Source organism: Ischnura elegans, chromosome 6, assembly GCF_921293095.1.
Source record: "Ischnura elegans chromosome 6, ioIscEleg1.1, whole genome shotgun sequence".
NCBI lineage: Eukaryota > Metazoa > Arthropoda > Insecta > Odonata > Coenagrionidae > Ischnura > Ischnura elegans.
This window is the reverse complement of record NC_060251.1, coordinates 28,275,894-29,429,326: the sequence shown is the minus strand read 5'-3', so window position 1 is coordinate 29,429,326 and position 1,153,433 is coordinate 28,275,894. Positions and strand designations below refer to the sequence as shown.

At 40.0% G+C, this 1,153,433-nt stretch overlaps 6 protein-coding genes, 1 long non-coding RNA gene and 2 other non-coding genes across 18 annotated transcripts; 2 read left to right on the top strand and 7 right to left on the bottom strand.

Annotated features, from left to right (window-relative positions):
* The first annotated feature begins 75,104 nt into the window (after nucleotides 1–75,104).
* Nucleotides 75,105–75,674, top strand: LOC124161320 (histone-lysine N-methyltransferase 2B-like). Its single transcript, XM_046537632.1, has one exon. The coding sequence runs from the start codon at nucleotides 75,105–75,107 to the stop codon at nucleotides 75,672–75,674; it is 570 nt and encodes a 189-aa protein (XP_046393588.1).
* An 11,215-nt stretch (nucleotides 75,675–86,889) lies between these two features.
* On the bottom strand, nucleotides 86,890–100,611 carry LOC124160194 (neuralized-like protein 4). 2 transcript variants are annotated; one of them, XM_046535968.1, is made up of 5 exons: nucleotides 100,238–100,611; nucleotides 95,646–95,745; nucleotides 92,686–92,862; nucleotides 88,950–89,119; nucleotides 86,890–87,331 (listed from the first exon to the last, which is right to left on the bottom strand). In XM_046535968.1, the coding sequence occupies exons 1-5, from the start codon at nucleotides 100,509–100,511 to the stop codon at nucleotides 87,141–87,143; spliced, it is 912 nt and encodes a 303-aa protein (XP_046391924.1). In that variant the 5' UTR covers nucleotides 100,512–100,611; the 3' UTR covers nucleotides 86,890–87,140. The 2 variants fall into 2 exon arrangements, with proteins under 2 accessions (XP_046391924.1, XP_046391925.1); XM_046535969.1 differs by having other exon boundaries at nucleotides 89,029–89,119; nucleotides 100,238–100,608.
* Nucleotides 100,612–107,351: 6,740 nt separating this feature from the next.
* On the bottom strand, nucleotides 107,352–124,090 carry LOC124160345 (neuralized-like protein 4). 2 transcript variants are annotated; one of them, XM_046536185.1, is made up of 6 exons: nucleotides 123,977–124,090; nucleotides 121,299–121,536; nucleotides 116,745–116,841; nucleotides 112,798–112,974; nucleotides 110,632–110,722; nucleotides 107,352–107,709 (listed from the first exon to the last, which is right to left on the bottom strand). In XM_046536185.1, exons 1-6 carry the CDS (start codon nucleotides 124,037–124,039, stop codon nucleotides 107,554–107,556), a joined length of 822 nt encoding a protein of 273 aa, XP_046392141.1. In that variant the 5' UTR covers nucleotides 124,040–124,090; the 3' UTR covers nucleotides 107,352–107,553. The 2 variants fall into 2 exon arrangements, with proteins under 2 accessions (XP_046392141.1, XP_046392142.1); XM_046536186.1 differs by having other exon boundaries at nucleotides 121,299–121,533.
* An 8,497-nt stretch (nucleotides 124,091–132,587) lies between these two features.
* LOC124160924 (uncharacterized histidine-rich protein DDB_G0274557-like) lies at nucleotides 132,588–139,354 on the bottom strand. Its single transcript, XM_046537046.1, has 2 exons — nucleotides 139,279–139,354; nucleotides 132,588–133,086 (listed from the first exon to the last, which is right to left on the bottom strand). The coding sequence occupies exon 2, from the start codon at nucleotides 133,075–133,077 to the stop codon at nucleotides 132,787–132,789; it is 291 nt and encodes a 96-aa protein (XP_046393002.1). The 5' UTR covers nucleotides 133,078–133,086; nucleotides 139,279–139,354; the 3' UTR covers nucleotides 132,588–132,786.
* A 54,373-nt stretch (nucleotides 139,355–193,727) lies between these two features.
* Nucleotides 193,728–1,135,798, bottom strand: LOC124160239 (rap guanine nucleotide exchange factor 2). 8 transcript variants are annotated; one of them, XR_006865120.1, is made up of 26 exons: nucleotides 1,132,734–1,135,798; nucleotides 964,840–964,973; nucleotides 818,605–818,688; nucleotides 329,203–329,275; nucleotides 225,643–225,813; nucleotides 221,298–221,609; nucleotides 219,034–219,189; nucleotides 217,900–218,039; nucleotides 216,956–217,187; nucleotides 215,989–216,134; nucleotides 214,428–214,578; nucleotides 213,016–213,153; nucleotides 212,099–212,258; nucleotides 211,188–211,527; nucleotides 210,456–210,723; nucleotides 209,746–209,918; nucleotides 208,310–208,544; nucleotides 208,105–208,204; nucleotides 207,297–207,508; nucleotides 206,633–206,962; nucleotides 206,005–206,272; nucleotides 205,107–205,598; nucleotides 203,429–203,677; nucleotides 199,007–199,216; nucleotides 196,015–196,109; nucleotides 193,728–195,348 (listed from the first exon to the last, which is right to left on the bottom strand). XR_006865120.1 is itself a non-coding variant. In XM_046536052.1 (25 exons), exons 1-25 carry the CDS (start codon nucleotides 1,133,481–1,133,483, stop codon nucleotides 195,317–195,319), a joined length of 5,556 nt encoding a protein of 1,851 aa, XP_046392008.1. In that variant the 5' UTR covers nucleotides 1,133,484–1,135,798; the 3' UTR covers nucleotides 193,728–195,316. The 8 variants fall into 8 exon arrangements, 1 of the variants encoding a protein (XP_046392008.1); XR_006865122.1 differs by having other exon boundaries at nucleotides 205,107–205,580; XR_006865121.1 differs by having other exon boundaries at nucleotides 215,998–216,134.
* Nucleotides 336,407–339,184, top strand: LOC124160240 (piggyBac transposable element-derived protein 2-like). The gene is made up of 2 exons (XM_046536053.1): nucleotides 336,407–336,643; nucleotides 337,023–339,184. The coding sequence occupies exon 2, from the start codon at nucleotides 337,026–337,028 to the stop codon at nucleotides 338,838–338,840; it is 1,815 nt and encodes a 604-aa protein (XP_046392009.1). The 5' UTR covers nucleotides 336,407–336,643; nucleotides 337,023–337,025; the 3' UTR covers nucleotides 338,841–339,184.
* Nucleotides 671,529–671,692, bottom strand: LOC124161637. The gene has a single exon (XR_006865409.1). It is a non-coding gene; the product is annotated as a U1 spliceosomal RNA (small nuclear RNA).
* Trnaa-cgc lies at nucleotides 823,234–823,307 on the bottom strand. Its single transcript has one exon. It is a non-coding gene; the product is annotated as a tRNA-Ala (tRNA).
* A 7,554-nt stretch (nucleotides 1,135,799–1,143,352) lies between the features above and the next one.
* LOC124160377 lies at nucleotides 1,143,353–1,145,517 on the bottom strand. The gene is made up of 3 exons (XR_006865154.1): nucleotides 1,145,276–1,145,517; nucleotides 1,145,122–1,145,185; nucleotides 1,143,353–1,143,650 (listed from the first exon to the last, which is right to left on the bottom strand). It is a non-coding gene; the product is annotated as an uncharacterized LOC124160377 (long non-coding RNA).
* Between the last annotated feature and the right edge of the window lie 7,916 nt (nucleotides 1,145,518–1,153,433).

Sequence of the window (1,153,433 nt, the reverse complement as noted above, 5' to 3'; positions counted from 1 at the left end):
CGCGGAAACTCACGTAATAGTCGAGGTGACCGTGGTGTCCGGCGTGGATGCCATCAGGGGCGGCGAAGGTGATGGCTGCCAAGCCGGCGACGAGGAGAACCTGAGGAGGAGAGAAATATTGAGGCCCTTGCTCCCGCCACGGTGGTATTCGGAAGGATCGACTGGTGTGCTTCTTACCTGGGAGATCATGTTGCCTGTTGGAATGGAGTGCTGCGTTTGGTGTTTGAGTCAAGGGTGGTCGACTTTTTATGCGACTCGTTGTGGGCGGAGTGGGATAGGGGAAAATGGAAAGGCGAGAGAGGGGTGAATTATGAAATCGGAATGACGGTCATCGAATTAAGGAAGTGGGATTTCGATGCTCGGAATTCACCTCGCCTGAATGCTCTTTGATCCTGACGATTCGCGATTGTCGTTCGCAAAGCGACACGGCCGCAAAGCAATCGATTCTCAATTTTTTATTCTTCCCCCGACGTGAACACTTCGCGCACTAATTTCGTCGAGATTTTTGCACGAATAATTAGTTTTTTCTGTTGACGCTTTCAATCGATGCAATGATTCTACTATTGGGTGAGTCGGATCGGATTGTTTGCACACATGACATTTTTCTGTGGTTTTAACGATCTTACTGTCTCACACGAAGCTTCTTTAATACTATTTTTTGACAGGAAGGGACTACTGGCTACTCTTTTGCTCACAAAACTCGAAATATTCCCTCCCGAGCCTTTTTCACGAGGGCTTCCCTCTCTTCCCTCAATTTTTCGTTTTCGGCCGATTCTTGACGTGCGAGAGGTCACCCTTTTGCCGACTCTACTCATGACGCTGGCGGGTTATCTGAGCATTGCGTCGAGCGAATGTTTCAAATGCCTGTTAATTAGGCGAGTTTTCTTTGGTTATTGAAATTATTTACATTTGATCGACATAATTTTACACGAGCAAATCGAGATTTTTCCCTCCCGAGCCTTTTCACGAGGGCTTCCTTCTCTTCCCTCAATTTTTCCTTTTCCACAGGTTTTCACGGTCACGGCGTCATTCTTTTGCCGGCGTGGGGTGGATGGCGGGTTAGCTTAACGTTCCGTGAAGCGGGGAAATGTCCAAGAAAGTCATCAATTTTCGCTATGGGATAATTTTTGCATCTTACCTTTGCGAGGTAAGGTCGACGTCGGAAGAGCAAGAGCCTTTTTCGGGAGGGCGTTACCCTTTTTTCCGCTAACGGCCGAGCGTGTGCTAGGAAAAATCGCTTCCACGAGGGGTTTGGCTGTTTTTTCGCACTTGCATCCCCTCTGGACATCGCGGTATTTTTCCCACGAGATTTTTGACATCATCCAGTAATTTTTTCTGGGTGAAATCGATTCAATTATTTGATGTTGTGGACTTTGAATTTCATCGTTTTTCCACATGGCTCTTTTCGATGGTCAAAGTGGACTGAATATCACATCCGACTCGATAGGCTTACATTGCTTGAACAATTGGGAATGGATGTTTTTAAGAACGACAAGTAGGACGTATTGTCAGAGCACTTCTACATTTCTGTGTCCTGCAGAATCGATGAATTAAGAGAGATGCGGATGGATATGCCGATTCCTTTTACCATGAAGGACACTAATGAATGCCAGTCGTAATTTCTTTGGAGCATTTCCTTTTCCTAACACCCTCTGCCACACGCCTTTTAGGCGGCAGTATGCCAAGGGAGGGTGGATTTTCCGAGAGTCTCTTCTCTACGAAACACTTTTGTGTCTCATTTTTTTCTGTGAGTAACAAGAGAATAAAATTGATTTCAGGTGATTTTATTGAGACGGGCACACAACAACATGGGATCACAACATGCGTAATGGAATAAATAAACAAAATTCGTTGACATATTAAGCGCTGGCGGTAGAGAATCTAGTAATGATGTCCTCCGTGGGTGAGGGAAAGGCCGTGTTGGTTGGCGTGAGACGTGGCTCCTCCGAAGTATCCTGCGCCGTGACCTCCGTGGGCGTGGCCGATGGCGATGGCGTTTCCGTTGGCGTAGGAGGAGGCGAGGTGTCCGTAGGATGCGCCGGCGTGGTGAATGGCGGGTGCTGCGTAGTGGTGCGGGTGGTGGGCCTTGCCCTGCCTCTTGACGACGGCGTTGAATCCGTTGTGGTCGTCGGCGGTGTACTCGACCACCCTGACGGTTCCGTCGGCTTCGTGGAGGCTGTAGGCACCCTTGACCGAGTCACCGTCCCTCGTCTCCCACTGGCTCTTGAGGTCGCCGGTCTTTCCGTCGCTCACGCCGTAGTCGAAGTTGTACTTGGGGTGGGCCTGCGAATGGAAAAAAATTTTTATTATCGAAATATGCGAGAGCGTCGCTTTTCGGCATTCCACGACGGCTGGAGCGTGAACGTTTGCGGGCCACTTTCGCGGAAACTCACGTAATAGTCGAGGTGACCGTGGTGTCCGGCGTGGATGCCATCAGGGGCGGCGAAGGTGATGGCTGCCAAGCCGGCGACGAGGAGAACCTGAGGAGGAGAGAAATATTGAGGCCCTTGCTCCCGCCACGGTGGTATTCGGAAGGATCGACTGGTGTGCTTCTTACCTGGGAGATCATGTTGCCTGTTGGAATGGAGTGCTGCGTTTGGTGTTTGAGCCAAGGGTGGTCGACGTTTTATGCGACTCGTTGTGGGCGGAGTGGGATAGGGGAAAATGGAAAGGCGAGAGAGGGGTGAATTATGAAATCGGAATGACGGTCATCGAATTAAGGAAGTGGGATTTCGATGCTCGGAATTCACCTCGCCTGAATGCTCTTTGATCCTGACGATTCGCGATTGTCGTTCGCAAAGCGACACGGCCGCAAAGCAATCGATTCTCAATTTTTTATTCTTCCCCCGACGTGAACATTTCGCGCACTAATTTCGTCGAGATATTAGCACCAATAATTAGTTTTTTCTGTTGACGCTTTCAATCGATGCAATGATTCTACTATTGGGTGAGTCGGATCGGATTGTTTGCACACATGACATTTTTCTGTGGTTTTAACGATCTTACTGTCTCACACGAAGCTTCTTTAATACTATTTTTTGACAGGAAGGGACTACTGGCTACTCTTTTGCTCACAAAACTCGAAATATTCCCTCCCGAGCCTTTTTCACGAGGGCTTCCCTCTCTTCCCTCAATTTTTCGTTTTCGGCCGATTCTTGACGTGCGAGAGGTCACCCTTTTGCCGACTCTACTCATGACGCTGGCGGGTTATCTGAGCATTGCGTCGAGCGAATGTTTCAAATGCCTGTTAATTAGGCGAGTTTTCTTTGGTTATTGAAATTATTTACATTTGATCGACATAATTTTACACGAGCAAATCGAGATTTTTCCCTCCCGAGCCTTTTCACGAGGGCTTCCTTCTCTTCCCTCAATTTTTCCTTTTCCACAGGTTTTCACGGTCACGGCGTCATTCTTTTGCCGGCGTGGGGTGGATGGCGGGTTAGCTTAACGTTCCGTGAAGCGGGGAAATGTCCAAGAAAGTCATCAATTTTCGCTATGGGATAATTTTTGCATCTTACCTTTGCGAGGTAAGGTCGACGTCGGAAGAGCAAGAGCCTTTTTCGGGAGGGCGTTACCCTTTTTTCCGCTAACGGCCGAGCGTGTGCTAGGAAAAATCGCTTCCACGAGGGGTTTGGCTGTTTTTTCGCACTTGCATCCCCTCTGGACATCGCGGTATTTTTCCCACGAGATTTTTGACATCATCCAGTAATTTTTTCTGGGTGAAATCGATTCAATTATTTGATGTTGTGGACTTTGAATTTCATCGTTTTTCCACATGGCTCTTTTCGATGGTCAAAGTGGACTGAATATCACATCCGACTCGATAGGCTTACATTGCTTGAACAATTGGGAATGGATGTTTTTAAGAACGACAAGTAGGACGTATTGTCAGAGCACTTCTACATTTCTGTGTCCTGCAGAATCGATGAATTAAGAGAGATGCGGATGGATATGCCGATTCCTTTTACCATGAAGGACACTAATGAATGCCAGTCGTAATTTCTTTGGAGCATTTCCTTTTCCTAACACCCTCTGCCACACGCCTTTTAGGCGGCAGTATGCCAAGGGAGGGTGGATTTTCCGAGAGTCTCTTCTCTACGAAACACTTTTGTGTCTCATTTTTTTCTGTGAGTAACAAGAGAATAAATTTGATTTCAGGTGATTTTATTGAGACGGCCACACAACAACATGGGATCACAACATGCGAAATGGAATAAATAAACAAAATTCGTTGACATATTAAGCGCTGGCGTTAGAGAATCTAGTAATGATGTCCTCCGTGGGTGAGGGAAAGGCCGTGTTGGTTGGCGTGAGACGTGGCTCCTCCGAAGTATCCTGCGCCGTGACCTCCGTGGGCGTGGCCGATGGCGATGGCGTTTCCGTTGGCGTAGGAGGAGGCGAGGTGTCCGTAGGATGCGCCGGCGTGGTGAATGGCGGGTGCTGCGTAGTGGTGCGGGTGGTGGGCCTTGCCCTGCCTCTTGACGACGGCGTTGAATCCGTTGTGGTCGTCGGCGGTGTACTCGACCACCCTGACGGTTCCGTCGGCTTCGTGGAGGCTGTAGGCACCCTTGACCGAGTCACCGTCCCTCGTCTCCCACTGGCTCTTGAGGTCGCCGGTCTTTCCGTCGCTCACGCCGTAGTCGAAGTTGTACTTGGGGTGGGCCTGCGAATGGAAAAAAATTTTTATTATCGAAATATGCGAGAGCGTCGCTTTTCGGCATTCCACGACGGCTGGAGCGTGAACGTTTGCGGGCCACTTTCGCGGAAACTCACGTAATAGTCGAGGTGACCGTGGTGTCCGGCGTGGATGCCATCAGGGGCGGCGAAGGTGATGGCTGCCAAGCCGGCGACGAGGAGAACCTGAGGAGGAGAGAAATATTGAGGCCCTTGCTCCCGCCACGGTGGTATTCGGAAGGATCGACTGGTGTGCTTCTTACCTGGGAGATCATGTTGCCTGTTGGAATGGAGTGCTGCGTTTGGTGTTTGAGCCAAGGGTGGTCGACGTTTTATGCGACTCGTTGTGGGCGGAGTGGGATAGGGGAAAATGGAAAGGCGAGAGAGGGGTGAATTATGAAATCGGAATGACGGTCATCGAATTAAGGAAGTGGGATTTCGATGCTCGGAATTCACCTCGCCTGAATGCTCTTTGATCCTGACGATTCGCGATTGTCGTTCGCAAAGCGACACGGCCGCAAAGCAATCGATTCTCAATTTTTTATTCTTCCCCCGACGTGAACATTTCGCGCACTAATTTCGTCGAGATATTAGCACCAATAATTAGTTTTTTCTGTTGACGCTTTCAATCGATGCAATGATTCTACTATTGGGTGAGTCGGATCGGATTGTTTGCACACATGACATTTTTCTGTGGTTTTAACGATCTTACTGTCTCACACGAAGCTTCTTTAATACTATTTTTTGACAGGAAGGGACTACTGGCTACTCTTTTGCTCACAAAACTCGAAATATTCCCTCCCGAGCCTTTTTCACGAGGGCTTCCCTCTCTTCCCTCAATTTTTCGTTTTCGGCCGATTCTTGACGTGCGAGAGGTCACCCTTTTGCCGACTCTACTCATGACGCTGGCGGGTTATCTGAGCATTGCGTCGAGCGAATGTTTCAAATGCCTGTTAATTAGGCGAGTTTTCTTTGGTTATTGAAATTATTTACATTTGATCGACATAATTTTACACGAGCAAATCGAGATTTTTCCCTCCCGAGCCTTTTCACGAGGGCTTCCTTCTCTTCCCTCAATTTTTCCTTTTCCACAGGTTTTCACGGTCACGGCGTCATTCTTTTGCCGGCGTGGGGTGGATGGCGGGTTAGCTTAACGTTCCGTGAAGCGGGGAAATGTCCAAGAAAGTCATCAATTTTCGCTATGGGATAATTTTTGCATCTTACCTTTGCGAGGTAAGGTCGACGTCGGAAGAGCAAGAGCCTTTTTCGGGAGGGCGTTACCCTTTTTTCCGCTAACGGCCGAGCGTGTGCTAGGAAAAATCGCTTCCACGAGGGGTTTGGCTGTTTTTTCGCACTTGCATCCCCTCTGGACATCGCGGTATTTTTCCCACGAGATTTTTGACATCATCCAGTAATTTTTTCTGGGTGAAATCGATTCAATTATTTGATGTTGTGGACTTTGAATTTCATCGTTTTTCCACATGGCTCTTTTCGATGGTCAAAGTGGACTGAATATCACATCCGACTCGATAGGCTTACATTGCTTGAACAATTGGGAATGGATGTTTTTAAGAACGACAAGTAGGACGTATTGTCAGAGCACTTCTACATTTCTGTGTCCTGCAGAATCGATGAATTAAGAGAGATGCGGATGGATATGCCGATTCCTTTTACCATGAAGGACACTAATGAATGCCAGTCGTAATTTCTTTGGAGCATTTCCTTTTCCTAACACCCTCTGCCACACGCCTTTTAGGCGGCAGTATGCCAAGGGAGGGTGGATTTTCCGAGAGTCTCTTCTCTACGAAACACTTTTGTGTCTCATTTTTTTCTGTGAGTAACAAGAGAATAAAATTGATTTCAGGTGATTTTATTGAGACGGGCACACAACAACATGGGATCACAACATGCGTAATGGAATAAATAAACAAAATTCGTTGACATATTAAGCGCTGGCGGTAGAGAATCTAGTAATGATGTCCTCCGTGGGTGAGGGAAAGGCCGTGTTGGTTGGCGTGAGACGTGGCTCCTCCGAAGTATCCTGCGCCGTGACCTCCGTGGGCGTGGCCGATGGCGATGGCGTTTCCGTTGGCGTAGGAGGAGGCGAGGTGTCCGTAGGATGCGCCGGCGTGGTGAATGGCGGGTGCTGCGTAGTGGTGCGGGTGGTGGGCCTTGCCCTGCCTCTTGACGACGGCGTTGAATCCGTTGTGGTCGTCGGCGGTGTACTCGACCACCCTGACGGTTCCGTCGGCTTCGTGGAGGCTGTAGGCACCCTTGACCGAGTCACCGTCCCTCGTCTCCCACTGGCTCTTGAGGTCGCCGGTCTTTCCGTCGCTCACGCCGTAGTCGAAGTTGTACTTGGGGTGGGCCTGCGAATGGAAAAAAATTTTTATTATCGAAATATGCGAGAGCGTCGCTTTTCGGCATTCCACGACGGCTGGAGCGTGAACGTTTGCGGGCCACTTTCGCGGAAACTCACGTAATAGTCGAGGTGACCGTGGTGTCCGGCGTGGATGCCATCAGGGGCGGCGAAGGTGATGGCTGCCAAGCCGGCGACGAGGAGAACCTGAGGAGGAGAGAAATATTGAGGCCCTTGCTCCCGCCACGGTGGTATTCGGAAGGATCGACTGGTGTGCTTCTTACCTGGGAGATCATGTTGCCTGTTGGAATGGAGTGCTGCGTTTGGTGTTTGAGCCAAGGGTGGTCGACGTTTTATGCGACTCGTTGTGGGCGGAGTGGGATAGGGGAAAATGGAAAGGCGAGAGAGGGGTGAATTATGAAATCGGAATGACGGTCATCGAATTAAGGAAGTGGGATTTCGATGCTCGGAATTCACCTCGCCTGAATGCTCTTTGATCCTGACGATTCGCGATTGTCGTTCGCAAAGCGACACGGCCGCAAAGCAATCGATTCTCAATTTTTTATTCTTCCCCCGACGTGAACATTTCGCGCACTAATTTCGTCGAGATATTAGCACCAATAATTAGTTTTTTCTGTTGACGCTTTCAATCGATGCAATGATTCTACTATTGGGTGAGTCGGATCGGATTGTTTGCACACATGACATTTTTCTGTGGTTTTAACGATCTTACTGTCTCACACGAAGCTTCTTTAATACTATTTTTTGACAGGAAGGGACTACTGGCTACTCTTTTGCTCACAAAACTCGAAATATTCCCTCCCGAGCCTTTTTCACGAGGGCTTCCCTCTCTTCCCTCAATTTTTCGTTTTCGGCCGATTCTTGACGTGCGAGAGGTCACCCTTTTGCCGACTCTACTCATGACGCTGGCGGGTTATCTGAGCATTGCGTCGAGCGAATGTTTCAAATGCCTGTTAATTAGGCGAGTTTTCTTTGGTTATTGAAATTATTTACATTTGATCGACATAATTTTACACGAGCAAATCGAGATTTTTCCCTCCCGAGCCTTTTCACGAGGGCTTCCTTCTCTTCCCTCAATTTTTCCTTTTCCACAGGTTTTCACGGTCACGGCGTCATTCTTTTGCCGGCGTGGGGTGGATGGCGGGTTAGCTTAACGTTCCGTGAAGCGGGGAAATGTCCAAGAAAGTCATCAATTTTCGCTATGGGATAATTTTTGCATCTTACCTTTGCGAGGTAAGGTCGACGTCGGAAGAGCAAGAGCCTTTTTCGGGAGGGCGTTACCCTTTTTTCCGCTAACGGCCGAGCGTGTGCTAGGAAAAATCGCTTCCACGAGGGGTTTGGCTGTTTTTTCGCACTTGCATCCCCTCTGGACATCGCGGTATTTTTCCCACGAGATTTTTGACATCATCCAGTAATTTTTTCTGGGTGAAATCGATTCAATTATTTGATGTTGTGGACTTTGAATTTCATCGTTTTTCCACATGGCTCTTTTCGATGGTCAAAGTGGACTGAATATCACATCCGACTCGATAGGCTTACATTGCTTGAACAATTGGGAATGGATGTTTTTAAGAACGACAAGTAGGACGTATTGTCAGAGCACTTCTACATTTCTGTGTCCTGCAGAATCGATGAATTAAGAGAGATGCGGATGGATATGCCGATTCCTTTTACCATGAAGGACACTAATGAATGCCAGTCGTACTTTCTTTAGAGCGGTTCTATTTCCTAACACCCTCTGCCACACGCCTTTTAGGCGGTAGTATGCCAAGGGAGGGTGGATTTTCCGAGAGTCTCTTCTCTACGAAACACTTTTGTGTCTCATTTTTTTCTGTGAGTAACAAGAGAATAAATTTGATTTCAGGTGATTTTATTGAGACGGCCACACAACAACATGGGATCACAACATGCGAAATGGGATGAATAAAACAAAATTCGTTGACATATTAAGCGCTGGCGTTAGAGAATCTAGTAATGATGTCCTCCGTGGGTGAGGGAAAGGCCGTGTTGGTTGGCGTGAGACGTGGCTCCTCCGAAGTATCCTGCGCCGTGACCTCCGTGGGCGTGGCCGATGGCGATGGCGTTTCCGTTGGCGTAGGAGGAGGCGAGGTGTCCGTAGGATGCGCCGGCGTGGTGAATGGCGGGTGCTGCGTAGTGGTGCGGGTGGTGGGCCTTGCCCTGCCTCTTGACGACGGCGTTGAATCCGTTGTGGTCGTCGGCGGTGTACTCGACCACCCTGACGGTTCCGTCGGCTTCGTGGAGGCTGTAGGCACCCTTGACCGAGTCACCGTCCCTCGTCTCCCACTGGCTCTTGAGGTCGCCGGTCTTTCCGTCGCTCACGCCGTAGTCGAAGTTGTACTTGGGGTGGGCCTGCGAATGGAAAAAAATTTTTATTATCGAAATATGCGAGAGCGTCGCTTTTCGGCATTCCACGACGGCTGGAGCGTGAACGTTTGCGGGCCACTTTCGCGGAAACTCACGTAATAGTCGAGGTGACCGTGGTGTCCGGCGTGGATGCCATCAGGGGCGGCGAAGGTGATGGCTGCCAAGCCGGCGACGAGGAGAACCTGAGGAGGAGAGAAATATTGAGGCCCTTGCTCCCGCCACGGTGGTATTCGGAAGGATCGACTGGTGTGCTTCTTACCTGGGAGATCATGTTGCCTGTTGGAATGGAGTGCTGCGTTTGGTGTTTGAGCCAAGGGTGGTCGACGTTTTATGCGACTCGTTGTGGGCGGAGTGGGATAGGGGAAAATGGAAAGGCGAGAGAGGGGTGAATTATGAAATCGGAATGACGGTCATCGAATTAAGGAAGTGGGATTTCGATGCTCGGAATTCACCTCGCCTGAATGCTCTTTGATCCTGACGATTCGCGATTGTCGTTCGCAAAGCGACACGGCCGCAAAGCAATCGATTCTCAATTTTTTATTCTTCCCCCGACGTGAACATTTCGCGCACTAATTTCGTCGAGATATTAGCACCAATAATTAGTTTTTTCTGTTGACGCTTTCAATCGATGCAATGATTCTACTATTGGGTGAGTCGGATCGGATTGTTTGCACACATGACATTTTTCTGTGGTTTTAACGATCTTACTGTCTCACACGAAGCTTCTTTAATACTATTTTTTGACAGGAAGGGACTACTGGCTACTCTTTTGCTCACAAAACTCGAAATATTCCCTCCCGAGCCTTTTTCACGAGGGCTTCCCTCTCTTCCCTCAATTTTTCGTTTTCGGCCGATTCTTGACGTGCGAGAGGTCACCCTTTTGCCGACTCTACTCATGACGCTGGCGGGTTATCTGAGCATTGCGTCGAGCGAATGTTTCAAATGCCTGTTAATTAGGCGAGTTTTCTTTGGTTATTGAAATTATTTACATTTGATCGACATAATTTTACACGAGCAAATCGAGATTTTTCCCTCCCGAGCCTTTTCACGAGGGCTTCCTTCTCTTCCCTCAATTTTTCCTTTTCCACAGGTTTTCACGGTCACGGCGTCATTCTTTTGCCGGCGTGGGGTGGATGGCGGGTTAGCTTAACGTTCCGTGAAGCGGGGAAATGTCCAAGAAAGTCATCAATTTTCGCTATGGGATAATTTTTGCATCTTACCTTTGCGAGGTAAGGTCGACGTCGGAAGAGCAAGAGCCTTTTTCGGGAGGGCGTTACCCTTTTTTCCGCTAACGGCCGAGCGTGTGCTAGGAAAAATCGCTTCCACGAGGGGTTTGGCTGTTTTTTCGCACTTGCATCCCCTCTGGACATCGCGGTATTTTTCCCACGAGATTTTTGACATCATCCAGTAATTTTTTCTGGGTGAAATCGATTCAATTATTTGATGTTGTGGACTTTGAATTTCATCGTTTTTCCACATGGCTCTTTTCGATGGTCAAAGTGGACTGAATATCACATCCGACTCGATAGGCTTACATTGCTTGAACAATTGGGAATGGATGTTTTTAAGAACGACAAGTAGGACGTATTGTCAGAGCACTTCTACATTTCTGTGTCCTGCAGAATCGATGAATTAAGAGAGATGCGGATGGATATGCCGATTCCTTTTACCATGAAGGACACTAATGAATGCCAGTCGTAATTTCTTTGGAGCATTTCCTTTTCCTAACACCCTCTGCCACACGCCTTTTAGGCGGCAGTATGCCAAGGGAGGGTGGATTTTCCGAGAGTCTCTTCTCTACGAAACACTTTTGTGTCTCATTTTTTTCTGTGAGTAACAAGAGAATAAAATTGATTTCAGGTGATTTTATTGAGACGGGCACACAACAACATGGGATCACAACATGCGTAATGGAATAAATAAACAAAATTCGTTGACATATTAAGCGCTGGCGGTAGAGAATCTAGTAATGATGTCCTCCGTGGGTGAGGGAAAGGCCGTGTTGGTTGGCGTGAGACGTGGCTCCTCCGAAGTATCCTGCGCCGTGACCTCCGTGGGCGTGGCCGATGGCGATGGCGTTTCCGTTGGCGTAGGAGGAGGCGAGGTGTCCGTAGGATGCGCCGGCGTGGTGAATGGCGGGTGCTGCGTAGTGGTGCGGGTGGTGGGCCTTGCCCTGCCTCTTGACGACGGCGTTGAATCCGTTGTGGTCGTCGGCGGTGTACTCGACCACCCTGACGGTTCCGTCGGCTTCGTGGAGGCTGTAGGCACCCTTGACCGAGTCACCGTCCCTCGTCTCCCACTGGCTCTTGAGGTCGCCGGTCTTTCCGTCGCTCACGCCGTAGTCGAAGTTGTACTTGGGGTGGGCCTGCGAATGGAAAAAAATTTTTATTATCGAAATATGCGAGAGCGTCGCTTTTCGGCATTCCACGACGGCTGGAGCGTGAACGTTTGCGGGCCACTTTCGCGGAAACTCACGTAATAGTCGAGGTGACCGTGGTGTCCGGCGTGGATGCCATCAGGGGCGGCGAAGGTGATGGCTGCCAAGCCGGCGACGAGGAGAACCTGAGGAGGAGAGAAATATTGAGGCCCTTGCTCCCGCCACGGTGGTATTCGGAAGGATCGACTGGTGTGCTTCTTACCTGGGAGATCATGTTGCCTGTTGGAATGGAGTGCTGCGTTTGGTGTTTGAGCCAAGGGTGGTCGACGTTTTATGCGACTCGTTGTGGGCGGAGTGGGATAGGGGAAAATGGAAAGGCGAGAGAGGGGTGAATTATGAAATCGGAATGACGGTCATCGAATTAAGGAAGTGGGATTTCGATGCTCGGAATTCACCTCGCCTGAATGCTCTTTGATCCTGACGATTCGCGATTGTCGTTCGCAAAGCGACACGGCCGCAAAGCAATCGATTCTCAATTTTTTATTCTTCCCCCGACGTGAACATTTCGCGCACTAATTTCGTCGAGATATTAGCACCAATAATTAGTTTTTTCTGTTGACGCTTTCAATCGATGCAATGATTCTACTATTGGGTGAGTCGGATCGGATTGTTTGCACACATGACATTTTTCTGTGGTTTTAACGATCTTACTGTCTCACACGAAGCTTCTTTAATACTATTTTTTGACAGGAAGGGACTACTGGCTACTCTTTTGCTCACAAAACTCGAAATATTCCCTCCCGAGCCTTTTTCACGAGGGCTTCCCTCTCTTCCCTCAATTTTTCGTTTTCGGCCGATTCTTGACGTGCGAGAGGTCACCCTTTTGCCGACTCTACTCATGACGCTGGCGGGTTATCTGAGCATTGCGTCGAGCGAATGTTTCAAATGCCTGTTAATTAGGCGAGTTTTCTTTGGTTATTGAAATTATTTACATTTGATCGACATAATTTTACACGAGCAAATCGAGATTTTTCCCTCCCGAGCCTTTTCACGAGGGCTTCCTTCTCTTCCCTCAATTTTTCCTTTTCCACAGGTTTTCACGGTCACGGCGTCATTCTTTTGCCGGCGTGGGGTGGATGGCGGGTTAGCTTAACGTTCCGTGAAGCGGGGAAATGTCCAAGAAAGTCATCAATTTTCGCTATGGGATAATTTTTGCATCTTACCTTTGCGAGGTAAGGTCGACGTCGGAAGAGCAAGAGCCTTTTTCGGGAGGGCGTTACCCTTTTTTCCGCTAACGGCCGAGCGTGTGCTAGGAAAAATCGCTTCCACGAGGGGTTTGGCTGTTTTTTCGCACTTGCATCCCCTCTGGACATCGCGGTATTTTTCCCACGAGATTTTTGACATCATCCAGTAATTTTTTCTGGGTGAAATCGATTCAATTATTTGATGTTGTGGACTTTGAATTTCATCGTTTTTCCACATGGCTCTTTTCGATGGTCAAAGTGGACTGAATATCACATCCGACTCGATAGGCTTACATTGCTTGAACAATTGGGAATGGATGTTTTTAAGAACGACAAGTAGGACGTATTGTCAGAGCACTTCTACATTTCTGTGTCCTGCAGAATCGATGAATTAAGAGAGATGCGGATGGATATGCCGATTCCTTTTACCATGAAGGACACTAATGAATGCCAGTCGTAATTTCTTTGGAGCATTTCCTTTTCCTAACACCCTCTGCCACACGCCTTTTAGGTGGCAGTATGCCAAGGGAGGGTGGATTTTCCGAGAGTCTCTTCTCTACGAAACACTTTTGTGTCTCATTTTTTTCTGTGAGTAACAAGAGAATAAAATTGATTTCAGGTGATTTTATTGAGACGGGCACACAACAACATGGGATCACAACATGCGAAATGGAATAAATAAACAAAATTCGTTGACATATTAAGCGCTGGCGTTAGAGAATCTAGTAATGATGTCCTCCGTGGGTGAGGGAAAGGCCGTGTTGGTTGGCGTGAGACGTGGCTCCTCCGAAGTATCCTGCGCCGTGACCTCCGTGGGCGTGGCCGATGGCGATGGCGTTTCCGTTGGCGTAGGAGGAGGCGAGGTGTCCGTAGGATGCGCCGGCGTGGTGAATGGCGGGTGCTGCGTAGTGGTGCGGGTGGTGGGCCTTGCCCTGCCTCTTGACGACGGCGTTGAATCCGTTGTGGTCGTCGGCGGTGTACTCGACCACCCTGACGGTTCCGTCGGCTTCGTGGAGGCTGTAGGCACCCTTGACCGAGTCACCGTCCCTCGTCTCCCACTGGCTCTTGAGGTCGCCGGTCTTTCCGTCGCTCACGCCGTAGTCGAAGTTGTACTTGGGGTGGGCCTGCGAATGGAAAAAAATTTTTATTATCGAAATATGCGAGAGCGTCGCTTTTCGGCATTCCACGACGGCTGGAGCGTGAACGTTTGCGGGCCACTTTCGCGGAAACTCACGTAATAGTCGAGGTGACCGTGGTGTCCGGCGTGGATGCCATCAGGGGCGGCGAAGGTGATGGCTGCCAAGCCGGCGACGAGGAGAACCTGAGGAGGAGAGAAATATTGAGGCCCTTGCTCCCGCCACGGTGGTATTCGGAAGGATCGACTGGTGTGCTTCTTACCTGGGAGATCATGTTGCCTGTTGGAATGGAGTGCTGCGTTTGGTGTTTGAGCCAAGGGTGGTCGACGTTTTATGCGACTCGTTGTGGGCGGAGTGGGATAGGGGAAAATGGAAAGGCGAGAGAGGGGTGAATTATGAAATCGGAATGACGGTCATCGAATTAAGGAAGTGGGATTTCGATGCTCGGAATTCACCTCGCCTGAATGCTCTTTGATCCTGACGATTCGCGATTGTCGTTCGCAAAGCGACACGGCCGCAAAGCAATCGATTCTCAATTTTTTATTCTTCCCCCGACGTGAACATTTCGCGCACTAATTTCGTCGAGATATTAGCACCAATAATTAGTTTTTTCTGTTGACGCTTTCAATCGATGCAATGATTCTACTATTGGGTGAGTCGGATCGGATTGTTTGCACACATGACATTTTTCTGTGGTTTTAACGATCTTACTGTCTCACACGAAGCTTCTTTAATACTATTTTTTGACAGGAAGGGACTACTGGCTACTCTTTTGCTCACAAAACTCGAAATATTCCCTCCCGAGCCTTTTTCACGAGGGCTTCCCTCTCTTCCCTCAATTTTTCGTTTTCGGCCGATTCTTGACGTGCGAGAGGTCACCCTTTTGCCGACTCTACTCATGACGCTGGCGGGTTATCTGAGCATTGCGTCGAGCGAATGTTTCAAATGCCTGTTAATTAGGCGAGTTTTCTTTGGTTATTGAAATTATTTACATTTGATCGACATAATTTTACACGAGCAAATCGAGATTTTTCCCTCCCGAGCCTTTTCACGAGGGCTTCCTTCTCTTCCCTCAATTTTTCCTTTTCCACAGGTTTTCACGGTCACGGCGTCATTCTTTTGCCGGCGTGGGGTGGATGGCGGGTTAGCTTAACGTTCCGTGAAGCGGGGAAATGTCCAAGAAAGTCATCAATTTTCGCTATGGGATAATTTTTGCATCTTACCTTTGCGAGGTAAGGTCGACGTCGGAAGAGCAAGAGCCTTTTTCGGGAGGGCGTTACCCTTTTTTCCGCTAACGGCCGAGCGTGTGCTAGGAAAAATCGCTTCCACGAGGGGTTTGGCTGTTTTTTCGCACTTGCATCCCCTCTGGACATCGCGGTATTTTTCCCACGAGATTTTTGACATCATCCAGTAATTTTTTCTGGGTGAAATCGATTCAATTATTTGATGTTGTGGACTTTGAATTTCATCGTTTTTCCACATGGCTCTTTTCGATGGTCAAAGTGGACTGAATATCACATCCGACTCGATAGGCTTACATTGCTTGAACAATTGGGAATGGATGTTTTTAAGAACGACAAGTAGGACGTATTGTCAGAGCACTTCTACATTTCTGTGTCCTGCAGAATCGATGAATTAAGAGAGATGCGGATGGATATGCCGATTCCTTTTACCATGAAGGACACTAATGAATGCCAGTCGTAATTTCTTTGGAGCATTTCCTTTTCCTAACACCCTCTGCCACACGCCTTTTAGGCGGCAGTATGCCAAGGGAGGGTGGATTTTCCGAGAGTCTCTTCTCTACGAAACACTTTTGTGTCTCATTTTTTTCTGTGAGTAACAAGAGAATAAAATTGATTTCAGGTGATTTTATTGAGACGGGCACACAACAACATGGGATCACAACATGCGTAATGGAATAAATAAACAAAATTCGTTGACATATTAAGCGCTGGCGGTAGAGAATCTAGTAATGATGTCCTCCGTGGGTGAGGGAAAGGCCGTGTTGGTTGGCGTGAGACGTGGCTCCTCCGAAGTATCCTGCGCCGTGACCTCCGTGGGCGTGGCCGATGGCGATGGCGTTTCCGTTGGCGTAGGAGGAGGCGAGGTGTCCGTAGGATGCGCCGGCGTGGTGAATGGCGGGTGCTGCGTAGTGGTGCGGGTGGTGGGCCTTGCCCTGCCTCTTGACGACGGCGTTGAATCCGTTGTGGTCGTCGGCGGTGTACTCGACCACCCTGACGGTTCCGTCGGCTTCGTGGAGGCTGTAGGCACCCTTGACCGAGTCACCGTCCCTCGTCTCCCACTGGCTCTTGAGGTCGCCGGTCTTTCCGTCGCTCACGCCGTAGTCGAAGTTGTACTTGGGGTGGGCCTGCGAATGGAAAAAAATTTTTATTATCGAAATATGCGAGAGCGTCGCTTTTCGGCATTCCACGACGGCTGGAGCGTGAACGTTTGCGGGCCACTTTCGCGGAAACTCACGTAATAGTCGAGGTGACCGTGGTGTCCGGCGTGGATGCCATCAGGGGCGGCGAAGGTGATGGCTGCCAAGCCGGCGACGAGGAGAACCTGAGGAGGAGAGAAATATTGAGGCCCTTGCTCCCGCCACGGTGGTATTCGGAAGGATCGACTGGTGTGCTTCTTACCTGGGAGATCATGTTGCCTGTTGGAATGGAGTGCTGCGTTTGGTGTTTGAGCCAAGGGTGGTCGACGTTTTATGCGACTCGTTGTGGGCGGAGTGGGATAGGGGAAAATGGAAAGGCGAGAGAGGGGTGAATTATGAAATCGGAATGACGGTCATCGAATTAAGGAAGTGGGATTTCGATGCTCGGAATTCACCTCGCCTGAATGCTCTTTGATCCTGACGATTCGCGATTGTCGTTCGCAAAGCGACACGGCCGCAAAGCAATCGATTCTCAATTTTTTATTCTTCCCCCGACGTGAACATTTCGCGCACTAATTTCGTCGAGATATTAGCACCAATAATTAGTTTTTTCTGTTGACGCTTTCAATCGATGCAATGATTCTACTATTGGGTGAGTCGGATCGGATTGTTTGCACACATGACATTTTTCTGTGGTTTTAACGATCTTACTGTCTCACACGAAGCTTCTTTAATACTATTTTTTGACAGGAAGGGACTACTGGCTACTCTTTTGCTCACAAAACTCGAAATATTCCCTCCCGAGCCTTTTTCACGAGGGCTTCCCTCTCTTCCCTCAATTTTTCGTTTTCGGCCGATTCTTGACGTGCGAGAGGTCACCCTTTTGCCGACTCTACTCATGACGCTGGCGGGTTATCTGAGCATTGCGTCGAGCGAATGTTTCAAATGCCTGTTAATTAGGCGAGTTTTCTTTGGTTATTGAAATTATTTACATTTGATCGACATAATTTTACACGAGCAAATCGAGATTTTTCCCTCCCGAGCCTTTTCACGAGGGCTTCCTTCTCTTCCCTCAATTTTTCCTTTTCCACAGGTTTTCACGGTCACGGCGTCATTCTTTTGCCGGCGTGGGGTGGATGGCGGGTTAGCTTAACGTTCCGTGAAGCGGGGAAATGTCCAAGAAAGTCATCAATTTTCGCTATGGGATAATTTTTGCATCTTACCTTTGCGAGGTAAGGTCGACGTCGGAAGAGCAAGAGCCTTTTTCGGGAGGGCGTTACCCTTTTTTCCGCTAACGGCCGAGCGTGTGCTAGGAAAAATCGCTTCCACGAGGGGTTTGGCTGTTTTTTCGCACTTGCATCCCCTCTGGACATCGCGGTATTTTTCCCACGAGATTTTTGACATCATCCAGTAATTTTTTCTGGGTGAAATCGATTCAATTATTTGATGTTGTGGACTTTGAATTTCATCGTTTTTCCACATGGCTCTTTTCGATGGTCAAAGTGGACTGAATATCACATCCGACTCGATAGGCTTACATTGCTTGAACAATTGGGAATGGATGTTTTTAAGAACGACAAGTAGGACGTATTGTCAGAGCACTTCTACATTTCTGTGTCCTGCAGAATCGATGAATTAAGAGAGATGCGGATGGATATGCCGATTCCTTTTACCATGAAGGACACTAATGAATGCCAGTCGTAATTTCTTTGGAGCATTTCCTTTTCCTAACACCCTCTGCCACACGCCTTTTAGGCGGCAGTATGCCAAGGGAGGGTGGATTTTCCGAGAGTCTCTTCTCTACGAAACACTTTTGTGTCTCATTTTTTTCTGTGAGTAACAAGAGAATAAAATTGATTTCAGGTGATTTTATTGAGACGGGCACACAACAACATGGGATCACAACATGCGTAATGGAATAAATAAACAAAATTCGTTGACATATTAAGCGCTGGCGGTAGAGAATCTAGTAATGATGTCCTCCGTGGGTGAGGGAAAGGCCGTGTTGGTTGGCGTGAGACGTGGCTCCTCCGAAGTATCCTGCGCCGTGACCTCCGTGGGCGTGGCCGATGGCGATGGCGTTTCCGTTGGCGTAGGAGGAGGCGAGGTGTCCGTAGGATGCGCCGGCGTGGTGAATGGCGGGTGCTGCGTAGTGGTGCGGGTGGTGGGCCTTGCCCTGCCTCTTGACGACGGCGTTGAATCCGTTGTGGTCGTCGGCGGTGTACTCGACCACCCTGACGGTTCCGTCGGCTTCGTGGAGGCTGTAGGCACCCTTGACCGAGTCACCGTCCCTCGTCTCCCACTGGCTCTTGAGGTCGCCGGTCTTTCCGTCGCTCACGCCGTAGTCGAAGTTGTACTTGGGGTGGGCCTGCGAATGGAAAAAAATTTTTATTATCGAAATATGCGAGAGCGTCGCTTTTCGGCATTCCACGACGGCTGGAGCGTGAACGTTTGCGGGCCACTTTCGCGGAAACTCACGTAATAGTCGAGGTGACCGTGGTGTCCGGCGTGGATGCCATCAGGGGCGGCGAAGGTGATGGCTGCCAAGCCGGCGACGAGGAGAACCTGAGGAGGAGAGAAATATTGAGGCCCTTGCTCCCGCCACGGTGGTATTCGGAAGGATCGACTGGTGTGCTTCTTACCTGGGAGATCATGTTGCCTGTTGGAATGGAGTGCTGCGTTTGGTGTTTGAGCCAAGGGTGGTCGACGTTTTATGCGACTCGTTGTGGGCGGAGTGGGATAGGGGAAAATGGAAAGGCGAGAGAGGGGTGAATTATGAAATCGGAATGACGGTCATCGAATTAAGGAAGTGGGATTTCGATGCTCGGAATTCACCTCGCCTGAATGCTCTTTGATCCTGACGATTCGCGATTGTCGTTCGCAAAGCGACACGGCCGCAAAGCAATCGATTCTCAATTTTTTATTCTTCCCCCGACGTGAACATTTCGCGCACTAATTTCGTCGAGATATTAGCACCAATAATTAGTTTTTTCTGTTGACGCTTTCAATCGATGCAATGATTCTACTATTGGGTGAGTCGGATCGGATTGTTTGCACACATGACATTTTTCTGTGGTTTTAACGATCTTACTGTCTCACACGAAGCTTCTTTAATACTATTTTTTGACAGGAAGGGACTACTGGCTACTCTTTTGCTCACAAAACTCGAAATATTCCCTCCCGAGCCTTTTTCACGAGGGCTTCCCTCTCTTCCCTCAATTTTTCGTTTTCGGCCGATTCTTGACGTGCGAGAGGTCACCCTTTTGCCGACTCTACTCATGACGCTGGCGGGTTATCTGAGCATTGCGTCGAGCGAATGTTTCAAATGCCTGTTAATTAGGCGAGTTTTCTTTGGTTATTGAAATTATTTACATTTGATCGACATAATTTTACACGAGCAAATCGAGATTTTTCCCTCCCGAGCCTTTTCACGAGGGCTTCCTTCTCTTCCCTCAATTTTTCCTTTTCCACAGGTTTTCACGGTCACGGCGTCATTCTTTTGCCGGCGTGGGGTGGATGGCGGGTTAGCTTAACGTTCCGTGAAGCGGGGAAATGTCCAAGAAAGTCATCAATTTTCGCTATGGGATAATTTTTGCATCTTACCTTTGCGAGGTAAGGTCGACGTCGGAAGAGCAAGAGCCTTTTTCGGGAGGGCGTTACCCTTTTTTCCGCTAACGGCCGAGCGTGTGCTAGGAAAAATCGCTTCCACGAGGGGTTTGGCTGTTTTTTCGCACTTGCATCCCCTCTGGACATCGCGGTATTTTTCCCACGAGATTTTTGACATCATCCAGTAATTTTTTCTGGGTGAAATCGATTCAATTATTTGATGTTGTGGACTTTGAATTTCATCGTTTTTCCACATGGCTCTTTTCGATGGTCAAAGTGGACTGAATATCACATCCGACTCGATAGGCTTACATTGCTTGAACAATTGGGAATGGATGTTTTTAAGAACGACAAGTAGGACGTATTGTCAGAGCACTTCTACATTTCTGTGTCCTGCAGAATCGATGAATTAAGAGAGATGCGGATGGATATGCCGATTCCTTTTACCATGAAGGACACTAATGAATGCCAGTCGTAATTTCTTTGGAGCATTTCCTTTTCCTAACACCCTCTGCCACACGCCTTTTAGGGGGCGGTATGCCAAGGGAGGGGGGATATTTCGAGAGTCTCTTTTCTACGAAACACTTTTGTGTCTCATTTTTTTTCTGTGAGTAACAAGAGAATAAAATTGATTTCAGGTGATTTTATTGAGACGGGCACACAACAACATGGGATCACAACATGCGAAATGGAATAAATAAACGAAACTCGTTGACATATTAAGCGCTGGCGGTAGAGAATCTAGTAATGATGTCCTCCGTGGGTGAGGGAAAGGCCGTGTTGGTTGGCATGGGATCCTCCGAAGTATCCTGCGCCGTGACCTCCGTAGGGGAGAGGGGCGTGGCCGATGGCGATTGCGTTTCCGTTGGCGTAGGAGGAGGCGAGGTGTCCGTAGGATGCGCCGGCGTGGTGAATGGCGGGTGCTGCGTAGTGGTGCGGGTGGTGGGCCTTGCCCTGCCTCTTGACGACGGCGTTGAATCCGTTGTGGTCGTCAGCGGTGTACTCGACCACCCTGACGGTTCCGTCGGCTTCGTGGAGGCTGTAGGCACCCTTGACCGAGTCACCGTCCCTCGTCTCCCACTGGCTCTTGAGGTCGCCGGTCTTTCCGTCGCTCACGCCGTAGTCGAAGTTGTACTTGGGGTGGGCCTGCGAATGGAAAAAGTTTTATTATCGAAATATGCGAGAGCGTCGCTTTTCGGCATTCCACGACGGCTGGAGCGTGAACGTTTGCGGGCCACTTTCGCGGAAACTCCCGTAATAGTCGAGGTGACCGTGGTGTCCGGCGTGGATGCCATCAGGGGCGGCGAAGGTGATGGCTGCCAAGCCGGCGACGAGGAGAACCTGAGGAGGAGAGAAATATTGAGGCCCTTGCTCCCGCCACGGTGGTATTCGGAAGGATCGACTGGTGTGCTTCTTACCTGGGAGATCATGTTGCCTGTTGGAATGGAGTGCTGCGTTTGGTGTTTGAGCCAAGGGTGGTCGACGTTTTATGCGACTCGTTGTGGGCGGAGTGGGATAGGGGAAAATGGAAAGGCGAGAGAGGGGTGAATTATGAAATCGGAATGACGGTCATCGAATTAAGGAAGTGGGATTTCGATGCTCGGAATTCACCTCGCCTGAATGCTCTTTGATCCTGACGATTCGCGATTGTCGTTCGCAAAGCGACACGGCCGCAAAGCAATCGATTCTCAATTTTTTATTCTTCCCCCGACGTGAACATTTCGCGCACTAATTTCGTCGAGATATTAGCACCAATAATTAGTTTTTTCTGTTGACGCTTTCAATCGATGCAATGATTCTACTATTGGGTGAGTCGGATCGGATTGTTTGCACACATGACATTTTTCTGTGGTTTTAACGATCTTACTGTCTCACACGAAGCTTCTTTAATACTATTTTTTGACAGGAAGGGACTACTGGCTACTCTTTTGCTCACAAAACTCGAAATATTCCCTCCCGAGCCTTTTTCACGAGGGCTTCCCTCTCTTCCCTCAATTTTTCGTTTTCGGCCGATTCTTGACGTGCGAGAGGTCACCCTTTTGCCGACTCTACTCATGACGCTGGCGGGTTATCTGAGCATTGCGTCGAGCGAATGTTTCAAATGCCTGTTAATTAGGCGAGTTTTCTTTGGTTATTGAAATTATTTACATTTGATCGACATAATTTTACACGAGCAAATCGAGATTTTTCCCTCCCGAGCCTTTTCACGAGGGCTTCCTTCTCTTCCCTCAATTTTTCCTTTTCCACAGGTTTTCACGGTCACGGCGTCATTCTTTTGCCGGCGTGGGGTGGATGGCGGGTTAGCTTAACGTTCCGTGAAGCGGGGAAATGTCCAAGAAAGTCATCAATTTTCGCTATGGGATAATTTTTGCATCTTACCTTTGCGAGGTAAGGTCGACGTCGGAAGAGCAAGAGCCTTTTTCGGGAGGGCGTTACCCTTTTTTCCGCTAACGGCCGAGCGTGTGCTAGGAAAAATCGCTTCCACGAGGGGTTTGGCTGTTTTTTCGCACTTGCATCCCCTCTGGACATCGCGGTATTTTTCCCACGAGATTTTTGACATCATCCAGTAATTTTTTCTGGGTGAAATCGATTCAATTATTTGATGTTGTGGACTTTGAATTTCATCGTTTTTCCACATGGCTCTTTTCGATGGTCAAAGTGGACTGAATATCACATCCGACTCGATAGGCTTACATTGCTTGAACAATTGGGAATGGATGTTTTTAAGAACGACAAGTAGGACGTATTGTCAGAGCACTTCTACATTTCTGTGTCCTGCAGAATCGATGAATTAAGAGAGATGCGGATGGATATGCCGATTCCTTTTACCATGAAGGACACTAATGAATGCCAGTCGTAATTTCTTTGGAGCATTTCCTTTTCCTAACACCCTCTGCCACACGCCTTTTAGGCGGCAGTATGCCAAGGGAGGGTGGATTTTCCGAGAGTCTCTTCTCTACGAAACACTTTTGTGTCTCATTTTTTTCTGTGAGTAACAAGAGAATAAATTTGATTTCAGGTGATTTTATTGAGACGGCCACACAACAACATGGGATCACAACATGCGAAATGGAATAAATAAACAAAATTCGTTGACATATTAAGCGCTGGCGGTAGAGAATCTAGTAATGATGTCCTCCGTGGGTGAGGGAAAGGCCGTGTTGGTTGGCGTGAGACGTGGCTCCTCCGAAGTATCCTGCGCCGTGACCTCCGTGGGCGTGGCCGATGGCGATGGCGTTTCCGTTGGCGTAGGAGGAGGCGAGGTGTCCGTAGGATGCGCCGGCGTGGTGAATGGCGGGTGCTGCGTAGTGGTGCGGGTGGTGGGCCTTGCCATGCCTCTTGACGACGGCGTTGAATCCGTTGTGGTCGTCGGCGGTGTACTCGACCACCCTGACGGTTCCGTCGGCTTCGTGGAGGCTGTAGGCACCCTTGACCGAGTCACCGTCCCTCGTCTCCCACTGGCTCTTGAGGTCGCCGGTCTTTCCGTCGCTCACGCCGTAGTCGAAGTTGTACTTGGGGTGGGCCTGCGAATGGAAAAAGTTTTATTATCGAAATATGCGAGAGCGTCGCTTTTCGGCATTCCACGACGGCTGGAGCGTGAACGTTTGCGGGCCACTTTCGCGGAAACTCACGTAATAGTCGAGGTGACCGTGGTGTCCGGCGTGGATGCCATCAGGGGCGGCGAAGGTGATGGCTGCCAAGCCGGCGACGAGGAGAACCTGAGGAGGAGAGAAATATTGAGGCCCTTGCTCCCGCCACGGTGGTATTCGGAAGGATCGACTGGTGTGCTTCTTACCTGGGAGATCATGTTGCCTGTTGGAATGGAGTGCTGCGTTTGGTGTTTGAGCCAAGGGTGGTCGACTTTTTATGCGACTCGTTGTGGGCGGAGTGGGATAGGGGAAAATGGAAAGGCGAGAGAGGGGTGAATTATGAAATCGGAATGACGGTCATCGAATTAAGGAAGTGGGATTTCGATGCTCGGAATTCACCTCGCCTGAATGCTCTTTGATCCTGACGATTCGCGATTGTCGTTCGCAAAGCGACACGGCCGCAAAGCAATCGATTCTCAATTTTTTATTCTTCCCCCGACGTGAACACTTCGCGCACTAATTTCGTCGAGATTTTTGCACGAATAATTAGTTTTTTCTGTTGACGCTTTCAATCGATGCAATGATTCTACTATTGGGTGAGTCGGATCGGATTGTTTGCACACATGACATTTTTCTGTGGTTTTAACGATCTTACTGTCTCACACGAAGCTTCTTTAATACTATTTTTTGACAGGAAGGGACTACTGGCTACTCTTTTGCTCACAAAACTCGAAATATTCCCTCCCGAGCCTTTTTCACGAGGGCTTCCCTCTCTTCCCTCAATTTTTCGTTTTCGGCCGATTCTTGACGTGCGAGAGGTCACCCTTTTGCCGACTCTACTCATGACGCTGGCGGGTTATCTGAGCATTGCGTCGAGCGAATGTTTCAAATGCCTGTTAATTAGGCGAGTTTTCTTTGGTTATTGAAATTATTTACATTTGATCGACATAATTTTACACGAGCAAATCGAGATTTTTCCCTCCCGAGCCTTTTCACGAGGGCTTCCTTCTCTTCCCTCAATTTTTCCTTTTCCACAGGTTTTCACGGTCACGGCGTCATTCTTTTGCCGGCGTGGGGTGGATGGCGGGTTAGCTTAACGTTCCGTGAAGCGGGGAAATGTCCAAGAAAGTCATCAATTTTCGCTATGGGATAATTTTTGCATCTTACCTTTGCGAGGTAAGGTCGACGTCGGAAGAGCAAGAGCCTTTTTCGGGAGGGCGTTACCCTTTTTTCCGCTAACGGCCGAGCGTGTGCTAGGAAAAATCGCTTCCACGAGGGGTTTGGCTGTTTTTTCGCACTTGCATCCCCTCTGGACATCGCGGTATTTTTCCCACGAGATTTTTGACATCATCCAGTAATTTTTTCTGGGTGAAATCGATTCAATTATTTGATGTTGTGGACTTTGAATTTCATCGTTTTTCCACATGGCTCTTTTCGATGGTCAAAGTGGACTGAATATCACATCCGACTCGATAGGCTTACATTGCTTGAACAATTGGGAATGGATGTTTTTAAGAACGACAAGTAGGACGTATTGTCAGAGCACTTCTACATTTCTGTGTCCTGCAGAATCGATGAATTAAGAGAGATGCGGATGGATATGCCGATTCCTTTTACCATGAAGGACACTAATGAATGCCAGTCGTAATTTCTTTGGAGCATTTCCTTTTCCTAACACCCTCTGCCACACGCCTTTTAGGCGGCAGTATGCCAAGGGAGGGTGGATTTTCCGAGAGTCTCTTCTCTACGAAACACTTTTGTGTCTCATTTTTTTCTGTGAGTAACAAGAGAATAAAATTGATTTCAGGTGATTTTATTGAGACGGGCACACAACAACATGGGATCACAACATGCGAAATGGAATAAATAAACAAAATTCGTTGACATATTAAGCGCTGGCGGTAGAGAATCTAGTAATGATGTCCTCCGTGGGTGAGGGAAAGGCCGTGTTGGTTGGCGTGAGACGTGGCTCCTCCGAAGTATCCTGCGCCGTGACCTCCGTGGGCGTGGCCGATGGCGATGGCGTTTCCGTTGGCGTAGGAGGAGGCGAGGTGTCCGTAGGATGCGCCGGCGTGGTGAATGGCGGGTGCTGCGTAGTGGTGCGGGTGGTGGGCCTTGCCATGCCTCTTGACGACGGCGTTGAATCCGTTGTGGTCGTCGGCGGTGTACTCGACCACCCTGACGGTTCCGTCGGCTTCGTGGAGGCTGTAGGCACCCTTGACCGAGTCACCGTCCCTCGTCTCCCACTGGCTCTTGAGGTCGCCGGTCTTTCCGTCGCTCACGCCGTAGTCGAAGTTGTACTTGGGGTGGGCCTGCGAATGGAAAAAGTTTTATTATCGAAATATGCGAGAGCGTCGCTTTTCGGCATTCCACGACGGCTGGAGCGTGAACGTTTGCGGGCCACTTTCGCGGAAACTCACGTAATAGTCGAGGTGACCGTGGTGTCCGGCGTGGATGCCATCAGGGGCGGCGAAGGTGATGGCTGCCAAGCCGGCGACGAGGAGAACCTGAGGAGGAGAGAAATATTGAGGCCCTTGCTCCCGCCACGGTGGTATTCGGAAGGATCGACTGGTGTGCTTCTTACCTGGGAGATCATGTTGCCTGTTGGAATGGAGTGCTGCGTTTGGTGTTTGAGCCAAGGGTGGTCGACTTTTTATGCGACTCGTTGTGGGCGGAGTGGGATAGGGGAAAATGGAAAGGCGAGAGAGGGGTGAATTATGAAATCGGAATGACGGTCATCGAATTAAGGAAGTGGGATTTCGATGCTCGGAATTCACCTCGCCTGAATGCTCTTTGATCCTGACGATTCGCGATTGTCGTTCGCAAAGCGACACGGCCGCAAAGCAATCGATTCTCAATTTTTTATTCTTCCCCCGACGTGAACACTTCGCGCACTAATTTCGTCGAGATTTTTGCACGAATAATTAGTTTTTTCTGTTGACGCTTTCAATCGATGCAATGATTCTACTATTGGGTGAGTCGGATCGGATTGTTTGCACACATGACATTTTTCTGTGGTTTTAACGATCTTACTGTCTCACACGAAGCTTCTTTAATACTATTTTTTGACAGGAAGGGACTACTGGCTACTCTTTTGCTCACAAAACTCGAAATATTCCCTCCCGAGCCTTTTTCACGAGGGCTTCCCTCTCTTCCCTCAATTTTTCGTTTTCGGCCGATTCTTGACGTGCGAGAGGTCACCCTTTTGCCGACTCTACTCATGACGCTGGCGGGTTATCTGAGCATTGCGTCGAGCGAATGTTTCAAATGCCTGTTAATTAGGCGAGTTTTCTTTGGTTATTGAAATTATTTACATTTGATCGACATAATTTTACACGAGCAAATCGAGATTTTTCCCTCCCGAGCCTTTTCACGAGGGCTTCCTTCTCTTCCCTCAATTTTTCCTTTTCCACAGGTTTTCACGGTCACGGCGTCATTCTTTTGCCGGCGTGGGGTGGATGGCGGGTTAGCTTAACGTTCCGTGAAGCGGGGAAATGTCCAAGAAAGTCATCAATTTTCGCTATGGGATAATTTTTGCATCTTACCTTTGCGAGGTAAGGTCGACGTCGGAAGAGCAAGAGCCTTTTTCGGGAGGGCGTTACCCTTTTTTTCCGCTAACGGCCGAGCGTGTGCTAGGAAAAATCGCTTCCACGAGGGGTTTGGCTGTTTTTTCGCACTTGCATCCCCTCTGGACATCGCGGTATTTTTCCCACGAGATTTTTGACATCATCCAGTAATTTTTTCTGGGTGAAATCGATTCAATTATTTGATGTTGTGGACTTTGAATTTCATCGTTTTTCCACATGGCTCTTTTCGATGGTCAAAGTGGACTGAATATCACATCCGACTCGATAGGCTTACATTGCTTGAACAATTGGGAATGGATGTTTTTAAGAACGACAAGTAGGACGTATTGTCAGAGCACTTCTACATTTCTGTGTCCTGCAGAATCGATGAATTAAGAGAGATGCGGATGGATATGCCGATTCCTTTTACCATGAAGGACACTAATGAATGCCAGTCGTAATTTCTTTGGAGCATTTCCTTTTCCTAACACCCTCTGCCACACGCCTTTTAGGCGGCAGTATGCCAAGGGAGGGTGGATTTTCCGAGAGTCTCTTCTCTACGAAACACTTTTGTGTCTCATTTTTTTCTGTGAGTAACAAGAGAATAAAATTGATTTCAGGTGATTTTATTGAGACGGGCACACAACGACATGGGATCACAACATGCGAAATGGAATAAATAAACAAAATTCGTTGACATATTAAGCGCTGGCGGTAGAGAATCTAGTATTATGTCCTCCGTGGGTGAGGGAAAGGCCGTGTTGGTTGGCGTGAGACGTGGCTCCTCCGAAGTATCCTGCGCCGTGACCTCCGTGGGCGTGGCCGATGGCGATGGCGTTTCCGTTGGCGTAGGAGGAGGCGAGGTGTCCGTAGGATGCGCCGGCGTGGTGAATGGCGGGTGCTGCGTAGTGGTGCGGGTGGTGGGCCTTGCCATGCCTCTTGACGACGGCGTTGAATCCGTTGTGGTCGTCGGCGGTGTACTCGACCACCCTGACGGTTCCGTCGGCTTCGTGGAGGATGTAGGCACCCTTGACCGAGTCACCGTCCCTCGTCTCCCACTGGCTCTTGAGGTCGCCGGTCTTTCCGTCGCTCACGCCGTAGTCGAAGTTGTACTTGGGGTGGGCCTGCGAATGGAAAAAAATTTTTATTATCGAAATATGCGAGAGCGTCGCTTTTCGGCATTCCACGACGGCTGGAGCGTGAACGTTTGCGGGCCACTTTCGCGGAAACTCACGTAATAGTCGAGGTGACCGTGGTGTCCGGCGTGGATGCCATCAGGGGCGGCGAAGGTGATGGCTGCCAAGCCGGCGACGAGGAGAACCTGAGGAGGAGAGAAATATTGAGGCCCTTGCTCCCGCCACGGTGGTATTCGGAAGGATCGACTGGTGTGCTTCTTACCTGGGAGATCATGTTGCCTGTTGGAATGGAGTGCTGCGTTTGGTGTTTGAGCCAAGGGTGGTCGACGTTTTATGCGACTCGTTGTGGGCGGAGTGGGATAGGGGAAAATGGAAAGGCGAGAGAGGGGTGAATTATGAAATCGGAATGACGGTCATCGAATTAAGGAAGTGGGATTTCGATGCTCGGAATTCACCTCGCCTGAATGCTCTTTGATCCTGACGATTCGCGATTGTCGTTCGCAAAGCGACACGGCCGCAAAGCAATCGATTCTCAATTTTTTATTCTTCCCCCGACGTGAACATTTCGCGCACTAATTTCGTCGAGATATTAGCACCAATAATTAGTTTTTTCTGTTGACGCTTTCAATCGATGCAATGATTCTACTATTGGGTGAGTCGGATCGGATTGTTTGCACACATGACATTTTTCTGTGGTTTTAACGATCTTACTGTCTCACACGAAGCTTCTTTAATACTATTTTTTGACAGGAAGGGACTACTGGCTACTCTTTTGCTCACAAAACTCGAAATATTCCCTCCCGAGCCTTTTTCACGAGGGCTTCCCTCTCTTCCCTCAATTTTTCGTTTTCGGCCGATTCTTGACGTGCGAGAGGTCACCCTTTTGCCGACTCTACTCATGACGCTGGCGGGTTATCTGAGCATTGCGTCGAGCGAATGTTTCAAATGCCTGTTAATTAGGCGAGTTTTCTTTGGTTATTGAAATTATTTACATTTGATCGACATAATTTTACACGAGCAAATCGAGATTTTTCCCTCCCGAGCCTTTTCACGAGGGCTTCCTTCTCTTCCCTCAATTTTTCCTTTTCCACAGGTTTTCACGGTCACGGCGTCATTCTTTTGCCGGCGTGGGGTGGATGGCGGGTTAGCTTAACGTTCCGTGAAGCGGGGAAATGTCCAAGAAAGTCATCAATTTTCGCTATGGGATAATTTTTGCATCTTACCTTTGCGAGGTAAGGTCGACGTCGGAAGAGCAAGAGCCTTTTTCGGGAGGGCGTTACCCTTTTTTCCGCTAACGGCCGAGCGTGTGCTAGGAAAAATCGCTTCCACGAGGGGTTTGGCTGTTTTTTCGCACTTGCATCCCCTCTGGACATCGCGGTATTTTTCCCACGAGATTTTTGACATCATCCAGTAATTTTTTCTGGGTGAAATCGATTCAATTATTTGATGTTGTGGACTTTGAATTTCATCGTTTTTCCACATGGCTCTTTTCGATGGTCAAAGTGGACTGAATATCACATCCGACTCGATAGGCTTACATTGCTTGAACAATTGGGAATGGATGTTTTTAAGAACGACAAGTAGGACGTATTGTCAGAGCACTTCTACATTTCTGTGTCCTGCAGAATCGATGAATTAAGAGAGATGCGGATGGATATGCCGATTCCTTTTACCATGAAGGACACTAATGAATGCCAGTCGTAATTTCTTTGGAGCATTTCCTTTTCCTAACACCCTCTGCCACACGCCTTTTAGGCGGCAGTATGCCAAGGGAGGGTGGATTTTCCGAGAGTCTCTTCTCTACGAAACACTTTTGTGTCTCATTTTTTTCTGTGAGTAACAAGAGAATAAAATTGATTTCAGGTGATTTTATTGAGACGGGCACACAACGACATGGGATCACAACATGCGAAATGGAATAAATAAACAAAATTCGTTGACATATTAAGCGCTGGCGGTAGAGAATCTAGTATTATGTCCTCCGTGGGTGAGGGAAAGGCCGTGTTGGTTGGCGTGAGACGTGGCTCCTCCGAAGTATCCTGCGCCGTGACCTCCGTGGGCGTGGCCGATGGCGATGGCGTTTCCGTTGGCGTAGGAGGAGGCGAGGTGTCCGTAGGATGCGCCGGCGTGGTGAATGGCGGGTGCTGCGTAGTGGTGCGGGTGGTGGGCCTTGCCATGCCTCTTGACGACGGCGTTGAATCCGTTGTGGTCGTCGGCGGTGTACTCGACCACCCTGACGGTTCCGTCGGCTTCGTGGAGGATGTAGGCACCCTTGACCGAGTCACCGTCCCTCGTCTCCCACTGGCTCTTGAGGTCGCCGGTCTTTCCGTCGCTCACGCCGTAGTCGAAGTTGTACTTGGGGTGGGCCTGCGAATGGAAAAAAATTTTTATTATCGAAATATGCGAGAGCGTCGCTTTTCGGCATTCCACGACGGCTGGAGCGTGAACGTTTGCGGGCCACTTTCGCGGAAACTCACGTAATAGTCGAGGTGACCGTGGTGTCCGGCGTGGATGCCATCAGGGGCGGCGAAGGTGATGGCTGCCAAGCCGGCGACGAGGAGAACCTGAGGAGGAGAGAAATATTGAGGCCCTTGCTCCCGCCACGGTGGTATTCGGAAGGATCGACTGGTGTGCTTCTTACCTGGGAGATCATGTTGCCTGTTGGAATGGAGTGCTGCGTTTGGTGTTTGAGCCAAGGGTGGTCGACGTTTTATGCGACTCGTTGTGGGCGGAGTGGGATAGGGGAAAATGGAAAGGCGAGAGAGGGGTGAATTATGAAATCGGAATGACGGTCATCGAATTAAGGAAGTGGGATTTCGATGCTCGGAATTCACCTCGCCTGAATGCTCTTTGATCCTGACGATTCGCGATTGTCGTTCGCAAAGCGACACGGCCGCAAAGCAATCGATTCTCAATTTTTTATTCTTCCCCCGACGTGAACATTTCGCGCACTAATTTCGTCGAGATATTAGCACCAATAATTAGTTTTTTCTGTTGACGCTTTCAATCGATGCAATGATTCTACTATTGGGTGAGTCGGATCGGATTGTTTGCACACATGACATTTTTCTGTGGTTTTAACGATCTTACTGTCTCACACGAAGCTTCTTTAATACTATTTTTTGACAGGAAGGGACTACTGGCTACTCTTTTGCTCACAAAACTCGAAATATTCCCTCCCGAGCCTTTTTCACGAGGGCTTCCCTCTCTTCCCTCAATTTTTCGTTTTCGGCCGATTCTTGACGTGCGAGAGGTCACCCTTTTGCCGACTCTACTCATGACGCTGGCGGGTTATCTGAGCATTGCGTCGAGCGAATGTTTCAAATGCCTGTTAATTAGGCGAGTTTTCTTTGGTTATTGAAATTATTTACATTTGATCGACATAATTTTACACGAGCAAATCGAGATTTTTCCCTCCCGAGCCTTTTCACGAGGGCTTCCTTCTCTTCCCTCAATTTTTCCTTTTCCACAGGTTTTCACGGTCACGGCGTCATTCTTTTGCCGGCGTGGGGTGGATGGCGGGTTAGCTTAACGTTCCGTGAAGCGGGGAAATGTCCAAGAAAGTCATCAATTTTCGCTATGGGATAATTTTTGCATCTTACCTTTGCGAGGTAAGGTCGACGTCGGAAGAGCAAGAGCCTTTTTCGGGAGGGCGTTACCCTTTTTTCCGCTAACGGCCGAGCGTGTGCTAGGAAAAATCGCTTCCACGAGGGGTTTGGCTGTTTTTTCGCACTTGCATCCCCTCTGGACATCGCGGTATTTTTCCCACGAGATTTTTGACATCATCCAGTAATTTTTTCTGGGTGAAATCGATTCAATTATTTGATGTTGTGGACTTTGAATTTCATCGTTTTTCCACATGGCTCTTTTCGATGGTCAAAGTGGACTGAATATCACATCCGACTCGATAGGCTTACATTGCTTGAACAATTGGGAATGGATGTTTTTAAGAACGACAAGTAGGACGTATTGTCAGAGCACTTCTACATTTCTGTGTCCTGCAGAATCGATGAATTAAGAGAGATGCGGATGGATATGCCGATTCCTTTTACCATGAAGGACACTAATGAATGCCAGTCGTAATTTCTTTGGAGCATTTCCTTTTCCTAACACCCTCTGCCACACGCCTTTTAGGCGGCAGTATGCCAAGGGAGGGTGGATTTTCCGAGAGTCTCTTCTCTACGAAACACTTTTGTGTCTCATTTTTTTCTGTGAGTAACAAGAGAATAAAATTGATTTCAGGTGATTTTATTGAGACGGGCACACAACGACATGGGATCACAACATGCGAAATGGAATAAATAAACAAAATTCGTTGACATATTAAGCGCTGGCGGTAGAGAATCTAGTATTATGTCCTCCGTGGGTGAGGGAAAGGCCGTGTTGGTTGGCGTGAGACGTGGCTCCTCCGAAGTATCCTGCGCCGTGACCTCCGTGGGCGTGGCCGATGGCGATGGCGTTTCCGTTGGCGTAGGAGGAGGCGAGGTGTCCGTAGGATGCGCCGGCGTGGTGAATGGCGGGTGCTGCGTAGTGGTGCGGGTGGTGGGCCTTGCCCTGCCTCTTGACGACGGCGTTGAATCCGTTGTGGTCGTCGGCGGTGTACTCGACCACCCTGACGGTTCCGTCGGCTTCGTGGAGGCTGTAGGCACCCTTGACCGAGTCACCGTCCCTCGTCTCCCACTGGCTCTTGAGGTCGCCGGTCTTTCCGTCGCTCACGCCGTAGTCGAAGTTGTACTTGGGGTGGGCCTGCGAATGGAAAAAAATTTTTATTATCGAAATATGCGAGAGCGTCGCTTTTCGGCATTCCACGACGGCTGGAGCGTGAACGTTTGCGGGCCACTTTCGCGGAAACTCACGTAATAGTCGAGGTGACCGTGGTGTCCGGCGTGGATGCCATCAGGGGCGGCGAAGGTGATGGCTGCCAAGCCGGCGACGAGGAGAACCTGAGGAGGAGAGAAATATTGAGGCCCTTGCTCCCGCCACGGTGGTATTCGGAAGGATCGACTGGTGTGCTTCTTACCTGGGAGATCATGTTGCCTGTTGGAATGGAGTGCTGCGTTTGGTGTTTGAGCCAAGGGTGGTCGACGTTTTATGCGACTCGTTGTGGGCGGAGTGGGATAGGGGAAAATGGAAAGGCGAGAGAGGGGTGAATTATGAAATCGGAATGACGGTCATCGAATTAAGGAAGTGGGATTTCGATGCTCGGAATTCACCTCGCCTGAATGCTCTTTGATCCTGACGATTCGCGATTGTCGTTCGCAAAGCGACACGGCCGCAAAGCAATCGATTCTCAATTTTTTATTCTTCCCCCGACGTGAACATTTCGCGCACTAATTTCGTCGAGATATTAGCACCAATAATTAGTTTTTTCTGTTGACGCTTTCAATCGATGCAATGATTCTACTATTGGGTGAGTCGGATCGGATTGTTTGCACACATGACATTTTTCTGTGGTTTTAACGATCTTACTGTCTCACACGAAGCTTCTTTAATACTATTTTTTGACAGGAAGGGACTACTGGCTACTCTTTTGCTCACAAAACTCGAAATATTCCCTCCCGAGCCTTTTTCACGAGGGCTTCCCTCTCTTCCCTCAATTTTTCGTTTTCGGCCGATTCTTGACGTGCGAGAGGTCACCCTTTTGCCGACTCTACTCATGACGCTGGCGGGTTATCTGAGCATTGCGTCGAGCGAATGTTTCAAATGCCTGTTAATTAGGCGAGTTTTCTTTGGTTATTGAAATTATTTACATTTGATCGACATAATTTTACACGAGCAAATCGAGATTTTTCCCTCCCGAGCCTTTTCACGAGGGCTTCCTTCTCTTCCCTCAATTTTTCCTTTTCCACAGGTTTTCACGGTCACGGCGTCATTCTTTTGCCGGCGTGGGGTGGATGGCGGGTTAGCTTAACGTTCCGTGAAGCGGGGAAATGTCCAAGAAAGTCATCAATTTTCGCTATGGGATAATTTTTGCATCTTACCTTTGCGAGGTAAGGTCGACGTCGGAAGAGCAAGAGCCTTTTTCGGGAGGGCGTTACCCTTTTTTCCGCTAACGGCCGAGCGTGTGCTAGGAAAAATCGCTTCCACGAGGGGTTTGGCTGTTTTTTCGCACTTGCATCCCCTCTGGACATCGCGGTATTTTTCCCACGAGATTTTTGACATCATCCAGTAATTTTTTCTGGGTGAAATCGATTCAATTATTTGATGTTGTGGACTTTGAATTTCATCGTTTTTCCACATGGCTCTTTTCGATGGTCAAAGTGGACTGAATATCACATCCGACTCGATAGGCTTACATTGCTTGAACAATTGGGAATGGATGTTTTTAAGAACGACAAGTAGGACGTATTGTCAGAGCACTTCTACATTTCTGTGTCCTGCAGAATCGATGAATTAAGAGAGATGCGGATGGATATGCCGATTCCTTTTACCATGAAGGACACTAATGAATGCCAGTCGTAATTTCTTTGGAGCATTTCCTTTTCCTAACACCCTCTGCCACACGCCTTTTAGGCGGCAGTATGCCAAGGGAGGGTGGATTTTCCGAGAGTCTCTTCTCTACGAAACACTTTTGTGTCTCATTTTTTTCTGTGAGTAACAAGAGAATAAAATTGATTTCAGGTGATTTTATTGAGACGGGCACACAACGACATGGGATCACAACATGCGAAATGGAATAAATAAACAAAATTCGTTGACATATTAAGCGCTGGCGGTAGAGAATCTAGTATTATGTCCTCCGTGGGTGAGGGAAAGGCCGTGTTGGTTGGCGTGAGACGTGGCTCCTCCGAAGTATCCTGCGCCGTGACCTCCGTGGGCGTGGCCGATGGCGATGGCGTTTCCGTTGGCGTAGGAGGAGGCGAGGTGTCCGTAGGATGCGCCGGCGTGGTGAATGGCGGGTGCTGCGTAGTGGTGCGGGTGGTGGGCCTTGCCCTGCCTCTTGACGACGGCGTTGAATCCGTTGTGGTCGTCGGCGGTGTACTCGACCACCCTGACGGTTCCGTCGGCTTCGTGGAGGCTGTAGGCACCCTTGACCGAGTCACCGTCCCTCGTCTCCCACTGGCTCTTGAGGTCGCCGGTCTTTCCGTCGCTCACGCCGTAGTCGAAGTTGTACTTGGGGTGGGCCTGCGAATGGAAAAAAATTTTTATTATCGAAATATGCGAGAGCGTCGCTTTTCGGCATTCCACGACGGCTGGAGCGTGAACGTTTGCGGGCCACTTTCGCGGAAACTCACGTAATAGTCGAGGTGACCGTGGTGTCCGGCGTGGATGCCATCAGGGGCGGCGAAGGTGATGGCTGCCAAGCCGGCGACGAGGAGAACCTGAGGAGGAGAGAAATATTGAGGCCCTTGCTCCCGCCACGGTGGTATTCGGAAGGATCGACTGGTGTGCTTCTTACCTGGGAGATCATGTTGCCTGTTGGAATGGAGTGCTGCGTTTGGTGTTTGAGCCAAGGGTGGTCGACGTTTTATGCGACTCGTTGTGGGCGGAGTGGGATAGGGGAAAATGGAAAGGCGAGAGAGGGGTGAATTATGAAATCGGAATGACGGTCATCGAATTAAGGAAGTGGGATTTCGATGCTCGGAATTCACCTCGCCTGAATGCTCTTTGATCCTGACGATTCGCGATTGTCGTTCGCAAAGCGACACGGCCGCAAAGCAATCGATTCTCAATTTTTTATTCTTCCCCCGACGTGAACATTTCGCGCACTAATTTCGTCGAGATATTAGCACCAATAATTAGTTTTTTCTGTTGACGCTTTCAATCGATGCAATGATTCTACTATTGGGTGAGTCGGATCGGATTGTTTGCACACATGACATTTTTCTGTGGTTTTAACGATCTTACTGTCTCACACGAAGCTTCTTTAATACTATTTTTTGACAGGAAGGGACTACTGGCTACTCTTTTGCTCACAAAACTCGAAATATTCCCTCCCGAGCCTTTTTCACGAGGGCTCCCCTCTCTTCCCTCAATTTTTCGTTTTCGGCCGATTCTTGACGTGCGAGAGGTCACCCTTTTGCCGACTCTACTCATGACGCTGGCGGGTTATCTGAGCATTGCGTCGAGCGAATGTTTCAAATGCCTGTTAATTAGGCGAGTTTTCTTTGGTTATTGAAATTATTTACATTTGATCGACATAATTTTACACGAGCAAATCGAGATTTTTCCCTCCCGAGCCTTTTCACGAGGGCTTCCTTCTCTTCCCTCAATTTTTCCTTTTCCACAGGTTTTCACGGTCACGGCGTCATTCTTTTGCCGGCGTGGGGTGGATGGCGGGTTAGCTTAACGTTCCGTGAAGCGGGGAAATGTCCAAGAAAGTCATCAATTTTCGCTATGGGATAATTTTTGCATCTTACCTTTGCGAGGTAAGGTCGACGTCGGAAGAGCAAGAGCCTTTTTCGGGAGGGCGTTACCCTTTTTTCCGCTAACGGCCGAGCGTGTGCTAGGAAAAATCGCTTCCACGAGGGGTTTGGCTGTTTTTTCGCACTTGCATCCCCTCTGGACATCGCGGTATTTTTCCCACGAGATTTTTGACATCATCCAGTAATTTTTTCTGGGTGAAATCGATTCAATTATTTGATGTTGTGGACTTTGAATTTCATCGTTTTTCCACATGGCTCTTTTCGATGGTCAAAGTGGACTGAATATCACATCCGACTCGATAGGCTTACATTGCTTGAACAATTGGGAATGGATGTTTTTAAGAACGACAAGTAGGACGTATTGTCAGAGCACTTCTACATTTCTGTGTCCTGCAGAATCGATGAATTAAGAGAGATGCGGATGGATATGCCGATTCCTTTTACCATGAAGGACACTAATGAATGCCAGTCGTAATTTCTTTGGAGCATTTCCTTTTCCTAACACCCTCTGCCACACGTCTTTTAGGCGGCAGTATGCCAAGGGAGGGTGGATTTTCCGAGAGTCTCTACTCTACGAAACACTTTTGTGTCTCATTTTTTTCTGTGAGTAACAAGAGAATAAAATTGATTTCAGGTGATTTTATTGAGACGGGCACACAACGACATGGGATCACAACATGCGAAATGGAATAAATAAACAAAATTCGTTGACATATTAAGCGCTGGCGGTAGAGAATCTAGTATTATGTCCTCCGTGGGTGAGGGAAAGGCCGTGTTGGTTGGCGTGAGACGTGGCTCCTCCGAAGTATCCTGCGCCGTGACCTCCGTGGGCGTGGCCGATGGCGATGGCGTTTCCGTTGGCGTAGGAGGAGGCGAGGTGTCCGTAGGATGCGCCGGCGTGGTGAATGGCGGGTGCTGCGTAGTGGTGCGGGTGGTGGGCCTTGCCCTGCCTCTTGACGACGGCGTTGAATCCGTTGTGGTCGTCGGCGGTGTACTCGACCACCCTGACGGTTCCGTCGGCTTCGTGGAGGCTGTAGGCACCCTTGACCGAGTCACCGTCCCTCGTCTCCCACTGGCTCTTGAGGTCGCCGGTCTTTCCGTCGCTCACGCCGTAGTCGAAGTTGTACTTGGGGTGGGCCTGCGAATGGAAAAAAATTTTTATTATCGAAATATGCGAGAGCGTCGCTTTTCGGCATTCCACGACGGCTGGAGCGTGAACGTTTGCGGGCCACTTTCGCGGAAACTCACGTAATAGTCGAGGTGACCGTGGTGTCCGGCGTGGATGCCATCAGGGGCGGCGAAGGTGATGGCTGCCAAGCCGGCGACGAGGAGAACCTGAGGAGGAGAGAAATATTGAGGCCCTTGCTCCCGCCACGGTGGTATTCGGAAGGATCGACTGGTGTGCTTCTTACCTGGGAGATCATGTTGCCTGTTGGAATGGAGTGCTGCGTTTGGTGTTTGAGCCAAGGGTGGTCGACGTTTTATGCGACTCGTTGTGGGCGGAGTGGGATAGGGGAAAATGGAAAGGCGAGAGAGGGGTGAATTATGAAATCGGAATGACGGTCATCGAATTAAGGAAGTGGGATTTCGATGCTCGGAATTCACCTCGCCTGAATGCTCTTTGATCCTGACGATTCGCGATTGTCGTTCGCAAAGCGACACGGCCGCAAAGCAATCGATTCTCAATTTTTTATTCTTCCCCCGACGTGAACATTTCGCGCACTAATTTCGTCGAGATATTAGCACCAATAATTAGTTTTTTCTGTTGACGCTTTCAATCGATGCAATGATTCTACTATTGGGTGAGTCGGATCGGATTGTTTGCACACATGACATTTTTCTGTGGTTTTAACGATCTTACTGTCTCACACGAAGCTTCTTTAATACTATTTTTTGACAGGAAGGGACTACTGGCTACTCTTTTGCTCACAAAACTCGAAATATTCCCTCCCGAGCCTTTTTCACGAGGGCTTCCCTCTCTTCCCTCAATTTTTCGTTTTCGGCCGATTCTTGACGTGCGAGAGGTCACCCTTTTGCCGACTCTACTCATGACGCTGGCGGGTTATCTGAGCATTGCGTCGAGCGAATGTTTCAAATGCCTGTTAATTAGGTGAGTTTTCTTTGGTTATTGAAATTATTTACATTTGATCGACATACTTTTACACGAGCAAATCGAGATTTTTCCCTCCCGAGCCTTTTCACGAGGGCTTCCTTCTCTTCCCTCAATTTTTCCTTTTCCACAGGTTTTCACGGTCACGGCGTCATTCTTTTGCCGGCGTGGGGTGGATGGCGGGTTAGCTTAACGTTCCGTGAAGCGGGGAAATGTCCAAGAAAGTCATCAATTTTCGCTATGGGATAATTTTTGCATCTTACCTTTGCGAGGTAAGGTCGACGTCGGAAGAGCAAGAGCCTTTTTCGGGAGGGCGTTACCCTTTTTTCCGCTAACGGCCGAGCGTGTGCTAGGAAAAATCGCTTCCACGAGGGGTTTGGCTGTTTTTTCGCACTTGCATCCCCTCTGGACATCGCGGTATTTTTCCCACGAGATTTTTGACATCATCCAGTAATTTTTTCTGGGTGAAATCGATTCAATTATTTGATGTTGTGGACTTTGAATTTCATCGTTTTTCCACATGGCTTTTTTCGATGGTCAAAGTGGACTGAATATCACATCCGACTCGATAGGCTTACATTGCTTGAACAATTGGGAATGGATGTTTTTAAGAACGACAAGTAGGACGTATTGTCAGAGCACTTCTACATTTCTGTGTCCTGCAGAATCGATGAATTAAGAGAGATGCGGATGGATATGCCGATTCCTTTTACCATGAAGGACACTAATGAATGCCAGTCGTAATTTCTTTGGAGCATTTCCTTTTCCTAACACCCTCTGCCACACGCCTTTTAGGCGGCAGTATGCCAAGGGAGGGTGGATTTTCCGAGAGTCTCTTCTCTACGAAACACTTTTGTGTCTCATTTTTTTCTGTGAGTAACAAGAGAATAAAATTGATTTCAGGTGATTTTATTGAGACGGGCACACAACGACATGGGATCACAACATGCGAAATGGAATAAATAAACAAAATTCGTTGACATATTAAGCGCTGGCGGTAGAGAATCTAGTATTATGTCCTCCGTGGGTGAGGGAAAGGCCGTGTTGGTTGGCGTGAGACGTGGCTCCTCCGAAGTATCCTGCGCCGTGACCTCCGTGGGCGTGGCCGATGGCGATGGCGTTTCCGTTGGCGTAGGAGGAGGCGAGGTGTCCGTAGGATGCGCCGGCGTGGTGAATGGCGGGTGCTGCGTAGTGGTGCGGGTGGTGGGCCTTGCCCTGCCTCTTGACGACGGCGTTGAATCCGTTGTGGTCGTCGGCGGTGTACTCGACCACCCTGACGGTTCCGTCGGCTTCGTGGAGGCTGTAGGCACCCTTGACCGAGTCACCGTCCCTCGTCTCCCACTGGCTCTTGAGGTCGCCGGTCTTTCCGTCGCTCACGCCGTAGTCGAAGTTGTACTTGGGGTGGGCCTGCGAATGGAAAAAAATTTTTATTATCGAAATATGCGAGAGCGTCGCTTTTCGGCATTCCACGACGGCTGGAGCGTGAACGTTTGCGGGCCACTTTCGCGGAAACTCACGTAATAGTCGAGGTGACCGTGGTGTCCGGCGTGGATGCCATCAGGGGCGGCGAAGGTGATGGCTGCCAAGCCGGCGACGAGGAGAACCTGAGGAGGAGAGAAATATTGAGGCCCTTGCTCCCGCCACGGTGGTATTCGGAAGGATCGACTGGTGTGCTTCTTACCTGGGAGATCATGTTGCCTGTTGGAATGGAGTGCTGCGTTTGGTGTTTGAGCCAAGGGTGGTCGACGTTTTATGCGACTCGTTGTGGGCGGAGTGGGATAGGGGAAAATGGAAAGGCGAGAGAGGGGTGAATTATGAAATCGGAATGACGGTCATCGAATTAAGGAAGTGGGATTTCGATGCTCGGAATTCACCTCGCCTGAATGCTCTTTGATCCTGACGATTCGCGATTGTCGTTCGCAAAGCGACACGGCCGCAAAGCAATCGATTCTCAATTTTTTATTCTTCCCCCGACGTGAACATTTCGCGCACTAATTTCGTCGAGATATTAGCACCAATAATTAGTTTTTTCTGTTGACGCTTTCAATCGATGCAATGATTCTACTATTGGGTGAGTCGGATCGGATTGTTTGCACACATGACATTTTTCTGTGGTTTTAACGATCTTACTGTCTCACACGAAGCTTCTTTAATACTATTTTTTGACAGGAAGGGACTACTGGCTACTCTTTTGCTCACAAAACTCGAAATATTCCCTCCCGAGCCTTTTTCACGAGGGCTTCCCTCTCTTCCCTCAATTTTTCGTTTTCGGCCGATTCTTGACGTGCGAGAGGTCACCCTTTTGCCGACTCTACTCATGACGCTGGCGGGTTATCTGAGCATTGCGTCGAGCGAATGTTTCAAATGCCTGTTAATTAGGCGAGTTTTCTTTGGTTATTGAAATTATTTACATTTGATCGACATAATTTTACACGAGCAAATCGAGATTTTTCCCTCCCGAGCCTTTTCACGAGGGCTTCCTTCTCTTCCCTCAATTTTTCCTTTTCCACAGGTTTTCACGGTCACGGCGTCATTCTTTTGCCGGCGTGGGGTGGATGGCGGGTTAGCTTAACGTTCCGTGAAGCGGGGAAATGTCCAAGAAAGTCATCAATTTTCGCTATGGGATAATTTTTGCATCTTACCTTTGCGAGGTAAGGTCGACGTCGGAAGAGCAAGAGCCTTTTTCGGGAGGGCGTTACCCTTTTTTCCGCTAACGGCCGAGCGTGTGCTAGGAAAAATCGCTTCCACGAGGGGTTTGGCTGTTTTTTCGCACTTGCATCCCCTCTGGACATCGCGGTATTTTTCCCACGAGATTTTTGACATCATCCAGTAATTTTTTCTGGGTGAAATCGATTCAATTATTTGATGTTGTGGACTTTGATTTTGATCGTTTTTCCACATGGCTTTTTTCGATGGTCAAAGTGGACTGAATATCACATCCGACTCGATAGGCTTAGATTGCCTGAACAATCGGGAATGGATGTTTTTAAGAACGACAAGTAGGACGTAATGTGAGACTACTTCTACATTTCCGTGTCCTGCAGGATCGATGAATTAAGAGAGATGCGGATGGATATGCCGATTCCTTTTACCCCGGACCATTAAGGGCACTAATGAATGCCAGTCGTAATTTCTTTGGAGCATTTCCTTTTCCTAACACCCTCTGCCACACGCCTTTTAGGGGGCGGTATGCCAAGGGAGGGGGGATATTTCGAGAGTCTCTTTTCTACGAAACACTTTTGTGTCTCATTTTTTTTCTGTGAGTAACAAGAGAATAAAATTGATTTCAGGTGATTTTATTGAGACGGGCACACAACAACATGGGATCACAACATGCGAAATGGAATAAATAAACGAAACTCGTTGACATATTAAGCGCTGGCGGTAGAGAATCTAGTAATGATGTCCTCCGTGGGTGAGGGAAAGGCCGTGTTGGTTGGCATGGGATCCTCCGAAGTATCCTGCGCCGTGACCTCCGTAGGGGAGAGGGGCGTGGCCGATGGCGATTGCGTTTCCGTTGGCGTAGGAGGAGGCGAGGTGTCCGTAGGATGCGCCGGCGTGGTGAATGGCGGGTGCTGCGTAGTGGTGCGGGTGGTGGGCCTTGCCCTGCCTCTTGACGACGGCGTTGAATCCGTTGTGGTCGTCAGCGGTGTACTCGACCACCCTGACGGTTCCGTCGGCTTCGTGGAGGCTGTAGGCACCCTTGACCGAGTCACCGTCCCTCGTCTCCCACTGGCTCTTGAGGTCGCCGGTCTTTCCGTCGCTCACGCCGTAGTCGAAGTTGTACTTGGGGTGGGCCTGCGAATGGAAAAAGTTTTATTATCGAAATATGCGAGAGCGTCGCTTTTCGGCATTCCACGACGGCTGGAGCGTGAACGTTTGCGGGCCACTTTCGCGGAAACTCACGTAATAGTCGAGGTGACCGTGGTGTCCGGCGTGGATGCCATCAGGGGCGGCGAAGGTGATGGCTGCCAAGCCGGCGACGAGGAGAACCTGAGGAGGAGAGAAATATTGAGGCCCTTGCTCCCGCCACGGTGGTATTCGGAAGGATCGACTGGTGTGCTTCTTACCTGGGAGATCATGTTGCCTGTTGGAATGGAGTGCTGCGTTTGGTGTTTGAGCCAAGGGTGGTCGACTTTTTATGCGACTCGTTGTGGGCGGAGTGGGATAGGGGAAAATGGAAAGGCGAGAGAGGGGTGAATTATGAAATCGGAATGACGGTCATCGAATTAAGGAAGTGGGATTTCGATGCTCGGAATTCACCTCGCCTGAATGCTCTTTGATCCTGACGATTCGCGATTGTCGTTCGCAAAGCGACACGGCCGCAAAGCAATCGATTCTCAATTTTTTATTCTTCCCCCGACGTGAACATTTCGCGCACTAATTTCGTCGAGATATTAGCACCAATAATTAGTTTTTTCTGTTGACGCTTTCAATCGATGCAATGATTCTACTATTGGGTGAGTCGGATCGGATTGTTTGCACACATGATATTTTTCTGCGGTTTTAATGATCTTACTGTCTCACACGAAGCTTCTTTAATACTATTTTTTGACAGGAAGGGACTACTGGCTACTCTTTTGCTCACAAAACTCGAAATATTCCCTCCCGAGCCTTTTTCACGAGGGCTTCCCTCAATTTTTCGTTTTCGGCCGATTCTTGACGTGCGAGAGGTCACCCTTTTGCCGACTCTACTCATGACGCTGGCGGGTTATCTGAGCATTGCGTCGAGCGAATGTTTCAAATGCCTGTTAATTATGCGAGTTTTATTTGGTTATTGAAATTATTTACATTTGATCGACATAATTTTACACGAGCAAATCGAGATTTTTCCCTCCCGAGCCTTTTCACGAGGGCTTCCTTCTCTTCCCTCAATTTTTCCTTTTCCACAGGTTTTCACGGTCACGGCGTCATTCTTTTGCCGGCGTGGGGTGGATGGCGGGTTAGCTTATTGTTCCGTGAAGCGGGGAAATGTCCAAGAAAGTCATCAATTTTCGCTATGGGATAATTTTTGCATCTTACCTTTGCGAGGTAAGGTCGACGTCGGATGAGCAAGAGCCTTTTTCGGGAGGGCGTTACCCTTTTTTCCGCTAACGGCCGAGCGTGTGCTAGGAAAAATCGCTTCCACGAGGGGTTTGGCTGTTTTTTCGCACTTGCATCCCCTCTGGACATCGCGGTATTTTTCCCACGAGATTTTTGACATCATCCAGTAATTTTTTCTGGGTGAAATCGATTCAATTATTTGATGTTGTGGACTTTGATTTTGATCGTTTTTCCACATGGCTTTTTTCGATGGTCAAAGTGGACTGAATATCACATCCGACTCGATAGGCTTATATTGCTTGAACAATTGGGAATGGATGTTTTTAAGAACGACAAGTAGGACGTAATGTGAGACTACTTCTACATTTCCGTGTCCTGCAGGATCGATGAATTAAGAGAGATGCGGATGGATATGCCGATTCCTTTTACCCCGGACCATTAAGGGCACTAATGAATGCCAGTCGTAATTTCTTTGGAGCATTTCCTTTTCCTAACACCCTCTGCCTCACGCCTTTTAGGGGGCGGTATGCCAAGGGAGGGGGGATATTTCGAGAGTCTCTTTTCTACGAAACACTTTTGTGTCTCATTTTTTTTCTGTGAGTAACAAGAGAATAAAATTGATTTCAGGTGATTTTATTGAGACGGGCACACAACAACATGGGATCACAACATGCGAAATGGAATAAATAAACGAAACTCGTTGACATATTAAGCGCTGGCGGTAGAGAATCTAGTAATGATGTCCTCCGTGGGTGAGGGAAAGGCCGTGTTGGTTGGCATGGGATCCTCCGAAGTATCCTGCGCCGTGACCTCCGTAGGGGAGAGGGGCGTGGCCGATGGCGATTGCGTTTCCGTTGGCGTAGGAGGAGGCGAGGTGTCCGTAGGATGCGCCGGCGTGGTGAATGGCGGGTGCTGCGTAGTGGTGCGGGTGGTGGGCCTTGCCCTGCCTCTTGACGACGGCGTTGAATCCGTTGTGGTCGTCAGCGGTGTACTCGACCACCCTGACGGTTCCGTCGGCTTCGTGGAGGCTGTAGGCACCCTTGACCGAGTCACCGTCCCTCGTCTCCCACTGGCTCTTGAGGTCGCCGGTCTTTCCGTCGCTCACGCCGTAGTCGAAGTTGTACTTGGGGTGGGCCTGCGAATGGAAAAAGTTTTATTATCGAAATATGCGAGAGCGTCGCTTTTCGGCATTCCACGACGGCTGGAGCGTGAACGTTTGCGGGACACTTTCGCGGAAACTCCCGTAATAGTCGAGGTGACCGTGGTGTCCGGCGTGGATGCCATCAGGGGCGGCGAAGGTGATGGCTGCCAAGCCGGCGACGAGGAGAACCTGAGGAGGAGAGAAATATTGAGGCCCTTGCTCCCGCCACGGTGGTATTCGGAAGGATCGACTGGTGTGCTTCTTACCTGGGAGATCATGTTGCCTGTTGGAATGGAGTGCTGCGTTTGGTGTTTGAGCCAAGGGTGGTCGACGTTTTATGCGACTCGTTGTGGGCGGAGTGGGATAGGGGAAAATGGAAAGGCGAGAGAGGGGTGAATTATGAAATCGGAATGACGGTCATCGAATTAAGGAAGTGGGATTTCGATGCTCGGAATTCACCTCGCCTGAATGCTCTTTGATCCTGACGATTCGCGATTGTCGTTCGCAAAGCGACACGGCCGCAAAGCAATCGATTCTCAATTTTTTATTCTTCCCCCGACGTGAACATTTCGCGCACTAATTTCGTCGAGATATTAGCACCAATAATTAGTTTTTTCTGTTGACGCTTTCAATCGATGCAATGATTCTACTATTGGGTGAGTCGGATCGGATTGTTTGCACACATGATATTTTTCTGTGGTTTTAATGATCTTACTGTCTCACACGAAGCTTCTTTAATACTATTTTTTGACAGGAAGGGACTACTGGCTACTCTTTTGCTCACAAGACTCGAAATATTCCCTCCCGAGCCTTTTTCACGAGGGCTTCCCTCAATTTTTCGTTTTCGGCCGATTCTTGACGTGCGAGAGGTCACCCTTTTGCCGACTCTACTCATGACGCTGGCGGGTTATCTGAGCATTGCGTCGAGCGAATGTTTCAAATGCCTGTTAATTATGCGAGTTTTCTTTGGTTATTGAAATTATTTACATTTGATCGACATAATTTTACACGAGCAAATCGAGATTTTTCCCTCCCGAGCCTTTTCACGAGGGCTTCCTTCTCTTCCCTCAATTTTTCCTTTTCCACAGGTTTTCACGGTCACGGCGTCATTCTTTTGCCGGCGTGGGGTGGATGGCGGGTTAGCTTAACGTTCCGTGAAGCGGGGAAATGTCCAAGAAAGTCATCAATTTTCGCTATGGGATAATTTTTGCATCTTACCTTTGCGAGGTAAGGTCGACGTCGGAAGAGCAAGAGCCTTTTTCGGGAGGGCGTTACCCTTTTTTCCGCTAACGGCCGAGCGTGTGCTAGGAAAAATCGCTTCCACGAGGGGTTTGGCTGTTTTTTCGCACTTGCATCCCCTCTGGACATCGCGGTATTTTTCCCACGAGATTTTTGACATCATCCAGTAATTTTTTCTGGGTGAAATCGATTCAATTATTTGATGTTGTGGACTTTGATTTTGATCGTTTTTCCACGTGGCTTTTTTCGATGGTCAAAGTGGACTGAATATTACATCCGACTCGATAGGCTTAGATTGCCTGAACAATCGGGAATGGATGTTTTTAAGAACGACAAGTAGGACGTAATGTGAGACTACTTCTACATTTCCGTGTCCTGCAGGATCGATGAATTAAGAGAGATGCGGATGGATATGCCGATTCCTTTTACCCCGGACCATTAAGGGCACTAATGAATGCCAGTCGTAATTTCTTTGGAGCATTTCCTTTTCCTAACACCCTCTGCCACACGCCTTTTAGGGGGCGGTATGCCAAGGGAGGGGGGATATTTCGAGAGTCTCTTTTCTACGAAACACTTTTGTGTCTCATTTTTTTTCTGTGAGTAACAAGAGAATAAAATTGATTTCAGGTGATTTTATTGAGACGGGCACACAACAACATGGGATCACAACATGCGAAATGGAATAAATAAACGAAACTCGTTGACATATTAAGCGCTGGCGGTAGAGAATCTAGTAATGATGTCCTCCGTGGGTGAGGGAAAGGCCGTGTTGGTTGGCATGGGATCCTCCGAAGTATCCTGCGCCGTGACCTCCGTAGGGGAGAGGGGCGTGGCCGATGGCGATTGCGTTTCCGTTGGCGTAGGAGGAGGCGAGGTGTCCGTAGGATGCGCCGGCGTGGTGAATGGCGGGTGCTGCGTAGTGGTGCGGGTGGTGGGCCTTGCCCTGCCTCTTGACGACGGCGTTGAATCCGTTGTGGTCGTCAGCGGTGTACTCGACCACCCTGACGGTTCCGTCGGCTTCGTGGAGGCTGTAGGCACCCTTGACCGAGTCACCGTCCCTCGTCTCCCACTGGCTCTTGAGGTCGCCGGTCTTTCCGTCGCTCACGCCGTAGTCGAAGTTGTACTTGGGGTGGGCCTGCGAATGGAAAAAGTTTTATTATCGAAATATGCGAGAGCGTCGCTTTTCGGCATTCCACGACGGCTGGAGCGTGAACGTTTGCGGGCCACTTTCGCGGAAACTCACGTAATAGTCGAGGTGACCGTGGTGTCCGGCGTGGATGCCATCAGGGGCGGCGAAGGTGATGGCTGCCAAGCCGGCGACGAGGAGAACCTGAGGAGGAGAGAAATATTGAGGCCCTTGCTCCCGCCACGGTGGTATTCGGAAGGATCGACTGGTGTGCTTCTTACCTGGGAGATCATGTTGCCTGTTGGAATGGAGTGCTGCGTTTGGTGTTTGAGCCAAGGGTGGTCGACGTTTTATGCGACTCGTTGTGGGCGGAGTGGGATAGGGGAAAATGGAAAGGCGAGAGAGGGGTGAATTATGAAATCGGAATGACGGTCATCGAATTAAGGAAGTGGGATTTCGATGCTCGGAATTCACCTCGCCTGAATGCTCTTTGATCCTGACGATTCGCGATTGTCGTTCGCAAAGCGACACGGCCGCAAAGCAATCGATTCTCAATTTTTTATTCTTCCCCCGACGTGAACATTTCGCGCACTAATTTCGTCGAGATATTAGCACCAATAATTAGTTTTTTCTGTTGACGCTTTCAATCGATGCAATGATTCTACTATTGGGTGAGTCGGATCGGATTGTTTGCACACATGATATTTTTCTGTGGTTTTAATGATCTTACTGTCTCACACGAAGCTTCTTTAATACTATTTTTTGACAGGAAGGGACTACTGGCTACTCTTTTGCTCACAAAACTCGAAATATTCCCTCCCGAGCCTTTTTCACGAGGGCTTCCCTCAATTTTTCGTTTTCGGCCGATTCTTGACGTGCGAGAGGTCACCCTTTTGCCGACTCTACTCATGACGCTGGCGGGTTATCTGAGCATTGCGTCGAGCGAATGTTTCAAATGCCTGTTAATTATGCGAGTTTTCTTTGGTTATTGAAATTATTTACATTTGATCGACATAATTTTACACGAGCAAATCGAGATTTTTCCCTCCCGAGCCTTTTCACGAGGGCTTCCTTCTCTTCCCTCAATTTTTCCTTTTCCACAGGTTTTCACGGTCACGGCGTCATTCTTTTGCCGGCGTGGGGTGGATGGCGGGTTAGCTTATTGTTCCGTGAAGCGGGGAAATGTCCAAGAAAGTCATCAATTTTCGCTATGGGATAATTTTTGCATCTTACCTTTGCGAGGTAAGGTCGACGTCGGAAGAGCAAGAGCCTTTTTCGGGAGGGCGTTACCCTTTTTTCCGCTAACGGCCGAGCGTGTGCTAGGAAAAATCGCTTCCACGAGGGGTTTGGCTGTTTTTTCGCACTTGCATCCCCTCTGGACATCGCGGTATTTTTCCCACGAGATTTTTGACATCATCCAGTAATTTTTTCTGGGTGAAATCGATTCAATTATTTGATGTTGTGGACTTTGATTTTGATCGTTTTTCCACGTGGCTTTTTTCGATGGTCAAAGTGGACTGAATATTACTTCCGACTCGATAGGCTTAGATTGCCTGAACAATCGGGAATGGATGTTTTTAAGAACGACAAGTAGGACGTAATGTGAGACTACTTCTACATTTCCGTGTCCTGCAGGATCGATGAATTAAGAGAGATGCGGATGGATATGCCGATTCCTTTTACCCCGGACCATTAAGGGCACTAATGAATGCCAGTCGTAATTTCTTTGGAGCATTTCCTTTTCCTAACACCCTCTGCCACACGCCTTTTAGGGGGCGGTATGCCAAGGGAGGGGGGATATTTCGAGAGTCTCTTTTCTACGAAACACTTTTGTGTCTCATTTTTTTTCTGTGAGTAACAAGAGAATAAAATTGATTTCAGGTGATTTTATTGAGACGGGCACACAACAACATGGGATCACAACATGCGAAATGGAATAAATAAACGAAACTCGTTGACATATTAAGCGCTGGCGGTAGAGAATCTAGTAATGATGTCCTCCGTGGGTGAGGGAAAGGCCGTGTTGGTTGGCATGGGATCCTCCGAAGTATCCTGCGCCGTGACCTCCGTAGGGGAGAGGGGCGTGGCCGATGGCGATTGCGTTTCCGTTGGCGTAGGAGGAGGCGAGGTGTCCGTAGGATGCGCCGGCGTGGTGAATGGCGGGTGCTGCGTAGTGGTGCGGGTGGTGGGCCTTGCCCTGCCTCTTGACGACGGCGTTGAATCCGTTGTGGTCGTCAGCGGTGTACTCGACCACCCTGACGGTTCCGTCGGCTTCGTGGAGGCTGTAGGCACCCTTGACCGAGTCACCGTCCCTCGTCTCCCACTGGCTCTTGAGGTCGCCGGTCTTTCCGTCGCTCACGCCGTAGTCGAAGTTGTACTTGGGGTGGGCCTGCGAATGGAAAAAGTTTTATTATCGAAATATGCGAGAGCGTCGCTTTTCGGCATTCCACGACGGCTGGAGCGTGAACGTTTGCGGGCCACTTTCGCGGAAACTCACGTAATAGTCGAGGTGACCGTGGTGTCCGGCGTGGATGCCATCAGGGGCGGCGAAGGTGATGGCTGCCAAGCCGGCGACGAGGAGAACCTGAGGAGGAGAGAAATATTGAGGCCCTTGCTCCCGCCACGGTGGTATTCGGAAGGATCGACTGGTGTGCTTCTTACCTGGGAGATCATGTTGCCTGTTGGAATGGAGTGCTGCGTTTGGTGTTTGAGCCAAGGGTGGTCGACGTTTTATGCGACTCGTTGTGGGCGGAGTGGGATAGGGGAAAATGGAAAGGCGAGAGAGGGGTGAATTATGAAATCGGAATGACGGTCATCGAATTAAGGAAGTGGGATTTCGATGCTCGGAATTCACCTCGCCTGAATGCTCTTTGATCCTGACGATTCGCGATTGTCGTTCGCAAAGCGACACGGCCGCAAAGCAATCGATTCTCAATTTTTTATTCTTCCCCCGACGTGAACATTTCGCGCACTAATTTCGTCGAGATATTAGCACCAATAATTAGTTTTTTCTGTTGACGCTTTCAATCGATGCAATGATTCTACTATTGGGTGAGTCGGATCGGATTGTTTGCACACATGATATTTTTCTGTGGTTTTAATGATCTTACTGTCTCACACGAAGCTTCTTTAATACTATTTTTTGACAGGAAGGGACTACTGGCTACTCTTTTGCTCACAAAACTCGAAATATTCCCTCCCGAGCCTTTTTCACGAGGGCTTCCCTCAATTTTTCGTTTTCGGCCGATTCTTGACGTGCGAGAGGTCACCCTTTTGCCGACTCTACTCATGACGCTGGCGGGTTATCTGAGCATTGCGTCGAGCGAATGTTTCAAATGCCTGTTAATTATGCGAGTTTTCTTTGGTTATTGAAATTATTTACATTTGATCGACATAATTTTACACGAGCAAATCGAGATTTTTCCCTCCCGAGCCTTTTCACGAGGGCTTCCTTCTCTTCCCTCAATTTTTCCTTTTCCACAGGTTTTCACGGTCACGGCGTCATTCTTTTGCCGGCGTGGGGTGGATGGCGGGTTAGCTTAACGTTCCGTGAAGCGGGGAAATGTCCAAGAAAGTCATCAATTTTCGCTATGGGATAATTTTTGCATCTTGCCTTTGCGAGGTAAGGTCGACGTCGGAAGAGCAGGAGCCTTTTTCGGGAGGGCGTTACCCTTTTTTCCGCTAACGGCCGAGCGTGTGCTAGGAAAAATCGCTTCCACGAGGGGTTTTGCTGTTTTTTCGCACTTGCATCCCCTCTGGACATCGCGGTATTTTTCCCACGAGATTTTTGATATCATCCAGTAATTTTTTCTGGGTGAAATCGATTCAATTACTTGATGTTGTGGACTTTGATTTTCATCGTTTTTCCACATGGCTTTTTTCGATGGTCAAAGTGGACTGAATATCACATCCGACTCGATAGGCTTATATTGCTTGAACAATTGGGAATGGATGTTTTCAAGAACGACAAGTAGGACGTAATGTCAGAGTACTTCTACATTTTTGTGTCCTGCAGAATCGATGAATTAAGAGAGATGCGGATGGATATGCCGATTCCTTTTACCCCGGACCATTAAGGACACTAATGAATGCCAGTCGTAATTTCTTTGGAGCATTTCCTTTTCCTAACACCCTCTGCCACACGCCTTTTAGGCGGCAGTATGCCAAGGGAGGGTGGATTTTCCGAGAGTCTCTTCTCTACGAAACACTTTTGTGTCTCATTTTTTTCTGTGAGTAACAAGAGAATAAAATTGATTTCAGGTGATTTTATTGAGACGGGCACACAACAACATGGGATCACAACATGCGAAATGGAATAAATAAACAAAATTCGTTGACATATTAAGCGCTGGCGGTAGAGAATCTAGTAATGATGTCCTCCGTGGGTGAGGGAGAGGCCGTGTTGGTTGGCGTGGGATCCTCCGAAGTATCCTGCGCCGTGACCTCCGTAGGGGAGAGGGGCGTGGCCGATGGCGATGGCGTTTCCGTTGGCGTAGGAGGAGGCGAGGTGTCCGTAGGATGCGCCGGCGTGGTGAATGGCGGGTGCTGCGTAGTGGTGCGGGTGGTGGGCCTTGCCCTGCCTCTTGACGACGGCGTTGAATCCGTTGTGGTCGTCGGCGGTGTACTCGACCACCCTGACGGTTCCGTCGGCTTCGTGGAGGCTGTAGGCACCCTTGACCGAGTCACCGTCCCTCGTCTCCCACTGGCTCTTGAGGTCGCCGGTCTTTCCGTCGCTCACGCCGTAGTCGAAGTTGTACTTGGGGTGGGCCTGCGAATGGAAAAAGTTTTATTATCGAAATATGCGAGAGCGTCGCTTTTCGGCATTCCACGACGGCTGGAGCGTGAACGTTTGCGGGCCACTTTCGCGGAAACTCACGTAATAGTCGAGGTGACCGTGGTGTCCGGCGTGGATGCCATCAGGGGCGGCGAAGGTGATGGCTGCCAAGCCGGCGACGAGGAGAACCTGAGGAGGAGAGAAATATTGAGGCCCTTGCTCCCGCCACGGTGGTATTCGGAAGGATCGACTGGTGTGCTTCTTACCTGGGAGATCATGTTGCCTGTTGGAATGGAGTGCTGCGTTTGGTGTTTGAGCCAAGGGTGGTCGACGTTTTATGCGACTCGTTGTGGGCGGAGTGGGATAGGGGAAAATGGAAAGGCGAGAGAGGGGTGAATTATGAAATCGGAATGACGGTCATCGAATTAAGGAAGTGGGATTTCGATGCTCGGAATTCACCTCGCCTGAATGCTCTTTGATCCTGACGATTCGCGATTGTCGTTCGCAAAGCGACACGGCCGCAAAGCAATCGATTCTCAATTTTTTATTCTTCCCCCGACGTGAACATTTCGCGCACTAATTTCGTCGAGATATTAGCACCAATAATTAGTTTTTTCTGTTGACGCTTTCAATCGATGCAATGATTCTACTATTGGGTGAGTCGGATCGGATTGTTTGCACACATGATATTTTTCTGTGGTTTTAATGATCTTACTGTCTCACACGAAGCTTCTTTAATACTATTTTTTGACAGGAAAGGACTACTGGCTACTCTTTTGCTCACAAGACTCGAAATATTCCCTCCCGAGCCTTTTTCACGAGGGCTTCCCTCAATTTTTCGTTTTCGGCCGATTCTTGACGTGCGAGAGGTCACCCTTTTGCCGACTCTACTCATGACGCTGGCGGGTTATCTGAGCATTGCGTCGAGCGAATGTTTCAAATGCCTGTTAATTAGGTGAGTTTTCTTTGGTTATTGAAATTATTTACATTTGATCGACATACTTTTACACGAGCAAATCGAGATTTTTCCCTCCCGAGCCTTTTCACGAGGGCTTCCTTCTCTTCCCTCAATTTTTCCTTTTCCAAAGGTTTTCACGGTCACGGCGTCATTCTTTTGCCGGCGCGGGGTGGATGGCGGGTTAGCTTAACGTTCCGTGAAGCGGGGAAATGTCCAAGAAAGTCATCAATTTTCGCTGTTGGATAATATTTGCATCTTGCCTTTGCGAGGTAAGGTCGACGTCGGAAGAGCAGGAGCCTTTTTCGGGAGGGCGTTACCCTTTTTTCCGCTAACGGCCGAGCGTGTGCTAGGAAAAATCGCTTCCACGAGGGGTTTTGCTGTTTTTTCGCACTTGCATCCCCTCTGGACATCGCGGTATTTTTCCCACGAGATTTTTGATATCATCCAGTAATTTTTTCTGGGTGAAATCGATTCAATTACTTGATGTTGTGGACTTTGATTTTCATCGTTTTTCCACATGGCTTTTTTCGATGGTCAAAGTGGACTGAATATCACATCCGACTCGATAGGCTTATATTGCTTGAACAATTGGGAATGGATGTTTTCAAGAACGACAAGTAGGACGTAATGTCAGAGTACTTCTACATTTTTGTGTCCTGCAGAATCGATGAATTAAGAGAGATGCGGATGGATATGCCGATTCCTTTTACCCCGGACCATTAAGGACACTAATGAATGCCAGTCGTAATTTCTTTGGAGCATTTCCTTTTCCTAACACCCTCTGCCACACGCCTTTTAGGCGGCAGTATGCCAAGGGAGGGTGGATTTTCCGAGAGTCTCTTCTCTACGAAACACTTTTGTGTCTCATTTTTTTCTGTGAGTAACAAGAGAATAAATTTGATTTCAGGTGATTTTATTGAGACGGCCACACAAGAACATGGGATCACAACATGCGAAATGGGATGAATAAAACAAAATTCGTTGACATATTAAGCGCTGGCGTTAGAGAATCTAGTAATGATGTCCTCCGTGGGTGAGGGAGAGGCCGTGTTGGTTGGCGTGGGATCCTCCGAAGTATCCTGCGCCGTGACCTCCGTAGGGGAGAGGGGCGTGGCCGATGGCGATGGCGTTTCCGTTGGCGTAGGAGGAGGCGAGGTGTCCGTAGGATGCGCCGGCGTGGTGAATGGCGGGTGCTGCGTAGTGGTGCGGGTGGTGGGCCTTGCCCTGCCTCTTGACGACGGCGTTGAATCCGTTGTGGTCGTCGGCGGTGTACTCGACCACCCTGACGGTTCCGTCGGCTTCGTGGAGGCTGTAGGCACCCTTGACCGAGTCACCGTCCCTCGTCTCCCACTGGCTCTTGAGGTCGCCGGTCTTTCCGTCGCTCACGCCGTAGTCGAAGTTGTACTTGGGGTGGGCCTGCGAATGGAAAAAGTTTTATTATCGAAATATGCGAGAGCGTCGCTTTTCGGCATTCCACGACGGCTGGAGCGTGAACGTTTGCGGGCCACTTTCGCGGAAACTCACGTAATAGTCGAGGTGACCGTGGTGTCCGGCGTGGATACCATCAGGGGCGGCGAAGGTGATGGCTGCCAAGCCGGCGACGAGGAGAACCTGAGGAGGAGAGAAATATTGAGGCCCTTGCTCCCGCCACGGTGGTATTCGGAAGGATCGACTGGTGTGCTTCTTACCTGGGAGATCATGTTGCCTGTTGGAATGGAGTGCTGCGTTTGGTGTTTGAGCCAAGGGTGGTCGACGTTTTATGCGACTCGTTGTGGGCGGAGTGGGATAGGGGAAAATGGAAAGGCGAGAGAGGGGTGAATTATGAAATCGGAATGACGGTCATCGAATTAAGGAAGTGGGATTTCGATGCTCGGAATTCACCTCGCCTGAATGCTCTTTGATCCTGACGATTCGCGATTGTCGTTCGCAAAGCGACACGGCCGCAAAGCAATCGATTCTCAATTTTTTATTCTTCCCCCGACGTGAACATTTCGCGCACTAATTTCGTCGAGATATTAGCACCAATAATTAGTTTTTTCTGTTGACGCTTTCAATCGATGCAATGATTCTACTATTGGGTGAGTCGGATCGGATTGTTTGCACACATGATATTTTTCTGTGGTTTTAATGATCTTACTGTCTCACACGAAGCTTCTTTAATACTATTTTTTGACAGGAAAGGACTACTGGCTACTCTTTTGCTCACAAGACTCGAAATATTCCCTCCCGAGCCTTTTTCACGAGGGCTTCCCTCAATTTTTCGTTTTCGGCCGATTCTTGACGTGCGAGAGGTCACCCTTTTGCCGACTCTACTCATGACGCTGGCGGGTTATCTGAGCATTGCGTCGAGCGAATGTTTCAAATGCCTGTTAATTAGGTGAGTTTTCTTTGGTTATTGAAATTATTTACATTTGATCGACATACTTTTACACGAGCAAATCGAGATTTTTCCCTCCCGAGCCTTTTCACGAGGGCTTCCTTCTCTTCCCTCAATTTTTCCTTTTCCAAAGGTTTTCACGGTCACGGCGTCATTCTTTTGCCGGCGCGGGGTGGATGGCGGGTTAGCTTAACGTTCCGTGAAGCGGGGAAATGTCCAAGAAAGTCATCAATTTTCGCTGTTGGATAATATTTGCATCTTGCCTTTGCGAGGTAAGGTCGACGTCGGAAGAGCAAGAGCCTTTTTCGGGAGGGCGTTACCCTTTTTTCCGCTAACGGCCGAGCGTGTGCTAGGAAAAATCGCTTCCACGAGGGGTTTGGCTGTTTTTTCGCACTTGCATCCCCTCTGGACATCGCGGTATTTTTCCCACGAGATTTTTGACATCATCCAGTAATTTTTTCTGGGTGAAATCGATTCAATTATTTGATGTTGTGGACTTTGATTTTGATCGTTTTTCCACATGGCTTTTTTCGATGGTCAAAGTGGACTGAATATCACATCCGACTCGATAGGCTTATATTGCTTGAACAATTGGGAATGGATGTTTTTAAGAACGACAAGTAGGACGTAATGTGAGACTACTTCTACATTTCCGTGTCCTGCAGGATCGATGAATTAAGAGAGATGCGGATGGATATGCCGATTCCTTTTACCCCGGACCATTAAGGGCACTAATGAATGCCAGTCGTAATTTCTTTGGAGCATTTCCTTTTCCTAACACCCTCTGCCACACGCCTTTTAGGGGGCGGTATGCCAAGGGAGGGGGGATATTTCGAGAGTCTCTTTTCTACGAAACACTTTTGTGTCTCATTTTTTTTCTGTGAGTAACAAGAGAATAAAATTGATTTCAGGTGATTTTATTGAGACGGGCACACAACAACATGGGATCACAACATGCGAAATGGAATAAATAAACGAAACTCGTTGACATATTAAGCGCTGGCGGTAGAGAATCTAGTAATGATGTCCTCCGTGGGTGAGGGAAAGGCCGTGTTGGTTGGCATGGGATCCTCCGAAGTATCCTGCGCCGTGACCTCCGTAGGGGAGAGGGGCGTGGCCGATGGCGATTGCGTTTCCGTTGGCGTAGGAGGAGGCGAGGTGTCCGTAGGATGCGCCGGCGTGGTGAATGGCGGGTGCTGCGTAGTGGTGCGGGTGGTGGGCCTTGCCCTGCCTCTTGACGACGGCGTTGAATCCGTTGTGGTCGTCAGCGGTGTACTCGACCACCCTGACGGTTCCGTCGGCTTCGTGGAGGCTGTAGGCACCCTTGACCGAGTCACCGTCCCTCGTCTCCCACTGGCTCTTGAGGTCGCCGGTCTTTCCGTCGCTCACGCCGTAGTCGAAGTTGTACTTGGGGTGGGCCTGCGAATGGAAAAAGTTTTATTATCGAAATATGCGAGAGCGTCGCTTTTCGGCATTCCACGACGGCTGGAGCGTGAACGTTTGCGGGCCACTTTCGCGGAAACTCACGTAATAGTCGAGGTGACCGTGGTGTCCGGCGTGGATGCCATCAGGGGCGGCGAAGGTGATGGCTGCCAAGCCGGCGACGAGGAGAACCTGAGGAGGAGAGAAATATTGAGGCCCTTGCTCCCGCCACGGTGGTATTCGGAAGGATCGACTGGTGTGCTTCTTACCTGGGAGATCATGTTGCCTGTTGGAATGGAGTGCTGCGTTTGGTGTTTGAGCCAAGGGTGGTCGACGTTTTATGCGACTCGTTGTGGGCGGAGTGGGATAGGGGAAAATGGAAAGGCGAGAGAGGGGTGAATTATGAAATCGGAATGACGGTCATCGAATTAAGGAAGTGGGATTTCGATGCTCGGAATTCACCTCGCCTGAATGCTCTTTGATCCTGACGATTCGCGATTGTCGTTCGCAAAGCGACACGGCCGCAAAGCAATCGATTCTCAATTTTTTATTCTTCCCCCGACGTGAACATTTCGCGCACTAATTTCGTCGAGATATTAGCACCAATAATTAGTTTTTTCTGTTGACGCTTTCAATCGATGCAATGATTCTACTATTGGGTGAGTCGGATCGGATTGTTTGCACACATGATATTTTTCTGTGGTTTTAATGATCTTACTGTCTCACACGAAGCTTCTTTAATACTATTTTTTGACAGGAAGGGACTACTGGCTACTCTTTTGCTCACAAAACTCGAAATATTCCCTCCCGAGCCTTTTTCACGAGGGCTTCCCTCAATTTTTCGTTTTCGGCCGATTCTTGACGTGCGAGAGGTCACCCTTTTGCCGACTCTACTCATGACGCTGGCGGGTTATCTGAGCATTGCGTCGAGCGAATGTTTCAAATGCCTGTTAATTATGCGAGTTTTCTTTGGTTATTGAAATTATTTACATTTGATCGACATAATTTTACACGAGCAAATCGAGATTTTTCCCTCCCGAGCCTTTTCACGAGGGCTTCCTTCTCTTCCCTCAATTTTTCCTTTTCCACAGGTTTTCACGGTCACGGCGTCATTCTTTTGCCGGCGTGGGGTGGATGGCGGGTTAGCTTATTGTTCCGTGAAGCGGGGAAATGTCCAAGAAAGTCATCAATTTTCGCTATGGGATAATTTTTGCATCTTACCTTTGCGAGGTAAGGTCGACGTCGGAAGAGCAAGAGCCTTTTTCGGGAGGGCGTTACCCTTTTTTCCGCTAACGGCCGAGCGTGTGCTAGGAAAAATCGCTTCCACGAGGGGTTTGGCTGTTTTTTCGCACTTGCATCCCCTCTGGACATCGCGGTATTTTTCCCACGAGATTTTTGACATCATCCAGTAATTTTTTCTGGGTGAAATCGATTCAATTATTTGATGTTTTGGACTTTGATTTTGATCGTTTTTCCACATGGCTTTTTTCGATGGTCAAAGTGGACTGAATATCACATCCGACTCGATAGGCTTATATTGCTTGAACAATTGGGAATGGATGTTTTTAAGAACGACAAGTAGGACGTAATGTGAGACTACTTCTACATTTCCGTGTCCTGCAGGATCGATGAATTAAGAGAGATGCGGATGGATATGCCGATTCCTTTTACCCCGGACCATTAAGGGCACTAATGAATGCCAGTCGTAATTTCTTTGGAGCATTTCCTTTTCCTAACACCCTCTGCCACACGCCTTTTAGGGGGCGGTATGCCAAGGGAGGGGGGATATTTCGAGAGTCTCTTTTCTACGAAACACTTTTGTGTCTCATTTTTTTTCTGTGAGTAACAAGAGAATAAAATTGATTTCAGGTGATTTTATTGAGACGGGCACACAACAACATGGGATCACAACATGCGAAATGGAATAAATAAACGAAACTCGTTGACATATTAAGCGCTGGCGGTAGAGAATCTAGTAATGATGTCCTCCGTGGGTGAGGGAAAGGCCGTGTTGGTTGGCATGGGATCCTCCGAAGTATCCTGCGCCGTGACCTCCGTAGGGGAGAGGGGCGTGGCCGATGGCGATTGCGTTTCCGTTGGCGTAGGAGGAGGCGAGGTGTCCGTAGGATGCGCCGGCGTGGTGAATGGCGGGTGCTGCGTAGTGGTGCGGGTGGTGGGCCTTGCCCTGCCTCTTGACGACGGCGTTGAATCCGTTGTGGTCGTCAGCGGTGTACTCGACCACCCTGACGGTTCCGTCGGCTTCGTGGAGGCTGTAGGCACCCTTGACCGAGTCACCGTCCCTCGTCTCCCACTGGCTCTTGAGGTCGCCGGTCTTTCCGTCGCTCACGCCGTAGTCGAAGTTGTACTTGGGGTGGGCCTGCGAATGGAAAAAGTTTTATTATCGAAATATGCGAGAGCGTCGCTTTTCGGCATTCCACGACGGCTGGAGCGTGAACGTTTGCGGGCCACTTTCGCGGAAACTCACGTAATAGTCGAGGTGACCGTGGTGTCCGGCGTGGATGCCATCAGGGGCGGCGAAGGTGATGGCTGCCAAGCCGGCGACGAGGAGAACCTGAGGAGGAGAGAAATATTGAGGCCCTTGCTCCCGCCACGGTGGTATTCGGAAGGATCGACTGGTGTGCTTCTTACCTGGGAGATCATGTTGCCTGTTGGAATGGAGTGCTGCGTTTGGTGTTTGAGCCAAGGGTGGTCGACGTTTTATGCGACTCGTTGTGGGCGGAGTGGGATAGGGGAAAATGGAAAGGCGAGAGAGGGGTGAATTATGAAATCGGAATGACGGTCATCGAATTAAGGAAGTGGGATTTCGATGCTCGGAATTCACCTCGCCTGAATGCTCTTTGATCCTGACGATTCGCGATTGTCGTTCGCAAAGCGACACGGCCGCAAAGCAATCGATTCTCAATTTTTTATTCTTCCCCCGACGTGAACATTTCGCGCACTAATTTCGTCGAGATATTAGCACCAATAATTAGTTTTTTCTGTTGACGCTTTCAATCGATGCAATGATTCTACTATTGGGTGAGTCGGATCGGATTGTTTGCACACATGATATTTTTCTGTGGTTTTAATGATCTTACTGTCTCACACGAAGCTTCTTTAATACTATTTTTTGACAGGAAGGGACTACTGGCTACTCTTTTGCTCACAAAACTCGAAATATTCCCTCCCGAGCCTTTTTCACGAGGGCTTCCCTCAATTTTTCGTTTTCGGCCGATTCTTGACGTGCGAGAGGTCACCCTTTTGCCGACTCTACTCATGACGCTGGCGGGTTATCTGAGCATTGCGTCGAGCGAATGTTTCAAATGCCTGTTAATTATGCGAGTTTTCTTTGGTTATTGAAATTATTTACATTTGATCGACATAATTTTACACGAGCAAATCGAGATTTTTCCCTCCCGAGCCTTTTCACGAGGGCTTCCTTCTCTTCCCTCAATTTTTCCTTTTCCACAGGTTTTCACGGTCACGGCGTCATTCTTTTGCCGGCGTGGGGTGGATGGCGGGTTAGCTTAACGTTCCGTGAAGCGGGGAAATGTCCAAGAAAGTCATCAATTTTCGCTATGGGATAATTTTTGCATCTTGCCTTTGCGAGGTAAGGTCGACGTCGGAAGAGCAGGAGCCTTTTTCGGGAGGGCGTTACCCTTTTTTCCGCTAACGGCCGAGCGTGTGCTAGGAAAAATCGCTTCCACGAGGGGTTTTGCTGTTTTTTCGCACTTGCATCCCCTCTGGACATCGCGGTATTTTTCCCACGAGATTTTTGATATCATCCAGTAATTTTTTCTGGGTGAAATCGATTCAATTACTTGATGTTGTGGACTTTGATTTTCATCGTTTTTCCACATGGCTTTTTTCGATGGTCAAAGTGGACTGAATATCACATCCGACTCGATAGGCTTATATTGCTTGAACAATTGGGAATGGATGTTTTCAAGAACGACAAGTAGGACGTAATGTCAGAGTACTTCTACATTTTTGTGTCCTGCAGAATCGATGAATTAAGAGAGATGCGGATGGATATGCCGATTCCTTTTACCCCGGACCATTAAGGACACTAATGAATGCCAGTCGTAATTTCTTTGGAGCATTTCCTTTTCCTAACACCCTCTGCCACACGCCTTTTAGGCGGCAGTATGCCAAGGGAGGGTGGATTTTCCGAGAGTCTCTTCTCTACGAAACACTTTTGTGTCTCATTTTTTTCTGTGAGTAACAAGAGAATAAAATTGATTTCAGGTGATTTTATTGAGACGGGCACACAACAACATGGGATCACAACATGCGAAATGGAATAAATAAACAAAATTCGTTGACATATTAAGCGCTGGCGGTAGAGAATCTAGTAATGATGTCCTCCGTGGGTGAGGGAGAGGCCGTGTTGGTTGGCGTGGGATCCTCCGAAGTATCCTGCGCCGTGACCTCCGTAGGGGAGAGGGGCGTGGCCGATGGCGATGGCGTTTCCGTTGGCGTAGGAGGAGGCGAGGTGTCCGTAGGATGCGCCGGCGTGGTGAATGGCGGGTGCTGCGTAGTGGTGCGGGTGGTGGGCCTTGCCCTGCCTCTTGACGACGGCGTTGAATCCGTTGTGGTCGTCGGCGGTGTACTCGACCACCCTGACGGTTCCGTCGGCTTCGTGGAGGCTGTAGGCACCCTTGACCGAGTCACCGTCCCTCGTCTCCCACTGGCTCTTGAGGTCGCCGGTCTTTCCGTCGCTCACGCCGTAGTCGAAGTTGTACTTGGGGTGGGCCTGCGAATGGAAAAAGTTTTATTATCGAAATATGCGAGAGCGTCGCTTTTCGGCATTCCACGACGGCTGGAGCGTGAACGTTTGCGGGCCACTTTCGCGGAAACTCACGTAATAGTCGAGGTGACCGTGGTGTCCGGCGTGGATGCCATCAGGGGCGGCGAAGGTGATGGCTGCCAAGCCGGCGACGAGGAGAACCTGAGGAGGAGAGAAATATTGAGGCCCTTGCTCCCGCCACGGTGGTATTCGGAAGGATCGACTGGTGTGCTTCTTACCTGGGAGATCATGTTGCCTGTTGGAATGGAGTGCTGCGTTTGGTGTTTGAGCCAAGGGTGGTCGACGTTTTATGCGACTCGTTGTGGGCGGAGTGGGATAGGGGAAAATGGAAAGGCGAGAGAGGGGTGAATTATGAAATCGGAATGACGGTCATCGAATTAAGGAAGTGGGATTTCGATGCTCGGAATTCACCTCGCCTGAATGCTCTTTGATCCTGACGATTCGCGATTGTCGTTCGCAAAGCGACACGGCCGCAAAGCAATCGATTCTCAATTTTTTATTCTTCCCCCGACGTGAACATTTCGCGCACTAATTTCGTCGAGATATTAGCACCAATAATTAGTTTTTTCTGTTGACGCTTTCAATCGATGCAATGATTCTACTATTGGGTGAGTCGGATCGGATTGTTTGCACACATGATATTTTTCTGTGGTTTTAATGATCTTACTGTCTCACACGAAGCTTCTTTAATACTATTTTTTGACAGGAAAGGACTACTGGCTACTCTTTTGCTCACAAGACTCGAAATATTCCCTCCCGAGCCTTTTTCACGAGGGCTTCCCTCAATTTTTCGTTTTCGGCCGATTCTTGACGTGCGAGAGGTCACCCTTTTGCCGACTCTACTCATGACGCTGGCGGGTTATCTGAGCATTGCGTCGAGCGAATGTTTCAAATGCCTGTTAATTAGGTGAGTTTTCTTTGGTTATTGAAATTATTTACATTTGATCGACATACTTTTACACGAGCAAATCGAGATTTTTCCCTCCCGAGCCTTTTCACGAGGGCTTCCTTCTCTTCCCTCAATTTTTCCTTTTCCAAAGGTTTTCACGGTCACGGCGTCATTCTTTTGCCGGCGCGGGGTGGATGGCGGGTTAGCTTAACGTTCCGTGAAGCGGGGAAATGTCCAAGAAAGTCATCAATTTTCGCTGTTGGATAATATTTGCATCTTGCCTTTGCGAGGTAAGGTCGACGTCGGAAGAGCAGGAGCCTTTTTCGGGAGGGCGTTACCCTTTTTTCCGCTAACGGCCGAGCGTGTGCTAGGAAAAATCGCTTCCACGAGGGGTTTTGCTGTTTTTTCGCACTTGCATCCCCTCTGGACATCGCGGTATTTTTCCCACGAGATTTTTGATATCATCCAGTAATTTTTTCTGGGTGAAATCGATTCAATTACTTGATGTTGTGGACTTTGATTTTCATCGTTTTTCCACATGGCTTTTTTCGATGGTCAAAGTGGACTGAATATCACATCCGACTCGATAGGCTTATATTGCTTGAACAATTGGGAATGGATGTTTTCAAGAACGACAAGTAGGACGTAATGTCAGAGTACTTCTACATTTTTGTGTCCTGCAGAATCGATGAATTAAGAGAGATGCGGATGGATATGCCGATTCCTTTTACCCCGGACCATTAAGGACACTAATGAATGCCAGTCGTAATTTCTTTGGAGCATTTCCTTTTCCTAACACCCTCTGCCACACGCCTTTTAGGCGGCAGTATGCCAAGGGAGGGTGGATTTTCCGAGAGTCTCTTCTCTACGAAACACTTTTGTGTCTCATTTTTTTCTGTGAGTAACAAGAGAATAAAATTGATTTCAGGTGATTTTATTGAGACGGCCACACAACAACATGGGATCACAACATGCGAAATGGGATGAATAAAACAAAATTCGTTGACATATTAAGCGCTGGCGTTAGAGAATCTAGTAATGATGTCCTCCGTGGGTGAGGGAAAGGCCGTGTTGGTTGGCGTGGGATCCTCCGAAGTATCCTGCGCCGTGACCTCCGTAGGGGAGAGGGGCGTGGCCGATGGCGATGGCGTTTCCGTTGGCGTAGGAGGAGGCGAGGTGTCCGTAGGATGCGCCGGCGTGGTGAATGGCGGGTGCTGCGTAGTGGTGCGGGTGGTGGGCCTTGCCCTGCCTCTTGACGACGGCGTTGAATCCGTTGTGGTCGTCGGCGGTGTACTCGACCACCCTGACGGTTCCGTCGGCTTCGTGGAGGCTGTAGGCACCCTTGACCGAGTCACCGTCCCTCGTCTCCCACTGGCTCTTGAGGTCGCCGGTCTTTCCGTCGCTCACGCCGTAGTCGAAGTTGTACTTGGGGTGGGCCTGCGAATGGAAAAAGTTTTATTATCGAAATATGCGAGAGCGTCGCTTTTCGGCATTCCACGACGGCTGGAGCGTGAACGTTTGCGGGCCACTTTCGCGGAAACTCACGTAATAGTCGAGGTGACCGTGTTGTCCGGCGTGGATGCCATCAGGGGCGGCGAAGGTGATGGCTGCCAAGCCGGCGACGAGGAGAACCTGAGGAGGAGAGAAATATTGAGGCCCTTGCTCCCGCCACGGTGGTATTCGGAAGGATCGACTGGTGTGCTTCTTACCTGGGAGATCATGTTGCCTGTTGGAATGGAGTGCTGCGTTTGGTGTTTGAGCCAAGAGTGGTCGACGTTTTATGCGACTCGTTGTGGGCGGAGTGGGATAGGGGAAAATGGAAAGGCGAGAGAGGGGTGAATTATGAAATCGGAATGACGGTCATCGAATTAAGGAAGTGGGATTTCGATGCTCGGAATTCACCTCGCCTGAATGCTCTTTGATCCTGACGATTCGCGATCGTCGTTCGCAAAGCGACACGGCCGCAAAGCAATCGATTCTCAATTTTTTATTCTTCCCCCGACGTGAACATTTCGCGCACTAATTTCGTCGAGATATTAGCACCAATAATTAGTTTTTTCTGTTGACGCTTTCAATCGATGCAATGATTCTACTATTGGGTGAGTCGGATCGGATTGTTTGCACACATGATATTTTTCTGTGGTTTTAATGATCTTACTGTCTCACACGAAGCTTCTTTAATACTATTTTTTGACAGGAAAGGACTACTGGCTACTCTTTTGCTCACAAGACTCGAAATATTCCCTCCCGAGCCTTTTTCACGAGGGCTTCCCTCAATTTTTCGTTTTCGGCCGATTCTTGACGTGCGAGAGGTCACCCTTTTGCCGACTCTACTCATGACGCTGGCGGGTTATCTGAGCATTGCGTCGAGCGAATGTTTCAAATGCCTGTTAATTAGGTGAGTTTTCTTTGGTTATTGAAATTATTTACATTTGATCGACATACTTTTACACGAGCAAATCGAGATTTTTCCCTCCCGAGCCTTTTCACGAGGGCTTCCTTCTCTTCCCTCAATTTTTCCTTTTCCAAAGGTTTTCACGGTCACGGCGTCATTCTTTTGCCGGCGCGGGGTGGATGGCGGGTTAGCTTAACGTTCCTTGAAGCGGGGAAATGTCCAAGAAAGTCATCAATTTTCGCTGTTGGATAATATTTGCATCTTGCCTTTGCGAGGTAAGGTCGACGTCGGAAGAGCAGGAGCCTTTTTCGGGAGGGCGTTACCCTTTTTTCCGCTAACGGCCGAGCGTGTGCTAGGAAAAATCGCTTCCACGAGGGGTTTGGCTGTTTTTTCGCACTTGCATCCCCTCTGGACATCGCGGTATTTTTCCCACGAGATTTTTGACATCATCCAGTAATTTTTTCTGGGTGAAATCGATTCAATTACTTGATGTTGTGGACTTTGATTTTCATCGTTTTTCCACATGGCTTTTTTCGATGGTCAAAGTGGACTGAATATCACATCCGACTCGATAGGCTTATATTGCTTGAACAATTGGGAATGGATGTTTTCAAGAACGACAAGTAGGACGTAATGTCAGAGTACTTCTACATTTTTGTGTCCTGCAGAATCGATGAATTAAGAGAGATGCGGATGGATATGCCGATTCCTTTTACCCCGGACCATTAAGGACACTAATGAATGCCAGTCGTAATTTCTTTGGAGCATTTCCTTTTCCTAACACCCTCTGCCACACGCCTTTTAGGCGGCAGTATGCCAAGGGAGGGTGGATTTTCCGAGAGTCTCTTCTCTACGAAACACTTTTGTGTCTCATTTTTTTCTGTGAGTAACAAGAGAATAAAATTGATTTCAGGTGATTTTATTGAGACGGGCACACAACAACATGGGATCACAACATGCGAAATGGAATAAATAAACAAAATTCGTTGACATATTAAGCGCTGGCGGTAGAGAATCTAGTAATGATGTCCTCCGTGGGTGAGGGAGAGGCCGTGTTGGTTGGCGTGGGATCCTCCGAAGTATCCTGCGCCGTGACCTCCGTAGGGGAGAGGGGCGTGGCCGATGGCGATGGCGTTTCCGTTGGCGTAGGAGGAGGCGAGGTGTCCGTAGGATGCGCCGGCGTGGTGAATGGCGGGTGCTGCGTAGTGGTGCGGGTGGTGGGTCTTGCCCTTCCTCTTGACGACGGCGTTGAATCCGTTGTGGTCGTCGGCGGTGTACTCGACCACCCTGACGGTTCCGTCGGCTTCGTGGAGGCTGTAGGCACCCTTGACCGAGTCACCGTCCCTCGTCTCCCACTGGCTCTTGAGGTCGCCGGTCTTTCCGTCGCTCACGCCGTAGTCGAAGTTGTACTTGGGGTGGGCCTGCGAATGGAAAAAGTTTTATTATCGAAATATGCGAGAGCGTCGCTTTTCGGCATTCCACGACGGCTGGAGCGTGAACGTTTGCGGGCCAATTTCGCGGAAACTCACGTAATAGTCGAGGTGACCGTGGTGTCCGGCGTGGATACCATCAGGGGCGGCGAAGGTGATGGCTGCCAAGCCGGCGACGAGGAGAACCTGAGGAGGAGAGAAATATTGAGGCCCTTGCTCCCGCCACGGTGGTATTCGGAAGGATCGACTGGTGTGCTTCTTACCTGGGAGATCATGTTGCCTGTTGGAATGGAGTGCTGCGTTTGGTGTTTGAGCCAAGGGTGGTCGACGTTTTATGCGACTCGTTGTGGGCGGAGTGGGATAGGGGAAAATGGAAAGGCGAGAGAGGGGTGAATTATGAAATCGGAATGGCGGTCATCGAATTAAGGAAGTGGGATTTCGACGCTCGGCATTCACCTCGCCTGAATGCTCTTCGATCCTTACGGTTCGCGATTGTCGTTCGCAAAGCGACACGGCCGCAAAGCAATCGATTCTCAATTTTTTATTCTTCCCCCGACGTGAACATTACGCGCACTAATTTCGTCGAGATATTAGCACCAATAATTAGTTTTTTCTGTTGACGCTTTCAATCGATGCAATGATTCTACTATTGGGTGAGTCGGATCGGATTGTTTGCACACATGACATTTTTCTGTGGTTTTCACGATCTTACTGTTTCACACGAAGCTTCTTTAATATTATTTTTTGACAGGAAGGGACTACTGGCTACTCTTTTGCTCACAAAACTCGAAATATTCCCTCCCGAGCCTTTTTCACGAGGGCTTCCTTCTCTTCCCTCAATTTTTCCTTTTCCACAGGTTTTCACGGTCACGGCGTCATTCTTTTGCCGGCGTGGGGTGGATGGCGGGTTAGCTTAACGTTCCGTGAAGCGGGGAAATGTCCAAGAAAGTCATCAATTTTCGCTATGGGATAATTTTTGCATCTTGCCTTTGCGAGGTAAGGTCGACGTCGGAAGAGCAAGAGCCTTTTTCGGGAGGGCGTTAACCTTTTTCCCGCTAACGGCCGAGCGTGTGCTGGGAAAAATCGCTTCCACGAGGGGTTTGGCTGTTTTTTCGCACTTGCATCCCCTCTGGACATCGCGGTATTTTTCCCACGATATTTTTGTCATCATCCAGTAATTTTTTCTGGGTGAAATCGATTCAATTATTTGATGTTGTGGACTTTGATTTTGATCGTTTTTCCACATGGCTTTTTTCGATGGTCAAAGTGGACTGAATATCACATCCGACTCGATAGGCTTATATTGCTTGAACAATTGGGAATGGATGTTTTTAAGAACGACAAGTAGGACGTAATGTCAGAGTACTTCTACATTTCTGTGTCCTGCAGAATCGATGAATTAAGAGAGATGCGGATGGATATGCCGATTCCTTTTACCCCGGACCATTAAGGACACTAATGAATGCCAGTCGTAATTTCTTTGGAGCATTTCCTTTTCCTAACACCCTCTGCCACACGCCTTTTAGGCGGCAGTATGCCAAGGGAGGGTGGATTTTCCGAGAGTCTCTTCTCTACGAAACACTTTTGTGTCTCATTTTTTTCTGTGAGTAACAAGAGAATAAAATTGATTTCAGGTGATTTTATTGAGACGGGCACACAACAACATGGGATCACAACATGCGAAATGGAATAAATAAACAAAATTCGTTGACATATTAAGCGCTGGCGGTAGAGAATCTAGTAATGATGTCCTCCGTGGGTGAGGGAGAGGCCGTGTTGGTTGGCGTGGGATCCTCCGAAGTATCCTGCGCCGTGACCTCCGTAGGGGAGAGGGGCGTGGCCGATGGCGATGGCGTTTCCGTTGGCGTGGGAGGAGGCGAGGTGTCCGTAGGATGCGCCGGCGTGGTGAATGGCGGGTGCTGCGTAGTGGTGCGGGTGGTGGGTCTTGCCCTTCCTCTTGACGACGGCGTTGAATCCGTTGTGGTCGTCGGCGGTGTACTCGACCACCCTGACGGTTCCGTCGGCTTCGTGGAGGCTGTAGGCACCCTTGACCGAGTCACCGTCCCTCGTCTCCCACTGGCTCTTGAGGTCGCCGGTCTTTCCGTCGCTCACGCCGTAGTCGAAGTTGTACTTGGGGTGGGCCTGCGAATGGAAAAAGTTTTATTATCGAAATATGCGAGAGCGTCGCTTTTCGGCATTCCACGACGGCTGGAGCGTGAACGTTTGCGGGCCAATTTCGCGGAAACTCACGTAATAGTCGAGGTGACCGTGGTGTCCGGCGTGGATGCCATCAGGGGCGGCGAAGGTGATGGCTGCCAAGCCGGCGACGAGGAGAACCTGAGGAGGAGAGAAATATTGAGGCCCTTGCTCCCGCCACGGTGGTATTCGGAAGGATCGACTGGTGTGCTTCTTACCTGGGAGATCATGTTGCCTGTTGGAATGGAGTGCTGCGTTTGGTGTTTGAGCCAAGGGTGGTCGACGTTTTATGCGACTCGTTGTGGGCGGAGTGGGATAGGGGAAAATGGAAAGGCGAGAGAGGGGTGAATTATGAAATCGGAATGGCGGTCATCGAAATAAGGAAGTGGGATTTCGACGCTCGGAATTCACCTCGCCTGAATGCTCTTCGATCCTGACGGTTCGCGATTGTCGTTCGCAAAGCGACACGGCCGCAAAGCAATCGATTCTCAATTTTTTATTCTTCCCCCGACGTGAACATTTCGCGCACTAATTTCGTCGAGATATTAGCACCAATAATTAGTTTTTTCTGTTGACGCTTTCAATCGATGCAATGATTCTACTATTGGGTGAGTCGGATCGGATTGTTTGCACACATGACATTTTTCTGTGGTTTTCACGATCTTACTGTTTCACACGAAGCTTCTTTAATATTATTTTTTGACAGGAAGGGACTACTGGCTACTCTTTTGCTCACAAAACTCGAAATATTCCCTCCCGAGCCTTTTTCACGAGGGCTTCCCTCAATTTTTCGTTTTCGGCCGATTCTTGACGTGCGAGAGGTCACCCTTTTGCCGACTCTACTCATGACGCTGGCGGGTTATCTGAGCATTGCGTCGAGCGAATGTTTCAAATGCCTGTTAATTAGGTGAGTTTTCTTTGGTTATTGAAATTATTTACATTTGATCGACATACTTTTACACGAGCAAATCGAGATTTTTCCCTCCCGAGCCTTTTCACGAGGGCTTCCTTCTCTTCCCTCAATTTTTCCTTTTCCACAGGTTTTCACGGTCACGGCGTCATTCTTTTGCCGGCGCGGGGTGGATGGCGGGTTAGCTTAACGTTCCGTGAAGCGGGGAAATGTCCAAGAAAGTCTTCAATTTTCGCTGTTGGATAATATTTGCATCTTGCCTTTGCGAGGTAAGGTCGACGTCGGAAGAGCAAGAGCCTTTTTCGGGAGGGCGTTACCCTTTTTTCCGCTAACGGCCGAGCGTGTGCTAGGAAAAATCGCTTCCACGAGGGGTTTTGCTGTTTTTTCGCTCTTGCATCCCCTCTGGACATCGCGGTATTTTTCCCACGAGATTTTTGACATCATCCAGTAATTTTTTCTGGGTGAAATCGATTCAATTACTTGATGTTGTGGACTTTGATTTTCATCGTTTTTCCACATGGCTTTTTTCGATGGTCAAAGTGGACTGAATATCACATCCGACTCGATAGGCTTATATTGCTTGAACAATTGGGAATGGATGTTTTCAAGAACGACAAGTAGGACGTAATGTCAGAGTACTTCTACATTTTTGTGTCCTGCAGAATCGATGAATTAAGAGAGATGCGGATGGATATGCCGATTCCTTTTACCCCGGACCATTAAGGACACTAATGAATGCCAGTCGTAATTTCTTTAGAGCATTTCCTTTTCCTAACACCCTCTGCCACACGCCTTTTAGGCGGCAGTATGCCAAGGGAGGGTGGATTTTCCGAGAGTCTCTTTTCTACGAAACACTTTTGTGACTCATTTTTTTTCTGTGAGTAACAAGAGAATAAAATTGATTTCAGGTGATTTTATTGAGACGGCCACACAACAACGTGGGATCACAACATGCGAAATGGAATAAATAAACAAAATTCTTTGACATATTAAGCGCTGGCGGTAGAGAATCTAGTAATGATGTCCTCCGTGGGTGAGGGAAAGTCCGTGTTGGTTGGCATGGGATCTTCCGAAGTATCCTGCGCCGTGACCTCCGTAGGGGAGAGGGGCGTGGCCGATGGCGATGGCGTTTCCGTTGGCGTAGGAGGAGGCGAGGTGTCCGTAGGATGCGCCGGCGTGGTGAATGGCGGGTGCTGCGTAGTGGTGCGGGTGGTGGGCCTTGCCCTGCCTCTTGACGACGGCGTTGAATCCGTTGTGGTCGTCGGCGGTGTACTCGACCACCCTGACGGTTCCGTCGGCTTCGTGGAGGCTGTAGGCACCCTTGACCGAGTCACCGTCCCTCGTCTCCCACTGGCTCTTGAGGTCGCCGGTCTTTCCGTCGCTCACGCCGTAGTCGAAGTTTTACTTGGGGTGGGCCTGCGAATGGAAAAAGATTTATTATCGAAATATGCGAGAGCATCGCTTTTCGGCATTCCACGACGGCTGGAGCGTGAACGTTTGCGGGCTACTTTCGCGGAAACTCACGTAATAGTCGAGGTGACCGTGGTGTCCGGCGTGGATGCCATCAGGGGCGGCGAAGGTGATGGCTGCCAAGCCGTCGACGAGGAGAACCTGAGGAGGAGAGAAATATTGAGGCCCTTGCTCCCGCCACGGTGGTATTCGGAAGGATCGACTGGTGTGCTTCTTACCTGGGAGATCATGTTGCCTGTTGGAATGGAGTGCTGCGTTTGGTGTTTGAGCCAAGGGTGGTCGACTTTTTATGCGACTCGTTGTGGGCGGAGTGGGATAGGGGAAAATGGAAAGGCGAGAGAGGGGTGAATTATGAAATCGGAATGACGGTCATCGAATTAAGGAAGTGGGATTTCGATGCTCGGAATTCACCTCGCCTGAATGCTCTTTGATCCTGACGATTCGCGATTGTCGTTCACAAAGCGACACGGCCGCAAAGCAATCGATTCTCAATTTTTTATTCTTCCCCCGACGTGAACACTTCGCGCACTAATTTCGTCGAGATTTTTGCACGAATAATTAGTTTTTTCTGTTGACGCTTTCAATCGATGCAATGATTCTACTATTGGGTGAGTCGGATCGGATTGTTTGTACACATGACATTTTTCTGTGGTTTTAACGATCTTACTGTCTCACACGAAGCTTCTTTAATACTATTTTTTGACAGGAAGGGACTACTGGCTACTCTTTTGCTCACAAAACTCGAAATATTCCCTCCCGAGCCTTTTTCACGAGGGCTTCCCTCTCTTCCCTCAATTTTTCGTTTTCGGCCGATTCTTGACGTGCGAGAGGTCACCCTTTTGCCGACTCTACTCATGACGCTGGCGGGTTATCTGAGCATTGCGTCGAGCGAATGTTTCAAATGCCTGTTAATTAGGCGAGTTTTCTTTGGTTATTGAAATTATTTACATTTGATCGACATACTTTTACACGAGCAAATCGAGATTTTTCCCTCCCGAGCCTTTTCACGAGGGCTTCCTTCTCTTCCCTCAATTTTTCCTTTTCCACAGGTTTTCACGGTCACGGCGTCATTCTTTTGCCGGCGCGGGGTGGATGGCGGGTTAGCTTAACGTTCCGTGAAGCGGGGAAATGTCCAAGAAAGTCTTCAATTTTCGCTGTTGGATAATATTTGCATCTTGCCTTTGCGAGGTAAGGTCGACGTCGGAAGAGCAAGAGCCTTTTTCGGGAGGGCGTTACCCTTTTTTCCGCTAACGGCCGAGCGTGTGCTAGGAAAAATCGCTTCCACGAGGGGTTTTGCTGTTTTTTCGCTCTTGCATCCCCTCTGGACATCGCGGTATTTTTCCCACGAGATTTTTGACATCATCCAGTAATTTTTTCTGGGTGAAATCGATTCAATTACTTGATGTTGTGGACTTTGATTTTCATCGTTTTTCCACATGGCTTTTTTCGATGGTCAAAGTGGACTGAATATCACATCCGACTCGATAGGCTTAGATTGCCTGAACAATCGGGAATGGATGTTTTCAAGAACGACAAGTAGGACGTAATGTCAGAGTACTTCTACATTTTTGTGTCCTGCAGAATCGATGAATTAAGAGAGATGCGGATGGATATGCCGATTCCTTTTACCCCGGACCATTAAGGACACTAATGAATGCCAGTCGTAATTTCTTTAGAGCATTTCCTTTTCCTAACACCCTCTGCCACACGCCTTTTAGGCGGCAGTATGCCAAGGGAGGGTGGATTTTCCGAGAGTCTCTTTTCTACGAAACACTTTTGTGACTCATTTTTTTTCTGTGAGTAACAAGAGAATAAAATTGATTTCAGGTGATTTTATTGAGACGGCCACACAACAACGTGGGATCACAACATGCGAAATGGAATAAATAAACAAAATTCTTTGACATATTAAGCGCTGGCGGTAGAGAATCTAGTAATGATGTCCTCCGTGGGTGAGGGAAAGTCCGTGTTGGTTGGCATGGGATCTTCCGAAGTATCCTGCGCCGTGACCTCCGTAGGGGAGAGGGGCGTGGCCGATGGCGATGGCGTTTCCGTTGGCGTAGGAGGAGGCGAGGTGTCCGTAGGATGCGCCGGCGTGGTGAATGGCGGGTGCTGCGTAGTGGTGCGGGTGGTGGGCCTTGCCCTGCCTCTTGACGACGGCGTTGAATCCGTTGTGGTCGTCGGCGGTGTACTCGACCACCCTGACGGTTCCGTCGGCTTCGTGGAGGCTGTAGGCACCCTTGACCGAGTCACCGTCCCTCGTCTCCCACTGGCTCTTGAGGTCGCCGGTCTTTCCGTCGCTCACGCCGTAGTCGAAGTTTTACTTGGGGTGGGCCTGCGAATGGAAAAAGATTTATTATCGAAATATGCGAGAGCATCGCTTTTCGGCATTCCACGACGGCTGGAGCGTGAACGTTTGCGGGCTACTTTCGCGGAAACTCACGTAATAGTCGAGGTGACCGTGGTGTCCGGCGTGGATGCCATCAGGGGCGGCGAAGGTGATGGCTGCCAAGCCGTCGACGAGGAGAACCTGAGGAGGAGAGAAATATTGAGGCCCTTGCTCCCGCCACGGTGGTATTCGGAAGGATCGACTGGTGTGCTTCTTACCTGGGAGATCATGTTGCCTGTTGGAATGGAGTGCTGCGTTTGGTGTTTGAGCCAAGGGTGGTCGACTTTTTATGCGACTCGTTGTGGGCGGAGTGGGATAGGGGAAAATGGAAAGGCGAGAGAGGGGTGAATTATGAAATCGGAATGACGGTCATCGAATTAAGGAAGTGGGATTTCGATGCTCGGAATTCACCTCGCCTGAATGCTCTTTGATCCTGACGATTCGCGATTGTCGTTCACAAAGCGACACGGCCGCAAAGCAATCGATTCTCAATTTTTTATTCTTCCCCCGACGTGAACACTTCGCGCACTAATTTCGTCGAGATTTTTGCACGAATAATTAGTTTTTTCTGTTGACGCTTTCAATCGATGCAATGATTCTACTATTGGGTGAGTCGGATCGGATTGTTTGTACACATGACATTTTTCTGTGGTTTTAACGATCTTACTGTCTCACACGAAGCTTCTTTAATACTATTTTTTGACAGGAAGGGACTACTGGCTACTCTTTTGCTCACAAAACTCGAAATATTCCCTCCCGAGCCTTTTTCACGAGGGCTTCCCTCTCTTCCCTCAATTTTTCGTTTTCGGCCGATTCTTGACGTGCGAGAGGTCACCCTTTTGCCGACTCTACTCATGACGCTGGCGGGTTATCTGAGCATTGCGTCGAGCGAATGTTTCAAATGCCTGTTAATTAGGCGAGTTTTCTTTGGTTATTGAAATTATTTACATTTGATCGACATCATTTTACACGAGCAAATCGAGATTTTTCCCTCCCGAGCCTTTTCACGAGGGCTTCCTTCTCTTCCCTCAATTTTTCCTTTTCCACAGGTTTTCACGGTCACGGCGTACCTAGAGTTGACAGATCTCCCCGGAGCTTGGAACCGACATTGGGTCAGTTTGACAATAAGTATTGTCAGGGATCGAAAGAGAAATTGGAGACATTACGGAGTAGATGTGAGAGCAATGACGCGCGCGCTCGCCGGGAGAGGGCGGCGGTTTTTAACAGGGGGACAAAGGACGTGGCATATGAGTGTGGTCAATACGTCTACCTGAGTGACCCGTGCACGAAGACAGGTGGAGCGAAAAAATTCCATTTCCCGTGGAAAGGGCCCTACCTAGTGACGGAAGTGATTCCCCCGTGCAACGTGCGAATTCAACTCCCCTACAGATCTCTTTTGGTGCACAAAAATCGCTAAAAGTTGCATTTAGGTAATTTGCCAACTCTAGGTTTTCCCCTGTGTGGAGAACGTCGTCGAGGAAGACCACGGAAACACCCCTAGATCAAATCAGCGGAAATTGTGCGTGACTCAGCAAGCCCAATAGGAGACACTCCCTTTTCCCATATTCCTCCTCGCCCTGATGTCATGTCCCCCCGATCCCATATATTGACCGAGTCGGAGAACGAAGAACGGTGGGAGGAAATGAGTCAGGTGTCGACATCGTCATCGGAGGGCGGAGAGAGACAGGAAGCAGCGACCCAAGAGTCTGGATCGCCAATAGCCGAGAGAGAACGGGCAAAAGAGGCCTCCACGCCGGAGAGCACGGAGGAGCAGAGATACCCGTCGACGACCGAGCCGCAAGCAGCTGCCCGGCAAAGGAGCCCTTATCTCCTGAGGCCCCGACCTACCCCTACGCCTCCAGAGCCGTTGGGTGTACGAGAGGGCACTCCCCGTAGAACCCCAGCGAGCTGCCTACCCAGCGAGAGCAGTACTCTAAGAGAGTACGCACATTCCAGTGAAGGCCGTGAAGAAGACGCCAGTGCCCTTGCTTCTCCCATTTCCACACCCCGTACGCCAGCACATACCGCGGAAGGCCGCGGAGACAGCAGGAGTAACGACGCAGATGACAACATCCTTATCTCTCCAACCCATCCCGCCCACTCTCCCTATCTTTTGAGGTCGCAAACCGGACCGTCCTCAGAAGGGAAGACGTAAGTGTTAGTGCTTCGGCAGAGAGAATTGTAAGAGAAGAGAAAGCGTAGAGTTCGCATTGGTGCGTAGAGAGAAGGGAAAGAGTAGAGCTGTTTGTTGATATCGTGTGTTGTTATCGTGTGCTTGTTAAGTGGGGCCGCTGTGTACTTTTTTGAACAGCTGGCCGAGAAAGTCATTTAAGATTTGTGAGTAAATTTTGTCCTTTCGTGGAACGAACAGTTTTTTTTATAGTATGTTACGGAATTTTGAGTTTTCAGTATAATCTACTGTTTGTAATTTTTATGGAGCTGTGCAATGTTAAAAAGTGAAAATCTCTGGTTATGAGATGAATTCTAATTAGTGGGAGACAATCAGGATATTTTCATGCTTCTGATTATGTTTGGGTAGAATTTCAATGAATGAACATTAACGAATGGATGCATTTGCAATGCAGTGTTTTTCAATCTTACGTATAAAACCTTATTTCTCTTTCTCTCTTTGTATTTGCTATTTTAGTGTTTTGCTGGAGGATTTTGTTTTGACTAATTAGTGCCTTGGGGACATATAATGTATTTAGCCTCTGTGTCATCACCGAGTCCACCCATTCCAAGGCTCCTTGTATTTTCAATATTCTTTGTGTTCTCCATTTCCATGTACGGCTTTTTCACAGGATTCAATGGGTGAAGCAGACGAGGCCTATAATCAATTAGATTAAAGGCAGTTTGAGGGGAGAGTGATGTAAGAGACAGAAACAGCATAGTCACTTCCGTTCCCACCCTATTCACGCCCCAACCCATCACCTACACTCTCTTTCATAATCCTTCCCAAGTTTCTGTCTTTGCGAAGGGTCGGATCGCTTTACCCCCGCGTATCCAGTGGCTGCTCCCTCCTCCCGTGGGAAACTGCAGTAGAGCTGTGTCGTTCATGAATGAATCGTTCATTTTGAACGGTTCATTGGCATGAACCGAATGAATCGAAATACGCTCCTCGTTCAAAGGGTTCATAAAGAATCGTGTGGTTCATGAAGAATCGAAGAATCATTTAGAATCGAAGAATCATTTAGAATCGAAGAATCTTTTAGAATCGAAGAATCATTTAGAATCGAAGAATCATTTAAGAATCGCAGATTCGTTTAAGAACCGAAGAATCATAAGAATTGAAGAATCATGTAAGAATCGAAGAATCATTTGAACAATCGTCGGAGTAGTAGAAATATAAAGGTCTTGAATTACTTCGCGGGCCGCGGATGACAGTAGGTCTTTTTAGTCATTTAAGAGCAGTGGGGGATCCAGAGAGCCTCTAAATATTACCATTATATCTTGAGTTTTTTAATGCACCATTATATTTAGAGTTAAAGAAAATAATAATTTTGTTCAGTCGTCGGGGAGTTTACTCCCAATCCCCCCCCCCCCACGTTGCCTACGTTACCCCAGGTACCTAGCCCCCTTCTTGTCACAATCTTGAATCCACCTGCACTGGTTGAGAGTGAATATTCCATGAATTTCTCGCTTATTATATGGAACCTATGAAACATTTATTTTATTTTCTATGTCACTACGGTTTCATTTACTAATTTTTTGTAGCATAATATCAATATTGATTTCATTGCGGTAGCATCATGATCATTCTCTTTTGATGCTAAAAGGTTAAAAGCCCTCTGAGAGACTGACGCATAATGCCAGGTGGCTCGGGCTTTAATTCTTTCTTTGAGTAGCTTAAGGTTCGTCGCTGAATTTTTCATAAAATCACACTTTTCCTAGAGGTAATATCGTTAATATGACAAATGTTATGCCGTTTTACCCGTATGTTGTAGGGGTCGCGTGCGCCATGATGCCTAACAATATTGCTAACACCGCTGTCAGAGGTGTTGCGTGAGTTACCCGGAATAATTTCATGACCACTTTGCTCCCGATAAGTCTGTCTGTTTTAAGGGAAAATTTCTGTATGGTGTAACGCCAATTAATAGAATCTAATTTAATAATGAATCACCGAATACGAAGGAAACACGTTTAGTCGTATATCTCGATTATTACCTTAAAATTTTATATGCATACAGGGGCGGATCCAGGATTTTTTTCTGGGAGGGGCACAAGCAAGGCCGTATCCAGGATTTTGTTCTGGGTGGGGCACAAGGATACCCCGTAATACAAAACGAATGCAATGATAATGGGAACGTATTAAAAATCTTGCTTATTTTTGATTTTTACGTGCCCCCGTGCCCCCCCCCTGGATCCGCCTATGTATGCATATATTCATGAAGATATTCTTACTAATAATTACATACATAATTATGTAAGTTCATGCGTACAGCCTTAAATTGTTTTCGGTGAACTCTGGATTATTTCGCTTCATTGCAATCATTTGATTCACATTGTTCGTTTAGCTCGCAGAGTTCATTGAGTTCACGTTGTTCATTTAGTTCGCAGAGTTCATTTAGTTCACGTTGTTCATTCGGTTCGCAGAGTTCATTAGGTTCACGTTGTTCATTCGGTTCATGTGATTCTTTATGAACGACATGAAAGAACAGTTCATTCACATGAATAGAACCGAATGAATCGAATCACGGAAATGAACCGAAAATCCCACCTCTAAACTGCAGAGCTTGGTGAAAAGATAGACGATGGCTGAGGAGGGAGAAGGAGGAGGAGGGGAGGTCAGCGGAGGGGGGCTGTTGAGAGGCGTTCCTCGGTAGTCGGACGCGTGGCGGCGGAGAATGTAACCGAGGACAATAATAAAATCATCTCTCCGTAGTCTATGAGTTTCCTTTCAAAAATCCCTGCCAATTGATCGGCGACACTCCTTAGAGCATCGGGGGTCTTACACTGGTATCGTTACATTTTTACACGCAAAATTGGAGATTTTTCCATCCCGAATCATTTTCGCGAGGGCTTCCTTCCCTGCCCTCAATTTTTCGTTTACCACCGATTTCCACGGTCACGGCGTCGTTCTTTTGCATGGGTGCCGGCGTGGGGTGGATGGCGGGTTACCTTAGCGTTCCGTGAAGCGAGAAAATGTTGAACGAAGACGATGTACATAAATCCTCGCTCATTGGATAATTTTTGCATCTTCCCTTTGTGAGGTAGGGACGACGTCGGAAGGGCAAGAGCCTCGATCGCGAGGGCGTAACCATTTTTCCGCTAACGGCCGAGCGTGTGTTAGAAAAATCGCTTCCACGAGGGGTTTGGCTGTTTTTTCGCACTTGCATCTCCTCTTGACTTCCCACGAGATTTTTGACGTCTTCACTGCCATCCAGTAATTTTGAGGTGAAATCGATTCAATTATTTGATGTTGTGGACTTTGATTTTCATCGTTTTTCCACATGGCTTTTTTCGATGGTCAAATTGGACTGGATTTTACATCCGACTTAGATTGCTTGAACGACTGGGAATGGATGTTTTTAAGAACGAAAAATAGGACGTAAAGCCAGAGTACTTGTATATTTCCAGGTCCTGCAGAAGCGATAAAACAAGAGAGATGCGGATGTATATGCCAATTCCTTTTACCATGAAGGACACTAATGAATGCCAGTCGTAATTTCTTTTAAGCATTTCCTTTTCCTAACTCCCTCTGCCACACGCCTTTTAGGCGGCAGTGTGCAGATATGCCAAGGGAGAGAGAGTCTCTTTTCTTCGAAATACTTTTGTGTCTCATTTTTTTCTGTGAGTCACAAGAGAATAAAATTGATTTCAGGTGATTTTATTGAGACGGGCACACAATAAAATGGGATCACAACATGCGAAATGGAATGAATAAACAAAATTCGTTGACATATTAAGCGCTGGCGGTAGAGAATCTAGTAATGATGTCCTCCGTGGGTGAGGGAAAGGCCGTGTTGGTTGGCGTGGGATCCTCCGAAGTATCCTGCGCCGTGACCTCCGTGGGGGAGAGGGGCGTGGCCGAGGGCGACGGCGTTTCCGTTGGCGTAGGAGGAGGCGAGGTGTCCGTAGGATGCGCCGGCGTGGTGGATGGCGGGTGCTGCGTAGTGGTGCGGGTGGTGGGCCTTGCCCTGCCTCTTGACGACGGCGTTGAATCCGTTGTGGTCGTCGGCGGTGTACTCGACCACCCTGACGGTTCCGTCGGCTTCTTGGAGGCTGTGGGCACCCTTGACCGAGTCACCGTTCCTCGTCTCCCACTGGCTCTTGAGGTCGCCGGTCTTTCCGTCGCTCACGCCGATGTCGAAGTTGTACTTGGGGTGGGCCTGCGAATAGAAAAAATGTTGAATTATTGAAATATCCGAGAGGGCCGCTTTTCGGCTAGTGCATTCCATAACGGCTGGAGCGTGAACGTTTGCGGGCCACTTTCGCGGAAACTCACGTAATAGTCGAGGTGACCGTGGTTTTCGGCGTGGATGCCATCAGGGGCGGCGAAGGTGATGGCAGCCAAGCCGGCGACGAGGAGAACCTGAGGAGGTGGAGGTAAGATTGAGGTCCTTGCTCTCGTCGTGGTGGTATTCGGAAGGATCGGATAGAGTGCTTCGGTGTAATGCATATGGTATTGCGAGGGTCCTCCAGCTGTCTCAATTTTTGGGATCTCACTTAATAGTGACGTGACTTTCGTGTCCTATAATGAAGCTATCAGGCTGCGAATGTGATGGAATCTTTCCAGGCGAATAGCAGCGCCTGAGAAAATAATTAGCGCAATGGCTGGTCAAATTTATGGATTGATAGAGTCGCAGGAGTCGAGAATGTTTCCCGTGGATATAAGAGCGATCCGTATTCTTAACCGGCAAGTATTATTGCCCCTTAGAATGGAATCCTTCGTTGGATGGGTAAGGAATTGGCTTTTTCCTTCATTTGCTACTTGTTTCGTCCTGGAATAATAATAATCCTAAGAAACGTAATATACCGCAAAAAATGTTTTATTGAACCATGCTTTATACACCTGGTACGATCATGAATGTATTCATTAATGTTTAAGCCTTGGAAAAACACAATGGAATGGGTAATCCATTAACTTAGTTAAGTAGGAAACATCAAAAGATACCATGTTTATTAAATGAAAAACAAAAGCCTTGGGAAAAAAAGTTTTGTTTTTTGGCTAGAGTGTAATCGAATTATGCGTTTTTCACGATATAATTTGTAACATTTGCCGAGAGCGGATACTTCGCTGGAAAGAATGTGCGCGCTTCCATTAATGTTTTTTTAACAAATTGAAAATGCTACTATGACTTATGGAGGCGTTGTTTTACACGCGTTATCTTACATGCTTCGGACGGTGATTTTACTATTCACATAGATTTAATAGAGAAGAAAATAGTCATCATAATGAAAAATTAATAAGAATTACCACGGGAATGTAATGCTCAATTTATGTGACAACATTCGTGGAAACTTTCAATTTTATGGCTCAAAAATTTGATTTTTTAAATGTTTTTGTCAGCTTTTTTCAATTTCAGCTTGTTATGATCCAGGAATGGAAGATATCCATTTCCAAAATATGCAAAAGAAAATTTTTGTGTGACGTCTCGTAAAAGCCAGCTAGGACAAACTATGCCGCGGGATTAGTACCTTTTCACTTTAAAGATCGCCTAACCTTTGTCTTCCCCTTCCTCTTTGATGAAAACATACTGGTTCCACTTCCCAATATAATGGCACGGTGGAGATGCTATGGGGACTCTCACACTCACTTACTTGACGCAGTTACTCAGTCACCAGTAGACTCACCAGTGGCCAGTCAGCAAAGTAGCCGTCAGTGGGAGTCGAAGCACGGGCCGTATGGCCTGGTATGGCCCGTGCGACCGAAGCGTATCGCCATTCACCCGTGTGCCAGCAGCTCTTCTCCTTCCAGAGACTTTTGGTAACGTTCTAAATTTTGGCTATTCTGGACGCACGAATTCATCTTTAATTTATGTATATGGAAATTGGGATTTTAAATTGGGAAATAAACTTTGGGTTAAAAACTCTAAACATTCGTGTGTGATTATTCGCTTCCCGACACCAAGGGCAAGAACCCAACACTAATGAAAGCGTGCGACCCGCGACTTCGAGGTGGCGGGCCGTACCGTTACACTCTGCAGCCCACTCTGCGTCGTTCTGACTCCTGCAATCACTTCCCGGAACACACGGCGTCCTCGAAATATTTTCCTCGCGCATCTGCTTTTCTTCTCCGCGCCTCGCCTTTCATCTAGATGAGATATTGGGAACTGAGAATGCCTGTAACATCAATGCGCCGTCCTTGTCCTCGCAAGAGTGTCTCCATCGGGTCCAGTGCCCGTCTTCCAACAAAGGACACTCTATTCACCGAAGTGTAGGACGGCGCAACTCCAATTGGGTCAAGTGTTCCTTGGCGGAAAATTTGGCAGCTTTAAGGAGAGGAACGACAGGAAGCGTTTTATTTTTAATTATATATTTAATGTGCTGCACATGGTGGGTGATGAGTGGCAACTTTTAAATGAGATACGTAGGAGACAGAAGGTTTGGATGGTGGGAGTACTTAGCGGGGAGGGGATGGTGAAAACAGGGTTAGAGGGTAGAGTGTTAGGTAAACTAAGGAGAGGAAAGAAAAGAATAGGATTTTTAGATAGAATGAAAGGGAGTAGGCCTTACTGTAAATTTAAGACGGGAGTCCATAAAGGGAGGGTTGACTGGCAGAATACTTCTTTATTACTCCTTGAAACCTTACTTTAATCGGTAGAATACTTAGGCAATAATATGTATTGTGTATTAATTTATGTAACAAGAATTCTGCATTTAAAACAGAATACGTGTTGTTATTCAATAATTTGAGCAGTACTGCCACTATTTTTCTTCCTCTAGGGCGGTCGAAAGGCTTGCGCTTTCCTATGACTCCTAGAGCTTCACTTGTGGAATATATTCTCAATTCCTCCCGGGAGGCCATACCAGATTGGTCGAAGGATAGAAATTTTATATTATGGCTTATACTGGACAACTTTTAGCCATATTCTTTTTCACACATGGCCTAATATTTTCATTCATTGAGATCAAATTATCTTCCCTGTTTAGAAATCGTGACTTCGAAATTAGGGATTTGGTACTACAAAGTGGATCGATCGAGTGACCTATGAAAAAGTCCAAAGAAGAGGAGGGAAGAAGAGAGGAATAATCCGTGGTAATGAGCAGGTTTGGGCAGGTTTATCCGAAGCTTCATGAACCTTATGAAAGTTATTCGAAATGTTCGAAAACTTCGTTGATAGTTTCCTTGATAAAATGATGCAAGTTAAAGGTTCCGTTTTTGTGAACATGTTGATATTTGAAGAGATTTACTAGAGATTGTAGGTAATTTGCATTGTTATATGTTGCATAGAATTCGTTTTTTAACTTAATGGATGCAATAAAGATTCCGAAAATATAGCCTGCATAGTTAAGGTGATGTAGAATTATGCATCTTAGATTTGCATTTAAAATTTCACTGTCATATCCTGTATCCATCTGTACAGTTAGAACTTGCACTGATTGGGTTTTTCATAAGAAGACTCAGGCGTCAGATATTGTAGTGGCAGCACTTTCGGTTCCGGGGTTGATGAGTTGACCCAATGTAGACACGAAAAGACGTATTCACCGTTTGTTTGCTAGTGTCTGTCCTTCTAGAGAAAAACGTTGAATGGAACACAAAGACTGCGACATATGTTATGCATCAACTTGTCTCGATAAATAGAAAGCACTCATTCTCTGCAATACTCCCTCACTGAGCTAGTATATGGCAACCCCAGTGGCTGTGTACAAAAGTATCGGATGTTAATCAAATAATATATCTGCAATACATCAAGTGTACTTGAAAATATTTTGGTAACTACGGCACGAAATAACGAAAATAAATTTAGGGGAAAATTTTCGATGTATAATGGGAAATTTCGCGACCAGTAATAATAACTTTCACCACATCGTGCCACATATAGTACAGTATAAAAAGTATCGAACATCAACAGAAGTAGATTTGACGGAAGTTAACAAGACTGTTTATAGTTTTTGGATGCAACTTAATAATTAAATCATTGAAGAAATGTTAAATTCGTTAATTTACGATAAACGGATTATCGATTTTGCTGTCTAGCCCTGGTAACCAAGACCGTAGCTGAAACACTTTTTCTTGGTGGAGGGTAGGGAAAGAAGGAAGTCTGGGAAGACTAGTCCATACATCCATTTCTATATCGATATAACGCATTCGGCTAGGACATTGCAAACTCAGATAAGATGTTTTTGCAAGGTATTCCACATTATTGAGTACATTGGGGTTCAAACAAGGTGTTCCATTCATACCAATAATTTTATGTTTCCTAGGATTTTGTTTTTAATTTAATTCACATGGTATCTGTTGATGTTGCCTAGTTAACTTAGTTAACGCATTACCCATTCCATTGTGATTTTACAAGGTATTCCACGTTATTGAATACATTGGTGTTAATACCAGGTGTACTTAGCATGGTCAAATTAAAGAATTGTTCGTGGTATTTTACGTTTCTTAGGATTTTGTATTTCATTTTATTCAAATGGCATCTGTTGATACGTAGCATTACAGTGCCGCCTGATCCTATTAAATTCGCACCGATCTGTGTAAATAAACAATTGAGTAATATTCAAGGTGTGTGGTTTATTATATTTTATTAACCTTTTACCATCTGATATTATCTGTATGCCACCAAAACAGGGGGGTTTCATTTTGAAATACACCCATGATCTTCCCAGAGGGAGGACCGAAACGTTAGCATCAAAAGTTCATCCCTTGCAGCAGAACACCCAGAAGTGGTTTATTTTTGTCAGGGTGTCCACTAAACCTGGAGTACCAAAGAAAATGTTGGATTTCTGAAAAAAAAAACTCGGGGAATTTCGTGAACGTGCTGATAAAATTGACTTTTGACGCATGCGGAAAACGTGGAAATTGTACCAATAGGTTGAATTTTCACCATGTACCGAAAGGAAAAACTTGAATAATTTTTGGCTTGAAGTTTTCTCGCGATTTTGATCGGTTATTTTCTATGTGTATCACCAACGTTTCAATGGACGACTCGTCCATCATCATCAGGGTGAATTAATAAGGCTGAAATAGCAAAATATGTTGAGATTTCGTTGTAAACATTTCAACAATCATATTACTCCTTATTGCCTGTAAAGATCAAGGTAATTCGGATAAAAAGGAGGAGTAATATGAGTATTTATTTTCTTTTAAATTGACTCCATTCAGTGCTGCAATTGGGAAAAAATTTAGGCGGTACTCACCTAACTGCTTGTCAACAGCTGAACATGTATCATACACCCAGCCGCGATTGAAATGTCAAACTCCAACTCATATATTAGTTCCAACTTGTGCCACGAGATGACTCTGAACAAGTAAATAATCATTTCCGATTTTTCTTTCTGAAAATAGAGTTAGAGGGTAGAATGGTGAGGTGGTGCACATTAGAGGAAAATTGATAAAGCGGTATGGACATCAAGAATAGAATTGCGTTAGCAAAGAAGTCTTTCATGAAGAGGAAGGAGCTTGTGAGAGGATCGTTATGTAAGAGTTTTAATAAAAGCCTAGTGAAGGTTAGCGCTTTAGAGTTCGGAAAGATGGACCGTTAGGAAGGTGGACGAGAGGAGAATGGAGGCATTCGAGATGTGGGTGAGAATTTATTCCTGTCTTTTGCCACCACATCAAATTTTAATGTTAGTCTTCACCATTGAAACTTTTCCGCAAAAGTTTTATTCTAATGCTTGATTCGGCGTTGGACAATTTACAGTAGGGCTATTTCATTACAGATTTAAAACGGCAGTTTAACCGGTACGCTTATAAAGAGTTTGGATTTTATGGGGTACGCCGTACCAACTCAACTACAGCACCGACTCCATCAATTGCTAAGTTTATACCCCGTATCTCAATTAAAAGTATTTTTATTAAGCCTGATCTAAACGATCTCCTCAGCAAGCCTGTCCCAGAAGTAGTGGGAACGGCGGATTAATTATGCGCTATCCCATTTTATCTTGCGGTCCTTGTCGACGTAATTTTCAGTAGCAGCAGACTCATCGAGGTGACCAAGTCTAAATTTAATACGATACTTCTTAAGCCTGGTGGTTATCGTTCTGCCAGTATCCCCGCGTCCAATTGACCATAGAGAATTTCTTATATTATAAAATAATTATGGTTTAGTTAATTAAATTAAGATTTAATAGTTAATTTAATATTTTCATTTGATTTTGTTCCAAAAACCATAAACTCCATACTCATAATCCATTTCTGAGGTCATTAATTTTTTCTACTTCGTTCGCCAATTTCAGGATATCTTTAACAGTATGCCATGTCATTGGCATCTATCCTCCACCATCCATTCATTTGATATTGTTTATTTTTGGAACTTCGGATAATTCTCCATTGTCTATTGAGCATCTTGACATGTTGAGCATCAAACTCATTTATCATTTTTAAAGTTTGAGTCAGAAAATAAAATTATAAATGGAAACAATGACATTACCCATTGAATTAAAATCAATCAGTCAGAGTAATCAATGAAACAGTAGGCAATATTGGACATTATGGGATTGCTGACTAATTTTATTCTACGAGCAATGTCAAGCCGAAAATGTTTACGTCTAGGACTGGGATTGGACTTACTCGAATTATCTTCAATCCTCCCAATAATACGGAAATAAAAATATATATTTACGAATCACATTTACTTTATTTGTCATCCGTTAAAAGATATTATTCTTATCTTCATGTCATTTTAATGAGTGATATGTTTTTACAGAGAAAGTGAATACACAACTGAAAGCCTTTGAAGATTTTGAATTTATTCCTTGGTAATTTCCTAGTAAACAACAGTAGTCGATATTGGACATTATTAGTGTTAACTATTTTCACTATATGTTACTATTAGAGTGTTACTATCATGGAATATATTATTTTACGTACTGGCCGCGCAGCACGTTAGAGGGAAACGGATTCAGCGATGGGGACATGAGGAAGCGAATTGCATTAGCAAAGGAGGCGTTCATGAACAGGAAGGAGCTTGTAAGAGAATCGTTATGTGAGAGTTTGATTAGAAGGTTTCCGAAGAGTATGATCTGGAGTGTAGTAGATATAGTGTAGCGCGAATTATGGACGCCAAGGAAGGAGGACGAGAGAAGACTGGAGGCGTTCGAGATGTGGGTGTGGCGAAGAATGAAGGAGGCCAAGTGGACGGAGAGGAGGAAGAACGACGTAGTGGTGGACATGGTGGGTGAGGAGAGGCAGCTTCTAAATGTAGGAGGCAGAAGGTATGGATGGAGCGAGTATTAAGTGATGAGCGATGATAGTGAATCCACAGTTTTTTAGCATTTGAAGTAGTTTATTTTATTCTATAGAATAAACAATAGAACAGTAGGCGATATTGGACATTGTGGGAGTGCTGAAAAATTCATTCTCATGAAGTTGGCACTACTTCCCTTACCTGCCTCATGGAATATAATGTTTTGTATTAATTATCGGGAAATAAACCAATTCCCCTGTAAAACATTTTGAGGGATTTTTCATTAATCTACATAGTGAACAAACTGCTAGTTCACGCCGCTGCAATATTCACGAGGAATAGAATGAGGAGATCTGTGCGTGGTCTACGGCGTAAGGGTCACTGCGACCATGTCTCCGAATAGTTCCAGAACTCCGTACACGGGATAGGGTACGCTGGAGGCGACGGCCTGCTCCTTTCCGTTGATCGCAAGGAATAGGCTGCCTGACTGGTTCCGCCGCACTCCGACCCGGTCGCCTGCCTGAGAAATATAAGGAGAAACTTTAAAAAAATTTTCTTTAGATAAACTTTAAACTTCGTTAACGTAAAATTTAGTGATATATTCATCATTGATGATTGGTAAAATGAGCTTAGTTGTAGTGATATATTCTCCATAGGTGTCTGTCTCGAAAGTAAGCCTGAATTTTCGCAAAAAGAAATTTTTGGCTCGGGAGGCAGTGGTTAACAATACCCGATTGTGAAAATATGATTCGGATCTGAGAACCTGATTTAAGATGGCAACTTTCTCGCATAGGTCAAATTTGATCCTGAAAAAAGTCATTTTTCGGCCCATTCTTATGTAAACCCCAACCAGTAGTTGATTATACCATAAATATTTATGCGCATTTGTCTGCGATATGTGAGTAGTGTATTGTTTGTGTTAGCAGAAGCTTTGAATTAAAAATTAGTGCAGGAGACTAAAAATATTGTTTGTTTTATGAAAACCAATGACCGAATGTTAATAGTAATGTCAATAGTAATGTTAAATTTAATATTTCTTTTTTACGTTTTTCAACAATATATTTATAACTTTTTCGGTTATTTTTATTATTTTCTTCTTTTTATACTGCAATGATCTACCTTTATAATGTTGTACATGCATGTTTTTTTACTATTTTCACATAGTAATGCAAGAATAAGCGTTTGCATTATTTGGCAATTTTAAAATTAGAGAGAGGAAAGACAGATAAAAACTTATAGAAGACTAATTTGGCGAGGGAGTGTGTATGTAGTTGGAATTGATGGGTCATAATTCAAAATGCCTGTAAGTAAAGTGTTATTTGTTGCCCCGAGCCTGGGCTTAGAGTTGTTAACTAACTTAAAGATGAACTGATTTACTGTGGGGAGCTTTTAGGTGGAAGGAATGTCGGAAATAGTGGTTAATTTGGAATGGTTCAGGAGAAAACGGTGAGATTTGCTTTGGAATATTTCAACTTTTTTCTAATTAATTTATTGCGGGCAAATATTTTTCAGCCGCAGAGAAGAGTTAATCGGAGCCTCATGGAATATAATATAATTCTGGAACTGTGGAAAAAAAGTATGGTTTAAAGTGGTCTTTTAAATTAGTAAGCTAGGTTTGAAGTGATACAAGGCTGATCTCGGATCCTCCCAATAACCAAAAAGAGACAAATCCAATTCAGAATCCCAATTACTGAATATTTTCATCCATAAATTGATTTAATTCTGATGATTATCTTTTTTTAAAGAGTGGCTTTATTTATGGTCAATGAAAGAAAAACTTTTATGAAAGGAAAAAATCAATGCTTGTTAACTTGGCCTCAGCAACAAATGCATCAAGCAAATGTTACACTGATAGAAATCGATAACTATCGAAGCAACGGAAGACCGCTTATAATTCACGGTGTTCCTTTTACTCTTTGAGGCATCTCTCACTAACTACTCGTCGAACTTGTTTTATATTTTATTTCGAGCATCCCAAATTTTCAATAATTCGTATGTCACCAGAGAGAATCGATGGAAAAATTTCAGCGTATTCATAAAAATAGCTACGATTGCGAAAATTGAACAACTTTAGGCGAGGATCCGCAACTTTTTCTCGTACACAATTACAAAATTTTTTACACACTATATAGTCTCACCATTTTGCCGAAGTTGGATAGGAGTTGTCCTGAAAAATATCGATAAATTGGACACCGTAATGTACAGTTGAAAACCTACTTTTAGCTGATCCAGGTTTTGTTGTCTGTCCTTCAATAAAATATTTCCATTATTGTAGACATTGTTATGGTACATCATCCACGTTCCGGACCTGTGTTGAAGAAGCCGAGAAATTAGCGAATTAAATCAATGATAATGATATAGTTTTAATGATTTTTTCGGAAATTACTATTGACTCAACAGCTGAAGTTGCAATCGATAGAATAAATATGAAATGTGATAGTGAGAGTGGTAAATGGGGTGATAAAATACTCACCTTCTACTCGCAATATTACCATTGATCTTACTCTATACTTGTAATGAGGTAGGTTAGTGATATTTGTTAATATATAGTTACATTTTAAAATTTTAAAGTTGACTTGAATTTTCAGTACTTCACCAAGGGGATACAGTGAGACCTCTCTTAGCGACCTCTACTGTTAAGTGATCAAACCTCTGAAAGACCCCAATTTTACGGAACTGGTTGAAGTCTATTTAAGTTCACGGTATTGAATACCTCGCAGCGCATTAGAGGAAAATGGATAAAGCGGTATGGACATCAAGACTAGAATTGCGTTAGCAAAGAAGGTTTTCATGAAGAGGAAGGAGCTTGTGAGAGGGTTGTTATGTAAGGGTTTTAATAAGTCTGGTGAAGTGTAGCGATTTACAGTTGGGAAAGGTGGACCGTTAGAAAGGAGGACGAGAGAATTTTGGAACCATTCGAGATGTGGGTGTGAATTTATTCCTGGCTTTTGCAACCACATCAAATTTTAATATTAGTCTTCACCATTGAAACTTTTCCGCAAAAGTTTTATTCTAATGCTTGATTCGGCGTTCATGAACAGGAAGGAGGTGATGAAAGGATTATTATGTAATAGTTTAAAGTAAAGGCTAGTGAAGAGTCTGATCTGGAGTGTAGCGCTTTGCAGTGTGGAAACATGAAACTTAGGGAGGAGTGCGAAAGAAGACTGGGGGCATTCGAAATGTGAGTGTGAAGAAGAAGGATGACGGTGAAGTAGACGGATAGGAGGAGGAACGACGAAGTGCTGGACATGGTGGGTGAACAAAAGCAGATTTTATTTGCGATACAAAAGAAAGAAATGGTATGGATGAAGAAAGTACTTGGTAGGGAGGGGATTTCGAGGACAGTGTTAGAGGGTGGAACGTTAGCTAAACGTGGGAGAGGAGGGAAGAGAATAGTTTTTTTTAGATAGAATGAAAGGGAGTAGGCCTTATTGTGAATTTAAGAGGAAAGATCACGTAGGGAGGGGAAAATGCCAGAATACTCATTAGATACTCTATGGAAATCTACCTTAATTGGTAGAATACTTCAACAATATTCAAAATCCTTTTCCTCTCTCCGATCAAAGACCGCCATTTTGAAGGAAATTTCCCTTTGCTCTGCCATTGAAATAACTGTATAATATAGACGTTTAAGATAAAAAAATTGGTATCTACTCATGCCTTTGTAACTTTTATAACACATTTTTGCGAACATGTTTGGTGAACATGCCTACCTATATTTCTACATTGGCTATTCTTTTCCAGTGCAACATATGTAATTTTATATAATCGAGTTAAATCATTACTAATTAGAAATTTTACAGTAATTAGGTAAAAATATTCTAACAAAATCTGTTAATTCTCCTTTTAGATATACATGAGAACTTTTTTTCCCAAGCTTTTCAATGCAGCCACCCATTCATTTGAAATTACATTAAATCAATTGCAAACTCTCCCCAATTTTTCAAATTACATTCTGCTCCAGATCAATACTGGTTTATGCCCAGTTTGCATTGAGTGGAAGTTGTTGCTGCTATGTGGAAGGTACTATTTATTTTATGAATATAATATATCTGCTGTTGTTCCTTGGTATTTATTACTTTTTTTTCTTCTTGTATAGGCAGCGAAAATGTTTATTCCCTTAGTCTTAAGGACTTTGTGGGTCCACGACGATAAACGTTTGTTATTTTTATTACTATGATCAATGAACCGAACTATCCAAACCTGTCCACCTCTCATGACGACTATTTTACAGCCGAAAATTCGGTTATCGCTTAATTAAGGTTTTACTCTATGTAGCTGATTTAACCTTTCCTAACCAAGAGCTGCTTCTGGAAGAAATCAAATTTCAAGATTTTTCATCATGAAAACTCGAAAAATTTTCGCCCAATCATAGTTATCGTGGCAGCTAAATATTTCGTAATTTCAATTTACACCACAAAATAATACTTAGACATTTCCCAAATAGAGCAGAATATTTATACATTTTCGACGTTGCTTAGAAGCAACGCTGGGCTATAATGGGTTAAGGAAATTTATGGTTTAACATTGAGTGCGAATTGGCAGTCCGCACACCACCTAAGCTCCCTCCAGGGAAAATAACTAGCTTCATACCTAGCGCTATTGCTGATTATAATTAACCTGTTCCCGGAGCATTTTTAATTTTCACGTTTTCATTAGCTTTCTTTATTGTTTGCCGTCTTATCCGGGTCAAATGTAACAAGTGAATTTGACCCACTTTACGATCAGCCATCAAAATGAAATTATCAGGATTACTCAGAACCAGAAAACAATGCAATATTCTTACATTTTTATTATAATTTGAAGACTTTTAGTATCAGCATCTCAATTTTATTCGGAATTTGAAATTAAATATAGAAATTAGTTCAAAAATGGCCACCAAAACCCTATGACATCACTGCGATCAATTAAAGGAAAGAAAAATTCTAGTAAATTACAGCAAAAATTTGTTTGCATCAAAATTTATTGAAAAAGATTTATTGAACTTCAAATTTTAAATTGAAAATTTAAAATTAGATAAGCGAAAGAAAGAAGGATGTGGAAGAGAAAATGAAATAGACAAAAGGGAAATAACAGAAAGTGATTTTATGCAAAAGATGAGACAGGAAAAGAAGAAATAGATGAGGAATAATATTACAATGCAAAAATAAAGTTTTATAGAAAACAGCGTTTTTCTCGCGCACTGAAGAGAATAAAATAAGTTTTCCATCGGCCCCTTTGAGTCCCTAAATAAATTGCTTCATAGGTATACAACGAAATGCGTAAGAAAATAATGATATTCTACAATATCAATCGATAGCAAATATTAGAGTAAGTGCACACACCTATCAGGCACTGCATAGATTTGAGTATAGATTGAATTTTATTGTGGAATACGCGCCCAACGCTATTAGTTGTATAAATGAGGAAATTTATTCAGAGATACTATCAGGCAGGAATCATGAGGGTTCAAGGGGAACCCTCTTGGGGTTACAACCACCGGGGCCGGGACCCAAGCCCGTGGCTTATTCGCCCGATCACCCGGGGAGGGGCTGGACGGGAAGGAAAAAGGATGAAGGCGCCGTCGCGATCGGAGCCCGCTGACGCCTCCAGGGAAGGGAAAGGGCTGGAAGGAAGTGGGAGTAGGGATAAAGCACCCCAGTGCTATGGAAGCAAAGGGGGCCCTAACTAGCGAAACCATGCGTACGCAATTTCTCTGCCACCATCCCGGGGAGATTTTTCTATGAGGAACTATCAGGCAATTAGAAATTTTATTTTATTATTTTAAATTCACAAGAAAAACGTTATTTCTCATAAAAATTATTTTTATATTGCAATCTTTTTTCGCCTTTTCCAGGAAACCTGTAAAAAAATGAACAATTTCTCAATACTTACCTGAGAGAATTGGCGTGGTTGATTATTTCACCGTCATTCGGCGAGATGGTGGTGATGCCGATTCCCAGGATGTAGCCGAATTTGTTTCCAGACCGCAAGTCGATGGTCACTTCAAAAGATTCGTTGATTTTCAAGTGACGATTCGAGAAACCCACTCCGTGGAATCGCTCCTGGTCGCTGATTTGAAAGGATGAACGATAGAAATGATTAGAGAGAAGCCCTGAGGCCGAACTCATGAATACACATATATGTAGATGGCTGCAGAATTTTGGAATTACTTTTTAAAATTAAATATCTCTCGTTTAAAAGAATTCCACGTGTAATATTTCACTCCATTAATGCTAAAATTTGATTTTTTTTCTTTCCTGGCGTATGATACCAATGAACTATTCTCGGGTTTTCCAGCGGGTGAGTTGCTTGCTGGCCGAAGTTTCAATGGATGCCTCTGCCAATCCGTCGACCTACAAGCAACTCACCAGGTAGAAAGCCCGTGAATATTTCACATGCATTAATGTTATTTTCTGATCAACAGGAGATCATGAGTGACAAGCGTTTAGGTAATTGTATTATTTTTTTAAATTTTATGACGGAACGTTACCGCAATTACACCTGCTCAAGTGAGCTGAGATGGAGTCTTTTTCTAAAATAGAACTTTAACTCAGGTTCAACTTGAGTCTGCGATCTGGGTCCTATCCACTGAGGCAATCTCTCGGATAGTTCGCGGTTGGTTCTCGGAAAGACGTCATAATTTCGGAATGAGGTATCCACTAAGGTCCATCCGAACTTTCCGTCTCGGAAACTAGTCCGAGAGTGGACGGAGGGTCTCGGGAAATGACTTTCCGTTTCGGAAATCGGAAAATGACGTGACAGCTGGTAAGTTATGGAATATATTTTTTATTTTTTTATTTATTTAATTTTATTCTTAAACCACCGGATACAGCTCTTATTGGCCATTTTACACCGGGGTGTTCAACAAATGTAACAAGTAAACGTACACAAACGACCATGCCCTGGACCGGGGAAACCTACCCAGGCGGGACTCGAACCCGCGACCTCTTGTTTGGCAGGCAATGCGCAACGCGAAAGTGGTGATAAAGAAGCTGGTAAGAAGTTACCATTAATTTGCAATACTGTCACGGTATGTGTACTGAAAATTATGGGAAATGGATGATTATGCACGGAGTCAGGAATTTAATAAAGCTACATGCGAAGCCAGTTGACAGTTGTTTCAACGATACAGTAAATTTAGCATACAAAGTGTCAATGCCTTGAAACGCATTGACCCTTTTCAACAATGCAGTACATTTAGCATAGTGGATGGCATAAAAGCGCCTCCGAGTGACGGAAACGGATATTAAATTCCGAAATCTCGGAAACCAGGAGACGTAGGTACTGGACAGGGCTCCTGCATAGCGTAAAAGCGCTTTCGAGTGGCGAAAAAGGAATGTTCGCTTCCGAAATCTCGGAAACGATGAGACGTAGCAACTGGATAGGGCTCCAGATCACCTCCAGTGTTGGCATTTCCGTGAGTTCTGTGCATGCAATGCTGCATAACGACCTGAAGATTCACTCCATCACAAACGGCTGGGAAAGGCTATGTGCGTGCTGTTTCACGAAAACAGCACAACAGCACATCGAGCTAACTTCACGCGAGAGTTTCTTCGAAAGAAAAATTCTAGAAAATTACAATAAAAATTCATTTGTATCAAAAGTTATTGAAAAAACTTGATTGAACCAAAAATTCTTTGAAATAAAAATTAAAAAAGGGAAAGATGTGGGAGAGAAAGTGAAATAGACAAAAGGGAAATAACAGAGAGTGAATTTATGCAAAAGATGAAGCAGGAAAGGAAGGCATAGATAAGGGATAATATTAGACTGCAAAAATAAAGTTAAATAGAAAACAACTTTTTTCTCGTGCACTGAAAAGAATAAAATAAGTTTTTATTGGCCTCACTGAGTCCCTAAATAAATTGCTTCATATACAACGAAATGCGTAAGAAAATAATGATAGTCTACTAAGTATATCACTCAATAGAAAATATTCCAGTAAGTGTACACACCTATCAGGCATTGCATTGATGTTTCAGAAGAGTTTCTTCGTGAAAACATATTTGAATTGATCTCTCACGCTATCTACTCTGCTGACGCTCCTACTGACTTTTTGCTACTTCCATCAATGAAAGAGACTGTCTGTGGCCGCACATTAACGAGCCGTGCTGCTATTGCTTCAACGATTTTATAGCGATGAAAACAGCCTCTTAAAGAAGCCTTCGCCGCGGCCATGGAATCATGGCGTCGACGTTATGAAAAATGTGTACGTCTCCTGGGAGATTACGTCTGGAAGTAACTCAGTTTCATAGGTTCCGGGAGAATAGTTGGTGAGATAAAAAAATTGGGAAAAAAAACTTGACTGCACAGACTGAACGGACACAGAAGACGGCGGAGATTAAAGAAAATGTTGTACACAATTTCGAATCAATATATATGGAAATAAAAGAACATTTGTCCAGAAACAGCCTGAATTTTTGTCAGTAACGCACTTCGTGTAAATCCACGAGTGTCGTTTTGTAGAATTAATTATATGGCCAATTTCACCATTTTTTTAAAACTCAAATGAACGAAAACCGTCGTACTGGTAACCGAATTAATGCATTCATCTGCTTTTTATTCTTCAATCTTCCTAGAAGTCAAAACTAAATGCTTTCGGAGAATATACTAGTAAGCATGCCTGGAAGGATACGCGCGTGGTTCTACCAGCTCTAAAGCACTGGACATTAAGCCGCGTGAGAGTTCCCATCTGAGGAATGCTAGATGGCATAAGGTTAGCTAATAGTGGATAGTTAAGGAGAAGGGGGCAGTGTAGTTACTTGTTGTTGTCTACCACAAACAGTTTTTCTAGATGTCCTAAGTCTACTCACCTCCTCTGCCTGTAACATGGGTTAGCTCACAATGCCACTTACTTAATTTTCTTGACTGTACGTCCACCGTTGCTGATCGCCACATTTGTTCCGCAATTTGGATGAAAAGTCAATCTATCAGCTGCTGGTTCCGTTCTTCTTTCTGCAATGAATGGTGGGAAGTTATAACTGCAAGTAATGTATGCACTATTGTAAATATTGTAGTCATTACTGTAACTATAGTAGTCATCAATTAAAGTATCATATGGTATTTGAAGGAGGCGACCGACAGCTGAGGTCATTTGCGCCATGAGGGAAGGGTAAGGGATGGCAGGGTGAAGAAATTAGCCTGCTCGCCAAGGGGACCACGGATTAGTTTCCCTTCCGACGGACGGAGTGTTGCGCTTGAAATGTCCTCAGCACAACACTTCAGCGGAGATCGGGCAACTTCTGAAAAAACATCAGCCACTGCCGGGATTTGAACTCGAGCCCACTGGGTGGAAAGCCTACACGCCAGCCGCCACCTCAACCCGATGCCCTATTAATGTTTGTTTTTTATAGTCATAATTTCATCTAATCTGGACATTTTTGCATCGTTAGTAACCGAGTTGTTTTTTTCTACTTTTTTCTTTCTCTTTACCTCAATTTTAACGTGGATTACTATCTTGGAGCGTAGATCGTATAGAATTAAATGCAAAAATTTTTTACCATCATTTCGATATAATCGTATAACTTCTTTAGGGCTTTTTTAAATGAATATAATTTGTTTATTTCATACCATATCATATTCATTGCAAAAAAAAGCCCTGAAGAAGGTATATAAAAATATACCAATAGTTAGGCCAAAAATTTTTCTCTTAATTCTTGAAGACCTTCACTCCAAGTTACTAAACAACGTCATTAGTAATTACTGTTAACTTGTAATTACTTCCAAAAAGAGGAAATCGCAATCTGAAGTACCTAGAAAGGGTACGGTTGCGCCAGAAAAGGATAGTAACAGTCGTCTCATTAACAACATTATTGGGAATAGCGGACTAAGCTCGGGGATAGAATAGCAGCTTGCACGTCTGAACCTGTGTTAAGTATTGCGTCGGCCGCCGCGCGTCATGGATGCTAGCAGAGGCCCATATTGACTTTCAAATGTCAAAAGTAAGTATTTTTGTTCGATTTGTTGTTTTTTGTCGTATGAATATAGATAGAAAGTTGGTAATTCTTCCTCGGAAATAGATAGACATTATTGGTTCAATAGCAGCGATTACTTTGCTTGGAAGTTATTTTGTATCGACATGGCGTTTGTTTTTTTGTGAAAGAGTGCTATGGGTACGGTTTTGACACAAGTAAAATTTGTTTTTTTTTGTTTCAGATGCCCGGAATATGCGTGAGAAAGACTAAAAGAGGACCGTGTGGCACATTTCATTATGGATACGGTTGCAGAGAAGCGACACGAAGGACTTCTATGCGGAGAGTTGCGATAATGCATAAAGTTAATCGCTTGACTTAGCTAAGATTTGCTCATAAATGCGATAGCCCTGGCGCGGGCGAAAATTAAAACATTGTCACCAAAGTCTCAATAAAGTGTTTTTGCCTTACAGCAGCAGCTATCGAAATACTTAACACGTAGCGCGGGCATTTATTTTGGACTATCTCTTTTGAATTTTATATTTTGATAGAATTCCTTTGAATCAAAACTGATGATATTGACTCAAATTCTCAACTAATTTTTAATGAAGGCTCATGTATAAACTACAGAGTATATGTGAAGACTGCCATTATAACTTTAGATGCTATACTGCCTTATTAGTTGTATATGATTGAAGTGCTCACAGATTTTATTTCTTTGGTTATTAAGTTGAAATGATTTCAGAAAAAAAGATTATGCTTTATAATATTAAACATTTCTTGAAATTAAATTGATTTCAGACCATTTAGAGTATTTTTGAAACCTGTCACTACCGATCCGAAGTACTGTCACAACCGCCCTTGGAGTTTGGTTGCTTGTGACACTTATAATTTTTTTATAACTTGCTGCTATGAGACATTAAGAAACAGCCTTTGTTCAGCGTAGCAGCCTACTTACAGAACTATGGGCGATCAAATGAAAATTGTCACAACCGTACCCAGTCTCCCCTACGAGGCGTCAGGCAGAAATCAAAATGAAGGTTTTGGCGAGAAATATTTCTTAGATGTTTTTCCTGGCATGACGGGTATTCTTTACCATGAATTCAACCACAATCTTTCAAAATTTTGCTGTCGTTATGCCCCAAGGAACTATCACTTCACTCAATGAACGTCTGATATGCCTGAATGGAGGAAAAAAGTGCAGCTGCTAAGTTTTGCTCAGCGGTAGGGTAGAGCGTCAGGAAAGACCTACTGTAACCCCTGATTCCTGGGGAGTGAGCTGGGGTCAGGGAACCCCCCTTCTAGAGGTCACTTTTTTAATTTTTCCATGATTAAGTCGAAAAGGAAAAAGTTCTGCAAGGATTAAACGCAGCCTGAAGAAAACCCTAGTTCAGAGACAGGTTGAGCTAATGAGACGTCTATCGAGACATGACGATTAAAACGGACATTTTTAAGTACACCGCAGAAATGTTTCCTTGGAAATTTACCTTCATTGGACAATTAACCCTCCGCAGACCATTTGAGCATCCGGATTTAGCCGGACCTGGTTTATTTAATAGGACCAGAACCCAATTAGTCTTTAATTGAAATGTTTAATAATAATTAAAAATACATGATAAATAATACTAATTTATACGAATGCACATTCTGCGGACTGCCAAGACTAAGGTAATAATTCCTCACAGCAATAGAGTCAAACAAGCACAACATTACAACATTTACAAAAAATAAACATCATACCGTGATTGAACAGAAACCTAAACTCAATTAACCGTTAATTCAAATGCGCATCAAAAATAAATAATTAAGCTATATAAATACAAACAAGAGGACGTGGTTTAACGTGAAGTTACTGAGGGCTTTTTTCATGGTTAAATTTCTTAATGTTTGTAGCGTTTCTAAGCTAAACTGGAAGATAGTTTCATATTCGAGAGGCGGTCACTGTCAACGACTTATTCATGTGAGGAATGCGATGTTGTGGGTTATGGAGGTCAATGGTATGCTTTCGTGTGGGTATGTTGTGTACTTCTGTTTTTCTTATAATTATTGCTAGAGAAATATCAACCACTAGAAGGTGTGGTGATAATAAATTCAGTCGTCCATGCGCCCAGCACAACTAATACTATGTGCTATATTTCGAAGCCTTCCGCGTGAACGGAGGTGAAATATACATTAATTGCCGTGAGAAAAAATTCCCCTGTAACGGGAATCGAGGCACGGACCCTTGGATTTCCGGGTCACTGCGCTGACCATTACCCTATCCCGGTAATTTGATTCCCATGGCAATTTCACCGAGGCTTTTCGTACCACACATCAGGCCCTCGTGGTCCACGCGAGGGAGAAGGACTTTTCTTTTTCTCATGGAAATTCATTTACATTTCACTTTCGCTCATGCGGTAGACTTAGAAATATTACATACAGCGCTATGCGCGGCTTTAGCACAGACTAGAGGCTCTCATCCGGTTATGGATTCATAGAAGTCCTTCTCCCTCGAGGTGTAATCCTCGATGGACCGCGAGTGCCTAACATCTAGAACCACAATTGCCATGGTAATCAAAGAACCTGGATAGATTAGTGGTCTGCGCATTGACCCGGAAAGCCAAAGATTCCATTTCCCGATCCTGGAGATTTTTTTCATGGCAATTAATGTAAACTCGGCCGCGGTGGCGGTGAGGATAAGTCCTCACCTACCATACCGAAAGTCGCGGGTTCGAGTCCCGCCTGGATAGGTTGCCCCTCCCAGGACATGGGTGTGTGTGATCGTCTGTCGTTGATTGTTTAAACTACCGATGCAAAGGCCACATTGTGCTGTTTTCGGAGGTAATTGAGATAAATAAAAAATGATACAATTACTACCATAACCCTCTGTTTAAATAGGGTAGTTTCCGTCATCAAAGAAAACGAAATGCACTGATTGCGATTCGTTACCCACCATAAGTGTATTCATAATTTACAAATTATTTGGTTTTAGAAATCCCAGTTTAGACGAATGGCAACAGTCAATTTTAATCTCATTTGAAAAAGGCCAGATTGGCGCCGATGCGATTCCACTCCACGTGACGTCACAGGGACCTAGTTTCTATACGAATAGATAGGAGCTTTACATTGTCCGAGATTACTAATGCATGCATGAGGCACAGAGCTCAGGGAAACATCTCTTAATAGTTACACATTAAAAATACCTAAGTTCGGCAAGTTTCCTACTTTTGATAGGGGAATAATAATCCTTATTTAAGCCAAGCGCTGCCTGCTAGCAGCCTGCTTCGTATCAGCGCTCAAGCCTCGCCCCAAGGTCACCTCACAGGGCGACAAGCTGGAACCAGAAATACGTTACACGGACCTTTCCCATCATTCCTACTTATCCGTCGAGTTTTCGCGCGCTTGAAAATTTTCACTTTTAGTTTAATCGCGAAAAATAGATTTCGTCATTCGAAAATCTTAGAGCGTGAAATGCGCTCTCCGGGAGTAATAATCTTTCGATTTAGGCAACAAAAAAAGTAATAGAGAACCACCCTATTATCAAGGATTGCGCTCACCTCCTCCGAACACTCCTTCGAAATGAAGCGTCTGCCGGCCTTGACACTCCACCACCCTCTGCTTGAAGTCCATCTGCACCGTGTCCGTCCCATTTTCGATGACCCGGCGTCCCTCCACCTTGCTCACCCAGTCTCCAGACTCGTTCCTCCGGCTAACAATCGAATACTCGAAGGTGCTCCTCGTGACGGCTCCTGCACAGTCGGAATCCTGAGTGCCGCTCGACGAGGCCACGACGCAGAGGGCGACAGCCGCAAAGAGGTGGGGAAAAAGCATGCTGAAGCGTCGGAAACGAAAGCCAAGAACCGGTAGGCTCCACAGCCGTAGAGATAGTGCCTTGCTGGATCCCGGCGTCTTCTGTTTTCTGCCGCAGATGAACTCAAAAGTGGTGATTTTTTAATCAACTTTTGTTTCTTTTTAAAGAACCTTTTTTTAGCCATCATTATCCTTGATTTCCAATTACATCCAATCACAGATAGCCGTCCCCTGCGCTGGGTATATCTCTGCATCTTTAATTACGGGACGGATTCCATTTAGGGGAATTTTAATTGAATATGTTAGATCGGGGATGAGTTGGAGTAACTAGGAGGGAGAAAGATGACATTTTTTATCTTGGGAAATGGTATTAATGATTGTTCCTTGCATTGAGAAGCTTCAGACAAAGTATGCCGACAAGAGGAAGACTTAGAGTTTATAATGGGCAGAGAGCAGGAGTTAATAACAACAAAGGTCTTTCATTGAAACCGATAGTAAGGGCGTGGCTTTCTTCGATCAAGATTGGCCGGAGGGAAGAAGTTGCAATCACTCGTCTGAGAATAGCGCATGCCTCTCTGACCAACTCTAACCTCTTCACGGACAGGAAAGAACCGCCCTGCTATCACGATGCAATTTTCCTCTGAGCGTGCGACATATCCTGAGCGAGTGCGATAAATACTCGCAGTTTTGACTTAAATTTGGATTAATTAAATTCCAAAATTAAAAATTGGATATTTTTTTAGGCGAGTTCCGGGTAATCTCGCCCAAGAAATCTCCTATTTAAGAGTTTAATAAATGTTTTTCATAAATGAAAATACATGCTTAATATGCGCTAAGTCGCGCATAAAGAAATTCAATAGCGCAGTTGAATATTTAAACTATGACTTGAGCGGTGCAAAATGACCGTGGCCGGAGTCGCACCCAAATAAACTGGTCCTAAACGTACTGAGGTCTAAGGGATGCCACGACCTGTCCTCAAAACTGAAAGGCAAAAGGCTGAAATTTAGGACATCATGGCAAAATGTTGGACGGTTCGTAAATTTTTACGTTCTTCTATTTTCACTCATTAGGAAGATAGACTCGGATAAAGTGGTGTGACGTAATATTAGCGAGATTATGACTACAAAAGAGAACCTTATTCATTTAAATAAACACGCAATTTAATCATTTATTTCCAAGTCAGTATCTTTTTATGCTCTTGCATATTTGGTAGGAGATGTACGTTTTCCAACAATTCCATCTCAGCTCAGGATATCTCTATGGAATTTGACGCAGTCTAAAATTCTTACAATTCCAATTCACTGGTTATGCTTTAATGTTGATGATAATTTTATTTATTCCAATGGACTGACATATACTGGGAAATTTAAGAAAATAAGTCTTTCAATACAATTTGGTTGGCATAATAATAACGAAATATGATAGATGAGAAACAGATTGGAACAGAACAGACAGTGAAAATTCATACAAGTCGTGAGTTTTAGGACTGCATAATTAACACCAATACAGGCATCAACAAAATCTGACCATTTGAGGAAATAGTCACAGTTGGCCCATCCTTTAAGTGTTTGAAGAGTTTACTTCCAATGCATTCAAACTCGGGGAGTCCTTCATGTTATTGGGCACATTATTGCAGACGTTTGAGCCTACAACCGTAACGGACAATCGGTTCAATGTTAATCGGGCTTGAGGTCCATACAGATATTCCTAGTCAATCTTGTGATCAGCATTCGAAGTTTTTCTTTAATTAGAACAAACGGGTAATATTTTGGAGTGGTTTGTTTTAAAAATGCACGAAATACGTCATCATTCCGCACAGCTACAGTGCAAATCATTTACTGTTGTTGCTTCAAAGCTGTGGAACGATTTGCCGAAACAGGTTAAAGAGACTGCATCACAGAAAATATTTACGAAAAGGATTGTCGCCCACCTACTTTCTGGCGACCCATGAACTAGGATCATGTAATTTAATAATCATTTATCTGCTCACTGATGTAATTAATACCTATTGTTGTGCGAGAAGTAGTAATTTAGTTCTTTTTTTTCATGTTTTAAGCTTAATTTCCTTTTATAAAGTTGTGTTATTTGTCTCTTGGTATGTTTAATGCTCGTTTTCAGTTAGAAAAAGAAATTATTCTTATTCCAGTTCGTTGTTAAATGAAAACATTGTATATTTCAATTGGCAGCAATGAATATTGCCACTTCCTTTATTTGTTTTTCAGATTGGTTTATTACTATGTTAATTTTACTGCTCACCACTTTAATAATTTCTATGTTTCAAAGGATTTAAAACTCCTAGAGCAATAAATGAGTTAATTATTAATTATTATCATTAACTGCCGTCTAGTTTTGAAGTCAAGCCAAGAGAGCTTATGAATGTAAGAAGAGATATGATCCGCCCTCCGCAAGGCGAAGATGAATCTACCGCATGAATTTAAGAGACGTGGGAATTCGATATTGATTTCTTCCGTTAAATCATAGAGTACATCATAAATTTCAGTAATTGAATTAATAAAAAAATTCAGGCTATTTACTGTCTCCTCAGATGAATGAGCGGCATATTTTTTATACACTTTCAGCAGATTGAGAATAGCATTCACCCTATTACCCAGAGTCATCACATGCTCTTTCCACGGTAGATTGTTGGTCTTCGTGACTATTAGATTTTTTTAAGAGATAAAGACGGGAGCGTTGCTGTTTTCACCTTTGGAGTTACCATATTGATTTTGGAAATTAGCCTGGATTTACCGATGTTTATAGATTTGGTTGTTTTATTGTTTAAAACAAAAATATTCTCTGTCCCAAAAACTGAGGCAAGTTGGAACTTTTTTAAAAGCCTGGACATAGGGTGAACATATAGCTCATGTCCGTGAAATGCAGTACATTTGGTTGGCCTGATGATGTTATATTCTTTGTCTTTATTATTTTTATAAACTTGTAACTCATAACTAAAGGATAATAACATCTAAGCCTTAACTATTTTTCTCTTGTTCACTTTGGATGACTGCTTAGTTGAAGCTGCTATTTAGCCTCTTGTAAATATATTCCCCAAGAAAATAAAATCTCAGCAAAAATAAGAGTAAAAAATAAAATCTCCGGAAGCGATTTTTCGAATGACCACTGACCAGGGGACGATATACGCAAGGGATGAGTATGAATGAGCATATATTTGCCCAACAAGATCGGTGACACGAATGAACTCCATTCTGCGATAAATTCTCGAAACTGTTGGTCACCTTTTTATCAATTCCATTTCTGGTCAAGGATACGCGTGAACACGCTGGGATCAATGGAGCCAGACATAATATACGGCTATTGGAAAAGATGAAATACCAAATCTACCACTATAAACGAATGTGTAATGTAAGTAACCACAACAATTTACTTAGGAGTTAAATTGGATAAAAGCGCAATTAGTAACCAAGAGATCAACAACAGAATTACGAACGGAAGAACTTTTATAAAAGCTCTGAATTTTATTGTATGGTACGAACATATTGCCAGGAAAACTAGAGTAAGAATGTGTAAAACGATGGTTGAAAGTGTGATAGAATGTGGAACAGAGTAATGGGAATTTAAGAAAAAAATCAAAAAGTAGTTAATTGACTTTGAGACTTTATATTAGGAGGAGTTTCAGAAAGAAATAACTTGATAATGAACTCATACAGTGGCGCAGCGAGGGGGGGGGGGTTAAGGGGGATAAACCCCCTCCCCCCCCCCAGAGCTCACAGAAATTTTTAAGTTAAATCTATTTTACTTAATTGGATTAATATTGCTTATAGAATAGTGTGAGGAGTAATAAAATATCCCTAAGAAAGCCGTAAAAATCACCATTTTGAACCATTCATCTTAATTTTTTTCCGGCGGAAGGCCTCCGCACTTTCCGCTTACTCTAGCGGGTATGCAATACCCCCAAGTCCCCCAGTATCAGTTGCGCCTGAAACCCCCCCTAGCCATAATTCCTGGCTGCGCCCTAGGGTGTTGCTTATTTTTTATTTTTTCTCGGATTTTTTATTTCTACCTCTTAAAATATGCTACAGGGTGCAGAATGGATATCCTAAAAATTTCAGCTCAATTGTTTAACATTTAGAGGTCGCTCAAATAGCATAAATGCAATAACATTATATTTTCCCGATATATTAAAGTAACATCATTTTCAGGGGTAACGCACGATTTTGTAGCCCTTTAGGGCCAAAATTCGCTCCATTATAACGTCCGCTCAACAGTTTTCCATGAATACAATACTTTTCCGCGAGCTACAGCAGCGCGTCACACCCCTGACGGCGAGCTGGTCGCTCGCAGGCCGCATTCACAGTCAGCGACCGTCATTGCCTTACGCCCCTCGCGCCTTTGCAAGCAAAAGTCGACTACAGAAAGGAGGAGTCGAATACTATGTTGGCTTTTTTCATACCGAGTGTTTGCTGTAGTTTATCCTTTACAATAACTCCATACCTGTTCTTCGAACCTAATTAATGATAGAAAAGAAATTTTCATGTTAAGAATCCAAAAAAATATGATAGACTGAGAACCTAAGATATGGAAGTAGTTAGTTAACACTATTTTCTTCTTTCTTAAAACTATGTTCGCTAATCTCCACTATTCAACGCAGTCATGAACAATCTCAGCAGTGGCCCGGCCACTGGCAGTTCCGGTGAGTTATGGAATCTTTAATGCTGTTTTTATTTCATCAATCGGCCATGAGATTTATAGAATCATTTAATAACGTAATATGCAAAATAATATCTACTTACTTGATTCAACGAATCAGTAAATATTTCCTTCAGTAGACAATAACCCCTGTTACCACAGCATAGTCGCAACAAGAACCGTTGCCGCTCCTCTCGCGCTATTGCCCAAGTCATCAAAGATCAGTGCAATTTGGAGTGTAATTAGGATTTTCCTACCCATCTATCTTCTCTTCTATCTACTCGTCATATCTTCTCTTCCTCTCCACTCGACGCGCTGACTTCTCTGACTCCTCACTCTTTATTGAGTGCTAAATAAGGATCTCATTATTTGGCAAGCCAAAGGCGCGTTATAGCTGTCCCGGTAAACCAAGTCCACCCCAATCAGCCAGTTTACAATGCAATTCATATAATGTGCATTTGTCTATGATGTGGGAGATTAGTTTTTTGGTGTTAGCAGAAACTTGAAAGTAATAATTGTAAGGAAGTTTTTCAGAAAGAAAAATATTTTGAAAACTATGTAAGTGCTAACTTAGTATCTTTTGAAGCAGGTAGGTATCCTGTTCGCCTCTGTATTTTCAAGAGCACTTTATCCTCATCATTTTGAATAACTTCCAGAGCATTTACCGCGGCAATATCAAACAACCGATCCAATTTTTCATTCAATTCCATGTCATTCTTTAGCTGTTGCATAGGTCGCCATCAAAAATAAATCTTGAATTATTACAGCTCACTGCACAGTGCCTCTATTTTATATATTCCACGTATTTCTTGAATAATTTGAATTCTCAACATAATAGTCCGGAATGGTACCACCAACCTCATCATTAGTCTCGTATTTGCACACACTCCCTGTTTCAGGGTTAAGTGGTGGTGATAGAACCCCTGCAGCACTTCGCGAATCAAAGGCAGCTTATTTTTCCCAAAACAAGCTGCTATAGCTGCTGGGACGACGATTAGGAATACTTAAACAGATTTGCGCGCGATAAACGACATTGTTTTTATCAATAGCGTCTCGACTCCGAAAATTTCCTCCACGCCATTCAAAATCCAACTGCGATGAGGTTAAAGGGGGTGTGAAACACGCAAACTCGGGTAAGAAAACATACACATAGTTGTCTCTAAACATCATTCTCCATGGTTCCATCTATTCTGCTTAATCTCAACGACAGTCTCATGAACTTATAACAATGTAAAACAATACAGGTAACTCCTCCCTTCTTCCGCCGACTCTCGTTAGGGAAGGCGCGAGGGGGGCGTAAGGCAGTGAAGGGCGCAGGACTTATCAGTTGACCGTGATGCGGCCTGCGAGCAACCTCGCCATCAGGGGTGTGACGCGCTGCTGTAGCTCGCGGAAAAGTATTGTATTCCTGGAAAACTGTTGAGCGGACGTTATAATGGAGCGAATTTTGGTTCTAGAGGGCTACAAAATCGTGCGTTACCCCTGAAAATGATGTTACTTCAAAATATCGGGAAAATATAATGTTATTGCATTTATGCTCTTTGAGCGACCTCTAAATGTTAAACAATTGAGCTGAAATTTTTAGGATATCCATTCTGCACCCTATAGCATATTTTAAGAGGTAGAAATCAAAAATCCGTGAAAAAACAAAAAATAAGAAACACCCTACTGCACCCCTGAACTGATACAATAATGAAGATGATGTAATTGGAAAAAAGATGTAGTCAATGAGGAGAAAGGAAGTAACCACTCTGATTTGGCCATGTTAATTGGAAGGATGGCATCAGGTAGGCCGAGCAAATATTGGTTTGGAGACCTCCAGAATAACTGAATAGAGGAACACCAAGAGTAAATGGGTGACGGGGATTACGGAGAGCAATGGGAACAAGTGGAATGAGAGGCTTGACACGATTGAGAGAAATGGAAGTTGTGTACAGGAAAACGAAGACATACGTGCATAACGTGCTGTAAAAAAAATAGTGGCTAATTGGTCAATTTCCTTTAAAAAAAAACATTCATTAAATCCGGCGTATACTAGTCTTCGTTGAATTCCTGGAAAAAATATTTTGATGCATTTTTGTAAACGTAAAAAAATATTTCATTTATAGTGATGTAACCAATCATTGGATCAATTTTTTCGCTGGACGATTTGTAGTTACATTACGTGTGAGGTTAGGACATGGGTAAGGGAGAATGAAACGTAAAAGTAAACAATTATCCATAAAGCAAGTTTTATTTTGATCGCGAAACAGCGTAAAAAGAAACTTGCGACTTATCCGATTAAATTTGTTTACAAAGTCCTGTTCTTGCACTCTTCGACCAAGCAATATGTTTATATCTTCATTAAAGTTTGTCGTGGAAAGTATGATGAAATAAATTTTCCAGTACTACTAGCAGCATTTTGTAGACGTACTTATCATGAAGTCATTGTCACTTTTATGGCGTCACCGTAGCATTCAAATACTCCATACACAGGGTAGGGAACGTTGGATGCGATTACCTCTTCTGTTCCGTTGATAAACAGTGATAAGGTCCCTGACTCGTTTCTCATCAAGCCAATGCGGTCGCCGACCTGAAAAGAATCATCATGACAATTTTTAATCAGAAGATCACTTAAAAATAAGATAAATCCAGATGTAAATAATGATTTAAAATGCCGGTCAAAATCGATTTTTCACGCAATCGATTGTTAATCAAAATTAAAAGTTCGACATAAAAAATCGAAAATTTAACTGAAACATCGATTTATCGAATAAATCGACGGTTATTATTTTTAAATACGTTTTTTTCAAAAACATGTTTATTTTTTATTCGAAAAAACTCATTTGAGATTTAGAAAATAAATCCCAAAAAAATCTACTTGGAATACTTGCGCGATTTATTAGTAGTAAACATTTACAAATGCACGCACTTTAGAGTATTGAGATCGCGGCTTGGAAGCATTCGGCTTCGGCAAAGGATCGATCTTTGGTATTTTATTCTCGATCTTCGATTAATATCAAAATCGATTTTTCCATCACCAACTGAATAAGGCGAGATGTAGCGGAAGAACATTATGAATGAATCAAACAAAACTTGTCGTATACTTCAGCATTTACTTTTTGTGTTCTCACTCACTATGTAAAAGTTATTAATTACTTTATTTTAATCATTTACATAGTTCACAGCGCACAATAACCATCAACTATAATAGAATGAAATTGGGCGGCTAAGAATAGCCCCTTTCACTCTTTTGATGGGGTCGCCAACCGATATATAGAGCAGCTCAGGCAAAAATTAATATCTCAGCATCAAGGCAAGTTTATTAAAGGTACTGAAATCTGTTCATTATTCAAAAATATCAAAATCAGTGAAAATAGAAATCATTATAAGGAAAAAATATGTAGGTGTACTTAAATTGCCTATCAAATATCACAATCCACATCCAAGAGTTTAAGAAACATTTTCATTTTTACGACTGAGGTGAAGCTTTTACTCGGCATCTAGTGAATATTTCCCTTACTATCGGAGTGTCAGTAAGTGTTCGAAAATAAATCTTCGAAATCGGTTTATCGAATGACCGAGCGACGATATGCGTAAGGGGAAATGTTTGACTAGATTCACGACATTGATACACTATTCGTATGAAGACAATAATGTAACTTGTAGAAATTAATATTGTCATCGTCCTTCCTCCATGCATCTATTTTAATGAATTTCAAAAATGATAGTGAAATAGATCGATTGCTATCAATGTGCTTAATGACGACGCTATCCGCTGTAGTGTGTTCCGAATAAGATATTTTCGCAATTAAAACTTGAGAGTATGATAAATTTTATTTGATTCTTTCAAACAAGAGATTTTAATGAAACATTATCACATTTGATTTAATTAATCATGAAAATAGAATAAAAGTAACAGAATCAGGCGATATATAGTCACCAGTTTAAAGTACATTTGAACCTTACAAAGGTAGAATTCATGATTCATTCATCGTTTCGATAACTTATCATGAACACATTTAAGTGTACACTCGTTTTGCAAAAAAATAATTCGGTTAATATTGTCCAAATATTCTTATGAACACTCATTTCCGTTGTTTGTGGCCCTAAAATTGTTGCCACCAAGGCGTATGGATCTATTCAAAGTCCTAAAATTGTTGTATGCCAGAAGTGGCAACATGCCGAGTAAATGTGAAAAATATAAATGTAATATAATTTAAGGAGTAAGTCATTTATAGTAACACACAGACCAAGGTCAACATTATATAAACGTTGTTTTATTTACTTGGGAACATATTTATTTCAATTACTGCCCGCTAAAATAAAAAAAATAAATTCTCAAATAAAATGTTATGACTTGCCAAAGACTGGCTTTTCTCACAAGAAATAATTGAAGATTTACCTTGATGTTATTTTTTTAAACACTCATGTATTATTTACTGCATTATTATTTTTATTTTATTGGCATACATTTTTGTTGAATTCTGCTGGTTTTTCCGGGTATTCTTCCGCGTTTATCCATTTGTGGTTTGTCCTACAAATGGATAAACGCGGAAGAATACCCGGAAAAACCAGCAGAATTCATCATAATCTCCGCGGAAGCCTACTTGGATACATTTTTGTTATTTGACGGTGGCTCAATTCTGGTCCTATGACCTTGGGGACCACCTAAAGCCCCTTCTCTTTATTTGAGATTGTCATGAAACATTATCTCATTTGATTTAATTAGTCATCAAAATAGAATAAAAGTAACAGAATCAGACGATATATAGTGCACCCTGTAAGTATTGAAAGAACAGACAGATGGTACTTTTGCACAGGTTTATTCTTGAAAGTACGACGAGTTTTTACCGACAAGTCATTAACAAGAACAATGAGGATTTTTTTGTTCCGGAGCGGTAGTTATACAAAGCGGATGGGTGACGGGTGAAAGAGGAAGGTAAGGAAGGGTTTGCGTCATCGGATGGCAAAAATCCTCATTGCACTTGATAATGACCTGACGGTGGAAACGCGTCGTACTTTCAACAATAAACCTGTGGAAAAGTGCCATCTGTCTGTTCTTTCAATACGTATATAGAAATAGATATGAAATGCATAGTTTATATGCAGAAATACAGCGTGCCAAGTTGATAATGTAACTAATAGATATTTCTCTTGCCATTGTGCTTTCCATATGCACGAATTTTCATGACTTCCGAAATTCTAATTCTTAGTTTGTCCATGCAAAACAATTACATGAATGACGTCCCAACAATGACCTGTCAGCAGACGTCGTTTCCGTGGCTTTCTTCACTAAACAAAATTAGGTCTTCGATATTTAGCCTTTTTTTACTTCAACTAATAACTTTTCGGAATGTGTATTTCTAAGGGTACTCGAAGTAAAAGTGTTGAATAAATTCCACTTTTCATGAGAAATCGCCCTCCTTATATGGCCATTGTAGAACTATGTGAAGCATGTGGTCATGAAATTATTCTTTCATTGCTAAGTGATTTGATTGAAATATTCATTTACCTTTAAATGATCAAGATGAGTCTTTCTGTTGTCCATCACCACATTTCCATTGTTGTACAAACGGTTGTGGTACAACATCCACGTGCCGAACCTTTAAAAAAATCAAATGAAAAATCAATTTTCTTCGCAAAGAGATTACATCAATATTTTTATATTTTGATCGTCATATCCAAATATAGTAATATAAGTGGAGTATAAAGATGGTTTTCATAATAAATATCAATTTTAAGAGATTCCTTTTTTAAAATCATTTTAATGAATGACGAATACTTGGGTATATGAGTGAGTTATTTAATTAGTAATGAGCCTATGGACAGCCTTCACTCTACATTCTTCTTAGAATTTTTCCGCCAATAACATTCAATGAAATATGAACATCATCAAGTAAGTACACCAACGGATGAAGTTCGCCATGAAAAAATATTTGACTTAGCCGGGATTCGAACCCGGATCTTCCGATTGCCGGTGAGGTGAGTTAGCCAGTCACACCACCAAGCCACTTTCTCAGAGCGAACTTCGGCGCCTTTTCATGGCGAACTTCTTCCGTTGGTGTATTTAACTTTGCGCCCGTGCGCGTGACTGCGTACAAAGTCACTTGCTCCTGCAGCGTTTTGATTGTGAAGTAAGGATGGGGAAACTCTTAGAAAATTTGAGAGAAAGATCATAGCGTAACTTTGTACGCGGAAAAAAAGTTTAGGTAGAACAATCGAATTCTGATGAAATGTATCAAACTTTTCGGTTCATATGGCACATATGAAAAATTCAGTAATAATTACCAAACCAGTTTGATAAATTCTATCGAACTGGTTTGGTAATTCTTACCGAAATGACTACAGCAGTTCGATAAAAACTATCAAAATCGAAAGGGTAATAAAACCGACGTAGCGTACACATGCGAAATTTTTTCAACACAGAAAAAACTATTGTGATTGAAATTCATAAAATTGGGAGTATAACGTAAGTTTCTGCAAAAGAAATACAAAAAAGTGGAAAACTAATACGCCTGCATGAAGCATTGGACGTGGGTCCCCCGCGTGGTAGCAGCGGACTCTAACAACTAGTCTAAATCGGTTGCAATAATAATTGCTCACTCAAACGCCGTAATATATTATTATTGTAAATAATCAACCTTTGTTTTGAAATGTGAATAAGGTGTGACTACAGTTTCCCTTTGTAAGCTGAAGAGGAATACTTGATGCACACAATTGCATAACGTAGTTACTCCATATGAATTTCTAGTGCAGATGCGCAAGAAAACTTTATTGCTAATTTTTATTATTACAGCAGGCTTTTTGTATTGATATAGAGATGACTTCAACGTGCTGGTTGATATCCTTAGCATGGATTGGGTCTAGATGACGACTTTTATCAAATGTCATTAAACTTGATCGCGAATGATTATACCTCAGGAATACCTCTAATTAAAGTTTTAATTTGTCGAAATACACAAACATCTCCTTCCAGCTTTAATATCCATGATAATACGCTATTCAATCATTGCCATTGATGCACTAGCTTACGTATAACATTGCAATTTAAAGCAGGTACAAACAGATAAATGAACGTAAACAAAATTAAAACGTTATCGCCATCACAAATAATGAAAACAACATCATTTCTACCAACCTATCTTTTATATAAGGCCTGCTAAAGAATCTTTCAACTGCAATTGTGTATTGGTATAAACAAAAGAGGAACGACAGACCGCTCGATAGATTACGAAACACTTACTAAATTCTATCGAACCATATCTGCATAACAGTGTAGAGTTTGTTAATTTTTACCAAACAAGCAATCATCTTCGTAAAATTAATCATAACTTCGACGAAAGTTACCAAACTCAGAATCGTATTGAATTAATTCAGTTATTTTTACCAAACTCTTTCGCACAATTGACCAAATTATGAGATATCAAAATGTTTGATCAAATATATCAAGAGCATTTGGTAAAATAAATCAAGTGCTTAGTAATTTACATCAAAATTTAAGTATATTTAACAAAAATACTCCCTATCACACCAGTTTGATAGTTTTAATCAAATCTTTTTTTTTTCCGTCTATGCGCACATCCTTTTCATTTGCCGCGGCTGGTGTCCTAACACCCCCCGCCATCCGCCTATTGAGGTGCCTTAAGTGTATTGTGTAGATGAAATGGTGTCGACTTACTTCAAAGAGTTGAGGTGGTTCGGTATGTCCCCGTCATTTGGAGACGCGGTGGTGACTCCAATGGCCATGAAGAAGTTGAACTTGCTGCCGGTCTTGTGGTTCACCACCACCTCGAATAGCTCGTTGATACGAAGAGGTCTGTTGGTAAACGCCACTCCGTAGAGCCGCTCCTCGCCGCTGAAAGCAATGTCATGGGCGATTTTAATTTTTCCTGGCGAATACTTCTGACGAATATTTTTCGGGTTCTCAGCCAGGTTAATGCTTTTATATAAGCCGACGTTTCACGCACACACAGTAAGTTAACAGTGACAGTTTAAGAAACACAGCCTTGAGGATAGGAGAAGAGTCGTCTCCCGAAACGTCGGCTTATATAAAAGCTTTCATGGATATTAGTCAATTACTTATACCACTTATTTTATCAGAGCGTGACCCGGGTTTTAATGAATTATCATCATCTTCAGGCACTAATTATGATTTGTTTATCTAATATCAATCTTTAGATAAACAAATCATAATTAGCGCCTGAAGATGATGATAATTCATTGAAACCCGGGTCGCGCTTTGATGAAATAAGTGGTATAAGTAATTGTCTGACATCCAGGAAAACCTATAATGGAATACCACAAAGTAAATCAAGATTTAGTGAATTTTATATAAAAGCATTAACCTGGCTGAGAACCCGAGAAATATTCGTCACAATGTCCTGGGAATTTCTTTTTTCGGTGTTTACGGCATATTATTTAATACCCTTGCGTACTGGAAGCTTCCTGCTACTGAAACGGTTATGTGATTGCAAAATATCAAATAGTTGTGATATCAAATTTTGATACGCAAGGTTATTTTTTGGCATCGTTTTTTGGACTATCAATTTTTTTTATCCAAAGTGATATTTAAATTATTTTAATTTTATATTACGTAATAGATAGTGAAATAAGAGTGACATATTATGCAAATTGCAACATGATTTTTCCTCTTTATAACGGTTATGTGATTGCAAAAACTCAAATAGGAGCGATATCAAATTACGATATACAGGATACATGTATGGAAATATTTTTCGAGTCATCCAATTTTTTAAATCCAAAGTGATTTTTTAAATTATGTCAATTTTATGTTACGTAAGAAATGGAGGCGTAAAAGTGACATATAATGCTACTTAGGACATGACTTTTCCCTCTGTGTAACGGTTATGTAATTGCAAAATATCAAATGGAGGTGATATCCAATTTTGATACACAGTGATATCTTTAGCATCGTTTATCAAGTCATCAAATTTTTTAAACCTAAGTTATATTTAAACAATGTCAGTTTTACATTAAGTAAGAGGTGGGGAGATAGAAGTGATATGGGAGAAACAATTTTACATCTGAACACGAGTCGCTCGAGCGCTCCTTTGTTCAGAGTCCTCTGAATGGCAATTCTCTACACTACTCCCTCATAGGGTTAACTAAATTGGTTCAACTTTGACCTAAAATATATTGTTAACATGAAGGCATAGGAAAGAAATAATCTGGCAAGTTATGCGCAATTTATCTGAGAATACATATGCCAAGTTTCAACTTCCTAGCTCAAAAAATAGTTTTTGAGGTTTTGACCTTTTTTATTCTAGGCTACTGTGCACCGTGTTTTATCTGATCTCATGTTTCTGCCTAGAATCTTTAGCGGTTCTCTCCGGACAAACGAAAGTCTCCCTCTTTTCCGGTTTCATGTTCCCCCTCGCCCCTTACGTAATAACCCTCTGCTTAGCATTCCGCAATTCCGTCTTTCCATCTCTCAACACTCTCTGTTCTACCGAATCCCGTCCTTTAACTCCATGGCTTCAAAAATCCCTTCCCTGGACCTCTTTTCCTCTGCCACTATTTACAAATCCTCTTTAAACTGCCATCTGAATAATTCACCGCTGTCTATTCCATAATGACCGTGTTTAATTAATGTTCAAAAATTTTGTTTTCTGTGGGTGTTTTTGGTTATCTTTTAGCTTAGGTTAGGTTTTAGATTATCTTTACCTATCTTTAAATGCTTTCGTTTCTATGTCCAATGTTTGTTAACCCTGGAAAAAAAACCTTTCATTTCCACCCTTTTTACCTCCTCCGGTTTTTCCACTCACCCCTCCCCCCCCACGCTTTCCACTTCTACCCATTCCAGCCACCTCCTTGAGGATTATCCATCCCATTTCTCCTCTCTCTCCCCTCAGTTTTCCCTCTCCCGCCTCCTAAATATGTATAAATTAACTGCACTTACCACCATTTGCACCTTGAAAATGATGTAGTAACTTCGTAACTCGGGTGGGATTAAATTTATTTTTTTGGAAAATTGCAAATCATCTTTCATTATGAATCAATTTCACTCCATCTCGCTTGATTCCTCGAATTTTATATCTTTTAGCTATTATTTATTTACGCAAACAGCCAATTTAAAAGCCTTTGTGCCGTTTTTGGCGGTGAAATAAATAAATAAATATGATGTTACTCGGGACATGATTTTTCCTCTGCATTACGGTTATGGAATTTTACAATCACATGACTATATGACATTATTCTTTCCCGACGCATGATACTGGTGAAATCTTTTCGGGATTTTCACCGAGTGAGTTGCTTGTAGGGCGACGTTTTGATGGCTGCCTCTGCCATCGTCTTTGACTTGAGGACGATGTTAGAAACAGCCATCAAAACGTAGGCCTACAAGCAACTCACTCGGTGGAAAACCCGAGAAGATTTCACCTAGGTCACATAACTGTTACACTTGAAGGAAGCCTCCAGTACGCTTGGGGAAACGTCATCGGAAATTATGCAAAAAATACGCGGAAAACAGAAGAGTATTTATCATCAATATCCCGCGAATGCCTGAATCAATAAGGTCGTAAGAATCTTAATCTTAATGGTACCGTTAAAAGAGTGTTCCCCGATTTTCCCCATGTATAGAACTAATGAGTAACAATTCCACGGAGGAAAAAATCATATCCCAAGAAGCATAATATGTTACTTTTACGTTTCTTTCTCTTACGTAATATAAAAGTCATTTAATTTAAATATCAATTAGGATTAAAAAATGGGTAACTTGACAAACGATGCCCAAAAATATCCCTTTGCATCATAATTTCATACCACCACTATTAATGAAGATGCGATGCCAATCTCACCTGATAAGGTCAAAATAACTGGTCACCCCTAGGCCAAGCCATTTTTTTATCAATACATATCACTTAGTATATCCTTAGTGATTCAATTAGTTATCACATTGGACGTATAAAATATATCGCTAGTTATAACTTTTTGAAGGAAAAATGATGTCAACGAAATAAATATATATCTTTGTTGCTATGATTGCCTTTACGGGTATTTGAACCCAGACCTCCCGAATTAGCCCCCGACGTAATTTTTTAATTTTGTAATATGCAGCAAAATACTTGCGAAATCAGTGAATGTGCTCACAAAGCTCATGGAAACACCAAAAAATTTTTAAATAGGTATCTGTCTTAGTAGAAACTGGAAAAAGTGTTCTTTTACTTTGGTATCAATTCCTAATTTTCTGCCCGCATACATTAGTAATAGATACACGTGGATTTTTTTGCATGCTATATACCAGATTCTTGAAGATGAGAGAAATCCTATTATGGAGAATAAAAGATCATATAAGTGGACTTCATGAAAAATATTTTCCACATCTTCAAGACTGTTCTCTTCATCTTGAAAAAAATATACTCTCGGTTATTAAAATGATGGAATACAACAAATTTTTGTGAAGGATTTTAGTCAGACTCTGCGGACGAGTCATTTCCGTGGTGAAAACTTCGTCTTTCATATATCAGGATATATTTTTCATTAACGGGAAAACACCATCCTGCGTTACGGTGGGATTTTATCTCTACGTTATACTGTGAACTCAAATAATTAATGCAGATACGGCCAAATTTTATTGTTATTTAACTGTACATTAATGGTACTTACTTAATTTTTTCGATTGTTTTTCCATTATTGGTGATGGCGACATTCTTCCCACACTTTGGATGAAAACGTAATGGATCTTTAGGTGCTATGGGGTTTTCTGAAAACAAAATAAAACCATCGATGAAAATTTCTCAAATGATAAAATTCTGGATGAATATCAGTCAGTAGCGCAAAAAACACATTTATTAGTTCGAATAGCTGCCACTGGAGGGATGTATTCGACAGATGGATTCACTATTTCGTTCAGCCCGGTGAATTGTAGTAAGAGCTAGGCAGTGTTTGAAATACTAGTACATATTTGATTACACGTATTTGAAATATATTTGTAATTTGCAATTGGTATTTCAAATACAAGACCTGAATGTATTTTTTATTTCAAATGCAGATTTTTGTTTTTTTCCCATTCTAAAACAAATAATACACTTTTAAGATACTTTTGAATTGGCTCCGATACACTTCTGTAACATTAACGTCCCTATAATTATACTTTACGTCTGCAGTACGTTTGCTCAACGAGCTTACTTTGTTTCCGTTAAAATCGTTTTCTTCATGTTTGCAACTATCCATAGCGTGCCAAGACAGGTCATATTGTTTTTAAGAACTCTTACAATTAGTTTACATGAAAATGTATTTTATATTTTAAAAGCTATTAAAAATACTATTTTGTATTTTATCTTTCAAATACACATGTCAAAAGTATTTCGTATTTCAAATACATATGGAGCGGAATTTTTATTTGAAATTCTCCTCGGCCTGTATTTTCCGCAGCTCTTGGTGTGGTCAACCGGTGCCCAAGACCAGGTGCTGATTGGGCCATCTCATACTGCCGTCTTTCCCCACGGTGTGGTGCCGATTTCGGGGAATAATTCGAAGACTGCAACCGTCGGAAAAGGTGACCTCAAGTTTTACTTCATTTGTTTTAGGTTTATTGTCTCACAGGTTTGTGTCCGAATTCCGGGTCTCAGATTTAAATCGGAATTTGTTGACTTGCATTCCATCAGATGTTGTCCACGAATTACCCTACATATTCGTTTATAAGTGCGATAGTTTAAATAAAAAATGCACCCTAAACTACTGCAACTCTTACGAATTCCATTCCGAAAGCTCATATCTCTGAGGCGTCAGTAGTCATGTGGCTATGTCACTCGGCTTATGAACTGTGGAACGACGCCATAGTTTCTTTCAAGGAATTTACATTTTTAGAATTTATCTCGAGAATGTTCTACATTTCTTTGGCATTTTTCATTCGCAGCATCCTGCAATACGCCCCTCGTTGTCGGTAATTTCCTTAAAAATTAATTTTTGCGAGGAGAATTTCATCTTTGCTCTTACGGCATTCGACATTTTTGCCATTGGTTTCACACCTGGAGTGAACCCGGACGTTCAATTTTATTTGATGACGATAAAATATTCGCGAAAGAAGAAAAGAATTTCCCCAAGAGTAATAAGGGAGGCCATTGATATAATGAAAAGACCAGAGAAATTCAATAGGGAACATTAGTATCCACTTCATAACGCATCGAAAAGAATTATTCCGCGTGTATTTGAGGTTGTTTCCTGATTGGCCGAAGAAAATTCCTGGTATTGGCACCATAATTCCCTATATTAGAGAAGACAACGATCTTCTTGCCACCAAGTGGTCCAGAATGCAAGTTTACGCTGAATTATGGGCAAAACACGATACGAATGCATCGCCACAATGCACCGGGACACCTCCATGCAGACGTTGCAGGAACTTCTATCCGAAAGAGCCAAGAAGTTCCACAACAAGGCAAAGGAGTCGCATCACGGTGATATAAGGCGTCTTGTAGAGATTAAGGTCGGCCCGCGCGTTAAGTACATGCTGCCGATCGCCAGCGTAGGTGAAGACGACTGTCTGCCCGCGAGTAAGCGGGCAAAACAACGCCACTGAGAACTCGGAGAAGACCGATGACGTCTTAGTAGCTGCAGCTGGAAAGACGTAAAGAATGAGGACAATCCTCATAAATGCAGTTCTTGTCATCCTTCACTTGAGGACATCGGCTGGGTAGCTGGCGAAATTGTTGTGGATTATTCAACAAAATAAGCGGACGCAGCCACGACCACCGAGAGAGAAGGCCTGAGCGCTCCATTGTGACGTCATGAGTCGGAGGCGGACGGAGGGAGTAGCGAAGACTGCCGTTGATAGCGCCGATTTGCGAGGAATGCGTAAGAAAACCAAACGATGCGTAAACAGACATTTCTCCGGGTACGATTTCCTTAATGCAACTACATACGAACTTACATTTAAATGATGTTAACAGTATATCCCTACTTCGGAGAAGCATAATTACTTCGAATGGACAAACGCCTCCGCCGAAAAATCTTCTTTGAACAGAAACAACTTGCTTCCAAATGTATTCAAAACCTCAAAAATATTATTATAAGCCTTATTATTATTATTATTACAGTATTCTACTGATTAAGGTAGGTTTCCATGGAGTACTAAAGAAGTGAGGTGGGAGCCTCCCTTTCCTTCCAGCGCTACTTTCTTCAATTCACTGTAAGGCCCACTCCCTTTCAATCTATCTAAAAATCCTATTCTTTTCCTTCCCCTCCCTCGTTTCCCTAACATTCTACCCTCTAACACCATTTTCAACATCCCCGCTAAGTACTCCTCCCATCCACACCTTATGTCTCCTCCGTATCTTATCTAAAAGCTGCCTCTCCTCGCCAACCATATCCAGCACTTCGTCGTTCCTTTTCCTCTCTGTCCATTTCACCCTCTCCATTTTTCTCCATACCCACATCTCGAATGCCTCCAATCTCCTCTCGTCTTCTTTCCTCAGTGTCCACGTTTCCGCAACGTAGAGCGCTACACTCCAGATCAAACTCTTCACTAATCTTTTCTTTAAACTCTTACATAACGATCCTCTCAGAAGCTCCTTCCTGTTCATGAACGCCTCCTTTGCTAATGTAATTCTCTTCCTTATGTCCTTACTACTGTATCCGTTTTCCTCTAACGTACTGCCTAAATAGTTGAATTGCTCAACCTGCTCAAGTTTTTCACCACTCACTTTTATCTTAAGTCTAACATTCCTCGCTCGTGATGCTTTACAAAACAGCATAACCTTAGTTTTCTTGTGATTAATCCTCATCCCGTACTCCACGCAACGCTCGCATAACGCATCCACTAGAGCTTGCAGCCCCCTCGCTGACTGGCTTATCAACGCCTGGTCATCCGCGAATCTCACTGATTTGAACATCATTCCTCCCACTTTTATTCCAGCTTCTAACTCATCCCACGCTTCCCTTACCATCTCTTCAGCGTACACGTTAAAGAGCAGCGGCGATAGAGGACAGCCTTGCCTCACTCCTCGTTTCATTCTTGCCCACCCAGATTCCCCGTCCGCTACCCTCACTTGCGCAGTCTGGGCCATATACAGATTACGAATCAGTCGCCTATCCCTCCAATCTACACCTATTTTCTTGTATTTAGTAGAAAATTGTTTGCGAATTACTGGTAAGTTAGAAAATAAAAGTCATAGAATTTTTACTTCCTTACGTAGGCGGTCGTGACGCAGCCCGAAAATGTTGACGTCATCCATTCATCGCCGCGGAAACCTATGAACGAATGTCGCCAGTAGATTTTTCCGTAAATGCCCTAGAGCCAGTCAGCTAATTTTTAATTTACTGCTGTTTTTAATTTCTCGCAATTTTTTTCTAGTAGCCTACTTAATCCACTGTTAGTCGCTAGGGTGGTGCGAAAAAACTCAAGTTACAAATTTCGTGTCGCTATTGTGCGGAAAAGTTGTGATAAGTTAGTACAAGAAAAAAAAAAAGAATTATTAAAATCGGACGTCATCTTCCGATCCCGCAAGGCGCCTGAAAAAAATGACAAAAATAAAAAAAAAATGTTTTTTTCGTAGTAAAAAAAAGAAAATTAAATGTATGTATTTTATAACGCTGTGGCAAAAAATATGTAAAAAAGCGAAGAGCTACACAATCTTTTTATTTTATTCATATCATGTTGTATTTTACTCTAAAGTGTTATCTTAAATAACTTTTACTCAACCCTGAAAAATCGGCAAAAAATGCAAAATTTATCTATTTTTAATGAACTTGTGCGATCGGAAATAACTGTTTAAAACCACGTATATGTATATATCATAATCTATTCCATTTTTAATAATTTTATGCTACAGCGTTATGATATTTGAAATGTGGGTTTTCTTGGTAATTCCAGATTGGTGTTAATAGTGTATTTTGTATTTTGTGTAGGGAGTCTTCAAAGGCTTTTGCGGTTTCGTGTAGGAATTGTGGTATTGTTTTAATGTGAATGTTTTCATGTATATATATATTGCGGACGTACCAGGGGGCGCCCGTGATTGTCCTTAAAGCCCGATTTTGAATGACTTCAAGTTTGTGTAGGTGTGTACGTGCGATTGATCCCCATGCGGGGTATCCGCATGTAAGTATGGGTCTGATCATGACTGTGTGTAGGAATTTTTTGGTTTGTAACGCTAGGTGTGGACTTTTTAGAAGGGGTTGAGTGGCCACGTTAAAGATCTCGACTTATATTCGCTGTGTACTCGCCTCCAAACACTCCCTCGAAGTGAACGGTCTGCCGGCCTTGACACTCCACGACCCTCTGCTTGAAGTCCACCTGCACCTTGTCCGTCCCGTTGTCGATGACCCGCTGACCCTCCACCTTGGTCACCCACTCTCCAGACTCGTTCCTCCGGCTGACGATCGAGAAGTCGAAGGCGTTCCTCAAGATGGCGCCACTGCAGCGTTGCTCCAATGGCTCGCTCGAAACTGCGACTGCACCCTTCTTTCGAGTAAAAGTAACAGTAATGATAGCGCGTGTGATTTGGTGGAAATCCTTTATCGTACGGAATAATAACTTTAGATAAATAAAAAAAGTAATAATAATATACAAGTAATAATAATTTTGCTTTTTCCACACGGTGATTTATTTTGACCGACCGTGGTTTCGTTGCAGCGTAGAATTTTCAAGGTGAACCTGTAAATGCCGTTTTACATGAGGCACGAAATTGCGCAGGTTATTTATTTATTTTTATTTATTTAAGTAAATTTCACATACAGCCGTTACGCTAATTTACAGTGAAATTTTTAACAATGACATGAATTAAACACAATACAATAACAACATAAAAACAAACAAAGAATCAACCAGTAGGGAAGTATAACATTCAATTAGAAGACATATGGGTCAGAGCTTGTGCGATGAATTTTTTGCGTGACAGATAAAAAGGATTTATGGAAGGAGGGAGCGAATTTAGAAGGGAGGAGAGGCGATATAAAGGTGATCGCTTGATGAGGGAAATTCTGGGAATAGGCAGGTGGAGTGGGGGGAGCGAGCGTGTGGAACGAGTCGGTAGGTATTCTAAAATTCAATAGAGGAAGGAGTTCAGAGTTAATGAACGAAATTAGAACAGGGGCTATTTTGCCATCTCTCGTCCACGAATTCTCGCGTGTGTTCTAGAAATTCAGGCGTTCGAGATGTGGGTGTGGAGACGAAAGGAGAAGGTGGAGTGGAAGGAGAGGAGGAAGAAGGACGAAGTGCTGGATATGGTGGGTGAGGAGAGGCAGCCTGTAAATGAGATACAGAGGAGACGGAAGATATGGATGGAGTGAGTACTAAGCGGGTAGGGTAAGTTGAAAACGGTGTTAGAGGGTAAAATGTTTGGTAAACGAGGGAGAGGAAGGAAGAGAATATAAATATAAGATATAATGAAAGTGAGTTAGCCTCATTCTGAATTGAAGAGGGAAGTACATGAAGGAAGGGGAGGCTGCCAGAATGTTTCTTTAGAACTCCATGGAGACCTACCTTAATCGGGAGAATAGTTCAATAGTAGTAATAATATGCTACCTTACTGTGACGAATATTTTTCGGGTTTTCAGGCAGGTTAATGCTTTCATGTAAACCGACGTTTGGGGGGACGACTTGTCTCCAATCCTCAAGGCTGTGTTACTTTATGGAAGTCCAATTTCACACTGAACCGGATCGACCGTTTACCGAGGACAGCAATGCGGCTCAGGTGTCGTCCGATTGGCTGTACGTCTTTTTAAATTCTTCGCGTTCAACCCTTACGTTTTTTATACAGCTGATTACAGGTCTTTATGTATTGCTGAGATGAAATCCGAGAAATATTCGTCACAAGTAAGGCTAACTCACCAGGAAAAATTAAATTCGAATGCTACCTTACTGTTTAAAGGCTAGACTGATCTAGAGTGAAGGTGAAGTGGGCGGAGAGGAGGAGGAACGGCGAAGTGATGGACATGGTTTGCGTGGTAGACTCAGGAAAAATTGGGTGGAAACTTTCGCATTTTCTTATTTTAAATTTAGGAGAAAATGGCTTAATTCCAATGAATTTATTGTTATTTTCTCTCCCTACCATCAACCGAATTCTTCCGTTCAGTTACGATTTCATGTCGGGGAGGGAGCGACCCACCATCTTGGCCAGTATGGTATTTGGAGGAGGCGACCGACAGCTGAGGTAATTTGCGCCATGAGGGAAGGATGGGTAAGGAAGGGTGGAGAGAAACCCGGCGTCGGCATTAGCCTGCTCTTAACGAAAAGCGCCAAGGGGACCACGGTTTACGTCCCATCCGACGGACAGAGTGTTGCGCTTGAAATGTCCTCCACACAACACTCAAGCAGGAATCGGGCAATCTCTGAAAATTCTCTGCCACTGCCGGGATTTGAACCCGAGCCCACGGGATGGGAAGCCAACACTCTAGCCACCACACCAACCCGATCCCCACTACCGTAGCTTTCGCCACTAAACACTTCGCCACTGCGTGAAAATCGCAAATGCGATATAGATGCGATGACTCGACTTTTATGATATCTGTCCGCAAATTTGCCTTTTCGATGGCAAAATTCGTACATTTTGAACCGAGCGCAGTTTAAATGCTCCGCCGACACTCACCGCTTAAAGCACGTGAGCGACTGGCCAGCTGCTAGTTGCCTGGGACTATTACGTGGCCGCGAACTACATGTTGGCGCGGGCAAGCTACACCTCCGCCACTATATGCCTTATTCTTTAATTTATTATTGTTACACAGCATAATTATTTAAAATAATCTGTATTTTGTCTTATAACTGTGTTTCACTGCATTTCATCGTCATCTACCTCATTATGAAAATAAAAAATAGATGCTACAAAATGCGATAAACTGTTATTGAAAGTGCGATAAAATAAAAATGAAATTGCGATTTTCACGTATCTCTAATGATTACTTACATGGTCGGAGATTCCGCTCCAGAGGATCATTGCCGCCGCCAGGAAGAGAAAACGACCGGCCATCTTTCTCGTAGCTCCGCAGTCCAGTCGTCGAGAATGCTAGTGCTCTTTCACGATGTATCGACACGAGTGTCTGTTCCCGACGATTTCCAAGCCCTCACCCTATAGATGTGATGTCACCTCGTTTTTTCGCCGTTCCATGCGCTCACATATTTCAGTCCTCGGCTCATATTTTTCTTGACTAACATACGCCTCAAAAGATACCCCTTCCCTGTTCTTTCTCAACAGTCCGCATGAGAGCGGTGATGTGTAGCATTCAGTCAGAAGTTCCCTAACTTCGCCCACCCACGCTTTCAGCACATTTAAGGAGATTTTTCATTGGCGGCAATATTAAAAAAAAATATCCGTTGTATTGATGAAAAAGTTTTCTACTTCTCAATGTCATCCTTCGTGGTTAAAAAAAATAATGCAGAGAATATGTAGAATTGACTTATTTAATTTGGAATTCATTGTTCAAGCAGTTCGAGCATACCACGGGGCATAATATAAATGTTTCTTTGGTACTCCATGGAAACCTACCTTAATCGGCAGAATAGTTCAATAGTAGTGATAACATGCTACCTTACTGTTTAGAGTAAAGGCTAGACTGATCTAGAGTGAATGTGAAGTGGGCGGAGAGGAGGAGAAACGGCGAAGTGATGCACATGGTTTACGTGGTAGACTCATGAAAATTTGGGTGGAAACTTCCGGGTGGATACGCCCTATTTTAAAACCGCGAATGGAACAACATTGACCTACCGCTACGTAAATCATAATCACTCGTCTCCTTCAAAAAGGCACTACACGTAAAACTTCTTCGAGAACAACAACGAGACACGTAACATCATGGGAACAGTAGGAAAGATTTATCACTTATCTCTTCCGGCTTCATCTAATTTTCTTTTTCTTTACAGGTACTGAGCGTCTTTTCCTTGTAATATATTGTATTTGTAGATAGGTTTACATTAGCTCTCTCAGTAGGTTTTCGCAGATTTTTCACGCCCCCCTTCTTGTGTGGGCGTTTTCCTGCTGTGGTTTTTTTTCCAATAAGGACGATAGTCCTAAGGTTTTTCGCACGTTTGCTAACATCTTTTTGCACTTGGTAAATGGTAACTTTTTAGAATTATAATTTTATTTGTTGATTGAAAATGGAACTTCTACGTCTCATTATGTAATTTCTCTGCATGTAATTTCATGAGCAACTCGACAATGTATTTAACTGCATATATTTCATGTTTGACGAGGGGTTAGATGGAAGATGGGACTTACTAGTCCCAATATCACCAAATAAAGACGTTTTATTATTATTTAAAATATGTTTTCACAGCATTTTTGCTTGTTTTAGGCGAGGTACGGGTATTACTAAATACTCTCGTCTTTTTACTCTAAGTTGAAAAATTTTCTGACAGTCCGGCAAGTACTTAAAATGCTGATTTTTGTATTGTAATATACAAGTTTTTCGGCAGTCCAATAGTTTGAAGACCTTAATGGATTGAATGAGGCACTACTCCTGTGGCAGAGATAATGATTGGTATTATTTGTACTTTATCTGATTTCCACAATCTCTCAATTTTATTTTTAAGTTCTTCATTCTTTTCCATTTTGTTGGTGTAGGCTGTAGTGATATTATGCGAATTAGGTACGGCAATGTCTATCAAGTACGCTTCATTGTGAGTTTTATCTTGCACTACTAAATCAGGTCTATTGCTATGGACTGTTTTATCGGTAATAATAAATAAAACTGAACGGTCATAATAAATCTTACAGTGCTCGTTTTCAAGGATGGTTTTAAGTATATGCTTATAATAAAGAACTACATTTCAATGAGTTTATACTTTAGAGGTAATTTCTGGTGGATGATGTTGCATATTTGATTGTGACGGTGCAGATAGTCTTTTTGGGATAAGTTAGTGCATCCACTTGTGATGTGCTGTATCGTCTCAGAGCAGGGACGCCGACTTACAAAAAATATTGGGGGGGCCCAAACCGGGGATCTTTCCCCGGGAAATTTTATAAGTAATGAGTTTTAAGTTTTTTATGCATTTTAAGAGTCATATGATCAACATTGGAACTCTGAGAACTCTACTCTCGATATCTGGACACTCCGGGGAAAATCGACAAGCCTGACACTGTTTTCCTAACACCCATAAGGAATTATTGAGGGGGCTCGGGCCCCCTCAAATCGATCTGTTGAGCTTACCATGCAATATTTTTTTGTTTGGAACCCACTTAAGCGTTTGCTAAATTTTTGGCATAAAGTCAACCCTTCTGCTCCCAAAAAAATCATAAAAAAGGGAAGGTTTAATTTTGACATATATGAGAATTTAAAAACTAAACAAAGGACTAAAACGGAAATTGAGAGAAAGAAATATGGTTTGTATACAAACTCTGTATTCGTGCCTATTTTAAATATTTATTTGTAGAAAAAAAATTCATTTTATTTGTCATTTTGATTACGGCTCTTTCCTCGCTTATTCAAACCTGTTGTAGCACGTCCACCTGAGAGGGTTTAAAGAAACAATGTGGATGTATAAATACTTACGTAAAGTTACTAAGAATTTATCATGTAAGAATGTAATTTTATTCAGTAATTGAAGCTATGACCAGACAATCTTCGAGTCCACCTATCAAACACCTATCCAAAAAATCTTCGAGTTAAGGCTGTATAAGTGGATGAATGAATACTTAAGGCATTTTGAGAAAGACTTTTGATTGTATTCATCATTTGTTTGCAAACTCTAACTTCACCTAATCAAAATTATCTAAGCTTGCTTGGATTATTTTGAATACGAGAGGGTAGAGTTGACAAACAAATGACGAATAAAATCAAAAGCCTTTCTTAAAATGACTCAATAATAGCTAAGGTTGCTTGTTTAAGGGTAGAAAATAATTGCATTGGCCTTTTTTTAAAATGGTAATTTTATTATTAATTCTATTTATATTAATTATAAAGCATTTCATTCATTATTTCGATCATAGCTCTAACATCATCAATCGCAAACTGCTGAAGCTAACGTCATCGAAGGAGGTTAAATCACCAAGCTTTCCTAAAGGCTTAGAACCTTTCATAGGAAGAATTTCTGATTCATTAATCGTTTCGATAACGCATCTCCCGTATTCTACCGACACCAACATTTGGGTTAAAGTTGTATCATAAAATGATGGTGATTAAATAAGTCACTTTTATAAAAGATAATACATATAGTTCATTGTTTTCAATACATCTATGCTCTCATCAACATATAACTACTGAAACTCAGCAGTTATGCATAAGTAGTCACCAGTTAAAGGTACATTTGAACCATACGTATGTAGAATTCATGATTCATTCAACTTATCATGAACACATTTTAGTGTGCACTTGTTTTGCAAAAAAAAATAATTCGGTTAATATTGTACAAAAATTCTTATGAACACTCATTTCCGTTGTTTGTGGACCTAAAATTGTTGCCACCAAGGCATTTGGATCTATTCAAAGTCCTAAAATTGTTTTATGCCAGAAGTGACAACATGCCGATTGGATGTGAAAAATATGAATATAATTTAAGGAGTAGGACATTTGTAGTAACACACAGATAAATTTTAACATTATATAAACGTTGTTTTATTTACATGGGAACATATTTATTTCAATTACTGCCCGCTAAAATTAAAAAAAGTTAAATACTCAAATAAAATGTTAAGACTTGCCAAAGACTGGCTTTTCTCACAAGAAATAATTGAACATTTATTATGATGTTATTTCTTTAAAACACTCTTTTATGTTTTACTGCATTATTATTTACCCATACAAAAAAATCTGTGCTGTAACTGCACTAATTCTGCTCTGTAACTGGACTAAACTCTGTGTTTAGCACAGTCACAGTACACTTTTCTGTACTAGACTGCACTATGGCAGCCAGAATTTGAGAAGAACTGTACTGTAACAGTGCTGGATCACTGTGCTTGAACTGTGCTAGAGCTCAGACTGCACTGTGACTGGGCTGGGTAACATGACTGGAGCTGTACTATGGCTCAAACTGGACTGTGACTAGGCTGGGTAACTGGACTGGAACTGTACTATAGCTCAAACTGGACTGTGACAGGGCTAGAAAACATGACTGGAAGTGTACTGTGGCTAAAAGTGGACTGTGACTGGGCTGGGTGACGTGACTGGAACTGTACTATGGCTCAAACAGCACTGTGACAGGGCTGGACTTAAACTAGTCATTGACGGGAGAAAGTATTTCCTATATTATTTCATATTACGATCAACTATCATTTCCATGAGAATATGAATGCGTAAATTATATAAAAATTTATGTTGGCATTACCGCGACAATGCATAGCTCCAGCTTGCTTATTATTTTGGTAAAGTATGGTCAAAAGAACAACTTCCGCCGATACTCAGCCATCTTTGATAGACAGCACTGGTGTTGAACCGGTTGTAACATTACTTGTTTACATGCTCTGAATTCTACGCTGTACGATGGATGCGTCGATGTAAGATCGACGCTAAGATCGTGAAGAAGTGAACTTTACTTCAATTACATCAAAATTAGCTACTTAGCCGGGAATTTTTCTTGCGGGTGAAGTGATATCGTCGATTTTGCTGAAATCCGTGTGGTTCGCGATGAATCAACTTTCCACGATTAATTCCGACGACTCGCAATCTACTCCTTGCGAAGCACGAGAGACTTGAAAAAAGACATATCTTTATTTATACTCTGCTGCTGGGGGTAAGTACTCAACTTCTCTAAAATTAAATTCAGGCAAACTTAAACAGTCAAATTTTGACGTAACACTTTATTAGATATCAGCATGTAATGTGTTTTCCTTTAATTTCAGGATGGAAGCCAAAGAGGCAAAAGAAATGAGCGGCCATGCCTAAACAAGACTTTCATTTTTATGTTTATAATCATGAGTATATTTGTATTTAATGAATTTCTTTTATTTTCATATATTATTGTCATTAATTGTGCTCCACGGCGTTAGTACTGAAACTTCATCAACAAAAACTATCGAGGTGGGCATATTTGTGGCAACTAGACAAATATCACTGAAGTAAATTTTGATGATTTTTATGTTGAGTGCCCGTTGATGTGCAGAATAGGATTTGTCAATTTTTCTCATAGAACCTAAGTGCTTCGATAGCAATATTTTTAGTACCATAAACTTTGTTCATATTAAGGAAATGGAACGTAACAAATTCAGTGAGTGTCTGTTAGGAATATGGTTTATCTTTCCTTAGACTAGTCAACATTCGAATGAGTGTAGTCGTTTTGGCCACTGTTATCTCTTTGCGGTTTTCTGATTGGATCAGGCAACCAATCTTCAAACACCTAAAAAGGGAACAACTATATATCTCTGCTAATAGGGAACTTGCATATAATTCAGATATAATCAATAGCCCCAAAATTATATAAAAATATATGTTTGCATACCTCGGTGAAAGTTTTTTATTATTTTATGACGTGGTTTGCGATATTTAATGCATCAAAGTTCACGAGAATTTTCAAATTCAAGTGAGAAGCGAAAACGCCCGATGATTGGCTGGTAGAAAAGTGACGTCATAGTTATGAACTATAAAACATTTCAGATGCACGAGTACGAGGAGGCACGGCCATAGTAGAGGTTGCATACTTGAATACATGCGACGGCGTGGTTATGATTCATTTATTGAAGTGCAGACGTATCGGAGTTGTCCATTGTGACTTCAGGGCTATTATTTGATCTATTTCTCCTCCATTGAAAGCGATAAATTGCGTAAAGATGAAGGAATATGGTTATTCTTAGGTTGATCCTATCAAGCTTCCTGTTATTGATTCCATCATGATAACAGGGTATTTTAGTAGACTTCGTCGGCGCCGAAAGTCGATGCCGAGAAATGGAAAGGTAGCTGATGTGCATCTGAAATGTTTTATAGTTCATAACAAAATGAGACTTGCGTGTAACATCGGCGAAAGCGTATACTCACGTGAAATATGTATTCTTTTGGCAGTCCGGTCGAGAGTATTATGGTGAACTTATTTTTCAGCTCGAAGCAGTCAATGATGCTTTCAACTTAAAAATACCTTGCCTGGAGAGCGACAGGAAGCTCTGAGGAAGCCAGACGATTAATGTTTCAATTTAGTAGCGATAATATAGACGAACTTCCAACACAATCTACCATCTTGTGACTCAAAAACCCCGAAGCCATTTCCTATTCTGCAGAAAGAATCGGTCAGTCGCACTTCGATCAATGTAATAAACACAACGTCTTCAGGTGTTAAGAAGTTACTTTTGTAATGAAATCCTTCCTAAAGTAGCATTAAAATGTGAATGTTTTCTAAACAGAGTCTTTAATACATTTTGGGAGCTTTTCTCTCGATATATCTGAAACCTACTCTAACGGCGTGCTCATCGTCATTGCGATCGGTTGTCACTTAAAAATTCCGTATCGGAAATCCTAGAGGGATGACCTTCGACGATAACCATGATCACCTGCACTCTCACTATCACTGGAACCCGTGGTGAAAATATCATCCCAATCTAATTTCTATTTGGTTTTAACTGGGGAAATAAGAGCAACGCAGAACTGCACATTCTTTGGGAAACTTTGGGTTTGACTTTCCCTCAAACACCCCATTTCCCCTGTGGTGCACATCAGTCCTATCTTTTTACGATGGCCTGACAACCTTTAAATGGATCCTTGGTTTATCCTGACAACTAACTAAATGGAAATTGCTGATCCACACGTCTTCCTCTATCTCTAGAGTTTCCAAATCAAGGGTCGCGGAGCATTCCTCTTGTGATTCAACTTTTTCTGAAAAGCAAGCAACGGCGTATAATAAAATCAAAGAATGCTGCGATTCATTTTTTGTGACCACCTCTGGATTCCATTCTTTTTCCATCTACAACTTCCTTTATCTTTCGGGGTAAACTATGGGACAAGATAATGTTTAAATATTTTCATTAATTTATAACAAAATATAAGTTCTAAAAATACCCAAAAGCCATTTTATTAATCCGCACTGATGAGTGTAAATTAATGTGGAAGATGAATGCTGTAGACGTAGTAGTTTTCCTTAGGTTGAGTTGCAAAGTTCATGAAGTTGACAAAACGGCTAATTTTTCGGTGCGCAGAGTCATTCATGGCACTGGCCGTGTCTACATTTTTCAATTTTTTTGTGATAAAATAAATCAGAATTTAGGATAAAATTTCCTTTAAAGTGACGTAAAGTTCATTATAACAGCACGCAGTGAAGCCAGGATATAAATTTGCAAAGTACAGCGGCACATCATTTTGACGCCGACAGTATAAGAAAACGCTGTCTTCTTGGCTGGCACTCGAATGCATGAGGATCAACGTTGCTCTATATTTTCATATTTCCTCCCTTGATTTTAAACATCATGGAATTTCCAATGTCCTTCCGTAACTGAAATTGAACAATTGCCATAAATAATTTGAGTCCATCGTAACCATCGAGAAACACCTATCTCGATTTTTGTTGAGAAGTTGAGTTTTTATTCTACGGCGGCCGAATTATCGAAAAATCTCAGTTTCAAGTTATTCAGTCAATGAAATATGGAAATATTATTTATATAAAAGTTATCTTCGCTCACATAGCACACGGGTTTATCATTCCGTTTATTATACTCTTATTTTTCCGTAACGCTCATCCCGACAGACGGCATGCATCGAGGCTTTTCTTCTAATTTCCTCCGTGGGAATGGAGACGAAAATTTTTTCTGGGGTGTTATTGCACAGAGGAACAATGCAACTTTTGTAATTTTTCCTTATTTCAGCCATGTTCTCCTTTAAACGCAACGCGGCTCTTCCAAACCTGAAGTACTGGGCTTGGATCTTGGACTCCTACTGAACTATGACGTCACGGCATAAGATTAGTGGGGGCGGTATTTTTTAGCCCGCAAAACTCGGGTGACTTTTGGGAGTCATTTTCTAGTGTATAAACTGAATTTTTAGCGGAAAAAAGTATATTGCGGTATTAAGTGTTTACTGTAGTATATCAGCATACTGTTTATAAAAAGTATGCAATTTCCCTATTGGCCTATCTTGATTTAATTCTGCTTCTTGTTTTCAATAAGATATTCAGGGAATGCAATAGCCACATCAAGACTGTCAATTATTGATTCATGGAAAGAGTATTACAGTAAAAACTGTGCTATGGCAACTGTACTGCGACTGTGCTATGACAACTCCACTGTGACTGTGCTATGACAACTCCACTGTGACTGTGCTATGGCAACTGCACTCTGACCGTGCTATAACCGTACTGTGATGTTTCAATTCAAGTGCAGTTTAAGTAGAGTCACAGTACAGCCCTTTTAGCACAGTTACAGTGCAGCTTTAGTACAGCCACAGCACAGATTTTTTTGTATGGGATTCTATTGGCATACATTTTTTTATTTGATGGTGGCTCAATTCTGGTCCTATGACCTTGGAGACCACCTAAAGCTCCTTCACTTTGTTATCTTTGTTATTCAGCTGTAAAATCAAAATGAAGGAGTATATAAAATTACTATTATTATTATTATGATTATTATTATTACTAGTTCGGGTTGAAGTATCCATAATGGATAATTTACCCCATTTTAGGAAAAATATGTATAATTTATTGGTTTCTATGAATTATAAATTAGTATTTTATTTCTTCCACGGCTCAAGCCTAGCTTCTCGGATACTGATGTGCGGCCTCTGGAAAACTTGAGCCATTTCCGTGAAGAATGAATGTTTTATTCATCATTTTGCTTTGCATCACAGCTTTACAGCCTTCCCGTCACTTTGCACGTCAACAGTGGTGGTGATGGTGTCCGTGGTGATGGTGTCCGTGGTGATGGTGGTGGTGGTGTGGGTGGAGGAGGGGCAGGTGGAAGTGGTGCCCGTGGTGATGGTGGTGGTGTCCCGGGTGCATCAGGGGCAGGTGGAAGTGGTGGTGGTGCGGCTGCTCCGCCACGCCGTACACCACCGTGTTCCTCGTGACGTCATAGGCGCCGTTGTAGTTGGGCACCTGCCGCCATTCCTCGGAGACGGTCACTTGCTGGACCTGCTGCGTCGGGTAGCACGGTTTGTGGCAAGGCATTTTAGATACCTAGAGGGAAAAAGGAAGACGACTTTACCTCCAGTGCATCTATCTATATTTATTTTATTATAGTATTTTACCGTTTCAGGTAGGTTTCCATGGAGTACTAAAGAAGTAAGTAATCTGGGAGCCTCCCTTTCAATCCAGCACTGTCTTCTTTAACTCACTTGAAAGGCCGTTTTACACGGGGCACGGAATCGCGCAGGTTAGAGCTGCATTTATTTCTAAAATGACATGGAATTGCGCGAATGCATGAACGAAATTAGAACGGGCTATTTTGCCGTCTCGCATTCTCGCATGTGTTCTAGCAATTCATCGCTTTACACGACGCAATTTTGATTGCGCCTTCGCACGTACGTCAGATTGCGCAATTCCGTGTACCGTGTAAAACCTTAAGCCCTTTCATTATATCTAAAAATCCTATTCTTTTCCTTCCTCTCCCTCGTTTCCCTAATATTCTACCCTCTAACACCATTTTCAACATACCCTCCCCGCTAAGTATTCCCTCCATCCATACATTCTGTCTCCTCCGTACCTCATCTAAAAGCTGCCGCTCCTCCCCAACCATCTCCAGCACGTCGTCGTTTCTCCTCCTCTCCGTCCATTTCACCTTCTTCATCCTTCTTCATACCCACATCTCGAATGCCTCCAATCTTCTCTCGTCTACCTTCCTCAATGTCCACGTTTCCGCACCGTTGAGAGCTACACTCCTGACCAAACTCTTCACTAGCCTATTCATTGAACTCTTACATAACGATCCTCTCAGAAGCTCCTTGCTGCTCATGAATGCCAACGTATATATACATAAAAAAAGGATGTCTGTTTGTCTCACCGCTATGCATTTCCACGCGCCTGCATGGATTGCACCCAAAGTTATAACTAATAAAGTAATATAGTATTACAGTAGTACTTTAGTATAGTACTATAGTACATAGATGCATCTCAAGCTCCCAAAGCCCATATAATAGTGTTATTTCTGGTGAGTACCCACGCGTCCTTTGCGTAGTTTTCTCATTATCGTTTTTTGCGTCACGTCATACAACTCCTGTGGTTGGACATTTTGCCCGTTGGGAACACCTCTTGACACGCTATTAGGGAAAATATAACCCAAAGGATTCTACTCATAACTTTTTAAACATTAAGCCTCTTGTTATAAGTATTTTTGCAAGGATACGCGTTCACACGACGTTTTAGGTTTTTGCACGTACGGATGCGTACATAATGATCAATGTTGTGGGTAAAAGCTGATCCCATGCGTGGTTTACGGTAGTAGTTTTTTTCCATTGTTTGCTGTTACATTCATATCACATCAAGCTTGCTTTGCTCCTTTACCTAAAAATCCTGCCGTGTGACCATGAATTCTGAGTTCCAAGTTTCCCGCTTTTCTGGGATCTATCCTTCCCGAGAAACGCTGAGTGGCCTTCTAGTATACTCTAAAACCCACTTCCAACCACAGACTGACTGATTCATGTAAATCTTTGAGGTGAATGAACCCTGCTAAATTTATAAATGTCTTAGAGTAAGGCTCTTTTGGCATTAATCTTAAGTTTCATGCGTTTCCTGCATTTACAACATTTGTATTTGTATTTTTTATGAAACAATATTTTCTAAGCAACGGTTACTCGTACGACAAGAATTTTAGTATTGTTGTACGGGCTAGTCTTTGTATATTTGTACATACGTTATTAATTGTTTACAAATATACGTTGATTTTATAACGATTTCTATTTTTTACGCGAGGTGATGAGCGTCTATTGATAAAAACATCATGTAAAAATAGTTCTTGTTGCACGCACTCCTTACCCTCGGTGTTGGGGTAGAGCTTGAATTTTCCTTGTCAAGAGTTGCACAACCAGGTGGTTCGGAAGACAATTTGAACCATATTGTCCAGAACAATTAAAATTTGATCTTAACATAACGAGAGCTTTGAACGAGTATCAACAATACGATTGCGCAATCTCACCCGTTTTGTGATTAATTGCTTCAGACATTTATATTCACACAATTTGGTCCATTCTTAATTATTTAATGTGCTTAAAAACACAGAGTATTAAATAAAATGTTGAAAAGGCAGGATACTAGTGCTGAGCGAGAGTCTCGTCTCGGCGGTCGAGACGAAAATTTCATTTCTCAGCATTGTCGGGACGAGACTCTTGGCGCGGCGAGAGTCTCGCCTGGGTCGAGTCTTGACGGGGGTCGAGAAATCTCGCCCCTTCGAGATTTCTCGACACCGGCCGAGACTCCCGTGCAAGGTGAGAATTTCCGATGAATACCACAATCATTCGATGATAGAGTTAATCAAGGTATCCCATACGAGTTTTACGGATTTATTCGCACTATAAAAATATTTTATTTAATGATTTACGGAATTCTGAATCCAATTTTTTAAAGAGCTTGCATGTTGCTTGTTGCTAATAGAGCTCCCAACGAGATATTTGGAAAAATATTATTTCCTTTTTATGACCTCAGTATTTAATATGAAATTTTAATCTTTGAGTGTACGTCTTTAAATTAAAATGTAAATTTTGCCGACGATTCCGTTTATTTACACACCATTATTAGGGCTTATAATGAAATTGAGCATAAAATTTTGATACATAGACATGTTAAAGGGTTATATCAACGTTTCTTACTATAGTAATATAATGAAAAAGAAACAATAACTTGTAAATTAATATAAAAGAAGAGATCATAGTCTAATTCTTTAGAATTTTATGTACCTTATTTCAATATTTATTTATGGTAACTAAGGTTCATGGTTACCTGTCAATTTTGGTTAATTAAATAATAAAATATGCTTAAGTTGTCAATGTCGACCTCATATTATAACTATTTTTGGTTTTGGAAATGTATGAAATGCCTTAAATAATCTTTTTGTTAAATTATTTTCAATGTCTAAATTAGAAATAGTTTCATTTTTTCGAGGAGCTGGGAGTCTCGACGGGTGTCAAGAAATCTTGAAGGGGAGAGACTTTTTGACTCTCGTCAAGACTCTCGCCGCGCCGAGAGTCACGTCCTGACAATGCCGAGATATGAAATTCTCGTCTCGACCGTCGAGAATCTTGGGTGGCCGAAGGTTTAGCACAGCCCTACTGGATAGCCGGAAAAAAAACCGTTTTCATGGTAACTGCGAAGCGCATCCAAAACGATATTTGCGTTGCCATGGCTTAGTAACTTAGGAGTTGTGACCCCATGGCTTTGGACAAAACTTGCTTTAAATTGTGATATTATTGCTTAAAACTGTGAAATAAAAATAAAAATGCGGTAGTATAAGTAGACGAGTAAGAAGTAGAGCAGCACATGAAAGCGGTGCGTGGTAGACAGCTATTTCATTTGTGGAGGGGGAAGAGGTAGGCGAGGGGCATCTCAATAAAAAATTAAAAAATATTTTTCTTGTCAGAAACTACTGCTAAACTTTTATCGATCAATCGATTAAATTTTTCGAAAATGCGCTCCCACTTGTATTTAATGTCCTCTGAATTCAAAGTCCAATAATTTCTTGGTAAAAATCATGGCAAGGAAAACTGTATTTACCACTCGATTATCTGTTATCAAGATTTTCGGTTAAACTTGCTCGCTCTTCAAATTTAAATAGATTAATTTACGGAGAAGTTTTGAATTCAGCTGGCATGTGTTTACGCAAATCGCGTGTCAAGTGGCCAAGGCTAAAATCTATTTTCACCAATTCATATCTCCCTGCAAACAACTGTTATCTTAACCATTTCACTCCGCAAATGGTCTCAATTAAACGTGAGAGCCATATCTCATGGACGTCAATATCGCTGATATCTTCCCTTAGCTGATGAAATATTCTCCCAAAATAACTTCGTCGGTTGCTATCTCAGATGACAACGCATAATTTGCACGTGATATTGAATGTTTTCCAAAGCGGTGTACATAATAAGTAAATTTGTGCGCAGTCATGCGCGCTAGTGCAACTTTACTTAAAATGAAATTCGTAATGATAAAAAATCATTTGGCTTAGCCGAGATTCAAACCTTGACCTACCTTGTCTGATATGGAGTGTAACGCTTTACGGTACAGAAACGTGGATACTTAGGAAGGAGGACGAGAGAAGATTGGAGGCATTCGAGATGTGGGTGTGGCGAAGAATGAAGAAGGTGAAGTGGACGGAGAGGAGGAAGAAGAAAGAAGTGCTCGACATGGTGGGTGAGGAGAGGCAGCCTTTAGATGAGATACGGAGGAGGCAGAAGGTATGGATGGAGCGAATACTTAGCGGGGAGGGGATGTTGAAAATTGTGTTAGAGAGTAGAATGTTAGGGAAACGAGGGAGGGGAAGGAAAAGAATAGGATTTATAGATAGAATGAAAGGAAAGTAGGCCTTATTGTGAATTTAATGAAAAAAGAACAAGAGCAAAATTCATTCTTTTTAGTGATACCAAACACCTTTTCCCTATCATCAAAGGTTGGCTGCCAAGAAATAACGCCAAATTTATGAAAATGGCCAGCACTAGGGAATAGATCTACAGTACTAACGTCATCACGCCTAGTGTTAGCAAGTATTCTGGCTCCCCTTCCTTCATGGACTTCCCTCCTTACTTCGCAATAAGACCTACTCTCCCTAATCTCTTCCATTCTGTCTAAAATATTTCATTCAATTCCTTCCCCTCCCTCGTTTACCCAACATTCTGCTTTCTAATACTTTTTTCAACATCCCCTCCCCGCTCACCACTCGCTCCATTCATACTGTCTCCTCCGCACCTCATCTAGAAATGCTGCATTAAATGAAACTTGACGATTTCGTGACTTCAATCAAAGGCTACTGACCAGCATTAATATATTTTACAAGCTCAAAGCCATGAGAGCCATATGTAATTTTTAATAACAAAACACCGGTCGTCCTCATACATTTCACCTTATCACCTCTCTGCTGACGATGGTTCTGCCATTCGCGAATTATTAGCACTTGGGTGTGACTTTCTAATGACTTCTCATTTCCAGTCGGATTGCTCTTATAGTTTGAGAGAATGTTTATGCAACTATTCCTTTTTTCTGTTATTCTTCTATTATATTCTTTTCCCATATGTGAATAAATGTTGGTTCACAAAAACTTTAAACGGAATATTTCGAATTTCCTCAAAAATTAATCACTGGAATGGGAAATAGTTTTGCCTTTTGAAATACTCAAATTTGATATAAATTCTTAAATATACTTAGCGATCGTTTCGGTGCGATTGAAGGTGTAGTGCGATTGAAGTTGTTGATGATGAAGTTGATCATGATTGGTCGGGTTAAGTAAAGCTACTCGAAAAAAATATAGGACGGCATCCGCTGGATTTTACTGGTATAAAATAAACACGATGCATGTTGCAAGCAGATATTTCTTATAACGATTTTTTAAGTTAATTTACTACACCTTTAGATGAAAACTAGCATAAAAATATGCTTACTCTTGAGATGTCTCACAATAGCAGTGCACATGAAAGTGTACAGTACAGTGTAATATGTGTACTGATTTGTTATTCTAATATTCTCCTTAAACGTAAAAGTATAATGTATCAAAATACTCAATGAGCGTACTGTCAGTGAAAAAAGCATGATACCCGAGTTTGAGGAGCTCTAGCGTCTAAACGAAGCAATCAATTGCAATGCAACAAAAAGTATACGAAAGATAATTTATTTGTACGTTGTATTATGTACTTTAAAAATCTTCGGCTTAATAGTATTTCCTGTGCTAAATTTTTTCTCAAAAAAGTACCCATTTTTTGCGCGCAGAATCAAGTTGCCCAACTTTGAGCGCTTGGCATTCCCGTAGTTTTTCGTCCTATAACCTGCAATTTTGATATAAAAAATCAACATCTATTACTAGCAGTTTGCCGAAAATAAATTGTTTATACCACAGAAATTAACGGAGTTGTTGTAAACAACGCAAACCTCTGCTAACTTCGAAACCAATGGGTCAATTGAAAATTGATTGGTACTGTTGTCTTCCGTAGCATGTTAGTAATGCATATACGTAGATCATACACGTTAAATTTCAGCAGTATATTCAATATTTTTTTTATATTTATTTTTGTTTTGAGCTCTGGTTGTTGTCTTTTACCTGACTGGCGAGGCCGGCCAAAACAAAGCAACAGAAAAGAGAAAGTCTCTCGAAGTCTAGTAGTAGTTAGTGAAATCTAGTAGTAGTGAAGTCAGGTTGTAGTAAAGTCTAAGCTGTTTTAATGTCGATAAACTCACCTGATATTAGAGAGTACCTGAAGTCTTTCGCTGTCAACGTCGCTCTGGCTGAGAATTGAAAATACTGCGCCGTTTTAATAGCCACAGTCTTATCTCTTCGTAATCGCGCTTATCTTTTTTTCCTAGAGAGCAAATGACGGCATATTTTCTCAAACCTTCACTTATGCGGATGATTCACCTTTTCTGGTTTGCACTGCCCAAATAAAAATAACGCGTGCGTCAGCAAAAGATAAGTTGACGTTTCCGTGGAAAAATCCATTGTGTTGTTGACACTTGGGCAAAAATCGATGCGCCGACACTATCTATCCTGTTCTATACCTAATTCTAAGATGCTCCCCCTGTAACTTGAATACATAGTCTTTGTTTGATCAAAGCAGGTGAGCTGACGATGTCTTAAATGTCCTTGTCTACTATGCGAGCCTTTATTCCTTATAATTTATTTACTAGGTAACCCGTGGGAAAATTTTTCACTCTCATACTTAACGTATAAATTCATAATATTCCCTGATTCTTGAAACATTTTCATAATTAAACTCTTATAAATAACTATTTCATAGCATTCACCCATGCACAATCAACATGTCCATTTCGTGTGTCGACACTATCTATTCTGTTTTATACCTAATTCTAAGATACTCCTCCCGTAACTTGAATACATAGTCTTTATTTGATCAAAGCAGGTGAGCTGACGATGTCTTAAATGTCCTTGCCTACTATGCTAGCCTTTATTCCTTATAATTTATTTACTAGGAACCCGTGGGAAAATTTCTCACTCTCATACTTTACGTATAAATTCATAATATCCTCTAATTCTTGAAACATTTTCATAATAAACTACCCCTCTTATAAATAACTATTTCATAGCATTCACCCATGCACAATCAACATGTCCATTTCGTACTATTTTCTATTTTTGTGGCCAATTCCCGTTGATAATTCTTGAATACTTTCAACACGGCATTATTATTTATTGGTGATACACATTGTCTTTTAAGTTACTTACGCATGCTGCGTCCTCTTTTAGAGAACGTTTAACATTCTTAATTTTTTTAAACAACAATATGAAAGTTACCCCTTGTAACCAATAGAGTAAACAAAAACAAAAAACAGAACATTTTGATGTATCATACTTCTTGGATTGTATTTGTAATATTTTGATTGCTTGTGTTACGTTTCATTGGTTTAGTTATGGATTTAACGGGTTTTTAAACCGTTTTTATAAGTTAAGAATAAAAAAATGAGTGGATTCGATATACAATGTATATCAATGTATACTATACATCGCGCGAGTAATCGACATGCAAAAATCGAAACTTTTATGTCGAATTATTGGTTAACACTAGAATGCCGAAGGGTGTCATTTTGACACCCTACGCGTACATTTTTTACGGAGCTGGCCCTCAGAGAGTGTTTTAGAAAAAAATCTTTCGTGACTTTTATTCATTTTTAGATCTTAATAAAACGACAGTAAAATGGATACCCCCCCTAATTTTTTTCGTCTCAAAAATTCAAATTTACCTTGAATGCCGGAGGGTGTCATTTTGACACCCAGTATATTATATCATTTCTTTCTTCGGTTTAGGTGTCTCGTGGGATGCGGGTTGATAATTATTTGTCAAATTAGTATAGTGTATTACATTATCTTCATGCGTAGTACCTTAATGTATAGTATAGTATATTTTAGTATAGTATATTGCCTTCATGATTGTTTGTTTTACATAATTTCAATGAGCAACGGCTGTTTACTACTTTTTTCAAAAGTTTAGCAGCTCGTAAGGTAAGTATATTCCGCTGCCTTTTGCAAATGATTCGCCTTGAAACCAGCTATTTTTTTTACCGCGGTGACACTTATTTGCCCTGAAATATTGCAGTGAAGTGACTCGCGTGACAATGCAGTTAGCTGCTGCCGAGCCTCTTGTGTTCGGCTGCCTGGCTCGCGCGCGTTTGGCGGACTGGGTCGCTTGTATGTCGCGACATGCTGCTTGACTTGCTTCGGCAGTTCTGTCTTGATAATGGCACTGCGTAGACATGTTACGACGGAGCAAATTATTGCAATACTAACAATAAACGATATTTCTGGAGACGTGTCGGAAAAATGGTCTGATGCAGATCTTGAGTCGGACAACGATTGGGTTGCACAGGAGGTGGAATTTAGATCATCCAAAAATGATTAAAATAGTGAGCACGGTCAGTTTCAGTGTTTTTTTATACTTCAGTTTAGTAATTTAATCACGAAAGATACAAATATTTATTTTACAAAACGCATATACACATAATTGAGTTACTGGATCTGCACTGGTTATCGGACAGAAAAGAAATTGTGCGTGGTCGTGACATGGTGTGCCGACGTGGAAGGGGCGCTGGGTAGACTTCAAGGCGACGTCAACTCCTTGTTCAAGATCCTAAGAAGGAGATGGCCATGCTGAGGAATCATAACCTGGGCCTAACGTAACCATTGACGAACAGCTGTGTCTAAGCAAAGCTAGATGTCCATTCAAGCAATTCATGGCACCAAAGCCTGATAAGTATGGGCATAAATACTGGTTTGCAGTATATAAAGACAGTAAGTATTTGGTAAACTGATTCCATTAACTTACAGATTGACCAGAGGCGTCAGGGCCGGCTCTTGTCAAACTGACGATCGTGTTTCAGATCATGTTGTATTGAAACGTATGCAACCCTACATGAGCAAGGGTAGGAATGTAACCACTGGCATTTGTTTCACTTCACTTTTGCTAGCTCTACTCGAAACAAAAGGGTACTTGCCTTTCGGGAACCGTAAATAAGGGAAGAAAGGAAATACCTGATGAAATAAAAGCTTCTCAGGAAGAGTTGTAATCAACTTAATTGAACAAAAATGGTGACGTAACACTTACTGTTCATCAGGGCAAACAGAAAAAAATGTGTTCTTGTTCTATGATCTCTTCGCCCTCATATTGACATTAGTAACGACTCTAACAAATCGCCCGAAACTGTAAGGTGTTGTAATGAGATAAACTTTGAAGTAGATATTGTTGATCATATGGGGCGGAAATATTTGGTCAGAACTAGAACCAGGCCTGTTTTTTCTTTCCAGAATACTTTTGACTTGGTCACTATAAATTCCTGGATAATAAATATAAGGAAATAACTTCACAAAAGATGTCCCGAATTATTTTTACAAAATTTATCAGAATAGCTTGCTTTTCCTTACATTGCGTCAACGAATATCTAGCAACCAAATCCAGAACTGACTAGGGATTGTCAAGTATAGATAAAATGCAATGAAAACAGAACTGTTGCTTTTTGTAAGCTTAGTGAAAAGTCAGTAAACCTACGGCCAAAACAGACCAAAAGTGCCAGAATGTAAAGAATCTACTATTTAGATGAAGCTTTTTGTAAGTCTGTATGAAAAAGTATTCGATTTCTTATTGGGTTCATACGAAGTTTTTGTATTTTATTTTTAAAAATTTCGTAGTATTGTGGCCGCAATGGTTTTATTTTAATTATTCGTCTTTTGAAGCACACTTCTACATTCAATGACGAAAAATTGATGAAAACATTTAACAATAATAATAAAAAGAAAAGCAATCCAGTCATATTCATTTTAATTGCTTTAAGCACATAAAATTTAACCAATTACAGTGAACAATAAATACTTTTAAAAAGTATTCAATGATTATATATAGGTATTATTGCACTTTCATGCGTCCTCCGACGTTTCAGCGCATTCTTTTCGATGGATGCCGCATTCCAGGAGAGCATTTTTTTGTAAAAAATGTTTACTTCAATGGTACTCTATTAAAACATTAAGTTTTTTTTTAAATATAAGGGCACAAAATCAGTATCAAACAAACTTTGACACTATCGACTCCGAAATAAAACTAATCTGCAATGTAACATGCATATAAAAACATGGGTGTCAAAATGACACCCTCCCGGCATTCTAGGGGATACAAATTTCCCGGCATTCTAGTGTTAAATGGTGAAATTTGAGATTGAGACTGTAATTTTCGTCGAAAGTCGACGTTCCAACGTTTAAAATGATAGTACCTCACTGCCTGTGCAGTATTGACGGAGCATATACGGAATGGTAGAAAAAGACCTTTCCCTAATAAAAATACTAGCTAACCCGTGCAAAAAGTTCGCAATTTCACTCCTTCGGGGAATAGGTTGGCTAAGGAAACGGTGTGATTGGGTTTTAAATATAGAAGAAGGTGTATCATTAAGTACTTAATACTTGTTATCTTGCAAAAATATACATAACGTGTGGATAAAATACAGGCAAGAGAGTTTGGTACCAGTTAGAACAACCATGACGTCATTGAATTCTTGAATACTATCAACACGACATTTTTATTTAGCTTATTACATATTCGGCAAAACTACTCACCCCTTACCAAGCACATTAAGGGTGACCTCGGTGCATAATTAATGAGTTGTGTGGTTGTGGAAATAAGCTTTTCATTTCACGGAATAAGTAGTGAGACAATGTAAAAAAAATTTCAGCCAGTGACTGCTCCATTCAACGCTTACTACTGCAGCATGAACATTATCCAATAAAAAGTCATATTACCCACAATTGGCTGGATAGGTATAAATATAATGTATATATTTATCTAGCCTTTAACTTTTATAGAAGTTTGTTGGATCCATTTGAGAAGGATATATTATACGTATAGGTAATAATATAAATATTAATTTAATATACTATAATAATAAAAATAGAATACGGTGATTTATAATAATAGTAATGGAGTTATTTGCAGGATAAAGCATAGTATATACATATAAAAATATATAGATTTAGTATCCGAAATAATATTTAAAAAAATTTCTTTTGCCTTATTACCCAGACGGCACAGAACCCTCCGTATCTAATTCGTATGTACATAGTACCCATTGACTACGGGGATACTATGCCGCTCCGTCGCTTTTCGTCAATGGATAATTTCCATTCGCGGCCTGTCGACGAAGCGCGTACGCAGCATGTGAATGTCCGCTATGAAGCACGTACGATAGGATACGAAGCGCGCAGGAACACAGCATTCAGGCTAATCTCAATCGATTGGGTCGAAAATTAGATATATCGTAACTCGCACGATCGAAAAATGTATCGAACGCAACACAATCGACAGCTACCAACCGTAGCGAGAATGTCATGAATCATTATGAATTGTAAGTTCTCAATAGGTAAATAATACTATATCATGAATTCTAATTACCATGATACAGTACTATTTACCTATTGAGAACTTACAAAACTTATTCGGCCACTTAAATAACTGCGAAAAATGAGATTCTCAAGGCTAATTCACGCATCCCCAGCATCCAGCATTCTGAAGTGGCTCGTACTTACTTGGAAACCTTGAGATGTTAATAAGAGTAAATTCTTATTAATTTTGACACTAAATAAGACATCACATAGCCCACGAGCATTAAAAAGCTTACCCTAAAGCCTGACGAAATAAAATTTTTAAATAAAAATTGCCGATGAAACAGGATTGCTGACACATCTGCTATTAGTATGATCGAATTCATCAAAATGCAAGCAAAAATTAACGTATAGTTCAGTCTCAGCTACTAAAACTTACCCATATCAGGCGCTAAAGCATTTGAAAAATTATTTGGGATGAGTAAAAGTCTCTAGGTCACTGCAGTAAATGTATCAAGCTATTAAAAATATGAAAGTCCTGCCAAATCGCCAGCATAAACACTTGTAAAATAAAACATGTTATCTCTTAGATCACACCTCCGATTTTATACTTACTTTGCATGAAGACACCACCACAAGAAATTTTAAAGAGGCAGGAAAGAAAAAACCCACAGAAATACAATATATATATTATGTATTTTCTATTGTCAACCACAATAATATTTCCAATTTTCTCTTCTATCCCACATCTAATTTAGCGAAACAATTACTCTTATTCTCTTTCGAATAGAAAATTATTTAAAAGAGGACTGGTCGATACATAAAAACTATCTTCAATACTTTCTCCGATGAACGTCCACTATCACAGCATCAACTTGCACAAATCAAATCCACATCCACAAATATGTCACTTCTGCCACAATGTCTGTCTTCTTGGCGATAGGTAACAGTGAAGCAATGGTACCTTCCTCCAATCTGGGCACCTTCAATTCAGCAAGAATTTTCTCCTCGTCTTCTCGTCCAAGGCCACAGATTATTTTCTGATATCACAAGGTGCGATGTGAAGCTCACACACCTAAAGTTAATAAATAATAAAATACCATGTAACTTATTAGGTCAAATCATTTCCAATTTTTGGTATTTCTGCATGAGAAATCAAATTACTAAGCTCGTAGATATAGTAAATATTTGTATGCCTGATATTTTTATTGTTTTAAACTATAGCATAAGATAATTTGAAATGATGAAAGCCGACGTGTAATACACCATAGGGCAAGCTAAGAAGCAATATTCGATCCTATAAACTTGGCAGCTTATTCCTAGTTTCTCCTTTAACCACACGTTTACCGAATGAATTAATACAAAAAAGACAACTAAAATGCAAGAATTTTCAAAAGAATTGCTGCTACAATATTTTGAATCACCATTTTTAGTACTGAATAGTACTATAGTACTTCAGTACTGAATAGTTCGGGATGTTGATGCATCAACATCCCGAAGCCACTTCTAACTTAAAATTACAACCAAATAATTACAGCGAGAAAGAGTACATACCTCACAGTTTTTCGTAGGGGTGAAATGTTTTCTTCTTATCGCCCAAATGCACTTCTTCTTCAACTCAGGATCTTTTGGAAAGCTAAAAACTTGAACCATATCCCGGAGTTTCCATTACATCCCGACAATAGACACACGAAAGGCATTTTTAACAAAAATATCTCACAAACACGTTTCTGAAGCCCAGTGAATGAAATTAAAGAATAAGGGAAACTTCACCATTACCAGACACTCTATTTTTCACAAACTTAACCACAAAAATCCCTGATATGTGGTGAGACGTGACGTAAACGATGCGACCTCCAACGGCTTGTGCCAGCTTGTGAAGGCATGTGATCTTTCTAGGAGGATATGGCACGATGGCACCACCCGCGAAAGAAAATAGTCCCAGACCGAATACAGTTTTATCGATGAGATACAATTTTATCGATGCATATGAATTTGCCAGTCCTCTTGCATCTTTTTTCGTCATTAAAGGAAATAAAGAAACAAAACCTTTTTAGTAACTTCCTAAGCGCGATTTTTGTATCTTGATGGTCCACCCTCGTATTCAGGTACGAAAACTTCCTGTGCCGTCTGGGTAATGTCTAATATAATTAATCATAATCAAAGCCCTCTACAGGATAGTATTTAGGCTAACATGTTCGATTATCACACAGTATGAAATTTATATAGCGAATTGACCTTTGATATAATAGATCCTTTAATATTAAAGCCACTGTTATGAATTTACCTTATTGTTATAGTTCTTAGAAATTGCTGTCATGCAAAGGATCAGGATCTATGCCATCGATAGCAGTATCATATAGAATTACGGTGAATATCGATCACCACGGTCCGAAGAAAACCTTTCTATATCACAGTATTTCCGATTAAAGTAGTGTACCTCCAAAGCATTGCGCATCGTGGACTATCTCATCGTGCGTGATGAAAACGCCATTTGTAAATAAGAAAAATATTGACATTATCTTGTGCATTTGAGACGAATAATCCGTTACTCGGAAGACTTCTCGGAATTCCATCTGAGTGACGTTTCGGAAGAAGAGTTTATCGATTAAGAGAATCGTCAAGAGGGCTTATCATGCCGGTTATTGTGTATCTCCCTGCGAAACATCTACGTTAAGTGAAAAATTTCAAGCGTGAGATGATAGAAATCTTATATATATATTACATTCTAAAGTATTACGCGCTTATCAATAAAATCCAATTTTTAAATATAATTCAGAGAGGTCTTACTTCGTTGCAAATTAGGTGAGTTTCCGTGCAAAGGTATAAATTGAAATATTTGCAGTGGTAGATTATTAAAATTTTCAATTTCCAGGAAAGAATGTTTGAAGTGCGACTTAATTTTTCGTCACCAATAAAATTCGAATATTCAAGAGTGATGGAGTGGATTTTTCTACTATTTCTATCCAACCATGGCTATTAAAATTTTTTGACTAAATTACTTTTTAAATAACGATGATTTAACCGAGGATTTTTTAACTCATGGTAACACAAGAAATTACCATAGATGACATAGTCTCCTTGATGTCTCTCAATGCTGATAAAACAACTAATGTCATCAAAGAGCCGGGTAACATATAAAATGTTTTCAAACAATGCTACCGTAAAATTTTCATTAAAATAATTTCAAGTTTTCAAATTTTCATTTCGCTAGGACACTCCGACAGAAACACATGAATTTTCAAGTGAAGCAAGAAATTAATGTAATCAACAGTCAAATACCAAAGTTAATTTATGATCAAGTTGGACGCCATTCAAACATTCTTCCAGTGAAAATAAAAAATTTGAGTAGTCTTAATTTGATTATTAATAATTTAAAAGTGTAAATTTTAATAGTCAGCCTTAAATATTTAAGGTAACATAGAACTTTTCCTTGGATGGTAACGCAATTCCAACCGAAGATAGCACTTTCTAAGTAATATGTTACGACAAATTCCATTTATGAGCACGCAATGCCGTGGAAGTTATTAGATTCTCCTTTTTGAAATAAAAAAAATTAGCATTTAAGAGCATCAAATATTCTGTGAATATAGAATATACTTTGAACGGATAGACAAGAAAATTCAGCCGAAATAAGAACTCTCAAATTTATAATCAGTGGTTTAATTTCATTGATGAGCACGACAAATTTTAAACGATAATTAAACATACTACCCGTGGATATAAACATGTGTATGTTATCACTCTTCTAATTATCATTGAACTTCGCAATGAAATACAGAATATTTCAATCGAAGAAAGAAACCTCTAATTTTGATCTAAGCACTAAATTATTAATGCGAGGAAGTCGTGTGTTACACGTTTGTAAGCAATCTCCCGTGGCTATCATTGGCTTTTAATAATACCACCCTCCAAAGGTTTCACATTATATTACAAACAGAGACACACGGATTTTCCATCGAAGCAAGAACTTCGTTAATTATAAAGAAAGAAAATCAAATGTTAACAGAAGTTCCTATCCATAATATAATTTATCACCTAATTTAATCGATAAGAACGGAATATTTTAGAAGATACATTTTTTCCTTTGGCAATATTAGAAAAAAATAACCTCACGCTTTAAAACTTTAACTTAAAATCGAATCTTTGCTTAGAAACACGTGGAAATTTTACCGAAATATGAGCTGTCTGTATATTTTATGCATCCAACAATGAGCACGTAGTACGTTAGAAGTTATTCAGACACATTTTCTCGTGGTAATAAAATATTTTTAGAATACCCGCATCAAATATTTTACCTATCATACTTCGTACAGATAGACCTGTAATTACAACAGAAAATTATAGCTCTCTAATTAATGTTTAAACACCAAGTTTCATCAATGATTACGTTAAATGTTTGGAGTTATTCGAACACTTACCCCGGGATATCGAAAATTTTGTAGACCGATGCTCCAAATATTTCAGTTAACGTAGACACCACAGAGGCACGCTAAATTTCCAATGAAGTAAGAACTCCCTTAATTATTTTTCCACCAGAAGTTATTGATGAAGCATGAACACTAGATTTTATTGATGAGCACACAATACTAATCTTCCATTCTGCTCATAGATATCAAAAATTTTAGTAAACGAACTATTGAAATATTTACTCTTAAATTGATTCGAATTGGACTTCTACATTATCACATTAAACATCAGTTAACATTGAACTTCGCATGAAAGCACAAGATCTCTACGAAAGTAGGAACTTTATATAATGTAATTGGAAACCAGGTTTCAAGGATATTCTCACAAATTGTTATTCCACACAGTTAACTTTGTCATTTTTTAAAATGTTAATACGCTAATGCTTGGGAACGCCAAGTTCAATTCCCACTACCAGTTTTATCATATGCATAAAATTGTTTTATGCATATTTATGAGCCTGTTAATATGTTAGAGGTTTTCCAAACATTCTTTCTGTGGAAATATTAAGTGTTAATCACGCTTCATATATTTCACTCGACGCAGAATCTCCACACCGATAAAAATGAAATTTAACTGAAGTAAGAATTATCTAATTTAAAAAAATATTCTATAATTCATCAATGAGCAGGAAATATGTCATATGTTATTGAAATTTTTTTCCCGTTTTAATAAAAACTTTAACTGTCTCTTGCCTCATAGAGACTCATTGAATTCCTTCGAAGTAAACAAAACACAGCAAAAATTACACCCAAAGTTATTACAAGAACGTCATATTTTAGAGGTTAAAATTTTTTCGCGCGGAAATTATATTTTTTTATAATATCACACTTTTAAACTTTCACTTTCATTTCACATTCTTTCAACAACTTTCACAAAACCTCTCACAGAAACACGTAAAACCTCTGCCGAATTATGAGCTCTGTCAATATGTAATGCACCTAATTTCACCAATTAAGACTAAATATTAGAATTTATTCAGATATTTTCCCGTGGTAACAAAGAGTATTTAAACAATACCCGCATCAAATATTTTAATCAGCAATAACAATTATGACTATCTATTTTATTATTTGTTGTCGTACTTTATTGATAGTAACATCAAATTTTAGGAAATATAATCGTGGAAATAAATTTTTTAAATAATCTTTTAACTTTCACTTAACTTTGAAGCCTCGCATGAAAACAAGTCAAATTTCATCCAAATAGCAAGCTCTCTTTAGAAATTATGCAACAACCTTCATCAGTGAGCACGTAATGTGCCAGAAGTTATTCAAAAATTACTCACGTTGAAATGAAAAGTGCAAATAGTCTTACGCTTCATTACTACAGTTAACATAGAACCTTCGGACGAAAACACTTGTAATTTCTATCTTAATAAGTGCTTTCTATTTTATAATTCAACACTAAATTTATATAATGATTTAGTTTTATGTAATAAGTATTTCTAACATTTTCCCTCAGAAATTACTCGAATAAAAAACCTCACGTAACATAGAACTTCGCATAGAAATAAACATAACTTCCACCGAAGTAAGAGCTGTGTGCATTATAATTAAATTATAAATTTCATTGATGAGCACGTAATATGTCAGCAATTTACCAATTCTCGTTGTCAGCTTTATCATTTTTACCAAGTTTGGGAAATAATTTGCGACATCCACGCTTAAAATATGCATAAAATGTTAATGATAAGCCTGTTATATGTTAGAAGTTTTTCAAACATTTTTTGTGGAAATAAAAATATTAATTGATTTATGCTTACTATATTTCAGCCCTTAAGAATTAGTAATTTTTATATACTCACTCTTCAATATATTCTATTAACAAAAGCTTCGCACGAAACATACTAACTTTCACCCAAATTAATACTCTCTGAATTACAAATTCGCACCAAATTACATGATGAGAAAATAATATGTGAGAAGTTATTCGTAATTCATCCCGATAAAATTATAACTTTACACATTCCTACTTTCAAAAGTATCAGTCAACCTTGAACTTTCGCTTGGAAACACGAAATTTCTACGGAAGTAAAATCTTTCTAAAATGTAATTGAAATCCAGATTTCATAAAAGTACTATTATTATATTACTACACTCTTAAATGAGTCAATTTTTCAAACTCCGAGTTCGCTGATACATAGAAACGCCAAATTTAATTCCCGTTGTCAGCTTTATCATTCGACCAAGTTTGGGAAATAATATGCGACATCCATGCTTAAAATTACGGATAATGGCGTTTCCTTCACCATTTTATCTCTATTTGGAACCTTAGCTTCGGTACCTATCTGATATATGTTTCTTTTAACCACATAATTTGAATTGATGAATATTTTTACCCTCATGTATTATCTACCTTTCACCTAACCCATTCTCGCAACTACGAAAATAAATTGATTCAATATTCCGCGGAAACTTAAATGTTTTTAACGTTGCCTTTATGCCCACTTCCAAACGATAATCATGCTTAAACCGGTATGAAGGCTATGTTACTTCGTAAATTTCCCTTTTATTTGGCAAATACTCCGTAGTCATGGTAGATAACAATCTTTAGCCAGCATGACGCGTAGTTCTCCATAATTGAGCACATGATTGTGTCCATTCATACGATGCGTAAGCATTTCCTCCGCTCACGCATTATCACCAAGTTATCTCTTCGTCAGCAAAAAGTGACGAAAAAAGCCAATAAAGTTGACTTATTTACAGGATGAGTCTATTTTAGATAATCCAATTTATATGCATCCTGCTCAACTACTAGAAATACATTTATTTCCTTCTTTTTTCTGAGGCTTAAGGCTATAAAACTATAAAACTTTTAGTTTGTATGAGAATGTTAAGACGTACAGTCAGTACAGTATTAGACCGAATAATTTCATTACTCTGATTATCTAAAATTTTTCAATCACCAATCACACTTACACTGTTATTCGTTTATTTTCCAGTGGAATCTTAGCTCCAAGTTTCCTTTTTTAATCCAGTCACACTATTTTATTCTTAGAAATCATTAAAGGCTTATGTATTACATATTTGCAATACATAGTATTGCTACCGTTATTACATTCAGAAGCCTTATACGTTGCACGTTTTCTTAATTACATCTAAGTTGACTTTATTATAATTTGTTTGGTAATTCCATATAATTGATTACGTAAAAAACAAATTGTAATAATATATTATCTTTTTAATTATAAATTATTTTCTATTGATTTGATTAACCAACAAGGACCTTGAGGATTTTCCTCAAGATAGAAATGTCATATATTTTAACGTTTTACTAATAAGTTAAAAAACTAATGCCTAATAAGTTAAAAAATTTCCAAACGCTGGTGATAGATATCTTATTATTAATAATGTTATATGGTTTAATTTATAGTTAGCTGTTCAGCTTTTCTTTGTGTTTATCAAATGTAAAAAAATCACCTTAAATGTATGTATACAAGCTTATGAACCCGCTCAAAAAATGAGAAATGGGAAACGACAAATAAATCAAATCAAAATCAACAATGATCATACAAGGTGTGTAGGAATGGAAAAAAATTGATATGTGTTTCTTTTAAAATTAGAGAAACTGCACAACTTTCTTCTTTCTATTTGGAACGCTAGCTAGCATCGGTAACTGTTACCTACCACTTTTAACCACATAATTAGAATTTATGACTATTTTTACGCTAATGTAAAGGTTCCTGTCTACCTTTCACTTTAGCCATTATTGCTAATAAAAAAATTGAGGGAATTATGAAAAGAAACTAATGGCACAATTAGTTACTCGCACTTGGCAACTCTCTTATTGAGGAAAGAAGAACGCTTCCAATCTTACAATAAAATAAATCCGGCTACTCAAAGCGAATTTGCCAATTTTATTTTTCCTTGAGAGAAATAATTTATTTTAAAATTATCAAATTCAAGTGCATAAATTTTTATTGCCCACTATATGCAAAAATTGTAGACTAAGCAAAAGAGAACTTTTCATGTGAGTCAAGTACTTATCAGAGAAACATAATCCATGTGAATTCATTTTTAAACTGAGATGTTTATATTATTTTTAAATGAGTAGAAAATCAACGGCGAATTGAAATGAGTTTCGATTATTTTTTGCGAATGATCAAGTTAGTGAAAATGTGCATTTTTTATTAGAAAAACAAAATAATTATTAGAGGAGCAGGTGATGCAAGCGAAATAATTGTAGATTTAACAGAAGTGGTTATTCTTCAATTTGATAATTTTTATTTTTTTCGGGAAGTCAGTAAGGTAATAGTCATAATAGGTCAGTAAGGCCTTTTAAGGTACAGAGAAATATTTATCAGAGGTAGGCATCATCGGTGCTAAATCTATTTAACTTTTAAAAGATTGGTGATTTGCAGTGAATAAGGAATTCTTTGGCAAATGATTGCCCCGGTAAAATATAAGCGCAGTTCAATGCGAGGGTTTTTTTTTGCCCTCTATATGCAAAATTCCCCGGTAAAATATAAGCACATTACAATGCGTGGGTACGCAGAGATTTTTCAACATGTTATCAGTTACTTTAAGATGAATGGACTTCCGGAGTTTTGCAGTGAATTCGGAATGTTTCTCTAACGTTTGGATATTGTTTTCGAAATAATGTTTTATATTAAGAGCATATTGTGAAGTGAATTTTGTACATTTTTTCCGTATAATGCCTCAGTGTTTTTTCATGGGATCAAAATAGTAATCATCATAATCATAGAAACACAAGATCTTCCAGAAAACATTTTAAACTTTTGGAAGATCTATCTAATTTTAGCTGGCGGTTTGAAGTTGATTTAAAATTTTAACGAATAATTAACGAAAAGTAAAAGATACATTTCATCATGCAAGCAAAATACAAATCTAAGAAACGCATGTACCGTACTAAATATTTGTTAAAATATAAATGAATGGCTTTACAAATGAAACAATGAAAGAAAAAATTCAAAGTAATGAAACAGTCTCAAATAAAGGAAATCGTTGATTTCGATAGTTTTAATGCTTTAAGGTTGCCGTTGCTTATGCGTAGCATTGGGTTCAAAGGAGTCGATATCTCTTTTTTCCGAAATTATTTTATTTTTATGAAGCATATATTAGAACACAAACATATAATTTGCACAAAATATTGAGTAGAATTTTTTTATTCGTGTAAATTAGAAAATCGATCAGTATATAAACAAATATTGTACTTTTGGCGCACATAAATAGTCTGGCTGCTAAAAAATTGGCACTTTTGTCATGTCGTCACGAAAATAATGTGGCCAACCTTAAGTTTCGTAAATGCATTTGGCAAAAGGCTTATTTCAGTATTTTGCATTCATTTTAAGCGTAGTTGCAATTTCACTTTCTTCTGCTTTCTTGAGGAGACATAACATTCTGAATGAAAATCTGCCTGTCCGATGGTCGTTCCAGTTTCTACTTATCTCCCAGGCATATCAAGATAATTTTTAAACAAAGGCAATAACCACTTTTGGCCTATGATTCTAATCCTATTTTTAGCGATTGTATTTACAAGCAAATCTACTAATCAACTCCACCCGTTCCCTGGTTATATAAGTTTATTGCGTTCGTCTGCGGAACCATTTTGTGTTATTTTTCTTTGCAATTAATTTTTTTCACATTTACCAACTTTAGAACTTACTTTATAACTTGTACCTACGCTTAATAATGAATTTTTATGTCAACAGGCAAAGAATTAATCATTCTTTTTGCCGAAACGTATATTCAAGAGAACTCTTCTTTTCTTTGTACAGTTCCTTCGGACTGCGAAGAGGCAAGTCATTCTCACATACAGGCGAAATTATAGGTAATGTAACACAAAATCGTAGCAAAATAATTTCTTCATTGACGGGGATTTATGTCTGGCGATTGATACTCGGATTTTTTAAGAAAAGTAAGAGTAGTTTTATCCGGCAGTTGTAATAATAAAATATTATGATTTTCACGCGTGAACGGAATCATCATCAGGGACCCAAATATTTTTAGCGAAAGCACAATAAACTCCAAGAGAAAATAATATCCTTAAGTTTGAAGTGAATCAGGAATATTTTCTGGAATGAGTGGATAAAAATAAAATTCTGAAAATATATTGCGAGCGAAATTATTCTCAGTGAAACATAATCGATGAGAGATACTTTTACCAATGTTTTTTTTAAAGAGAAATCATAATTCTTTGGAAAGCTATTGGGTCAGTAAAAATAAAAAATAATTCCCGACCGTCGGGGAAAAGAGAATTGGACAATCACAAAAGTGGATGTAGAATTTTTTCCCCTAATATTTCGCTTAGCAATAAAATTAATAATTTTTCGTGCAACAGTAAGAGAAACTTTAAGTGAAACACATAGTTTTAGGCAAAAACATTTTTACAAAAACTGATTGGGATTCTTAATAATTTGCATTGCATTTGTTTTTTTTAATGTTTTTTTTGGAAGTAAAATAAAATCTCTTTTACATTAGAGAAAATTGTTTTTAGATCAACTCCAAATTTTAACAAATTAATCAAATTAATTTTTAAATATTAAGGAAATTGTTTTCGGGTGGATGTAACTAAATATAAATTATTCTGTTGAATGCTGGGGTCGGCGAAACACCTTTCCATGCGAGAGAAGTTATTATCGGAGAAGCAACAAAATAATTTAAAATACGATCATTTGAATCGAATTTGAAAATTTTCCTGCGAACTAAATTCTTGTTTGAAAAGAAATTCACTCATTCGTCAGAAAAGTTATCAAAGAAGCACATTGTATGCTGAATATTTTTTTTTCACATTTAGAGGAGAAACACCTTTAAGTGAATTTAAATTTTTTACATATTTATAATATTATATATATAATGGCTTGATAGATTGTGTTTAATCTTATGAGGGCATTAATAATAGAAACACAAGCCATTAACGAAACCATTTTTAACGTATTGTTGGTTTTAGGTCAATTTTGAATTTTTTATACAAATACTTATCCAAAAGTAAAATGTGCTTTCATTCCAGCAAATTACAAATAAAAGAAACACACTTTCTAAAACGTAAGCTGAGTAATGTTAGCTCTAGGAGGAATGCTTTTCAGTAAATTGATGTAAATTTGGATATTTACTGATGATGGCTGAATTTGGAAAAGTAATTTAACTTTGTAAAAGTAATTTGTAATTTCACTTTGTCAAGGGAGCAGAAAAATTATCAGCAAACCCCAAAATTTGTGTGAAAAAAGATTTGTTTATAAGATGATATCTGTCGGTTTGAATCGGCTATGGAATATTTTCTGTGATATTGGCAAAAAGCTTTTATCGAGCGGGCGAAGACATTATCACAGAAACAAATTCCCTGGAATAAATAAATATCACAATATTTATATCTTGCAGAATATATTCCAGAAAATCGCCCACCGAATCAAATTCTCTCGTCTAGGTTTTTAAGAATACGCATGCGCTCAGCTTGCAGTAGCCGGAGCATAAACGCTCACCTCCACTTTTCCAAGCTTCGGAGGTGACCGTTTATGCTCCGACTACTGCCAGCTGAATGCACTCGTATTATTGGGCTACTAGATGACCGGATTTGACATGGCGGGCGATTGTGGAGCGTTTGTGCAGTGGAGGCATCGATTTTATGATGTAAGCCATATTTCATCAGAGAATTGCAAACGTTTTATATTCATCAAAAAGAATATTTATGATGAAGAGAACGTTATATCTGTTGGTTTAAATCGACATAATACTATTTTGTACGAATGATTAGCTATGAGTATAACATAACTTTCATCGAGCCAGGGAAATATTTATCATAGAAAAATATTCTGGTATAAAATAATGTAAAGTTTTAAATAAATTAGAAATATAAATGGAATTTTGTATGCAAATGTTTTGAATGAAAAAATAAGCCATTTGCTCATTCGATAAATTTGCTCAAGATAAATTATTAGAGAACCAAAACATTTGGTTAAAGAATTTTTAATATTAAGCAGAAAAGGGGTTTTAAGTGAAATAGGAGTATTTTCGGCGTATGGACGATTAAAAGTAAAATAAAATGTTATATTGTTTTGTGATTTTTTGGAGTGAAACTTTTGATCTTTTCCCAATAATTGCATCTGTGATAAATATGCACATTTTGATATGAGTGAATGAACGAAAAGAGAAACACACTTTATATAAGAAATAATTTTTATAATTAAAATGAAGAAACTGTCGGAGGTTTTTCGGTACATAAGAAATTTGTCTCCACAATTTATCTCAGGAAAGAAATAAAAATAATGTGTTCCACCTGAACTATTATCCGTGAAACATTTAATCTGAGGTAATTTTGTTTCTACAATTTAAAAGTAACGCATAAGTAGGGTTTTCTGTGAATATTGATTGTTGTCAGGCACAAACTCTTAGAAATTACATCATCAGCGAAATAGATTTCAGGCGGTATTATAATGTAGGATTATTATTTCTTATTGGTAGGAAAAATTTATTACATCCTATGCCATCGAGGTAATTCTTAGAGAAATACATAATCTAAGCGAAATATTTTTTAACGCATTAGTGATGTAATTACTATTTTTTGATGAGAATTTGGAAATGTTATTGATATCTATGTTATAAGAAAACCTTTTTTTCATGCAAAAAATATCGTAGAATAAAATCCTCTTCGAAATTATGTTGTTTGATTAAGAAGATACCTCTGATTTCTAAATTGAATGCCTATTTTTTAATATGAAGAAGTCATATGTTACACGTTTTCAAGCAATCTACTATTGCGTGAATTGACTTTTAACAGTACCTTACTCATACTTGATTATTAATCATGTTAATTTCATGCGTCGGTTGAAAATTCATGCGTGTCTGTCGGAGGGTTTAAAGTGAAATGCGACACTGTCTCAGGCAGTACTCTGTGGAAGTCAATCATACTGAGAGTAAAAGATTGAACACCAATGCAGCTTCCACTTAAATCTTTATTAGATACGACCATGGTTTCGTAGCGATGCTACATCATCAGGTGGACAAAAAGTAAACGACATGGGTATATATAGTTGAAAAAACCGTTGCCAACACGTGGGGGTGGTTAGGGTGGAGGAGGCTTAAGGAGGAAGGGATGGGGGGGGGGTGATGAGCCGTTGTTGGGTGAGGTGAATCAGTCTCCAGCTCTGCCCGGGCGTCTAACCTGCATCCTCTCGTGATGGGAGTACCGCAACGGTTGTCTCAGTGGGTGGGTAATGGGTGAGGTAAGGGAAATGTAGGAGGGGGGAGCGTGAGGGATACAAGTGTTCGTTAACCAGTTGGTCTGAGTTGAGGTGAGTCAGGATCTCAAGCTCTTCTAAGGCGAGAGAATTGATATACCGGACATCCACCGCACCAGATAATAAACAAAAGTGGCGCAGAGTTTCATTTTTGGGTAATTTGTCCCTAAAAATACAGCGGCTGCTCCCCAAAGATACAGTTAGAGCCGCCTTTTATAGTAACACCACCCTCAAGAATTTAATCGGCTCCAACAAGGACAAAGAGAAGATAGAACAGCAGAGTGGCGTCTATATGCTACAATGCTCAGAAGGCCCAGCCATCTACATCGGCCAAACAGGGAGGAAGTTTGCCACCAGAGCTGCAGAACACCAGGCCTGTTTCATTAACAAGAAGGAAAACTCCCAATTTGCCAAGCATTTAATAGAAGAAGGCCACAGCAGTGAATTCATTACAAAAGTCCTGCATGTCGAGAGGAAGGGGCCCAGATTAGACGCCTTAGAAGAGCTTGAGATCCTGACTTACCTCAACTCAGACCAACTGGTTAACGAACACTTGTATCCCTCACGCTCCCCCCTCCTACATTTCCCTTACCTCACCCATTACCCACCCACTGAGACAACCGTTGCGGTACTCCCATCACGAGAGGATGCAGGTTAGACGCCCGGGCAGAGCTGGAGACTGATTCACCTCACCCAACAACGGCTCATCACCCCCCCCCCCCCATCCCTTCCTCCTTAAGCCTCCTCCACCCTAACCACCCCCACGTGTTGGCAACGGTTTTTTCAACTATATATACCCATGTCGTTTACTTTTTGTCCACCTGATGATGTAGCATCGCTACGAAACCATGGTCGTATCTAATAAAGATTTAAGTGGAAGCTGCATTGGTGTTCAATCTTTTACTCTCAGTTAAAGTGAAATGACAATTGAAATTAATTTAATTAAAATTCTACGTTAGGATTTTTTACAAAATCGAATATTATGTTACCCGGCTCTTTAATGAAATTAATTTTTTTAACTGCATTGACAGACATTCATGAAACTATGTCATCCATGACAATGTCCTGTGTTCCCACGCATTCAAAAAATTATAACTACTAATGAAATGGTGTTTATAACATTAAAATTCAACTTTGGAGTGACATTTCGCATTTTTCTTACCTCGTACTGAAATCGTGATTAGAGCTATAAAATTCATTTCTGGAATGTTGTTTCGCATTTTTCATATTTGGTACTGAAATAGTGTTTAATAGCAATAAAATTCAATTCTGCAGTGTCATTTCGTATTTTTTTACGTCGTACTGGAGTCGTGTTTATAGCAATGAAATTCAATTCAGGAGTTGATTTCGCAATTATCTTACCTCGTACTGAAGTCGTGTTTATTGCAATAAAATTCATTCCTGGAGTGACATTTGGCATTTTTTTTAAATTTTTAATGAAATTGGGTTTTTAGAAATAAAATTCAGTTCTGGAGTTTCATTTCGAATTTTTCTTCCTTCGTACTGAAATCGTGTTTGTAACAATAATATTTATTTCCTGTGTGTCATTTCGCATTTTTCATACTTCGTATTGAAATAGTGATTATGGCGATAGAATTCATTTCTAGAGTGTCATTTCAAATTATTGTAACTTCGTTCTTAAACCGTAATATTTGGAATTAAAATCAATTCTGGTGTGTAATTTTGCATTTTCTTACTTGTAACTAAAATCGTGTTTATAGCAATAAAAATCAATTCTAGAGTGTCATTTCGCGTTTTTCTTACCTCGCAGTGAAATCGTGTTTCCAGCGATAGAAATCATTCCTGGAGAGTCATTTCGCATTTTTTTCTCGGTACTGAAATCGTATTTATAGTAGTAAAATACAAATCAGGATTGCAAAATCGTAATTATTTTACCTCGTACTCAATTCGTGTTTATAGCAATAAAATTCAATCCTGGAGTTCATTTCACAATTTTCTTACTTGGTACTGGAATCATATTTATGGCTTAAAAATTTAAGTCTGCAGGGTCATTATGCATTTCTCTTACTTCATTCTTAAATTGTTTATATCGCAATAAATTCATTTCTGGCGTGTCAAATCACATATTTCGTGCTTCTTCCTGAAATCGTATGTATTGCAATTAAAATCATTTATAGTGTCATTTCGCATTTTTCTTACTTATTACATAAATCGTAATATTTTTTAAGTAAATTTCTTGAAAATACTTAAACTTAAAAATACTTTTGCGTTTTAATTTTTTTCACTTTGCAAAGAAAACGTGTTTAGCATTCAATTTAGCATTCAATAGCATTCAATTTTTTTGGTGTCTTTTCGCCTTTTTCTTGCTTTGTACAGAATTCGTGTTTATAGCATTAATATTTTATTTTGTAGTGTAATTCCGCATTTTTCTTACTTAGTAATGAAATCGTTTTTACAGGGATAGAATTCATTTCTGGAGTGTCATTTCACATTTTTTTTCTAAGTACTGAAATCGTGCTCATGGCATTGAAAGTAAATTCTGGAGTTCCGATTATAATTTTTTTATCTCGTACAGAATACGTGTTTATAGCAATAATATTCAATTTTTGGGTGTCAATTCGCATTTTTCTTACTTTGTACAGAATTCGTGATTATAGCATGAAAATTCTATTTTGTAGTGTCATTTCGCATTTTTTTACTACATAATTTAATTCTTAATATTTGCAATTAAATTCCTCAATGGAGTGTAATTTGAATTTTTCTCACTTGGTACTGAAACGATGTTTATAGCAATAAAATTCAATTCTTAGATGTCGTTTCGCATTTCTTATCTCGGTACTGAAATTGTGTATATAGTATTAAAATTGAATTCTGGAGTTCCAATTCGTATTTTTTATCTCGTACTGAATTCGTGTTTATAGCCTTTAAAACAATTCTGGAAAGCTAATTCGTAATTTTTTTTATCTCGTATTGGATTCGTGTTTATAGCAATTAAATTCAATTCTGGAGTTCATTTCATATTTTTCTTATTTGGTCTGGAATCAGGTTTATGACATAAAAATTTGATTCTGGAGTGTCATTCCGCAGTTTTCTTACTTCATAATAAAATTGTTTTTATCGTATTAAAATTCATTTCTGGCGTGTCATAAAGCATTTTTCTTGCTTCTTCCTAATATCGTTTGTATTGCAAATTAAAATCATTTGTAGAGTGTCATTTTGCCTTTTTCTTAAATCGTACTTAAATCGTAATTTTTTTTATTAAATTCCTTTCTCGTGTGTAATTTTGCATTTTTCTCACTTGGTAATGAAACGATGTTTGTAGGAGTAAAAACCAAATTTTCTGTGTCATTTCGCATTTAACTTACTTGGTTCTGAAATATAATATATATAACATTAAAATGCTATTTTGTAGTGAGATTTCGCATTTTTCTTACTTAGTTATGAAATCGTTTTTACAGGGATAGAATTCATTTCTGCAGTATCATTTTGCATTTTTTTTCTACGTACTGCAATCCGGTTTACAGCATTAAAATTAAATCTGGAGTTCGTATTCGTGTTTTTTGTATCTCTTACTGAATTTGTGTTTATAGCTATAAAATTGAATTCTTTAGCGTCATTAGCATTTTTCGTACATAGTACAAAGAACGTGCTTATAGCAATAAAATTCAATTTTGGACTATCATTTAGCATTTTTATAGCTTCTACCTGAAATTAAAAGTATCGCAACAAAATTCATTTATGGATTGTCATTTCTCATTTTTCTTACCTTTCACTGAAATCGAGTTTATATAAAAATTCAGTTTCTTGAGTTTCATTTCACATTTTTCATATTTTGTACAAAAATCGTATTTATAGCAATAAAATTTAAATTTGGTGTGTCATTTCGCATTTTTCTAAACTCTTACTGAAATCGTATTTATCGCAATGCAATTCATATCTGGTGAGATAAATTGCATTTTTCTCCCTTTTTCCTAAAATCGTATATAAGGCAATAAAATTCTTTTCTGGAGTGTCAGTTGGAATTTTTCCTACTGAAAATGAAATTTTTGCAAAAAATTCATTTCTGCAGTATCATTTCGATTTTCCTTAGTTCATCCTCAAATCGTGTTTATAGCATAAAAATTCAATTCCGGAGTGTCATTTCACATTTTTCATGCTTGGTACAGAAATTGTGTTCATAGAAATAAAATTTAATTTTAGAGTGTCATTTCGCATTTTTCTAAACGCATACTGAAATCGTGTTTATCGTAATAAAATTCATTTCTGGCGAGACAAATCGCATTTTTCTTGCTTCTTCCTAAAATCGTGTTTATACTATAAAATTCAATTCTGGAGTGTTATTTCACTTTTTTCTTACTTGGTACCGAAATTGTGTTTATATCAGTATTATTGAATTCTGGAGTGTCATTCTGCATTTTTCTTATGTCATACTGAAATCATTTTTATAGCATTAAAAATTTTTTTCTGGCGTGTCATATCACATTTTTCGTGTTTATTCTTGAAATTGTATGTTTTGCAATAAATTTAAATTCTGGAGATCATTTCGCATTTGTCAATTTTTAAACTGAAATCGAGTAAATAAAAAACATTACTTGAGTATAATTTCATATTTTTCTTACATAGTACTGGAATCATGTTTATGGCTTAAAAATTTAATTCTGGAGTGTCATTCTGCATTTGTCTTATTTCATACTTAAACTGTTTTTATCGCATTAATATTCATTTCTGGCGTGTCATGTCGTATTTTTCGTGCTTCTTCCTAAAATCGTATGTACTGCAATTAAAATCAATTATATAGTGTCAATTCGCGTTTTTATTACTTCGTACTTAAATCGTAATATTTTTTAATTTAATTCCTTTCATTAGTGTATTTTGAATTTTTCTCACTTGGTACTGAAACCTGGTTATAGCAATGTTATTCAATTTTTGTGTGTCATTTCGCCTTTTTTCACTTTGTTCTTAATTAGTATTTATAGCATCAAAATTATATTTTGTAGTGTCATTTCGCATTTTCCTAACTACATAAATAAATCGAAATATTTGCAATTAAATTCTTTCTTGCTTCATCCTGGTATCATATATTTTGCAAATTAAAATCATTGATAGAGTGTCATTTTTCACTTTTCTTGCTTCGTGCAAATATTGTATTATTTTTTAATTAAATTCCATTCTTGAGTGTCATTTCATATTTTTCATACTTGGTACAGAAATCGTGTTTATAGCAATAAAATTTAAATTTGGAGTGTCATTTCGCATTTTTCTAAACTCATTCTAAAATTGTGTTTATCGCAACAAAAGTCATTTCTGGCGCATTTTTCCTCCTTCCTAAAATCGTATATAGTGCAATAAAATTCTTTCTGGAGTGTCAGTTGGAGTTTTTCTATCTTCTTACTGAAATCGAAATTATTACAATAAAATTCATTTCTGGAGTGTCATTTCGATTCATCATTACTTCATCCTGAATTTGTGTTTATAGCAATAAAATTCAATTCTGGAGTGTCATTTAGCATATTTTCTTACTTGGTTCTATGAATACAGTTTCTTCTCCTGACCTTCCTTATTATTACAACAATGTAGTGTTTATGATCTTGGAGTATAGGTCATGATTTAAATTAAATACACATTTGGCCAACGTTTCGGAGATTTATTCTCCTTCCTCAGGGCTCTTAATTATAATGAATGTTTACAAAGAAAATAAAGAAAATAAATTAATTAAGTGGTTACAAAAATTTGAATACAATTGTGCAGTACAAATTCATTGGTAAATTAAAAATTTTGAACAGAATTAAACAACATACCTGTGATAGAAAAGTTTCGTTACTAGGCTAATCATGGTTACTTATAAATATTGATTCATTTGTTAACAAATGGTATCTAAATTATACTAAACAATTTTAATTTCGATGAAGTAAATAATAATAAATTTTACTTAGGTGTTCGATGTCCGATCTTTTATTGCAACTGTTATTTGATTTTGATATGTAAAACATTTCTTTAAATAATCTTTTCTTAAAATTGGTTTCTATGTCTAAAATTTTGGTGTTCTCGAAATCAAAATGATGGCTATAGTCTAGACTGTGATTTGCAAGAGCAGAAAGAGTGATTTTATTTTTTATTGATGATTTGTGCTGGGATATTCGGTTTTTTAAATATTGAGAAGTTTGACCAATGTAACAACTATTACAATCGAGGCATGGTATGTGGTATATTATGTTACTTTTTAGTTTTTTGGGGTTTCTGATTTTATTTTTGTGTAGAGAAGTCTGCTTTGCGTGTTAGAAATTTTGTGTGCAATTTTATAATCTAATTTTTTGAAAACTCTAGTAAGTTGTGCAGATAATTTATTTATATAAATGATTCCACGGTATGGGGACGTTATTGTGTTTGTTAAAGCTAATTTATTTGGTGAATTCTGTGTTTGTGGACATAGAGCGTTGTTTTTTTGTAGTATACATTGAATGAGTCTTTTTGGAAAATTGTTTTTTATTAGAATGTCCTCGATTATTTTTAAGTTTTTTTTGTGAAAAATTTTATCACTCAGATTTAGCGCTCTAAATTTTAGTGCATTGGCTATATTTATTTTATGTCGTAGAGGATGATGAGACTGAAAATTTAGATATCTGTCTGATTTATGCGGTTTCTTCCACCAATCCACACTTATGGATCCATCTTGATTTCTTATTGTCAACATATCAAGGAATGGGAGTGTGTTATTATTTTCAAATTCTATTGTGAATTGTAATTTAGGATGGAAGCAATTGAAATAATTTAAAATTGTGTTCTCGTGTATATCACTGGGTAATGCTAGATATAAATCATCAATAAAAAATAAAATCACAAATCATCAATAAAAAATAAAATCACTCTTTCTGCTCTTGCAAATCACAGTCTAGACTATAGCCATCATTTTGATTTCGAGAATACCAAAATTTTAGACATAGAAACCAATTTTAAGAAAAGATTATTTAAAGAAATGTTTTACATATCAAAATCAAATAACAGTTGCAATAAAAGATCGGACATCGAACACCTAAGTAAAATTTATTATTATTTACTTCATCGAAATTAAAATTGTTTAGTATAATTTAGATACCATTTGTTAACAAATGAATCAATATTTATAAGTAACCATGATTAGCCTAGTAACGAAACTTTTCTATCACAGGTATGTTGTTTAATTCTGTTCAAAATTTTTAATTTACCAATGAATTTGTACTGCACAATTGTATTCAAATTTTTGTAACCACTTAATTAATTTATTTTCTTTATTTTCTTTGTAAACATTCATTATAATTAAGAGCCCTGAGGAAGGAGAATAAATCTCCGAAACGTTGGCCAAATGTGTATTTAATTTAAATCATGACCTATACTCCAAGATCATAAACATTACTTGGTTCTGAAAACGTACTTATAGCAATAACATTTACTTTTGGAATGTCATTTCGCATAAATTCATTTCTGGAGTGTAAGTTGGAATTTTTCTATCTTCTTACTGAAATCGAATTTATTGCAATAAATTTCAGTTCCGGAGAGACATTTCGATTCTTCATTGCTTCATCCTGTATTCGTGTTATTTGCATAAAAATTCAATTCTTGAGTGTCATTTTACATTTTTCTTACTTGGTGCAGAAATTGTGTTTATAGCAGTACTATAAAAAATCTGGAAAGTCATTCCGCATTTTTCTTATGTCTCACTGAAATCGTTTTTATCGCATTAAAATTTATTTCTGGCGTTTCATAATTAATTTTTCGAGCTTCTTCCTGAAATTGTATGTGTTGCAATAAAAATTAATTCTAGAGTGTAATTTCGCATTTTTCATACTTCGTATTGAAATCGTGTTTACAGCGATAGAAGTCATTCCTGGAGTGTCTATTCGCTTTTTTTTGACTCGGTAATGAAATTTTGAAAAATTCAATTCTGGAATGCCATTTCGTAATTTTTCCTCTCGTACTGAATTCGTGTTTATTGCAATTAAATTCTATTCTGGATTGTTATTTCTCATTTTTCTTACATCGTACTGAAATCGTAATTTTAGTAATAAAATTCATTTTTAGAATGTCATTTCGCATTTTTCTAACCTCGTAACCAAGATGTGTTTAAAGCAATAAAATTCAATTCTGGAGATCATTTCACATTTGCCTTACTTCAAACTGAAATCGAGTATATCTAAATAAAATTCATTTCTTGAGTATCAATTCATATTATTCTTACTTGGTACTTGAATCATGTTTATGGCTTAATAATATAATTCTGGAGTGTCATTCTGCTTTTTTCTTACTTCATGCTTAAATTGTTTTTATCGCATTAAAATTCATTTCAGGCGTATCGCATTTTTCTTGCATTATCCTGAAATCTTATGTATTGCATTTAAATTCAATTGTCGTTTCACATTTTTCTAACTTCGTACTTAAATCGTACATTTTTTTATTACACTCCAATCTGGAGTGTATTTTGAATTTTTCTCACTTGGTACTAAAACCGTGTAAATAGCAATAATATTCATATTTTTCCGTGTCAATTCGCATTTCTATTACTTTGTACTGTAATCGTGTTCATAGCAATAAAATTCTATTTGGTAGTGTCATTTCGCATTTTTTTACTACAGAATTAAATCGTAATATTTCCAATTAAATCCCTTTCTGGAGCTTAATTTGAATTTTTCTCACTTGGTACTGAAACCATGGTTATAGCATTTTTCATATCATTTTTCTTACTTGGTACTGGAATAATGTAATGGCTTAAAAAATTAAATCTGTCGTTCCGTCATTTCGCATTTTTCCTACTTAGTGCTGAAAACGTGCTTATAGCAATATTAATTTAATTTTGGAATTTCATTTCGCATAAATTCATTTCTGGAGTGTCATATCGCATTTTTCGTGCTTCTTCCTGATATTTTTATGTATTGCAATAAAATTTTTCTAGAGTGTCATTTCACATTTTTCTTACTTCGTATTGAAATCGTGTTTGCAGCGGTAGAATTCGTTCCTGGGGTGTCATTTCGCCTTTTTTTTTCTTCGTACTGAAATCGAGTTTATAGCATTAAAATTCAAATCTGTAATGCCAATTCGTAAATTTTTTTATCTCATACTGAATTCGTGTTTATAGCAAGTATATTCTATCCTGGATTGTCATTTCGCATTTCTCTGTCTTAGTACTAAAATCGCATTTTTAGTAATAAAATTCATTTTTAGATTGCCAATTTGCATTTTTTCTAACCTCGTACTCATGCCGCGTTTATAGCAATACCCTTCAATTCTGGAGTTCATTTCACATTTTTCTTAATTGGTACTGGAATCATGTTTATTGCTTAAAAATTTAATTCTGGAGTGTCATTCTGTATTTTCATACTTCATGCTTAAATTGTTTTTATCGCATTCAAATTCATTCCTGGCGTGTCATATCGCATTTTTCGTGCATCATCTTGAAATCGTATGTATTGCAATTAAATTCATTTATATAGTGTCATATCGATTTTCCGATCGACTTAATTTGTACTTAAAACTTAATATTTTTAGTTAAATTTCTTTCTTAAATGTTATTTCGAATTTTTCTCACTTGGTACTGTAACCGTGTTTATTGCAATAATGTTCATTTTTCTTGTGTCATTTCTTATTTTTCTATATACATAATTAATTCGTAATATTTGCAATTAAAATACTTTACTTTGAAATTGAATTTTTCTCACTTGGAACTGAAACGATGTTTATACATTAAAATTCTTTTTGTTATTTGATTTATCTTACCTCGACTTCAAGTCGTGTTTACAGCGTATGAATTCATTCCTGGAGTGTCATTTCGCATTTTTCTTCTTGGTATTATTTTCGTGTTTTTAGCATTAAAACAATATTTTGGAAATCCAAATCGTAATTTTTTTTATCTCGTACTGAATTCTTTTTTATAGCAATTAAATTCAATTCTGGAGTGTCATTTCGAATCTTTCTTACTTTGCTCTTAATTCCTGTTTATAGCATGAAAATTCTATTTTGTAGTGTCATTTCGTATTTTTCTTATCATATAATTAAATCGTACTATTTGCAACTGTTAACTGTTACAGTTACATTTTACTGCTGAGGAATTAAAAATGCGAATTGACTCCTGGATTTAAAAATTCTAACACAATTCGTAGTTTTACTGCTAACAGTTTAAAAATGCGAATGACACTTGGATTTTAAAAATCTAACACAATTCTTAGTTTTAATGCTAAAAGTTAAATAATGCGAAATGACTCCTGGATTTTGAAATTCTAACATAATTCGTAGTTTTACTGCTAACAAATGAAAAAATGTGAATGACACCTGGATTTTAAAATTCTAACACAATTCGTAGTTTTCCTGCTAACAGTTTAATAATGAGAAATGACCCCTGGATTTTGAAATTCTAATATAATTCGTAGTTTTACTGCTCACGAATCAAAAATGTGGAAAGACTCCTGGAATTTAAAATTCTAACACAAATCGTAGTTTTACTGCTAACAAATTAAAAAAACCCAATGACACCTGGATTTTAAATTCTAACACAATTCGTAGTTTTACTGCTATGAAATAAAAAAAGTGAAATAACGCCTGGATTTTAAAGTACTAACACAACTCGTAGTTTTACTGCTCACTAATTAAAAATGCGAAATTACTCCTTGTTTTGAAATTCTAACTTAATTCGTACTTTTACTGCTAACAAATAAATAATGGGAAGGGACACCGGAATTTTAAAATTCTAATGCAATTCGTAGTTTTACTGTTCACGAATTAAAAATGCGAAATTACTACTGGATTTTAAAATTTTAACACAACTTGTTGTTTTACTGCTCACGAATTAAAAATGCGAAATGACTCCTGGAATTTAAATTTCTAACACAATTCGTAGTTTCACTGCTAATAATATATGCGAATTGACGCCTGGATTCTAAAATTCTAACATATGTAATTCGTAGTTTTACTCTTAACATATAAAAAATGCGAGATTACGCCTGGAGATTAAAACGGTAAAACAATTCGTACTTTTTCTATTAACGAATAAAAATGCGATATCACGTCTAGATTTAAAAATTCAAACAAAATTCGTAGTTTTACTGACAAGAAATAAAAAATGCGAAATAACGCAAGGATTTTAAAATACTAACAAAATACATAATTTTACTGCTCACTAAATTAAAATGCGAAAAGACTCCTGGATTTAAAACTCTAACATAATTCGTAGTTTTACTGCTTACTGTTTAATAATGCGATATGACTCCTGGATTTTTAAATTCTTAAATAATTCGTACTTTACTGCTAAAAAAAAATTAAATGACACCTGGATTTTAAAATTCTATCACAATTCGTAGTTTCACTGCTAATAAATTATATATCTGAGTTGAAGCCTGGATTTTAAAATTCTAACATAATTCGTAGTTTTACTCTTAACATATTAAAAATGCGAAATGACGCCTGGAGATTAAAATGCCTACACAATTCGTAGTTTTTCTAATAAGGAATTAAAATGTGATTTGACGCCTGGATTTTAAAATACTAACATAATTCGTAGTTTTACTGCTAACAATTGAAAAATCGAAATTACGCCTGGATTTTAAAATTCTAACACATTTCGAAGTTTAGCAGCTAACGGTTAAAATTTGCGAATAGACGCCCGTATTAAAAAATTCTAACAAAACTAATAGTTTTACTGCTTACAGTTTAATAATGCGAAATGACACCTGGATTTTAAATATCTAACATAATTCGAAGTTTTACTGCAAAAAAGAAATGATGGGAAATGACACCTGGATTTTGAAATACTAACAAAATTCGTAGCTTTACCGCTCATGAATAATTAATGCGAAATGACTCCTAAATTTAAATATTCTAACACAAAACGTAGTTTCACTGCTAACAAAGTAAAAAATGCGAAGGAAACCTTGAATTTAAAATTCTAAAAATATTCGTAATTTAACTGGTAACAGTTTAATAATGCGAAATAAATTCTGCATTTTGAAATTCTAACATAATTCATATTTTTACTGCTACAAAATAAAAATTGGAAAAAGACACCTGTATTTCGAAATACTACACAAATCGTAGTTTTACTGCAAACAGTTTAATAATGCGAAATGACTCCTGGATTTTTAAATTGTGACATAATTCGTAGTTTAACTGCTAACAAATAAATAATAGGAAATGACACCTGGATTTTAAAATACTAACACAATCCGTAGTTTTACTGCTTACGAAATTAAAATGCATAATTATACCTGGATTTTAAAATTTTAACATAACTCGTTGTTTTACTGCTCAAGATTTAAAAATGCTAAATGACTACTGGAATTTAAAATTCTAACACAATTCTTACTTTAACTCCTAATAAATTATATATACGAATTGACGCCTGCATTTTAAAACTATAACATAATTCAAAGTTTTACTCTAGCATATAAAAATGCGAAATTACTCCTGCAGATTAAAATGCTAACACAAATCGTACTTTTACTGATAACGAAAAAAAAATGCGATTTGACGCCTGGTTTTAAATATCCTAACACAATTCGTAGTTTTACTGCCAACAGCTAAAAAATGCGAATTGATGCCTGGATTTCAAAATACCAACACGATTCGTAGATTTACTGCTCACTATATTAAAAATGCAAAACGACTCCTGAATTTTAAAATTCTAACACAAATCGTTGTTTTACTGCTAAGAAATAAAAAATGCGAATTAACACAGGTATTTTAAAATACTAACAAAATACGTAGTTTTACTGCTCAATATATTAAAATGCGAAATGATTCTTGGATTTAAAATTTTAAAACAAATCGTAGTTTTACTGCTAATAGTTTAATAATGCGATAATACTCCTGGATTTTTAAATTCTTACATAATTCGTAGTTTTACTGCTAAAAAAAATATTAAATGACACCTGGATTTTAAAATACTAATACAATTCGTAGTTTTACTTCTAACTAATTAAAAATGCTAAAAGACTCTCGGATTTTAAAATTCTATCACAATTCGTAGTTTCACTGCTAATAAATTATATATGTGAGTTGACGACTGGATTTTAAAATTCTAACATAATTCGTAGTTTTACTCTTAACATATTAAAAATGCGAAATGACTCCTGGAGATTAAAATGCTAACACAATTCGTAGTTTTTCTGATAAGGAATAAAAATGTGATTTGACGCCTGGATTTTAAAATACTAGCATAATTCGAAGTTTTACAGCTAACGGTTAAAATTTGCGAATAGACGCCCGTATTAAAAAATTCTAACAAAACTAATAGTTTTACTACTTACAGTTTAATAATGCGAAATGACACATGGATTTTAAATAATCTAACATAATCCGAGGTTTTACTGCAAAAAATAAATGATGGGAAATGACACCTGGACTTTAAAATACTAACACAATTCGTAGTTTTACTGCTAACAAAGTAAAAAATGAGAAGGACAACTGGATTTTAAAATTCTAACAAAATATATAGTTATACTGCTAACAGTTCAATAATGCGAAATAAATTCTGGACTTAGAACTTCTAACATAATTCATATTTTTACTGCTAACAAATAAAAATTAGGAAATGGAACCTGGATTACAAAATACTAACACACAACGTAGTTTTACTGCTAACAGTTTAATAAGGCGAAAAGACTCCTGGATTTTGAAATTGTACATAATTCGTAGTTTTACAGCTAAAAAATAAATAATGGGAAATGACACCTGGATTTGAAAATACTAACACAATTCGTAGTTTTACTGCTCACTAATTAATAATGCGAAATGACTCCTAGATTTTAAATTTTAAACACAATTCATTGGTTTACTGCTAAGAAATAAAAAATGCAAAATAACGACTTGATTTTAAATTACTAACACAATACGTAGTTTTACTACTCACTAATTAAAAATTCGGAATGATTCCTGGATTTTGAAATTCCAACAAAATTCGTAGTTTTACTGCTAACAGTTTAATTAATGCGAAATGACACCTGGATTTTTAAATCCTAATATAGTTCGTGGTTTTACTGCACACGCATTAAAAATGCGATATGGCTCCTGGATTTTAAAATTCTAACACAATACGTAGTTTTTCAGCTAACAAATTAAAAAATGCCATTGACACCTGGATTTTAAAACTCTAACACAATTCGTAGTTTTACTGCTTACAGTTAAAAAATGCGTAATGACGCCTGGATTAAGAAATTCTAACATACTTCGTAGTTTTACTGCTGACAGTTTAAAATGCGAATTGATGCCTGGATTAAAAACTCAAAACTATTCGTAGTTTTACTGCTAACAAATTAAAAATGCGAAATAACGCCTGGATTTTAAAATACTAACACAATTCGTAGTTTTACTTCTCACGAATTAAAAATGCGAAATGACTCTGTGACTTTAAAATTCTATCACAATTCGTACTTTCACTGCTAATAAATTATATATGTGAGTTGACGCCTGAATTTTAAAATTCTAACATAATTCGTAGTTTTACTCTAAACATATTAAAAATGCGAAATGACGCCTGGAGATTAAAATGATAACACTATTCGTAGTTTTACTTCTCTGGATTTTAAAATACTAATACAATTAGTAGTTTTACTGCTAAGAAACTAAAAATGTGAATAGACGCCTGTATTTTTTAACTATAACACAATTCGTAGTTTTACTGCTAACAGGATAAAAATGCGAATTGACGCCTGGATTTTAAAATTCTAACATAATTCGTAGTTTTACCGGTAACAGTTAAAAAATGCGATATGACGCCTAGATTTTAAAACACTAACACCATTCGAAGTTTTATATATTACAAGTTAAAAATGCGAATGGACTTCTGGATTTTGTAATTCTAACCAAATTCGTAGTTTTACTGTTAACTATTTAGAAAGCGAAATGACGCCTTGATTTAAAATTTGAAACTCAACTAGTAGTTTTACCGCAAACAAATTGAAAATTATAATGGACGCATGGATTTTAAAATACTAACACAAATAGTCATTTTGTTGCATATAAACTGAAAATAGGAATTGATGCCTGGTTTTTTAAATTCTAACGCAATTCGTAGTTTAACTGCTAACAAATAAAAATTGCAAAAAGACTGGATTTTAAAATGCTAACACCATTCGTAGTTTTACTGATTATTAATTAAAAATGCGAATTGGCGTATGCATTTTATAATTCTAACACAATTCGTAGTTCTCTTGGATTTTGTGATTGTAACAAAATTCCAAGTTTTACTGCTAACAAAAAAAAAGAGAAGTGACGCCTGGATTTTAGAATACTAACACAATTCCTAATTTTACTGTTAAAAGTTTAATAATGCAAAATGACTCCTGGATTTCAAAATACTAACACATCTCGTAGTTTTACTGCAAACAGTTTAATAATGCGAAATGACCACTGGATTTTTGAAATTCTAACATAATTCATATTTTTACTGCTAACCAATAAAAATTAGGAAATGGAACCTGGATTACAAAATACTAACACACAACGTAGTTTTACTGCTAACAGTTTAATAATACGAAATGACTCCTGGATTTTGAAATTGTACATAATTCGTAGTTTTACAGCTAAAAAATAAATAATGGGAAATTACTAATTAAAAAAGCAAATTTACGTCCGCATTTTTAAATTCTAACAAAAGTCGTAGTATTACTGCTAACACTTAAAAAATCTAATTGACACTTGGATTTTAAAATACTAACACAATTCGTACTTTTACTGCTAATAAATGAAAAATGCGAAATGACACCTGGATTGTAAAAAAATAAAACAATTTGTAATTTTATTGATTTTAAATTAAAAATGCGAATTGACTCCTGGATTTTTTAATTGTAACATAATACATAGTTTTACTGCTAACAAATGTAAAATATGAAATGACGCCTGGATTTTAAAATACAACCAGTATTCGTAGTTTTACTGCTAACAAATTAAAAATATAAAATAACGCCTGGATATTAAAATACTAACCCAATTCGTAGTTGTATTGCTAACAAATTATAATTGCGAATTGACTCCTAAATTTTTAAATTATAACACAATTCTTAGTTTTACTGTTAACAGGATAAAACTGCGAATTGACACCTGGATTTAAAACTCTAAACTTTTCTTAGTTTTAATCATGGTTTTAATGCTGAAAAATTAAAAATGCGAAATAACGCCTGGATTTTAAAATTCTAACATAATTCGTAGTTTTACTTTTAACATATAAAAAAGGCGAAATGACGCCTAGAGATTAAAAAATTAACACAATTCGTAGTTTTACTGCTAACAGTTGAAAACAGCGAATTGAAGCCTGGATTTTAAAATTCTAACATAATTCGTAGTTTTACTGCTAAGAAATAAAATATGCGAAATAAGGCATAGATTTTAAAATACTAAAACAATTCGTTAACAGTTTATAAAAGCGAATTGATGCCTGGATTTAAAAATTGTAACACAATACATATTTTTTGTGCAAACAAAAACAAAATGAGAAATGACTCCTGGATTTTAAAATACTAACACAATTAGTAGTTTTACTGCTAAGAAACTAAAAATGTGAATGGACGCCTGTATTTTTTAAGTATAACACAATTCGTAGTTTTACTGCTTACAGGATAAAAATGCGAATTGACACCTGGATTAAAAACTCAAAACTATTCGTAGTTTTACTGCTTACAAATTAAAAATGCCAATTGACGCCTGGATTTTAAAATTCTAACACAATTCGTAGTTTTACCGGTAACAGTTAAAAAATGCGATATGACGCCTAGATTTTAAAACACTAACACCATTCGTAGTTTTATGTATTACAAGTTAAAAATGCTAATGGACTTCTGGATTTTGTAATTCTAACCAAATTCGTAGTTTTACTGCTAACTATTTAAAAAGTGAAATGACGCCTTGATTTAAAATTTGAAACTCAATTAGTAGTTTTACCACAAATAAATTGAAAATTATAATGGACGCATGGATTTTAAAATACTAACACAATTAGTCGTTTTTTTGCATATAAACTGAAAATACGAATTGATGCCTGGTTTTTTAAATTCTAACGCAATTCGTAGTTTTGCTGCTAACAAATAAAAATTGCGAAAAGACTGGATTTTAAAATGCTAACATCATTCGTAGTTTTACTGATTATTAATTAAAAATGCGAATTGGCGTATGTATTTTATAATTCTAACACAATTCGTAGTTCTCTTGGATTTTGTAATTGTAACAAAATTTCAAGTTTTACTGCTAACAAAAAAAATGAGAAGTGACGCCTGGATTTTAAAATAATAACACAATTCGTAATTTGTTGATTATAAATTAAAAATGGGAAATGACGCACGGATTTTAAAATACTAACACAATTCTTAGTTTTACTGCTAACTAATTAAAAAAGCAAATTTACGTCCGCATTTTTAAATTCTAACACAAGTCGTAGTATTATTGCCAACACTTAAAAAATCTAATTGACGCTTGGATTTTAACATACTAACACAATTCGTACTTTTACTGCTAATAAATTAAAAATGCGAATTGACTCCTAAATTTTTAAATTATAACACAATTCTTAGTTTTACTGTTAACAGGATAAAACTGCGAATTGACACCCCTGATTTAAAAACTTAAAACTTTTCTTAGTTTTAATCATTGTTTTAATGCTGAAAAAAAATAAAAAATGCGAAATAACGCCTGGATTTTATAATTCTAACATAATTCGTAGTTTTACTTTTAACATATGAAAAAGGCGAAATGACGCCTAGAGATTAAAAAATTAACACAATTCGTAGTTTTACTCCTAACAGTTGAACAAAGCGAATTGATGCCTGGATTTTAAAATTCTAACATAATTCGTAGTTTTACTGTTAACAGGTTAAAACTGCGAATTGACACCTGGATTTAAAAACTCTAAACTTTTCTTAGTTTTAATCATTGTTTTAATGCTGAAAAAAAAATAAAAAATGCGAAATAACGCCTGGATTTTATAATTGTAACATAATTCGTAGTTTTACTTTTAACATATAAAAAAGGCGAAATGACGCCTAGAGATTAAAAAATTAACACAATTCGTAGTTTTACTCCTAACAGTTGAAAAAAGCGAGTTGATGCCTGGATTTTAAAATTCTAACATAATTCGTAGTTTTACTGTTAACAGGTTAAAACTGCGAATTGACACCTGGATTTAAAAACTCTAAACTTTTCTTAGTTTTAATCATTGTTTTAATGCTGAAAAAAAAATAAAAAATGCGAAATAACGCCTGGATTTTATAATTCTAACATAATTCGTAGTTTTACTTTTAACTTATAAAAAAGGCGAAATGACGCCTAGAGATTAAAAAATTAACACAATTCGTAGTTTTACTCCTAACAGTTAAAAATTCCGAAATGATGCCTGGATTAAAATTTTTTATCACAGTTCGTAGTTTTACTGCTAACTATTTAAATATGCGAATTGATGCCTGGATTTTTAAATTCTAACACAATTTGTAATTTTACTGCTAAGAAATAAAATATACAAAACAACGCCTGGATCTTAGAATACTAACACAATTCGTTGTTTTATTGATTGCAAATTATAAACGCGAAAGGACTCCTGGATTTTAAATTTTTAACATTATTCGTAGTTTAACTGCTAACAAAAAGAAAAATGGAAATGACGCCTGGATTTTAAAATACTACCACAATACGTAATTTTACTGCGAACAAATTAAAAATGCTAAATATCTACTGGAATTTTAAATACTAAAACAATTCGTTGTGTTACTGCTAAAAAATTAAAAATGTGAAATGACTCCTACGCATTTTTTCTAACCTCGTACTCAAGTTGCATTTATAGCAGTAAATTCTTTTCTGTAGTCCATTTCAAAATTTTTCTTACTTGGTACTGCAACCATATTTATTGCTTAAAATTTTAATTCTGGAGTGTCATTCTGCATTTTTCTTACTTCATACTTAAATTGTTTTTATCGCATAAAAATTCATTTCAGGCGTGATATATCACATTTTTTGCTTCTCCTTAAATGATATGTATTGCAAAATCATTTATAGAGTGTAACTTCGCATTTTTCTTACTTCGTACTTAAATCGTAATATTTTTTAATTAAATTCCTTTCTTGAGTGTAATTTTGAATTTTTCTAACTTGGTATTGAAACCGTGTTTGTAGCAATAATATTCAAATTTTGGGTGTCATTACGCATTTTTCTTACTTTGTTCTTACTTCGTGTTTACAGGATGGAAATTCTAATTTTGCAGCGTCATTTCGCATTTTTCTTATTTTAATTTAATCGTAATATTTCAATCAAACTCCTTTGTGGAGTGTTATTTGAATTTTCTCACTTGGTACTGAAAGAGGTTTATAGCAATAAAATTCAATTTTTAGGACTCATTTCCCATTTGGTACTGAAATCGTGTTTATAGCATTAATGTGAAATTTTGTAATTCCTATTCTTATTTTTTTTATCTCGTACTTAATTCGTGTCTACAGCAATAAAATTCAATTCTGGAGTGTCATTTCACATTTTTCCTACTTGGTACAGAAATCGTGTTCATAGCAATAAAATTTAAATTTGGAGTGTCATTTCGCATTTTTCTTAACTCATACCGATATCATGTTTATCGCAATTAAATTCATTTATGTCCAGACAAATCGCATTTTTCTTGCTTCTTCCTAAAATCGCATATAGTGCAATGACATTTATTTCTGATGTGTCAGTTGGAATTTTTTTGTCTTCTTACTGAAATCGAAATTATTGCAATAAAATTCATTCCTGGAGTGTCATTTCGCATTTTTTTCGTACTGAATCCTTTTTTTAGCATTATAACACCATTCTGGAATGCCAATTCGTAACTTTTTTTTATCTCGAACTGAATTCGTGTTTATAGCAATTAAATTCAATTCTGGAGTGTCATTTCGCATTTGTCTTACTTCGTACTAAAATCGTAATATTAGTAATAAAATTCATTTTTAGAGTGTCATTTTGCATTTTTTCTAACCTCCAACTCAGGTCGTGTTTATACCAATAAAATTCAATTTTCGAGTTCATTTCATATTTTTCTTACTTGGTACTGGAATAATGCAAATGGCTTAAAAATTTAATTATTGAGTGTCATTCTGCATTTCTCTTACTTCATATTAAATTGTTTTTATCGCATTAAAATACATTTCTGGCGGGTCATATCGCATTTTTCGTGCTTCTTCGAGAAATTGTATGTATTGCAATTAAAATCAATTCTAGAGTCATTTCGCATTTTTCTTACTTCGTACTTAAATCGTAATATTTTTTAATAAATTTCTTTCTTGAGTGTAATTTTGAATTTTTCTAACTTGTTATTGAAACGGTGTTTTTAGCAATAATATTAAATTTTTGGGTGTCATTTCCCATTTTTCCTATTACATAATTAAACCGTAACATTTGCAATTAAATTCCTTTTTGGAGTGTAATTTTGAAATTTTCTCTCTTGGTACTGAAACGATGTTTATAGCAATAAAATTCTATTTTTGGGTGTCATTTCGCATTCATCTTACTTAGTACTTAAATCGTGCATCAATATTCTATTTGTAGTGTCATTTGGCATTTTTCTTACTTTGTAATGTAATCGTTTTTACAGGGTTAGAATTCATTTCTGTAGTTTCATTTAGAAATTTTTTCCACGTACTGAAATCGTTTTAATGGCATTAAAATTAAATTCTGGAGTTCCTTTTTTTATCTCCTACTGAATTCGTGTTTATAGCAATAAAATTCAATTCTAGAGTGTCATTTAGCATTTTTCTTACTTGGTAAAGAAATTATATTTATAGCAAAAAAATTGAATTCTCTAGTGTCACTTCGCATTTTTCTTACTTTGGTAAAGAAATCGTGCTTATTCGCTTCAATTCTTGAGTGTCATTTAGCATATACCTTTCTCTGTTCAAAAATCTTGTTTATAGTAATAAATTCCCATTCTGGAGTGTCATTTTCTTACCTCGTTTTCAAGTAGTGTACATAGCAATAAAATTTACTTCAGTAGTTGATTTCAATTTTTTCTTGCTTCGCACTGAAATGGAGTAATTGTCATTAACATTCATTTGTTGAGTATTTTTTCATATTTTCCTTACTTGGTAATGAAATCATATTTATGGCTTTAAAATTTTATTCTGGAGTGTCAATTCGCATTTTTCTTACATTGCAGTGAAATCGTGTTCATAGCAATGAAATGCATTTCTGGTGTGTCATTATGCATTTTTCTTACTTGGTACTGAAACAGTGTTTATAGCAATAAAATTCAATTCTGAGGTGTCATTTTGCATTTTTCTTACCTCATACTGAAATCGTGTTTAAGGCAATAAAATTCATTTCTGGCGTGCCATATCGCATTTTTCTTGCTTCTACCCTAAATCGTATTTATTGCAATTTAATTTTAGTGTCATTTCGCTTTTTTCTTACCGCGTACTAAAATCGTGTTTAGAGCAATAAAATTCAATTTTGGAGTGTCATTTTGCATTTTTCTTACCTCCTACTAAAGTCGAGTTATAGAAATAAAATTCATTTCTGGCTTGTCATTTTGTATGTTTCTTGCTCCTTACTAAAATCGTCTTTGTTGCAATAAAATTCATTTCTAGAGTGTCATTTCGCATTTTTCCAACCTCGTACTGAAATCGTGTTTATAGCAAATAAAATTCTATTTTGGATTGTCATTTCGCATTTTTCTTACTCGGTACAGAAATCGCGTACATAGCATTAAAATTCTATTCTGGAGTGTCATTTCGCATTTTTCTTACCTCGTACTGAAATAGTGTCTATAGCAATAAAATTTAATTTTGGAGTGTCATTTCGCAATATAACTTACCTGCATACTGTACTGCAATCGTGTTTATAGCATTAAAATTCAATTTTGGAGTGCAATTTTGCATTTTTCTGACCTCCTACTGAAGTCGAGTTTATAGAAATAAAATTCAATTCCGGCTTGTCATTTCGCATTTTATTTGCTTCTTACTGAAATCGTATTTATTGTAATAAAATTAATTTCTAGAGTGTTATTTTGCATTTTTCTTACCTCGTACTGAAATTGTGTTTATGGAAAATAATATTCAATTTTGGATTGTCATACCTCGTACTAAAATTGTGTATATAACAATAACATACAATTTTCGGGTGTACTTTCGCATTTTTCTATCTTGGTATTAATTCGTGTTTATAGTAATAAAATTCAATGTTGTAGTCTCATTTCACATTATTCTTACTTGGTACTGAAATTGTGTTTATGCCATTAAAATTAAAACCTGGAGTGTCATTTCTCATTTTCCTTCTTATGAAAAGAAAACGTGTTTATAGCATTCAAAATAAATTCTGGAGTGTTATTTGGAATTATATTACTTGGTCCTGAAATCGTATTTATTACAATAAAATTCAATTCTGAAGTGTCACTTCGCATTCTTCTTACCTCGTACTGATATCGTGTTATAGCAATAAAAATGAATTTTTAGGAGAGTTCTTTCGCATTTTTCTTACTTGGTACTAAAATCGTATTTATTGCAATAAATCATTTCTGAGTGTCATTTTGCATTTTTCTTACCTCGCATAAATATCGTTTTTAATGATATTAAATTCTAATTTGGAGTGTCTTTTCGCATTTTTCTCACCTGGTACTGAAATCGTGTTTTAGCATTTTTTTAGAATTTTATAGCATTAAAATTCAATTCAGTCAATTACCATTTTAAAAATTTAAATTCAATTCAAAGTCATTTACCATTTTCTTACCTCGTACTGATATCGTGTTTATAAAATAAAATTTAATTTTTGAGTTTACTTTCGCATTTTTTTACTTGGAACTGATGTCATGTTTATAGAAATTAAATTTAACTCTGGAGTGCCATTTCACATTTTTTTACCTCGTAATGTTATTCTACTTATAGCAATAAAATTCATTTCTGGAGTGCATTTCGCATTTTTTTTTACTTCGTATTCAAGTAGTGATTGAGCGATAAAAATAATTTCTGAAGTGTCGTTTTGAATTATATTTACCCCAAACTAAAATCGTGTTTATTGGAATAAAATTCAATTCTTAGGTGTCATTTCACATTTTTCTTGCCTCATACTGAAATCGTGTTTAAGGCAATAAAATTCATTTCTGGCGTGCAAAATCGTATTTTTCTTGCTTCTTCCTGAAATCATATTTATTTAAAATTTCATTCCATAGTGTCATATCGCATTTTTCTTACCTCGAACTGAATTCGTGTTTATAGAAATAAAATTCAATTTTGGATTGTCATTTAGCATTTTCTTACCTCGTACTGAAATCGTGTTTATAAAATAAAATTTAATTTTCTAGTTTACTTTCGCATTTCTCTTACTTGGAACTGAAATCGTGTCTATAGAAATTAAATTTAACTCTGGAGTGTCATTTCGCATTTTTCTTACCTCATACTGAGTTGTGTTGCAGCAATGAAATTCATTTTTGTCGTGTCATTTCGCAATTTTCTAATTTCTTACTGAAATCGAATTAATTGCAATAAAATTCATTACTGGAGTCTTGTTTCGTATTTTTCTTACCTGGTACTATAATCGTGTTTATAGCAATTAAATTCAATTCTGTAGTGTCATTTCGCATTTATCCTACTTGGTACTATAATAGTATATATTGCATTAAAATTCATTTTTGGAATGACATTTTGCATTTTTCATACCTCGTACTGGAATCTTGTTTATAGCTATAAAATTCAATTCCGCATTGTCGTTTCGTATTTTTCTTACATGGTACTGAAATAGAATTTATAGCTATTAGCGTCTATTTTGGATTCTCATTTCGCATTTTTCTTACCTTGTACTGAAATCGTGTTTAAAGAAATAAAATTTATTTCTGGAACCTCATTTCGCATTTATCTTACTTGGTACTTATATCGTGTTTATAGCAATAAAATTAAATTTTAGAGTGCCTTTTTGCATTTTTCTTAAATGGTACTGAAATCGTGTTTTCTTAGTCGATATCACCAAGTTATCTCTTCCTCAGCAAAAGTGACGAAAAAAGCCAATAATGATGATATACCTATATTTACAGGATGAGTACGAATATTTTCTGGTAGAAGCTAGCTACTACCTAAGCTTTTTAAGGAATAAAAAGGAAAGGTAAGCTTAGCTTCAAGTTTCCTTTTTCATCCAGTCACATTTCTTAATTTATTGAATTCATTAATGACTTACATATTACATATTTTCTACCGTTATTACATTCAGAATGACGTATTTACGTATCCCAGAATACCGTATATCTCCGAATATAGTCCCCCCTTTTTTTCAAAAATGGCCGCGGAAAAGTAAGGGGGGGGACTATAATCGAGTGTAATCCAGTTTAGCATTCTAAAGGTGACCATAAAGTTATAAATAACGGCATAATGGCTAATGTTCTCGTAGTCTTTCTATTTGAGTATATTTATGAGGATTATAATCGGAGATATTAGTAAATACTGCCACGTTTTACCGGAAATTAAGACAATTTTTACCATAAATGTTGTACAGATACGATTCTTCCGATTCAAATAGCATATCGAATATGCGTTTTCACGGAATCCATCGGGTAGCCGCTAATTTTTCTTGGAAAAGTATTGTTAGAATAATTCAATCGACACTGAATACTCAATGACGCAAAACAGTAAATAATTAAAATGAAAACTAAACACACACTATCATTACATTAACCGAACACTAGAATTGAATCAATAGTATATGTACCCGTCGCTCATTTAATAATTACACGATTCAAATAATTGCGAAAAATAAACAGATAAAGTGAACCTTTCGTGACGATTTAGCATTTCATTGCGTCCGTAGCTACTATACGTCCATGTGCCCGTGCGGTTCGTGTTTACAACCACAGCCTTTACCGCCTTCGCAGGACAAGAATGCGCAATAGGTGATGCATTTGTTTCTGAAAAGGCGCAATAATCGACGACTTTAAACCAGAAGCGCCGGCATTACTGCATTTGATCGAAATACAGCGACTCAGCATCGAAAGTGTGATCAATTTATTGAGGAATGTCTTCAATTCGCCAGGGTAAGTAGGATCGATAAATTACGTCGCATAACGTTTCGCAATTATTTCCGCGATATTTTCTTTATTAAAAATAATTTTACGTTCAACAGTGAGGTGATGGATCAAGTAGAAAGATGAGGATCAATCCTGCGGCAGATTAGAGGCTATCAAAGACGGAGTTTCGATGCCAATTTAAAAATAGCCGTTACAGAATACGCCGTAAATCATAGTATTCACAGCGCTTGCAAAGCGCTGATACATCGCGGAAGTCATTTCGGGGGTCTCGATGCGGCAGATTCAAAGAATTAGAAGAAAATATCGTCGAATTTGTGCGCAAATGCAGAGCAGAAGCTCTTTGTGTAACTTAAGCAATGATTCGCGACGAGGCATTGAAAATTGATATAATTTTTTTTCAGTTTTAATGTTTGTTGGAAAAAGTTTATTTCTTAATTTTATTACTTTGATATTTGTAAGTCCTGTAGTTTAATTATTTTTCTTAGCAGGCATTTGATGGCAATATTTTTATAATATTTATAATTTATTTAACACAATTTTATTTAGATTTCCTAAATTCTTCAGGTCACTTGGATTTGTGATGACTTGATGGGTGTGTTACACTGGATCTAAGGAAGTTTCAGGGCCAAATGCAATACTGTTTATGGGCTTTAAGTTAAAGCTTATATATTGACATTGTCTGTAGTCATTTGGAAATCAAAAATATTAATAATTTGTGAAGGTTTAAAAAATACAATAGCCTTGGATACTTAAAAAATTTTCTCATTTCTTCATTACATCTAGTTAAGGAACTATAAATTACTGATACATGCAATGGATCACAACATGTTTTAGGTATATGTAGTTATTTTGTTGTGATGGAAAATATGTGAACAGATTTGTTCTTAATCTTCACAGAAAATAATAGTTTTTATCGAATCTAGAATCTTAACTTGCTAACCACAGAAAAATTGCCTTCCTTTACATTTAAAATTTTTTCCCAAAACTGAGGTCTCAAAATTGGGGGGGGGGACTATATTCAGAGGGGGACTATATTCGGAGATATACGGTATATTTGTAAGTCTTAATGAATTCAATAAATTAATTATTGTAACTGGATTAAAAAGGAAACTTGAAGCTAAGCTTCTACCAGAAAATATTGGAATAACATGGTAACTATGATTAGTGAATGACAAACTTTTGAGGACCAGAGCAATGAAAGTAGTTATATGTAAGTTCAATGGTAATTCGTTGGAAAAAAAAAGTTACAACTGTATCCACCATCTGTATGACAGATTTTCGTTCAGAGGATTATGTCTCCTCATGAACGAAGAAAGTTAAGGTGCAACTTTGCATAAAATGAGTGAACAGTATTATTAATTATAATAATATATAATTAATTATTATATATTAATATATAATAATATATTTCAATATTTGAAGTTTTCAATGGTTTATAAAGAGTTTGGTACTCTTGCTCCATGGTATAGTAAGCGTTCCTTCATGATAGGAAAGCATTGTTCATAGTACATATTATCTTCTTGAAAATATTTTTAACTTTGAAGGAAATTGAAATTTGAAAGTTTGAAATTAATTTAGGATTTACGAATGTAAGCTGGTATGAAATATGCTCATTGTCAGATGCGTACAGATGTATGTATTTTCATCATCCTTTGAAAATACTTATCAGAGAAACACGTAGTCCATACGATAATATTGCTCACATAAGGGGAGTAGTTTTAAGTAATTTGAAGAAAATTTGCTTAATTTTGCTGCAAATGAAATTTTTAAATTTTACCATTTTATGATGCAGGCGAAACATCTATAAGAGAATCACAAAAGTCTTGGTAAAGAATATTTATGATCAAGAGGACGTAATATCTGTTTGGTGTTAATCGGCATTATAATATTTTCTGCGAATTATTGGCTGTAAGTATTACATAACTTTTATCGACCCAGCGAAATATTTATCACACAAACATATTCTGGAACAAAATGATGTGAAGTTTAAGTTAAATGGTTATCCGGTAGTTTGTAGTGAAACTGGTATTCCCAATTATTTCCCAAACTTTTCCCAATAACTGCTTATGTAAAAAATATGCACATTTTAAAGCGAGCGTAAGTATGAACAGAGAAACACATTAAATATAAGAAATTTTTAAATCAACAATTATTAAAAGATTGCAGAGATATTTTGGTAAATATAAAATTTGTCTCCACATGTTTTATCAGCAAATAAAAAAATGTTTTTTTCGGCCATAATAATTATCAGAGAAACATTTAATCTGTGGATAATTGCCTCTGTGTTAAGTACGGACATTTTGATGCGAGCGTTAAAATAAATAGAGAAACACAAAATATCTCTAAATTTAATGCTTGACTTTAAAATGAAGATTGTCGGAGGTTTTTTTTTCGCAAATATGGAATGTGTATCCTCATGTTATCTCAGCAAAAAAAATAAAAATAATTTTTCGACCATGATAATTATCAGTGAAAAATTTGATGTGTGGAAATTTTGTTCTGACAATTTAAGAGAAATATTTTTTAGGGGTTTTCTGTGAATTTTGATTGTTTTCAGGGAATTGATGACTCAGTGAAATACATTTCATTTAAACGAACTTATTATCATTAAAGCACAAACTCTTAGCACAAACGCATTATTTAAGCAAAATCGATTTCTGTTAGTTTTAATAATGTGGGAATATTATTTATTATTGGTAGTCCTGTAAAAAAATTATATCTTCCTCGTGCAATTGAGGTAAATATTAGAGAAATACAAAGTCAAAGCCAAATAAATTTTAACGTATGAATAAGGTAATTACTATTTTTTGTTGAATTTGTAAATGTTATTGATGTGTTTTTTATAAGAGAACCTTTTTTTTCAAGCCAAAAACATTATCATTGAAGCAATTTCTATTCGAAATTATATTGGTAGATTAAGAGGAACGCATGTTCGATTTTATGAAGTAAATTTGGAATTTTTCGCGAATGACGTATTTTCATGGCTACGAAATATATTTCTGAGTAACACAAAATCTTAGCGAAAGCATTTTTAACTTTGAATATAATTCAAATCTGGAGGTTTGATATTAATTTTCAACCGTTTTAACGAGCAGAATAACGTAAACGGCTCACAGAATATATGCATTCCACAAAGCAAGAAAATTACTTATCTGAGTACCATATTATTGGCGCCAGGGGTGATTTTCAGTGATTTGAAATGAATTTGGAATTTTGTCTGCAAATTTTTTGAATGGAAAAATAAGCCATTTGCTCAGTCAATAATTTGGCACAAGATAAATAATTAAAGAACCGAAACATTTGGTGGAAGCATTTTAACTTTAAGTTGATATTGAACTTCAAGCAGAAATGGGGTTTGAAGTGAAATAGGAGTATTTTCGGCGTATGAAAGATTAAAAGTAAAATAAAAAATTATCATGCGAGGAAATAATGTTCACAGAAATGAATTATCTCTGAAAAATATTTTTTTCCTAAGGGAGTCTTTAACATCGATTTGGAATTCAATTGCAAACTCATGATTGCATTTTAATGAGGGTAATAAAGAACGAAGAAATACTAATTCTCTATGAAATAAGATGTCTAGGAAAAAATATTTATATTGAAGTGAATGGACTTCAGGCTGTTTAAAAAAAACTGAAATTTTTGGCTAAACTAAAAAAGTTTTTTTTGTGCGACCATAATAATTATCAGTGAAATATATAACCAGTGCAGCATGTATTTTTGCAAAAACAGGAATTATTTCATAATGGTTTACTGTGAACATAGGTTCTTTTCTGGAAATGTATGTCTAACAAGTAAAATGCTATTATTTTCAGAGAAGCACAAAATCTTATTAAATCAATTTCTTAATGAAAAGGAAGTTGGTTTCTGACGGTTTTAAGCAATTTGAGAATTTTTTTGCATTTTATTCATGGTAAATGTCATATTTATTATCTATTCATTAGTTGCAAAATTTACTAGAGGAATACAAAATCATTGCAAATATGAAGGAAATAGACTTGAAATAATGGAATGAAAACGGAGGTCGTGTTTCAGTGATTTGAATTTGGGGGCAAATGCTGAGCTGCCGACGGTAGTGCTATCTAAATGTCAATGACATTTTGGTGGAGTTGGAAGTCGATGGTAATATACTACCCGGCCGAGTCCTGCAGTCGTGCCCGAGAGTGATTAGGTGAAGTAACCAGGAAATAAAAACCAGCTGCCAGAGAAATCTACTTTGGTCATTGTTAGTCATGGAAGATTTTTGGTTCTCCAGGACGGTTTAGCTGGTGATAATTGCACTTATTTGCTGCAGAAGAAGAATTTACAAGACGAACGAACTGGACTGAAATTCATCTAGCTCTGCAGAATGAACAGTAAGCTGCTATTTTCTTTTTCTGTGAATTCTTGTTTGTTGTACGATTGCTGACTTTTTGTGCTAATTGCTTTACTGAGGAATGCTTAAAAATTATGATTTCAATAATTTCTCAACCAAATTACGGGCTACTTATAAGTATTCACTTACATACTTCCCATACAGAAAATATCTATACAGATAACTATTTAAATATCTATTAGATATTTAAATAGTTATCTGATAGTTATCTGATAAATAGTTATCTGATAAACATCTACCGTGGATATCTATTAGATATATAATTGTGAAAACAGAGGCAGGTCTAATAGATCTCTTAAAATAACATTTATTTGCAACCCTCAGATATGGTCGTTTTAGTTCTCTTGAAACCAAATTAAACGAAATTAAACGAGTACGTCATACGTCTAATTCTCGCAATAGTCAATGAGGGAAAACGAATGGTACAACTTGTATAGCTTATAAAAGAAAAAAGAAGAAATAATTCAACAAATTTTTATTTTTTCCCTCAGTTTAATTTCCTTAAATAACAATTTGGGTTGTTAAAGGGATCACCAATAGCACTATATTTGTTAAATCCATTGCTGCTGATCCTTCATCGCCCTCTGCTGCATCTTACTTTCTCCTGTAACCAAAGGAAGCAATTATTGGATAAAAGATAACTATTAGATACTTTACTATAAATATTTATTTAATATACTAGAATTTATTTATACAAGTACTCAAGGAAACACTGAAACTTAATGGTTAACAGGAACACACCCTGATCTACTTATAGTCCATAACACTTCAAAACCTAATGAACATACCTTCTTTTCAGCCCACACTGTGGAGCTAAACTCAGCCATTCACCAGCGATGGCCGCAATCTGCTTCTGTCACACCAATACACCTCACATTCTGGGGTACAGCACCGGCAAAGCAACTGTGATGAAACATTCCAAAGCACTAGTATTTCAAATCTATCAACAAAGACTTACGACGATTTTTTAAAAGGTAAATTCACCATCTACATCTTTCCACGACCACCCATCAAACTTTTTTGGAGACCCTACCAGTAGCGGATACACATGGGGGACGAAGGAGGCACGCGTCCCTCCTTTCCGGGGCCACCTGAATTGCCTAATGGAGAAGAACCACAATTGTAACTCTTTTATATCATAAGATAGCATTATCTTTTATATGTGTATAATAACCTTGAATGAAATTTTCTCAAACTTTGCATGTGATTTATTTTTCATTCTGATAAAAGTTCTCAAGAAATATTCCCCCCCCCCCCTTGAGTTTTTTCTGTATCCGCTACTGGCCTATACACAGTTGCACATGATCTTCCTTAGGAAAGCCATTAATCATAGTGTTGTGTTTATGACAGTGGTTTTTGAAGAATTACGTTTGTCCGAGCTCCTTAAAGAAATATGTATAGGTTTATTACATTTACGCCTATGCTATTAAGTATTTTTATAACTGAATTCTTAGTTATTGGAGATGTTGCTGATGATCCACTGGTACACTTTTACTGCTTGAGGAGAGAAAGCTGATCAGACATGGAAGTGATCGCAAGTGCACGCAAAATGTCCGAAACCTTTGAGCTCATCAGTCAGTCTAAAATTCCAAATTGCAAAAATGTAAGAAATTGGTTATCTAATGTCTGGGGTAATAAGATGAATTTTCTTACAATCGCTTCTCGTCACCTGCACATCTAATTAGTGTCCAAAAGATTGAGATGTATGTAATACATGTCTAATAGGCATCTATTAGATATATTCAAATTTCAACTCAGTGTGCCTCATCAGCACCACCTTTTGCCATCCTTTGTTCAATAACTATAAAATGCACATAAATCCATAAAAAACTAAGATAAGAAGCACAGCAGGGGTCAAAATGACCCCTTACCATTATGCATATTTTTTTCACTTTAATGTGTTAAATCTGTAGGTTGGCGTTCTTATTTCTTTCAATATCATTTGTGTCAGGAGGAGTCATTTTGACCCCTCACAGAATTCAGCTTTCTCGGCTAGAATTTTATGGATACTTCAAACTTGGTGTAAAAAGAAGCAAAATGCATGAGTCACACAGAGGACAAGCAACGGACGCACAGCAGGAAGGGAAAAGGTCCCGAACAGGTTTGGAAAACTGCTTCGAACAGGTTTGGAGAACTGCTTCGTAGACTTTCCAGACTGTGACTGTGAAATTCATATTTACCACATCGTGGCTTAGTGCTGTCAACTCCCTCAAAAAGCAGTCAGTAACATCTGGATGATTATCAGCTTAAGACAAAGAGCAATTCATTGTGGGTCTTACATATACATGTTTTTTATTTTATGGAAATAGCATTGAATTAGTACCCTACCAATATGAATATATGAAGAAAGAAGTAGATTGATCCATTCCTTGAGAGTGGTGTACTTATATACTACATTATTTTACAAATTTGCCCTTATCAGCTAATCTGAAACCAAACTAATTTACTGTTAACACAATGACCAGAATTGGATGCAAAGTACGATAGGTATAGTGAAAATCTCAAGCACTTAGTGAGCTCACTCAGTGAAAAATGATGCTGTTCTGCCTGCTTGCTCACAGTAAAGTAGGAAATTACTATATTTTATTGTACCATGCAGTAAATGGTTAACTAATCTAAAAATGAGTAAATCGTGTAACTTGAGAGATACGCATTAATTATGGAATATTTTAAATTATATTATTTTTAAATTCATACATATTACAGTTATCAATACATAGAATTTTTCTGGGTGCCCAAGTATAAATGTTCATAATTATTTTTGGCCCAAAATTTACAGAGCTCACAGGAACACAGTAGCAAAGAAGGAACTTACTGCAAAGTGTTCATTCTGACTTCAATGTGCCTCACCTTTGACCTCCTTCCCCCCATGGAATTCTACTACTCAATGCAAGAATTTTGTGGATACTTCCACCTTAGTGTAAAAAACTGCCTTATCAAGGAGGAATGTCATTGTTGAATAAAGTAAAACATAAGTTGGCTCGGCTGCATGTAGTTTGTGTAAGGGACTTGTAAAACTGAAAATAGATTAATCCTCTTTCTTAACTGTATCCCAGAAAAAATGTTGACATTTGTAAGGAAAATAAAATATTTTTTCTGAGCTTGAAACATAGATTATTTTTGTTATTATTTCCTTGACTGTAGGCCTCCTATAATTTTCGATGAAGAAAAACCATATTTCAGAGTGTATACTTCAATTTCCACCAAAAAGGCCATTATTTTCCATGGTATCCAACCAATATAAGCAGAAAAATTCATGCATAAATCCAGGTTTTCCATGGAAATTTTATGAAATTCCAGATTAATCTTACTTGATTACTGCGATCAATAAGAATTTTAAGACACCCAAAATTACTTCAATATTTTTAAATCGTATTAAATGTATGTATAATTTTAGTTAAAACCTTGTATTTTAAATTAATATATATTCAATGCAAGCAAAGATGCAGTTTTGAGCTGATAATGAGATGCTGAAGTCACCAGGTATTCTAATCTTTGTGATTTTGAATCTTACTAGAGTCAAAAGTGTTTACTCCGCTGCCTTCCCTGAAATTCCATGTTTCAATGGGGCTGTAAAAATTCTACCATGCTACTATACTTGGAATTTTGCCCGTTTGTTTTTCATAATTTTAAGTGAAATGAATTTGAAATAAAATATTTTGAAATTCCACGTTGGAGCAATAATTAATGAATAATTCATGCCTAACTCAAGGGACTAGAAATTAACGTATAATTCCCAATTCTCCTGGTCACTGAACATCCTGTTTTAATCAACACTGAGAAGAAAAGTGGCATAAGGAAAAAGGTTAAAATGTCTGTATTACAGATTCAATACCCTACGGTAAGCCTAATACCCATCGCTCTTTCCTTCCACTGCCTTCTGCTGTCCACCCTCTGAGAGCTGCTGATGCAGATTCTCATGCTTCTCGGCTGCTTATCAGGTAGGAGATGGGGAGGAACGTGCATTAATTACGGCATCCATTGGTGATTTTGGCGATTTTTGGACCCCTCTTCCCCCCCTTAATGGGATATCGTGAGATTACCCACCCCCTCCCTCTAATTCCATGCTTATGTTCAGTGTAAATACATTAATCTATGCCTCGTTGTCTTGGATTTATTAAAAGAACAATTCGTTAAGTTATTTTTATTTAATATTGATTAAGATTAGTTTTTAAGATTATTAAGATCACAATTTTACATTGTTTCTAGTGGAAAAAAATTACTTGATGATTGCCAGGGTGCCCCCTCTCCTCGACGTGGGATTGGGCAAGAATTCCCCCTCCCCCCCTCCCGAAATGCCTCACATAATCAATGAATGCACCCCAAGGCGAAGAATGTATGGACGAAGTGTAGCCAGGAGCAGACTTGGTATGTTGGACTGAATGGATGAATAAACCAAGAGTAGTTACAACTTGGTGTATTAATTGGTTCCCTGATGACCCCTCGACGAACCCTGTTAGGGACTTGCACTCCTATATTTAGCAAAAATAACGCAAAAGAAGCCTTGAGCTAGAATCAAATATTTTGTTAAATACCACAGCAAAAATAACTCACGCAAGAGTGAAAAAGAAATAAAAATAATGAGGAATCAAAAATTCACGCATCTACTGTTAAGAAAACTTGAAAATGAAACCAAAATTTTATAAAAACTCAATGGAAAGTTTTACTTTGGAAAAATTAAAAAAAAAAATTAACTTAGCTAAAAAATTTTGAGGTCTTAATTTCAAGTTAAGTTTTCTTAAAAAAACCTTAAAGTTATTTATGTGCTTAAAACCAGCCCTTTTAGTCAAAATAAGAGAATACACAGTGAAATGGTGATATCAAGTCCCATTGTCAAAATACCATTTACATTGTACAATTTTATGTTGAAATTTCTTTAGTAAATTTTCTTAAGGGGTAGTTATTAATTACAGTATTCTTCTAATCATGGTTTAAGTTTCCATGGAGTATTTAAGAAGTACGATCGTGCTGCGCCCGCTCCCAGCGGGCTTCCCCCGCTCTTTTCAATGCAGGTCCACAGAGGGATAGGCGCGTTTCTAATTATAAAATGTAGAAAAAAAGGCAGGGTCTTATGTACAAATTTAATTGGAATGTTCATGTACAAATTGAGGTCAGAGGACCTCTTTAAACACAACATTGGAAGTAATTACACTATCCTCTGTTGAACGCACATGATGACTCATGCTTGCGTATCAACAGGAAACTTAAATATGGAATCAGCCGCATTTTGATAAAAGTTATTTAAAGAGTGTGAGATATTGTTGCAAATGAACAAAGTATCAGTTTGTGCGCCATTACCGTCAGGAATATTTACCGGTTTTTGTTTTTTTTTAATTATTTAAATACCAATCTTAGGAAACAATAGCAATATTTAGGAAGTAAGATATACCGTCGCATGTTCTCTGATAAATTCTGTGCATTTTGGTACCTCATTTATAGAGTTTGGTTGCGTATAAGTTGAGAAAAAGGTATCTATACAGTAGAAATAATATAGAGGATTCTGGCAGACTCTCCTCCCTTCATGGACTTCACTCTTCAATTCACAATAAGGCCCACTCCCTGTCATTCCATGTTCAGATGTGATTTTCTGTCAAAAAAGGTATTAAAACTTATTAGCAATCTTTCAAGCAGATCAACATGTAACCCTCAGTTTAAGAAGTTGCTTATCTTACCAATTTCTTGCATGAGCATATGGTAATAATGTTCACGAAAAATAATACATTTTTCATTATATCCAACCAATGATTCATACAATCTTCATTACACAAGATGTAGTGAAGATCTGCACCAACAATTTGTAAGAACTCATAATGCAGTTATAGGTCCAAAATCCATTAGTTTGACACTTTACATTTAGTTACCACCAGAATTGAAATGAGCTAGGTAGTAAGGTATCACATTTCAAGAATAGTCTGCTTAACTTTCTTCATACTAAGCTATTTTACTTATTGAATGAATTTCTAAATATGTAATTTAGCTCTCTACTATGTTTGTAATAATTCAGTTCACCATTTTAATCTGTGCTGGATAATGTATATATATTCCTGAATTTTTAAAATCTCTGGACAAATACAAAATGAATGAATGAATTCCATATAAAAATCCTATTCTATTCTTCCTCTCGTGCATTCAACCCTTCAACAATGTTTGCAACAACCCCTCCCCACTCAGTGCTCATTCCATCCATAACTTATGTCTCATCCGTGTCTCATCTGGAAGCTACCTCTTCTCACCCACCACGCCCAACACTTCATCATTCCTTCCCTCGCTATCCACTTCACCTTCTCTATAATTCTCCAAACTCCATCAAGGGGTAGAACGCTTCAAAAATTTGTTAATAAATAAAACACACTTTTCTTCATAATGGGTGCATTTCACATTGGGAATTTTTGTACAGAATAATATAGCACATTGTGTCTGGACCACCAGAAAGGGTCCGATAAGCTAAAGAGCTAACAACACCATGGGCAATTCCATGACTGTTAAAATGTCATTACATACTTTTCATACATACTATACGAAATGCAGTAGTGCAATGGCTTGTTAACCAAAATATAAAATTGATATCTACATCACAAAATATAATGACATGAAGGGGGTAAAGGAAGTATTTTTCTTCAAATAGTATACAAATAGATATCTTCAATGATATTGCATGGAACAATACCACACATATACAATAAAAGCCTCCTCTTCTCATTGAGCGAGCACCATGGAAAACATACATTGGAGGATTGAGTTCATAAAGTAAAAAAAGCTCAACAAAAATCTCTCTGCCACTCATGAATGGCTACATTGTGTAACTGCCTTCACAAGTCTTCATGCTCATTCAGCCAATTACGCTGACAAGGGAGCTTCAAGTCCAGGTTCCCGTTAAGAGCACATTAAAATGATTTTCCAGTCCCAGTGGACACTATAGCAGGAAAAAAAGTTTCTACAACACAATCACAAAACACTGATTGCAATGGACACACCAAGGCTCAATGATATAACAAATGTCGAAGCAATCAAATCACCAATGGTAGTGATATCTGCACACTTTATCACGGTAAATATTGTGTAACATACATGATTCTACTGAAATGGTTACGGTTAATTTCATTACGATCACAAAACAGGCAGATACAGTTGGACAAGCAACCAATTGGCTGGCACGACTAGGTGAATCACAAGAATTTTTTTTTCATTTCTAACTATCAGCTCATAATTCAAGAATACAAATATGTACCACTGCTTATCATAGATTCGTACACATGAAAATCTTCTTATAGGCTAAATAATTTTTTAACCACTGATAGCAGAGCAAGAAAAATTAAATATATGAACATAGTTATGTGCACGAGACATGTAATAATGTATGTACTTGGAGGATCAAGTTGTACACTTACGTGTTATTACATAGAGAGAGTATTTGTTGCCATCATTTACGTTTGATATGAGTTTACCAAGAGAGAAATGGGACCAAACAACACTTTTTGATCAACCATTCAGATCATTTGCGAATGTACAACATGTAAATAATATATATTATGTATATGACATACAGAATCCCAATTCATTGGGAATACATCTTTGGAATGATACTGGTTCACCACAGAATAGACACAAGCTCCTTTTGAAAACTAGGTGGGCATTTTGTTTCCCATAATTAGATATGTTATTACACTTCATACGCCACCATTTAGATCCACTCAACAGTCATGGCATGACTTAGCCCCTTTCATTAGTTCAAGGCGTCAATGGCCAACAAGTGGTGTCACATACAAACTCAGAGACGACTCACAGAGTTATGACCACAAGCGAGTGGTCTGAAGAAAGAGACACAAACTGTAGCCCACCGATGACTGATTCCTTAGAACAGAAAGGCCATGTTGATAGCAGCGTTTACACAAGACATCTCGGAAATTTTCTTGAATCCCTTTGGACAAATACTTGTTTCATTTACACTGCTGAAACTTGTGTCTCCCCATCTTCTGTGTTGGGAGAGAAGAAAAATATCATTTATTACAAAACAGTCAATACACTCCGTGTCATCAACATGTAAGTGTGGTTTATTTCAAGCCCGCCACTAGAATGAAGGTGAAATTCACATTTATTGCCATGGGAAATAATTCCTCACAGCTGGAAATTAAACCACAGACCTTTAGCTTTCAGGCTATTGCACACACCACCGGTTTCCTTGATTTCCCATTCCCAAAGGTCCATGGTTCAATTCCCAGTCAATGGCAATTAATGTGACAAGTGAGTAACCATTTACAAATGAGCTATTTTCCAACATAAAAATTATACCTTTCAAGAGTTATAACACTAGTCACAGGAAATTAGTGATGTGCTTAAAAACTAGGCCTGTTAGTGCAAATAGTGATATCAAGTACCATACTCAATAGACCACAACCGAGATGATAGAATTGGTTAAAATACATTTAGGAATATATCATAGGTCCCACAAAATAAGAAGATCCGAAAGCAACAAGAGAAGAAAGAGATTGCTTCCCCAACCTCACACCAAGTATTAAAGATGAGGAAGGATGAGCATAATTAAAATACCACCGCCTATTCACTGTTGACAACACTTATTCCTTCACTAAACATATATCAGTGCAAACATTGAGATCATGAAATTATTAAAACCAGCCTACCTTTGGTAACTTTGCTCCATCACTGAGAATAATGATTCAAGGAACTTCTTTCGACTGGTTCTACACTAATCGCCTAAGATGGCCGCGAATGATTCCTTCAGTCAAAGATTTTTTCGAAAACAAAGTTCACAGTTAGTTTTCTTAATTATGCTATAACATGCCAAAGTTTCCCTCAAATAATCTTGAGTGTCTTTCAACCAAAGTTTGCAATGAAAAAGAATCATTGTTTTGAATAGTTGCTGGTATTGGTTGTTTTGAATAGTTGAACAAAAACATCAAAATAAAATCTTGAAATAAAACCATTTTAATCTTGCAGAGGGTAATAAGAACGTAAATTCCATAAATAAGAAAATTTTAATGCATTTTCTTTCCCAAGTATTAAATGAGGTTGTTTTGGGAATAATTGTGTACAGGATGAAAATGAACCAATTTAAGTACAGTGATATTTTTGACCTTAGCATGCTATTATATTAAGAAATAGAAGATAAATAATTAATAATAATATCTTAAATAATCTGTAAACATCACTTCACAGCAAACACATGCAGCATTCAATAATGGTTTAAATCAATCACTATCTCAACTTTTTGGTTTAGCGATTAAAAGTTTCTGATTCAAGCATGAAATCATGGCATTCATTTCCATGCAATTCCTTCCCTAACAAATAAAAAAATGCCCTTTGGCTGAAGTTTAAAATTATCCATATATGCAAGCAATAAAATTTTGAAATATTAATGCACTATCATTTTATAGCACTACAAGTTTGTAAATCTGACAAATGCAGCATCATGATATTCTGTTTCAATTTCATAGAAATGAGATAAGAATTAGAAATAAATTATGTAAGACTTGATAATGTGAAAAATGATAACAACTACTCATGAAATTATGAAATACATTTTTAAAAAGACTTTAAATGGTAGAATGCACCATTCAACAAAAACGTATTAAACTTCCTTCATCTGCTAGGATAGAAAAAAAATATATCATGACAGCATTTTCAGGAATAACAAGCAAGATAGATTTTCATGAAGATAATTTGAAGGAAAGAAACTTGAAATCAACAAGCATTAGAGTTGCATACCATAGCAATATTTATGAGCTGAAATTAACTTTTTAAAGGCCTTTGTAAGTTAATACTCAGCAGATTATCATTCCAAAGAGTTCTAATATTAAACAAGCAAATGAGAATGATCCAGTAAAAATAATGGAAAAGAAAATAGGAGGCTATTAAATGGATGATGATTATTAGGTAATAGAAGTTGACATTGGGCAGATCCAGTAGAAGAAGAATATAGAAGCCAAGCACACTGCAACAGTTCTGAAATACTTTATACCTAAGTATCTAAATTTATGGCATGCCTACTAATGATGGTTAATGAATAAGAACTATAAATAAGCGAAGATTAATGGTAACTACCAAGGTAATTGTAACAAAAGAGCATGGAAGAATTGCCTACACATTTGGCTAAATTGGTATGAGAAATAACTAGTTCTGAACGGACACCCACCCATCAGGGCATATGATACTGAACTTAAATTTACATCAAGAATACTGAATCAATTGTTCGCAGAAAGCTATTACGATATTGGAAAGCTGACCAGAAAATACTCAAAGCCCTATTATCCGCACCTGGTGATGGCCATGAATGCTGAAGATCAAAAATGGACGGATAGGGTGAGAAACGATGTAGTGTCTGGAGAATTGAGAACAAGAAAGGGAAAATGCCGAGCCCCATATTCCAGAGAGGCTACATTATGAGGCGCACTAATTATGTGAGGACAATAATTGAGGGAAAAACTGAAGGAGAGATTCCCCGTGGAAGACCAACAGATAAATACTTAGATAAATAAGGGTACAAGGTAGAAGTACACACATCAGGGAAATGAAAAAACTATCTTGAGACGGGATAAATGAAGGGTTTCCGTTTCGATTGTGTGTTTTTTGCTGGGGCCTAAGAAAGAGAAGCCAATGTACCTAGACCTGCGGGCCCTTCGCCCTTTCCACAAGGGCTGCGGTATACCAACCGTAGAACTGCGTTACTCTAATAATACATTAGTTTGGATTGATAAATAATACTTTAAATATCATGATATTTCCCAATAAGTTCAGTTATTTTAAAGAATTAACATAATGATGTTTATAAACCACACAATTACAATGGAAAGACTACTTTGGCTAATATCTGAAATTTGAGAGTGGCATCCAGATATTACCAATATCATTAGCTATCTCCTAGATTCCCGCTATAACCAAATTCCTATACATCCCTCATGTCAGCTCAGCCGCTCCAGAAACTTATGAATTAAATAATGTGAGCATCAAATAAAATACTTAATTTGCCACTTTAAAAGGCAAAATGATGAAGATTAAGATGGAATTTAAAAAATGAACTTAAAGTAAGTATCCATACTAAAGACATTTTAGATACCATAAAAAATCCATCACAAGGATACAATGAATAGGAATGAGAAATGCTGATATCATGTCACATTGTTATTGAACTTGGGAAAGCATAAAATTACTGAAACAAGTCAAGTCTTAATGAATGGAACTAAAAAAGATACATGTGAACTGCAGTCTATCAATATGCATGAAGCTATGATAACTATCCATGACATGATCACATCGCTAAGGTACCATTAAAAATCCATTACAAAAATAGCTAAAATTTTTCTTTATGGACACTACAGATACTTCTGGATCATTTTTGGAAATTCCATCTTCAGCTCCACCATGGTCAATGAAGCCGGTGGTCATGTCATAAGGAGTCTTTTTTTGTTAAATTACTAAGGTTGAAGAAAAGCATATAGCAATACACAATCTAGAGTCACTCGCTTTTTGAATAAATTAATTCAAACTAATTTCAACACAATCACTGCAAGCAAAAACATCAAACTACATGTTATGAATGTCACCTCATGTAAATTATCACAGCATTCATCTAAATAGCCACAGCACGCTATCAGAAAAGATAAGCTGTTGTCTTACCATCATCATCGTCATCATCTTCATCGGCTTCAAAGTCACCATCTGGCGCTGACCCAGTGTGGTAACAGGCCACTCCTTCGTGGGAATGTGCCCTTCCGAGCCGCTGCATGCGAGCCATTTGTGCCGCAATCGGATAGTCTGGCGGCCTTCGAGCCCTCGGAGGTATCTCTCGTGGTAAAGGTGGTGGGCACACATTATTACTGTTTCCACCTATAGGGGAGGAAAAGAAAAACATTCTACACTCCCATAATACCAAATTAATAATCTCCCACAGCAAGATGGACATTCTAAGACAGCAATTTGTACTTAAAAGAGAGACATCAATAAATTGCATATTTCCATCCATGATGGGGGGCAAAGAAACATCCTCAACTCATATGCCCATAGCTACAAAAGTAATTAATAACAATAGATGGTTGTTACAAGATATGGGTAAAAGAAATGGTCATTAGAATATAAAGCAAATTGCTGAATGAGTTTAAGTGCTTTAAATCACATGATGTGTTCAAATCAAAATTAATTTTTTTTTCTACTAGAAAAACTATATTTCTCAATTAATGAGACCCTGCAAGGCGACTAATCAAACTTGTACCTAGGGAAAGAGACTTCATTGACTTTTGCGTTTAATTACCCTTCACCAATGAACGTATAATAGAATAGTACCCAAAGACCCCAAGGTCGTGGGTTCGGGCCCATCAAGAGAGTTGCCCCCATCCTCGGCATGGGTGTTAGTGGTCTTCCTACATAGTTATTCACTAGATTCCCCATCGTAAGGGCCCTAAAAGTTTTTGGACAATGAGGATAAATAATATAAAAGAAATAAATTTTCTTGGTAAAAAGGGTTTAGCAAAGATAGCTTAGGCAGCATTTCAGACATAAAAAAACAACAGATTTTTAATGAATAAATTATTTCAAATAAGTTGCAACTGGGTTCTCATTACACACTGGAGCATCACTTTATTAAAATATGTATTCTTATTGATTGCGATATTTATGATGCTGACAAGGTGGGAAGATTACATGAAAGAAAATTTATTGTACATATCTTACAATGCCAAAAATGCAGGTCCTAAGCCAGTCAACAGCACAGCAGTTCCATTGATTTATGTGTCATGAAGTAAATTCCCTGATTCCATGAACAAGATTCCCTTACTTTGCCCTAAATTCCTTCATTTATTTCAAATCCTCTAACTTGTCCCCGAGTACTTTCCATGACCAGTAACAACCATGTAAAACAAATGCATTTATGCCCAATGATCTGAATCATCAAGTGACACTCAATGCGTCAATTTGATAGGAAGACAAAATGTGTACACATTAAACACATAAGGGTTTCTGTCATTTAATCACAAGAATTTCAAATATGGAATCCTATTTCAAAACTGAACAGCATTCACCAAAATACATTAAGAATCAAAGTTGCTGATCATTATAACATCATTCCTTCATTACTTAAAGAAGCAGAAAGCAATATCATACAATCTAAATAGATCACACCAAAATATAAGGTTAAGGTCACCAATGTTACACATAAAGGGTTTCATATATGAAAAACACCTCATAGCCAAGTAAGAAATTATTTGATGAGCAGCAGGCTGGTATCACCATGAGACAATTCAAGCAAAGATGACAGTACCAGGATCAAGATGAAAAAATCACAGAATAATACATCAACTTTACATGATACATAAAAACTTATAGTAGATGTTAAGAGAATTGGCAGAATATCAGAAAAGGAAAGAACGTCGACACTTCACTCCCACAGAACAAACATTAGAAAGAAACGAGACACTTGACAACAAACTCAACTTAATTTTGAAAAACTCATTCAATCTTTCCAAAGATGCTTTAAAGTAAGAAACAGACATGGGATGGAAGAATTATGAAATAATGAAATAAAAGATCAAGTTATGAGGAGAAGTCATTCAATGGTCACCTGGATAGATTAAATCAAAAATAAGATCAACTTTCATAAAAATATTCAAAATTCATATGCACAACAAAAGTCAAACAGATCAGAGCCTTGCAATACTGCCTAAGTACTCAGCTGTCATTGGTGAACTGAATCACTAACAAAACTGCGTTTTTGACAGAGAAACACGTGAAGTGTACAGTAATGACACCCAATGTTAAGAATTTGACTAATATCATGGACACACAAAAGGTGATGAGGAAAGACTGGGGCAGCCAAGGAGTGGGTATGGAGGTGAAGTGGATGGAGAGGAGGAGGAATGACAAAGTGCTAGGCATGGTGGGCGAGGAGAGGCAGCTTCCAGACGAGATAAGGAGGAGACAGGAGGTTTAGATGGTGCAAGTTTTGGGCAGGGAGGGGATGTTGAAAACAGTGTTAGAGTATAGAATGTTGGGTAATGAAGGAGAGAAAGGAAAAGAATAGGATTTTTATATACAATGAAAGAGTGTAGGCCTTATTATGAATTTAAGTGGGAAGTCCATGAAGGGAGGGGACACTGCCTAATACTTCTTAAATACTCCATTGAAACCTACCTTTATCAGTAGAATACTATCTCATGAGAAAATGACATAGAGTTCTGGGTCATTAAGGTGAAACTTTCACTGAGGGAAGGAATTCCTCACACGTGTGCATGCATGCAACAAATCACAAAAGGGCCATTAACAAAGCCAAGGAGTTGGGGGAAGTGGCCACCCTCTTGAAATGAGTACGTTACTTCATCAACTCACTCGTGAAAGGGTCAAGCCCACCAATTTTTCATCATGAATAACTCGAGAAGCAGACGACACATTGAAGACAATAACATTTTCAAACTATCAAAATCGACAATAAATAAAAATTGCTGAACTTCTGATCATCATTATCTGATGGAGGAAATAATTCAACAAAGTGTACCATGAAGATTACAGTATTACCACCTGCTATACTGGCAAATCTTATAAAATCAAGTCTTCCAGTGCAACCAGTATTTGAGTCCACAGTCAGATCAGGTTTCCTTTAATGCAGTAATTTCTCAAAATTTTCAAACCATTTGAAATATAGATATGTAGTGGATAAATGTGATATCTTAGCAATCACTAGGCAAGTGACAAAAAATATAATGGTTTAAATGTACTTTTGAATTAAATAAAGTTCAATCTCATAAAGTCTCATGGCATTACCATATTTATTGAGCTAAGCAAAGACATGATAGGCACCTAAGCAGCTGCTGAGAGGTTCATACACAGCTGATCACCGTAAGCTGTTTGGGAGTGAGCGATTGAGTACAGTCAGACTTGGGACAATAGTGTATGAATTAAATTATGCTGGTGGCTGAGGGAAGACAGGTGAGTATGGAAGCTCTTTTGCATGGCTCTGATTGGTAGTATGTATATACAACTTTGAATAATGGGGCTATGGAGAGCAAAGATGAACAATATAAATTATTAACTTAAGGGAAAAAGGCAAACAAAAGTCACATAAAATGATTGTAATTAAGAATAAGATCAGTACACAAGAAAGATTCACAAATACCTAAGTCACATTCACGACAGTAACCATGGAATTACACCTAAAACTAGTCGAAAAGAATTGAAAGAAAAGAGTTTCTACCTGTGGAAAAAGACGAAACATGAAGCTACAAGGAAAGGGCATTCAATGTCACGTGAAATGGTTGAAATTAAGAATAATGCCGACAGCAAGAAATTTTCACAAATGGGTCACACTCACATCAAAGACTAAGCGGATACACCCTGAAGTAATTGGGAGAATAGAGAGAGGTAAGTGCACTCATAAGAAAATATGAAGTGATGAGGAAAATGCATTCAAGTTTCACATGAATAATAAGATCAACACGCAAGAAAAACAGGTACCCCCAACTTACAAACATCTGACTTACCACCATTTGAAGTTACAAGCAAAGTTATTTTCAAAAATAAGTTTTGAAATGTTTCTTCTTGAAAATGTTAGGACAATTACATTCATTTGGAAGCAACTTGTTCCCATCTAGATATTATTTTTGGTAGTGTTTTTTTGCAATTTTCTTTCAATTTATAAGCAATAATGTTCCCTCAATATCCATGTCAAAGGTAAAAAGTAGGGATGTACAAGTACTCAAATTTTCGAGGACAGTCGAGTAGTCGGTAATGACACATGCCATTTCCGACTTTCGACAAATCTGACATACGACCAAGTTTTTTAAACTTCTCCTGTTCGTAAGTCGAGGAATACCTGCTCACACAAATAAGTCATACGCACACCAATGGGGGTACACCTGAACATAATGAGGAAAATATGGAGAGAAAATAGCATTAAAAAGAAACCATGAATTTAAGAGGAAAAGACATTCAAATGTCACGCGATATTATATAAGATCAACGCAAAAAATATTCACAAATAAGTCATAAGCACACCCTAAAAAAAGGGGAGGAAGGGGGGCAAATAGAGAGATAGAAAAGTGCATTGTGACTCACCCTGTGTGGCCGATAAACGGCGCGGTTGAGTTGGGGGGGAGGGGGCGTGGCAGCGTCGAGGGACCGGTGGGGGAGGGCCAATCACCCCCGAGGACACTCCTCCGTCCACACCATTGTTGGGGGGTTTGTGGTGCGTTGTTGGGGGGCCAGGAAAGTCCGTCGAGTTGTAAGGGGAGTGAGAAGAAGACGGGGGCAAAGCGGAGGAGGGCGACGAACTCAAACTTCCGCAGCCACTGGGCGAGGGAGCCACTGGTGGAGAGGTACCAGGGCAATCAGGAAGGAAATTGATGATGCGAGCGTAATGGAAGTCGTACAGGAAAGGAAAAGAGAAGCAACAACACATGATAAGAGCATATAAAAAGGATTCGTGGGGGAGAAGGATCGATCAGATACGGGAAGAATGGGAAGTAGAGTCATGGATAGGTATGGGATGAAAACATGATGCGAGTTCAATGGAGAGAGAACTAGGAGTGACAGAGAGATAGGGGAAACAATGGGAAATGATGAAGGTAAGGAGGAAAACAACACAGGAAAAACAAACAAGGATGACTAGAAAGCTTGACTAAACAAAAATTGCTGTTGTAGCTGTTCAACCAATAGCAAGGTGATTGAAGCAAGGTTGATGAAATGATTACAAAGAAAAGAATGACTTAACTAATGAAAATTATGCATGATCAACTCTTTGAATGAGCTAATGAAATTGAAGGTATATCACTCAAAGCAGCTGAAAATATAGCTTTTCAAAAATATTAACTAAAGCCAACACTAAACATAGGAACTTCCATGAAAAGCAAGCACCTTTTTCTCAAACCATACATGTAAGTTTAAAGCAGCTGACGTTGGAATTGGAGATTGCACCTTGAAGCTTATGACACATCATAAATTCATAAATAGAGCATATAACGTACCAATTTTACAACTTAACCATATCTATAGGGGCAATGAGGCTGTACATCAGACCAATATATATATGCATTTTATTTACACATGGTGAAGCTTAAGATTCACCCATCTACGTTGCACTTTAGCTCATAAAATATTTTTACAAGAGAGTGCCCAAGAGTGCAACAAGAGAGATAACTCCCGGGAATAACTGGGTGACAATCAAGTCACACATTTTCCTCAAAGAGCAAGTCCTCTAAATTTACGTTCTCGTCCACATATGGGCTCTGCTTGGCCACAGAAGGGACCCCTTTGATGAAAAAGGCCTCCCTCCTCACCAAACTACACCTCGAGAAGTTATCCTCCTTGTGCACGTCCACCTGAACCTCAAAATGCTTCGCTTCCCCATCACTGTCGCCTGCCACTTCGCCTGACGAAGTGGAGGCGGGCGCCGGAGAAGCGCACCGAGCCTCAAAAGTGGCCGGCTCCCTTGAGGGGGTAGTTGGTACTGAAGCCCAACCCTTTGCCTTCCACCCCGTGACGTCATTGCCATCCCCAGCCTTCGCCTCGGCAGCAACCTTGCTTTCCGAGGCATTAGCATGAGCCCAACCCGTACAGCTACAACAAGCGCTCTCCGCACCCGGAGAGTCCAAGTCGTGGGGTTCTAGAGAGCGACACCGGGACTGCGGGACGACAGAGGAGGAGGAGAACCTCCGAGGGGGGGCCGAGGGGGCCCGACGCCTCGGGGGCCTCACTGGCGGGAAGGGAGGCAGGGGAGCATTCGAGCGGGACCTACCAGAGGCGTGCGCCCTGCGCAGGTTAGGCAGGTTGCTGAGGCTGGTTACACTACTGCTCTCGGCGCTCAGGTCCACCGGTTGGGGGAGGATCATCGGGGGGCCGCCCTGGGGGGGGAGGGGCATGGCGGAGGCCGTCGTCGGCGTGTCCGAGTGCGAACGCTCGTGAGTCGCTCGGCCACCGCTCACTCCGGTCCTCCGGTGCGGCCCAGGAGAGGGCGTGGGCGAAAGGGTCGAGGTCATGTGGTGGTGCGAATGGTGCAGGGAGGTGAAGGGGAGGTGGGGGGCGACGGCAGAGGTCGCCACCGAGGGCGCCATGCCATGGTGGTGCATGTGGTGCGGGGTCATGAAGGGGTGCGAGGCGTGGTGGTAGGGGCCGGCGCTCGTTGGTGGGGCGCCCGTGGGCGGTGGGGGAGGGTGGCGTGGCTGGTGGGGTCGCGTCTTGGGCTCGCTCAGTGCCATCATCTTTCTCAGCGCTTGGGGTGAAGCCGCCCCTGAAAAAGGGGAGGGTTACAGTGAGCTCCATTGGCAAGGCAGGATGGACCTTGAATCATGTAGTAAGCAGATTAGTTCAACATTGAAGAAGTTCACGTCATAATGAATGAATCACAAATAGCTATAAATGTTTCTTAACCCTTACAACAGGTGAAACTTTAAAAAGGTGCATTAACACTGTCATCAAACTTCATCCTGTGGCAGGTCTTGTGACTTATATTTACATACATATATTCATTAATTTATCTTCCACAAAATTATTGAAATCAAAATATATACTTGAATTCCAAACTGCACAGATAAACTGAAAGCGTTCAAAACAATTGGGTTATCAACTAGAGTGTTCTGATCATGACTAATTGATGAAAGCTCTAATAGATAAAAATAAATCGGATTGGCTCATACCGAATTTTGGGCCCAATGCAAGGTTTGGGGTTGGTCCTGAGGCTGATATGCTCCTCTTGCCCTCACTAGTGCTGCTCGTGCTGCTGGCCGTCGATAGCGTGGGAGAAGGGTGGCGCTTGCGAACTGGAACCGATGATGGAGCACTACTGCCTCCGCCACCACTAGTTGAGCCTGGCTCACATTCTGATGACAGGGAATGCAACTTATCCTCGTCAGATATGACTTTCATGTTATTCAGATATGCTTTAACCCTCCTCACCATTTGGGCCTAAAAATTGAAAAAAAATCATACATCAAGATACAAAAACTACATTTAAACAAAAAATACAAATGGTGACCACATGACTCAGTACAGCAGTTGATTATAAGGCACTCAGACATTAATGACATTACTTAATGAGGAAAATGATGACTGTTCATCTCAGGGCTAGATTTAAAATTAGACTTTGGACCGTTATTGCCGAATAAGTACAAAGTATGTAGCGGTAAAAATTTTAATCCTTAGATGCTTAAGATGCCAATATATCATCTTTCAGTTTTGTCCGTAAAAAGCTCACGGTGCTGACATATCGGCCCTGTGTTTAAACATATGTAAATATGAACACACATTTTCCCCAGCAATGCTCACCTCCTCAAACATTTTCTTTGGATTGGGCGTCGCCGTCGACTTCTTCCGCCTCTTCACCGTTGACCCTTGAGGGTGCGGCTGCGAGTGGTGGGCATGCGTTGCACCCGTGGTCAGCTGATTGAGGGCTGCCATGGCCGACGAAGGTGGCTGGCCTCCCCTCTCGAGCATCGTCAGGAGGTCATAGGGCGAGGAACACATGTTGGTCAAGGTCCTCACCTCTTTGGCAATCATTCTTAATTTCTCAAAGTTGACCAGGCCACCCTCTACACGGCTGTCGTTTCCAAGGTGGATGAATGTCAAATCTTTCTTGACCACAGGGTAAAATGGTATCTACAAATTGAAGACAAAGTTGGAGACAGGACCAATTAGAAAATGTATAAGATAAGGTACCTGATATCCTCCCCCTTGGTATTTGCATAATATATGTAATCCAAAAACTTGTTTCAGAGATATTTTTCCTTCTACCATAGAATGGCTTTAAGATTCCCCGACTCTGGACAGAAGCAACACATAAGTTTGCAGTATTTTCAGCAGTATTAGAATTAAGACTCTTAAAAATTGAGGAGACAAAATTTTCAGTTACAATTCTAATGGAATTAGGTAATAGTCTAAAGTAAAGAATTTAATATGCTGACATGAAATCCCAAAGGGTCTGGATACTTACAATAGGGGGCTGTGATTGCTCACTGCTGACCAGCTGCCTGTACTTTGACATGTTTCTAGAGGGATCCATCAGGTCTTGGAGGTCTGAGAACAGGCGCACATATTTCGATGGAAGCTTCTCCCAGGTTTGCCTCAGACGTGAGACAGCACCATGCCCAAGTCCCGATATGATTGCAAACATTGAATTGAAATTTTTACACTCCTTGCATTGCCCTAGAATAAAAGGTGCAAATGAATTGCATTACAGATTAAAGTATGAAGCAAATGGGTGATATATAGCTAATTATGGAGAAGCAGGTATTTTTCTAAGTCCAGCATTGTTTTATGATACTGTTTTGTATTTGACCGAGAAATGAGTGCAAAAGAAGCAAGATACACATGACACGTTTTATCAAACCCCTATTAAACAGGCATGTGTTAATGTACACAGCTGTCATGGATGTATTGGAAAAATTTCTGGGAAAAAATCAAATTTTTCATGAGGATCATGAACTGCTACTAGGAGATACAAAACAGCAACCAAAGGAATAGCAAAACATTGAGAATCAATTTCAATGGTCATGGATACAAGCAGTAATTGTATTCCATTTGACTTAATCATTAAAAATGCCTTCAATTGTTTGGAAAAAATTATGCAATATATACTAATTAATCCATTTGCGCAATGTAGCACACATTCTTCATTATGTCCGAATAAAAAGATGCAGTACCTGCTACTGTGTACTAATGTCACAATAAGTAGGAACTAAATTTTTAGGAAAATTCATATCAGAATGAAGGATCAAATCAGAGGCACGAGCTATACTTACGGGCCACTTTGATGAATTGTTTGATTATCTTTGACCTGCGAACTGGGTTGCTTTCTGAGCAGACTTCCGTTACCACCCAGAACATTTCTCTATTGACCAGCTACAGAAGAAATGAAGATTATAATGAAATACGTGGAAAAACATTTTATAAAATTTCTATCACATTTAGTGGGTAAAGCCAATGACATTGAGAGAAACTACCTACCTCAGCAAACTGAGAAAGCATCGGTGTGCCGTAACGACTTTTAAGCTCAAATAGGTCATCAACATATTCCGTACTCTCTATTTGCCGGAATATGCTGAAGTCTTGCAATGTGAGTTGGGTTGCCACTTCGACAGCATTTAACTGCAAAAAGTGGACCTGGCTTTCCCTTAACAGCTCTGGAGCCAACTCATCAGGTACTAAAGTTTCCGTGGAATCATTCGTCTTCAAATAATACCTGAGGAGGATATAGCATAAAATTGGTCAAATAAACAACTCTTTGTATCAATATGATACATTCGTATTGGCATCAGCACCCCAGTGAGAAATGGGTGGTGGAATCCACGTGGAACCCACGTGGAATCCACGTTGAGTGGTGGATATTTGGTGGTGGTGGATATTGAGTGGTTGGACCCACGTGGAATCCACGTTGATTTCAAGTGAATTTGTGGTGATTATCATAAAATGTTAAACAGAATTTCTAATTTGTGGAACTTAACTCTCTGGTGACATTGCGTCATTTATCATCCTGAAACCACGCTAGTTATGTGAAAATGTATCGCACATTCTATTTTTATATAATTCGTGGAAAGGCAGCCATGAGAGCACATGAAAAATCGTAGACACATATATAGAAAGTTTAGATATAGAGTGCTTGAGGTTTTAATGGTTTTAGGACAGCACCAACTGCTGTTTTAATTTTTCCACCAAATTTCCACGTGGGTTCCACGTTGATTCCACGACCAAAAACACGTGGTATCCACGTTAATTTTCCACGTGGGTTCCACGTGGATTCCACCACCCATTTCTCACTGGGACTTTATGGATGAAAGACTTGGGCAATCGGAAAAGCTAAAAAGAGAGGACTTGATGCCTTCCAAACCTGGTGCTGGTGGTAAGTGCTGAAGATCAAATAGAATGAGAAATAAGCAGGACTAAAGAATAGGAGGAGAAAGGGAGCATCATAGGCCAGAGAATTACTCAGTGGATAGATCATCTAATAAGACAGAAATTACATGAGGAATACAATGACGGGAAAAATTGAAGGAAAAGTCAAATTGAGGAAGACCCAGAGATTAGCTCATGAGGCAGCTAAAAAAAGACACATGATTAAAGAACATGAGGCAACTAAAAGAACTACCCCAGGGAAAGGGAAAAATGGAGAGCCACAGCATACTATAATTTTAGGATTATAGCAATGTGAATGAATCAGTATGATAACTCATTTTAGGAATGAAAATAGATTAAAATGTTTACTAATTTTGAAATATGCTCAACAGCATCATTTGCTTTTAAGCATGTGTCACAAACATAGTTGGTAACAGAAAAACAAACTACCAGCTTGTTCCAAAATCTCACTGCAAGAGCATGGCATGATAATAAAGAAATAGTAATATGAAATCAATCTACAATTATCATGTTCCAAGAACAATACTCACCGACTACTAAGCCCAATTCTTTCAGCAAGATTTTGCAGAGTGTCCGGAAGACGGCGTCGTTTTATAAACCCTTGTTCGGTCACGCTGACTTCACAAAGACTGAAATGGGAACTGGGTTCGGTCAGACCAAATTCTTGCAGTGCCAGCATAACTACCTCATGTGCTGTGGTTTCCTGAGGAGAATAAAATAGAAAAAGTTTGAAGAATCATAGACCAATTTGAACACAAACAAATAAGCAACTGAAACTTAACCAATAACTCAAACGAAACTGGGATATTCCATTTCAAATCACACAATATGAATAAAATTTGTTGCTCGACTTTTTCAATTTTCCTAATTTTTTTAGCATTGTTTCCCTTCAAGTAGACAATCACAAAACACCATTTGAAAAAAATTTACAAGCCATACTTTTTTTTAGTCATTTTTATAAGGGCCACTGGGCAAATTTTGATGAAAAATGTGGTTTGCATAAGGTTTAATTTATAAGCTATTTTAAAAGATATCAGAATAATTTAAAATCAAGTATGTTCATCATTAAAAGAACTTTTGGAAACCATTTTTTAATTTTTTCTATTATGCATGCACTGTCCCACTTATGTGCATACTTGATTCATATAACAGTTTGAAAAACAATCATTACCCTAACTTCGAAAAAATGAAAAACTTTCAGAACAAGTACACTGAAATGTTGCCACACTTGAGGTCCTACCTTGTGCACCAGAAGATATTTACAAGTCTGATCTGGCTTGTACACTTTGAGCACATGCTCCGGATAGTCGGGGGCACAGCCAACCATGTTGTGGTGTGGATCCAAGCCACCTTCAGTACAAAGGCTGCCCGTGAGATCCGGATTGCTGCGACTGTGAGGGAGGGTGCCGATGCCGTTTCCAACCGACCCCCCACCCATCACAGAATTGTGGGGCATTCCGCTGCCACCAGTAAATGCTCCTAGCACATCATCACCATTGACTCGATCACTGAAAAGGTGCCAGAGAAGAAAATCAATGCCAATGCATGTGGATTGAAGGTAAGAAGAAAAAGTAGAAATAAATTTTCAACATAAAAACTTTGAAAACAAATGTTTTTGCTGCTTAAATTCAATATAAAATAACCACCAACAAGCAAGTAGTTATTTCTGATGCAATGATGGTATATTTCAAGTCTACCATTGGTAGAACAGTGGTGAAATTCATATCAATTGCCATGTGAAAAGCACCTCAATGCTTGTATATAAGTGGAATACTCCTGCCCCTAAATACCTTGAACCTCACTAAAATTTTCATGGGAATTAAAGAACCAGGACAGCATATAGTGGTCTTCACAGAGGCCCGGAAGTCCAAACTGGTTTGATTCTCAGCACAGGGGAGTTTTTGTGACCTTGCTACTTTTTCCATATCAATATCGAGCAGGGATGAACTGTAATTAACTATAATGTGCTCACCTCACTGCATTTCTAGGGATTATCTTGTTGAGGGCATTTCGAATTCCCCTGAATCCCTTGTGAGACGAGGACGATGACGATGAAGATGTGGAAGAGGCAGACGACCCTCCGTCTTTTGTTTTACCAGGCGAGGCCGCATGAAGGGAGACTGGCGGCAGTGGAGGGGGGTGGGGGATCGCGCCATCCGGGTGACTCGTGCCGTTCGAACCGGTCATGATGCTCGAGTCGTCCACTGATGATAGCCTTGCCCTCGGGTCGTCCTGAAGCCTTGCAATCTCAGATGCTTTCCTGCCCCGTGGCCGAGGGGAATTCTCAGGCGTCTGCAGCATTTCCTTGAAAGCTGTAGATGCGGACAAAAACATCAGTGCATGCAAACTTAGCACCACATCACTTCCATCTTTTTGAAAACCCTTCAAGCATACTACTCCCACCACAAAATAAAAATATATATATACATTTTTTAGCACAAGTTAACTGATGTGGTCTTTCATATACATTTAAAGTGAGGTGCATGCCAATGAAACTGTAAGGGAGATGTGGGGTGAGTTAAGGAAGAAAATGGGGAATGAATAATTATAGGCATTGGCTCACCACTTGGAGAAAGGCTTGCACGCACAGTTGCATGTACTAGGTTAACAGGACTAATACATAATGTGGCATGATGGCATAATCACAAGAAGACTCAAGTTTTTTGGGAATATTTTACCCAAGATTTTAGATTATTTAAGGCCAGTACAGGTCAAGAGTGGGTACCACAGCACCCATGGCACCAAATGTAATCACGTCTATGCTTGTCGACATGTGCAACACTCGTGCCCCTAAATATGTACGATATAAGCATGCTACATAGACATACGGTTTGCATCTGCATAATACTAGCGCAACGTTACCAGCCCAATGACAAAACTCACCAAGTAAATTTGATTTGACTGTGATTGAGAGATGAGTGGTTCCTCGAAGAACTTCCAAAGCCTTGGCATGGCTGACATGCTCAAAACTTTGTCCATTGACTTCTAATACTTGATCACCCCGCTTCAGTCCAACATCCTCTGCCTTGGAAGCCTTTTCAACCTGTTAAATATTTAAAAAAATACATTAATTAGCACCATTTCTCATCACCTTTTCATCATTTATTCAGAACCTAAGTAAAAATAATAATAGTTGACGGATTTTCAAAGCACTCATAGGGGTAGGAGGCCGATGACTTAGTTCATTATTCCTCATAAATGAAAGGAGGGTGCCTTAGCATTAGCTGCCTAAGACCTATTTCCTCAAATGAAAAAAGGAGCAGTGGTCTAGAATTGTTTGGTCACTTTTATACTCAAAGTAAATTTTTTCGACAATATACAGAACACCCTCATAGTAGATAGTGTGATTCTAATTAATAATTCTAGGAAGAATTCTGATTCTACTTTATGGGCAAGTACATACCTACTAAAGAAAATTTAATTTAATAAATACTATCATAGTACTTTAATAGTTCAATCTTTAACAGTAATCACAGGGCGTTGCTATGAAGACACTTTGAAAATGAACCTGTGAAATATTCTGCCTTCTTTAAATGTAAAATTCAAAACATCTTACATTAGCAAGTGAGGGAAGGAATTTTGGGAAATCCTGATTTTTGCTTACACAAGGAAGGAGGGGTCAAAAATTGCAAAATAATGTGTTTGTGTACTAATTGAACCCTCCCTAATTAGTTGAACGTAAAAATAATTTTCAGCACATCATAACAAGTATTAAATTTGGCAGTTGCATGATAAAATGGGAAAATCACTACAGACCATAAATTGATCAAAGTTTGCAGACCAGTAATAAGATGTCTTACCTTAGAGATGAAGATGCCAAACCCACGTTCGTAACCTCCAAGGATGGAGAAATGAAGCACTTCATCCCTTGTAGGCCTGGCCAGAGTGACGGTACGCTTCTTCGCCTTGGTCGAGCAAGCAATGTTTAGCAGTCTCAGCTGTAAATGAATACAAAAACTGATCAGCACATGAAACTATTGAAATACGCGCATTCTTATGCTCCTTCCTACAAAAGTTAAATTGAAGACGGAAAGTAATTGCAAGCACAGAAAATATTTTCTTGTGTAATTTGAGATGCAGGATTGGAGAAGAGTAGAGAAAGTGGAGAGGACAGAAGAGAAGAGTAATGACGAAAAGCTGGACATAGTGGGCAAAGAGAGGAAGCTTCTCCATCAGATACAGAGGAGACAGAAAGTTTGGACGAAGGGAGTACTGAGCGGGAAGGGGATAATAAAAGCCACAAAGAGGGGAGAAGCACAGGAGGTGAAGGAAGTGAATAGTTTTTATAGATAAAATATAAGGTTTAAAGCCTTTATGTGAATCGAAGGAATATGAATTCATGTAGGGAGACAAGCTAAGTTATCTCATAAAAAACTCCATGTTAAACTATTTTTACAGCTAGAATACTTAAAAAATAATGTATGGATACTTTACATAAAAATACTTTGAACTGTTTTTCTTGCACTACATTTCTTGAACAATACATATTTCTATATTTTATGGATAAAGAGCAATCTCCTTTAAATTCCAATATGCAATGAAAAATTGAGTGGATGAAGTTGGAATGATAAATCTTTTAAATTCTAAAGCAAAACATTAAAGACCATTTATTCGACTCAGTGAAGCCCCTAATGAAACCAATTTTTATTTTTATACCTAATGAAAGTGAGTGTCAACAAACTTTTGGCTGTTGATCAGCTTGTTATAACTTATTTCGAAATAATAAAAAGTCTGCACTCAAAATTGATTTTTAACTTAGCTTGATTCATCTTGAAATAATTCATCGGAAATGTAATGTAATCAATACCTTTTTCTGAAAAGGAAGCATAACTCCTGCTTGATCAATCATATTTGGTGACAAATAGCATGCTTGACACATGTATCATCTTATAATTTACAAGGTAAAGAAATTTTGATATTTGCCAGTATCACAAATTTGAAATTTTACCTTCATATTTTCACTGATGCAATTTTTTTTACATTCGAGAAACAGTTAAATTTTGACAAAGGCTTGCTCTTATACTCTTAAAAGTTCAAGGTGATAGCTTAAGGATTAATATGTGATCAGTACATAATGACAAATTATGACCACTACAGAGAGAGGTATGTGCCCTTCCCAATCCTTCATTTTCCATTGCATCCGTCTTCATGCATTCTAGGCAATAACTTTTTTGCTCCAAATGAGATGATATCACAGCTTGTATCCACCAACCTGTCCTTGCATCTTCTCCCTTTCCAGTCCCATTTCGAATTCCTCGAGGAATGCCATCATCGTTGGATCAGTCTCAAAATCTGTGAAATGGTTATTAACCCACAGGAGCACCACTCTTGTCACTCTGTCTTTCACGGCTGGATCATTGAACCTGAACAAAAGAAATATCACAATGGTGAATAAATGTAATGCTGGCACGAGTACACTCACAACTCACAACATTGGTTGGATAAGGTTCAAACTGTAACCATATTGTATAATTTTTGGCATTTTTCCTGGCGAACAATTGCAGTAAAGTTTTCTCGGGTTTTGCACCTGGTCAGTTCCTCCATATCTCCTCCTGGAGGAGACTGTTACCATATTAGAATTGAGGAAATTGATTTTGACCTCTTGCTGGTGTTTATTTAAGACGGTTACTCACTCAGAGATTCAGACCAAAGGATGATTAATAAAAAATAGAGCTCATCCCAGAATAAGCCACAAGCATGTGAATGCACACATTTAGGTGATGGGGCCTTACACTTTGTGGTTTTATTTGGGGGTGTCCGAAAACTTCAACCTGGACTTGAACCTGGGACCCGTTGATCAGCAGCCAAGAACTCAACCTACCATGCTCCCCTGTATTTATGACATCAATTAGTCAAATTAGTCATCATTACAGGGATGCCGACGTACAAAAAATATTGGGGGGCCCAAACCGCAGATCTAGCCCTGGGAAATTTTATAAGTAGCGAGTTTTAAGTTTTTTAAGCATTTTAGAGGAGTCATATGATCAACATTAGAACCCTGATAACTCCAATCTCGATATCTGGACACTCCAGGGGAAATCGACAATTCTGAAACATTTTTCCTCACACCCATAACGAATTTTTGAGGGGGCTCGGACCACCTCAGGCCCGTGGAGTCGGCGCCACTGCATCATTATTAGCTAGTTTATAAATTACCTAATTAATTAAATTTATTTTCCCCATCAAAAACTACACAAAATATTTTACTTTGGCTCACTTCAATTAATTAATAAAAATTCATGGAGGAAAAAAATACAAAATAAGAAACTTGAAGATAGACTGCAACAAAAAGACTTTTAAGCATTGGAGAGCAGTGAATTGCTTAGGAGTTGTTTTAGTGAGGATTTTAAAACAGTGGTATAAGAGGTAAGGTGCAGGGAAGGATATTTTGAGGCCAGGAAGTTAAACGAGGATGAGATTCAGTGGAAAGGAGAGCATTAAGATATGGAGAGAGAAAATCCAGGGATATGAATCAAACACTCTCTACGCAAGGGATGAGGAGGAAAATGTAAACTAAAGAGAGGAAGAATTTTATTGGTCAGTAGAGTTCCAGTCTAGACTTTATGAAGCATCCAATCTGATTACACAATCCAGTGTAACATGTACGATTGTTTCCCACCAAAATTCAGGGAAAGTCTTCTAGATGATACTTCAGATATTTTACACAGAGACTAAATGCTCATATAAACTTATCATCGACCAAATTATCAGTAAGAACCTTGTCAAATCAATGTGGCTAACTCAAAAAGAAAATAAATAGGAGGAAGACTTGCAGTTCATACCACTCCAAAAGCTGTCCAGCCACACGGATTGGGGACTCAATGAAACTGCGATGGGTAAGCAGGAAATCTTCAACATAAGTTGGGTCTATCCAGGAATTTTCTTCTATGAGCTGCAGCATTAACCGCTCAGGAGTTCCCTGCGTGCATCAAAAGGAAAATTTAATATTAGTGATTAATTCAGTCAATTTTTTTCTAGTTAAAAATTAAATATGGTACACAGGAGTTGAATACAGTAGAATGTCTGTAATCTGGCCAGGCAGTGATAGGACACACACAGAAAGTTTGCACCCTAGGCTGGCAACCTCCAATCCACAAAAATAATTTCATCAGTGTGTTTTCTTGGGTATGCCACCAGGTGAAAGACGGCCAAGTGAACCATCGAAACATCAGCCATTTCAGCTGTCACCTGGCAAGGCACCCTAGAAACTTCACCTTTATCAAACACACGAAAATAACAGTCATTCATGGTTTCTAAATTTTAAATGAAAGATCTTTCAATAATTAGCAGGCTTTTTTTTTTGTTCGGGTGAATTCTTAGCAGATTTGCAGCTTTGTTAGAGCATTATAAATACTGACGATGTTGGGAAAGTCTCTCAATAAAAGATCAGCATCCATCATGGAAATCTTAACCCGAGAATTCAGCCAAATCATTCACCTGGAAAGCCTCTGATCCTTCAATTTTTTCATTAATTGGCATGTGATGATATAGAATTTTGCTCTAACAGTCTGCTACATAATCCATAATCAATTCCCTGATCAATATCATGAAAAGAATAGCACAAATTGCATCTGTTAACTGTATGTTTCCAGTAATCAGGCATTTTCGATAATCCAGCCATGTCACAGTTGCAAATGCATCAGGTTACCAAGATTGCAATGTACATTAGATAAAATTAAGAATTATATTCTGTGATAAAATAGAGCATTTATAAAGCAGGGGAATTTGTGTATGACTCACCCTTATGACTATGTGACCCCTACGAGATCCTGCCCCATCAGGACCTCCACCCCTTTGCTCGGTGACCATGACAACAGTACCACCTTCCTCGTGTCGCCTCGTGTTCTCTTCACCTTGATGGAGGATTCGGTAGTAGTCAGCCTGTGTGATGCAAACAAACTGACAATCATCACAACGTGTCCTCATTATCCCTTTGTGATGAAGCTTGTCCATGGTAGGTGTGATCCCGAAACTGGAAAGAAAATATGCTTCTTAACATTCACCCATAGAGAAAAGAAAAACTTCAAAATAAATTCCATGCAAGTTAATAATTTTTAAAATCAGAAATGATTGCAGGTATGACTTTAAGCAAATCCTTCATAGTAAGAAATGAAGAAATGTCAACTTTGCCATTTCCTAACGGTGCATAAAGGAGGGCCTTTTGGGGTCTGGGTCCCCCCCAAAATGAGGAAAATGACAATTACTTAAGCTTTCTACCACACACCGCTCAGTATTTCCTATCATTGATCTTCCTAACCATCTACTAGTACATACTATCGTATTTGCTTTTAATTTAATCATCATTGGGTGTCCTGTTTTAAAATGATGTGACCTAGACTTGCGCATTTATCTTCATGGGCATATCCAGTGAGGGGCAGGAGGGAGCAGCTCCCCCCTACCCCTCCCCCAGTAGCAAAAATTGCAAATGTCTTTAAGGAAAATAATATTTTTAAGCAAATAATTTAAAAACTAATAATGAGCTGTTACTGTTTCCTTAAAATATTGATTTCATTCACCTTTTCCATGCTTAAATCTTACCTACAACTTGAACAACCATGGCTTGCCCCCCCTAGTTTTGATCCCGAGTACACCCTTGTTTATCTTGGCTACTCCCAAAAATGCTTTCTATATATGCTACCAACCACAAGAACAAATGTCAAAGAAATACTCATAGGAAATAGTACCTGTCACCAAGATGAAGCTGCTGGGTTTCACCAGATGGCATTTCTACTTCAACATGACCGTTTATCAGAACACTCCATGAGTCCAGTTCTTCCCCATCATTCATAACTATGGTTCCAGCCTTCTCCACGACAGCAAATACCTGTTTAGTAGGGTTAGAAGCAAAACAAAATAAGTACATAGATATGGCTACTTAATAAATTCTTAAATAAATATGCCATAACAGTAAAGTGGAATTAGGAGACTGCACAAGAATGTAATCAACCATTCAGGGCATTCATAGGACTAATGTCTTCTTATCTCAACCCTACATGTTTTCTAATTCCAGTTTAACATTGGTACCCACCATTCAAATAAAATAAAAACTGAAATAATGTACTTATATATCCTGGTATTGTAATCATTGACAGCCAGCCAAAACAATTTTAAATGCCTGAAATCACTCTATAATTGAGGAGTAAAACTGCAATTTTCATAGAACTAATTCAAATATCATCTGAATTATAAGCTAAATAAACAATTGGAAATAAATGGAAAGATAGGTAAAAAAACAGTATAACAGTCAGATTAAGTATGCTACATTGGCAGTTCATTAGCAACCGAACCCAAACTGCTTAAGAGCACGAAAGACAATAAATGTGCAAGGTAAAAAGGAAAAAAATAATACTATGTTTCCATAATGTAATTAAACAATTTTTCCAAAAATCAGCAAAAATTGACTATTTAAGATACATGACCTATATAAGTAAGATAGCTCAACCCAAAGTATAAATGGTAATTAATGTTCTACTCGTAAATCTAGATCTAATAACAATATTGCAGAATAATTAAAATTACAGTGATGAGTGGGGTTAGAAGCAAAAAAATGAGCACATACACAAGAATAATTCACAAGTTCCTGAGGAAATACCCTGAGAAAGATGATTGTTATGAACCAGACAGTTTTGGCAAATATACTCCAAATCTACAAGTTACTCCAAAGCAGGGCAGAAAAGTGTATAATAATTGTGATCACTACCATTAAATTATTCTGCAATTTACCTTGAATATTTGCAATGTTTACCTGCAAAATTTTTCACATTTTCCGCACCAGAGTGTCAGGAGGAAGGTGAATTGGGTGAGGAGGGGGAACTTACCATAACGCTGCATAAGGCTCTTCTCACGGCAAGTGTCATGTTGGTGAATGCTTTGAGATGCTGCGTGAATTCCAGCAGAGTCTCTATGTCCTCCTCTCCTCTTTCTGAAGGGTCCTTCTCCAAGCACTCTCTCACAGTATCACGAACTGTCAAGCTCTGTAGGAGAATGTAGGTCATGATGAAACAAAGGAGTTTTGAATTATCAGGAAAAACAGGAAAAGAACTCATACAAAGGGAGAGATGGGGTAAAAACGTAGATTATTTCATTATGCATGCAAGTTTTCTGTTTTTAATCATTCATAAATTCTCAATTCTCAAATTCTCATCCTTTAATTACTTATACTTTTAAAAATGGAACATAGTTATTCCAGAGTGGAAAGAGGTCAACTATCGAGCAAAACCAATTTCACCATCAGATATGTAGAGGAGTAATGTTTAAAGACTAAATGCGATGGTGGTTGGCGTAACATGGTGAAACTCCTTCATGATGCACAAAGGTTAAGAAACGGTCGCAATATATTTTATTTTGTGAAACAGCTAAGTGTTTTCTTAACCTTTGTGCATTTAAAGACTAGTATAATTAGAAGTACATCACATCAGCATTACATTAGGTCTGCAAATGGTGCTCTTTAACATTTTTGTTGTTTTTTTTCTCCAGTATGCACATGAACGCATAACAATAAAAGCTACTGGTACCACCATAAACCCCATTGTGAACAATTTCTCTAGGGTTTTCTACATTTATTTAATACATATCCATTGCATAAATCCTAAAAAGTTAACCGATGCATTAAATTATTTTACACAACATGCAAAAAAAATCGCCACTAGAAGTACTTAAAACAAAGTATCAACAAAATCAGCGGTCCTCCTAGACACGGAGGGGTGGGTCAGGACGTGATCTGGGTGTTTTCCATTTCGATCAAGTGCACAAGACGAAAATTGCTCTTTCCTATCCTTGCTTTGAGATCGTTACCTATTCGGAGGGAGCAACAGGGGCCAAGGCAAACGGGGGAGGCTTGGAATGTCAAAGTTCACGGCGGGAGGGCGTGGGAGTGGCGGCGAAAGGCGGCCCCTGGCCCCGGGGGAAGTTCCATCGGCGGATGGGGAAGAAGGACAAATGACAGGCGGCGCCCGCGGGGCGAGATAGCGAGACGAAGGCGCCGAGCACCGTCCTCGGCAATTAAAGTTCCTTGCCACCGAAGAAATTAAATCGCTCTTAAGGGAGTTCCACGCCGACTGCGTAACTCAAAACAAATACTTAATTCCTAATTTTCGTACTTATAGTTTAAAACGGACTGCATGTTAAACATGAGCCCTCGAAGTTTAAAAGAAAAATAGGTGAGAACTGCTTCGAGTTGAGTCAATTATCGCGTGGATAAATCATTACTCTGAAGGAGTTCCGCGCCGACTGCGTACCTCAAAAAATTATACTTAATTCCTAATTTTCGTACTAGTAGCTTAAAACATACTGCACTTAAAATATGAACACTTGAAGTTAAAAATAAAAATTGGTGAGCACTGCTTGGAGTTCGGCCAATTATCGCGTGGATAAATCAAAAAAATTTGCAGCTCCATCGTCAGGAAAGCCTTAATTTATATTAAAATTGAACGTTTGACTCCAAGTAAATCACTTCCTGAAGAATATTGTGCTCCCACGTAAGAATCGCCTTATTATCGCTCTTGCTCAGTCAATCGAATAAGCAGTTTCGGAGATATGCTTTCCTAACTTTAATTAGTTTTCAGATTTTCCAGTCTTCCGACATTTTAACTGTCATTCTGGCAGCGTATGTCTCGTTTAACACTTTAGGAAATATCTGGAAAATTTCAGGGCATATAAAGTAGACCCAAATACATTTTTAACTCATACAATGACACACCGGCAAGGGTTCACTTTGAACACCCGAGCGATAGCTGGTGTATGAATACGTTTCGCAGCATTTACCGCATAACTTTTTGTTACAAAGTTTCGTTTTCTTTATATTACACTAATAGAATTTGATTTTTTAAATTATTCTTAGTAAATCCAATGAATACATGAAAACTATACTGAAGTGATCCGCTGGGACATATATAAATTTTAGATATGAGAACTTAATTTTCCCCAGTTAATAAAATACGATGGCAGCCCAAACAAATATTAATAAAGGAGTACCCAATTACACAATGTACCTGAAGATGGTAATATTGTTAGTTTTACAGATAGATAGTTAAGAGATGCATTGTTATTTATTACGAATTCGCAGTTCAATTGTTTCACTCACGTCAATGCTCTCGGCGAGGTCCTCCTCTTCGTCCGAATCGACGACGGACTCGACGAGGCCCGAGAGGTCCACCTCGTCGGCGTCCAGCGAGCTCTGCACGCTTTGCATGGCGTCGGAGCCGCTGTACGCGGACGAGGTGTCGCTGCTGTGCGAGCTGCGGTTGGAGCGCTGATACAGCTCGGGCCGTCCGCCGCCAACCACCACGCTCACGCCGGAACCGACGCCACCCACGGGCGACGGCGACGACGCCGAAGACGCCATCGCGCCGCCGCTCCCAGCCCCTGATGAAGACGAAGAAGACGCCGAAGAGAACTGCAAAATAAACGAAAAAATAAGAGAATTAGTACAAGAACGAACTCGAAATCGAATGACGTGCATGATTATTATTATTACTACAGTATAGGTTTCCATAGAGTACCAAACAAGTGACCTGGGAGTCTCCCTTTCCTTCCAGCGCTGCCTTCTTCAATTCACTGTAAGGCCTACTCCCTTTCAATCTATCTAAAAATCCTATTCTTTTCCTTCCCCTCCCTCGTTGCCCTACCATTCTACCCTCTAATACCATTTTCAACATCCCCTCCCCGCTAAGTATTCGCTCCATCCATACATTGTCTCCTCCGTACCTCATCTAAAAGCTGCCTCTCCTCGCCAACCATATCGAGCACTTCGTCGTTACTTTTCCTCTCCGTCCATTTCACCCTCTCCATTCTTCTCCACACCCACATCTCGAATGCCTCCAATCTTCTGCACCGTAGAGCGCTACACTCCAGATCAAACTCTTCACTAACCTTTTCGATAACCGCCTTTAAAAATCACTTCATTTCGAATGAATAACTTGAACTTTGATTCTCCATAGCATTTTCTTATTAAATCACGATCATGGTTTAGACGGTTAGAGTCATCGTTACATGATGGTCGACATTTCATCTTTCTGATCGTTACATGATGGTCGTAACCATCATGTAACGATCAGAAAGATGAAATTAACGTTTAAAATCATGGTCATGATTTCATTTTTTTTTTTTTAAACTGTGGGAAAACAAAGTTGAAGTTATTCATCCAAAAAGTTCAGCAAATTACATGGAATATAGCCGGAAACCACCAAAATTAAAAAATCACACCACGTGATCTTGGCTTCGTTCGAGGAAAATTATCACGATAAACTAATTCCTCACTCTCTGAACCCATCTAATGTTTCATTTGAAGAGAAACTTTGTACAAATTTTCACTGAAATTTATCTGTAACTGGTTTTATTAGACAGTGGACAATGTCCCCTGTAGGATAAAACTCTCCATAGCCGCAAATTAGAGATTTTCACGGTAAAAGCTGGCAAAACACGGGCGAAAAGCGTATGTAAGAAATGAATAAAGCAATGCGTGTTCCAGTTTCACGCTAATTTCATAATTTTCAAAATGAACATAATCCCACGCTAATTTTTCCCCAAAGTATCTCCTATGAAAACATGTTTCGCAAATTCTGGAGAGGCACAACCAGTAGTAAGTACCTACAATTAACAGCAAGGTAATTGATTCATGACCTTTCTGGTATATTATACGCCGAAACCGATATAGGTACCTACATTGGTAAAAGCAAATTTTGAAAACTCCTGTAAGAGAAAAAAAATAAAGCAGGGATTTAAGGGTTTCCTCGGCAATAACTGAGAACATTTTAATTATTGAATAAAAAAAAACAAATAACAATGAGAACTTTGATATTAGAACGATTGAGTTACATAAGACAAGTTATAAAGTACTAAAAAGATAAGAAATACGTCGCTATGATAAGGCTAGAGGGTTTGAGAGCGGAATGGAGGTCTGCATCAATCCAATCTTGGGGTTGCTAACTTATGATGATACTGATAAAATGATTAATTTATACATAGTAATGCTAAGATTTTTCAAACACATAGCTCCAAGGCAAATGGTAAGGTCAAGGTGCAAGTGCAAAAAATACGAACTGTCCAAATTGAATTATTGATCACTTTACCCTGAAATATCAGCCGAACTTTGTAGCGGGGGAAAAGGCCCCCCGTGAAACATTAAGTGGAAAGGTTCGAGTCCCGCCTCGGTAGGTTGCCCTCATCCAGGTCATAGGTGCTTCGTTATCGACGCTGGCCACTTGTCGGAAAACCTAATTAAGGCCGTAATTGTCAGTTTTCCGGGTGTCGGAAATAAATAAATTCGTATGAAAATGTGCTTCCTCTAATTTACGGAGGAAGGTTCGCGTCTACGCCAATTCAGAAAAGAATTCTTTTCCCTAAAAATATTTTTTTACAAATGTTTTGCCATCGTAGACGATATCCATCGAGGTTATAAATCGAAATTAGGGAACAAATAATGTGAATAATTCAATTCTAATATAATATTTTTTAATGAATACGCTTTTCAGCTTTTTAAGACGACCGTTACGTCATTTTAATGTAAATAATGTGATTTTACCTCCATTACAGATTTCATTCACCAACAACCTAACAATCAATATAGTGACGTGGGTAAATTTGATTTTTGCAATGATTATATTGAATAATTCGGGGCATAATATCAGTTTTTGCCCAAATTGTATGTATTATTGCAGTAATCAATAGTTTTCCTATGCTTAAATAAGTATTTTCACAGGAGCCGTTGTAAAAAAAGGATTTTTAAAAGCAATTGCCAGAAATTATAGCACGAAAGGCAAATTCGTTTGTGACCGCTGGTCGATATAGTAAATTTATAAGATAATTATTCGGTATTACTATTAACATGAAATATATATTGTAAAACTCGCTTATAACGAATTTCAGGGGACCATCATGCCATTTTGTAAGAAACGGGATTTACTGATATCCATACTGAAGGATTTTGCCCTAAACATCACTCGATTGTCGGCTAATAATCCGTAAATCGTCATTATTTAAGCAACAGATTTGTAATAATTAACCATCGCCGCACTCTTTCCATCAAACGGCTGTAAAGGGAAGGATTTTAAGACCAAAGGCAGAACTATGTGGTGATGGCCTCACGTGATGATGATAAGTAGAGATGCGTGAAAATCGCAAATGCGATAAATGCGACATAGATGCGATGACTGGATTTTTATGATATTTTTACGCAAATTCGCCTTTTCGACGGCAAAATTAGTACAATTTGTGCCGAGCGCAGTTTAAATGCTCCGCCGACACTCACTGCTTAAAGCACGTGAGCGACTGGCCAGCTGCTAGTTGCCTGGGACTCTATGTGGCCGCGAACTACAAGTGGGCGCGGGGAAGCTACACCTCCGCCACTATCTTATTCCTTAAATTATTATTGTTCCACAATTTAATTATTTTAAATATTCTGTATTTCGTCATATAACTGTGTTTCACTACATTTTATCGTCATCTACCTCATTATGAAAATAAAAAAATAGACGCCATAAAATGCGATGAACTGTTATTGAAAGTGCGATGAAATAAAATCGAAAGTGCGATTTTCACCTATCTCTAATGATAAGGTAAGGAACAATTAATTAGCGAAGATGGCCTTAATTTCTTCATAAAACAGGAAATAATTCCGAAAGGTATCAAGGAATAGTTCGTAATAGCGGGGATTTCATATCATCCGTACTTGTTGCATGAGGAGAAATTAACATTAGCGATAATAGGAAAGTCCAAGGGACCGTGAACTCGCCTCGTTATGATAGGATTTCGTCACACTGGGTTCCCACTCAAAATAAATTATAAAATTCACGGTTTTTTCCATGTTTTCACGGTCTAAATTTCGCCAAATTCACGGTCTTTTGATAGGCCATTTTAGGAAGAAATATTGATCACGTAGCAATAACCGGCCGCACGTTAACTAAAAATTCCGCAAACGCGATGAACTCCGGGAATGCAAACGCAGCAATGAAAGTGCTCTTATGACGTCGCCTATCGTTAGCAAAATTTAGGGCCGGCTTAAGGTTCTGCGTGGGAAAATGGAGGGTGACAGGGAAGTGAAGAGGCGTCTGATTTCTCGCCAGGGTTAATGGTCGCTTTGGTTAACGGTCCTCCAATCACAGCCTTAAGGTCTGTGTGTCGTCATGGCACGCGGACCAATATTTGCGCTTCGAATATACGTGTGCATATAAATGCGTGGACAGTGTCCGAGAGTGACCTTGAAATATGATCGAAAAATCGATTTTTCTTTCGATCCGTCAATCGTAGATCTACAATCATTTTTGAGAGGTTTTTAAGGTTTTACAGCGAATTTCACGGCTATTTCCAGGTTTTTTTCACGGTTGACGAAATTCACGGTTTTAAGGTTTTCACGGTTTTAAGGTTTTCACGGTTGAGTGGGAACCCTGGACTCACATGCATGAATGCTATGAGCGGGTTTTGCCACTGACCTGTCTCTCGTGGTCTTCGCCTCCGCCGGAGAGTCCCCTTCGATGCTCGCCGCCGCGGTCCACGTTCATCGCGGAGAGTTGCGAATTGGTGGCGGCGACCGGAGACGAGTTGGCGGCAACACCACCACCAACTGGCGGCGATCCGCTCGGCTGGCCCTCGGCGTAGTCAATCTGTCCGAGAGAACAGAGACAAGGACATTAATTTCAATCGCGATGCATTTGAATTTCGATCGGCGAGATTCGATGGAACAGTGTATCACACAATGGGTAACATTTACGGGGCGGAAACATAAACACTTACTGCCTGTTAAAAAAGCCAGACAGCAGAGTTTGAGCTCTTATTATCTAAACAAAGAATTCAATTTCAATTTAACAAAAAAGCACGCGAAAGAAAGTTTATTTCTACGTTGGATAATTTAATTTAAAAAATCTTCGTCTCCATAGTATTTGCTGTGCTTAAATTTTTTTCTAAAATAAGTACCCATTCTTTAATCGTAAAATCAAGTTTCCCAACTTTGAGCGCTTGCAGAAAACAAATTGTATATACCACTAAAATAGATAGATTTGTTGTAAAAAAAAAAGCAAACCTCCGCTAACTTCGAAACCAGAGGGTCAATTGAACAATGATTGGTATTGATGAATGCTGTACGATGAATGCAAAACTATTAAATTAGTAGGAGAGAGGACGAGAGAAGAGTGGAGAAGTTCGAGATGTGGGCAAGGACAATAATGGGGATATTCCAAATGCAATTCTAATATACTTAGGCGCATACAGAGAATTTGGGGGAGGTAGAGCTACATTTATATGGTGCACTAGGGTTTAAATGCAAGTTTTGCATTGAGTATTTAGGAAGTATTACCTCCCTTCACTGACTTTCCTCTCCAATTCACGGTAAGACCTACTCACTTTCATTCCACCTAAAAATCCAATTCTCCCCCTCCGCTCTGCATTCGCTGTATACACAGTGGCGCAGCGAGGGATGGGTTTGGGTGAAACCCCCCTCCCAGAGCTCAGAGAAACTTTTAAGTTTAATCCATTTTACTTCATTTGATTAATATACTTACATAAGAGTGTAAGGATTAATAAAATATCCCTCAGAAACCCATAAAACTCACCATTTTGAACCATTTATCTCAAAAAATTTCTGGGGGAGGGCCCCCGCAACTCCGGCTTATCCTGGCGGGTATACCACACACCCCAGGACTAGTTGCGCCTAAAACCCCCCATAGCCTTAATTCCTAGCTGCGCCCCTGTCTATACATACCATCTGACTTAAAGTTATGCTCAATTAGTCTTACTGAAAAGTTATTTTCGACCACAACGTAGTAGTCAGAGTTGCGAGCGTAAGAAAAATTGCCCTTCATTTGAGTAAAACAATGCCTTTACGACGCTCTTTTTACATAAAATTCCAATTGAAAAAATGATAAAATTCGATTCTGTTCCAATAATGCAGCAACGCGTCCATCAGCACCCGCCAGAACATCAGTTTACGAGGCGAGCCCAGAAGGTCAAAGGTGAAGCGCCCCAGAATGGATGTCCCGGCGACGGGACGGGATGCCAGGCAGATGAGAGGGCCTAACATACCCAAACATCGACAGCCATTCAACACTGGGAGATAGGAGAACCAGCAAAGCCACGAATCGCACAAAGGCCTTTAGGAGGGAAGGACTGAGAGGGAGGCGGAGCGGCACATCCCCTTTAACATTGACGCTCGTATGGGAGCATCCTCTTTTCTTGCGATGCTCAAGGGAGGAATGGGAAACGACAAACAGACGACCACGCTCAATGGCATAGTTAAAACATAAATAATAAAAAAAATCATAGAATTATCAGAGATAATTTCAGACTTTACTTGGTGAAACCTCTCCATATTGGAAATAAAGATATAAAACTTTGTAAGGTTCACTATTACTTTAATATGGGCACGACCCGGGTTTCGTAGCGTGGTTACATCTTCAATTATGTGCCTTCCATAATTGACCTGAAGATGTAAACACGTTACGAAACCCGGGTCGTGCCCATGTTAAAAAAGTAGTGAACCTTACAAAGTTTCATTTCCTTATTTGCAATCATAGAATTATTATTGTTTTACAATAGCATGAATAATAATAACAATCATAAGAGCACCAACAACAACATTAATTTATTTATTATATTATTATTACTAAGATTTTTATTTTTAATTCAATTTTCTTTAGTTTTCACCAAGTTTAATGTACGGGTTCTCACCCAAGTAACTCTTCACCGTTGAAATAACTCCAACCGATTCAGGCTTGATACATCAGGAAGTTCGACAGATTGAAATGAAAGGTAGTTGCACTTTACCATTATCATTCATGCCTACGACGTGTTTCGGCTCACGGAGCCATCGTCTTGTACCAGATGATGGCTCTTGTGAGCCGAAAAGAATCGTAGGCACTAAGTAACTGTGAAAAACTGGAACTACCTTTCATTTCAACTGTACCGTTCAGTTGAATAGAGAAATTTTGCACACCGATTATGTTTCCGACGCGCCAAGCGATGTTTTTCATGTTTTACACATACATTGGTTGTAAAAAAAATCCATCCAAGCTCTGAGAATGTCACCAATAAATCATTGCTTAAAACCATAAGAAGAGTCATTCAAGTGTAGCGAAAATCTTGATGAAACAAATACCAATTTTAGCTATGTGATAATCCAGAATATCGCCCAATCATAGAAATTAGATAGACTTTAATCGGCAACGTTCGAGTCTGTTTTTCTCTTCCAAAGAGAAGTCGAATGGAACAACACGTTAAAACAAAGAAACACTTAAGCTCTCTAACTTCCAGAGCTGAAACTTTCAATTCAATTCAGCTCAATTATGAAAGACACATCGACCTTGGATCTTCTGCTCAAGCTAATAGCACTCGGAATGACCTTAAACAGCGGACGGATTGAGTGAAAATAGCTCTCATACCAGCGGCTCTCATTTTATGAACTCCATTCTTTTAGAAAACTATTCTCAGACGACTTTGCATCACTGCTATTTCGCTAACTCTCTCACACACACACGAATAAGCAGCCTGGGTATATAAAATGAAAACGCGGCAGCGTAAGACGATTCGGCCAGTAGATCGTCACGGCGGTTTAGAGGTCTTAACAACATCCGCTTCTTCGCCGAAGTGGAGGCGAAGGTTGACGGCACTAAGAAACTAACCCAGCACTCCATAGAACGTCCCAAGTGTTTACGTATGTGCGTGCAGGGAGATCACGTTATAAAATACTGCAGTGCAGTCGTAAGGCGTGGAAATGAATTACGCCAACGGGAAATACAACGTTGATTTCACATAAGGAGAATACTTGGAAGCAAAAAGTGAATAGGGTGGTTTCCTATTATTTTTTTATTGCCTAAATCGAAAGATTATTACTCCTGGAGTATATTTCACGCTTTTAGATTTTTATATGACGATATCTATTTTTAGCGATTAAATGAAAAGTGAAAATATTCAAGCGCGCGAAAACGCGACGGCTAAGTATGAATGCTGGGAAAACGCCGTGTCACGTATTTCTGGTTCCCGCTGCCGCCTTGTGAGGTGATCTTGAGACGAGGCTTCAGCGCTGATACGACGCAGGCTGCTAGCAAGTAGCAGAGTACCCTGCTAGCAGGTAGCGCTTGGCTTAAATATGGATTATTACTACCTTATCAAACGAAGGAAACTTTCCGACCTTAGGCAGCTTTAATAGGTGATTATTAAGACATGTTTCCCTGAGCTCTGTGCCTCATGCATGCATTGGTAATCTCAGACGATGTAAAACTCCTATCTACTCGTATAGAAACTAGGTCCCTGTGACGTCACGTGGAGTGGCATCGCATGGGCGCCAATCTGGCCTTTTTCAAATGCGGTTAAAATTGACTATTGCCATTCGTCTTAAATGGGATTTCTAAAACAAAATAATTAGTATATAATGAATACACTAATGGTGGGTAACGAATCGCAATCAATGCCTTTCGTTTTCTTTGATGAAGGAAACTACCCTATTCAGGTAGGCATGAGCTTCATCTATATAGTAAAGTGCATTGTGTTTCAAACAGTTATAGCCGCCACGAACGGGTTTGGGAAGCATAGGCGAAGGGTGCTGCATAAGCGCAAAGTGCTGCATAAGCAACTATTACCTACCACAAAACAGTAAAACGTTTCGCCGCTTCCTACAGTATTCTTACGACAGAGTTTGAGAAACACAAGCATATTATTTGCACAGATTATTTCTACACATGGAGCATGTTTCCCAAAGGGGCGTGGACGTTGACAGGTGTAGAGAAGTCAGGAGAGGGAGCATTCGAAAATTTGTTCCGCCGAAGGATGATGAACGAATGGATCGAACGTGTAAGTAATGGGGAAGTGCTAAGAAGAACGGAAGAAAAGAGAAGCCTTTTAAAAACGAAGGGAAGAGGGCAAGGGATGGCCCCCGAATCAGTTACATTTGACAGGCTATAATGAATATGAAAGAAATATGTTACTATGAAAAGTCTAGCATGTAGGAGAGCGGAATAGAGAGCTGCGTCAAATCGATCTTCGCATACATTGTTGACTTACGACGATAATGGCATTATTCCTTAACTTTTATTCCTCATAAGATTATAATTACCACCGACCATTCCTCGTCATGCACATATGCGGAAACCTTTGAATATTCAAATGGGTGTGCGGGCCAGAATATCACAATGTGGGTGACCCAAGATTTGGGCTTCATCTCCTCCACATCATGCAACCAAGGTTTTCAAGATAGGGATTGAGAGGAGCCACTGGGCCTAAGTATAAATATTCCGGTGGAATAATGAAGCTTCGGATATTTTCAGTAGGCTCCTATTATAAGGGTCACTTTTCTTTCATACAAAACATCAGTGCATTATTGTGTTTATGGGAAAAATAACCAGAAAAATGGGGAATAAAATCATTCCCATCAATTTGAACTCCGATGAATGTGAACTACGTGCCTAGTAGATAAAACTAGTACACCTAGAAGATAAAATCACATAAAACGCTTCATGAGACATCAGTAGCGATTACTTGATACCAATGATTACCATTATTATAGTTTACGATACTAATAAAAAAACAGCTCAAATGACTTTAAATAAAATAATTACTATAGCATCCCCATCTACCAATAAGTACATACTTAATAACACAAAATCAAGCCTCCTAATTTCAAACAGACGATAATCGGTATGAATTGCCGAGGGAAAAAATTTCTCCACACTCTAAAATCGAACCACGGACTTAATAACATGAGCCTCGGCACAATTACCATGGGAACCAAAGAACCTGGATAGCGTAGTGGTCTGCGCAGTGGCCCGGAAAGCCACGGAAAGTTCGTGGTTCGATTCCCGGTGCAGGGGAACTTCTCTCAGGGTATTCATTCATATTTCACCGCCGTTCACGCGGCAGGCCACGAATATTACAAAAGAGGATCCTCAAGTCTGCCTCTACATCTGTTGTCAACCACCACGCATTTGAATGGGTTTACAACAGTCGCCACTCGCGTCGCTGACGGACAAAGTGATCCGAGTTTCAGGGGGAATATGGTATAATTAGGGGAGATAACCGAATTTAAAATATATGATGATATAATCTATCAAACTCATAACTTTTCAATGACATTCCTCGCATTTACAAATAATATCCTGCAAAATTTTTGGAAAAAGTGGATCGCATTGCCCTCATCACCGCGCCGCGGATATATTTGAAAACCGATTAAAATGCGACCGAAGTGGCAACAGAAATCAGCCTTTTATGGGATACAATTGGGCCTCCTCTATGCAGTCCCCTTGCGGAAGGCATTGAAATATTGCAGATGACAATCGAATTTCGGATTTTCCGGCCTGCAGAACCCGGGGGAGGTCAACACACGAACCATTTGACGTGAGACGCGCCACACCCGACCTCATTACTATCCAGTCTTTGCGCTCTGGAAGATGCCGCCCCGCAAGCAAGCACCACGGACGTCATAGGAAGAGCGCCGCGGATCGGCGTAAGAAGGGGCGTGGCCCCGGAGGAAGGCAAACATCAAGAGGCACGAGCCGGCTGTTTCTTTCTCCTCTATCTTTCCACCTCCGCCAAAACTTTCCAAATAGTTTCACATATCACGGAGGAACTTTACCTCGGCAAGTTTCTTTCCGGGTGCATATGAAGGGATTGCACCGACGTCATAAACGCGAGTCAGTCACAAGAATGAAGCTATGTAATATGCAAGAAATACGTGAGAAAAGTGGAGGTTTTTCATTAAAAGCGCAGTTAAGTATTGGGGGAATGGTAACACATGAAAACTAAAGTATGAAGATTATTTTTAATACTTGTTACGATGCCCCTGGCCTACCAGTAACAGGGTTAGAAGAGGTTACTTAAAATTTCTTTTCATATAGTCCTTATTCGGTAATAGGAGCAGATGAAAATTTTAACTATTTGAAAATAAGAAACTAAATAACATTAAATAATAGTAACAATTTAAAACAGTAATTTTTAGCAAGAAATCTATTGTTGCAAATCCATTTCTTCTTCTGAACTCTTCCACTTCATCACAATCCGCTTTTTGCTAATTCTAAGCAATAATAGCGCACAGCGTATTGCAATATGACCATAAATCATACACGCCCAGGTTTAAAACGACCTCGCTTTCAGTTGTTAATCGGTGAATCAATGGCAGGACAATATTTACCTCTACATAGAATCTTATCAAACTACACATTTCTTATATCCGCCTCATAAATTACCCACAGCTGATACAATTTCCCGAGATTAGATTTTTTCCCAAATGAGCAATAATTCAAGAATATTCTTTAAATCTCTAATATCGACCTAGAAAGGTTAGGTTTTTTTCTCGTCTCCCTTCCTGTGTGTCCAACGTAAAGCGCTACTCTCTTTACCAGCCTTTTCTTTAAAATGTCATACAAAACGATCTTCCTGAATGTGAAATAGCAGAGTGTAGAAGTCGGAGAGAAAAATTAACGGCTCTAAACGGCGGGTAATGAGAGGAACTTCTCGGAATTTATCAACCGAGAGCCATTCGCTGGTATCTTCACTTCATACGCGATGGAAAATGTCTTCAAGGCCAACAGCGACGACTCCCAGGGAAATGATTTCAGAGATTCACCCCGTGTTAAAACTTCTCATCCCGCCGAAACAATACTTTTCCATATCTGAAAAGCTTGAGAGGACCGAGAGGTGCCATTAAACGGTAACGACGAACCGTCGTCGAGGGAAACTTTCTCACCCGTGGGATCGCGTTTACGCACATTTGGAAAGTGATCGTAGAAGATAACAACACGGCGTAGAAGAGAATAAGAGGGAAAGATGCATGAAAGGATAGGGGCATTCATAACAGAAGGATTTTCCACCCTAGGCGAGAATATTTTTAAGCAAAGAATTATTTTACTGCACCCATATAAGGAGTTTAGCCTCGGCCCGCATCAGTATATTCTGCATCTAAATAAATCCCAGGGGGTATGGCCAGCTCGGCCGTTCGGCAATCGCCGAGGGCCCCGAAGCATAGGGGGCCCCCACAAGGCTCGTGTCTGTCGTGAAGCGTATGTGACAGGTGTAATAAAAAAAGACTCAGATTATTTGAACCAAACTTTTTTTTTGCTATTATAAAATTCTACGATTTCATTAGTTGCTTTCCTTACAACATACTCAGTGTAAAAAGGTTATATAAAATATAAAAAATAATGGTATCTGTAGATAAAATAGACCCGACACCTTTTTGAAAGGGTTATTCGAATTGGTTATTTTAGAGGAGTTTTAGATTTCGGCGCAGTTTCAAGGAAAAAAATCACTAATTAATGGATAATAGAGCTATAACACATTATTTAATTATATAAGCCGTGAAATTTTCTTTTTCCACAGCATATTCTCTTACAAAATTGCTATTTTTATTAACTTTTATCCGGTTTTTAAGAGCCAGAATAGCGTCAAAATCCATTTCCGGGCATTCGATTTCTTAAAATTTTCCGGGGGAAGACGTCTGAGTCCTCTGGTAAGGGGGGATCCATCATGATCCCCAGCTGAGGGCCCCCAATCACCACAGACCGCCCCTGATAAAATCTGCTATATATTATAGCCGCCACTTTATGTGTGCGCGACTCGGGGCTAATTACACCAAAGCACACGATTTGGTATAACAGCATTGTGTCAATGACATGCAACAAGTTCTACGGGTCTTGGTCGAAGTAAGAATAAATGAAACCAGGAAACACCTGAATATAAAACTGGATCGTGAGGGCTCCCACATAATAGTACCAAGCAATGACATATAGACCAAATATTCACATAGTAAACTGATCAGAAATAAAAACATTTATGCCATAAAAAATTATTATCGACTAGAAGATTACTGGGAAGGAATGGAAAGGATAACAAGGTTCAACTAAAAAAGGAAGAGGATAAAGCATGTCTTCAACCGTATTAGCGAAAGCACTAGGCTGCTGTGTTTCTCCTCCGTATTCCGAGGAAAGAAAGACTTTAAATATTTACTTCCGGCATACTTCATATTTTATCATTTTATCGCGATCCTTTTTGCCGCAAGATAATGTCACGAAAAACAAGTGGCGGGGAGACGAAAAAGTGAAGCACAAGAGAAGAATTTTTGGCGTTGGGTGTTAATTGCATAAGATTATTACCACCGACCTTTCCTCGTCATGAACTAAGGAGGGAACCTTTGAATATTCAAATGGGAGCGCGGACCAGAATATTACAATATGGGGGACACAAGTTTCGGGATTCATCTCCTTTACATCATGAAACCAAGGTTGCCATGATACCCATTGAGAAAATTCACTGGGCGCACGTATTAATATAACGGTGAAATAATGGGGCCAAAGACAGTTTAAGGTGGGCAACTTTGTATGACCACAAAAAATATTATGAATCGGGAGAAAAGATCATCATCAGAAGAGAAATCTTCATTATATGTCAGGTGCAATGGATGGATGCTCTGTATAAAAATATGCACTGCAATGGAATTATATGATGAACACTCAGAGCTAAGATGAAGAGTAAAAGCAAAAGTGATAACACACGATTTACACACGCGAGGATGATGTAACTGAATTAATGACAAACAAAGCTATTAAAAATGATGAGAGGCGTATATTTTTTTAGAGTATCCAATGGTTTTTTATGCAAAATAATATTATATAATGCAACGGGACTAGACTTAAGAATGCACCTTACAAAGATCCTAACAATGGGATCCATGCAAAAATAAGGATACATCACCGCGTAATTCATTAACGTAGATTGAAACATTACATATTAACCATGTAATTAATTCCGCAAACCTTATACTAAACCAAAGTCACAAATGTGGCAATATCCTTTTGCCCGAGAAAGCTGAGAAATTTGCAGAAAAGAAGTACTAATTATTTCGTGCGCTGCGTAGATGACGAGCGTACTTTCATAACTAAACACTAATCCGGAGACAAGAATGCATTGTCCAATAAATCAGGCATTTCCAAGCAATTTTAACAACTCGTCATAAATTACAAGACACACTCTAGGCATATCGAACCGACGAAAAGGTGCGTACAAAACATCGTAATCTCCTAAAAGGACCGCTCTACCAGAATAACAAATTTATCATTCGAAAAATAGCAACAGAAAAATAGGATTCTGGAGCGAAACTATGAGTATTGATGTATTTCACAGAGTAATGTGAATACTCCGTGTACTGTCACAAAAATACTAATGACACTTCCTAAACTTCGACTGGTAAACAGCCAGACTCATAAACTCAGCCAGTAGCTAAACGTCGGAAACTGCATCATAAAAATACTTTTTCGTGGAATCGCACAAAATGTTTATTTTCTCCGTGTAAATCTAGAAACTAACTGCATTATTTAATGCACTTAAACATCGATGCATAAATTTAAAATGGAGGGAATGCACGAATAAATAAAGGTATTTTGATGACGATGAAAGCCCTTGTAACGACTCCTTACGGCCTTGATAATACCGACGCTAGAGAACGGTCACATTAGAGCCGTATTTAGAGGCAAGAGCAGCAGTCTAACGGGGAGAACAACAGTCGAGAAAGAATTGCAAATGACCAGAGTACCTAAGGCAGCAGTGGGATTGCGTCAAACGTCCACTGGAATGCATGCATTCGGAGAATCCACATGAACATGAGTAAGGGAAGGAACCACAATGGAGAGGGCTCATCACAATCCGAGTCCAGGCTTTAAACGCACGATGACTAACCTAAGTATTCCTCTCGCGTCCCAAACCTCATCCGCCGAAACCTATTCTACGAGTTACGTCGAACACAAGGTGCACAAGCACTTAAGATGCTTCAAATCGCGCGGAGATCAAAACACTGGATTCGCCAGGGCAGAGTTCGGACGTTAGCCAATATCAAAACAAATTATACTTACAGATTATCATAATTTCGACGAATCTCCGAGTGCCGCCCTGTGGCCGTCATTGGAAACACAATCAGTTGAATAACCATTTAATCCCTCAAAAAATAAATATAAAAAAATCGGTCAAATTCGGTATAACTTTTAAAGAGTGATTTAACATTTCGATTTTGTGAATTTTTACACATAAATAGTAACAAATACCATCCTCAGTATTACGCATCAACCTACACGATAATAATTTTAATAATATTCATATAATTTAATGATACAGTTCGGCAAATTTGCCACCATACTTCACCTCATACACCAAGTCCAAATCACATAAGATTTTCAGTCTTTCCCTTCATTTTCCCTAATTAACTGCATCCTTCCCTCAATAAAAACCCAAGCAACATATTTTTCCTGATTTCTAACAAACATTTCATCTATTTACCAAACCTGCCGAGGAATATGTCGTTCATTTTCCCTTTCGCCCAATCTTCCATATCCATAATAATTGAATTAAATTATTTTTATTAGTTTTAAGATCCTTCGGAAAATTTAAGACGAGGCTTATCAATGGGATTTGAGACCTATTCCGAAAGATATTTGAGAAAACCGGTTCTATGAAGTTCTATGAAGTTAATTACCTTTACCGGCCAAGTTACTTTCCCTTAAAAGGCGAATCACTCCCACTCGACAATGCTTTGCCTTTTTCGTCAAATATTAATAGCCACAAATGTACGCAATCACCTTGAATTTTCCAACGCAGACTATGCAAAGACTCGTGAGCAATCACTAATATATATCAAATAAATCACAGTTTGACCAACTAGAAAAGATATTTCTAATTTATGATTCAAGAAAATGTTGACATCGGTCTCCCATACATATAACACACGGTAACTTTTAAACGAGCTATTAAGCCACGAAATAAAACCGGTTGAGCGAGAGTAGATCGTCCTCTTCTAAGGCTTACATGAGCGAGTGCACAAGGAACACTACGGTAAGAGAGGAGAAAACCGTGAGACGCTCCCGAGGGAAGTGATGATTCAGACAGATAGGCGACGCCCCAAAACGCACTCGAACGAGAGCCATGATGTAAGGGAAAGCCGCACGAGGAACAGGGAGGGAAAACACGTAAGATTTTCAGACTTAAGGTAGAATCTGCGCTTCGAAGTACGGCTTTCATTGGTTAGATAAACTCGACAATAACGAGTAATAATGACTAAATTTGTCATTTATAAAAATTAAATGTAATTTTAAATCAATTAAAATAACTGTACAATGCACGTATTTTACTAAAAATGGAATAATCCTGTCATATGAAGACTGGCTGTTACGTTGACTCTTAGGTATCGGAAGAATTTAAAAAATTTCTCTGGAAATACGGTAAAGCTTCATAACTGTATCATTTTTGATCAATAAAAAGAACTTAACTAGTGAGGGCTACAATGCGTCTTTGGTTTCGACGATTTGCTACACTTGGATAACGTATTTTCAATACTCGATACAACTGAGTAAAAGCTACAGTTAATTTTCTTTAACAGAGAAATCGTTAACGAGATTTTTTAATAGGAATGCCGTATTTATGATTTCTACCAATAAAAACCTGTATGAGGGGAATCGATCGAACATTTTACCGTAGCAGCGAGAAAAATTCAGCAACTTTGTTTGCTTCGTATTCAATAATAAAAAAATAACGGCAATGCAGAGTGAGACATTTTCCCACAGGGTTTGTAATACAGTATTTGAAAGCGCGACGGATAGGAGTGAAAAGTCGAAACTTTTTACAGATTATATAATCCTGAATAAGAGGAATGGAGAAGGTGAAGCGGTCCGAGAGGAGGAGGAACGATGAAGTACTGGACATGGTGGGTGAGGAGAGGCAGGTTCAAGATGAGATACGTATGCGATAAAAAGAATGGATGGATGGAGAACTTGGCGGGGAGGAGATGTTGAAAACAGTGTTAGAGGGAAGAATGTTAGGTAAACGAGGGAGGGGAAGGAAGAGAATAGGATTTTTAGATAGAATGAAAGGGAGTAGGCCTTATAGTGGACTGCAGAGGGAGGTACATAAAGGAAGGGGAGACTGCCAAAATAATTCGTAAATACTCAATGGGAACCCACCTTGATGGGTACAGTCAGGTGACTTACTTAAACCCATTTACATGTGCAATGAGCGACAGACCAAAATCTGGGACGGAGCGGAGGATTGCAGCATACATACTGCAGAAGTTAATCATGCCGGGAAATAAAAACAAACTTTAGATACTAGAGACATTTCGTCACGAACCTTATCTATGAATCTAGACGATAGGTGAGTTGTTTGTCATCTCAGTTACCGAGAGAAGATGAGTGGGAGTAGGAGCCGTTAGTCATGCCTGATATTGCTTAAAAACTCTAAAAATTACAGAAGAGATGATTTTATTTAGACTCTTCCAGTCTTTCACGATCGGTAAGAATTGAATCACTTCAGATACTCCGTGTCAAATTGTCCTAATGATTAAGTCTTAAATATTAAAACTGAGGAATGGTAGCGACTTTGCCTACAAGAGGATAAATTAAAGAGGACGATTCTCCCATCCCTGTGGCCGGTCGTATTTTATCTTAAGCTGGTTCAAAACTTATACTATAATTTTGAAAATTCTCGAACGAATTTAGTAGACCATAGTCAAGATTTGTCTGTTCCTCAAATATAAAAAATGGAATTTGAGACAATACTGAGTAAAAATGGCAAATTCTAGAAACAGGCAAATTTACCAGGGTCTAATCAACATGCCACGAAATTTTGAATATACGCTTCCGGCGAATAACGCATGGCAAAAAATAAGCCGGAAGGAGCGGAAGGTATGTGCCCTCTTGAGGTTAAAAAAAAGTCTCTAATACCCCATAAAATAAGACCAGTGAAGTAAGAGTAATGGGTCAAATAATTCGTCAAAATTTGCCTATTCTCTCAAGCGCAACCTCCTTATTTGCTTCAATAACTTGCAACATGCTTCTAAAGCGCAACTTCCAAGAATCGAAATACCAGGTACTGTAAGGTAATATCAATTTTCCAGTTTTTGCCCTACCGTCACCAAATTTCAGATTTACAATTTACTTTACAGTTCAAACATGATATATACGGTACTTATCTTGACTACGGATGGGAATATCTATCCATGGATTCGGCATCCATAGCAAAAACCAGACATTTGACGATAAAATCTACAAGCGGTTAATCGACACGGCTCCAAAATATAGCAAATGTGGACGCGGTAAGTCAACGAGAAGACTTAATTCATTTAAATTACCAATGACAACGATTAATACTAGAAAATAAATGGAATCAACGAGATCCGTCGAACATGAGGTATACAAGCACTGAAGAGGCTTCGACTCGCGAGCAGATCAAAACACTGGACTTGCAAGGGCGGAAGTCGGATGTTAGTCAATATAAAACCAAATCATTTCATAAAATTACCCTAATTTCGACGAATCTCTATGTGCAGCCATGATTTCAAATATATCTTCGTTACCGATGATTGTTTTTCGGGTCAATGCCGCGTCGATCCATTTTTGATGGACAACAGTTACGGACGCGTTCCAGCTCCCGTCTTCGGGTCCATATGATCTGCAGAGCATCTATTCGAGTCCGAGTCTCTGAATCTCTCGAGAAAAGCCAAAGAAGACAGAAGTTTAAATTTCTTCTTCCTCAGTTTCTCAAATCTTCCGCTATTCTTGAAAATCTCCTCTCCGCAGAGGTGGATCAAATTGTTATGAAGGCTAAGCACACACTTAATCACCGCGGAAGCCTCCGTAAAAATCTCTTAGTGGCCATTAACACTAACAACTAAGATATATTTGAAAACAAAGTCAACGACATAAACGGAGATGAAAATTTTAAATACCAGACTACAAGATAAAGACGCGAAATTCCATATGATACAGAATGTAGTCCACTAGATGTGTTCGCCCCGTGTTATTACCTGCGAGGGTGCGTCCGGCCAGGATCGAGGGGCGGACGACGAGGAACCACGGCCCTTGATGGACCGGCGCCGGAGCACGACGCCCGCCAGGGACAGTGTGTCGAGGGCTGCCTCATCGCGAAGCGCGGCCGACGTGTACGAAGTCGAGCGACGGCGAACGGCGTTCCTCCGCTTGATGGTGAGCCGCAGCGGAGGCGACGGCGGAGGGAAACGGTGCTTCAACATGTGGTAATCCTCGCGACACACGATACGGTCGACTGCAGCGAACTTAGAACGATCCTCCCTACCGTGCGAACAGCACTTTGCACATTTCCATCAAAACGTGTCGAAACACTAATAAGCACCAATCAATGGACACAGTAATGTGAGTTTTTTTTTCAGCCTCGGATCGACAAAAACAAGAAACAGTGACTTTCGTTATACGATATATATTATTATCGTAACAACACCTTATCCTTACAACCGAACAACTTAAGTTTTGTAGATACGCTTCAAAACATTCTGAAACAGTAGTAATCACCAATCCAAGGATAAAACTCCAAATTGTCTTCAGGACCTTGGATTAACCCGGTCGATTTGACCAACCGATTGGTACAAGAATTGTTTCTTCGAACAGAACAACCTGCGCTTGGTAGGGACGCATCAAAACACGCTGAAACACTATAAAGTATGTATCAATAAATAGAGCACTGAATAGATTCTCGAACCTTTGATCGACTCAGAGGATAACTCACACGCAGCAGCACCAGTACGCGAATACCGCCAACGTACACTTGTCTCCGAATCCACTAATGAGACGGTGGGTTCGATTGACGCACTGAAATCATGACAAACTCTGACACCTTGAGCAAACAAAGCCATCTTGACCCATAAGCACCGCTGGTACGAAAAGCGCTCAACGAAAACTCTCCACTGATACGTCAACGCCCTCGACCGCTGAGCATGTATTCCTCAAGTCACTGTACGGAACCACTTTAATTTCCGCTAACACAATCGTCGATCACTAGGGCTCGAGTTATTGGGGACTGCACACGGGAAACGACGCAAGTTAAAAAAATATATTTCCAACTCTCACAACACTTGTATTAACCGGATGCTATGAAAAGCGAACTGACTTCCAAGAGTAAATAGAACAAATGCTTGATTCCACGCAGGTACACGCTACAGAATTTCTAAAACTTGACTGGGTTAACGAAGGTAGAAAACCAAAATCAGCGCGTTCACAAAATGTTGCCGGGTTGACCAGAGATTGCGATGTCTGACGGAATAATCACGGCCGCTCTTTCTAAATCCTCCGACACTGACTGGCCTCGGCGGAACGGCGAAGAATTAAAAGGAAAGACTCGGGGAGAATGGAGTTCGGGCGGAATGAGATAAGAAAATTTCCCACCCAGCCATTGCTCCCGCGACTTCCCCCCACATTTTCCCCCCTATTCCCTCGCAACGGTCGCTTCAGTTTCCCCGTCGACTGGGGCCCGGCCAGCGAGCTCCCCGGCCTCAAACGCTTCCTCAGGATGTGACTTGTTTCCTTCCCGCTTGGAGGAAGAGCACTGCCGAGAAAGAAGGCGGTGGTGTGAGTCAGTTTCCGGACTGAAGACGGACGCTGGTGTGAGGCATTCGACTTCCCCTCAAAAAATTAATCCTCCACCTCACACTTTCAACTCCCCCCTCCACTTAACTTGCTTATGCAGAAGGACGGGGTTGCATACGTGACGGGCGCATTTGACGGACAAGGCCAAGATCCTTTCCAGGGAAATTTCTTCTTGCACGGAGATTCACCACCGTCGTTGATTCCAACCAATGTAAAGGCCGTTTTACACGGGGCACGGAATTGCGCAGGTTAGACCTGCATTAATTTCTAAAATGGCGTGGAATTGCGCGAATGCATGAACGAAATTAAAACGGGCTATTTTGCCGTCTCGCATCCACGCATTCTCGCATGTGTTCTAGCAATTCACCGCTTTACACGACGCAATTTTGATTGCGCCTTCGCACGTACGTCAGATTGCGCAATTACGTGTACCGTGTAAAACGGCCATAAGACTCATCATAACTATGGAAATAAAGTAAGCGCTGAAACCTTGTTCTCAGGTGGTGAGCAAGAAGAGTGGGAATTGTAGCGGTGCTTCAATTCAAAAAGCGGGTCCCGGCGTCCTAAATGCACAGCAAGACACAAGTGATTTCCTACCCAGCCACGCGCCCAGGTACAAAGCAATACACCGCAAAGGTAACAATTTTCTTAAAAAAATATTAGACTTGATCAGATCCGTATCTAAGAAAACTGAATGGCCTTTCTTATGAAGAAAAAAAATTCATAGAACTTAGACGCCAACCACTGGTTAGCAATATAAATTGGACTAAATTTACACAAAAAATGACCTAAACAAGATATTTCAATCTAACATCGATGAAGTTCACGCAACTCAAGCAAAATTTAACACACCCTCTAAGAGGCTACCTTTGCGCTAGCAATGAAAAAAATGATGAATAAACACGAATAAAGAAAGCCAAACACGGGAATAACACCCGTGTTAAAACTAACAGAAAAAGTTCGCTGAAGGGCATTGCCGAGACAGTTAACTTTAAAATAAAGAATTATATCCAATTATTCAAAGATGTTCATTCTAAAACCCGGCTTTCGCATGCAGCGCCATTCAAAATAATGCACAAAACCAAAACTATCTAGGCTGCATATTTCGTATTCAACGAAACAAAAGACGTGAGTTTTTTTCGAGTTATTAACACATTTTAATTACGAGTAAACAAATTTTCCTTGTGCAAAGACTACGGAGCTATTTATATTCCCCTATTTTCTCGTTGATAAAAGCAGCAGTTAGTCGCGAATAACTAAAAGAATTTTGTGCAGTGGTGCTAACGTTTGTAATTTATTTGGCATGATTTTTGGCTCATGTATCTCGTATCAATTGATTGTCATAACGACACCTATATTCTTGGCTCATTCTATAATTCATCCATGAGTTCGTAAGTATGACCGTAGCAGTCTTAATTAAATTGCAGATTTTGAAAGTTTTTCTACAAACGAAGTAGTAAGAAAAATCGAATATGCATATCTAAACTCGATAAAGTACGGTAAAAAGAGGATGGATACTCACAAACACAATTTCATCCTTTCCCTTCGGAGCATACTTGATGCAACCTGAGGATCTAGAATAAACTTGTGACTGCTGTCTCATATTATAAGGTACTAAGGCACTTAATGCAAAGAACTTCGTCCGAACATCTAGCTGCCGTCACTTGGAATTGTAACACGCATCAAAACGGGGAAGAATTAGAAAAGCCCAGTGCGAAGGCCGACACTTTTTATTTCAAAGTGAATGACGGGCGCTCGTTTCCTGTCGTTATTTGGGAAGTCACCTCTTGCGAGGCATTACTAGATAGCAGGAAGGTCGTTTTGCGTGGCGTAGTAAGTCAAGGGCAGGTAGGAAATCGCATGGCAGTATTTACCTCAAAAATTTCACCAGAGACAAAGATGTCAATTAGGGTTTTCCCTTGCCGCATTTTCACCATTATCTTTCATTAATAAAGTCACCTATGTTTATTTGGTGTCTGAATACTCATGTTTCTAAAAAAAACCGTAGCTCTTGATGACGCTAGCATATTTCCAAGGCCAGTAATTTTAAAGAGATAGTCACTGTTTCATAACCATTACTTAAGGTAGTGATCTGCAGTTTAAAGTGGATTTACTACGGGTAATATAACATCTTGTACCAATTACTTGTCATAGCGACATATTCTTCATTTACTACATCATTTGCCATGATTTTCACCATCATGTCATTCTCTCATAATATACTATTTCTATTTCTGGTTACCCAGAGGGCCAATAAAATGCACTGAATTCATGATTTTTTCATCCATTCATGTTCAATTCATCCGTTCCCTTTCAGAAATCGAGAATTATTTAAGTATTCTACTCATTAAGGCATGTTTCCATGGAGAAATTACGAGGTATTCCGGCAGTCTTCCCTCGTTTGATGGACTTCCCTCTTACATTAACAGTAAGGCCTAATACTCCCTTTCATTATATCTAAAAATCCTACTTTCTTCCTTCCTCTCCCTCGTTTACCCAACATTCTCTACTCTAACACTGTTTTCAACATCCCCTTCCCGCTCAGTACTCGCTCCATCATACCTCCTTTCTTCTCAGCATCTCATCTAGAAGCTGCCTCTCCTAACCCACCACGATGAGCAAGGTAAAAATGAGATAGGGTTTTTGGGTACGGGGTGATGATCACGCTACACCGATTTCCGAGACCAACTGGCAGAATAATTGTTATCACAGGTAATCTAACCGTTAAGGTTGACATACACGGAAAAAGATATCCAATTTATAAATTAACTATACCCATTACCATACCCCAACTATACCCATTCTTACGCCACAGATGTTTTTTCAGTTCGAAATCAAGGCCTATTAGTCGGAAAAAAGAAATTATTAGACATAAGAAGGCGATGAACCACGGTAGTCACAAAAATGGATTATTTTAAGTTTTTGGACGGAAGTTGGGTATGCTAAAAACTTACACCAGTAAAATTTCCCCGACAATAGGCAAAGGAAATGTTCAAAATTGTCTTTCTAGATTAAAAAATATTGGCATCGAATTCTCTTTCGGCAAAATTGGATCCTTTTTCAAGAGAAAAGATAAAACATGATTTCCGACAAATAGGGTCACATAAATCGATTTATTTCGGAATTAATAAATTAAAAATGGAAGTATACCCTTTAAAAAGAGAATATCAACAACCGCGATAACGAGTATCTACTAAGTATATAAGTAAAGATAAGAGCGCTGAATCATTGTTAAAAATGATAGAGTGTATCGACAATTTTCGAATCGAAATCGTTGTGAAAAATGAAACTAGTATAAAATCGTAATTTATTTACCAAGTGACAAAATTTATCGATAAGCGATTCCACATCAACCGAGATGCTTCATTTTATATTTTTCACATTATTCGAGAAATAAAATGAAATAAATCTTTCACGGAAATGAGTCAAGAATGAATCAGCAGCGGCGCCAATGGAGGAAGTACTACTGGCGCCACCAAGTCGAATATCCCAGAGCAGTCACGTGACAGTTGAATGACGGAAACGAAAGTTTTTACAAGGGAAGCAATATCTTCTGGTATAAATTTATCCGCGACTAGGCGATTCAACCAAATACCTTATTCCATGGGTCGCTACAAAATATTACAATTACACATACTAATATTAATATCACATTCGTTTCAATCGTTATAACTCCCAGCAATAGGGTAGTTTCCTTCATCAAAGAAAACGAAATGCATTGATTGCTATTCGTTATTAGGGTTTTCATAATATACAAATTATTTGGTTTTAGAAATCCTAGTTTAAATGAATGGCAATGGTCAATTTTAACCGCATTTGAAAAAGGCCAGATTGGCGCCCATGCGATTCCACTCCACGTGACGTCACAGGGACCTAGTTTCTACACGAGAGGATAGGAGTTTTATATCGTCTGAGATTACCAATGCATGTATGAGTCACAGAGCTCAGGGAAACATCTCTTAATAATCACTTATTAAAATTGTCTAAGGCCGGAAAGTTTCCTTCGATTGATAAGGTAGTAATAATCCATATTTAAGCCAAGCGCTATCTGCTAGCAGCCTGCGTCGTATCAGCGCTGAAGCCTCGTCTCAAGATCACCCCACAAGGCGGCAGCGGGAACCAGAAATACGTCACACGGCGTTTTCCCAGCATTCATACTTAGCCGTCGCGTTTTCGCGCGTAATAGATATCGTCATTCGAAAATCTAAGAGCGTGAAATGCGTACTCCAGGAGTAATATTCTTTCGATTTAGGCAATAAAAAATTAATAGGAAACCACCCTATTTAGGCAATAAAAAATTAATAGGAAACCACCCTATTTGAGACGATTAAAGCGTTACGTTCATTCAAGTTTTATTTTTATTAATGAAATTAGAAAGGAAAATTACAATGCTTCGTTTTGCAGGGATGCATACGATGCTTACGAGAAGGGTATACGGTACCATTTACGTGACGCGGTCTTAAAATCACAGACGCCGGGTTAGGGAAAGTAGAACACGAGTTAAAAGCATGAATATTGCATTTGAGGTGTCTCCAGTCAGCATTAAGAAATACTGGGGCCACCTTCACGTATTCTATGGTGTAACTATAGTCACCACTGTGTAGGAGTGACAGCACTGAAGTGAATGATCACATGCGATGTCCGAAGGGATGCCTCGACAGGAAGTTGATGGCGCAAACAGAACCAAGTCCGGTAGACAGGTTCCCCTTATCGCGGATTCGTATGTAGGGCGCGTTAGTCACCAGTTTGCAGAGCACGAGAAACCTTAATCGTGGTAAACAACTGAAACGGATCTCTTCCTTGGGAGATGATAACAAGGTCCTAAATCGTCATCGCAACGATTTTGACTCGGCGAAGAACCCCAGAAGAACTTCTCCACCTCATCGGTAGGAGAGCTTACGATATTATCAGCATCCTTCATATGCATCCACACCCTTTTGTCTCCTCAGAACTTTCTCCCCTCATCCACCACGTCTAGGACTCCCTCGCTTCTTCACCTCTCCGTGGATGTAATAGTTAGTTACTGGAGTTGATAAAGAAGCGACGGGATGGTCAAAGATGGAAGTGGCTGTGGAGATGAAGAGGAACGGAGCGAATGCAGCAGATGTTACACAGCAGCCGCACATTCCACGGCAAAAATCCATACCACAGAGAGCATTAATCGACGTCGCCATCCAAGTATGCCACAGGCCCTTGAGGCATCCGGCCAAGCCTTAATCCTAAGGTTCCGTGCAGCGAGGGTCGCAAAAAATACGTTCAACGCACGCTCTATCCCTCCCTACCCACAGCAAGGGAACCGCCTGAGACCCGCGCTGAACTTAAGCCTGGATCACACGACGCATGACCTAGCACAAGTCCGACGATGATTGCGAGCACAGGATTTCCAGGACTAAACTCAGAGTGACTAAAGTAAGGGGTATCCAAGTAGGCCGTGTAGTTGCAAAAAAGCAGAAATCAGCAATTGAACTCCCAACTTCAATGTTAAAATTGTAAAAGTTATCAAATTACAAACCTAAGAATAGATAAACTTTATAAACTGATATTTCTTCTTCGCGATTGATTAATTTAATGGAAATAAATGCTTTCAATCGATATAAAGCAATTCAACCAGCTCAAAGCTACAAGTAAAGCAATGCTGACATCTGAATTAGGCAATTTGCAATTATTGTATTTTCGTACAATAGATTATGAAAAGAACATTTTTGTCGACAAAGAGTGTTTCAAAACGGTTATCCGAGTTTAAATGACACATTGTATTTGTACTATTTGACTTAGAATTATAAATGGTGCACGATAATAAAATGACTCTCACTGTTTTAATTTTAACTGCTTGTGCACAGTAAGAGCACAATTCGTTATTTGGCGCAGGCCCTATCAATGGCCGAGTTCTTCCAATTGCTTTATGAGTTTATCAGGATTAATCGAAGTAATAGATGGTTATACTGTTTCTCTAGGAGAATAGATCAGCTGATAGCACAGACACATAATATGATCCTTTATGAATTCTCCAAAGATAAAAATCGCAATGATAAATCTATCATAAAAATACTCCGAAATCATATCGAAAAATTCAAAAGGCGATTACCCTAATTTAGATAAACGGCCGGTGCCCAACCCACCTCATCGCACGCGTATTGAATTAACTTGCTGAGAGGTATGCAGATGCGCTCCACCCCTCTGAAATATTAAGTACACCCTCCCGCCCTCCAGACATGCCCTATCTTCGCCAATCCCTTCCTTTCCCCCGCTCTTTCCGTCATAACGATGCATCAAGGCTGCGATCATTCCATTTCGAAAAAAAGCTACCACGACGTTTCCCGAAGAGCATCCTCATTCCTTACACTCGCTACAGCCATCTGCTTCTCTCACTAGCTCCAGACCATACACACCATAGCCTCGAACCATCCACGTCCCGTAATTAGAAAATGCGCAGTTGTTAGTGGGTATATAATGTATTTGATATGAAATATGAGTCGGATTCTTTAGTCTTTCTAGATAAGATACGGAGGCGACAGAATATATGGATGTAACGATTACTAAGCGGGAAGGGAATGCTGAAAAGAGTGTTAAGGCCTGGTTACACGGTACATTAACACGTACAAGTTAATGTACCTTCGCATGAATGATTTTGGTGGACCGGAACGGAACATGCACGGATGCATGAACCGAATTAGAACAGGTTCTATTTTCTGTTCATGCATTCGCACAAGTTTGGTGGTTACACGGTGCATTTTGGCGTTAATTATCGCGTTCGTACATTTAGACATTAACCCATACCTGTTAATGTATTGTGTAACCAGGCCTTTAGAGGATGGAATGTTGGGTAAACGAGGGGAAGGAAGGAAGAAAATAGGATTTTTAGATACAATGGAAAAAACCATGCCTTACTGTGAATCTAGGAGTCCATGGAACGAAAGAAGATTGTCAGAATATACTTAGTATATGCACAATGGCAACCCACCTTAATCAGTAGAATAATTGAGTAATAATAACGACCTCATCAAAATTTCGGTAACAAGTCCTAAGTGTTCCATGGAAACCTACCTTAATCGGTAGAATACTTTGATGATAATTATAATTCAGAGAATTCTCTCATCGGTGGAAATTTTCTGTGTTTACGTGAGATGGTTAAGAGGCATTCTAGGAGTCTCCCCTCCCTTCACGGACTTAAATTCACATTAAGGCCTACTCTCTTTCATTCCATCTTAAACTCCTATTCTCTTCCCCCCTCTCCATCGTTTACCAAACATTCCACCCTCTAACACTGTTTTCAACATCCCCTTCTCGCTCAGTACTCTCTCCATCCATACCTTCTGTCTCCTTCTGTATCTAGAAGCTGCCTCTCCTCTCCCATCATGTCCACTAATTCAACGTCTCCTCCTCTGCGTCCACTTCACCTTCTCCATTCTTCTCCAGACCAGGTAATCAAGAATAAACACGAATTATGACGAGCGAGCATGTCTTTTCATAGTAATCATCCCCTACGTCAACCAACAATATGCAAATGATTCAAAAGTATTAAAAATCCGAGGTTTGAACAAAAAGAGACGAAGCAGGGGGGCGAATGACTACATCACGTGACGAAAGTTTAGAGTGAAACCCACCGCCGAATGCGGTCCACTCTTTTAACCAAATCCTTTTCCCGGGATCATTTGACTCTCAATTAAGCGGTTACGCCAGCTAAATCCTCCCCCACCTCCTGTTCACGCTTCTGCAATAGGGATTCATTACGTCGCACAAAGCCCGCGTCGAAAAGAGGAAACCAAAATTGCACTCAGGGGATAAAGCGACACTCCAGATTGGCGCATGCAGAGATCTAAATTAATCAGACGCCTCCAAGCGGCTTACCGACCAATTACAGCGACGGGAGGAAAAACATGAAAACCATATAGTATCACTCTAGCTAGGAATCATGGCAGTGGCTGCCGATGCAACAACGAATTAAAATGAATGTCTATTTTGCTAAGAGAAAGTGCTCTCATGAAGTAGAATGCTATTGATTACGTTTAGAAATAAACTCTTACTTCTTTACACGAAAACCATTAACGAACATATACAAAAATTCAAAAACAAGATATACTAATATTAAAAATATAGCTAAGACATAATTTATATGTTCTATTGATTTTGTCCTTCGAAAACTTGCGGAACATTCATGAGAAAATCCTTCAGAAACGGTAAGAGTTCTGTAAGAATTTCTATCAAGAAGATAAATTCTTACGAGAAATATAAACGTTTGAATTCATTGAATGTTATTCCAAGTCTATCCACGTTGAAATTGCGTAAAACGACAATTAAAGAGTTCTCCTTTTACCCTGTGCCGATACCACAAATAATTATTCCTGAATTGTAAAAAGTAATAATTCAATGTTAATGAAAATAGCACTACCATCTCACTGACGACACCGACGAAATCCTGGATCTATAGTTATCTTACGATGTGGTAGATATCGATTATTTATATACTCCTGGCTAAAACTCATCATGCAAGCGGGACTAGGTCATAAGAATAAGGGTGCGTGAAAGAGGATATTTCCTGATTTGTCTACAAACATTTCCCATAGAATTTATGGAAGACAAATCACACAGTTATTCAAACGTATGAGTATACTCTGCATAAGCTGAAAATTTCAATATGAAATTGTAAATTTTAAGCAAGAAATAAGTCAACAAATCACACAATTTGGATTAATTACAAATAGCGGATTACGCCAGACGCAGGAAGTCGAAATTAACTTCACGCTATTTGCCAGATGATCTCAGGAAGACCTGCCGCACACTTAAATTCCATCCACATTTTTGTCAAGGACCCTATTCTTGATGAGGTTCAGAGGGCAAAAGGAAGTCGAGGGTCACAGCGGTCGATGCTTCTCATCTGTTAATGGGAGACCATGTCCCACCGGAACGGAGGGACCTCGCTCCTCAACCAATATCCCCCTCCGTGCATTCCCTCTCTTCTCTTCACTTGAAGACCGATCAAGGCTTCCCATCACCCATCTAACACACTTTCATTATCATCCGCCATGTAGAACTGGGTGGGCGGAAAATAAAACTTATATTGACCGAACTTTACCCTCTTCAGATATTCTAGGGCCATAAGACTTAAAAAAATAAGGGCGCACGACCATATTTCATCACATTCACCCAAATACTTCATATCTAGAATCTTCAACTTGTGCTATTAATTTTACTTCTTTTTTGTTCCTCCTTTCACTTTTGTCCATTCTTTACCTATGTCTTGTTTTCCACAAAGGAGTGCCTACTCTAACCACCTATCCTATACAGGACGGAAAAACTGAAATATCATTATGTTATGCAGTAGCATCTGTATTTTTTTTCATTACTTTTATTTACCATATATCTTATCATCATATATCATATTTAATATCATCTTTAGTGTTATCAACCTTGTTTTTGTCCCATTAATTTTAGATAAAATAATTTCACTAGGCCTTGAAATATAATCTTGCCCAACAATTTTGAGTTACATTTCTCAACTTCAACATTTCATGAATTTTCTTAATGTGTACCTTTACATCCACTATGTGCTAAAATCTAAACGTCTGGTAAGATGTGTACTTTTATTCCTTGAACATCCGAAATTCGTGCTCTCTGCCAATCCTCAGTCGGTCAATAATTCCATTGTGAAGTTAAAATATTATTTTACATTTAAGAATATTAAGTACATATATCATAAAGTAACAGTACACATTAGTTTATTTTAAAAGACTTATATTAATTACAAAATAATGAAAAGTTTCTCCTCAGACATTAATAATTACGAGGACTAAAAAGTGAAGAAGGTAATACCATACAAAATAATTCAATAGGACACCTTGCTGTTCAAATGGGAATTTTGAAAAGGAATTAGGCAATCGTGGAGGAAAAATTATAAAATTTCCGCCACCGGCAGACGCCTTGAATGGGATTTATTACCTTAAATAGTTCTGTGATACGTACGTATGACTATATTGCAGGTACAAAGACGTCGAAGACCGAAAAAGAAAGCCATCAATCGGATTTCTAAGACCAGGGGGGTAATTCAAAATAAAAATTGGGAGACTGCAACGCAGAAAATTGCATCGCAAGGAGCGAGGTTTCTTTCCTTAAAACTCTTCTCGATGAAAGGGGCACTCGCAGTCAGCGCTTTAGGCCTGGATTCAGAGGAAAATGGAACTTTGTCGACAATGGCAGAGAGAAAGGCACTGCTTTTTGTACATCTTATCAAACAAAAATAATCCCTCTTTAAAATATCGTTTAAGTGCATGGCACCTAATGTATACAACTTCCTGTTTGTTATTAAAATAAATTTCTCTAAGTGACAGCGGAATGGCAACTAACAGCCATGTTGACCATTTATTCAATACCATCGCGTGAAATTGTCTACATTACTCGTATTACACTTGGTTCACAGTAAAAATGTACCCTAAAATTATTTGTCATAATTTCTGTACGGTTCTTCAATAAAATTAGCAGCGATTAATTCTGGTAAGGTAGCCTCACCACATATTATAATATCTTATATATAATCTTAGATGCAACATAAAGTTTCCCATAGTTTTGCACGAAAACTCTATACATTTATTGTGAAAATAGTTTCATTTGGAAGCAATAAAAACTTATCATTAGTATAATAATTATTATTGTTAATACATTCAATAAGAAAATTTATCGTCGGCGTAGAACGTCAAGTACTAAGCCCTCAGGGAAATGCACCAATCGAAACAGTTCGAGGAGTCGCAAGACTCCTGAGAAAGGACCAGTACGGGAAATTCGTAATAAGGGTCGAGTTAAGCCTCTTACACAGGCTTCAGACGATGCCGTATGAAAGAGGAGAAGATTGCATTGGCTGGAGTGCAGACCCCAGTAACCATGACTCTCAAGTCCCAATTCAATCAGACAACTAGCCTCCGTCATTATGGACCGACTGTACGATTCCCTTATCCCACCCTCATGATGTTACGTTGTACTCTAAAAATCACTACTATTTCCCTCGTACCCATATAAATGTCCCAAGAAGGTAAAATAAAAAAATGTGCTATTCTATAGATCGATTGACGAGCTTAGATCATGTATTTGGTGCACTTATTTGAACAAATGTATATACCGTACAAAATGCAAACAAAGTCAAACAGTCCAATTATTACAGTAAATGGTATTCTACCCGGCCAAATGAGTTAGAAAGAAGTCTTTGCCGGCCTCGGTGGCGGCGGGGTAACGTCTTCGCCTGCTAAACAAGAGGTCGCGGGTTCGAGTCCCGCCTCGGTATGTTTCCCCAGTCCAGGGCATGGTTGTTCGTGTACGTTTCCTTGTCAAATTCGTTCAATACCCCGGTGTAAAATTGCCAATTAGAGCTGTATCTGGTGGTTTGAGAATAAAATAAAATAGTCCAGGAAATGAAGCATTTTGGCTTGCAATTTTTTCAAACTGAATCGATTTTCTTTAAATTTTCACAATAAGTAGGGAATAATCCAAGAATCAAAATCTATATCATGCTGACGGGCGCTTTTACCCTGGGGGTGGTTTCCACCCCATCTCGAGGGTGGAAAATTTTAATTATATTTTGACCACAAGAATCGATAGAAGGATAAATTCTAATAATAAAATGTTCTCTCCGTTGTTTGCGTAAAATTAATATTTTTCGAGTTATTTGCGATTGAAAGTAACAGTTTTTTTGATGAAAAAATCAACGATTTTAATCGGTTATAGGCAAATAACTTGAAAAATATTAATTTTATTATGAAATTGTCAATTACAAAACTGTAACTTGTAAAAAATTAAATACAAATCTTATTTTATATTTCCATATAACAATTTGAACATATGTATATTTGTTGTTTGAGATCCCCACGTATTCCTTTGCACTTCGGGCCATGTATCTCGGAAGAAACACGTGTTGTAAAGGCATAGTAAACTACCGTCATATCTTGGAGTTTCCCAGATCTACGTTAATGCATTATGAAATTCAACATTGACTAGAGCAGATCACTACCTCGTGAATAACTGGTCAGTTTTGCGGATAAAATTGATTGTTTATGGTCATGCGAAAGCCCATGCCATTCTGTCTCACGTTCATTATTGAGCCTCTTTTGAATTTATTTCTCGCCAATGCCTAAATAATCATTTATTCATTGTATACTAACATTTAACGTCAATAATTAATAAAAAATTGCAAATAAACTAACAAGTACTGTCGTTTATGTTATAATCTACGGAAAATCGTAGAAAGTTCCTTCCTCATAGGGATTTTTTTCCTTTCTGTAGAAACATTAAATTATGGTTTCGCTAGTAGTAGGACCCGCCCGCCTCTGTGACGGTCCGGGATTCCTCTTCCCTATTATTCCAACCCTATCCTATCTCAGGAGGCGTCAACGGACTCCTATCGCGGCGGCGCCTCCCTCCTCTTTCCTACCTTGTCCTCCCACTTCTGTGGTGCAGAGATGAAAAGTTAGCGCTTACAGACACTGCCCCAGGAGTGTATCCCGGCGAGCCCGGCCTGGTCTCGTTTCCACTGCCGTTTATGTTATACTACTTAATATGGTTAAATGCCGAAGAATATCTTCACCTCAAAATTGGAATTGTTGACCGATAAAGGGTCAAACCCTCGCGGCGTCCGCAAGTTGGAGATCCGGTTGGACGGCAAGCTAAGTCCCCCTCGAAGAAGGGGAAGGCGTTCCAAATGAATGCGCATACACGCTTCCCAGGGCTAGCTCATTACGCTAATTCCAGCCCTCTTATTCCCTCCCTCGGCGTTACACGGGCAAGTTGAGCAAAGGGAAAAGGGTTAGGGAGGGAGATATGTAGTACCTGGAAAAGGGACAAGAGGTACTCTGAGGGTATTTAGAAGAAAACGGATGTGGTCGTCAAGTACTATAGATAACTGTTTACACGATTCGCTACGCTTTGTCAAGAATTCGTGCCTCATAAATTCATACGAAGAAAGATGTCCGCGAAAACTCCAGTTTTCCGCGGTGTAAAATCAGCCGGCTATTTCACAGAAAAGAACATATGCCTCATATTCTCTTTTTTAAATTAAAATGCTGTGAATATTATGGTTTCAGAATTAGTTTTATGAAGTGCATGTAGGTTTATAGTTTTTGTTAATTCTCAATTTAATGGTTTTCACATTAATTATGCATTATATAAGTTTATCGTAATACATATGTCTTTATTTTGAGTGGAAGTGGTTTGATTTCGAGAATTTATTGTGTTGCATTATAAGTACCCGTTATTTAACTGGCATTTTCTTTTATATTGACCGTCTGTCTCTTGGATACTTTCGTTGAGATGCTTCCAACGTATTGCATTATTGGAAGAAATTATATCAGCAAAGGAGGCGTGTGCACATGAAAAATAGCTGATACAAGAATATTTGCAAAAAAGGGAAAAGGAAAGCTAGTGGTAAGTCTGATATGAGGCGTAGAGCGGAAATCTATTCATCCACCAAAATGGACAGTTCAGTGAACTCATCCTTCATCAGGATTTATTGGTAATATCAGTTACTTATCCGTTTCTTATTAAAGTATTCTACCGATCTAGATAGGCTCCAATAGAATACTTAAGAATCGTCCAGGCAGCTTTCCTTTCCTTCAATTGGAATTTTCTTCTCAATTAACGATTTCATTATATCTAAAAATCCTACCTACTCTCTTCCTTGCTTTCCCTCGTTCACCAAACATTCTATCCTCTAACACTTTTTTCAACATCCCCTCCCCGCTCAGCACTCACTCCATCCATACCACCAGTCTCCTCAGTATCTCACATAGTAACTGCCTCTCTTCACCCACCACGTCCAGCACTTCGTCGTTCCTCCTCTCCGTCCAATTTACCTTCTCGATTATTCTCCACACCCACATCTCCGTTAATACTTTAAATTATTTAAAAAAATCAAATATAAACCACTGGTTACTCCAAATTTTTCCTACCGAAGCACCAAGATTCGTAGTTGCACCTAATTAGTAATTTCAAGCTCCTCTCTTTAAATATGTAATCATGAGTCATAATGATGCCCCTCCGTGAGACATGAGCCGAACCAGGCCATTAGGGAAGATTATTAATGAACGGGCACAGCCCTGCGGTTTTAATACACGGACTGCCCAAAGCGTGGGAGGATTTGAGAAGGGGCCGGGGGCGGGGGAAGGGCCGGGTCACGGGAACCACCTCGCCGGTTGGTTCGCGCGAGAAATAACAGATGCCCCCACATGCGTCAACCTCGGTTCCGACTGTCGACAGCCAACGGAGGATTTATGCTGTTTGGATTTTCAGGTGCACGCCAGCACTGAGGTGGTCTGCGGATTAAGCGAGAGGTATGATTAAGCACGCAATGAAGACGAATTGGCACGGAAAGGGGAGGTACACCGCCCTCTGAATAAACATGCAGCCTAACAATGAGAAGGGCGAGAAATGAAGGATATCTACGTAACGAACATAAAATTATATTGCCAGCCATTTTAACATGAGTGTCTAATACTCAAAAGGTGATTAATACTGGTTATATATATATACAAATAAATTTAGAGGTAAGAAAAGAAAGGGATAGGAACATTATAGAAAAAGGAAGAGGACAACTATGCTGTGGTAGTAGGAAAAATCCAGAAATCTGAGGGTAAAATTGCGGCCTGACTGGGACTCCGACCCAGAATCTCCCTTACACCACATAATAATATTTACGACGTGTTGTGGGATGGTTTCGGATGAACAACTAAAAGAGAAGTACTATTTCGCACTCGCCATGCCACGCCACCTTTCACACGCGGCGAGAAATTGGGTTCCGGCTCAGAAAAACTTATTATTAGGGATGGTCGGATCGGATACCTCGGATCCAAATATCCGCGGATATTGCCCTTCATCGGATACATCGGATCCTAAGTCGCGGAAGACATCGGATCTGGATCCGAAATTTTAAATAATAGCTTCAGTGAATTCAACGTCCCATAAGGGTGGAAAGAGTTCCGATTCTATCTTCGAATGCGCCGTCGCATGCGATTCTTGTCCGACTCATGAACCGTTTTGTTTGAAAGCTCTCGCAGAGGTTACGTAGAAGAATTTCAGCCGGGGAAAATAAAAAAAGGCAAAATGCGACTGGCACATAGTGCGACTCTTCCCAAGAGATGGAACAATCATCGGGGGAATCTCAGCGTCAGGAATTTGAAAATGCATTCAGATCCGAAAATATCCGATCTGAAAGATCCGGCTCCGAAAATTAAGGATCCGATCCGAATCCGGATCCGAAAAAATCCTGGATCCGTCCATCCCTTCTTAATATGTGAATAAAATAAAATGCAGAGGAATGCTGAGCGATTCGTCATAAACTACTAGGAGCGAAGAGAAAGAATTTCTCGGCTTTTACACGAATTAAGCTGGGAGCCGCTAGAGACTCGAAAGATACGAGCTAGGCTTAGAATGCTGGAGCATTTAAGAATACTTACCTATCTGAGAAAGCTCAACCTTTCTGAACCTCACTATGACACTTCCCTGTTCCCATTTCTCCTAATAAAATGGATGGCGGGGTTTCAATGTAGAACTCAGCTTTTGGATACGCACCTTGGAATAGGTTTCCTCTACTGTTACATATCTTATCTCATCAATTTGATTACAAGAGTGAGAAATTATATGATTATATTTAGGTATATGATGAATTATATCATATCAGTTGAAAATAGTGTTAGAGGGTAGAATGTTAGGGAAACGAGGGAGGGGAAGGAGAAGAATAGGATTTTTAGATAGATTGAAAGGGAGTAGGTCTTACAGTGAATTGAAGAAGGTAGCGCTGGAAGGAAAAGGAGGCTCCCAGATCACTTCTTTAGTACTCCATGGAAACCTACCTTAATCGGTAGAATACCATGATAATAATGCATATAATCTCGGAAGTAAAAACTAAGCTGTTAAAATTTCATGTACCATGATGTGGAATGAAATATATTATTTTATTATATAATCACTTATAATGTGATACTTTTTAACCTTATGGAAGACATTTAGGCCTAAGCACTCAAAGTGTAAATGAATATTGGATAAAGCAAACAATTCAGTTTGTGTCCAACAGGATGCTCATGACCAATTACATCATGTTTGGTATCTTTGAAATACTGAATATTTCATTTCTACTAACTTGAATAATATTTTACTTCTGCTATTGCAACAGGTATGTAACTGATTCCACATTGACGCCATAAAGCAATATAGATATTTTTATCCCAGAAAATCCTTCGATAACACTGAATATGAGTTTGCTAGAGTCTACCAATATTTAAAAAAATGTGAAAATTACTTCAAAAACAGAATTTCCCGCCTACGAAAATAGTGTGGATTTTCCAAATGACCTTTTCAAATTATAAACCCTCGCGCTTCGACTGGACTATTTCAGATTCCATAAATACTCGGGTCAAATTTAGACCTACTCAATAATTAATTTTAAATGAATGCTTCCCTTCATTCAGCAAAAATTAAATATTAATATTTTTCCTTTGTAGCTCGTAAGAGAACATAGGCTCCGAGAGACATGGAGGTTGAGTCCGAGCGAAATAAAACCACCGTCGAGCCCAATTAATGAGGGAAAAACATTCGTTCGAATATCAAACGTCGTTCTCTTTGAGATAAAAATTATATTTTATTCAAATTAGCCCAAAGAGGGTCAAAGGAAAAAAAATATGCAACGAAAAGAACGGAGAGACAGGGTCAAAACCTTAGTCGGGAATTAATATTTTTTTTATTCTCAAGAGATGAATGGCAGCTATGTAGTAAATATGGCACTATTGGGTTCATTTGACAGTCATAAGATATGCTAATAGGAGAGGCAACCTTTGAAAATATCATCCACGAAAAAATGCTATCAAAAATTCAATTATCATGCACAATATTACACAGTTCTTGCGGGCAACGAACAGAATTCTAAACTAATATGAGTAATGGAAGGCACTTCTGTTTTGTTTTAACTGTTTACTATTCATTTCCACACTTCAAATGTTGAAAATTACTTATCATAGAGTTTTTGAAAGGTGAAATAAATCCCTTAAATGCATACGATCTGTTATTGTATTTCTTCCTTTATACTTGAAAAAAGAAAAGTTTTAAACAAAAGCTTTGCATTCCTTTGCAGAGCTATTTTCAAAGTTTTAATCACCATTGCTACATAGATGAAAAACTAAATTGCATTCATATAAGCAATACATTTGTTTTTCAGTTTAGAAATGCTCACAAACCTCATGTTTACCTCGTTTCTCATTGTCACTGAATTCATAAGACGTCGCATCACTCCCACACGGCTGGTCAGTCTTATTGACGCATTATATCTTTAAAACTCGAGCTACGTTATGAATTTTTCAGTTTACAAAGAGTAAACAATAATCATCAGTTAACTGTAAGTCAAAGATGACCATTTTATCGACCTATTTTCTAAAATGTAAAATTTTTGTATTTGAGATAAGGCATTTTTTAACAAGTGTCTATTCCATTTTACATAAAAATTTCATGATAATGGCGCAAGTTTTGAACATCAATCAAAAATATCAGAAAAAAGAAGTAAGAGCAGAAATAAACTGTTTCCAAAGATACAAATACAGTCATGTAAAATACAGCGATTAAATTATTAAAGAATGAGATAAGGATAACAAGACTGAAAATAAATCAATGGATCTAGTAATAAATGAATAATACGCTTACTTAGCTGCGTGAGAACTTAAAGACACAAAATATAGATACAATCATCACTTAGTAACACATGAATGAGGAGTCTTTTATCTGAGTGAGGACTTATAGGCACAATTTATTTAAGGCAGAAATTAATCCAGAGCGAAATGTTGATTAAAATGTCATTTTTGCTTTATAATTAATAAAGTATACGTGGGTGATCATGAGGGCCAGTTCTAGGCATTTTTACAATGCAAGTGAAAAGTATTCCCCCTCAAACATAATCTGAGAGCTAATAGGGATTCTCTATGGTAAAATAAATACAAAAACTTTAGGAATAAATGTCGGGGCTAAAATGTCAGCTTAAACATATCACGATGCATCCATACTTCTACAATATTTTAGTGGAATAAATCAACCCTCAACCTTTAATCTCCTTGCTTGATTAGTAAAAACATTTGACTGAGCACATAGGTGCCCCCTTCCGCTAGACGCTCTACGCGGCCGCGTACTTTGCTTACCGCTTAAATAGGCCCACGTGATTATAATTTTGATATATATGATGATAAAAATCAATTTGATTATGATCGATCAAGCCCGTTTTCCAGGAGACTAATACGAGACTAATCGTATATTAACCGTAATTTCCAGGAGACTAATCGTATATTCCAGGATCTGTTCGCAGATCACCGATCGACATGACTGATGAAATTACACTTCTCCCAGATTTCCGGGACACGGCGCCTAAGGATGAGGTGGAGAGGAGGGCTTAAGACGAGTGGGATGAGGTGTAGAGCGGGGAGTGGGGCGGACGGGGTCCCGGCGTTTGCGGCCGCGTCGCCCGGCGCCTCGAATATGCATGAGCGCACTCTACGAAAACAGTGGTCGGCGTTAATATTTGAACGGATCCGAGGCCCGACGGTACTCAGAACGGCATTTTTATCAAAAGGTGGAAGGGATTTGAGCACAGGGACGGGAGAAGATGAAATAAAAAAACACGGTGAAAAAGTAAACAGAAAAAAAAATGATGGGCTTAAAATAGCACCCGTGGCGGTCTTGGAAGAATGCAAGGTCTACCAACAAGAGGTCCAACCCTTCACCAAATGCCGTGAAAATTTGAAGTGGGTGGACGGAACAAGGTACACAAAGATCCTTCAAGGAGAATTTTCAGACGCGGATAACTGCCTTACGGAGGAGAAAAGGGAAACATCATGTGCAAACAATCGCGTGGGCAGTGTCTCCAGGTCAGAAACACATTAATTTCATTATGCGGTAGATGATCGTGCGATATCTACATCTACATAATACCCCGCAAGCCGCCTAAAAGGCGTGTGGCAGGGGGTGTTAGGACACCAGCCGTATAAACATAAAAAAGGAAGTGCTCTAACGAAGTTGGGACTAGCTTTTATTAAAGTCCTTAATGGTTCGGGGAAAAAACGAATTCCCATATCTATCAGTTCGGAAAAACATCTCTTTTTATTTATCGCTTCTATCGGACCTGGAAATATAGTATGGCTCTAATATTATGTTCTGTGTCACTCTTAAAGATATCCATTCTAAATTGTTCAAGCAATCTAAGCCTAGCGCGCAGCCTCCGAGTCTCAAGCGGCTCCCAGCCTAATTCGCTTAACATCTGATTGTGAGTAACGCTATCTGTACGCCCGTAGCGGTTTTTGCTAGCTAATGTATAAAAAAATGAAAGCTGGTGAAAACAGTCAAGCTGGCTATAGGATATTCAGTCACTTTCCCACCTCCTTGGGATGAGGATGAAAGACAAGTACACTTTTAAATAACTGCTGACTGAACGATTTTCGGAAACTTTGTCTCATTATCAATATCTTATTACCACGTTTAATTACACTCGCTTGCTTGTTTGTCCTTTCAGAAAAATCTTGAAACTAAAATTTCGACTACTTCCTGATTAACTAGAGCGCTGAAATTTTTAGGATAACTCAGAACTGGTGTCAATGCAATTTTCATACACTTTTACCGCGATTGGTGAAGTACCTCGAGTTATATTCAGAAATAAAAATTAAATATGGGATTCTAAAAATGGTCACTTAAATCCAATGGAGGCGCTGCAATCACAGTCGGTGGGATAAATTAAATTTGTAAAGCGTAAAGTACCTGTATATTTTTTTCTACTATTAATCTTCAACAGAAGCCTGCGATTTACCATTCCTTTTATGACTTTTATGATCATTACGATTAATGTTTCTTTGCCTAATACGGTCACACTGATGGAAAAAATGATAATATTGCTAATTTTTGCCAAAATATCGAAGGAAATTTAATTGATAGTATTTCACTTATGACATTGACGTAACAACTTCAAGCACTCATTCATTCCCTTGCCATGTTTTTGAGGCAAGGTTCGCAAAGAAAATAAAAAATCGAGTAACTAAAAAAATTACACCTGTAATTATAGGCATACCAATTGCAAATCATTCGGAAGAGCACTTTAGGTTCGCAACTCCACAGAGGAGAAATCATTTGCTTTTGTATATTAATCTATATCAGTAGCAAATACAGGATAGGGACAAGGGGGGCTAAGTATGGGGTAAACTCCAAAAAGTATTGTGGGTCCGAACAAAAATTGCCATTCTATCTAGTTCATGGTAAAATAGTTCACGGAATATAGGTCAATTCAGTTTATTTTAAACTATCATCAGGGCTTGAAAGGGAGTAGGCCTTACAGTGAATCGAAAAAGGTAGCGCTGGAAGGAAAGGGAGGCTCACAGATCACTCCTTTAGTACTCCATGGGAACCTACCTTAATCGGCAGAATACTGTAATAATAATCCAGTGTAAATTGGGAGTCCGAGGGGGGAAGCTATAGTCTCCTTAGCCTCCATAGCCATCCGCCACTTATCTATATATATATATATTATAAAACACCACAAATACCGGGATTTATAACAAGCTAATAGTAAACTTTTACAAACAAACATGCTCTGGATTTGGGCGACCAACCCAGGCGGGACTAAAACCTTTGGTTCAGCAGGCGAGAACTTTACCCCATTTGTAGTCTTGACTGGTCAAAGCAATTGCATTTTACCGGATGAAATTGACGCACATCTGTAACATTAATACACTGTATTGGCAACGTTTGACGTCGCCAATCCGGCGCATTAATATTACAGATGAGAAAAAACAACGAGTAAACAACAGTGGCCAATATAACAATGAGAAAAAATAGGCAAATCGAGGCAACCCAATGCTGGTTACCATGGAAACGGGGGTGACTCACGAGAAAGCGTCACACGTTTAGTGAAGCAAGCGAGAGCAAACATAAAAGACTTTCGGCGAAACAATCGAACGAAGGAATGGAAGAAGGGGAGAGGACGAAAAAAGAGAAAGTGGGAGAGAAGGAGGAGAAAAAAATGGAGGGAGACGCGCAGTTTGGGTGCTCAGAAATTAATTTTAAAAACGGAACAATGGCGCCCACATGGAGAGCTTGTGCCAGATGACGTCATCCGCCTACCTGTAGAACAACAACACGGGAAGGTGAAAGGTATTGAGCCCGAGGGAGAAATGAAATGATAACAGAAGACGAACGGGACGCGGCGCACAGGGGGAGGTTTGGGAGGGGAGGGAATTTTGCGAGGACGATTCGACGACGAAATAACAGGGAGTTTGGAATAAAATGGAAGTGCTGCACCCTTGTGTTGATTTATTCTCTAACGGCGGAGTTAACGCAGCAATGGCATCACAATTTATAAATGGCGGAGGGACCAATGAATTTTTTGCTATTGAAAAAATGATGAAAGCCGTCTCCAAAACAGCCGGCATTGTTCGGAAAGTAAATCCCCAGGATACAAAAAAGGAGGAAAACTTCTTTGCGAGCGCTTTTCACCAATGAATCTATATTTGAAATGGTTTAAATAACTCAAACAGCAGGTAAGCACTCGTTTTGATGAAAAAACGCAGGCGTTTGCAGCGGCCCTAGTTATTATTTTCAAACGGTTTTCGACCTACAGTACGGACATATTCACAGCACGAGCCTATTGTAGACTACGTAAATAGATAATTTAGACATGCAAACTAGCAACCCAACTGAAATAGTAAAGCGGGGAAAATTCTGTTACATAATTAAGCGTTCATAAAAAGATTCCTATAGAAGAAGAAACTCTATTTATGACAATGCAATCCTTCTATGACTACTTCCAGAATTTTCTACGTTGATGACGTCACGAAATTATGCTGAGCGGGTCGCCGCTTCTCAGCTGCTCCTTGGGCACATGGGTCGGCATTGCATGGTTCGTGGTTGTTTAGCCTAGTTAGCGATTTTTCCCCGTAATGAGCGGTTCTATGTCGACGAGAAATTGACGTCACCAACTGATTATGAATGGGCGGCAACTTTCGGGTTATTCTATTTTAAAATCATGACAGGATGGCTGCAGGAAGATTTTCTTTTGTTTTTACAGTAAATTATATTTCCATTTCATCTAATAAATTACTTTAATTAATTTCAACTTCGATTCTGAGAGAAAGGCACAACTGATAATACAGTCATGATGATAGAGTGTAAAATTTCGTTCGACTGGAGAAAATACACTGTCAACATCTACAAATCCTCAGCAAAAATCGGGATTAGCTTTCAAATCATTAAATTTCAAAACTGTTTGAGGAAAACAATACGCCGGAGGTTTGATTAGAAAGATATCCCTTTTTCCTAAAAATATTATGGAATCGTATGTGTTTGAGACTAAATTGCAAAAGAGGAGAAAGCTATATCCTATTTTTTAGAATAAAGACCTCTACACATGCATGTAACTACTATCTGGCAACAAAGACAGGAGAAATCTTTTAAGTCTCATCGGAAATATGGCACATCCTGTGTACGAATAGGGAGTGAGTGGGGATAGCTTTTGTGAAAGAGAGTGGAAATTATATGGGCCACAATCCAACAAGCAACAAGTTGTACCCCAATTACCTCAAGGCCAAGGACTTCCATGCACCGTCACAAATATACAGCACAGCGAGCAAGGCGATGAAAGAGTATAAAATGAAAAATGAGCTAAAATAATATATTTCAATACTCAACAGCATTAAGAAATTTAACCGTATTCGACCCTAGCACTTTTAATCATTAGCATTCAAACTAAGCACCAAACGGTAAATAAAATCACGAACATAAATTCAAACGATTGCTCAAATCCTCAAGAATTAGCTATTATATGAGTTCTGTGAGTCATTCTGATTTTTCAACATTGATCCCGGAAATATTAATTTCAACCATGACTTCTGAAAAAAAAAAATGGAAAATAAAATTGAATTTTAGAACTTTTCAAACCAAAACAATATGACTACCTCTTATCCAGAAAATGAAGGCAGAAATTACACACTTACTTAAATGCCGGACAAAATATATCTATATCCTGGGGTAGCTTTTGTGAAAAAGAGAAAAATAATAATCGATCGAAGCATTTAACTCTACCAATAATATCTGCAATGAAGAAAAAACACGGATACCATAGTCGTGAATCAATTAATGCGAAATACTAAATTTTCCCGGATAATTCACTAACAAACTAAAGAAGTTCTACGAAAATAAATAATAAAAAACGATGAAAAATCTATTTAAAAATACCATACCTCTAAGTACCATTCTAAAATAATATCGAACAGAGTACAATAGGCACATTAAGCGACGTAGGGAAGCAAAGATGAGTTTAACAAGGATATTTAAACACAAATAGCACCTAGTACGCTGTTTACGGAATAATACGTACGACTACCTTAGTTAAATTGCGGTCACAAAGAAAAACAATTGAACGAAATAGAATGAAATCGGAAACGGGAGAGATAAAATTAGAAAATGAAATACATTACCACTGAAAATGAATCACATTGGCAGTACCCGTAAATAAAAACGTACGAGATTTATATTCGCTTGGAAAGCGTTCCCAACAATCCCATTGCATCCATTTTAATTTGAGTTTTACGACGATAAGAAAAAATAAAATACCTCCGCACGGAATTAGCCAGCATGATAACGAAACGAAGGTTTCAGCAACGCTGCATATTTTAATTGATACTCACTCTTCCATATTCCTCGGGGGAAAATCGACGGGGAGGGAATGGAAGGCAATTAAAAACATAACTTCGGATTCTGTAATACAGAATTGGCGAGGGATGAAATTACTACCCACAAATCGGCGGCGCGGTGCTTACAAAATCAGAATATATAACTACAGCCGACCGGTTGAATTGAAACTCAGGTCTTCCAACGAAAATACGCGGTAAATCCGTAAAAAGATGAGAACATATGAATGATTGCGAAAAACCACTGTTTGTGGATAAATGTGAGCCTGTTTGGAATTTTATTACAGAAAAAATTATTTTCTCAAAAAATTTCCTTTCCTTCATTTTGACTATTTATATTTACGCGGAAGTCGGCTTATGCGAATGTAAATTTGAATGATAGGAGCAGTAACAAGAGAAAACCTTCAGAATATGGCGAGTTTTAAAGAATTGGAGCTCGTCCTTTATTCCAATGATATTCCCAAGCCTATATAGAGGATTTTGAGAACATGACAGATTGCGTCAACTGAAGCATAAGGGTAATCGCAACTCTTCATGTACAAAAAAATGTCTATTGCGCAGAAAAATGAGTTCCATGTTCATAGAATGTTTGGATGGGAATAATTATTTTCCGTTTCAGTGGACTTGGAGGGTTGTTGAAGTGAGTCTAGAAATTCGTGTTATTAATGAGCATGAATAAGCGAGGATTGAATAAACGAGAAAACAACTTTCAATGGTCTGAGTTTCCTTAATTGGCAGATTTTAACGATTATTAAAATTTCATAGTTTAGAAGCCTATTCGAATGTAAGTCCCCAAATACGACAATTTAATTTCAAAATTTAGCTTAGGTGTTGAAGCTATGAGCGTTTTTAAAGGGGGACTTCGGCATTAAAGGCATACTCAATAAATGTTATAGGTCTTATGAATCCATTACCATTTCTCTCTCTTTAGAAGGAAAATATCGGATGTATTGTTTTAAGGAGACGTAGTAACAATGAGAAAAAAGACTTTTTTGCAAGCAGACGACAGTCTACTCGAAAAAATATCGTATCACAAATTAACTGATTAAAAACCATCTTTGATAACAATTATCTTTATTGTGAAATAAACTTTTAAAAATTACCTTTCATAGCATTTTCGAATTTCCAAATGCACCTGACGATATGAACAACCATAGCAAATAAGCGATGTGTAAATAAACTTTTTTCGGGGCTGGAAACCGATGGAGAAAGGGGTCTTCTCCCTTGGAAGATGCTTTTTAAAATATCCTATCAAAAACTTTTTAAAATACCTACCCATTTATTACACATTTTTTGAACCTAAAATTTAATTTTTATTCTCAACAGCAGAATAAATCGAACAATTTTAGACATTTAAAGATACAAAAAGCTATTAAACTTATGAAAATGGAAAATTATTGATAGAATTTGGGGGTGGGGGTCGTGACCCCTGTGACCCCCCCCCCCCCCATGAATCCGCCACTGCCTATGCGATGAGTTCCCGCGCCCGATGGCGTTAACACATGATCACCGGGTGCCGAGAAGGCAAAGGAATCCGTGTCACTGCGAAGTGGGAGATGATAAGACGACGAAGAAGAGGAAGGCGTGTGGGCTGGCGACGCCGGAAGCCGAGTTCCGGAAAGAAGGCGCGATATGAAAGAGTGCAAGATGAGGCGCATTCCGAGGAAAACCTTCCGCCCCCCATCCCACCTCACTTCATGACGAATGCACGCCTCCAAGACACAGTAAAGCTCGTACGGATTCAAAGGAATGACACGATTTGACGAGAAAAGTTTCATTTTTCCCCAGAATAATGACGAACATCTAAGCAGAGCGCACCTACCTTGGGCGAAGCTCCTAGACACGTAATATTATTTTAAAACTCACTTCCCTTCGGAAAAATATATAAGTAAGACACTTTCAATGCTGTTCGACAGGTTTAAATCGTATACTGTAAATGATATTAATTTCATCTATAGTAAGTATTTATCAAAATACGATCGGTGCTGCTGTCGACGCAACCAAAAATGGAATTTAATACAAGAATGTTTAATCTAAAAATAAAGTAATCGACTAAAGCTCTTTCAAAAATAATTTAACCAACTATAGTTTTCACCTTAGGGTTCAATTTATAAGCTAAAAATTCATAAGCAGCAATTCGCTTCAGAAGAAGTGTTCTGGCAATATCCCTTCCCTTCTAGGAATTCTCTCTTCAATCCAATATAAGGTCTACTATCTTTCATTAGGTATGTCTAAAAATCCTTCCTCTCCCTCGTTTACAAATCATTCTACCTTCTAACAATGTTTGCAACATACCCTCCCGCTCAGTACTCGGAATTGCTCGGAATACGTCGGTGTAAAAGACAGAAAAAAAAATAAAAATGCAAAAAAGGAACATGAGAGCGGTTCCCACACGGAACACCACTCTTGAAACAAATCCTCCGAACGGGAGAGCTCCACCTTGACCCCCGAAAAGGCAGCTACGAGGTTCGACCACTTGAGTCGAGTGACGATAAAAAGTGGAGATGTTTTATTTCCCCCCCCCCCCCCCTCGACCTCCGTCCCGCGAGCAAATTAAATTACGCTTCTCTCGCAGCGAGCGCGAGTAAGCGGAGGTAAGAGTAGCGACGCGGTGGTCTACGAATGTGCTCGCTCTCCAAAGCCGTCCAATCCACTCTCCCAGGCATTACGAGAGGATAACGAACCCTTTAAGCTCACGATGTTCCCCGTGCCCTCCCAGTCGTTCGGAATGGAGCAAGAGTTAATTCTGAATACAAAAAAGGTAGATTCTTTCTGTCAATTTGTTTTGAATCTGCCTTAAATTTACGCTTAGCATTGCGCTACCGGCTGGTGCCATATGGTACCGCTAGGCGTTAACGGGTGACGAAATAGGTTCGACGGGCACAACCACCTAATAAAATCCAAGCCCAAGCCGGGACAGTGTGCCACTGAAAACTGAACCAGTAAAATAAGAACAAAATTCTTGAAATTCAATGTAGGGTTATACATTGACTGCTTTGATCATTTCAATGTGCGGCAACAACTGAGTGAAACACTAAAATCATGTTATTCATGATTTCTACGTCAATTACACATAACTTCTATTTTGAATTCGATATTTAATAATTAATTGGATATCATTAATATTTTAGCGTAATTTGGATGAAAATGAATGTATTTTGCAGAGAATAATAAATAATTAACGTTTTTGGCTTAAAATTGTGATTTCCGAAATGTTTTTCAAATTTCGATTTTTTGACCCCTCAAATGCCTAGTAGTACCATATGGTATCAAGCAGTATCTCCGTAACTGTTTGTGCTATAAGAATAAAATTTGCACCGAATGACTCAGAATTTCATTGGCATTAAAGTAAATGATTATAACAAAAATAGCAGAATTTTTTAAATTCAGGCGTTACCCGGTTAACCACTTGCTTCTTTCTTCACTATCATTCAGTCAATTACCCCTTATTTTTGCGTATGCTGTGGTCCTGTGTACTTGAACGTAGTTGTTTATTTTTCCGTTTTGGTGCTGCTGTCAGGTATATCGGACGGTTGACTCTTTCTCCATTCTCTAACACTCGTGCCCTCCACCCCGACACTTTAATTTCATATCCTCTTTGAAAGAGAGAAGTGGACAAATTCGATGGGAAAAACATATATGAAGAGGATATTCATGAATACATAATATATGGCTGCATTTATAAAAATTACACATGCAAAGAAATTAGAGAAATATATCCCTGAACTTACACCGCTTAAAAAAAAACACCAAAAGCATATAAGATGAGATTCAGTATGGTGATATTTTCATCCTTCATTATTTCTGTTTCAAAAATCATTTCATCGTATTACTGGACAATTTATACAGCCTCACCTCGAGTTTTATAGGGAAATATTGAAATGCATTACTTCTTTATTCAGAACATGTTTTATTAATGAATTTTGCCCGCTGGATCTCCCGCATATATCTTATTTTTTCATTTACATTTGCATTGCTTTATACTTCACCAAGCACATTTATAATGCGTATCTGTTTTCACCGTAGTATATATTTATTCTTCGTGAAAATAACATTACAATTTATGCTTTTAAAATATCGTTTTTGCCCACTCTGGTACGCATGACACGAGGCTAACGGACCCTTAAGCTAACGAAATTTTCCATGACTCCCGACACCTCAACAGAGAGAAAAAAAGTGAATTACTCGATTCAATATAAACACGAAGTGGACACCAGATTTATATCAGAATCCATGCCACTCATACATACTAAATACGAATCGTCGTAATTAATGCGTCTGACGTGCGAAAATACGAATTTATACCTCAAATGTATGAACAGACAGAAAATCCGCTAATACACTTTTTTGTCAGATAGAGAAACATAGGTTTCCCTATCAGTCAAAAAAGGAGATTTTATGAGTGACGAAGCCGTAACGAGTGCTGGGACTAGCTAGATTGTTAGTTGCTACGATACATTAAAATATTCATGCACACATAAATTTTGATTTATTAGATAACAATATATTTTTCTTGAACTATCAAAGTCATTTCTGTTACTGAATTTTTTTGCGATTTGCATGTATAAACCATTTTTTAAAATAAACTATCTGATAAATTATATTCTGTATCTTAGGTTTCGGTATTAATACTGGTAAAATAAACTGTACTTTTAATAGCTTTTCGCGAAAATTCTGTTCCTATGGAGCTCATTTAAAGTCCCCAAATATTTTCATGCAAGAATTAGCGAAATAAAGTTCGATCAAAGACCAATCATACTGCTGAGATCTATGGGAAACCAAAGAGCGTCTCGAAGAATACATCCTCATCTCCTGAATAAACCCTTTTCACCACTTCACCATTCGAATGTCATTTCTTCGGATTCCGCGACGAGTAAAAACAGGATTATAATGAAGCCAATTAAGTGGTTCGGGAGAAGTAGGGGAGGGAGGATAAATGGAGGTAAAGCAGATGGAGTGAGGAGAAAGGGAGGGAGATAAGCGAGGGGATGAATCGATTAGGAATTAATAAGCGGATGGCAAAGGCAAAAGGAAAGGAATGACAGCGGATGAGAGGCGAACATAAAGAAAAGATGGTGATCACCTCACATTCTAATAGGCAACAATACGCTGATACGGGTGATTAGGGAGCAACATAAGAAACGCTCCTTTCCAAAGGAAAATTTGACATTTAAGGAGAAAGATGCCAATCAAGGAAGCGCATTGGACAAGAAAGTGATATAAAATACGGGGTAATGAGGAGAAAATTAAAAAAAATACAACTTTCAATTCTTGTTAGAGAAAATCCTTAGACAGCAACACTTCAAACGGTATCAGTTACATCGATTGTTCAAAACTAGATAATGATTATATTATTATATTTTTTTCTATTTAATTTAAAATATCCTACATAACATGTCCTTTTTATCATGCGATGTGCTCCTGTGAATAGAAATAACACAATAGATAATGAAGCAAAATAAGGAAATATGAGAGAGAGAACAGAGGGTTTCATACCAAACGTGAGATTAAAAAAAATATCCAAATTATTTCCCTCTTACCAAAGAAAATCCTATGTATCAGCTGACGACATCCAATGCACATTTTCCTGTTCTGCCTTCTTGATTAGCATTCAAACTGGTCTAATATTTGATCCCCACACTTTAATTCCGCCGATAACGCTGTTTTAGCAGTGGTTTTGTATACGTTCTTACATAATGCTCGACTTTTAATTTGATTCATTTGAAATTCAATACAAATTTTTTGAGCTGGTTGGAGTAACTAGTGGGATTAATGCCGGATCTGAACCGTCAAAGTGGATTATCGCAAGAAAAGCAAATAAAACAAACCGATATTTGATAAGGGTGAAAAATGCGTTCATTTCCTTAAGATTTCATTCTTTCTTCCGTCACCTAGATATTTATATCTCGTTAATGCGTAAGTATGTGTAACTACATCTGCGTAGTAAATGAGGATATCCGGCAAAATAAGACACGAGAAAACTCCCGATGTTTAAGTGCATGTGACTCACTTTCTCTTTTGTCATATTTTAATATGATAAGGGAACGTGGTGAGGCCTTGGTTTTGAAAATGCGGTAAAATATTTTAATACGAATATCTATTATATCAATGGAAAGAAGCGGAAAATCGTGGCTAGTTGCTCATTCTGCCTTCAAAAATCATTCATAGAATTATTCAGTATCCACTTTAATAGGGTGGCATAAACTTCGGATCTCTACAGGGTCGATATAGTCATAGTAAGAAAATAACTTCATTGATATCCGCCTACCCTTCGCCATTTTGAATTGGAGGATTAATGAAATCCACCATATTTTACTGCGCCTGCATTATCTAGCAACGATTACTTGAGGAGGAACTTCGTCTCACATGAATGAGCGCGAAAGGCAACCATTAGATGCGAAAGCACTGTGAAATGAATGGCGAAATAAAAAGTGAATTTCGGAACTGACTGAATTTCTCCTTTACTGGAATGGACCTAGGGTGGGGCCATCTTTTCATGAACATAATATCCAGTGTGAACGTAGTTTGGGTTGTTACGGGCACAACTACTAGCATTTTGTAAACGGAGTAGTACCTTACTTTTTTTTAACCTTGACCGTATGCACAAGGAGTCAACCTTCACTATCCCCTTTACTGCGAGACAGGGAGGGGAAGATAAAGGGTTGGCAGTCACCCTTTCTCGGGAGCCAACGGGGACCCGTCGTCCGTCTTGATGGCCGGGTAATCTGCCTCTGGAAGTTAGAAGTGGTCCCTCCGTCACTGTCCCCGAGAAAAGAACCCCTTCTGCTCTTCCTCCTACCCCACTCCCCCTCCGATCCGCCCGGATGGAATTCTCCGTCGATTTGCCTTCTCTTTTCCCAAATTGAAAACGCTCCCCGCCCCCCCCCCCCCCCCCCCCGCGGGAAATGGGACGTGTCTTTCTTGCCTTCCTTTTCTTTTCGGGGAAGGTGAAAAGCGCGGCATGGAGCCATTAAAATAATACCCCGCGCTATGCGACCATGTGCAGTTTTTATGGAGCATTTTTCGCTATTCTTTTCCTTACCCTGCCTTGGAGCGCATTCATCTTCCTAATTTCAGCACCTTTTTTTCTTTTTTACCTTTTCTTTTCACAAGTCTCAAGTTTTTATATCATAATCGTGAGCGTCATCTTTATATGGAAAGAGTGCAAATTGAAAATTTTTGGTTTCACGCGTGAGCGTTGCTAATACATTGGTGACCTAAAATTCCGTGGATACACTGGCCCTAAAATTATGACATTCTTTGTGGTACAAATAGGTATCATACTCTGGCGTTAATGATATGGTGACCTATAATATTCGCTTTTGTATATATTTTTTGGAGGTGGTTATCCTTGGTCTTCTTTTTCTAAATGGCTTCCCTTAGTAGAGAAAATGATATTGGGAAGCCCATTATTACAGTGCTTGTCCGAACCATATTGGAGTTCGCCCGAGGCATTCTGAATGCTTCATGGGCGTACCTTGGAAAGAAATGCAAACATAAATAATTTCATCCTCGTAAAATTATTTTTACTTTCAAAATATTAGTTACGGGTTATTTTTTTATCACGCATTATTAATTTTTTATCAGTCCCGGTCTCCTAAATCGATAAATTAAAATGAAGCCTAATTCCAATGTCGAACTATAGAGCATGGGTGTTATTTGGCTGTTTCTCGTATTTTAGTTGCGTCATTATTTACTACCGTGCATTATTTTGAAATTTAATGCATAGCGTAAAAACATTGCAACATGAAGTAAAATCTGATGCTTTCCCGGCGAATATGTTCAAAAAAGGCTATTCGGGCAGAATGGAGGGAGACCACCCGGCTGGAAGCCCGAATAGCCTTTTTTGAACATTGCAACATGGTTGTTGGTGGTGTAAATTAGACGCTCGAGTAACGACGCAGTATCACTTATTTGGCCGTAAAGAGTTAAGTTTTATCCATCCTCCTCCCCTATTTTAGATTCCTTTCCCCTGTATGGCCCCGCAAAATTAATATACCTTCCGGCTGACGACCCTGCGATACGCCTCTTTGCCCTTCACCGCTATCCTTTGGAACTCCAACCCATTATTTCATTTCCCTTTCAGTCATTTAATGCCAGCTTCCTCATTATTGGCGCTGACTGAGAAAGGGTAGGGATGAGGACTTAATACACCCCCCCCCCCACCTCATCCCAGCGGAAATGTTGGGACCAGATTGGTGTGGGTCTAGTTGCGATGGCAGTCGGTGTTCTTTCATATTTGCCGCCGCGTGAACTTGAAAGTTATTGGGCTATTATACTTAGAGTCAGTGCTCATAATTTTGATTTAGATAATCTAAATCGTCACGTAGATACTCGCTGCAACATTTATTGCCGTTATAAATCTCGCCCTGGGAACGTTTTCACTCCCACTGAATGTTCTTAAAAGTAGACGTATTCCTGACCCTATATATAAGTGAATTTCTTCTGATCATGTTACTTTTTTCCATCACTTAAATCGTACATATTATTGGCTCAGCATTAGCATGTTGTAGTCTTGGTGAGTGTAAACGGTAATAGTATAACAGGTTGTAGCTATATCATACAGTTACCATTAGTTCGAAACTATTTCCTCTTAATGCTTTTTCTTTTTTCAGTTAAACATGATTTTTACATGACTAGACCCTATCCTTGCACATACTTTTGTGTGAACTACGATCGGAGGCTTTCCCGGAGTATAATATCAGCGCCACTTGTTCAGGTATTCTACGGCGAACTTGTTGCATCTTTACCGGAGAGAAGTAACGCGTAACCCGGTGAAAAGCCCGAACAAGTTACTGTGACAGCTGTTATCCTCAATCCTGCTTGCCCAACATCCTTTCCTCTATGCATAACTTATACATTATCTCGCCTCTCATTTTCTGACGCAGCCACCGACTCTGTCTCCTTCTAATGAAAGCTCCCTCTCTTTGCTGGGGGTCATGTCGAGCACTTGCTCGTTCATCCTGCTCCCTCCATCCATCTCACATTCCTCGAATAACCCAATAGGGTACTTTACTACCTCGGGCCGAGTATTAGTCCTTGCGAAACGCGCGCTAAACTCTCCTCCCTTTTTTTTGCCTCCTCACAACAAGTGCTGGCTCCGTTGCTAAGGATGGGAATGGATTACTGGAGGCCGCCAGGGTTGACAAAGGATGTTTTGGGACGCGTCTCCTCCACTCCACCCCTCGTGCCCCTGAATCTTCCTCCCCTCCCTTAACCCTGGTGGCTTTTTAGCATTCCGCCTGCGCTCTTGTCGTGCTGGCTGAGCGTAATGACCCACCCCTTACTCGTTTGCGGTCCTCATATTCCTACCCGCTCCACTCGCCCGCCACGATTCATACGCAGTGAGTTAAGTAAGTTAGGTTTTATTTCTTCTGGGTAATGCGAGGAATAAAAATGAGACGATTTAGTGGGAAAAATTGATATTTAGTAGGCGTGGAAGACGACCTTTTGGTGTGGTTTTGAAGAAGAAAAGCATGACTTTTGGGGATATTATTAAACATATATTACACTGAATATTTTTAGCAAGTTCAACGCGGAAAAATCAAAATGTGTCATCTGTTTTCCCCAGTATTTAATTATGTTTTGCACTTCTTTTCAAGCTTTCCATGACACATTTACGGCCAAGAGTGCGTGGGAAGAGAGACATATCAGTTAATTTCGTTGTTCTACCATTCATTAGACTTCGTATTGAGGATTTAAATTTTAGGTTTTGCCGTATCGCTAATTTATTCTCTAAAAATGAGGATATTGAGAATTAAAAAAATGGGATATTTATTCTTTGAATAGTTACCTGCAATACTTATTACGCGGGTAATTTCCTCAGGGAGATATTTTTTTCACTAATAAGATCAAAGTCATTTAGTGCCTAGAACAAAAGGAATGAGCAATAGCCTTTTCAAACAAACAAAACGCAGATCGCGAAGAAACTGAATAACTGGCATAGCCCAAGCCACAAAACTCGCGTCCAACGTCATACATAGTCACGAATGCAGTCACCATCTGTAAAGGTCTTTGAGCAATTAACCGGCAAAAAACGAAGTTCACAGTGCCGCGTCGACCAGTTCAACGCTTTCGTATTATGCTTGCAAGGCCGCAGCGGGTGAAAAAGGGGTACGTAATTAAAAATGAATGCGGCATAAGTCAACTTTACGGGGTGGGAAACCATGGAAGCTACTTTGTTGCGTCAAGAACGTGTGGAGAGAGGGGACGGGCGACAGTACAGAGAATTTTTAATCCAGGAACTCGGGGAGCGAAGCAGTGTCGTGAAATATACGATATGCGACAATGGACCGGGAGGGGGCAGGTGGGTAATGAAAAGAAATACGAGTAGTGTTTCGGCAAATGAATGCGAGGATGAGACGGCATTCGGGGAATTCGAGCGAGAGAAGGGCATTAGAACTGCGGGCAAAGAAAGTTTGCCTCAGGGCCCAGGCGAGCGGGCATAATTTTCTTCGCTGGAGATGTAATTGTTGCAGTTTGGTATTTTTAGCAGGCGACCGAGATCCAAGACCATTTGCGCCATAAAGGAGGATGGTGGAGAAGGAAAAATGGAGAGAAACCTGGTGTCAGGACTAGCCTCACAAAACGATAAGCGCCATTGGGACCGAGGCTTAACATCCGACGGACTTGGTGTTGCCCTTGAAGTGCCAGTAGATGTAATTCTTCCATAAAGTGCGCCTTTTAGCTCTGTTAATATTGCTATTTGAGGCCTTAGGCCTTAAAAATTGTTCAATTCATGCGTAAATCAAAGACTTAACTTTAATTCCAGACAAGTTTGCAAAATAAAACATGCGCTGAGCGTTTTCTCAAGGGTGATGAGAGAGGACCGGAGTAGTTCCAGATATGGATTTCGATTCGGACGGAAAACAAAAGATGAAATGGGATGAAGAAGTGCTAGATATGGTGGGAGAGGAGGAGAAACTTTTAGGAGAGACAAATGGGAGACACGAATCTGAATGGAGCGAGTACTTAGGGTGGGGTTAAATTAGCGACATTTCTAAAGCACATACTCTTCAATAAAATCGTCTCAATAATAAATAGACAATTTTTTCAAATGAAATGGAATAAAATCTTTAATTTTTTAATGGCAATTTCCGAATGACAATATTTTTGATAAAAATTGTCATAATAAATACGCGAATAGCAAAACATTTATCATAACATTTTCACAGACAAATGTGCAAATAACATCATATCGTAGAGCGATAAAACGGTACACCATTATCTGCTACCATCTCCCGGTCTAATGCAGTTCGGATACGGACTATTCAACGCCAACGTCGCACACGAAGCAAATACATCCGTGAAAGCGACGAGGATAACTCCGCTGCGAAATATTACGCCGCACCCGCTGCTTTTTTTTCAAAACCAGACCCCCTTCCCACCAACCCACCCGGATTAAAACAACCAGGTCTCCCGGGCGAGCGGGTTTTTAAGTGCCCTCAGTAGTTGCCTTTCATTTGTTTTTTTTCTGCGAGGTAACAGCCGCCTCCTGACCCGTCCCGGCTCACCACCGCTGCCATTCAGAACTGCAAGGGCAACTCCGGGCACAATTCTTCCTTTTTTTGTATGTTTCCCCGACGGTGAGATACATCTCCCGCGACCTTTCATAGCAGCGATCCGACCTCTCGGATGCTGCGAAGGACGGGACAAATGGGAATTGACGCCGAGCAGAACGACGAATGGCCGATGGAAAAAAAATGTAAGAAAATAATCCTTCCTGCCTTCGATGGCGGAATGGAAGCGTAATTTGAAAGCTCAGCTCCCACTATTTTCCGGGGCAAGTCAACTCGGAAACTTACGTCGCCATGTTCCATCGAAACGCAGGAGGGACAGATTTAATGCGGTAGTCTCATACTGAAAGAATAGAAAATGCGATGCACTTTCATATTCAATTCTGGACCTTCAAATTCTGAATTCAATATTTGGACCGAGATTTCTAAACGGACCACCGATGGGTGATGCATTTTTCCATCAAAAAACTGCTCATAATCAGAGGTAGGCCGGAATGACTTCACTCTTGGAACGACACACAAACAGGTTAAAAAATTAAATGCAGTTTCACCCATCAAATGATAAAATTTCTGAAATAATTATTAAATTTAATGCAACACATGGCGCTGAAATTTGTTGGTGGAGAATCTCTAATGAAGTGTTGTACAATGAAAAAAACTCATCATTTCTATGAAAATGGAAAAGTTTAGACTTCCAAAAATGTAAATAATCAAGATAAACTAGTTAAAACCATAAATAAAGAAAGAAGGTGCTATTAAGAGGGGAGACATTGGTACCGCCAAGAAGTTTAATATTTGAAGGGAACATAAAATTAAACCAATGAAAACAGAATCCACAGAGCAAGCATGACACAATACTTGAAAATTCTAAAATTAGACTTTTTTTTTTGAAAGGTGCAGTAAGACCAAGGCTCAGACCTGCATTCTCCGGAATCGATTTGAAACGGAGGTTGATTTCCGGAGCATGCAACATTGCCAATTCCACAAAAAGAAAGAAAAGCTGGACTAATGAAATTTCTCGGACACTAAAACGTTATTACCTAGGATCCTGATTCAGGCTGTCGATTTAGGGATAGCACCAGCGAGCCTGAACACAGTGGCGTAGCCACGGTGGGTTAAAATCTTTAAAGTTGAAATCTTTCCGAGTTAAAATCTTTAAAACCTCAGCCTTTAAAGTCGCTAAAATCGAGTAAGATGGCATCAATAAAATTTTTTTGTAAATACTCGTACAAAATTACTATTTTTGAGCCTTAAAAATTACGCTTTCGGCACCAAACTTTTCCGGGGAGGACCCCCATTTGCACCAGGGTGTTTTCCATTCATTCCAGAAGGTCCCCGAAATCTCCGGTAAACTCCCCCCCTCCAATTTCAAAATCCTTGCTATGCCAATGACTAGAACATACAGGCTAATGTTCTCCAGCACGGCACCCCAGTTACGAGCGTTTCGACGTGAGGTGGGGAAAGAGAGAAAAGCAGAAATAACGGAAAACCCGAGCGAAATCCTAGCACACATATCCCGCCATATGGCCGAATCAGGGCCACTTCACGTTGATTGCGATCATAAATGGGCGAAAAGGGAACCCAACTAGGTCACAGGGACATGACTTTAACCTCCGCCAACTACATTTCCGCTTTTCAATTAATGACAAACTCACACACAGTTTCGAAAATCGATTGACTCAGTCGAAGCCTCAACGACGGTAGACCATTCGATAGCGGGAAGAACGGATTAAAAAGAAATGGCAGACAATCTGTCGGTGACACGGGCGACAACAACTGCCGTTCAATCAACCAAACTAGATTCGGAAATCGATATCACACATCTGGCGACAAAACGAGATTTAGGAGGCACAGACGATGAGTAGGAGGAAAGGGTGCAATCTTAACCAATTACAAACCCAATGTTGCTTGTAAGTGACATCAAAACTTTTTTTACATTTTCAGCTCTATTCGCGAAAAGACAAAGAGGATCTTTGTACAAAGAGAATCTTGCAATTCAATCACAACACTCACGTTACGACTTCATCTTAAAAACTTTAATGTATAATTATATCTTGACAAAATGATATAGGTAACTCAGCTGTAAAAATTCAGTTTTTTTACGCACAGAAAACCATAGGCCAAAAAAGCCTGAGGATATGTTCCCATTTTGAGAAGCGCTAAATATTTACATTAGAAATGAAAATATTTTTCTGTACGGAAAACTGAAGCATTAGCATTCGTCGCAGCGTAAACGTAAACTTACCCAATAACATGCTGATAACAGCCTACTCTGCATACCCTGACAATTTCAAGGTGATAGCATTAGTTTTAAGCAAGTTAATAGTCACCAAAAACCGCTCGAGCGAGATGGATACGTACTCAGACTCAAGAGGCATTCACTTACTGAAATGAACAATGCTTCAACAGAAGAGGCCCTGAAGGTTTCCCTCCGTATTGTGACATGAACGCGCTTCGCTGGATTTCTGCGAAATTTTCATCCAACACAAAAGCGTAATCTAATGGATTCATTTTGTCAACGGCTTCGGCGAACCACAAATCGATGGAACGGTTTCACTTTCAAAGGGGATAAACTGTCTCGTAAGTCAATTAATACGGCCTTTTGGGAAGATAATTCGCCGCTCAGAGGGATGGGTTGGAAAATGAGCTGGTGTTCACTCGGCTGAAACTATCTGACGCACCTGAGGAGCAATTGAAGAGAAATACACCCAATTGCGGTAACTATTTAGCCGTGGGTTATTTCTACCTTGGATATGAACTGAGAATCATCCCGTAAGGGAAGAGAATAGAATTAAAAAATAGAAAAAAATATGATAACAATAGACCTAATAGGGTAGTTTCCTTCATCAAAGAAAACGAAAGGCATTGATTGCGATTCGTTACCCACCATTACTGTATTCATAATACACATATTATTTCGTTTTAGAAATACCGGTTTAGACGAATGGCAATGGTCCATTTTTATCCTCATTTGAAAAGGGTCAGATTGGCGCCCATGCGATGCCACTCCACGTGACGTCACAGGGACTTAGTTTCTATAGGAGAAGATAGGAGTTATACATCGTCTGAGGTTACCAATGCATGCACGAGGCGCAGAGCTCAGGGAAACATGTCTTAATAATCACCTATTAAAACTGGCTAAGGTCGGAAAATTTCCTCGTTTGTTAAGGTATTAATAATCCTTATTTAAGCCAAGCGCTACCAGCCAGCAGGGTACTCAGCTACCCGCTAGCAGCCCGCGTCGTATCAGCGCTAAGCCTCGCCTCAAGGTCACCTCACAGGGCGGCACCGTGGACCAGAAATACGTCGTACGGAGAAATTTCCCGGCATTCATACTTACACGTCGCGTTTTCGCGCGCTTGAAATTTTTCACTTTTCATTTAATCGCGAAAAATAGATATCGTCATTTAAAAATCTAAAAGCGTGAAATACGTACTCCAGGAGTAATAATCTTTTGATTTAGGCAATAAAAAAATTATAGGAAACCACCCTATTGTGAATTGAAAAGAGAATTCCATTTGAGAGGTGAGACAGGCCGACTTAACTCGCATAATTCTGCACGTAAACCTACCCCAACCAGTAGATTACTCTAATAATAATATTATTATATTGGAACGTAAGGGTGAGGGAGTGAGGGGGTCAGAGCGGTTAGGATGAGTGCAGGAAGGAATACAATAACCCTCAGCACGATTCTCCACACACGACGATAATCTCGATAACCCGTGGGACCTCGTAATTTCTAGCGCAGACTAAAAAACGGATCAAATGGCTGATTTTGGAAAATATTCAAATCCTGTTCTTAGTATTTACTAAAAACTACGCCATGTTAGGTGGCGGTGGGGTAAAGTACTCGCCTACCAAACCAAAGGCGGCGGATTCGAGTACCACCGCGGTAAATTGCCCCTATCCCACACATGCGTGGATATGATCGTCCTACGTTACTGCTTGTTAAATTCTCCTCTGTTGAAGCCTTAAATACCATTTTTTGGGGCAAAATAGACAAATAAACAAATAAGCAGCACCGGCCCTTTCTTATTTAAATCTAAATCTCCATCACTCTTAATTATGCCACCAACAACTAACCCTGCTGCAATCAAATACTGATTCAAGAATAAAAATGTAAATAACCGTATTAAAACCCCCTCTGCAGAACGTTGCAATTTTTTTCTATCATAAGAACACGGAAGGAATATGAAATCAGGTAGAATGGATTCAAATCACTAATGCTACTTTTCGTGTCGTCACGTTCCACTCCTGCAGTGCTGATAATACACATTATTCCAAGAAAAATTCCCTAAACTTTTCCCCTCCCTATTTCAAGCTCATTTCCCAGTTACCTACTTTCTCCTGCCACGGATAAAATTCACCCAACCGAAATGAAGTCCAAATCCACGGTTTGTTAAATGGATGAGGCAGTGATAACGCGAGCCTTCTTTCTCCAATGGTCTCGACAGATTTGAGAGAGCGCTATTTTTTTTAAATAAAATAAAAGCTGATGGATGTCGCAGGCTGAGGAACGCAAAGGATTTCCTACTACGGCGTGGGACGCTTTCGAGCGGAAAGCTTCCCTCAAATAGCGACGACCTCGACTTTTTCCCTAAAAAGCAAAATCTTTCCAAAGAGCCTCCTCCCTTCTCCGCGGAACGGGTTGGGAATGTCACCCAATTTTCCACGATGTTGCAAGGGAAAGAATGAGAGACGCTGCGATGATAGGCACCGCCCTATTCCACCGGGAGACACTAATTACATACATTCCAACAGCAACATCATCTAGTCGGGCGGGTCGTCGGGTAAGCGAACGGCAACAGCGACGACAAAAGAAGAGCGAGTCTGAGGCCGAGGAAAAAAGTATAAATGAGAAAGGTAGTACGGAACATACGGGATGGAGAAAAATTGTGTCAAGAAATTATTATTCCGCATAGCTGATACATGTAGGACCACTGACGATGTTAAGGTCGAAAACTTATAATTTTTAAACTTCGGAAACTAATAGGCAAGCCGATTGGCCGCGAGTTTGCCCTGTTGCCGGATACCTTAAATACATACCGATCTCCGGAATCGTTTTCGAATAAAAAGTAAAACTTCTAACGAAGCTCCGCCTATTTATTAAAGTGAAAAAGAAATGTAAAGAATCTGCAATTTAGATAAAGCTTTTTGGAAGTCTGCACAAAAAAGTATTAGATTTTTGTGTGTTTTTTACGAAGTGTTTGTGCTTTCTTTTATACAATATTGTAGTTAAATAGCCGTCATTGGTATTATTATTTTCAAATTTTCAACTTTAAAAGCAAAATTTCACATTCTAAGACGAAAACCAGATGCAAAATAAGATGGCGCCGTCCAAGAAAACAGAAGTTTTTGCATAACATTTTTTTACTTCAGTGGAAATCTCTTAAAAAACATTATTTTTTGAAAATATTAAGGAAACGAAAACAAATACTTCAATAAAGATGACGCTTTAACACTTGCGACTAAGAAAAAAATTATCTGCAGCATAACACGGCTTTAAGAACTAGGGTGTCAAAATGACACCCTCCCGGCATTCCTGGGGTATGCCAATTTCCCGGCATTCTAGTGTTAAAGTCCTTTATTGCTTGAGCGAAAGGAAAATTCCCATATCTATCAGTTCGCCAAAATATCTCTCTTCATTTATCGTTTCTGTCCGACCTAAATATAGTACAGGGTTCCCACTCTAAATACATTATAAAATTCGCCGTTTTTTCCAGGTTTTCACGGTCTCAATGCCATCAAATTCACGGTTTGTACATAAGGCGTTTTAGGCAGAAATATTGATCACGTAACAATCATCGGCCGCACGTTAACTAACTATGTAACAAACGCGACAGATGCCTTGAATTCAAACGAGGCAATCAAAGTGCTATCTCTCATGACGTCACCTATCGTTAGCAAAATTCAGGTCCGGCTAAAGGGTGTGAGTGGGAAATTGGAGGGAGCAGGGTGGCGGGGAAGTGAAGAAGTGCCTGATTTTTTTGCCAGGGTTAACGTCTTCCAAACACAGGCTTAAGGTGCTGCCATGGCACACGGGCCAATACATAATGGCGCTTCGAATACACGTGCGCAGATAAACGCGTGGGCAGTGTCTGCACGTGACTCGGCCTTGAAACATGATCGAAATATCGATTTTTCTTTTAATCTTATCGTAATGCAGCGTTAGAATTAATTTTCTTACCACTACTTTTATCAGTTTTATTCACTTTCTTTATTCTTCCTCTTAATCTTTTGACGCACAAAAATTATGAGAACTTCCCTGTTCTCTCTTGTAACTTTATAAACAAATAATTCCAATACAATTCGAAATAAACTCTATATTTTGAAACTTAGAGCATAAAACCAACATCAAAAGCCACCATGATATCACAATTCCATTTTCACAATTCCGCCATGAACTGCATCAGCGTGGATCCTGAGTTCCGCTATATTCCTCTCCTCCCGCTCTCTTCTCCTCTCGTAGGCGCCTCCCCTTCTCTGCTTTCTCTTCCTTTCTCTGCTGCACCGCCACCTTTCTTACTCCTTATCCCGATCCTTCCTTTAAACACGTCTGCCTCCTTCAACTCTCTATACACAACTCCCCGTTTTCCTTCACAGCAATTCCTCACTACCATTGTCAGTTTTAAATTATATAAAAACAATATGGTGGCTTGTTTATGTTATGTTACAACAGTCCCTCACTACCATTGTCATTTTTAAATTATATAAAAACAATATGGTGGCTTGTTTATGTTATGTTACACTCTCTTTCGTCAAAATTAACAACAACCCATTAATGTTTTACTTCCATGACAACTTTTATATTTGAAGTTATGGACGGTTTTCTATTCCATTCAAATCACACTTACATACGTCAATCTGCCCATCGTAGTTCTACATTCAAGTTTGAGAGATTTCTAAGTTTTCATGGCGAAATTCACTGCTATTTCCAGGTTTTTTCCAAGTATACGAAATTCACGGCTTATTCACGGTTTTAAGGTTTTCACGGTTGAGTGGGAACCCTGATATAGTGAGGTTTGAATATGATGCTCTCCGAGTCACTCCGAAAGATGCGTATTCTCAATTGCCCAAGCAAACAAAGCCTTAGGCCTAGCGCGAAGCCTTCGAGCCTCTAGCGGCTCCCAGCCTAATTAGTTTAACATCTATTTAACGCTTTTCCTACGTCTGTAGTAGATTTTTCTGTACGACCGTAGCAGCTTATGGGATACGCAACACATCAGGTGGATCAATATGCACACCGGATGAACAGGCCCGGGCTGGCTCCAGGTTGAAGACTAACTCTCCAGGCACCCGAATAAAGAAACGATGTCGGGGAAGAGGATACCGCAACATATATTGTGCTTGAATAGAAAAATTCCTGGGCGGGAAACATGAAAAAAGTTCACGAAGGAATAGACGACGTCACCACGGATTACATGACGCTAAGCCAACTCACGCGCAAGCGATAAGCCGCGGGGAACATTCAGGAAACAGGATGCATAGGTACCGCAAGAGAGGAGAGGAAGGAAAAAGCTGTGCAGGAGGACGGCGGGGCGAGGAATGTTAAGAGAGGAGAGGAACTAATAAAGCATTAAAAATCAAATGACCACCGAACAGCTCTATACAAACACTTTTCGCATATTTTGTTAAATTAAAGATTAGATAAAATCGATGGCATGAATTTTTGTAAAAAATTGTGAATGTGTACCACGTCCACAATATGTTTCGTAAAGTTATTTAAAATTATTAAATAATATAGAGTTGTTTCAAGCCTAAACTGGTGGAATCCTAGCATATTAGTAAATTGAAAGTGCAGGAAATTTTCGCGAATATTATAATTTAACTTCAAAACCTGCTTCAATATATGTTTAGGTAAGCCCATACATTTAAATGATTTCTACATTGATAAGCTGAATATAAAACAATATGCACTGAATCTGGTTCAATAAATGTTTAGGAAAGCTCATAAATTTAAATGATTTCTACATTGATAAGTTGAATATAAAACAATAGGTATTGAAACTGGTTTGGATGTGAAATTAAAATATTTGTGAGGAATTCCAAGTAACTTTTAATTAACTACTAAGTTATGAACAGGTCTAATTTAAGTCATGGGAATGGTGTCACATTAAGTAAAATGTTAGGATTTAGGGATTTTTAAGCGCTATCTCCAAAAATATTGAACGGAGAGCATTACTAAACATAGTCAGCTCTTTAAGTACGACTGTGTAAGACCACAATTTTGGAATTTTCATTAAAATTGCCATTTTTTCTCGGTGGAACCCTCTGGCCAGAAAGCGTCATCCTAGAACGAAAACCACTTCCTCCACCTCTCTTCAGTTTCTCGCGAGGAAATAAAACACACACCGCGTGTCTCGCAGTTCACCGGAATCATATAACGCATGAATAGGAAACCGAACACGTCACGCATATTCTAGGCGGCACACGCCGCAATCATCACGTCTTTCTCGTATTTTTTTCGAAGAAAAATTCAAGGTCCGACAAAACGTGACGAATTGAAATAAGTAGAAAAAGTAAAGGGACTGCAATCGTCAATGTGAAACGAACGCCTTGGCATCCTTTAATTGAGGTGATTCAGCAGTCAAAGGTAACATGTTCCTACCGTCAGGGTATCCACCGGTGATATTAGATTGATATGAAACAGTGTACTAATCACCAACGACATCCCCACTCACACCAAGAACTCCCTTGTATGATTCATTATAATAACGATCCTGAATTTCAACATTAAAAACTACGTGGACAGACGAATTTCGAAAGAGAAACCTTGGGACGAATAGCGTTTGTAGAACTCAGCTAAATAATTACCCTCGTTTTCCGTCAAATAGAAATAAATACTAAATAAAAACAATTTTTATTTTTCAGTAGATACTTTTACGTTACTAAGCATCTGTTGAAGGCTATTCGGGTCTTATACAGGCACTTTCAACGAGCAAGATGTAACATCGTTCATTCAATGATTATATTCTTGCATTCAACTTCACCTGGCATCCATATCAATGGAGATTGGATCCATAACTTACCCAGAGAAATGAAACATGAAATACTGGGCCATGAACTAGAGACACTTACCTGAAAAGAGAGATAAAAAATTATATTAATAATAGTAAGTATACAAATTAACATCAGAATTGCATAGCAAAATTATGCTACTATTCATTAAACACTCTAAGCAAAATATATTAAGAAAATACAATACACATACCAAAATTAAATTGTAAAATTTTATGTGTAGGTATATTTGGTAAATTTTAATAATTTGTTATCAATCTATAACAATCACGCTTGGCCGCAATGGTGAAAAAATAAAAAAAATTACTTTTTACTTGAAAATTCTATTAAAACGCCACAATTAAAAATATGCACAAACGAAATAGTAGTAGGGAATATTGCAGACCTTACCCATGCCAGCATAATTATTTTGTGATATTTTTAAGTAATTTGAAATGAGTACTGTATTTTGCCTGCTCACATATCGCCGAGGGATATGCCACAAAAACACTTTTCATTAAGATGAATGATTTGTAGATAGAGGTGTTTTACGGTCCACTTACGGTGAGAATTAATTCGGATTGGTACTCATTTTCCCTTTTTCTTTTAATACATAGTTTAGTAGTCAATTGTTTGTGAATTATGTAAAATAACTTTCTCCTAAGCAAACGGTTCACAAAAATAGACTCGATAATCAAGAAATATTGCCTGTACAACTCGAATGTATCCTTAAACACGAAACGTCAAAACGTCGGCGCCCTTAGATTTTCTGACTCGCACGGAAACCCGAGAATTGTTCATTTATTCCATTCGCCGGGAAAGTGTCAAATCATACACAGCAGAAAAAAATGTTTTTCGCCAGCTATTTCCAATTAAGGAGCTCCGTGCATCGTTCATCTACAACCAAAATATTCCCAACCCTCTTTCCAGCCAAGACGGACGGTTGAAGAAAGAAATCGTTCACCTCCTCTCAAATTTTCAATGAACATGGGGGAGCTGGTGAGTGATGATCATTCTGAGAAATATACACAGAGGGCGTGGGAGGTGGCTGGGGAGTGAAAGGGATACGTATGGGGCGAGTAAAGAGGGGTCAAAGGTCAGCCTAGGGCGAGGAATTAATGGCGGCCGCCCGCCGGGACACAGGCATCATCATAAAAGGGCAGAGTGATGGGCTAGGCAAACAGACGGCGGAGGGTGAGGGGCTATGGGGAAGGAGTGGGTGGCAACGCCGCGATAAGTGGATGGGGGCGATGAGGATAAGGAGATCAAGCGGTTCCGGGAAAGACTCGTTTCCAGCTCGTCCCAGGAATATCAAACGCTCGTGAATCCAGAAAATGCCGATGCGCTCATTATTACAGTATTCTACCGATTAAGGTAGGTTTCCATGGAGTACTAAAGAAGTGATCTGGGAGCCTAGGTTTCCTTCCTGTGCTACCTTCTTCAATTCACTGTAAGGCCTAATCCCTTTCAATCTATCAAAAAATCCTATTTTTTTCCTTCCTCTCCCTCGTTTCCCTAACATTCTACCCTCTAACACCATTTTCAACATCCCCTCCCCGCTAAGTATTCGCTCCATCCATACATTCTGTCTGCTCCGTACCTCATCTAAAAGCTGCCTCTCCTCGCCAACCATATCCAGCACTTCGTCGTTCCTTTTCCTCTCCGTCAACGTTTTAACGTCAATAATTAATAAAAAAATTACAAATACACCATTTCACCTTCTCTATTCTTCTCCAAACCCACATGTCGAATGACTCCAATCTTCTCGTCTTCTTTCCTCAGCGTCCACGTTTCAGCACCGTAGAGAGCTACACTACAGATCAAACTCTTCACTAACCTCTTCTTTAAACTCTTACATAACGATCCTCTCAGGAGCTCCTTCCTGTTCATGAACGCCTCCTTTGCTAATGCAATTCTTTTCCTAATGTCCTTACTACTGTATGATTAGGTAAATAGGGAAAAAGGTGACCAAAAATTTTTATCGATTGAAACCATTCTAGGGTTCTCTATTTTTTCTTTCCATTTTTATACACTTTACAAGAAATTTTAGCGATGATAACACTTATTTTGCATTTTAATTTTGTCGTAGGGATGTAAAAATAGAAACAGAACACAGAAAATACACAGAGAACTGGAAAAACAGTCGATTTTGTTCATAAAAATATTAAAATTTATATTAATTAAGTAAGAAATGGCAATATTTCCACTAAATTTATTTCAGCAAACGCCTTTCGTCAAGACAACAAAATTCCACTTTTTTCTGTAACAACGAAACCCGTCGTACAAAAATAAATTCAGCGGATATTTTCCAATGTTTTATTTAACTAATATTGATAACTTCCACCACACAACATATCAAAAAAATATAATAATTTATGAATAAGTGACTATGAATTTAAGGTAAATCCGTGTGCTCAATACAGCTATTCGAGCGTTTTTTTTTAAAGCGAATGAAAAGCGAGCAAAGCGGAAGCAAATAAAACTTTTTAAGTGCACGACTGAGTTCTCCATAAGATATTCCTCTTGCTCCGATTAGTAACATCGCTATCGTGGGGGACCAGAAGACACAATGAAATTGTCCCCAGCACCATCCCATCAACTTGATGATTTAATGAAATTACTTGAGCAATCCCGGAGTAGGGACAATCGGCATAAAACTGATGAAGCCCCTTCCGTCCCCCCAACAAATCGATTGCCATTAAACTTGCAATGAGGGCCTTCGATTATTCGGGTCCATTCACCATTCCCATTTTCCATCGAACTCCATCAATGAAAATGTATTCATTACATTTTTTCGTCCCCGGTGTTTATCCGCACGTGTCAGGAAGCACAAAAAGAGAGAGGATTTGAAAGTAGTATCTGATAGACCTTCGACCTTTTCGAAGCAGAAAAATATTGAAAAATCCCTTTCTATCACTCTCTCTTGCGCCTTACAGAAGCGCGCGCAACTTCACTGAGGCCCTTCATCACAAAAGCGTTTGAAAAGACTTCAACTTCGCTATTCCACAATCGAATTCATCCATTCCCACCATCATTTCATGGCATGCTAATGTTAAACTGCAAAAAAATCATTCCATAAACGATAAAGTCACTCGTGTCAAAGGCGAATTGAAAAATATTTCAACTCTCCTATTTTCTCTAGCATAAATCAATTTGAAATATGGAATGAATGGAAATAGATTAAATAGAAATGGGAGCAATTATGTGGCCTTTTACGTGAGAGAAATATAGAGCATTCAGCTGGCAACAGAAAGAGCAGCAACCAAACAGCGTGGTGAAAAAATATGAGTGCAATCATTTTCGGTTTTTTAGCTAAAGTAAGGGGAACTTGTCGGTCCGGAGAGAAGAGCGCTTGGCTTCTGACCTCGGGGTCCTGGGTTCGAATCCTCGGTAAAGCCTCAGGGCAAGGTCCAAAAAGCTAATATTTTCCACAAATTTAACAACACGTCGTCAAACGACGCACAGTGGGCTGAAATCGAAAAAAGCTGGACAAAAGTCCAAAATGACGTTTTTTGAGATAGAGACTTCAAACTTGGCTTAAATACGTATAAATGATTACCAACTATAGATGTATGTGCCATTTTACATCAATACGATCCGTTACTGAGATACAGTGGCCCAAACATGACCAACTTTTTAAAAACACGCGCGGTCTCGTTTTTCTTCAGAAACCTTTGAATTTAAGCAGGTGGTGTTGCATTTGCATGATTTTTATGGAATAAAAAACGCAATATTCCTATGAATTGATGTTTTGCCTATACTTTCCATGAATTTTGAAGATTTTGGTTCTCATGTGACTGGTTTTACAACGCAAAATGGCGGACCCGTTTTTCACGTGAAATTTGACATAAAGTAGACATTATCTTTCGTTTACGAAATATATAACTCAGGAAATTCACATCACGGTGTAAAGTAGAGATTTCTTAAGAATACTAAGCAGAAATCTTGGAAAAAAGTCTGCGACGAAGGTAATGAGAGCGATTTTTCGATCGCGAGTCAAGGCTGAGCTACACGCCGCGGGACCCTGAGGCTCGGTAACCGAGGTCGATGTTTCAAGTTTTTTGAAACTTTATTATTGAAAATCGTCATTTTAAGCACAGAGCCTAGTCATTAATGACCTAATGACTATATTGATGACATTAGCAAGGATTTTGGATCGACCGAATTGACCATTTAACGCGTTACTCGAGTGGAAATGCTTGGGATTGGATATTTGTCGGAACCATTCCACGTATAAGAAACATGCTTCGGGTATTGAAGTTGGGTTAAAAGATTGAGTTGGCATGCTAAAGAGAGAGAAAAACAAAATGTTTTCGCGAAATGCAACTACCGTTACACTTTTCCATTTCCAACCTCGCCGTGGTGGGTCGCGCGTTTTATGACGACGCAGGTATTTAACAGATTCTTCCTCAAGGGTTTTTCCCTTTTCTCTTCAAAAATACGTTTCAACTTGCAGTATCAGTGCGAAGAAGTGCCGTGTTAGTTCTCCTAATGTCGTGTCGTTCAGTAGTGTGATAGTCAAGTTCGTTTTGCCTATTGATTTGTTTCGGGATTTGCTGATTTGGGATCTTTTCACGGAGTTTGACGGCGCAGTGATTTTCCAGCCTGAATTTTGTAAGGTGAGTTTTTTATTCCTTCCATTTCAAAGATGAGTTTGTTTTAGTACATTTTCAATGAAATCTTTTAATTACTTATGAATTTTTACTATTTTTTCCTCTCAGTAACCATGACAATTATGATGCGTGTTCTCTAACATATATTTCTAATTTTCAATTCACCTCGCAGGGTTTCGAGTGCTTTTTGACGTACTAATAGATTCTAACTATGTTACTCGTTTTGAGTTTCATAAAGAATTATTAGAAACGAAGGGAATAGCATAAGGATAAAAAATACACTTGTTGGATATTTTGTAGCGGAGATTAAATGTTGAGAGCTACAAGTCTGCTCTTGATGGTGTCCGTGAATTACTTAAGTTGAGATTCTGGTCTTATTACGAAAAAATGTGGAGACAATATTGCTGGAACAGTAAAAGATTTTATTGCTAAATATTCGGATCAACAGCTATGGAGATGAATGATTTGAAGGCAATATAGAACCGACTTGTAGGATTGACAAAATATTCTTTTGGATTATCAACATCACTGTTGGTAAGAAAGAATACAAAAAAGCTGGAATCCAGTTAAATGATGAAAATGCCTTGTAATTACGGCCAACATTCTTTACATGCCCGATAATATCTGAAAACACTCCTTATAGAGAGAAAAGTTAGATTTCAGAATGCTTTTAGAGGAAGGATGGGGTTTATTGTTGATATTCCACTGTCTGTATCAGAGAACACGAATGACGGCAACACCGCAAGGCGTTTCTTCGATTCCCCAGATTTAGCCGCTGATTTGACGGGATATTGAGTAAATGTAGACTGCAATAGGATATGTAAACCATGCACAGTAAAGCAAATGTAAAATTCACGCATGTTTGCGTATGAAATGGTTAAATACTTCATCTAAATTATATGTTTTCATAGGAAAGTGTAATGTACCATCAGAAGAAATTAATTCTTCATAATTACAGGTATCAATGTTGACCTAATCAAACATTTTTCCATCATTATGAGGGCAATATCAAGTGGCATAACTAAATTATACAGCTTTCTCGGACTACTGCCAGAGAACTGCGGAGTTATTCACTAAGTTGTATCCCTGGTATTATATATACTTACGAGTAAGTACCTATATATACTTACTCTATGGTATTACATAACAACCATGGTACATAAGGTGCCTCCGCATAGAACCAATTTTGCAAAAGAGTTGACTCTTCCTATGGGACAATTATCTGAAGAGGCATTAGAAGCCAAGAATAAGGACATGCGTAAATTCTGCCCGAGATTCAACCGAAAGCACTCCAGAGAGGCCACGAATGAAGACCTTTTCAAACGACTGTTATTAACGTCTGATTCACTTCTTTACACCATCCGTTGAAACGTATTTTTGAAGAGAAAAGGGAAAAACCCTTGAGGAAGAATCTGTTAAATACCTGCGTCGTCATAAAACGCGCGACCCACCACGGCGAGGTTGGAAATGGAAAAGTGTAACGGTAGTTGCATTTCGCGAAAACATTTTGTTTTTCTCTCTCTTTAGCATGCCAACTCAATCTTTTAACCCAACTTCAATACCCGAAGCATGTTTCTTATACGTGGAATGGTTCCGACAAATATCCAATCCCAAGCATTTCCACTCGAGTAACGCGTTAAATGGTCAATTCGGTCGATCCAAAATCCTTGCTAATGTCATCAATATAGTCATTAGGTCATTAATGACTAGGCTCTGTGCTTAAAATGACGATTTTCAATAATAAAGTTTCAAAAAACTTGAAACATCGACCTCGGTTACCGAGCCTCAGGGTCCCGCGGCGTGTAGCTCAGCCTTGACTCGCGATCGAAAAATCGCTCTCATTACCTTCGTCGCAGACTTTTTTCCAAGATTTCTGCTTAGTATTCTTAAGAAATCTCTACTTTACACCGTGATGTGAATTTCCTGAGTTATATATTTCGTAAACGAAAGATAATGTCTACTTTATGTCAAATTTCACGTGAAAAACGGGTCCGCCATTTTGCGTTGTAAAACCAGTCACATGAGAACCAAAATCTTCAAAATTCATGGAAAGTATAGGCAAAACATCAATTCATAGGAATATTGCGTTTTTTATTCCATAAAAATCATGCAAATGCAACACCACCTGCTTAAATTCAAAGGTTTCTGAAGAAAAACGAGACCGCGCGTGTTTTTAAAAAGTTGGTCATGTTTGGGCCACTGTATCTCAGTAACGGATCGTATTGATGTAAAATGGCACATACATCTATAGTTGGTAATCATTTATACGTATTTAAGCCAAGTTTGAAGTCTCTATCTCAAAAAACGTCATTTTGGACTTTTGTCCAGCTTTTTTCGATTTCAGCCCACTGTGCGACGTGACGAATAAACGAAATGAATTTAAATCTGTTGTATTATGAAACATTAGGTGGAAAATTGCCAATCCCAATTATTTATATGCTAAACTTGCACCGCATGAAATCCGAATACACATATATTTTTTACGAATATTGAACACAATTGGTGTCACCAGTTAAGGCATCAGCAAGTAAAATCCACATAAAGACACTCCACACAACCAAACTGGAAGGTCAAGTGGAAGGGAAGAAGAACAAGGGAAGGCCCCGAATGAGCTACACGGGCAAGTCATAAAGTATGTAAAAGAGAATGAATACGACGCTATGAAAAGGCTAGCGGATAGGAGAGAGGAATGGTAAGCTGCGTCAAACATATCTTAGGATTGTTGACTAATGATGATGGTGTAGGAAGAAAGCGAGTTGAATTCTCTTCCAACTTCCCAAATATCACCCGCACGACAGAAATGAAATAATTTTTTCCATTAAAGGCAAGAACTCAAGACAGTCATAAAAGAAGTAGCCGGTGGAACGAAGCGAAAAAGCGTTAAATATACTACTATTCAGTTCAAATCAAAACCATCGTACCATATTAGCAATCGCCACTAAGTACAAATATTCTAAATTCGATTACATTCCCCGCATTGATATAAATCCTATATCCATCCTGTTCACTACCTCGGTTACCTTCTTCTTTCCAACTTTTTTATTCATCATCCCCTGTCTCTCTTCTCTGCAGATTTCACACCCGGCCGCTACACAATTCATGATCATGGACTCCAAGGAAAATTCAAAGGAGATATGAAAATACCTCAAGAATAAAGTTTAACTCCGGCTCTGATAAAATATCAATGGAAGCAATTCATATAACTTTCATCACTACTACAGCGGCAAGTACGAGAACAGGACGATGTTAGATCACTACAGATGATAGCTTAAAAATTCTCAAGTTGCACTCTTGCGAAAATCTAAATATATAGCACATAAATCATAGTAGCGCAACCAAGGGAAATTTTTGAATTATACTCCAAACGGCATAGTATTGAGCTACATCATTGCATATTGAACGGCCAACCTGCATTTCGTTATTGAACGCAGTTCAGGAGTATATTGCTTTGAAAACACTGACGAGAAAAGCGGCTGTTCACTGGTGTGTATCACAAAGAGGATAAAAGACGCCTTTATCCGCCAATATTCACCGCTTTTACGGCGTAAGAAGCACTTCCTCCATCGTACCCCGGAGTGGCCATGAAGAGCTGATGGCGTTCAATAATTTTACGAGACACACGGATGACAAGAAGAGGGGGACTCAACAGCGGTAGGAGCCAGACCTACCTCCGCACTTTTGAGGTGAAGTATAATGCACACTTGGCACAATGTCCTCTTGGCAAGTCGCAAGACGATGTCTTCCCTTCACATTTCCATTTTCCTCTCCCAGATACCATAGTCATCCACGGAACGCCTTAACCCTTCCATATTTAAAAAAATCCTATACTATGGTTGGCTAAGCGCATTCCAATAGAAAATTGCCAACTCGTTCTAGGAATATTTGCTAAGAAAATCAATTTTCTACATCAAAAGGCAAGAAAGAAATACAGCAAGAATGAAAGTATTCACGATGGTTTTCCAAATACGCTAATAAATTCATCAGGACACAGATGAAGCTTGTAACGGGGAATTATATGAGAACCATCACAATAAAAGCGATTACGTGAATCCGATAATGATACAGCAAGCACGGTTTTAATTGCCAACAATTTAGATAATACTTAACTATTATAATCTTAAGCCCACGTTCAAAAATACTCCGATAGGACTCATAGGTTTAAGCTAATATCACTCAAAGCGTATAAATGTTAACTGACATTAAAGTGATTGACACCTAATTGACAGGTGAAACTGCGACGTTTGATATATTGTATATCATTTACTGTTTAACGTCATCATTTAGTACCAAAGTAACATTATCAAGCGTTGCATTACAATAATGCTCGTACACTTAACACTAACGAGAAAAGAGGCTGTTCACTGGTGTGTATCACAAAGAGGATAAAAGACGCCTATATCCGAACCATCAAAATTAGAAAAGCAGCTTGTAGTACTCCCTGTTCTCACAATATCAAGAATACCGAGGAGTATTTAATAATCTTCTTTTACATTACGTAGCATATATTTGGATTCGGCCTACTATTTAGCTCTCCACATTTACCTAACCTTTTCTCGGATTAAGAGTTAAACGCAAGCACAAATGTAAATATACACTCCAAAACCATTACCTGCACCACGTCAACGGATAGAGTTGCACAGCTAGGATCCTAGGGTGCATAATAGAAGAATTGGCGCGAAAATAAACATAAAACTTCAACCAGTAAAAAATGAGCTATTTTAATTAGATTTCGTCGAGTGAAGCCACACTCCCATCCTGGCTTCACGAGTACTGTGGGGTAACTAGAAGCTCCGACGTCGGAGCGGAATTAAAAAAAAAATAGCCACGACGCTATTTCAACCAGCTTTATTCCTCCTCTTAATGCAGCAAAGCGAGATAGCACGTATATATCTTATTAGTAAAAGTTCCCAGTGTTAGCAGCGGACTTAGTCGTGGGAGAGGAGCTTATACTCCCGAGGATGGGCTCACACCACAAAAGCAGCGGCCTAAACAACATCGTTGTGGCAGATGTGGAGTCGCTATATTTAATTTGCATTAAAAAATTCTGCGGTGGGGCTGAAAAATAAAAAAAATTGAGTTTGCAATAGTGACGACGCGGTGCCCACTCCGACCGGCAGAATATATAAAGACACGTCGACCCATTTCAACCGGTCGCATGCATCCAGGACTGCCAGCCTCATTTAAAACAACTTTGTTTCCGCTCCTTGACGCCGCATCCCCGGAACGAATATAATGCAACGAGGAAAGACTCCGTTGACGTATAATTGAAATGGCGCTGCGATTGCAGTAAACTCGGAGATTTTCTTGATTTTTTGTACTCTCTGCATTTTCAAATTTAACCTGGGAATACGATTTAAAAATTAAATCGTAATGAAACATTTCACGGCGCTGTTCCCTCCCTCGAATTTTCGAAGAAAATTTTTCGCTTTAAATGATTGCATTAAGAAGATGATCACATCTACGGTACAGAGTTCTTCTGAAATGACTCCTCCAAATGAAGACATAATAAGAAGCAAACATAAGCACTAACAGTATCTTCCGGCAGTTTTAATCATGTAGGTAATTCCTGTTCCGAGGCAGATTTGGTCCAACAAGAGAGAATGGAACCTGGAGAATAAAACACGATAGGGAAATCAGGAACCTTTTCAATTCGCCAGACGTAGTAGCCGAAGCCAAGAGCCGCATTTTTCGATGGGCAGGCACATAATACGAAGAGAGCAAGAGGCCCTAGTAAAACAAGTCTGGGCAGAAAACCCTGATGGGAGACGACCTCCAGGTAGACCAAGAAATAGATGTAACGATGAGGTGCTGATTGATATGGGGAAAATGGGAGTCAGCGAGGCGGATGCAGAAGTGAGAAAGAGTTGGAGGTAGACAGTTGGCGAGGTTAAATACCATTTAGGGTATAAATGCCCATGGGAGTGAGAGAGCGAGTGAGGTAATTCCTAACCTGTTTCCTATTTTCTTATTTCACATCACCGTTAATCTTTTTACTACCACTCCTGAACAAAAATTTAGCTGTTGGAGTCTTCTTATGTTTTATAAGAAATTACCTAACTCGTATTCAGCTATAAAGAGTTTATCCAGTATCTTTTTATACTTTTTTTTGCTTTTTTGCCACTAGTGTGCATGGAAAAAACATCAAAATTAATGCAATGCAAAAACATTTCGCATCGATGCAATCGAAAAATATGGTGATGGTGACGTTAAACAATTAACGAGCTTTTGCTCTTATCTTTGGGCACTTTGAGTGGGATGCTAATACACAAACTGTGATAACAGAGACGGTATTTTAATTACACATACAGTGACTCTACAAAATATAATCTGACCCGAAATTCAGAACTGTGAAAATTGTTTCTTTTAGAGGAGAAGAAATTCCATTTTACTTCGAGCATGTAGTTCACGCAGCGCAACTCCTTAGCAATCCTACCCTTATGAATGAAAGCGAAGTAGCATCTTAGTATGGCTGTTTAGAAACTAATTCCCGAAATCGGTGTACTCAGTGCACGGAGAATGGGGAACGTCACCTACCAGATTTGATATTCAACACTGTGTAAAACAGAAGTTCAGATATGTGCTAACACTAGAAAAACAAATAAAAATTTCTGATTTAATTAATAGGTATTATTATGTTCTGAAAAAGTAAACTATGTTGCCACACCCTGTATCAACGAAAAAGGTAAGGGTTATTTTGAAGGAACGCTCGAACAACCCGTACGTTCCTTTCTTCCTTGGAATAATCGGGACTGGATTTGGGGAAAGAAAGGGGAAAAGTGAAGGATAAGGATATGTCCGCGAAAAAAATAAAGCCAAAATGACTGGGGGGAAAATGATTAACAAGGATCCCAGGGACACAAGTATCCAGAGGGACGTGATTGGTAAGCTGGAGAGAGCCAGGGAACAAATCTACCCTGGGGAGAATCCCCTCTTCCCTTTGTCGTCGAAGAGAAACAACGGTGCAGACCATCCGTACGGAGACGTGAGATCTTAGCGAATTGAGGTTTTTCCTCTTTTTTGGGCACCGTACGGACTCCAAATAGGATCAGAGAACCAATGCGCAGGATGATAACGGCTGATCGATACTCAACCTTAACAATAATACTTAAAATGAGGCCAACCGCTCTCCTATCCGCTAGCCTTTCCATAGTGGCGTATCTTTTCTCTTTTACATCCTTAATAATATGTCCTATGCAATTTTTTCGGGGCCGCCCATCGCCCGAACTTACCCAAGTATCAACGAAAGTACCAACCTTTGAAGGTTAAAAAAAAAAACGTGACCTTGAGTGCCACTGCATCGTTTCGCGACGCCGAGCAACGAAAAAAACGTCTCGGCCTAATACAATGACAGAGGGACGATAGTGGTGGTCACATTCAGACGGCAGAAAGGTTTCCACTTCCAAAATTAGCAGAAGGTGGTAGCATCGGCGTGGAAAACTTATCTGCCACGGAGAGATTTAGACGAGGAAGGGGCAGAAAATGGAGGAAAGCATGCCGGGTACCGCTCCGGCGAACAGGTGACACGCTAGATAAAGAAATCTCCCTCAAGAACTCTATTTACTACGGTTCCCCAGAGAAAAAGTAACAAGTTCATTTAAGTGGCCCAAGCGAATATTTTAAAAACATATCCTTCCTATCATTCTCCACCATATCTGACCATTAAATTTTCCATTTAAGAATCGAAAATATTGGTAACTTTTAACAAAAATTTATTTATTAAATATTATAAATAATTTATTACATTATTTATTAAATATTATAAATAAAAATAGCTGATTTGAAAAAAAAACGAAAATCTTGTGCTTGAAAGTAATATGAAAGCTCAAATGTGTGTATAGGATGTGATAACAGAAATTAAACGTTAGGATAGGAGGTAGAAAAGGCATTCGGATCATCATAATCCAAAGATGTAGGCCAATTAACCATGCGGTGTCGCACAGCAATTATTAACAATATTAAAATTAATAACGGAAGGAAAAGTTCCTGAAGGAATACCAACAGATATGTACTTGGAGCAGATCAGGAAGGACTCGAGGGAGAAGGGTATCGAGGCAGGAGCATTAATTGTATCTGACTTTGAAAAGGGAGCAATTGATGTCTGCCGTTTACCAATCTGAAGACTGCGTTGCCTTGACACAGAAAACACAACTTAAAACCCACCCTGGATTAAACACCTAGTGCCGTCATCGAGGCTATAGATATTGGGCACGAAAGGTTCGAAAAATGCAGAGTAAAATTTACACCATACTTTAGATTGAATTTTTAATAAATATCGAATCTAAAACTCATTCAATAAAAAGTCAAGCGGCCAATCGCTGTTATGGCCTTCATCAGAAGTGGTGAGCCCCCTTAAGGAGGTTTTCGGTAGGGGGGCGCTCCAGTGGGAGTAATTCGAGCGCCGACGATGTCGTTGGAGTGCTATTAAGCTCCGTTGCTGCGCCCGGCAGTGATAAAGAGACGCGCTCCCGGGAAGAAGAACAGGGGAGAACGCGCCTTCCTCCTTGCCCGGCGGCGAACACAAGCAACATCCTTTTAATTATTTGTCGAGCGCAGCATTCCACCCACGACGACCCGACCTCTCCTCCCCTCCCATTCCCCCGGACAAGAGGGTGTGGGACAATTTGGAAGATTACGGCGCACAGTGGTCCGGATAAAAAAAGACGATCTACGATGGAATTTTTTCAGTCTTTCTTCACAGTGACTTTTAACATGCAGTCCACGCGATATACCTTCTGGGGAAACCCTGCCGCGCACATGCCTGGGTGTGAAATATGTGATCATTTTAATAAATTCCTTAATAGTTTTTTTCCTAAAAAAAATAAGTATTTCCGTATTTAAAAAAATTTGTTCATCAAATGCTTGACTTTATTTAGATATAAAAATCATAATATAACATTGTACTATTATTATTTAAGTTTCCATTATTTTATTGTAGTTTGCAAGTTAAAATGCATAATTTTTATTCGAAAAAAATAAGTTGTTTGATTTCATTTACTACGAAACTACGAATTTGTAAATAAAAAAACTAACAGTTTTTATGCATCATTATCACCATTGAATAATATACGACCTTAAATTTCCTTAATTGCCACATAAAGTGAATATATTATGAGAAAAATTTCAAATTAATCTAAAAAAATCTGATTTTTGTCTTGAAGCGGACCAAATCGCGGCGTCTGTCCGGGGTGAAAAGAAAGAGTGGAAATAAGGGTCTTCATGAAAGCATGCGATGAGGAGGATGAAGAAGGGGGACGCAAGGTGGCGCTCACGGCAGGGTCACAAAGGAGTTGGGATAAAAAGAGAGAGCGCCTCAGGGGCTGAGAGGTGCAGAGAGTGAGTGGGGAGGAAACGAGAACACGGCGATGACACGGGTGAAATGAGGAAAGAGCAGAATTAGAGGTGCTCGAAATGGGAAAATACTTAAGAAAAGGCCACTGTAGGTACCAGAAAAAATATTTTTGTTTATCAAATGTGGGTCACGACGCAAAATATCCAGCACTAATTTTTCACCTAAATATAAGGAGGCATAAAATATATTTACTGCTTTAGAGCAAAATCCTTGATGCCCAAAATATAAATCAGGTCGCGGACTTTTCAGTCGAGACGACATTGCGGCATAAACAAAGACCGCTTATTCAATCGTAGATAAAGTAAATGTAAGATTATTAGCTCTTGTTACACTATTTCTTGAGATTAACCATAGCAACGCAGTCATTACTTTTGATTGATGTGAATTCATTACTCCGATCCCTTTCCTTTCTTTAGTTCCAGATTTCCTTTTCTCAATGAGAGTAGTCTATGCAACAACGAAATCGCAGACAAAATGACGCTATAAATAACCGAATAAACAATAACCACCAGCAACCTAAAAGAAGAAACATCTGTTTCTCTGGAAGTATCACATTACACCCTCCATATCCATCGAGGACTACACCGAAAGAGGAATAAAGTTTAATTAAAAAGGACATCCTCAGCGGGTAAGTGCTCCGAGTCCCGTCGACGTGACTGTTTTCTTTCCCTTCCGCAATCTACCTAGAAGACGGGGACAGGAATGGTCGGGGAAGCACTCCGGAATCATTCTGCTTAACGTCGGAGCCAGCCCTTAATAATATCCACGTCCTTGCAGGGAGAAGCCGGGGTGGTCCTGTCCCCAGCCGCACAAAGCACTGAGAGCAACCCCACGCGGTAGAAAGGGGGAGACGGCCGTGGCCAGGGACGCAGTCTGCTCCCTAGTCTCACATTCGAAGGCGACTGCTCCCGCAGCGCCAAACCCTCGCGGTGGGGAGCCGAGGAAACGGATTCGGAGGGCGACAGGCGATTGTCTTCTCGCCCAACGGAATGCGAGCCGGAATTGGATCCCCCACAATGAGGAAGGGGCAATGATGGCACGACATGCAATGATTCGATTTTCCGTAAAAACATTTGCCCACAGTCGCCCCTTGTCCACTTTGAATACTCATCATATTTAGAAGCATTAATTTAACTTGATTTCTATTTTTACACGATTCATCAAGGGTAAAATTGAATGTGAAAAAATCCATTTCATCAGCCGTGCATGTAATTGCGCAAAGCGTTACTTATTACATACAGTTATTTGATTTCTAAAATTGGCCATTGAAAGGGGGTCGAAATCACAACTATTAACTGATACCTATTACATAATTATATGTATAATTATACAGTAATTACAAACAAATGTGCATATTCGAGGTAAATTGTATTCGACCAAACCAGATGTCAGCTTTGTTTCAGTAACGAGGTAGAATGCCATTCAATAATTTACCAGCAGAAATAAACAGTGATTGCATTGCTTCCAACGTGTTTCAGCATGCCAAGGATAACAATGTACCAATCCTATGATTTACAGTATACTAGGATCTCACTGTTATACGTGATACGACTTAAATGGCTGCTTAAGGTTATCACACAGCGTGTCAAGTTATAGTGTTTTGACCATTCTCTTGGGTAAATATAATATCGTGCGCAGACAAACATCAATGATAAAAACAATAACCATACAAAATTACTTACCTTACTACCTTACTTAAATAGAAGGAAGTCAAAGTTTTCGTTCCAAGGAAAGGGAACAAGAATTGTAAAAACGAAAACAAAAAAATGAAAACATTGTCAAGAAAATACGGATGTAAACGTCATAAATGATTCGCAAAAATGCATTCATAAAGAGTAAAGGAAGGAAAAAATCTAAAACATAATAAGACTAAACAAAAATAAATCTGGGAAAGATTGAGCCGAGATCAATTTAGAGCCGAAATATGCACGGCGTGTAATAAAGATACATATTTGAAAAACTATTTGTTAGAAGCTTATGTAACATAGCTATTTGGATGGGTTCATTAATTTAATCTCTCAAAGAATGAGTAGCTTGCGACTGAGAAAGAACGGAGCATCCCGATGACTGAGCCCCAGCCACACCCGCAGGTAAATGAATTCACGCGGCCGATAAGGCAGACAGCGGTTTTGGCTACATTAGAATGATTTAGCTTCCTCTCTGCGGTCCGCTGCGCAAAATGGGCAGATATACATCTTTCCCAAAGTGCTGCTCCACCTCCGACCCTTCGCAGAAATTACTGTTTCGATACCAACAGCTCGATCCACCGCGCAGCAAACAACTGCGGCAGATAAGGACGCGCGTCGCAAATTCTCCGGCCCACCGAGTTAAGGGGCGATATAGGCAACCCAACCAACACTCGCGCTTCGCAGTGATGCTGGCATCTACGGATCTCTGTGGAAGCTGGAGTCGCGAGCCAATAGGAGACCACGTATCGTGGCCAGGGAGATTAAGCAAGCCGCTTGCCCGTAAACAATTACGGACCTACGTCGCACGATCGCTTCTGGATCATACCGCAAATCCCCCTCCACTTTACATCAAGCGAAGGTCGATCAGGATAGCCTAGCACCAAAGACCTTGACTAAGTAGGAAAATTTCCAACTCCAATCGCTTAAAGCTGTGTCACACCAAAATTTTCGATTTATAAGTGCATGGATAACAAATTTTACAGTATTAATTATTGATTACATTTCAAGGATATAATATTGATAGGTTTTGTCCTTCTTACCCTAGTATTCGCGATTGTCAGACAGTGACCTGAGAACCGGTAAAGCTAGAATAAAGCTTTACTTTTACTTCAAGAAAAATCCATAAAAATTCGTAAAAATGCAAAATTAAGGGAATATGCAACGTTTAAAACATATTATCTTTGTGAGCTTTAAGTAAAATGTCATTCTTTATCCATATCCAATCCTCTTCCGGATGTCCTTACTGCTGTATCCGTTTTCATTTAATGTGCTACCCAAATAGCTGAATTGCTGTACCTACTACAGTTTTTAGAACATTTTAAGTTGAATTAATAAAAATATAAGCATAAAAAGCATTAAAACATTATTAAAGAGATATGCTCTAAAGGTTCTCGCAAGCAAAGCGAGTCCTACCTCCCAACCACTTCGGCAAACGGGAGGGTTCGCAAAGATGCACGAGGAGGAAACTCGAAGAAGTTAGGAACAATTGGATAACCTATTACACTACTCTCGGAAGGCGGGGAGGTCTCCAAGCACTTCCACTGATGTGCCTAAGAAGAACGCGCTTCCTGACTTGGTAAATGACAGGAAAGGGAGGAAGCAAGACCCTTAAACCATTAACCCCTGATGGCCTCGTTAGTTACATTGGCAAGGAAACGGTTGCAATATCCAGTTAAGGACTTCAATGTTAACACATAAACGAAACTATGAAAGGGACGATGATTTAATTTCATATCATAATTATATTTTACCGAGAAATACATGTTATAATTGACCGAGAAAAACAATATTCAATATGCAAGTTTAAGAAAGTTAATCGCTTCCAGGTGGAACATGATTAATTTATTGCTTGGAGGATAACCCAACGTTTTCGTACTAAAGCTACGGTAAATTTTTTACTACGCTTCATACAAGGAAAATTAAAAATTAGGGTAAATTTTATTTAACTACTTAGGAGCTACATTACACGGAAGTGTCACGATTTTCCGTGCACTACTTCGCGAAAGGAAAACACATTAGATACAGAACTAATGAATTCTACGAACTTCTACAAAACGAAATCCGAGGTATAACAGGAATCCGAGGAATAACATTGTAGACCCGCGATGAGGATATAAGAAAATAATACTATGTCAAGATATTGAGAGAGGAATTATTTAAATAATGAAATATTTCGAATAACGGGTTTCATTATCATAGCACCAACACACAATCCTTATATTTGTCAAATGTAAAGGCTAGGATTAAGGATTAAAGAGATTTGCGGTCAATAGTTATAAAAACGAAATTATAAAGAAGTTTATAGGAGAGCCGGAAAAAAAACTCATCAAGCAAATCATTACTTAAGGTGAAAAAGTAAATGAGAAAAGGTGTTCCAAATAAATAACTCAAGATACCAATTAGAGAGATTTTTCGCCCTTTCACACGCAAGGCCACCTGGAAAAAATGTAACTTGCTCATTCAGCAGGTGTCGAATTATTAGGAATAAAAGACAGGGCACACTCGATAAAATTGTTGAAGATGCTCGGATCGAGTAAAATGAGCATGGAAAAGCACAGCGAACACTACTTAGGTTCACAGGTTACCGACTTTATAATTTCTTGATGCTTAATATAGATTGAATGAGCAAAATAAAAGGGAGAAAAATTGTTAAGCTTGAGAACCGAATACAAAAGTCAAAAAAGAGGAATCAAAGCGATAGGTTCGAAGCCGCAATGTTCATGTATCATTTCAGGTATAGAGGTAACAATAGCTGAAATTATTATTCTAGGGCCCAAATAATTTTCGCCATAGCAGCAATGAATGGGATCCGTTTGTCTTATTTCTTACCTTCTAATTGTGGACCTTTCTTACCGTCTAATTGTGGGCTGGCATAGTGTAATACGTATATTGATTTCATATTTTTCCCATAAAAATCCAAGCCTTCGGAGTTACCTATTCAAAAATAATCTTTGAGAGCTTTTTATCTGGCTAGAGTACGCTTTCGAAATCTAAACATGCAATTGTCACTTTTATCGAAAGCTTTCGTAAAATTTTGCGACTCTTATTCCAAAAAAATTGAACGACCTTCCCAAAATTTTTAGAGGGGTGAATTTTGGAAACATATTTACAAAGTAAGTGTACCGAAAGTTTCTAAGCGAAAAAAAGACTACTGGTAAACACAGGACTGCTTTGTCCGTTTTTACTACTCTAGGAGGGAATAATGTAAGGTAAAATGGGATTAAAGGATAAAATGAAAGAGAACTGTGAATTGAAGAGGGAAGTCCAGTTAAGGAGGATAGACTGGCCATCAACAGATTTCTCCATGCAAACCTAACTTAAACGGTAAATTTCTTAGATAATAATTTTTTTTCATATAAGTTTTAGACTTATACCTTTTTCATGTAATTTTCCACGTTTTAACTATCCATTACCCTCCGAATTGCTTTGGTTAACATAATTTTCCCTGATAAACATGGCGATTTCTATCGTGACAATCATAGGCAATCGCAATCGTAACTCGACGAACTTGTTACCCCATTGATGTGAATGGAATAAGGAGATGACGAAGCAGAAAGATGGCACGGAATGAGAAGAACAGAAAAAAGTTGTGTACCTCGAGTTTAACACGAGCTGCCCAAAAGAGACTCAAAAACAAAAATTTCTTTTCACGTTTAGGGGTGTGACTTTATCCTCCGCGCCTTAACATGCCGGCGTCATCGGAGAATAAACCTCGTTAGAAGTGTATTTGGAACAAAAGAGGCCGACGGAGCGACGACAGAGCGTTAATGACTGACACAAAGGCGGAAAGAATCGATCGCTTATTGCTGCAGGGGAGAGACGGGAAGACAACGCGTTAGAAGGGGAGAACTGCATCCTGAGATTTGAAGCGATGAATGTATCCTTCTCACTGATTATATTCTGTATTTCCTAGCGGAATATATTGTCATGAACTAAACATTTTCCTAATCAATCTTAGATATGGTGCCTAATATCTTTAGTTTTTAATAATTAATGTTTCAGGAGTAAAACCACAGTGAGAATTGCCCCTGCAAGACAAAAGTACCAAGTATAACGGCGTCCAAAAACTAATACTAATAGTTTTCATTTCATTAGCGACACAGTCTTCTCGTAGATAGATTAATTAAACATGAACTATTGTCAAATTTTGGCAAGATATTGCTCTAAAACCACTAAAAAGTTTACCATGATAGCTAAAATGTTGAACAATATATTAGAAAACCAAGACAGAGCACTACCGATCGGTTATCAACAGAGGAATATATATATGCATATCATATTTTTGAAAATTTATCTCAGAGTCTAGACATTCTCCTCCATGAGTAAATAACTCTTATACAAAAAGCCAAGTTAAATCAATACGCAAAATTATCCTCATGAACCTACCACAACTTCCTAGACTTTCGGCAATAGCTAAAGTACTACCACCCAGAGGCCTTACTTTCCAGCAGAGGAACTTTCAAACAGGGCCGATAACGCTCCGACAGAAGAAAATACATGACTTGCGATTCAGATGAGAGGGAAATGCAAAGAGAGATGGAGAACAAGAGGGAAGCAAATGGAAAGAAAGGGAAGATGAATGAGAAGGCAGACGAGAGTGAGCAGGAGAGGAGAAAAAAGAGAAAGGAAGGCGGAGGGGAGAAGGAAAGCCGCCATGTTCAGAGAGAGACAGCAACGCCCACCGCTCCAAGTCCATTTTAACACACAGAGAACGAAGAAGAAAGAGAGAGAGAGAGACCGGAAGCACGACGATCCAATGAAAAAAGGAGATAAAATCCTATCCTAGAACGAAACCGATTCAATAGCAACCTACAAACACGCTTGTTCTCCGATTTAATTTTATTTTCGATTGTGATTGAGTTTTAATTTAGGAAGAGTTTAAAATAATTTATATTTAGATAGTAAGACATTAATTTATGACAAAGTTTTAAACATATCCTGTCGGTCTCTGTTGCGGCTGGGTGCAACCCGAGCCTGCCAAACCGGAGATTGCGAGTTCAAGTCCTGCTTTGGTAGCTATCCGGGGCATGAATGCTTGTGATACTCGATCGTTATTTGTTTTAATCTTCAGATGTAAAGGCCTAACAGTACTATTTTCGCGATGATAAATATAAATAAATAAAATATTAAGAGTATCTTCATTTTTTTCGATCCATCTTCTATATTTTGAGGCCTTCGGAATTTACCCTTTTTGTAAGTTGATGACTTCACGAGCTCATGTCGATCGGATCACCGCTTACTAGCAACTCCTCGGCATCGTACATGAGCCTCGCGTGTTGCAATGCTGTATACTCCTTAGTCACAGACAGTCTCCTCTTACAAATTGTTCAACACAATTATCAAAACACCACACGGTTAATATCTCCACTCGACAACAGAGTAGAAGGCGATTTTGTTTTCATTATCGCTACCATCTGCTTCAAAAGGAAGTCTTCTTAATGGAACGATGACGATTTTCTTCTTCCCTTAGCTGGAGACAACGAGCTTGCGAGACTTGAAAATATATGAGAATATAAGACACGGTGTCAGGCGTTACTTTGTGGAACTGCTTCATCATAAAATAAAATAATATAAATTACTTCGTTTTATTCCACACTTAATTTTATCATCATCATATTATTATCACCAGGTTGATGATAGCATAAGATGCTGAAACCCGGGTCGTGCTATTTAAAATAAAGTGTGGAATAGGACCAAGTCATTAATTTTATTTAATAATATATGAGAAGCCTGGTTTTCCATTAGAGTGGCACAGCTTTTGATGGTAGACTGAAGTGGCTAAGAAGCAATATTAGAGCATTCAATATGCACATATAAACACTTTGGTGCAGCCGGGGAATAAGAGTGACACTATCATCGAATTAACATTACATCTGACACTCAAACACGTCATGAATATGAGTAAGAAAAGATATAAACGATACAATGAAGTTTAATTTCCAAAATAAAGTGCTTATCATTTGAGGCTTTGCCAGCAATCGCCTAATCTCAATGGCTATTTCCTGCTGAAATAAGAATAATAATTCAAGCAAAAGAATACAGAACGAAAATAAAAATTTACTATGCACTACGACAATATTTTACCATTGTGCCGGAGTAATTGGTATTTGAAAATATATTCATTTGTAAAGGTCTAAAAATTAATTTTACGTGCACATATAAAACGATTTTTATATGAGAACCACTTAAAATACGGGGATACAATTGCAGCTATCCCTTACCCTACCAAGGACGCGAACGGAAGGAAAGAAATTGAAACAACGCCTTTCTTTTTTTTAATAATGAAACGAATCGCATAAAAGAAAGCGGGGAGGCGCCTGACAGATTTCCCCATTTCCAGATGCGACGTATTACAATGCCTCCCTTCCTATTCCGAACCATCCCTTCCCTCCTGCTTCCCATTTCGCTCACCGGAGGCGCTGGAGGGCGAGATATACCTTTTAAAGAATAGGACTACTTCCACTCGGTGAAGGGTAAGCTAGATAAGCGAGCACAATTGAAGTGCATTCGTGAGGCTAAGACGACTGCACGGGGCAGCACGAGCACCCAGACGGATCGAGGAGGTCGTAATATGGAGCACAATGGGACCCTAGAAGAAAACATAATCCGAGTAATAACTCCGCTCGCCGAACGAATAAGGCGCAGAATTCGTAATTTTCCATCCGACTGGGAAGAGGCAGCGTCGAGCACCGGCCTGCTCTTTTAATTCACGATCGCACAAATTACCGTGATGCGCTAATGCAAATTATCATCTTAATCCACGAAAATAAACGCCGTTACAAGAGAATTTAAACTCTCTAGACGCGTTATCAACGTCGGAAATGCGACCCAAAGGCCACCCTTTCAAATTTTACCTATTAATTAATTACTGAAAATGCAGAATTAAATTTTGCTTCCAGCAAAAACAAATGCGGAGTGAGCAAAAAAAGAATGTAATTTGATTTTTTCGCATTACTTTATGACGGAAAAACTAAGCGGAAGAAACGGAATTACAGCATCTTCAAGTACTGCAAGCACTGATGGCAAAAATCAATGTTTATAACAATCCCTTTTACTTTTAGACTGGCATGAACATTAAAATAACAGATATATGAATAAAACGCTATTGTTAAGATGAAGCTCGGACATTTGTAAGCAAGAACTTAGTCACATTAAAACAAAAGAGACAAGATTGATGCTGCGAACTGCTAACGTACAGCAGACGAGGCACACCGCGCTAGATTCGGATAAGAAACAAAGACACACGATTTGAAAGATTAAAAACTAAGAAAAATAGGCCGCAAAAATACCTAGAGAACAACGTTCAAGAAAAGCTATGACCTGGATTAGAGGGTATAAAGAAAATAAAAATGGAAAATATGAACGCCTGAAAATACGAAGGAAATATCAAAAAGTAGGATAAAGGTCACAAGTGGTGAAAATATTAGTTACAGTGCTGCTCAATAAGTAACACTTCTTTAGAGGAATGTACTGCCAATGCAATTAAAATGACCCATATGGATAAGAACCAAGGACATGTAGAAATGACAGTGAATATGTTCCTTAACATCACCTATTTGCGACAAAAGAGCTATGAGGGGATCTCTTGCCCTCAATTTTCATAATCATAAATCAAGATAATTTGTGATCAATTTACAGATAGAAAACATACAATTGTTATTTCTGTCTTCATCTGAAATAAAGAAGACCAACCAAATGTCTAAGTACGCAAGGAACAAGCTGTTTACAAGAGCATCAGAATTTCCATGAAGTGCGAAAATGTTTTCATTTCAACAATGTTCATTCCCATAATTTTAACACCTGACACGAACTATATCTACAGGCTATGCAAAACTGTTCATACGATCTCTAATGCTACAATAAAAAAGATGCATTATTGAAATGAGGAGTGTGTAACCCTGATGCGCTGAAATTTTGCGCCACTACAAATTACGCATTAGAATAATTTTTGCAATAGTACTCCCTATCTCCTCAAACTATCAAAAGTTTTGATGCAATATTTTACGATGAATAGAGCAATGCGGATTTCGATCAGCTCGCAAACAACGATTAAAAGTCCAGGCAAGAAACCTGGACAAGAAAATCGGACACTCGTTCGGCCAAAAGACCTAGCGTTCACGGAAAATCAAGCGAGAAAAATATGAAAACAGGATGAGGACGCAAAGAGAAAGGCATTGAGAGGGAGTTAGAGGAAGGAGACGCCAGGCCGGGAGAATAGGAGAGAGACTGCAAAGGACTCCTTTTCGGGGGGAAATTCGACGCCATGAAAAAAGGATGAGGATTCGTCCCCTTCCATTGCACGGAAGTAAAGCGTAACAGACGGACCAGGAAGACAGGACGGATGAGAGAAGCACGCGGCGGCTCCCAGGGACACGTGCCGGCCCGGAGAACCTACATCTCACCCACATCATATCATCAAGCGGTGGAAATGTAGCAATGAATGTTAAATGGGTCTCTACCCTTACTTAACGACCCATGAAAACACTTTCCACTAGAGATTCCACTGAGGGGGGAAGTATTTGAAAAATCGTGAAAAATATTCTTTCTTAAAGGCCCGGTTACGGGATAAACTGACTCCAAGAGGATATTATGCATAAACGTGAGGATGAAAGGAAATAGTGTAACCACTCAGCTCGTACAAATTCACGGTTAGTAAACAAAATATGTCCTCTTTTGGTTCAAGCATTTGCGTATGCTTCATCATGGTAGACCACAATAGTTAATTTATTCACATTTTAACACTTTAATAATTTGAGCTCTAATAGCAATCTTTTCTTTAAATCGCATTAATCAGAATTTTTACATGTACAACTATGTCGATGATGGTCCATGCATAGGAAAAACGTTGATTCCAACTAGAAAATGAATGCCACTAAGAGTACAACCCTGTACGGCGTTCACTAGACAAAAGGCAAAGAAATAATCCATCAACGGTTGCTATGAGTCATGATATATTATGCTTAATCTAACCCTACAACATTAATCTATCCGCATCAAGTTGTCTGACCCTTCGGACAAAAGAGCAGTTCACTGACATGACGAGGCTTTAAGCATTTCTTGAACGTGAATAATTGTGTAAATACCCTCGTGGGAAAAATGTGGAAAGATGTGTAGGGGACCAAAGTAGCCTTTCTAGAGTTCGTCAAGGTGCCTATCCCTATAACTCAGCAGCTAGAGCAAATAATGATTGCGGAGAAGTCTTCCAAAAATAGAGAATATCTTCGTCACTGACATATTAAAGGTATGCAAAGTCCACAGAATGAAAGAAGAAATTCCACAAAAACCCAGGTTTCGCTTATTACCTAAAGATGGTATAATAATCATAGGAATAAAATTTTTCATTTTGTGAATTAAGCAAGTTTTTTTAATTAATAAAACTAATGTCCTCCTTAATGTCAGCGAATTTAGGACTATATATTCATTTAATGCATTTAACTTGTTTGAAATCACGTACGTCCATGCCTTAGATGGCGGTAAATCCACCCAGGCGAGATTCAAACCAGCGACCTTCAGGTAGGCAGACTGTAATATTGCCCTGGCGACACCGAGGCCAGCAAATTATATACCGGGAGAGGATAATATAATTGATGGTAGCTTTAGTAGAAGTAGGGCTGATGCTAGTACTCCATCGTCTGTTAATGCAAGAAGGACCACTAACTAGAATTAACTTTAGATTATTAAGTTTTCCGCCGAGTTATTAATACTATAATATACGAATAACATAATTTCTAAAAACAAGAAGAAAACAGGGAGCATGAGTTATAGAAGTAACAATTTCGCGGAGGCCACGTATTCCTCATTCATTGGCTCACGCAACTCGCTCCCTTTCTCGAAATCCCTTCGCTTACGCCGACAGGGACGCACCCCGATCGTCTTCTTTTTTTTATTTTCAGCGAGTCTCTTTGAACTCGGAAAATGCGTGCGAGTTCGCCTTTGTGTAAAAAAAAAACGATCTGGCACGCGCCACTCGTCGCCCGCTGCAGGGGCAAAGAAGAGGCGAAAAGGCCATGGACGCAAATGCTGTTTCATTTTTTTCTCTCTAAATCATTCACACGAACAGCTAAAAGAGTGTAGAAGGTCGACCAGCGAAATTGGAGCGACAGCGAGGCTCGCCCTACGACGCAAGATCGTACAGTGTTGGAGCCGTGAACTCCATGCCATACACCTCCTCCTCACGTAATTCGATTTTATATGTTATAATATTTCCTGGAGTTTAGGTCAACGTAAACCATTTCTTTGAAAGTCTTTTTTTCAATATAACCTTATGATCTAAAATTTCGGCGTTATCAAAATCAAAAACATGGCCATTGCTTATGCTGTGGCTAGCAAGAGCACACAGCGTTATACCACCTTTTACTGCTGACTTGTGTTGTGAAATCCTATTTTTTTAATATTGTGATGTTTGTCCTATATAGCAAGTGGCGGCGATCGAGGCATGAAATTTTATATATGATATTACTTTTCAGATTTTTAGGGGTTTCAGATTTTATTTTTGTGTATAGGCGCTTGCTTTTGTTTTCATTCGATTTTAACCATCGCCCAGAGGTGAATTTCGCCTGAAGCCCAGCCAACAAAACCCTAAAATGAGACTTGTATCAACAAAAACCAGTACACGGGCAAGGTACTGGCAAATTATGAGCGAAATGAGATGTAATATGTTAATTTTCCGCACTCACTAATATTCTAATCGAAATCACTATCATCGCTCTCAATAACATTAAATCTACATTCATTGTAAAAATTAGTAACTATGCGATGAATTTCCGAAAAATTTTATGAACAATAATTTTGACTATCAACCAAGACTATTATAATTCGAATAAACTCCACTAATTCAACAGATTATGATTTTATCTCATTGACGTCCCGTATCAATCGAAATAAGCACATGAAATTTCCGCTCTGTTTTCCGGGATCACGCATTGCCGAAAAAAACTGTCCGATTAAGACATCTGTCGACATCCTTTAATACCCTTAAGAGGGATGATACTGGAATCCCAAGTCACCCTGCACTGGATTGACCCCTTTAAAAACCTTTGAAACACAATTCACAGACAAATATTTCTCGGGTTTGCATCCAGGTTAAAGCTTTTATGTAAGCCGACGTTTCGGAAGACGACTTGTCTTCCATCCTCAAGGCTGTGTTACTTTATCGAAGTTCAATTTCACACTAAACTGGATCGACCGTTTACCGAGGACAACAATACGGCTCCGGTGTCGTCCGATTGGCTGTAGGTCTTTTGAAATTCTTCACGTTTAACCCTTATGTTTTTCAAACAGCTGATCACAGGTCTCCATGCAGTGCTTAGATGATAACCGGTGTCCCGATTGAAATTTTTGGGATTGAGGCGGATCTCTGTTGCTTCCTTAACTACGCGGTCCCAGTAACATTGAGCATGGCAAAGGATTTTGGTGTCGTTCCATTTAATAGCATGGTCTTCATTAATGCTGTGTTCCGCCACGGCCGACTTTTCTGGTTGCGCTAATCTGAAAAATCTCCGGTGTTCTTTCAGCCTCGTCTCAATCGTTCGGCCTGTCTCACCCACATACATTTTACCACATCCACAAGGTATTCCATAAACCCCTGGTGTCTTCAACCCAATCGGATCTTTCACCCTCACCAAGCGGTCTTCCGAAACGTCGGCTTACATAAAAGCTTTAACCTGGATGCAAACCCGAGAAATATTTGTCAGAAGTATTCACCAGGAAAAACTTAAATCGTTTACAATTCACAGACTTTCGTCCAGGATCATGAAAAACTGTCCAATATCTTAATATTTAAAAATTTCGTACAAGAAAGGTTCTTCTAGTCATGATTTTGAAAAAAAAACTTGAGAGATTGAACGAGAGCCAGTTTTTTAATAATTGCGCAACATTAATTCATGGATATTGCTAATACTTAAGAGCAAAATAGGTTACGCGATAGCATGCACAGGTATTTTGAGAAGGTTGGGGAGTAGTTTCAACTTCCTGGCACAAAAAAGCTCCTTCAACTTTGAAGAGCATTTTTAGATTCCAGCCCAGTGTACATCGGATTGGGATGGCTTCTAACTCACATTTACCGCGCGAAAAAACAGCGGCGCACAACGTTTCATTAACTTCCTCCTCACTGCACAGCTAGCTAGCTACATCTCCCTTTCCTTACCTATGCGCTTCGAATCCCAAACGAGCGGCAGGAATTCTGGGGAGAATGGCATTGGGTCAGTAAAGGCCAATTTCGGGGGGAATTTACGCTTTGAGTCGAAGCTCTGGCGTCTGTTCACATGCGATTCCAGCGTCAACAAATCGGTGAACGATGAGCTAAGAAAAAACATCATTTCCGTGGAATTCCCTTCCCGTAAGGGGACTCATTACTTCCGCTTAACCGATCGTATTTTGGAAGGATTTCCTGTCGCATGAGTTGATTAAGCTATCTCTATCACCTTGAATTTTTCAGGTTGTTTACAGTCATTTTTAGCGATTCGAAATGTAGTACGAAAGAGAACGATGAAGATAAAATGGATCGATGGAATGGATACCAAGAAGAGTACTATGAGTGAAGTGCTTAAAAACTACTTTTGAAACTGCAAAGTACCCTAAAAATCTAAGAAGAAGATGGGCGAAATTAATCGGTAAAATAATAAGAAATGACGATTTGATGGAAACAATCTTTGAATTACAAGTTAACGAGAAGAAAGTCAAAGGAAGCTTACCGATGAGATGTAAGTAAAAAGATGATTTATGATTTCAAACAGAAGTCATAAATAAATAAGAAAAGATTGTATTAGAGGATATCTTTCAAGTCATTGAAACTGACATGTTATCATTGCTAGGTGGTGGTCAAAAAACGCACCCACCACTGTAAATCTTAAGTTTTTCAAAATGTTTGTAAACCACGTTTTAATTATGATGAAATATATGTGGTACCTTCCCATATCCATTGGAGAATCTCTGGTGCCTAAAATGTGCCTTCATCATTTTTTTTTCAATAAAATATCGAGTCCCTCCTGCGTCATTGCATTGCATTTCCACAGTCCAGAATGAATAAGAATATATTTAAGTACATTGAGAGGACCTTAAATCCAGGAAGTGGGACTTCGGCATTCCAAATCACTATTTTTCATTCACCTACAATGCACTGAAAACCTATCATTTTTAACTCACTATATAGGAAAAAGCAGAAAAAGGTTTAACTTCAACAAAAAATCTGGGTCGGAAAAGGTTTACAGCCAATGCAAATCGAAATACATACATATGTACTTTTAAGATAGGCACCGTTTTAAGTCTCTTATTGAGTAAAAAAATCTCTTTTTAGGAAAAAATTCCGTTTTTCAATGAAATTCCGCAAGCTCAAGTAAGTTCCAGCCGACCACATGAGCAGATGACTGGATTATTCTATTCCGTAACCTAGAGGATACCAGCCCAATAGGGTGGTTTCCTATTATTTTTTTATTGCCTATATCGGAAGATTATTACTCCTGGAGTACGTATTTCACGCTTTTAGATTTTTAAATGACGATATCTATTTTTCGCGATTAAATGAAAAGTGAACATTTTCAAGCGCGCGAAAACGCGACGGGTAAGGAAATCACTCCGTGTGACGTATTTCTGGTTCCCCCTCCCGCCTTGTGAGGTGACCTTGATCGAGGCTCTGAGCGCTGATAGGACGCAGGATGCTAGAGGGTAGCTGAGTACCTTGCTGTCTGGTAGCGCTTGGCTTAAATAAGGATTATTAATACCTTATCAAACGAAGAAAATTTCCGACCTTAGCCAGTTTTAATAGGTGATTATTAAGACATGTTTCCCTGAGCTCTGCGCCTCATGCATGCATTGGTAATCTCAGACGATGTATAACTCCTATCTTCTCCTATAGAAACTAGGTCCCTGTGACGTCACGTGGAGTGGCATCGCATGGGCGCCAATCTGGCCCTTTTCAAATGAGGATAAAAATGGACCATTGCCATTCGTCTAAACCGGTATTTCTAAAACGAAATAATTTGTATATTATGAATACAGTAATTGTGGGTTACAAATCGCAATCAATGCCTTTCGGTTTCTTTGATGAAGGAAACTACAGAGAACGTGCGCAAAAGCGCGTTACGATCACGCTAGAGAAACAGATATTTCGCTCGCACAAAAATGAGACGACATCGGAGAAGGTGGAAAAATCCCATCTTCCCTTAACGCAGATTAAAAAGAATAACGAATGGCATGAGCCCAGGCAACGGAAGATATTAGTGGGGCGAATGGCAGTAGTTCTACGAGCCGGAGGCATTTCTAAGGTGCCTGAATCGTTGAATGCCATCGCAGCGCTCTCTCTGGAGGCCTCCAGTAGTACCTACGGAGTTTGAGCGTCACTCTAAGGCGAGGCCAAAATGACTGCCTGCGCCGAAAACGAAAATCGCGCCAATATATTGATGCGCCGCGTTTTCAGCGAAGTTAAAATGGATTTAAAATACTTTTGTACGCACGTATTTAGAAAAAAATAAAAGTAAATAATTACATGCAAGAATAAACTATAAAAAATACATTTTCTAAATTCGCCATTGATGGATTGAAAAATTGCAGCAAAATTTGACACTCGTTGGTTCATTTACAGTTTTTCCAATAATCATTTCTTTATTCATATTTTAATTCTTTTACAGTCTACCTCAGTCGACGCCAATCAGCACGGGCATCGGGGCAACAACAGCAGCCAAATCAAAAAACATAACTGACTCATAAAAACCACCAGCAAAATTAAACACTCACAATACCTCATATCCCTTTTTTCACTGCATAAGCTATAGCTTTTGTATTACTGTTCACCAGTGAATGTTGCCTCTAACGGATAATAATGTTCATACGTGACATAGTAAATAGAAAGAACGCTTTGAAAATCCCGTATCAGTCATGAGTAATTGGTAGCTCCGATTGACAGCGCGGCAAACAATCGCTCCGAAAACATACGCTCCGCACATAATAGCACTGATCACAGGAAGCAGTCCAGAGAAATAGTAGTAGTAGATAGTCAAAAAGCAGGAATAAAGGAAGTAAAACAATAACTCTATTTTTGATGGGCGTAGGAAGTGGTGAAATTTGGATCTGCTTTGGATGACAGCAACACGAAATACAGAGAGAGCTGCCAATGATAAAAACGCCGACGAGTTTTTACGAGGAAGTACGAAAGGAATAGTCGTGTGATTTGCGGGAAGAGAAGAGATGGATTCAGGAATGCAATTAAACATTTCCACATCCGTACCGTCCAGCATTTGATATTCGCGAGCAAGAATATTATACAACAGGATTATCGTGTCGGGTGCTAAATGCGCTATCACGGGGCATTTCGAAGTTCACCCAAGTCGTTAATCAAACGGTGACGGTAAAGCGATCCGAATTTCTCGGGGAAATACAAGGTACAATTAGGGCTGATAACCGCAAGTGATGATACAATCTATTCAATCAATAAACACTCAATGCCATTCTACGCGATCACAAGTAAATTGTTGCAATTGGCTCCGAAGAGAAATTTAGAATTCAACCATTCGCCGTTCAGATGAACACGCACTAACGCATATAATATGACACATCCAAGCATTTAATTAAAATTCTAACCTTCAAAACTGATAGTAGTATAATGATACATTTTTTTAAACTCCGACATGAACAGCACGTGGGGATAACTTCCAATCCCCTTCACAAGCCCTTCGGTCGCCATTATTGGAAGTACTCGAGCCCTGCGCCCAATTTTAATCTTAACCGCTTGCGATCGATCCAATAAGTTGCTTGGCTGTATCGACGCTGTCTCGTTCGATATCGACAACTCCATTTTTGGTGGTCTTCTGATGAAAGACGAAAGAAAGGAATGCGTGGATGTAGTGGCAGAATAAAAAGACCGACGGGGGAAAAAGTTAAAGCTTGGTTTTGGGGGATGAAGGTAGCGGCTGTGATTTGGGAATTCAGCAATGCGAGGCCAAACTCAGCGGAAGATAATTTGAAAGAGTCGATAGTTACCATGACGCCTGCGGAGTAACGAAACATTTGGAAAATTCCAGAAAAAAACGAGCTCTGTAAAATCAGTGAGCTCATTTTCGCTAGTACACAGTGAAGATTGGAGGCATTCGAGATGTGGGTATGGAGAAGAATAGAGAAGTTGAAATGGACGGAGAGGTAAAGGAACGACGAAGTGTTGGAAATGGTTGGCGAGGAGAGGCAGCTTTTAGATGAGGTACGGAGGAGACAGAATGTATGGATGGAGCGAATACTTAGCGGGGAGGGGATGTTGAAAATGGTGTTAGAGGGTAAAATGTTAGGGAAACGAGGGAGGGGAAGGAAAAGAATAGGATTTTTAGATAGATTGAAAGGGAGTAGGCCTTACAGTGAATTAAAGAATGCATGGCTGGAAGGGAAGGGAGGCTCCTAGATCACTTCTTTAGCACTCCATGGAAACCTACCTTAATCGGTAGAATACAGTAATAATTATAATTCTGATTATGCATTGGTAATCTGATCTCGAGTGTAGCGCTTTACGCTGTGTAAAACATGTACTTTAAGAATAAGGACGAGGGAAGACTGGATGCGCTCGAGATGTGGGTCTGGAGAAGAATGCAGAAGGTGAAATGAGCGGAAAGGAAGGGGAACGAAGTAGTGCTGGACATGGTGGGTGAAGTGAGGTAGCATCTGAGTTAAGATGAGGAGGAGATAGAAGTTATGATGGAGCGAGTGCTGAGATGGGATAGGCTGTTTAAAAAAGTGCTAGAGGGTAGAATAGGGTGGTTTCCTATTATTTTTTTATTGCCTAAATCGAAACATTATTACTCCTGGAGTACGTATTTCACACTTTTAGATTTTTATATGACGATATCTATTTTTCGCGATTAAATTAAAAGTGAAAATTTTCAAGCACGCGAACACGCGACAGGTAATTATGAATGCCGGGAAAAACTCCGCGTGACGTCGATCTGCTTTCCGCTGCCGCAAGTGAGGTGACCTTGGGGCGAGGCTCTGAGCGCTGATACGACGCAGGATGCTAGCAGGAAGCTGAGTAGCATGCCAGCTGGTAGCGCTTGGCTTAAATAAGGATTATTAATACCTTATCAAACGAAGAAAATTTCCGAGCTTAGCCAGTTTTAATAGGCGATTATTAAGACATGTTTCCCTGAGCTCTGTGCCTCATGCATGCATTGGTAACCTCAGACGATGTAAAACTTCTATCTACACGTATAGAAACTAGGTCCCTGTGACGTCACGTGGAGTGGCATCGCATGGGCGCCAATCTGGCCTTTTACAAATGAGGATAAAATTGACCCTTGCCATTCGTCCAAAGTGGGATTTCTAAAACCAAATAATTTGTATATTATGAATACACTAATGGTGGGTAACGAATTGCAATCAATGCCTTTCGTTTTCTTTGATGAAGGAAACTACCCTATTGGGAATAGCCAGCGTTGCCGCCCACCTGTCATGACTTGGTGATGTAGTTAAGAGTTCTCGTGAATTTTCTTGATGGGGATAATCGTTTATAGAGGTAATGAATGAATTTCTCACGGGACAGCAAACGATGACGAGCCACAAGAGGTCCACGCAGAAGCCGAGGAGTAGCTAAGAAACGGGAATCTGCTTTCCAGGAGCGCGTTAAGTCATCAACGTATTTGCGAAAACGTTATAAGACTGCTGATTATACGTCGAAAATAGCTGGAAAAGTACGCGACTGACTGAAAGAAAAAACAGGAAAAACACTGATTTACCACGGTGAGAATTTAAAAGCAATCAACAGGGGGGAACCACTCCATGTCCTAATTTCGGGCTTTGCTCTCCGCCTGTGGCGAAGTGCGCACGACTTAGCCTGCAAGTCGCATATGTGCAGAGCAGTCCAGTCCATCTTGTCCGCTATAGTCCATGAATTTCCACAGAGGGCAAAGACACTTGACTGGCCAAAGCATTCAACCGGAAATCGGAGGATCCGAGTTCGAATCCCGGTCAAGGCTAATTATTTTATCTCGGTGGAATTGCCGCATAAAATACTTGTGAACTTATTTTTCAAACTCAGCAGTCCAGACCATCACGCCAGGTATAGTCCACGAATTTCCACGGAGGGGAAAGAGGCCTCGGTAGCAAGACAAATACTAGTCGTCTTATTTTTCAAGCTCTATAAACTCGACAATGAGAATAAGTTGCTGGACGAGCTCATTTCGAAAGCTTTGAGAAGAGATGAAGAGGAATTGTAGGGTAGTGATGGAACGCGAACTAGAGCCGATGAATTCAATGAGATACCTACGTAGCAAGTGGAAAAGGTTCAAATCAGAGCGAGAGGTATATGGGTCAGATCGAGTTTAACGGGAGCCACTCGGGAAATCATTCCGTGCGAGAAGACGATACGAAGCAATCACAGCCTGGACTGAGGTGAGCTACGGGAGGGCAACTTAAAAATATATCGAGGAAAAGGTTGTGAGAGAACGTGGAGGAGGAAGGCGCACCTTGGGATACATTTTATTGGAGGAAAAGCCAATGCGAGAGAAACAGAGGTATCCTGGATACCACCGGTCCCACACCCCTGAGTATCGAGGCATATAGGAGGGCACGTATCCGGCGATGCGAAGAAATGACGGATGGGATGAAAATAAATCTCTAAGGGGAGTAGCGACATCAATATCAATAGAGCATCATTTAGATATTATCATGAAAGGTACACGGAAAAATATTTTTTATTATATATTTCCATAAAACCAAAAACATCTCTATACGGCCTTTTACATCGGGGTTTTTAACATGCTGACAATTTAACGTACACAAACAACCATGCCCTGGAAAGGAGTAATTTAACCAGGCGGGACTCGAAGCCGCGACCTTCTGTTTGGCAGGCGAGGACTTCACCCCGCCGACAACCAGGCCGGCGATTTAGAATAGCTAGCATTCTGTTTATATTTAATGATAAACTTAAATAAAAATTAACCACGTACGCTCATGATTACAATTGCTACAATGTGTGGTAGAAAGAAATCTGGTTACATTAACGAAATTTTCTGGCAATTGATTGATATGGATCGTGGGACACTGGATTTACGTTGATTCTTCATGAATTCTAGTTTCCAAACGCCTCATACGTTTTATCAGTATTTCAACAATATGTATTGGTCCGAATTTGAATAATGTTCATAAAAATAAAAACCAGAGCAGTAAACTTTCATTTTTCTAATTGTCCAAATGTAAAGTCTCTTCATGCTTTCGTATGCATTTTAAATCAATTTATAAAAGTAACAGAAGCAGGCGAAATGTAGCGGAAGGAAAAGTGCCATCTTTATTTTCTTGTAGTACTTACAGATCAATTTATTTTAAGCTAAGTGCCTTTGAGTCCAAAATTTGCACCTTAACGCAAGCCTTGGACTTTGGATGACCAGAAGCTTTATGTAAAAATTAATATTGAATAAATAGAGCAAGTAAAACTTTTAAAAACTTGATTTTTCAAATTTTCATAGCTATATTGAAGGTGAAACGTAGAAACTGAGGAAAGAAGACGAGAGAAGATTGGAGGCATTCGAGATGTGGGTATGGAGAAGAATGGAGAGGGTGAAATGGACGGAGAGGAAAAGGAACGACGAAGTGCTGGATATGGGTGGCGAGGAGAGGCAGCTTTTAGATGAGATACGGAGGAGACAGAAGGTATGGATGGAGCGAATACTTAGCGGGGAGGGGATGCTGAAAATGGTGTTGGAGGGTAGAATGTTAGGGAAACGAGGGAGGGGAAGGAAAAGAATAGGATTTTTAGATAGATTGAAAGAGAGTAGGCCTTAGAGTGAATTAAAGAAGGCAGTGCTGGAAGGAAAGGGAGGCTCCCAGATCACTTCTTGAATACTCCATGGAAACCTACCTTAATCGGAAGAATACTATAATAATAATAATAATATTGAAGGTGAATGAATGAATGAATGTTAAAATTATGCATTAGGATATAAAATGAATGTTAAAATTATGCTTTAGGATATAAAATGAATGTTAAAATTATGCTTTAGGATAACTTATAAGAGCAAAGAAAGAAAATACATCTCATGTTCTGCTCTGAAAACCAGATTCATTTAGACAAAATATACCATATCAGCGAAACAAATACTAAATTTTCGGTTCTAAAAAATCATAGCGTAGATTCACAAGAAAAAGTGTTTTTACAGCAAAACAGTAAAATATTCATATCAATAACACAAAAATATAAATTTTAATACAAATCGTTACGAACACATAGATAAATAGGTGGGGCTCTAATGTAGTTCTCTCATTTCGGTTACTGGATACCGAAAGGTACGTATTTTCAGGTGCAAAGGGGCATAAAGAGCGTAGAAGCGCTAACGCGCGAACCAAATCGATTCCGACCCATGACCCATTCCCATCTGCCATTGCCGCGTTCCCGGGAAACCGCAAATCACAGTGGAATCGGCACGAGGCCCAAGGAACGACGGAGATTATATGGGCGCAGGCTCCGAGGGCCGACTGGAATCCATGCGCGCACAGTCAGACCGGAAGTTTGTATCATCGGCGCGATTCACATGGGCTGGTCCCCGACGAATAGGATATAAGTCGCGTTTCCTTTCAAAATAGAGTTTACTACGGAAAATACTGAGCATTCGAAACAACTGCTGCAAAACATCCGGTGAAATGTCTGTTGTACGGAGTATCTTCTCATGAAATCTTTTATACGAATCAGCAAACATAAATAAATGTATATCAAAAAATCTATTGGAATCTGAAGTAGCCAATATGAAAATACCACTATTTAATGAGTTGTAGTCGGACGAACCCCGTAATCTTAACTTTTCAATTTTAAACGAATGAAATTTAAATTGAAAATTAAAAGAATGACAAGTGAATTAATAAGCCAAATTCTAGCATTTGATATAAATACACGCATTGGCTGGCGCATAGTGATAAAACCTGATTAAATAGCTAAATAGAACTTATCTTAAAGTAGCCGACATGCAAATCGTTTGAAAGAATACTTAAAAAGCAGTATAATACATGAATAAGAATATAAATCGAATAATGAAATAAGCTCATAAAAACATGTTAAATAGGCAAACCAGTTTACATTAATTTCACTGATGAAGCACCCCAAGAGGCAACGAAAATGTAGATAATTCCTCTCCCCTGCTTATTAATTAGTGCATGAAATTTTAGGTCAAAGCCTGCTAATGCTGACGTATAAGAGCTATTACCTGCAAAAAAAAAACAGGTACTGAGGAGAATTCATAAAGCATTACGCTACAAGGGAAAATAAGAGACCACTAACAATGATGCGGGGAAAAATTGACGCTTAAGATGCAACTATCTAACTTCCTATCTAATACAGGAGCATGAAGAAAAATACACAAAAATAGTTTCAAAAACATCCATTCTACCGTCTAACACCGCTTTCAACACCCCCTCCCCGCTAAATACTTGCTCCATACACACCTCATGTCTCCTCCGTGTCTCATCTAAAAGCTACCTCTCCTCACCCACCACGTCCAGCACTTCGTTGTTCCCACTCCTCTCCGTCCACTTCATCTTCTTCATTCTTCTCCATACTCACATTTTGAATACCTCCAGTTTTTTCTCGTCCTTTTTCGTGAGTGTCCATGTTTCCGCACCTTATATCACTACAATTCATATCAGACTCTTTACTAGCCATTTCTATAAACTCTTACATAACGATCACCTCCTCATTAGCTCATGGATATCATACACAGATGATCTTCGTTAGAACACAAGTGATAAAGAGGGAAAATTCCCAATGAAAGAGGGATTTTTGGAGTTGAAAATGTTGATAATCCTCCACAATCCGAGACAATTAACAATCGGATACCAATTAAAGTGCAAAGCAGTCAATCAATCAAAAAACCTGTTAAACTTCGTTTTTCGACTACTTCTATTAGAATTTCGTTTTGACTACTATTCAAGGGATTAACCGAAAATATTACACATTTTTCATCTTTTGAAGCAGTTAAAAAGTTATTTTGAACGAGTACTTTGTGTAGTGATGAAAAGGTTCCCATAATTGCGGCGAGTTTTTGCGAGAGTTCATTGGAAAAATATAGTTCACCTGGATCGGTTCAACACTCTCATTCAAGAAGATAAATCAGTCAAAACATAAAGGAGATATTTGTAGCAATGAATAGAGCTATGGACAGAGGCTGGCGCGGGAAATGCATGTCAAAATTAAAAAAAAAAATTTCAACTAACGAGATCGAAAGATCCAAATATATTTTATTATCTCCATTTAATTAGCTCCTTTGCCACAGATCTCGGTTTTGTTAATATTATGTACTTTGCATGGTATAATATTCAACCAACACTATTTCTTCCAAAGAGAGAGTTGGATCACACTTCAAATGATCGATGATATTATTTTACCTGTTTTCTAGGCTTATCAATGACTAAATTCCTCGTACCATATCCTCCGATTATTCAGGCACTACCATAACCTTATCCTCGTCCATTATCTCCGTTTGTTAAGTATTCTTGTGAATCATACGTCAATAAACATGACTTTAACTTAATTACGCAACTTAACTCATTTTCTTGCCCAAATCCTCCCAGCAATCCTTTCTTTGACTCCACCTTGAGTAGTGCTTTCTCCATCAACCCCTTTAAAATCCATTAGCCGTTTTACTCAAAAATTAGATATGATTTTGCCAGTAAAAAATATTTGTTATTATTGCCAGTAAAAAATATTATAATCCGACAAATATCAGCTGTTTATAACACCCAAAAGTCAATCCCGTATAATTCGTTCACAAGCCTAGGCCTGAGGCCACCTTTTCGCATTGCTGCTCAGTCAGAGTCTACCTAGTATGTTCAAGAAGGAAATCGGAATTTCCAGGATAGAAGAAACCGCAATACTATCACGGTATTTCGACAACTTAAATGGTGGGGAAAGGTGAGATGTTTTTTCGAGAAGTTCCAGAGTACACAGAAACTCAAGAAGCTGCGGAACAAAACCACAAATTTTTGTTCACGGTTAATGATGATTAAGCTGATTGGAATGCCAAAAATAAGAATTTTATCTCCCATAATTCTCTTTTGATCATTAATTTTGTTCTTAAATAAAAAAAAGCACCCAATATTCTCGAAAGCTGGACGTTTCCTCTTAGTAAATGAGCCCATGATAATTCGTCTGACAGTTCTACTCCATTTTCCGCTCCCTTACCATTTAATTCCGTCTGAGAGCTAAACAAATTAAGCATCTCGTCATTAAAGGCCCAAGACGAGGGTCGCAAGCAAAAACCAGGTGGGAGAGGTGACTCGAACGAGAGGTAGGAGTGAACGAGGGGAAAAGAGGCTCCATCACGAAAGTTTTGGTTACTTTTTTATGCGGAGGGCGGCGCTGCGGAGCGGGACTTGAGGAAGAATGGAAAGAGGGGAGCATTTACGACAATCGTAAAGCCTTACTTCTTCCCTAGACTTCAAGAGCGACCCCTATCACGTCTCCCCGACCGACTCCATTCATTAGCGGCGAGAGCTTGCCACTAGTGCGGGCGTAGGCGAGGGCGGAAGTAGGGTGGAGGAGGTGTGGGCGGGTACCGGAAGTGGTTTGCAGCCGAGTGGGGTGAGTAGGTGGCGTAACAGCACCGATTCATGAAAGTGTGGGTGGGATGCACCGGACGCAGCAGCGAAATTGCAACAATGTGACGGCGCACAAGAGCGGATTCTCCATGGACACATCTCAAAGGATAGGTCACTGTTCAAAAATCGGGTCGCGACCTTATGTTCAACGTGATGACAGAGACACCGTGAGGCACCTCCTGACGGAGTGCGACAAATATCGCTATGTGTGCAACAGAACGGGAATCATGGGAGGGCTGGATTTAATCTTGGATGACTATCCCAGTCACCTTACCCGTGTTTCATCCAAAAAAATATAATAATTTATTTTCGATATCCCCCCCATCCAACAGAAAATAACTGTAGATAACCTTGAAAAATTGAAAATACAGCCATACATAAAAACAAAGGAAAAGAATACCATTCCAAACTTATGTACCCGGTACGAACCGCCGGTACAAGAAAGACTGTAAAATATAATAAAAAAGTCATTATTACACATTCTTTCGCGAACAGTGCGCATGCACAATACACCACAAATACACATCCAATATCGGTATCACATTAACTCGAAACGTTGCTGGCTAGGAGACAGGACGAATGGATAGCCATAGTAAAACAGTAAGTACAGGAAAATCAATGAAACATTCAACACAATTAAAATGGTGCAACGCAACAAACAATCACTGCATATAAGAATAACAGAGAGTTCAGCTTTGGTGGTCTCTCAACAATACTTTTTACATGCATCTCGTAAGAATGCATTCAATGTCTTCCTTTACGGCAAAATACTGCTCATGAACGTTGGAGAACAAAGGGGAACGGTGTTTTCTCATGCAGCTGAGTTTCTGGATGATGGCTTTCACGCAAGGACAAACGCCAAGGCTAAATTGCTATTTAAACCGAGCATTCAAAAGTCGAATGAGAAGAAAAACAACGTCAGGATGGTTAAAGACGTGTCAATAGTTACTTAAAATGACCAAGGCCACCTAATTGGTGACGCCAAGCTCATGAAAATGACTACAGAATTTCATGATTACGAAATAAAGATAATGAATACTATGCCAAATTCTCTCACTAGTAATACCATTCCACATATGGCCACAATTTTGCGAGACAACATAAATATGTTACGCATGAAGAACACCTACATCTGAAGCGAAAATTATATTATTTTTTAAATCACGCTATTTTCAAATCATGAAAATGGAAGGGATAAATTTTGCCTATAATCAGGCAAGTAAAAGAAATTAATTAGAAATTGGGCTGACAAAAAGATCAAAATCAAAAAATACTTCGAGAAATTGAAAAATAAAATCAAGATTAAATGGAACATAAATTTCCAACTAATGACAGTTCCTGTATAGCTTCATCGGAATACTGCGACATCGCGTTTTCATCCCTACATATTTTAGGCACAAATTTCTGCTATTATGCCAAGTTGCACAAGATTAACTTTGATTGACACTACAATAAATCCAACAATATTTCTCCTGGAGAAGCGGAATGCGATTGCCAGATTAAAATCTCTTTCGAAGACCAATTTTCACCACAGTTTTCGCGAAATAAGCTCAAGTACCAAATGAAAAAAAACAAGTACTGACTCAGTGAACAAAACGGCTTTAAGAAACTACTCTGGATGACGAAATAAACCTACTTATTGCATTAAAAAAAGGACGGATCTTTGCGGAGTACACGCCATAAATTATTTAGTTAAGACCGCGGAGAACGAACAAAAGAAAATTCCACAAAAGATTGCCACATTACCGTGTCAAAATAAATCTATATTATCTACCGGAAGGAAACCATCGATTTTATGTCAGAAAAATCGAAAGTGCATAACAAACTCTCAAGCAGTTGTCTGGAGGGTAAAACTTTATACTTTTTACCGCCCAATGTGGTATGAGTAATATAGAGAACAGCGTAGTAAAAACTATATTGCTCTATCTCCGAGCCGGAAGACAGTGACACAAGATGAGAAAGGGAGTCATGAATCACGAAAGCGTAACAAACCTAATGGAAATTTTACTGCCGCCACCACTGCAACATGGGACAGAACAATTTTCCACGAGAAGACGTTTACTCAAGAAAAAGAAGCGGTGCACCTAATATTGCGGCAACTAATAATTAATTATGATATTTCGATAAGACGACCGACAGCTAAGGTCAATTGCACCATAGGGAAAGGTAGAGAAGTAAGAGCGGAAACAAACTTGGCGGACTAAGTGAGGTGAATAAAATTTAATTTTTTACTGATTATCAAATGCTAATTATTTACTTTATAACTGTAAAGTACCAAAGATATTAGTATTTTCCAAAATGTTCATAATGACGACTATGGTGGCTGTTATAGATAGAGAATATAAACAACCTCGATAGAAAAGTCAATGACTACGATATCATTTTTCCTTAGCAGATTTTTAAAAGCTTCTAAAAAGATTTCCTTTCCATTGCAGATTTTTAAAAGCTTTGCAGATTGATATTCCGTAACGCGGCAATATTGAATAAAAAAAATGATTATATTTCCCACAGTTCCCGCAAAAACGAGAAAAACGCGCTTGTAATGCGGTGTAATTGCTGTAATAACCGACGATTTCATCCTTATCATTCAACCAATTCTTACATCTGATTTATTTGAAGGGAATATAATTGAATTGAAGTAAATGAATTCGATACTGCAGCTATCCACAAAACGAGTGTATATTAGCACATACTCCACTTAACACCGCACTAACTACCGGCCTTATTCAACATTAATATCCATACGCTGCCTGCAACATGATAGTCTGCCATTCATGTGGAAACTAATTTCACGGAGAATGGTCCCATAACGCTATTGCTCTTCTAATTAAACATGCTTAAAGACGAAAAATCTGTGCACCCCCATTGAATGAATATAAATTGTATCCGTCATTAAATTTAACTTAGTAGGAGTCAGCTCGGAGTATATTACTTTTGCTCGAGCAAACATTTCAGTAAAAGATGATATGGAGAGGAAAAAGCCGTAATTTACAAAGGGATCTTGATGGTGATCCGAACTTTTCCGTTTTCTCGCGAAGAATAAATAAATAACTTAAATCTATTTCTCTTAACATTGAATTCAGTCAGCCATAAATAAAGCGGCTGTCAGAGGACAAATTAATTTTCTCAAAGCTAACTTAACAGCCAGAACTTCGACATATCAATGGAACGAGCAAGGAAAGTTTAAAGCTAAACTCAATACGCTTCCTTGAAACACGCACCACGTTAGATGCTACCGTCATTTTTTCTCGCACAAAACGTACGTATACTATATAATAGGTCTACGTCAGCAATGAAATTTGGAAATCATTCGCAAATATTTAAAATCATTCTAAATAATGTATATAAAAAGATTGCTCATTTGAACCAAGAAAACTACCAGGTATATTCATGGCCAATCACTCACAGACGGGGAAATTCATGAATACGATTGTGAATGTGTGGATTCCTATAATCCAGAGAGAACACGTCGAAATTATGAAGGAAAAGTCGCATTACGAAACGTCGCGACGCGTCGACACCATTAAGACTCATCAGCCCGAACGAAAATAGAAAAGTATTTATTTGCATCCAATTCACCGAGATAATCTTTAATCACATATAAATGCGATCCTATTCTTGATAGGCGATTGCTTTGACCTTGTTCTCCACACATACACAATAGACAATGGCAGACCGTCTGGAGCCATATCAACAAATGGGAAAACAAAAGTCATTAGAACAAGTTACGGGCCTTTTTCGGATGTTCCATTTTAAAAAGTGAAATCCTAAATCTATTGCTCCAAATTAACAAACTTGCATCAATATTCGATAAAAATTCTCATAACTCACGGAATAATTGCGGAAATCCCATTCATGGGAGGCCCCAATTGGCCACAGAAGTTCAAAACAGAATGTTTCCAGTCAATTAATTATGCGGTGCGTCCACGGTAGGGCTAATTTGGCACCACAATGCACCTGTTGCTAGGAGTGTTTCAGTCGGAACAGCAACTGTTGTGCACAATGCAAATAACTCTTTTGTTGGTAGGATGCAAATGATTTTTAAATGTTAAAAGGCTGACGAGCATAAAATGAAAAGTACATACATATGTGATGCAGCGACACTGAAAAACCATACACCTAAATACGCTTTCAATAAGTATATTATCTTCCGTTGTTTAAGTTCTCTGCAAAAAAAACTAAGCAGTATCGGATAAAGGTTGATTCCTCCTCCAATTGTGTCAGGTTAAAAAAAAAATTGTCTGCACTTACCACCATCATCTCCGAGGGCTCAAGGACGAAACACTCATTGGGACGACGCCCTCCGCCGGTTCGCTTCCCAAAGCTGCAAAGAAAAGAGAGGGGTGGCAATTAATTCCCACTCGACGAAATATAAACAGACACAATATACATAGTAAGACATTTAGTCCTCAACGAATCCAAAGCGCCTAGATTGCGTCTCCCTAAAATTCAAATTGAGTACTTCAAAGAGTTCCTATCACCCGCTTTGCAAATACATGAAAACTTCTCTCGAAGGTAAATAAAATCCTTCCTACATAGAGAATTTAAAGGAGTGGAACGACCTACCTAAAGTTATTTTTAAGATATTCCCTGCAAATGCGAAATTTTTTAGGAAGAAGTGCTCATCACTTATTGGTTAATTAGTGGTTCAAAAGGGAGAGTGTGAAATTGGGTTAATTGGGACAATGTTAGTAAACTTCTCTCGGGTTTCCCACCCGGCGCTCGAAACGTCGGCCATTATGAAGCCTTTAACCCGGTGGGAAACCCGAGAGAGGTTTACTCACATCATTCGCCGGGAAAGCATCAAATCTTTCTGGGTCAATGTTCATTTGTTAGTTGTAATATATTAGAATTAATGTGTTTAATGGATTGTTTGAAATTGGTTTATTGTGACAACGTTAAATTCTTAGTAGTATGAAATTAGAATTAATGTATTATTTTTTGCCATGGGTGTCTTTTCTGTTTCTAAAATTTGTATTAGATAGATACATTTGTTATTCATGTGTAAACATCTAATGCTGACACTAGGCAATAGTCTACTTGCAGCAATGTGTAATAATAATAATAATAAAATACAAGACATATAACAGTAACAAACAAACAATAACAGTTAATGGGCGACGAATCATGAAAGGCATTAATAATATGAAACTGGCAGAATTGATACAACCTTTTTTCTCGGTAAAAGGTACATCAGGGATAAAATAATACCTCCTTATTGGATGAACCCGATAATTTCCCCAAATAATTGTAATGGTACAATACTCCAGTAACAAAAATAGTACAAACACAGTAGTTACACGCCACCAGGTACAGAAAACGATTGGGCCACGACCCATCGTATTCAATATATGTTCTGAAATGCGTTCACTAGCGAGAAAAACATAAGTTCTGTTTATTTGCCCGCATTCTTCGGGTCACACACGGCGCGTGCTAAAGGCATCCCCGGGGCAGAAAAAAGTGACGATCGAGGAGCGAAAATAAAAAATATAATAATAATAACGACATGCCATGGTCTCAAAACAAGTGCCGAGCACCGGAAAAAACGAGTCATAATATGAGATAACCACGAAGGGGGACACAAAATAAACCTCGCATGTTCTTATTTTTAGTAATTCAATACGGCAACCAAGCCATATAAATGACAGGATTGGAGCTGGGAGGAAGAGACGCTTGAAGTGTTCACGCAAGGAGGGAGAGAAAAATAAACAACCCTGAAAAGGATACAGGCTAGCTCCTTTTGGTAAACGGGGGAACTCGAAGCGAGAAAGAGAGGATATAAAATATGAAATAAAATAGAATATAAAAAAATAAGGGTAAGGTTCATGAGAATGAGGCCCTTTTATGGGGAAAAGGAGAAAGGCAAGCAAAAAAAATGTCTTTCCAGAACCGAAAGGAAAGAATATCGCTGTCACCCACTCTTGCCGCTCTTCCTCCAGCGATCCAGAGATTCTCTAGTTCCTCCACTACTTTACCGCCACCTAAAGGAACGCACTGAGACGGGGAAAATATGTAGAAGTGGGCTCAAGTCACGGAATTTGGAGCAAGCGTAATGCAAATACAAAGGAACTCCTCACACGTCACGGACTGCAGTAAAAAGTGTAACTAATGCGACGGCGGCTTTAGCCTACATAGTAAAATTGAAACAATAAGAGTTTCTAGGTGACAAATCATAGGTGCATCATTTCGTTCTTATTTCACAAAATCCCTTCACTGGTGTCGAAAGAAACTTTGGATATCAAATTACCTAAGCTAATAGGTAGGTAACGGATATAAGGAAAAAAAAACCCACGAATAATACCTAAAGCAGAGAAAAGCATTAATAAAAACACCCAATATCTTATTAATATTTAACATTCGCTGACAATTATAAAAACAATGGCGTGTTTTAAAATGCACGAATATTTTTTGCGCTAAAGCTGAATGTGGCTGAAAGGCTAGGCCTGTAGCTTGGCTGCTCAACCGTGGAAGAATTGAGAGTATTATTAATACTTGCGGCGGTAGGTGTCACCTGGCCATCCCTCTTGGTAGAAGAATAAACAAACAAGGGTGCCTTCGGCGCCATATTTGAAAACTCAGGTAGTGCACCAGACTTCGCGAATAAAGTGCAAAAGATAGAGAACCTGTCTCACCATTCTTCCCGTTCACCAAGTACTGACCCCGGAATATGTGGAGGCGCAGACGAAATTTAAACATATCGAAGAACAACAAAATCGATGATTTTTTTCTGCTTTTCACCATACAGCCTGACGAGGAAGGCACCAATGCAGCGAATGTCCACCGCAATACCTAACATATCCCCGATTTCGGGCTGAGAAGTGGGTCCTTTGGTTCAAGCAAGTGAAAGTGGGGTACGGGTCGTGATATATGACCAATGAAGTTACTAAATTTCACATGAGGATACCTGGTTGACGTACGTACTATTTTCACATAAGAAAACCAATTTCAATACATATTCATGTACTCTATATTATATGCAACAGATAGCACATTATATGAAACAGATATTGATATCATACTGTCGATTGAACAGACAAGGGAATTGAAAAAATGAGAAGCATTTATCTCATTGCCTCATACAATATATCCTCCGATACGACGAAAGTCTAATTACATGAGACTGCCAGAATACTTCGTAAATACTCCATGAATATCTAACATAATCGGTAGAATACTTTAACCAATATCAATAGTAATTCGGATGAGAAGGGATGATTGATAACTTTTTCGACAACCCCAGAAACACGGAAAGCCTAACCGTAAGGATGTATAAGAGAGAGGAAAGGAACAGGTTGTTATTAAGGGGTAAGAAGAGTAGAGGTGGGTTAAAGAGAAGACGGGGTGGAGTGGAATGGGGGGGTGGGGAGTGGGCGGAGACCGTGGGGTTAAAGGAGTCAGCCAGGGTGACGATGACGCAAATGCTTTCCCCCCCCCTCCCCTCCTAGCCCCTCCCCTACCCTCTGTCTAACCGCCACTCAAAAGCTGCGGAGGTGAATTAAGGAGGGGTGGGGGGGAAGGTTAGAAGGCTTATGGGGAGTGGGATGGGTGGATCTCTCCTACGCAAGCAGGTGGGTAGGTAAATGCCACATGGACCACCTCCCCCTGTCATCCTCCTCTCTTCGCAGAAGGGAAACCACACGTTTCCCCGAAAAATAAAAAGGTCCCGCTGAAACGACAAGGGATACTACATGTGCCCCGAGCGATGCGACACGCACAATTTGTGGCCGAATTAAAAAACTGTTTTCCTCGCGTAAGGATGATAGCAGTGGACCACAATACGGCGGTTTTCAGCCGACTGAAAAACTCATACTGTCCACAATGGAGAGCGCGGTTTTTTTCACGTCGGGGTCAGCCGTATTTACGCAAGAATAGGAGCAATTTACGTGCTCAACTGGAATAAATTAAAGGGCAATTATTGATGGAGTGTGGGATCTCATATCGGAGGCGAACTAAAGTTTACGCTCATCAAGAGAATTAAATTGGGCATTATATGTACTTTTATACATCACAAGCCTGATGACGATGCAAGTTTTGATCTGAAGTATGAGTAATTTTTTTCGGGTGAGATACAGTGGAACTGTTCAATCACAAATTAAAGAAACTGTAGCAAGTAAAACTTGATTTAACATCACTTTAATTTCCCGATTCATACCATCAACTTCTACGTAATTTAGCATGAGATAATGCTCTGGAAACATTAAAACACGATCGGCAATTAAAAATTATAACAAAATTTCCTTCATTCAATATCACAACGACTCAGAGAAATACTGGTGGCATACATATTTTTAGAACATTTTAACTGAAAAATACTTCAACATATTTTTTTCAAATTACAAATACGAAACTGGATTCGTAGTTGCATAAAGATTACTTTCAGCAAAAAATAGTTATTTCAAAAGATATCTCCAACATCTGCTTCCAAATGACTATACAACTGAGAATTTGTGACGTTCCGAATAGGAATTTTACAACTTTAAGAAATTAGGTACTATTTTAATATAATTAACCAATTGCAATATATATTCATGTACTACTCTGCAATTGGCACATAATATGAAACGGATATTGATATCATACCGACGATTGAACAGACAAAGGAATTGAATACACAAGAAGAAACGATCTCCTTGCTTCATAGAATATATTCTCCGCCAGGAAATCTAATTACTATTTACTCTATACACGCACGAATGGTGATATTTGTCTTGAATAAAATAAAAGTATTTCTTCATTGGAAGATCCTAGAATTTCACTGAAACATAGATAATGCTTTGGAAGATGGATAACTTGTTTTCGGAGAGAGAAAGTGAGGAAATATTTGAAAGAAATAGCGACCAAGCAAGCAAGCAAAAGTATGGAAATAATAAGTAATAAAGTAGATGAAAAGTTTTAACAGATAAGTCTCGTGGATTGGTAGTAGTATGATATTGGGAGAGAACTTTCAGGGTTAAGGGTAACAGCTTGAAAGAGGGCTGAAAGCAAAAGGGGAAATAACTGGGAGCGAGGCTTGGGATAGCGTTTGAAGCCTGGAGGGGAAAAATCAAGGGGAGAAGAAAGAGAAAAGTGGAGGAAAAACTGCTTAGAGATCTGAGAGAGGGGATGGCAGAAGGGAAGACAAGTTATGGGGTACGGATGATGAAAGGATGCGAGAAGAAGAGGGAGAAGAGGAGACAAGACAGAGGGGGAATAGCGTCAGGAAACGACCCACGAAGGAAGGAAATGGAAGGGAGAACAGAGGAATAGAAAGTCCGCACCGATAAAGGGGATGGAAGACTGTCTCCATGGCGATATAAAAAGGAGCAGGGGAGCTCACGCATCGAAGGCTATGTAGAAGAAACAAACGTTCATGCAACAACAAATGAATGCAATATATTCCGCATCCACGCGCTATCTCGTAAAACATTTCAAAAGAGTGAGGCTGGCTGTGCTAGGACATCAGTTCTTTGCTTGTAAGATGTTACTGTAAACAGCTATTAAACCTATCAAAATACAACAGTCTTTAATTCATCAAAGAATTCATTTTACTACTAATTGAAAACATTTTATCAATTACAGTGTGCATAAACTCAGATAATTTTGAAAAATGTGAAATAAAGGGTGAAATTCGGGTAGCCTTAGTGTCTTCAGCGGTCCCCAGATCAATCCCTTCAAGTTCGAGTAACGAAGTATGTTTGGCTGTAGTAGTTTATGAAGAATCATGGAACTATCCCTCATCATATATTCAACGCACTGGTCAAATCTATTTGTGCCGATTGCTACATGCTGCCCGCGTTTGTAAAGTGCTAGGTTGAACCACTAATGTACTTTCATTAAAGTCTTTACGCTTTCCTTTGTCCTGTGTCCATTACACACGAGGTGAACTCAAACCCAAATCTTCCACCTTACAAACGGTGATATTACGGAAATAAAAAAAAGAGGAAAGGCTTCAGTAGCCATGATAGTAAAATTATTTTAGCCCTTTTCGTTATGAGGTCGATGGTAAATTAACTTGGTGAATTTTCATACGACAAAACGTAAAACCACTTTAACCTTATTTCAACGCGAAGTTTTCATAGATCGCGAAGAACCATGACAAAAATGAAAATTTATTCCAAGCATATAATTTGTAGAAATAAACTTATTCTTTCCTAATTTCCCTCATCAAAAAATAAACTAAGAAAGTAACTAAGAATAACTAAGAAATACCTAAGAATAATCTAAGAAACCAAACTGCATAAAAGACACCGAAAAATAAAATTCAGTAACAAACTTACTGCAGCAATAATAACTAAGAAATACCTAAGAATAATCTAAGAAACCAAACTGCATAAAAGACACCGAAAAATAAAATTCAGTAACAAACTTACTGCAGCAATAATTACGACATTCAAAAAAAGGCAAGAATCGTGGGACAAGTATCTTGAGAAAGGCCCCCTAAAAGAAATACGGGCGACAAATTTTATCCCAAAAGACGAGATGATTCGTATTAAAGGGTATGGCATCAATCTATCCGTGATATTATAAAAGTAATCTACCGATTAACGCAGGTTTTCAATGAGTAAAATAATTCACTAACTCATTATTAACTTATTGGTATTCCATTATAAGTTTTCTTGGATATTTCACTATTACTTATCCCACCACTTTTTTACTTTTTTCTATTGAGTATTAACCCCTTCTAACCCAGAGCTACTTCTGGGAGAGGTTATAATCCAAGGCTTCTCATATGAAAAATATGAAAATTTTCTACTTTACCATAATTATTGTGGCAGCTAATATTTCGCCATTCAACATTACCGCACAAAAGAACATAGGTAATGAATTTTCTGAATAAAGCTGAAAATTTATACATTTTTGATGTTACTTAGAAGCATCACTAGGTTATAATGGGATATGAAGTATAAGAAGTCTCCCCTCCCATCATAGACTTCCTTCATCATTACACAATCAGGCCAACTCCCTTTCATTCTACCTGAAAAAATACTATTCTCTTCGTACCGCCCCCATTTTTACCCAACGTTCAACCCTTTAACACTGCATTCAATTTCCCCTTCCCGCTCAGTACTCGTACCCTCCATACTTTCCGTCTCATCCGCACGTCATCTAGAAGCTGCATCTCTTCAATCACCACGTCCAGCACTCCGAATACGAACGCCATTAAAAACTAACACAACAAAATTGAAGAAAAATGGCGAAATAAATCCTACTGCTCTTTCTCATGACACCACGAATATATTAATACCATTATACTATCCATCCATACTCATTTTTAAAAAATCGAAGTATATAACGAAGTTTTATAAATATAGTTGCAATACGAATTAATAATAATATAAACACGCCAACACGATAGCCTCAGGAGAGACACTATTTTGAAGGCAAAATTGCCTCACCGTAATTTGAGAAACGAAATTGGATTAATTCATGGGTAAGGCAGAGGCAATCACGGTGAATAAACGGATCTTAACCCTTTCCGGTCCAGTGAGTCCAAATGGAATCACGTCGCTTTCCTGCTTCGAGCATCAATTCAAATCCCCCGCGGACTCTATTTAGCGTTAGCGGCCGTAGTACATAGTGCCACCACCAGGTTTTATGACTCGCCGTTCAAGAATAAATACGATCTTCAGCTATTGATGAAGATTGCTGCACATGTGCTTGTGAGTATTCTTCGGAGTTCATCGGCGGAGTTTTACATGAATGAAAAACGGAGGTAAGTGCAGTATTTTGACCATAAAAATTAAGAGCTCTTTCGACATTGTTTGACATTGATTATAAGAGATTTTAAGCTTCTGCGAGAGGAAATGTCTTTGTAATTTTATAAAATATAACATGATTCCATTTGGAATCAGTGGCCCAGATGTATGTGTTAAGTTTGACCGAGTTTGCAAAGCATCATTTTACTGAAAGTAAGCTCATTAGTTGAGATCCAACGAAATAGTTGGTATTTTAAATACGAATTAGAATTGACGGAACGTGTTAATTGAATATCTCATGAACGTCTAATTGTTTTTTCAGTGTATTTATGTTTAGTAAAGCCACAGGGATTTTGGAAAATAGATTTTATTTTCACCGAATCATTTCCATTTCAGACGATGGCGACATCATTGACGACTAAGGAAATAGTGTACATTTTAGAAGGTGACATCTCTGATATTGACATCTCAGATGATGAAGACATCTCAGAGGAAAACCCGGATTGGCTTTTGAATAGAGAAGCAGTCGGACCTGACGTTATGAATACCGAGGTACAGGGTTTTCCGAACATCCCTGATGTCGGACTTGCTTTTGAAGTAAATAAGTGTAGTGATGATAGTGATGATGATGACATGCCTTTGGCACAACGTTATCCGCATCTAATGAACCAATCGCAGAGAAAAGTAAATAGGTCATTATGGACTTATGAAGACCTAGGTTATGTTGATTCCTCATGTGACTCTCAATTTTCACCACCTCCTGATGAAATTAGCACCCCATTTTCATATTTCAAGCTTTTTGTTGATAATGATATGATAAGTAATATTGTAGAGCAAACTAATCTCTATTCAGTGCAGGAAAAATGCCAAAATGTAAACACTAATGACAAAGAAATACATCAGCTCCTAGGAATTCATATGATTATGAGCATTGTCACAATGCCAAGTTACTCCATGTTCTGGAGTGAAAAGTCGCGATATGGTCAAATTGCAGATGTCATGTCTCGCAATAGATTCAAAACTTTGCGAGGTAATCTACATTTTAATAATAATGACAATATGTTGTCCCGTGATGATCCTGCTTACGATAAACTGTTCAAAATCCGGCCATTTTTAAATGCTCTAAGGAAAAACTTCCTGAAAGTGGAACCGGAAGAGCATAATTCAGTGGATGAATTTATGATTCCTTTGAAAGCTCATACAGCATTGAAGCAGTATATGAAAAGCAAACCACACAAGTGGGGAGTGAAGGTTTTTGCTCGTGCAGGGGTTAGCGGATTTGTGTATGATTTTGAAATTTATCTGGGCAAGCAAACTAATGTAAAAGAATCTGGTCTTGGAATCAGTGGTGATATTGTCATTCGGCTAGCAGAAAATATCCCTAAGCACAAAAATTTCAAATTATATTGTGATAACTGGTTTTCCTCGCCTAAACTATTCTCGCAACTAAGGAAAGATGGTATTTTAGCTGCAGGAACTATCCGTAGAAATAGGCTAGGGCAATGCACTTTGAAAAGTGACAAGGAGTTGAAAAAACAAGGGAGGGGTAGCTTTGATTATAGACTTGAGAAAAGTGAAAATACGTTTGTTTTGAAATGGCTGGACAATAAACCAGTGTATTTAATTTCCAACTTTGTTGGGGCTCATCCTGTGGAAAATGTTCGACGCTGGTCTGTAGCAGAAAAAAGGTACATAGACGTGCCACAGCCAAATATTGTTCGTGCGTACAATAAGCATATGGGAGGAGTCGATAAACAAGATATGCTTCTGGAACTTTACAGAACAAACCTCAAAGGGAAGCGTTATTACCTCAGGGTGATTTTTCACTTCATCGACCTCAGTGTTGTAAATGCTTGGCTGTTATACCGCAGACATTGTGAGCAATTGAAAGAAAAATATATGCCCTTGATTGAGTTCAAATTATCTGTAGCTCATGCATTACTCTACTTTGGTCCCAATATCTCTAATAAGAGAGGAAGACCATCTTCATCACCGAGTGTGGAGGGAAAAGGAGTGGCGAAAAGAACTTTTACACCACGGCCGGTGGCCGATGTTCGATTCGATGGGATTGATCATTGGCCTTTGCATGTAAATACTAAAAATAGATGTAAATTGTGCATAAAAAGTTATACGCGAGTGAAGTGCGAGAAATGCAACTTACCATTGTGCTTCTCCAACGAAAAAAACTGTTTCAAAACTTTTCATGTAAAATGATATATTTGTCCCCTGTATTTCATGTAAAAGGTAATATGTAATCTACATGAAGTTCAAAAATTTGTTTTATTAAATAAATTGATAATTTAACAATGTAATTTGTACATTATTTACAAATTTTATGTTGTTTTAAACCTGTATACTATTTAAATGAAACTTCAGTTAGAACGGAAATCATTGCTTTCAAAAAGGCCACTGATTCCATTTGGAATCAGGTCTGAAATTTTGTATTAATATATATTTGAACGCACTAAAGATTCTCTGCACATATATAACACTTTCAAAGTCATTTTAGTGCAGTAAATAAATTTTTTTGCTGCATATTCATTATTTGGACTGGAAAGGGTTAAGTGGATATTTATGTACCCCTATTACGTAGAGGATAAAAACGATGAAACTTGAACGGGGTAACTTAAAGCGATAAAATTATATTCGAGGAAAGGGACACTTAACACGAATGAAAAGCCGCCACTGCTATCAAATGGGAAAAGAAACCAAAAGCAATTTTTTTCGCGTAACGTCCAAGGTAAACAATTCCATTAAGTTTAAAAAATTTCCAGGCATAAATTTTACTTTTCCAAAGTAAATTTTGTTGTTTTTTGTCCATTATTAGAGGATTTTGGGACACATTTTGGATATTCAATTTAAGAACTGGTTTTATCCACACAATTTTTTATTAAGTTCTTTGAATTGACGCCAGAATTGTAAGATCGTCTTCCTTTTAAATTCCTCAGCCTTCCGTCAAAACAAGAACAAATTTCTTCCTGTGGCTTCCCCTTCCGACACTCTTTGGAACAAAGTTATATTAAATGCATATTATATATCAAGGTTACAATATATATACAGAGTTAAATACACACACACACATCCAAAATTGGCAACACTGGAGGAGAGCGGAGCAGCTGAAAGATCACGAACGGAATAATGCTTGGGAGAAATGGTTAGGAAAAATAAAAGCGAAAATTGCTCCCGGGAGAATATTTTTACCTCTAGAAATAGAGAAGAGAATATAAGGAACTAGAGTGCCATAGGATATTGCGTTCGATATACAGCAGAGAGAAGCGTACTCCCTCGTCCCAGCACTCAACACGTAGAAGAAGGGCCTTTTTTTACTACTAAGTGCATTCCACCGTGGAAGGTAGGTTCAAATTGAAGCGGAGATTTTATTGCGCAGAGAAGTTGGGTCCTATGCTCTGATTCTTTTTCTTTATTGTAATACTCTCACTCACTATTTCTCTCCATCCATGCATTAAGCCTGTTTACTCACTTCTCTTGACGCACCTGAGTAAAGCATTTAGCAAGAAAATAAAAGAATATTTTAGGAAATAAATATTAAAGCCTCAACAATGGCGCTACTTTATATACATTAAATAAATGGCATTTTAATTGATGGAGTAAAATCACAGCATCAAATAAATATTTAAAACGTAAAAGTGCGTATCATTTTGGAATGAGCATTATAATGGAGTATCAAAATAGGATATAATGAAAAAAATAGCCACTTATAGGTTCTTATTACGGTATTCTACCGATTAAGGCAGGTTTCCATGGAGTACTAAAGAAGTGATCTGGGAGCCTCCGTTTCCTTCCAGCGCTACCTACTTCAATTCAATGTAAGGCCTACTCCCTTTCAATCTATCTAAAAATCCTATTCTTTTCCTTCCCCTCCCTCGTTTCTCTAACATTCTACCCTCTAACACCATTATTAACATCCCCTTCCCGCTAAGTATTCGCTCCATCCATGCTTTGTCTCCTCCGTACCTCATCTAAAAGCTGCCACTCCTTGCCAACCATATTCAGCACTTCGTCCTTCCTTTTCCTCTCCATTTCACCCTCTCCATTCCTCTCCAAACTCACATCTCGAATGCCTACTTATAGGTTAGACACCATAAATTAAAAAATAATTCGATGGCTGAAATGAACGGCATACGCAAATGATGAATTGAGATTGCAGACATTTTGGGAAATTGGACTAGCTAAATAAAGGTAGGTATAGACTCCATCGTAGAGATGGGGATCACAATGAGTCACCTTCAAATTGAAAATTAGTAGTGAGAAAATTGCATCACAGCAGCAACTCTCATTTGGCGGATTGAAGACACCATTTCCTCTGGTGCAATTGTAAGGATGCGCTCCAAATGAGTACACCTGTAATTATGCTATGCCATTCAATTCTCTCTTCCATCAACCGGGAGGAGGCGATTTCTCGAATTTGAAATGGATATCATACCGCGAAGCAAACACACTCGCAGGCACTATCGTCGTAATGAAATAGGATGTTGCGAAGAATACGAGAGACATTATCATTCACTGCCACTTAAGAGTCATTTCATAATTGAATCTGCAATCCTAGAAAGCAGCAGGTACGGATACGACGCCTTATACACAATGACCTTCCCACACCGATATGCCTACGGATTATCAGATAAAAAGCTTATTTATAAAAGAGAGCAGATCACCCAAGCTAAAAGGATCACTGTTGCTTTCATTTTTCAGTACCATGAGTAATATTACGTCACTTTGTGAAAAAATACATACCTGTACTTATTTCATTTTTTCTTTTAAGACGATTAAATATTACTTCGTTAAATCCAATATTCTGCAAAGTTAGGACCCAAAAATACTAATAAAATTTAACCCGGTACATAAAGGCCTTGTGGCCCGAAAAAGTGATATTTACGTTTCTAGAAAATACTGTCTCAATTTTTATAGGTAAACAAAAATAAAGTTCCTTATAACAGCAATCATTACCCGTTAACAATTGTTGGGCTCTAAACCAAACACACGCTTTCCGAAGGAAATGCACTGCTTCATGCTCATATTTTTCCCACTGAAAATTCACGGGCTAGTCCGGGACATATTTCGGAAAAATACCGTTCGGACAATAACGAACGTCCTACTCAAAAAGCCATGACCACGAAAATAGAATTTGACTAGCACAATGAAACGAAAAGGAATCGCGATGAAATCAAAGACCGCTAGAAGCTGGGTTTGTAGTGAAAAAGATATGGAGAACGGATGAGGTTATGGTGAATACCCTTGCGTTTTTTTCAACGCGAATATAGCCCACAAACACTTCCTGGGACATATTTGATTTCGAACCGACTAGAGATGAGAAGCAAAAAAAAAGAAACCCACGCAATTTCATTTCGCATAAGGCCAAAAAACGATACTGAACGAGGGGGAAAAATATGAAATTTCTAGAAAAAACAAGAATGCGTCGAAATTTTTTCAACGTTTCGGACGAGGTAAATAGAGGCTAGGGGACACGAAAGGATGACGAAGGGAAAAATGCCACAGAATTATTTGGAATTATAGCTATTGTTCAAGCTTTTCCAGCCAAACCTTTTTCAAAATAAGGTCGTATCTAATGGAATCCCATGTATCAATAACTGCACAGCCGACAAGCGAACAATCTCGGCCGACATAGGTGTATTCAGCAATAGCTTTGATGTAATTCACTCAATATTCCGCCATCCTCACGAGAGTGATTTTAAAAATACAAAAAAATCTCCTCGGCCGATATCGGATGAATGAAAAATTTGAATTCGGGGAAAGAGTAAAAAAATTGGAAAATATCACCAAGTCAGTAAAAATGCGCAACTGCAGACAGAAAACCAAAGATGGACATTGTTGACTTTTTCCTTGAACGGCAAAGAGATAAATTATTTTCCACTTGCTTCTCTGATGGGATTTAAAGAGATATTCTGCCTCAAAATATCACTCTAAGCCCATTGTATTCTCTAGATTACCGCAAACTAGCGAACAGTTACTTGGAATACGTCGTTTTTGCAGATATGGCCATAGAACTAGACAGTCGGGCATTCAAACTAACTAAAATGCATTAATCCACAACGTAAGCACAATATTAAAGCGTGAAAATGACTTTGCATCAAAGTAGTCGCGCGCAAGGATAGGAGGTAGTAAACAGCCAAATTTGAAGTTACGACAGCAAAATAATCATTAATTAAAAACCAACGCAAAAAATCGAATAATAAAAAAAATCCCATTATTGTAAAGCAAATTTACACATAATAGAGTATATCAGAGGCACATGTGCTCTTCAATGAGGAAATCAAAAATTTAAATCATTGCCGTCATAATCCAATTAACCTCCATAACTATTAAGACTGGTTACTTTATGAATTAAAAGTGCCTGATAAAGTTATTCCTGCATCGGCAACTTTCAAAATGCCACTGTGAAAAGATAGATTTTCAGCGATTTTATCTTCTCGGACGGGCTACAACAATTCCCGCTCTCGTAATATGAGACAAAAGAAAAAAAAGGCCCTGAACTTGATTTCAAACAGGCGGTAATCATTGGATAACATTTAACCCCTCCGATCCACGACAGCCAGCAAAAAGTTAACGTGGAGTTTTTGAAAAGTTAATTAATATCCAATGACTTTCGGGCAGAGTTCCCGCGCTCAAACAGAAGACGGCAAACTCAGAAGTTCAATAATATGAGGCTTTCACCATGGGGGGCAATCTAAAGTTCGGAGCGGAAAAACACATTGAACTATGAATGATTGAGATCTGAATAGACAGGAGTCTGCTACGATTAATTTTCATCCACCTACCCTGGGTACGAGCTAACCTATAAAGTCCATAAAAGCAAACATGATATTGCCAAAACATTGGGGATGAATAAATTACCGGTATTCCTCCCCAAGGAAAGAGCTAGGCTGAAAACGCTACGGTGATCGATTTGATTTTGAAAGCATCAAAAAAAACATGCATCGAGTGAGAGCCCTAGAACTTCCACGACGATAGAAATATTTTTTGCCATTAGAAATACCCAAACAGACAAATTCAGTTCTTAAAAACCAATGAGCCACGAGAAAATACACTCCAACAACCCCAGATAGCCTTCCATCACGGAGCTTGCCTGCTAACATATCACTGAAAACAACCTCCTTCAAAAAATATCCTAAAGGATTATCTCAAATTCATCCATATCTTACAGCTGACTCTCACGGGGGTATCTCATCGGTTACGTCCAATGGCGTAGCCAGGAGGGGGGTCCGGACCCCCCCCTCCCACCGAAATATAAAAGCACAATTATTACAAAATTACAAAATATTGAAAAATCATGAATTTAAAAAATATTTTTTTAACAAATGAAGTTTTTTTTCGAATATGAAAAGCATCAAAATTAGTTTAAAACCCTCTACTTAGTACCCTGTTTTTAAAAAATTTCCCCCCCTGAACGAAATTCCTGGCTAGGCCACTGGTTACATAGCATATGATAATTCCAAAAGACAAGAAAGCACGCGTAAAATCGAATAGTTGGAAAACTAAAATAAAAATAAATGCATTTTCGACCATACTATAGATAGTTCTCCGTAGAAACCCGGGTGAAAATTGAACCAAGTAAAAAAAAGTTTTTAATGTACCAGAAGATGGTTTGACAGCAGAAACTGGTCGTTCAGAGTTAAATAAACTAGATCACAAAGTCTCTGCATTGCTATTATGGAGCCCTTCTACTACGCCAAAGGTTTTAATTTCGATTTAATCCAAGTACACATATAACATTATGACAACAAGAGCGTATAAATACTTTAATTTCTTAAATTCACAAAAATTCTTACTCCCGCTCATACTTATCTATAAATACTATTCCATAAACACACACAAATATCATTCCAATAAGTTCAACGGTTTAGGCTAGGTTTTAATTTTTAGTTATTTTTGAAATACGTCACTATACACGCAAATATTAGATCATTAGAGCATAAAAACAAATGAACAATGGGAAACGCTTTTTCATACACCTCTTCGATCTAGGCAGTCTCTCTCCATTCCAAAAGATGGATGGGAGACACCAAACCGATTTATTTCACTTTTATGATAGTCAATTATTTTCGTATTTTTCATCAAAACCCACGTTAATTTATATTTTTTTCTTTTATTCTTCTACCACCGGAAACAACACCATTGGCCTTTTACATCGGAGTTTTCAACTGAATAATTAAACGTACACGGACATACATTTACCGGCCTCGGTGGCGGCCGGGTCTCGCCTGCCAAACCGAAGGTCGCGGGTTCGAGTCCCGCCTAGGTAGGTTGCCCCAGGGAATGGTTATGTGTGATAGTCGTTGTTTTATGTTATTTCCCCCGATTTAAAAGCCTTTCAAGCGAGCTATTTTCGGGGAGATGAAAATAAATAAATGAAATACCCTTGGATAGGGACAGCGAACCCGGGCGGGACTCGTACCCGCAATCTTTTGCTTAGCAGGCAAGGAATTTCTGCCACCGGTTTAAATGAAACAACAAATGTTTTCAAAATAAATTAAGAGGCAACGATTCTTATTTTTTTTTCAGTAATAAACAGTACGTTCATCAGGATGGATGCACACCGACAACCTTGGTTGAATTGACCTTTTGAAGAAAATCGATGGCAAATCGAAAGGTCTGGGTAGTTGAGGTGAGACTCGGCTCCCGAAGACGCCACCAATACCCGCGGGATTCCACGCTGAGTCACCGGTCGCCGATATTTGAAGAAAATAAAGAGGGGATGAGAGGCATATTAAGGCGGAGTGATGAGGCAGAAGGGAGGCACGCCACTCCGCTTCCAAATGATCGGTAATGAAGAGAGCTCTCCAGTTCCTTCGGCGAAACAGGGGAATACAGAGTGGAGGGGGAAGGTTTACGGGCGAATATAAGTTCCGTGGCTCCATGAAAAGAGGAGACCCTCCTTCAGTAAAATTTGAGAGATGAACAAGGAGTGCTCCGTTGAAGTGATTACGAAGGCCCTTCGTCGTTGGACCGCTTCAGATGGAGGACTTTGCCAACGATTATGGTGAAAAAATAGGCGTGCTAACATGTACAAGAGGGAAAAATGGATTTACACCGCCTATATATACACTGCCGGTATAAAAAGTTATAACAGGTAGCATAATTATCAAAGTATTCTAACAATAAAGGTAGGTTACCATGGAGTATCTACCAAGAATTCGTACAGTCTCACCTCCCTTCGTGGACTTCTCTCTTTAATGAAGCTACTCACTTTCAGTCTATCAAATTATTCCAATAGGGTAGTTTCCATCATCAAAGAAAAACGAAAGGCATTGATTGCCATTCGTTACCCACCATTAGTGTATTCATAATATACAAATTATTTGGTTTTAGAAATACCGGTTTAGACGAATGGCAATGGTCAATTTAATCCTCATTTGAAAAAGGCCAAATTGGCGCCCATGCGATGCCACTCCACGTGACGTCACAGGGACCTAGTTTCTATACGAGTAGATAGGAGTTTTACATCGTCTGAGATTACCAATGTATGCATGAGGAACAGCGCTCAGGGAAACATGTCTTAATAATCACCTATTTAAACTAGCTAAGGTCGGAAAGTTTTCTTCGTTTGATAAGGTATTAATAATTCTTATTTAAGCCAAGCGCTACCAGCTAGCAGGGTACTAGGCTACCTGCTAGCATCCTGCGTCGTATCAGCGCTCAAGCCTCGCCTCAAGGTCACCTCACAGGGCGGCGGCGGGAACCAGGACTACGTCACACGGACTTTTTCCCATCATTCCTACTTAGCCGTCGCGTTTTCGCGCGCTTGAAAATTTTCACTTTTCGTTTAATCGCGAAAAATAGATATCGTCATTCGAAAATCTAAGAGCGAGAAATGCGCACTCCAGGAGTAATAATCTTTCGATTTAAGCCATAAAAAATAATAGGAAACCACCATATTCTCTTCCATCCTCTCCCTCGTTTAGCAGACATTCTACCCTCTGTTTTGAACATCCCCGCCCCGCTCAGCACTCACTCCATTTATACCTTTTGTCTCCTCCGTATCTCATCTAGAAGCTGCCTCATCACCCACCATGTCCATCACATCGTTGTTCCTCCTCCTCTCCGTCTACTTCACCTTCTCCATTCCTCTCTACACTCACATCTAGAACGCCTCCAGTCATCTATCGTCGTACTTCCAATGCGTCCATGTTTCCGCACCGTAAAGCGCCATCAGATCCAAATAAGTCTCATCATTAGCGCCTTTTCTTTAAACTCTTACGAAATGACAGGAAAAGTTTTTATGTTTCAGGGAACGCAATTACTAACTGACCTGGCTATCGGAAAATATGTAATTTTTTAGGTATTCGTATATAAAGGTAGAGTTAAGTAAGGATTATCCTACTCCGAAAAGGACAAATAAGGTACGTCCTAAAGAAAATAACAATAATAATTATTTTGGCTATGCATTTCTGAAAATCTCTTCGCATTGATTCCCATTTTTATTTTTCGCCAGTGGCGACTTTTGTAAACACATTTAAAGATGCGGTCCGTGATAACATCAAATTTATTTACTTTATTTTTATTTTTTCTCATACCTGCGAAAACAGCTCATATTGGCCTTTATGTCGAGGTTTTTTAACAATTTAAAAAAAGCTCGAGCACGAACAAATATTCCCTGGATAGAGACAACCTCCCCAGGAGGGACTCGAGCCCGCGACCTCTCGTTTATCATGCGAGGACTTGAGCCCGCCGCCACCGAGGCGTGCAAGCCGACTGGTGAATTATGTAGTCGTGGATATTAGATTGCAATAATACTAGTGGACGCGTCCTCTTAACCCTTTCTAACCCAGAGCTGCTTTTGTGAGAAATCAAATTTAAAAACTTTTCATTTTGAAACCTTGAATATTTTGCACTCAATCATAATTATCGTTGCCGATAAATATTTTGCCTTTAAATTTTACACCACAAAATAATACGTAGTTTAAATGTTTCCTAAATATAGCTGAAAATTTATACATTTTGGATGTTGCTTAGAAGTAACATTGGGTTATAATGGGTTAAAGAGAGCAACCCCGACTGCAGCGCCACAACTAGGTCATGGCGTCGCGGCGCATTAAAATGCACGGCTCGTGGGTTGACGGAGTAGCGGTGTCAATTCAGACGGGGACGCTTTTACAAGGCAGTCGCTTATGCGCTGCCAATTGACGGCGCGCCGGCCAACTGTTGCACCTCTACGAGAAGCGTGTCTCTTCGATGCGCCTCCGACTGTCCCCAGTGAATTATTTAGACGGGGTCTCTCACGGCGCACCATTGGTGCCGGCCACAAGCACCACCATTCTCACATGCCCATCAAAGAGCGTTAGTGTCAATCCGATGGCTCACGGCTTCCCACCGGAGCGTGCTCACATCCTTCAAGTTCGACAAAATATTTCGTTTTATGATTTCCTCCGATATTATCAGAAAAAATTGATGGTATGAAAAAGTTTTTTAAGTATCAATAAAGATTATAAACCTTTTATTTCAGGCTTGAGTGAAACCTTTCCTTCATGGAAAATGAAAGAATAAAATTTGTTAGATTCTCTAATAAATAGCATATCAGTGAACCTAACATACATATTATACAACAAAAATATTATATAAGTAATATATTAGTACACAAAACAAATTATAGTCTTTATTTATTTCACATACCACCGAAAACAGCACTGTTCGACTTTTATATCGGAGTTGATAACATTAAAAATCAAGCGTTCACAAACATCCATGCTCTGGATAAGGGTAACTTACCCAGGCGGGTCTCGAACCCGCGACCTTTGGTTTGGCAGGCGAAGACTATCAATTTTCGTCCGATAGCTTTATATGCAAGGTGGGCGAAGAGAGGCAGCTTCTGAATGGATATGGGGGAAATAAAAGATACGGATGGAGCGAATGCTGAGCAGGAAGGGGATGTCGAAAGCAGTACTAATAGAGTAGATTGTTGGGTAAATGAGGGAGAGGTAGGAAGATGATACGATTTTTGGATAGAATAAAAGGGAGTATGCCTATTGCGAATTGAAGAGGGAAGTCCATTTAGGGCGGGGAGACTGCTGAATACTCGTTGAATACTCCACAGAAACCTGCCTTAATCGTTTGAATATTAAAATAAAAATACTACACAAACAGGTTCAGAAATAAGACTACAGAAAAATACTTTCAGAAAGAGTTGTAATGTATGCAGAGATCATTTCGATTCGGAGTCAGCAAAACTTTTCTCAGTTGAGAATACATTCTGGCTTCCTTTCGTTGGAATCGCTTAGAGTCCGCCTTGAAAAACTTTCGATGGAGTACACAAAACACGCATTTGAACGTACGGAATTCATTTTAAGAAGTCGAAGAAGGAAAGCTCAAAAGCTCTCTCGAAAGACGGAACGAAATCGGGAGAAAGAAATAAAATCTCGGTCGCAAAGTAGTCGAGATGGGAGTAACGCGTAAGGGAAGCATTAAAAATACACCCGCATTGAAGGAGTGGAAGATGCGTAGGTACAGGGCCGTAAGCGAACTGTTGCCGAAGTTCTCGGGGGAAGAGAAATCCCGGTTCCGGGGTAGGACAGCGGAGTCCCCGTTCCGCTACGGAGAAGTTGGAAATGAGAGGATTAAGAGGGAGAGGGAAAGGTGGGAGGTCTTGAGGCTGCGAAGGGACAGGGTGGGATGGAAAGAGTTGGAGTTAAGAAGAAGAAGAAGACACCGGAGATGGAATCGAAAGCGGGAGGTTCCGGAAAAGTTGACGAAACCATCGAGTTCTATTTCTCTTTCTTTTTTAGATTTCAAACTTTTCTTCGAATAATTTTTTCGCGGCATGGGATCGATAGTGTTTACGGGCTCATATAGTAGACAAAAAATAAGGATAAATCGTCTTCAAATAAAATTAGCGCACTTCATTATACATGTACAGTTTAAATTGACAGAGGAACAGGAGGATCTGCAACAATCTCCCCTCTTTGGTCACCACCAACAATATAAAAAAAAACACAAACAAAAACGAAAGGTGCGCATTGCAAGGCACAAACATTTAGGTTCATTCATTGAATAGCATAAATGGCACTTTTCAATGCTCAAGAAATGATAGCGGCAGAAGGCAAAATGAAGCACGCTTGAGTCACACATAGTGGAGCATCAATAGGGGGGTAAAAGGGCTATAGCCCCTTAGATAGCCCCCCCCCCCCCCATTAAGTCAAAACACACACTAGATAAAATCGAAGTCTTTGGGGATTACCACTTTGTACAAAAGTATTTAGTTATATTTTCTTGCATATTTACCAACTTTAAAGAATTTAAACACAAATAAGCTCTAAACTTAGGACCTATTTACACGCTTTTGGTATGTTATAATCAAGTGGTAGATCCAGAGAGGGGCTAGGCCGGGATATAGCTCCTTGGATGTCCATTTTACACTATATAGAATATCAGCCCCCCCTTGTCCCTATCTTGTATCCGCCACTGGTGATGCACTATTCATTTCAATTAGTAATTCTAGATCTTCAATGCACATGTACAAGATGATGACGTGTCACGTCGAAACCTAGGTGGTACAGCATTCAGCATTAAATGTATGTAGAATAATGAAGTATTTTACATTAAACTATGTTAAGTCGATTCCATGAAGTCACGTCCGACACAACGAATGAAATAATGTGTCACTTCATAAAATATATTTATGTTAATCGCACTTAATAAAATATATTATCGTTAATCGTGGGTTAATACCTAAAGAAACATGACAAAAACTATGTCTGAAAAAAGTAACAGAGAGGGGATACCGGGAGTGGAAACGAAAGCGAAAAGTTCCGTCCAAGTTGAAGAACTCTCGTGTCTCATCCCAGCTGGTTGGATTACGCTCGGGATATAAAAATCTCCCATTCGACAGGATATTTGGGGCAGAGAAGAGACACTGCAAAGGGACGAGCGAAGGATGATGGACAGGGGAAATAATTATTTTTGACATGTTTCCGAGAGTTGAGGGAAGAGATGGAGCATAACACGCACCGTCTGACAACAAAGAGGGTGGCAATGATCCCCGACAGTGAAGAACTAAATCCTACTCCTATTACTCAGTGCCATACATAGAAAGCCCGAATGAGATTTCAAGATGGTGGAAATGTTTATATAACTTGTACATACTTAAAATGGATAATGCTGTAATAAAAGATAAGAAAAATAACCCACTCAGTGATTCAATCCGAACGTTGGTTTGGTTACGTGAGGGTTACAGGTAACCCTGTGAGTTGATCCGCGCCATATTAGACTCATTCACTTTAATTTATTCCCGCAGACTATGGTTCTCTGACCAACTATTTTCTATTTATAAACAACGCCATTCCCTAGAAGGTAACCGAACTGATGTGTCCGTTTGCTAGCGATGAGCATTCCAAATGCAAGATTTGTTGGTCGAACCTGATTGAGATTTTAACCATTAAGTTTAAACTGTAGTTCCTCGTTCTGGAAGCTTTACAGAGCAACCAGCCCGAAATGGACTCACTCACTCAGATATTCCACCTGAAGGTTGGTTAGGTCAAGAGAGGATTGAGCTCACCACGGACTAAGACACAGGCGTATGAAAAAAATCATGATAGGATTGCCAGTTCCCTGAGCCACCTTCCAATTCGAGGATTTTTGATCTGGGGCCGTATTCTGTATTTCGTCGGTGCCGCACCGGTCGGTTTCCCTTTCAAGCCCACCGACTGGACATCAAACCGTACCGACAACGGATTCCGCACCGACGACGACACTTCCAGCGATTCTGTAAGGTCGTCGGTTTCAAACCAGTCGGTACGGTTCCCTCTCCTTCCCAAACGGAAAATCCGAATATATCCGAAGTTTCACGTGTCTCCACCAATGAAAGAAGGGTAAAAACAAGAGAAGACTCATTGGCACCGTTTGTTGTCGTCATTCTCAATCTTTTTATTTGCGGAAATTACGACTTATTGCTAGATTAAGATAAACGATATTGGATAAGTTGTTAACAATGCTTATATAATGTGTGGTAGTAATGCTGTACCTACAGAATCGAAGGAAACAATATTACAACATCACAATAAAGTTTGTATGTGATGGAGATTGTTGTTGCTGGAATGAATTATTGAAACTATCCTTGAGATCGTAGTTTCTTTTTTTAAATATTGGTTCCGTATAATGCTATTTATTCATGATTTGGTAATATAGTTGTCATTAAGTAAGTTCCGAATAAATGTTATCAACGGAAGGTTACCCGTAGCAGACGAAAATAGCACACCATGGAACGTGAACGTAGGATTCAAATGCAAATGTAAATGTCATATTAGAGAAACAAGTTAGGAAATTGTTATAAAAATATGGAGCTGGGTGTAATTAAAAGAAGTGTAATGACGAGGGAGTAAATAAATTGTGATTGGGTGAAATACATATGTATATAAGTTGCGCATTCCAAGTGAGAGAAAATGATAATATTGCGGTAAACCTCATACTTATTAACAAATATCTTCTTTTATCGTCAAGGGAATCAATGGTTGACGATGAAATGAAATATAGTTGCCCGTTACAAATGAAAGAAACTGATACCGTGGTGGCAAACTTCATACTTAAATAAAAAGATCTTATTTCTATGCCGAGAGAAACGCCAAATTGATGATTGAGTGAAATAACAGTCGCCTATTCAGAGTGATATAAAGTGATAACATTGCGGCAAAACTCATATTTAATAAAAAATATCTTTTTTATGTCAAAGGAGCAAATATAAATGATGATAGAGAGAGATAAAGCCTATTACAAGCGAGTGAAAGTGGTAACATAAATGAGAGAAAGTCATTATATGTTAGCAAACCTCATTTTTATTAACCATTATCTTATATTTCTGTCAAGGTAATTAATATAGATGATGACACAGTGAATTATAGAGGCGTATTCGAAGGGGCAGAAAAAGATAACATTGCAGAAAACCTCATTATTTACTCGGTGGTGAGATAAAAACAAAATAAAACGTACAATGCGCACCCACGATTCATGAAACCCACTAGTCGGTGGCCGTACCGACACCTTTTTGCTGTCGGTACGGCTACCGACGATCTCCCGTCCTCTCGTCGGTGCCGCACCGACCGGGTTCGTACAGAATCGCACGACTTCTTACCGGGAGTCGGTGTGACGTCGCACCCGACGAATCGGTGCCGCACCGATCGGTTTGGAGTTACAGAATACGGCCCCAGGAGTGTCCTAAGGCTTCAGCCGGGATTTGACCCGAGACTCCTTGGTCAGAAACCATATATGCCCTACCCACTCGGTTTCCACGAAAAATAAATATAACTTCATTTTTTTTCTGTACAGTGGAATACACACTTTGTGTGCTAGATTTTTCGGGTGGACACCAAATGATTTCAAAGATAGGAATGAATACGCCCAGATACGGAAACTGTAGCTCACAGAGATTATTTTCGATCAAAGTATATTTTCACATTAATTATCATCACAGAAATATAAAAAATCTTGCTCATTGATTACGTGGGACGACAGAGTTATTCATGGAGCTAAATGAAAAGCAAAAAGTACACAGTTAGTACACACAAATTAGAGTTATCATTTAATTTAATTTTATTTATTATTTTTCACATATTATTAGCAGTATAAAACTAGTATTTTAAGCGCATGTTGATGCCATTTTAATGGAGTTAGTGCATGACTACCTTTTTCCATACATCTCTTTTGATCAATATGAATTAAGAACGGTACGAAATTGCGCTTCGTAATCCATCACCTTGATTGCTAGCAATGAAGCTATACAACAAGCAGCAGACAGAAAATTCGGTTCCATTTAAAAACAAATGCACATCAACCTGATAGTGCCTCGACACACCAGCCCGTGCCTGCTGCGAAAAAAATCACCGACTCCCACGAGAGCAGCGACTAGTACACGAGGACGGATGCCACCGCAGAACTGTCCGGATTGGGCGAGAGTACCTACCTATCGAAAAGGAAAATGGATTAACGCATAAGCCTCGCGCCGGAATAAAGAAGTGGAGGAGGAGCAGATGTTGTCGAGTGGATGGATGTACTCGGAGGGGGCGAGGGAGGAGGGTTTAAGGGATCGATCGAGGGAGGAGAGGGGGGTGAGGGAGAGGGGAAAGGAGAGGGGAGGGAGAAAAGCCACATCCGAAAGCGAGCTCTCGGAGGCGAAGTCTGCCGCTCACTGCACTCTGAAAACAGAAAACGACCACGGCCACCTTTCCTCCAGGATACATCACAATATCCGTCATAAGTGTATCCAGCTCGGTATTAGAGTCGTCATTATCTGATGTGATGAGGAGGAGAATAAATTTTGCATTTTTCATTTACTTTTGATGTGTTTTCTACTAGTGTTGCGTTTTGCTGTTAGCCTTGAATCCGAAGTCGGAATGCATGTTTGTATAGGTACATAACTATTTCTCTTCTTTTCTTTGCTTTTTTCCGTTTTTCGAGGTTTTTTTGCGTGCGATGTTAGGCTAAAAAATAGGATAATAAACCATATAGCCTCGGCATACTACAGCTTCCTAACCTCACTTTCACACTTTGGGTCTATACATTCTTTTCCTTGCGCTCTTGAGCAACGATCCCTTACTTACTTCATTCTTCATCAATTCCCCCTTTGCTGAAGCAATTATATTTTTCTTATTCTGTTGGTCCGTTTTCTTAAGTGGATGCATCGAATACTATCCTCACGTTTAAGCGCATTAATTTAGTGCAAACATTTTTTTTGAGCTGCAAGAATCTCAAAAGTTCTATGCAGAATTGAAGAACCATTTACTTTTTACTAACACTCAGAAACTTTGATGGCAAACGATCCAGACTCTTTAAATATTGTGACTTATTATGCTTTAGTGGGCAAAAAAAAACTAAGTATACATATCTCTTGCACTCCCTATAGAGAGCCAAACTCGATACGTGGGTATGGACGCTCGGCAAGGATACTAAAGCTGCGATGACGCATAAGCACAGAGCACTGGATAAAGACAAAAAAACAGCCACGGCTCTTGCGACTCTGTGCGGCGTTTGGAACAAATGCCACAGCAGAATAAAAACAAAGCCTAACAACAACCGTGAGCGTCCCTATCCCCTTCCGAAGCTCTGAACCAGCAAGGTTTTAAGTTCGATGAACCCGGAATGCTGGCCACCGACACAGTCGGTCGAGTCTTTCCGCAGGATCCTCCTTGGACGAGAAATGAAATGAGATTTGTTGTGACGGGGAAAGCGAGCGATGAGGGATAAATCAGAGGGATGACGGGAACTGAAAACAAAAGACGGTAAAACGTAAAAGTGGAAGGAGGTGGTCACGCGATCGAAGTGCTACGTTCCATCATTTCCCAAGCTCCTGAAATGTGCCGTTCAAAACGACAGGCAGTGTAAAATTTATTTATTTAAGGAGTTGCTCACATACAGCATTTCTGCCAATTTATAGTGACGCAGTAACAAACATGAAATATTAACATAAAAAATCTGAACGAAGAGTACAGGCATAAGATGGTACAGAACAAAATAGAAGGCACGAGGAAAGGGAGGTGGAGGGGGAGGTCTATTTATTAGACGAGGAATGGGACATGGCGAGTTTAAGGGTAGAAAAAAACGGATCAATATTGTCTGTTAATGAATTGAGCAGGGAGCAAAGGCGGTGTTGGAGTGAGCGCTTAACGACGGATAGTCTAAGGATAGGCGTATGCAGTAAGGAATGTGTACGAGTGGATCGGCAAGGCACTCTGAAATTAATGGATGAAAGCAAATCAGGAAAATCAATTTCTGAATTTAGAATATCGTTAATAAGTTTTAAATCTGTTTTAATCCTTTTTTGGCAGAGATCAGCGATTGATAGAGAAGATAGGAGTAAGCAGGTGGACATGTCACGTAAGTGGGGAACTCTGTGTCTTATTATTAATTTTCAGCGATGCGATGCCAATAAACAACTAGGATGATTAAATTCTTGCATTCAACACGCTCTCACTTGACACACTGACATTAAAAAAATAAGATAGTTCAAAATGGAGCTAATGCTTTCCTAGAGAATAAAATCGGCTTTATTTTATACAAACCGAGTAAAAAAGATTGGAAGTGCATATAAAAATGCAAGTATGACATTAAAAAAACGTAGAAATCAACATTTATGATAACAAAGCGAAGGAGAGCTTAAAGGTTCCGATGCCATCCCTCAACGCAAGTTTAAATCGAATCGCGGCCAAAATTATTCTCCGCTATATACCAAAACGTTCTTTACTTGATCAGCAAAAATACATGAATTAAGTCTTTCGATACAATGAACATATACAGATACCCACTAATTACAACCACGCCTTCTAGCTCTTGAATACACTCTATTGAAAATAAAAAGGGTATTCATGAATATTTTTGAATGCAACAGCTCAAGTTGGACATAATTGACTGAATTCGAATCGAAAAATCAATCACTCGATTATCCCGACAGGTGTTAGAGTACTCAGAATAGTATTCGAGTACACATGTATCCATTAGAGCGATTGAAAACCCATAAAAATAAGTGTGGAAGCGGCAGTATTCACCTAAAATGATGAGTTACATCGCTGTCACCATTCACTAGGCGCTTCACGCTTTTATTTTGCGTGATCACTCACGCGTCGTAATCTCAATTTTTTTGTTACAACCCCGCCTGGAAAACTTCTCTTCACATTGAAATCGTCTAAGTGGTTATATCTTGTATTTTTTTGATTGTTTGCACAACACGAGTGTACTCCTTTTTTTAATCTAAAACATGTAGTTAAAGATAAAAAATGGAGCATAAGTATGGGCCATTAAGGAAAAAATGGAAATGGGCTATTGACGACTGAGAGAGATTACATGAGAAGGAGTTGCAGAAAGAATACACTTGATAAAAATAGAAATGATACAATAATGATGATAATACAATTGGGAAAAGATTAGGCCACGGGGTAGAATTGAAGCTACCCTGACTTGGTCATGTTTATGGAATGGATTTCAAAAGATAAACCCAAGCTAATATTTAATTGGAGACCTCCAGAAAAAATTTACAATGGAAGACCAAGAGTGAATGAAACTGGGTGCTGAAGAATATATTGCAAGGAGACATTTTGCCTTTGTTCCACACACGTCATTGAAACTATTTTCCTTGGCAGGAGTTGACTTAAAAGACAGCAATCCAATTTGAAAGGATAACTTCGTAATTTTCCAACAAATGTATGGATGAGAAGCGGCAGCATTCACCCATAAAGGTGTATTTTGGAGAGAGTATAAATGAATGAAAAGATTTCCAGTGTTTCTTGTTTATTAGAAGCTGTACTTTGGGTGTATAATAAATGAATGAAACAGTCTCCAGCATTAATCGTATATTCGAATATCCGCTACCGCTGTTACAGTTCGAATATTCATTCGCTATGCGTACCATGATACTAACATGTGCGATCTTACACGTTTCGTAATCCTAATTTTTTTCTCCTCGTCCCTGACAGTGATCGCATAGGGTTGTGGGAATGTCACCTAGGGCAGCTCATCCGCCCCGTGACAAGTAAGAGGGGCTGTTACACCACCAAGGTCGAATCCGTTACACCCATTCATACACTCCCACCCCATCCCGCTAGCGTTGCGACCGACCTTCCATCCGGTTAATTGCCCCCTGCGCCGACAGAGCTCGCGTTGGTAATCGCCGCCCATCAGGCGAGTCCCGTACCTAGCTAAACGGTTGCGTAGTTGGCAAAGCGCTTCCAATTCTCTCGACAGAACACACAAACAAAAAAAAACAACTGGAATGGGAACAGTGGAGATAAAGAGGACACGTTCAAGAACGTATAGATAGGGTGATAATAAAACACTTACGACTGCGAGCACACGGTTTTTGCATTTGTTCGAATCAACAGAGCCTCGCGTTAGCAATTCAGTAAAGACTGGAGTCAAATGAATTCGAGGCAAGAGTCATTGGAGGTGCTTCCAAACTACCAGCATTTTATCTTATTTATTTATCATCACATACCCAAAAAATAGAGCATAAATCAGAGGATGATAAATGACAACGGTGTACTATCACAAACACCCATACTCTGGATGAGGGCAACCTACCCAGGCGGGACTCGAAGCCGCGAACTTCGGTTTGGTTGGCGAGTATTTTCCTCCGCTCCTCCTCCGCGGCCGGCCGGCTTGTGCATGTCGGAGAATTAAAACTTTCGTGGGTGTTGTCTGTGCGTAAAATAGTAATTTTCTACACAAATTCAAAACCCGATTTCGCGAGGAAATCCCAAACATAACTCTAAAGGCCGTCTTACACGGGGCACGGAATTGCGCGGGTTAGAGCTGCATTAATTTCTAAAATGGCGTGGAATTCCGCGAATGCATGAACGAAATTAGAACAGGGGCTATTTTGCCGTCTCGCATCCACGCATTCTCGCATGTGTTCTAGCAATTCACCACTTTACACGACGCAATTTTAATTGCGCCTTCGCACGTACGTCAGATTGCGCAATTCCGTGTACCGTGTAAAACGGCCTTTATACATGTCGATTGATAAAACTTTCGAGTTAACCCGCATTTTTCGGTTTAAAAATGAAGACTTCTTCCCCTCTGCTGGGGACCTCTTCAGGACTTGACTGATTTGGAACGGTTTTGCCTTTGTTTATATATATCGTCATGATGGGGAGAGGGGAGTTGAAATGGAACATACTGGTATTTATTTTCCTTTATCTCGTGATATTACCGGGAGCCATGAAGAGGTACCCGGAAGAAAGGAAGAATCGTTGACCTTTAAATCACAAGATGGGTGTTATCCCAAAAGTTTTATAAATTGACAACATATGAACCGCGAAAGTACTAACAACTTCAACTCTTTTAAAATTCTTCCACATTCTTCCTCTGTTAATGAGGACGGGTCGCATTTTCGATGTAAAATTCCTCTTAGGCAGGGTCTGGTATATCATAGCCTCCTCACCGGCTTCATCCTTTCCGCAGTGGACGCGAGTACGTGGTAATGGTATGGCCACTACGTTTTAGCCGACCGCCGAGTGGATCAAAGTCTTAACTCCGCAAGTAATTTGGCCCCCGTATGTTCGAGTAATCGAGCCTTTGATAGGCAAATCACTTGGTTCTCTGTCAATTAGCAGCGAATTTGTCGCTAGTCAATGGCCCAATACAGATCAAAGTAGACGACGAGAATAGGAAAGTTTAATGGGGATGAAATCGCTTAGCGACAAAGGGATCTAATGGATAAGCTAAGCCATCGTTGGAACCGTTACATCCCTTTTCGGAGCTTCAAACCATTATCTTTACGCACAATTTACCTCTTCATATCGGTGTAAAGTATGCAAATATTATTTTAGAGGGAATCCATCGGCGGTGAAGATTGGATATTGCTTCAACGGCAGACATTTTCATAATCATTATCACCAAAAATAGCAGAGAGAAATCTCACATAAGGAGCACCTATTAAAGCTGCAATTATCACAAACGCTCAGTTCTAATGATTAGATCGACTCGGTCTACGAGGGTCGACAAAATCGTATCCCTAACCCGGAGAAAAAACCGAAAAAACTTTAATATGCCGATTCACCGGAGCTGATCCTGTACTCTCGATGGACCCATATTGCTACGCCACATTTATCCGTGAGAAGAATCAATGGCAGGGGCTAATAATTCCAAAGGCAACGCAAGCCAATACGACGACCACATTTCAGATGCATGGGATAGATAATTACATTATTTACAAAGATAATTTACCCAAGAAATGTCGATTTAAACAGAACACTTAACTAATACCCGCACCCTGTCCTGCTACTCTCATTGAATCTACTTCCAATCCGTACGTGTCCTATTATTAGTTGCTCATTAATATTTTCAAAATGTGTAAAACAATATTTATTAACTATGGAGTGCATTCTGGAAAATACCAAAAAGTTTCAAGAAGTGATCATAGACCAAAGTAACACCGTATTTTCTGTAACATAGAGTGAGAGTAGACAGGAACAGTGGTATCCTGAAGATACGCAACCTACTCGACAGATACGTCAATATGGGTCTTCGAAATGCATCAACGGCGCACAGTGGTTCAAAATCGGAAAAAGCTGGTCGAAAGTCATTTTTTCAACTTTTTTGGAGGAATTTTTGAAGGTACTATTCGTATTCTACACTATCTGATCTATGATACTGGCTAGTACTACGACTATTTTGTGGCTCATTGTAGTTTGTATAAATGGTCAAACATGAGTCATCCGGGATAAAAACGCCTGACGCGTAAAATCACTCATTTTTAGAGAAGTTCACCTTCATATAAAGAAGGTTTCAGACAATTTATGAACTTTAAAAAAAATACAGAGCATAAATTGGTACCTTCGTGTACAACTACTAGTGATTTCTTATATTTCCATAGTTTTATAGTAGGAAATAAAAATGTTTAAACTTTATGCTATTTTTACTTGAATTTTTAAATATAAATAGCAAAATCGTTTTGGGCACCTCCGAGCCCCCCGGAAATTTTAACGCGAATTGAAAGTATATAGTCTATAGATTCTATATCAAAAGAAAAATCTTGCTACTATTTGCTACTTTGGCCTCAAGATGGTTTTATGTTGAACGGTGCAATGCGCTGCGGCGACAGCCGCCAGGCCGACCGGGCGGCGCGCCGCCCGGTGGCGGTATTGCTAGCACGAGAAGTTTTCCGAGGAAAGGTGCCAGGTTTATTTCATGTTATAGTGCTACTTGGTTTGCAATACGGGATCTATTTATAATAGATTTTTCATTCCTTTAGTGCGTTTAGGGCTTTCCAGTAGCCCCAGCGTATGATATTTAGTGAGGCTCGACATTCATCAGAAATAATCTTTAGAACAGCAATAGTGACGAATATAATCGAACTTATGGCCTGTGCAACATATGTTTCAAGAATTTATGGATTTTTAACTTTCACAATATCCAGAATACCCTTTCGTCGTCACCCGTTGGGGAAGGGGACTCTTCAAATGTATTTCATAGCACGCTAATTCACTGGAAGCCGCCGCACGGTCGATAATGATTATTATTGCCAAAAAAAAGGGTAGCGCCCGGCCGTAGTTTTCTTGCTCTTCAACGAGGTTTACCTGATCTCATCTTTGTCCTTTAAGTTTGCTAAAGTGGAAGCTAAAGTGTTTAAAGTGTGCTAGGAATATTTTTCTCTCAGACTACCCTCAATGTCGCCGCATACCATCTACCAATATGGAATGGTCAACTAAGGAGGAATTAAGATACGGAAGGGACCCAAGGCCGAAAAAAATAAAACCACCAAAGGAACGTAGGCGTGAAAAAATCCTAACCCTAAGAGTCAAACCTCGTAATTAAGATATAAGATCCTGGCAGGTCTTCGAGGTTCCGAGAACCAATGAGTGGCAATGCCTGGACGGTCCATGCCTTCTCTATCATTGCCACGATGAAAGAGAAAGGAAACGATGAGCCAGAAAAGCAGATGATAATGATGCACAGAGAAAAGCATTCAGCGCCCCCCACACAGAACGCACAATCGCTAAGAAAGTACATAAATCGGGGCGTGAGTGGAAGAATATCTTCCATGAGCGTCCGTCAGACGCTGCTCAGAGCAAGCATCCTGGCATCAGCTGGAAAAATATTAGAAAAATACGAGCATACAAACAAAGGCAATTAAGAAGCGCAGAAAGAAAGCAGGCAGATATGTCTCGCCCGCGCACGCTCGAGGCATGGCATTCAGAGGACTCAGACGGTGCATCGCATTCGCTGAGAGAAGGACCACGGGCATTTAAAGTCACGCCTAAGGCGTTAACAACGCATTTGCTATAGTCACAAATTCATGAGTGAGGACAAAGTTTGAGTGTGTGCGAGTTATTTAGAGATATCCTTCGTGAATTTTTCGCTTTGAGTAATATTGAGTTCAGTCGGAAATTAGTCGAACTACGTTATCGATGGAGGGAATAAAAGGGACGAACATAAATACTTATCCTTATTTATGTGATATCCCATAGACTTTGTCACAATATTCAGTAATTTAATTAAACTGGAAAAAAATATTAAGAGAAAAAGTTAGAATGCCTAAATATTTGCTTTCAATCCTTGTACTTACCTCACCAAACAACTTGAAGGTCACTGATGCGACTTTCATCTACGCCTTGAGGGCATTGACCATATTGTATTTATTTTGAATTGTTAAGCAAATTCATTAAAAAAATTAAAGTATCGTAGATTATGCATAAAAAATTTAACTTAGGCTGAACAGATAAAAATTGTATACGAACACAAATTACCGTTGCTTTAAAAACGGTCAACTTTAATTGTTTATATAATTTATAAATAATATTAAATTTAACAAATAACAGTCACAGATATGAAAAAATACCTCGATTTATTTGATGCGTATCAATCTTCACCTTGAATGAATAATTGAATACAATATCTATTTTTAATATTTAATTGTTTAAATAATAGGCCATTTAAAAACAATAATATCAAAGATACAACAAAAATAACTTCAAATTCGTATTCAGCGGACAAAATTCTTCTAAATAGTTTCTTCATAATACAACAGTGACTACGAATAAGAGCGGTAATAATTTCGACCACCTTTTTTCGATTTTGAACCACTGTGCGGCGGGGGTAGGAAATAAATGTACACAGTGAGCACACTGGCGCCAGGAGGGCAACACAAAACAGCCTTGCACTACATCTCAAAGAATACCTCAGCTCCAAGGGAAAAAACGCCACGAAAATGATCATTTATATGAAGAATGAGTTTCCAATTCTTGAGTCTTCACTCACGTTGGCATATCGCCTATCTTTCAAGCCATCAAGCTCACTACGATTGAATTCACTTAAAATTCATTAAAAATCGAGACTAATGCCGTTATAAGATTGTGAAAAGGAAATTATTTGTTATATTTCGGACACTTCCTGAAATTAGATAGGCACCGTTTCGCATAGCTAGAGTGAGTCGGACGCCACACAATTCGTCAACTTTCGCCCTTGTACAATTTATTCCTTCGTCTGGACAACTTACCTCAATTTTCCTCAGGATGGGTTTCTCCGAATTCCTAATTATCTGCCTTGAAACTACCCGGAAGCCACTTTTTGCCTGCATGGCATGAATATCTAACTAGGTCTATTCACCCATAGTATTTAAACCCTCAGATTGGTATACTGTGACCCTGCATTTCTCCCGTTTCAAAACAAAGTTCCTTCAGTATACAGACGGCTTTCTTCCTTGCGAGCACGCCTTTATTATATTCATAAAATATTTATCTCCATCCTTCCTATGGGGACTTCTCCTTTAATCTCTCCCTAAATCATTTCCCTCATCCGATCACTGAGCCATGTAAAGGGTGATGCGAATAAATTTTATTCCCAACACATATTTTCGAACGATAGTGTGACGTTACTATAGCTTTCCGTAACATTGATATTCATGGTTTGGTCATATTTTTAGAAGGGATGAAGAGCATTTTGAAAACAAAATTAGAAATTTGCAGCAATAGAAGGGAAGAGGACGAGGGGAAGGCCAAAGAGAAGATGGAGGGAATATGTTAAGAATGATTTGAGGAAGAAGGGATTGTATCAAAGGAATGCCCACGATCGAGTGACTTGGAGGAGAACTGTTAAGGCCGTTTTACACGAGGCACGGAATTGCGCAGGTTAGACCTGCATTTATTTATAAAATGGCGTGGAATTGCGCGAATGCATGAACGAAATTAGAACAGGGGCTATTTTGCCGTATCGCATCCACGCATTCTCCCATGTGTTCTAGAAATTCACCCCTTTACACGACGCAATTGTGATTGCGCCTTCGCACGTACGTCAGATTGCGCAATTCCGTGTACCGTGTAATAAGGCCTTTAGGAACAGCGACTTCTAACTGGAATAGCCTAAGAGAATAGAAGAGTAAGAATACTGTCGAAGGATAGTGGCGTTCCTATAACATGCCGTAACATTGATCTTCTTCCTCGCGTCCTTCTATGCCTGCTCGAAATACTTCACTCTAAGCCTTCCTAGAAACTTAACCTTGAATTTCTCTCCCCATCATATCTCTACCCAATTCCAGCACTGAGTTATTTAACGGATGATGCTGAGTAATTTTACCAACACCACTTTAGAGCGACGCTGTTGCTACTATAGCATGCCCTTACGACAACTAGCGACGAAAAAACAAACACTTGCTTAGATGCGTAGCCACTCCAGATTCGTATGCTGAGATCAGCCGCACGTAACGCGCCATTTCGATGGGTTTTTAGAAGGGCCTGTTTGCCTAAGGGAATGAAAGTAGGAGAGGGAGGGGTTTAGAATGGGCGGAGGGTTTACGAATATGCGTGCAGCGATAAAAGGGCGAACGTGGCGCCCATTTCGGGAGTTTTGTGTACCAACGTAACCGCCGACAATGCTGGCGTGTGCGCGGCGCGCCATATTCATCACAGCAGATGCTCCCGCCAGCAGATGCCATTAATACAGCAGTGCACGCCGGGACCGGACAGAATTATCATCGTCATTTCCCGCCCGCGTAGACCAACAAAGTGCGACGGCAGCGCACCGTCGTCGACTACAGGAAGAAGGCAGTTCGCTCTCTAGTTAAAAAAATCCTTTCTCGTTTTTAACGAGGATGTAATTTTAGAAAATGGCTACGCGTAATCACAGAATGTTCTACCTCGCAACTTTTTATGTGGCGTGCACGTGGCTGTTAGATACTTGAATATATTCTCAAATGGAAATGACTCACCATATAGACCATCGCTTGAGGCAGTAAAATGCTATGCGGATAGCTCCACTTTACTTGAATATTCATTTTTTCGCAGTAAAACAAAGAATTTTATTTACTTGACGCGAAGATACTAACAGAATATAAAGAAATAAGTTAAGTTCTCCTCATCACTTCTTTCCTCTTAAACGCATTACGGGATAAATTCGTTGTCCATATACCAAATAACACAGAGTCATACCCGAGCATAAAAAATTTAATACAGTAAAACAGAAAAATGGAAAGCGTCGTGATATACCACAGAAAAGTTGAAGTAATTGGGATATAAGGCTGAGGGGATCAGGCGTACGATGAGGATGGGGTGCAAAATTTATGAACCAATAATCGGCGCAAAGCCTGTCATGAGCATATTAACCTTTATTAAAAAAAAACTAATTTTTAACGCAGAAATTTCGCATGTTCATGAAAAAATTATTAAATTACGTGTTTTACTGCTAATATGTCAATATAACAATACTATTGGGACCAAGGAAGGAAATTATAAAATATTTCACGACTGAGATTATTCATGGCATGTGAAGCTTTCTAAAAACAGTTAAATCGAAAGATAATGAAAATGTAAACAGAGAAACCGCTGAGTGAGGAGATTCATTTTGGAGGACATTCCTCACAAAGTACATAGCCCACCCTAAGCAAATTGCAAAGGTAAGGAAAGAGAGAGAAGGAGAAAATCCAAGAGGGTAAGGAAACCCATCAAGAGTGAGGAGAAAAAACGTAAACTTTCAAGAGGGACAGTAAGAAAAGGACAGTTCAAAGTTTGCCGTCTTTCTTGGTGAAACATTTACAACGAAATTTAAATTATTAAAAATATAAAGCGTACCTCGTGAATATTCAGTTTCTAATTGCATAAGCTACTGATACCAGAAATATAGCATAAAATCATCCATGTCTCGGAAATTAAAGGATATTTTTGCGACGTCAAAGCCTTAAAAGGACGTATCCCCCTTACTATCGGCTGTATGCTGTGTTTTAGGTGGCATTTTACTCCTTTAAAACGCACGCTATCATTTGCAGAGTATTTACAGGAGATCTTTACAGGCATCTGCCTTGTTCTAAATACGAAGCATCTGAGAAAATATTGTTATAAAATTTTCAACTTTGATATGCAGTCAAATATCAGGTAAAGGCACGATCTGAACATTCAAAGATGATGGCATAAGTTTTAAGCAAGGTGTCCTTCACCAAAAATGACCGATTGGGAGAGAGGCATCCGTTCCCTTAAGATAAAAACGCACCATCAAAAATAATAATGAAGACATTTATTGACCATCAAATGACGTGCAATCGGCGAACGACAATCCATTTCAAAGTATTCGGAAAAATCGATGGAACTGGACCAACGTTCATTGATGGCCCCTTCAAGGTGCAAAAGGTCTCACCCTTTGCGACTCCCTGAACTATCACTCGTGTGTGGGTGAGTGGGCGCGGAGAGAAGGCCCGTGGAAGGTCGTAAAACGCCAAACGCAGCTCCGGGGTGGTACTTTTAGAGGAAGGGCCCGGCGGATACTGCGCATGAAACCAACGAAACAGCCGTGTTACACGTTTACGAGAGCGATTCGTAGTCCAGAACCCTTGGGACGACAATAGCCAGGTGACGTGACGAAGAATGAGTATCAATGCGCGGTGAGGGCTGAGGAATTCTCACAAGCAGTGCAGTTATACAACCCTGGCCACGAAAAGGTTTCATTGGATATCGCAGTGGTGGTAGTCCCAAGTTTTAAGGGCATAATCATTAACACTAAATTATCACCACAATAAAATTAACACCTAATATTTATCCCGTAGCGCCGTGGTGGTTTTTACTAAAACGAAAGGCAATTAGATCTAGTCACCTACATCTACTTACTCCCCGCAAGCAGGGATGGCAACAGAAATTAAAAGAAAGTCATAACCAGAAAATTTCAATAGTTAAGTTCTAATACGTATATTTATATTTATACTAACAACGGTGCTAACTGCCAACCGATGAGATGAATAAAAAGTATAAATTCAATGCTAAATAGAGTTACGACATCCACACGGAGGGTTATTTGCTATGACCTATTTCTATGACATTTTCATACCATTCAGGTGATAATAACCAAGAGCGATAAACTTCACATTAACGTCATAGCAAAAATACAGGAGAAAAAACCATCAGCATATAACAATCAAGATTGACTAATCAAGGCGTAAAACAGAAGCATTTAATAATGGAAGTAAAAAAATCACATTCGGATATTACCTCTCCAGAAGCGAATCTGTATTCGATGAGAAATATATTCAACTGACGGATAGATACGGTGATGCGTTCAGAAATAACTGGTATCGTGGCGATGCCGATTGACACAGATGCACCCCGACTATTTCCTGTTTCAAACGAGTTTTGAGGGACCAGATTATCACGCCCCTTTTACACATGCAATGTATGTAAAAACCATTCGAGTTCATTCTCACGGTCACAGAGAAACCTGTTAAAGCTCACACCAAACAAGCGGTGGTGAAAGACATGAAAGTGTCGAAGATAATTTTTATGTAAACTCAACAATGGGCGCTGTAAGAGTATTTTGTTGAGATTTAGAATTTTAGTATCGAAGAAGGCGTTTTCAAGGTTCTCGTGAAAAATAATTATGATAACGCAGGCAAAGACATAGATTAAGGGTCTCATATCGCACATAATAACCGTGAATTAAGGAGGGTGACACGAATATGATGATTTATTTCTTTAACCTGGCCCAGATGAGGCCACATTCCGGCCCCCTCTTCTTCTGGACCAGGGCAATGCAGGAATTGAATGAGGAAGAGGATGCTACAAGTGATACAACTGCAGAGAAAAATCGACGTCCTTAACCCTTTCAGGGAGGAGTTGATGACGCCAGGAACTCATGCCTAGCTTATCGCCGCTTCTCCTTGGCCTAGTAAACGGGCTGCGACTGGTTTTATAATGTTTGCACTCCTAAGAGCGATTCCTTCCCTTAATGAAAGGTTCTCCCTGAACCCATAGATGAAGCCGATATCTAATGACGTCACCAACTCAAAAAGAAAGGGCTGCATTTTCACGTTCTCATTAATTTATTTTCATCACAACGAAAAAAAGCACTATTTCGACTTTACATCGAGGGGAGACGACAAATATCAATGGAAGACCACAAAAATCCATGCCCTGATTAGCAGTAACCTACCTGGGGGCGAATCGAACCCGCGACCTTCACTTTGGTAGGCGAGGAACCGCCGCAACTGAAGCTGGATTTCTTTTTTTAATACTAACGAGCGAACTGAAAGAGGAAGACTTTTTGCAGTAACATAAAGTCCCCCTCCATTTACCGAATCCTTTTCATTTACATGCGATTTCGGATGGGAGTGAAAGATCTATTGACGATGTCAACGCGTATGCTTTACGAGTGGTATTCGGCAAGGGGCGGACGCGATTAAACCAGTGGCTTCGACCTCCGCCGCGAGAGATTTCCCGCTTTCGATTGACCGAGCGACCCAGTTCCGGGCCGCACGTAGTGCATGCACCTCTGCCCACAAAGCCCTTAAACCGCGCCGCGCGCCGTGACCCGAGCCGCGGCAACAGACGACGTGCGCGACCTCGATGAGACGCGCATCCCAAAGCACAGTCTACGGCAAAAATCTCGGGCGGCTGACGAGATATTTTCTTTCATTTTCCACCCCAAACATTTTCGAGTACCCACTCGTACAACCCCAACGAGGCAGATGAGCGAACTGGGACGCAACGCGGGAAAAATAAAAAAGGAAAATCGCTATTTCGGGTGAATTACAAAGTGTTCCGTACCTAAGAGAAAGAGACTACCTAAGTTATGCTTCCACGACCAAGGGCAGATATTAAAATGAAGAAAAGCGAAATCAGAGATTATGATATAACAGTTTATGAAATAACAAAGGGAAATTCTTCAGATGTAAGCAGATTCCTGAATTGAATGATAATTAAACTATGTTTTTCCGCATAAAAAACATAGTTTATGTGGAGAAACATGGTTTAATTTTCATTTAATATGAATAAATTCCATAAAGTAACGCCTTAAACCATCAACAGGTATGGTATGGTATTTGGAGGAGGCGACCGACAGCTGAGGTCATTTGCGCCATTCATGAGGGAAGGGTATGGAAGGAAGGGTGGAGAGAAACCCGGCGTCGGCATTAGCCTGCTCTAGGCGAAAGGCGCCAAGGGGACCACGGCTTAACGTCCAATCCGACGGACGGAGTGTTGCGCTAGAAATGTCCTCCACACAACACTCAAGAAGGGATCGGGCAGTCTCTGAAAATTCTCTGCCACTGCCGGGATTTGAACCCGAGCCCGCCGGGTGGGAAGCCAACACTCTAACCACCACACCAACCCGATCCCCAACCATCAACAGATTCCTGAAGGGGATCGGGATACAAGGGCAAATCACTTCCGTTTAATGATGCTACTGGCACCTTTGGCGCCTATCGTTAGCCCTTAATCGGTGACGTGCGGTCTGAGAGACCGCTGCGTTTCTAAAATTATGAATATTTTCAAAATTGCAATTTCAAAATATCTATAATCCTCGTGAGCGTCAAAATTTTGTATAATAAGGACATAGGTTTTTCAAAATTTATCGTTCTTATTATTTATTCCTGAAAATTTGCGACTGAAATTTAGCAGCGGCCTGTGAGACCTCATGTCACTAAATTGGAAAAACCAATAAACGTAATGCTGTAACATCTTAACAACATCTTGTGGTCGTAACATCTTAAGGCAACCGAAAAGAAAAATTTTCGTCTTTCTGCGGTTGCAGAGCATGCATGGTCGGAACCTGGGCACGTCATACTTTTCAAGGAATCGAAAATCATCGCCAGGGAAAATAAATATTTCCCTAGGCTGATAAGGGAGGCGATTGAAATAGCGAGTCACCCAAATAACTTCAATAGGGAAGACGGCTATCCTTTATCGTCATCTTTCAAACGGCTTTTCCAACAATGGAATTAAAAATCAACATCCGTCTGACTAGCTGTAAATAAATAAGGATCACAGATCTGCAAATCATTTGGACCTGAAGACGGGAGCTGGAACGCGCCCGAAACTGTCGTCCGCAAAACATGTATCAACGCGGTGTAAACCCGGAAAACCATCACCAAACGTAATGCTGGTGGAAATAACTCAAAAAGTTGTTTAAAACAATTCCTAGTGATTTTTCAAGAATGATAATATTAATAAGTCATAATTTCTAGGGAAGCATTTTCAGTTGCATAACGTGGATAGTTAAGTACTTAATTTAAAAAATTACGATAATAATAGCGACTCAAGTGTTTTTGACGTCAGTTTTTTGATCCTGATTCAAATAAAAAGTTGTGCTGAAAAAGTTGGTTCGTATTGGGAATACAAAATATTAAATATAAGTTATAATCGAGACTTAGTCAAAGAAACATTAAACTAAGCAATAAAAATGACTTTGCAACGTTTAATAAATTTTTGTTTTATTGCGGTCTCCAAGACGTCACTGGTAGTGTAACAAGAATTGCACATTACTATGGCTAAGGGTTAAGAGCAACTTAGTTCCGACGCCGGGTTTCCCTGCATCTTTCCTTCCCTTCCTTCCAGGCGCTAATTACTTCGGCTGTCGTTCGCCTCACTAGATTACCAGGATAATAGGAGATATTTAAGCCGTCATCCACCTGAAGATTAAATTCTTCAGAGAAGCAGGAAAACTCCTAAACGTTCCCGAGCAATTTCACGTCCCGAGCGAGAAATTTAATTAGTGGATTATTTCAAATGAGGAAAGATAATTAACGAACTCATCGATTAAGTAATCAAGCCTTCACAGAGACGCCTAACATATCAGCAGCGTAAGGTGTATGGAAATACACGAACAAGGAAAAACCATATTCCCTGTATTCCGCTCAATCATTTTCCCCGAGAAATATGACACGCTCAGTATTACAAAAATTCCACAACGCATTCAACGAAAGATTTTCGATTAACTCAGTAAGAGGTGATTACAGGAAATATGTTGGAGTATACAGTCTCTCTCCAGTCTTACCTCCATCAAATTACCTTCGTTTTCAATTTATCTACATGAACAAAAACGGAGACAATAGAAATAAAGAGATAGTACCGTTAAATCATGATTATACCGAAGAAAAATCGCGTTCTTCTTAAACAGGATATAGTTATATAAACCCATATATTCTTACAGATATTTTTATTTCAACGGGCTAATAAATACACACAGCAGCTAAAGAAATTAGATAATATATATTTTTATGAAATATAGAAACGGGATCAGATCCTGCTCCGTTGTAGTCAGTGTTCCTTGAGAATTTCAGAGTATTAAATTTAATCTCCTTTAAATCAATATATTTTTTGGGAAAATCAATCAATACTCACGAAAATGAAAAGGAGACTTCGTTGATTTCCACAGATTTATTTCGTCCGTACGACATGTTTCGAACCATAGAGGTCATTATCAAGTAAAAAAATTTCGAATGTTAAGCAAACATATATACTCTTTGAAGGGGTTGGGGGAAAGAGTGGAAGGAGTGGGTTTCTGTGGAAATCAACGAAGTCTCCTTTTCATGTTCGTGTATTAATTTCCACATAGTTGAGACTATACAGTTATAGCCTAATACAATTGAACGAATCAATACTCATGATCAATAACTGTTTAGCCAAAGTAAATGTAATGAGACCCAGCTACATTGTGTTAGTTAAGAACCAGCACTATAAATTGTTAACGAGAAGTACACATCTGATATTTTCCCGGTGAATATATTCGAAAAAGGCTATTCGGGCTTCCAGCCGTGTGGTCTCCCTCCATTCTGCCGACGTTTCGGAACACGAGTCGGGTTCCATCTTCAGGGCTAATGGTGAGTGGATGAAGTTTGCCAGCTTATATTATCTTTAATCTATATATTGAGACTATATAAGCTGGCAAACTTCATCCACTCACCATTAGCCCTGAGGATTGAACCCGACTGGTGTCCCGAAACGTCGGCAGAATGGAGGGACCACCCGGCTGGAAGCCCGAATAGCCTTTTTCGGAGAAGAACACATTCCAAAAATTTTCAAGGAGGAAGTTTCCGAGATGGCAAAACTATTCGTCTTACATCTTAGCATCCCACTACGACACCCGCCTCCTTCCCAAGAGAGAATATTCGCCCCACCCTCCCTAGCATCCCCCATCGCCTTTCAAAACCCCCACCCCTCTCCCTCCGCCGGGATCTTGAGAATTCGCCACTCACTGAACTGGAGCACCAGCAACGCGCAGCTTCACACGGAAAACAACGCTAACGCATTCCATCCCATTCCCTGCTTAAACTAAATTACACCTCCCCACAAAATGTCTTCAAGCATCACATCATCGCCACTTTACCTCGCCGACTCCGCTTCACTTTGATGCAATCAAGGGAATTCCTTGGTGCTACTACACAATAGAGAGTTTCTTGCTAATATTCATTTTCTTCAGAAGAAATTCCACCATATCCTCTCACATCCATATCATTAGCTCCTCTTAGCTACAAAGCCTTCTAAAGCAATCCTTTTCCCTGAATCATATGCTTTGCTTTTACGCTTCCAGTTGTACTCAAACCTTTAACATATGATGCTATAGGAAATTATCACTCTTCCCTATGATAACGAGACTTTTTCATTCATCGTATAAACAATATGTGGGTTTATAATTATACTACATTGTTCCCAAATATTTCATTCATATATTTCACGGTGCTGGTGTTCGAGAGATAAATGTGGATTAGCATTTAATAAATGACATGGACACGTATGAAGGAAACAAGGGAGGAAGTTGAATTGACAACAACAAGTTGACTTGATTAAAGTTGGATAACTAGGGAGTTTAAAACTGAGAAAGAGAACTTTTTCACTTGATTTAAAAAAGTTAATTTAAAGCCCTGCCCCTTGATGGAAGTGAAATTCTTCTTGTTTCGCTGTGGGAAAAATTATCCTGAACATAGGATCGAAGCATTTTGGGCCACTGCAATGGTGGCGACGCTATCCAAATTCCTTAATTGCTATGGAAAAGCTTTCTTGGGAAAGGCAATGGTCCGTGATTCGACTCCTAGTCCAACGGAATTTCGTTCCGAGGCAATTAATGTAAACAGCCATTCAAATTTCAGAGCTCTCTCAAATGAAGTAACCTTCGTCGTAGGGGCAAAGTGCTCCTTCTTGAACCGATGACTCCGATTGGTTTTCTGATCCCGGAGAAGTGTTCCAACCCCTCTTCCGCAGCACCCCCGCTTCTAAAATTCCCCCTTGGTGCATGGCAACCGCACACCGTTGACTTTTGCCTCAGGGGAAGATTTTCCCGGAGACACAAAACCCCCCTCGCTTCCTTATGAAGTAACTTTTTTGGAGATTTGAGCCCTTCCTAAAACCTCGCAGGTCCCGCTATGTCTCCTTCCTTCCTCTCTCTCTATATTCGACGAAAACTTAACATATAGAAGAGACGGTAGCGATGGAATGAAAGAGTTCTGGGAATGGTCGAAGGGAGAGAATCGAGTGTCTGCGGATGTCTCAAGGAACGAAACAGTTGAAAAAGAGCCCAGGGAATGAATTAATATTAAGATTCAGGACTAACTGGGTAGAAAATCCTCATAATCATTTCATAGAGAATGGTATTTTATTTTCCACAGTTGTAATTATTAAAGGCTATATATTCTTTAAACTGAATCAGATAAGCAAAATATAAACGCACCGGGCTGATGTATTCAAGTTCAGATCAAATTTCAGCGGCGACATTTTCGGGATTCGCATTGTGTCATACTTTGTGAACAACCATTTTGCCAGCATTGCAGCCAGCTTTTTAAGGCTGATGAAGTACAGAAGAAGCCAGCTGCCTTGCCGGCCAATCTGTTGTCCACAAAGATAGGCATATGCGGTGTATACCATATATATTTGAATCACCAATTTTGTTTATCACTACCACCTACCTCAATGCCCACACTGTAATCCCTTTTCAATTTGAAATAGGACTGACTCTCTTTCATTCTCTTCATAAATTCCATTCCATTTACCAAACATTCAAATTAAATATCCCAATTTCTCAAATTAAAACATTCAAACATGGATAAAATATTTGGGTAAAATTGCTATATTTCTTATTTTTAGCAATATATTCTATCGATTAAGGTAGGTTTCCTTCGAGCATTTTAGAAATATTCGGGAAGTCTCCTTCATTTACTTCCCTCTTCAATTCACAATAACGCCTCCTCTCTTTAATTCTATCTAAATATCCTATTATCTCCTTTCCTCTCCCACTTCCACCCAACATTCTTCCCACTAATGCTATTTTCAACATCCTCTCCCCGCTCAGTACTAGCTCCATCAAAACCTTTTCTCCAGTTCGTATCGCACATTAAATTTTCTTCTCCTCGCCCACCACGTCCACCACACCTTCGATATCTTTTCCTTTCCATCTGTTTTACCTTCTCCAGTCGCCCACATCATCCACTGCACTTTTATTCCCGCCGTGTTTCGCCGCATTGACTGCGTTCTGAACCAGACGATCTCACAAGATGATGAAACTTATCGGGTAAAAATTAAAGATACAATGTAGAAAAGTAAGACACCATTTCTATTTTTGAGGGAGAGAGATATCGAAAGAAAAGAGTCATGTGGAAGATTTGGCTCGGGTGTTGATGGAGGCTTCTGCGGAGAAAATGACCGGGCATAATTTACTTTACTGATATCCAAAACCAACTAAATATTCCTAAGACTTTTTCCCAAATGACTCTTTAAGCCATTCTTCAAGGCCTCTAGCCTTTTACTTCACGACTTCTTCGTATTGCTATATCTTGACAATCATTAAATTTGACCGAACCATCAAAACCCATTACACATAAGGATATCGCCACAGTATTTCTGTGAAATCCTCAAGCAAGTACATAATAAAAGAACACTATTTACCATTATTATTGATTACTATTTCCTAACGGAAACTATATTGGATGAAACTGAGGTACCATAGGTGCGAAACAGGATTTCTCCCTCTGTATTAAGTTCTACAGCTAACCCGAAACGAAATTATTTTCTCCGAATGATATTTAGCACCATGCCATTGACTGAAATGACACCTACTTGAAGTCCCATAGCAATGCAGCATCACACCGGCCCCATGGCATACGTTACGAATTCTCGAATGGGCGAAGTCAGGGGGGACTTCCAGGAAAGATTTGTGAGATCCTGGGAAATACGAAAAGGGGAAAAGGGGGACTCCGTAGGCTCAGCGGGGAGTGGTTGGAGGTAGCTTAGTGCTGATGGGTTGGGAGGGATATGCTTTTGTGCGGGAGAAGGGGAATGGAAGGTGATGCTGGGTTGGAGAAGGGGCTGCCTCCGACCGGGGGTATTCGCACCCCCTAGGGTTTGGGGTGCAGACTCGGTTGCTGGGCGAACGTTGCTCTCATGCGATCCCCTCTGATTAGGAAATGGCAACGCCGCGATCCCTAAGCCCAGGGAACTTGGCGTTCTAAAGGGACTCCTGTTGTTTTCTTAAATGCCAAAGTTTCCTCTTGAAGGAATTGCCGTTCAAACTACCATCCTCGCTGCTATCTTAACGTCCCAAATTACAATTTATAGAGCTCTATCCTACCAGAATAAAACTAACTTGCCGATTTTGTAACGGTTGTATTTGAGGAAGCTTCATACTCCGCCATTCCATGAAGTAACAAATACACCATATACGTACTCATTCGCTTGCATTGGCACCATCCGATGTCATATTATAGCTACAACGTACCTGCAAAGAGAGAGAAGGAAAAATTAGCTGGTGGCGAAAAAAATCCATATTACACAAATTAAAAAATCTAAAAAAAAATTATTCCGAGAAATTCCGAGGTAATTATTTATCAGAGAAAAAGGTATTACGGTATTATACCGATTACGATACATTTACATGGATAATTATGGCGTATTTTGGCAGTACCCCCCCTCTCTAGCAAAGTTTTTAGATTGGCTCAACGAAACTGGCGAGAGCAATTACATAAAGTAAGCTAGTAGAAACGAAAGGCAATTATGAACTTTCCAAAAACGAAAACACGAATCATCAACCATTATCACAGCTTGCGGAGCAACGCACGAGTCATTTACGAAGTCAACGGAGCGGCAAATAATAAGCGGGAAGGCTGGTGAGTGAATTTAAATAACTGAATAAAACACAGCGTCGTCCTCAATTCATGAATATTCTGTAGCGAAGATTCCCAAAAGACCATCGCCCTCGGCGAGCATACGAACCAAGCCATCAACACCCTTGCACCAAACAATACCGCACTTTCAATGTTATGATGTGTCACAAGGGATTCTTGGATGAACGAGAATTTCTGCTGACAACGAACTTGCATGAAGGCGGGCCGAACACAAAAGTCTGACAATGTAATAGACTTTTTGAATATCACTGAAATTGAAATATGTACTGGATGAATTTATTAATAAGGGTAGAAAATCAATTAAGATAACGAAATATCATAAAATAACTAATTTCTAGAACGGATCACCATACAAATCGATTAAAAATAACATCAATATTAGAAATTAGAAGCAAATAAATACGAATGCTTAAAAATACAATAGATCTGGTTGTTTAATGATCAGACTGAGCATTAAGCACGCGTCAAAGAAGCTGGAGTACAATCTTACTCTCAAAAAAATACAAGAAAGAAAAATGGAGGGAAAAAATGAAATAATTCGATGATGAGAGGACTTGGATAAATTAAAAGACCACCATAAGCAACGATACGGTCTATGCTTTTGAAAAAAAAATATGGGAAAGTTGCACCCAATTAATTAACGGTCAAGTTAAGTGGTTGTACGCCGTTGACTTTAAGTTTAACAGCGCGGCTCCTTAAGTTTTAGTGAACTAGTAGAACCAGTAACCAATCTCGAGTTGTCAACGCCTACATAACGCCAAGTTAAGTCAAGTTATGTTGTGAACGAAGCTTTATTTACTTGATAGTTTGTCATATACTCAATTCCTGCCCCCCTTTCAACTATCGGATGAGGATGGTAGACCCTATCTTACTTATAAGAAGCATGATTAATCTTTAAGTTACATGTTCTCCGTCAGCTTTTCCTCCACTACCAAGCTCACCTCATCCCCTTACAGATTCCTCCCTTCTTCCATAATCGAGATCAACCCTCTTCAATCACAACCTCATCGCTCGACAGCTTCTGTGGCGTATTCAAACTTCAGCAACAGCATGAGAACGCAATTTCTCATCGCACGAGTCGCGACGAATCAAATTTATCAGAAAATCATGCCGCACACCGAGATAAATCACGTACTACAAGCGACTCAACACTTCAGCACGATGCTTCGAAAGGTAACACACAGACAGGAATCCATAACATAAAATTATGTCCTGAAAAGAGTTCGGTTGAAAATAAACACTCCGTCTCTTCCTTAACTCCTCAAGCGCTTTCCGCTAATCACCGCGCACGTCAAGAAAATGCTCGTCGCAACTCACAAATACCCACATATCGACAGCCTCCAGCCTATTTTCAATCTCCTTTTTCGACGTCATCCTTTCCAACACGCAAAGCTCAGTCCAGCAGTTCACCCTCTTAACCCTTTCTAATCCAGAGCTGCAGGGAGAAATTAAATTTCAAGAATTCTCATTTTTTAAATGCAAAATATTCTACTCATTCATAATTATTGTGGCAACTATACATTTCACGATTAAACTTTATGGCACAAAAGAACACGTAATTTAAGCCTTTTCTTCATAGAGCTGAATATGTATTCATTTTTTATATTAATTGAGAGGTTTCCAAGAAGAAGAGAAGCCAAATGATTTCTTTTTCCAAAAAACAGTTAGGTACAGATTTTAGATATAGAAAACAAACGAGATGACGTAGCAATGAAAGTGCTCTTTTTACGTCGCCTATCGTTAGCAAAATTTAGAGCCGGCTAAATGCCGTGAGTGGGAAAATGGAGGGTGGCAGGGAATTGAAGAGGTGTCTGATTTTTCGCAAGGATTAATGAGCACTTTGGTTACCGATTTTCCAATCACAGGCTTAAGGTCTGTGTCTTGTCATGGCACACGGACCAATAATTGCGCACTGAATATACTTATGCAGACAAACGCGTGGATAGTGCCTGCAAGTTACTGGCCTTGAAACATGATCGACACATCGATTTTTCTTTTGAACGGTCAATTGTAGTTCTACAATCAAGTTTGAGAGGACTTAAAGGTTTAATGACGAAATTCACTGATTTTTCCAGGTTTTTTTCACGATAGACGAAATTCACGGCTTATTCACGGTGCTAAGGTTTTAACGGTTGAGTGGGAACACTGTTATTGTCATAAATAGGCACGGAGGAAAAATTCAAGGCAAGGAAAGGATTCAACAGTCTCAGAAATTATTGTTTAATTACAAAATAATTCTCAAGTCCCGAAGATACAAAAATATTTTCCGAAATTTCGGAAAGACGACTCATTGATTTAAAAAAAAAAGGGTAATATTTCTCCAAAAATAATGACATTTCCTCAGCCGTCGAAAAAATATTTACCACTTCAACACGCATTGGCAAACATTTCCTTCCCTCAACAAACAACACCACACTTCCTTTCCTTGACTGTTGACTAGCTTCCGCGACTTGCCCTTCGCAACTTTTTGCCGACCCTAATCTCCAAATCCCCCCTATTCGGGGGCGCAATCCATTTCCGCGACGGCCAAGCCTCCAAACGACATAATGCACCGCCATTCCGAAGGGACTCGGCGACGACGGTTAATCCGGAAACGGCGATCCATTAGACGTTTCGCTCACGACTACAATATCCGGAGAAGGTCGAAGGGGTTTGCGGGGAGGAGTTGGTGGAGTGAAAAGTGCCGGGGACAATTCTGCAGCGAGGGGACGTGCAATGAGGGCGCACGTGGCAGACTGCAAACGAAACCCCTTTAACACTCCCCATTCACACAAATCAACGACACAGTGGTGCAGTTGCGAGCTGCCACGCCCCCACTCTTCACTCGCAAACGGCGAGGCAAAACAAAATACCTCTTTGTCTCCCGCACCGCGTGGGGTACCGACCCTGTTGCTGACGACATGCACCGAGGATACAAAGACGATTATATTAGATGGGAATTTAAGCTATAATTCTTAGAGTATTCTACCGATTAAGGTAGGTTTCCATGGAGTACTAAAGAAGTGATCTGGGAGCCTCCCTTTCCTTCCAGCGCTACCTACTTCAATTTACTGTAAGGTCTACTCCCTTTCAATCTATCTAAAAATCCTATTCTTTTCCGTCCCCTCCCTCGTTTCGATAACATTCTACCCTTTAGCACCATTTTCAAATTCACCTCCCCGCTAAGTATTCGCTCCATCCATACATTCTGTCTCCTCCGTACCTCATCTAAAAGCTGCCTCTCCTCGCCAACCATATCCAGCACTTCGTCGTTCCCTTTCCTCTATGTCCATTTCACCCTCTCCATTCTTCTCCATACCCACATCTCCAATGCCTCCAATCTTCTCTCGTCGTCTTTCCTCAATGTCCACGTTTCCACACCGTAGAGAGCTACACTCCAGATCAAACCCTTCACTAACCTTTTCTTTAAATTCTTATAAAACGATCCTCTCAGAAGGTCCTTCCTGTTCATGAACGCCTCCTTTGCTATAGCGATTCTCTTCCTAATGTCCTTACTACTGTATCCGTTTTCCTCTAACGTACTGCCTAAGTAGTTGAACTGCTCAACCTGCTCAATTTTTTCACCACCCACCTTTATCTTAAGTTCCACATTCCTCGCTCGTGATGCTTTACAAAACCGCATAACCTTAGTTTTCTTTGATTAATCCTCATTCCATACTCCTCGCAACGCTCATATAACGCATCCACTAGAGCCGCTTCCACTAATATCGATCATAAAATATATTCCATGGTTTCTCGATGGTTCTTACTGTTATTGAAGTATTCTACCCATTAAGGTATGTTTGCATGTAATAATTAATCTGTATTCTGAGAGTCTTCCCTACCTTCATGGATTTCTCTCTTAAATTCACAATTATGCCTACTCAATTTTTTATTCCATCTAAAAATCCTCTTCTCTTCCTGCCTCACCCTCGTAAACCCAACATCCTACCCTCTAACACTATTTTTAACATCCCCTCCCCTCTCTGTACTCGCTCCATCCATACCTACTCTCTCCTCAGTATCTAATCTTAAAGCTGCCCCTCCTCACCCACCATGTCAAGAACTTCTTCGTTCTTCCTCCTCTCCGTCCACTCCACCTTCTCCATTCTTCTCCAGACCCACATTTATAAACGCCTTCAGTATTTTCCAATTTTTCTTTTCAAATAATATTTTAGCCCCGTGGTCTCATCTTCGAACGAACTAACTTTCTATTGACATCGCCAAGGGTGGGCGACGCCGATTCCGCCCACTTCACCATGCGACACCATTCCCTGCCCCCGAGGAAACAGCATTGCCTCCACCCAGCGCCGCTATGGGACGCTTACTCCGTCTACCCACTCGTACATTAAGCGTCCCCTTAGCACCCCCTGCCACAAACCCAACTTCCCCAACTGCAATACCCCTCCCGTCGCTCCGGTGACGGCACCCCTGAAGTTGAAGACTCCATAAAGCGTAAGTGCTCCATCCACTAACGCCTGCCGCCCACACATTACCCTAGCCTTACTTTGAATTTTCCTTCAACATTACTCTCTCGAAATCACTCATTTCAGTCGCTTTTCATTGTCAGGCACGAGCACAAGCATGTTTTTCCTCGCTTCATACCAAGGCCGTATTGATTAAAACAAAAAAAATGTAAAATATAGCCTTCAAAATTCTCACATGGTTTTTAATGCAAACGCAGAAATTCATACATTTTCATGAATTGAACGGATAAGCTGGCTAATCATCTTTGCTCTGAGAGGAGTAATTTGGATTTGATAGAATTCCCCACCACTGCAGTGCAAATGACCAAATATTGCAGATTCAGATCGGCATATACGTAATTGCGGTTAACTGAGGAATTTTTCGAGACAAAAAGTTTCTAAATTGTACTCAATTAATTTAAAATTGATGGGGTTTTATCATAAAGCGAATCACACCTATTCCATATTCTGTGTCCCGCATAATCCAAGCAAACAGATAAATGTTTTGACCGATTTCGATGGGAATACATGATTACCACCTCTCAAATCGATTTCGTGCTCGACTGTATAAATTTAAAAAATAGAAAATGGCCTTAATGAATACAAAAATTGACTTAAATTAATACAATAATCACGCGAAGATAAAAATGTAAACAAACCTGTAGCCATAATTTAAGTAATGAGTTCTCATGATAAGAGAACATTCCAACACAAACAGTCAGCCGCTGCAAGTACAAGACTAGCGCCGCCTTCCCCCTCTCACTCCCTAACGGCCAGATGATGTCCCTCTCATGGTCTTCGTCGCCATGGCGACGGCTGCTGGGGGATGCAGTAAGGGGATTTATAAGAGCGCTCAGCGAGCAACGAGGCAAAAGCGATTGGAGATCGCAGCTGGAACACACCACGCCGAGGAAACAGGATCCTAACTCGCTCCAGACAACTTATTTCGGTGTGGTCAGTTGATACTAGAAGGTCATTCCTTCGTTGATGGCAGCTACATCATTAATTATTGCTAATGGTTAGTTCTTTGTCTATTTGAACACGATTGTCGCTAGTCGATCATTTTCATGGTAGACCGATTGCTGATCGAAATTAATGATCTGCGACAGTAGATTACAATCGAAATACGTGTATCATAATTCATCACAGACCGTCGAAGACTGTCAAATCCAGAGATATCGATATTCGATTACTACTATTTATTACAGACAATCGATTGCTACCATTAGATATCGGTCCGTTGGCTATAAACAATCAAAAGCGACAATTATTCGAAATGGAAGGAGAGCGTATGGGGTATTGAGGAAGGTGGGCATGTAACCACAATTTAACCGGTTGAAATCTGTGATGTTTTAATGATCGTAACAATAATAATGATGAAAAGTATGAGTAAATTCTTTCACGGAGAATTATTTGCGTGAAGTCACTCAAGGATTTCCACCGGTTTAATTAGTCATGTATAACCAATATAATTGTAACTCGTTGAAAATTGGTAATGTACAACAAATTATACAAGTGGAAATACTGAGAAGGTTTCAGGCGAATAATAATGGTGATTTTTCAATTGAATCTATTGCAACAAAGATAATCGATTGTACTACGCAATTGAGTATCGATAGTCGAAATAACTCATCGAATAGGACTACGTATTAAGTCTGGTTTACGCGTCAAATTAGACTGTTAATCCTGGAGAGTAGGTGACACTAATTAAGCACTGGCGTGATTAATTCTAACCTCTTTAGTACTCTACCACAAATATTTATTATGTATTCCCCGGGATAGGTACGAAGTTATCGTATCTCCCAGATACTTTATTTCATCTGTCGTCTTCATGTTGACACCGTAGCCTGCCTCGGTGGCGGAGGGGTGAAGTCCTCGCCTGCCAATCCAAAGGTCGCGGGTTCGAGTCCCGCCTGGTTAAGTTACCCTTAACCAGGGTATGGATATTTGTGCACGATTGATTGTTAAATTTTATCGGAAGCCCCGATGTAAAGGCTGGATAGTGCTGTTTTCGGAAATGTTGAAATAAATAAGAATAAATCCACAAAATATACATGGGGATAACTGGTCGTCCTATTCTAGAAAATCACCGCCGTGTGTTTGCTCAGATTAAGTTCTAGTACCCACTCATGGCTCCATTCACAGTTTTAATCTGATGATAGAATTTCAAAGACAGAGTGATCACTAATTTCGCAATAGATGCCGTCGGCAAATAAACGTACATTTTGTTCCACTCTTTCAATTAAGTCTTTATTTCCTTTACAGCAGTCAACTGCGACGTATAAATCAGGCTTACCTCAAAGGCGCCCCAGTCACGCGCACTCAACTTACGCATCACGCACGCGGGACGCATCGACGCAATGGAGTAAGGCACGCAGACACGCCGTTTCCAACCCCCTTTATATCAGGCATCGTCAATTCCCCCTCTTCTTTTTTCCGATTCTTTTTCCATCACTCCCTCTGTGGACCGAACAAAGCGTCCCCGCGGCGCGTACGTATGAACATTCCCAGCATGCACCACTCAAAGAAGTCTGAATCGCATTCTCTCGCATAAAAGAGAACCGAAAATGCATTCTCCATGAGCGCCACAGTGGTATATCCACCAGAGAAGTCAGCTCCCACTACTGCCGCCGCTGCTGTTTACCAAACTTTGGCCACTCGCTAAACTCAAGAGCCCACGTGAATGTGCAATGCCTGCGTTCTGCGCCGTCCGTCCGATTCCATTATTTTTTCCCCCTAAGATTCGCCGCATATTCACGGCTTTCGCGGAAGTGTTTACCCCGAATCTGGACAGCGCACATCGTAAATCTATTGTGGGATGTGTGATTGAAGAGATTGCCAGAGAGCACTAAAAAATCACTCGTCGATATTGACGGCGTAGGAAGTTAAATATAGTTTCGAGGCCTTTTATTCACCATTATCCCACAGTAGAAAATTAGAAGCAAGCAGGTAATTTAATTTAGGTAATTTAACCCTCGAATCAACGCCTTAAGTAGGGATTTCGGGTGATTGAAACGCTTTCATCGAAACATTTAGGAAAGCATATTAGGAAACTTTTTAAAAAGGATTTTCCGCATATTTTCGGTGCTTGCGGAAATATTTACCCTGAATTTGGGCAGCTAGCGTCGTACAGACTTTGAAGCCAGGAGGAAGGTAATTACACTCTCGAATCACCTCCTAAAGGGGGCATTTCGGGTCACTGAAATGTATTTAACCGAAACATTTAGAAATAAACACCAGGCTACTTTGATTCAAAAGATTTTCCGCATATTTCCGATGTTAGCTGCAATATTTATTCCGGATCGGGGCACTGAGCATCGTATAGCCATCGGTATGGGCGTGATTAAAGAGTTGGCCAAAGAGAGATAAAGATGTATCAGACTTTGAAGATACCAAAACCGTATGTTTCATGAAGCCTCTAAGCGATTACGAGCCCTTTCTTGCCCAAAATCCAGTTCACTGGAAATCAAAATGTAAAACGCACGAAGGAATTGGACGTTTTACTTCAACTATGCTGATACTGGAGAGTTGGAGCTCAAAAGCCATTCACAAATATAAATACTGTAACTTATAAACATTTTTGCACACTATTATGTGGAAAAGAGCAATGTTATAGACTGTATCTCGGCCGATAAAGTATTTGTTTCATGATAATTTTAACAAATTTTTTCCCCAAGCTACGGTAAAAACATATTACACACCTACCTATTTTACATGTAGCTACTGTATGTTAATACGCAAACTAGAAATTTTATCTGGAAAAAAACCGCAGGAAATTCGCTAGGTACCGAAAAATAGACAAGTGGGTTGATAGATAAATTTATGTGCATTTTCCCACAAGTATGTTGTAATTACACCGACGTTAAATATTAGTACCCTTTTTTTAAAAAATAACCGCGCAACGCCTACACCTTTCGTAAGATAAAACAACTATACCGAGTGAGATCGCACGTCATCGTCTTAATCGTACAAGCCTGCTTCAGCTGTGACCCACTCGACGAAATATGAACTCGGAAAAAAAAGAATCACACCGCGATGTCTATAAATAGCAGCTGGCGTCATACACAGATGAGATAACAACCCCATTACGTCCACGACAATGGAACAGCTTAACGCCTTTCATAAAATGGGCCCTTTATCGCCTCAAGTGTAACCGACGCGACGGAAAAAATTGCCCTTATCGCCGGATGGGTCTACTTCCAGAGCCTTACCTTCCACACCCTTAATCAAGCTTCGTAAGGTTAAAGATTCCAAATCAAGCGGTTCAGACCGGTCTGTGGAAAGAATTAGCCAAAATTTAAACTAAGCACTTAACGAAAAATTATATTGATGGCTAAGAGGCGCTTCTTAAAAAAATAACACCCACTCGATGTCATCAATAATTAATCCGTCCGCAGGACATACAGCAAAATACCGCACGCACAATATTGACAATGAGATGAGTTGAGTCGAATCGATGCTTTTCCGGAGGTTACTTCTCAATTAAATACCATTATTATTAAAGTATTCTACCGATTAAGAGAAGTTTCCACGTAGAATTTAAGAAGTATTCCGGCAATCTCTCCTACCATCATGTACTTCCCTCTTCAACTCACAATAAATCCAACTTCCTTTGATTTTATCTAAAAATCCAATTCACCTTCCTTCCTCTCCCTCGATAGATAACCTATAACAACGATACGGTCAAGTTCGCAACAGTTTTTTCTCGCTCCCTTAAAATGCCATACTATTTGCCCTTTTGGACAGGCGCAAAATTTTGAATACTTGATTTTCCTCGCATTCATTTCCATCTACATTCTCTCGAGGGTAGCAGATGGAAAATATCACACGGTCATGAGATGCTCTACCTCCTCTGCGACAGGTACGCTTTCTCATCCATTGTATTAAGATTATGGGCGACTTATTGCTACTCCACAATGGTGTAAAAATGAGGGGATCAGGCAGATCGCCGATAAAGACGAGTGTCATTATAGAATATTACTTTCCGCTCACAAGCCCCTTCTCGATCATCATCGGAAAACCGTAACCTTACCACTACGGCATTCTCCCGACCTCTCATCACTGCCGAACGAATTCTTTGGTAGCTGCACACGCTGAAATCGATTCGAGCCTCGAAAACACACATGCATGCATTACAGGGCCATGGAAAATTTTGAATTATTGAGCAATAACGATCATTCGGGAGTGAATGTGAGACTGTAGCGGCATTCACGAGCCACTCAGCGGTCACCCGAAGCGTAATTTATGGGGACGATCACGTTACGTTGGATTCCACGGTGAAAAATATTGAAGAAAAATTTAAAATTCGTTAAAATAATAAATAACAATATAATCGACGTTTGTGTTAAAATACAATTAAATCAATGTAACCAATCAAGATGTAAAATATATATTATCGAGAAAAGTGTCAAAACATCCCGGAATCAATAGGTGGCCCTCCCCAATGTGGGGATTGTAAATGTCCATTAAGTATTAGACACATCATGCTAGATTGTGTTAAGTACCGCGAAGCGCGAAGACGAAATAATCTAGGGGGAGACCTAAAAACCCTTTTAGGAGACCACCCTACCAACTTAATCTGTACATTTCGGTTTCTCAGAGAAATAAACATTTTTAATAAAGTCTAATTATGCACACTTTCAACGAAGACATCAGATGCAGTAGATTACTTAATACATAACTTTTGTAATTAAATCGCACAGTAGTGGTGCAAAATGACCTTGCCGTCGACGCACCCTAAATCCAAATACTAACTACTACTATCAATAGGTGGCTTCTAATAAAATTGCTCGTCCGTAAAATTTTAAAACTTTACGAAAATATATTTTTAACATGAATGGTACTTAAAAATTACTTATGTCGTAAGTGAATAGCATAGATAATTATTACGAAACAATTTCACTCATGCACGGCCAAAAAATAAAAACATTTTTGCACGGCATTAATGACCCGAATATTGTCGTCTGCATTAATTTATCAAGCAATGTAAACAAAACTTGAGCATTAAAAAAGGAACGAAGCCGCTTATAATACCCCAACGTACGATTATGTGAGGACGCTGAAAGTTGATTTTTCCATATGTGAACTAAAGTTGAGCGTAGAAGCAACAAAATATCGCAAGGGGTCACAAGGTAATCCCTAAAGTAATGGAAACCGCTGACACCAGTTTTAACGTCAAATATTTGGAATAAGCAATGATTGATATTTTTTAATTTTTTTTATTTCACTTTTGGATTTCCAGCTTCCACGCGAACAGTACCTATCGGAATTTACAACGGGAGTTACAACATGAACAACGCAGAACAAAAACATCCAAGCTATGGATTGGGACCACCTATCCAGGCGGGACTCAAACCCACGACCTTCAGATAGGCCGACGAGGATTTTACTCCACAGCCACCGAGGTCGGTAAAAAAAACTCTAAAAAATTTCCAAAAAATTATTACTAAACTCCGAGAACAGCAGAACACATGATAAAATTTTAAACTTGTCGCCATCGGAGGCGGCGCGCGCGGGGTAAAGTCCTCGCTTGCCAAACATGAGGTCGCGGGTTCGAGTCCTGCCGTTAGGGTTAAGTTTCCCCTATCCAGGGCATGGTTGCTCGTGTACGTTTAATTGTTAAATTTGTTGAATACCCCGATATAAAATGGCCAATATGAACTGTATTCGGTGGTTTGGGAATTAAAAAAAAACTTCGAGAAATGGGAAAATGTTGACAAGGGCAGATTTTAAATACCTTTAAAATTGATTTTTTTAAATCGATAACTAGTTTTTAGCCACTAACCATATCACCTAAAGAGATCGGTCGAGTGTCTACTAGTTGTTCCCTTTCCCGACACGGCGAAGCAAGAAATGATGTAGCTAGGGGGATCCCGAGTGAGAAATATATGAGTTATGAAATTCGCTGAGCGTCTATAAACTGTTTTTGGACCTCGCCGCTCCTCCGTCGAATCGTAACCAAGGAGACGAGTGCGCGGCCGCGTGAGTAATTCTCGGAGGCTTACAGAGCTGTGACGGAGTCAAGGAGGGGGAGAGGGAGGAGGTATCTCACGTCTGGCTAGCCATCCGGCATGGAGAGGAGTGAGACGGGGGAGGGGAGGGGTGAGGGAGAAAAACGAAATGGAAAACTAAAAAACAAGCGGCCTTCGGACGGAGAGTTTGCGAGGGGAAAAAATGCTCCTCAATTCCATGAAAAGGATATTTTCAAAATGAAATTGCAGCAGTCACAACTGAAGCAACTTGTTGACTAAAGTCTGGGTCTGCTCAATAGACAAAATGTATGCTCACGAAAGTTTGTGATTCAACTTTGATGCCGTTTAATGGAATAAGATTTTTTAGATAGAATGAAAGGGAGTAGGCCTCATTGTGAATTCAGCAGGGAAGTCCACGAAGGGAGGGGAGAATGATGGAGTACTTCTTTAAAACTCCATGGAAACATATCCTAATTAGTAGAATACTTCAATGGTAATACAACACAGAGATGGAGCAGAGAGTAATAACGACTCAATCAACTGCATGGGAAGTAAATAAATCGAAAATCTGTCCCCTTGGAGACTCGTTTCTTAATAGATGAGCCAAGGTCAGCTCAAAAGAAGGTTAGAGATTATCTTCAACTACAAGGTATTATCATTTATTGAGCTTTTGGTACAATCTTCAATGCCAATAAAGTCACCACAAAGATGACACAGAAAGTAACAATGACTCAACTAACGGCATCGAAAGAAAATAAATCGAAAAACTGTCACCGGAAAATAAATAGAGCCAAGAAAAACGACGTCCAGTGAAACACGATAAAAGCGATAACACAAATAGAAAAACGAGAACACAAAAAAAAACATCTCAGAGCTACAATTTAACAAAAATTATCATCCAATAGGTAGCACGAAAAAGCTAACACAACAAAGACAGCTTATTCAGTCAACAGAATAAATAACATCAATATTCTTGAAAATGACCAGAATACCAAAAGAGCTTAAAAATAAATTAAACACCAACTGATTAGCTCCGACCAAAAACAAAAGTGCAAATTAAACAAAAAAGTCAACCATTCCACCGCTGAACAGTGAAGCGAACCGGAATAATTCTCTGCAATCAGATCTCTATTTTTGTCGAGCGCCATTAGGGGATTCGATGATTGTTTCGTTACTCAGGTTCTAGTTTTGAAATTTGAAATCAAGAAAATGTGACGCACATCTCGAGCCCACTGCTTCATATATTGAGTCTTTATAGGATAAGATCAGTGGCGTAGCAAGGAATATGCTTAGGGGGATGAGGCGGCTTTGGGGGGAAAGAGTGGGGTTAGTAGGGGCAACCCCCCTGGAAACGGGGATTTAAGGAAAAATTTTGAAAAATAACATGCCTAAAAATGCATTTTACATCGTTTTGGCACTTAAAATTTAACTTTAAGCAGATGCAGTTAGTATACATGAATTACAGACAAGAAATTTAAATTGTTTCTTGATTTCTCTACATCCCCCCCACAATTACGCCACTGGATAAGATGGCAATGAAAGGTCGCGGCAATACATGCACAACATCCCTTCTGACCTTCAAAAGAATTCAGGAAAGTTTCAGAGGAAAAAAAAACAGAGTGGCAGTTGGCGCCAGGGTTGGCTTGAAGGAGAAAAAAAAACGAACAGAATTCATGGATAGATTGAGGGGTCATGGGAATTCAGCCGAAGACGAAAACTTCATGTGAGGAGGAGTTCAACCGGTAGGTTACTAATAAAATAAATTATTATTAACATTGCTATAAATTGAAGACGAAAATCAATTTCTTACTTGTTCTTAAATAATATATTAGCAGCAAATGTGAATGAAACATCAAATAAGAGAAAAATTATTCATTATTTTTCATTTTTTTAAATTATTTAGTATTTATACTGAAACCAATTTAAAATGACTGGAAAAAATATTCCGTGGGCAGGGACTTTCTCCGAAAAGCAAATTCATTGAAATTAACATAAATATATGAATAATTCACCAGCAGGGATGAAATATCAATTTGTAGACTATGCGGGACTAAAGAAATGATTAGACATCTTGTCAGCCAAAGAAATCAAAATTAGTAACTGTGGCAACAGTAGTTTGGGGGTGGCTTCAACCGAGATTTGAACCCGCGACCCCTCGATCAACGCCTAAGCGCTCAACCCACTAGCCTACCACTCTCCCCTTAAACAGAAATAATCAAAATAAAGACGTTGGAGGTCATGCCAAGATCCCCCCGCCCAATGAAAGTCGACTGCTCACCAGACGGAGAACCTTCGCCGGGGCAGCGAGGAGGTGGCGGCGGGCGCCCGGGGCGAGGCCGAGGGGCTTCCGCCCTCGGAGCGGAGAGCGACGACGCGGGGCGAGGGCAGGTTCCGCCCCAGCCCCGCGGCCCCCAGCGCCGAGAAGGCGTGCCCGGAGACGGCCGATCCGAAGAGGCATCGCAGCGAAGGCGCCGGGGACACGGGCGCGCTGCGGCGGGTCTCGTGGCTGTGGAACGAGTTCCATCGGCGGATGGGGTCGGGCCTGGGGGCCGTCGGGGGCGAGGAGGGGGCGGAGGGACGCTTCGGGGGCACGGGCGGGGGCGTCGGGGGCGGAGTGGACGGCAGGGAACAAGCGCCCGTCGGGATGGGTGGCAGGGGACGTTGGGTGTGCTTCTGCATCGCTCGAATATATATATATATATATATCTCACACACGCAACTGAAGAATTTCAGGAAATAAAACTAAATGCTATTTGTAGTGTTCATTTTCACTGGTTGAAACACCCGCGCTATTCCCTTTATGCGGCGTAGAGTGTTAAGTTTTGTATGACCAATGATGATGTTTTGGAAGCTCAATCAAAACCTTGGTTATCTTTGGTATTGCCTTCAAGCGTGGTGTTGATTTGTACGACCAACGAAGTTCTAGAAGCTCAATTAAAACCTTTAGAGGGTATCTTTGTCACCATACTCTCCTTAGGCATGAATAGTTAGCATGTGAGTTTTACATGACCAACGAAGGAGTTTTGGAAGCTCAATGAAAACCTTGGTTATCTTTGGTATTTCCTTCAGTTGTCGTGTTGATTTTTGTTTGAAAGTAAACCTATTGACTCAATCAATAACCAGGTTGTCCCAGAACTCTTCACTCACTGGATGAGAACACTAAACCATTTTCTTTGGGCGACGATGAATTTCATTTTTCTTCGATATTTTACCACTTGAAGAATAGAGAGAAATCAGCGAAAGATATGTAGGTACTGCGAAGATTTTAGCGTGTCGGAGTCACACAGTTTTCATAGGTCGTTAAGTCTCATTTAGCAAATTCTTAACATTTTCCAAATATTTAATCGGAATTTTTGCGGTCAAAATCATTTCATCACCTGGCTCAAAAACTTCAACGACTAATTAAATAGAGCCCTTGATCTGCTTTTTAGTGTTTACAGGCATTGGAATCGATGCACACACCAATTAGTTATGAGCTTTGATGGCATTCCGAGCAGTCTTAGGCCATGTTCGCTTAAAATTGCATTGCATTGGTAGAGCACCAATTAAGGTTTGCCTCAGGGAACGAGCCGAAAACAAAAAATTAATACGAAAAGTTCTCCGGAACTCAGTCCCGAAGCCAAATGACCTTATCAAAGTTTCTTAGGCCGGCAGGGAAGGTCATTTTTAGGCCACCTACACTTACACCAGGCATATCCAATCAACAAGTGAGCGTTGGAGCGAACTGATACACTAATTTCAAAACAAAGCACATAAAACTCCTTCGACGGGACTTCGAATCGCCGAAAGTTTCGGACACTCAAAATCGAAAATCATGCCATCTGTTCAGCGTAGTTCCAAAGGGGGAGGTATTCTCGAGTATTTTCCATTGAGAACAGCGATGCATACCCATGGTTCAATACCTTATACATTATTCACACATAACTAAAGTAACGATGAATGTGTACCTTGCAAACATTGGTATGGAAACGGATCCATTGCTTATCCCCCATCATTCTCGGGGTACTATCTCGAACACGATGATGACGGTGCGTTGAGGTAATCCGAGGCAGCGAGGCCTTCATGTCAAGCAATCACTCTCAATCTTTCACAGTATCCAGATGAAACTTTTGCGGAAGTAATATAATTCTTCCCAAGAAGAACATCACTTTCCGGAAGACGACGCAACTAAATGCGGACTCGCTCAAAATATCCCTTTAACATCTCTCTTCCCAACCGCTAGATTATCGCCTAATGACCAACTCTCGCTGAAAGCGTCGACAAGCGTGGAAACCTCGAGAGCGATTATGACGAAACGGCGACGCAGATCGAAGATCTCTCACGGAAACGTGAAATAGAGAGTGAATTCCGAGATGCAATCCGTCACTCAACAGTTCACGAATTAATCCAAAAATAGTTTTCGATTTGCAGCACTCTTCGTTTCACACGAACCTAAATTCGCCGTTATTTAAAGGTGTACCTTCGTCGCAAAGTTTATTTTTTCATCAGGAAACTTATTACCATCTTCTGCAAAAAGAATCAACCCTTACCATTACGACACGAGCCAAGGCGCCTAATGGTTCCAACCCTATCCAAGGTTCATTTCATAGATTAGTGTCATGGTTATGCAAAATAAAAAATAAAATATTTGACGATCAACGATACGTATGAAGAACGGAAGCTTGAAAATGATAACCTGTTGGTAACTTTTTCGGACAAAATCATCAGGTGTCACTCATTGAACATTATAAAATGGCAATTGAAAGCAATTTTTAATAGTATTTTTTGTCTCGACGATCACGAACGGTAATTTTCAATTAAGCCACAACAACAATCACCAGAATGGATTATCTTCAGAAGAATGAGAAAAATATTGAAGGAACGATACAAAAGAAAAATCGATTTTCAAGGAAAAGGAAAGCGCCTATTCTCCCAACGATCTTCACCAAAGTGCTTCGTGGCTATGCAAGACTATCATTCCTCTGGTTGACATTCGATGAATGATTTATAATATGATGGGATATTCAGTACGTTAGGAAAGAGAACAAGACAGCTTTCCTTATCGGGGGAATCCCTGCTATTTCTTCAAAGTGCTTCGCGCACCTGCTTCGGAGCAATGTGAAACCACAATCACCACACTGAATGGGGAAAGTATGGAGAAAGGGTTCGAAATAAAAATCAGTGTCAAAGAAAGAAAACTCCCTAACAGGGGACTCCCAACTAGGCCTTAAGTTCTTCACCCACGTGGTTCGGAGCAGCGCAAAACCCCTTGATAGAACAGGAATTCCACGGAGCGGGGTGAGGGGAGAGTGGAGCGCCACCCTCGCAATGGGACTGAGGAGTAACCGGAAACCTCAAAGGGGCTGAAGAAACGTCGCGAGTGGAGGGCGGGGTGTATGGTCTGTTGGAGGCCTTCGAAGCGAGGAGAAAAATATACGCGCCGCACTACTCCCGGAGTGGATCTGAACTGTGACGAGAGAGAATGGGAGAGAGAGAGAGAGAGTGAAAGAATATCCGGGGAGGAAGTACGACGATGGGGAGTTTCGGGCCGAAAGGGGTCAGGGAAAACGTTAAAGGGAAGAGTGGAACGACCTCAACTCATTCGTTCGAATTTCCTTCCCTTCAATCTCACCTCACTTAAGGACGGAAGGGTATGGGAAGGAGGAGGAATAATACCCGCCGAGTTACGGATACAAGGGAAGAAAAGGCACGAACAGCATCAAAGAGGACGAGAGAAATCCAAGTCGGGGATTCCAAATGCCCTGAACCCTACACGAATGCGTGGGAGGAAAATGTAAACGCCCCTCTTTTCTTTTATGCAACCCTGGCGATCCGATACGGAAAAAAATAGACCTTCTTTTTAAAATATCCGGAGTATAAACTAACCTCCTCAGCTAGTTTCCCCGACCCAGCCTTCAGACCGGTTGAAAAAATAGATGTACAAATATATATTATTAGTGCATTTAACGCTAAATCGATTCCCTAACGAACGGGGATGAGAGGTTGAGGGCAACAACGTCGAAATGAAAAGGGGGTGATCCACTTAAGGGTTTCAGCGAAGAAGGGTTTGCCTCTGGGATTCGTCGAGGGTCCGACCGGGAAATGCGTACCCTAGGAGAATAAGGAGGGAAGGGGGGATGAGATGGGACACAAAAGAGAAAGGGTTTTATTTTTTTTACGAGCGATGGGGATTCCTTGCGGAAGGATTTGAAATGGGTCTCCACTGAGATGAGAGCTTTGGCCCCAAACCAACCAACCAACCGACTTACGAGTGAAGAAAAGCCTAGCCCGGAAAAATTGTTGAGGAGACAAAAATCTAACGACCTGAATCCAGAAATAAATATATTTCCGCATCCAAATATAATTCTCTTTCAGTGAGATATTTTTTTTCAAGAAGCGATGGGGAAATTTTCAAGGAAATGTGGAACCCCCGAGCAAACCATGTTACTTACGGAGAGACGACAAGTTAAATTGTATATCCCTTTCAAAGCCACTTCCTTGGAACTCAAGTTTACCAGAATTAGGAGATTCTCAACCAAGATTCTCCGTAAACGGTAAATGGTTACTAAAAATTTAATAACGCAACGGGACAGGCGTCTCGTTCCAGCGCCGTCTTCCTTAGCCAATGTGCCAATTTTAAAACGACAATGAATCACACACCATTACCGAACGTCAAGGATTTGGGTGAGCACATAATCGCAGAATTTCCATTAATCCCAACAATGAAATGATTGAGCAGTAATAAACTAGGAGCCAAATATTAATTGCGCCGGGCGCGGAACTTAATATGAGCCAAGTGCTCGCTCATTCCTACGTCTCCGTAGAGGTCCTCCAATGAGAATATTGCCCTCCGTTCCGCGACTCAATTAAGACGGCTGCGATATCTCGGGAGCAGTCCCTTTAATTCGGTACCAGATCGGGTGCGGCACCAAGAATAGGAGGCGGTGAAGGGTGAGGGTGCGGGAAGAAATCCAAGCACGGGTCTCAGGAGAGAAATAGCGCGCAAAGGGAATTGGTTGGCGATAAGAATTTTCTCTTGGGAGAAATAGAAAAGGGGTCTAGCTCAGCAGACTTTGAGAGGGACGGTTAAGAGTGTTCGACGACAGTGATTGGCAGGGCAAAAACGAGAAAGGAAAATCACGATATACTCACTGCAGGGTTAGTTAGGACTAAGCAACTTTAAAGAGAAGCAGAAATTATTTTAAAAATCCATTGATAGACAGGCGAATGCACAAGTGATTGTTGGGGAAGGAATAATAACTGTAGAAGGAATAAGATGGTATATTAATTTAAAGGAGACGAAATATGTATGAAGATCACGGGATGAGAGATTGCACTTATGATTCTCGGATAAGGGTAAAATATGTCACTACAATGGCAAAAAATGAAAGACTCACGATAATATGCTATCTCAAACAACTAGAAAATAACGCTCACTAGAGAGCAACCCCCAGTTAGGGTAGATGGACGCAGAAGAGTTTTCATCTTTGTAGACATGGAGAGACGGTTAAGGGCGTTCGCAGACACTGATTGGTGGCAGCAGAATTGGCAAGGATAGGGGAGAGCCCACTTACAGCTGGAGCGTAAGAGAGAGAGAGAAAAGAACGATCATGATAAACACACAGCTACGACTAACCAACTCCAAAAAGAAGCGCGGGGCCCTTTAAATTCCCGTGTATGGGCGAACACACAAGTGTTTGTTGAGGAAGCAAGGAGAAAATCTATCGTGAGGCTGAGTAGAATGCTTACAAATTGAAAGGAGACGAGGTTAAATATAATAGATCGCTGGAACCTAATTCAACGACGAGGCTCAGTGACGCGGATACGCCGGGGCCGCAGCATGAATTAAAAAGAGGGTGATTTAAGTTCTCATTCTGTGCGTTCCATTGGCGTATGTGCCATAAGGGCCGCAGGAGAAGAAGGGTAGTAGCGGGGCTAACAGGGGGAGCAAAAGAACCAGGGGATAGAGAGGAGGGTGAGGGAGTCGGGGTGCTAGGGAATTATGTCCTCGCTACAGACAGAGGGAGACAGTTGGCCCGAGCAAAGGGTTAAGTGGAGAATGAGTTAGGATTGGGACACTGCGCGGTTGCCTGCGAGTGACAATGGAGCCGGAAAATAATGGCGAGGTTTGTCATATAGCGGGGACGATAGCAATAAAGAGTAAGACCACAGGATGGAAAAAGGCGGTGCCAAGGATATACGAATATAAGACCGCTGAGATTTAAAAAAAATTTAAAAATATATAACGATACAGGAAGACACGCGATTTAAAGCTACTTCGAGCGACCGCAATAAATAGATCACATTAAACCAAAATGGATAGAGGAAAAAAATTCTCAAGATATTAAATACCACAATCCACTCTCAACGGAAATAATTGAATATGACTAGAAAAAAATATTCCGTCAGCAGGGACCTTCACCGAAACGAATAGCTTACTGCTAGTAAAAAAATATATGAATAAATTATCAGTAGGAATGAAATATCAATTTGTAAGCTATTCTGGACTCAGGAAAAGATTAGTTCTGATACACCTTATCTGCAAAAGAAATCAAAATTAGTAACTGTGGCATTTGAGATAGGCAAGCCACCTAAATTTACATATTTCTACATTGATCGTTATGAAGGAGAAAAAGGTATCTGGCCATGCAACGGAAAAATCCGACATACGTGGGTTAGAATCTATAGGTTCACGAGTGCAACGAGCCCATATCGCCGCACGAGAAAAGATTTTTTTCCGTGTTAACTTTGCGGTAAAACCCTTTCCGCAAAGCTTTTACTTGCCCTGGCTCAAGTGGAGGGAAAAGTTGAGGGAGCGGTGGGGAATTCAGGGCACGGACTCGTAGTTGGCGCCTTGGGGGGCCGTATTCGTCCCGACACTTGTTGAGAGGTGCGCTCCCAATACACACGGCGCTTGAGGAGCGGCGTGTTACGGCAGCAATGTCCACAACTTGACGCAGATGACTCCGAAAGTGCCGCTCGGGGTCAACCCTCCAAAGGAAGGGACGGAGGGCACTAAGAAGGCAGGACGGCCAACTCTACAGTATCTCCCACGGATGTGAAATTATTTCGTGAATACAAGACAGATAAAACTTACATGCAATCAATTCGTACTTCAGTAAGATGATAATGTAATTATAATTTCTATAATAGTACGGTAAAAGATAAAATATCCGCTCTCATACTGATAAACGTAGAATTCTCTTAAAAAAACTGTTTACATCCCTTTTCTACCGTTTTGTTTTGGTAAAAACTCTTGGCAACACTAAAGGTGTGTCGAAGCTTTGAGGCTACATTAGAGAGAAATATTTCTTTTGATATTTTCTTGAGGAAGATCGTAATAAACACCTTAATATAATCAAAGTTACACTTTGTGAGGTCAGACGCTTTCAACCCTACAATCTACACAGGGATTTTCACAAATGCGTGCTGTTCGTTGACTATTTCGTTAAATTAATTTAGTTTTACACTTTCCAACGCAGATTGATGACAAAACGCAGTCGATTTGAAACAAAACTATTTGAGACTTATCTATCCTTTTATCAAAAAGTTTCATAGACCGAGGAAGACGAGAAATTCTACTCTCAAGGCACGGAAGGGAAGGGATTTAGAGGGAGATTAAAAGGAAAACGAGATTGGAGGAAATTCCCTGAGAATCCTGATTGGGATGAGAGCAAAAAATGGACTAGACACTTAGGCTCTCTTCAGGCACGCACTCGAGTTGTCGGAACACCTGTCGATTGCGGCTTCCAAACATCCACTGAGCACTGAAAGGACAACACTGGCAGCACAATCGCCGGGAACTTAATCCCCGGATCACTCGGCATAAAAAAATTACGCGAGAAGAATTAACTTCAGCGAACAAAGTTTTTCCCCGCGGTTTCAATCATAGGGAGACACAGAAGCGCAAAAGAGTGTTCACGATGGTTTCACGAGTTCAGATTTCATCAACTTGGAAAAATTTAATCCTCTCCCTATATCGAAAACTGATGTTAATATCCGTCACACGATGTGATACACGTCATATATTTGACACAAGCACAAACATTAGAGATAATAAACGCACAGGGCCCAATGGGTATGTGTAACCTTTGGTGGTTTAACAGTAAAAAGAATTAAGAGAGACACATGAGCAGACAAGAAAACGGAGAGGTTCAAAAACATTTCGTTGGTCGATCCATCTGATTTTTTGCCTTGTAGAGTTCTTTTTATATACTACGTCCCTTTCAAAATTTCCAAACACTTGGCGCGAAAAACTTCACACTTATTGATAAAAATGGATGTTTACTTGATAAAACCACGCGATTCAAGCACACATTGAATTGTGTATTGGAAACATACACTGTTTATACATTAAAAAAATAAGAATATCTTTGTGAAATATTTAGCCACTCCTCTGCACCGAGTTTTTCCAAGGGCGATTTTTAATTTTTTTTCCTTCTCACAGCTGGTGACGTAAATTAGCCAAAATTTCCTTTCCACCCATGGAAACTCCACCAAAATTCGCTCAAGTTCACAGCGAATGCCAGCAACGAGAAGTGAGGGCCTCGGCGGGAAATAGGGCGTGATAAAATCCTTATTACCCTTCCGATGACTAGGGTAAGATGGTCAGAGGAGTTAATTTCGAACAGAAGGATAATCCACGAGCGAAGAAGCCTTAACCTCTGCCACAGGCCAGCTTAGAAGAGGAACCTAAACACAAGGGGCAATATCACTGGTAGCAAGCATAAAACATTCCAGCTAACTATCAGAGCTGGAGGTTTTTACTATCAAACAGAAGGATAACGGCAGTGGGAACCCGAATGTCCTCAGCAGGCGGAACAAAACAGCGATAGCACAACCAGGAGCGTCACATAGTCATATTCAGCAAGAACACATTGTTGAACACCAACGTTCCGGCAAAACCAATAGTAAGATTGAAACGAAACACGTCCCGCTTAGTGAATAAATGCGAATGTTCGGCAATCCTCTTCAAAATCAATCCTCGAATTGGAAGCACCGCTAATTTTGAAAACGAATTACACAAGTCTATATACTGAGTTGCCGGTGGAAACCGCTCAAAGCCACCAAGTCGTTTCTAACGAAAACTTTGTTTGCGACTGTCTAAATTCGGTGACAAAAAGCAACCGCTTTAGCTTCCGCCTCCCGATAGGACACTACATCCGACGCCGACACTAAATAACCCACTTCCGCACTCACAACACGAGAAACAAATCACAACAGTTCGTTCACGAGGTTTTGGTCAAACCGGAGAGGAGGAAGACGCTGTTGGCAGGCGCATAGTTACTCCGTGGATTGCCGTTTAATCGAGACATTTCTAAGGTATCAGCAGTACTCTCAAAGTCTCTCTCACACCCAACATAGTCCAAGGAGCTCCAAAAACATGACTCCATGTATCGAGTCAACAACAGTCTCATATTGACGGGTAGAATGCAGCTGATACACAGATGGCAGTCACCACAGAAGAGAGCGAGCGGTTTATTTTTAATTACTTCAGATTCCCGACATCACTGAAATGTTTTGAGTGCTAATCGTGCTTGAAAGTGGAGGACTTTAGTAGTTTACTTCATGACAGGCATTAGTTCCAAGAGCAGTTGAGAGCACAAGGCAAATGCACAAACTCGGCAAGGTCGACAACACAGGAAACCTTCAGATGGCAGAAAGGAGAGAGCGGGCACTTTGTTTTGGAAATGCACCCGACTCCCAACTTCAGTTGAACTCTCAAACATCAGGCCAACTGCACTGGTGACCCACAGGTGGATGAATAACAGTTTCCTTTGCGAAGGTTTAAGTTCCAAAGTACTTTTGTTAACGTAAGGCAAATCCGTCAGCGGAGACAGTTTGACAACACACAAAACCTTCAGGTGACAACCTAACTGAAGGGAATATCCTCACCACACTTTCAGAACTGTTAGGTCCAACTATTCTCTGGTCGCTACTATTCTACCCTATCTTTAGGCCAACCATAAGAGCGAAGCACTTGTCGAATCACTCAAAAACCTTGTCCGACGAATCACACAACACCTAATACGGCCGTCACTCAACCCGGACGATAGGGCCGGCCGCTTCCGGTAGTAAAACGGACCCGGAGGAGGCGTAGTAGCAGTGGTAATGCATGGGGGCACTCGGTCCCCGGGAGGTTCGGCCAGTACGAGACCCGGCACCGGAGTGAGACGAGGCAACGCTGAGCAGGCAACTACGATGGGCGAGAGAGGTGAGTGGTGGGGGTTGTACACACAGATGGAGAAGGGGAGGGGGGAGCGCATAGTGGTAGAGTAAAGGGAGGAAGGGTGGATATGTATAAAGCTTGATGAAGGGAAGGGGGTGATGTATGAAAGGAAGGTGGGGGGCGGGGGGAACGCTGGCAGCGCCGATGCTCTTGCGGCGGGGGTCCCGAGAATCACATCGCACCCGGAGAGAGAAGCAGAATAAGAGATGGAGAGAGAGAGAGAGTGAGAGCGAGAGGAAGATAGAGAGGGGGTGTTACGTTTTGTGCGGAGCCTCCAGTCCATAACATCGATCGTTTCAGGGGAGAGGGGGGGCGGGGGTGTGGGAGGCTGTGGGTTAGAGAGGCGGGAGTGGGGTGGGGGAGGAGATGGAGGAACTTATAAATGGTGAAAGGTGTGTATCGAGGTGCAAACGCCACGTATATAAGCATGCGAATGGAGTGTATGCGTGAGAATAGCGAACGGGGATTGGAGAGATTGGAGAGCGGCTACGGGATTGAAAGGGATCGGAAGAAAGAGGCGCTGCATGACAACAAATACTGCTCAATGCATCTTGAGTAATACCATACGAGAAAAGAGATCAAGTAAAGAAAATTTTAAAAGTATCGCACTATATGTGGTATTTCAGTCTTCCGCGGTGGACTGTGCTGATGAGGGTTTCTCTAATAACTTCCTGGGTCAGTTTATCCATCATCTCCAATGTTTCGACAACTCCTCAGGAACTGAATCCTTTGTCATCATTTTTCCGAGTTTCTGAGACAAAAACACAGTTAGTAGCCGAAACGTTTAAGAAGTTGGATCAACTGACCCGCGGAGTTGCCAGATATACGCTTATAACCGAAATCCACCGGGAAAACTGAAAAACTGAAATAACTCGTAAAGTTCTCCATTTTATATATAAGAGGCGACAAGATTGAAAGGCATTGGGAGAAAGAGGCGCTTCATGACAGCAAATTCTGCTCCATGCATCTTCAGCGATAGCATACGGAAAGTGAGACCAAATACAGAAAAGTTATAAATATACAGCGAAATAAGAAGTATTTCAATCTTTCCCTGTGGATTGTGCGGATGAGGGTCTCTCTGGAAACTCCCCGAGTCAGTGGATACATCTTCTCCGACATTTCGACGATAAACTGTGTTGTCGTCCTCAGGGACTTAGTGACAAAGGACTCAGTCCCTGAGAAGGACTAAGAATTTAGTCGTCGAAACGTCGGAGAAGATGGATCTACAGACGCTGGAAGTTACCCGAGAGACCTTCATAAGCATATTGCACTAATTTCAACTTTTCCTATAAGAGGATACTTGTCTGTGACACCCAATCACGAATTATGATAGCAGCAGAGAAATCAAGAGCCGAAGCATATTTAATGAGTAGGAAGATTTCTCGGGTTCTCTTCCTGGTCTAGGGGATGATTGGCGCCGAAGTTTTAAAGGCTGAGCAGAATGATTCACTGTGAAGATTTCAGAGTACGCCCTATAATCGTCGCACAGAGGCGATTCCGACAAAATTATGGCCAAAACCCCAAAATCCTAAAAAGCAAAACAATTGCAAGTTCAAATAACTGAGAAATAATGATTTGAAAGAATAATTATTGATTTTGCGAATGGGGATTGGAACGGATTGACACAGTAGAGAATGGTATTTTATGTATATATTTATCATGTTCTGAGCATCATCCTTGAAGCAGAAAGCAATTAACAAGGAAGACGATCTTGGCTCAGCAAAAACAACAGTAATTACATGAAAACGAAAATACAAATATCGCATTCATGATGCAAAAACAAGAGAGGATAAGAAATAAACGAGGATTAAATTTTTACAATACTCCCAACTAGCCAAGAACTTGACTCAATAAAAAGAGCAACAAAACGAAAACTTTAGGTATTGAGAGGTATGAGAAAAGAGAAGCGCCACAATGAAAAATATGAAAAAGAAAATTTAACAAAACTAACAGTTCCAGGATTTATTATGTGAAATTCCTCCATCATGGAAAAAATACATCATTTACAAAAGGTCAGCAAGAATATATTAATTCCTTAGAGCTGTAGACGATTTTCAATCAAAAATATGATTTCTCACGTGGTAACATAAATTTCAGGAACACAACGGATCAAAGCATTTACGTCTTAGAGGAAAGATGCTTTTTAGAAAGGTTCTTAAAATTTAATCACATTCCGCAAACCAAATTTCAAAAAAAATTTGAACTCGTCGATGGCCTTTTCATACACTACTTTCGGGGCGACAGACTGAACCCAATTTCAATATGGATGACCACTATGAAAAATACCAAGGTGACCTTAAGGTGAAAAGCAGATTTCGAGCGCTATATTTTACTGTGATAACAGCCTTCGAACGATGATTCGCAGTTTTCGTCGTTAGTCGTCGATTTTCAGACAACTCTTTTAACCCAAGATACAAAACCACATTCGATACATCGATGTCCAACATCGACTTAGGGGTTTATGGATTAATTCCGCCCAGCCAAAAAGGATGAAAAAACTGCCCATCGAACAAGGCAATAAGCCACGGTTTGCGACCTTCAACTGTACAATCCAATAAACCGACCGATCAGCTCTCAAAAGCTTCAAACAGACAGACATGCGTCCAATACACCACAGTCCCGCGAACCGACACGATGCTACTATCTGTGCCGCTGAGAATGAAATGAAGAGCGCCACAAACAAGAATGCATAGCACGGCTTTATATTCACGAGCGATGCATACGGAAAAATCCTATGTGAGACTGGAAGTGAGGGCAAAAGGAACTATTGGTGATTGAATTGTTGATGACCTTCATTGGATTTGACACCATCATTGAAAAATTAGGATTAAAAATACCTCAGTGCATTTTATTTTTATTTTTCTGAAGCCTTACTGGTGGTGTGTTGTGGTCTAGTGATTACAACGAATGGTTCGCGATCAAAACATTCCGGGTTAATATCTAGATGAATCCAAGGAAATTTTATTTATTTTATTTTCAAACCACCGAACACAGCTCATATTGGCCATTTTATATCGGGGTATTCAACAGATTTAACAATTAAACGTACACGAACAACCATGCCCTGTACAGGGGAAATCTACCCAGGCGGGACTCGAACCCGCGACCTCTTGTTTGGCAGGCGAGGACGTTACCCCGCCACCACCGAGGCCGGCAAACACCAGAAAAGACCCTCGTTGGGCGAGGTAACCTCGGACAAGGCTCTGTCATCCTTCGCACCCTTTCTGTCATTCACCTGTTTCATACATTAATTGGGTTGAGCTCTCCCTTGGCATGTTGAAGTAATTCTCCAGGGTGGCGCATGAAATAAACGAGTGGATGTGTCTTAAAGACATTCCATTAAATACATTTTCCATCACAATGGAACTGAGAGGCTATAATACGGATCAATACCGCACATGCTATGCATAAAAAACATTCATGGTAGTGTAATTAGTTTATGTATTCTACACGATTAATCCTCAAGTTGGCTTGTGTGATATGAACAGTGAGGAAAAGCAACGACGATATGTACGGCATAGATGGAGAGGAGAGTAGTCTGCCTGACGAGAAGGCAAGGAGATGTGGATGAAGCGCTCACGAAATCGTAGAGAGGGGAAGCTTAGAACTGAGTCCGAGAAGCGTATGTAAAGTAAGGGTCTAAGGAGATGAAAAAAATAGGATATACAGTTTTAAATGAGAGGGGATAATCCTAGTAAGGAATCAAAAGTCGGAAAGCCAATATCACATTTTTGATTGCATGTCTATATTTCATTTTCAATGCTTTTCTTTTTTTCACAATTACTTCAATATGTTGTATGCTCAATAGAATGTTAACTAGTTTAAGCTCACCACCATTGTAAAATTGGTGCTTTTAGACGTATTGTACCCACATCTAATAACTATTATTATAAAAGCCAATATGCGATGGGGGGCAAGATCACTCATTCAGTAATTCAACCCTGAAGGTAGTTTCGATTGGTGAGGATACAGCTCACCCCAGACAAAGCCTTAGGGTTGTGGATATAGAACATTCAGAGAAGGGGGGCTTTCAACTTTCTTTCCATGGGTCACTTCGTACTTCCGAGGCTTTTCAGTGGCTTCATCCGTGATTCGAACCACGGACACTATGATCAGAAGCTAATGCTCTTGCTATTGGGGCACCACCCTTCCTTGGGGATAGGTTGCGGTGACTAAAAAAATGCTCTTCGTAAACTTTCGACCGGTTCCTAAGAATAGAAGAAAAGCTGTTTTTTTTCAACTTTAAGCATAGGAAGAGAAATAAAAAACGAGTTTCTAGACATTACGCGATAAATTTGGCCGCATTATTATTAATTACTATGTAAAATTAATGCACATAATTTTTATGATTTTATGCTTTCAAAGAAAGAATTAAAGTTGTCGATTGCATTGATATTGAATTATTGAATATCGAAAAAAAGCCTGGTCACCAAGGAAATCATTGCTCACGAGAGATCTCCTTCTGATGTAGGACCTGTGACAACCTAAGTAAATAAAAAATGGGGGAAAAAGATAACACACAACGTATTTAATGAAGAAAGAAGTTATTAGGACTTCGATATTCAAGAAAAATTACCTCAAGAAGGATATAACCTTCAATGAATAACTTAAAAAAGACTTCTAAACCCCAGTACGAATTTCTCATACACTGAACACAACTGATGAATGGCCAAAGGTGAAGAGGACAAAGACATTTCAGAGAGAAAAAGATCACTATTTAATGACGGATCATCATTAGGGGTTCAACAAGAATAACCTGGACGAACTTTTCGTAAGAGTTATAAAAAAAACCTGCCAGCAAGCGTCGTCATCGTCAAAGATTACTATTTTTCAAAGATTCGCATCAATCCCTACTCCCAAAAATTACTTCCTTATATTTCTTTCACGAGGTGAAGTGGTGCACTTTTAAGTCGATGGCGCACAGTGTTGAGGTTGAGGGTCAATATGAAATAAAAAAGAAGGAAAAAAATCGAAAATAAAAAAACATGAAATCGCCGACGCGAGGGCTGTGGTGACGACACACAAATGCCAAGAGCCTGCCTTAACGGCTGCCGTTAAAAGCGTATCAAAATGCCACCACGGGAGGCACGGCCACATTTTTAACCCATTCTCTGGAGGCATTTAACTTGGAGGCCCACAAAAGTTGAGAGCAGCACGAAAAATGGCTCCGAGGACGGCTTAAGCATTAACGACCAGGGTACGGAGACCGTTTTCGGCTCGACACTAACTTCGAAGCTACTTCGTTGCTAAGTTTGACGATTAATTTCCGCATCAGTCAAGCCAACGTCGCGCCACACGAATTACTCACGGAATCTGCCAATCAAAACCGAAAACGCAAGATGACGTAATAGCCCAAGTTCATGACTCGGGTAATTATACAATCTTTGGGACAGCTACACGCCAAGAAGTTGTTCCACGTCACCGGGATGATGAAGGACAGCGTAAGTGAAGTGAAGGCAAAATTCAAAGTCTTTCTCGAACGGTACGTCAGGATAATGAAAGTGACAATTAATAAAAGGCACAAGAGAGGACGCACACATTTCTTACTTTCATTGCATATTTCAAAGGGATTCACTGTGACGTTGAGTAGGTCGCGTACAAAATTTCTGGGTCATATTTTAATTTATTCATAGCATACTTTCGGTCGATGAACAATAATAAGGGATGGGAGGGAAAAATTAAAAATATAACTACGGATAAATGGCGTAACAAATTATTTATGGTTCCTGGGCTTCGGGCTGCATTAAAGTATAGAGTGAAGGTGCCGGTTATATTTATTTTGTAATTGGACGGCTGAATTTCGAACTACGTAGAGGGAATACTAATGAATGAAAGTTAACGAGAACGATGAAAATGAAAAAGATTTAAAAAAACACAAAGATAAACATATTATTATAAGAAAAAGAGAAACAGCAAAAAAATCGTTATCATATATTTTTTTTAGCATAAACGACGAGCTATCGGTGAGCATTAGTGAACCCATTACTTGATCTCAAAATTTTTGCAAATGCGTATTTTCGAGAGTTCAATATTGCTCGCAGATTTTAGCGCAGCAAAAGGTCCGTAAACAATACAAATTATTATTATTCCACCAATTAAGGTAGGTTCCCATGAAGTATTTTGAAATATTCAAACAGCCTCCCCTCTCTTCATGCACTTCCCTCTTAAATTAATAAAATGGTCAACCCCCCTTCATCCTACGTCAAAATCTTCTTCCCTGCCTTCCTCTCGCTAGTTTAACCAACATTCTAATTCACAAAAAACTCTAATACTCTTTTTAATATACTCTTCCCATTCAATACCCGCTCCATCCATACCTTCTGTCTCCTCCGTACCTCATCTAGAAACCTCCATATATTTTGATTGCTTGAGGCGTAACTTTGTGAAAGCGATTCATTATTAAAATTAAAAAGAAGAACTTTTTGGTTTCACATGAACATTTATTCACAAATTTACACGACCACGGTTTCAACGTTAAACGTCATCATCAGGTGATGACGTCTAACGTAACCTGATGATGACGTCTAACGTAACCTGATGATGACGTCTAACGTTGAAACCATTGTAGTGTAAATTTGTGAATAAATATTCATGTGAAAGCATAAAGTTCTCTCCATATATTTGTTATCCTTGATCTAACATTACGAAATCAAGAAACAGGATAGAGTATTGCACGAAATTAACAGGGAGACACAATCCTGCAAAGTATAGTTTTGCGGTAGAAACTGAAATTACTCGATAAAATCCCCGATCGGAGGAATCGGTGGATGTGTGAACCCAACGTGACATTTGCTCCGTTCCCGCAGAATCTCTCGTTCAAAATGAATCCAAGTCCGGGGCACTACACAACCCCCGCACACTCCTCCCCATTCCCAGCGCAAACGACAATTTCCTTTCCATTATTGCCTTAATGGAGAGAGGATGCGAGTGCTTCCGCCCGTCCCACTAAAACGGCAACTCGGCACTTGGATACATTCTATTAAGAACACATCTCGACAGAAGAGGCGAATTCGATGCGTGAAAGAGCTCTCTGGTGCTGAGCAATATTCACTTAGCCGAGTGAAACTCATACGATTTTTATGATCAATAATATCGGAATGAATAAGGAGAAACCTATGATCGAGTTATAAACAGCAAAATGATAACCAATGGGAAACCATAAAGAATCCACTTTGAGAAGTGATTTCAAAATCTAGGAGATTTTCTTTGGATATAATTACTATAGTATTCTACCGATTATGGTAGGTTTCCATCGAGTACTAATGATTTGGGAGCCTCATTTCCTTCCAGCGCTACCTTCTTCAATACACTTTAAGGCCTACTCCCTTTCAATCTATCTAAAAATCATATTCTCTTCCTTCCCCTCCCTCGTTTCCCTAACATTCTTCCCTCTAACACCATTTTCAACATCCCCTCCCCGCTAAGTATTCGCTCCATCCATACATTCTGTCTCCTCCGTATCTCATCTAAAAGCTGCCTCTCCTCGCCAACCATATCCAGCACTTCGTCGTTCCCTTTCCTCTATGTCCATTTCACCTTCTCCATTCTTCTCCATACCCACATCTCGAATGCCTCCCGTCTTCTCTCGTCTTCTTTCCTCAGTGTCCACGTTTTCGCACCGTGGAGTGCTACACTCCAGATCAAACTCTTCACTAATCGTTTCTTTAAACTCTCACATAACGATCCTCTAATAAACTCCTTCCTGTTCATGAACGACTCCTTTGCTAATGCAATTCTCTTCCTAATGCCCTTACTACTGTATCCGTTTTCTTCTAACGTACTACCTAAATACTTGAACTGCTCAACCTGCTCTAAGCTTTTTAAACCGAACCAAAGTCGCCCAAAACCTGTCACATAAAACTATTTCACACATAGCTCACTCATTTTACGCATAATATAAAATGTTCTGAGGCACGGCTTGCACGCCATTTTCAAAAATTAATACGATTCTAAATGCCTGGTTACACGGTACATTGACACGTGCAAGTTAATGATCGTTTGCGTGAATGATTTTGGTGGACCGGAACGGAACATGTACGAATACATGAACCAAATTACAACAGGTTCTCTTTTCTGTGCTTGCATTCGCACAAGTTGGGTGGTTACACCGTGTATTTTGGCGTTCATTCTCGCGTTCATACATTTAGACATTAACCCGGGCGTGTTAATATAACCAGGCCTTAATAAAGTAATGAGTATAGCCGTACGGACTGGGGAGGGTGGCTCAGATAGTTTCAAGCCTCCATTCTAAGAAATGAGTACTGTACGCGTTCGAGATTTGGGTCTGGAGAAGAATGGAGAAATTGAAGTGGACGGAGAGAAGGAAGGGTGACGAAGTGACGCATATCTCGACCGCCTCCAGTCTTCTCTCGTTCCTCAGTGGCCATGTTTCCCCAATGCAAATGTTTCACTCGAGATCAGCCTCTTTACCAGCCTTTTCTGTGAACCCTTAGGGCCTGGTTACACGATACATTGACACGTACAAGTTAATGTCTAAATGTATGAACACGTGAATGAACACGAATATGCATTGGCGTAACTAGGACTAAGCTTTGGGGGAGGGGGGGTGGGTTATCCTGAGGTGGCGATCCCCCACCCCCGTTGGGGAAAATTTTTGAAAAATAACGTGCATGGAAATACAATTCACATCATTTTTGCACTAAAATATTAGCTTTAAGCACACGCAGTATTTAATGTCAAAACTAGACAATAGTTTTAAATATTTTTTTTATTTCTCTGAGGCTTTTGGGGGGATCTATCCCCCTCATCACCCCCCCCCCCCCAATAGTTACACCACTGCGAAAATTCACCGTGTAACCAACCAACTTGTGCGAATGCATGAACGGAAAACACAACCTGTACTAATTTCGTTCATGCATTCGTACATTTTCCGTTGCGATCCACAAAAGTCATTCACGCAAACAGACATTAACTGGTACATGCTAGTGTACCGTGTAACCAGGCCTTTATGCAACGATTCTCTCATAAGCTCCTCCCTGTTCAAGAACTCCTCCTTTCCGAATGCGATTCCCTTCCAGATGTTTACCTACGAAATGAAAATCAGAGGAGGATAATGAACGTCGTTAATTCTTTCCTGAGAGGTGGTTTTCCGGTGACCGGAAGGGCGCCATCACGGAGAAGGAACTAATCAGAGGATATGGGTCCAAAAATGAAGAAGGAAAAATAAATTCGGACCACCAGAGAAATCCGGAACCCTCGCTTTAAGCGGCGTTCACTTAATATGTATCCCGAATTCAAATCCAAGGAATGAGTAAAAGTAGTCCTCAGTCCACGAAATCCCACGGACATAAGTGAGCTTGGTACCTGTTGACAAGCTGGGGGGGGGGGGAATTTTACTCTACATTTTTTCGATTTTGGGCTCAAATTCGGAAAACGTCCGTCATAAATTTATTCAAATACCGGGGTACTCGGAGGTTCGATAAAAGACGGGCGCGGGAGTAACGGCTCACTCAAGGCTATATTTGTGAATGCCCCCTTTCATCCTCCGTCAAAATCTTCTCTTCCTTCCTCTACCAAGATTAACCAACATTCTCTGATACTCTTTTCAATATACTCTCCCCGAAAAAATTGATTGTTTGAGGCGTAACTTGGTGAAAGCGATTCATTATTAAAATTAAAAAGAATAACTTCGTGCTTTTACATTAATATTTATTCACAAATTTACGACCATGGTTTCAACGTTAGACGTCATCATCAGGTGAACTCTACAGAGGTCCATCACATCCTTTCATCACATCATCTCCTAGCCCGGTATAAAAGGATGTGATGGATCTCTGTAGAGTTCACCTCATGATGACGTCTAACGTTGAAACCATGGTCGTAAATTTTTGAATAAATATTAATGTGAAAGCACGAAGTTCTTCTTTTAAATTTTAATACTCTCCCCGTTCAATACCCGCTCCATCCATACCTTCTGTCTCCTCCGTATCTCATCTAGAAACCTCCATATATTTGCTATCCTTAACCTTACATTGCGAAATCACGAAAAGGATTGACATAATGGCCTTGGGTTCACTTACACGGAAATTATAAATTTTGCATTGCGTCATTCATATTTTCACGAGCAATGCACGTTACATTGAATGGTTCCTTTGAAGATCCAAGAGCTACCCGAATGTGGTCCTTTTCATTCGGAAATAAAGAATAACCACCTGGAATGAAATGCATGGGCAAGTAGGGCTAATCCAGGGGATAAGAAGAGCACGGATTTATTCTACATGTGGAGAGTGGAAAAAAACATTGAAAAGCAAACAGATACCAGGAGGAGATCGTGGCTTTAATTAATAAAACTTATTCTTCTACTATCACTTAAACAGGGTTCATCTGAATGCACAGATTACCCTGCAACATGAGTATGACATGGGATGTCAGAAGAAATACGGCTTTGAAAGATCTATAGGTGTACAGTAATTTCTAAAATTGCAAAGAAATCAATTTAAAAATAAAATTTAATATAAAATTCATCTTAACTTTCCCAAACGCTGACATTCAATCCCACCGTAACATTGTTAAACGTCACATCGTATTTATTTTCAGTGGAAACGTCGCAAGATGACGGTGATGCCTTCATTTCTACTCATCCACAGAATCAACATTTCGTTAACCACCACGCTCTTCAATGCGCTCACCACGAGGGGAGAAGAAAGCGCGAGTTCCCTCGGGAGATGAGAGGAGCACTTTGATATTCGTTTTAGAGAGATTTCGCGTGCTCAAAACCACAGAGAAATCACCAACGAAAGGTAATCACAGAAGTTACATCCACGACAAGCGACGAGGAAAACAAACAGCGGAGCAAAGATATCGAGCGACAATTAATTAGTCCGAAATGTCGCCGTCAAGGGGACAAGACCTCTGCGCCAATTACACCGCCCGCAATGCATATCTGGGTCCCCCGAAACCTCTGCCCCCTGTCAACGCAGTTAACCGTTTTCGCAGAAGTCCTTTTAATTAATGACTCCAAGAGTTTATTATTACATTTTTTTATCAAAAATTCTTCTCGGCGGGATACATTCAAGGGCGGTCCACCACTTGTTATCTCATTGTATCCGGGGAAAAAAAACCTCTTCAATGAATGGCGAAAAAAAAGAGAAACAAATTCCGACGATGCGAAAAAATAAAAAAAGAGAAAGCCTTCACTCAATTAAAGGGAAAAATAGAGGCTCCAGGCCAGCCAGCCAGCAGGGACTGATACGAGTCTGCATTTTGAGCTGAAAGAGGAAAGATGGGTTGCCTCGATAAACCGCCTTCTCCGCAGTAAATTGAATAACAGCGGAGAAACTTTAATTCGGTCATTTTCGATCTCACACCATCGCTTCCTTTTTCCACATCCATCCAAATCTCATTTCCTTGTTTCATTCTTCCTTCCACGCGAATGAGAAAATGGCGAGCCGAGAAATTGAAGAGATAAACGTAACGCGGATATCAACCAGGAAAAACTGCCACACAGCAGTGAAAACGTGATCGTACAAACTTGATCTCAGAGAAATGAGAAAATACAAAAAAAAGAAATACCTTCGACGTTGAACACGAAGGTAAGGACGGTATGCCACATGGTTACGTCATAATTAGTTGTTAAAGGAAACTTTCCACGAAAAAGCGCAACTAAACTCAACCATTAACAAAAATAGACAAATTACTTTTTCTTTTGGTTACATTTTCAAAAATAGCAACACTATTTCCTCATTACTAATATCTGGAACTTACATGACATAACAGTACTTTCCAATTTTGAACTTCACCCGAAGCATGACTGAGACGAAAGGGGCTTACGCTATCAATCGAACCGCAATAACAGATGGAAGAATGGTAACTATGGACTGTTCAACTACTGATTCTTAGCATATTAAGTGCGATTTGGGAATACAATTCAGCGTGGGAATGGGGATAGATGAGGGTAGTTAGTAAAACTGGTGTTTTTTGTCCCAATAAAACCTGCCCAGAAGATTATTTACGATCAACTTAAGGGTAGATGTGATATTTTATGAAACCACGTCACAAGTAGTATAATACAAGACAAAAGTTTGCATAGTCAACAGATTTTCATTATACGACCCAGGTTTCGAAAAATAATGTCATTATCGCGATAATATCGAAGTACATAACCTTTTAATGATATAGTTTGTGGAGACCTATGTCGGTCGAAAAAAAACTGTGGCCCATAGTAAGTTTTTGTCTTTTATCATGCTCCCTCCGACTATCATCCAGCAACGTTAATGGTATAATAGAGGAAAGTATTGGAAAGCTTACTGGTTTAATCACTTGTGAAACTTGCGCAGCACGCTAGGGATTTTCCAATGTAATGACAAGGCTACGTGGCCCTGAGCAAACGGGAGGCAAGAACACAGGGAAGGGTCCAAGAGAGGCCAAAGCTTTGACGGCCGACCCTCAACGCCTTCCGCCTCTTCTCCGTCGCCTCCTGCCGCCAAATTTGCTCCGCTGCGGTAGTCAAGGGGCGGGCGGCCCTCAAAAGGTGTTGTCGGCGAAGGCCGGGCAGTTGACCCCCGAAGCATCATAATGAGGGATGTTGCCCCGCCGACGAAACCCTTATACACGGCCTTACAAACGCCGGAAGAGTTCATCGCGGCTATACCAGGAAATTCGACCAAAACATACCGGAGGGAAACTTTCAGTTCGCCCAACAGCAAGAGCTTGGAAAGTCGATTTCCTGCGGGAATTAATGGAATTTAGAGGGATATTCCGGGAAATCGTGTACGACGGAACGACTTCAGACTGCAAACAGAGGAATACCTCCGAACCTCCGAATATACCTCCGAACAAAATACACTCAAAACAATTACGGAACCAAGTAAAATATACTCAGTAGATTGGAGGCATTCGAGATGTGGGTATGGAGAAGAATGGAGAAGGTGAAACGGACGGAGAGGAAAAAGAACGACGAAGTGCTGAATTTGATTGTCGAGGAGAGGCAGGTTTTAGATGAGGTACGGAGGAGACAGAATATATGGATGGAGCGAATACTTAGCGGGGAGGGTATGTTGAAAATGGTTTTAGAGGATAGAATGTTAGGGAAATGAGGGAGGGGAAGGAAAAGAATAGGATTTTTGGATAGATTGAAAGGGAGTGGGCCTTACAGTGAATTGAAGCGCTGGAAGGAAGGGAAGATTCCCAAATCGCTTCTTTGGTACTCCATGGAAACCTACCTCAATCGGTAGAATACTATAATAATAATAATAATAATAATAGGCGTGGAAAAGAATGGAGAAGGTAAAGTGGACAGAGAGGAAGAAGACCGACGAATATGGTGGGTGGGATGAATACGGTGGGTGAGATGAAGAAACATCTAGATGAGATACAAAGGAGACAGAAGGTCTGGATGGAGCGAGTACTGAGCGTGGCGGGGATGCTGACAACAGTGTTGGAAGGAAGAAGTTGTGTAAACGAGGGAGAGGAAGGAAGATTTTGAATACGCTTTTTTTGGTAAAATGAATGGGGTTGGGCCCTATTTTGAATTGAAGAGAGATCTACTAACAGGGTGGAGAGGCAGGCCGGTATGATCCGCAAAATACTCCATGCAAACCTATTTAGAACGGTAGAATACTTGAAAAAAAAAATTTTTTTCATTCTATTATAGTCCCTTGGTAATGAACTTCATTTTCGAGATTGTAAATATGGCTGTAGGGTCTGGAAAAATTTTACACCCCTGAAATGCCATTAATAATTCGTCGCCAACCCCCAAAATCGTGTAAGGTACCAATCATACACAAATGAACTGCGACAATATGCATTAAAAAATAAAACAACCCTAAAATATTGCCATTATACGCATTGAAATTCGTTGGTTGCATCGCAATACAAATTCGTTCCGATCCTTTTAGTTCCTTACTAGGCTTCGAACCGAGCTAGAATAATTAAACTAACTAACATAAGTAAATAAGTACTGCAATAAAGTTCCATCAACATTAATGAGAAATGTGTCATTTTCTAATGTTATAATTAAGCTCTTGTTGACTCGAGCTTGGAAGTGTTACAATCGAAATGTAGTTTCCGAGATACAAATGAGAATACTGAAGTAGGGAAGGGAAGAAAATTAAATTTAGTCATAACATATTTAAATTTTGAATCACATCTAGCGAAGCCATTTCTGTCACATTGCATTCAGACGAATTATAAACACTCTCATGAAACGGAAGATTTTTCCTCGTATAAATAATTTAAAAAAATGAAATAAGCATTTTTCCATACGCATGCTTTTTTAAGAGGATATGACGTAACTTTTTAAGGCACAATAGCACGCATTCTCATTCCAATCTAATTACCGTAGTCAGATACGGAGAAATTTATGTTTTATTAAATTTATTTTTCAGCTAGCATTTCATAACTTTTCGGGTAATGCGCTTTTATTGATTCAACTGTGTGCCAAAATTTATGATTAGCCTCCACGTGAGGCCCTCTGGAAGCTCTTGGAGCGCAATGTTTGGTGGTAATACAACACCCGAATGCAGTACAGTATTTCAATCGAGCCTGATTAGCGAGATACCCTAGGATGGTTATTTAATATTCCCAAATCTTTCCAGCCGGCTTGATTGGCTTTATGAATGTTCAATGGCTTCCTTCATTGGCGCAGATTTACAGCTCCGAACTTCTGATTGGGTACGCATGGCGTAAATGTTTAAATAGCTCCATTTGGTTCCCTAGGTCGCAAATGCACCCTATTCATGTGCCAAAAATAAGAAAACCTTTTGGATTCATTCGGTTGGAATGACGGCTTAGGTCAATAGCTAATCCGAAATTCCATGAATTTTTATGGTTTTACGCTATTGGAGCTGCATCGGAGCATACAATAATTATTCATGTTCTTTACATCAAATCTGCCTCAGCTAATTTCAGGAGAACGTTGTGTAACAAAATCAAAGCAACTGGGATGTATTTAATTATACTTAAATTATATAACCTGACGATCAAAGGTCAGTTTTTTTGCTAGAGACGTACCCAACTTATAAATCAGGCTCTATGAGAGGAAATTTATCTCAGATTACACCAAAATTCGCTGCAAAACATACCGTTTCTACGTTATTTCAGAAGTCAATGGTGATTGAAAGGTTCAATCCAGTGCTTAAACTTCACCGGATTAAACCCATCCAATTTCGTGAAAAATGCAAAAATGCGTTCCCGTAGATTTTACACGATTGTAGGCAAAATAAATTATTCATATTCTCTCCCATCGGAGGATATGATTTAAAACCAACACTTATGATTCATATGTTGTCAAAGCAATGTTAGAGGGAAAAATAATAGAAAATTTATATAAAAAAATTTCGAAGCTGGCAATATATATTAACAGACGAGAAACGCTCCTGAATTCTTACTATTGATAGCTCCTAGGTGATCGCTAGCACTCAGTATATTATTTGTTCAGAAAAAAAATCCCCTTCCTAAAAATTGGCCGATAAACTGGGGCACAATATAAGAAAAGCATAGAATATAGCCTTACATGTAACAAAAATAACAAAATAACATAAATTTGATCAATAAAAATATTTTTTTTATATTAGATTTATAAGATCAATCAGTATATGCAACCGAACATTACGCGTGTGATAAGGAGGAGAGAAACTGTCAAAACGTGTTGAAAAACAGTGCAAAAGGGTCAATATTGTCCGGAAGAATGCAATTTCGATCAAAATTAAAATTGAGCGCCCATAGGTACACGCGTGATCAGAGGGTGTGGTCGCTCGAATATTCGCCGTGTCCGGGAGGCACGCGAAAGCACGGCCGTGGCGCGTGGGCGGCTCGCGTGGGCGGAGGGCAAAGGTCACGGCGACGGAGAGTGACCCCAGGAGGCTCGCGCGTGGGACTCGGTTCTTTTACGCATGCTACACGGGACACGTGCGCTCAAAAGACCCTTGACCTTCCCTGCTCACCAGTACACGCCTTAGCTATCCAAGCTACAAGCGCTATACTATTCCAATTGGGGTTTTCGATAAGTTTAAAAAAATTTGCGATTGTAATCACTCTGGTTGTAAAGCATCGTGAGCTAGGAATGTGAGAAAAGTAGACGGGCCAAAAATTGAACTTGCAGAGCTAAATTAAAGGAAATAAATTATATAATAATAATTATTATTATTACAATTTTCTACCGATTAAGGTAGATTTCCATGGAGCACTAAAGTAGTGATCTGGGAGCCACCCTTTCCTTCCAGCACTGCCTTCTTCAATTCACTGTAAGGCCTACTCCCTTTCAATCTATCTAAAAAATCCCATTTTCTTCCTTCCCCTCCCTCGTTTCCCTAGCATTCTACCCTCTTACACCACTTTCAACATCCCCTCCCCGTTAAGTACTCCTCCCAATAAATAATAAATAAAATTAGAGGACAAAGGATGCATCAGTAAGGACGTCCGGATGAGAATTGCGTTAGAAAATAAGGATAGAAGAAGACAAGAAGGATCGTAAACAGGAAGTAAGTATGAGAGGAACTTTATGTAAAACTTAAAAGAAGAGGCTAGCGAAACGTCTGATTTAAAGTGTAACGCGAATCATTGACGCTTAGGGAGGAGGACAAGAGAAGACTGGAGGCGTTCGTAATGTAGGTATGGCCATAAATGGAGAAGGTTAAGTAGACGTAGATGAGGAACGACAAAGTGTTGGATATGGTGGGTGAGGAGATGCAGCTCGTAGATTTGACACTTAGGAGACAGAAGGTGTGGATGGAGCGAGTGCTGTAGGGCTTAATCGGTCCTGGGTTCAAATCCGGGTGAAATATGCATTAATATAGGTTTAAACAGAACATCCCCATGTCGCTGGGTGTCCTAAAGTAAGAAACTCTCTAAAGGCGCTGAAAATGTTTAGTGTACATTCTTGCGGCTTATTTCGAGGTCAGCCAAAAATGAAACGTTTACTCACGGTTAACTCTTCGTTGGAATCTTAAGACATACTTATATTTCCGCCGTAAGCCGCCAATACACATAACTGCGACTTACCTGAAAGTAGAGAAAAATAAAGTTTAGACACAAAGATCATTTTAAACTAGATACATGACTATATAAAAGTAAACCTTAGAACACAAAAATTATAACCAAAACTCAATTTCAAAAAATCTATTCACAAAATTCGACGACGCAGGCCAGCGACAAAATAAGGGTTTTTCACACCGACAGAGGCTTAGTAAGCACGACCCTCGCCACATGTGCCACAGTGTGGACTTGTAACGTCAACATCTTGTTCGGTGAAACCCATCCCGAAGTTCGCTCCAAGAAAATGGCTTGGTGGTGTATCTGGCTAACACACCTGACCGGCAATTGAGAGATCCGGGTTCGAATCCCGGCTAAGTCAAATATTTTTTCATGGCGAACTTCATCCGCTGGTGTATTTAACTTTTCACCCGTGCGAGTGACTACGAACAAACTCACTTGTTCCTGCAGTGCTTTAAAATTCGTCGTCGCAGACCAGCGACAAAGTAAGGGTTTTTCACACCGACAGAGGCTTAGTAAGCACGACCCTACGCCACATGTGCCACAGTGTGGACTTGTGACGTCAACATCTCGTTCGGGGAAACCCATCCCGAAGTTCGCTCTGAGAAAATGGTTTGGTGGTGTAACTGGCTAACACACCTGACCGGCAATCGGGATATCCTGGTTCGAATCCCGGCTTAGTCAAATATTTTTTCATGGCGAACTTCATCCGCTGGTGTATTTAACTTTGCACCCGTGCGCGTGACTGCGTACAAAGTCACTTGTTCCTGCAGTGCTATCGAAAGGGATCTATTTCGCGGGTAGTAGGCAGTATGTATAGACGCCTTCAAAAGGCAGGAATAGGGTCAAACCATCAGGAAAGCGGAGAGGGAGCGAATGCCTCCATAGGAGTCTTCCCAACAACAAACGCCCCACGCGTGGAGCTCCCGCTGTGTACGAGCTCGGGATCAAAAGTCGATACGGATGAAAATAAGTCGCGCAGTGGAAGGGAGAGATGAAGGTGGCTAGGTACACATGGGAGATGAGAATAGGGTGCAGGAGAGGAGTCGGGTGCGGAGGAGCGGGATTATGTGGTGCGCTGGGGGCGGCGCGGCGATTGCTTTGGGTGCGGAATATAACTGTGCGAGAGTTGGTTTTGGGAGGGGGGGGGGGAAATTCAAGCCACCCTGAAATCCAGCTTTACATCGGAAATGTGTCGATATCTGCGAAGGCGGGCTTCAGAGTCGCAAGATGGGAAAACGGGGAAGAAAGAAGTTCCCTTCAGGTCATGAAATGAAGCAAAAACTCTCACTTCCAAAGGAAATATACAACTTTATAGGGACGTGGTTAAGGAAGTACATAAACAAATTTCCAGGCACACATTTCCTTTGCCTTATAGACCACACTTAGTACGCTAATATGGATGGTATGCGGGTTGCCTAAAGTCTAAAATCGTTTTCTATTCTCACCCCTCGCAAAACTTGAGAATTTCTTATATAAACTTTTAACTACGTAAATAAATATAATGCTTAAAGTTTAAATTATCATGAGTTATTCAGGAAATGGACATAGTTGTAGTATTTTCTTCTCAATAGGCTTCCGTCTCCAAAATCAGCCTGAATTTACGCAAAATTTTAAAATTTAGAACTCAGGCTGAAACAGTTGATATTAACCGATTTGAAAAAATTTCCGATCTGAGACCATGATACTAGCGCGCAACTTTCCCTCACAGGGCAAATTTGATCCCGAAAAAAAGCGTTTTTCGGCCCATCTTAGTATATATCTTCAAAATCTGTGGAAATAACAATTTTTTATAATCATCAATATCTATTTTATTTTAAACAATAATATTTATTCAATAATTATTTTATAGCAGCGTATGTGGTACGTATACTTGCTGGATGAGATCAGGAGAAAGAAGAGGTTATGGCACGTTTACTTTTACTATTTTAGATGACATGTTTGCTCCTGAACATTGTGATGAAATTAATTTTTTTTAATGATAGAAGAAGGACGCGTTGGAAGCAACTAAAAAGGGAAAGAGGGATAGAGCATACCTGCATGTTACAGACAAAGGTTCATTAGTCGGTCAATTCAAAATTAATCGATGTAAATGATGCAGTGAAGCACGAAAACAAAAACAATAATATCAACGGTAAATAAGGTGAAAATTAACATAGTAAATATTTAAATCGTAAATGAGTGTACATGTACAACCCTGCTTTCTATGAAGAGCACGTCAAATGATAAAACCCAATTTAAACAGTCAATTTTACCAAACTTTCAAGATAAAATAACTGTAAAAACTATCTTACTACAAGATAACTTTTTAACTAATAAAGGCAAAAGATTATGGCAAAATAGTCTCAATATAGAACTCAGTTCATTTGTTACTCGGGAAACAGACCAAGTTCTACGAATGGTCTGGCTTTTGCCCTGATTCCAATCTCATTTAGTAATGCAAAGTAAAGCTAGATATAAAATTCCATGATTTTCTCTCATTTTTCCCCGTTCTACCCATATATGCATTTCCAAACTACTTCACATGCTTTCAAATGTACATTTGCAACTGAAAGATATTTAATATTCATTTCAGACAGCTTCCCTGAAAGGTTACTAATGATTCTCGAGGCTATTAATAGCAATCTGGAGATTCAATGTCCACACTTTTAATAGCAATCATTCCGTTAATATCATTCCAAGCAAATACCCGCTGGAATGATTCCCAGATTAAATTCTGCAGTTCTCAGAAATCCAATTACTACAAACTCAGACAACTCCACTTACTAGACCTAACTCACATTTTGCTTCATTTGAGGCAATTCCTTAAACGTTGGCCCAACCTTTTCATCAAAATCAGTGTAAACTATATGATTAAACAATGATTTCCATTGATAATTAATTAACAAGGAATTTATGGCATTAATGTTTTCATATTTATATATTTATAGGATATTAATTTACATGTGAACACCGAAATCATCGTATAAGGAGCAAAATCAGTACCTTAGGATAGGACGGGCTATATGGATCCTTGAGTCAGTGAATTTACTTGGAGGAGCCTTTGCATGGAAATGGATGACTTAATTTCTTTTACCCCCAAGTTCACGAAGCAAGCCTATAAGCAGCAAGGGTCATCAATTGGTGCATACTCCATCCGAATATTTATGAGAAGCTTAGTGTAAAAATAACCCCTTGGAAGCTTTTATCTAGCTATGACTTTTATGTGAACGGAGGAGATATAAACGGATACGGTCGAAAAGAACCAACATTAGAGAACCGGCATGGGATAAGAATTTAGTATATTAATCACTTTAAGGGTATATACATTAATTACTAAAGGTATTCCTCCTGTTAGGGTCCGTTTACATGAAATATCTTGCAAATCATACGGACTGTCCCCCTTCCAAACTTGGGAAAAAGCGATAGAAAATGTAGCCTATTTATTTATTTATTACCACGCCACCGAAAACTGCCTCCATTCCGCCTATAAATTGGAGTTTTCATAACATTTAACAATTAAACGTTCACGAACATCCATGCCCTGGATAGGGGCAACGTACACAGGCGGGACTCGAACCCGCGGCCTATGGTTTAGAAGGCGGGGGCTTTACCCCTCCACCACAGAGGCCGGTTTTGCTTTAATCTTTCCCGTGAATCCCATTGTCCTTCCCTGCTTACCTAACTCAGTAACTTTTTTATTTTCCTCCCCGCTCACTACTCGCTCCACTTAAACCATCCGTCAACTCCGCATGTCGTTTTGAAGTCTCCTCTCCTCGCCCACCTTGTCCATTATTTCACCGGAGCTTTTCGTCCCCGTCCATTATACCTTCTCCGTTAGCTTACATACCAACATCTCGGAATCCTTCAGTCTTTTATCGCCTTATTTCCGCACCATGCACTTAAACGCACCATAAAGCGCTAAAATCCAGAGCAGACTCTTCACTAACGTTTTATCTACACTACTACTACACAAATACCCACCAATCAGCTCAATGACATTCATCGACACCTCTTCGATAAAGCAATCCAAGGGAGCATTGTGGGGTTCAAACACCTGAGCGTTTATTGAAGCGAGATGTGGGTATGGAGACGAATGGTGAAGATGAAGTAGATGGAGAGAAAGAGGGACTACGAAGTGCTGGACGTGGCGAGAGAAGAGAGGAGAAATGGAGAAAATATAAAGTTTTAAGGGAGACAGTTCTAAGCGAGGAAGGGATGTTAAAAACCGTGTTAGAGGGAAGAATGGTACGCAAGGAAGGAAGAGAATATTCATAGATAAAATAAAAAGGAGTAGACTATAGTGAATAGAAGAGGGATTTCCATGAAGGTGATACAGTTCGGTATAATCAGTCAAATATTCCATGGAACACTACCATAACTGGTACAATGCTATAATAATAACCAAAATTGTTCTCCAACAGTCTTAAGTGAACCGCCTTTTCGGAATTATTTTTGCAACAGCTTTCTCTGAGAAAACATGACAGAGGGACACAGGGAAGAACGAAGGAGGATAAAAAAATTCGACTGGGAAAGAAAGAGGTTACGGTTTGCACTATCTATATGCATTACACATCCACGATTTCACCAATACGCATTAAGGTATGTCAATGATACCGAACACGACTCTGCTTTCGTTTTTCTACATATTGTAGCCAAGTCCTCCAGTTCTTCAAGACCATCACATAAAAGAACATCCAGATGAATGGTATATATAATAACTTCGGGTGCAATTTACAAGATCGTCTCCCGGGCGATACCCTACGGTGCCCTGGCACCGAGTCGTTAATAAGGTCACGGGGCGGCTTGCAGGATCGATAGTGACCCCGGTTACGTTCCAATATTCACGCAAAACGACCACAGAAGGGAGATGCGGCCCTCGACATAGTAATGAGCAAACACCCAGCCGAGTCGCAGCAGCGGTGCCCCCCTCTGCCTCTCTTTTCAAGTACTGTAATTGCCCCTCTTGGAAACACCAAGTGGCCTCGATCCCCTACGTGGTCAAGAGCCCACTACAGGTCGCCGGAGGCAAATAAGCACATATCACCCACCGACGATTCTAGAACTACATGGGGACTGGAGCACACAGAAATGTAGAGCAGGAGTGCAAAAATGAGGCTGGAAAGACCTAGGATATTACCACAAATGCAGAAAATCATCTTGCCATGGGCAGTTAAAAGAAAGATCAAAAGCGATTGCGGAGGCAATATCAGTGACTGACACTTTTTACAGATGGATAGATTCTATATTTATCTATGGTATCCCAAGTGTACAGATGCAACGATTAAATTTACGAAGAAACAAATATGAGTATGAACACGCAAGCATAAAAATTAACCAAATGACGAAAATTTGGCAAAAATGTATGGTCCTCAAAGTTTGAAAACGAAAAAAACCGCACATGATCTACTAATCTCGAACGGAACACATTTTGGCGACAATATTGAAATTACAAGTAGAAATCGTAATGCAATTCTAGCAATAAGGCTAAAAGGATTATTTACGCCCAAGAACAGAAAAAAAAGAATAAATACACCACTTAACGTAATATACCGAGCATATTACATCCACCAAGATTTATGTGTGAAAATAGTCCTTTGTACTAAAATGGCTGACAAAATAGTCATGAAACCTGTTCCCAGACTTCAAAACAGTTAAATACCGTTTATTATGCATCGTTAATATTTGTTTTTCTTTTCCCTGAAGTCACTTCGCTCATCGAGCGAAAAATTCAGCAATTATTTTTTCTTAGGAAATAAATTCCTGTAAAGTTGAAAAAATGACCTTGCCAATTAACCATCAAAAGTGCTGAGGAATTCAAAACGTCAATTTTTTATATATTAAGACCAAGGAAATATTATTTAAAAAGCACGCTATCAGTCAATTAAAGTTTTTTTTAATTCCATCGATTCTCCCCTAATTAACGCATGCATGAGATAAGCACTTAACCCCTCTCATAGCAAAAATGAATGAATAAGGTTAAGAAAGCAAATGGGAAAAAAATCAAAACTGAGTCAAGCAGTATCCGTGACGTTTTTAAAATCTTCCACTTGAGGGGGAGACTGAGGAAAATAGATTCGTAGGGAATAAGAATAAAACATTCGACATAAAAAATGACTACCTCCGGCAGTGGTCCGTCCTTCGCTTCACGAGGGCATTAATCAAATGGCTGGGGAAACTTTAAAAAGGGAATTAAAGGGGATGGACCCAAAGCGGGAAACCCAAGAACAGACATCGTTTGCACACTACTCTCCGTTTTCAGTCATAACACGGTCATCATCACGCGTCAAAAATCCGTTAATTATTTTAACGACGATCGATAAATAGCAGACACTGCATATATAGAGCATATTTTGAAATTTTAATGGAAATGAAAATTGCTTATTTCCTTCACAGAATACTGAGAGTCCCCTCCGTTTCAATAAATATCGTATCTTCCAATGCCTGATAATTCAAGACAAAAGAAATGTAAGCCCAGAGCCATGTACAACACTAATGACAAAAAAATTAAGATGAAACTGCTCCTTCCCCAACCTTATAATCCCAAGTCACTTCCAAAGAGATGAGAATACAAGCACAGAAATGATCGAACCATCTCGATAAACATGGTACAAGAGAACGCTAGAATTTCGTATGATTGATCAGGACAATACTCGCACTAAACGATTTTATTATCAAAATTAATGCACGAAAGCTGTCGTTTCCCTCAAATGGAAAAGTAAGACGCAGATTGGTTATCCATTTCCTTTTCCATCTACCACTAATGAGTAGAATATGGCGCTGTTTTCGCTAAACTTATCATTTTCGAGTACGGTGTTGGCATCAATTCACTAATGCAATATTAAGAGACACCGTACTCTGAGCATTTTCATGATGATGACACAGGTTGCATCAATTTTTGGTAAAAAAAAGCATTAAAATGCGATAATTAACCTAGAATTCCGTAAATCCAAGAGAAGCAGAACCATAAGAGTCAATCCAAATTTTCTGATTTTAATATATAATTTCCATCAATTCAAGGGTTGAAAACCCAATACATTACAGAGTATTTAGAAATTTTAATATTTAAAAATGTTCATGAAAATGATTAATCCCCGTCGTCGTCATTAATTCATTATATTTTTTATAGAGAGAACGACATCTTCGCATTACAAATAGCTTATAAAATTAAATTATACCATTTTTTTAATTTTATAAATGGACGAAAGGTAGATTTCAATTTCCGAAGTGTAGAAAATTACATGAATATCGAAGTTACGTATGCTATATAAAAAACATTTGCTCAAATTTTCACGTCAGGAAATGTTTATATTGTTCTTCTTACTCGGGATAAGCCACAAAGACGAAAATCGCCCCGCGGCGACGCATAACTACCAAAATGGCTACCAAAGAAGCTAAACGCCTACGTTTAAACAATGTTTAATGATTCATTGTTATAGCCGAATAAACAATGAGTAAAACGATGTATGACACGACCCCATAAAGTTTCCGCAGAATTTCGTGCAAATACTTACAGTTCAGCGTTCCACCTTTTTGTGCACCGATAATATAGTTCAGTTCTAATGACATCACTGGTCATGAAGATGAAAATCGAAAAGTCAGCATCAATGGAGACTTTCACCCGGTGGATAGACCGAGTTCAACAACAAGAAATGATCAATCCTGTTAGCCACTTCAAAATCGTTTCAATTTCCGTACTTTTCTCCAAATCAATTTTAATTTCGGATATAAAAACGTCAATCCAGGGACAAGTTCAATAAAGGATAGGTATTACAAAAAGTATAAAAAAATGCAGATGAATCTGCTCCTTCCCCTAACTTTCCCCTATTTCGTGGGTGTCCTTTCTAACATAATTCCAAAGGATACCCACGAATACCCGCACAGAATCGATCCGTCCGTTGCGAAGCATGAGAAAGCAAAAAATTACGCATATTTGATCACGGCAATGCTAGGCACCATGACTTCTTCTTTTTTTATGAAAATCAATCTCTGGAACCTTTCATTTTTCCCGACCGCAAAAAAAGTATAGGTCTTGGAGGAGAAGGAGAGGGAGTCGGGCAAGAGGATTAGAAAAATACGAAACTCGTTACGGGAGGCGGAGAGATAGGGGAGTAGAGGGAAAAAGGGAGGGAGGGATGGGAAAACACAATTTTCATTATTCCGGCGAAGGAAATCTCCCTAGGCTGAATAAAAAAAAAGAGGAGTAAAAGTGGGGGAATTGCAACTGGAGCAAGTTTCAGGAAGGGCGAAATAAATGCGAAAGAAAAGAGGTAGCACGCTACCTCTCGTACTCTGAGATTCCATTTCACCTTTCTTTTGCAAAAGGAAAAGAAAGAAAGCAGACAATAAGCAAGCGTGGCCCTTATTCCTTCGCCTAGCGAAAGGCGACGCGAAGCAGCGATCGAAAATTTCTGAGAGAAAAAAGATATTCTGAGTAAAAGAAAGTAATGCAATAAAAAACTTACGTGCACTGGCAAACAAATGAAACCCCAGTCGAAAGAAAGTTAATGGATTATTGTGAGGAGGGTAGTGAGGCCATATTATTTAAGTATTTTACCGATTACTATATGTTTCTAAGAAGCATTTAAAAGTATTTAGGCAGTTTCCCATCTTTTCACGAACTTTCCTTTTAATGTCACAGTAACACCAACTCCGTTTCCTTTGATCTAAAAATCCTATTCTCTTCCTTCCTCTCCCACGTTTACTCAACATTCTACCATCAAACACTGTTTTCAACATTCCCTCCCCACTCAGTACTCCATCCATCCAAACATTCTGTTTCCTCCGTATCTATCTAGAATCTGCCTCTCCTCACCCGCCATGCCCAGTATTTCGTTGTTTCCTAACTTTTTTTCACTTCACCTTCTCCATTTTTCTCCATACACATTACACACCTCTCGAATGCCTCCAATCTGGAGTAATTTGCAAATTAACACGACTTGCCTTCTCTCCCATTTCCGACTTCCTCTTCAATTCAAAAAGAGGCACACCCCCTTTCATTTTACCTGTAAATCTTATTCTCATCCAACCCTAACCTAACCTAAAACGGTATTATGAACTAATTGTAAGTTGTAAAGTAAGACTTACAGATAAACTGGATGGAGATGCTGAAAATTGTGTAAACGGGAATGATGGCAAGAAAGCGGGAAAGGGGAAGGAATATAATAGGATTCATTGATAATATGAAACAGAATACGCGTTATCGTGAATTGAAGACGGTAGTTCAATGCGGGAATGGGATGTCGGGTTAGTTACCAAAATGCTCCATATAATCCTACTATCGCCGGCAGAAGGCCTTAATTTAAAAAATCTACTGATGAGGCTGTTAGGTATGAAGAAAATCACATTTTTAGGCTTTCCGTTTTCCGATAAGACTTTCTCAATCCGTCTACTTAGCACCTAGATCACTCCTGAATGACAACCAGCGATGAAAATTCCGAGCGAGCGATGCGGACGGGAGGTTAAAAAGAGAGGAGAGCCTGGGCGAAAGGGGTTGGTATATTTTTCCCCTCATACGCTCGCAAGGATGAGGGTCACGTACACCCCTTCAGCTAGTTTGAGTTATGAGATGAGTAGCACGGCGAAAGGATACGAGGGAGCGCGGAAAGCCATGAGATGTGCGAGCCAAGAGGATGACGGGAAGGCTCTAAGGGAACACTCGTCGGCGACAAATTTTTCCGTCGATCAAAGCGACGACTAGAAAATGTCGGAGGAAATGCGAAGGACGACGGTTGAACGAAATGTGATTTATTCCTCGGCGAAAGGCGTGAATGGCGAGAAATGGCCACGCTGAAAATTTGCGAGACGAGGCAGAAAACTTGACAGGTAATTTAAGACACAATTTTTTTGGAGGAGAGAGGATAGAAAACATGTCCTAGGCTTCGCTTGAAGTCTCCACAGGATTTACACCAGTTCAAATCGTTGTATATCAGCGACGTTTCAACGGACGACTCGTCCATCGTCATCAGGTTTCACCCTGGAGGAGTTTTCCGTTGATACGTTGGTAATATACCACCATTTAAACTGGTAGAAATCCCGAGCAGACTTCACGCAAATAATTCGCCGGGAAAGAGTTACATCATACGTCCGGAACTTCGTTGAGCACAAGCTGCAAACCAAGATCGCCTTTTCAATAGAACGAATTTCAATCATTGGCGCATCACGAAACTAGATAATTAAAAAAGGGGATACTTTTCATATCTGAGCGGAACCGCACGCACTGTATGAACGCTGTGGTTATATTTTATCAAATGCAACCACAGCGACCATAGGGGATAGAATTTCTTATGAATTATGGAAAGATAGTCTCTAAGGTAACTATCCACGGTTAAATTGACAGAAAACCTGAATTGAATGAAACAGAATACACGTTATCGTGAATTTCCTACTATGTACCGCCTTTCGACGTTTATTGGTCATCTTTAAACAGTCATGAGTTAAGATTACCAAAAATGCGGAAAATTACTGAAAATACTATAATTTCGCAATATATTTTTCCAATAAATTACCCATGAAAAAAGTTAGCGTTTGAAAATATACCAATTAGTGCCTTCAAATGGCGAGAGAAACATAAAAACTACGTGCTCCATCGAACTGAACATGATTTCGACTTTCAATAATGACACTACTTCGTACTATTATTTAAGTATTCTACCGATTAAGGTAGGTTTCCATGGAGTGCTTATTAAGAATTCCGGGAGCCTCCCCTTACACCTTACATCATGCACTTCCCTCTTCAGTGCACAATAATTCCTACTACTTTTCATTCTATCAAAAAATCCTATTCTTTTCCTTCCCCTCCCTCGTTTACCTAACATTCTTCCCTCTAACACTATTTTCAACATCCCATCCCCGCTAAGTACTCGCTCCATCCATACCTTCTGTCTCCTCCGTATCTCATCTAAAAGCTGCCTCTGTTCACCCTCCATGTCCAGCACTTCGTCGTTCCTCCTCCTCTCCGTCCACTTCATAGAGCACTGATAAAACGCTTCTCAAGGCGTAAATTAACATTGGGTGTCCAGAATCCACCGTTTAATGTTTCGACCTCTAAAATTGCCGTACGCTAAAAAATACATCTTCTTTCCGAAAGTGCAGTGATACAAAACTAAAAAAATTAACTTTCGATTACATTTTAGGGTTTCTGGGTACAACATGAATACATTGCATCAGGTCATCGTCATGGTAACCGCGAAATATTCCCGAAGGCGTAGAGTGCATGGTATGCCAACTATGAAGCTCACATCTGGAGAGAAATGAACATCTGGTACGGATCTGGTATGTTGTAAAGAGAACAAATCGCTAAATGTCGTCTGCTCACGCAACATGTGCTATAACACAGACATATCTGCAGAATGAATATCCAACTTCCGTTCAATAAAGTAACAATATCAAAATGCTGTAATAATTTAATAATGGGCTTCGATATAATTAGCCATACTTAATAAACTATATTACCACTTCACTGAAAATTTCCATCAAAATAAAAAAAAATATTGAATCACACCACCTAAATTTTTGATTGAAACATTAAGCTGTTATGGTATGGTAATTGGAGGAGGCTACCGACAGCTGAGGTAATTTTCGCCAAGAAGGAAGGGTAGGATTTAGAGAAACCCGGCGTCGGCATTAGCCTGCTCTTAACGAGAGGCGCAAAGGGGACCACGGCTTAACCTCCCATTCGACGTACTCACATCCCCCTATTCAAGCAGAGATCGGGCAGTCTCTGAAAACTATCTGCAATCGCTGGAAAATAATAATATGAGATTCGAATAATGATGGGAAAATTTCGGCAAATATGACACACCGCTATCAGCTAATTATTTCAAGACTACGGCCTGATGCACTGGATGGATTAGAAAATTTAACATTTAACACGTTACCTCAAGATTGTATGCTTCGCTACGCAATACAGACGTATGAGATAGAAGGCGACGGACACTGCTGATAAGATTACGAGAGGAAAGGATGTAAAGCCAGGCGGGGAGTAAGACAACACGGTTTATGAAACAATTTAAAGAAAAAGGCCTAGTACCAAACAGATGAAAGTGATTCTACATGGGAATAGGACCAGGCGGGGGTGATAGATGTAACTGGAACACCTTGCTCCATGCAAACGTTCCTCAAACCGTTTAATTAATTAAACACGTCACAAGAGTTCTAATTTATTTACAGACACATGAAACGCGAGATGACTAGAAATGTAGTAGTCTTCAACTCTCATACCTTCCAAACTATGTGCATTACCATCAACATCCGTCACCTAGCAACTCAATTAGTATGTTTCCACGCAGGTCTCCGCTTAATTCATCGATTCAATAATCTTTTTAACAATCACTCATTCGCGCTTCTTCCTACTAAAATTTTTCATCACCTGTTCTGTGCATCTGACGAGTGGCTTTCTTTCGTCGTCCATACCTTCCACTTGAACTTGTACAACTTCCTTGATCATATCAGCTGAAAATTTGACCAATAAAGTTATCCCGTCTTCCTGTTTTGTTGCCCAGAGGATCATTCCATGATGTACTCGACAAATATTTCCTAGTAGCACCACTGAGGTTTCCCAAACTTAAGCGTTAAGATTTGAGACTCAAATTCGGAGGCAACCGAAGAGTTTCCAACACGTTCAGTTGTCACGGATACTCCGTCCTAAGAGGTCGTCCATTGTTGAACAGCCAACATTCACCCGTCCCCTTCCAAACCCCTCTTCCCCACCCCACTCACTTCTTCCCCAGAACTACGGCCGCCGCAAGACATATCCCACCACCCCTTCCCATTCCCCCTTATCATTACGAATTCAAGATCTGCCCGCAGCCTTCATCTTGACTGGAAGAGCTCTAAAAGGGAGACGGAGAAGTTAGAAGTAGGGAGGGTTACTGGGGTTGATGGGTAAAAAAAACATTCCTACGTCATCCCAAAATGGTCCAGCTTCTCATTCCCCAGACCCTCAGGAACCTCCTTACCCACCTTCGTAACTCTCTCTCTCCCTCCCCCACCACTCTAGTTTCAACTTTCCCCCTTTTCTCTCAAAACTTCCCCCCTTCAAACGCGCGCACCGATAAAATACGTCACGGCTAGAGCTTTCGAGCGGAAATTTCATCCCACGCGTTCCCTTGCCCCTGAATCCAGATAAGGGTCGTTGAAGGAAATTGAGAAAATTGCCCGCTCAACTCATTAATAGAAATTATTTAAAGTATCATTTTTGTATTTTATTTTCGAAAACTTGAACTTGAAATCATCTTTAAGTCTCTTCCGATGCTAACCTGGTACCCTGAGCCATTGAATCTGGTTGGGTTTCCTATCGGGAAAGTTCCATCATAATCACCGGCATTATTGATATTTATTTTTAATAAAACTTGAACTAGAAATCATCCTAAAGACTTTTATGATGCTTACCTGATACTCTGAGTCATTAAAGCTGTTTGGGTTTCCTGTTGGGTAAGTTCAATCATAACCACTGAAGTTTTAGAAAACTTGCAATCATCCTAAAGACTGTTCTGATATCTTCCTGATACGCTGCTCTTTGGGTTTCCCACCGGGTAGGTTCTATCATAACCACTGACGCTTCAGGTTTTGAGGTATTGAGTTTAGACCAGGATCGCTATTATCGATCAGGATTTTTTTCTTAACTTCATGGCATCAAGCTTACCCTTCCCTGAACATAGAAGTCATGAATATTCCACGAAATTTTCTCGGTTCGTCAAGTTTATGAGGGTCAGTAGTTCCATTCCAGGAGTTACATATCTCACGGAAATTCACCACCCTTCAGGCGGATAGTTCGGCATTAATCATATTCTTGGAATCATGTGATTCTACGCGATTTCAAAGAAAAAACTTAACACCATCAAGCCATCAATCTCCCAGTCAATGGAGTGCTAATCAACGGTAGGAAAGTACTCTATCTTCCAAGCTTGGCAAAAAGAGACAGATTATCGCTGGAATTTCAAAACAATCCATCATGAAATAGGAACAAGCTGAGAAAACACGGCATTTTAGGTCATGGGAAAAATTCTTGGGCCGTACAGCGCATAGAATCACGGGAAAATACAACTAGAGTTCTCACAACTTTTACGAATTCCGTTATCTAAATCTCATTTCGTCCAGAAAAAACCATTCGTCAACTGATGTTACAGAAGACCATTCTAAGCACTTTTTCAAAGTTAAATATTCTCTCTTCGCCTCAACTTAAACTTCAGGGGATGTATGAAAGGACTGCCTCAATACCTATACTTAATTTGTAGCATACAATAGAAAAATGAGGAGATGGGAACGGTGCGACGACAAGAATGTTTGGCTTCCCACTCAGTCGGACGAGGTTCATAACCAGGCGGTGAAAGAGATTTTTCATCAGGTGCCCCATCTCTAGGCATTGGAGATGTGGGTAAGGAGAAGAATGGAGAAAGTGAAATGGACAGAGAGGAGGAGAAACGACGAAGTGCTGGACATGGTGGGTGAGGAGAGGCAGCTTTTAGATGGGATACGGAGGAGACAGAGGGTTTGAATGGGGGAGTACTTAGCGGGGAGTGGATGTTCAAACCGGGTTAGAGGGTGGAATGTTTGGTGAACTAGGGGTTTGAGATTATGAAAAGAAAATTATTTAGTCATATTTGTAACATCAATTAATATGTTCGTACTTCATTACATCTGGCTAAAAATTTACGAAAAAAACTGGAACGATTAAGTTATTGTGGAAGGTAACTAGGGATTTCCACAATTCTATACGCCGGGAAAGCCTGCGATCATTCTTCACAATTAAGTTATATTTGTAATATCAATTAATATACTTATAATATCAATTAATATACTAATATAAATTTTATACTTAATTAAATTATATACTTAAACAATATGGTTTCTTCAACGCCTACTTAAAAAGTTTTATCTACTTTTTACAGATTAAACCACTAAATTTAAGGTGACGGAATTAAATAATTATTTCTACGGATAATTTAGTAAAACGCTTTTATTCGCATGCCTATTAAAATATTCCATTGCTCCTCATCGTTAGGATTTGAAAATGAAAAGCGATAGTAAATGGTCACTATAACGTTAAATAGGGTAGCCCGATTCAACATGCCTTACTCGTAACCAGGGTAGCCATCAATCAACGCTGTAATTCAGCCTCTCCTGTGGCAAATGTCAACGGATCCCTCGATTTTAGTTCGCTACTTATCACCCAACCTCAGTCCAGCCAAGAGTACACATTATGTCTTCGAAATATATCGCGTCCCAAGCACCTTTTCCACGCGACACATTATCTCGCTAACATTCTAAAAATTCTTCCGCAGCTAAATTATCCGCCACCTTCCGAGAATGAGTATTACTAGTTTATCCCCGGGTCAAAAGGAATAAAAATAAAAAAAGAGGATGCCCCAACAAAATACGAAAGAAAAACCAAAACAAAACACACTCACTAACTCTTAAAGTCACAAGCACGCACGCACATAAAGTTGGTATGTACATTATATTTTTATGTGTACACATTGCGGCACGCGGGAGGGAAGCCTTTCTTTTGCCCTTTGGCAAACAATCACCTCGTTAGCCAGCTTGTTTGGATTTCTTTTTGTGAGGTTTTTTTTTTAAAGGCAGAGAGGATTAAAGGGCCAAGTAAGGATGAAAAAGAGCCGTGGAATTCGGGGAATAGGTGGATGGGAAGGGGGGTTGCAAACATTAAAGATGAAAGAGGAAGGGAACGCTTCGCTCGCCCGAGAAATTTGATCAGCGGGAATAGGAGAGACTGGAGGTAAGGGAGACGGAGAAACAGAATGGATAATGCTAACTTACGGAATAGAGGACATTCCAACGGCCACAAACGCCAAAAACTCCCCGAAAATACTGGATGTAGAAAGCGAGGACTATCGAACAGTTAACCTCTCCATTACAGACCGTTGTACCCCAAACCGAATGAATAAAGAGAGAAGAACACAAAAATGAAAATAATTTAAAATTTTACCCAAACACTTGACAAATGCTGCGCACCGTCTAAAATTGTTCCCAGGCCAATTTATTTATTTGATGTATCGTAATTGAAATACAAATACATGCATATATTCATTCGAGCATTTTAATTTCACTAAATATCTATTGCGTAAAACTATAAGCCTTAGTTTATTTTGAAAAAGGCGGAATATTTGCCCAGTGTTTAGGTATTTTTGAGTTTATATCCATTTTTGTATAATTTTTAAACTTTTACTGATGTTCCCATACTCTTTCGTGTATTCAGCAGGCATACGTGACGTTTCGTGGTACGATATCTGGGTCAAAAGCTATTTAAGCCAATCTTATTGCATTTAAAAACTATCATATTTTTTAATATGGTCGCGGGAAGGTAAACCAGTCTTAAACACAAGGAAACACTCCGCCCCGTTAAAATATTCAAGGCCTATTGATTAATACCTCGGAATAATTTTAAACGGTGCGGAGTATTTGCCATGTTTTTGGGTATTTTTTTGGGTCATGTCCATTTATATGTTATTTTAAACACTTACAAATGTTTCCATCGCATTTTTTTTCACCCATTCAGCAGTCAAACGTGACGTTTCGTATTCTAAGTCTCAGCAGTTATTTATACCAAACTTTAATGCATTAAATAGCTGTTATATTTTTTTAATATGGCTGTGAGAGTGCCAATCAGTAATAAATTGGTTGATCAATTGATAAAGCGACGATTTACAGGCGCGATTTTATGGACCTACTTTGTTCATTTAAGTAACATTTCAAGAGACATCGAGAGTGAAACCGGAAACTACCATTTGTCCACCACGTCAAATGTAAAAAAATAAATTTTTGTAGCTTAATTAACGCTCCATCATGTCAGAACATTGATAAAATGATGCATGTACATCATTACCTATATCCCCAGTGCTAATAGTGAAATGTAACCTACGTACTCAAGCGTACGTAATAGTACCTCCAAAATAGGCTGAATCATTACTATGGCTTCCCCTCCTCAACCGTACATAAAGGTCACAGCAACTCACAAGCCCTTCCGCAGAGGACCCACGTAATACGCATGCAAATATCCCATTATTGGCGCAACTTCAAAGCAGCGCTCCCATCTAAAAATCAAGCTTACATGGCCGAGGATCCATTTAGAAAATGAGAGCGATGTTGGAGCACAGAGAGGTCGAACGTCCATATTCATCACGAAGTGAATTTTGAGCAGGCGGCGAGGAGCCCCGGATGGAAATTAATATTCGGTTTACACTCGTTCATCAGCGGGATGGATCTCAGCGGGAAAAACAGACGTGGTGTCCGGCGTATAGGTCGCGAAATATTTAAACCGATTTGCACATATTCAAAATATATTAAATAAGAATTTCATTTTTGAAATATTGCGCGAAAAAGAGCAATCTCGCAACTCTAAAACACCGCGATACATTTTTTTTTGAAAATGCGATTTTCTGCATACAAAAAATAATATCATATAGATTCAAGAGCATGCATGCTTTCATATGAGACCAATATTATTTTCACCAACTAAGATTTATTTAATTTCTCATGGCATCTGACGCAGAATATTGGTTCGATGGTGAAGGCAATGCGAAGGAAAAAAACTTATACCAGATTTGCACGGCATCATATACTTTAAATATTTCGCAAAGTATCATAAAAATAAACGCATTGTTCATGTTGGAAACAAATCAGTTCAGTATTTCATAAAGTAAAATAAGTAAAAAGCATTAATTACCAATCAGTAATTATCCAGTAAATAATCCAAATTATCCAATAAAAAATCAGTAATTATCCAGTTAAACAATAGACAAAAGAAACCAGATTTCGGAAATAGAGCGCAAAGATTTCCTTTTTTCAAGTATCATACCCGAAATTCGTAGATTTATGAGAACCTATCGATAAAATGAACGCATGCGAAACAAGAGAGACTTAATATATTAACAGAGACCGAATTCACTTTCATCAATTTATTTTATTTTTTTAGACTGGTTTTAGGCAAGGAATATTTCGTATACGAGTGAATAGGCACTGAAGAGGGAAACGGGAAGCCCAGAATGGAATTTTAATTTTCGATTTACACACGAGTGATGCCCTCAATGGCGGGGACATGCATGCGTGATAATGGCTCCGCGATCGACTGCAGACCGTTCCCTCGGCGTTGGCGTGGGATTCGCATCCACAGTCGCACGCAACGGCCGCCGATGCGTCCACTAACTCAATTCCCCGGATGACAACGGCCAAGAGCCCTCATCAAAGTGCGGCGGAGATATTAAGCGATTGGATTGGAGGGGTTTGGCAGACGCATACACGAGTGGGCGACCCAGACCTCGTGCTTCAGATCGCCCACTACAGCGTAAACGAAATGGCAACACAAAAAAACGTCGGATAGACTCGAAAAATTTGCGATATTTTTCGGCCGGTTAACACTAGGAATACCGGTCTTGACACCCCTCTCATAACTACGAATGGAGTCATTTTGATTCCTACCTTATAATTGCTTATATTTTGCGGTTTATATCTTCATTTATTGATAATTTGCTTTAGTTTACCATTTTTGTTTATAAATTCAGTATTTCAGTCGAGGTTTTAACAAAAAAAATGATATTAAAAAAAAATGCGATGCTCAACAGTATTGCTTTGAAATTCTTTTTTCTTGCATGTTATATTGTTTTAATGGGATTATCACTGAGAAATTGGATAAAACAGTAAGCATAAACTTTTCACCATATTTTATTATCGTGTTTATATAGTAAAAATATTACGTATGCTACATAGAAAGTGGGGAAATAATTTAATAAAATAAAAAACATTTTTATTACAGTTGGTACCTCTTTGGTAGATAATTCTTAAAATATTAGTCAGAGCAGAGAAATTAAAATCTCAAGGAGTCATTATGACTCCATCGGTAATTCTAGTGTTAAAGTTTTTGCATTTTAATGTATCTGAGGAGACAAATTTTTTTGTATTTTTTTAATTAATTGCCAGTTGCTTTTCAGAGTTTATGGTGAAAGCGTTCGAAATGTGGTGCTACCAATGAATGATGAAGATAGAATGGATCGACAGAGTAAGTAATGGGGAAGTTTTTAGAAGATTGTGAGAAAAGAGAAGTCTTTTTCTTGCAAAAACAAGTGGTCATACACATTTTTGCATTTAAAAAATTAATATCCTGATAATTTTCAGAATTAAGAGTGGACGCATTCGCAATGTGGTGCTGCCGAAGAATGATGAAGACAAAATGGATCAACTGAGAAAGTAACGAGGAAGTGCTAAGAAGAGTGGAAATTTTAAATGAAAGGGGGCACAGGCTGAACTTATCAGTAATTTAAAGCGTTATCTACATGTTAATCTACCTTAATTACGTTTATTCTATAGATTAGCTACAATAAAATAATATTATCGCACCTTTATTTGTCAATTATTTATTTGGATCCCTGTTAATCAGTTGATAAATCGAATGGGGAACTTGCATGAATTTTTTTTATTTCACAGGCGGACAGAAAATTATTTTCTGAATACAACAAAGAAAACCGCATGTTTATCTGAGTTTTCCTTCGCGAGATATTTAATGATAAATATTACGAATTTTAAAGCGCGGGAAAAACTACCTCACCCCCCAAGCCACTGCCGACGAAGCCTCGATGACGTCAAAGGTGCCTAAACATCACGCGAAGCTATTGTTGTGATTGTTTGTAATAGTTGCCAGCAGTTGTGAAAGCTTCGTTTGTTAGACGTGTTGATTATTTTATATTTAAAGATAAATATCCGACGATAGAGGCTTGGAAGCCCTCATATTTTGCATTATTTATAATATTAATATCTGAGTACGGGCATAAAATATAAAACTGGTGCAGTTAAACCAAAAATTATATAATACCTAAATAACATCGTTGTAGGAGTCTGAGCCACGGCCATTGGAAGGGGGATACGTTAATTGTAAGTTGATGTTATCGACGGTATATCATTCATTTAAGTATGCAATTAGAACGATTTTGATGTTTACTGATGTCCGCTTAGCTTTTATATACAATAACTTCATCCGTTTATTCGTAGGTACCGGAGAATTCGTCGTTTAGGACTGTCTGTGCTTGTATTATGGGGTGAATTCCAGTCAATGCAACTTTTGCTCGCTGATTGGAGATCTCTAGGAACATTTTTGTGCCAAAATAGTGTTATTTTCAACGTGACGTCTCCCGTTAAACTACTGCTAATAATCACAGTGTCAGTGGTTGAAATGCACAAAGTTTGACAAGGTTGAAAAATATCGGCCAAGAGTTGTCAGTGTTCCATCGTGATTGAATTGTAAAAAGTGCTATTACGCTATCGATAAATGTCTAACAGTAGTGTAAAAGTTGTCAGTGGCGTGCTAATCTCCGTTGTCACAGTAGATATGACATTTCACGATCACGCTATTGAAATAAAAACTGTGTGTGAAGTTTGTTATTCCATTATTTCAACGAATAGTAGTGAGAAATGTCACCTGTGTCACTTGTGTGGGCTAATTTAAGGGTGAATCAGTGAATAAATAGTTGTATTCATCATAACGAGTTCTGTTATTGTAAGTTGTATGTGATGAATATAAGAATGTGACAGTGACATCCAGTTTTTGATAAGAGTATTTGCCTATTTCCCGCTATATTTTTATGGTATATGCTAGTATATTGTTTATGGATTTACCTATATTATTGAAATAGGTTGTAGCTTGTGTGTGTGTTGGCAGCGGAACCGATCGCGATATCACATGTGGATTGTGTGCAGACTGTTTTGCTGTGAATTCGTACCGTAGGACGGATAGGACTACCTTCTCCGCTAATCGGGCGTTGCCAAATTCAACAGCACAGCTTACGATCGTTATCCTCCAGTATTACAAGTTTCTTTTACAACTCGATTTGCCGCCAACGTATAGCAATAATTTGTCTTAGCAAATTCCATGAGGGTCATGGCATCAATTTTTGGTGTCCTAAAAAAAGGCTGGTGTCCTAACATCCCATGCCACACGCCTTAAAGGCGGCTTGCGGGGTATTATGTAGACGTAGATGAATTTCAGGTGTACTATTCGAACGAGTGGCAACGTTATCATCCATTTTTCTGATAACTAAAACACACGAAGTGAAACGCTTGTACTTCATCATCCCGATGCCGCGTTATTAATATCCCAAGTAATAATCTAGGCACAATAGCAATAGGAAAACTTGCCCAAGAATAACAGAACAAAATAAAGTGATGATGAGCGGCTAAATACTCCCTCAAAACAAATTTTACACCAAGCGCTTAGCGTATTTTCCAACTCCCTGCGGTTGTTTAGGCACCTATGACGTCACGCCTGGCCTCGGCAACGCTCGGGTGTCTTCGCGCAGTGGTCGGCTCAGAGAAATTTTTCTCGATTTTAAATGCAATTTTTTTATTTCTTTTGATGTTGAATGGAGAAACTGAAGGTATTTTTGCGAGCTAATGTATCCATTTGACCTATTCAAAATAGTTTTTAGAGCAATCTACGACCCATGCAAGTTCCTCATTGTTTTCTTTTATGTGAAAATATACCAAATGAGGCAATATAGAATGATGTTGACTCTAGAAAGGGAATAATTAATATAAAACACCTCATTCAATTCCACCGCGGAGCTATAAATCAAATTAATTGATTAACTTCACGCTGTAAATGGGTAAAAATATTCTGCATAAAAATAGACACAACGCCATGCAATAAAAAATTACAACTAAGACAAGGTCGTCAATTATATGATGATCCTATACCATCACACTTCAGAGGTAAAAAAAACGGAACACAGGAATGAATGTGATTTTCATCTTGATTGGGTAAGTACGTTGGAGTCCAGTAATTCATGCAGTAGAATAACATAACAAGATCTCTAATAGAAGAAATTTTCAAAAGTGCAGGTCCTAATCTAGAAGCGCAACATAAAAATTCATCTCTATCACCTCTGATAACCTACGCATTGTTTAAGAGTAGAAGGCGATATTTTGTGGAATCGTTTTTCAGATAACATAACACAGGAAACGTTTGTATTGCCCACAGAATTTTACTATTCACTGACCTAGGTTTCAATAAATTGCGTAACTTTGAAAATGATACAATTTGTCGACACCTACGTCGGTAAGTACTAAAAACCCTTGGACCATACAAACGTTTTCTGTTCTTACGTTTGCAATACACTGTTATTCTGTTGCTCCCGCATGAATCATTAACAATATTACCACAATATAAAGAAATATTTCGGCAAAAAAAACCAAAGCGACACGAAGTGAGACAGCCAGGTTACGTTCTGGACGTTTCCTCGCGTGTTTTTTTCTCACGAATTTAATCCGAAAATCACGAAACCTGATGGAAATAAAACACTCGGGGGAGATGGATGGTGAGCGGCCTAGGTGCACGAGCACTGGGTGGATGAAACGGAACGCTCACACAGGAAGGGCGGGAAAGAGCTCGTAAACGGATTTCAGTCGAGGGAGAGAGAAGAAAAAACGAGGCGCACGTATAAAGCCGATAGATGGCTCTAGTGATGCGTACGGGGCACTCGAAAAGACGGCTCCATGGAGGGGAAAGGGTGGAAGGAGAGGTGGAGGCTATTGAAAGCGATGAAGAGACGAATTCCCTGTTAAGCAATGGGATGCAGCTCGATGGCATAATAAATGAGACTACAACAAGACGAGAGGAAAATGTATTTCATAGATTCCCAAAACAATTATTTATTCCCCAGTTCAAAAACCGCTTATTCCACGAGAAACGTCATGTAAAGTATATATAACACTAAAAAAATAATAATATATAAATTTATACTCGTGAAGCTGCTAAGGCAAGCTCCTCATCAGCATTGTTTGGTATTGGTGTTCACCCTGAGGACGGCGGAAAACTCGTAAAACCACCGTCAGGCCACCACCGTACAATAAACTATATATAAAATATCAACACGCTGTAGTAAGACTATGTCGATACAATAAAAAGTTGTAAATAAATTAATTAATGATAGATAATATAGGTTAGTAGAGATAGCAATAAGTTATCGCCCGTGATTTTAAACCAACCTTGACATTTATTATATTTGGCTTAAAAAACGGACTACTTTTAGATTAAATAGCAAATGAATTCTATCACTGATGTCAAATGACGAAAGGGATAACGCAAAGGTCGTCTTATAAAGCTTAGTAAATTTTCCAGGCCTTAGGCAGGAAAACATTATGGAGGATAATAATAATAATAAGATGTCTTTATTCGGGCGAGGTTGAGACTCAGAAGTCCCCTCTTCCTCATAACCCCTCGATAGCGTCAATGAAAACATATTAAAAAACGGTAGATAAAAGTTTACAATAGAAAAGATATACAATATACACTACTTGTGAAATTTCAAATATATAAACAAGTATAAGTGAAAATTTTGCGTAAAAAAGACTTCTGTTCGAGAGAAAAAACATGAGGATAAGGTTGTAGAGGTTGGGAAAGGGAGTGTGGGAGCGGCTCACTAGCGGAGGATGAACAATTTCCGGGGGTTCAGTTAAGGGGGAGCTCTAAAGAACACACATTCCGGGGGGATTGAGGTTTGACCCTCTAAATCAATATACCTTGAAAAGCCGTGAATTTATTAAGTAGCAATAAATGCAATGAAATATTCCCATTCCGTTCACTACATTTTTACTCGTTGATATAAATGAATGTTGTTTATGGAGGTGAAATGTTATTGAACGATAAATAATTATCGCCCATAATAGAGTACGATAGAATTAAAATACGCCCTCCAATACTCCCTATCCCTTTGCGATTAATTAGCTTCCATATATTACGTATTAAAGTATTTTACCTATTCAGACGGAAAGGAATATATGGAATTTATAAGAAGTATTCTGGCAGTTTCCCCTCTCATCATGGACTTCCATCTTAAATTCACAATAAGGCCTACTCCCTTGGATTTCCCTTGCTTCCTCTCCCACGTTTACGCAACATTCTACTCTTTAACACTGCTGTCAGCAACCCCTCCACGCTCAGTACCCGCTCCATCCATACCTTCTATCTCCTCCGTATCTCATCTAAAAGCTGCCTCTCCTCATCCACCATGTATATATATATATGCGAATTCCTTTTTTCCCCGAACCATAAAAGACTTTAATAAATGCCAGTCGTAATTTCGTTAGAGCATTTCCTTTTTATGTGCAAATGGCTGGTGTCCTAACACCCCCTTCCACACGCCTTTAAGACGGCTTGCGGGGTAGTAGGTAGATGTAGATCTCGAACGCCTCCAGTCTCTTTCGTCCTCATTCCTTAGTGTCCATGTTCCCACACCGTAAAGCGCTACACTCCAGATAAAACTCTTCACTTGCCTTTAATTTGAACTCTTACATACCGATCCTCGCATAAGCTCCTTCCTGTACGTAAGCATGTTATTTTCATTCCTCCCTGATCTGCTCAAAACAATTTATCCGGAGTGTATTTATTTCAAGCCGCTCATTCGCGATGGATCGTTCCAAGCATGCGTTCCGATGATCAAATCGTCTACAGCAGGGCGCTAATACATCAAAAATCGATGCAGTAACAGTCTCAATGGCAATGAGATCGAACGAATTCAACTTCGACGTGAGGCACCAGCCTATTCGTCTTTCGGAAGCGAGAGCCCGCGGGAGAACCCGCTCCCCCCCAAGCCCAAGGGAGGGGAAAGGGTTCCTTATGGGCCTGAAGACAACCCATTTCCATGGTGAGGAAAGACTCCGCTCCGAAGGTCGGACTGAAATAAGATTTTTCTCACTTCACCAAGCAGACCGAAGATCGATCATCACTTGTGCGATTTCCACTGAAAGCGCTCTCGAGTCAAGGCGATGGATGGCTTACCACTTTATTTGCACAGCTCCAACCTATTCCGTCTCTTCCGTTGGAAGCCTAGACGTGGAAGAATGAGAATTGTTCGTAGAACCAACTCCATTGAATTCCGTCACCGCTGTTTAAATTGTTTATTCGTTTGTCTTACGCACACTTATTCCAGAAGTTCCACATTTAAATACGAATTGAGTATACCGAGATTTGTTCCGGGCTTAATCTGGTGGAATCCAACAAATAAGTGCGTAAAAAGTTGCCTATAAATTTTTTTCCTTTCCACAAATATTTTGATTATCCTTCACGCACATTTGCAATATATTTTGTATTATTTTCCGTTAAATGATTCAAAAAAATTAAAAACGAATCAAACATACACTTTTTTCGTAAAGCGGTCTCGGGGTATTTAGTTTGAGATAAATACGGACGTATATCAATTACTTCATCTGAGACCCTATGGGAGAATTGTTTGCTGAATTTAGTTGGAATGACCAGAATATAATTATCGGCCATATAAATTAAACGCTAGGATAGCTAACGCAGCTCTCCAATGCAAAGCTGACCTGACGATCATATAAAATGTATTGAAATCGGCCGTGAAGTATAATTAAATTGATCTTATGATCTTATACAATCGCCCGTAACTTTTAAATTACTCATATAGATTTTCAGAACAGAATTATGAAAACGAGACGCGGCATTTTTTAAGGCAATCGTTCACCAATAACTACAGTTAAATTTTAGTGTTATACTAACGCCTTCGCAAGAATTTCAGTGCAACTAAATTAATTATTACTCCATTTTTTGCTTTTATTCAAGCAAATATTTTTCCTTCTGCTACGGCTTTGTATCACTGTTAGCGTATATAAAGGCTAAGGCAGACATCAATTCATTAGAATACATTGGAACATCAAGGCCTATAACTGATGCGATTACTGACATTTTTATATAATATGAATGCCCGAGAGGTCAGGAAAACCATTTTTATAAACATCTTGCAACTAAAATAATTTTAACAAAAGAGATTTGAAATTCAAATTTCGTTTAGGGTTCGAAGAGGTTCGACATATGGGTTAATAAAAAAACTAAAGGGCTGAAGATTAAAAATTAATATTGCGAAATATCATCAAAAAAGTTAGTTGATTATATAAAAAAATAGTGACTTACCTCCAAAAAAAAACAAAACGATAGGTATTAACAAATTGTCAAGAAGTATTTAACATTATTGACAAACATGCAACTTTCTAGTTTAAAAAAGTATCATTTTGTGCTCTGAAGACTTAGGCACAGAAACGTTGGCATTTATAATTGAACAATTGAAATGGTGCAAAGCCCGACGACACTCCTTAAATATGATTCGCCATAAAAGTAAGAAGTCACAAAAATGTGATAAAAGTTATCAATGCAAGCATCAAAATAATAGAGATTACACGGCAATGCATCCAATTCGCGGAAAGAAGAATTTTTCTGGATTCTGCCACGAAAAATAGCCCGAAAAAAAATTAAATTTCACGACCAAATAGGAAGTAATGGGCACCCGGAAATGCCGTTCGCTAAAACCTGTAATAGCGGCCCACACCGCCGTGTGGACAAGACCCGTGCGCGCTTCCTACAACGAAGACGCCACGCTGGAGAAAAGGGTCGAGAGGCTCACTTAAAATCCTCGCGGATCGCGGGAAGAGCACGGCAATTAGCATCGGGAAACGACTAAGGCCCTCCACACACAAACGGGGAGCAGACTGAGCAGACTCTTCCACACTGCAAGTGCCCAGATTCCCCGTTCTTTTATCTTCGCCCCCCTTCTCCTCTCCGTTCACTGTCCCAAGGGAAACAGGCAAGGAAGGCAGTTGGATGATATGGCATTCCGTGGGATTAAACGCGGGTAAATATTTAACGCGGTCTCTCGGGCGTGCAAGCGAGACGAGTGGGCGGAGGATAAAAAAAAACAAGGACGAATCGGAAGGCGCACTCGCGACACACAGCGGAGGAAATTAAAAAAAAAAATAAGTTAAGGAGAAGAACGAAAGGAAAGAAGAGAGGATTCCGGGCCGTGAATGATTCACGAGCTCCACTCACCTAAATTCTCGGGGACACATCTTATAATGAGATGATAAATGCAACTTATTCGCGCGCGCGCGCCTCTTGCATACGGGGGGTGTAAAACAGCACACACCAGAGTGTGTAATTCGAGCCACGTACCAAGGAATTAATGTACCTTGTCCAAGTCAGAGGATAAGAATAATTGCCACTTTGTTCTTCTGCAACTCTTGAAGAGTGCAATTATATTAGCAAGCAGTTAGGATTTCTCCACTTTGTTATTCCTCTGCTATAGAATAAAAACTGGAGTAAGGAAATGATCGCCAATAACTTAAAGAAATTTAATCAATTACGGTACGAATTGAAAGCCTCTTGATAATTTCAAATTTGCTTTCAATCTTAGCATTTGACTCGAGATTTATGCCATCTAATTTCAATTGTAAATAAGAGTAACCTAAAAGTAAATTAGCCCATAACGACAGAAGAAATATATTTGACTTATGCGACTGAATTTCCCAGGAAAATTACATTTGATGTACATTTGATGAGATGTTGAAAACAGTGTTAGAGGGTAGAGTGTCGGTAAACGAGGGAGACGGAGGAAAAGATTAGGATTTTTAGTTAGAATGAAAGCGAGTAAGCCTTACTGTGAATTTAAAAGGGGAATGCATAAAGGGAGATAAGACTGTCAGATTGCTTATAAAATACTCCATGGAAACCTACGTTAATAGGTAGAAAACTTTAATAATAATAATAGTACATTTACCGTAAAAAGTGTATTACTTCAATTACAAAAAAGTTCACCGGGAGCATAAAGGATTTTTCTCTCAATGACCGAATGACCGAAAAAGAATTTCCTTTTCATCCCTCCCGGTCCAACGATGATATCGCTCACCTCGAATGACAACTATAAGGAAAGCTAAAATGTGTGAGCAGATAGGGCGAGAAGAGAAGGGGAGGGCGTTGGGTGGGCGTGGGAAAATTTAATCCGGCAAACAAACGACACCCACTCCTGGCTCTCACAGCATCCCGGGCGGGCGCCTGGACCAGCCAGCGGCGTTATCCCGTTTGCCACCACCCAATTTCAATTCTTGCCCTCGCCAAAGCACCACCTCAATCACCGACCCTTTCACTTCCCGCCTCGCAACAAGACATGACCTTTGCCCTGACCTTTATGGCGGGACGAGGACACCATTATGGCCGGGAGGAGTTTTATAGGACATCGGAGGACGAGGAGAGTAGTAGGTGGTCGCGGGGACAGGAGGGAGACAGACAGCGGACGTAAGTGCCCGTTCTTCTTCCTTGAATGCCTTCGTGGTTCTCCGCCCGTTTCTCCACTACTGGATTCCCAATCAAGGAAAACCATTCTCAAATGACCACTCTAGCGCATCCACGCATTTTGGAGCCAGACATTACAAGTAAAGGGTTCAAAGAGAAAAAAATGTAAGTTCTACAAGACTAGCTGACATAGAGTGTTGGAGTATTAGGCGGAGACCTATGCTAACCTTCACGTGGCTGAATGTTAAGTTCAACTGATTCTAGCGTGATATAATTCAACGAAAAGGAACGACGAAGTGCTGGATATGGTTGGGGAGGAGAGGCAGCCTTTAAATGAGATATGGAGGAGACAGAAGGTATGGATGGGAGGAGTACTTAGCGGGGAGGGGATGTTTGAAATAGTGTTAGAGGGTAAAATGTAAGGGCAACGAGGGAGGGGAAGGAAAAGAATAGGATTTTTAGATAGATTTAAAGGGAGTAGGCCGTACAGTTTATTGAGAAGGGCAGTGCTGGAAGAAAAGGGAGGCTCCCAAATCACTTCTTTAGTACTCCATGGAAACCTACCTTAATCGGTAATACTATAATAATAATAATAATATTGAAATGAAATGTAATTGCACTTTCCCCAATAATTTGATGAAATTATAATAAGGTTTGGTATTGCTTTGCATTTTGATTTGAACTAGATAATGACTCTGTGAGACGAAACCGGTCGTACGTATTCAATTACTGCGGAAAAGTGCAACTAACTTTCATTTTAATTTGCTGAATGTCGATGAAGTCGATGGCAATAAAATTCCAACAAATGTACTCCAGTATACGAGTAAGCATAGAGTAAGTAGTATATGAATACTCAAGAGGAATTCACGAACACCAAGACGAGTATACAAATACAAAGTGACCTAGGGTGAATACTTGAAGGCCTGCGTGAGCGCTTGCGATACTTAAGTGAATATTACACTGGTTTAAGAATACTTGGAGCTCAAGAGAGCAGAAATTATATCGATACCCAAGTAACTATAGGGGCGACAACTTCTCGTACATTATTAGTGAGGAAAGGGACTTATCGCAGAATTACCAATGGTCTCATCATTGCCTTTTTAATTTTCATTTATAACAGAAAAAAGTCACGTCATGGATTCAAACAAATTTTCGCGCTTGTGTGAACTCATTCTCACTTTCCAAGTGGATTCATGAGGTGACCGATCAAAAGTCAGTTTAAGGGGTCCTTCGAGAGGGACTGAAAAGAGGCCAGGGTTCTTTCCAAGATGAAGATAGCTTCCGTCTCATACCCTTTTGCTGAATGCAATACCTCCACTCATACTTAGCCTCATCAGTTGCAGTCAGTGGAGGAACTGAGGCACGCGAGAAATAATCCATATCCGACCTTCACCTCACCCCATTCCGTCAGCCACATTGGTGAGAGAGGACGTTGCAGTGACGAATAGAAGCCGACAGAAATACGAATGTAACCATTTAGAAGCTTCATAATATCCGTTTGGGACACGAAATTGCTCAATTCCAAACTGCACGTTATTCTTAACTGGGCGGGCAATCAATTTTAAAAGTAAAGGTGGCTATTTTGCCACCTTGCGTCCTTGCATATGCTATACTTCATCCAATTCCAGGCTTTACATGTTTTTACATTTTGAAATACACCTTCATGCATGGAAAAGGTTGCGTATTTACGCGCCTCGTCTATCACACGCCTAGCACGATGCCATTACAAAATACATACGACATAAATATATGCACACTAGGGACACAATGATTATGCAGAACTAACAAGTAGTGAGTAATTGATTACATGTGCCCAAACCAGTGGCTTATCTATGGGGGGTGAATGAGGGGATAGATCCCCTCCAAAGCCTCGGAGATATTAAAAATATATAATACTATTGTCTATTTTGACATTTAATAAATATCATCTGCTTTAAGTTAAATTTTTAGTGCCACAACGATGCAAAATGCATTTCCTGGCATTTCATTTTTCAAGAGTTTTCCCGGACCCCCGTTACCTAGGAGAGGGGTCGCCACCCCAGGCCATCCCATCCCCCCAAAGCATATTCCTAGTAACGACCCTGGTCCAAACTATTGTAAAAACGTTATATGATAAACTAAGCACCAGCGAAAGGCGATGGCAAACATCGTGGCGTGCCATTACACACGAGAGGGCAACCTATAACAAATCGTCATTATATATTTATTAAATAGGTCGAAGGACAGGAGCCAAACGAAAGGCAGTCCACGTGATAGTGTCACGAAAAAAACAATGGATATGGAGGCTGCTACATTTCTATCTCCAGTCATGAAATCATTTCATGAACTTTATAAATAACCCGCCCTTAATTCCCAAGTAAGTCTTCGCAATAGTGGAAGCCGTTGCTGTGGATTAAAATATTGAAAATAAAGTTCTTATTCCAGCACGGTTTAAAACGCCTAAATGAACTACATTACCCATAATGACACATTAAAACGAGCTCAGTCCTTAACCTTCATTATATAAACTCCAAAGTAAAAATTTGGCGCAATTAGTTATTAGGAACGATATTTTTATTCCCGAAAAGGATATGGACATTTTGAGAAGCAGATATTGATTGTCACTTCAAAAAGAAAACATAATACTAGAATAACCAAATATAATATGATAACTCGATAAAGCAGTCAGGCAGCAAAACGAATGCTAGATGATGTACCGTTAGAACGTACCGTACCGTACTGTAACGAATACTAGATGACAATGGCATAGGAAAATACAGTAAAACTCGCTTATAACGAATTTCAGGGGATCATCGTTCTATTTTGCTACAAACGGGATTTCGTTGATGTATCACGTGAGAACAACTGTTTACAAGGTAAGGAACGGTGAAGTAGCGATGATGGCCGTAATTTCTTTCTAGAAGAGGAAATAATTCCCCAACGAACCAAAGAAAATTTCTTAATAGTTCTAAATAGTTTCCTATCATCCGTGATCGTTACACGAGGGGAAATTAACATCGGCGATTATAGGAAAGTCCAAAGGACCGGAAATCCACCTCGTTATTGGCAGGATTTCGTCACGTGCGTGATCGTAACATACGTGATCGTGAACAGCGAGTTTTACTGCATATACACATCTCGTTGGTTGTAATCAGCTGCTGTCTAGTTTGTACCAACGCCCGATTCCCGCCTCAGACAAACTTCAACGCCAGCTCGATTCGCGATCGGATCTACTACGCCGCCTGGGTGACGGGAAACGTACCCCAAGCTTTCTCAAGCCTCCGGTAGATAACGCCACTGAGTGGGAGCCCTTGCTCCCAGCGAAGAGCTGTGTCGCGGGAAGTACGAGCGAAATTTCAAAACTACCAAGCGATGGAATAACGGCAGACACTGCGCCATCTGTGAGGTAAAAAACGTGAAAACCGTAACTTAAGCGCATAAAAACCTACTTTAATTGGGAAAATAACAACTGTGACCTAAAAATCTAGACAAATTAAAGTAATACGCACATGATGGGGGTGATACAAAAGTGGTGAAGAGACCGAGAGACTGACGCATGAATAATGAATCTTAGGACGTTTATTATTTTAGTATTATACCGATTAAAGTATGTTTCCATTCCGAAATTTGGCTGACGCATTCACCGCCATGAAACCATATCTTAAGCACCATTACAACAGAAGACACAAAAAAACTAGGCTTCACCGATGGCTTCCTATTTGTAAAAATCTTTATTTCACATCGCGTCATTTCGATTTGCACCCACAAGAGTGCAACTATTCTCGGCTTCAACGCATAATCGGCGATCGGGAAGAAGTACTCGAGGAGTATGAGGGTGTGGATGTTTAGAGCACGTGCGCTGCGCGCGCGCCCACACGCGGAGAGCATTGTAAAAAAAAAGACGAAACAACAAGGGCGCATGGGAAGCGGAGGACGGGGCGTGCGCGGGACGCGGATCGAAGCCCGACGCCTGCAGGGCGGAAGATGGGGGAAGAAGATGAAGAGGGAAGTCTGGAACTTCCATATCACGGCTTTCATACGGAACACTTTTAGTTTTGAGGTTACGCACGCATGGACTCGTTCACAGTTTTGCACGATGGAAGAAGGGTTTCTCGGGTTTTCTGCCGGGTGAGAGTTTAAATTTTCTCCTTTGGGTGTGAGTTCCCCGGACTAAATGGCTGGTAACCCGAAAAAAATCTAATTCAGTCGCTCCGAAAGCACCATATCTTTCTCCAGTTCTGTACGATACTTGGTAGCCCACCAACAGTGGGGTTCTGAATCCAATACTCGAAATACTTTGAAATATTCCACTCTTGTTTATTTTAGCCTAGCCTTTTATAAAATTTACAGACATATGCAAGAAAGGTCCTATGATAATGGCAAAGAAATACATATTTATATTAAATTTCTAGGTGCTGGATAGATACACCTTCAACATATTAGAAGTACAACGAGAGGAAATTTAAAAAAAATTAACACCAGCAGTACGTTACGGCGTTCGAAACATTTCTAATTCGATGTATCGACCTCAATTTTGGCGCAGGTACAAAAAAAGACTGGAAATTTTCGAGAATATAAAGAAATTAGACAATTTTCGAGAGACGAGTTATTATGCGGAACAAATATTTCATTTTTTGGTTACACAAGTAGGCATATGGTAGGTAAGGTTTGAAGAATATGCCGCTCTTCAACACTAATTTCCAAAGTAATGTTGGGCGCTGAATTCCAATCTGACCGAATAATGGCGTAATTATAGAATAGTTTCGAGATATTCCGAATGTGTGTGGAAAAAAGTTGAAGCACATTTTCGAAGATCAATGATAGCAGCAGATAATTATTTCGTAGAGAAATAATAGTGCCATAATAACTGCAGCTCTATACTTCTCCCTCCCGCCTTGGAACTCGGGGATAGAAGTAAGCACCTCTAAAAAGATAGCAGTTAGAAGTGCACTCTCCACGCTACACAATACAAAACCAAAAACACTCAATGAAATAATTATTCGCCGTTTGCATGCATTACACGAGGGCTAATAGGATATGACGACCTAAATTTTGCAGCGGTCTCGGAGGAATAAATATGATTTGGGAGAATAATACGCAGCGCATTACATTAAACTAAAAGCTAAAGGAAAAACTCACAAATATTTCGCACTTCTGCAATGAAACAGACGATAAAGGGAGAACCGGATGACCACGAGATAGCGTCACTCACCTGAAAGCAAAAAAAAAAAAAAAACAATTAGAATTCAAAGCATTATTTCGTAACAAAAATTAAAATTATACATGGTAAAATTAACAAATCGCTATCAACAAAATTGTAATAGGATAGCGGAGAAAATAAAGGGATGCTCGACAAATTTATAGGGCAAGGGTTATGAATTTAACAGGTATTAGAGGTTGCGGAGGAGACAGTTGGTTTGGGTGCAGTGAGTACTATCTACCATCTACACTACTATCTCAGTACTACTACAGCTGTCAAAAATGCCGGCAGTGCAGGGTGATCCAGCATTTACTCTGGCGAGGTATAGGAGTGACAAGTCAAAAATTTGGCACATTAAATCATCTCGAGTATGAGGGATGGAGAAGGTGAAGTGGTCGGAGAGGAGAAGAAACGACGAAGTGCTGGACATGGTGGGTAAGGAGAGGCAGCTTCTAGACGAGATTCAGAGGAGACAAGGCATGTAGGAAGTGAATAGTGAGCGGGGAGGGGATGTTTAAAATAATGTTAGAGGGTAGAATGTTGGGTAAACGAGGGAGAAGAAGGAAGAAAAAAGTATTGTTCGATAGAATGAGATGGAGTAAGCCTTATCGCGAATTAAAAGGGGAAGTCCATGAAGAAAGGGGATACTGACCGAATAATTCTTAAATACTGAATAGGTATGAAATAGATATAGGTATGCAGTGGTTTAACTATTGGGGTGGGGATGAAGGGGGATAGATCTCCCCCAAAGCCTCACAGATATAAAAAAATGTTTTGAACTATTGTCTAGTTTTGGCATATAATTACTGAATTTGCTCAAAGTGAAAATTTAAGAGCCAATATGATGGAAAATGTTATTACATGCATGTAATTTTTCAAAAATTTTCCCGGACCCCCTGTTGCTAGGAGGGGGGGCCTTACCCGCAGACCCTCCCCCCCCCCCCAAAGCATATTCCTAGTTACGCCACTGTAGGTATGCATGGTTCACATAAAAATAAGAACTTGGAATAACACTCCGTGGACTAGAGGATGACTTGGCAGCGTCATCGGTCGTGTTAGAGGGGAAAAGAATCCCTTGCTCGCGGGGGAGCGGATGACTCAGGGAAAGACCCCGGAAACTGGCGAACGGCCCCCTCGAGAGGGCCGAGGAATGGCGGGGGTGGACGCAGAAAGACAGTAAAAGTGGATGGGGAGACGTAAATAATAAATAAGGCGAAGGCAGAGACGCAAATGGAACTTCATGATTAAAAAAGAGGAGAGAAAGAGAGAGAAAGAACACTCATGCAAGCCATTCACGCCTCCACGCACGCATATCCATTCGCAATACTAACACCTAAATATTGCGTCAGCAATGGAGTCGTTCATGAACAGTTAAGACCGTTTCACACGGGGCACGTACTTGCACAATCTGACGTGTGTTCGAAGGCGCAGTCTAAACTGCGTCGTGTAAAGCGAAGAATTGCTAGAACACATGCGAGAATTCGTGGACGTGAGATGGCAAAATAGCCCAAATTTCGTTGGCTCTAATTTCGTTCATGCATTCGCGCAATTTCACACCATTTTAGAAATTAATGCAGCTCTAACCTGCGCAATTCCGTGCCCTGTGTAAAACGGCCTTTAGCAGCTAAAGAGAGAAACGTTGGGTAAGAGTTTAAAGAAAAGTCATAAAGCTAAGTAAACCCAGATTAATTAATCACTATGGACAGGTGATTGTGGTCGATACACTAGCATAAAAGACTTAGCAAAGCTAATGTTTACGTGAAGTACACAGGAAATAAGGATGTCTAAACAAACAGTGATTGAAGCACTCATTTTTTTCTTCTTTAGTTAATACCTCACTTCACAATGCTAAACTTTTTTCAGTGTAACATTGCTGACTACCAATGATGGCGAATTTTAAGTGCTAAAAATATCCCATTTTTTCGAAAGCCAGGGGGGAATAAACATGGGATCAGAGGGGAAAAACTGGTCGAAAGGAAACGATAAGCTGAGGAACGGCACGGATCACGAAAACAGGAAATCACGAAGCACTAGTTGCGTGGTTCGCAAAGAGATTAAAGCCAGGAAATTTCATGGGATTGCCAGGAAACAGGCGCATGACAAAATAGCCAGATTCTAAAAATATTTTATACACCATACATGAACCACAGATCATAAGATAATGCAATTGACGTATATAAATTCTTTCCAGTCAGGAAACTACGCAGTTTTTCCAACTCTGACAGCACGTGAGAGACGTGTGGCCGATACACTAGAATAAAGGACTTTGCAAAGCTAATGTTTACGTGACTTACACAGGAAATAAGGATGTGTAAACAAATAGTGATTGAGGCACTCATATTTTATTCTTTGGTTATTACCTTACTTTACAATACGCTGAAAACCTCTATTAATACATAGATACTAGTTGCCATGAGGCAAATTGCTATACACCGGGAATGGAACCAATGATCTTTGGTTTAATGAGAAAATTCGCAGGATGTTGTGCTTGTTAGGTTCATAAGTTCCCCAGACGACTTTTTGGCTGAAATCTCCCTCCAGGAAACTTTTTTACTTTTCTTCAAAATTAACTAATTAGCCATCCCTACAACTCAACGGAGTAACCTGTTCACACTACGTGAGAACATTTCCAGAAGAAATATGAACGAAACGGTAGGGTACAGCCTTGAACGGTATTCGAACCCTAGTCCCTCGACTTTTTTCATGGCAATTACTTGGATTTTCACGATAATTTCAAGCCGAGATGTCTGAAAATCGGCCTCACTGTTCAAAATAAACGAAATTATGATCCCCGACATGCTAATAAACATGATATCTAGACGCAATGGTGAGGATTTATCAGGGAAACACGAAACTCCCATTAAAAAGGAGCACGGTAGCGATCACAGACGACGATATTAATCACGGCAACTTAAACCTGGTCATCCGATATATAATATGGCTTAAGTTGTCGAATTCTTTATAACAGAATATCAAGACGAGTGGTACTAATACGTCGATTCCATTTTGTTTTTAGCACGCCCTTAGTTGAGATGCATGCAGATATGGGTCTAAACACCCCTGTATCGGAACAAATTGTGCATAATCCGAGAGAAATAACCCATGCCATAAGTGCACATTTCGTTGTGGTAGCAAATATCTACATGTAGATTAATAGTATGAATGTTGGAAAAAATATCATCCCATTAAATTACCCTAGGATACTCGCAGGACATCATACCGATATATATTACATAATACCCTGTGATGGATGAGATACGAAGGTAACAAAAGGTATGGATGAATCGAGCACTGAGCGAGGAAGAAATGTCGAATAAAATGTTGGAGGGTAGAATGTTGGGTATGGGAGGGATAGGAAGAAAGAGAGTGCGATTTTTAGATAGAATGAGAGTGATGACGCTTTCTTGTGAGTTAAAGAGGAAAGTCTATGAAGGGAAGGGAGACTGCCAGAATACTTCTTAAGGACTCCATGGAAACTTACCTTAATCGTTAGAATACTATAATAATATCTAGTGAACACCCTATAAGCTGCAGAAAAGTTTCTCGGTATTTCCATCGGTTGATGTCGTCCATGTCTTCCGACGTTTCGATCCGCGACTTGCTGATCATCCTCGGGGGATCTTCCGAAAGCCGTTCTTCGAAAATTTTCCAGTATATATACACTCCATCCGAGGTCAGGTGTAACCTGATTGGTTCCCGCGTGTCGAAACGTTGGGAGACATGGACGACAGCAACCGGTGGAAAACCCGATAAACTTTTCTGCAACTGATACGCCGGGAAAACCTAAGATCCATAAGCTGTTTTTAAGGATATGACTAATCACTATAACGGAGAATAACACAAAATCCAAGTTTCCATCAAATGCTTACATAAAATAATCAAATATTTACAAAAATGAGGTTAAGAATTCAACAGTACATCCTGAAGTAGACGTAGATGGCCTGGATAGTATTAGAGGAGAGGGATAGCAGTCGAATAGGTAACGAAGGGCTGTTGAGTTTGAATGGGGCTTTTCGGGCAGACAGCGAGCGGTCCATGCAGCTTCCCTCCCCTCCACGTCCGAGGGCTTAATCCCGTAATAATTGAAAGCCGGCGAGTGGGCGGATGTGGTCTTGCGAATTGAATGAGAGGACATGGAAGGGATATTAATCGAGAGAGACGGAGAAAGGGTTCATCAGGATGGAAGTGTAGTACGTGCCGCCCGAAAGAGTGGACGGCGCGATGTGTGGAGAACGGCACCAAAAATATTCACCTCCAGCCGTTGTCCATTATTATTATTAAAGGAATATTCCCGGTGATGGTAAATTTAGATGCAGATTTTTCCGAATCTTATCGACCCGCCCGCCATTCCACAACGAACTTCCCTTTTCAACTCAAAATCATCATGCTCGCTAACATTCACTCCGTCTCCATATTTAGTATCGGTTATACGTCGACTTACCAGCCGAGAGAAATATGCCTCGCAAAAGATTTAAGTAAAACACATGTAGAATCTTCCACGATAAAATGAGGAGGAATAGGCCATATGCTTTACCTAAGAATGAATTATACAAGGTAGGAAGGTGGACGGGTGGGGTAGTTAATAATATATTCCATAAAAAGCAAAATTAACCGGTAGAATATTCGAAAAATAAAAAGCTCCTCCATCTATCCTCCAATTTGAAAATTCGAAATATTTTCTTCCGTCCCAAAATAATTATTATTAATTATTAAGTTTCCCAACTTAAATTCATTTAGGCATAATCCCAAGGGTTAACAATGTATTCATGGTCAAATAACTAAAACACACGTAAACATTTCGCAAGCTTCTCAATGGTACAACCCGACCGGTATCATCAAATAGTGGTGTGTAAACAAATAGTGATTGAGGCACTCGTATTATATTCTTTGGTTACCACCTTACTTTAAAATATTCTGTTATGCAATACGCACTACACTGTTGTGTATTTATGAAGGGAATTTACACAATAGCGCTGAAACCGGTCGGAATACGGTTACAAACAAAGAATAATCAAGGAATTTATTTATTTCACTCGCAGGAAGAGCATTGCGGAAGCAAAACAGACGTTCAAGAATAGGAAAGAGCTGATGAGGGGATCGCTTAGCGAGACTTTTACGAAAAGCTACACTAGAGTCTATCCCGGAGTGTAACAAACCGGTACAGAAACGTGAAGACTGAGGAAGGAGGACGAGAAAAGATAGGCGTTTGAATGTGCATGAAGAGCAGTATGGAGAAGTTGAAGTGGACTGAGAGAAAAAGCATCGAGGCAGAGCTGGACATAGTGGACGAACAGAGGAATTTTCAAGGTGAGATGCGAAGGAGGGGACAGAAGTTTTGGATGGGGGAGTACTGACGAGTACTGAGGGGGAGAGGTGTTAAAATCCGTATAAGAAGAAGAATGCTAGGTGAGCGAAAAATGGAGTACGATGACAATAGGTTTGTAGAAGTAAAAGGAGTAGGTCTCACGGTGAATTGAAAAGGGAAGTCCAAATTGGCAAGGTAGGAAGGTCCGGGTTATTTGAAGGAGAATATTAAAAAGTGTTATAAACTCTTGGCTAGGGATTGATATGATAAGCAATCTAGGTACCCTTTTTGTTGTATGTATTCAATTTTGTTGTTGTTGTGCTCTGATTACGATATTTTCGTGGCATGAACAGTTTTCTGTGCATGAACTTCCTTTGATGCTTAGATATTTTTGTTTGTTTGTAACGTAACGGATGGCAGCACCACCACAAGATCGCTCTTCTACGGTGCCTTATTTCATTTTATAACAGCTGATATTCATTGTATTCATTTCATTATGTAAAACAATGAAACAAAGTCAAATGTAATTGTAGTTATTATCAAAATGATCAATGGACACCTACATAAATCGGTAGACTGATCTTAATTATTATGATATGCATGTTTTTATAACCATTAACTCGAGAATAAACATACTAAACTAGTGAATTATTAAAATAACGTGACATGTCGTTAGACTAAAAACCAATGAAGAAAAATCAAACGCATTATGTGACATGATGAGGGGAGACCATGACAGCAGGGAAGATTGCCAGGATAATTAGAAAATACTCCATGCAAACCCAACTTTATTGAATTGGGTGATACTTAGTGGAAATCGAGAATCGATGGCATGATAAAGATAAAACAGTCGTTTAATTTCCACAGATTTTATTTCTTAACCGATCAAGATTTCGATAACATACACTGCCATTATCAAGGTTACATCTCACAAAGATCAACGAGCTATCAACCAGATCAACCAGCTCACAAAAATCAACCTGCTAGATCCGCTCAAAAATATATAGGAAGGATGATTTTTGTGATATGTATTACCTTGATAACGACAATGTACGATATACTGTCGAAACCTAGGGTGGTTAAGAAATAAAATCATAGGAAATACAACAACTTTTTAATCTAATTCATGATATCTACCGTTATTGGTAGAATAATTTTAATGTCAATGAAATTTCCTACGGTATACTGTAATGCGCTAGTACCCCTATGGGCTACGAGGTGGATATGGGGGGCGCGTGCTGTTTCGTGTGGCGTGCGGGGGCGTAGTCGGAATGGCGAGGATGTTTGCGGTGGCGAGTGAAAGGAGAGAAGTGAAAGGGAGAGCGTGGGCGGGTGCCTCTCCACTATGCAAGAGTAAATGGCGTATGGCAGGGGGGGTGGGGTGGGTGGGCTACAATGGGCGTGGGGGGGGGGATCGAGAGGAGGGGGGTGAAAGCGCCCCGGGGGGTAGAACGGGACTTGAATGAGGGGAATATTGAGGGGTGCGGTCGTCACGTTCAAGCCCTTCCTCATACCAAAGGGTCGAATGAAACGTGGCAAATTCGACTATTCCAGCAATCCCAGAAACCTCGGTTATTATTAAAAGTATTCTACCGATAACGATAAGTTTCGCTTGGAGTATTGAAGAAGTATTAATATTTCTCCCCTCCTCTCTTAAATTCATAGTAAGACCTACACCGTTTCATTCTATCAAAATCGCCTATTCTCATCCTTACTCTCCTCCGTTTATCCAACATTCTCCTCTCCCAAAACTGTTTTCAAAATCCCTCCCCGCAAAGTTCTCGCTCCATATCTACCTTCCAACTCCTCAGTATCTTGTCTAGAAGCTGCCTCTTCTCACCCACCATGTCCTGCACTTCGTCGTTCCTCCTCCTATGCGTTCACTTCACATTCATCATTCTTTTCCATACCCACATCTCGAATGCCTCCAAACTTCTCTCGTCCTCCTTTCAAATTTTCCATGTTTCCACACCATAAAGTGCAACACTTCAGATCAGACTCTTCACTATAATACTCGACACACATTCTCTGCTTGTCATTGGTGCAAACTGCCCTCTTTGGGATATTCTTAGTATCTATCTAGCTATGTTGATGTACACAGGACAACCTAAATATGTATCAAATGAGGGCGTAGAAGTTGGAGATTTTAATTTTAACTTATAGTTGGATAAAAATTAATTAAAGACAAAGATAAATGCAGAGTATTTTGCACAATGAAGTACCTTATTAGACAATTTCCGCAAAACCTCATCCACTACCGCCTTTATGTCACAATTTTACATCATATTACGCTTCGAGATATCGTAATGTGAATAATAGCGGCTGATTGGGACCATATTTCACTTCGGTGACGTCTACTCGGGAACATAAAACGAGATTGAGGGCGTAGAATAAAGCTGGAAATAGCATTACGCTTAGACGAAAAACAGCCGGTTGTTCTTTCTCCTCTTGGGAAGGCTTGCCACGCCCAAGGGTGGCCGAGGGTGCCCGAGGGTGGAAAGGGGGAGAGTAGCGAGATGAGATGACCAAGCGGGCAAACCGGCGAGTGGCGCACCCCTGCCAATGAGAGGGTGTTTACCAAAGGGTGCTCACGAGAGAGTTGCGGCGCAAGGGGTGCGGGGATTGGTGTGTTCGGGTGGCTGGCAGAGAATGCTCAATGCGGCGGGGAGCATCTTTGGGAGAAGGAGTTGGTCGTGTAGCCATTATGATAACTGTACATATTCATCAGAAAAGGTGAATGTAATATTTTTTGTATAATATGTAATAATTTTCATGACGGTGCGGGCGACTCTTAAGATGGAGGACGAGAGAAGACGGGAGGCGTTCGAGATATGGGTCTGGAGAAGGTGAAGTGGTCGGAGATGAGGAGGAAGGACAAAGTACTGGATATGGTGGGTGAGGAGAGGCTGCTTGTAGATGAGATACAGAGGAGAGAGAAGGTATGGATGAAGCGAGTACTGAGCGGGAAGGGGATGTTGAAAACAGCGTTGGAGGGGAAAATGCGGGGCAAATAAGCGAGATGAATACAAGAATTGCCATGAGAAAAGATTCCCCTGAACTGTGAATCGAACCACGGACCTTTGGCTTTCCGGGCCAATGCGCAGACCACTGCGCTATCCAGGTTCTTTAATTCCCATGGAAATTATACCGAGGCTCATGGTACAAGGTGTTAGGCCCTCGCGGTCCATCTAGGATGGCAACCCGAGGGAGAAAGGACTTCCAAGAAGCCACAACCGGTTGAGAGCCTCAAACCTGCGCCAAAGCCGCGCAAAGCGGTATGTGTAATATTTATAACCCTGCCGCGTGAACGGCGGTGAAATATATAAGAATTGCCCTGAGAAAAAATTCTCCTGGACCGGGAATCGAACCACGGACCTTTGGCTTTCCGGAGGGATTTTTTCTCATGGCAATTCTTATATATTTCACCGCCGTTCACGCGGCAGGGTTATAAATATTACACAAGGGATATGAAGTTATACAATAGGATTATTACATAGAATGAAAGTGAGTAGGCGTTACAGTGCATTAAATAGAGAAGTCCAGAAAAGGGGGGAAGACTGCCAGAATAACTCGTAGGTACTTCTTCCAGACCTATCTTAATCGGTAGAATACTTTAATGATAATAATGTCGTTCATGTTAATCAAGAGAGTAGTGGTGTGCGGTGCGGAAACGTGGACACTGAGGAAAGAGTGCGGATAAGGGCTTGGAGGTACTTAGGGCTTGGGGAATAATGGAGAATGTGAAGTGGAGGGAGAGGAAGAGACCGATATGCTATTATTTTCCAATCAGTAAACAATGCATATAATAAGCAACATGTTCCATTATCGAACTTTACCGATGCGTTTGCGGCAACTTGTTTCTAATGCAGTCCAGGTGTACGGATATTCGATTTGCTGTTTTTTAGCGGACTCCATCATCATTTTCAATGAAATCTACAAGGAACTCGTCCTGTTCTGAAGAAATACGCCGATCGAACTTTCGGTTTCAAACTGGCTAATTAATTAAAATTGACTATAAAAAAAAGGAAACCTAATCCCCGAAAGAAAAATCACCCTCTTACGCTTTTAAGAAGACTGCATAATTAATTCATGGAGGATGAGGCGGATAATCTCCCTTAATCTAGGGGTTATCCTTCAGGATCGAGCACCGATCAAGATATATGACCGGGAGGCGGAAACCCCCAAAAGGGCGTGGGAGGAGAGTGGGGAGTGTTCTCAATTCCCTCAAAATGTTTGCGGAGGTTTTTTCCCCCTAGAGAGAGATAGGGAACGGGAGAAGTAGCAAGCAGAGGAAGTCTACGGGGGGCCATTAGGAAAAGTGGCTGGTAACTTGTGGGGCATGGAGGGAAGGGGGCAGTCCCCTGGCCCCCAAACCGTGAGCATAATGAGCAAGGAGGGTGAGCAAGTTTTTCTCCGACTCAGTCGGATCCCCGAATTCAATTTTCCGTTTGCTTCTCCACCCTCCCACCCCAGAGCAGAATCGCTTCCCACCGCCTAAACATCCGCCTACTCGCCCTCCCGAGAGGCAGCGAAGAGCAGCTTGGAGCAAAAAGAGGCCTAGAGGACTTCGAAATAGGTTTTATTTCCTCTCATTACCACCCAGTTTTTGGTGGCGGAGGTGCAGACACCACCCGCCACACACTATTCCAATTGAAGGGTTTTCCCGATACCTTGCTTGGTTGTCACTGAATTTCGTCCGATCACACCTCGAATATGCAGCGAGCATATGGGATCGGATGCGGGGAGACTTCATCCATGAACTTCATAAAATACAATGGAAAGCTGGGCGATACATCAAAAACTGCTACGGGCAAACAGAAAGCTTTGCATATCGATGGCTAAGTGCTAACAACACGAATGTCAAAAAATAGCAACTTTTCAGGAGAGCAAAAAAAGATTTCTTTCTTTAATAGAATATCATTTTAATTGAAATTAAAAACCAAAAATAGTTAAAATTGAAAAAGAAGCACACATTTGCAAACAACAAGTTGTTTTTTGCTTGAATTTTATTTTATGTTAACAGTATCAGAAGTATTAAGTGATACTGGCCAAAATTTGAGATATGTTTTATTAAAACTTAATCATCGATATGTTAAAAAAAATTAGGCCGTGAACCGCTGTAGACTCGGAGGCTGCGCGCTAAGCTTAGATTGCTGGCGCAAATGAGAATAGATATCATTCAGAGTGACACGAAGTATATCATGTTATAAAGCTATTATACTCCCAGGTCTGATGGAAGCAATATATTGAAAGAGATATTTTGCCATACGGATAGGCATGGGAATTTGTTTTTACCCCTCAAAAATAAAGGACTTCAATAAATGCTAAGCGTTATTTCGTACATTTTATTAATTTTACTTTCTGATGATTATTTTCAATCACTATTATATCTATTATGCACACATAAAAGTGAATGTGGCCATATCGCATCCACACGTTTGCCGCGTTTCCGTACTCTGCGCCGCCTCCGGCCAGAACCGGAGTCGACCGCACGCTAGAAAAAACGACGTAAAATTCGGGGTTGCAAGTTGTTGCATGATTTTGCTTTAGATTCAAAATGTAGAAGCTTCATAGAACGAGGTGGTATAAGTCACTTGACTAAAGTCGACGGAAGTATCTACTTTTTTTCTACGTTTATGCACAAAATTGGCTGAAAACAGGCTCCGCCATTTTGTAATAGGTACATCTATCGTTCATGATGTAACAAAATCTTTGTTAACCCTCCAAATGGAAGAAAACTGAGTGTTTATTAAGAATTTATAACAGTTTTGCCAATAAAATTAATCATGAAACCACTGCACGAGGATAAAGTTGTCTATTTTCAGAAGAAAAAAATCATGAGAATCGTGTGAAGAATCATGGTGGTCGTTCTTCGCTAAATTTGTTCACTTCGACCTCAAATATATTGTTAACGTGAAGGCACAAAAAAGAAATAATCTGGCAAGTAATGCACAGTTTATTTGAGAAGGAGTAAACGAAGGTTCAACTTCCTAGCTCAAAAAAATCGTATTTGAGGTTTTGGCCAGCTTTTTTCGAGTCTAGCCCACTGTGCTACATTTCCTTGTTATTTGTTAACGACGGGTGTCCTTGCGGGGTAGTTTGTAGATGTATATTAATTTAACGCCAAGTTAAATTTAAATGCCGTTTCGCGAAAGCCACTCAAATGGACATTATGTAAGAATAGGATTTATAGATCAAAAGACCTTGGAGAGGATTGAAGAGGGTATTGAATTTAGGATGATATGAACACGCCTGGTTGACCATTAAAAATACTCCTTACAAACCTACCTTAACCGCAGAATATCTTTAATAAACAGTATTAGCAAGCATATCGAAATTCCTCGTCTAAAAACTAGGTACTTTTGAAAGGAATATAACAACCTATTCCCAATTAAAACGAAATTGTAAGAAAATGTTACTTGAAAAATAATACAAAAAACTAATGTAAAATCATTATTTTTTACTTACAAATTTTGTAAATATGTATAATTAGTGTAAAATAATTTCTTAGTTATTTTTCTAGTTATAAGTTTAATGATCAATTGTCTTGATGAGTTTAATTTGCCCTCTATATGTTTGTTTACATAAGCACCTCCTGACGAGCAAGTGGCTCAGGAGGACTTAAAATGTAATTATTCATTTGCTATATGAAATACAAGATTGTATTTTTGTTCGGATTATTTTTCCACTTATGTATTTATGATTAAAAAAAAATGATTTTTCTTGTTATAAACTGCAGAGAAAAAAAAATTAAAAATTAAAAAAAAAAAAGAATATCACGCTTTAAAATGAAGATACACAGTATGCATATGAACGAAAATGCCAGGGAATACTTCCAAATCCTTCAATTAACAAAAGGCAACTATATCGGAAATGCAAAACGAGTTTCAATGCCATTGCGCCATCACTAAGAGCTGCAACGAACTGCACCTCATTTCACAGCACCGGATTATGTCTCATAAGCGTATTAAGTAGATAAGATTAGTAAAACCGTAACAAAGTGGCCAGTAAGGTTATTTATCTATCATAACTCGAAGAAACATTCTACCACATATCGCCCTCTGCAGTCGAAGTCCCTCAATCTCCGTCTCTCCTGCATAAAAAAATCAGTCGCTTATTGAATAAAATCCCTCGTTATACGTTAGAAGAAACTCGGCCTTCGCACCCACCCTAGCTGAAATTTAATTCGGCTACAATGCCATAAAACACACGGCGATGACGACATTAGCGTCCGGGAAGTAGCTAAGTACATATGTGTTGCGGCGGGAAGGTTCTCTGGATGGATGAAGGGTCCTGGAAGTGGATGGGAGAGGTAGACATGAATTGGTGGGGAAGCTTAGGAGCGAGTTATGCACGATTCAGTGCCGCTCGTTACCGAAGTGGGGTCTCGTGGAGCGAAACGCGAATGGAGAAAGATTACGGGCCAAGTTGAGTGAAAGTGACAGATGATGATTTTGGTCCAATAAGGGGGGGGGGGCGAGATAAATATCGTTCTCGGAGGGGGGGGGGCGAATCTAAAAAGGAAACCACGCTTGAGTACCCTCCAGGACGAGGCGGAATAATATCAATCTCTGGTCTCCAAACTGCAGAAGCAAAATAAGGATGGAGTTTTGGAGCTTCAAAGAATGTAACGTCAACTGGAAAATCATATCACAGCTGTTTGCCGGACGCTAAATATGATCTGCTGGACCTCTAAACAATAGCTATTATAAATGGAAGAAATACATGAAAATAATTTCTAAATTCATTTTTAACAATGGCTGGATCTACAAGATATCCAGGATACACAAATACGAATGTTTGTCGCCGAGAAAAAACCGAAATAGCATAAGTAACAAGACAACTGCCAGTTAAAGCAAGGATTCTACATCACAACATTTTAGCTAACGGTATTGGAAGCAACACGTGACTTCATAAAGATGACTATTCCTATGTCAACATCGCCTGATAGTAATTCAATTCAAGAGACTTTCCTATTCATTGTCTTCTCTCCAGATGAACTGACTTCAGTTTGTTAGAGACGTTAACTGCAATTACGTAATAAAAAGCAACGAATTACTCGATGGTATTATTTATGGTGGTACTTCTATGGAGCGTAAATTTCACTGCTAGGAACTCGGGTATTTTGGTGACAAACAAAGCTTCGAAAATAAGTTATCACCACGATTCACATGCTAAAACTTGATTTACTCGAGTAAATATGCTGCCATTTTTTAAACGTTTGGAATACGGTGCAGTGTTAAATGAGACACTAAAATACTTCAATGTTTTACTATAGCAACTAAATGATCCAACAACTGATTTCTAAATTAAAAGCTATCGCAAAGTTATATCAGCCGACAAGCGATTTAGGTCAATTAGATAAAAATATTGGGGTGAAGGAAATAAGATAAGTGGCATATGGATTGAATAAAGATTTATAAGCTGAATTCAGAGTTGAAGAAACAATTATTTTGTGGGGCAGCGTTGGATTATAAGTAAAACGTTTTCCCTTCCAAGCAAATATAATAACTGAGATAACTTGTAACAGGTAATTTAAATAGATAACATATTTTTGTTATCCCGCTAGTGACTTTTGTCAATTTTCGAGAACGAGGTAGTCTAGTGGTGAGAGCTCTTGGCTTTTGACCGAATATTCGCGGCTTCAAATCCTAGTTGAAGCCTTGAGATAACCCACGCAAAAATTTTGGAAGTGCGAGGTGAACCAGGGAAATATTCTGGCTCACAAACTAAGGGTTAAACTAAGCTTACCAAAAGACTAAAGTAACTAGCTACACCTACCACCCACCCACTACATACCTGTGGCATAATAACGGGTTAAGAAAAATAAAAAAACTTTGCTTTCTACAACTTAACCTTTAATCGTCGACTAGTGTCGAAACACCGAATCATTTTGGAATCTTGTAGATGTAATTCTACAAGATTCAATTCAGAGCATCATAGTAACGGGGTTCGGCTGTGCCCTATAGGAGGAAATGTGAAGGCAAGCTTCTAGCAATTTAGTTTCTCATGAAAGTCGTGAATCAAATTTTACATGTAGTACAAAAAGTATTTCCAAATCATATTTTACACCTGAAATCATTAAATGTACCAGCCATAAAAGCGATCCACAAACACCTCCATTATTAAGTTTAACCACTACTCCGTCAAGGCTCGCGGAAAGTTTTCCAAAGCGAGGACGCTGAGTGTTTGCCTCATTAGCATATTTTGTGAGATCACCGCGGCCGACACTTGATTCTGATTAGTTCATGGCGGGAAGCAGCATTCATTGGCATACATATTGGCTCCGCGCTTGGAATTCCCACGCCTCCGTTACCTCGACCACTCTCCCGGTCCTCCCTTTGGGGGAAATCCACTCCGCGGGTCCCTCTTAAGCCCAACCGAGTCCTTCAACGCTTCCCAACCAATTTGCACTTTTCCCATTTCCACACCCGACTCGTCAACTCAACACTTCCCGCTTCCAAAACTACCGCACCCCTCCACTTCCACGCCTCAACGCACGAAATTTGGCACCGCTCCCTCATAAAAGGATTCCCCACGGTTTATTTCCAACTCTTTTTGCCGCCACGGACAATCCGTGAAGAGCACCTATAATTCCCTCCAAACATGCCTATTTTTTCTTCTTCCTTGAGGTATTGATTGTTTAAAACTATTACCAGGGTGTCACCGCGTTGCAATTAAAATATACATAGAGATTTCCAGTTTATCCTGTAGAATCGGTTAATTTTACAGAGAACCATTCGGTCCAAAACTTAAGCATTTTAAGTATATGATGTATTTCTTTCCTCACGAATCACTTGCGTGAAGTCCTCACCGGATTTCCACCGCTTTTATTCGTTGCATTTCACCAACGTTTCAACAAATAAGCAATAGCTTTCGGGGGCTCCTCCGCGTATTGCTGTCTACGCGGAGGAACGCCCGAAAGCCGTTACTACCGTGGAGAAATGCAGCGGAAACCTCAGATACAGTTCCGGCAAATTAATCGTACGTTGTCATATGGTGAATTAATTAGTGAAAGTGAGCAAAAAAACGTCGATATTTACCAATAAACAATCACAACAATAAGGTTACTCCTGATAGACCGAAAAGATCTGGCGAATTCAGATGAAAAGGAGGAGTAATATAATTTTTTTCCATGGCTTCCTTAGCAAGCCTGTCCAAGAAGTTGTGGGAACGTCAGATTAATTTGGCGCTATCCCATTTTATCTAGTGGTCCCCATTGATAGTATGTCCAGCCACATCAGACTTTTTGGGCTGCCCAATGTAAAAGGCCTCCGAAGCCTGAGTCTATGGTTCCATAAGTCTCCCCCACATATATTTGGCTACATTCGTATGAAATCTGGAAGACACCAGGGATCATTAGGCCTACTGGTTCTTTCGTCTTTACTGCATGGTCTCTGAATTTTCCAATAGGTTGATGGATTGCATGTATGTTATATTTCTTGATAACATTGGGGATATTGATAGAGACTGTTGACATACACAGCAGAATGGACCTGACTACATGGTTAGGCTTTTCATTTTCTTCCGACAGACTGGTGTTAAAAGTTTTTTTCATGGCTGATGAGATACGACGATCCCTATATGTTTTTCCGTAATGCTTTATTCAAATACCTCAACTCATCAGGAAGGCCCTTAGAAAACGATAGAGCCTTTGCACGATGAGCTAGGGTTGATAGCACCGCTGCTCCGTCGGAAGGGGTGATGATGGCTTCGAGCATTCACATTTTTGCCTTGGCTTCTAGTGTTCAAACAGACAATTTTGCTAAAATATCGCACATGGGGTAGACATTAAAGATAAATGGAATAACTTTCAAGTCATTTCAACGCTACAACATCTTGAGTGGACAAAATTGGTCTGCATATAAAATTTACTCAAACTGTATGAGTTTCAGTAAAATGTCTATGCATATATTCTTTAAAACCTCAGCTCACATGTTAACAAAAGAGGGGGAAAAACGGGCATGATCACCTTTTCCTTACTTTTACAAGTAAGAAGGACGCAGCAGCAGCATCCAAGAAGGGGACACTGCCAGAATACTAAATAATGATTAGTAAATTCAACACACCACTTCTGAACAAAGCACCTTCGCAAATACTCAATCAACACACAATTGAATTCATCCCGCGAAAGTATAGGATGCGGATGTCTTGAATTCAAGGAATCGGTCCCCTGATGTTTCTCAGTCCGCCATCCGTCTCCGCGTCTTCCGATAGACCCTGCAGTTGTGCCCGGCGTCTCAGTGTGTCTTTCGCAATGATCGGAATCGGATCGGGTCAATCGTTTCCTTATAGCACAATTTTTTCCAACGCACTGCATAATATATTATTTGTAAGGTTCACTATTATTTTAATATGGGCACGACCTGGGTTTCGTAACGTGGTTACATCTTCAAGTCGAAGATGTAACCCACGCTAACACCTGAAGATGTAACCACATTACGAAACCCGGGCCGTGCACATATTAAAATAATAGTGAACCTTACAAAGTTTTATTTCTGTATTTCCAACATGGAGAGGTTTCACAAAGTAAACCCAAAGTTTTCACTTATACATAAGATATTATTACAGAAAAATATTTCCGCGTGGAGTTGCGTTTTCACAATTTTTTCAGCATTGAGTGTGTTAACACCTACCTGGATCGGCAAAATATTTAAATTAACAAATAAATGTCGCTGCGAGGTTCTACAAAGTGAAGCCTGTAAATGGATCGTAGAATCAAATATAGTTCCAGCAATCGTAAGGAAGCGAGAGCTGTGGCTTTTCCACTCAATTCGGATTTCCGCCTCCCTCCCGGCGCTCTTCTTAGAGCGAGGAGCATTTTTCGCGGGGAGGAAAAATCCCATTCCCGAATTCCATGCCGGAGGCAACAACACTTCAAGCCCTTGCCTCGCACACCTCCGCCATCGTTTTTCTCTCCACCGACGCCAAACCACTTCTCCCCAGGGTTTCCCCGAGTAATAACTTCATCCCTCACTTCCTCCAACCCCCTGCCGAGGGAGCAGCGCACCGCTTTCGTAGAGCACTCCGTTCTCCTCGGGCCACCTCGCCGCACGAAGATCTACTCTCGAGCCAAAGAATAGCCTTTCTCATCATCCATTCATACCAGCACACACAAAAGCCCACACAGAGTCAACTCTAATTAATATATCACTTCCGAAATAGGCCACGGTAATGAAAGTTTTCGTTCATACTTCACTTGGGTCATTTATCAAAATGAAGAGAACATTCTTATATTTGATTCTGACATTAGTAGTATTTTCACAGTTTGAATTTTGCAAACGCAACCTTAATACTGTCCAGCTTCCCCCTAATCGATTAAAATAAGCAGTTCGGATGCATTGTCAATTTATCTTAACTGGTAAATTACTCTCGATGAATGAATAATAAAGGGATAGGTGCTTGATTTTGAACTTTCTTCTGAACGGTGTATCACTCTCTCAAGCTATAAAGGGATTGAGATAAAGGTAATCATTCCAGTAGGTAGTTAGTAATTTCGTTTTCACTGCAATAAACATCGTGTACTTCTTACTTTAGGCATTAGAATAGAAAGAATAACAGATTAAATTTAAATTAGAAAGTGAAAACTCTATAAAATACCACATCCCACTATTTGAAGTTCACCTGAAAATATGAATTTTCACCACTGTCTTCGACTCGTTCTTGATTATAGCATAACAAATGCCGCTAAGAACGGGAGAAAAATAGATTTTGAAGTGTTACCATGATTATCCTTACAACAGTAATTGACTGCTATCACATTTCACGATATCTACACACTTTTAATTGTTAAGGCCTCAACTGCATTTATGGAAAAATATTAAAATAACCAAGGAAAGCAGCGTTTCATTTCCCATCCCAACCCCTAACTCACATCACTCCTTTAAACTCAACTTCCCCGCCTTTTCTCCCCAATCCCATCAGTAACCCTTCTTCCCCCATCCATATATATCCCACGGAAACACAAAAGCCATCCCAGCAAAGGAGAAAATCCTCCTCCCGTCCGCCCCACCCTGGCTTAACCCCCTGCTAAGCGCATTCATGCTATGTCCTCAGTTCCACCCTTATCTCTGCCTCGAAACAGATAACTGGAGGGAGATAGAGAGAATGGAATGAGCGGATAAAAAAAGGAAGGGAGAGGGTTGGAAGTCAAAGAGGGCGTGGTCGGAATGATTAAATCGGGCCGCGGATGAATTTTTCTCGAAATGAAAATGTTGGCGAGGAAGAATGAAAGGGACATTTCTGACTCGCTATCACTTATGGATCAGAGTTGGGAAAGTTACCAAAAAATTTAACTTACTACAGCTAAAAATGAACTTGGTAAAAAGTAACAAGTTAAGGTTTTAAGCTATTTTTCAGAAAGGTTAAGTCCAAAATTATAAGTCATACGTTAAAAGTTAATTTTTTCATTTACTTAAAAATATTGTTAAGGATCCTTTATAATCTATTTCAATTATATTTCCTTTTACACATTTTCAGCATCGAAAATGCACCGTAAATCATGAATATTTCCATGTGAAGGGCCACAGACAACAATTTCTTCATTCCGCCTACTTATAGGGGTCAGTGGCGGCTCCAGCCAGGGGGCGCGGGGGGCGCGCGCCCCCCCCTGGGCGGTGACTGACGGAATTTTTTTGCTGCTTGCAATCTCCTCTTACCTATGCCAGGAAAGGCGAGAATGAAATGATGGCTCGTCACCCATTGTGCTACCAAGTATCAATTTGTGAAGCGAAGCGCGTGTGGCCGAAGTCACCCCATTCTACGGTACATACATTCCTACAGCCAGAAAGAGTTTTTCTCGAAGTTGAGATGTTCCGAATAATTTGTTTCACTATCGGCAGGCGAGTTTATTTTCTTTGTAGAAAATTTCTGCAACACTATATTCCTTAGATGAGCTTGCCAGATATATGATTCGAATTTGAAAGTCTGCAACTCCGACAACAGATTCATCGGTCGTTTCCACTCGTGCGCACGGTCAAGCAGCACAAAGGTGGAGCGCAGGTATCTGTTTTTCTGGCCTGCTGTTTGAAGTTGGAGCTCTGTACAATTACGAGCAAAAATTGTTGAAGATTTCCTCTGGCGACACATTCTAAAGTTGAAGACTTTCTCTCTGAAACGGTTGGAGTAATTCATCAATCACACGTGAGCTTGGACAGTTGCATTCGTTTTGGGGTTGTATTCTTTTTTTATGTTATCAAACTGATTTCTCTTTCTTTGTGTACGTGTAGATCTAAATTTATTTGCATAGATGTGCAAAATGGTGAGGTGACTAATAAGGAAGAAGCCTCGGCTAGAAAATGATTCAAAGGAACAAGATTCGACATCTCTTCTCGCGAATTTTTAAAGCATCAAGTAAACGTAATAAAACGATTGTTGATATATTAGGTCATCAAATGACAGGTAACTGCGAGACTAGATGGTTAGAAAGGCATAAATCTATTGTAACTTTTAGAGACGACTTACTTGATATTGCCAAAGCTCTCGAAAAAGTGTCAAAGTGGGATGATTATAAAACGGCAACTAAAGGAAGATGTTCATAGTTATCAATTTGTTATTGTGAATTCATTTGAAATTTATATAGTCTGAGTGATGTTTTGAGTGCAATTTATATTTAAAGCAGATATTTGCAAAATGAGACTGTAGATGTTTTTCAAGCTTAAAAATAGTTAACCAAACTTTTGAAGTACTAAAGGATAAGCGTATGGACTCTTATAAAATTTTCTCTGGAATTTTTGCAAAGGCTAAGAAAATTATGGAGGAAATGGACATTCAAATCCGCATTCCACGTGCAGCCAATCGACAAAAGAATCGAGCAAATTACCCGGCTACCAATGATGAAGACGATATAATCGCGTATTGGGAAAAATGATCTATATTCCCATCTTAGATTACGTAAATACGGATATCAAGGACAGATTTGCTGGAGAGCCAATAGAGTGCTTCAAGTTGAATACACTAATCCCAGCTGTTTTCATGGAAATAAAAAATTCGGACTCGTTAGAAAGCATGCTTGAAAAAATATGTGATAAATATGCAACGTTACTGAAAAAAAATAAAAGTACAATGTCAACGGTATTAGATAATGAGATAACTTTTTTGAAAAATAATTCCGGAATTTAATGACATGAAACCAATGAAAACTGCCATGGAACTTTGTGTGTGCACATGATTTAATTTTTATAAATACTTGATAATAATCTCTATAATAACTTCTCAAAAATATTTTCCAAGATATTCAAATGAAATGCGGCAAATGATTTTACTGTCGACTTCAGTTGTATTTTCTTGATCAATCATACAGTAGTTCCTGAAATCCAAAAGTTAAATACTTGTGGGTAAAATTGGAATTTAATATATTGAAGAGAAAACTTCATTTCGCCCGCTAAGCACTTTTGTCAAGGGGTATAAAATGCGAACTCGCATCACGTATCGTAGACTACCCTCTATTTATAAATGTTACGCTTATGTCTGCTTTTTCTCTCTCAATTTTTGATCTACAGGGATGGGGTTTGCTGCATTTGGTGTGGATTCTTTATTTTCATGATTTGATCATAATTGAAAGTGCATAAGTAATACACGAGTCGTAAATTATACTCACAATTTTCCCATAAGATTGCACAGCGTTTTTTTATTTTCTCGCCCTATTTCCCTCAACTCTCCATCGAAATCTACGATTCAAACGTCTATTCAAAGCTTGTGTCTCCCGTTTGGAACGATAAATATACAGATCGTTTGAAATTCCACACGTAAATTGGAAATTACTTTTACAACTTTTTCCATAAAATAACGCGGGCTTTTGCAATTTTCTCGGTGTATTCGGTGCAATACGCTCATTAAAACCAAACAATTTGTACAAATTCCTTCATACTTTCTCAACTATAATGCCGAAACTCTTATCTTATTTTGACGCTTGTATGCCACATCACGAGAGAGAGTGGGGGGAGGGGTAAGCATCCCGTCGCGCCCCCCCCTCAAGGAAATCCTGGAGCCGCCCCTGATAGGGGTCGGGGGAATATCAGTCATAGGCGTTATCGCTGCATCTACCCATGGTGGAACTTTCCCCTCCCTCCCTCCCCTGCATCCTGCAACTGTCTCTCTCTCTTGTGCTTTCAATGGTCCTCTAGGGGCCCACAGAAGCCCTCTTACATTCTCGACCCTTTCCTCAGCTCATTCGTAATTCCGTGCGAAGGCGTGTAGTCGCCTTGCTTGACCCCACAGGCACAAATGAGAAATGATATCCCTATTGTTGGTTACAAATGCGTAATTTCTCATTTTTGAAACAGTAAAAATTACATAGGATAGACTGCCAAAATATAAATTAAATATTCCATGGAAACCTACCATAATCAGTACAATACTTTAATAACAATACCTCTAATGATTTTTTACATAGATACTGGGTTAAGAGATATACTCTTGCAGAACATTGTGCACAGGGTTTTGATACTGATATCAATAAACCAGGGTGATGAGCGGGATCGAAGCAAATCACCGCGATGGAATAGCCAAAAGGATAAATTCGGCGTCGAGAGCACACACGAACCGCGATGCATCGTGGACTGTGTCGCATGCGCCCGGGAGCTGGTTGGGTCACGCCAGCTGAGTCCCTGGCCACTCTGGCATCGGAGGCGAGCCCCTCCCTGAAGTGAACCATAGATAAACCCTCCCTCGCGACGTATTCCAGCGCGCAGGGATTTACAGAATCAAGGGTTACAAATCAAAACGTAGCTTTGCTTTTATCTCGGCGCAAATCAAAGATCCCATCTCGTTGGGACAATGTAATCACTATATCGAGAACGAAATTGGAAATGTTATCATTATTTTGTAGGGAGGAAAAAAGTTCCTCCATTATTCATGTGATGCATCAGGGTTTAATCTTCGCCTAATGGGTCCTCTGTAATTCGAAATCATAGCGGTAATCTGACATCCCATTCAAACCCTCACCTTTAAGCAACTTAATAGCATGGCTCAACACAATTCGCATCTTCGTCAGCATTCGAAAATAACCATCTCAGGCTTGTAGAATGAAAGATTATAAGACAGATATATTTTTATAGACATTCGTCTTGTTTTCCCGTTCCTGCTCTTCGTCCATTTCACTTTCTCCATTATTCAATAAACCCTCGTCTCAAACGCCTTCAGCTTTTCCTCTTCTTCCTTCCCAAGTGTTCATGTTTCCGCTCCTAGAGAGCTACACTTCGGATCAAACTCTTCATTAACCTTTTCTTTAAACTCTTACATAACGATCCTCTCAGAAGCTCCTTCCTGTTCAAGAACGCCTTCTTTGCTAACGCAATCCCCTTCCTGATGTCCTTACTGCTGCATCCGATTTCCTCAAATGTGCTTCCCAAATAATTGAATTCTCTACCTGCTCAAGTTTTTGCCCACCTACTTTTTCTTTGAGCCCCTCATTCCTCGCGATGCTTTACAAAACCGGATAATCTTGGTATTCTTGTGATTAGGAACAATCATGAACTGATAATAAGGGAGGAAAGTTAGAAAAATGAGGGAAGCTAATTCACTTAAAGGTTCAATGATATACCCCATCAGGGGGGTGTACCCAGACTAAGGCGGCGTCTTCAGCGGAAATGCACCAGCCACTTGAGGAGATGGTAGGGCCAGCTAGGTAAGCAAGAAGATTGGAAAATATTTCTCCAGCGCCTGGCGCGATGGATGCGAGGGCGTAAACAGTTTTTCGGCTTCATAGGCTCGCAAACCTCATCCGAAACCAATCTCGCTTGCCCTAGATCGGGAAAAGGTCACCAAAAAAGGCGGATGGACGATGATGGCGCCGCGAGGTTTCCTCCAAGATGATGAGTTTTAGGATATCTCACGCGGGGCTCACCTTCGGGGAGAGCGTAAAGAGCCCTGCGCTGGGCCAAAAGTTTGTTTATTACTTTAATTTTATATGATATAGTTATTGGACACCCTTTTATTGCACACATATTTCTACGCCTTGTTCAAAATAAAGTACATTTTTAAAATTAATAAAATGGAGACAACGTAAATAGGGTGCATTAAATGATCTGCAAGAGTTTCCTAAACAATACCAAATTAGTATTTAAAAAGTGGTTTTATACCGCACGCTAATTTCATAAACACATTCAGAAATCCATTGAGCCTTCAGCCATTCGAATTACTGATTCTGTTCACCCAATTTCATTGCACTTGTTTAAATTTTGTTAAAAAAAGATATGAGAATACTAAGGCTGTATTTACATCCTTAACGGCTAGTAAATTCGCAAAATCCTTGTCTTAATGCCAGTTTTCAAATATTTTTCCTCCAATCTATTTACTATGGCAAGCCATACAAAAAAGTGAATTGATAACACAGGTGACCCTGAATAATATTCAAACAAAGCCTTCCAGCAGTATACAAAAAACGTTCATGTTCTGATTATTCAAACGCGAATTCCGTCTTTTTCCCCGGGGGGAAATACTGAGAGAAATTGCATGAGGCAATGAAATTTACAGAGGCAATGAAATTTACAAATACAATGACCGAGAAAACCACTGCCAAAAATACAAAAAAGTTCATAAAATTGAATGAAGCATTGATGGAGGGAGAAAAGTTAGGTGTACGAGCTATAAAATGGGAGAGAACATGATACATTAAATATATGAAGAGACGAAGAGAGTTTTCATCAACGCACGAATCTCATACCTCAGGGTGCATCCCTAAGTACCAAACAATGCATAAATAAGCAAGTCATAATAAGCAAAAAATTAGTTTTTTAAATAAATAATACGCCAGCTAGTCCAGTTCAATCTAATTACGACAATAATCCTCACTAACTTCAAGTAGGCTTCACTGAGCGCACCAGAATATATGTGGCTATGATGCATGAATCAGACATGCACGCGAGTCGCTGTTGGGTAATATCAAACCGATGCAATGGAATAAAATAACGCGATGCGAACGAAACCACAGACTGTGGCGGGAAATAGACTAATTACCCACATGAAATTGCATCGCACGAAGACGCGCATGATATTCTCTCCAAAAAGTTTTCCTCGACTCCCTCCAGGTTTATTCTCGAGTAATTTTCGAAGATTACCCAGGCTAAAAAAAATTATCGAGAAAGAGGGTATGAGCATTACGCTTTTGAGGTTAACCGCGGAGGGAAGTGCGAAATCGGTGAGCACAACTCCAGCCAGACCTTGCCGGAGGACAGACGGGAAGCAAATACCACAATAATCGTAACGAGAAAAAAAATCGGAAGGTACACATAACAAGAAGTTTCAGCTAAAACAATGTATCACCATCTGCACCTCTGTAAACGATAACGTAGTACGCGGTGTAAAGATGGTAGCAACTGACCAGTGACAACCGCTAATTAATCTCATTAGATGTTAGTGAGATCTCCCCTTTGCCATCATTATTTATAGGAGTATTCTCAAAGAATAATAGATAAATATCACTTCACTTCCTCAGAAAATGAAATATATTACCGCGCACAGTATAATCATTTTTCGCTTCGTTAAATATATTAATTTGAACTCGCATATACGGGACAAAAATGACACGTTATTTGACAAAAATGTACATAGATGAGAAAACATCCACTCTTAACTACAGTTCTAAATTGAAAAGAATACTCATGTCATGGTTTCATCATGGAATTAATTAAATTTCTACAAAATATTACCTGGATTAAACTCAAAACTAATGAATTCTGCAATATTTCCGAGCCTCCATACTAAGCGAAAACTATTCTTTCTTCTCATGAACTACCTGACACAAAGATTATTACTCCCTTCCTTGGCTAAATTCTAAAAAAAACGATGGGGGAAATGGAACTCCTCGATGAAATTCCACGAACCTAATTCCAGAAGGTGTAATGCACATAACCAAAATAAAGTGACAAATTGACACTGTTCGGCATCATAAACGAGGAGAGATTCTACGAAAAATACTCGAAATAAAGTCATTTCCACTTCTGAGTATATTCGATGTGGTTTGCATTCTCTATTAAATTACTGCTTCGCTGTCTACTTAACGTTCTCACCATCGCCCACAATATCGTGCACATAAATCGACATTTAGATGAAGTATTCAAGCTTCTCTTCAGTGCGAGGAGGTAAGTTGCTAAAGCAAACAAACAATTTCGAAAATTCTGTACATAAATTGCCATTCCTTGTATTTAGTCCAACCAGAAAGAAAGAAATTAACCAGAAAGGTTGTCACTTATGTCCAACAATATACGTTGATATAAGTTGAAGATTTTAAGTTGAATACGAAAAAAATGGAATTAAAATAAATATTCATTTTCCCTCATCAGTTAGTGACTTTAGGCAAGGATAAAGCCGATAATCCAGGATAAAGGCTTTAGCAAAATATTTAAGAAGATGGGTTTGGTCGCCAAGTGAAAATTATCAAATCACTAAATGGAATTTTTTCCTAGAGCAAACCTTATGAAAAATTCCTGGTTCACGCCATTGGTTTTAATATTTATTATTATAGTATTCTACCGATTAAGGTAGGTTCCCATGGAGTACTAAAGAAGTGATTTGGGAGCCTCCCTTTCCGTCCAGCGCCTTCCTTAATTCACTGTAAGGCCTACTCCCTTTCAATCTATCTAAAAATCCTATTCTTTTCCGTCCCCTCCCTAGTTTCCCTAACATTCTACCCTCTAACACCATTTTCAAAATCACCTCCCCGCTAAGTATTCGCTCCATTCATACATTCTGTCTCCTCCGTACCTCATCTAAAAGCTGCCTCTCCTCGCCAACCGTATCCAGCACTTCGTCGTTCCTTTTCCTCTCCGTCCATTTCACCCTCTCCTTTCTTCTCCATACCCACATCTCGAATGCCTCCAATCTTCTCTCGTCGTCTTTCCTCAATGTCCACGTTTCCGCACCGTAGAGCGCTGCACTCCACATCAAACTATTCACTAGCCTTTTCTTTATACTCTTACATAACGATCCTCCCAGAAGCTCCTTCCCGTTCATGAACGTATTGGTTTTATTAAGTTTTGAAAAAAAGAAGTTATGTAGCCGCACGCAGTACCAAAATATTTACCGTAGAACATCGTCCGAAGAGGAATCACAAACGAATGCCATCGGCTTGTCGCTGTCACCTACCACGATTCTTGTGCGAGCCGAACGCGGCATAAATTAGCTCCAACGCTCCATCTTTGGGGGGTGGTTGCCCTTTTCGGGGGGGAAGACGAAAAGTTGGGGGGGGGGGTGTAAAGATGGGGGTGGGATCGCAGCTGTGAGAGTCTCGGAATGACACGAACGGAAAGGGGAAGCAAGACTCTCTCTCCCGTCATCCCTTCCACTTTCCCGTGGTTCAATAAGCCATGTTTCTTTCCCCTTCGGCACCCCCTTTTGAAGGCATTGCCGAAGGGGTTGTAACAGTGGGAGGCCACGTTGCCAAATTGTGCGATGGAGAGAAACGAGGTGGGGGGGGGGGTTAACGAGATAATCCCCGAAGGCTATCTCAAGAAATATGCACAAGAGGGAAGTCGTAATCGCCAAGCTACGGCGAGCGTAGCAAAGAGAAGCAAGGTGCAAGATCAATATGATATTTTGTCTATAGTCACGAGTGAATAAGAGCAGCTAGGATGAGAACCAGGAACAGAGCATTATTTCCACTTATTATTAAAAAATTATGAAATTTCACTGATTTTTCTCGAAGAAAATACAAAAAAAAACTTTGCGATATACAAGAAGGCACGCTAGTAATTGTACCATGTCAATATGGATTGATATTGGACCTACGTATGAAACTCATGAAAACATCTAATTACAATTTCAACGGGCATTTTCACCCACCCAAATGCTGAAATAGTAATTAATAGAGACAAGAATACCCTCAATTCTACCAAAGTTTTCGTTTAAATAACCAATTTACCAGTAATAGCCAATTAGGAAATTATTTCTAATATTTCCATTGGAATAACTCTATTTTCAATTAAAAATAAAAAACTTCAAATACCGTAAAAGTTAACAGTGTGCTGAGAATATCCCGTAATTGAAACTAGTTTTCATAATCCAATTAGCAACGAGTAAAACTTCACATTTTTCATCGGGTAGAATGTTCACCAAGATTACAGAGGGATAAATAATCCCTCAACTCAAGAGAGGGCACTGAGAAGGATTCCACTCTCGAAAACTAATGAGAATATCCGAGGCCCAGTGAAGCGACTCAAGCGATGTTAACGAGGGAGGCGAGGTTTTCAGCTGATCTCGAACGATTAATGGAAGATGCCACCTTAATGAGAAACCAAGGTAAGCAAGAAATTGAGCCATCGATCGCTAAATGTAAATTAGAGGTAAAGTTTCAGTTTGCGCCAAAAGAGCAGAGTTAAACAAATGAAAACGTACGAAGCTTAAGTTTCAAGTAGCAGAAAACGAAATAATTTGCGGCCGAAAAAAAGTAATGAAAAGTCTATACTCTCAAATTCTTGCATTACCACTGAGTCATTGAAATCATTCATAAATTGCACTGCCACAAGTGATGTAGCACATTAAAACTCGATAGAGGAACTCTGAATAATGTTCAAAAATATTTTATCCGCCCAACCGGCTTCAACAAATACGCATTCTTATGAAGTGAACAACTAAAAGGAGGTTTTAATGCAATTAGAACAAGAGGGTAGTTTCCTTCATCAACGAAAACGAAAGGCATTGATTGCGATTCGTTACTCACCATTGGTGTATTCATAATAAACAAATTATTTGGTTTTAGAAATCCCAGTTTAGACGAATGGCAATGGTCAATTTTAACCTCGTCTGAAAAAGCTAGATTGCCAATCCACGTGACGTCACAGGGACCTAGATTCTATTAGAGTAGATAGGAGTTTTACATCGTCTGAGATTACCAATGCATGCATGAGGCACAGAGCTCAGGGAAACATCTCTTAATAATCACCTAATAAAATTGCCTATGGACGGAAAAATTTTCCTTCGTTTGATAGGGTATTCATAATCTTTATTTAAGCTAAGCGCTAGCTGCTAGCAGGGTACTCAACGCTACCACCATGCTCGGCAGCAAGTAGCCAGCATCGTAGCGGCGTTCGTAGCCTTGCACCCAGGTGGCCTCACACAGCGGCAGCCAGACGTCACACGGACTTTTTCCAGCATTCATACTTGGCCGTCGCGTTTTCGCGCGCTTGACAACTTTCACTTTTAATTTAATCGCGAAAAATAGATATCCTCATTTAAAAATCTAAGAGCGTGAAATACGTACTCCAGGAGTAATAATCTCTCGATTTAGGCAATAAAAATAATAGGAAACCACCCTACTCCTACAACGAATACCTTAAAACCCAATCCATTATTTCTCTCTGTCGGTCGAGATACATCCTACGTCCCTCCATCCCCTCTCCCCCGAATACACTTCCACTATTTATGAATGGAAATTCACTTTATGGCAGAGAGGAATGGACGACGACACAAGAGAATTCAAGTATAGAGGCACTTGGATTGTGACGCTAACGAAGAATAATGAAGATAAAATGGATAGAGGGAGTGAGAACTGAGGATGTTCTAACAAGAGAGGGAGAAAAGAAGTCTTCATAAGAATAGGAAGATAACGGGACAAACAAATCGTCGTCATCACGAGGAATGACTGTTTGATGTAGACAATCATCGGCTGACAAGTGGATGGGATGAACAGAGAAAGAGCGTCTCGAATTAGCCATAAATGACAGGTCAACTGATTTAGTTATGGCACTATTTATTTATTTTATTTATTTTCAACTTCAACTATGGAATTTTCAGCGTTTTTTTAGAGGAAAATTTAAAAACCTACTTTCGGTAGAGTACTTTAATAAATGCGACGTAATGGTTATAACTTTTCAAAGACAATTAAAATGTACAAAAATAAATATGTGATTTTCACTGTTTCCAAAATGCGAAAAAGCGTATCTTTCACCAAAATTCAGGATATCAAATCGCAAAATTGCCTACGCAGCAGAACAGTGAAACAACACGCCTTGGCTCAGAATTTCAAATGAGCAGTGGAATGGGTCGAGAATGCAAGAGGACTTCTGTGGGTCCTTAGAGGACCATTGAAAGCACAAGAGAGAAAGAGACAGTTTGAGGATGGATGGGAGGGTGACGAGGGAGAAGTTCCACCTCTGGTAGAAGCGACAATAACGCCTCCGACTGACATTCCCCCGACCCCTATAGGCGAGGAGCGGAAGTAGTAGCCATGCGACGTGGAATGGAGGGAGATTGCGTGAAGGGGTTCGCTTCCCTTTACAGCCGGGCTCCGCGACACGACAACCCCTATCCGTTCCGGGTGGAGAGGTCCACGGAGGAAGGCGGGGGATAGTCCGGGAACGAAGGATGACGCAGACGGCGGAGAGGTCAGAAGTCGGCAGGACCAGAACAGCTGCCGACACGACGGCATCCCTCTCTCGCTTTTCTCTGTCGGCACGGTCCACACATACATTACGTCACGCACACCGACGGGAGGGAAAGGGACTGAATAGTTCCGCAATGTGCGACCAGAATGACAGGCAACAAGTTCGCACGGATAAATTCGACAAGGAGGCAAAACAGTGACGCCATTACATGGCAACTGACGAATCCTTCAGGACAAAGATACTGCATATATCTACATCTACATAATACACTGGCAGCGTATTATGTAGATATAGCTTAAAGCTTAATAACAGAGTTAGAACGCGTGCAAAGAAGAGCTGCCAGGTAAGTGAAGGGTCGTTACGATAGTCTTGTTAGTGTAACTGACCTCTTAGATAAACTCGGATGAGAATCTCTGTCAGACCGTAGATTGAAAAATAGACTAAACCTTTTTAATAAATTCAAGAGTAGTGTCTTTTCTAACGAGGTTAATCATGTCTTACGGACGCCAACACACTACAGAAGATCAGATCATATAAATAAAATAAGAGAGACTGTAGAACATACAGATTCAGAATGTATTTTTTTCCACGATCAATGAGAGATTATAACGGCAGCGTACCAACTCATAAAGAGATTTTATGACTTGTAGTGTAGCCTACTAACTTATGTAAAACTTAATGCATATTCATTCAGTCAGAATTTTATTGTTATTTCTAACAGAATATGGTAGTATAATTTGTTAGTATGCGTGACGTTTTCTGGACCGTGTGGTGCGCATGTGGGAGTCCAATTGCATGCTGGTGATTGATCTCCTCCTGCCAAACACCCTGGAGGTGGCACGCAGGGTAATGTAGATGTAGAATATCCTTTGAGCTACCTCTAGAGTGTTTGGCAGGGGGTGATCAATCACCAGCATGCAAGAGGACTCCCACATGCATGCCACACGGTCATTAAAATATTACTCATATTACTTTATCATCAACAGCCAGCAATCCGATGATTGGTTTTTCTACACCTAAGACACCTGGTAGAGGTATTGGCAAACATTTTAACACTGTCAGTTACACAAGAATTTGCAAAATTTCACCTGAATTTATTTTCGCGCGAACGCGTTATCACAACAAAATTTTCAAGTGCGCCAAACACGCTAAAACTGCTGCTGTAACAATGAAATGCGTCCTACGAAAATAAATTCTGTCCAAATATCGCATTGCCTTATTTGACTAATATTAATAACTTTACACCAAATCGTTCCACATATCGTACAAGATCGTTTACCCCAGACCTAATTGTTTTTTTTTACATCCTATATTTCAATAAAGAGCTCGAATCCATTCTTCTCCTAGTTGATCCATTAAATAATACCAGAGTAATACAATAAAAAGAGGTTGGGAAGCATAATTAGTATTTTCGATATGCAGTAAAACAATCAGGCTGAGTTAAGTTTAAATAAAAAGGACATTTTCAGATGAATTGACATAAAATGGTAATCTACTCCAGCGGCGTTACAGCTACTGTTAAGGTCCATACACACGATTGTTTACAATCGAACGTAATAATATAGATTAATTCTTCCCGTTGAGACTGTCACACGAGCCAAATCGTTCTTAATGCAGTGTACAGAAGGGAAAATCTTTCTAGATCCATAGAGAAGAAAAATAGTTGAAATTACAACCAGCGTTTCAACAAAAATTTAAACAGAAGAACAACATAAGTTATAAAAGCAGTATTAATACAAAATTTTAACTTAATAAACCGTCATTTAACTGAATTAACATGCTACATCAAAGATTACAGGAAATTATCATCCTACAGTAAATTTTGCTCTATACTGGGACAAGAGGGAAAATTAAAACATGCGTTATTATGAACATGAACATGCGGATATATGGACACTTGGGATAGAGGAAGAGATAACACTGGAGACTTTTTTTTATTGCCACACCACCGCAAAGAGCGCTATTAGGCCTTTACATCGGGGTTTTTCATAACATTTAACAATTTACCATCCACAAAAAACCATGAACTGGGCATAGGGGCAACCTACCCAGGCGGGACTCGAACCTTCGGTTTAACAGGCGAGAACTTAACACCGCCGCCACCGATGCCGGCGAAAAAATATTCCCTCAGGCAGTCTCGAACCTTCACACTCATATACCTATTGTGAAAAATCGGCTGTTTTACCACTACGTCAACTAACTTTAATTTAAAATACTTTTATAATGACTTCAAAGCTATGCTTGTAATAGGGTGGTTTCCTATTATTTTTTTATTGCCTAAATCGAAAGATTATTACTCCTAGAGTACGTATTTCACGCGTTTGGATTTTTAAATGACGATATCTATTTTTTGCGATTAAATAAAAAGTGAAAATTTTCAAGCGCGCAAAAACGCGACGGCTAAGTATGAATGCTGGGAAAAGTCCGTGTGACGTCTGGCTGCCACTGTATGAGGCCACCTGGGTGCGAGGCTACGAACGCCGCTACGATGCTGGTTGCTTGCTGCCGAGCATGGCGGTAGCGTAGAGTACCTTGCTAGCAGGTAGCGCATGGCTTAAATAAGGATTATTAATACCTTATCAAACGAGGGAAACTTTCTAACCTTAGTCAGTTTTAATAGGTGATTATTAAGACATGTTTCCCTGAGCTCTGTGCCTCATGCATTCATTGGTAATCTCAGACGATGTAAAACTCCTATCTACTCGTATAGTATCTAGGTCCCTGTGACGTCACGTGGAGTGGCATCGCATGGCCACCAATCTGGCCTTTTTCAAATGAGGATAAAATTGACTTCTAAAATTCATCTAAACTGGGATTTCTAAAACCAAATAATTTTTATGTTATGAATACACTAGTGGTGGGTAACGAATCGCAATAAATGCCTTTCGTTTTCTTTGATGAAGGAAACTACCCTATTGTCTATTTAGGATGTTTCCAGCACCCTTCAACAGCATGCAGATTGAACATGCAGTCACGAGTGCAGGTTGAGAGTTCACCGAGAAAATTGGGCCTTCACGGAAACCATTCGCCTCCTTGGATAAGTCGAGATCATGTGCGCGCGCATTTTTTTGGCTCCGCAAGGTATTTGTTCTACTTTCCCCATTGTTGGGACTTCCATTTTGAAAACGCTCCGTAAGAACGTACGATCCGAGTGGCCTCGTGGTCTGAAGGTGCACCCATTATTCGTTTGCGGAAATTCACGCGAAATATACGTCTGCACAGGCGCCTGGGGACCTCGCAAAAGCCATCGCTCCAGCTAATTTCGCGCCACCACGGAAAACTCGAGGCAACTTTTATTTCAAAGAATATTTATTCCCCTGGCACACCCTATGTTTATGCCTCTCTCGGGCGAGATGTCAAAAACTGTGCGATGCATAGTATATTCGCAAAGTGGAGAGAATCGGGTCATGAATTTCGAATGCGAGTCTTAGGGATGAAAAATTCTCTCGAACCCTTTTCAGAGAATTGCTGCAGTGCCCCTTCGCGGGTCGAGGAACTTAAGCCTTTGACGTTTTTGTTCCAGCGTTGGGGAAAAGGTGCGATAGTAGTCCGTATATTACCTGGAGTAAATTACAGAGGTGAGTAGAAAATATGGATGCCGAAGTTCGGACACACAAGAATTTCTCAACGTCACATAAAGTAATGTACTCCTGGTTTGAAAATGCTGGTTATATAATTTGTTGAAGGAACTGAACGCACTTTGGCTCTTCGTGTAAGACTGCAACATTCCTGCATGAATTCCATAACTGACCATTTCAATTATGGTTGCGATACAATAAGATACCAACGTTTTAACGAATCAATAAGATACCAACTTTTTAACGATACAATATATACAAACTTTAAGTTTATCGCTGGACGTTCCGTCACTCTATGTTTCCGGTATGTTTCTTAATTATGAAATGAAGGCCTGCATCGAATGTCATGAAGTACGCTATGCTAGTATATGTTGCTTTCATAAAAACTCTTTGTGCCTAACTTCTCTGGTCAACTTTTATGATTCGTATAAAATTGCATGCTCATCGAGATCCTGCACGTCATAAGGGTATCACTAACCATCCGGTATAAATGATAATATTATTATTCTTAGAGAATTGTAAGTGAATTTATAAGGGTTGGAGTGCTGGATATGGTTGGCGAGGAGAGGCAGCTTTTAGATGAGGTACGGAGGAGACAGAATGTATGGATGGAGCGAGTACTTGTCGGGGAGGGGATGTTGAAAATGGTGTTAGAGGGTAGAATGCTAGGGAAACGAGGGAGGGGAAGGAAAAGAATAGGATTTTTAGATAGATTGAAAAGGATTAGGCCTTACAGTGAATTGAAGAAGGTAAGGCTGGAAGGAAAGGAAGGCTCCCAGATCACTTCTTTAGTACTCCATGGAAACCTACCTCGGTAGAATACTGTAATGATATTTGTGTGCAAAAAGGAGAGGCTAAAATTAGGCCGACGTATGTGGTGAATACGAATTAGAAGGTGAACAGAGAAATGAGTAACTAATTTAAATGTAATTCCCGAAAAATGTTTTCAAATAAACAGGAAGAGATAACCAGGAAAGAATTTTTCAATCGAGGGCCTTTTCCAACCAATCATAAGATTACATCTTTCGACTATACTTAGAATCGGTTGACGAGGAAAGCATTTGGAAAGTATTTATTCATCCGAAAATGACGGTTTTCGAAGTGTGTTTTCACCAACCCTTTGGAGTCCTCAACGGTGCGTCTCAGATTTAAGTTGTTTTTCCGTGTTTCGGTTTAATTCCGGGAATGCGTCTTTTTATCAATCAAAGGGTTGTGTTCGTTAAGTTTTTTTTACGAGACTCACAAGTGGTCCTTTAAAGAAAGAAAATAAGTCTTGGAATTGGAGCTTTTTGGTGAATCCGCCCGAGTGTTTATGAGTGTGCCGTTGAATGGCTTCTTCATCGCGAGATTAATTTTGCGCGCCTTCAGATAGAAGTGGCTTGGATGGGTTAGTAATGAAAGCTTCTCCGATTCCAGGATTCATTTCGCCTCATTTTTTTTGTGTTCTTCGGTTTAATTACTTTCTGCAACCGCGTTTGCGTTCAGCGCATACAGCAGAAAATAAAATTTCCGCCATATTCATTCCTCATCTCCTTTCTATCAACTTCATTCTTGCGAGAGAAAATTATTCAATTTTCGACCATTTTTTGATGCTGTTAAATTTCTCGTTTCATCTTATTTTCGATTTTGGCTACAACATTTTTCCGTTATGTAGCGCTAGACTCATTCTGAACTTTCAAATCGCATTTTAATATCAATGTGGAGCATTTCTTGAGCCTAATATAATTAAATTACAAGGTTTCACTTTGAGAAGAATTAGCGAATTGTCCCGATGTTAGAATTTGACTCTTGTCTTCAGTTCTGCCAAACAACTCCCTTTAATTACTTAACTTAACCATGTGAATAACATTTGCAGTAACAGCATCCTCTAGCAGTCCCATGATTTATATACGTCTAGATTGAAAGAGAAATAAAATTATGATTGACGTAAGACAAAGAAAGAAAATAAAATGACACATTTCCAATTTTAGCCATTCTATCATGATAATTTATTATTGGACTCATGCATTCTGAGCTGTTGCGAGTAATTGTAAATTATAAACCAGCCATCAACATGAGAATAAGTAGAGTAAGCGGAAAAGGGAGAGTAGGATTCACTGATTGAATAAAGAGTAAGAGTTGCGTAATTCCTTAGAGTAAGGACTCAAAGTTACCAAAGTAATAGATGTGAGAAATAGGATGGGACGAATCGTAAAATAGATGAATCTATTCCAATGCAAACCAACAACAACCGGTAGAGAAGATTCAAATGCATTTAGAAAAAATAAAAGATCTTCAAGTCACCATGGTAACCGCAAATAACCTCGGGCAGGAGGAGGAGCTGGCGAGGGAAGGAGGCGACAAAAACAATGAAAAGACAAAACACTCACTGGCTGCGCCCTTCAGTCACTCCTCGCCTCCATTAATCCCTTCAGGAAGAAACCGACCCCCTTCCACACTCCACCACCCCGAAATTTCCACCAACTAAAACACGTCGATGCGAGCACGTGCAGCGCAGTCACAGGGGCGAACGAAAAAAGACAGACGAGGAGCAACTGCGCGCAAATCGCTTTCCCAATTCCCACAGACTCGCGTCCCAGGAAAGCGTGAGGTGAGGACAAAATGGGAATCCACCACAGAAATGAGTTCAGGGGAATGAAATACCACAGAGTAAGTTTGTTTTCATTGGATCTATGGTGAAAATGTAGAACGATTCGAATATAAACTGATGCTATTATCACATGAACGTAAACGGTTCTCGATGAAAAATAGCATCAATAATTGAATACGGCTATAAGTACTAAAGAATATTTTTTTAATATTTAGAATCTGAACAAAAATAAACACAGAAGCAATATTAGATTTTCAAGTGGTTTTACTTCAACTTGAAATACGATTTCATCCTCGTTGGTAGTTCAATTCCAAAATGAAATGTTTAAGTTTCAATCCAATTGATAACACTAAATTCAACTTCGGTAATTTGAAGGCAAAAGATTGCTTGATTCATGAAATATTTCTCGATATAAACAAGACGAAACTTGTAACAAATACTGACGAACCATTTTCGGGTTATACACCGTGTGAGTGAACCCAATGCAGCATAATAAATTTCATTCACCCAGTGTAGAGCCTGAGAAGAACCAATCACTGCCATTCTCCAGGAAACAGTGAAATCTTGGTTTGCAACAGGGGCGGAATAAGGTATTTTTTGAGGTTGAGATCTGATGATACAAAGGAAATATTCTTTCTCTGAAATCTACCTAAAAGACACCGAACCACTGATTCGCGCACAAAAAGTTACGAATTTTAGCCGCCGTTACTGACTCAAGTACCAACGACTCGAAAAATAATGTCGATAACTAGGTAGATAAGGTATGGATTGAGCGATTACGGAGCGGGGAGAGGAAAGGATGTTGAAGACAGTGTTAGAGGGTAGAATGTTGGTTAATAACGAAAGAGGAAGGAAGAAAATAGTTTTTTTTAGATTGAATGAAAAGACCTTGTCATGAATTTAAGAGGGAAGTAAATGAAGGGAGGGAAAGGCTGCCAGAATAATTCTCAAATATTCCATGGAAACCTACCTCAATAGATAGAATACTGTGATCATAGGCGGGCCTAGGGGGTGGGGGGCTCAGGGACACGTGCTCCCCCCATATTCTTGAAAAAATTGCAAGAATTTTAATACGGTCCCATTATCATTGTGTTTGTTTTGTATTACGAGGTATTCTTGTGCCCCTCCCAGAACAAAATCCTGGATACGGCCTTGCTTGTGCCCCCCAGAAATCCTAGAACCGCCCCTGACTATGATAATAATGATAGTTTTCTAATGATAGCTATTCTTGGTTACTAGTCCGAAAATCAAACATGCTTAATCACAATGACTACATGCGGGCAGAATCACATACATGCTCGGCGATAGCATCCCAAGCCGGGAAACCAAAGTCCTGCATTTTGGATGGACGCGGCCTCTTTTTATCTTCTCCCCAGAGTGATCTCATTCGCATACGGATCACGCATTTCGGAAACGATTCTCGAGGCACTCTTACGCACGTGACGGCCGGGCCACGCCCAAGCATCATTCCATCTCATCCCACTTATCGGCCGCAGAGGGCTCTCTCATCCTCTCTCGAACTTCATCCCCTCTCGGCATATATTTATGAATGGCCAGAGAGGAAAACGGATAAATAAGTAAGGATATCAAGAAGTGAAGATAACAGGACGGCCTCAACGGCGGCTGTGTTAAGTCCTCGCCCTCCAGAGCGAAAGTCGCGGGTTCTAGTCCCGCCTGGGTAGGTTGCCTCAATCCAGGGCAGGGGTGTTTGTCGTACGTTGCTGTTCTACCCATTATCGCCCAAGTGGGTCGTTTACGACCCATCACTCAAAACACTATAGTTAATGCAAAATGTAGATATCGCAGATACAATGTATTCTCTGAGTGCCAGGCAATGTTTTCTACATGATGAAACCAGCTGCTGCATATTTGAGTGCTTCAGTATGGAATGGTCTCATCGCACCAACATGGAACCTCAGACCCAAAACATTCGCCGGGCGGTAACGGGAGTCCCCCTGCTGTTGTAATTGCCTTAAATGTGCTGTTTTTGGGGTACCTATTGTATATGAATTAAAAACAAATTAATGAATGGTTACATAAAAAGAGTTGAAATAGAAAGGGCTGATGGGCGGAATGAGCGGATGTGATTCTAAAGAACGTTTTACACGGTACACGGAATTGCGCAGTCTGACGTACGTGCGAAGGCGCAATCAAAATTGCGACACGTAAAGCGGTGAATTGCTAGAAAACATGTGAGAATGCGTGGATGCGAGACGGCAAAATATCCCCGTTCTAATTTTGTTCATGCATTTGCGCAATTCCACGCCATTTTAGAAATAAATGCCGCTCTAACCTGCGCAATTCCGTGCCCCGTGTAAAACGGCCTTAAGAATGTAAAGAAGGGGATAAGTAAAGAGTCTCATATGAAATATATAGCGCCTTTAGGTACGAAAACGTAGGCTCTTGAGACTGAAGACGAGAAACGACAGGGGGCGTACGGGATATGGGAGTGGAACAGAATGGACAAGTAAAATGGACGGAAAAAAGTAACGATGAGATCGAGCGGGAGAGGGATATAATTACCGTAAAGGCCGTTTTACACGGGGCACGGAATTGCGCAAGTTAGAGCTGCATTAATTTCTAAAATGGCGTGGAATTGCGCGAATGCATGAAGGAAATTAGAACAGAGGCTATTTTGCCGTCTTGCATCCACGCATTATCGCATGTGTTCTAGCAATTCACCGCTTTACACGACGCAATTTTGATTGCGCCTTCGCACGTACGTCAGATTGCGCAATTTCGTGTACCGTGTAAATCGGCCTTAAGGGTTTGTAAGGAGCGAATACTAGGAGGGGAAGGGATGTTAAAAACAGTGACAGAAGAAGAATATTATTGTTAGCGAGGAACGAGGAAGAATAAAATAGACTTTATCGATAAAATAAAAGGAATAGATTTCATTCGAAATGAAAAGAGAAGTTAGCTGTGGAAAGTTGTTCATGGAAGGTTCGCGCACTATGAAGGTGCAATATCTAGCTAAGTAAACGTTCCGTAAAATTACCAACCCCTCGGCCAATCACCTTACATAAGGCTCGCAGGGTGTTGAGTAATCCTATATGAATGGGGCAGAAGATCGGTTGGCGAAGACCAACGGAAAAAGATTATGAGAGGCAGAACAATAATGGAGAGAGGGAGAAAAAGTATCGGGTATATGTCTATGTGTTTGGGGTCGGGAAACGAGCTATAAAAAACATCTGTTACACTATCATCCAAATATATTCCATTTATTTTCGAAAAAAATTTCAATGCGATATTAATATTGCAATAATACGCAGAATATTTGTGGAGAGGTTCCATTTATTTTTTCTGTCGTCGCTTAATATTCACACTACACGTACACATGAGAATAATGAAAATAATAGAATCAGAATATGTGCGAAAACTTAAAAGCGAACGTGAGCTATTCTACAGAGTTCCTAGATACCCATGTAAAATATATTATTCAACAATTGAACACATGATAAACAAGAAAGAGGGAGGATGTAGAAAAGGTTCATGAGAAAGATAGAGAATGATATTTTCCCAAATTAAAGAGGCAAATTCAATTTGAGGAGTGTATCAGGCAAGGGGATTAGAAATACGTTCCATGCAAAGTCATGCAACATTAGCGGTATTAATACTCACGAGCGAAATTACGTCTAAACCAATCAACAACCTTCTTAGATACGCAGAGAAATTTTACATAAATTGATGACCCTGAAGCCTTTCTGTATCAATTCACATTTATCCTCTCTAACTTCAATTGCCGAAAAAATATCTTTCCTACAGACAAAACTTCTCATTATCCACTCCCAATAATTGTCCCAGCTACAGGGCAAAATTAAAATTGTTACAGACATTTAACCAAATATAAATTACTCTGCCTTATTATTATTATTCACGAATATGTGTCTTTCGTATGTTTTACCTTCTTCCAATCACAGGTTTTAAATTGCCCTTTTTCGAGACAATTATTATTCCATTACCTTGAAAATAGAATTACAAAAGAGACAAAAAATAATTAAAAAAAAAATATATATACATGTTTTGTTGCTTGCAAAGCACATATCGTATTCTCTAAGCAAAAGAAAAAATGATATAATCTAATTTAAACAATTGCTAAAAATATATATGCATATATTCAATATGCCAATGTTTCTTAAACATTCCTATTCTACACAAACAACACTTTACACAGACAACGATACACATGCGCCAATTAATTTAATTTCTTTTGTAAACCGGCTGGTTGTGGTGAGTTTTGTTCTCACCGGTACAGCAAAAGTATACGCGCCTTCGGCGCTGACAATGAGGAGTGACTGCCTTTCTATCGCTAAGCCTGATTGACAAGATATTATATACCCTTCCGTGCGATACCTACAGCGATCGCTGCAATGATGGCGGAAAAATGACCGTTTCACGCACATTTTGCACGATGGCTCCACGGATGGAATCTCATCCCTATTCCCATCACTCGTCACTTCCCTTTTTCCGTCCCTGAGACCATAGCTAATGCAGCCATTTGGTCAATCAGAACGCCAGGCCGCCAACAGCGATTGTCACACTACGCTTGGCTTTAAGTGGAATTATTTTTAGTATTATAGTATCCTCCAATTAAAGTAGGTTTCCATGGTGTACTAAAGAAGTGATTTGGGAGCCTCCCATTTCTTCTAGCGCTGCCTTCTTCAATTCACTGTAAGGCCTACTCCCTTTCAATCTGTCTAAAAATCCTATTCCTTTCCTTCCCCTCCCCCGTTTCCCTAACATTCTACCCTCTAACACCACTTTCAACATCCCCTCCCCGCTAAGTATTCGCTCCATCCATACATTCTGTCTCCTCCGTACCTCATCTAAAAGCTGCCTCTCCTCGCCAACCATATCCAGCACTTCGTCGTTCCTTTTCCTCTCCGTCCATTTCACCTTCTCCATTCTTCCATACCCACATCTCGAATGCCTCCAATCTTCTCCCATCTTCTTTCCTCATTGTCCACGTTTCCGCACCGTAGAGAGCTACACTCTAGATCAAATTCTTCACTAACCTTTTCTTTAAATGACAGAGGTGAATTAGGAAAATGACGGAAAAAAAGATCGAGAAAGCGACGTGTGATTAATAAAATGATGGTTCGAACGATTACTCTTTTTATTACTAATACTATCGCTGGAGTTATCACGGACGGAAAAAATGATTATGTGATTCATTGTTTAGGAACATCAATATTCCCTGAGATGGGATCTTGTGATTTCTATGGCTTCCTTTCCTCGAGGCCTGCATTCGATTCAGAAGCAGCGTTTCCTCTTCCCAAGTTCCTCGAATAACAGGTCTCAACGGTATGTTACCCCAACGAGACCCCTTCAGCGATTGTAAGGCTGCCATAAACACCACTAGGTTTCATCGCGGAATCAACACATGACTCTTTCCCGGAAATATATCGAAGCACCCAGTAAATACCCAATATGATGATAACCGGAGGATAAAATGAATTATCTAGGGCATATTCGCCACCCTATAATGAGTAATTCTAGAGGAAATAGGAAGGAAAGATTCCAATGCATTAACACAGTTCTATAGGGCAGTTTCTATTTCGGAGGTTATGTTTAAAATGCCAATGCGATTAATTTCCTTTTATTTTCTCGCATAGATCGTCGCGAACACATTCAACGGCGAGTAGGTACACATGCATATCTTCCAGGTGAATCAACTGTTAATGTGTTTACAACAATGGGGTTAGATGGTTACTTCTTCCAAAATCGCGGTATATTCGGCTTATCGGACGAGGTGAATTTCTCCGGGAATTGATTTTAAATCTTTCTTATCCGAGGATGTTAGAGCAACTATGCGTTTAAAAACGCGTAGTTAATTTTTTCAATTCAAAACTGGATATTAAGGAAAGGCTTTATTTGATTCATTTATTGCATAAGCAAAGGAGGCGTTCAAGAACAGAACAAGAAGCTTCTGGGAGGTTCGCTAAGAATTTAAAGAAAAGGTTAGTGAAGAGTCTGATCTGGAGTGTAGCGCTTTACGGTGCAGTAACGTGGACACTTAGGAAGGAGGACGAGAGTAGACTCGAGGCATTCGAGATGTGGGTGTGGTGAAGAATGGAGAAGGTGAAGTGGACGGAGAGGAGGAGGAACGACGAAGTGCTGGACATGGTGGGTGAGCAGAGGCAGCTTATAGATGAGATGTTGAAAACAGTGTTAGAGGGAAGAATGTTAGGTAAACGAGGGAGGGGATGGAAAAGAATAGTATTTTTAGATAGAATGAAAGGTAGTAGGTCTTATTGTGCACTGAAGAGGGAAGTACATGATGTAAGGGGAGGCTCCCGGAATTCTTCTTAAGTACTCCATGGAAACCTACCTTAATCGGTAGAATACTTTAATAAAAATTACCTGCAGGCAAATCTTGGATCAAGTAGAAAGACCAACCGTTCGTACGGGATGAATAGAGGAGGAGTCAAGGGATCCACAGGGAAGAGATTAATCAAGGCTAGAGGGAAGCCTAGCAAGGATGTAAGGGTGGAGGCCGGATCGAAACCAATTGAAATGCCCCACCGACCGTTTCCCTCATTGTGCTCGTCGTCTAGACGACGCTTCCTCTCCTAAGACAAGAGACCCTTGCAGTTATGCCACCCCTCGAAGCAACCTCACAACCAACTCGCCCTCTCTCCATACGACACTTCTTTCAAAGTCGCGATATCGTTGTCTCATAGGACGAGGTTAACATTTCCAGCAATTAATTCTCAATCGATCTTAGACAAGTTACGACATGAAAGTTACCAAAATTAGCATTAGCTTTAATTTTGAAATATGACCGCATAAAGCCTTGAATTGGTACGTAAATCCTTAATTCAAAGCAGTTTCCTACATAATTTAAGCAGTTTGTCTAAGCGTTTCAACCAAAAATGAGTGTCATAAAATATCACCTTACATCTCCCCTTTATAGGCTTTTCGGGCATCCTACCTGGTTAAGAGCCTTCAGCGATTACTCCCAAGGTTTTGAAAATGACTAAACATTTCAATTGATCCTCAAATTTAAATAAATGAACTTCCAACTACTTTAAGATATAAAGGGATTCAGCATCTGCGAGGACCACATTAAATTACAAATACAATGCATGAGCAGGCTACCCTTGAGATATAGTAAATTCAGAGATAAAGCGTACAAATCGTGGAATTTTCTATGCTTATTTAAGTTTACATACGTATGAATGCATGGAAATAACGTCTATTCTTCCGTTTTCTGTAAATACTCCATGTTTATAACAGAAAAAATACTGACACGAGACACTGAAACAAAGAAGATCTCCAAAACGGAACGCCAAGAATTATGAGAACTAACTGTTCCTCCATTTTTATTTTTATTAAGCCTTTATGACAGGAGACTACAACGAATAACGATGAACTATCACAAAAATCCATGTCTTGGATAAGGGCAAGCTACTCAGACGGGGCTTCATTCCGAAACCTGCGGTTTGCCAGGCAGGGATTACACCCCGTCGCCCAAGATACCTAAACGATGAACATACTGAACGATTCACTTGATGGGCATTGTATTCTTTTTAGCAATCTTTGACGAACAAATTATGAAAAACAGTAATTTTGGATCATAAGAACCTTCTATTGAAAGATGATTATAAATCCATTTCCACTGTGACTAAACAGGATAATCTTCGAATCAAAGAAGCGCGTGCGTCAAAACATTAAACGAGATTATTAAATCAACATTAATCCTTGAGGTGGATTAAAGGTACGAAGTGTGGCACCAGCCTCGAAGAAAAGAACAAAGAAGTAATTGAAGCTAACAGATAATACCATGTGGGCTCTTTCTGAGTAAACAAGAAGAAAATATCCCACTATCTCGAGGTAGAAAATCCCCCAAAAGGTCCGGTCTTGTGACGCCAAAGAAAGATAAATCTCAAGACGAAACGTAAAAAAATCGTAGCTAACATTTTATAGCTCTAATTTAAATTATACACCCATGCGACATAATGTTTTTAAGCAACCTTTTATGAGCCTATTATGAAACGAATGCTTCGGATTGTTTGAGAGCCATCTTTCGAGAGATGACGAGACGAAATCTATTTTGAACCAAAAAACATTATTTATTTATCTTTAAAAAAATCTCTATTAAAAAAAGATTATACGAAAAGCTTTTACTCAGATCCTTAGGGTGGAATTGATGAAAAAATAATACCGAGAAGGTGAGGGGAGCGAGTCTTTTATTCGTTTCCTGCGCCAATGCGGATGGTCTCAGGCGGCGGGTGACCACACCTGCGGGAATGGGAATAAAAAATGAAGGCGCGAGAGCGAAGAAACGTAAAGAGAATGGAAAGGGTTGTGGGTGGTTTCAGAGAGATCATGGGCGTGGTCGGCGGGAAAGAAAAGATAGGAGAAGATAGGGAGAGAACCAGCATGGGAGCAAAAAGCTCTCAACGCTCGGGGTCAATATTGGGAAGAAATATCTGATCACATTATACGAGTCGTGATTTGAAGATATCATATTTCCCCACAACATTCCACGAGTAATATTGACGTTTAAAGAAGGGCCCCGCTCGTCAATGGTTGATCGATGCATCAGCACGTGATTGTCATTAAAATAATTGAAATATTTTTCCTGACCACTTAGAAGTATGATTCGAAAGTCTATAAAAGTTAAACACGAAATCATGCTTACTAAAATGTTCTTGCCAAAGCGAAAAGAAAAACGAATCATGAGACAGAAATAAATAGCCACACACAACACTATGCGGCTACAACAGGAATGCTGTACAATGACTGCCGAGGTAACTTATTGATGTGTTTCGAATGAAACGACAATTCAACCGAAGTAAACTCTTTTAAATAAGTAAATATAGATATCGTGGAAAGCTTTTATAATATAACTTTTGACCTTCTATTCTTAACTCCAAATTTTCCAAAAATTTTCACCTCCCGGTGTAAAACTACATTCAATAAAGTTGAACTTACATTATGCATTTTCTCAGGCATTCGATGAGATTATTTCCAAAGATAGTGTACACCAGGAAAACACCTTGAATCTGCAGGACTCACCTGAAAAGGAAGGAAGGCAAATTAGTCGTCATTTAACGATACAGCATTAAATTAAAATCAAAGATGACAAATTATGCTTGTGAAAAATTTTCTCAGACATTTTTCGGGTCAATATCGGTGCCAACGCTCCACGGACGGAAATTGGGAAAACTTCACGATCACACTTCATTGCCATTATAATACCGAGAAAAAATTTCCAGGTCTATTTAAATCACTCAATTCATCCTTTATTTCAGGGCCCTCCAAAACTTTCAGTCCCAGGACCGCATTACCTATCCAACAGCAGTTTGTGGGTCGATAAGTGAGCCATTTAAAAACTTTTACTACTAAAAACTACGAAATATACAGCTAATGGTTTGAATCTTGATGGTTTGAATATAAAATATGTTTAAAAATGCCGAAAGGGATTTTAATAATTGCTAATTATCAATTCCTTCACCAAATCAAATTTACTAAATTATCGTAATATAAACTCAGAATCAGATATTTTCCCTCAAAAATATTTTGCCTAATTTTCCAATTTTCAATAAGTTTATTCGTTCATTTTGCGGAGAGCTAATTCATTGGAATTGGGCAAAGTAGCAGGAATAGCAGCGCCACAAATCACCAATGACTTGACAATGAGTGATTCTCCTCAGTGATCGCAATCACAGTTAAAAATCAGCGTTACTGAAGAGTAGCAGTCACAGGCAACGAAGTGATTGGAAAATCACAGCTCCGCTCATCACTACTCCACAGACCTCGAAAGAGTTAACCTTCCAGCGGGCGCGCCCGTTTACAAAGTAAACAGGTTTTCAGTTTACGGTCGATAAGTCTGCAAAAAACAATGCAATCTTTTTGAACCTTCATTGTATTCCTCCGGAAGTCTTTTCCGTACAATGTATGTCGGTGTCAGAGGAATATTCAGTCCCAGCTCATTGTGAATCGAGTTTGTTACGGAGAAGGTCGCCCGTTGTGAACTGATTGTGAGTCAACAGCGCGCCCGCTCGTGGACAAGGAGAAGGAAGCAATATAAGCTCTTTTATGTACAACTGTTTATGAGGATTTATTTATGTTTAATTATCCATGTTAGGATATTTTATGCAATTGCCTTCTGTCAAGTTCCATTGCCATTGCTTTCAAGTTAGTGTAAAAACTTGCATACAGTGCTCATGCGAAGGAGAAAGTTTGTGATGAGTGCTTATAATCGCATGGAATCATTTAATTGTAAGGATATCTTTATGTTTCGGTGATTTAAAACACATATTATTCCTTTACTGATACCAAACCCTGTAATTATTTCGATAAAACTAACATTAAATCATTTAAGAAATGTTTACTTTGTAAACAGCGCGCCCGATCATGTTAAGATAGTTAGCGCGCCCGCCGGAAGGCTAGTTATGGTACCAATGCTATTTCAATAAACGATGGGTTCCAAGTTTGGAAATAAATACAGACACGACGGAGAGCACAAAAAAATAGACTCATTATGCAGTAGGGACGAATTTAATGAAGTTGATGGTGGGTGAATTAACTTAGTGGAAGTTATGCTTGTCTTAACATTCGGCAAACCGTTTCCACGTGTTCTACGTCATTTTCAAGCTAGACTGTCTATCTTTTCCAAGCTAGCAGTATAGCTTGAAAATGACGTATCACACGTCGAAATCGGTTGCAGAGAGTGAAAATGAGTGTGAAAAGTACAAGTGCCTATATTTTATTTTAGTAAGGACGAATTTGCCGTCGCGGTGAGTCGGCAGGGAAGCTTCAATTCAGGAAATGAGTGGGAAAGAGGGGGGGGAGGGGTTGAAGGAGGGAAGGGTTGAAACGAATTAAAGGTCAACGACGGCAGGGGACGCGTGGGTGAACGGGGACGGGCCAGGAAGTGATTATTAGGGGGGACGGGCGTTCAATCGCACCACAGAGTGAGAAAAGGCTCTTCCAGAGAGCAGAGGACGAAGAAAGGTGGAGATGGACCACACAGGGAACTAACGGATGACTGTAGATGCCGGCCAATTCTCAGGGAAGCCGCGGGTAATACCTCCTCCCGTTCCAACATTAAAGAGTTAGCAATAAGTTTTCCTGGATATCACGTAATTACTTATGCCACTTCTTTTTTACAGAGCGCGACCCGGGTTTCAATGAATTATCATCATATTCAGGCGCACATTTGTAATGAATGATAAAATCAGGGGACTACGTGCACAAACATGCTGCTCTGCCGCATTTTATATCCCACAACATCTTGTCAAGTAAAAGCAACAAAACTTCGCAGAGAGGAAAAATACAATACGACAATTGTAGTATTTTTGCCTGCGGATGATAATTCATTGAAACCCGGGTCGCGCTCTGTAAAAAAGAAGTGGTATCAGTAATTGTGTGATATCCAGGAAAACTTATAATGGAATACCACAAAGTTAATCAAGAGTTAGTGAATTTTAGAGTTAGCAATTTTACCAAAAGAAACTAAATTTAACTGCGAACTTTCTTCGGATATGTGTCCTAATTGAATATAAGCTGCAACAGAAGCATACACTTATAGATAAAAATCCAAATAAAAATTGAAAGAAAAAGCTTTGTAGTTATACTTTTTAATTATTACGGCTATCACGATCTCTCACACGACAGAAAACTAAAGGAGAAAATAATGGGGAGCCAAGGGTGTGAATGAAGTGAGTACTCTTTGATGCACACATCGAAAAAGAGGACAAAATGCAAAAACAGGCGACGGAAGAGATGGAGGAGAACAAGGTTCAGTGATAGTTTGAAGTGTAATTTGTCACATAAACAGAAAGAAGTAAAATGAAAATAGGGAGGAAGATAGGCCTGATTGATTCGACAATTTTCCATGTGAGTCACACGACACGGGAAATAAATAAGACGGCCCAAAATAATGAATGATAAAATGAGGGGACTACGTGTACAAAAATGCTGCCCTACTGTATTTTATACCTGGCAATATATACCATCTTGTCGAGTAAAGCCAACAAAATTTCACAGAAGGGGAAATTACAATACGAGGGTTGAAGTGGTGGAACACAAGTGACGTAATCGGAAAATCTGGGTTCGAATGCCGGTCAAAGCTAACGGCTCTTCTATAGCGGAGTTTTCGCACTAAAAAAATTACTTCGGGTTCACTCCCTAAAATATCTCGCTGGCTAGTCCGCTGTTATTCACTTGGATGATGATAAATAAGTTTTAGGCGTGAAGTAAGAGTTAGGTACTCGGATACTTGAAATAAGATTTCTAAAGTTAGAGACATTAAAGAAGAGAAGAATACCAATGGTTCCATGAGGATTTAGAGGTGGATTACGAAGGGAATAGTCAGTGTATAAGGAAGGAGCCTCTAGCCAGGAAATGAAAACTGGAAAAAGAGAGCAATTCTTCCAGTGCATAGGCTGCCCAGACAGGAGGATAATGGAACGCCCCGTGGCGACCACTGGCGACCTAGGGAGACATTAAAGCGATGACGTCAGCTCTTACGCTCCCGCCCACAAATCGAGTTATCGTCCCATTGGAGACGAAACGAAGAATAGGCCGTGGGGATTGTCGTCCTCTCTCCGAAAATAAAGAACGCATTACGAGATTGCCCTACCTCCCCGCAGGAGCAAATGGCCGATAAAAACGAACAGGGATAAGGGAAGGATGATGAGAGGGATAAAGCTACACCAATGGGAGCACTTGATCGGTTTAATTTCCAACAGACATTATCGCCGTCTTAAAATTTAATATTAATTAAATATTTGTAAAATCTATAAACGGTCTGTGAAATTTTACGCGCGATTTATACCCAAAAAAATTAATATGAGAGTATTTACGACGACAATTGTTATCTTTTTCAAATAATATACGTTTTATTTTAGTTAAATTAACGTTAAAATATTTATGAAATGAATAATATCACTTTCATTCATTTAAATTAAAACTGGTGTTAATAATGTTTTGTTGGTACACGTGTTAAGAGTTCTCATGAGCTATTAAAATTGCGCGATGCGGTGGCAGTTAATCTAAATTTCTTATTTGGAGCAAACCTCAAGAACTACAAACACTGACATGTCGGTAGAGGAAAATTAATTATATACTAATATCAAGCCCAACGATAATAATAATTGTCCGTATCTAATAAATTCGAACCAAAAATTCATGCGACAGAACAGGATAACAACATAGCGATCGAATAAAAATGTGACATCTTCCTTCGACATAAAGCTAATAAGGATGTTATTACGATTATTTGTTAAATCACCCGCTAGTCAAGCTATTACGTAGTTAAACGTATTACTTTGAGCAGCCAATTGAAGACATTTTTTTTCTCGCAATCCAAATTTTTAATAATGTTTGCAATATATTAGTAAACTGTGATTCCCAAAATATGATCCGCAAATATTTTAAGCAAAAACATAATTAGCTAAGTTAAGATTTACAAGTAGCGGACATAAAATACATAGCGGCTCTAGAACAATATGAGGGTTATTTATATTTCGTGAGCAGGCACCAACCTGAAGTACCAAGACAGTAATCAAGCCTAAGCAGCAAATGGGATTCAAATACGGAAATAAGTTTCAGCAAAAAGTCACAATTCAAACGAAACATCATCAACCTAACACCATCAACGGTAAATTTCCACCACCACACAAAAATATTATCCAAACAGAAGAACATGGACTGTTTTGTACTAAAAATAACGAATGTTCCCACGGAACGTCAGCACTCCTGAATCACACAATAAACACGCTATATACTTTAAACCCTTTAAATAAAAATTCCCCTGCTAACAGTTTCACAACAGAACAAACTAACTTTAGGTATCTTACAATATACGATGCAAACAAATCCCTTTTCGAGGCGAAGGAAATTTACGACTAAACATCTTTCAACGGGACTTAAAAACACGGATCTTAAACTGATCCCCCCAACTGTAACGAGAGAGATGCTTGCTTTTGAAAGACCCAGGCCACACTAAATACTAAACAAATGGGATCTACTATCTACACAGCACTCCGTGGAAATCTTCTCATCGCAATATAGGGGATCAGGTAACTTCAAAAGACAGCACTTTCTATAACCCTCAAAGGCCGGGAGTTTCTGAAATGCTTCCTTCCACTACCGGCATTTATACGATGGTAACTAGCAACCACCAAATGGCTAGTGGTGGGAAGGCCTATGAATGTAAATAATGATAGTGGTTTCCACGCCAGTAGACCTAGGCGTGGGGCGGGCCAACACATACACGCCGTACTGCCGATTAGTGCGGTAGGTATAATAATAATAATAATTATTATTATTATTATTAAAATTGTTACAAGTAGGCATTTAGCCTGGTGGTAACATGTACATATGATGAAAAAAAAAAACAATAGAAAACATTGAAAAAAACAATAGAAAAATTGAAACAAACAATAGAAAACATTTGAAAGAACAATAAAAAACATTATACAAAGCCCTTGGTCCCTACTTTTTCAGCCGCTTTTTAAAACTATGTAAATTTTTCGGGAAGGACTCAAATAGTTCTGCTGGTAGGTCGTTCCAGTCCCTTATGGTCCTATTTAAGAAGGAGAACTGCTTCGCATTTGTCCTTTGTGAACGGCACTTTATCTTGAACTGGTGATCGTTTTTACCAACAAAGCTGGGTTTTGATATGTCCTTCCCAAATTCTTTCCATGCTTTTTCCCCACTTATAATTTTAAACATGCCACATAGGGATAATTATGGGAAAACAACTGAGCAAAGAAATACATCGAAGCAAAACCCAGAAAGAAAATACGACAAATGCGCTAGTCAGATCTTTTTTACGAAATTTATAAAACAAGGACCGCAGGTATTCCTTGAATTTAGTCACCTACTTTCAGCTTCTTCAGCTCTTTCTGGCCACCATCACCACCATCTCTTTCTCCGTTGTACTCATCCGTCAATTTAAAAAATTCAAATAACTTCTAAGCTACAGATTGAGCAAATTACAACGTTTAAATCAAGCTGGTCGGAATGCAGATTATTTATTAGATTTTTTCTTGATATCCAATTTTTTTATTTATAAAAGTTTACAATCAATCAGTAAAATGTCTTTCAAACTACAATTCTCATATTTTTTTAACAGAATGCAATTTGCCATAATAATTCAGGTTTATAAGTAGTGGAGGTTTAAGGTTGCTCCATCAAACCTTTACAAGAAGACGGAGCAACCTTATAGGCCACATCTTTGGACATGATGGCCTGATGAGGACAATCGTCGAGGGACAAGTGGAAGGCAAGAACGGAAAAGGAAGACCTCGAACAAAATATATGGAACAAGTTAAGAAAGATGTGAAAGAGAAGAAATACGTAGATGTGAAAAGATTAGCTGATAGGAGAACTGAGTGGAGAGCTGCGATAAACCAATCCTAGGATTGTTGACCAGTGATGATGATGATGATGATGTGTGGAGAGAAAAAAAAACCGGCCTCTATAACACTGCTACTACTACTGCTGATGAGGGACTACAAATATAGCAAAATGGTAGCACTGCCTTCAAGGCATTGACAGATTCAACCATGAAGTCCCTGAATGTTTTAGGAGCCAGCATACCACAGGAACAGGCCACAGTTCCAGATGACGAGATGAGGAGCAATAAAAAATAACCGTTTGTGTCCCACCCTGCGGGTGTACAGAAGGGTTGGAGGGCGAACGACTTCGGTTAAACCACGGGCAAAAGCATTGCGGTCGGCTGCGTATATCGTGCGCGCGGTTCCAATACCACTAGAATACCACTACGTCGGTGGCTCCAAGCCGACGGAATTGGAGGGAAATGAAAAGAAACAAGCGCTTATCACCATGGGCGTCCATAAATTTAACCGATGACACGGCAATGCGGGTTTCAAGCCCACCTTAAGTTCACAGGTCAAAAAGGGTAACAGTAAATCAACTAGTAAGACATTTATGACGCACTTTTCAAACCAACAAGAGGGAGAACAAAAACCCAGTCACTGGAGTAATTCATGACAGGTTATGCAGTTTAGCTCACTATTCAACCAGAAATTACACCAAAACGGTTAGAATAGATACCAAAATGAAATCGGAAAAGATATCCACAGTTTCACACGAGGGCAGAAGTCCTATGATATTTTTAAACCACGATAACGATTAATCGTTAAAACAATTGTCGAAGGACAAAGGATGGCAAGAACGCCATAGATGAGCAGGGATCTGATAATATATACGGAGCAGGCAATAGAACATATAAAAGAGAAAATTGTTCATGGAATAGCATATAAATAGCACATGAGAGAATTGAGTGGAAAGCTACGTGAAAAGAATCTTCAGATTATAGATGAATGATGATATTTTTATCGTATATATTTTATCTAACAGCATTCCATTACTTTTCCTCCTCCATATTACCGCTTATACTTAGGATTTAAGCATTAAATCTGAGGATTTCAGCAAGATTGAGCGAAATTAGGACATAAACGCACGATAGCAGGACAGAATCCACAGTAACAGAAGAAGAACATCGGGAGGCAGCATCACAAAAGAGCATTTGATATGCAAACTTTTCAGCATACAATTCATAGAGAAGTTCCAAAGTACAGGCATGAAGATTTTCGGCCAGCGATGAAAATAAAAGTATAAAAAGGGTAGAAAGTTAAAATTGGCAGAATGAAGCATGATGCATGGAGTGGCATCGTAAATACTTCCGAACAAAAGAAAAATAGCATTTTGTCGGATAAAAGCGAGAAACGGAATGAGAATACTCAATGGTTGGCTTGACAAAGCTCGAACTTAACAAGAATTAGATGTGAGTTCGCTTCGGATGTTGATGACGGTTTGGTGGTGTAATAGGTAGCATAATGATGGTACTGGTATATCGTAAATAGTAAGAAGCAATTGAAATCGCGGAAAAGTCAAATAATTTTTTTTTTCGCATCGCATTTTTGTTTCCTTTCGCGCTTACATCTTTGTCTAAGTGAACGTGACTGCATGCTAAGTCACTTGTTTATGCACTGCTTTGAGTAGTGCGCTTCAATTTATTTATCTTCTGTTTTTCAACGCAAGCTACTGGCGGAGGAGAGTTAAACATCGGCCGCGTCTCGTCCGTCAGGCGCCATGAATGAAAAGCCTCCCATTGAAGAGAACGGGGCCACCGAAGAAGATCTACGGCGAGAGCCGAGTCCAATAAGGGAAGCTGTGAGTTAAGTCGGAGCGAGCGAGCATCCCCCCACCCCAGCCGCCGGCATATATATCCCGTTGGGAAGCCACAAAGCCGGAAGTGACGCCGTAGGTGGTGATTGAAACTGCTCCCTATCGAGCTCGGCAACCCACAACACCACCGCGAGGCGACAATGGACGGGTAAGGGCTTTCCAACATCATCCACTCACAGCAACGCCCCCAGGCAACTTGACGACGAGTTATTGGCACCAATCCTCCAGCACACGCATACATCACTCCACTCCAATAAGATTCAACGCATTAATATTCTGATACGTAAACTGATGGTGACCGTGGATTTAAAAGGAATGCAATAACTATTTAGCATAATGAAAAGTACTCGTCTATTTCCACACTTATTTATTCCAATCGACCCCGGTTTCGGCATATGCCTAATGCCATTCCAATTAAAATGGCACTATGTTCCGAAACCTAAGTCAGTCCGAAACCAGAGACAATAACCTTTAATTATGTTAAATATCACAGATGTCTGAAGTCAAATTTAGCGGTGGATTAAGCAAAGGGAGCACTTGCTGTAGTTTACCTGTACCCTCGGGTCAATAGCTGCGTTCAAAGAAAACATTTGATCGGAATATACGTAAATTAGAATATCCATGGTTTGAGCGATTTTGAATTTGAAATACGCCGGAAACTGTACCTTTTACGATTACGATAAATATTTATATCAAGGACCTAGATAATGTAACCCTCTAACGATATTACGGCTCGTAGAAATAAATCTTAGCATGAAAAAAGCCTTTCTTAAGCTCCAACTAAGAAGGGTTTTCTCGAAGTCTAGCCCACTACTAATATAAACCAGTATATGATAGATCAAAAACAGGAAAATACAAGAGAAACGATAACCTTGGTTGAGATGGTAGGAGAGGTAAGTGGAAGTACAGTTACTAACTTTTAAAACTCCATATTCCTATTGAAAATAGACTTGGTTCATGTATTTTGGGACACAGAAAAAACCTAGGTATAGGGAATAATTTCTGGCATCACTGCGGAAGAATGGTATATGCATTATGGACCATGAATTCATCATGAATGTACAACCCTTCAGTGCAATTCCTGAAACTATTTTCTACACTTTGTTTTTTTTCTGTTTTACAAAATACGTGGTCCATAATAAGTGTACCAGTATTCCGCAGAGTCCATTCCCTGGACAACCTCTTAAATTCACGTTGAATCAGGAAAACTTGTAGATTTCACATAAGTAATTTTATTCTCGACAGTTTCGTCGCTGAGCGACATCGTCAGATGAATTAAACTAGTGTGGAGTATCGCGTATTTCTAAACTATCGCATGCTTCATACCTACTGTAACCCTATGAAGGTTACTATCTCCGAAACTAGCCTTCCCATCGCATTTCCATGGTTTTGAAGATATCGCATAGCAATGAAACTGGCCAGTATTAAAATTATACATGTGAAATTTTCAAGGTTTTTTTTAAATCAACAAGAAGTAATTTCACGAAGTCATACCTTACAGTATCCATTTTTTTCTTAAATTCACATATTAAGTCTTCACCCTTTTAACCTACCTAAAAATCCTATTCCATTCCATCTTCTCCCTCGTTCTCCCAAATTCAACATCCAACCCTCCAACACTGTTTCCACATCCCCGCCACGCTCAATACTCGCTCCACCCATACACGTCTTCACCGTATCTCATCTAAATGCTGCCTTTTCTCTTCCACCATATGCAGCACTTCGTCGTTCATCCTCCTCTTCATCCACTTCAGCTCCTCCATTCTTCTACACACCTACCAAGCCCACGAGAAAATAAAAAATAACGGAAATAGCAAAAAAAAGAAACTTCCCCTCCGCACCGTGATGAAGAAAAAAACGATAAAGCGGAAAATTTCGCTCGACGCCTTTCGATTTTTTTTGCTCCGCGGTGAATGTTTGTTATCCTCTGGTCGGGGAGAAATGGGAGCGCCCTCTGAGGTGGCTTCCTGCCTTCTTGGGACATCACGCTCGGTTGGAGGGAGTTTCGGGTCTTTAAAAAGCCATTCGCCCTCATTTGGTCGGACTAGACCACGAGAAAACTTTCTCTAGATCGCAGGATGCGACATTTTTTCACGCAGCCGAAATACGCATTCACGAAGCGAAAGGAGGAGAGAAAAAAAAATAAATGAATAACAATCACGATTCTTACTGAGATTTTTGGAAAAGCAATCGACAAGTTTCACCGCCCTACATCACCATCACTTGGATTACCGGCAGGAATGAATTCACATATTAAGAATTAATGAAATATGACCTTACAATATTCTGCCATATGTAACGTGGTTGGTTTCTCATATATTAAAATCAAGAGACTAAATGTGTAGGCACTATTTTTTGCGGAATAATTTTCGTTTCGTAATGTCATGTGTAAAATTTTCGTTGTATTCCTTCGAAAAGTATTTTAAAAATGACAGTGGCTATGATATATATTACCTGATATATGTATAAGGAGTCATTATCCTTATATAATAAATGTATATTAATAACTAATACCCTTAGAGCTATCACTAATGTTATACAGCTGAAACATTTGCCGTAATGAACAAACAATTGATAGTTGAAACAGTACACATAAGTATCCTTCATGAAGACAATGATAGTACCTTGTTAGCTCTAAAAAGTTTCCTTCGGAGCTTAAATGAATAATTAAATTCAGATAATATTATAAATAATTGCTCTAACTTGCAACGTTTAATGTATACACCACACCCATGCATAACAGCTGTCATTTCTAGTACATTCACCAGTTCAATCTAAACAAATAGATTGAATAAACCTTCCCCTTTCATTTTAAATAGATGAAATTTTCCAACAATAATATTCCAGCATTGTTGAAAAGGTAGGTGTCATATGTCATGTTATTGCAAATTCTTCAAAATCGAAGTAGAACTCTTCGAGTGATGGACACGCCACGATTACATTCAAAGTCTATGCAATCAGATTGGGAGCGATATTCCGCTTCACAAGAAACAGCGGCAAATTTATTCGAATCGAAAAACAGCCGCTTCAACGCTCCCGAGCGGAAAATAAGCATCGACTGAATATTTTTTTCCGCTCGCCTGCTTTCAAGAGGACGAGATGAATTGTCGAAATGAGAGCAACGACTCCGCGCAAAGCTGATAACGTTTTGAACGCTCAGAGGGAATTGACACACGCGGTGAATCGGGGAAAAAAATTCTATCCAAAACATCTCATTCCGCATTAAATCGTCTGCAGTACTTTAAAGGAGGAAATCAGAGGACGTTTCCCACACTGTACGCGAAGTGAGCCAGGAAACGTGCACACGCTTATGCAAAACCACGCCTACCACCGCCTAGTGTTTGAATGATTTTGAAAATTAGATTCGTAGCGAACGATAAGTATTACATATTTCACCGAAATATTAACTATTAGTCTTTCCACAAAAACAAATGTTCGCGCAATATAGCATGGATTCCAAAACACGCCGAAACAATAGTAACGACTGCAATTAAAAAAAAATAATATCGATTCAAAACGGCCAGACACGAAAAAGCAAAAAGTCAAATGGGTCACATATGAAAAGGCACTATCAAGAGTACGTAAAGAGAAGTATATCCACCGATTAAGGTAGATTACCTTGGCGTATTTTAGAAGTATTCCGGTAGTCTCCCCTCCCTTCATGGACTTCCCTCTTCCATTCAAAGTATATTGCTGCTCCCTTTCATTCTATCTAAATATTCTATCCTCTTTCTTCCTCCTATCGTAGTATTCCACCCACCCCCTGTATTCCACCATCCAACAGTGTTTTTAATAGATTATTCCAATATAAATATATCCATATAAATGAGTGTTAGGGAAGGAGAGAAAGAGAAAACTATTTATACATACAACGAAAGTTAATAGGATTTATTGTGATTTTTCAGAACAGTAATAGCAGCGGGCATGACTTCGTGAACATCCTTTAGCGTAGGTGTTTAAGTAATAAAATAGTATATTAAGTAGTAAAACCTTACTTTTTCCTCAGGGTGTACTTCAACGTGTGGAAAGATTAACACACATTAATTACAAATCTATCTATCAAATAACAAAGTAAGAAAAAGAAAAGGCACCTATAGTTAAAAATAATACATTCTATAATACCCCACTAAACACTCTAGCATAGCTGTAACCATTTCCTCCCTTCTATTTTTCCCTAGAGTATACCAGCCTGCATTTCGCTGAAAATTTTCAATATTTAAACTTTCTTTTTTACAATGGGAATCCCACAACGAAGTAGCATGCCGGTGAGTATCGCAAAATGCTGCGTGTCAGCTTATATTCATGAATAGAATATCTTCAATAACAATGACAATGATTAATTAAAACTGGAGCTGGTTTTAGTCTAGAAAGCAATGCACTTCATTCTAAAATATCAGAGCAAGAGCACAGCTCCCACGTCCGATGCGACGTTGAGTCATTGAGGGTAAGAAACTGGGCGAGACGATTCAGACTGAGGGTGAGACAGTTTCCTTCCAAGCCAATCAATTAAAATGAAGCTAGCAAGAGAGTGAGGGGAAGAGGAGACGTGGGAAAGACCTGGGAAGTGTGACCTCAGGACACAAGGAGATAATGAAGGCATGAGGAGATTTGCTTCGACTCTGATCGGAATAATTCCGAACTCCTTTCATTGCTCAGAGTTGATTCCGAGTGGCCTTAAAGCGGTGAATTGCTAGAACACATGCGAGAATGCGTGGGTGCGAGACGGCAAAATAGCCCCTATTCTAATTTCGTTCATGCATTCGCGCAATTCCACGCCATTTTAGAAATTACTGCCGCTCTATCCCGCGCAATTCCGCGCCCCGTGTAAAACGGCCTTTACCTCAGTTAATCCCTTATCGACAACCATGAAGTCATCAATTTAGACACTCGACAATATTTTGGAGGCGTCATCGAATTTTCTCAAGTTGGCGCATATATAACGTAGGAAGGAGGCAAAGAAGGAAGAGATGGACTCACCAAGCAGCGGATGCGGAAAAAAAATTATCTTCCCTATTGAAACGCAAGTACACACGCGATATCGCTCTCCATCATGGAGACGTCCAACTCAAAAAAGAGATAGATCGGTCGAAGGCCAGTGCTGACATTTTTTATTCAAACCTCAAACCACCGAGTACAGCTCATATTGGCCGTTTTATATTGGGGCATTAAAAAATTTAACAATTAAACATACACGAACAACCCCCTGGACAGAGGAAATCTACCCAGGGTAAGACTCGAACCCGCGACCTCTTATTTGGCAGGCGAGGACTTTACCAGCACGTTATATCACCAGCTTTTCAACGGACGACTCTTCCATCGTCTTCATGGCGAATTAATAAGTTTGACTGAACAAAAAAGAGAGCCTTGCCCTAGGTGACCTCACCCAACGAGGGTTTTGCTGGAGATTTTCCTTTGATTCGTCTACACTTGAACACATCGATAACCATTCGTTGCAAACAAAAGACCACAACACACCCCCAGCGAGGCCAAATAAAAATTAAATGCGCTCGGATATAATTCATCCTTTTCCAAAGTAAGTGTCAGAGCCAAATAAGATCATCAAAAGAGAGGAAAAGGAAGATGCCTTTATACAAGGATATGAATTACGCTAAGTTCTTCCCAGTGAAAGAAACAAGTAAGAGATTAAGGCACATATAATTTATCGCGTACACGCTATGATGAAAAGACATTTTTTTTAAACTATGGTTTGGAAAGTATACTTTTAATTGATTGTGATACTTTAAATTCCACATCCTGAGTGAAACGTACAATCAACCGCATTTCAAGCTACGCATCCCAGAACCGAGAAATCCAACAAAAACGACTGAAAAAATTGAAATCCGAAAAATTCGAACACTCACTTTACGTCACGGTTGGATTATCCCACATATGAAGCAGCATTAGCACTTTGGATGGTCCGCAGTTCGCCGGGCAATGCTCCCATTTTTTGACTCCACGATCAATGAGCCTGAGGCTGAACGGCACTTGTCACAATTTCATGATAAATGCCTCATCCGTGGCACACAAAATCAATTGAGCGTTCGAGACAGATTTCCACGGGATATCCATTCAAGGAGAGAATGCCGACAATCTCTTTCACTCTCCAAAAAAATCTTGCAGGTAGAAACTCTTGTCCCACCATTTACAGATCCGGTAAAAGGACAAAGTATTCTTCTTATTCATCTAGCATTCTATCTGATTGATTGTATGATGACTTGAATCTTAACATCGATAACATTAAGTAAACAGACTGAAGAACGGATAGATTTAAGATATCGTTTTTTTCCGCGTAGAACAAGGAACCATAATACTTGCGATAGTTTAGCATTAGGAAAACTCGACTCGGACAAGGTAAAATAGCCTTTAAAGCTCTTAACTTGTAAATACTAAGAAGGGGCTACTAATGCTTTAGAGGCTTTATGTAACGAATGGTGTTGATATCTTAAAAGTTTGCCACCTCTTTATCTACCTCTGGCCAAGTATTTAATCACACCAATACTGTACGATGCTCACTGCTTTGATCAGGGATATACATTTCAGCAAGCACCGGAAATATGCGCAAAATCTTTCGAAACAAAGTAGCCTAAAGTTTTCTCTACCCACCCACTACCCATACGGCTACCACGCCTCTTATCTTTAAATACAAACGAATGGAAAGACGGACGGATGGTAAAGAGTTAGGGCAAATTTACTGGCCAACAGGGATGCCGACTTTGAAATAATATCGGGGGTCCCAAACCGGGGATCTTACCCCGGGAAATTTTATAAGTAGTGAGTTTTAAGTTTTTTAAGTATTTTAGAAGAGTCATATGATCAACATTAGAACCCTGATACCTCGAATCTCGATATCTGGACACTTAGGGGAAAATCGACAAGCCTGACACATTTTTTCCTCACACCCATGACGAATTTTTTAGGGGGCTCGGGCCCCCTCTGGTCCCATGGAGTCGGCGCCACTGCCGGCCAACTATAACGTGCTTTTATCACGCACTGCACAAATAGTGGAGATGTTAAGGTGCACATCGCGAGTTGCTCAGGAGACAAGGCGGCCATCCAACGAAGGATAGAAGATACAAGATGCCCACAACGGAAATGGGAACGTGTTTCTTCGTTGGCGATGCGACATTCCCGGACGGTCTAAACTCATTGCGGATTCCATACCCGTGCAGGCGCGTGTACTCACGGGAATTCCGACGCCGACCAAATCCGTTTTTGGCACGCGATCTTCCGCCGCCGCCGCGACAACTTTCGCCGTGCTCACCCGCGATAGCAACGGATATGACAACTACGACACAGCCACGAAGCTTGTTCTCTCACCAGCACATTCGAGGCGGATTTAAGAAGTTACCGAAACAAAGCAATGGTGTCCTTTTTCAATGCTATCCATTCAAGTTCAAGGCATGAAAGAGCAACTGAAACCATGACTGTGTGAACGAGGAGAGGAAAATCCTATAGGTGATGCGGAGGAGACAAGAGGGTTTGGAAGCCGAGAGAACAAAGCGAAGAAGAAATGTTTGACAATTAGCTACACGCGCCCGCGAGGATAGCGCCAGAGCACGCTTGCGGCGTTTTTACCGCACTTTAATATTTTTGGTTTTCCTTAGTATACATTACAATGTTAGGGTAATTTAACGCATTTGGATAACTTATAGTATTAAAAGCACTTCAAATATTGTTTTCTTTCATTTGTATATAAAAATGAAGCATTTAATTATACAAATTTCTTCATAAACACTTTCAATAATTTTTCTTAAGTAATTGCAGAGGATAATACTCTTGGACGAGGAAAAAGTGCATAAATAGAATACCAGAGTGTGCCACTAGTGACCTATGCGCATTAAACGCGCTATTTCGAATTTTCGAACAATGCGGTATAATCCCCGCTAAGAGTTAACTTTGGGGTTCAAACGGTGCTAGAGGGAAGAAAGCTAGGTAAGAGAGGGGGAAGGAAAAAGATAATAAAGACTTCACTCACTAAGTCTCACTGATTCAACCAGTAGGTTGGCTTGGATAGGTGATGGTTGAGCTCACTTATAACTAAGCAGAGGTGCGTGAATTTCACACAGTGTGGGGGAGGCCAGTTCCTTTCCCTGAGATAGCTCTCACTCGAGGACTTCTTTTAGGATGTCCGAAGTCTTCCCTCGGGATTTAAACCCGGGAAACCCCGATCAGCGCCCAAATGCTACCAACTACTCTACCACGCTCCCAAAATTAGGTCCGCGGTTCGATTCCCGGTCACCGTCCGGGAATGTCGGAACCCAACGAAGAAACACGTTCCCATTTCCGTTGTGGGCATCTTGTATCTTCTATCCTTGGTTGGATGGTTGCCGTGTCTCCTGAGCAACTCGCTATGTGTACCTTTACATCTCCACTATTTGCGCAGTGCATGATAAAAGCACGTTATAGTTGGCCAGTACATTTGCCCTAACTCGTAACCATCCGTCTGTCTTTCCATTCGTTTGTATTTAAAAGATAAAGGGCGTGGTAGCCCAGTGGGTATCTACGTATACATAATACCCTGAGAGCCACCTCTATGGTGTTTGGCAGGGGGTGACAAATCACCAACATACAGCATGCAAGAGGACCGCCGCATGCACACCGCACGGTCATAGAAATATTACGCATGCTAGCAATATATACATGCTTATTCATAAAACAACTTGCTAATGGATAGTAATTCCTAGAGCAAATAAATGCAAGGTGAAAACTATGAAAAAAAACATGCAATGAGTGATCCTAGCGAGCGACGCCATTAATCCTATCAATTGAGACAAGGTTGCTATTCTTAATAGTCCGAGGGAAAAATTACATTTTAAATCTCTCTGTTTTGCAGTCTATTTCTTTTATTTTATTCTCATTACCACGTCTACTATCTATAACGTCCATCTCATGCAAAGTCCATGAACACATCGTAGTCAGCTCGGTAATGAAACACCTAGACGCGCAAAACTTATTAATGAGAACTCAACATGGATTCAGGAAAAACAGATCGTGCGAAACCCAGTTAGCGCTTTTCGCCCACGATATTTTAGTAGTGGGTGGGTAGAGAAAACAATAGGCTACTTTGTCTCGAAATATTTTGCGCATATTTCCGGTGATTTCCAAGGAATTTTTTCTCATCGGAATTATTGTGAGCCGTGGTACTGGTACCTACTTGTTCGTGTCAACTCAAACTAGCCAAAATGCTTTGAGGTGGCTTTCAGAGAACTCTGCAGAATTAGTTCGCTTCGTCCACGCGAAGAGCACACATTAGAACCTGACAAGCGATATTGAAGCTACGCCACACACAAGCACAAAGGAAAGAACCAGGAAGCTGCACTCTGGGACGAGACTGACCTATTCAACTCGTTAAAATTTATCCAGCACTCGCATCAAGCCGTCAGTCGCAATAGCTCTTCACATCACACGTGAATTGCCTTTGAGTGGACGCATTAGCGAAATGTATCAGAAGTTTACGTTCACGCTTAAAAGCTCTGACAGACTAATGGACACCAAGTAAAATAATGAAAGCCTTTGCCTAAGAGAAAAACCACATGATGAAGATAAAAATCCCATGAACGACCGTAATTTACCATAAAATGGGGGTTGGGTACGAGTATATAATCGGTATTTCTCTTATACTAAAACAGAAATATTTGAGAAATATAGTTAACATGTTAAAAAAACAAACATTCATTTATTAAAGTAATTATTTTCGACGATATTAATTAAATTAAATTAAAAATAATAACATACATTAAATTAATTATTCGATGAATTTCTTTTCATCTGAATCTCTATTTTGCCAATGGCTAGAAATTTACTAAGGGAAGATAACTATTTTTTACAATAATTATGACTAAAACATTTGGAGATCTATTATTTCAGTCGAAGAGACTTAAATTTTTACCTTGCTTGACATTTTTTCAAGGCATTAGCAAGAAATGAAATTAGATTTAATAAAAAAAAAATGTTTTAATGCTATCCGATTTTTCTATTATTTATATCCGAATACAAGTTATACATAGGAATTTTTCTATCAATGCTAATATACCATCGTTTAGTGACCACGCTACAATTTCTTCGAAGTCCGCATAAAATACCTACACGCAAGAGTTAAGATGGTGTACCTACGAAAAGCCATTAAGGCATTTATTTTTCACGACAAAAAGGTAGGGAAGGTTGGAAAACAGCTGACCACAGCCTAAGAATAAAAAAGGAACCCATATAAAGAGTGGAAAAAGGTCCTTTCGCGATAAAGGTCGCCTCAAAAAATAAAAGGTAGAGCCACGTGGTATAAGCAAAAAACATCGGGGGACCGGGTCAGGGAATGGTGGTGATATAAAAAAAGAGGGCTTTTAAAGAAAAACGAACACTTTCACCGGAAACCTCAAAAATACGTTAATGAGCGCTCGTAAAATGAAAAAGGAAACGTAGTCCCCCGTCCTCTTCTTATTTGTCGAGTTTTCCTGTAGTATGGGGACGTTTTTACGGTGCTGGCGCGACACGGCGCACCCCCGCGGGAAAAAAACGTACTGAAAAAACGAACTTCCGACGGCGAAGAGAGTGCAGGGGACGATGTAGAAATGGTACGGATCAATGCGTCTGCGAACGATGTAGGGCGCGTCTGAACACCTCGCTTCTCCAGGCAAAAAGTTGATTGTGGTAAGCATTAGCGGATTAGCGTTAGGAACCACCCCGATGAAAAAGGAACTTCGCATAGCCTTTGTTTACATTTCTCAGGGTGACTTAATTTGTGCCCATCTTGATTTAACCATTGACCCTTACACACTCGAGGTGCCGATATATCGACTATCGCGTTTTGCCTTCAAACACTCAAAGTGGTGATATATCGGCCCCGTATTTAATCCAACATGAAAACGTTTTTTTTACTATATTTTGAGTTAGTTTCAACTATTATATATACTGGAGATTAATTAAATTTTTATCACTTGTGATGAAATAGTATTTCTTCTTAAGTATTTAGTTTTAAGTATAAACAATAATGCTATAAAAATGTTACATGTAGTGCTATAAATAAATAATATTGAATGAGGGTATGCTATGAAAAGGGTTAGAAGACAGAAGTTCGTTGAGCCAGGAAGAGAGAGAATAAAATTCAGGGAAAAATATTGAGCCAAAGAAGTAATCATTTTTAGGCTTTGCTCTCCTCTGATCATGTTCGTTATTACTCACAGATCTTGCAGCCTCTTGAACAAACTTGATTTTCAGCCATTAAGACGGCTCATCGACTACGCTTACCTGCAAATAGAAAGAAAGAAAATACATTAGCAACTCATTAACTTAGAAATGCATAAATTTATTATTATAATATATGGTTTGGGGGTGGGGGGGGATAGCCTGGGGTGGCGATACCCCATCCCGGGAAAATTTTTGAAAAATAACATGCCTGGAAATACGTTTCACATCATTTTCGCTCTCAAAAATTAACTTTAAGGAGACGCAGTTATTAAAAGTCAAAATTAGACAATAGGTTTAAATATTTTTTTTATTTCTCTGAGGCTTTTGGGGGGGATTTATCCCCCTCATCCCGCTTCCTTCCAAGACGTTTCCTTGGACAAGATCTATGTTTTCAGTGAAGAGACAGTTGGCAGGATTTCCCACTTCCATTCGAACAGAGTTTTTTGCGTGACACCATCACGTGGACTACCACTTGCCTGGCTCCTACCCTGGACCTATCCGTCATGGGTGGCCATACCGGGAATAATTTACAATTAATCCCGCCAGTGCAGCTCTAGGGGTCATAGGAACGCGCAAGCCTTTCCACCGCGCCACGGTTGTAGCCCAAGGGAAAGGGTTGACTGTAATAAATTATCAATGAATTTAGATAGAGTTTTATAAAATACAAATGCTTTACAATGGTATTACACTTGTATTTCTTTAATTCAGTACCATTAAGTAACACATGAAACCGTCCAATTTCCACGAATGGGAGGAGCTTATCAGTTAAACGACATATTCCATCCACGGAGGAGCACAGCAGATGGTGCAATCGCGGTAACTATATCAAAACACTTTTGTCCACGGAGCCGAGATTCCTTTTTGCCCTAAATTTCCCAAAAAAAATATGTATACATAGCAAAGAAAAGTTTTCTCCGCGGCAGCCTGGCATACGAGAGATTACACGGATCTTCGATTAAACATTTGGCAAGAGTTCGGGAGAGAGTTCATCCTATTTCAAGGAAGCACGAACTCACGTAACGTATTAATGCGTCATACATTCCGCCAACTTTCAGGGCGGAGCAGTCCTACTTTCTATGGCAGATGTCAACGAATAAAGAGATTTCTATGCGCACAGTTTAAAGTAGCTCGCTATAAAAGGACTTTTAAAAAATTTCGGGATATAATTAAAAAAAGAATCCAAGTTTACCCAAAATAATAACGCCACCACCAATAATTGCGCGTACAGAATTAAGTATTACGTATTAACGCTGGCTATAATTAGCAATTCACAAGGAGATAAATACCTTTATCTCCTAACTTCAACCTTCGGTTCGTTTGGATTCTTTAATGATCTCCTGTGACATATTTAGCATCAAGGAAGCATTGTCTCGCTTACATCATTTCCATACAATTAACACTTGGCTACTCACACAATGCTGTATTTTTCCGCTCGTACCATGGTTGTATGTTAAACATTAATTATATTCAAACATAGAATGAAGTATTACTCTTGGTTCAGATGGTAGCGATGGCAGGCAAACATATCTAATGTATTAGTCATGATATTGAAAAAAATCATAAATTTTACACCTAATTTTTCAAAACAGTGTAGCATACATTACATGTATTTTTCGTCTGCGTGGATCTTTGCAGGCTGAAAAAGGTATATAAACTAAGAGGTAAACGATTCAGTTGACCGAGTTTAAATTGAACCTAACTCGCAAATATAGAAAACAACAGACCACAGAACTTGGTTTTGCTCGCCAGATGTTTTTTTAACCGCCGAATAAAGACCACGCCCCATTTACAAAGGAAGGCTAATCAATGACTTCCATTCTAGTAATGAAATGAAGCTATTGATAAAACACTAAGCAGAGGTAAATACAATGTTTTCGCGCTAAAAGAGTAGGATAAAAACTAATAAAACATCCACTTCAAATAAAATTATTGGCCTGTATTGTAAATGCATATTAAATGTATAAGTTGACTCGACAAAGGCGTCTCCAATGACCTGTACTCGATGGTCACCACCAACAATAGACAAAAACAAAACACAAACAAAAGTTCGCTTCGTAAAGGAGCGCAATACAAACATTTTGGCGCCAGCATACAATCAATGGAAAATTCATCAAAAAACGCTACCATATCATAAAATGTGGCTGAGACTTTACCAGACTTACTAACACCTAAAAACCTTGAGTCACTTGAGATTTGTTTATGTCCCCCGAGCAAAGAGAGGGCGTGACACCGTGATTAATCCAGTCATCACTCTTCCCAGATGAGAATGAAGTCCCTGAGCAAGCACCCACTCGCGAAGCCATTATTCGAGTCCACGGCTTCGCCACCAATGCAGGGGGATGTGTCGCTGCTACGCCCCGCCCCTCCCACAAAGACATTTCGTCACAATGGATTCAGCCCACCGTTCCCACGCAATCAAGAGCGCCTTTTAAATCGCCTCCGTGCTGTGCATCGTCACGGCAACGCGTCCCACGCCCTCCTCCGGATGTGCATAAACTCGTATGCGATCCCTCCGTTTACACGGATTTTTTTCCAACGGATTCAACCACAGTCTATTACTTTAATATAAAAGTATCCTATCGATTAAGGTGGGTTTATACAAATCATTTAAGAGGTGGACGTTCCTCTTAAATTCACACTGTTTTCAACACCCCCTCCTCGCTCAGTGCTCGCGCTATCCATACCTTCTGTTTCCGTATCTCACCCAGAAGATGCATATATGCGTAGCATATTATGAAATTTTGATGAAAATGAAATTTACTTCTCTTCTTCGCAGAACATCCCCGTTTCAATAAATATCGTATCTTCCAATTTATGTACTCACGGAAATTCCGAGCCCAGATCCATGTTCATAGTAACAGAGTAATTACAAATAATGGGATGTACTGCTCCTTCGTCAAGCTAATCAGAATCGATCGAACCACGGCGAATAACATGATCCCTGAAAACGCAAAATTTTCGTAACATTGATCACGGCAATATTCGCACTAAATGATTTTATCATGAAAAATATATTTTTCATGATAAAATCATTTAGTCAGATCATTTAATCAGAGATTATAATCTCTGTACCTTGATATTCGACAATAACCATAACCTCTTCAATGTTACTAGTAACCAATAACAAGTACTTAAAACAAGTGAGGGATGATATTGCTTGGCGCTCATTAATTTCTTCCCTCATGTTAAGTTGTCCAACACATTCTGAACTACCCATCCCGAATGACCAGTTCAGTTTACAGTTTGCAATTACAGACTTCATGATAGATTTAAATGGAAAAAAAAATTTCAATCCCCAGTATACGATGATACTGGTCAATATAATAATATGTTACAGTTAAAATAAAGATTCAGGTCAAAATGATGGAAGTTCAATGATTTAGCAAACAATAGCAACAAAGAGTTACCTTCCTTAGAATATAGTTATATCCAAACAGTGTCAATTTGGAGGGGTACCATCTCAACGATTTAGATGGATGACAAGGAATTCAAAAGAGAAATGGAAGAGGAGAAAGTCAGCCGAACTAAATAAATGTAGAAATTATTGCATTTATAAAAAAATTTATAGTGATAATCATGGGAAACAAATTGAAGACATAAATACGATTTGGGAAACAAAGAGAATTTTAGAAGACGCGGGTTACCAACTAAATAAATAATTAAAAAATAGTTTTTAAACCTAGTATGTTTTAAATAAACACGAAGTTGACCATATAATCTTCCTGAAGAGTTTTAATTAGCGTTATATTAAAACATGTGCATGATGATGGAAAATCAGCAGTTTTACACGATACATACGATTACAATAAGATTTTATAACACTATTCATTAACTGAGAGAAGATAATACGGCCACGGCGAAGCTTTTGAAAGTGAACAGCTTGCGTGCAGATTACAGGTGAATTAAGGCGAAAGGCATACACGACTTTATGAGATGGTTTAGAGGGGGAATCCTGCGGAGTGACTCAATAACCGTGGGAGTCCAAGGATAGGGGGGGGAGACAGCTGCTTCGTGACGTGTGCCACCTTGCGAATGCCAATGAAGACTTTTGCAGTGGAGTTTGCGCAGGTGCGGCGGTAAAACCTCTCACGATACGAACCCAAGGTCGGGGTCGAAAGAGAGCGACGATAACCTGTGAATGATCAACGAATTACGAAGTTTCTGAGAACCGTGCTTCTAAAGATAAAAATAATTAAAATTATATGAATTAATTTCATTCATATACATAATTCATAGCATTACAATACGCATTGACTATAATATAATGAAATCTTCATCTACATATAACCTGCGAGCCACCCTTAGGGTATTTGGCAGGGGGTGATCGATCACTAACATGCAGCATGAAAGAGGACCGCCGCATGCACACCACATGGTTATAGATATATTACGCATTATAGCAAATTATACTTGCATATTTATGCAACGACAAAACCTGCAAACCCTCTCTTGAAATAAGGCACCCCAAAAGAGCAATCTTTTCGTGGTATTGCCTTTCGATACATGGCAGGACAGAGAAAAGAAATATTTAAGCATCAATTCAAGTTAATGCGCAGAAAAGTGATCATTATTACAAATATGTCAAAATAAGAGCACATTAACAACAAAATAGAAATCATAGCACCACCAAATTTTACGAATACATAAATTACTAATCCAATCAATCCCCAGCCAAGAGTGTTTAAAACACTTCCAATATATTCATTCTATTTGAGTTTATAAAATATGCGAAAACGTATAGGGTTTACCGACAAAAATATTGCTTACGATTTTTGAAAGACTTCACACATTCAAAATGACCAACCGGCCATTTCCCAAACATAATTAGGACTAATAAAAAACAATAATTGCTGACAGATTAGCTTAATAGCCGAAGTTCATTAGCGCTAACCAATTATCGGCAGCCAATTATAACTCACCGGTTCAACGTAATTAATTTGCGCAATTTTCCGCTACGGCGTACCATTTATTAATTGCTTGTGAATAATTTTCCTCTAGGCATAAAGCTATGCTAAATTATTAGAAACACGTTAACATAAATACCTTTCAGCAAATTGAATGAATATTTTTTCACGATTCTTATCTGAAAAGTTCAATTTGGAAGGGGGAAAATGCTGGGCCGATCTGAATAAAGGTACAAATAGGCCAATAAAAAATGATAAAATACCTACATCAAACAATCCTGCAAGGAGCTTGAATTTACATTTTAAGTGGAGTAAGACCCTCGACGACATGGATGAATGAAAATAAAACCAAAATAACAATGGAAGAGGAGAATGTCAGCAGAACCAGATAAATTTTGAGATGGGAGTACTAATTCTTCGTTCATGTTCGTTCGTCGTGTCGTTGATAATGGAAACCCAATTGATGATAAAAATAAGAGTTAGGAAACAAAAAGATTTATTAGAAGAAACGGGCAACCAACTAAAAAATAAGTAAAAAAACATATTTGAAAATTTCGCAGCGTTTAGTCTTCCAAATCCAGAAACAACAAAAACTATTTTCTGATTATTATAAAATTGCCACCGCAAACAAATACTTAATAGATCCATGAGGCGTAAAAGGGCATAAGGCAACCATAGTCAAGGTACGCTCACTTAGGCAAAACACATCACTAGACGACTTAATGAGCCAATTACGGCAATCCAAACGGCGACCTTTGCACCGGGAGAAGAGTAGGTCACTCACGAAAGGCCTATTAGGCCGACAGTTAAATTTTCCAGCGGTTCCCTGAGTGATTAATTCGAGGGACGGTACAAGGGCTGACACAGTCGGAAGACTGACATGGCCGTTTTGAAAGGGTTTGTCCACGTCACTCAATCAAGCGACCATCTTCACTCCGAACAGCAACGCGAACGTGACCCAATTCCAAAAACGGTGACCCTGACCTGAATAAGGGTGTCCCCGACCTCACCTCTTTCTGAGGATATGCGGGCGAACAGTTTTTTTTTCTTCCACGAATAAATCCGGAAGTCAGCCAAGACAAAAAACTGAGAATTCATTGCCATGCCCTTATCGAAGAGGAACCCTTTCTATGAATCCAATTGACCGAATTATCTAATTTTTATCGACACGTTATCAATGACTCATTATTATAAGAAAGTACCTTAATTCCCACTTTAATTTCCTTTCAAACAATTACTGTAGCATTTATAATAGCTATTTTAAATTGCTATTGAATAGCTTTAGCTGTGAGTAATAATTGAGCCGGTACATGAAAATGACAAATGTTTATGGTAAGCATTTACGTCACATGAGAGATTGCTTTTTTATCAATCCATAAAAAACTCCGTGGATTTTTTTACGACGATGGATTTCACATATTAACTTGTACCTAGACCCCGCACGCCGTCGTAAAAACTAATACTAGAATCGCCAGACAGTCAAATGAAAAGAATAAGCACACACACATTTTAGTATTTTCCGGCGAAAAATCATCTGGGCTGATCAGCCAGCTCAAACCACACCTCCAAAGAAAATTTGCACAACATATCCACGAAGCAAGCGTATTACTTTAGCCTTTGAATGGGCAATCAAACTGCATGCATTTTGTGATATCCACTCAAAAGAGTTCGCATTTATATAGGTACAGTTCGCCGGGAGTTCGTACTGAAATTATTTTGTACACGATGCAAAATATTTTTTTACATGAAAGGAGCACAACTTCTTAAAACGTACTCATACTTAGTAAATATACTCCTTAGAATAAGGCTTTCTCAGTTTTCCAACCAGGTGAGAATTGGGACACCCGAGAAAACCTTATTTAGTCTATTCGCCGGGAAAGCACCAGATCTGTCTTTCATTCACTCCATTACTTATCAAGCAAGGATTGGGAGATGGAGAGATCTAAGTTCGTCGATAGAGTGGTGAATATTTGTAATAATAATTTGCACCATGAAGGACACAAGGTAAGGACTCTTTAGCCCGAAAGTACTACGGATATTCCGTATTAATGGCATTCAATAGGGTAGTTTTCTCCACCAAAGAAAACGAGGCATTGATTGCGATTCGTTACCCACCATTACTGCATTTATAATATAAAATTCATTTGGTTTTAGAAATCCCAGTTTAGACGAATGACAATGGTCAATTTTAAACGCATTTGAAAAAGGCCAGATTGGCGCCCATGCGATGCCACTGGACGTGACGTCACAGGGACCTAGTTTCTATACGAGTAGTTAGGGAGTTTTACATCGTCTGAGATTACCAATGCATGCATGAGGCACAGAGCTCAGGAAAACATCTCTTAATAATCACCCAGCATTCATACGTAGCCGTCGCGTTTTCGCACGCTTAACAATTTTCACTTTTCCTTTAATTGCGAAAAATAGATATCGTCATTTAAAAATCTAAAAGCGTGAAATGCGCACATGAGGAGTAATAATCTTTCGATGTAGGCAATAAAAAAATAATAGGAAACCACCCCATTTGAATATAACATTTCACCATAACGCACATATCAAGTGATACATTTTTTCCGCTGCCACTGAGACACAGGCATCCTTATTTGTTCCGTCCTACGCCAGGGAAGGGGGCGTGGCATTTCCTCGTATGTATGCAGACTGGGACCGGGTGGCACAAGGGCGGGGATGGGAGGCTGTGTGCATTGGGAGGGGGGAAGAGGGGAAGGCGATGGCCCCGAGTCGCATCTGCGGTCCACACGTGCGGTTGCCGCAGACCAGATGATCACGGGGCGCGTGCCAACCACCCACTCCCCATTGGCCACCACACAAGCCATTCGGTTAAGAGGGTGCATCACTTCATCCCAGCAATCTCAATTTCAACATTGGAGTACCATCCTGCCACACCCGTTCGATTTCCATACTCCGCATGTCACTACCCAGGCTATCAACAATTACGCGTTCGATTATCTACCGTCTTTTTTCCGTCATGGACAAATTCCACTCCATCTAATAAGAATCATCTAATTTATTTATTTCCATCGCCCCGAAAACAGCTCACAAGGCCTTTTACATCGGAGGGTATAACATGAAACAACAACTATCACACACAACCATGCCTGGATAGGGGCAACCTACCCAGGCGTGACTCGAACCCGCGACCTTCGGTTTGGCAGGCGAGGACTTTACCCCGCCGCCACCGAGGCCGGCAACTTTTTTTTCAAAATTTTATTCAACATTTGGAGCTATACATGACCAACACTTATAGTCTCTATTCTATAGCATATTTTACCGAGGGGTAAATCGCTTGTCTAACGAGGGAACAAAAGAAGAACGGTTGCAACAGCTGCGCATGATTTCTGGGACGTCGGCTCAGCGAGTGAGTGACTCACAATACCTACGCCAACCCAATTTCGGGCGAAGTGAAAAGAAATTTCTCCGCAGGCACACACGCATAAGTACACACGCTGTTTTTGAAAATTGATGTGACGACCCAAGTGGACGGTATGCCTTTTCAGCACAATGGACTCCGTGTAGCTGATTTTAATCACCGATCTCCAGCGGTGAAAACCAAATGTTGAGCATTACCACTTGCTTTGAATGTGACACACTAAAACCTGGAATTAAGATTGAAGGAAAAGATGAATTCATGACGATCCATCTGAGTGATTGAACTAATTATTGGCTACATACTCATACGCAATATCTGAAAGGAGGAGGATCGACGAAGTGCTGGACATGGTGGATGAGGATAGGCAAGTTCTATATGAGATGCAAGATAGATGAGAGATATATAAAATGATGGACAAAAGTTATGGATGGAGCGAGGAGGGGATTTTGAAAACAGTGTTAAGGGATAGAATGTTGGGTAAAATGAGGGAGAGGAAGGATGAGAATAGGATTTTTAGATAGAATGAAAGGGAGGAGCCCTTATTGTGAATTGAAGAGGAAAGTCCATGCAAGGGATAGGAGAATGCTAGAATACATGTTAAATATTCCACGGAAACGTGCCTTAATCGGTACAATACTTAAATAAATAACAAACGTTAAACCTGTAGGACTTAAATTCATTATTGAATGAAATAACTTCGTTTTATTCCACACTTTATTTTAAATAGCACGACCCGGGTTTCAACATCTAGTGTTATCATCAGGTGTATGCATCAGGACCTGATGATAACACTCGATGTTGAAACCCGGGTCCTGCTATTTTAAATAAAGTGTCGATAAAACAAAGTTATTTTATTTCATTTAATAATGAAGCAATTCACAAAATAACGCCTGAGACCGTGTCTTAGACTTAAATTCACCCAGCTCTTACGTTCGAAAACCTCATATAATCAACCATTGCATTTAGTGCAACGTCACCCGATATGTTTCGTCAAACGGGAAGCTGAGACGAAATGAAAAGGGTGCTTAAGGGAGTGAACAAGGGACCCTCCTCTGCCCCCTCCCTCTCCCACCCAAACTCTCATATGAGCGAGGGCGACTCTCCCGCCCGGAGTGCGAGCGAAATTCAAAGGGTTGACCGGAAGCAGCAAGCGAGGGCGGAAGTGAACGCCCCCCCGTCCTACACGTCACACACACAATTTACACACACTTGTGCAAGTGTGCGTGAAGTGGAAGGAGGTGAGAGGAGTCGGGGAGGGAATGTAACATTGTATAGGGAGCAATCCAAACCCACCCAATTACCCGAAAATGGCACACATATGGCTACGTTTGCCTCATGTGCACGGACTAGAACGTATTTTTTTACAGCAAACTAATCCTTAAAATTTCTGGTAACAAATAGGAAATGTGATAAAAACACATACAATCTTCCCTATAGAAGGGATACCACCAACCATTTCAAGTATTTTATTAATAAATCTAATAAGTTCACGCCTCCTGTGCCATAAGAGTCTAAGGCTGACCTTTAACTCCAACAGCGACCCATTATTCCATTTTCTTGTGTACCTACGCTTCAGCGGTGTGGTTAAGATTAAGCGGAGAGTTTTACAAGACAAGCACCGCGTGTGTCCATTTTGTAGACAAAACTTTCGCCGGGATGAAGCAGGATTCTTCAGGACGGTGAAGACTTTAATTCCCTCCCCTTCTTCTGTAGCCTCCTTCCACTTTATGCACCTGTAAAAGCCAGCTCCAATGCCGGCGATAATGTGGTCCACAAATATGGATCACACACGGTAAAGCTCTCCACTAATAGCCCATTTCTTTACCGGATTGCCAATTTCCAAATTGAATCATTGCCGTTAGTTTTTTTTATAGTCAACTTTCAATTAGATTTTGCCTCACATGAGTGATTATCAACAAATGATCCATGGAAACATGCCCGCAGCAAAAAAAAATGTGGAGCAGTGGCGTAACTAGGAATATGCTTTGGGGGGAGATGGGATGGACTGGGGTGGCGAGCCCCTCCCCACCACCCAAGGCAAAGTCCAGGAAAAAAATGGCATTTCGCATCATTTTGGCACTTAAAATTTAACTTTAAGCAGATGCAGTAATTATGTGTAAAAGCAGATGCAGCTATTATATGTCAAAACTAGACAATGGTTTGAAATATTTTTATTTATTCCTTTAAGGCTTTGGGGGGATGGGGGGTCTATACCCTCATTCCCCCCCATAGTTACGCTACTGATGTTGAGGGTATTTTGTAGGGTAAACCTTTTGGCATGTTAAAACTCATGCATGGGCTTTTTACTACGCAAAATTTTCTTTTTTCTATAACTAACTAGTAGTTTTATTTGCATGGTAGCAGATCCGTGTACTGCGCACTCTCCCAATTTCTGGTCTGATAGCGTCTCGTTGCCCAGAGTCAGTGGCTTAACTAGGAATATACTTTGGGGGGATGAGAGGGCTCTGGGGGGGATTATCGGGCTTTGGGGGGGATGAGTGGGTTTAGTGGGGTCTAGCCATGACCACCTAAATACTCATGGGTAAATACTCATAATGAGTATCTAGGTGGTCATGGTCTAGCCCCCCAAGAAACAGGGAGGTAAGAAAAATTTTGAAAAATAACATGCCTGAATATGCATTTTTATGTAATTTTGGCATGTAAAATTCAACTTTAAGCAGATGCAATTATCATATATCAAATCCAGATAAGATTTTAAAATATTTCTTTGATTTCTTTGGGCTTTGAGGGGGATACATCCCTTCACCCCCCCCCCACCCCCCCATAGTTACGCCACTGCCCAGAGTGCTGTGCTTGGCCTGCGCCTGGCAAACGAGTGCGTTTCTGATTAAGATTAGGATAAGTGCTACATGCATGGTGTGGAATCACCCGTGAAAAAGAACCTGGTGGTGGCTTGCACGGCGCTTCTTTCATTTAGATGAAGCGCATCCTTTCCAGGATATTTCCTCCTCAAAATCTACCATCTCTCAACTTGAATTCCCCTCAACCAGAAATTTTTCTTTGGCGACGGCTTTGCCAACACATTCTTGGTTTTTATATAATGGAAAAATAATACACGGGCTATGTAAGCCAACACCAAGTATCACTCAATTTATAACGTACGATGATTAGAAAATAATGACAGAAGGATCAATAGATTTGGTTGGAGAATGAGTAAAAAAAGGAAGCCCGGCTGAAGTTCGATATTGTGCGAGTAGACGCACCGCTTAAAATTATCGGAAGGTAGCTTCTGATGATGATGATGACTGCGTTAATTCGATCGTTTCCTGAACAGCAAGACACAGGTGAAGAGCTCTACCATGTGAAGCTAACACGGTCATTCTGCGATGGTATTATAGGACTCTTTCACAAAACTCCCCTCCCCCCAACACCTCTGTCAAAGCACCACCCTATCTCTCAGTTCGCCAACCCTAGCGGAACTGAGGGCTTCCTGTCGCCCATCGTCGGTGCTGCCAGCGCGCGGCGAACGGGAGAAGTAGGGAGGGAAGTCGGTGGTGCGCGTCAAAGGGAGGACCTCGTAGGGAAGTGAGGGACACTCAACATATGGAAAGGGTTCCTTAGTGGTCCCTAAAAAAAAAAAAACAAGTGATGTGGAGCGTAAAAGGGAGAAATTCGATGCGTGGAAAGAACAGAGAAGGGTACGGACAAACAGGAGGCAGGTGGAAACGGCATAAATACAAACTAATGTCAGCATATGTCCAATTGCTTTCACATTTATGAATTTACGGGACGATTTCAACCAATGTTTTCACACGTACGCCGCCACCTATCTTGATAAAAAAATATTCTGCGGCGTAGCGAAATGGCAACCAGGTAACAATGACCACCAGCGAAAGAGCATGTTTAAACTCATACGCAACAAATATTTTCCCCCGAAAGAGCATTCCATTTATTTATTTAGCTTTAATTATTTATTTAACATCGCCGTCCCGAAAACAGGGCATTTAAGGCCTTTACAGCAGGGGAACCTAACGAACAACAACGTAGGACGATCACAAATCTAACACTGTGGCAAGAATCAACTTACCCAAGCGGGACTCGAACCCGCAACCTTCAAGTTGGCAATTGAGGACTTCATTCCACCACCACCGGGAATCACGAGGTTTACGTTTTATATCATGTAAAGTATTTAATATTATCCAGAGAAAGGCAAATTTCAAAAGCCAGGAACGTCCTAATTCTGGTCAAGTCATCAGTAGCAGTATGAAGAACATTTGGTGACTATCTCACGGAATCAGTTTCATAAAGCAGACTTGGAAGTAAAGCATACTATAGGCGAACAACGTACACATAGGAAGCAGAATCTAAATGGAAATTCAAGGAGTCTAATTTTTTAAGTCATAGATTTTTCCTCGACGTTTACGAATTATCAAGACCGTAGTTACCATGGATACCAAATACCACTTACCAATAATAAGCCGAGGCATTCCCTTTCATAGTAAAATGCTCATATGGCTTAGTTACAATGACAAGCTATCAGAGACTATGGAAATGAGAAAATGCGAGGAAAAATTCGCCAACAATTGGGCAAAACAAAAGCTTACCATCAGGGAAGACTAGAATTTGGTTAAATATGTAGGTCGCACAGATTTTTTACCGATGCATACTATTTTTCATACGTATTGTACGCTGGACAAAACACCAGAATAGTGTGCTCATTCCTTAGAATGATTAGAATAACTAAATCGCGAAATTAGAGGAGTGCAAGTTTTTTTAGAACATTCAAGAGGAAAAAAGCAATAAAAAAGAGTTGAATATAATAGGGTATTCAGAAACAAATCAACGACGACATTGTTTACAACACAAAATATTCTCTAAAGTGACAATTTATGGCAAAACAAATTATTAAAAGTCGGGCACGAGGAAAAAAAAGGTTTCGAATTCACATGCATTTTTGTGAAAAGCGGCTAACGATGGGATAATATACATAGGGCACACATTGCATTGAAAAAAGGGTGAGCAAAAATACGATTCTGCGGTTAATTCTGAGGGTTCACACCAAATAAATCAAATTGAGGTACATGCTGCAAAAGACAAAGCATGGTCACCCGCTAACTACATTTACATTCGCGTTCACCGCAAACGACACGATGACTTCGGCCGTGCGAATATCGCTATTTTTTAGTCTGCGTCCCCCGCCGTCCTCACCACATTTCCCATGGCGCTCAGGTCGCCCGTTTGGGGACGACAATATTTCCGCGCCCGTCCTCAGCCGGCGGATACTAAAGCCCTCGCTGTCCGAATAACTGTGCGGGAGTTCCAACGGCAATTGTTTTTACTCACGCGCGCACACCGATTTCCTCTCCGTTTTTTTTCGCAACTTGGAGCCAAAAAATAAACGAATGGGATCACGACCGAGCGCACGAACGTGACTTCCCCGTGCGGTCTACAGCACGCCAGGAGAGTAAGCTCACGCCCCAACCTTAGCGGAAATTCGCGTCGTCGGCTAAGCGTGAGAAACCCTTATTAGTGTTACGGAAAAATGAAAAAAATCAATGCCAATACGAGCACGTACAAAATGACCACCATCCCGATTGAAACGACCAATGAACTTGGATATATTATGGCGCAAATGTCGTTCAGGAAACTAATTTCAGTTGAGGACAGAGCCGAGCCTATGCTTAACAAGGTATATACCCCTCAATAACCTCATGAATTTACAGCACCCAATTTATTCTTTGACACAAATTACCTTTTTGACAATCTCTTAATCAAATACGACGCTTTGAGTGCGAAATTCAACGACCGATGATTCGATTCCCGATCAAGGAGGAATATTCTTAAAAGGGTTTCGGCGAAAATTTCACCTCCACACCACTGCCGTGTCGATATGCTAGTGGATTTTATTCCTTAATTAACCTTACTATATGAATTACTAATGTACAAATATATCTCATCAGCCTTGGCCTTAACGACGTCCGTCATTAGCCTACAGTATGAGGGCGACCGTCACTATGGACTGTGGCAACTGCTATCACAGGATTGTATGAAAAATTATACTTACCTTTTTAGCGAGAAAATTAGGCTGGACCTGACTAGGAATTTTTTCTCATTCCCTATGGGCCTCGAAAAATGACTTTTCAAAACCTCAAGAAAATGTAGTCCTAAATGTAAGAACAATTCCGGTCACCATACTCAGTTTGGCGTCTGAAACTGCTGGATGGTATCTTGACTTGGTCGTTAAAGCATCACTTAATGTGACAGTTTCCGCACACTAGTATATGAAGCAGATTTTTACTGAAATCCCATTCCAAACTTAATTATAAAGTCCTAAAAGTTTCTCCTACGAGTTTCAAAACAACCCGCTCACGTTATAATCGCATCATCAAAGGTGGTGCTTTGAATCAGTAACGCTGCGAGTCCAAGACAATCTCCGCAATAATTTATTCGATTTCCTGAGAGAGGAAATTACGTCTGTCAAGCAAATAACAAATAGAATAAAGATCCATAAATACCAATCCAAATGCAGTACGAATTGAAATTCTACGGACGATTTCAGGGAGTTAGATATTACGCGGAAGCAACATACGTGGATGGAAGACTCAATAGATGGACGAGAGCGGTAAAATTTAAGAATCAATGGTCTCCACGTGGGTCTTGAGTGGAGGTACACGGATACGACTGATGGAGCAAGGAATAAAGTAAAATACCCATACTCTCCAATTTAGGCCCAAGATAAATGGAGGTCACTCATAAGATAAGAGCTAAAATTTAGAAAAAAATATAAGTTCATGAAAAATGTGTTAAAATCGGCTTTTTTCTAGCGAACGGTAAGCAGAAAAATTTCTCAGGTTCTTAAGAATAGTTGGAGAGAGGAGAATCCTTATGGAAGCCTTAATAAGGAGGAGGAATAGCTTGATCCGCCATTTGAAGCATAACGGCCAGATTTGAACATTAGTCTAGGGAAAATTGAACGGAAAAAATGGATATGGATAAGCTCAAATACAATAAATGGGGCAAATAAATAAGGATTTGAAATAGAAGAAATAAGCAGCTATGAAAATATTAGTAGACAGGAGAATTGAGCAGCGAAATACGTCAAACCAATATAAGGATTTTTAACCAGTAATGATGATCATTGTCTTCAAAAGCCCTTAAAACAACTGTCAATGTGGACGCTATTGCAATCAAGTACAACGCGGAGCGATGGAAAACCCAAAATGTAGCCTTTCAATGACAAGTTGATGGAATTATTACAAGCACAAAAATGGTAAAATAAATAAAACCGATTAGAAAATGAAATTTAAGATTATATCCGCTTTTAATTTATAACGAACTTAAAAGTTCAATAGCCGACTCCTTAACTACTCCCGCATAACACTGACAGGGTTACCATTGGCGGTAGACGACATAATACGAGACGTAGGAGCGGTGGAACAATATTATATTTTTAACGCACCATCAAAGCTGTCACCAATACGACCTTGCAAAATTGATTTCCCATTAGTGAGTCTGAACATGGCGCCCTTTCCCATTTTGCGGTCCACAGCCAACTCTTCTACTGGCCTTGCTGTCCTTGCGGTCTGTACCTCGACCGAGTAACCCCAGGCAAGGGCGCATCGCATCTGGGAGCAGACATGCGGGCGAAATGAACAGGGGGAAGCCACACCCACATCTCGAACGCCTCCAGTATTTTCTTATCCTCCTTCTTCAGTGTCCACGTTTCTGCACCGTAAAGCGCTAGACTCCAAATCAGACTCTTCAATAACCTTTTCTTTAAATATCTTAGGATTGATTACTAATCATGACGGCTGATGATGATAACTACTAAAAACTTGCTAACAAACGAAACACGCACGAGAATGGTCGTTATGATACTCGTCCGACGCCCCTTTTACATGCAGTGGATGTTAACAGTGTGTATGGAAGTGCGTGGGAGTGGAGAGACGAAGGAAACCGTTGGTCACCATGGGAACGGGAGTGATGGGAGGAGAGGGGTGGAGTGGAGGGGGAAGGGCACTGTGAAAGAGGCCCACTGTTCGTCTGCTCGTTATTAGGTCTACTCATCCGAGAAGCCGCAGAGGGGAGAGCTCCAATTCGCCTCCAAAAGGGCCCCCTCATGCACGGCCCACGGCATTCGTAGAAACGGGGCCAGGAAAAAAATTTAGGGGCCTCACATTTGCCCAATCATAGCCTAGATCTGGTGTTTCCACCCATCGAAAGGAGTGCAGAATTGGATTCCTCTTCGGTAATCCAACGGATTGACTTCGGCGATCCTTGCTCCATATGCAAAATATGCTCAAAATAAGATCGCTCCATTTTTCCAACCATATCCCATTGGAATGGAGAAGGTAAAGTGGACGGAGCGGTGGAGGGAAGACGAAGTGCTGGACATGGTGGGTGAGGAGAGGCAGCTTCTACAAGAGATACGAAGGAGACATAAGGTAAGGATGGAGCGAGTACTGAGCAGGGAGGGGATGTTGAAAACAGTATTAAAAGGTAGAATGTAGGGTACACGAGGGAGAGGAAAGAAAGTATAGGATTTTTAGATATAATGAAATGGAGAAGGCATTATTGTAAATCTAGGGAATCTATAAAGTGAGGGGACACTGCATGAATGCTTCGTTTCTTCAAAGTGGGTTTAAATTTTAGTCAACATTTCAATCGATATAAACTCGCCGCTAAAATTCAAAACAATATCTTCTACGGAATAAGTCTCAGCAGTCTCCCGAGTCACATCCTTACGGTAGGTCACTTGATTTGAGAGTACCAATTATGGCCGCATGAGCCGACACCAAGAAATGCTCTTACAATGCATTCTTAAGGCGACTAACTCGCTTGAGGTCACACAACTTAGATTGTTGGAACACATTCCATTTTTAAGAAAAGGACCTAACAGTAATGTAGGTTTTAAAGGAACAAGATACACCTTCCATAGCCGGAAGCACGTGTCTTGGACATAACGGGAGGCAGAACTGAGCAACACGGCAGAATCCCATGCCAAGGTTAATTTATGAATCCAATACCATTGTATGGAAATATCAGCCAAAACTGAACTAGCGATCATGTATGCACAGAGCGAATTTCCTACTCCGAATTCTCAACAGTGAATTCATAACGGGAGCGCAAATGAGACATACGGCGATTCTCACATCTAAACAAAAAAAACTTTACCACTTATTATTATTAGAGTATTCTACCGATTAAAATTAGTACGATTTGGAAGGCTGAACTATATCTTCAGATATACATTGATATATATAATCCTCATTAAAAACGTCGAAGTCAATTCCTCCAGTACGATGTATAAAAGTTAAGAATCGCAAGTAATTAAGAATGGAAAATTTGTAGCTAGAGAAAATATTATTTTAAAAAAGTCAATCTATTGTAACGAAAACTCGATTTTCTCAGCTTCTCCATACGTTACCAACCATCCCGTTAGAGAACTGAGTAAGTTAAATTATATTATAATTTGGATATGCCAGAAAAGGATGGTTAAATAAGAAATCGAAGCAAAATACAACCTAATTCAACAAGTAGTACGCAAAGCAATCGATAAATTTTGATGGAAATGAGACTTTCTAAATGTCTGAGAAAGACTGTCTCCTCAATGTCAACAAAAGGCGGTCAAAGGTAAAAAATAAAAATAAAATACAACTTAAGTCATTAGGTATTTACGTAGCACGCGATACTCATCATCACTGGTCAACAATCCTAGGATTGGTTTGACGCAGCTCTCCACTCAGTTATCCTATCAGCTAATCTTTTCACTCCTACGTATTTCTTCTCTTTCACATCTCTCTTTAATTGTTCCATATATTTTGTTCGAGGTCTTCCTTTTCCATTCTTGCCTTCCACCTGTCCTTCGACGATTGTCTTCATCAGGCGATCATGCCTCAAGATGTGGCCTATAAGGTTGTCTTCTTACTAAGGTTTTCATGAGGCTTCTCTTCTCTCCTACCCTTCTTAGGACTTCACGCGATACTATGACTATAATTGTGAGCAGATATTAGAGTTCTTCCGCGCGAAACGCCGAACTTGCAAAGCTCACTCGTCAAGAAAGACTGAGGCACAGACAAGTTAACAGCCAGGATATTTTTATTTTCCAGCGTCGAATGATTGCGGAAACAAATGTCTTTGACACGCTAAAACGCCACACCAACCCCTCTTCCTGTCTCTAACACATCCCGAAAACCTCGCCATCTACTCTGTCTATGCCTTTAACGGGTGTACGTCAGGGACCCTCTGGAAAACCATTAAACACGTTACGAACAACCCCGGCGGAAACTTCCCGCCTCGTGAAAACAACCCCTCCGTAACAGTCGGAAGGATCCTTCAAACTTTCCGAGAGGTGACGAAGGAGACGGAGTTGCACTCCATTCAGACAACGCTTTCGGTCGTTACGCGAGAACATAGGGGTTCAGGGAAAAATGGTCGCGTGATCCCACATCCTTACGCTCGAAAGTCCCGGTTGGTAATTCTGCCACGCAATGATGGTCGGCGTAGTCGTCGGCAGGGAAATAAGATAGTTACCACATTTCTGATCAAACCATTATATTTCTTGCATATTAGTCATTATTTTTGCATAAAACTATAGTTATTCTAGTTCTTTCATTTATTTTTTTCCGAGTAACTTTTTAATTCTGATAACACTAAAAATTTTGCACTTCTTTCCATATTTTTTACATAAATAAATAATATGAATATAAAATATTGTTAATAACACAACTACCGAGGCATTACCGCACAGATAAATGTGTAAAAGTGAAGAAACAAAGATATTTATATTAGATAAATGTCCCAAAAAATATGAAGTTAATACGGATTACAGGGGAGCATGGCAGCTTAGTATTGTTTCAACTCGAAGGCTGGATTAGCGCTTAGCTTCGGACCCAAAAGCACCGGCTTCAAATACCGATTGGACCTATTGAGCACTCATAAAAATAGTAGCCCAGGGAGAAGATCTGGGCCCTCTCTAATACACATGCCTGTGGCTTACTTTGAAAAATTCGAAACTCTTTATCTATCCATATGAGCCATTAGGTTAGCACACTAGATAACATTAAGTGAGCATCAAGGAAGAAATTTGCCATGATAAAAAAATCATTTGGCTTCGCCAGGAAAAAATTATTTCGCAAATCCAAAAAGATTTTTAACATTATTTTTCATTCTTAGGTAAATAACTTTGCGACCGTACTGGGTACTAAGATAGTCGTTTCAGGCAGCACTGAGTGAGTAAGTGATGGGATTTGATGATGATACATTTATAAAAGTATGTTTACCTCAAATTACGCTGCTATTGGTTCATTAACCACTCGAAAGGGGGCAGCACTGTACCTATAATGCACGTATTAAAGGTGTGGGTATGGACGCAGGTAGGGTTCTTGGGCCGTACAGGGCACAGGGCACTATACTCTCTCCCCAACTCTCTCTTTTCTTCCCCTGAATTTCTCTCTTCTCTCGCTGCCTAAAGAGCATCTCTCCTTCGGCCCTCCTGAGGAGTTAACGGAAAGGATGCATCTTCCATTCCCCTCCCAAAGACATCCGGTCTTCAAAAACAAACCTTTTACGTCCACCAAGCCGCTCCTTCCTAAGCTGTTACAGCACCACATCACACACACACACACACACTTACTTTGAAGATGGCTCACTACACAACCCCTCCTATAAGCACTCCGTTTCCATGGTGAGGAAGAATGTCCCATTGGCGTCCGGCTTGAGCATTCACTGAAGTAGCGGCAGTGCGCCTCCACCGCCATTTACGGCCTCCTGGTTCCCATGCGGCTTTTCCAACCCTCATCGAGACACACAACCGCAGACAAACTCGGGCAGAAGGACAGGGAAGATTTACGGGACGGGATTAGCTTCCATGTCCCTCGTCACACGCTCCTCGCAACCAACGGGTGACGGATCCACTGACGATTGCACGAAAGTGGTGCAACCTGGAGACTATGGTGAGACCACAATGGTAGATTTTCATTCATATTCAGTAAAACTCGCTTATAACGAATTTCAGGGGATCATCGTTCTCTTTTGTTATAAGCGGAATTTCGTTTATTTATTTAATTCAATCCAAAAACGGCACGAGGTCAATTACAGAGGACTCACAACAACAGGAGAAACAATTTAATAATATTAAGCAACTTAACCAGTAATTAACAAAAATATTCCACAGTATTTACAAATAAATAACGAAGAATAGTAAATTTCATCGGGTGGTGCGAGGAATAGGGGGAAAATTACGATACTGACATCTACAACAAGGGATTTTGCCCTATACATCAAAGGATTGCCGGCTAAAATTCCTTAACTAGTCTTTATTTAAGCAACAGGTCCGTAAAGATTAACCATCGTCCAACCCTTTCCATCAAACGGCTATGAAGGAAAAAATAAAAGAATTCTGACATTAAATAACAATAAATTTTGAGGCAAACCAATACATTCTTCAAATCCACACTCTAAGTACTTTGTTATTTTTCCGGCTATAGTAAAAAAGAACGCATTATCTAAAAATTGAAAAAAATCGATGGTGTTAAAGGGTATAATGTTAGGGAAACGAGGGAGGGGAAGGAAAAGAATAGGATTTTTAGATAGATTGAAAGGGAGTAGGTCTTATAGAGAATTGAAGAAGGCAGCGCTGGAAGGAAAGGAAGGCTCCCAGATCACTTCTTCAGTACTCCATGGAAACCTGCCTTAATCGGTAGAATACTGTAATAATAATAACCGAAAACACCCACACATAGTGTGGACTTTTGAGAAACTAAGACGTTTACATAAAAAAAACTCACGAGCTGCCAATAGGGTGTTTGGCAGGGGGAAACCCTTCACTTTATTCCACGCACATCCTGTATGCCGACTGTGCATCAAATGAGTGATGTAAATTAAGTTGATTTGATAATGACGATGAGAAAACTAATGCCAGGGGAATAAAACACTCGTGCCAGGAAGATTGGGTGAACCAAACGTCTGGGGTCGATCATGAGAGTAAACGTAGTCAAGTGCCCCTTCGAAAAGCCACGGTATGCGATGCTCACTTCAAAGGGAAACCGACAAAGACCGACTGTACCGACAGCCCTCGGAATCAGCGTGGGAAAATACAAAAGGACAACAATCTCAAATGTGAAGCGTAAGGTCACTGCTTGGTACAATTGCTTCTATTATCCGATTACTGAACGTTTAACTCATAGACTCCTTGATCTCGATTGAAAGAAGCAGGTCAATTCAATTTAATCGCGGTGAGAAATCGCTACAAATCATTTGCGCAGTACGCAGACGAAGACTGGATTGACGAAAGAACATGTGAAAAGATTCCAGATTGCAAAGGTGACAATAGCTTCACTTTGCTTGGAAGCAATGCCAACGAGTTCGAGGACCCTAGTTGGGTTACCTACAAATTGTACTTAATACGAAAAATCAGAAAGTGATGAAATCATGGCCGTTATGAATCAAAGATGAGGAAAAGAATCTTTATAATTTCATAACTATTGACATCACAATTTGAAGACAGATTTTTTTACATCACCGCCCCTAAAATAGCGCAACAAATCGGTGAAATCTAACGAAAAACAACATTTGACGATCATAAACACCTATGCCCTGGATATGGGCTCTAGCGGGACTCGAACCAGCGACCTTCGGTTTGAAAGGCGAGGAGGCCACCAAGGTCGACAAATGTAAAATAAATTCAAGCAATCCCTGAAATAAATTCAATTGATGACTTGCCAGGTACGACCCGTACATAGCTCAGAAACGTGAACCTTGAAAAAAGGCAGCAGGCCATAGGGATGTGGACGTGGTGACTATTACGAATAAACTTCTCTCGGGTTTGCAAGCGGGTACGAAAAATTAAGCCAGCTATTCTCAGGGCTACTGACAATGGTGACTATTTTCCATTAAAACAGACCTAGATTTAAATATTAGTTATCACTTTATGCTTACAAAGGAAAAGATGAACGTGACTGAAAGAGTATAGAGTAAGTGGATGATCGGTACACCGGAAGATAAGGGTGCATCCATTGATTGTGTGAGGCGTTTAGGGGAATAAGGGTCAAGATAATTCTCAACCAATCTCACCTGTGTGAGAGGAGGGTGGGAAGGGGTCCAGGCAAGTATAAAGTAATTTTTTCCGCAAGAAACTGTGTAAAATTGCGATATCAGTAATAATAAATACTAGTCTTAACTAATCTTCAATAAAAATAACTAAACAAATTGTTTTTTTATAAATCGAACGCAATTAAGCATGTGTTAACGTATTAACACTGAAAATGCGCATTTTGAACTATCTCATGGGAAATTAGAGGGATGGGGTGGAGAAAAATCGCGCGATATCTCATAAAGAGGGGATAGGAAGTCCAAAAAACGCCAAAATCACCTCACGTAATTAATGAAGAGGTCGGACACCGTGACATGATACGTGGTGATTGATGTGATGCTTGGAAAACAGGGTTAGGATACGGGAAAGAACAGAGTTCAAGGTCAAAATGAAGAAAAGGAGGTGCATGGCATTTCGAAAAAGGAAATCACGAGATGAAAATTCCCTCAACCGAAAAAAAATCAACAGGAGCCTGTTTTTCACGGAACCTTTTCATTAATTTCTGAATCACTCAGGCCGATAAATTGATTCGATTTAATTACTACACCAATGGAACATTAAAAAAAAACTCCAAACTCATTGAAAATCATTTTCAAAGCATTATATCCGCTGCTGAAACACAAAATGTACTAATAGCACACAGATACCGAGTATAAACACTCATTTTTAGTAATAATCAATTCCAGGGTGAGCCAAACATAATAATAAAAATGAAATCGGAAGGTAATAATTAGAAAAAGCTCTTTTTTAGCTAAATTTAGCACACTGAAATTTTATTTAAAACGGCGAGGTATCAAATTGAAACATGCAGCTTTGAGTTTTAATCCTCTTCAGAGCTAAAATCCAAGAATCAAAATAAAAATAAAAATTAAGCACAAAAAAACACCCACAATTCTCTCAACAAAATGATTTTTAATTGTATTTCAGAAAATTTAATTGCTACCTCGAAATGAAACAAAAAAGGAATTCGATGGAGGATTGACAAAAAGGATTAAATGAATCGCGTATGGCTAGTGACTTAACGCAAAACAACTTAGTTAATTTGAAATGAATCGGCAACTTAAAATAATGCTAAAAAAATAGATTTCATGAAAGGCTTATCCGTTCATGCCGAATATTATATTCGAACCGATTGTTTTCATGCTAAACGCCAAACGAGTGATGACGTAGGCGGAACTTTATGGATAATAACAATGAAACGATTAAATAATCCAACCAAAATATGGATAAGCAATATACCATGAGAGAACAAATACTGTATTAACTATTCCTTCCACCACACACTCAATATATACCCACACAGTTAATTTCCTTAGCAACAAAAGCCAATATCAAGATCTCAAGTCGTGGCTCCTAAGTAATTTGGGTGCAAGGCTAAAAAAAGTCCCTCACTCTGACGCGACTCTGTGATGTATTAAGAAGACTTGGTACATAGAAAAATAAAGTAAGATGAATAAAATCTTCCCCAGATAGTCATTAAACGAGGGAGAGGAAGGATGAGAATAGGATTTTCGGATAGAATGAAAGGGAGTAGGCCTTATTATGAATTGAAGAGCGAAGTCTATGAAGGAAGGGGAGACCGCCTTAATACTTCTTAAGTACACCACGTAAATTAACATTAATCGGTATAATACTTAATAAAAAAATTATCACAATCGACAATTTGGTGAACGAGTCCATTGCCATTTTCACCCGCACATATTTCGTGTGAATCGTCAAATAAAATTTACCAACAATCTTCTTTTGAAAGAAAAAGACGAACTTAACATTCGAGAATTGATATGCACGAGAAAATGGGAGCAGCGAAGTATATTCGACGCCTCCTAAGAGATATTCAAATTCGATGCGAATACATCCGTCGCCATAGTGACGCTGACAGACAGACGTCACCGGTTCGCAGAAATTTGAATTCGAGCTCTGCGGCATCTGATGCACACGCCATGACGTGACTGCTTTCATTTTTCGGACGTCCCAATTCGCAGAACGCCCGTCTCGTTAAAACGCGAGCATTCCGACGGAAGGAGACAAAAGAATGACGGTCCGCCGAACTTTCGCGAGCGGAGGTCTGTTCGTGTCAGTTCGCTCTACAACCGCCCCTTGCGCCGCCGGAGGGGCAGATTTCAGGGCCGGCAGGGGAAGTGCTTAGGGGAGACGTCCATCACTCACAGACACACTTCTCTCGCACCCCTACCTCCATGAACGCTAACTGTGAACGCAAGAAAGATTGGCATCTCATATATTCCCGAGGCGGACTTGCATTATCATTTTCCCTGCACTCCGCTCCGTCCTTCCTTTTCCCCACCGTGCTTTGCAATTCCACTTCATTTCACTACCTCAATCTCACATGCAGCGAATCTCTACATCTTCATCTCGAACGCATCCGGTATCCTCCATTCCTCTTTCCTCAGCGCCCGCGCTTCCATCCTGTGAGTTGAATTACTCCACATCACACTAATTCACTCTCGTACTCTATGATTCTCTGATAAAATCTATTATATTCATAAACTATCCCCTTTTCGATGCCATTTCCGTACAGGTAACTTAATTTATGAGTAAGTTTTGAAGTACTGAGCAGTCCAAATGCAAGCTTAAATATTACAACCTGATTGAGATTGTGGACATAAAGTTTAGAATGCCGTTGCTTGCTCTTGAAGTTTTACAGTGAGATCAGTATGAAACGGTACCAGTCACTCAGTGATTCAACACGAAATTTGGTTTGCTTAGGTGAGACTAGAGCTTACCCCGGACTAGGGGTGTGAACTTTATAAATTAGGTTAAAAGGGCCAGTTCCTTTTCCTGGGCCACCTCGAACTTCAAGGATTTCAATAGGATTTGAACCCGGGTCCCCTTGATCAGCAACCAAATTCTCTACCCACTAGGCTACCTTTAATGAGCAACCAGCATGAAATGGTAATAGTATTTTAGCCATTAGCCATTCAAACGAAAGGTATAATTTTCAAACACAATTGAGATCGCAGCCATTATATATCAATTTTTCAGATTTCACTTATTGAAACCACATAACTTATGTGGGAAATAAGTCAATTAGTAATGTTCCACGAATACTTTCATTATTCTGACACAGGGTTTCGACTAGTACATAGCATAATACAACCTTGATGATGACTATATACTAGTCGATCCTAGTATACGCTGGGTCGTAGCAATAAAAGTTTTTTGAAACATTACTAAGTGATTCATTTCGCATTGACTTTAAACTGTCCTTCCTTGCCCTCGAAGCTTTACACATCAAAAACACACATATTGTCAGAGGGAACTCTTTATAACCAATGGATCGATAAGATGGATAATTTTCATTTTCGCGCGCTAAATAACAAGAGCGGGTAAGCGTGATTGGAGACGGGAATGGGAAACGCAGAGGCACTACTGGTTGGGGTAGAGGTGGCCGAAGGGGTGAATCAGGGAGATTGACATTTTTTCTCCTCCTGCTCCTTCAATTAATCAGCGCGCCCTTCTTTCGAGGTCTGCGTGAGGGACCGTCCGGGGACAGACGGCAGTAGCATCTGCACGGGACGAGATTGGCGGGGTGGAGTGGGACGGAAGTTAATTAAGGGCCGTGATTAGAAGGCCTCGCCCCGAACGTATTAATCCGCGCAGGTTGGCTTCCCCAAGCGACTTGGCCGGAGGGTGGGGGCAGGGGTGGGCAGCCGATGGGGGAGGAGAGTCGGAATTGGACCGCTCTCCCTGCGAGGGGACAGTTTGGAGTGTCCCAACTGATTCAGCCACCGACGAAATATGACCCACGAACTGAGAGGGACACTGATTCCACTAGGTAGAGTATACACAGTCTGGAAACATGAAACTATAAGCTGAAGGAATCGACTCATTGCTATTAACGATAGCAATATCAAAAGTTCACTGCCGTGGGCCCACATGACTTTACAGAAATGAACACTCAGCTTGATATACAATTACAAAACAATAAGGAACAATAAATACCAAAGAACTGGAGAAGAAATATTACATTTGACAGAAAGTAAATAGTGGTGTACTTAATGCATAGTGGCTATTAAACACCCAGTTAAACAAGCTAGAGGTGTCTCGCTAGGTATTATTTTTATAACTAGTGACGGGAGAAGGAAGAAATTATCAGCAGAATAGCCCAGGCGAAGAGAGGATTCCATCAAAAGAAAGACCTGTTTACAGCGGGAAACTAAATTATGGAAGTAAATAAACAATTTATAAGAACCTACATTTGGAGTTTGCTCCTATACGGAAGTGAGGCATGGGCAATGACCGCAGCGGAGAAAGCAAGGATAGAGGCCTTCGAAATGTGGTGCCATAGAATGATGATGAAGATCAAATGGATCGACCGAGTAGGTAACGAGGAAGTCCTAAGAAGAGTAGGAGAGAAGAGAAGCCTCATGAAAACCTTAACAAGAAGACGGAACAACCTTATAGGCCACATCTATAGATATGATGGCCTGATGAAGACAATCGTCGAGGGACAAGTGGAAGGCAAGAACGGAAAAGGAAGACCTCGAACAAAATATATGGAACAGGTAAAGAAGGATGCGAAAGAGAAGACATATGTAGGTGTAAAAAGATTAGCTAATAGGAGAACTGAGTGGAGAGCTGCGTCAAACCAATCCTAGGATTGTTGACCAGTGATGATGATTATTTTTAAGTTAGGTAGATAGAGAGTCTATAAAAAAAAAACTACTTACCATTACAGTGGCAAAAACATTTTCCCCACCAACGTCACTTTATCATGAATGTTCCTCGTATCCCTTTCATGTTTACATTTCCCGGAAAACATTCATCAACGAGAATTCAGGGAATCTCTATCGCCTTAACACGAAATTGTGCCCCTAACACTCACGGCACATTATTACTTTCCAGGGTCCATGTCGCAACGAGCTTTAGTGGCACACGGCCGTGCTGTCGGCATATTCACGGCCTGGGAATTGAGGTTCCGTGGCCGGATGCGAGACAAGCAGTTGATGAAAAAAATACGTCATCGATCCCGACAACAGTCAGCGCAGTAGGAAAAAGTTCAGGATGTGCGTGTACAGATGGTAACCGGATTTCAAGAACACTTATACATATACACTTAACACAGCATATGCAACCGTTGAAGAAAGTACAAAGGATTCTATCTCCATTTTCTGACCTGTTTGAACTTCAACAACATAGCATAGAGAAACATGTCATCCATTAAAAATTCAAAGCTAACTAAAAAACTATGTAATTTTCTGTTTCCTTACAACAGATTATAACCAAAGGCATTATCGAAAGGGCCTATTTGGTAAGGTGGTTTGATTCAACGATGGTGTTTTCTTACAGAGAAAAAATTTTTAACCATCCAAAATTCCTAATCCATCCTAAGACTTCACTGGCACCCAACCATCCAATGGAAAAAAATGTATGCTAACACAACCTCGCAAGAAAATGTTTTATTAATCACCGTATACGAATTTGATTAAAAGAAATACGAAAAAAATAAATAGGATTCCTAAAGTACAAATGAATATCGATTTTAACGCAGCCCGTATCACTAACATACAAAATTACATTGTTATTATCTCTCCAGTATTCCTGATAACAACAAACGGATTCGGGACAGCTCTTGATGGGACTAACCCAATCCCTGCATAGGTCACTGAACCATAAAATCAACGGACAGAAGGTAATTTGCATTTATATGTGCTCCTGCACAGTATGAGAATTGAGAGGGAACTGCTGTTGAAAAGCGAAGGGAAGGAAAAAATGTGGCATGTCCAAAGGTAATCACACAAGAGCAGCTAACCTTAACTAAGATTAACTCAAAGATATAGCGAAGGAAAAAATTCGCTGAAGGGACTCCAGTAAAACGAATTAATTGGCTTGAAATGATGCAGATAACAGGATTTCCCGCAGCGCTGGACTATGTGTAGTGGAGGGGAAAGCTAACAATCCAATTATCGAATGGAAAAAATGAATGAGTCCATTTCAATGAAACTATTGTTAGACTAAATAATGGGGTTTACAATGAACACTGTAAATGCATACAGCCTTTGCCCCTCCCACCATTTCTCTGAACACCGTGCCCCACTCTCTCGAACTGCCACAATCCTTTCACCAACAATGCACGCGAACACAAAAATCGAAGGAAATAGTCAAACGCGTAACAATGCAGAGCTCAACAATGCGGAAACAATGGTCGCTACGGTTTCCCACCCGATGAATTTCGCTTCCAATGCCACTCGCGGGAATGAATTTCCTTCGAAGCTTTATCCCTTTCGCGAAAGGGACAATCAAAGCTATTCAACCCAACCTCGCGCCATATAAATTGTGTTTATTTTCCCTCGGGGATTCACGGGACAGCCACCCAATGTTCTCCCACAAGCGGGAGCAACTATTGCCCGAGAGATATTGAAGGGGTTAAGAGGAACGGGAGGGGGGTCACTCAATTTCCCACACTACATTTAAGGGGGCGTTTCCCGGGTGTCCTGTTAATAGACCAGGGGTCAGCGACGACCGGACCGCCCTCCCGTGGTCCTTATCCGAGTCATTTTGAGTCCGATCGTCAGCGAAGCACAAGATGGGATATCCGATCACAGCATTTTACCCTCATTTTAGAAAGGCGATACTCGTCGAGGACGGTGGTAGGGGAGGCAACTATAATTAGTTTTTTTCGGACCACAGAACTGCTTAGCCAACAGCTATATCTACACAATACCATGCGAGCCAGCTCATAGGTGTTTGGTAGGGGGTGAGTATACAGCGTATACTATACACCAACATGAAGCATGCTAGACTTCGTAGTCATCGAAACAAAAGTCATGAAGCCTCACATGCCCGTTGGCGATGTGAGGTCTCACCGGTCATGCCTGTTGACACCAACCATGCAATTAAAATAATGAAGTGGTTAAATATCCATGGAGCGGTATAAAACTATTTAGATGAGAAAAAGGAAAATAAGATCCAATACACCCAAACCAGGAAAGAGGAAAGAAAAAAAATGCATGCATTCGGTCTACCTAGCGAGTACAGCGATTAATTACATTGATGGCACATCAGTTATTATCCCTGATAGCCTTAGGAATGAACGACATCTAAAAGTCCCTCTCTTCTGCAGACTAGTTCTTTTATCTTCCTCTTGTGATCTCTCCTCCCATACTAAAACGGTGAGTGAAGTATACCTTTCATGTATTTTGCGAAAACGACCTCTCTGAATCTGCTAAGTAGTTTAGCCTTAAATGCAGGGGAAATACCAAGATAACTTCACGCCAAAGAATAGTAAATATGTTGGAGTAATATATTTGTATAAACTGGCACATCGTATAGAGATATATTTGTATAAAATAGTAACTAGTTTACGTCGCGTGGCAATGATGTAACTGGATCATGTGGTTTAGAACATGAATAATATCACTCTGCCATAACCTTGCCACCATTTAACCGCAAAATATTTAGTTCTTTCCCAACGAACTAATGAAATGAATTATTCTCGGGTTTCCAACGTTTCAACGGTCAACTCAGCTTTCGTCCTCAGAGCGTTAATACATATCATCTTCCTCGGGGAGTTGATTTATATCGGAGGCGAAGTTAGCCAATGAAACGTCGGCAACAGAAGACCTAACCCGGTTGGATATCCGAGGAGAATTCACCTCATTCAACCAAAAATATTACTACAGATTATATTACTACCATTATAGATTTTGTTTGTTTCCCCCAATAATGGTAAGTCCTAAGGGACCTCCGTGCGCCAACACGCGAAACGAGAAAAAAGGGGGGATTATCCATTCAATTTGGAATGTCCAACGGAATATTCCAAACGCGCAACACCCACACCAAGCCAAGGGAAAATCAAGGGAAGCCGAGTAAATAGCGAGGGGTTCACAACCATTCGTCCGCGATGCATGAGGCTGCACAATAATGAACCACTGCAAAGGCGGGCTTTATTGCTGCGATTGCAAAACCATGGTAACCATGTGGGTTTGGGCAAACCATTCAAGAGTTGGGGTGATTAATTTCCCATTAAGAGAAGCACGATACGGGGTTGGAGCACACATGTAATCCTCCACATTACAAGTTGCCGGGATTTGAAATTTCTGGGACTTCCTGAATAACGAGGGAGGTTTCAATGTAAAATTTAATTACGTTGAGTGGAAATTTCAACGAATTCACCCCTTGCGTATAATTTTGCCACGGCGTAGCGAGGGAAACAAATTTCAATAACTACAGACCTGGCGTGAATACAGCGATAACTCTATCCATCACGTTGATGTTAACTAAAGAAATTAATCCTCACTTTCAGTAGTGAACTTGGGTCTTCCAACTCTTGCATTCTGTAATCATTTTAGAAAGAGGAATCCTAAAGCTTAACCAAGTTGAAAAATATGAAAAAAAATTCCCCACGGCTTTTTTCAAAGACCTTGAAAATTTCTGTAATTTCCTTTAATGAGCAATTCCTGGGATATTTCAGTTCCTTGAAAGCATGAAAAGTATAAATTAATGAGAATGAACACCCAAGAATATGAAATATCCTTCGATTCCTTAACTTCGAAATTATACGCTCGATAATTTATTTTAACCCTGAGTTATCACGTAAATTCTTTTAAAATATCCCAATGTGGTCGAATTTATTAATATTAATTGTATTGTATTGTAACTGAATATATTTTATCACGTGTTTCGTTGTCACAACCACATTTTCAAAATAAAAACATCAATTTAAAATGTTGTTGTAACAATTAAACGCGTCATGCAAAAATAAGTTCACAGGAAATATTCCTATGTCTTTTTTAAAAGTAATATCACGTAAAAATTGAAAAATTCCATAATTTAGGGCTAGGAATAATTATGACAGGGTTTTTAATAATTTTTATCTCAGCGTAATACACATATGAAGAACTAATTTCCAGCGAATTTTAAGCTTCAGATTATCGCGCCGACGTGGCACTGGGATTAAAGAAAAGGAGAAAATTGCGAGAAAAAATCAAAATCACGCCCGACTATAATGATTAAGAATAAAATAGAGCAATCACATAATTCAGAAACGATCAGGAAGACAGATTAAGATCCCCTTAAGTGATAATCCACTTCAGGGCATGACTGGAACATTAAAAAGGGTCGAAGGATACCAGTATCGTCAAGGCAGCTCGACAGAGAAAATCCATTTCCAGACGATAAAAAAAGCGTTTGAATCCACCTCTCCCGAGTGGCAATGTTGGAGCGATTACGAAACCGGCTCCCCATGATATGTATACATCGTATATGTGGGTAGGCGGAAAAGCACAGCTTGGCCAGAAATGGGTCGAGTTTAAGGGCAAGCGAAGGGAGTTGGCGGGGATACACGTGAGAATATGGGTCGCAGCAGAAAGCAGATTCGTTTGGTTTCCGTAAAGCCATTACCCACATTCCACAGACTCGGAACGCTCGAGGCGTCAGGCCTCCACGAATATGGCGTAACAAGATTACAACGAAGACGACGCTCACAAGCTCGGATTAGCCTATTGAAATACAGAAATTTCAAGAAAGTAGTTTAGTCAAACAAATGCGATAAATAAATTTGTACAAAACACATTTCATGCTTATTAACCAGCTGTTTCATCTACCTAAGCCAAAAATATCCTTACATGTGACAAAAGAAAGATTTTTTACTCATTCCCTAATTTTTTGGAGCCCATTCCCAAGTCAATTCACCTTTAAATGGGAATAAGACACATTATTCGAGAGCTCCTTCAGGATAGTAAACATAAGTCAGAAAAGTTTAGTACACAAGCTAATGATTACAGATTTAGCATTCAACGGCATAAAACCACGAAACTAAATGAGAAAAAATGAATATTCTAAACTTATTCCACACGCACACACCTTACTTTACCTTCAACATAACAAGGTGAGACTTTATGATCGTTTCCTATTGTATTTAGTATCTCCGTGGCCTAGTTATCGCGATTAATGAGTTCGAAGAAAAGATATGGATGATGAGTGATGATAACGCTACTTCAGAATTCATTGCTTGCGTCACGGAGATTTTTTTGACAAAAATATCCGGTTGTGAGAGACAAAGAATATTTTATTCGATATTTCATTCTCTGCACGCAAGTAAAACAGCATATAAACTACTACATCAAGATATGTAAGCAGACTATAATGCGACCCATTATTATGGACTAACAAGTGACTGATTTACCACAGCATTCACAAAAATAATGATACAAAATCGACCAATAAAACTTATTAAATAACAATTGATTTAGGTTGGGATATGATAGTACCAGGGGGCGGATCCCGGATTTTTTCTGAGGGGGGCACAACGTTCTGACAGGCTAACGACCTTCTCATACTTGAGATAAAAAACAACATACAACAACTAGTGTAGGAAATATTCTCTTTATTTTAACTAGAAAGTTATTTATATGAAATTAAATGATTGAGTCTCCGTAATACACGAAAAAAACGAACGTACCTAATGATTACAGTAAAAAAGTTGTCTATTTTAAAGCGTCTGGCTTTCCCCCCCTAAATCCGTCTATGGATAGTATAATCGATATATTAATAGTAAACAGCAATCATGCTTAAGTGGGTGTCCCCTATCCAGAGCATGGGCGTATTCACATTTGTTCACATTGGAACCGCCATTGTAAAGACCCCTTTGCGCTGTCCTACATCATACCCTGCGAGCCACCTCTAGGGTGCTTGGTAGGGGGTGAACCATCACCAACATGCAGCATGCAAGAGGGCCACCACCTGCACACCGCACGGTCATAGAAATATTAATCATACTAGCAAAATATAAGTGCATATTCATGCTAAGACAAAACTTGTCAAAGGTTGGTAATTCCTATAGCAAATCCATGCAAGGATAGATAATTATAATTACAGTATTCTACCGATTAAGGTAGGTTTCCATGGAATACTAAAGAGGTGATCTGGGAGCCTCCTCTTCCTTCCAGCGCTACCTTCTTCAATTCACTGTAAGGCCTACTCCCTTTCAATCTATCTAAAATTCCTATTCTTTTCCTTCCCCTCCCTCGTTTCCCTAACATTCTACCCTCTAAAGTAAATAAAAAACACGCAAAGAGTCGTTCTAGCGAGTGACGCCTTTAATTCTAATAATTGAGACACCGCTGCTATCCTTAAGTACGAGGAAGATAAGACTGTTTACGGGGAAGTTGAAAGAAATAAACTATGAGGCATGGATCTCGAATATCTACAATCGTGAAATGAATAACAGAAATCAGGTTGGGATATAAGTAGGTGTCGAGGATGTGGGTTAGGATTGGAGGATGAGATAGCGGTATAGCCTGGCGTCCTTGGGAATGGGTCCACGGAGCCAAGAGAGGAAAATGGGTCGCGCCTCGCGCCATAGGCCACAGCAGAAGCTGTTTTTACACTCCCGCGGTGGCGGTATAGAAGGGTCCATCCTATTTGGAACGACTGAGCGTATCCATTGGGGGCCATAAACACAAATCAACGCTACGCGCTCGGGGCCGTGAACTTCACTCAGATTGGAGCCAAACTTAAAACTGGAAAATGTCCAATGAATTCCATAAAATGTAGCGGCCTTAAAAACTACCTAAATCAGTTAAGGCGGGACCAACGGGGAATTAAATTTTTTATATTTCGTGAAAATTTCCGCAATTTATCCAACAAATAAATACCTCTGGCCTGTTACCATTAACGACTCTAGATCTGGCCTTCAACTATTATCGATTCTAGACCTGGCATGCAACTATTATCGACTCCAAATTGCTTTCTGGAATTTCATCGCTACATTTGTGGGGAATTTGAATATTTATAAACCAGTTACGGCGAAGATATTTAAGTCCGTAGAAAATATTTCGATTAAAATTAAAGTATAAATGAAATCTAAGCAAAAAAAAAACACGCATAGAGTGGAATATATAACATAATGAGCAGGTTAGAATCCAATGTAGCAGACCTGAAGAATATCCATTTCGGAGTCCGGAGAAAATGGAATCAAAAACTGTAATTTGAAGGAGTAGCTAGGAAGTTTGCCAAAACTGAGTAAACCAGAAAACATTTTCATTGTACAGTTGTACACCCTTATACTCTGAAACGTAACCTAACTCTTAAAGTGTGGAAAGTTGGCACAGGAGAGAGCAGAATAAAACATATTATACAAGAAAAGATTGAACTGATCGTTTTCTCTTTGATTACACCGTCTCATAAAGTCGAATTATTATTATCATAAGAACTTCCTCACCTACAAGAAGCATCTATCAAACTATCACGAGTTTACTGAGGGAAGTGAAACATAATGCATTTTCTTGTCGTGTTTCCTTACAGGAATACTCAGATTTGAATCGACAGCGTAGAAAAAATGGCGAAAGGAATGACTGGACTGTTCACAATGCTCTGTCAAGATCATGGAATTCATTGACATAATATAGAATATTATTATCTTTATTTCATCCATTAAGTTTTGACTAAACTAGAATCAATTAAGCAGAATTACTATCAATAATTCTTCTATCTTGCAGGAGAATAATAGAGGTGTTTTATAACTCTTCAATAGGGATTGATTTTATAAGCAATTAAAATATTCATAAAAAATATGGTCAAAAGGATTTCTATTTCGATGCTCTGTCTGTTGATTTTGATTGTTTGGTAATCATGGACACCATTCCGTGTATAAACTGAACTTTATGCTAAAATATTTTTTTTTCCCTGATCTACCTAATTGCATTCTATTACATCTGGCGCTAATTGCAAGGTAATAATTACGTAAAATAATGAAATAAAGTCATATTATTATTGTTGATGAAAATGCCTAAATTTTTGGTATTGCGTACACGACATGTTCCACATAAGGTAATAAGAGCGGATTTGGCCAAAATTTACCATAGCAAGAGCTTAAATCAAAACTTGAACTGTCTGTTATTCATAATATAACAAGAGCCTTAAGTGAAGCAGTACCACACCAACGAATAGAGTTGCTCCTCAAGTTCTTCACTTAAAGTGACTCAACTGCGCAAGCAGCGGCGGAATGGAGACTAACTGGCAACACTGGACATGTAATTGCCTCTCCCGTTTTAACACGACATAATTCTCCCATACGTACCTCATGCTCGCGGGAAAAACAAAAGATACTATTTACTCCCCTCCCTCCTTCAACGTCACTAACCCTCCCCTCCTTCTCATTCCATACTCCAACTTCCATTCCCCCTCTAACGCTCCGCGCGGCCTTAAAAAGACAATTGCCATCCGACAGCCGCGTGGGAAATCTGTGCTGCTCTTTGGATTTAGGTATGAGGAGAAAAGGAGGCAGAGTCTTACTAACAATAAGTTTAAGCAGGTACCTTGCAGGGCACCTTGAAAAGTTCTTTTCTGCAACGATTTCCTCCCAATTCTTTTCTAGTATTGTTGATGCTGCCACAAGAAAAACGGAATCCCTTTCAATAACTCTGTGAGCGATCATTAAAAGGAGCAAATACACAGCGACCGAACCAACTTGACTATATTTTCACTACCATATGGAATCTTCAGCTACAAAAAGTAAAGCTAGAGAGAAATGGTGAAACAATTTTACAAGTAGCCATCATATCTTCCACGAAGAGAAGGTCTACACTTAAATGAGTTAAATCATTCAGGCATTGACCAATTAAAAGGCCTCCGCGAATTTGAATTTCTGTATAATTTCTGTTGGCGAACTTCTTCTGGGACACAATGTTCCTGCATTCAACTCCAACGACTACTCCTGTTTTCCAATAGGAACTAATTGCCGCTATGTATTTTTCGGTAACTCCCACATCGCGGATAATACTATTCACGTTCGACGGCAAATTATACGCGATTATGCAGTGAAACCATGGTGCCCCTACACGAGTTTCGCCCTTCGAGGAACCTAAAGCATCCGAGAACAATTCCTCCGAAAATGCTTTCACTGAGTCTCAATTGAGAAAATAAATCATCGGAATGTAATCTTACTTACGCCAAACAATGAAAAGTTATTGTACTTTTTCACCCGATTTATTCAAGACGACCGGTTTCGTCGCAGAGGCGACATCATCAGGTACAGAAATCGTTATTTTTACAGTTATTTAAAAAAAAAAACAATTTAAAAAGACAATTTGATAAATTTTTGATAATTTTTGTTAAAATAACGATTTCTGTACCTGATGATGTCGCCTCTGCGACGAAACCGGTCGTCTTGAATAAATCGGGTGAAAAAGTACAATAACTTTTCATTGTTTACAATGGATTTTCACAAAGTGAAGCCTGAAACAATCGAGTTTACTTACGTCAGCCGATAAATGGGACGGTATAGCACCAACACTAAGGAAGGGGTTGCCACTGACTGCGACACCTACTGAGTCATCCATACGGGTTTTTTATATTACCTGAAAAGAGAAGAGAATGAAAATGAGACATTAGGACATAGGCATATCAACATGTATCCATATCTTTATTTATTTGAGTAGCACCTTATGTGCGTGCAATATGTGCACAGAAAACCAATCTTCCAAAGCAATAATGCTGCAAAAGACACTAAAAAAAGCTTCACCTTCATGGCTTGAAGGGCAAGTCAATAACTTATAGGAGGAAAATAAAGACGAACGCCCCAGTGCACTGCGTGTACTAATTTTCCAAGAATAGATAATGAGCTTACTGTTAGCTACAAAGTTCACGAGTTCAAACATCACCCGAAGCAAAAGCGGTATTGCCCAGTAGAGAAAGGCCAGCTAAAATCGTGCAGGTACCCAACCACTGACTCTCACTCGGGTAGCACTTTAAACACCTGAACCCAAAACGACGACATGAATTCCCTGGTCGGTAGTGCATTGTACAATGGTGGTACATCGTACGTCAATGACTCAATCATGCGAAAAGGTAATGAGATCGTGCCAGTCGCTTTATATATACACTCGCTTTGACTTCACCCTATTATCCCTACAAAAAGACATCAATCCGAGAGCTGGAAGGAAAGTAACTGTAAACACCGAACATAGCATTGCAGAAATTATCGTTCATTTATAGGTCATGTGATCTACAAGTCAAGTCCATATCCGTTACAGAAATCGCAGCCAATCGGTCGATATTTACACCTACATATTACTCTACAAGCCATCCACAAAGGTGTTTGGCAGGGGGCGATGATAATCTAGTTCCATTAATATGATGATAATCTAGTTCCATTAATATGATGATAATCTAGTTCCATGACGATAATTTTTTTTTAATTAAAGTCTTTTCAAGTAACACTAAACATTTCTTTCGCGTATGGTCACGGCAGAATATTAATAGCTCCGTAAAAGAAAAAGGCAGGTAACTGATTTTTCGAGCAACATTATTGCATGATATTGAAACCTTAGCACAGGAGAAGTATAAGTGGAGTAAATGAGAGAATATTTGCGCAAAAGTTAAAACATAAAGTTTTTCGACACTATCATTGCGTCTATTGAGACTATCAAATTGAGGATATAAGGGTATAGAAAAAGTGTATAATTCAATCCTTACATTTTTAATTGAACACCTAATCCATGTAGTTAATCCACTTACCTAATGTGCAACATAGGAATGAACGATCACAATTTTCAAATTAAGTTCAAGAAGTATAAAACGAGCATTTTGAGGGAAACCTTCTCTAGGTAGGCAGGCTTTCTACCATTTATTTTTATTATCATGATTCTACCAGGCGATAGCCCACAAGTACCGATATATATTAAATAAATAAATAAAATTGCGCAAGTGCACGAATTCATGTTCAGGAAAATCGCGCTTGTTCCAAATGCGAGCATCCACCAGCACGAAAATTTGTCCAGCCACGCACTTGCACGGGTAGAGGCTTCGTGTAAACACGACTTAAGACTCGAGAAGCTCAAACTAAACTAGTTTCACAACTCTCCCCCTTCATGTAAAAAGCTAGGAAAAGTGAGGGGGTGAGGCGGGTCACTCGTAAGGAATTAAAAAAGCAATAGAAAGCCAATACGACACAGGACACGCGAGATGAAAAGTTGGGACACCGAGAAAAAAATGTCATTCGCAACTTTTTCTTCCCTCTCCTCATAATATGAGAACACCAACCGCCACATTCCGGTCACGCTCTTTGCATAAATCTCGCCGTTTCTTGTTTGGAACTTATCCTTCTGGTGGTCGAACTCTGGAAACTACGGAGGGAAGTCAGGAAACGTGGTGGAGGAGCGGAATAGCGACACATTCGAACAGGGGTGCTATACGACGGAAGGGAGAGCAACCACTGAAAAAGGAGCTGGAAATAAGAATGATGCCCGTTTTGCAATATTTTATTCAATCCAAAAAAAGGAGGTGAGCAAATATTTTGGCAAGGTCCATCCCCATTTACCTAATAACCTCCCCTCCAGCACTGTTCTCAGCATCCCATTCTCGCTTGGTGTTCGCTACATCCAAACCCTCTTGTCTCCTGCGTATTCAATTATCTTCTCTCATTGCCTGTGTCTAGTATTTACTTATTCCATTCTCTTGCTATCCATTTTTAACTTCTCCATTCTCTTGAGGGCTGGTTACACGATACATTAACACGTACGGGGTAATGTCTAAATGTATGAACGCGAGAATGAAAGCTAACATGCACCGTGTAACCACCCAACTTGTGCAAATGCATGCACAGAAAATAGAACCTGCTCTAATTTGGTTCGTGCATTCGTACATGTTCCGTTCCGGTCAACCAAAATCATTCACGCAAACGTACATTAACTTGTACGCGTTAATGTACCGTGTATCCAGGGTTTTAGACGTAGAAGAAGTGGAGGGAGAGGAGGAAGAACGACAAAGTGCTGCATATGGAGGGTCAGGAGAGTCAGCTTCTGGACGAGATAAGGACGAGACAAGAGGTTTGCATTGAGCGATTGCTGAGCGGAGGGGAGATGTTGAAAACAGTGTTGAAGGGTAAAATATAGGGTAATCAAGGAAGAGGATCAGGTAGGGGAATCAGAGAAGAGAATAGGATTTTTAGATAGGTGTACGTGCTAGGAATTCCATGAAGAGAGGGGAGACAGTCTGATACTTCTTTATAACTCCATGGAAACCAATCTCCATATTGGTATAATTCTTTAATAATAATGCGAATGTAATAGGTGAGCTTATTCGAAATTAATTATCTATCTACATTTGCCGAAAAGCAGACCTTATAATGAATTTAAGAGGGAAGTCCATAAAGGAAAGAAAGACTGCCAGAATACTTCTTAAATGCTCCATGTGAATCTACCGTAATCGGTAGAATACTAAAATAATAATCGATCTGTTACACATCAACATTTAGAATGCCTTCAGTCGTCCGGGAAAGAAGTGTATTTTACACATAAATTTTAATTTATTTCATAAATACTCCTGGTTCCTCTGATTCTTTTAGTTTTATTGGTATTTTTCTTTGATTACAATTTTTGCATGCAGATAATTGGTATTCAGAACTACAAGCTCAGAGAGAACTGACATTACTTTTAAACTGTCAGTACATCACGCTAACCGAAATTCCAAGGAAGAAAATTCCAAAATAAACTAAATTCCAATCTTCTCGACATATAACCACACTATATATGATTTATATTTCTTCCGGCCGAATTTCAATAGTTATCTAACTTTGATGGCCCACATATTGACTATGTGCCTCAACGAATAATTCACATAATACAATGCATTACTTATCTTTCATTCGAAATGCAATTACTCCAAGCATATCTGAAAACGTGACCACAACTTCACAGCTCATTTACATAATTTCAAATGCGATTGAAATATAAATCTGATCTAAAGCTCCTTTTCCAAAAAAAAACTTGGGGTTTCCCCAAAATCTCTTAGGCTCTTAAAAGCTTCAAGAAAATTAAACGGAATTCGTGGAATCCAAGTCCAGATGAAAAAAAAATCCTTCTTAATACACTTCACTCAAGGTAAAATCATTTTTAGCGTAGAATGTATTGCCAGAAGCCTGTTAAGAGGCCATTACTGAATCCTAACAGGAATAATCCAGGTCAAGTCCACACCGCAAGTACTCTTTCTGGCCAGGCGAAGCAAGGGAAATTTCTTATGAACGATGAAGGAATGTATGAAGATGACCTTTGAGTGCAGAAGGGCCCTTCTACCACCACGATAACGGCGCATTTCGCCAAAATGAAAAGAATTCCCATCGTAACCCCGATCATAATGCAGTTACCTACACAGAAAAAGCATTAAATGGTGTGACTAAAAAAATGTCATTTTGTAGCACCAGAGCGGTTCATGATGCAAAATATCGAAATATTAAGGGACAAACTGGATATTACGCAGGGTTTGGTGAGAAAAAATAAAAAAGGATAATGGTTCGGTATGGGATTATTTTGAGGAGTCAAAATTCTCTTAAGAACTCGAAATATGGTGATTTTCTCCAAATATTTTTTATCACGAAACCTCATCTATAAGCCAAAATTTTCCATTTTATTGAGCTTTTTCGTATCTACTTCACTTAGCATTTTTCCACGATATTTCCAGAAGTACTTAAATTACTGTGAACGGGTAGAGATATTTAGATTAAAATCTGAACAATTTATCCGTATCTGCTTAAAACTGCATCTTACATTTATTTACTTCTCAAATCCTATTAATTTTTTTTTCCTCCCAGTTGTTTTCTCGCCAGCAAAACGTAAACCATAAAGTCTCCTCTTGACGTTCCATTTTGATGGAGTTTTATTCTTTGCTGTGAGGCAATGCTTTATTTGGACTTGTCACAATGGATCGAATGACTTACCCCAATGCTCGCACTTAATTATTCCTCATTTTATTATACTACACGCGCGTGAATATATTTAACACGCGTGTGTAATATACAGTTTCCTTTCATCTTTAGTCTCTCCAATGTGTTTTCCACGCGTATTAAAAATAATCCATCTTACCTTCGACGTTATTTCAAGTTTTTCGTAAGTGTCTCATTGAAGTCCTAGAATTTTATAATCATGGTAGTATTTCCTGATTTTTCATGAGTACGTTAATATTACTTCTATTGTACCACTATCAAATGTTCGAAATGGTTCTTAGGAACTTTCAACCTTAGAAACGCCAAGTCTTTTGATGGTTTATTTGTCAAAATTCCAGTCGATGCATGTTTACAATAGTTCCTACGTGACTTAAGCTTTGGTCTTGTTTTCTTACAAATGAATTTCTATTTTCCTTGATGCTTTGATAATTTTTTGTCTATGCTACCATGAGTATCGGATGAAAACCCCACCAACCGAGTGCTCTTATTTCATTCTATTATAGCTGATTCTTAGCGTGTGCTTTGAAGTATATTTATTCATTAAATAAAGTCATAATTGTATATTATAATATGTATTGCTGTTTCTGGCGATATGGACTTTCTCTGAGCAACTGGGGCTAACACGGTTTTCGCTTTTATTGCCTTTCTCGAAATGTTTCTGGCATGGCCAATAACATTTATTTTTCAATCCGAAGTTCTCTTCGAGCAAGGACGTGTAAAATGTATTGAATCTGCACCACAAAGCGCGGCCCAATGTGATAGGCCGTCGCAAGCTATCCTATTGATCGCGCGCGGATATGCCTAGACGCGACCACTACCGGGGGTCCTGGGATCCTAGAGCTCAAGAACAGTCGCTTTGCTTCGCTTGGACGGAGATAAACGGGAAAAACATACTCTCGCTCGCTGCGATGGGAACCAGAGGAAAGTTCGGAAACACTTATCGCATCCTTCAACCAATAACTCAAATACCTCTGAAGGAGAACTCCTTCCATTCACTCACTTACAAGTATGGGCGACCACAAATATTCAAATAGCATTGAAATGCTTCATCACAGAAAATATCTTACCCGTAAATGAATAGAACACTTCGCATGGACCACGACCATATTACATAGCCACCTCATAGGTCTCAAAGCATACGCATATTATACATATGACTAAGCTTCATATCAATATTTTAATACTATGTATTCACAATGATTTATTCGTACGATAAAATCGAATTCAAGCATATTTGCATTCATCATAGAGACGAAATGTTAAATGATAACGAAAAATAAATTAAACACACAATAAACTAAAATAAATAATATTTCAGGGTGGTAAATATCACATCCATTGTTTTAGAGGCAACCACCAAAGAGGCAAATTCATTAATTTTTTTAAAGCATACATACAAGATAAACCTTTGTACTTTGCATTTTCAGCAGTCTTGGCTTATTTAAGAGTAAAATCAAGCAAAGAAGCTTTTCCCGCATGTAAACCACTTCCGCATTGGGCTAAACCCTCATTTCATCATCAACGAATTATCGTGCTGACACAATTTTATTGCTTTTGACCAACTCACTACCTTCTTCAATGGTCAAATTCTTCATATATCTCAAGTTATCGACCACTAACTTTTCAGAAAGCCTTTTCTTCGTGTATATATTTTGACCTAAATTTAACGCCTCCCAGAAAAAATTAAATTTTCCAAAAAATAACTGCCTCTCGGTTGCAAGGAAATTAAAATTATTCAGTGATTCAGGCAGGTTTAGATCGAGCATTACAGTGGCGTAACTATGAGGGGGATAGATCCCCCCCAAAGCCTCAGACAAATAAAAAAAATATTCAAAACCATTGCCTATTTTTCACTTATAATAACTGAATCTGCTTTAACTTAATTTTTTTAGTGCCAAAATGATGCAAAATGTATTCCCTGGCACGTCATTTTTTTTAAATTTTCCCGAACCCCCATGGGGGAATCGCCACCCCTCTCCATCCCATCTCATCCCCCCCAAAGCATACTCCTAGTTACGCCGATGTAGCATTGTGTGGACATCCCTGACCATCTACCCTCCCTATATGAACTTCCGTATTCAGTTCGCAATAATATCCCTTTAAATTCTACCAAAAAACTTAAAATCTTCCCCTCCCTTCCCCGTTCATCTAACATTTCTCCACGGATTTTAGAACTCCCTCCAATCTGGGTCCTCCTTCGATCCAAACCCTATTCCTTCTCTTAATCTCCTCCTGAAGTTTCCTTTCCTTGCCTACTACGTCCACTCTTCCTCTTAACAAGTAGGACGTAAATTTAGAACAGGGAGTAGGATGTAGCACCGCCGCATATGCGGCAGCTCCAAAAGAGGAAAGGGTCGTTCTGGAATCCTTTTCCCCCAATAACGCTGACGATTCTCGACAGGGCTCACTGGCGAAAAGACGACGGCACGCGCTGATGAGGGCCGGCTGGGGCCAGACGTCTCCGATTATTGGTCCCGACAAATGCGGAGACACAGTTTTAACGAACCTGAGAAACTGTTGAGTAGGACAAATGAGCAGCGGACCGCGACGCTAACCGCCCGTCCAAGTGTATAAGCCCCCCGAACGGAAAAAGGAAAACACCCGTGAAAGGGGAAAAGTAAAATCTTTGAAGTTCTTCCCTGAAAACATTCTTTCTTAACGTTCTCAAGGGCTTCGGGGTGAATAAACAAGGAGGAAACCAAAATGTTCTGACAGCTGAAGTAATAAACCTGTACACTATCGAAACGACAGAGAATGAGGACCCGAGGGGGGTTAGAAGGTTACAACGCACCAGGGCCGGGACCCGGAAATTTAACTGATACGCCCGCGCACCTGGGGAGGGGAGTGGAATGGGAAAGAAATAGGATGGAGGCGCCGCCGCGATAGGAGCCCAACGTCACCTACCGGGAAGGGATAGGAATAGAAGGGCGGGATAGGGTATACCCTCGCCGCTATGAAAGCGACCAGGGCCCACTACTAGCGTAACCGTAATTTACTGTGTCAACGATTTTGGAAGATTTTACTATTATTTTATTATTATTATAGTATTCTACCGATTAACGTAGGTTTCCATGAAGTACTAAAGAAGTGATCTGTGAGCCTCCCTTTCCTTCCAGCACTGCCATCTTCAATTCACTGTAGGGCTTACTCGCTTTCATTCTATCTAAAAATCCTATTCTTTTCCTTCCCCGCCCTCGTTTCCCTAACATTCTACCCTCTAACACCATTTTCAACATCCCCTCCCCGCTAAGTATTCGCACCATCCATACATTGTCTCCTCCGCATCTAATCTAAAAGCTGCCTCTCTTCGCCAACCATATCCAAATAAGTAAAATCAAAAGATCAAATTGTTGGATGTAACGTATCGATATCGTAACGACATTTCACGTACCTGGCAGCCCTTCTCTGAACACGCTATAACTCCGTTTTCAAAACGCTCAATTCTGAAAAAAATGATCAATACATGCCACCACATGGAACTAATTTTCTGTAATAATATCATATGCAGTGTGGAGGCAAAAATTCTGCTTTAAGCAAACGACGCGTTTCCGATCACTTCGTTGCGCAAGACACACCGAGACGCTGGGCACAATTACAGCAGAAGACGCTGAGACAGATGGCGAACTAAGAAGCATAAGGGGACCTCATCCTTGAATTCAAGGCATCAGCATTAAGTGTGTTAAGCCTATTTCACTAGAATCCTAAACACTGGTAGCGTATTTCAAATGGATCCAAACGAGGTAGAGTGGCTAATTTATCACACTTTGTCGTCGCACTTTCCTAGTATTCTTTTAACAACTCCCAATTTACGATAACTTTGACCTGTTATTTACCGAATATGTTTACTCCACAATACGATAAATATTGGTGAGTATTACTCCGAGACACTTTAAGGATTCTACCGCCTCTAATTGCGTACCCTGAATGAAATTCTATGTTGCAGGGAGTTATTTTTTCCAGAAACCTATGGATTTATCCTAGTACATTCAGCAAATGGTTAGATAATAGAATAGAAAACGAACTTTATTTTTCCGGGACAAGTGTGTCCCATACAACAGAAAGATTTACATGATTCATCAATATCACAGAATACGATATAATGTTTCAAAAATATTAAACAAGAATGAAAATGTATGAATACTCGTAAAAACATCTGATATTGAACAGCGGAGCACAATATTTGGTTCACTTACTACATTTAGTTCACTTGTAGTAACATTTCATGGTATTTCTTACTGAACTGATTTGCATTTACAATTTTTTTTACGTCGTCTAAACAATTGACAACCATATTTCGCAAGAGATGACATGGAAAGACCAAGCGTAGAGAGATGCCCGATAGCGTGGTGTATGAAGTTCTTCCTCGATTACGTAGATTTGTGAAACAAATTTATGCAGTAAGACGCGTCACTCCTTGTATCGTGTGCATAGAGAATAATAACAGAGTGGAGAGCTGAGGAATAACAAGTTGAAGTACCTACTCCGAAATGTTTCCGACCTGGAAACCTTGAGAGAGTGACAAGCGTTGTAGCTGAGCGTGTGTGAAGTGGAAGGAATGTGGCCCACATACTTGGCGTGCTGCTGTTGACGGACGGCGACGTGCCCGCACGGTGAGACACTTCACACCGAAAGTATGCCGTGGTTTACAAAACATCGCACACCAAGGAGTAAACGACCCAACCGCGCGCCCGGAGGTGGCAGGACAAAAGGAGGCCCGTTTCGCGTGCGAAGCCACACTCGGTGAGACGTGACCAGGAAAAAAAAACAAAAGAAAAACGAACAAAACAACGAACACATTCAACGACTCGAGAAAATTCCTAAACATGCATCGGACGCCGGAAGAAAAGAATTTAAAATCACCGGCCTCGTAGGTGGCGGCGTGGTTAGGTCCTTGCCTGCCAAACAAGAGATCGCGGGTTCGAGTCCCGCATGGGTCGGTTGCCCCTATCCATGGCATGGATGTTCGCGTGCGTTTAATTGTTAAGTTGAAAACCCCGCGGTAAAAGGTCAATGGTGACGTTTTCGGCCGTACAGGAATAAATAAAAAACACAATAGTATACTAAGTATTCAATAAGAGGTGCGAGAACTAATGAGATAAACCATAATGAATACAGAGGATCGGGTTGGTGTGGTGGCTAGAGTGTTGGGTTCCCACTCGGAGGGCTCGGGTTCAAATCCCGGTGGTGGCAGAGAATTTTCAGAGACTGCCCGATCCCTGCTTGAATGTTGTGTGGAGGACATTTAAAGCGTAACACTCCGTCCGTCGCCGGGTTTCTCTCCACCGTTCCTTCCCTCGTGGCTCAAATGACCTCAGCTGTCGGTTCAAATGTTGAATACCATACCATAATGAATACATACGTAAAGAATAAACAAAGATTTAAGCAAGGAGCGCCCAATTTTGTAATTCCACAACTTTGGACTAGGTTCATTTTTGGAAATAAAACCAAACACTGGCCGGATGAAGGATTAAAAACTGCTTACGATAGGCATAGATAGTGGATCAAAGAAAGAAGTTTATTGAGGTTCATCCTGACAACTTACCGGCAGGTGACATAATTACCTGAAGCCACAAATGACCCGATGGAGATCAGGAGAAATATTTCTTCAACGTATTCTCTCATTTCCCGACATTTCCAGCAGTCACAGTAATTTTTGATGTTTCAAAAAATTATTTTTCACACATTAACACCACGTTTATAAAAAATAAAGTTGAATAATCTTTTTTATTGATTTCCTTAAAATTATTCTTTATAAATACATACCTATGCCCTTGAGAAACCAAATGTTTCACAAAAGTTTAGCGTTCATGAATGCTGAATTGACAACCTCGAAGTATACGCAGTAAAACCTAATAAAATTTCGTATAAAATTTAATATAATTTATAAATAATAATAAAATTTCCTAACGCTCCGGATTTAATAGAAGTGAAGATTTCACGAGTCTTGCACCGGATAAGGTCCTCCATGTCTCCTTCCAACGTTTCGACAAGCAACTCGCCCATCGTCTTCTGGGATTCAGGAATGCAATTGGATTTCCGATAGTATTGGAAACTTGTTGCTTGTCAAAACGTTGGTAGGAGATTTGGAGGACCTTGCCCGGTGCAAGACTCGACAAATCTTCACTTTAATTAGATCGGGAGAGTAAGGAGACTTTATTCCGCGGTTTTACTGCGTATACTTCGAGGTCGTCGGCATTCATGAACGCTACATTTTTGTGAAACATTTGGTTCCTCATGGGCATAGGCATAATTTCAAAGCGAATTATTTTAATGAAATTTATAAAAAAGATTTTTCAACTTTATTTTTTATAAAAGTGGAGTTAATATGTGAAAAACTAACTTTTGAAACAGCAAAACTTACTGTAACTGCAGGAAAAGTCGGGAAATGAAGGAATACGTTGTAAACAAACCGCCATGTTGTTTGTTTAAATAAATAAATTAAAATTAACAATCGAGGTGGAGGGAGGCAATTGTTGTGTACGGCTCGGGATGGGAGTGTAAAAAGGGGAAAGGGATTGTAATTGTCACGGCGTGTGGATGTGTTTTTGCTCTCGAGTTTCTATTTATAAAACTTGTTCATAAAGCGTAATAAAATTATTTGTTAAGTGAGAAGGGGAGTAAAAGTAAAATTTTACAACGTTGATGAAATATTTCTCCTGATCTCCTTCGGGTCATTTGTGGCTTCAGGTTTAGGCAACACCCGAGAAATCTTCACTGCATTAGTTCGCCGGGAAAGAACCAGACATTCCATCTCTCGGTGTACTCTTTGCACAGCATAAACAAGCGACTGTCCCCTCCCGCCTTTCTCGTCAACCCGAGGCTCAGACGTACTTCGCCCATCCATCGCAAACGAGCGCCACTGTCGAGCATCTCTTGAGAGCATGCATTTCCCCCTCCCGTTTGGGTGATCGCACGCCCCCTGCAAGGCGCCACCTGACGGTCGTCGCCGGCGAGAATCTCGTCAGTCGCGGCACGGAACACGAGGGCACAGGTGCACCCCGACCATTCAATATAACACGTGCTAGGCGTGCATCACGCCCGCCACTTCCTTCCTCCCGCATCAAACATACCACTTCTACATTATTGGTGAGCGATCGGGTTGGTGAGATGGTTGTAGAGTTGGCTTCCCACCCGGTCGGTCCGGGTTCAAATCCCTGCGGTGGTAGAGACTTTTCGAAGGCTGCGTAATCCTTGCATAAGCGCCGTGTGGAGTCCCTCTGGAGGGGCACTTGTGCAGCACTCCGTCCGTCGGATAGGACGTTCAGCCGTGGTCCCCTTGGCGCTTATCGATAGGAGCAAGCTAATGTCGACGCCAGGTTTCTCTCTACTGTTCCTTCCCTCAAGCCGGCTAGCGTACTGGCGTAGCTCTTCATTCTAACCGTTAGATTGAATGAGTACAACGGGTAGATTCGAGATTATTTTTTACGATAAACTGTGGAGTGTTTCCAATACATCAGGATAGTAGGGCTCGAAATATTTACATATGAGCAGCAGAATTTCGATTAATTTCGCTTCGTTCCCGGGAGTAAATTTTCGTCCCGGGTCGAAACTAAACTTCATGGTGATTTTAATTTCGTGCAGGAACGAAACTATCGCCTCGTATTTTCGTTTCCCTCCGGGTCGAAACAAAACATTTTCTTTTCATTTCACTTGCCATCCCTGCATTTACCCCACAGGCAATAGGTCTTTTAAATGTCAAAATGAATTTTACAAGTACATGCCCGCATGCTCCCACCCGCGTCCCCTTGAGCCCTCCCTCTTCAGGGTCTTTAAGAACGCAAGTCGCGTCCACTCAATGGTTCGTGTCAAACCACGCCCACTTCCGCCTTACAACAAGCGACTCCGGATGACACGAGCGCCGAGACAGCGATGCCAGCCAGCCAACAGCCCACCACCATGACTCCAAAGAGCCTCTCCCAAACCCTGCTATCTTTCTAGCAATATTTCCTCTCCATCAATTCTCCTATAGCCCTTTGAACTGGCAGAGATTCGGTTTCTCAAAGCTCCAAAAAAATAAACTTTCCGTCAATTCGTACTGACTTCAGTGTATTCCTCCCATTTGATATACCTCTAAGCGACAGCAACTAGACCAGCTCATCTCGGCACAACTTAAGAAAGCTTTATACTTGATCAAATATGAGCATTCACAAAAATTACTATAGGAAAAAATTAATTCATTTATGAAAAATAATATTTAATTTTGCTACAGTAAAAAAATAATACTGATATGTCCTACGCCACCTCCTCAATATTATCTATTTCTAGTAATACGGCAAAGTAGACTTGAGAGTAAAAAATCAAGGTTCAATAAAATCTTTTTTACTATAGTCTATTAATTACAATCTTACTATACCATGTGATTATTTCTGGACTTGTCTAAAGGTTGGGTTAGATTTGCGTTGATAGGAATAAATCAGGGGATACATAATTGGCCTTTGACTATGGCCTAAACTAACGCTATTCCCATTCATTCATTACGAACCATTCATCGACTCATTCAGCCAGAAAAACCCTCAAGCAATTTCTTTCCTTTGCTGAACTACTATCACCCTACAATTCATTATGAGTGCATATTTATTATCATTGCTAAAAGGGAAACACCTGGTTGCAATAAAAACATACGAATAAACGGAAGGAATGAAAACATGCAAGGTGGGGAGTGAAGGACGAAATGTTTCCCACGGCTAGTTCACCCTTTTCCCTTGCGCCTCCTCCACTTACCCTCCTTCCCATTGAGCCCCCATTCCACACACACACACACTCGGACTTCGCAATCCGAGTGCCCAACGGGCAAAGGCCGGGGAGTGCATACCGCGCGCACTTTGCCGAGGCGAACGGGAACTCGTTACATAAACCCGCGCACCTTAAGCAACCGATAGACAAGCCACTGAAGGACTGACCAATGAGTTAAACTCTACATTTATTATTTAAGTATTCCACCGATTAAGATAGGTCTCCACGAAATATTAAAGGAGTATTCTGGCAATTTTCCCTCCCACAACGGACTTCCCTCTTCAATTTGCTAAAATGTTTCACTAGATAACCGCGCCGACGCACAGTGGGCTAGAATCGAAAAAAGCTGACCAAAACCTCAAAAACGATTTTTTGGAGCTAGGAAGTTGAAACTTCGCATACATATTCTCAAATAAATTGTGCATAACTTTCTAGATTATTCCTTTCCTGTATTTCCACGTTAACAATATATGCGAGGTCAAAGTTGAACAAATTTAGCGAAAAACGACCAAATCGAAACGGTCAATTGAGAATTTCTTTTCTATAATTTCCGAGGCCGTAGAAGCTCAACCCCCATTTTATGCATTGAATTGTAACAGAAAAGTAATGAAGATAAAATGGATAGCTTGCGTAATTAATGTGGATACATTAACATAAGGAATACTGCCGACACTTTGTCTTACATTTCCGGCACCTTCCCCCTCAGCGGCTGTTGGCTCCACTATGGGCCTGTATTCTTCTCCCCGCTCAATGCATCAGCAAATGGTGAGTCAACTGCATCACTCCGCGCCAACGTAAGATTTGCATAAGAGCCTTGAGCAACGGCCGACCAGCGCTCTCATAACAAAAGAAGAGCAAACCGCGCCCACAGAAAGGACGCGGAGCCGCGAAGCTAAACAAACATCCAAGAAATTTCGCCTTACCTCTAATTAGAGCACATGAATCAAAATGTTTGATGTTCAAACTCGACGAGAATATCAGGTTAAATGGCGGAAGTAACACTACACTTAATGAAAAAAATAAACTCATTCCAGCCACATAAAAAACAAATGTGCCCTAGAAAACGGCAGGGGAAAATAAAGCCATTTTCAACTTAAATAAGGTACTCATTTAATCCTCAATTCGAATATCTCGGCAGTCTATTTCAGTTATAAATTAGCAGTTCGGAGAGTCGAAGAAACAATCAACAGCATTTTTAGTTGTAAATAGGGTAAAAGGGCAGCGGGTAATAAGGTTTATGTGTAAACGTACATGAATTCCAATTTGAGAATTGAGAGATAGAAAAATATTCTCAGTGCCGTTGGTTTGATGTAGCTTTGAAAAAAAATATCCCCATGAAACACAAACAAAAGTATACATTTCTGCCAATCTGTTGCAATATTCATAGTAAAATAACATTATCTCCGTTCAGATCCATCAATTACTGCCGAATATTGCACTCACACAGACATTCATTATTTTATTACGACACACCTTCATGAAATATTATTACCCATCATCGTAATTTTTATCAACACATCGCATTTTTTTCAAACACGAAGCTTAAAAATTTCCGATAAATATATCCATGATGTGAACAGAACTTCATCATTCCGCGCCACCGTTATATTTGCATAAAAGCCTGCAAACATAAAATTGAAAAGGATAAGGTAGGTTCACAATAATTAATCCTATATACAGCCTAAGGAAGTATCCGCAAGAAACGATGAGAGTAGTAAATATAGTCTCGACATGACAAAGGGAGCAGAATCGGGTATTGTGGCCGAGTATATTGGGAACAGGCGGGATTAGATTTCCAGAAGAGATGTCGCCACTGGATCGTCGATGGCTCGCCAAACTCTTGCGCAGGATCGACCGCACGAAATTGTGCAAATCGGTCCTTACCCACGCCAGCGAATATCGCCCACGCGATAAATGCAACATTCCTATTCCATAGCTCCCACGATCCCAGACAACGCCTCCGAAACTCACGGTTCCCAAACGCGTGCATGACTCAGCTTTCCAAAGATCAAAGGGAATTTTCGATTAAATGGGTTACCATTTATAATCTTCGAAACCGTACGGCCGAATTTCAGAACAAATACCTACTTCGTGAGTATACGTTTCTCGGGATTCCCAACGGGTTATTTACTCCATTTTAGCCGACGTTTGGAGTTCCGACTCGGGGCTCATCCTCAGGGCTACCGAATGTTGCTTTATTTGTAAAAAAAAAAATAAATTGAATAAAACGAAATTTACCAACCCTGAGAATGAACCCCAATCGGAAGTCCAAACGTCGGCAAAAATTAAGTATTTAACACGGTGGGAATCCCGAGAAAAGTTTACCCAAATTGTTCGCCAGGAAAGCAATCAGATCTTACTTGACCTACCAACTTCAATAACACCCCCCTTAATCCATAGAGGCCTATAAAAAAAGCTACATTTGATGTAAATATTTCGTGTTGCCCCAAACCAAAATAATCGTATGACAAAAGTTATCACGCCTAAACTTACAGCGTTACGCTGAAAATTGAAAATTTTCCCAGGAACAATAAATCTGACGTGAAAAAGTTTTCAAGACCACTTCAGCAATAACCTGAAGGAAAGATGTCTTGATATTATCTACTAACATTTGAATTTGAACCAAGTTCGCAGTTTCTAGTGTCCAAACAACGACTCAGAACACTAGGATTTAAACAGTGTTATATTTTTCCTTTTCGATGATGCACTTAAATCAAACCAATAATCCCTGCAACAATTCCTTGATATATGTGAATTCTATCCATTTAAGGTGGGCATGTGACATTTTGAACTATGAAATAAATATGTTTATACGCATAAAATAATTTATCTTATACACTCAATATTTCAAATAACCTATGTGACAGAATCCACAGCAATACTTTCCCCCTAGACGGAATATTTCATCAATTGGGATTACTATTCTCTATTTCTTCAATTGAACATTTCTTTTCTGGCATCAAATGCTACGATAGACAAAAAAGTAAACTTTGTTGTATTCCACGCAGTATTTATTCACACTATTGTAGTGAGACACTACATGAGCATATATACCGCCCAGTCCGCATACTTATTTGTTCACCTCTTGATAATGTCCTGAAAAGGTCGAAACCGCCTGAGTCTTTCTAAAAAATACTGCGTGGAATATGACAACGTCTGCTTTTAAATCTATCATATCAGGATTCCACGAAATTAACTCGCAAATCATTGATTTCATACCGAATTCTACACCAGGAATCCATCGTCTTACATCATCTGACTTGGTTAGGATCTCCCTTTGGTGCAAGGAAGACTTTGGACGGAAAAATGAGCGTTCTGCAGAAGCGCATGGGGATAATAAAAAACACGACGCATCTAATGGACGAGACACAGTAAGAATCTTCGGTCCCACGGCGGCGGAACTCAGCCAGTGAGAGTTCGTGACCCTTTAAACGGGGGAGAGGGGTAGGGAAAAGCAGAAGGAGCACGTGGGGCCACCCCCACTAAAAGCTGACCCCCTACACCCACTTCTCCCTCCCGCAACCCCTGACCTCGAGCGACCCCCCCCCCACACAAATCTCCAGAACGCTACGCTAACACTCGATATTCTTCCCACGAGAAAACAGCCTTCTTTCATTCGACCGTCCACTCGGAGCTCGATCCTGATTCGTCGTTCACAACGTACTCAACTACTTACTTCACTTGATTGAGGAATAGTCGATTTGAGAGGGACGTCCTCCGGTTCACAGCAACTTAAGAAGACACATCATTTCTTTCTCTTGACAGGTCATATATTGCCTCCATTGGTGACTTAATGCCCGTTCGACACTTACGATGTCAATTGAAATTTTCAGAGGATATAGAGTACCTAGACTGGTTCAGCATTTGCCACTAACTCCAGCATAAAAAAAATAAGAGCTGAGTAAGTACAAGGGAACATAAAGTGTTACAGAGCTTGTGCACGAATCAGGCAGGAAGTGTATAGAGAATCTGATGTTACGCGCTATGCTCAGATTGCTTGAGGTATGGGGAAGACATTTTTGAAATAGACAACCTCACCATATTTCTATGTTAAAAAAAAACAATAAAATAACAGGAACATATTTCCAAACAAATGCAGGAATACGTAGGCCCTCCACCAACTAAAAATAGATTCAATACATGATAGGTGGAACTTATTACTACAAATCGCACCCAATTATCTAATTTAGTCGACGGCTGGCACCTTAACGCCAGCCACAAACAGGCTAATTATATTTACGTACACCGGGACTAGCCACGGTGATAACTTTTACGGGAGTTACTCGCAAAGCACAAATTGTGCGAAAAATCTGCAGAGAAAAAAATCATTCTCCTTGACCAGTCTAATTAGACATCTTGCGGGGAAATTTGTGCATGTAATACTAAGGGAATTAAAACATGAGAAACAAGCGAATGTTGAAGAGGGCTGAAGATATAACGTTGCCACTGCCATCAAACTACAAAAACTCTATTTTAAACGGTTAAAACTAGTGATAATTTAAGAAAAAATCTGAATAAGAGCTGATATTTTTTCTTCAAATGTGATAGTCGAGGGACAAGTGGATGACAAGATTGGAAAATGAAGACGTCGAATGAAATACAACCAACAGCTGACGAATGATGAGACAGAGAGGAAATACTAAGACGTGAAAAGATTACCTTTTTAGAAGATAGAGCGTGAAACTAATCGTAGGATCGTGGACCATTAATGATGATGATTGCTATTCTCAAATTCGCACAATATGCTAAAAGACGATACACTAATTCTCTATTTTGTTCTTCGACTATAAAGGCTTCACATCCACCAAAAAAAAACAATATTACACCATACGTTGCCTGCGTCGCCCAGAATGTTTTTGTTTCCGCTTTTATTTCAACTGCATTCCACACCATTGATATTAACGCCATGGCATCGGGTTATTTTCTTTATACGTACAATTTATTTGGATCAGATTACACTTTTCCACAGAGGTTTAGCTGTTCGTTACCAATGAAGCGAGAAATTGTATCTGGCCCTCGAGCGTAATTCTCTACCTTATCAATGGCAACATCCCAACTCCAACTCCCACACACGCGTGGACTCAAACGGCGGATTCGCAGATCATTGGATGGAGTAGCCAAGCGGAAATCGGATGAGAACAAGGACTTAAGAGAATTACCACTCGCTTTCCTTTCCATAGGATAACAGCATTCATCCATCCGCTGAATGGCTAGGCAAATTATTAAAGCTTAATAGCAATGGAACTCCTCTAAGTCTATTGGGAAGAGAAAAAGTGCCACGATGAATATAAATTTCACTGGCGCAAATCATTTCATGACAATTACCTGGGGGCTTTGTTGTAATCAGCTTTATGATTCCCATGATTAGGGGAGACCGGGGCACGTTGGCCCGATTTTTTTACATTTTTAAATATTTTTTATTAATGCATAGTTAACTTTATGAAATTATTGCTAAATTATGGAACAGTCTTTCTAAATCTGGATGGCAATAAATAAACTTGAATACATGAGTTATAAATTTAAAAAAATAAATAAATACTGGGCATATGACAGGTGGGCCAATGTGCCCCTACATCGGGGCAAGTTGGCCCAGCGGCTGGGGCACGTTGGCCCATGTATTTTTTGGTAAGCTAAACTAGTATAATTTTAGGAAATCAAAATAAATCTAATAGTAATCAAGAAATATATTTCAGTTTATGTAACCATTTTACTAAAACAACGGGAAAGCTTTAAATTATTAGGATTTCTGGCGTGCTAATACAAACCAGTTGACTTTTGTGACTGTCCAGATACAAAGGATCAGCACAATTATTGCTCTTGTGAAATAGTACGCGGATTTCATTGTTCACACATGTCTAATGAGCACAACGCTTGCAATTTGTCCACTAAATACATTGTGCTCCAGGCTGACCGTCGAAAAAGGCACACTTTAGGCACAGTGAATCTTCATCTTCCTATATCGGACGCGCGTATTTTATTTTTTTTAGCTCCAGTTGACATGCGTTACATTGTGATACTATGTTACGTTCAAATAGATGTCTGTCTTTACCACTGCGCTTATATCTTAGTATCCTCTTTGAATTTGAGTCTTTGTGTCTAATCAGTTCAGACGCAACCCAACGCTCCCAAAGACGACTAATCGCAGACCCAGCGGAACCTCTGGAGTTGACTATTGATGCAAGCTTACCCTCAAATGTAACAGAAAATAATCCATGTATGTGAGGAAAGGGTAATCAAGCTTTCGAGCTCAATTTAAATTGTAATTCAATTCTTTCTAGTGAAGTGGTAATCAAATGCGTAAGTCCACTCGACTTTTTTTCATTTTTCTCGGATAAACTGCTTAAGCACATTTGCATAAACAGTGACATATATGCTAACCATAAAAATGTAAATCTAGCTTTGGAGAAGGAGGAACGTATGACATGATAAAGTCAGGTATTATGACATGTAATGATAATGTCATGCTACGATAAATTCCCTAATAAACGTATGTGTTGGTCCAAAAAGGTAACAGAGGTTAACAAAAGGTACTTCCCCACACTCTTATTGGCAAGCATGCATTGTAACAGATTTGTAACAATATTAAGTCATTTACACCTGAATGACAGCTCAATTGATGATGCAAGTGACCGTCTATTCAAAATTAGGCCATTTTTGACGAAGAAATGCAGAGGACGGGGCATGTTGGCCGGGGTGGCCAACGTGCCCCGTCGTCGCTGGGCCAACCTGCCCCATCGCCATGTTTACAATAAATTCTATTCGTTACAAAACTCACTGAAGCAATTTAGATTATATGCCACGCAGAAGTTATCCTTAAACTATGAGCTTTAATTAAAGTACTCAACTATTAGGCTCAAATTGATCAAAACTTAAATAACACACATTTAACCTGGGAGTAGAATTTTACTGAAACACGCGCAAATACAATTCATCGCTATAACTTGTCAAAAACTGCTCCGCCAGTCGTAATGGTGTTGTGGAGAAAGGGGAAGTGTGCTACCAACCTTCGGATAGATTCCTAGCACGATTCAGTGTCTATTGTATGAATTAACTCGACTGGGCCATCCTGCCCCTATGGCCAACGTGCCCCGGTCTCCCCTACAGCAATATATCGGTTCAAATTCGAGGAGATGATGAAATAAAAGCCTATATAGGTAGGTATCAGATAAAGCTGTTGAGGTGGATTTACACGGGGAAACAATTCGCCAATTTTACCTCATATGCCAGCAGTCTCCCTTGAATATCCTAATTCAACCCGGAAATAGGGTAATAGTATGCAATCAATCCACCAATCCTAGCATTTTCCTAACTCTTTTATCACCTAATCCAACATTCCTTCCTTTCTCATTGCTTTCAGTATCACCCTAAATATCATTTTGAATTTGAACACTAGAAAATAAATGTCATGATTTCACGCAGTGAGTATGCGAAATGGCCTCAGAAAACTAGATGTATCACGGAAATTACGAAGATGGTTATAGGGAGATTAATGGTTACCAAAATTCTTTATTCATCAAAATATTTTGTTTATCTCAATTGGTGGATGTAAATTTTTACTCACACACTTCGCCAACTCTCCAGCAGGAAACCCTCAACCAATAGCAAAAGATCACGGATTAGGCTTACCTGAAAATAAAGAGAAATAATATGAATTAATCGTGGATATAAAATATACTATTGATAATTCTAAAAATATTCACTTTCAGAAGCCCACGAGGAAGAGGAAATTTCTCAAATTTCAAAATCTGATTGCGTTAGCAAAAGGAGGCGTTCATGAAAAGGAAGGAGCACATGACAGGATCGTTATGTAAGTTTTACTAGGTAAGATTAGTGGGGAGTCTAATCTGGAGCGTAACGCTTGGCGGTACAGAAACATGGACAGGAGGACGAAAGAAGACTGGAGGCGTTAGAGAAGTTGGTGGCAGAGAAATGGAAAATGTGAGGTGTACGGAGAGGAGGATGAACGATGAAGTGCTGGACATGTTGGGTGAGGGCAGGCAGCTTCGAGATGATATACGAAGGAGACACAAGGTATGGATGAAGCGAGTCCTGACCGGGTGAGCATGTTGAAAACCGGGTGAGCATGTGATATGGGAAAGAATGTTGGGTAAGTGAGGGAAAGGAAGGAAGAGAATAAGATTTTTAGGAAGATATAATATTTTGAAATCTGCTGCGTAAACGGCGGTGAAATATGCATGAATTGCCATATAGAAAAATTCCCCTGGACAGGATTCGAGCCACGGAAATTTGGATTACAGGGACTTAGGGCAAGCCACTACACCATTCAGGTTCCTTAGAGGAAACCGAATAGCGTAGGAACCTGCACAAATTACCTATTGGAACATTTTACATAGAATGAAAGGGAGTATGGATTTTTTATTTAAATTAAATACTCCATTGAAACCTACCTTAATCGGTTGAATACTTTCAAAATGATTATCATTCATGATTCAAATTCTAACTTATGGAACCGCAATAGCCGCAAACACTTCATTTTATCAATGAATTCTACTCCTTCTTCCCTCACCCCGCTTACCTAACATCACTCTGTCTATAAAATTTTTCCGCATCCCCTCCCCGCTCATTACTCGCTCCATCCACAACCCGTCTCCTATTTATCTCCTAAGGTAATTTCCCCACCTCAAACACCATTTAAAGCACTTCAACTTTGCGTTTTTCCCACACATCCCACCTGCTCCATTCTCCACCATGCCTCACTCATCTCTAATATCCCAAACGAAAAATTCCTTTCTCATTAAAAATAAGTAAGAACTGACATTCCAGGAAAACGAATTTGTCCCACAAAAATCACACCACGATAAGCATCACTAACAGGGAAAAAAATATTTTTTACGTGATGCTTGTGCTTACACAATTGACTATCGCCATACTTTTACATTCATTCCTTACTGGCCACAATCCAAGGCTTTTTACGCAACAAATTCAGCGGTTAATGTAATCAAAATATAATGAGGTAAAGTATTCAGTGTTTAGTAAAGTGGTTAACCAGTTATGCGATAGGGAAAAATATTGCAATGACTCCACTACTTCGGGCCACAAAAAATAACCTCTTCCATTCACAGATGATAAAAGAAGTGGAAGAAAATATGCCCATATTCGAAAACGACTCTTTCGAAAAGGTCCATCAAAATCAAAATACCCCATTGATGTCAATTCCATACGCCCGCCTAAATTTGGACCTAACCGGTGCCATACACGAGAGTTCTTTACAGGAAAGTTGAGGTCCATTCACCAAAAATTCCGTTTCGGTGATTTCCTTTCTGGATTTAGGGTTATTTCATTCATCAGCCTGGAAAATATAGGAAAATGAAAGGGGTAAGGTCAAAGGCACTACAGGAATAGCCCCTACAGCACAGTGCGTGGTAAGATAGGTCCGATAGCGAAACATTCTCATGAATTTCACATGGTCCTTCCTTGTCTCCCTATCTTCCGAAACTAATGATGAAACCGTTTGCAATAGGTGTTTGAGTCTACACAATGGAATACGCGCAAAGCAGCAGTGAAAACTACATGGTGAAAAGTGGCAAAATTCTATATTCAACAAGCTCAGAAGTAATTATTAAAGTGCCTTTATTCGGACGAATTAGATAGAATGAAATGGAGTAGGCCTTAAAGTGAATTGATGAGGGTACTTACGACATATAAGAGAAGGTACATAAGTACTTGAAGGAAGGAGTGACTCCCAGAATGCTTATCGAGTACTCCATGGAAACCTACCATAATCGGTACAAAACTATTATAATACTTAGGACGAGGTCATTTTTGTATGATCCGTTGCATGAACAAGGGACAGAAAAATAGCCCGCTTTGGTATTCCTTCAAACTGTAAAATTTCCTAGATATTATTTGATGCAGTTCCATTCGATATTTGCAATTCCTAACAACCCAAAGTTGATACTACTGGATCCCTCGTAACTCGGGAGTCAGTGTCGCATTAATATTTCCTGAGGTACTTACTTTTTTTGACCACCATAATTAATGTGAGATACATTACCCCCCAGAAAACCCAATTTCGAGGAATGAATGCATCGGTGCAGAAAAATAGGTAGGTATTTCGCGATAGTGGTCGAGGTGTCTCACCGCTTATCACTCCGTGAATTGATTTCATTTAAGAACCTTTCAAATAAGACTAAGCTTCCACTTTTGTCGTTATTATCGATTACAACCATTAATAGTTTAATGTAATGCTACCCCAACCAATCACGAATACATATAACCGCGTCTACCATTCGCCCGTATCCGGATAAGGGTGACCGGCGATTGGTCGAGGAGCCGACCGACTGCCTTACTCGATGACATCCATTGTGATGGGGCTTCAGAGCCCTCCAATCAAACGTGGAGAGCCCTTATGCGATCAGATTCCCCCGAGATATCGGCTGTCCCTTAAACTCCTGCCCCGAGGATCCGGCTGTTGAGGTGATAGACAGGAGGATTGGACCGATAGAGAAATCAATAGGTAAGGGGCGATCCAATCCTAGGAATGAATACCTTCAGGCCTCTCCTCACTACAATCGAAGACTACCGAGACTTGAATGCCAAAGCAGTCTCTATAAGACGATGAGGCGAGGCGAGATTAATACCAATATCCGAGGCTTCAATGACGCATGCGAGGGTATGGGGGAATGGAGTTGTTGAGGACTTAAGTTAAGGCTATAGAAGAGATAAGTTAAGGCTACAGAGGAGATAGGATGCCCAGTACTGAGGGTGTTACGATTCTAAAATATGGAAGGTATAACGTTCCACTCGCTAAATCGTTCAAAGTCATTACAAAAAAGCAATAAATGGAACTTCCTTGAGATAATCATCACCAATCAGCAACACGTGGAATTTAACAAAACCTAACTATGCAGTTTGAGACACTACACCGACAAATGTAATTCATCGACAGTTGTTATACAGCAGCTTTGGTATGAATTTTTTAAAAACTCAGTTGGAAGAATGGTGACGTTTCAATTTTGCTGAGATTGTTATGTTAAGACGCTCCTTTTCATTCTATACTTTGCAATTCAAAATAAAAAAGTGATGTAAAATAATGCTTCTAAAAGAGACTGTTACCCATTCCAGAAAATTCTAAATTTGAAAAAGAATGTGGTCGAAAGGCCACCATTATTTCCTACAGAAACTTTGTGATACTCAGCACTTCAAATAATCACATATCTACACCAAGATATTACCAAGATTTAAATACCCAAAACTAATTTCCAGCCATTTTTAAGAATATATTTGGATAATAATTACTAAAAAGCACTTCAACTACACCAAAAAGACACAACACTTTCATTAACGAAATGAAATCACTTTTTACTTTAAATCGTAACGTATAATGCGAAATAACAACATAAATTTAGAGAGGATCGTCATGTAAAAGTTTAAAGAAAAGGCTAATGAAGACCAATATGAAGTGTAGCGCTTAACGGTGCGGGGACATAGAAACTTAAGAAGGAGGACCAAAGAGAACTGAAGGCGTTCAAGATACGAGTCTGGAGAAGAATGGAGAAAGTGATACGGACGGAGAGGAGGAACGACGAAGTGCTGAACATGGTTGGTGAGGAGAGGCAGCTACTAGATCAGATACGTATGAGATAAGGTAAGGATGGAGCGAGTGCTGAGCGGGAAGGAGATGCTTAAAGCAGTGTTGAAGGGAAGAATGTTGGGTAAACGAGGGAGAGGAAGGAAGAGAATAGGATTATTAGGCAGAATGAAAGGGAGTGGGTATTTTATGAATTGAAAAGGAAAGTTTATGAAGCCAGCGGAGACAGCCAGAATTATTACTCAATGGAAACCTAAATTAATCGGTAGAATACTTCAATTATATTAATATACATAAACATACCCAGCGTTACGAAAACCTATATCACCCAAAGGAGCGTAGGGATGGGAGGAGATTAGTATAGGCACCGTGGAAAAAGAGGAGGGATGAATAGGAAATAAAAGAGGGAGTGTTGGAGGAATGCGGTCGCCAGGGGGCAAACTCCGGTCGAAGGGGGAGGGAGGGAGGGGAAGGGGGTGAGTAGTGGCTCAGCCGGTTGCTCGTCACCTCCCCCTCCTCCTAACATGCAGGAGAGCTCGAGTATGAGGAAGCGGTGAGCTGTTTGGGCCGGTGGCGCCAACTCCCCCCTTCACAAGTCAAAACTGCTCACGCAAGAGATGCACCCACCTGAGATTTGGACCGTTCCCCCAAAGATGTAACATTCGACATTGGACAGCCGAGTACGAGCTATCAATCATACTTGGCGCTAGCATGGTAGCAAAGCAGGTATAGACATAAGCAGGTATAACGCTGGGTTCTGGGTTCAATTATTTCGGTCAAGTCTTTTCACAGCACATTGCTCGGTGCTTATTTACAACTAAGGTGTTAAATTCCACTATTTTGAGACGATTTGTGAATCTGATATTTTTTTTCGCAAATCTGATATACCGTTGCATTTTTGTTAGAGAAGCGCAGTTAACAGTCGAGGCAAAATTACGCGAAAAATACTAAAGAGTAAGTGAATGCTATAGACACGTAGTATCCCAATTTATATCGTTTGTTTTCAGTTTTTTTCCCTGGACACAGATGCAACCCGAAGCACTGAATCACGCCCAACAAGATTTGAGAGGGGAGACATGCAACAAGCATGGCAAGTACTGATATCGCGGAGTAGATTCGATTATACGGATAAGCAGCGGTCGTCCGCCCTTCCGTCGGAGTCAACGGCCTTCGACTGCGCTGGGCTTCGAACCAAGATTCACCCATCCCTCACGAGCCATTCACGGCCCTGGGCGCCAAGTCCGCCGGTATGCCCAGGATAAAACCGCCGCCGCATGATTCGTGATGTCACATCGCACCGTAACTACTTTCTGGCAGGGATGGCAAGAGAAACTAAACGAAATTTAAAACCAGTAAAATTTCAATAGGTTCGTTCCCACGATCGAATGTAGAAACGAAATGAATTTAAACCGAGGAAGCTAAACTCAGGGTCGTAACGAAACACAGATAATGTTTCGAACCGGGGGGACCACGTTCTTCACCTTAGAACAGTTTAGTTAGACCCACACACCGAGAATAAAGTAATGTTTAATGAAGTAGAGGTTCGGCCTACCGGCATTAGATGCAAGGAGCACTCATATTTTTAGGAGTACACCAGAAGCGATTCTCAAAAGAAAAAAAGAAAATTCGTAAGAATAATCCAAAGACTTGACATTTTGATCCTCAAAACTAAAATCAATGATGAGGTCACGGATAAAGATGAGTACATATGACAGTAATTGAATCCATGGCTTGAAGTTTGCAAATAAGTGAGGAAATAACTCCACCTTATTTTTGCATTCTGAAGAAACTTAAGGAGGATCAGAAGTGTCCCCACAGTTCGATTCCATTGTTAATACTGAAGTGGAATAAGGCATTGTGTGCGTAGGTAAGTTATTATATTGAGATCAGTGGTTCAAGCATGCGCAGCATGTATACTGCCTCAAATAGTTTACCCAAAGTAACTGGTACATGAGGTTCCCAACTTAATTTGTGGTCAAGTTCAAATCTGTCAGCTGAACTTTCTGCAATATTTAAGGAAAAGGAGAGTCAGCGTCCTTAGAAAATGATAACACCCAACTTCAACGGAAACATTCTAGATAACCAGCGGGGTATTAATCCGTTGGAATGCGAAGTGCAGTCACGATTACGAGAAGAGTTCCGCGGAACTTAAGGCCTTGCAAGGCAGGACGAATCAACGTACGGCTGGCGGCAATTGCAGCGATGACGAGGTCGCCGCTTATCGAGTCACGGAATTCCACGGATACCTGAGTCGTTTCGACCACGAGGAGAGTCACCTAACAAGAGTTGAAATGCGTGCATAGGAAATATATTCCCCTAGAACATCAGCATGACATACAAATGCATGCTCAGCCTTAGCAGTGGATACAAGCGATGAACCAGAAGAAGTTAGAGGATTTTGAAGGAAGAAAACAGTCGATTAGCATTATTTGATTAAAATAGATAGATTTATCACTAACTGATAATTAAGTAACTCCCATGAATAAGGTGGTTTCCTATTATTTTCTTATTGCCTAAATAGAAAGATTATTATTCCTGGAGTACGTATTTCACGCTTTTACATTTTTAAATGACGATATCTATTTTTCGCGACTAAATGAAAAGTGAAAATTAAATACACCAACACCCAATACACCCTGACCGGCAATCGGGAGATCCGGGTTCGAATCCCGGCTAAGTCAAATATTTTTTCATGGCGAACTTCATCCTTCGGTGTATTTAACTGTAAATATTGGTTGCATTGATAAAAGACTAACCGAGATTGCAAAAAATAGGTAACAAAAACAATAGGCAGGTTTGCTAGGTAACAATCAGCCGATCTTGAACAACTCCAAAACAGAAATAGTAAGTGGTCTCTCAACTGGGGCGGAAAGCATAAACTTTCATCCTCGGAAGGGAAAGGGAAGGCGTCGAGGTAGCCTTAGGGAAGTGGCAATGTTAGCGGTGAAGAGGGGCGGGTGGGATGGGTGCAGATGAATGGAGGGGGGGGGAAGGGAGGCTGGAATGCGGGGAGCAGGTTGCTAGCGCGATGGGCGCTGTGCTTCTGAGGGGGAGTGGGGCGGGGATTCCAAGAAGGGGCAGGGGGAGGGTGCAGATGACGGTGATGGACCGCGGAAGGTGCTCCGGCAGGATGCTGTATCACGCTGATCGCAAGTTTTGCAGGCAAAACAGGAATAGAACATACAACACCGGTGGTATACAAGCGGAAGAGAAGGCCGAGAAGATAGAGAAGAAGAAGGCCGCCATAAAAGTAAGGATGTGAAATGTGAAGAAATGATGAGGGCGGGCAAGGTAGAAAATATCAAATCAAGGAAAATGAAGAAAGGGAAAAAATATTTTTATCACACAATCTTCGCTGAGAGGCATGATGGCCTGATGTAAACAACCATAGGAGAACAGGTGGAAGTAAAGAAGGGCGAAGAACGGCTACGAATAAGACATAATAACATTGGACAGGTTATAAAGGATATAAAAGAGAAGAAATACGTCGCTATGAAAAGGCTAGCCAGAGTTCCCACTCCAACTACATTATAAAATTCACGGTTTTTTCCAGGTTTTCACGGTCTAAATGTCATCAAATTCACGGTTTTTAGATAAGGCATTTTAGGCAGGCATTGATCACGTAACAATCATCGGCCGCACGTTAACTATGAACGTAACAAACGTGACAGATGCCTTGAATGCAAACGCAGCAATGACAGTGCTATCTCTTATGACGTCACCTATCGTTAGCAAAATTCATGTCCGGCTAAAAGGATGTGAGTGGGAAAATGGAGAGAGCAGGGTGGCAGGGAAGTGAAGACGTGCCTGATTTTTTGCCAGGATTAACGTCTTCCAATCGCAGGCTTAAGGTCAATGTGCTGTCATGGCACACACGGACCAATTAATAATTGCGCTTTCGAATACACGTGTGCAGGTAAATGCGTGGACATTGTCTGCACGTGAATGACCTTGAAACATGATTGAAATATCGTTTTTTTTCTTTTAACCCGTCTATCGTAGTTCTACAATCAAGTTTGAGAGATTTTTAAGGTCTTATGACGAAATTCACGGCTATTTCCAGTTTTTTTCACGGTAGAAGAAATTCACGGCTTATTCACGGTTGAGTGGGAACCCTGCTAGCGGATAGGAGAGAGGGATAAAGAGCTGGGTCAAACCAATCTCACGATTATTGATTAAAGATGATGACGATTCTTCGCTGTATATACAACGAAATTACCAAATCAATCTGTCACCTACTGACTTTTTTGGAGCCATATCGCTGAAAAATGCAAACATATCAAATGTCAATCAAAAGGAAGGTCCATTTTCAACTACTCTGGAGACAAGAACCTCCAAATTTCTTTAAGGATGTAATAAAATTTATCAGGAAATGAGCAAAATTACGCAGTAGCACTATAGAAAGATTGTACATTAATTCAAAGAAAATTATACGTCAGAATTCAATGCAAAATGATTAAAATAAGATAATTATATGTAAGTCGTAGTCTCGGGCCTTACATCATGGGATCGACTTATCATAATTAAATGAAAAAAACTGCATGATCTCACATAAATTCATTTTATTTAAAGCGCAAAAAATTTATAAATGTAAACAACTTTATAATAAAGAGCCCGAAGTATTAGTGCGGAGATGGAGAAAACCCACCCCATTTACCTTACGGGAGGGAAAGGAGTGCGGAGGCAAGAAAAGGTGACGAGGGGCGAAATAAGTGCATTAACACACGGAAGATTCCTTTCACTCATTTTCCGACCATCGCCCCGCCGCGCTCGAGGAGTCGAGTTGTCACGGAGAAGCACGCCAAGGGAGGAGGGGGGTGTTGTGGGGTGCCATGGCATGGAATAGCACTTGGGAGAGGAGAGGGGAGGGGAGAATTCCGAGGGAGCGTGCAAACAGGATGGCTGCCAATTCTTTAAAGGACACCTCAACGCGAAGCAGACGGCAGATCGCGCCCAAGCTAAGCCAATCGCAGTCGATTAAAGGCAGGCCGAGTACGATATAGTGTCCTCCCGCTAAATTTTTATTTAAGTATTCTACTGATTAAGATAGTTTTAAATGGAGTATTTAAGAATACGGCAGTCTTCACTCTCTGCAAGTATGCGAATAAGATCACCCTAGGAGAAGATAAAAAGAGGCCGCGTCCATCCAAAATGCAAGACTCGAGAATCCCGGCTTGGGATGCTATCGCTAAGTATGCATGTGCTTCTGTAGTAGATGACAAGCATGTAGACTTCTGTGGTACACCCTCTCAATAGTAAACGGAATGTTTAGGCACGATTGAGTTTTAGAATATTAATTAAGAATAGCTTTCAATGAAAAACTATAACTGCTATTAAATTATTCATCCCATTAAAGTATGTTTTCATGGAGTATTTAAAAGGTATTCTGGCAGTCTCCCTTCTCTTCAAGGACTTCCCTCTTCGATTCACAACAAGGCATACACCCTTCCGTTTATTCTAAAAATCCTTTTCTTTTCCTTACCCTCCCTCGTTTACCCAACATTCTACCCTCCAACACAACATCCCCTCCCCCCTCAGCACTCGGACCATGTACACCTTATGTACGTGTCGAAATAAGTTCTCTTTTTGGAACTGGGAACGTGAGACTATATTCCAATGCAAATTCAGTGACTCCGTAGGCGGCATGAAAGGATATCTGCAATATATCAGTGCCGTTCCTGGAATTTACGAAAGGAATGAGATAATCTGTCGCGGACGCTTGTTGGTCACGCAGATGGTACAGAGGAAAAAGGTGAAGGAACCAAATGAAGTGGCGTGTCTTAATGAGGCGAACACGCCTCGGGGATCACGGGGCGCACTGCCGTGACGCACGTCTCCAATTGCGTATTTCCCTCCCCGACAGCAAGCGACAAGCAGCGAGCGCACTCTTATGTCGGCGGGGGGGAGAATTGGTTGCACGGAGGTAAGAGCATCACGCGACACGCGAGGTGTTTGCGTGCGGAGAGACGCAAGCCAGCGAGGTGGTCCGTGAGTGGAGGGAGAGTTCACTAGACACAGGCGCTCACTTTGAAGCACACTCCAATGGATCAGGTGAAGACTAGCACCGAATCACAGTCTAGTTTGTATAATTAAATTAACCATTGATTAATTGGCTACCGATTTCTTTCTTCATCTACAAACGAGTAGAATACGCCTTCGTCTACTCATCTTATGATTTTTGATATCGGTGAAGGAATTATTATTAAGTATTATTATTACAGTACTCTACCGTTTCAATGGAGTACGAAATAAGTAATCTGGGAGCCTCCCTTTCCTTCCCCAGCACTGCCTTCTTCAATTCACTGTAGGCCCTACTCCCTTTCAATCTGTCTAAAAATCCTATTCTTTTCCTTCCCCTTCCTCGTTTACCTAACATTCTACTCTCTAACACCGTTTCAAAATCCCTTCCCCGCTAAGTACTCCCTCCATCCAAACCTTCTGTCTCCTCCGTATCTCATCTAAGGTGAAGGCATTAATATACTATTAATCCAAAAATCAACATTTATAATTGCAATGCTCAAAAACCTTTCATGATGATCACCACTTAATATCGAATAGCGAATAATTTTCGAAAAGTAGTATAAAAAGCCCGAGAACATAGCGAACGCTTAAGATATCATTGATTTACCAAGTGCTAAGATGTGCCATTATAGTAGGCTATCACGTGAGCAGCGACTCCTAAGTGCACGAAAAAATGTTTGCATTTTTACATTACCAGCCACCACAATGGTGAGCTAGTAGAAAGAGGCATTAAATATGATTTCTTCACATAATTATCAACTTGAAGAATCATCTATACGCTCTATCATTTCGACGGCTAACTTCTCTCTGTTTTTGAGAAATACCAGCGCGAGAGTTTCGTTATAACAACGATACAGAGTCTGAAATGGCCAGATTATAGAGGGAAGCAAATGAAATGTGATCGATTGAATAAAATGAAATGACCACCAAAGAAGTTTCCTGCATCAAGGATATAACGAATAGATAATTTTGAAAGAAAAATGTGTCTCTTATACAGTTTTTTCAACTATTACATTGCTATTTTCATAAGCAATTTGAATGTACAATTTATTTATTTATTTATTTCATACACCACCGAAAACAGCACTGTTCGGCCTTTACATCGGGGTTGATAATATTTAACAATCACCAACATCCATGCCCTGGATAAGGGTAACTTACCCAGGCGGGACTCGAACCCGCGACCTTTGGTTTGGCAGGCGAGGACTTTACCCCGCCGCCACCGAGGCCGGCGTTAAATACAAAGGTAAGTACACGTTTTTCTAATACATTCTAACGCCGCCACGTTACATAATCAAATAGTAAAATTTCTAAAATTGTCGGAATATTAAAAAAATATCGGCGTACCACAAAATTAATTCGAATGGGTACTCCACCTCGATACCTCATACATGATGCAAATGATGTATACACCAAAGGCTAGTCACACTACCCTTACGAAGGTATATCTTTAACGGAAAACCGACATCGCTCACGCTGTGATCCGCATTTTCAGACAACTCACAGACATAGTGCATGATATATTAAGTTCATTAGTGCACTGATGCCATGCATTCCATAATGATCAACTGCGTACATGCAAGCAAAGGTATGCCGTTCATCACCAGACGAGAGCTGGGAAGTATGAGAGTACAGGTCATAATACGATGGATGATATCCCTACTAAGCAAAAAGTTTGCTCAACAAGAAGGTCACAAATCATCATATGGTGCCAGAACATCGAGGAGGAAGATGGTTAGTGCAGGCCACGTTAGAGAGAGATGGGGTACTTCTCAAGAACACAACTGATATAAACCTATTTAAGTATACCGGGACAAGCCGCGGTGATAACTTTTACGGAGTCACCCGCAATGCACAAATTGTGCGAAAAATCCACAGAGGAAAAATCATTCGCCTTGACCGGGAGGGATCCGGGTTCGAATCCCGGTCAAAGCGAATGATTTTTCCTCCGTGGATTTTTCGCACAATTTGATATAAACCTCTTCTGAGATGAAAACGCATACAATCCGTGAAGATATTTTAGGAAGAAATTGATGACGAAAGATGTGGATGAAAACAGCACCTAATCAATCGAGGGAGCTCGTTTTCAAAGAGTAAGCCTCCGCTGTCAGATTAATATGTGAACGATTACTGCTCCTATATATATACCAAATATAGAGCCATATAGAATCCTTGACGGTCCGATTGTTAAAATTTATTATAGTATTCTACCGATTAAGGTAGGTTTCCATGGAGTACTAAAGAAGTGATTTGGGAGCCTCCCTTTCCTTCCAGCGCTGCCTTTTTCAGATTATTAAAATAAGTTAAGATAATGGAATTAGTTGAATACAACAAATGCTCTATTGCACTGGTAATGAGAACGATATATTATTATTCATGTCAAATTATGAACGTACCCATTCACCGGCAAAAATTGATGCGAACATGACTCGGGGAAATACAAAAACAAAAGATTTATGCGCGGCGAGGTACATTCTCATGCAGGGACGGAGTGCTGTGGGAGTCACTGGACGCTTAAATGGATAGGAATGACTTGAGGAGATGATCGCTAAAGCCATTTACGAGGCAGGAGACCTGATGGCAACACACATTTTCACAATCCTTCATGACACTTGGAAGGGAATGGACGGAGAAAGGCAAATTGAGGGAAGACTTTCATCAATCACGATTCAAGCTAAGCAAATTCAAATCACTAGGAAAATGAAATTAGATTCTAGTGATGTCAACACCCAACGGAAACAAAAGACGATCTCAAAACGATATCGAAGAAAAGAAGTTGTTCCTCCCGTAAAAATCTACAGCTATTTCACCCTCATCGTTTCGCATTCATAATCCCCATTCTTCTATTTCGTTTCCGCCCCTCCCTGCACTAACTGAGGCATTTCAATCCCCATTTATCACTAGATTTTTCACTCTCCCTGAACTCTCTTGAATATTTCCTCGACATCTTCATAAGCCATATCTACTTTCTACAATGTACAATCCTGGACAAAAAAAGAGTTGACATTTGACCCACCAGAAGGCTGGAGGATCGCACCTCAATGGTAGAATCCTTTATCTCGCTTAGTACTATACCTACCTCTCTCCTGCCGAGCTTCCCATTTCATAACAAAACTATACCTCATTGACTTATATATGCATAACTCCGTACCCAACACGTCAGTAATTCCAATTATCCTTTCATCTAACTTCGCTAAAGCCTAAGATATATTTCCTCCCTTTCTCCATTTCCCTTTTTAAATTTTCTAGCTTCCCCGCCCTCATTATCGTCCTCACATTCGAAATTAGGTTTCGTGCTGCTGGAAAATAAACTGATTCCACAATAACCCAGAAAATCTGAATGGGAAAAACGCTGCTTGCTACCTAAATAGGAATAATAAAAAATTGTCACTAAATTATCGCAGAACACGAGTTACTACGTCTACAATTTCAACAGACTAGGTAGTTGGGGCTCATTGCACCTGCGTAAACGTGTCCGTGTTTTAGATTTTTGAAATGAAAACTTCTGATGTCGCGTTGAGCACTTTTGTAGACGGGTAAAACACAAGGAATCGTATTAACTGTAGCTACTGCCTAAGCTCAAGAATATTTGTACAGAAGAATTGAGCTTACTTATAATCTAGAATTTATGCAGCTTGATTGTAAGTTCTTGGTCCTTGAGTGAAAACAAATAGTCGGCTAGGGGAGTTGGTTTGGGAAATTTTATGTCCACAGATGAATGTAAATGAAAACATATTTTATCTTGATGGGCTTGGAATTCTCACAAAAACTCATCCTTGCAGATTTACCATCCCGTAAACATGATCTATCGAAGGGTCGAGAACTTTTAACCAAGCTACGCTCGTGCCCGAAGTAATAAACTAAAATTGAACATAATAAAACCTCGAATAGTTCCTTCAGGATATTTCAGACTCCAATCCCAAGCGATTGCTCCATGAAATGTATGATTCAGCTCCATCGGAATCGGATGAGAATTTCTGCCTATTGCTAAAAAAAAAAGCCCAACGAGAGAAGCAGAAAGGAAAAAAGCGATCACGTGAAAAAAATTGGTGACGTCAGACGTTTGGGAGGGTGAGGACGCCACATTGCGCAGCCACGCGGGTAAAGCCTTTATCTCCGGAGGGAGAAAAAGGATCGAAAATACCCTGACGAGCCAAAAAGAGACACGGGAGGACATAACCTCAGGGTCGCTGGGTCGCTTCACGATCCGAAAAGAAAAAAAATATCAAGAATACCCGAGGAGAAACGACACTTGAACAACTTTACGGCAAGCATACGAAGCAAAAGGAATTAGTAAAATAGCCCACGAAAAGACAGTGTCCTAAAAATCAACTTACAGTTGCAAGCTTAAAGGTAAAGAATTAACTCATCTGAACCTGTACTTGGAGAATGTTACTATTTACCAGAGACGTATGGACGATGAAAAGAGATACGCATTACGAGGACGATGAAAAGAGATACGTACCTGTAATTTAGGGTATCGTCTTGAACTAGGCAGGTTATACAAATAAGACCCTGGGTAGCCATTGCCTATACCTCAAATTTGACATTTTAACCACAGTTATTGCATAGACGCATTTATTTTTCTATTCGGTAAATAAGGAAATTTTGCAAAGGTTTACCATACTTTCAAGATGATATCATGATTCAAGATGATATTAATACGCCAATGAAAAAGATAAAATTCAACCGGTCGAAGGGAAGTTATGTGCCCTCTGAAGAGTGGGACGAAAGAGAAGTCTTTTAAAACCCTGAGAAGAAGAAGGGGGTCTTTGTGTCCTATGATAGGCGACATCGTAAGACACAAAGACCATATAAAGACAATCGTCGAAGGACATGTGGACTGGAAGGACGGAAAAGGGCGACCAGGTAATAGTACACACGACATGTGATTAAAGATGAAAAATTAAATAATGCAAATACGAACAGTTTTACAAATTCTTTGAAAGTAGATAGCTATAACTTCCAAAGTTGCCGAATATTTAAGCACTTAGGAGTCGCAATAGACGAGGGTAACAATTAAGACACAGAAATTAAAATTAAAAATTTCCCGCATGGAAATAGACGTTCTTGGACCCTACAAATAGGATTCAAATTCCCTAGCAAATCACGAAATTAAGGCTCTGTGAGAATATGTTGCTACCTCTTGCATTGTATGAATTTGAGATCTGGACACTAAGAAAAAAATAAAAAAAGACGCTAATTGTCTTCGAAAACAAATTCTACGTACTATTCACAGCCCAAAATGTGACCAAGGCAGTGGCGTAACTAGGAATATGCTTTGGGGGAAGGGCGAACCCCCCCCCATTTTTAGGAAAATTTTGGAAAAATGACGTTTTACGTATTTTTAGCACTTAAAATTTGGGTTTCATTATAAGGTTACGTTAAAATTTACTTTTAAGTAAATAAAATAGTAAATTTTAAAATAGTAAATTAAATAGTAAATTTAAACGTAACCTTTTAATGAAACCCAAATTTTAAGTGCTAAAAATACGTCAAAAATAAACAATGGTTTTGAATATTATTTTTATTTACTTGAGGATTTGGGTGGGGGGATCTATCCCCCTCATCCCCCCATAGTTACGCCACTGGACCAAGGCACTTGGAGGATATGGACCAAGAGAGAACTAAGTCCTCTACCAAAGTCCCGACATCGTTTCCCAAATTGATAGCAGAATATTAAGATGTGCCACGTGAACTGGAGGGGGGGGGGGGCCAAAACAACGGTGGCGAGATCAAGTGCAGAAATATATACAAAGTCTCAAATAAAAAATCCAAGGAGATTGTAAATATCAGGAGGCGCTGTTTCTGAGTTTTTAGCGCGGTCATATTCCGCCACCTTGTTTTGACAATTTTTAGACTTAAGTCTCTGACTAAGATTTTGAGGTGGCTAAGTTTTGTTCTGAAAATTAACTACAATGCGTGAAAAGTGCTACCATAATCATTATTACTTCGCCGATGATTGTCATTGGATTTTTCCCATCATTCGAGATACTTCTGTTAATGTATAAACTCTGTTTCTGTTAGCCACTTTACTGGCGGGGATATATTTGAAAATATACTTTATTACTATAATTGTTAGATTTCCGTCGGCTATAGTACAATTAAATACCAGTATAAGTGGAGAGAAATGACTAGTTTACTCTCGTAACATTTTATTTTCAGCTGATCTGGTTGTAGAACTTAGCCGTAGTGATTAATAATTATTTTCCCTGGGAAATGCTGTTTGAGTCATTACTTCCCTATGACTATCAATAAAGTAAGAAAAAAAGGTTTACATTGGGCGTTCAATAGTTTATTTGAACGTATTAACGAGTTATGACAAAAATTTCACCAAATAGTAAGCATTGACGTTTATGGGATTGTCAATGTTTTGGTCAAAGTGGGCGTGGCTCGTCCTACCCAAGCACCCCCATTCCGGCCACACTTCGCTCTATGCTCGAAATTAGTGGTGCCTCCTCCACATATTAACAACCTCCTTGGCAAAATCGGAGCTGATGCCGGACGGAGGTGGATGGCGTGTTGTTGTTGACGAGGCAAAAAACCTTTTGGGGTTATATATTACAGTATTCTACCGATTAAGGTAGGTTTCCATGGAGTACTAAAGATGTGATGTTGGAGTAGATAAAAAGATGAAAAATATGAAAGAATAATAATGCATGAGCGTACAGAATAATTTAGAGGGGAGCACCATCAAACGAATTCTACGACTGATGACCGGTGATGGTGACGACGATGATTATGACGAAACATCTGACAGAGACATCTTATTGAGACGATGATGAAGGGTTGCTCCGGGAGACGACGCATTATCACATTACGGCCGACAATGAGGGACGATATTGATCGACAGTCTTTTGTCACGATGCTGCCTCTCTTTCTCTTTTTTTATTCAACTCTCCCTTCCTACCCCTCTGCGTCCCTCGAAACCTGTATCCACCACCCATTGGTCGACGCGAGACGCCTTTTTTATCCTTGTCGACGGCTTAGGGGAGGAAAAAGGCGAGAGAGAAAACGTATTTAGAACATGAATGCAGCATTTTTCGCAAGCCAAACACGAGTATGGCTTCACCGAAGGACGTGTAAGGTAGGACGGCATTTACACGGTTAGCTTAACCCCATTGTAACCAGTAGGAAGCGAGAAGGAGTTCAATTAGGCGAATGAGTGGAATGTTGCGTTTAGTGGAACAATGGGTTGGGAAGACGAGAATGCAAGAAAACGTAGGAGGAATGTCTCCAGATTATTTCTACATTAAGAGCACACCGGAGGTTAAAAAGAGGCAAAAATAGGCATTCTTGATCAGGCAAGAAAACAATTCAAGACTACTATTTCTAGACATAGGAAAAGTCTCAGGCATTTTATTTATTAGTGTAACAAGGCATAAGATTTCTACTGAATTTAATTGAACAAGACGCGTTTCGTTGTTACAACAATATTCTCAAGTACAACTTTTGGAATTAAGGAAACGCATTGCGCGAAAATAAGTTCATTGAAAATATTGCAACGTCCTACATACTTAAAATTAATAACTTCCCCCACATCGTACCACATATCCTACAAGATACTCGAGAGTTTTTTCACAGAAAAAAAGGAATAGCTAACGCGAAATAGGTGACTACAAAGAAGTTTAACATACTTTTCATCTGAGACAAAAATTTAGTCATTATGATACTTAACTTTGATGATAACCTAAATGATATCAGTGCAACTGAAATCCGAAACTCTGAAACTCTGGTAATGCCCTTGTAAAGACCAGATGAACTTCAATATTAGAGGCAGAATCGGGGTTTTACTTATTAAAAACATTTGCGTGGTTTTTCGCGCACACAAGAGCTCAGGTTCTCATTAAACTGTAGCTCAATATTACATTAATATTCTCTTAAATTCGATGAAACAGCATTAATTTATATCAGGTATAATCTTGTATTTCTAGCCGTCTACGCGTCTGGGATTACTGGAAAAACCACACATTTTCTGCAGCGTATTCCCTAGACGTGAAAATTGGTTTCACCCGATTTGGGAGAGTATCTGAACAGCAAGAGAAACTAGACTTACTAAAGAATTTGCAAAAGAGCCAATCACTTTCAGCGAAGAATCACCCACAACGAAAGAAAAACGACATTGAAAGAGACAGAAGAATATAGCAGACTGTTCCTTTCGAAAATTTACGGTGAAGTTGCGGTTAAGTTCTTCCAACATATCTGAAGCCAAATCCGAGTACCGATCCATACTCACGCACACAGACGAGAAAACCGGAGACAATGGCTTAGGATGATCCTCTTATCCCACGGCTGTTTCCACAAAGATCGATGTTCTCTTTTTTTCGCGAAGTATTCGAGCGACATCACAAAATCCGCGACGCATGAGGCAAGAGTCCTCGGGAGAATGCTCGTCGCCAAACGACCACGATTCAGCGGCAAAGGCACTTTTTGATGCGTGGGTTTGGTGTGCAGAATAAAAACGTACGCGAAAATAATCCCTCGTCATTTCCGAGACGTATTAATCATCGAATTCAAGGGGACAATACTTGCGCAAATAATGATGGATCTCTTCAAAGGACAGCGAGGGTTATGGATATTTTAAGTAGGCTCAACGCAAGTCACCATCTATTGTAAAGATTGAAATATCTTCAAGAAACATAGACGCTATAAGTGCACATGGTGGGAACGTTTCCTTATATTTGGAAGGCCCTTCACAGTATGTACTTATGATCTTAGCTTTCAAAGTCGAATGTGCCATATCATTCTTGTCTTCATTAAGAAAAGATTTCAGTATTTCCATTTATCTAACAGCAGAAATCATTTCAAACTTAAACAAAAAACCATCTCTTAACAGGCGAGGCTGTAAAACGGGGAAAAAACTGGATATGGTAAAAAATTAGTAAATTGGGGAACACCCATAAATTTTTTAACCGTGGGATTCTCGCCATTCAACTTGCGCTTTTATTTATATCATTTATGATGAAGAAAATGGGTTATATAAATGTACCAGAGCACAGATTTGGTTTTTGTATCATTAGTGTCATCGTAGTCACGAGAAATGAAGTAACAATTCCTTCATGTAACGCCAACTGCTTACGCCATGAGATTGGCAGTAGTCAATTTGAGTCGATTTCAGTTTTACCAAGAGTTAGGGGCTGCAGATAGTAGTTGAAATACCATTTATTCCCTCATAAAGATGAAAATCTACCACTAAAATAGGCCTGAACATGGAACTCATAGCAATTACTGTGCGTATTCGACCAATTCAAACACTCCCAAGTATTCTTAGAGTTATAGGTGCCATTTGTGTCATTCCCGGCGGGTGAGAATTGGAATAGCGATGGGACTGAGCGTGATATCCACAGGGGACACTGAGGGATGAGAAAAAAAGGAGAGGAGATGACACGGAGAACGAGCATAAAAAAACGGTCGAGAGACAAAAATCGAAGCGATAACACGACCGAGGAATGACCGCCACGTCCAATGTTCCTGTTGGAGATGAAGTTATATGGCCGCCCGTTAAAAAAATGGAAAAATTCGTACCCAGCGTGAAAAATACATAAAAAAACACACATACACACATCGGGATCAGCAGAGGGAAAAATTATTGAGGGGATGGAGGAGATTTTTTTTCCTGCTGACAGGCAATAGCGTCCTCTCATTCTGGAAGAGGAATCGGTATGTGTGTGAGGGTATATAAAAAGAATATATTCGTCCCTACAGCGAGGATTGTCGCTTTGAGAGCGGGAACGAAATAAGATGAAGCTTCGACGAAAAGGGTTTTGAGCATATTTCGCTTCACATGCGAGCGATGACAAATGACGGGGGGGGGGGGGGGGGGGGGGGCAACGGATGGACACGAGAGCAGTCGGAAACCGTGAATGACGGACTGGTTCCGACAGCGTTCCCTTACATATGAATATATATATTTAAAACATGAAAGAAGAATGGGAAAAACACGAGATGTAAAAACCTTTCCAAAGCTTTGGGAACTGTAAGGATTCCTCACAAGACACAAAAGGGCAGCTGGGGAAGTGCTAAATATCTAAGAACCTAACTAGAGCACTGGTCACGACACCATTTTTCGCACACCAATATTCCATTAAAAACTCTCACTCGTTTCAGTTCATGTGCATTTAATACAGATTTTCACACTCATGAGTTTAGAACCCAGACAAAAATACAGAATTGCTAGAGTCAGAAGATAAATTATAATAACTATAAGAGCTACTATACCAGTGCAGAGCACTTTATTAAGAAATAGGATATTCTTCCGCAATATTTTTCAAATGATTACATATTATATAACTACAAACTTTCCAAAAGCTCATTTCACTAACAATCTTTCCAGGTCTATACCATTCTTCCTAATTTAATATTATTACATATTGCTGCAAGTAGGCTATTGCCTGGTGGCAGCTTTAGATTTACACACATGAATAACAAATCTACCTATATATGCTATCATACGACAAGCTCCACTAACAACTGTATTATTAAGCACTTCGTCCATTTTTCTTCAATAATTTGCCACCAAACAAATTTTTATCACTACAATGCATAGATAAAATTCTCGAGATGATGTATACATATGGAAATTTTGAATTGAAAGTCGCAAAGATACACATAACATATAAAAAATTGCCTATCAACATTAAAGAAATTTTTAACATAATGATCAGAAAATTCTTTCACATAAGGTATAATACAAAAGAAAGACTTGGTAAACAGCCGAAAAGATTAAAATAAAATTAATTGCATAAATTATGAGTAATTGCATTTTTCCATAATTATTTTTTTGCGCACAACACCTTTCGGCTAACATAGCCATCACCTGGTACAAGGATATAAGTCTAGTAGCTCTGGGAGCCGAAATGCGTCGTACAAATTGAAATAATTGCGGAAAAGTGCAATTACATTTTATTTTAATACGTTGAACCTCCACTATGTCACGCCCAAACCGGTTAAATTCAAGATGAAAATATATTGTGCAAAATTACGAAAAACATTATTTACGCCATGTTTAGTTGCTACTCTAGATATATTTTTCATCAAAGGCATCACCCTCTCTTGTTTCTTACTTTTAGTTATTATTATTAAAGTATTCAACCGATTAAGGTAGGTTTCTAAGCAGTACTAATAATTTGATCTGGGAGCCTCCCTTTCCTTCCAGCGCTGCCTTCTTCAATTCATTGTAAGGCCTACTCCCTTTCAATCCATCTAAAAATCCTATTCTTATCCTTCCCCTCCCTCGTTTACCTGACATTCTCACACCGTTTTCATCATCCCCTTCCCGCTAAGTACACGCTCCATCCAACCCTTCTGTTTCCTCCGTATCTCATCTAAAAGTTGCCTCTCCCCACCCACCATGTCCAGCACTTCGTCGTTTACTTTTAGTCATTGCATTTAAAATAGGTTCAACCGATACAAACCCCATGTGCTCTAAATACAACATGATCAAGGTCACGCAAACTACGAGAGGAGACGTGGATAGAGTGCAAAGAGAATATAAGATCAGGGCCAATTCTCAACAACGTTAGTTACGACTTGGGCGCAAGTCTAAGGTTTACCATGTGCACGATTCCGACATCTCTAGATTGAAATGTCACTCTGAGGAAGGTTAAGAAGAGACATTAATGAAGGGACGGAATGCGTAAACCATTTCCCTAACTCACTGATGGCGGAAATTTCGGTAGAGGAAAGTTTAAGATCTTTAGTAGTTGCCATATGAGAAGCGGAATTCAGGGTCTATTTCCAACGCTCCTGACCTTCGACCCTTCACGCTGAGAAGTTGCAGGAGAGAAGAGGAATGCGTCTCGGAGGAAATTAGGGGACCATAGCCACAGAAACTTCAATCCAGGCGAGAAACGTATTCTCTTGAAATAGGCGTCGTTGCCACGGAAGTATTTTCACAAAAGGACACTAATATGTTCCAGGCCTGTTAAGCCAGACGGGAATGAGACAGGCTGATGTTAAATCTTATTTTGAGCCGCCATTAAAGAGGCTAAACAAACGCCAAGTCCACAGATTAAGGCTCAAGGAAGAGTAAACATTCCCAAGCACCTTCAGCCCCAATGAGCGATCATAAAAATTAAGGTCAAAAGATTTTCCAACATACACTTTATAAGTCGACATTATATGAGCTATTTGAACACTTAAAAGAGGGGTAGATCAGAAGAAGTATTTTGAAAACCTTACGGAAAATACGAGACAACTAAATCGACAAAAATACTAAATTTGAAGACACTTTTTTGCTGGATTATCCCTTTATAACCCAATGCTGCTTCCAGGTGACATTAAAAAAATGTATACATTTTCAGCTCAAATCTGGAAAGATTTTAACTGCGTATTCTTTTGTGCTGTAAAGTTTGATGGCGAAGTTTGTAGCAGCCACAATGATTATGATTGAGTAGAAATTGTTTACATTTTAAAAATGAAAAGTCTTGGAATCTAATTTTTCCCAGAAGCAGCTCTGGATTAGAAAGGGTTAATGCCTGCATATTTTTAATCACGAGTTGTGACGCTGGAATCTCCTGAATCGTCTTGCAGTGAGGCATATTCCACAAATTTCCCCGTCTTTATGGTCCCTAATGGTAAAAGAAGATATGCCTTACACTCTTTCCTCTCCACATCACTTTCTTTTTCCTCCTGTTCCTCTCCAAAATAGTGATACACAATTTTTCAAACTTACTACGCCCAAAAGTCAGCTGACTCGCGGTCAGAGGGCGAATGCGTGGTGGCCCTTCTATCTAAGGAAACGGAAGAACAAGGGGAGAAGTCTACCAATCGAGAGATAAATCAAAAGGGGCCATTCATCTGAAGCTGTAGGCTCTTTTTCCCTTCCACTGTGTTTTGATGGCAAAACAGGAAAACCAGAATACAATAACGCCCATATTCTGAATCACACGGTTTATTCCTTTCCATTTCCACCATTTTCACAGTCTTAATTCTTAGTCTTATTTCTTAATGCTTACCTTAATTTCTTAATTCACAGTCTTATTTCTTAATGCTTAGCGCTCTTATCCCATGGAAGGCCAAACGCGACGTCACAAACTTTGCAACAATTTTCGGTCTTTCTTTTTCATTCTTTTGCAATTCTACGTCACGAATTTTTGTTTTACTCACATTCGGATTAATCACACCTATAACCGTGTCACAGGAAAATTGAAAACTACCACAAAATTCTCTAGCGAAACTATGATTTGGATGGACTAGAGGGAACTCTATCACTAGAGAAATATCTGAAAATGAAAATTCCAAACCTCACTGTATGCGAGCCTTTGAGGGATGCTAAAAACACTATGCACATGCTTGATTTTCGATTATTTCCCTGAATTGATGCACCCTAACTTGGATTAAAAACTCTTCTGTTCGACGGACTCTTTCATCTTTAATTACCTTTCTATTTTGAAATCAATTCTTGCAATTTTCAACTAATCAGACAAGTAAAATAGAAGGACAAATAATGGCAAATATCCCAATTTGGAAAACAATCTTCCAATATGGAATCTTTTGATTTTATTCAATTACCTTTCGTTTACCTCACGATTTGCATAGTTATTTTATTTCCCATTCTACGCTCAATAGTTCGTTGACTCGCTGGCGCAGGCGGATAGAGGCCACTCTATCCAAGGAGGGTCCAGTCCACCAATGGAGGCGATAAATCAAGAGAAGAGGCCTCTTCATCTGAGGCCGAAGGTTCTTTTTACCTCTCCCCTCGGCCACACTCCAGTGTTTGGGTGGTAAAGTTGATCGTTTTGGAGAGGGAAGGGGGCATTGTGTAGTGTGGGTGGGGGAGACCTTCTCTGTCCATTGGCCTTTCCATTCATCCCACAGCTAACCCTTCCGACTCCTTCCTCCCTTTCATATTTTCAATCCGCCTCCTCCTCCTCCAACCTAGACGCTCGATTTGGACGGGAAATGACTGTTCCCCGCCGGCCTAGGAATCAATAGAGCAGCCGTCCGTCGGCGGCTCTTATATTCGCCGTTCTTAAGGCCGTTTTACACGGCACACGGAATTGCGCAATCTGACGTACGTGCGAAGGCGCAATCCATATTGCGTCGTGTAAAGAGGTATATTGCTAGAACACAATGCGTGGATGCGATATGGCAAAATAGCCCCTGTTCTAATTTCGTTCAGGAATTCGCGCAATTCCACGCCATTTTAGAAATTAATGCAGCTCTAACCTGCTCAATTCCGTGCCCCGTGTAAAACGACCTTTATAGCGTATGGTAAATTCTCGCATGCAGTTTCTCGAAAATTCACGGCATCCAGGTGATGGTTTGACTCTATTCATTGAGGGATTTAGTTTTGGGGAAATTAAATGTTCATTAACTCATTCGATAATTCATCTAGTATGTTAGTTTTATTAAGTCAGGGCATATCTCACCCCGGGATAAGCCGCAAAAGTGTAAAATTCACACACTCAGGTTAAGGTCATTAAATATTTTTCCTGGGTACCCTATCACTTCGGATTTGTGTCTTCGGAAGATCCCGAAAGCTTCAATTTATCGGCCAAGTTGGCTACCACGGTCCAGTTGCTCTAGGTATTTACGTAGCTGCCTATACGTGGCGTATCCTTATTTTCTCCATCCGCGGCAGTTTAACTGATCGAAGGAAGTCTTTCGAAAAGGCAGTGTTAAAAATTCCATATTGGATTGGAGTGGAAAAATCTTGCGATCGCCCTGAAATTCCCCGAATTTTCATAACTTTCCCAGGTTTTATGGGCGCCAATTCGGTGGAAAGAAGATATTTTGAGGCTAATTTTAGAAATATATTCGGGGTGTCCACGAGGGTGTCTCGTGTTGCCTCTTTATTTCTCGGAGCGAATGGTAACGAACGGATTGAGTTTCCAGAGAGTATCGGATATGCGGTGAGATTTTTCCTAATCGAATTAAGTATATCTGTTGCGGGATGTTCGGCTCTTTTCGATATTTAGCATGCGTTGTTCAGTGGAAGAGAACGACGTCACGGTAAGACATTATCGATATTAAGTCATACAGATGAAGTCATTTATGAACACAGCATTTTCGTAGCTCGTAATAGAGAATGGCCTTCCTGGAATATTAGTAGCCTTGAAAATAAATTTAAATATATCAAGCCAGTAAAGCGACCAAGAATTTTTATTTTTTATAGTCGATTTCTATATTAGAGAACGTGTGCTGTGCTTTAAAATTCGGCCCGCTGTGTGATCTTGCATGCGCTGTCGAATATAAATCCGTCGATCGTGTCCCAAAATCGATATGAAAGACGTCGGGAGCATAGCGCCCAACGATTCGAGAGAGGTAATTGTCCCTAACACCTTTTCCCGAATCGACTGATGAACGTTGAGAGATGAATGAGTTTCAATACCTGTCCCTCCGTACGTGATTTCTCGCGAGTATACATAGTTCCTTTGGTCATTTGGTTTGGAGAAAACATTTCAGTGGGCTGAGCTCTTGCCTGATTTCATGTCCCGTTACTAGTTTCGAGGTCCCTTTCATTAAACGCCCACCGTATTTTTTCTAACTTGACGCAACGGTACTTACGAAGGGGGACTTGTTCCATTGAATTTTTTGGCACTTCTCGGGATTGGCTTTATCATGGCGCGTCATGAAGAACGGTTCACTCCATGAACCCTGAAATTTTCGGGATGATATCGTAAGCTGTAAAAAGGAATTGGACAAGAAAAATGAGCGTCAATAGCACCGTAACATATTTTGTCATTACTTAGAAGTGTCTAGCCTATGGACAAAATTCGTCATTTATGGATTCGATTACTCAAAGCGTCGAACAAGTCCATTAAGGAATTGAAGTTGTGGGTGATTACACGATTCAACCCTTAAAAAAACAGCTTTTCTATAAAATGGTATAAAATGTCATGAAAAGTAAAAAAATAAGCTTTTTATCACTCACAATCAGAGAAAAAAGCGTGGGTGCCAATCTGCACTCACCTTTCAGGCACTTCTAAATTCACTTGTAATTAATCTAAACAGCACCATCGCTTTAATTCCCGAGGTATGAAAAGCTTATTTTTTATTTGCTAGAGCATTTTATACTAATTTCAGAGAAAGCGCGTGTTCTAAACTTTTTTATTTAAGTGTAACCCCAAGTTAATTAAATTTTTTCAAGCATAAAAATGTAGACATTTCTAACATAAAAGGCTTTCTACTTATTCATGCCAATGGCCAATAATAATCGACTATGGTCTAGAGCACTAGAAATGCCGAACAACCAAGAACTGAAGCTGCAGTCCTGCGCCTCGCAACAACGGCAACAGACTATAAAAGGACTACGTGTAATCTGAGAGATTCGATAAACTCGACTCCACCGCCGTCACGGAAGCTTCAACTGCCCCAATACTGCCCCAGACTGCCCCAAGCCCCAATTTTTTCGTGCACCCGTAAAAACTTTGCAGTCCCCGCGATGCGGATAACCCCGCCACCAGGGATAGTTGAATTCACAGCATGTGTTCGGTCCATGATCTAGTATAACGCTCCAAGCCTTAAATCAAAAATGGCAAGGGAATCGAAAATGTTTCTTTTCCATCCGGAGCGAAACAAAAATACGAAGCATAGGTTTAATTTCGTTCCCGCACGAAATCAAAACCACTAAGAAGGTTAGTTTCGACCCGGGACAGGCCGAGGTGTGAGGCAAGGCTGTCCTCTATCGCCACTGCTCTTTAACGTGTATGCTGAAGAGATGGTAAGGGAAGCGTGGGATGAGTTAGAAGCTGGGATAAAAGTGGGAGGAATGATGTTCAAATCAGTGAGATTCGCGGATGACCAGGCGTTGATCAGTCAGTCAGCAAGGGGGCTTCAGGCCCTAGTGGATGCGTTATACGAACGTTGCGAGGAGTTTGGGATGAGGATTAATCACAAGAAAACTAAGGTAATGCGGTTTTGTAAAGCATCACGAGCGAGGAATGTGAGACTCAAGATAAAGGTGGGTGCTGAAAAACTTGAGCAGGTTGAGCAATTCAACTATTTAGGCAGTACGTTAGAGGAAAACGGATACAGTAGTAAGGACATCAGGAAGAGAATAGCATTAGCGAAGGAGGCGTTCATGAGCAGGAAGGAGCTTCTGAGAGGATCGTTGTGTAAGAGTTTAAAGAAAAGGTTAGTGAAGAGTTTGGTTTGGAGTGTAGCTCTCTACGGTGCGAAAACGTGGACTCTGAGGAAAGAAGACGAGAGAAGATTGGAGGCGTTCGAGATGTGGGTATGGAGAAGAATGGAGAGGGTGAAATGGACGGAAAGGAAAAGGAACGACGAAGTGCTGGATATGGTTGGCGAGGAGAGAAAGCTTTTAGATGAGATACGCAGGAGACAGAAGGTTTGGATGGAGTTAGTGCTTAGCGGTGAGGGGATGTTGAAAATGGTGTTGGAGGGTAGAATGTTGGGGAAACGAGGGAGGGGAAGGAAAAGAATAGGATTTTTAGATAGATTGAAAGAGAGTAGGCCTTACATTGAATTAAAGAAGGCAGTGCTGGAAGGAAAGGGAGGCTCCCAGATCACCTCTTTAGTACTCCATGGAAACCTACCTTAATCGGTAGAATACTATAATAATAATAGTTCTCCTGTTTGTGGTAAATATGAGTAAAAAAATATGAGCACCCCATGCATCTAGTGACGGTAGGCTGAACCTCTACTTCATTCAACCATACTTCGTTATTAGTGTTTGGGTCGAAATTATACAGTAGGTAGAGTACGTGGTCTCTCCGGAGCGAAACATTATCTGCGTTTCGTTTCTTCCCAGAGGTTTAGTTTAGTTACGACCCGAAGTAATTCTGACTACGATTTTGTTTCGACCCTGAGTTAAGCTCCCCGGATTTAAATCCATTTCGTTTCGTTACTACATTTCGCTCCCGTGAACAGAACTACTGAAATTATACGGGTTTTGACTTTCGTTTAGTTTAGATTGCCATCCCTGGTCAAAACATTTTAAGTGACGTTGAAATGGTACATGTTCGATAATGCAGGCAGCATGACGTCACAGTATAATTCAGAAAGTCTGGATTTTCTGGAAAAATTTGAAAAAATAAAAAACCCTATTTTTCGAAAAACAGTATAAAATGCACCAGACAGTAAAAAACCAAGCTTTTAATCACTCTGAGAATAAAGCGTGAGTGCTGATTAGGTGTTTTAGGAATGAGGGTAGGAAAACCTGATGGGCGAGTATGGATTGGCACGCGATATTAATATCTAAACAATATTATCAGCCACACTTAATTATTCGAGTGATGAAAAACTTATATTTTACTTTTTTGTGGATTTTATATAATAGTTTTTTTTAGAAAAAGCTTGTTTTAAATATTTTGTCATATTTTTAAATTTACTTCTACGCGGTGAATTATGCAATATATTAAATATATTAAACCAGACCTGTTAAAGAAATGTATTCCAAAAAATTGATAACCAACGCCATTGATTTGGAAAATTAAAAACTATTTTTCCACATGGAAATTTAGTTCATTAATTAGAGCACTAAAGAACAAATTTTTAAATTTATGCCTATTCAACATTATATTGTCATCAGAATCTGGCAAGAGTGAAAAATAACAGCATTCCGACAACGGGAAATGGGTTTAAAATCGATAACAAGATTCAATCGATGAAACAGACGAAGCAAGTTAAGAAAAAGCGAGCAGAAAAAGTGGACAGTACGGAAACCAAAAAGTCTTAATTGCTATTCGTCTAAGGCAAAAAAAACATCGATTACGTTCTCTAACTCTCCACACATCGCTCAAGTGTTCGCAGGAATTGAAGTTGCAGTTCGGCTTCTCGTCACGGAAGCAACAGACTGTGTAAGAACTATGTTTTTGAGTGACTCGATAAACTCGACCCCACCGCTTTCGTGGAAGCCGCAATTCCATTTTTCGCACGCTCGTCAAAACTTTGCCGTTTCCGCGATGCGGATACGTCCAAAATCTTCGCCGCAAGGGACGATTTAGCTCACAGTTGGTCCCGCGAAGAAAAAAAATCACCCTTTTTTTACACTCTCTCTCCCTTTACTTCCCTCTCACCTTGCCGCGGCTGTCCCAGGCTTTGGCGCCGAGGCGGTTTTTTTTATCCCCATCTTCTTCGCGAGAAGGGAAAACTTTTCTCCTTTAGCCGTACCTCGACCTCCCTCCCCTTCTCCCAACCCAACCTCCCAAGTGGCGAGCCGAGCGGTGAGTTAATGCGTAACGCCTTGTATGACTGCGGTATGAGTGTACCCACGTACTAAACATGCCCGCGGGATGTGCAGGCCTTTCTCCGGCCACGTAACTCGCGTTCGGATCGGAGAGTGAAACGCCACAGAGTTCAAGAGTTCGCGAGAATTCGTCCCTCGATGCCTCTCCTCCACCGCCGTATACATGTACTTCGGTCTGCAGTACTCCAACTTCTTTACCCACGTAAGGTGATTCGATAACAGGTGTCTTTATCTCTACGAAGGGTAGTTATTTTCCTAAGCATGGGATGAGAATGGAAGATAACTTTCCACACAATTTAACGTTGACCGACCCCGTTTCGACACTGTATATCATTATTAAGGTACAAGTAGCTTCTTTTATGCCTCTATTTATACCTTTTAGCACAGGGAATATTAAGGAGGGAGCCTGATACCCTTCTGCATTAGATATTTTAATTAAGTTTCTCACTTAGGTCATTTCCTCGTTTAGCCTTCATTTCATCAAACCAACTGCTCAAAATTGACTACAACAAATTCATAATTGATAATTGGATGTCATACCACCAACTATGCTAAGACATATTTGATAAATCGGTAAAAGAAGGGGGATGTGCTCCCATACTTCTCCTCGATTCTTAGGAATTCAAGTGCCTAGTGGTTGTGCGCTGGCTGAAACAGCGGGTATCTCTAGGAACTGCACTACATCATTAGTGATTTAAACGCCTTTCTGACCTCCGCATTCAAGTAACGTCATGGGATTTGTTTTATCAATCCAACATTAAAGTAACTTAAATTCAGGGTACTTCTGATGAATTCTGACCTGAAGTAGCTTGCAGGAGGGCTGGAGAAACAGGTATCGCCTCTGATACACGAAGATACCCAATATTGGAAGAACGCCCAAGATGAACGCCAAGGAAGCTTCAAACTTAATTACTATTGTTAAGAAACATCCATTAGTAAAAGGATTTTCATGTAAGACGCCACGCAAATTTTACTCGTAGCCATAGACTTCAACATTTTAGTTATCTCTTATATTAAAATTCTGTTCTGCTAAGTAAAGAGTGTAACAAAATAATTAATTCACAATCTTACATTTCCTAAACTATATTTTCGCAAATACCGATACTTGGTTTTAAATAAAGACATTATTTCAAGATAATTTCAAGATTTCTTAATAGCTTTTATTCTGTCAAAATTTCTACTCTGGATAAAAACACGCTAATTCAATCACGACAATGTATTTGCAACCTTAAACGATGAAGCGAAGGAGAAAACCAGTGCAGGTGAATAGAACTACTTTTAAACTCCCGAGTTGGCTAGGTATGACAAGATGTTCTGCTTGCATGGTGACGATGAAACTATTGTTACTCCTAGGCGACATACGCAGATGAAGAACCCGAAAATTCAGAGAACATCATTATCGCAGGAACATTCGCACAAAATGGATCCCAAGTTTTGCTATCTAGGGGAGCGACGGAGAAGTTTTCCAGGGCTGAGTGTAGTTGAAGAATAGTTTGAAACTTGGCCGTGAGAGTGAGACACTGCGGTGGCAATCGTATCCTGGGAAAATCCCAAAGCCTCCAGAGTCCACGGCGCTTTTAGATTGAGGGAAATTACTTGTTACGGGGGTTACCCCAAGTTGCTGTGACACGCCGAGTCTTGAGTGTTACCGGGGAACCGAGTTCATTGTATTGTTAGCGGCTGAACACTTGCAAATTCTGGAAACCGTAATATTTTCACCCAGTTGACCGGGTAATAATTTTAACCGATCTGTGAAACTAATCTCACCTGGAGTTCAACATTCTCGTATATTTTTACAAGTTGATGTGACCGTATCCTCGTTCGATTTTTTCCTCACTTTTTATGCGGTGTCTCCGAGAGTTGCTGCAGTTCATTGATCGAGATAATATCTCTGCCGCTGCCAATTTCCATGGCTAGCTGTCATAAAGAAACATGCTCTTAGAGTAGGACCTGATGAATTGTTTCCTTGCATGCTTGATTACAAAAAATAGACCAGTCCACCTACAAATGCCCCAATGCGGTCCAGATGTGATAATATTCTAGTTTGCAGTCCATTTATTGCTAGCTAAAGAACCACTTATACTGACTAAACACTTTCCAGAGCGTAGTAACATTTTGTACGAGGCATTGCGCTTGTTTTCAATGGTGATTGAACATGAATACCTCGCTTATTGAATTGATATTCCTTAGTTAAACGTCAACGAAACAAATCTTTCATTAATTCCGACATACATAAGAATTGTTTGTGAGTGCTTGGCCATATTGTGTGATTTACACAGATTTCGTCATTTCTCATCATTCAGCTTCCAAACTTCGGAATGAATACAAGAGGAGGATCAGAGGGCATTCAAAGCCGCAGCGAATCCCGGATAATAAGCGATAAATGCCGACTCGTCCATCGTGAGTGGTGGATAGTATTTTACAGTCATTCGGAAAGCGGGACTCGTTTTGAATCAAGAGTGGTGCCCTTGGGTAGTTTCCGGCGATAATTCTAGGGTAGACTGGATGGTTTGAGCAACTTGGTAGCCATTCCATTGTTGCCCTCTCCGAGGCGGGAACATCTAAAGGTATAGATGCCCCGAGGTTTGGGGAGGAATGGACAGCGTGAATGCGGCTCGAAGTAGCCCTTCTCATCCCTTCCTCTCCCATAAAGAACTATACACTTACCGCGTAATTGGTGTGTTATAATCCTCAAACCTTTCCCTGGTGTTTATTAAAATGGCTTACTATTTTTAGAAGTTTTTATAAATTAAAATTTTTATAAATTAATTTTTTAAATTTGTCGGCCTCGGTGGCGGCGGGGGATAAGTCCTTGCCTACCATACCGAAGATCGCGGGTGCGAGTCCCGCCTGGATAGGTTTCCCCTTCCAGGGCATGGTTGGGTGTGATCGTCTGTTGTTCATTGTTTAAACTCCCGATGCAAAGGCCACAATGTGCTGTTTTCGGGGGTAATTCAGATAAATAAATAAAATAGTGAGACTATTTCAACAAGAAATTAAAGTTACCTCAAGCTAATTTAGTGTTCTAACATGTTAACCTAAATATTAATTTGTTGTAGAATTTAATATATGTAGAGAAGAATGATGAGAATAAAATAGATCGACCGAGTAAGTAATGAGGAAATTCTATGAAGAGTAGGAGAGAAGAGAAGCCTCACGAAAACATTGATATGAAGAAGAAACAACCTCACTGGCCATACCTTGAAACATGATGGCCTGATGAAAACAATAGTCGAGGGGCTAGTAGATGGTAACAACGGAAAAGGAGATCTGGAACGAAATATATGCAAAACGCACAGAAGGATGTGTCAGAGAAGACATACGTAGACGTGAAAAGATGAGCAGATAGGAGAATTGAGTGGAGAGCTGCGTCAAACCAACCATAGGATTGCTGACCAGTGATGATGATAAGAATATACTAGGTAACCCGTGGAACACTGGAGCCCTTCCCAATTAATATTCGGATTTTTATGACGAGGCTGCAAAAAATTGTATGGTGAGATTCTTTTTGTAATTAGAATTTTATACTTTACATTACTTAGGCCACCTAGTACATCTAGGGATTTTAGTTTGGGGTTTTACTATCTATAAATTCGTTGAAAATGAGAAATAATACATGATGAGCTTTGCATTCATCCATTAAAAGACTTGCATAAAAATTTTATAGGCAAGAGAGAAATTTTTGTTCCTTGAACCACCTCATATCTAGTGTTTTTACTCGTGGGTTTACTTTCTATAATTTCGTTGAAAATGAGAAATAATCACATGAATAGAAGGAACAACAACTTTGCTATTTCCACATGGAAATAATAGCAAAGTTGTTGTTCCTTCTATTCCTGCTCTCATGGATTTCCACCAAGTTACGCCCGCTACTATTAATTATAGAGAAATACTCAATATCGCGTGTACCTATTTCGTGAAAGATTTCCATAATTTCTTTAAGATAAAGCAAAAGAACTTAAAATAACCTTTCTGAGGGGGAAAAATTTATCACTTTAGGACGACAGGGGGAATGAGAAGTTGTTTCTTCCCCAAATGGAGCCAATTCCTGAATACGCCACTGCTTTGGGACAACCCTATAATTCTCCCGCCTCTCCAATTTCATCAATTTTTTTTTCGTTGTGATTAAACCACGGTGTACATGACGCATGATTCTTTTAAAAGGCTGATGGATAAGCATCAGCATCAAATCAAGTCCACTCGCTATTTACGTCACATTTCGTCGGCGTGAAAACAAGCGTCAGGTCGTTGACCTTTCGATACACAGGCTCATCTGGCTTCTTCCCAGCCCTACACCGTCGTTTCCCGAACCCGAGAGGGTCTGTTCTTCTTTTTCGGGAGTGGAATGGCCTTTCCGACGCCTTTTTCTTCCTCTCACGGCTCAGGTGCTCTGCCTCGGTGTACCCATCCCAATGCCTACAAACTACTATTATATATAACTGTACTACTTCTATGATTAGAACAAACGTTTCCGCGGTGGCAGTTTAATCTCTGAATTTTACTCGGGTTTCCTTCCGCGTCAGTTGGCTTGTGGGTAAAGGCTATTCTGACAGGATTTTCAGGTCGACGGTGACTTTCGACCTGAATATTACGGCAGGGTAGCCCAGCGAGACTGTTTTCCACAATGATGTAATATCTGTTTACTTCCGGCGAACAATGGCAGTGAATATGCCGGGTAAGGCCCTCCTTATCTCATATTCATTTATTTTTTTTATTTTTTGTTTTACCTGTAATCTTTGTGTAAATAATTCGATTTCGTATGCTGACTTCATCACTGTATTATCAGTCTAATTTTTTAATTTCATAATTGTATTACATTAGATATTCTAGATGTTATCCCAGTAATTCTCTCCGCAATAATATGTACGACTGTATTATGAATTCAAAATGCTTATTTTTTTTGCTTTTCCTGTCATCATTGATGTATGTATTATGAATGCAATTTTTTTTACTTACTCTTATAATTTTGCTTTGCCTTTCATCATTGCATAGCTAATTCGATTTTGTATATTGAGCATATCACTGACTTACTGAACGTAGGAGAGACTACCAGAAGCAAGTCATGAGAAAATACAATGTAAGGAACAGTACTTATAGACTGCAATTAGTATATTCAAGCCATAACTTGCAATATATATATCATAGCCATTTAAATTTCGTAATTAAAGGAGAAATTACAGGCAAAGTGGAAGCTAGAAGATGCTTAAATACTACATAGAAACATACCTTAATCGGTAGAATACTTTAACAGAGACACATATTGACTGCATGCTTCCAAGCACCGCCTGTTAAAGAAAATTCAACTCGTGACCGATAAGAAAAAATAGGATGTGCGACTCGATAGAGTTATTCCTCTTCACCATTGCAACACCTGCTTTCCGCATTCCTAGCCATGCTGCTCTCATACTTTTTCATCAATATTCACGCGGCAATTCATCTCAGGGAAGAAACTCAATGGGAATAACAAGCACGAGGTGGAATACATTGCACTTGACCATTCCGCACGAAAGCACGGCACCAGCACATTCACCGATTTTAATGGTCTAACCTCCTTTAATATATTCCCTTGTATTCCGCAAACCTAATTTGAAATCGGACATTCTCCACCTAAGATTTTTCCATTTTAGAAATTCCACACAAAAGAAAAGTGAACTAGGCAAATATTAACACTGAATATATAAGACAATTTCTTGAACCAAATACACTTTGGATTTAGTATACTATCATTATTAAGATAGATAAGTCAGTAGATAAGTCACCGACATAATTTTCATTTGAAAATATTTAATTTCAAATCAATTTGCGAGATCACATGTTCGTAACATTATCATGTATTTGGTAAGGTACCTACTGAGAAAAGAACGGAACAGTACTTACTGGACTGCAATTAGTATACTTAAGGCATCACTTGCGATATATATATCATTTAAATTTCGTAATTAAAGGATAAATTATAGGCAAAGTGGATGCTAGAAGAAGCTTCAGACGCAAAACAGCGCAACGAGCAATGCTATAAGGGGTTCAACCGCTGAAAAACGCCACGGTAAGTGGAAATGCGATAGACCAAATGATAGCGACCATCCACTTTAGGACAAGCAATTTAGTTCGAGAAATATTAAGTAAACTGTTGATGGAAACAGAAAATAATGGCTAAATTAAAGTTTAAATTGTCACTAAAACTGTAAATCGATGGAAATCAATTTTTAAAATAGCAAAAAGCATCCTCATGCCGACGACAATTTGTCTATCAATCGCAATAATCCTTTATCATCTATAAGTGCCTCTATATTGAAGGCATCTTGCAGGGGGTGATCAATAAATGCACCAAATCCTAGCAATTGCGACAAACTTTACCGCTTTGCAGGCCTTATTTCGATCTGATCCTTCAATTTTATATCCCACTAAACTCACAACTTCCTCATCCGTCTTCCCCATAGTCTACCTCAACCAACCTCGGTTCCACATAAACCATGACAAAACGTCTCGAATACACGAACGTCCGTTTCCAAGTTTAATTTTCTTGAGTGCCCGAGAGGTCCTGCACTTGGACGTCGAAATTTATCGCACGTCCTCCGAAAGATGTATCATATTTTCCGTTCTCACATATTTTACAAGATGCAAAACAGATAAAGAGATTTGAAATGTGGGTGAGTTTTCGAACCATTTCGCAAATGTTCTGTTACTGCTTAATAATATCGATTCATCATTACGAACACAAAAAATATATTTTCTAGAAGAATGAGGGCTAATTGCTTCATTCAAATTATCGCTCAATTGCAATGCGCTTCAACTTGTTCTTCAAAAACTGTGAAGTGTTCGACAAAAGGTGAATATTTTTAGCCTACCGACCCTAATATATATATATATTTAATAGTTTTAGGTTGAACCCCAAGGGCACAAGTAAATTAGCGGCATAGGTTAGCTCTCACCAAGACTGCGTCAATCACTCGGCTACAAAGGTACCCATCAGCATGTCAGGAGCTTATCGGACTAAATGCAAAACTTACCGAATCAATATCACCTAGAGGACAGCTACATGGTTCAACCAACAAGCAAGCAATACAAATAAATATCTTGCGGCTTGATTTCCTGAAACAACTTCACGATAAAATGAAAAACCCGTACATTTCACATACGTTATTTGACTCGACCTCTTTTGTTTGTGAAATTTACGAAGTTTCTCATTTCCAAGAGTATATAATTTACTTTTCCACAGGCGACTATGGCAACCACCTTTAAGTAGATTAAAATACGCAATATTAATGAATAAAAGAAACGCAAATCTACATCTGGGAAGATGGGGTGGAGAGAATAGAAAACTTGCATCGAAACTGACTACTGAAGGGCCTTTTCTAGGTCTGATGAGCTTTCAAGGAGACAAAAGGGTAGAAAGAGGAATAATGGTGGACTGAGACAGGCCCATCGGACATTGTCCCCTCTGTGGTGAGGATTCCGAATAGGGATTGGTTAAGGGGGAAGGGTGGAGACGCCAGGATACCGAAGAGGGTCGAAAGGGTGAACCATTTGTCTGCCTTGCCTTTTAACGTCCCTCGCCGACCAAGAAAGGTCACGCAGGGTCCGTGACAGCCAAAAGAAGACACCTTCATTCTTCCATCTCAACTCGGTTGAGCCCCGCCCGAATGCAGAGTGATATTAAATTTCGGTCACCCTCGACGTCTTGGGAGCCGAATCACGCAACCCAAGAAAAGTCACTCTAAAGTGGAGAAGAGCTATAAATTAATTCACGAAGCTTAAGGTTTGGCAAAAGTGAAACAAATTGAGCTTGCTATCCGCAATCTGCTGAAAGAGGTAAATCGATTTGGGACGTTTCACAGCAAACTACATCCAAAACGAGGAAATTTGCAACGAATATGGGCAATCAGTTATCACCAATAAAGAAAGAAACAAAAATCATCAAATGAACACCAGGTATAACTTTAATCCATAGACAGAGGTGTTTATGGGCATTTCCATGAAAATGTCAACTTTTTCTCTCGAATTAAAATTTAGGCGGGAAATATTTTACCTTGATAAATCAATAGCTACATGATCGATTTTATGAAATCGGTATTTGAAAAATTATTCAGAGCCTCATTAAAAGTTTTCAAATTATGCTTCAATCCACAGAGTTTTGAAGATGTTTGATATCATTACACTTAGGAGGTTGACCTGACAGTAATTCCGTCACATGTTAATTTTGGGCTTATTTAGAAGATATTTCGATAATTAATTCTGTTTCTGTAAATGAGCATCACCTTTACAAATGTTTTTTAATCATGTACAGTTAGAAGTTTTTGAATTTTTTTTGTATTTTACAATTATATCGAAATATCCTATTGCATAATTTTCTCTGAATGCAATGCCGTCACAAATGGAATTGCCCTTATGACAAAATGAAATATAAAAACAAGCCAAATATTGAAGAAAAAAGAATTTAATTTTAATGATTAATCATGACTTTTTAATGAATTATTAATGAATTAAAACTTTATGTAGTCGGTGTGGTGGCTTCCCACCCCGTGAGGCTAGTTCAAATACCGAAAGTGGAGGAGATTTTACAGAGATTTGCCGATCATACATTGAGTGTGGAGGGCACTCCAAGTGTAGCACGAAGTCCGTCGGGTTGGACGTCAAGCCGTGTTCCTCTTGGCGCCGTTCGTTAAGACAAGGCTGACTCCGACGCTGGGTTTCTTTCCACTCTTCCCTTATGGCACAAATGGCCTTAACTCTCGGTGGCCTCCTACAAATACAATGTCACCATTCAAAATTTATATAATCTTTCATTATATTTGGGGCTTAGAATACGGCCGAATATCCTTATAAGCAATAATTAACTCCTGTTATTCCTTCCTCCTTTTCTGCCCATCCAATATTATTGTTTCTGCTATGGATTGCAAGATTTCCCCACCCCTAAGTACACTCCTAGGTGGGTCCTCTGAAGGATACAACACACCGGGGCTTGGATCCAAGTCCGAGACTTACGCCTCTGGGTTAGGGATAGGGTTGGAAGGGAAGGGACGGGGTAAACACCTCACCACTATAGAAGCGGAAAGGGCCAACTAACTAGCGAAACCCGGCATCAGCCATTAATTTGCCAACGATTTTGGTGGATTTTCTTATTAAAGAGAGAAATCAATCGCTCAAACCGTTGGAACCCCTAAGTACACTATAAAAGCACAATCTTTTTCTCGTCTCTATTACCCCCTTCCCAGTTCCCAGTCAAGGCTGTATCTTGAAAGTAACCCCACAGATCGCCAGGTGATGGGAAGGGCGATCGCACGCAGTACTACTCATACTTACCACGATAGTCGAAAGACTGGATCCAGAGGAAAATCAATCCAAATGTCTCAAATATTTGAAAGAACTCCTTTTTTCTTATCCACGATAACAGAAAAGGGATAATGAAATACACATGATATTTTCCGGGAAACAATCATCTTACGTGACCGGAATACAAACCAGGATTATGCTAAAGGCCGTTTACACGGGACACTTACTCGCACAATCTGACGGGTGTACTAAGGCCCAGTCAAAATTGCGTCGTGTAAAGTGGTGAATTGCAACAACACATGCGAGAATACGTAGACGTGAGATGGCAAAATAGCCCCTGTTCTCATTTCGTTTATGCCACTGCTAATTCCACGCCATTTTAGAAATCAATGCAGTTCTAACCTCCGCAATTTCGTGCCCCATGTACAAGGACCTTAACACCACCCACATCTACCAGAATACCTGGACGGTTAAAGGATAATGAAATACACATGATATTTTCCGGGAAACAATCATCTTACGTGACCGGAATACAAACCAGGTTCGATCCCTGGTCCAGTCAGCCAAATCTTCAAATTTCACCCTTGATGGAACCTCATACAGACGATGAATGGAATTTAAATACAATGATACTCGATAAAATTGCGGGAATAAATGTAGGTAGAGCCACCACATACCGAAAAAGTCGGTAACGTTCCGCTAAAGCGTCTCATAAAAATAAGGACGGAGAGGCTTAAACGCTAGAGATAGCCTCGATGTAAATGGAATCTAATCGGCTTCCTCGCCGGCTATTCGAGGAAAAACTACCCGGAACCAAATTCGTCGTGGAAGGGAAAGCGATAAAAATCGAGAGCTAGGGAGTGCATGTGCCGTTATAATTTAATTAGTGCCGTATCCTGCGCAGGCATGACTCTGAGGAAGTGGACAAAAACAAATGCTGCTAGAGCGTAAATCGCAGAGCGGGGATCTTCGACATGTTACCTGAGAAACGAAAGGAGGTACAAAAACATGAACTGGACGGCGCGGCGCGTAGGAGAGGCAGCAGAATGAATAGGCTGCATGAGCCACCACACCTTCCTTATTGCAGACTACACTAAGGTAGAAAGGACGACGAGAAGAAGATAAGGAAACAGACCGCAGAACAAAGGGATTTTAGATGTCATTTTTTCGGACATTCATACGGACAATCTGGGATAGCAATAATAACGCGATGCATGAAATTAATCGTGGTACTCACAAGGATAATTGATTGCATGTTATGTTTTTCCCTTTGTAGGTTTTGATTATTAGTAGATTTACAAGATTAATGAAATACATAGATTAGATGTATTTGGTGATTAGAGTTTTTTTCGCTTATTGTCGAGCAGTTTGATCTCTAATCCTTCGTGGTAAACAATATTTTTAATCATAATTTTCCATCAATAGATGATTTATTTTAGTACACCAGAATTAACCACGGAGACAACTTTCCGGAGTCACACGAAACGCACAAAATGTGCGAATGTGTGCCATTCTTACTTGTGGCAATTTGAGGTCTATATTGGACAAGGTGGTATGGACTGCCGAGCATATGATGCAACAAGCAACCCAGATCGTGCGCACAGTGCCACAGCCAGAGAGAAAAGTCCGGACTGTGACCACATAGACGCCTCCGTAGCTTAACTAGTTAAAGCACAAGACCGGAAATCGGGGGATCGAATCCCGGTCAAAGCGAATGATTTATTTTCTCAGTGGATTTTTGGCATATTTCAATTACTAAATGCTGTCAGCTTTCTTTTAAGTGTAATAGTGTTAGTCTAGCGTTGCATTTAGTGATGCACGCGAGATGGGAGCTCAAACCACTCTTATAGCGTTGCCCTGAAAGATATCTATTCTTAAGCAAATCTTAAACATATGAACTATAAATAAAAACCAATGAAGAACGCAAGGTCGTTATACTAATACGTCAAGGATGAAAAGAAGACAGAAGACTTCAGTATCCGTAGAAATGAAGAACACACGCCATATCTATTCTTAATTTCCCGAGCAATCTAAGCTTAGCACATAGCCTCCAAATCTCTAACTGCTCCGACCCTAGATGCTGTAAAACCCGTGTCACTTCTTCGGTCCTCCAGTAGCTGTTCTAAACGAATCTCGCAGCTTTCCTTTGTGTTTCACGGATTAGGTCTGTGCACGGTTCCATATGCTTTCTGCGTCCTCAAGAAGTGACCTTAAGAATGCAAAATAGCACCTCTCTTTCATCATTCCATCCTAATCGGTGGCGGCAGGGTTAAGTCTTCGCCTGCCAAACCGAAAGGTCGCGGGTTCGAGTCCCGCCTGGGTTGCCCCTACCCAGGGAATGATTGTGTGTGATAATCGTTGTTTCATGTTATTTCCTCCAATGTAAAAGGCCTTAACCCTGCCGTGGAGTGCCGGGGAGCGCTGTCGCGATCCTCCCATCTCTCGCGGAAAGTGCCAGGCCTCATGCAATGTCACTCTTAGATGCTGATAATTAACTACTCATGCAATTGTCAATATTCATTTTATTTTAACATCAACTATTTTCTTCAAATTATAAATATTACCTCATATTACCAAAAATTCGCCGAATAATATAATAAAAAAGGTGAAACCACATATAATTAATATTTCCTAAAGTTTTTGAACATATACCTTTACATGTTTTTGAGATCTAAATTTTTTCCCTAACCTACTCCAAAGTCAGCAAAAATGCCTCGGCACTTTTGGCATAGAACCTAGAATATCGGTTGGCACTCAAAGAGTTAAACGAGCTTCTTTCGCGGCGATGGAAATAAATAAAAAAAGAAAACCCACCCACAACACGCTTTACGAATCCCGACTTCTTCTGAGGCCCAACCACAGAAGCATCAGTAAGGTAGCGTATTCCCCGAACATCCCACAACCCGAGAAGCGAAATCTGGCGTCCATGAAGGGAGCCGTAAAACAAAAAATGAAACTCTCGAGGAATCCGGAAACTGGAGGAGGGGGGAAGAGTCCTTCGGGAGGTAATAATGGATTTGGAGGGTGGGCCACTGGAAGCGAAAGAAAGGGAGAGGCCGAATACATGAACGTATCCCAAGAAAAACTTGCTGAAGTTCTCAAGAAAATGACATAGTCATAGTCCTTTTGCAATAAGGTAGTTTCCTTCATCAAAGAAAACGAAATTCATTGATAGCTATTCGTTACCCACCATTAGGGTTTTCATAATATATAATTTATTTGGTTTTAGAAATCCCAGTTTAGACGAATGGCAATGGTCAATTTTAACCTCATTTGAAAAAGGCCAGATTGGCGCCCAGGCGATTCCACTACACGTGACGTCACAGGGACCTAGTTTCTACACGAGAGGATAGCAGTTTTACATCGTCTGAGATTACCAATGCATACACGAGGCACAGAGCACAGGGAAACATATCTTAATAATCACTTATTAAAACTGTCTAAGGTCGGAGAGTTTCCTTTGTTTGATAGGGTAGTAATAATCCATATTTAAGCCAAGCGCTACCTGGTAGCAGGGTACTCAGCTACCTGCTAGCAGCCTACGTCGTATCAGCGCTCAAGCCTCGCCTTAAGGTCACCTCACAGGGCGGCAGCGGGAACCAGAAATACGTCACACGGACTTTTCCCATCATTCCTACTTATCCGTCGCCTTTTCGCGCGCTTTAAAATTTTTCACTTTTCGTTTAATCGCGAAAAATAGATATCGTCATTTAAAAATCTAAATGCGTGAAATACGTACTCCAGGAGTATTAGTCTTTCGATTTAGGCAATAAAAAAATAATAGGAAACCACCCTATTTACCATTAAGTAGACGCGTCTGGTCTACATGACCCGAGAAGTATTTTTAAAGAAATAAAACCAACTATGGAAGGAGGATACAACACAAAGGAAGGAGGAAAAGAGAAGATAGGAAGCTTTCGAGATGTTAGTATGGGGAAGAATGGAGAAAGTGAAATTGACAGAGAGAAGGAGAAACGACGAAGTGCTGGACATGGTGGGTTAGGAGACGAAACATTTAGATGAGATACGGAGGAGACAGAATGTATGGATGGGAGGAGTACTTAGCGAGGAGGAGATGTTGAAAACGGTGTGAGAGGGTGGAATGTTAGGTAAACGAGGGAGGGGAAGAAATAGAATAAGATACTTAGATAAATAGAATGGGAGTAGGGCTTAGAGTGAATTGAAGAAGGCAGTGCTGGAAGGAAACGGAGGCTCCCAGATTATTTCTTAAGTACTCCATGGAAACCTACCTTATCGGTAGATTACTATAATAATAAAAACCAACTACATTGAAATAAACACTCGCAATTTTCCACGATTATCAAATGTAATACGACCAAAGTCTTAATGCTACTACATAGTCTTCACGGTACAAAATGAATTTTTTACCTTGGAGATGATTTAGTAAAAATGACAGCTAGTTGGTAATAAATTTTATAACCATGGAAAATTACAATAGCTTATTTCAATTGGAAAAATTTCAATCCAGCACGCTTGAATCCTCGGATTAAAAAAAATACTATCAGCTAATATATTAGCGATTTTCATCCCATGAAATCTCATAACGTAAATTTCTATTTCTTTCAATGCCATTTTTTGTCCAAATATATACAATATGTAATAATAATTTAGCCCTTTTACCCGATGCAAGTGTTTGCGTATTGAAAAATACCGCTTTACGACTCGTCGCGAGCCTTCGTATTACAATTGAAGTGTTGCGAAGACAAAAGAACTGTTACTTGTAAATTATCGGTAAAACTATGTGGTAGACCACTGAATCTTATAATAAGACAATATAAAATGCTTCAAATACATTCAGCTTCTTATAGTCAAAACCCAGATTTATTTCCTTTCATGCGACCAGAATTAACTTTATCTCACGCGACTACTTAAGGGCTAATGAAGATGGGAACATGGATAACTGTACACAAAGGGTTAGCAACATTTTCGTACCCGTGGACAGTAAATGGCAAAATTGGTAAACTTGCTAAGGAGGAAATAACCTGTCTTTTCACGAGAGCGTTTTTGTTTATTAGATTCTCCCACCGTAAAGGACTTAAATGAGCAGTTTTCGGGCGATGAAGATAAATAGTATAGTATTCTACCGATTAAGGTAGGTTTCCATGGAGTACTAAAGAAGTGATCTGGGAGCCTCCCTTTCCTTCCAGCGCTGCCTTCTTCAATTCACTGTAAGGCCTACTCCCTTTCAATCTATCTAAAAATCCTATTCTTTTCCTTCCCCTCCCTCGTTTCCCTAACATTCTACCATCTATCACCATTTTCAACATCCCCTCCTCGCGAAGTATTTGTTCCATCATTATTCTGTCTCCTCCGTACCCCATCTAAAAGCTGCCTCTCCTCGCCAACCATATCCAGCACTTCGTCGTTCCTTTTCCTCTCCGTCCATTTCACCTTCTCCATTCTTCTCCATGCCCACTCTCGAATGCCTCCAATCTTCTCTCGTCTTATTTCCTCAGTGTCCACGGTTCAGGACCGTAGAGCGCTACACTCAAGATCAAACTCTTTACTAACCTTTTCTTTAAACTCTTAAATATAAATGACAAATAAAAATGAAATAAAATTTTGTGAATTAAATGTTTGTTGAAAATCGTTCTGTGGCGCCTCCTTGCGGGAATAAGAATGGGGATCTGTTCCGTGGTTTGAAATCCTTCCTGTCTCAGTTGGCTGTTGGACTTAATTGTCTTTCCGTGGCTGTTGGACTTAATTGTCTTTCCTTCACTCCGTGAACCAGTTTGCTCGCGGCTCGAGCGCGCGAAAATTCGTTCCGCCTTGACCAACATCGGGTGGGTGAGAATCGCCCTTCTTATTGACGGGCGCCAATCGATATGCGTATGTGCGAGCCATTTAGCCGTGAGCTTCGCCAAGGTCCCTTCGCCCTTATCACACGGCGCCCGGAATGGGGCGAAGGGTGCCTCACGGCTCCATGGACAGCCTTTCCCGCCTTTCGTGTTAAAAGCGGGAGTTTTTTTTCCAATTTTCCCCGCTATGAATTTTTTCTCTCGTGTGAAATGTTTTGTTTAATTTCCCATAAACAGAGACATGTTTTGACTAGCCAGTCATATTCCTTTCTTGATTGCATTTTGTCATTCTCGTTTAAAGTTTTTCGTTCGTACTGGAATTTAATATATTTTTTTCTTCATTTGCCATAATCGAGTATAGGTTTACTTTTATTTCTTCGTCATTAACTTTTTATTATAATTTTCCATGGATTCATGATTCATTGATTCCAGAAATATTTCAAATACTAAGTTAGCAGCTTTCTATTGAAAAGTATTTTTTTTTTGCCTTGCGGCGCATGGAGCGATGCATACTAAATAGGTACCAGGATCGTAATTTTTTTTAATGATCACCGTGAAATTCGTAAACGTAAGCTCCTTTTCTAAATATACGTCGTTTCTAGGTAAATATACAATAATAAAATAAAACTGTTGCAGACTATGGATATAGAGTCACGAAACAATGGAATTCCTATTTTTATTCCCGGATAGGCTTAAACGGGACGCCTCAAAAACATTGAATCCTATTTAGTGGTCAGGAAAAAAAATTTCCAACATTAACATTCCGTTTATCATCCCACAAACTTTTTGCAAAAGGCTTCTCTCTTCGCTCGGAATAGGAATTCCATGAAGCAGTATGCCTCCCGAACCAGCAACAGCCGATAAAGGTCGCCAAGGACACAATGCACTCGTCACAGCGTTCCGTGGGAATCCGGACAAATTTCGTAGTCGCTTTTTTCTTCGTTTTCGCGGCGAACGCGTGGCGGCCAATGAGGTCGAGGGAAACGGCGCTTGCGGAAAACAAAAATAAGGTGGAAGGAGGAAAAATACCAAGTAGGAATCACACAATAGCCAGGGGAAAACATTCTAGGGCAACCGAAACAAAAAATCACAAAGCGAAGTTATAGTCGCAGAAAAAATTAGGCAAAATGAGTAATTTTAGAATTTAAAAAAACCTTTAGTATGGACGTGTATTTACGGACGCTTGAGCTTATACATACTTAGTCAAAGAAGAGGCAATGCACAGACCTACATCATTACCTTTTGCTAAGCATAATTACTTACAGGCTCTTAAATATTGTTTCAGCGATTGTGCAGTGCGTGCCCTTATTATAGAAACTGCACGACCTACTACTACAACTAAATCGTCTTAGTCCCGCACTAACTTTAGTAGCATTTAATAACCCGTAAATTTCTAACGGTACTTTAGAATGTATATGTCATTTTGACACAATGATAAATAGGCTCCTCATCATAATATTATGAGTTATTAGTGAATTAATTTGGTAATTAAAAGCTAAACACGTCATTTGAATGGACATCGTGCTTTAGTCGGCGCAAAAATGTAGGCATGGGATGAGTATTTTTTTATTAAAAGTGCGACCAACGAAACAAAAAAATAGGTCCACACGAATAGAAATTATCGTCGGGTACAATCAGAAAAATAGGGTATCTTTGACGTTGAAAGAGCAATTACCGTCCAAGCGATTTATTTATATTCAGAAGAAGAAAATTTTTACGTAGCAATTAGGAAAAGCACTTAGGCAGAAAAACACAGCTTAAACATATTTTAAACCAATACGAACTTCTTGGAGTGGGTTAATAGATGGAGTGCGCCGTTCAATGAGGTTTGTGAATACCTTCACGTGTGACCTCTACCTTTACCGTTCAACGGTTTCTCTTTCGAGATCTGAAAATTCTTGAGATTGTACACACCGTTCTATGGCTACGCCGGATACTTCAAGAAGACAAAAACATAATATTTTGTAGACTAGAAATTTAGGGCACTAACGGATTCGCTTGAGAGAATCTGAAACCCAATAGTAGCGAAAGAAAGAGTTTTCAGACGGAAAAATGGACCGGTAAACTTCACAGCCGAACTGCCGAAATCTTCTTCTAAATGTTAACTCTCTTAACACTCTTCACACCAAAGGTAAACTCGGCAGAGCAACTGGAAATTCCGAGGGGAAGATCAAAGAGGATCTAGTTTGCTAACGCCTCGGAAGGCTAGAATCAAGCTCCCATTTCGTGAGGAGAGGATGCAGCCAGTTCGTACAATTAAAGCTGGAGACCAATGAGTCGAAATGCAAATATGAATTAGCTTGTACTTACTCCATTAGCTTGTACTCGGCACAAAAATAAGTCGCATGCTTCGGTAAGATTTCTCACCTGAAAAGAAAAGAAAATGTATTTAGAATAGTTGTAAAAAGTAATAAAACAAATAAAGTATACAGCCAATTCAGTCAATTAAAAAAAATAGAAGGCAAAAAATAGCTTTGGGAGAGTTGAACATTGCAGTACTTTTTTTTTTTAGTGAAGGCTTGGATCCGTTTATTGTTCATTAAGTCAACCTCGTTCGTCTCGTCGCGGCTCCTACTACTCAATCCGAAGAATTCCGATGAAATTTAATTATATTTGCTATTAAAAAGTTTATTTTACATAAAAAAGTCAACAGCAAACGTGTATAGAATATACGAAGTATATATAAGCAAAAATTTAAGATATATGAAACGATCGAAAGCAGAGAGTAGATACTTGAGATATTATTCGCACGCAGAACCTTGTATCAAGAAGAGATACAATAAAATAAAAAGATAAAATAGATGATATTATTATCCCCCAGTGGTATCTATTATAGTAGTCTTATCAGATAACTTAATATTTCAGCCACCGAATCAGATTCTTTATTTATTCATAGCTCAAAAGGAGATACAACTGTAATTAAAACGTAATAACAATTACAGTTAATCGGCGTAGGATGGGCACTCCACTCCCAACAGCAGCGTTCCCCGAGGAAAAGAGGCAAGGATTGCATGGAAATCAGCCTGTGGTGTGGATAATGACACGCGACGTTTCTCTTTCGAGATCCGAAATTCTTAAGGTTTTACGCAGGACGACCGTCGTACTGCTAGGAAACACACTTCACTCGTGGGCACATCGCTCGTAATTCACCAGTGTTTGATCTTTACGTATTACTAATTTACAACTTAACCATCATTCGGAAATTTTTACGCTATTCAACCATTTAAATAATATCGGCGTAGTGTAAGCATATAAAACAAATTTCTCCATCAATACATGGTAAATAATAAAAATTACATTAGATAGGATTATCGTCTTCATTCTAAAAACACGAGCAGTGATTTGAAAGCTTGGGGAATGTATATAACTCTTGAATCCAATAAACGTAACGTTTCCTAACGAAGAAAAGTGACGTTCGCCCCGTAGGGCCGCCAAATTCGGACACCCTATCAAGGAGAGTGGAGAGCCATCTAATATGAGTAGAGATCCCAAAAGACACAAACCCTCTGGTGGGAATAAAGGGAAAAGCATCAATCTGAACCGAACTGAACGGAACATTTTATCTTGCGCGCAGCGATCGTCACCGCGGAGAGCGTCCCGGATTTACGACCGTGGATGCGATAAAAGTCGGCAATGACGATTTTTACCGACATATCAGTCGTTTACCCTCCTGGCAATTTTCCTTTTTCACGCAAGAAAGGCCGTGGAGAAAGATTGCGCTACTTAATAGATGGATAAAGGGCATATATAAATATCTCTGCGTGTGGTCGATATTGGAGCCTTGACGTAAGAATTAGACCACCCAAGTGTTCGTACTGTACGCAACATTACCATACCGATACTGGAAGTCAATGCGTAAGCAATGTGACTGGAAACGTGATATAATTACATTATAAGCACCTCATTTCAAACGTCATTTAGAGAGTATGGAACGGATGAACTACCAGCTTCATATATAAATACAAAATAGATTCATTGAATAGGAAAGAAAGGGATAAGAACATGCAACAGAAAAAGGACGAGGACAACGATGCTGTGGTAGATGGATAAAGCCAGAAAATCTGACGGTAAAAATGCGGCCTGACTGGGACTCAAAATTTATATATAAATTCAAGCGATTGAGGCTTGATATTGTGGAAGTTCGACTAATTAAAAAATTCTGATTGCACTTTTCCAGAATTTTCCAGAAGCGTATGATACGTTTTGATTCACAGAGTCATCATCTGGTAAAAGACATCACAGTAAAAGAGAATATCACTTTTATACATTGAGTAAGAGTTGGTGGAGACTTTGAAAGAATGTTTAAATGTGACATTATCATGTACTGTGTGGTCTTGTATCACCAAATTATAATGTGAACATCCTCTCCCCGCCCAGAACTCGCTAAATCCACACCTTCTGTCTCTCCCCTATCTCCTCACGAAATTATCCTCCTCGCCCACCATTTCCAACTGTCTGTTTCCTTTCCTATCCAACCACTTCACCTTCTCCATTCTTCTCCGCACCCACATCTCGAACACCACCAGTCTTCTCTCGTCCTCTTTCAAAATTGTCATTTACTTTAGTTTAATGTACCCTTAGTATCTATTTTTTCTTATGATTCATAAAAATGTCTCATTCTTATTTACCGTCATGAATAAATGAATGTGAATAAAATTAATTAAAATATTGATATGAAGCTAAGTCATGTGGAAACTATAGGTACGCTTCGTGACCAAGTTGTGGCAATTTAATGTCTTGTTGATCTCCACTCTTCTCCGTACCCAAATTTCGAACGCCTATTGTTGTCCTCAAAGAAATCGTTGATCCACGGGAGATTCGACTCCACGACCTTCGCGTTCTCAACAAGAGGAAGTCATCGGTAGAGAGAAGTAAATTCGAGTCGCAAGCGCAGAAACCTAAAATCGCCTCCGCTTATTAATAATTAGACGACTACACATAGGACACTCAAAAAATGTTTTTCACAGACGTTTCGGTGGGGTGACCCACCATTCTAAATGAGCGAGAAAGGACCCTACACCAGTGTCCCAGCCTATATATATATATCATATATGCCTGGGACACTGGCCAAGGACATGTTGGCGAAAACAAATGCAGCCCAGCGACCCACTTCAGGTCCAGACGAAATTATATTTCGTAACCGTGTATCCACTCCCGCGCCCAGTCTGGCGGGGTGTAATACTCAGATGAGCCGCTCCTTCGAGCAGGGAACGACCGAGCAAAGTGGTCATAGGGAGACTCACTCAATGAATCACTTCCTCCTTCCACCGGACCATCATGCACCACGGCCAAGGGAGCGAGAGAGGAAGTCCAGCCTGATAAAAATTTTCTTTTTTTTTCACTCTGCCTCACAGCCTAAGTGATTCATGAATGCTGGTCGGATGACGACAAGAGCTGGACAGCCAACCGCTTCTCTCTCTCCGCTCCCAAGCAGTCGCGTTCCGAGGAAAAAAAATACGAGGAATTCAAGGAAGTCAACCTGTGGCGTGGATGGTGACAGGCAACGTTTTTTTCCGAAATTTTTGAGGTTTTACGCACGATGGCCGTCCTACGGCTAAGAAAGACAATTTATGCCGTAGTACCCATAACACGTGCGTGCTTGACCTGTCTTTGATCAAGACGAGTTGGTAATTTAAATCTTTACCATCATCTGGAAATAAATAAGGCTCTTTTGGATTTCCAACCAGGTGTGAGTGTCCGACTCGTTCCTAGACATGTGGGAGAAAATGGACAATTACACTTGTAAGGGAGCACAAGAAAACCTACTTGGCCAATTCACCAGAAAAGCACCACCTCTTTCTTCATCATCTGGAAATGTTTACGTTATTCGACCATTTAAATGAAATCGGCGGAGTGTAAGCACACGATACAAATTTCTCCATCAACACCAGGAAAATAATGAATATATATAGAGAGAATAATTTTCTCTATTCCAAAACCACGAACAGTCATTACTAGGAGATATATTAAACCCTTGAAGCAAATAACCAAAAATCTTCTAATGTATAAAAGTAACATTCACTCTGTAGGGACCCAAAACTGTCCACCCTACCAAGTACAATAGTTAGCCATCTGAAATGAAAAGGGAGAGGGATACCAGAAGACATAGCTTGGGTGGAAAAACATTTAAAAGCATCATTCTGAATGCAACAATTAGCGCCCTACTATCGTCATCTAGGAAATAGCATTTTCAACATTCAAAATTTCAGAACGATAGCTTTTAAGATATTTTTAAAGATGATATGATACATGCCTGAAAATAGGCAAAGAAGGAATGGGTTGAATAGCGAACTTCATTAACCATAATAACATGCGCGGTAGTCTCAAATAGTCGTGTATGTATTAGAGGAAGTGATATACCCAGGCTTGCCCAGGAAAAGAAAAAAATACCGACCGGATCAACATGTCACGCTGAATATAATGTAACAGCCTAAGAATTTAATTCCATGTATGATCAATGGACTTAGTTGTATCAATGATACGAACATTTGATAGATCGTACACTTAAGTCAATGTTAAAAAAAGCTACAAGGTTTGCACATGTTCTCTATTTTTAAATGAAGTTTAAAGTCTACCAAAGTTCAATAACCTTCATAACATTAAATACGACTCCTTGACGACAGCTCTACTTCGGGGGGGGGGGGGGGTGAAATCTAGTATCTAGGATATTTTTTGCAATGTTTATACCTTCAACCGGGCTATTTTGCAATGAATATGATTTGTGTATTGATTCAATAATGTTTATTTATTGATTCAGTAAACGAATCATATTCATTGCAAGGAAGCCCAGATGAAGGCACACAAACATACTTAAACGTTTGTGAAAATTTTTCATTTAATTCTTTAAGTCCTACACTCCAAGACATTAATCAATATAATGAACATCGCAAACTTTCAGAACGTTGTGCTTGAACTAATTACTTTAAATTATTTCGATATTAAAACTTATGTGAAAAATGCCAAGTCATATACATTAAATTGCAAGTTGTAAGTAAGACTTCATCAACACATGAAGATTGATAACACTTACTGAGCTATTACAAATAATTCTCCTTGGGCATAAGACATCGTCAGATGAATCCTGCAACAATTTCACTTCAAGATGAAATTACGAGCGTTTTGAAGCTCGTGAAACGATGAACCAGGCCTTTGTGACGGTCCAAACGCTCGAGAAAATCAAGCGTGATTGAGACCATTCGTGGGGCTTTATCGACGTCCCGACCTTGGCTGAGGGACGCCTTCGCTGCTTGGGCGTCTGTTTCCGAGCGATTCCAAGGACGTCGCACCAACCCGGCGCGGGGAACAGACTTGTGGCTGGTACAGAAAAGGCTTCTATCTCCACATACATATACATGCCTACATATATTTGATCCAATCTGGAGCTCACTCGGAGAAAATATAAACAAGAACGATTTTACACTTCTGCGCATGAGACCAATTTTGTAATAGAAATATCCGAAATCAAATGATTTCCACACCTACCACTCTGAACTTTCCATGTCATCTCTGATTCCGTCGATAACATTCGCTTCCATGTTTTTTTTTTCCTAAAATTGAAAATGTTATTTAACAGAGGCATTAGAGTACAGGGAAACGAGGGAGGGGAAGGAAGAGAATAGGATTTTTGGATACATTGAAAGGGAGTAGGGCTTACAGGGAATTGAAGACGGCAGTGCTGGAAGGAAAGGGAGGCTCCCAGATTACTGCTTTAGTACTCCATTGAAAACTACCTTAATCGGTAGAATACTATAATAATAATAAAATAGGTATATGTACTCTTCCACGCGTACGCCACGAGAAAATCAGTTTGGATGATAGTTTTTCCAATGTTCGAAGATATGAATGAAAAGAAAATATTTTCAGTATAACAAAACAAAACGGGAATGAAGTATGAGTGGTACGTCGAAAATAAGTTTACCAGTCCTAGAATAAACAGAAGGTGCGGGTTATTTGAAGTACTTTTCCCAGATTAGAAATAGTAATGAGGTAAAGAAGTGAGGAATACGGTATATTTACGATTTTACGAACTATTTATTTTATAATAAATTCCGAAATCTTTCCGCCTAGTTCACTTAAAAATTTCACTCCTTATAAGGTTCTGAGTGTTTTCAAATAAAATTATCAATACCGGCATACTACCGGGTAAGGCAGGCAGGTTTATAGAGCGCATGTGTGCTAATCGTCCAGACTAGCCCCGCTTACCACAAAGAACTTCCGTCTAGCGGCAATTTCATGGTTAATTTGATTGCTAATAGAACAGCTAGAGACAAATGTTTATTACTGCTTGAGGAATTCAGCTGGTGTATCTATTTCCACGGATTTTTTACCATATTTTTCCAGCTATGTTAGCAATAATAACTTAAATACAACATCCCCTCCTTGAGATTATAGAACCTATCATTCCTAATATATATTCTGAATTTTCAATCAAAAAAAGTTATATTAGCAATATATCCTCTGTGATAGGTTTGCTCAAGAAAGATACGCATAAAATTTAATCCAGCCTGTCTCTCTTTAAGCCACCAACAGGTTTTTTCGGTTAATAATAGAATAGATAGCGACCAATTATTAATTATTATTAATTTTCTATGTTATTACACCAGTAAAGATAAAGTTTACATTAATAGTATCATTAGAGCTGATACAGAGCAATGTCCAAAAACGAAGGTGCCACGTGGTCCACATTGGCGTGAGACAAATCCCTGAGTTGGGAATTCTAGTCTAAAGGCCAACTAGAGAGTATATTGGCCCCCAGGCACACTCGCGCTGAAGCTCGCCTGAATGGGAGTCATCGCCGAGAGCTAACGGCTCCCTGGAGGAGCAAGCGGCGAATGGCGCCAAAAGGGGGCGTGGCCCTCGTCTTTAATTTCGAGAAGGTGAAACGGGAAACGCTCGCACGGGAATAAACTTGGATCAAAGTACGTAAACACATACACCCTCATCGTACATTCCACTCTAGTCGCGTTTGGCCTCAAAATCAACCCTGACCACTTGACGCCACACTGCGTACTATTTATTTTTATTTTATACAGTCTAAAAACAGCACAAGGTCACAAAGGACTCATAACGGCAAAGAAAACAATTGACAAATAGTAAAAAATCGTCGCCAAGAATAAACAAAACAATATTCAATAGTATTGTCAAATAAAAAAGAAAGAATGGTAGAATTAATTAATTGTAGCGGCGTTACTTTGTGGAAATCCTTAATCGTAGCAATAGATGGAATAATAACTTTCCTATTCCCACACGGTAATTTATTGAGACCGACCATGCTTTCGTTGCAGCGTAACATTGTCAAGGTCCAAGGAAAATGATACGCTGTAACGAAACCATGGTCGATCTCAATAAATAACCTTGTGGAAATAGCAAAGTTATTATTCCATCTATTCAAACAAAGAATGGTAGTATTCGCAGGATGGAGAAAGGAGTAGAGGGAAAATTACGATGGAAAAGGGGAAGATAGATGAGGGATGAAAAAATAAAGCAAAGGGATGCTACCAAAATACTTCATAAATACTCCATGGCAGGGGCGCGGCTAGGAATTAAGACTGGGGGGGTTTAGGTGCAACTCATACCGGGGTGTGAGGGAGTATAGAATACCCACCAGGATAAGCGGTAGGTGCGAGATTAATAAATTGCGGAATTTTAAGATAAATTGCTCCAAATGGTGAGTTTCACGCCTTTCTGATGGATATTTTATTAATCCTCATACTATTAGTAGTATCAATCCAAACTATTAGTAATATCAATCCAATTAATTAAAATAGATTAAACTTAAATATTTCTCTGTTATCCCCCAAAATCCCCCCTCGCTGCGCCAATGCTCCATGGAAACTTACCTTAATCGGTAGAATACTTTAAAAATAATTCTCCGTTCAAGTAACGACTCTCGTCAACCACTCAGAAACTCCAAGCTCACTAGAAATGCGAAAACGTGCCCGGCCAAGTGCAACCCACTCCGCCCACGCACAAAATAAGCTTAATCTGCACTCGAACACGCATCGCTCCAAGATATGGAAGGGAGTGCGAATAATCGCACACCGATGCATTTTCATGAGCGCCTAACTGCACGACTTGCAACGAGAGGGATAATTGGAGTATTTATGTGTATTCCACAGTCCGATTCATCTATTTCCAAAAAAGTACTAACAGTGGAACAGCCTGAAAGGTTGACAAAAAGCTATTTTTAGTAATATTAAACACCTTACGCGTTCCACTGCGATAAGGACAACCATATTGCCACATGCATACACCTAATAGTTAAAGTAAGGTGATTTACTCACCAAAATTACTCTTTATTTTTCCACAAGCGAAGTCTCCAACTGCATCACCTACGTTTACGCATGGTGTTTACAAAGTGTTTATTAATGGGAATTCTCGCGGAATTCTGAGGTTATTCTTTATTTTAACTTTTTATCTATTTCCACACCACCGAAAACAGTGCTGTTTGACCTTTACATCGGGACTTTATAACATTTCATTAAACGTACAGGGTCATCCATCCCCTGGATGGGGGCAACCTACCCATGGACTAAACCCGCGACCATCGAATTCTTAGGCAAGGACTCTAACCCGCTTCCACCGAAACTTTGCCAGCTAAAATAGGCTTGCAAGAAATGTTCTATTAATCAAATAAAATGAATACATAAAATATTTAATAGCATATTTGAATGTTAGGCATCGAATTAGGCAATTAATTAGGCCCCTTTAGGCATCGGGCGAGTTTTAAGGATGCCAACGGGTTTTCACATGCATTACTCAAATTTTGCAAGGAAATTATTAATATCCACGAATACCTATTTTACCAGAAAAATCCAATAAACTCATTAACATGTATCTCGGCTCCGCCAACAGAATAAAATAAAAAAATCTCAACGAAGCACATTTCAATGTTTACGCAAGACATTACCCGTTGTATAATATTCTAACATAATATATGGCGGTATTTCCCCCACCCACATTGAACTCCCATCTTGAATTCATTATTAAGGCCGTTTCCTTTCATTCTATCGATAAATTTGCGTGGGTGCGTGAAATAACCACGTCACGAGACACCAATACAATAGACTATATATGGTTGTTTTTGGAGGTATGCAAACACATTTTCTAAAATTAACATATTTTTTTACGGAAGTAAGCAAACAATTGTTAAATAATAAATTGCAAAAATCTAGAACCCCTCGAAAACCGCAGCGTCGAGTGCTACTTCAGTCCATGTGGTGGAGGGTCCAATTCACAGCGTATTCTTCCCACGACTCCGTTTTGCCCTCCACCCTCATTCTAGCCGCCTAAAGGACGCTAACTCGACCCACATATCATCAACGTTAAAACAATGAACGCCACCCAATATACATACACAACCACAAACACACGGGACCGCACGCTAACCGGTATACCTGTTTCCGCTGTCTCCAAGCGAGCACCCAGATACTTGGGCCTTAATTAACAGCTTTGCGGTTGTGGAGACAGGTAGCTTATTTCGGCGGGGTGTGAGAACTGGATGAGAAATGGACAAAAGACAAACGCAGGAGCTACAAATAATGGTGTGCAGGAGCAAGACCAAAGAAACTGGAACGCCTTAATATGGTTGAAGCAATATTGTTGAAACCTTGGAATCTGGAGGCCATAGAATTACTGCGTTTGATGAGTAGATTCAAAACCTACCTCAATCAGTAGAATAGAACTTTAATAAAACTTCTTCGCACTGAATTATTGAGGTCTAAACCTTGTAGAATTCCATTTTAAATTAGGAAACATTAACAACCTTAGCTTTCTTCAACTTCATCTTAAATCGTCTACTAGTTACGATACACGAAATCATTTTCAAGACTAGTATTTTAGTTTAAGTACAATACCAGTCTCCTACAAGTGAAAGAAACAAGTACCTACTAGTCTTGAAAATAACACAGCGTATAGTCGCCTATTAAAGATTAAGTTGTTGAAAGCAAAGTTTGTCATTTTTTTCCTAACCTAATCATTCTTCATGGTGTTAGAGGGTAGAATGTTAGGGAAACGAGGGAGGGGAAGGAAAAGAATAGGATTTTTAGATAGATTGAAAGGGAGTAGGCCTTACAGTGAATTGAAGAAGGTAGCGCTGGAAGGAAAGGGAAGCTCCCAGATCACTTCCTTATTACTCCATGGAAACCTACCTCAATCGGTAGAATACTGTAATAATAATAATAATTCTTCGTTTAAGACCCGAGATGATAAAAATAATAATCCAGTTGACAAGGGACTTAGTTAGGCCGCTCCCGGAGAATTTTTAGAGTGGTTCGGTGGTAAAAGAGAAATGATGAGGAAAGGTGGGAAGACAAACGAAGGAGCCTCGAACAATGGAATGCATTCATAACGGCGGCGCACGACCGCGGAAAATGGAACGTCTTAATCGGAAGCGGAGGACTGGAGGTCAAGAGGGAAGGAGCTCGGGAAAATGTAAAATGAGAAAAACAATGAGTTAATTAGCGTGGTTGCGTCACCCATTAGCTAACCGTTTATCGGTTCCCACTTGGTTGGGCTTCCCACAGGGTATGCAAATAAAGTAGCTCGAATTTGACGGATCCGTTACCGAAGGAACTCATTTTCAGACCGGAAAATTAAAAAAACGCTTAAAAACTCAACCAAATAATCATCATTTTTCATGAAAATAGTCCCAAAAAATACTCAAATGAGTGATGTACTTCATTTCCAGAAATCTCATCAAAATGAACATTAAAGAATGGCTCTAACAAATAACTACAGGTAAACTAGCGGATAAGTTAGGTTTTCGTGGGAATTAAAAAAAAAAGTTTCCCGGCCGAAATTAAATTACCCCTGCAGTTGTCCAATTATACTTTACCTTAAATATCCATGAATCCATCTCCTCCCTCGCTTACCCAACCGATAATTGACCGATTGACCGACAGTTAACACAATTAAAATAATTATTCAGGATTCAGTATTATTTCCTGATTCCCTAAAAACTACGTCAACTAGAATTGTAGATTTATAGATGTGGGGCTATTGATTATAACTTATATTTAAGATGCCAGGAGAGGAAAATTTTGTTCATGATGCGTTTCTTAAAATATCTTTCAGATAAATTCATGACAGAAAATTTAAAATGGGATAAAGGATGGTTGTATGAATTCAGACTAACAAAAGAGCCTCCTTCACCATGATGAGCTTCAGGAAATAAGCCAAAAAATAAAACAGAAACAGTGGAAAAGAGACTTCAAAACGTATCTGCGTCCAGTTACGCTTTCATTTTGCTCTGTGCCAGCTTTAAACACAGATTGTAAAGGCTCTGTGGTTATCAGATTTAGCGAGAAGTTTAAGCGAAAAATTGTAAATCATAGCTCAAAATCAATTTACCACATTAACTTTACTTTTCTTCACACCACCAGTTTCATTACATTTTGCATTGTCGCAAGGTGACCTTCTTGATATCCAAAAGCATGCGTGTTCTCGGTTATAAGCCTAAAATTTCAATGCGAAGCGTTGTTCGATTAAAATATTTTTGATAGTCAATACTCCTATCAGCTATTGACATAAAATTGAACGAAAATATTTAAATAAGAGTTTTCCACGAAAATATTTTGTCCCGCAAAATTTACAGTCGGCTGATTCATTGGCCCGATTGTATTTTTCTGAGAATAAAAAAAAAACTTTTATCTTATTACCCACACATTTTATCACCTAAAGGCTTTGGAAAGTAAATAGCTCAGGCTTTGCTACCATACGCATATGCTATGGAAACTATATCGTTTTCTTTGCTCGATCTACGATAACGAAATGTATGAATACGCGTTCAAACACACAAGGGACAGTGCTATATGGAAGTCAATCCACGCCAAACATTGAAAATGATTCAAATTCCAATATAAGGTACGTAAACGAGGCTCTAAGGTTTGCAAATAAATGGCACAGCAAAGAAACGAAGCTCAAATAGAGATAGCGTGATCGATGACCTTAACAGAAATCGAACGGCATGTAAACATGCTCAGCCACAGTCTTGCCTCGGCGGAAAGGCTTGCGTATTCCTATGACCCCTAGAGCTGCGCTAGCGGGTTTAATTCTCAATTACTCTCAGTTGGGGCACCCATGGTCGAAGATAGGTCGAAGGCTAGGAGCCAGACGACAGGTAGTCCACGCGATGGCGACCCGAGAAGCTTTCATCCCTACCAACTTTCTCGGAAACTCATCGAACGGGACCCGTCCGTAAAGGGCGTATGTTTTTCACGGCAGCGAGGTCGGCAATGTCCTCGAGATCGTCAGTATGCGAGTGTGTGAGACCCTTACAGAGACTTATCATCAGTAGAGCAATCAAAGAATGAAGAAAGGAGGACCAAGAGATGGAAAAGAAGAATATAGTAATGAATGTAGGGACATGGAATGTGAGGACAATGATGATGATATTTGTAATTCAAGCAAAATCCGTGGTGGAAAACAACACATTAGGAAGCCGACTGAAGAATCCTTAAATGCAATATCTACATCTACATAATACCTTTAGAGCCACCTCTAGGGTGTTTGGCAGGGAGTGATCAATCACCAGCATGCAGCATGCAATTGGATTCCCAAAAAAGATATTCTGAATTCGTCTGTTTTACAGTCTATCTCACTTATTTTATTTATATGATCTGATCTTCCGTACAATGTTGGCGTTCGTAAGATATTATTAACTTCTACAGAGATGACACTGCCCTTGAATTTATCAAAAAGGTTTAGTTTATTTTTCAATCTAATGTCTGACAGATATTCCCATCCGAGTTCATCTAACAGGTCACTTACACTAACAAGGCTATCATAACGATAAATAAATATAATAACAAAACTTATATAAATAATTGTAGGCAATATGGTAGATGACGAGGGTTACGCCAGGTTTTCGACAGGGTGAAGGCCGCCGAGGAGTGTCCAAATTTATTCCTCTTCAGCCCAAGAGCCAACGTTTTCGATCGGCAGCGAGTCTTTTTAGGAAGGGGATGTGTCGGGAGCATGGTGACCCTGAATTGGCTGTAAGGAGGCACCGGCTTCCCCTTCCACTCCCGTCTCGGTTCGAGCAGGATGAAGAAACTGGTGAGGGTGGAAAACTGGACAAGGAGGACGTAGAATGGGAAGGGACTGCTTGGGGAGGTTGGACAAAGTTTTGGCGCCACTGTGGTTAGACGAAGATTCCAAGCCGGTTGACGAGCCGGCAGACGATCCAACCGCCGTAAAACACGTGGTGAATATCGGGTTTAATATTTCCTCGAATAATGACGAAACTAGTTCTCGCCCGCTGTTTCAAAAATAATCAAGAAGATAACGTTACTATTATTTGATATTATCCACCGAATATGAGGAGCCATTACAAGATTTCCTCATACATCATACATGCTTAATTTTCATAGCGAATCCTGACACCCAACATGCCATGTTGCCAACCTGTACCGATAACTCCCGTGTTTCCATTTTCTAATAAGTGAAAACATTCTGTTAGAGCTGTTCCCTTGGATATTTGATATTTCTACGGGAACAAACACGATTACTGCTTATTTTTTGAATGGATTTACCATGTCATTACGTACAGATGCATCCGCTATGATAAATATTGACCTGCAAACCTCGTTATACCAGTTACACATCTGCTATAATGAATTTCACCGCTTAATATGGTGCTCAAATCGGTTATGATTCTATACAGCATTCAAACTACAATAAATTATCCTCTTTTTATGAATTCCTGTAGTAATTAATGAACGTATGTTTTCCCCTCGATGTCGAAGATGTTATGACAATACATGGTCAAGACATTTCATTGAGATTGATAAGATTTAAAGTTAGCCAGTTTTAATTTATTTCCACGTTTCATAAGACTTATAGGGACTAGCTGCGACATAACGAAGTGACCCCAACATTTTTCAAATGTCTTTAGAATAAGCCGCCGCTTTAGGCTTCAACAATTAAGCTTCAATGAAACTGACCATAATGAAAATTAATTACCGCACTTTCTCCTCCCATGCTTGAGGCTTTTTCAGAGTCATGCATGGGTAAACGTATCATTTGGAAATATGTAGAGGGGAACCCGGGGCGGAACGGGGTAAGCGATTTTTTAGTGCGAAAAAAGCGGCAATAACTATAACTAGTCCAGATAGGTGTAGCTTAACTTATAAGCAACATTAATCTGGGCTAGATATAGTTATCGCCGCCTTTCTTCGCACCTTAAAAAAATCGCCTACCCCATTCCTCCTCGCCACCCCGTTCCACCCCGGGATCCCCTACCGATATTACTTTTATACTTTTTATTCACTAAGACCTGGTCAAATAATTATAAAAAATTTACGAGATAATTCAAGTCGTAGCCACATAACAATCAAAAATCAACATAAACAGGTCTACTTACTAATGTAACAATAGAAATACCACTGATTAACACTTCCGATTAAATTTAACCAAAAAGTAATTAGCACTAACGGGACTTTCTCGTCAGCACTCTATAAACTGCTCGAGTCCCGTTAACAGAATGAAAACGCTTGGGAAACCACGGAGGAAATTTCAAACAGGGCCGGCCAAGTCGAGCACCCTCGCAATAAGGGATTGGCACGTGCTCGTTATAGGATTGGCGACGTAAAGGGACGGAGGGTGACAGGCGCACCGGCCGGTTAGGTTGCCATGGCGACCCGGAAAGAATGCACCGCTGCCGATGACGCACTTAGAGCGCCCGAGGACAGATTCAATGAACGGCGGACATGACGGGGGTGGGGGAAGGGGGTTGGAAGATGATTAGATTACACCGGCTCCCGAAGCAATGGACGGTAGAAAGTGTGGTGGCGGTGATGGGGGTGAGCGGGGTGGGGTGGGGGTGGGTAGGAGACCGGGAGAATGCTGCAGCATGAAGTCCAGAACAGAGAAGAAGGAGAGGGGTTGGGGAGAGAGGGGAAGGAGTTAATGGACAAGAGGCAGGTTGTGCGTCGAGCCGGACACTTCGAGAGCGGAGAAAGAGGAAAAAAAGGAGAAAATCGATGGTGCGAGAATACACGGGACCTAACTTATGGGTACAGAACCACGAGGCAGTAGATAACCCATTATGTTATTATTAAAGTATTCAACCGATTAAGGTTTTAAGAAAGCTTTCGATACGGTACCTCCCAACAAACTTTAATTCTAATAACAGTCATGTGGATTAAACGAAACAGTAGTAAACTGAATACGCGAATTTCTGAGTGATCGAAAACAAAAAGTAGTGCTTGACGGAATAAGTTCTGATGCAGTTAAAGTGACATCAGGTGTACCACCATGGATACAATGAAAAGTAGATACTATTTCCTTAGCAGTATAATACGTTTTTTTGCGGACGATGCTGTCATTTTTCGTGAAACTGGCGATCACTCCGACTTTGAAATTCTATCATCGGATTTAAACAACGACTTTAATAAATGCTAGTCGTAATTTTGTTTGAGCATTTGCTTTCTATATGTAGACGCCTGGTTTCCTAACACCCCCGGCCACACGCCTTTTTAGGCGGCATGCGGGGTAGTATGTAGATATAGATGAAGGTAGACTTTTATGCAGTACAACTACATAATATCCTGAGAGCGACCTCTTGGTTGTTTGGTAAGGGATGATCAAGCATGGTAAGCATGCAGCATGAAAGAAGATTCCCATATGAACATCACACGGTCATAAAAATGTTACGTACATACTAACAAATCATACTTCCATCTTCATGCAAAGCCAAAACATGCCAACGGCTCATGAAGGCAAACTGAGCGGTAAAGAATATTTAACACGTATTCTAGATGTCTCGCCTCACTCCAAGGATTTCCCCCTTACATTCAAAATAAGACAAGCATATTAACAAGCCAATTACCTTTCATTCTATCACAAAATTCAATTCCCTTCCATCCTCTCCCTCGTCTACTCAACATTCTACCCTCCAACAACATTCTCTCCCCGCTCAGAACTCGCTCCAAACCTTCTGTCTCCTCCGTATCTCATCTTGAAGCTTCCTCTCCTCGTCTACCATCTCCAGCACTTCTTACTATTGTGTTTTGAAGTGTTATTGTGAATTGAAGAGGGAAGGAAAACTGCCAGAATGCTTCTTAAATTCTCAATGGAAGCCTACCTTAATCGGTAGGTTATTTTAATAATAATCGTAGGGAAATAGGCCCGAAAATATATGAAAATTAGGGATGGTCGGATCGGATACCCCGAATCCGACCGCGGATATTGCCCTTCATCGGATACATCGGATCCAAACTCGCGGAAGACATCGGATCTGGATCCGAAATTTTAAGTAATAGCTTCAGTGAATGCAACGCCCCTTAAGGGTGGAAAGAGCTCCGATTCTATCTTCGAATGCGCCGTCGCATGCGATTCTTGTCCTCATGAACCGTTTTGTTTGAAGGGTCTCGCAGAGGTTACGTAGGAGAATTTCAGCCGTGGAGAATAAAAAAGGCAAAATACGACTGGCACATAGTGTGACTCTTCCCAAGAGATTGAACAATCATCGGGGGAATCTCAACGTCAAGATTTGAAAATGCATTGGATCCGAAAATATCCGATCCGAAAGATACGGCTCCGAAAATCAAAGATCCGATTCGAATCCGAAAAAAATCCTGGATCCGTCCATCCCTAATGAAAATGCTTGTAAAAAGTGCCCGCCAAAACTTTCGATTTCATTTAGTTTAAGTTTCGACCGTATGTGATATGTCTCAGCCCCCCCTTCCCACCACGGATCCACCACTAACTGCAAAGGAAGACAGACAGCTAAAATCTCGCGAGAGTCTGGTAGGGTTACTCTGCAGGGTGAGGGCTTGAAGCTCCACTCCACTTGAGACAGACTGGGAAGAAGGGTCGCACACGGAAAGAGTGCTCAGTGAAACGCTTAAACCGACGCGCCCCCTTCAACGAATGCACGAGTGATCAACCCAAAAGGGGACAGTTGGCGCCGGCGTCTCCGCGACACTGGCGCCAAGCACCTCTCTCGCGCCAGCGAAACGTCTGCACAACATTGCTGCGACTCTGCAATTTGCATATTCATTGAAGCGACGCTGAATAAAAAGGTAGACAATCAACGTAAGCAAACCGTGGGTAAGGGTAGTTCTAGACGTGGTGGATGATGAGAAGGCAATGCCAGAAGGGAGGCATATGGTAAGGATCTACATCATACGCCGCAAGCCGCCTAAAAGGCGTGTGGCAGGGGGTGTTAGGACACCAGCCGTTGACAGATAAAAAAAAAATAAAGAGCTCTAACGAAGTTGGGAGTAGCGTTTATTAAAGTCCTTTATGGTTCGGGGGAAAACGAATTCCCATATCTATCCGTTCGGCAACACATCTCTCTTAATTTATCGCTTCTATCGGACCTGGAAATATAGTGTGGCTCCACCTTATGTTCTCTGTGTCGCTCTTAAAGATATGCATTCTCAATTGTTCAAGCAATATAAGCCTAGCGCGCAAAGAGAAGGTAAGTTAAATAACGTGTGAGAGGGAAGGATATTATACTTATACACCAAGGAATTAATTTGCTCTGGAATAAAAAAACAATTGACTTCGCCAGGCTTCGAACCCGGATCTCCCGATAGCCGGAAAGGTCTTTCATACCAAATCTTTGCCGGCCACAGAGAAGGCGGAGCAAAGTCCTCGCCTGTCAAACCAAAAGTCAAGGGTTCGAGTCCCGCCTGAGTGAGTTACCCCTATGCAGGGCATGGATGTTTGTGAACGCTTGATAGCTAAATGTTATCAACCCCGATGTAAAGGCTGAACAGCGCTGTTTTCGGTGGTGTGTGAAACAAATAAGTAAATCTCAATACGGCTTGGTGATGTAGCTGGTAGCATACCTGACAGGCAATGGGCAGATCTGGGTTTCATTCCGAGCCAAAACAAATGATTTTTTCCATAGCGATTTCATTCTTAATTTATACAATTTTGCACGCATGTGCGTGGCTACGTACAAAGTTAGTATTTCATGCTGTGCTTTAGAAGGACGATAGGCAAGCCGAAAAGGGGGTAGGAATAAAATTGGATTTATAGACAAAATGAAATGTGGCAGGCCTTAATGTCGAAATGAAGAGAAAAGCTCGTTGGAAGAGCAACAAGACGTGCCGAGGTGGATAATAAAATATGTATCGTCCTGTTTGACGGAAAATGAGTTCTTTATGTACTTTATGGATGTTTCAACATAGCAAAACGTTCAAAATATTTATATCGCTGACTTAAATAATACTAAAATTATGAAAATCTGATGAAAACTACTCTCATGATTGCTCGATTTGGCATCGGAAGAGCTAGACTCGCCATTTCAGCGCAAAGGGTTAATGGAAAAATCGGTAGAATACCTTAAATAAAAATGCACGCCGTAGAGGCTATTGACGAGTGGACGCCGTCGCGCGCCGCAGGACGCAAAAAAAAAACATTCCCCCGGATCCCCCCCTCTACCACCGAGTTATTAACATCGGCGCCCATTTATATTCTCCATCCACCCCTTCACAACTTATCCTAGCATTCTTCGCCCTCATATGGTCTCCAGAATCCCCTCTCCACTCAACGCAAACTCCTTCATGGGGGTGGGTGAATATGAAGGAGTATGTAACAAGGAAAACAGCGTTGGCAATCTGATTGAACGAGAAGAATGGGTGTAGGTGGTAGGAGTATACAGGCAGACACGGGGGGAGGAGTTAGGGGGGAGAGAAAGCGGTCAACGACCCAACAACGTCGCAATGGATTTTCCACGCTAAAAGCACGCCGATGAAAGGAAATGGGAATAATTCGGGTCGAGCCAGTAAAAGGCCAGGAGTGTTCATTGAGGGAACTGCCCTTCCCTTCAAGAGCGTTATCCGATATCTCCGTGCTTGCGCAACACAACAACCCACCGGAGTAAAGACCACGGCGACCGGCTTCTCGTCCAACCCCCATAGCATCAACCAGGGATTGCGAAGAGAGAGGAACTTTGAATCGAAGCAAATTCAACTACCACACTGCAGGGTCATTCCAACCAGCTCGAGGAGGTAGTTAACTTTAATCCAAAGGGATTACTTCATTATTTAAGCATTCTACCTATAATGGAATCTTTCCCTGAAGAATACTCTTTCCTTTAAGAAGTATTCTAGCAGTCTGCCTACATGGACTTCTCTCTTCAATTCACAATAAGGCCTGCTCCCTTTCATTCCACATAAAAATTCTATTCTATTCTTCCTCTCCCTCTTCTACCCAGAATTCTACCTATTACACTGTTTTCAACATCCCCTCCCCGCTAAGCATTCGCTCCATTCCATAATTTCTGTTTCCTCCGTACCTCATCTAGAAGTTGCCTCTCCTCACCCACCATGTCCAGCACTTCGCTGTTCCTCCTCCTCTCCCTCCACTTCCCATCACAGAACTACATAAAGAAAAGAATGGAGTAGTGAAGTGCTGGACATGGTGGGTGTGGACGGAATAGAAGATGGAAATACAATATGACTAAGGCGACGGAAAGGGCGATTGGTGAAACTGTGTGGTTGCTTCCCAAATAAACCTACCTTAGCCCAATTTCCCCACGCAGTTTTAGAATATCACGATATGAAAGGGGAAGAAAACTGTTCATTATACTCATAGTAGGAATAAAGTTTTTGTTAAAGAGATTGCCGCTAATTTTTAGCCTCCGTGACTTGCATATTACACTGTCATTTCATTCCTCTAATTCAGAACAATAAAAATAGCTTCCAGTTTTAGGATAATATTTACCTCTGCCAAAAATCAAAGAGGATATTTGGAAGGCATATGCATATGAAACCAATCTAAATCAGGATATTACTAAAAGGAATATATATTTATCTAGGACTTCAAAGAATATGTTAAGGTTTACAAGGGAAACGTTCTCGCATTTGGTGATGACTAGCAATGGTCATTGCGATGTGGGAAGAACGAAAGTCACGAATCACGCTGCTAGTCTGTCACCCTACCCATCACGCGAAAGCAGTCACGTGACCTACGCAGCCACGTGACCCGCCGCGATCAAAGGCGCAGCAGGGCCGACGGCACGTGCACAAGGAGGGCCGGCAGCCGCCACAAACGCAACAGTGCAGCCGTCGTGGGATGAAAGGGGTTCGCCACCGCTCTGTTCTGACAAGAGAGCCCTCGCGATGCCACTCTAACGCAACGTTCCAATGGCCTTTGCTCGAAGGGTTATTTAAAAATGAATCATTTCGCCGCAGGGGTCGGGAAAAAAGTCATTAAAAGGATCATCGAGACTCGAGGCTTTGCGGAACACTCCACGTCACTAACTAACGACCCGAATCCAATTTTTTTTCCTCGCAGATTCCAAAAAAACAGAGTGGGAGTTTAAAATAGTAATCACTTAAAGGCAACAATGCCCGTTTCTAAACCTATCAAAAACGCCGCCAAAAACGAGAGGAGTGGATGAAAAATATCAAAACAAGAGAAAAGTGTGGTATGCTTACAGTAAAGGGTACCATAAATATACTTTTCCAAAATATTAAAGCAACTACCAGCACTCACTTCTCTTAAGTACTTGCAACCCTGGTATCATTTAAGATACAAAGGTTGATGAGGTAGAACTGCTCCATAATTTTCTATTGAATGAAACGTAATTTCCCACATTTTAAAATGATTTCATGAGACGAATAGTTACGATACACTACATCTTTTCGAGACTATATTTAAAGTTTTATTTTCGTAAGCAACATGGTATCAAAAATTGGCGTCCCACTGAATTGTATTAAAAAGTGGACATAACATTTTTTTCAACAGCAAATCAAACTATAACACCTGGATTACATCCATAGCTACGATCACAATGGAAAGTTAATATACAGAATACATAAATTAACTATTACTTAATTAATACATAATTTAATTCTAAATGATACTAAAGCAATCGATAACGCAATAGAGTGTTTTTAACCAAAATAAAACTTAAGGGGCAGTGCGACAATACTCTTGCTCTCTATTGAACTTAAAATCGACTATCTACAGTTTCACATTTAATTGAAAGCATCGTTATAATATAGACACTTGACAAAATTTATTTCATAACCACAGAAAGTAACATACATGATCCTATCAGCTATTTTTTGCTACATCATTTCTTTTACCCATGTAGACGACAACAACCTTCGGAAGCAGCAGAGGAATCCAAATAAACTATATGAAAATGGCCTAATGTTATCGAATCTTTCTGTCACACAACCTAAGTTGGAGGATACTCTGGAAGATTGACGATTGAACACAAAGAACGGTGGAGATTAAGGGGGGGAGATATTACACATCAATCCACCACCCCTTCCCCTATCGGTAGAGAAATGTATTCGCCCACTAGACACCCACTGTCTGCGCTGAGTCACCGATGAAGGGGCAGGGGGAGAAGAGATAAATCACTGCCCCCCGTCGGGAGCCAGTGTAAGTCTATCCCCTCCGAGAGTGTCGACCTATTCTCCATTTTTGAGCACTTTGGTTCGGGGAGGTGGGGGGGGGGGAGAGGGAGAACCTCCCCCCGAACGGACTTGAATGGGACGAATGGGCTCTTTGAAGAAAACGACAAAACTAACCATCCAAAAGCCTCCGATCAATACGAAGAGATACGAAGGTTTTGCCAATGAGTCAACTCATTTATAGGAGGGTTCAGTTTAATACGGCAGCATCTTAACATCGTGCTGACGCACATTCCGATTTCAAGTCACGTACATCTTTCCCTGAAGGCTTGGTAGCATTACGGAACTGTCGTCTGAAAATACTACGACTCACTACCCTCCGTATTACTATGCTCCCTTCGGCTAAGATATCTTCTAGCACACCCACCAACACCTACATGGCTGAGTGGATAAATGACATCACGAATTTACTAATGAGGTATACAGCGGCCGGTCCAAATAGATGATCATGTGCCTAATTTGCATTTCCTAACAGTAAGTTTTCAGAGAACATAAAAAAATAATATGATTGTAAGCAATGAAAATAAATAAAAAAACTCGGATAATCACCATCCCGAAATCGAATGTTTATTTTTTTCAAACCCCTTCTCACCAAAATTTAGAGCAATATATGATGAGCGAAAGTAACTGGCAAGCAAGTATTACCAGTTACTTTCGCCGGAATAATATAAGTAAATGGAAAATCTTTCCCGGAGTAGCAATTGGTAGCTGTTTACAAGCCATATGCTTCCACAAACCTCAAGTAGTAAAACGAAGCACCAACCGACACAAAAGTTATAATTAAATTATTCTACCAATTAAGAAAGGTTTCCACTGAGTATTTACCTGCTTTTGAGTCTCACAGTTGTATCTCGCGACGCTTTACAAAACTGCATAAATTTGGTCCTCTTGTGATTAATCATCATGTCATACTCCTCGCAACGCTTGTCTAACACATTCACTAAAGCCGACAGTCCTATCGCTGCCTGGCTAATCAACGCCCGTTAATCCGCGAACCACATTGATTCAAACATAATTCCGCCCACTTTTACTCCAGCTTCCAACTCATCCCACGCATCTCTTGCCTTCTCGTAAGCGTAGAACTTATAACTTCGCTGCTGCCACAAAAAATTGCACAAAAATGCCAGAGTTAACTCAGTCTATAATAAGGCTAGCGTAAATGCCTTAGTTAGAATGAGAAAGGGTATATCACCGCAGCTGGAGTAAAAAATTCATTCGCGACTGTATTCTCTCTATGAATTATGCAATCCTTCCTTCACAGAGGAGGGACAAAAAACCTTGCCAAGAATGCGCCCTTCACTTTTAGTGTGGGCAGGGGAGGCTCTCCGTCGGAGCTGAGGGGTCTCCGATGCCAAGGAGAACTTGAGGTGCTACACAAGAAGTTGGGCGTCTCCGAACATTCTCTCTTGCTGCGTAACGTGCTAGGAGGAATTCTGGTGCGTCGTTTAGCCGTTTTGCAAAAACGGTGGCAATATGGCCGTAAGACTAGAAAAATATATATAAATACAACTTTTCGCAAATACTACTTGAATTAAAATGTTGACGTACCCATACCCATGACGAACGTATCCATAAGTTAAATTTTTCTCTTTTTAAAACGAACCTAACATTATTTTTTGTTCACAATTACATTTTTTGATGTGGTTGTAATTAAATTTTTCCAATACATGGTCAAGTAACGCCCATGATAAGAGGTAATGGAAATGCCGATTTTTCAAATGTAGTTTCCAGAATATATGGCACGCATCTTTTATTTCGTCCGTCGGTCAAAAAAATGAATGTTATTGTTCAGCGATTTTAAACAATAAAAAATTTAAAAGTCTACTATTTTATTAAATATATTCTGTGTTAACTTATGTTGACTTTTAGCTTCGAGGTTTTTCGCCTACGAAGGAAATACTTTTAGCAATAACATGAGCGTTGTTTTGACTCGCGCAGTCGCGGGTGTACCTGCAGAAGTCACGGGAGGACGGTTAGGAGAACGAAGGAAGGTTTATTAGCGGAGAGGGAGGAGGATATGAGTCTCGTGACGAGGCGGAGAGTGGGCAAGGGCCCGAAAAGGCAACGGAGACGGGGAACGTTTTGACGAGTCACGGAGGAGACAAGACGTGGGCAGACAGCGAGATAAACGAAAGACAGAGAGGGAGAACAAAGATGATGATGAGCAGGGACGAAGGAGAGGATGACAAACGCGAAATAGGTGCGGGGATAAGGACTAATATCGGAGACTAACGTGTAAAGGTTGGAATAAACTCCAAAGGCTTAAAAACAGAGAAATCGGGAAAAAAATTAACGCAACTAACACCATGAACGATGACTAAGGATGCACAAAGGAGAAAATCAAATTATGGATTTTATGCAGGATTTCGACGGAAAGCGCGGAAATTTGATTAAATATGTAATTGAAATTACTTTACTATGACTCCGTGCATAGTAGGTTGCAGTGGCTTAACTAGGAATATGCTATGGGAGGGATGGAGGAGCCTTTTGAAAAATGACATGCCTGGAAATACATTTCACATCATTTTGGCACTTAAAATTTAATTTTCAATACATGCAGTTATTATATGCCAAAACTAGACAATAGTTTTTTTTAATTCTCTGAGGCTTTGGGTGGGAGGATCTATCCCCTCATCCCCCTCATAGTTACGCCACTGGTAGGCAGGATAAATACGGTATCAACAATTTTACTCATGAATAATTCTTTCCCCTCAAGGTTTCTGTCATGCTCAGTTTGAACTCCACATATTTTGAAGAAGTGTTTGCAATAATTATTACCGCGGTTATTGTGATCATGCCGACTCCTTTGTTACGGTTAAATAAGACTTTCTGATAGCAAAGTACATTATAAACTATAGGAATTACTCTGACACACCCGATTTGTAAAATTATTTCCTATAGCCGTGTTAAAGAGTCATTTTCTGTTTACAGCTAATCTTAATCCCTAGTTTCGTCGTATTTCCCAGCTCGAGCCACGGAAGCAGACGACATTAGAGATGGATGAAGTTAAAGTTTTTGTTTTCCTTTCCCTATAATTCCTACATTTAAGGCGAAGACGTCCATAATAATAATAATACACCACTCGAAATACGCATTTAAATACCTTAAATTTTTAAAAGATTCTCTCGCGATCTACAATAAATATACTAAAGCGTCATAACTTATGCATCGAAATTGATATCCCCAAAATTGAAATCCTCGTTACCTAATGTAGCATCGAAGCAAGTAACCATTAACATAATCTTCCGCTGACAATTGAAGGGGGCAGCAGTCCTGGTTGATACGCTCCATGCAATTTACCTGCCTCAACCGGTAGGATGCTTTCGAAAATGAAAACAACACATGCTACGTCAACGTACTGCACGAAAGGACAAGGGAAGAACGGATATGAAGGAGACTTCATCAAAATAACTCATCTCAACGCAGGGGTGCAAGACTATATGATTCACCCTCCTCTTCTTAATGGCGCCAGGCGCCACGCACACGTGAGTTGGCGCCATATTCGCTCAAGACATAAAGGGTTCCGTCGCCAGCCTCACCCCTCTACATACATGCACCCAAAGGATCTTCATTCTCAGAGTGAGGACATCTCGTTATAGAAGGAGCCATGCACTCCATTACTAGACACTCCACTGCATCAGAAAACTGAGGAAAAACTCGGCGCGTCGGGTCATATGAACTTAACTACACTTAATTTGGCGTAACTATGGAGTTGAACACTACAGAGGAGCGGCTAGTAATTCACAACAACTTAATGTGGCATAACTTGACTTGGAAATTAGAAATGAAAGAAGTTATGGTTTTTGTTTTCCTTTCACTAAAATTCCGAAATTTAAGGCGAAGACGTCCAAAATAATAATAATACACCACTCGATATATGCATTTACATGCCTTAAATTTTTACAAGATTCTCATGCGATCTGTAATCGCTTTACGTTGCAGAAATATGGACATTTACAAAGGACGATGAAAAGAGTACTGAGCGGGGAGAGGATGTTGAAATCAGAGGGGAGAATATTGGGTAAACGAGGGAGAAGAAGGAAGAGAAGAGGAATTTTCAGACAGAATTAAAGGCAGCAGGCCTAATAGTGAATTTAAGAAAGGAGTTATTGGAGGGAGGAAAGACTAGCACAATGCCTCTCCTCGCCAAAGCAATATGTTAGAGTTAGAACGCGTGCAAAGAAGAGCTGCCAGGTATGTGAAAGGTCGTTACGATAGTCTTGTTAGTGTAACTGACCTCTTAGATAAACTCGGATGGGAATCTCTGTCGGACCGTAGATTGAAAAATAGACTAAACCTTTTAGATAAATTCAAGAGCAGTGTCTTTTCTAACGAAGTTAACCATATCTTGCGGACGCCAACGTACTACGGAAGATCATATCATATAAATAAAATAAGAGAGATAGATTGCAGAACAGACAGATTCCGAATGTCATTTTTTCCACGATCACTAAGAGATTATAACGGCAGCAATAGAACGCGTAAATAGATTGCATGACTTGTAGTGTAGCCTACTAACCTATGTAAAACTTACTGCATGTTTCTGAATTTCTATTCTATATTCTATTTCTAACAGCATATAGTAGTATAGTTTGTTATTATACGGGACGTTTCTTGGGTGGGGATCGGGTTGGTGTGGTGGCTAGAGTGTTGGCTTCCCACCCGGCGGGCTCGGGTTCAAATCCCGGCAGTGGCAGAGAATTTTCGGAGACTGCCCGATCCCTGCTTGAATGTTGTGTGGAGGACATTTCAAGCGCAACACTCCGTCCGTAGGATGGGACGTTAAGCCGTGGTCCCCTTGGCGCCTTTCGTTAAGAGCAGGCTAATGCCGACGCCGGTTTTCTCTCCACCCTTCCTTCCATACCCTTCCCTCATGGTGCAAATGACCTCAGCTGTCGGTCGCCTCCTCAAAATACCGTACTATACGTTTCTTGGACGGTGTGGTGTGCATGTGGGAGTCCAAATGCATGCTGCATGCTGGTGATTGATCATCCCCTGCCAAACACCCTAGAGGTGGCTCGCAGGGTAATTTGTAGATGTAGATAAATTTTAAATATCCCATGGAAACCTACCTTCATCGGTAGAATACTTTTATTATAATAAGCATACAAATAAATTCAGAGGTAAGGATAGAAAGGGATAGGAATATGTAATGAAAAAGCACGAGGACAACGGTGCGGTGGTATATGGAAAAATGCCAGAAATCTGAGGGTAAAAATGCGGCCTGACTGGGATTAGAACCCAGAACCTCCTGGTTGCCGGCCGGGTGCTCTACCAGTTGAGCTACCGGTTTATCCACAGGGAACTCCCTTTGCTTTGGCCCACAACAGTAAGTAAGATGGCACTCGAGCAGATCACCACTCACCGACAGAAGGAATGGACGAGGACGAGGATTATAATAAAAATCCATGTGAAATCTTTGAAGTTCACTTAAACCAATTTCACGTTTGACAGATGTAATAATCTTTGATTTTCGGATATTTCAATCGTAGACCAAGGAGATATTAATTCCAGTTGTGCCAAGTTACGTTTTCTCGAACGGGGAGGCGTACTCGAACTCCTTGGCGGTGGCGATGAAATTCATTCCGTTAACCACGCCGTCACGTCCCGTGCACGCTCACGACGGAAGCGACGTGCATCAACGGAGTTATGGGCGATGCACGACGGAGGTGAGGGGAAGACGGGAAAAAGGTTGTGGTTGAGTGGGGGAGGTCTCGTGTTTGGCGAGATGGAAGACTGCTGGAGAAGACACAGGGAGAGCAGGCAGTGAGGCGGATAAAAATAAAACGTTTTCCTACATTTATTTTCATTTAAATTTACTCAAATAGGAAGTCTTTATACCGTTTCATTTTTCGTAGTCTAGCACGTGCGCAAACGTGTACACTGAGGAAAGAAGACGAGAGAAGATAGGAGGCATTCGAGATGTGGGTATGGAGAAGAATGGAGAGGGTGAAATGGACGGAGAGGAAAAGGAACGACGAAGTGCTGGATATGGTTAGCGAGGAGAAGCAACTTTTAGATGACGTACGGAGGAGACAATGTTTGGATGGAGCGAGTACTTAGCGGGGAGGGGATGTTGAAAATGGTGTTATAGGGTAGAATGATAGGGAAACGAGGGAGGGGAAGGAAAAGAATAGGATTTTTAGGTAGATTGAAAGGGAGTAGGCCTTACAGTGAATTGAAGAAGGCAGCGCTGGAAGGAAAGGGAGGCTCCCAAATCACTTCTTTGGTACTCCATGGACACCTACCTTAATCGGGAGAATACTATAATGAGCACATAAATTGGATGGAATACTGAGAGGAAGCCTGTATACGTTCTTTTAAACTTAATCTCAGATGGCACTGATTTAATTTATCACTTAAATATTACTTACTGGTCCCATTGCGCATCTGGAGAGAATAAAGCCCATATTACTTACATTTGTTCAAGTATAAACTCTAGAGTCAAATCGAAACTTGAGGCTTGTACGTGGTGGAAGGGCTCAATATTATCAATAACAGACGCTTTGTTACTTCCACAATACATATATATCTTTTAATTTTCTTGACCTGTTTGGGCTGTTACACCATTATCAAGTACACTAAATATATTTTTAAATACATTTTCTGGTTATGGTGTATTGGGCCTACTCTAGTAAACCTAAATATTTTACGATTCAAGCGAAATTTTTAAAGGTATAACGTAAGAAAATAACACTGATGAAAGGGGGAGTGATTGATTAATCTAAAGGACAAAATCACAGTCAACTACCTGGAATTATTAAGGTATATTTTTACCATTGGATAGTAGGCCATAATTGTTATTAATATGACAGGTAGAATATTTCAAATAGACCCATACGGAAAAGACTTGGACAATGTAATAAATCTTCCCTTTCTCTATATTTTTTTTTACTGGATGCTATCTTCAGCCTGCCAAAAATCATGTAATTAAAAAGTATAACCCTGATATAGAAGTGCACCTATGTTGTCAACACCTAGATTCTATAAAATCCGAAAAAACACCATTTCACCTAAACATCACTTCATTTTTATTTAGTTAATATTTGTAACTTCTTTATTTTATATTTATTCGAATTTATCATTTTTAAAGTCATTGATATTATTATTGTAAAAAAATAAACATTCATTCTGGCTTGGACGAAAATACGGAGGACACTGCTGTCAGATTCGTATTGCAAGTGGAGTTTTGGTGTTCTTATTCCGGGCATATATTTATAATTAAGTTCTAAGAACCGCTATATCCATGTCTTGAGAGGTGAATGAGAACCAAATGGGGATCCCAAACGTACAAGATCGAATGAGACATTTAACCAGCTGCCACTGAAGACGCGACTGATTAACCATTCCATTTCCTTTAACCACACGAGAGATGAAGCTATGACGTTAAGTACACACGAAACCATCCCCCAAGGTAAGCTAGGTAATAAGGCTACAGGAGAAGGAAGTAAGCCACATGTGAGGCAATGTGTAATCACAGAGCGAGTGCGACTGAACAAGATAATCCCCATGCGAGGGGTAAGCCTTGGGATGTTTAAACCGGAAATGCTTGCAATCCCGATTAAATCCCAGCACATGAGTAATTACAATGGCAGGAGCAAGATAATTGACACCTGATACTAGTATGGTGTAAACTTATGTCCCAGACGTACCTATCCCCTATGACTGCAAGGCTATCCCCTACTATGACTCTTCAGACACCATGCGAAGAACGCACATCACATTCCATCATATGCCTAACTATAAAACTATGAGAGAGGAGTGACCACATTAATAATTATTTATTTACATATTAATTAATACCTACGGTGATTATAAACGCAGTAGGCATAAATTAAACACCATGGGAACATATTTTTTGCTTAATTCGCGCTAAAAAATGTTGGATTTACATCTCACATTTCATTTTATTAAATATTTGACAGACCTTTTATCTCTCTTGCTTGAAAATTTTCAGTCCCCATCATATTTGCACATTTTAAGGGCTTTCCGTTTAACCTGAATAACATTTGAACGTGGAAAGCCTGGCAAAATTAAATATTGATAGCAGTTTTTAATCACTGAGGTTCCTTGTTATTATCGAGTGGATCACTCAACAATTTGGTGATGTTTTTTTTCAAAAGAAGTGGGGGGAAAAGGATCAGAAGGACGAATATGGTGGGAGGGGAAGGAGAAAGTGGGGGGGGAGGTCGTAAGCCATTTTAATGAAATACGATATCTTCGTTGATCATTTGATATGTAGTTCCACGACATCTCTCCGCAAAAAGTTTACTTTATTCGAGTTGAGTGAGTGCTAGTGAAACCTTTCCAGTTCAGAGACTGAGGTTGGCCACTGATGAGAATTCTCCCGTTCTATCAAACCAACACAATAATTTGTTTCGCACCTGTGACGTGATGCCAAACGTTACGGCCATTTGAGAGTACTTTTCTGCTTCATACAAAAATAACTTGGTCAGGGTTATCAAGCGATACTTTGGCAAGCGATCTTTAGCCACGGGGGAGTTTTTAGGATCGATCCAGGCGGCCGGCCTCATATCGGATGCATCGGAGGCTGGAAAGGGGATGAAAGGGGGTGGAAATATGAGGGTGGGGAGAGAGGGATTAAGACCTTTGGAGTGGGGGGAGGGAGCAGGCAACAGGAGGATTTCGAGGACTCGACTCTGCTCTTCGAGGGAGAGGACGCTTGGATATGAAGGGAGGTCTAATGATGTGGAGAGGTGAAAGGTGACTGGAGAAGACCGAGGGAGAAGAGGATGGCAAAAAAATTACGCAAAAATTATTATTTTACAAGTATTATAGTGTCGGTTGCCATGGAGTATTTAAGACGATTTCTGGCATTATCCCTTCTCTTCGTAGAATTCGCGATTAAATTCACAAAAAGGCCTACTCCCATTCATTATATCTAAATATTCTATTCACTTCCTTCGTCCCATGCAATTTTAGCAGTGATTAGTCACTAATATATTAGTGTCTATTTTACAGGTAAATGAAATACCGGGAAGGATGTCATTCAGAAAACTCAAGAACATATCCAGTTGCCGATCGCTTCCATTCCAAAGTATAAATATATCGTCAAAGTACCGTGTAAGTAATGAATACTAATCCACTAAATCTGAATTTCGTCCGTTTTTTTACTTAATAACAGAAAGTTCGCGTGACGATAGCTAAGAGGGTTTCCTGAAAAGGCCGATGAAGAGCAAGAGTTGACTTGGGGAGAGGGAGAGACAAGGGGCGGCCGGTAAGAAAGAAAGGGGGGAGAGGAGACGGTAGAAAGGGGGAGAGGCGTGGGGGGAGGGAGAGTGGGGAGCCCTCCCCAGACACAACACTATTGATTGCAAATGCATTAGAGGCGGAAGACATGTGAAAGCCATAGTGAGCCAACCCAAGGGGGGAGGGGACGCAGAAAGAAAGAAAGGTCCCTGCCTAACCATTTACCCTCACCTCACAGTCCGTAAGCCACTACCCCGAATGTGGAGGCAATTAGAGACGCAAAACACCTACGTCGTACTACCAAAACAACAACTGATCACACGATCAGTTGCGAACATTATGAAAACATCAGAAACACAAAGTATACGAAGTACCAATCGTTTATAAAGTCTTCACGTGAAATCAGCCGGGTAAGGATGGACATTGCTGCCAACGTTTCAATGGCCTCCTCTGCCATCGTCTTCAGGGCGAATGATGGACCTGGTTAGTACCAGGCTTATATACACAGCTGGGGCGGTCAAACCGTCTGTAATTGGTCATTTTTAGGTTGCCCTACGGTGTATATGAGCTCGGCACTAACCAGGTCCATCATTCGCCCTGAAGATGATGGCAGAGAAGGCCAATGAAACGTTGGCAGCAATGTCCATCTTTACCAGGCTGATTTCCCGTGAAGAATTTATCAGCAGCATTCGCCTGGAAAGCACCAAATCATTCTACCATTCGTTTGAATATCAGTACGATATATCGCTGTAGATTTTGGTGTGTACGCTTGGGAGATGGTAAGAGAGGCAGCTGGAATAAAAGTGAAGGGAATGATGTTTAAATGGATGTATTGAGTTTCGCGGATGATTGAAAGGGTTTTCGAGAGGGCTGCAGGCTATAGTGGATGAATTAGAAGCATTGCGGGGAGTACGGCATGAGGATAAATCGCAAGAAGACCTAGGTTAAGCTGTTTTTTAAATCATCGCGAGCAAGGAATGTGAGACTCAAGATAAAAGTAAGTTGGCAAATACTCCAACAGTTAGATAAATACAACTACATGGGCAGCATATTTGAGAAAAACCGATACTGCAGAAAGGACATTAGGAAGAGAAGTGCTATACAATCTAGTCTAATCTGAAATGCGTTTTACGGCGTGGAGACACGGATACTTAGAAAGGACGACGACAAATTATTGGAGTCGTTCGAGATGCGGGTACGGAGAAGAATGGAGAAGATGAAGTGGAAGGAGAGGAGGAGGGACGACGAAGTGGTGATCATAGTGGGTGAGGAGAGGTAGCTCCTAGATGAGATACGGAGGAGACAGAAGGCACTCGTATGGAATGAGAGAACGTACCCAGATGTACTGAGTGGAGAGGGGGTGTTGAAAACGTTGTTAGAAGGTAGGATGTTGGGTAAACAAGGGAGAGAAAGACAGATAATAGGATTTTTTTTAGATAGAATGAAAGGGAGTAGGCCTTATTGTAAATTGAAGATGGCAGTCCCTATAGACAGGGGGACTGCCAGAGATATTCTTAAATGATCCATGGAGGCTACCTTAATCGGTCGTATACTTTACTAACAGCGGAAGGTAGCACCAGCCTTCTAACGCAATGGGCAAATATTTCAGATCGTGCAGAGAGACGGGAGACGGCCCCATGGGATTCGACCGTCCGGGAACCTTCCAACGCTATCCGTCACAATTCAGCAGTAATGAAGATCAGCAGCAGTACCAGCCAAACGCCCTTTGCAAACAAACTCACTACATCAGGAGGAAAGGTCGCCCTCGGTGGACAAGTCTACGGCGGAGGGCTGGTTGGGAGGGTAGGCGGGGAAGTTGTTTGACTAGCCGTGACGTCACGGAGGCGACAACTGAACCAAATAAATCACCTCTGCCGCCTTTATTGATTGTCCCTGACACTGACAAGGGCGCGCCCTCCATGGCCAACCGACAGACTACTCGAGGAAAAGAGGACAGGAGAAAAAGATGCCAAAATTCACGAAGAGTCGCCAGTATGCGCATATACTGAGGGCCATTATCAGAGGTTCATCCTATATATTTACAAAGTAAATATTATATAACCAGCAATTATTATAATTAAATAAAAATTTTCAACCATTTCCATAGCAGTGCAATAAAATTCAAAATTGTATTTTCATTAAGGATATTGGCTTTACACTCGCAGAAAAATATACCAGAAGTTACAAGAAGCGGAAAATATACTTTTTTTAAATGAAAATAATGCAAGCATTTTATCAAAGTAATATTTATTCAATTTCTGCATTGGTAACTATTCATTTTTTATGCTTTGTAGGTTATGTCAATACTATATATCAAAGTATCCTCTCGATTAAGGGGTTTTCAAGCGCCTAGAGATGGAATACATAATTAAACGAGCACAGCCAAACATAAACACATGAAAATGAATGTGCTCTCAGGTATAAACCTAGAGGTAAGAGAATAAGCATTGTGGTTAAAATAAGAGATATATATCATTATATTCCTTCCATTAGGCGCCAATATTGAATTCTTAATCCTTCCATTGCAGAACGGAGTCCAAATCGACTTTCCTTCTTGGAAATGAGTAATCGTTATGGGTGGGACCTTTTTCATGACCGTAGAGAACCTTCCCAGAATTCGTCAATTATCATACATTCAAAAGGACCTAGTACGGTAACACGGAAATAACTTCGATGGAATAGGATGACACGAATTATATGAAATTATCTACGTAAGTATATAAGGTAAATCATGCCAAAAGAGCAAGTATTCATATAATAACTAAGTATACTTGAATTAGATCGGTAAGTTATTCCGTTGGGTAAAATACAGTCTACAGCTAATTAATGTTTCACCCACCTAGGGAACGGTTTTTTTTCGCAACAAAAAATGGGGTTGATTAAAAAAAGTATTAAATATTAATAATATGAATAATATTAAAGAAAACCCTGTACCGACAACGGCAAAAATTATTAATAAAGGTTTAAGAAATGATTCTCTTACCTATTACCCTGAAATGAAATAATATTAAAGAAAACCCTGTACCGACAACGGCAAAAATTATTAATAAACGTTTTAGAAATGATTCTCTTACCTATTACCCTGAAATGCGCTTTGATCTCCTTAGAGTAGAAAAACTAGGTGAACCTCAAGAGTAAATAGTGTTACATGCATGTAAATCGTTCCCGGTTCTGAGCCTTGTATTGAGATACATTGATGTACGGACCTTCCACGAGAGCGCCTAAGATAACGGTTCGCTGTCGTTCGCGGAATTATTCTCTGGAAAAATTGGCAAGAAAAACATTCAGTTAGTGCCAAAAGAAACCTGCAATAAGGAGGAGGAACTGTAAGGAGGGTATCCTCACTTGTTATGCAATTCGTGTCTCTTCGGAGCCGCTAGAATATTCACGGCGTGGGTGGACAGTTCGCAGGAAGGACGACGACGGGCAGAAACGAAAAGTGGTGCTCCAACTAAACTCCTCCCAATAGATATCATTTACATGGAATAGTAGGAGAATATGATATGCAGAGAGAAAATAATATTCTCCTCGACAGAGATCCAATCATAAGCTCATCAGAACGGGGCCGAAAACGGTGCCCATATCCTCCTGTTGTGAATTCTATAATAGACTGTAAAGGCTGTTTTACACGGTACACGGAATTGCGCAATCTGACGTACGTGCGAAGGCGCAATCAACATTGCGTCGTGTAAAGGCCGTTTTACACGGTACACGGAATTGCGCAGGTTAGAGCTGCATTAATTTCTAAAATGGCGTGGAATTGCGCGAATGCATGAACGAAATTAGAACAGGGGCTATTTTGCCGTCTCGCATCCACGCATTCTCGCATGTGTTCTAGCAATTCACCGCTTTACACGACGCAATTTTGATTGCGCCTTCACACGTACGTCAGACTGCGCAATTCCGTGTACCATGTAAAGCGGCCTTAAAGCGGTGAAATACTAGAACACATGCGAGAATGCGTGGATGCGAGACGGCAAAATAGCCCCTGTACTTATTTCTTTCATGGATTCGCGCAATTCCGCACCATTTTAGAAATTAATGCAGCTCTAACCTGCGCAATTCCGTGCCCCGTGTAAAACGGCCTTAAGAAATGAATTCCAACACAATGTTCACAAAATACCTCATGTCAATCAGAACAATATTTATTCTTTCGCAAAGTAATTAGCAAAATGACAGAAAAAATCAACTACCATTGGCACTAGATTCATCAAAATGACATCACCAAATTCCCCAAAAAAAACTAAATTATGGAAACGAAATAAATACGCCATTGCTAGTTCACAATGCTTATGGATTAGTTTTAATGTCATCACCAATAACACTATCCAAAATGCTTTTTGCAGAGGCTAGATGAATCACAACAATGTATATTGAACAATTCGAGGTGATCGCGCCATAAAACATCCAGGTGAGAATTTAGTGAAGGAGCGATTTAAGCGCAAATCGCAGTGGCTCGCTCTGGCGGCGGTGAATGGTGATCATTCGGCAATGACATCGCATGGGCGCATTGGTGTGACTCACGAACAAAGACAGACTCATTTCTCCGAAGAAGAAATCTGACAAGGATATTGAGTAGGAATAATGGCAACTGAACTACAGAGACCAACTGCAAATAGCGTGGGCTACAGTACAGAGAAAACTATTTTTTTGGAGAGAATACTTTCAACTTATGCTACGGGCGTATAGAGAGCGTTACGCAAATGTCGAACAAATTAGGGAAGCATCCGCAAGAGGCCTGGAGGCAGCGCGCTAGGTTTGCATTGCTTGAGGAATTGAGAATAGATATCTTTCAGAGCGACACGAATACTAAGTACTATCGAAAATCTGCTTACTTAAGTAGCCCAAAACCATTCACATAAGCAAAATATTTGTAAAGATTAAAGACATATTTTTTTCAAAACATTTGCGCCAAGCCCGTCGGACGAAGGCCTTGAAAGAGTCATGAAAAACATTTACTTAACGACAGAGACCCCCCAACACGATTGGAACGTAAAGCGGTTACGACGGCAGTAAAGCGAAAATTACGCGCGCAATTTACGACGGCGCAGTCCCACATGAACTCTGAAAAGTCACTGGAATCCGATCCTTTTGGATCGAAACTTGAGACAAAATTAATGCGTTTTGGAGCTTATGAGGAGATGGAGAGTATGGATGGAGCGAGTGTTCAGCGGGAAAGGAGTGCTGAGAAAAATGCTAAAGGGAAAGGCCATAGGCCAGCGGAGAAGAGGAAGAGAAGAGAAAAGAATTCATAGAGACAATTAAAACGTATAAGACATACTATGAATAAACAATATGTTCTTACGACAATTATAACAACAATAGTAATATATGACGGCGAAATGAGGGATGAATTCAGATACGTCATAGGAATCAGAACGTTGCTCCTTTTGGACCGACAAATGAAACCAGATACCTACAATTATTAAAGTAGATTCGTAGTTTTCCGCGGCGTTGTCTAGATGATGTCTCCATGTTTCTGGGTTTCACCGCGTGGATTTTCTTTATCACAAAGAAAATCCAAGCGGTGAAACCCAGAAACGTGGAGACATCAATTATTAAAGTACTTTACCGCTTAAGGTTAATATTCTATGGAGTATTAAAAATTATTCTGGCAGTCTCCCCACCCTTAATGGACTTCCCTTTTAAATTCACAACAAGGCCTACTCTGTTTCATTTTACCTTAAAATCCAATTCACTTCCTTACTTTCCCTGGTTTACCCAACTTTATATCCTCAAGCACTGACTTACTGACCGTAGAGAACGTTCCCAGAATGGCCAAAACTTTCCTTCCCCGCTCAGAACTTGCTCCATACATACCCTCAGTCTCCTCCTCATCTCATCTAGAAGCTGCCTCTACTCACCCACCGTGTCCAGCACTTCAACGTTCTTCCGCCTCTCCGACCACTTCATCTTCTCCATTCTCCTCCAGACCAACATCTCGAATGCCTCCTGTCTTCTCTCGTCCTCCTTCCTAAGTTGCCGCCCCGTACAGCGCTACACTCCACATCAGACTCTTCACTAGCCTTTCCTTTTAAGTCATACTCAAAGATCCTCTCATCAGATCCTTCCTGTTCATGAACGCCTCCTTTGCTAACGAAATTCCCTTCCCGATATCCTCACTGATGTACGCGCTTTCCTCTAGTAACAACATCTAAGAAAGTATCAATTCTATATGGAGAAATATCTATCCGCATAAAATATGTCGACGCAAATATAGGTACTCGCCCGATCGAGCTATCAGGCATCCCACGGGAATGAAGGGTGCGTAGGAGCGGGGAGGGGCGGGGGAAGGACACCAAGGGAATAACACCAACGCACCCGCTCCTCGATAAGGAACGCCGCGCCCCCGACAACTCCCGCTTATGGAGCAGACGGCCACCGCCGAATTCGCGGGAATGCCGAAGCCGTCGTGGGCCGACGCAACAATCCAACGCCCCCGGAAATACTCGATCGACGTCCAAGAGACTCCATTGTTGCCTTCGCAGTCACTTCGAAGAATCGACATCTTTTGATGAATCGAATCCTTGGTACATCCATTAATCCGAAAGCAATAGAATTCTCGAATGTTCGAACTCCCTAATCCACATGCCAAATACCCAGCCTATATATAAATTAGCGTTATCCTTTCTGACTTTCTGATAAACCTATGAAATTATTTCAGGCATGAGAATGTGGAAATGCGATAAATGCATGATGAAATATAAACAACAACATGGAAATGTTCACTCTTTAATCTATAACTCCACTACGGTAGTGGAATTACCTTTTGTTGCTTATATATATTGAAAATGACAGAGTGTCGAAACCATTGTCGGTAGTGGAGTTAAGCATACAAATGTGGATATTATAATATTTTTGTTCACATAATATATTCTAATAAATTCCTTTCTGAATGGTATCGATCCCATTTAGATAATCTCATTTTATGCCAAATAACTTGCTAAAATCTGGGGATGTGACCATCTTATCGTTTTTTTGTTTTGTTGCTTAATTTGTACGAAGTTTCTTTGCTTAATTTTAATTGCTGAAAAAGCACTTCAAATTGGCATTCTCACTGCCTTTGTACCATTTTCTTTGAAATAAAATGTGGATAAATACTGGTCGCTAAGCCCCGGGAGCAGTCGAAGACGGGCTGAAGCCTATTTATCCGAACATGCCCTCTTTCCGTCAACTATAACTGGGAAAATGCGCGAAATTTGAAAGTGAGAATAATGTCATTAGGAGGAGGATTATGTTAAGAGTCCAAAGGGTACATTCACCTAACTAGAAACAATGGAAGTAGCATTACCTCTCACCGAGTGAAGTATAGAAAAAATCACGTCCATCTTGAGATGGACCGCTGAATCGCAGCCGCGAGAATTGCACAGCATTAGATGAAGAGCAAATGGATGGATGACGTGAGTCATGTATAAGTTTTAAGGCGAGTAGGAGGGAAGGCTTTCGTTAGCCTTGATAAGAAGATAGGACAATATAATCTCTAACATAATGACACACGATGAAAGTCTATGAAATGAAATCTAATGAAAATTATCTTTGATGTATACGTGGAAGGGAATAACGGCAGAGGAAGCCCTCCGATTAGATACGGAGCAGGCAATGAAGAATGTAAATCAGTAGAATAATATCACTTTAAAACACTGACTGATATTAGAGTTGAAGGGAGAGTTATGTTAGACCAATCTTAGCATTGAAAATTAATGATGAATTGATACATAAGAAATACAACACGAAAAAGGAAAGTAGAAAATTTGAAAAATGCTCCTACTTCCATAACAACCCATTTGAGTCAGTTGTTTGACCCGAATAGTTGAAAATAGAGAAATAAAAATCAAAACGCTTGACCAAATCTTGAATGAATATGGAATGAATCATACAGGTGAAAATGAGGCAGGATGATAACGAGCGACTTAATTAAAGGAAAAAAAGAATAGACTGTCTTTCACGGGAGATTTTAGCGCTGATTAGCAAACGCGCACGAATGAGTGGATCACCGTGACCGTGCACACTGGTGCACAAGAGGACAGAGCACGGCGAAGCCGGGGGAGAAGGTATTTAAAAAATCGCCCGGATGAAAATCAATACAGGTGCAACAGGCGGAGACGCGCCGTGTCTCAATAGGGTCCTTCACTCGGTCGCGAAATCGGAACTCTACGAAAGAATAAATTATACGGAAGGGAAAAATAACTCACGACTTAAAGAAATCTTCCTCATTCGACCATTTTCTCACATTTTTAAAGTAATAAAATCTAAAGTTGCTGCCCAATTTTCACGAGTTGGTGACGTCATCAGGTTTTAAGCCCATTAGTTTTTAAGTTCAGAGAAAACCAATCATTTGAAGAAAGGAATCCCTCGCGAGAGCTTAAACAACAAAGCATGATACGAGGTCGATGCGCGAGGCAGACGAGAAGCTAAGATACGTTGACCCGCTCCACGGAATTCGGTGACGTCACTGACTTATCTGCGAAAGGGTTAAAACCACCGAATTTCCGCCGCGAACAGCTTGAGAAACAGGCGACCGATAGAAAAACGAAAATGTACGGGTATCTTTATTTTTAAATCCCTATCAGTACTAATAATCACACGAAGACTAAAGTTATGCCGTTCCGCAAAGCATCGCGAGTAAGGAATGCGTGACTCAGAGTAAAAATTCGGTGGGCAAAAACTTGAGCAGGTAAAGCAATGCTAATGTTTGGGCAGCACATAAGAGGAAAACGGATACAGCAGTAAGAATATCAGGAAGATAATAGCGTTAGCAAAGGAGGCGTTCATGAAAAGGTGGAACTTATGAGAGTATCGTTATGAAAGAGTTTACAGAAAAGTCAAGTGAATAGTCTGATCTGGAGTGAAGCGCTTCACAGTGCGAAAACATGGACACTTAAAGAAGGAGGGTGAGAAAAGACTAGAGGCGTTTAAGACGAGGGTCAGGATAAGAATGGAGAAGGTGACGTGGACGGAGAGGAGGAACGACGAAGTGATTGGTGGAAGGACATTGTCGGTGAGAAAAGGCAGCTTCTAGATGAGATGCGGAGGAGACAGAAGGTATGGATTGAATGAGTGCTCAGCGGGGAGGAGATGTTGAAAACTGTCAAGAGGGTATAATGTTGGGTAAACGAGGGAGAGGAAGGAAGAGAATAGGATGTTTAGATAGAATAAAAGGGAGTAAGTCTTATTGTTACTATAAGAGTTAAGTCCACGAATGTAGGGGAGACTGCCAGAATACATCGTAAATACGTCCTCCAAACCTACCTTAACCAGTAGAACACTAAAATAATATCATCATCCACAGTAAAAAGAAGGAACTCATTATGAGGGCTTCGAATATGGAGCAGCAATTAACTTGAAAGTGGGTACATTCATATGGGTTATTGCGAGAATAAAGGGAGCAGACCGTATTTTTAACGGTTTGACTTCCGCAGCAGATGCTGCCTTGTGGTCGACTCGCCAGGTCCCGTTGCCTCGGAGATAGTGGCCCCCTAGTGGGTCGGACGGCTCCGAGAGCAAACGCGTGAGCACCGTGGGAACTGGATCCAGATATCAGGGAGGGAGGAAGAAAAAAAGGGAGGGTTCAAAAACAGCTAGAGAATACGAGCTAACACGTAATATCCGCGTAATAAACAAGAATACAAATAGATGGTAGAATACAGATATAGGTACAACAAAAATAATTAAACTTGATTGATTCAGGCTTTACTTTGTGAAAATCCATTGTACACAATAAAAATTATGGTACTTTTTCACAAAATTTATTTAGCACGACCAGTTTCAACAAAACAAAAAAATAATAAACAACAAAATAAAAATAACGATTTCTGTACCTGAAGATGTCGCCTCTGCGACGAAACCGGTCGTGCTAAATAAATTGTGTGAATAAGTACCATAACTTCTAATGTGTACAAATAATTAACGCTGGACACAGCGGTAGCGAAAATATGAAATGGTGGCCGGAAACAAATGGAAAAAATTTCACCTCGACTGGTAATAGAACCACAGACCTGCTTTCCGATCTGATATTCAGACCGCAAAGTTAATGAGACTACTCTTGTTATCAATTGGGAATAACTAGCGTTTTTGGCGGGGGGTAGACGACCAATTTCCCGGCGTAGCCCAAAGAATTGGCCATGATATGGCTGCGGGGCATGATTACCACCACCAAGTGTTTTCAACCATCATTATACACTCGCAACACCCCTACGTATAAAACGCCATGCGTTTGTGCATCCCTCTTTGTTTTACCATCTATTCGCTATCATGTTCAGTCATGGTTGAGCTTCCACGCGAGACAGACGTGGGCTGGTGCTTCGCTCGAGACAGGCAGGTGCCTTAGTGATGTGTTCAGTTGCGTCCAGAGTATAAGTGCATTCAATTACGAGGATAACTTCCTACTCAATTTAGAAGCTCGAGTTACTAATATTAAGTGGAAACCGCAGTTTAAAATGGCTAATTGCAGTGTATGTAATGTGAATGTTCTTAAGCGCCAGCTAAGGATTACCTGCAGTGAATGTCAAACTCAGTGTCACGCTACTTGTGTTCACTTGTCCAAAGAGGATATCGAGTATATTGGCGCTGAAAAGCAAAGTTGGCGTTGTCCTACCTGTGCTGCGGAAAAACGTAAGAGCATGTCAGTAGTTCCACTGACGGATACGGACACTGCTAGTATCTCTCATATTATAAACCTTCTAGAAGAAGCTAAAGAGGACAGGAAACGCATGGAATTGGACTTGAACAAGGCTATTGAGTTTGTGCACAATAGATTAGATGAAAATACTAAAGTGCTTCAAGAAAACTCAACGCAGATTGCTGAATATTTAGCGACAATAGACTTACTTAGGCAAGAAAATGTTGGCTTAAAATCTCGAGTGAGTGAATTAGAAAAGAGGTTAGACGACCAAGAGCAATATTCTCGCGTTAATGACCTTGAAATACACGGCATTCCCCAGCAACCAAATGAAAATACCTTAGAAATCGTGAAAAGTGTGGGGGACGCCCTTGGTGTTAAAATAACCGACGATATGGTGAACACATGCCACCGATTGGGAAAGAAGGGACACGAAGGCGGAACGAGAGGTATCATAGTCAAATTCGTCCGTAGGTATACAAAAGAAGAAATTCTTCAAAAGAGGCGAGTGAAAAGGACCTTCTCCACACGGCACCTGGGCTTGGCGACCGATACTCCGGTGTACATAAACGAGAGCCTGAGTCCAGGTCGGAGGAGACTCTTCGCTGCTGCGCGTCTTGCGAAGAAAGAAAAGGGATACAAATATTTATGGCTAAGGCATGGGACAATACTCATGAGGAAGAAGGAGAATGATCAAGTAATCACTCTGAAATCCTCTGATGACCTGGAGAAACTGTAAGCATTCTGTGAGTGAGTTATGTATGTCTTCAACCTATCTTTACTAACAAAATGCAGAGTACTGTTAATGATAATGGATTTAATGGTGGCAGGTTCCTTGTCTTGCATCAAAATATAAGAAGTCTAAGAGCTAATTTTGATAAATTTGTATTTCAACTAATTAATCTCGATATAAAACCCGCTGTAATTGTTTTGACAGAAATTTGGGTCAATGACACTGAAGTATCTATGTATCAAATAACTGGCTATCGGAGTTTTGATGTGTGTAACAATAACTATAGGGCTGGAGGAGTTATTGCATATGTAGCAGATACTTATGAGTGTTCTTCTATTTATCTGGGTGAATTAAAAACTGCTGATATGGTTAAAATATCAGTAGGGATAAATGATTCTTCTTGGATAAGCATTATTGGTGTATATAGACTTAATTTTAATCCTGTTGAACGTTTTTTGAGTGAATTGGAGAATGTATTAACCATCTCTAGTGAGAGGAATTTAATTGTAATTGGTGATATTAATTTATGTTTATTACAACCCAACGATATTTCCTTTGAATATCAAACCCTTATGGCTAGTCATGGACTGGACCAGCTTATTCGAGTACCAACTAGAATTAGCAAAACGGGTAGTACATGTATAGATCACATTTTTTGCAGAAGTAGAGATAACTATAAGTATGAGGGAAGAGCGGACGATTGGGGTTTAACAGACCATCATGCTGTATCATGTTCTTTAAATATTAATGTACCCATTAATATATACGAACGAGTTTATCGAAGCCATTGCCGGATAAACTTTAACCATCTAAATAATAGTTTGCTAAGATGTGACTGGAATGATGTTTATTCACAACAAAATGTCAATGAAGCCTATGAAATATTTATAAATAAACTGAAATGCTGCATTGAAAAAGCTGAATACGTGTCAGACAGTAACAGATCGGGAGGAATGAAGAGGCCATGGATGACTTACGCTTTGTGCGGGAGAATTTCTAGGCGAAATTTTCTGTATAAAAAAATGAGGAAACACCCTGAAAATGAAAAGCTAAATAGGTACTACGTATCGTACACGCAAAGATTAGAATATGATATTAAAAAGCGCAAAGAAAAGTATTACAGGGACCTATTTGATAGTAATGTCAATAATACCGCTGCTCAATGGCGCATTTTAGATTCACTCACGGGAGGAAAGCAAGGAAATGAGAATTGTGTAAAAATTAGAACTAGTAATGGTATCGTTGTCACTAAGTGCCAGGACATTGTAAACGAATTTAGTTCACATTATGGTAAAGTAATTCAAGAATTGACCCAGAACAATTATTTTGAAAGTAATACGAATAAATACAAAGAAATATTCCCAACCTCCAATTCAATTGACTCACTGTTTTTTGTTCCTACTGATGCGAAAGAAATTAGCAGCATTATTAAGGAATTAAAGTCTAAAAAATCTAAAGGTGTTGATAATATTTCCACACAAGTTATAAAAGAAGTAAATGCAAATATTTCGGAGGTCCTTGCCCATATTGCTAATCTAAGTATGTATACTGGAATATTTCCTAAACAATTAAAAACTGCAATAGTGATACCAATTTTTAAAAAAGGTGATAAAATGAACGTAAATAATTACAGACCAATATCCCTATTATCTGTATTTGCTAAAATAATAGAAAAAGTTGTTAAAGTCAGACTTCTTAAATTTCTAAATCAGCATAGTTTTTTCAATAAAAACCAATTTGGATTTATGAGTGGTAAGAGTACAGAGGATGCATTATTAAAATTCTGTTCAGAGCTGAACGACGGACTGAATAAGAACTGTAGAGTTGCTGGCTTATTTGTAGACATTACCAAAGCCTTTGACTCCATTAATCATAACATACTAATGAATCGATTATGGGAAGCGGGTATACGTGGAACCGCATATGATTGGTTTCAAAGTTATCTTTGTGATCGAGATCAATGTGTGCGTCTCAAAAATTGCTACAGTGAAAAGATTCGACTCACCTGTGGTGTCCCACAGGGTTCTGTGTTGGGACCCATACTGTTTTTAATATATGTAAACAATTTATGTGCTGGCAGGTTTAAAGGTCAATTAACGTCATTCGCAGATGACACTGCACTAAGTTACTCTGTTAATAGTGTTGATGATCTATATGAACACATACAAAGTGATCTATTAACACTCAATATGTGGTTTTCGGCTAATTATATGTTGTTAAGTGAAAAAACGAAATATATTATGTTTAGCATGAGTAAATCTACCTCAAACAAAAGTAAACTATACTATCAATGTGCAAATTGTATAAAAGATAATGTTACTTCCTGTGATAAATGTATTTTGATCGAACAGGTTAGTCACATAAAATATTTAGGTATATATTTTGACCAAAATTGTAAATGGAAGTCTCACATAAATAAATTAAAATCAGAAATGATTACTATTGTAAGAAAATTCTACTTCCTCAGATACATATGCCCTGAATCAGTGTTAAAAATGGTATATTATGCTCTCGTTAATTCAAGATTGCAATACGGAATAGCCTGCTGGGGTGGAGCATATTTTATCAACATTAAACCATTGATAGTGGCGCAAAAAAGGGTTATCAGGGTTATAACACGATCGTATAGGAAAAGCCACTCATTTCCTCTATTCAAAAAATTAGATGTCCTCCCACTAAGGCATTTATTCATTTATAAAGTCCTTAGAATATTCTATAACCGTAGTGGTGAAAAGGCCCGACCACAAAACTATGACATTAGAGCTTGGAGAAACTTCCATATACCTAGGCCGACGACCGAAATTTATCGACAGTCATACAATTACTTAGGGCCTAAATTGTTTAGCATGTTGCCGAGTAATGTAGCAAACTCGGAAAAAAGATGGGGATTTAAATCCGCCGTTAAAAAATGGCTTATGATGTGTGAGGAAGTAGAGTTTCTACTAAGAAAGGTGGGTTAAAAAAGTTTACAATAAAAGGTATATTGTATATTCTATGTATGTAATTATGCGTTTATATAAGAAAAATAAGAAAAATAGTTATCCTTGTCCAAATATTTGAAATACGTTTTGTAATAATGAATGCAATCGGCAATAGAACAAATAACTGAATACAAAGAAATTTTACTTCTCATGTGTGCTAGCACCAGACCTATGTAAAAAGTTTATGATGGTAGCCCCAAAACTACTAAAAGGGGTACCTATATATTCCAAAATATTTAAGTATGTTCTAAAATGTAATATTTGATTGTAAATGGAATAAATTATATATTATTATTATATATTATTATAATAATAATATGATCCATCAGATGGACAATTTGGAGATCGGCTTCAGGTATATTGACGGCTGGAGGCATTTCCTTTGGTGTAAACACGTTTAACGGGGGAGCGAATGCGAATGAAAACCAATTACAGATCGATTTCGGTGGCCAAACCATTCGTCCCATATCAACCTCACTATTGACATGCGTGTTCGAGCGGTTCGAAGCTTGTTTTCCGGCAGCAAACACTCAAGAGAGGAGGAAAATAGCCTCAATCATTTACGCCCATCAATTACTCTCCACCTCTACCCGTTAGGCCAACCAACCAGCCATACCCTTTCATAGCGAATATCGAGAAAGGAATACAAAAAGAAAAGACGAAATCAGAAGGAAGAGAAGAGGAAACTTATAATACCACGAAGGAGAGAGAGAATAGTATCGATAACACCAGTGATTTTTATTCACGCGGACTATACCTTCATATACCCTACACACCAAACAGACCTAAATTAACATTATATAAACGCTGTTTTCTTTACATGGGGCCAAAGTTATTTAATTTACTGCCCGCTAAAATAAAAAAAAATAAATCCTCAGATGTAATGTTAAGACTTGCTAAAGACTGGCTTTTCTCGCAAGAAATAGTTGAAAAATTTTTAAATGTTATTTATTTAAAACACTCATGTATCATTTACAGCATTATTATGTTTTTATTGGCATACATTTTGTTATTTGATGGTGGCTCAATTCTGGTCCTATGACCTTGGAGACCACCTAAAGCTCCTTGTCTTGTTTTTTTGTATTCAGAAGTAAAAACAAAATGTAAAAAAATATAAACCGTCATACCTTCTTCCATTTAGTTGGAGTAAGGGTCGCAAGGGAAGGCTAAAAGGTTATGCATAATGGATTATTTGCGTAACTAGGACTTGGTTTTCACGGTGGTGGGGGAGGGGGCGAGATGATCAGATGAAATTGCATACTACAGCAGGAATTAATATGTTCACGAATTAATTCTATTTCTTCTCATTAGAAATTGAAATATTTTTCAATAAATCAAGAAAAAACAACGCGAATCGGAGAAATGCATACAAAATGAAATACTGACTAATTCGAACACAATGCAACGTTAAAAAAACGTTAAACGACGCAAAGCGAGGCCTGGATGGATTAATTTAAGCTGCCGGTTAGCATTTGGAAAAGAAAAGAATCAATTTATTTCAAACAAGTAGGGCACTGTTTTTTTTTCAGGGTTCTCTGGTGGTTTATTCTCTCCCATAATTACACCACCACATATTATAAGGAGATAAAGGAAAAATTCGGAGATGAATTTAAGATAACGCATCACATCCTCTCGAACGGTTACATCTTTTTACTCTTTGTGTGAATTAGATAAAATTCGCTTCATATTATTGAAAGTTTTAGGGCACAAAGAACATATTTTTGTCGACATTTTCATTATTTCATTTATATCTGATTCTAATTTTGAGAGAGTAATGAGGAGATTTTAAATATTAATATAATTTACAGGCAAGTTCTAACAACAGTCCACTTTATATATATATATCCCGGGATGATCAATATGATAATATAATCCTTTGAAGGAGTTAAACGCTTCGAAAAAAAATCTACCGAGCGGCAGTGACGATGTATACGATTCTCTTCAATGTATACGATAACACGTCTACAAATAAAATTAGCCAAAACTATTACCAGGGATTTTGCTAAGTAAACAGCTAATATAATTGAACCTTAACTTAATACACGCACTTCATTCAACGATAAGCATAAAAAAACGAGACAAACAATTTAGACAGCTTCTCTACAAGCTCAATAACCAGTCATGCACGATTTTCATTACAACAAGCCTAAATGTTCATGATAATTCTGACTTCATGCATAGCACCATACACCAGCAGCCATAATAACCATGGTTCATTTGCTTGCCACTCATTTCTTTCATGCTCACATTACAATGTGGGCTCTCACGCTTCCTCCGCATAGTGAAATTACACGCGCGGAAATTCGGTTGATCAAAAATTCCATTACTCCAACTGTTTGTTTACTCTCACACATCTCCCACCCTAGCGACTCTCAATGGAGCCGCCCGATCGACAGAATGCAAGAGTGATGGGATCCGTGGAGCGCGCGAACCAAGCAAATAAACAAACCGAACTGAATTGCACCATCTCATTCGGCTAGTGCACATCGGATGGTTGCACATGGAAGGGATGATTTGAAATGCATTTGCGCGTCCATGCGACAAGGCACCCACGCTATTCGAGGGCTGATTTGAAAGGCAGAGGGGGATGAAGGGGAAGAGTAGGGCCCCGTGTCATTCCCGCCACGCATTTTATATGATTTCCGATACCTTACCTACGAATTCCATCGCACCCTAATAAAACAAAAGAACGATACTACAAACATGTCCTCCGCGCCTATTAAAGGAAGGAGTTATAATATTGATAGGGAGGAAAACGGAAAATCTATTGGGAGATGAACGAGGATGGACAACGAAGTAATCTGCACGATAAAAAAATAAAGCATCCCTATGTACATCCACACAACATTGACAAAATGAAGTTCATAAGCAATACGTAAATCAGAGAATCAGGCATAACTTTGCGGAAAGCGGGAGTATCAAATTCAAAAATCAAAAACCAATAGCAAATTACCACATACATATCTATAAATAATTACATTTAGTATTAATAACTACATATTTAGGGACAAATGTTTAGGCACGCGGTGCCATTATGATTATTGACATCGGTAACGCTTTGGGTCGGTAGAAAACTTTATCATTTATAATGATAATGATCTATTTGCTGAGGTATTTAGATGCCTTATAAAAAAGACGAGTAAGTGAATAAAAATATGAATGAATGAAGAAAGGAGTTATTAGTTTAATAGAGGCGGCGCGTTCCTGGAAAATCTGCCTATAATAGTTTTAATAATACATGTAGCACTAATGAAGAACCAATTCTACTAATCGCCTGTCGCCATTTCTACATTGTATTTCGTCTTTAAGTTCAGCATATTTCTAGTCAGTCAGCCATGTTATTTCATAGGAAAGATATTAAGGTGTATATTTTCTCAGTGTTTGATCGCTCAATTCCCAAGATCCCACGCACGAGTAAGCACGCTTGGAATGTGTGCACCCCGGCGCTAAGTAGAAGTTTCTCTCTCCCGAGCCTCTCCCGTTTGGAGACATTCCAAGGAAAGTTTTTCAACAATAAAGGCGGGGAGGAGCAGAACTGTCAGCGCAAGTCCCACACCCGAATCCATCATGCAAGCTACGAAGCAAGGGGAGGGGTGGAGGAATGCGATATTAAGTTCTCGGCGACGTTAGAGGTAGAGGGAGTCAGTTATATTTCCTCTTTAAGTTTAGCATATTTCTAGTCACTCATCGTGTAAGCCATTAGTAAGGCATTAGCCACACAACACTCAATGGCCCTCCATTATAATATACGCTACTCTATATTACGTTACGGCATCATCTCATTTTATGCAAAATAATGAAATAATTTTCTTAATACAGAGAACGTGACCACCGTATCGCTTCGTCGCTTTGTTTTGCTACTGTTTGATTTGTAATACGATAATATCTGTTCCATTTTCATATTTATACGTGCACATTTAATTGGCATTCTTATTTTTTGCGTGCCAATTACTTAAAAATAAAAATTTAAAAATAGAAAAACAGAAGCGTTGTATGGAGTACTGCATCAAACACATTTTCGGATTGATAACTATAGATGATGATGAGAGCGAGGCGGCACAGTGAAAAGAAATGGCCGCCCTAACCTGAATGTCTGTCTCACACAAGTCTGTGACTTAGCTCGCGTCGATCTCTACGCTCAACCATCCAAACGAACCTTCGAGTTGGATCAGTGAAAGCGTGAAAGGGAAAATTATAAGGGTGGACCTCAGTCAACCTAACTTAGGGACAGCACGGCTCGACAACAATGATAAAAAAATGAGAAGGGATAAGGGAGAGGAAGCGGTCCGACCAGCCTCCCTGAACTTGTTCTTGTAGGCCCACTGACAGGGGAATTCGGGGGAATATTGGGGGGAGTGGGAGGAATAGGGGGGTGAGTGAGGCGCCGACGGGATTGGAATACGCCCCCTGGGTGTGATGAACTGAAGCACATTGGTATGGACGCCTCATGAAAGATTAGGCGGGCAGGGGGCTAAGGGAGAAAAATGCTAAGAAGTTATGATGGAACTCCGATGGGGGACGTAGAGAATGTGAGATGCGTCTACGAATACAAAAACGTAAGAGATCGATATCATGAAGAGGGTGCAAAGTTGCGGAAAATCCATGCACACAGGGCTAGGGTTGGTGTGATGACTTGAGTATAGGCTTCTTAGCCCGCTGGCAGTTAATTTTCGGAGGTTGTCCGATACATGTCAGGGTTCTGTAAAAGGCATGGTTCTTCATCTACATCTACATACTTCCCCGCAAACCGCCTTGAAGGCCTGCCACAGGTGGTGTTAGGATACCAGCCATTTGCACATAAAAAGGAAATGCTCTAACGAAATTACGACTGGCATTTATTTAAGCCCTTTATGGTTCGGGGGAAAAGGAATTCGCACATCTATCCGTTTTGCAAAATATCTCTCTTAATTTATCGCTTCTGTCGGACCTGGACATATAGTGGGGCTCTAATTTTATGTTCTCGGTGTCGCTCTTAAAGATATCCACTCTCAATTGTTAAAGTAATCTAAGCCTAGCGCGCAGCTTCCGAGTCTCCAGCGGCTCCCACCCTAATTCGCTTAACATCTGAGTAGCGCTGTCTTTACGCCCGTAGCAGTTTTAGACGAACCGCGCAGCCTTCCTTTGTATTTTATTCAGTTCGTGGATTACGTCTTTCTGCACCGGATCCCATACGCTCGCTGCATATTCAAGGTGCAGTCGGATGAGAACGAAATAGCACCCCCCTTTTACTTTCTCATCACAAAATCGTAAAGAAGTTCCTGGAGAAGGCGACCGAGATCTAATGTCATTTGCGCCATTAGGGAGGACTGGAAAGAATAGTGGAGAGGAACCAGACGCTGGAATTAGCATGCCCTTAACGATAAACACCTAGGTGACCACGGCTTAACGTTCCGTCCGACGGACAAAGTCTTGCGCTAACAGTGTCCTCCACACGACACTCAAGCAGGGATAGGGAAGTTTCTCAAAATTCACCACCGCCATGATTCGAACCCGGGCCCACGGGGTATGAAGTAATGATTCCCGGCAGTGTGATTCGAACCCGATCCCCTTATCTGACCAATCAGATTATATCGTACAGAATACCTAGTCAGGGCCATGGAATTAAACGTCCCATCCGACAGGCGAACTACTTTACCAGAAGTGCCCTCCACGAAGAAATAACGGTCTCTCTGTATCTCCACCACACTGTAAAAACTGCAGGCAAAAGACCAATACCATTTTGTCATTTAAAAAAAATATAACGCTGACATTGACATTGTCTGCCGCCGATCAATGACGCGGCGACATGAAGCAAAACGTTTTTAAAAACTAATAGGACGAGTACCCGCGAAAGTTTAAACGAAGGATTACAAATACTAATTGCTTAAGTTCGCTACCGAGTAAAAGAACATCGGTGAATCTTCATAAGGTTTTAAAACATATAAAATTCGAGGAGTCAAGCGAGATGGAGCGGAATTGATTCATAATGAAACATGACTTGCAATTTTCCACAAAAATAAATTTAATTCGACTCGAGTTTCGATGTTACTGCATCGAAATCATGACCTTGAATGACCTTGAAAATGATGTAGTAACATCGAAACTCAAGTCGAATTAAATTTATTTTTGTGGAAAATTGCAAGTCATGCTTCATTATTTTAAAACATAGGTAAACCAAGGGAGATACAAGTAAATTATTTATTTTGTCCTCGCCCGGTCTCAACACATACACGGAAGATGAAGAGGATAAGCGAGACATCTTCGTTCGGGCCACGAGGGGGCGGGCCCCTCCTATTGGGAAGTTATGCCCAAAAAAAATTCAGGAATGATAGGGTGGGTGGACAGTTCCGAAGATTGCGGCGATAAAGACGAAGAGTTAAAGGAGCGACCCAAACACTTCCTCCCTCGTCAGGTTTCCCTTCCGACCTAATCGCTCAGAGCCATTGGAAGCGAAGCCATTAAATGGATACCGCCACTAGCAATTGCACGATCAAAAGGCAACCTTCCCTGAGGAAATATTTACTCGATTAAGAAGACCCATACCTCCTGCTCAACCGTTCTTTTTAATGTCGGATTACTCCTTAAAACTTACGATATCGTCCTGAAATTTTCCGGGAATACCAAGGAGACCGTTGTCAACGTTGACCTGTATCTCAAATTTGATAATTTTAGAAAAATCTAGTGCTTTCCCGCCGAATAGACTGCAAGCGGTATTGTCGGATTTACAACAGTGTTCATTGAAGAGAGTTCATTATTTCAAATTTTCGAGGTCCGACACGTCGCAGAAAACGTACGCAATCGCGGCTGGAAAACCGAGAAAGCCTTATTTACACTTGATAATGAACTTTTTATAAGTTTCCTCAGGTATTTTTTTAATATTAGAAGTACAGGCAGATTTTGAAAAAGGTTTACGCTGCTCATCATAAAATTTCAAGATAATAGCATATTTTACGCGACTAATCAATCGCCTTAAAAGGCCAGTAGAGGGCATGTTATGCGTGTTATTAAGGACTTCCATGGCGAAGGAAAAACTCAAAATAAATATTTCTCACATAATATGTTGAATAAGTCTAACCAATGGAGTTTATTTCAGCGTAACTAAAGGGCATCATTCCACCAGCGTAACGAAGTACCTTATCTGAGAACCCTAACAACACGGTAACGTCACAAGGAGACAGAATCAAGCTATACTCACGGTGATCCAGAGGCAAGCCGAAGTGACACCATTAGCAATGAACTTTAAACGAAACCAATTCTTACCTGAAATGAAAAAATGATAAAATTAGCCACTTACTTCGATGATAAATTTACAAATTAGTGAAAGACACATGCTTAAATTAGTTGGAGAATAAAAGACCAAATCACCATTTACTAATTAATCCAATGGAGTGTATTTCTGTGTTGCTAAGTTTATTACTTCAGCACAAAAATTCTTACCATCGTATTATGAGTATTGCAAATAATCAAACAGCCATGTCAGAAACGAGCAAACAAACATAAATAGATATGGGAATCAAAAAGATTGTATTTCCTAAGTCACGAAAATTTTAGTACTTCTTCCATTAATATTAAGTAAACTATCTTGTATGATGTGAGGCACGATATGGTGGAAGTTCTTAATATTAGCAAAATTAGACATTGCAATATTTCCACAGGGTTTTATTATGACACTACGCGTTTCGTCATTACAAACAACATTACGACGGCACAAACAACTGCTATCCAAGCTTGGTGCGATGCTTGGCAGTTAGAATTAAATTTGGAAAAATGCGTCGTAATGAATTTCTGGAAGAAGAATAACTCCCTACAGCGTAACTATATCATTCGGGGCACCCAGTTAAAGGCAGTTGAATCCGTGAAATATCTAGGGGTTAGACTCAATAATGATCTATCATGGAATAAACATATTCGAGAAATAACCGGTCAAGCTAATCGTAAAATGGGTTTTGTTAAAAGAATATTAGGAAAGTGCGACGACAAAGTGAGAGAAATTAGCTACTTTTCCCTCGTTAGGCCACATTTGGAATACGCTGCCACTGTTTGGGACCCTCATGAAAAAGGCTTAATAACAGAGTTAGAACGCGTGCAAAGAAGAGCTGCCAGGTATGTGAAAGGTCGTTACGATAGTCTTGTTAGTGTCACTGACCTCTTAGATAAACTCGGATGGGAATCTCTGTCGGACCGTAGATTGAAAAATAGACTAAACCTTTTAGATAAATTCAAGAGCAGTGTCTTTTCTGACGAAGTTAACCATATCTTGCGGACGCCAACGTACTACGGAAGATCAGATCATATAAATAAAATAAGAGAGATAGATTGCAGAACAGACAGATTCCGAATGTCATTTTTTCCACGATCAATAAGAGATTATAACGGCAGCAATAGAACTCGTAAATAGATTGCATGACTTGCAGTGTAGCCTACTAACCTATGTAAAACTTAATGCATGTTTCTGAATTTCTATTCTATATTCTATTTCTAACAGCATATAGTAGTATACTTTGTTATTATACGGGACGTTTTTTGGACGGTGTGGTGTGCATGTGGGATTCCAAATGCATGCTGCATGCTGGTGATTGACCACCCCCTGCCAAACACCCTAGAGGTGGCTCGCAGGGTATTATGTAGATGTAGATAGATGTAGATGAATACTTGATAATGTTGTTTGTAACGACGAAATGCGTTGTGTATTATTAAAACTAAGTGGAAATATTGCTATGCCTAATTTTACTTATATTAAGTAAGCCAGTCCACGTACTTTCCAAAATATTCTGAGACGCAACAAGACTAGTGTAAGAGAGCACAAAATGATAATTTAAAAACTAAAACTCCATGAAGGTCGGAAAGGGCACAATACATCTGACGATGAGTTCAGTTTCAAGTAATCCTTAACTTACGTCACCGATTTTAATTTACTTTCTCCTTTTATTTGTCACATCGACGAATATGATGACGGCGGACGGTTAATTAAAAACTTTATCCATCAACAACTTCTCAGAACGAAGAAGAACGTAATGACATGCCTCAGTCCTAACGACCCAAAGCAGCGGAACAGACGTGACTGATGGTTGATACGTGCAACCTATGAGCGATATTCTCAAGGAGGTTGGGGAGAGGGCAAGAAAGTATGAAATGTAGATGAGTGACGTTTGTACACGCCTCCTCTGAATACGCTCATGGTAAAATACAGACAAAATAAGACTATGAAAACTGCAAGAACGTGTACAAGTGTGTGGCATGACGGGTACATACTTGATAATTCAACGTGATAAATGACAAGGAACATTGGCTCTTTCGGTTTGAGAAAAAAATGTTAATGCACATGAAAGTTAAGAATGATTCTGCGATATCTATTAAGAAAAAAGAGAAATGTACTGGATTAGGTCTCAAAAGTACCCTCCTTCCATCTTCAACAACCATTTCAAACTAGAGAAATGAGAATGACGCACTTAATTTTAGAATGCCTTCGACGCTCACAGGGCTGGCAATGACTGATAAAGGAGCAAGCTGAGACTATTAAGAAACGACCGGAAATTTATTTAAGAGTAAAAACCAACGGGAAAATATCAAAGCATTACCCGTCGCATCCAATCTTCCATTCTAGGAGCCTTCCACGTCAATATACAGACACTGCCTTCGAAGGGCGGCTATGGAGGGACGGCGCGTCCCTACTAACAAAACTACGCGTCCGAGTTACCCACAGTTGTGATAAACGCAGGAGTCAGCACGCCCAGGGTGCAATGGGCTAGCCGGCTAGCCTCGTCCTGGAGGAACGGCCTTAATGATCACCGTTGCACCTCTACACCAAGTAATTATAACTACAGGTGTTTCACATGCGGCACCACCCGAAACTTGCCCTCAGCCTAATTGTGACGAGTAAATACAGTTTTTCAATATTCACATCACTTGCGTAAATCAAGGCAAATTAACACTCTCATTTGAAATATAGTTCGCCTATTAACAGTAATAACACACGCATTAGTTAAGGCACATGCAATAGCTTATCGCCAATTTTTGCTCCTTTCCTTTAAGTTCCAAGTTAAGTTAAGTTTACGCGCCAAATTCGAAATTCATGGCACACCTGGTCTGGATTGTAAACTTGCGGATGCGCAACCATTGATTTTAAGTCACCTTCCGCCAAACAATTAACGCCATTTCTCATCATCATTATAGCGACTAAGACGGCTGCGTTAGGACTTACAAATAGGCTGTTGGTTCTGGCAGTCTAGCAAACTAAATTATGCATTCCTTAATGCATGTTTCCGAATTTTTCTAATATTTCTAACAGCATGCTTTGCATTGCTCAGCACACTCACCATCCAAACCTTCATTTTCCTCCGTATCTCATCAAGACGTTTCCTCTCCTCACCCACAATATCTATTCGTCATTACTCCTCCTCTAAGTCCACCTTTTTTATTCTTCTCCATAACCACATCTCGAAAATCTCCATTCTTTTTTCGTCCTCCTTTCTAAGTGTCGATATTTCCGCACCGTAAAGACATAACGATCCTCTCATAAGCTACTTTCTGTTCACGAACTTCTTATCTAACGCAACTCTGATCCAGATGTCCTTCAGAACTCCTGTAAAAGGTATATTTTTGATATCACATATTATGAACATGTGACACCTTATTTTGAAAAACTAAGATGGTTAAAAATACAAAATAGGCGCTTACTTTATAAGGCACATTTATATACAGTTTAATAACGACAGAACTTCCCACATATTTACACCAAAATGTACAATATAACGCTAGGAAAAATAAACGCTACGCTAGATCTTTCCATGTCACCTCTTCCGAAGTATGGAATCAATTGTCATACGATGTAAAAAAATCTAAAAATGTAAGTCAATTCAAAAAGAAATACAATGAAATATCGCTACGTGTGAATTTAATTTTGTAAGTTAATTGAATATTGCGCCAAAGTTAACAAAACCAGATGTATTTATCAGAATTCATACGTTTGTCTTGCTGATAATTATATATAAACATAAGTATTTTTTGTTCTATTTTGTCATATACAAAGTTGCGTTCTATGACATCGATGTTTAATGTAAATCTACATATCGTTTGTAATATTTTTGACTCTATTATATTTATAATCATGTATGTTCCTAAGGGATACCCTTGTCCCTGAATAATAAATTTCATTTTCTATTTCTATTCTATTTCCTTGCTGCAGTATCCGTTTTCCTCTAATACACTGCCCAAATAGCTGAATCAAGCTTTGGTCCACTACCATTTTATCTGTCTATTCGTCGTTTCATGGAGGTCCAAAGACATTTCACACAAGAGGAAGGAAGTCAAAATTGAAATGTGCTCCGATGTCCCAGACATTTCGCAGAGCACGGCCATAGATGGACTTGCAGCAGTCGCCAGGGGAACGAATAAAAAGAGGGGTGGACGCGTGGAAGTTACAAGGTAGAGGCAAGGGAGAGGTCGATGCAAGCGCCGAGTGATTCGATTCGATACGCATTCGATTTGCATAATGCGATGACGAGAGTTACCCGAAATAGAAACGGCTCGGTCGACACACTCGACGACACTCGCAAGAAAGGGAACGATTACCACTAGAGGTAATCCAACTCTGAAGTTTGTTAGAAATGAAGATGAGAAAGAATGAAAAAGCATTTCACGGGGTTCCACCCGGTTGAAAATGTTCATTTTCTCCAAAGTTTCGCGGCGCGACACGTTCTTATTTCGGGCGACAATCGCCACCACATTCTGCAAATGGACACCTGTTCAGCTGTAAACCCGAGAAAACCTAATTCATTCTGGTCGCTGTGAAATCACCAGATCTTCCCACGCAGTGGCGCATGGGGGGGGGGGCGGATAAACCCCCCCCCCACAGCCCAGAAATTTTTAAGTTTAATCCATTTTACTTCATTGGATTGATATTACTGAAAGAATATTGTAAGGATTAATAAAATATCCCTCAGAAAGCCGTGAAACACACCATTTTTAACCATTTATCTTAAAATTACGCAATTTATTAATCTCGCACCTATTGCTTATCCTGGTGGGTATTCCATACCCCCACACACACCGGTATTAGTTTCATCTAATTCCCCCCCCCCCCCTCCCCAAGCCTCAATTCCTGGCTGAGCTGAATGATTGAATTCTAGGCATGATGGATGAGAACTGGAGAGAAACACGCGGCAAAGGCTTATATCTATACCCTTCCATACCACACAGGGGCCGATTAAGACCGTTGTTTTGAGGCGAGCAGTTCATTACTTACCGCGGTACTTAGGTCGTATGCAATAACTTGCAGTGATAATGCGCCTGAGGTCTGATATGCGTAGGAAAGTGGCTTTCAGATTATTATTACAGTATTCTACTGATAAAGGTTAGTTTCCATGGAGTACTAAAGAAGTGATCTGGGAGCCTCCTTTTCCTTCCAGCGCTACCTTCTTCAATTCACTGTAAGGCCTACTCCCTTTCAATATATCTAAAAATCCTATTCTTTTCCTTCCCCTCCCTCGTTTTCCTAATATTCTACCCTCTAACACCATTTTCAACATCCCCTCCCCGCTAAGTATTCGCTCCATCCATACATTCTGTCTCCTCCGTACCTAATCTAAAAGCTGCCTCTTCTATATCAATCATTTATTTAAGGTGCATTTTTGTACCACTGTTTGTAGGCCTGGTGAAATGAAAACTTGCGTTGAATACCAGTCCTAAAAAATTACCATCTCTCACATATTTCCAAAACATTACAGGGGAGGAACAACCACTTAATCCGCCACTGATGCTTCCGTTAAGCCAGCCACATTACCTCCAGTAGCCGTAGAAACGCGAAAGCTTTTCAACGCGACTAGGTTGTTCCCCGGCGGTACAGCTTAAATGAATGCCCAAAATTTTGTTATTCAAACAGCAATTTTATAAACGGTAGGAGATAATTAATAAGTCAGTTCCACCCATTTCCCTTCTAAGCATAGAGCGTTCTAGATAAACGAAAACCCACCAGTCACGTTCTTAATTTGAAGTGGCATTAGAAGCTATCTAACCCGAAAGCGATCACATAAAAATCATTTAAGCGCCTTTCTTCCACGAAGTAATTCTGGGTAAATCTCAGCGAGCGGCAGGCAGGGGGGGCCTCCACTCCATTTTAACCAACCCGGTCATTTCTCAAACTGAGGAAGAAACTCCCGGTCACGCTTCCGAAAGGCAGGAAAGCTCCACACACACGCAGCAGCAACAACAAGACACGATCAAACTCGTCCCATCCCCTTCGTCCGAGCGAGCATAGCCCACGGGGGCACACGAACACAACGAAAACTTCAAACGAGAACGGAGGGTCAGCCGATGCCCACGCGGACGAGAGCGGCAACACACCTATCCGTCTCGTGACCCCATGAAGATCCACCACCGTGGGTGGTCTATAAAACTCCTAGCTGAAATACGGTCTGGGGAGAGGAGGAGTTTGGACTGGTACAAAAACACGTAATGAATGCTTGGGAGGAGGATGCCTCGGACGCTTAATGGAGAAACTCTCCCAAGATTGCTTTGGCAAAGGAAAACCCCTATTTCGAGGATCGGAGTGGGATGGCAGGTAGAAAAATAGAGGCATCTGGCTAGGGAACTCCCACACGTTTAAAAAAAAGATACTCCTACGAATCACAACAGTAAGGTATTGAATTTCATCGGCAGGTTGGTTACTTGGCCGAGAAGACTGACATCCGAGGCCATTGCGCTATGTTTTCAATAAGAGCAAGAAAAATTATGGCGAGAAACTGATAAACGACAAATACGACAATGAAATAAAACCTTCGAACTGTTCCGTCTATAGGGTCACATCAGCACAGATTTTCATAAAATAATTGTTCACTCAAAGAGCCACCCGCACCAATTAAAATGCTAAAATTCATTTTGATGAACATAAAAATATGGCATTTCCGGTCAAATTCTAATTGCAATGCCATTATTGAAAAAACCGTAGCTCAAGTTGACCAGTTTTGGTATAGATGAAGCCTAAACAGCAAAAAAAAACTGAATTTAATTCCCCATAAAAAAATAATCGTTAACCCCCTTTTACAACTATTTACACGTAGTTCCCAGTTTATACATCCCTAAAAATGGCCTGTCATTGATGCTTGCCAACTTCATTCCTTCAACTGGCTTCGCTAATCTTTCGCCTCTCTGCCCTTTCCCTCCTCACCCACCATTTCCAACACTGTCTCGTTCCTACGAAGATATTTCGCTTGAAATTATTATGCATACATCCACATGGATTTACAATATTAATTGCGAACCGTTGGAAAGTTTGGCTAACTTTGAGAGTGTATTTGCATTTAAATTTCAGGTTGCATGTATCGATGCACTATTGGTGGGAGCTCACACTGCATTAATTCACGCGTATTGTTTTTGTAAATGCGTGTTTACTAAGGCCGTTTTACACGGGGAACGGAATTGCGCAGGTTATAGCTGCATTAATTTCTAAAATGACGTGGAATTGCGCGAATTCCTGAACGAAAATAGAATAGGAGCTATTTTGCCATCTCACGTCCACGCCCTTTCTCGCATGTGTTCTGGCAATTCACCGCTTTACTCGACGCAATTTTGACTGCGCCTTCGTACACACGTCAGATTGTGCAAGTACGTGCCCCGTGTAAAACGGCCTTTATGACCGCATGCTCTGCATGTTGGCTGCTCTTGCTGAGTGATGCAGAATGGTCACCATTTGTCAAACACCCTCAAGGAATCCTGTATGATATGTGGAAAGATGTTGTGGTAGTCATAAATATTAGTTGAATAAGACATTGGAGAGACAATATTCCCACTGAAGTTATTTTCGCAAGACGTGTACCCTTGTTACAAGTACAGAAATGAAACGTTTGTTCGCTTTAACAAGGAAACGCATCGCGCGAAAATACATTCAGAGGAAATATTCCTATGTCTAATTTGACTAATAATCCTAGAATTAAATCGCAGGGTATTTATAGCTTTGTGGCTTAAAAATCGCGTCAGGTCTTCAGACGATAGATGCGCAGAACCGTGCGCAATGTAGTAGACAGCACGAGATCCTAAGGGATAAGGCGCAGGGCGACTTTGATGAAGAGAGCGGCCTGCGGCAGGGGTAGTAGGGACGAGGAGACAAACGAGCAAGGGGCAGACATCAGTATGGAAGGCTTCGCTTCTAATAAACCTCGACCGAGAAACTAATGACGAGACTACTTCCACCCTGGAGGGAGATATCCCCCCTTGCTGATGGAGAGAGAAAAAAAAAGGCAGCGGGTTGCAGGGAATGCCGGGAAAGAGCTGTATTATATTGTTCACGGGCGAGAGAAATGAAGGCAACCTATGAACAGAGGTGAAGAGTATATATATGTGGATCACTCCATTGTTGAGGGAAGATAGGAGAGGGGAAATGAACAAATTCCTCACAGGGGATATTAAAGGGGAGATGAGATATTTCCGCACCAGAATCTAATATATAGAGAATTTTGGAGGACATGATTGATTCCCGCCTCTCTGTCAATAGTTAATTGAACGGCCAAAGGCAGATGGACACGAAAGGAGAAATTTTAAGTGAAAGAAATGTATTGCTTCCAATAATGTACATAAATTTGACGATCCAATGGACGATAACCAATCTAGCGATTTGATCGTTGGATTATTCTTCCTCAGAATAACCCTAAATCTTAAATCGCTGGCACAGAAATGGTTATCCAGGTTTCGCTAGTGGTAGGACCCGTCCGCCTTTGTGACGGTGCGGGATTCCTCGTCCCATTCCTTCCTTCCCTATCACGTCCCAGGAGGCGGCGTCGGGCTCCTATCGCGGCGGCGCCTCCTTCCTTTCTCCTTCCTCTCCTCCCCCTTCTGCCGTGCAGAGGTGGAAAGCTCGCGATTATAGACCCTGCCACAGGAGTGTATCCTTGCGAACCCGCCCTAGGAGTCTCGTTCCAATTGACGATAACCAAAAATGAAGTAGGATTGAATGGTGCGGTATTTGGAGGAGGAGGACAAGAGCTGAGGTCATTTGTGCCACGAGAAAAGGGTAAGGGAAGGAAGAGTGGAGGGAAACCCGGCGTCGTCATTACCTTGCTCTTAACAAAGGACGCCAAGGGGACCACGGCTCAATGTCCCATCCGACGAACCGAGTGCCGTAATTGAAGTACCTTCCAGAAAGAACTTTAGTAGGGATAGGGCAGTCTCTAAAAAAATCTCTGCTAACACCGAGATATGAAGAGAGAGCCCTAAGGGAGCAAGGACAAGACTCTGGTCACCACACCAACCCCATCCCCCATGCAGTGGCGCTAAGGAGAATCTGTGCCGACGCTTGATTGTGCATACATAGCTGGCGCCCACATTATTTCATGAAATTGAACAAAATGAACCGTAAAATAACACTACTCACATCAGGAATAGTAAATACTGAGTAAGCACACACAATGAAAACCAATATTTCTCAAGGACGGAAAATAAAACAATCAGATGTCCCCAGGAAAAACATCACAGAAACATCCACAGCCTTTATTATAGACCTATCTAGATTTAATAAGTTTTTACAGCCATTAACGATCTATATTTTTTCTGGCAAAATATTAATGATATTCGGACCGATTTAAGGAAAGGATCGCATGGAGATAATCACTTTGAAAAACAAATAGTGATAATATAATTTGTAAGTCATGCATGTGCATTTCCATCAATTAATAGGTACATAAATAATTCCATTTAATGGCATTTGCATATTGATTTCGGAGTACGCAGTCCGGACGGATAGTTCAAGGTGAAGTGAGAATGATGAAAACCTTGTCAAATGGAAGGATCACTTCGAGCCGGGATGGAAGAGAATAGGGTTCTTGTACAGAGCGAGTAATTGGCAATATGCCCAACAAAAGAGGGAAATAATGAATGGGATTGGGGACATACGACACGATTAGTAAAATCGTTATCTTATGTAAGATATAATCAACTTAAGATAATATAGTGCTCGAAGTAGCCGGAATATTGAAGTCGTAACGACTAGTAGATAGTCAAAAGTACATAAATATATTCGGCTCCAATGTTTATTAATGTGAAGTTTTAAATTTTAAGTTTAACTTTCCAACGTCCCCGTAAACAGCACATCCCGGCCTTTACAACCGTGGTTCAAATATTAACAATGCATTTATTTAAGTATACCGGGACTAGCCACGGTGGTAACTTTTACGGAGTCACCCGCAATGCACAAATTGTGCGAAAACAACACAGATATCCAGGCCCTGGATGGGAATGTCCCAGGCCCTGAATGGGAACCACCTGCCCTGGCGGGAATCGAACCCACGACCTTCAGTTTGGCAATTTTAGGAATTTTTTTAGATTCTTAAATACCTGAAACCAAAGTTTTGGGATATTTCAAACAACAGATACTAATAATAGAGACTATATGTTCAATGGTCACCTTTTTGAAACATAGTTCGCGTACTTATAGATTACCAACGGCCTTAAGGTTTGGTAATTTTGGGATTTTTTTATATACCTCCATGAGTGAAGCTTAATTCATAGGATATTTTCCACACCAGAGACTAATAATAGAGACTATTTTTAAATTGGTCCCCTTTTTGAAACATAGTTCGAGGGCTACCACGATAATTTTAAGGAAACCGACCAACACCAAAATATCCGGACATACGGACTCAGCCTACACTCTCGACTTTCGGCGTGGAAAGGGTAGTTGGAAGTGAAGTGGAAGAGAAACGGAAGGGTCTGAGTCGGCGACAAGGCCTGCGAGGCTGTGAACACCTCACATAGGTCCCGTGTGCTGCCGAGAACAAAAGAGAGTCGCCTGGAAATGTTTACGATCTCACCGCATGTTCCTTCCGTTTCCCCGAACAAGAGCTTACAACGGTTCTTCTCCTCATGTAATTCTTCCCCCCAGGGTCATTTTCGACACCCAACACTCCCATTCTGTTCCCTTAGCTTTTTTTACAGACCCACACAAAATGTTACCCACATACGATAAAATTCTAAGCCTAACAACCAGGTAGCACAAACTACCAATTAAAAAACTTTTCATCTTAAAAGGCGTCCGGAAAAGCGCCGGCAAGCCCCTAAGGCAATGGTATAAATATCAAAACAATAAAATCTAGTAATGGGAGTGGTGTATCACTGAGTGAAGTGATTCCCTGTCTCAGAATAAATACTTATAACAACTTACGACTTATAAATTTTAATAAAAGAACTGACATATATGGTTTATGCAAAATATACTATCATGTAATCAATCAAATTTGATGTAACAATAAAAAGTATAAATATAATATTGTGACATAGCAACTAAAAAAACTAAACAACTACCTACATAAAAGGTATGCCATATCAATTTTCTAAGTTTGTTTTTGAAATTTTAAATCTATTTGCTCAAATGTTCAATGGGATATGTTTTGCTCGGTAAAATTAATTTTTAATACTTAAACACTTTTGTGTTTACTTTACCTCTAATCTCCTCATCTTATTAGCCATGAAAATGGAAAATTATTTTCCAAAAGGTGGGAAAATATCTTAATTAAAATGACCTAAACCTCAAAAACTCATATTTTTATATAAACAAGAGGACAAAACAAAAGAATATAAAAAAACTTATACAAAGAATGCTTGATAATTGACGAAGGCATACAGTAATCGAGGATAGCTAAATATCAAGGTGAAGACGTCTGTAAAATGAGATAACGAGAAGTACGACATATGAAGACTTGAAGAAGCTATAGTGAAAGAAGATATAGTGAAAGCTAACCTCTGCCACGTATTGAAGGTGAAATAGGAGAAATACCCAGACGTAGCTGACTGGGAAAAAATACCTAGTTACATTAGAGGTGTCCTGTAGGGAACCATGATTACAGATACACCCTTAAGCAATATGGAAGATTTTGGGAGTTTTTTCAGGCATAACCTGCAAGAATTCTAGGATATTAATGAACTAAACGTTACAAGTAATTTTCCACAAATCATTTTATTTCACGGCCATTCTCAATAAATTTTGTACTATCTTCAGGTATCATCATAATGAAGACAACATGAAAATAATACAAAATGTATTGCAACAGGCCGTGAAATTTGATTATTTGTGAGAAATCCTGCAACTTTTAGTTCATCAATTCATTTATTATTCGCAAACTTCTGCGTCGCGGGCACGCATTCAACAAAAGATAGGCCTCAAAGAGTTACTGCACGAAAAAAAATCTGACCCTGAAACCAAGATTGAGGAATTATAAACTTATTTTCAACGGCAGAAAAAAATCGGCATGGGAGGAGTGTACGTTAGCCCACCCGATGGAAGTCCTTGATGAAGAACATTCTTGGCGGGCGGTCATCGTCTCGGGACGAGGCCAATGAAGACGGCGGTCAATGAGATGGCGAAAGGGAAAAAACGATTCCGTAATAGTCCATGGATGGATGGACGATGTTTGCGGCGGCGACGAAGGATGCTAACCTTGGCCAAACTCAGATTCGCTGTCCTTCAACTCGCCCGGGCGGCAGACCCGCCGAAGCAAGGAAAAAATTTGGACATAGAGAGACGGAATATCGCTCTCCCCAAACTAAATATACGTTCACGGGTATAATCTGAAGTTTCAGGTGAGATGGAATGGAAACGTGACATAATGAAAACGCAGGTACCAAGGTACCTGATGATGCTGTAAAGCGCACCCGGTAGAACCAATAAATTTAAAATTGTGGAAATTGCTCCTGCTTTTTTATTACGTTCACGGGGACTGCGTTGGGGAGAGTCACTTAGAAGCTTGATTTATGTCGCCACTTTGAACGCATTTTAATAGTTTTCAAAGTCCGTAGCGTGGCGATGAATTCATTTATTATAAAGTATTATAATACCGAGTAAGGTAGATTTCCATGGAGTATTTAGGAAGTATTATGGCAGTATCTCCTTCCTTCATGGACATCCCTCTTAAATTCACAATGAGGCCTCTTCTATTTCGTCTAAAATTCCAATTCTCTTCCTTCCGCTCCCTCGTTTACCAAAAACTTCTACCATCCAACATTGTTTTCAACATCCCCTTCCCGCTCAGTACTCGCTCCACTCCTAACTTGAGTCTCCTCCTTCTCTAGAGCCTGCCTCTCTTCAATTACCATGTCCAGCACTTCGTAATTATTTATATCTTATAGTATTTAAAATCGCGAGGAGTATCATTTATGTGTCATAAATTATATCATCACGAATATGAATTTCAGACACAATCATAATTAAATAAAATTTCCCCGTGAGGCGAGGTTCGCTCCGACAGTCAGCGACCCAAGAAGTGATTTGTACAAACCCTTATAAACGCGCGGTTGGAAACAACACATCTTTAAGTCGACTGTACAATTCCTCCACTGAAATATTCGTTTCCTCGATTTTCAGTTTGAAAAGTTTGACGAAGACATAAGTCCAAAGACGATATACCGGGAAAAACATCGAAAGACGGCTTAAAATATTAGTATTGGTTTTGGAGAATGTGAGCGACAGCCTGTGGAAGTGTAGGGAGGGAAGGAAGGAGAGAATCTCGGCGTTGGCATATGCTCTTGAAGAAAAGCGCCTAGTGAACCATGGCATTACGTACCACCTTAAGGCCTGTTTACACGATACATTAACACGTACGAGTTAATGTCTGTTTACAAGAATGATTTTTGTAGACCGGAACGGAACATGCACGAATGCATGAACCAAATTAGAACAGGTTCTATTTTCTCTCCATGCATTCGCACAAGTTGTGTGGTCACACGGTGCACTTTGGCGTTTATTCTCGCGTTCATACATTAAGAAGTTAACCCGCACGTGTTAATGTACCGCGTAGACAGGCCTTTACGGACCCTTCACACTCTACTCAAGTAAGGATATGGCGATTTCCGTAAAACTCTGCTAACGCCGGGATATGAACCTGTATCAGCAGGATGAGAAACCGAAGCACTAACCACCACATCAACCCTATCACCTTCAGGTCTCGTTTGAGCTACGCTATTAAATGAGAGGTCAGCAAAGAAAGGCTTGAATTAAATAACACCTGATAAAGTAATTACAGGAGAAGATAATATGCCATGTTGAAATGATTATCCGATAGGATAGTTTAGTGCAGTGCTGAGTCAATCCAATCTCTGGATTCTTAACAGGCAGATGAACTTCAATAATGACACAAAAGAATTGGTGGCCATATGATGCTTGGAAACATTTTTTACGTCAAACAATCAGAAACAGTAAGCAGCTACCCAGCTGAGATTCCCTCCTTTCTTCCAAATAAACATTCACTTCCCCTTGAAATTTGACGAAGACCTCGAGGAAAAAATTATAAAAAAGAAAATGAGTCACGGAAGTCCTCCGTTCGGAAGCACGCAACTGCGTGACATCACTCACGCGCGTCCAAAACACGCAGCCAGGGAGGGCAAATAAACAGCAGCATCGTCTCCCGGGGTGAAAAAAACACGATCGTGAGTCCCGTGGACGCATGGCTGACAGAAGCGCATGAGTTGGACCCAACAATGCACACAAGGTTTCTATTTACATTTATTTACACTTCAGAGAACAATATGTTTAACCAACCCTTGAATCATTAAAATCTGAAGTGACAACCAAGATCCTAAAGTATACGATCAAAATGTATGTTTCAAAAATTGGCTATAAATGGCTAGAGAAACTGCAAGTTTCAGATCAGAGCAGATTTTATTAAAAGCTTTACATCATAATTTCTCAAAAATTTTATCCGCCAAAACGCACGTTTTATTAGACATTGTATAGATAAATTTTATACAATAAAAACTGCTGAGTGACCCCAATATTACATAAATAAGACCAAGACATTCAAAACATCATGTATTCCTCAAACGAGAAAGAACTTCCACAGAATTACCCGCAACTAAAAACTTGCTAATGCACTTACTGATGTTCTTACCGATTGAACCGTTTCCCTCTTCTGTGCTGTCCTAACAAATGATTTTTTTTAAGTTTTAGGCCACTTACTTTAAACTTGACACTCACTTCTCTAGCTCGCGACATTTTACAAAACTACATGATATTGGTCTTCTAATTAGTCACTGACGACTGAAAACTGAGTTCCAAGGATTAACAAGTGCAAAACTATGGTTGAATATTGTGTATTTAGTATAGTACCGAGAATATTCCGGAAAATGCATATTTAATGATCAGCTGATTCAGCAGCGGCGTTGCGGCGCCCATCTCTATTGTAGGCCCATATTACATGAGCTCCGAGCGACGACACGTGGGAGGCAACAGAGGGTTGCTAGGGAAACAGGCGTGCACAATGCAGTGTGTATTGAGAGGAAACGTAAAGCGAGCGGGGAGCAATAAAGAGAGGGATAATATGGAGACAAGTGAAGAGCGTGGGCGTACTGCGTTGTTTTCGATTCAGAGGAGGGGACACGGTTGCAGGGGGGACGCACCCACGCGACGAGGCGGATAGCCTACACGTGGGAGGTTCGACGGAGTGGACACATGAAAGAAGGGACACCACGATGAAGAATGGCGCTTGAAGTTACGGCCAAAGCAATCCAAACAAACATAACCGTCATGTAACAAAAAATACAACGATTTTACATCAAGACGATAAAAAAACTACCTAAGCTAAGCTTCAATGATAATTGTTGAAGGGCCATTACCGAAAACAACTCTTTCCCAGATAAAATCCGTATATTCTAGCGATATGGAGAGCAATTTGTGAATATTGGAATATCAAGGTGAAATTTTCCACAAAATAACTTTCGATTCCAACCAAGTTTCAACGAAGATATAGAAGCACTGATAACATGATCGAATTATTTTTTTAATTCTCCTTTTATAGTCCAATAAATTCCTTCAAGATCACAACGCATGGTATACGCATGTCTCATTACTTACCAATAATGGTAATCTACTAATTAAATCAATTAAAGTAGGTATGGATATACTAATAGAGGCTGTGAAGTAGACGCGGAAAGAAACACGGAGAAAGTGCGAAATTAAATTCAATGGAAATTTTGATTTTCTGATTTACTTTCAGTTCTAAATGCGACAACGAAATCCTAATATTTGGTTTCTTATAAAATAAAAATGAGAAAATATTTGCCATTCCTCACCATTCCTACTCCGGAAAAAAATTCATGAGCGTTTCTAATTATGCGGCAATCTCCTTACGCCTTAATGAGGCAGAAAAAAATTGATTGCGCACGTATCAACAGCATAAAAAACTAAAAAACTGCAACAGGAGATTTTTGATCGAAAACAGATTTTTATGGGTTTCGATTCCTAAAAATCACTTCTCCAGAAGCTGAATTCGTGACTTTAACCCAACGGATTTTCTGCTTCTACATCTTTCATATATACTTCTTCGATAAAGTTTTATTTTTAAAATTTCCCAAAATTAATGGGCAGTCATGCTACCAAAAGTGGAAAAGTATCTCTTTTGTGAAAGATATACACGATTTGTTTTAGTAATGAATGCATATTTTCACCCGTTTTTCTCACATGCCAGCTGTACTCTCAGGCATAATCAAAGGCGTGGACATTCAATGTTTAATGTTATATTAAAAAAGAAAGCAGTGATAATTATCTCCAATAGCAACCTCCTACACCAGATACATGTGTAGACAGGGCATTGATATCGAAAATGCAGGTAACCAATAAATTAATTGAGAAGAGTGAGGGAATCTATAAATACAGAAGATACGGAGAAGTAAAGATATAATTACGTATCTGGAAGAAAAACAAGTTAGAGATCAGTGTCAACGGCAGAAGTTGTTCTGCAGAGGCACTCCATATAGAAGTCAGATGATTAACAATCAACAATGAAAGCACAAGACAAGAGCGAGAAAACTAAATGGGATTAGTGGGTCGACATAAAATTCCCATGGCATGGAATAGTGATTTCATCTCGAGTACCCCGTAGCCCTTGACAACAGAGTTTTTTTTACATCTAAACGATGAGGCCAGGGACCCAATTTATACAAGCAGGATATAAAACATGCTATCAATTCCCAAATGATTAATGAAACAATAACTAAGCCCTAGAAAGATGTTAAAAATGATGGAAAGATTCGTAAATGAGCATTTTAACTCTTGTTCAACGACAACATCGCAACAACGAGTATAATTACTGGTAATCTTTCTGCACACAAGATATAGAGAAATTACAAAAGTGGGAAAATGTAAGTCGAGCCAAATACGAGGGTACAATTAAGACCGTAATAAAGCGTCGATAAAACTAATGCGAGTAAAACGGAAAAGAGAAATGTGTTAATGCATGAAATGAGGCACTGTGGTCCACATACCTAATATACGGCATAATGTAGACACAAAAATAAATAGGTAAAGTAAATGACAACTATAGGTTCACTTATACCGAGTTTTAGACTCAACAGCTCAATTTAACTGGCTTACTCCCATTTTTTTAGCTGTGTCAACAATCTTACCATCCAAGGAAAATACTTAACAATTGTGATGAAATAATTATCATTTGTAAAATTCGTATTTCTATGAAGCCTGATGGAATCCTTTCAAAACTAATCGTCTATACATCAACCAATGACAAATCGCTTCCCAACATTAATGAAATTTTGATTATTTATATAATGTTCAACAACTTCTGATGATAATGCTGATAAATTAATCGTGGAAGGTTACTTGGGAATTCTACCGGGTCAGGTTCTCCAACTTCATATTGGCCGACGTTTCGATGAACGAGTTGTCCATCGTCATAAGGGAATCAAAACCCAAATTTAATGACTACTCAATGGACAACTCGTACATCGAAACGTCGCGTCGGCCGAGATGGAGTTGGAGAACCTGACCCGGTGGAATTCCCAAGTAACCTTTCACGATACTGTACGCAGGGAAAGCCTGCGATCGTTCTTGATACAAAATGTTTTTTTAATAAACATATTTCTTCTGAGAATATCGAAACAATGCTGCAATTATCCTGCACAAATCATCACCGCGCGAGCTGAAATACTCAAAGCGAAATGGTTGTCATGCGGACAGGACCGCATGAGCAGCCTAACACAATAACACACATCCTGAAGAGTAAGCCGATCATCCCGCAGCTGATAAAAAGATATATGGCAACGACTGATTGAGAGACGAACGGAAATGCACGTCCACTTCAGAAACGACAAGGCGAGTGGATGGAGCAGTGAAAGGCAATCACCGTTTCCTGCTCACGACAAGCATGACCAGGAACAAGCAACCCAGCTAGCGAAGCGCGGAGTGAACGAAGAACACGACCGCAAATAAGAGGCTTGCACGTCGACTGCATATCCACCGGCAAAGTTCGAACGGAGTATTCGATGACCTATTCGAAAAATTTAATGAAAATATTATACCAATTAATTGGGACCCATCATCTGTAGAATTCCCTCGTAGAAAAAATAATGAATAAAAATTTAGCATTTCCGCAAAAAACATTAATTCACCGAGTCCGCATGTATCACGGAACTTCATTCTGAATTCAGTGCAAATCCATCTTGATACTGCAGTGCGGTGAAACTTTGAAACTTGCAGAAACCCAAATCTCATTCACATTATTTCCTAAAAGTATCCTTTACAAGCTCTGCTCAGCGTGATTTAAAAATTTTAATCACCTTTCTAAATTTCTGCGCGATCACAATTGCAAAAATTATTCAGCCGGTGTGAAAAAGTTATATCTTCAATAATGTAATCAGTAGATTCGAGAGTTAAAAATCGGCCGCCATGTGCTACAGTACCTCATGTTCTTCCCGTAATAGTGTCAAATAATCGAATCACCAAGAACGTCATCGACCATATATCGGCTGATGTACTTAATACTAAGTGTAAGTATACATAATCATCTTGAATAAACACTAAAAACTACAGCCATTGAATTAGAAGTTAGGGCGCGTCTCACGTTCAAATCAGCAATCATCCTCTCCAAGGATCTATCATAGGTTTAGCCCGGAGCATGAAATAAATGTTTTATGGGCATTACACATTAAGTAAATCGTTACTGAAAAATGTGTTTGGAACAAAGGACAAGAAATGAAGTTTTTAATATTACCCGCACTACAATTGATACTTAATAAATAAGATTTCGAATTCCAAAGAAAAATAGAGGCCACGCATAAATAATACTAATAATATTAAGAATTGAAAGAAACAATAGGCGAAAAAATAAATAAGTAACAAGAATTGGCAATAGAAATAAAAATTTAATGTTACAGCTCTTCTATGGCACCTATCGCCATCTCTACCACCGGTGTACTCCAAAAATATCAAATAGTGAGGCACTCAACGTTAATTCAAACACATAGATTGAACCGCAATAGTTAAAAATAATTTCAACATGTTACATAACGAGAACATTTTTCAGCTCAACACAATAATAAAAAAAATTACTTTGATGTGAACCCATACTATTTATATTTACTATTTATCTCAAACTCAAGATGCCCGTGGATGTTAAATCCTATATGGTATAGCAATTCGATACAATATAAGAAAACGGATATTCGATATATATTGAATGTGAGACCACATACAAAACACATTACCATTGGGCATTATGAGGAATACCAAGATGTACCCATTTATCAAAATTCATTCGTCCAACGGTAATACTTATCAAGTTATGCCAATATACGTTTTTGCAATAATAATCGAATCGAACTTTGGATTGTACTGACAGCTGTATTGAAAAATTCGCAAACCTATTGATATTCCCTTCATTCAATGCAGAAAAGTTAATGGAAGCATGTGATAATAATATCTACCCGTTAAGATAGTTAAACATGAAGCAATTTAAGATTCACTCCGACATATCACCCACTCGCATCGAACGGCAATCGTAAAAGCCACTGGTCCACGCTTTTAGCTGACACCAAATGTCACAACCGCAAAGGATATGTACGGGCGTATCTGTTTACGTACGTACATAATCGAAGAGCAGAACAACAACAAACCGTTACCCGGGAGATGGACCAGAATATGAACCGCGTGCTGGGTAGGATGGGAAAGAGGGACATATAACCGGATGCTGGGGCTCTATGGACTTCAGATAAGGACGAAAACAGAACGAGGGCCGGGTGGGAGGAGTTGGATGATAATAACTCCAAGTTGAGAGCCCAGTGCACTATAAAATACCGCGACAGAGAGAGAGAGAGAGGAAAGCCTTAATCTGGCAGCGTCCAACTGGAGCAAGCCGGGGCTCAACCCACTCGAATATCACTTCCGACAGCACAGATCGTATTTTATGAATGGGCGTTCGAATGTAAAGATACGGATCAAGTCTCCTTCGGTCAAGAGGATCGGCGTTCCTGGCGGAAGACACCCTGAAGAGTTCTTTTCAATTACGACTCGATAAGAACCCGTAGGAAGTCCAAAAATCAATGTGAGACGATATCCACGATAAAAAAAGACTGCATTCAAGGTCCTGTATCATGATCCACGTGGCTATGGCCCAACGGTTCCAATTCCTCCATAAGTGGTCAAAGCATAAAAGTCAGGCATAATTACGGTTTTCCAAGGCTTGAGTCTTGAGTAAGTTCTAATCCTCAAAGCAGAGTTAACGAGCTACTGCGGGACATGAAACCCCAAAACCAACTAGTAGGCTGCTGATAAATAACTTGCCATTAATACCGAATCGACCGCACTCTAATAGAGTTTTTCGTTTCGGAATCAATCGCAACAAAAATATAAAACACATTCTACATGCGAGTCATTCTCAAGATTTAGTTAAAAATTGGTTTTCCTAAAACCATCAAATTACATGCACAAATTAACGTGATAATAATAAATGCTTCCGTCAACCTAATATCCACAGAGAAAATTCTAGTAGAAACATTAGGTAGCAAAATTTTGGACGTTTTCACTTTTCCAAATAACTATGTACCTATCACTAATCACTATCGCGATGGTAATGGAAGTTTGATCGGACAATGACAATAAATAAAATTGCACGAGAAACGTTAAAGAAATCTAGATGGGAGTTCAAAATTTAGAAATGATTGCCGTAAGAGACGGGACTAAATTGGGACCAACATTTCAAACCAAGACGTAACAAGGAATGAGGCAGTTTGCAAAAAGGACATTGGAATGCAGAGATACGACGAACCAACTTGATGACACAGTCACGATAAATTGCTGAACTATGCAACATAGTGGGAAATGAGAAGTAAGCTATCAAGTATCTCACGTGTCTTGGAAAGGCCGATATGGATAAAGAATGCATGACGGAATACCATTACTCCACAGCTATTCGATACCTACGGCACAAAATAGATGATTCCATCCTCCCCTGGGAAAAACCCACATCACCACTACTTAAAGAATTTAATGAAGAACGTTTGGAGACGCAGTGAGGAACATAACAATCAAGAATTCACATACGGCCTTCACGAGAGGTGTTGATAAACCGAGAGAACGCCTTCTTAAACTACGTCCCAACACAAACATATATATAATTACGTGTAATATGTCAATGGTACCGCTTAAACGCCGGTGAAATTCACTTGAATTGCCTCGATAAAAAATTCCCCTGGACCGGGAACCGAACTCAGGACCTTTGTCTTTCCGGTGCACTGCGCAGACCACCACGCTATTCAGGTTCCTAAGTTCTCACGACAATTTCACCGCAGGCTTGAGGCTTTCCACCGGCTGTGGCTTCATTGAAGTCTTTTCCCCCTAGCGTTGCCATCTTGGATGGACCGCAAGGCTATAATCTAGTACCATGAGCCTCGGTATAATTGCGAAGGAATTTATAGTACCTATAGGCATATCTTGTATAATGTGAGGCACGATGCGGTATAATTCTTAATAATAGTAAAATTATACATTGTAATAATTCCACTGGGTTTCATTTTAACACAGCGTTTCCTTGTTGCAAACAACGAAACGCGAAACGCCAACGGCACTTGATAACGTGCTTTGCGACAACGAAACGCATTGTACCCAGTACATACAGTACAGTACATAAAACCCAGTACAATTATTGCAATGCCTAATTTTACTAGTGGGTACCTAAAGTCACTTAAAGCTAATGATACTCCAAAAGTACGTAACCCAGTAAAGAATATTCTCACCGGAACTAGTGAATTTTTTCACGATGGCCAAAATATATTCAATTAGGGACATTGGCCGGTTGTTTCGCGGAATACTATTAGAAACGAAGAGAAACTGGTCTTCAAGGAGATGACCTTGTGCGCAGAGATGGTCTTCTCCACCTGCGAGAATCGCACAGTGATGGGTGGGCACAAGAATTGTGGTTATGGTGCGAGGAGGAGAATCATAAAAGCTGAATTCCAAATCGGAAGCTGTTTTGAGTACTATGAAATGACTAAAATAACAGGAAAGAACCTAGAATTTTACGTATTTTTAATTGATAAGAAGTAAATGCGGTAGATGAATAGAGGAAACTGCCGGAGGAGACAAGGAGGAGACTGCTTATATTCAACCGAACTACTTTCAGGTAATTATTTTAGGCCTTATTGTGAATTGAGGAGGACAGTTCACGAGAGGAAGTGAGACTATAGCAATACTTCTTTAGCACTCCATGGAAACCTACCTTAATCGGAAATATACTTAAATAATATTTGCTCAAAATAAGTAAGCCCTCAAGAATAAGAATTTGTCGCAGAAAATATCATAATAATTGAAGGAATTTTGAATTCCCGATAATTTTCGACTCATGCCCAAAATTTTACACTGATGGGTGGCCGCAGAAATTATAATCTGGGTAAGAACAAGGGAATCATGAAAGCAAAATACAGAATCGAAAGCAAATTTGAGCACAGCTAAGTATTGAAATATATGACAAAATGACCTCGCGTGTAACGTGCAATCCGATAAAGCCAGAAATAAGTTACATGTTCAGTAAATATATACGCTCCACAAGGGTTATCTCACATAATCGACACAGCTATAACTTCTGCAGCTAAGCTTTCCCATCACGGAAGCTAAAAACATTTCTTATGCAACAGCATATGCGCAACAGGCCTGTTACTTCCGCTGGGAATATTTATTACTTCATCAAAGAATTTCACAAGAAAATAAATGACGCAATATGAACATGCTACAGCGCAATCGATGGCCGATCAGAATTCGGTATGAATACGCACATAATGAAAAGACGGGCGTAATTGAAAAAAGGAGATAAAAATAGGCTGAATGAACATAAATTTGATTTTGGACGAGTAAACTATTGTTATTACTCTATATGTGAATACATGTACCTAACATTCAGGAAATCAGTTCAGGATGGTGTAATACGAATTAAGTGTCCCTAACACAACTTAGTCCTACAATGTGCATGAAAGAAGGGGATATTCCCAGAATACTTGTTAAATACTCGATGGAAACCCACCTCAATCGGTAGCATTATTATTGTAGTATTCTTCCGATTAAGGTAGGTTTCCATGGAGTACTAAAGAAGTGATCTGGGAGCCTCCCTTTCCTTCCAGCACAACCTTCTTCAATTCACTGTAAGGCCTACTCCCTTTCCATCTATCTAAAAATCCTATGCTTTTCCTTCACCTCCCTCGTTTCCCTAACATTCTACCATCTATCACCATTTTCAACATCCCCTCCTCGCGAAGTACTCCTCCCATCCATACCTTCAGTCTCCTCCGTATCTCATCTAAAAGCTCCCTCTACTCGCCAACCATATCCAGCACTTCGTCGTTCCTTTTCCTCTCCGTCAATTTCACCTTCTCCATTCTTTTCCATTACCACATCTCGAATACCTCCAATCTTCTCCGTCTTCTTTCCTCAGTCCACGTTTCCGCAAATCGGCAAAATACATTAATAAAAATGACAAGAGAAGAAATACGTCATTATGGAATCGCTAGCTGATAAGGCCGTTTTACACGGTACACGGAATTGCGCAATCTGACGTACGTGCGAAGGCGCAATCAAAATTGCGTCGTGTAAAGCGGTGAATTGCTATAACACATGCGAGAATGCGTGGATGCGAGACTGCAAAAAAGCCCGTTCTAATTTCGTTCGTGCATTCGCGCAATTCCACGCCATTTTAGAAATTAATGTAGCTCTAACCTGCGCAATTCCGTTACCCGTGTAAAACGGCAGATATGAGATGGAAAGATGCGTCAAACCTATTTCACGATTGTTGACTAGTGATGATGATAAAGAAAAGGATGAAAGTGCGGTGAGAAATTCGATTTTCCGAAAGCCGGAATCATGGGGCACTTAACTACGCGCGGCTGCCTTCCCTTGGGCGAGGACACTCCCGCAGATCAGGTATGCACTGAGGCACGCAGGAAAGTCCAGTCAAGGTGAACGAGGAAGCTGCGAAACGAGCGGATCCGCAAATAAAAAGAGATAGTATGGGTAGGAGATCGAGGGGCGCAGTCTCTCTCCAGGGGAGCTAACAGAAGGAGAAGGCGCGAATCGAAGAAGAAACGGTGCGAGGAATAAGACGACTACCTACTTCAAACCAACGGCTCGAGATGGGGGAAGGGGGCGTGGCTGGCCGGAAATTGCAAGGTGACGAACAGGACCTTGAAAGTCCTTCGCATTTCGAAAGGCTCGCATACCGCAACACTGAAGAGTTTATTACTAATTTCTTTTAGAATTAATCTCAATGAAAGGAAGAAATGCTGGACATGGCGGTAGACGAAAGAAAAGTTTCTAAATGAGATATGGATGAGACAGAAGGTATGGATGGAGTGAGTACTGGCAGGGTAAGAGATGTTGAAAACAGATTAGTAGGGCAGAATTCTAGGTAAACGGGGGAGAGGAAGGGAGAGAATAGAATTTTTAGATGGAATGAAAGGGAATAGGCCTTATTGTGAATTTAAGAGGGAAGTTCACGAAGGAAGGGGAGGCTGCCTGAATACTGCCTAAATACTCCATGACCTTAATCGGTAGAATGATTTAATAATAATACTCTCAAAGATGCCCAATAAATGAGTTCGTCGCACAAAATCTTTTGGCTTTGGCGGGATTCGAACCCGGATCTCCCGATTGCCGATAAGTTTCGACATCAGTTACACATCCCAACTTCAAGTTGTGTAACTGATACCATATGTGGACGGTGATCGAGATATCTTGGTTCTAAATCCCGGGTAAGCCGAAAGATTGTTCTGGGGAATTTCAAGGGTTTACACCGATTTTCCGACTTCAATTGCGCTGACTTTTCCCTGATTTCCAGATGGATATTTAAAAAATTACCTTAACTCATCAATGGCAAAGCAGTCTGGTGAAAGGATTTAATAGAAATGCGGAGTACGGGATGTTTTACGATGAAGCCAATTTGTATAAATAAAAAGCAGTATCGCCAAGCCGGCGCCAGCCAGCCAGGATGGCAACAAAACGCCTATCTCGCAGTTCGAACAAAGCAATGCTCCTCGCGCTCACCCTAAATTCTCATCTTATTTTCTGCACCTCTGCAGTCTTATCCAGACATTTTCATGACTTCCTATTTTAATCTCCATCACAGTTCCCTGACCGGTATGAACTCTGATTTGCCTTTGGTGTAAAGAATAGAAGATTTGCCGCAATAATACCTCGTGCGGCTTGATTGGGAAGAAATCAAACGACCTGATTCCTTTCCCTGACCATAAGATAATTTCACTGACATTTTATGACCTCAGATTTTTATTTCCCTGACTTCCCTGACCGTTGCGGACCCTGTTTCACCCTTATTATAAAGAACGAAGGTAATTCGTCAAATGGCCTGATTAATTTCCCAGGCTATGACGTAATTTCCCAGACATTTTCACGACTTCCTATTAAAATATCCCTGATATTTCACTGACTTTCCAGACCGGTATGAACTCTGATTCGTCCTCGGCGTAAAGAATATAAGCAGCCTGATTCGTAGTTTTCTTGATAGCAGAAGGATCTCCGAGACAATGAGGACAACGCACTGGCAAAATTTACAGCGGCACAGAGAGGTATATCTAAATCCATTCTAGCCTTGTGCTTCTAAGGCGACGCCGCCGCTAGGATTGGCGTAAAATATAGCGGGATAGTGAGAAACCCTTTGCGCCGCGAATAACTCACGTTGTGCGAGCATTTGGTGCGCCATATGTCGGCTGCGACGGCAATTGTTCTCGTCCGTCCTGAACGAGGTCCTTGAGATAATTAGGAGGGATTTTCGTAAGGCCGAAATAATGCTTGAGCCAAATTCAGAGCGAGTTCGAAACTGCACGACATGAATGGCTAAGGCTTCCACGAAATTAAGGCAGCTTATCTCCAATTAATGCCAAAAATTCAGGCGAGAACAAAGAGCATTGACCTTTGAGGACTGTTTTTCGGCATAAAAACTTCAGAACACACCTATACCACATCTAATTCTTTGATTTAAGATCTCTATGCAAGAATAAACAAAAGATTATACGTTTCTACAGGTAGCTCAAGTTTAACAAAAGTCTAACGTAAGCTCATGTGAACGCTCTCTAATTTCAACGACATAATGAGAAGACGTAAAACATAAGATAAGCCATAAAATGTTGGACAACATACAAGAAATACAGCGAATACACCTCAAATATCTCAAAACAGGAATGATGAGTCACCATTTTTTCATTTACATGGACGCAAGCATGTAAAAATTTATACGTATCGCTGACTTCAACTGCCTAAAATAAAAAAATCTAATAAATAAAAAATGCGGAATTATATAAACAAAAAAAAATGGAATCGGAAAATAAAGTCGTCAGTCAAATCGGTAGCCATGTCATTTCGACATCCAAAATACTATTCTGCCATAATATCGGGTGGAATGTAGCAAAGTTTTATTAGTTTTTGTTATAATGGAGTCCCACGTATCTACGCCCGCTACAATGACTTTTATAAAATCATAGGTGAAATTTGATTACATTAAAAATTAACCACCTCCAAATAAGAGATAACTTTCGATCCAGCAGCCAAGATAAAGCCACGACTCGGCTTACATGTACTCCTACATAATATGTACGGTTACACCTCCGTTGGAATTCTAACGCAAGACAAACAGAATACCAAAATTACATGGTTGCCAATTTGACTGAGGAAATTGGCTAAAAAATACTCCCAGCTACATTTTAATTAAATTCAGACATTAGGATTACAGAGGTGTATTTGGTATGAGTGATTAAAGTTCGAAAAAATATTCAGAGGAAGAATACTGGGCTGAAGTAACATGAAGTAACAAGAATGCCAAGCATTGAAAGGATAGCAATAGGAAGCTGTGTTAGTCGCTACGGTGCGAAAACAGACTGCAACGCAACATTGCAAAATCGAGAAAAAAACGACACATATCCACACTCCAAGTAATGACTCCTGATGCACCGCATGATATAAAACCAATAGCATAAAAGCAGCATAAGGCCCAAGGTGTGAAACTTTTAACATGATGAATATTTAAAATCGGGAACAAAAATAGATTCGTTCCCACAGTAAGAAAAAATTATCCGCAGAGAATAACTCTAGCTATACAAACAACGGATAGGGAGAATTCAATTTTTCCATAATCAGACGCGATGTTTGATATGACGAGATACCAAAGCTCTTTTTTTTATTACTTCACAATCGTAACTATGTGCTCATTTGATCATTGTCTATAAAAACTGGCAAAATTTAATTTGATTTGTAGACCTATGTCTAAACACTTTTTCCTGCATTTAGGCCCACTGTTAATGGAATGGCAGACACGTGCATTTCATCTCTCGCGGAAGAACAGACGCGAATATTGAGAGGCGCGGATAACAACGGCAGTAGCGCGGAGACGAGGACGTGGTGGGTACAGAGTGATGCGTGCACATGCATACGGAGTAACTACTTGGGTGGGGGTTTGGAGTGATCAAGAGGAACTCCGGCGCAAACAAATGACGGGGAAGGGGCGAGGGGGATGGAAAAGCCTTTAAGCTCCCACGGGGACTGAAGCTCGGCGGCGGATGCAAATAGGATAGCGCGCCAGGGAAATACGGGAGATGGCTTCCACGTCGCCTCATGCTGCACGAACCACGCCCGTGATTACGAGCACCTGAAAAAAAGAAACGCGAGACAAAAACAAGAGAGAGCGGAAAAAGGAGAAAAAAATGTGCGTGCATCAAAGGATGAAATGCGCCAGACGCATGCGCAGAGCAGTAAAGCGGACACAACAACCACGGATTCCATGACAACAACAAAAAAAACAAGACGCTCCAATAACAGAAGGGGACTATACCTATCACATCTTCAAAAGTCCATCTGTATCTAGAGGATCGGGTTTAGTTAACGAATTACGCTGATAGCCGCAACAGAATCGGAGGCTGCGCTCTTGCCTTGGATTTCTTGAGCAATAGAGAATAGATGTCTTTCGGAGCAACACGGAGAGCATCATATTAGAACCCCATTATATTTCCAGGTCCGACGGAAACGAAAAATTATGAGAGATATTTTGCTGAACGGATAGGCATGGGAATTCGTTTTTTCCCAGAGCAATGGGAGACTTCAAATATGCTTGGTGGAAATTCGTTAGAGAATTTGCTTGTTTATTTGTTAACAGCTGATACCCTTACACCCCCTGCCACACGCCAATTGAGACCGCTTACTGGGTAAGTTCCCATACTTACAAATAAGGCCTTTAACATTTCAACAGTTTATAGAGTGGGTGTGTACACGGCTTTCCACTGAAACGCCTTTTCCTTGTCTACAGTAAGATATGCTGTAAAGACATGGTTGAGAAAAATAATTTATTACATAAAGGGGAAAAATATAGTAGGAAAATTTCTCTTTTGTACCAACTCATCCGCACTTGGTTACGTGTTCTCAATTTCGCTCTGACTAAAAATGACAGATTAAATAAAATAACTTTGTTTTATTCCACACTTTATTTTAAATAGCACACCCGGGTTTCAGCATCTAGAGGTATATCAGGTACAATTCGATGGATGGCTTGCTCTGAAATATGTAAACCTATTCACCATAACCATTAAATAGGTTTAACCATATAGGTTTAACCTATTTAAGAGCAAGCCACCCATCGAAATGTACCTTATGATAGCATTAGATAGTGAAACCCGGGTCGTGCTATTTAAAATAAAGTGTGGAATAAAATAAGGTTATTTTATTTAATATATAATGAAGCAATTCCACAATGTAACGCCTGAGACCGTGTCTTAAAATAAAAATGACAGTGCTAGTAAATAAGGCACTCAAACAAAACCCTAACATGAAAGAAAGACGAATACGACTACATGCCTTAGAGAGCACGCAAATTCGACAAAGTCCTGGAGGACAGACATACGGATGAGCAACTAATGTGATTAGCTTCACGAACGCAGACAAGAGTAATCCCTTTGAGACGTCACTCGGCAGAGCAAGACGAAAATCAAACAATCGAAACCAGGTCACAACGGGGATACCGATTCCATCAACATCAGTACACGTAAACAACAAGAAGAACTTACGACATTATCAAGCACATCAAGGCGATTGACGGGGAGGCAATTCAAAAGATCTTAATTGTCTTCTTTAAAGGTAAATGATGACCTTTTTGATTTTAAGGAATGAATGACAAGCCATGACGCCTCAACTAAATAACTGAAAAATCGCAAGGGATGCATTGCAGAGAGCTTGAGGTTGGACTGTGATCAAAGCCAAAACTTCTTGCACAAAGTTAAATCCATTTGAGCCAAAGAGGACGAGCCGAAGGGAGCGCTATTGTAACTCCGGGATCGAAGGTGGAAATGTCAAATTTTACGCTCAGCAAAAGCCATTGGATCATTGAAACAAAGCAAATGGAAATCCAATCCATTAGACAAAGCCAACTTTTTCCAGTGCTTCAATCTAGGTTTGCTTCCGCAGCTTCACACGGAATTGTACTCCGGTCCGCTGTTACCAAATAACCATAACGTCTTTGTTGTTTTCGCTCTTTTTTCACGGTTAAAATTTTCAGGCAAAAATATTTTCAAAGAGTGTTATTAATAAAAACAGATATAAATATTACCCCTCAAACGTAGATTAAATGAAATATTGCTTACACAACATGATTACTAAAATGCCGGAGAAGGATTTTTATTTCTCAAGAATAAATAGAATTAAAGGGAAGTTTATTGAGGTTAGCTGTCCTTAGTCTTAATACCTTCTCATCGAGGCAATATTATTATTTAAGTATTCTACCGATTAATGTGGGTTTCCATGGAGTACTCTGACAGCCTCTCCTACCTTCATGGACTTCCCTCCTCAATTCACTTTAATTGCCTTTCATTATACTTAAAAATCCTATTTTCTTCATTCCCCTCCCTCGTTTACCCACCTTTCTATCCTCAAACACTGTTTTCAACATCCCCTCCGCACTTAGTACTCGCTCCTTCCATACCTTCTGTCTCCTCCGTATCACATTTACAAGCTGCACATCACCAACCACCATATCCAGCACTTCGTCATTCCTTCTCTACGACCACTTCCCCTTCTCCATACCCACATCTCGACCTCCTCCAGTCTTCCCTCGTCCTCCTTCCTAAGTGTCCATCCTTTCGTTCGTAAAATGCTTGAACAACATGATTAAAAACGGTTTGGAGATGGAGTTATTATTTTTTCAAGACTAAAAAAAACAGAATTTGAATGGAATTCCTTGAGCTTCGCTTTCCTTGGCCATAAATACATTCTCATCGAGGCATAAAATCATTTAAAAGCGGGTCACAGGAAACTGATCAGATTTCACAAGAGTCCTAAAACACTTTCATCGATGCAAAAGCGATCAACGTGAGGTCTTGCACTTTCACTTTGGAAAACTGCAATGGAGGCACGTCCAAAGGACAATCTACTTGAGACGGGTGCATCAAGAAGCATACCAGAGCAGTGACCGCGACGGAGTCACTGTTCAACCCACAATGATCCGTAATTAGGCACGAACGGGAAAAGGAGGACGATTCCGCAGATTAAAAGCACTCGCCTCATCAACTCTGCTATCTCCAGCACGACTCATCATGGGTGAATATGCGGAACCAGCAGAAATTAGACCATTATCAAGAGTCACGATTCTTCGTATCATTCTAGGGGCTGAGTCAAAGAAAGTAACCAGGATTTTTATCGAGAGTATTACAGGTATAGTCTAGACATTGTAAATGACGGAGTTTTTTTCATTTCCTCAGGCCGCGACACGCCTAAAGATCACGTTGTACAAAGGGAGGCTTAATATTCAAGAGCAGGAAAAAATAACAGTAAAAAATACTGCTCATTAGCATTTTATGGCAATCAATTATTGATACTGCATAAGGGCAGACACAGATTGGGTTAAGAGAAAAAGGGATATAAAATAAGGCAAATAATGAATATCTTCCAGAGCGCCCAAACTGGTTCAAGAACCAAGCCTACTTATCTTTGGGACTAAATTATTCAGGGTAGAAAAAAATTGTCTCGAAATTTTAACTCTGGACAGCTGATGCCAGCAAGAACCAAAATTAATAATGATGTTTCAGTCGAAAACGCACGATTTTTAAACTACAGAAACTTTAAGCCAATCGCAACGATTGACTGCGAGTTTGCCCTGTTGCCGGATGCTCTTGACAACTCATGACTTCGAATGATTTGCCCATGATTTGCCTGCCGGAGATCAAGCCATCTGGCAACAGCGGAAACTCGCGGCCAATCGGAGCGCTTGTCTCAAAGTTTCTGTAGTTTATGAATGGTGCGTTTTTTACCTTAACATAATCATTAATTTTGGATCCCACTGACATCAATTATCTTGGGTTAAATTTCGTGACAAAATTCTTTCCCACCCTACCCTGCAATCACAGTGGACAACAAATAAATGACTCTCCATGAACAATGACGCAACACCACAGGAATCTCCACTGATGCTTCTTGGCGCGTAAAAAAAGTGGGAGGAAAGACGAAAGCCTTATCAGGCCTAATAATATTTTTTTGATGACTCGAATAAACGGGAGTGGAAGGAGATAGTAAAAACGACTCCCTCGTCTTCCCGAGGCGCGCGAAGAAGCCGGAATAAAGAAAGACAAGTGCAAGAGGATATCATAACATGAACCTTAGCTCAGCATATCTCGGTGAGAAGTGAGTTATTCCCAGAATAACACGCGCCGCAGCAGGATGTCAGGCGTCCTTGGAACCGCAAGAAACAGTACTAGGAGATACGCGTACCACCATCATCAAAAGTAATCCACATTCATTTTCCGCGTGTTTACAGAATTCAGCTTGATCATTACTTCAACTACTAGTAATCTGTGTATTATTACGAAGCACCCTTGACTGTCCGCAATTTCACGTTGAATAGGGTGATTTCTTATTATTTTTTATTGCCTATATCGGAAGATTATTACTCCTGGAGTACGTATTTCACGCTTTTAGATTTTTAAATGACGATATCTATTTTTCGCGATTAAATGAAAAGTGAACATTTTCAAGCGCGCGAAAACGCGACGGGTAAGGAAATCTCTCCGTGTGACGTATTTCTGGTTCCCCCTCCCGCCTTGTGAGGTGACCTTGATCGAGGCTCTGAGCGCTGATAGGACGCAGGATGCTAGAGGGTAGCTGAGTACCTTGCTGTCTGGTAGCGCTTGGCTTAAAAAAGGTTTATTAATACCTTATCAAACGAAGAAAACTTTCCTACGTTAGCCAGTTTTAATAGGTGATTATTAAGACATGTTTCCCCGAGCTCTGCGCCTCATGCATGCATTGGTAATCTCAGACGATGTATAACTCCTATCTTCTCCTATAGAAACTAGGTCCCTGTGACGTCACGTGGAGTGGCATCGCATGGGCGCCAATCTGGCCCTTTTCAAATGAGGATAAAAATGGACCATTGCCATTCGTCTAAACCGGTATTTCTAAAACGAAATAATTTGTATATTATGAATACAGTAATTGTGGGTAACAAATCGCAATCAATGCCTTTCGGTTTCTTTGATGAAGGAAACTACCCTATTTCCATGTTCGACGACTTCAAGGATACAATATTACCAAAAAGACGAAAATGTTTCTGAATCATCAAGAATCATACAAATAAATTACAACTACATGTATTTGGCTTTAATAATTGACACAAGAACTCCCACACGACGAATGTTTGTGTTACAATCATTATATGAATATGTTACGTTGGTTTTGACACATTTTGTATTGTTATCCATAATTAGAGCAAGAGTTTAAATGGACCCAAACGCTATTCTAAAGGCAGCGGATGAAATATCTGAATACATGCACCAAAAATCCTTAAAAGTCGAAACAGGTAAAAGCCAATCGTCTAAATTTAGCGGTGAATGTGAAGCATTTAACGCATAACAGCTGGAAATTTTTAAAATCTTAAAAAAAATAATCATAGACGCTATTTGAGTAGAGTTAACATTTTTACCGGGATATTCAAGCCTACAGCGTTTAGTATTCCCTGGATTTAGCAAATTATCAATGCTTAAAGGAAATAAGAGAGGAAAACGTGCACCTTCGTTAGTTAATTGCTTTTTTTCTTTACTTGCTTTTTTTATCATTTTCGACAGAATACAAATCTCTCCGATAGTACAAGCATGTTTTGCGTGTTCAAACATAATTTAACTCACACTAACGTTTAAAATCCTACACAAAGTCATTTATCATTGCGAGTGCTCTCTTAGTGTAGCTCCAAATCTAGTGGTACTCACATACGAAGATCATCCTTTTACACATGAATGATTAACAGCACATGTAAGCTCACCTGAAATTGGAAGAAAAAGGAAATTAGCCAACTAAGTTCAGTAATAAGAAAGTTATAAAAACATAAAGCACTGCAATAAACTAAGTAAAATTATGAACTGCACATACAACCACAAACTATGAACGTGAATCTCTAGAATCGTGCAAATATCAATGAATCACGGCCAGAGTGACATCAGCGCCATTAATACCAATAACAAAGGCCGGCCAGATGATATTTTTTTCAGAAAATAGTACTTGTTACTGGCTTAAATACATTTCAGGCTTCCATGGAGAGATGATGAATTTTCACTCTCATAGCGCCTGTTAATACATAAGTTACCAACTAGCTTGTTCCCTTAGTCACGTGCTCATCCACCCACGCTCGCATTCCCGCCATTGGCACGCGGGGGATGGGAGGGAGGAAGATAAGGCACGGGGGATGCCATGGGAACGGACGCTTGCACGTGAGAGGCACAGGGAAACCCACACACGATGCAGGCCACGATGCACGACTTACAACTGCGCTGACCGACAGGGCATTGATCGCCGAGGCGATAAACGGTGAGCAGTCGGAAAGGCCCAAAAAGCAATCCAGGAGTCTATGAAGGAGAAGGTTTTAAGCCAGAAAATAGAGTCCAAGCTTACATGGCTCAAATACAATTTTGCACTTTCCTAGCATGTGATACTGGTGAAATCCTGTCGGGTTTTCCAGCGGGTGAGGTACTTTTAGGCCTACGTCTCAATGGCATCAGATATCATCCTCAGAGCAATCATCATACTCATGCCCTGAGCACGATGGCAGAGGCAGCCATCGAAACGTCGGCCTCGAAGCAACTCACCCGGTGGAACACCCGAGAAGATTTCGACATTTGCATGCCTCATTAACCGCGGTTCTGATACGGGGGAGTGGTGTGTAGGCTAATTAATCCAAATTTAAGGTGGAAGTGTACCACAGGGGAGCGTTATGGGCCCAAGCCATTTCCAATGGGAGAAATTTCCAATTAGCTCTTGATGAGTGAATAATCAAAATCATCACCATCATAGGCCAGCAATCCTATGATTGGTAAGACGCAGTACTTCACCCAATTCTCCCATCAGTTTTCTCCTGCATGTGCACCAATGTCTTCTCTCTAAAATCCTTGATAGTTTGTCCCACATACCTCTTTCGATACCTTTTTAGATAGAATGAAATGAAGTAGGCATAATTGTGAATGTAAAACGAAAATCCATGAAGGGGAGACTGCCAGGATACTTCTTAAATACTCCATGGAAACCTGCCTTAATCGGTAAAATACTTGAATAATAAACAGAGGAGTACTCGGACCAGTAACAGCGGATGCATGGATTTGACGGCAACGATAGTAACAATGTACAACCAGAAGATGGTAAATGAAGGAGAAATATCTTATGACAGTACAGCGGGATACAAATCCCCGGCCAGCTTAGCATTACAATTTTCTTCAAGAGGGCAAACCCTACTTCCGGCAGCGAGATAAGCGGTTGGGCTTGAGAACACATTCCGAGCGGAGGGCGTCGGCGCCTTTACAACTCCACCCTCCAGCATCTTTTGCCCTCTTATCTCCACCTCGCGACTTCCACGCACACCGACCGAGATGACGGCACGGCATCCACAGGAGATCACACGAAGGGGTAGTATACGCAAGTTCGTAACCAGAGATACCATTTTCCTCCCCCCCCCCCCCCCCCCCCGTGGTCCTGAAGCTTGAGCACCAAGGAACGTACCGCTTTACAGACACACGATAAGTGTTCTTAGAACATAATTAAAAATATAACCCCGATATAAGAAACACCTAAACTCAAATTGAAATACAAATCTGACAGCGATTTTCACTGCGTAGTCGTCAAAGCCAGAATGAATGTTTATTTTTTACTAGAAATATCCTTTGCGCAGCAACAATGTTAAAATAACTGTATATAAAAATTATAAACTCGATAAAATATAAAATAATGAAGTTAAAAATACAAAAAACTATATAACAATCGAAGTAGGACGCTGTACATGATATCAAACCTTTTAGCCCCACAACTAATAATTAAATATTCAAGCTGGCCACTTACATATGAACCTGAAAATGTCTGACTTTCCACACAACTATAATGATTTGAGAGAAAGTTTCTACATTAGATACGGAGGGGACAGGAGGGTTAGGATGGACCCAGTACTGAGCTGAGAGGGGTTGTTAACAACAGTGCTACAGGGAGGCACCCGCAACGATTGGCAAGCGGAGCGGGAGAAGAAGAGACTAAGCAAATGCAAAGCCTAGCTAAATCCATAGAATATTTAACAATAATATTTCTCCAACTGAGCATTTTACCAAATAGCTAATCATCTTATGATAATAAGAGGTAAATTGCTGTTCAAAGTGGTCAATGCTGACAGAATGGTCGGTTAATTAATTAATACCCGGGTGTGTCATTATGAAGTTAAATTTTCATTTGCCATGAAAGTATGATCAATTGCTACTAATTAATAACCTTAAAAATTATCATCTTAAATCAAATTAAGTAAAATAGCGAAATGAAAATGAATTTTCAAAGTCATGTCAATACATCGCCTAGGTGATATGTTGGGAATAAAATTTTAATAGTCAAAGACATAATCCAATTTGCTTAATGATCGTGATGTTTTTAAATGCAGCAGAGCATACTGTTTTCAGACAAAAAATAATCCCTTGCATTACTTTTCACGTAATAAGTTTTACGCTGAATTAGTAAATGTGCCCTCTTAATCTACATTCTGACCAGTTTCAGATCGCTACATCTCAACCACATTTCGTACCTCAAATAGTTCTATCCGGATCGATCATCGCTCACGATCTTCCGAGCGGCGAGTTCGGTTATGAGATCACCCGTCGTCTCAGTCAATGGCTATTCTAACGGAGTTGCTGACCTGGAGGTGTGGCCAGGAGAGAGAACGGAGCGCTAAAGAGATCCACTCGACTAGACGCCAGTCCGCGAAGAATACAAGGGGGGAGGGGGCGTGGGAGGACAATATTCCACGCCCCCCGTGGATCGTTATCTAAATCAAACATTTGACGTCTCGTGAACGAATACGCGCGTTTGAACACAGGAGAGATTCGGTCTTTCGTTCCAAGAACACTTATTTGGGCCTGAAGTGGTACTCACTCACTGCTTCAGCCAGAGTAGGAAGTACGTCGAATGGTCATTAAGAAGTCTTCCTATTATACCAGAATACTTTAACAAACTTCAAAACTACTTCAACATTATGCATCACCTTCAGGTTCCATATAAGTAAGAGAAAATCCACTGCTCATTATGAAAGGCAAGTACTCTTCCACAGAATTTTGTCACACTCTTGAAACAGTGTTACGGGCTTACGACACCTCTAGGTAGAAAAGAGGAAATTGGAATAAAAATCAAGCTTGAATTCCTTACCACTAGCCGTTAATTCTGAAAGTACTTCAATTTATAATAATAGGGTGAAGGTGATACGTGAGCTGTATAAACTTGAACCAATTTTTATTTTTTTCCACGGAAAATTGAAAGGTAAAAACTATTTACCACAGTGGAAAAAGTTTTATACAGAAATAATATCAGCTTTGAACAACGAATCCATCAAAGAGAATTTGCTCCGTGCACAAAAATAGTACTCGAAATAAAGAAAAAATATAAAAATAGTTTATTAGTCCAAATATGCTGCTATTTTTAAGGATTCCTTGAGATTTTCATGCTCTATATGTAGACAAAAAGGCTTGAAATTTATTTTAAAATCTATTCTAATCCCGCTTGAAAGAAAATTTTTAACAATAGATATTTTGGCTGAATTATCTATAATTTCAGCATAGTCGTTACGAACCTATTATCACAAGGAGATCTGTCGCAACCAGCAGCATCTGTGACTGTGGTAAAGGCCGGCCTCCAGAAAAAAAAGTTGGAATTCCACTGAGACGCGCAAACGAGTTCCTCGGACCGATAAGTAACTGGAAATGGGAAATTGCTTTCATAAAGTATCTACAGCAATTTCCTGCCGCCTGTATTTTTGAAAAAAATCCACGCAAGCCATTGGTGCGTGCAACAATGCCCTGATTAACCAAAGGAAACGGATTCCACTCCATAGTTACACATGCAAATTGACCCAAGCAAATAAGAGCACCGGGATTGATTTAAATAACAAAGCTCCAATTGCGCGCGATTTACGAAAGCCATGTTAACTCTGAAACAGGACTGATTGGAAATGTTACGGGAGTTGGGGGGGGGGGGTCGAATTTTCAAAGTCAAATTGGACCCGTGGACTGAGCCCGCGTAATTTCCAAATCGAATCGGCGAAGAAAATACGATCGGGGGAGGAAAACAGTAGAAAAACGGGAATCGAATGAAAGCAGTACGCAAAACAACAGGCAAAGGGCGTTACATCCACTTACGCGCGGGGATTTCCACAATGCGTCCGAGTCCAATGCAATCCGAATGTAAAACGCTTTGGGAATGGATGAAATCCAAAAGACCCCCTCCACCCGATCAATTTAAGAGGGTGATTTGAAAGACACAAAAGTAAATTAACGATGGAACCTACAAATACAAAAAAAATATTGGAAAGTACATCAAGGCCATAAAAGCTTTTAGCATGCCTGCCGAGAATTCACACCCAACGCGATTAGAAAGAACGGCGAACAGTAAAAATTATTTATTAACACGTTGCGTACGGATGGCGAGAATTCCCGTCATTTTTTTCCCGAACTTTCCGGACGGATGACGAAGATTCTCGTCATTTAGGCGCGTCAACCTAAACAATTTTCAAGGGTACAATACGTATTCAGTTGTTCGTACGTTTAGGTTGACGCGCGTTTAGATTTAGTTAGTACGTTTTCAGTTGTTGTTCGTTATTCATAATGAATTGATGCATCATAACGTTTGATCGGGTAAAGTTATATTCTAAACATTAGCATTTTAACCATGTTTAAACCAAAGGCATTACGCCCAAATAGGCACATATTTCCAAACTCAACACCTCCACCCAGAATTCCTAGGAATTTGAATACCCCGGTACGCAACGTGTTAAAAATGAATAAAAATATTAAATGAGCGTTGTATCAATTCACAAGGTAATATTCATCATAGGGACTACTTATTCCCGAGCGCTGATTCATACAAGTAACTGACATAGACGACGCCGTCATTTACAAATAATTATAAAGCATTTAAAAGTTTATTCGTTCCAAAGTGCACTTTTTTGAGCAAATTTAGGGCATGCATAAGACAACGCTTAACGTTTATTACCATCGTATTGTAGCCGTTGACGTATATTACAAGAGTAAATAAGACTTGACACACACTCTCAATTTTCCAGCGAGACAGCAAACAAAGTACCTTAGGTGAACCAAAGGGGTTGATGACAAAAACTTCCTCTCGTAAGAAGCAAAAAAAAATGCCTGCATCAGCAGCGTGGGTTACCTATGACCACAGTGCGAAAACACCACACGCCCACAGAAATGACCCCATCCTGTAACTATATAACCACGCAGTGTACACAGACTTCAAAAGAGAGAAGAGTTGGGCGTACCCAGAATCAAAACTAGGGGGGAGACAAAACTAGCCGTGGTCGTTCAAGTCGTAACTTTCTCGCACAGAAAAGTTAATGAAACCAAAATTTTAAGGAAACTATGGCAGCAATATATTACTTTTATATAATAATTTGCTAGAAAAAATAATGATTTTTATTTTAGTTCCATGTCTTATACTAATATCATTTTTCTTCAAAGGCAAAATTCGTTCATAACTTTTGTTTTGCACTAAATTTATTTTCGCTTCTAGGGGGGCAGTTCCCCCGCCCCCCTGCCTCCCGCTGGATACGCCCATGGTAACGACAACGGGAAGATGAACAAACAAAAGACGGGTTGAAAACTATAATGGAAGTGAGTTTTATATATAACTATTTCCTTCCCGATTAATTACTTAACTATTCATCATTCCAATAAACTCACCACCAAAATGGACACTTACCCCTCGTGACTCTCAAAGAACGGAAAACATTAAGCAACCACCGTAAGTGAATACGCATTTTATTCTTCTAATTTAAGTACTCAACCGATTACGGTAGGTTTCCATGGAATACTTAAGAATAATTCTGGCAGTCTCCCCTCCCTTTATGAACTTCTCTCTAAAATTCACAATAAGGCCTACTCCCTTTCAACCTATCTAAAAACCATATTATCTTCTCTCCTCTCCCTCGTTTACCCACAATTCTACTCTCTAACACTGTTTTCATCATCCCCTCCCCGCTCAGTACTCGCACCCTGAATACCTTTTGTCTCTCCTCCGCACCATGTCCAACACTTCGTCGTTCCTCCACCTCCTCGTCCACTTCACAATCGTGAAGCAGCATCGTAAATGTCAAATGTTTGGTTTGACAAAATATTGGGCAAAAGGACAGATAAGGGTTCCGTATGAAAGGCAGGGAGGACTGCGAAATGAAAGGTTGATGAGGACGCAGAAGGAGAAGGCACCCCCTGGTTGCCCAAAGAAACCCCTACTACGCCCACGCCGAGCTTTTGAAGGGATTTCCTCTCCGCAAACCTTGATCGGCCCACGAACGCAGGCCGAGGACTCGAGAAAATTCAGGACTAGGGTACGGAGAGAGTTTCCTTCGTAGGGAGAGACTCCACGACGAGGAGAGTAAAGAAAGGCGCCCACGCATCACAGGGCCGTACGAGAAGGGTGGAACGAAGCAAAGGAAGAGGGAATATGCAGATCGACGGTCGAGCAAACACAGCCTCCCTGCTCCATCCGAAATCCCTGTCGAAAGGAAATCAACAATGGAGATCGGATCCTCGCTGAAACTCCGGTACCTTGGCAACAAAGGGTCCAGACGGACGACTACACCGAGTCCTCTTAGATGAAGCCGTACCACTATTAAAGAAAATCTAGCGGTTAAAGTAGGTTCACACGGAAGACGAAACACGCATTTTACACATCGCACCCGCCTGTTGCCACTTTTTTCATTTATTGTCATACCACCGCCTACAGCAAGTACTGACTATTTGAATTTCGGGGTTTCAACAAATTTAACAATAGTTTCCTATTTTTTTATTGCCAAAATCGAAAGATTATTACTCCTAGAGCACGTATTTCACGCTTTTAGATTTTTAAATGACAATATCTATTTTTCGCGATTAAATAAAAAGTGAATATTTTCAAGCGCACGAAAACGCGACGGCTGAGTAAGAATGCTGTTAAAAACCGCGAGTGACTTCTTCCTGGTTCCGGCTGCCGCTGTGTGAGGCCACCTTGGTGCGAGACTATCAGCGGCGCCACGATGCAGGCTGCTGGCAGGCAGCGCTTGGCTTAAATAAGGATTATTAATACCCTATCATACGAAGGAAACTTTCCGACCATAGGCAATTTTAAAAGGTTATTATTAAGAAATATTTCCCTGAGCTCCGTGCCTCATGCGTGAGCTCTGTTACTTTTCGTTTAATTCATGAACTAAGTATGTTCTCTTCCTCCTGGCAGAGGGTGTGGATAGAGCGCGAAATATGGAGGGTCAGTCAAAAATGAGGTAGAGGCTAGATAATGGAGGATAATTAGAGGATTTTTGAATTCAATTAACAGTCTGACGCACTATGCCAATGCAAAGAAGGAAATGCAGCATGGAATATGGGACAGGCAGAAGAGAAAGACAATTTTTTTATCATTTTTACATGCACTTTCTTCAATGTTTAACTACCCTTAGTGGTATAATATCTCTAATTAATGCTTAATGTTAAATTAATGAAATCTAATCAGGATAACCAGCTTTCCCAATTATTTAGACAGCATTTTGATTTCCACGAAGGGGAAAATAAGACAAAATTCCATGAAAGGGATATACGATCTCAAAGCAAGAAATGATTACCGACTGGGAATTCATTACTCACAGCAAAATTGAAATTTTGGTTATAAGAGAGCTCCTTTGAGGGATTAGGGCAGATGAGTGATGCTAGAAGCCGGCGGAAGGTCTGTCGATTTTTAAGCTCAGTTCAAGTGGCATGGGACTCAGCAAGTGCCTCTCTCTACAAGCGGCCAGGCACTGCTTATCAAAACATTTACGTCCACGGCAGCGAAGAAGGAGAGTAAACTCGAACCGGCCCTCATTATACCCAGTTCTCAAAGGTCTTAAATCCGTTGAGAAGCTCCGTGCCACCCATTCGTTAAGAGGACTCGAGAATAAAGCCACGGCGAGTAGACAGAGAAGGCTCATATTTTATTCCTCCCACATAGGAGGCGTCCAATTTAAAAAGCATCCGTTCAAATTTAAAACGGACAGGTCGCACGTCGAGCGAGAGCTCCCCGATATCACGACACTTCTCTTGCGTGACGAAGGATTCCCGGAGATTGAGCTCGTGAAGTGGCTACAGTGTTGGCTTCACGCCGTGTGGGCCCCGGTTCAAATCCCGGCGGTGGCAGAGAATTTTAAGAGGCGATCCCATCCTTCCTTGAGTGTTGTATGGCGCACACTTCAAGTAGAGTACTCCGTCCGCCGAATGTGACGTTAACACTAGAACTACCAATGGAGTCATTTTGACTCCTCGCGATTTTTTGGAAAGCGTGTACTATTTTATTTTCTAGAACTATTTTAATCGCTAAGCCTTATTTTGTGTATAAATGAATAAAAGTCACGGAATTTCAGGCCAGAATTCGGAAAATTTTAGTCAGGGCGGAGAAATAAAAATCGCGAGGAGTCAAAATAACTCCATCAGTAGTTCTAGTGTTAAGCCGTGTTCCCCTAGGCGTATTTCGTTAAAAGTGGGCTAATTCCGACGTCGGGTTTCCTTTCACCCTTCCTCCTCTTCTATCCTTCCCTCACGGTACAAATTACCTCGGCTATCGGTCCCCATCTCCAAATAGAATACCTTACCATACGAAGGATTCCATAAGGGGATCGGGGACAGTGAGCACTCTTCTTATTATACTTATTATTCAAGTATTCTTCAAGTCAAGGTAGGTATACATGGAGCATTTCGTGAGATATTCTGGCATGTCTCCTAACTTTGATTACTCTCTTTGATTCACATTAAAGACTACAGACTTTCATTTTATCTATTAATACTATTCTCTTCTTTCCCATTCCTCATTTACCTTAACTTATTATTCCCTCTAATACTGAATTTATCACAACCTCCGAACTCGGTACTCGCTACATACACGCCACACGCAATCAAGCACATAATAGTTTTTGATTAAATGATTTTAAACCGAAAAGTAACGGTTGAGTAACTAAGTAAAAATGAAATAAAAAAACTGCGGTGGAGAGCACTTCAGCGAATGAGTAAAGAAAAAAACAGGTGATTTTCAAGCTTTTTGCAATTACAGAGACCAAAACCTATGATTATCAATCGGAAAAATGCTGCCTCCGAGCAGATAACGGCACGAAAGGAAAAAACATTTACCGGAATAAAACCAATTTTTTCCACCACTCATCCCCAAACTTTCAGCGGGTAGCCCAACCAATTAAAATAGCTGAAAAGATTAAAATAAAAACACAAAAAATAGATTATATTCGCGGAAGGCATGTAAATGCAAAAGAGATTGGATGTAGGGGAGAGCGAGAGGGTTTTAGTCTGGAGGGTGGATTCGACGGGATAATGGCACGAAAGAACAAGAGAACGCCCGGCGACTTTCTTTTTTTTTTCATCCATTCCCTCTCTCACCTTTTCCACGGTCGCAGAAACAACCTTTCCCTCCCTAATCCGAAAGATCCCTTATCCGACAGACTATCCGAAAGGGGTGGATCGCCGGCAAGAGATTAGCGTCCCTGGGGAGGTTGTTCCGTTGGGGGGTTGCAGGCTGGTTGCCATGGGGGAGGGGGTGGCGGCGGCGTCGGCAAAAGGGGTGGGATACAGGCGCCACGCCCAGACCGAAACCTTTTCCACCCCCCCAACACCACCACCCTTCCGCGAGGGGTAGTTGCCAGAACTCCCGTTAGGGCACCGCTACGGTCAAACGAGCGATCTTTCTCATTCGGAATGCCACACGAACAGAAAGGTGACGCGAGGCGAGTCACTCCCAGCCAGCTGCGACGAGAAGTTTCGCGAACCATTCCATCGACGTGATTGGCTCTTCACGCTCGACAAAACTACACCGGGTGATGGCGAACCGATCGAAAGTTCGTGAATGAATGGTTTTTGCGAGCACCTAGAAACAACCGCGCGAATAAATCCTTCACAATATGATAAAAAATGTAACACCTAATTTTGAGTTGGATGTTGGTGTGACGATTGATGGGAGGAGGACAATGAAGCGGGCAATAATGAGCAGCAGCGGGGAATGGAGCAATTGTTGTTGACGGCGCGGGAGGGAGTGTAGGGGGAGTTGGATTGTAATAGTTGTGGTGTGGGGGTTTGTCTTTGCTCCTGAGTTTGTTTATAAAGTGTAATAACCATATTTGTGAAGTTTGAAGAGGAAATAAAAAATTAACAAAAAATTGTTCACTATCTTCATAGGATTTAAGGATTCCAACGGTTATCATTGGAGGAGCTTGGTAGCCTAGTGGGTAGAACGCTAACCTGCTGATCGAAGAGCCCCAGGTTCATTCTTATGCCCTCGGACATCCCCAGACAATATCCTCGTTCGCAATGCAGCTATTGCTTAAATTCGTGAAATTCTTTGAGTTCGTGTAAGGCACCATACACTCCAGTAGTCTCAGCTATCCTTCTTTCTCACCTCACTTAGTCCCAAAATATCTATCATCCCTTTCTCCATCTCCCTCTTGATGTTTCCAATTAAGTTGGAATTTTAAAATAATGGTATCATAATGTTGATTCTTCTTTTCTCTATAATTAATAATGAGGAGATGTCACTTTTCCACAAATTTATTCACTAACGTACGACGCGTTTTTACCGGCAGGTCATTCTCAAGTGCGACTACAAGAGAATGAACATCTTACACCGGAATATATAACGGAATAATTTTTTGGTTAAGGCCCATCAATTTTTAACTCAAGATGGCCTTCCAATAGATCTCGCCTGCATCAGTTACCTTTCCTTTCTTTGGTATGATTCAATTCTAATAGGAGTAAATCTTTGAGAAGTGAGGTAGTGGGTAAAAATTCCTTTGGTAAGTCGGAAAACCTTACGGAAAGAAGCGATAAATCTGGAGCGAAATCGATGAATTAATTTACTACGGCTTGTGATGAAAGCTCATCGAAAGTCACTGCAAAACACGAAAAGGTGGGAGTGTGTAATGCTGAGAAAGAGAGACTTCGAATGCAATAACCGGAGGGGGAGGGACTCGGTCCGCGGGCGCTGATGCCAAATCTTTCGGGAGGTCACGGGGAAGGGGGAAGTTGACCAGATGGAACGGGAAGGCGGGATGGGAAAACGTCGAAGACGGAGAGCCAAGGAAAGAAGATTCCCAGACGGTGGAATTTCAGGAAAGAAGAACGCGGAGTAGGAATGGGAGAGGGAAGACGGGGGGCCGAGTATTCCCCCCAGATCCCAACCTATCAATCAAAAGGTACGGAAAAGCAAATTATCGTCCGGTGGAGGGGAATGGATAGCATCTTCGGAAACGGGTTTCTCCCCTCCTTCACGTTGCCAAGGGCTAGAGATCTTCTTCCTGGAACAGGACGAGCGGCGGTGGCTCCAGAAAGTAAAATTGACCACATAATTCCCAAACTTTCCCCTCAAGAATAACAACCAATCACATTTCCTCAACTGAAAACCAGTGAAAAGCCAACCACTAGTTGAATGAATGAGTATCCGACGTTGATCCTTTAACTATAGGTAACTAGGATCCCATCGCTTACGCAGTGAAAAGGAATTAGCTCAATTATGAAAGGGATGGAAATTTTCAAATGGGTGGGGGACGACTATTACTGAAGTATTCTACCGATTGAGGAAGGTTTTCCGTGGAGTACTTAAAAAGTGATCTGTTAGTCTTCCCCCCCGTCATGGACTTCCCTCTTAAATTCACCGTAAGGCCTAATCCCTTTCAATCTATCTAAATATCCTATTCCTTTCCTTCCTCCACCTCATTTACCCAAAATTCTACCTTCCAACATTATTTTCAACATTCCCTACCCGCTAAGTACTCGCTCCATCCATACCTTCTGTTTCCTCCGTATCTCATCTACGAGCCGCCCCTCTTCACCCAGCAAGTTGGTGAAATCCGCGGAATGGTGGTCTACCTTAACAGGTAGAATGTCAAATAAATATAACTAGACCGAAATTCATACAGCAAGTAACTCAGTAACACGACATACGATCTACCTTTTTTCAATTACCGTGAACTATTCCTTTCTGTCAGCCCAACTTCCTGATACTTACGTATCACAGTTTCGGGCATTCTCTTCTCTTAAGTTAACTTAAGCCATTTACTACCGTGCATACTTTATATTTCATCAAGCGATTTAACTACTTGCCCAAATGTCGAGGACGTTCTCGCATCTTTTCTTCTCTGCCAAACCCATCGTCTTCATCCGTCTCCAAATCCATATCTGGAACGCGTCACGGTTATTCATGTTTTGCAGTCACAGCCCAGAATATCTATTGCCCATCTGTAACTTTGTTCTTAATAGAAACAACTTTTGGTGACACCTTTGTACGCAAGAAAAAAATTGCTACGCAAAATTACTGGATGGAAGAAACCATTTTCACTGCTCTATCTTCTCGGAGGAAGTGGACTATCTAGATATCGTTGGACGAAGGGACCTATAATCCTTGCCCGAAGGATTTTCTAAATAAGGTGAAAGTGCAGGTAAAGGAAAATAAAACAATCAACGGAATGAAAATAGGTAATCCTACTGAGGGGTTAAATAAGATGGAAACAGATTCGGATGACAGAAGGATAGATAATATCGCTGAGTGACAACTGGACAAAGTAGATCACAGCAAATCATAAATAAAAAGAACATGAAATGATTTCAGATTTTCACGGTCAAAAAAATTTTAAAACTTATCTCGGTCTTCGCACGAAGTGGTCTTCAGTAACAACACCGTCGCAACGTTTCGTAAACCACGAGACACGTCTTCATAACAAGAACATTACTTTTTATGATCTCCATTTCTTTAGATTCTTTTTTTTTCAAATAAAAAATTAACTTTATCTTGATAGTAAGCTTCGCGCCACCTTAGGGCTCAAGGACTTACCCCGACACGTGAACAAACAAAATATCGGAGCCGAAATAATTGCAAGCCGAACAATTATGCTCTACTTTTCCCATTAGTCAGCACACATGGTGGCATTAATGAGTCGCATTCTCCTGAATTCTCCTTCGAATGGGTTAATGAACTTGAAATTTCCGACATTCAATGACGGGGTGGAAAAAAATCTCAATCCACGCATGACTGACACCTCACACACGATGGGCGCAACTGAAGTTATAGTGTCACAAAAGGTACCGCTACTCCGGCAGCAGGAATGGCAAATATTTAGTTTTCCCGGCTCACTGCACAGGAATTCGCTAACGACCAATCAATGAGTCACGCTCGCAACGAGTCATTTCCGTTTCGAGAAAATGCGAGGCCGTCCTACTTCCGGCTGTGACCCTCGGCCCCAATTACGTCGGCTATTGCGCGGCGCTCTTGAAGCAGCTCTTTCCGTGATTGGGCACAAGCCGGGTTCAGAATCGGATACAACAACAATGCAAGGATTGAAACTCGTTCCTCCGCCAAAGTGCGCTATTTCCATGGGAACAAGATTTTCATCGCAGTCATTGGTTCCTCCGACAGCCAAGGCAATTACTTCTCTCAAATGTAATAATAAATACACTGCATGAATTGGATGGATGAGGCAGATACTTTGTGGAGATTCATTATGAGATATGAAGTGAAACACTTTGCACTTTCCACATAAACTGTGGTTTAATTAATTTTTATGTGGTAAGTGCAAAGTCTAGTCTTGAAAATGGTACAGTGTAACCGAACCTAGTCGGCAATAAAGTGTGTGTTTTTGTAGAAAAGCTAAGAAATTTCCTTCCAAACATTAAGTGCAAAGTGTTTCACTTCATACCTCAAATACCCTGCATGAAGTTTTAACAACCATCCTGAAGTATTTTTTCATTAAGGATATTTACTGAAAACGACGCTATCGCACTGACATTTGTCAAGTGCTGAATAATAAACACAGAGGATATTTACTGAGTATTTCATGTGTTAGATAATAATGCTTTTTGCCTGGAAGTTATTCCTTCCGTAAAAATGAACAATACACGCAGCTTGACTAACCCTTTTGGTACGGGTTTATTTCGCTAAGTTAATTTGCTAAAACTGAAGCAATAGCGACACAACCGGACTAGTTTAAACAAATAAATACTGTGAATTTTAATCGGTAGTCCATTTCTTCCAGATTGGCGAAATATTACAATAGAGTAATCCTACAAAAATTGAAATATAGAATATAGGCACGACTCAGCCGCATAATTCAGCATTCCCGCCCCTCTCAGAATCACCTCAAGCCATCTAGTATTGCACCATCTCTATATCTATCACATATAGCAATAAAGGCATCAGGAAGGGAATTACGTTCGATAAGGAGAAGTTAGTGAACAGGAGGGCGCTTATGAGAGAATTGTTATGTATGAATATAAAGAAATGGCTATTGAAGAGGTTAATCTGGGCTGAAGCGTTTTAAATTGCGGAAACATCAACTCTTATGGAAGAGGACGAAAAAAGACTGGAAGAGTTCGAGATGTGGGTGTGATAAAAGAATGGAGAAGTTGAAGTGGACGGAGGAACGACGAAGTGCTGGACATGGTGGGTAAGGAGAGGCAGATTCTAGATTAGATATGGAGTAGACAGAAGGTATGGATGTAGCGCCTACTGAGCGACGGATGGATGTTGAAAACAGTGATAGAGGGTTTAAATGTTGGGTAAACGAGGGAGAGGAAGGAAAAAGAGGATTTTTAGACAGAATGAAAGGGAATTGGCATGGAAAAGAATGAAGAAGGTGAAGCGATGGAAAGGAGGAGGAACGGCAGAATAATTACACTAGAATAGGACTTTTAAATACAATGAAATGGAGTAGACCTTACGGTGAACTTAAGAAGGAAGTACTCAAGGAAAGGAAACACTGCCAGAATACTTCTTAAATACTCCATGGCAACATGCCTTATTCGGTAGAAAACTTAAATAATGAATTTAAAAAACTCAGTTCTCAGAGATAGCAGAAACAAATTAAAGGTGTGTTAAATTATTTTCATAAAAATGAAAGCCTTAGCTGAAGAAAATATAGAAAACAAGGAGCAAGTCTCATATCGACCACAGTTGATCACTGCAACCCATGAGATATCAACTGGTCAATCCCGGCGGGGGATCAGAGAATAAGATGCTCCCAAGGCGAATCAACTCGCCGCAGTGCAAAAAGAGCTCTTCTCCGGGAATCCGCGGAATGAAATGGGAGGAGGGCGTGCGGGTCTTTGACCGGCCACCGTCCACCCCAATGGCCGGGAGTCTCCACTCCGCCCCGCCGAGAACCAACTCCATCGCCATCCCCAGCGAAAGTGGTCGCCTCTCTCACATAAACAAGATCACTGGAATTCACTGCTCGGTAACCAAAAGCTGAGGCCAAAACTGAAGCATCGCTGCTCCAGAATGATGCTCAAATCCTCGGAAAAATACTAATCTTAAATCTTTTCTTATCTCTGGAAAAGGCATTCGAGATGTGGGTATGGAGAAGAATGGAGAAGGTGAAATGGACGGAGAGGAAAAGGAAGGGCGAAGTGCTGGATATGGTTGTCGAGGAGAGGCAGCTTTTAGATGAGGTACGGAGGAGACAGAATGTATGGATGGAGCGAATACTTAGCGGGGAGGGGATGTTGAAAATGGTGTTAGAGGGTAGAATGTTGGGTAAACGAGGGAGGGGAAGGAAAAGAATAGGATTTTTGGATAGATTAGATTGAAAGGGAGTAGGCCTTACATTGAATTGAAGAAGGTAGTGCTGGAAGGAAAGGGAGGCTCCTAGATCACTTCTTTAGTACTCCATGGAAACCTTACTCAATCGGTAGAATACTATAGTAATAATCTCTGAAAAAAGATCTGATGATTTCCTGGCGTATGCTGGTAGTAAAGGCTGCTCGAGTCCTCCATGGCTTCCGACGTTTCGCGGTACAAGTCGTACTCCATCCTCAGGGATGAAAGCCTCATTTCAGTACGACTCTTACCCAAAAACGTCGGCAGCCATGGAGGAAATCACCCGGTGGAGAACCCGAGCAGCCTTCATCACCCTTTTCTTATCATTGTTTGTAATCTTTGGAACTCCCTGTCGTCATCGATTAAAAATGCCCTTTCTCTGTCTCTATTCAAAGAAATACTATTTAATTATTACTTCAGTGAGCACTTACGCCAATAAGTTATGGTATATTATCACAAATTATCGTGGAATTTATTTCTGATTTTTCTCTCCCTCCTGATTATTATTGATGCATGTTCTCATTATGCACTCTATGTAATTTTACATCGGTGTAATATTTTTGTTTCTTATTGTCGAGGGAATAGTACCAGCTACAATTTTACTTTCATTGTCCGAAGAGATATTTATGTGTGTATGTTGAACGAATTGTAATGTGTGTGTGCTCTCATGGGGAAACCCAGAGCATTAATAAACTTAAATCATTCATTCAAATCACGGTGGAAACCGGATAAATTGAAAATTTAACAATTGGTGGAAGAACTTTGGGCGATAGTATTAATGACAAAGTGAGATACATGATGCTCCAACAATTTTCCACTAAATTTATCAACTGAAACTCAGCTGGTATTTTTCACAAATTAATTAATTTTCTTAATAAATTAATGCATCAATATTTTATAAACAAATAAATTTGACAGATATTTATAAATGCAGGTGCATTAGAATGATGCCTCGAGGGGTCACTTGGGGGGCCAGAGACCTAACGCGGCCATACCCGGAGACACCAATATCCAAGCCTATTCGAGCATGCAAACTCCTCTCTTCACTTCCCCTCAAAAAGACGAGACTTGGGTTCAGAAACGCTTTCCTTCAACAAGGCAAACAACACAAGAAGAATTCCAACACAAAAAAATTCCCACGCTGCCACTTACGACTATCGTAAAAGAAAACATTTTTTTTTTCACTTTCGGAGGAAATCTATAAGATTTCTCCTTTTATCCCACAATCCTTTCCTCCCATTGTTTCCTGCGATTGAAAATTCCAACGTCTAAATAAAATTCCCGAATAATTTGAAAAATTCAGAAATGATTTTTGATTTCTTTCCGGGAAACGAAAAATTTCTACAGAGTATTCCAAAACAATAGCAATCAAGTTGAAACATAATAAACCATGAAAATACTACGGAAAATGTTCCCCAATTTACCGATACAGTATCAATGATCAAAAGATATTTGACATTATTAGTAATTTCCTTCCCGGTGTTCCAAGGCTTCTTTAACTTATCCACAGTAAGCTTTCCAATCACTTTTTCTGAGAAAATGATTCACAAACACATGCCGAGCCACAAAAAAATATCAATAACTCTGACAATTGAAAAATGACTCTGAAAGAACAAAGTCGCAGTGAGGATCGATCGAATTTTAATTCCAAAATAAAATTGAAAAAGTGTAAAATAGGTACATTTGCAATGCATACGAACAAATCGAAATGAAAATATATAATTCATGCTATGAATAATGCACGACCAATCTAATAAATTCGTTAAAAAATATTAAAATTATATTTTAATTGATGTTTCTTGACGTATAATCATTTAAAAAAATAATCATTACAAATTCCAAACGTTCAAAATTTAATAATCAGTGAAAATTAATTCTCAGATTAAGTGTCACTAAATGCCCGACAAGCACAAAATGTATGCAAGTCATTAATTAACCCTTTTACACATAGACCACTATTGCCTGTCATTAAATCCATTTCAACATGTTCAAATCCAATGAGTCAGCTCCAGTTAACGATTGCGAACCAAGGTACGCTGCAAATTGATGAATATTTTCAGAGTAAGCTGGGGTGATGACACTCACCACAGTTAATAGTTACGCTATTATTCTTCTACATCAAACTGGTGCTGGTTCGGAGAGAGAAATAAAAAAATAGAATGCAAGAGGGAGGAGGAAAACGATGAACGCAACAACAATTCGATATTTCAAGCGTGATGCTACATTACGGATGACGAGGCACCAGTATGGACATTCTCACGTTAGCCGGTATATAAAAAGCAATACAATGTCACTGGATGCAAAATATCAGACGAGATGAGCTTTCCGCAGGGGAAAAAGCCACCATTATTTAGTGAAAAGAACGAGCCTTAACAGAGCACAAACAAACAATGCCAATCATTTGAAAAAATAAGAATTAAAGGACGCACGAATGAATTTAAAAATAATGTTACTGTTGCCGGGTGACGATCATTATTCATTTTCTCCGCTTCGCCTATGCAAATGCAGGCGTTGAGCGCGTGGGCACATCCCGTGAGAGTAAAAAAAGATGAAAAACGCAATAAATGGAGGGAACGAGGAAATTCGAAGGATAGATAGAGAATGTATAATGGTATTCGAGGCATAAATTACCGGAAACACATAAAAAAAGTGAAGCGTCGAGAGCGTGGGGGGGGGGGGGCGCGTAATTTGTCGTGGCCGGTTGCGAGAATCGTGACGTCAATTAGAGTGCGCGCGACGGCCATGATGAAACGACACAGTGAGAAGGGCCGAAAGTAAAAACCAACCCCCGACCCCTCCCGATTTTACGCGGCGTGCGTGACAGCTTAAAAGGGAGCCGTCAGACAGTCACGCTCGATAATCACTGATTATCACGAAAGAGTGGGGCATGATTTTTGACTTTTGACAATCCCCTCCCTTCATGGAATTCTCTCTTAAGGCCGTTTTACACGGTACACGGAATTGCGCGGGTTAGAGCTGCATTAATTTCTAAAATGGCGTGGAATATCGCGAATGCATGAACGAAATTAGAACAGGGGCTCTTTCGCCGTCTCGTATCCACGCATTCTTGCATGTGTTCTATCAATTCACCGCTTTACACGACGCAATTTTGATTGCGCCTTCACACGTACGTCAGACTGCGCAATTCCGTGTACCGTGTAAAACGGCCTTTAAACTCACAATAAGGCATACTTCCTTTCGGTTCCACGTAAAAGTTTAAATTATATTTTAAAATTACCTTCCGAAGAACATGTCACTTTTATGCTAATGTTGCTCCACCACATCCCACCTTAAATAAATAGAATTAATGCAAATTGAGGAAGTTTTTGCGCACCTACGTCTAACATTAAATTTCTTAGTTCCATTACTATTTTACGAAAGGTTGGTTCAAACACCGCAACTCGATATCACCACTACCCTTTAACCCTCATTACCTATTACATCAAAATTCCATAGATAATGTCCAACGCACTTCCATCTGTAGCCTATGTCAAGAAACCATTAGATGCGTAACGCTTGTCTATCAATAACATCTCAACTTTCGGAGAACACGGTCAAGGCAAGGAGAAAAAAAAACTCACCTTGTCAGGGACATAGGCGATAACGCCAGGTTGCGTCGCAACCTTAGGGAGGCGACAAGGAAAAAAAAACCATAAGCTTTTCCGAGGCAGTGAAACGTTAGGGGTGAGTCATTCGGAAGAGAAAAGAACATGAAGTATGGAAACGAAGGGGTGGAAAGCCGAACCTCTTACATCGGGTCTGCATACCTCAGGGGATTTTCTTCGGCCCCCCTATTTTTTCCCGAGCCAGCAACCTCAAACGAAAAAGAACCGCGAGTTAGACTCTTCCACCAATAACGTGCTCGAAAGCCATCCTCCTTCGTGGGACGGTGGAAAACAAGGAGAAATAGAGGCGAAACACACGAGGCATGGTCTTGGTGAAGCAGCAGGCCAATCCTGTTTATCTCATGCCGTGTCCTCTCATTCCATACGAAAGAGGCATCGGGAACCTTTGTGCTGTAACAGAGTTTCGGAACGGAAAAACATCCATTGATCTTGGCGTGGTTCTTAACGCATCTGCCCGAGGATATAGCTAGCTCTTCACTTCAGTCTGCCGCGTTGTTTTGCAACGGCCTCACCCGGTAGATTTCCCGTGAGTAAACCCTAGACGATAGATAGACTCCCGTGGAGTCAGTAGTCCCGAACGCGTTTCCATAGCAGATGCCCAGGATGTCTTTTCCGTTGTTTCTTCTTCCATTTAAACTATGTAGTCATAGAATAAGCAAAAACAAGAGCGATTTTCGGCATACTCTATGCGACCCAAATTAAAATGGTAAAATTCTAAAATCACTAGGTTTATTTTGAATCTGTTTGGCTGATTCGAAAGATATAGTTCAAACGATTGGCAAATAGCTTAGTCCCACATGAATACCAGCTCACTCGCTCGAAAATGCCGAGCGGTTGGAAATATTTAACAAATAATTAAATCCGCAGGTATAAAGAAGTTCTACCACTACACCAAAGAGTTCTACAGTCTGCAATTACTTTGTGATTAAATTTCGTACACGACACTAATAAATCTGAAAGTTAAAAATATTTTCGTTCACATAGGAATGAAAAAAAACAAAAAGAATTTTTTTAAGAGTGAAAATATTTTTACATTGAGTGTAACCAAAAGCTATAGAAGATGTCATAATTTCCATTACAATTCGAGCCCTTCGAAGCCTTATTGGCTCATCAGAAGTTTCTCTGCCAATTACTTTTCTCATTTTTGTAATGAAAATATACATTTATAAGTGATAATATGCATAGAGAAATATACCAATTATTACAACATTATTTTTTTCTATCATTAAAACACCATAACACGTGTAAACCCGTTGTCACATTAAAATTTAAAAATTGAAAAACATTCATGAAATTATATACTGTTAAAAGTAAATCACATTAAATAATAAATTCAACACACCAGAGAAATTATGCCTCAGACAAAAAAGCGTTTTCATGATGTGTCATGCACTAAAAAGTCTTTCAAATTTGCCTTATCTAAAACATCAAAAATTTTAATTATCCGTATCAAAACGTGAGCACTAAAGTTAAGACAACCAAGACGACGGAATAGCGTAAGGTAAAACGACAACAGTGAACGCGATGAACCGGCGACACTGCGGATAAAATAGCTCGGGGTCAGCCCTTACGACTCCTCTTTTTGAGAAGATACAAAGATAGAAGAAGACACAAAGGACGAGGTGATCATCTTCCGACCTGAAGGTTCAGCGGGTCTCATTTCCATGGCATGAGCCCCTTGTCTCTTCCACCTTCTTATCGCGCCGTTTCGCGTCTTAAGCCAACGAGCGAAAATACGCGCGTTCTTAGGAAGCCCTCAAAATACGCCGACGCTCACCGCAGCTACTTCATTAACACGTTAGGGCCAATTTTCCAAGCTGCTCGCGTCATGGAAGTCAACGTCTCCGACGTGGAACTAAAGGTGACAATTCTGCGACGAGGTAGTAGTAAAACCACGCTAATTGAATCAAATTTAAAGGATAGATCAAACCAATCCGTGGACTCTCAACTGTCTCAAAGGTCGGACTTGTCAAATAGTCATAACGGTTCGGGCTAACATCCTAATTTCTCAAACCCCAATAAGTTCATTTCTGGCTCTCAATAACCACTGAGGTAACAAGGTTCCTGCGCGCTAGGCTTAGATTGCTTAAACAATTGAGAATGGATATCTTTAAGAGCGACACAGAGAACATAATATTAGAGCCACACTATATTTCCAGGTCCGATTGAAGCGATAAATTAAGAGAGATGTTTTGCCGAACGGATAGATATGGATATTCGTTTTTCCCCGGAACCATTAAGGACTTCAATAAACGGTAGTCCCAACTTCGTCAGAGCACTTCATTTTTTTAAAGCTGTAAACGGCTGGTGTCCTAACACCTCCTGCCACACGCCTTTTAGGCGGCTTGCGGGGTATTATGTAGATGTAGATGAAGAGAACTTGGAACACTGGGATACTGAGAGAAGATTCCGCGGAGATTATATTTCACTGAAACTCCACTACTAGCTCACGATGGGGTTAGACATTTTAAAAGGATTATCTAACATAACCTGGAGACAAAAAATCTGAGGTTCAATACGTCACCACCTTCTCAGTCCAAAATCTAAGGAAGTAAACGCGAATTTGTCGCCTATCCTCACATATTTACGACACCCCCGTACAGAGTATCTATTACTGTTATCTACGATAGGTAATAACACAACATGCATCACCTCAGGAAACATCTATGAAATAGTAAGGGAGACAAACATTTTATCAGCTTATGCGGAATTTCCCAATCGTGGCAAACTATTAAGTACACTAGAGCTTAGACATTAACAAGGAAAAATTGCTCTTCAACTAAACCTTTATTACATAGGTGGATAGAGAAAAACACTATCCTGAGAATGACATGACTGTGATAACAACGTAGCTCGTAGGTAAGCAAAAAAGTAGTACATACCAACATTTAAAACGGCAAATTTTGGCCCTGACAGAAGCAAAGTTAAAAGGGTATTTAAAAAGAATGTAGCTTTCGCTACAAGAATATCACATCATTTCTCTAAAACACTCTACCTCAGAACACATCCTTGATGTAAAAAGCTCCCACGAAAACTTATTCGAACAGCCAATCCGTAATAAATTTAGAAAAATAGTTAAGACGGGCATGAAATACGTGGTCAACGAGCGAATTTAGAGGAAAAATGAGAACGAACTCAGCACTAGTCGTGTCCTCTACTACGTGCAACAAAGCATACAGCCCACGAAAGAATTCTGCCGGCATGGCAAAAGCGCTTTGCTTACTTAAGTCTTTCGAGAAAAATAAATCATGGTACTAAGTGCGTAGAGATATTCTCTGGTTCTCTTAGAAACCTTGAAACTAGAAGAGTAAAGTGGAAAGAAAAAAGGTCGAATATTCGCTCGAAAGAACGTGAGAAAGATATCTTGCAGGAATAAGCGCTGCATAATCCGACCACTCCAAATCCCGGACACGTCCAGAACTACGAAGGGATCAGCTTGTAAGAGGGAAACGCACACTACGCGTCGGCATTAGGGCTGGCCACGCTTGGGCCGCCATAAAGCATCGAAAGGTGTGCATATAAGAGGCGGTCCGGGTGCACAAGGCGACAGGTGACAAGGAAAGGGTGTTTAAAGGGGTGAGGGTTAGAGAGTGAGAGGGTGAGAAAGGATACGACGAAGTAACGGAAGTAGTTTCCTATCCCACACATACAGCGTACACGCAACGTGGAAAAAAAACTTGGGACCTACGAAGTTAGCCAATTACAAGCAATCACTCCAACATTTTGTGATTTTTATCCTCTTCCTGTATAGCACACAGTTTCCTGCATGATTTGAGGTATAAGTCAATCAAGGAACACAGTGCATTAAAATAAAATAAATTACACTTACCCACAATTATAATAGCATCAAATGCTAGAAAACCCTACTACTCTTAAATCACGATTGAAAATTTATCTATCTGGCGTTCTATTAGAGTTACATTAGACAATTAATTTAGGATGTAAAAGAGAAGGATTAAGAAGCATGAAAAAGAAAGCAGATAGGAAATACGAACGGAGGGCTTCGTCAAACCATTCATTATCGGGAGTATTGTTGGCATATGGTGATGACTACGACGATATGATGAAGTTCTGAAAACAATTTGTACATACTCTCGGTTCCTACCAATATGGTTTGGGTATTATTCTACTAAACACCAATATTACTAACGTACTCATGTGATAAAAAAATATTTTTCAACGGGTGAAAAACTATTAGCTACCATTTTTTATTACAAACACCGATACTAAACCATCCACTATTCCAATCATAAAAATTCTATGCTTACCTAATTGTCCATCATAATTTTTCATCAAAGGTGCTTTTGAACGAAACACAATCTGATAAATCATCCTCGCAAGGGTTTCAGGTTATTGGGTCACAAAAATATGGAATAGTTGAAAGTCTTAAACCTCACCAAACGAGAAACTCAAGGTAACATTTTCATTTTTCAGATTCCTTGCGGATTAAACACACAAGATTGGGAGCACCACAAATTTGTATTGAAATATGCATTATTATATTCGCAACATTGTATAACATTCATAAAAGAGAACTGTTATTACGTGATCGAGGTGTGGGTGGAGAGGAAAATCCGTAGGGCACGATGGACGCGTAAGTACACGAAAAAGGAAGCAGTTGTGTGAAGACTAAGAAGGGGAAAAGCGAGCCTTGTTAGAGCTGCTCAGGGGTTTACGGACCTTTACGTTCGTAAAAAGAGGGAAAGATAGGATCCATAAGGTTTGTGAACGAGAGGGATAGGGGGTATGGAGGGATGCCAGTTTTTTTAGCAACTGAAAGAGTTTCCTACTGTGTGTAAAGCGTAAAGGTAACTAGTTTCTAATGCGATAACGTAATTAGTTAATTATTTTTAAAATTTGACAGAATAACGAGTGCTTAGGCTAGGAGAAGAGATTTCACAAGCTAAAATCGGTAATTAAGAACGCAATCTTGAGAGACGTCTTATCGTCCTGAAGGTAATAATGCTCCAGTTTGCATTGAAATCGCTATTACATAATATTAAATCACATTTATCAATAGCTATAATTATTAGCAATACTATTAAGTTATTCTACCGATTAAAGTAGGTTTAGATGGAGTATTTAAGAGGTATTCTGGCAGTCTCCCATACCTTCATGGACTTCCCTTTTCAATAATGACGCAAATAATTACATTATTTCGGTCAGATAGTTCTGCTAACGTGGGAATAGATATAATTCGTCCAAAAAATATGATGTACACTGAGGAGAGGAATTTTTCGGCCATTCTTCCACATAGCTGTTTCTCAGAGAAAGGAAAGACGAATAAGTATCTTCATTGCACTCCGGTCACGACCGTAGGTGGCTAGCTCATTCTAAAGGCCGTTTTACACGGGGCACGGAATTGCGCAGGTTAGAACTGCATTAATTTCTTAAAAGGCGTGGAATTGCGCGAATGCATGAACGAAATTAGAACAGGGGCTATTTTGCCATCTCACGTCCACGCATTCCCGCATGTGTTCCAGCAATTCACCGCTTTACACGACGCAATTTTGACTGAGCCTTCATACACACGTCAGATTGTGCAAGTACGTGCCCCTAGTAAAACGGCCTTAAAAGCTTGAAGTGCGTACTGCCGACATACGCCTGAGCACAGATAGACCTCACAGGATTTCCGAGAATCATGGGAAGAGAGAGAGACTGCATGTTCGGACAGGAACTGAAAAAAAGGGAGCACAAGAAAGGGTCGCTCCCCTAGATATTTTTTCGTCTCTTTTTTCCCCAAACCCTTGCACCCTGGCATTCTGTCTCCCCTTTCGGCATTCACTGTGTGCGTGCCACATGGAAGCCTAGCTATACTCCCAAACCCCTAGCCCAACTCACTTCCCCTCCCATTGTCAGTACCCCCACCCTGATTCGTAATGCACCTGTCGGAAACGGGCAAAGGCGGCGGTTATAATCTCCGCGAGCACAATAGGCCAAGCCATAAGGGTTCTATAGGAAGGGACCCAAAGGTGGGGAGGAAACGAGCAAACTTTTTAAACGACTTTTCAATCGGCTCGTAAGCACGCATCCCTAACTGCGCATGCGCGTGAATTTCACCGAGACCTTCCGAATAGCGGGTACAACAAGTACTTCTTCCAGGTGACGGAAGTGGGAACATTCCAGAGAACAACTTGTAAATGAATATTCACTTATTTGGAATTTATCCATCCGCTTAGAAGTTGGCCGAGATTTACTATATTTACCTACTTAAGCTTGATCATCCTCGGGCATGGTCACATCATTTTCTGTCAACTGCCACGGATGAAGCAACGTTTCTCAAAATAAAACTTAGGTTACAAAACCGAAATTACTAGAGCAGAAATTTCTCTGCATTATTACAATGGATTTCCTCCAAATAATTATACCTACGATTTCAAATAAATTTAAATATAATTTAAACAAAGAGACAATGAATTTTCGAATAATATCATAAAACATCTAATACCTAAGAATTAAATCTGCAGAAACTTAACACTAGAACTACCGGCATGAAGTCATTTTGACTCCTCGCGGTTTTTATTTCTCTGCCCTGACTAAAATTTTCCGAATTCTGACCCGAAATTCCGTGACTTTTATTAATTTTTGACACAAAATTAGGCTTTTCGATGAAAAAAGAGTTCTAGAAAATAAAATAGTACACGTTTTTGAAAAAAATCGCGAGGAGTCAAAATGACTCCATCGGTAGCTCTAGTGTACACCGAAAATATTGTTTGTAAGATGGATATGCTTTATTTTTAACGTTGTACAAAAGTATTTCGGGCATAGGGATTAAAAGAAAGGTATGTCTAATTTAGGGCCAACATAACAAGTCAATCCCGTGAAAACTAATAAATAGCAAGGCTATGACTGTTCGTTGAAGAATGACTGATTTTAGATAATAACGAACAATGGTAATTCACTTTCTATTTCTCCACATATTCACCGACTTCCAAGAATTAGGTTTAACGACAAGTGACATCATGATGTGACGCGTAGAAAGTCAATACGTGTGAATACGAATAAAAAGTGATTTCATCCCACTCATTATGAATCGCACACAAAATGTAATTCCTGAAACCATCTCAACCTAAATTATTGATAACATTTTAAGTGATTTTCACCAAGTTTCACAGGAAACAATCAGTTTTACCTCATTCTAAAGAAACTAACAATCGGCCCAAAGACTTACTGAGTAATAATAAATAATCAAAAAATAACTGAATTAACATTACGATAAAACTGTGGGATTATGGTTTACTAAAATATTAACATTGCGTAAGTCTAATAAACGGCTTTACCATTGAGTAGGGCATTTTCCGCCTACGAGTAAACAAATATAAAGATCGGCGAATATAATCAACGCACTTCCATGTTTTCCTTGGCATATTAAAATATTCAAAAGAAATCAGATATGGCTGCATTGAGAGCGCCTTCATTTCATTTCCTTAATATCACATCCTCTCCAATTGCCAAAGGTTTATTAATCAATCAATAACTAAGTGGTAAATGGAGAAACGAGTGCAGCCTTTCTCGTGCGAGTGAATTTCCAAATAGGCCAGCTGATTAATGTTTAAATGCAAACATTAAGGTACTTTCCAAGAACTCCTTTTCCAGCCGGGAGTTGTAAAGCGTGATATAAAAGGCGATGACAGCAACAGGTTAGAGCCTGCAATTTAAGTGGAGTCATCGGCCGCTGAATTAAAACCGAATTACGTTCGGGGGCCATTAATATTGATTTCCATTCGAGCAACGATTCACCACAATTAAAGCCGAGGAAGTCACATTACATAAATCTATCACGTAAATGATTACAAGTAAAATTAAATTACCATCGCAGATAGGAAACAAATATGCAAGAGTGAATTCAATACCTATCTAACTTAAATGGACCACGTTGATAGGACTTCTAATGTATGATTTGTTGAAAAAAAACTTAATTTGGTGATGCAAATACACTAAATGTTTATGTTCAATGTTCAGCAACCTCCCATAGCAGTTTTTTACTCAAAAACTAGGACACAGATAATTTCTACATCAAAACGAAAGACTTTATCAGACTTATGAATTTACTTTTCTTATTTTTACTTGAGACAGAACATGAAAATCAGGGTGGCTGGGATTTAATGGAGGATCCATGTAAGAGAACGACTGTGTCAAATGTTTACAAAATATAAATGAAATCATTTGCAGCAAAATGATAAATTCCTATACAACACTAGGTAATATTATGATTAGAGTGGTTATATGTGTAAATAGTGACGCAAACGATAACATTCCTAAAGAGACACTCCAAGCATTCAATATTAAACGAACTAGGTTGGGAACCGCTGGATCCGCTTAGACTACGCGTTAACCTTAGTTATTGCAATTAGCAATCTAGCATAGCAATTATATATCTCGTAGAGCGATACGAGGACATCATATTATAACCTCAATATATTTCAAGTTCCGACAGACAGCCGATAAATTAAAAGAGAGATACAGAAGGGATAGGTAACGGAATTCGTTTCCCCCCAAAATATAAAGGACTTTAATAAATGCTGAACTTCCTTAGAACATTTCCTTCTTATCAACGGATAGTGTCTTAACACCCCCGTCACACGCCTATTGAGGCTACTTACGGTGTAGTATGTAGAAGAAGAGAAATATATAAATTGAGATCGAGGGTACCCTCAGAGATGCATGGAAGGAAAGAGGACAGGAATAAGAATAAAAAATTATTCCACTCATTGCAATTACATTACAACAGAAAACCATTTTAATTCGGTGGAATATGTAGGTACCCCTTGTGAAATCGTTTTGGGGCTACCATCATACACTGTTTATACAGGAGCGGTGCAATCAATATATGACAAATACTTTTCTATCGTTGAATTCAGTGACATTTTTTTATCGTTTGCATTCAATTGTATTATTCCAGCAATGTACATGCACACAATACTAATACACATGGTAGCTAACTTGTTTTTAGAAACGCATAACAATCACATGCATACGTACAATATACCTTGTATTGAGAACATTTTATGCTAACTTTCTTAGTGAAAACCTAATAGCTACTTCCTAATAGCGCATAAGCCATTTTTTAGCAGCGGAAGTAAATCCCCGTCTTTGATCCCAAGAATTGAAATGACTGTCGATAAATTTCGGTCGTTGGCCTATGTATATAAATACAAGCAATAGTGTGTCCTAGATTCAACAAATCGCAGAACGATAATAAACGAATTAAAGATGAAGATACTACGACTGCCTGAAATTCCGGCAAATAAAAGGAGTTAGCAGCAAGGAGTGCACTCCAGGGCACAGCAGATCAGACCCGTCTAACACTTGGACGCCTACCCACTCTGTATAAGTTCCCAGGGACGCCAAGATTATTTGCTTTTCCCGGGGCCCGCCTTCCGCCCCCAAGGCACAAGGGCTGCTCTGGCATCCCATCGCGACAGACGAGAGCATATGGCGAAGGAACACCTCTCATCTTCCCATAAACAAACGGGGAAAAGACGCGATCTGCGATTTCTGCAGAAGAAGATTCACAGGCTTGTCTTCCATCCGCAATTTTCGCCAACGATCACCGAAGAATATATTAAATCATTTACTGCTGACTAAGGAAATAAAAACTGATGTGTTAGTAGATTAAACAGTATTTATTCTAGGGCATGACTGTTTCCTTAACTTGAGAGATTAGTTAGGTACATACTACATGCAATAACTATGTTCTAAATGATATCAACCGATCGGCCTCAAGAATAAATACAGTGGAAAATACCCAGTTGCATTTATTTAGACTATGCCACCAGTTCTTATTCGATTACTAATCCTCCCAAGTAGAGCCAAATAGTATGATAGACATATTTCAGTACTGATATGAGCCGATTCCGATGACAGGTCTTTTTTATTACAAGTTATAATTTACATTTTATTACAAAATGGTTTTGTTTTGGTTACAAATGTATACATTAGAAGTGTTGAGGCAACAAAATTGATAAAAGTGTTATTTGACTATTACGTCTTTTGTTAACCAGTGCGGGAACGGCGTTCCATTGGCGCCATGGCGCCACTGGGACGGAGGGAATGTTTGCGCCCAAAACACAGAAGCAACATACTTAATAGAATTAGCTTAAAATACTTAGAATTTACTTATAGCCGGTATGAAAAAAATTATTCAAGATATTCTCCCTGATTGACAAATAACGGTAATCCGCAAAAGAAAACTAACAGAGACAGAAAATTAAACTGTTGATGGTCATAGGTAGAATGCAGGAGGACTGCCGATTGTAATTACTTGTTGACTTTCAATCGTGACTAGTAACTATTGCTAGTTAAAATGCCACCGTAAATAGGATGTTCTAAACTGTATCCATTGGCGATATATTACAAAAGGCGATGCCCCGTCATCGGAAGTTCCCAGTCGATGGTCAAAACATCTTCTCATGAGAGTAAATTTCCAAAAAGTCCAGTTGATTTATGTTTAACTACAAAAATAAAGGTACTTTTCAATAACTCCATTTCCAGTCGGGAATTGTAAATGATTTAAGAGAACCAAAGAATTCCTCTACGCACTTTGTGTCATGATTTATTTTTCTCCAAAAACTTCAATTAGTAAAGTTTTTTTTGCCATTCCGACAGAATTCTTTCGTGGGCGGTATGCTTTGGCGCACGTGGTACACGAAATTAATCAAACCATGGAACAAGTCTCAATTTTTTGTAACCGTGACCTCATTAAATGCATTTACTTTGCATGCATCAAATAAGGAGACAAAGATACGGATAAAAGCCAACAATCATTCACTCGTAGGACGGTGACTATGGAGAATGAATAGACTAGTTTCCTTCATCAAAAAAAAAAACGAGAGGCATTGATTGCGATTCGTTATCCTACATTGGTGTATTCATAATATACCAATTACTTGGTTTTAGAAATCCCAGTTTAGACGAATGTTAAAGGTCAATTTTAACCCCATTTGAAAAACGTCAGATTGGCGCCCATGCGATTCCGCTCCACGTGACGTCACAGGGACTTAGTTTCTATACGAGAAGATTCGAGTTTTACATCGTCTGAGATTACCTTACAAGAGCTCTGCTCAGGGAAACATTTCTTAATAATCACCTATTAAAATTGCTTATGGTCGGAAAATTTCCTTCGTTTGATAGGGTATTAATAATCCCTATTTAATCCAAGCGCTACCTGCTACGAGGGTACTCTACGCTACCGACATGCTCGGCAGCAAGCAGCCTCGTTCGGCGTTCATAGCCTCGCACCCAGGTGGCCTCAAACAGCAGTAGCCAGAAGTTACGCGGGCTTTTCCCAGCATTCATACTTAGCCGTCGCCTTTTCGCTCGCTTGAAAATTTTCATTAAATTGCGAAAAATACATATTGTCATTTAAAAATCTAAAATCGTGAAATAGGCAATAAAAAAATAATTGGAAACCACCCTATTATAAAATTATTATGGAGATGAATAAATACCGTTACTCATGCAACAAGGCACGTGCGTGCATTTTTGAGCGTTCCCTTAAATATGAATAAACCCATGGGAGTCGCGCGCGTTCGTTCATTGATCGGGGGAGACGGCGGAGACAGCTTCCATTTCACGCAGCGGCAAAAACGGCTTCGGAGCAAGGGACAAGTTTTCACAAATTCTCCACTTCCTGATTCGGACGCCAACTCCAAAGGATCGCATAGAAAAGGTTCTCCATTCCTTTCAGAGGAAAGGCGACCCGACGAGAAGCATATTCGAATTTTTACACTTAAAAGCTTCACAAAAATAACTATGGACAGAAATACTGAAATATATATGACGTTCTTTAGTGCACTCCAGTGCATACGTTAATAACGTCAATTCTTTCATAAAATCTCTATCACTTTTGCTTTTCAAATACTTCCTCTCTATTCATTGTCTTATTCATAATAGCCAAGCTTCCCATCGGAAAACTATTTTATATCCAACGATGAAATGAAACCTAACCATTTGGAGTCACATTTTTCTGAATGAGATCAACGGGGAAATTCTTCAAATGAAGTTGAAAAATGCCATATTTATTTTAAGATTCAGATAAATGTAGGCAGAACAGATGAAATCAAGTTCAATAGAAAAAAATCCATGGGAAATTTACCGTACTATGAGACAAAATTTGAAAGGGAATGTATCTTACTTTGCAAAATCTTTGATGGCAAGATATTTGCAAGGCATGGGATACGTTCTAACGAAAGTTTGTTCGGTAAAACGAAGTGCTGACTCCATGGCGGGTAAGCAGCTGACGTGTTTCGCACAAAGAGATCAAGAGACTGTCCCAAAAGAGGGTCGTTGAAGACTCTTCAGTGCGCGACCTATCAGCTAGTAGAATGAGGGAACTATGGTCAAAATTCGAAAACCGAAAATGCAGGACAGTTGGGATAGGATGAAAGAAGTTCCATGACGGATCCCGGGCAGGGAGCCATTAGCAAAAAGGAAATGATAGGGCTTCTTCGATGTGCGAGCTCTCTCATCGATTTTCCATGGCTAAATTTAGGAAATATAGGCAAAAAAATCGACACTTACGATGACATGGAAAACTGATAGATCCACGTAAGGTGATCGTTGTCGTTTTTTTTTTTGCAGAGAATTTTCTATGTGCCTTCACTGCCGATATTTCTCGTCCATTTTGGTCGCTGGTGAATATTATTGCTCATACATTGTAACTGTCGCACAGGAACGTACGAAAAAAAAAGATCATTAACAGTCTATAAACACTGGCAACATACGAATGCGCACAATTTACCATCATCGACTACAAAAAAAAGGCGATCGAAAATCCAAGGACCCATCAATATCAGCAACAATCGGATATCCTAGATCACGAACAACTGAAAATCTACGCACGGCAACAATAAAAAACCACGATCATAAAAAAACCGAAAATCATAAACCATCAACAATGGTAAATCTTCCCTCAATAAATACCAAATATCTATTTTACAAGTACATGTTAATCCGTGATTGATCAACAATCGAAAATAATGAACTCACCGCCAACCTACAACATCGTTAGTCAACAAAGCATCGAAAATCATAGCTGCGATCAATCGAACTAAGCTCGTGATTGTCGATGGGTGAGTCGGTAGAGGTGTGCTCTGGAGGTGTATTCGATTCCGCTGCAACGGAGGATTGTGACTGTGGGGAGGGGAAGAGGGAGATGATGATGATGGCACCGAGAGTGGAATGGGGAGTTGTGTAGTTGTACACAACCCGAGCCGACTGGGGAAAGGGGGGTAGGGAGGAAGGGGAGGAGAGGGCAACGGAAGGCAAGAGAAGGAATTCATGCGAGGAGGTTGACGGAGAGGAGCTGGGACAGCGTTGCCAGGTGGAAAGGAAGGGAGTGGGGGAGAAAGGAATTCTTCCACGGGGCGCGCAGCGTTGCAGTGCCAACAACAAGCATCTCGTGGATGGAGCCAGGGGGATCACCTCTTCTTCCAAAGAGCCTCCTCTTCCTCCACTTCCCTGCGGCCCATGCCCTCTCGACGCCCAAGACTACCGGGCCCAACAAAACCTTCGAGGTGCACACAAGAAGAAATTACAGGAGTCGTTGAGTGCCTACCAGTTACGTCATCAACTTCACTTTAGGGGCTTCAAAACATAAAAAATTTAATATACAGTAATTATACGTCATATCAAGAACGTTTGTTAGGCGTAGTCTTTTTTTGTTGGGAATGGTTTGACTTTCCCTTTCTGTGCAGTGTTTTTGTTGAGATAGTGTTTGAAACCTTTCGATTAAGTGGCAGTGATAGATTTTAAATAGATATTTAAGTGATGAAACTAATGTAAATAGGAACCGTAGAGAACTCTGAGCAGCTAAACTTTATTTATTTATTTATCTTTACCGCTCTGAAAACAGCGAATTTTTGGCCTTAACAGCGGGGGAAGCTAACGAACAACAACGTAAGACGTCCATACACACCCATGCCCTGAATCGGGCCAACTAAACCAAACGGGACTCGAACCCGCGACCTTCGGTTTGGCCGCTACTGTGGGCTGCAATTCAAACATACGGTCGCATTCTAGCATAAAGAGGCAAAGCCTTGAGAGCTTTGGATTCGACTAAAATAAAACCCAAAAAGTATTAGAGTAATTAAAGTAATACCAAGGTACTAATTAAGAGAGAAATCACGGTTACACTTTTTCTATTCAAATATAGGGTCACATTCTACCATAGAAAGGCAAAGCCTAGAGAGCTTTGAATTTAATAAACATAAAACCCTAAAAGTGTTATCTGGGAATATCAAGGTTTCGAGAGAAATCATTTCGAGTAAGGTATCAATTCGTCGTCACCATTCATCAATAGGAAGGTAATTTTGTGGCAGCACTACGCTCTAATCAGCATACCTCTTCAGACCCAATTGATTCTACTACTTTACATCCCTCATCAACTACACTATGCATCTCATCCGAAGTCTTCCTCTGAAGACCGTCCCTTCCAACCGTCCTTCTAAAATAATTTTAATCGGATCATCGTGTCTCATGATGTAGCCCATTAATTTGCTCTGATACCAATTATTTTATGTGCTGGACCTGGTGTGTGAGGAGAGGCAGCTTCTGTATGAGATACAGAGGAGAGAGAAGGTAGGGATGGAGCGGGTACTTGGCGGGAAGGGGATGTTGAAAACAGTGTTAGAGGGGAGAATTCTGGGTAAACGAGGGAAAGAAAGGAAGAGAATAGGATTTTTAGATATAATGAATGGCAGTAGGTATGCCTTACTATGAGTTTAAGAAGGAAGTCCATGAAGAGAGAAGAGACTGACAGACTATTTTTTTAAAAACTCCATGGAACACGCCTTAACAGTTAGAATACAAATATAATCATAAATTACTATATTTATTGAATTATTCTGCCCATGCAATAAGGCCTTAACCGGTACAATACTGAAATAATTATCAATTATTACATTTATTGAATTATTCTACCGATGCAGGTATGTATACACGCGAATTTTGCGATTCATCCCGTCCTGTTCCCCCTTCCATATTGGACTCCCTAAATTCTCAGACAGGGCTATCTATTTCATTACAATCTATCCACGAGCCCTATTTTATTCCGACCCTTTCTTCTACCCTGCGGCTCGAGCCTACGACTACCGGACCCAGCAAACCCTTGAGGTGCACACGAGAAGAAAGAAATCAAAGGAATCGTTGGGGAGCGTATCGGTTACGTCCTCGACGCCACTTCAGAGGCAATGAATCTTGGCAGCTTGGCTCCTCTATTTCTATCAGAGCATTGGGTCACAACCGACCGTTGAGAGGGCCCTGAGAACAACATCCTGACCGATTTGAAACATCGCGCGGAGTGAGATGTCAAAAACAAAGCATTAAGGTATTGCTCGAGCGGTTATTTAAAGATCGTTATAACTACTACAGCAATACACACAAAGAGTCCACGTTACCACTCCGAAATTGGGAAGGAATCAAAAGATAAGCTTTTTAAGGCACTTAAAAGGAGAGCTTCGATTGCATCACCGAGATACTGGAACAGAATGTAAATTTAGAGGCATATTTGTTTTTTAATAGATTGACATTAAATTAGCAGGAATGTAGACGAAAGGCTTAACAAAAGAAAGGAAAAGGAGCTACCAATCTCAGGTGGATGTTACTGCAGGTGAAACATATATAGAGGACACTACGGATAAAAAATGGCGTAAATATATTTATAAGTAAATAAAGGACAGAAGAGGAAAAAGACGGTAAATGGACAAAAATGAAACAGAGGCTGAAGTACCGTTGGCATAAGCTGAAGCCACTGAAATTGGAACTTAAATAAGACGTCCCTGTGAAAGAGTGATACCAAAGACAAACTACGATGCGACAAGGAGTATGGAGAGACACGGGGCAAAACGGTAAGCGTCAGGGGATAATAGGAAGCGATCAACTGGAGTGTACCAGATAGAGAAAGGTAAATAAAGAAATAATAATCTCATATTTATTTATCAAGCAAAAGTATGTCCAAGAAGTACCATCTTACGCTTCAATCGTTGGATACTAACATACAACCATACCCTGGATGGTAAATTAAATTAACAGGGTTTATGGATGCATTGCAGACGAAAATATGGACCGAGGAATCGGGTAAGCGAAAATAACATTGCCATCAATGTGTGGACAAGCCATTAAACATGATATTACTCGTGGAATGGCTTTAATATGAAAAAAATAAAATACGCCTCGCAACCGAACCCCTTGGGTCGCTGATATCTTGACCACTTCCGGTACTTCATCCACCCCTCAGCGTGCTCCCAGTCTGCTCCGGAAGACAAAGGAAGAGGAGCGTGGAGAGTTCGGAAACGTAAGCTCTCGCTCTGCAGGCGAACAGCTGCTGGCCGTCCCGGAAGCGAGCCCGACGGAATCTGGTCAAACACTCGGCAGACGAAGAAGGCGATGCGAAAGTGAAAAGAATCTAGGGGGAGAAAAGGCACGGTGGACCAGAGCCTTGCAGACAGGGGCCAGGAAAGGAAGGCATGACGAACAGCCATGGCTTCCTCCGTGAGCGAAGTAGATAAAAGAGCAGAGGCTAACATTTTGTTCGTTATAATTAAAAAAATGTCACGTATTGTAACCACACTTCGGTGAATTGCTAACAGACGAAATACGTTCGTCAAATTTTTGAAGAACTCTTATTACGTTGCGGTTACAAGCTTAGTTTTTTTTGTGAATACCGAATTCACCAGCAATATATATTTTGTTGAGAGACAATGTAATTTAGATACCTCCCCTCAAACTAAATTTGGAAAATTGATTGAACATGGATCATTTACTTGGAATGCTGTTGAGCGGGGAGGGGATGTAGAAACTGAATTATTTTGGATAAACGAGGGAGAGGAAGGAAGATAATAGCAGTTTTAAATGGAATGAAAGGGAGTAGGCCTTACTATAAATTGAAGAGGGAAGTCCATGACGAAGAGGGAAAACATCCAGAATACTTCTTAAATACTCCACAGAAACATACCTCAAACGGTTTAATACTTCATTAATAATCACTCATCACTAATTATTGATCTTTCAATTCCGACTGGTCCCAAGATATTTTTTTTTTTACTAGCGCAAATGGTTTTCTTTACAATTTCAATTTAACTTCACGCATGGCATCATCCATGAAATTTTGCATCCAAAAGACACTAAACGACCTTGGTAGTATTTTCCCAATATTAATTTTACAGCGAAACATATTTTCATACATAATTAAAAACTCAGCGTGCAATTAAGGACGAGGAAAAAAAATTTCAGGAGCCTGAAGATATTTTCGAAGCTCTGACAGTCCGCTCCTAGCTTAAAACCTCGTGGGACATGGTCCCAAAAGGGTACATGCGAGCGACCAGCTGTTCTCGTGGCCATGTGAGGTGAGAACCTCCCCGCTGGGATTCGCGCTTTTGGCATGGAAAGGCAAGGTAGGGGAGCAAAGGGCTTTTTGTCATCCCTCGCCGATCCCCTCGCCGAAAAAAAGGCCCATAGGAAGGTGCGATATCCCGCAGAGCACCGTTAAAAGGCAACATTCGCAAGCGAATTACAGGCCGCCAGAGGCCTAAAGCGCTATCTGAATAGGGGAGTCCTTCGCTGCGGATATTGAAAGCTTCGGTACAGATTCAAAATCAACTTTTGCCTCACTCACTCGATGGATTTCCTCCTGCTTCTTATGCTCCGTCCACAACAACTTAGCTTGGAAAACAATTAATGATATGTACATCTAATGATAGCCTCAACCGATCTTTGCGATCTTAGGGGTCTGATGACTTAAAAGAAGTTCTCAAGAGGCGGAGAAAAAACGTCCTCAGTGATGGATAAAAATTAAGACCGAAATCCAAAATCCTAGTTAAGCATCATTTTCAAGCGATTTTTTCAGGCCGACAAACGCTTCATATGATTGACGCCGAAGCAGAATTTCCCAATTTGTTACCTAGTTTAGAAATGAGGACGACCAAATCGTATATGAGAGTCAAAGACCACTTTATCATTTTATACACGGAATAATAAAAGCAACAAGTTTGGATTAAAAAACCTAGATTTAAACTTCAATAACAAGTAATGATTGCCAGTATAGGTTCAGCAGGAATTCCCATCATATTTCTACAGCCTGATGAAAAATTTCGCATGAAGTCACGACTAGTGTGCATTGGCACCAATTCAAAAAATAAAGATTACGTTTGGAGTGTAATTGTTGACACCTTGGTAATTGAGTAATTGAGGAGTTCGTAGGAGCATTTTCACTCAACACTGACCATAAATTAAACACGATGAACTGATCTCTCTTCAAATATACGTCCCAGTAACATAACTTTATAAGCCAGTAATGAGGCTAGTTGTGATAAATTGGCATTGATGCTGAAGGTGGCAATTCGATAAGAAATCGTGTAATATTAGCCAAGTTCCCTTTTATTCTACAACGAAGTTTTCGAGATTCGACAACATTCGTATTACAGGAAGAGGAGAATGCATTTGATGATACAATAATCACATTAAAACAGGACAGAACAATTAAGTTATTCGCGTAAAGCAGAAAAAAATACCTGGCCGCAAAAACAAAGGAATAGCTATATGATTCCCATATTCCTCTTCGCAAGAGGTCCTTAAACCTCTTCCTCATAAAAGGATTCCCACGATCATCCGAGAGACAGACTCATCCGCATTAGCGCCAGAAAAAGATGGTCGGGAAGTGAAATAACAAGGCGGGTAGTTTACGAATGCTTTGGGTTCTACAGGGAGGAAGTACACATATGCGTGATGAGTGTATTCTGTACGTACGGCTGTGTTATGAATTCCAAGTTTACAAGGAGTTTTTTCAATTTTTCTACTTTTTGTTTTGCCTGTCATCATTGTACAACTTATTCGATTTTTTATATTGAGTTTATCACTGTAATATTAATCTAATTTTTGAATTTCACAATTGTATTATTTGAGATATCCTAGGTGTTATCCTAGTACTGCTCTGTGCAATAATATGTACGGCTGTATTATGAATTTATTTTTTTAATTTTTTTTGTTTTGCCTGTCAGCATTGTATAACTAATTCGATTTTGTATATTGATCTTATCACTGGACCACATTGTTAACAAGTAATAGATTTGATACTGATTACTCATAGGACGGTGGTCTGATTCACTTCTCAGCGTCCTAACCTTTTGAGCGAGTAATGAGGCTAGTTGTAATAAACGACATTGATACAGAGGGTAGAAATTCGATTTAAAAAATCGTGTATGAATAGCTAAGTTCCCTTAATTGATACAGAATAGTTGGCACTGTATTTTTTGGAATGCAGTGCCAAATATGAGCCTAAAATTCAACCCACCGATCACATTTCCCAGCACCGTCTCCCCTCCTCTTCCCCATCAAAAATTGCCCCACGAAAGGCAGAGGGGGGGGTCTCAGAGGGGTGCACAATGGATTGCAGGTGGAGGGAGAGGGCGTGAGAGTGGCAGGACCGGCGTGAAAAGGTGAACGAATAGAAAATGGCAGAGCACGGGAATGCGCTCCTTTTTCCGGGAGGGAAAAAATTTCGCCCGTTCCCACACTCCGACTCCGCGACAACTTCATCCGGTCTGTTTCCGGAACGACAGGAAACTTTGGAAGCGCAAAGAAGGCCCATCGTGAAGAAAGGTGAGAGGAGCACTGCTCCAAACGTTCACGAACTGAGCTCTTACGTCTTGGCATATTTGTTGCTTAATGCATTACACAAGCGTTGCGGGGAGAGTGGCATGAGGATTAATCACAATAAGACCAAGGTTATGCGGTAGTATGTCGTAGTGAAGCATCGCGAGCGAGGAATGTGAGACTCAAGATAAAAGTAGGTTTAGAAAAACGTGAGCAGGTCGAGCAATACTTCTATTTGGGCAGCAAAATTCTTCTTTGGGACCATGATAATATAAATGTTCTCTTTTGATGTATTTGTGAATAATATTCATATTATTATATATTATTTTTATATTTTTTGTGAAAGGAGGAGAAAGAAATTTATTTTGTTCTGTCCACATATTATACTTTGTTCTTGTTTATTGTAAGTTATTGTCACATATACATTTCATAATGATGTTTCAAAAAATTATATATACTTTCTTTTTGTTTTGTGGCCTGCCTTGAATTTAATTTTTAAGATGGTAGCTTCCATGCTGTTGTTTTTTTGTTTTAACCATTGAAGCTACCTAAAGCTCCATTAATTTTGTGCTGTTAAAAAAAGTGTACATTCAAGGTTGGAGTAATAAATTCTTTCATTCACATAAGAGAGAAACGGATAAAGCAATAAGGACGACAGAGGGAGAATAGTGTTAGCAAAGGAAGCGTTCGCGAATAGGAAGGACTCCATGAGAGGTGCCATGTCGCGTAAGATTTTACAAGAAAGGCTAGAGAAGAGTCTGATCTGGAGTGTAGCGATTTGCGGTGTGGAAATATGGACACTTAGGAAGGAGGACGAGAGAAGACTGGAGGCGCTCGAGATGTGGATGTGGAGAAGAATGGAAAGGTTGATGTGGACGTGAGGATACGGATATGAGAAACGGAGGAGAGAGACGGTATTGATGGAGCGAGTGATGAGCGGGGAGGGGATGTTGAAAAAAGTGTTAGAGGGTAGAATGAAGGGTAAAGGATGGAGAAGAAGAAATAGAATAGAATTTATCGATAGAATGAAATGTATTAGACCTTATTGTAAATTTATCGGGGAAGACCATCAAGGGAAAAGATACTGCCATAATACATCTAAAATATTCCTTTTAAAAAACCTAACTTAATCGGTAGAATAATTTTATAATAATATTGCGGACTATTTTCAATGTTTGCCTGCACCGAAAGTTTGGAATAATTCATCTCAGTATTTCCTCAAAGGTAACACAGAAGTATTTGAGTGCAGGTAAATATTGACGATGACCCGCTCTATGGACTCAGAGAATTACTTTTTAAACGGGTAATTCGTAGCGACAAAATACGAACAGCCTCGATGTGGTATTGCGCCCTCTTGATGTGGAACTCAAAGAGAAATATAGATAGGAACGAGGATGGCGGCAGAATGTTTATCACTGCATCAACTTGATGAGATGGGTGGAAGGGCTTCAGTGCCCTCATCGCGTCGTCATGACTACTACTTGGTGTTGAGTCTTCTCCGCAGCAGCATGGGGTTCTGCCAGGGGGCCAGTTGCGCGAAGGGGGAGTGTCGCCATTGCAAGTGAATAAACAAGCGGAGACGGGAAAATTGCCATCCCCCTTTACCCCTCACCCCCTAAAAACAGGCACACTGCGAGAGACTCATTCACGACCAGCGGTGCACTCTGCTGCACGAGACGCCTGCACTCCAAAACGACACACTGTGTGTGTCACGACCCGCAGACTAAAGTCGTGGGCGGACGCCAGGCGAGACAACATGGCATTTCCAAACCGAGGCTCCCGCATCCCAGGGCAAAGTTTTGGGGCTCTGACAGCGCAGGCCACTGAAGTGGATGACTGGAAAATTAATTTTGTGCAGGGTGCGGAAACGTGGAGGCCGAGGAAGGAGGACGAGAAAAGACTGAAGCCGTTCGAGACGTGAATGAGGATCAGGATGGTGAAGGTGAAATGGACGGAGAGGAAAAATAAAATCCGAATATTCAAGCGTATTGGAGGAGAATTTTTCCATATTCAAATAAATACTTGCAATTTTCCACGACTATAAATTTATCACGACCTGTGTTCGATGTTACTATATGAGGACCTTGAAGATGATGTAGTAACATTGAAACCTAGGTCAGAATAAATTTATAATCGAATAAAATTGCTAATACTCATCTCAATATGGAGAGGAAAAAGGCGTTAGCCACAAACTCAAATGATCATACACCACACGGATGCATTTTATGGATACCTTTTATGGATGGGCTAATTAATACCGGTAAAATACGTACTTCATATAGAATAAATCAAAGCCTTTAACACGAGAGCCCACGAAATGCAACTCCGGATCTCAACACCATACCTACCACAACGAAGAGGAGACACTGAAACGCGTGCAAGAAAAAATAAAGGAAAAATGGGGAGGAATATGGCAGTGATGTAGAATCTATTGTAGGTGCATAATTATTGTGTCAGTTGTTTCGACGTGTCATCTGTTTGAACACGGGCAGAAACACGGTATAAGACTAAGCGATATACATTAATGTTTCTTATTTTAATGTTAGCTTCAAGTTGATAAAAGTATTTAAACAGATACTAACAAAGGGAATAGGCTATTTAGCGTTTAAAAGAGGTAGATTCAACCTCGATAAGGGTAGAATCTGGTGTTGACCTGAGGAATACCTAATGTCGTCCACCTTAACAGACATAATACCATTAAAAGAATATTGCATAAAAGCCAATGAAAACACCCTCTCCACCAACAACCTACCAATTCACAAGAAGCTTCTACATAGGTCACTCGACCTCCCATTCCTCCGGCTGCAGCCATTTCCGCTTCTCTCCTTGATCACCAGAATGCTTATCCTCAAGTGAGCTCACACGGTGAACCCCTTCTCCGTAATGGGTCTCATGCATCGACAAAGACTTCATTATGTTCCCACAGATCAACTCGTTTCCCTCGCCCCCAACGCCAGACATTTCTACTTTCGATTTTTCCTTCAGAGTACTTTCTCCATCCCCCCGCTAAGAACTCAGCGATTCAACCCATAGCTTGCTTTGGGTTTGTTGGGGTAGAACTCACCTCAAAGTAAACCAAACAATAAACCATGAGATGATACCTACCAGGGATGTGATCCGGTACGAAAGAGTCTCAACGTCTAAAATTCAGAAATTTCATACCGCATTCACTTTGAGGTGCGAATCCGAAAAGGTACGAAATGGGTGGGTACCAAACCACCTCAAATCCGATACGGCACTCAACGAAAAAAACGGTCGATGCGAAAATGTACGATAGTTTCGTACAAAAAAGTAAATGTAGTTTCGCATCTGACATTCCATCTTTTTTCGTATCTGTACACGGTGTTTTCTTAATCCGGCAACGAAAGCGAATAATTTACGCTAAGTTCGTCATTAACGCATTTAGAGGTCACATCGGTAAAGAAGAGTGGGTACTAGTGTTTCGCAGTTGTGGGGCTGGGATCCCTACTTGGGGGCCTCATTGAGGAATAGGTGACGGCCAAAGGAAAAAAAGGTGGGATTATCTTAAATCTAAAAGGTAGACTTTCCCAGTTAAAATTAAACACTACACAATCTCGGTCTTCGGGTTGAAGCCGCGTCGAGTTGTCACTACTCACATACCTGGCCGACGTTTCGGCGGCGATGCAGCACTCCATCTTCTGGGCACACCAAGCGATCAACTCGCTGAGTTGCCCAGAAGATGGAGTACTGCATCGCCCCCGAAACGTCGGCTAGAGATGTGAATAGTGACAACTCGGCGCGGCTTCACCCTCAAACCGAGATAGTGAATTTCCTATTATCTTCTTTCTAAATACCCACTTACCTCCCAATTTTCTCTCAGAACAACATGCAAACGAAAAAGATGCATATGAACTAACGAGTGGTAGAGAGAATTTTATCGATTCAGAATGAACATCTCAATGGTATGTCGCGGAGAGTAATGTAGTGACGCGAGCAATTGAAACAGGAGGAAATAAGAAATTCGGTCCACGGTCGACGGACCGTAATTTCGAGAGAATAATTATCCAATCACGACAGCGTCGACAGTGCGAACTGGAGGGTTTCCGGAGAGAAAGTACCCGAGGGGCCTGAAGGTGGGCGTGGTCCGACGCAGGAAAGAGGAAGTGGAGAATTTCGGAAAATTAACGAAGTGATAAGGGGTAATATTGAGAGTCCTTCGCCTCTGCCCCCCCCCCCCCCCCTGCGAAAGGCTTTCAATTTCGGAGAATTCGAACAGGAAATGAATTGATGGCGCTGGCTCGTGCGAACATGAAAACATAACGACATACACAACAACTTCAAATATGAGTTTTTTCACAGTATTCTACCGATTAAAGTAGGTTTCCATGGAGTGCTTAGCAAGTATTCCGTCAATTTCCCGTTCCTAAGTGGACTTCCCTCTTCAATTCACAACAAGGCCTACTCCGTTTCATACTACCTTTAAATGCTATTTTCTTCCTTCCTTTTCCTCTCTTTCCCAACATTCTACCCTCTAACACTGTTATCAACATTCCCTACCCACTCAATACTCCCTCCACCCATCCCGTCTGTCTCCTCCGGATCTCATCTAGAAACTGCCTCTCCTCACCCACCATGTCCAGGACTTCGTCGTTTCTCCATCTCTCAGTGAAGTTCACCTTCTCCCTTCATCTCAACACCCACATCTGGAAGGTCTCCAATCTTCTCTCGTCTTCCTTCAGGAGTCTCCAGTTGAAAATGAAAATCTAAATGCCATAAAAATCCTAAAAATGAAACGGATTTTGTCTCCCTGAGGAGTTATTATGTATCTTGCATCAGAAACCGTAACATCAGCATCATGAGCTGAGTTACATGAAATAAAGTATCACTGAAAAATTGCCGAGAGAAAAAGTATGCCAACAAAAGTTTTAAAAGTTTATATCACCGTTTAAAATCTATAAATTCTCCCAAAATTACGAGACTCCTACAGCCAAAACAAAAAGTCGAAGAATATATTAAATTTAAATTACTTCATGAAGGTATGCGCATAAATTATAAAAAATACATTAAAATACTCCGTGATAACTAAACAAAAATAAATACGCTCCATAAAATGAACTCATTACACTTAAGCAACGCTTTAAAATCAGATCAAGGGTATATTAAATTTGGAAAGTTAATGTTTTAAAAATGGCAAGACACAAAAGCGAACCGTAAAATGCATCGCGAAAAAACTAGCTTATATTCAGTCGTAAACGAAAAGGTTTTAAGCGAAGAGAAGTAAGAGACCAAAAATGGCAAAAATTTCGCGACCATATCCACATAAAAGCATTTCACCGCATTGCCGACTCAACAAATATGAATACGACCCCAGCAATTAGAGATACCGGAGAGATAAATCCAAAAGGGATTTATTATGTGCTTAAGAGATTAAGAAAGCGAGCAGAGACATATATTACAAAAAATAACACGGCAAGCAATCATCCGAGGTGGAAACTTAAATTCCTTCGGACCTAATGAGGTGAAATCTTTGCATTTTTTTACCGCTACCATCCAATTAACCTACATAGAGGTGAGTGGAAAAGGTCACCCGAGGGGCACAGTTTACACGCGGATATAAGATCTTCCAATCTTAACAGTGAGAGAAATAGAACTGGAGGAAGTAATGGCTAAGGGCTTACACAAGTAACTCATATTGCCCATCCCCTAAATTTGAGTCTCCTTCCCTACTAGCATTACCGTGATGTGGACATATTACACCACATCCAAGAACATTAGGCTTGAACTGGGTCTTCTGAAGCGTTGTCAATCATTCATGTTAGCAAGCGCTGCAAGAAGTCTGGCGGTCTTCCGTTATATCAACAGATACGGATTCGTTGAAAAGTCGGGAGACCCGACGAGAAATCATCCTAAGATACCCAAGAGAAGTCCGAGATACGTCACAGTAAAAACTCCCAATGTTTAAATGGGAAAAGTACGGGGAGTGAAAAAGGAATATAATAATAATAAAGCTATCGTTTGGACCACCAATACCAGACCTCAGAGTAAATACATGAAAGAGCGCTTATGTAATATCACAGTAGCCAAAAGCTGAGTTCTGTATTGACACCCGACTTCAGTACTACTGTGTAAAAAATAGTTAGAAAGTGAAATATGTGCCAATATTTTACTAATATTGATACTTGTCCTCCCTCGCACATGTTTAATTTAATGGGAAGAGAATTCCTAGTCGAAATAAATAACGTAATAACGATAGTCATTTGTGGAAAACCATCAAATATGTAAAGATAAGACATGCATAAACAAGAAATTATTTGTTGATCGGAAAATTGAGAAGAAAGTTGCATAAAATCAATCGCAAGATTCATGCAAATTACTGAGGTATTGAGCATAGCAACTTAAAATCACATAACTCGACGGCATGTGTTGAGAAAAGCTCAAATTTAAAAGCTTAAGTCCCCACTATGGACAGTTTTAAAACCCTATTAAAAAGCGAGCGAAGTTGTAGCATAGGCACGTCAAGATTCTACTGTATGGACTCCCTTGACCGTATACTCCACAAATTAACCACAAGTGTAGAAGGTGTGACGCCGGATTCCATCAAATAATATAAATTTCCTTGAAAATCTCAATTTGGCATTGCACTCTAAATTATACGTATTTTCTCTAAATCTTCCTTCATAACGATCCCCTTATTTTTTATCAACAACACATAGCAACGTTCTTTTAAACAAACAATAAACAATATAAAACATCAACACTCCAAATTATACGTATTTTCTCTAAATCTTCCTTTATTACGATCCCCTTACTTTTTACCAACAACACATAGCAACGTTCTTTTAAACAAACAATAAACAATGTACAACATCAGCCTAGCAAAACCTATGTACAGCAACATATGCATTAATGCAATCAAAAACCCAAATAACGAACGAATAAAAAAAGTTAAATAAAATAACTAATAACGGAAGTGGACAAGACAGGACGTTACATAGAGAATTAACAATCCTGGCCTGGCAGACTTCTGACGACGGCGATTATAAAACCTTTGAAAGAAAGCACATACGAGAGCACCTTTTTCCGCGAGCACGTGTTTTTCCTCGGATGCAAAAACAGCCGAGTGCAGAGCGGAGCGTCGTCATCGACGGGGAATTAGAAAGGGGAATGCGAGCCGCGCCGGGAACAGCGCGCTGTAGCGTTCGTTTTCGCCGCTGAGAGAGCCCAGCGCGCACACACGAGGAATCGAAACTGGTTTGACGGGTGGAAATCTGCAAAGGGAGGGGAATGTTAGGAGGGGGGAGAGAGAAGGGGGGATATTACGGGAGTGGAAGGGAGGGATGTGCACCGATTTCCAGACTCGGCCAGCCAATACTGTCTACATTAGGGGGGGGGCAACAAACCCACTTTTTAAAGTTAAGATTTAAGCAGGAATATGTTAAGGTTGCAATGTACATATTTAGAACAATAATGTGAGTAAAGTAAAAACAGTGATGAGTGTATGACTTCAAAATGTAATCCAGAGCTCGTGCAATATTTAAAAGAACTGCAAATAACCCCAATATTTTATTTCGATGTTGTATTTAACGCGGTATTTATTGAACTATTCAAATATGTATTCATTTGATTTATCGCGGAAAAGTTGCGAATAGTAATGACAAAAAAAAGAAGAAAAATTCAAAATCGTTTTATTTCTTCCGATCGCGTATGTGCCCTGAAGTTTGACAACATTCGCAAAAATTTCATTTTTGTGATTATTTCTTTAATTTTTGAATTAGATGTTTTCGTAATGTGATAGTTTTTTACGTCTTTAATTGTAGCCTAAAACCATTGTTTTTATTTGTTTTAGATCTTTTGATATCTTCCAGTCGCGCCCTAACACTTACCAAAATAATAAAAATTTCATATTTTAGGTATACTTGGCATTTGATAAATTTGGTACTCTTCATCTTTTACGTACCGTGCAATCCACCACCAGGGAATGTGGCGCGGGATGAATCCATACCAAGCATGCAGCACTCATCCTAGCCTTAATCAGAAACGCGCTCGTTCGCCAGACACAGGCCAAATACTCAGGACAACGACATGCGGTCAGAACAGACACTAGGAGAGTGCTAAGGAAACGAATATGCTACCATGAAGTATACCTACCAGTTCTAGTATACGCAGAATACCTACCTTATAACTACCAGTTACTATAAGAAATATTATCAGGCCCAGCTGGTAGCAAAATTCATTATAACTAAAATTCTACATAATATTAATAGGGTTTCTGAGCCTGATTACTAATGGCTTATTTGAGACATCAAGTGAAACTTTACCTCCGTCAATATTTATGGGCCGGTGCAACATAAAGTATTTGTGTCAGCCTCCAGTACGAGTGCAGAAAACTCTCTTCCCAAGCGCTGTCACTTCTTTTTCCAGCTTTTTTTCCCATATGGTCGGACGTTGGGCGCGGAGTTACATATGCGAGAGCCCTTCCTAATTAGAACATCTCTCCCGTTAGGAGCGTGTCCACTACTTTTTCGCGTTAACGGTTTATCGCGGGTTCGAGTGGTTTCCTCGTGAATGGGAACGCCAGTCCCGTCGGACGAGATGACGGAGAGGAGGAGGTTGCGGGGGATCATCTCGTGATGCCATGGCGACTCCTCGTGAGAGTAAACTTAGATCATGCTGAAAGAGGGGTGCTTTTCTATGCATAATGGTCGCCACCACCACTTCGCAAATTTCCACTCCGTTTTGATCCAAGAAATGATTTTGTAATTCCACTTCTTTCCCTTCATCCTCATCCTATATTTTTCAATAAAATATTATTCCAATTTACAATGCATAAATTGCCATTGCATACCTACTTCTGATCTCTAATTCGTCTTATAATAGCTAACTGCTAATGAAGCTTAATATCTTATAGCCTTTTCTACTATATCGTTTTTATTTTACTGTATAATTTATTTATTAGTGTGGCTTTAAGCACCAAGAATAGACATCAGCATCAGCTGATTTGTAGCTTATATGAAATTTTTAAAAAGTGCATTAACTATTGTAAAAACTTCTATAGATTCACCTGGAAATTTCTAAAACTCTATCCTTGAAAACATGAAAACAATGTTAGTATGTTATTTTTCCTGTATTGGGCATTTGGATATTTTCAATACGAGCATAATCAAGGAGATGACGATGCCGTAAGGTTGTGTAGTAAGTCTTGAAATCTGTGATGCCCAAAACAGCGATAGTCCAACATGGACAGGTCTAAAAATCTTTGCCATCATGGATTGAAACTAATTTATCATTTTGTCCTTTTTTGGCATTAGGACACCCTGCATGCGTACATGATCTACGGAGATGGCGTAAGAACGGTCATACGGATAAGATTAGGGAAACAGAGCGCAGAAGCGTTACATTTAAGATGTCATGTATTCCGCGTACATTACAGGATTATAGTACATGGGATAGACTAGATCAATGGTAGCTTGGTCCAGAAAAATAGGCTCAGAAAGTTTAGTTAATAACTCGTTATAGTGTTTGTAAACACAGACTATCTACCAGAATTATTTGGCATGTTATCAATCATTCATGAATCACGTACTACGCTAACTTTTAGCTTTTACAGGTAATGCGGTATTGTAAAGCATCGCCAGCGAGGAATGTGAGACTCAAGATAAAAGTAGGTGGGGAGAAGATTGATCAGGTAGAGCAAATCAACTATTTCGCCAGCAACGGGAAACGGAAGAAAGGAATAGGAAAACGGATACCGTTGTAAGGACATCAGGAAGCGAATTGCATTAGCTAAGGAGGCGTTCATGAACAGAAAGGAGCTTCTGAGGGGATCGTTATGCTACAGTTTAAAGATAGGTTAGTGAAGAGTTTGATCTGGGGTGTAGCTCTGTACGGTGCGGAAACGTGGACATTGAGGAAAGAAGACGAGAGAAGATTGGAGTAATTCGAGATGTGGGTATAGAGAATAATGGAGAAGGTGAAATGGACGGAGAGGAGGAGAAACGACGAAGTGCTGGACATAGTGGGTGAGGAGAGGCAGCTTCAGATGAGATACGAAAGAGACAGAAGGTTTATTTATTTATTTCCCACTTCCCCGTAAACAGACCATTGCGGCCTTTATAACGGGTTTTCAACATTAACAAAGCACAACACAAACATCCATGCCCTGGTTAGGGACCACCTACCCAGGCGGGATTCGAACCCACGACCTACGGATTGGCAGGCGAGGACTTTACCCCACCGCCACCGATGCCGGCAAGGGTTTGGTTGGAGGGAGTTCTAGGCGGGGAGGGGATGCTGAAAATGGTGTCAGAGAGTAGAGTGTTAGGGAAACGAGGGAGGGGAAGGAAAATAATAGGATTTTTAGATAGATTGAAAGGGAGTAGGCCTTACAGTGAATTGAAGAAGGTAGCGCTGGAAGGAAAGGGAAGTTCCCAGATCACTTCTTTAGTACTCCATGGAAATTTACCTTAATCGGTAGAATACTATAATAATAATAATTACTAACTAGTAGTTTTATTTGTATGGTAGCACTCTTGTAGTTTCTGGCCTGACCGCATGTCGTTGGTTAAGGCTAGGATGAGTAAAAGGTGTGGATTCACCTTTTGTGACACGCCCTAGAGGTTGCTGGCACGGTACTTTGTAGATGTAAATGAGACCCTGTATTTATAAACCGCTAATATTTAATTAAATTATTTTCGATATACTGTATTTTTCCCCATTCTCAGCCCAGTTTGCACTTAACGGCAAAATTTATACTGACGCCTTGTCTGCTTCTGGCCTTGCCTTATACGTGCTATAATTTCGCGTCTTCCGACCGACACCATATTAGGCTTGCAGAAGCGAAAACAGTGCTTTTAGGGGAATGAAAGGCTCACAAAGTGCCAAAAAAACTTGCCAAACGAGTGGGCACTCTATCACCGAAATTATATCTCGAGCGGCGGCTCTGGTTTGTGGCCGATCGCTGTATTTACGTCAATTCCACACACGGTCGACTTCCGCAAGAGATAACCTTTCAGACTAATGCGATTTGGAAAAAAATAACATCTAAATTATGCTTTGATATTAAACACCCATGTAAGGAACGCGCATTTATCTGTGGGGTAAAATATACCATTCCTAAGTGGTGTTTTTATTAACGGCGATAGAAGTGTTGTAACTTCTTTTGATAGAGCAACTCTCACCAAATTCTCTATTTTGAATCACGACAAAACTTAACACCATAAAAAAGTAATATCGAGATTCGGTCCGTGATGCTGTAAACCACATTGTCCATCGTCGGTTTTCCCCTCGACATAGCTAAGCCGCAACTTTAAACTTTCCTTTTAACTAATATTAACGCAAGCCCAAATTGCCTTACCTAGCTTAATTTTTTTACAATCGGAAACTACCTTAAAAATAACTTTTATAGTTTCACATCAATACAGCGATATAAGAGCTGTAATGGTTCACTGTTAGTGTAAATCAACACCAACGATAGATTAATAGATTCCATGTCCGATGATAACACTCACCACTTCGTAAAAATATAAAACCACGGTCTCAGTTAGAATTAAATAAACTTACAAACACTAAATTTGGATGTCCAATTCCATTCGGGAGTTGAAGAGTATGAATAGTGCAGATAACTTAACGTTATTGAAGGCGCATTTTTAAGGTAGTTTAGATGACGGTAACATTGTTTTGGATACTTGCAACAGTATCCAGATAAAAATAAAACCTGTGATTCCACATACCTACTCCAAGCGATATAATCTTATTTAAAAAATACATACTACTAAAACTCAACTAGGATATGCCTTTAGCATCAGTAATTAGAGAAAATATGGAAATTCAGTTTAGAATTAAAAAAAAATTAAATTGAAGACTAAACCAATTGACGCAAACATATTGGTAGGGATTAAGCATCATCGCACCCCAAAGATAGCGAATAGATATCATTTGGTTATCGTTCCGCAGTACGCATAGATTCCATAAAGATGATGGATGACAAAGGTGTTCGGCACAGTCTATGCAGTCAATTACACGAAGCAAAGAAGAGGATTTATGCCAAACTCTAGGTTATTCCCTAATATGTAACTTTTTGAGCACCACATCTATCCAGATAGTAGATCCCTTAACAGAGGTCACTCATTTCCAAAAGTCGCGCCCTGTCTCAAATTGGAGGCGCAATTGCGGCTCTTAACTTCTTCCTACCCAGTTCACACCCGTCGCGGGACTAAAACTATGAGCACGACCCATCTCTTGTGTTCGTTCATTCTCCACTCCCCTTTCGCAAGAGGTCGTTTCCAATGAGGGCAATTGCCTGACCCCTCCTTTGCGTCGCGTCATTTCCTCTGGGAAACAACGAAAGGGGAGGGGTGGTAAACAAGTGGGGTGGGGGGTTACGAGGTGGTGCTGCAGGCTGGACGCCGTCTCGGTGCACGGTCTCGAGCACCAGCCCTCGGTTGGTGCAGCTCGACGAAGCGTAGAGAGGAAAAATGAGTCGATATGGGGTGATACTCCTGATCACATGTTGCGCGGAAGTACCTACCTACTGGGGGACAGTGAACGGTTGAGGATGATCTCGCGCGAATAGAAGATTCAAAACAAATTACATCCACTATTGACGAGTTCAATAACTCTATGCCTCTGACAGCTCTTAATATGACGTGCTCCCATTGAAACCGGTTGATCGAAAGAAATTGTGCGGAAAATTACTTCAGATGTTTGTATCATATTTCAAAACAATTTCTTAAACTGACGTATCAAATCAACTGCATTAATTCCTCCACCACTTCACAATAACTCATTATTTCTTTGAGGGAAGTCCAGGTCGAGAGAAAGACAGACCAGGATAATTTGCAAAATGCTCCACGTAAACCTATCTTAACCAATAGAATACTTTGACAATAATATTTTTTGCTTTAGTTCAGATTCACTGTAAACAACACACTCAATAACGTCATCATTTTTAAGTAAGTGCAGTCAATATACGTTCGTTTCACATGATGATATCACTTCAGGGTGCATAGAATATTTTCAGATCGTGAAAATGTGTTCCATGCCCGTTCAATAGCGTTTACTTCCATTATTTTATAAAAGCCAAGAAGCTGGAAATTCTGTGAGAGATCGAGCGAGGGAGGAAAAAATTGAATGACTCTGGTATAATACGACGTAATCTCAAGGCAAATTCCGGGTAACATAATGCTTCTTGAAATGGTTCCTAAAAGTCAACGATAAAATATAAAAGGAAAAATTTGCCCGACCACGACATGGGCAAGGAAATTTGAGGCCGAGGGAAAACGATTTTTTGGGCAATAAAAATATACAGAGCGGCATAGTTACCACGGAACCGGTCACGTAACGTCTAATGGAGATCTGGTTTGTAGCAGACAAATACAGTGGAAGTACCGTACCTGGAAAAAATAAAAAAAATAAAATTAGAACTCCAATAAATAATGGCCATCCGGGTAGTACACTCAACGTGAATTTTAAATTGCGATTCAATAAATAGCTTTCAGTCATAATATTCTCAATCCCGCATTGCTGCCCAAATGGTGATATCATGCACTAAAATACTAGCACCACATATAAATTCATTTCAGGCACTAATCCCGAGATGGTAACGTGAAAATGTTATAAGAGAGCCCGAATAAATTAGAAAAATAATTTTTTGACATCATTAAAATTAAACTGAAAACAAGTAACAAAAATATCCCTTAAAAACAAAAAAAAAACCTATACTCCAAGATCATAAACACTACATTGTTAAAAACAAAAAAAATAAACCGCTTAAAATTGACAAACGCCCATTTCCTACAATAAAATAAAAAGTAGGACCACAAAAGTTTCACTGCAAAATTCATGTTCATTTTAAAACACTTTTTCGGAAACAAATAAACAAATACACCTGTATGCAGTAATGTCATGACAAAATTAGCAGTGCCGGAACGCACTTTCCTTCACTTATTTTAGAAAGGTAATATTACACTGTCTGTTTTTTTACAAGTTATTATTTTGATTTTATTATAATTTTTTTGTTACGAATGTATACATTGGAAGTTTTGAGACAACAAAATTTGATAAAAATGATATTTAACTATTATCCAAAGGCAGGGGTGTAATGGTTCCGGAACGGCGTCCCGGCACCATGAAACCCCGCATTAATGCTACCTACACTCAATGTTTTATTTGTATGCACTAATACCAACCATGGAGGATTACATTAGCCGAACTCCAGGAATTTCTGTGTTATTTGAGATTTGATATTCGAGGGAAAAATGTGAAAATTATCGATCTGTGAATTTTTGGTTCGACATTAATCTCTATGCTGCATATGTTAATTGAAAATTATTATTACAGTATTCTACCGATTAAGGTAGGTTTCCATGGAATTGAAAATAACGAGGATTTAAGTCCAATGTCGACCATTTTGCCGACACGGAGGATGCCGACAAAACACAACGAGAACAGAAGAAATCTCCACGAGAACACTTCCCTAAATGAATAATTACAGGCTTTCCCGGCAGATGGCTTGGGTGAATCTTTCTCACAGGTTTTACTCAGGGCCAGATGGCCCATGTAGGCCATTTTTGTGTTTTGTTTGGCTTTGGCTAACATGGACCTTCAGGCCCGGTGTAAAACCCGAGAAAAAGAAGAATTCGCTGGCCACGGTGGAGGTGAAGTGAAGACTTCGTCTGCCAAGCCGAAGGTCGCGGATTCGAATACCGCCAGGGTAGGTTGCCCCTACTCTGAGTAACGCCCAGTAAGCATGGGATGCTTATGATCGTCCTAAGCAGTGGCGCAGCGAGGGGGGGGGTTTGGGGGATAAAACCCCCCCAGAGCTCAGAGAATTTTTAAAGTTTAATCCATGTTACTTAACTGGACTAATATTACTTATAGAATAATGCTTGGATTATCAATATATCCCTCAGAAGGCCGTAAGACTTACCATTTTGAACCATTTATATTAAATTTTTCTGGGGGAAGGCCCCCGCACCTCTCGCTTCCCCTGGTGGGTATTCCATACCCGCTAACTCCCCAGTATTAGTTGTGCCTAAAACACCCCTAGCCTCATTTCCTAGGTACGCCCCTGGTCCTTAGTTGTAGTTTGTCAGATTCCACCGCTATTCAGACCTTAAATGCGCTTTTTTTGGGACGGTGAAATAAAGAAAAGAAAAATTTACGCCCTTAAAAGATGGACCTCGGTCGCTGGAGGGGCAGAAAACTCCTCCATGTCCATCCACGCAGAAGAGGGAATCTGATGGGGCGGACAAAGCAAAAGGATATATGAAACCCGCTATGCGACCACCGTTGTGGAGATGTAAGGGGCGGCAGCGTAGGAGGAAGACATGGGGATATGAGGAAAAAAAAATGAAGACAAGGAGATGGGAGCAAAACTTTGTTAATCTCGCGATCATCCATTAGCGACGCCCACACGATCCGGAGGAAGCCATCAAGTGGGATAGGGGGAGATTTGCCCCTCTGCTGGGGCGTGCGTGGGCTGGGGTTATATGAAAGCGACCGGCGCGCGGTGCGGCAGAACGAAAGGGTCGGAAGCAGCAAGTCCAGCCATTGCCCCTCCGTGTACGGGGGCGAAAATAAAAGAGTTCTATTTTAGTCGGTCCAGGGAACAAATCGGTCCGAGCGAAAAGGGCCTACTGAGTGTTTCCCCGAGATATACATGGTAGGAGAGCAAATGGGAGGGACTTGAGGTAGAATGACCGGGTCTACCTACGAGAGAAGAGCAAGAGGGTGGGGAAATGAAACGAATGTCGGACACAAAGTCGACTTATATTACGGTCACTTCATCTGAAAATCGTGGAGATGATGAAAAATATTAATGATCATGAAAGTCATCGATCCTTTTTAATTGTCATGCAAGAATTTCGCCATACAAGTTTTGTCCCATCTATATTAAATTAAAAATTTTCCTCTCAATTCTGGTTTATTCTTTATTAGTTTTTATATCGTAAATGTATTTTTCCTCGTTCAATTTCTGTTTAAATATTTACTCTAAACTGGCGTCATGGCTGCATGTAAAAAATTATTTAAATAAATAACTAATGGACAGAATTACATCTGATGTAGTTGAAGAGACATCAGGTGTCCCACAAGGAAGCGTCAACGGCCCCCTTTTGCTCATAATATATACAAATGATCTTTACTCCCGAATTAGCTATAAAATACATTTATTTGCTGCTGACGCTGTTATCTATCGCGAAATTAGTCATCACTATGACTTTGAAATTGCATCATTGGATTCACACGCAACGTTCATGTGTGGGGCCAAAAAGGGATTAGAACATTATGTGAACAAATGCACAGCGACACATTTCTTGCGTAGGTCGTTCAACTATCCCCATGCATATGTTGTGGATGATCACCAATGTTAAAAAAGGCCAACAGATGAAGGGAAGTATCTGGGAGTTACGATAACTTCGAAGTTATCGTGGGGAACACACATGAGAAATATTTGGGCATAGTCCTGAAGAAGCCTCAGTACAATTGTCATAAGAAATCAAGAACCTAGATAGCGTAGTAGTCTGCGCAGTAGCCCGGAAAGCCAAGAGTCCGTGGTTCGATTCCGGATCCACGGGGAATTTTGTCTCATGGCAATTCATGTATTTTTCTCTACTTACCGTTAACGTGGCAGGATTGAAATGTTACATCAGCTTAACCTTTAGAATACTTCAAAAATACATATGCAATCAGACAAACCTGAATGAAATGAAAAGAAATACAGCTAACGAAGCTAAAGTGTAAGAAAAGAATAAACATTTTTAAAGGGAAAGGTCTTGAGCGGAGACATGAGTTATCGCATTTGAGAGCCCAAAACGCCGGCTCAAGACTCGGTAATAAAAGCAAGACGGTCCACCCCAGTTCTCCTCATTTAAGAAGTGTGTCCCCTAAAAAATGTAGTAGCCGCAACAATTAAGCCGGCCGCAAGACTCCGTGAGGAATTCATAAAAAGAAAACACAGAAGACGACGTCTAGAGTGGCAATTATACGATGCAAGGAGCTGGAATGTTGACGAAGAAAAAGCACCCTGTAGTGGGTACACTCACTTGAGGGAGAATGTAAGCGGCTCTTAGCCGCCTAGGCCCAAGGCGGTTAAGGGACCCTTACTCAGGGAGAACGTAGAAGGGTGTTTAAGGTAAAGGAATCCTGAGATTGCAGGCTCCAGTATCACCTTCAGGCGGAGCGGTATTAAGTGCGGGAGAAATTACCGTTTATGGGAAGGTATCAGAAGGAATTTGCTTCATTAATTCAAAGCATGATTGCTTTTTTCTTGTCCCCTCTAGTGGGACTTCAATGAAACAGTCCTATTTTTATCTTAAAGAGTTCTTTTTAAGTCTAATACGGCCGATTATCACAAGTAAAGGAATTTGGATATTTTCCACACACAAACTTTGCCTGCGACCAGTTGTATACACACTTGCATGTTAGGTTTACACGAAACTTACACGGTAATTTACCCATCCTTTTTCCGTTCTAACATTCTCTTTTCCTTCCATAATACGGCGAAAGGTCTATCACTTTTCATTCCATCCATAAACATTGTTCTTTCCACTCATCACGGATTTCAGTGGCCACTCGCCCCGTACCACACGTTCTGCCTCTCTTTACTTTTATCATCCTTAAAATATTTCCATGAGAGATTTTACCACAAGTTACCACGTTACCCCGGCACCACAAGTTCTCCCTCCTTTTACTTTTTTCATCCTTAAATATTTCCACGATAGATATTAGGGTAGAAAACATTCAAACGCCGGCAAAAGTAAAACCTGCAGAAATAGAAAAACTTTCTCGGTTGGCCGATGGGAAGAAAAAACTTGACCGTATTTTAAGCTCCTTCCCAGGAATATTTTCTGAATATCCCCGATGGAGAATTAGGTTTCGGAGATGCCAGAATGAAAGGATGATAGAATCGTGAGGGTGAAGGTTCAAGAAAAGGGAGGTGGGTATCTGAAAGGCCATCTACAAAAAGAAAAAAATCGCAACTTATCACCACAGAGAAATGAGAATAAACTAATGTAATATTTCTTGATTTCTGCGAACATTTACGGGGTATATTTTCTCCAAACAAAAAATGGAATATACTCCGGAGCTAACAGACAACAGAATAACCACTATCATTCACTATATTCCGTTCTCAACCCTTGCCGTATCATCAAGGAATCACCCGCAAGGTCGAAATTAGGATTAAGGAAGGGTGGGAGACATAATTCAGTCAATTTTGTAGGCTATTAGAAATTTTATCGGAAACATTCTCGTTTTTAATGATGGTATGTACATAAAATTGAAGAAATGCTTTCAGTAAAAAATGATAAAAACATTTTCACGCAGTCCAACCGCATGGCTGGACTATAAAAATGGGTCTGAGAATAGTTTACGATGGGCGAGAGGTGATTCTGGCGGGGCACTTGGATGGAATGCCTTGCACCGGTGGGGGCGAAAATTGTTCCAAGAGGAAGGAGTCTTTTCAAAAGGCAGGCGATTGGGCGTTGGTTCCATTGGCGGGCGTGGGAGGCGCCACTGAGGGGGTGGCGAAAGAGCAACGTCTAGCGCAATAGGGGGCGGCGAAAGGGCAAAGGTGGAGAGGGATGGGGTGGGGGAATAAAGGTGGGATGGCATAGAGATAAGGACTCGGAATGGAAATTATCCGGTGGAGAAATAAGGTAAATGTGGAAGAATAGAAAAGCCGGGCGTACAAGAGATGGGAGAATTCCATGCGACTTCCTAGTTTAACGTGTAAAATTTTCATTTTCCAAACTAAATATTGATATTCTTTGCTAATTATAAGTGGATTTGAGCCGATTTTTTTTACTGAGATTTAACTTCAGGTCTATTTTTTTAAATTAGCATTCATGGAGGGAAATTTAAAGGAGCAAAATAAGAAAATTGTTGAAGAAAGCCGCTATAGCCCCCACTAAAGCCGCCGACATCTTTCTACACCGGGGATTTGAACCCAGACCCACAGGAAGGAAAGCCAACATCCTTAACACCACACCAGCCCATACCCCAAATATGTTGGGTCAGAGTAGGCGATGTTTTTCCGATTGTTGACAAAAGTACATAAAATACTAATATACTCGCTCGGCTCTCGTGCCAAACGAACCATTGTCCTTTTTGTCTTTCCACTGCGACTTCAGGTACGCTTGTCGCAGGTTTGCCAACCCCAAGTTATGGGGTAGTTAGGATAACAGGCAACTAAAAAGGGAATACTCTAATGAAGTTCCAAAGTCAAAGTGATCACTGATAATTCAGGAGCAGAAGTCATTTCCGTATATAATGATCAAATGGGGCCGATTGCACTACCTTGTGGGACACCTGATGCCACTTTAACTATATCAGAGCTGATTCCGTCAAGAATTACCTAGTGCTCACAACCACTCAGAAAGTTACGTATGCAGTTTACTACTGCTTCGTTTAACCTGCATGGCTGTATTATAGACTTATTGAATAGAATATGAGAACAAGGAAAAGATACCTTTAAGAAATAGGGGGCGGTAGATAAAGGAAACTGGTAGTAGTAGTAGGGGAATACTGTAGGGGATATGGATTAGGGTGAGGGGGGAGGTAATAGGGAAGGATAACAGGGGAGTAAGGGTAGATGGGTGAAGACTCCTACACAAGGATTCCGAAAATAAAAACTTTTTATTCTCCGCCCAGCAAAAGACCGTCGATAACCCGAAAGCAAGCGAAAAGAGTGATGGGTACATCTTCGATTTGCAATTCAAAGGGCGATCAAATACATATTTGATCGCGGGGCGCTTCTCCGAAAAAAAATAAAGTTTATAAGTGCACTTCAAAGCTCGAACGAGTGGATTGCATAAAATATTGAACGGCGTATTCAGGCGGATTTGGAGGTGGATCTGGTGTATTTTTCATTCGACTCGCATTTATCTATGATATGTTTCCAAACTAGAGTACTAGATTACTCACATGAATACATGAGTGCTTGCATGATTATCTTAATACACAAATGATTAGGTCAGTACTCAAATTCTTGCAATGAATGCACATATTAATCCCATTAAATCATATTTCTGATTTCTGCAGCGAATACCAATAAATTATAACACCTGGGGTAATAACTACCTTCACCTATCCTAACCAACCCGCAGGTTATACCACTGATAGGGACAATCAATTGGGTGCTCAGTATTATTTAGGGTAGTTATACATTGCTTTGAGCAATCTATCGGGTACCGCAGTGACAACTATCAATGAGTGATTACCACAGGTACATTTTTATCGTGTAGATGGCAAACATAATTGGAAGTGTTGTTTTCGAGGCTTGATGCCACTAACAAATTTCACCATATTGCCACACTCGAACGAATTCTGGCCTTGTCATGAAAGACCTTGAATTTCCGCAGGCTCAGATAAAAGGACACACACGGTATCATCTCTTGGGAAAAACAAGTCGTGTGACAAAGGAGAAGTTATTATTTATTTCGATACATCCTGTGACTTGAATGAAAGGAAAAAATAAAAACGGGCGAGCGACACAAAAAGTGTGCCAGCGTTTCAGCAACGGAAGCATAGGTGACGAAGGGGAAGCGAGGAAAGTTTCTTGCCTACCGATATATTGGAACATCGATCGGTTAGCCACTATCGGAAGAATTAAAGTGTGAAAACGGGGGTCCCGCTCCTTTTTTATAATAGTGAAATCAATATGGCGTCATCGGCTCGCCGACGAATGTTCGGTTCACCATTTTCTTTTTTAAGCCTTTCGGCATTTTCCCTCGGCATCTTCAACAAGGATGACAGGTACAATAAATTCTTGTTGCGGTTAGTTTTGGTAGTAAAGAGGGTGTCTCTACAGTGAAAGATATACTTACTATTATGTTCATTATTACCACACCAAATAACTACATAAAAGGTATTTCACATAAATTTCCTTAATTTTTTTAAACCTATTTGTTAAAACGTTTCACTGGATATTTTTACTTTGTAAACATAATTCTTAATACTTGAAAATTTTTGTATGTATTGTACCTCTCTAATTTTTTTCCAGTAATAAGCCTGGAAAATGGAAAATAAATTTCCGAAACGCCAACAAATATATTTTTTTTAATTGACCAAAACCTCAATATATCGTAATTTAAATATAACCTAGAGGTCAAGATAAAGTGTAATATAACATTATGTTCAATAAAATCGTAAGTCCACAGTCAAGGATATGAATAAATCTCTCCAACCCGCAAAGAAAGAATGACATTGCACCTATCTTGAAATACGCTTTTAGGGGATGGATTGGAAGCTTCAGATAAAATGTTTGAAAACGAATGTGAATGAAGAGTGTAGTAATGAATCATCACTGAGGGGCTCTAATTAAGATGCGACAAACACGCCGACTGCCGAGCAGCGGTGAATACCATTAGTAGACGGAACTGAGGGAAGACAAGGCATGGGGGAGCAAACAAATGACGCACGGGCGATAATTGGTCGTATTTTCAACCGCAACGCGGAGAATACATGGGAGGGGGCTTCAATGAGAAGTAAGGCACCATTGGTACAAAAAGGGGGGCCGGTCCCCTTGCCAAGATCAAAAGTTTACATCCGAGTTCGGCTTGAAACCAGATACACCCCACCCTCACGCTCACCGTTGATTCGCCCCTGCTACAGTGAAATAAGTGCATTCAATTACACACTTACCTCTATTCACCAGAACCCTCCTGGCCACCACCAGCCCGATCACAAATTTAAAAGCCTTTCTTCAGCAAACAAGACTCAGAATATCAGATCTTAAGTTTGCATCACACACTATTTTTTTCTGTCCCTCACAGCGATAGCTCCAGCGATAGGTTTTCAGGGACCAAAATAATGATCGCTCGACCCATCATTTTCTGAATCACTCTGTCATTCTCACCGTCCCTTTTTCCATCCCTTATTCCGTCACTTTCCGTATTTACAACCGTCCTTCAATTAAAAGCAAGTGTTAATATCGCTGTCAGCGGCCGTACGTCCTGATTGTCTGAAAGACGGTGAAGGCAAACATTGATATGGTAGTTGATGCGTAGTTTTCCGCGGCGTTGTCTAGATGATGTCTCCATGTTTCTGAAGACGCCGGTTGGAATTCCGGAGAAACTGTCGTCATAAAGAAAAATCCACGCGGTGAAGCCCAGAAACATGGAGACATCATTGATATGGTATTTAGAGGAGGCGACCGAAACAGAGATCATAGAAATCTATTTAGGATATAAAATCACAGGATATAAAATATGCTACATAATATATTTTTCATGTGACGAAAACAAGAACAAGGATATACTACGCTACGCTAAATATGGTAACTGCTACCATTCATGTTTTCGATGTTCAGCCGTTGCTGGTAATCGACGTTTTGGCTTTTTATTTTGTGTGTGGCGTTATTGTTTTATGTGGCTATGTTTTTTGTTTTACTGTATTGGGCGTGTAATTGCGGTTTTTGATCTAAAATATGTAAAATGTGGATTGTCTGTGTAACTCAAAAGCGGTGTCAGTAGAGTGTTTTGTGTTTCGTTGAGTGAGTGTTGGAATGATTTTGCAATATCGTTAAGGAATTGTGTCATTGTTTTTTATTCCTTAGCACCAACTAAATTAACTCGAAATTTCAGTGTTCCGCGGAAAATAGTAACGTAATTCTAGAACGAAATGTCCAAGAATCTACGCCAGCACTCGTGACAGCAAAACGTCAAAGAGACATTAGAATGGCGCGTCACTACACCAACTGCGTTCCAGCGATGTCAACTCCGCAAAAAATCTCAAGCTACAATTACTTCTGTATGTCGGCAGTGAGAGTAGCTATGAAAGGATGGTGTTACTTTTACCAAAGGTATTATTACATCGTGGCCAACTGCACTTTGTCCATTACTACGAAAGCTAAATTCTGGTGAAAAGAAGAAATAAGGAAGCTCAGTGACCTTCCATAGGTGAGAAATGTTAACAAAATTTTGTACTTTATTTATATATGTTTTCAATGTTTCCTCCCGAGCTAGATGATGTCTATATTTCCCACGTCACGTTACACTTATGAGATTTATCAACACATGTTTACTGAAGAGGGTAATAGAAGCCCTCCCGTGACTAATCCTCAATACTCAAAGGCCGAAGGTGAGGAGAGAGATACCGCGCGATATGGGTGCTTTTCAGTACTATATCTATACCACAAATTCAGGGCCGGTTTAAGCGGTAAGCAAAGTACGCGGGCTCGTAGGGCGCCTAAGCGCTCAGCCCAATATAAATTTAATTGGTTTTAAGCTCTAAAACTACCACATTCAATCCGTAAGAGCAAGCACGTTTTAAGTTCACGCTGATAATTAAGTCACTAAAGTATTACTATTTATTTAATGCATTCAGAGATAATCCCTACTACGTCTACAGTTATTTTTTTAAGGGGAAAGGTAGAGGGTGGAATGTTGTTGACTTGCACTAGAAAATGTCTAGAATCAACCCTGGACAAATCGCTACCTTTATAACTCTACATTATAGAACATAGTTCTTCGCCCAGAACTATGGCACGTCGATCATCAGCGAAGGAGGAGGTCAACGGGACGGACGGAGTTTTTCTTTTCGCGGGAGAGCGATGTGTAAGCAAGAACGCGAGGAAATAAACCAAAACAGCATTCCGGGAGGTCTTCTCCTTCATACGCGGGATGGATGGCTGTGTGGGAAGGGGCGTAGCCGTGGACTCGCATTTCCTGCGTGTCAGCAGAGTGAAAAGTGCCGGCGAAAACAACCCGATCCATGCAAACTGGGAAGAGGGGCAATGGATGAGAACTCCCGAGAACCACTTCGCCTTGCGCACATTCATGTAAGCCCATGCGGGGTCAACGCAAACACGTGACTTGGGATTCCACGAATAATTGCGCAGCGGCGGCGAATAAAGGCCGTTTTACACGGGGCATGGAATTGCGCAGGTTAGAGCTGCATTAATTTCTAGAATGGCGTGGAATTGCGCGAATGCATGAACGAAATTAGAACAGGGGCTATTTTGCCGTCTCGCATCCACGCATGTGTTCTAGCAATTCACCGCTTTACACGACGCATTTTTGATTGCGCTTTCGCACGTACGTCAGATTGTGCAATTCCGTGTACCGTGTAAAACGGCCTTGAGCAGACGCTTTGACTGAGCGACCGACAGTGACCAACGCACGAATTTTATTATTGAAGCATTCAACCGATTAAGGTAGGTTTCCATGTAGTACCTATTTAAGGAGTGTTCTGGCAGTCTCACCTCCCTTCATGGACTTCCCTCTTCAATTCACTATAAGGCCCTTTCATGCTATCCAAAAAGGCTATTCTCTTCCTTCCTCTCCCTCATAAATCGAAACTTGAAGCTTGTACGTGGTGGAAGGGCTCCATATTATTAGTAAAAGAAACTCAAAACAAAATATTTATAAAAATGCCTATTTTGTGACTGGTTTCGGCTGCTACACCATTATCATTTTTTTTATAATAGTGTAACAGCCGAAACCGGTCATAAATTAGAAATTTTTATAACTATTTTGTGGAAGTATCATAGTGTCTTTCCCCTCTCCCTCGTTTACCCAACACTCTACCCTCAAACACTGTTTTCAACATCTAAGCATTAGCTTCATCCATACCTCTTGCCTTCTCCGTATCTCATCTACAATCTTCCTCTCCTCACCCACCATTTCCAGCACTTCGTCGCTCCTCCCCCTCTCCGCCCTCTTCACTTTCCCCATTCCTCTCATCTGCATTTCGAACGCACAAATATAGAAGAGGTTTTACTCGAAGTTGGAGCAAATGCTAATGGAAAGATGGGTCGTTTTGTCTGACTCCTTTAAATTTCGCTGCTAATTATGGTGACACAAAATGTAAAAGATGTTTTACTCGACGCAGGAGTAGATGTTAATGCAAAATTTCATTGTGATAGGACTTCTTTCTGTAATGCTACTTATTTTTGTCAGCATATTTACAAAAAATGACATCTCAGGGAACGAAAAATTTGCCCAAAACAAAGTCATCTTGTTGCTTCCGATATAATAATAAAATTCTGATTCAATGATAGTTCCCCGGGGAATTTTTATATTCCAATAATTATACATCCCTCAAAGAAAATGGCAGAAGTCACCGATAATTAGGCCCTAAAGTACGTGAAAAGTTAAATAGAAAATTCATTATTGCGATACGTGATTTTTAAAACAATGGAGCTTGTCGCTTGAAGCGCAAGATAGTAAGGCAGCACACCCACCCTAATACAAAAACGCAGGGTACGAAGAAGATTTAAAAGTTGAGGCGTAATAATAATGCAGTGTGCACGTGCGACGAACAATACATGAAAACATATGCGCAAATATCGCGAGCGCTATCAGTGAAATCTCTAAATCACTGGCACGAAACTAAATGGGAGGAAATGAACGTCACGAATGACGTCTCACGACCGTGACCTTATCCGCGATGATTCTGGCAAGAAGAAAGACTGGCGAAGACAAGACTCGCTAATTAATACAAATGATTCCAGCACTACATTGGAAGCATCTACCCCTTCTCGAAACCCCCTCAGCTCCACTTATGCAAAGGTAGCCGTAAATAACTACCCAATTCCACCAGCGGGTAATAAACCATAGAGTAGTCTACCGCCGCCTTTTCAGTTCTGGGCGGATGGATCCACTTCCAGTGTTACGACTGCGTTCAGTCACCCGGGTCCTACCCTGATGTTGTTAAAGGCTTTAAGTTAAGGAGGCTAGAACTTTATTTTAATAGGTACGAATTCGAGGGAAACTTCGCAGGCGTTTTCAACCCGTGATAGTACACCAGAATAAAAATGAAATAAATATCAAGTCAATATTAGCTTCCAGAACAACACTATCAAAAAAAGGTGTTCAGATTACACTGTGCTGACGCCATAGACCAGAATTAAGTTAAAGTACTTTTTAATCAATGTAACATAAAACTCTACTGTGGATTACGCTGGTTCTTTTTATTCACGGTGCAAGCGTAAATACTGGATATATTTCATGTTCCTTCTCCAGGGCCCTCATTACCGCTATTGCATCAAGAGTTGAATTTCCTTTCCTGATATCAAACTGATCTTCATCCAAATATTCGCTAGCCCTTTACTTCCATTTGTCAATTTATAAAATAACCTCATACATAACATGAGGTGGAAAACAAGAGTCAATGAATATCCAGTAAGACAACATGGGAACACACGACATCCTTAGAATCGAGAAACGCGTTCGTGAATCGATGCAATGAAAATGACGTCAGTTGATCCCAACAATGACCACGAAATGCATAACGACTTAAATTGAAACTGCCTACGCAAGGGCGCAGAAAGACGGTCATTAGTCTGACCACAAAGGGTACCACTGTGCTATGCGGGGAAGTCCATATAGGACAACTGAAAGCACCGAAAATTGCGCTTTCTCCCGCGGCTTTTGTCCTCAGTGCATATGAAAACGAGAGGGGTCAGGACAGCAGTGTTACACAATGGTGGCGGCGGGAAATGATACAGCCTTGTCGCAAACAAACCTATTGTTGGCATTTAGAAAGCACACTCCAGCAGCCGCCATTCATCCCTCATCTGATCGACAAAAGAGGATCGGTGAGCGAACTCTCGAGACAAAAAGAAATGAAAGCGAGGAGGCGCGACACCCATAGATCGCCACCGCAACTGTTGGCAATGCACGGAATCTATTCGGAGAAAATGGGTGCTTTTGGGATACGATCTATTATTTGGATGCTTATAGATTATATACGTAGTAAACAAAAGGTATGAATGAACTCAGTGGTGAGCGGGGAGGGGATGTTGTAAACAGTGTTGGAGGGTGGAATGTCGTGTAGAGAAGGGAGAGGAAGAATGGTATGGTATTCGGAGGAGGGGACCGACAGCTGAGGTCATTTGTGCCATGAGGGAAGGGTATAAAAGGAAGGGTGGAGAGAAACCCTGTGCTAGCATTAGCCTGCTCTAAACGAAAGGCGCCAAGGGGACCACGGCTTAACGTCCCATCCCACGGACGGAGTGTAGCGCTTGAAATGTCCTCCAAACACCATTCATGCAGGGAACGGGCAGTCTCTGAAAATTCTCCGCCACCACGCCGGGATGTGAACCCGAGCCTGCGGGATGGGAAGCCAACACTCTAGTAATCACACTAAACCGATCCCCGAGAGGAAGAAAAAGAATACGATTTGTAGATAAAATGCAAGGGAGTAGGCCTTTCTGTGAGGCAAAGAGAAGTCCGTCATGAGTAGGAAAACTGACTGAATATTTCTTTAATACTCCATATAAACTTACCTTACTCAGTAGAATACTTGAATAATAATACTAATACCATTTAGAGCGATAGGAACTGGACTTTCGAATTGCCAGCACAGAATAAGGAAAAAATAGTAGGAGGAAGATTTAATTTATCGGGTGTCACAGACAGGAATATCATTAATCCCCGTCGTTCATTCAAGCAGAGATTGAATGGGAGAAGAAATAATACGGAAAACTATTATGCTGTAATAACTATAATATGCCCTGACTTTTCGTCAAGAACAGATGATTAGAACTGCTCTTTTAACAAAATAGGATGAAAATTAACGTTTCATCAAATTGAAGAGCGTACCATCTCAACTGGTATGGTTCACATGCCAACAACTGAGGTGCACAGCTAAGGGGAGATATAAACCCCGAAGTCGCATATGCTTTTTTCATTAACATGAAACAATGAAATAACCCGCAAAATAATTAGTTAAGCTTTGTAGGCAGACGTTGTGAAGAACTTACACGGACAGGTTATACACAAATGAAAAGGGTTGGTTATCGCGTTGATGCCTCCATAGCTGACACGTGCTCAATCCAGAACCAATTATTTTTATCGACTTCGCATCAAAACTGCGGAGCGAACGTCGGCACTGGGCTGTAAAGGAACCCGATAAAATGAGTCCCAGACCATATTATCTGATTTTTACCCACTGGCTCCAAGAACTTTGGGGCGGGTCGTTCGCATGGAAAGGGTGGACGTAATTTTTCCGGGGAAAAATGGATCATTTATATGGCTTTGTGCAAGACAAAAGGGCTGCCGAAAACCAAGATTAGGAATTAAGAACGGGCATGAAATCGACAAAAACGATATCCCAACGACGGAGATGAAATAATGGGGGAAGTACTGCAAAAACATAAAGTTGAATGCCGACTAGCACAAAAAGTTATGGCATCTTAATTTAAAAAATTAAGTAACTGTAACGAGCTCATAAGTACGTTTTGAAACTTAGGTAATCAATTTGGAAGCAACTGAAGACTAAAGGCTTATTTGGACCGATATAGAGACAGTGAATTCACAGGAATCAACACGAATTGCTTCACAGGAATCAACACGAATTCTCTCTCCCTTCAATAGTGACTTCATGAAACAAAATCAAACTTTAATCATAACATCAAACATCAAAAATAAACAACTAGATTTCCGATCACTGGTGTCCTAGCAACACTCCCCAACAAACGCCTACAGTATGTATACGTATATCATCACGAAAAATTAAGACACTTATCTACCACTATTACAAAGAGGATTGAAAACTTGAGGTACGAGCTAAAAATATCAATTGTTAATATAAACATTGATCATCCGGATGAGGAAAATAACTAATTTATTCCATATATAACTTACATTCCTTTAAAACTAAAGGGCTTATCACTAATAGGCCAACACAAGGGTACAAGATACTGAAAATATAAGCAAAAAAGGAACTTTTATAATACTAGTACTATACAGCGTAGGGCGTCATTGTCACCCTAGAGAAACTGTATTTACCTATTGCTCCGACGGAGAGACAATAACAGAAAAAAATAAACGTCATGATAGTGGATTTGCAATTTCTACTTGCAAACGGTAAAGAAGGCCAACGAAATACTAAGCTCCAATTTCCACGATATGTACATAGTAGCTGTGTTTTCAAGACAGCAAAACGCTGAGGTCTTTAATGAAGGAGTCACGATAGATAATGAATAAATGTCATTTGGGCGAAACCTATGCCAACAAAGTATATTGTTACGCAGTTCAATTGAGTTTGATATGCGTTTTTCGGTCTTCCCCACTCTGTAACATAAGAAATAGATAGTCAAAATAACATGAATCACAAGAAAAATTGGAATAAGAAGTCAAATAGACTGACGATCAAACAATCCATAAATATTATGCTACTTGGGACCGCATACAACATCGAATTAACGTGGATATCATTCACGAAAACTCTTCATTCCAGCTGTCTTCATTATCTTTACAGACCTCGGCGTCGCACCGACTATCCACCGTGTGACGGGAATGTATATCTACAAGGTGGTTGGTGTGCTTTAGAAGTCACACTTCCAAGGACTCCTCAAGAACGTGCGAAGATTACCAGCTGCCGTCTCCAAGATACCTACCTCGCATCCAGGGTTAAGAGCCCGTCCTTCGAAAATTTATCGCGGAAAAATGCGATAAAAAGCAAGCTATCGACTTACTACGCAGGCATCGTCCTAGCGATTCCATGCCTTATTCCGCGGGTACAAACTTTTTTCTGAAAAGTCCATGCTCATCAGCACCCTTGGCCAACTTACGACGGGATTAAAGATATCCCATCGCGACTAATGTGGAGGTCTTTTACCCTACCAAAATGATCGAGGAAAGCGATTAGAAAATAAGCACTAATTTGGGTACTTCAAGAGATTTATGACATGATTTTCATATCACGTAAAAACTTGCAACCTAATTTATTAATTTTTAATAAAATTATTGAGAAACTTACAATTAAACAACAGAACTAATTCATAATTTGAAAAATGTATCCTATAATAATAAATAGTGAAAAATCATCATTTTATTTATTAAATTATTTATATTTAAAAATTTATTAAAAACAATTAAATTATTATAAAATTGAAGAAAAATGCGGAAACCATCTTCCGATTCAAAATGACCAAATGAAAATAATTGAGAAATATCCATTATGTTTTCTAATGGTGGTCAGTTGCGATACCACTGAACAATTTCAACTGCGTTGGCAAACTAAAGCTAAACATTCAATACACTAATTTAATATAAAATTAGTAAGAAATTTAAAACTCCTCCGTTTAAATTAAAAACAAAAGCAATGCAGGGCAGTAACTTTCAAATTCATTCAGGAGATGTTGATGGAGGCTTTCGCCGGCTGCAACGCCGGCGCAGGAAGATAAATAGACTCGGAGGCAGTGGAGGATCTATTAGTAAAGGGGCTACGGCCCCCCTTTGAATATCCAATTTACACTGGATAGAATGGCTATTTTGTTCGGACCCGCAATACTGCTGGGAGGTTACCCCCTTCGAAACCCCCCTTGTCCCTATCCTGGATCCGCCACTGCGCGGAGGAAACCTAGGCCAAGCTACGCCTCATTCAGGAGATGTAAACAATCCTATTTAGAATAATATTTCCCAAGCCAATCACGAATCACACCTATATCCTTGAGAAACCGGGATAAAAGATTCCCGATCAATTACAAAATATCATTCCCTGCAAAAAAAAACAATGCACGTTCATTTCACTAGTGCAAAATGCATTCTTCCCGAGAGAAGTATCCCTGGTGAATCGTTTGGCGCCGGTCTTCGAAATTTCCAATCGGCGAAAACAAACCCGAGGCATTGCGTGGGAACTAATCGTGGGTCACGGAGGCAGGCGAAAATAACACGCCACGCCAGCTGGTCTCCGAGAGACACAGATTTCCAAATAATATTTAGATACGATTCCAGGAAAAGGTGGTAGGACGGGAATCACATGAGGATTTGAGCCTCCAAACGCTTACAATCCGAACAGCTGAATCCACTATAAGGCATATACAACTGGGGGCAACATAAATAAATAAAATTCAACTCGATGATTCTTATGGTTTTGAGTTACATTAATCACGTGATGAAGTGTGCATTTAGTGGAGGAAACTACAATGATCATTTATCAAAACACTTCCAGCCGTAACTAGAGAAAGACGAGTTAAATAAAATGTAATTATGTCAATGATATCTGCGTACTTTGGCTATTCTGGATTCCAATTTTGAAATAATGACACACTGCAACCTGTTTTCCAATTACAGGGAGATATGATGTAATAGAAGTATTGTCAAAGTTTAGTTCCGTTTACTGCCGTACGGACCGTGTTAATTACAATCTACTTTATTACACTGTGAATCATTGCTTTACATCACCTTTACCTGATCCACGGGGTTGCGCCTCAAGTTTACAAAATGAGCGCCGACGTCTACTTATACTCCTAATATCACGGGCGCATAGTCTTTTGGACCTGTTAAACCGTTGAATTTGCCACACATTCGCGTTTCTCCCTCGAAGGCAAGATTTCCACGCATTGCATCAAAGGCGACTCAAAAACGCTAATTTCCATTTCCTCCAAGGCGCCGACAACTCGCACGTCATAAATTTTAAAGAGTGGGCACTCGATTTACACGTTCGCCGTCTGCGAGTCGGAGAGAGATCTTCCGCGGATTAAGTTGCCTTCCGTTCTCTATCGCAGACGAGCCATCAGGCCGACAAAGGATATCTAAGTATAGGTCAGCAGACTCCGTGGAAGGACCTTGGTAGCCACCGCAACAACGCCGAGTATTTTGGACGTCCGCCGATACGAAGATTCTTGAGATAACAACAGAGAAAAACAAAGGACTGTCGATGGCGAAATAATATTCATTCGCTCCGAGGAACAAAAATGAGGAAATACACGCAAACAAAAGAAAAGAACAGCATATTCCCACAAGCTTCCACTTTTAGCAAATGACAAAATTTGTAAGATTCATTAACGACGGATACCTAAGAGAAAATCACAATTCACTTCTTCGTGTTTGACTGCCTAACCCGATTTTTCTTAGTTCATCTATTAAGTGCAGTTATCAACGTAATCCTCGCAATGGTGCATACGGTTCCCAAAAATTTGAAGCTCTACTCCATTAATTCCTTCCGTCCAATGATGCAGCAAATAGATACTGCATTATAGGAAATGCTATGTGTTTTTTCTGAAAGTCGCCACGGATTTTCTCATTCAAAGGTTAAATAACGGAAAACATCACCTTTTCAGAAAAGTTCCTGTGAATGTGAACATGGAAATCGAGACATACCACTTCACCATTTTATACACTCCTAAATATTTTTCACGACAGAAGTATGCCTTCCCTCAAGTACTTAAATGCCTCATTTATAGGTCTATCCGTCTTCATTATTCGAAAAATAAATACGTTTCCATCGCAATGCAATCATCATCGCTATGCAGCTGTCATCCTTCATGCCTCCCCGTCACAAAAAATATTTGTTTAGTCATTTGACGCGTAGAATAAAGAAAAATCCCAGAGAGAGTGGAAAAAAAAGATCTCTACTTGCCAACGTACACAACGTAGGTTGTGGATCGAGGTGAGTAGGTTATCGGAATCGGGGCAGCCGGCAAACGGCGGTTATAAATAAATGACACGTCACCGAACTAGCAAAAGACAGAGCATATGTCGGAGAAAACTGTGTGACAAGAAGAGATGTTTCGGCGATGTAAACGTAACGGAAAATTCACCACAAAGGCGGCTTAATGAATAATGAAGAGAAAAGCCCCTCGTAAAATATTTAATCGAGTCGCGTACAGCGGTCAATCGAGTGATATTATGATATTTATGACTCCCTAGCTTCCTACGCATACAGTGATTCGTATTTTCTTAAACGTATGCAATCATTTAGCGTCAGAATTAATCAGATTATGAGTTCGAAGAGGAATATTCATCTTAGTTATATGTTCGGTACTACGTGACCCTAGCCATGAGGACGTCGGTGATAATGAAATCACACGCTTAAAACGCTAAAAGGCAATAGCTATCCATGCGGAACGAAGGTAAACGGCAAAAAATTACATCATTTCTAGCCATTCACCACTAGCTTTCATAATAAGTATTCTATCGTTTAAGATTGTGCCCCATCACTGCATTGAACTTCCCTCTTCAAGGCTTATTCCTTCAATTCCACCTAAAAATCATATTCTATTCCTGCCCCTACCCACCTTTCCAAACTTTTACCCTCAAACACGGTTTTCGACATACCCACACCGCTCAGCACTCGCTCCATCCAAAGCCTGCTGTCACCTCAATATCTCATCTATTATAAGATTCCTCTGATCGACTATTACTTCTGATGTCTAGCAATTCTTCGTTCCTCCCCCTCTCTGCCCATTTCACCTTCTCCATTCTTCCCCAGACCCATATCTCGTCCTACAATTGTCCAAGTTTCCGCATAGAAAAGAGCTTCACAACAAATCCGACTCTTCACCGGCCTTTTCTAAATATATCTCTACGATAAGTACAATATATATACTAAAAAAATAATATGGAATTAGCGCCTACTCTATAGTACAATATCTGACACACCAGTGGCGTAACTAGGAATATGCTTTGGGGGGATGAGATAACCTGGGGGAGGATGAGATGGTCTGGGGCGGGAAATTTTTTTGAAAAATGACATGTTTGAATATACATTTTACACAATTTTGGCACTAAAATTTTAATTTAAGCAAATGCTGTTATTATATTTCAAAACTAGGCAATATTTTTTATAACTTTTTTATTTCTTTGATGATTTGGGGGGGATCTATACCCTCATCCCCTCCATAGTTACGCCACTGTGACACACTATGAGTCAGGTTCTTACATTAATGAATAAAGAGAAGTGACCTGCACTGGTCACAAAATTACCTTCCAAACGATAAAATGAACCATGAGATATATGAGCATTAAATGAAGAGCTCTCGGTCCTCTTCAATTTTTGTACACTCTTCTATATCATCACTGGTTACCGTTACTGACATGAAAAATGAAGACTCTTAGCCAATGTTTGATGACTCGATTCAAAGATACGAATGCCCTAATTCACGCATGTATTTCAAGATTAGATCGAAAGCGAAGGAGGCCGAGCGTGCTAATAATGTGCGCGGGATGAGTGGCGATCTGTGTGGTCCAGCGAAGCATGGGCGCGGGGGAGGGGTGGGAGGCGACTCCGTCAGCGAGTCATCTCGGGCCGTGACTCACGCCTCGCGCACGCCATACCCAAACACGCAGAGACAATGGATAACTGGTCTATAATTCCGACGAAGGCAACAGACGGAGCGAGCCACGAACAATTACAACTGGTAGTCAAAAGAGACGATGGGCTGAGAGTAGTTTTTAGTATGCCTTTTTTTCCACGATCAATAAGAATTATAACGGCAACGATAAAACTCATAAATAGATTAGATGACTTGTAGTGTAGCCTACTAACCTATGTAAAACTTAATGCATGTTTTTTAATTTTATTCTTATTTCTAACAGCATATGGTAGCATAAATAGTTAGTATGCGGGACGTATTTTGTACTGTGTGGTGTGCATGTTCTAATTGCATGCTGGTGATTGATCACCCCCTGCCAAACACCCTAGAGGTGGCTCGCAGGGCCTTATGTAGATGTAATGTAGTTATGGTAAGGAGTGCACGATAGGATATATTTTAGCAATGCAGCTCTACTGATATCTCTCACTAGTAAACAACAGGGGCTAAAATGATAATTAAATAAAAATATCATGGGGTGTCATCCTTCCAACATAAAAAGAGTATACCTTGGCGTTTGGCTGAAGACCGAAGGGTCCCGGCTTCAAATACCGAGTGAAGCCTACCCAGATATCAAATTCTCGAAGTTCGAAGTGGTCCAGGGAAAAAGGAACAGGGCCCCTACCCTGAATATGTGATATTCACACGTTTGCGACTTTATTTGGGGTTTACTCCACCCACGCCTATTCTAACTAACCACCGGGTTGTATCACCAAGCGAGTGAAAACTTACCCCACCTTAAATTTTGTCCCTTCCCCACAACAAATAATCCACTATCTTGATATATATCACGTTTTACTAAGCTTTGTTATTCTGAATACGCCAGAGAGATAAGAGACCGATATCGCATACGGATTTAAACGATTGTTCCTGCAGGGTCCAGCCTTCGAGCGGATGATGGGGGAAGAAGATCGCCTCCTTCCACCGAGGTTACGCTCTGCGTTGGGCCCCACCAATGATTAGCGAGGCTAAAGATAGTCCCCATAATGAACAAATATGGGTGGCCCAGTAGGCCCGAAAATTAAAATCTATAGGTAATTCCACCGGCTCATGAGTTGAATTTTTAGGAAACTGGAGAGAGAAGTTCCTTGTGGGAGGAGAAAAGTTGGAGGCGATTTGCCTCATATCAATCTAACTTACCACAATTTAAGTATCTAAAAACGAATGAAATTCATCATGAAAGACCGTAAAACAGAGAGATTTAAACTACCATTACTTCCTCGTGTCATTGAGAACAGCAACGCTGTCACGATTGATAAAATTAATGGCGTCACTCGCAAGGACGACTCATGGCATATTATCATTTTTCCATTGTTCTAGCATTGCATGTGTTAGCTATAGGAATAAGTAACCGTTGGCAAATTTTCCCTTACCATGAATGTGGACGTATATTTTGTTATTATGCGTAATATTTTTTATGAGCGTGAGGTGTGCATGAAGAGATAATCATGCATGCTGCAGGCTGGTAGTTGATCGCCCTATGCTAAACACCCTAGAGATGGCTCGCAGAGTATTATGCTGGTATAGATCTTTGTCCATGACTATAAGGCGAAATTATTAGTTTCGGCGATTTTAAGTTCATGGCGTTTCATTATTCACTCCATTCCTTGTCCAATCGTGGGATCAAAATCGCATATAAACTGTCGCAGAGTCGTTTTATCCATGGAGGAGGAAAAAGCGTTGAGAATGATCGAACAAATAAATAAACAGATCGCGAATCCGACAACCTCTTGATCCTTGCGCCGTGGCCGATCCGCTTGGCCGACCAGATGACGACAAATGAGTGGGGAAAGGCGTTCTTCGCCAGCGAGGTCGTTCCCAGCGACGAGAAAACGAAACGCCCGTATTCCGTCCGTGTGCTGCCTCCAAAGACAACAGGCATTGCATTCACCGCCCCAAGGCATTTCCTAATTCAAGCGAAGCGACAGTCCCACCTATTTGCCAAGGTGCTCGCCAGAGTGACAATCCGCGACATATTGCGAGCCCTAGCCATGTTGAGTGAGCACGAACAAAACTTTCTGAAGCCCCACAACCCAGAGAATATGTTTCGAAGTACGTAATAATTTTAAGTAGGCATTGGAAAGTAGCATAGCTAGAGGACTTGAATATATTTCAATGCTTTGAGCACAAAAGACGCATTGAAAGACATATAGACTATATTATGTTACTAGTATGCAGAAATATATAACTTATGTTCTTTCTTGTAGCAAAAAATGACACGAGTTCCTCATAGAGATCGTTTGGAAGAATTATCAACCATTTATGACCACCTTACCACCAAATTGAACATATTTACTATCAAAATTACATTAAATTACAAAAATGACGTCAATATTTAGGAAATAAGAGGGGCTTTAGCACTAACTTTCCTGATTGCATTGATTATCGAACCTAACATAGAGTGGGCTTTCTGGAAAGTATTTCGATTAAACAACTCCAGCACAAAATTTACATTATGTGCGACACCCAATTGTTGTCGAAATGACAAGTTGCCTTTCGGTATTTTCCGGCAGTTCAGCATGGAATACTTATTCGCAAAAATCCAGGAGTGAACTCACGTGAAAAGATGAATTCAGGGGAGCAAAGCAGCAAATCGTACGTGAGGAAAGCGAATGTGAAAAGGTTACTTCAAGAGGGTGAAATAGAACCTGCAATAATTACACTTATACACGTGCATTCAGTTTACACAACACCTTGATCACCGCGCATGATAAACTACTCTCCTCCTATCGGCCAAGAAAACAGTACGTAACACTTATATGCCCTTCTATCCCATATGCCAGAGCATTGCAAACCCTTTCTCACCGTTGGTTGGCAACTCAATAGCACCACGAGTCGTAAACAAACGTAACGAAAACACCAAAGAAACGCAACAGACAGGATTGCAATAAATATTTTATGAGACCTTAAAAAAACCTGGAAAATCACAGGAGAGAACACCGACGGAGAGAAAAAACGTAGCCATCAATAGTTTCACAACTTGAACGGACAGCGGAATAGCTTAACGAACAATAAAAAGGCGAATTTCTAAAAAAAATCTGTAGTCCGAGATTAGGACCGACGCGAAGGAAAGTCCGAAAGATGTACATCTTCAATTGATAATTGCATTCAATTAAGAGATCAAAACAAACATCAGTCTCCAAAAGGCTCACCTTTCATAATTCTCCAAAGATCTAGAGTGAAGTCAAAACAATCCGGGTGGAATACAGCCTCATCCGAAGCGATGACGATGAGGAAAAATCCAAAATGGTAAACAGAACAAAAAACCGAAAATGATAATCCACCAGCTGCCGGTCGGAACGGAGTATCTAAATCCAACACATAAAAACACACACACTAACGCCAAAGAACACAACAAGCTCTTTGGAGATATCACTGCCGAGATACTGCTTCCGAAGAGAAATCGGAGCGATTCACGACCACCACCATTTCTGCACCACGTCTGCAGGTATGTGTATATGCACGGCTAACACCTGGCAGGCAATCCCTGGTTGGTTGGGACGAGATTTCTTTTCCTGGGGAGTAGGCACAGGGATTTTTAATATAGGGGCACAGCAATGGCAACAGAAAAGCCTTCACTAGCTTCTATGGTAGCTTCCGCACTTGAATACACTCTCTTTGTCTCGCTTCAGCGATGCGTAAAATGAAATAGCAGAGGACTACGGTGCACAAAGGCGGCTTTCAGAGTTGAATTGAAAACAGAAGGTTGCAGGAAACAACACACGCATCGGCATCAATGCTGTCGTGGTAACAGAAATTCGTTTCCACCGCTGCACAATATCATTACCGTCCACCACCAAGGTGGACAAGAGAAGTTTTATACGGAAGAGAGCTAACAAGTTTCCGCAGCAAGGCCGCTCATTCCAGAGCACGGAAAAAACGAGACTGACTCGTATGAGTCAATACAGTCGGTCGGCTGACCAAATCACCACATAATTGTCGTTCATCCCACAGGTAATTTCGCACAGCACAATATCTTGCGAGAACACGATATCTGGGACAAAGAAAAGCATTCAGCAAGCAACTACATTCACAGCAAGAGAATAAACTTCAATGGCCAGCAACAGTTGCACCTATTCACATAATTGATGCAGCCTGTTAACAGTAACCCCATATGCTGGGACGGCACCACAGATAGTTCTGTTTCTCAAAACAAGGAAAAGAGAGAATATCCTCCAATTCAATCACTGGAATCGACTGTTTTCCTCGTTGCTCATCAAACTCAGCGCGTGAGAGTAAATCCAAATGGAATGAACACGTCACTCCAGCCAAGTTCCGCCTTGGACCAACTCACTTCACTCTGATCGACACGTTGACATTTCGTCGAACATCCTCCGATTCACGAAATAAGTCGTTTGACAACGGCGACGTTGAGTAAAACACACACGCAGACACAATAACACGATCACTGCTAACTTGATGACGACAACTACGGGCAACCACTTGCCGATCACTCGCGCGGCCAGTTGCCGTGGCGACTCTCGGTCGCGACAACACAGTCACGCTAACCAACCGGAGTCCACGGAAGGACTGTGCGGTTGGGAAAGAGCGGGAGAAGCGAGATGGGGGCAGCACCGTACGGGATGGTAGGGGCGGATTGGCGGCCGGCGACGGAGGGGTAGTTTGTGAGGGCCTTCAGGATGTTCAGGGGTGTGGGGAGCGCACGGAGAATGAGCTGGGAGATGGAGTGGGTGGGTTGCAGTGGGGGGTTAGAGTGATGGCGCGGTAGGGGTGGCGGGTTAAAGAAGCTAAGGAGGGGAGACAGTGGCGACCACCTCAGACACACAAAACTAACCTGCTAGCGGGCATCATAGTTGGTAAAAAGAGCGGGAGACGGTGAATACGCGCGGGACAGTGGATGCTCCGTGAATGGGATCGAACCTTCCACTTTTTATTGTTGAAGTAATCTACTGATTAACCCTCTTAATACCGCGGGCCGATATATCGACCACTGCTTCTCAGTCAAGTGCCACTGGCCGAAATATCGGCTTTGAGGTAGTTTATTTCTACAAATTAATAATTATGAAGCAACTTATTATTATTAAAGTAATCTACCGATTAAGATAGGTTTTCAAGGAGTACTTGAGAAGAATTCCGTATCTTCCCTCCCCATCAACCACTTCCCTCCTCAATTCACAATAAGGCCTACTCCCTTACGTTCTATCAAAAACTTTTGAATTACAAAATGAGGATTAATGGTATGAATGAATATTGTTACTATGCTCTAGGTAAAACCTAATGAGCGAAAGAATAAAAAATACATAAAATGTTCTACTTTAAAAATATAACATTTTGACAAAAATATGGCATTATAGAGATTATTGCTAGGCTAACAAGTAGTAAATATTTAGTCAAAAAAAGATAAAATATTCAATATTAATAACACAAAAACATAAGCTTTAACACCGACCATAATGAACGCACACTTATATACAGATAATTGTAATAAATGTTTCTAATAATAATGTATTTATGTTGAAAGTTTTGATAGCATCACAAATTTAAGATGATAACTTCAATAAGTTGAGAGGACTAACTTAAGCCCTAGACTTCAAATAGGAGAATGTCCAGCCTTTCTTTAAACGATTGTACAGTTTAAAAAATAATACAATACGAGTGAAATTTAAAAAAACAGCATGTCGATACACAAAATAATAGCGTGATAGAAAATTTTTCTCGAAGATGTTACACTTTTTTAAACTTAGAAACCTTGGGCATTTCTCCCCGGTGCCACTTCAAGTAGTACTGTGGTACTAATAGGGTTAAGGTAGGTTGTTCAATATTCAACAAGTATTCAGCTGTCTCCACTCCCTTCATAGACTTCCCTCTTAAATTCACAAAAACGACAACTCTCTTTAATTATATCATAGAGTAAGTATATATACTTACTCTATGATTATATCTTAAAACAAATTTTTCCCTTCCTTTCTATTCCTCGTTTACTCAGCATTCTATCCTCCAACACTGTTTTCAACATCTCCCCGCTCAGTATTCGCTCCATCCATACCTCCTGTCTCATGAGTATCTCATCGAGAAGCTGCCTCTCCTCATCCGCCACGTCCAGCACTTCGTCGTACCTCTCCTCTTCGTCAGGTTTCCTTGACCTGAACCTGAACCACGATCCCTCGGAATTGGCACTCAGCGTGTTAAAGGCATTAGACGTCATAGGCCCAGATAAAGGAAAAAAAAAAACCTATAAAATTTTGCCACTTCGAGAACACTTGCGGGTGACTGATTATCAGGTCACAGATCAGACAGGACCTCCTTAGATTATCTCCTAAAATGTTATGTTTAGAGGTCGAAATCGATAGGGGGCATCGATACAACCTGTTGATCAAAGTATCTTTTGCTGAATACAAGCAGAAGAAGAATAAGCTGAGCAGTTTTATCATTGATATATGAGCAGATATATCATTGATGTTTAAGTGTAAGCAACGAGCTAAAAATATATTATAGGAAAATTGCAAAGCTTCATTCGACATTGATAAGTTCTACCATATCGTGCCTGAAGCAAATGTTCAAGTAGCTTCTATTTCATTACGGCCTAGGTAAAAAAATCCTCCTACTGAGATAAGAATTCCTAACTTCCTTGAGCAGTTCAATTACAGTCCGTACCATTGTATCCTCAATGACAATACATCCCCAGAAACGTGCATATACTGCTAGTTTTCCGAGAAGAAAATTATGAACAAAGGTTTGATACACCAAGGTTCCATAAAATTCTAAAAGAGAAATCATACACTGGAAGATATTCACGAAATGGTTAAGTGACAGATTCTCCTGATGATTTACAGGAGTCAAATGAGCACTTAAACGATGCATACCTGGTTTCCAGGGGATATTTTGACTTGGATATACTATAAATTCCAAACATAACGATGCATAATTAATTCCTATAATTCATAATGGAATCCCGGACGCCAGAAAAAATATCCCACTCGTATTTTCTTCTATGACGTCCAGGCAAACGCATTTATAAAAATCGACGAAACATTTTAAACCATAATAACAGAGGGTTTACGCAGAGCATACGCCGAAGTATGAGTAAATTAAATCATATTTTTGTAGGATAAACTAGCAGATAAAAGAACAAGGACTGCATTTTCACATTAATAAACTCACATTACCGGCGAAATGTTATCTCCCTTTAAATTTCACTAATTTATTTTTAACTTGGAAGCGAACATTATTCGCCAGCAAGGCCAAAGCAGAGATAACTTCTGCCGCGATAGCAACTGTTAATCTCACAGTAGGAGAGATAAGGCCATCCATATTTACCAGAAGATGTATTGTTCTCCACAAAACGGAGACTATGAATATTGTGGTAAACAAACAGTCCAAATATTTGAATGCTATTATAAAGGGAACAAAACAGCGTGGGAAACACTCAAGCACTCACCCTCTTCCATCACATTGTCCAATATTAAATAAATTTAAATTATAAATGATCAGCCAGTTACGTTTGTTTTTGAAGAAGGCAAGAGTATGCACCACTATTTCATACCCTGTATCTACAACATCAACTAAGGTTTCAACTGTCATCATAGTATATATTGAACATATTTTCACCCAATCCGTAAATACTTTTCCTTTCCTCCCTCTCTTCCGCTAACCTAATGGGGTGGTTTCCTATTATTTTTTTATTGCCTAAATCGAAAGATTATTACTCCTGGAGTACGTATTTCACGCTTTTAGATTTTAAAATGACGATATCTATTTTTCCCGATTAAATGAAAAGTGAAAACTGTCAAGCGCGCGAAAACGCGACAGGTAAGTTTGAATGCCGGGAAAACTCCCGCGTGACGTCGTTCTGGTTCCCGCTGCCGCAAGTGAGGTGACCTTGGGGCGAGGCTCTGAGCGCTGACACGACGCAGGATGCTAGCAGGTAGCAGAGTACCATGCTAGCTGGTAGCGCTTGGCTTAAATAAGGATTATTAATACCTTATCAAACGAGGAAAACTTTCCGACCTTAGCCAGTTTTAATAGGTGATTATTAAGACACGTTTCCCTGAGATCTGTGCCTCATGCATGCATTGGTAATCTCACACGATGTAAAACTCCTATCTACTCGTATAGAAACTAGGTCCCTGTGACGTCACGTGGAGTGGCATCGGATGGGCGCCAATCTGGCCTTTTTCAAATGAGGATAAAATTGAGCCTTGCCATTCGTCTAAACCTGTATTTCTAAAACCAAATAATTTGTATATTACAAATACACTAATGGTGGGTAACGAATCGCAATCAATGCATTTCGTTTTCTTTGATGAAGGAATCTACCCTATTATTTCTCTCGATAAGCGGTGATGCTTCGAGAAATGACAGTGTCCTGGTACATACGAAGCTTCCTGTACGTATGAACATAATAATTCAGAAGCGAGAAAACGGAGACGCAGGGTGAGCAAGTAAGATAAAGGACAGAGGTAGTCACGGGAGCGTCACTACTTGTTTATCTTCGAATCCGATTAAGCGGTTAGATAAGGAAGAGGAGAATGCGCAGGAAAGGAGCTGATAAGGCACAGGAGGATCAGCTCTAGAGCCACACGCTTCACTTTCTACACTCCTTTCGTTTTCAACATTTTTTAAGGAAGGGGATTGCCTCTCTTTCTTCTCCATTCTATTTCATGCCAAGGTATAGAATGCTACAAACCTATATTTCCACACGCAAGGTCTAAGGGCTGTATTCCGAAACTTGTGTCAACCTGGAGTACCCACTGAATTTATTTTATTACTACGCGTTACGTTGTTACAACAACATCTTGAAGTGCCTTTCGTCGTCATAGCAACATTTTCAAGTGTCATTAGAAAATGTTGCAGCAGGAAAACGAGTGGTGCGAAAATAAATTCAGTGGAAATATTGAAATGTATTATTTAATTAATAAGACAAGAATATTTACTATTCCATTTTTTCGATTACTGAACCCGTGGAACGCTACGCTCCATACAGCACTCTTTGCCAACCTTTTATCTACACTTTCACATAGCGATCCTCTAGATGACATTTTTCCATTCACAAAGGTATTCTATACCTGATATCTCTAAGGAACAATTACGTAGCTCGAGAGGAGGGGGAAGATAACATTGATCATGGGTAGAATAAAAAATAAAAGGTCTCTTTCCGCAGTCAAGAGGTCGATTTTGGGAGGGCCGGAGGGATAAAAAAAAAAAACGTCAAACCACCTCCAACGGTGGAGAACCTACAGTAATAATAATTTTGTTCAAGAAAATACTAAGTATTTCTTAAACGGTGGAAAACGTTTACAACAACAGGATTTTAATGTTTAACGGCAAGTCCACCATGGACACCTTAAAAACTTCCGAATTCATAACTGACGTAAAATGTTTTTAACGATTCACCATTAGAACCAAATTATCAATCAATCTATCAATCGACGTCACATAACTTTCAACTCTCTACTACAGAGATAGTATTGCTTTAGCATTAACAAAGCATCGCGAGTAAGGAATAAGAGCCCCAGGATAAAAGTAGATGGTCACTCGAGCATCGAAGAACTGCACACTAGAGGATATCGGATACGGTAGTAAGGAAATCAAGCGAAGGATTGCGTTAAAAAAAGAATCGTTTATGAATAGGAAAGAGCTGACGATAGGCTCGTTATGTAAGAGTTTAAAGAAAAGGTTAGTGAAGATTTTGATGTCGAGTGTAGCTCTCTACGGTTCGGAAACGTGGACACTGAGGAAAGAAGACGAGAGAAGATTGGAGGCATTCGAGATGAGAGTATAAAGAAGAATGGAGAAGGTGAAATGTACGGAGAGGAAAAGGAACGACGAAGTGCTGGATATGGTTGGCGAGGAGAAGCAGCTTTTAGATGAGGTACGGAGGAGACAGAAGGTATGGATGAGAGGAGTACTTAGCAGGGAGGGGATGTTGAAAACTGTGGTAGAGGGTAGAATGTTAACCCCTTTCACTTAACTTTATTTGTTAGAGCAAAATGACCTAAGATGTCGACGCACCCTAAAAACAACAATAACAATTTATTCTTTAGATATCGTGCTCCTACCCCCTATTTATTTTTTCTGATGTTCATTTTCAATAGAATGGTAGGAAATGAAACTACATTTTTTTACTTTGTAATCAACGTAGAACAGTGAAATAAAAAGTGATTATCAAACATCGAGAACACAGCTATCGCTTCTCGTATAAAATCATTTCATTTCTTCCAATGCATCATATTTCATGAAATATGAGTTTTTCGAGTAAATTGTGGATGTCTTAACATTGTTAAATTTTCAAAATATTTATATTATTCCCCTAAGCAGTGCTAAAATCATGAAAGTCTGATGACGAGCCACCCTCGCATTGCGTGATTTGATATCGGAAGTTTATGACGAGATAAACTCGTCATTTCAGTGGAAGCGATTAAGTGAACGAATGAGGGAAAGGGAGAGAACAGGATTATTTGATAGATTGAAAGGGAGTAGGTTTTTTCGCGAATTGAGTAGAGATGTCCAGGTTGAGATGAAAGAAGGCTGGAGTTAGTGAAGAGTTCTCGGGATCACCACCGGGTCAGGAACTGCATAACTGCCGACGTTTCGATGTCTGGCTCGGTCATCGTCCTAAGGGCTGTGAGTGTCGAATGAGAATTTTAACTTGCTTATATACAGTCACTCTGGTGGTCAGGTGACTGCTGATTGGCTGTCGTCAGCGGCACGCTCTAATTGGCTGGCGTGATGGTTTTGCTTAGCCTTTTGGACAGTCTTGAGCACAGGTTTCCAAGTGTTACTCAATGCCTATCCGGAATCTCTGTTGACGGTATTCTTGGCAAGTCTAATTTCAATAGACTCTTTGATGAGTCGATCCCAAAAGCCATTGGATGAGTCGATCCGGCCGGAGTAATCTACAAAATCCTTTGTAAATGTAAACCTATCTTTACCGACAGAATAATCGTTGAAAAAAAATAGGTAGGTATTCGCTTCATGCTTACATCTCTCGCCAGCGCTTCCTTTTATGTGTTAAAAAAACGCAACCCCTGCTAATGCCCCACGAAGAGGATTACCTATTAGGCGCGATGTAGACGTCGATATGTGTGACGCAAGGGAGTCCTTCATTCATAGGTGCGTAGTGCAGTCCGCCCCAGTAGTTACGTTGCACAGTGGCCCTAGAGGCCCGATTCACGCGCGGTCGGGCGCAGTCCACGGCCGATGCATACCGCACGCGGCAGTGGCGCCGATGCTGTCATGAACAGCAGAAGAACGCATTACGTAAACGGGCGAGGGCTTAACATTGCGAAAGGGAGCGTTCGCTTGAAGGGCAAAAAGGGGCGATGGGAAATGTTTGTTGGAGAAATGGGAGAGGGACGAATGGCAGGAGGAGAGGAGGAAGGACAGGAAGTGGACCCAAAACACTTGAACAGTGCCATCGAGGCGAACGAGAGAGGTACCAGCGGGGGGAGTTATTGAATGGAGGAGAAATTGAGGCCCATCAGCGCACTAGACTACGACTCATCAAGAACACTGCCAATTTAAAACCGCGAGCCCAAAAACACGCCCCTGTCGGCATGTTTTTTTTAGACGAATCAAATTTCATTAAATGAAATTATTATTATTAAAGTATTCTACTGATTAAGTGGGCTTTCCATGGAGTATATAAGAAGCAGGGGCGCAGCTAAGAATTAAGACTAGGGGGGGTTTTAGGCGCAAGTAATACTTAGGAGTGGGGGTATTGCATACCCTCCAGGGTAAGCAGGAGTTGCGGGGGCCCTCCTCCAGAAAAAAATTAAGAATAACGGTTCAAAATGGCGAGTTTTACGAATTTCTGAGGGATATTTGATTAATCCTGACACTATGCTATAAGTAATACTGATCCAAATAAGTGAAATGGATTAAACTTAATTATATTTCTGAGCTCTAGGGGGGGGGGTTACCCCCCCCCCAGCAAGGGAGGGTTTACCCCCCTAAACCCTCCCTTGCTGCGCCACTAATAAGAAGAATTCCGCAAGTCTCGGGTTCCTACATGGATTTCCCTTTTGAGTCACTAACAGGCCTACTCCATTTCATTCCATTTCGAAATCTTTTTCTATTCCTTCCTCTCCTTCGTTTACTCAACATTCTACCCTCTACCACTGTTTTCAACATCCTCTTCCCGCTCATGAAATAGGAACAACTCAAGATTATCATGCGACAGAAACAACATTATATTTTTAAGTATTCCATCTATTGAGGTAGATTTCCATGGAGTATTTGAAAAGTATCCGGCCAGTCCCCCCTCCCTTCACGGACTTCCCTCTTAAATTCACAATAAAGCCTACCCCGTGTTTTCAGGAAGATATATTTGTTAGGGTTTACCACTTACTTTGCAACACTGTTTTCCACGTGATACCATCACGTGGACTACCTTTCGTTTGGGTCCTCCCCTTCGACCTATCGGCCATTAGTGGCCCCAGGGGCGCAGCTAGGAATAAAGGCTGGGGGGGGGGGTTATAGGCGCAACTAATACTGGGGAGCCTGGGGGTGTGGCATACCCGCCAGGGTTAGCGGGAGGTGTGGGGATCCTCCGCCATAAAAAATAAAGATAAACGGTTCAAAATTGTGAGTTTTACTGCATTCTGAGAGATATTTTATTAATCCTTACACTACTATATAAGTAATATTAATAGATTAAACTTAAAAATTTCTATGAGCTCTGAGGGGGTGTTAATCCCCTAAACGCCCCCCTCATGCGCCGCTGAGATATAAATCTAAATCACTCCCTAGCGGGAGTGGATATAATTCCTAGGGGATATAATTCTAAATCATTCCCTAGCGGGAGTGATTTAGAATTATACCTTCCAGTGCAGTTCTAGGGGTCATAGGAACGCGCAAGCCTTTTCGTCGCGTCAAGGTTGTAAGCTCAAGGCAAAGGTGTATCCTATCTATCACCTCAAAATGTTTCCTCTTTTCCATCACCATGTCTTACACTTCCTCCTTCCTAGCCTTCCCCGTCCATCACACCTTCTCCATCTCAACCATTACCACGAACAGTGCCCTTGAACAGATCAAAAGAGGTTCCAGCGAGAAGAGTCTGGTAGTTGATGAGAGGCTTAGACCCATCGGCGACTCCAGACTCCGAGAGACCGCCGCCAATTTTTTTTCCGGAGAGGCAAAAGATGAAGTAAGATATTAGTGGAAAAAGATTTCTCATCCAAGGTCAGGAACTTCCCTCAATCCTCTTCTCCAATTTGTCAAATGGAGGAAGAAGGAGGCCATCAAAAGGAGAAACTGGAGAGAATTTGAGAACCAGAAGGACTTGTCAGAGTAACTGAGAGCATGCCTGTCCTACAGCCAGGAGATCTGGGTGCGAATTCCGATCAGGAAAATGATTTTATACTGACTAATTTCATCCTTGGTGAATAGTTATAACTATGCGACGGGGCGCTATTCAGTACGAAGTTCAAGGTCATTTGTGCATTAAATGCACCGAAATTTGGGAGTTTACTTCTTGAATCTCAAACGTCTCCATATTGACGACCTTGACAGAAATCCATTGACATTCTCACAGCTGACTTTATAGGGAAATCAAATATATAGAAAAAACGTACAAAAATTCCACCACAAAAAATCTATTTATCGATAAATTCCTTACAATTCAGGGGGAATTTCCCAGGCACACAAAAAAAGGGTTTAAAACAAAATACCACCTCGTAAAACGTACATAATCAGGCCAGGAAAAATAATTACTTTCACTTTATTGGTAAACACAAGGAAGTTTTTGCGTGGATATGAGTATTCAAATAAAGGGCGCCAGCCAGCCTTTGGAGTTTTGTTTTTTACAGGAATGAGGCAGGGGGTGTCTAGTTCAAGAATAGGTGGATAAATATAAGAGGAATAGCAACTATTACGACACAAAGAGATAGGTGTCTCCATGTGCATCGCTGCTGACATCTAGTTGTATCGCAAGAAAATAGATTTCAACACATTCCCTAACTCATAACTCCCCTCATAAATTTCTATGGTATCACTTCTTTCTGATTGCCTCACAGGTTTTCACAGTTTTTGGGGTGTTAACTGTATTATGAATCAAGAGAACTAGTGCTCTGCAGATTGTCTGTGAACTCCAATCATTGTCGAAGTCTCAGGATGCTAATTTTTATTCCGGAACGCTCTACCTCCCTAATTCTGAATTAATAATGCTCAATAACTTAAAAAGAAATGTCTGACAGTTAATTTATTTTTTGATTTCACAATGGAAAACTTCACTGAACTTTCCTCCAAGGAAAAATATATTTATCCTACATTTTAAGGTGTAAATTTCAAATCCACGGGAGAAATTTTATATTTGGTGTGTTTGTGATCAAACGAACACCTTTACGCAATCCACAAGGGGTATTGGCTTATCTCACGCCCAAAGGAATCCGCTAACCCGCAGCAAATAATGATACTACGCGGGACCATTCCCGGAAAACATGCACGTTCACAAGGGAGTTTAGTAGTCGTCCCAACCAAAGGTTATGGGGAAGCGTCCAATAATGCTCCCTTGTTCCCTCCTGTTATCACTGAAGGAGGAAATTCATATTCGCCATTTGTTCCTGAAAACGCACCAATAATAGTAACCTAATAAACATAATCGCCCCAATTTTTCGGTAATTTCTTCCCCGAAACTGCGAAAAAAATCTTTAATCATAAAATCTTTGTCCCAATTGTCAGCTTATTGAATGTTTTCCTCTCACCACTGGTTCATTCTTTGTTATTTTCTTTATTGTTATGGTATTTTATCTCTTGCTTGTTTTGCTAAATTTTTCACTTTAAATTGGCGTCTCTTGTGTACGTGAAAAATGATTTGAGTAAATAAAATAAATATTCCCCCGAAATTCGCTGCATACCTAACTCAGAGAAAATTCGGATTAGGTGTTTCATTACTTAGCATAATTTTGCACAAAATTTCCTATAAATCCTTTGAAAAACTGTTCCCGAGGCTAGAATAAGTATACTAAAATAGTTTAAATATATTGCCATGGGTCTTTAATAGTTTGGCCTTAAAGCATGAGATTCAACTAGAGTCGCTTTTTTTTTCTCTTTAGAATTTCGCAATGTTTAAATGAAAAGCAGCAATAGATGTTTAATAGATCCCAAAAACATGCCATAATAACAAAAAAATCACTTTAAAGATTTTCCAGGTAGGATTAAAGTATTCCTATAATCGACCACCAGATCGATGAGACAAATTACCGAAAAAATTCCCGGAATGATCGCTCTGAAAAATAAAGGAATAACATTTTCTGCATAGTCTTGCTTTAAAAAACAAGTGGCTTCGTAAGGAAGCGTTTGGGAAAATTAGTGATACAATGATAAACTTACTTCAAAATTGACATAATCATGACGAAAACTCTACATAAAATGCTGAAGTACCTCTCAGGATAAGGCTGAGAAAATTAATGTCAAAATTAACTATGCAACCACCACTAATTTCAAGTGAAATAAAACTCTATTGATCGCTAATGTACTTTTCTGATAACTTTAGAAGAGTGACAAACTCCCTTAGAATCGACATCCTGACTGACGAAACCTCCCCAAAATTTGCGGAAAATGTCCTCCGAAAAAGGTGAAAAAAATCACCACCTTTACCCATTTGTTCCCTTTCCCCTTCTCTTTTTCTTTCCCATCCGCCTCCTCACAGATCCCCCCACCCTCCCAATCGCCCCTCACACCCCACCCCAATCCCAAACTTCCCCTCCGGTCCTCACCCCACCACCGCTTCACCAGCAAGAGGAGAGTCCGACAGCGTTGCCGAGCAGCGGGGGAGGCGGCGTTGCCAAGTCTATCGCCCACACCGGATACACCTCTTCGCTCCTCTTTCACTCCCCCTTCTGCTTTGCCACTGCCGCTATCCTCAAGCCTTCACCCCCCTCCTATCCCATCACCATGGTGCCCAACGCAAAAAAAAAACATGAAACAAGAAAGAAAAAAAATGTGAAAGACCACAAACTGATTGCGACTTAGCTGCCTCTATAGTGGCCCCACGCAAACAAATGCAGGAGGGGCCGAAAGTATGCAAGCACACATACCAGCACAGAGACTCTGCATGCGGTGTGTGTACTTGCTGTACCTCTGCCATGTTTCCGATTCATTCTTCTAAGAATCAACCACTCTTTATACTCTCTTTCCGCCTCATCATCTTTGCCCAACCATCACAGATTCGGAGGGGCAAAAAGCCTTAGGGGATCGGAATTCGGCAAAGACCAGAAAGTTTTGGAATACGGTGAGGAAAGAGGGGATTCTGGGAGTTCGAGACCCCCTTCCCACCCTAGCGAGGGGTAGAAAAAGGCATCACTGGGGGGCAGAGGTAAGGCCACTAGAATATCAATGAAAAGTGGATGAAAAAAACTCAGGGGGGAGGAGGGGAACCACCCCTCCTATGTGGTAGCACAAAAAAGTAGGGAGTGGTCTCCACTAGGTTTTTTTGTACTCGGTTCTTCACTAAGACTTTGAAACGTTTCTCAGCGAGTTTGGAGTAAGAGATGAAAAGGACCCTATCAATGGATAATTTACGTCACGGAAAAGTTGAGAGATGGCTTCACGGATGACTGGAGTGATATTCGCAGGGAATATCAACCACTTCAGCGTTTTAAATGGATGGCCACAGTTCATTTATAAAAGAAGTACCAGTCAATCACATGCTCTTCAGTTACATGAAGTGAATCAGGTAATCAAGTAAATATGCAGTTAAGATTTCCGGCAATGAGTCAACTATGCCAGTGTAATACTTTAAAATTTACATTCCTACATTATGCCACCAAAGACAGCATCGATGTATCAAATACAGAACATAACAGACGAACATTTTACCCTCGTGATAAGATACTGTAATTTACAAGTGAGAGAAAATATCCTTTAATCTCGAAGCAAAATATCCTCGTCGAAACAATATATAAAATATATAAATAGAGGTTGAAGAATGAAAACAATAACTAAATTACAATCTATCACTCCGAATACTCAGATGAAGACAAAACTATAGTAATACGATATAATAATGGATAGGGGTGGCAACAAACAAGGAACTTCGAATTTTAAAGAAGAATGATAGAAGCGTATGAAGAGAAATTTGAGCCTATTGATACGACAATTTATTAGCATTATAATGGAGCAAAATGCAAGTTGAGGATCATTAAACGCCACTGGTGAGTATGACTTATGATTATGAAGAAGTAGCTATGCAATGGAGATGATGAATGAAGAAAAGGGAAAACAGACTTGAATGTTAGCGGTAGCGAGAGGCTGATTGTGAGTGATTTCAACGAGGTACCCACTCACGCGAGCGCCATTACCTCCAACGCAGGAGCGTGCACTCCGCATGGTGTCGACATCTTGCGGCTAACAGCGGGACTTCAAGGAGATTCCTCACGAGTCCCATGCATATTTTTGAATAGCACCCGGGAATCTAAAGTTGGCGGACCACAAGTTTATCTGACATGACGTAGGATATCATTTTATAATATCATATGTCTAAACCTCATCATAATCTTAGGAATGAGGGTAATTATTAATCTTGAAAGAGAACGAGGAAACAGAAAAATGAATACGAAAATATCTTTTGGGAATGCAACTAAAAGAAAAAAGTTTGGTAGTTAAAAAATTATAAAAATTTCGAAAATAAGAAATCAAATATTAAAAATGATATCACATTTCATAAACTTCTTCAAAGTGTAATTTAATAATGCCTCTACAGCCATGAAAATGATTTTTGCTCAATTGTCTAATTGTTAGATTAAGTTTTCCTTTGTCACATAAACAACTCTTTACATGGAAAACGAAAAAATGTCCAAAAATTCATTGTTTAAGTCAACTGGCTGGTTTGGGTGAGTTACTGGACTCTGCAGAACGGCGATTTCAAAATTATGACATTGTAATCTTTTACTTTCGTTTTTTTGTCCAAAAGAAATGAGCAAAAAAATTGAGGCCGATGAGTTGACAAGCACTGAAGATGAGAAAAGATTTTCCGGACTACATTTCGGAGCCACTATCCAAGCTACTCCTTTATACTACTATACTGCTTATTTATACTACTAATAGCATTGAATATTGAAACAAGAGTTCCTTCTCAACTTCAATGAAAAGGAATTTCCGTTATTTTATTTAATTCCGTAATTGGGTAGACTTTCCACGAGGAATATTCTCGCGTGATTGACGGAATAAGGAATACATTTAAGTCGTCAAAAAATAATTCTTGCAGCAGGAAGTCGTCAAAGGAATTCTTGCAGTTCTTTAGCCGTTCTTTAGCTTTTCTTTCTGTAGCCGTTAAATTTCTGAAAGTTTTTTTTGCAATATTGTCCTTCGTACTTCTAATATCTAAGTACCTAAGCAATAATATTTACGATTTTGGGCGTTACTGGATACTAAACAAATAAATTTACGTCCTAGACAAGACTAATAGTATAGTATAGAATTAGGAGTAGGCGACTTACAACTTTGGCCAGCTGAGACCCAAAGCCCGGCGACGGCAATAGCCTGCTTTTAACGAAAGTCGTAATGGGGACCAAGGCTCAACGTCTCATCCGACAGACGGGGTACTAAACTTGAACTGCCTTTCGCATAGCACACAAGCAGTGATCTGAAAAAATCTCCACCACCGACGGGATTAGAACCCGGACTTGACTTGACTTGACTTGAGTTTATTTAACCTGGGTTGAATGAGGCCACAAGCCGGCCCCCTCTTCCCCGGACTCCGCTGGTGGGTAGCCGGCTTTCTCATTCCGATTAACTAATAATATCTAATTCACTCAAACTTAGAGCATACAGAGCACTACCGAAGTCGCCAAGAAATGTCATCATATGTTGCATAAGTAAAATAATAAGCGTCACTGATTATACCATAAGAAAGTGAAATCAGTAGAGCATTTAATAGTTTGGTCTTGTGGAAGATGAACATTTAAGTACGTAGAGTACTTAATAAGTATTCCGGCAGTATCCCCTCCCTTCATGCACTTCCCTCTTCAATGCACAATAAGACCTACGACATTTCATTATATCTAAAAATGCTATTTTCTTCCCTCATCCCCCTCGTTTACCCAACATTCTTCCCTCTAACACTTTCCAACATTCCCTACCCGCTAAGTACTCGCTCCAACCATACTTTCTTCCTCTCGTCTAAAAGCATTCTCTCCTCACCCACCATATCCGGAACTTCGTCGTTTCTACTCCTCTCGATCCACTTCAGCTTCTCCATTCTTATCCATACCAACATTTCGAACGCCTCCAGTCTCTTCTCATACTCCTACCTGAGTTTCCTTGTTTCAGCACCGTATATCGCTACACTCCAGATCAGACTCTTCAGATGAGCTCCTTCCTGTTCATGAACGCCTCCTATGCTAACGCAACTCTCTTCCTGATGTCCTTACTGCAGTATCCGTTTTCTTCTTTTGTGCTTCCCAAATTACTTAATTGCTCTACCAGCTCAACTTTTTCCCCACCTAATTTTATCTTGAGTCACATATTCCTCGTTATGATGCCTCGGAAAGTCGACCATATTATACTTCTCCGTGTACATTGGCGTAGGAATTCATCTCGCCTACCACTCTAAAAAAATAGGTTTAAATCGGTAACTTTGGGGATTCCTGGAAAATAGGAATGAAGACGAGAGAAGATTAGAAGCATTCGAGATACAGGTACGGACAAGAATGGAGAAGGTGAAGTGGACGGAGAGGAATAGGAACGAAGGTGTGTTGAATATGGTGGGTGTGGAGAGTAAGCTCCTAGATAAGATAAAGAGAGAGAAGGTATGGATGGAGTGACTACTTAGCGGGAAAAGGGGTGCTGAAAACGGTATTAGAGGGTAGAATGTCGGGTAAACGAGTCAGAGGAAAAGAGAGAGGTGGATATTTGAGATGGAATGAAAGGGTGTAGGCACAGCGGCGCAGCGAGTGGGGGATTTTGGGGGAAACCCCCCCCCCCAACGCAGAGCTCAGAGAAATTTTTAAGTTTTATCCATTTTACTTGACTGGATTGATATTACTTATAGAATAGTGTAAGGATTAATAAAATATCCCTCAGAAAGCCGTAAAACTTGCCATTTTGAACCGCTTATCTAAAAAATCGGTAACTTTGATTCGATCGAAAATTCCGAAATCTATTAATCTCGCACCTACCGCTTATCCTGGCAGGTATTCCATACCCCCACACACCCCTGTACTAGTTGCACCTAAACTCACTCGAGGCTTAATTCCTAGCTGCGCCCCTGAGTAGGCATAGTTGTGATTGAAGAAGGAAGTTCATGAACAGGGGCGTAGAGGCAAGGATATTTCTTAAAAACTTCATGGAAACCAGTCTCAATCGGTAGCAGTGGCGTACATAGGAATTAGCTTTGGAGGGGGATGACGGGGCTTTGGGGGGGGGGTGTGGGGGCTTTTGGGGGGATGAGAGGGGTTAGTGGGGGCAAACCCCCCTTGGAAACGGGGATTTAAGGAACATTTTTGAAAAATAGCATGCCTGAAAATGCATTTTGCATCATTTTGGCACTTAAAATTTAACTTTAATCAGACGCAGTTAGTATACATCAAATCCAGACAAGAAATTTAAATTATTTTTTGATTTCTCTGAAGCTTTGGGGGGGGGGGATACATCCCCTCATCCCCCGCATAGTTACGACACTGATCGCTGGAATACCTTAAACAAGGTTATAATACCTCGCAAAGCCGGCTATATGCAACTTTTCCGTCAACAATGGCGTAGGAATCCATCTCGCCTGTCACTTAAAAAAAAGGTAAAGGGAAAAATCGGAATCATTGGGGATTCCCATGCTCTTCCATCATCACGAGGAAGAGGCTTTTGGATGGGGTTGGCAGCCCTCCAGCCGCGATACCCAGCACCGAACGCGGACGGGAGGAAAACCTGTGGACATAATGTGTTCGCGGGCGCTTAAGAGTGACACCCACCCATCCCAAAGGGCTAAGAGCTGCATTATCACAACACGCCCTCTCCGTGGTGGGTGCCAAAACACACACTGTGCGCAGCGCCCTTTCATCTTCCAGCGCGCGCGCCAATGCATCCACGAGGAACGTGGAGTCTTCTCTTGGCTCCCGGCCCATTCGAAGGGGACAACAAAAAAAAAAAAAGACTCACTCATCTCACGTTGAAAGAGAGGAGGAATGCGATTGGAATACACATCGGCCCAACCAAATCACCGCGAAGCTTTTTTCGAATAAAATCAGTCAGTAAAGGTACTTCCCTACTCACGATCACAGGGAGTTACGACCAATATTATTTTTTATGCTAATTTTGAAAATTCACCAAAATTTCTTTTTTATTTTTATTCAATAACGAACTCTTGAGGTTAAGCGAAAATATGAGAGGTACAATAAATATAAAACATCAAGTGTTAAAAAATTATTTTACAGTGAAAAGAATATCCAATAAAATCTTTTTAACAAAAATTTAAATTTGAAAAAAAAACAAATTAAGAAAATTGAATGAACGCATCTTTAATGTTCTTGATTAGTTTGCTTGTTAGCTGCTATGTCACACTGTTATATTTTTCATAATTACATCAATTTTGATTAGTTAGATAAAAATAAATTTTTCTTAAACCCTCTCTTTCAGTTCTATTTCAACAATTTTTGTGTGCTTGCATGTATAAACAATTACTTCATACATTTTTTTGGAAAAATTACATTTGGTATCTAAAATTTCCGTGTAATCAAATTCTAAACTGGTTTATTTTACTATCCGCATGGCTACCAAGTGCACAGAACTGTACGTTATTTTCAAAATATAATTTTTGTTACGAAACCCTATTTTTTAGGTACTGAGAGGTTTGTCCTGAGTAATACTCTTTATAAACGTAGCAAGGGATCATATATCCCAAATTCCTTCCTGCAAATACCACGGAAATCACACGCAAGTAGCAGCAACGTGTTCCTAACACGAAATTCGCCTTTAATAATATTTAAACAATTATTTTTTATGCTAAAATACATTAAATGATCGTGCGTAAAAATACGTGAATTTCATTGTGAATCCACGTCAGCCGGCAGAGCAACGCATTAGACTAGAGTTTGGCATGTAAGCGATTTAATACCTGAGTATGTCATTTCCGAATTATGGACTTTTTCTCCCTTCTGATTTCAGTCACATGTCGCACATCATACATAATTACCACGCCACTGCTCTCATGAGAGACGCTTTGAAAGATTATCATCACTGGTCAACAATCCTAAGATTGGTTCGACTCAGCTTTTCACTGAATTCTTCAGCGAGCTTATTTTTTCACAAGTACATATTTCTTCTCTTTCACATCCTTATTTACCTTCTCTTGTAGCGCTCTACGGTGCGGAAACGTGGACATAGAGGAACGAAGTCGAGAGAAGATTGGAGGCATTCGAGATGTGGGTATGGAGAAGAATGGAGAGGGTGAAATGGACGGAGAGGAACAGGAACGACGAAGTGCTGGATATGGTTGGCGAGGAGAGGCAGCTTTTAGATGAGATACGGAGGAGACAAAATGTATGGATGGAGCGAATACTTAGCAGGTAGGGGCTGTTAAAAATGGTGTTAGAGGGTAGAATGTTAGGTAAACGAGGGAGGGGAAGGAAAAGAATAGGATTTTTGGATAGATTGAAGGAGAGTAAGCCTTATAGTGAATTAAAGAAGGCAGTGCTGGAAGGAAAGGGAGGCTCCCAGATAACTTCTTTAGTACTCCATGGAAACCTACCTTTATCGGTATAATACTGTAATAATAATAATACAATTATCCACGGTCTTTCTTTTCCATCCCTGCAATCTACTTGTTCCTCGACGGTTGTCATCATCATTCCATCATGTCTACATACATTGTCGATTTGGTTCTTTCGTCTTCCAGCTAAAGTTTTCACGAGGCTTCTCCTTTCTCCGACTCGTATTAGGACTTCCTCATTACGCACTTGGTCGATCCTATTTTTTGGATCTATTTAATCCTCCCAATTCTTCTTTTGCACCACCTTTCGAAAGCCTCCGCTCTAGATTTCTCAGCTGCTGTCACCGTCCATGCCTCACTTCCCCAAAGAAGCACACTTCAAATGTAAATATAAGTTTAGATAAACCTTTAAACGATATTCATCTTTCAAAAAAATCGAGACCCTCACGTGAAACGAAAAAAAAGTAATTTACGAGAGGACTGTGGCAAATTTTGGAAAGGGATGGTGTTTTTCATTGAAGTCTCCGCTGAATGGATTGCATGAGACTCAAGGATAAAAGGAAGCGTACCACCCTTCATTTTCGGAGGGTGAGGGTGCCTTTTAATTCCACGCCCCCTCTATTGGCTTCGTGGCGGTGACTGAAGGGGTGCTGAAATCATGGTTCTCCAGGTGGAAACCGCACCCCGCACGGTTATAAGCCAGAGGGTGGCGCGTATGCATATTTTTTTGCACCGAGGACTCAACGAGGTGGTCCGTGAATTTCGGTGCAGGGGGAAATTAAAAATTAGCCAAGAGTCGAGGGGGATGCAGCATCGCATGCAACCGCGGAGGAATGAGGTATGCAGGAGGGGTCAGCGGGGCCCATTCCCGCAACAAAGTTTAAATGAAAATCTTTTCCATTTCCTACGAGTGAGAGTGAGATCATAATAAAAACGAAAACCTAATAAGGCAAAAATGAAAGAAACACATGGCTTCCAAACCATGGTGCAAGTTGGGATGAAAACTGCCATACAGTTATTATTATTATTATTTTCACATAACTATATAAAAATATTATTATCCTATAACTAAAGAATTCTACCGATTGAGGTAGGTTTCCATGTAGTTTTTTAACAATATTCTAGCAGACTTCCCCATTAAAATCACAATAAGGCCTACTACCTTTCATTCTGTTCAAAAAATCCTATTCTCTTCCTTCCTCCTCCTCGGTTTCCCAACGTTCTACCTTCTAACACTGCTTCCCGCTCAGTAAATAACAATTATGCCCTTGAAGTTCATTTTATGATGATGATATATTGAAAGAGCAATTCCTCATAATACTATGCTAAAATCGAAAAAAAAATTATAGGAGCTAGAAAATGAATTCCCAAAAACGCTTAATGACCCAGTATGCTTCAAATGTCACGGAGGAACTTGATCTGGAAACCGAAAGGCCCGCAAAAAGTGAAAACAACTGGACTGTGAACCTAAATTCGACCAGAGAGAGTAATAGCTCACGTGGACAGTTAAGAGCCTCGAAATTGAAGCCAGAGGGTCTGTGTCGCGAATCGTAATGCCAATGCCACTTTGCGAAAATCATAAATACGCCACGGCGATATCGCAAATTATACCTGGCCATACGATAATTTTGATACATCGCGATAATGGCAAATTATCGAGAGCGATAGCAATGCGATAATGGGGGTACGATATATCACAATACATTTCTTAAATCGCGAATAATCACACAGCTTCATCGCGACAATATTTCATACCGTTAACTTCTGAATACTCCATATTGTTTTCGTGACATTTTTTATATCACAATATTAGACGTTACATCACCAAGACCTCAGGGGCGGAATCGGCGTCAAATTTTGGGGGGGGGGGGGGGATGATCATGTCATGATGATCTGGGTCAGGAGAGAAAGGAATACCCCCGGGAAAGGGGGACGATCTCTCGAGTAAAGTTCTTTGCAGGGAATGCTACGCTCCGCGATAAATACAACTCAAACTTCTCTCACGTTTGGGACTTGTAGCCATGCTATTGGATATGTATTCCCTGCACTCCTTCACAAGGATACAAAAACTATTAAACTAGTAAAAATAAAACATTTTTGATAAAATTTTGGGTGGTCGTGACCCCTGTGATCCCTCCGAATCCGCCGCTGCTAGACCAAGGCAAAGAGTCAGGCCCTGAGAATGGACCACCAGGAGTACGCATGTTTCGCCAAAACAACAGAAATAGGCACGTACAATCACCAGACTGAGAGCAAAACCACCAAAAATGACGACCGCTCCACTGACTACGAAGAGGGATGCGGGTTGTTGATGCATGCTGGGTCTGATGCTGGCTTTTTTTTCCGGAATCCGAGTCGATGTTGGGATACGTATGGATGGGGGATACCGTAGCTTAGAATGAGTACCGGCGGGCAGGGAAACGAGAAACCCCGATGACGCCACGGAAGTCCGATACGCGAAAGAAAGACCCGCCATGGAAAGCATGCCGTTTTCCCTGCGGTTTAATGAAGAAATGGAGAATACTATGGGAGAGAAAAAAATCGGATAAAAAAGTATGCAGTCACCGTCATCGGTCAAAATTTTTGAGATTAATTTCTAGTTTCTTGATCTTGAATTGACTACCAGCTATTCTTTTCATGACAGAAAATTTATCTCCCTTTACATTCCTAAAGACATACGAATATTAGGAAAAAACTCAGCAAATTATTTCAATGAAATGGAGTTAGGCACACGATTCTATGAAGAGGACTTGGTGGAGCCTTAAGACTAAATAAAAACTAAAATATAAATTTCGTGATAAAAAAAACTGTTATCAAGTTCGTCATATTATAAGAATCATCGAGATTTAAGTAAAACTTTGGTATATCACCATTTTATTAGTTGAGATACTAACAAATGAATGGAGTAATTTAAGACAAATTACCTTTGCTATATGAATATGATGCAACAGCAGGCAAGATAAAAGAATGAAACATGAAAATATTACAGCATGAAAAATCATTAGTTAAAAAATTTTATAATTGAAATCCCTGATTTCTACGTACCATATGTTTGCCTTTAGAAATCATATAACGTCATCTATGAAAGCAAGCCTTTTTTAAAAAACAAAATTAGTGAAAAATTTTTTTGTTTTGAAGTAGTCTGGAAACCTCTGAGCAATATGAAAGGAAACGGAAGAGAATACGGTTAATGGATGGAATGAATTTTGCGGGAGAAGAGTGGACAGTGGCCATAAAGACCAGGCACAAAATATCTATTCAACTTTAATATTTAATAACCGATAGAAACCTCGCGAAAAGATTTATTGTCCATTTCTTGCGTATTTCTTTCCTATTTTCGTTCAGAGATGACATACCACTTCCAAAAGTTCTACTCGCAAATCCCTGGACCTAAAATTACGGCTAAACGAAAGGAAAAAAATTTCATGGTAAAGCTTTCTCAAGTGAAACAATGAATGGCTGAATGAATGGTTAAACGAAATGCAGGCTAAAATAAAGGAAAGAGATAGTTGCTGGAGCAACAAAAAGTAAGACGTTTCTTGCACTATTCAGAGAAACAAAAAGAGGGGGACAGGACAACGGATACGAAGAACGGCAGAGGTTTGACAATGAACGAGATAACGAGAGAAAAAACAAAACACAAGACGAGCACTACCAAACGATTCTCGCGAGATACAGCTCGGGTGCATAAGAAAGAGCTGCTCGCGTGAAATGAAGCGTAAAAACGTCCGCACGGCATCCGTGCTGCATACCAAATGCCGGGTGAGATAGTAGGGGGAGGCCGTATGGGAACAACTCGGAACGCAGGGGAAAATAATGCCGCGGAAGCAACCTCGTGTTCCCCAGGTGATTCTGTATTCTTCTCTCCCACACAAACTTTATTCCACTAAGAACAACGCCGATTTAAACGTCTCTCAACGGAGCAACGGCCTGGGAGAGCATTTTACAATAAATCTCAACGGACAAGAGAACCTGTGACATTTTTACGAGTACTTTATAGATGAGGAAAATAAAAAATAAAATATCAAATGAAAAACCAACTCGTCCAGTAGATAAACAATTATTTCTATCCAGTGAGGGAAATTTAAAGTTAGTCTACTTACCGCACCAAAACTAATGAAAAGCTCACGCACTAATGAAAAATTAAGGTACAAAAAAAACGAAAATTGCCGGCCTCGGTGGCGACGAGGTGAAGTCCTCACCTGTCAACCAGGAGTCACTCCGGGATAGGTTGTCCTTATTCAAGGTAATGGTTGTTCGTGCTCGTGTAGTTGTTAAATTGCTGGGGTATGTATGGGATATTGATGTGATAAAACACAGATGTAAATGCCAATATGAGCTGCTTTCGGTGGTATGGGAATAAATAAAAATATAATATAAAATATACATAAAATGAAACAATGCTTCTTACACTTTCTATGTTGTCACCAGTGGCGCAGCAAGGGGGGAAGGGTTTGGGGGATAAAACCCCTCCCCCAGAGCTCATAGAAATTTTTAAGTTAAATCTATTTGGCTTGATTGGATTAATATTGCTTATAGAATAGTGTGAGGATTAATAAAATATCCCTCAGAAGGCCGTAAAAATCACCATTTTGAATAGTTCAGGTGATCAATATTCCAACCACCGTTGTAATATGCAGGGTCCTCCATCACCATCATCGCTGGCCAACAATCCTAGGATTGGTTTGATGCTGCTCTCCACTCAGTTTTCCTATCAGCTAATCTTTTCACACCTACGTATTTCTTCTCTTTCACATCCTTCTTTACTTGTTCCATATCTTTTGTTCGAGGTCTTCCTTTTCCGTTCTTGCCTTCCACTTCTCCCTTGGCGATTGCCTTCATCAGGCCATCATGTCTCAAGATGTGGCCTATAAGGTTGTTCCGTTTCTTTTTAAGGTTTTCATTTGGGTTATCGATACACCAACCTCATGAGTCCTCTATATTGTCATATAATATTGAGAGAGTAGTGTTGAGAGTGCAATGTAGAGGACTCTGCTAATATGTGATACACGTCTCCCTCTTTATAGCTCACTAATGGCTCGTTTTTGATCAAATAAGACACAAAACGAAAGCGAATATTATACACAAGTTGCATTTATTGCACGTGTGGGCGAGAAAGAGAGGGATGAAAGACGAAAGGAGAGAGAAAGAGATTATGGCGACGGGAAATGTGCCAAACTGCTTCCCGCCATGCCAAGCGGATGAAGATTGGCGGGAAGATATCAGGAGAGGGGGGAGGGTAGGAGATGCGGGTGGAAGAGGGGTTGGGTAAACTTGTGTAGGCGGGGGAAGGAGAAGGTTGAGCGCGCGTGGCATTGTGGGGCTTCTTGAATGAGCAATGGGGTGGGGGGAAGCGGAATCTGCGAGGAGGGGGGAAAAAGGACGGGAAGAATAAAGAGACGGTGCTGCTGCCCTGCGGTGTCTCCGGCAGTCAATTGATATTTCGCGAGCGTCCGCCCACGACTGATTCCCCCCTCTGCGAGTTAAAAAAAAGGGGGATTGCGACGGCAGGGGAGGATTGTACACGAGCCTTGCACGCCTAGTGCCTACAAACGCTGCAACACAATGTGCAAGTTATTAATTTATTCTACGGATTAAGTTAGGTTTCCATTGAGTTTTTTTAAAGTATTCCGGCAGCAGTGGCGTAGCCAGGAATTTCGTACGGGGATGGTGAAGGGAGAAAACTTTTTGCAAAACAGGGTACTAAGTAGAGGGTTTTAAACCACTTTCAACACTGTTGTCTCTGAGTCTTCCGTGGCGTACCAACGGAGTTTGTGGATTTCTCCATTTTCCGGGTTATCGCCGCGTTTCGTGGTCAGAGGTGACGAGTTTCGCCAGGATTCCACCAGGCGTCTTCAATTTCAATAGAGAAGACGGATACAATATAACCAACGCCTGGGAGAGAGTGTTTAGAAATCCAACCAATCACGGCGCAGCAGCAAGGGTAACCGGCCAACAACACCGCGACCGCAAGGAGGGAGAGCTGCAAAAACACCGAAAGCACCACTTCGACCTGAAGATGCCTAATGGAATCCTGTCGAAACTGTCGTCACCTCTGACTACGGAACGCGGCGATAACCCGGAAAATGGAGAAATCCACGAACTACTTTAAACACTTTTCACAATCTAAAAAACTTCATTTTTAAAAGATATCTTTTGTAAAATCATGATTTTTCAATATTTTGTTTTCTTTTTTTATGATGAGGCTAAGGAATTATGTTTTTATATTTCGGGAGGGGGGAGGAGGGTCAGGACCCCCCGAAGCTCTCCTTAGCTAAGTCTGTCTGGTTATTTTCCCTCCCTTCATGGAATTGCCTTTTAAATATACGGCAAGAATGTTTTTAAAACGATTTAGGTGGTACTAACGGATCATACATCAAAATGAAATACAAAATAAATTGTTGGAGAGGGTACAATACGGGGTGATTGAAAGCAGTGGTAAACCGTGATCCTAAACAATCTTAGATGTAGATAATATAGAATGAAAATGAAATTATTACTCATTTCCCATCAGAATTTATTTTTTCCATGAAAATTCCATAAAAACTGCACGATCTCAAACGGGTGCGAAGATCCTTTCTCGTTTTTTTATCCTTCTTTGTTATTTTTTAATTTCTCTCTTAAAATCAGTCTCCAACCCCTTTTTGAACACTACCGATCTGAAGTATCCCCTCTTCACCATCGAAAATTCCCCTTCTCACTCAAAATTCCACTCAGCTCCCATTCACTTTCGTCCATTATGCCAAAGTCACCCATTTCCTCACCCACAACTCAAACAACATCAACCCTCATCCCAAAGTACACATTCCGTTCCCAAGCACCCGAAGGATCCTGACCTAGCGATTCATTTGCCTCTAACGGATATTTCCAGACATTGGCTCTCTGCTGATAAATTTAAATATTATAGTATTCTACTGATTAAGGAAGATTTGCATGTAGTATTTAGTAGGTATTCTTTCACTCTATCCTACCTTACAGACTTCCCTCTCAAATTAAAAATTAAGCCTATTACCCTTCATTTTATCTAATAATCCTATTCTTTTCCTTCCTCTCCCTCGTTTATCCAACATTCTACCCTCTAATACTGTTTTCATCATCCCCTCCCCGTTAAGCTCTCGCTCCATCCAACCTTTCAGTCTCTATCCCTTCTTATAGTATTCTACTGATTAAGGAAGATTTTCATGTAGTATTTAGGAGGTATTCTGTCACTCTCTCCTACCTTACAGACTTCCCTCTCAAATTCATAATAAAGCCTGCTACCTTTCATTCTATCTAATAATCCTATTATCTTCATTTCACTACCTCGTTTATGCAACATTCTCACCTCTAACACTGTTTTCAACATCCCCTCTCCACTCAGCTCTCGCTCCATCCATACCCTCAGCCTCCTTCGTATCTCATCTAGAAGCTTCCACTCCTCACCTACCACGTCCAGCACATAATCCATGTTTTCAGGCAGCTGGTAAGGTTTCTAATTCCCATTCTTACACTGTTTTTTTACGAGACACTATTACGTGGACTACCAATCGTCTGGCTCCTACCCGTCAACATGTATGTGTATGGGTAGGTTGCAAATTATTCCCGCCATTACAGCTCTAGGAGTCAATATGAACGCGCAAGCCTTTCCGCCTCGATAAGGCCCGAGGGAATGGCTGCTAAATTTTAGTTTTTTTCGTTTTTTTCCATCACGCAATCACCTTTTGATTTTTCTTGAATACTGACGAGCTAGAAAATTAAGGCATTCTACCGACTTCGAGCGATTCTTGAAAAGCGAAACTCTCGACTCATCGAATTGAAATCGACGATGAGTCGCAGAGCAAAGGGCAATCCGATCAAACAAGGTAAGTAAGAGGGGTGAGCTTGGAAAGTTAGCAACTTTTCGTTGGAGAGTGGGACCCGGAGGAGAAATTGGCGAAGTGATATGGATGGAGGAGTCATTCCCCTGCACCCCTGGGGAGAACTCACCTGCGCAATCCAATCGAGGACACGACCCAACGACTAGAAATACGTGGTGTCTGGGGAATTGGCGGAAGAATGAGTGAAAAAGTTCCGCATTCGCACTTTGATCAATTTAACTCAAGTCTTTTTCCCATGAAGCATCGTCTTAGTCCAAGGACAGCGATAAAATACTAAAGAGGACATAAAATTTTTATTAATTTTCATGGAATTTAATAGGACAGAAAATTTATTATCTTAAACAATTCAACCGATTGATTTAGGTTTCCATAAGTAGAGCAGTAGGCAGAGTTACAATTCCACTTTACCATGTTCATTATTATTGAAGTATTCTACCGATTAAGGTAGGTTTCCATGGGGTATGTAAGAAGTATTCTGGCAGCCTCCCCGTCCATCATGAACTTCCCTCTATAATTCAGAATAAGGCCTACTCCTTTCCACCCAGGCCAGGCTTTTTCCAGGCCTATCTAAAAATCCTATTCTCTTCCTTCCTCTCCCTCGTTTACCCAAAATTCTACTCTCCAATAGTTTTCACCGCCCTCTTCGCTCTCAGCACTCGCTCTATCCAAACCTTCTCCACGCAGACGATGAAAATATTTTCCCCACCGTGGAAATGGGGACGGTAAAATTTTCTGAGAAAAAAATTTTACGAGCAGGATTGAAACCCTTGCCCCCAGAGTGGGAAGCCAGTGTTCTGACTACTGAGCTGATCTGAGCCCGTCTCTTTTTTCACGGTGGCTACTCAGGGCAGTATCAAGAGAGGACCGTGGAAAATGGAAGGTTTGGTCGGATAGGGCGCCGGTGGGGAAAGAGAGGGCCAAACAGCGAGGAGTACGTGCCCGGGCTGCGTGATGAGGGTGGAGGGATATTCCCCATTCTCTCTTCCCCCAATCTTTCATCATACGCCCTTCATTGCCCCCTCTTATTCACCATTCCTACTTTCACTGTTCCGAGTCCTCCCAGCCCGAAACTCTTACTCTCATATACGAGTATCAACTTCGTACAGCGCATCGGCTAAAAAAAATCGAATGATCGATTTCCGATGTCTATGAAAGTAGTTTGGTTAATCTCCGTGTTTTCAGGGGAGAGACAGGTGATAGGGTATCCCACTTCCATTTCAACAGCGTTTTATACGTGACAACATCACGCCGACAACGCTTCGTCTGTTTCCTACCCATCGCCCTATCTGGCATTCGAGTAATTTAGAATTAATCGTGGTGTTTGTCTGGAAAAGAACGGAGATGGTAAAGTAGACGGAGAGGAGATAAAGATAAAGAAACGATTATTGTTCTTGGACTCTTGGTCCACTAAGAACACACAAAGGTATATTTTAGTGTCAGAGCTCGAGTAAACAGAAAAATTGGATACATACAATAAATAATATAATAATGGCAACAGAAAATACTAGCGTATTGGTAAAATTAATTTTTATCATCCAATAACATTTTATTGAAAAGCATATTTATGAAATACAGCAACGATTTTTTTATTAGTTCTAGAGAACTATTCCAAATCGTTGCCCCAACAACAGAAAAGAATTTATTGAATGTAGTGGTTCGATAATGTGGGACAATTAAAAAAACTGGTGACATTCGAGTCGCAACATTTCGATTTTCCTCTTTAAATTGGAGGGACGACGAAGTACTGGACATGGTGGGTGAGGTGAAGCGGCTTATAGATGGGATACAGGTGTGAATGAAACGAGTACTTGGCGGGGCGGGGAAGTTGAAATCTGTTCGAGGGTAGAATGTTAGGTAAACGAGGGAGGGGAAGGAAGAGAATAGGATTTTTGTATTGAATCTAAGGGAGTAGGCCTTATTGTGAATTTAAGAGGGAAGTCCATGAAGGGAGGGGAGACTGCCTGAATACTTCTTAAATACAACTTGGAAACTCGGTAGAATACTTTAACAATAATACAAAAGTAGTTTATAATTTACCAAATAAAAATGGACGTTTCGACGCATCGAATGTTTTGTGCCTTTCCGCGCACGTTATTTCTACCACAGGCATTCCATGTTTCCGGCATGCTTTGAAGATACTCGATATAATACTAACTTAACACCTGACTCTGATTTCGAACTCGATAGATCGTATATTTAAGGTTCTTTTTGATTCCCAGTAACCATGAGATTCCATGAAATAGCGTACTTGTGGGTGAAAAAAATATATTGCACCCCGATCTCAATTAAACACATTACAGGGAAATTATTTCAACAGATTAAGGCGTTATATGGTGGAAGTTCGACATATTTAAATAAAAGCTGTTAGCACTTTTCCACAATATTTTAATTGGTACCACGCGTTTCGGCTCACAGAGCCATCATCTGGTAATGTATTACATAAACAGAGATATTAATTCCTTAGGAAATATCAACTTAATGCACCACTGATTTTCTCGCCAATAGATGTTTTCGACATATGAGGACAAACATCTGCGGTGCCGCATATCGATGTAAGGGAGCCCTCACAAACAAACTCACCTGAGGCTCATAGTTTTCAGGCAGTTTCCAAAAAGTTGCTGGAGGCAATGTCTCAGCCAGAAGTCTCATGACAGGAGGTAGTTTCTCAGGAGAGTGCGAACTACCGATCCGAAGTCACGTTCGCGATTAGCTTTCACACACTTGATTTGCGAACGTTTGACTCTGGGTTTGAATTTACAACTTTCTCTCTCTGTCCCGGATGGATACGCATTTTCAATAATGATTTTATCAGAATTTTTCCCAACATTTAACTTTCCTTCTTCGCTTAGTAATCGCTCCGTCGCGTCGACCCTTTTCCTACTAGTTTAAGTTTATCAGCAGTTTTTATTTTCCACCAACACCATGTCTAGCGCTTCCTCGTACCTATTGCTATCCGTCCAATTCTGAACATTCTCTGCCCAACCAATCGATTCAAATATAAATCTGCGTACTACCAATATGAATGAATTTTACATATTATGTCTTGTTTTCTGATAATAAAAATTCAACATTGTAACATAATACAGTATATATTACATTACCTTAGCGATGCAAAATTATTAAAATGCTTAATATAGAGCATGTTTCTCTATTGAGCGAGGCTTGGACGATGACAGCTTTAGATAAGTCAAGAGTGGAAACTTCTCTCAACGGAGCAACGGCCGGGGAGAGCATTTTACAAGAAAACTCGACGGACGAGGGAACTTGTGACATTTTTACGAGTACTTTATAGATGTAGAAAATTAAAAATAAAATATCAAATGAAAAACCAACTCATCCAGTAGATAAACAATTATTTCTAGCCAGTGAGGGAAATTTAAAGTTTGCATACTTACTGCACCAAAACTAAAAAAAGGCTCACGCACTAATGAAAAAATTAAGGAATAAAAAACACGAAAATTGTCTGCCTCGGTGGCGACGAAAATTCGAAACGTGGTACTAAACAAGAATGATGAATATACAATAGATAAACCGAGTAATTAATAAGGAAGTGCTAGGAAGAGTGGGAGAAAAGAGAAGTCTTCTAAAAACCTTAAGCAGAAAACGGGACAACTTAGTTGACCACTACATCAGGCATGATGGCATGATGAAATCAATCATAGACGGGCAAGTGGAAGGGAAGAAGGGTAAGGGACGGTCTCGAATGAGATACATAGGACAAGGATTAAAAGACATGAAATACGTCACTATTAAAATGGCTGGCGGATAGGAGAGCGGAATACAGAGTTACGTCAAACCAATAGTAGGACTGTTGACTTAAGATCATGATAAACTTTTGTTATTCCACCGTATCGCTTTCGGCCCTGAAGGATTTTCCAACGCATTGCTTCATTGCAGCTTCGCCACCGATTTCAACAACATTCAAAAGACCCCTTTCGTGAGTTTCCTAAGTTAAAGATCGCGAGTTCTTTCCATTAAAATGCCATTTGCGTCCTTTTCTCGGTCGGTAACTCCCCCGCCTACAACACTCAAAAGACCGCGCATTCTCAACCCGCCTCCGGGAAGAGCGGAGGGTGAAATCTACAAAAGTTCGACAGCGGAGAGGATACACGGATGCAGTAAACGAGATGGGTGAAGTAAACCTCGGGAAATGTTTAAAACTTGTTTCCACCATCAAACCTTCTCCTTCGGTTTCGATACAACCGAGAAATACTTCCAATGGAAAAATCAGAAAACTATTACAATAGCTTTTTAACTTAACAAACATATAATAACCTCATAATCTGCCAAAAATAGGGTAGTTTCCATCATCAAAGAAAACGAAAGGCATTGATTGCGATTCGTTACCCACCATTAGTGCATTCATAATATACAAATTATTTGGTTTCAGAAATCCCAGTTTAGACGAATGGCAATGGTCAATTTTAACCGCATTTGAAAAAGGCCAGATTGGCGCCCATGCGATGCCACTCCACGTGACGTCACAGGGACCTAGTTTCTATACGAGTAGATAGGAGTTTTATATCGTCTGAGATTACCAATGCGTGTATGAGGCACAGAGCTCAGGGAAACATGTCTTAATAATCACCTATTAAAACTGCATAAGGTCGGAAAGTTTCCTTCGTTTGATAGGGTATTAATAATCCTTATTTAAGTCAAGCGCTACCTGCGGTTAATGTCGCTCTCGTGGGGACCACCGACGGTCAGCCGCGCTAATGAGGGTCCAACCTCGACTTCGAGCCTAATCCGACCCTTTTCGGGGACCCGAGCTCGCGAGGGATGGACCCAAAACACCGGGAGGGCCCCCACCCATCTGAACCACGTGTAGTACATTTTGCATTTTACAATTCTTTTAGTGCTATCTACAATTTATTGGCTTTATCGTCTTCTTGATCACACCAGGAATACGGGCGTTTTTTGATCGTCTTTCTACGATGATTTTTAAGAATTTTATCCAATCAGCGATAAAAGTCCCCTTCTGACTTGGCAACGCTGCATCCAGCAACTTGGGGGTGGGGTAGGAAAGGCCTCTCGCTCCACGCTGAACAATGGCATTCTCAATTCTGGGAAGTTCTGCGAGCCATTTCTAGGGTGTTTGGCAGGGGTGATCAATAACCAGCATGCATTTGGACTCCAACATGCAACAAATTATACTACTATATGCTGTTAGAAATAATCCGTAGTATGTTGGCGACCGTAAGATATGGTTAACTTCGTCAGAAAAGACACTGCTTTTGAATTTGTCTAAAAGATTTAGCCTATTTTCCAATCATGAGGGTCCCAAACACTGGCAGCGTATTCCAAATGTGGTCTAACGAGGGAAAAGTAGCTAATTTCTCTCACTTTGTCGTCGCACTGTCCTAATATTCCTTTAATAAAACCCATTTTACGATTACCTTGACCGGTTATTTCTCGAATATGTTTATTCCACGATAGATCATTATTGAGTCTAACTGCTAGATATTTCAGGGATTCAACAGTCTCTACTTGGCTCCCCCAATAATATAGCTGCGTTGTAGGACGTTATTCTTCTTCAAGAAATTCATTACGACGCATTTTTTCCAAATTTAATTCTACATCTACATTTACATTATACCCTGCGAGCCACCTCTAGGGTGTTTGGCAGGGGGTGATCAATCACCAGCATGCAGCATGCATTTGGACTCCCACATGCACACCACGCCGTCCAAAAAACGTCCCGTATGATAACAAACTATACTACTATATGCTGTTAGAAATAGAATATAGAATAGAAATTCAGAAACATGCATTAAGTTTTACATAGGTTAGTAGGCTACACTTCAAGTCATGCAATCTATTTACGAGTTCTATTGCTGCCGTTATAATCTCTTATTGATCGTGGAAAAAATGACATTCGGAATCTGTCTGTTCTACAATCTATCTCTCTTATTTCATTTATATGATCTGATTTTCCGTAGTACGTTGGCGTCCGCAAGATATGGTTAACTTCGTCAGAAAAGACACTGCTCTTGAATTTATCTAAATGGTTTATTCTATTTTTCAATCTACGGTCCGACAGGGATTCCCATCCGAGTTTATCTAAGAGGTCAGTTACACTAACAAGACTATCGTAACGACCTTTCACATACCTAACTTACACCATACTTCTAACTGCCAAGCATCGCACCACGCTTGGATAGCAGCAAGGTCATTCGTTAGTTCATCTATATATATATCTCTGCTGGGACGGATGATTTGTTACACGTCGTCTGAGGAAACATTTCCTCCAAATTTACTAATAAATTTATGCATATACTTCGATCTTCGCTCCCGTAAAGAATGAGTAACCCTGTTAAGCCTTGAGATTTTGCAGCTATAGGCAGCGATGAAGCACGGAGGAATTGCACTTCATTGCATGAAAAACAAAAGCATTCCATAGAACCTTCACCCTCATACGACGAAAAAATGCACAGAATAACACTTTCTAAGGGGTGCTAATATTACCCTAATGAGAGAAAAACCAGGAATAGTAAAGGACACAAATTAATGGGAAAAGGAATTAGAAAACATTGATTCATCACCAGCGCTGGATTGGCCATAACTTTGTGGAATTCCGTATTTTTTCCAATCTACATCTACATTGACATAATACCCTACGAGCCACCTCTAGGGTGTTTGGCAGGGGGTCATCAATCACCAGCATGCAGCATGCATTTGGACTCCCACATGCACACCACACCGTCCAAAAAACGTCCCGTATAATAACAAACTATACAACTATATGCTGTTAGAAATAATAATTGAATTAAGAAACATGCATTAAGTTTTACATAGGTTAGTAGGCTACACTACAAGTCATGCAATCTATTTACGAGTTCTATTACTGCCGTTATAATCTCTTATTGATCGTGGAAAAAAAGACATTCGGAATCTGTCTGTTCTGCAATCTATCTCTCTTATCTTATTTATATGATCTGATCTTCCGTAGTATGTTGGCGTCCGTTAGATATGGTTAACTTCGTCAGAAAAGACACTGCTTTTGAATTTGTCTAAAAGATTTAGCCTATTTTCCAATCATGAGGGTCCCAAACACTGGCAGCGTATTCCAAATGTGGTCTAACGAGGGAAAGTAGCTAATTTCTCTCACTTTGTCGTCGCACTTCCCTAGTATTCTTTTAACAAATGCCTGTGAATAGCCTATTCGACAAAAGCAAATCAGAATCAACACAGCTAGTAACTATAAGCATAAAACGTCAGTTGAATCATAATTTCAAAAGAAGTCAAGCGTCTGTGATTAGATGGCTGTTCCTTGCCTCCAATTTTACTATTTGCCTTACATAAGCAATTTTCCCTCCCTCCACTTTATCCCTCCCACTAGTAGGCTGCGCGCTAGGCTTAGATTGCTTGAGAAATTGAGAATGGATGTCTTTAAGAGCGACACAGAGAACATAATATTGGAGCCACACTATATTTCCAGGTCCGACAGAAGCGATAAATTAAGAGAGATGTTTTGCCGAACGGATAGATATGGGAATTCGTTTTTCACCCAAACCATTAAGGACTTTAATGAACGCTAGTCCACACTTCGTTAGAGCACTTATTTTTTTTAAAGCTGATGATGAATCAATGTTTTCTAATTCCTTTTCCCATTAATTTGTGTCCTTTACTATTCCTGGTTTTTCTCTCATTAGGGTAATATTAGCACCCCTTAGAAAGTGTTATTCTGTGCATTTTTTCGTCGTATGAGGGTGAAGGTTCTATGGAATGCTTTTGTTTTTCATGCAATGAAGTGCAATTCCTCCGTGCTTCATCGCTGCCTATAGCTGCAAAATCTCAAGGCTTAACAGGGTTACTCATTCTTTACGGGAGCGAAGATCGAAGTATATGCATAAATTTATTAGTAAATTTGGAGGAAATGTTTCCTCAGACGACGTGTAACAAATCATCCGTCCCAGCAGAGATATATATATATAGATGAACTAACGAATGACCTTGCTGCTATCCAAGCGTGGTGCGATGCTTGGCAGTTAGAAGTATGGTGTAAGTTAGGTATGTGAAAGGTCGTTACGATAGTCTTGTTAGTGTAACTGACCTCTTAGATAAACTCGGATGGGAATCCCTGTCGGACCGTAGATTGAAAAATAGAATAAACCATTTAGATAAATTCAAGAGCAGTGTCTTTTCTGACGAAGTTAACCATATCTTGCGGACGCCAACGTACTACGGAAAATCAGATCATATAAATGAAATAAGAGAGATAGATTGTAGAACAGACAGATTCCGAATGTCATTTTTTCCACGATCAATAAGAGATTATAGCGGCAGCAATAGAACTCGTAAATAGATTGCATGACTTGAAGTGTAGCCTACTAACCTATGTAAAACTTAATGCATGTTTCTGAATTTCTATTCTATATTCTATTTCTAACAGCATATAGTAGTATAGTTTGTTATCATACGGGACGTTTTTTGGACGGCGTGGTGTGCATGTGGGAGTCCAAATGCATGCTGCATGCTGGTGATTGATCACCCCCTGCCAAACACCCTAGAGGTGGCTCGCAGGGTATAATGTAAATGTAGATGTAGAATTAAATTTGGAAAAAATGCGTCGTAATGAATTTCTTGAAGAAGAATAACGTCCTACAACGCAGCTATATTATTGGGGGAGCCAAGTAGAGACTGTTGAATCCCTGAAATATCTAGCAGTTAGACTCAATAATGATCTATCGTGGAATAAACATATTCGAGAAATAACCGGTCAAGGTAATCGTAAAATGGGTTTTATTAAAGGAATATTAGGACAGTGCGACGACAAAGTGAGAGAAATTAGCTACTTTTCCCTCGTTAGACCACATTTGGAATACGCTGCCAGTGTTTGGGACCCTCATGATTGGAAAATAGGCTAAATCTTTTAGACAAATTCAAAAGCAGTGTCTTTTCTGACGAAGTTAACCATATCTTACGGTCGCCAACATACTACGGATTATTTCTAACAGCATATAGTAGTATAATTTGTTGCATGTTGGAGTCCAAATGCATGCTGGTTATTGATCACCCCTGCCAAACACCCTAGAAATGGCTCGCAGAACTTCCCAGAATTGAGAATGCCATTGTTCAGCGTGGAGCGAGAGGCCTTTCCTACCCCACCCCCAAGTTGCTGGATGCAGCGTTGCCAAGTCAGAAGGGGACTTTTATCGCTGATTGGATAAAATTCTTAAAAATCATCGTAGAAAGACGATCAAAAAACGCCCGTATTCCTGGTGTGATCAAGAAGACGATAAAGCCAATAAATTGTAGATAGCACTAAAAGAATTGTAAAATGCAAAATGTACTACACGTGGTTCAGATGGGTGGGGGCCCTCCCGGTGTTTTGGGTCCATCCCTCGCGAGCTCGGGTCCCCGAAAAGGGTCGGATTAGGCTCGAAGTCGAGGTTGGACCCTCATTAGCGCGGCTGACCGTCGGTGGTCCCCACGAGAGCGACATTAACCCTACCTGCTAGCAGGGTACTCTGCTTACCTGCAAGCAGCCTGCATCGTATCAGCGCTCAAAGCGTCGCCCCAAGGTCACCTCACACGCCGACAGCGGGAACTAGAATGACGTCACACGGCGTATTCCCAGCATTCATACTTAGCCGTCGCGTTTTCGCGCGCTTGAAATTTTTCATTTAATCGCTAAAAATAGATATCGTAAATTAAAAATCTAAAAGCGTGAAATACCTACTCCAGGAGCAATAATCTTTCGATTTAGGCAATAAAAAATAATAGGAGACCACCCTATTATAACTTTTAGAGAAAATATTGCAGTGTCACAATTGTCATACAAATTCAACTAAGCCGATCTCATATACTATACTATCGTACTCTCATTTAATTAAATGAAAATCTATCGCATAATGTTGCGTTGAAACATTCTCTTTAAAGCAATGTTTCAGAATGTCCCACCCACTAGTCCGTTAGTAACTTTTTAATTTTGGTACATAAATAAGCAATGAATAAGGTTAAGAATGGCGAAAACATTTCCTTCCAACGCTCACACGTACATTTTCTTGTGAAATAATATAAATATGAGGTAATGCTATGCCATTGAAGGACAAAGTAACTCGGAAACAAGTTTCAAATTCAATGGTACTTGGGTAAAGGAAGATTGAAAGTTACCATTGAAACAGAGGGTATTTAAATGAGTTTCTTATTTATACAGTTAAAAAAAGTGCAATGAATTGGATAATGAAAAAAATAACACGATACGGATTGCTGAATGCCTAGGAATTACCACTGTATACGTCGAAGGAAATTGGTGATGGATAACTATAATGGTTAAATGGCATGAAATGTGAGACTCAAGACAAAAGTAGGTTTTTTAAATAAATAAAAGATCGTAGCACTTTTCCACAATTTTTTTTACTGCGTTAAACGCGTTTCGGCTTACAGAGCCATCATGTGGTACAAGACCTGGTGTTTTATATGTCTTGTACCAGATGATGGCTCTCTGAGCCGAAACGCGTTTTACGCAGTAAAATCTTTTTTAAAAAAGTGGTACGATTTTTTATTTACTTAAATATGTCTAACTTCCACCTATTCAAGCCTGAATCTGTTGAACAAAAGTAGGTGACCGAAACCTTGAGCAGGTAGAGCATTCCAACTATTTAGGCAGATAAAAGGATCGGCATAGACTTTCAGAGAAGGCTAGTGAAGAGTCTTTATCTGGAGGGCAGCGCTTTACGGTGTGGAAACATGGAAACGAAGGAGGACGGGAGAAGACTGGAAGCGTTCCAAGTGTGGGTATGGAGAAGAATGGAGGAGACGAAAAGGAGGAGAAACGACTAAGTGATTGATATGCTGAGTGAGGAGAGGCAAATAAATTCTAGATGCGATACGGAGGAGACAGAATGTATGGATGGAGGGTATGCTGAGCTCTGAGGGGATGTAGATAACAATTTTTCGAATAGCAAGAATGGTGGGCAAGCGAGGAAGAGAATAGGACTGTGGATATAATGAAAGGGAGTAGGCCTCATTGAGAATTAAAGAGAAAAGTCCATGATGGAAGAAGATACTAATAGAATAATTTGTAAATGATCCATGCAAACCTACCTTAATCGGTATAATACTTAAATAATTGGAGGAATGTTGAGTTTCAGATATGTGAATTCTTCCAAATAAGATAAATAAATAAGATAAATAAATAAGTCTTTCCAAATAAGATAAATAAATAAATCTTTCCAAATAAGATAAATAAATGGTCATAAATTTCTTCAAACCTAATAAAGTTTAAAGTCGAAATATTTCAAATTGAATGTGTATCCGACGTCGTAACTCTTCGAATCACGCAATACATTTTATAAGGGTGGTGACCGATGCAATCAACTTCCAGAGAGATATTTGGGCGTACGAACGCAAATTTTTACGATCGTAGGCATGTAATGAAGTAGGATGTTTCAAGGCTCTCACATTTCTAAAATGCAGGACACGTCACATAGTCGATCGTTGAAGGAAAATTAATGACAAGGGAAATGGACGATCGCAGCTGGACGACTGTTCACTCTTTTTCTGATGGAGTGGTGCAACATTTCCTCCATCAAACAGGCTGTGCTTCTGCAACCTGGAAGGAATTTATCATTCGGACAAATACGAAGTATTTTGCAGTATTGGACTAAGCCGAATTTATCATTTTTTGGTGCAGGTTTTTATGGAATGGGTAAACATGTGACAAAATGTGCCGTATCCTCCGAATAACTGATGACTTCGATTGCTTTTCCTGCCGGAGGTCGCGATATATCCTAGGCGTTCGTCAACAGTGCAAACTCGCGCCCAATCGGAGAACTTGGCTCGAAGCTCCTATAGTTTAAAAATGGTGCGTTTTCGATTTAAACGCCATTAGTAATATTGGCTCCTACTGGATTGAGGTATCCCGGTGGACTGAATTGTTGAGGCCTTAACCTTGTAGAATTATTGATAAAGTCTTCACGTGAAATCAGCCGGGTAAGGATGGACTTTGCTGCCAACGTTTCAATGGCCTTCTCTGCCATCGTCTTCAGGGCGAATGATGGACCTGGTTAGTACCAGGCTTATATACACAGCAGGTCAAGTCGTCTGTGATTGGTCAGTTTTAGGTTACCCCAACGGTGTATATAAGCCCGGCACTAACCAGATCCATCATTCGCCCTTAAGACGATGGCAGAGATGGCCATTGCAACGTTGGGAGCAATGACCATCATTACCCGGCTGATTTCCCGTGAAGACATTATCGGCAGCATTCGCCGGGAAAGCACCAAATCCTTCTTGTAGATTATATTTACAGTAAGGAAAAAAAACTTTGCTTTTAACATTGACAATTAATCGTCGGCTAGTTTCAGTACACTATCATTTTCAAGACTTGTGGAACAAAACACATTGGTTCTCGGTTATATACCAGGTCGGCTTGGTACCACTATGTACATTGTACAACTACCTTTGTACTACTTTTCTCGAAAAATGCAGTGCATTGAAACTAGTCGACGACTAAATGTTTCGTTTTAGAAAAAAAAGTTGTTATTTTTTTCCAACTCCGCTATCCAGGGTTGAAATTTCGTGACACAATTTTTCTCCAACCTGTACATATTCTCCTGTCTGGAGTTGAATATGACGACCAACGAGTAAACAATATAATAATTTATGGGAGGGGGCTATAAGCAGGGGTCATATTCTTGTCCTTCTTCTTTCTTACCTTGATCGTGGCAGGAACATGGATCCATCGATGAACACAGATCCGGAGAGCAAGATGTACCAGCAAGTTGCCGCTTCGCCCGTGCTGTAGGGAAGAGAGAAGAGAATGAATTAATGAATGAAGTTTATTAATGATCTAGATTTTTTCTACAAGATTAAATACAGATGCATACAACAATTTCCGCCCAAACAATCTGAATAAAAATATACTTGGCACAATTCTCTCGGCAATACGAAGCAAAAATATTTCACCGAAGTAAATTTACAAACAGAACACACAGTAATAATTAGGATGAAGACAAAAATCAGACACAATCTTTTTAGATTATGTGTAACCATATGAGATAAAAATAAACTTAATTTATTAACGTAAGTGCTCATTGAGGTAATAATATTATAATATTTCTTTGTAAGAACAATGAGAAGAGCATATTTTTTAAAGAAAACTATAGGGAATTCCATGAAATTCCATGCCAGGTAAAATGCATATCAAGTGAAAACGATATTAAGAAGAGATAAGAAAATATTTAAGATAAGTATAAGTAATACATATAAAAGTATAGGACGTATTCGGTAGGGAGTGTCAGTTCTTGTGGTTCCAAAAGCAGACGCTGATTTTGATTTGAACGTGAAAAAAGAGAAGAAGATATATTAATGGACGAATTGATATAGTATGGGAGAATTCAAAAGCAAGATTTCCAGATTAAAATATACTGCATCCGTTAAAAAATGAATTGAGCCAAATTGGGTCATAATTTTCCTTGGTCTGTTTCCCACCGAAAAACTTAATAATTTCATGTAAACTAGCGGGTGACTACGCAAATGCTTGCACTGGTAAGTCCACGGTTATTTCAATAAGAAAAGCGAATAAAATCTTAATTAAATTAACACATTCTCTCATTTGCTTTGGCATAAACATGAAACATATAATCATTAAAAATAATAACCATTATACTCAACCAACATTCAGAAATTCGGACTACCATACTTCATTAACTAATTTTATTGGAGAAATTCAACATTTTTCATTTTTATAAAAACCAAATTTATATGATGTACGATAAATATGTGATTTTTTCGGTAAAATGCTCACCGTATATTCCGCGAAAATATGAATCTGACTTTGAAATAAGAAAAAAAATAATATCATACAACAGGATCTGCATCATTATTAACTGATATATAAACTACATACATACATTAACTGGCTATTAAAGGAAAGGTGTGTAAATTAAGCATGAATTTAATTGGAGTGGGTATTTTCACGGAATACGTTCAAAATTCGGTGGGAAGTTATTCTCCGTATCATATGGGAATAGTTTTCAAATGTGATACATATAAATAAAATATTTATTGTACGGTAGTTGAAGAAGTTGCTGAATTATACTGAATGGTTATCATTTCAAAAACTGAAACCAAGGTCAAACCGAACAAGATAGGAAGCGCGCCAAGAATTGATCCATGGCAACGAAGTTAACTAGCGCGCCGCAGATGGCAGCAGTGGTGTTGAGCGAAGATTTTCAAAAGGACCTCGGGAGTCGTGACGACTGAGGCGGGAATAAGGTTCAAACGTGTAAGCGCTAGATGTCAGCACCGCCCCAAAAAATTCAGGACCAACACCTCTCCTCGAGAATAGAAGTTACGAGTTGAGACTTGGAACTCGAAGTGAAAAACGACATCAAGAAAGACGGCATGGCAACCGTAAACAGTAGCACATGGCATTTGCTCCCTGGGGTCATCACTCATTTAGCGTTTAGATATCGTCCTTTCAAGTTCGTGACTAAGAAAAGTTTCACATCTTTTTCGAAAATGTTATCCGAAACATGATGAATTTCACCACGCATCCATAATTCCCTCTAAATTAGCAATGTGGCACATTAAGGGAGTGCAAATCACGCAGACGTGGAAAATTTACCATCACAAATTAAACCGCTTCGCATGATCAATCTTCATGCACAACAATTACGACGATTTTGCGTATAAATGTTGTTTATTGAGGGAGGTTGAGCAACGGACTGATGATTCCCTAATAACATAAGAGCCTCCCTAATTACCGTAATCTTACCATTTTATAAAACTCCGAATTTTAAATATGTTTACAGGTTAACGATTTCTATAGATACTACATTCACTTGCCAATTGCACTAGCAAAGGAGGCGTTCATGAACAGGAAGGAGCTTCTGAGAGGATCGTTATGTAAGAGTTTAAAGTAAAGGTTAGTGAAGAGTTTTATCTGGAGTGTAGCTCTCTGCGGTTCGGAAACGTGGACACTGAGGAAAGAAGACGAGAGAAGATTGGAGGCGTTCGAGATGTGGGTATGGAGAAGAATGGAGAGGGTGAAATGGACGGAGAGGAAAAGGAACGACGAAGTGCTGGATATGGTTGGCGAGGAGAGAAAGCTTTTAGATGAGATACGCAGGAGACAGAAGGTTTGGATGGAGTTAGTGCTTAGCGGTGAGGGGATGTTGAAAATGGTGTTGGAGGGTAGAATGTTGGGGAAACGAGGGAGGGGAAGGAAAAGAATAGGATTTTTAGATAGATTGAAAGAGAGTAGGCCTTACAGTGAATTAAAGAAGGCAGTGCTGGAAGGAAAGGGAGGCTCCTATATCACTTCTTTATTACTCCATGGAAACCTACCTTAATCGGTAGAATACTATAATAATAACAAAGCCTCCTAACTTTCATTCTACAAAAATCAACTCACATTGGAATCTCAAGCTCCCTTCGGATAATGTATTGCTATTTTTCTACAAATCGGCATTCATAGCGAAATTGCGAGTATCAGACTAGTGAATTACCAAGTCTGAAGAGCGAATGTGAGGAAGCCCAAAGGGCACATTTAGCACAATCGAAGTTCGAGCATTTCAATCGCCGTCATCATCGCCGTATCGCCCCGTGACGCAATCACGGATATATGCATGCAGAATGGGAAGGATTAGTCACGGGCCCGGAGGCGGAGACGAAGGAAAGATACGAAATTCCTTTTTTCCCCCCACGACCCGCCTCCCGCCACGCCTCACCAAATCGCAGACGCCGACGCGGAATTTACTCGCGCAAACCTTTCACCTGAACCTCACACACACACCTTTCGCGACAGCGAAAAAAATGAGAATTTTCCGGCTAGAGATGAAAAATTTCCCTGGAAGTTCTTCCCCAACTATACAATTCATATGACAAATATTTTTACTTCAACTATTCGCTCTATCGGCTTCTTTTTCATGAGGAACAGCATTCCATCCAGTCCCACCAAGGTCCCTGCGCTTTCATTGTTTTTAGTTTCACTTTTCTGAAGCTGGATGCCAGATGGCAGTAGGCAGCAATCGGAGGCAACTGCGATTTTTGTATTGCATGGCGGCTTATGGAGAATATTTGTATGTAGTTGGCAGATGGATTTAGTAATATCTTGGTGAAAAACGGATAAAAGGTCTTGTTTTTCCCTTGATGCTCCACGGGCTATGAAGCTGCCAAGATGAATGACAAACCTTCCGGAGTAAAGACTAAAAGTTTGCTCGAGGCTAATGTAAATACCTCGGGTTATTCGACGCCAACCACATTGTAACACGGTATCTTCTTTTATTATTATTATTTTTTTATTTAACTCAATTACCCCCGAAAACAGCACAATGACGCCTTTACAACAGGGGTTTAAGCAATCAACAACAGACGATCACACGCACCCATGTCCTGGACGGGGCAACCTATTCAGGCGGGACTCGAACCCGCGACCTTCGATATGGTATGCTTCGAGGACTTATCCCCGCCTCCACCGAGGCCGACAATATATGTGATATTTGGCGATGTTTTGATGTATCTATTGTTTAAATTTTATTTACCGAGGGATAATTATTCAGAAATTATCCATATAATGATACAAAAGTACATAGTTATTATGATAGTTTACGTAAAATTCGTCTTTAGTTGCCTCACATGGACTGGTGGCGCTACGCTTTGTCCGGCTTCAGGAATGGTATCACCCCGGAGGAGGCCATCGTTTAATTTTAAATATTCATGGTTCCACCTACGTTAGCTGCCAGATTTTTCTTACTTTACTTAAATTATTCATAATCACGGTAGAACACCAGGAAAATGAGGGTTTCGCTAATAAAAATACCCTGCGTGCATACATTTCTACGCATTGATAGTAAATATTGATCTTTGATGATAAAAAGCAAATTGATGCCATCTCCATTTAGTTTCGTATTTTGACTTCAGTAACACAATCATTTGAATAAAGATTCTAAAAGGACAGGTGTGAAGTGCCACCGTTTTATTTATATGGGATATAATTATTAACCTCTTTTTAAGGTCTTCTCCGATTTGATTCAAACGAAAATAAAATCCCTTCGAAACAATAAAAAAAAATTTTTCACAAAAACAGATCCCGAAGATTCCAAAAATTTTATCCCATAAAATTAATAACAGACAGAGGCAAGAACCAGTACCATTATCGTGACATTCACACCCCCGCCACTTTGTCACTTCGAGCTCGACCCTCACCACACCACCATACTAACCCCCGGGTTGAATCACAGAGGGAAAAGCAAGAAATGAATGCTACTCACCAAAAATATAAAATTATAGGGAAAATCACACATTTGGATTGTCGATTCTATTATCTAAATAATAATTTTAGCAGAGCGTGGTTTCGATCCACGGACCTCTAGGCTTGCGAAGCCAAGCACGCTTCCACTGCGCCACTCTGCTTTTCAAAGAACTTGGCAGGCTTTTAAATTTTTATGCGTAATGCGAACAATATCAAGATTTTTTTCCATTCAGGTGCACTTAATCTTATCTGCATCCAGCGAGATAGGGAACACAGCTCTTGTTCATGAGTCTAGTATATATCACAGCGATGCACCGTTGATGTTAGTTTTCGCGCATGCGAAACAGTCCTAATGTATAAAATTTATTGCACAGTTCGGTCAAAATTGATGGCCCCTGAATGCGTACAAATCCATCGGGTGGAGGGGAGAGTGGCTTTGGAGGGGGAACATCAGAGGGGAGGTGAAGCGCTTTGGACGTAGTCGAGACTTGAGTTAGCGATAGGCACACTCGTTCTTTTTAAAGATTCGATCCTTATGAATTACGTCACTAAGGTGTTTCAATCTCTTCGTTCTTATGAATGATTTTCTAAGAAACGAAAGAATTTAAGACTCATAAAACCACGAGAACGACTCACTCTGTAGTTTGATAGGACTCGAGTAATTTAAATGATTGAATGATTGATGGCTGATCACTTCAATTAACTATGGGTATCGATTATATTAAAGAAATTAGAAAGCAGGTTCATTGGAGCTATAGGGAAAATCTGTAATGAATTCTTGAGCACTATCTAATAATTACATTTCCTGCAGTAAATTATACTTATCTTAAACCGAGCGAGGTTTTTCAGAGTAATAGTAGTGACTAAATAGATGCTTCTCGTTAAGCTGAAGTCTAGAGCCAAGTTTCACGGTAAATGGACATGGTATAAGAATACGATCAAGCAGGTTTTACCTTAAGTACCCATATGCGCCATATCATATTTATTTATTTTTTAGACTTTATCATATAGCCAGATTCTATGTTGTTATTTTCATGGAAGCGAGTCTTAGCTTAGCTTTTTAAAGGCAAATCTTTTTATATAGAAGCGTAAAAGTTTTTTTTCGGTGTCTTTTTAAAAATTACCTACCTGATTACCTAAAACGGAACATTTCAGAAACAAGCTCAATCCATTAAAGAATCAAAAACATAACGTAATTTATCAAGCAAAATTTCTCATAGTGGCTTCATAACGTGCAAATCTGCACCAATCAAAAGTAATTAATCAGAAAACTCAGGAGTTTGCCATCAGACTTTAACCGGTAGTTGTAATGATCGATTTCATGATACCGGAAGTTTAAGTAATTGATGACTTCGACTTGTTTTCGCTCAATGACTCGCGAGTCATCTCATTCACTTGGTGATTCAATCACTTTAAACGAATCAATCGCGAACGACCCATGATACCTTGAATGGATTCAAATCCCAAGCAAAAATGGCATCCCCGTGCAGCTGCACTTCTCCAAAATAGACAGGCCTGTGACAAAAACCTATGTCCTCGCAGGGGCAACCAAGTTTTGAACTGACTCTGCGATGAGTAGTCATATTTCCCTCTGGGTTCACTGTCTGATTGGCACCGATGTTCAAAATGCGCAGGCTTACATCGTCTTCAGGGCTAATGGAGTAGCCAGAAAAACTTTTCGGCTAAAATAACAAGGATGCAGCCGTAAGAAAATCAGGGAAAGAATTGTGTTAGGAGAGGAGGAACCAATGGGAAACCATAGATAGGAGATAGCTGATCAAAGGGTAATCTTGTAGAGGTATAAATAAACAGTCAATTATTATTTTAGTAAATATAATAATTGTATTTATAAGTAGTTATAATAAACAAAGCAAACCTACTCCATCCGGTAGTTTCTTTAAAAAATTAATGAGTTATGAAATTGATACATTTTGTAATCTAAACCACATAGCTTTCATCATAACCATTTTTATCTAGCAATGATTATGTTTAACTTTGCAGTTTAATTTGTAATGAATTTTAGGTCACTTCATTCGTCTGTTTTCCATCGCCAAGTTTCATGGCGCTACAAACTTCCCGCGTTAAAGGAAAATTTCACCCAGCTACATAACGAAAGGTCAGGATGGATCACGGATGCTCATTAGTGGATATAGCAGAGTAGTGGGTATTCAACAATTTTCACGATACTTTGGCATCCCAGCATCATGCAACGTTCACCGACTCAACACTCGGAATGCATCCCACTTGGTAGTATTCGTTCTTTTTCCCTCTTCCTCAATGCACAAGCCACTGCTCACAATGTTCACACCAAACCCGACTCTTTGCTTCCGCTAATTCAGTTTTAACCGCCGCTGTATTTGGGTAAGAAGTTTTCTTCCCCAAGATCTTGCTCAAAGGTTTTTTTTTTGCTATTTCTACACTTTTAGCGAGCAGATGTGAAATATATACTTCATATAAAACAACTTTTATTATTTTATCACCATACCAGTTGTCTTATTCACAACTGAATTGCCAGCTTTCGCATTTAGGTGAAATAAATAGCTGCCAGCTATTAAAATCGCACAAGAAGGGGTAGAAGTAAATTCTCAAGTCCGGTAACATCAATTTAAAATCCCTAACGGCATTTCACGAAAAATTAAGAATTATTTAAATCTGACTGATGCTATCGTCGGAATCAGCCAATTAGGCATACTAGAGATATCTACATCTACATAATACCCTCCGAGCCACCTCTAGGGTGTTTGGGGGTGATCAATCACCAGCATGCAGCATGCATTTGGACTCCCACATGCACACCACACCGTCCAAAAAACGTCCCGTATAATAAAAAACTATACTACTATATGCTGTTAGAAATAATAATTGAATTAAGAAACATGCATTAAGTTTTACGTAGGTTAGTAGGCTACACTACAAGTCATGCAATCTATTTACGAGTTCTATTGCTGCCATTATACTCTCTTATTGATCGTGGAAAAAATGACATTCGGATCTGTCTGTTCTACAATCTATCTCTCTTATTTTATTTATATGATCTGATCTTCCGTAGTATGTTGGCGTCCGTAAGATATGGTTAACTTCGTCAGAAAAGACACTGCTCTTGAATTTATCTAAAAGGTTTAGTCTATTTTTCAATCTACGGTCCGACAGAGATTCCCATCCGAGTTTATCTAAGAGGTCAGTTACACTAACAAGACTATCGTAACGACCTTTCACATACCTGGCAGCTCTTCTTTGCACGCGTTCTAACTCTGTTATTAAGCCTTTTTCATGAGGGTCCCAAACACTGGCAGCGTATTCCAAATGTGGCCTAACGAGGGAAAAGCAGCTAATTTCTCTCACTTTGTCGTCGCACTTTCCTAATATTCTTTTAACAAAACCCATTTTACGATTAGCTTGATTGGTTATTTCTCGAATATGTTCATTCCACGATAGATCATTATTGAGTCTAACTCCTAGATATTTCACGGATTCAACTGCCTTTAATTGGGTGCCTCGAATGATATAGCTACGTTGCAGGGAGTTATTCTTCTTCCAGAAATTCATTAAGACGCATTTTTCCAAATTTAATTCTAACTGCCAAGCACCGCACCAAGCTTGGATAGCAGCAAGATATCGTGATGATACGGAATTTAACTATTTAAGTGTTGGTCACATGCGCTGAAGCCAAAAGTCTTTCACTTTGTTGACTCATGCAGGGTTTTTTAAGAGGAATCTGCCATACTTCAGGAGGTGGTAGGGGAAACAATGTTAAGCAATTTTATCCATAACCATGGGGTCGCAACTCCTCAGTTGAGAGAGCTATGGCAACGAAAACATTTTTTGAATAATCTTTGCAGCTACCATTAATACAGTTTTTCTTGGGTACCCACATGGAGGTTGTGAATATCTGGAGGCGCTGTATTCGAGTTTTAAGCGTGGTCAGAATTCCGCCATCTTGGTTTGACAATTTTCGGACTTGGTCTCAAACACTGTACGTATATAATCAAGTATACTCTTCCTTATATCGCCTCTGATTTATATGATGAAAATGCAACAATTACTTCTTGATTGTCGTCGGAGTTTTCTCATCGTTCGTCACATTGCTGTGTATATTAAACTGTCCATATTGTCATATCGTGGCGATAATATATCGTCGTGAACATACTTTCGTACTATTATTGCGACCGGTCCGCTATTGTAAAACTTTCACTGGCTACAATCTTATAAAATACCAGTAGAAATGCAGGGGAATGGATATTTTACACTTGTAAAATGTTATTTTCGGTTAAGCTAGTTACACAGCGGAACCGTAGTGATTTACAATAATTTTTCCTTGGGAAAAGATATTCGAGGCATATTTTCACGAAGCCTTCCCATAATGATAGAAAAAAGGTTTAATGTGTTCGTTTGCGATAGTTTATTTTAACGTAACAACGAGCATGAACGAATATTTCACCAAATAGTTGGCATTGACCCTTATGGGATTCTCAATATTTTGGTCAAAGTGGGCGTGGCTAATCCTACCCAGGCACCCCCATTCCTGCCACACTGCGCTCAACGCTCGGAACCAGTGGTGCCCCCTCCTGTATGTTTAAAACCTTCTTGACATACAATGATTAAGGTTGAACGAAAATGAGCGATAATTATTGACTGAAACAATTAATCTCAAAATGGGTGAGATTGCGTAATCGTATTGCTGATACTCGCCCAAAACTTCCGATTAATTAAGCACAAAGACTAATTGTTTCATGCAATTTTAATCGCGCATTTTCGCAAACCTTAATTATTATATGTCCTTACACATTCAGAACGTGAAATAAAATGTCGGAAAGGTATGCCCAAGAAAACCCGTATTAAAGGTAAATGCAGAGTGCAACAAAATAATATTATCCTTGCCATAGCTCAGTAGCTAACGAGTTGCGAACCTATATTTATGGACTAAAAATGCTTCAAATTGTCTCCCCCACCATTCTTCTGAAGTATTGCAGATTCCTCCTTAAATATCCTGTATACTTTGAAGTTGGAATTAATTGATTTTATCGGTGCGATGGGCAGTCTACATCATCTTCTTTAGACTACGCGAGAGGTCACAGTGCAGCTCAGAGTACCCTGTGAAAGAGAATTTGCGAAGGAAGTGCGCTTGCCGAGTCGTATATACAAGCTGTGAGATGGTCCCAACGGATCGATCGTGGGAGAGGCACTTTTCAGTTTAAAGCAATCGAACTGTTTGGAGTCGGTTGCCATCGGAACTGGGGTTCACGGTTAAACACGGGGGCGGACACAGGCACGACGAAAAAAAGATGAGAGGCGATACAGAGTGAGAAGAAACGGAGTGAAAGGGGTCCTTTTTAAGGGGGACCTTTAAAACAGAGCCACTAAACACACGCTACTCGCTTCTTTTCCCTCATTTTTTTTGTGGACGGCTTTCGCCTCCGAAAAAGAGACCGATGTATCCAAGTCAGCAACGGTCGAGAAAGGAAATTGATTGAGTTCATCCCAGATAATGCTCGAGTGCTGCTTATTTCAACTTATGTGCTGAGAGGTCATCGAAAAAAAGTATACATATACCACTCGCGAACTATCGGGAAAAAAACATACTCTACATTTTCCAAATCAACATTGAAATCACATCACATGATAATGATGAATTGAGATTAGTAATTGAGGAAAGTAGCACCAAGTTATTTTCCACACCCATTATGCATAACGCAACCTATACGCAAAGCAATAGCCTCAAATTTATTCCGTGGGCTTAAGTTTAATGTAAGTCATTCCTGGATGAAAGTCCCGACAGAAAGCGAACAAATTGGATTATTATCTTGTGTACGCTGGATTGAATAAAAATGGAATTTATAAACAAAACAAGTTTTAGAATATGATAGCATTCTAACCAATCTTGCATTCAGTAGGTCGTGCACACAACTTTTAAAACAAAAAGGAGAAATCACCTTCGCAACTTATTACGCTTCTGGGTTCGACAGCAATAATACGAGAGATATTTTGCCAAAAGGGATTGGAAAAAGAAATCGTTTTTACCGATAAAAATATCGGATTTAAATTAATAACGCCCATCCCAGTAAACTATTCAACATAGGAATCACATTACATATCTGAATAGATATATTCATCATAATTAATGACTACTACGTGTATTAAGTTGGTAAAGATTTACAAATGATGCACCACCTGAAATATCTGCGAAAAATTAACCGTGAACAAGCTCTTTCATGAGATACAAATTCTAGAAACACTAAAAGATTCATTTTATAAAAATTATAGAAATATATTTGTAAAACAATTTAGTATGCTCTTGTAATTTTAAACTTGAAAAAATTTATCAACTCCACTAATGACTAAAATTTTAATTTTTTCATTCCTGTTCCGAATTACCGTGGGCAATGCAATGAAGAATTTATTGAATTCATCAACTGGTATATTCATGCAGAGTGAATGTACCATTAAAAAAGCCACGTTGATTGTTTTCCGATGGCCGTGATTAACTTCAAAATGAAGTTCCAATATTTGGATTCAATTCCGAACGCCGGTCACCTAAAATAGACGTGATCACCACCCGGGAGTTCGCTACTGCGTACATGAGTGACCATTTTAACAAGTTTGGGACAACGAACGAAGGAAATATCCTCTCGTTAACACCAAGCGGATATCCACAGTCACGAATACGAAATTGAATTCGTACACGAAAATCAATGACAAAATGGAAAACGATGACAGGCTAACGCAAGTGATCAATGAAATCCACTAACGTCGCACAGATTTTGATACTGTTTGAAAAATAAAGAGACGCATCTTTTTTTCGTTTCTCGATCCGTTGATTATTTCTCGAACAATGCGCGACGAAAAATCGACAGCAATAATCCTTCCGATGATAAGCTGATGACATCACGAGATACAACCGTGCAGGCAACAATACCTCAGCCACTTATCTCCGCATCAGTCTCGCATGGTTCATTACACTCGTTTTCGTAACCGTGAGCGACTCCCCACAATAAGCGGTTCTCTCCGAAAGTGTAAATGTAGTTGAAACTCTAATGACGTCTACAACTCACGAAAAATATGAGGTAACTTCTAGTTATTTTCTTTTTCATTTTAAAATTAAGAGAGACTGGCTGAAGGAGGAAAACATTTTTCGTTTTAACTTATCTTTTTCTTCCATCTGACTGTTTCTCTTGATGAATTGCGATTTTGGGTCAGAGTAAACGAGCGCTTTACAATGTCTTAAATGAATTATCCAAGCGTGGGATAAGGGATTATTTCCCAGACATTATTCTTCCTCGTGAAATGCAAATGCACTAAGATAAAATTAAGCCCTATTTATTATATTTTACTTTTACGCTCTGGCTTTACTGGGTGTAACTAGTGTTGCTATCGAGAAAAAACAAGTCAAGGACTTCACAACTTACGAGGGGTAATAACACTACGCAAAACCAGTTATGGCCACGGGAATCCAATAAATTAAACGAGAATGAATGCAAGCACGTGTTATTAGAAGAGCAACAATTATGGGTTTGAATTGCGAGGACAAAAATACACACGCCCTCCATCGTAACATACATCAGGAAGAGAATTGCATTAGCAAAGGAACTTATGAGGGGATCGTAATGTATGAGTTTAAAGAAAAGGCTAATGAAGAGTGTGATCTGAACTTAAGCACTCTAGGTACCATGCAAGAACATGGTCACTTAGGGAGGAGAACGAGAGAAGACTGAAGGCGATCGAGATGCGGGTGTGGAGAAAAATGGAGAAAGTGAAGTGGAGGAAGAGGAGGAGGCGCCAATCTGGCCTTTTTCAAATGGGGTTAAAATTGACCACTGCCATTCGTATAAACCGGTATTCCTAAAACCAAATAATTTGTATATTATGAATACACTAATGGTGGGTAACGAATCGCAATCAATGCCTTTCGTTTTCTTTGATGAAGGAAACTACCCTATTGGATTTTCGGATAGAATGTAAGTTTTGGAAGTAGAACTTATCGTGAATTTAAAAGGGAAGTCCGTGAAGGGAGGGGACACTGCAAGATAAATTCATATAAACTCTATGGAAACGTAAATTAATAGAAAGAATGCTCAAACAATACCTAAATTAGAATTATTTCTCATTCACAAGTTTTCAATCAGCGATAATTTTTACAAGTTTTGAACCAGTCCAGCAAAAGTAAATGTACCATCCATGTCATGGAAGGGATTTTATCGGAGAATGAATGTTTTTGGAGCATCTTAAAAAGTGGTATATTATATTGATCCCTTGTTAGCAGTAATAGGGTAGTTTCCTTCATTAAAGAAAACGAAAGGCATTGATTGCGATTCGTTACCCACCATTAGTGTATTCATAATATATAAATCATTTGGTTTTAGAAATCCCAGTTTAGACGAATGGCAATGGTCAATTTAAACTACATTTTACTCCAGAATTTTAACTCCAAATTGGCGACAATGCGATGCCACTCCACGTGACGTCACAGGGACCTAGTTTCTATACGAGTAGATAAGAGTTTTACATCGTCTGAGATTACAAATGTATACATGAGGCACAGACATCAGGGAAACATCTCTTAATAATCACCTATTAAAACTGCCTATGATCGGAAAGTTTCCTTCGTTAGATAAGGTATTAATAATCCTTATTTAAGCCAAGAGCTACCTGCTAGCAGCGGGAACCAGACTGACGTCACACGGGCTTTTCCCAGCATTCATACTTAGCCGTCGCGTTTTCGCGCGCTTGAAATTTTTCACTTTTCATTTAATCGCGAAAAATGGATATCGTCATTAAAAAATCTAAAAGCGGGAAATGCGTACTCCAGGAGTAATAATCTTTCGATTTAGGGAATAAAAAATAATAGGAAACCACCCTATTCCCCACTAATAGCTAGCCGCTCTCTTTTCCTTGTGGTAGTAGGCTTCGGCCTAGCGGAACAGGAACTACACCGACTCCTCTCGCCGTGGGTGACGCCGGGGCAATGCGTGAGTCGGTTGGTGCGTAACGACTACAGGAGTAACGACGTAGTGGCGAGGGAGGGGGTGGAGTGGGTGGACTCAAGGGTGACGGGGTGGGGGTAACATTTCCACCCCTTCTCCTCTCCCCCACCACACCTGCCCCCACTCTCCCACCCTCACCCTTGCATTAGCAGCGCCCTCTCGACCGCCGTTGTTGTAATGAGCCTCAACATATCTCCCTTCCTCTCGTCTGCAAAGAGGCGAGCCAAGACTCCATCGTTCTCACTGTTCATGTATCGCTCCGGACCTTGAAAGCGTGTCGCACGAGGCACAGTCATCTGCATCATAATGATGTGCGGGAAAAAAACGTCTTCCCATGGCTTCATATGATCGTGAATCACGTGGACGTTTAGTGGAGGCTAAAAACGCCTCCCACGACAGCAAAACTTGAAGTACCTACTATTTCACTTAAGCAAGAATCACAGAATCATTTTTTCCCGTCCCTTTCGGACGATAGCTCCGATGATGGCGGAAAAATGACCGTTTCACGCAATCATTTTCCGCAATGGCTCCAGGGATGGGAATACCATCCCTTTATTTATCACTCGGCACTTCTTTTTTCCCCTGGACCCATCGCTGGTACCGTCTATTAGCCAATCAGAACGCACGGCAGACAACAGCGATTGTAACACCACGCTTGGCTTTTAATTGAAAGACAATAGGGAGGTTTCCTGTTATTTTTTTATTGCCTAAATCGAAAGATTATTACTCCTGGAGTACGCATTTCACGCATTTAGATTTTTAAATGACGAATAAATCTATTATTATTATATCTATTATTAATAAATAAATCTATTTTTCGCGATTACATGAAAAGTGAAAAATTTCAAGCGCGCGAAAACGGGAAGGCTGAGTATAAATGCTGGGAAAAGCTCGTGTGACGTCAGTTCTGGTTCCCGCTGCCTCATTGTGAGGTGACCTTGGGGCGAGTATACGTGCGCCGCGACGATGCAGGCTGCTAGTAGGTAGCAGAGTACTCTGTTAGCAGGTAGCTCTTGGCTTAAATAAGGTTTATTAATACCTTATCAATCGAAGGAAACTTTCCGACCATAGGCAGATTTGATAGGTGATTATTAAGACATGTTTCCCTGAACTATGTGCCTCATGCATGCATTGTTAATCTCAGACGATGTAAAACTCCTATATACTTGTACAGAAACTATACCCCTGTGACGTAACGTGGTGTGGCATCACATGGGCGCCAATCTGGCCTTTTTCAAATGAGGTTAAAATTGACCATTAGCATTAGTCTACACTAGGATTTCTACAACCAAATAATTTATATATTATGAATACACTAATGGTGGGTAAGGAATCGCAATCAATGCATATCGTTTTCTTTAATAAAGGAAACTATTGTAACTAAACTAAACCCTATTGTATGCTTGGAAACTGACTGAATAAGGGAGGGAAAAAGGGACGGTGGTAATGATTGTGTGATTCAGAAAATAATGGGTTCGGCGATCATTCTTTAGGTCCTTGAAAATCTATCGCTGGAACTGTTCCATCACTCTGAGGAACGGAAAAAAATTGAGTTATTCAGACTTTAGTGATACTACGGTCCATCTAAGATAAACCTGTATCTTAAACGATTCGCGAGCTTACTTACAAGTTCGTTGTAGGTGGAACATTGAATTTATATTTAAATTAACACAATAAAGTACATTCCACTAATTTTTTGGCTCAACTGTGCTTTTTTCGTACTGATTTATAATAACTGTCACACTTTTGTCTCAAGCATCCAAACTTTGATACTTAATACTTATACACCACATTGCTGGAGTTATCGTGGAAACTTGGGGTCAGAATTCGAGTGCCTTGAAAGCGTTAATTCTTACGAATATAAGACTGATACAGTCATTTCGTAATATCAACTCTTCGTGAATGAAAACAAATTATGACCAGGGAAGGATATTTTATCCAATCAAGCGATATTTGAACACGGGATATATATTTTAATATTTAAATCGGGTGGCCATAGGCACTAGCCTGATTAGCCAAAGAAAAGGATCGGCGATTTAAGGTACTGACTGACTACAAGTATAGTTAATGTAACTGTCAACATATGTGATAGGTTTGAATCCCCTTACCTCCCTCACTCTCTCCAGCTTTGCTCCACAATATCCATGTTGTGATGAAAATAAGCATGCCTTCGATATAAACATAAGACAAACATTTTCATTCAATGACTTTATCGTACTCAAGTTCAATATATAGACTTTTAAGTTTAAAAAATAAACTATTAACCCAGCAATATACCTTAGGGAATAGCAGGAGAAAACTTTAGTCAAATCTTTATGTACAGAATTAGGAACCACTCTAGTAGGTTCTCACTCACATTAATGATTATGTTGAAAATCAATCAGGTAAGGATAAATGTTCAGCTGGGAAATTAAGAGACTATGATTGGAATTGAATGTTTTTTGGCAACTTTAATTTGGAGTCCCAAAAATGGGGCATTGCCACAAATTCTTAAACAATGGGTTTAAGCGTTCAAGTCCCTTAATTACCTTCGTTCGTAGGTTACCGCGGCGCTGAATGGATGACTTCAGCATTTTCTGCGAAACTGTTGTTAATATTTGCCAACATAAGCGGATGTAGCCCGAAAATGCTGAATTTCATTTATTTTATTTCTTTTATTTTATTCTCAAACCACCGAATACAGCTCAAATTGGCCATTTTACATCAGGGTATTCAACAAATTTCATAAGTAAACATGTACGAACAACCATGTCCTAGACAGGGGAAACCTACCCAGGCAGGACTCGAACCCACGACCTCTTGTTTGGCGGGCCAGGACGTTACCCCACCGCCACCGAGGCCAGCAAATTTATCCCTTATTTATCTCCCCCTCACCTATACTCTACACCCACATCCAACTTTTACTACAGGCATTGAACCCAGTATAAACTGTATATACAGTATAATACTGGATAAAGAATTATTTACACTTGAACCGAGCCCATCCGTGTCTAAACCCCTTCTTCCTCTCATTTCTTTTCCCTCCAAATCCTTTTCCTACCCGTTGCACTCTGAAGACAATCTCCCGCCACACATCCTCCCTCCCCCGTGATCTCGTTGGCTTTTTATCTGGTTCCCGCGCGTTTTTCGGTCGTGGGGTATTTTTTTCTATCAGAGAGGATGGGGTTCGTTTGCTGGGCCGGTCTGGCTCACACAAGCCGCCTTTTCTTTCCGGGAACCGTTCCACTACACTAGTCCCAATTCCTAGGCCTGATTCGAAGCGTACTCGTGTACACGTTGTTAGTAACGTTTGCCATCATGAAGGCAAATATAAATATACACCGAAATTTTAACACTCCTGAAAAAAAAATCACCAACTCTTGCTTTACTTTGTGGTATTCCTTTATAAGTTTTCCTGGATATACACAATTACTTATACAACTTATTTTTTTTACATCAGAGCGCGATCCCCGGGTTTCAATGAATTATCATAATCTTCAGGCGCAAATAATGATTTGTTTAACTAATTATTGTTACCTAGTTACTTGATGAATTTTAAATTGGCTCGTCATTTACCCAATGAAAAATTCCGCATGGCTTTTAAACCTTATGCCACTCTAAGGAGACTGATCGTTAAATGTTGTGGTGTGCATGTGGGAGTCCAAATGCATGCTGCATGCTGGTGATTGATCACCCCCTGCCAAACACCCTAGAGGTGCCTCGCAGGGTATTATGTAGACGTAGACGATGTAGACGATAAGTGAGGCAGAAACCAACAGCCGAAATCTTAGACCTGAGGACGCTTGCGGGATAGCCAGCGAAACTGTTGTCTACAAACAAGCTGACGCGGAAGAAAACCCTAAAGAAATGCAGAGATCATACCCAAAAATCCTGAACCAAGTCTCAAGTGAGTCTTGCTACTTATATCTCGGAGCAAATTCTACCGGTTAAGGTGGGTTTGAATGAGGTATTTACCACGTATTCTGTCAGTATTAACTCCTTCCGTGGACTTCGCTCACGGCTTTGCCGGCCACGGTGGTGTTGGGGTAAAGTCCTTGCCTGCTACACAAGAGATCGCGGGTTCGAATTTCGCCTGGGTAAGTGGTCCCTATGCAGGGCATGGATATTTGTATCGTATTTATTAATTCCTCCGTTGTAAAGGCTACATATAAGCGAGGCAGAAACCAACAGCCGAAACCTTCGACCTGAGGATGCTGGCAAGATAGCCAACGAAACTGTTGTCTACAAACAAGCTGACGCGGAAGAAAACCCTGAAGAAATGCAGAGATCAAACCATCGCCGCGGAAACCTACATTCTAACATTTTTGGGTATGTTTTTGGCCTGTCTGAAATCTCTGCGTCTTTGTTAGGGGACCACCCTCGGCGTCTCTTGCCGCTCCGCATCAGGATGTGGGACACCAAGTGGCCCGCTCCGGAGGCCACCTACGACCCCTGCACGTGCGTTTAAACCCCCTCCCCCCCGCTAAGGCACCACTCCTTCCCGACGATGCTTTTTTTGTATCCTCGTCAGGCCCTGGCGCTTATCTGTCGCCCGTCGGAGAAAGAGGAGGGTTGAGAAAAAAATCCAAATCGTTATTCTTATTTTTAGGACGTTTTTATCGCGGTTTTCACTTTTGGACGGACTTGTGGTGGTGAGTTTTAAACACTCAGTTTCACCCCCGGATCTCCCTGCATCCTTATTCCCTAGCTCCTGCTTGCCGCTCTTTCCTTCCATCGTGGGACAATCTTTCCCGTTGCTCCCGGAAAAAATTAAGGAAAGGAAGGCCTTCTGGCATCTTCGTCTAGTTTTTTTAGTTTTTTTTGTATGGACTTTTTACTGCTAACCCTCAAACCTTGCATTTTCTCGGAAAAACTCAAAAACGAGGCTCAAGGACGACAGAAATACCAGAAGCAGACAATTTGGGGGTGTCCGTTTTGAGTATTTTTATTCTCAGGGTTATCATAAAATAATAGCCCGGTTTGAACATGGTTTAAATGAAAATAGAATCACTTACAGTTTGGTTTTTATTTTTCGAATTTGTCGTTTCAATTTTTCATCTATCATTTTTTTTTTACATGGTTAATAAGTTTTAAAATGTGCGCCTCAGTTGCTCGACAAAAGTCCAAACGATAAGCAACTTCTGTCAAAATATTAGTCCTACAGTAAGCAGGCGTTGAGAATTGTTTGAAAAATAAATACTTATTTTTCTAAATATCTTAGATCAAAGAATGTCCACTATCATAGTTCAATAAGCAGAGCATAACGTAGTCCTTCTTTGATTGCAAATCGTGTGTTCATTTGTATCCCCTTCGTTGCAGCATGCACTATTTATCCATTCTTTGTTAATGGGCACTAGCTGAAGGAAGAGGTACAGCGATTTTTTTCGTCAGTTTTTTAACGCTGGAAACTCCTCTTTACTCTTGTGAAACAAAGCTGCAGCCCTTGGAATTTTGACGAAGGAGTGATTAACGAAACTATTACGATAATATTCAACAACAAATTACCAAGATTGCCGCCGCAGCAACAACACAAAGTCTAGAAGCTGACCTGCGTCACAGCTCCTGCGTATGCTGATGTCGACGTTCGGAGAAGGGGAATAGAAAAGGCGGTTCTTAACCCGTACACGGTCACACTATTGTTCACATAAGCCACAGACTTGACGCAAATTAGAGACGAGTATTTGGAATGTGCTCGACCATGCATAAACCCGCAACCACACATATCTCAGAGACAAAGGCTACCAAACGAACATGACTCGCTACGGTCTCAAGGTCGGCTCAAACAGGCTATTACTCACGGAGCTACGCCTTAATCAAAATAGCATTACGAAATACTTCACGGCAATGAGGGTTGAATCCAAAACCCATCAATACAAATGATTTAATTTAAAATAAAAATAACATAAGTTTCATGAACCGAAATGGAAATTTGAATGCAAGTCTTTGGTATCGTCAATATCACGCATTGCTTAAATAATTGTTAAATAAGACTTTGAAATATTTTCACTGAAAAATATTTTCTGCCTACGCGATTCGTAGTTACAACAACATTTCCAAGTGCATCGTGTGTAGTCAAGTTCTTCCTTTAAATGTGCCCTAGTTCTAATATGAAATATGTTCTAGTAGGACATATGAAAGGAAGAACTTGGTTGCACGACTTGAAAATGTTGTCTAACTATGAAACGCGTCGTACGAAAACAAATTTGGTGGAAACACTGCAATGTTTTATTTAACTTATATTAATAACTTCCACTCCTTGTGATACATATCATACAATATTTCACACATTTTAAAAAATAATAGCGGTCGTTTTAAAAGTTGGTTATACTGATGAAGTGCTTTGAAAACTGCACCGCGTTAAGCGATGAACTTTTATCACGAAAGCAGAAATGCATTGATTACAACACGAAGAGCAGGCCATATTCCGTTTTTTTTCAGGAAACAAGGGTGTGTGGATAGCAGAGTAAATTTCGCTGTCCCGTAAAACATCCTAAGAGGACGAATCATTAAGGTTCCACCGGTCGTTCTTTATCTTTGATCGTGACCTTTATCCTATTGGGGAAGCCGTGATTGGGACTATTTTCCTATTAATTGGCCCCTAAGGTAAACTAAGGCTGTAATATTAATATTGATATTGACATTATCACAGTGCATATGGAGTGAGCCCTAATTATTCGTTAAAACTTTCGCGGGTACTCGGCATGTTAAATAAAAAATTTTATTCTATGTTGTCGCGAAAATTTTTTAGTGACTCCTGAGTGAGCCCTTCAAAATTTCAATTATTTTAAGCAAGGATATTCTACCTCCAAAAAAGTACTTGATTAAACTGCCAAACTTAGGATAAAGGTACGCACTAGAAGGGGTTGCTCTCTACATGCTTAAAAATCAAGATGTTAGATTGAGTTATAACTTGTAATATGTAAATGAAAATGATAGAGAAAATTGTTTTATACTTAATCGACTGGCAGAATTTCAGATTAACATTCAGATTGTTATTAAATTTCCACAATTACGGTTTTACCAATACATAATAGAACATAGATGCATTATGATACTATTATAGTCTTCTATGTTAAATGACGGAATGCTTAGGACAAACGGATATGCCGTTTTAGCTGGCCCAAAATCAATTGCTCCCAATGTGTCCCTTTTAACCGGAACACACTGTAATAATAATCGAGAGTGACTCCAAAAATCATTAATTGAAAAAAATATTTGTTCTCTCTTTACCAAAATCGCAAATATTTTGCGGTTGCCTCACACGCAACGAATTTTACCGGCCGTAAGTCAATTACCCTGTTCCTGTTAACTCATCCCAAGCGTGATCAACGGCAACAAATTGAATGACAACACTATTTCGCCATTTGCTCACTTTCGCCGCCCAGTCTCGGTGACTGATCCCACGCACTCCCTTCCATTTGACCTTCATCCATGAACGTACTTCGAGGGAGAGGAATGACTCCAATTAAACTCAAATTATATTCCCTTTCGTCAAAGTTCAACCTTCAGGCGAGGAAAGAATGCGCAAGCCGTCGCTAATTGAAGGCGTGGAACAGCGGAAGGCAAAATTCAAATGAATATTAATCAAGAAAAAATTAAGACTTGAACACGGAAGACATCAAATTTTCACATCTAAATTCTGCGTTAAAAATTAAAGTAGATTTTTGGATACAGCGCAGATAAAATACATAGGAATCTATTGTCAAAAATAAAAAAAATCAGTTCGCTATAGCTAGTTTGATTATGATTAATTGTGGAAAAAGTGTTTTTTGCAAAAAAAATACTAATATTCATAAAGGTGCTGAATAGCAGTTCAGCGGTTCGTAGGAGAACAAAGTTGAAGGATAAAATATGCAGGAATTTTTACGCTTTTTATTTTTTAACCAAGAGACTATTCGTTTTAAGTTTATAAATACCGAGCTACTCTAAATAAATCCAAATATTAATAAAAATAATTTGCCATTTTTTACAATTTTGCTTAATGAAATTTCGCTAGCAAATTTCATAATAGGATTTAAAGCCTCAAACGGAGGACGAAAACAAAAACTACCCCAAAACTTTCCAAACAAAACTAAATTTTGACAGCACTTAGGCTAGTTCTATTCTCCCCAGCTATGAGCAATTCAGTACGATGAACATTTAAGATTAGCAGCCGCACTTCTAGGATTTTATGGTAGGGTATTACTAGGTCTAAACAGCAGTTTAAAACCATAACCTTTTCTTTCATAGTCAAACTATAACGTACATATCCACTAAGTCTCGAAATTACTAAATTCTAATGGACCACTTAGCTCGAACTTTCAAGGAGCAAATACATGATTTGAACTAAACAAAATTTGAGTAATGCACGTTCTTTTGAAATTATTTCAAACATTTCGTGCAAGTCATTTGAAATAACATGCATAACATTAAATTCAGTACGCTGAAATTTTTTATTAACGGCATGAAAAGAAAATTGTAAATTACAAAAAAATTATTTAAAACTGTGAATCATTTTGTTAAAATTGATGGGAAACACGAACTTGTGGATAGCATTTATTTTGTTTTTGGTCGAACGAACTTCACAAATCGAATTACATGTTACTAAAAGAAATTAATAAAACAAAAGTTTTATTCATACGGGGGTAAAACTCCTTGCTTTTTGCTGGACATAATCGAAAATGCCAACGCTGGAAAACCTTCACGGGAAAGGGGAATCGCACAAACAAGTTAATTTCTATTTATTCACGCCACAAAATACCGAAAAATCCTCTCTTATTAAATGAATCCTCTCAAAGATGAATGAATGAACTCAAATAATTTGATTAATTTTACAACCTTTCCTCCTCGTGATGTTCGTGATCCAAAATGAAATGCTGTAGTCTCCGTAATGTGCAAGACTATATTGTTGCGCTCTCCGAACATTATTGGATAGCTCCAGCTAACTTTCGCATGGCTTTTTCTCAGAAATGGTAAATCTTAGATAAAAAAGTACAGTGAAAATTTTGTAGGCAATTTCCTGTTAAGACCTGTTCCTGTTTAATCCTGATCTACAATTTTGGCCTCTGCAATTTTTATAGTAAAACTAACCGTTTGGCCAAAATATGCACACACAAAACATTTTTGTGACTTTTGACCTTGAATAAAATATTTTTCACAAACGGGATCGATGGGGACTTTTCAGGATTTCATAAGAGTGGTATTCCTAACGTTCCTGTATATTTTCAGCTTTTTTGGGAATTTATACAAGGTTCAATGTCTATTTTTACCGGGCTATTGAAAAATGCGTTAAATACTACTAACCTATAGTATAGCCCAGTGGTGTAGTCAGGAGTTTCGTTGGGGGGAGGTCCAAAACCATTGGGGAAAATGTTTGAAAAACAGGGTACTAAGTAATGGTTTTTAAACTAATTTTAACACTTTTAATAACATAAAAAACTTCATTATTTAAAGAAATATTTTTTAAATTCATGATTTTTCAATATTCCGTTTTCTTTTATGAAGGAAAATAATTGTGCTTTTATATTTCGGGGGGGTTCGGACCCCTGGCTACGCCACTGGTATAACCTGCGGCACAAGTGGAACTGTTTTGTTAACAAGAGAGGCTGCATCCCGTAAATATGCCGATTAGAAGGGAGATACGTACGTTTTTCATGTTATTTCAATGAATATTGTGTTTATTCAAATGAAAACTGTTAATAGTACAGCTAAATCAGAAGAAAAAAAGAAAAAAAGTTGTTATCCAATGTATCAAGGTATCCGATATCCGTGCTCACGTTTTAAGATTCACGATATAACACGTACTTTATAGTTCCACTCTCATTGTTATTAATTCGGTGGCTTTGTCAACTCCCCAATACACTCAATCACACGTAATCAGTCCATGTAATAATAATATTTTTTGCTGTACACAATACTGATAAATTTTACCTGAAAGTGCACGAATAAACGTGAATGGACTCGTTCCTAATATTCCAAAGCTTCAGCCACGACACAGAAAACGAATTAGAAATTAGGGAGAATAAGTAGGAAGTCGACTTTTTAAATTCGGCTTTGATACAAGAAATAGACGACAGAGATTTTTTCTGAGATTGCCTGATCCCTGTTTGAGTGCTTTATGGAGGGAGCTTAATGCACTAAGCACTCGCACTAAGCCTCGGGTAGGACGTTAAGCCTAGGTCCCCTAGGCGCCTTTAGTTTAGAGAAGGCTGATACCGACGCAGGGTTTTTCTTCACCCTTCCTTCACTACCCTTCCCTATGGTGCAGATGGTCGAAGCTGTCGGTCGCCTCCTCCAAGTATCATACAGCAGGCTAACAAAAGTCTCCACACACGGCGCTGACATTAGAGCAATCCGAATTAAAGAGGAACTACATGCCCATCGCCGCGTTACCACAGAATAAGGACCTACGGAATCAGAATGGACACTTCGCCGATGTCGTGCGGCTATATTTCCCTGCGCATGCGCAAAGTCCGCCATGTTCCTGGACAGTACTAATGTGGATCTTGTGGTATAAGAGTGCATGCGACTCGGATTATTCCGCTGTGCATGCGACGTGATTTTTTCGCTGATCTGTTTCTCTACGCTAGTGTTCGGAGTTAGAGAAGGATTTTAAGATTTAATATAATTTATAACCTGTGACACGCACCCGTCACACGCATTCCGTCGGTCCCTATTCTGTGGCGTAACGGACATTTTTGTAAACCGATTGCGCACGAAGTGGCAACATAACTCGATTTTCATCCGGGCGGATTGGAGTCTCGTCTATGCAGTCCCTTTGTTTGTTTTCAGCCCTTGTGTCAGGCGGAACGATAGCGATAGCTGAAGAAAGCGAAATGACCGCCTCGGGCAACAGTTGGACCTTGAACATGAGATTACGGGGCGGAAGAGATCGCCGCGAAGCTCGGAGAAGGGATTCCGAAGAAGACGCTAGCGAGAGAAATTTTTTCAGCGCGATAATCTTCTCAGCGGCTTCGAGATGACGCAGGCAACAGCGCTTGGCTTGTAGCAATCCACGCGGAATTTGCGCTTGTAGAAAACAAACACAAAAAGAAAAGTAGCCTGATGAGTTCGCGTTATGCTCCTTGAGAGTTGCAAAGAATGCATCATCTCTCAGCAAGTTTCAAATCGCAGTCGAAGAGAGGCACAAGTTTTATTTGCCTGCCAGTTGAAGCGCAACTCCAACAAAACTAAATATTTAGCGAGTGAACTTTCTTTTTGCATAAGAGAAACTTGGATCTATTTATCTATTAGCAAATGCTTGGATCTTGGAACTTTATTCCCACTCTATACGGGATTTTTCAAAGTCTGAAAGACAGTTGCTTGCAATTAATTTCCCTTAGGCAGACCTAAATTGAGTAGAATTACCACCAATTCAAAGAAAACGCTAAGAGACATTGTAAGTATGTACCGCGGGTTAAATTACTGAGTGGAACCTTTTTATGATATAACTAACATCTATACCAACGCGGCAACACAACATGCAAAAACGTGGAATATCCATGTTAGTTGGTTGCCTTGGCTAGTAAATTGTTATCCGTTTCTAATTTTATTTCAGCACACAAAACATAAATATATTAAACAGCATATATTACCCAAATGTTGTTTGAAATTATATACTTTATCAATGCAAATGACGAATAAAACATCAATTAAGCATCATAATTACCTTTAAAGTCGTTAAAAACTACGATGGATATGCTTTATTCAACTCATTTCACATTAGCAACGAATTGCACATCTTTCATCTGAAACAGCAACGAAATCTATTCATAAAATTTGCACCACATCCAATCCCTGTTACTAAAAACATGAAAGCGCCATAGTTCAAGATTCAATTTTCACTCTTTTTCAAAGCACAAAGTGGAATCTTAACGTAGCTCTCCCAAGCACATAGGACAGCATTTGATTCAATCTCTAACGGATACAACTGCGGGGTCAGTTACACGATCGACTCACTTAATGGTTCTATCAAAAGCTATGAATAGGCTCATAGAACTCGACCACGATGCCCCGCCGCCTCGATACCACGGGAAGCTCAAATCATCTCGGCTGCCGTTGCTGCCGCAGGAAACGATTTCCTCCGAAGGTCACACAACCTTTAACGGCCGAATCAAAGAAAAGCCTCTCTCCAACACACATACACTGAGAACAGACCCAACACGCATTCAAACCACCTTTTATCTTATTATTTTCCCGCCGCAAGACGTGGAAAAAGTGTAGCGTAGGAGAAGTTGAGGCCAGAACATCCGAATTTCGGTTGTCATCTGTTTTTTCGTAGGTCTGTTTTTGTATGTACCCTTAGGCGGATATTAAAAAAGTATTAGATAACGTTATTTAGGCAGATAATATCATGCTAATTTATTGCAATTTACGGATTGCAATTTACGGATTGCAATTTACTAGGCAGGGCAGAACGATTAAAATTGATTAATTACATCTTTTTGCAAGTTATATTACCGCGGTGGTAAAGATATTAGTTTTTTACCGTTATATTCCATTCCACAATTTTACCCGCAATATATACCTAAATAACCTGATAATAATGGTCCTCGTTAAAAGGCAATCGCTAGCGATGGCTCAAAATCGTGTTGCATACCATTTTAACCAATATACTAGCGAGTCCTTCAAGGAAAAACATTGATCGAAATATTTTTTTATTACCATTTGTCTGGTTGGCTACCCTTAGGCATGGTAATGCATAGGTTTTTAAAATGAAAGAGAAGTGGCCCATTAAATAAGCCACGAAAATAATATAATATGTAGTGTTTTTCGAACTCTGCCGTAAGAATACGGTAGGAAGCAGGAAGCTTATTATTATTTTATGGTAAAAATTGCCTAAAATTCCGTCTTGAATTATAAAAATTCTTAGAGCATAATGATTTCGTATGAAATTGAATTGGCTCATAAATGCGGCGCGCGAAAATATATAAAAGTCAAATTTTATTGGACTCTGCCATAACAGTACAATGAAAGAAAACTTTCCAGCTCTTAGCGTAGTCGTCAAACTAAAAGTGAGGGAGTTAGGGTTCCGCCCTGTGCAGCTCGGAGGCAACGGGTAAAAGTCAGAAAAACTCTCCTTTGAGAAGCGGCAAACTCATTCGACGTGGCTTGTAACTAGGAAAAAAATGAAGCAAAATTGAATCTATAAGACAATACCGCCGGTCGGGTCTGGTAGCTTCCCTCACGGTGAAGGTCTTTGTCCTCATTAACTCACCTTGTCCGACTTCTTCGCGCCTAATCAAGTTAATTAAGAATGTAAAAGTCGCTCCAAAAAACTTGGACGCGTTCACGTACACATAAACGTATGACCGTCTCGATAGGGAATATAATTCTTTCAATTTAGTATCACCAAGGTTATGCGGTTTTGTAAAGTATCGCGTGCTAGAAATGTGTGACTCAATATAAAAGTAGGTGGCCACAAACTTGAGCAGGTAGAGCAATTCAACTATTTAGGCAACACATTAGAGGAAAATGGATGTAGCAGTCAGGGCATCAGGGAGAGAATTGCGTTAGCAAAGGAGGCGTTCCTGAACGGGAAGGAGCTTATGAGACGATCGTTATGGAAAAGTTTAAAGAAATTGTTAGTGAAGACTGCAGTGTAGCGCTTCACAGTGCGGAAACGTGGACACTGAAGAAGGAGGACGAGAGAAGATTGAAGGCGTTCGAAATGTAAGTTAGGAGAAGAATGGAGAAGGAGAAGTGGATACAGATGATGGGGAACGAAGAAGTGCTGGACATGGTAGGCGAGGAGAGGCTGCTTCTGGATGAGATACGGAGGAGACAGAAGGGATGGATATAGTGAGCATTGAGCGGAGAGGGGACGTGGATAATAGTGTTAGAGGGTAGAATGTTGGGTAAACGAAGGATAGGAAGGAAAAGAATAGGTTTTGAAAAGGTTAACAATGAGTTTGATATGGCGCGCAACGCGCCATCTAAGTTTCTTAGCAATCATTAAGTTATTTATCTTAATTGCCATGCAAATTTATTTAAAAAAGAAAAGTTATAATGTTAAGCCTTTTTTTTCCTGAGCATCAGCACTAAAATGCACAACGTGCTGCCATGAGTACAGAAGTCCAACCTTTCCTTTAAACTTCTGGGAACGTGACTAAGATTAGGTATATTTTGCAAGTCTTCAGCGAAAATATTTAACTTAGAAACTGCACCCTTTCAACTTAAAGAAAGAAGTAGTTTATGGTAGAAAATCAAAGTTCAATTACTTGTATAAAATTTGAGATAATTCCCTGTTTTCAGAAAATAAACTGAGATCCAGAGTTACGATGACATCTCTTTGCCATCGCTGGCGCTAAGCGGCCTGGCGCCCCGTCCACATTCCACTGCCGCTGACATTCCGAAGCGCGTCTCTCAAGGGAGAGGAGCAGGGAATCCATCTTTCACCTCTCTAGAATTCGGTTGTTCGAACGAAAAATGTGCCAAAAGCGGGAGGAGCAGGATGCCATCGCCGTAAAAAGTAATTACAGCAATAGCAGTGATAATGGAAACAACTCATGGTGACACGGAAACATTCCGTTATCGCTCGCAAATTAAGAAATGACATATACCCTAAGGTCATAGTCTTTTCAAAAGCGTTACTCTTGAGAGCTGACCTTGACAGAGGAATTTAAAAGACATCAATACCAGCTCCTTAAAACTTGATTTAACTGGCAATCAAATGATAAACGCCGGCCTCGGTGGCGGTGGGGTAAAGTCCTCGCCTGCCAAACCGAAGGTCGTGGGTTCGAATCCCGCCTGGGTAGGTGATCCCTATCCAGGGCATGGATGTTTGTGTTGTACCTACTTTGTTAATATTGGAAACCCTCTTTGTAAAAGGCCGTCATGTGCTGTTTAAGGGGAAGTTGATAATAAATAAATTGATAATAAATAAATAAATAAATAAACATTTCAGGAGACATTAGCAGGACTAGCTCATTGCAAATAACATTTCTATCTTTGCAGTGGTACAACGATGTTTGCCGGCCTCGGTGGCGGTGAGGTAAAGTCCTCGCCTGCCAAACCGTAGGTCACGGGTTCGAATCCCGGCTGGGTAGGCGGTCCCTATCAAGTGCATGGATGTTTGTGTCGTGCTTTCTTAATTCCTCCGTTGTGAAAGGCCTCGATGTGCTGTTTACGGGGAAGTTAAAAATAAATAAATATTTTTCTTAGCACGACCCAAAATTTAGACGTTTACTAGCCTCGAATATTTGATTTTCCATACTCTTAATACAGCGAGAATCAGTACCTATTTACAAATGTAATCCAAGTGCGTCGTCAACGTGCACGCAGAGGTATTTCTCCTACGACAAAAAAACATCACTTAAACTATTTTTTATACCTGGATTCGATAATGTTATACTTCGAAACACATTTGGTGGTTATCTCATCAAATGATGACCTAAGCACCATAAAAATCACTAATTGCTCTTCCTTTGATACACCGCTCCTCGTAACCTATCCGGTCCAAAGAGATGCAACAATGGAGGGAACACTATTGAGAAGGCTACAAAGAAATATACTTCGGAGTTGGCTGCCCGTTTTCTTTCGTCCGTGCGATATGTCGCCGACCTTGGGTGCGGGTGGATGGAATTCGAGGCCGGGCCTTCCTTTCCGGGCGGAAACGGCGAGGAGCGTATACAATTTGCTTCTGCTTCGAATTCCGAGCCTCGCGTCATCACCTTTCATTTCCATGCCATCGCACAACGTGGCAGGATCTAATCAAGCTGACCAAATGCTAAAAGAATATCATGTTGTGGTTGATAGCAGCAGATAAGTCAAAGGGGAAACATTCGAAATGTGGTAATACCGATGAATGACGAAGATAAAATGGAGCGACCGAGTAATTAATGAAGAAGTAATTCTCAGTGTCCGGCGATATCTGGTGGAAATACTTTACATCCATGAGAATAAATTAAATTGGTACCTTGATAATGACACTACGTGTCGAAACCGGGTCGGTACTTTAGTAAATAAATTGTGTGGAAGGTAACCATTTTAGTTTATTCTCATGGATGATGAAGAAGTGCCAAGAAGTGTTTGAGAAGAGAGGAATCCTCTAAAAGAGTTAAGACAAAGACGGGATAAGTTATTTGTTCAATTCATGAGACATGATGTCCTCGTGAAAACAACTGTAGAAGGAAAAGTGGAAGGAGAGAAGGCCAATGGACGGCCCCGAATCATGTACATAGGGCAGACAATTAAGGACGTAAAAGATATTAAATACGTCACTATAAAAAGGCAAGCAGATAAGAGAGCGGAATGGAGAGCTGCTGTAGGAATAAGGTAGTTTCCTTTATCAAAGAAAACGAAAGGCATTGATTGCGATTCGTTACCCACCAGTATTGTATACATAATAAACAAATTATTTGGTTTTAGAAATCCCAGTTTAGACGAATGGCAAAGGTCAATTTTAACCGCATTTGAAAAAGTCCAGGTTGGTGCCCATGTGATGCCACTCCACGCGACGTCACAGGGACCTAGTTTCTATACGAGTAGATAATAGTTTTAGATCGTCTGAGATTACCAATGCATGCATGAGGCACAGAGCTCAGGGAAACATCTCTTAATAATCACCTATTAAAACTGCCTAAGGTGGTAAAGTTTTCTTCGTTTGATAGAGTATTAATAATCCTTATTAAAGCCAAGCGCTACCTGATAGCAGGGTACTATGCTACCTGCTAGCACCCTGCATCGTATCAGCGCTCAGAGCCTCGCCCCAAGGTCACCTCTCACGCCGACAACGGAAATTAAAATGAAGTCACACGGGCTTTTCCCATCATTCATACTTAGCCGTCGCGTTTTCGCGCACTTGAAATTTTTCACTTTTCATTTAATCGCGAAAAATAGATATCGTCATTAAAAAATCTAAAAGCGTGAAATACCTACTCCAGGAGTAATAATCTTTCGATTTAGGCAATAAAAAAAATTATGGGAAACCACCCTATTCTTTTCCGTGTGCCACCCTTACCTTCGAGGGTTATTTTTTGGTGTGGTGTCAAAGGGCTTCGCACCGGATTCGAACCTGAGAACAATCGATCATCAGTCAAGGGCCTTTTACACTAGGCCGTCATGCTCCCCGGCGTAGGCGTTTGTGTGTACATCTGAGAGCCATAGCATTTACGTTGACCTCCAAAGCGACTCCATTTGCGAAACACTTTCACCTCGTCTTGAATTCTGATTAGTCGCCGTAGCCTTTTGAGCTGAACTTAGAGGCGGCACCGTGGAATGCCGGGAAATTTCACCGCGATCAGTCCCTTCCTGCGCGAAATTATTTATCCGCGCGCTATTTGCGTGGCCTTGGTACCGATGAGTTATCCCATGTGCAGAATGCCATCTGACATGAAATCGATCCACTTGTGATTTATACAATTCTTCAGTCAATGATTTCTGCCAACAACACGTTAGTGACAGCTGAAAGCCTCCACTTTTGACCCGAACTCGATAAATTTTAGCTGCTAGGCATTCAGTGAAAAACAAAATAATCCTGTACTTAGCTTTCTCAATTGGAGACTTTAATAAATAGCCATTGAATTTATACTTTGATTGGTGTCCTTTAAATGTCAGGAGAAATGACGTCTTCCGTAAAATTCTAGTTTTACAACATCTCGTAAACCATTACATGAATCAAAAAAGGTTTACTTTCCGTATTGTAATCAAATAAAGATGATATACTACATTAAGTCGTAAAATGTTACCTCAAGGACCCCATTAGTCAATTTTATTATCGAATTTAAGAGGAATTACCCACTGCTAAATTGTTTTTCAACCCCCATTAGTGTTCACTTTTTATTTTATCATAGAGTGACAGTATTTTTTTTCTCATCCTCTACATCAAGGGCGCAAATATTTCACTACTTGGTTGAATAAATGAATTAAACTGTAGGTAAGTCCTCAAGAGAAATTACCGTCGCACATGAAACCGTACGCCAATAAAAGAAATCTCATGTTAAAATTGTGAAAAACATTTCGCGTGAATTTAACTTAAACCATAAGTTGACATTGATTTCAACGGAATCGCCAGTAGAAAAGTTGAAGATTTTTACGGTCATCAACTTTAATGATAGCTGGTGAGGGGGAGGAACATATGTAGAACATATGAGGATGTACATCAAAGCTGCTTTCCACAAATAATCCGAAGTTGGAGGAACGAAATAAATATTACGAAATTCATCTCAACAGTTTTCAATCGATAAATAACGGTGGGAACCCCACAAGTATACACAAACACGGATAATTATTATCCGATCGAGTTTAATCCTTTAGCTCTCCACAGAATCTAACCTTTCATTATCTAGCCATAATTTTACAAACTCTCGCATCATCACTACCTTCCTTCACTTTTTCAGTACCACAAACGCATACGTATACTATCATTCACTTCCAATTATTCCACGCAACCGGCAATTTTCTCTCCCTACAAACTATTCCAACACTCTCTCGTTCCTGCTTCGGAACGTTTCCGCCTGCGAAAAACATACGTTGAAATAAACATTGGACGTAAGATCATCTTATCCTACCAACAAGGCCGTAGCCAGGGGGGGGGATCAAGGGGGATTGATCCCCCCCCCCCCGAAATGAAAAAAATAAATAGATATTTTATGCTCGCTTAGTGCTCACACGACGATATTATATAGCGGCGCAGGGACATCTAGTAGTCCAATGCGACTCAAGTCAATAATTATCTGAGCAAATTTGTAGGTGCAGTGTGAGTAGTTGTAGTGCAGGGTGTGAAAAATAGTGCTGTGAATTAGTAGAGAGGTGAGTGACTTATGAACCTCCAGAGGGACCGCAGAATTGACATCGACACCAAGGAGTTAATTCATTTGTTCGCTGCAAAGAAAGCTAGAAGGCTAAATTCAATTTTATAAAAATATTTTTATATTTTCCTTTAAGGGTTTGTAATATATATGTATATTTCACCGTATACGCTATTTTATTTATCCTATAAAAGTGATTTTATGTTTGTCTAAAATTCCATAAACCCCCCCGAAAATATTTTCTTGCTACGGCCTTGCCTACCAACTGAAATAATTCTCAGAGAGCAGAATATTATTCTCTTCTTCCCGTAGGTCATTCTTAGCTTCACCGTTAATTTCTCTCCGAAGACTAAAATTTCATTTCATAATTCAAGGAGGATGTATTGGTGGCGATGTTATCTACGGCAGAGTTCAACTTTGTCAACTACGATGACTATTGGTTTAAATAACTATCCTCCCCACCCAGATATTGATAACATTTTTCTTCAAGACTGTTCTTCGAAATAGTTGATAGAATATATATATATACTCGAATTTACCGCCACAAATGAATGACAGAGCGTTAAAAGCTTTAAAGGACCCTGCTATGAAAAGCAATAGGAAGATTTGTATACAAACATTTGACATAAGAGGAGCACAATAAAAAACTTCGTTTGTTCTTTTGCGCGGAAAATCGTTAAGTGACTAATCGGCAGAAAAAATGTACGAAAAATCATTTATCAATAAAATGCAAAAAAATTAATTTTTCAAAATCATTAAAACATTATTTTTGAATGAAAAACTGGAAAAGTTTATAAATAAGCAAATTTCGCAATTCCTTGATCCCAAAAAAAAAATCAGAATTCTATTGCACTTTTCATTCAAATTTTTTGTTCAAATCGGCACGGATTAATGGCATCCTGTCAACTAGCGTATAAAATATGAGGTTTCACTCGGGATTAAGAAGATTTTTTGCATATTTAAAACATGATAACCAGCCACACGCCAAAATACAAACTTAAATTCGATCAAGGTTTTAATGTCTACAGGATATGGTGATAAGTACTCCGGATGAGGTTACATCAATATTAAAACCTGGGTCCAAGTAAAGCTTTCGATCACAATGCGTAATATTTCTAAACCCTCAGCGTGAACGGCGGTGAAATATACAAGAATTACCATGAGAAAAAATTTCCCTGGTCCGGGAATCGAACGACGGACCTTTCGTTTTCCGGTCCAATGCGCAGACTACTACGCTATCCAAGTTCTTTAATTCCAATGGCAATTACACCGAGGCTCATGGTACTAGGTGTTAAAGGGCCCGCGCTATAAATGGTGAAATTAAAAATATTGATTAAATAAGACATTACTGGACAGTAAAGATTATGACAAGGCTTGGTAATGTTCCAGTATACAAAAAACACGTACGAAAACATAATGAGTGAAAAGTTGAGCAATATCTCATTGATTCAATAAATCATAATAATTTGCAAAGTACACACTATGATTACAATTGCCTCAAATCAGATATTCATTGCATTGAAAGGTACCATTTTGTAGTAGATAATCTGAGAGGTTGGTTGCGCTGGTGTGCACTACCTCAGTCACTTGTTTTACATGCCATATGTGTGCGTCTTGCAATTAACTCGCTATCCTGAAGTTACTCATTGAGTCTAGTCGTTTTCTTCATCTCCTCTCAACGTCCTCCTTGACAATACACATACGATTGTTTTAGAAAATTAAAAACAGCGGTAATAGTAATGGAGTGAGCGCATACATGAACGTGAACAAAACACTGTATGCTATAGAGCTTATATACGTGCATAGCGAACTAAGAGAGTCGAATAAAAATTTAACGACCTTTCTGTAACATTTCGCGGGGGAAGTTTTTCCTGGAGGGTTTGTTTAGCTGATTGGAATTACATAGCCGAGTAAGGACGTCAGGTAGGCAGGGCTGTGAGCGCGATGAAAAATTTCATGCCGCGAGGCATTATTTTGGAAAACGGCTCATCTCGGCGAGCGGCAGAACGGTGTCATTTGACAAAGGTAGATATTCCGCCTGCGGTATGAATTACTCTGCAAACAGTTAATTTATCATCGCCGTTTGTATCATAGGGCATAAAATAAAAACAAAGCGAACGACTCCGATGTTGACTGCTTGCGGGGAATTCTCGTTTTGATGGGAGTGACCCATTTTCTCGACCGGAGCAGTGGATGTATGTTGGATTTATGCAGTAATAATACATAGGAAGTAAGCAAACGTTCCCATCCGTTAGATTACTTCCACTGGATTTGGTACGCATTACACTGGCACCTCTTAAACAATTAGTGGGTTGGAAACCAAGGGGTACAACTGATTTCTTTTTTTCTATACATAGTTAGGAACAGAAATTCGACAAAGAAAACAAAGAGATCGACTAGATATTTGGTAGTGCATTTATTTTCCACTCGATATCTATGGTTGGCGAGGAGAGGCAGCTTTTAGATGAGGTACGGAGGAGACAGAACGTATGGATGGAGCGAATACTTAGCGGGGAGGGGATGTTGAAAACGGTGTTAGAGGGCAGAATGTTAGGGAAACGAGGGAGGGGAAGGAAGAGATTATGATTTTTAGATAGACTGAAAGAGAGTAGGCCTTAAGGACGTTTTACACGGTACACGTAATTGCGCAATCTGACGTACGTGCGAAGGCGCAATCAAAATTACGTCGTGTAAAGGGGTGAATTGCTAGAACACATGCGAGAATGCGTGGATGCGAGACGGTAAAATAGCCCCTGTTCTAATTTCGTTCATGCATTCGCGCAATTTCACGCCATTTCAAAAATTAATGCAGCTCTAACCTGCGCAATTCCGTGTCCCGTGTAAAACGGCCTTTACAGTGAATTGAAGAAGAGGGCCCTGAGAGGATAGGGAGGCTCCCAGATCATTTCTTTAGTTCTCCATGGCAACCTACCTTAATCGGTAGAATACTGTAATAAATAAATCAGCACAGAACATAGACTCATTCGTATCCCTTGGCAACCAATATTTGTGTATTTCTTCTAGCAATTAACTTTACCTAACTCTGTTGAGAAAATTTCACTTGTACTCCTTGGCTTCTCACCCTCTCGATTAAGAACTGCCTCCCTCATTTGGTATGCTTAGTGAGGCAAGTGAACATAAAATATAAGGGAATGTGTATCAAATCTTCATTCCACGAATAATAACTAGTTCGAGGAACGACATTAATATGAAAAAAATACTTCATGCAATTCTATGATAACTGTAGGTATGGATGGAGCGAGTACTTAGTGGGAAGGAAATGTTGAAAACAGTGTTAGAGGGTAGAATGTTAGGTAAACTAGGGAGAGGAAGGAAAAGAATAGGATTTTCAGATATATTCAAAGGGAGTAGGCCTTATTGTGAACTGAAGAGGGAAGTGGTTGATGGGGAGGGAGGATCTTAGAATCCTCCTCACGTACTCCATGGAAACCTACCTTAATCGGTAGAATACTTTAATAATAATAATTATGTGATAACTGCTTTCGATCGATAAATAAAAGTTAGAATGAGGGGGAATCCACAAGTTTACACATACACGGATAATTATAATAAACACGGATAATTAATGATTGTAATCAATGTTAATTGTGTTTACTCCTTACCTACCTTAATCGGTAGAATACTTTAATAAAAATAAATAACAAATACAAATATCTTGTATGATTTTGGGCACGATATGGTGGAAGTTCTTAATATTATTCAAATAAGACATTGCAATATTTCCACTGATAATAATATAACACAGTAATAATAAAACTCAGCGGAAATATTTCAATGTCTTATTTTAATAATAAACAAATACAAAGTCGTGAAAATACAAGATACTATGAAAAATAGAAATAGAAAGCCTTAGTGTAAGTCCAGAAAAAGAAAAATATTAAATAAGTAGACCGTAAATACTAAAGAATTATAGAACGAAGGCGAGGCTGCAAGATACCATCCCTCATTCTCCTCCCAACGCGTCGTCACTAAGGCCAGCGACGATCAAAACCCAGCCACCGTACTCACGAGCGGCGCCAGCGGTATCTCCCGAAGATCCCAATAAGCCACATGCCGTCTTCGAGACACTGGCTCTCACGGGGATACTAATGCGCTTCGCTATCTTCTTTTCGCTGCGCAGGAATCCGACCCGAGATGCACTTGTGGCCATAAAAGGCGGTCAGTTCGCGATCACTACTCAAAAAGATTTTTTCATCCTTATTAACCCTCCAGACATAACTGACAGTGACTGGCATAAATAATAGAAATGGGTCGAGCAAAGGCATACCTTCATTGATATTCGAGGAACGGAGAAGTAACAATTTGACCGAGAGAGCGATGTAACATGATGTACGACGTAGTACAACCTGCGGCAAGTTCAAGTCAAGCTGCGAAACCAAATCAATGGATGGAGGGGGACAGAGATGTCTGACATGGTTTCATGATTGGTATCTCATCAATTGAGAAGAGTTTTCTTTGAAAATATATGTAACAAATATATTTATAATTCAGCCTTAAAAAACTTTGTATTTTATGTCTCCTTCACTTTTAGTTAATATTTCGATATGAACTCTTGAGGTCTGGATCATTTACAAAATACTTATTTTTGGACGTTACAGGAATTTATAAAATAAAAATAAATAAATAAAATAAATAATCAGTTGGAAGACCAATTAGAACAACAAAATGTCAATGGAAAATCGAGAATTGAGTGTTGATAGTCAACGAGAAAGACAAAAGTTAATTTTAGACCGCAAAAAATATCCTGAAAACATTTTAAAAATAGATTTAAAACTTAAAAAACAAAGAAATTTGATCAAAGTATACCGGGACTAGCCGCGGTGATAACTTTTACGGGAGTCACCCGCAACCTTGAAAGAAATTTGATATGACACACTTTCTGTGTAGTTGTTTGTTAGTCTATCTATTGTCATAATTTGTTTTTACATTTTAAAACGATTCGTTTAAATATTTAATAGGGTATTTTTACACAGTAAAATGAAAGTTTGGTACATTACCACTTTTGTATATATTTTACTTCTCATCTAATCCAAATGATAAACTTTGAAAATGGAAAATAAGTATCCGAAAAGTCGACAAGAATGATTTTTATAAATGACCAAAGCCTAAAGGTTCATATTAAGGTTAATACACTGCCAAGATCAATGAATCGTACATCAATTGTGGAAGGTTACTCCGGATTTCCACCGGGTCAGGTTCTCCAACTCCATCTCGGCCGACGTTTCGATGAACGAGTTTTCCATCGTCATAAGGGCATGTCGAACCTTGAAAATCGTCCTCCTTATGTACGGATGACGGCGGTATCAATCGGGGCAGGAGTTATGTGTTATTGGTCGAGATATTCCCGCCTTTTTCCTCGTTCCTCACGAATGCTCCTCATCACCAATTTCCATGAGGTTCTCAGTGTGTAGCCAGTGTCACGGTTCATGGTGCCGGTGAGACGAATTCCACAATTCTATACGCCGGGAAAGCCTGCGATCATTTTATCATGCATCAAATATGCTTAAGTAATGCAAGATATAAAAGCCACTTAACGCACTTTATTACATCAACCGAACTCATCAACCGAAAGGTTATTAGGTAAGGAGGAATTTAAATCTATTCATCCCTTAATCTCTCACTAAGTATTACAATGGTCGCTGGGCATTGAAAAATATAGTATTCAAAAAGCAATGTGTTGAGGAAAAAAGAAAAAATCGACCACTAGAGTGGAAGAGATGCGTCTCCTTCACGATCACGTTTCTTCGCCTAGTCCCACACACCACGTACACAGGGTTCCCACTCTAACTGTATTATAAAATTCACGGTTTTTTCCAGGTTTTCACGGTCTATATTTCGTCAAATTCACGGTCTGTTTTTTTATTCTAGGAATAAATACTGATCACGTAAAAATCACCAGCCGCACGTTTACTAAAAATTAAACAAACGCGATAAACGCCGGCAATGCTAACGCAGCAATGAAAGTGCTCTTTTTACGTCGCCTATCGTTAGCAAAATTTAGAGCCGGCTAAATGTTGTGAATGGGAAAATGGAGGGCGGCAGGGAATTGAAGAGGTGTCTGATTTTTCGCAAGGATTAATGAGCGCTTTGGTTAACGGTCTTCCAATCACAGGCTTAAGGTCTGTGTCTCGTTACAGCACACGGACCAATAATTGCGCTTTGAATATACTTATGCAGACAAACGCGTGGATAGTGCCTGCGAGTTACTGGCCTTGAAACATGATCGACACATCGATTTTCCTTTTGAACGGTCAATTGTAGTTCTATAATCAAGTTTGAGAGGATTTTATGACGGTTTTATGACGAAATTCACGGCTTTTTCCAGGTTTTTTCACGGTAGACGAAATTCACGGCTTATTCACGGTTTTAAGGTTTTCACGGTTGATTGAGAACACTGGTACATATCAATATTTCCAAAATTATAATCTGGTGTACGACTACTCGAGACAAAAAAATTCGCGTAATCGGGAATGACGCCTTAGCGTCGTAACTCTTCGAATAGGTGAAATCTATAGATTCGGCTTCGACTTCGTGAAAACACATGATGAATGAATATAAACACACTGTAAATTTCCACTGAATTTATTTGCTGGTACGACGCGTTACGACGCTAAGGCGTCATTCTCGAGTACGTGAAATTTCTTGCCTCGAGTAGTCGAAAAGCGTCGCAACAGCAAATAAATTCAGTGAAAATTTACAAAGTGTGTTCCATATTCATTCATCATGAATTTTCACAAAGTTGACACCGAATCTATAGATAAAATCTATTCGAAGAATTTGAAACCATCAGGAAATTTACTCAATATTTTTTATAGAGTTAAATACTATTCCTTTATAAATGCTCAACGATTTTTTTCGGCTTTAGAAAGCAAAAAACTCAGAATTTTCATCAAGAATTCAAAAGACTGATCAAGTTTCCGCGAACGAAATCCCTTCCTCGATAAAATAGATACAGGATGATTGGAGAGAAAACATAAAGATAAAACTCGCCTCGTTTTCTGCAAATACTTCTCAGCAAATCAATGAAATAAATGGGGGAGAATGTTTTCGGAGCCACAATGGATACAAAGGTTTACAATTGAGATGAGGAAATGAAACATCTGAGTCTCTAGAGAGAGAGAGAGATAGAGAGAGAGATGGGGAGACAGATAGAGAGAGATAGATTGATAGAGAGAGAGAAAGAGAAGAAAAGCAAATCGAAAAATGAACACAATAGATATTCTGTAAAGTGAATGTCAAGTCTTTAGAAAGCCCTGAATATCTCCTCAATGCGAGTCCTATCCGATATTTTCCTCATTTATTACTACATTAACTTTCACAAAACCCATCAAATAGTCTTCGGGACTCATCGTGTATTTTTCCTACAATCAAAACAATATCAAACTTCTATTCCTCAGATTCACTAAATTCAAACCTATCACAAATCAAAATATATTTTTTGACGATAAAATGCTACCATAGGATTCGGTTCGGACAGGCTAGTTAGATTAAATAAGGAAATGCCATATTTTACTCTAGTAAAAAAGAACATAGAAGTCTTTGTTGGGTTTTCCTCTAGTCAGGTGCTTCTAATTACGGAGTAGAGATTAATTGCATGTTATCCTCCTTCCTCAGTTAATTACCATTCCTTATGCTCATCTGTCGTTCCTTCGATTCTTACTATACCCTAATGAAGAAAGTTTGGTGAATCGATTGCATTAAATAAAAAATAAATATTCGCGATTCACAATGCGGCATACTCTTTTTCTTCCTACCTAAATATCCTGTTCTCTTCCTTCCTCTCCCTCGTTTACCTAACATTATACCTTCCAACACCGTTTTCAACACCCCCTTCCCGCTAAGTACTTCCTACATTAATATTTTCTGTCGTCTACGTATCTCATCTAGAAGCTGTCTCTCCTCACCCACCACGTCCATTACTTCGTCGTTCCTCATCTCCGTCGACTTCACCTTCTCCATTCTTCGCCACAGCCACATCTCGAATGCCTCCAATCTTCCTCTCTGGTCTCGTCCTCCTCCCTCCATGACCTACCATTCCGTCTGTTCATCCGTCGCTCCTTCGATTCTGACTGTAATCCTAATTTTAACGAAATAGGAAAACATTTCATTCTGTTAATTACGGAGGGGAATTCGCGTCTGCGAGTGATCCGATCAGGAGTAGGAGGAGGGCGCAAATGACTGGCATTCCCCGCTAACGAGTCTGCATTCCCGCTCGAGTCCCGTGCCAGGGCGCCGCGCCGCCAGACTGCGAACAGGAAGGGAGGGAAGGTCGGAGCATTTAATCGTCGTCGAAGTACGCTACCAAGGCACGCCTCCGCGCGGGGGAGGGGAGGAACTAACTTAGAGCATGTGCAACAAATAAGTCCACGAGTGGCGTGCAAACAAGGTGCGTGCTTCGTACTCAACGGCAAAGAAAAAAGCATAAAAATATCGACGTTTATCCAAAGGCAGGTCTCCTTGATTTTCGCAATTCAGTATTTTTTTTTTGGATTTAGAGCTGATGGTAGTACTTACGATTATTTATAGGACTTATGAAGAGCTGTTTCCATTTTATGATCAGAATTATTTAATACTGATGGTGACTAGGAAGGTACCTATCGATGGAATGAGTGCTGAGCGGGGACGGGATGTGGAAAGCAGTGTTGGAGGGTAGAATGTTTAGAAACCGATCGCAAATATATATTTTATTTTGTGGAACAGCAGTCTTTTTTTTCTTACCCTTTGTGCATCATGAAGGAGTTCCACCATGTTACGCCACCCGACATCGCATTTTGGTAGAATGTTTGTTAAACGAGGGAGAATAAGGAAGAGAAAATTATTTTTTTAGTTAGAATAAAAAAGGGAGTAGGCTTTGTTATGAATTGAAGAGAGAAGTCCATGAAGGGATGGGAGACTGCCAGATTATTATTATTATAGTATTCTACCGATTAAGGTAGGTTTCCATGGAGTACTAAAGAGGTGATCTGGGAGCCTCCCTTTCCTTCCAGCACTGCCTTCTTTAATTCACTGTAAGGCCTACTCTCTTTCAATCCATCCAAAAATCCTATTCTTTTCCTTCCCCTCCCTCGTTTCCCCAACATTCTACCCTCCAACACCATTTTCAACACCCCCTCACCGCTAAGCACTAACTCCATCCAAACCTTCTGTCTCCTGCGTATCTCATCTAAAAGCTTTCTCTCCTCGCCAACCATATCCAGCACTTCGTCGTTCCTATAATTCTGCCAGATTACTTCTCCAATATTCCATGGAAATCTATCTTCATCGGTATAATGCTCTAATAATAATAACATTAATTCAACAGATTCAGGCTTCAATTGGTGGAAGTTAGGCATACTTCAATGAATAAAAGATCGTAGCACTTTTCCACAAAATGTTTTACTGCGTACAACGCGTTTCGGCTCACTGAGCCATCATCTGGTGCATCTGGTACCAGATGATGGCTCAGTGAGCCGTAACGCGTTGTTCACAGTCAAAAAAATTTGTGGAAAAGTGCTACGATCTTTTATTTATTTAAATATATAAACATTATACAAGCCTTGAGCGCATCTTCAAGAGGTTTGGAAAATCAGACGCTCACCTGCAGCAGCCTTTTCCTAATAAGATCCAGTATTTATAATCGTGGGTCGCATATCGAATAGCCATCTGTATCAACACACGGCATCGCACGCGAGAACGTGATCACGCCCACACGGGCAGGCGCCGCCAATTAACGCGAGCACATGCACCGTCCACTATTGACCTCGGCGTGCGCAGACAAGATAGCAACTGGCAGAGCGCCAGTAGATAAAGCGTCAATGTTATCCATAAAAATGATACTAGTTTCTAAGCAGAGGCTTTCATTAGGCCTCCAATAACTGCTGTAAGAAAATGACATTTGAGGTTTCCCATTTGCGTTGTATAGTGACGCCGACTCCATGGGGCCTGAGGGGGTCCGAGCCCACTCAAATATTCGTTATGGGTGTGAGGAAAAAATGTGTCAGGTTTGTTAGATTTTCCCCGGAGTGTCCAGATATCGAGATTCGAGTTATCAGGGTTCTAATGTTGATCACATGACTCTTCTAAAATACTTAAAAAACTTAAAACTCACTACTTATAAAATTTCCCGGGACAAGATCCCCTGTTTGGGCCCCCATCAATATTTTTGTAAGTCGGCATCCCTGGCGGTGTACATACCCGTTATTGCTTCTATAGCAAAAATAATAAAGTTTGATCCTAAAAATTCGTAGGAAAACATTATGCATCACTAAATTTACCAATATGAAGATATAATACGTCACAAAGGATCGCATGATTCAATTCTTTTCACAAAGGTTGAGGATACGTTCGTGAAATAATTCGCAGAATGCGTCCCAATACTTTACTCTGTAGCGATTAATTCATGCATGCTGTATTCACTTAGTGATTTTTTTTATTTTCCCCAAGAAATGAGAAGATAATAAGGAAACGTACGTACAAAATGGTGTCAAATTACTAAACAACGTTACGTTACTAAGCAACGTCAATAGCGTCAAAGGAGATAAATTACATCCACAAATTTACCCCAAATGTGGTTGAAAATATACATCAAATATACATCCACAAAATAGGGTTGCGTAGGTCTTTCACACGAAGGTATAGGACAAATCTTCAATTCTTTAAAGACATATATTTCGTTTATCGGTAAAAAAAATTACTGTACGTCAACGGAAAATGATTTATGGATAAAATGTGCCTTCCTGAAAACAAATATAAAAAGAGCATTGCCTATTAATCACTGCACTGATGCACCCTTTGTTGAGGTATATAAGAAGTCTCAAACTAAGTCTCGCAAACAAGAAGTCTCCCAGCATCTAAGCCCAGTTAAGGAAGGAGGCGCGAGAAATGCAGCACATTTCAATTATTATTATTATAGTATTCTACCAATTAAGGTAGGTTTTCATGGAGTATTCAAGAAGTGAGCCGGGAGCCTCCCTTTCCTTCCAGCACTACCTTCTTTAATTCACTGTAAGGCCTACTTACTCTCTTTCAATATATCTAAAAATCCTATTCTTTTCCTTCCCCTCCCTCGTTTCCCTATAATTGTACCCTCCAACACCATTTTCAACATCCCCTCACCGCTAAGCACTAACTCCATCCATACCTTCTGTCTCCTCCGTATCTCATCTAAAAGCTGCCTCTCCCCGCCAACCATACCCAGCACTTCGTCATTCCTTTTCCTCTCCGTCCATTTCACCCTCTCCATTCTTCTCCATACCCACATCTTGAATGCCTCCAATCTTCTCTCGTCTTCTTTCCTCAGTGTCCATGTTTCCGCACCGTAGAGAGCTACACTCAAGATCAAACTCTTCACTAACCTTTTCTTTAAACTCTTACACAACGATCCCCTCAGAAGCTCCTTCCTGTTCATGAATGCCTCCTTCGCTAATGCGATTCTCTTCCTTATGTCCTTACTACAGTATCCGTTTTCCTCTAACGTACTGCCTAAATAGTTTAATTGCTCAACCTGCTCAAGTTTTTCACCACCCACCTTTATCTTGAGTCTCACATTCCTCGCTTGTGATGCTTTACAAAACCACATAACCTTGGTTTTCTTGTGATTAATCCTCATCCCATACTCCTCGCAACGCTCGTATAACGCATCCACTAGAGCCTAACATGAAAATTCAAATACATACCATGTCCATTTTATTTTATATTTTCCGTGATATAATTTCTGAAATCAGCATTAAAAATCCGCATGTTTAAACGGTATCGATACGCAGTACTATTGTAAGGATGGGAAACTCGCTGTTCAATGCTAGAGTACATAAATTATTTTAAGCAAAAAATGCTGCAATACCCTTTAAACAACAGAACTGTGATAAAAATTACATACAGGCAAGACAACGAGCCACTTTTGGATTTATAAGCAAATAATTGCTGTGATTGAAGTCATACGAAAATGACGATTAAATATCTGGAAAAAGTATTGCCTTTAAATTGATAGGGATTGGATTATTCACATTTTCTGTACTTATATCTGAATTTTTGACCTCGATAAAGTCGTACACGACGTCAAAAGATTATTATTTTAACAATATACGAGAAAAGTACTTGTCTTGGATCGTGCAGATCTTACCTCTTTTAAGTCACGAATAAGGAAGTCTCGATGATCCTCAGCGACTTTTTCCGACGCAGTTGTTTTATAACTCGCAAAAGCTTCGAAAATTTACTACGCTGGATCTGAGGGGCTGCCAGATAGATCGAACCTCAATAGAAAATCCGTCTCCATAAATGAGTGCGCGCTGGGAAAATAGTGCAAAAATGGCATGCCATCCAAATGCTCAGTAGATTGGATGGTGACGGTAAGGGAATAGGAGGGACTGCGCCGTTACCAGCTGGAAGGAAAAAGAGAATCCAGAGATATGAAAAAGGATTCAGCGCGGATGAGTTGAGGTCGAGAAAAGGCACGGGGGACGTCTTCCGTTAATGATCCGAGGTTCGCAGACGTGGAAGTCATTATTTCACCCATCCTAAAATTATTTCAGGGGAACCAGGGCACAGGAGCAAAGATTGATTCATCCGAGTAGAAGAACAACTCTTTTTTAAACCATGGGCGATTCCCGATTCCAATTAAAACGGTTCCTCAATCTGCATAGAATGAATACATGATCACATAACATCGGGGAGTGACTGTTTTTTTCAGCATTGATAACCCATCTACATGAAAAAGAAGGTGAATATTAATAGCCGTTAACTCATGCAAAAAGATATTTCTTAGTTCAATCTCTAGGAAACTATGCAATCATCAACGCAGCGGATAACCCAAAAAACCTTCCATGAGGAGATTTGATGGAGACGCATTAGGCTATGGAAGAACCGAAGACTGTTTCTATATGTTATTGGCTGTCTTTAAGCATTGCGTTAAGTCGCTTTCATCTCTCTGGGTTATCATAAATGGAAAAAGGGTTGAAAACAGACTTTTCTCAGATATTTTAACCTTTAAAGGACGACTTTAAATCCCAGATGTATCACTTCATGGCGGGGCATTTAAATGGCTTAGTTTTAAATATAACCAGTTCTCCAGTTAACTCTCGAGCGACGAAACTCATTACAAGCCGATTTTAAACGAAGTGTGACTCAGTGTTCCCTAAAGGGACCACAAGGCCATAAACTAAAACATTAGGTGGTCCCTTTTGGGACCGAAAAGCCGATAAAGGTTAATTAATAGAATTCTTCTTAAAGTTACAAGTAATTAATATTATTATTAAAGTATTCCACCAATCAAAGTCGGTTTCTATGGAGTATTTAAGAATTATTCTAGCTGTCTAACTTCCCTTCCTGAACTTCCCTCTTAAATACACAACGAGTCGATTGGGTGCTTGAATATATCAAGCAGGTGTGTAAAGGGTAGAGGATATGGTGGTGTCAATTGTAGTCTAGTCCTGGGTCCATAAGTTGGTAAAAAGTTAGAAAATTCCACCGCGTCAAGTTAAAGCAATTGGGCAATTTTTGTGAAAACTTATTTTCGATGTGAATCGAGAGTCCGCGCATTATCTTAATCATTTATGATTAAAAGTAAGTGGACCACTAATATGAACACATACTCCAAATTTCATTGCTTTAACTGAAAAAGTCATGTAGATATGTGATTTTGAATATTTCCTACAATAACCGAGTAGAACTTATAAATAAAGTAACATCTGTTTTGAAAAATACGAATATCTATTCGCATTTTAATTATGTTACCCATTTCTCATAATTGTTTTCATCTTATATCTATACCCTTCTCAATCATGCCCGTGGATGCAAAATTCTACGGCGTATAGCAATTCGATACATTTTAAGGAAACCCAGATTCGATATATATCGAATGTGAGTCTACGTACAAAACGTATTTTCCATGTGCATTATGAGGAATACCAATATGTACCTATTTACCAAATTTCATTCATCTGCCTCAAATACTTATCAAGTTATGTCAATATTCGTATTTGTTATAATAATCGAATCGAACTTCGACTATACTATCATCTGTACGGTAAAAACCTCAAAGCTTTTGATTACAGTCTCATACTATGGTCATCCACTATCTATTTCCTTCTCAACTCTGCCCTTGGATGCTAGATTCTACGTGGTGTTCGTATTCGGTATTTTTTTAAGGAAACGCAGATTCGATAAATATCGAATGTAAGACAACAAAGAAAACCTATTTCCCCTGTCCATTATGTGGAATACCAATATGTACCTATTAACAAAATTTCATTTATCTACCTCAAATACTTATCAAGTTATGTCAATTTACTTATTTGGTGTAATAATCTAATCGAACTTTCGATTAAACACACACCTGTCCAAAGAAATGCGCATTCCTATTGATTCAAATTTTATTCTCTGGTCATCCACTATATATTCTCTACTCAACCTTCCCCGTGGATGTTAAATCCTATGTGGTATAGCAATTCGATGTATTTTAAGAAAACGAAGATTCGATATATATCGAATTTTAGACTACATACAGTACCTATTCTCAAAGTTCATCATGAGGATTATACAAAAATGTACTTATTTACCAAATTTGGTTGGTTTACGATAAATACATGTCAAGAATTGCCAATTTACTTATTTGGTATAATAATCGAATCGAAATTTCGATAATACCGACACCTGTACAGTAAAATGCGCAATGCTACTGATTCAAATAACCTTCTGTGGTCTTACACTATAATATTCTCCCTAAACTTTGACCGTGGATGTTAAATCCCTCGTATTATAGCAATTCGATATATTTTAAGAAAACGCAGATTCGATATTTATCGAATATGAGACAACATAGTAAACATATTTACTCAATGCATTATGTGTAATATTATTAAATATCAATTCACTAAATTTCATTGGTATAACTGTAATACTTATTAAGTTATACCAATATTCGTATTTGCTATAATAATCGAATCGAATTTTCGATTATACTGACACCTGTACAGTAAAATGCGCAATCCTACTGATTTAATTAACCTTCTGTGGTTTTACGCTATAATATTCCTCCTCATCTTTGCCCGTAGATGTTAAATCCTATGTATTATAGCAATTCGATATATTTTAAGAAAACGCAGATTCGATATATATCGAATATGAGACAACATAGTAAACATATTTACACAATGCATTATGTGTATTACCAAGATGTATCAATTCACTAAATTTCATTGGTCTAACAGTATTACTTATTAAGTTATACAAATATTCGTATTTGCTATAATAATCGAATCGAACTCTCGATTATAATGACACCTGTTGAGTAAAATGCGCAAAGGTACTTATTCAAATTACCTTCTGTGGTCTTACGCTATAATATTCCTTCTCAACTTTGCCCGTAGATGTTAAATCCTATGTATTATAGCAAATCGATATATTTTAAGAAAACGCAGATTCGATATATATCGATTGTGTGACTACATAGCAAACATATTTACACAACAGGTTGTGAGTAATACCAAGATGCATCAGTTTACCAAGTTTCGTTGGCCTTACAAATATACTTACCAAGTTATGCCAATTTACGTATTTGGTAAAATAATCGAATCGAACATTCGATTAAACTGACACCGGTACTCTGAAATACGCATTTCTATTGGGTTATATTCCATTAGTATGTCATTCTTCATGTTATGCAGGCACAACCATCTCAAGCGATGGATATTCCAAAAAGTTATTAGCCCTCGATAATATTCAAGAAAACGTAGATTCGATATATATCGGACGTTAACTCACCAACAGTAGTCATTTAAACATTGCTGTATGGAGAATACCAAGATGTACCCGTTTGCCAAATTTCATTGGTCTATCCTAAACACCAACAGAGTTATGTTCATTTGCTTTTTTCAATGGCGGCATAGGGGACCCTAAGAGCCAATGGTCCTACCCATCCTGTATTCATATGCATATCCATATTCATGAGATAGCAGATATTAATTTGGAAACAATAGAAAAACGCATTTCGAAAAATGGACCGTGGTCTTTGGTTAAGAATCTCCGTATACATACCCAATGCAAGTTCCCAATGTCTACTGCCATGCTCCCTCCTATAAGGCGATGCGAGTTTTTCTTACCGAGTCCGACCACTTGCCGTTTGGCGGGGAGGAATGGCGGCGATCGCCGGGAAGCCAAAAAAATAATTTGGGAAAATTTCAAAATGAAATAATTCATTAACTATTACGATACCTAATTAAAAAAGAAAACCCAAAGTCTAACGAATAGTTAGGCTTGTGCCAACATCTTCGCGAGCTACATAGCTTAAGTTTCGTTCGCCAGCTGTCAAATCGAAATCACATAAGAACGCGTGTAAATCGATATCTCGAAATCGGCTCGACTTGGAAGCTTCTAACCCATGCCAAAAAAATCGGCCAAAAAACTAATGTTTCCCATTTGGATGTCGTCCGCGTGCGGCGATTTAAAGTAGGTCATATCGCGAATTTATTTTTTTTCCATAAGAGCCCATGTTAAAGTAGATCGATATATCTCGAAAAGTATCGCACTTTTTGGCATTTTCAGATTTTTTCTCCCGATGAATATTTTTTTAGTTTTACCACAAAAAATCTCAGCTCGATCGGCCCGGTAGTTTGGGCTGCTAATTATGGTCAATCACGCAATTTTAATGAATTTCCAGCTTTAAATATATAACGAGTCGATATGCGCTTGAATATATCAAGCGTGTCGTGGTGGGTAAGGAGATATGGTGGTGTGAATGGTGGCCTGGTCCTGGGTCCATAAGTTGGTAAAAAGTTCGAAAAATTCACCATATAAAAGGTAAAGCCATTCGATTAATTTTATGAAAACTCATATTTGATATTAGTTGAACTTAGCCCATTTCCTTCATTAAATTCTATTTGACAGCAAGTGGAATACTAAAAAGTACTCACACACGAAATTTCATACCTATAACTGAAATAGTTATGAAGATATGTCAATTTGCATATTTTCTACAATAATCGAATCGAACATATAGTTGATGTGACATCAGTTTTGAAAAATACACAAATCTATTCATACTATCATCATTAAATCCATACGGATTCATTCTTTTCATCCATTATCTGTAAACCTTCTCAAATATGCCCGTGGACACTAAATATTATGTTTTAAAGCAATTTGATACATTTAAGGTAATCGCAGATTCGATATATATCGAATGAGAGACTAAATACAAAACATGTTTCCTATGTGCATTATGAGGAATACCAATATTTACTCATTTACCAAATTTCATTCATCGACCTTAAATACTTTTCAAGTTATGTCAATATTCGTATTTGTTATAATAATCGAATCGAAATTTCAAATAAACTTACATATATAAAGTAAAATCCTCATAGATATTGTATATATTCATTCTACGGTCATTCACTATCTCTCACCTCTCAACTATGCCCGTGGATGCTAAAATCTACGTGGTATAGCAAATCAATACATTTAAAGGAAACGCAGATTCGATATATATCGATTGAAAGACTACATACAAAACATTTTTCACCTTTGGATTAAGAAGAATAGCAATATTTACCCATTTACCAAATTTCTTTGATCTACCTGAAATACTTATCAAGTTATATCAATTAAGGTATTTGCCGTAATAATCGAATCGAACTTACGATTATACTGACATCGGTACAGTGAAATACTCATTGCTTTTGATTAAAAATTCGTTCTATGGTCATCAAATATCTATTACCATCACAACTATGCCCGTGGATGCTAAATTCTATGTGATATAGGAATTCGATATATTTTAATGAAAAGCGGATTCGATATATATCGAATGTGAGACGACATACAAAACGTATTTCCCCTGTGCGTTAGTGGAATACCAATATGTACCCATTCACCAAATTTCATTCATCTACCTCAAATTATTCTCAAGTTATGTCAATATTCGTATTTCATATAATAATCGAATTGAACTTCGATTATACTGACATCTGTATGGTAAAAATCTCATAGCTATTGATTCGAATTTCATTCTATGGTCATACACTATCTATTTCCATCACAACTATGCCCGTGGATGCTTAATTTTTACGTAGTATAGCAATTCGGTACATTTGAAGAAAACGCAGATTCGATATATATCGAATGTGAGCCAACATACAAAACGTATATCTCCTGTGCAGTATGCCAAATACCAATCTGTACCCATGTACCAAATTTCATCCATCTACCTGAAATACTTCTAAAGTTATGTCAACATTCCTATTTCTTATTATAATCGAATCGAACGTTCGATTACTCTGACATCTCTACGGAAAAATGCTCATAGGTATTGATTCACATGACATGACGCCTTTTTGGTAAAAATTTCATTCTATTGTCATCCACTATCTATTTCCATCACAACTATGCCCGTGGATGCTTAATTTTTACGTAGTATAGCAATTCGATACATTTGAAGAAAACGCAGATTCGATATATATCGAATGTGAGCCAACATACAAAACGTATATCCCTTGTGCATTATGCCAAATACCAATCTGTACCCATTTACAAAATTTCATTCATCTACCTGAAATACTTCTCAAGTTATGCCAATATTCGTATTTCACATAATAATCGAATTGAACTTCGATTATACTTACATCTGTGTGGTAAAAAAATCATAGCTTTTGATTCGAATTTCATTCTATGGTCATCCACTATCTTTTACCATCACAATTATGCCCTCGGATGCTTAATTTTTACGTACTATAGCAATTCGATACATTTGAAGAAAACGCAGATTCGATATATATCGAATGTGAGTCGACATACAAAACGTTTATCCCCTGTGCATTATGCCGAATTCCAATCTGTACCCATTTACCAAATTTCATCCATCTACCTGAAATACTTTTAAAGTTATGTCAACATTCCTATTTCTTATTATAATCGAATCGAACGTTCGATTACACTGACATCTGTACGGCAAAATGCTCATAGCTATTGATTCAAAATTCATTCTTTGGTCATCCACTATCTGTTACCGTCGCACATATGCCCGTGGATGTCGAATCGTACGTTTTTTAGCAATTCGATATATTTTAAGAAAACGCAGATTCGATATATATCGAATATGGGACTACATACAAAACAAATTTCCCCATTGAGTTATGAGCAATACCAATATGTACCAATTTACCAAATTTCATTCATCTATCGCAAATACTTAAAAAGTTATCTCAATATTCATTTTAGTTATAATAATCGAATCGAAAATTCGATATTACTGACACCGGTACTCTGAAATATCCATGTAATCTGTTTTTTTTCAATTGGTTGGTCGTTTTTACATGTAATGCCGGCACTAATTTCCTTCGTAGATGAGTATTCCAATAAGTTATTAACATTCGATAGAATTAAAGAAAACGTAGGTTCGATATATATCGAAAGAGATGGCCATTATTGGACTAAATTTTATATGGTCATAATAAAAATACAATTATGTACCTATCTGCCAAATTTCATAGGCCTAGGTGAAATACTTTGGAAGTTATGCTCTTTTCCATTACACCATTGCAGTAAATTCACCTTCTAAGCCTATGGCCAATGTCAAAGGGAAATCCGTATATATAACAAATGACTGTTGCATATGCGATACCGAATACGTAATGAAAAAATCAATACTCAAAAAAGTTAGGCGGTGAGGCTTTACTGGGACCATAACCATGTTAGCCCTCTCCAAATTTCATCCGTATACATGCACGTATGAGATAGGGAAATGCGTGTATATCTTACGGGCACCGACCACCGCCCGTTTGGCGGAGAGGAATGGCGGCGATATCCGCGGGCTCAAGAAAATAATTTGGGAAAAATTCGGAATGAAATAACTCGTTAAATATTACGAAATCTAAATAAAAATGAAAACCTGGACGTACCGAAGGTACGTTTGTAGGCATGCTTTTTTGAGCTGAATAGCCTAATTTTGAAGCGCCAGCTCTCAAATCGATATTTATTTATCGTCCTATCTCGACAATGTTATTTCGATAATGCTAATAACTCGGAATCTATTCGACATACGAAAATTCCGAGATAGCCAAAAAATCATGTAAAAAATTAGATAAATTGTATTAGGCGGCGACGGTCCTACTACTTTTGCAAGTGGGTCAAAAAAAATTCCAAAGTTGGTCCATAAGAAAAGCATTGTCGATTTTCAAAAATTATTTCGACAGTGATCGAAAGAGATCGTCGAAAAACCAAGGAATTAAAAAATCGACCAAAAAATCTAGTTTACGTCAAGGGGAGACGATTACCCTAAGACGCCTAGTTATGGCGTAATTAAGGAAATAGTTTTAGTCCCATAAGGCTGCCATGTTAATTCAACTCGATATATATCGAAAAGTATCGAACATTTTTGAATTTTCAGATTTATTCTCCCGATGAATATTTTTTTAGTTTTACTACCGAATATTTCATCTCGATCGACTCGGCAGTTTGGGCTGTGAATTTGTATCAATGAATAAGTGATCAATCCGAATGCAGCTTTATATTATCCAACGAGTCGATTGGGTGCTTGAATTCTTCAAGCGGGTAATTAGGAGGGTGGGAACATTGTTGTGTCACGTGTTGTCGAGTATTGTGTCCATAAGTGTTTAAAATATTCAAAAATTTCCCTGCCGGTTTTTGAAAGGGTAAGGAACTTAATTGTTTACTTTTAAAATTATTTGTTATTTTCAATATGATTTCATTTGACGAATAGTTCATTATTTGAATAGGCTAAGTTTAGCACTGAGACATAATTGGAATAAGGTTTTTAAAATTTCAAGACAGTGATGATTTTGTGGTTATTTTTCAACTCTTAAAGTCCAAAAGCGTTGTGATAAGCGAAACTTAAAAATGAAACGCAGATTCCTTAGATAAATATATAAAGATGTACCACTCGTAAAACATATGTCCATAATGCAGTGTGTAAAATACTAAATTGTAACGATTCCCCAAATTTCTTTGGTACTAAAAAATAGTTATTCTCAAGATATTCCAATTTGAAAAAAAAGCTTTGGCATATTTGCTATCATTATCGTATCGAATTATCAAGTATACTGACACGTGTATTGAAAATTCGCAATCCTGTTCCAGTCTTCGATCATCAACCCTAAAATTCCTGGTCAACTATGCACGTGGGTAGAAAATCCTGTATGTAATAACGATTCGATATATTTTAAGAAAAAGTAAATTCGATTTCTATCGAACGTAAGACTATAAAAAAAAAATATTTCAATTGGGCATTGTGAGGAATACCAAGATGTACCCATTTACCAAGTGTCATTGGTCCAACGTAAATACTAATCATGTTATGCCAATTCGCGTATTTGCTACAATTATCGAATCGATCTTTCGATAAAACTGCAATCTGCACTGTAATATCCGCAATGCCGTGGATTTTAATTCCAGTTAAAAGAAATCTTCTCTATATTTCCTGGTCAACTATGTCCTTGGATGTAAAATCCTATATGTTATAGCAATTCGATATATTTTAACAAAACGTAGATTCGATATATATCGAACGTGAGACTAAACACAAACAATATATCAATTGGGCATTGTGAGGAATCCCAAGATGTACCCATTCACAAAATTTCATTGGTGCAACGTATATACTAATCAAAATATGCTAATTTCAGCATTTGCTATAACAATCGAATCGATCTTTCGATTATACTGACACCTGTACTGTAAAATCCGCAACGATATTGATTTTATTTCCACGCTATGGTCATCTTCTATATAATTGCAGGTCAACAATGAACGTGGGTTAAAAATCCTATATGTTATAGCTATTCGATATAATTTGCGAAAAAGCAGATTCGATATGTATCGAATGTGAGACTACATGCCAAACATATTTCCATTGGGCAATGTGAGGAATACCAAGATGTACCCATTCATCAATTTTCATTGGTCCAACGTATATACTAATGCAGTTATGCCAATTTGCGTATTTGCTACAATAATCGATTCGATCTTTCGATTATACTGACATCTGTAATGTAAAATCCGCAATGACATTTTTTTTATATCCAGTCTATGGTCATCTACTATATAATTCCTGGTCAAGAATGCCCATGGGTGTAAAATCCTATATGTTATAGCTATTCGATATAAATTGTGAAAAAGCAGATTCGATATATATCGAATGTGAGACTACTTGCAAAACATATTTTCATTGGGCATTGTGAGGAATAAAAAGATGTACCCATTCACCAATTTTCATTGGTCAAACGGAAACACTATTGAAGTTATGCCAATTAACGTATTTGCTAGAATAATCGAATCGATTCTTCGATCATACTGACATCTGTACTTTAAAATCCGCATTGCTTTTGGTTTAAGTAACAGTCTATGGGTATTTACTATATAATTCCTGGTCACCTGTGTCCTTGGATGTAAAATCCTATGTGTTATAGCAATTCGATATATTTTAATAAAAATTATATTCGATATATATCGAGCGTGAGACTACATAATAAACATATTTTCATTGGGCATTGTGAGGAATAAAAAGATGTACCCATTCACCAAATTTCATTGGTCAAACGGAAACACTATTGAAGTTATGCCAATTAACGTATTTGCTAGAATAATCGAATCGATTCTTCGATCATACTGACATCTGTACTTTAAAATCCGCATTGCTTTTGGTTTAAGTCACAGTCTATGGGTATTTACTATATAATTCCTGGTCACCTGTGTCCTTGGATGTAAAATCCTATGTGTTATAGCAATTCGATATATTTTAATAAAAATTATATTCGATATATATCGAGCGTGAGACTACATAATAAACAAATTTCCATTGGGCATTGTGAGGAATACAAAGATGTACCCATTCACCAAATTTCATTGGTCCAACGGAAACACAATTGAAGTTATGCCAATCAACGTATTTGCTATAATAATCGAATCTATTTTTCGATCATACTGACATCTGTACTTTAAAATTCGCAATGTTTTTGGTTTAATTTCTGGTCTATGGGTATCTGCTATATATTTCCTGGTCTACTATGTCCTTAGATGTAAAATCCTATATGCTATAGCAATTCGATATATTTTAAGAAAAAGTAGATTCGATATGTATCGAGCGTGAGACTATATACAAAACATGTTTCCATTGCGCATTGTGAGGAATACCATGATGTACCAATTCACTAAATTTCATTGGTCCAACGTATACACTTATCATTTTATGCCAATTTGCGGATTTGCTATTAAAATCGAATCGTACATTCGACTATGCTGCCACCTGTATTGAAAAATTCGCATCCTATTGATAACCCCTCCATTCTATGGTTATACCCTTATCCCTCTCTTCTCTACTATCCCCGCTTTCAAAATTTCGCCTATGTTCTTATATTGGTGACGTATATAGGGCGATGCGTGTATTTCTTACGGGGACCTATTACAAAAAGATATAAATTCATATTGATATATCTTCGTTAGGAAACAATACTCATCTAAATAATTTATGTGTACGCATAATATATTTCTTCCTTTACATATTTTTATAATTTTTATCCCCGTAACTATGTAAATAGGTCTGAAAAATGGCTCAATCGAATGCAACCTTTTATCGATCATAACTTCGACTGTAATCACTCGATTCGCTTGATTTAACTTTTGTCGAAGAAAAGACATTAACAGTAGTATTATATATGACTTTCTTATTCATGCCTTGATTAAGAAAAAAGTAATTAGCGATTTAAGCGTAACCAAGGAGATTGGTATCGATATAACTCGCACATGAATCGATCGAGCGAAATGGTCATCATTGCAAAAGTTGACCATTTTGATAAAAGTATTACCCTAAAAATTTCATTCATGTAGCTGGAACGGTTGCTAAGATATTCAAGATTGTATGTTCCACAAAAAAATGGCGACAATGATTTTTCGCTTGCAGGACATTTTTCGGAATTTAATTATGAATTAACCAAGAGGGATACGGCGTAAGTAAGCTCAAACGTGAGGGTTCGGAGAACCCTCTAACGGTTTTTCTTGGAGATTCCAAATTTTCATATGGCACATGTCTCAACGCCGAAATCCAAGATTGAAAATTCGCCCATCTCGACAATGTAAAATCGAAATCGTTTATTCCTCGGAATTGTTTCGACGCACGAAAATTCCAAGATAGCCAAAAAATCAATCAAAAAATCTCGTGTCAGGCGTTTCAAGGAATTTGTCCTGCGATGATTGCAAGTTGGTCAAAAAAATTCTTTACGTAGTGCCATAAGAAAAGCATGGGGCACTTTCAAAAAATCATAAAAAATAGTAAATATCAAATCTTCGCAATGACAACCACACCAAAAAATCAACCAAAAAATCTAGTTTATGTCAAAGGAATGTCATGTTCCTCACATATTTAGAAATACATCAAAAAAGTGAAAAAGTTTTAGTCCCATTAGGCTCCCATGTTAATTCAAGTCGATATATCTCGAAAACCAATCGACTTTTTCGAGTTTTCAGATTTTTCCTCCCGATGAATTTTTTTTTACTTTTACGTCCAATAAGCCAAATATCCACACCTATCACAGTTTGGGCTGCTAATTATGGTCAATCACGCAATTTAAAATGACTTTCCAGCTTTAAATATGTAACGAGTCGATTGGGCGCTTGAATTCATCAAGCGGGTAATTAGGGGGGCTGGAAACATAGTTGTGTCACATATTTTCGAGTCATGTGCCCATAAGTGGTTTAATATTCAAAAATTTCCCCGCCGTTTTTTGAAAGGGTAAGGAACTAAATTTATCACTGTTAGAAATATTTGTTATTTTCAATGTGATTTTATTTGACGGATAATTGATTCTTTGATCCATTAAGTTAACCATTGACACATAATCGGAATAAGGTTTTAAACATTTCAAGAAAATGTTGATTATGTGGTTATTTTTCAACTGTTAAAGTTCATAAGCATTGTGATAAGCCACTCTTGAAAATACAACGCAGATTCTTTAGATAAATATATAAAGATATTCCACTTGCAAAACGAATGTCCATAATGCAGTTTGTGAAATACTGAATTGTAACGAATCCGCAATGCTATTGATTTAACTTACAGTCTATGGCTATCTTCCACATAATTATATTGGTCAACTATGTCCTTGGATGTAAAATCCTATATGTTATAGCAATACGATATATTTTAAGAAAAGGTAGATTCGATTAATACCGAACGTGAGACTATACACAAAATATGTTTCATTTGGGCATCGTGAGGAATACCAACATGTACCCATTTGCCAAATTTCATTGGTCCAACGTATAAACTAATCAAGTTTCGCAAATTTGCGTATTTGATAGAACAATCGAATCGATATTGCGATTTCACTGCCATCTGTACTGTAAAATCCGCAATGCTATTGGTTTAATTTTCAGTCTGTGTATCTACTATACAATACCTGGCCAACTATGCCCTTGGATGTAAGATCCTATATGTTATAGCGGTTCGATATATTTGAAGAAAAAGCATATTCGATATATATCGCACGTTAGACAACATACAACGCATATTTCTGTTGGGCAGTGTGAGGATTACCAAGATGTGCACATTCGCCAAATTTCATTGGTCCAACGGGTATACTTTTCAAGTTATACCAATTTGTGTATATGCTATAATAATCGAATCGATTATTCGATCATACTGACATCTGTACGGTAAAGTCCGCAATCCCATTGGTTTAAGTTTCAGTCTATGGGTATCTACTATTTAATACCTGGTCAACTATACCTGTGGATGTAAAATCCTACATGTTATAGCAATTCGATTTACTTTAAGAAAAAGTAGATTCGATATATATCGAATGTGAGACTACGAACAGAACAAATTTTCATTGGGCATTGTGAGGAATACCAATATGTACCCATTCACCAAATTTCATTGATCAAACGGTAAATCTATTGAAGTTATGCCCATTTACGTATTTGCTATAATAATCGAATCGATTTATCGATCATACTGACATCTGTACTGTAAAATCCGCAAGGCTGTTGGTTTAAAATCCAGTCAATGTGTATCTTCTATTTAATCCCTAGTAAACTATGTCCTTGGATGTAAAATCCTACATGTTATAGCAATTCGATACATTTTAAGGAAAAGTAGATTCGATATATATCGAATGTGAGAATACGTACAAAACAAATTTTCATTGGGCATCGTGAGGAATACCAATATGTACCCAATAACCAAATTTAATTGATCCAACGGTAAATCTATGGAAGTTATGCCCATTTACGTATTTGCTATAATAATCGAATCGATTTTTCGATCATACTGACATCTGTACTGTAAAATCCGCAAGGCTGTTGGTTTAAAATCCAGTCAATGTGTATCTTCTATTTAATCCCTAGTAAACTATGTCCTTGGATGTAAAATCCTACATGTTATAGCAATTCGATACATTTTAAGAAAAAGTAGATTCGATATATATCGAATGTGAGACTACGAACAGAACAAATTTTCATTGGGCATCGTGAGGAATACCAATATGTACCCAATAACCAAATTTCATTGATCCAACGGTAAATCTATGGAAGTTATGCCCATTTAAGTATTTGCTATAATAATCGAATCGATTTTTCTATCATACTGACATCTGTACTGTAAAATCCGCAAGGCTATTGGTTTAAAATCCAGTCAATGGGTATCTACTATTTAATCCCTAGTAAACTATGTCCTTGGATGTAAAATCCTACATGTTATAGCAATTCGATACATTTTAAGAAAAAGTAGATTCGATATATATCGAAAGTGAGACTACGTACAAAACAAATTTTCATTGGGCATCGTGAGGAATACCAATATGTACCCAATCACCAATTATCATTGATCCAACGGTAAATCTATGGAAGTTATGCCCATTTACGTATTTGCTATAATAATCGAATCGATTTTTCGATCATACTGACATCTGTACTGTAAAATCCGCAATGCTACTGGTTTTAAATACAGTCAATGGGTATCTACTATTTAATCCCTAGTAAACTATGTCCTTGAATGTTAAATCCTACATGTTATAGCACTTCGATATATTTTAAGAAAAAGTAGATTCGATATATATCGAACGTGAGTCTGAATACAAAACATACTACCATAGAGTATCGTGAAGAATACCAAGATGTACCTGTTTACCAAGTTTCATTGGTCCAACGTACACACTTATCAAGTTATGCCAATTTTCGTATTTGCTATACTAATCGAATCGTACTTTAGACACTGCTGACATCTGTACTGTAAAATCCGCAATCCTATTGATATCCCTTCTATGGTCACTCCCTTATTCCTGCCTTCTCTAATATCCCCGCTTTCAAAATTTAGCCTATGTTCTTATATTGGTGACGTAATTGGACGGGATGCGTGTATTTCTTACGGGGGCCTAATACAAAAAGATATGAATTCAAATCGATGTATCTTCATTAGGAAACATAATTCATCTAAATAATTTATGTGTGCGCATAATTCATTTTTTCCCTATATATTGTTAAAATTTTTATTTCCGTAACTATGTAAATAAGCCCAAAAAATGGCTCAATCGAATACAACCTTGTATCGATCATAACTTCGAGTCTAATCAATCGATTCGCCTGATTTAACTTTTGTCGGATGATGAACATTTTCAGTCGTATTTTGTATGACATTCATGTTCAAAACTTGATTAATGAAAAAGTTATTAGCGATTAAAGCGTATCCAAGGAGATTCGTATCGATATAACTCGCACATGAATCGATCGAGCGGAATGGTCATCATTGCAAAAGTTGACCATTTTAATAATATTATTACACTGAAAATTTCATTCCTCTAGCTTAAACGGTTGCTAAGATATTCAAGATTGCATGCTCCACAAAAAAATGGCGACAATGATTTTTCGCTTGCAGGACATTTTTCGGAATTTAATTATTAATTAACCAAGAGGGATACGGCGAAAGTAAGCTCAAACGTGAGGGTTCGGAGAACCCTCTAACGGTTTTTCTTGGAGATTCCAAATTTTCATATGGCACATGTCTCAACGCCGAAATCCAATATTGAAAATTCGACCACCTCTACAATGGAAAGTCGAAATCGTTTATTCCTCGGAATTGTTTCGACATATGAAAATTCCGAGATAGCCAAAAAATCAACCAAAAAATCTAGTATCTTGCGTTTCAAGGAATTTGTCCTGCGATGATTGCAAGTTGGTCAAAAAAAATCCTAACGTAGTGCCATAAGAAAAGCATGGGGCACTTTCAAAAAATCATAAAAAATACTAAATATCAATTCATCGCAATGACAACCATACCAAAAAATCAACCAAAAAATCTAGTTTATGTCAAGGGAATCTCATGTTCCTCACATATTTAAAAATACATAATAAAAGTGAAAACGTTTTAGTCCCATAAGGCTCCCATGTTAATTCAAGTCGATATATCTCGAAAACTAATCGACTTTTTTAAGATTTCAGATTTTTCCTCCCGATGAATTTTTTTTTACTTTTTCGTCCAATATTCCATATACCCACACCTATCACCAGTTTGGCTACTAATTTGTATCAATCACACAATCAGTGAATTAGTTTGCAGCTATTATAGGGACGTTAAACGAGTCGATTGGGTGCTTGAATTCTTCAAGCGGGTGTGTAAAGGGTAGAAGATATGGTGGTGTCAATTGTAGCCTAGTCCTGGGTCCATAAGTTGGTAAAAAGTTCGAAATTTTCACCACGTAATGTTAAAGCAATTCGACATATTTTATTAAAACGCATATTCGATATAAATCTAAAGGTAGTCCATTCTCTTCATTAATTTTTATTGGGAAGTAAGAGGAATACTAATATGCACACACACTTCAAATTTCATTGGTCTAACTGAAATAGTTATGAAGATATGTCGTTTTGAATATTTTCTACAGTAATCGAATCGAACTTAAAAAAAGTAACATCTATTTTGAAAAATACGAAAATCTATTCAAATTTTTATTAGGTTATACATTTCTATTCATTCTATTCATCGACTATCAATTAATTTCTCAACTATGCCCGTGGATGCTAAATTCTATGCGGTATGGCAATTCGTTATATTTTAAGGAAACGCAGATTCGATATATATCGAATTTGACGCAACATACAAAACATATTTCCCCTGTGCATAATGAGGAATACCAATATGTACCCATTTACCAAATTTCGTTCATCTACCTCAAATACTTATCATGTTATGTCAATATTGGTATAACTTACAATGATTTAATCGAACTTTCGATTATATACTGGCATCTGTACAGTAAATTGCTCATAGCTATTGATTAGAATTTCATTCTATGGTCATCCACTATCTATTTCCTTCTCAACTATGCCCGTGGATGCTAAATCCCATGTATTATAGCAATTCGATATATTTTAAGAAAACGCAGATTCGATATATATCGAATGTGAGACTACATAGTAAACATATTTCCCCTGTGCATTATGAGGAATACCAATATGCACCCATTTACCAAATATCATTCATCTACCTGAAATACTTATCATGTTATGTCAATATTCGTATTTATTGTAATAATCGAATCGAACTTTCGATTATACTGACACCTGTACAGTAAAATGCTCATAGCTATTGATTAGAATTTCATTCTATGGTCGTACACTATCTATTTCCTTCTCAACTATGCCCGTGGATGTTAAATCCCATGTATTATAGCAATTCGATATATTTTAAGAAAACGCAGATTCGATATATATCGAATATGAGACTACATAGTAAACATATTTACACAACACAATATGTGTAATACCAAGATGTATCAATTCACTAAATTTCATTGGTCTAACAGTAATACTTATTAAGTTATGGCAATTTACGTATTTAGTAAAATAATCGAATCGAACTTTCGATTATACTGACACCTGCACAGTAAAATGCCCATAACTATTGATTAGAATTTCAGTCTATGGTCGTACACTATCTACTACCTTCTCAACTATGTCCGTGGATGCTAAATTCTATGTGTTATAGCAATTCGATATATTTTAAGAAAACGCATATTCGATGTATATCGAATATGAGACTACATAGTAAACATATTTACACAATGCATTATGTGTAATACCAAGATGTATCAATTCACCAAATTTCATTGGTCTAACATTAATACTTATTAAGTTATGGCAATTTACGTATTTAGTAAAATAATCGAATCGAACTTTCAAATATACTGACATCTGCACAGTAAAATGCCCAAAACTATTGATAAGAATTTCATTCTATGGTCGTACACTATCTATTTCCTTCTCTACTATGCCCGTGGATGTTACATCCCTTCTATTATAGCAATTCGATATATATTAAGAAAACGCATATTCGATATATATCGAATATGAGACTACATAGTAAACATATTTACACAACACATTATGTGTAATACCAAGATGTATCAATTCACCAAATTTCATTGGTCTAACAGTAATACTTATTAAGTTATGGCAATTTACGTATTTGGTAAAATAATCGAATCGAACTTTCGATTATACTGACACCTGTACAGTAAAATGCGCAATGCTACTGATTCAAATTACCTTCCGTGGTCTTACACTATAATATTCCCCCTCAACTTTGCCCGTGGATGTTAAATCCCATTTATTATGGCAATTCGATATTTTTTAAGAAAACGCAGATTCGATATATATCGAATAGGAGACTACATAGTAAACATATTTACGCAACACATTATGTGTAATACCAAGATGTATCAATTCACCAAATTTCATTGGTCTAACAGTAATACTTATTAAATTATACCAATATTCGCATTTGCTATAAAAATCGAATTGAACTTTCGATTATACTGACACCTGTATAGTAAAATGCGCAATGCTACTGATTCAAATTGCATTCTGTGGTCTTACACTACAATATTCCTCCTCAACTTTGCCCGTGGATGTTAAATCCTAAGTATTATAGCAATTCGATATATTTTTGGAAAACGCAGATTCGATATATATCGAATGTGAGACTACATACAGTACTTATTCCCAGTGTACTTCATGAGAAATACCAAGATGTACACATTTACCAAATTTCGTTGGTGTAACGAAAATACTTATCAAGTTATGCCAATTTACTTATTTGGTATAATAATCGAATCGAACTTTCGATTACACTGACACCTGTATGGTGAAATGCGCAACTTTAATGATTCAGAATTCTTTTTACGCTCATCAACTATTTAATACCACCTCAACTTACCCCTTCGATGCTATATACTATGTGGTATAGCAATTCGATACATTTTAAGAAAACGCAGAATCGATATATATCGAATATGAGACTACATACAAATTATATTTTTTCAGTGAATTATGAGGAATACTATGATGTACCAAATAACCAAATTTTATCGGTCTATCAAAAATATTTAAGAAGTTATGCTACTTTACGTATTTGGTGTAATAATCGTATCGAACTTTCGATTATGCTGACCCCGGAACTCTGAAATACGCAATTTCATTGGTTGGTATTCCATTTCTTAGTCTTTCTCAATGTTAGGCCGGCACATCTGTCCCCATTTATGAATATTCCAAGTACTTATTAGCATTCGATAAAATACAATAAAACGTAGATTCGATATATATCGAAGGTGAGCCCACCAGCAGTAGTATGTTTAACATTGCTCCGTGAAGAATACCAAGATGTACCATTCCTGCAAATTTCATTGGTCTACCTGTAATACCAACCAAGTAGTGCAAATTCGCGTTTTTCAATGGCAGCATAGGTTCGCCGAACCGGCAATGGCGGCCCTTATATCAAACTCATATACCCATCCATGGTGCATGAGGCCTAAGATAATAATTTGAAAACAAAAGAGCAATGCATTTCGAAGAATGGACCGCGATGGTTGATTGGGTATCGTCCCATACTTATCGTATTTCTCCCGTCTACTGCCATGCTCCCTCCTATAAGGCGATGCGCGTTTTTCTTACCGAGTCCGACCTCAAGCCGTTTGGCGGGGAGGAATGGCGGCGATCGCCGGGAAGCCAAAAAAATAATTTGGGAAAATTTCAAAATGAAATAATTCATTAACTATTACGATACCTAATTAAAAAAGAAAACCCAAAGTCTAACGAATAGTTAGGCTTGTGCCAACATCTTCGCGAGCTACATAGCTTAAGTTTCGTTCGCCAGCTGTCAAATCGAAATCACATAAGAACGCGTGTAAATCGATATCTCGAAATCGGCTCGACTTGGAAGCTTCTAACCCATGCCAAAAAAATCGGCCAAAAAACTAATGTTTCCCATTTGGATCTCGTCCGCGTGCGGCGATTTTTAGTGGGTCATATCGCGAATTTATTTTTTTTCCATAAGAGCCCATGTTAAAGTAGATCGATATATCTCGAAAAGTATCGCACTTTTTGGCATTTTCAGATTTTTTCTCCCGATGAATATTTTTTTAGTTTTACCACAAAAAATCTCAGCTCGATCGGCCCGGTAGTTTGGGCTGCTAATTATGGTCAATCACGCAATTTTAATGAATTTCCAGCTTTAAATATATAACGAGTCGATTGGGCGCTTGAATTCATCAAGCGGGTAATTAGGGGGGGTGGAAACATAGTTGTGTCACATATTTTCGAGTCATGTGCCCATAAGTGGTATAAAATTCAAAAATTTCCCCGCCGTTTTTTGAAAGGGTAAGGAACTAAATTTTTCACTGTTAGAAATATTTGTTATTTTCATTATGATTTTATTTGACGGATAATTGATTCTTTGATCCATTAAGTTAACCATTGACACATAATCGGAATAAGGTTTTAAAAATTTCAAGAGAGTGTTGATTATGTGGTTATTTTTCAACTGTTAAAGTCCATAAGCATTGTGATAAGCCACTCTTGAAAATACAACGCAGATTCTTTAGAAAAATATATAAAGATATTCCACTTGCAAAACGAATGTCCATAATGCAGTTTGTAAAATACTGAATTGTAACGATTCCTCTAATTTCTTTGGTCTTAAAAAATAGTTATTCCAATTTGCAAAAAAGATTTGGCATATTTGCTATCATAATCGTATCGAATTATCAAGTATACTGACACGTGCATTGAAAATACGCAATCCGATTGATTTACCTTCCAATTTTTGATCATCAACACTAAAATTCCTGGTCGACTATGTGCGTGCATGCAAAATCCTATGTTATAACGATTCGATATATTTTAAGAAAAAGCATATTCGATATGCATCAATCGTGAGACTACATGCAAAACATATTACCTTTGGGAATTGTGAGTAATACCAAGATGTACCAAGCACCAAATTTAATTGGTCCAACGGATACACTATTCAACTTGTGCCAATGTTATGTATTTGTTATAATAATCGAATCCATTCTTCGATTATACTGGCATTTGTATCGTTGAATCCGCAATGCTTTTGATTTAACTTACAGTCTATGGCTATCTTCCACATAATTATATTGGTCAACTATGTCCTTGGATGTAAAATCCTATATGTTATAGCAATACGATATATTTTAAGAAAAAGTAGATTCGAATAATACCGAACGTGAGACTATACACAAAATATGTTTCATTTGGGCATTGTGAGGAATACCAAGATGTACCCATTTGCCAAATTTCATTGGACCAACGTATAAACTAATCAAGTTTTGCAAATTTGCGTATTTGATAGAATAATCGAATCGATCTTGCGATTACACTGCCATCTGTACTGTAAAATCCGCATGGCTATTGGTTTAATTTTCAGTCTGTGTGTCTACTATACAATACCTGGCCAACTATGCCCTTGGATGTAAAATCCTATATGTTATAGCGGTTCGATATATTTGAAGAAAAAGCATATTCGATATATATCGCACGTTAAAAACATACAAAGCATATTTCTGTTGGGCAGTGTGAGGATTACCAAGATGTGCACATTCGCCAAATTTCATTGGTCCAACGGGTATACTTTTCAAGTTATACCAATTTGTGTATATGCTATAATAATCGAATCGATTTTTCGATCATACTGACATCTGTACGGTAAAGTCCGCAATCCCATTGGTTTAATTTTCAGTCTATGGGTATCTACTATTTAATACCTGGTCAATTATGCCTGTGGATGTAAAATCCTACATGTTATAGCAATTCGATATACTTTAAGAAAAAGTAGATTCGATATATATCGAATGTGAGACTACGTACAGAACAAATTTTCATTGGGCATTGTGAGGAATACCAATATGTACCCATTCACCAAATTTCATTGATCCAACGGTAAATCTATTGAAGTTATGCCCATTTACGTATTTGCTATAATAATCGAATCGATTTTTCGATCATACTGACATCTGTACGGTAAAGTCCGCAATACTATCGGTTTAAAACCCAGTCTATGGGTATCTACTATTTAATCCTTAGTCAACTATGTCCTTGGATGTAAAATCCTACATGTTATAGCAATTCGATACATTTTAAGAAAAAGTAGATTCGATATATATCGAATGTGAGACTACGTACAAAACAAATTTTCATTGGGCATCGTGAGGAATACCAATATGTACCCAATCACCAAATTTCATTGATCCAACGGTAAATCTATGGAAGTTATGCCCATATACGTATTTGCTATAATAATCGAATCGATTTTTCGATCGTACTGACATCTGTACGGTAAAGTCCGGAATCCCATTGGTTTAATTTTCAGTCTATGGGTATCTACTATTTAATACCTGGTCAACTATGCCTGTGGATGTAAAATCCTACATGTTATAGCAATTCGATATACTTTAAGAAAAAGGAGATTCGATATATATCGAATGTGAGACTACGTACAGCACAAATTTTCATTGGGCATTGTGAGGAATACCAATATGTACCCAATCACCAAATTTCATTGATCCAACGGTAAATCTATTGAAGTTATGCCCATTTACGTATTTGCTATAATAATCGAATCGATTTTTCGATCATACTTACATCTGTACGGTAAAGTCCGCAATCCTATAGGTTTAAATTCCAGTCTATGAGTATCTACTATTTAATCCTTAGTTAACTATGTCCTTGGATGTAAAATCCTACATGTTATAGCAATTCGATATAATTTAAGAAAAAGTAGATTCGATATATATCGAATGTGAGACTACTTACAAAATAAATTTTCATTGGGCATTGTGAGGAATACCAATATGTACCCAATCACCAAATTTCATTGATCCAACGGTAAATCTATTGAAGTTATGCTCATTTACGTATTTCCTATAATAATCGAATCGATTTTTCGATCATACTGACATCTGTACTGTAAAATCCGCAAAGCTATTGGTTTAAAATCCAGTCAATGGGTATCTACTATTTAATCCCTAGTAAATTATGTCCTTGGATGTAAAATCCTACATATTATAGCAATTCGATACATTTGAAGAAAAAGTAGATTCGATATATATCGAATGTGAGACTACGTACAAAACAAAATTTCATTGGGCATCGTGAGGAATACCAATATGTACCCAATCACCAAATTTCATTGATCCAACGGTAAATCTATGGAAGTTATGCCCATTTACGTATTTGCTATAATAATCGAATCGATTTTTCGATCATACTGACATCTGTACTGTAAAATCCGCAATGCTATTGGTTTTAAATCCAGTCTATGGGTATCTACTATTTAATCCCTAGTAAACTATGTCCTGGAATGTAAAATCCTACATGTTATAGCAATTCGATATATTTTAAGAAAAAGTAGATTCGATATATATCGAATGTGAGACTACTTACAAAATAAATTTTCATTGGGCATTGTGAGGAATACCAATATGTACCCAATCACCAAATTTCATTGATCCAACGGTAAATCTATTGAAGTTATGCTCATTTACGTATTTCCTATAATAATCTAATCGATTTTTCGATCATACTGACATCTGTACTGTAAAACCCGCAAAGCTATTGGTTTAAAATCCAGTCAATGGGTATCTACTATTTAATCCCTAGTAAATTATGTCCTTGGATGTAAAATCCTACATATTATAGCAATTCGATACATTTGAAGAAAAAGTAGATTCGATATATATCGAATGTGAGACTACGTACAAAACAAAATTTCATTGGGCATCGTGAGGAATACCAATATGTACCCAATCACCAAATTTCATTGATCCAACGGTAAATCTATGGAAGTTATGCCCATTTACGTATTTGCTATAATAATCGAATCGATTTTTCGATCATACTGACATCTGTACTGTAAAATCCGCAAAGCTATTGGTTTTAAATCCAGTCTATGGGTATCTACTATTTAATCCCTAGTAAACTATGTCCTGGAATGTAAAATCCTACATGTTATAGCAATTCGATATATTTTAAGAAAAAGTAGATTCGATATATATCGAACGTGAGACTGAATACAAAACATACTACCATAGAGTATCTTGAGGAATACCAAGATGTACCTGTTTACCATGTTTCATTGGTCCAACGTACACACTTATCAAGTTATGCCAATTTGCGTATTTGCTATACTAATCGAATCGTACTTTAGACACTGCTGACATCTGTACTGTAAAATCCGCAATCCTATTGATATCCCTTCTATGGTCACTCCCTTATCCCTGCCTTCTCTAATATCCCCGCTTTCAAAATTTAGCCTATGTTCTTATATTGGTGACGTAATTGGACGGGATGCGTGTATTTCTTACGGGGGCCTAATACAAAAAGATATAAATTCAAATCGATGTATCTTCATTAGGAAACATAATTCATCTAATTAATTTATGTGTGCGCATAATTAATTTTTTTCCTTACATATTGTTAAAATTTTTATCTCCGTAACTATGTAAATAAGCCCAAAAAATGGCTCAATCGAATACAACCTTGTATCGATCATAACTTCGAGTTTAATCAATCGATTCGCCTGATTTAACTTTTGTCGGATGAATGACATTTTCAGTCGTCTTTTGTAAGACATTCATGTTCAAAACTTGATTAATAAAAAGGTTATTAGCGATTAAAGCGTATCCAAGGAGATTCGTATCGATATAACTCGCACATGAATCGATCGAGCGGAATGGTCATCATTGCAAAAGTTGACCATTTTAATAATATTATTACTCTGAAAATTTCATTGCTCTAGCTTAAACGGTTGCTAAGATATTCAAGATTGCATGCTCCACAAAAAAATGGCGACAATGATTTTTCGCTTGCAGGACATTTTTCGGAATTTAATTATGAATTAACCAAGAGGGTTACGGCGAAAGTAAGCTCAAACGTGAGGGTTCGGAGAACCCTCTAACGGTTTTTCTTAAAGATTCCAAATTTTCATATGGCACATGTCTCAACGCCGAAATCCAAGATTGAAAATTCGACCACCTCTACAATGGAAAGTCGAAATCGTTTATTCCTCGGAATTGTTTCGACATATGAAAATTTCGAGATAGCCAAAAAATCAACCAAAAAATCTTGTATCTTGCTTTTCAAGGAATTTGTCCTGTGATGATTGCAAGTTGGTCAAAAAAAATCCTAACGTAGTGCCATAAGAAAAGCATGGGGCACTTTCAAAAAATCATAAAAAATACTAAATATTAATTCATCGCATTGACAACCACACCAAAAAATCAACCAAAAAATCTAGTTTATACCAAGGGAATCTCATGTTCCTCACATATTTAAAAATACATAATAAAAGTGAAAAAGTTTTAGTCCCATAAGGCTCCCATGTTAATTCAAGTCGATATATCTCGAAAACTAATCGACTTTTTTAACTTTTCAGATTTTTCCTCCCGATGAATTTTTTTTTACTTTTACGTCCAATATTCCATATACCCACACCTATCACAGTTTGGGCTGCTAATTTGTATCAATCACCCAATCAGTGAATCAAATCGCAGCTATTATAGGGACGTTAACGAGTCGATTGGGTGCTTGAATTCTTCAAGCGGGTAATTAGGAGGGTGGGAACATTGTTGTGTCACGTGTTGTCGAGTATTGTGTCCATAAGTGTTTAAAATATTCAAAAATTTCCCTGCCGGTTTTTGAAAGGGCAAGGAACTTAATTTTTTACTTTTAAAATTATTTGTTATTTTCAATATGATTTCATTTGACGGATAGTTCATTATTTGAATAGGCTAAGTTTAGCACCGAGACATAATTGGAATAAGGTTTTTAAAATTTCAATACAGTGATGATTTTGTGGTTATTTTTCAACACTTAAAGTCCAAAAGCGTTGTGATAAGCGAAACTTGAAAATGAAACGCAGATTCCTTAGATAAATATATAAAGATGTACCACTCGCAAAACATATGTCCATAATGCAGTGTGTAAAATACTAAATTGTAACGATTCCCCAAATTTCTTTGGTACTAAAAAATAGTTAATCTCAAGATATTCCAATTTGAAAAAAATAGTTTTGGTATATTTGCTATCATTATCGTATCGAATTATCAAGTATACTGACACGTGTATTGAAAATTCGCAATCCTGTTCCAGTCTTCGATCATCAACCCTAAAATTCCTGGTCAACTATGTACGTGGATAGAAAATCCTGTATGTAATAACGATTCGATATATTTTAAGAAAAAGCATATTCAATATATATAGATCGTGAGACTACACGATGAGCATATTTCCATTGGGCATTGTGAGAAAGACCAAGATGTACCCATTCACCAAATTTCATTGGTCCAACGTAAATACTAATCATGTTATGCCAATTCGCGTATTTGCTTCAATTATCGAATCGATCTTTCGATAAAACTGCTATCTGCACTGTAATATCATCAATGCCGTAGATTTTAATTCCAGTTAATAGAAATCTTCTCTATATTTCCTGGTCAACTATGTCCTTGGATGTAAAATTGTATATGTTATAGCAATTCGACATATTTTAAGAAAAAGTAGATTCGATATATATCGAACGTGAGACTAAACGCAAACAATATTTCAATTGGGCATTGTGAGGAATCCCAAGATGCACCCATTCACAAAATTTCATTGGTGCAACGTATATACTAATCGAAATATGCTAATTTCAGCATTTGCTATAACTATCGAATCGATCTTTCGATTATACTGACATCTGCACTGTAAAATCCGCAACGATATTGATTTTATTTCCACGCTATGGTCATCTTCTTTATTATCCTGGTCAACAATGCCCGTGGGTGTAAAATCCTAATTGTTATAGCTATTCGATATAATTTGTGAAAAAGCAGATTCGATATGTATCGAATGTGAGACTACATGCAAAACATATTTCCATTGGGCAATGTGAGGAATACCAAGATGTACCCATTCACCAATTTACATTGGTCCAACGTATATACTAATCCAGTTATGCCAATTTGCGTATTTGCAACAATAATCGATTCGATCTTTCGATTATACTGACATCTGTAATGTAAAATCCGCAATGACATTTTTTTAATATCCAGTCTATGGTCATCTACTATATAATTCCTGGTCAAGAATGCCCATGGGTGTAAAATCCTAAATGTCATAGCTATTCGATATAATTTGTGAAAAAGCAGATTCGATATGTATCGAATGTGAGACTACATGCAAAACATATTTCCATTGGGCAATGTGAGGAATACCAAGATGTACCCATTCACCAATTTTCATTGGTCCAACGTATATACTAATCCAGTTATGCCAATTTGCGTATTTGCTACAATAATCGATTCGATCTTTCGATTATACTGACATCTGTAATGTAAAATCCGCAATGACATTTTTTTATATCCAGTCTATGGTCATCTACTATATAATTCCTGGTCAACAATGCCCGTGGGTGTAAAATCCTATATGTTAAAGCTATTCGATATAAATTGTGAAAAAGCAGATTCGATATATATCGAATGTGAGACTACATGCAAGACATATTTTCATTGGATATTGTGAGGAATAAAAAGATGTACCCATTCACTATATTTCATTGGTCAAACGGAAACACTATTGACGTTATGCCAATTATAGTATTTGCTAGAATAATCGAATCGATTCTTCGATCATACTGACATCTGTACTTTAAAATCCGCATTGCTTTTGGTTTAACTTACAGTCTATGGGTATCTACTATATAATTCCTGGTCAACTATGTCCTTGGATGTAAAATCCTATGTGTTATAGCAATTCGATATATTTTAATAAAAATTATATTCGATATATATCGAGCGTGAGACTACATACAAAACAAATTTCCATTGGGCATTGTGAGGAATACAAAGATGTACCCATTCACCAAATTTCATCGGTCCAACGGAAACACAATTGAAGTTATGCCAATTAACGTATTTGCTATAATAATCGAATCGATTTTTCGATCATACTGACATCTGTACTTTGAAATTCGCAATGTTTTTGGTTTAATTTCTGGGATATGGGTATCTACTATGTATTTCCTTGTCTACTATGTCCTTAGATGTAAAATCCTATATGCTATAGCAATTCGATATATTTTAAGAAAAAGTAGATTCGATATATATCGAGGGTGAGACTATATACAAAACATGTTTCCATTGCGCATTGTGAGGAATACCATGATGTACCAATTCACTAAATTTCATTGGTCCAACGTATACACTTATCATTTTATGCCAATTTGCGTATTTGCTATAAAAATCGAATCGTACATTCGACTATACTGCCACCTGTATTGAAAAATTCGCATCCTATTGATAGCCCCTCCATTCTATGGCCATACCGTTATCCCTCTCTTCTCTACTATCCCCGCTTTCAAAATTTCGCCTATGTTCTTATATTGGTGACGTATATAGGGCGATGCGTGTATTTCTTATGGGGACCTAATACAAAAAGATATAAATTCATATTGATATATCTTCGTTAGGAAGCAATACTCATCTAAATAATTAATGTGTACGCATAATTCATTTCTTCCCTTATATATTTTTATAATTTTTATCCCCGTAACTATGTAAATAGGTCTGAAAAATGGCTCAATCGAATGCAACCTTTTATCGATCATAACTTCGACTGTAATCGCTCGATTCGCTTGATTTAACTTTTGTCGAAGAAAAGACATTAACAGTAGTATTATATATGACTTTCACATTCATGCATGGATTAAGAAAAAAGTTATTAGCGATTTAAGCGTAACCAAGGAGATTGGTATCGATATAACTCGCGCATGAATCGATCGAGCGATATGTTCATCATTGCAAAAGTTGACCATTGTGATAAAAGTATTACTCTGAAAATTTCATTTCTCTAGCTTAAACGGTTGCTAAGATATTCAAGATTGCATGCTCCACAAAAAAATGGCGACAATGATTTTTCGCGTGCAGGACATTTTTCGGAATTTAATTATGAATTAACCAAGAGGGTTACGGCGAAAGTAAGCTCAAACGTGAGGGTTCGGAGAACCCTCCAACGGTTTTTCTTGGAGATTCCAAATTTTCATATGGCACATGTCTCAAGGCTGAAATCCGAGTTTGAAAATTCGCCCATCACGACAATGTTAAATCGAAATCGTTTATTCCTCGGAATTGTTTCGACGTACGAAAATTTTAAGATAGCCAAAAAATTAACCAAAGAATTATCTAACTTTTTGGCAAAGGAATTTGTCGTGCGATTATTGCAAGTTGGTCAAAAAAATTCCTAAAGTTTTCCCATAAGAAAAGCATTGAGAGCATTCAAACAGTAATAAAAAATACTAAATATCAATTCGTCGGTATGGCAACCACACCAAAAAATCGACCAAAAAATCTAGTCCATGTCCATTGAATATCATGTTCCTCGAACGTTTAAAAGTACAAAATTAAAGCGAAAAAGTTGTAGTCCCATAAGGCTCCCATGTTAATTCAAGTCGATATATCTCGAAAACTAATCGACTTTTTCAACTTTTCAGATTTTTCCTCCCGATGAATATTTTTTTACTTTCACGTCCAATATTCCATGTACCCACACCTATCACAGTTTGGGCTGCTAATTTGTATCAATCACCCAATCAATGATCACTTTCCCACTTTATAGACGCAATAAGGCTACCTCCCTTTCATTCCATCTAAATATCCAATTGTCGCGGCTCCAGCGACACTCTCGGTTGCGAGGGAGACCTGGGATCGGGTGATCATGGCGTTTAGTAAAGGAAAGGCCGGGATAGGAATTTTAAAACACCCGGAGGTGCGTTTATTAGTATCAGAAAGTTACAGGGGGGGGGTCTGTAAGGACATGCGAGGTCCGTGGCTGCTGCTTCCGCGTGGCTGGGTCCGGCTCTGTCCGGAACTGCCTCTCTGGGAATCTCCGTGGATCCGCGACAGCTCTGGCGGAGTTCCGGCGTTGGCGGCGGGTCCAGGCGCTACGGCGGGATCATGGGCCTCGTCCTCCGTCTGCTTCCGCGGGTGATGACCTCAGGCGGGCGGCGGTGTCCGGGGAGAGGACCCTCTGGGACAGCGTGCGCGCTCCTCGCGGAGGGTGCGAGTGCGGCGCCGGTCCACCCGCAGTTTACGGGGCATCCGGCAGAGTGCGGCGCCGGTCCACCCGCAGTTTACGGGGCATCCGGCCGATTGAGGGCCTGTGGTAGGAACTATGAGGATATGCTCGCTCTTAGTCCTAGCTTCGGCCTCCTCAACCCCGACTGCCTTCCATGGTCCGGGCAGCGTCTTTTATATCCAACCCTGGCCTCCCTCCGTCCAATGAGGGTGCTCCGCTTGGTCACGAGGTGACGCGTTCGCTGTGCAGGTGTGCGGTCGGGGTGTGAGGGCAGGTGCGCAATTAAAAGCGGGAGTGGGGAAATCACGTGGTGTGAGGGGAAGGCAGCCGGCTGGAGTGGGGAGAGCGTTCCGGTGGAGTGGGGAGGGTCACGTGGTGACGCGTTCTTCACCGGGGGCGCGTGTTTCAAGTGGGTTTTGCCCATGTTCCAATGCAGCACAACAATCCACCCCTCCCCTGATGGCGCAAAACCCGCGAGAAGAAACACTGTGGGGGCATTGTGGCCGTATAGTGTCGGTCCATAGAATATCCTTGGTTGGCACTGTGCACTTGGCATCGCTGCCGGGGGAAGGTTTCTTCCTGTGTGGATGTGGTGGGCTCTGTGGGTTGTGGACGTGGAGTGAGCTACTCTTCGCTCGCTGTCCTCCTTTCTTGCAGGCCCAATTCATGCAGCTCTGTACGTGTTTGCGGACGTCGGAGAGTGCTGCTCGCCAATGATACCCTTGAGTTAGGGCCGTGTAGGTCGCCTTGATTCCAGGGTGTCCTTCCAATGGTGTATCGTGGTAGCGTTGGAGAACTTCTTTTCGTAAAGCTAGCGGGACCCATAGCCTCCAAGGTCCTTTTTGGCCGGGCCGGGACCACAGATGATCGATATCGTCCTTGTACTTCTTAAGGAATCGTTTCTGTGTTTTTGTCCTTGAGGGTGTCTGCTGGGCATTCAGTAGCTTCTCCCTGATGTCTGCGACCTCTGGATCTTCTTGTTGCGCTTGCTGGACTCTTTCGTATAAATCCGCGTGCTGTGTCACGACACGGATAGATGGTGGGACCATCCTGTCCATATCCAGAGTCAGAGCGTCTTTTGATGTCCAGGCTGCAGTGACTCGGCCCGTATTGCCGAAGGAGATTGTCCGATGTGAGTAGTCTATGACGGCGTTAGCGCTTTGAAGCCAGGGGTGTCCCAGGATGAGATCCTCCTCCATGTCCCGTGTGATGTGCAACGTTACTGGTAGATGCAATTTTTGGACGGTGACTATGGTCTGCAGGTTCCCCGTTGTTAGGAACGTATCTCCCTTTACCGTTCGTAGTGTGGTGTGTTCACCTTTGACTAATTTCTGGAAGGCCACTGGCAGGCAACGTTCAGCTATTAGGTTCACTCCGGCTCCTGAATCGATGAGGGCGTGGAGTACTTCGCCGCCAAGCTCCACCTGGATTCTGGGGGTGTTAATAGCTGCTCCATCAGGTTGTGTGGCCCCTATAGACGGGTGGGTGGGCCGGAAGAGATTTTCTGCATTTCCGCCTGGTTTGCTGGGACAGTCTCGGTGCAAGTGGTATCCTGGACAGTGCTTGCATTTTGGTGGTCTCGAAGGTTGTGTGTAGGTGACATCTTCGGCCTGGTCGGCTTCAATGGCGCTGGCTAGCCGTATGAGCTCTTCAGTGCTCTGCGGTGGGCAGGCTCGGAACATCTGCTTGAGCCTTGGGAGGAGTTGTTCCGTCAGCGTGGGTAAGAAAGTTTCCTTATCTCCATCTGGGAACAGCCTCCGAAACAGCTGGATCTTCCGAAGGATAAAAATCTCAGCGCTCTCCTTCGGTGTCTGCATGCTTCCAAATAGTTTTGCCTGTATCTGGGCCCTCCGTGCTGCTGAGTCAAACCTTCCCGTCAGCCTTTGCTTGAATTCGTACCATGTGAAAGCGAATTCCCGGTACGGTGTCCACCACCTTCTTGCATCCTCTTGGAGTTGTTGCTCCGCTCTAAAGACCCACCATGATGTGGGTATCTGGTCCTCGTGGAACCTTGTCTCCATGCCTCGCAGGAACGTCTCCGGATCTTCTGCTTCTCCTCCGGAGAACTCCGGCCACGGGGGACGGTAGGCTGGCTCCGGCACAGCCCGAGGAGTGCTGTTCTGCGGTTGGCGTTGACTGCATCTTCCGCATATGAACTGCAGCCCTTCAATGTCCCTCGCTTCGTCCCTCCAGCCAAGGCAGAGGTGATGAAACCATCGTTGGCAGCTGGCACAGGAAATCAGGTGCTCCCCTACTCTGGTGCATGATGAAGCCTCGCATTGATCCCTTGTGCGGGTGCGAGATGGGTTGGGCGCCACCGAGTTTTGTTGAAGCTCTCTCGGAAGAGCTATGGTAGGTGTAGCGGGTGCTCCATCGATGGGTTGTACATCCATGGTGGAGGCGTTGGTTTGCCAGGCGTTGTCAGTCGGAGGATGCTGTGGGTCCCGGCTGCTATCCATGCTGCCGGTCGATGTCCCCGTAAGTTGGGCGCCAATTGTCGCGGCTCCAGCGACACTCTCGGTTGCGAGGGAGACCTGGGATCGGGTGATCATGGCGTTTAGTAAAGGAAAGGCCGGGATAGGAATTTTAAAACACCCGGAGGTGCGTTTATTAGTATCAGAAAGTTACAGGGGGGGGTCTGTAAGGACAAGCGAGGTCCGTGGCTGCTGCTTCCGCGTGGCTGGGTCCGGCTCTGTCCGGAACTGCCTCTCTGGGAATCTCCGTGGATCCGCGACAGCTCTGGCGGAGTTCCGGCGTTGGCGGCGGGTCCAGGCGCTACGGCGGGATCATGGGCCTCGTCCTCCGTCTGCTTCCGCGGGTGATGACCTCAGGCGGGCGGCGGTGTCCGGGGAGAGGACCCTCTGGGACAGCGTGCGCGCTCCTCGCGGAGGGTGCGAGTGCGGCGCCGGTCCACCCGCAGTTTACGGGGCATCCGGCAGAGTGCGGCGCCGGTCCACCCGCAGTTTACGGGGCATCCGGCCGATTGAGGGCCTGTGGTAGGAACTATGAGGATATGCTCGCTCTTAGTCCTAGCTTCGGCCTCCTCAACCCCGACTGCCTTCCATGGTCCGGGCAGCGTCTTTTATATCCAACCCTGGCCTCCCTCCGTCCAATGAGGGTGCTCCGCTTGGTCACGAGGTGACGCGTTCGCTGTGCAGGTGTGCGGTCGGGGTGTGAGGGCAGGTGCGCAATTAAAAGCGGGAGTGGGGAAATCACGTGGTGTGAGGGGAAGGCAGCCGGCTGGAGTGGGGAGAGCGTTCCGGTGGAGTGGGGAGGGTCACGTGGTGACGCGTTCTTCACCGGGGGCGCGTGTTTCAAGTGGGTTTTGCCCATGTTCCAATGCAGCACAACACAATTCTATTCCTTCCCATTTTATGTTTACCCAACATTCTTCCCTTTTACAGTGTTTTTAACTATCACCTCCTCACTCAGAACTCGCTCCATCCATACCTTCTGTTTTCTAGTCACCGTCAGTTAATAATAAAATTTATTCAGATGAAAAAATGGAAATAATTATTACGGTTGAAGCAACCAGCCAGGATGTCGAGTAAACGAAAATAAGTCAAAAGATATCCTGATGCGAACAAAAAATTTAATAGTACAGAAGATTAGCGCAGTAGTATAGTAATTTAATATTCCACAAAACGGGATAATTATTACAGTATTCTACCGATTAAGGTAGGTTTCCATGGAGTAATAAAGAAGTGATCTGGGAGCCTCCCTTTCCTTCCAGCGCTACCTTCTTCAATTCACTGTAAGGCCTACTCCCTTTCGATCTATCTAAAAATCCTATTCTTTTCCTTCCCCTCCCTCGTTTCCCTAACATTCTACCCTCTAACACCAATTTCAACATCCCCTCCCCGCCAAGCACTCGCTCCATCCATACAATCTGTCTCCTCCGTACCTCATCTAAAAGCTGCCTAAAACCATATCCAGCACTTCGTCGAAATTTTAAATATTCGGTCAATAAAACACAATACCTCAAGAATCAAGCTCAGACTTCAGGTCAATTAAATCGACCCGGCACTCACTCCATGACAACCCGAGCTCTTCATCTTCATGGCAGAAAGGGGAATCAGATGACAAAATACCGCTGGAGCGAAATGAAGAGGACAAAAATCCGACCCGTTAATTGTCGGCAAGGTCCCAGAAGGCCAGGGAGAAGATTAACCCCGATTCAAGGGTCGCATGTTGAGTCCTAACGAGGACGAATTGTTTTTTTTTTGTTCCAAGTCGTCCACATGGGAAGAAGGACGGGCGGTGTCCATCGTTTCAGCGGTTGCCATGGGCATCCAGTTTGACGTGCGGAGACTGCAGGAGAGCTCGAGAAAGAAAAAATAATAATCTGATCGAGCAAAAATGACGGGAAGAAATAAGAAGAGATCGAAAAGGCGGAAAGGAAGGGATAGATTGAGAGATAGCAGTGAAGGCTTCTTTGAAAGCGGCTCAGATTGCACCCTTGGCTCTCCCGAGAAATTGCTGAATCTCACCAAGGAGTCATTCATTCACAAGAGGAGATCAAGAGGAACTCTCGCAGCTGATTTTGCAAGGCCAAAAAAAATAATCACTTACGATACTCATCACCAACTCCGCAAGATACGACATCGGTGGTTCCTCAGGGTATCGTACTTTGCCCAATTCTGTTTTAGGTACAAATTGGCAATGACGGTTGGGTTTTGGATAGCCGTCTGTACTTATTTACGAATAATGCTCTAAAATAGAGGTGAATTTTCAGCAATTCATTTCATTAGGTACAGCTAACTTAGGTTACGAGGCCATTCCGGTGTACGAAAATGCGATCGATCTGCGATTAGAATCATTTTGATTTTATACTCGAAAAACATTCGAAAATAATGATCCACGATTCTAGCAGGAAGGTTTACTTAGAAATAAATCTATTATGACTGCATTCTAATGTCCACTCTTCTTTATACGTATAACTCCACCATAGCTTCGCTTCAATAGTTTATGCCATCTAGAGAATATTTTTCGAACATTTTAATCAATTTCCTGACAAAAGAGAGAGTTGTTTAAATTTTTCGTAGCGGAGAGAAATCTGCAAAAATACATTTGTCATTCCATTCACATCACCTAGGAAGACCATGAACATACGTTTGATAAAATTTATTATAAGCTTACGCTATGCCTGATGGAATGGTCTATTCATAGACTACAATAACAGTGCTACTCACAGTTCATATCAACTTCCCACCCGAGGAAATTCTCAACAACATTCAGGGATGAAACTTACCTGCAAATAGAAAGAGAAGGTACATCAATTAGTGAATGATATTGAAAGTGGCACATGATGCGTACACAATTGTACGATTATGAATAATAGGTTGTAAGAGAAATTCATTAAAACTTTACTCCTAAATATAATTATGAAAACACATTAGCTGTTAAGATAAGCCAAAGAGGTAAATTAGGATATAAGAACTTGATTATGCACTTATAGTTGCAGAAAGACCTCCTTTTTTTCATTTTTACTACACTAAAAATGGTGCCAAATAAGGCTGACTCGTGATCTTTCGTATTGCGGTGTAATTTTCCACATAAATTACAGCTGATATATTTTCAAAAAGGTATTGTAATTTGCAAATACACCGTTAAATATTTCAACTACTTAATACATTCTTATATCGTGTTATTACATCATATTATAAGAGTCCAGTGCGGAAGAAGCACAAAAAACAAGTCCATGAATTGTAGCAGAAAATACCTAATTGTAGATGAGAAGAAAACTTAAGGGATGAAGTATAGTAAATGTTTCCAAATATTAATTCCACAGTCTTAACGCAATCCATTCAAAAATGGTCGATGCATTTTCTTCATGAAATCAAAATTACAGGAATGGATAAAAGGATGGAAAATAATAGGGGTAAATGATGCAACGAAGGGAGAGCTTCACTGAAGCTGTCGAAAATTGGAGAATAATGCGTAGCTAAAATAGAAATCAAACGCAGAGTACAGCCTATCTTAACCAGTGGATGAAAACGGCTAACAATAATAACTCCTTTGTTCTCAGAGGCTTTCAAATATTTAAAAAATGGTCAAGGCATAAAACATAACCTAATTACAATAATGCTACTGGACGCAGCGATGAAATCATTTAATGAATCCGAGATAAGACCAAATGTAAAGTATCCCCTTCCGGTGGTTATTGCTCATCCCGGCAAGAATTCTATTCTTTCAAGAATAATATCACGACGGTCAATCTTCAGTCCCACGATTAAAGCCATGCAATAAGCAGATGACTCATGCCTAGTAATAATAATTCTGCATACCATTCGATCATAACCACTGATGAGCAAAAATCTTTTTTTACTGCACAACAGTGATATGCATTGCTGTGAACGTCAAGAAGGGGAAATGAGAAGATAGGCTGAGTGGTTGAGAAGAGGATGAAGGTGTAGGAATTCGAGATGGAAGGAAGGATGTAGGTTAAGCAGGGTAATGGAAGGGAAAAGGCTTAATGGATTAAGGGAATTATAGTTTGAAATTGGAGCTGAAGAGAGAAATCATTCTATGAGATTAAGGCATGAGACTACAGACTGAGGAGAACAGAACGTTTCACATCGGCAGGGGCTAACACTACGGCAATTTTTAAAAATTCTTTCAAAGCAATTAAATTAGACAATGAAATGGGATACCATTTTTTGATCGCAAATTCTTCCTAGAATAAAAACTGAAGTACACAACGTAACCACCCGAAAACATACCATTGATCCTCATATCCCAAAACATCGCACGCCTCATATGAATAAATCGTTAATGGTATCCGCCTATTTTAGGTTTTTTTTTTAGAAAATATTGTTTGTTTGACACTTGTCATAATGAATCATCACATTAGATTCTTGTAATTAGTCTGTTATATCACAGTGCGATTTTTTTTTCGTTGAAAATATTGTTTCGCTGAATTGTTTTCATGCTGTTGGCGATCTGCAAAGGGTGCATTTGTCTGAAATCCTATTTATTTATTTCTTTTCTTTTATGAATATGCCAATGCTGACAATGTAAAAAAGTTGTACAATTAATTTCTCATGGGCCTCATTGATCATGAAAATAAACGAAATTATTTTTATTATTAGAATATGAAAAACGAAGGAAATCAACATGATACGTCTTAAAGGACGATGGGATTACGATAAAGCCAATCCAACGCCCATTGCAAACACTCCAGGCAGTGAATAAGTTTTCTCGGAGCTGTAGAAGTATCAAAAGAATATAGTGGAAATGCTGAATAGGCCACTGCATCGTCTTGTCAGAAGTTCTATAGAATTTTGAAATTACGAAGGATGGCTGGATACAATGTTGCCACCTTAGGTCGCCCGAAAGCGGTGGATATACCCTGAAAGACTCGAAGTAAACGCTGCGGAACCTTCGAACTGGATATTTTTTATAAGATCTCAACTTTGTATATGTAGGAACCGATTACTATTCCAGACGACAGTTATATATTTGCAGGGGTAGGTATTTTTAGCAAGGAGGTTGTAAATATCTGGAGACTGTTTCTGAGTTTTTGGCGTGATCAAAGTTCCGCCATCTTACAATGAGTATGACAATTTTTGGACTTAGTCTCCGACTGATATTTTGAGATGGCTAAGTTTTGTTCTGACAATGAATTACATTAAGTGAAAAATGCTACAATAATCATTAGTATTTCGCCGGTGATTGTCATAGGATTTTTCCATCATTCGCGATACTTCTATTAATGTATAAACTCTGTTTCTGTTAGCCTGATGGGGATATCCTTAAAAATATACTTTATTACTGTATTTTTTAAATTTCCTTTGACTATAATAAAATTTAATACCTGTATAAGTGCAGGTAAATGACTAGTTTACTCTCGTAAAATTTTATTTTCAGCTGAGCTGGCTGTAGAACGTAACCGTGGTGATTGATAATAATTTCTCCCAGGGAAAAGATGTTTCAGTCATAACTTCGCGAAGCCTACCAATGAAGTAAGAAAAAAGGTTTACATTGTGCGTTCCAAAGGTTTTTTTTATATATTGACGAGTTATGACCAAATATTTCACCAAATAATTAGCATTGACCCTTATGGGATTGTAGATGTTTTGGCCGAAGTGGGCGTGGCTTACCCTACCCAATCACCCCCATTCCGGCCCCACTTCGCTCCACTCTCGAAACCAGTGGCACTCCCTCCAGATATTTACAACCTCCTTGACACTACCACCCGGCTGGAAACCCGATAAAACCATATCAAGTCTCTTCGACGGGAAAGCGACGGACCTTTCTTCCTTGAGACAACATTCCCAGAGATCAATTTCCTAGCAAGGGTAAAACAGATAATACCTTAACTTCATCATACTTCTCAACATAAAAGTCATATTCCCCTCTACTCCACAAACTGTGGCTTCCCACCCTGATATTTGAAGAAGATCCGAGCAAGGAATTGAAAGATAATATTGTATCATAAAATATAAGCAGCATAAACATTTAAAGACGTGGAAGCTATATATCGGTATTCACTAATTTCTTACGAAGTATCAAATTTCCATTGAATGCTAAGAAGTGGTACAATGATGAATGAGTTTGGGTGGAGTGAGAGAAACTAAACATATGAGTAGAAAAAGGAAGTTGGCTCACATTTAAGTTTCAGTAGCTAGGCTGATCATATTTGGAACGCCTCTGAAAACGATTAATTTATGGAACAACACACCTGACCATAGCGACGGTGAATTTGATTAATTTTCGTGATACTCGGTGATGTTCCATGGCAATTTTTAGTCGTTGCAAATAGCTGTAGCTAGAACAAAACGTAGATAGAAGATGAGCTTGTTTTTGCTATCGTTAGGATTCACAACACATCACCTTCGCCTCCTGATTTTATTAGCGCCATGATATCATCGCTACATGAAATTTCACATCCAGATGAATGTTTTATAAAATTTAGCTCATAATCTCGGAATCTCCCTCTCAAATGACTTGAATTCAAGATTCTTAAAATCCGTTCTGGATTCATTTGACGGTCATAACACGTCGATTAAGGAAAAACTCGAACCATGAAAATTTGCGGTAGATAAAACTTTGCTGCCTTGGGAACAGCAATAAGCAGTGTACTTTTCAGTAAGAGCGAGAAAGGAGCAATACACTGGGATATAAAGCCTTGTTTCTCACGATGGGATACTCCCACGGCACAACTCCCGACGCAAGACATGAAACTCGATTTCCTCAGGAGCCCGGTGAAATTTTTTTTTCCTCCACATTTATACGAGGGAGAAACCCCTCTCGCTCTCAACGCCGGCTTATTATTCCAGTTAACCAGGCAACAAGGAGCCAGATAGAAAGGGAGATATTGGGGGAGGGTGGGGAATTTAATTGGTGCAGAGCTGGGGGGATTAGGTATGGGGCTGTAGTTGGTGGGGTGGTCCGCGGCCGACCCTTGTAATTCTCCCTACAATCCCAACCAAACACTTCAGATAACAAAAACGAATCGATTACCTGACAGGCTGAAACTGAGGTTCAATCCACCTACCTACGCAGGGATCATCGTGAAACAGCTCTAGTAGGAGAAACAGGGGAGGAACAATTGAGATAGCATCTTAGGCTGTAATCCCAAACAATTCCCATCCAGGATTACGACGCGAACTTGAATCAATGAGGAAAAAAAGCGAACAGTTGTTCAAAAGCAGTAAAATCAAACAGAAAGGGAAGACACAAGAAAGGGTGACACTACAAAGCGGGTAATTTGTTACCACTGTTTTCGACGACTAAATGTTAAATGCGAATGATTTCATCGGTTTGAGGCGAATCGTCGTGGAATACATAATAGTATGAAATTATTCATGCGGGCAATAGGTATCCTATGTGCCCGCTTTCATCGACTGCATTGCACTTCTAGTTCCTACGCTTACTGCGTCATCTTCAAGTGCTAGTAGTCACCAGTACTTATAAAAGAACCAATATTTATACAAATACTTGAACTTGATGCAAAGTTTAGGTTCCCCCGAATTTTTTTCCCCGCTTGATGATTCCCCTTGGTTCATTTTCTCAGATATTCGAATTCCGCGGGGTATAATTTCAGTGCAATGCGTATTGCTACTTGACGTGATGACTTGTTTAAACCATGAGGGTGGTTAGCAGTTGCTTTCATTTCAATCTGATGTAAATACGCATGGCGGACACCTGTCCGGGTATTCGGCAAATCGGGGAATTCGATAAAACGAGGGCAATTAATTAATAGGCAAGGTATTGTGAATTTAAAACCAAACCCCGAAATTACAAGGAATAAATTTATACGCGACCAATGAGACACCGACTAAGCTCCACCGTAAAAAAGTTAACGACTAAATGCCTGCAAATTTGAAAAGTGAGTGCAGAAGTTCTCAGTCATCAAAAGATGAATTTTTGCAATGTGAACAAGGTTTAGCTTTTATGATAAATATTATATTAGTGTGTGTACTTAGAATCTAGGTGAAAGAGGTTGGTATCAATCACGGGTGCACACTCATGGATGGAGGTAAAGTGACTTGTTGACCTCCAATTTTAGGGTACCTACTGAAAACGCCGATAGGCTGTAAAACAGATTATCATTAAATTATTCTTCTGATAAATGTAGGTTTCCATTGAGTATTCAGGGAGTATTCCAGCAGTCTTCCCTCACTTCATGAACTTGACTCTTCCGCTATTGATGATAAGTCTCAGCAAGAAAATCCGCATGATAAGGACCTCGAGGACCTTGCCGACCAAGCTGCCACCCCTTCGGCTAAGGGCCGCGTTCCGCGATTCCATCCGACGGTCATTTGTTTACGTTCCAGGTAAAATAAAAATTAAGCCAAGTCAAGTTTTCAGGGAAGGATATTTGGTAATTTTTCTCCCTTCCAACAATAACTTTTAAGGAATCTTTCATAACAACTTTTAAGAATAACGATGTCCGTGGACTACCTTTCGTCTCGCTCCTATCCTTCGACCTATCTGGAAGGGCAATTGAGATTTAACCCCGGCGATGCAGCAATATGGGTCATTATTATTAAAATATTAAACCGATTAAGGTAGGTTTCCATAATGTACTTCAGAAGAACTCTGGGAGCCTCCCCTTTCATTAAGCACTTCCTTCTTCCATTCACAATAAGAGCTACTCCCTTTCATTCTATCTAAGAATCCTATTCTTTTCCTTCCTCTCCCTCGTTTACCTAACATTCTACCCTCTAACACAGTTTTCATCATCCCCTCCCCGCTAAATACTCGCTACATCCATATCCTCTGTCTCCTCTGTATCTCATCTAAAAGCTGTCTCTCCTCAACCACCATGTCTAGCACTTCGCCGTTCCTCCTCCTCTCTATCCATTTCACCTTCTCCATTCTTCTCCACACCCACATCTCGAATTCCTCGAGTCTTCTCTCATCCTCCTATCTAAGTGTCCACGTTTCTGCACCGTAAAGCGCTACATTCCAGATCAGAATATGGGTCATAGAAACGCGTAAACCTTTCCCTTGCGGGAAGGATGTAGCCCATGGGAATGGATAATGAAATGTAATCATGGCGTGTCAGATGACGACGAGCCATGCTGACACTTAGCTCATACAGTATTAAATTTACGCGGAATAATAAAGTTTTCTGCATTTCATTTCTGTCAAGTCGATTCCATGAGGTCACGCCAGAGACAACGTATTATTAAAACAAGGGAATGGGTTATAATAGCACAGTTCAATATTATTTTTTTGGTCAGATACACTTTTATCAGGGATGTTTATGCAGCATAATACGCCAATTTTCTAGGTAAACTTAAGCATTCAATTCCTCGGTCGAAGGTTTTAGTGACGACGGGAACGCGGCGTTGTGAGTCTTAGCATATACATGCAGTCGGAGGGGAGTCGGTGGGAGCGAGCAGGTGCGATGAACAGACAGACACCCTGACGAAAGACGCCAAAGAATCACCCACCATGACTGACCGACCACCCCACCCCACCAACCAAGCCCCCAGCCACTGACTCTCGACATCGGATTAAAAAGTTTTTCCCACGAACACCATAAGCTGGTCGCCATGAAGGGGGGGGGGGATTTTTAAGAGGTGAGGGAGGGGAAGGGGGTCTGGGCGCTCAAGTGCAATAGCGAAGGGGGGGGGGGGGGGGAAGAGGGGGAAACGCGCCCCTGTCACTCTGCGAGGCTTCACACGCCCCTGAATGAGAACATCTCTTACCACTCCTTCCTCAGAAGTGAGTGAGACGGACTTAAAAGATAAGAATGGGGAGAAAAGGAGAGTATTACGTTGCCAATTAGGGCGTCTTCCTTCTTATGACGCGCGTGCATGTGCTGTTGCCACGGAGAGAGGAGCAAACAATACGATCTTGGCGCCGACGACGTCTTCATACGCGTGATATTTATGCCCGTTGCCAAGCGGCACCAACGTGAATTTGAAGATATATACTTCGCAGATCAATTAATTTGTTCAAAACAATTGGATTCGAGCTTTCTCGGCTAATCATCAGAGTAAATTATACTTACATATGATTGTACCATTTCCAAGCAAGTAACCTTCACCAAATTTTCTCGGGATCGCCATCAGATAAGAAATGGAAAGGTTAAAAGATCGCAGACTTTGGCGGGGAATAATTTACATAAAATCATCTCCGGTTTGGAACCGTGTCAGGCCGTTTAAGACCATGTTCATGCTACAGCCTTAAACAGCCTTATCCGGCACCAAACCCGAGAATTTGATATAACTGAAAGGTTATTGGTAGCTTTTTCACTATAATCATCAGCCAGCAATCAGAAGATTTGTTTGACGTAGATCTTCGTATATTTCACAGCTCAGCATGTCTTTTAATAATGACACACGCCTCCTCTATTTCATTCCTTCATTACCTGCTCAGTGTATCTCATCTGAGGCCTTAATTTGTTGTTCTTCCCTTCCACCTGTCCTTCAATGGTCATTTTCATTGGTCCATAGTGCCTCATGAATAGGCCGAATACGTTGTTCTTCATCCCACGGTCTTTCAAGGCCGTTCTACACGGGGCATGGCATTGCGCAGGTTTGAACTGCATTAATTTCTAAAATGGCGTGGAATTGCGCGAATGCATGAACGAAATTAGAACAGGGGCTATTTTGCCATCTCGCGTCCACGCATTCTCGCATGTGCTCTAGCAATTCTCCGCTTTCCACGACGCAATTTTGACTGCGCCTTCGTAAACACGGCAGATTGTGCAAGTCCGTGGCCCGAGTAAAAAGGCCTTAAAACTTTTCTATCCTAATCTTTTTGAAACTTTCAACTTAATTGCATAGATTTATTATTATTATACTTATTATTACCGGTTAAATAAATCGGTTACACAGCATCGGGAAGGAAGCGCAACGCTCGAAAACTAAAAGCAGCGATTGCTCCCATATTTTAGTTTGCGTAGCTGTGCTCACCAGCATTTATATCATAAGTATATTCAATGCAAAGAATTTATAGAATGCACGAAAACACACCATGGACACTTAAGTGAATCCCGTAAGTTCAAAACCATACTAAACCTGAAGAACAGAAGCCAATTAATCTGTTGCCTTCATTAGAAACATTACTGAAATTTGGGTCCATAAACAGACGCATAAATACTTTGAAGATAATAATTTTCTCATAAAAATCATAACAAAATGTTGAAAAGACCTATGTATACTCACGGATGGATAAGTCTATTCAATACGCTATGATATGTGCTTTCTCGACCCAGCTACTGGGCATATAATTATTATTACATACGCATTAATCATAGGTTGAAGTACATTTACAATGACGATCTCTTTGGCAGCAAGGTTAAACCTATACCTGCAAACTCTGAGAACACGGGTTCGATTTCCATGTGTGTGACATTCTCCATCTAGGGCTTGGTGGCAAGCAAATACCCAACAAGAGAAATGTACGAGAGAACCTCATAGCCCTAATTCACCTTCTAAAATAAAATACAATCAATATGCAATACACAATGAATTCGAACTCAAATATTCCATTCAACAGCAAAGTATAGGTTGAATCTGCCAATACTTTTTTCAGAGAAATTGTTACTAATATAAATTTTCGTTCCCGCGAGATAGCATTAGCACAAACAAGTCACGAACGTGGACATGTGAATAGTGAAGTCGATTTTGTACAACCTCACATATACACGTACTTAGAGGACCACATACTGTTTCAACTACTCGTGGGGTCTACTTCGTTCGCGGAAAACAAATTTAATTTCGCTCGGACGAGAGGCGTTTCGCAAAAACAATAAAGAGTCTGAACTGTTTTTCGCCAAGGGTCTTCGGGTTAATTCCATGTGTACCTCTCCCTCCAATCAACGCAGCAGGGACTGGGACATGTCGGGAGCAGTGGCTTAGACGGCGAGCTCTGGTAGACGCATAATCCGAAATCCGTGGCTTGGTAAACAGCGCCCGTCTGCGACCTGAATGGCGAAGCAAACATTTGGAGGGGGTAAGCACTTGGAGGGTAGACTGCGAGTCGTCGCTCACGGCAAACGACTCGGCTACCACACGAATAATGCACCCAAACCCTGGTGCTCAAAAGCGTGACGTCAACTTCATTTTCGACATTCCCACCACACAACCGTCCAAATAAAACGAAGTAATGGACTAACGTGGGGTTAACAATGGCGAGATATATCTGACCTATTCAGGGATCTATTCAATGACCAGTAAGATATAAAAAATTCATCATCATCCACCAATCCTAAGATTTTAAGTGATTCTTTCCCAGAAAATTATTTGCTCGGAGTATTCTCAGGATTTACTTAGGTTTTATTCGCTTTATCTTGCCAGCGCCTCAAAAAATTTTCAAGCCTTAGGTTTCTAGGGCATTTCATTCGTCGGCCTCCGTGGCGAAGGGGATAAGTCCTTGCCTATTATACCGAAGGTCGCGGGTTCGAGCCCCACCTGGTTGATTGGACATGGTTGTGTGTAATGGCCTGTTGTTGATTGTTAAGACCGACCGGCCGGTCTCAGTGACGGCGAGGTAGTCTTCGCCTGCCAGACCAAAGGTCGTGGGTTTGAGTCCCACCTGGGTAGTTGCCCCTATCCATAACATGGTTGTTTGTGATCGTCCTCCGTCGTTTATTATTGTAAAAACTTCCCTGTTTTAAAATCCCGTGTGCTGTTTTTAGCGAGATGAAAAATAAATAAATAAACCTCGATGTTAATGCCTCATTATGCTTCTTTAGGGGTTTATTGAGATAAATAACTTACGTTACTTTTACTTCAAGCTTGGATTATATGATGAAAACTAATGAAGCACGCATGCAGTAATCCGATATGAAGACTCGATACATAAAGGCAGGATATTATTAAGGTATTTTACTTGGTGAGGTACTGGAGGGAATTAAGATGCGAATAGCTCATTTGACATTTACGATGCTGCTTCACGATTGTAGAATGTGAAGTGGACTATGAGGCGGAGGAACGGCGAAGGCTGGACATGGTGCGGAGGAGAGACAAAAGGTATTCAGGGTGCGAGTACTGAGCGGGGAGGGTATGTCGAAAACAGTGTTAGAGGTGAGAATGTTGGATAAACGAGGTAGAGGAAAGAGAGTAGAGGATTTTTGAATAGAATGAAAGGGATAACGCCTTATTGTGAATTGACAAAGGAAATCCATGATGGGAGGGGAGGCTGCCAGAATACAACTTAAATATAAAATCCGAAGATCCAATCGTGATGGAGTGCAATTTTCCAAATCGAAATAAACACTTCCAATTTTCCACAATTATACAATTTAATTCTGAATTAGGTTTCGATGTCCATCATATTCTACATCACCTTAAATAAAATGCTGTAACATCAAAACCTAGGTCGGAATAATTTTTATTATTATTACTATAGTATTCTAACAATAGGGTGGTTTCCTATTATTTTTTTATTGCCTATATCGGATGATTATTACTCCTGGAGTACGTATTTCACGCTTTTAGATTTTTAAATGACGATACCTATTTTTCGCGATTAAATGAAAAGTGAAAAATTTCAAGCGCGCGAAAACGCGACGCGTAAGTAGGAATGATGGGAAAAAGTCCGTGCGACGCATTTCTGGTTCCCCCTCCCGCCATGTGAGGTGACCTTGATCGAGGCTCTGAGCGCTGATAGGACGCAGGATGCTAGAGGGTAGCTGAGTACCTTGCTGTCTGGTAGCGCTTGGCTTAAAAAAGGTTTATTAATACCTTATCAAACGAAGATAACCTTCCGACCTTAGCCAGTTTTAATAGGTGATCATTAAGACATGTTTCCCTGAGCTCTGCGCCTCATGCATGCATTGGTAATATCAGACGATGTATAACTCCTATCTTCTCCTATAGAAACTAGGTCCCTGTGACGTCACGTGGAGTGGCATCGCATGGGCGCCAATCTGGCCCTTTTCAAATGAGGATAAAAATGGACCATTGCCATTCGTCTAAACCGGTATTTCCTAAACGAAATAATTTGTATATCATGAATACAGTAATTGTGGGTAACAAATCGCAATCAATGCCTTTCGGTTTCTTTGATGAAGGAAACTACCCTATTAATGTAGGTTTCCATGGAGTACTAAAGAAGTAATCTGAGAGCCTCCCTTTCCTTCCAGTACTGCCTTCTTCAATTCACTATAAGGTCTATTCCCTTTCAATATATCTAAAAATCCTATTCTCTTCCTTCCCCTCCCTCGTTTACCTAACATTCTACCCTCAAACGCCATTTTTAACAGCCCCTCCCCGCTAAGTACTCGCTCCATTCAAACCTTCTGTCTCCAACGTATCTCATCAAAAAGCTGCCTTTCCTCGCCAACCATATTCAGCACTTTGTCGTTCCTTTTCCTCTCCGTCCATTTCACCTTCTCCATTTTTCTCCATACCCACTTCTCTCGTCCTATTTCCTAAGTGTCCACGTTTCCGCACCGTAGAGAGATACACCCGAGATCCATCTCTTCACAAACCTTTTCTTTAAACTCTTGCACAACGATCCTCTCAGAAGCTCTTTCCTGTTTATGAACTCCTCCTTTGCTAATCCAATTCGCTTCCTAATGTCCTTACTACTGTATCCGTTTTCCTCTAACGTAGTGCCTAAATAGTTTAATTGCTCCACCGGGAATTTTTATAATCGTGGAAAATTTCAAGTGCTTATTTCAAACTTCTTAATTACTCTACTGAAACCTACCTAAATCATTATTATTAAAAGTATTCTACCGATTAAGGTAGGTTTCCATGGAGTGCCTAAGAAGAATTCCGGGAGCCTCCCCTTACATCATGCACTTTCCTCTTCAATGCACAATAAGACCTATAACCTTTCAGCTTTTCTAAAAATACTATTCTTTTCCTTCCCCTTCCTCTTTTACCTAACATTCTTCCCTCTAACACTGTTTTCAATATCCCATCCCCGCTAAGTACTCGCTCCATCCATACCTTCTGTCTCCTCCGTATCTCATCTAAAAGCTGACAATGCTCACCCACCATGTCCAGCACTTCGTCGTTCCTCCTCCTCTCCGTCCACTTCAACTTCTCCATTCTTCGCCACACCCACATCTCGAATGCCTCGAGTCTTCTCTCGTCCTCCTTCCTAAGTCTCCACGTTTCTGCACCGTAAAGCGCTACACTTCAGATCAGACTCTTCACTAACCTTTTCTTTAAATTCTTACATAGCGAACCTCCCTGAAGCTCCTTTCTGTTCCTGAACGCCTCCTTTGCTACTGCAATTCTCTTCCTAGTATCCTCACTGCTGCATCCGTTTTCCTCTAACGTACTGCCTAAATAGTTGAACTGCTCAACCTGCTCAATTTTTTTCAAATACTTTATAAATAAATAATAACACCGCTTTTAGTATCCCCTTTCCGCTCAGCGCTCGCTCCAACCAAATTCCCCTGTCTCCTCTAAATGTCCTACACAAGATTCCGTCCCTCGCCTACCATACCTTCCTCCTATTCACCTCCTTCGATCTTCTCGAACACTGTAATAATTCCGAGGCTTAGATTATTTAAAAAAATTGAAGAATTTATTGGAACGAAAGAGAGTTAACCTCAAACCACGTGCGTTGGCACAAAACGTCCCACCTTAGCCGAGGGTAGACTGCTTCCAAGCCGTCCTCGGTCCAATCTCTCCTTTTGAATGTCCTCCATGAGAGAAATCCCTCCCGAGTCCCGACACACACACACACACACACGAATTCATAAATGTCCCCGCTACGGCCGCTATCCTCGTTTTCCATTAGAGCTGCAGGAGAAAAGAGAAAAGACCCGCTTTGGACGTCTGCGTCGCAGAGCTCTCATTATGCATATCCCGGAATGTATGCGTCTCCGGGACGGAATTCCACTTAAATCAAGAGATCAACGATGTTCGCCACGAGCCGTGCCACTCATTTCCCATGAGACGGACTTCCACGAGGACCAGTGACCACTACCATCTTATTCTACCTCTCCCACAGCCCGTATCTCTCTCTGTTGCTTCCTGAAAGCCATACCAAGTTGCTGCGGCTTAAATTCGGAACTCCTTACCGTATACTACCAACAATGCTACAACCACCAACTATATTTTTGCATTCATTTAAGGAGACTATTCGTGATATGTTGATGCGAAAATTACTTCCCTTTCTTTCTCTTGCATGTAATATCAGAACAATTCTACATTTGTAGTAGGTATTTGCCATAATTATGTTCGTATCTCACTTCTTAAATAAACACAAAAATGCTCAGCCCTTTAAACAGAGCATTTTTGTATTTTTTCAAAGAGGTGTGTTCGTAATATATTTTAATGCGACAGTGATTTTTCTTTCTCTTGCAACCATTCTTTCTCCTGAATGTAACATCCGAATTATGCTTTCATTTTTATCATGTACTTAGCATATTTATTTTCGTATCTCGCGTGAAACTTTACTGTAGTGCTGTTTCTTTCTCGTGAATATGATATATCTCAATATCACATGAAATTTTATAGCAGTGCAGATTATTAAATCGCAGGTCTGCTGGGTCGATTCCTCATATCCATATGATGGGTGTTTTTGATCGCCCTACGTCGTTGTTTGCTAGATTACTCTCTGTAAAGGCATAAAGTACACTATTTTCGGGGCGGTGAAGATAAATAAATAAATAATGAATTCATTCATTGATAGTTAATTCTGCAGCTATCCCGATCCTCGAAAAATTAAAATGGTTTTACGCTCCGGGTTTTACTTAAAGAACATCGTCCCAAAGCGATAAATTATTCATCTATGTATCTTTATTGATTTATATACTTTCACGTTCCCCGCAAAGACACATCGAGCGAAGAAAACGATTTCAAAGCACAGTAGGAAACATGTAACTTTGTAATGAGTCACGCGCGCGGCTGCAAAGTAATGTAGTACATAAAGGATGAAATTCACTATGAAAAATAATTTCGCTTTGGCGGGTATCGAACCCAAATCTCCGGATTGCCGAGTAGGTTGCTATCAGTTACACCACCAAGCCCCCTTCCGTGCTATCCGTGCCTTGCATCTTCGTTGTTAAGTAGAAAAATTAGGCTACAATGGTGATGCATAGCTCTGTGAATATATTTTTCAATTAACAATTTTTCCTGCAGTTGAGCCGATTAAGAGTCATATTTCATCAACTAATGTATTTCAACAGCATCTGTTACAGAATAAATTGCCGAATATTACCATTTCTGGGAATTACCATCTTCGTTAATACCACGCCCGAAAATGGCCTTGGAATAAGATGACTTGGTGTTGTAACTGGTAGCATACCTGACCGGAAATCGGAATAATCGAGTTCGAATCCCAACCACACGAAATATTTTTAATGTCGAGTTTCATTCTTGGGGTATATAAGGAGTACGATATTCACTACCGCTCCCGGTACCCAGTCGGACCTCCACAAACCAGAGAATCCTATGATCTTAGCATACAGCCCTCTTTCCTCTTCACTTTCCCTTTCCATTAAGGCCATATATATTTCCCTCCCAAGCCGCGGACACTCAAATCGGATCAACTCCACAAAGTAGCAGGAGACCCACACACGAACGGAAAAAAATAAGTGCCTCCCCTATCTCAAACCACAGGTCTGAGTGCCTCGAGTCTCGGGTTGGTTGGAGAGCATGTTTATTGCTCCCGAGGCGTTGGAGGGACACACTGAGATGGCCCAAAGCAGAAGAAAAGGAACGAAAAAGCACAACAAAAGGAAGAAAAAGTCAGGTGAATGTGGTGGAGAAAAGAAACGTCACACCACGGGTCACTGAAGTGTCGTCGAGGGACTTGTGCATTCCTGACCGAGGGAAATAAGAGCAGCGCCGCTTATCTCGGGGGGACACTCAAGGGACACTTTTGAGTGGGAATTTCCGTCCGAGAACCGACCCGACGATACTCCATTCGAAAGGATGCTTTACAGCCTCGAGGGCGCCTCGTATCTCAAGAAGTGAAAGAGACCCAATACTGGAGACCGTGCGTAAAAGAGGAGTTTTTTTTTTCATTCGTCACACTCCGGCTCACCTAAATTTCTACTATTTAAGGAATTTTCTAAAAGCCTTGAGGTATGAACAGCGATCCATTACAGCCTTGAGGGATACTTCCCAGCGACAGGTAGCTTTCGCACGCCACTATGATAAAAAATGAAGCCAAATCCAGCAATGAAAAGATTCAATTTTTATCATTGACAATATTGGTGTTGTTGGGCATGTACACAGCAGTTAATGCATTGCAAAAATTGCAAAAATCCCATGATCCTAACTAATCGATGTCCAAACATGGAAACATGCATGGTCAGCAGGGTTCTAAGAGCGGTGTATTGGTTCCATGTTACTTTGTTACACCCCATACCGAAGGAATAAATTAAGGAATGACTTAATCACTATGAAAATTTATTTGAAAGTATAAGTGATGAAATAATCGAGAAAATTCCCAATATCGTCTTTAATCTTATCAGCTAGTAATGCGTCACACTAAGTCGAATAAGAAATTGGAAAAAAATCTGAGAACAGGGTACGGCAAGGTAATAATTTAGTCTATTCAACAACTCCCATTACCATTTTATTCCCATTACATGCTCCCATTACCAACTAACCATTTCCAAACCGAAGGTCAGTGTCTGTTAATTGCAAAAGCAATTAATTAAATTGCAATTTTTAGTGTTGTTAGAAAAATAATAAGGCCTAAATCGATAGTTCGAAGTTTCTCCATCAGTCCTAAGCGATTCTTAATCGAAAAACGTGGGTAATATTTATGTCAGATGTTTTGATGAAGGTTTCCGAGGCAATACATGAAATATATCCAACAGCATTTCAAATTATTAGGGCTCGAACGCAGAGGCCGTAAATACCTAATAAATTAGGTATTTACGGCTACTAAAGAAAAGTATATGATTTTATCACACGAAAATCAAATTATTCACTCAATATATTCTATTGCTGCCGAGAGTAGTTTTTCCAGGCAAAACTTGATATAATTCCGTATTTTTAAACAGCCTTTCAAGCAATTTTCATTAATTCCGCGGAGAAATAAACCATTTAATCTTAGGAACTTCATTCATGCGTATGAAAAACCTCCCTAATTATTAACCTTTTTCAAGGCGAATTAAACATACTTAAAGAGGATGAAGGACTTGCTTTGACGGTCTTATTTCGTTCTTTTTCATGATTCGTTGCTCATTTTTGGCATGCACTATCAAGCTGGCTATCAAAATTTTCAGGCTATTTAGAGAAGAAGATTTTCAAAACAAGTACCTCGAAAATGAAATATAAAATCTTTATCTCGGATAAAATATTGGTGTAAACTTTAAGTAACAGGCAAATATTTATAAGGGCGCCTATTCAACACACCCTTTCAGACGGTAGCTTAGGTTTTTAAACAAGTGAGAGGAATTGACCAGCGCAACAGTCGCTCATGGAACCTTATTGTCGGAAGTCATGTTGGTGCCAATGAAGAGGACACATACAACCTTATAAATAAGTCGCTTTTGGTTATAATTTATTCGCGTAAAATAAATACTATCCTCTTGAAATTTTTAGAGTATCCTTAGTAGACGCTATTCAAAATTTGCCGGTAATGCGAATTTAAAACGTTATGTCATTGTTAATATACAAAATTACGAGTAAGTATGTTTGTTTATTTATTTTATTTTCCATTGTGAAAGTTTAAGGTGATGACAGATGTACTGGTGTTAAATTTTAAAATTGTGTTTTAATGATAAAAAAACTAAAATAGTAATGTAATAATTTGAATATTATGCAATGAACAAAGTATAAGGAGGACCACCATCTGATGAGCCACATAAGGCTCCAAGGGCACAAAATGCAAAGGAAATAATGACCTGCTTCGATAATTTTTTTTGCAATACTCAATTTAAAAATGTTTTCAAAAAGTGATTCACACTGGTGATAATATTATTGTTTGATTCTTTAAAACAATCGAATGGAAAATAATGAAAAGATACCCTTTATACTCCGCAAAAATGTCCAGATACTTGCATACGTTTTTAGCTCGCAATGCGTCACCAGAAAAGGCCGGGCGAGCGTGAGATAAGAGCCCTCTTAATTAATTGATTGGCTCAAATACTTAAGCGTACGATAGCCTGTAAGGATCACTGACTGTCCATGAGGATAACTAAAATCCCCATTCGAAATACTCACCCGCGAATATCGTCTGACTATCCTTCTTTCTGGCCCAACAGAAAACTGTGACTCGCCGGGGAGTTATTCAGCGCTGGGAGCGGCTTAAAAGAGAAGAGGGCGCAGTTGGGCATTTTTCTTCCGCGCTCATCCGAACGGGAATTAGCGTGGATGCCCCGTCGGCGATTCCAACGTGTTCGACTAATCGCTCGCGACCTCTTGGGAGCGCGAAAATAGTTTCACGTCTCGATGACGCATCGACCGGGATTGTGTCCCCTCTTAAGCGAGGACAGCGGATTGACTGCGTCATTCCATTCACAGAAATGGGAGGGACACTGATCGGTGGCGTAGGGTGGGGTATAGACTCCCCACGAAACATAAAAGCACAATTATTTTGCTTCATCATAAAAGAAAACATTGAAAAACATTGATTCATAAAAGATTTAGATGAAGTATTTTCCAAAAATGAAAACTGTTAAAATTAGTTTTCCTTTCCCCTGGGCCCCCCTGGTTTACCCCCTTCCCCCCCCGAACGAAATTACTGGCTACGCCACTAACACTTATTTCTAACAAATTAACTGCAATCCCATATCTTCGGAGAGTTATATTAATATTAAGATAGCTACTTCACATGGCTGCTAGACGTCGTAAAGTGAAGATATTGCGGTGTTAATAAATTCAAGAGGTGAAGGGGAAATACTGTAAAGCCTGATGGCTGAAAAATCACGCTTTTCTGTCGACTTATTGTTACGGGCAAAACTGAAATCAAGGACTTCACATCGCCGTCGTGCAAACTTGTTTTATTACTCGTACATGATGATGACGCTAAGCAGTCGAATCAATTTGTACTTGGAAAGTTTTACTTGATGTTAATTTAAAGGGTAGTATTTGTGAGTGCAGTTCTGGAATGTAGCGCTTAATAGTACAGAAAAATTGATTCTTTAGTAGGAGACGAGAAAAGACCGAAAGCGTTCGAAATATGAATAAGGGAACGAAAAGACAACGTTAAGGCGGACAGAGAGGAGAAGGCACGATGAAGTGCTAGACATGGTGGGTGAGGAGAGGAAGCTTCTAGATGAGATACGAAGGAGACAGAAGGTTTGGTTTGGATGGAAAAAGTTTGAAGAGGGAAGAAAATGTTGAAAACAGTCTTAGAGGGGAGAACGTTGGGTAAACATGGGAGAGGAAGGAAGAGAATAGGATTTTCAGATCGAACGAAAGAAGGTGGGCCCTTTTGCGAATTGAAGAGGGATCTACAAGTTTGGGGGAGGGTGACAGGCAGGGGTGGTCGACAAAATCCAATATTAAATGAAACTTTTTCGGGTTAAAATTCTAATATATGCGAATTTTAGTATAAAGGCGTAGGATTTTCATAATTTTAATGGGTGGATTAATATTTATTCAGAGTGAAATTCTTCTTAAATGAGGGCAACTCTAATGAGGCAAGTAACGGGGGTCCAACCTTTCCTTAGAAAAAAACAATGAATTAAATCTTTGTGTACATCCAACCATAACCCTACAAGCCGTATCAATAGGCGTGGGGTGACAGGACATAGCCAACACTAATAAAAAGGAATTGCTCAAACATAATTACGTATAGAATTTATTAATTTCGATGAATACTTCTCGGGTTCTCAGCCAGGTTAATTCTGTCCTGTAAGCCAGAACTTTGGCTTACTTGAATTCTGGCTTGCGAAGAATTACGATGAATTCATCAATAGTCCTTAGTCCAAATAAATCACCTGGTCCAGACGAAATCCCTTCTCGCGTATATAAAGAACTAGCCTCAGAAATTGCCCATTACTTGCAGTTAATATTCAGTAAATCCATCAAGCAACACGAAGTACCTAATGACTGGAAAATCGCTAATGTAACGCCTATATTTAAAAGTGGAGACAAGGAACAGCCATCTAATTACAGGCCGATATCTTTAACGTCCATCTCTTGCAAAGTCCTTGAACACATCGTAGTCAGCTCGGTAATGAAACACCTAGACGCGCAAAACTTATTAATGGGAACTCAACATGTATTCAGGAAAATCAGATCGTGCGAAACTCAGTTAGCGCTTTTCGCCCACGATATTTTAGTCTCCGGGGAAGACAACATTCCAGTAGACGCGATTTTTCTTGATTTCAAAAAGGCATTTGATAAAGTATCCCACGGAAAGTTAATGATAAAACTGAAATCTTATGGTCTAGACGAAGATGTCATTTCCTGGATTAGAGAATTTTTGAGCGACCGCGTCCAAAGAGTAGTATTAGACGGTGCAGTCTCCAATGAGGTTAGAGTCACTTCTGCCGTTCCTCAGGGTAGTGTCATTGGCCCACTCCTATTCCTTCTTTATATAAACGACATTGGCGAAGTAGTGCAGAGTAAGTTACGATTATTTGCAGACGACGCTGTAGTTTACAGAGAAATTCGTTCCAGCAAAGATATAGATGAACTAACGAATGACCTTGCTGCTATCCAAGCTGGGTGCGATGCTTGGCAGTTAGAATTAAATTTGGAAAAATGCGTCGTAATGAATTTCTGGAAGAAGAATAACTCCCTACAGCGTAAATATACCATTCGGGGCACCCAGTTAAAGGCAGTTGAATCCGTGAAATATCTAGGGGTTAGACTCAATAATGATCTATCGTGGAATAAACATATTCGAGAAATAACCGGTCAAGCTAATCGTAAAATGGGTTTTGTTAAAAGAATATTAGGAAAGTGCGACGACAAAGTGAGAGAAATTAGCTACTTTTCCCTCGTTAGACCACATTTGGAATACGCTGCCAGTGTTTGGGACCCTTATGAAAAAGGCTTAATAACAGAGTTAGAACGCGTGCAAAGAAGAGCTGCCAGGTATGTGAAAGGTCGTTACGATGGTCTTGTTAGTGTAACTGACCTCTTAGATAATCTCGGATGGGAATCTCTGTCGGACCGTAGATTGAAAAATAGACTAAACCTTTTAGATAAATTCAAGAGCAGTGTCTTTTCTGACGAAGTTAACCATATCTTGCGGACGCCAACGTACTACGGAATATCAGATCATATAAATAAAATAAGAGAGATAGATTGCAGAACAGACAGATTCCGAATGTCATTTTTTCCTCGATCAATAAGAGATTATAACGGCAGCAATAGACCTCGTAAATAGATTACATGACTTGTAGTGTAGCCTACTAACCTATGTAAAACTTAAAGCATGTTTCTGAATTTCTATTCTATATTCTATTTCTAACAGCATATAGTAGTATAGTTTGTTATTATACGGGACGTTTTTTGGACGGTGTGGTGTGCATGTGGGAGTCCAAATGCATGCTGCATGCTGGTGATTGATCACCCCCTGTCAAACACCCTAGAGGTGGCTCGCAGGGTATTATGTAGATGTAGATGTAGTATTCACCAGGATAAATTTCATTGGTTTACTTATTAATGTCCTTTATGGCTCGGGGGAAAAACGAATTCCCATATCTATCCGTTCGGCAAAATATCACTCTCAATTTTTGTTTGTGCCGGACCTGGAAATATATTGGGGCTCTCTAAATAAGATGTTCTCTATGTCACTCTAAAATAATATCAATCTTTAATTGCAGAAGCAATCTAAGCCTAGCGCGTAGCCTCCAAGTCTCCAGCGGCTCCCTTCCTAATTTGTTTGACATCTGCGTAACGCTTTATGTGTGTTGAACCCATCTCGTGTCCTTCGACATCTGTGCAAGATGGAAAGGCGTCAGATATGGAGTTGGGAGAAGGCCACGGCCACGGAAGACAAGGCGAGAGGAAAGTGCGAGGGAGGCAAGGAGGGACGGAGGCTGAAAATGGAAGAGAGGTTACTTGTGAATTTGAGTCACACAAAGAAAGCTTCGCCGTCCGCTCACTTCCTTCCTGTCTCAATTCGCCGATGCGTCCTCCCCACCCCACATGATGACGTCAACATATTCACTCTCTCTCTCTCCCTCTTTTTCGCACGCGATAGGGGAAGGGGGAGGGCGATTTGCCCCCTCCGCCCCTCACGCCTCTCGCCCCGGGGGCAGGTGGACGGCAGGAAGCAAAATTCAACTCTCCCCACCCTCTCTACTCACTATCCAAGGCGGATCTTCTCCGAAGCGCCTCACAGAACACCTCGCAAACATACCTCCCCAAGCCTCGTATCAGGGATACCACACGCGTAGCGAAGGGCGAGAGGCTACGGACCGGAGCGGATCTTATAATAACTACAGCAGAAGTTATTGCAGCATTACTATTCTACCCGTATTCTCAACGTAGGTATGCATGGGGCACTTTTACCGATCACCCCCTGCCTATCTTTCCTCCTAACTTGTTGAATCGTCTTGGATTCACTAATTCTTCTCGCAATCAAATAATGTATGCCTTTTCATTGGCCCCACTACCTTCCCATGGTAATATTTCTGATCTTTCCTTTATTTACGCTGCCTTAAAAGGTAAGTAACGACCCTCTGAAATGCTCCCATTCTTTTCACTTCACATTCCAACCCGCGTCTTTCGTAGTAACCACCTACTACACCAGCCTAAATTACATTTTTATCTCTGCCAAAGAGATCACATTTTTACAGACCTTGTTGAATACCACTTCGTCTAAGCTGTGAGGGGATGTTGAAAACAGTGCTAGAGGGAAGAGTGCTGGATAAGCAAGGAAAGGGAAGGAAGAGAATAGCATTTCTATATGTAATGAAATGATCTATATATTTATTTTATAATTAAAAAAAGCCTATTTTTCCTTTAAAATGATTATTAATCTTGTAATGTGTAGCTTTGACACATCATCATCGTTGATCAACAATTCCCTTGCCCTTCTTTCCTTCCACTTGTCCTTCAACTTGCCCCTCCCTGGACCTCTCAAGGTTCTTCGGAACATTCAAGACGCAACTTTGAAAAGCATTCTTCTTCTGAATCTTAATTCTTTATCCATTTTATATCTTTTTTTGATAATTTATGTGTCAAAGTGTAAGTAACGAGGACGTTCTAAGAAGAGTGGGAGAAAAGAGAAGCCTCCTAAAATGCTTAAGCAGAAGACGGGACAACTTAGTTGGCCACATTTTGAGACACGATGGCCTGATGAAGTTATCGTTGAAGGACAAGTGGAAGGAAAGAAGGGCAAGGGAATTGTTGACCAATGATGATGATGTGTCAAAGCTATATATTACAAGATTTATAATCATTTTAAAGGAAAAATAGGCTTTTTTAAATTATTAAATAAATATATAGATCATTTCATTACATATAGAAATCCTATTCTCTTCCTTCCCTTTCTTTGCTTATCCAACATTCTTCCCTCAAGTACTGTTTTCAACATCCCCTCCCAGCTTAGTATTCGCCCTATCCAGCTGCTAGTTAACGATAAACGTTATCGAGTAGACGAGTGGGCCTGGGTTTACTGAATACATACTTCAACCGGTGTTTACCTAAGATTGATTTCTTCTACTAGATTTCCAGCAACTAATGATAGAACTTAGCTAAAAAAAAACACGGCATGTTAGCTACAGACACTTTAAAGAATATTTCTTAGCAACAAACAAGCGTTTACTTTTTCTTTTTTCCATGTAACGTAAATGAAACTCTTTGCAGGTCGTTTCTGTCGTCATAAAAAATCTGCCATACAAAATAGATGCTCTTGGATGTGGATAATTTTAGCATTACATGCCTAACGACAAAAATGAATCTCGTAATGAGACAAGGAATTAAGGGAACGAAGCTTTGACCATTAGATTGAAGTTAAATTGCATCGCGAATAAATCAAAAACAGATTATTAAGGAGAAGGAGGAGACTGGACTTCGTGACCAGAATGAAGAGATGTAAGATACATGAAGAAATGAGGATCGGTAAAAAATTATCATCGCTACAGTAAGCACTAAATGAAATGACTTTCAGTGTTATTCGACGGCCGCATCTAGTACATTTTGGTTGCAACAACAATATAATATATTCATTGGATTCAATGCCTTTCTCACTTATGTAAATTATGCCGTGTTCAGCGATAGTCATCGTGAGATAATAGCGCCAATAAAAAAACGCCAACAATCACCGTCATGTGAAAGCATTTGTTTTTATTCTTAGAAAAAAAAAGACTCACCTATTAAAAATTTCAGCGCTAAAAATTACATCGCATCTTTTACAGGAATACTGGCGATTAAGTTAATGCCCTGCGTCTTGCGGTAGAAAACAGAATGTATGACATGCATTCCAAACTCATTATAAAGGCACACAATTGTTTCAATTCATTCTACTACTTTAAAACCATTATTTTATTTATTTATTTTCAACTTCCCCGTAAACAGCACATAGAGACCTTTTACAAGGGAGGAATTAACAAAGCACTACACGACACAACATTCCCTGAATAGGAACCCCCTACCCCGGCGGGATTCAAACCCTCGACCTGCGGTTTGGTAGGCGAGGAGTTTACCCCGTTTGTTAAATATTCTACCCGTTAAGGTAGGTTTACATAGGGAGTTTTACGGGTTAGCCATCCTACATTGGATCTCTCTCTCTTCAATTTCCTATGAGGGTTACTCCCTCTCATTCTACCAAATAATCATATTCTCTTCCTCTCCCTCCATTGCCCAACTAACCTTTAACAGTATTTTTCGCATTCCCCCTCCCTACAGTACTCCCTTCATCCAAATTTTCCATCTTCTCCGTATCTCTTCTAGAAATTCCCTTCCTCACCCACCATGTCCAGCACTTCGCCGTCCCTCCCTCTCCCCGTCCAATTCTTCTAGCCCACACCTCCAATATTTTCTCGTCCTCCTAAGCCCCCACGTTTCCGTATCATAAAGCGCTCCACACCACATCCGAGTTTTTACTGGTCTTTTATTCATACTCCTTTACGATAAGCCTAATACATTTTTAACGAAAACAGATAGAATGAGCACTCTATAACACAATATCTGACACGCTATGAGTCAGGTTCCTACGTTACTTAATGTAATTACTTACATTAGTGGTGAACAGAAGTTACAAAATCATTTCGTTGAGGAGAAAATGAACCATGAGTGCAATGAGCATTTAATCACAGCAACATTGGATTGCGAATTAATCATATACAGCCTTGATGAGGAGGTAGTGATAAAGCACATTATCTGCAGTACACGCATAAACTGAGCCGGAGAAATAACAAATTGGATGCGGTGGCGAATGGAAGCCGAACGGAAGCTAAGATGTCTTGAATCATTCCTGAAGTAATAAACTCAACATAATTTATTCATGGGATTCAATGCCTTTCTCACTGATGTAAATCATCTCGCGTTTAGTACTAGTCATCGTGAACTAATCGCGTCAATGAAATAAAAACCAGCCATCAACACTAAGCGAAGGAATATTTTTACGAAAAAAAAAGATTAAGATTGGCCCATTAAAAATTTCAACGCTTTCCAGTGAGAATTACATGGCATCCTTTTCGGGAATGGGGAATCTCAAACGGTCGGCATAAACAGGAGACGATCAGTGCGATAAATCAGAGCGAAATCGCCCACAAAGTCATCGGCAAATTGACTCGGTTCATTGGCAAAGTACAAGTCCGACGCAACGCCGACGCGAAAACCCCGAGCAGTGATTGGAGTTTAACGAAAATAAAAAGAAGAAAATCATCATTGGAGACGGCCTTCGGGAGGGGAAGTGCTCCATCATTGCGACAGCTCAGTAAATCAACCCTGACCCGAACTTGGCCATGTTAACCGCGCCGAAAAGGGAAACTCGATGACCTTGGCTGGCATCCGAACATACAGTCCATTATTTCTCCAATGCATCATCGTCTCATCCCACGGGAGAGATATTTGTCCCGGCTAAGACTCATTGGAGGCCCACATAATCTGAGGGAATAGTTAAAGAGAGATCCTAAACCATGAAGAAATCAGAGACACTAACTTCGGTCACATGAATTGTCCGCGCCGTAGAAGCAACTATCAGGGCTGTACCGGTGAGTCAATCTCACCCCAACCAGCCAGTTGACAAAAGCATATTGAAATGGCGCATTTGTATCGATGTTGGAGTAAAATTTTGTTCATGTGAAATAGGAAACTTAATTCTAAAAGAAAACATTCAGCTGAATGGCAGAGTTGAGATGCAATTGCAAAAATGATGTCATTATTTATATATTTATATATATTTTTTAAATAAGTTTTTTTAAAGCACATCGGACAAATCTGTCGTGTGATATTTCAGTATATATATTTTTTTTTCCTTTTAACATAATTATTTTTTATTTTTTTACTATATGATGCGGAAATACCACAAAGGAAACAGAAACATAAATCCTGCGAACGTAACTACTAATTAATTAGAGGCATAATATAGCAAATTCTCTTAATTATTTATGTATGAAGAGAAAAATACCTCCGGAGCAAGTTGTCTAGAATTTTTATTAGTTAATAATAAAATTGTATTATTATTAACATCATATAACATATCACCGAATGGGGATGGCATAGCATAATAACATTTTCAGTTTTCGATCTAAATATAAATCTAAGGAGATCAAGACAAAATTCCCTATCAGGCTATTCGAATCCCTCTCCAGGATCACGGAAGGAGCCTCTGGGTCTACTTGGAAGCGGTATTCTGATGACGATTGGCAACGCTGACGGTGAGTATCAATGAATAGCGAATCAAAGATAGTACCATAAAATCCTCTGATCAAAATATAAAAAAAATAAACTGGAAGTAGACTAAGTGGTAGGAGTAGTCAGTAAGATTATATTTTTATTCCACAGAAAATGAACAAAGAAATTTACTGAAAGTTTTCGTCGCTTTATATTTGGTATTATATATGGTGGTATTTAATTAAAAATTATCCATGAAAAAGAGTGAAATCATAAGTTTTCTCGAGAACAGGTAGGCGGTTGACTGGATAAAATATTGAGAAATTAAGAGATGACGGGGGCGTGAAGGAAGCAGTGAACGTTGGAGGCGTTTGCATTTCCATAAGAATGTTCCAGTGAGGAATTAGCCACAAGGCCGACTAAGTATCAACCCACTTCATGCATCACAAAGAGAGATACGAGGAGAGAGATCACGGCGCCTCCCAACTCAAAACGACTTGCTCAATCTTCACACCGGCACGATGTGAATTCAGGGGGGGAGAACCCAAGGGAATACAAATGAATATATCTCATAAGAGTTAGGAACAGAAATTGATAGAAGAAATATACAAAAACTTGGTGGCCAATGAATACGAGTGAGTCTCTGTTTTGCGCTGACATCGAGTGAAAAATCAAATGCACTACCAAATATGTATTTGATCTTGTTTGTTTTCTATACCTAATTTCCGTACCTAAATCTGTATAGAAAAAGAAATCACTTATACCCCTTGCCTTCTCACCACCTCAATTAATATTCCTGATATTTTCATAGCGCAATCACCTTCATAAAGAACATTTTTTTCTTAATACAGGACTATTATAATAGATTAGCGCGGTTTTTGCCATGTTAAAAACCGCACCATTATTTTATTACAACCCGGTGTAAGAAGTTAGTACCCGAGTATTAATACTGGGAAAATTCGATCTGTTAGATCTCTTCAAAGATAATATGAATCAGCCTCATCATTTTCAACGGGGTTTGGGGTAATTATCACGAAATAATTACAATGAAACAAATCGATTTGGAACCATCCGCCTGATGTTTAGGGCAGATTTAAAATCATGAGACAAAGCATACAAAAAATTACAAACGGCATTGAAAATATTCAATATTCCGGTAACCTCGTTTATTTTGCAATAATAGCAATTGTAGGTGAACAGGTCGTGGTGATTAACGAAATTTACCACGCAACACATCTCAATATAAAGATAGCCTTTATACCGTCGGGGCTTCCTCCTGATTACACCAATTCTGCCTTTGTACAGCGATAGTAGCATAAAATAATCTCGTATTACAAATTAGAACACTAAACATACAAAATTTTGAAATGTTTAATATTTCTTAAGAAAAGAATTGCTCAAAAAATAACCTACCAGATAAAATTATTATATTTAACTAGGAAAACGATACTAGTCACTTTGTTCTAAACATTTTAAAGGAAAATCTATCCACCGCGTAATTTATCGCAAATAATTGTTCGAAAAACGGAAAATCTATCGAAACATTAGGTACAACAGGAATGAGCATCTTGAGTGGTAAAATACAGTGATTTTTCCATTCCCTTTCCCGGCTTAAATAACGAACACGCCACGGAGAAACATTTCCCCCGGTCTGCCGTACCTCGCTCTCCCGAAGCAAGATCCGAGAGATAGTGGATTAATTAAAAATGTCCGGGAAGTCGAGAGCGCTCCTGCGGAGGAAAGGGGAAACATTGGGTGGGCCGCGGGACATAAACGCGGTGAATACCAGTGCACTCGGCCCAGCATGCTCTGCGAGGGCTTCGCAACCCTATCCACTCAGGGGGATGATTATTTATTAGTATTGAAGTATTCTTCCGATTTAGGTAGGTTTTCATGGAGTATTAATGAAGTATTCTGGTAGTCTTCCCTCCCTTTATAGACTTCCCTCTTTAATTCATGAAGAGGTTTACTCAATTTCACTCTATCTAAAAATACTTCTATCTAAAATTCTATTTCTTCCTCTCCCTAGTTTACCCCACATTCTTAAATAATTCTCTCTTCATAAAAAATGAATTTAGGAATTTTCAATATTTTTAATGCACATTCTGCCTTAGGAAAAAAAGAGGGTAAGTATACAACATAAAAGAAAAAACGCCCAACAGCCGTATAACAGCTGAAAGAATGAAGTTCCCTAAGGCCGTACTCTTTCTGGGAAAAACAGGGAAGTTTTGGGAAGTTAGACAAGATTTCAGTGGGAAAAAATACAACAATTTATATCAGGGTACCTTGGTCCTTAAAAGCTGATGTGACCTTAGCGAGAAGAAAAACTGGATTAACTTTTTGATTCAGATACAATAAGTAAAAAACAAGAGGCAAATATAAAACAACGTAGTTTGCGATAACCCATTTACTATTACATGTTAAGGAATAGAAGAATATTTGATAAAATTCCTGGAGCCACTAATCCCAACAAATTAATGCTTTCTCTAGCAAATATAAAAAGATTTATGAGCGCTAAAAAGGGTTACGTCAGAGCTATGAAATTCTAGTCGTAAAAACATAACTTTCCACCAATTCGCCTTTGCATTTAACCCACAGACGAAACGAGGCGGCTTTCGGAACGTGCATCGAGCAATAAAATCCTATAAATAACTCACGGCTTCACCAAGCAAATAAAATAGAGAATCATGGCGCTCTCAGAAAAAATAAAGTCTTCCGTTATGAGATGAAAGTCGGTGCTTTGCTGTTCATATGCATTAATTCCAAAAAATATTTAGAAGACTGTATACCGCAATATGTACATATTTTAATCACAAGGGGAGATCTAACGGCATTAAAACGAAAACAAAATTGATTAAATTTACTGAAAAGCAGAAAAGTTTGACTTACCCTGATTAAATGGAACATCTCAATATCAACTAATTTACCCTTCAAAGCCGCTGAAAACTAATTACATTCATGAACGAGCAGGCAAAAGATGTCTATGGTACGTAGTTATGGATGAGTTGGCTAAAAGCACTCACTAAACCGAGAAATCCTTTTTACACTTTCATTTCCCCAATAAATGGTAAAGATGCATTTACCAATGCATTACAATTTCTCCCCCTCATCCACGTTGAATTGATGATTTAATGATCGAAAGTAGTCACTCAAATCCACAAGAAATATGTGAGCACTCGACCATATAAAAATCATGTTCCCCCTGAGGATTAAAGTAAGTAAATTAAAGACGCGTTTCATTAACCTCCTCGCCCGCCACTCTGTTTCTGCATCTTTTATGAACTTGTAAATGGAAATTTTTGAAATTACTGAGAGCGATAACGGGGCACACCATTATATATAAGTCGCAATCCTTAAAAGCGGAATCTTCAATCAAGAAAGAAGGGACACCAAAACCTCAACTTTATGATAATAATCCCAGAAGATATCATCGCAGAAAACTTATTGCAAGAATCTTTCCATAGCCATGACACACTATTTTGAGCAAAACCGAAGAAATAACTGTGAAGTATCATGGGAATTTAGACGCAGGTAAAACAGCAATTGTAAATGCCCATTAAGTAACAAAATAATGTTGTCAATAAAGTATGAGAATATGCTATAAAAATGTAGGCTATTCTGAAGAATACGAAACACATGCATGGGTGGAGATGGATTGAGACTTCCTTCCTTAGGGCAGCAAAAAAAGGTTTGAAATTATCATACCATACAATGAATGTGTCAGCTAGAAAGAGAATTAAATTCATTACAACTAAATCAACCTACTTAATAATAATAATAAAAACAAAAATGATAATAATACACTAAAACAACTCAGTGAAAACTGAAGAAATAATTTATTGACTCCTACATTTTGTTTTTACATCAGAATACAAAAATAACTTCTCTGTAACCCTCCTCAATAGGCCTGTGCCAGAGGTCGCTAGGACACCAGCGGTCAACAAAATAAGGAAGTGTTCTAACGAAATACCCAAGCATTTATTCAAGTTCTTTATTGCTTGGGGGAAAAACTAATTCGTATACTTATCCGTTTGGCAAAATATTTCTCTCAATATATCATATCTGTCGGACATGGAAATATAGTGGAGTTCTAACATGCTGTTCTCCGCATCCCTCTAAAATATATCTACTTTTAATTTCCAAGGTAATCTAAGCCTCGTGCGTATTCTCCGAATCTCTAGCGGCTCCCGGCGTAATTTGTTTAACATCTGTGTAACAGTTTCTGTACGCCCGTGGAAGTTTTCGATGAATTGCGCAGCCCTACTTTGTATTCTATTAAACTCACGGACTAACTCTTTCCGCGGCGGATCCCATATGCTCGTTGCATATTCAAGGTAGGACCGTATCATACTTACTTTACGCGATCAGGCCCAATAGACCACGAGACGTTAAAACCAAGGCTCCACACCGTTTCCTACTGGACCAATTCTTCTCCCTCCAATCATCCCGGAGGTCCATTCGTCGCAGATCTCCTATTATGCTATCCAACCACGTTTTCTTCGGTCATCCTCTTGGTCTTCTTCCCTTCGGCACCATATAATTTGTTAATTTATGATATCTTACTTTATTCGTCCGTTCCACACGTCCCATCTGATGCAGTATTCTGCTTTTTAATAGTCCCACCATCCCAATTATTATCCCAATAAAGGTTACATAGCTCCCAATTATGTCGTTTTCTCAATTATTCAGTCAATTCGCCCTGGACTAGACGATGTGTACTCCTAAGCACCCGCCTCTCAAAAAAAAAATCGTGTGCTTAACTTTGTTTCCTAGTGCTCCATCGTTGGCAACCATAAATAACCACCATATTAGTGAATGTAATTATGAGGTCATAATCTCCTTATTAATAACCTTTCATCGACTTTCGCGATATTAGATATAATATGTAGATATAAGAGTTACAGCCGCTTGGCTTGCGTTAGGCTCGCGGTAGGGACATGCAGTCGATCACAGATCATTTAGCGGTGACCGCTTGACAAAACGGGCGTGGGCCACGAAAGCGTGGCAAAGAACGAATGCATTTTTTTTCCTGCAAAACATGCACGCATTACGAGGTGCAAGCACGGGACGCGACGACGGGGAAACAATAAAAAAATTGCATGCAATCTCGTCGAGAAAGAAAGCGTTACAGCGTATCGAGTGAGTAACAGCGACGGACGGACGCAGCGTTCCACCCGCACTGCCGAGGGGAATTCAGGAAACAAAAAAGAAACGCACGGCGCATGGAATGCAGCCCGTGGAGACGAAACAAAAAGTGATCTGAGAGGCGCATGTCCTACCGGGAATGAGCGATGAAAAGTTCATTTTTCCACCCTCCAACAACGCGAGGGGAAAATCCTGACTTCATCGAGAAATGACGTCAGGATTTTTTTACTTCCCACAGAGTTTATGTATTAAATGTATATCGGTCATAATAAAAATAATGAGTTTATTTTTTGTAATCAATAAATCTGGTTATCGTGTAGAAGAATTTATATAAGATTCCTAAAATGCTTATAATAAACAGATAACCAATGCACTGAAGAAACGGAGAACTAATGAAAGCATTATTAAACAATGAAAATGTTAAATTAATCTAACAGCAATTTACAATCTCTCTGAGAGGATGTAAAACTTTTTTTGTCTCCAGTTAGCATTTAGCGTGATAATAACAACAGGAAATAAATGTTCACAAACAAAAGTGACGCGGTACTTCAGATGAAAAGGGATTTTTATTAATGTTTGATGAGCCTTAAAAATACAGTTTTTTCACGAAAGATCACGAGGGATATAACATACCCGGGTACCACTACTTGGGGAGAAAATAATTTATTTAATAACGAATTCTAAGCTGTTAATGGTAAGCAAACACTCTCCATTAATGAATTATATAATAATCATAACCTGTATGGATGAAAGCTTCTCGGGTTTCCAACCGGGTCAGGGTCTGCATGGTGTAGGCCGACGTTTCGTTGGGAGACTTTCCCAACATCCTCCCAGTCTCCCAACGAAACGTCGGCCTACACCATGCAGACCCTGACCCGGTTGGAAACCCGAGAAGCTTTCATCCACGCTATTCACCGGGAAAAGCTCAGATTCTTCATCATAACCTGTAATGTACTCAGCCTAAGAATGCTGCTGCAGGAGATATGGTAAAACTGGCTGCGTAAGTGTTGAATTTCAAAGAGGCATCTGTAATTCATGAATGGTATTTATTAATAACAAGGGAAACATCTATAGTCAAAAATGGCATTTAGCGGTCAAAGAGTCCTCACAGCCTTAAGAATGACAGCGCTTGACACTCAATATATAAATGTTTTAAACGCATAAATAAGGCCATGAGTTGACTCCTGGGAAAATACCCAATTTTAACTACCATGCCTACCCACTGGGTATTGACTCGACCCACATCGACACCGGCAACCAACTTTGGAGCTATAAAACGTTCAGCGCGGAAATAGCGAAGAGGAAATGGGTGTTTCATGAAGATTTAATATACAATGAGAGTAAAACCGGTGGAGCCATCATGAAATGAAATAAGTTTAACGACCTCAGTGGTCCTCACTCGCCCGAAGCACAAGAGGGAACGGAGTATCCTCGCTAGAGAGTGAAGAGCAAAGGAAGAAGATTAAAAAAAATGAATGGCGACAAGCGTGAGAGGTGTCCAAGTGACGTTGTGGTCGAGAAAATGACTGGCGATGTGAGAGGGAGGGTGGATTAAAGAAAAAGTGGAAGGGTTTCTTTCCTTTAACTCTTATCTCTTTAATACCCCGCACTTACAACTTTTCTTCTCGCCTCTCAAAGCCCCGCTCAGAAACCCATCTTTTTCCCTTCCACGAACCGCTAAGGGAAGGGAAACCGAATTTTCAAGAAAGAAACACGGCTTTCGGATGAGAATTAAAGCTGTTGGGAGTTGAATTAAAGCCATAAAAAGGTAAAGCCCTCCACAGAATTTAATGCTCCTTCCTGCCAGTTGCCCGAGCTCAAATCCCTGTGTGAAAAGAGTATTTTCAATTTTAATATATCCTTTAAAGGGAGCGCGGTAACCTAGCGGGAAGAGTGCGTCGCTTCCTACTTGGGTGTCCCGGGTTCAAATCTAGATTGAAGACTTCTAGTATCCCATGTGTCACAGGGAAAATAACTGGCTCTCGGTGCACTGGCTACCACTCTACTCTGAATATGTAAAATACATGCGTCTAAGGCTACGTCAAGAGTAAACTCTACCCTCACCTACCCAAACCAATCCACGGATTGAACCACCGAATGAGTGAGCCCATCCTTTGCTTTGGAACTTCAACGATACCATATCGTATATCGACTGATTTTTAATACCTACTCACACAGGGAAAATATTACGACTGTGAACACAATTACCATTCTCGAATAAGCATTGTCCGATTCTTCTGAATCCTTCCTGAAGGCCGTTTTACACGGTACACGGAATTGCGCAATCTGACGTACGTGCGAAGGCGCAATCGAAATTGCGTCGTGCAAAGCGGTGAATTGCTAGAGGACATGCGAGAATGCGCGGATGCGAGACGGGAAAATAGCCCCCGTTCTAATTTCGTTCCTGCATTCGCGCAATTCCACGCCATTTTAGAAATTAATGCAGCTCTAACCTGCGCAAATCCGTGCCCCGTGTAAAACGGCCTTAAGAGCCTACAGAAATCGCAGCTCGGCTTCCGGGTTAACGTCCGCGTCAATTCATCTTCGTGACGACAGTTTTGGGGATTACGGGATATGCACTGCGCGTGTCCACCATTGTAGACAACAGTTTCGCCGGCATTTCAGTTGGCTTCTTGAGGACAGTGAATTGCAGGGATTTGGTATCGACCGTCTTTTGCACACATTCGTCGGAGTTATAAAAGACTGTCGGAGTACAAAAAACGGTCGATATCATCTCTCTGCACTTCATCGACCTGAACAAGGTAGCTGCAACGCCGGCGAAACTATTATCCACAAAGATAAACACACGCAGTGCATATCCAACAAACGTGTCCGCTTAATCTTAATCTAACCGTAAAACCTACACAAGGATGACGATTAACATTTCATTCAAAGATGAAATATTCTGGGTGAATTATTATATTAGATAAATAGAAAACTCAAAAATTCAATAAATCCCAGGTAAAGTATTCAATGAAGAAGCTTTTGTGTAAATGAGAGGTATAATTTTCCTAGGAATTTTCAAACAGGTGTTTTATTAATGTGAGTTTCTGTTAATCCGAACTTGGCAGTCATCAATGCATGTTACATTTCCATTGGGAATCGAAGCAATAGTTGTTGGATATCACTTGGGAATATCTTGGTAGTGGCGAAGTATAAATAATTGAAAACATTTTTGATCCATTCACATTGAAGACTCACGCTTGAGTAATATATAACGAATCACCTGTTTCTGCTCCTGATTGCCGAAATGTCTGCTGCAGAAAGCCGTAAAATCAGAGGTTAATGTGAGCGTAAAAGTGTATCTTATAGAATATTATGTTACGACAAGAATTAAGGATAGGTTAAGACGTATACAGGGAAGAAAAGTCACAGGGAGGCAAAAGAGCTAGGATGGTAGAGGGAAAATAAGTCAATCAAATACCAGTCTCATCATTGTAATACTATGCACATATGCCGATAACCCCTCAGATGTAATGAAAAGGGTGGTATCTTTTCGAAACTTCATTTAGAACTAGTAATGTCATCTCTCCCTGCTCTCCTACCCAAATACCGATCCCCTCGGTCAGAGGCGTCGATTTCCGCTGAGCAGGTATAAAATATACAGATGCCAATAACGACAAGGGTTTACGACTTGTAAGACGTTTCTCGTATCTTCCCGAGAGCGGGGAAGGCTTCCGTATTTTTTCCCTTGGTGCGCTAACCTCATTACGCCTCCACGGCGGACCATTTCAGTCCACGGAAGCCGCGGAAAGCCAGGGGCAGTGATCACGGAACTATTTTTACATTGGCGTGAATTTCGAGAGCAGAGCAGAAAATAGAGGTGAGTCGAACGACTGAGATTTCCAATTCGAAGGCGTCTTCAATAGCAAACTATTGCGAACAAGGGAAAATAAGGTTGCAAAAATTTCGGAACAATTTATGCCAAATCAACAGAATAAAATAAATACTATGCGACGTGGATTCGTGAAGTTGCATCACGCTGAAATATAAAAGTGAAAAACTTGATAAGTTTCACACAAGTGTGTGAACTTTTTTATTTTTTCATTTCATCTAGAATCGACCGATGACTATATTTTTACTGATGTATTCTACCCGTCAAGGCAGGATTAGAGATACTACGATACGAATCACCACAGTCGTTATCCCTTTCCACAAAAAAATCAATCTTTAATTGGCAAAAAGGGCTATTACCTTTCATTCCTTCTATCAACCCTGTTATTCCTCCCATTTTTCCGTGCACATAAATCCTTAACTTGAGAAAAATGGAAAAAGAAAACTTTTATAGTAGAATATGCGAGGAACTAATGATGAGATTGGAGTAAGGTATAGTCGATTTCTTAGTTAAAGCTATAGGAATACCGTAGACATGGGAGAATGGAAGGAATGTTCAAAAAGATGCAAAATTTCCCACAATTGCCAGCATCCGGGTTCCTATTTCCTGTTCGTACTTAAATCCCGGCTTAAGCCCACGGATCTGAAGGCAAATCAAAAGACATTCCACGAATTCTAATTTTGGATTCCTTTCCGGGAAGAAAGGAACATTTTTATCGCTAAACATATGACAAAATAAAGTACCCCCTTCCGCGGATAGAACACATTTCCAAGGAAAGCAAACACATGCAGCAAAGAATGAGTCAAACGACTGAGATTGCCTGGGTGAAGAGAATATTTCTTGTTCACCATGGGCTATAGCCGCCCACACGGTTAAACCTCTCGTATTTCCAAGAAAAGGCAGAGGAAATTTATTTAACATAGATTGAACGATGTGATTAAATAGAGGGTTATCAGAAATAGGGATATAAACTCACTTAAAAGACATTAAAGATTTTGTTACAGAGAAACGGTTAATCAATTGCCAATAACCCTGTTAATACTGCCGCTCTAGTAAACGTTAAGGTTATTTTGAACGAAAAAGAGCTTAACGCGAAAAAATTACGATTCTTCACAATACCATACAAATTCACTTAATTTCAATGTACTATAAAAGAAGGCGATGATGAAATAACCCTACAAAAGTTGTTTTCCGCGAAAGATCAGAGCGGTAAAGAAAGACATTTGCGCCCGACAGGATCAATAAATAAATTGCTGACAGCCGATATTCCGATTTTTTTTTAATATTAGAGAAACAGCAGAGAAAGAATCTCCAAATCTGCCTCCGTTTGTTAAATTGTGTATCACCTAAGAAAACGATTGCCAAATAATTGACTTAACACGCTCCGTAAAGACAACCTCTATTTACCAGGAAAAAGTCAAGAATAGGGTGGTTTCCTATTATTTTTTATTGCCTATATCGGAAGATTATTACTCCTGGAGTACGTATTTCACGCTTTTAGATTTTTAAATGACGATATCTATTTTTCGCGATTAAATGAAAAGTGAAAATTTTCAAGCGCGCAAAAACGCGACGGGTAAGGAAATCTCTCCGTGTGACGTATTTCTGGTTCCCCCTCCCGCCTTGTGAGGTGACCTTGATCGAGGCTCTGAGCGCTGATACGACGCAGGATGCTATCAGGTAGCTGAGTACCTTGCTGTCTGGTAGCGCTTGGCTTAAAAAAGGTTTATTAATACCTTACCAAACGAAGAAAACTTTCCGACCTTAGCCAGTTTTAATAGGTGATTATTAAGAGATGTTTCCCCGAGCTCTGCGCCTCATGCATGCATTGGTAATCTCAGACGATGTATAACTCCTATCTTCTCCTATAGAAACTAGGTCCCTGTGACGTCACGTGGAGTGGCATCGCATGGGCGCCAATCTGGCCCTTTTCAAATGAGGATAAAAATGGACCATTGCCATTCGTCTAAACCGGTATTTCTAAAACGAAATAATTTGTATATTATGAATACAGTAATTGTGGGTAACAAATCGCAATCAATGCCTTTCGGTTTCTTTGATGAAGGAAACTACCCTATTATTTCAGAAGGATGAAAAATGTTAATTTGAATCCCATGTGCGTTGACGATCTCCTATTGGATGAAGATTATGTTTTTACTAATTAACTTTAATGCCGGTCTCATGAACACTTCAGCTAAACGGTTTGCCTATTTTTCACGTAATACATTTTGTGTTCTATGTCCATAAGTATGGACGGGCACCCATATTGGAAGGTAAAATCCCCTTAAGGTCATGTCCACTTTAATAGACGTTATTACTGAAAGGATAAAGAAGAATTAAAAGAGTATAATTAAAGAATTAAAATGTGTAAAAAGCAGTATTCTTGAAAGAGAAAATCCATCTACAACCACTATTCCAAAAGCTATGAAGAATAAAATTTCTACGGGCTTTATGGATGGATATTGCGGTCAGCCAATTGCCAAAACGTGTCATTCATCAAAGATATTTCCATCCCGTTTTCCCGCACTGCTTTCCTCCACTGTGGGATGAGATTTTCCTTAGCGGACCGAAAATAAACCGGGGTTAGACGGTTCGTCTATCGCGCCGGCAGAAATCTGCGGGCAATCCCCCCAGGACATTCTCGTCAATTCCTGTGCCACAGACGGGATCGTTGACTCAGGAATGGCTCTAAAAGAAAAACCATGACTCCGTTGCCATGAAGTGCCACTCGGCTTTACCGGACGATAATGGCGCAGAAATAAAACGGAAAGTGATAAAAAAAAACAAAATAGGAAAGGCTAGAGCGTCGCCTCGTGTCACCACACTCCTAGCAATTCCATCGGGGCAATTGGAAAACAAAAGCGGACGAGCTAGGCAGTTTCCGGGATGAAAAAAAAATAGAAAACAAAACACCAACGAAAGCCGAAAGAAAAAGAGATACAAATTCGACGAACAGAAAGGGGGAGGGAATTAAGGGACGTTTAAAAAACAAATAAAACAAAAATAAACAGAAAATAAAGAGAAAAAAAAAACAAACGACAGCGGGCACGCGAGACCTTGCTCCGGACTCGTGACGTCACAAGTGGTCTGTCATCGATTCCCGGCTGGGGGAAATGTCAACGTCGCGTTTCCAGGGAGTCAAGAGGGAGTTGGGAGGGGTAGAGAGAGAACTCGAAAAAGAAAAAAAAATTAAAAATGTCCCCTCTCGGAAACGAAGCCGAAAAACCCGGAAGACAGCATTTTTATACGTCAGGTGGCAACAGCGGGAGAGGGAGAGAGAGAGAGCTGGGTTCAAATGAGAGTGCGATGGGGCCAACTGCACGAGATTTCTGGGGAGCATTTGACTCGCAATGCCTTTCAATATATCTTCCCGTTCCCACTCACGCGTTTTTTCCTAAATATAAGGATAAGGTTAGATTTTTGCTTGAAAAATTAACGGCAGTCTCAATTAAGGAGATATTAGAACCAAATTTACCTTCTAAAAAGTTTAAGTCCTCAGTCAAAAACGTATGGTTTCGTTGGCATTAAATTTCCGATGCGAAAAACGTATCTTCTACAGAAACAATGCCCTTAAGCCGCTTCGAATCAAATGAAAAGGATAATTTTAATTGCTTATTTTTTAATCAAATCATTAAACACTCTTCAATAATACCACAACGAAAGCGTATACTTACCTCTAGACAATAATGAAAGAAAAAACTCATAATGAGGGTTTTTAATCAACTTATGATACGTCCAATCTTCTATATTAAAACATTCATTCACATTACCTGCTGCTCATTCGAAATTTTGACAAACTCAACTTTGGTCATCAATGTTTAGTAATTATAAAGTGCAACTCAACTAACCCTAAGATTACAAAACGTTAGTGGTTTCAGTATTGGTAATTTACAATGAGACGGTGGTGCTGTTTGATATAACTTTAAAAATGACTTCTTTGGCAAAGGAGTAGGTACATTAACAAGAGAATAGTCAGATCTGGAGAGTAACGCTTTACACTTTTAGCGGAAAAATGAACATTGACTAAGGAGGACGAGAAAAGACTGGAGGCGCTCGAGATGCGGGAACGGAGAAGGTACAATGAACGGAGAGGAAGAGGAGCGACGAAGTGCTGGACATGGTGGGTAAAGTGAGGAAGCTTCTAGATGAGATAACAATGAGACGGAATGGCTGGATGGAGCACGTGAATTGGATAGGGATCTCCTAGTTGGGAGGGGAGACAGACCTAGGTGATCGACCAAATCCTTTTATCTTTGAAGAAATTAGGATTCGTCAAGCGTGTTGTGGGAAGATTTTCGGATGAGAAAGTAAAATAAATGTGCTATTTTGTACTCCTCCGACCTCACCATGAATATGCAGCGAGAGTAGGTGATCCGGTGCAGAAAGACTTAATTCGCGAACTGAATAAAATACTAAAGAAGGCTGCGCGGTTCGTCAAAAACTGCTACGGGCGTACAGACAGCGTTACCCAGGTGTTAAGCGAATTAGGCAGGGAGCCGCTGGAGATAGGGAGGCTGCACGCTAGGCTTAGATTGTTTGAACAATTGAGAATGGATATCTTTAAGTGCAACACGGAGAACATAATATTAGAGCCGCTCTAAATTTCCAGGTCCGACAGAAGCGATAGATTAAGAGAGATGGGATAAGGGAATTCGTTTTTGCCCCGAACAATAAAGTACTTAAATAAATGCTAGTCGTAATTTCCTTAAAGCACTTCCTTATAATTTGTAAACGGCTGGTGTTCTAACACCGCCTGCCACACGCCTTTTGGGCAGCTTGCGGGGTATTAAGTAGATGCTCCATGTAAACCTATCTTGGCTGGTAGAATGCTGTAATATCGTTAACTTTAAACCCACAGAATGCTTTCTTCGTTATTCTTCGTAAATAGGAGACAAAATTTATAGGGTGGGAGGGTCTCGTAAGCACTCTTGTACCCCATGTGAAAAAATTCCTACACTCCCCTATGGTCGCAAGACTGGGGTGCGTGAGCCGTGAGCGGAGACTGCGGGAGGTTAGGGTGCCATTTTGACGATCTTTCCCCTCCAATATCCCTTCCCTAAATGTCACTTCCACCCCCGCAAGTGACGTGCAACTCGAGACCCTAATGGACCCCCGGAATCACGCAGGCCGCGACCGCGATGGGGGGCTGTGCGCGCAAGCAGGGAAGAATCACATCCGTGCGGCCGGGCAGCTAGCACCCAGAGGTGTCGCATTGGGAATGGGGAGAATATTTAGTCGTCCTAGAACTCAGGGGATTTTATTACTGATCAAGTATTCTACCGATTAACACATTCAGCGCAGAGCACGTCTATTGACGTGGTCCTGTCCAAGCCAAAATACGGAGCACGTCAATTGACGATCGTGTGCATGGCCTTCAGCAGGCTTAGAGTTGTGATGTTATCAAAACTCTCCACTTAAATGTGTATGTGTATATGTGTATTCATTACTGTCTGCGTTAAAACTTATATTTTTGTATTATTAGTATTGAATATTTTACATTTTTTGTCTAAATATCTACTACTTGTTAGCCTAGCAATAATCTCCATAAAACCATATTTTTGTCAAAGTGTTTTTTATTAAGAGTAGAACATTTCCTGTATTTTCTATGCTTTGCTCTCATAGGTTTTACCTAGAGCATAATAAAAATATTCATCCATTCGTTCATTCCTCTTTGGACCCGTGTGTGCCGTTTGTAAATAGCAGTACTTGAACGGAAGTTATGGCGTGGAAACCTCCCTCAAGTTTTCTTTCTTATTTTAACGGCCGATTTTAGTGACTTTAATGAAAATCAGGCCCACATTGAATGTTTTAAGGTAGGTTTGCATGGAGTAACTACTAAGTATTCTGGCAATCTCCCCTACCTTCACGGACTTCCTTATTTCCTCTAATAAATTCACAATAGACAAATCCCTTTCATTCTATTTAAAAATCCTAATGGCTTCTTCCTTCCTCTCCATATTTAACCCAACCTCTTATCCTATAACACTGTTTTCAGCGCCTAAAGCTTCCTTTGCCAATGCAATTATTACCCTAACGGCGTTATTGCTCGATCTCTTCTCCTCTACTAAGGTTTTTCTTAAGGTTCTTCTAATTAGCGCAATTGCTCTACCCGTGTGTCTCCTAAAAGAACCACAAAAAGTTTAAGCAATAGTTATTTAGCTCCCATTGGAGCAATAGCTTTGTAGCAAAGTGATAATTTAGTTACATACGTCCTATTTCATAAAATAGAATCGTCCTTGAAAATATGAATTTGACCGAACGATGTTTTGCTCACTTTAAAAGTTGCAGCGGTTACGTACAAAGGCGGATTTAGAGGGTGACCCCCCAGACTCTTAGAAAATAGACAAGATTTTTAATACGGTTATCATTACGCTGATTTTGTTTTGTGTACATCGGAGCTTCAATCATGTAATTTCATAGAGGAGAAGGTCCAAATTCAGGCTAGGGTCTAAATACGGGCTAGTCTCTGTTGTGAAGCCGCAGGGTGTCGCACCCTGTTGGGAATGGCATGACCTAGGTCCCCTAGGTCCCGCTGAACGGCAACGAAGAGTTGGCGGCCATTAGTCAACGTGCTCAGAAGCTGTGCGTAAAAAATCGTCGATTGTCGTGTTTTTCTACCATCAAACTTTTAGCAGGTATGTACAATATATTTTTTTACCATTATCCAGTAAGCTATAAATGATATTTGGCAGCAGGGTTGTGTTTACGTTGAGTTGGTGAACGGTTTCAATGCTTCGTTCATCCTTCTACGTCATACCGGTAATGGCCGCCGTGATTATTTTGTAAAATGTGGTTTGGTCTAAAAACGGGCTACCTCTCCGGAGTAGCCCATATTTGGACCAGACATCGTTTCAATTAACCTAAAAAATATGTGCCTAATTACAATGTAGCTACTATTTATTTAAGTAATTGTTATTATGCCATTTAATGAACTAAAGGAACAGCATTGCTAAAGTTTTATTGGCTTTCAATCATTAACTCAGCATTTTTATACCTAGTTGAATGTTCTGGAAATAAATTTTTCCCCTTTCTGATGCACAAAGGTTAAGAAAAGACTTCGCTGTTTCACAAAATAAAATATATTTGCGACCGGTTTCGATACAGCGTATCATCATCTGGCAATTACAAGTATCAGTACACAGAATTTATACCCTTGAAGGCGTTAGAGGGGCGGTAGAGTGGAGGTAGAGAAAGGGGGGAACTTCGGAGTACCTACTATTGGATGCAATTAGTTTGATTGTGTTTAGCTCCTTCATCCTGTTGTAATTCGACAATGGAATCAATCATAGCCTGTGAAGATTACAATTTATTGCTGATAGTTTGTGAGAGAAGTGGCGACACCACAGTGGCTCTCACAAACTATCAGCAATACATTGTAATCTTCACAGACTATGATTGATTCCATTGTCGAATTACAACAGGATGAAGGAGCTAAACACAATCAAACTAATTGCATCCAATAGTAGGTACTCCGAAGTTCCCCCCTTTCTCCACATCCACTCTACCGCCCCTCTAACGCCTTCAAGGGTATACATTATATGTACTGATACTTGTAATTGCCAGATGATGATACGCTGTATCGAAACCGGTCGCAAATATATTTTATTTTGTGAAACAGCGAAGTCTTTTCTTAACCTTTGTGCATCATGAAGGAGTTTCACCAAGTTACGCCAACCACCATCGCATTTTTCCCCTTTCCTTTTTGTAGCATGCCAAGAAAGAAACCCAAGTATGTGCCCAAAGGTATAAGGAAGTCATGGGACAAGGATAAAATGGAACAGGCTATTGTGGCAGTGCGAGAGAAGAAGATGGGAACCCTCAAAGCTGCTAAAGTATTCGGTGTACCACGAACAACTTTGCAATCCTTGAGTAAAAGAACTGACTTGACTCCCGTAAGTGCCTGTAACATTAAACTAGGTCGAACCAGTTATTTAGGGCCTGAGTTAGAAGAAGAGCTCGTTTCATACCTGCTAGTGATGGAAAAGTCATTTTTTGGTTGTACTCTGAAAGATTTAAAGCGCATTGCGTTTTCCTTGGCTGAGCGGAATGGAATTGAAAGTCCGTTCAAAAACGAGGAAGCAGGAAGGAGCTGGGTGGATCTTTTTCTTAACCGTCACAGTGATAGACTATCTCTTCGTAAACCATGCGGTACATCTTATGCTCGCGCTTTGGGATTCAATAAGGAGAATGTTGACCATTTTTTCAACTTGCTAGATGAGGCTTATGAAAAATATGGTTTCACAGGCGACCGCGTTTTCAATGTGGATGAAACCGGTCTTTCTATTGTCCAAAGCAAGAATCCCTATGTAATTTCAAGAAAAGGGAAAAAACAGATTGCTGCTCTAACATCTGCTGAAAGGGGAGCGACAATTACGATCATAAGCTGCATGAGCGCATCAGGAAATTTTGTCCCTCCCATGGTTATATTCCCCAGGACCAACATGACACAAACTCTAATGAAGAATGCCCCAATTGGAACAATAGGTCGAGCCCATCCTTCAGGATGGGTTCAAAGTAACCTTTTTGAAGAATGGATGAATCATTTCATTGACAGCGTAAAGACAACTTCTACTTCCCCGGTTGTCCTTATTTTAGATGGCCACTACAGCCATGTTCGCAATCCGGGTGCCATTGATCTTGCCAAAGCAAATAATGTCGTAATGATCTCACTCCCTCCTCACTCGACACACAAGCTCCAACCCCTCGACAAAACGTTCATGGGGCCCCTTAAAACATATTACAGTGAAGAAGCGAGACTTTACATGAAACGTACAGGACTTCCTGTCTCCCCGTACGAAGTTATGGAGCTTTTTAAAAATGCCTATCTTCGTGTTCAGACTGGTGCCATTGCTGCTAGTGGTTTCCGAGAATCCGGCATCTTTCCTATGAACAAAAGTATTTTCACCGATGCAGATTATCTTGAGGCTCAGCAAGATGCAGAAAAATCTTGCAGTTCAGAGCCATCAACTCTACCACAGAGGTTTAATCTCCATATTCGAGATGCAGAACAATCGAATATATCAACAGCTGTAAATACTGAAGTAGCTGTAGTTCCCTCCTCTCCTAATGCAGACAAGGAAGGAGTTCCATCCTCCTCTGATGGAAACCAGGCAGTTGCATCATCCACTCCTCATAGAGACCAGATAGCTCTCCCATCAACCTCTCACAAGAACCAAACATTCTCAACTACTTCGAAGCGTGTTTCCCCATTTGATATTGCTCCTATCAGCACTCTTAAAAAGAAAAAATCAAACCGAGGTCGAAAGTCAGCTAAAGCATCACTGGTTACTGGAACACCTTACCGTGAGGAGCTACAACGGTGCTTGGACCACTCCAAAGTGACGAAAAGAAAGCTTGTGTTTACTGCTGATGGGGTGGGAAAAAGGAAGAAAGAGCAAAAAAGTCAAATTTCAAAGAGCAAGAAGAAAAAAAAAATGTCCTCCTTCACCGAGTTCCTCCGACTCAGAGGATAAGAAACAGTCACCCCTGGATGACTCCGATTCGGAATTGGAGATACCACAACCCACCAAAACTACTCAACCAGATGATGCTTCCTGTCTGTTTTGCCAAGGATTGTTTTCCGAAGACAAAAATGGTGAAGAATGGGTACAATGTGTTACATGCCATGGGTGGGCTCACAATGAATGTGCTGGTTGCGAGAGAGATGTGTATAAATGTGATTTTTGTAAGTGAATTTACATTTTATGCTCATATTGTACTGTTTTTATGTGAATTTTACTGTCATTACTGTTTCTTATTAAGATTTTCGAAAAAATTAGGGGTAGCCCATATTTAGACCTCATTTTCAAAATGCAAGTTTTTGCAATTTTTTTTAAATATAGCATTTTTTTGTGAAACTGTGATTTTTTATTTCTGAAACTTTCCAGAATTGATGGATACGAGTGAAAGCTACGCCTCAATGTTTAAACTCCCCATATGTCCAAAAATGTGCCCACTATATTTAAAAATCAAAAGCTAGCCCATATTTGGACCTTCTCCTCTATTAATAACTTCAATATTAAAAATAAAGATAATACTACGCATAGTAATTGCTGTATGTAGTTTTTAATCCCAAATGTGAAAGGACCGTTCGCCTGACAAGCTCTTGTGCCCCCAGAAAAGAATCCTTTATCCGCTATTGGTTACGTTTATACAAAGCGCTTCCGGTCTGAAACAGGAGAGATAATGCAGTACCATATAGCCAATAAATCTTATAAAACGTCATGGAGTCGAGCAATAGTTTGGTCGCTTAGAAAGGCGCAGCGGCTGAGTAGATGCATACGCTACTCTCGGTTTATACAGGAAATTTGATCAAATAAGCCCTATAGTATATCGCTAGTGTAAAAATTCCACCAATATTTTGTTTATGCAAATCGCTGGGTCCGTTTAGAAACTACGGAGGAGAAATTATAGCTAAATATAAACATACCCAGGAGTTAAAAATAAAACACCCTTCTTTCAGGGTAAGAAATTGCTTATATATACAGCTTTCCCCAAAATGTTTCCCTTCTCACCAGTGTTTAATACAATAGCATCATAAATGAAGCGACAGAAGTCGGCATATCATCACTAATAATAGTTAACTGACTCATGAGCAATATCAGCTCACTATTAAAAGCACACAGAAAGGCCACATGATGCCGACAACGCATTGAGGAGGAAGATAGCTCGAGCCAACGGCACAGGAAGCTGCAAAAACGGACGGGGATGATGATTTGGTCGTCGTTATAGGGGGTGGGAGGCCAATGCAGAATGTTGGGGGTGGTGGGAGGTGTTGGAGGGGGTATTAAAGGATGAAAGGGAGAGGCGGATGTTGGAGCGAGGGGAGGAGGAGGCCTCTTTGGAGTGAGGGATATCAACTCGAGAGGGAAAGGGGGTGGGGGCGCAGATGCAGCGTTGCCAATATTTTTACGTCCCGTCAACGCGGGAACACGCGAGAGGAACTTCATCGAATCATCACTCCCGCGCGATGCAGATTTAGTAAGATGACTCGAAGCTTCGATCACCATTCTATCTATTGAGTCTATTTGAGATATTCTATCCGCCATATTAATGACAATTATGGCCTACCTACTATCCAATTGTAAAAACATATCTTAATAATTCCAGGTAGTTAACTGTGATTTTGTCATTTGGATTAACCAATCACTCCCCCTTCCATCAGTGTTATTTTCCTACATTATACCTTTAACTCTTTCTACCCCAGAGCCACTTTTGGGAGAATTCAAATATCAAGATTTTTCATTATGAAAACTTGAAAATTTTGCACTCAATCATGAATATCGTGGTAGCTAAATTATCAGTCATTACAATTAACACCACAAAATAAGTCGTAGTTTAGATATTTCCTGAATAGAGCAGAACGTTTATATATTTTTGGTGTTGCTTAGTAGCAACATTGGGTTATAATGAGTTAAAAATTTCACTTGCCTCTTAAAATATTTCGGTTCACTAGAATATACCCAACGTACCACAATCAGAAAATATATTTTAAAATATGTTTTGTGTACTTGATAATGGTGTAACAGCTGAAAAAGGTCAAAATTATTAGAAAAATATATACTGTGGAAGTATCAAAGTGTATGTTATTGCTAATGTGGAGCCCTTCCGCAATGTCAATACCGCAAGCTTCAAGTTTTGATTTAACTCTAGAGTACATGTTTAAACAAATATAAGTAACCTGGGCTTCATTCTCTGCAAATGCGCTATGGGGCAAGTAACTAATATTTAAGTGATTAATTAAATCAATACCATCTAAAGGTAAGTTTACAAGAATATATACAAGCTTCCTCTCAGTATTCCATCCAATTTATGTGCTGTTATCATTATAGTACTCTACCGATTAAGGTAGGTTTCCATGGAGTACTAAACAAGTGATCTGGGAGCCTCCCTTTCCTTTCAGCACTGCCTTCTTCAATTCACTGCAAGACCTACCCCCTTTCAATATATCTAAAAATCCCATTCTTTTCCTTTCCCTCCCTCGTTTCCCTAACATTCTACCCTCGAACACCATTTTCAACATCCCCTCCCCGCTAAGTATTCGCTCCATCCATACATTCTATCTCCTCCGTACCTCATCTAAAAGCTGCCTCTCCTCGCCAACCATTTCCAGTACTTCGTCGTTCCTTTTCCTCTCCGTCCATTTCACCTTCTCCATTCTTTTCCATACCAACATCTCGAATGCCTCCAGTCTCCTCTCGTCATCTTTCCTCAGTGTCCACGTTTCCGCACCGAAGAGAGCTACACTCCAGATCAAACTCTTCACTAACCTTTTCTTTAAACTCTTAGATAACGATTTAGATTTTCTTACCCAGCGGAAACCCGAGAAAAGTTTGCTCTTTGAGGAGCTGTCCTTGGTTTCAAACGTGGTGACTACTAAACAGGCTGTTCGATGAAGTCGTCGTGACGAAGCAACAAAGCGGGTTGAACACTTTTGGGCCGTTCCTTTATAGTATTACACTTGATTGTCCGTTGAGGGTTTTAAATAGATTCATTAACTCAAATTCTCAAACATTCCCCTGATTACAATCTTCTATTCCTTCGAATTTTTCACACTTTTATTTAGACTTTTTCATAAGACCTTTGAAGATATACAAAATTCCCCCATCAACCAATGCCCAAGAAATATTTTAACAAAGAATCAGGATCGATTGAAAAGAAGACAGTCGACTAACTGGTGATTAATATGTAGGATGAGATCCTGAGAGAACTAATTTCCGCGTTGGTATCACTGCAAGGAACGACGACACATTTTAAGAACAGAATAAGACGAGAGAAAATTTTTCCCAGCCGCTAGCAAAGGTATTTGCGTATTGTTCACGATTGCATTGAGTCTGCATCTCTGAGAAACTAATACAGCTCGCCCAGTTAATTATCCTTCAACTTGAACAAACAAACTGTTCCCAATTAATTCATGCCCCGTTCCAGTTCTGAAGACAACTAAGCATCTATCAATTTCCTTTGTTTCACTAACAAGCTAAATGATAGCTTGTAAGAGCTGCTGAATTATTTGCATCCTTAAGAAACGAGGATAATGGGCTGAGAAGCAAGATTTAGAATACGCACAAAGTATTTGGAAATCCAACTAGCCGGAGGGGATAAAATATCGACTTAAAAGCTAGCACAGAATAAAGGCTGTTAAATCTTGATAATATGATCAAATTCTCCCTGCATATTGCGGCATATTGGCTGTAAATGTTTGTCAAAGAGTTACCTTTGTCATACAGAGAGAAAAATTAATAACTCTTGCATTAATCTAATATTTGCGGATGGGTTTACATGGCATGTTATAATCCTCAACCAGTCTCCTTTCCACCATGGATATCCTTCTGAAACCAGCATTAGGCTACGTTATTTTTCATTCTGCCAATAATTATTTTCCTCTCACTTCCTCCCTTGATCAACTTCTTTACCTCCGTAGCTGTTTTCTGTATCCCTTACACAATCAGTAAACACTACATCCACATCTTAAATTATTTAAATTTCCCATTTAATCTTATTACAAAGGGGCTGCTTTATGATATAAAGATTTTTTTTATGTACTTAAATGTCAATGAAAATATTCTTGAAAATTCAATACGAGAACAGTTCAATCAAGTGACAGGAGACAAATGCTTGCAGGTAAAATTAATAAGCCGAGATAAGCAGCCTCTTAGCTGTAGTTCTGGAGTTCGACCTTTATGAAGCTATGGTTAGGGCTAAATTGCTAAGCCCTGACTGAGCACGGGTATTATCATCAATCGCTTAAGTATACGAGGCATCTTTCGCCAGAATTCTTGTGTTCGCTATTCTATTTACTTTTACGCATTCTATGTTTTCCTCTCTGTTATTTATTAGCCCAATGCGTCTCATTCCCCGTTTTAACATTATATTCCCTCGTAATTGTTTTCGGTATTACCTGGCGCTTTCCAATATTTCCTCTGAAAATAAGTTCTGTAGAATTCAACACTTTTTTAAATGTAAAATACTAATTACGTATGTTTTTGAAGAATACACTGGAATCCTCTTGGTTCTTTAATATTTCAATTCATAACCCTAAGAGTATATACACAACTTCGTAGTTTACAAAATTATGGGTAGAGGTGATTTAAATTTAAAAAGGGGAAAAATTCATAATTGGAAAATTCATAATATTACATTATTATCCCAATTAATAACTTTTCCCATGAAAACAGCCTCCATTAAACCCCAGTGCTGAGTTCTGGGCGATCCCGTCACAGCCTCTATCTTAAGTAGCCATCTGTGTTCCTTACTCTTGAGCATATGGTCAAGATCTTAGACCATATAATCTACTGAACTTAAGTTTATATGGTCTAAGGCAGGGATTCCCAAACTTTATTGTACCACGCCCCCCCCGCTACACATATTAGCTTTCCATTTTGCAATACCCGATTTCCACGGTGCCGTACATACCAACTCCTACTTGTACAAGTACTTGTACTCGTACAAGTATGTGCCTACTTGATACGGTGAGTAGGTAGATTTTTTAGTTCACTGTTGAATGCGGTAACGCAGAATGGAAATATTCAATAATTGTACGTCTGATCTGAGGGAATTATTTTTGTAATTTTTTTATTTATTTCATTTGGGTGTCACGCCCCCCCTGGTCTTTCTCCACGCCCCCCCCCCCCCAGGGGGGCGCGCCCCCCAGTTTGGGAACCCCTGATCTAAGGTCAAGATGGCTGGCCTAAGATGACTGGTCTAAGGTCAAGATGACAGAAGGATGGTTGGAGGGATGGGCTTCGCATTAGACGAACTTCCAGGACAAATTGAGCATCAGGTCATTATAATTTTCACATAAAGCTCACAATGCATGTCAGTTTGAAACAGTCAGTAATCCTATTCCACGCTTTGGAGCATATAAAACTGATTTATTGTCTACAGCCAAATTCAAATTAGAGTGAGGGGGCAGGTTTTTCATAACAATCAACGCACCCATGAGCGCAGCCTCAGCTTCAGCATAAATGGGCAATTGATGCTTAAAAAGAATTATCTGTTCTATCTTAAACATTGGACAAATCTTGAAAAGGAGATGCGAAAGAGTAAGCATTGTACTAAACAACAAATTGTGCGCACTTGCGAGTTCTTCGAAAAATACCCTTCTCCCAATGGATCCAAACGTCGACTGCTAGGGTCAGTCGGATTTCTTCTGGATAAACACGAGAGTTCTGCATCTCCTCGCTTTTTCTCAAAGCTCTTCCTTGAATATTAGATGATCGATACCACCTGATCTTCAGCGTAACTCTGTGTGACGGCTTTTCAAACGTTTCGCATCATTTCTTTCAATACCTCTTTTATCGCTCGTGTCTCACGGCTGAGGAGGAGAATACTCCAGATGCGTGCGCGGATAATATGCCTCAACACTTGCCAAGAGGGGAGGGAGGGTGAGGAGTGGATGAGGGAGGGGTGAGAGGGGTTAGGGGCAAATTGGAGTTGGAACGGCTGAGTGAGTATCGCGAGATTTCGCTGAAAGATGAAGTCGAGAGAGAGAGAAAACGAAGAGTTGCCGCGAAGTCATGATAAGGATACCAACGCTTCACAGCACAGAAAGCTTACCCATCCCTTACACACACCAGGGAGTTGTGTACACCTTTTGGGCGGCCATTTTGGTGACGATACAAAAAAGCAATCTGCCATTGACCGGCGACAAGATTAACAAAATAATGAAGGACTGACTTCGCTAAGTTCGAGAAAGAAATAGAAAATACCTTAAACGGGAACAATTAAAGACGTCAACTGATCGATCCTCAATTTCCAATAGCTAAAATCGATGCCGATTTAAAAAAAAGCTTACGAAGTAATGGACGCAAAACTCCAATTCATTTCTACCCCTTTCAAGAGGATGTGAGATAATGGGAAATCCGTCGTCGCAACACTGACGGCAGAACTTTTACCAGTTATTTCAGCAACCTTTCAACACAAAAAGTTTCACAATCACGAATAGACGGTGTGTTCAATTAGATACAAAGCATACCAGTACATAAAAGTTTCCTAAGCTAAAACTACATCTTTCTCCTTAACGGTCATAATTTTAGATTACATGTAAAATCCTTCCTCTCGCATGCATCAATGACTTCATTTGTATGGTATACCAACTGGTAGCACATCAGAGAATTTTACCCAATTTTAAGACGAGGTTGAGTTTTATTTCAGCATATTCATCTTTATAATTAAGTTAAATATTTCTCTGGTGAGATGGACGTTGACAAATTTTCGAATGGATTGCTTCAAAAACAAATAAATTACTCCAGCATCAATCCCTAGCTGTGCATGAGAAATTATCGATGAAATATTTCATTTCATCCTAATCATGCAAGTGCGCTTTTGTTTGATACACACAGCTCATGCTCTACAGATAGAAAATTCAATTTCCAACCGTCAAACTGATGGCAACGCCTTCCTAGAAAGCACTAACATTTCCTGTTCACAGGAGATGGAATTCGCGACGAAATCCCGGCTAGGCCAAATGATTTTTGTCATGGCGAATTTCATCCGTGGTGTATATGACTTTGAATTCGTACGAGTGACAGCGTACAAATTTAGTTGCTCCATGCAGGGCTTTGAAAAACATCGTTCGCGGAATCAAGACAAAACCGGGTTAATTCTACGACAGTGGCTTAGTAAACACTACCTCTATCCCCTGTGCCATAGTATGGACTTGATATCACCTTGTTCGGTTAACCCAGACTGAGATTCGCCTTCGAAGAAGGTGACTTGGTGATGTAACTGGTTGCATATCTGACCGGCAATAGGGAAACACTGGTTCGGATCCCGACTATATCAATTGGGATCCGGTGCAGAAAGACTTAATCCGCGAACTGAATAAAATACAAAGGAAGGCTGCGCGTTTCGTCAAAAACTGCGAACTGTAAACGGCTGGTGTCCTAACACCCCCCGCCACACGCCTTTTAGGCGGCTTGCGGGGTAATATGTAGATGTAGATGTAGAATTGTTTCATGTTTCATGAAATGTTTCATGGCTAATTTCATCTTTAGTGAATATAACTTTTCACTCGAGCGCGTGACTGCCTAAAATGATACTTGTTTTACGCAGTGCTTTGACAAATATTTTATTGATATCTCAACTATATTCTCCAACCTCGATAATACTGCCCAAGAAAAGCTACCGAAGCGTGTGGCGTCCAGCTTTCAAACCAAGATTTCCCCTTCCATGATTATAAGACAATTTTGTTTTCCACTCCCATGAAAACACAAGCGAGTTCAGCCTTCTTGTGATTGATCCTTGCGCGAGGAGCGGAGAATTTGGAGAAAAATCATGGTTTGCTGGCCAAAGAGACTTGGAAACACGGAAGTGTGCATCGGCGAACGATAACCATTAAGTGACAGCCATCGATTTTCGGAGGCACACGACCCGTGCGTGGTGGAGTGATTGATTGGTTGTTTGTCCACGGCGGCAGAGCCTAGCCGTGCCACCCAGGCACACGGCACGGGACACGCGGGCCCCCAAAAGTTTGGTCGGTTTCCAAGGCGAATACGGTCGAAAGAACTCCCCTGGATTTAGAGAGTGGTATAGCAGTCGCGCTGGTTACAGACAAGGTTGAATGCCATACGTTGAATACCATTATTATTCAAGTATTTTTTGCGATTAAGGTATGTTTCCAAGGAGTATTTAAGAATAATTCATGCAGTATCCCGATCGTTCATGAATGTCCTGTCTCTTCAATTCACAATTAGGCCTCCTCCCTTTCACTATATCTAAAAATCCTACTCTCTTTCTTCCCCACCCTCGTTTACCCAACATTATACCATCTAACAGTCTCCTCTGTAACTCATTTATAAGCAGCCCCTCCTCACCCACCATGTCCAGTACTTTGTCGCTTCTCCACTTCATTTTGGGGCGAACGAAATGACTCAAGCATAAAATAAATATCAATTGATCAAGCCGAAAGAATGATATTATTAAATAATTTCATTTTGGATTAATTTTGATTGAATGCACGACCGTAATTCATATATGTATACTTTCCCAAAAGGCATTCGAAGGCATGGACAGAGAGATTCAATTTGGAGAGTCAGAATCAAGAACGGGTATGGTTGCGTCAATGCCAACGGCGTCGCGGCTGATAACCGGCAGAAATAAATGGATTCCGAGAAAAAGGGCGCCGAAGCTGACAAAACAGGCAATGATATCGATTATTACAACCAGAATACCGTAAATTGACCACAGGGCGGAGTGTTGTGCGAGTGCTACGCAGTGAAGCGACTTCCAGCGAAAGGTCCCGTTGATCGCCAACCGCGAAATCTCTCACATCCGATTAGTTTTACGAGAGCGATCTTTCATTTTCGCCCGGATGAAAAGGAAACCGGAGCCGTACGCTCCGAATAAAAATCACAAGAGACGCTGAAATTGCGCAAGACGGAGCAAAATTGGAACGGGAACAGTTAAGCCGCAGGCATTGTGGTTTCGAACCATGTCGCAATGATTTTACCTCTCTGTGCTCTCCCAATCAACACATGAAAACTGGCGGATGTCAAATGCAATCACTTTACCTTGCACTATCTACTTTGGCTTAAAAAACAGTCGGGGTTGAAAAGAACTTCCTAGGACATTGTTAATACATTAATCAGATCATAGATATGAGATCAAATATCAGATCATATAAATAAAATATGACATATAGACTGTAGAAGAGACAGATTCAGAATGTCTTTTTTTCCACGATCAATAAGAGATTTTAACGGCAGCGATAGAACTCATAAGTAGATTATATGACTTGTAGTGTAGCCTACAACCTATGTAAAACTTAATGTGTGTTTCTTAATTTTATTATTATTTCTAACAGCATATGGTAGTATATAATTGGTTAGTATGCGTGACGTTTTTTGGACCGTGTGGTGTGCATGTGGGAGTCCATTGCATGCTGGTGATTGATCACCCCCTGCCAAACACCGTAGAGGTAGCTCGCAGGGTATTATGTAGATGTAATTTCCAACTCTCAATGATCACGGCGTTTTCTTACAACTTACTCTACGATATTTTCATTCTTATTATTGTTTCGGCTTGTTTCAATGCTTAAAAGTTACCTTCAGGTACACTACTGCAGGAAGAATATTCAACCAACAAGTTTTATATGCACATAAATCACATTCTAAAAGGAGCACATTCACCTCATTAACAGTTTCAATATTGAGCCAGCCAATATACGACCTACAATTTCATATCACACATATCTAATAGGGAGGATTTGAATTGACTAAAACCTTAAGAAACTATGATTATTGAATAACCTTAACTATTTTAAATACTAACCAAATCGGATTTAACCAATCCCACTCCTTCAATGAAACATCTTCCAATTCCTGCTTTGTATTTTGTACGGTGAAAATTTAAATCAGTCCAGAGTACATCGGAGAAGCGTAGAAACTAATCGAAATAAGACTTGCAGGAAGCACGAAAATGTAACTCACCATCTAAAAAACATGGCTGGCCCACTTACTCACGCCTGTTAACGTTTTGGATAAAGTTGTCTGTAATTATCTATTATACCATGCATCAGTTACTTGCCTCGGACATTAAAAGATGACGCTTAAAAAGCATTGAAATACGCCGAAATCTAGAATATGAATTAGCTGTACCTACGTAACTAGATCTCTACTAAGCATTGTAGGAACAAGTGGCTTAGTTATTTTTTCATGGCGAACTTCATCCGTTGGTGTACTTATTAGATATCTACTAAGCTGAAAGAGATTTATCAACTCTTTCCTAGGAAGTTTTTTTTAAATCCTGATTCGTTCCACAAAGTCGAAGTGGTGTCACAGAAAGTAATTGAACGTGGCATCCCTGTGCTGACCAAGAGGGCATGAGAGGTGAAATCACTTCATTTGTTTTCTGTTTCTCTCGATAACCTATAAAATCGTGTTACGGGTTTAAATTAAACCATTTTACCGCTTCCCTGAGAATAATAACAAATAATTTTTTTAGTTGACGACACAACATGGCACATAAATTATGCCACACAGATATGATCATTGCCAAGCATTACCCCGCTGATTAACAAGGATAATTAAGAAACTTTTCAGGGGGCAGTAAAAAATTTGATTAATTACGACAGAGAGAGAGGGAGAGAGGGAGAAATAATCAAAGTAAAGCTGAGTTTTCTCTTAAGAGACCTTCTTGAAGTTCGAGGCTCGTAAAATCAATACAGAATCAAAATCGTAAAAGGATGTATTAGACAGTGGCGCCGACTCCATGGGGCCTGAAGGGGCCCGGGCCCCCTAAAAAATTCGTTACGGGTGTGAGGAAAAAATGTGTCAGTCTTGTCAATTTTCACTGGAATGTTCAGATACCGAGATTCGAGTTATTAGGGTTCTAATGTTGATCATATGAGTCTTCTAAAACGCTTAAAAACTGCAAACTCGCTACTTACAAAATTTCCCTGGGCAAGGTCCCCGGTTTGGGCCCCCCCTAATATTTTTTTATGGTCGGCATCCCTGGTATAAGATAGGATATTATTAGAGGATAAATAGTTAAATTCTGAGTAAGATCGCGATGTTGACATAAATTAGTTGAATATCGATATGCAATGCTACTGATATGCCCCAGGAGATTGTATAATAGGGTAGTTTCCTTCATCAAAGAAAACGAAAGGCATTGATTGCGATTCGTTACCCACCATTACTGTATTCATAATACACAAATTATTTGGTTTTTGAAATACCGGTTTAGACGAATGGCAAGGGTCAAATTTTATCCTCATTTGAAAAAGGCCAGATTGGCGCCCATGCGATTCCACTCCGCATGACGTCACAGGGACCTAGTTTCTACACGAGAGGATAGGAGTTATACATCGTCTGAGGTTACCAATGCATGCATGAGGCACAGAGCTCAGGGAAACATGTCTTAATAATCACCTATTAAAACTGGCTAAGTTCGGAAAGTTTTCTTCGTTTGATAAGGTATTAATAAACCTTTTTTAAGCCACGCGCTACCATTCAGCAAGGTACTCAGCTATCCGCTAGCATCCTGCGACGTATCAGCGCTAAGCCTCGCCTCAAGGTCACCTCACCGGGCGGGAGGGGGAACCAGAAATACGACGTACGGAGATATTTCCCGGCATTCATACTTAAGCGTCGCGTTTTCGCGCGCTTGAAAATTTTCACTTTTCATTTAATCGCGAAAAATAGATGTTGTCATTTAAAAATCTAAAATCGTGAAATACGTACTCCAGGAGTAATAATCTTTCGATTAAAGCAATAAAAAAATAATAGGAAACCACCCTATTTCAACCTCAGGTACCGCACTATGTAAGCTTGCACCCGTTAGTGCATAATACGATTTGACAGATTTCGTCGTCGGAGGTTCGTATGAGGTGGAGTGACCGCGAGGAGGTTTTCGCGGTCGCTCGAGACGCTCGTTTTCATTTTTTCCCCCACGCGACCAGCGCTATCTCTGCCCAACTCTTTCGCCGCCGTTATAACCCGCCCAACCTCCACGAGTCGACCGCATGACGTAACCCTTCATATTTCTCCCGCTCTCTTACCTGGACAAGCGAGCATCGCGAGGTCGTACCACGCGTAAGAATTTGCGTGAGGCGCGTGCCACGAAATTAACGACAGAGAAAGAGACACCGCGACGACATTCCGACACGAAATTAAAGAGCACGGTGAATTCGCGGCAACTATCAAGGGTTGTCACGTTTCACGCAGAGAATGCGGAACAGGAGTTTCTAAGGTAAGAAAAAATGGCAGAACATTTTTAAAAGTCTGATAATTGGAGCCCGATGACACTCTGAAGATTAAATGGATGGATGGAATGAGAAACGAAGTGGTCTGAACAAGTATACCTACTTTCTGGTGTATAAAAGTAAGAAAGCAGAGTTTGAGTAGATTCTATCGACCAAACAAAGCAACCAATTCTAATGCAACTCCTGTAAAAGTATTCTACTGATTAAGATAGGTTTTTACGGTGTGTTTAAGAAGTATTCTGCCAGTCTCCCCATTGGAAGGCACTATCCCAAGGGAAACACCGATTAATAGAGAAACATTTTAGAGGACAGTACAAAATTTCATTTATGAAGACAGAGAGAGAAATAATATAGGTGAGCAGAGTTTCCTCCAAAAAGCCCTTATTGCAGTTCGAGACTCGTAAAACCATTTGAGTGACATTACATAAAAAATGATGCAATTTGAATATTAAATACCGGGGTCAGATTGTAATGTTTATATTGATTAGTTCAGATTTATTGTCTTTAAAGCTTTCATGATTACCTTCCAGTCACACATAGCTCGTTAGCTACAACATTAAGATGAGCGTAGATAAATACTGCCGGACGTCACACTTTAAAACCACTTAATTACTACAACAGATAGACACTCAAGAGGCTAAGTGCTAGAGAATCGGAGGCTAAGCCCTAGGTTTAGATTGTTCGAACAAATAAGAAAAGATATCTTTCACAGCGACGCAGAGTACATAATATTAGAACCCCGCCATATTTTCAGGTCCGACAGAAGCGATAAATTGAGACAGATATCGCCTTGCGGGGTAGTATGTTAATGGATTGGGGAATGTTTTCGCGGCTGGGGACGGAACTTAAGTAAGTACAATAAAAAAATTAGTTATAATAGAGACGTATTTTTTCCCATGTAGATACGAAATAAAAAATGCAGCATATAAGTTAAGTTTATCCAGCGTATACTGATCCATTAGCGAACGAGGTGAAGGGCCTTCAGCTGACGAATCTGGACTCTTAAGCTGGGCTAAGAAGAATGCTGTAGATGCCGGTTGTTTTTTTGCGAGAGGTACGAGAAGAATGGTTCACGGATGCGGAGCAGACAAAAGAAAGAGAAACGAGCGACTTGGCGGACTTGTGGAGCGAAAGGCGAGAGGAGAGGGAAGAAGCAATTACGGGAGACCACCTACTCGGGGAACGCGGAAGTTTATGCAGACTACGATCACACTCGGAGGTGAAATGATAACAGTCAGCCGAGAAGCTACCACGCTGCCCCATCAAATGCAATTGAGAGGAGGACAGCTTTGGTAAAGGCAGTGACGAATCTATGATAGGGACAAGGGGGGCCAAATGGGTGGACCTGGAGGATAACCTCACAGCAGTACATCTACATCTACATAATACCCTGCGAGATACCTCTAAGGTGTTTGGCAGGGGGTGATCAATCACCAGCAAGCAATTGGACTCCCACATGCACACCACACGGACCAAGAAACGCCACGCATACCCACAAATTATACAACCAAATGATGTTAGAAATAATAAAAATTCAGAAACATGTATTAAGTTTTACATTAGTTAGTAGGCTACACTACAAGTCATCTAATCTATTTGTAAGTTCTAACGCTGCCGTTACAATGTCTTATTGATCGCGGGAAGAAGATATTCTGAATCTGTCTGTTCTATTGTCTATCTCTCTTATTTTATTTATATGGTCTGATCTTCCGTAGTGTGTTGGCGTTCGTAAGATATGGCTAAATTCGTTAGAAAAGACACTGCTCTTGAATTTATCTAAAAGCTCTACACGATCATATCATTTTGCTCCGTTCCATGAATTCGACATGGTCTATTCTTTCTCCTCATATACTCTTTCTTCCCGTACCCGCTTACCCATCATCGTTCCCCCATTTACGCTTGTCAGCACACTCTCTTCTCTAAAGGCCGTTTTAAACGGGGCACGAAATTGCGCAGGTTAGAGCTGCATTTATTTCTAAAATGGCGTGGAATTGCGCGAATGCATGAACGAAATTAGATCAGGGGCTATTATGCCGTCTCGAATCCACGCATTCTCGCATGTGTTCTAGCAATTCGCACGATTTACAATCCGATTTACACGACGCAATTTTGATTGCGCCTTGGAACGTACGTCAGATTGCACAATTCCGTGTACCGAGTAAAACGGCCTTTAGAATAAGATGCATCCAAATTTCGAATCGTTACAGTACAACAGGTTGGCACGTTTCCACAAAATATGTAAAATTATCAGCAGTTTCGAAAAATTTCGAATCAACTTGAAGTCGTGGTGCTCTGTAGAGCTTTGGCTCGGATTTCACGGAAAAATATTCTAGTATCAGTCAAATCAGCGGCTAAAAGTCTGTTTACCTTCAGTATTTGCAAATATACTTGAATTTAGCCGAAATTTATTTCGAAGACATACGGAGAAGACTGAGTAAGCGGGTAAAATCGTGAAATAGATACCCGTCCAAATTTTTATACACAGGCCTTCCAAAAAACCTTCATTTACCGGTATAAAAATACTAATTACAGCAATCATTAAGTAGAATTGTACCATGTTATGGGACTTGCACGCAATTTTCACAAGAGGCAACAGTGAATGAATTCAATAGGCAATTCCTAGGAGGCAAATACGCATTTTCATTCGTGAACGAAATTAAAGACGCCGAGAAGCAATTACGCCAATGCTTCCATTGCGGGTACGGGCAAAGAGCCCTTATCTTTTCAGACGCCCGAAAAGCAGGCGGACTGTTGCAATCACCATGTCGGAGCATCATAATTGCTCCCTGTAAGCACTTTAATTCCGGAGTGATTACGAAACCAAATGACTCATTGGTTAATTTGCTCCGCACCGAGGTATATTTCAGAGTATAATTGCAGGAAGAACCAGAGCAGAATTAAGTGAATTGGAGATTACTTACGCCGAGTGCAAGGCACAAAGGCTCGAGGAGGCCTCATTAAGGCTAAGCACGGAGCAAGGTACCCACCAACTTAAAGACAATAAATTGAGTGAGGGTTTGGTGGGCTTGGTAGTGGCAAGAATATCTGTGAACTCATCGAGGTACCGATGTTCGAATCTCGATGGACGAAGACATTTTTTAGAGTAAATATAACTCTTAACTACATTTCTGAAGGGAGATATACGAAAAATGGCTTGTATTTGATTAATAACATTGACTTGAATCGCGACACAGATTCATCCGAGAATGAAGAGGTACACTAAGTTCAGCACTCGACAAGTAAAAAGTAGACCGTCACTGACACGTTAAAAAGTTATTTACAACTAGGATGAAATTCATCATGAAAAAATATTTTGGGTTCGCCGAGATTTAAGCCCGTAACAATCAATTGCAGGTCAGGTTAAATCATTGCTACCAATTACACCAACAAGCTGTCTTCCTCCAAGGCGATAGGACTTTGATGAGCGCTAGGCGGACTTAAGGCCGTTTTACATAGAGCACGTAATTGCGCATGAAAGAACTATATTTTTCCTCAGTATGGCGTGGAGGTAGCGAATGCACTTAAGAAATTAGAGCAAGGGATATTCTGCCATCTCACGTGTTCAAACAATTCAACGCCATACACGACGCAATTTTGACTACGCCTTCATACAATTAATTTCAATTTCAATTAATTTATTATCGTGGGCCATTTGGCCCATGAAATAATTTTTAAGTGCACAACTATTCAGTAAAAGTCATTTGACAGAGGTACAAAGAAAAGAAATACTACAGCAAGACTCAGTAAATGCAAAAAATAGAGAAAAAAATGAAAAAGACAAAATATAAACCTATACAAGTATATACCTACATTTGCATTCCGAATGCGGATACCCGGCTGTCTAGGCACATGACATTTCCAGACGTATTACATAAAATGGAAACAGTGTCACTAATTATTCTACGGAAAATATTCAGGTGTAGCAGAAAAACGTAGCACGAATAGAAAATTATATCATGAATACAGAAAATATTCTCCCCTCATAAAATCAGTACTCAATCACATCAGCATGGTAAGTTACACTGGGAATTGCCATGATTATCATGAAACGACTTATGGGGGAAGGTTGCCTAAATCGCACCAATTTTGGAAAAAATCGAAATAACTCAAAAATAAGTGATGCAGTATAAGTTTTTAATGTTTCTTAACATGAGAAGGAGTGTTTACTCCTCTCACAATTTTTGAGGACAGTCAATTTCAAGTTAAACACATGTAAAAAAATTCTATTTCAAACCTCTGCAAACAGTGCGATTTAGGCAACCCGTTTCCCAAATCGCACCACTGGAGGCCAAGATTAGGAAATGATGTTTCAACGGCAATAAGAGGCAGAGACGAAGTTATTTAAGGTTATTTTTAGATCCCTCAACAGATCAAACATGTGCATTAAAATACCCGTCACATAAGGAACGAAAAAATTTAAACAAGTCATATCTCTGACATTACCTAATAATTGATGTAGTTATTTGCTTGATAAAAAATCTGCAATTATTAAAACAAAATCAACAAGTCTTTTGTAGAAGTGTTTATGCTTTAGAATAGTCTTTTCACGGCAGCTTTTTTAAGACTTCTTACTTACATCGCACATGTACAGAGATACAAGTGGTGCGATTTGGGAGCGACCGCCATTTTTTATGAAATCATTTCCACTGCCTAAACACGTGATCATACCACGCTGTTATTAGCACTAAACGAAAAACAACAGACTCCAAAATATGATATGTAGCTAAATCTATGTAAATAAAACTAATTTGTTTTCAACATCCTTGTAAAAATACGAAAGAAATGGCAGAAGAAAAACTTCTTATTACTTATTACCTACGCACCTCACATGTCACTACACTGGTGGACACAGTTGAAGTGTGATGCAAGAAGTTTCATATGCAGAGGATCGGGTTGGTGTGGTGGCTAGAGTGTTGGCTTCCCACCCGGCGGGCTCGGGTTCAAATCCCGGCAGTGGCAGAGAATTTTCAGAGACAGCCCGATCCCTGCTTGGATGTTGTGTGGAGGACATTTCAAGCGCAACACTCCGTCCGTCGGATGGGACGTTAAGCCGTGGTCCCCTTGGCGCTTTTCGTTAAGAGCAGGCTAACGCCGACGCCGGGTTTCTCTCCACCCTTCCTTCCACAACCTTCACTCATGGCGCAAATGACCTCAGCTGTCGGTCGCCTCCTCCAAATACCATATCACTTTCATATGCACCCAATTTCATAGCATATATATCGAATAAATTGGTTTATAGGATGGTGGTGCGATTTGGGAAGCGGTGCGATTTAGGCAACTCTCCACTATGCTTTAGTCTCAAATACACGTTAGATTGTGCAAGTACGAGTGTAAAACGGCCTTTGTAATGTATAATATTTTGTTAATGGCTACCCCCCCACGGCTACACGACTATTGAGGTGGATTGCGGAGAGGTATGCAGATGTAGTCCCCTTGAATGGAGGCCTCGAAATGGCGTGGAGAGAGCGGGCGAGAGAAATCTGACGGCCGAGTATTAAAGTCATCGGACAAACGCACCCGCCAATGCGATGGAAACCCATAAAACGGACAAATGGCAATCGGCGAAACCAAATTACTTTCTCCCATCCATCCCTCACGGACGAAATGAGGCTTCGGCCGGCGGCGGAGAGGTTGGGTTGCAAGCGAGGCGGAAAAGCAGGGCTCGGTGTGGGTTCGGCCGGAGGGGGTCCGCCGCTCGAGCGTAAAAAAAAACGAAAATACCTTCGAGCTAGTCGCGTCCAAACATCTCCGCCGGATTTATTACGGAGAAAATTTGATTGGAGACGCCCCTCCGAACATGCAAATCGTAAATGCGCACCGAATTCACACGCTGCAAGACGAACGCCGATTTTTAAACAAAAAAATCGCAAAAAAATGGGGGCAACCGCAAAAAAGAGCATCCGTTAAATTCATAATACGAAAAATAGTTATTTTTCACAAATAATGTCAGTAATCATAGAACTAATAAGTCGTACCTTGAGATTCCGTAGAACGTCAAATTAGTACTTTCCCCGAAATTAAATCGAAATTTGAGGCTTCTACGTGGTGGAAGGGCTCCATATTATCAATAACAGTCACTTTGTCACTTCCACAAAAAATTGTATTTTATGACCGGTTTCGTCTGTTACATGATTATCAAATACAGAAAATATTTTTATAATAGATATATTCTGTATTTGATAATGGTTCAACAGCCGAAACCGGTCATAAAATAGTCATTTTTTGTGGAAGTGATAAAGTATCTGCTATTGATAAGTAGTAATTTCCACAGCAAAATACAACCTTTGAAACCAAAATACAAAAATTAAATGTAAAAACTTTGCAATTCTACATTTATAAATACTGTACGGGCTAGATTTCGACGTGGCGCGTAATCATCTGGTGCATTTGTATCAAAGACAGAGAATAAATAGTCACACACAAATTAATTTTTTTTTATTCTAAAAAACACAACGATCTGCGGTGTGGGTTTAGGGGTGGGAGATGGGTATTTCCAGGGGCGAGGTTTGGCCAAGGAGGTAGGGAATAAGTTAAAGAGAAGCCTAGTTGGTATAATATGAAATTTATGTGGAAATACAAAGTTTTTTACATTTCGAGAGTATGTACTGTCAATTCCATGAAGTCATGGCCGAGACAACGGAAAATAAAATCGCTTCCCAAAAATCATCATTGATTTTGGTTCGCACTGGCGTCAGCTATCAACGGTTAAAATTTCGTGACCATTTTTCTCCACCCAGTAGAAAAATTTCATAATGTCTGCCAATAAATATCAATGAAATTAAATTTTAGCATTATGCAAATAATATATTCAGTTGATAAATGAAATTCATGGTTTTTCAATGCATGCGGTCGACAGTCAAAATATAATTATAGGCAACCAGCACTACACCGAAGCCCCCCCCCCCCAAATCCCCGAAGAAAATTTCTCCCTTTGTGCTGCCCGGTATGGAACTCTGGACCCTTCGATGAGCCATCCGGCGCTCCACTGACCCACAATGCATTCCGAATGAATTAATTACGAGTAAATACAAAGTTTTCACAGAGAATGTCAACAGGCAGTTGGTACGCCATTCAACCGTGTAAACGAAAATACCTCACGGCTAGTCGCGTCAAACATCTACTCCGGAAGAGGTGTCTGCAGATATACGATAGAAAAAATTTTATTGGAGACGACCCTCCCAACATGAAAATTGAAAATATGCATGCTATTTTCTCATTGTAGCAAGAGCCGGTTTTCACCCAAAAGATTGGTAGTAAAATATCATACCACAAGTGTCTCCCTTATATCCTTAGCAAAAAAACGCTGTACACTCTCACGAACATTTTAATCAATTCCGCAGAGCGGAATATATATTTGATAGATAAACAATGGTATATTTAGATATAACTACCCAGTTACCTAGCCCGTAAGTTGGTTTGATAGGTGAGGGAAGAGGTCATCTCAGACCAAGCCTCGGGTGAACAATTTTTCAGTCGTTCAGGATTGAGGGTCCCCTATGCTCTCCCTGAGGGCCACCTCTTATTTCGAGGAATTGTGTTATGTTGCTCAGCCATAGATATATGCACGAGATTTGAACCAAGGACCCTTCGATATACAACCCAAGGCTCTAACAACTTGGCTACCTGGCTCCCTCCTCTAAATATTCGTAAAATATAGGTAAAAATTCAATTTTTTATAATGATATCAAGACGAGGAAGCTAGCCGTTCACCGTGAAAACGAAAATCCCTAAGGCTAGTCGAGTCCGCAATCTCCTGCGGAAGAAGGGTCTCCGGAAATATGACGGAATAAATTGATTTGAGGCAACCCTCCGCATATGCAAATCGCAAATAAGGTCCACTTTTACCCACCGTAAGACGAGCACCCCTTACGCCCTTAGCAAGGTTAAAATGGATTCTCACCTATTACAATAATACTGTAGATTATTTTACTAGTATTTTACAGATTTAAGTAGGCTCGCATAGAAAATTTAAGAATCACTCTTGCCTGTATCCCTTCCCATGTTGAGTTATCATCTTCAGAATGGCAATAGGCGGATTATTTTTTCATAGTAATGGTGAACCCAGTTCTATCCGGCGTTATACAACATTCCTCCCACTATCACGGTTTTATAAAATCACCTCCACTTTGCTTTAACATCATTCTTATTATTACTCCTCGTTAATAACGTAAAACAATATGATTTCTCATACACTATGTCAGCATTGTCAAGTTGATCGCATGTACCTGAATATGCCAAATAAATGTGAATCTAATAGCCATCAGGTGACAGATTATCCATGAAAAAGCGCAAAGTTTGTTTTACAAATAATTCTGACTACGTCCGCGAAATGAGGACTGATACTTTGAAGTATAATTATTTAGATTTTTAATTGAAAATTGCGGAAAATACGATTAGACGACCAAACGAGAGAATTAGCTACGATTTTGCAGGGGCATTTCAACTCGTGATGCGGTAGCGGCAAAAAGTACTCCAGCAGAAAAGTACACCACCGGTTATTATCCAGACATTATTTTGGGGATTTTGAAAAAAAGCGTTTGAAAAGGAATCTCGGTAGGTTCACGAGTATTGGTAATAAAAGATGTTTATGAGCAACTAAGACTTTTTTCACAGTGTCCGGCGATATCTGGTGGAAATGTTTTATATCCATGAGAATAAAATAAAATGGTAAACTTCCACACAATTTTATTTAATTTAAACCGGGTATTGGCAAAATCGGGTTTGTATTTGACACGTAGTGTCAAAACCATTTTATTTTATTCTCATGGATACTGCTCTGCTGCTGTCAACGTCCAAGCCTCGCTTCCATAGAGAAACATACTCCATATGTAGCATCTGATGAATTGTTTCCTTACTTCTATGCTGGTATTTTCAGCTGTAAGAAGATTATTCTTTTTGAAGAGGGCTTTCTACAAAAAGAAGAATCTTCTTACAGCTGAAAATACCAGCATAGAAGTAAGGAAACAATTCATCAGATGCTACATATGGAGTATGTTTCTCTATGGAAGCGAGGCTTGGACGTTGACAGCAGCAGAGAAGTCAAGAGCATTCGAAATGTGGTGCTACAGAAGAATGATGAAAATAAAATGGATTGACCGTGTGAGTAACCAGGAAGTGCTAAGGAGAGTAGGAGAAAAGAGAAGCCTCCTAAAAACATTAAGCAGAAGAAGGGACAACTTAGTTGGCCACATTTTGAGGCACGATGGTCTGATGAAGACAATCGTTGAAGGACAAGTGGAAGGGAAAAAGGGCAAGGGACGGCCCCGAATGAGTTATATAGGACAGGTTATAAAGGATGTAAAAGAGAATAAATATGTAGCTATGAAGAGATTAGCGGATAGGAGAGAGAAATGGAGAGCTGCGTCAAACCAATCTTAGGATTGTTGACCAATGATGATGATGATGACGACTTTTTTGCTTACTCCATAAATTTTGCATCAGATTTTGATAGAGAGAACAAAGTATAGTTAATTAATAAGCAATGGCATTGGTTAGTGAGAACGCAACTCCAGCAAAACAACTTGCAGTAATCCCCCCAGGCATCCACGCTCAAAATCCCCATTTCGGCAAATATTCGTTTCATTTTGCCACTTATCAAGAAAAATACGCACAGAGTGATCCTAGTTGGAAGCGTGGTAAATTCCTAGCCCACCAAACCGACGGTTGCGGGTTCGAGTCCCACCTGAGTAAGCAATACCCTGTCCACGACATGGGTGCTTATGTTTGTTAATTAAAGAATACCCTCCGTCGTATAGGGCCACAGGGGTGCTATTCGAAGGGAAAAAGACGTAAGTACCTACAATCATGAACAAATAAAAAACGTGAACAGAGTACTCACTAGAAAAGGATGTCGTTGGCATGCCTCCTCTCGTAGCGGACACGATGGCACAGAGATCGCAGCGCCGCAGAATCCCTAAGCGGCAGAGCAGGACAACTCAAACCCCTGAGACCAACAAATATCGCCTGAAGATCCTGTGAGGAAAAGAAGAGAATAAAGATTAGGATCAAGCCAATATTTCGCGAGGACAAAGGCTTACAAAGAAATGCAGGCACGACTATCACAAAATGTTTTCATTAACGCTACAAATAAATATCGTCCCACTTTCATTCCATCCACTCAAGCGACAAAAACTGAATTCACATCTATTTTACTGGAGACAATCGGAAAAACCAAAAAATGTATACATGTAATTCAGTGATAATTCTTTTAAATGAAAATAGCAGAGAAACAAACACATATAATACATGTACTGCATTTAGCCATGTACAGAAGGAGGTAGTCTTTTTCCTATACGGGAAGTAAAAAAGATAGCAAATTTTTAAAAAAATTGTCCACCAAATCAAAATATTCAGTCTAATTAGTAATAATGGTGGGTAAGGTGAGGCAGCTTCTACATGAGATACGGAGGAGACAGAAGTCATGGATGTAGCGAGAACTTAACGGGATTGGGATGTTGAAAGAAATGTTGGCGAGTAGAAAGTTGGGTAAACAAAGGAGAGAAAGGAAAAGAACAGGATTTTCAGACAGAATCTAAGGGAATAGGGAATTTATTATCAATAGAAGATTCCGTTCTGAAAAATCCTCTCCCAACTGATATTGATCCGTTTTCATCATCAATTAAACTTTTTTATTGACTCATTAATCTCTTATTTTATTTAACGAATACTGACAATATAACTTGCAAAAAACTGAGGTTGTGGTCACAGTATTCGGTTTGTTGTTTAGATACTCATTGATTTGAAATTTTAATAAGCTAATTCGTTCAACTTTTACTTGTTATAAGTGCACTTTAAATTGGAAGTCTTGCTGTATGCGTTCCATTTTATTTAAAATAAAAAAATAGAAGAGGGAGGTCCATGGAGGGAGGAGACTGCCAGAATACATGTGAAATACTCCCGTAGAGTACTTTAATGATAACTTAGTCATAGATGGAAGAAGGAACAAAATAAAATCAAACAAAAAAACAAATAGCTGAGAGAGATCATCCTCGCTCGAAAGTATTTTTCTCCGTTAACGGAACTCACTCTTGTGCGCGCCGCCGTTATTTTTTTACGACCCCGGTTTAGCTTTGGAATGTGACCCCCTCCCATTCCATTCGCCCTCCGTCTTCGAACACCGCAACGAGAGTGTCGTTTTCATCGGCAAACTCACTCTCAACCGTAGATGTAGGCACACAAACACACAGAAACGGGAGAGGGCATTACAAGAGAGACCCACTTTCACATTTACCTCTAATAACATTTTCTTTGGTGTCATCCACGAAAATTGCATTTTTATTCATGACGCTGTAGCATTTGGAACAACTTTTGACGACCTCCCCACCCCACTTTCCCGGCTTCTGATTCGAATTTCACTTTCTCCACTCTGCCGCTATTGCTAACGGTTTGCTTCCACACATTATTTTCCAGCCATATCCAAGTTGACAGAGAATATGACCCTCGACTGGATCAGGATGGTAAAACATAGACGATTTAATAATATATTTAGCGAAAAATGCCATATTTACAACCTCCATATTTATATCTCAGACTACACCCTCAAATGAAAATGTTTCCTAATGTACAATATTACAGCTGGAGGAAAACATTTCGACGATAATTTCTTCTGCTGACCGTGGAATCCAAGATGAAGCAACGGAGCGATGAAAGGCGCATAAAGTAGTGCCTACTCATCTAGCATTGTTAAGCAAACTCGATTGTTTCAGGCTTAACTTTGTGAAAATCCATTGTTAGCAATAAAAAGTTATGATACTTTTTCACACAATTTATTTAAGACGACCGGTTTCGTCGCATAGGCGAGATCTTCAGGTACAGAAATCGTTATTTTTATAGTTATTTTGTTGTTTATTTGGTTGCTATTGCGCGTTGGTAGGGGAGGGTTGCGTTGGGGTTGGAGCGTTACTCGACTTCAGGGAAATTTCCAAAAGAGGGGGATTGTTGACAAAAATATTCTCATTTGCTAAAACTCCATTCCTGATGTACTTCCTAATCTCCAACTCCTCCAAGCAGTCCATCCTTCTTCCCTTTTTCTCAAGGTGGAGAATTTCCGGAACAAAATCGCTCCTGTGGTCACTCTCCCATAGGTGTTGCGCGAAATGCGATTATCTATCTCCCCGTCTCTTATATGTATTGTTAAGCAAGCTCATTCATATAAAATGAACTAGCTAATGGTCACTAAAATTAAACTTGATAAATTATAGAAAACCTACAAATATATAATAAAACGATAACAATGCTTTTAAATATGTTACCTAACATAATACCGGTCACACCGGCCTCAGTAGCAGTGGGGTAAAGTCCTCGCCAGCCAAATCGAAGGTCGCGGGTTCGAGTCCCACCTGGGTGGTTGTCCCTATCCCAGGTATGGGAGATTGAGATCGTCCTACGTTACAGCTCGTTATATTGTTCCGATGTTAAGGCAATGAATGCGTTGTTTTCGTAGAGGTGAGATTAGATAGAAATTCAACAGTAAATCTTTTAATCGCCATCTTTTTCACACTAATTGCATAGTTGGCCTAATAAATGATTTCTCAATCATATCGGAACTTCACGCTCTTGACATGGAGGGGCGTTCGACGGGTCGAAAGAAAAAAAAATGGAAAAAAATTCAAACGAAACGCGCCGGCTGCTATCGATGATGCACTTTGGGATTTTTTAAGTATTTTTTCGCCAGACGCCGTCGCCGGGAGAGCTCTTAAATCACTTCGCCCTCTGGCTCGGGGAATAACAAAGCGGGGGAATGGCGAGATGACATTAACATCGTCCAGAGAGGATATACGTATATAAGGGAGTAGTGCGGAGGAAGCGAGAAGAGCTTGCTTTGCCGCTTCGATTGGAAACCGTTACTCATCGATGACGAACGATTCAGACGAAGAATCGGAAACGGCCGAAATAATCCACGATTCTGATCATCGCAGTGAATCAGTGCCTTTTTATGCACGTGCCTGAATATTTTGGTTCATATCACAATTATGGCTCGTTGTTTTCGCTGGATGGGATGTATCATTACAATCCCAAAGGCAATTTATATAATGCCTGATTAGCATTTGATACAACATGATACAACCGTTGCCTTATAAAAGATTGAAATTTAAAATAAATGAAATACATCAGAGTATCGTTAGATTTAACCAATGGCCCTTGATGAAAGAATTCATCATTCCCGATTTTTATACAATGGAAATGTTTACCAGGGCAAAATGAAAACGGTCCCAAGGCTGTTCATTAGGTACGAAACAAAGCTGCATTTATTAGCCTGACGTGCTACTGGACAGTCGCAGCTGAGTAATTCCAGTCATAAAATTCGAGAGCAGATATGTTCCTCAAAGTCAGTAAAACATTAGCAATGCACAGGTGTTCACTTAAAATAAACTTCGTATTACAAACACAATTTCAGTTACTTTTAAATTATCGTAAGTCCCCAATGCTGTAAAGCTAAATGCTGTAGTTGCCAAGACAATAACCTGCTGTTCATTTCCGAGAAAACTGAATTATTTTAGCAAATCAATAAACTAATGTAACCCCTTACATTCACAATAAACGCAAATGTGATAGCCCTTTCTTATTGAGGTGAGCTGCATAAAACGCAAGAAAACTCTAGCAGAGAGGAGAAGCGAGTAAGTGGTAAATCAGTCATAAACACTGACGTGATAAAAAGCGATGACGTCAAGCGAATGTGCATAAATTACTGCGCACGAATCGGTAAGGTTGGCTCTGCTTCCATGCTAAAGGCGTTGTGGAAGTTCCAACATAATCATTATTTTCAAAGAAATTATACGTTTATACATTCCCTAAGAGGTTCCTTTACCGTGTACTCCTACCTCGAGGATGTTTTGGGGAACGACCTCCGACGCCTGAACAAATAATCAAATGCGACAAAAAAAATGAAGCGCGAGGAGCGGGCGAGCGCGTGGAGACAAACACACGCGTGACTACCGCTCGGGGCGACCGGATCCTCACGCCAATATCACGCGCTCAAAAAATATGAGGGATGAGATTTCCTCCACGTCGTACTATTTTTTTTACGTTACGTGCTTCACATTTAATATCATCCCTCTAAATAATAGACGTTAGCTCTCACAAAGCACTAGGTATTTGTAAGCCAAATGATTTTTTCAATGCGAATTTTATCCTTGGTGTACATAACTTTGTACCCGTGAGCGAGAATGAATACATATTCTAGACCATTAAAGGAAATGTCAAAACATTGGGAGAGAGAAACTGAGTTTCTTTCTCGGAAAGAGTAACACCGGTTTGGAGGAAACATGAGCATCACACGGCGACAAAGACCTCGACCTGCCCCTCCAAGGAGATTTATCACGATGCGCATGACGTAACTAGCCAAGTGTTCGAAAACATGAACATCTATTGTAATCTGTTCTTATTCACGACGATTCTTAGGTCTAATAAAACGAAAGTGTTATCATCCACCTTTTTCTCCGAGAAAGAATCACAATTTTCTGAGAATACTATCCTTCTAGAAAATTCAATTAAAATAGCTGAAATTACAAGAATTATATTAATTATAATTTTTAGTACAATAATCAGTATGGAGCATGATTATCAATATGAGCGAATGAAGGAGGTGACAGACTGAAAAATAGGAAACTACGGGTTTCTTTGTTTTTTTAACTCTATCGCAATAACTTATTATTGATGTCCCACAATCGAAGCACTCAATCATTGAAGTATTCTAACGATTAAGGCAGGTTTCCACGAAGTATTTAGGAGGTATTCAGACATTTTCCACTCCCTTCACGGATTTCCCTCTTAAACTCACAGTAAGGCCAACTCAATCTTATCTTAAAGTCCTATTCTCATCATCTCTCTCCCTCGTTCACTTGATATTCTACCCTCCAACGCTGTTTTCAACATCCCCTCCCCTCTCTGTACCCGCTTATCTAGAGGCTACATTTCCTAACCTACCACGAACAGCATTTCATTGTTCTTTTTCTCCCCGTTCACTCCGTCCAATTCTCCAGCTATCGCAAACAGTATTAGAGGAATATCGGTGAACTAGCCCCTTGTAACATGCTCATCTTGTCGGTTTGAAGGCACCACGGAAAAACGCATATTCTTTGAAGACGGGCATAAACTTCCGCGTTGGAGAAACGGGTTACGCCACGGATTGCAGCGTCTCGAAATTTTCCTCGCAGGTGAAAACGGAGACGCGGCGGCCGCGCGGTCACAAGCGCGTGAACCCGGAGAGAAGTCCCCAATCTGGTTCTCTTGCGCCTCTTCACTCGCGTGCCACCGACACACGCGAGTGTTTTCACGCACGAGAAAGTCAACCCCTCCAACTAGAGTTCTCACTCCCTCGTCTTCTTCACGGCTGGCGTGAGGAGACGATGACTTCATGACGAGCAAAGGGCATTCTCCCACCCACCCAACGCACTACAAGTGCCGATGAGCGAAACCGTTAACGCATTAGGTACGTGAATCAATCTGCTTCCAATTTCGCAGCGCTAAAACCCGGTTCAAACTATGGCATTTCCATTCTGGTATTGACTATATTCCAATCAAAATCTCAGATTATTTAAATAAGATACAGTGGAAATTTAATAATTCGAACATCAAGGGAATAGCTTGCATGATGTTGGGCAGGATAATTTGGAAGTTCTTAATATTAGTAAAATGAGACATTGCAATATTTCCACTGAGTTTTAAGATGACACTACGTGTTTCGTCGTTACAAACAACATTTGATAAAGCCATAAAAATTTGATAATGTTGTTTGTAACGACGAAACGCGTAGTTTCATTATATAACTCAGTGGAAATATTGCAATGTCTTATGTTACTAATATCGAGGGACTAGTTGAAAACTTCTAACAATCCAAAAATTCGAATTAAAGAAGTCTTTAATAAATAGGTTCAAAACAATAAAATTCATATTTCCAATCAAAACTCTTTATTAAATTGTCACACTTGAAATATAAATACCTTGATTAACGCATATTAACAAGATTAAAGTGTAACTGATAACTTCAAGCTTTAATTTAAGAAACCTCTCCATATTGGAAATAAAGAAATAATACTTTGTAAGGTTCACTATTATTTAATTATCGGTACGATCCGGGTTTCGTAACTTGGCGACACCCGAGTTAACACCTGACGATGTAACCATGCTAGGAAACCATGGGTGGTGCCCATGATTGAATAATAGTGAACCTTACCAAGTTTTATTTATTAATTTCCAAGATTAAAGTAACCTTAAAACAGGAATATTCATGTCAACAAACTACGAAGTATAGTAACATTTTTATTCTAACCTTATAACCTCCTCCAACCTGTACTGCTGTATACTACCAACGTAACTCGTATTCGTATACGTTTGGACATGATGTCATAGCATAATACACTGCAATAGAATCATGATAACCAAAGAGATTAAAAAACATTGAATACGTACTTTATTGACTGACAGAATATTGAAAAATAAGCATAAAGCTCCTGGGATGGTAACCATAAAACAAAACCTACTGTTTTTTCAAAAAAGGATGCAATTTTTTGACTGTTTCCTCGAATTAAGGGAAGGGAGAGTCATTAGACTCTAATCTGGCATGCATTTTGTCTAACACAAACCTTTTGACAAGAGCGTTAGAAATGCTTATTTTACGATGGATTTAGAATCATTCTGAGTCGCAGATTATAATTTATACCTTAATATGACACAACAAAAATTCGAATCAGCCACGATTTTTCAGCATTATTTGAATACAAAATGTAAAGAGAAATATTCTCATTAAAGAATATTTCGAAATAAAGAGGCTCGAATTGTCCGAGTTCCACTGCATTGCAATATTTCCATTCATTTCCGTGCGATGCGTATCGTTGTTACAGCAAAATTTTCAAGTGAAAGGACTCGGAAACCTTATTATGTTAACGAAACGCATCGTACTTATATGGATCCAACGGAAACATTGCAATGTCTTATTTAAATAATATTTATCGCACAGAGATATTCTCAGACGTTAACTCAGAACTGTGCTGTCAGCGTTTTGTTTTCGACATCCCCTATGATGAACATGTTTGACATGATGACATTATTATGAAAGTATTCTACCCATTAAGGTAGGTTTCCATGGAGTATTAAAGGAGTATTCTGATATAGTCTCCCCTCCTTTTATGGACTTCCCTCCTAAATTCACTCCTATCTTTCATTTTATCTAAAAATCCTGTTCTGCTTACAGGAACTATTTAAAAAAATTCTTGACCTTGAAGAATATGTCTAGAGGTGTTAGAATGTTATTAGTTTACTTTAAAATTGTAAATAGCTATTATTACTATTTAAGTAGTCGACCGAATAGGAATTCATTCGCTCCTTCTTCAAACACAATGAAAATACTGGTGACTTTTTCCACCCAAAGATGCCCATGACCTCGGGCTCCAACTCGAAAGAAATGAATGCGGGCATCTATGGTAGCTTTCAGCACCTACAAATATAACATAAAATAAGGCGCGACCTTTATACGGGACTGTAAAAATGGTGCTTTTTACGATATCAAAGCATATGGATTTTTTTGGAGGTGATGTTCAAACAAAAAGCACTTCCATGAATTTCCTCTCTTTTCCTTGAAGCGTGGGTCTGGGTTCAGCGCCCACGGATATGACGGGTGAGAAGAAGGAGGTGGTAGAGGGGGGTGGAAAGGTAGGGATGAGAAGGGGTGAAGAGAATTGCATTACGTCAGACGTTCCCTTTCCCGTCTCCGGGAATTTTCCGAATCCGAAGTTCAGTCTAAACGTGCTCTACTTGGGAATATTACCCCTCCAAAACCATATCTTTGGCACAACTTTGGGTTCGTTCACCAACATTTTTACGACCGTATCTGATATTATCATGAGCGCCCACCGTATAGGGTGAACAACGAACTGCTGGCCATGCTGGCTGAGGAGACAGGGTTCCCACTCTAACTAAATTATAAAATTCACGGTTTTTTCCAGGTTTCCACGGTCTAAATTGCGTCAAATTCACGGTCTGTTGATAAGCCGTTTTAGGAAGAAATATTGATCACATAAAAATCACTGGCCGCACGTTAACTAAAAATATAGCAAACGTGATAAACGCCACGAATGCAAACGCAGCAATGAAAGTGCTCTTGTGACGTCGCATATCGTTAGCTAAATTTAGGGCCGGCTAAAGGTCCTGCGTGGGAAAATGGAGGGTGACAGGGAAGTGAAGAGGCGTCTGATTTCTCGCTAGGGTTAATTATCACTTTGGTTAAAGGTCTTCCAATCACAGGCTCAAGATCAATGTGTCGTCATGGCACACGGACCAATAATTGCGCTTCGAATATACGTGCGCTTAGCCGGCCTCGGTGGCGGAGGGGTAACGTTCTCGCCTGCCAAACAAGAGGTCGCGGGTTCCAGTCCCGCCTGGGTAGGTTTCCCCGGTCCAGGGCATGGTCGTTTGTGTACGTTTACTTGTTACATTTGTTGAACACCCCGGTGTAAAATGGCCAATAAGAGCTGTATCCGGTGGTTTGAGAACAAAATAAAAATAAATTAAATAAAAAATACGTGTGCAGACAAATGCGTACACAGAGTCTGCGAGTGACTGACCTTGAAACATGACCGACAAATCGATTTTTCTTTCGATCCGTCAATTGTAGTTCTACAATCAAGTTTGAGAGGTTTTTAAGGGTTTTCGACGAATTTCACGGCTATTTCCAGGTTTTTTCACGGTAGACCAAATTCACGGCTTATTCACGGTTTTAAGGTTTTCACGGTTGAGTGGGAACCCTGGGAGAGGCAGCTTCCAGAGGAGATACGAAGGAGACAGAAGGTATGGATGGAGAAAGTACTGAGCGGGGGGATGTTGAAATAATTGTTAGAGGGTAGAATAATAGGCAAACGAGGGAGGGGAAGGAAGAGAATAAGATTTATGGACAGAATGAAAGGGAGTAGGCTTTGCGAGTTAGTTTAGGTTAGGGTAGTTTCCTTCATCAAAGAAAACGAAAGGCATTGATTGCGATTCGTTAGCCACCATAAGTGTATTGATAGTATACAAATTACTTGATTTTAGAAATCCCAGTATAGACGAATCTTAATGGTCAATTTTAATCTCGTTTGAAAAAAGCCAAATTGGCGCCCAAGCGATGCCACCCCACATGACGTCACGTCACAGGGCCTAGATTCTATACCATAGTCGGGAGTTTTACTTCGTCTGAGATTACCAATGCATGCATGAGGCACAGGGCTCAGGGAAACATCTCTTAATAATCACCTATTAAAATTGCCTAAGGTCGGAAAGTTTCCTTCGTTTGATAGGGTATTAATAATCATTTTTTAAACCAAGCGCTACCTGCTAGCAGCATGCATCGTAGCGGCGCTCATAGCCTCGCACCAAGGTGGCCCCACAAGGCGGCAGCCAGAACCAGAATGACGTCACGCGGGATTTTCCCAGTATTCATACTTACAATTAGACGTCGCGCTCTCGCGCGCTTGAAATTTTTCACTTTTAATTTAATCGCGAAAAATGGATTCGTCATTTAAAATCTAAAAGCGTGAAATACGTACTCCAGGAGAAATAATCTTTCGATTTAGGTATTAATACAAAAATAGAAACCACCCCATTGAAGAGGGAGGTCCATGAAGGGAGGGGAGACTGCCTCAATACTTCTTAAATACTCCATAAAAACCTACAAATTCGTAGATTACTTTAAAAATACAGTATAGGATAAGTTGATTCCAGAGAAACAATAATAAAAGTGATTTTCGGCTACTTCGCGCCCTAACATGCTTCAAATGGTGAAATCCTATATCACGTGATTGGTCTGATTGGTTGAATACGACAATAGTTTTTTTCTCTAATGATGTTCATTTCAATTTGAAAATGTATCAATACTACTTTTAATGCTCACGAAGATGATAATGTTTAAATAATAATTATTTCTTTCTCAAGTACTTAAAATCTCAATACTTGAAAAACTATAAGCAGGGAAAACAAGTTACATTAAAAAAATAACGATGAATAACATAATGAAGACGAATCCTTACGTGAGGAACAAATTTATCTTTGTATAAATTTTGAAATAATAACTACCGAGAATGTTCATCCACATTAATGGAGACCAGAAAAGGTTTTCCTGAAAGAACCACAACACCATACAGTTATATTTCCTCTTATATTTTCCTCAAATATTGAGAAACCCCGTAGCTGTCTAGCGGGAAAGCTATTCCAAAGCTATGCTCTTCCTTTTTTATTAATACGTTATCGTGCATTTGACCAGCAATATTAATATTCCGTGTAACTGTCTGAAGATAAAGTTACAACCGCAACACAGGTAATGATATTTGCAAATGATGACCATACAGAAGCATTTTACTTTATAGAGCGGATTCAGAAATTACAATACATACAGCCATTTGAATCGGACATAGCTACCATAAGGATGAAATTCGACCACTGCTATGGCTGAAATATAACGAGATTTTTACGTTAGACTCTACCACTTATTTTTCAAACCTTCTGGTAAAAATCAAGACGAATGCAATTTGATTTCAAGAATAATAGAAGGAAAAGACATTCCGTCAAACATTAAAGATGAGATTTTTCTTCTTAGATAATATCAGAGTGCTTGTCAATGGATAGTACTGCCATCTACAGGTAACAGCATAATGCACGATAGCTACAAGTAAATGTAATAAATATTTTGAGAGTTAGCTTAATAATGCCTTAATCAACTCAGAAATTAATTCATAGCGCTAAGGGATTGCATTCTTGCTTAGCATTAAATAATACTCCCATCGTTTTCACGAAAATATTGGAAAAAATAGCATTTTTTCAAATTTTCTGCGTGATACGCCACCAACAGCCTCGGAAACTCATCAAACGGGACGCGTCTGCAAAGGGTGGGTGCCGTAAACGTCAGCGGGATCGGCAAAATCCTTCAAGTCGTCAACATCGGAAACTCTTGCAAAGACTTATCATCAGCAGCTTCCCAGAAAGAGGAGCGATAGGATTTTATATAGGATGAATAGGAGTAGGCCTTATTTCAAATGTAAGAGGGAGGCCCATGAAGGCAGGGGAGACTGCCTGAATACTTCTTAATTACTCCACGGAAACCTACCGTAATTGGTAAAATACTTTAATACTAATATGATTAATAACTTGTGACATAAAAAAAAATTATCCGTAAATGTCTCAGGATTTTTTTTCAACCCTTTTCCATTTCATATAATCCAGATCAAGCGTTGATTAGCCAGTCAGCGAGGGGGCTTCAGGCTCTAGTGGATGCGTTATACGAGCGTTGCGAGGAGTATGGGATGAGGATTAATCACAAGAAAACTAAGGTTATGCGGTTTTGTAAAGCATCACGAGCAAGGAATGTGAAACTTAAAATAAAGGTGGGTGGTGAAAAACTTGAGCAGGTGGAGGAGTTCAACTATTTAGTCGGTACGTTAGAAGAAAGCGGATACAATAGTAAGGACATTAGGAAGAGAATTGCATTAGCAATTGAGGCTTTCATGAACAGGAAAGAGCTTCTGAGAGGATCGTTATGTAAGAATTTAAAGAAAAGGTTAGTGAAGAGTTTGATCTGGAGTGTAGCACTCTACGGTGCGAAAACGTGGACATTGAGGAAGGAAGACGAGAGAAGATTGGAGGCATTCGAGATGTGGGTGTGGTGAAGAATGGAAAAATTGAAGTGGACGGACAGGAAAAGGAACGACGAAGTGCTTGATATGGTTGGCGAGGAAAGGCAGCTTTTAGATGAGTTGCGGAGGAGACAGAATGAATGGATGGAGGGAGTACTTGGCGGGGAGGGGATGTTGAAAATAGTGTTAGAGGGTAGAATGTTAGGGAAACGAGGGAGGGGAAGGAAAAGAATAGGATTTTTAGATAGATGGAAAGGGAGTAGGCCTTACAGAGAATTGAAGAAGGCAGCGCTGGAAGGAAAGGGAGGCTCCCAAATCACTTCTTTAGTACTCCATGGAAACCTACCTTAATCGGTAGAATACTATAATAATATAATCCAGAGAGATGCAATTATTCCATATACGACTAAACAAAATGATTGATGCTTATAATGCTTTAATTAAACATTAACTCACTAAATCAGGGCATGTTGTGGACGCACGCATGCATCGTTTGCGGTTGAGAAAATTTGGTGGTTGTTCAGAGGGCAAGGGGGCGGGAGGTCAGGTCGTGTGTTCTCGCAAGTGTGGGCTGCTTCTTGCTTTTAAGGGAAGGGAGTCAATGGGAGTGGAAAGTGAGTGTGTAAAGGGGAGATATGTGCCGTGTGAGGGGAGCGGAGCGTGCGAAGAACAAGGGGAGTGGAAAGGGATGATGGGCACCCTCTCCATCTCGCCTTACGCGTCCGCTGAGCTTCTGTTGTTCGGAGGCGCGCTCCTTCACACTCATATGCTCTCCTTGCGATTCGGCCCGCTGGTCCCCTCTCAAGCGCACACTAAAAGGGTAACGACTCTTTACCATATAAAATTCCATTCGAAAATAGTGCTATACTTTTTTTATTATTATTATTAAAATTTTTACAAGTAGGCCATTGGCCTGGTGGTAACATGTACATATGATGAAAGAAAACAATAGAAAACATTGAAAAACAATAGAAAACATTTGAAAAAAACAATAGAATACATTATCAAAAGCCCTTGGTCCCCACTTCTTCAACCGCTTTTTAAAACTGTGTAAATTTTTCGGGAAGGACTCAAATAGTTTTGCTGGTAGATCGTTCCAGTCACTTATGGTCCTATTCAAGGAGAACTGCTTCGCATTTGTGCTTTGTGATCGGCACTTTATCTTGAACTGGTGATCATTTTTTCCAACAAAGCTGGGTTTTCATATCCTGGGTTTTGGGTCCTTCCCAAATTCTTTCCATCCTTTTTCCCCACTCATTATTCTAAACATGCCACATAGCCTGCTTCTTTTCCTCCTCTCTAGTAAACTCTCCCACCTTAGAACTCTGAGCATTTCTGAAACACTTTCCGTTTTTTTATGCTTTCCCAACACAAACTAAGCAGCTTTTCTCTGCAACTTCTCCAATTTCTTGACGTTTCCTTTACTGTAACTTTAAGGCCCAGCGCACACTTAGTGACTATTTAGTGACTACAGTTGGAAACCAGTTGCGTCGGCAACCAGTTCACAACTGAAATAAAACTTCTTTCCCCACACCAATGTACTGACAAAGGGCTGGTTGTGAATCAGATACGTCTATCGTGCAATCAGTGAGGTGTTTATTTAGTGCGGTGCAGGTTTTTTTAGGCCTTGGCTTGGCCGTGTGCTCTTACTATGTCGGACTCAGTCGAAGAAGACGTTATTAACTATTATCAATATTGAAAGCAATGGATAGCTTATGGTTGCACAGAACTTCATACTTCTATACTGCTCCATGTTGAGTTCTTGATCACTCATGTTGACATTGACACTATACGGCCGTCAAAACACCGGCAAAACACGGCTTGGTCTCGTGCAACTCGAGTCTGCAACGCAACTGCAACCGCGGGCCCACGGTTGTATGCGACTGTTCTCAGATTGATTTGAGATCGTCAAATATCAGTCGTTTCGTGTGCGACTCCCAACTCCAATACATTGTCGAGGTCACAAAACAGTTGCACGAATTGCACGAAGTAATAGGCATTGACATGAATGCTGAGAGATTTGTGGATTTTGACAACGATCTTCTGACGAGCGATGAAGATGGTTCCTTAACAGCCAATAATAAAGAAGATGAAAGCTGTGAAACCGATGAAGAAGTGACCTTTATATGTGAAGAAAATAAAAATTCGTATAGAGAAATGTTGGTCTCATTAAAAGAATTAGAAGAATGCAGTCTCACCAAAGGTAACACTGATTTGTATAAAATCTTACATGGGGCCATTGGCAACGTAGAAAATTGTATTCTACAGGAAAAAAAGGAAAGACAGACAAAAATGACTGAGTACTTCAAATAAACAATTTAAAAATAATGCGATGCTGTTCTTTTATTATTTCATTATAATTTCGTCTATGTGTAGAATTTGAGTCAAACCTACCTTTTAGGCAACGCATGCAATAGACGTGATATGACTTTCGCGGTCTTTTTTGAATTGTCAGACCCTGAGTTAAGCGGAATATTTTTATTTATTTTATTTTATTTTATTCGCAAACCACCGGATACAGCTCTTATTGGCCATTTTACACCGGGGTGTTCAACAAATGTAACAATTAAACGTACACAAACGACCATGCCCTGGACCGGGGAAACCTACCCAGGCGGGACTCGAACCCGCGACCTCTTGTTTGGCAGGCGAGAACGTTACCCCGCCGCCACCGAGGCCGGCGACTGTACTGTCTTATCCGGAAAAAAGTGAAAGGCCCGAGAGATTCCGCTTCAGACAGGTTTCACTGTGCATATCACTCTAAAAAAGTGCCTTGCAATTTCCAAGCATAATCTGGAACGCACCTGTAAATCTGGTGTCCCACGGTTAATTTTTTCGTAATTTCTAATGATTTCAGTATTCATGAAACCTCTTCCATCAACAAGTATACCTTACCTATGATCGCCCATTCTCATAGCTATCCTTCTTATCAACTTTGGAGTATGGCACTTCCATCCTTTATAAAGGTCATTAGATGTATTCCATCCATGATCCCTGTTCTTCTGATCCCATACCCTTCCATTCTTCTTCCAGCCTTCATCCCATACCCTTAACCACCAGTTCGCCTGATACTTTCATGGTCAAATTTATTGGGAAATAAGGTAAAAAATGGCATTTCGTACTTATATTCAGTTGGAGATCAAATGTTGCATCCTTATATGAAGTAGGAAGAAAACTCATAGTTCATTTTATATCGAGGTGTTCAACAAATTTAACCATTAAACGTGCACGAATAACCATGCTCTGGATAGGGGAAACTTAGCCAGGCGGGACTCGAACCCACGACCTCATTTTTGGCAGGCGAGGACCCCCCTGCCACCGAGGCCGGCAACCTGGATATAGTTTGGTATAACTTCGTTACGTGGTGGAAATATATATCCGTGGAAAAATTTCGAAGAGGATTGAGAGGTTCGAAAGGCCACAAATATAGAAAATAACATTAAAAATCCACTCCAGTTAACTCCTAGCAATTAAATGAAGCATTAGGATAGGGTTATTTACACATACGATGGGGTAGCATAATTCCCACAGGCAGGGAATAGAGTGGGCAAGGCTATTATTAAATGTAAAGTTCCAAAAACGAGAAATTATTCCAAATATAATCGATATATCCATGGCTGTAGCCACGGCCACGGATTTTTAGAAAATACTTCTATCATCAACTTCCTACATATCCTGCCTTATACTATTTATAAATATTTTCTTCTTTTTCTCACTAAAATTCTTCCAACCTCTCTTCATTTAGCTAGAATAGATGTAAATTTGATAATCCTTATTATTGCATATTGTCATCGCAAAGAATTATACATGAATACGAAGTCACATAACAACATCATATGAATTACCTCTTTAATCGAAAGGAATATGCCAAGAATAGGCACGTTCAAACGCAGTTTAAATGCTGCAACTCCCTTAAGTTTGAGAATTTAATGTGTACGCAAAGGTTCACGTATTAAAACCACGTTCATTCGTACCAATCAGATGAGGTAACCCTGCCAAGAAATAAAACGCCAAAGATTTTTTTCCGCCTTCCTACTATATGCTCACAACCATTTTTTTTATTCCGGCAGTGAACTGTATTATTAATAGCCTCCAATGACGTCGTTCCCACCCTTGGGGAATAAACACTTTGGACGCCAAGATCACGTTCAAGATCTGCTTGCTGCTGCACCTGGGGAAACGCCAACATGGCGAGACCCGATTCGCGAGGCAGGTAGCGTGAAGATCTATGCGATGAATAAGTCAATACGGACACGGAGGAAAGTTTCTGCTTGCTTCCAGACAGCAAGCGAGCCAAGTGGTTGGCTGGAAAACCTTTTGTTTCACTCCCGAAAACCGCCCAGCCCCCCGAAACGGCTGCTTCGCGAACAATTGAGTTCCCGCGTCCGTAAATTTACGCGACGGGCTGTTTATTTCCATTCAGGCGCGCTTCGGAAATCCCTATAGGCCCCTACCCCGTACCCTCTCGTCCCAGATAACTCCACCGAAGTGTCGCCGACGGGACTAGAGCAATAGAGCGGTCGCAAGGAAACTAGAAACGTTTGTCTCAGTACTCAGCTGCAGTAGATTCATTAGACACGCAGAACCAAACGACCGGAAGGAATTAGGAAAACTTTGCGGGCCAATTTAATCCAATGGAAACATTAGTTCAAACTGTGACGTTGATCAAGAGTAATTGTGTTCATTTAGTTTAATTACTGCAGCAGAATTATTTTCCAAACGCCTTCCACCTTCAACAATCCCCTCCTAAGTTCTAAACAAATTTCTCAACACATTCTCATCAACGCAACAACCACAAGTTGGATATCTTCAACTGTTATCCCACCAAGACATCACGCACATCAGCATAAAAGAGCTTTTATATAGACTGAACAATACGATGAAATAGACGGGGTGAGAAAAGAACAAAATGTTTCTGCAGATACACGTATTTTAAATGACATTTACCTATATTGTTTTAAAAAAAATTTTAAATCACTCCCGCAAGAATTTCGGGAAGGATATAAGTAAGGGGAAAATTTCTTGAAAGTTGTAAGTAATTGATCACTGCTTAGTAGCAACAATACGCTTCTGCAAGCGTCTTGCACATATCATGAAAACTTACACAATTTATATCGTAACTCACTGGCTGGGGATAACTTGCATATAAAAACTGCCAGAACAATTTGAGCCATTCTCTCAACAGAAAGGAGTCTTTCCATTGTGTCTGTTAAATAATATTTTTCTCACGTAATTATGATTCACGTTTAGAAATAATTTTTGACTCCACCGCTGTGATCAACTAAACTCTTCTTTAACTTTTAATGGGAATTGATAAATTATTCATTCTTTAATACGAATTTTTACAATGGTTAACGAGTAATTCAAACTTCATGAGGGAAACATTACTTTCCCTGAAATGAACTAGAACCACGATCCCTCTAACTCGTGTCTTGTGCTTTAACTTATAAAACTACCCAGGCTAAATTCACATCAATATAATTATTAATGATTTTGTAATATTCGGAGAATTTCACACTAAGGTAACCTTCAATTAGCAGATATTCGGTCTCTGCATTAGATAAAGCATTGTTCCCGGAAATGTAACATAGTCGTGAGCATTAGAATTCTGTTTCTAGGCTGACGTTGATAACAAACCACGAGAAGTTGAGTGATATTAAAATCAGACAACTGCACAGATTATATTGCTCGCCCTATTATCCAATCGCGTTTTTCTCGGAATTACTCTCGGCAAAGGAGATGATTATTTGCGACAGTTGAAATTAAAATCCGAACAAAATAGTACGTAGTAGATAAACATCGGGAAATGATTCATTTCTGCAGCGAGCGTGGTTGGTAATTTGCGGAGCAATCGGCTAGGAAATAATCACTGTAAACGAACTCTTTCAACCACAATTAATTACAGTCCTTCGCAGCTCACGGATGAAGCGACTTAAATCGCGACGAAGAAGAAGTTGAGCTTTCCCTCTTCGCAAGAGTAGTCTCCGGAGCATTTGTCACGTTGATTGGCTCCACGTCACTCTCAGGAGTCTTAAAGAGGAATGCACTTTGCCTTTCGATTGACTCTCGAGTCCCTCGAAGAAGCTCCATCGCCTTGGAGCTTAATTGCTTGGTCTCATTGAGCTTCATTGGCTTACGAGTTGAAGACGCATTCTAAATTTATTCAATCAAGAATATAGGTGATAAGGCCTGTTTACACGGTACATTAACACGTACGGGTTAATGTCTAAATGTATGAACGCGAGAATGAACGCCAAAATGCACCGTGTAACCACCCAACTTGTGCAAATGCATGCACAGAAAATAGAACCTGTTCTTATTTGGTTCATGCATTCGTACATGTTCCGTTCCGGTCCACAAAAATCATTCACGCAAACGTAAATTAACTCGTACGTGTTAATGTATCGTGTAAACAGGCCTATAGAGGCATTATTATTTCTGTTGCTTTATCATTAAAACAAAATTTTAAACACAAATCAACACCAGTACACCTGTCATCACGTTAACAATTCACAGTTGAAAAAAGAACTCATTCGCTAATAACTCCGAAGGCAGTTCGGTGACGGAACATAGTGTATTTTCGTCGTAATTGTCAAGATATAACAAACAATTGTACATTAATTTATGAGGTTTTTACCAAATGCACTTACATATGGCAGCAAGAAACAGCTTTCCCGTAATTTCATGATAAAAATAAAACAGGCTGTTCACCGGACTCATTTCGAATTATTAGAAAATGAATTCAGTAATTTAAGTCAAAGCACGTTAGTTGCATTTAAAAGACGGTCAAAAAGCAGGGAAAAAGTTAAAGACAAAACAATTATGATTGAATTATTCATATTATTTGTACCCCTTATTTTCCTTTTAGCCTCGATTGAAGTCGCATATGTTGGTCAAACTATTTTATTTTGATAACATGCGCGAAAAGTATTTGTTTTGCACCGCGTAGTCGCGAGCCGACCTCCTCGAACCAACGTAATGGCTTCGAACATTAGCCATTTACGGATGCACGCTTTACACATGATGAAAGGCTTTGAAAATATGATAAGGAGTGGTTTGACCGCGTGATGCAAAGAAAAAAAATCAGCGATCGAGCAATGCGAACGACTATATGAGAAAATGGATGAAAATCAATTTCAGGTAAAGGCCCACTCTAAGCGCTTTCAGCGTATAAGGTATCAGTTAGCCATCCATGGTCGGGTTTTTAGTCCGCGTGGACCCATTCATCGTGTTCGCTTTCCAGAAGCCGTAAAAAAAATCCATTTCACCAAAATTCATCATCATCATCCATTAGGAAGATAAGAGCAGATTCTCGGCCATTAAAAAAGCATATATTCACGCTGTCGTTCGCGTATCTAATGATAAAATAACGAGAAATCTGTCGATTCTCATTAGAATGCACGTACACATTGTAGAATAAGTGTTCTTAGAATTTAATTATTAATATAATGTCGGAATGAGAACAATCAACTTGAATTACAAATCTGACATCGATGTTAACAGTATTGCTATGCATGTCAGAATAAATTAATAATTATGTTAACAAAAACATTTGCACAGCATCTACATAAAAATGACTATTTATAATATTATAAACTAGATGAACTATAAAAAATGGAGTTAGAGATATTAACAAAATAATAGTGAAGTAAGGACGCCGTAATTATATACTATTCCCATGAGTTCTTGGGGTAAATTCCACAGATACCGCGTGGCTAAAAAAATAGATACATGAAAATTGCGAAAGAATTTTAATGCACGACTGGCCCATAATCTTCAGTGTCTTACTACGAATACTAAAAACTTTTTCCAGGCATAGAAAGGAGAAGGTGAAATGGACAGAGAGGAGGAGGAACGACGAAAAGCTGGACATGGTGAGTGAGGAGAGGCAGCCTCTAAATGAGAAACGGAAGAGACAGAAGGCATGAATGGAGCGAATGCTAAGCGGGGATGGGATATTGAAAACAGGTCTAGAGGGTAGAATGCTAAGTAAACGATGGAGAGGAAGGAAGAAAATAGGATTTTTAGATAGAAGCAAAAGGAATAGGCCCTTTTGTCAGTTGTAGAGGGAATTCCATCAAGGGAAAGGGGAAATAGCAAGAACACTTCTTATATACTACATGGAAACCTACCTTGATTCGTAGAATACTTTAATGATAATGGCTTTGTTAAGAAGTATTATTTTCAAATAATTCAATTAGAATCGGTAAATATAAAAATTACGAACGGTTTAAATAAAAATTAGCGTGGACAGGAATCTATCTATCATTCATCTCAAGAGCTAACCGTATAATGCCGCACCTACTGTTTTGGGATCGAGGTGAGTTGGTTTCTTAGCTGTCTCGGAATCTTTTCTAGACTTCACGTCTCCATTCCACATTATTTCCACGTTATTTTTCATTTCAGGATGTCTTCATCCATGATTCACGGCATATAATATATGCTACCACATGCTACATACAATATTTATGATACTGAATTTACTTCACTAGAGTATTTCATGATACTCGATTTACCGCAAACGATATTTATAATTCACGCTTAGTAATAACAAAACACGGGTAAAAAGCACGTGAAACACTCGGACAAATGATTGCAACACAACGTGTTCCTATAATTTTAAGATAATTTTCTCGTTAATTCACAATACACCAAATTGCAGCATAATTTTACAAAGTTACGCCTTAATTTTTTTCTATGAACGCCGCCATGGTTACTGGAATCCTTTTTTTCGTCTCATCCTTCAACCACTTCATTTTCCATAATCTTGTCCATTGAAAAAATGCCAAGCGTAGAGAGTGATACAAAAACCTTACAATTCAGTAATGCGTCTTCTATGGTATTTAGGAAGACACTACAAAACCTACAAAAAAATGTACTTCTCGGCCTTAGCATTCAAAGTGAATATCGAGCAACAACCCCGACACCTGGCGGTAGGCAAATCCTATTACGAGGTTGAAGCAATCCCAAAGAGGATACACAGGCGTTATGTTTCACCTGTGTGCTCCATAACTGGATACAAGGGATCTCTCACATGCCAATTCACCCGTGTCTCCCAGTGTGCTTGAGCAAACACCAGAGCTCTGAGAATAAAATCTATGCCTGTAGAGCAAGGAGGATTCGTCTGTTCGGACTGAGATATACCATGAACGCATGACTCAAAGTTCCCTCGGCCTTCACTAAAAACCCTTCCATGAAGAACCTTGTACAGCATTTCAACGTGGTGCTAGGAAAAAGCCAATTAGAGATATTATAAACATATATTAAAGCGATACAAGCGTCTTGAACGGTAGAAAACAATATAACGAAACGACGTGACGTGCATACTTTTTCAGAATATAAAATCTAAGATTATAGCGATATGGAGTGGTATATTTGTGTAAATTATGTAACAATATTGTCAAGTGCTCACCTCTACTTATATTATTGCACTTTGACGAATCATTCAGAATCACCAGGAGAACTAAATTATACTATATTAAATATTGTAGAAGAAATAATTATTTTAGCGAGCCTACTGCCCGTATTTTATGAATGTATAAACAGTTCGTATCATATATTGGTATACACCATAGTTCAACGAATGCCTATAAGAGATTTTTACAAGGACTAATGGATGAAACTAGGTAACCAAGTTACTAATACAATTTTTACGCTTTTCAATTGCAAAAATTACCTGCTTTATAAATAATTATGACTTGTTATTTACATTTGATTGTCCATCATGGAAGGTTTATGATTTTTTTATTAAATTTCATGTGGTGTATCTAATTTTTTCCTATCTTTTTTGCATTTAATCTATAATATTTACCATATGCTACATGTATTCCTGCCACTTCTTGAAACTGGGGAGCTACCCCAAATAAGGAATAATTATAATTATTTGTTCCCATTAACAAACATACAGAAGAAAAGTTCTGATCAAATAAAAAAATCATTAGCACCAAAAATTTGTCATTCTCTAAATGCTACCTAATACCAAAAAATTAAACGTGTAGCAATTGGGTTACATTATCTTTACCACCCAGTACCCAGTAGTTTATCCAGTACCGCCTGCATCAAAAGTGGCGGCGCGGCGGAAGAAATTTATGGGATGGATAACAGTTTTTGTTTCGAATGAAAACAAATTACACGCTATTGCAGTAGAATCCGAACACGTGCATACCGCATAGAAGAAACTCCACCAGGACATAAAAAATCTGGAACGTCGATAACCTCAAATTGATAGTTAAAGTTTTAAAAAATTTTATGAATAGAAACTCAAACTGCGCAAATTTTTCCGAGAATTTTATCAGCCACGATTTCACAGATTTCATTTGATCGAGCTTTTTTATTTTCAATAGTAAACTGTCAAAGCTAGAAAATACCATTTATTTTTGTCCAAAGGGCCACCTCTGACGCAAATTTACGATGCCCGGAGATAACTTCCATTTTGACGCAATAGCATGAGTAATAATTCCTCTAACTATGTCGTCAATTTTACTTCGATTAACTTTAAATATTCCGATATGAACATATCCATTCAAATCGAAAACCGCATCTAGGTGCGGTACCCATTGATCCAGATTATAGGAGCTCAACTGTATTCTACAAAAGGTCAAAAGTTCAACGTATTAGTTTACCTTGCTTTCAAAGCGCAGAATGCTTCTGCCAGAGGAATTCCTGGAAATTTATACATTTAGCCCTGTGCCCACACAAGAAATTCTTTATGCGCGTTCCGTCCCTTGATATCGCAACATTTTCACCTCCTATTTCTCAGCTCCAAAGACATCATTCTCCACGCATGGCTGTGAAAATCACGCGTATATACCGTTCTCCCAACAAGCGAATACCCATCTGGAGAGGAATATTCCCTCGCCATAAGTGGTGCTAAAGCTTATGAAAACGTGGTGACACATCCTCAAGAAATTGGCACATACATCACGCGAACCGCCTTGAAATGTCACGGGACGAACTCAAGCGAGCCGAGAAAAACCATGAAGATTCAAATTTAAAAAGCTATTTTTTAATAATGGTAGGAGAGATTCTCTTCACAAAATTTTGCGATACATAAAATCCTGTTTCAGCAATACGTGGTATAAGCGTAGAGAGAGTTTATTCCGAGAAAATAAATAAAATATATCAGCGAACAGCTGGTTCTCATCCGCGTCACCTAAAAAAATATGGGAGCATTCCCGATTCTGTCTTCCTTTCGGTTCCAATACAGCGTTAAAAATATGTGGCAGGGCCGTATAATATGTGTGGGGCAGGGAGCCCGTTCCTACACGGAAATAAAGAAAATAAAGAAAAATAAAGTGCCCTGGTGTGATTTACTTCAGTGAATCACGCCCGAGACAACGGCCGCGGCATGCAGGGGTACATCTATAAATATTATTATTCGTATTATTATTAAACTATTCTACTGATCAAGGTAGGTTCCCATGGAGTATTGAAGAGGTAATCTGGCAGTCTCCCATTCCTTTATGGACTTCCCTCTTCAATTCACAACAAGATCAACTCTTTTTCATTTTATCTAAAATCCTATTCTCCACCGTCCTCTCCCCCGTCTACCCAACATTCTACTCTCTAAAGACCGATTTACACGGGGCACGGACTTGCACAATGCACAATCTGACGTGTGTACGAAGGCGCAGTCAAAATTGCGTCGGTTAAATCGGTGAACTGCGAGAATGCGTGGACGTGAGATGGCAAAATAGCCCCTGTCCTAATTTCGTTCATGCATTCACGTAATTCCACGCCATTTTAGAAATTAATGCAGTTCTATCCTGCGCAATTCCGTGCCCCGTGTAAAACTGGCTTAACACTGTTTTTAATATCCCCTCTCCGTTCAGTATCCCCTCCATATATACATTCTCTCTCCTCAGTATCTCACCTATTGTCCGTATTTCTCTATCTAGTAGAAGCTCCATCTCTTCACCCACCATGCCCAGAAATTCAACTTTCCTCCTCAAATCCGTCCACTTCTCCTTCTCCAGACCTCGAACTCTCCTTCTTCTTTCGAACGCTACCTGTCTTTTCTCGTCCTCCTTCCTAAGTGTCCACGTTTCCTCCTCATTGTAGGAAGCTATTCAAATCCTCACGCGCAGATAGCTGCAAACTGATTAACTGGTTATCGTTTAAAGCATGCCGCACCATTTTCTAGTGAGTGTGACTGGCGGGATTAATTATGATGCTGGGTCTAACAAGGCGTAGCGACACAGTAAACGCAGGAATACAGAAGTGGCAACACGCAGGTATCATGCGTCAATTGGGGAGACACCAGTCGTTGAAAAAGCTTCAGAGAGACGCAACGGTGATCTACGGATACTCAAATGGAGAAAAATAAGCGCTATGTCCGCAACCGAACTGAGGAACGGCTAAGGAATCTTTCAAGTCTCAACTTCGGGCTACAAGATTATGAAATTGAGGATATACCCTAACAATGTATTCATTTATAGCCGGGTTTTATTTTTATGGCACATATCGATGGCTAAGATCTAACAACACGTATCTCAAAATTAGCAACTTTTCGGGAGAGCAAAAGAAAACATTTATATTTTTAAACATGCACTGAAATTAAAAACCAAAAATTCATAAAACTGAAAAAGAAGCATATATTTGCAAATAAAAATTTGATTTTTGCTTGAGATTAACTTTTTAAATGTCATTGCACTTTGTTTAAGATACCTGTCTCAAGCCGGCCAAATTTTGAGATACGTGTTGTTAGAACTTAGCCATCGATATGGGAGATGAAATAATAGACGAAGCTATGGCGGCAATATTATAGCCCAATAGGGTAGTTTCCTTCATCAAAGAAAACGAAAGGCATTGATTGCGATTCGTTACCCACAATTAGTGTAAGTATTCATAATATACAAATTATTTAGTTTTAGAAATACCGGTTTAGACGAATGGCAATGGTCAATTTTTATCCTCATTGAAAAAAGGCCAGATTGGCGCCCATGCGATTCCTTTCAACGTGACGTCACAGGGGCCCAGATGCTATACGAGTAGATAGGAGTTTTACATCGTCTGAGATTACCAGTGCATGCATGAGGCACAGAGCTCAGGGAAACATGTCTTAATAATCACTTATTAAAACTGGCTAAGGTCGGAAAGTTTTCTTCGTTTGATAAGGTATTAATAATCCTTATTTAAGCCAAGCGCTACCAGTTAGCAGGGTACTCAGCCACCGGCTAGCATCCTGCGTCGTATCAGCGCTCAAAGCCTCGCCCCAAGGTCACCTCACTTGCGGCAGCGGGAACCAGAACGACGTCACACGGAGTTTTCCCGGCATTCATACTTACTCGTCGCGTTTTCGCGCACTTGAAAATTTTCACTTTTCATTTTATCGCGAAAAATAGATATCGTCATTTAAAAATCTAAATGCGTGAAATATGTACTCCAGGAGTAATAATCTTTCGATTTAGGCAATGAGAAAGAAATGGGAAACCACCCTATTTGTGACCGAGTAAGTTATGAGGAAGTAATAAGAAGAGTGGGAGTGAAGAGAAGTCTTCTGTACACCTTTAGCAGCAGACGGGACAACTTAGTCGACCACATTATGAGACATGATGGCTAGATGGAAACAATCATAGACGGGCAAGTGGAAGGGAAGAAGGCCAAGGGCCGTCCCCGAATGTGTTACATAGGACAGGATATAAAGGATGTAAAAGAGAATAAATACGACTCCATGAAAAGGCTAGCAGATAGGAGAGCTGCTTCGATCCAATCTAGCCTTGCTGACTGATGATGATGAGCCGAATTTTAACAGTTGTCTTTCAAAAACAATAATATCTGATATCTCCTATCACGTTCGTATTTATTGAACTTTTTAACGAGTTTTTTAAAATAATTTTAACGTATTTCCGCAACAAATTTCTAATTGCATCCACCAATGCCTGTATTCCTTAAAATAATTCAGTAAGCTACTAAAAATTGTTTCGGTAATATTATAAAAACTCGCAACATAAATATCAAGTCATTAAATTGATAGAACATAAATACACACACATCCCTCGAAAGAACTCACTGCTACCAGCTTACTGCGTCAAAATGCTTCCCATTTCTTACCATTTTCTTTCAACGTATAAATACAAGTGGTAGTGATCCCCCAACGAAGGCCGCAACTGAGTTCTTCCACCCTAACTATTAACAGGCGCAGTAGTAAGTTACTACTCTCATCGAAGAGAGCACAAAATTCTAGGGTCCCATTTACTGAAATAGATTGGTGCACCAGTGGGAGATTTGAAAAATTGATTTATCATTAAATGTCGCTGCAGGAAACGGCTTCAATAATTCATGGTTCACAATGCTAAACAATACTGACTTATTTAAAGTACATTACCATAGTCATACTGGCTGATAAGATAAATATCACTTTGTTCATAAGCGTACTGGAAAATAAATCGTGAGTAAAACTGAAAAATTTATAAAAGATTGTTCTCGACCGCTTAGTTGTAAATGGGTTAATGATTTACCGCTATTGAATAAGAATGCGATGTTCTTCTTGTATGCCGATGATATCAAGGTGCCCAAAGGCATAAACAGTGAAATGTGCAGCTATTAGTTACTCAAGAAATAAACACAGTATGAATGAAACGAACAACAATGCCATAATTTAAACATTGACAACGAATCAAAGATTTGGTATTCACATTTGACTTTTACAAACTCCTTATTTTAAGGACTGAACAATAAAAGTTAAGATTACTTCACTAAGTTAACAAAAAAGTAGCATTCAGCGTTGCCACACGAATCAAGTTACTACCCGTGAGTCAACGAAATGAATACCTATGTAACCTATAACTTGCGGTTTTTCGTTGTTGATCGCTATGATCTCGATATTTGATAAATATAGGCCACCACCACCGCCGCAAGAAATCGAAACTCTCCAATACATGATAATATCAGTTTGAAGCATACTCATTCAGATGTGTTGAGTTCATTCGGACATGATGACACCCCTAAGATAACTCTACTTAAATCCACGGTAGGGTTACATGGAGTATTTTGCAAACTATTCCAGCCCGTTCCCCTCATCATGACCTTTTATCTTCAATATAGTGAGAATGTAGAAGGTGAAGTGGACGGAGAGGGAGAAGAGCTACGAAGTGCTAGACATGGTGGGTGAAGAGAGGGAGTTCCTAGATGAGACACGGAAGAGACAGAAGGTATGGGTGGAGTACAGAGCGGGGATGGGTTGTTGAAAATAGTGCTCGAGGGTAGGATGTTGGGATAACGAGGGGGAAGGAAGAGAATATGGATTTTTAGATAAAATGAAAGGGAATAGGCCTTAGTGTGAATTGAAGAGTTAAGTCCATGAAAGGAAGGGAGATTGCTAGAATGCTTCTTAAATACTCCATGAAAACAAGCTCCATCTGGTGGAATTACGCCGCATAAGTAAATCAAGAATTACTGGCAAATTTCCACGAATACTTCAATTTAATTCATGACACGTTTCAATGAATTCTGTACCCGAAGACACTTCAAAATGTATTGAAACCGGTCGTGTAGTAAATTAAAGTATTTGTGTAAAATTGCCAGGAACTTTTAATTTACCGATTACTTCTTTAAATTAATTTTTTATCACGAAATAGCACCACACGATCCTCCTCCCTGTTCATGATCACTGTGTCACCACAGTGCCCGAAATGATGTGTTGTAATTCCTGAATCCTATAATTTGATGGCGAATATTTGGTTTAACAGTCACTCTAACTTTGGAAAATATACTTTTATAATTAAGGACATAAGGATGGACGCCATAGTGACATTTTTTTCCTCATACGGGAAAGTGTAAGGCCAGGTATGATTTTTTTCCGTAAATCTGTAGGCATATGCAGATTAAATAACATGATTTCACTTCAAATGTCTCCAGTGAACTACGCGAGAAAGATATAAGAGGAGTCAATTTTGAAATTTCCTTCATTTTTAATAATTATCATCCACCAACTATCCTGAAAAAGCTCAACGCTCAACTCTTCCACCATGATAATCTTTTCATATTAACTGAAATCTTACCACGTTCCACAATTTTCATCGAATGGAAGATAAATAAGCTTATTTCAGGTAAAACACACATGACACATTTCCTCAGTAAAATATTTACCCCTGGCTTATAAAAATCCACATTATATTGTGGAATGAAATCTCGCCACTTAATTACGCCGATAGGTAGAATTGTTTTTAGCTTTTTAACGAGTTTACTATAATTGTTACGCATTTCCGCAACAAATTTGGTACTGTGTCCACCAATGCCTGTATTCCCTAAAAGGTTAGGTAATATACTAAAAAAATGTTTCTATGATATAATTAAAACAATTACATAAAAATCACGTCAATAAATTAACAGAACACTAACTCCCATTTCTCCGCAGAACCCGCGGCTACTAAATTTATAGCGTCAGTTGCGTTCGAACTTCGAATTCGTTCCGTCTTTACAGATCATCGCTCAACTCTACCACCATGATAATATTTTCATATTCACTGCAATATTTTCACGCGCCAAAATATTTAGAAAATGAAAGATAAATAAGCTCATTTATGGTATAAACGTGACTAATTTCCACAGTAAAACATTTCCCGCAAGGCTTACAAAAATTCACATTATCTTGTGAATGAAAATCTCGCCACTTAATTACACCGCTGGAAGTGCGAGCACAGAGGAAGCAGGAATTTGGTTTCATCCAGCGAAGGATAATGTCAGTCGGGTCAGCACGTTAAGTCAAAAAAGCGAATTACGCTTAGCTCCGCGTGTAGACGCTGAGGATTTTTATCACGGGAGTTCATGACGGTTATTTTTTTTTTAATCAACTGCCAGCAGCGAGAACGTAAAAAAGAGTGTGATCGAGATATAGAGGTGGTTGGCTAATGCCTCCATTAATATAGCTCGGATGAGGCATTCACTCAAGCTTAACCTATTTCCTGGCAGGCGCCGCTGCAGGCGTTGCCGCCGAGTAGAGCATCGCGGAATATAACAAAAAAAATGTGGATATCGACTCGTGCAAAGAGACACGGGGATGAGTATAACTATCCCTCGGTTCTTGTTTGCTCCATTCCAGTCAGTTTGTGAAGTGTGACTTCCCGTTACCTCGCACTTGCAGGAGCTGATAAAATGTTTTGAAGAAAAAAATGAAACAAGTCGGCTCATTCGTGTCACGAAGAGCGGGGAACTATAGAAGCCCCGCGGCGAAAACGAGAATTATGAATGAAACGACTCGTAAGAGGCCTCATAAGGGATGGATTCGCCATTAAAAGAGCGTGGGAGCCAATTCGAAATGAGGATTATCATACAGATTAATTACCATTGAACTGTTACAACAGTTGAGATAGGTTAAAATGAAGCATTTTGCAGATTACCCACGCCTGTGGTAATTTCTTCAATTCACAATTAGACCATCCCTTTCCATTCTATCTAAAAATCCAAATCTCTTCCTTCCTCTCACTAACCTCCTAGTATTCTCCCATCTAACACCGTTTTCGACAACTCCTCCTCGCTCATTACCTTCTCAATCTATTCCTTTGGTCTCTTCCGTATCTCATCTAGAAGCCTTCTCTCCTCACCCACCATGTCCAGCACTTCGTCGTTCCTCCTCCTCTACGTCCACTCTACATCTGGAACGCCTCCAGTGTTCTCTCGTCCTCTATAAATGTCACCATAAAGCACTACACACCAGATCAGGCTCTTAACAAGCCTTTTCTTTAAACTCGTACATAAAGATCCTCTCATAAGCTCCTTCCATTTCATGAACGCCTCTTTTGCAAACGCAAATCTCTTCCTGATGTTCTTACTGCTGCATCCGTTTTCCTCTAATTTGCTGCCAAAATCCTTGAATTACTCTACCCGCTCAATTATGTAAACGAACGTTAAAGAAAAATGAAAGCTAAAATAGAACTCCTGCTGCCAATAAAAATTACTAATACCTAATCCACACCTAAGACCAATCTACAGATTTGATACTTATGAGGAACCCTACCGGAATTATTGAGAGACAAAAGGAAGCAAAAGGTCGAATGAAGTGACCTAATGTATGCCCTCACTGTCTTAAGGCACGGTCCCCGGGGGAAAAATGCCCTTTGTGATGACCCTTCTATCGCTCGCCTGCCTTTTAAATTGTCGGCAAAAAAAAGGCTCGGAGGGAGAAAAAAAAATTATAATCGCACCGAATGAATAATCACCTTGGAGCCAGACACCACAAGTGGCGCCACTGGAGTTCGGCGGAAGAGGATGAAAACTGCAGACATGTGGAGGAAGGAGGATGTTAGAGAAGAGTGTGCATGAAAGATCTTGTGACAGATTTTTCGGGATTTTTCACTGACCGGGCAGCGCCATTCCTCCAGAGGACGGGTGAGCAAGCTTAAAACAAAGAGAGACTCGGGAAGCGAATGCACCGCGGGGATCAGAGAAAGTATAAAGCTGCTGCGCGGTAGCCGAAATCTAAGGTCGACAATGAAAACACGAAACGATTAAAATTGCCGATTTTTATAATTACTAAAGTATTCTACCGATTAGGATAGATTTCCATGGAGTACTTATGAAGTATTCTGACAGTCTCCCCTCCCTCGATGCACTTCCCCCTCTAATTCAGGATAAGGCCTACTCTCTTTTAACGGAAAATTATTTATGCAGTACCTGATTAAACTTCTATTAAAACAGCGGCCTACACAATATAACTACTCATTATTTTTGTACAAAACGGATTAAAATAACCCAATAGGTTTAAATAAAGTCAATATCGCATTTTATCCATATTTATCATGAAAGGATGTTGTAGCCTTTTAATTTTAAATATACCACTAGTGATGCTATCCTGATTAATCATCATATACAAAGAGTTCGTGATAATTTTATTTCCGCAAATCCTTTAGGGTCCACATTCCATATTAAGCCAGAATTCGACTTCGTATTTGCATATGCTACATTACGTAAAATTCCTAATAATTTAACGTCTTAGAAGTAAGTTAATTAATGCTTTGAATTGAAATATATTTTCAAGCTTCCTAAATTCATAAGCGCTGAATCCAAAAAAGAATAATAATTCTTCTCGATATAAACAAAATAATAAATTCAATTCAAACAATTTCACCGGCGGATTCGACCCATGAACGATCTCCTACGTGACAAGAAAATCGAAGAAGTAAGCTGGAGTATAGCGAGAGTTCGCGTATTTTCTATTAGGACCTTGTCCACATGAGCAGAAGCCAAAAATCAACTCTTTCCTACCCAAACTATGAGGATTTTCCATTCAAAAGAGCGCCACTCCTCCAGGAGACGGGAGTGGAACCTTCACATAAAAAAATGGAGAATCGGGAAGCGAATCCACCTCGGGATTCCTGCAAATGGCATATGCCACGGCGAGCGAAAATAGCAAGACAGAGGCGTATCCTCGAATTTCATAAATTTTCCCGGGAGGGAGGACATCATTATTTCGAAAAACAAACATGAGCCGTACGTTTGCTGAAGCGTTGATGACTGCACGGAATGTTTCGAACTACTGAGTCACACGACGCCGAGGCCATGATTTAAAAAAAAATCAACAGCGTTCGCTCGGGGCGATTTTAAGATTCTCCGACAGTGATGAACACGGAGCGCTCGTCTCGGTCATCAAAGGCATTAAATGTGTGTATTTTTCCAGCGCCCAGATTCACCCAAGGGCGATTTAAAGGAAAAATGGGAAGCGGGAAAGGCCAAATGACATGAATTACTAAAGGTCTGGTGATGAAAAAACTCTGATAGATTTAATAAATATTTCACTTTTCCAAGAATTTGAAAGGGAAGATATGTGACGCCCTCATTTTTGACGATATTACTACAACATTAACGATGAAATCACAGGGGATGTAATGGAAGGTTGGACATAACGCATGCGGGGAAGACCGAGGTAAAGATGAAAATAATGAGACTAAGGTTAGAAGGCTATGAGCCAGGATAAAGACAACAAATGCAGGGAATTGTATTCACAACGTCCGAAACAAAACAGAAAGGGGAAACTCGGGGAATCGTCATTGGCCAATCTGATGGTCGCGGATTCGAGCCTAGGTGGGGTACCTCTATCCAGAACATGGATGCTCGTCTTTTGAATTTTTATTTGACGGAACCCCCCAACCCCGATTTAAGAATGCCGCTATAAACTTTCTTAGGGCTATTGGGTATTAAGAAATATACTCGGCAGGTACTCTCATCATAAATAGCAATAAAATTGAACTAATTATTGCTGCAAGGGAAATAAACGGCCTAAGGGTGGTCCACGAGTTTATCTTAGGTGGTCCACTATCCGGCAAAGAAAGATTTAATCCGTGAACTCAATAAAACACAAATAAGAGCTACATGATTCGTCAAAAACTGCTACGAAAGTACAGCAAGAGTTGCACAGATGTGAAACGAATTAGACCCGGAGCCGCTACAGCCTCGGAAGCTACGCGCTAAATTTAGACTGCTTTGGTAATTGAGAATATAAATAATTAATATTACAGAGAAAATCATAAAAGAAACCCTTCTATTTTACTTTATTTCCTAGTCCCACAGAAACTTTATTTCCTAGTCCCACAGAAACGATAAATTAATGGAGAAATTTTTCCTAACGGAGAGGTATCGGAATTAGTTTTTCCCCTGACCAATCATCGACTTAAATAAATACTAGGCGGATCTTCGTTAGATCATTTCCTTGTAATTATTAATGGCTGGAGTCCTAACACCACCCCGCCACACACCTATTCGGCGGCTAACGGGGTGGCATGTAGAGGTAGATGTTAAAGTATTTGCGCGGAAGCGTTACCATAAATCCGCTACCCTTGGGCGTGCGCTATAAGACGTGAAATAACAAATTTGTACAGGGGGCAAGCGCGTAATACCCCGTAGCACAGCATATGATTTATATAGGCACGCGAGGAAGCCACGCGGAAGATAAACGCGAGCGATAAGGGCGCGAGGAACATCCGACCACCTCAACACGCATTCACCGTGGTTTTCCGCAACAACATCACGCACGAAATGAGAATTCTGGAGAGAGATGTCGAATTGACCTCGAAGAGCCATCATATTCAGGTCTAACTCGTTCCCGCAGCGAAGTCTTGTTGAAAATTACCAAGGGTGAACGATGAAGAGGGGCGAAGGAACAGTGTGTGTTATGATATTAAGGTGATTCTTCTGTGATGATAATTTCTTCAACGAATTATGACCATTTATCATAAGATTTGAAGCGTTCGAGGTGCGGGTGTGGAGAATAATGGAGAAGATGAAGTAAACGGAGAGGAGGAGGAACGACGAAGTGCTGGACATGGTGGGTGAGGAGAGAAAACATCTAGATGAGATACGGATGAGACAGAAGGTTTGGATGGAACGAGTACTCCATGCAAATCTTCCTTAATCTGTAGAATACTATAAGAAGGGTTAGAGACCGAAAGGTTGGATGGAGCGAGAGCTTAGCGGGGAGAGGATGTTGAAAACAGTGTTAGAGGGTAGAATGCTAGGTAAACGAGGGAGAGAAAGGAAGATAATAGGATTTTTAGATGGAATGAAAGGGAGTAGGTCTTTTTTAAGTATACCGGGACTAGCCACGGTGATAACTTTTACGGAGTCACCCGCAATTCACAAATTGTGCGAAAATCCACAGAGGAAAAATCATTCGCCTTGATCGGGATTCGAACTCGGATCCCTCGAATTCCGGCCGAGTGCTTTAGCCAGTTAAGGTACCCGAATTTCCACAGAATGATGCCTCGGTAGCTTAGCTGGCTAATGCACTCGGCCGGAAATCGAGGGATCTGGGTTCGAATGCCGGTCAAGGCGAATGATTTTTCCTCTTTGGATTTTTCGGAGTAGGTCTCATCGTGAATTAACGAGGAAAGTCCGAGAAGGGAGAGGAGACTGCCAGAAAATTCTTGAACACTTCATAGAAACCTACCTTAATCGGTAGAATACTTTATTTATCTCTCCGCTACACAGCATCCCGATGCACTTCAAAGATGCACCTACTCGACGCAAAACTTGATTCCAGTTCGCTGGCGTAGCATTCATCCGTTCTAACGGTCACTTGCCTCGACAACCTTTCAACCAGCGTGGATAACTAATGATTAAAACGGGGTATAAGCAGGTAAGAACACGGTAGATGAGTGTAACTGAGGTCGAGATTAAGGGTCACGCAGCAGAGCGGGCTCTAGCGGCAGATGCATGCAACAGAGTGGAAATGAAATAGATGTACTGTGGAAGGCGGCAGAAGATGAGGGAGAAAGGCGGCGATGAGTTGACTTGCAGGACATAGTGTACGTGCACACCTTATGGGCCATATCGTGTGGCCACATAATATATTTGGAGAGGAGTAAATAAATCAGTATAGTGGGATGAACAAAAGAAGGAATAACGAGTTAAACATGGGATTAGGAGCGGTAGGATGCTCAAGGTTCACTCGTTGGCAAGTGAACTCATATTAACTTTGCCGGCCTCGGTGGCGGCGTGGTAACGTCCTCGCCTGCCAAACAAGAGGTCGCGAATTCAAGTCCCATCAGGGTAGGTTTTCCCGGTCCAGGGCATGGTTGTTTGTGTACCTTTAATTGTTTCACTTGTTGAATACCCAGGTACAAAATGGCCAGTACGAGATGTATTCGGTGGTTTGTAAATAAAATAAAAAATAAAATAAAAAATATTCATATCGTAATTTCGCACCACTTGAAAATGGTTCAAATGCGTTGAAGCCGGTCGAGGTAAAGTAAAAAAAAGTGTACAGGAGGCAGTGAGTATCTCTTTCACTATAGTATGATGTCCGGATGACATGACTTACAGATTAGAAACTTGTTTAAAACTTAAGCAATTTTCTAGACTATGAAAAATTTAACTCAGTAATTTCTAAGGGGTATGACGTATATATGTGAGAAACAGATAATAATCACAAGAGCAAACTCTAATTATCTTGAATATAAAATAAACGAGAGCTTAAGCTTTAACTAGTGTTACGTCACGTAAAATGACCGGTCGAAAGGTAGTGATAGTCTTCCTCTCTCTCGTTCACCCAACATTCTCCCACCCCCCCCCCCCCAACACTATTTTCAATATCCCCTTCCCACTCAGTACATACTCGTTCCATGCATACCTTCTATTTAGTAAATTAAAAATTGCTGCTAACTCTCCACAAAAACCAATACTATTTTCTCCGGATTTAAACTCGCATGGGAATCTCTGTTACATTGTAGATTGAAAAATAGACTAAACCTGTTAGACAAATTTAAGAGAAGTGTCTTTTCTAACGAAGTTAGCCATCATACGATCGCCAACATACTACGGAAGATCAGATCATATAAATAAAATAAGAGAGATAGACCGTCGAACAGACAGATACATAGTTTTTTTTCCACGATTAATAAGAGATTATAACGGCAGCGTTAGAACTCATAAATAGATTAGATGACTTGTAGTGTAGCCTACTAACTTACGTATCTCTTAATGATATAATGAAAGATGATTTCAAATTTTCCACAAAATAAATTGAATCCGACCCGATTTTCGAGGTTACTACATCATTTTCAGGGTGATGGATCACCTTGTTTCAAGGATCACCTTGAAAATGACGTAGTAACATCGAAACTCGGGTCGGATTAAATTTATTTTTGTGGAAAATTGCTAATCATTTTTCATTATGAATCAATTCCACTCCATCTCGCTTGATTCCTCGAATTTTATATATGTTAATGCATGTTTCTGAATTTTATTATACTTCTAACTGCATGTGGTAGTACAAGTTGTTCGTATAAGTGACGTGTTTTGGACCGTGTGGTGCGCATGTGGGAGTCTAACTGCATGCTGCATGCCAAACACCCTAGAGGTGGCTCGCAGGGTATTATGTAGACATACTAACATACCAAATACCACAATATTACTAGTAAAAAAGTGCCAAAAACTTGTGATTTGCAAACGTGGTAAGTGCTGCTGACCCATTTCCTCCCATCGTCGCTATGTGGCTCCGGCCTACAGTGCAGGGCAAATGTGGCTCTTGATTGAAAACAGCAAAATAATTTGTTTACAAATTGTTAAAAATAATAAGCTTAAGGTTTCATCATCCTAATACTCCTATTCGTCTACTTTTGAACCTCGTATTAATAATCTCACTTGCTGAAAGAGACGGGTGGAAATCGGAATATATAAATGGACGGATGCAGGAATAATAGACATAGATAATAAGGTAAAATAGAAGAGCATAGAAAAGATGATTTTAAGTTTCTTTAATCCAAAATTATATTTAACTAAAATTAAATCCTTTTTATGCTGATAGAAAATATACATGAATTGATAATGAGCAATGGCCCGGAAAGCCAAAGGTCAGCGATTCGATTCCCGGTCCAGGAGAATTTTATCTCATAGCAAGTAATGTATATCTCACCGCCATTCACGCGGCAAACTTCGAAATATTACATGATAGAAAATAGATCATATTAGATTTTGACACCGTTACCGCCCAGTGTAGCCATGAGCCAGGCCACTGGTCATTCAGAGAAAACTGTTTGATAAATGTAACACCAAAGCGTTAAAAAAGATAACTACGTTGCGTACCGGGGTATTAAAATTCCTAGGAACGCCGATTCTGGGTGGAGCTGTTGAGATTGGAAGTATGTCTTTGGCTTAAACATGGTTAAAAAGCTAATGTTTAGAATATAACTTTACCCAATCAAACGTTATGATGCATCAATTCATTATGAATAACGAACAACAACTGAAAACGTACTAACGAATACGTATTGTAGGCTTTAAAATTGTTTAGGTTGACGCGCCTAAATGACGAGAATTCTCGCCATCCGTACGCAACGTGACGACCTAAGTCGATCGGAACGCCTAAATGTCTTCAGAATTGCAAGGAGACATTTTATTCGGCGGAAGTGGGTTAAGGTTCAGGTGACCGAGCCGGTCTCTAGCGACAGACAGACACGCAACAGTGTGGCAGAAAGTGGGCATGGAGTGCAGAGCGCAAGGCGCCGTGAGGTAGGAGGAAGGAGGCCGCTCCACGGTTGTTGCAGCTTCACACCCCGAGAAAGGATGGCGGGAGAGAGGATGGTGACTAATCGACCGGAAAATTTATTCCCTTCCGCGCGAGTGATTCGCCATTCCACTCGCGGATGCACGGGATGTGACGGCTGACCGATTCACGCCTCCCAACCGACACTAGCACTCACTCACTCACAAGTCCTCGGATGCCTCAGTGACGCAAGGAGTGCACTAGAGAGCTCACTCGGACATGCACGCGAATATAGGTACGAGGCGGGGAGATAGCTACTACCAGATTATCGACCGGCCACAAAGGCGACACATGCAGTAAGAGTACTTACTAGGAATGGTCGGATCGGATACCTCGGATCCAAATATACGCGGATATTGCCCTTCATCGGATACATCGGATCCAAAGTCGCGGAAGACATCGGATCTGGATCCGAAATTGTAAATAATAATTTCAGTGAATGCAACCATCGAACATCGTTGCACCGCGATCCCTTAGGAACGATATTGAGAGTAGGCTTCGGGCAATTAAGGTAGGGAAGTCCATGAAGGGAGGACAGGCAGCCAGAATACATCTAAAATACTGCATGGAAACCTACCTTAAACGGTGGAATCATATATATCATTACAGAAAGGTCTTTTTCTGTTATTCCGTATATTCTCCGTTAACACTGCACCTATAGTGATAAATGAGGTATGATTTTAAAGGTTGAATTCTTTGAAAGGCTTCTGACGAAAAATAGAATCTCCATCTCAAATTTCGTTACTTACCAATTAAGTTGACTTAAAAGTATCGATTTTTCCATGACGATTATTCGCTCGAGATATATCGACTCCACACATTCTTTTAATTCTAAACTTTAAAAAAATTAAAAAACCGTTAAATCCTCAATAAAACCAAATAAACGCAATATGAGCAGACAACAATATTAAAAATAAATTCTAAGTGAAAGTGCGAAATTTTCGCGCGAAATACCAAGTAATTAAATAGTAATGGTAATTGATACAAACCAGTAGCGTTCATAGATCTTCAATATATATTCATAGTATAGGTGTGGGGTCACATTTCCTTTCACCCCACCCTCTCACATGGTGAGGAATTTTGTTCTGTAGGGTCCGAAAGTTTCACTAGGAATTTGATACTGGCACCAAGCGATAGGTAGCAAAACACTTTACCAATAGGGTAGTTTCCTTCATCAAAAGAAACGAAAGGCATTGATTGCGATTCGTTACCCACCATTAGTGTATTCATAATATACAAATTATTTGGTTTTAGAAATCCCAGTTTAGACGAATGTTACTGGTCAATTTTAACCACATTTGAAAAAGGCCAGATTGGCTGCCATGCGATGCCACTCCACGTGACGTCACAGGGACCTAGTTTCTATAGGAGAAGATAGGAGTTTTACATTGTCTGAGATTACTAATGCATGTTCAGTTGAGGCCTTTTATTGCTCTTAGGAAGACTACATGCTTGAAAATTTTCTCACTTAAAACCGCTTCCTTGATTTCTTGTTTATCGTCCCATCCAAGGTATTTAAATTGCCCAGTGCTTCGTATGCAAATATTTCACCCTAAAATTCAATTCAAAGATTTAATCTGATATTCAAACGGCGTTCAGACAGCATGGCCCATTACAACTGTTGCAAGATATATGTAACGTTAATTAAATTACCATATCGACAAGAAGTTAGTAACTTAATGAAATTCGCGGCACCCACATTAAAAAAGTGACCACTCGTCAAAAAAAGTTGCATGTGTTCATCGTTCGTAGAGGGTAGAGTACCTCAAAATGCTAAAGCGACGCCAGTAAATATATCACTGAAGAAAGATTTGATGCTTTCCCGGCGAATGATGTGAGTAAACTTCTCTCGGGTTTCCCCCCGGGTTAAAGGCTTCATAATGGCCGACGTTTCGAGCTCCGACTCGGCGCTCATCATCAGGGCTACTGGATGCTGTGATGCGGGAATGGGCCTGCTTATATGCTGCCCTCCTCCGGTCAGGTTCCTCGGGATTGGCTGGTAGTTTCCCGCCTGGTGGGGTTGACTCCGGATTGGTCTGTCCGTCGTATCGTCCTTTCCCTGTATTCGGTCAGTTTTTTCAGAACGGGTTTCCAAGTGCTGCTAAGGGAATACCCTGAATCGCGATTAAAGTTCTTGCTCTCCAGTTTAATTTCGATGGCTTCTTTGGTGAGACGGTCCCAAAAACTTTTGGCATGACAAAGTATCTCTGTTTTTTCAAATTGAATTTCATGGGCGTGTTAGACACTATGCTCAGCAATGGCAGATTTTTCTAGCTGACCAAGCCTCACATGCCGCTTATGTTCTTTAAGCCTGCTTTCAATGGTGCGGCCAGTTTCTCCAATGTATGCCTCACCGCACTCGCAGGGGACACGGTAGACACCAGGAATCTTGAGACCGGCTGGGTCCTTCGCTCGTACCAGCTGTTCCTTCAATTTCATGGGAGGCTTGTGGATGGTCTCGATGTTTTGCCTCCTGAGTATCCTCGAAATCTTCCCATATTACCGATATATCCTCGAAATCTTCCCGAATTGGTTTCGGGGAAGATTTCGAGGATACTCGAGGATACTCAGGATACTGCAAAGAATATGTTCACACACTCAGTTGTGAACATAAAAGAGAAAATTATCCACATTTACTCTAGGGAGGGATAAAAGGAGAGACAGGTGTCACAGGTGTTGGGGATGGAAAATAATGAAAGTAAGGAGAACCATAAATACGTTATGAGGCGTAAACTTTTCTCGGGATTCCCACCGGGTTAATGTAAATAATAACATTAACCCGGTGGGAATCCCGAGAAAAGTTTACCCACATTATTCGCCGGGAAAGCATAAAATCATTTATCACGTTATGAGGGGTTTAAAAATCGCTAATAAAAGAGCGGGCTTGGAAGGAAATCGGTCAAAAGCTGTAATGTGTATTCGTCCCACTGCATTGGAAGGAACGCTCAAAAATTCAACATCAAGTTCAAGAAGCAGAAAACGGACATTTTGAAGGGATTCTTCCTGGATAAAGGAATAAGGGAGTGAAGTAACCTAAATGAAGAAATTTTATTAAAAATATTAAACGCAAATGTTGAAATTTTAAATTAATTTAAATAAAAAAATCAATTCCTCGATCCTTGATTAATGTCATTGTAGCTCATTTAAGGGTACTGAAAATTGGGTTATTTTGCTAAAATTTCATTTTCTTGTAGTATGGTATTCGTATTAGTGTTGGTTTTGTATTCTATAGGTGTATTTTCTCTTCCTTTACTTTGCTCTTGGTCAGGTAGGCTTTTCATTCATTTATTTTATCCTCATATTACCACCACGCGCTAGCCTACTTGTAGCAATGTATATTAAATAAATAAATGAGTATAAAGGGAGGATAAACCGCTAAAAACCTAAGCCGCAACAGAAGATGTAATTTGAGGTGAAGTAGAGGAAAAAAAACAAAACTATGTAATGCATCATTAACGAAAGTGCAAAATCATGAATCTGCATTAGGGGACGTCCATGGCGCGACAACACTTTTTAATATTCTATTTGGCCAACCTTCGCAACGATTGCAACCCAACCCAACCCCATTGACCAGCAACGGCCTTTCACGAGCGAATAAAATGTGAATAAAAATGTCACGACATCCATTTTGAGGTTAAACAAACAACACCCATTTTAATGGATTTTCAGCACAAAAATAATTTCATGAGGGGTTGAAAAAAGGGCTTTCGCATATAATGGCGGCTAGATAAAATGACAGCCTACAACGCCTTTTATTCATCCCTATTACTCACACACGAACAATATTGTGCAGTGGACCGTGAATCCACGTGAGTAAAGCGAGTCACCGTTCAAAAAATTCAATTCTTAGTGATTGAAATCCGATGGAAATAGTCGTTCAATAATTTTTTGCTCGGCCCTAAAAAATGAAGTCCCAGTTGACGCGACAAAAAAGTTAAATAGATAATTTAAAAAAAGCCTTTGCTCCGCATTTATTCAGGTAAATCAGCTGGAAAATGTGACATTTTTCCGAGTTATTATAAATATAAACACAAAAGACGACTGGCTACACAAAAAAACCTAAGCCTTTAACAGTTGAACGTAATTATAACGGGTACAAAGGCAAAAGTATCCAAGTGTGTCATTTTGAATTAGAAAAATGTTTCGGATCCGCCTAAAAATAGAAAAGTACATTATACTTTCCACAGTAACCAATCAATCCGAAGACAAAAACTATATTGTGAAAAACAAATTTGATACAATGTCTGAGAACATTGTGGAAAATGATCGAACTCGTGGAATAAACGTGAAATTTTAATGCAAGCACAATGTAAGAATTGCATTTGAGAATATTTCTACACGAAGAGAAATTTCTAAAGCGACACATTTAACGAATGACTAATTGCAATTAGAGCATATAAGTATTTTAATAACATAGACCGTAACACTGTTTCCTTATATCAGCATTCCATTTTTCATTCAACACTCGTTCTATCCACACCCACTGCTTACTTTTCACCTATGAGCCTTTTGGATATATGTAGGTATGTATTGGGGCTGGGAGTCAGGCCTTATATGTTTGACACAGAAAGTATAGTGGATCGACACGTGTTTCTCAGAGCCAAAAGGATGTAACAGGGAGAGCTATTATGAAATAGAGAGGGCTTCATCAAAGGAAATCCACCTACTCAAATATTATTCCCTCCTCTCAGGCTACTACGCACTATAAAAGGATTTATAGCCTTTTCTCCTCACCAACCACGTCGAGTACTTCCCCGGTCATTTTTCATTTCATCCACCTCCCTTTCTCCATTTCCCTTCTAAATCCATATCTCGGAAGCTTTCAGACGATTCAATCTCTTAAAATAGGTGTTCTCCCCATTAATGGCTCAAGATCAAACTGCATTTTTTAAAGCTAGTATTAAGAGTTAGAGTTCAATTTCCTAGACGCTCAAAGCAGGCCAATCAACTAACATTAGAGAAACATTAGTCTTAAGTGAATATGAACATAGTCTTAAATGATGTGATTTAACTGCGTTGAAACACTTGATGCAAGAAGGTAAACAAGGAACTTAATGAGGTAGCGATTAGTATTTTCCACTTTTGAGCGTAATCAGAGTCGTTACGAGCACGAGGGAGAGCTACATTACCTCTTAGGAAGGTTTTCCGAAGGCTATTATACAAACAATACGGAGTTGCGGTTCTCAGATTCATAAGAATCGGAATTCGCATTTTCGCTGCGTCTGCTAAAGATAGTAAATGTAAAAAATGCTGTGGTGGAGTAAAATATGCAGAAAATATTCATAGAGAAACATACAATAAATTTACAAAAGTAACCCATTTATAGCTAAATTTTTATCGGTGGATCATAATGACATATGAGAATAAAAACTTATAAAAATGCAGCATATCCATGTAAGTCCCTATACTTGGATAAGAATCCATAATCAAACTTAGTCCTGGATAATTAGCAGAAGGCACGAGAGGGTTCATAAGTTTTGTTGGATAAGGGCAAAGGGATGTGTCGTCATCATTGGCTAGATCTTCAAGCCTAGATAGTTGTGCATTACAAGCAATATAGGTTGAATTTTCAATGCATGGATTCGTAGAGGAAACTTAATACACAATGCTAAATAAATGTCTTCATCTAGCTTTGAAGTACCATGCAGTCGGGCATGTCTGGAGTAAATGGAATATATGAAATGGCGCTTCACATGCCAAAGCAATCCCCAGTTCCATTAAAAAAATACGATAGGAATTTTGGCGCTCCTCTCTAGATGCACCGATATCCACATAAAAGCAGCGTTCCTTGCGAATGGATCGCTAAGTAAACAGATGCCAAAAGATGGATTTCAATTCACCACAGGTGAAATTGAATTTCCTATTGTAATATTTAACAGAATTGAGCATCGATCTTAAAATCAAATTAATTCTAGTTGCATAAAAGCGTGTTCAAGGGAGGCACTCATAAAATAGAGCGTAGGGAAAAGAATGATAAGTTATTTGTAGCTAAAAATCAAAGACGTTGTAAATATCTGGAGGTGGCACCACTGGTTTCGAGCGTGGAGCGAAGTGTGGCCTGAATGGGGGTGCTTGGGTAGGACAAGCCACGCCCACCTTGACCAAAACATTGACAATCCCATAAGGCTCAATGCTTACTATTTGATAAAATTTTTGGTCATAACTCGGTAATACATTAAAATAAACTATGGAACGCACAATTTGAACTTTCGTTCTTACTTCATTAGTAGGCTTCGCGAATTATGACTGAAACATCTTTTCCCATGGAAAATTATTATCAATCACCACGGTTACGTTCTAAAACCAGCTCAGCTGAAAATAAAATTTTACGAGAGTAAACTAGTCATTTACCCGCACTTATACTGGCATTGAATTTTCTTATAGCCAACGGAAATTAACAATTAAAGTAATAAAGTATATTTTCAAGGATATCATGATCAGTGAATTGGCAAACAGACACAGAGTTAATGCATTAATAGAAGTATCGCGAATGATGGGAAAAATTCTATGACAATCACCGACGAAATACTAATGATTATGGTGGAATTTTTCACATAATATAGTTCATTGTCAGAACAAAACTAAGCCATCTCAAAATATCAGTCGGAGACTATAGCCTATTCACTTTATGTCTGCGGGTGAGCTTTCGTGAGAGCCCGGGCACTCTCGGATGGCTTCGCTGATAGTGGAGGGGTAGTCCCGAGAGAGAGGGGAGGAGCGAATATAACGTTGCCAAATGTACATAGCCGCCTCACTTTGTCACTGAAAACGTGTGAGTCCTAGGTGACCACAGGTATTTTGGCCCCGGCACCGAGACAATATACCAACTAATTTGGAAGGCATTGGGGATAATCCTATCACAAAAGCCCGTGGAAGGCATACTTGGTCACATGCAAGAAGAACGCGAGAGGTTTTGCAACACTGCTCCAAGAGCAGATTCACGATGTTCACTCGGCGGAGGTCTGAGAGCGACTCACTGAGGCCACGCCTACCGTATGCTGATTGGCAAAGGGAAAGTCACAAGTCGAGAAACTTTCCCTCCCCTCATCTCCACTTGCTTTGGCCACACCAGCTCACCCGCAGAGATAAAATGAACAGAACATAAGTCCAAAAATTGTCATACTAAGATGGCGGGACTTTGACCACGCTAAAAACTCGGAAACAGCGCCTTCAGATATTTACAACCTCCTTGCTAAAAATACCTACCCCTACAAATAAATACCTGTCTTCTGGAATAGTAATCGGGTCCTGCGTAAACAAAGTTGAGATCTTCTAAAAAATATCCAGTCTGATGGTTCCGCAACGTTCACTTCGAGAATCTTTCACGATATATCCACCGCTTTCAGGCGACCTAAGATGGCAACATTGTATCCAGCCACCTTTCGTCATTTCAAAATTCTACAGAACTTCTGACAACACGATGCAATGACGTATTCAGCATTTCTACTATATTCTCTTGATACCTCTCCAGCAGCCATGAAGAGCCAAGAGGATGGCTGAAGAAACTATAGCTGTCTTGAGAAATCCGAAAGACTCGTACATTACCCTATAAAACCTTCCACTACAGCAAAAATATGAAAAATACCAATCGACTGAAACAATAAAATAATCACTATGGATGTGCGAGTAGTACTTTTTGATCTAGAATCAAATCGACCATGGTAATTTATGAACCAGGCAATGCAACAATGCATGACTTGAATTGACTTACAAGGGGAGACCACGCACCTTGCTCCGCCTTTTTCAATGCCGAATTTTTTGTGGCCTTAGAAATGGTAAACAAATCTCTGAACTAGTAGTGTTTCCGTTGAATGGGTCTTAGTTTGGCTATAATTAATTAATTTTCATGCGGTATCATGCGGTAATTTGTATATTATGAATACACTAATGTTGGGTAGCGACGACTCCATAGTGAAAGGGCAAGATAAAAAAATAAAATCTTCATGCAAACCACAGTAAACCGATAATTTAAAAAAATATTGTTGCCAGTAAACAAGGGAATATTTAAAAAAATAGAGATAAACATAATGGTCTTCTTTCCACTGCATTTTTGCAACGAGTACATTAGACGAATACTCGACCGATCACAAGCACATAACAGGGTAGTTTCCTTCATCAAAGAAAACGAAATGCATTTATTGCAATTCCTTACCCACCATTAGTGCATTCATAATATACATATTATTTGGTTTTAGAAATCCCAGTTTAGACTAATGGCAACGGTCAATTTTAACCTCATTTGAAAAAAGCCAGATTGGCGCCAATGCGATTCCACTCCACGTGACGTCACTGGAACCTAGTTTCTATACGAGTATATAGGAGTTTTACATTGTCTGAGATTACTAGTGCATGCATGAGGCACAGAGCTCAGGGAAACATCTCTTAATAATAACACATTAAAAATAACTAAGTTCGGAAAGTTTCCCTCGTTTGATCGGGGAATAATAATCACACACACATACATAATACGTCACACGGACTTTTCCCATCATTCCTACTTAGCCGTCTTGTTTTCGCGCGCTTGAAATTTTTCACTTTTCATTTAATCGCGAAAAATAGATATCGTCATTCGAAAATCTAAGAGCGTGAAATGCGCACCAGGAGAAATAATCTTTCGATTTCGGCAATAAAAAAATAATAGGAAACCACCCTATTCTATATCTCGCTGTCTCAGGACCGTTTAATGGATGTAGAAACTGTCCGGAAAATGATTAGTTGGGCTAATTACGGCCGTCTCATCCCACACTCACGAAAAGCAAAGAGCTATGGCCTAATTATATCGGAGCGAAAAAGTGAAGCGTCAATTGCAAACATCGAGAGTAGATAGCAGGAGCAGTTTGACCTGATTGCAGCATTAAATCATAGTGAGGGAGGAAGAGAGGACAAAGGACGCATTATGACCGCATTGGACGATGCCTTAGTGGAAAATTCGTCATTGCGATTTTCAATGGAAGCCGGAATATTCGGTCGTCTGACAGCATGAAAATAATGAGCGGATGGGAACGGAGCGCCAGGAAATATAATAAAAGAGAAGCGCGGGGCGCGGTCAGGACGCTCAAGTCTCTAGTTTTGCTTTGATCTCATTTCACGAGTCATAAGTAGCGTTGCATAGCCCATACTCAATGTCTTCCTTTAGTTGCAGAAGGCAAACATTTTCATCGCTAGCTATATTATTTCAAGCTTATTTGAATTGCTTATGATAAATGAACTATTAAGTAATATGGTAGGGTATCATATAAAAAATATTTTCGCGAAATTCTTTCTCTCTTTTGGTAGTTTCCTTGAATTGCATCAAGAACGAGAGAATTTTCGGAATTATATCCTGAATTATAAATCCACCTCATGACTTGGATTGCGAGAAAAATATTCTGTGCAAGAAATTTATACCTTCGTTCCTTAATATGCATCGGGAAGCGTTCAATTTTACCTCTGAGGATTCTTCCATCCGAGGTGGTTTCTATGAACTTTCAGAATCAAATAAAAAAAATTCAATACAATTTCAAGTAATTAAATGATTAGTTACAAATAAATAATGTATATGAACACTTTTTGAAGCCACTTTTCTGTGTTTCAGTCCTACAATATTTTTTTCGCCCCAAACCCCCACAGTATTTGATCATTGTAGAAAGCCGCACGATAGCGCGAAAACTTTCTTCCCTGGATATTCAGTAAGAAGTCACATGAGCAATCTGACTGTAAAGTTAGTAAATAAAGTTAAAAAGATACAGCACCCACGAGCAATGGGGCTGGTGGGTAGCTACCGTGTTGGATTCCAATTCAAAGGGACACGGTTGAAATCAACGCCCAGTTACCCTTTGCCCTTGCCTCATAACACAAATCAAAATACCATCAACAAACATTCACAGCCTCCTGCAGAATACGAGCAAACATAGGCAATGTGATATTTCATTGAATTTATTTCATGAGTATTTCAGAAAATCAAATAAAACACCTAGAATAATAAGTTCATCTACCAACTGATCCTAATTTCAGGTACACTTAAGCTAGTGGCCTCATGGTATTGGCGCATCAGCCATAATCCGAGCATAACTTAAGAATGGGAAAAGGAAAAAGTTACCACATGAAACACTTGTAAATAGATTTTAATAAAATCCTGATAAATACTCTTCTCGTTAAAGATATAGGAAATAAAATTTCCAATCCAAATAAACAACATGTAAAGACACTACCACCGTAGTCTCCCAATCAGACTCATCAATTGAACTGGGATTTTTCCATTTCAATCTTGGTCCCATAAGTTACAGGTAAAAATAGCTCTTGATAATATTTACTCCGGCGATGAAGTCCCAGCTATACACTTTCAAAGTTGTCCCCGATACCTTTATTAACGGCGAAAGCAGCGAAGTAGACGAGTAAATTTGTTTTCCTCAGAACGCACGCATCGTGCCGCGAAATAAAATTCAATGAGGACACCGGAGAGAGTAATTGATGTCGACGTTTCCGAGCCAGAGGACCGAATGGAAAACGATTGATGACGTTGGTCACGTTTTTCGTGACATAAGCCGGCGAGCAATAAATTGATAGTCAATCACATAAAATTTACACAGTAATATTTCCTCAAAATTCAAGGGATGTCAAGGAGCCATAGTTGATGGTGCCCTGATAGTGGCCACATTAATTAAATATTTATATTTTCCCATTTTGAGGAACAATAAATCAAAATTTTTTTAACTTTAGTTCAGTCCAATTCATACCAAGTTAGGATACATCGTGTGCAACGTGTTGCAACACTTACTGCAACATCATCATTACTGCTTGTTACATTAATAATTTAAAACTTTAGTTGAATTGCAGTAAACACTTTAATGAATGAACGATAACAAAGTTTCAGTTACTTATTAAACCTTAATGCTTCTCAAGCATATTGCCTGACACGACTTCGCGCTTTTTTTTGCCATTAACAAGTCAGTAAAAATTTGTTTGACTATAGGAAATGCTGTTTAGTCAAACATTTTGAAGACATAGTATTCAATCAAATGAAGTTTGATACGTAAAAGAACTATGATAACAGTTTATTTTTAAGATTCACCAGCAATTTCTCCAGCAAAGGAGAAAAAAACCATGAAAATTCCAAACCTGATCACAAATTTCCCTTTTATGAATCAACATGGAAACGTGTGTTTCCACCTTGGATATCACTGTAAGTACTGAGACAAATTCCCCAATCCTGGCTTTCCCTGGCGTGCGAGATGATATGACAAACTTTTTACATGGTGATCACTAACTCAATATAAAAAAAAAGAATTTCAAGCGAGTAATTGATAGTAAAAGAAGATTTTATTCTTCAAAAATACAATTTCCCATGAATCTACTGAATTTATTTCACGAACTCGGGAAATGGGGTCAGACAGAACGACCCATTTTATCAATGTTTGCCAATCAAAGTTCCACTGCCCGCAAGAGCACTGCAAAATTGCTGCTGGAAGGATATGGGGGGATTTTGCGCGCATAAACGAATGACCGTGGAGAACTAAGATGAATAAATTCGGATTTAAAAATCCAGTTCATTTCGCTAGGCTGGTACTAGAAATGATAAATTCCGAGAATCTAATCGATTGAACTTCCAATCGGGAGCATTGAATTGACAGATTTGAAATTAGATTTCGCCTCACAATTATTATTCTTTAAATGTTTTTTCATACTCTAATGAAGCGTATCTTATGTCACCGTATACTAAATACAGAGTAAACTACTAATGAAGTATTTGATTAAAAAGTTTGAGTAAAGGTTATTCTCTGATATAGTGCTTATGTATCGAGTTTTTTGTGTTCCAGCAAATCTGTTTTTTTTTCATGATACGAATGTTTAGATTTTAAATTTACTTTCTTGCCTCATCACACATCTTGTTAAACAAAGAGAGATGTTTCCTTAAAATGTAATATATTAGTAATTTGAAATCAATAAAATTATGTTTTTGTGTAGATTTTGTGATTCAGCAAAACTGCAGTGTGTTATGTACTTTGTGTTATGTAGCTAATGTCTTAAAAGAGCGACTTTTGATGAGTCGATTATCCCCAAACAGGAATTACCCTAAGGGGGACCTAATGTTCCTTGTTTTATGTAAAATTTTGTATTACTCAAGCTCTGTATACTATGCTAGGAATAAATTTCAATTTCAAATACCGTATCACAACGCAAACTAAACACGGTATAACCTGCTATAGCAACCTTTTTATGATAAACTGAGAACGCATCGAAGGCAAAAAAATAAAATAATGGCCTAGAAGGACACAAGCATGATAGGTGTTTAACGGGACCCGAAGAATGATAACTGGTTCCAATCAGTAGCTTACATAACTCCGAACTCCACGAACGCCGGTGGGGTAAGGAAGTGCAGCAGGTAAATAAGAAAGACATTTCTTCGAATTATTTTGATTACCCAAAAAATAAAGGATTTTTAAAAACGCTAGGCTGGACACGATAGCTGAATCACTCCAGTATTCCACTCCAAACTCCTTTCCACAAACTTTGCCTTAAACAATAAATTTGTTTTCTATTCTATTCTATTCCTTTATTGTAACAGCTGGTGTTCTAACACCGCCAGTAATACGGCTATTGAAGTGGACTTCGGGATAGCATCCGAAACCACCCGGCTGGAAGCCCGAATAGCCTTATCCGATCTTACTTCATAATATGGTTATTCAAACCCAAAATATCATTTTTTACTAATGGGATTCCAACGTCAAAAAATTCAAAATAGATGGAGAAAATATCATTAATTAGGTTTTGGAAAGATAAAATGGGAAAAATAATGGCACCACTTTAACTGAAATCTAAACGGGACCCTTCTAAGTCAGGGGTGGTCACCACCGTGGTCAAAGAGTTGACGAAAAAAGCTTAGCGACCATAGGTTTTCAATGGCATACCGATGCATAGGTTTTCATTGTATATGAAATTTATTCTTAGGATTCTATTTCATTCTTGCGATGCATTACTATACCCAGCATACCTTTTTTCCATGTTAAATCCAAAATTATCCTATGATTCTAGAACCACTAGCACTGACCCTTCCTACCTTCTAGGTCCTATACCTCGGAAAATATTTATCTTAAATCATTTCTTATCTATGGTTATTATCTTAAATGTTTTCATACGCCTCGAATTCCCAGCCGTTACCTATGAAAATTCCCTCTCACTTCTTCCCAAATCTTCTCCCACGTTTTTCAAGAAAAAGTATTTAATTATTGCCTCGGTGGGTATTAACGTCAATAAATTAAATTTATTTTTAAGGTATATTGTTACAAATTAACTGGGAAATTTGTCAAATATTTCTCTTCCTACTGATTACAATATTACTGTACCCTATCATTATGTAATTTTACTTCGGTGCAATTTTTTGTTTCTTATTGCAAAGAGAATTGTGCCAAGTATATTTTTTTATTTTTACCGTTTGAGAAGAAATTTCAATAATTATTTGTATTTGCTCTAATGGGGAATCCCAGAGCAATAAACTTCATCTACTCATTCATTCATACGATACACTGGGAACGCATCGATGGCGATAAAATTACCTAAGACGAATAAAGTCAACTTTCTTAGGTGAGATATCGTGGAACATGGCAAATGATAATGATAAACGAAGATATCGTCTTGTCCACAATATATTAACCGAGTACTACACGTGTTTCGACTGCTATGCAATCATCCTCAGCTAATCAGTCAGTGAAAATTCATGGAAATGAAAACTTAATTCAGGAGAAGGGTAAAAAAAATATGGATACAGTTCCACAATAACTTGTCCAAATACATCTAGTGAATAACGCATCTAGTAAATAAAGTAAATTTGCATTGCATTTTTTTCTCTTTTTCGAAGTAGCTTTGTAAATGGCGTTCAGCTACTGAGGATGATTGTATAACAATCTAACTATGACGCCCGGTAGGAGACAGAAGCATAGGTAGCTGTTTAACGGGATGCGAAGAATGATAACTGCTTCCCATCTGCAGTTTACATAATTCCAATCCCGTCTGCTGCCGCGGGGGCGTGCCAAAGGAGTGCTGGGGGGTGGGGGGAGCAGAAGGGAACCCTAACGGGGGGGTAGCGGGGGTCAACCACGTGTTAAGGGCGACAGCAGGCGCGGCGCCTGCAGCTTGCTTCCCCTACGCACCTCCGCCGTGACCCAAATGTCACAACCAAACGGCATCCAGGAAAACGTTACGACTTCCCCGTGGGACGTGCTCCGTGTAGGTACTATGCTATCGCCCTTGACTGCACCCTTGGCGAAGAGGTGAACCGAAATTGATTCGGGAGGTGACGCTATCACGCCGTTTAACGGGCTCATTTCAGGGAAACGGTGCAACAACACGCCGTCGCGTTACGGTGATCCGTGAAACGACTGCTTAAACTAATGCAGATGGTGTTGATTGAAGACGGAAATTTTCGCGATAACCTTGTAGAGAGAGAAAGTATTAATTAAACTTTGAGAAAAATGATTCTAAAACATAGTTGTGGGACTTGGTTGCGTACCTGTTACATCTTTCATTGGCAATGAGAGGTTCTAACACCAGTCTAAGTTAATGGCTATTACAAAAAGAATTTTCGCTTGAGTTCTCCTTCTCACAAAAAATTCACTTCGCATATTTCGTACCACAAAAATTTACTAACGAACTTAGTTTCGGTAGTCCAGCAATCATTAGAATGAACTACTGAGTCCACATTTTAAAGAGATAATAACCACCTTGACAATGAAACAAAGATTTTAGGACTATAATATACTGAGTGATTTTTTTCTCACGCCTGAGACAAAATTTAACGAAGTTATATCCTCAAGAATTAATTTTCTTCTTCTGTCTTTCAAACTTTCTACAGTACTGCATTTGAAGACTCCCTAATAAATTCAGGGAACTGAAAACTTAATTTCAGGAGAAGGATAAAAAAGATGGATGCAATTCTACAATAACTTATCCATAAACAACTATTACATAACGTAATTTAGAATGCTTTTGCATTTTTTTCTCTTTTCCGAAGTAACGCAGTAAATTGCGTTCAGTAAACTTGAAAATGCAACACTTACGATAGCGAATTATCGCGGTTTCAAAATAATCAGGGAATAGACCTACATTAATCACCACCTTAAAAGGCCATTTAATTAAATTTGAGGGAAAAATATTGAAACAACTTTGTTACCAACCACTTAACCACTGGTACACATTTGAATTCAAAAGGTCACTACCTGGAAATTTCGGAAGTAAATTTGTCAATCAATTTTTCCATAAATATCATTCTACATTTTGGGGTATTGATATACAAGTGCGAAGATTAGTACACAAAAGATAAGACACAAGACCATTGAATTGGAAAAGGGAAAAAAAGTTATTGGAATCCCATGCCAACTACCCAACTGCCCTCGAATGTATCGTATACGCTTAGTTTTATATCAGTCACATGAGAATTTCCACAGCAAGATTAAATCGGTTATCGTTTCTAAAATTGAGCTAAATCAAATAACTTACATGAAAAATCAGAATGCAAGTTATTAAGGAAACTAATTGGCATTCCGGCAACGGCCATGAAGTTATTATTTTCCAACCAATTCTAAATAATTGTTTATTCCGAAATCATATACACACGCACAGGTAATAACTATCAGGGATATCCTGTAGGGTAATATAAATTTAGATGACATCACTAACTCAGGCGAACTGTCACCGCCTCTCCCCCACAGCTTTGCGCATCTACCGCATACGATTCATCGTTATTTCAACTTTTGTGAGCGATTCCTTCCCTCAAAGAGTGGTTTACAACAAGTTAATGAACCGGATGACGTCACCAACTCATAAAAAGAGGGCGGCAACTTCAGCTATTTTAACGATAAACTTATGAGAGAATGAGGATTTATTTTCTATTTAAGTAACTCATCTTTCCCTTCCTTCAGACGAGTTGCTTTAATGAATTGCGATTTTGGGCCAAAGTGATACAACAACGAAGAAATAAGCCGATGGCTAAGTTCTAACAACACGATTCTCAAAAATAGCAACTTTTCAGGAGAGCAAAAGAAACGATTTGTATCTTTCATTGAACACTGAAATTAAAAACCAAAAATTCATTAAACTGAAAAAGAAGCATTCATTTGCAACAAAGAGTTGTTTTTTGCATGAATTTTATTTTTTTAACATCATTACACATTGTTTAAGATACCAAAGTCAAACCGTCCAAATATAGAGAAACGTGTCGTTAGAACTTAGCCGTCGAAATAGTGATTGCCACCCATCAATCCGCAACCTTCTGGAAGGGTTTACATGGGTGACACGTGCCCCGAAATCCTCTCCCTTCTAGGGTCCCTCCTCAACAGGGTCACGCACTCTGCCTCCCTCCGCCCCCTTCCCCTCCCTGGGTGTGCATCTACGAGGCCAGGCCACCGGGGTGCACGCGCCGACGCATTGCACAAATCACTTTAAAGGAGATGGCTCCGTTCCCTTGTGAGAACACCGGGCAGGATGAGTAGGAGGATCCCAGTTTACTCTCGCCGCTCAAAGAAACCTCATCAATAAAATTCCCACGAATGACACAATTTAGGATTCCAGTCAGCCTCTTCAGCAGAGACGTCAACTTTTTTCAAGGGATGGCAAGTGAAACTAGACGAAAATGTTTTGTTTCGACCCGTAGGGAAAAGTGAATATAACATCCCATCTGAAAAAGTTGGAATCAGTGGGAAATGTTTTTATCAGGAAAATACTCGGAGCACCTTGGTTCCTTAGCAACATCGGGTTGGTGTGATGGCTACAGATTTGGCTTCCGACCCCGTGATATTGGGTTCAAATCCTGACGGTAGTAGAGAAATTTCAGAGGCTGCCCGATCCTTGCTTTAATGCAGAGATGGCAAGTGGAACTAAACGAAAAATTTTCGTTTCGACCCGGAGGGAAAGGAAAATACGAGGCCTAGGTTTAGTTTCGTTCCCGCACGAAATTAAAATCATCAAGGAGTTCATTAGTTTCAACCCGAGTACGAAACTTTACTCCCAGGAACGAAACTAAATTAATCGAATCTCCGCTGCTCATAGTTAAGTTTCGATCCCACAAGTTTAGAGGAAGGAGAAAAGAGGGAATAGTTTCGACCCATTACGTTTGACATACGTGTAGAGAGGTTAAAACATTGAGCTTAAAAATCGAATGGCCAGTTTGCGTTCACCGTTCTCCTGATAGTGGTAAAAATATTAGTGGCCCATGCATCTAATGGCGGTAGGCCAAAACTCTACTTCATTCAACGATTCTTCGTACTCGGTGTGTGGGTCGAGACTGGTGAAGGACGTGGTTCCTCCGGTGCGAAACATTATCTGCGTTTCGTTTCGTTCCAGAGTTTTAGTTTAGTTTCGACCCGAAGTACTTTTGACTCCGATTTCGTTTCGACCCTGAGTTTAGCTCCCCGGATTTAAATCCATTTCGTTTCATTTCTACATTTCGCTCCCGGGAACGAAACTATTGAAATTTTACTGGTTTTGACTCTCGTTTAGTTTCTATTGCCATAAGTTTTCTTGGTAAAAAAAGTGGTAAAATTAATAGTGTTATATATCCAAGAAAACTTATAATGGAATACCACAACGTTACTAATGAGTTAGTGAATTTGGTTCTGTTGCCATCCCTGCTTTATTCCAATATATTGCAGTATAATATTTGAAAAAGAAAGGGATAGTCTAAAAAGCAGTTAATTCCACTGGTCGTATCATAAAGGATGTTAATTGATTGGAGGTAATAGCCGCGATTGCAGATAATTTCCTGGTGTAATATAAAACACAATACCGTGGGAGACGCGAGTGGCCACATTTGTAAACCCATATATATTCGCGGTGTGTGATAAATAAACGGATTCCATTCCCTTGAATGCCATTTTTTACCGTGTTACGAATTTTATGAGTTTATTAGCTGATTTAGGAACAATTATGGCGCGATAAGGCCATTCTCAATGCCCAAAATTCCTATTTTACCCTCTTATGTTATTATTCCTATTTTACCCTCTGGGGATATATATACAAGGGCGAAAAATCTTCTCAACACAACCAAACTTCTCTTCATTGCGTATCTTGACTGTTATTTCATCTCCTTTTTAGATATTTTTAGTTGAAATATTTCCATTAAACATTTATGGAGAAAAATCATTTACCGAATTATAAGTGATCTTAAAAATATCATAATTCAAAATATCGCTTTTGTAAAAAAAAAACAACCAGATTCAGATTCATTGCCTCAGAAAGATAAAGAGAGGATGGAATGAAAACCATCCAAACATTTTTCAAGACCTCTTTCGAAAATAAATTTGACTGCACTAATAATGCATTATTCGAAATGTAATCAATAATGGCTGCGAATCCGCTTTAGAGACATTGCTCTTTCAAATCAGAATTCTACGTGTTGCCTTCAAAAACAAGTTTAATTCGGTCTAAACCATCACGGGTACACATAATGTACATTTTCCATAGTTGCTTTCTTCTTTTTTATCATTAAATACTGAATGATTTTTCTCTGTACAATTTCAATGGCATTAATTTAAATTTAACGCGTTATAGGAAATATCAGACCAGCTACACAATAAGAGTAGTTCAGTGGCAAAGAACGTTAGGTAAATTTTAAAGGTAAAACAAAAAGCAGAGCTTATTTAGATTTTTAAAACTCAGATATATCAATACATGTATGCAATGAGTCCTCAACTTGCACATTTTAAGTACTGCTTTCCTCTCCGTTTTATTGGGCAGAAACTAAACCCTTAGAAACAGGAAAATCTTCCGAAAAACAAAAAGGTGCCTACGGTCAATATCGCAAATTGTTTAACAAATAGTCAAATTCGATATTCTGGCAAGGTAAATACGAATTATAATTTATCCCAATTTACGGTTACTACATCGCCAGTGAGGCGTCGCGTCAACCTCATAGATAGCCGAATAGAAAAAAATCAAAATTTAGACACAAATACTAGGAAGACCTTGAAGCACATTTAAAATGATTTATTTTCCGCACAATTCGATGCCGCAATGAAACTCGAACGATAGCACAGAGTACAAAGAATTGGCCCATTGTCTCCGGAGAGCACGTGAGGCAGGATAGATCTATTGCGGTTGGAGAGCACAGTGGATCGTAAAACACTTACGAAACAAGGCGAACTTGAGGTCAACTTCTCGCTACCGTCAGTCCACGAGGGACTCATGTTCGTCCCGGATCAACAGAGACAGCCGAGAGAGCTGGTGGTACTACAACAGAGTAAATATGAACAGAGGCGATGGGTTCCTTCGCCAATCTATATTCTTATCGATTGATATGAAGTAAGAAAATTAAAGATACCCGTATTTTTCCGTTTTTCGAAGCGTCACCTCAAGATATTCGCAGCGAAAAAACCAAACCCTATCGAAGATAAGTTGATGACGCCATGAACTCATTCCAAGCTGTTTGCCGCCGATTCGCTACTCCTCGGGTTTGTGTAAGGGACTCGCTAGGTTCGCCGCATTTACACTCTTGCTCAGTGGCGCCGACTCCATGGGGCCTGAGGGGGCCCGAGCCCCCTCAAAGATTCGTTTGGGGGGGCGGAGCCCCCTCAATAATTCAGGAAAATAATTTAGTTATATCATGCTTTGTGAAATCACAAAAATATATTGGTATTGTTTATTTCCCATGCTTGACGATAGTTACCTTTTAAAATAAATTCAACAATGTGTTAAAACAAATAATTGTAAGGTAAAGCAGGGTAACTGAATCAGGTAGTGTGAATCATGATAGCTTTTCGGTGCTGGGACACATTTTGAATTTAACCTCTTCCCGGAGCAAGACCTCCGATATGGGCCCCCCCAATATTTTTTGTAAGTCGGCGCCCCTGCTCTTGCTAGCGATTTCAACCCTCAATGAAAGGTTCTCCCTAGACGATTATATGAACTACAACTGTAATGACGACACCAACTCGTGAAAAGTGGATGGCAACGGTTTTCGCGTTTTTCCATTTTAAAAGTTGCTAGATAATGACCTAAAAGGAAAACGGATTCAGAAGTAAGGTCATCATGAAGAGAATTGCGTTAGGTATAGTGCGTTCATGAACAGGAAGGAGGTTATGAGAGGATAGTTAAGCAAGAGTTTAACTGAAAGGCTATTGAGGGTCTCATCTGTAGTGTAGCACCTTATGGCACGTAAAAATGGACATTTAGAAGGACGAGAAAAGACTAGTTTTCGGAAGATTTTTCCGTTTCTTGGGTTTTAGTTTCTGGCAAACAAAATAGAGTTGAAAACAATATTTAATATATTGATGTAGAGGATTTATTGGATAGACGTACAGATAATTCAGAATTATTCGTTGAAAGTTTAAAATAGAAAATTCTTAATAGGCAGTAACAAATACGGCCTTTTGTTTTACCTTGACAGTTGGTCTCAGGCTCCTGCGTTTCACTTTAGATTTTTCATGCAAGGTGTTCTTTTTTTGCAAGTACGAACAGTTTGTAAAGGATAGCGGGCTATGAAATAGAGACTCAACATAGAAGAAGGTGCGAGCGAGGTTTTTTATGGCTTGTTTCTGTATCATCCATCCGAGCCTTTACCGTCAAAGAGAGTTGTATCCTCGAAGGGTTCGCCTTGAACCCTTCGAGCAACGCACCGGGGCCGGGAACCAAGCCAGTGGCTTATACGCCCGATCACCCGGGGAGGGGGAGGAGAGGAAGGGAAAAGGAAAGAGGCGCCGCCGCGATAGGAGCCCGACGACGCCTCTGGGAGAGGAAAGGTGCGGAAGGATTGGGACTGGGAAAAACACCTCAACGCAATAGAAGCGAAGAGGGCCCTACTATTAGCGAAACCAGGCAAGCCTTTAATGTTCTCACGATCTTGGAGGATTATTCTATGAGGAAGATTAATCCAACGACTTTACCGTCAATCAGAATATCAATTACCCAGTTACAAACTCATTGCCTACAAAGTGGAAACAAGGCATCAGGTATTCTTGTGGGTCTAAGAGAAGCCGACACGTCAAAACATAGCGGCGCTAATGTCGACGCTATCTCACGGCACTCTTGGGAAAGCAGTTTGCTGACCCTTTGGCCACACCCTTGTCAACTCCCACGCAGAAGGGGCGTGCCGTGCCAACTGAATTGACTAGCACGCCCTCCTCGAAGTATCGACGCAACATGATAACACATTCACCTCACGCGTGCCGGAATTTTTCAAATTCAAACACGGCGGACATTGAGGAAGGAGAATGAAAATTGGCTGAGGTCGATCGACACGTTCAGTTGAGCCTTAATCTGACCTCATATTCCTCCGGCTGCCACTTTTTTGGCGGCCGAAGGAATAAGGGACTAGAAAGACCGCCCGGAATCGACGTCAGGACCAAACGAGCCTCTTAGGCATAGTCGTACCGAACCGATTTTCCCATCCAGGCATAGTTAAAAAATAAATCGAAGAAATTTGACTTTTAATGGAATTATTTACAAATAAAAGCACACCTACACAAATTTACTGGATTCTTTCCTATCGATAAAAGCCAATAGTAAATAATTTTAAGATTATACGGACGTATTTCACGGCAACCTTGAATTATTTATCAACTTTTTCACCGAGTCAAATGCTCCATGAATCGTTGTACCGAATATTTACCCTCAATCTACTGAATTCTTAAGCCAAGTATCGAAACGTCCGCCATTCATATTCTGATCTGGTGGAGAAAACAAGAAAAAATTCTTTCCGCTTCTTCAAATTTTGTCAATTGAGCAACAAGGTTTTAGCCATTGCGTCGTGTTGATCCCCACTTCGCGATGGATATTCAGGTAGGCATAACAGATGCAGAGAAAACTCGGACCGAACCATTTAAAACGATGTGCTACAATATGATAAATATAATAATCAAGAGAATCGACTGAGGAATCACAGAGAAGAATGAGAAAAGACAAGTCTTGTAATTACTTTCAGATAGCTGCAATAGTTTTTTTCGGCCACATCACGAGGCATGATGGTCTGAAGATAACAATCGTCGAGAGAAAAGTATGAAGTCAAAAACAGCAAAGGAAATGAAATGCGTGAAACAATTGAAGGATGAAAATTGGAAGAAAAACGTAACCTTCAGAAAATTACTTCATAGGAGACCCGATTATAGGGGAAATTTTTGGAAGAAGCTCTGGTCGTCGAGCCTGATTATTTGGCCTATCAAACTGTCCCCTATTCTCCTATGGGTTTTAAGAAGATATCTATTTTCTCCCACTCTCATTAGCACTTCCTCGTTGCTAACTCGGTAGATCCAAGTTATCTTCATCATCCTTCGGTAGCACCACATTACGAATGCTTCCAATCTTGACTTCTCTGCACCTGTCAACTTCCAGACCACGCCTACACAGAGAAACATGCATGTAGCATCACATGAAGTTTTCCTCACTTTTATCCTAGTATTTTCAACTGTAAGTAGATTCGTCTTTTTCTAGAAAGCCCTCTTCGTTGTGATACACTTCTCGCTTCGTCCATCGTCAGTAATTCGGCTTCCTTGGTTACAAACATTTTTCAGCTCTTCTTGAAATAGGAACTTTAACTTTGAATGCTAAAGCAGAGCACCCAGACTAGAGATATAAAGCGGTATGATGAAAGTGAAATGGACTGAGAAAACGATAAGCGAAGAGCCACCTGCTTGATGCGGTAGGCGAGGAGAGGAAAATGTTGGAGTAGATAAAGAGAAGACAGATGAAGCGGCCGGAGGAGATATTGATGGGCGAGGGAATGCTAAAATACGTTGCAGTGAAGCATTGGGAAACCAGTGGAGAGACAGGGAGAACACGATGCAGGCAGGAGAGATCTGTAGATGGCATGTAGAGAAGTAGCATCCAGAACATAGTGTTGTTTTGAATGGAGGTAGTTCGGATAATATTCCAGTTACCTCAGGTGTACTCCAAGGAAGTGTTATATGCCCAATTATGTTCCTTCTATACATTTATGACATTATCACCACTGTTACGAGCAAAATCTGCCTCTTCGTAGATGATGAAATTACTGTATTACAGGGAATTTATGGCTATTGTGAGAGATTGGAATTAGAAAAGGACCTTGCTGCCATAAATGAATGGTGCCTCAATTCGGAGTTAGAATAAAATCTTAAAAAGTACTCCTGGTGGATATGGATGTATAATTTTTAGAATCTTTTGACTAATCCTATACTTTTATGAACACAACTCCTGATTTCAATAAATTATTACTATTCTATCCACACTTCACACATCAGTGGTATAAGAAAAAAAATGTATGGTTTTTATAAGATAAAAGGCCTATCACTATGCTGGAAGAAAGAAAAATCACGACGTGATCAATAAAATACAACTCGTATAATGTTTTCGGTAAGGAGAGTTAGCAAAGAGAATAATAATAATATCGCATTTTCATACAGCCTACGAAGACCAATAACGTCGTCGGAATAGCTTAAAATTATAGATATCACTTTCATTTTAAAGAAGCACACACATTAAAAACGTATGGTAGCAGGAAGGAAAGGAAAATGGCAATAATTTTAAGTGAATATCGTCAACAAATCAGGTTGGTGAGCAGGAACGGCTAGCAATGGAAGACTTGGCGCAATAGGACCTGCGCAAAGCAAAGAAGCTGGAAAATTTGCAGAGACGCAATACCGTAATTAGTCATTTGATGTCTGAGTAGAAGAGAAAGAAAAAATATCTAGTTTACCATGAAGGAAAGTGTTGCATATAACGAATCGCAGAGTTTTACGCAAGAAAGAACCACAGATGAAATCTTCTCGGGTTTCCAATCGGGTCAGGGTCTGCATGGTGTAGGCCAGGAACCCATTGTTGGCAAGAGGATGCAGCATGGGTAAAATTATACCAATTCATTTTTACGACAGCTGCGAAAACCAAAATCGATATAAATTAGGCAGCCACTTAAAGTCTCTTCTTCAAGGTACCTAGGCACGGATGAAAGTGTAACATCTTCGAGGTCTTTAATATGGATATGCTCATGAAAGAGTTTCAATAGCAACACGAGGCATCAAGCTAGGGAAGACATAAAGCCTTTGCATTTCCATAACAGCTGCAAAACGCAAGGACGTCGATAGACTGCCGTGTAGATGGAAGGATCGCGTATATCCGCATCTGTACCTCAACCTCGAGTGCTTTCAATGCCTGGCAGGTGCGTTTCCAGCTCGTGATAATGAGACGAGTACAGTTTTATCGCTTTTATTTCCCCATCTAACTGTCGCCGGAATCACCCATCAGCAAACCCTCGCTCCCACAGATAGGTGCAGCCATTACAGAGGATGGCGCCAACATCGCGCGGGAAGAAAAACGAAAAAAAAAAGAAACGCGAGAAGCGAACCGCCGAGGATACACTTGCGGTGGCGCAAACACGAATATTACGATCAGTCCCACCAAGCTACTTGTGCTTTCATTGCTTTTAGTTACACTTTCTTTGAAGCTGGACGTCACATGGTAGTACGGAGTAGTTGGCAGAGGAATTTAGTAATATATTATTGAAATATGAAAAATGCTTTAAAATTCTTGCTGTTTTCGCTGTATTCTGCGGGGAGGTTGGAGTTGCAAATAAATAGGAAAAACTAAAGGCTAAAAGTTTATACAAAGCTAATGCGGTATTCGACGCTTGCCACCTGGAAATCTTCGCTGGTGATATTTTAATTCATCCATAGTTTGAATTTAATTTATTGAGGCATAACTTGACTGTAATTATATATCTGATGTGAAGGTCACTGATTTTAACAAGTTAAAGTTTTTACAATGCAAATTATGATTAGCACACAAATTAATGTGAATTAACACGTTTACTCACATAAAATTCGTCTGTTTGTAGCCCCAAATGGATTAGTGGCATCGCACAGCGGCGGGCTTCAGCAATGGTTTCACAGTGAAAGGCGAAGTCTGCCATCCTTTAATTTTTCATACTCACGATAGCGGTCAAGGAGACAACTCAGAGGAGATCCCAGTTCGTGCTGTAGTTGATCGATTTATGTTGTCACAAAGGGTTAATATTTTAATTTAAATAAAAAAACATTTTAATTGGATTCCAAAAATGTCCGCATTATTATCAGCATTTGCTACATCATACTTGCAAGTTTATTTTGTCGCAAATTCGAAACAAATTAAACGTGTTCAGTGTAAGATTTATTACATGCGTTCCCATCGATAATCGATCTTTCTTTAAATTTCAGAGCAACTGGGATGTTAGTTTGAAATCGATTGCAAAATTCCACCGTAACAGCCCAGGTGAAGATAAGGGAAACGTTGTAAAAAGGAAATAGAAGACATGCGAGAAGCGCACCAACGATGAGGAGACACTTGCGGTGGCGCAAGCATGGTCGCCCGTTACAGGTGCGCCGGAGATATAAAGAAACAAATGAAAGGTTGCGCGCCGCCGTTCTCCGCTCGAGTGAATCACGGCCCGCGCGATTGGCGAGTGGGCAGATGCGCGAGGTGTCGATTCGAAGTCACGTGGCGGGTGGGGGCGCTTTCAAAAAGGCACGCGACGGACGGGGATGATGACGACGATGAAGGACGGTTGCCGGGCAACCGGTTACGACTCGTTTGCAGCTTGGACACCTCGACGAATGGTGCCTCACCACCTGCTTTGGGCTAGCACCGGGGTTCTATTATCATGTTGCCACAGCCATGCAGGTTTTTAAGCATTCTCTCGATTAGTAAGGTAGGTTTCCGTGAAGCGTTAAAGAATTGCGAGGTTTGTTAAGAAAATAACGAGGCCTAAATTTTTAAATCGCACGCAAGTTTGGAAAATTCGATAATCAATTCTTAATATAAGAGAGATTTGAAACACCATGGATAAATCATTAAAGGGGATCGGGTTGGTGAGGTGGCTAGAGTGTGGACTTCCCACCCGGCGGGCTCGGGTTCAAATCCCGGCGGTGGAAGAGAATTTTCAGAGACTACCCGATCCCTGCTTGAATGCTGTGTGGAGAACATTTAAAGCGCAACACTCCGTCCGTCGGATGGGACGTTAAGCCGTGGCCCCCTTGGCGCCTTTCGTTCAGAGCAGGCTAATGCCGACGCCAGGTTTCTCTCCACCCTTCCTTACCTACCCTTCCCTCATGGCGCAAATGACCTCAGCTGTCGGTCGCCTCCCCCAAAAACCATACCATACCATACCATAAATCATTGGACCATTTAAGACCTCTGGTATTCATTGGAAAAAAAAACAATATCGAGATTCACAAAGATTATTGACCTGGTATTTCAATTAACCTATGAATAACTCGCCTTTAACGGATTTAAAAAGTTACTTTTATTATGTCACACGCCTTTTATAAATTGTATTTTCCATCATAGATAACATAAAAACGTTTATTTTCGAATTTAAGTATACCGGGACTAGCCACGGTGATAACTTTTACGGGAGTCACCCGCAATGCACAATTGTGCGAAAAATCCACAGAGAAAAAATCATTCGCCTTGACCGGGATTCGAACCCGGATCCCTCGATTTCCGGCCGAGTGCTTTAGCCAGTTAAGCTACCGAGGCGTCATTCTTCCCTGTGGAAATTTGTGGACTATACCGGACAAGGTGGTATGGACTGCTGAGCATATTATGCGACGAGCAGTCCAAATCGTGCGCACGGCGCCACAGCCGGAGAGCAAAGTCCGAACTTTGAACACATATAGGTGTTCTCTCTTTGACGAATTTAAGTATACCGGGACTAGCCACGGTGATAACTTTTACGGGAGTCACCCGCAATGCACAATTGTGCGACTCCCGTAAAAGTTATCACCGTGGCTAGTCCCGGTATACTTAAATTCGTCAAAGAGAGAACACCTATATGTGTTCAAAGTTCGGACTTTGCTCTCCGGCTGTGGCGCCGTGCGCACGATTTGGACTGCTCGTCGCATAATATGCTCAGCAGTCCATACCACCTTGTCCGGTATAGTCCACAAATTTCCACAGGGAAGAATGACGCCTCGGTAGCTTAACTGGCTAAAGCACTCGGCCGGAAATCGAGGGATCCGGGTTCGAATCCCGGTCAAGGCGAATGATTTTTTCTCTGTGGATTTTTCGCACAATTGTGCATTGCGGGTGACTCCCGTAAAAGTTATCACCGTGGCTAGTCCCGGTATACTTAAATTCGTCAAAGAGAGAACACCTATATGTGTTCAAAGTTCGGACTTTGCTCTCCGGCTGTGGCGCCGTGCGCACGATTTGGACTGCTCGTCGCATAATATGCTCAGCAGTCCATACCACCTTGTCCGGTATAGTCCACAAATTTCCACAGGGAAGAATGACGCCTCGGTAGCCTTCGTAGACGGACGTGTTTCTACCGAGCTCTTGTTTAACGGGAACGCGAAAGCTCGACCGGCGAGCGAGACCTCGTTCGCCGGCACTCCTTCGGCTTCGGCCCCCGCTCAGGCGCCCAGTCCCAACCATGGCGACTGAACGACGAAGCACCCTTCTTCTCACGACGGAGGAAAAGGACGATTTTCCCTCACCACTGGAGGTCTACATTTTCTTAACGGAAACGCTGGGCCTCGTGGATGAAGATATCTATGGAATTCAATTTGGTTTTAACAGAAGAATGGTTTTTGTGAAACTACATACCGAAGAAAGAATGCAGATAATCATGGAAGATGGACCGAGACGTCTGCCCTTTCCATCAAGAGGAAACGAGAGAACAAAGTGCTCCATTGAGAGCACAGCCGGAACACCTGTCCAAGTAAAAATCATTGGTCTCCCCTTTGAGATTGGATTGATGGAGATATCGAAGGAATTATCCCAATATGGAAAGGTTCAAAGAATTTGGGAGAGTACATGGGGAAGCCACCGCATGCAAAGGTTCTACACAGGTACGAGATTAGCCCGCATGGTGATAGACAGCAACATACCTTCTTTTATTAAGGTTTCCGGACAACGTGCTCTCATAATATACGAGGGACAGAAGCGTACGTGCGCAAGATGCGGTCAAGTCGGCCACGAGAGGAAAAACTGCCCACGGAACACCAGCGGAAGAAGTTACGCAGAGGCAATGGCTGCCCCACTCTCCTCTGCACAGTTTCTGGATGAAAAGTCCTTGGAAGAGGCAGCACGAGGCCTTATCGCACTTGAGACCGCACCGAGAGACGAATTTCCGGCCTTACCCACGAGGCCCCATTGGACCAGACAGTCCGAATCGGACCATGGATCCCCGGATCGGAAGCGACAAGCGCGTGAGGCTTGCTCGGCATTGCAGGACGCCCCCGAGACCTCGACACCCCCTCCTGCAGCTGTGGCCGACATTTCCCCCTCCCACACTTCGACACCCCCTCCCGCCGCAGTCGACTGCCCCCCTGGCTCTCCCAAGCCGGTAACGCAGCACGAACGGGAAGAAGACGCCATGACGGAAAATAGTGGCGTAATTGTGGCCTCCGAACTCCCCCAAGTCACGATCATCAGCGAGGACCTATTCCGGACAATGGAGGAGAAGACGGCTAGCCAGCCTGCGGCATCACAGGACATTGATACCCTGACTCTCACACCTGAGGATTCGGAAATCAACATTTCTGTTTCACTCTCCCCAATCAGCGACAACCCGACCATAGAAACCCTTTCTCTTCCAATACCACCTTCGACATCCTACTCCTTGTCCCCTACGCCTGAAGACATGTCCACTGAGCACCAACATGCGAACTCTGACTCCTCCCTGTTTTGCCCACCCGAGCTGAGACCAAGCGTCACCAGAAGCCGTTTCTTCATCCCTGTCTCCGAGACAGCGTCGGAGACGAGTGCGGATGAGGAGACCTTGGATGGGGCGCAGTTTAGACAAGAGACATCGGCACCGAAGAGCCCCAGGCGACCTGGGAAACGGCGAGGGGAAGCAGGCCGTCGGAAACCACGGCGCCAGGGCGACACAAGTGAAAAAAATAAAGAGAGTAAGTAACACCCCGCCTCACAACCACCATGCGCTGTCTGACTTTAAATATTGCCAGGATTTCAAACCCGATCAAAGTAAAACTCCTCTCGTCCTTTATTCAAAATTTGAAGCCTGATATCGTCTTGCTACAGGAGACGACTTTTGATTTTGTCTGGCCGGACCCAAACTTTCAGATATTTTCTAATAACCTAGGGACTAACCTAGGTATTGTCACACTTGTCCACAATAATATCTCCTGTCACCACATTCGGCGTCACCCCTCAGGACGTATTTTATCACTCGTTGCCGCAGGAACCCATTTTATCAATGTTTATGCCCCATCCGGGGAAGGAAATAGACATGCACGTGACCGTTTTTTCGAAGACGATCTACTGTCATACTTAACAACCTTCACTGGGAAGGCTGTAATGGGGGGAGATTTTAATTCGATATACAGACGCGAAGACTCGGACACGAACCGCGAAAAAATCACTTACCGGCCGAGCCACTCTCTCGCGCGGCTCATCCAAAGCACGCGTGCCTCTGACGCCTCTCTCCTTCCCGACGCCCGCCCCGCCCCTTTCACGAGAGCAGGACGCAAGTCTCGCACTCGAATTGACTATTTCTTCCTATCCTCTTCCATCAAACCCCTATTCATTTCCATCCAAACTCTACCTGTAAGCACCTCGGATCACTGCGCTCTAGTGCTCGACCTTAACCTCACTGATACGCCTTGTACTGCGCGGCATCCCCCCTCTCCATATTGGAGAATGGATGTAGGCATCCTTGGGGAAGAAAACATTCGATTAGCCATTGGAGATCGAATCACAGGCCTAATATCCTCCATCCGCCCCATGACAGACATCACGAATTGGTGGGAAAAGGTCTTCAAACCTAAAATAGCGAGTTACATAAAGAAACTACAGAGGCAAAGGTCGAAGGAGATCAATTTCACTCTTTTTTTTTATAGAAGTGCATTGAATGACCTGATGCAAGCACCAGAAAAACATGCTACCTTTCAAAAACTTGCTACGTCATTGAAAACAGCTATTTTTAATTTAGAACTAAGAAAATATGCCCCACGGTGCTGGCAGCGGGAATTAAACCCCGACACATGGGGTCCCCTTACACTTGCTGACCTCCAACGCACTGTAAGATTACAACAAACCCAGACACACTCGCCTCGCCTCTCAAACAACAAAGATGGCCTTCTCCGGGAAGCCACCGCACACCTCACGAACACCTTCCAACGCTACCCCCCTTGGAGTGAGGCGGACATGCCCCCTTTGCCAAATCTTCCAACCCTCCCGCTCGAAGCGCAAGACACACTCACCGGCGGCATCGCTGAGGAGGAGCTCGATGCCGTAATAAAATCGCTACCAAAAGGAAAAGCGCCAGGCATGGATGGATTACCCTTTGAATTCTATGTAACTTTTTGGAATATACTTGGGAAAACATTAAAAAATGTTCTCAATCAGTCATTGACTGATGGAACTTTGACTCCGAGCCAAAGATGCGCCGTCATTAGCCTCCTTCCAAAGTCGGGGCGCCCAAAATCATTCCTCGACTACAGGCCGATAGCGCTCCTCAACAGCGACTATAAAATATTGGCGCATGTGCTTAAAAACCGCATGATCGAAGTTACGGACCATGTTTTGTCTCCGTTACAATTTGCCATCTCAAGGCAACGAAACATAATAGATGCCACCTTACTCATCCGAGACATAATTCTATCCGCATCCGAAATGGAAAAAGACCCTTGCTCCATACTTGCTGTAGACCTCAAGAAGGCCTTTGATTTTGTTCGCGTTCCATATATTATTGAAATAATGAAACGCATGCTCTTTCCTGATAAATTCATTGGGTTCATCAGCACCCTATATTCAAACGTGAATGCCAGAATTAAAATAAACAATGCCCTCACCCCCGTTGTTGAAATAAGGAATTCCGTGAGACAGGGTTGTCCGCTATCTATGCTATTATTCGCCATTGCGATGGACCCGGTCATTCGCACACTAGAAGCAGCGAACATAGGCATCACGTGTGGAGGTTTTCGTCATACAGCTATTCTATATGCTGATGACATCAGCATATTTGTAAATTCAGACGAGCAGCTGGTGACTGCAAAAGAGATAATTCAAAGATATCAATCCGGCGGGTTAATCATCAATGAGAAAAAATCAAAATTCCTCCATATCAGCGGGCCACGACCAGTATTGCCAGCACCCTGGGCGGAGGTGTCTCCATTTGTGAAGATATTAGGCCTATGGTGGGGCGCTAATCCAGAAGATATGCTCACTCGAAACTGGGAAGTGGTGGAGCGGGCCGTACGTCAAGGAGTGGGAATGTACACACTCAGCTCGCTGCCTCTCACGGGCCGTGTCCGCGCAGTTGAGCAGGTAATAACGCCCAAGATATGGTATATGGCTCACGTTTGGCCCCTCCCCAACAAGACTCATGCCATCATAGTAAAATCTACGAACGCTATGATTTGGTATAAACATATGCGGAAGGTCTCCCGCTCGCAGCTCTACGGTCCGTTTGATCGCGGAGGGCTAAAATTGACGGACGTAGCGTTAAAATGCGATATACTGCTAGCGAAGACACACATACGAATTCTCGCGGGATCGGACAACCCGAGGAAAACCTTAATGAAAAATGCATGGGCAAAAGCTAATAATCTCATTACTTTCCGAAAAGCCTCTACAAACATTAAAAAGTTAGTCGAAATTCTTCGTGCGGGGGAATCATTTACTACGAAAATTATTTACGAGAGAGCATTGGGAATTAAATACCCGCACTTTACTCGTCCACCGTCTAATTCGTGGCGGAACTGGGCTGATAGTGGGAAAGATGCTAGACTCATTAGTACGATGTACTGCGTGATAGCCGACCTGTTGCCTATAAGACAACACCTCCACCGTATGCGTCTTGCCGCATCCCCAAACTGCCCACTGTGTGGGCAAGAGGACACCAACAGCCATCATATTCTTGGCTGCAATGAACCCCCTATGGAATGGCTAGTCTTAAGGAGAATCCTCAGAACTTGGGACACTTTCGGTGCCGGTCCAGATAGTGACGATAGGCTTATTTCCCTCAATTTTCGACTTTTCCCTTCCTATAAAAACAAAATCCTTTCCACATTGATATCCAAATTTGTTTATCTAAGACTGCATGGTGGGGATGTGGGCGGGGGTCTCTCAATGCTGCTCAGCAACCTTCCCCTCCGCGGCGCTCCACCGTCTACACGACCCTGGCTCCTGCGACTCTTGAAGGCGAGGGAGTGAGTGAAGTGACTGGACGTCGCCCTGATTGCTCGGCGTACTCTTTGATGTGGGAGCACACCAGGGCAGTGACAGCTGTATGCGGAGAGGACCTTGAGCAATAGACTACCGAAAGGCAACAGCACTCTTCAAAATGTTCTAATTGTTCTAATGTTTTTTTTTTTATGTTTTTTTTTGGTCTTTAAAAATAACCAAATGAACTTTGAAATAACTCTGTACATCCATCTTGAAAATAAATGCAATTTAATCGTAGCTTAACTGGCTAAAGCACTCGGCCGGAAATCGAGGGATCCGGGTTCGAATCCCGGTCAAGGCGAATGATTTTTTCTCTGTGGATTTTTCGCACACGTTTATTTTCATTTATCATGTCCTACTTTCACAAAATGAAAACATTGGATGGTTTTAGACCAAAAGGATTATGAAAATAAAATGGATCGACCGAGTAAGTAATGAGGAAGTGTTAAGAAGAAAGAGTGGGAGGAAAGAGAAGTCATTTAAAAACCTTAAGGAGAAGACGGGACAATTTAATTGGCCACATTACAAGGAATGATGGATTGATGAAGGTAATCTAAGAAGGACAGGTAGAGGGGAAGTAGGGTAAACGACGGCCCCGAATGAGTTTCGTAGACCAGGTCATAAAGGTAGTAAAATAGAGGAAATACGTCGCTATGAAATGCCTAATGGATAGGAGACAGCAATGGAGAGTTGTATTATACCAATACTAGGATTGATTACCATTGATAATTATGTACTTTATTGCAAACATTTGGCAAACTGACTGTGGCACTTTCGTCTTTGAGTGTGGATCTGCATGAAATTCTGGAGAATTTAGAATTCTTAAATAATTCGCGGTAACTGGGCCGTCGATTCTTGTCTTCGTGTTTATTGAAAAGAAAATATTGGATTTTTTACAATAAATATTTGGACCGCAGACATGACGCTACACAACTTTGAAAGTGGGTACGCAATCGTAATATATTCCAACGAACGCTTCGTTTGAAAGATATGTTCAATCCCCAACTTAGACTATAAAGGTCACCGGAGAAAATCAGGCCAAACGTTGGGAGTGAAAAATAGAGGCGATGGATAGCGGAAGGTGATTTACTGAAAGGAGGACTGGAGTATCGTTTAAGAGAGGTCACGTGGATGGGAGAAGGGATTGTGGCGTGGAGGACAATTGGTCGCGAGCCAGCTGCAGTTAGAAAGGATGGATGGAGTGATGAGGATCTCAATCCGCAATGACAGGCCGCATCAACGTCCGTAATCCATCCAACACGTGAAAAGGCCTCACATCAGTAATGCCTACCATTAAAGATACCGCAATACCAATGATCCTGTGCAACACAATTTGGAGAAAAACCTAGAGCCAGGAAATGAACAACTTGATGACACCTTCATCATCATCATAAGTCAACAATGGTAATCTCTCCGATACGCTAGCCTTTTCATGATGATGTATTTGTTCTGATTTACACCCTTCAGAATCTGTCCAATGTAACTTGGTCCCGTCCCTAGCACTTCTTCCCTTCCACCTGTCCTTCCACGACTGTTTTCATCTGGTCATCTTGTCTCATATTGTTGCCTACAAAGTTGTCGCGTTTTCTCCTTAAAGTATTTTGAAGACTTCCCTTTCATCCCACTATTTTTAGCACTTCCTAGTTACTCATCCGGTCAATCCATTTTATCGTCATCCTATCAGTACGAATTAGTATATATTATTGTGCATAATTCTGCTGTAAATGCGTGAACACGAAGAAAAAAAAACTATTTTTATTTCCCTATTTTACATATATTCTGGAGAATTACGTCTTTACCTTTGATAACGAAAAGAAAATTTAAGAAAAGAGTTCAGCGGATATAAAATGCATGTAGAGATAATTTGCCACCGCTTTCAAAACTCAAATCCATGGTTCGCGAGTTCACTTCGTGGAATAGTACATCATGGATTCAAAAATACACTTCGTTATATTCCACATACGATTTTACCAGCCAACATGCCTCCTAATGTGGCCAGCTAGGTGCTAACTTCTTTTCCTTAGGGTTTTAAGCACTCTTCTTAGCACTTCCTCATTACTTACTCTGGCGATCCATTTTATCTTCAGCATTCTTAGGTAGCACGAGATTTTCAATGCCTCCACTCTAGATGACACCAATAACGAGTGTTCATGGCGTGTAATTATAATGAGTATTTAATCCATATATACAGGGTCATCACAAAAGTATGGCACGGTTTCAAAAATTCATAGTAAGTTAGTGGGAAAACATCAAGATGCTGTATTGCTGTAGGGATACATCGAAAGCGCTGTTTAAACACAAAAATTCGCGACCTACACCACTTAATGAACAGGAAAACTTAATGAAACTTAAAACTCAATGACACTTAATGAAACAATGAAAACCATAAACGAAGAAATGTTGACCAACACTTTGGAATAAGTAAAGTATCGCTTGGAAATTTCTCAAGCGGCTAAGGTCGCATATACTTATAAGTATTCATTAATTATGAAGAAAACTCTTTGAGAAGAAAAAATTCGAAAAATACGAAATATAACCTTAGTAATTTTCTTTTAATTTAAACCACGTTCATTTATTCCGTATCTTAAAATGCACTTCAATGTGTTCATGAATGATGACCAGGCAGAGACCATTTTCGAGGAGGCAATAGAGAGGGCATAGGTCAGGGGAGATAAAGAGGAAACGAAGATATGAGAAGGAACCGGGCGAATGAGACGTCTGTGTTAAACTGACCTAACTCGCAGTGACGACTGAGCTCATGTGTAACCGTATTAAGCTAAACTACAAAGTGAAAGATGTTAAAGTTACAAGTTCAACAATCAAAGCTAATAGTATTTATGAGAATAACGCCAAAATTAGCAGGATATTCTTGATATTTAGTGGTAATTGGTTCATGACTCAATAATGCAAGACTGACATAATTTCGAGGCGATCTCTATTCTTTCAGAGAGTTTTTTTTGTCGTCTAGTTGTAAAGAGGAGGGGATTTGATTTCAAGAAATGCTTATTAAAGAAAATTATTTATACCCTCTCACGCTAGATAACCTTGTCAGCTGTGTCCTAGAATAAATAAAATAAAATTTACTATAAATCATCTAATTGCAATTATTATGAGTTATTGTCCATTTACGTTCGCAAATCATTCATCCATTCCGTTATCAATCAAATAACATCGCTGACTTTAGCGATGAGGAAACAGCTGAAAATCCGGCAGGTGCGGAGGGCTATATTAAAAGGAACGAAAGATAAATGCTCCTAAGAACTTCAATTTCGACGGCAGGAGGAACGTGAAAAACTAATTTCAAAAGAAGAGAGCACTCGATAATTCCCTTTCGCGGAAGTTACGCATCGGCGAATGCTCACGCACGCACTTATGGAATAATATTTTCCACCTTGCTGAGCGAGAGAGAAAGTCTGTGCTCGCCCATTCATTAACTTCTCTCTAGTTCGGATGCACACGACAGAAAATGAGCACTCTGCCATGGCTACCCAACCAAGGAGGATTCCTTTGGCATCGGAGAGGAGCTTTGGAGAGGAAAATGCTATAATGGGCTCATTCAGCAACAGAAATTTATTTATTTAGCTGCACCGCTCCGAAAATAGCGCATTTTTAAAGCTTTTAACAGCGGAGGAATCCACGAACAACAACGTAGAGCGATTTAAAACATAGGTGTCGAGCAACGCCGGGTCTCTTACTAGTTTCATAATACAGTAGATTCCGGTTAATAGGGAAATATTGGGACTTGTGCACTTTGCCCCAATTAAGCGGCTGCCCCAATAAGGCGAACTATTCTGTACATAGGCATAAACAAATGTTGAAATGATAGAAAGAAGGCTAAAGAATGTTTATAATGCAACATAAGTTTGTGAAACTATTAATTTGATTAATAAATCAGCGAGTTTAGGTAGTTTATTATAATTTTTAAGATTTATAACAATTTAGTTAAAAATATTTTTCACATCCTCCGGCGACGCTGAATGAATGTCTTTTACTAAGCCCTATTAAAGAAAAGTCCTATACTCTTGCGGGTAGTATAACAAAAAGAGCTATCAAAATAGGGAAAGAATAGGAACATTTGTAAAAATTAAGAGTAAATGAAAGGAGGAAAATATAAAAAAATAGTATTCTTGAAACAAAAAAATTTTAATTTCGTCACGAATATAGTCTATGTTGCCGAGTCATGGCCCAATAAAGCGGCATGCTGTCCCAATTAAGCGGAGAATACTCTGGGATATTCCTCTATTGGGTTCTGTTCTTCGAGATCTGCCCCAATTAAGCGGCTGCCCCAAGTAACCGGTGGACCCATTAAACGGAATCTACTGTACTTGTCAATAAATCGCCTCAATCATCAAGAAAATTAGTACAAACCCGCAAATCGTGCGTTCAGAAGTATATAAATTGTCTTACAAACAAAAACACGTTATGATTAATTATCTTGAGTTAAACATTAAAAAAACGGTGAGCGTGGTAGCCTCAGGGTAGACCGCTTGTCAGCTGATCGAGAAATCCCGGGTTCCGATCTGGGGTGAAATTCTCGGACACACACAGATAAATACCCAATGTTGAAGGTGGGCCAGGGACAGATTTGGCCCCCTTATCTGGAATGAGTTAAATTCAAAGGCCAGTGGCTTAATTCGGGGTGAGCTCTGCCTTTATCTATCCAAACCAACCTTTGGGTTGAACCAATGATTTGAAAGATTAAATGAGATACAACAATATCAAGGAAATTTTACTTTGATTAAAACACATACAATTTTGAATTGGGGCTGAACGTTCAATACACTGCTAAGAAAGACTTCAAGAAACTGCATTGGGTGATAAGAAATCTAAAGGGAAGCAAGTTTCGCACGAAGGAAATGGCATATAAAACACTGGTTAGGCCTATCCTAGAGTATGCCTCTATGGTGTGGGATCCTTATGAGGTGGGGCATATAAAGGCATTGCAGAGAGTGCAAAGAAAAGCGGCTCGATACGTTTTGGGTAGGCATCGGAGGACAGAGAGCGTATCAGAAATGTAAAAATAATGGGTTGGGAATCTTTGGAAAGTAGGAGAAAAAGAAACCGACTCTTCGGTATGAAAAAATATACAAAAGGGGATAAAGCATAGATAGAACTAAGTAATATCGTGGTAAAACCTGATTTAATTTGTAGGAACGATTATCAGTTCAAAATTAAATGCCGGGCGCAGAGAACTAATGTTAAACAATTTTCCTACCTCAATAAAAAAATTGTAGATTGGAATAGATTTTCTGCAGAGTTATTAGAGCCCTTTCCTGGTAATGTAAAAAAATTAAGAAAAAGCTGAAAAAGTGACATTTTTTTAGTAATTTTAATTAAATTTTTAAAATTTGTACACTGTTTAGTTTATGTGTGACTTTGTGGATATTTTAGGTTTACTTTTTTGGATGCACATATTACCGAGGATCTCCTCTCTCCTCTGATATTACCACCTGGCCATTTGCCAAATTCTAAATGATTACGATAATAATTATAAAGCTCACTGTAATATCTCACTTAATGCATTAAATTTGAAGGATAAACAAATGACAATTTAAAAAATCTTCAGCCATTATTCGCAATAAGTATCACTAGTCTCTCCTTCACGTAAAGTTATGATATCCGACGGAGTTTCGCAAAGATCTTTCCCAGAAAATGGACCGCTGGGTCGCGTGGCAGGAGCAACCTTTGCTCTCACTGCGGTATCCCTGGGGCGCACCGCATTACACGAATGCTCGAGCTTAATGAATCCGCCTGGGAAAATATCCACCCACACAGAACTTTCTAAAGCAAGGGATGCACTCATGTTTGCACTTCATAGTAGGCCAAAGTCTAGATACATATAAATCTTTGCTTTAGGCTCAGAAGCAACAGCATGATCACTGAGCTGTTCCGACTGTGGTGCGGTTAAGCATGCTCGCATACAGCGAGAAGAGTAAGCTTAGAAAAGCAATTACCACTTATTTGAACAGTCGGGTATTAAATAATACCTGTTAAAGCTCGATAGTTTTCTCCATAGAAAATTTCATCTCCACATCCGCGAATATGACTATCTACCAATTCATTAGTCCATGAAGTACTCTGGATACTTTTCCGGATCTTAGGGAGAAAGGATGGCATAAAAAAACGATTACTGACCATTAACAGTGGCGTAGCCAGGAATTTCTTGCGGAGGGTCCAAAACCAGGGTGAAAATAAAAAAAGGGTACTTAGTAGAGGGTTTTTAATTAATTTTAACTCTTTTAATAATCGATACAATTTCATTTGTAAAAGAAATCTTTTGTAAATTTACGGCTTTTTCAATATTTTGTTTTCTATTATGAAGGTAGGAAATTGTATTTTATATTTCGGGGGGTGGAGAATGACCCGTAGCCATACAGCCACATAAGAGTTCCAACAGGAAGTCCACATTGAATTTACGTGTCGCGCTCGTCTCTTTTCGTCCTTTGGCTTATTTCGACCGGCTTCAAAAATAAATTAATAACTGGAATTAGTCATTACAAACTTTAACAACATACTTTTGACAATTCGACGACAGCAAAAAAGTGCAGAAGGGAAAAATATTCTTAGAGTAATTGAAAGTATCCAGATGGCTATGTTGGGCGGAAATGGGGTAAGTAAGTTAAGTAAGACAAAACTTCAAAAGCGAAATGATTAACTAACAGGAAAAGTAAAGAAAGCTGTGCTAATATAAAACTAGGATGTAAGGCCGATAATTATATGTATCCCATGTAGCCCAGCAAACCAACTGTGGCAAGTTCTGTACAGAGCGGGAGCAAATTATGCATTAAACTTATTCGCACGCACGCGAGTAGTTACACACGCTAATGTGACACACATTCGGAGACCGTTAGCAACACCACGAAGGGCAATAATAACCGCAGCGTAGCGCGAGGAAAAAGACCAAACTTTTCTCTCAGGCGGCTTCAATCTGTAGCCGATGGTTTTATCTCGCGTTACGACCGCAGGCATCGTATGAGCACAGAGGCTATAACGCCAAGCTCGGCCGACAAAGCAAAGTTGTCGCACTCGTGTGCACGTTGATGCAATGAGGCCTGAGTCACGCCCGCAGTGACCTGGGCACATTTTAAGTCACCACGTTACGTGAGTGACCCACTGATCTATTGCGCGAGAGGAGAGATGCTGTTTGACCACACCGAGAAAGGTATAAAAAAAGAAGTATAAAGAGACGAGAAAATAGTGCAAGTATTCACTTAAGGTGAGAAATGCAATTTTCATAAACAGTACGGGAAAGCAAAAAGAAACTTGATACAGTTTACAATGTCCTCGCTAATTACATTCTCACATAGCAATACAGCCCGAATGTTGTTTTCGAAAGGTGAGGATTAAGCCAGAAGCGTGTGAATATCACAAATTCAAGGTAGGATGGCCAGTTCAAATCCATGAGCCACCTCGCACTTAGAGGATTTTATTTGGTAAAATATACGAAGGCTTCAACCGGGAGTGGAACCCGGGACCCTTCTGTCAACAGCCAAGCAAGCGCTTAACCCACTAGGCTACCAAGCTCCCCCATGCTATTTTCATAATGAGCCATAATCATCAGAAGAGAATATTAGCTAACCCGCCGCGACACCTTGTAGAAAGATCTACAAGAGTACAAAACGTCATAATGGAAAATAACAGCTTGCATTTACATATACTTGCAATAGAGCGTCTGACTACATGTTGACTCATATCGGCTACGATCGCCGATGACAGGGAGAATATTAAAAATTGACACATTTAATTGACAACTGACGCATATTAAAAATTAATGAAGATCACATACATTAATTTTCGAACGTAGGTTTAGACTTCAGGATAAAAATCTTTTCAGAGGGAAAAAAATACACTAAACCTTTACTGGGCTATAATTTAAAGAGTATTTAACATTTCCAGATAACCACCTGAGTGTTTCATGCTAAATTTTATGTTTGCAGCTGATGAAAGTTGATATTCAGGAGGTAATATTTCAATAAGCTTAAACAGATTATACCTATTAATTCACACTTTTGGGGAATTGAAATTTCCATCAGATTATGTTAGATAATTTCTTTGTTTGTCTTGCTGTTCTTTCTTTAATATTATTTGACATTTGTGTTTCATAAATTAACTCAAATTAGCTAAATAAATTCCAGTAAATAATTGACCTAGCCTGCTTATTTAAACTTAGTAGCGTACAACTGATAGTCACGATTCACCCATATAGTAACGTATATATAGTCCAGTCCTCCCTTTTTCCCTTACCCTATGTTCCAGGGGGCTGGATCAGACTGATTAAACAAAGCCAGTCAAGGTGTATTTTTTTGCACGACATAGGCATAGTTCCATCGTAGTTATTTCACAAAAATAGCAAAAAATATAAATATATCACAATCACAGAAGAATTGATGCGCACACAATTGATAAAAAATATCATCCAGACCGTTGAAGTCCAGAAGGATAGAAGAAATACATACTATGTATTATTTTAGGTATTCTGCTTTTGGAATGGAGCTTCACTAGCATCCGCTATTTGATACAACTTTGGTCGGTTAGTCGGGTAAATATTCAGGCTTCGTAAATACAAATACGTGGAAAAGTACGGTGCAAACAATTTGGAAATTGTAAAGCAGGCAGAATGATGGAGGTTAGATGGAATTGAATAGAGCTACGCTCCACTTACAATGTTTGCCATCCAATAGGCTTTTCGACTGACAAAACAACTCACCCATCTACGTAGCCGCACAAATACCACCCTTTACCTTTGCACGCGCCTTGCAGTATTTTTACGCAAGCGTGACCCCGTCACCAATTCTTTACCCACGTGAACGAGTTATATTTGAACTCTCCAGACATCAAATAATGAAAGTTTCGCATAAAATAAAAGTACATTTTGAGCATATTTTTTTAAATAAATATTTCTGATAGCTACAATCAGGACGAAAAAGTACCCCGGGAAAAAAGCATGACAATAAGGTTGTACTCCTAATAAATGTTTGAGGTCCATACCAAACCATACTAAACATTTTATTTAAAAAAATCAAACGTTAATTTCGCTTTATTCTAACTCGACAATGATTATAATCAACACCGCAAGTAATGTTAACTTATTACACAGCATTATTTGTTGGAAATGCAATATGCGGAATAATATTTAGTTAAAAATAATTACAAGGTAGAAGACGTAAAATATGTACATCACAAATTAAAAAAAAAACCTTTTTACTCATAATTGCAACGAAAAATAATTAATGGAAATTCGAAACATGTGCACTTTATTAACTTTTCTCTGATTCGCGAAGTTATTACCACGAGAAACATCAAAATAACAGAGTATGACAAAGAATATCCATTGAGCTTCCAGTAGCTTTCAGACGATAACGAATAGGCTAGTATCATAGTTGTACATACCTGATCTATTAGAAGCACATGTTAGGTGGTTGGTTCTACTAAACGCAAGAGTACACAATTAATGCTCCTACACGACAGAGGAACGATTCAGAGGTACACAATGTGACTACTGCGATCTTAGGCCGTTGGTTATTTTTAAAAAATGATCCGATTTAAACATTCGTGGTCTCAAAATGAGCGAAATGGTGAGAAAAAATTATTAAAAAGACCAAAGGTGAACAAAATATCATGTTCAAAAAAGAAAACGTTTTATCCGGGTCGAAAAACTCTACATTATAAAAAAAACTGCATTAAGGCCCTATAGGCGCATTTAGGCGCCTCAGGCACGACTATCCGACGTCGCACGAGGCTGAAACTTTTCAATAATTTTTTTCTCACAACATTTCGCACATTTTGAGACCAGGAAGTTTTAAATCCGATCACTTTGAAAAAATAAGCGCCGGCCTACTGCTATATGCTACTGTAGGTTCAGTTTCAAGTATTTCACCTCTGATACTCGACAAGTTGTCTTTTAAAATTATTAAGTCACATACGTACACATTCTTCACTGGCGTTCGCCGTAAGAAGATCAGAAATTTGAATTCAGCTTACCTGAAAGATAAGAAGAAAAAAAGGTCAGTTACCAAAATATGATTTAGAAACACACATCCAATATTTCTATTCTAAACATTTAGTTCGAATAAAATTAAAGTTTGAAAATCATAAATCCACATTAAATTATCGCGCAAGCACAGAATCTAACAAGAGAAAAATATTGAAACTATATTTAAACCACAATTATGAACTTCGTGAACAGAAGTGATAAATAATTCCATGAAAACCAATGAAAAACCCGCTTTGAACACAGCAAATTTCTCATTTGCGAAAGACTTTATTTAATATGAAATGTTTCATTTAATGGCATCAATTGTTTGAAAAACTGAGATTAAAACAACGACCTCAAATAAAAATCACCAATTGATCTTACTAAAATTTCGCACTCCAGATTAATTTTTTAATTATATGGCGAGATGAGTCATTTACGTAGTTAACACATGCTTTCAATAAATTGCGCGTTCTGTAGTCGGAAACCCCGCCCACTGGATGGGTCCATTTGAATTTCCCCGACGCGCGGAGCATTCGGAAGCGGGCGATTTTACGACGGACAGTCGTAAACACCGTCCTCACGAGGACTGGAATATGCACCGAGGCGGGAATACATCTTACACGCGCGAACTTAGCACGGCACCTTAGAAAAATTGCCCGAATCGATGATAAGGGACCCACCAAAGCATGAACCATTAAAGGTGGCCGTTCCGCACCAACATTCAAGTGAATTCTCGTACATATAGCGTAGGTTGTGAACGGTCGCGAATACTAAGTATGCTGGAAACAGAAGTTGAGGAACGGATGCTGGGAAAGTATTTGAGGGTTGGAGGAGATAGCATTTTGAAGAAAACGTAATTAGAAAATTGGGTGGAAATTTTGTATATCTCATGGCTAACTCAACGTCACAGCTTTATGCAGATCATTGCGTCATTATTCATGTTCTAAGCCAGGACCATTGAAACGAGTTATGCAAACATTTCTCCAAGATTCACTTAATACTCCCAATTTCTCCAGAATTTATTCTCCATGGGAATCCTTGGCACACTTACCAACATTTACATACCGAAAAATTTCTCAGGAATTGAGGCAGACTCATAGGCGGTGTTTTGGGGGGTCAGGGGAAGCCTCCCCCCTAATTAAAAGGTGATTTGTCCGAAAAAAGTACAACACCTGTACATTCAAGTGTAATGACAAAAACGAAAGTTAACGTAAGTTATAAACATCGCTTTTACAACAGCCCGTAAAATCTTGGTAGGATTGCTGGCCTCCCCAAAACATAAAAAACTAAACTCCGCCCATGGGCATACCTACCACCAAACGCCACTATCCCTCTAAACCTGCTCAATGTGCGTGAACTGGCGAAGGTACAGGGGACGATTATCCACTCTCACCTGTCAGCGCGTGTTTCTGTGGAACGAACGGCTCATAAAATCTAAACGAGAATGGTGATTCAGGTCAGCTGTCTAACGAGGATGATATGGTAATTAGCACGCCGGCAATAAGCGTGAACTACGAGTACCGGAGAGAAAATAAAACACGGGGAGATTGTACGAATTATTAGAAGAAAAAATCTACTCGTTAAAAGACTGGACTAGTTAATTGACTAGAGGTGAGCGCCGACAATTAATACTCAATGGCGGCGGCTCGACGCCCGGGCGTATTTTTTGCGACGTGCAGTGCCCGATTGCGTCCGAGCCATTAGTCCCCAACGGTTTGCTAGCAATTAGATTATTCTTCTTATAGGATAATCTAATTTAGGCACATTAATGGCTTTGCCTGATTTAGATATTTAGTTGGGTCCTTTTCGCTTCTATATAAGTTGTTTTTCCCCGTCCCATCCCTTCCGAACCTATCCTACCCCAGAGGCGTCGACGGGCTCCTATCGCGGCGGCGCCTCTTTCCTTTCTTCTTCCTCTCTAGCCCCTCCCCGGGTGATCGGGCGTATAAGTCTCTGACTTGGTTCCCGGCCCCGGTGTGTTGTACCCCCGAAGGACTCCCATTGAGCCCTCATTCTCCTAGTCCCCAACGGTTAAAAATTGAGATCTAAAAATTAAAGAATACTAAACCAAGATTAAATGAAGACCTGAATGAACGAAATATTACTTTCATTACACTATTCTACCGATTAAAGTAGGTTTCCATTGAGTATCTAAGAAGTATTGTGGCAATATCCTCTCCCTTCATAGATTTCTCTCTTAAATTCGCAATAAGGACTACTCCCTATCAGTCTATCTAAAAATCCAATCCTCCTCCTTCCTCTCCCTCGTTTACCTAACATTCTACCCTCCCACAGTGCTTTCAACCTGCCTCCTGGGACTAAGTATTTTCTCCATCCAAACCATCTGTCTCTTCCCTATCTCATCTAGAAGCTGCCTCCCCACACCCACCATGCCAAGCACTTCGTCGCTCCTCCTCCTCTCCGTCCACCTCACCTTCTCCATTCATCTCCACACCCACACCTCGAACGCCTCCAGTCTTCTCTCGTCATCCTTCCTAAGTCTCTATATTTCCGAACCGTAAATCTCTACCATTCATATTAAAGAAGAGCATCCTCAAGTCGTCCTCTAAATGTATGGTCACCTACTGCGCATTTAAATGGGTTTACAAAAGTCGCCACTCGTGTCGCTCACGGACAAATTGATCCGAGTTTCACGGGGAAATAAGGTAAAACTAGGGGTCTTAACCGAAATATATATTTCTGACGATGTGATACATCGAATTCATAACTTTTCAATGCTATTCCTCGCAATTACGAACATGATCCTGCAAAACAATTGGAAAAAATTGATCTCATAGCGCTCATCGCCGCGCTACGGACATTTTTGAAAACCGATTAAAATGCGACCGAAGTGGCAACAGAAGTAAACCTTCTATGGGATAGAATTGGGGCTCCTCCATTCAGTCCCCTTAATCGCTACACTCATTATCTGACTCTTCACTAGCCTTTACTTTAAACTCATACGCGAGGAAAGAACAGTAAAACAGTAAAGCAATAAACTCGATTGTTTCTGGCTTTACCTTGTGAAAATCCATTCTGAACAATAAAAAGTTATGGTACCTTTTCACACGATTTATTCAATACGACCGGTTTCGTCGCAGAGGCGACATCATCAGGCACAGAAATCGTTATAATAACAGTTATTTTGTTGTTGTTTATCTGGTTGCTATTACGCATTGGTGTCACATACTTCGGTGTAAAACCCAGAGCAAGACATCTACTATTAAAGTAAATGTTTAAAGATGCCACTGTGAATTTTATAGTCAAGGTTTAGGTGTGATTGTTTCTGGCTTCACAAGGTAAAGCCAGAAACAATCGAGTTTATTGAAAACGCCAGTACAGCAAATAAGGCTAAACTCTACCGGACCTTGACTATAAAATTCAGAGTGGCATCTTTAAACATTTACTTTAATAGTAGATGTCTTGCTCTGGGTTTGACACCGAAGTATGTGACACCAACGCGTAATAGCAACCAGATAAACAACAACAAAATAACTGTTAATATAACGATTTCTGTACCTATTGATGTCGCCTCTGCGACGAAACCGGTCGTATTGAATAAATCGTGTGAAAAGGTACACCATAACTTTTTATTGTTCAGTAAAGCGATACATAAAGTAATCATCAACAGTCATCAATCATGGCATTGGTTTGCCGCAGCTCTCCACTCAATTCTCCAATCAGCAAATCATACAGCACCTAAATCATTCCTCAGCTTTACATCCTTAATCACCTACTCCATGTATTTCTTTCGCGACCTACCTCTGTCTTTTCTTCCCTTCCACCCGCCCTTAAACGATAATTATCATTAGACCATCGTATCTCATGATTTTACCAATAAAAGTGTGCTATTTGCTACCTAAAGTTTTCAAAAGACTCCTCCACATCTCTCCTTAAAACTTTCTCATCACTCATGCGATCTATCCATTGGATCTCCGCCATGAAGTAAGGCAAGAGAAAATTCTGATGATTTGGGAGGAGAATCTATAAAAGGAGCCAAATGCCAAGGGGCAAGAGAAAATGCGGGGAAATGGACGCCAGGAGGTAGAGGAGGAGAAGGCCCAAGGTCTCGGGAAATCGCTATTATGGGGAGTCAAAAGCGCCCTTCGTCTGCTCCGCAAAAGGGTTCGCGAAAATTCGCGCGAAGTAAAACAGACCCTTGATACGGCGGCGTGGTCGCGGCGTCTACATCCTCTCTCTCTTTCTTTCTCCGGCGAGCGCATAGAAAGGCAGGAAAGTGAAAGGCTTGAACTTAGTACGTCTAACGTTCGACCAGCCAGCAGAATCGCTGGATCCCGCCTCTACCGCCACGACCCCTTGGCTTGCCCTGAAAACGCCTGCAAGAAATAAAAGGGGCTCTCTTCTTGAACGCTTGCTTGCTTACCTGAGAAAACCCCTTTCCTTTGCCATATGTTCACTCTTCCGCTGGCTCAGCCAAGGGTACACGACTTCGCCCCTCTTTACCCGTTCACCTTTTGAGGCCGTTTTATGGAAAGAATTAGCAATAACTTAACCGCAAGGAGCACTTAGCGTGAGATTATAGTACCCTTAGGTACTGTAAATAATTAAGTACAAGTACTGTATGATAAGTTTTCTTGGATATTAAACAATTACTAATACCACGTCGTTTTTACACAGCGCACTCCTTTTCTTTTTTTTAGCACTTCTTTTTTCTGTGCTCTGTAAAAAAGAAGTGGTATAAAATTTCGTAATATCCAAGAAACCTAATAATGGAATACCACAAAGTTAACCATGAATTAGTGAATTATGTCACTGTATGATAGGCGGTACGATATGGTAGAAGTTACAAGTATTAGTTAAATAAGACATAACGATATTTCCACTGAATTTATTTTCGCAAGACGCGTTTCATTGTTACAACAACATTTTAAGTGCATCATTTGGAGCCATGTTCTTACTTAAAATATGTGCTACTAGGACCTTTATCCAAACGTGTACATTTTTTGTCCTAGTACGACATATTTAAGGAAGGATTTGTCCGCATATGATGCACTAGAAAATGTTACAGCAACAACGAAACGCGTCGTGATGAAAAAATACAATGAAGATATTGATACAATGATAATATCTTATTTAACTAAATTTAAAAAACTGGTTCAAAGAAAAATAAACGCGACGTTCAAGGAAAATTTTGGCGCAGAAACTGGCTAAACGAATGGGGAAAATTGCGTGGGGCAGGGCTGATTTTGAATTTTCGCGAAATTTTTGAACGCGCAGCGCAGACTTTTTTTTAAAGCGCTTTGACATGCGTATTTTGTCAACTCAAACATTGAATCATGGAAGAAGACATCTTAGGATGAAATAATAAGTGGGATGTAATATGGAATAGACAGGAGTGGACGTGGAAAAATCACGAAAAGGTACCGAGGCAGCTAATAAAAACGACACAACTAAATTTCAATAACATGTACGCGGCAGTTTGCTGTTGATTCGTCAGAAGAATACTGATGCTGCCCAGCACGCGTTACTTTTTTACAAACACATATGAGCCATATGCTAATTTTTCGTTTAAGAAGGAGGAAGAGAGAAGACTGGACTTGGAGATATAGGTCTGGAGGAGAAGGGAGAAGTTGGAGAGGACGAAGAGGAGGAGGAACGACGAAGTGCTGGACATGGTGGGTGAGAAGAGGCTGCTTCTAGTTGAATACGGGGGAGACAGACGGTATGGGTGGTGCGAGTACTGAGCGAGGAGAGGATGTTGAAAACTGTGTTAGAGAACTGTGAACTGTGTAGAAAACTGTGGGTACACGAGGGAGAGGACGGAAGAGAATAGGATACTTCGATAGAATGATAGGAAGTAGGCCCTTTAGAGAATTGAAGAGGGAAATCCATGAAGGGAGTGGGAACTTAAGGAATAAATTATTTCTAAATACCTGATTATACGACAGAATACTCTGATAATAATAACATCATTTAATTTTTCGCTAATATTTTCCACAAGCCGGAGTTGGATTCGGGATTTTCGTAAAGCTGTGACCTCTGACACTTTCTACGAGGTGGCCAGAATCTCGCTGACGGGGTCAAGAGCATATATAAAAGAGAAATTCATTTATATTTTTTAATTTTCACACTGAGCCTTAAGAAGTTAAAAAAAAAATCGCCCGAGAAATGAGTGATCCGCAGGGTCCTTTGGAGGGTGCTGTCTCGGAAGAACAAAAGAAGCACCACAAGGCGAACCAAGGCCACGGCTTGCGTGAGCCGGCATTTAACGGGCCGATTGTCGCCTCTCTGCTGAAGGGAGAAAGGAAAAGGAATTTGCATTGGCGAGAGCTCTTCGAGAGGCCTGCCGCGAGAGAGACTGACGATCAGAGGCAAAGAGTATTACAGCCATGAGCGCATTTCAGTCACAACCCCATAGAAAACGGTGGTGAAATGTTTTTCGCACAATAATTTTTATTTGCTCCATACGAGTCGTAATTACGAAAATAACTCGCTGAATAGTAAATAAAAAACGTTTTGTAAGATAACAAATATTCCCCCAGACACTTATAAAATAGGCAAAATTTTAAACACGGTTATCATTAAGTTCGTTTTTCTATGTGTATTACGGAGCCTCAGTCATTTAATTTCATATTAATAACTTTCATATTAAAATAAAGAGAATATTTCGTACAGTAATTGTTGTATATTGATTCTAATCTGAAATATGAGAAGAACGTTTGCCTGTCAGACCCTTGTGCCCCCCCCAGAAAAAAAACCTGGATCCGCCCTTGTCTTCAGACGACACAATGTAACTTTTTGTAAAACTGATTCAAATACGATCACGATAAAAAAGGTCCCAAAATTGCTTCGCACGCAAATCATACAAAAGGTAACGCACCCAATAATGCATTAAAACATCCAAATAAATGAAATCGGTGTCAGAGGTTATGAACAATTTAATTTGACTTAATGTCAATACATGCCGTAGCCATAACCTCGCGCATGATTCGTTCAGCCAAATCAGACTACGATGCTTCTTTTTTTCGTCATTTCGCCTATCACCCTTCTTCGCCTTTAAGTGTAGCAAAGAGGGCATTATACATGCGATCGCCATTAACTTCAGCCACGAGGGAGACAACAACTCATATCGCGCTCTGCGCGCGAGCAGGCGTGCACGCCGAGGTCGGCGCTTAGCATAATGCGCGCGATAACTTGGCACAACGTGTCGACACGGGAAGTTGGTATCGCGTGGCCCTGGGGCTCGCGAAAAGGAAGTGCACTCATTGTACACTCACCAAGGATAACAGAAGAGATGGCGGCGTTATCCTCGGGAAGGCATATGCTCCATGACGATCGCGACTTGGTCTGCTGACAGCAAATCGACTGAGAACGGGTTTAGCTCGGAAACGATGGAAGAGCATGTGTTCGGACTACGGTCGCCACTTGAATAATTGAGAGCACATCAGAAGAGTGTTATTTTCTAACCTCCCTTCTATCTTCCTGTATTATTTCAAGGTATCACAAACATTCATTTCGTATTCTCAAGAGGTTCGCTTGACTGGCTATTTTAATAGAATTTTAAAATGCCATCCGCGAGAATAATGATTAATATTTATGTGTTCATTTAATACATATTGACACAAGTAGGCTATCGCCTGGTGGTACCATGAGAATGAAAATAAATGAACGAAGGGTCTACCTGCGTAAGAGAAAGGTAATGAAACAGAAAACATGCGTATAGGATGCAAAAAACAATAAAAAAATAGTCCGGAAATGTAACACGTATCGCGTATATTGCCAACCGCCACTACCACTTTGCGGCTAGTAATTACAACAATGGCACGACGTAAGGCGCCCAGTTTCCGACGTTATTTGCGTGAACAAGGGTACCTGAGCGGATGCTCAATTTAATTGCAACACTAGATCGTTGATAACAAAATTTTCACCTCAGTTCAGGTCGGAAGATGATCAAATAATATCTATTTACGTTATGCTTATTACATGCCAGTAAACGTCCTAATAATCTATATTTTTCTTTGATATAATACCATGTAATACATGTACGTACTTACTTCAATTCAAATGCTGCGCCTAAATGTTTCTATGTCAGCATGACCCTATGTAAATGGTGGTAGTCATAAAACAGGTTGTCCTTAATGGCTACCTAAAGTTACTCCTATTTATGTACTTAATTTTATTCTGTACTTTCTATGTTTTATTTATTTTTGGAGTAATAAAACAATTTAATTTATTTATTTATATTTACGATAGACTGTGGGACGGCTGATGATGAACATAATGAAATATTTGACCTCGTTAAGTTAAGGATAGTCTCATGGAGTCATGAAGAGATCAAAATTTTTCCTCAGGAACGCATCTGGCTTCGAATGATTGAAGGCGGGATCCAATGGGTTCCGCTTCTTTCTCGGGAACAAGCGTATGCTCGGATTGCGCCCGCCACGTGAATAATTGAAAGGAACACGTCAGAGGAGGGCGTTATTCGCTAATCTCTTTCACGCTTCCATCTTCCTGGATTATTCCAACGAAGCGCAAAAATGCATGACTATCAAAAACGAGGGATAACCACGTTTTCCGTTTCCTAACCACGAAAAACGAGGGCAAGTTCCATAAATAAGAGGCAAATATGGGAACCAAGGGAATGATATGGTAACCTACTGAATTATACAGCACTTTTCAACACGCAACTCTCATATATTCGAACACATATCAAAACTCTTTTCACGTCCTTCATGTAGAGCTTGAAACTAAGTATAAATTTTGCTGTACTTATAGTAACCGAGGGGACGACGGAGGAGACAGAAGTTACAGATGGAGCGAGTACCTACTGAGCGGGGAGGAGATGTTGAAAACAGTGTTAGAGGGTAGAATGTTGGGTGAACGAGGAAGAAGAAGGAAGAGAATAGGATTTTTAGATAGAATGAAAAGGAGTAGATCTTATTGCAAATTGAATATAGAAGTCCATGAATGGAGGGGAAACTGCCAGAATATTCCTCAGATACTCCATGTTTGAATTATTCTTCCATTTTATATAATTATTTAGGCTACCATTATTTAATTGGATTATTATTCATTAAAATTCGTGAATTGCTGTATTAATTCTCCACCGCTAACACAATCAAGAGTTGAGAGAGAGGGAGGATATTTTAATCACATATTTAAACTCGTCCACAGCAGCCGAAAAGGCTGATTCAAATTCCATTTAAATATTATTTGCACCTCATCGTGAAAGAGGTTAATGTGTTCATCGCCACACCACTAACTAGTAAAAATATAAATTATTGATAAGGAATATCCACCAGATATTTATCATTGAGCAATACGAATTTTAGCAACACGTAGTAAAGTAATATTTGTAGTTAAAATTGGAAGAAAAATAATTTAAAATCATTTTTTGGCGTACTAAACTTCAAATGATTGAATATGCTAGGTCATCGTTAAAATGCATTATAAATACAGCGTTTACGGCATACATTTAGAGTTTCAACGAGGTGATATAGAGATATCATTTAATTCTCTGCTCCAAATTTAAATATGTAATTAAGAGCAAAATATTTATAACATGTTCCTCCAGATAAAATAGTTTTCAATGAACCTGTATTTTATTCCACATCATTGTTTTTCCCCGGTTCGAGAATCTGGATGCACGCAGTAATCTAAGTTATGGTAAATTATTAGTAATATAATTTCAGAGTTGAAAATGAAATGATCATTTCAGAATACACGCGTTATTGAATCTTCCTGAATTGCTAATGAGTTTATAACTATAATTCAGAGTTATTGATTCCTACGAAAGCAGTGCTGTAACGGGTTAGAAATTATTATTTGAAAACGATACGCCTTAAATCTCATTGCTATATTTCCCGGAAAAATGACTTCTGGCTTATTGGTAAGTGAAATAATTTTAACTCAAAAGTGATTGATTTACACAGCAACCATGATGGACGTAGTTTTCGGTTTAGAAAGTATTAATTCATTTAAAAAATCGCCAAAAACCTGATTTATTAGTAGCCTAAAATTTCTTTCGTATACTCGTACATATTTATAAAAGAGGAAGCACTTTCTTACTGGTACTGGAGGAATGCATCACTCTCCTCGATGTAGAGAGTTACATGTAGCCCTTCTCCGATTCATTCCCAAGTATTCGCAGAGCATTCAGACGGAACTAAAAGGTAAGGAGTTTTATATGACTACCTTATATCCCGATCTTACCATCGTCGCAATACGGCCGTAAAGAGACGCTGTGCAGACGCCTTCCAAATCGGCAATTTCCCCTACGAGTATCGACTGCACGACGTAGCCTTTGAATAACTTTGGCGATTCACTCCATTTGCCTGAGTAGGGATACATGTCGAGTCATTCTTGCGAATGAATTAACACGTTACACCGACGGGAAACGGCAACCACGCTTCTTGGTCGGTGATTGTAGGTAGTAGTGGTCACATACACTCCTACTTCTCTATAGATTAGTTCCACCAAAGCATTGATGGAGGAAATTTTTTTGTATTTTGCTTTGATTAATCTCATTGAAGACATCATGGACATGAAACCACGTCGCACTAATTCAAAAATAAATAGGGGAAACCCTTAATTTTTATGAAACAGGTTATATTTATTTTACGGTGTAAATGGAGTTTGATAAATTTTTAAAATGCAATATTACCGCCCCGATATACAAATTATAATAACAATTCAAACACTTTTACAATTTTAACATTAAATTCCACTGAGATATATTTGTTATTGGGCGAAAAAAATAAAATACGAGGGAATCAATTATTGGTGAATAATCGAATCTATGTGATCACGTATGTTTCAATGGACCAGTGGAAAAGGGTACTTGAACGGCTTAAACGGAGCAGATATTTAAGCAGGCTCATTGATAAATTGAGCATTAAAACCACACAAGAACGCAAACGCATGGTTAAGAATAGGTAACAGATATTAAAAAAAAAGGTTATGGTACCATTTATGAGAGTGTGGGTTTATATAGTTTTTAATAGTTTATTCACGGTGGTCACTTTCCGCAACAGCCCATGGACAACAATAAATAATTAAAATAGAAAACAGCTTAACCCTCCCCTGGGATATAGTCCCACATACCTAATATAAAATTTCGAATGCATGCTACCATAAGAAAATCGCCAAAACGAAAACAATACAATATGCAACTGATTGAACACAAATTAAAAAAACATGGCAAAGCAAACAAACAAGAAACGTTCAAAACATCGAAAACAAACACCTACTCAGCTCGGAAAATTAATAGCAACATAATACAATTTTAAATGCACCCAAAATTTGCAATAATGTGCTTAGACATCTAACTAACAAATAAAGATGGTAAGTTGACAAAAAAATAATCGTGATTCAAATACATATTATAGTATTCTACCGATTAAGGTAGGTTTCCATGGAGTGCCAAAGAGGTGATCTGAGAGCCTCCAATTCCTTCCAGCGCTACCTTCTTCAATTCACTGTAAGGCCAGCTACCTTTCAATCTATCTAAAAATCCTATTCTTTTCCTCCCCTCGTTCGTTTACCTAACATTCTACCCTCTAACACCATACAACATTGAAAACAACATCCCCTCCCCGCTAAGTACTCCTCCCATCCATACCTTCTGTCTCCTCCGTATGTCATCTCTCCTCGCCAACCATATCCAGCACTTCGTCGTTCCTTTTCCTCTCCGTCTATTTCACCCTCTCCATTCTTCTCCATTCCCACATCTCGAATGCCTCCAATCTTCTCTCGTCTTCTTTCCTCAGTGTACACGTTTCCGCACCGTAGAGAGCTACACTCCAGATAAAACTCTTCAGAAATCTTTTCTTTATTCTCTTACATAACGATCCTCTCAGAGGCTCCTCCCTGTTCATTAACGCCTCTTTTGCTAGTGCAATTCGCTTCCTGATCAAATACAGATAGAAACTAAAAAATAATCAGAAACCTACAAATAATATCAGTACGATACGCTTAACGAATTCGCTCGGAAATGAATCCTTCAAATTCTTCGCAGAGTCTTTGCTGCATTCACTGGAAATCAAATGACATGATCTCTTACACATCTCATCATGTAGACGAGAAGCAGCTGCTCCGTTGCTTCATCTTCGTCCAACCGCGACTATATGACGTCGATCGCTAAAATGACTCCCTCCCTCCATCGTGAAAGGTTAAAGGACTTTCTTACCTATGCCGGTATTGGGGAACATGCATCATTTTAATAGTTTCAAGAGAATAACATTATGATTTCCCTCAGGGGCCTCAAGCGAGAGCGGAGAGCCATAATGACGGTCACAAAGACTAGCAAGAGGGAGGAAAGTTTGCCGGAGCACCTTCAGCAAGAGATACGTCAACTGATGACACAGCAAATGAGTGCTCTCACATTTCTCAACCTTAGCTCAGAGGATTTATACATGCTTACATTCATCCATTGCACAAATACATGGGTTAGATTTGGTGTGCTGGCTAGAGTGTTGGCTTCCCACCCGGCGGGCTCGGGTTCAAATCCCGGCAGTGGCAGAGAATTTTCAGAGACTGCCCGATCCCTGCTTGAGTGTTGTGTGGAGGACTTTTCAAGCGCAACACTCCGTCCGTCGGATGGGACGTTAAGCCGTGGTTCCCTTGGCGCCTTTCGTTAAGAGCAGGCTAATGCCGACGCCGGGTTTCTCTCCACCCTTCCTTCCATACCCTTCCCTCATGGCGCAAATGACCTCAGCTGTCGGTCGCCTCCTCCAAATACCATACCAGGGGTTAGATGGAAGACGGGACTTTCTAGTTCCAATCTCGCCCAATAGAGACGTATTATTATACAATGTGGAGATGGAAAAGTCGCTGTGGCAACCGTTTCATCCATGAACCCAGATATGATGACTTGGCATGAACATCATCACCAATGTTAACTACCGTACGATGAGTGTCACGAAAACGCTTCGCTTTAGATCAGCCTCTTCACTAATGTTTTCTTTAAACTCTCATATAACAATACTTTCATACGCTCATTAATGTCTCCTTTGCTAATGAAATTCTCTTCCTAGAGTGCTTACTAGTATATCAGTTTTCCTCTAATTTTCTGCCAAAATAGTTGAATAGCTGTACCTCTTTAAGTTGTTGTCCACCGAATTTCATCCTGACGTTTTGATAACGTATCCTCTACAGCCTGCAGCCCTCTCGCTAACTGGCTAATTAATGCTTGATCGTCCGCGGACCTCACTGGTTTGAGCATCATTTCATTAAGAAGTATGAAGAAACTTCTCACTCGACACTCATAGCCCTGAGGACGATGACCAAGTCGGACGTTGAAACGTCGGCAATAATGCAGTTTCTGAGCCGGTAGCCATCCCGAGAACTCTTCACACAGTCTATTCGCAGGGAGAGCACTAAATCCTTCACAATTCGCCCACTTTTACTCCAGCTTCCAACTTATCCCACGCATCTCTTAACATCTCGTCAGAGTACGAGTTGAAAAGCTATTGTGGACAGCATTATCAAACAGGGTTCCCACTCTTAACTAAATTATAAAATTCACGGTTTTTCCAGGTTTTCACGGTCTAAATGTCATCAAATTCACGGTTTGTAGATAAGGCATTTTAGGCATAAATATTGATCACGTAACAATCATCGGCCGCACGTTAACTAAAAATGTAACAAACGCAACAGATGCCTTGAATGCAAACGCAGCAATGAAACTGCTACCTCTTATGACGTCACCCATAGCTAGCAAAGTTCAGGTCCGGCTAAAGGGTGTGAGTGGGAAAATGGAGAGATCAGGATGGCAGGAAAGTGAAGAAGTGTCTGATTTTTTGCCAGGGCTAATGTCTCCCAATCGCAGGCTTAAGGTCAATGTGCTGTCATGGAATACGAACCAATTAATAATTGCACTTCGAATACACGTGTGCAGAAAAATGCGTGGACTGTATCTGCACGTGACTCGGCTTTGAAACATGATTGAAACATCTATTTTTCTTTTAATCTGTCTATCGTAGTTCTTCAATCAAGTTTGAGAGATTTCTAAGGTTTTATGACGAAATTCACGGCTTTTTCTAGGTTATTTCACGGTAGACTAAATTCACGGTTTTAAGGTATTAAAGGTTGAGTGGGAACCCTGGTCCAAGATTTTGCCAACCGACTTTTATCTGGAGTCTCACATTTTACGCCCACGAAGAACTGCAAATGTTCCCGCCAAGAACTTAAAGGATGACGACCCTACGGTCCGGGCAGAATGTGGGCGAGGGTGGTGATGGAGCATATTGGCATACTCCCACACTCTTCCAAAGCCTTCGCCGTCGACATCGAAACCCTTTCCGTCAATCATGCAGAGGAACAGTCCCATGTCGCTAAGCGCTCACTTTCAGGGTCGCTCATCCACTCGCAGATCCCAGGCTAATCCGCCGACCGGATACCCCGCCATTACACGGTATCCCTCCAGCGCTAATTACAGGCCGGCAAGCTCAATTACGTACCTGTCCACCCCCTCCTTTCTCTCTCTCGATATATATATCTCGGAAAACAACAGCGTCGAGAACGCGCGCACTTCAGCCTTCGCGGAAGAATGAAAAAACGAGTGACAAAAGAAAAGCATCAGACTCATCGTTTAAAAACTGACGGCACAATGGAGCCACATCACGGAGTAAAGATAGGTGATGCAATTTTCAGCTTCTGTGCCGACATTTTCATTCTTTAGCACTCGAAATAATTTGTTTTGCACCCACAGCACGGCAACCATTTCTCGATAACATTAATGATAAATTTTAGGAAATTAGAAGACTAAAGGTATAATTATTCATTATTTTTAGTTTATTTTACATCTTTCCGAACACATATTATTAGTAAACTTTGTTACGTTCATTGTTCAAACACTTGTCCAATATATTGTCAATTATTCCGAGAAAGTTACACCTTACTTTATAAATTGCAGGGGCCATGAAGAGCAGGAAGGGCGAAGGTTAATAAATTCATTCGTTGATTGGCAAAGAATGCCCGTTGTTATAGGAAGGGAGCAGTGAGTGACGCCAGTTACTTATTACACTCCGTAAAAATAAACTTCCTGTGAAAGGACGCCAGATATTTCGCTGCCGATGACTCGTAATACGGCAGCCAACGCCTCAAATAAAACTTACGGACGTAAAAGAGCAGAGATACGTAGGTGTGGAAATATTAATTGATACACTGTGTCAAACCAATCTTAGGATTGTTGACCAACGATGATGACTAAGAATTAAAAGAACCCCAAAGCCCCCTGCATACATCATCCGACCGTAACTTACGGATGGCATTACGCTCCTGTTTGGTGCATAAAATACAAGCCATCTTCCTAAGTTATTCCTTCAAATAAAATCCCGTACATTTGGACTGGTTAGTCCTTATCTTAAGTATTCGCTGTATCGCACGAATATCGTATTACCTATTCTACCTCCAGCGAAAGAAACGGAGTTCTCCTCGTCATTTTTGTTCGCATCTACACCATTTTTACCCTCCATTTTCTCCTCCATTATCGTCTTCAACAGGTTATGATGGATGTGGAAGTGTAGAAATATTTAGGCGTGAAAATATTACCCGATACGAGAATTGACTGGAGTGCTGCTTCAAACCAATACAGGGATTGTTAACCAGTGATGTTGACTAAAAATTACGAATTTCGTACGTAATAGATCTAAAATATTAGGATGATGATGCTATGCTTCTTGTTAGAATCTACGATCCAAATCATCTTCCAACGTTATTCATTCGCGCTAGAAATTCCATGTATTTTGTCCGATCATTTCTTCACCTTCGTCCCCAAAATATCCTATGCCTACCGCAATCAAAACACACTGACTTGGCCTCGTCAATTTTTTCACACTAACACCATATTTACCATCCATTATTTCCTCCATTACCGTCGTCAACAGCCTATTAACTCTAAGAAAAGGAAACCTTCCATTTCCCTGAAACTTCTCAAAACGTGATCGCACTCACGCATCTAACTGACTGCCGTTAGATTTGACGACGGTTGAGGTGTGGTATATATTCCTAAGATACCCCCTCTAATCACAGTCTTGATGGAAGAGCGTAAAACTTTTTCTACATTGGAAAACTGACCCGTGAGAACGCGCGCAAGGTGTGTGGTGTGACTCCACGCCAGCAAAACCAACCACGGAACAAACGCCCGAAATTATCCACGGGTCCGCCCCTTCTGGGCCCCAAAGGGTTAGGGCCTGAACTCGTGACGGTAGGTCCCGCAACGGCTGCGTGAACGAAGGGAGTGAGGAATAGAAGGGGTGGAAAAAATTGGAGAGGGACTGGGGTAAGAAAGACGCTGGTCCCTCTCAAGGCACTAGGGCCGCTAGGATGATCCAGTATTTTTGAAGAAAATAATTGATTTGTAAAAAGATATTAAAATAAAAAAAAATAAATAATGACAACAAGTGCTAGACATGGTGGGTGAGGAGAGGCAGCTTTTAGATGAGATACGGAGGAGATAGAAGGTATGGATGGAGCGAGTACTTAGCGGGGAGGGGATGTTGAAAACAGTGTTAAGGTAAACGAGGGAGGGGAAGGAAAAGAATAGGATTTTTAGATAGAATAAAAGGTAGTAGGTCTTATTGTGCATTGAAGAGGGAAGAGCATGATGTAAGGGAAGGCTCCCGGAATTCTTCTTAAGCTCTCCATGTAAACCTACCTTAATCGATAGAATACTTTAATAATAATAATAACTATGGTTTATTTATTGTTTATATATATCAGTTCATAACGTGGGTGTGGAGAAGAATGGAGAAGGTGAAGTGGATGGAGAGGAGGACGACGAAGTTCTGGACATGGTGGGTGAGGAGAAGCAGCTTTTAGATGAGATACGGAGGAGACAGAAGATGGATGGAGCGAGTGCGGAGCGGAGAGGGGATATTGACAACAGTGTTAGAGGGCAGAATTTTGGGAAAAAGAGGAAGAGGAAGGAAGAGAGGTTTTGGACAGAATGAAAAGGAGTAGGACTTGGTGCGAATTGAAAAGAGAAATCCACGAAGAGAAGACAGACTGCTAGAATACTTCTTAAATACACCATGGGAACATAGATTGATCGGTAGAATAGTAGTAATAAAATTTAAATAGACTTCACACACAAAATTATTGAGTTGCTTTGCACTGTTATTTTTTTCATTTAATCGGTTACTTCATTGAGTCAAAGCATATCTATGACTTCATTTTAAGAAATACGGAGTAATATTAGAAGTATTGTAAACACCATCATTCCATGTTTTCCAATTTTATCTATACTCATTTTTTTATTATGCTATACACAGCTTTACACGATGAATTCCGTAATGCACGCCCGTAAGTGCATCATACTGAACTAGTGCGCACTTCTTGTAAAACGGGTTTTTGGGATTGTATACCAATTACGATAATTATGATAATACAACCACCCCATAGAAATAGCTTTAAAGCAAATCAGTCCCCACAACTCCAAAGCATTCCTAATTTCCTCCTCCTCCTATTCCTACCAGGGAATAACTTTCCCGCCAACCGCAACGACTTCGCGCCTTTGTCACCCGGTGGAGAAACAAGTGACGGCTTGAATGGGCGCAGTTAACGGATGAAAACGGCCCTCCGCGACGCCACGATGGAGCGACGTCCAAACGTCGCAACAGCGCATGAGGAGACGAGGAGGATGGGTGGAGGAGGGGTATAATGTGAGGGGAACTATGTGGAGCGGTGTTGTTGGATAGTAAGAAAGGAATGGAAGGAAATGTATAGTGGAAGGGGCAAAGTGAGAATAAGACTAGGGGTGACGGATTTCTTTGAAGGTGGGAATGAAATAAAAACGGGGAAATGTGATCCGTCACACGTCGCGCCGTTGATGCAGCAAACACGAACTCAACACAAGAAGGGAATTCCCGGGAAAATGGTAATTTTCCATGCGGCGTAAAATAAGTTATAGGCATATCGGAGACAAATACGTAACACAAATTTACTTACATGGCTGCTTTTGTAGGAGAATATTGAAAGCGCCCATAATACTGTTGGCTATGGATTGATTTGATATGCAATTTAAGTATCCATAAAATGTATTGCCATTGTGATTTCTACATCAGAATTTGCAAGACGGTAAATATTTTGTATAGGCGTTGCAATAGATGGTGATGAATGTGAACAAAGGCAATAACATCATGTCACCCTGCATCTTAAATTAAGCAAACAATTTCACTATCCATAATTTTTTGCTACCATTATTTCTATTTTGCCGTTGTTGTGCAATGATTTTGATATTATAGCAATAATGAACATATTTATGAGCATAGACTTGGCTTGATGCATATATATATATATTTGTTTTTTTTCTGTGCTGCAATATGAATCCAAAGGCAACTCCACCAAAAGATGTACCTAATTTCACTCTATAATAGCTGGCGCTCATTGTATGCTACCAATTATGTAAAGGAGTGAAATTAAGTCGTATATTATTTAATAATTTATATTGTCCCACAGCAAGAAACTAAAGAGTTTTTTAAATACATATTGCTAAAACGTCACCTTGTGCAAATAAGTGCTATGTCTACAACAGATAAAGCAGATACTCTCCAGTCGATTCCACACACATTTAAGTATACTTAGGGGAATGCAAGTTTCGTTTTTATCTAAACATGAGTGACAGGGGCCTAGAGTATTTTTATACATTTCTTATACTTTGCCTTTAATTAAAGTTATTTTCTACGAAGAAACAACTGTCCTCTGAAAACGTAAAATATCCAATTTGTACTAACACCAGCCAAACTGAGGTTACAAAAATGTGACGCTTTCCATCCCTGAGCCCATGGCAGAAATTGATTGCGGGAAACTGTCATTTTTCCGCCACAACTTAAGCGATCGCTCAGAAAAGACAGAAAATATGACCTTCGGATAAGTTGACTAATTTATTTCTATTAGAGCCGATGCTTATTGTATGCTATGAATTATTTAGATGAGTGAAATTAAGTTATGTATTATATTACATAATATTATATTATATTACATTATATTATATTGTATTATGTAATATATATTATATCATATAATATATTACACATTAGAATGTTCCACTGTGAGACATAGAAGAGTTATCGATATGCATTGAAAAAACTTCACCTTGTGAAAATTGGTTATGTCTGCAAAAGACAGGAGCGATGTCTACAACTACACAGGCTATACTTCCTAGTCGAGGTTTGCAGGGAATTATGCAGATAGATGGGAAGGGAATAGACGCATAGCTCCCAATCCCGAGGGGATTGGTTCGAGTCTCGGTTGTGGTGCAACTACTTTAGCGGAATCACGATCCCTTTGTTGGGGGGTCCATGGAGGACACTTCAAGGGAGAATCAAGGGCCCGACGACGGATGATGAGATGCTGAACTATCGCCCCCCCCTGACTGCGTGATTGTCGAGAGGGGTTCTTCCAGCCCCTGACCTGCCTTTCGACAATCCTCCCCTTACGCATCCCAATCCGAATCTGCGATCCCCAATTGCACCACCAGTCGTGTGTCCCCTACTCTACGCTTGAAGCATCCTCAACACGAGAGTCCTCAATGCGGAGCGGCAAGATCGCTGATGAAGAATTTCCACCCACGAATAAGTCCTGAGCTTGACTCAAAAGGACGTACTGTTATTATGGACTTATGCTAGGAGATTCAAGCGACATCAAAACATTATTCCCGAATATTGATACCTTTTGCGATAACGTTTCTTTATGAAATTGAAGGTGAGATGGTTCATTAAAATTTTTAGAGTTAAATATGTATCCTTCACTGATTATTTATTTATTTATTTAAGATGATCACGTACAGCATTTCTACAAATTTATAGTGAAACAGTAACATGATAACAATTGATATAAGTAAGAAGTCTAAAATAAAACAAAATTACTTAAGAGACAAGATTACAAAGACTACAAATAAAATATGATAGGGGAAAAGAGGGAGCTTAGTTATTTACAGGTACATGGTAGTTGGTAATTTAGATGGTAGTGCAGGATGAGAGCAGGAAAGGATCCACATTATCTGTTAGAGAGTTAAATTAGCAAATAAATATACTTGAAAGGCAAAAAATTACTACATATTTTGCACAAACATTCGCAAGTTATTTTCATCAAATCCCGATTCCTTTCCAAAGAGTACAAGTAAAACAAATTCTAATGTATTTATAGCCTGCTTTTTCCATGTATACTAATATTACTCGTAACTATTCTCCATGGCTAGCCAATCATTCTCCATTTTCATAAGTGTGAGTACCGATGCATACAGAAACCAATAACTTCATCTTCGATCGTCACACATTGTCTACGACCAACGATTGATTAGCATGGCGTGGATTATTGATGGTGATCGGTTGTTGGAGGGATATAAAAGAAGAAAAACAGCCAATAACGTAACGTAACCAGCGTATTACACTTTTACTTTTCTACCCCACTAACAATAGTGATTTTTTAATCGGAGTCACGCAATTATGGTCATTAGGAACCCTTTGTGTAATCACCGTGAAAAAGTAGCGGATATTTCAGTTATAATTTATTACTCGCTGAATCTTAATTGCTATTTTTCGTTGCCCCTAGGCATCAAAATAGCTCCTCAAAATCAAGAATAATCTTCCCTCACATTTTCTACTTTATCTTTCGCAGTGACTCGACGATTCATCCGATGACACTAATGTTATCATCATAACACCATCCCCGATGCGTTGACCATATTGGCAAATTACGTCAGGGCCGCTATCGATGATTTCAGTCTCGAATTGCACCGATGACATCAGCAGTGCGTCCCCTTCCCTTAAACCCGAAGCAACCTTGCATCGCGAGCCTTCAGCGGCGGTGAAAACTTGGCTAATTCTCGAGAAGCCACCGCAGCGCGGGTCAGACACCGTCACGTTCGTTGACTCCCACTGGCCAATGGACGCCTGCCGAGAAGGCGAGGTGAACTCCTCCTCCCCCCCCCCCCCCCCCAACCACCACCCCGCTCTTAAGAACATCCTACCAATCTACCTCACCCCGCTCTCGTCAAAAAATGCTCAGGTTCGGGGCCGGGGTTTTTGTATTCCCCCCAGTTCCGGACAATTACAGTCCAAAAATCATTTCAAGTTCTTACCTCAAAACTGTGGAATGATATGTCGAAACATGTAAAATACAGTGCATCACTGGAAATATTTAAGAGAAAGACTATCACACACTTACTTACTAGTGACCCATGAATGCTGACTGAGTTAGTTGCTACTGACTGATCTAATTGATTTATTTTCTTATTGATACGTTTAACGTTAATTTAGAATAAGAAGAAAATATTCAGTACTTTATTCATATTGATGTATGATTCCTTTGTTACTCTTATGCCTATTGCCATCGCACATCTTGTAAATTAATACCATTTTCCAAAGGAGTTCAGACTCCTAGAACAATAAATGAATTTATTATTATAAGTTTGGAAGCTTTGCCTCGTAAATAACATTCTGTATGCAATTGAAAAAAAAACTCTTCCATTCACGTTTTTAATGCTTAATTTTCAATCTCCTGCTTACACAAAAAACACACTTATCACACAACGCCGACAAATGCGGATACAAACACAGAGTAGAGTCAACTGGCATGCTTATTGATGGACACGGTTCATTGCACAGCTACTGTACGAGTCTGCCGCGCGACAAGCTTATATAACGAAAAAAATTATCTCAAGATGCCGAAACCCGTAAGTATAACGCCAGATGAAAACATTGTTTGCATGTATAAAAATGTAATAAATGCCACGTTACAATACTTTTCTAAAAATATCTAGGGGTCATTTCACCTCAACTTAAAGCAAAAAATATCATTTCTAACCCGACCATTTACGGCATCCTCCAAACTAAGCACACAAAGGGAGCCTTGCAATTTTGCCCAACAAAGAAAATTTTTAATTTTCGTCACATGGATGGGTCACTAAATGTGTCCACTTTGAAAGAAATAGCAGGGGTTTATTCGCGCTGAGTTAATATTGAATTCATGTGGAATGACTCACAGGATTATCAACATTGGATTATTAAAATTCTGTAAGAGTTTAATGAAAAGGCTCGTGAAGAGTCTGATCCTGTGTTTAGCGCTTTATACGGAGCGAAAAACATTTAGGAAGGACGAAAGAAGACTGGAAGCGTTCGAGATGCGATTAAGGAGAAGAATGGAGAAAGTAAGGTGCACGGAGAGGAGCGACGAAGTGTTGGACATGGTGGGTGAGGAGAGGAAGCTTCTAGATGGTATACGTAGGAGACAGAAGGCATGGATGGAGGGAGTACTTAGCGGGGAGGGGATGTTGAAAACAGTATGAGAGGGAAGAATAGTGGGTAGATGAGGAAGGAAGATAATAGGATTTAAATAGTGAGATACAAACAGCAGTATTAATTTTCCACCTTATTCGCTTTGGCGGTTTTTACGTATACACGTCATTATCAAGAGCTTCCTTCATTACTAAATTAAAGCAGCTCTTTGAATCTTATTTCGTACCTACAATGAAATTTCACAAAGTTAACTCTTCAACAATCGGTCTGAGAATAAGATTCTTTAGATAGAATGAAAGGCTTTATTGCGAATTTAAGAGGGAAGGCGATGACGGGAGGAATGACTGCCAGGATGCTCCCTATATACTTCATGGAATCCTACCTTAATCGGTAAAATACTTTAATAATAACAAATCTGCGAGCTTCTTATGTTCAGCTTTGCCAACGAAAGAGGGTACTCCCTCCACGAAGACGGCCAGCGCTGCGGGCGGGGTATTCACTCCAGCCGTCTCTCACAAGACCACCACCAACCAACCACCAATGCTATATTCCTCCGCCTCGGAGACCGGTTGGGACAACCTTCCCGCCACGACGCGCGTGCGTTCCCCCACCTCCTCTCCCCACCCCCACCCTTCCTCACACGCCTTGCCTCCACCTGCCCCCAAGTCTGACAATTCCCACTTCTTCGCCTCCGGCACATTGGGATATGGAGAGAGAGAGAGTGGGTTTTTTTATGCTCCAAAAAGGAAGGCGCGGGTAAGAATATAATACGAATGGCGCTCAGGCCAAAGGGGAATGATGATATCCCAAACTCAAATGCATATGTGTAGCCAATGGAATTAGCTTGAAATATGTCCTGTAAATATTGATTTTTACCGAAAATATTACAGCTAAGTCCGCATTAGCAACAGAATTACTGACAAATTTCATTGTTTAGACATTTTTTTCCCAAAAATATCCTGAATTTCCTTCCAAAATTACGAAATTGGAGGATTATTTAGATTAGCCGCTGCCTTTTTAGTAGACTTGGCGTATGCCAACGCCTCCAACGGACGTGAGTCGTATGAGAAGACTTCACTCAAAATCTCTAACTCAAATATAGATACGTGTACAGCTGTATTATGCAGAATAATGCCATTTACTTTTCCCATCACAAAAGGTTTCCATCACAAAGTGTTGGAGCCGGCATACATTTAAGAAAAAGTGCAATTATAACGAAGTTTTGGAATTTCAATCGATATTTGGGATAATGCTGCCGATAATTGGTCATCTTTCAATATCAACGAAGCTCACCAATCCCTCGGACGGGCTTTAATTTTCTAATTTTATCTCATTAGACCTCTCCAAGTCCGTCAAATTTCACTTACTTGTCTAACACCCTCCGTCACAAGGCAAGAGCGGGAGTGGGTTTTTTATACGAAGAAGAGAAGGGAGGGAGCATATTAAGAACTTCCCTCGGGCTAGAGACGAATGAAGAAACCGCTAACTCAAACACAGATGCCAAGTTAATGGTATTAATTGGAATCAAGACATAAATAATGTATTTCAGAAGCAAATATTTGACGAATTAATTAAGGTGAATATCTTTAGGTCATAATATACTAAGGAACGCATGAATTGAAGGCAAGTTAAAGTATCAAATGAAAAAATATAATTAATACAGCCAAATTAAGTTTTAAACAAAATCTGTGAGGAAACAGGAAATACTATCCATAGTTTATGTTAGATATATTTCAATGAAAGCTACTGCCTCGACAAATAAGTCACATTTTTCCCTAATTATGACGTAACTATATAGGGTAAGTAATGTGACTATTCATATCGCTTAAGCACTCCAAAGCCACAGTCGGTTCCATGATTTGCTACATTTAACCGAATGAAAGAAACCATCTTCCAGGTACAACAAAACGAACTTTTTCACACTGTATACTCTCTCCGCTGCATTGAAAAAAGCAGTGAGTGAGTTTTTTTATGTCAAGTTAAGGAGAGAGGGGAACCATGGTCCAACGAACGGTCAAAAGGCCATGATGATACCCTAACTCAAACACAGACGTGAGGGCAACGGCATTAACCGGAATAATGCCGTCAATAACGTTTTTTTTTCTTCTAATATTACAATTAAAATCATTAGGAGCCTCATCATCATTATTTGTCAACAATCCTAAGATTGGTTTGACGCAGCTCTCCATTCCTCTCTCCTATCCGCTAGCCTTTTCATTGCGACGTATTTCTTCTCTTTTACATCCTTTATTACCTGTCCTATATAACTCATTCTGGGCCGTCCCTTGCCATTCTTCCCTTCCACTTTTCCTTCTATGATTGTTTTCATCAGGCCATCATGCCTCATAACATGGCAAACTAAATTGTCTCTTCTTCTCCAACAAGTTTTTAGAAGACGAAAAATTAAACACGACAACTTGAAAAAAAATTCTATTAATTATAGTAAGATGAGCATGATAACTCGCCACTATTTCAGTTGCCTTGAAGAATGGCCACGTCGTAACCGGTTTTCGCCAATTGCGTCATTTAACCATTTTTAAAATAAAGATACTAAAGATAGAGACAATAATTGAATTTCAGAGATGAATGAAGTGTATTCCATAAAAATTCCACAATTAACAGAGTGAAGACCATATTCCGAAATTCTCTACTAATAACGACAAGATAACTCGGATCTTTGGTCACATTCCCATATTCTTTATAGCATGCTAATGTATCCGGTTGGAAGATGTGTGATAGGTGGATCACTGTCTTTTTGTAAAACATTACCTGTATAATTAACAAAATAAATATATCCTGTCATTCCCAGTGCATTAAGAATCCGTACCTCACATGTCACTTCAAAAAATACTAATTGCGCTATAATCCACCACCACAGTAGTTTATTGGACAAAAATATTTTTCGCTCTCCTCCTAAATACTGGCATTATTAAAAAAACAAAGCAATTCCAATATATGTGTACAAAAATATCGTCCTTTAGAACTATACTAGTGGTGTATCTAATTGTAAGTCAATAGACACACCACATGCAAGCCTCACCCTCAACGAACTTACTCAAACCATGTAGCTTAACTCTAATGATGTTAATATTAATGATAATTTTAAGTTTATATTTGCCATTTTCGCAGGTAAATAATTAATAAGTTAATAACTGCGCTAATTCTCCCACAAAAATGGGCAATGAGGTACATTATCACCAGGAAGAAGCACTAAAAACTTCCTCATATGAGCAACTCTCAAAAATGTTTGGGTTTTTTCAATAATTTATAAAACTCCAAGTCAAAAAGTGAAATCATCGACAACTATTTTCATAGCTTAACCAACAACTAACTTCAACATCTAGAGCCTCTATCAAGTATAACACCTGAAACAAGGAACACTGGTAACCTTCCCGAGGTTCTTGATGATAGCACTAAGGCGCCGAAAAATGATCAGTTCATTTATTTGGATTTTGTATGTTAATGGTACTTGCGGATGGAACAAGCTGAGCTTTTTGCGAATTCTATATGAAAAACCTTTCTTCGGTTATTATTTATTATTATTATTAGATAAATTGTTACAAGTCGACCATAAAGTCGGGTGGTAACATAAAATCAGGAATTACGATAAATTACGATTAAATCGTACATAAAGAAAAATATAAAATACGAAGTACCGGCTTGGTTGATAGATTTTATCACACGAAAAAAAATACAAAACATAAAATACTGAGTATAAAAATAATTGAAAAAGCTCTCAAAAACCATTTTTACACAATACATGTCCCCATGTACACAGCACCAAATCAGCAAAAAACAATACTTGTCTATGTACGAAAAATCCAAAGAGGAAAAATCATTCGCCTTGACCGGGATTCGAACCCGGATTTTGCTGAGCTTTTTGCGAATTCTATATGAAAAACCTTTCTTCGGATTTAAATAAGTCTTAAATAAACACATGTCTATATTTACATAGCCCTCAAAATCCATTTTGACACAATAATTTATGAAGACCAATGCAAAATAACATGAAACACCAAATTCAAAAAATAAACGTTTATATAAAAGCCCTCAGAAAGAAAAGGTTGCCATGAGGTATACTATTTTTAGCAGCGTATTGCGTGGTTTCTCCCTTATTTTGTGCATGAGCAAATACGCCTCTGGGGTGGGTGAACTGAGTCAGGGTTGTCTATCTCCACAAGAGGATTTCTCATTGGCGGCGGCGGAAGAGAGGACATCACGATGTCGATCAAACACTGCTCTCCTATCGGGATGCGTGGAAACCAACTTCTCAATGCCCGGGGGAATGTGTGGAGGGGTTTAGCCTGGGGATGCCCGCGGCTGTGGCGTTTGGAAATAAGAGGAGTTTGGAAGGGGAAGGGTTGGAAGAAGTGACTACGGGGGTCTCGTGCCGAAGAACAGCCAAGATGACGATGATGAAGAGTGAGGAAGACAATAGGGTTGGCTGGCACGAGAGGGTGAGGTCGCTTTGGTGTCATAAAAAAATAGAAGAGGAGGCATGGAGTGAAAAGGGAGAGAAAACAAAAGAGAAGCCAGGGGCGTGCACGGAAAAAGGGAGATGGCGGAAGTCTCCCCCGTGCGGCCGCGCCACGAAGCTCCCCTCTCGCGCTATGCACTCTTGAGTCAATGCACCATCGAGAGCGCGCAGACAGAGGCGTTCCGGGAATTTCATTGCAGACGACAATGCAAGGGGTCTACAACGTGACATGATCGATAAGATAATGCCTGTAACATTAGTAGTTCAAGTTCAAAATATGTTTATTTCACGAGCAAACATGTACATAAAATTTGAAATAACAACAACAATAACAAAAACAACAGCTCGTGAAGCTGGTCTAGGCTTGCGCCTCATCAGCGTTACTGGTACGGGAGTGGTATTGGCCCGGCATTTGCCCTATGAAGGTGGGAAACCCGTAAAACCACCGTCAGGCCACCACGGTACAATAAACTATATACAATAAACTCAAAACAGTAGTCACCAACGTGCCAAGGTAAATTACGGTAGTAAATTAACAATATATAATACATCTCTGCAACAACAATAATATATACTCTGAATAAATAAATAGCACTGGGTTGGGTCTGATACCCGTCACTGGAATGGGATACATATCACTGGCATTCTCTTAGTAGTCTAGTAGATTTTGTTTTATTTATCAATGTCGTATTTGATTATAGAGGACCGTTATGTAGGAGTAAGTAAAGGCCGTTTTACACGGGGAACTTGCTTGCACAATCAGACGTGTGTACGAAGGCGCAGTCAAAATTGCGTCGTGCAAATCGGTGAATTGCAAGAACACATGCAAGAATGCGTGGACGTGAGATGGCAAAATAGCCCCTGTTCTCATTCCGTTCATGCATTCGCGCAATTCCTCCCCATTTTAGAAATTAATGCAGCTCTAACCTGCGCAATTCCGTGCCCCATGTAAAACGGCCTCAAGAAACGGTTGGTGAGGAATATGATCTGGAGTAGTGTAGTGCTTTGCGGTGAGGAAAAATAGACACAAGTAAGGACTTCGAGAGAGGACTGGAGCCTTATTCACAGTGAGTGATACTTGCATTCACGTGGAACAACTCTCCGGATGATCAAAAATGGAATATTGAAATTATGGGATAGTTTAAAGAGAAGGCTAGTGAATAGTCTGATCTGGAGTGTGGCGCTTTACGGTGCGGAAACATGGACACTTAGTAAGGAGGACAAGAGAAGTCTGGAGGCGTTCCAGATGTGGATCTGGAGAGTATGGAGATGATGAAGTAAACGGAGACAAGGAGGAAAGACGAAGTGCTGGACATGGTGGGGGAGAAAAGGCAGCTTTTATATGATAGAGACAGGTAGGAGACAGAAATTATAAATGTAGATAGTGATGAGCGGGATGGGGATATTGAAAAGTGTTACAGAGTTGAATGTTGGGTAAAAGAGGGACAGGAAATGAAGAAAGAAGAAATTATAAAATATATACTTATTTTTGTAGATATCCACCACTATGGACCAAAATCAATATCAACAATGACATTTCTTCAAAATATTTCGAGGCCTGGCTCAACAATACTCCTTGCACTGCATCTAAGGGATATGAGCTAGATTGCTACTCATAAAACAAAAGTCGTTGCGCTCGAGTTGTAAGAGTAGTAATTTATTCATCGATTGTAATGAGATAAACTGGAAATGAAAGGCAATTATTTTTACGATTGCTCAATGTAGTAAGTACTTCATCGAAGCATTGACAGTACGTAATCCGGCCTTCTTTGAAACTGGGCATGGTACATGGCATGCACGGCAAACGAAAGATGAACATCTCAACCTAATTAAAAACAAATTACCGATATATCGACATACAGAACAAAACAGATTAGTTTTCATTGAACAATTTTAACATTTATGATTTAATATCAGAAAATCCATGTCACCTTCTTGTAGTTATTAACCACTTTTTAATGCTCAATGGTGGTTACGGAGTTTTGATCGTAATCAATATTAGAAAATGTAAATATTAATACGAATCACCTTGATCGTTCTGGCCGTTCAGAAGTAACCTGATTGTTTTATTTTTGATAATTATACCTAAAAGTTTTTTGCCCAGTCAAAATTATTCTTTCACCCTAAATATGATGGACGAGTCGTCCGTTTAGACATTTGTGATATGCTACGAAATAAACCGAGATGACTTCACGCAATATTTACAAAATATGTAACATATAGCCAACGTTTCGTTCTTTAATGCGAACATTATTAGGGCTTCAGTTTTAAAAACTACTTAATTTGGATACTGTTTTATTCCTGGATACAACCTTTATATTTTCAACAAATAAAAATGTTTACTTCATATTTTATAGATTACTGGTATTGCATAATTGGCATTTAAACTGTACATTTCATTACATATTAAGTATTGGAATGGGATATTGTATTAAAAAATATAGTTATTTTTTTTCTTTTCTTGACCTTATTTAATATATAATTTAATATATAATATGGTATTTCCTGGAGTATAGGTCTTATTATCATATTTAAAAAATATAGTTTGTGTGCATTGTTATTTGTATATTTTAAAATATATTTTTTGCTAATAAAGAGAGATTATGCCAGTTAAAAACTAGTATCAATGCGATAATCCTAGGCTTCATTTGCACGTTCCTCTTCCACCGTTTCGTTGTCCACGCCTCCGATTCGTCTTCTTTCGTTGAGCCTTTTTTATAGGGTGAGAATCGAGAGGAGGCAGGGGGTTGGATGAAACTTCCGCGACCCTTCACACCGCTCTGCGGTGCGGCACACGACCCTCAGACACTTCCTTTCGCCCGCCTGCGGTGAGCGGACCACCTAACCCCCACCTCCCCACGCTTGCTTCCGCCGCCTCCGACAACGTGAGGCGGCCACAGCCGGTGCCTATCCACGGCCTGTAAACCTCGAAAGGAAAACCCTTCTTTCTCGATCTGACTTTGTCCAAGTTATAAACTAAGATTCTTCATACGTCATTTATTACACAAACAATTACTGTGAATTTTTATCTTTAGTTTTGGTCGAGAAAAGAAATTTAAATTTATACAAAATCCAAAGTTCATGTTTGTTTTCTTAGATAGCCATAATTATACACCTTTTTTGTATAGTCTAGGTTAAAGTGCGTAACATTGTCACTTTTAATTAGCGTTTTACGATTTTTTTGCGTTGAAGACTTGAAACTGGCGAATACTTCACCGAGGCATTGCATATACTCTGAAAATGAATTTCTTTCCTCGTCCAATATAAAAAAAGGAATAATTTTGTTTTAAATAAAAGGTGGTTGATGAGACTTCTTTAAGATTTATAATACCATTCGCTCCACGGCCTAAATAGGCTCGCTTGAAAGCCTACGTCAATGTATTGCAGAGTCTTTGACATATTTAAACATATTTTTGGGCTTCATCATTAAGCCTTTCAGATTTTCTAGGAAAATATTTGGATTACTCACATACTGATTCCACTGTTCTCAACTGCTTTCGATTAAGATTCCTATCAAATCTATGGACAGTGGGTAAAGATCCCATCACCCCGATTGTGGCCGGGAGAAAGAGGATGAAAATATATGAGTCACATATATGAGTGTAATGAAAAATGAACTTGTTGTATACAGCTACGGTGAGCCTAGCAGAAGGGTGGTAGAGACACTCTCTGCCGATGAGGAAACAGGGTAGTTTCCTTCATCAAAGAAAACGAAATGCATTGATTGCGATTCGGTACCCACCAGTAGTATTCATAGTACACAAATTATTTGGTTTTAGAAATCCCAGTTGAGACAAATTTAAATGGTCAATTTTACCTCATTTGAAAAAGGCTAGATTGGCGCCCATGCGATGCCACTCCACGTGACGTCACAGGGACCTAGTTTATATACAAGTAGATAGGACTTTTACATCGTCTGAGATTACCAATGCATGCATGAGGCACAGAGCTCTGGGAAACATTTCTTAATATTCACCTATTAAAATTGCCTATGGTCGGAAAGTTTCCTTCGTTTGATAGGGTATTAATAATCCTTATTTGAGCTAAGCGCTACCTGCAAGCAGAGCACTCTGCTACCAGCATGCATCGTATCGGCGCTCATAGCCTCGCACCAAGGTGGCCTCACACAGCGGTAGCCGGAACCAGAATGACGTCACACGGGCTTTTTCCAGCATTCATACTTATCCATCGCGTTTTCGTGCGCTTGAAATTTTTCACTTTTCATTTAATCGCGAAAAATAGATCCATCGTCATTTAAAAATCTGAAAGTGTGAAATACATACTCAAGGAGTAATAATATTTCGATTTAGGCAATTAAAAAAAATAGGAAACCACCCTATTGGCCTGGTGTAGAATCATCCCGTGCCTCACACCTTGGTGGTGCGGTACCTCGTACATTAGATTTACAAGAGATTAATTACTTCAGGTGTTAAAATATACGGCCAGAAATGTGAGAAATGGCAAGTATATCACGGCACCCTCCATCTTAAATTAGTTTTCAAATGAGATGACATGCGGAACCACCATTCACCTTTCCAAACCACGAATTAGAGGGCCCTACGCGGTCGAGAACTCGTCCCAACGGCTGGATTCATGACGTCACTTCCTGCATTAGGAAAAAAATGAGCGCGCCTTGAGCCCGAGCGTCGATTTGAAGCGAGGAGGGTGGAGAAGAGGCATCCTCCATTCTTGCCTCCCTTTCGCCTTTCTCAGACGAGAATTCGATCTGTTAGGAGACGCGAAGAAAAAGAACGGGCAGAGAAAACACACCCTTGAGACGCCCCAAGTGTTGCAGTGGGATAGAAGTGGATGGGAAGAGGCAAAGGCTTGAGAAGATTTGGCCACGTAGCGTGGCAGATGTAATTTGGAGGGAAATTTCAGCGCATTTCCTTCCTCTTGTGATTTACCCACTTTTAAAAATCTAACCTATTTTATCACGTATCATTTTGTAAACCATCACAAGCGAGGAATGTGAGACTTAAGATAAAGGTGGGTGGTGAAAAACTTGAGCAGGTTGAGCAGTTCAACTATTTAGGCAGTACGTTAGAGGAAAACGGATAAATTAGTAAGGACATTAGGAAGAGAATTGCATTAGCAAAGGAGGCGTTCACGACCAGGAAGGAGCTTCTGATAGGATCGTTAAGTAAGAGTTTAAAGAAAAGGCTGGTGAAGAGTTTGATCTGGAGTGTAGCGCTCTACGGTGCGGAAACATGGACTCTGAGGAAAGAATACGAGAGAAGATTGGAGGCATTCGAGATGTGGGTATGGAGAATGTGAAATGGACTGAGGAGAAAAGGAACGACGAAGTACTGGATATGGTTGGCGGGGAGAGGCAGCTATTATATGAGATACGGAGGAGACAGAAGGTATGGATGGAGGGAGTACTTAGCGGGAAGGGGATGTTGAAAATGGTGTTAGAGGGTAGAATGTTAGGGAAACGAGGGAGGGGAAGGAAAATAATAGGATTTTTAGATGGATTGAAAGGGTAGTAGGCCTTACAGTGAATTGAAGAAGGCAACGCTGGAAGGAAACGGAGGCTCCCAAATCACTTCTTTGGTACTCCATGGAAACCTACCTTAATCGGTAGAATACTATAATAATAATCATATGTGCAACGATATCGTGGTAGTATGATATTTACATTAATTAAATAAGACATTACAATCCTTCCATTGAGTTTAATTTCACACAATGCTAATTTAAGTATACCGGCACTAGCCACGGAGATATCTTTACGGAGTCACCCGCAATGCAAATTGTGCGAAAAATCCACAGAGAAAATATCATTCGCCTTGACAGGGATGCGTTTCGTAGTTGGAACAACATTTTCAAGTTCAGTAAAACGCGTCGTGGGGAAATAAATTCAGTCGAAATATTGAAATGTCTCATTTCAATATTTCGACCAATTTTTCTTTCGAAAACTGACTAAAATCTTTGGCATATTTCGTTAGGCTCTGACGTAAATGTATGTGCGGCAAAAAAGACTTAAATGAAAAATATCGTTTCCATAAAAAAGTATAGTAAGGGTCATTACATACAATGCTACAAGGAACCCAATTGGTGCTTTCCATTCATCGACACACGTCGACACAAGTCGACTGGTGTCGCGGTTTTCGTGTTCCATCTTATGTATGTCGCCCACTGTTGTGACACAAGTCAACGAACACGGGCGCTGGAATTGGACAGTTATAACGAGTTTCCGTGAGTTGAAGCTTGAGTCGCATGAATGAAAAGCGCCCAATAACAATCAGATAGTTTCAGTAGCTGGATACGATCAATTTCAAGACTTCCGCAATAAAAGCGGGAAAATTCACCTAGATTGCCTCCAGAAAACATTACCCTGGGCCAATAATTCACAGACATTTGACTTTACTTATCAATGCGTATACCATTTAATTAACTAAGTTTATTTTATTTCCATCACAAAATAAAATTTTCCCATTAACTATTAAGGAACACAAAGCGTTGTATTTGCGCACTGTTAAGACGGTTTGCTTTATTCCCCTACACTTCCTTTTATTTTGGGAAAAGTTAGTGACTCGCCGTTGAGTATTTTGTGTAAATATTTAGATTCTCCCGTGCCAATTCTGGGCGCTGTTTCCGAATATTGTACATACTTAGGTAACAATCTTGATGGATACCGTTTTTTATCCGTAAGAAAGTTTAAAACTTATTTCTGAGAACTACGTTTCGGTGAATTAATTTATTCCTAAGAGCAGCGTCGTTTCGGCGAAATATTTTGGCTTCATGAGGTTTTTTCTGAAGTAACGCGAGTGGCTGTTATCTTCCTCGGCAAAAAGAGAAACACTCCCCGTAGCAATGGGTTTTCTTATCCGTCAAATCATCTGGTTGCGATGAGAAGGAAGGGAGAGGGATCCGTAATTTTAATTAACTGGCTTTATTTAAAGTTGGCTTTGTGCCTCGTGCTGTTCTTGGCTCACGGGGCGGAGAGGGTGAGGCCTCGACGCAATAGCTCAATACAAAAGAAATACTCAATTTCTTTAAACTTTGTTTCAACACTTTGCGCGCAACGGGCGTAATATTATGCTGCGTGAAATCCTTCGATTTTTGCCACCGGCGCAATATTACGCCACCCGTCTTTTGAAAAATAATTGTTTGCCATTTTTCTACGAAGTGGTTAAATACAAATGAAAAAAAACAAAAGCAAAATTCATTATTTAAAATTATAGAAAACATCTATTCCTTGCATATACGGTTTGTTCTTAAGAAATAACATAAAACTATTGAAAATGGTAAGTACTTCCGACAGATCTACGGCACAAAGGTTAGAGTTAAAAGTGCTACTTTCACGTAGAAAATCTTTAGACTCTAGTTTCTGTGTCTGGTTAACGGAGAAAGAATAAAACGAATAGATTTTTAAATAAATTACTTTACAGTTGGTTAATCGCCAGTACATTGATGTATTTTGATATCATTTGGAGCTCGCATTAATTGCCGTGGGAAAAATTTCTAGACGGGGAATCAATCCACTCGTTTTTGTAACTGCTGTAACATATGACTCATTTATTTGTGTCCGGCGTAAATGCTGATTCTTTGCTGGACATAATCTTACCCGCGTCGCTGACAAATGTGGAGCTCTTCCATGAGGTGTGCTTTGCCTTAAATGCGGCGGTCATATCTTCCCTACTCCGTCATGCCGTCTGCTCCTAAACACTTCCAAAAATCCTCATAAAATATACGGATAGTCTGTTATCATTTTTAATGCAATATACACGAAGCAGCAAGGTGGTTGGCGACCCTAAGCCCCACAATTTGTTTTTTTTTCGTGAGGTAGATGACCTTATATCCGCGATGAGCGAAGACCATTTCTGGTCACGGATAGAGTCGAGGCGAGCGCCGTGACTAATTAGGGTGGGCTAGGACGAAGATAGGTTAGGTGGGAGAGCAAAAATTCTTGGTTAGTTATTCTCAAGTACCTAAGGAAAAAAAATACACAAAGAAAATACCTGGGCTAAATTACATCTAGTTTTTTATTTGCAAAAGCTCGTATATACATGTAACGATTTTAAATGGCAATTTGTCATAGTTACAGGTTTTGTTAATTAATTTTTGTAAAAAAATTTATATTTGTGGTAAGACGTTGATGCACATGAATCTAATGCCTACTGTTTTCGGAGTAAACTTTTAACACTCTTTTTGGGATTGAAGAATACCTACTTAATGATTTTTAAATATGATTTCCCAAGAAAATAGCAGTATTGTGACCGTGGGTAGCACTTGGATCAGTTGCATTATGAACCTACTACAGTCCCTCCACTATTCCAATTTACATTATGGTTCGAAAAACACCAAATAATATTCTTCAATGGAATACATTGTAATTTATTGAGTAGTATTATTCCTAGTAGTACCTTTCCTAGTTTAATTTGCATTAACTGTAGCGGTTCTGGGAATTATTAGGCAACGTTACGATTCTTTGCGCCATTAGCTGTTGTAACGATCACCTACGGAAAAATTACAATATTATCTGTACACAAACGATGAATAGATTACAGGTAATTGTAAGTTTTGGCAATTGTAACTTTTTAAGTCATAATTCAAAAACTAAACTATTGTTACCCGTGACTAGGTTCCTTTTTTTGAATAATTTTTCATTCTGTGGTTATTTCATACGTCTCAGTCCTTAGTCCTTTCCCCAGCACAGTGACGAATGTCGCGACGATAAACTCTGCGTGCTCGGAATGTCCGCACCGCACTTGAAACCGTGGACAAGATAGGACGACGTGAAGGAAGAGGCCAGTATTGCGCGGTCCGTGAGCAGAATCCTGATTCGCGTATAAGCGATGCGCTTCGGAGACGGGAACAAAGTGGTGCGCTCGGCTTTGCAGCAATGTTTTTGCTCTCTGAGTCCCTGGAGTAATTTTCGCCATGGCGTTTGAAAATGTTCCGTATCATCTTCGTCTTCCTCAACTAATCGATTAGACTGCATAGCTTGTGCCGAAAACCTTCTTGGCCTCATATGAATAACAAGAGAAAGTTTATTATTAAAGTATTCTAACGATCGGCCCATTTCCACCCAGAAAACCTTTTGCTTGCGATTGTGAAGATATTTAAGTACTTTGTCCCTATGGTCGTCTTCAGAAATCCAGTGAAATATTTTGGTGGTGGCTGCACTGGGTGGTAAAGAGTCCAGAAACTAATACTGTTCAATTTTTACGAGTGACCTTGATAGAATGGATTCGTTTTCAGAGTATGCATATTTTTTAATGAAGGAAAGTTAAAATAGTCTATACAATGCTATTTCTGTTTACTTTCATGATACTCGCACGAAATTTGACAGAAAATAGGGCATCCTCATTGAATATCCATTTCTCACCCATCCCTTTCCGTCATAGGGCTTTTTCGACCGGCTTCAAAAATAAACTAATAAGTGGATAAAGTTATTGCAAGCTTCAAAAATTTATTTAGGAAAATTCGACGGCAAAAAGAAGTGCGGGTTTTCTTCAAGAGCTACTTATACTCTGCCTCTCCTCACCTACCATGATACTTCGTCGTTCCTCCTATGACATGGTATTTGGAGGAGGCGACTGACATCTGAGATCATTTGCGCCATGAGGGAAGGAGTAGGTAAGGAAGGGTGGAGAGAAACACGGCGTAAGCATTAGCCTAATTTTAACGAAAGGCACCAAGGGGACCCCGGCTTAGTGTCCCATCCGACGGACGGAGTATTGCGCTTGAAATGTCCTCTATTCAGTGAGGAAAATTTTACTAAACCACATAAATAAAACTAGAAAACGACCCGGGTGTCAACGTCTTAGCTTCATCATCAGGTATACTCTGCCTCTCAACCACCTAATGACGACGCTATGACGTAGAAACCCGGGTCGTGTTCTAGTTTTATTTACGCGGTTTAGTACAAGTTTCCTCAATGAATAACGTTTGTGATGAAATACCACAAAGTTTCCCATGATCGCGTTTTATTCTGAAATGTCCTCCACATAAAATTCAAGTAGTCATCAGGCATAAGCTGAAAACTCTCTGCCACCGTCGGGATTTGAACCCGAGCCCACAGGGTGGGAAGCCAACACTCTGGCCACCACACCAACCCGATCACCCCAGTCGTTCCTCCTCCTCTCCGTCAACTTCACCTTCTCCATTCTTCTCCACTCCCCCATCTCGAAAGCCTCCATTCCTCTTTCCTGAGTGTCCATGTTTCCGCACCGTAAAGCGCTACTGACACTTCGAATAATGAAAGTTGCTATATCATCAAGCCTTGAAATACTATTTCCACATTTTTTAAGACCGTCAATCCGAAATTTAAAATCCGGAACTTATAATCCAAAATGGTTGAACAGTGGTCCACTTGTCATCTTCCGCTTAATGAAGGCTACAACCGGCAACAGATTCTATTACACCCATTTCAAATTTATATCCAAAAGGTTTTCCTTCGCGCATTAAACACAATTTCATACAGGAATGATGCGTAATTAATTAATCATGAAAATTAACTGGACTCAAATTGAGTTAAGCAAAATATGTAAAAATTTTTCGTCTTAGATATGTTATACATATAAATCTTTCTGTTCAAAAAAGACGTATTGTAGAAGGAAAATGTAGACTCTTCCATTCCGCGAATATTGTTATCATCCTTCATTAAAACCTCCGAATGGCTGGAAAACAAATGCAGCCGATATGAAAGTCAAGACGCGCTGATTCCTTTGAGAGGAAGGAACCAAGATTAAAACTACATCATTTCGGAGAAGGGAAAGGAATGGCAAAAGTCAGACGGAGAGATAATCTCTAGTCTATCCGTAACTCGTCACAAAAGGCTCAGACAACTCATTTCGTAATTCCCTCGAAAAATAGAGGGAGAGACATTTTTCAGAAGTGGAATGATGGAATTGTGGCGCTAAGGAGACGGAAGAATTTCGCACCCCATGTAAACAGAAAAAAACAACGATAAAATGGTAGATTGGCGAATTGAACACGATCCCGATCGACTTTTTCCCTAATTTTATTATGGTTTCGATTGAAAACTTATTTAAACGCATGATCTCCCTTTTCGTAACTCCAGCAAAACTATCCTTCACGAATATTACGATACGAAGACGGATGATTGTCACCACATGAAGCAAGAAAATAATGACACTGGGTGTACTCCGTTAAAAAAATTATTATTATTATAGTATTTTACCGATTAAGGTGGGTTTTCATGGAGTATTCAAGAGAGATCTGAGAGCCTCCCTTTCCTTCCAGCACTGCCTTCTTTAATTCACTGTAAGGCCTACTTCCTTTCAATACATTAAAAATCCTATTCTTTTCCTTCCCCTCCCTCCTTTCCCTAACATTCTACCCTCTAACACCATTTTCAACATCCCCTCCCCGCTAAGCACTAACTTCATCCATACCTTCTGCCTCCTCTGTATCTCATCTAAATGCTGCCTCTCCTCACCCACCATATCCAGCACTTCGTCGTTCCTTTTCCTCTCCGTCCATTTCACCTTCTCCATTCTTATCCATGCCCACATCTCGAATGCCTCCAATCTTCTCTCGTCGTCTTCCCTCAGTGTCCACGTTTCCGCACCTTAGAGAGCTACACTCCAGATCAAACTCTACACTAACCTTTTCTTTAAACTCATACATAACGATCCTCTCTGAAGCTCCTTCCTGTTCATGAAAGCCTCCTTTGGTATTGTGATTTGCTTCCTGATGTCCTTGCTACTGTGTCCGTTTTCCTCTAATGCGCTGCCCAAATAGTTAAATTGCTCAACCTGCTCAAGTTTTTTTCCCGCCTACTTTTATCTTGAGTCTCACATTCCTCGCCCGCGATACAAAAAAATTATAATAAGTAAAAAATTAATAACGAGGGGATAACGAACCAAATAAAGAAGAAAATTATATTCCTCAGTATATTAGTTTCTTAGTTAAAATATTGAAATCGTATAATGAACACATGAATCGTATTGTATTGACTAATTAATAGAATTTAATATCAAAATGGCAGCGATATGGCGTTCGATGGCGCAGAGAAGGTAGGGAGTCGCGACGTAACCCACACATTAATACTATCTCGGAATAATCACGGACTAGCAACGGAAATCTGAGCCCAAAAAATAAGTTCATACACAAACTGATTAAATATTAATAAGTAAAAACAACGGATAACTACAGAAGAGGACGCAATATCAGAGCATGAGAAGTATATTGCCTCATACTGAATAAGATTGGGTTGGAGTGAAATTTCATCGTAACTCATTTGGTCGAATTAGATTTACCCCGAGAAGACAGTTCTAAAGCCTATAGTCTAAAAATCACCGAATCAATATTTAAGTGGATCTGAGACTAGGATTCGTCAAGGGATTACGTGGAGGAAGTCGACATCAAAGAACTTCATAACAAGGAAAAACGGAACGAAGTCTTCCGCAATCGTAAAGAAGCGAAAAAATACTGAGACGTACTCAGACAGAAAGTCAAAGGTGTCGAAGTGAATTTATTTTCTCCAATGATAAGAGCAATAAAGGGATATATTGCGACTGAAGTTTGATTAGCTTTGATTAGCTCTGTCGACACGACGAATTTTTCCCGGAAATTGAGCCAGGTGACTTGATGTATGATAACCGTCGTTTCGTGGTTCGAAACGTCCGTTCCGCGCTACCGGAGTTGATATTCATGTTCACCTTAATGATAAGCATTAATACAAACCTCGAAACGTCGATAATGAGAGAAAAAAATACTCCGGTGAATTTCCGAGATAAATTAATCTCATGATTCAACGGGAAAGCCTCGAAGAAAGTATATTGCCTTCTGTTTCAATGATCATTGAATTTCTCAGCCAGTGATTTAAATCAATCAGCGAAATACAACTTAGAAACTATAAGTTTCTGGAAAGGACTTTAGTGCATAAAAGTGAAGCCAGTACACGTATTACTGATGCAGCACCTTATGTGATCCACGCATTTTTTATGTTTCCTCCAGCGTTCGTGTTGAATAGGTCGTCAATTTTCCATTTATCCTATAATGCCGACGCATTTAGAATGTAAGTTGCGATTATGCATTTCATCAAGATAATGAATAAGAATAACAATTTATGAGCAATAAAAAATAATTAAATATTGCGATATGTATCAGCTAACTTTCTTCGCATATAAGTTTAAAAAGTATTACCGCATTATGAATAGAAAAATATAGAGTTTTTATTGTGATGTTTCTCAGAAGAGCTTATGTACTTCTTCTTAACCCGAAGTAAAACAATATGGCAAACCCCTGGATTGCCGGTGAATGGTAGCAGGTTAAGCTTATACCATCTTCAGGATATATCTATGGTATGTTAAACCATGAAAACGATTTTTTTCTGACAACACGAATTAACATCCGAAATCATCCCTATTGGAAGTTCAGTGATAATTCCCACCTCTGCTCTTCTACTTCGTCGGCTAAGCGTTTAATTCCTTCACAAGTCCTCATTAAAAAGCCGATTACATATTATCCACCAACCAGCCTTTTCCCACAATCCCCAGCCATTAAATTTATTTTCAATTACGGTTTTCAGGAACGGGCTGAGTCGCAAAATTAAGTCAATTAAGTTAATCCCTAATCAGCCCCTTCTCTTCAGCTCTTCACTCGACTTTATTACTCTCTCCGCCATCAAATATTCTTAATTAGAAGAAAATATGTATTCAATCGGCTTTCTTCCGCTAATGTTCATCAACGAGCGAACAAAAATCGTACCACGGATTTTACACGAATTAGTAGCGGAAGCCGTAAGATATTCGGAGTGGAGGTGCTATGCTTAGATTTCTTGAGAAATTAGGAATAGATACCGAGCATCATAAACGAATAAAATAAACCTATTGTTACCCTAGAGTGGGCAAACAGAAACACTTAGTAATATAGGAAAAATAAACGAAAAATAAAAAATTAAAGGAGGGAACTTACGGGGAATGGTTACCTCGAATTTTCGATGGGACGCAGTCCACCGTTCCTAAGTGAGAAGAGGAAGAAAAGTGAGGGTAAAAGGAAGGGCAAAGGAGAGGGTAAAGATGTAGGGAGGAAAAACGGTTGCCGGGCATTGTTGGTGCTGTAGTGGGCGCGATTGAAACCATTTCACAACCAGTTCTAGACTATTTCTTTTAACTTTTTCCATGTTCAATCTGCTGTTGATGAGTTGCTGAGTTCGTCGTCTTCAAAGTCTTTACGGCCATCTTGGAAACCCGTCGTACCACCGCTCGTAAATTCAAGGTTTACTCATGGCAGACTCACCATTGACCTATGCTAACTCTTTACATCCTATTGTGGCACTTAATTTCATTTTTACGCAAAATTTTATGCGAATTCTTTGATACCCTTCTTTAACAATACAAAAATTTCCGAGCTCATATAAAAGCGCATTTAAACATAAACGCTGCCTCAGACAAAGTAAACAATGAATTATCATTATCGATGGCAAATTTCTAACAATTATCTCAAACTTTGGCCGGTTTGACACAGGTATCTTAAACAAAGTGTAGTAACATTAAAAAATAAAATTAAAGCAAAAAACAACCCTTTGTTGGCAAATGCATGTTTCTTTATCAGTTTTATTAATTTTTGGTTCTTAATTATATCGTACAATAAGAAAAAATCAATCGTTTTTTACTCTCCTGAAAAGTTGCTATTTTTGAGATACGTGTTGCTAGAACTTAGCCATCGTTATAGTATTCTACCGATTAAGATAGGTATCCATAGACTACTAACGAAGTAATATGGGAGTCTACTTTCCTTCTAGCAGTGCCTTCTTCAATTCCCTGTGAGGCCTACTCCTCTTCAATCCATCTAAAAATCCTATTCCTTTCGTTTCCCTCCCTCGTTTACTTAACATACTACCCTCTAGCAACACCGTTTTCAACATCCCCTCCCCGCTAAGTACTCCTCCCATCCATACATTCTGTCTCCTCCGTACCTCATCTAAAAGCTGCCTCTCCTCGCCAACCATATCCAGCGCTTCGTCGTTCCTTTTCCTCTACAACCATTTCACCTTCACCATTCTTCTTCATACCCACATCTCGAATGCCTCCAATCTTCTCTCGTCTTCTTTCCTCAGTGTCCACGTTTCCTCACCATAGAGAGCTAAGAGCTGAAATTTTTATCATACTTCAGCGGCAGTTATACCAACATAGTAAAGAAGTTTGACAATCGGACTCTTCTAAACCGCGAATTTAAAAATTCCCGTAATTTTATGAATGCACCTTGTTGGTGTGGGGACGTGGGGTATTTTGAGGTTCATCCCTCTCTTCAAAGAAGTCAGCTCCGGAAAAATGAGTGCATCCGAGAGAGAGAGAGAACTACTTGACCGTCTTCCATGAGCGGAAAATGCAGGGAAAAAAAACAAAAGAAGGCCCACTACGACGGAGAAGCAGCAGATGCAGTAGCTCCGCGGTCCTTGAGTCTGGCGGGAGGGCTCTTATCAATGATTTGTTTCGGCAGTTTGGCCACGTTCCGCCGGCAGATTAGCGCTCCAGTGATCACTAAAGTTGCGCTCCAACACGTGCTCCGCCAATTGAAATCAAGACGACGACCCGGTCCCCACCCCCCCACCATTCGACGGAAACTCAATAATCAATACACAGTGCACCTCCATCGGAGAGTGCAACCTTTGAGGAGTTGGGGTCACGGGAATCACAAATACTAATGCAAGAACAACTCAGAGTAAGGCTCCATAAAGGTGGAAAGTAATAAGTAGATTCAAAAATAAGCTTTATTATATTCAACACATTCTTTATTAAAAACTCTACAGTGTCGTTTTCAGGTCATTATCAAAGGGTAACAGAAATAATCAACCTCTTGGTAATGACTAGAAAAGGTCTACAACGGTAGGGTTTTTAATAAATACTGTGTGGAATATCACGAAGTTTATTTATGAACCTATGAAGTCACTATTCCACGAAGTGAACTCGCTAACCACTGGTTTGAGTGGAAAGCCAGTTTTGAAAGCGATGGGAAATAATCTCTACATGCATTCTATATCCACTGAACACTTTTCTAACATTTTATTTTCGTTTCCAAAGGCAAAGCGTTACACTCCAGAAAATACGTACAACAGGGAAATAAAAATAAAGTTTTTTTTCTTCGCATACACGCATTAACAGTAGAATCATCTAATAAGTAATATAATATTAATATATAATAATATATAATATTTCGTTCTGACAAGATGAAGATAAAATGGATCTATCGAGTAAGTAACGAGGAAGTGCTAGGAAGAGTGGGAGAAAATGGAAGTCTTCAAAAAACCTTAAGGAGAAGACGTGACAATTTAGTAGGCCACATTATGAGGCATGATGGCCTGATGAAGACATTCGTAGAAGGACAGGCGGAAGGGAAGAAGGGCAAGGGACAGCCCCGAATGAGTTACATATGACAGGTTATAAAGGAAGTAAAAGTGAAGAATTACGTAGCTATGAAAAGGTTAGCGGATAAGAAAGAGGAATGGAGAGCTGCGTCAAACCAATCTTAGGATTGTTGACTTTTGATGATAATAAATGATTTAAATTAGCCCAGAAAACTGTAAGAATGAGAAGTTTTAGGGAGGATTCCCGCAAAATGTGATTCTAGGATATTCCCGAAGGGACTATAAATCGAGCATCACACTCTGCGCTCAGTCTTTTCCTGGAACGATAACGACACGAAGACCGAGGACGGGCAGTCTCAAAGGGCTCCTATTCTCCACCCCGCCCCTTTAACTTCCATTTGAAGGGAGTCATGAAGAGAGAGAGAGAGTCATTATATTCGCCATTCGGACTGAAAAAAATAACGATCATTTCAAAGGCCGTCTGCTCCCGTAAAGCGAATTGCCTCCGAGGCCGTAAAAAAAAATCTGAAAGGAATCGCACAGAAGGAAATGGCGAGTGGTTCGCGAATTACCAAAATTCACGCCGGGCGGATCGTAGATTGTGCGGAGAAAAAGGGGAATTCGCTAAAATAGCGGAAACTTCTCATAAAAATCGACCTCCCTTCAAGAATTACCCACGCCGACGGAATTTTTCCGCTTCGCAGCCTTTCGCCGAAATAATAGATTAAAAAAATGACAGAAGACCGATGTGATGGAAGGGTGAATTTTACGTAGGCCGTTCTTTTAAATTTATTCTTGAATTTAATCTGAACATTCTGTCACTGAACCTGGGATCCTACAATGCCTCCATGTTTAGGCTTTTCATCGGGCCGTAGCCGTGGAATTTTACAGACACCCATGTACTCAGTGATGAAAAAAACCCATGCGATCCCAGGCTTGTCTGACGAGAAACTTCAACCAGCTGCGACGGCGGCCGACGGGGTGAACCACATCCAGGCCACCCTTCACAAAATTTTATGATTTTACAGGTTGCCTTCGTCGGAAGAAGCGTGCAGGATACGTAAAATGCCGATGCACATAATAGATGAGGGAGCTGAAGCCATAAGATGGGTGGAACTTCTAAAAATCCGAACTAATCACTCATCGGCTGCCTCAACCGTCCCGTCTGGTAGGAACAATAGCGAGGAGGGTTATGAAAGGTAGGTTAATTGCGAGGCTTAGCAGTAAAGATATTTTCTAGTTAACAGGACGATTTAGTGATAACAATAATTATTTAAGGAACTTAAATAATGATGTTGAGAAAGTACTAAAGGATTAGGTGTACTAAAAGATTATTGAAGATTACTGAGGTGACGAAGTTGTGAGTACACGCCAAAAATAAATAATTATGCTAACAAAAGAAAAATTACCAGTCCCAAAATTCAAGTACATGGAAAAAGAAAAGGCGAATGAAAGTAGTGAAAGGTTTCAAGGAAAACTTCAGCCAAAATCTAATCGAATGAAATAAAGCCAACGGGAATACTGATATGTGTTTGAGGAATAATAATAACTGCTGGTGCCAATAAAACTTAATCGAACAATATTTTTTCCGTCTCTTCTGAGAGATAGTTCCAGCCACGAATATTAAAAAAGAGGACTCTCAAGTCGGCCTCTAAATTTGTTGTCAACCACCGCGCATTTGAATGGGTTTACATAAGTCGCCACTCGCGTCACTGACGGACAAATTGATCCGAGTTTCACGGGGAAATATGGTATAATTTATTTATTCAATCATTCAAAAACAGCCAAAACGGCCTTTAGATTGAATAGACAACTTAAAATCTGCAGCTTTAACAAATATAAACTATAAAAAAAACTATAAAAAAGATATTAAACAAAAAAAGGAAAAAAAAGATTCAGAAGACGGCTTTTCGAAGCTGCCTCTTGAATGATCTGATGGGCATTGAAAGATCCAGTGACGGGTGAGTAGTCGAAATGGTATTGAAAGAGGTAGGGAGTCTGTAAAAAAGTGATATCTGAGAGAGAGAGAAAGACGGAATTTATGTTGGTGGAGTAGGTGGTTATTAGGAGCGGGTGGGAATGTGGAGTGAAAAGAAAGGCAGTATTTCTGAGGATCGGAACTTGCCATTTAAGGCTTTGTAAATGTAGAAAAGATAATGAAAATTCCTACGGGACGATGGTGGGACCAATGATAGGGCAGACATAACTTCAGAGCGTGAAGAATTACGGAGGTGTCGGACTACTGTAATAAAGAAATTAACTGGGCGATCAAGAATTTTAAGGTTGGAGGGACAGGTAGTGGAATAAATAACGGAGCAAATTAAGGGCCTTACCCGAACTTTATATGCATGATGACTTGATGCATCAAATTGATAACTTTTCAATGTTATTCGTCGCAATTACAATCGTTTTACTGCAAAATAGTGAAATGAATTGAATCGCATTGCACTCATCACCGCGCTGCAGACATTTTTGAAAACCGATCAAAATGCAATCGAAGTGGTAACAGAAATCAGCCTTCTATGGGATGGAATTGGGCCTCTTCTTTGCAGTCTACTTGGGATTTCTGAACTAGGGTGTGTTCTTGGGAAGAAGCCTACGGGATACGTAAGAAAGCGATGTATACAAAAGATAAGAGAGCTGGAATGGGTGGAACCTATAAACATCTGAACCAATCACTCAACGGGTGCCTCGTACGTCACCGCCGACAGCAGCGAAACGAGGAGCGATTAAAACAGCCGAGGCTAAACAAATAGACTTGAGGGGGCTGAGAGAGGGTGGAGGGAGTGGCCGTAAACGTGTAACCTACCCTCCGGTTGGGGACGGGGATTTTTTAAAGGCCTCGAAAGCTTTTTCGAGAAGCTTGAACCCAAGATGGATGTAAAACAGAGACGACACTAAAAAAATTATCTTTCACTCAAGAACGCTAACATTAGGATACTGTGCTCGGATAAACTTTTTCAAACAAATATAAAATATCTTCATTGACACAAAAAATACAATATAATCATACTTACACGTAAAATAAAAGGAATCTGCGGTTCACCCCTAACTCGTTAAGGACTTGTCAGCTGTCGACATCGTTTAAATGTATATATAATTTTTTAGCAACATTTTCCACTTTTTAAATACACAGTATCCCATTTCTGTACCCAATAAACATTGAAATATTCTATACCGATTTATCATAAAATATACGGTAAAACTCTTCATTCGTTAACAATGCGTGAAAATGTATCCGTACATCAACTCAATAGAATTTTCTTTCATTTGGAACCTATACCCTATCTTCCACTTCCTTCGACATTGAAACTTCACTAAGTAGTTCACAAGAATCCCTATTTACTTTCATCAAAGGCAATATTCGATAGCAAATACTGATTAAAACATCTTTATGCACAAATTAATTCTCAAAAATTCGTAAAAAAATTAGAGTTTGTCTCAAACAGTTTCTTTTAATAAAACTATTCAAGCAAGACATTGAAAAAGAAACTAGTTTCGCCAAGAGTGTGACCAAAAGGCGTCGAAATTGACCTGTTTGCGTGGGCATTGTTTACGTGGAACAGAGCTAAGTTTGTACTATAAACTCAAACTCTCATAGGAGATAAGCAATGACTAATTTATTCTTAAGTATTTTTCTAAAATGACCGTCCACGTGTCCGCATCGTAAAGTCATACGCTTCTGATCAGACTCCATGCCTAGCCTTTTCTTAAAAAATTAATACAACGATCCTTTCAGCAGCTATTTTCCAATTCATTGACGCCACCTTTACTAGCACAATTTCTTTCCTAGCGTCCTCACTGCTCTGCCTGTTTACGTCTATGTTGACCAAATAGTAAAATATATTTTCATCAAATCAATTTTATGCCTACTTCGCTCTTAAAAATTAACAATACCGTATGACTTCGCTCATCTAGCTAGATTAATCCTCACGTGATACGAAAAAGCTTATGGTAAAGTAATTTATGATAAGAGATACGACATTAAATCAGATAACAGGATATTCAGATTCTAAATTAATTAATTTAACTTTAGACGTAAACAATGTGTCGTAGGGTAAATAATCGCGTCATAAATACTTGGCGTGAGAGAAAAAAAGGGGAAATATGGCTTTAGAGAGTTTGACCACAGCAACTCCTACCTCTCGAAAATTAGCAGAAACGGATTTCTTCCACAAATGGCGACCAAGAATTTGTTTTTTCGTCACGCAATGTTTCCACGGCTACCCACGCGAGGGGGTGGAGTAGTTCCTCTCCCTGCCTCTAGGAGCGCGCACCAGAAAGGACAGCAGGCGATGAGTGCCTTCCTTATGAGCTTGTGAAGACCCAATGCTACCCTTTCTGCTCGAAGATATAACGACCTTTTTCGTGAGCAACAAAAAATTGAGTTCGAGAGAAAAAATAGAATGTCCACGCCACTAACCAAGTTCATCGTTATGTTACACAGCGATCGTCGAGAGAGTGCACTAGCATGAATTGGTGCAACCACCGTTAAGTATAATTTCAAGGAATAATTTAAGATACACGGGCTTCCTGAAAATGGTTAATAAATATAAAAATCAACTATTTACTCTCCTAAACATAACACAGTTATTTTATAGACGGAGAAAGCCCATGTCACATAAACTAATAATTTCCCTAAAAATCTATCCGTAGTTTCTATGTACCAAATGTATGTAAATTGAGTAAGAATAGGGTCTACGCACCTTTTACATCTAATAACTTTCTCACAAGCTGTAAAATTCAGAAGGCAACGACGAATTATGAAAAAAATAGGCCAGAGAGAGAAGATTAAATGAGGGGATACAGAAAACCCTAACAGGAATTACAGATATTAACACCGTCCAAACTTACTATTTTCTTCATCTAGTGCCTGGACACAAGTTCCCAAACAGCTCTTCCATTCGCCACTCTTTAAATCATTTTCAAACTTATTTTATTAGCTTCTTTACTAGACGCAACCTTAGTCCTCAATACTAAGAAAATATTTTTCGAAGATGAATATTTTATTTTTAGGTATGGATGGAGCGAGTACTTAGGGGCGAATGGAATGTTGAAAACAGTGTTAGAGGGAATAATGTTTGGTAAACGAGGGAGGGGAAAGAAAAGAATAGGATTTTTAGATAGAATGAAAGGTAGTAGGTCTTATTGTGCGTTGAAGAGGGAAGTGCATGATGAAAGGGGAGGCTCCCGGAATTCTTCTTAAGCACTCCATGGAAACCTATCTTAATCGGTAATATACTTTAATAATAATAATATTCTTATGGGATTTCCATAAGTTTTCATATCCGCTTTGACCAATGTTTTGCTAAAAAATGTTTCCAACATCACTGTCCCGGATTGAATAAAAGAAAGTTTTCCGTGAAGAGTAGACAAACATAACACAGCCATTACCAAGACCAATGAGCCTCATCCATAAGTGACCATGAGTCATATCCGCTTTAACCGACGTTTGCTTACAAATGTTTCCTACATCATTATTCCGAGTTGATTTAAAGAAACTTTTCCATGAAGACTGGACAAACATAACAGAGCCATTCCCAAGGCCAAAAATATTTCACTGGGGTGGTGAGCTATTGTAAGAAGAAAAGCATTTCTGGGTAATTAGGAAAGGGTAAACGCCACAAATATTTAGGAGGTTGAAACTTTTACCCCCCCCTCACTTGCTATAGCCTTGAAAGAGCTAAACGTTAAATAGTGAGAAAAATGATGCGAAGATGCTTAATTAATTTTATTCTAAGACCCTAACTATAAAAAAATATTAGCAGAATAACTTCCTATCACTTGAAAATAAGTACTTAATAATATGCACAATATGAAGGATAAATTAGGATGGTTATGCGAATAAATAAGAAAGTGCGCCTTTGAAAAAGGTAAAACGAAGTATTTCATCTAATCCCAAGAAGACCGACCATCTGCCCTTCTTCGAGGAACCTCTCGTATCCAACTTCTCACACCGATAGCGGTCGAAACGGCCACCTGGCACGCAACTATTGCGGCGAACACATTCGGCGTCCCAATGCTGGCAATAAGAAAAAGAGACGAATTCGACTTGGGGGTGGGTGGCTTGGCCTGGCGAGACTTGATAAGGGGATCGGTCGCACGGTAAGACGTGAGCCGAAGTCATCCTCGCTGCGGACGCAAGAGAAGGTACGAATCCAATGCTCTGGCATGACAGGGAGCCCATTCATTTCGTAGCCCCACAATTTCTTTCTCTCCCTAAAATTCCCTTCATTCTTCCTCGAGAACAACACAAGATATTTTTATAAGTTGATTCGCGAAATGATAATCAATGTTCAGAATAGAACACTTGGCTTTCCTGATGACACGTAAAATGTAATATACCCGCTAGACCGGTCTTATTTCTTGGCGTTTCACTTGTTAAAAACTTGGGCTATCACCTAGGAATACTCAAGAGTACACATGTTTTTCCCACTTGGGGAATATACTTTTCACATACACGGTATACAACTTTACCTTAGGTAAAAACAAGTAATTAGATATCAAATCAACGCATAATTACAAATATCGAACGGAAAAAAGTGCTTAGAAATCAAGTTTTCCATAATAAAGAATTATCAACAAAAAAATTGCAACATAAGTAGGAATTATGTATTTTGGAAAGGAATATATAAGGATGAAAAACTTAACATTGTTTGATTCTTAATACGACCTACCTCCATCCGAAGCTATATCACGTGCATCCTCTTTCCTGCTAACCGGAACTCTTCTCTATTATACGGAATCCAATATATCGATGTCCCGTCAACAACACCGATAACGACCTATTCTCTGTCCTCCTCACCACTGCAACATAGATTTTTTCCTCAAAAATACCGAAAAGTAAAACTCCAGAACACTTGAGAACCAATCCCACCAAGTCTATGCATCGTGAATATGAAGTACAATATGAAAAATACCCATTAGGCCTCACTGAGAGAAAAAAACGCGAGTCATTGCTTCCTTTATGAAGTAGACGAGCACGAATTAAAACTTCTTTAATTCCAACAAAAAGCTACAGAATCTGAAAATAAAACGCATAATGAAGACAGAATATCGTTTCCGTTCTGAATTGGTGGAACCATTCCAGTTAAAAATAGTTTGCACCTTTCTTTTTGAAAAAAATATTTGCACCGCAACGACTTCCGTTTAAAACTTTTCCCAATGTTCGAACCATGCAAGTAGGTATATATTTCGTAAGTTCTCTTCTCCAAAATCTATTATTCTAATTCGAGCTCCAATCGTAAAGAAAAGACAACGGCACTCCGGATGAGATGATTAATTCAAAAGAGGTAGAGCAACGAATAAGCAATCAAATGAGAAAAATTATACCATGCAACAACAATTCATTTCATTGCTATTTAACAGAACGTGAGCCGAATAGGTGAATTACACAGATCTGTAACTATAGGAAATGTTCATCAAGCTTTCAGCGTTTTGAATTCCTTTACGTCAGGATACTAGTTTTCAGTCTTCAATACCATTTACCAACTCTCCTCCTTCAAAAATCTGGAAAATGAGTTGATATGACCGTCTTTTAGAAATCACGTTTCACCTAAAAGATAAAATTTAGAACAAATCGTCGAAAAACTAAAGGTTACCATTTAATAAGTCAGTTCAAACATGTATTTTAAGAATTAATAATGATAAAAAAATAATTTCTTTTCCATATGTGGGAGTAAAAAAGTACATAAAACCTAATTTACATAGAACGAATAATTAGTTTTTCATGCATAATATGATAATAATTGACATGAAACGCGATATGGTGTAAATTATTTATTCTTATTAAATTAAATATTGCACAATTTTCCTCATTCATTCGCGCACGACACTGCTATCAACTATTTTCTCTCTATGCCTTATCATCTCTTGCACAATGTCTAATTAAATTACTAATATAACTAATGAATAGGTTGCAGACAAATCATAAAGTGCGTGCCTTAAAATTTATTGTAAGAAAAATCCCGACATTTAAAATAACCTCGCTAGCGATCCACTACACTCTTGCACAAAATATTTTACATGGGTTTCCAAATAGATTTTCATTGCCCTGGGTGACTATGGTTACCGTAGAGAGGGATGTTTTGACTGCACCCATTTTTCCGTCAGACTTTCCGGCTAATTAACGGCAGGCAATCACTTCCCGGGGTCAAATAATAATAATAGAGAAAATAAAAGCGAGGAAGAGTAGTTTGGTGGGGAAGGAGTGATGTGTCTGGCCTCGCCGCTCGTTCTCCCATTCACTCTATTTTTATCTCAATCTGAGCCGCGGTTACGCCCATATTGATCCGTACACAAGCCCCCCCCCCCCTTCCCTCTGATTTGGCCCTTCCCTGCACGGGTGGACACGGAATACGGAGAGAGAAAACAGTCCTTAATCGCATTAGCTAAGTAACACAGATTTGGATTAAGTAAGCATAAAACACAAATCCCAATCCGAGAAGTCTCACTCAACGCATGGTTATTCTAATTACAAGTTCCATTCAATCTGCGGGATGGAAACACGTTGCTCCGAATTTTCGTACAGCACCTTAGAAAATACTGATTTCATGGGTAAAATAATTTTCAATCTTCGTATGAGAACCTTTTCAAAGTTTAAACGCATATTTAGCTTTTTTTTAATCTACCTAGGGTGTCTAATTAACTCATACTCAGGCTCCAGAGTAAATGTACAGAGTCACATTCAAATCAAGGATTTCTTCACCTGCTTCAGGAGAATGAAACGCCCTTTTCAATTAACCAATCCATACGTAAAATTTTTTCAGTATTAATAACCAAATGGCTTGGTGAAGAGTTATTCGGGAATCTTTATTTGTACTTTCACAAAGACTCCTTCGTTAAGAACTAACATTGTCCATATTTGTATGCATACTTATATTTTAAAACTTCAGACTACATGGATTACTTCGAGGCATACATGGTTAAAATTATTAAGCTTAAAACTTCGGCAAGCCAACTAAGCAGATTGAGTTATCTTAAAAGCAGATTCACTAATAATTTCAAATTTAAATGGTAATTTTAATAACTGTTTGAGCCTTTATAGCGCCATCTTCACTCATTGAAGAATTAAGGAGATTAAAAACTATTATTTACGATTATTTTGCATGCTAGAGTAAGTTTAAATTAAGGGAGGCTCATCCTGGTAGATGTGCTTCCATGAAATAACCGAGGCCTAATAACCAATTATCAACAACCATAACGTCGTTTATTGCAGCGCCTCTGTTAGTGCCCCATTTAAATTCGTCGCTCACTGCGCTCAAACTACCTCTTCGGATATCCTTAATTATCGGAAATTCGCTCTCAATCTTCAATTGATCCAAGGTATTGGTGTTCAATCACACGTCATCCGGAAATCTTAGTCATCCACAGTAATTCCTCTCACTCAATCAATCAGTAAGCGATTTTAGCGAGGATAAACATTCCGAGAACGTAGTCTACGATAAAGCCCGAAAACTTAGAACTCATTTTCCTCCCTACCTGATCAATAAGAAATAAGTTTCCGTACACTACCTGTTGAAATAAATATTGGCTGGAACGTTCTATTATTGCTAAGTGAAGACCTGCTTCGTATCTGAAAAACCTTTGCATTTGATTGCTCGTCAAAATTTATCTAATCTTAAGAATTGGTAATTGTAATTTCGAGATCAATTTTTCAAATGATTTGGCGGTACGGGGATGCTAATCATAATTTCAAAATTCAGATTGAACACCTGTTATACTTGAGTATAAATAGCACTAACGACTATAAAATTTATTCTGTCGGAATAACTGGTGCCTCATTTGCTTTTTCAAAAGCTTTTCATCTGATTATACCGCAAAACTTATTTAAATATAAGTACTTGTATCTTCGAGCTCGATTTTTTAAACGATATGGATAATGAGAGCACGAGGCTGCTGATTATAGGGTTGACATTCAGGTTAAACACTTGTTAGTTACTTGTACACTGATGATTGATTAGCATTGATTTATTGGGGATAGCCACTTTGTAAGAACAAGGAGTGGTTATTAAGTAACGTTTTGAAATACAAAAAAGTATTCAATCGATTAGGCTTTTACTTTGTGAAAATCCATGTTGAAATAAAAAAACACAACCCTGGTTACTTTTCACTGGAAAATTATTTATTGGTTCAACGCGTTTCAACGCTGAGGCGTCATTCTGAGGCGTACTTGAGAATGACGCCTCAGCGTTGAAACGTGTCGTACCAATAAATAATTTTCCAGTGAAAAGTTACCAGGGTTGTGCATTTTTATTTCATAAAAAAAATAATTTTTTGCAACCAATTTACTTTTTAGATATAAGCCCACACTTTAAACTACCTTTCCACAAAGCTTACATTAATATTGAGGCACTTATCGCATAGAACAACAGCCTTTAGTACACAGTCGTCATGGAAAATTGCCGCCTGAGTTGACAGCCACCTGAGCTCGATTGGCTGAATACAGGAGCCGTGTTTTGGGACAGGAAAGGGGTTGCGCTGGTCAATTACACAGGCCAACAATGAAATAACTTTTTTACTGAAAATACCTTATTCTAATGTTTTTAAAGTTGCTGAATCCAAAGATGATGCTTTTAAAGTTGTATCACCCACCATTTATTCACATTTTACAGTTAAATTTATGAAATCAAGCAATATATTTAGAATTTAACAGCTTTTTTATAGTTAAAATATAATTGAAAAAGTAGGTCTAATGAACGAAGATAATGGGGGATTACTGTTGGTACTTCACCGAGTTCAGCAAGCGATTCATCGCAGAAAAAGCTACACAAGAAGCTTCAAGGAAAAAAGGGAAAGAAAATGAAGACGAATTCCAGTTGACAAGTGAACCCTGTATTATTACGCTACATTACTATTGTAAGTAATTTAACAGTAAATACAAACAATTTTATGATGTAACACAGTGTTTCGTTGATTTCTCTATGTACCGTATAGGAGTAATAGACTAAATATTAAAATACATATTGCTTGGAAACTATGGGCGATACAAAAAAAACTAAGGCCAGGTTTGGATTCGGCACATAAAAATCTATAAATATCAGTTATTTAAATAAAAAAGTTTTCAAAAAAATTATTTTGTTGGCCTGTGTTATTTGCCTCGTGATGACACAATAAATGCTGTGAGGTATTGTGAGACCTTAAACAATTTTCGCTGAGCAATTTAAAACAAAAAAAAACACGGAATGCTGAGTAAAGGGATCGTTTTTCTTCGTGACAATACCCGTTCACATGCAGCCGATCGAACTCAAGATCTAATTACAACATTTGGTTGGGAAAAATTTGATATTCCTCCATGAAGTCCCGACCTAGCGCAAAGTGACGACCACTTTTTTTCATCTGAAGAAACACCTACGAGCTATGCTAACGATGAATGCCTAAAAACAACAGTTTTGCAGTGGCTGCCAACTCAGCCGGTAATTTTCTAGGACGACGGTAAACAAAAGCTTGTTGTTCGATACAATAAGAGCTTTAATATTAACGGACTTTATGTGGAAAGGTAGTTTAAAGTGTGGAATAATATGTAAAAATAAAATTGTTACAAAACGCTGGCTGCTTTTTATATTTCAAAACGTTACTCACTTAAAAAAAAAACAGCTAGGCCAGCTGTAAGATTTGAAGGTTTCGAGGTTCATAAGAAAATTAATGGAATGTAATTTCACTAGGACTCTCCACTGGATGAGTTGGTCCATATTCACCAAGATGAAAAGCGTATATATTTACCCCAAAGAATGGATCGATGCTTACTATGTTCAGTCAAACTTATTCATTCGCCCTGATGACGATAGACGAGTCGTCCGTTGAAGCGGTGGTGATACACAACGAATTAAACCGGTAGGAAACCCGAGAAGACTGCGAGCCCTAACGCTCCTTGAACATTACACGTTTTCGCCCGTGTGGAAAAAACCGCACGGGCCTTTTTATATTAGTCCACTGAAGAAGTGTAAGAGACCTTTCGAATTGTACCGTTAAAACGCGGGCACGATTTTTAGTCGCATTACCACCGTCCAGTGCCACTGGGGCCACACGGCTACCGTATCGTCTTTCTGCTCAGTGATCAACGTAAACAAACGCACAATTTCACACTAGACGATTTCAGTCGCGCGGGAGCTGTCTTCAATACTGTTGATAATGATCTTTTTGTACGATTAAAATCGCACAGTATGAAAAGCAACTGGCTACGATTTAAACCCGTGCGTTTTTGTAATGTGCAAGGAGCTTAAGGGTACATAAACTTTCTTTTTTCTTAATATAAATTCTTAATAAGTACAAGGAAGACACGCTGGGGAAAGAGTTCGTCCCTAAAGGATACTTATACAAAATATTTTGATACATGGTCACCTGAAGATAACGCAAAGTGCGCTGAAAATGGTTAAACTATAAAAACGATTATTGGAAAATTGCCAGTGCGCTTAATTAATTCGCGGCCTATTGTAAAAACAACTATTTCAAAGCGGCTATCCCGAATGAATCAATCGAGTCATGCAAATGACAACACCGCGTACTGCTACGTGGCATTACTTGAAGCTGCTCTGAAGGTAGTGTCACTGACAAGAACGTAATTTTCAGCCGGAGGGATTGGAATTCGAATCTAGCTGGGTGCGTGGCACCGCATGTGTACCTGCCGTCGGATCAGTTACAAACAATGTTACATGCCTGATCCCCGCTGCTAATTTTCCCGGCAGGCCGGACACCCGGGGCACTTAGCACTTTATCAATTACGATTGATGCGAGCTTCGATCCATCCAGAGAGGGAGAGATCTTTGGCGCACCAATGGGATCACGGGATGGGGCAGGAGGAGGCGGATTGGTTGGAACAAGCTCGCATCGATATTGCGGTACGAATGTAAGTTGATGTACACGAGATTTTTCGGGAAGCTCGAATCTTAAACTCATTATTGCACTCCAAACTTTCACATAAAATTGAACACAATTCCAGAATACTTGAGAAAAGATAAATTCTCATTCCGACCAAGCTAGAACAATAGGTAAGGTCCTAAACAGTACGTAATCGAGGGAGAATTATGCATGCGGTAACATCTACAGAAAATACTACAAGCCATAAAAACTAAAATGAATAAGATAAATGAACAGTTCCACTCATCTATAAAAATTATGAGTAGATTTCATTGGCTCAAGAGAGAAATCACTATCCACTTGATCGTTTGGAGATGACATGGAGAAATAATAAAAATATTTGGTACAAAGTTTAGATAAATTTTACTGGAATCATTTCATTACACAAATATGTGCCCCAACTGATGGCTTGGATTTTATAATTCGACCCATAATTCACGGTCATTCCTTGCATTGATATTAGTTGGATATCAAAAGAGGCTGATGTAAGTGAACACTGAGGAGCTAGAAAACATACGGCCACGTGTGAGCTGTAGAAGTGTAAAGATAGACATCACAGTTATATTATCCTAAGATTTTGCGAGCACTATTTCGTAGATGAGTACAGAGTCAAACTTATTTAAAAATAATATGATGCACAATGAAAACAAAATTTAACTTGGCATCCATGAAGGCATAAGAGATAGCTTTCAAAACTAGCTAGAGAAATCTACAGATTGGTTCGTTAAAAAACATATTATGAATGATTTACTCGACGCTTAACCTATTCTAACGAGAATTGAAATGAACATAATAGTCCCTTTAGAACATTTAAAAAATAATATATGAGGAAAGCTATCCTAACGCAAGAACATATTACTCAACAAAGTCCCAGGGTAAGCTGTGAGATAAAATTGATCCACATCACGCAATTTCACTTTCTTTTCTCTCATTAATATCCTTCCAGATGAAATCCACCACGCTTGAGAGGATTTCTCGCACAAAGATTAATCTAAGGAACGGTTACGTAGGCATGGAAAAACTTTCTAAAGATACGAATGCAAAACACATGAGGATATTTACGATTTTAAGCGGGACCTCCACTACGCCTGATGCGCTTGTATACAATAATAACTTCATGAATTCGTGCGTCCACAAGTCACTTACTTAAGATCATTTATAACCTCTTCTTGACGTCGTTATATGCGTTGACACCTGGGTCATTCACATTCCCATCCGTCCCTTATGCAGAAAGTGCGTTAGCACGTCAGTTACTTTAGTGACCTATTCATAAATTTGGAAATAGTTATTTTTAATAAGGTACAGAATTTAAAAAAAGAGAGGAGGTTAATTAGCACACAATGTGCAACACATGTTTTTATAATTACACATTCGCTAATTTAATGCAACTTTAAGTGGGATGATGAAAATGACAGTGTAGTTTTTGATATTTCATCCTGTGAGAGATAGAGAGAAAGGGAGAGTGTTGTTTGATGTACTAACTAGTTATTGATATTAAATTCGTACTTTTCCCACTGCTTTCCAACGTAGCCAAAACCTGGTAATTTTCATTACAAAGCCACAAATTCTACAGGTTATAGATACTCGATTCATTAAACGCTTCACCGGCAATAAATGCTCGACAAATAGCGATATGAATAATATGGATTTTCGATTTCAGTGTCAAATGGATCGCAACACTACCTAGGAGGACGGAAGACAATATGCATACATTTTTGATTTCTTCCCGTTAAAAGTGTAAAACGAACATGACTGTACTCTTTTATAAGTTATTTGATTTGTTTTATTTACCTTGAGTTAGGGTACGTGTCGTGTAGAAGTAACTTTTTTAGAATTCTGTAAGAACTTGCAAAAAAAAAGACCCGTTCGTAAGAATACGACTCCTCTTTAGCATTATTATGAGTAACGGTAATCCACCGGCAAATGAAGATTTCAATTGAACTTGGGAAACTAATACTTCGATGGAAAATTACAATGTACCTACTGGCATAGGAAAAAAAACTTTTCTATTGAACCCTTACTCGTGCAACTATTTTTACTTGGGCTGAGTATAAGGAATATAGATATTTAATTTATATTACTATTTATGACTTTTGATATTACTGATTATGATTTATATAAATATTAGATCTATGACCGAGTAAGTCACGTAGAACTATGATGGCGGAGATTTCACGCCGATACATCACCAGTCCAGTTCCTGTAACTATTCAAACGATATGGTGATAAATCACACTCCGTTATGTTCCTCATGAATCTTTCGTACATAGAAACCAAAGTCTCAACATATTTCTTCACCGCTTCACCGGTTATAAATGCAGCAAAAATAGTGATAGGTGTAATACGAACTTTCGACATCGTTGCACAAAGATTTGCAGCTCCACCTGGGAGGATTGAAGACACATATGTATACTCATAGAATATATGCGTCGCCATTAACGCGCACGAAGTCGATGCTGAAGCGGTAGCAACTTCCGGGATAGCGGGAAGCCACAACGGATTGGGAGTGAACAGCGATGACAATCAGTGGAACCCTTTTCCGACGAGCCACGAGGCAAGCAGCGATGACAGAAAGCTTCACCATTCCCGCAGTCAGTCAGCACGAGGGACGCCATAAAGCCAAAAAACCAGTCAAAATGCATGAGTGAGAGCATATGCACGAAACATTCTGATGGATCCTTTTCACTTCCCGGGAAGAACGCCCGAAAAAAATTAAAAAGCAGGGAGAAGAGGAGAAAGAAGGGTGAAAAATAAGAAAGCGTTCCTCTTAAGGTAAAGAGCCAGCCACCCCTGGCCCTCTCCCCCTGAGAGAGCACGCCCCTTGACGGCCGTTTTTTTCCTCTTCCTTTCATCGCTTGCTCCGCGCCCGCGTGATATAACCACCCTCGAACATTCAAAAACCTGCCTCGTCTGTGGATTTAAACCACCCTCCACGAAGCCTCCCAGAGTAGTACTACATAGCTACATGGGAACAGCGGCTTACACCACGCACGCCTCGAACTCTTAAACGTCTTATTTTTATTATTATGGAAGAAGTATTATACACAGTTTTGCATATGGAGCACATACGGAGCGTACGTGGGATCCGGGACGGAGAGACTAAATCAATGTGCCTTATAAAATATAAAGGAAAAATATGCGATTCGTAAAAACTGCTTCGTACAGGAGGAGTTAAACAGATGTTAAGAGAGACTCCGCTCCATACTCGGAGGCTGCGAGCTGGGCTAAGATTGCTAAAGCAAATGAGAACAAATAACTTTCAGAGAGGATCATTATGCATTAGTTTAAAGAAAAGGTTAGGGTAGAGTTTGATCCGGACTGAATCTCCATACGATACGAAAACGTGGACATTGAGGAAGGAGGACGAGAGAAGATTGGGGTCATATAAGATGTGGATATTGAGAAGAAAGAATGTGAAATGGACAGAGACGAGGAGGAACGACGAAGTGTTGGACATGGTGGGTGAGGAGAGGCAACTTTTAGATGAGATACGGAATAGACAAAAGGTTTGGATGGAGCGAATAATAAGATGTTGAAAACGGTGTTAGAGGGTAGACTGTTAGGTAAACAAGGGAGGGGAAGGAAGAGAATACGATTTTAGATAGATTGAATGGGAGTAGGACTTACAGTGAATTGAAGAAGGCACTGCTGGGATAAAAGGGAGGCTCCCAGATCACTTCTTTAGTACTCCATGGAAACCTACTTTAATCGGTAGAATACTACAATATAATCTTTCAACAGCATCTTGAACCCTCACTTTGTTTCTAATTCAGACAGCAACGATAAATTAAGAGAGACATATTGCCGAACGGATAGGCACGGGAATTCGTTTATTCCCCGAACAATAAAGGAATTTTACAAACGCTAAGAACAATTAAGTTAGAGCATTTAGTTTTTATTTGTTGACAGCTGGTGTCTCAACACCTCCCGGCACACGCCAATATGGTAGTTTCCATTATAAAACGAAACGAAAGGCATTGATCGCGTTTCCTTACCCAACATTAGTGTATTCATAATATACAAATTATTTGGTTAGACTAATCCCAGTTCAGACAAATGTTAATGTTCAATTTATACATCATTTCAAAGAAGGCCAGATTGGCGCCCATGCGATGCCACTTCACGTGACGTCACAGGGACCTAGATGCTATACCATTAGTCAGGTGTTTTACATCGTCTGAGATTACCAATGCATTCATGTGGCAAAGAGGTCAGGGAAATATTTCTTAATATTCGCCTATTAAAATTGTCTATGGTAGGAATGTTTCCTTCGTTTGATAGGGCATTAATAATCCTTATTTAAGCCAAGCGCTAGGGTATACCGCCACCTGCTAGCAGCCTACATCGTAGCGGCGCTCATAGCCTCGCACCAAGGTGGCCTCACACAGCGGCAGCTGGAACCAGAATGACGTCACAGGGGCTTTTCCCAGCATTCATACTTAGCTGTCGCGTTTTCGCGCGGTTGAAAGTATTCATTTTACATTTTATCGCGAAAAATAGATACCGTCATTAAAAAATTTGAAAAAGCGTGAAATACTTACTACTAAAGGAATAATATCTTATATTTCGATTTAGGAATTGAAAAAAATTAGGAAACCACTATATTGAGGTGGCATGCGGGGTAGTATGCAGATGAAGTTGAATTTTACCCTTTAATGTAGGTACATAGAGAAATTTGCGAATTTTACCCTTTCTTTACATGGAGAAATTTGCGAATCATCCCCGCCTGTCATCAACTTAGAGCTACGCTATATTTCCAGGTCCGGTAAAAGCGATAAATTAAGGGAGATATTTTGCCGAACGGATAGATATAAGAATTGGTTTTTCTCCCGAACCATAAAGGACTTTAATAAATACAAGTAGTAATTTTGTTTCTAAATGTATACGGTTGGTGTCCCAATATCCCCTGCAACAAGCCTGCCGGCTTTTGCTGGCGGCTTCCTGGGTAGTTCGTAGATGTAGCGGAATGCACCGTCTGGCATATTCCTTTGGCGGTGATGACGGGTCTCCTTAGGGGGAACGGAAGGCGCGGTGCCTTCGGAAGATTGGGGGTAGGGAGGTGGCGTCGAAGGTTGAAAAGCGCTGAGCTTATGGGAGGGTTGGGGTGGTTGTATCGAGTGCGGGCGCGGAATGCTCTCGTCGGGGGTGGAATTGGCCAGGCGAGCGATGGGAGGGCGGCATTAGCGGGATTGCGTGGCCCACGAACGAAGGGGGAATTCGCCCCCGGGGGGAAGATGCCCGACTATGCCGCACTGCGATCCATGTGGATTTGCCTTTACAGTTCGGTCACTGGTTCGAGGAAGTATATATGCCGACGCTACCGGTGGTGCAGCTAGGGGGGGATTTTGGGGAATAACCCCCCCCCCACCCCCAGAGTTCAGAGAAATTTTTAAGTTTAATCCATTTTACTTAATTGGATGATATTAACTAACTCTTGCTTTACTTTGTGGTATTCCATTATGAGTTTTCCTGGATATCAGACAATTACTTTTACCATTTATTTTTTATCAAAGGGTGACCCGGATTTCAATGAATTATCATCATCTTCAGTCGCAAATTATGATTTTTAAAAAATTATGAAAAATCATACTTTGCGCCTGAAGATGATGATAATTCATTGAAACCCGGGTCGCGCTCTGATAAAAAATAAGTGGTATAAGTAATTGTCTGATATCCAGGAAAACTTTGGATGGATATTACAAATAGAATAGTTTAAGGATTAATAAAATATCCCTCGGAAAACCGTATTACTCACCATTTGAAAACATTTATCTTAAAATTCCGCAATTTATTAATCTCGCACATACCGCTTATCCTGGTGGGTATTCTAAACCCCCATGCACCCCGAAAATAGCTGCACCTAAGCCCCCCCAGCCTTTATTCCTGGCTGCGCCCCTGGACACAACAGCGGAGCATATTCGCTAATTGAAAAGAGTGATCAAATCGGCGAGATGGGAAGAGAAGCACAATGTTTGATTTCTGAAACAACCGCCCACAATTCACATTAAATTAATTTAGTTTTATTTTTATTTTTTTTCCAAACGCACCAAAAACAACTCGCAATAGCCTTTACATCGAGGATCCGAATAATTACCAACTGTACAAGTACGAACACCCACGCCCTGAATGGAGAAAACTTACCCACGCAGCACTCGAACCCGCGACCTTTGTATAAGTAGGCGAAGACTGTTAGTGCCAAGCTATCATAGCTATGCCATGATTGATTGGCAATTGCAAGTACATTAATGAGAACTGCATGTTTTTCATTACCAGTTAGGAGAAGTACCACTTTTTCGCCCGTAAAATCACGCTGCTTAACTTATGAGGCAAGGAATTCCCGTATCTTTCTTTCCCGTAACTTGCAATTTTTAAATAATGAAGCCATATCTATACCAAACCTTTTCAGAAAACAAATAGTCTTTTCCATTGAAATAAGTCTTTTGAAGCACTATTTTTGCATTTATTCTACTTACATAGGTGATGGAGTATTCGTACAAATAAGTAGTAATAATGATACACCCATATAATAAATTCTAAAGTAATAATTCCTCTTAAAATTATATTGATTGTAAAAAAAACTATGAGATGTAGGGGTTGTACCCTCACATCATTCTTTCAATGTAGTCCTGAAGCTGAAGATTAGTAGCCCTATAAGAACACTTCTGAAAAGCTACGTATCAAAGTAATAGTTCCATATCTGTGTTAATTTACAACTGAATTTGTTCCTTTTATATTAGGATACTGTAAAAAATATAGGTATAAGCCTTTGTTTTCTTTATACGTCAAAATTGTATATCTATTTTTATTTCAAACCCTGATGAAGGTTAAAAAATACACCGAAATTTTGGCAAAAATTGCATTTCAATTTTTTCAAGACCCACACTCCAAGAAATTTACTGTTGTAATATGTTTACGCCAGTGTAATAAAGGAAGTGGTTGTAAACAACGCATACCTCTGATACCTTCGAAACCAAGAGCGCAATTGAAAATTCATTACATGTTTCAGTAGGTATTTCCGATGGCCATGACCCCAGGCACTCTTTCACCTAAGCAGGAGATTCCTTCGCCATCGGAGAGAGAAAAAAGGCAACGCTCGCCGAGTGGAGCAAGGGGCCACGCCCACGCTAACGACCCCACCCAGCGGTCGTCCACCCAACTACACACCCTTTTTATCCCATTAAGAACCCCCTCCTCCTCCCTCGGGACGAAATCTGCCCCACAAATCAGGGAATAGGGATATAGACTGCAAAACCCTTTTCATCCGCTTGCACCCCTAGGTGAATCCACACCTTAAACCCAGAGAAGGCGGGCGAATCCAATGAAGGGACTGGGAAGACTACCGACCCTTGCAATATCCGAGGATAGAAAAAACTGTAAAGGCCGCTATACAAGGTGAATGATCATGCGAATGATCATGCTGAATGATCACGTGATCGTTCAAAGGATCATGCGAGCAAATAGAACATGTTATAATTTTCACTGAATGATCATGCGCATGAAGGTTCATTCGCGAATTGTTCCGTCATACACGATGAATGATCATACGCATGATCATGCTGAATGATCATGCGAATGAAATCATTCGCCTTGAATAGCGACCATAACAGCAGCGGAGAAATCAAGGTTGGAAGCTTTGGAAATGTTGTGATATGGAGAAATTGCTCTTACAGAAGGAACTTTAAACACAGAAGTGAGGAAACAATTAATAGGAACTTAAATTTGAGGTACAAGTGAGGCATGGACAATGACGGCTGCGGAAAAATCAAGGATAGAGGCCTTCGAAATGCGGTGCGACAAAAGAATGAATAGGATCAAATGGATCGACCGAGTAAGAAATTGGGAAGTCCTATGAAGAGGAGGAGAGGAGAAAAGCCTCATGAAAACCTTGATAAGGAGACGGTACAGCCTTATGGGCCATATATTGAGACACGATGGCTTGATGAAGACAACCGTCGAGGGACAAGTAGATGGAGAACCGGATAAGGAAGAACTTGAATGAAATAAATGGAGCGGGTAAAGAAGGGTGTGAAAAAGAATTAGTAGGTGTAACAAGATTAGCTGATCGTAGGATTGAGAGACAAACTGCGTCTAACCAATCTTAGGATTGTTGACCAGTGTTAATGATAGAGGGATTACGATGATCAAATGGATTGATGGAGTGATTAACGCAGAAGTTCTTAGAAGAGTAGGAGAGAAGTATTTCGAATACCTAGGATAGAAGACGACCGATTAGTTCGGCCTAATCATTAGACGCCGGAATACCGGAATAGAAGTGCATAACCTAAGTTCCCAAACCTTCATAGCCACTCGAGAGGCGTCTTCATAGACCGTAGTCTCCTTTCCTGCGTGCGCAGGTCTAAAAATATTTCATCAATTCTCTAAAAGTTGGTAACATCGATTTGTTTAACGCCGACGAGGCGCCAAATAAGGGACAAGTCGTCTCACTACGCATCGTTTTTTACCTTCTACCATCTTCTGATTTATATTATCAAAGATAAACGACCTCCTAGCAGCATGCGCGGGATGAATTTTACTGCATTAGAGGAGTGGGAGGGGGAGAAGCGAGCGTGGAGGGGAAGGGATCGGCCTGCGGCTCTGGTATCCGCGACGCTACGTGGGCGTTGGAATATTTTCTTCGCGGACGCGGACTCAAATTAGGCATTTTGTGGCTAAACGGTGGCAGATACGTCAAAATGCACGAAATTTTTGTTCTAGAAGGGCAGTAACTCGGCAAAATCTATAGGGAATGACCATTAAATTTTATAATTTTCGAATTTTGACCCTCCCCCCCTAAATTGCATTTGAGCGAGGGTCAGGGGTTCACGTACAGGTCTCACATTTTTCAGGCCTTATTTTTGATCGGTCCCACAACTTTTTTTCATTGGGCCAGACGAATTTGAGAAAAATCGATTTTTGCGATCCGCCCTATTGTATATTATAAATTATAAAAAATTATCTGAAATTCTGCGATTGGATCCCAAAAAAATTTATTTCTCTGCCTTGGGAGTGAGTATTTTTAACACAAACAGTAGGAAGCAGATGGTAGAGGATATGGAGGTTACGATTAGTTCAATGGAAATGAAAACTGGACAAAAATATGTTCAAAAAATTACATAACTACATTTAAGTATTTGGTACATTCCACAGATTCCTTGCCCGTATAGAAAGATTTTTGTCCAAATATCCTGAGGAAAAATCGAGATGTAGGTGTCCCGTATCTGTTCTTCTAGATTAGTCCTGCATAAAAGGCTGCCCCTGATATCCAGGGACCCAAATTGCCGGAGGCTACTGCAACGAATCATTATCATCTACCGGGTACTTTACCACGAAACCTAAGTATTACAATGTAAGCATTGTATAGCGGCAAAGAGCCCCAAATAGCATTGAAACTTGCCCAAAAAAATCAATAAGAGAAATCCGCCCCCAGGACAACTTCACAGTTCGAAATCGAATTCCTGCCGTCCAATCCACCGATTTCTTGGCTGAGTAACTTTTCGCCAGCTTTCATTTGGAGCGATCTATCGGTCAAGTTCTGATAAAAGGAAGATTTCCTTCTAACTTCGTAAGACCGTGTCTTCACCCAAGATTTGATTCTCCGGATTGGCCTGGGTTCAATATCTCTATTTTATCCCCACATACCTCGTCTCTTAAATTTATTTTCATGTTCATTGGAGAAGGGGATTTCAACATTCTTTCTCCTCATTACCATCAACAGATTAATGTTCTCCTTGATTCATCCAAATATTTCTCGCCTCAAACACCGTATCCACTGCGTCCTTGATATTTTCCTCTCTTTCAATATCGTCTTCTCCAGGGAATTAATTTTTTCTAAACCCAATCAAGAACAGTAAAAATCTTGACATATGGAGCATATACGGTCGTTAGGAAGGTAGTTTCAGGCAATATGCAATATAAAATGTGTTGAGAAAAAAAAACTGAGGTACCTCATCACCAGCTTTATAATTAATAATATTTTAGTTAGTATTAATAATATAATTTAATAATGTTTTAGCACATAGAATGACGACGATAGCAAGTAATTTTTTATTCAACTTTTCAGTGAAATCGACCCCCATTCATGGTTGAGGAGCCACTTTATTGATGTCACACGATGGATTGAAACTCAAAAGATGTATTGAGTTGTCTTGATGTCTGTCTGTAGAGATGAAATGTATAGGATATAAATAATTATTAGAGATTACTTAACAGTCACAACAAAGCTAATCTATAGAAGTGAGGTTAATTTGAAAGCGTTATGTTCACGAAGGGTAAAAAAAACTGATGAAAAATAAAAAATTCCACAGAATACTATCACGAGACTGCTCGCATAAAAAAGGCAAAAGATGCGACAAGTAAATTTGCACGCATTCAGGCGCAAGGGCACACGGTTACATGCACCAAGGATGAACTTAGCCAAGAAACAAAGCATTTCGGTCATCCAGGATACAAAATCGGATATCCCGATTGTCGGTAAGATATACAAAATGGTGAAGTTGTTAAAATATGCAACATGGTGTAACTGGTAGAATATCTGCCCGGCAAATGGGAGAACCGAGCTCGAATCTATAAGCAAATGATTTTTCCATGGCGAATTATTTTATCAATGATAAATGATTTTATCCTTGGTATTATAGAGGCGAAAACCAAGATGTTCATCGGTGATGAATCCAACCTTAGTGTACGTAACAAATATGAAATTTATAGCCAAGTATTACCCTGATTAGCCAAGGCTTAAAAATCATAAAAGAGCTTTGTTCCTACAAACCTTATCGGTCGCATAGCAAGAGAATTACTGGATCAAAACTATCCCGTCTGAGTGCTGGCTCACACTAAATTTCCATCGAGCGCATAGAAGTGATAAATAGTAGGTGAGGAATGGTAACAAACGCTTTTGCGCTACGCAAAAAAGCGTTCTATAATGAAAAAAAATAAATCTCAAAATAAATAAGATTGCGCAATCGTATTGTTAATACACGCTTAAACCTCTCTTTTAATTATACTGAAGGATTGTTTCAGACAATTATAATCGCAAATTTTCGTCCAACCTCAAGTATTTAATATCCTTAAAAATCCATAATATTACATAATATGTAAAAAATGCCGGTTGCCCTGGAAAAACCGTTTTTATGGCAAATGCCAAGTGAATCCAATAAAACGTTTGCGTTGAATAGCTTTGTAACTAAGGAGTTACGACTAAATTATTCATGAACAAAAAATGCTTAAAATTGTCTCCCGTATCATCTCCTGAAACACCCTGTATACACTTTAAAGATGAGAAGATAATTTTATTTCTCGATATCTTTCGAGAATGTAACTGGCCTTTTTCTTTAATTCTGTCGTCGTTGTTGAGTTGTTGCTTCATCACTCCTTCGTCGACTATGTCTTTTTCCAATTCCATCAGCTTCATTATTTTATCATTTCTTATTTCACCAAGTCAACTCATCAGTGCGTATCAAGGAATATGCTTTGTGGGGGGGGGGATAGGATGGCCGGGGGTGGGGGCCTCCCCACCAGGCCGGGTCAGGAAAATTTTTGAAAATTGACATGACTGGAATTACATTTTAGATCATTTTGGCACAAAAAATTTAAATTCAAGTATATGCAGTTATTAAAAGTCAAAACAAGACAATATTTCAAAATAATTTTTTAAATTACTCTGAGGCTGTGGACGGCGGATACATCCCCTCATCCCCCTCCCATAGTTACGCACTTGCAACTCATTACTCAACTCCCTCTCATGTAATCTCTCTCATAGTCGTCAAAAACATATTCCTTTTTTTTTACTTTATGCCCCATACCTCTGCTGCATATGCTATCACTTTTTCTACAATTGCTTTATATTGCCTTAATTTTGTTTTTCTGCCATTATGTTATGGTTTATTTTCGAATAGTTAAAGAATATATTTGTTTTTAAATTATTGGTTGGCTAAATCGTGGTTGCGGGGTAACAGTCCCGTCGCTTGAAACCTCAGCTTCCATCCGTATTTCGTACGGTAGACCATAAATTGCCTCTGAATTCTCATCCGAAGCAGCAGCAAACCGATCATCCTCTCTCTCTGTCTTTATGGCCTTGGGCGTCCATTATCGCCACCTCTACCCATCAACACCGCGTCCTTCTCATTCCCACCCGCAACTTCCTTCCTTTCCCCTTCGGGTCCGCGCCAATTAGCCCATAAAAGATATAAATCAACTCTTACTAACAGACTGGCCCCTTTCAAACTTTGCTGCTTGCAGGCGTACGTAAAGAGGCCAAAGAGATCCCCCCCTTTTCATATGGATCGCAAATTTGATACGATATATGCGACATAAAAGCTTCAGGTCCTCAAATACATTACATCCCTGCCATTAAACAATTAAAATACATATAAAGTGTGTTTTAAGGCTGAATATGGTGAAAGTCTAGCATATAAATACAACGGAGAGAAATTCATCACAAAAAAGCGAAAGTATATTTTGTGAAAAATCACCAGTAGAGTTTAATTAATTAAAATTTTTATCGTTAATAAACACTGGCTCTATCCTTTCGTTTCCCATGTTTCCATGCAAAGCAATATTATTGTTTACACTTATCGAGCAAATGTAGCCTTCACCAGCCAGCCATAGTGAAAGGTCCCTGCAGTTTGGAAGCAATCGAGATCCGGTTTTCAAAAGGAAAAAGTTTTAACCGAGACAAATGAGTCCACCTCGGCCAACCATTGAACACAATCATTAGGTGCATCCAACTATCACATCTGGCTAGACCTCTGGGTATTAGTATGTGTCCGATTCCAGCATGAGACTGCCCTGAAGACGACGATCGACGCGCTCCTCGAAACGTAGTCGACGATTGACTTTTTAACCCGAGCGTAAGCCCGAGAAACATTTACATAATCTCCATCTACATAATACCCCGCAAGCCGCCAAAAGGCGTGTGTCAGGGGGTGTTAGGACACCAGTCGTTCACATATAAAAAGGAAGTGCTCAAAGGAAATTACGAATAGCATTTATTTAAGTCCTATATGGTTCGAGGGGAAAACGTTTTCACATATCTATCCGTTCGGCAAAATTATTATTATTTAAGTATTCTACCGACTAAGGTAGGTTTCCATGGAGTACTTGAGAAGAATTCTGGGATCTTACCTCCCTATCAACCACTTCCCTCTTCAATTCACAATAAGGCCTACTCCCTTTCATTCTATTTAAAAAAATCCTATTGTTTCCTTCCTCTCCCTCGTTTGCCTACCCTCTACACCTGTTTTCAACATCCCCTCCCCGCTAAGTACTCGCTTCATCCATACCTTCTGTCTCCTCCGTATCTCACCAAAAAGCTGTCTCTCCTTACCCACCATTTCCAGCATTTCTTCATGCCTCCTCCTCTCCGTCCACTTCACCTGCTCCATTCTTCGCCACAACCACATCTCAAATAATTTATCGCTTCTTTCGGACCTGGAAATATAGTGGGGCTCTAATATTATGTTCTCCATGTCGCTCTTAAAGATATCCATTCTCAACTGTTCAAGCAATCTAAGGCTAGCGCGCGGTTCATTCAGTTCTGACCGTCCTTTTCGTCTCACTTCCCAAGAGAGCAGCGACATTTTCTCACATGAGACCTCCACTCACATCCCCACCACTCTCCACCTCGATAATATATTCCAGTTCCTCCAAGGAGGTTTTGTTTCCCATGCTGTCGAGAACGTTACAGTGACACCCACTGGAATTCCTGGGCCGAAAAAAAATGCGAAAGCTACGCGGGCCATGTTCACCTAAGCGAAGAGGAAACTTATAAAAAAAGAGCTGCATGGATATCCCCCCGCATCTAACCGGAAGATAAAACTCAACTCCTCAACCACTAATCCTCTGCCTCAGTCGCATGACCACGCTCTCCTAAGATAATAACTCAGCCGCCCGTGAACTCTTCAGTCAGGGGCCATTGTTACCTTCACTTGCGAACGGGCAGTTCGGTGACCAGCCACCAGAGGGCTCCCACCAGGATGAACGAGACTACGAAATGGTCGACCACGGGTGACTTCGGCGCACACGAAAAGTGACAAGGATAGAGTAGGGGAACGGGAGTCCGTTCCATCTTAAATTCCCAATAGGGCCAACTACCTTTAACTAAATAAAATACACCATATTCTTCCTACCTCTCAATCGTTTACACAACATTCTACCCTCCAAAACTGTTTTCAACATCCCCTCCCCGCTCAGTAATCGCGCAATCCATACCGTCTGTCTCCTCCGTACATCTTCCAGAAGCTGCCTCTCCTCACCCACCAAGCCCAGCACTTCGTTTTCCTTCCTATCTCACCGACCACTTCACCTACCATATACCCACATCTTACTAAGTGTCCACGTTTTCGCACCGTATAGCGCTAGTCGCTACACTCCATATAAAACTCTTCGCTAGCCTTTTCTTTAAACTCTTACACAGCGATCCTTTCATAAGCTCCTTCCTTCTCATGAACCTATCCTTTGATAAGGCAATTCTATTCCTGATGTCCTCACTGGTGTATTTATCTTCCTCCAACGTGCTGCTCAAAAGCTGAATTGATCTACCTGCTCAATGTTTTGCCCACCTATTGAAAAATCTTGAGCAATGAATAAAAGTGGTACTTCGGAGAAAAAATTAGTATTTCTGGCGTCATGATTTTCCGGACCGCTGTTAGCTCACGCAATTTCACCGACAGTACGAAATGAAGAGTTATTATCTTCAAAATGGAGAGGCAAATTTGTGTACCAATGCTAGCTATAGCTGTCATATCAATTATCATTAAACCCTAGCTATGAAAACTGGGCATATTAAACATAGCCATTAAAACTGGGTGTTTCCACACTACCGTGACCCATACACTTCTAGGAACAAATTAGTATCACCATAGCGGCGCCACGCGGTGACAGTGTTATCGCGCCTTCCTTCTGATAGTGCTAAACACACAACTGCTTCGGGAACAGTGTATTTCACAGATTCTCCCGTTAAGAGCCTTCCACGAACTCTGACCTATGAGTTTAGCTCGAGTTACACCTTCCACAATGATATTGCATCCCTGATGCGAAGTTTTCGTCGACACAAACGAGGGATTAACCAACGGTTTAAAGACAAGAAAGCATTTTTTGCCTTTTTTCAACCTCGGAGGCAAAAACTGATAGAGGTGGATGAATTCTGTTATTTGGGAAGCAAGATAACTAGTGACGGGAGAAGCAAGAAAGAAATTATCAACAGAATAGCCCAGGCGAAGAGAGCATTCCAACTAAAGAGAGACCTGCTTACAGCGGGAAACTTAAATATGGAAGTAAAGAAACAATTTATAAGAACCTACATCTGGAGTATGCTCCTACACGGAAGGGAGGCATGGACAATGACCGCAGCGGAGAAAGCAAGGATAGAGGCCTTTGAAATGTGGTGCTACAGAAGAATGATGAAAATCAAATGGATCGACCGAGTTAGTAACGAGGAAGTCCTAAGAAGGGTAGGAGAGAAGAGAAGCCTCATGAAAACCTTAATAAGAAGACGGAACAACCTTATAGGCCACATCTTGAGACATGATGGCCTGATGAAGACAATCGTCGAAGGACAGGTGGAAGGCAAGAATGGAAAAGGAAGACCTCGAACAAAATATATGGAACAAGTAAAGAGAGATGTGAAAGAGAAGAAATACGTAGGTGTGAAAAGATTAGCTGATAGGAGAACTGAGTGGAGAGCTGCGTCAAACCAATCCTAGGATTGTTGACCAGTGATGATGATGATGAACATATTTACCTTGTGTTCACTTAACTTAAACGTATACAAAAAAACCCTTATTTTTTCATAATTTAAATTAACGTATTTATTGACCTATTACTGATACTTAGTAAAATGGCCATAGACTATTAAAACTAACTACATATGAAACAATCATTAATGGTAATGTGCATTACTACACAAACGTACATTTTTTTGGAACTACATAAATTCAGAAACAGCTAAGAGTTAAAAGGAGAAAATACTGTAACGTCAAAACATTTTTGACTGTGATCCCTTCACAATGTACTGCATAACTTTCAAACTATGAGAAGGAATTAGTGGAGAAGATCTCCCGAATTTTTTCTTTGCCACGTCATCAAGTAAAAATGACCTCTTGGAATGTAATGAATAACAGAAGAAGAACTTCAAGTTCCTTACGGAACACTGCGGAAGATAAAACTGTGAGAAAGTCGATACCAAGAGCACCAATTCGCTTAAAAAAATTATTATAATGCACATTTATTTATGTAAATTACGATTCACGATGAGTATGCTAGATGAGTTATGCTTACGGATGGTTAACTTATACTGAAAAAATTCCAGCAGAGAACTGAACAAGGGAATGGTAATTATAGTAAGGAAAGCTACACATAGTCAAGATAGGAATAGTAATATATGACTCGATTACAAAGAAAAAAATTAATAAAATGGAATTTTCAAAGGTTGCATGAAAATAACAGCAGGTCAAAAAGTTCCGAAAAGCCAGGGTTTTTAAACAAACTACAATGTGTATTTGCCATACATCAAAGTAATCGTTTATGTACCAATCAATAATTTTAATTATTATGAAACTATTCTTACTACTAGACTTTGAATAACAAATAAATTGCATAAAATATGAGTTAAAAGTAAGACAAACCATTTGAAGACGATACCATTCTAAATTAATTAATAAGGATATTCATTATGGAAAATACAGAAATAAACTTTGTTCGGTTGATAAATACATTTGAAAAAGCACGATGTAATTATGCTAATAAACGCGGATCGGACTTATAAAAATAAAATAGTAAACGTAACAAAATTTAACCTTTCATTTTCCAAAATGAAAAGGTCTCACACGGTTAAACCTGAAATCGTCAGCTATATGATATCCATTGTTTAGATGGACCGTGTCACAGGGCGTTTGGAAATCGGAGTTTTCCATAATAATTATAAACACAGTCCGACCCACCTCTACGACTTTGATTATTAGATAAGAGACAGGTAAGCTACCACGTTGCGATATTCGATTTATTTCGTCGCGATATCGACCCTTCCACCTTACGGATACGAGTTCCGCTCGACGACATCCGTCACGCAATCGATTTTCGTTCAACGCAGTCGCCGAGAGACGTCACTGGGGTGCGATACGCAACATCCACCCGTCCCTCCCACCACAAGTGGCCCATTCCGATTGGACAAAACGAGGGAACTTAATCAGCAGACACGAGGAAGAGGAAGCCCATTAAGCCTTACTACGGCCGCGGGGTATCCACGTGGAAGACAACTAATGACGACCCTCTAGGAATGGGCTCTCAAGCCGAAGCCAAACAACACTCGTACGCACGAGTCTTAAAGTCGCCATTGAAATTCAGAGTCCTTTCTGATTTGCCCAATATATTTATAATAAAAGATGAAGAAAATATCTATCATTACAAGTCTAAATTTCCATAACGGTTCGTCCAGGAAGAAATAAATCTTTCATATCATTGGGTTTTCCTTTATGTATTTGCTATATTCATAATTTAAAAAAAAGTTTTAATTCCACTAAATTTACAAATATCACCAACCCGTGTTTCATCACTTGCTGTCATTGAGTTCCGTGAACTATGATTATCGCAGACTTCCCAGGAGTTAAGCCGGAACAAATAACTTTTTGGCCAAAGATAATGGTAACAACTTCTTAAATACATACATATTTTCAGAAGGGTACAATAAATCAGCTATTACGTGATAAATGATAAATTAAATCAGAAATTCGGTATCAAATCAAGGCCTCGTTCACGAAAACATGTTGCCATACAAGTTGTCTATTTCTATGACCGTGCGGTGTGCATGTGGCGGTCCTCTTGCATGCTGCATGTAGGTGATTGGTCACCCCCTGCCAAACACCCTAGAGGTGGCTCGCAGGGTATTATGCAGATGTAGATGTAGATCAATGTTTTTGAACTGTGCTTCGAAAAAGCTACTTTTACCCTTGAGTCACCACGAAAAGAGATGTGACATTAACTATTCTAGAAAAAGGTACGAATACCTGGAAAATAACTATAACGAAGGAGAAAGTTGGGATTTTTTTTGCTTTTCGATTTAAATTCTATTTTTCCTCGTCCTTTCACTCTCGTCTACTTCAGAATATCTCTTACCTTCTAATTAGTCTCATGCGGTCCTCCTTCTCATAAGATGCACTTAAGAATCCCAACCTCTTCAATATTTCCACGCCAGTAACCACCTCGACCTTCCTACTTAAGCACTCCGACCAAGATGCCGCAAATACCACCCACACACATCAATTACGTGTGCAAGTGTCTCTTATATGATCCCCTTTCCTTTCACCGGAAATTTTTCTTACAAAAAAATGTTAGTCTAGATAATGATTTATTCAACTTTTAGTAAATAAAACAGATAAATGCAATGAATTGGAAGTAATACAAAAGGAAATGTCTTACTATAATGAAACTCTGATTGGAGGTGTAATACAAAAGGTCATTTAACAAAATAACGAGAAATGGTTATCATAATGTATTTACTGCGCTTTGTGAGTAAAATGTAGTATTCAAGTGATTTTTTGGCCTGAATCTACATTAACAAAATGTTATTTCTCGTTCCACTTATGAAGGGTTAGACGGTCGTAGTCACAACCTGGAGCGAATAAAGAATTATCAATTTTATTATTATCGAATCTCATAAACCCACGTTACCAATAAAAAATCATTTGATATCCCAAACTGTCAATTGTAGAACAGAGACGTGATATAAATTGTTTTTTCCACGGACAAGAAATGAACACTTTGAAATATATCCTGTTTACAAATAAATCCCTGAGACAAACTTCATATTTTTCCATCACTTCAATTATGCTATCGTCACTACAACTCCAGATATTCTTCCCACACGTCCGCAAAGAATTTTTCATTAAATCACGAATTAATGAATATCTTCTTCTACCAACAAACTTAGGCAGTCAACGTGATGAATTCTTTTGCAGCTTCATAAGACCCCATCGGAAAACCGAGTTCAATTCATCTCGTTAGTTCGCCGGGAGACAAATAAATCCAATTTAGGCGTCAATATCCCCATCATTTTTCATCTAAACCACTTGGTAAGTCTGAATTCGAGTTATAGTTAAATTTGCATTATTAACAGTCTCAAAACGATGAAACTTTCTATCCTTTTTTTGCATGACCTGCCCCCGCATCAAAACATTTTCAACCCCTCACATCAATCACCCCTACCAAATATCTGCCGCCAGGAATTAAACCGACCCTTAATCCGAGGGAAAAGTCCATGTCCCACCCCCAGGTTAATTCGCGTCAGAACCCGTCGACTCTTTCGGCTCGTAGCGGCGGAAGGGATGCTGCATCAAAGGCGGTTTACACGCCGGACCACCTCCTCGGCGGGTTAATTCTCGTCCGGGGCGAACTGAGGCGAGATACCGCCGTGAAATGTGTGCAGGAAAGGAAGTCGCAAAGAGCAGTGGCGAGCCGCTCGTTAACCGGGGGACATCGCGCGTTAAACTCTCAAGTGCCGCGGAGCATGATGGGAGCGAAGCGTCCGCACACCACTGAAATGTGGATGGCGGAACAAAAATCACGGAGAGTTAAGAACTTAATGCGGGTGCATGATTTTAAACTGTCTAAACAAATGCAGGTACTCCCCCTCCTGCAGCCTAGTCCGAATAAAGACATTATTAAAATTAGCATTATTTAAGATAATAATATTAATAATGTCATCGTATTTCGATCATCTTATATTACGGCCACATTTACTTTGAACAACATAGTTGGAAACATCTCCAAAATTACTTCTTGAAAATGCCATTATAATCGCAGGCATATTACAGAAAATGTTGCTATCACGACATCATTATCAGCAGTTTTCTTTTGTCAAACTTGTTGCAACATATCTGTATTAATTTTACGTGATATTTTGATTTAAAGGTCGTGCATTAAAAATATATCAATTTCCATGAAGGAATTTATACTCGTCACGACGCGTCGGCAGCGCAACGTTTTAGGCTAGGTTTTGGCCTATAGATGATTGCAATCACATTCAAGCAAGCAAGAAAACCAACTTTTCTACAGTAATTTACTCCCATCGAAACCTTCATTAATGTTTTATACCCCAATGCTTTTATTAATTTTAGGATAGTTAAGAGATAAATACTTGTTTACCTTCCTCCTTCACAAATATAAGTGCCTACAAAACGCTATATTGACTAATTCTAGATTTCTCTAATACTGTGAATTCATCAATGTATGTGATTTTAATTTTAATATCCTTAAATTTTTAAAATATATCTTTTCCATTCTGAAATGCTTATGTTACGACCACCTCTGGGTCGCGGAGTTGGCACGCGAAGCGCGAGTGTTCATTCGAAAAATTGCGTTCATTTTTGCAGCCGCGAACTATTTTCCAAGATTGTTTTCTTTATATTCTTAAGCTATCTATACTAAATATTCTCAGTAAAAATTGGAGAACTATTTTTTCTCAAACTAAAGATAATGTCTGCTTTTTGTCAGGTTTTGCATTAAAATGGAGCCGCCATTTTGCGACACTATAGCACATCCATATCTACCAAAATATTTAGAAATAATGGAAAATTTAGACAAAGTACCATATTATTGGAATATAATGTTTTTAACTTCATTAAAATCCTTCCAAAAAATTTTTAGCAGCTAAATTTCAAAGTTTTTCGAAGAAAAATGAGATTGGCGTGTTTTTGGAAATTTGGTCGTGTTTGGTCCTCCGTATCTTAATAACGGATGAGATCTATGAAAAATGACTCATTGTTTCATTATCATCAATTATTTTTGAGGATATACGTCAAGTTTTCAGTCTCTACCTCAAAAAACGCTTTTTTGGACTTAGTCCGGCTTCTTCCGATTTCGGACCACTTTACGATGTCCCGGTTTATTTATAAACTATCTTCAGGACTTAAAATGAAAAACTGATACATGAACAAAATAAAAGGATTCAAACAATATTTTTACAACAATATAATCAAAAAGAAAGACACAAGATTTTTGACATACCTTATTTTGGCACAGTGTTGTTTATTGATAATATCAACGTTATTACCTAACTTAGTTACCATCAATTTGGAATAATCAAATAGAAATAAATTTTACAAAGATTCTCAATGCCTGATCTTTTATTACAGCGGTTATTGGCTTTAGATATATGAACCATTTCTTTGAATAACCTTATTTTCAAATTAATTTCATAATCTAAAATTCGGTGTTGTCAAAATCGAAAGTATGGCTATTGATTATGCTTTAGTAAGCAAGGGCACATAGAGTTATACTATTTTTTTATTGACGATTTGTGTTGCGTAAATAGGGCTATCACTCCAACAGCAGGTAAAACATGAGTCCGATCCCACGCATGGGTAACGGGAATTCCAAGACTCTCTCGTACAGACAGGTCCCTCAGGTCTTCCTCCATCTCATTAACGCCCACGGTTGAGATGGCGACGTCCCAGGCACCAGTCAGCTTAAAAAGTCTCGGCCACCCATGGGTCGCTCAAGGGCAAGTGGGAGGATAAAGGCCAGGATTGGATCGAAGGGAAATACTTGGAAGAGGAGATAAGAAATTGCCTTAGGTAGAAGTAGCCTCAGGCAAAGGGGAATGTCTGCAGCCGAAGCTTTTCGCCCAGCTCAGATTCGTCGCCATCAATGGATTACTAGCAAATGGGAAACTTAAAAAAAGGACAGCTCCTTCCTAAAAGACTCTTTAAACAAATATAGTTGTGTAATAACTAAATAAAGAAATTTTCACGACGGAGACGTGCTTTTTGGTACCTTTATGCAGCCATCATTTGCTTAAGATGCGTTAATCACATGTATTATGCTTCGTTAAAATTTAAAACTTTACAGATCATCATTTCACAAGCCGTACAGATTTCATATTATTATTAAAGTATTCCACCGATTAAGGTAGGTTTCCATTGAGTACTTAAGAAGTAATCTGGGTGTCTCCCTTTCCTTCCAGCAGTGCCTTCTTCAATTCCCTGTGAGGCTTCTCCCTTTCAATCCATCTAAAAATCCTATTCCTTTCCTTTCCCTCCCTCGTTTACCTAACATACTACCCTTTAGCAACACCGTTTTCAACATCCCCTCCCCGCTAAGTACTCCTCCCATCCATACATTCTGTCTCCTCCGTATCTCATCTAAAAGCTGCCTCTCCTCGCCGACCATATCCAGCACTTCGTCGTTCCTTTTCCTCTCCGTCCATTTCACCCTCTCCATTCTTCTCCATACCCACATCTCGAATGCCTCCAATCTTCTCTCGTATTCTTTCCTCAGTGTCCACGTTTCCGCACCGTAGAGAGCTACACTCCAGATCAAACTCTACACCTACCTTTCGTTTAAACTCTTACATAACGATCCTCTCCGAAGCTCCTTCCTGTTCGTGAACGCCTTTGCTAGTGCATTTCGCTTCCTAATGTCCTTACTACTGTATCCGTTTTCCTCTGATGTGCTACATAAATATTTGAATTTATTCACCTGCTCAAGCTTCTCCCCACCAACTATTGTCCTGAGCAGAGTTAATAAAGATATTGTAAATTATATACCTGACCTATTCGCATCTGCTTCGGTACACAGCATCACTGTAAGTCATCGCCTCCTCAGTTTAAAAAATCAGCAAAACCAAAGTGGCATTATCACACGGCTTTAGGATATAGTACACTGCATTTTGTAAATTCGCACCTCGAAGAAAAAATTAAATCATGCATGATCTGCCATTTGAGCGAGCAAGGTATGGGATCATGACTTTTTATAGTGAACATCCCATCAGCGTAGGAATGATTAGTAGGTAGCCTTCGCGAAACAAATACGTTCAGACGATAAAAAAAATGGAGCGCAAATGATGGAGAGGAATGAGATGAGAGATGCGCACGTGAACGTGGACGGACAAACAAAAAATAAACGCATTCCGCTCTCCAGCGCGATGCCGGCGACGGACAAAGCGGTCGCACAACTCGAGTTTTCATCGTCAGATAGTGCACGAAGCGGTGACCATGGGGGCAATTGAGCACGATGGCATCGACTTCCTTCTTTTTATAGGTATAAAAAATATATATAGGTCCGAAACCCACCCTTCCACTATTTTCAGTAAGCGCACATCATCAGAGCAGTAAAAAATAGGACCTCTTAACGATGCTGGATGACTTCAATTGAAACAAACGAAGCGTATTCTGCACGATTGACGTCCGCTTATGCAACTAAATGGTGGCGACAATTCGAAAGCCACTGGAAAAAAATTCTGTTGTCCTAATTACGTTACTCACCATATACGTTCATCACCAATTTACAACACCGGATGGCAAGATATACCATTTAAAAATTCAAATGAATATACCTATTTCGATTTTACAATTCTCTCATCCTTCTTAGGATCAATTTACCTTCAAGTAAAATTCATATTTTCAACTGTTACTACCAACGAAAGGTAAATGTACAAAGATTCTCGTAGTGAAATTTGATAGGTAAGTGAAATAAAAATGTGGAAAGAATTAAATAGGTTGAAATGAGAGGTAGTTCCACCTAACTAATAATTAACAACTATATTTCTTTTCAATATGCATGTGTAACTTAAACTATATAACGCCTAAATCGGTTGAACGTACATAAATAGGTACCATAGTGCGGAGTTAAGACTTCAGCACCGTGCTCGGTTAACATAATCTGAGATTCGCCTTGGATACCTGACCGACAATCGGAAGATCCGGATGCGAATCCCGGCTTAGACAAATGATTTTTTCAAGGCGAATTCCACCCTTGGTGTATATGGGTGAAATAAGTCAATACTCTATGGTGGCGATATGACAGACTTCAACTCTCATCCAAATGATTTTGATGCAATTACAACAAATCACGACTTAGTAGGACAACTATGTCTATTGTCGGAGAAATTTTCACTTAAGCCTCGGCTAAGGGAAATTTATAGGGAAGACTAATACGCCAATGACCCAATTTTCCACTCCACTTTTTTATTGCCTAAATCGAAAGACCATCACTCAAGGTAGTTTGGAGTAGTAGTCTGATTTTAATGAAGTGCTACTTGCTTTTGTAACGTGAAGCCTGAAGAAAGAACTCCTGAATAGGCTTAAAGTGTTACAGATATTGCTCAGAAAATAAATACAAGGTGAGACACTTGCGGAGTAAATTCAACCCGAAAGTATAGATGTAGATTGAATGAGAAGAGGAAATACATCGATGGAATAGGGTGGCTTCCTATTGTTTTTTTATTGCCTGAATCGAAAGATTATTACTCTTGGAGTACGTATTTCACGCTTTAAGATTTTGAAATGACGATGGATCTATTTTTCGCGATTAAATGAAAAGTGAAAACTTTCAACCGCTCGAAAACGCGACGGCTACGACTACGTCTACGATCCAATTTTCTATTCCACTTTGAAGGTAAAATTCTCCTTACTGTTATTACGAGATCCGGATAAATCTTCTCCTAGTAAAAGTGAATGCCCTCGGAGAGCAAACAAGACAAATCGTAGCATAGAATTCATAGTACTCAAACAATAGAAAAGGAAACGATTTGAGGGAAATATTCTCTTTTCCCGATCTCGCGCAGGTATACAGTGCAGCGCCCATGGCTTCTGCGTGCATCGGAAGCCGTTCAAATGCTCTCCTTCTTTTTCGTCCAGGACGGAGGGAGACCAATGCTCGACATGCTTCAGTGGAAACCCAAAAGAGAACTCACAATCAGTGCGCTTGATCCGCTAAAAAAAATTACACCCACTCGCCCGCTGACACTTGCTCCTCCAAAGAGGTAAAATTTTCCGGAAAAGTTTCTCGGGATTTCGACCGGTTGATTTCGTCCAAGTCTCCCAACGTTTCGATCAGCGACTTGCTGATCATCCTCAGGGGATCTTTCGGAAGATATCTTGAGGATGATCAGCAAGTCGCTGATAGAAACGTCGAGAGACATGGACGATATCAACCGGTGGAAAACCCGAGAAACTTTTCTGCAACTGATACGCCGGGAAAACCTAAGATCATACAAGGTAGTATTTATTTCAATGCACCCTAGCGTTTACGTAGAGTATTTGTTTTTTATAATAGGATAGTTTCCTTCATCAAAGGAAACGAAAAGCTTTGATTGCCATTCGTTACCCACCATTAGTGTATTCATAATATACAAATTATTTGGTTTCAGAAATCCCAGTTTAGACGAATTTTAATGGTCAATTTTTAACCTCATTTGAAAAAGGCCAGATTGGCGGCCATGCGATGCCACTCCACGTGACATCACAGGGACCTAGATGCTATACGAGAAGTCAGCAGTGTTACATCGTCTGAGATTACCAATGCATGCATGTAGCACAGAAACATCTCTTAATAATCACCTTTTAAAATTGCTTATGGTCAGAAAGTTTCCTTCGTTTGATAGGGTATTAATAATCCTCATTTAAGCTAAGCGCTACCTGCTAGCAGCCTGCATCGTATCGGCGCTAATAGCCTCGCACCAATGTGGCTTTACATGGCGGCAGCCGGAACCAGAACGACGCCACACGGGCTTTTCCCAGCATTCATATTAGCCGTCGCGTTTTCACGCTCTTGAAAATTTCCATTTTCATTTAATCGCGAAAAATAGATACATCGTCATTTAAAATACGAAAGCGTGAAAAACGTACTCCAGGAGTGGTAATCTTTCGATTTAGGCAATAAAAAAATAATAGGAAACCACCCTATTATCAAAATATTATATACTAAGCGATGCAATCCAAAAGGTTGGTTTGGAGAGGTAAGTGTTGGGCTCACCTCAAACTAAGCATGTGAATTACACACACTCAGGGTAGAGGGAGGATGGGAGCTGCTTTCCCCGGGGCACCTCTAACTTCGAGGATATTGTTTTTGAGAGTCGGAAGGCTTCACCCTGGATTTGAAACCGGGACCCCAAGATAAGTAGCCAAGCGCTAAAAAAACTAGGATACCACGCACTTCCAAAATATGATAACATATTTGACGTATATTTAAAACGCAATAAAAATTTAAAAAAATACACAAATAGAGGCAGATTCAAAACAATAATTGGAAATTAAGTTTTATGTCATTTCAAAGGTCTGAAGGTCAACGGGGGTCTTAATGGAAAAAGGAGCGCAGGTCATCGGCAAATTAAAAATAATAGGAAAATATCGTGAGGTTCGATCGATCTTGAATAAGAGGGAAAGTTATGAGCGCGTGGTGCCAAAGTTAGCTGTTTCATCGCTTACTCCGTTTGTTTGTAAAGCATATATCTAGAAGAAAAAAGCCCTGACAAAAGACCAAAACGTAACGCATTACAATTTAAGATGACTAAAGAAAATACAATTTCCATTCAGTGTGTCCAACGGTTTCGATATTATTTCAGTTAAGACGGGTGGATGTCATTTAGGTTGTATTTTCTTTTGTATACAAAACTTGAGGCTTGAGCTAGAAACGCCTGTATGTTTTGACCAATAACGTATGTGAAGAGTACTTATTCTCCTCCTCAAGGGCACTGAGGGTATTTAAAAGGAGCCGTATACTTAAATTGTGCAGCAATATTAGAAAAAAACATCAACATCGCCACTCCCATTCTGATCTGTACCAGTAGGCCAATTGAATTAAACTCGATAAAAGGAGAACTTTTAACCAACCGAGCATGAAATTAACTTCAGGTAACTTCTACGACAGTTTTACCACTAATTAAAGTAATAGCTCTACAAACAACAAACTTAGAATGATTGTATTTTAGATTTGAAAGCTCATTCAGTGGAGTAGTGTTTAAATAGCAGCACTAACTGTGGAACAACTCGGAAAAATAGAGATTGATCTCCTTCAAGAAAACATTACACCCAATGATTGCCCGTTTTTCTTTGTCGACTTTACAAGCAGGATGTAACAATATCCTAAAACGAATTAGACACTTGCGATTCTTTCCATGTTATTATAGTTGGCATAACGGAAAAATTAACATTAGCACAATTCCTAAATTCAAATTTCACCATCCACAACACTGGCGGAAAAATAACCTTAAAATTTAGTAATTGATTCAACTATTTACAGAATTTCATTCAATCCTCAGGTTAGGGTACAGCCTCGATTGAATAATGAATATACGTTGGTAGTTTTCTACGGAAAAAAAAACATTAAGGTGCGTACTGAAAGGCGTAACTTGAAAAAATATTGAGAAAAAACATAGCCATTAGTGATCAAAAATATCAAAGAAGCGGATAGCACAAGATCAACCTCAAAATTATGGGATAGCCATTTATATTCAGCCACGGAGGAAAATGTAGATCGAATGTAACGGCCCAGAAAACAAACAAAAACCAACGGCCGAAGAGCTGCAAAAAATTACCGGGATGATTCAATTAAAATCAAAAGAAATGAAACCAGTTATTCGGATCAGCACAACGTGGGGAGGTAGATGAGCTCAGTGGGGACCACAGCGGCCGGCGGAACAACAAAAGAAAGTCGAATTTGACGTCTGTCCCTTCCTTCCATTCTAGCCCATGTTACACTGAAATAACATCTCCGCGATGTTCCCAAATAACGTCACAGAGAGAGGAACAATGGATTTTGCTCGGATCGATAGGAGAAAGTCATTACAAGCGGCCGATTGCCGACTATTCGGCCCTGGGTACGCCTAAACAAAAGATTCGCCTTTGGCAGGGGTGCTAATATAGTTGGTGAGTTCATTGTTGTTTCTCTCGTCCGAACAAGACGCGAACGAAAAACATTGATACGAAAAATGTGAGAACAGATAACACAGGCTATAAAACCGAAGTTGCCACCTAACTGTACTCATTTTCTGGAATTCTTGATGATGAATTTTTGTCACTAAATCATCATAGATATTCCCATGGACAGAAAATAGCTCGGTGGTGACACTGATTGTTCATTTGATGGGCACCTGGAATATTCGGGTTCGAAAACCGTAAAATCCAAATGTAATACCAAATGCGATTTTCAAATACTAGAAAATACATCTTTGCACATACAGAAGAGTATAAAAAGAAGTCATCTCTACCCTGCACTAGAATGAAAATATTGTTTACCTCAGGTAGAAGATAATATATACCTAGATGCTCTGAATTCGACAGAAATTAAGAAAAAAGGATGAGAAACGAAAATTCAATAACGTTTTTAAAAAATGTTATAATTAATATATAGTCATGTGTATTCATAAAATAAACACAGACAAACATTAACGAACACCCACGCTTCGGAGATAAATGAGGTATGACGATAGGATTCGACCTCACGTCATTTATACTACCACAAATAAAGGAGAGGTGGAACATGGTACGAGAAAAACTATGGGTTAAGGAGACTAGTCTATATTAAGCGTGGCCATTGGTGAATAAAATATGAGATATTGACTCCCCCTCAGCAAAATATTATTCTAACGAATCGAGGCAGCAGCAGCCTTGCAACACCCTGGTGCAGCGTGACCAAGTTACCGCTAAGCCTTGGAGGTCAGAAACCGTTAAGCTGGAATGAGATTTCAATCATTACCCTGGGGCATCTACTATTAACCTAAGTATTCGCGGAATCGGAATGACTAGATACTTCGACGTCATCAAGTCGTCCTTAAACCTATCGTCAACATTAAACAAAAAAACGTAGTCCCTGGCATTTAGCCTGATACTGTAACAATGGTGCAATAATAAAAAGGCACAAAAACTGATCACGTTAAATACTGTTAAGTACATCGATATCTTCATGTTTAAGGCATTTTAAAGAAAAAACGTCTTCTTTATGATAAATAAAAAATCCATGACATTGTTTAAAAAACATTTTTTCTGGTAACAAAAAATGTTGTCTGTCTGTCCTCTATACCTCAATCATCTTCAGTTCAAAATAAGGCCCAGAATCCAAGTCATTTTATCCGTGACATAACCTGTCTTCCTCTCCCCAGAGCTCATCCAATTTTGCCTCTAACCAGGTCTAAAGTAAAGTAATATGCAAGCAATACAATAAATAAAGCAATTAAACGTCTTAATTAAAGTAATAAAGTTATTTCATGACAAGCGCTTTAAATCTAAGTGCTGATAAGAGTGGGGAAAAGGAGAAAGAAGTCTTCTAAAAAACTTAAGGATAAGAGAAAACTTAGTTGGCTACATTATACATACATACATACGGTTAGAAGGACAAGTTTGATGATGGTGAAGTTTATTAATAAAATATCTTACGGCGAATACGAGGGAGGGAGCCGAGTGAACCCCTATCCCCCCCCCCAAAAATCTATCCGGCACTGCGCTAAAATATCAGGAGGAAACGCGACCGGGCGGGAGGGGAGTGCAAGTCCCCTCAACGAAAGGGCTTGTGGTACGCACGTCATCGCAATTCCGGCTAATATTTCTCCAAGGAGACGATATCAGTGCCGCACGGCCCCGTCCCATACCTACGCAGGGAGACACACCCTGCGTGACCTTTAACGACCTCTTCCTCACCTTGCGTACGGGAATGGAGTCACTAGACGCACGCTCAATGATTTACGAGGTCGCACCATATGTCTCATATGGGCAAGGAAGATTTTCATTACATTTATAAGGGGTGATCAAGGACTGAAAAGTAGTGATCGTCTGCCGATCACCAACAAGTGCACTTAAGAGCTCGATCGGCTTTTTTTTTTAATGACAGATTATTAGCTTAAATGTATACAATCATCTTGACACAGGGATATACAGCCGACCCTTTGCAACACGTGATGTATTACATTTAAAAAATTACATCTGAAAAATTCGTCATTCCCACGAAGAAATAATACCACTCAATTCCTCATTTGCCTATTTTCCGACCTACTATTAGTATGTCGCTTGTCATTATCTAGTTCGAAAGGGTGGTCGTATAATGGATAAGTGAGGCATTGACTAAAAGCATTCGTTTCATAAGAACGAAGGTATGAATATTATATTATTATTAATATGAATAGTATAAGTGACGCTGTCAGGCCACTCTGATCTGAGAAAATAATTCAAAGGTAACATTTTCAAATTTTATATACAACTAAACGTTGAATACCGTCAACCCTACGTGCGCTGAAAATTTCAAGATTATTGCCCAAGATTTAAGCGACAGTTTTTAATCATCAAAAATTTACCGGTTGAGCAGGAGATATGATGGTTCGTATGAAAATTTTACTTCGCCTTGCTCAACAATCGCACCCATATCGCCCGGAAACGCATCGAATGCTCAAACCAATTCAGCTACGAGATATTCATTAACCACTTACGCAATGATCCTCAACTCAAGTGGATATTTAGACGATTAAGAGATCAATATTGTGTAGTGCTACCGCACATTTTGGACTTCAAGGCAGTGTATTCGCTCGCCAAGGTTCTCCTCAATGAAGTGGTAGAAACAGAACATTAGGCTAAGGAGATCGATGCAACACAATTTTGCTCGTCGTCTGCTAATCTTACACTTGAGTCCAAATCACCCGATCCCCAGATTTTTAGACAGAATGAAAGATGCGAGGCTTTTTATTGCGAATTTAGGAAGGAAGTCCATGAAGGCAGGGGAGACTGATATAATACTTTTTGACCCATTCTCTTCTTAATTTTTCATGTAAATTTCGGACAAAAATACCTTTATTTTTCTTAAAGTTTTCTTTCACCTTTTATTTTATATAATACGCAATTTCATGACATGAGTCATACTTTTATTTGTAATAGGATTATTTTAGTCTCTTTGGTACATAAAATTTATGTTTAAAAATATATTTATCCATTATTCATAACCGAATTTTAAAATGCAACAACGACAGTCACGATACTGGCGGTTCGCTGGCTCTATACCCGAATGGGCTAAAACTCAACGGAAACCTCAAGAGAAAGAATACTTTAAAAATAATTACAAGAGCGAGACAATAAATGCCTTGTGAATAATTTGCCGGCCTCGGTGGCGGCGGTATTAAGTCCTCGCCTGCCAAACCGAAGGTCGCGGGTTCGAGTCCCGCCTGGGTAGGTTGCCCCTGCCTAGGAAATGTTTGTGTGTGATAATCGTTGTTTCATATTTTTTCTCCGATGTAAAAGGCCTTAAATAAGGTGTTTTCGTGGCTATGAAAATAAATAAAATTAATTAATAAAGGCCATTTAACCGTAGGACCTTCATCTAGACAAGGTTTGCCAAATGTTACTGTGAAGAATAGTCAATGAAAGTTTCGTGAAAATACAGAGGAAAAAAGGTAAATAAAAGAGCCGAGCCCTAATTTCACTATAAGCGACTGATATTCCAATAACAAACGTATATTTGGCTATAGCCTCGAAGGCTGTCGATATTCGGCAAACTGCCACTGACAGAGAATCCGTTGGCAAAGCGCAAGTAACGTCGGGAACCTGTCAACGTCACGCATTTCAGACGGCCCATCACCCTTCACTCAGATAGGCGGTATTCGCGTGAAATTCCCTTTGAACTAGTAAGTATCCGACATACGGGGTTTGTGTGTCAATGGGGATCTGATGCCCTTCGCTTTCACAGCCAACTCTGGGTCACAAGGCGAACGCAGATCATGTTCGCTACAAAGACGGGAAAGTAGGATTATTCGTAACGATGATTTCCAATGCCTACTTACGATTCTCTTGATTTTTGAGAACTCAATTGGTTTCTCTTAGGCCTCATTTTATCTTTCGTGTGTGAAAATGAAATCGTACATAGGTGCATCGGAACTCGTATACGACCAATTAAATTTTAACGAAAAACTAACATCAAATCGGGTGTTCGGATCAACCAATGGGCTAGTTCGCATTTGTTTTATGATCGTCGATTTCGAGTTCGAAAAATAAAGAAACTTTTTATTTTTCTATCTATCGATCCTTCGCCTACATATCGAACTGTTAGAGAAGAAATATGGAGGGAAAATATCTATGAGTCTATGGATACCTATGAATAAAAAAGAGGGGAAATATCTATGATACATGAAATATTTCACAGAAAGTCTATGACATCACTGACTCTTTCCGAGAAGCTCACAGACTCTCTTCTACTACTCTCGCATCAGTCTCATGCGGTTCGTTGTCATATAAGACCTCTAATGAGCGGTTCTTTCCCCCAACGTTTGGGTCGCCCTGAACCACTTGATGAACCAGAGCTTAAATGAATCATTTCAAGGTGGGTGGCAACTTTTACATTTTTTCATATTCAAGTTATGAGAATATTGCTGTATGAGAAAGATTTTTTGTTTCGTCAAAAACCAATATTTCCCATCCATCCGCCGAATAATTTCATTGAAGAACGATTTCGGATCTCAGTGAATGACCCCACTAATAATTAGCGAAACGGACCATTAGGAAAAACACAGCAACTTCAAGGCCGCAAAATGGTTTATTAACCTGCTGTTGAAAATTTATTATTATAATTGCATTATACCGATTAAGGTAGGTTTCCATGGAGTACTAAAGAAGTAATCTAGGAGCCTCCCTCCAACCTTTTTCAATTCACCGTGAGGCCTAAATTACTTTGAAAAAATATTTTAGCGTCAAAATCAATGCCATCATTCATCGATTCTGCCATGAGGATTATGCCTATGTCGAACTAAACTCAGGCAGTCACGTCGTGCACAAAGCGCGTTTAAATGTTTTTGTTATTTTACGTATTCCCCCACAGATAAACGGCTGGTGACCTAACTCATCCCGCCACTAGCCTCTGGAGGCAGTTTGTGGGCTAGTGAGTAGGGATAGATGAAGATATGATAATATGTAAAATCGAATTCCACCAAAGCGATAAAATTATTGCGAATGATAAATAGAAAAAATACAATTCAATCCAGCCATGAAAACTCCGCCATTCCGGCGACGATGAGCAAATTTGTAAGCTAACCATTTCAATAAAATATCAATGCAATTTTCAATGTTAATAGAAATTTCAAGTTGTGTCCAAGCGATTAATCAGGCATTGCATCCATTCGAAGTTGTCCACTAGGGGTACTCAGGACAAGGGAACTAAGTAGCATTCACCTGAACTCTAATTACAAAAACGATACATTTAGAAATGTACAGAGGTTGAATTTGCATGAATAAAATATTGCCATGCATTATTTGTTAAATATTCAAGGTAATTAGAGTAAAGATTTTTTAACATTCTCCTATATAATATATAAAAATATATTACACCGCCGAGAAATTACTGAGGATATATTTTAATTCTTAAAACGTAGGAAAACTATGATGATAGCCACTCTATACACCAGCAAGTTTTAGAAATGGTAGAGCAATTTTTAAACAAGTAATGCGTCTCGAAAAAAGACAATCACACGGTGATGATGAGTTGACATGATTGTGATAGGTCAAGAAACCAAGCTAATGGTACTCACCCTGGCAGTTCGAGTCTCGGGGTCCTTCCGCAGGGCCCTGACGAACGCGGGGTCCATGTACTCCGTCCTCTCGGCGTCTCCGCCGGCAGTCGCCGGGTCCTCCTCTTCCTCCTCGGCGCCGTCCGACCCGTCAACCACCCACTCCTCCTCCCGCAACATCGCCTTGCTGGCGTCCACCAGCTGGCCAGCCCACGCACGCTGCTGTCGCCGCATCATCAGATGGCGCTGCAATTGCTGCTGGTAGCTCAACTGCTGGTGGTAGTTGAGCTGGTGCTGGTATGTGAAATGCTGCTGCTGGTATTGCTGATGCTGTTGGGGGTACTGATAATATTGCTGGTGCTGTTGACTCTGGTATCCGTACTGTTGCTGGTATCCGTAAACTTGCCCAAGTTTCTGCTGTTGCTGGGGCTGCTGTTGGTATTGTTGTTGCTGTTGTTGGGGAGGCTGAGATCTGCCTTCTTCAGGTATCACCGAGGGGTAAGGCTGATAACCTCCCCCTCCCACCGCTCTCACGACAATGCGCGACCACTCTGGATTACCGTTGTTGATGTTCCCATTGTTTCCGCCGAGGTGCACTTCTTTGGCCGCCATTTGCGCTTCCTCCCGCCGAGCCGTGGGCACAAAAGCATGCTGTTGTTGATGGTGCTGGAAGAACGGTGCCTGGGCTTGCTGCAGGTTCTGGTACAGGTTCTGCTGATGTTGTTGCTGATGCTGTCTGGGCCAGGGGCAAGCCTGCTCACGACCACCCATTTAAAGGGGTCCTCGCCACGAGGTACCCCCTGGACACCAATTTGTCTACTGGGGCGGCCCACCGTCTTATGCAAAGACGGGGGCAAGCGAAGGAATCGAACTCCTCAAAGAGATATCAAGACAACACGGCTCAAGCTGATCACCGAGTACCTTCCAACAAGTCTACCTACTCATGCATGCGGCTTGAATACGCACGAGGGGAATTTAAAACCTCCAGGCCTCCGCGAACGGTAAAAGGCCATAAGATCACCGCGGGCCAGCCCTGCAGACATAAAACTACACCGCTGTAAACAAAAGACACAACGGAATCAGCCCAGTCCCGCACAACGAACAATGAATTCGAGCCTAATATATTTTCACCCAATCGAATCTCAAGACAAGACTAGGCTTGAAATCTATTAACATTGAAGAGAACTTTTTAACTTATAATGACGGCGGGGGATCTTAAGAACAGCGGGAGGTGTTCAGGAGGCAAAATATACTATAGCATGAAAATGTAGGGGTGTGTTATGTTATGAGAGGTTGAACAGGTGGATTGAAAAATACAATTAACTCGAGAAGGAGCGGTGGGGGAAGGACTCAGGTTTTTTTCGTTGCCGTGAGGCGGGGAGAAATTGCGATAGGCACACGGCAAGACGGCAGGCGCAGCTGTCAGGCAGGCCTCTCGCTAACCCACTCACCCCCTCGGCTACTCCTCGAAGAGGATAGAGGCTCGCTCCTTCGGTTAGCGGAAGAAGGGAGGCCGAAGAGGACACGATACGCACGGAACACCGTCACCACATGAGGGGACTTGAGCACAGGGGACGAGAAGCCTTAGCTCCAAAGCAATAGACGCCTCACCCTATGGAGGGGGAAAAACACGTAGAAAATCCTATAGGTAGTAATAATTAAAATAAACTCCAGGTAGCTACTATGGAAATATACTCCATTTAGCAACAATGCGAATAAAAACACAAGAACAAGCTACGTTTATTATTCCGCTTGTGTTTCTGCTACCTCTTCCACTTTGAAATCGACGCTGTAATGAGCGAATGAGAACAATAACACCACAATGAAAAGTAAGAATCGAGTGGAAAACTTGTTTGATACGACTCAAAATAGCACCCGATGCACTGTATCACACGAGTAGAGATAAAGTAATAGTGAGTGCCATTTACACAAAACTCCCCTTCACAGCTCAGCACAAGTTGCCCCGGAAACACTCCACACGGTTATAAAGAACGAAATGAAACGCTCACAAAACTTTCCTCCAAGAGCATACACAAACACCAAGCTGAACTCAAGGTCGATCAACTCTTTCCACGGCACAATCCACAGAGTAGCACACTCGAGAATCGAACGAGTCACACTTCACATGCACGACGATACCGTCACGAAGATATCCAAGTTTCGAAATTGAACTGGGGAACGATTCCTCCACTAAACCAAACACGACAAATCCAGAAAAGAAATAACTTTTCAATAAATGCGAAGAGAAGTTTTCTGAAGTTGGGACCGATGGCAGAATATCAATCCAGAAAAACGTTAAGGCCTCCTTGCCCGCGATGATTTCATCAAATCCCAACTCGCTTTACCAATCACTTTAAGCCTTTATCTTTGCTCCGCAAGGGGCTTCGTAAAAAGAGAGTAAAAAAATCCACACAGGTCAGGGGAGATCAGAAGAAAATCCTTCTCAGCACAAGTTTGAAAAACACTTGTCTCTCTTCGGCTATCTCCCTCGACCTTTGGCGAACACGAAGACGACTTGAACGTATTTAAGCAGATGAAGTTCTTAGTTTAAAAAAAATCTTCCACACAGCGCAACCCCTGACGTTCGAACGTTAGGTGGTCTTCTTCGCCGAAGACACGCGATACGGTTTCCTCAAGCGACGAAGCTCTCTTACCACAGCGCTATGGAAGATGAACGCACTCACAGAACACCACCTTGTTGTTAAGGGGGTTTGCTGGCAAAATTATGTAGGAAAAAAACAGCGCGCGGGGATTTCCGTTCCAGCCCTTTTGTTTTGAAAGAAAAAAAAATTCGCTGGAGCGTAAACGAAGACCCTGATAGGTATGTGGGATCGATCGAATAAATCCTCACTGCACGGAAAACACACACGAGGGGGTTGAAAACGTGCTCGTAACTTTTTCACGGAGCAGCAATCTTCGTACTGGAGGACACGGGTATATCCAGGCGAAATATCATGAGACACTGGCTAATCCACCGCACGGGAAAACCAGCGTGGATTCCAACGGCTCGCCGGGGCCGGCAGGTGTCCCGCTAACGGCTTCACTCTCTCCCGCTAAATTCTTCCCCTGGCCTGTTCACCACGAGCTCCCAGAGGCCACTGAATAACAGCCGACGTCGGGGCGGAAGAAGGGGAAGGAGAGGGGAGAGAGAGTGAACCCCCCCTTCCCCTCTCGCGCCTTACCAACCAACCCCCACCCCTTCTTCGCCCTCCGTCTGCCGCTGTTCCGTCACGCACCGCTCGCCACGCCCTCTGACGGAGAGAGGCCAAAACAGTGGAGTGGTGGATGGCGGGTCAGTTTGTTGATCGGGGGAGTCGGTTACCAGGACGGCGACTTGTTTTGGGCGGGCTCGAAGAAAGAAAAATAAATACGTAAATTTAGTATCCACCACGAACGAACGTCCAGTCGATTGGTTCCCTAACACGATTAGCAAGTCTATGTTTTGTACGTACAATATTATTTTCCTTGACTACAATATATTTTGAATTTTCCGTGGCCAAGAACATATTTTTAGGAAACATACAAAACTTGTAAAAAAAATATTACGTTCGAATTATAAAAGCTTGTCGAAGTACTGCCAGTTGAAAACCAGAAATATGGAAACATTAAAATTAAGTTACTGCTCGTCCTGAAAAGAAAGTGTAATTGAGATTTTTACAGTCTCATCCACGTCATATCATGTCACTGTTTGCGACAGTATTCAAAGTATTTTTTTGTTACAATCAATTCAAAATTTCAACCCTCTTTGAGCTTACTTTTAATACGATTTGGAGAGCAACCAATCAATATTATGGTGTGAAACACTCTCTTTGATTTCTCTATGTATTTAAAGCTCATATTTAGTTATTTATTTCTACGCCTTCGAAAACAGCACTATGCGGCATTTACATCGGAGTGTTTTGATAAAATGAACAAATCATCAATGCCCATGAATATGGTAACTTACTCAGTCGGGACTCTATTGGTAGGTGAGGACTTAAACCCGCCGCCACCGGCAAACACGAAGAATTTCATATGAACAATACTTACGATACGACGAACAATATAAAGTAGTATTTAAAACCATGCCATAGACCAAAATCGTAAAAGCTTCTACTTGAAGCACAAAATCCAGGATAACACTAAAACCATATACAAACATTAATTCACAAAAAAAATGTGCAGAATATTGGGCGCAGAAAACTCATTCGGAATTAAGTATATTGAAATTGGGGGTAAATATTTTTAAAGGATTTTATCGAGGCTAGGAGGATTAACTTCAAATGAAATTATTCATCAATGACCAATCATATGTTCTGAAGGGTCTCCGATTAGAACCCACCCTGTTTTCAATAGTATTCGCTAATATTTATCTTACAAAATAAATTTTTCGTATGATTCGTCGAGTATTAATTTTAAAAGTATTCATTCAATTAAGGTTACGTAAGGTAAAAACTCTAACATAATTTCATACTCATAATAAAAGGATGCAGACGAATAACTTTTATTATTTCGTTATAAGGTAAAATGCATTCCTATCTTCCTCGGTTGAGCGGCAAGGTGGGCAATCAAAAGTCCAACAAAACAACATTTCATGCCTCTAAATGAAAGGCACGTAAGGGGTATTTCCGTCATCGGCACACGTCACAAGGGCTATTAGTTGCTTTGCTCTGATAATTACCCGCTTGCTTACCTTGGTGATACATATAGTCAACCTACCGGCGCATTCTTGAAAAGATTCCCATGCCAACCGGCACCGAGGAAAATAAGAGGCACCTGCTACGCTGGAGAATATTTGAAGTGGGAAAAAAGTTGGAGACACCGAGAATTTGATTGCGTTTTTTACAAAAGATGTCTGACACAATAGCTTAAAGTAACCAAATAATTATAAATACCCTTGCGTCCGACGAAAAATTAAAACGGCATTACTTATAGGAATTATGAAGACGTTAGCCTGTTTAAAAACTCATAAGGGACGTCACTCTATAAGAAAGACAATATAAACACTGATAAAACGTCATTAATTATTATTTAATGTGTTATAACGTTGCTATTTGCCCTAAAGGGTAAAATATATTGCAGGATATATACCTTAAAATAGTTGTCATTAAAAGACCACCTCTGAGACTTTCCATTTACTGTGTCTAGAGATAAAAAATAATTAGAAATTGAAATTGCATCGCTGAATATTTTTATCAGAGCAAATAATAACATATATTTCTAATTCAGAAACTATGAAGTATAATCGTTGAATCAGGCTAGGAAAGAGTTATTAATGATATACATTATGCTATTATTACGAGTATGTTATGAATATACTAATGAATTGTGAAAAAAATATGACAAAACTTATGGAAACCTATCACATACACTTGATATCCCCTCCAAGATATTCATTTCAAAGGACGTACACTTGATTTCATCTTTCAATACTTATCCTCATTGCGCATCCAAATAAAAGTATAACACACTTCACAAAGACATCCTAGAAGGTGTTTTTAATTCTCCGATTTTATGTGAGGCGACCCATTTATGTTGAAAGTAAAATTAATACCAAATGTGGATTATTATTGGTATTTAGGAAATTGCATAAATAATTTATGAATGAACACACATTAAGTTCCAAAAATACCGCAGATTATTCAAGCTATCAATATTTTAAATTGATGACGAGTATAGCCTATTTGTCGTTTACGATAGTAGGGTACTTAAATATTTAATAAGTAAATAATAAATTTGATGACTTCATGGTCATCAAACTATCACAATCAATTTCATGGAACGAAAAATATTTCCTTATTCGATGCTGAAATGAAAAACAAACATAAAATGTCCAGGTAGCGTTAATTTTTTCCATGAAAGACGTGAAACAGAGTTCATTTCCAGTTCAAAGCTGGAATTAATATGGAGGCTATACGAAAACTCCCCTTTGGGCCCAAACAGTTCGACGTCAGAATATAATTAACATGCCTCAAAGGGAAATTTTTTTCATGTAATATTAAACTTGGTCCACAAAACTAAGTTCATCAGGTAATCACTAACAAGGAAACGTCGCCAAAGTGATGTTCAGGATCTGGATACGGATGTTATTTTCTGAAACTATACAGGTAAGATAGAAAAAGTGTCACGGCTTTCTTCCACATAGGCCCGGGTTCGAGAGATATTCACTTGTAAAGACTTCGCGCAACATGACATCCCTTGAGTAATCGCCGTGGTAGGGCGTTTCGTTTAAAATCCCTACATTGATATTAAATTTTAAAAATCGCCAAGTAACTAAATAAAACGAATGGGGATAAAATGTGACAGTGACTTCAAAAAATAGAAGAGAGAAAAACACGGCCGTAGTTAAGAGGTTAGCGATTACTCAAGGGACGTCATGCTGTGCGGAATCTTTACGAGCGAATATCTCTCGAACCCGGGTCTATGTGGAAGAAAGCCGTGACACTTTTTCTACCTTACCTATAATATAGTTTCAGTTAATAACATCTGCCTGCAGATATCGAACATCACTTTGGCGATGTCTCCTTGTAAGTAGAGTGATGTAAGGATATTAACGTGGAACATGAAAGGGCTACGAATATTCATGAGGTCTCAAAAGGGTTTGCAAGCATTTGCTATGGTAAAATAACAACGATACGTCTAAGTTGTTCTGTCGAAATGTAAACGACCTCTAAGCTCAGGCGAATCAGGAAATAAACAACCCCGTAGGCAATATGCAAATCAGAGGGTAGCAGCCCATTCATTAATCGGCCGCTAAGTCATGCTTTCTGTCCATTCAAGACGAACAGGACGCAAAAAAAGGAAACCTCAATCTCTTCATTGAACAAATCTGATATGCTAAAAAAAAAACACGATCGTCAGAAAAAATAAAATGCAAATACAGGCCTAATCATCATTTCTTCGGGGTTTAATTGGCAGATTAGGTAAATAATGAAATAATTATTAGTCACCCCGATAAAAATAAACCTGGTGGTTTTTTAGTGTTGCCGCGAGACGAGACGAAACTTGCGCCAGTCTCGTCTCAGCCTCGTTTTCCGCACCCGGGTATCGTCTCGAGTCTCGCCTCGTGGGCCCCAGTCTCGTCTCGTTTAAAAAAAAATTTAGCACCATAAAAAGCCGTTTCCTTAGCGTACTTAATCGTTAAATCGGTACCTCGAAATAGGAAAGCCATTAATATATTTTTTTTAAATATATTGATGTGGACACAAATCACGTCAATGTTTGTAAAATTATTGATTTTATTGATACTCAATGGTGAAAAAATTGATTTACTAATTTTGTAGAAAAATTAAAGCCTGAATTAGCAAAAATATCTCTAACTATTTTTTTAAAGGATAATGTTTAACGATTTGTTTCGTCCATGTAATTCAGCTGGCCAATTAATACTGTCGGGTAGAGAAAAAACAACAGATAACATATTAGGATACATTTTTAATATTTTAACTTACTTTGATATTGATTATAGAAAAAATGATGTGATGTTAAAAAAGTATCTTTATCAGTAACTGTCAAATATTAATGGACCCGAAAAATAATTCCATTATTTTTTGTGCTTTCCCTCTAAGTCATTATATGTTCAGGGACTCGTAAAATATACATACAATATAAATAATTACAACTGTATTAACACTACCAACTTCTACACACTTAAAGTAGCGCATAAAAAATAGCAATTAAGGTTAACTATAAACATTTGAAGGTTTTTAAGTAATGCTGATATTTGACGCAAAGCCAAACTTGAATGTAGCAGTCTATCCCATATCTCCCTTCAAGTGGCAGATGAGCTGGGGTTTGTAATATCAACACAGAGAACATGCATACGTCAAAGAAACAGAAGCAACGCGCCGGAAGAAAATCCATAAAAATGGTTGAGGAGACCAATTTCCTAACTTAGGCGCGTTAGGCTTAGATATCTTGAATAATTGAGAATGGATATCTTCAACAGCGACACGGAGATCATATTAGGTACCCCACTAAATTTCCAGGTACGACAAAAACGATTTAAAAAATTGAGATATTTAGGCGAACGGATAGGTGCGGGAACTCGTTATCTCCCATGCACGACAAAGAACCTCAATAAATGCTAGGCGTAATTTCGTAAGAACATTTCATTTGCATATGAATACGGCGGGTGTCCTGACATCCCCCGTCACACGCCTATTGAGGCAGCTTGTGGGGTAGTATGCAGATGTAGATGACCACCGTAAAACTTTTACTGAAAAAAGGGCCTACTAAATGTGCACAGTAGTGTCTTTACTTATCAAATAATTTGCCAAAAATAGCCGTTTTTGAGTCTTAAAAATCCCAAATAAGCAGCAAGGAATTCCCCAGACCCCTGGTCCCCCGCCCTTTGGTTCAAAGTTAAATCCGCCTTTTGTATCAGGCGTATCATTGTAGGTTGTGAAATAGTAGATCGTTTCTTTCCTTTGTTTTCGTTTGGCGCAATACGTATATTGAAAATAGAAACTAAGGGCACAAAAATTAAAATACACGTACAAAACGAACTAAAAAAATAAACGCAATTATGGAGAGAAGAAAGAACCGCACGGAAAGTTCACTCGAAGCGCGTCACAAGGCGGTATTTTTAAACTGTTAAAATGAAAATACGAATATTCCAACGTACCTGAATCTGTACTTAAACTCTCATTGTGTAGTAAATCGATACAGGAACCACTTTTCTTGTTCAGCCAAGGACTGAAGTTTTTTGAGATATTAATAGCATAAAAGAGTTTTTTCTTCTTCTTGTTTCTTTACTGCGCACCGCTTCTGTAAATACGTTTCATATTAACGCTTCAAAGAGGATGAAACTCTCAACACTAACCAAATCAGCATTCACTGGACTACTAAGGTGTACTAAGCACGGCAGCGACACTCCACGTTAAAAACCGGGACTTTCCTATTCTCCCCACCCCACCTCCAGAATATCGTGAGGAGCTGTGATTGGTCGAGAATACAGCCGGCAAGGAGGGCTTTTTGAATTGATTTACCTGCAGGTCCCAGTACCGTCCACCAATATAAACCACTTTTACCAAATAAATTCAGGTAGAGGAGAATAAATGTAATAAAACACTTAAATGCTGTAATATTTTAATGAAAAATTCATTTATTTAAACAATAAATTCTGAAATTACCACAAGTATAACAACACTTTACAAAATTGCATTCAAAAGCAGATAATGAACTTAGAACATTAATTAAAACAACAAATTTTGAACCATATCAACACCAAATACACCATAATTAACGACGATAATGTCGTTTAAAAATGAACATTAAGAGTACATTGTACTGTACCATTCATGAAAGAAATATTTAAAGAAACTTATGATATGATTACACACTACTTGACATTTCACTATCAGAGAACTCCTATTAGAAATATTATTCCATGTACATCAGAGGTGTCATGGTGCCAAATGCACCATAACGCCGTTCCGGCACTGGTTAACAACCCTTTTTCAATTTTAAGTTTCAGTTTTCAAGCTTAACCCTTCATCAATTTTGTTGCTTCAAAATTTCGAATGCATACATTCATAATCAAAACAACATTTATACTAAAATGTCAAGAATAACAATGGATAAAAACACATAGAGTAATATTTCTAACAAAAAGTTAAGGTAAGTGCGCTCCGGCACTTCTAATTTTACCATGACCACACTGATGTACATCATTAATTTGTAGTAGCTCTCCTACACAATATTAGCATAAAGCAATAATTTGCCGTTGTACATGTTTAAATATGGATACAATAATAACATAGGAGTTTCATTTTATATACTTTGACAAAATGTGTATGTTGTAATAGAGATTTCTCAGGTTCAATCACAGGTAAGATGCTCCACGTCTCCTTCCACCATTTTTATGAGCAACTCATCGATTGCCCTCAGGGATTCAGGAATCCAATGCCATCCTGATTCTCAAGATGCTGATATGGCAACCACAGTAATCTGTATAAAAATCTGGGGCACAATCAGAATGGCATTGGATTCCTGAATCCCTAATGACAATGGACGCATTGCACATAGAAATGCTGAAAGAGGATATGGAGCATACTACCCAGTTTGAAACCCAAGAATTATTAACAGCCATTAAACATACGGAAAAAACTAAGCATTACTTCAAATGTGCATCTATTGACCATCCAAATTAGTTCAACGTGGAAACTATGGAATTCTGTGCTTCTAATACAGCATGCAGAGCAAAATATTAATTGAAATTGAGCTTCATTGGAAACCCTCAACAGATGAAAGTGAGCAAAATCTTGGAATGAAACATACACAGTAGCACTTTCACTATAATATTACATGTCAACAGTATGAGACACAAAAAGCAAAATTAAAAGCTGCCACTTTCACAAATATTATAAGGGATTCAAAGAAATCTAAAAACACTTTCACTTTGCAACAAAAGCATTGTACATAAATACCAAATAAGTAATTGAATTGTGTTTATCTGCTACACCAGCCACTGCATCTCTTATACTCAGATATACTCTCAGCATATTTCAAGCAATTTCTACTGGGCAACAACTGTTGAAGCCTGGGTAAGTTACCCTTATCCAGGGCATGGATGTTTGTGATTGTTAAAATGTTATCAACCCCGATGTAAAGGCCGAGCAGTGCTGTTTTCGGTGGTGTGTGAAATAAATAAATAAAATAAATAAATGTTGTAATCAAGAAGAAAAAGAATAATAAAAGGGAACCCCCCTTAAGCACATAAATTAATTCAAAAGTGAAAACCCAACCCCCATAAAGACGATAATCCCTTCATGTAATTAATATTTCCCACCCCTCTTTTTGCAATAGTATTCAAGAACCAAGGTATGAATGACTTCCATTGCCTCAGTTGGTTAACAGCGCTTACCGCTAAGGTAGCTGTTGACACTGTTGCACCATGAATGGCAATGAATGACAGTAACTCAGAAGTGTCGGCTGCCTGGGGTTCAACACCGCTACCAGCTGAAAAGAATTAATTTATTTTATTGTATTTTAATTAAGTGGTACAGAAGGACTGCCAATTTAAAGTGCACATGTAACAACTAAGAGTTAACTAGGTAAATTATTAATTACAATTTTAAATAAAACAAAAATGTAAAAACAAACATTTACCCATCTATATAGTCATTCATGCATTAAATATTTTGATGCCAAATGAGTCAAATTTTTAATTGTCAACAAAAACAGATCAATATCACCTGGGAGAGAATTTATTAGAAAAGTAAGTATCGAATCGAGAGCACTTAAAGAGCAGAATTATCAGCAATTCACCAAGTGTATTTATTTGCACACATCATGTCACTCAAGTTTATTCAGGAATGACATGCCCCTACAAAATTAAAGACGGCCCAGCTGTCATGCATTGCTGTAGGTGGAAAAAACCCCAGCACTGAGAACGGTGTCTCAAACCGGAATTTTCCCACTTCCACAAGTGCAACGACCCTGCATTCCAGTAATCCGCTAAAGGCGTTCTCGATGTCCTCTTTGTCTATCTTTCGCACCCTTCTCCATATGGTTGGGCCCCGGCGCCCCATTGAGGGATTAGCGAGGGTGAGGCGTGGAGGAAGGGTTGCTGGGGCAAAACCCTTCGAAGGGCGCAAGAAGGCATGTCATAAATGAGAAAGGGTAGATGGAAGGACATCCTCAGTAAGAAGCGGTAGAGTGTTTTGGCAAGGCAGTGTGAGGGCTGCGAAGAAAATTTAATGGAGGGGAAAACAGCTAGAAATGACATTATGAATAAAAGAATTTCGGAGCCGGAGAATACAGTTTTCAGAAACTAACATCGGCATTAAGATGGAGGACATCACTCTCAATACGTCTCCTTGCCAGTAGAATTATGCATAGATATCAGTTACAGTATCTCTGAATGATCATCCCACTGTTATATAAAACAACTTGAGAAAGCAACAATTCCAATGAATGTCTTAGCATGGAAAAATGAACTATAGACCTAAATTAGTCAAAAATCGTCACCGTTCTGAATGGAAGAGACTTGCAGTCATACTGTACTGGGACAATGTATCACGGAAAAACGATGTCAATGTAAACATGTAAATTCACTGCAACGAATACAAAATACGATGCTATTTGGACTGATGTCACATGTGCTTTATCTCAACATTTGATACGCATTTTTGTTCACTTGGCGCTAATTTCTTACGACTTACTACCTTGCCGAAATTATATGTTAGATGTAGGTGACATATGACGTCTTATTACGTGACACAGAAAACTTCTTTCGTAAATCGAAACAGGTGATGTGTTTAACATGACCCAGCACATGCTATAACAATTATAATTCCGATCATTTTGAGGTATGAACGTATCTATAAGACACGTTGAAACTTCGCGTTTAAACCCTAAGATTTGAAAAAACTCCCACAACTGCCACTTATGTGAATATTACATGAAATATGGAATAAAAGGTCCTTACCGAAAACGGAGTTTCTTGTTTTCTCCCAAATCAGGGACACAGCATCGGGTCCAAACCATTCTCCCTGTAAGTTGAAATAGAATTTACTACGGACATCACAAGCCGATTATATCTTTCATTCAGTGGGCTATCCGTAGATTAACCTTTCACTTACCTCGTATCCAATAAACACCAAACGCCAAAACCTGATTAGCCAAGTTAAAATAATTATCTTGCGCTGTCAACCGGCACAAATCACCACGTGTCAAAACTGCAACGGTCTGTTTATATTTGAATTGTTTCAAAGAGTGACAAGTTCGCCCACGATTCGGCGGTGGGGGAAGGTGGCGGGTGGTGGGGGGTATCGCCGCGCGCATCCTTCTCGTGAGTATACGCCCAAGGACGTTGTGGTCAGCTCTCATTGGCTTATGAGACGGTCCTCACCCCCCCATCTCTGTGCGGGGACCGTGGTACTAAGGATTTCGCGATCTGTGTGAGGAAAAATAGAGAATATTTGTGTGCGCGCGCAGCTTCCCCACTCCAACAAATCTTCCTTCCCTACTTCCAGTCCTGGGAGAACTACTTGGCACTGATTCCCACGGTACCCTTTGTCAAATAAATCAAACAAGAGAGATGCGTAACTATACTCAGACATTGTAATATGATATTTTTTCTGGATGAATGAATTGGGGCATCGACTACCCAGAAACACCTGCGGGGATATCGGGTTTCGCTACGGATCTGGTGTCTTTGGGAAGAGCGGACTAGGGGAAAAAAATGGAATGTCACATGATCCGTAGTGGGCCCCAAAATATACTGACATATGCACTTGAGTTTGCCACCGTGGTCTCATCTCACGAGGGAGATACACACGAACTCGTCGACGTATTTGAACTAAGAGTGGGACAGGAGAGGGAGAAGAGATGCGATCTGCGCCCCAGCGCCCAAGGTCTCACAAGTGGAATAGGTTGCAGTTTTCAAGATAGTACAGTTGAAGAAAGAAGTTGATTTTTAAGACTAAATTCGTCAACTCGCTGGTTTAAAATGGAATATCAGTGAAACATTGAAACAAATCTGAAGGCATAAAATCACTGCGATTATTTTATTGGAATGAAATAAAAATTTCATCCAAAAGCAGAGTAATTCGTAACTTGGCCGCAAATTGAGGGATCTTAGTTCAAATCCCGGTCAGGGCGAATGATTTTTCCTCTCAAAAATTTCGCACAAATATGCTAATAGATTTTTCTAGAAGTTTCTGGCCCCTTTTAGAATGGACTGCATGCTGCTGAAATAAGATTTCCCTCCGCTAACTGGTGTTTCTGGAGAAAATATGATGAATGGAGTTAGAATGAATAACAGATGAAAAAATGCCGATCGGATGATACAGTATGGACTTTTTGATTAAATGGAATTTTGGCTAGCAAAATAATTCAAAGGAAAGTCAATTGTATTCATACTTCTTAATAGTAACATCCTCAACACATTTTAGCGACATTATGCTAAATATCCTCACTAACCTCGGAACATATGTCATGCAGGAAGAGGTACATAGTTATTTCAATCATAATCCGTACTTCTGCGGAGGTAATGTGCTCTGCGCAATTCGAAATGGGCCATCATTTTCCCCTAGCAAGAAAACTATAAGAAAGATTGCAAGTGCCGCTGAACGATACTTTACAAACATGCGAGTATTATCCAAGACATTTCGGTCGTAGGAGTAAGCACTGAAAGTTTCCTTGTTATAAAATAATTCAATTTCTGCAGGATAAAATTTCCAAAGTTATTATCGCGGGAAACGAGGAAAAGTAGTCGGCCATTAACACTTCAACGTGGCTCAGAAGTAATTCAGAAATTGATCTTTCAGTAAAAAATCTTTTTCATAGTTAGATAATTTATCGAAAAGTTATTGTTGAATTGTATTTCAAAATTATTGCTTAATGGAAACATTAACATTTCTTCGTCTTAAAAGAAAGACAGTTTTATGGGTAAAGCCATACCAAATACCAATTAAGGACATATATCTATATTTCGAGACTTTCGAGAGTCTCGTGGATGTGGTATCGTCTCGTCTCGTAAAAAAGTGGTCTCGTCTCGAATTCTATCCAACGGTCCAACGAAAACGAGACGAGACTCAAGACGAGACGAGAAAGTCTCGAATCTCGCGGCAACACTATTTTATACCCATTTCTTAGTTTTCAGTGAAGCAATTGCTATCTTTCAAGCAAACTAAAAATCTCAAGAATAGAAGTAGAGTATGATGCTTTCCCAGCGTGTAATATTGGTGAAACCCAAGAGATATTCGCCAATCTTAAGAATAGGGCTGGGCAATCAAATCAACCACCGAATAAACTTATCATGAAAATGGTCTAAGGACAAGTGAACGGAAGAACAGAAATGGAAAAAACTCCATTTAGTTACTTAATAAAATGATAGCTGATTTTAAAGATAAGACATAAGTAAATGAGTATGACAATATTATAGGATAGAGATAGATGAGTGGAGAGATGCCTCATACTGGTTACAGGACTGTCAGTTCTGGTTGTTTTGCGTTGTTTCGTTGATACTGACAATATGTTTCAACAAAAAAAGATTGCCTTACTATACCTATTTAAAAAATAGTATTCTACCGATTAAGGTAGGTTTCCATGGAGTATTAAAGCAGTGTATTTCAGTAATTTTCTTCTGCCTACCATTTCTAGTAAGGTCCTTTACTCCATCCATATGAAGGACACACTCATAGATGACTCAGACGGTCCGTTCCATGTCCATTGTCCATCGTCTTCCGTGAAATCATAATCCTTTTCCCTCCCTTTTTCTTTTACATCATCGTTTCTTCTGTCACTTTCACAATCCCAACGTCTTGGTTGAAAGAGCAGAGATTATTTCTTCCTTTAGCGAGATTTTTTTATATATAAGGCTTACATCAATTGTTTCACGCAAAAAAATTCTCTGACAGCTGCAAGCAGAATATGACTGCTCCAAAGATCCAATTTCAATCAACTCATTGGCTATAGATCGAAATATTTTTTTCTCGAATTTAGTGTAGGTAGCTAGTAATGAAATAAGCCTCGATTTGGGAAATGAAGGGATGAAAGTCTTTCGGGTTGATCGCCTGGACCCGAGGAATGGCGGTGACTTAGCGGATAGATCGTTTGGTGACTGATCGTAGAGTCTTGGGTTCGTATTCCTGTTGAAATAACTGTTTAAATACCACTAAAAATCATCAGAGTGCAAGAAATTCAATCCCTTCCCTTGTGTAATTTGCATGAGCTTGCAACTTACTTATTCCCAAGGGAGCTCTATCTTCTCCTATCCTATTTCGATGGATACCTTATGCATCCCTATTTATGTTACTAAACCTTGATCAGATTAATAAACTAGATGAAACATTACTATATGGAAATAGAAGTAATCTTGGCATCGATATGTTCAAGCAAATAGAATATAATTTGATAGATTGGCCCTCTTGCAGTATACAAATGATCAGTAAAATTTTATACAATCTGAAACAAAATTAATTGCGATGAGAATTTTTGTGGTATTTCAAGGCTAATTTTTTCATTATAAATATGAATTCATAAAATAGATTAAATCAAGAAACTATCAACTTTACGCAAATTATAAGTTGATCGAGAAGAGAGAGGAACTCAATAATTGGATAGACTTTTTTCATATCTTCACAGGAATGACCTCGGAACGAGATTTTCTCATTAATTTCAAATCTTGGAATATTAAAGGAGTTCGTGGGAAAAATCTGGAATGAAAGTCAAATAGGATGTGTTTTTCCTCTTTTTTTAATTGACGAGACAAAAACGACACGCCCATTCCCCCTCTCTTGCAGGGCAAGCATCCCGAGGGTGAAGCTATCATTTAGGGGATTATGTCGCCTAATCACCGGCTCAGAGCGCCGTAACGGCTAAACCGGTCTCTTACGCTAGGTTGAGTCTCTCCCGAGGCTACTTTTTCCACGCGTTCAACAGCCGTAACGGGTAGGGGAGGGTATTTTTCCGAGTGGACTTTTGACCATTCATCTTGAGAATAGCTTCAGTACAGGTCTTGAAAAAGGATTAGTGAATTAAGAATGCCGTTGGGAAATCATGACCGTCGGTTGAGGCTGAAGTGAAGTCTACATCTACTTAATAATTAGGACCACCTCTATGTTGCTCTGCATCGGGTGACCAATCACAAGCATGAAGAGCGCAACAGGAAGCAAAAATATACATATAATGATAACTTTATTATAATGAAAATAAAGTTCTGGTGTATTAAGCTCCCAACAAGCATGCAATGGACCATGAAACGCAAGTCTGAAAGATCATTATTATAGTATTCTACCGATTAAGGTAGGTTTCCATGGAGTAATAAACAGGTGATCTGGGAGCCTCCCTTTCCTTTCAGCACTGCCTTCTTCAATTCACTGTTAGACCTAATCCCTTTCAATCTATCTAAAAATCCCATTCTTTTCCTTTCCCTCCCTCGTTTCCCTAACATTCTACCCTCTAACACCATTTTCAACATCCTCTCCCCGCTAAGTATTCGCTCCATCCATACATTCTGTCTCCTCCGTATCTCATCTAAAAGCTGCCTCTCCTCGACAACCATATCCAGCACTTCGTCGTTCCTTTTCCTCTCCGTCCATTTCACCCTCTCCATTCTTCTCCATACCCACATCTCGAATGCCTCCAATCTTCTCTCGGCTTCTTTCCTCAGTGTCCACGTTTCCGCATACATTCCTGAATTGATTACATTGCCAACGGTTGGTAAACAAAACAATTCTACCAAAGCCAGGCTAGAATCAAACATTTGGTTTACCGAGAAAAAAAAAGAGTTAGACAAAATGCTAAAAATAATCATAAGGGAAAAACAGATAATTTAGCAATTAATGAGTGTATGAATAGAAATATATCATAAAAACTTAATAATTACTTCCATTATTTGGAGTTTGGTGGCTATGTCTAGTCAATTAAAACAAGGGAAAGAGGGAGGAAGTTTGATCTCACGTTTTCGAAGACGGATTTTCAAGAAGCAGACGAACCATTCCGTGTTTGGGACAGAAAAATAATAAGTTAGCTGACTAAGAACCTGTTAATATTTCAATTTTGACACGGGCGATACAAATTTTGAAAGTATTATGACTGAGACGCCAATACAAATATACATATTAAAAATATAGAAAATCCGACGAAATTCAGGGCATTTGTCGGCCTCGGTAGCGGCGGGGTAAAGTCCTCGCCTAACAAACAAGAATGCGCGGGTTTGAGTCCCGCCTGGGTAGGCTGTCCCTATCCAGGGCATGGTTGTTCGTGAACGTATAATTGTTCAATTTGTTTAAAACCCCATTATAAAAGGCCAATATGTTCTGTATACGGTGGTATGGGAATAAATAAATAAAATTTAATAAATCACATTTGACTGCTTACATTTTTTACGTCACTCCTCATTTTCCTATCTCCTTTCCTTTGAATTCTGATATCCATTACTCAGAGTAAAAATAACTGAAGCCGATATATGCCGAGGCATGGAAACATATAATTTGTGTAAATCAGCGTCAATCAACGACTACTTGTTAAGGCTGTTGATACTGTTGTACTACCTCAAAAGTAACACGAGTGGTACATCACTTGTATGATGAGGTTAACGCCGACGCGAAAACAGGATTCTTCCAATGCCAGAAATAGTAATTAGAAGATCCTTGTTTTCATTCGCTACCCAAAACAAAACCCACCATCATTATCATCATAATTCAGCAATACGAAGAATGGTTTGAAGCAGGTTTCCTCATTCCTCAATTCAAGCAATCCTCTCTCCTATCCGCCAGCCTTTTCACATTGACGTATTTATTCCCTTTTCCATTCTTTAAAGCCTGTCCTTCGTAACTCATTCGGGGCCGTCCTTTGCCCTTCTTCCCTTCCACTTATCCTTCGACGATTATTTTCATCAGGCCATCATGCCTTTTGATGCGGCTATCAGTGTTGTCTTCTTAGGGTTTTTGGAAGACTTCTCATTTCTCCCACTTTTCTTAGCACTGCCTCATTAGTTTATGTGTTGATCCATTTTATCTTCACATTCTTCAGTGGCACCACATTTCGTATGCTACTCTTGACTTTTCTGCACTTGTCTACATCAAAGCCTCTCTCCCATATGGAAACATGCTCCATATATACGAGCATCCGATGAATTGTTTCCTCGCTTCAATACCTGTATTTTCAGCTGTAAGTAGATTCTTCTTTTAGTAGAAATACCCTTTTCCTCTGCTATTCTCCTGACTATTTCTTTCTTGCTTCGTCCGTCGTTGGTAATATGACTTCCTAGGTAACAAAAGTCTCTCACCTCTCAAAGCTTTTGTTTTCCTAGTTTAATGCCTGTCTTATCATTCTCTCTCTTACTGAATACCTTTTTCTTCTTTTTACTGTTTTTCAGCTGATATCTGGCCTCTGTCCTTTCCGTATTTGTCAAGTCTTCTTCAAATCATTTTCTCTCTCGGGTAAGACTGCTAGGTCGTCAGAAAACCACATCAAACTAAGTCTTTCTCCGTAGATGTTGACACCGAAAGTCTTCTCTTTGATTTCCTGGACGGGTTTATCGATGTAAACATTTAAAATTATATGACATAATTCGCACTTTTATCTCCTTTTTCAGTAATGTTGCTTCTACACATACCTAACTACAACAAAAACAAGCAAGCAAATATCTACAAACTCTTAGAGTGAAAAATTCCACGGAATTCCGAAAAAAAAGTGGTCTGGATGCGGAAAAAAGCTGACAAAAATAAGTTTTTCGATTCATTTGAAACTCGCTTTGACTACGTAAGTCATGTAGTAATATTCCTGGGACTTCACGCTTAATTTTAAATAAATAAGTTACTAGCTAAGATATATTGCGTCAACGTAGCGCTATTTCTCACTAAAATGGTTTTTCCGTCATTTTAAAAATTACGTATTAAAAGATTTACTTTTGGCTCTACGTCCCCAGTTACATTTATAAAATCGCAGTTACAGATATAAAATCTCGAGAAAAGCGCACTAAGCGATAAGGAATGTGTACAACCGATCGAAAGGACAGACAAAATTAGCTATGAAAAACACAGAAACACGTATATATAACCGAAGATAGCGGGTCATCCCGTTTAAACGTCTGCCAATCCTTGTGATTGTCTATTGTTACGTGTTTCTGTGTTTTTCATAGCCAATTTTGTCCGCCCTTTCGATCGGTTATAGGCATACATTTTATTATTACAGTATTATACAGTAAGTATACATATATATAACGACTTCAGTTATTCACACGACGCCTTAAGCGTAAACATTTAAATAAATTCATAGGTAAAGAAAAAAAGGTATAGAAATATATAATAGAAAAAGGACGAGGACAACGGTGGTGTGGTAGATGGAAAAAGCCAGAAGGTAAAAATGCTAACTGTGCCCTCTGATTTCTGGCTTTTTCCATCTACCACAGCACCGTTGTCCTCGTCCTTTTTCTATTACATGTTCCTATCCCTTTCTTTCCTTACCTCTGAATTTATTTGAATGTTTTCGCTTAAGGCGTCGTGTGAATGAAAATCCTTAGAAAAGCGCACTACGCGATAATGTATGCATATAACCGATCGAAAAGAATGGACAAAATTCATTATTAAAAAACACAGAAACACGTACAAAAGAGACACTCACAATAACTAGCAGACGTTTCAACGGATGACCCGCTATCTTCGGTGCCGAAGATGAACGGGCAGTTCACCTTCGGCACGCGAGTGTCGTCGCGCCGCGGCGCCGCTTTCACGCCGGGCCGTCCAGAGCGCAAAAAGGAGAACGCGGGTTGGCAAGGATCCCCCAATGCCTTGATCTTTCCTCTGGACCGCCTCCTCTTTTGTCTTCGCCCTTTGCCTTACTTTCGCTCCTCTAGAGGGATTTGACGTCCCTCGCCCTTCTCGTCTCTAAATACAGGTGGAAAGAAAGCGCTCTCTCTCTATCCCTCACTCTCTCTCTAACCCGGAGCAGCGAACGAGAAAGTTGCGCGATTCGACGAAAAATTAGACATCCTTATGTTGTCTGCTGTCACTCCCAGCCTCTGAATGAGTGACGAATTTACGTGAATGAATAAATGTATCCCATACTGAGAGAAACAGTCATGAGTTTCGTAAAAATATGAGAGCAGCTATTTCGGCAGCAGACTGGAGGAAAAGGAATACAGCAGTAAGGATATCAGAGGGAGAATTACGTTTGCAAAGGAGGTGTTTGTGAAGAGAAAGGAACTTATGAGAGAATGGCTGTGTATGAGTTTTAAGAAAAGGCTGGCGAAAAGCCTGATCTGGAGTGTAGCGCTTTACGGTGCGGAAA

Excerpts from the sequence above, each read along its gene's own strand:
- LOC124161320 (XM_046537632.1), top strand. The coding sequence starts at position 75,105 with ATGTCCCCCCGATCCCATATATTGACCGAGTCGGAGAACGAAGAACGG.
- LOC124160194 (XM_046535968.1), bottom strand. The coding sequence starts at position 100,511 with ATGCTTTTTCCCCACCTCTTTGCGGCTGTCGCCCTCTGCGTCGTGGCC. Across the intron at positions 92,863-95,645 it reads CGTACAGTCAAGAAAATTAA|CGACCAGGAGCGATTCCACG; the intron begins GTAAGTGGCATT and ends CTTTCAAATCAG. Across the intron at positions 89,120-92,685 it reads AACCACGCCAATTCTCTCAG|GTCCGGAACGTGGATGATGT; the intron begins GTAAGTATTGAG and ends TCTTCAACACAG.
- LOC124160345 (XM_046536185.1), bottom strand. The coding sequence starts at position 124,039 with ATGGCCGGTCGTTTTCTCTTCCTGGCGGCGGCAATGATCCTCTGGAGC. Across the intron at positions 121,537-123,976 it reads GGAGCGGAATCTCCGACCAT|AAGGGTGCAGTCGCAGTTTC; the intron begins GTAAGTAATCAT and ends TTTACTCGAAAG. Across the intron at positions 110,723-112,797 it reads AACCACCTCAACTCTTTGAA|GTTCGGCACGTGGATGTTGT; the intron begins GTAAGTCGACAC and ends ATTTTTTTAAAG.
- LOC124160924 (XM_046537046.1), bottom strand. The coding sequence starts at position 133,077 with ATGCCTTGCCACAAACCGTGCTACCCGACGCAGCAGGTCCAGCAAGTG.
- LOC124160240 (XM_046536053.1), top strand. The coding sequence starts at position 337,026 with ATGGCGACATCATTGACGACTAAGGAAATAGTGTACATTTTAGAAGGT.
- LOC124160239 (XM_046536052.1), bottom strand. The coding sequence starts at position 1,133,483 with ATGGGTGGTCGTGAGCAGGCTTGCCCCTGGCCCAGACAGCATCAGCAA. Across the intron at positions 208,205-208,309 it reads TGCTTTCTCAGTTTGCTGAG|CTGGTCAATAGAGAAATGTT; the intron begins GTAGGTAGTTTC and ends TTTCTTCTGTAG. Across the intron at positions 203,678-205,106 it reads GCGCAGGGCGCACGCCTCTG|TGGCTCCCTCGCCCAGTGGC; the intron begins GTAGGTCCCGCT and ends CCTCTCCACCAG.